At 36.7% G+C, this 1,026,494-nt stretch overlaps 2 protein-coding genes and 2 long non-coding RNA genes across 14 annotated transcripts; 3 read left to right on the top strand and 1 right to left on the bottom strand.

The window, feature by feature from the left end:
- Positions 1-61,443: 61,443 nt before the first annotated feature.
- NBEA (neurobeachin) lies at positions 61,444-793,019 on the bottom strand. 10 transcript variants are annotated; one of them, XM_055244143.2, is made up of 59 exons: positions 792,726-793,019; positions 686,752-686,983; positions 682,910-683,010; positions 682,556-682,651; positions 679,224-679,345; positions 677,521-677,647; positions 671,800-671,919; positions 669,079-669,225; positions 651,160-651,357; positions 650,416-650,549; positions 628,445-628,553; positions 617,498-617,650; positions 616,202-616,370; positions 610,902-610,981; positions 610,110-610,172; positions 609,926-610,023; positions 604,788-604,880; positions 586,092-586,200; positions 572,157-572,238; positions 571,812-571,935; positions 570,743-570,935; positions 567,995-569,011; positions 566,051-566,268; positions 563,493-563,646; positions 558,694-558,702; positions 556,232-556,412; positions 554,104-554,234; positions 550,517-550,624; positions 544,872-545,040; positions 543,330-543,425; positions 530,715-531,153; positions 518,234-518,388; positions 515,889-516,015; positions 503,652-503,779; positions 441,987-442,048; positions 421,478-421,542; positions 382,406-382,514; positions 379,337-379,503; positions 304,671-304,795; positions 284,521-284,664; positions 263,952-264,088; positions 184,290-184,407; positions 183,782-183,884; positions 179,706-179,821; positions 167,672-167,784; positions 150,884-151,024; positions 141,500-141,619; positions 128,378-128,530; positions 106,703-106,870; positions 88,552-88,614; positions 88,135-88,224; positions 84,644-84,836; positions 82,697-82,768; positions 79,585-79,740; positions 78,834-79,004; positions 68,999-69,100; positions 66,604-66,800; positions 65,668-65,819; positions 61,444-63,280 (listed from the first exon to the last, which is right to left on the bottom strand). In XM_055244143.2, exons 1-59 carry the CDS (start codon positions 793,017-793,019, stop codon positions 63,190-63,192), a joined length of 8,904 nt encoding a protein of 2,967 aa, XP_055100118.2. In that variant the 3' UTR covers positions 61,444-63,189. The 10 variants fall into 10 exon arrangements, with proteins under 10 accessions (XP_055100118.2, XP_055100120.1, XP_063475383.1 ...); XM_055244145.2 differs by lacking the exon at positions 88,552-88,614; XM_063619313.1 differs by lacking the exon at positions 88,552-88,614 and having other exon boundaries at positions 84,644-84,821.
- Positions 238,302-245,070, top strand: LOC134732676 (uncharacterized). Its single transcript, XR_010116105.1, has 2 exons — positions 238,302-242,101; positions 242,195-245,070. It is a non-coding gene; the product is annotated as an uncharacterized lncRNA (long non-coding RNA).
- On the top strand, positions 260,280-261,832 carry MAB21L1 (mab-21 like 1). The gene has a single exon (XM_055244150.2). It carries the CDS (start codon positions 260,353-260,355, stop codon positions 261,430-261,432), a length of 1,080 nt encoding a protein of 359 aa, XP_055100125.1. The 5' UTR covers positions 260,280-260,352; the 3' UTR covers positions 261,433-261,832.
- A 525-nt stretch (positions 793,020-793,544) lies between the features above and the next one.
- On the top strand, positions 793,545-811,614 carry LOC129463532 (uncharacterized). Of its 2 annotated transcripts, XR_010116104.1 has the most exons (4): positions 793,545-793,694; positions 793,786-793,936; positions 794,138-794,340; positions 809,681-811,614. It is a non-coding gene; the product is annotated as an uncharacterized lncRNA (long non-coding RNA). The 2 variants fall into 2 exon arrangements; XR_010116103.1 differs by lacking the exon at positions 793,786-793,936.
- Positions 811,615-1,026,494: the final 214,880 nt, after the last annotated feature.

Here is a 1,026,494-nt window from a genome sequence, read left to right as displayed (position 1 = left end):
TTCATCATCACAGAAGTCTTGATGATTATTGTTGTGGTGGTGTGAGAGCAGAGGAAAAAACTAGTTTGAGAACTTTTCCCCTACATAAGGCTCCATCTCCAAATATATCCACACTGAGGGGTAGGGCTTCAACATATGACTGTGAACATACGTGGACATACACATTCAGTCCACAGCACAGAGCATGAAGAGCTCATGTGGCCCAGAGCAGAGGCTCATTTAAAAAGCAAACAGGAATCCACACTTGATACCACAAAATGAGTATTTTCTCAGTGCAGCCATAGGCTTGTTTCAATTTACCCAGGCGGGGGCGCAACAAGCCATGCTTTGTTACCTTTGGGTTTGGGTTTTTGCTTTTGCTTTTGTTTCTTAGCAGTAGCAAGTCAGCACACTGAAGGGGACCCATGACCTTTTGTCCTGATGAGATGGAGAACAGAACCAATGTCTTTTCAAGGTCCCTCCCACCAAATTTGAAGCTAAACGCCAATCCTTTAGACACCAAGCCCAAGCGTGCAAACGTCACAGTATGACAGATCTTACTGGCTCTGCCAAGTGCTGCTGATTTGAGTGAAGGGACTTCTACACAGCTAGAAACTGTTCTTCCAGGTCATTGACGCATGGGCCCCACTGGCCAGCACTGGGAGGGGCCATTGCTGGGGACCATTTGGCAGAGGGCTGGTGGCAGGCTTCCAGTTTGACGACAGTCCTGAGCTGACATGGATTTGTCCATCTTGTCCTCAACATTGCAGTGAGGACTTCCAGTGCCATTATGGGAAGCTTGAGTGGTTATACTTTAATGAAAAATTAGAAATAACAGGGAAAAAATGAAGAGGGCTATGTTCACTCACACGTGTATGTGAAACAGTAACAAAAATAAAGTATTCCCATCTTCCAGATGAGTACTTTTCGCCAGTTCACCCTCCCACAAGCAGAACCACCTGGAATCTCATTCTTAGTTGTCCTATGAGTTTCTATTAACTATTAAATACACACTTTGGATACAAGGATCAATCTTTCAACAAATTTTGGTGGAGTAATCCTGGGTTCCTTCCTCAGAGCACTGGATCAATTTCACAAACATTTCTTCACAAGGCTCTTCCCAGGAGCTGTCATATTTGAACACGGTTCTGCCAATTATACCCTAGAATTTATCCAAAAAACGTATTACTTCAAAGATGAGGTTAATCAGTATAAATCATGGGAATGTTCTAAGCTGACCAAATGTTCTGCTTTGCAAATGTGGATAGTTTTACTTCTTCCTTTCCGTTCTAGGTGCCTTCTATTTCGTAGTCTTAGCTAGTTTTCCTGGCTAGAACTTCCAGTACTTATTGAATAGTTATTTATGCCAGACACTGTGCTAGTGTTTTATGTGCATCATTTCATTAAATTCTCCAAACAACCCTGCAAAGAAAATGGCACCACTGATCACATGTTGTGCATAAGCCAACTTGGACTTACGGGGTGAAAAGACCTGCTGAGGTTTCCCAACTAAGTCACTGAACTTGGATTTGAACCTGCATCTTTCTGATTCCACAGCCCGTGGTCTTCAGTTATATTCCAGGTTTCCTCTCAGCTCCTAAGGAATTCCTCTGTCCCTCCAAATGGGGACAGGGTGAAGAGCTCCTAATGCCTTCTGGATGAACTGGAGACCCAAATAAGTGTGTGAATAGTAACTATGCGTGTATGTAGTTTATGCGTAATAACCCAAATAATGGTTGAGTTGCCATGAAGACAGCTCTCTAAGTTTGACAACACTGTGCTTCTATACACCCACATCCCCGACCCTCTGCAACCATGGGTGGGGTTTCTACTCACAATTACTAAAAAGAATGGAGGAAGAGAAGAAGGCAAATCCCAGAGCGAAGGGGCTGAGGGCTGGACTGGCTCCCCTACCGTGTCTAACGTAGCAAGAGAGAGGGATGAAGACACACAAAGTGATTATTTTCTTCCCTGGTGGACTGACTCCGAATAACAGTGGCAGGGGACTATTCTCAGGTGCTTTGCCCCTAAGAGTTCAGGGAATAGAATAAATGTCCATGTAGCTAATTTCAAAAAATCTGAATATTTCTTTTTTCTTTTTTCTTTTTTTTTTTTTTTTGAGATGGAGTCTCACTCTGTTGCCCAGCTGGAGTGCGGTGGCACTATCTCGGCTCACTGCAACCTCTACCTCCCAGGTTCGAGTGATTCTCCTCCCTCAGCCTCCCTAGTAGCTAGGTTTACAGGCACGTGCCACCACGCCCGGATGATTTTTGCATTTTTAGTGGAGACTAGGTTTCACCACGCTTCCCAGGCTTGTCTCAAACTCCTGACCTCAGGTGATCCACCCACCTCGGCCTCCCAAAGTGCTGGGATTACAGGCATGAGCCACCGTGCCCGGCCATAATCCGAATATTTCTATAGCAGGAAAGGAAACTAATACGCTCTAAGCATCCACGTTCAACATCCACGCTTACATATTACCCAATACATATTAGCCATGTAACCCTTCTAGAGCCCTGTGGTGGAACTATTTTAAAGAAGAGGGAGCTGAGTGTCAGCGGAGTTTACATCTTGCTGAAGTCACATGGTTAGCAAGTGGCAGAGCTGGAGGCTGCACAAGCTTGTCTGACATCTCCACTGTCAGCCTGTACTGTAAGATTCTGGCTGGCTTCTCTGACTCCCCAGAGAAAGAGTAAATGGCAATCCGCAGTGCAGTTTAAGGCAATCATCTTCAAGCCGAAGTACAGATCCCTGTCTGACCCTACACCAAATCTTTCCATCTGGTACCCACATTTGGATAATTTTAAGAAAATCAGCTGGGTGCAGTGGCTCACACCTGTAATCCCAGTATTTTGGGAGGCCAATGCAGGTGGATCACCTGAGGTCAGGAGTTCCAGACTGGCCTGATCAATATGGTGAAACCCTGTCTCTACTAAAATTACAAAAATTAGCCTGACGTGGTGGTGTGCACCTGTAGTCTCAGCTACTCAGGAGGCTGAGGCAGGAGAATGGGTTGAAACTGGGAGGCGGAGGTTGCAGTGAGCCAAGATCGCACCACTGCATTCCAGCCTGGTCAACAGAGCAAGACTCCGTCTCAAAAAAAAAAAAAGAAAAGAAAATCAATTTTCAACTCTTCAACTTCTATGACCTCTCTCTCCTAAAAATTGATTGATCTAAGGACAAGGCTTTGTTTTTCTCCTTTCCCACCTCTCCTGCCAAAATTTTTCCTCTCCTATTTTATAAAAAACAAAAACAAACAACAACAAAGGCTTATTATGCAGCATTGTTCCAGGTGTAAAATCCTCCAGGGCATCAAACACAGGAACAATTTAAAAAACTGTAAACTCTCTTCTGTTTCATTAAAAGAAATGTCCAGTAAAAATTTTAGTTTTGTGCTTATGATTATTTTTTAAATTTGTAAAATATTTATATTGTTATGTCAAATAATTTATTAATAATTAGAATGGCATCTCAATCCAGAAGAAAAGTTTTAAACCTATAAATTTAAAAACATACATATACATATACATTCATATATGTATTTATCACAGAACCATAAGATAGAGTGTACAAGACAAACACAAAAATATAATACATTAAGAGGACTCTTAAAGAGAATTAGAATACAGATACAATGTCAAGGAGAAAAGGGAATGATGTGGAATTTCCTTCTATTAAACAAGAGTTTGTACTTGTATTTTTTAAATGGATGATGGTGGGTATTAAACCATTCAGTTGGATACATTTAAGAAAGTTAATAACAGTTATATTTTGAATTGTAGAATTTTACGAAGTTAAATCCTTTGCAATTACACAAACTTATGATGAAAAAACTTAGATGTCAACTGAAAAATATGTGTGGGGGTACAAAGTTTTTCAGACTATTTTAGAGGGTACGTAAACCAAAATGGTTATGGATAATCGCTCTGATATATTCTCATTCTCTGCAAACTAGCCATCTATTAAAAAATATACAACTCTCCATCAGCCATACTCAAATAACTCACTTTGTTAACCTTAACCATGTGGCTGGTTAACAGAGAGTTATTTGCAGAACTTTTTAGCTGTTCTGGAAAGAGTGAGGGAGGGAGAGAGGAAGGGAACGGTGACCTCATCATTCATGAGACCACACCGAAAATTCCCCACCCACTGGCGAAATGAGCACCTAGGCAGTGGGGCCCCAGCTATTGCTGTCTTATTCTCTTCCCAAGTGGCTTTGGGTCCTAATTCTGTCAAGGCTAGAATGCAATCGTCCAGTTGGTACTTTCTTACCATTGTCAATGGCCAGGTTTGCAATAGAGAGTAGCCTGCAAATAATAATGCCCCACAGGTGTAAGGAGACGGAGTCCCCTGTGTTATTAGCAAAGGTCTTTGAAGGACCCAATCCCTCTGAATGCAGAGTGTTCCCTTTATTATTCTACTCCATTAGGCGTGTTTTCTTTTGTTCTCTACAAGCATGAGGCTTTAACTTCTGGAATATTGAATTTCCTCGGCTTCTCTTCTCCTCCTTCCCCAGGCTACTGAAAATTGGTTGCTATCCTCAACTGCTTGCCCCACCCCCTGTTCTTCTCCTGGTCATGGTGAATTTGGACCTGCAAAAGCCTTGTATCAGTTTCAATTATTTTTTAATATAAGATAATATTGATCTTGGCACCAAGGCTTGTCAGAAGCGCTCCTCTTTGCTTTCCCAAAGTGAACCCATTGCTCCCAATTACAGACCTTGCTTCTGTTGCTTTCTCAGCCCAAGTTCAATCCGGTGTGAACACCTCTTCCTTGCCTTTTCTGGTTCATGTTCTGGGCATTATTCAGAGTGACCACAAGCCTTGTCTTTTCTTCTTATCAAATTCTGACAATATCCTTAAAATATTGGTTTTGATAAATCTATAGAGCCCTGCTCTTCATTAACCTATATTATTAGAACAGGGCTCCCAAGTGGCTGGTTACCTTAGATTGCTTTCTTTCTTTCTTTTTTCTTTCTTTCTTTCTTTCTTTCTTTCTTTCTTTCTTTCTTTCTTTCTTTCTTTCTTTCTTTCTTTCTTTTTTTCTTCCTTCCTTCCTTCCTTCCTTCCTTCCTTTCTTTTTCTTTTCTCTTCCTTTCTTTTCTTTTTTTTTTTTTTGTAGAGAGGGGGTCTTGCTGTGTTGCCCCAGCTGGTCTAGAACTCCTCACTTCAAGCAATCCCCCCGTCCAGCCTCAGCCCCTCAAAGTGTTGGGATTATAGGCATGAGCCACCACACTCAGTCATCTTAGTTGTAAGAGGGCCCAAACTTTCCCCTGGGTCTGAATTAAGCTCTGGTTCCACAATTAGCTTCTTTTTTGGTGGAGGAGGGGCTTTGAACTACTAAAGTGATGCATTCTGGGATGCAGGCAGCCTACTGATGGCTCCTGAGTCTGGGTTTGAATCCTAGCTACTCCAAAGACTAACTGCATGATCTTAGGGAAAATTAATCACCTCTTTGAATCTCAATTTTCCTATTTAGAAAATGGGAATACTAACTCTTGCCTCACAGGCTTGTCATGAGGATTAATCAAGATAATGCTCATCAAGTACGTACTTAATTTAGTGTCTGATCTCTAGCAAGTGCCCCAAAATGGTAGCTATTGTTCTAAGTGAGCATGCCCAACAGAATAGTCAAGACTTAAAGGTGAAAACTGTTCATGTAACTCTTTCCTCCACCTGATACTTTGTACTCATATTTTACAAATTTTATTTTTGTTATACTTAAAATGCTAGACTAGAAATCTTTTCTATCCCTTTTTCCTTCTGGCATAATGAATTTTTGTGAAACTAACAAATTAAAGTAGCATTTGCTTTCTTCTATATTAAACACAATCATTTGTTTTACCCCTGAAATCTGAGTCTCTGTTTCAAAGACTCGGTTTTGTCGACTCCTTCTGGGATTGCTTTTCATCAGCGCATTCCCGGAGTCCCCAGCCTTTAGAAATCGCAGGATGCACCAGCCATCATGTGCATACTCAATTTTCAGAAAGCATCTGAAAAAGCTCAGCTTCAGAGATTGATGGTTCTCAGCTTTCAGCTTTGGTTTCTCTCAGCCAGAGCACCGTTTGGATTTGGGCCTGAGAACATAGTCACACAATGTCAGAGTATTAGTATTAAATAGGCGATGCCCCTCTTCCTGCCTCTCGGCCTCATTTAGAAAAACATGAGAAAATAAATCTAATCTCCTCACGGTTCCCTTGCACTGCGCCACAGCAGGAATGTTATATGATTTCAAATTACTTATTAGAAATATTCCTATGGGTATCGTGTTGAGGATTACTTTTCCAAGGTTATTATAGTGCCTGTATCGTTAGGAAAATGAGGTGTAATTCTACCTGCTATCTCATTCCAAAGACTTCTACCTTTGGACAAAACCGACTTCCAAGTCAAGGAGGAGGACATTTATCTTCTGTTTCACTCTCACTTTCCATCACATGTTGGAGGATGAGCTGAGGGTGGGGAAAAACATTTCCTCAAACCCTTTGCTTCTAATAACACAGTAGAGGCTTATCTCTGCTTTCAAGGGAGATGATGTTGACACCCAGAGGGAGCTTAGAGTCGGAAAAGTCTGATGCTAAGAATGGAATTGGTAGCATCACACTTGCACTGATGAACAGAAAACAAAGCTAAATGCTTGTGCAACAATACAAGGCAATGGAACGTCAGTACTGGCGGCCAGGGGACTACAGTCACAGGAGATAAGCTGCGGAATTTAATTCCCAAGTGATCTTGAACTAGTCACTTCCCTTGTATATGTCAAAATATCCTCCCTGGCATCTAGCCGCGTGTATCTGCTGTGTTATTGTATGCATCAATTATCTGCATTTTGGTTTACCTCAGGCAAATCTTTCAAATTCTTTGACAGCACTTACCATTTAATTATTTTCCAAGTTGACAGCTCACTCTTTCTGCAGGAAACACTAACATTTTAATTCCTTGCTTTACTGACATATAGATCTTCTAGTATTCACTTGCTTTTTCTGCAACATTCATCCTTGCTGGGGAGCCCCTTGCAAAATGAATTGTACTGCCGTTTTTGCAGCAGAGTTATTTACAAGGGCAGTACAGCTTTCCCTAAAATCTTTGAAGCTGGCAAGGAAGCCTTCTTCTCCCCTTCTTCTTGTTCATGGAGAAACAAGAGAAGAGGAGAGAAGAAAAGCGCTTCTGAGCTCCAAGTCAGTCCTTCAAAGCAAGGTTCCTTTCCCTCCTGCAAGTGAATGTCCACAAAATTAAAAAGTCTTGGATTTGATTAAAAGCACAAACCCATTTCCAAACCAAATACCAGTGATTTTTCGAATGGTCTTGCTTTTCCTAGTGCAGAAAATTGAGGGCTGGCTTCATTTGCATTCACTCATATTTGTCCTTTAAGTTCAAAAGACATAATTGCTCTCTGGCTGTGCAAACGTGGCTGATCTCGACCTATCCAAAAATAATAAATCAAGTCCTTGAAAAGCTTTTGGAAAACATGAAGAGCTCAACAACATTTGTTTGATTCTCATGACTAAGCCATCTTAGCTAAAACAAAGTGAGAACATTATGCAATTATTTAGAGGAAATTCAGGACCTCTGGGACAGCCAATCATACAATTCAGGCAAAAGTAGATTTGGGCGCCAGACATTTGCAGATACTTCCGCAACTCTCAGCTGTGTGAGCTGGTCCTAAGGGAGCTCCCACCTTCCATTCGCCCTTTTTTCCCATCCTCCTTCACTTCGTGCCTCTTGATTAGTAGTAAAATGAATAAATCAAACCGACCCTAGCTTGGCTTTTATGAGATATGCTAAGAGAAACGAATATAAAAACAAAAATAGCAAACTAAAGGTATCTTCCCGAAGCTCGTTTCTCATTTCTCATTTACACACACACACACACAACTAGCCTTGTTGAGCAAATGCGAGCTTAGAAACTAAAGCTCAGGCCCAGATGTTATTAAGTATAAATATTTATAAGAGACATAAAGATCCTGGCTAAGCTCAATTTTGCCTTAATGCAGCAAATGTTTCAAATTCGGCTCTTTTACCATTTGAAGCCCCTAGAAGGCAGGATACAGTAGAAGGCACATTACTGTTGGTGAGAGGAGGGCAGTTCTTTTATGTTTTATGACCAGTTTTTCATTGAGGGGTATTGCTTTTCTCAGAAATCACTTCTCGCGGCCTGTCTTTTCCAAGAAGCCGGAAGAAAGTACGCTTGCTGTGGCCGTGCATTCAGGGGGCACCAGGGAAGCATTCTCCCTGTGAAAGGATGTAGGGACGCTAGATTCGCTTTGTCTTTCCTCATTGCAGTTATCGTGAAACACACAGCAACATCCTAAGAGCCTCAGCTTTGTCACCCATTGAATGGGTGTGTGATTATTGTAAGTGGAGCACGCTTAACTCATGCTTTTAAAACTGCCATTTGCCTTTGCAAAAATAAGCAGCCACAATATTTAAACAGCTGTTTTAGTCACTTGTAGAGGCACAAGCAAAAGAACCCGTAGGGGCATAAGCTGTGATTTTATGATGAAGCAGTTCAAACTCTATGATCGTTTGGGCTCTGGATTAAGTGTTTCCTTCTCCAGATTCTTGAAGAGGACCCAATGTATGAAATTGTTTTTGGGTTTTTTTTGTTGTGTGTGTGTGTGTGTGTGTGTGTGTGTGTGTTTCCTTTCCAAGATAGGATCTCTCTATGTTGCTCAGCTGGTTTTGAACTTCTGGGCTCAGCCTCCAGAGTAGCTGGGACTATAGGCCACCACTCCTGGTTATAGCTGGGACTATAGGCCACCACTCTTGGTTATCATTATTATCCTGAATCCAGGTGGTTTTTGGTGAGAGACATCATCTACCTACATGTCTTATCTACCTGTGAACCATGCAATTCCCTGCTTTCTAACATCCCTTTGGTTAAATATATCATATTAACACATAACCTGGTACATACATGTTTAAAAGACATATTACTTCATGGGATGATTCGTCTGCATATGGGGATGAAAAGAGCCTTGGTTTTCCCCCTAAGGATAAGTTCTAATATGTGAAATAATTCCCAGTTCTCTGGGAGAATCCTGGAGATTCTTCAGTGTCAGCTGGCAGTGGCCTGCGTGTGGACCCCATCTCTCCACTCTCGAGGGAGGGGGCGACCCTCTGCTGAAAGCTCAGGGATGAAGGCCTGTGGCCCCTCCACAGAGCCTGGATTTGCTGGGTTCTCGGCAAGTTCTCCAAATGTCCACGCCAGCCCCACCCCTGATCTCCTTCCCCCACTCTTGCTGCTCAGCCCCTTTTGGCTACTGGATCTGACAATTCATGACGACCCCGAGAACACTGATCTTCGTGGAGGGCTTCATCTGCTGGACACATCTGGAAAGTACTCCGAGGGGCCTACCTGGTTTTCACGATTAATGTAGATGTAAAGATTTTATCAAGCCTCCTGGCGGCCGGACTTCAAGATGTAATCACAAAATCAATCCACATAGACTAACCGGGCATAGACTTACTAAGAAGACATTCCACAATGTCAGGCACTTAATTAAGGCGCTCTGGCTCCTCTGCCCCTGATTGATTCTTTTCTTTCCCTAACAGGTGATGCTGCTCCTCTGGGTGGACGGGCCACTCCCCAGCCAGAGACCCCCTGCATTCAGAGCCCGCAGTTTGGCGAGAAGACCACCAGGGGGCACCCGTGCATCATCCCAGTCCCCAGGGACTGGACCGGAAGACCAACAGGATCCCTCTTCCAGCCCCCCAGCGAACTTGAAGGAGCAGCCACCTCAGCCTGCAGTATCTGCTAGGCTGCATTTTGTTTGCTGAGCTCCAGAATTCTTCTCCGACCTTCAGGCATCCCTAGAGCATAATCAGAGACTCCTCCCATCTCCTCACCATCCCATTTTTTGCACCTTAGTGCATGGTGGAGCGGAGGACTGCCCCGCGCTGGGGAACCAGCCTGTGCTCTGGCCTGAGCACCTGGGAGTCCGAGCCAGGCTGGCTTGCTTGACATAGAGTTTCCCACTGGAAATTCAAAAACTTCAGAAATGGGAGTTTTTAAAAATGTAAGCACCTTGTGAAAAGTAGCCCAGATCAGAGATTGCCAACCCACTGCCCCTTGACTATGTGAAGTTTTTTCTGCATTCATTCATTCATTCAGCCATCAGGTTCATCTGGCATGATTTTAGCACGTGACCATGTAATTCATCAAACATTTGTTTAGCGCCTAACATGAGCCAGGCGTTGTGCTGGGGATATACCTGTACTCTAGTCATTTATAAAATGAGGCACTGTCTGACTCAGCCCAGAAGGACATCATCCAGCCCTAGTCCTCTGTAACATCTGAGTATACCTGGGCCAGAATCATCAACAGCAGCTTGGCTGCCTGAGGCCCTGCCAATCGAGAAGGAATTCTACTGCCCTGGAGCAACAAAGGGCTCCGGAGAGGCTCAGACTTCATTGGCCCAGGGCAACCAAGGAGGCTTCATTCATTCATTCATTCATTCATTCATTCATTCAGTGGGTATTTACTGAGCACCTGGTATGTGCCCAGCAACAAAATGAATCAGAAATAAGCCAGGCTGGGGCAGCATTCTTCATCACATAGAGAGAGTGCTCATTTGGTTGTACCTACATTGGGCCCCAAAATCTTGACTCTAGTAGCCAGGTAGCATTCACCCAGTCCTGACTGTTATAGATAAAGCAATCTTGGAGGGCTTCTTCAACTCAAATCTTTATCAAGTTGCCAAGAGAATTTGTTTGAAATGATGGGTACTTTGGAAAGAGAAGTACATCTCTATCATTTACTATAGGAGTTTTTGCAAGTTCTTATTCTTGTTCACAAGAGACTCAGGCAGTGTGATCAAAAGGACTCTTCGGTCATCCGTGGCAGTACTATGTCCTCTTCCGGTCCCAGGCCACTGGCCATCCCGAAGGATTGTCTCTGCTGGGGCTCACATCTTTGGCATGGGTCTTCATTATTGTGGCCAAAATGAGTCTCATCCACAAATTCAATAGTGTTAGAAATAGGACTTTTCCCATTTTTTTCTGTAAGTCAACTTCTGTTTCAAGGTGCTATTCTACCTGACTGAAAGATACACATTTTCCATTTATCCAGGGATTCCGATCCCCATTTTTCCCAGGGTGATGTCGTAGCTGCAGGAATTTGACCAGTGTTGTGGCAAGGAGGTTGGAGGAAACGTGGTCCCAGAGTCATGTGTCCATCGAGGCCCCCACTGGGGCATCTGCTGAGCCTGTCCACAGGCACGAGGCTCTCTTTGCCCTGCACTGAGATGCAGAGGTGATGTTCTTTCTGCTGCTCCCCTGAGGCTCAGCACCACCTGCAAACCCTCTCCGGGGTCTTGACTTCTCAGGACTCTGTCCAGGAAAATGTTCAGGATCCCCCTCAGCCAGCTTCCCTGGGATTTAATTCCCAGTCTTGAGGAGCATGTTTTTTCTAGACACCAGTGGAGGAAGTTCTTTTCCATTCCTGAGGTTTTTCCCTGAGAGAAATTTCCTGTACTTTCCGGTTTGCCTTGGAGGCACCTGACGATAGCTTAGTGGGTCCAGGCTTCGGGAAGCCAAGGTACAGGCAGCTCCCCTCTGCCTTCTAGATTTTCACAGCTGCGCTGTCTCACCCTGAGGCAAAGCAGAGCGGGGGAGAGAAAAGAAGGAAGATTTACCAGGAGAGATTTTCAAAACCAGTTAATACTATCTTCATTAAAATCTCAAAAATGTTATTCTACCATATCAAGATGTCCATAGTTTTTATTTCTGCAGAAGTTCCAAGTTTGCTCTTAGAACAGTTTGTGTGTGGCTCCAATAGGTGCTGCAGAAAGTTTGCTTCCAGATTTACATCCCCTGCCCCAGCCTGCGCCTGTCTCTTCACGGCAAGTCCCTGAGGCAGCAAAGGGGTAGATATGCTATAGCTTGGTGGGAAAGCCTCTATCCATAGAATTATGAGCTGAACCCATCAGCTATGAGCCCAAACACCACTTCACTTCTCTGGCTAAATCCACCACTTAACATCCTTCAGGCTACAGTCCCTTGGGAGCCTCATGGTGCATCTGTGTCACACGTGCCCCCATAAATGGAATTTACTAGGCTCTGAGAGAACAAAAATAAGAGGCACAGCCTCAGCCCTCAAACAGCTAACAGCATAGGTGAAAAGGACACACCTTATGTGTTTCAGTATAAGAAAAGGAGTTCAATTTTGAACACACACTATATTAGCTGATTGCAGAAATTTCTGGAAATATAGCCATTAAGATGTAGGTGATAATTCAACACGGATACAGGACAAGATTATACTACTGAAAATAGTGAATGAACATCTTGAATATTCTGTGTGTCCGAGGTGGTGTCCTGATATCTTCACATCAATCCTCTTTCTAACAAGATTGCTGTTATTATTATCACCTTAATTCACAAGCAAAAAACAAACAAAGAACAAAGATGAAGGAACTTGCAGTTGGGGGTCAGGGAAAGGCTGATGGCTCCAGATCCACGGCCTAAGCAGAAGAAGGCTTTTCCCCTGATGTGTCTCCACCACGTGGTTGTGAAGGAACCGGCACCATCATTTGTCTTCTGGATGATCTCACGGCACTGTGCACATGTGGCCCCTAGTTAGTGACATTAGCTGACTTCCCAAACCTTCCTGGGATGTAGCTGTGAAATTTTGTCTTAGAACTTCAATTTAATTCCACAAACTTTTGTTGAAAATCTACAGAAGGTATAAAAGTGAGGATGGGATTCAAAGATAATCAGACATGAACCCTAGCCATGGGATATTGCTAATGGGAACAGAAAACTGCAACCAGCTTGGTGCTGCAGTGCAGGTACTGAGAACCTCTGGGCTCCTGGTGAGGCTGCAAGACCAAATCCAAGACCTCTACGAGGGGCTGACTCACCCCGCAGACTCAGTAGGCAAAGTGCCCAGGACCCACGACAATTTTAGGGCCCCCAAAAGTGTTTTTTATTTTTCATACAAAAATTAACCAGGTGTGGTGGCACATGCCTGCAGTCCCAGCTACTCGGGAGGCTGAGGCAGGAGAATCACTTCAACCCAGGAGGCGGAGCTTGCAGTGAGCCGAGATCGTACCACTGCACTCCAGCCTGTGCGACAGAGCAAGACTCTGTCTCAGAAGAAACAAAACCAAAACAAAAAGTGTTTTTTATTTTTCATTAAAATCAGAAGAAAATGATGAATATGATACAATAATAATAATAATAAACCCACCTTGAATTATATTTGTCTTACATCAACACAGTCATACAAACAATATCTATTGAATGGGTACAATGTACTGATGTGATAGATGTACCGAGTCCAGACTTCACTACTATGGCAGTATATCCATGTAAAAAAATCGCACTGGCGCCCCTTCCAAATACAAATATGTCTTTATTTAACGAACAGAGGAAGAAGCCCATGAAAGCAAAATTGCCTACAGCCCGGGAAAGTCACCATGTGGCCCTGTAGTGATGGCTAAATATTAGCTATTCAACGCATATGGGATTTTATAAAGTACAGAAAACATTGCTCAGCTTTGAAGTACATACTCAGAAACTGGAGGGAATGTTTTATCCATGATCATAAATGGGGATCCGATATCTGAAGGTCCAACCTTCAGAGGAAAATGATCTTAGAAGCATGAGACCTTGCCTTAAAAGCCCAGGGAAAAAAGAAAGGTCCAAATACCAGCATCCCCTTCATGAAACCCAAGCAGCATCACTGTGGAGTTTCTGTGCAGAATCCAGGAATTGCTGGGAAAGGGGCCTGCTTGCCCTCCCTGCAATGAACGAGGATGCGAGGCAGCAAGAAGCAAAGTCGTACTCTGGAAACAGGCGAGTGTCCGTCGCACTGCTGGGGACTTCAGGAGGAGGTTCAGCCGGCTCACTCGCTGAAACGCCACTGCTTGTCGGTGGGCACAGGAGGCCTCAGTGGCTGCTGGCTGGGGAAGCAGGCTGATGGTGTACGTCAGGGCTTCCCAACTGCGACAGCCCAACCTGGCCAGTCGTCTCAGAAGAGGTGCCAAAGCTGGAGCCCAGAGCGTTGGTTGGCCTCAGAGGGACTCGATTGTGCAGAGTGGGAGGTGGTGGGAGGACAGGCTCTGGAACCCGGAGATTTAGGGAGCCCGGCCCAGAGATGGCACCTGCGCCTCAAATCTCCTTCCAGAAGTGATCCTGGATTTTAAGCTTCTTTCAAAGCCATTACAAGGACTTGTTGGAATGGGGATGAGGGCAGCTTAGCCAACACCCACGAAGGCTAAGATTAGACAATGACTCCTGCTTGCAAACGCTGACCGCCTCCACCTCATACCTGAAGTGCAAAGTGACATTTCTCGCCCTTTCCCCAAATAAATCTTTCCTGTGCAGCGTTCTCTTAGGACCTCAAGGCCTGTCAAGGACTTGGCCTCTAGCTCATTGAAACCACAGTGGATTGCCAAGTTTTGCAGATGTTTGCACTGACTGCTTCATGTTTTGTAATATCCCAGAGCTGTTCCCAAGTGATGCTCATCCATTCACCAAGTTAATGCTTAATAAGAATGATCTACAAAGGGTGACAGCTCCAAAAGATGACGAGAGGGAAACAGCCTCCAACGAGAATGGACGAGCAAAATAAATAAATAAATACAGCCCTGCCTTCACAGACTGAGGTGCAGAAAAGGGAACGCGTGTGTAGCAATTCCTAGGAAAAAAAAAGCAAGAAGGACCACAGTGTTTATTTATGAACACGGGCATGTTTGTGTTTCTCAGGAGGGCTGTGAGACCCTGGCGGGGTTTGGCAGTGCTCGCGCTGAACTCGGGTGGAGATGAAATGTATAGATGGACCAAGGTGAGCTCTTACAGAAACATGGATCCATTTGATAGCTAAGAAGGGTCAGTTCCCAGAGCAAGAAAAGTCTAACTATGGAGGAAGCACACTGATCCCAGAGCTATAGAAATTGAATAACAATTCCTAATTTTCAACCTGCTGTTACCTGGATAATCTCATGTAATGTTAGAGAAAAATCCTGAAGGCACCGGTGTCAGTGTCTCTACCACAAGATAGAAAGAATGGGGATGTTCTGAAGGTCAACCAACAATTTGGTGGCAGGTCTGCGATGAACAGGCAGGTCTCTATTCCTTTTCAGTGGTTTTTGACATGTAAAGTGCTAAATGTCTTCACAGCTACAACGTATTGCATGTTTTACATATATTGTGTCTATCTTCACTTCAGTCCTACAGGAGTGGCGTTATTCTCTTTATTTAAAGATGGCAAAATTAAGGCTCGGGGAGAGATTAAGCAACAGACTCAAGGTCACAGTTTATTCAGCAAATATTAGGCCTCTATTTCGTGCTAGGCCTGGGGTTTCCCAGATACCGAGCAGAGTGAACACAGTTCAGAAGAAGAAATTTCTGAAAGGTCTCAGCTGAAACAACCTGTATTTTTAAAGAATTTTTCCTTTAAAGGTTAAAACAAGCATTTGGTGCACCGTGGTTTTTTGTGCTAACAGGCTGAATTCCATGTAGAAATGAGAGAAATGCTGAAATTGTTTGAAAGGATTGCAGATGTATGCAGGTTCATTTTATTAATTAAGCAGGCCTGAATGCTAATTTGGTTGCTATGCACCAGAGCTCCCGGGAAATTCATGCCGAGGCAGGAAGACGTACACAGAAATCTTTAAGGAGATTTGTATGTAATGCAGGTGGGAATTTTGGAGGATGGGAGGTGCCATGTGGCTGCACATCCATGTTTTGCAGCACAGAATCCAGTTACTTAAAAGTTGTGCCTGTGGTCTGTGCCATCCCCAGCCACACACCAGCTGGGGAGGGATACATATCACAGTAAGAAAGCAGTTTTCTGTGTGACTCTGGACCTACCCACTTTGCAGGAATCTCAGGCTGCCTCAGTTTCCCCCCAGCTCATCATATGGCCCAGGGGTTTGAGTGAGCTTGCTACCTCCGGGTACGCACCAGGCTCCTGCCTGCACCAGCTGCAGCTGCTTCCTCTCCTTGGGAAGCTGCTGGTGCCGCTGAGGCCTGCCATCCCCCTCCAGCTGGAAGCTGCCCTGGCTGACCTTTGGCTGCCCTGTCCCTGTCCCGCTGCAGAGACTGGCCTCAGGGGTAATCCTGTCTTTAACACACCACCTCCTCTTGCCCAGAGGTCACAGAAGACTGCATCCAGATCTGGCCTTGTCTGGAGGAGGTTTTAATGAAACAGTTCTTCTATTTATTTGTGTTGCTGCCTCTGTTGCCCGGGGCCATGGCATGGGTCCCCAAGAGGGGAGGCCGAGGTTTGGGGGAGGAAACTCAGAGGGGACAGCACACTTTCTCCCCAGTCACCTAGCCCCTGACACTGACCCGCTGTCCTTGCACCAATCCTGTGGCCTTTCTCCTGTTTTTCTCCCAGTTGAATCCTAGGTTGAATACAGTTTCATTTGCACCCTGCGACACTCACTAAAAGTAAACCGGTTTTCCCAAATGCTCACGATTCCACCAGAGGGAAAACAAAGGTCATTCAGTCATATGGAATCTGATTAACACAAAGCTCCAGACACACACTCCTGGATTAAATGCTTTCTTAAGCCACTCCTGCCCCGGGGACAGCAGGAGCTATTTTAACTGTGGTGGAAGACCCAGCGGTTTGCTGAAGTTGCCCAGTGGGATGCATTTAGTATCCATATATCAAGGCAGCTTTCCTAATGCTATTTTTACATTATGCATTTTTAAAGAATGAAACTATTGCTTGGATTTATAAGGAAAGGAATAGAAGAACCAAGTTTATACATTGGAATAAAAGATTTTAAAAATTACTTTTAACAAGAATCAGGTTTACTGAGGTCTAACTTACACATAATAAAATTCATCCTTTTTAGTGTACAATTTGGCAACAAATATAGTGCCACCACTGCAATCAAATTTTCAGCCCCTTCTCTCCACCCCATAAAAAAGTTTCCTTGGCCAGGAGCCATGGCTTATGCCCGTAATCCCACCATTTTGGGAGGCCGAGGGGAGAGGATCGCCTGAGGCCAGGAGTTCAAGACCAGCCTGCGAAACATAACAAGATCCTGTCCCAAGGAAGAAAAAAAGCTTCCTGTGACCCTTTGCAATGAACCTTCCACCCCCCAACCTCCAGCCCCTGGCAACCGTTGATCTGTTTTCTGGCCCTGTAGTTTACCTTTCCCAGAATATCATATAAATGGAAGCACATACTTTATAGAGTCTCTTGTGTCTGGCTTGTTTCACACAGGGGACGCCTTTGAGGCTCATCCACATTGCTGTGCGTATCAGCAGCTGATTTCTTTCTGCTATTGAGTCGTATTTCCTTATATGGGCGCACTGCAATTTGAATATCCTTTCACCAGTAGATGGATGTTTAGATTGTTTCCAGTTTTTAGCTATTAAGAATAAAGCTGCTGTGAACTTTGTGAGGACATATGTTTTCATTTATTTGGGGGTAAACACCCATTAGTGGGATTGCTGGGTCATTTGGCAAGTGTATGTAGACCTTTTTTTTTTTTTTTTTTAAGAAAGGGGGAGTTTAGGAATGTTGCTGGGTGGTTCATACAGGAAGTGAAATATCAGAGTGATGAATTTGAAGAGTCAGCTCAGCTCTGGGCTCCGTGGTGCCTTTCAAGACCTCTACCCATGGCCTTGCTGTGAGTTGGTAGACTCACTTTATTGCATTGTTGGTCTAGATGCAAAGGAAGGGGCAGATCAGTTTCATTCTCAGGTGTCTCCACCTCTTACCAGCGGCATGGCCTCGAGCAAGTACTTGAGCTCCTTGAGCTTCTGTTTCCTCAGCTGTACAGTGAGCATTCCAGCAGGGATGCTGTGAGTGTGTTTTGTTCTTTACTGTATACTCCAAACGCAGCCAGGAGGATTTTTTTTTTTTTTAAGTATACCAGGGAAAAGTGTAGAACAATGCCTGGCACATAGCAAGTACTCAATAAACACTACCGGTTTAAAGTCAGAATCAGAACTAGAATTTCACATGAAAAAGATTGTGGCAGAGCTCATTTGTCTTCCTAGGAAGCACTGATATTTTTAATTAAATATGGTCGCCAGATGACATGAAGAATGTGTTCATTCATTCAGCACTTCTTTACTGAGTGCCTGCTGTGGGCCAGGTGAGGAGACCCCGTCCCAATTCCTATAGAATTTATAGTCTAGGAGGAGAGAGAGCTAGAATGAAAGGCATGTGTTATAAGTAATTACAAACTCCCCCAGTAAGTATATCAAAAGAAAAGGACAGGGGGCTTGCAAAGAACATCCAACGGGAGAAGTCATGCCTCTAGCACCACCAACCCACCTTGCATGAGTACTGCGCATTGCAGGCTGGAACTTCAGCTCAGTTACTGACTCTGATTAAAGGGAAGTGGAGTCCAGCCCCTCCTGACCTCCTCCCATGATGGCTGGAAAATCATTTCCTTCTTCATTTAATAGTCATCAGCAAACATTTACCTGGTGCCCTTTAAAATCAAACTACCGTCCTAGGCATGGAGGAAACATACAGGCAGGATGCAACATCGCTTCTCCTGCCAGGGAGTTGACAACGTCGTGGAGGATGAGACCAGGCTCATACACAGTGACAGCTCCTCTCCGTGCTGGAACTGCACAGATGAAAAGGATCATGAAACCTTGATGGGTTAACAGCTAAGCACCATTTCCCCGACCGAGATTTATCAAGGGGATGAGGCCGCCGGGACTCGGGGCACACACTGGCCACCTTTGCCAAACGGGGCCCACAGACCTGGAGGGCCTTTTCCTTGGGGGCCATGAGGAGGGGTGAAATCCCCTGAGTAGGAGGCCATGGAACAACAAAAGACCGGGGCTCAGTCCCCCGCTGCAGCCAGATGGTGTTTGCCGGAGATTTCCGGAGGAAACTGAGCGTGAACAAGCGGCAGTCTGCGGTGGAGATATGTAACATGTCTCGGCAAGTAACAACTGTTTCTGAACATTGGAAAGGCACTGGCTGCTGAGAAGCCATTCCTGATGTGCAGGAACCAAAGTGTCAGTGGGAACCTCCTGGACTGCTCTTCTCTTGGGTCTTGGCTGGGTCCAGCCAATGGCAGTGAGTGGACAAATGGTCGAGCTAATATAATCCATGGGTCTCACTTGAGTTCTAACCTCAGTTGCCAGCTGTGCTTTCTGAAGACCTTCTAAGCACTAAGCATGGTGCTCAGTCCTATGGGGCATCCAAGATGATGTTATAGGTTGTGTTAGGTTTTCAGTATCCTCAGTTCTTTTGGGGTTCTCCTCCTTCCCCCTCCCAATCAGGTGCTGCTATGGGGCCACCCATCATGGTATCCTCCCCCTTCTAGTCATGAGACGGTCACATGGTTCAGCCCAATCTTTCTACCCCTTCCCCTGGCAACAGTGGTTGAACTTGGGCTGGTCATATGACTTGAGTTGGGCCAACTAGGGACTTTTATGGGACTTCTCAATTTGGGACCACAGGTGTGATGGCTTTGTGATACAACTGTACTGAATTGCATTTCTTAGAATTCCCTCTCCTGTATGTTTTCAGACAGAGTGGGCCATAAAAGACGTGCTTTTAGGAGATTGTGAGGACGAAAAAGAAGCAGTAGCCCTGTGTAGCACACACACCCTTCTTCCCGGTTACTCAGACACTCATGTAGATGCTGCTGTGAAGGAACTTCACAGATGTGCTTCAAGCCCCTGATCAGCTGGCGTTAAGTTACGGAGACTACCCTGGATGGGCATAACTTGCAAAGCCTTTAAAGACAGCTTCAGCCTTCTCCAGACATGAGCTTCTGCTTGTGTCTGTGGAGCCCTGCCTGCTTCTGATCTTGCCTTCTTGAAGCCCGCCCTAAAGATTTCTGATGTTCTTAGCCAGACAGTTCCTCATGATCAGTCCCTAGGGATGCGTGGGTTTGAGAGTGTGTGTCCTACTGATTCTGTTTGCCTGGCTGGACCCTGACTGGTACAGCAAGAGACAGAGTTTTGCCTTTGAGTTATTATGGTAGTAGAGTCTGCTAGTTGTCCTACGCATCTGTTCTCTTCTCTCATTTCACTGGAACTCTTGAATTTCAGCTAGGCTCATCACCACCCACAGATTCAAAATTCAAAACAGGCTGGGTACAGGGGCTCAGGCCTGTAATTCCAGCACTCTGGGAGGCCGAGGCAGACAGATCATTTGAGGGCAGGAGTTTGAGACCAGCTTGGGTAACATGGTGATACCCCGTCTCTACTAAAAATGCAAAAATTAGCTGGGCATGGTAGGGTGCAACTGTGGTCCCACCTACTCAGGAGGCTGAGGCAGGAGAATCGATTGAACCTGGGAGGTGGAGGTTGCAGTGAGCTGAGATTGCACCACTGCACTCCAGACTGGATGACAGATCAAGACCCTGTCTCAAAAAACAAAAAACAAACAAACAAAAAAAACCTCAAAAGAAAAATAAAACATATAGTAGTCCCCTTTTATCCAGAGGAGATACATTCCAAGACACCCTGTGAAGCCTGGAACCATGGATAGTACCTAATCCTGTATTACTATGTTTTTTTTCTATACATACATACTTATGATAAAGTTGAATTTATAAATTAGGCATAGTATTCTTGAGCTCTGGGACCATTATTAAGTAAAGTAAGTGTTACTTGAACACAAGCGCTATGATGCCACCTGAGGGCTGAGGGCAGAATCTGTCTTCACGTACATTGCACACTATTTTGGCCGATCTCAGCCAAGATCGTGGAGGCGGGGCTGCCCCCTCGGGAGACCTGGGATGCCCCCTTCACTACACTCGCCCTGGCTCCAGCAAACCCAGTCACTCACACCCACAGCCACAGTAGTTGCACAACTGTGTGACTTTATTAAAAGCTGCTGAATCAAACATTTTTAAAAAAATGAATTTTATGGTAGGTAAGTTACACTGAAATAAAGCTGATATGCAAAAAGTGTATTAAAAATAAAGTATCACACAGAAAAACACAAATAATGAAAGGAAACTGAGAATGGCATTCTAGGGAATGAGTATCTTCCCCAAGGTGGAAAGAGGAGGTAGGTAATCAACAGAGAAAGTGGGTGTTGGGAGAGGCAGGAGGTCCTGTCCCCCCACAGGAGGAGCATCAGAAGAAGTGGGCAGACAGCTGCTTCGGGCACTGCCAAGTGGTCGAGGAAGAGTCGAACCAGTATAAAAGGCATGAACCAACCAGGTCACCAATGTCCCCAAGAAAGCCACGCTGGCAGTGACTTGCAGCGCTGGGTGTGGGTGAGAAGAATTTGAAGAAGCAATAGGGTGAGGCAAGCTCTTTAGGAAGACCTGAGTACATTTTTGGTCCAAAAGCCACTCCCCTCCCTGACTCCCAGAGCTAGTGCAGTGGGAACAGGCTGAGAGGGCAGGAAGAGGGGGTGGCCTCGCCAAGGAGTAAGGACCGAGGTCTTTTCCAAGTTATGATCTTTTCTCCTTTATCTCTGGTAAGCGTTACTAGCAGGCATATTTGCTTAGGATATTAGAAAACTTAGTTTCTCAGGCCTAAAAGCCCTTTGACATGATAATAATAATAGTAACTTATTTATTGAGGGTATAACTCATTGGACATAAGCATAAAGTGGTTTTATTCCTTCCAATAACTGCCCCTTGATAATGTCATGTTGAAACTTTTTTCTTACCAAAGGCCAACTAAGGTCCCTTCATCACACCATTGTGACTTGATTCTATAATTATTCGTCATTCTTGGTTACTAAAACAGATTTATTTCAGCACTGAAAGCTCAGTCCTTATCATTGAAAAGGGCTATAACTGCTTTGAGCAAAGGAGTGGGTGTGATTTTGCTTTGAGCCCCCTATTCAGTAAGAGTGGGCTCCCCAACTCCTGGGCAGGAAGTGGGCAGTCTACCCTCATGACTGTCATGGTGGGGCCATGATTTTGGCCCCTGGGTGCTCATGCTCTGCTCTCCTGGCGGCCTCACCAGAGGTGGTTGCCTTCACATGGGCAGTGTGGGAGCTTTCTCCTTGGAGAGCTGTTCAGTTTCACCTCCACCACTGAGAATCATTCAGCCCCACCAGTAATACCGGTCCTCAACCCATTCTCCAGATGGGGTGTTCCATTGATCTTGAAGTGTCCCCGGTGCTTGTGCCTATGATAACCTTTGTGCCCTTTCATTGCCATAGAAACCACAGGGCTCCTCTTCCACAGCCTATGAGGGCCACGAAGGATCATTTCATGACCCAGCTTGGGCTCCCTAAGAAGTAGGGTTGCCACATAAAATGTGAGGTGCCCAGTTAAATTTAAATTTCTGAAAAACAGGACATAATTTTTTAGTATGCTGTCTTGTATAGTATTTGGAGCATACTCATACCACAAAGTTATTCATTGTTTATCTGAAATTCAAATTTAACTGGACACCTTGCATTTTTATGCACTAAGTCTAAGAACTGTAGAAAGAATCAGACTCCAAGATGCAGCTTGCCTACAGGAAGTTTACTGGGGAATGCTCTAAGGATCAACACCTGTCAGAGAGGGAAGGCAGCTGAACCTAGCAGAGAGAAGTTGAACTGTGATGCAGTTGCAACAAAGGCCTCAGCCAACCCCACACAGGGGCTCCTGAGCTGGGGCAACCCTTCAGAGTCATCTCACATTGAAGGAGGTGGTTGGGGCTTTATACCTGTATTAGTCCATTCCTATGCTGCTAAAAAAAGACATACCTGAGGCTGGGTAATTTATAAAGGAAAGAGGTTTAATTGACTCACAGTTCAGCATGGTTGGGGAGGCCTCAGGAAACTTAAAATCATGGTGGAAGGGGAAGCAAACATGCCTTTCTTCACATGGCAGCAGCAAGGAGAAGTGCTGAGCAAAAGGCGGGCAAGAGCCCCTTATAAAACCATCAGATCTCATGAGAACTCACTCACAATCACAAGAACAGCAGCATGGGGTAACTGCTCCCATGATTGAATTACCTCCCAGTGGGTCCTTCCCATGACACTTGGGGATTATGGGAATTACAGTTCAAGATGAGATTTGGGTAGGGACACAGCCAAATCATATCAATACTCGACACTGACCATCACTGGGGGTGGGTGGACCCTGGAAGGGAGTGTGACCTTGGGCAAGGTGGTGCTCTTCAGGGAGGGTGAATCCACAAGTGAGAAGTTCCACTAAGAGCTGCCAGTCACCAGCACCTCCAGAACACACAAGCTATACCCTGTCAGGTAGAAACCAGGTGCCACTGACACATCCCACATGATCAAAGGTTTCAAAGCAGATCAGACAGAATCCAGCAGCAGGAGAATCTGAATCATCATAAGGACAAAGGGCAAGAGGCCAAAGTAAAAAGAAACTGAACTCCAGTAGACTGGATGATAGTTGTGACGAAAACAATGATTTTGTTTCAGCAAAATTCCATTATCAGCCTCTTGCTGGGTATAAAAGTTGGACACCGGTGCATAGGTTTCATAAGAGTTGAAGAGCCTGAAGCGCTTGTACTGAATTTAACCCTTTTCTCCTTTAACACTGGGGGCCAGGAGTGGTGGCTCACCTGAGGCCTATAATTCCAGCACTTTGGGAGGCTCTGGGGGGACAGATCACCTGAGGTCAGGAGTTTGAGACCACCCTGGCCAACATGGTGAAACCCCATCTTTACTAAAAATACAAAAATTAGCCCGTCATAGTGGTGGGTGCCTGTAGTCCTAGCTACTTGGGAGGTTGAGACAGGAGAATTACTTGAACCTGGGAGGCAGAGATTGCAGTGAGCCAAGATGGCACCACTGCACTTCTGCCTGGGTGAGGGAGTGAGACTCCCTCTCAAAAACAAAACAAAACAAAACAAAACAAACAAAAAACTGGGACTCCCAGAGAATCCTTTGCCTTTAGAAGAGGTGCATGCAGAGTTCACATTTGGGAGGCGAGGCTTCAAGTCACTGCAGGCCAGGCAGCAGTGTTGCTTCTCTGAAGCTGCGTCCCCACTGGGGCAACATAGGTCGGTCCCCACCCCTTGTGCCTGTCCCCTGGCCCTTCTTCTCTTTCTCCTCCCTTCCTCTGTGGGCCCACCCCTTCCAGCCCATCACTCTCCTGTCTCTTCTTTTGCTCCCTTGCCCCAGGGTGGGGGCAGGATCTGTCTTTGGACATCCTGGACACTGTTTTGCCTGGCCTTAGCTGAGGCCTCCAAGGTGGTCCCCCCCCTCGGGTGTCCTGGAATGCCCCCTTCACTTCCTAAACCACTGCAGGCTCTGGCAAACCCAGCCACTCACACCCACAGCCACACCCAGATCTTGTCATCACCCACTGCTCCTCCGACACCTTCCCCCACCCGGCTCCATCTTCCCACTTGCTGGCCACAGCCTCGTTATTCCAGCTCCCTCCCTGGCTCCCCTGGGTTTGCTTCCTGGGTTCCTCCCTAGACCTCAAGTCAGCCCTTCAGCTGCTCTCTTACTCTAACTTCCTTCCCTCTAGCTCTTCCTCCCACCCCACCCACCCCTCTTCTCTCTCCTGCAGCCTGCTGGGAGCTGTGGGGTCAGGCATCGGTGATGTCTCTGGAAGCCATTCAGCAATGAAGGGATCCAAAGCCTGTGGCCTGCCACTTCCGCTCCCTGCAGGTGACTTCCCCTCCTCCTCACATGGAAACACGGAGGCCTTCAAAGGAGGTGGCCCTGGCTTCCTGCCCCTGCCCCTCCCCCTTCAAGCCCCTCTGCGCCTCGCTCACCGCTCTTCCCTCGAGTCTCATAGGAAGGCAGGGCCCTCCCTGTCCAATGTCCCTGCCATCCAGGCCCTGAACCCTTTCTCCTCCTGCATCTTTAGCCTCCTGCTGATCATGATTCTTTCCATTACCAGGACACTTCTTTTCTACTGGCACAGTCTTATCTTGTTTTGTCCTGTCTTTTTTCTTTTCTTTTTTTTTTTTTGAGACAGAGTCTTGCTCTTGTCACCCAGGCTGGAGTGCAGTGGCATGATCTCGGCTCACTGCAACCTCCACGCTTCCTGAGCTTAAGAGATTCTCCTGCCTCAGCCTCCCGAGTAGCTGGGATTACAGGCACATACCACCACGACCGGCTAATTTTTGTATTTTTAGTAGAGACAGGCTTTTGCCACGTTGGCCAGGCTGGTCTTGAACTCCTGATCTCAGGTGATCTGCCTGCCTCGGCCTCCCAAAGTGCTGGGATTACAGGCGTGAGCCACCATGCCCGGCCTGGCCCAGTCTTTTCTGTTGTGTGAACATACTCAAGACCCTCCATGTCCTTTAAAGAATTAATCAGTTGATCCTCTGCTTCCACCAAGGTCTCCCCAGGTCTCTGTCCTGTTGGCATTCAAGTTACCTCAGGGAATAAGTTTCCCTTCCACCTACTCCACCTCCCCATCATCCCATTTCAGTCTCTGAAATAGGCCTCCCGCCCCCTAACTTCCCCGCCCCACCTAGGTCCTGGCCCATGTCAGCCTCTGTCTTGGGGACTCCTGCTGCTTTTCTTGGCTCTGTTCACCATTCTCTCCTTGAAATTCTTCTCAGCCTCTTCCTCAGGCTTCAAGGTGTCACTCTTGGTGTTGCCATAGGTTCTTTCGCTCCCTGCCCTCTTCCTTCCTCCCTCTGCTCATGCCCATGCTCCAATGGCTTACTCCTCCCCACAGAGGCCCACGACTCCCAAAGTGCCACCATCCCCCCGACCCCACACTATCCTCTCTGGGGATCTCAAGCCCAAGTCTGCAGCTGCCTCTTAGACCTCCCCACTGAGTGCCCCGGGGGCTCCTCTTCAGCTCAGCACTGCCAAACCCACAGATCTTCTCTACACGGATCCCCAGCCCAAGTGTGTGCACCTCCTTCTACCAATGGCTCATAGCCAGAAATCTCGGAGGCATATTGAATTCTTTCCTTTTTCTTCTATATCCAGTCTGGATAGAAAACCAATATAACAGATAGCTGGCAGCCTCTCAAGGACAAACAAAGGTTAAACTTTGAGCCTCTTAGACAATGTTCTAATATTTGCATCTGAGCACTAGCAATGTTTATTCATTCCTTCACCTCTTCCCTCACTAGCTCACCCAAGGCCCAAGCAAGAGCTGAGTGTCTTCGAAGATCAGTGCTGTGTCTTTGAGATCCTCAGTGTGGGCACCTGCCCTCAGGGTCCTCCAGACCAGCCAGAGAGATCCAGAAACAGGGAGATGACTGGGTGCATGGACCCGTGCAAGCATGTGCACAGGACACAGACAAGGGAGATGCCTGTGCCAGCTCAGGGAGGAGGGGACACTTCTCCAAGGAGAATAAAAGCTGTCTTGGCCAAGATATCATGCTCAACAGCGAAATCCAAAAGCCCAGAAGAGTGTTTGACATGTGCTAGGAGCGCCGTAAATATTTGATAAGTCAGTGAGTAAATGTGTGTGCTTTTGTTATAACCCATAGAATAAAATAAGAACCCATGGGTCCATGATCATATAAATAAACAATTGGATAAATAAATAAACGGGGGCAGGGGAAGAACAGGTCTTCCTTCCAGTGAAATTCCAGCTACTAAATGTGGAAGGAATGATGGAAACAGGAAATTACCATTCAGCAAACCCAACACTAATCATTGTTTCAGGCAGGAATCAGCAATGGATGCTAAGATTAATGCATGGAATGTGATGAGAGACAATATTTATGTATTTTCAGTGGACTTCCCTACAAAGCATGTATTAATTACAAAGGAAAAAATAGTAACGTGACAGTGAAGAAACCTGGCAGATGACCTTTTATCCAAATGATCAAAGTCAACAAATAAAGGGACATGGGGACCCCCAGAGGATATGATACCTTCAAAGGACACATCACTTCTGTGGCATTCTTTTTTATTTTTTAATTTTTAACACCTTTATTGAGGTATAATTCACCTATCATATAATTCCAGAACTTGAAGATACGATTCAATGATTTTTGTAAATTTACAAATTTATGTATCACTAGAATCTAATTTTAGAATATTTTCATTATCTGAAAAAGAAGCTCTGTGCCCTCTGTGCCCTCCTCACTTCCCACCCTCAGCTCAGCGCTAGGCAACCTGTAATCTATTTTCTGTCTCTCTAGATTTGCCAATTCTGGATATTTCATATTCAGGGAATCATACAATACGTGGTCTTTTGTGGCTAGCTATTTTCACTTAGCATAATATTTCAAGGTTTATTCATGGCATAGCATTGTATCTGGATTTTATTTCTTTTCATTGCTCTGTAATATTCCATCATATGAATAGATCACATTTTGTTATCCATTTATCAGTTGATAGGCCTTTAAGTTGTTTTCACTTTTTGTCTATTATGAATAAGGCTGCTATGGACATTCACATACCAGTTTCGTGTACATGTATGTTTTTATTTATCTTGGATATATATACACACATGTATCTTTTATCCATCTTTCTATATACATGCATACGTAGGCATGTATGTATATATAAACCACACACACACACACACACACACACACCTCTAGGAGTGGAAGTGCTGAGTCACATAATAATTCTGAGTTTAACGTTTTCCAGAGTACTTATGTTATTTTATATTCCCACCAGCAATGAATAAGGGTTGCAATTTCTCTACATCCTTGACAACACTTGTTATTGTCTGTCTTTTTTATTTAAGCCATTCTGGTGGGTGTGAAGTGATATTGTGGTTTTAATTTTCATTTCCCTAATGACTAATGATGCTGCAAATTCTTTCATAATTGTATTGGCCATTTGTATATTTTCTTTGGGGAAAGGTCTATTCAGATTCTTTGTTCATTTTTAAATTAGGTTACTTGTCTTTTTATTTTTGAGTTGTAAGAGTTATTTACATATTCCAAATGCAAGTTTCTTATCATATCTATGATATGCAAATATGTTCCTCCACTCTGTAGATTGCCTTTTTTTTTCTTGATACTATCATTTGTAGCACAAAAACTTTTAATTTTGATGTGGTCTAGTTTATCTGTTTTCTATTGTGACTTACACATTTGGTGCCAGGTATAAAGAACCATTGCCTAATTCAAGGTCATGAAGATTTACTTCTATGTTTTCTTTCAAGTAGTTTATAGTTTTAGCTCTTACATTTAGGTCTGTGATCTGATCGGGGCTAATTTTGAATTTGAATCCCCTTTTCTCTCTCTTATAGACACATGATAACATGTAGAATCCACCCAGACAATCCAGGATAATCTCCCCATCCCAATACTCTTAATTTAATCACATGTGTAAAGTCCCTTTTGCCCTATAAGGTGACATTCCCAGGCTCTGGGGATTAGGGCATGGATATATTGTGAGACCACTATTCAGCCAGTGGCAATGACCTTGGTGAAAATAGTTTACCCATGGCTAGGGTGCAGCAGCAGAACTCAGAGGGCTGAGCTGTGCCTGGGACCTGGGTTGGGTGACTCATTTGAGTCTTGGCTATGAGGGAGATGCAAGGGAGGGAAACACCAACATTTAAGAATGGGCTTGTATTCGTCAGGGTTCTCCAGAGAAACAGAACCATTAGATTCCCCTCTCTCTCTCCCTCCCCCTCCCTCTCGGGGGTACTGAAAAATCAATCCCAAGATCTATATAGTTCAAGGGCCAAAGAAGCAGGAGAGCCAATGGTGTCTCAGCCCAAATCTGAAGGCATAAGAAGACCAATGTCCCAGCCTGAAGACCGACGCCAGGCAGAGAGAGGAACATCTTCTTCCTTAGGACTTGGTTCTATTCAGCCTTCAACAGACTGGATGAGGCCCACCCACATTGGGGAGAGCATCTGCTTTGCACATTCCACCAATTCAATGTTCATCCCATCCAGAAACACTCCCACAAATACACTCAGAATGGTGTCTGACCAGATATCAGGGCAAGTTGACACATAAAATTAACCACCACAGAGCTAAAACCAAACCAAGCCAAACAAAACAGGTATCTGACAGGAAGAGGAAGAATGGTGAGTCAGAAAAGGCAGAGGGGAACAGGAGAGGATGGTGTTAGGTAGCTCAACAGAGGGGCAGATTCAACAAGGGACCGTTCAGCATCATTAGGTGTCACCACGAAGACAAGAAATGGACTGAAAAGCTCCCTCTGCCTTGGGCATGGGGCTTAGACTTTGCCAGGGTGTGGGGAATAGCAGGGTATGGGAGAGGGAAGCTGACTTACAGATGTCTGATATGGGAACATGAGCTGCAGATGCAGAAATAGGGATATGGAATATTATTTTTTGTTGTTGTTGTTGTTTTTGTTTTGTTGTCGTTTTTGTTTTTGTTTTGTTTTTTTGAGACAGAGTCTCATTCTTTCATCCAGGCTGGAGTGCAGTGGCGCGATCTTGGCTCACTGCAAACTCTGCCTCCCGGGTTCAAGCAATTCTCCTGCCTCAGCCTCCCGAGTAGCTGGGAGTACAGGCAGGCACCACCACACAAGCTAATTTTTGCAATTTTTAGCAGAGACAGAGTTTTATCATGTCGGCCAGGCTGGTCTCAAACTCCTGATGTCAGGTGATCTGCCCGCCTCAGCTTCCCAAAGTGCTGGGATTACAGGCGTGAGCAACCGCGCCCAGCTTTTGTTGTATTTTTTTTGTAGAGATGGGGTCTCCCTATGATGTCCAGGCTGGTCTCAAACTTCTGGCCTCAGGAGATCCTCCTGCCTTGGCCTCCCAAAGGACAGGGATTACAGGCATGATCCACTGAGCCCAGATGGATATAGATTACTTCATAGAAGCTTGGCTAAAATGGAAAATAGAAGCAAAATCACAGTCTGTGGGTGAGGATGAAGGGCCCCAGACTTTTAGGGGCTGAAACAAAAAGCCCCAAAGTCTATGAGCGAGCAGAGTAGCCTCAGCCCTCCGAGCTAATAAAGACATGACAGAAAAGTTGTGGTCCTCAATTTTTCAACTATAACTGATGGGGCAGCCTCTATCTTCCATGCTTAGATCCTCAAAGCTATGTATCCGGAGCATAACATGACCAAGAAAATTCCAGCACATATCCCCAAATATTAGAAAATTAGAAGCATTTGCAAGCCCAGCCCTCAAAGTTGGGGTGAGATGACTTCCTTTACTCTGGTCCTTGTGTGAGTTAGTGAGTCAGAGAAGTGCTAATGTTGAGAATGACCTCCCATAGCTTGCCCCTGTATGGGCAAAACACCTCTCTTTCTCCTTCTGAGCATCTTTCTCTTCTTTTTCTTGGCAAGGGCACGGCATTTGTTTGGAGAAACATGGACCAATCTGGAGAAATCATGATAATTTGCTCTTGCCTTTTCTGCAGTTAGTTTTCATTCTGCCTTGTAAAAAATGAAGCCACTCTCCCAGTGTTTAGTTTTATCCTCCTTTCTCTGTCTTCCTCACTAGGTTTGTTTCTCTCCCCTCTTCTCTAGGTGCTCTTCCCTGGGCTGCGATGGTTTCTGCTATACTTTCACATTCTTCTGCCTCTTTGTTCTCCGCTCACTTCATTCCAGCCCCTTCTGCCCACCCACCCTGCTTTCCTCTGTTCTCTCTTGTTTTGATCAGGAGAAGCTGCTCCCTGGGAATCTGAGACCCTCTTCTAAGCAAGAGCTAAAGACACCACAGCGAGGCCGCCGGAGTCCTCATCTCCCTCTGGAGGGGAAGGCAGGGGGCTAAGAAGAGCAGCAGCCCCGGTCCAGCCCGGCTTGCACCCAACACAGAAAGGGCGACAACCCTCATCAGCCCAGAGGCTGCGGAATCACAGAAACACATTTGAGTCTGCCTTTGTGAAAGAAAATGATCCTCGTGCAGGCAGGTGGTACTATTTTGGAGCACATTTTTATGTGCAATTTAGAGTGCACATTCTACACACAGCTTAGACAGAAATAATCAGTTTAATGTGTGTCTGCACTGTCATGCGGTCAAGCTTTAGGTGAGAGCAGATTTACACACTGAAATCAAAAGGAAATAGCAGGAGCCGTCTTCTGCTACATTCCATGACAATAAATGGTCACGCGATGGAGGGCTGCCAACCCGACTCTCCTCTCCTTTTATTCCTTCCCAGAAAGTGCTTGCGTTTGAAAGAAAATTAGTTTCCAAGGTGCTTGAGTGCATCTGTTAAATATTGATTGTTATTAACAGGGGACACATGTAAACAAAGGCTACATAAACAGAAAGATGCCTGGCAGTGAGGAACAAGAATGCTTCTTGTCAGGCGGTTTTCCTTAAAACAAAGCATAAGGAAGTTTATTGAAATTCTTGAGTGGGTGTTTTGGTTCAAGAAGATGTCCTGTTTCTCTGGTGTCAGCTACAGACCGTCTCAGTCAAACCAAGGAGCTTCACGTTTACGGCACTGAGCATTTGTCACTGTGTGTTGTCATTAAGGAAAAAAGGGTTTGCTTGCAAAGGGGCTGGTATAGTAGAGAAATAACAGTGAAATAATATGGTTCCCAGCATCCTTTTCAGAAAGTTCACCCTCCAAATGAAAGAATTGAAGATGATTTTTTAAATGCACACACCATTGAAAGCATGCGAGTGCCAGTACATCAGGCAGTTAGAAGCCCCCAAGTCAAGCCAGAGGCAGATCTACATACAGGGTAATATTCAAAATATGCATGTGTCACCCTTTGGCTCTCTGAAATAACGAATCAGTGTGGACTTTGCAAAAGCAGCCGGGCCGAGGGTGCCGGATCGCCACCGTCAAAGACTGCAGGGCTGGAGAGAAGAAAGTTTTAGATGAAAGGGGAGCATTTTCCCTCTGAAATGAAATAATTGTGATACAGGACTTGATTTTTTTTAAGAAAAACAATGTTCTTCCTGCTGTGATGAATTTATTCTGGAGGTTTGAAAGGAAACGTGTCCCCCCTGAGAGCATGAGGACCATGAGTCTGGAGGGTGAAGTCCGCGATTTCAGTACATGTGTTCTCATTTATCAAGGGGCGGTGCTCGGGTGTGAAGGGGGAGAATACCAAGGGTGAAAAGATCCAAGGGGATCAAATTATTTTTCCATTTGTCTCAGAAAAAAAAGAAAGAAAGGAAATAAAAGAGGGAAGGAAAATCATTTCATTATGTGGCAACCAAACACAACCAGGGGTAGCAACCAGAGGTAGCAAGCAAGTAGCAACTTTGTTCTTCAGAGCAGTTCACTCTAGGGTGTCCTGAGTTTTCCAGGGTGCAGTCTGTGACTGTGGAATTTGAAAACAGCAGGAGCACAAGAACAGAAGTTGCATAGATGTCTAGAGTTGTCATCTCTTGGATGCCCTCTGCAGTGAAGATCCCTTCTAGCGCCACCTGGATGAATCACTTCCAGGGGAAAGTGGAAAAAGAAAACGATTACATTGAACATTGACTTCCATGCTAGGCATATTATATGCATTTCTTTCCCTCTAAATAAAGTCTGCAAAATAGGTATGATTTTCCCCATTCCAGAGATAAGCTGAAAGTTTCAATTATCTTATGAGCCCTGTTCAAAGAGGCCCCGCTAGCAGTGGAGGTGAGATGGAGTGAGCCAGCAGTGGAGGTGAGATGGAGTGAGCCAGCAGTGGAGGTGAGATGGAGTGAGCCAGCAGTGGAGGTGAGATGGAGTGAGCCAGCAGTGGAGGTGAGATGGAGTGGGGCCTGTCTGCCATCAGCGCCAAGTCTTGTTTACTTATTCCACTCTGCCTTCTCAAGGTGTCCCTGACATGTTGGCTGGAGTTCTGAAGGTCCATTTAGCAACACAGGATAAAGGCCACAAGGATCTCCCTCCCTCTATCACTTAAATGCTATTTTTATGTATTTATTTATTGTTGAGACAGTTTCTCACTCTGTCACCCAGGCTGGAATATAGTGGTGTGATCATAGCTAGTGAGTAGCCTCAATCTCCTGGACTAAAGCCATCCTCTAGCCTCAGCCTCCTGAGTAGCTGGGAGTGCAGGCATGTACCACCGTGCCCAGCTAATATTTTATTTTATTTTTTTTGTAGAGATGGGAGTCTTGCTATGTTGCCCAGTCTGGTCTTGAATTCCTGGTCTCAAGCAATATTCCCGTCTCAAAATCCCAAACTGCTGAGACTATAGGTGTGAGCCACTGCACCCAGCTTTAAATGCTATTAAACAAGGGAAATCAGTAGGTTGGGTAGATGTACTCAAAGGGCAGGAATGAGAACAACACACTGAGACTCATTTGGGGAACAGGAACTGTGCCTTCCAGTCACCGTGGGGTGAGGCAGAATGGAGCGAGTCCTAAGGGCCCCCTAATGCACCCAGTATGTGATGGGGAGAACAGTTACTCATCACCACTGGGGATTAACAAGATCTCATCTGCTGGTCTGGTCGCTTGGCTGTGCTGTGACACCTGACACTGGCTGATGATCAGAGGTTTTACCAGCTTTAGAACACACCTATGTGTGAAAGCCTTGGGCTCTGAACCTGATCCACTTCCCAGGGGCCCTTCAAAGGGTTAACATTGACCTTCCCCGTCCAGACCCTTACCATGGGGCCACAGCCTTATCTGAGTAACTTAGTCCCATGCCCTCCACCCTCCACCCTCTGTAAGCCTTTCTCTCAGGCTCCTCCACAGGGGGTCACTCATAAAATTCCTGTTGGTCATCACCACATTCCAGAATTCCTCCGTGGTCACAGATTGGGCTTCACCTTGACCCTGAGTGCTGGGCTGCAGAGAGTTGAAATCCGTCCCCAGGTTCCCCATAGTTCAGGGGAGAGAGAGGGATGGAGCTGTCCCAAGCCCAGGCCTCTGCAGTTGTTTGAAACCTGAGCCCCTGCTTTTCTTTGAAGTTTAAATGTGGACCTATTGTTTTTTCCTGATAATAATAAACAGGATCAGGAGAGAGGAAGGCAGTTGAGGAAAGAGGAGGTGGGCAGGCAGCAGTCTTGTCAAGTAAAATTACCCCAACTCTGCCTTTGAAGGGGCGCAGGCTTGGTTCTGTGGTTGGTATGAGAGTGAGGAGGCTGGCCAGGCAGGGGGGGATTTGCAAAGACATCGTGGGTCCTGAAATGTGGTCACCGAGGGAAAGGGGATATGCGGCCGTACAGTAGGAGGATGGGCCATGGTCCTGCCGGACGTGCCAGGGCAGCCTGGGCTCTGGCCGCAAATGTGACCTTCCAGTCCCTCTCATTGCCTGTTCACTGCCCCCAGGAGGTGTCTTCGGCCTGCAGCGAGTGGCTCCAAACCATGAGTTTGTTTGGTCTAAAACCCTTCCCTCCCCTTAAAGTGGCAGAAGCAAATGTTTGGAAACAAAGGTGAATTGAGAGTGACAGCTCATGACCTGGCTCTGCTGTGTGTCGAGCCAGTGTCCAAGCGGCCATCGGACACTGTGCCATCAGGCCAGAGTTGATTCCTGCAGACTGTGACTCCGAGAAGCAGCCCGAACCACCCACCTCTGTTCAGAGGAGACAGGCTCTCCCCACAGGATGAGTGTTTGTGTTGCCTGAGAATCCACGGGCCCGGTGGTACTGCTCCTAGCACAGGAAAAGCAGACAGAATGTGTGCGGGGTGAGGGCCCGCAGCAAGGTGGAAGCCCTTTCCTCAGCCCGAGGCTTCAGCAGAAGGCTCAGCAGTCCAGCAGTCTCAGTTTCCCACATTAAAAACATAGGAGTGGGCCATGTGTGGTGGCTCACGCCTGTAATCCCAGCACTTTGGGAGGCTGAGGTGGGAAGATCACTTGAGGTCAGGAGTTCCTGGCCAACATGATGAAACCCCATCTCTACCAAATACAAAAATTAGCCTGGTATGATGGTGGTTGCCTGTAATCCCAGCTACTCAGGAGGCTGAGGCACAAGAATCACTTGAACCTGGGAAGCGGAGGTTGCAGTAAGCCGAGATCACGCCACTGTACTCCAGCCTGGGCAACAGAGCAAGACTCCATCTCAAAAACAAAAACAAAAACCATGGGAGGGAGTGAGAGGCAGACCCAGGTTCAAGGCTGCAGCCCTCGTGCCTTACCATGCAAGTGACCTGCAGAGGTGCCTTGAAGTAGACTCGGGTAGTACTAGTTGGCTCTGGGGGCTGATGCGAGGATTCAGTGAGGCAACATATGCAACCACTTGAACAGTCCATCGCCTTCCAGTTATTAGCCATCATGATTCAGCTAAAAATCAGCCAAGGAGATCTGTAGAGGGGCCAGTGTTGCCCTGAGCCAGTTGATGGAAAGTCTGGGCTTTGAACCCTTGTCTCTCTGGGTAGGCAGCTTTCAGGATGGCTGTGATCATCCCGGCCTCCTGGAATTCACACCCTGGAAAATCCCTCCCTCCATATTGTATCCATAGATCCAGCAGAAGTGACCATATGTCCTGTCCACAATTAGGTGGCAAGAGCCTGTGGCTTTTATCTCGGGCTCTCCAGCTTGGTCATTCACTCTCACCCAGGGAGCCAGCCACCATGCCCAAGGACAGGCAGGCCACCCACAGGGAGGCCCAGGTGGTGAGGAACCAAGGTCTCCGCTGCCAGCGAGGAACTGAGGCCAGGCAGCAGCTGTGAACCAGTTGGAAGCAGAGCCCCGGTGTGGCAGCCAGGCTCAGCCAACAGCCCGCCTGGAACCCAGCTGAGGCTCCAGTTCCCATCCCACAGAAACCGCGAGAATAAACTGCGAGGTTTGGGGAAATTGGTTACATAGTCATAGACAAATACGTCTGTCTTTACATCACACCCTTCAACACAATTTTTCATTTTATTTACTATTTCAGCGAATATTTACTGAGTATCTGCAATCCGCCCCAGGCCTCGAGTTCAGGGATCCGCAGAAGGCAGGGGCCTGGGGGTGGGAGGGGTGGGGCGTTGGGAATGGGGGATGGGGTGGGTTTGCAGGCGCCAGCCCGGGAGGGGCCGGAGAGGGAACCAGAAGACTTCGGGGAACTAAAGCCTAAAACAGGAGTGGAGAAGGGCATGGGCACATAGGGCGTGGAGAGAGAAGCGGAGAGGCATGGGGGAGATTCAGAGCCATTAGGAGGGGTGGGTGGGGGACTGGTGGGCTGAGTGTGAGCAGACGAAGGGCTGCTGCAGCTCTCAGCTCTCACCAACTGTGTGCAGCCATCGGGCCCTACAGCTTCTCCGAGCGCCATGTGTGGACTGGACGCCCCGGAGCTGATTCTCATTAGGTTCCCAGGAGATGGACCCTGGGAAGAGGGACTGTTCGTTTCCTGGAACTGCCATAAGAACGTACCACAGACCGGGGGGCAGAACTACAGAAATGTATTGTCTCATGATTCTGGAGGCCAAAAGTTCAAGGTCAACGTGGGGGCAGGGTTGGTTTCTTCCAGGCCTTCTCCCAGCCTCTGGGGGTTTCCCCACAAGCTTTGTGTTTCTCTGCCTCTGCATCACCCACTCTTTGCCTTCATATCTGCATATGACCTTCATCTGCACCTGTCTCTGTGTCCACATTTCCCCTTTATAAGCACACCAGTCACAGCGGATAAGGCCCATTCTGATAACTTCACCTAAACTCTATCACCTCTCTAAAGACCTTATCTGTAAATAAGGTCCTATTCTCAGGACTCTAGCATAGCTTTTGGAGTGGGAGGGGCTGGGGACACAGTTCTACCCGTAACAGGGACGTGGCAGGGGTAAGCTGAGGGAAGTCTTTTAGGATCACCCAGGGGTTCATGAATCATTAGTCTCCAGATGGCTTTTACAACGTGCCCCGGGCCGTTAAGGAGGCAGAAACAAGTGATTCCGCTGGTGTCAGAGGAAGAAGCCACCCTATTCTCCCCGTGTCAGTGCCAGCAAAAACATGGCCTGTCTTTCCCTGGAGCCATAGGTGGCGCTGTCTTCAATAGTGTATCAGGTGGCTCAGGCTGCCATAACCCACAAGCCAAATACCACAAACTGGGTGGCAGGCACGACAGAAACGTATCTCCTCACAGTTCTGGAGGCCAGAAGTCCAAGGTGAAGGTGTCTGCAGGGTCAGCGTTTCCTGAGGTGCCTCTCCTGGGCTCGCAGACACTTGCCTTCCCGCTGGGTCCTGACGTGGCCTTTCATCGTTCACAGGCCCCCGGTATCTCTTCCTCTTCTTACAAGGACATCGGCCATCGGTCATACTGGAATAAGGTCTTACCCTAATGACCTCATTTAACTCAATTTCTTCCTTAAAGCCCTTGTTTCCAAATAGTTACATTCTGAGATACTGGAGCTTGGGACTTCAAAATATTAATTTTGGGAAGGGGGATATAATTCAGCCAATACCAAGTAGCTACAGAGAAAGTCAGTGTTCTTACTTATTGAGGATCAGCTAAGTTGGTCTTTAAGTTGAGCAGAAGAATGGATTTCCCCCAGGAGGCTGTGGGGAGACTTCCAGATGAAGGTGTCTTAAATCCACGCCAGCGTGGAAGTCTCCAGGCCTTTACAGGCCCCGCGCAGCACCTCAGTGTTCCTTGCCTGCAGGCTCTCCCCTCGTCCCCAGGTCTGTGGGGATAGCTCTGGGCAGGCTGTTCTGTCTCCCCTGTCATGGTAGAGTGGCTGCCGACCCCTTTGGGGCCAAGCAGAGTGGACTTCTGTTTTGACTATTCGTTTTCTCACATTTTCCCTTTAAATGTAGACTTGTCTTCTCTCTCCCTGTCTTATTTTTGTTTCTAACCCCCACTGTTCCTCTTCGATGTAATTTTAAAGTGAAAACACATGGCTGCAAACCCAGATCTCTCCATTTACTCAGCTGCACCTACTTATTCAATTTAAACTGGAAGGCCAGTTTACAAACTTTCAAAAATAAGTCCTGGGCCAATGAGGAGAACTGTATAAACACAGGACTAATTTCATTTCTACTTGTTGCATTTTTTTCTCTCTCTCTCTTGCAAATGACCTTCCTAGTTTAAAAGCCAGAACATATGTGCATACACACATATGCACACACATATTTTCTTTCTGGAAGTTTCTTGATTTCTAATTCTGTGACAAAATAAACAGGACTTGAACGGAAAAGGAGAATTTTCAAGAGATGGTTTCCAGCAAACTGTCAATTAACATTAGTGACATCATTCAACACAGTATCAGTTTAAAGGGCTTTAGGACAGAGTGTTTGGTTATTAGAAAAATGGCTAACTGAGTGAGTTCTGCTTTTCTCCAAGAAAGACACACATACGCTATTTTGTCTAACTGTTGATCCTAATCCTCTTTCACTTTAGAAAGGAAAAGGAATGCAGCTAGCTTCAGAAAATGGGGTGAAGAACATATCTCTGGCAGCCCAGCTGTTCATATTTTGGTACAAAGGAACAAATATGAGAACATTAGCTAACCCTGAAAAGCCCTGGAAATAAATTCAACTTGCTTTATTTTATCCTACAATAACCAATACTATAGCCATATATATTTGACCCAACTCAGTCACAGCGTTTTGACTTCACATTTCTGGCACACACAGAATCATCCAGAAGAGTCATTGAACTATCAGGTATTAATTTCTTGCTATTCATAGGGCCCAGGACTACACATTTTCATGTATCATATATGACCCTCCCAAAATGCTTGTTCAGGAACCTGCCCAACATCACCTTAGCAGGTAAGGGGTAGAAGATTCAAAACCACATCTTGTGAAGACAAAGGCAGTGCTCTTCCTCTCAACTGGGAGGTTCGAACAAGTCTGAGGTCTTGTCACATTTTCAGATGTCACAAATGAACTTCCATAAAGCAATACTTTTCTTATGAACTGAATCGTGTGTCCCTGGAATTTATACATTGAAGCCCTACCCCGCTGCATTGCAGCTGTATTTGGAGGTAGGGCCTTTAGAGAGGTAATCAAGATTAAATGAGGTCAAAAGAGTGGAGCCCTAATAAGATAGGACTGTGGCCTTATAAGCAGAGGAAGAGAGACCAGGGACCTCCCTCCCTATTCCCTTCCTCTCCCTTCTCCTCCCCTCTCACACAGGAAGAGGCCATGTGAGAACACAATGAGAAGGTGCCTTGGCCAGGCACGGTGGCTCCCGCCTGTGATCCCAGAATTTTGGGAGGCCAAGGTGGGTGGCTCACTTGAGTTCAGGAGTTCGATACCAGCCTGGGCAATGTGATAAAACCTCATTGCTACTAAAAATACAAAAATTAGCCGAGTGTGGTGACGCACACCTGTAGTCGCAGCTACTTGGGAGGCTGAGGCAGGAGAATCACTTGAACCCAGGATGTGGAGGTTGCAGTGAGCCAAGATCATACCACTGCACTCCAGTCTGGGCAACAGAGAGAGACTTCGTCTCAAGAAAATAAATAAAATAAAATGACAAAAAAAAAAAAAAGAAAATATAAAAGAAGGTGACTTCTGCAACCGAAGGAGAGAGTCCTCGCTAGAAACCAGCCCTGACAGCACCTTGACCTTGGACTTCCAGTCTCTAGAACCATGAGAAAATAAATTCTATTGTTTAAGCCACCCATCTGTGATATTTTGTTATGGCAGCCAAGCAGACTAATACAATTATGTTGGGGGATCTTGGCTGGGGGCTGCTTTCCTAGTTTTATATCCCCTTGAAAGAATGAGACTTTTGCCCTTAATAGCATCCTATGTTTTACTCTGTGCAAGAGCCATTATGACAAAACCTGGAGAAGTTCTTGAACTTAGGACTTTATGAAAGAAGTGAAACATTAGATGACTGGACCCATATTGGAAATGAAAACCATAATGGCCTGAAAAAAAAAACAAAAAACACTACTAGTGAAACACAGGGAAATTATAAAATTAACTTCTATTTTCTACTTGATTTAAAAACTAGTGAAAACCTTCCAAGAGGTATGACTTAGGGTGTTACTCTGATGAAACCTAAGTTCTGCCCAACCTCAGCCTCTTATAATGCTGCCCCCCTACCCCCTTGACCCTGTCCTATTTTGCATATTGCAACAGCAGTTTGTATATCTGAATTTTTTAAAAAGAAATTAGTCTGTAGATGCGCAATTGTTGGGATTCATTTTCAGGACATCCTGTTATCAGTGGTTCTAAAGAGACTTCTTCCTTGCTGTATTTTCTTATAAACATTTGAGGTTGGTTGTTGATGATCTTCTCCGTCGGCTGGACAGTTCTTCCATCATCCCAGTTGGTTCTCTGCTTCACCTCCCCAGCTCTTCAGCAGAAGAGCGATTGCTAATGGAATCCACAAGGCAGCGAATTCCCTGTTTGAGCCAGAGTCCTCCCTGTGTGATATTATTTCACATCCCTCCAGCTGCAGGCATCCAGGGGTGTTATTTAAAAAACAAAACAAAAACCATTTTGTGCCTGTTCTTATATGGGCTACCCCGTAATGAAGTTCAGAAAGATAGCTGTTCATTACTAATCCTGACTGCATTCCAAACAGCTGCAGAAAATGTAAGCCGGCTCTGCCAACACTTACTCATCGAGTGCGTTCCCCCTTCCTAAGAGGACTTCCTTTGGTACACAGGGGCCTCTGTCTTCCAGTTCTCGGTTTAGTAACAACCAGAAACAAAAACAAGCCTAAGCAGGTTAGGAGGTAACACCTCAAGTGCAACATGGAAGAAGCTTTTCATGAGTTTACTACTATACATTTTTTTTTTTTTTTTTGCCTAAGCAAAACTTATGTATAATAAATGGCAAAACTGGCCAGGCACAGTGGCTCATGTCTGTGATCACAACAATTTGGGAGCCGAGGTAGGAGGATCGTTTGAGGCCAGGAGTTGGAGACCAGCCTGTGCCACATAGTGAGACCCCGTCTCTACAAAAAAAAGAAAAAATATATTAGCTGGGTGTGGTGGTGTGTGCCTGTCACTCCAACTGCTCTGGAGGCTGAGGCAAGAGGATCACTTGAGCCCAAGATTTCGAGGCTGTAGTGAGCTATGCTTGTGCTGCTGCACTCCAGCCTAAGCGACAGAGTGAGACCCTGTCGAAAGAAAGAAAAAGAAAAAGAAAGAAAGAAAGAAATCCTGAAACTATTCCTTTTTTACTAATAAACAATGTGTAATTGGGGATCTAGGGGGTGGTGGTATGGTTTTAGGAATGGATATTGTGGAAGTAGATTCCTCATTGACAATCTGAAGTCTCATTGATCCCAGGACAACTGTGCAGCCTGAGACTTGTAGTAGTCAGGGTTCTCTAGAGGGACAGAACTAATAGGAGATATATATATATATATATATATATATTTTTTTTTTTTTTTTTTTTCTGAGACAGAGTCTCACTCTGTCACCCAGGCTGGAGTGCAGTGGTGCCATCTCAGCTTACTGCAACCTCCACCTCCTGGGTTCAAGCGATTCTCCTGCCTCAGCCCCCTGACTAGTGGGGATTACAGGCACATGCCACCGCGCCCAGGTAATTTTTGTATTTTTAGTAAAGACAGGGTTTCACCATGTCGGCTAGGCTGGTCTCGATATCCTGACCCAAAGTGCTGGGATTACAGGCGTGACCCACTGCACCCAGCCGAGGATAGACATATACATGAAAGGGAGCTTCTTAAGGAGAACTGACTTACACCATCACAAGGTAAAGTCCCACAGTAGGCCGTTAGCAAGCTGAGGAGCAAGGAAGCCAGTGGTGGATCCGTTCGAGTCCCAAAACCTCAGAAGTAGGGAAGCCTTCAGTCTGTGGCCACAGGCCCAAGAGCCCCTGGCAAATCACTGTTGTAAATCCAAGAGTCCAAAAGCTGAAGCACTTGGAGTCTGATGTTCGAGGGCTTCCTAGCATCCAGCATGGGAGAAAGATGGAGGCTGGAAGACTCAGCAAATCTGCTCTTCCATCTTCTTGTGCCTGCTTTATCCTAGCCACACTGGCAGCTGATTAGATGGTGCCCACCCAGACTGAGGTTGGGGTCTGCCTGTTCCACTCCACTGAGTCAAATGTTAATCTCCTTTGACAACACCCTCACCAACACACCCAGGAACAATACTTTGCATCCTTCAGTACAGTCAAGTTGACATAATATTAACCATCACAGACCTGATCCCTTTTCCTCATTGGATCAACCACCTTAAAATGAACGAAGTCCCAAGAAAAGATATTTTGTATTTGAACTCTTTAGAGCCTTTCTTTTACTTTTTTAAAATGAGTAAAGTAAAAACAAAACTAATGCCATTCTTGCTATCAGCCCAGGGGAGAAAAAGGGTTTAGGGCTTCTAAACCTTTCTGAGAAGGCTGGGTTCTAGCCACCTGTAGATCATCAAGAAGTTGAGTCTCCTTTATCAGCATCCCAGCAGACAACACAAGGACCCTAAAATGCTTTATCACAAGTCACTACCCACTTACAAGATACCATTCGTTGTCTAGGACTTGGTTTCCAGCTTTTGTTAACTCCCTATATTAGACATTGTCATTATTGTTTGTTCAGTTTATTGTTTACATTTACTTATGTACCTACCAGGTTCTTGCACAGGATTTCTTTTTGCAGCTCATGTCTTTCTCTCTGTGATCCTTTTTCTTCTGCTTGAAGAATATTAAGTCCCTTTATAAAGGTCTGTTTTAGTTAAGCTCTATTTCTTTTGTTGTTTTGTTTTGAGATGGAGTTTTGCTCTTTCACCCAGGCTGGAGTGAAGTGGTGAGATCTTGGCTCACTGCAACTTCTGTCCCCTGGGCTCAAGCGATTCTCCTGCCTCAGCCTCCCAAGTAGCTGGGATTATAGGCGCCCGCCACCACGCCCAGCTAATTTTTGTATTTTTAGTAGAGACGGGGTTTCACCATGTTGGCCAGGCTGGTCTCTAACTCCTGACCTCAGGTGATCCACCCACCTCGGCCTCCCAAAGTGCTGGGATTACAGGCGTGAGCCACGGCGTCTGGCCAGCTCTCATTTTTATTTACCTGAAAATGTCTTTATTTCACTTTTATTCTTAAAAGAATTTTGCTGTGAATATAGTATGATTAAAATACAACATACTACCCATTGTTTTCTTCTGAAGTGCTTTAAAAATATTAGTCTTTTGTCTTCTGGATCTATTGTGTTTCTTGTTGAGAGGTCAATTTTCTGTCTGATTATATGGTTTATAGGGTGATCTGTCTTTGCTCTGTTAGAATCTTCTCTTTGATTTACAGCGTCTGTATTACCACTGCAATGAATCTAGTTGTACATGTGTTTTATTTATCCTGTTTGGGAATTATTATGTTTCCAGCATTTGAAGATTCAAGTCTTTTATCAGTTTGGGAAAATTCTTAGCCATTATCTTATTGAATATTGCTTTCTTTCCATTCTTTGGAATTCCAATTAGATATATGTAGAACTTTTCATTCTATCCTCCATGTCTTCATATTTTTCATCTCGTTGCTTTCTGTCTTGTATTCTAGCAAGATCTAAATTTCAGTTCACTAATTCTTTCTTCAACTGAGCCTAATCTGCTGTGTAACACATTAAGCTCATGTCTTACTAATTGTATATTTTATTTTCTGAAGTTTTCTTTGGTTAGTTTTGAAATCAGCCTGGTCTTTTGAGATGGAGTGTTCTTCTTTTTTCTAATATTTACTCTTTTATATTAATTTTATATGCATTCTTTTATATTTGTTTTAAATTCATTCTTTTATGTTCATTTTAAATTTATTTTTATATTAATTCTCTTTTCTTGTTTTCCTTTCCTTAAAAATAACTGATATAGAAGTTAAGAAAGAATTACTTAGCAGATACCAAGGGTATGAGAGTCCTCTGTAAGGCTTTTTTTTTTTTTTTTTTTTTAAATAAAAAGCCGTCCCAAATAATTTTCTAACTAAGAACAGCCTGCAAGCTAGGAGTTTGTATGGGTGAATGCCAGTGGGAATTAAGGATTAGACATGTTCAGGATGGCAGCTCCATCTTCTCTTCTCTGCCAGCCACCTGTACTATAAAGGAGCAGACAAGATGGCACTGATCATCTAGAAAGCCCATTTGCATAAGAAGATTAGGGTGGGGTGACCAGCCTTCCCCATACAGTATGTACACATCATACCTGATCAAACCAATCTGTGAGCCCTGTGTAAATCAGATGCCAGCTTCTCCAGACTGCCTATAAAATCTGATACAGTCCACCACCTCCTGCTTTTTCGGACATCTCTCTCTCTTTCGCAAGGAGCTGCTCTCCTCTCTCCTTTCTTCTGTCTATTAAATTTTCCACTCCTTAACCCACCCATATGTGTCTGTGTCCTGAATTCTTTCTCAGAGCACAACAACCAACCCCAGGGTATATACTCCAGACAGCGTAGCCACTTCATAACCGGTAGAATTTCAGAATATGGAAAATACATATTAAAAATACATAGCACATTAAACATAATTTTAATACATTTTTATATTTGTAGTTCTCATATTTGTAGTATTTAGGAGTCTAATTCAGCTGTTGATTACTTGTACTGATTCGTATTCCTAGTAGAATGTTTTCTTTCTCTCTCTCTCTCTTTCACTCTTTCTCTCTCCCAAGAGCTCATTTTCCATGCAAATTTAATCATGGAAAATTACTGAAGACTAAGGTCCATTTTTCCAAGGACAATTTGCATTTTTTTTTTCCAGGTGCCTAGGGAAGTAACAAACTAGATCCACTTTAAATGGAAGCCTTGGCTTGAGGCCTTCAGCATCACACAGATCATTGGTTGGGCTGTGATCATGAATTTTCAGTAGAGACTGTTCCCCTTCTCCACACAAAGCCAAACAGAAACAAATTTGTTTCCTTTTTTTTGTTTTTTTTTTTTTCCTAGTTCACTCTTACACCTTAAGAATAGCCTTTTAGGAATTCTGGCTTTATTGTGTGTTGAGGGAGTGGGTGGGTGCGGGGGAGGTGGGTGGGTGCGGGGGAGGTGGGTGGGCTCTGTTCCAACTCTTTAGTTTGATGGGTCCAGGTCTTATCTTTATTTCTCCACAGGGCTGTGGAAACGGGATTGGCAAATAGCCTTAGGGAAGTTTGAAGAATTTAGCTTTCGGAATTCACAGCTGAGCTTTGATACTGGCCTCTCGTGTGCTCCCTTACATTCTCATGGGCCCCCACATTTTCAGGTGTTTAGTAATGGGATGGTTTGAGAATAGCGAAGCCTCCATATTACCAAAATAGAGTCTAAATGGTTTGCTCTGATTCTTGCTAAATTGTTTATGTCTCTTTACTTCTTGTATTATATGCCCTACTTTATAAGCTTAAAATGCAGTCTACTCTGTTTTCCCAATATCTCCATGTCAGGATCCCACATGCCTATTCATTTACTTCGATAGTTTTTCCTTCTAAACTTGTGCCCGTTTTCTCCTTAGAACTTCGGGTCTGGATTTCTCATTACCGTATTTTATATGAGGAACAACTGGATTTCATTCCCAAACACTGACCACTTCCATATTTCTCTTCACCTTATGGAGAAATCTGCCAGGGATAATGCAACAATTATTTAAATTTTTCTTTGGTCTCTCTATGAACCAAATATTAATGCCCTTATAAAAATCTGCACTACACTTAACAAAAATCAGTGTAGACACAATCTTTGATTTTGTACATAGATGTGTGAAGTTTTGTGAAACAAGGATTTTTAAAAAATCTTCCTCATTTACAATTTATAACTAAGTGGTCTGGGCTTGCTTTTAGAAGAACTTATTATAGCCCCCTTGTCAAATCCAATAGGAAGATGGGTATTCTCCTGTTAATTAATGAATTGGAGGCTTTTGTTGTTAAGGTCCCTCTAATAAGCAACACATGCTCTCCAAAAATAATTAGGGCTCCTGATGCCAGGAGAATTGTTCATTTTTTCCAGTACCTATTTGTTTTGCTTCCAGGGGCAGAACTGAGGGTATGTTTGGAAATGACAATGAGGCAGAATTTTTTTTTCTATACAAGAAAAGCAAGGCCAGGCACAGTGGCTCATGCCTGTAATCCTGGCACTTTGGGAAGCCCGGGCCGAGGTAGGCAGATCACTTGAACCCAGGAGTTTGAGACCAGCCTGGGCAACATGGTGAAACCCTGTCTGTACAAAAAATACAAAAATTAGCCAGGAGTGGTGGTGTGTGCTAATCAGGTCCCAGTTAATCTTGAGGCTGAGGTGGGACATGTGCTTGAGCCCAGGAGATTGAGGCTGCAGTGAGCCAAGATTGCACCACTGCCCTCCAGCCTGGCTGACAGAATGGGACCCTGTTTCTTACCAAACATTTTTTAAAAAATAAATGACAAAAACAAGCAAAACATTTGAATCTGTTCCAACAAAGGGGCAAGGTCTGTCTGTATTCTCCATCTCTTAAAAGTTCTAGAAAGGAGATTTCTTCTGGGAAGCCTGTAAGTCCCTGTTAGTGATGGAGGAAGAGAACCCTCTATAACCAGAACGACGTAGTTTGTTTCCATCTTTGTTAAGATATATTAGTATAATTTAAGAGTTAGGAAACAACTGCCTACTTCAATATCGGCAGCTGCATTCTCTGACATTGATTTTTGAGTTCCTTAAGTGCTAATTCATACATTTAGGTTCAGGGGACACAGCAGAAACCCTGCCACTGGGAATCAGTCGTGCCTAGGGTGCTGCTAATGTTCTGAGGGGTTGAAGTGGATATGAAGGATTGTCTGTTTTTAGAATTGTTCAGACATCTCTTCTAGGTGTATGTTGCAGTCCATTAAGAATTAGGTGGGGGCTGGGCGCGGTGGCTCACACTTGGAATCTCAGCACTTTGGGAGGCCCAGGCAGGGGGATCTGCTGAGGTCAGGAGTTCGAAACCAGCCTGGTCAACATGGTGAAACCCCATCTCTACTAAAAATACAAAAAAACTAGCTGGATATGGTGGGGGTCCCTGCAATCCCAGCTACTTAGGAGGCTGAGGAAGGAGAATGGCGTGAACCTGGGAGGTGGAGCTTGCAGTGAGTCGAGATTTCGCCACTACACTCCAGCCTGGGTGACAGAGTGAGACTCCGTCTCAAAAAAAAAAAAAAAAGAGGTGGAGCTGGGCATAGGGGGCTTACTCCTATAATCCTAGCACTTTGGGAGACACAGGATAGAGGATTGCTTGAGGTCAAGAGTTCAAGACCAGCCTGGGCAACATAAGGAGACCTTGTCTCTACAAGAAAAAAGAAAATTATCCAGACATGGTGGTGCATGCCTGTAGTCCCAGCTTTTCTGGAGGCTGAGGCCGGGAGGATTGCTTGAGCCCAGGAGGTCAAGGCTGCAGTGAGCCAAGATTGGGCTACTCCACTCCAGCCTGAGTGACAGAGCAAGACCCTATTGAGAGGTGAAGCCAACTGGACTTCTGGGTTGGGTGAGGACTTAGAGAACTTTTCTGTCTTACAAGAGGATTATAAAATGCACCAATCAGCACTCTATAGCTAGGATTATAAAACGCACCAATTAGTGCTCTGTGGCTAGCTAGAGGTTTGTAAGATTGACCAATCAGCACTCTGTAAAATGGACCAATCGGCAGGACCTGGGCAGGGACAAATAAGGGAATAAAAGTTGGCCACCCCAGCCAGCCACAGCTACCTGGGTCTCCTTCCACGCTATGGAAGCTTTGTCCTTTTGCTGTTAACAATAAATCTTGCCACTGCACATTCTTTGGGTCCATGCTACCTTTGAGAGCTATAACACTCGCCTCGAAAGTCCGTGGCTTTATTCTTGAAGTCAGAGAGACTACGAACCCACTGGAAGGAACAAACTCCGGACACACTATCTCAAAAAAAAAAAAAAAGAAAAAAAAAGAAAGGAAAAGAAAAAAAAAAGTAAAAGTGAGGTGGGTCCTGAATTGCCTCCTGAGGAGCACCCTGGCACTGCTTGCAGCATTCCATGTGGCCGGAGCACCAACAGCAAAGTCACAACACCCAAAGGTGCGAGGTCACCTCTTCTCCACATTCACATCCTTTTCTTCTCTAACTTCCCATCCTTCACATCTCAGCTTCTGGTCATCACCCCTTCCAGGAAGCCCACCCCAGCCTAGGCAGAGATTCTCCACTTTGTGCCCCTGCCCTCTGCCCACAGCCCTACCAGAGTGGCGATCACAATATCCGCTGGCATCCGGGATTCTGGCTTAACAAGCGACATTTCAGAACCAGGTTATGGTACTTTTGTTGGTGTAATACTGATTTTTCAGAATTTCAATCTGAAGTCATATTCATTTATATCTTGATATGCAATTACATAAAATAAAGACATATGGTCTTTACATTCAAACTGAACAAAGGTGCACATGTTTAGAAAGGGCTCTGATCACATCCCTTCTCAGTTTAAAACCCCTCCCAAAAGATCTCCCTTGGATTCTCATTGTTTCTTCTGCTTATTCCTCTGTTTCATGTCTCCTCAAAGCAGTTTTGAGTTCCAGTGAAATTCTATCGACTGGAAAATCATTTAGAATGAGGGTGGAGTGGAAACAGACAGTAATGCAAACAGGATGGGGTATGGTGAGGGGATTAGAGGAGGGGATGGCAGCGAGGGGAAGGAGGGAAGGAGACAGGAGCCGGGGAGTTTCCCAGCCTAATTCCCATCTCTTCACCTGGAGCCAGACACGTCCCTTCTCCCACAGGTGGTTCTTTTCTCCTCTCATCCTCCATCCCCTTCTGTTTTCTTTCTCAGCTAACGCCAGTCCCTGGAGCCTCCTTTCTCCCGGCCTGAGAAAATTTATTTCAGCCTGTACCATCTTTCCCGATTATCCTACCTGGAGAAACACAGCTGTGCTTTTAGCAAGAACAGAGACCAGGGACTAGTTTGGAATAGTTATTTTAGCTAGAGGTACACAGTTTGGACATGGCTTATTTTAAGATAAAATACAATGTATCAGTATTAATGTGGCGATTTTGGGATCCCAGGATGTGATCCATGAAGTGAGAGACCTGCGTTGTCATTTTGCCTCTGTTTTGCCGTCACTCACCGCAGCGGTGATACTTGGCAAGGAAACGATGCGTGCGTTGTTGGGCTCCCCCCTGAACTCGAGGGTTTTGCTTACTGCTTTGAACGCGGGGCCGCGTACAGAACTTGGCAAACCATAAAGACTTAAGACATAATTGCTGAATGAGTGAATGAATTAATAATGGGGGCGGCCTTCATGCTCAGTGAGGACACCCGTCAGGCTTCTCAACATTTGTGAGAGGTGGTGGCCCCCATTTCTTGCATTCATGATTTCTAAAACGTCCAGGTTTGGCTGGGCACAGTGGCTCATGCCTGTAATCCCAGCACTTTGAGAGGCTGAGGAGGGGCAGATCACTTGAGGTCAGGAGTTTGAGACCAGCCTGGCCAACATGGTGAAACCCCTGTCTCTACTAAAAATAAAAGAATTAGCCAGGCATGGTGGTGTGCACCTGTAATCCCCGCTACTCAGGAGGCTGAGGAAGGAGAATTGGAGAATAGCTTGAACCTGGGAGGCAGAGGTTACGGTGAGCCGAGATCATGCCACTGCACTCCAGCCTGGGTGACAGAGCGAGACTCCATCTAAAAAAAAAAAAAAACCTTCCAGATTTGCCTCCACCACCACTGTGGCAGACAGGCCTCTTCAGGCCCCTGTGAGGGGAGGTTGTCTGCCCTCAAGTTCTTTGCAATGTGTCAACCTAGAGACAATTTATCAAGTTAGATTTCCAGAAGGCTGCAAACCTGGTCCTGCTCATTTAGCACGTCCAAGGGTTTGATGCACTGAGGTGCTTTCACATCGTATCCTTGAATTTTATCAAATGCTCTTTTGGGAAGGGTCACATAAAAACTGTGTTTGCATGTGCTGTAAAAACATTGCTTGTTGATTTCTCAGTGTCTCATATAATGATAAATTAATTTCAGAGTTGTGTGTACGTCCTTGGATAAGATATTTAACCTCTGTGGGCCCCAGTTCCTGTATGTGAACAACTGGAATGATAGTGTCTACTGTGCATGAGGATATGAAATAATGTATTTAAGTCACATAATTGTGCCAGGTACCTGGTACCCAGTAGGGCTATTCAGTAGTTTTTTTCCTTCTTCATTTTTTGAGGTGGTGTACAATGGCGCGCTCTCAGTTCACTGCAAGCTCTGCCTCCCAGGTTCAAGCGATTCTCCTGCCTCAGCTTCCTGATTAGCTGGGATTACAGGTGTGTGCCACCATGCCCGGTTAATGCTAATTTGTTTTTGTATTTTTAGTAGAGATGGGGTTTCGCCATGTTGGCCAGGCTGGTCTCAAACTTCTGACCTCAAGTGACCTGCCTGCCTCGGCCTCCCAAAGTGCTGGGATTACAGGTGTGAGCCACAGTAATGGCCTCAATAGAGTTACTAATAATAACTATTATTATGATGATTATGCTTCTCTTTTGTTTTTGACTGTCCCTGAGAAAGAGCAAACTAGGAAGAATAGCAACCATGCTAACCAAAAGGGATGGCCGCTGCTATGACTGAACATCGTCAGTTTTGAGATTTGCAGTGTGTAAATCCCTGTCGCATGGGCCTGTGCTTTGTGAATGTCTTCATCCTCACCCGCGGGCCTCACATTTTGACTACTCCATCTCTACTAAGGGAGGCAACAGTCTCCTATTTCCTCACTCACAACCAAACCAAACCAAACACTGAACCAACACATACAGATGCTTTTTTTCTTTCGATGAGGCTATGTCCCCAAAAACCCAACATAGGTCAACATCATGAAGTGGAAAATACATTTAATACCCCAGACATCCATAAAGTGGAAAAATTCTAAATCCAACCATCGTAGATCTGGTACTGTCTGTTTATAAAAACTCCTGCCGCAGATGCACCCACCTAGATCCCTTGCCTGCTGAGAGCTCCTGGGACTCTGGGCAGCCAGCCCCACTCCACCCTCCTTTGGTCTCCAAAACAATTCCCTGCAGGGGACCCAGGCTTCCTGCTCTCACTTTGTGCTTTGCCTCTGGGGACCCTCGCCTTTGGTGTCAACCCAGCAATGCATTTAAACACTGGTTTTTGTATTTGATCCAATGCAATGTTCTAGTTGTTCCATTTGGGTATGGCACCCAGGGCTTCTGGTACATTCCACAGCCTGAAGTAGAGGAGGCTTTTCTTTTTCTTTTGTTTTTTCTTTTTCTTTTTCTTTTTTTTTTTTTTTGAGACAGGGTCTCACTCTGCTGCCCAGACTGGAGTGCAGTAGTATGATCTCGGTTCACTGCAATCTCCGCCTCCAGGGTTCAAGCAATCCTCCCTTCTCAGCCTCCCAAGTAGCTGGGATTACAGGCGTGCACCACCACACCTGGCTCATTTTTGTATTTTTAGTAGAGACGGGGTTTCACCCTGTTGGCCAGGCTGGTCTCGAACTCCTGACCTCAGGTGATCTGCCCATCTTGGCCTCCCAAAGTGCTGGGATTACTGGCATGAGCCACCGCACCTGGCCAAGGATTTTCCCAAATACCCCTTGGATAAACCACTTTTCTGCTTCAGTTACCAAGAGCTGATTTTCTTTGCTTCTAAGAAGCACAGCTGATGGAGGGCAGACCCTGTCTCCAAGGACAAAATCCTCTGAGTTTGGCAAATGGTCCACCCAGCTTCCCAGTGTGTGCTGGGCCTGACGTTCCAGCTCCCTGGGCAGCCCTCCTGGTGCAGCTCCTGATCCTGGGCATCCCCCGCCACCCCACTTCAGATCATGAAGGGTGGGTGCCTGGAGCCTCGAAGTTCTCTCTGCATCCTGCCAGCTTCCAGCCCTAGCCTGGCACCAAGACCTCTGGCCATAGCCCCACAAAGGACTTTGGGACAGACTCACAGGGGGTTCCTTTCATCTATGCAACCCCAGGTAGAAAGCCAGAGGTTGGGGTAATCGCTCCCAGGGGCAGGACACACAGCAGCTGGGGCAGGGGATCCCTTGCAGGAGCTTTGTGATGGAATCTGTTTTTGTGGGCAGAACTAAGCCAGTAGCTTCCTGCTACCTCAAGTAGACGTCCATTCAGATCTCAGCTCTGTTGAACCACCCAGGCATGGAGGAAGAGTTACTTTAGTTGGGTTTAGCAGAAGTGTGATGCCCCCGGCTCTGCACCCACCCCAACTTTGGCCACCCTGGCTGCTTTTAGCCGTAGCATCCTGAGTTTGGGGACTTGGGACTACCTCTTCCAGGGCTTCCCAGTCCTCTCTTCTTTGGAAGACAGATGCCAGGTCTTAATCAGGTTGATTTTGGAATTTCAGGAACAAGTAACATTTCAAAAACATTCTAGACACTGAATTTATTTGATCAAGAAAGACATGAATAGCGATCATCTATGGTTTCCATAATTTCATTTGACAGGAAACTTTCAGCACATACAAAAGACATAACCTCAGAATAAACACAATGGGGTGATTTAGGCATCAGAACAAGCTCGCTGTATGGCCCTTATTTGTCTAATTTCTCATTAGACCAAGGGCATCTTTGTCCTGGGCCCTCAGATCAGGATTGAGAACAGCTGGTCTAATGACACAAGGGATGCTAGGCAGCCCACCCGTCTGCCTCTGGGGGAGCATTTATATCTGCAGCAGGGTTAATTCTCTGTGTTGTCTTAACCAGCCACTGGGTGCCCAGATTCAACATTACCTCTGGGTGTGTCTTTGAGGCTGTTTCTTCATGGGATTTGCACTCTGTAAAGTGGTGCCACCACCAGGTGTGGTGGCTCATGCCTGTAATCCCAGCACTTTGGGAGGCTGAGGTTCATGGATTACCTGAAGTCAGGAGTTCAAGACCAGCCTGGCCCACATGGTGAAACCCCATTTCTACTAAGAACAAAAAATCGGCTAGACGTGGTGGTGCACACCTGTAAACCCAGCTACTCAGGAGGCTGAGGCAGGAGAATCGGAGAATTGCTTGAACTGGGGAGGTGGAGGTTACGGTGAGCTGAGATTGTGCCACTGCACTCCAGCCTGTGCAACACAGTAAGACTCTGCCCTGCCAAGTGTGGGCAGACATCAGCTCCTCCACGGAGGCCTGAATCCAACAAAGAGGTGGAGGAAGGAGCGAGCCGCCCCTTTTGCCTCCCACCTATCTGCTTGAGCTGGGGCATCTCATCTCGCCTTCTCCGGTGCTCGGACTAAGATCAACACCTTCAGCTCCTGCGGTTCTCAGGCCTTCGGGCTCAGGAGGAACCACACGACTGGCTTTCCTGGGTCTCCGGCCAGCAGATGGTGAAACCTGTCAGCCTCTGTAACTGTGTGAACCAGTTCCTCATCAAGCATCTCTCTATGTGTCTGTGTGTATATGTATATATTTATATGTATGTGTATATATGTATATATTTATGTGTGTGTGTATATATATGTGTGTGTATATATATGTGTGTGTGTCTGTATGTATATATTTGTGTGTGTGTGTATATATATGTATATATTTATGTGTGTGTCTGTATGTATATATTTATGTGTGTGTCTATATGTATATATTTATGTGTGTGTCTATATGTATATATTTATGTGTGTGTCTGTATGTATATATTTATGTGTGTGTCTGTATGTATATATTTATGTGTGTGTCTATATGTATATATTTATGTGTGTGTCTGTATGTATATATTTATGTGTGTGTCTGTATGTATATATTTATGTGTGTGTCTATATGTATATATTTATGTGTGTATATATATGTATATATTTATGTGTGTGTCTATATGTATATATTTATGTGTGTGTCTGTATGTATATATTTATGTGTGTGTCTGTATGTATATATTTATGTGTGTGTCTGTATGTATATATTTATGTGTGTGTCTGTATGTATATATTTATGTGTGTGTCTGTATGTATATATTTATGTGTGTGTATATATATGTATATATTTATGTGTGTGTATATATATGTATATATTTATGTGTGTGTCTGTATGTATATATTTATGTGTGTGTCTATATGTATATATTTATGTGTGTGTCTGTATGTATATATTTATGTGTGTGTCTGTATGTATATATTTATGTGTGTGTCTATATGTATATATTTATGTGTGTATATATATGTATATATTTATGTGTGTGTCTATATGTATATATTTATGTGTGTGTCTGTATGTATATATTTATGTGTGTGTCTGTATGTATATATTTATGTGTGTGTCTGTATGTATATATTTATGTGTGTGTCTGTATGTATATATTTATGTGTGTGTCTGTATGTATATATTTATGTGTGTGTCTGTATGTATATATTTATGTGTGTGTCTGTATGTATATATTTATGTGTGTGTCTGTATGTATATATTTATGTGTGTGTCTGTATGTATATATTTATGTGTGTGTCTATATGTATATATTTATGTGTGTGTCTGTATGTATATATTTATGTGTGTGTCTATATGTATATATTTATGTGTGTGTCTGTATGTATATATTTATGTGTGTGTCTGTATGTATATATTTATGTGTGTGTCTATATGTATATATTTATGTGTGTGTGTCTGTATGTATATATTTATGTGTGTGTCTGTATGTATATATTTATGTGTGTGTCTGTATGTATATATTTATGTGTGTGTCTGTATGTATATATTTATGTGTGTGTCTGTATGTATATATTTATGTGTGTGTCTGTATGTATATATTTATGTGTGTGTCTATATGTATATATTTATGTGTGTGTCTGTATGTATATATTTATGTGTGTGTCTGTATGTATATATTTATGTGTGTGTCTGTATGTATATATTTATGTGTGTGTCTGTATGTATATATTTATGTGTGTGTCTGTATGTATATATTTATGTGTGTGTCTGTATGTATATATTTATGTGTGTGTCTGTATGTATATATTTATGTGTGTGTCTGTATGTATATATTTATGTGTGTGTCTGTATGTATATATTTATGTGTGTGTCTATATGTATATATTTATGTGTGTGTCTATATGTATATATTTATGTGTGTGTCTGTATGTATATATTTATGTGTGTGTCTGTATGTATATATTTATGTGTGTGTCTGTATGTATATATTTATGTGTGTGTCTGTATGTATATATTTATGTGTGTGTCTATATGTATATATTTATGTGTGTGTCTGTATGTATATATTTATGTGTGTGTCTGTATGTATATATTTATGTGTGTGTCTGTATGTATATATTTATGTGTGTGTCTGTATGTATATATTTATGTGTGTGTCTATATGTATATATTTATGTGTGTGTCTGTATGTATATATTTATGTGTGTGTCTGTATGTATATATTTATGTGTGTGTCTGTATGTATATATTTATGTGTGTGTCTGTATGTATATATTTATGTGTGTGTCTATATGTATATATTTATGTGTGTGTCTGTATGTATATATTTATGTGTGTGTATATATATGTATATATTTATGTGTGTGTCTGTATGTATATATTTGTGTGTGTGTATATATATGTATATATTTATGTGTGTGTCTATATGTATATATTTATGTGTGTGTCTATATGTATATATTTATGTGTGTGTCTGTATGTATATATTTATGTGTGTGTCTGTATGTATATATTTATGTGTGTGTCTGTATGTATATATTTATGTGTGTGTCTGTATGTATATATTTATGTGTGTGTCTATATGTATATATTTATGTGTGTGTCTGTATGTATATATTTATGTGTGTGTCTGTATGCATATGTGTAAATAGAGATGTATTCTACTACAGCTCTGTTTCTCTGGGGGACCCTAACACAGTCTTTCTCATCCCAAACTCCCCTTCCCCACCAACCCCCCTCACGGGCCTGCAGCCCTCTCCAGCCTTGTCCTATCTGATCTGGGTGTTCATTAGGGCAGGGGAGCAGGATGGGGACCCTACCACCTACCACCTGTGTGGTTGGCCTGGGAGAGGGGTCATGACCTCTTTGGGCATCAGTTTCCCAGTAGGATAATAGAGGCGAGTGGATGAGTTGGCCTCTGTGGCCCCTCAGTAACCTTGGGCTAAAGGCTTCTCTCCTCAGACCCGTGGCCTGTCACCGGGCCTGCCCCTGGGAGGCAGAGCTTGACTCTTCCCCAGGCCTCTCTCAGCCTGAGTGGAGCCGGCTCTGGTCTGCCCTTCTCAGCATTCCTGGCCTCCAGCTGCAAAAGCCCTTCTGCCCTCAGAACCATTCCTCGGGGAAGTTCTTGCTACCAGAGGGGAGAGAAGTACAGTGGCATCCGAGCCTCTAACCACGCCTTTCCCTACCAAGTTTTTGGCTCTAGATGCAGGGGTGTCCAATCCTTTGGCTGCCCTGGGCCACATTGGAAGAAGAAGAATCATCTTGGGCCATACCGAAAATACACAAACACTAATGATAGCTGACGAAGTGAAAAAACAATTGCAAAAAGAAAATCTCGTAGTGTTTTAAGAAAGTTTACGAATTTGTGTTGGGCTGCGTTAAAAGCCATCCTGGGCCATATGCAGCCTATGGGCCACAGGTTGATCAAACTTGCTCTAGAGGCAAATAGGGAATACAGTTCCTTTCTCCAAAAGAACAATAATGGCCAGGTGCAGTGGCTTATGCCTGTAATCCCAGCACTTTGGGAGGCCAAGGCAGGTGGATCACCTGAGGTCAGGAGTTCGAGACCAGTCTGGCTAACATGGTGAAACCCTGTCTCTACTGAAAATACAAAAACTAGTTGGGCATAGTGGCACATGCCTGTAGTTCCAGCTACTTGGGAGGCTGAGGCAGAATTGGTTGAACCTAGGAGGTGGAGGTTGCAGTGATCCCAGATGGCGCCATTGCACTTAAGCCTGGGTGACAGACCAAGACTCCATCTCAAAAAAAAAAAAAAAAAAAAAAAAAAAAAAAAAAAAAGAACAATCACTCAGAGAAAGGCCCGGCTAGGAAGAGAGCTGGCTTTCCCAGTGATGTCAAGTAGCTTCCTGTTTTTGTTTCTGTGCTGACTGGGAAGGCACGTTAAAAAAAACAGAACTCAATTAAACAAAATGTTTCTTACTAGATGGTAAACTGAACCAAAATGCAAATTTATGCCGCTGGCCCAGGCTTCCCCACGGAGAACATAGATTTTATAGAAAAAGAGTTCCAGATCATCCTGGGAGGTTTGGCTGTGTCATAAAAACTCCAACTGAGGCCTGAGGGCTTCATTGTTCAGTAGTGAAATCTTAGTTATGTGGTACCTTATGATTTGCAAATAATGTGAAATCCATATTTTATTGTATCTATTGTACATCGGAAGAAACTGAACCTCAGAAAGGTTAGAGGACTTTCCCAATGCCACAGAGGTGGCAAGCAGGGTAGTTGGGACACAGACCCAGGACTCTAAGCTCCAAGTTGGCTATTTTTTAAGAGATGGGACCTTTTAGCAGGTGATTAGCACATGAGGATGGAGCCCTCATGAATGGGACTACTGCCTTTGTAAAAGCGACCCAAAGGAGTTTGTTCTTCTTTTCCACCATGTGAGAACATAGAAGGTGTCATTTACGAATAATGAGCCCTCACTGAACACCAGATCTGCTGCTAGCCTTGATCTTGGACTTCCCAGCCTCCAGAATCACGAGAAATACATTTCTGTTGTTTATAAATTACCCAGTTTCAGGTATTTTTTTATAGTTACACTAAGACAGGTGCTAAAGGAGGGTTGTGTACAAGCTGTGCACAAGCCCAGGGTTCCTACTGGACAGTGGAGGGGAGGCTGCCTGGAGGAGGAAGCACTGGGGCCAGGCTGTCATCAGAAGAAAAGTGCCCATTGGGACATGGCAGCCAAGGTGGCAGACTTAAAAAGCACTGGAGAAAGGGATGAGTGGTGATGGTGGTCCCAAATTCAGATGATGGGCAGACAAATTCGAAGTGGTGACAAGAGCCAGTGCTTTTTTAAAAAAAATTTTAAAAGTGAACTTCTTTTTATTGAAGTGTAACATACACACAGAAAAGTGCAAAATCATCATTACACAGCTCAATGATTGTTCACAGAGCAGACCCCTCTCTGTAACACCCGTAGCTCTGAGATAGAGTCCAACACCCCAGAATAGCATTCCAGTACCCCCAAACCCCCTCATGGCCCTTACCAGTCACTACCTCTGGCCAGAAGTAACCACTGCTCTGATTCTTAACTGCATATATCAGTATCTGAATTTTTGAAAAACTGAACAGGTATACTTGCTTATTAGGAACAAAGTTGACAAGAGCATTCTTTTCCATGTGTGTTGACGGATGGAAAAAGCGTTTAGTTGGAACTATATCTAAATGTGGGGTTATGGCGTCATACATAGGTTAGGAATATGCTTAGTTTCCTACCAAATTTGGAGTATGTTACATTTTTCTAAGCAAGGGTGGAGAGCTGTGGGCAGTGAGCTGTAGGACTTAAGGGTTATTTGATTTGATCTCAAGTGCTAAAAATAAATAAATAAATAAATAAATAAATAAATAAATAAACTAAATACAGCTTCGATCAATGTAAGGGGGAGAGAAAAGTATTTATTGGTCACTGACTAAAGCAAACATCCAGAATTGGGACATCTGTAAATATGAGGGCAATTTAGTTTCCCAGAAACTTGTGTCTGGCATACAAGTGCACATGCTCTTTCATTTCTTGTGGCTTTATTCTTACCTATTGCAAACAGGTCTTCACTACAATGGAGAACAGGGTTGCTAGTAGTCCCCAATTTCTTATTGACAGGTTAGTGACTCTGGGAGAAAAAGACTTTTCTTTCTGACTTCAAAATATAAAAATTTTCAAAAGGGTTCTCATTGGCCCAACTCAGGTCATGTCCAACCCTGACCAATCATCGAGGTCCCAGAAATGAAGGTGACATGGTTGGCCAGGCCTGAGTCCAGGAAGTTCCAGGGATCTGGTGGTACAACTGGCAGTCCTACTAAATCCCATGATGAAAAGAGGAGAAGTTTCCCACAGGAAGATCCATAGCAGGTAAATAGGGAAAGGGATGCTGAGCAGATGAAGATAATCCATGCTCACCAGACGGTGGGAGGCAATGACCATCTGCTGAACTCTGCTGGGAGCCAGGTGCTTTACTAGGTGCTTGGCGTATGCTCTGTATTTTGATACTCAAAACAATACTTAATGTAGCTATCGTGCCTATTTTAACTGACGAGGGAGCCAAAAAGTTATTCTCAGAGTGAAGAGCCCAGTTATTGGATTTTGTTCTTAGGCAGCTTGAATGGGCTGCAGTACCAGAAGCTCTTACCCCAAATCATCTGTCAGCTCCTTCTTCTTCCTACTGGATGAATGTGGGTCAAGAGCAGTAATTAAAATTTTGAACTATTCCCTCTTTTGGTGCTTATTGGAAATTGATTCTCTGAACCTTGATGGAATAGGCCCACGACTGAGGTGGTACTTGGAGCAGGAGGTTCCCTGGCAGGCACTGTCATGCAGGCTGGGAGAGGGTGACATGAGGCTGTGGGGCCCTGGGGCAATGAGAAGAGGGAAGTTTGGGGGCTCTGGACCATCCCAGCCAACTTTGTCATTTTGCTTAGGGACGTGGTATCTGTCTGCTTATCTATACATTCCGCAAATCACATTTGTTGAGAATCTACTCTGAATCCAACACTGCTTTAAGGATATAAGCTTCGTGTTGCCCATGAAGCTCGTAGCCACATGGAGGAAAGACACGTGAGTTACAACAATGCACTGCTCAGCGCTGCGCCAGGCCCACCACCAGGGGTGAGGAGGCTAAGCCAGCGGTCAGGGAAGACTTCCCAGAGTGGGGCGCCTGTAAGAGTAAGTAGGAATGTTATGATGTTGTAATTTACTTTAAAATGTCCGGTATAGACATGTGATGTGTTAATTTATACTGCATTCTAGGGATAGCCAGTTGCCCTGATCAGAAATATACATTTCAGAAAGGTGTCATTCCAACAATCCAGCTTCCTAATCCTAAAGAAACTGGAAGCTTTATGAGTTAGGATAGTAAATACTAGAAATGGCTTTTCAGCAGGGGAAATTTTTGGCTTCTAAATTAGTTTAATGGATAATAGAAATGTTCTTTTGTTGATGGAATTAATGACGCTAAATATACATATAAATTCAGTATACGCTGGCTAAAGTATTTGAACTTTTCCTACCTCTCTATAACCAGGGTTTAACAATCTACTGAGGCTTTTAGCACATACATACTCTCTGGGTGGTGCCCAGGGCTTGATGGCTTCATGATTTGGTTGGAGGATTGAGGCTGCTGATGGCATTACAAGGCTCATGGGATGCTACTTCTAGAATATTTGTGCATCTGCTTCAAGTGTACCTTTGGAAATGTAAAATGGTTTTGAGATCACGTAAAAAAAACAAGCTCTGGACTTCACCAAACTCACAGAAGAGTTGCAGGCACTCTTTTGCCTGCTTGCTAAAATGTGTTTCATTTAAAATTATCCTGGCCAGGCGCAGTGGTTCACGCCTGTAATCCCAGCACTTTGGGAGGCTGAGGTAGGCAGATCACTTGAGGTCAGAAGTTCAAGACTAGCCTGGCCAACATGGCGAAACCCATCTCTACTAAGAATAAAAAAAATTAGCTGGGCATGGTGATGCGTGCCTGTAATCCCAGCTACTTGGGAGGCTGAGCTGGAAGAGTTGCTTGAACCCAGGAGGCAGAGGTTGTTGCAGTGAGCTGAGATTATTCCGACACTGCACTCCAGCCTGGGCAACAGAGTGATACTCTGTCTCAATTAAAAACAAAAATGTATCCCCACACATAGCAGAAACTGTTTCCAAAAGTTGTTTTCATCATGAAATAGTGAAGATGTGGTGTTTTGGGGGCTACCTTTACCTGCCAAAAAAGACTGTGCATGACCAAATTGGTTTAGGTCAATCTGCAACAAGGCAGTAGGTGAGTGGGGCAGGCAGAGAGGGGCCACCTGGCAGGAGGAAACTTAGGGACTCAGGTGCAAGAGAGTTCTCAGGGACCTGGAAAAAGGCGGGTTTACTAGGGGTGCTGGCTGCTGGAGGTGGTTCCTGAAGGACTTCTGTGCTTTACTGAACTTAGAATTTATCCCTCCAATCAGTGTTGTTGAAAATGTGCCCAAGAAGTGCCTGGGGTGGGAGGGGGAGTGTTGGGACTCTTCATCCTGCTTTTAAAAATAAGCTCCCCAGGTGATTTTCAACCCATCAGAGTTTAAGAATACATTTTCAGCCATTGGTATTGGTTTTTCAAAGAGCTGGGGGGTTCTGGGGGGCGCTGGGGGGCACTGGGGGCGCAGGGCGGCAGGGAGGGAGATGACTGGATGGGTGCCTCCGCAGCAGGGCGGAGCATGGTTGGGAGGGGACAGGTCAGAGGTCAGGAGGTTTTCGGACAGTCCAGATGACAGTGCTGGAAAGGGCAGGGGCAGTTTCAAAAGACACTTTAGGTAGTGACCAGTCAGTTGGCTGGAGTGCCTGGCAGGAGGGCTGGGTGAGGGAGCCGGCAGGGCAGATGACTGACAGATTTCTGGTTTGGGGATAGGATGGAAAGTAAGAGCGCAAACCTTCCTTAGGCTACTGTTGGTTCTGACCCTGTAGTCTCGGGAATGCGGATGGAAGCACGGCCTGCAGTTCTGTCATTCTCTGGGCCTGTCTGGGCCGCTGCCCCAACCACCCATGCCAATCTGTGTGACCGAATCCCCCTCAGCCCACTCGTGGCTGCCCTTGCTAGCAGCTGCTCAGCCTCTCCAGGTCCTTAGTTCCCTGCCTGTGCCATGCCTGGTCACTGATGGGTTCTAGAAGGTGTGGTTTCAAATGAAAAAGGCATTATGTGATAACACTCAAGAAAGGAGCTATTATAACCTTCACTACTTAGTTCCTTTTAAATAAAATAAAGACAATCCCCAAAGTGGATTATGCAGAATAGACAATGAGGGCCGTTTCCTCATGGCCACCGTTGCCCCAAATCCCTGCCAGATGGCTCGGCAGAGCAGCTCAGGTTTCAGCAAACTGCAGAACCTCATTAGGACTCGATTTCATTTTTTTAGATGCTGTAGGCTCTACATCAGATGATGATGACTTGTGAAACCTGTATGACAACACAATGAAAGCATGCCAGTGACGTATCCAATGAAATCTGAAACAGTCCGTGAATTCTTTGCATATTTTATTTTTCTTTTTTTGATTTCCAACTCACACACATCTGGCATATTTTACATCTTTGCAATAAAACATGGTTACAATAGCTTAAGGAATTTATATATCCAAAATATTTCACCATGATCTCAAGATGAAATGAACTTGTCTTCCAGATGTTCAGTATCCTCCCAATTCTAAGCTACAAACTCAAGATATTGCTTACAGCCTGGTGATGAATAACTTAATCATTACGCCGATTCCCCATAATTTCAGAATTTCATAAATACAAACAACAATGAAGAAGGAATTCAGTGCTAAAACTTACTAGTACAAGGTGGATAACAAATAAGTAATCACATCAATAAATAATGATATGTTTCTGGTGCAAAGTGCCAATACAAAGAACCCATTATCTTGTTTTATCTTTTTAAATAAATGACTGCAAGTGAGTGTAAATTCTGAGAAAATTACATTCCTGTAACATGCCTCATAGCCCTACCGACACAATATGTACATCTATGACGATACAGTCACCAAATATACAAAGAAGAAACATGAAGAAAGTGTATATACCCCTGGGTGTATAACTTGATCAGTACAATGTATGGAAAATCATTTGATAGCCATCATTTTATATCATAAAAGATGAAATGCCTTAGGCTAAGAATGTGGCTTTCAGTGAGAATTTCACGAGAACCTAAAAGAATAACTTCAGTTATTGTTGTAATAAAGTCTGACTTGTTATTAAAGAAACTAAGCTATTCAAGAACCAAAGAGAAAAAAAAAGTTAGCATCAGATTATCGTCCCCTAATGTATACACACCAAGCCAGTGGGATGACTCTGGAAGAGATGTCCAGGTGCTGGGAAGTTATTACTACAGAACTAACGCCCATGACTCCTATTTATACAAGAAAAACCAGGACCTCATCCCTAAGCCCCCTTTCTGCTGTGTCTTCAAATTATGCAGGGTAGGGCTGAATTTTCTTTGTATAAAGTACCCAAAATGGCAAATAATGGCTTAGTGTCCAAATGCTTTATGAGCAAATTTCACTCAGAAGGGATGAATTTAGATTAAAAAGTGCAAACTATATTTTGGTGAAAATGTCAAAAATTACTGATGGAGCCCAAATTCAACCCTTTCATACAAGCTGTGTCCTTGGACAGATCTTTCTGTTTCATAGTGTGAATGCACCTGTTCCATCAAGCCATCAGGAGTAAGGAACATGCAAGTTGTAACTCCACAATAAAATTAAGAAACATTTTGTTCTTTATACAAGGTTTTACTTTTACAAAAGTATCCCTTTTAAATAAGATGCATCTGATGTACAAAGTATCAAACGTGTTTTTTTTTTTTTTTTCTCAGCTTGAAAAGAGGCTGGAAATGGGATGCAGGTTAGGTTCAAAGCTTAAACTTTGTAACAACTGGACACAAGGTTCCTCAGAATTGTCAAAAGTCTCTTGTGACACATCCTACAACCTTTTCTCAATAAACAACAATATATGAAATAATTACCAAAACATCTCCTAATTCATATAATTTACATGATATAAGCTTGCTTGATAGCAGCTGGTGTTCAGTAGTGAAAAAACACACAAAGTAAAATGGTTGCTGACTACAATGTACAGCTATTGCTGGGTGTGATGGAATGTACAAACGGAGGTCGATGTAGACGAGTTTTTTCCACCAGAGATATTGCCTTTCCATGCAGCACTTGTGCTCTCAGCTTTAACTTGGCTTTTGGTTCTTCCTTTATCTTCAGTATCTGTTCTGATGCTCATAATGCCACCGATTAAAATCTATATTAAAAGCTACAATGCTACCAGAAGCCATGCCAGTGATCAGAGTCCTGGAAAAGCAGAAACGGCAGTTAAGAGTGATATAAAATCATTTCTGTGGTTGCTATTTTACACTAGACAGTATTGTGATCTCAAAGTTTGGCATTTTACACTAGACAATATCATGATCTCAAAGTTTCCCAAGTCTTAATTTTGTATTCATGGAAGTAGGACTGAAGTTTCTTCTTGGTTCTGCTGAGAGGAGCACAGTTAGCCTGCACATGCCTGGACGGCCAGCCCTGCTGCAGAGCGTGAGGGGCCCACGGAACCACATTTCCAGCCTCCGCTGGGTGCCCCATTTCTCTCAGCAATCACACACATGCCTGTCCGCTGCCTTGTTTTGGGCATCTATTGGCTTCTCTGAGGATATCTGGCATTTCTTCCTATCTCTCTGACCTTTCTGTTCTTTGCCCCCTTGAATCACTCCACCTCTTGTCCTCTCGGTCCACACTCTCCCTGGACGTAAAGCCAATGACGTCTCTTTCTGAAGCCCCAGATGCTGATTTCCCATTGCCAAGTGGAGGTCACTGCCAGGCTGTGTCACAAAACCCTCAGATTCAACATGTCCACCATGAATCACTGGCACCTTCTGACCTTGCTGGTCTTTGGCTGGTTAAGTCACCTTGTCTCCTCTGCCTCTCCCTCCTGACTGATCAGCTGTTCAGCTCTGAGGCTTCTTTTTCAGGGATATTCCTCCCCAGTCCCACTGCCACTGACTCCAGGTTTCAGGATTTCTGCCTACATAAAGTGTTGCTTCACTTTTGATTAGACACCTCATCCAATAAATACCTTTTGAGTAATATCCCCAATATATGTTTATCAGTTTATAATTGATATGCATGCACTGTTCATTATAAAACAACAAAATAATCAAATCCAAGGATGAGATTAAAATAGAAATAGAAACTTAGTATCTTTCCCCCCTCCATTTGGAGACCCCCTAATACTACTGTGACTTTGAATATGCTCTTCCATCCGCCCTCTCTGTTCATGCCTGGTGAATAGATGAGCATCTTCTGAGGTCTTTCCCGCCCTCCCCAGCCCTCAAGAAGAGTTAATCCCCATCCTTCTTCTGTTAGTCTGTTCTTGGTGCCCTCATATGCAATGATTATGAGGATCTGAGCTCTCTGGGGTCAGTTTCTTGTGGTGGATCCTTAGTACTTTGCATTGCACTCAACCTATGATGATGGCAGCAAAATGAATACATGAAAGAGCAAGAATATCAGGGAAATATTGAAACTGCTTACAAACACAAATCATTTCAAACACTCTAGAAACACACACATACATACAAATAATAACACAATAAATCATTCCCATTTATTCCTAAGTATGGGCTGCAGCACTTTGGGATACTCCAATAATAACCTTAAACCTTCTTTAAAAATGGTCTGGGCTGCAGACCAAACACCCTTTCCCACACTAATTAGCTTACAGTGTTTTTCCTGACGACCTTGGTACCATTTTATGATATTGTGAAGGTGCTTTGTTAACTTTATTATGTCTTAATATTTAAAATATTTTAAAACCAATACTGTTATGAGGAAAAATTACATGTAGTTGGGAAAAACGTTGATTAACAAGCTTTTCTTATTTCTGTTAAATAGCAAAAGTTAGAAATCACATGCCGTATTCAGATTATAGGGTTGTAGGTTATTTTAAAGGCTTAGGAACTTTAGACTTTATATTTCTAATATTATTTTCATTTTATAAGAAACCCAAAGGTAAATTTTAGGAAATAGTAAAATCCTATTGCAAACTGAAGAACAATGGAAATCATTATTAATTGATTAACATTCATATCAACTCTTTCCAAGAAAGAGTTGGATTAAAGGATTAACGTGTTTTAGGGAAATACATACAATAAAACAAAATAACATAAATGAGAAACAGGGAAATAAGAACCTGGGGGTAAAGAAATTGTTCTGGGTAATGCGTGAGTGCGGCACGCTGTTGAAAGGGCAGCCAGCCACAGCCCACACTGTGCACTTTGCTGGAAACTGGTTAGCAAGAAGTAGGTCTCACACGGAATCCCACCTCTGCTGAAAAATACTTGTTTCCCTCACATGATATAAGCCAGGGTGGCCTGTCTGAGACTAGGCAGGGACCTGAGAACAGGGAACTTGGTGGGAGTAAGTTCTATGTCTTGGGCCCTTAAAACATGTCTGGAGGCGCCTGTTCTTCATCAGATCCTTGTCTTTTTTTCCTTCTTATCCTCTTTCTCTGTTTCCCCCTCACTAGAATCCTTACTCTTCCCCTCATTTTCCCCTTTTCTTTGCCAGTCTTTCTTTCATCTGGATGCTGGAATTGCACTCACAGCACAATTCACCCTCGATAGAATGAAGAGAGCCTTCAATGACAGTTCTCAGTGATGACACTTGTCCTTGATGCAGCTCACCTCTGGTCATGGGACAAGTCCATTGCTCTAATGCCAGCATCACATCCAGGGTAAATGTACAGTTGCTTGAAGTCACAGGCCTGCCAGACCTCTACTACCCCATTGTCCCCTCCGGTGACCAGGTTCTGGCCATCACTGCTCAGGAGAATGGCCTTCAGAAAAGGTAAAACAAAACAAAACAAAATAAAATACACAACAACCATTTCTCTCAATTTTTCCTAAATAGCCAACTGCCACTACTGAAAAGCACTCAGTACAGTTCCCTTATCATTATTGCCTACTGTCAGTCATTTGTCCAACTTTTCTCAAGTTCAATCCACAGAATTTCCAATGTGGAATTCATCGAAGTTCTTACATATACAAAAGATCTTATTAAAACCAAGATTAAATTCCCAAGAGAATATTATCAATTTAATCCAGGTAGAATTTGAGCACTAAGTAACATGTTTAGTTAAATCCTGAATATTAATATTATAGAGAATTAAAGAACAAATGGAAGAAACATATTTCAAAACAGTGGTTAATAATGACAACCCAGCAATTATAATTTATTCATGAATGAAGGGTAAATGGGTATATGTAATTTTTGTTTAGGGTTCTAAAGATAGAAATCTTTGAAAATAAACTCACTTTTAATGTTGTGAGGGTGCAGCACTGAAACAATTATAAAAGGAGTTTTAAAAACCCTCCTGAGGGTCTAAGCTTTAATCAAACAAGAGCTATCATTTCTGAAGTCCAATTCGCTGAGTTAATTACTTGCAATTAAATGAACTTTGGGTTATTTAAAGTACCAGTCCACATGAAGTTATATACTTTTAATCTTGAACACATTTATCTGGATAGCACAGACATTCTATTATGAATTATTTAATGTAAAACAATCAATCTTTAATGTCTTGGCTTCAGTCCTACTTAGCGCGAACTATGCAGATTTACCCGTGTTGAATCATTGATCTCCATTTGAGCCAAAAGTTTCCCATTGATGCTGAAATTACTGAATCGCCCTCGTTCATAGTATATGATACAGTGGCCTTCGCTGGAGACAGATATCAAGCGTGGGAATAAGCAGTTTTCTGGTCCTTCGAGGGCTCTCAGCAAATCTCCAGTGATGGTGTGGACAAGGCAAGGGCCCTCTGCAAAGTGGGGACATCAATGCCAGGGTCAGCTGGGGATGACAAACGACATACTAGCTCCCACCAACCTGAACACCTTGCTGGGGGTGCACTCAGAGGTGACCAAAGAGGACAGGAAAGAGATAGGCTGGCCAGGCCAAGCGCTGATGTTACATTTAAACAGAGCAAAGCCAGAGCACCTGTTACACATCACACTCTTACGCTGCACACTTCCACACCAGGTAAATACTTGGTCTTTTCCTTTGTCAGGTAATATTCATAATAAAATGGTACAGCTCACAGATTACCTGAAAATAAAAGACTTCATGTGCCAGACATTTTCTCTTAATACGCTTTTAGAAACTTTTCTTGAAAGTTTAATAGAATTATCAGAACAGCTGCTCATTTTCTCAAGCAGCATCAAAATTTTACGTGTTGTACCACATCAATAATTACTATCAAGTACATTTTACCTTTTTCTGTCATCTATACATAAAATGTAAAAGCGAAATTGAGAAAACTTATTAAGTATTTCAGCCTACAGAAAGATATTTCGTCTTTTAAATAAATGAATAGTGAGGCAAGAGTGTGAAAAGAGGGTAAGGAGTGACATTTGGCTCTGATGGTTTCTGGGTTTCTTTGCCCTTATAAAATAGTGTTGATAAAGTAAAAAATTCACTGATCAATTCATAAAAATTGGTCACTATAGTTTGGTATTATATATCTATTCCCTTGTCCCAAAAAGATCTCCACAAAACAGTGTATGAATTACATGTTTATTTTTAATTGAGCTGAATAGACACATATTTTACAAAGCAAGTGACATTATTAAATTTTGTCCTGATTACTAAAGTAATAGACTTGCCCTATAGAAAATTAGGAAAACACCAGCAATCATCTCTAACATCAGGCAGCCCCTGTAGGAAATGTCTCTTTCTTGGCGCCTACTATGTGTCACTTATTTTCCTTTTTTTTTAACTTCACAGGGTAAAATGATATTACACATATTATTACTTTTTAAAATTAAAAGACCAAAAATATCCTATGTGTCCATTTCTGGGTTATTTATTCTTAGATACCAAAATTTTAAAAACATGGTGCCAGCCTTCAGACTCTATCCATTCTCTGTAGAACAGCTGAAATGAGCTCTAACAACCAAACCTATCAATTTCATCACCTCGATTAAAAAACTTCAATGGTTTCCTACTATACTCATTAAAAAAAAAAAAAATTGCAAATGCTTGTGCCCCAGGCCCTTCCCATCCCTCCAGCCTTCTCACTCCTCCAGGCTGTGGCACCACGGTGATACTCCAGCAGCACCCAGGGCTCCTTTCAGTTTCTCCAAGCATCAGGCTCCTTTCTGCCTGGGAGTCTTCCCACAGAGAATTGCTATTTGAGCCAGAACTAGGACGTAAGTTTCCTGACTTCCTGAAATGAAATGTCTTCTACAAAAACTCCAAAGAGGCTGGGTGTGGTGGCTCACACCTGTAATCCCAGCAATTTGGGAAGCTGAGGTGGTTGGATCACCTGAGGTCAGGAGTTCAAGACCAGCCTGGCCAACATGGTGAAACCCTGTCTCTACTGAAAATACAAAAAATTAGCCACGTATGGTTGCAGGTGCCTGTAATCCCAGCTACTAGGGAGGGTGAGGCAGGAGAATCACTTGAAACCAGGAGGCGGAAGTTGCAGGGAGCCTGGATTGCACCATTGCACCCTAGCCTGGGTGACAAGAGTGAAAGTATGCCTCAAAAACAAAACAAAACAAAACAAAACAAAACCTCCAAAGAATCAAGTAATCTTTGTTTCCTTTCCACCAACCTCTACACAGCCCCTGGCCTTATGAAGAAAGGGACTTGCAGAGGGAGGGGGTCCAAGGCCATGTCTGATGAGTGACCTGACCCCCCAACTCCCCCACTACATCAGGGATACTTTCCTCTTGTCTTTTAAATGTCCTTTATAATGGCTGCATCATATGAATACACTGTAATTTATCAGTGTTCTGGTTAGAATGCTGTTGACCACAAAATACCACATAAAATTGTATACATATTTTATATTAGTGCTAGTAAATATTAATCATAAATCTAAACATCTACAAATAACTTTGGGATACCATTTGTCTATGGGAAGCTTCCTGGAAGAAATAAACTGACAATCATGCTTAGTGTGAGAAAACGGTCATCTTCTAAACACTGAAAATGAAAGAAATGACTTCTGACCTTTAGCACCACTGATAACAAGCCCAAGTTCTGCACAGACGGAAACACAGACAACTTCATGGTCATGGCCTGTGAGGACGGCTCTTGGTGCCGGATAGTCACCTGCAAGAAAACAGCAGCCGTGAGGCACTACAGACCAGTGGCAGGTGGAGAGAGCTACACCAGCAATGCAATATTCAAAAAATACCCATGTTTATTAAGGGCATTATTATTAAGCTGTGTGACCATCAGCCAGTTACTTAACCTCTCTGCTCTCCTCTTCTGTGAAATGCGCATAACTAGCGAACCTATTATACATGCTGTTTAGATGACAGGGCAAGTTAACATATGTGACATGCTTAGAATATAAGGAGAGTGGTAATGGCTATTCTTTTTCTTCCATTATTGTTATGAAACAGGTACCCTGCCTGCTAAGGCATTTATCTGTGTTACATCATGTATTTATGGTAATGTTCTATGAGGTAGGAACTCTTACTATCCCTAGTCTATGGTGTAGAAACCCAAGGCTTTGCAAGGTGATTCAACTTACCCAAGTTCATACAGCTAAGGGTTGGAATTGAACCCACTTCACATTATTAGTGCAAACCTAGCTAAAAAGTCCAGCTGAATTATATCCCAGAAGCATTTTCACTGCTAACCGCTTTCATAAACTGAAGGACTTAGAGAATATTATGCCAAAAGTTATATATTTTTCTCTTCTTTTATTGGAAAGAAATGAGCTTATTCTGCATCACCCACATAGGTTGTTCCGTTTGCAGTCTTTCTTTTCTAGCACTTGTGTTCTTTGTATGCTTGCCTGTTTTTCTTTGTGAATTCCTATTTTTGGTGGGGTAACCACCCCCGACCCCCCATCTTGTCTCTCAGAGAACCACCCTGTACTTTGGTCTTGGCGCCCCTCTTTCCTAGAGCTGCCTCCTAGGTTGAACTACTGGCCCTCACTGGGGTTGGGGGAAGTTAAATGTTCCAGGGCTGACAGGTGCCCCTCCCCTTGAATAGCCCCTTCTTTGGCACTTATGGGACCTCTGGGTGCTGGCCAGCTGGACTGCTGCTCCAGTTCTCTGCCCACAGTGGCAAGAGGGAAGCCACAGAGAGTTCACGAGGAAAGTGCATAATCACAAGGCCTTACCCAGTAAGGCACCCCACGTCTTCCACCCTGGTCGGCCAAGAGCCCCTTCCTTAAGACCTGCCTATCTTCTCTTAAGACCTGCCTATCTTCTGTCTCCCCAAGGATTTCTCAGTTTTATTTGCATTTTCTCAGACCCATCAGCTCCAATTTTGTTTTTGAGGTATCTCTTGGATGGAGTGTGGGAGATGGGGGACAGCAGCTCATACTAGTTTGCCATCTTCTTCTAAATACATGGATATTGCTATAATGTGTTTTGACTATTGGTAAAGTGTCCATTTATAATGTCAGCAGTCCTGGATTTGTCTGAAACATATTTATATAATTTATAAAATTACGTTTCACACTGCAGGAAAAAGGTGAAAAAGAAAAAAAAAGTTTCAAAGATGCCCTGGGTTCCCTGGTAAAATAAGCTTTAAGCATTGATAAGAGTTTTCCAAACAAAGGAAATCAGCAAATCAAAGAGATATCTGCACCTCTGTGTTGACTGCAGCACTATTCACAATAGCTCAGATATAGAATCAACCTAAGTGTCCAACAAATAATGAAAAGATAAAGAAAACGAGGTATATTTACATAATTGAATATTATTCTGCTATAAAAAAAAAGAAGTCCTGTCATTTGCAGCAACATAGATGGAACTGAAGGACATGCGGTTACGTGAAATTAGCCAGGCACAGAAAGACAACTGTCCCATCTTCTCACTCATATGTGGGAGCTGAAGAAATTGATCTCACAGAAGAAATAAACAGAATAGTGGTTACCAGAGGCTGGCAAGGGTGGTGGGGAGGGGTTGGTTAATGGGTAGAACAATACAGTTAGATACAGTTAGACAGAAGGAATAAGATCTAGTGTTTGGCAGCAAAATTGGCTGACTACGGCTAATAATTTATTATACATTTCAAAATAACTAGAAGAGAAGATTTGGAATGTTCCTAACGCAAAGAAGTGATAAATGTTTGAGGTGTTGGATATCCCAATTACCCCAATTTGATCATTACACATTGTATCCTTGTATAACGTATCCCATCAATATGTACAACTATTACGTATCCATAAAAATTAAATCTCTAAAAAAGTATTGGAAAGATTTTATGTGTAATATCAGCTTTAACTTTTCTAAACGATAATTTTATCTTGGAGAGACTGGCACACTGGAAACCCCTGAAATTATACACTTCATTCATTTATATAAAACACATAGTTTTGAGACCTTTCCCTAATATGCTATAGAAAAAATAAAAAGCAATCTGATCCTATAGGGATTTGAGAAAAAAATGTATAAAAATATTCCTTATGCATGTTATACATTTTCTGCTAGGAAATGAGTTTTTCAAAGGCTCGTGTCTGATTTAGACAGTTTAAAATGTTTTATTTTTTTCATTACAATTTCCCCAGATCATCTGAATAAACTGTGGAACTTAACTATTAGGGGGTATTGTTTAGGGCCCCTGAAAGCACTGTTTCCTTCTTTAAGTGAAAGGCAAATAAAATGCCATTCCAGGCTTTCTGAGTTGGGAAATCTGCAGCGGCGATAAAGCTTATTTCCCATATTTCATTTCGTTGCTAGGGACAGATGTCACACACCCCAACAATCATTCAAAATCCTGAGAATATTCTGTCACTGTCACATCACAGTTGATGGATGCAGCCCAGAGTTAAAGGACCCAGTGCAGAGGGAGGTGCAGGTGGACCACCCCTCTGAGGGCCACCGCCGTCGCCCTCAGTCCCGCCCCTGCCTCCACAGAAGCACTCACTGTGTGCTGGAATGAATAGAACTGATGAAGAAGAAACACGTCCAATTTTTAGATTCCTTATAGACATGCATTTGGAAACTCTGAATATTAAAAGACTTAAACAAATCCCATCCTCCTTTTATCAAAGGCCATTTCAATATTCTCAAAACGGATGATAAAAAAATATACTAGTATTAGATGCTGTTTATTCACATAGACAGGAGAGGTTTTTTAGTGAGATGGTCTCTGGCTTTTAGAGAAATGGCCAAAGTAAAGAACTCATGGTTCTTATTTTAAACCTGATTTGTGGGACACTGATATGCAGGGGAAGCTGTGGTCTTTCTGATTTAGAACTAAACAAAGACAGACCTCTGCTCCACAGTGAAGAGGATGAACCTCCTGATAAAATCTGATTCAGATTTTATTTCTGACCCTGGGGAAGTCACTGCAGAATCATGGCAGAAGGTATTTTTATTCATGCTTATACTTAAGATAAAATATAAGATTCTCAGACCCATCAGCTCCAATTTTGTTTTTGAGGTATCTCTTGGATGGAGTGTGGGAGAAGGGGGACAGCATCTCATGCTAGTTTGCCATCTTCTTCTAAATACATGGATATTGCTATAATGTGTTTTGACTATTGGTAGAGTGTCCATTTATAATGTCAGCAGTCCTGGATTTGTCTGAAACATATTTATATAATTTATAAAATTATGTTTCACACTGCAGGAAAAAGGTGAAAAAGAAAAAAAAAGTTTCAAAGATGCCCTGGGTTCTAGCTAAGATTCTTTGCTCCGAGAAGTGATACAAACTTGTTTAATGTATCTAAATCTAAATACACTCTAAAAATCTCTCTGGGCTATCCATCGCCCATGCTTTCATTTCTTATAATAGCACTGGTTGGTGGCAGTTGTGGAGTTTTGAAAGTTCAAATCCCAGAATAAGGGATTTAGTCAAAGGGTATGGTAGTTTCATTACTACTATGATTTCAAGATTTATTTCAACATATTATATTAGAAATCTGCTGGAATAGCTGAGAAAAGCGGTATCGGTCAGGAGTCCCTTATCAAGACCCCAACTCCTCAGCCACAGGCAGGTGCTGTGGAGGTCTGTTCCAAGCACCAAATACACTTGGACCCGCATTTCCGAAGGTCCCAAGATAATGCAAGTGAAAACATTCTGTGGGTTAGAAATGTCAAATTCACCCATGATGTGGTTTCATTTCCTTATGTACTTACTCATAGAGTATTCAGCGACGAATGGAAGATAGATAGGGTGAAAGTATTTATTCATTCACTGTAACTTCTTTTTCCTTTTCAGAGATAACAATGACTACATTTTCCTCTGAGCACTGCCACTGCAGGACAACCTTTTCTCTTGAAGTCCTGAGCCGAGATCTAGGTCACAGTACATTACCGTCCTACGCTCACCTTCTAAAAACAACTAATAGTATCATCCACCTCTCCTTCCTTAGGAAGCTGGGCTCTGCGTAAAGCCCAGACACCCCCCGGTTGGAACCTGAAGCTCTCTGATCAGAGCACATTAGTCACTCTGTATATATTGCTTCCAATCTAGGCCAAAGACCTTTCTTGAAGCCTTAGTCCCATAAAGGGAAAGGAAAAGCAGAGACTGAGTGGCAAGCAGCTCCCTTCTCAGTCTGGAACCCTGGAAAGTCAACTGGTGTTAGAACGAGGGGATGGGGTGGCTGAGTGGTCTACTGCAGAATGGGCTCTGTGCTGTGGATCTTCCCATACATCCGTTACCATTTGGTCCTCAAAAAGCCCTGCAAGGTGAGAACTATTGCATATGGAGCTACGCTTCCTCTCATCTTAAAAAGATGGTTTAACATATGCTAAATCCTAGCTAAGATTCTTTGCTCCGAGAAGTGATACAAACTTGTTTAATGTATCTAAATCTAAATACACTCTAAAAATCTCTCTGGGCTATCCATCGCCCATGCTTTCATTTCTTATAATAGCACTGGTTAGTGGCAGTTGTGGAGCTGGGCACCAGGATAGTCTTTTTAAAAGAAGCCTGGATGCAAACAAAGAGAGGGATGTGATTTGGCAGATGTTTGGTGACAGGCTGTGGGTGGCAGGAGGGTCAGCGTCCAGAGCTGAGGCATACACAATGGGAGCCCAGAGAAGTTGTGTGTGTGCACAGCTGGAGTCTCCTTTGCAATTGGCTTCTCCTTTCACAGTCTGCATAATGCCTGTACATGAGCTAAAAGACTTATTTTTAAAAAGTGGAATAGAAAAGCATAATAACAATGTGTTATACAAACTATCCAATGAATATTTGTAGATTTGAGTTGAAAAGATGAACGGTAAATCCTCTTTCAAAGTTTCACATGGCTGTGATTTAAAAATTTTTGTATGTATGTATATCAAACACTCTCCACAGCATCTTATATGTGGTATAAACATTAAAACTACATTCTTTAAAAGCAGATTGGCTTCTGAGCTGAAGTCCCAATGTATTTTGAGTGTCTGTTGAAGAGACAACCATGTTAACTTGTCTCTCTTGTGACTATCTTGTTGGAAGCTACAGCACGTAATGAGAAATGTCAAGTCCCAAGATCAATGAAATTTTGGACTCTAGGGATTCCACAGGAATAGCATTGATCCTTTTAAAGAACACCAGTCAGAGATGGGTTGTAATATATTGCAAAGAGAGGCTCAAGAGGATCAGAGGCCAAGTCCAAGATACCTACCTGATAAAAAATTCAATCAGCTTTTAGCGCAAATTGCCTGCTCTGCTCTGCTCTCTTTCATGCAGTAGGCTGCTTCCAATTAAAGTGCGCAAATTAATTTTTATCACTTCCAAATTAGTTTCAGAATTTGTGTAAAAGTCTGTTTCGGATGAAAGCATCTGTCCCTCACATCTTTGCAATTCTGTTATCTAGTTAGGGACCTATTTAAAGTCTCCAAGATAATTTCTACATTCAAAGCCACAAGTTTGAAAGAATAACAATGAATAATATTATAAAGTACATTAATAAAGCAATGATAATTCAACTCTAACCTACACTAGGTAGACTTTGCTGATCTCTTTTATGGTCTGAGACTCTATATCTAATAGTCTGCTTACAAATATTCATTATCTTTGTGACCAATTCATCACAATCGTCAAAATGATTAGAAAAAGACTAATATTTCTGAGATGTCTGCATTCTTCACAATATGTTTGACACAATGAAACCACACATACTTTCTATACCTGCCTAAAAAGATCTCACAAACATGATATTTTTTCTTTGTGGAATTAACAGAGCTATCTATTACAATATAATAATGACAATGCGAGAGAAACAAATATGTTAAAATCAGTTGAATTTATCTTGAGAAGATTTTGGTGATATGCATGTAAAGGTTAAATGATAAATCCTATCATTTCATGATGTTGTGATGAACAGGTGTGACTTGGCCTCGGTGACACACAAAGCAGTTCCATGTCCACACCAAGGCCAATCCCTGCATTATAACAGCTACTAGGACATTATGTTACATGCCAGGACTTCCCGCGTCAAGGATAGGTTAATACATACAACCTCCAAAACCTAAGGGCATTGTGTCACACACTTTAATACAAATTTAGACATAACTAGCTTTCTGGTCTTCAGTATCAATGTATTATGAGATAGAAAACACATATGGCCTGCTTCTCTGACCTGTGAATTGGAAGCTAGAGTAGATTAAACTGGAACAGAAAAATCTCTTTCATATTGCGAGTTTTCTGATGGCAACAACCATGTCTATGTCAAACCACAGGCAGGGCACTGATATGGCAGTCAATTCAGTGTGTGCTGTGACTGCCTGAAAAAAGAGTGAAGAGACCAACACAGATGGTTGCCCTAGTCAGGCATATATATGCTACTAGGTTAGCTTTTTAAATAGATAAGTGAGTCATAAATCAGTCAGTCAATCAATATTAAACCTGAGATCATTTTTTTACTATTGTGATCATCCTTATGGAAAAAAGCTAAAACCAGTTTTTTTCATAATCATCAATTTGATGTAAAGTTAAGCATTTTATGAATGCTTAAAGTACGGTACAAAATATTATCTGATAACAATTCATGATTCATTTAACAAATGCTTGACATCCCCAGTATATCCAAGCGGGAGAAGCAGTTTGTGATTAGTATAAAAGTAGATTCTTGTAAACTCTAGAAAGTCAGAGGTTGTGACTTTGCAGCATTCCCAGCTGCTGAGATAGTACCAGGCATACAGTAGGCACACAGTAGGCACTCAACACATACTGTTGCTTGACTAATACTTTAGGTGCTTATCTTGTTTATTCTAGAAGAGCAATTTTCCCTTTTATTAATGTACCATACTACATGTTCACATTAAGTATCTAATAAAGTCTTGACAGGATGGATTCTATGGAAGTGGTTTAGGTTCATAATGATGACAACAGTTTTTGACTAAAAATAAATTCCTATAGATGGAGGTAATACTGAAAATACGTATTGATAATTTTGTCATAATATCTTTAAGATAATCTTGTCCTTACTTAGAACTAAAATATGATACTGCTTTTTAACAAATATAATATCCATATTTTTGTTCTTAAGAACCATAAAAGCATTTTGTATTTACACAGCTCCTGTTGTAAGGAGCTTTAAATAATTTAAATATTATTGTATTTAACTTTTCTTGCTAACTGATGCACCAAAGCTACAATTGATAGTTAGCCATCTTTTGGTTTAAGAGATCATTAGAAAACACAGTAGTGAACATAGATAACTACTATAATTTAATATTTTTCTTTAATATTCTTTACCTCCTAGCAGTACATTATATAAAACATCTTATCTCTGCTACCAGATGGCAGCTTTTAAGAAACAAATCCCCTTTTTGGAAATAACACTTGCATCATTTCTGGGCTTCATTTTGAAGATGGTAATTAATTAGATGTAAAGCTCTATTCTATTTCTTTTAAATTTTTTCTAACAAGTTCTAATTTTTATCAACGTATATGAAAGATACTATGCAGACCTGCTGCTTAATTAAACTTTTTAAAGAAATGCTACACTATTATGGAAATAAAGACAATCTGGAAATATGTGAACATATATTTAGATAAAATATACTTGATAATGTACCATTCTTGAGAATAATAAAGCCATCACTGGTAGGTCATATGTCTTATACACATGTACACATATGCAGACATAGGCATACTAGAATTCTGTTAAAAATGAATTTTTTAAGGACGTGGCTTTAAAAAAGAGTAAATAGGGAGATTATCTTACTGGTATTTAGAGTATAATGTTTGTTAATAACATAGAATTGGTAACTAATTATTTGAACTGGTTGGAAATCAAACAACATTGAATATCTTTTCCCTCAAATCAAGATCACATCTTGTTCAAATTTAGAACAGAGACTCATATGTATAATAGACACTCTCTTGTTCAGTAGCTATGCCAAGAGGCACATGCTATTTTACAACACACCTAGTTTCTTCATCCACTGTTCAACTCTAGCTATGGGCAACAGGAATAAAACTTCACATAACATTTGGACATCTAATCCAATCTTCCACTATCTTCTCATACAAATATATTTCTCCATTCTCTCCTGTACTATGATGGGGTCTTTGTTCTTATCCATCCAAAGCCATCTCCTATTTTTGCGGTATTCCTGTCAAAATGCATAAGAGTTGGGGGGATGGAGTGGGACATGAAGGGTGGATGTGCAATTCAGTTTCCACCCCTAGCCGTCTCACAGGTTGGAACTGACCAGAGCGGCAGCAGCCAGCCACGCAATGTAACATGACATCTTGTAGATTTCTTATCTACTCTTATAGTATTTTAGTTGTAGATGCACAGGTTTCCTGAAAAATTTTTATCTGTTGGGTTATAAGTATTCCCCAAATTCATGTTTCAGTTTATTTTGGAGTGCTGTGTAAGCTGTGACAATTTGAATAATCCTAGTTTGAGTACTTGCCATTATCACTTCACAGAAACTTTTCTATATTTTACAGGAAAGTCATGCATTTGAATGAACTATTGAAAGCGTAGTAATTAAAAGCAGTAATTATTTCTAGGCAATCTCTTATCCAGCTCTTCAGTCATTTAATTTATTGGAAACCTATTATGTATATCACTATGACAGGAACTGAAGATGGAAAGACAGACACTCATTATGTACTTTAGTGTTTTCTTGGGGCAGCAGTCCAAGAACTAATAACTAACTTCTCTTACATAAATAAAAGTTTCCTTGGAAAAAGAAGTTTGAGAGGCTGTGGATTAAACAAGCATCAACAAATGTATTTCTGTAAGACTTTCAGAGCTTATGTAGAAAGTTTGAGTATAAACACTGTACTCCAAAACTATTTCATGAAGGAGTCCAGCCTCCCCTGACGCTTTCTTCCTATGGGCTATCTTAGGGTGCACTGTGGAATCACAATCACTTGAGCAACCCTCCCAAGCAAGGAAACTGTCTTACTCAGTTTTTGCATCCCCCACAATGCCTCATGTGAAGGGGGTACTCACTCACTGTTTGCTACATGAATAAATGGAGAAATTTACTACAGTATACGGTAGATAGCAGTTAGTGCCCTGAATGAGACACAGGCAAAATCTTCTGAAAATTCAGAGCAGGGAGAGATTATTTTCAGCTGAAGGAAATAATATGAGGTTTAATGGACAAGGTGAAGCTGAAGAAAATTTCTGAAGGATGGGGACATTTGGCGACTGGGCTGCTGAGCAGAGCATCTGGGTAGGGGATTGGCGAGGGGATCTGGAAGTCTCTCCGTGTTGTAGGTGATAGTACTGCTCATTTTAACACTTTGAACATGTGTTAAATTTTTTTTTAGGCCACTTAAGCTTTCATATTTTGGCCACTTAAGCCTTCATATTTTAAAATCCTTACACCTTAGGAAAAAACTATTAGGAAAATCAAAAACGCAAAATATATTTAAATAAACTATAGTTTGATAGGACAAATTTGATACAAACACTCACTGCTGTTAGGGTTGTCTCCTATGATATGGTGCCGCCCACTCCAGTACCAGAGCAGCAGGGTGGCATCTCGAGATCCGGACACGATGTAGCAGTCCCCACCGATGTACGACTCGGATCTGGCCAAGCAAGTGACCACATCCCAATGGCCAAATACAATCTGAGTCAATTTCCCTGCAACACAGAAATGACAGGTTTGCTTCATTTAATCTTTTTCTTCAAATGGTAATAAGTGTAACTTTATCAGATTTTTTTAAAATTTTACCATTTTTTATTTTATTTTACCAGTTATAATGATAAACTGATATCATTGTAAATATCAGTTTGCTGATAAAGTTACAACGTTATTCAAATCTGGCTACAGGTTGCTTTCTTGCATTGCTTTTGAAAACTGATACAAGAATGTCACTTGAGATTTTTAAAGAAAAGACTTTATAAAATAACACAATCGCGATTTTTCTCTTCAGGGTTTGCGCCAGACCAAGGGGAGTTTTAGGATCTTTTGCTGCATATGAATTTGTGGGAAAGGAACAATAGCCCCATTTGTCCTGTGAACTCAGGGATCATGCTAACGTTCGGAATACACGAAGTTATAGTTAGTTACTTTGCTTACAATGTGAACATTTAATTTGAATCTTGATTACTCAAGTTGGCAAATGATAAAAATGCCTACATTAAGTATGATTTCATATTCAGCTTTGGTTTTAACAATAGTCATTTCGAAGAGAATATGGTGTTTCATAGTTAGGATTACCTGTTTCTGTGGAATAAACTCTGAAGCTCTTATCCCAGAATCCACAGATAAGAATATAGCGATTATCTGCTGTTACCACAAAACAATGTGCATTGATTTGTATACTCTGGTCAACCAGGTCTGTGATCTGCCGTTTGTTTACACCGGAATTATTGGCTAAAAGTAAATGGAAAAAAGCATTTGAAGAAAGATTCCATATGAGTTTCGCCAAGCACTCATAGAAGGAAAACAATACTTTCATGCTTCATTTATCCAGAAATAGTTTTTTTAATGGTACGAGATTATTAGGATTCTCCCTTGAGGAATATGAATTTCCTTAGTAGCGGTAATTATTTATGAATCACATTATGTATTTTAAAATTATGCCAGAAGTTTTAGTTCTCCCTCCACCAATAAAAACAATATGAGGAATTCAAGACAATTAATTTAAAACATAATACAATATTTTAATGCATTTAATTCTTTAGATGTTCACTATACACAAGTTCATTAGTTTATAAGAATCACATGAGAACTAAATATTGTATGAAGTATGTTATTAAGGAAGAGATATATTAATATTTGCCCCAGTCTGTCATTTTTGGATGGTATTTATAATTCCTATGAAAAAGGAGGGTAGAGATTTGAGCAAGGGATGTTGTTACGTGGGCAGCCCCACAGGGAGCTTCAGGTCAGCAGCTTTACAGGCCTGGATTGTCAACAGACAGAAGGCCTTTCCAGAAAGGGCTAGCAGGGGAGGAGAGGAACAAAAAAGATGAGAGAGGGACTGGGGAGGAAAGAGACAGGCAAAGAATCAGTGCAGAGCCCTGGGATTGAATCTGAATAAAGTCAGGAACTCAGAGACACCATCTGATTTCCCCAGTGCCTGTCTGCATGCCAGCCTGTCCCTTACTGCGCACCATCCTTTCAGGATAAATCCCTGGGCTGAATTCTTAAACAGAAATGCAGATGTAGAAGGTCACCACCACTCTCTAACACCAGTTAAATATAAGTACTACTATCTGTAGATACCTACTAACAGTATAAAAATAATTACTAGGAAACGTAAGCAATAAAAAAATTATACAAAAAAGTCAGTAAGGAAAAGAAGACCAAAGGTCCCAGGCCACTTGAAAACTATACAGTTGGTCCTTTACTAATTAGAATAGACCTATTAATATACTAGCTGTATATTTCATTGTCAATGTCTACTGGAAAGAGAAATAGCTAGACTAGACTAATAATATTCTTAATCCTAAAGCTTATAAGCTCCCAAAGACATGTAAATGGTATTTCGTGTTTGAGTATAAGTAACTAATTGAAATGTCTGTATCTTATCTTATTTCCAGGTTCAAAGACGAAGGATGAATTTGAATCTAAGAATAAGAGGCTGGGTGTGGTGGCTCACGTCTGTAATCCCAACACTTTGGGAGGGTCAGGCAGGCGGATCACTTCAGGTCAGGAGTTCGAGACCAGCCTGGCCAACATGATGAAACCCTGTCTCTACTAAAAATACAAAAATTAGCCAGGTGTGGTGGTGCACGCCTGTAATCCTAGCTACTCAGGAGGCTGAGGTGGGGGAATTGGTTTAACCTGGGAGGCAGAGGTTGCAGTGGGCTGAGATTGCACCACTGCACTCCAGCCTGGGTGACACAATGAGACTCCATCTCAAAAAAAAAAAAGGAACCTAAGGATAAAACACCTTGACTTTAATATGTAGCTTAATAATTTTTCGTAGCATTTTCAATTTTTTTCTAATTTATCTTACTAATCATCCAGTGATATAGATAGAACAAACATTATTAAAAACTGTCTTACAGATATGAAACCAGAAGGGCCTAGAAAGACTAAAACGCTAGCTCTGGATCAAATGGCTAATAAATATGTACATGATTATTTAAAAATATTTTGAATGTCTGCTGCAAAGAGTTATAGCTCATCAATTTGCAATTCATATGAAACATTTGCTTTACAACATGTTAGTTAAAAAAAATTCAATGATAAAGACTGCCAGAGGTGGCCAGGCGTGGTGGCTCACACCTGTAATCCCAGCACTTTGGGAGGCCGAGGCGGGTGGATCACGAGGTCAGGAGATCGAGACCATCCTGGCTAACACGGTGAAACCCTGACCCTACTAAAAATACCAAAAATTAGCCGGGCACGGTGGCAGGCACCTGTAGTCCCAGCTACTCGGGAGGCTGAGGGAGGAGAATGGCGTGAACCTGGGAGGCGGAGGTTGCAGTGAGCTGAGATTGCGCCACTGCACTCCAGCCTGGGTGACAGAGCGAGACTCCATCTCAAAAAAAAAAAAAAAAAAAAAAAATTGGAAACTAATATTGAAGAACATCTTTTCTGTCAGTCTTTTTTTTCTTTTTTTCTTTTTTGAGACAGAGTCTCGCTCTGTTGCCCAGGCTGGAAGTGCAGTGGCACGATTTTGGCTCACTGCAACCTCCGCCTCCCAGGTTCCTGCCATTCTCCTGCGTCAGCCTCCCGAGTAGCTGGGACTACAGGTGCCTGCCACCGTGCCCGGCTAATTTTTTGTAGAGACGGGGTTTCACCGTGTTAGCCAGGATGGTCTCGATCTCCTGACCTCGTGATCCGCCCGTCTCGGCCCCCCAAAGTGCTGGGATTACAGGCATGAGCCACCGCATCTGGCCCTTTTTTTAAAAAAAAAATTTAAGTTCTGGGGTACATGTGCACAATGTGCAGGTTTGTTACATAGGTATACATGTGCCATGTTGGTTTGCTGCACCCATCAACTTGTCATTTACATTAGGTATTTCTCCTAATGCTATCCCTCCCCCAGCCTTTAGTAATCTTTTTGAATCCTTATATTTTAAATAATACTGAGCTGTTAGAGAACACTGTAGGCTGAAATAAAATACAGTTTGGAATTATTTGCCTTATTTATAACCAACTTAAATGACCTCCAAAAATATCAATAAACAATTGCTTTAATACCAAAAAGTTCTTAAATGGCATATTATGATTTACACAGCTCCTTGATGATAATTTTATATTATTAGCATATTAATCTTGTGGTAGAAAAAATATTGTTCAACTATCTTATGAAAAATAACTATATATGAATATGTGGATAGTATCCATGAAAATTTATTTTTGATTAACATACCTATTAATGGATCCATTTCAATGGGAAGATGGTGGGCTTGATCCAAGGAGTATCCTGGAGCTCCTCTGAGGCCTAAAGATTAAAAAAAGAGAGAAAAACTAACAAAAAATTCTCAGAAAGAAGGAATTTCATAATGGGCAGTGTTTTATGATGATTTTACAAAATGCATATTTGCTTAAAAATGATTTGGTAAATTGTTCTGATTCAGTTATACTATGTGTCTCTGTAGACAGCCTTACAAAATAATCACAACAGGGACTTCAGGTTTCCACTTATGATGTAGAAGGCTGGGAAGAGTTTTGTTTCTGTTCTAGTGATGAGAAAAAGCTGGATAAATAGAAGATTGTAACATTTATTGAACCCATCAAAAAGCTAAGGTCACTGAGCAATCAATGAGCCTGAAATCAATGAAAGGGCTACGCTTCCAAGCAGGGATGGGTATGAGCCTGGGCTCACCTGGGGCAGGACAGAGGAAGCTGGGGCTCCCATCCAATGGGGCCTTTTTTTTCAACGTATGACAAGTAAATTGAAGGTATAAAATTGGGCCACACCTAAAATCTTAATCTCACTAAAAGCTACTTTCAGAGGATTAACGTTTAGAGCTTGATGAAGTTCATTAGTCACAGTTTTTCACATGTGATTATATAATATATACAACACTTTCGAACAATTTTAAATAAAAATTTAGTCCTTTATAGTTTTTCTCAATGCAAAACATTTCTAGAGGCTGTCTCCTGAGAATAATACAGTCATAAATTTTCCTTAAGATATGTGCTGCCTGTCTCTGATGGAATGGAAGTAGCATTACCTTATGTTGATAATATCACCAATAACCTTAAAATAGGTGCACTTAGCAACTCTTAGGAGATAAAGCTAGGATACAAATCACTGTATTTTTTAGAGCAATGCAGAGGTCAGTAGAATAGAAAGATTCAGGTTACTTCGGCATGGCTCAGCTATTCAACTCTGGAGACGGGGAGTCCTCGGCTTCCTGGGAGATCTCAAGTGGTGAACTGGGCCAACTAAATCATTTGGTCACATCCACTTCTGCCCCGGTTAAGCATCAATATGTCTAAATGTGTTTTTATTTGTTTGTTTGAGACAAAGTCTCACTTTGTCGTCCAGGTTGGAGTGCAGTGGCATGATCTCAGCTCACTGCAACCTCTGCTGCCCGGGTTCTAGCGTTTCTCCTGCCTCAGCCTCCCGAGTAGCTGGGATTACAGGTGCCTGCCACTGTGCCTGGTTAATTTTTGTAGTTTTAGTAGAGACGGGGTTTCACCATCTTGGCCAGGCTGGTCTTGAACTCCTGCAATATGTCTAAATGTTTGCCACAACATTATGTCGCTTCAAGATGTACTGGCTGGTACTTTCAGGAATGAGTTTGGAGAAACACATGTGAAGTGTGAAATCACCGGAGAATTTAGATTTTGTCTTTTTGCAAAGATTCTAAGCTCTGCAAAAATAGAGCTGGTGCTTGTTTTGTTTATTGCTGTATATACAGTGCTTAAGACTGCTTGACACATAATAGTCATTCAAATATTTGCTAAATAAATTACTGATACAGAGAAAAGAGGATTTGAAGCCAGTATCCAGAAACCCATATTCAAACTCTCTTCTGTTTGATATAGGAAAAAAGTGGGGTGTGTTTTTTTGCACTTAGGCAATAGCAGAATAGAGTAGGAGAACCTGAATTTTTGGTAAAACTGCTTCAGTTTGTCAAATAGTTATTGAGTACTTAACTATGATCCAAGCATCCTATGAGGCACTAACATACAGCAGAAATGAAGGAGACAGATAGAAGTCACTTAGTTGGGTTTGACAATTATTTATTTAGTCCGCTGTTTTTTTGTAGATAATGTGAGATACGAGCTAATCCCAGTACGCTTTTTTACTTTAATTGTAGCTTTTAAGAAATCTTTAGTAAGTGATTTGCTCAGGCACACGTACCTACTGTGTTGTGCCATCTATTCACTGCAAACAGTCGGCTGCAAGTCACTGTTACCACTGCAGGGATGGTCAAGTGGGGCAGAGTGTTGGCTGCCACATGGGTTACTGGAGAATTTGAAGGAAACTTCAGCACCATTATCACATCCTGTTGCATCTGATCTTTAAACATGAGCGGACTCTGTGGAAGGAAACACTGTTGAATAGAAAGGGAAGAGAACAGAGGAAGACAAAAGGAATAACATAGTTAGTGAAAGGTCTAGGGAGAATGAGGTTAAACAGACAAGGCTAGCACGAGCACACACAAGGAGGAAAAGCCACCTAAACTTTCATACTGGTGAATGTCTGCCCCAAATCGAGCAGCTTTGTCTTGGGGATGGCACAGAGAGTAGAGAATAAGAATTCTGTGAAGGCACTGATACAGGGACACAGAATCATTAAAGACCAGCCTCAATTCAAATATCACCACAACGCAATGTGAAAAGTTAGCTCATAGACACACCCACATGATGTAACACAATTATTCAATGCAGCTTACAAATCAGTTTGGTGGGAAAGTTAGTCAAATCAGTGACTCCCATTTTTTACATGAAATATAAAGTGAATTGACTAATACTTTCATTTCTATCTGGTTGATCTGGGGTCATGACTACAGTCTAAGTAATTAAAATATAATAGCCCCATAAAGCAGCCGAGCGCTTCCCTGGAAGTGCTCCCCAGGTTCTGCTCTGGCACTGACTGTTTACGGTTGAAGCTTTGTTTCTCCCTTCTAGGCTGGGAGCTTATGGAGGGCCAGTGCTTTTTCTTCTTCTTTTTTTTTAAATTATTTTATTTTATTTTAAGTTCCAGGATATATGTGCAGGACATGCAGGTTGTTACATAGGTAAACGTGTGCCATGGTGGTTTGCTGCACAGATCAACCCATCACCTTGGTAGTAAGCCCTGCATACATTAGCTATTCTTCTTGAAGCTCCCCTCCCACCACCCCCACCCCCACAACAAGCCCCAATGCGTGTTGTTCCCTATCATGTGTCCATGTGTTTTCTTCTTTCTGTTTTTAGCCTCTGTTTTGTAAACATCTAGCATATGACTTGACAGAAAGTAGATACTGTAAGTCCTACAAAACACTACAAATACCACCATATTAAAAACATAAAGTAGGGAGGCTGGAAATAACCATTATTTAGCTTTCATACATGTTTCATAATGGTTTGTAGTATACATGAATTCTCTGCTACATGAACTTAGAAAGCTTAGAGTTTCTTTATAAACAGTTTCATGCCAATTCAGTCTCTAACAACTTCCTCTAGGAAAGTAATGAATTCTGACTGGGCATATCTCCAGGATAAATATTTTTATTATTATTATTATTAAACACAGAAAACTAATATGGGAATAAAACTCTTCTGCCAAAGCATTTCATAAAATAAAGTGTTAGAGATATTCTCCTGGACAGTTTATTAAAAATGGTGAGGCTCCAAGGCCACATCTCTATGTCTACAATGTGGCTAAGAGGTTTATACGGCAACAGCCTGAGCTTGGTGCAAACCTTTCTGTTTAGTTACACAGAAGGACCAACTGCAGTCAAAAGAGTTCACTAGTGACTAACCAAGGAGGATGAAGCTGTTTGGCTGAGCTGTTGTAGGAAGGTAAAAAAAAAAAAAAAAAAAAAGAGTTTAAACACACACCAGGCATGGTGGCTTATGCCTGTATTCCCAGCACTTTGGGAGACTGAGGGTCCCCAGGAGTTCAAGACCAGCCTGGGAAACATAGCGAAACCCATTCTCTACAAAAAATTTTAAAAATTTAGCCAGGCATGGTGGCACACACCTGTAGTCCCAGCTACTAGGAAGACTGGGGAAGAAAGATCGTGTGTGCCTAGGAGTTTGAGGCTGCAGTGAGCCATGATCATGCCGCTATATTCTAGCCTGTGCAACAGAGTGAGACCCTATCTTAAAAAAAAATCTAAAAACAAATGCATTTAGGTCGGGCGTGGTGACTCACACCTGTAATCCCAGCACTTTGGGAGGCCAAGGCGGGCAGATCACGAGGTCAGGAGTTCGAGACCAGCTTGACCAACTGGTGAAACCCCATCTTTACTAAAAATACAAAAATTAGCCAGGGGTGGTGGCACGCACCTGTAATCCCAGCTACTCGGGAGGCTAAGGCAGGAGAATTGCTTGAATCCAGGAGGCGAAGGTTGCAGTGAGCCGAGATTGCACCACTGCACTCCAGCCTGGGTGACAGAGTGAGACTCTGTCTCAAAAAAAAAAAAAGCATTTATGTGTTTCCCAAAAGTTCGACTACTGATTTCTTGAAAGTTTAGAGGACTTATTTGTCACTGTATCTCCAGTGCTTAGCATCAGATCTGACATACAGAAGGGGCTCAATAAAAATTCGTTAAACGACAGAGTAAATGAAAGGTGTGATTAATACTTCCATCACAAAATAACAGCTTATACATTTGTTTGCACATATATTACGGACCATATTCCAGAGCTCTTTACTCTAAAATTAGAGTACTTGCCGTCTTGAAGTTCATCTTGTGAACGCGTTTTTACCTTCAAGAATTGTTTACTTCAGTAAAAAATAGTGAAAAATCAATTTAAAAAAAAATTCTAAAGAAATTGCTCATAAAAATTTTACCTTCTTCAAATTACTTAGAGAAGAAAATGTTTACTATTTGCTAATAAACTGTAAAGAAACTTCTTTATGGAAATGGACTTTTAAATTCAGATTAAAATGAAAATAATATGACTCCCTTGCAACGTGGGAATAAGAGGTTTAACCAGTAGCTAATTATGATGATGTCAGCTAACATTTATTAAGAACTTATTGTATGACAGGTGCTGGTCTAAGTGCTATACAGTATTGAATCATTCAATTCCCAGTAGTAGGTACTATTTTTACCTCTATTTTACAGATGCCGAAATGCAAAAACAGAGAGGTTAAATACCTTGCCCAAGTCATTTACTAGCTAGTGCAGAGATGGTGTTTGCCCTGTCCGGCTCTGCGACCCTTATTCTTAACCACTCTGTTCAACAACCTCTCTGCAATAACCATAAATTACCTTTATATTGCTTTCCTTTTATTCAAATGAACTACTTCCCCTACTGTATCTTGCCACGAAATTTGGCAATATCATATTGTGTCTGGAATATATTTTTCATTGTAATTTACAAATGCAGTCTAATTCTGGTGTCAGTGTGTGTCTCTATGCCTGTGTGTGCATGAATGAGTTTATGTAGAGGCATACATAGAGAAGATGGCTATTATTGTGAATCCAAAAGTGGGATAGCTTAAGCAGGACTTACAGGTAGATTTATACTTCCTTCTCTGTCTCTCCCTGGGGTATTAGTTTGTACTTAGGCTGAAGAGTTAACCAATAAATCGAGAAGACTTTTAAAATACACTGTAAAAATCACAATTTTATTTGCTCTATTCCCAGGTAAAAAGGAAAGAAAAAAAAATCTCAACATGCTGATATGTCTTACCAGGTGCATGGCAGAGCTCCGAGGCGGATGTGGCTCAATAAGCAACTGAGATGGCGTCTGTCCAAAGTTCTGTATCTGTGCCTCCATGGCCTGCAGGGGAAGGAGGGTGACTGTCATAATCAATATGCATCAAAGAGAGAGGCCAACACACTCTTTGACAATGCAAGTGTATCCCTAGTCAGCCATGAAAAAAAGTCCAGAAAATTCAACGGGTGCTCTTTTCTCAGGGTGCAGAATCATCCAAGTGTTAGTATTTTGTAGAGAAGCTTTGCTTCTCCTTCCAAACATGCTTCAGTTAATCCAGTCACTATTCTTATTTCCAGAAGCTGGGGTTAAATGTGGAAAATCTAACCTGTGAATACACGCATGCAGCTAAAGACCAAAGAACACTTTCCACACTAAATACAGCACATATACCTTAACAAAGTCCTTTGTAAGAAGGAATGTATGGGGGTCTCTAATGAAATAAGCTTCTGGAATCTTAATGGGGAAAAAAAGAATGAGACATAAAGCCTACCAATTATACAAAATAAAATTCAGAAAGTTATAGGTTCCAATTAATTCAGAGGGCAATCAGTAGAAAGAACACCAAGATTTTATAGAATTATTAAATATAACAAAACTTTCATTACAAAAATATATTTTAGCTTTCTATGCTATTTTAAGATGAATTCTGGAATATTATTTTTAAGGTATAAATTCATTTTCCCAAAATTTTCCCCTGAAATTTTAGAGAGAACTCACCCAAAAAAGAAATAAATCTTTCTGTATCTTAAGCTATACAATATTTCATTAACGCCTATGTAGCTGGAAATGAGATTTTATAGCCTCCAAGGAATAAAAATAATTTTAGCCCTCAAACTGTCTGGACTGTACAATATACCTTTCTTGTGTGTGTCAAAGAGATAATCTTAAAAGAAACAAGTATTTCCTCTATACATGAATTCCATAGGCAAAATATTTCCATATATTAAGCTAGACTAACAAAAATATTTTTCTGAAATGTTACATGTAATTTATGTCAACAAGGAGAAGCATGATATTTACTATGATCATTGCTCTGCTACCATGCTAATTTTTTCCCTAAATTGTGTGAAATTTGGTTGCACATAAAAGTGAAATACGAAAATCATAGCTAAGTGTTTGTAGAAGCACAGGTGAGTTGGTAGATGGCTCTTGACATAGCACCACCACTAATCTCATCGCTATCTCCAATTCTAATTTATAAAGTACTTAAATTTAAAAATCTGTCCTCCTACACTGCATTTCAAGAAAATGTTTATCAATAAAAATGCGAACCTGCAAATTTATTAGCAATATTAAACATGAATGCATCAGTATCTGCCATATTTTAGCCATCGTGTAAATGGGACTTTGGTTCTTTTATCTGCAGAGGCAATGGGATAAATTATTAAATCTCTTTAAGTGCTGTCCAATTTTTATGTATACATTTATTTGCATGGTGTCCACTCATAAGTAAAGTGTGACTATTTAACTAAATTTTATTCACATATGATGCATTTACATCCTACTTTTGTCTCCCCAGTGCAAGATTTATGATTATAAAAGGGGGAAGAGACCATTTCTGGTTAGCTTCACATTTTTAATAACTAACTCTTGAGAATTATTTGGGAAACAAAAGTGGTAATTTTATTGTTAGCGCTGCCCTGGTTAGCAAATGCTTAATACCTAGCTTCATGTATCACGAACAGCTAAACGTCTCTCTAACAACAGATACCGCTACTCCTGTTTTTACTTCCCAGAAAAAGGACCCAAGTGGGAGCGAGGAGCCAGAGGTAAAATTAAAACATGTTTTAGTCTCTAGATCAGTGTCTTGCACTTAGTAGGGAGCCTTTAAATGTTTGTTGAAGGAATTAGTCAACAAACATGCTTTGCTTGACTCTCGTTTTGTTTCTTAAAGTATTAAAATTGTACTAGAAAATGTTATGAAATGGATAAAATTTCTAGGAATCTTCTGTGCCGTTCTCTTCAGTGAGTCCCAACTCTGACCTTTTTGGACTAAGGCAGAGTACATAGGCGTAGATATTTAAAAGAGCTCCCCAATCAGGCATCAGGATAGAGACGAGATTGTGACTAACTTTATCCTTTCATTAAGACAGTCAGTTCTTGACACTGAATGTTTATTTCTTTTGAGACTATACTGACTCCCTCTTCCTTGTGTTCTACTTTACATGCCTTCATGACCCAAAGGATCTCAGTCCAATATTTACCTTTTAGCTATCTGGTAATCCTGCCTGCCAGTAATTCCTTACCCTCTGACTTAAAAATGTACAGATCTTTCTGATCTTGAAAAGCATGCTGTCTCCTTTAAGTTCTACTTCTTGTCATTACTAAAACGTTTGAGGGGGAAGTGAGCACATACTGTCTTTCTTCACCTGCTCCCCATGTAAGATTTTCTGTCCTTTCCCACTTTCAGGGGGTCATCAATGACTTTCTTGTCAAGTGTGCAGGTCCTGTGCATGGGAGGGTTGCCTGGTGACACGCAGAACCCATTCTGCAACCCATGAATTGTTACAATGAGGTAGTTGTTCAGAGAGCTATGTAGGAGAATGGAGGAGAAAATCCTCCCCGAATGCTAACCTTGGGCAGGGATCGAAATCCTTCACCTCCCAGACTCCCTAAATCATAATGAATGCCCTGCATATTCTCACAGCACATTTTTCTCCTTTACTATAGATTTTAACACACAGTTATTTATGTATGTCTGTTTGTTCAGACTGAATCTCTGCAGGTCAGGACGGTGACTTAGTCTTAGCAGAGATTCTAAAAATACTTGGTGAATATAGAAGCAGGGCATTTGTATAAAACTGAAACCTAGTCTAGAAAAAGAAAAGCACTTCACAATTATTTACTTTTACAATTCAATACCACAAAAACAATGAACAGACATTTGTTGAATGCTTACTCTATGCCAAGGGATACAAAGTCAGATACCAGACTGACCTCAGGAAGTTAGCAGCCCCCAAAATAAAGTGTGTCACACGGTAGGGAGCAGGACCACAGTGGAGACAAGCCCAGGCTGCCCTGGGAGCCCAGGGAGTGACAGAGGGGAAGGGGAACAGGTTCTTAGGAAAGAGACTTTTGAAAAAAGGACAGAGCTCAGGTTTGAAGATTCAGTAAGAATTAGCTTGTCAACAGCATGAAAGGTTTTCTGCCATATATTTTTCCCTTAAAAATTTCCATATATATCAAGTTAAAAAAAAAAACTACTGGAACTGTGAGATGAATTCCTTCTATATTATCCAGAAATGTCATTAAAAAAATTCTACATGTATCTATTTCTCTATACATTGGTCTACAAGGGTCAGAGAGATTTAATGTTAACTTTATTTATTCACAAAGCATGTATTTGTTGAGTACCTACTACATAATAGATTCCATTCTAGATATTAATGATACTGGTAAAATAAAACAGATAAAGATTTCTGCCCTCAAAGAGCTTACAGTCAGCCCAGAGTCACACACTGGCATCCCATGGGCTAGATTCAGCTCACAGACATGGCTTCTATTTGAGCCAAAATTTACAGGTCAGTAAATGGCATACAATATTTTTTGGCTTCTCTTAAAAACTTAGCAGATCAGGCAATACCACATCAGCATTCCTGCACAATTGCCCTTTTGTAACGCCCACCACTCATGTGACCTGGGCACTGCCACTGGCTTGTGTCACTCACCTATTCCCTGTCTGGTTCTTATATACTTCGGGGTTTGTGAATCCTTTTAAAATATAATAATTAAAACTTTAATTTGTATTACAAGATATCAATTGCTTTGTATATCTGTTGTACTTTCCAGTAAACACAAAATGAGTTAACATTGATCACGTGAGCTCACGAGCATGTATAATGTATATAGAAAAACACTAAAACTTTGGAAATGTCTGTCAGTCCAATTTCATTAAATCTATGTTATCTATTATTAGAAGCTCCATTATTTATATACTATTACTATGATTGATTGACTGTAAGACACATTATGATTTTGGAGTATTGAGATATGAAAATGGTGTGCATCTTAGAATCAATAAATCATAGTAACTTTTTACTTAAATAAACAGTGGTATCGTGAGACTTACATATTTCATACAAAGCTAGCAGAGGTAATAGGCTTAAACCACTAGATTTTTTAAAACAAATGTGGCTAACAAAACGTTTGATGTTTCGCAAATACAAAAGACCGTGCATCCATTGGTAGACAATACTTTGGTAGAATAACATGAAAATATAGATTTGCTTGTACTTAAATAATATTCTTTCTTAATGTTATTAAGAAATCACTGATTTTGGTATCTTGAAGTTAAGATTATGTGCATTCACTTTTATTTATTTATTCAAATTTCTCATTTTTTAAGGTTTAAGATAAAGGTGTATAAGGCACACTAATCTTAAGTGTACAGCTTGATGAATGTATATATGTATGTGTATACATTTTTTCAGTTCTTCTAACCATCATCTAGATTAAGACAGAGGACTTTGGAATGGAACTAGAAGGTTCCATATCTTGGTCTGGGTGGTGGTTACATGAGAGAATACATAGATACTGGTAACCTTGTGTGCCTCCCCAGCCAATTATTCCCCCTATCTAGCCCCATCACCCTGTCAAGCTAATAATTATTTTGATGTTTATCATCGATTATTTTTTATTCTTGAATTTTTGATAAATTGAGTTATAAACTACATATTTTCTGTTTCTGCTTTTTGGAGCAACATAATGTCTGCAAGATTCAACCTTGTTGTACGTATCAGTAGTTTGTTCATTTTTTTTGCTGTACAGTATTCCCCTGTATTAACCTACCACAATTTATCAATTCTCCTGTTGATGGATATTTGGGTTGTTAGCAGTTTCAGGTTATTATGAATATAGTTGCTTCGAAGATTCTTGTGTATGTCTTTTGATGGAGGTTAGCAGACAGTTTCTGGAGGGTCTATACCTAGATATGGGATTGCTGAGTCATAGGGTAGGAGTAAGTTTAGTTTTACTGCCAAACTGTTTCTCCAAAATGGTTTTGTGTATTTATTTTCTGTAAGTATTTGTGAACCCAAAATGTAATGGTCGAAGCTGTAAATAAAGTAATGATTTACAGTGTTGGTCTTTTAGGGTACTGATAACTTATTAATAAAACTTGTATATATCAAAACTCAATTGCCTCATAAAATAACAATTATTTCTTTACCTGGAATTGTTAAAGCAGAAATGAAAATTAAGTTAAAGAGTATTAAATTTTAATTGTTATATGGATTCTTACTGATTATTAAAATTGTTTTGCTGAATATTTATTGAACTGACATCATGTGCTTAGCATTTATTTTTCTCTTCAGCTAAGACGCACCAAGAAATAGGTAGGTTGAACACCTTGAGGAAGTTCTAAAACATGGAATTCTGTAGGTATAGGCAGAAAGGTAAAGATAAATGTGAACTAGCCGGGCGCGGTGGCTCACGCTTGTAATCCCAGCACTTTGGGAGGCTGAGGCGGGCGGATCACAAGGTCAGGAGATCGAGACCACGGTGAAACCCCGTCTCTACTAAAAAATACAAAAAATTAGCCGGGCGTGGTGGCGGGCGCCTGTAGTCCCAGCTACTCGGAGAGGCTGAGGCAGGAGAATGGCGTGAACCCGGGAGGCGGAACTTGTAGTGAGCCGAGATTGCGCCACTGCACTCCAGCCTGGGTGACAGAGCGAGACTCCGTCTCAAAAAAAAAAAAAAAAGATAAATGTGAACTGAGTTATGCACAAATGAACAAAATAAGTAAATCTGAACAGTGTAAATGATTTGCAGATTACAAACACATACATGACACACAACTCAGTTTTACCTGCTTATCTGTGTATAGAGCTCCCATTAAGGATAAGTTTTAGGGACACTTTCCCTTTTGTCCCCTCCCTACTTCCTGATTATCCCATTCCTTAGTCTGGTGAGGCTCTCCTTTATACGATTCTGCAGGACCCACCTACTAAGTTACAAAATCATGACATCTTCATGGGAGTCCCCTTTTTCCTTAACAAGTTCTCTTGAGTCTTTCTTCTTCCTCATAGGTCAGGGCCACTGTGCATGGGTATGCTGTTTATGCCCTGTACAAAGATACCCAGTTGGAAGGCAAATAAGTGACAGAATCTACCTTGAGACCCAGAGCAAGGAGTGCCTTTTGTAATTCATCCATTTAGAGAAGGTGTCCTCTAAAGTGTGCACAAAGGGGCGTGTGTGTTAGCTATGATGTGACATATGCCTTATTCCTTTGACCTCTGTATCTCTTAATTGTTTTCTTTCCTTTCTGGCTTTCCTTCCAAGGAAGTTCTACCTCCTCTATGAATAAAGATACATACCTGGAATTAAATCCTCGGAAGAGGAAATTGATAAATATACTGTGTGCTTATGTGTTGCACATTTGCTTATTAATATAAAAGACTTCCTACTAAGGTAAAATTAAGTATGGCAACCAAGTAGGCCAGAATTCAGAAGCCATAACTTCTCCGGTGTGTGGTAGGTAAAAACTTTGGTTAATCTTGTCTTTCCCACATTGCAGGTAGATTTAACCCATTTACCTTTTTCTCCATAGAATGATTACAACTTTTTTTTTTGGTAAATGTAATTCAGTATTATCTTTCAGATGAAATGCCATCAGGTCTATGGAGCCATGACAGACAGCACAAAGGAGCTAATAATACAGTCTCTCAAATGACCTATTCATCCATCTCCCTGGTCTGTATAAACTTTCAAATCGTTTTTCAGAAAAATCAGCATTTTATAAAGTAGTATAGGTTATGGTACCCACAATGCAAAATATCAAACTACATCCAAATACCAGTAAATTCACTAACAATTTTCAGAAAATTCAAGAAAAAGTAGTAAAAGTGGTTGCTTGAGAAAACAGGAAAAAATTTTCAAAGTTTCCTTAGCGTTTTGTTTATCTCACTGTATAGCTCTTACTTACAAGGCTTTTATTTTAATACTTAAAAGTACTCTTTTTTAAACCAAAAAATACAAATTTGACACAAAATAAAAAAATACATGTGACTGATATCGTCTTTCTGTTCCACCTGCAATTCTACCAATGCCAAACAGGTAAAAAATAAACAAAAACAATGGAATTTTAAGTCTGAAATGATAAAAGGAAAGGTTATTTAGTGGCAGACTATATTTTAACTGATAAGCTTTTGCTTCTGGTTTATTGTTGTAATAAAACAAGATCATATAAAGCATTACTTTTTAATGCTGGAAAAACAGGAGCAAAATAAATCGAGCAAATAATATCCGCGCTTTGTTATTTCTTGCTTTATAAATATTAAACTATATAAAAAATTAAAATGCTATTTTATATTCAACTGCTTCTAGTTTTTCATAGAAACCACAAAATAGAAGAATAAATATTTTTCCTTTTGTTTTAACCTTCAATTGCATTAAGGCTAAACCTATCCTGGCAAAATTATTAGAATATTTAAGCAAATATTTGGTAATCTGAGTAAAAAGGGCCCACATTTGCCTTAATTAGTAGGTGCGCTTAGACAATATTTGAGGGAAGGATTCTGATTTGTCCAGTTACCTGCCTTAATTCTTGGTTTCTTTCTTTTAGCGTAAATCTAAGCAGAATGAAGATGTGACTTATCCTCTTGCTGATCCCTGTTTCCTCCTTGGCATGTTGAATTATAATGGTGATATTACATAATTGACTTAACAAATGAATGTGAAAAAGTAAGCACCATTTCCTCCAGATAGAAAATGCTCCATCCAGAATATTTTCTGTCCAAATCAGGTCAGTGCCATCAATGACAAGCTCACTCAATTTTTCCACTTAAAATAAGTATAAGTCAACTCAGGTAGGAAGAATGAGTGCATTTTAATGTAGCTGACTGTGGCTGACCAAGCCTGGAAGCCTTAAATCAGTCTTCTTGGCCTAGAGAAATGAACAACCCAGGGGGAACAGACCGGTGAGCTGGACACCTTCCTTGGCTCTGGAAGATGCGCGTCCATAGACCTGTGCTCCCTTGCTCTCTACCTTCCCAGTGGGTTCAGCCGATGACACAGCTCAGGAGCAGAGACAGGATTCTATGGCCCCGCTCTGCCAAGTCCCGTTTTGGCAGTGCCTGGCCGGTACTCCTCTACCTAAGGCCACAGCTCTTGTTGGGTGAGCACTTTTATTGCCAGATCCTGGGAATGGCTCCCTTTCCTTGTCACTTTCCCTTGTTCATCCACTTTACCATGTCTATAACTTTGTAAATAGAACCATTATTAAACTCTCTTCATTATCCTTTTAAAAAAGTTCATTGTGGTAGAATATATATAACACAAAATTTACCATCTTAACCATTTTTAAGAGTACAGTTCAGTAGCGTTAAGGACATTCACACTATTGTGTAATCAATCTCCAGAACTCTTTTCATCTTCTAAAACTAAAACGCTATATTTATTAAACAAAAACTCGCCACTCCCTCTAGTCCCTGGGAGTCACTATTCCACTTCCTTTCTCGATGATTTTGACTCGTTAAGATACCTCACAGAAGTGGAATCATACAGGATTTGTCTTTTTGTGACTGGCTTGTTTCACTTAGTATTAATGTCCTTAAGGTTCATCTATGTTGTAGCATGTGTCAGAATTTCCTTCCTTTTTAAGGTTGACTAATAATGCATTACACACACATACACCACCCCACATTTTGTTTATCCATTCATCCATCCATGGACACTTGGGTTGCTTTCAACATTTTTTTTTTCTTTTTTGAGATGGAGTCTTGCTCTGTCACCCAGGCTGGAGTGCAGTGGCGCAATCTCAGCTCACTGCAACCTCTGCCTCCCGGGTTCAAGTGATTCTCCTGCCTCAGCCTCCTGAGTAGCTGGGACTACAGGCGCCCACCACCACGCCCGGCTAATTTTTGTATTTTTAGTAGAGACGGAGTTTCACCATATTGGCCAAGCTGGTCTCAAATCCCTGACCTTGTGATCTGCCTGCCTCAGCCTCCCAAAGTGCTGGGATTACATGTGTGAGCCACTGAGCCTGGCCTCAACTTTTGACTATTATGAAAAATGCTCCTGTTGAAACCCTTTCTCTCAATTCTTTTGGATATATACCCAGAAGTAGAATTTGCTGGGTCATAGGGAATTCAATTTTTAATTTTTGAACGATTGCCATATTGCTTTTCCTAGCAGCTATACCAGTGGTAGCCTTTTATATTCCTATCAATGGTGCACAAAGTTTCCAGTTTCTCTACATCCTCACTAACACTTGTTATTTTCTATTTTAATAGTAGCTAACCTAATGGGTGTGAAGTGGTATCTCACTGCAGCTTTGATTTGCATTTCCCTAATGATGAATGATGCTGGCACATACTTGTTGGTCATGTGTATGTCTTCTTTGGAGTCTTCATTATCGCTTTGAAAGGTAATGTGCTGAGATCCCGACTGATACAAATAGGACTGTCATTCAGGCACAACAAATGAGAGAAATGCTGGTTACCTTTTGCTACATGTTGGGGTAGGAATGACCAAAAAAAGATTATATCCAAGCAAGGGGCATTTTCATTGAGGATTTTAAATATTTCAGGATAAACATTATAAGCATATAGGAAAGGCTGTAGAGTCTCATTGCAATAAATATTTGTTGATACTCAGGAAGAGAACTGAAATACTCTTTTCTAGATGACTGAGGGATTGGCCTACCTGGAAGCAAAGATTTTAGCAGATGATCACTTAAGGATTCTTCCAGGTTTCTGGTTCTTTGCCCACTTTGGGATTAATCATTAAATGGTACCTAAGTAGAGGACTCAACCCACAAATCCTTTACCACAGGTGAGAAGAATCAGTATGACATCCCTGCCAAATTTTCCCTGGTTAAATAAGTTTATATAAACTAAACTCTATGCTGGCTGATTGAGGAGGTGAAGAAGGAGGAAAACAAGTTGAGGGGGAGGTGGTGGTGTAGGAGTAGGAATGAGAGAGGTGGTGGCCTTTATAAGTTCACTGGAAGTGTTTAATCATGGGAAAATATTTTTTTAAAAAGCTGAAATAGGCCGGGCGCGGTGGCTCACGCCTGTAATCCCAGCACTTTGGGAGGCTGAGGTGGGTGGATCACGAGGTCAGGAGATCGAGACCATCCTGGCTAACACGGTGAAACCCTGTCTCTACTAAAAAAAAAATACAAAAAATTAGCCGGGCGAGGTGGTGGGTGCCTGTGGTCCCAGCTACTCGGGAGGCTGAGGGAGGAGAATGGCGTGAACTCGGGAGGCGGAGCTTGCAGTGAGCCGAGATCGCGCCACTGCACTCCAGCCTGGTCGACAGAGCAAGCCTCCATCTCAAAAAAAAAAAAAAAAAAAAGCTAAAATAGATTTGTTTGGTATGTGGAATGACATTGAGACACAGGTTTACCAGGTGCTGGTATAAATATTCCAAATTGAAATCATATACTTTTAGTATACTAAAGTGAGAATAAAGTATTATTGGATGTATTCAGCAGAACAAAATATTCTTCTTGATTTTGACATAAATGGGCAACAATAATTTAGATATACTGTATTGAGACTTCAAATGGCTTTAAATAGGCTCATTATCAATATGTTTAAAATGTTTAAAAATGAGTTCTAAATATCTAACTGAAATGCCTAGGTACTTAGATGGAGTAATAGCTATTTCAACAAATTGAAGCATGCGATATGTTTTGAATAACTGTTAATTTATGCTGAGGTAACAACTGTGTTATAGAAGTGAAATCTATGTTAATACAAGATGAGGAAATCCCTTCCAGCTATTTCTATTATAAACGGCAGAGGCTGCAATTTTCACCCTTCTTCCCTTGAGTAAAATATGGCTTTAGATGCTTGTGAAAGTACTTGCTGTTAATTTCTGAAAATCAATAATTGGCACGTCTCAACACCACACAATAAAAATAACACAAAGCAGAGAAAGAGGCACAAGTCACATAAACGACATACATCCAACTTTGACTAGCTGCATTATTTATGCTTTTCTAGTGGACGATTGACGACCATGGCCTAGTGAAGTACTGCAGTAGTTATGAGGAGGTAAGATAGATCTAAATTAAAGATTTATTCACTAATCAAAATTAAACGTGTGTCATTAATTTCCTTGATACTAATTTCTATATTAAAACCTTTTTCATCAAACCTCTGCAGTGCAAGCCTTATGGCTCTCAGTGTAAACCTTTGCAGTGAGAAACACATAACAAATATATTTGAACCTATATCCTTATTAGTTTTAGGAATCATGGTATTTTTCGTGTTCCCAAAATGATCCTTTAGCTTTAAAGAACACCAAATATGTATTTTCACTCCACTAATTAAAATGTAGGGGTTTTCTTTCCATTTTAATCTGGCTTTTGAATCTGTTAAAATTTTCATCCCAGTAAAACATGCAGTAATTATAGGGGGAAATTAAGATGGTTTTAAGAAATCTTTATCAACCACTTTGTGATCATTTGTTGCAATCACTTCTCAGAATAACTGCCCAGGAGAACCCTGGATATCCTCCATATGAAGACAATTAGGCATCACGGCATCTGTAAATGGATAACCTTGTGCTACAACTCATTCACGCAGATCGGGCAGGTGGTGTTGATATTCCTTGTCATATCAAAGACAGTCAGAAATGGGGGGAGGAAAGGCTGAGGGATAAAGGATTCATAGAAAGAATAAAGAATAATAGAAAGAATTCAAGGAAGGCAATGATTGTAGAGGCCCTCAATGTTGTCATTATGGGCCTTTAAATTACCCTTCATTTACATTATCAGGATGAAAAAGTGTGTTAATTTTTTGTCTTATAAATTTTATGAATTCATCTTCTCAGAAAAGCCAGCACTGCAGCTGTTTTGGTTAAAGACACATCTATCTTCTGGTTCTTGACAGCCCTATCATGTCAATTCTCTGTAGTAACAAGGAATATTTCAGCAAGAAAATAAAAACTGAAGTAATCTAGCCTACTTCCTATGGGCATATTTTCACCACAGCAGATCCAAAGGGAGGCGGTGTTATCCCTGTCAGATTGAGAAAAAGGTAGAGAAAGAAACTATAAGCTAAGAAAACCAAGAAATATTAACAGAAAATTAGACTAAAAATGCCACATTTTTGTGACTGTTGGTAATATTAAAAACTACTTAATACTTTAATATTTCCAGCATAAATAAATGTGTATATCTATAAATAAATATTGCAATGGCTCGTATGTTCTAATAGCTGCCAGCAAAACAGCCTTTTATGATAGACTTATGTGCATACCTCTCACCGTTAAAAAGAAGCCATTGAAATCATTTTCAGTTTGGCAATGTCAACTATAGAATGATGACAAGTATTATGACAAGCTCAGAACTTAGTATCTTGTTAATAACTTGTCTGGTATATGCTTACAGCTTCTGTTGAAATATTGACTCAATTTTTTTCTCTTGCTGAACCAGTACAACTTTAATGCCAGTAATAGTGATGCTAATTCATTTGATAATATGAACAGAAAACTAATGACACTAAAGTAAAACTTTTTTTTCAGACAGTCTCACTCTGTCGCCCAGGTTGGAGTGCAGTGGCACGATCTTCGCTCACTACAAGCTGCGCCTCCCGGGTTTGCACCATTCTCCTGCCTCAACCTCCCGAGTAGCTGGGACTACAGGCGCCCGCCACCACGCCCAGCTATTTTTTCGTATTTTTAGTAGAGACGGGGTTTCACCGTGTTAGCCAGGATGGTCTCGATCTCCTGACCTCGTGATTTGCCCACCTCGGCCTCCCAAAGTGCTGGGATTACAGGCGTGAGCCACAGCACCTGGCCTAATGTAAAACTTTTAAAAATATAAAGGATAATAAAGGATATAAATGCTAATACTAATTTAGATCAAGAAAGAATGTTACAGGCAATAAGTGGGCTGCAATTAGGCCATCTTTATAAAATTTTGGAGACAGTATTGAAAATAAATTTAAAAGCCACAACTGCTTCTTTTTACTAAATAATATTAAAACAAATTAACTTATTTTCTCTGTTGCTAACAGATTTTTTTAAATTAAATTGATAGTTTTGGTGTCATATATAATGAAATTATCGAAACAAAAGTTCTTCTAAGATAACTTCATTTAATTATGCCTTTAGGTAATAATGCCTGTGTAGTGCTTTATAGTTTAAGTATTTTCACATATTTTTCTCCTATGAATTAGGTATCATCTCTGTCATCATTTTTTTAGGTGAGAAAATACAGGTACATAAAATTCAAGTGACTGACTTCATGTCACTCAAATACTAATGGTTGAGCTGTGATACAACTTACAATCTCATTCCCATCTTTCTATCCATTTTTGTTGCCTATGGCATACAATATAATCATACTCTGAGGCAGACAGGTCTTGAACTCCTGACCTAGTGATCCAGCCTCCTCGGCCTCCCAAAGTGTGGGGATTACAGGCGTGAGCCATCATGCCCAGCTGAAAAAATTATTTAGGCCAGGCGCAGTGGCTCACGCCTGTAATCCCAGCACTTTGGAAGGCCGAGGTGGGCGGATCACAAGATCAGGAAATTGAGACCATCCTGGCTAACACGGTGAAACCCCATCTCTACTAAAAATACAAAAAATTAGCCGGACGTGGTGGCGGGCTCCTGTAGTCCCAGCTACTCAGGAGGCTGAGGCAGGAGAATGGCGTGAACCCAGGAGGCGGAGCTTGCAGTGAGCCGAGATTGCGCCACTGCACTCCAGCCTGGGCGACAGAGCAAGACTCTGTCTCAAAACAAACAAACAAAAAATTATTTAATGAGAGTGTTAGGCCAGATTAACGGTTTTTAATTGGGAATATGTGGGAAATTCCTAGATAATTTTTTTTTTTCAAAATAAGACTTGCTTGAAGCCTTTCCCTGGATATTCTGAGATACCCATGTGATGGGGAAGATAGAGTGGATGGGAAGTTAGATGGGTATCACATGTGTACTTAAAAATAGTACAGGGGGGCCGTGCACAGTGGCTCATGCCTGTAATCCTCGCACTTTTGTAGGCTGAGGCGGGCGGATCACCTGAGGTCAGGAGTTTAAGACCATCCTGGCCAACATGGTGAAACCCTGTCTCTACTAAAAATACAAAAATTAGCCAGGCGCGGTTGTGGGTGTCTGTAATCTCAGCTACTTGGGAGGCTGAGGTGGGAGAATTGCTTGAACCTGGGAGGTGGGTTGCAGTAAGCCGCTGCACTTCAGCCTGGGTAACAGAGTGAGACTGTCTCTGAAAGAAAAAAAAAAATACAAGGGGAGGGGTGAGGTTTTGATGAAATGGTTTTAAATTTTTGAAATTGGGTGATAGGTACATGGAGGTTCATTGTACCATTCTCTGTACTTTTGTAGGGGAAAAAAAAAGCTTTCCAAATGATCCTAACAGACCTTTAGTAGAGCAGTGCTTCTTAAAAGTTAACGTCTCAAACAAGTTGCATAGGGATCTCATTACATATATTTAGTTGGTTGGGGAAGGCTGAGAGGCTGAAGTTCTAGCAAGTTCCCAGGTGATGCTGATTCTTCTGGGTTATGGGCCACATTTGAGCATCAAGGTGTTAGAAAACCATGGGACTAAATGATTACCAACCAGAATATTCTCTTTCCTAAGCAGGTCACAGGATGAAGTTTCTTGGTCATCATTTACTAAGTAAAAATATAAATCAGATCATATACTTCTTCTTAATATATAAAAATGGATAAGAAAAAATATTCTTTATAATGCTTGAAAAACTGCTCAAATAGTAGAGCTCATCTATGAAAAAAAGTGCATAGAAGATTATGATGTAAGCCAAGACTTTAGACAATTTAAATAATATCTACTATCCAACAGATCTAGTGTTTACATATTAAGAAGAGCTTTGTACCAGAACTGTACTGTCATGTTTCTGCCCAGAGGCTGTCATGATAAAGTTTATTATCAATTACTGCTTTACAAGTATAAAATAAGTTAAGCTGTCATAATTTTCTCAGCCAGAGTTCCTAAACTGTCAAAGAATGTCAATTTTCAATCTGACATAGAGAAGAAAATTATCTGTTATTCTGACCTCTAATTTCTTGACATTTTAATGCCATAATTGCTGTGGTTAGTGCTGCTTCATGATTTCACCTGTCAAGGAAGAATGAGTCAATAACCTTAAGCCATTTCTCAAACTTTAGCGCTAACTTCAAAACTAGTTATAGGCAGGTAGTAGAATTTTTTTTTTTTTTTTTTTTACAAAGGAGACATATGTAGATATTCATATATTAAATATTTCTCTTTTTAAATTAGTGTTTAATTTAAGCATGAAAAAATCCATCTTAGGCTAGTTGGAGTTTAGTGTAGCCATAATTAGCCTTCCTTTGGTTTTATCTATATGAACTGTACAATCGTTGTATTTTGAAAATACTAAGATAAACTATCAAATAAAATAAATGTATTGAGCTCAATAAAAGGGTTAATATCTTAAACTCTGCTTTTTCCAAGAGTCTGTGTCCAACCACTTAGGTGGGAATCAACTCTCTCAAGTCATGACACAGCAGTACAAGACCTCCAGGAACTCAACAAGGATGTTTTAAAAAAAGGTATTGTGCCTCCTACATGGTCTACTCATAGGGGTTGTATATAGGTAAGGGTGCATAAATGAGCACTAAATAATGAATATGCTGTACTTCACTCCATTTTATCTGGGTTCTTTCTTATAACAATAGATGTATTTACAGAGAGAGCAACTGAGGTAAAGTGAGATTGAATGACTCGGCCTCACTTACCCAGCTCACAGGATTCAGGTGGGCTCTCGTCCTTTGGAGGACACTATTCCTCACATTCTTAAATGTTAGTACAGAACTGTCTTTGTGGGAATCTGTTAGCTTCTACTTGGCTAACTGGCATTAACAGCAACGGGAATATGTTAGAGGGGCGAATGGTGGGAAGTGGGAAAGGGGAAATTTACTAGCATCCTTTGAAATCATTTAATCTGTTATGTCTACACTGTACTAAATGGCCCCCTAGTGGTCACAAGGAGATAGAGGCTCTTCCTAAGCAGTCTTGAGTCCACACAGGTCCACGGGATCATGATAAACCTCTCTGCTGATGTGTGCTCAGGCCTCTGGGGGCTGGGGGAAGGGAAGTAAGAGTATTCCAGGTATGCGCTCCTTCACATGTATAGTGTTCTAAGAACTGACACAGAATTATAGGGTTGAGGAAGTGGGCAAGGGGTTTGGGGAGAAAGAACATACATTTCACAGTATGACTCTGGGTCTCTCTAATGAAACCTGAGTGTCTGGCAATTATGTGCTTTGAATGAGCATGCTGAAAGGAGCCAGAGTCCTGAGCTGAGGCACCCTAGCAGTAGACAGTCTGCATCACTAGAAGGTCATAAAGCTGTAATACAAGATATTTTTCAGACCATCTATATAATATGCCAACATATGCTTGAATCATTCCCATTCAACAGAAAACAATTTTTAATTTTTAATTTTTACATTTTACATTTCTATGTAATGTTTCATTAAGAAGTTCTACATTAACAAAGCTTTATACGCAATTCTTTCACTGTCCAAAGCAATGATGTGTTATTTTGTAGAAACAGGTATTTTGATAAGATTCAAATAATGAACACTGTATCCATGTAAAGAAAGTTTCCATTTTAATTTCATTTTCAAATTCTTTCAGTTGTCTCTTTTTAAACCCTCATTTAAATTAGAAAAACCTGCTATTTTTCTGTCAATTAATGCTGCCTTGCACTTTCATCACATATAAGATGTTTAATGTATTTTATTTTGTATTTAATGTATTTAATTTATTTTATTTTGTGTTTAATGTATTTAATTTGTTTTGCCCAACAGGATTAACTTTCAACTTTCTTTATAAGAACAGAACTTTATTGTAATGGGTAAAAATGTATAACAAAATATCCAAAAGCAAAAATGTCTATGACATTTAGAAGTCAAAAGACAATTCAGAGTTGATCTTGGAATATAAGGATGAAGTATTACAATTGTTTTCTTTTTTTTTCTGATTCTAAAAGGTATTAGCCTTAAAAGAATAGTTTATAAAGTATTTAATAAAACAGGCGTGTAATAAGCAAGGGTGTATAGTTAAGAGAATAATTAAGCTCAGAATTATCTCCTACCAAATAATCAGATTACAATTTACACATAACTGGGGATACTCAGTTGGGTGAGTGTAATGATTTGTAGAGAAAATTCCTTATTTCACCAGCCAATTTCATAATACCTGCCTTCTCTCTCATTCATTCATTCTGTCTCTATGTTTTTCTCTTGGCTTCAGGCAATAATTTTATCTTCTTGTGCACACAATATGGTACAATATTGCCCCTAATAATATGCTTGCAACGTGTTCTCAGAATATTTTGCCCTAAGGGTCCAAGGATCAATGATTATGAGGCTCTTCCCTTCCTTTTCCTCTTCTCTGCTTGAACCATGCAAATGGAGTCATTTTAATTTTATAGAGGTATATAAGAAATAAACTTATGAATGCAAATTTTTCTGTAGAGCTTCATTGCTCCCATCTACAAGTTTTCCACCTTGAAAATAAAAAATAAGAAAAGCATTCCACTGGCTGGAGATGCAGAAATGATTACTTGTTTTGCATACGACAGATGGCAGATATCTGGTAGAATGGAAGACTGGGATATCACTTCCTTGAAGCAACACTTATGTAGCAGCTGTTGCATCTTCACTCTTTCCACTTATCTGAAATCATTTTGTGCAATGTAGAAGTGATTTAAGTAATATTTTATATGAATATTTTCACTAAAAATACTATACACATACTACAGCACATAATTCCCAACTGTTAGCTATAAACATTTCAGATTGAAAACACATAAGAACAAAATAGCACAACTGCATCTATTTCATTCATGCATTTTTTTGAGTATTCTGTCTAAAAGGTAGAAATGTTCCTTTTATTTATTTATTATTTTTTTGAGACAGGGTCTCGCTCTGTCACCCAGGCTGGAGTGCAGTGGTGCAATCTTGGCTCATGGCAACCTCTGCCTCCTGGGTTCAAGCGATCCTCCCACCTCAGCCCCTGCAGTAGCTGGGATCACAGGCCTGCACCACCACACCCTGCTAATTTTTGTATTTTTTGTAGAGATGGGTTTTCAGCATATTGGCCAGGTCTCGAACTCCTGGGCTCAAGCCATCCGCCTGCCTTGGCCTTCCAAAGTGCTGGGATTACAGGCAAGAGCCACTGAGCCTGTAATCCTAGCACTTGTGCTTTTATTTTTAAGAATAGCCACAGTGGCAGATTATTTTAATGTGAAATATTCCTATTTAAATATTCAGCTAGGTTTCATTTATTAATAACACACACAAAGCATTACATATTTTAATGTAAATTTTGAAGTAAGAAAAATAAAATATAGATATAGAAGTATATTAAAAGTGCCTGCAATTTAAAAAGGAGCCACATACTGGTCTCATTACTTGTTTTGGGACTTTTTCCAAGTTTTCCACATAGGTCAAGAACCTGAAATCTATGTTTTGTAAGAAGTTATGTTGAAAACAAAATTATACAGAAAGAGATGGAATGTCAAATTTGTGTTTGAGAGATGACAGAAATTTTTGGAATAATATGGGACTTAACACCTACCTCCCTGAGCACAGGATCAGTGATACTATCCAGGTTCACAGAGCCTTCATAAGTCAAGTAGTGAAAAACATTCAGAGCACGAACTGCTTCCGGTCCTCGCTGCTTATAGCCAAATATAAGGTCGATCCACTGATGAAGTTGGCAAGAAACAAATTCACTTTCTAGGGCCTGAAATGAGTCAAGAAAGAAATGAGAGACCATCAAAACTTAGTACACTTTCATATCCTTTTTTTTAACTTTGAAAAAGGAGAATATGCTCCTTAAATTTCTACACTTGATTTATGTATCAGATCTTCAGTTCCTAGAAATGGAAAAATACTACCTCAGTAGTATTTTACAGACACCTAAATGAAAATACAGAGACCTAAATGAAAATTTTCCCTTTCTAAAATGCCAAACTTTCTCTTGGCTCCATTAGGTACACAATATGATTTAACATAAATAAATTTCTTATAAAAACACACTCATGTTTAAAAGAAAAACAATTTAAAATACCTTGTTAATACCATGTTACAACAATTTCATTTCTCGTTTTTAAATATTAGTTTGAAATTAAGCAATTTTATGAGAAACTCTGATGTACATTTATTTTCCTGCCTGGAGTCCTGCAGCTTACCTCTGAGATGACTAGAAGGGAATGTCTTTCTTCTGCTATGAATTAACTCAGCTATTACACAGTTTGGGAATCACTGGGCAATTCTGGATGTTTGCTAGCTAATGGGAAAGAAATATAAATTACTGAGAGTCAAGGGCCATACTAAGTTTCCATAAACAGAAAAAAAAAAAAAAAAAGGCCTTTTTATTTCCTAAGAAGCCATCAGAAGCTTCCTAGAGGTGTCTTGACAGGTAGGTAGGGAGTCTTGCTCAGGTCCGTGAAATAAGTAGTGATGGTGCATGGCTCACTACGCCTCTCACTTACTGCAGTCATGTATCATCAACTTCCTATTGATTTAAAGAGGACACTGATTTCAACAACATGAAAAAGAGCTGTACATCTAGCTTCGTAAATTTCAGCTATGCATAGCCATGTAAGACAATTTTCTAAATTACGGCTGTCACTAAATATGTGAACAAAGTCATTCTCTGTGATTTCCATGGTGTTGAAACCAATTTGGAATTCACTTAATGAATAAATGATTTCTTGAATTAGATTGCCAAAAACTGCTTTTCATTTTTTAAGTATGTAAAATATTATAAATAATACTTTTCAACTTTTCCTGTGATCACATTTAACTAGTAATTTATTCCCTTCAATCCCTTTCCTTATTTACTCCTTTCAAATTTTTTTTGTATTTCATCTACACCAATTAGTGTGGATGTTTCTCATTCAGCAATGTAAACAATGACATTTTATGAAAGAACAGTTTCCGTACTAAAGCTAAACAGAATTTCTATATTGTCTATCTCATCGATCTTGAAATAACAGTTCAGAGTAGAACACAGGAAATGAGACAAAGTCTGAAAGAAGAGATGGTTAAAATTCTGTATTATGTCTATATTAGTTTGGTCAATTTGTATAAATGATTTTGTCAATTCTCTGTAACTATTCAATTAAGAAAAAAGGTCAGTCTAATTATTTAGTAATATTTTCAGGGTCTGATGCAATAAATGAAGGGATTTAAAAAATGAATAAATAGAGGTTCATTATTGAGTAACTACTGCTCAAGTCTATTCACAGGAATCCAATTTAGTTATGGAATCAGATACATAATTTAAAGGAAGATTTTACCAACATGATCAGCTAAGCGCATTCACTACAAATATATCTTATAGATACCACTAAAGAAAGGTTTGATGAAATTTACTATTATCTCTATTAGAGTAAAACCATTGTTGAATAAAATACCTAATGGAATCATGAGTGGTAGTGGGAATGATGACTTTTCAATAATTTGAGCTTTTAAAATGTATTTTTTCTCTTTTATCTCCATCTCCTATTTTCATTTCCTTCCACCACCACAGGCAATAACTATAATGTATTTAATGTTTCTCCTTTTGTTTGCACGTGCCCTTATAAAATATTACTCATTCTTTTGTGGATATACTTTTGAACTATAAAAATATATAGGGTTAAAAATTTCATTTTGTTCCTTACTTTTCTCACTTAGTATTATTTTAAAAATCTACCTGTGTCACTGTGTGACTAGCCCATTGCTTCTCATGGCTGCACAAAACTCCCCTGGTAATAAACACCAGGCTGCCTCTAATCCCCATGACACAAGCCTGTGATAAATGCCCCTTTAGGATCTTTGTGAGAATTTCTTTGGGATTTATAATCTGGAATAGAACTAGGAGTGCCTACTTAATGTGAGTCATCCATGCCCACTCTTTAGCAATGCATGACAGTTTCTATACATCCTTATCTCCATCAACTCTTAGTATTATCCAGGTTTCTAATTTTGGCCAGTATAAGAGATACAAAACAATATCTCATTGTTTTAATTTGTATTCCTCAAATTACTAACAGATTTGACATCTTTTTAATATGCTTGTTGGTCTTTTGGGTTTCCTCTTCTGTAAATTTCCTGTTCATATCCCTTACCCATTTAAAAACTGGAGGTTCTTGTCTTTATATTGTTGATTTATGTATTTAATTTTATTATTATTATTTTTTAGACAGGATCTCACTCTATGGCCCAGGGTGGAGTGCAGTGTTGCGATCTTAGTTCACTGCAACATCCACCTCCTGGGCTCAAGCGATCCTTCCACCTCAGCCTCCTGAGTAGCTGGGACTACAGGCATGCACCACCGTGCCTGGCTAATTTTTGTATTTTGTATTTTGTATTTTTGTATTGCAGGGACAGGGTTTCGCCATGTTGCCCAGGCTGGTCTCAAACTCCTGAGCTCATGTGATCCGCCTGCCTCGGCCTCCCAAAGTGCTGGAATTACAGATGTGAGCAACCGCACCTGGCCTGATTTATATATTTTAGATAAGAGTTCCTTGTTGGTTTGAAACACTGCAAATGCATTCTCCCAAATGTCATATATCTATTAACTTTATCCATGTTCTTTGTTGGATATATTTTCTTAATTTTGAGATCATCAAATCATGTTTTAAAAATGTTTATGCTTTGAGGTTTTGTCTTGAATTACAGAGATAACTATACTTTTATCAATTAGCTTTATATTTATGGTTTTACTTTTCATATTTTGATCTTTAATTAATCTAGATCTACTTTCATTCATATATGATATTAGATATGGGTCCAGTATTATTTTTGTTTATATAGTGAGTGAGTTTTTCCAATACCATCTATTAAACAAAAATTCCTTTTTCAGGGATGTATGGTATTATCTTTACTGTGGGAATATATATTTGAAACGAAGACATAAAACTGCCATTATTTACAGATAACATCATCATCTACATAGAAGAAGCCCAGCCTTCTTCCTCCCTTTTTCTTTTGCTCTCTCTCCTCTGTATCTATCATGTCTAGATATGTGTGTGCCCAGCTTTCTATATTTTTCATTTCTATTACTATCTTCATTTATTTTATCTTTATATTCTTTTGCTGTCTCTTCTATGTATCTATCATGTCAACATATGTGTGTGTCCAGCTTTCTATATTTTTCATTTCTATTATTACCTTAATTTATCTTAATTATCTTATTTCTTACATATCTCAATATGTGCTAGAATTTATTCTTTTTTTCAGGATAAACTAGGTTATTCAGGAACATTTATTCTTCTTTTGTAACTTTTACATTAAGTGTATAGATATATCAAAAGAATTTGATTGCAATGCCAATCAATTTATAAATTAATTTGTGAACACTGACATTAGGTTTTAGTATCCAAGGTCCCCAAATATCTTGATTTATACAGATCATTTTCTATGTCCTTTATTAGAGTTAAAAAATAAAATTTTCTCCATAAAAGTTTTATCTTAGTGTTCTTGGTTAAGTTTATTCCCAGATACTTCATAAATTTTGATGCAACTGTAATATTTTAAAACTATATTTTATACTTGGTTATTAATGATGTAGAACAATGATACTGATCTCTAGAAGGTGATTGTTTTCGTAGCAACTCTTAGTAGTTACACCTATAACTTTTTTTTTTCTTATAGAATTGTTCTTAGCCTTAAGAACTATGTAAAACAGCAGTGGTGATGGGGAAAATCCCTGTCTTTTTCCTGATCTTAAGGGTTAAACTCTACTTAGTCCTGATGCAGTTCACACACACACACACACACACACACACACACACACACACACAGGCATATACACACACATTTGATAACACTGATAATAACTCATTTAGAATTTTTATATTTATAGCCATACATGAAATAAGCGTTATTTCTTTTTCCTCCCCTTCACTATTTTTGGAATTAAGATCCCACTAGCCTCATAAAATTAGCTGGATAGCTTTCCATGCTTCCTGGAACAATTTGTATAAGAAAATGAATTCATTATCTGTTGAAAATTTGGTAGATTTTACGTGTAATGTAATATGGGCCTTGAATTTTGAGGAGGGGATGGGAAGATTTTACCATTTAAATTTTCATAAATCTTGTCAGTCTCAATTTTGACATTTTAAATATTTTTCTCAGTATTCATCCATTTTATCTCAGTTTTAAAATTTATTAGCTCATAGATGCTCATAATAGTCTTTAATTAAATTTAAAAATATTTATGTCTATAGTTATTTACCCTATTCTATATATTAGAGAGGAAGCATAGTGAATCAATAAATAATTAATTGTAATTAAATAATTTTGTCTTTGTTATTATAAAATTAAATGACAAAGGAACAATGAGGTAAGAGGTTAAACAAAGTCTTGTCGATTTTTCATCTTGCGACTTACTGTGCGTAAAGAAAAGAAGATACAGTTTACATATTTAAAAGCTAAATCTAGTTCAAAATTAAATGAATATCTAAGAACGGAACATTAGCTATCAATAATTAAAATATAACAACTTGTCTAAAGCTGAAGCCTGACGTTAAGACTCTTTACTATAAACAGTATTGACGGGTCATTGGTATCTGTTTATTTTGTTCTTTTCAGAACGATTTTTATATACAAACCTATTTGGCACTTTGAAACAGGATTTTTAGTACAACACTTACAATGGAAAAATGTAAAGAAATACTTGATTACTAAGCTATTAGTGTCATAATGGTCTTAATAGCTTTCTTTACCCTCTACTTGCATATCTAAAGGCAGAAGCAATTGCGTTAACCCTAGATAAACCAATTCCCAATCCATAGCTCTACCCTAGGGATCTGGAAAGAAGGAAATAAAGAGTGATATTTAAACTAGAGAGGATATCTCTTAGATGGATAATATTTCCCTCATTCTAATTTATATTTTGTCCCATGAGTATTGGATGGTACAGAATTCTTTCTCTAGCAGGTTTGAGGTAAAGCTTCTCTGAAATTTATGAAAAAAAGAAAGTAGACACCGAATTTAACTGTGAGGAGACAGTATTTCTCCTGAATTTTAACATTTAAGAATATTAAATACCCATGTCTTCTTCTAGACCAGAGCAAAAATATTTATTTCCCATCCCTTTTTCTCATTACCTCAAAAATCTGCTTTTGGGATTAAAAAATTCTCAAAATAGAGTTGCATATATTCAAGTAGATAATCAGAAAGCCATACTGTCATTTCTGTAGTGTCTTTGCCATCTTCTTTTCATAATTTGACTGAAGTTGTAGCTATTACAACTTCAATAATTCAACTGTTTTAAGTAGAGACAATATAGTTGTCTTTGATGTTTATTTTAAGGGGCTTAAATTATTCTAGTACTTGACTGTTTCTGGATGTATAAGACAGAAGATTATTTCCAGCCCTCACAGCTCTCCACATGGGTTACTACAACATACTTCAAACTTCTTCTGTAATCCAGTCTGTCTGGTGTCCAGCTTGTGGGACAGACTTGTCAAGCCATCATGTCCACATTGCCATTCTCTATTTCAAAGCTGCCACTGCTCCTCCCAGCATAACCTGTCTGACTCAGGCCTTTCAAACCTCCATCCCACATTTCCCCACTGTTTCTCAGGACTTCCTGATATAAATCCTTAGCCTCTCTAGCACAGACACTTCACAGCCCTTGGGCACACAGTAGCTGGTATGACCTCAGAGCTTTTGCTTTCTTTCTCTCTAGCTTGAAAGCATTGTCTTCCTGCTTTTTGAAGACCTACCCATCCTTCTTACTCAAGTTCAGTGTTTGCTTCCTGTGTTCTCAGCTCTCACTTGTTTTTTTCTATGAATTTCTACCCAACACTTTTCATCAGTATCCTCTTGTTACTTAATAGAGTAAGATAACACATGCAAATTTACTTGTGAAATCATTTTACAACAAACTGTGAGGTACTATGCAAATGAATGGGATGATTGCCAATTAGCACTTCATTGTTTCCAAAGTCAATACTATACCCTCAATTAGAATGTAAGCCTTTTGAAGATAGGGACTTTATCTAATTCTTATCTTGCATTTCCCTTAACTCTTAACCTATCATTGGATAATTATTGTTTAATAAATATTTATAGGTTTATTAATTAAAGCAGTGGAAAAGATGTGATAGTCACAAGAGGAAGGAATAAAAGAAATGTCAGTAATGAGGGTGGGGCTGGGGAAGAAGCTCATTCATTCATACTCAGCAAGTATTGATTGGCCATCTGCTTTGTGACAGACCCTCTTCTAGATTGTAAGATTATAGCAGTGAACAAAAAAACCCGAAGTCCCTGCAAGAGAGTTTACATTGTAGTGGGAGGAGACCAACAAAAACTAAGATAATTAGTAAGATACAGGGTGTGTCAGCAGGTGACAAGTGCAAAGGAAACAGAAAAGCAGGATGGGGAGTAGGGTGTATGTGTAGTAGGGGGAGGATTGCTAGTTTAGGGGAGGAGGCCAGGGAAGGCTTCTCTGAGTTTGTGACAATTAAGGACCCCAATGAAGAAATGAACTGTAAAGACATCTGGGAGAAGGGCATTTCAAACAGAGGGAACATTCATTCATTCAACATGGAGCACCTGTTATGTGCCAGGCAGTGTTCTAGGCCCTGGGATACTGTGATAAACAAGACAAAACCTCTCATGTTTGGGAGCAGATCCCACTGAAATGCAAATAAAGAAGGTGAATATAGTCTAATCTCTCTTCTGCCCCAAATTACTGACCACCTACCATATGTCAGACATTAGCCTTGGAGGACACATAGATGAATAAGCATTCAACGTCCTGAAAAAGATTATGGTCTAGTGGAGGATAAACATGTTGACTCTGGCTTTTTCTGCTGCTTAGAATTTCTGCTAAAGGGCCAAGTTGACAACAGGAACTAAACACCCATGCTTTCATTTTAGCAGAACTCTCTAAAATATTCTGTTAAGGTGGATTTATCTATCTCTGCTGCTGTAGCCATCACTACTCCGCATGCTCATCCCCAGCCCTTCACCTGCCTCTGTAAGACTAGAGATACCTGAGGGAAAATGGCCACCGGTAGGAAGTCCCAGGGAGACTATAGGCTCAAATTTTAAAATACACCCAGAATCAATACTTTCTTACTACTTTTACTGCTACCCCGGTCCAAGCCACCATCATCTCTTACATTATCTTCTAGCAGATCTCCCTGATTCTACCTTTGCAGAATCATTCATTCCCAACACTGCAGCCAGAGTGATTCTTTCAAAATTTAAGGAAGATCAGTCACTCTTCTACTCAAAAGATTGCAAGGACTTTACATGTTACTCAGGGTAAAAAGGCAAAGTACTTAAGATGGCCTTCAAGACCCTGCGTGATGCTCCCCCACTATTACTCAGTCCTCTTTTCCTACTGTGTGCCCACTTGCCTACCCCTTCCTGGCCCACTGGCCTCCTTGCCAAGCACATCCCTGCCGCAAGGCCTTTGCTCTAATGTTCCCTTTGCCCACAATGCTCTTTCCCCAAGAGAGTCACTTGGCTCCCTCCCTCTGCTCCTCCAGGCCTACCTCTAATCTCCCTCCACAGGGAGGCTGTCCTGACCTCTCTCCCCTGCAGGTACTCATGGTCCCCTTTTCTTGCAGTGTTATTTTCTACCACCGATCACCTTCTAAGAGACTAGATATTTCACTTTTAAAAAATTGTCTATCGCCTGTCTCCCTTTGGTCAAAAGTGAGCTCCGGGACGGCAGGGATCCTTGCAAACACATAAAACATCACTTGGAACACTCAACAGGCATCTGTTGAATAAACACTATCAGTGTTTACTGGGACTGTTTGTTTATTTGTCTGTGTCCTAACTAGAGTGCACCTTCTGAGGCCACTCACTGAGTTGCTCATCCTTGTGTTCCCAGAGCCCAGAGCAGGATGAAGCGCATGATAGCCCCTTCATAACTAAGGAATGAACGAAGGAATTTCTCTACTCTAGCTTCACTTAGAGTAGGATCCATGGCCATTCTTTGTATTTTCCATAATGCCTTGCTCATAAGTAGCTCTCAGTAAAGACTTAAGGAACGAACAAGTCCTCAACTTGAGAAATAAGGACACTGCAGTTCCAAGAGATAGGGTATCTTACTTCCAAGTGTCATGGTGTGTGGTAAGCTGCACCTGACAGTGATGACTTGAACAAACCTTGAGAATGACCCTGTATGGCAGACACACCTGAATGCAGTTGAGAGTCTCAAGCTAGGGAATTGGGGTGGCCAACCTGGAGATCCATTCCTTATCTGTGAAGAATATCTGAGCCCCCTCTGGCCCATCTCTTGGAACTCAGGCCATAATGGGACTCAAGGCCCTTTGTTTTGGGTTAAATGAAGGTTGCCAGACAGAGGTTGTTGTGGTTGGGTGGGGGAGTGTTAAGTAAAAATGTGATATAAACAGCAGGTTTTTTGCAAGTGGTTGCAGTTCTGCTGTCCAGTCTGCTGCCACTGAGCCATATGGGTCTCCTGTCCAGCCTGCTACCACTGGACTTTCCCCAATAGGTAAGTCCCCAGTAAAACTCTATGTCATGCTCGCTGGCTCTGGGTCTCTTCTTTGGCCTCTAGAACCTGGTGCCATCCCTGTTGAAGTTAATAGGGGTTCAGCACAACACATGGCTAACAGGTGTTCCAGAGATGGCACTCAAACACAAGATGTCTGTCTTGATATTTTGAATTCCTACATTAAGACTTCCAAAAATTTCTTATGTTATTTGCTTGAAATTCTTTTTTAAGCTGGGGTTTTTAAAAGTAGATTATACCCCAAATGCAAATTTTTACATTTGCATTTGGGGTATAATCTACTTAAAAAAAAAACCCAGCTTAAAAAGGAAACATTTTCTTTGAAATACGGACATTCTGTAAAGGTTATAATACAATATGAGCAGAGCCGTACTGGAGCTTGGCTTCCCCTGCCTCAGTGGCTGTGCATGCTCTGCTGACTGCAGACAGCCTGTACTTGGCTCAGCAGCACCAGGAATCTGCTGGGCTGAGGGATAGATGAGATTATCAATGCACATCCGTGAAAGGGCCTTTTTCTAAAACAAATTTTTAAAAGGGTAGATTATGATGGATGAACCCAGCATTAGGGTAATGTTATCAGAGATACTTTCTATTTCTGTCCTTTGTCAGAAGGTCAGATTATAATCAGGTTAGAACTAAACAATGCTTTATTAATGTTTCATGAGTAAGTCAGTCTAATAAGCCTAGCTTCGTGTGGATAAATTAAACCAATTCTTGATGTGTAAACTTAATGACCTTAGAATGCATTGAAATGTCTACTAAATGTGTCTGTATCACTTTTCCAGATATTCTAGCGAGAGCAAATTTTGTATTTCACAGCTCTTCAGTGAAACACAATTCTTGGCACTGTATTTACAAAACAAACAATTCTAACCAATTACATACATGTTATTGTCCATAACTTAAACAACAAAGTACTGCTTCATTTTTTAAAAAAATGAAATTAGGTTGTAGACATGTAAAGTCTGCTACAAATGCATCAAATATCTGCTGTTCAATTGCTGGCATGCAGTAATAAAGCTGGGCATTTAATCATCAATGATATCACTTTTTATAATATTTTGTCATCTTTGCCTTGAATTTCTTAATGACAGTTTGAAAGAAGAAGGAGGGAATACTCATAGATATAGAATACTAATCCATACAAAGAAATGGAGGATTTTTACCACTGTGAATGTCATTTCTTTGGAATATATGACATTTTCATTTTATACTTTAGGCTCATTACAAAGAACTCTTTCAAATAAATGAAGATAACCCTAGTCAAAATTATAAATATACTAGAGCACATTTTCTCTATACCTATTTCATAAGAACTAAATCCCGTATGAATTACCCAGCCAATATAAAGTTAGAAACTTTTAAAGTTACAAAACAACATAAAAAATAAAGCCTATATTCAAGGAATTTATGGAAAATTGAAATACTTGATATTTTATATTAGTGCCTAGACTTTGTATATTACATAAATACTCACCAAATAAACATTCCTTCAGCAAGTATGAACATGTGTAGATAACTGGTTAAACTTTTGAGTTTTAACACAGGTATCTGACATTATTTCTGCAAGAGATCAGTATGATCATTTCCTGGTAGCAGGATGAGAAAACTGACCAGGAGTTGGAGCAGCAGAAACTATGAAAAAGGTGCTATGAAGGAAAACTTCAAGTTGAAGCAGCACAGGAGACACTGAGAGAGGAGCAGCTGCAGAGTCGCGCAGCCACATTTCACAAGATGTCTTTGCATAGCACTGATGCTTAAGACAGTTCTCAGAGGCAGCAGTGTGGGCTTGTCCTTTAGCTCTAATTCTGAAGCAACTAAGAATGGCTGCTATAGGTGTTATGGATACCGCTTTCTGTTGATACACAAGGTAGCTTTCCTTTTCCATTCTGCAGACTTCCTTCAAGGAAAACCCAGAAGCACAACACAGAAACAAGAAGCACTTTTCAAGTGAGGCACTCCTACACACGATCCATTTCACCCAGCACTGCTTCCAGGTGATGCAGAGAACAAAGACTGGGGCAGTTTAATTATCCTGAATACGCAGAATTTTGTATGAAGCCTTTTGCTCCATGGAATAAAGGTTCAGTTCACAAGTCTTACCAGATTCATTAATTCCTATGATGAAATGATAGGAATTTGGTTTAGAATATAGGGAAACTGCAGTGCCTTGCTTCTTTCATTCCTTCATGAACACAAGTTGAACTTACTACTTACAATTAAAATGGACTATTCATTTCTGAGAACGTTTGATATTTCCAGAGATGCACAATATGTATCTTTCATATATTAGTCAGTTGTAAAACTTAATTCTTTTGAATCTGCGAGAGTAAATATTTGAGGAACAGTGGCTTCACTGAATTACATATGAATCCTTACAGTTCCTAGTGCATTGCACACAGCTGGCTGGATTAATATGTATTTACAGGGATGCTACACAGTGAGGCTTATTTTAAAGAAGCACACTTTGATTAAAGTCTGCTTATCAGCACTTTAGATGTTAAAAAGACAAGTTATAACAGGTAAGAAGTATACATAAACAGAAGTCAGTTCTTAAACTGGTCATGTTAGTATCAGGAGTAAATTATGTGTTATATTTAATTTATGTGCAATATAAGTACTCTGAGCAATTACAAATTTTAAAAATTTTTACTCAGAATTTGTATTCATGTGTTTTATTCTCTCTTACAGTAAGAGAGAAAACCTACTTCAGAGTTTAAATTGTCTTTATAGTATTATACTATTTTTTCAGGCTATTCCTTTCAATGAATAATCTGTTAATTCTCTAAAACCCAAATGACATGAAACCATCTGGTGAGAATCAGGTTTTTTAAAGAGACTTTTTAAAAGAAAACCTGTGTATTGATCACATGTATACTGAGATAGACCAGAGTGTCACTGATGAAAACTGAATTTTAAGTCTGGGTCACAATTAGGTGTTTGGAGGCCATCCAAGCACAGATACAGACAGTTTGCAAATAACAAACAGGATATTCCCAAGTTTCTTTATAATTTGGTGACTGGAATATATATTGCAGTAGAAACAGTATTATTCTACTATGGTTTTGTTCGCAAGTCAATCTTTAAATTAAATTTAATTCAAAATACAGGTGGGATTTTACAGACTTCAAGATGGAACTAGGGGACACTACATTCAGAGTTCCAACTTGCAACACCAAGCATGGTTAGTTAGAAAAGCACTTGGGTTCAGACTTTCCATGAACCACTTTGCCTTCCTAGGCCTCAGTCTCCTCATTCAAATAAAGGTGTATTCTAGCTCTAAAATCCCATTACTACAAAGCTTAGAATGTAAATGAGTATCATTTCTTCCATTTGTAGAATTGAAGAAGGACACCCTTCCTCTCATATCAGATGGGCAGAGGGAGCTGGTACTTCCTCAGCTGTAAGTTGAGGGTCTCCTGTCAGTGAAAGGAAGCCTTACGGGTGAGGGTGGAGGGTACAAGATATAGAAACAGGGACCACAGACAGTCAGGTCCTAAAAGCTGCTGGGGCTGGACCATGCTACTGGTCTTGGATCAATTCTCATCTCTTCCCGTCTTCTGCTCACCCTATGGAACTGGCTTCTGATTTCCTTCTCTTCTCCCTTCTCCTCTCCTCCACAGCTCCTCTTGCCACCACCACTTACCTATCCTAGAGACTGTGTATAAGAATACTGACACCTTGATAAGGTGGTGGTATTTGGCATGTAAATTTACCTCAATGGGGCCGAGCGTGGTGGCTCAGGCCTGTAATCCCAGCACTTTGGGAGGCTGAGGCAGGCAGATCACCTGAGGTCATGAGTTCGAGACCAGGCTGGCCAACATGGTGAGACCCTGTCTCTACTAAAAATACAAAAAATTAGCCGGGTGTGATGGTGCATGCCTATAATCCCAGCTACTCAGAAGGCTGAGGCAGGAGAATCACTTGAACCCAGGAGGCGGAGGTTGCAGTGAGCTAAGATTGTGCCACTGCACTCCAGCCAGGGCAACAGAGTGAGACTCCATCTCAAAAAAAAAAAAATAATTATTTTTACCTCAGTGGGTTTCAGGTTAACACCTCCTCAGGTAATTTTTTTTTTTTTTTTTTTTTTTGAGACAGGGTCTTATTCTGTCACCTAGGCTGGAGTGTGATGTTGGCTCACTCTCCACCTGGGCTCAAGTGATTCTCTCACTCAGCCTCCTGAGTAACTGGGACTATGTACCACCATGCCTGGTTAATTTTTTTTTTTTTTTTGTATTTTTAGTAGAGATAGGGTTTCACCATGTTGCCCAGGCTGGTCCTTGAACTCCTGGTCTCAAGCAATCAATCTGCCTTGGCCTCTGAAAGTGATTTTTTAAGGATTAAAACAATGATGCACCTGAAGTTCTAGCACAGTATCTGGCACAGAATACACACTCAAATGGCATATGCTATAAGCACTATCATTGCCATTATGATATCCTGGTCAAGCTTCATATCAGGATGACTCAGGACTATCACTAGGGTATAGGGTAAGGTGGCTAAGATTAGGGTATCCATTCTGATTTGCAGCAGTTGTCAGCAGTTAAGTCTTGGAATGAGGAAAGAGGAGAAAGAAATGCAAGCAGCTACACTAGCTGCGAAGAGTGCCTTAGGCCAGCCAGATAGCTGTTTGCATGTAAGAAGAAGTGTTAACCTGGTGCTGCCTGTAGTAACATTAATTTGCTAAGGACGGTTTTGTCACTTCATCTTTTGATACACAACTTCCAAATCAGCAGTGGCCAGTGAAACTTGAGGTAGAGGCTAAAGTCACTCCCTATCAGAGCTACAAAATTCACATTTCCTCTAGGGCCTCACTGAGCACTTGACTGATTCTTAAGCCTTATAATAAGGGCTTGATACAATGAATTATCTGGTTTTGTAGTCTAGAAGAGATTGTAAACTACCAATTTTCATCGGTATGGCTGAGGGCTATTAAAGAAACTGTGCTGATAGCTGAGAACCTGGAGAAGAAAGTAGAAAATAATAGATATGGAATTATATCACTTCATGGAATGACAGTGGGCACTCAGGATGATACACTCGACTTTTTTAAGTAAAAAATTAAGTATCATCCTTTGTATAAAAGGGCAGGGAACAAAGTAGTAATAAATTTTAGAAAGAGAACCATAATACAAGGAACCGAAACTACTCAACAAGGAAACAAATAATCCTATTAAAAATGGGCAAAGGATTTAAATAAACATTTCTCAAAAGAATACATACAAATGGCCAACGGACATATGAAAAAATGCTCAACATCTCTAATCATCAGAAAAATGCAAGTTAAAGCCACAGTGAGATATCACCTTATACCTGTTAGATTGGCTATTATAAAAAAGATGAAAGATAAGTGTTGGCAAAGATGTGGAGAAAAGGCGAACAACTACACTGTTAGTAGTGGCATAAATTAGTAAAGCCATTTTGGAAAACAATTTGGAGATTCCTCAAAAAACTAAAAATAGGCCTGGTTTGGTGGCTCATACCTGTAATCCCAGCATTTTGGGAGGCTGAGGTGGGAGGATTACTTGAGCCCAAGAGTCCAAGGCTCTTCCATCTCTATAACAAATTTAAAAATTAGCTGGGTGTGGGGGCATGCACCTGTGGTCCCAGCTACTTGGGGGGCTGAGGTGGGAGGATCACTTGAGCCCAGGAGTTCAAGGCTGCAGTGGTCACTGATTGCGCCACTACACTTCAGTCTGGGCAAGATGAGATCCTGACTCAAAACAAACAAGCAAACAAACAAAAACAACTAAAAATAGAATTACCATATAATCCAGCCATCACTCTAGGTATTTACCCAAAGGAACTGAAAGCAATATGCTAAAAGAATATTTGCATTCCCATGTTCCCTGCAGCATTATTCATAATACCAGGATATGGAAGCAACCTAAGTGTATACCAATGAATGAATGGATTTTAAAAATATGGTATATATAAACAATGAAATAATATTCAGCTTTAAAAAATAACAGGAAATTCTGTCATTTGTGGCAACATGAATGAACCTGGAGGATATTATGTTACATAAAATAGGCCAGGCACAGAGACACAAATAATATATGATCTCACTTATGTATGGAATCTAAAAAAAGTCAAACTCATAGAAGCAGAGAGTAGAATGGTAGTTACCAGAGGCTGATGGGAGATATGGATAGGAAAAGGGGAAATGTTGGTCAATGGGTACAGTTACAGTTAGGAGGAATAAACTCTGGTGTTCTATTGCACAGCAAAGTGACTGCAGTTAATTATTTATATATATATAAAAATATATATATATTTTAAATATATTTTAAATGTTTTTACCACAAAACAATGATAAATATTTGAGGTGATGGATATGCTAACTATTCTGACTTGTATACATATATCAAAACATCATAGTATACCCCATAAATATAAACAATTATTAATTGTCAATTAAAAATAAAATAAAACTTAAAAGATAACCATAATGCTTCAAAAAAGTTCTCGCTTAGGAAAATATAGAAACTTCATTTATCTGGAAAGTTTATTTAGTTGGATTGCATTACCACCCAACACACTAATTGAATGTAGCATTTTCTGTAGATATAGGTAGGTCTTGTTTAGCTTATACCAACACTAATTATTTAATGGTTTCTCATCATTAATAATTATTAGCTTTTCCTACATTCAAAAAGTTTGGGGTATAATACTGTCTAGGGGATTTGTCTTTAAAAGCAAGACTTTTCTATTTCATTTAGGCACATCAGTAATAAAATTATTAATTCTGGGGGCATACAAACTTCTTTGACTATGAAGAACACAAATTCTGTGTCTATAATGAATCACTGTTTCATTAAAATAAATCTAAAAATGTTTTAGCATTCAATAAATACAGGAAGAGATGCTCAATATCATTAGTCACTAGGGAATATATATTAAAATTGTAGGCTGGGCACAGTGGCTCACGCCTGTAATCCCAGGCCAAGGTGGGCATATTACGAGGTCAGGAGATCGAGACCACTCTGGCTAACAAGGTGAAACCCCATCTCTACCAAAAATACAAAAAATTAGCTGGGCGTGGTGGTGAGTGCCTGTAGTCCCAGCTACTCAGGAGGCTGTGGCAGGAGAATGGCGTGAACCTAGGAGGCGGAGCTTGTAGTGAGCCCAGATTGCGCCACTGCACTCCAGCCTGGGCGACAGAGTGAGACTCCGTCTCAAAAAAAAAAAAAAAAAATTGTAATGAGATATTACCTTACATTCACTAGAATGGCTGTAATAAAAAGAAAAAAACAGGTAACAAGTGGGAGTGAGGATATGGAGGAACTGGAACTGTCATACATTGCTGGGGAATGCAAGGTCATTTTGAGAAACAGCTGGGCAGTTTCTTAAAAAGTTAAACATAAATTTACCATATGACCCAGCAATTCTACTCCTAGGTCTATACCCCAAATAAATAAAAATGTATGTTCACATAGAAACTTGTATATGACTGTTCATAGCAGCATTACTCAAAATTGCCAAAAAGTAGAAACAAATCAAATGTTCATCAACTGATGAATGGGTGAACAAAATGTGATATTCCACACAATGTGGTACCATTATGTAAAAAGTTGAGCAAAGTACCATTACGTGCTACAACATGGGTGAATCTCAAAAACTACTCAAAGAAGTCAAACTCAAAGACCACATACTGTATAATTCCTTTTATATGAAATACACAGAAAAGGCAAACCTTTGGAGATAAAAAGTTGATTAGCAGTTGCCCTGGGCTGGAGGTGGGCAGGGGATCTTTCTGGGGTGGTGAAAATATTCTAAGATTAGACTGTGGTAATGGTCATATAACTGTTACAATTTACTAAAAATCATTAAATTGTACACTGAAAACAAGTGAATTTTATGATATATAACATATTTTAATAAAGCTGTTAAAAATGTTTTGGCATCATCTAAGTGACAGCAAGAAAGTGATTTTGTTACATGTATCAGTGCTTGGTTCTTTTTAATGGCTAACTAGTACTTCATAATGTGGAGTTACTGTAGTTTATTTTAGTTTGTTTATCCATTTGCCAGGTGAGAAATATTTGGGTAGTTTCCAGTTTTTGATGAAAGCAAATAAAGCCATTATAAATATTAATGTGCTTGTATGAATATAAGCTTTCATTTTTGGGGGGCTAAAACCAAGGAGCAGGGTTGCTGGGTTATATGGTGTGTTTATAAGAAACTACCAAACTGTTTTCTACCAGCAGGATATGTGAATTTCAGCTATTGTGCATCTCTACCAGGGCTTGGAACGTCAGAGGTTTTTTGTTTTTGTTTTTTTCCCCCCTTTTAATTTTTAAAGTCATTCTAATGTGTAATGGTAGCTTACTGTGGTTTCAATTTGATTAATTTTAATTTGTGGATCAATTTTTGATATGAGGTGTCTTTTTCATGTGTTTATTTGCCATCTATATATCTTCTTTGCTGAAGATTCTTTTGCCCCTCCTTTAAAAAAATTAATTCTCCAAATATTGTTTTACTTTTATTATTTTTGAGTGCTCTTTATATATTTCAGATCCTAGTCCTTTATTAGATGTGTTTTGAAATATTTTTTCTCAGCCTGTGGCTTTCTTTTAATTTTCTTACAGTAGTGTTCAAACAAGCTAAGTTTTAATAAAGTCCAGTGTATCAATGTTTTCTTTTATGGGTTGTGCTTTTGTTGTCATATCTAAAATATCTTTGCTAACATAAGGTCAGAAAGATTTCCTCCTATATGTTTCTTTTAGATGTTTTATAGTTTTAGGTTTCAAACTTAGGTCCATGATCTATTTTGAGTTAATTTTTTTATATGATGTGATGTAAGGACTGAAACCTTCCCCTTCCTTTTTCGGATATAGATATCCAACTCTTCTAGCACCAATTTTTCCAGCACCATTTGTTGAATGCCAATTTATCTTTATTTTATTTTTTTGAGAGAGGGTCTTGCTCTGGTGGAGTGCAGTGGCACGATCTCAGCTGGAGTGCATTGGCACGATCTCAGTTCATTGCAGCTTCGACCTCCTAGGCTCAAATGATCCTCCCACCTCAGCCTCCCAAGTAGCTGGAATCACAGACACCATGCCACCAAACCTGGCTAATTTTTGTATTTTTTGTAGGGACAAGGTTTCACCAATTTATCTTTAAAGCCTGTTTTGCCATGTTTATTAATCAGGTAAAGCAAAGAACACAGCAGAACAGCTAAGAATACAGTGTAAGCTATGAGCGGAGAGGACAATAAAAGGAGGAAAAACTGTGGGGACCAATTTCTATAGCGAACAAATTATTTTCCAGTGGACAAATCTGGAGGCATTTGACCAATCACTTAGTCCACTGTTTCCTACGTCTGCATTTGGAAGCATCAGTGCAGATGTACTCCTAAGAAGAGATATCACTGAGGACCTTTACTTCCACCTATCTTTGTTATGACATCGGCTCATTTACAGAGCAGGCAGCTTCTCACCAAGACCACTGACTAGCTGTGTTCCTATTTCCAAACAGCATTCTGCCCAGGCTTTCTCTATCTGGAGAAGTATTTACATGTATTATAATTGAGTACTAGTTAAAATACTTAGTAACTCCTGTTCTCACTGAAATTTGCTATTGTTAATGCAAGATAAGGGAGTTGTTGCAAAAACTGAAAGGAGACATTCATACTATCTCTCCAATGAGCTATCTCTCCAATGGCTTCTTTTCAATACAAAAAAGTCTCTGCTTAAATAACTATAATGAGAAACTGATCTTAGATAACTGCTTTCAAAAATGCTGACGCCAAATGCCCTATGCTTTTCACAACACAATTTTGTTAATTTAGGCCTCTACTAGAAACTTAAGACAAGATGGTTTAGATCGTACACATGAGAGTCCATTTCCCCAATTTTTAAAAACATATGTCCTTTCCCTGTATCATAGTAAATCTTCCCTCATCCTAAAACTTTCTTCTCAAACTTTTAGTCTTTTATTAAGAAGGCAAATCCCTTTCCTAAAGTTATCTCTCCATTGAATGGAACGGGTACCACTGAAATTAGTACTCCCCTAGCAGGAAATGTGCCCTAGTCTTGGGACTGGGAAACAACAGTGGCCTCCTGCTCATCCAGTCTGTGCTACTGCATGTTTGGAAGTCTAAAAAATGTCATATACATTTCCTGGTACATTATCAGTAAACATTAGCAAATTAATAAATGTGAAATGTCCAGTGGATAATAAAGATAACTACTCTATTTTTCTTTAATGCATATTTAAGCTTAGTATACTTGCAGTCGTTATCTGTGAATGATCTGCATTAACCATATCCATGATGTTAAAGGAAATAAATAAGGTCTCGATTGATAATTATAAACCTAAAAGTAGAGATCCAATAAACTCAAAGAATTTCACAAAGAAGAGATAATATCAGAGGTAGCTGGCATACTGGAAAGAGTATGACTTAGGAGTTAAAACTTTCCTGTACTTGAATCTGGGCTCTGCCATGGATAAATTATGAAACATGTCTGGCCTTCATGTTTCTTATCTGTAAAATAAATGTTAAAAAAAATCAAGTGCCTTGCTTAATGCCTGACAGGTAAGAGGCACTTATTATCAGCACCCATATGATAATTCTGTTCAACAGCATGATCAACAAAAGCACTGGTCCAACAACTATTGGCTACTTTGCTGGCCTGAGTGAAGGATTCATTCAGTTTGACTAGTTTGGACTTAATAAACTATATGGTAACAGCAATGAGATTACTACACCTCTATAATTCATTAATTCATTCATTCACTCAGAAATATTTACTGAACAACTAGTATGTGCCAGGCAGGGTTCTGAGCTCTGGAGCTACAATGGAATGATGTGACTGAGAGATATTGATATACAGTGAGGTTTTAGGGTTGCATTTGTAGAGCTGGTATCCTTACACTGATATTTATAGATAACATTCAAGTATGTAAGAAGAATGTGGTGATGAAATACCAATTCTAAAAAGAAACAGAAATTTTCAGAAGTATATATTACCGAAATATAAGTCATTCACATTAAAAATATAAATTGAAGAAATAAGCAATTGTTCAAGGGAATAGTATGAAATAACCGCATATATCTGAAAGTGCCAATTTAACAGATTGAGAAGTGAGAGGGATTGGCAATAAGACTTATGCAAAACATGAAATTTTCTAAAAAAAAAGAGGGGGAGACCACATTGCAGATTATCTAGATGATGCTTTTAAGCATAGGTAGATTACATCAGCAACTTTCTAAAATAAAGTACATTAAAAGTAAAATATTTCTTAGAGACAGAAAATATAGCTCCAAAACAGAAGAAAGTGTGTGACTGACAGTAAAGTCCAAAAGAAAAGTGACAGAAAATCGAGAGGAGGGGAGGAGAACCCCATATTTTATGATTCTGTTTATATGAAATGTCTAGAATAGGCAAATCTATGGAGATATAAAGTAGATTTGTGTTTGCCTTGGGCTAGCAGGGGGGAATGGGGAAATCAGGAAAAATCGGGGAAGTTGCTAAAAGGTATGGGATTCTCTATGAGGTGATAAAAATGCTCTTAAATTGATTGTGGTGATGGTTGCACAACTTTGTGAATGGACTAATATACATTTTTTTTTTACTTTGAATGATGAACAATTTGCACAGGCTATGAATTGTATTTCAATTAAGCTTTTTAAAAAACGAGGATTAAGGAATATGTGAATTCCCTTATAATGTGTGGACCTTATTTGAATTCTGATTCAAATAAATAAGCTGTAAAAACAAAATAAAATATTTATGAGACAGTTGGAAAAACTTGGGAGTGAATGGAACAGGGTTAAAAATATATTTGGCGTCATTGGTTTTATTGATGTAATTCAATAGTACACTAGAGAGGCTGTTTTGTAAAGTGGTTTATTGTCATGTACTATAACCATGTTGGGATTAAAATCTCCTTAAATATGTGTAAAATGTATTAAAACCCATCAAATTCCCATCACGTTCTATTTATACATTTCTCATTTAAAACACCCAGGTATGTGTAATATAGCTTAAAATAATGATGTTTTCTTCTGGGAGGCCCAGGTAGGAGGATTGCTTGACCCCCGGAGTTCAAGATCAGCGTGTGCAACACAGTGAGATCCTATCTTACCAAAAAAAATCTTTTTAAAAATTAACTTGGCATGGTGGCATTTGCCTATAACCCCAGCTACTCAAGAGGCTGAGGTGGGAGGACTGCTTGGGCCCAGGAGTTTGAGGCTTTAGTGAGCTATGATTGCATCACTTCACTTCAGCCTGGACGACAGAGTGAAACACTGTCTCTAAAACAAAACAAAAAAAGATGTTTTCTATTTCAGAATGTTTATACCATAAGGTATGTTTCACAACATAAATATCCCACATATAAATATGTTCTAAATAAATAGTTTTCCATTTTGAGCATTTTTATAAGTGAAAAAAGTGTTCAGATTTAGTCAGCAGACAAAACTAAGAAATAGGCATTTATTTTAAGCACTTTAGAATACATTATATTAGTCAACAGATGCTTATCTGATTGCCTTCTCCTAAGGGAGCAAACATAACTGAATTACCATTGCTTTATTAGTCCTCATGAAAGGAAAATCCACTCTACAATAAGGAATGCTGTCAAGAAAACAGTAAAATGTTTTCTTTTTCACTTAAAATTTTAATCTTGTATTTATAGATGTTAATGGGCAATTGGTAATATTATAGTAAAGAACAGGACAAAACAAAACTACAGAATATGTTAACTTCCTGATGACTGCTCAAGCAAAAGCAAAATCTCTCTTACCATCCTGTTGATCCGCACAAAGTCTTCAGGTTTTTTTGCCCAAGGGGGAAGATCAACATCATTTACCACTACTTCATCTTCCCTGACACCAAGATTATATCCATTACTGTTGACAAACATCTCTGGTAGGTAGTAGAACTCTGGAATCAGTTCCTATCAGGAATAAAAATGAAGCATATTAAACCACTTTATAAAAATCAGTTGAATAAAACTATTAACTTATAACTTATTAACTATAAATGGAATAAAATAATTTCTTAAAACCAATATTTTATGAATTAATTCTATTCTATTCTTCATTTAATTTTATTTAAAGATCTGAGAAGATGAAGCATTTCTTGTGAACAATTCACTTGAAAGTTTATGTTTATGATAGATGATATTTTAAAATGTTACCTATTTTCAATCTTATCCTCCCATAAATTAATGAAATGAGTATACAAATTAACAACAGTTCACAATAGCATTAGAAAATATGTAAAGCTATATAAACAAGTTTATGTTGTGTAAAATCTTCGTCTGAAAATTTATGAAGTATCCAAATTAAAAACTAATTGCCAGTATTTGTAATAGATCACATATTTTCTACTTTTCTTTTTAACTATACTGACAATTACAATATGTGGTTTTTATAAAGAGATTCATAGTTTTTTGACTTGATAAATTATTTTTATATCAATCACTGAACACAATAAAAGAGATGATACACAATATGATAAACAGTTTTAAATATTTAATGCATGCCATAGAAATGACAGGTTCTCAATAAATTGGATGCAAAGACAACTTGTGTAACTTGTATGTAAGTGTAGCATAAACAACTGGATTCAAGGAGAACTTGTGTGTGATGTACAGTGTCTAATTTGAGGTTTCTGTTACTTTAGAATAAATCTGATATAGAAATGAACTGATTTTAATACCCTGAAAGTTTTTGTTGTTGTTTTTTAAAAAGTAATTGGGAGAAAATTAAAACAAACTACTGTAGTTTTTATGTGTACCATCCTGATCATCTTTTTTCAAATACCAAGATAGGGTTGTGAAGCTACACATGTATTTGTGTAATATGATCAACATTGATGGCATAGCATCTGAAATTTAAATCTCACTGTCATCTTTTCTAGGGATGCATAGAAAAAATTAAGACCACCACATACTGAGGTCTTCAAATAAACTGGATCCCTAACTTTCTAGAAAAAGCATATATAAAATCTTTCTTTTCACGAGTTTTCCTGCTAAAACTGATATATCTGTTTTAAGTGGGCGTTCATTTTAGCAATGCTCTGTGTGAAACCGACCATTACCCTTATGATGATCACTGTGAGCCATAAGAAAAATATAAATGTTCATTTTCTCCAGCATTGTGGGTGCATCAACAGGTCCATATAAATGATTTTTCTGGATAAATGGAGCTTTGCTTTTTAAGAATCTCAGTTTTCTTCTATTTAAATAGAAATCTTTCTAAAATCCTTTACATATTTCTCTGACATTTACTTATGCATATAGTAAAGGTTTTTAGTACCAGAAACTGTGATGTGTACTCAGGAAACAAAAAATGAACAAGACATGGCCTTACTGTCAAGTAATTCATAGTCTGGCCTATGGGGCATATGTAGAACCAGATGGTTATAATACACAATAGCAGCTGTGGAAGAAGGGAGCAGGGAGGAAAGAGCAGGGGATTCTGAGCAAGTCAGGAGAGACTTCGATGGAGATGGGACATTGGAGTTGGAGCATGGCTAAGATGAAAACCAGAAAAGGGGGCCCGGCACCCTCAGGGAGTTATATGGAGTGGTGAGAAACTGAGCACGACAGGAGAACAGGGTATATCGTGGGTAGATCAAGACAAGGGAGGGATGAGATGGTGGGAGGTATATGAGGCCAGACGGATGAGAAAAGTTTTATGAAGGAGATGCTGTTTGGATTTTGTCTTATTGGTTTAGAAATTTTAAAAAAGAGTTTTTAACACAGTCAAATTTGTTTTATAGCAAGACACTGGGTGACAAAGTAAAGGAGAGATTGGAGAATGGGGAGATGTGGTGTATATGCATGTGTAGGGAGGAGAAAGAGAGAAGGGCAACTGCTAAGTGTGGAGAGAAAGGGGTCCTACTGTGGAACTTTATCAAAGAGGGGAAATCTACAACAGAGCTAAAGAGAGGGAATTAGATGGCTCACACTAAGAGCCAAATGTGTATCAACAATAAACTATGTGCAAGACCTCAAGGCCACAACGAAAAAGGAAAAGAGAATTCTAGTGGAATTAATACAAATTAATATAATTTTTCAATGACTCCAATATGAACGGGGAAATGGAGAAGAGGCTGAAAAGAAAAACCATACGGTAGAAAACACATGTTTATTTGCCAAAAATCATACAGTTTAATTGAAGGACAAGACGGGCTAAAGGACGCTTCAGCAGTGACTATTCTATCAGCAATGACTATCAGGAGTTTGATTGCCAGGCTGGGCAAACATGACAGTATTTATGAGTCACGGAAGGAGCAGTTTGGTATGATTGCTGACAGGAGAGTAGAAGAATCACTGCTGTTCTCATGTATTGGCACCCAATCAGAAATGCATACTATTATCTTATGACTTCAGTGTATTAATGTAAAATACATAGTTTCTTCTGCTCTTACTTTCACTCTTTGGGAAAACATGAGGAATTAGTAAAAGGTGCAGAGAAGGCAAAGACGATTGCTATTTGCATATGTCCTGGTCTTCATGTGACACAATAGCAGTAACACCCTAAAGGGTCCAAAGTGGGAAGGAACATAAGCTTGTGCAGCTGCTCGGCTGGGAGTGTGATTTATATGTACTAGACTCACACAAATCAGGTGTTTCCCTTAGTGCCTTTCATCAGTTATTTGTGCTCATGTCCTATCTCTATAATGAGGCTATAGAAGCTTCCTTGAGGGCAGAGAGGAACGTATATATCTACATGCATATAGCAAAATCTATTTAGTTTTATTTAAACAACTCAAATAGTCTTAATTTATCTTATACCATCTTGGCACTCTATAATTTTTTCATATATTATTTCCCATTCTTTCCTGTATAAAATATGTGGTCGCTATTAACCTACTTACCACCACAATGCAATTTCACTGAAAGTCATTAAATTAGGTTCACAAAGGCGCAAGAAACATAGGATGTCATATTTATTAATGTGAATAAAATTTGGGAAAATGCAACTTTAGTATGAATAAGATCTGGGCAAACGCAAAGTTTTGAGCCCATTTTGTGAGGTTTATGTTTTGTTGGATCCTTCGTAGCTCTCGGTGCTATATTTAATATAGCGTGCAGCAGGTGCTCATTTAATATTAAACTATTAAAGATATTGGATGAAGTTATTTTAATAAGACTGGAAATCTTCTGGGGAATATGCAGATGGTCAGAAACATGCCTCAAGATGGGGAAAGAGTGAATGAAGAACTTTATTAAATAAAAGGAAAGGGATATAAACCCTGACATGAAATCTGCCTTTTAAGGGGAAACTTTTCTGTTTAAAAAATGTTATCTTGCTTATTCAAGTTACATTTAAAAGGCTCAAAAGTATAAAATAGCTCAATTTAAATACAGAAAAAGTTGATTTTAAAGTTGCCATCAGAATTGTTCTCAAACTGCAGAAGTGGCAGAAGACTAATTTCATTTTCATTTAGGCACTCTAGAAAGAAGGGCACTAACAGCTGGCCTCCATCAAAGAACAATGCAGGCCTAGAAAGATCTGTCTTGATGGTTCTTTAGAAGGGCAGGAGGAAGAATACTCCAGTAGGATCATTCAAGGTGGACCTAACGGGGGCTAGTCATAGAAAGAAGTAGTGTTACCAGGGCCTTCAGGACACCCTTCTAAGTAAGGATGGTTTTTTTTGGCTCCATTCTCATCAAGCCACCCAAAATGTGGTCATAAATTAGGGCATTAACTAAGATGTAGATGTAAGCTGTTAGAGGCCTGATGTTTGAAGGGACAAAGAAACTCTCCCAGATTTCTCCTAATGAAAACAATCACTAAACAGTCATGTTTTAAACACAGATAGAAACTTCCGAAGAACAGCTTATTTGCAGAGCCCCTAGAGGTTTCAAACACCAGAGCTATCAGTGACTAAAGCTCTCTGAACCTGAAGTCCAGAGTTGGGGATAGTTTGGAGTTTTGTGAAGGGGATAGTAGAGGAAGTGAAATCACAAGAAGTCTAGAGAGAAGTAGCTGAAGCAGCAGAGGGGAGACTTTTTTTGGTCTCAGTTTTATTGTTTTACAATCTTGTTTCAAACAGCAATTTTTATTTAAAGTTAGTATGTAAACACAAGACATTAGTATAATTTATATTCACAATTCCATTATTGAAAAGATTTGTTGTTTTAAAAATATAAACCAAAGAATATGAGCGTTTCATCTCTGAGATACAACTGGTTATATGCAAGATGACAATTACTACATCTGTGCTCCGAGGCCAGGAATCAACTTAAATGTTACCTGTAGTCATTCTGTTTTAAACCAGCAGGTAACATTTATTTTGGTACCTTTCTATGTCTTGGCACTGTTCTAAGTGCTTTACATATATTTTTTTAATCTTCACAAAAAGTTTGTGAAGTAGGTGTTCTCATTATTCCCACTTTATAGACCTGAACACTGAGGTAAAGATTGGGTGGGTAATTTGCTAATGGCTGCACTGCAAATTGGTAGTAAGGCCAAAAATCAAACCCAGATACTTTAAATCCAGGTTTCCTGCTCCTATATTCTGTATTCTACCTTTTAAAGTAACAATCCAGTCATTCTTTTTTTTTTTTGCGATGGAGTCTTCTCTGCCGCCCAGGCTGGAGTGCAATGGCATGCTCTCAGCACATTGCAACCTCCGCCTCCCGGGTTCAAGCAATTCTTCTGCCTCAGCCTCCCGAGTAGCTGGGACTACAGGCATGTGCCACCACACCTGACTAATTTTTGTATTTTTAGTAGAGATGGGGTTTCACCATATTGGCCAGGCTGGTCTTGAACTCTTGACCTCATGATCTGCCTGTCTCGGCCTCCCAAAGGGCTGGGATTACAGGTGTGAGCCACCACATCCGGCCCCCATCTAGTCATTCTATATGACGTTACTCTGTTTTAATTTTCTGCATAGCAATGATTATTTTCTCTATTTATTGTTGTATGCTTGCATGTCCCATCATAATAGAAATCCCAAAAGGTAGAGACCTTGTCTATCTTGCTAAGAATGGTGCTAACATATCATATGTAATCCATAAATATTTGTGAAATTAAAAATGAATCAAGATTACTATATGTTTACCATATCCTAAATTTCAGGCATTGAAATGTTGATTAAAAACTTTGCAGGCCCTGGTTTTCAAAGTGTGTTTCTTTTTTTGTTGTTGTTGAGACGCAGTTTTGCTCTGTCACCCAGGCTGGAGTGCAGTGGTGCGATCTCGGCTCACTACAACCTCTGCCTCCCAGGTTCAAGCGATTCTTGAGCCTCAGCATCCCGAGTAGCTGGGATTATAGGTGTGTGCCACAACGGCTGACTAAGTTTTGTATTTTTAGTAGAGCCGGGGTTTCGCCATGTTGGCCAGGCTGGTCTCGAACTCTTGATCTCAAGTGATCTGCCCACCTCTGCCTTTCCAAGTGCTGCGATTACAGGCATGAACCACCATACCCGGCTCAAAGTGTGTTTCTTAAAGAAGAGGAACCTCATGGCTACCAGTGCGTTGAAGATAAAGGGGGAAGCTGGGCAGGCAGCAGCATTGGGATTGTCCCTTCTTCTACCAGGGAAATGTTACCTTATGTACATCAGAATCAAACACGTCTGAGTTCAAATCCAGACTTCTTGCTAGCTTGGGCAGGTTTCTTAACCTTTTGACAAAAAGTTTGTTGATAAGTAACATGGTAGTGATGTCAGCAATGAACTTTTAGGGTAGATGTGAGGACTAAATGAAATAATGTTTATAAAATAATACATTTCATAACTTTATATAAAATATACTCTAGAAGCTATTTTGTCTCAATTTTTTTTAGGGGCACAGATCAAAAATATTACTTCTGGCACTAGAGTTTACCCAGTACCAAAGTGCATCCTCTAATTCAGTAAAAAAGTTCTGTCACTATGGATGTTTGTGTTTTAATGAATAGCTATGTAGACAGTTCAGATGATGCAAGTATTTTTAGCAAATATGAGGAAAAAAATAGCTCACAGCAGTCTGAGTTATGTGAGGCATGCAAAAATTCATCAGGTCTAGAGAGACGTGCATGTGGGACTTCAGTCACTCACTGCCTCCTCAACCCAAGCCTGGAGAGCAACTGTTTAAAAAGGCATTTTGTTTCTGACCAGCTGCCTTACCCATTATCTTCATGTTCCTGAAATCGGTGATACAAAGAACAATGTATAGCCAATGGCTTATCTTATTTTAATGTAAATTCTTGGTAAGCAACTTAGGACCTGCCTCTTCTTTTTTTTCTTAAAAACCCATTTATGATTGCTGCTAATCAGAGTGTATATTCAGGGCTACTTGAACCTATGTTACGGGGTAACCATTCTCAAGCTTTGAGCTCAAACAAACTTTACCCTTAATCATATTTTCTGAATATGGTTATTTAAAGTTGACATATATATGGACTAAATATATTACCTAAACTAATCAGATGTATTTTATAAATTGCTTGCTCATGAGATTTTGGTTTATGTCTAAACGCACACTCAGACTGTAGAGAATGGTACAAACCAAACTAGTACTTAAAATATTTTTAAAATTGGTAACTCACAGAGTTTTATCATAGATGGCTGTAACAGTCCTCCCATCCCATGAGTGAGCCCTTTGGCATCTCCAGTTTACTCCTCCCATAAAGAGGTGGAGTCTATTTCCCCCGTGTCTGAATATGGCCTGGCTTGTTTCAACACACAGAATGTGACAAGGTGATACTGCAAGTCTTCTTAGGGGAGCCTAAGAGTTAAGAGGCCTGGCAGCTTTTATTTTAGTCCTCTTAGAAGCCAGTTACCACATGCAATAGAGTGGCTCCCTTGCTAGAGAAACATGTGATAGAGACAGACACGCCCAGGCAGTTCCTGGCTGTTCCAGCCATCTCAGATGAGGCACAAGACATGTGAGCAAAGCCACTGTAGATTCTGCCGCCCAGTCAAGCTGCCCCACTGTCACTGTGTGGCTTAGAGGTTAGCTGTCCTTTTTGAGCCTTAACTCTGATTGCATATTTGTCGATGAATAAATAGTTGTTTTAAGCCTATAGGTTTTGGGGTGATTTGTTACAAAGTCATAAATGACCAAAACAGAAACTGAATCCTCAAAGTGGAGTGCTAAAGTAATAAAAAGAATTTAACACATGATTCTGGCTTGGGATGAGGCAGCAGGCAGAGGTGGGAGGGATGGTGAGGAGCCTGGTGGGGTCTGGAAGATCAGCAAGGAAGTTGTTATTGGAAGCAGTCCCTCTTAAGTAGTGGTGGAAAATTAACATTGTCTTCTGCAATAATTTCAAAGACAGAAAAAGTACCTAATAAGCATGTGCTTCTGACTTAGAAGATTTCCAGGCAGAATGCTGAAAGTGACCAGTGGTTTCATCTAATGGTGTAAGCTATGCAAAAGAGATCAGCTATGCAAGAGAGAGAGATGAACTCAGGAAGAAACTGTTCAGTTTTGAAGCAGTATTTCAAGAAACAGAAGGGCCTAGAACACTCTCTTCAGTTGGCAAAAGATTCTCAAAATAAGACATAGGTTAAGGATGAAGATCAATTCCAAGGTGCTACAAGTAAAATATGGCCATAGAATAAAGCTAAAATCAGGGGTGTGCCTGTAAAACCCTTTTATAAAAGTTAAAATGTCAGGTAGTGTTTTTCAGACTTGCTTAGCTACACAGAGTGATTCACTAGAGAAAAGGATTCTTAGGGCATTATAAACAGTATCCTAATTCACAGCTTGAAAGAGAGAATCCTGTTCCAAAAGGATTTGTGAGTATTAGCTTTCTCTAATTTGATACACAGAAAGGCTACACAGTTTTAAACCTGCTGTACCAATTTGGGTATATGAGGCTTTGGCCCTAACTTTCTATGGTCAGGAAGCATGCAGAGAAAGATACTCAGCTGCAAACCATGCTTATTTCTTCTGGAAACAAAAGAATGATTCAGAGGGCAAAGCCAATGTCCCAGAGGAAGTAACCAAGAGCCATGGAAAATAATGAATTAGGGAGCCAAGCCCAGATAACAGACCTGGGCCCTAATCCATGGACAGTCCCTGTCCCTGCAGTCTAGGTAATCGATAACTTGTTCCTGGCTGGGTTTCAGAACTGCTATGAACCATTGACTGCTATGTACCTTCCACATTCTCCCCCTTTTGAATGGAGTTTCTACTGAAGTTTAACTGTTCTGTCTTACCACCACATGTTGTGTGTACATGGGACAGATAATTTGTCTTTTTAGTTCCCAGGTCTCCAAATTAGGAATTGCTGTGCCTTATCTGTATCTGGAGCTTATGTAGACATCGAGATACCAAGTTTTCAGTCTGATACAAATACTGGGATGGGACTTGTGGGGAACAAGTTGAGTATATTTTACATGTAGGAGGAGTGTGAATTTTGACCGGATTCGGAGGACTGTGGTAGATTGTCTCTGAAGATGGGCACAGTAATCCCTCCACCCTCAGTGACCTCTTGAAATGTGACTTTGCAACCCAACTCATCAGGAAGTGGAGTCCGTGTCTACGCTTCCTTATTCTGGGCGGGCCCCATGACTTGCTTTGAGCAATACAATGCTGTGGAAGTAACATGATGTGACTTCCGGGCCTAGGCATGAAGTGGCCTTGCAGCTTCCATTCTTAAAATCCTCTTGGATATGAAGCATCTTAAATAACTGGACAGACTCTGTGCTAGTACTGGCTTCCTCTTTACCTGCCTGAGTGTGAACTTAGGTGAGTCACTTAATATTCATGAACCTCCTTTACAAAATAGGGTTAATGACTACTACCTCATAGGATTGTTTCAAGGACTGTATCAAACAACCAACAAAAACATGTTTGAAAACTATTCAGTATTATTTTAAAAGATGGGTTTATTTTTATAATGTGTAAGTGTACTCCTACAGAGGCACATTAGACACTAGATTGCCTGCCTAAGATAACTGCTGTTCTGCTGACTCTCTTCCCATTGACAAATTTCTGTTAATCAGCTTCTCTTTAAGGAAAAAGTCCAAGTAGTTTAAAATTTCCTAAATGAAAAACAGTGCAGGAAAACACCAAATATTACTAAAGGAATGGCAAAATGAACATTACAGCAGGCATTTTGTGTCTATAAATGTGATTTCTAGTTTATTTTAGCAGTTACGCTAAAACCCCACGGTATAGTTAATGGTATTATATACATTCTGTCAAAAAATAAGAACATATCCTCAAATGCAATTCCTAATTTATAAGCTTATGACAAGTTCAAGCTGCTGAGAAATTGGACCTGAAAGTATGTCTTAGAATGATAGAAGACCACTATTAACACTATCATAATTGTATACCTATTGCATCAAATCTGACATTTCAGTTTAATATATTTTGCTGAGAGAGAGTACCATTTTATGGCTTCCTAGTGAAATCAAATCCGATCCAGACGTTTTCACTTTTCTAATATAATTCATTGCAAGGTTTTAAAGCTGCCATCTCTTTTCTTTCTTTCTTTCTTTTTTTTTCAAAAGACTGATGCCCTGGCATTCATTAATTCCACAAGAGCTCATAATGGGTCAATGAGTCAGTGGCGAGCACCTCCATTAACTGTATTAATTTATACTATGTCACCTTAATGACATTTTGTCACAGCTACCTTTTCTGACATCTACATAGCTATTCTAAAAGTAATATAACAACTTTTGAAGGCATTAAGGAAAATTAGTGTAAAAACTTCAGTAAGTTGAATGTCATTGTTACCAAGACTAGGCTAGAGGGAAAGAAATTTAAAAAATAATAATAAAGTAAAAACTAACTAGTCTGACTCAACTCCAGAGACCTCTCTCCTGAAAGGTCACTTCAACAGCACTCCTTCTTCCCAGCTTGCATTCATTAGCGCAGGAAGAGACTGACATTAATAGAGACAGACAGAATAAAACCATCTACTGCATCCTAGTTCTCTCCTATGTGATTAACTGACTAAGTTAGTAGACATTGCAGAGATACTTTTCTTCTCTGGAAATGGGAACACACTTCCTTAAAAAATACATGAAATGCTGTGTTTTAACAGCTTAGAAATAAGAGATAAAAACTTTAGGTTTTAACACACAAGTAGCAAAACAATTACTACTCGTAGCAACATATTTTTCTCTGATAAATCAGGTTTAATCATGAATTCAGAAGATTCTCAAGTTAGCACTAGTTATTACCCAAAAGTCTTATCTTCTCTTTAATACTCTGGTCATGAGGACCCCAAATTCTGAGGCTATAAAGGGGAATATAAATATATTTGACTGGACACACACACCATGCGCACACACACACACGCACACACACAGGCACGCGCACACGCACACGCACACACACATTAAACGAACCATAACAAAGCTAAGACGACCAAGAAACCCTATTTGCAATGGAACCTTCTGCAACTTCAAAGATCTTTTTCAAATCAGTAAGAAAAAGACATGTGACCCAACTGAAAAATGAGCAAAAGATAGGAGTCAGTGTACAGGTCAATAAGTACATGAAAAATGTTCAACTTCACTCAGAAAAAAAAATGCAAACTAAAACAAATATAACTTAATTTTTCACTTGCCAGACTAGCAGAAGTTCCATTGTTTAATACAATAGTGATGATGGGTGTAGGGGGCATGGGGAAGGAGGTACCCTTGCACACTGCTGTACGGAGTGAATTTTCATCTTTGAGGATGATGGTTTGGCAATATCTTAAAAAATAAAAAAAGTATATTGACTTTGAGCCATCAGTCCCATTAATAGGAATTAGCCTTTATGTATATAGAAGGAGTCCATCAGGATGTCTGTGCAAAGATGTTCACTATAGCCTTGTGTTTCATAGTAACAATCAGGGAGAAAGATTCTCCATCAACCAGAGATCACATATATAAATTATTGTATATTTGTAGCATGCTGCCTTTAAAAAGAAAGGGGAAGTCTACATGGCAAGATATCTAAGATGTATTAACATATAATATGAAAGGTTCACGAGTGGTGGTAAGAGAGCTGAAAATGAGAGCAATCTGTGTAATGTCAACCTGGGGAAATGAGCTTCTTATGAACTAATTAAGTCTTTGGGGAAAAAAAAAAAGCTGCATGTTTGTGTTCAGTACAGCTGCTTGAGGATAAAAAAACAAAAAAACTCCCAAGTTAGTGATAGCCACATTGGTCTTTGTCCTGGATGATGTGACCCCAGGAGCCCCCCAAATACAATTAGTAATAAAATGTAAATGTTTCTGAAAGGGTTGTGAAGAGGAAAATTCCTGGGAGAATTTAGAGGAAAAAGCCCGGTACAGGGCATTGGTTATCAGAGACTGGTGGTATAAAGCATCAGTGAAATTCTCAGGCTAGGAAGTGAAATCTAAAACTGTATATAAAAATTAGAATGACTGACCCCAGTATGTGTGTGGGCATGTGAGGGTGGATCTCTGAATTAAGTTGAAAAGCCAATTTTTGTGTATGTATGTGTGTGATGATGTCAAATAACAGTGAGCAGGCATTTTCATCTGAAATAGGCTGATATAATATGGATATAGCTCTGATTTAAAATATCAATAATCTTAGCTGCGATAAGAAGCCTTCAATTATAGATGAGAATATGTAATTCACATACAAAATATTTGAGTGCTTTTTATGAACATTGTGTGAATTCTGGATACTACTGTTCAATGGGAGCCTATGGACTCCCATTTTCTGTATTAATTCTCAAAGCGTTATTATATAAGAAACAGACTCCCTCCTTGACTTCACTGGTAACAAATCATTTTAAATGCTGGCTTATGGATATTTTAGAGTTTAAGTCTCAGCAAAGTTGTAAGACCGTTAGAACTTCAAAGCTTAATATAGTAAGGATGCATATTAAATTCTCTTATTTTTTCTACAAATGTAAATATGTTGTATGAATAAATATTCATTTATGTAAAGTTTGATGACAACAAGTAAAGCACACAGGTATGTTACTATCTACTTGGCTCCATTTCCTTTATTTTCTGCTTTGGAAATATACTGAACAAGACTTGCATTCATCCAATTGCAGTTCAGTAACACTGAAATTGCCTTTTACAAATGTTTTGCAATAGAGAAGCATAAATATGTAAACGACAATTTTGATTTTAACTCACTAACTTTTGTTGGTTTAAGGCTCTAAATGGAATGATACCGTAACATTTTTATACTGAGTGACAGTAATGGGAAAAAAATGTGCCTTGAAGAAAATGAGCTTAAAATAAGAAACACATTTACTTATGCAATAACCTGGCCATGTAACCTTATTATCCGGAAAAAAAAATGAGACAAATGAGAGAACAAATATATATTATTGCTTTGAATACAATGTTTTTCTTTTTTAAAATAGGAGCCCATATAAATGAATAACAAATCTTTGTATTTAACAATAGCTAAGCAGTACCAACTATAAAATTACTCTGCTCTCTGGCTGTTTCTGGATATTGTGTGTGTGTTGGTTTAATCTAATGTGTATTGTTGCATAGTATCCCCAGGCACAGTCAAGTAAAAGCTAAGGCTATACAGAAAAGCCTACATTTTAAATGGGTCTTGTCATTAATGCTTTATTAATTGCCCCAGGCTACGCAAACCCCAAGCCCGGCAAGCTATAACAATATGACACATTAAGGTCAAATCCAATTCCTGCTGTGTTTTATGGAATGGACCAAATATTGAGTTAACAGCAGGAAAGGCAATTTATAGGCTTTTCACATCTCCTGATTATTCAATCTAAATTAGGTAGGAATGTTTTGAAATAACGAAAACACCTTCACTGGGTAATATAAAATAATTTTCAGTTATTTTCTATAATGTTTAAAATTATTTCCTTTAAGGTTAGATGTACCATATAATTTTAATATGATGGAACAAAGCTGCAATATAAAATGTCTTATACATACCCACTTAAAAATCAAAATTTCCACATATTTTGAAATTTAATGAATATCAACAAATAAAAGAGCCTACCTTTACATCAGAAGTATCTCTCTGACTAGTTCTCCAAGACCTTGCAACGGACGAGAAGGTTCGATCTGGATGATCAAATTTTCCATCATTTGCATTGAGGAAGAAGGTTGTGAAAGGTTCCTAAGCAAAAAAACAGAATCAGCAATTTGACCACTCTAAACACAGCTGCCCTCGTTCCTTTGTGAAACATGGCTATCTTTAAAACCCTTCAAGATGTGGAGGCAGAGCAGGGTCCTAGAAAGATGCCCCCAAATTAAGGCAGTAGGAGTTGCCCGTCTGGGCTTGACTAGGCCAAGGCAGCAGTTGTCAGTCTGCAACTCCGGCAGGTCACTTTGCTTCTGGTCTTCTCATCTGTGAAATGATGGGGTTCCAGTGCTCTATGATTTTCTGATAAATAATTTTGCATTAATGACAATTCGTAAGTTGGATTTTTCTTTCTAATAATTAAGGCTATATATATACTAACACCGCAATAAGAAAAATCACTCTGATACTGATCACAAAAATCACTCATACTGATCACTGCAGTGTGGAATTAGGTAGAGAATGTCCATCTTAGATTACCTGTGAAAGACTACGAAAGTATTAGTACCACCTTATGGTCTGATGATGTTTTTAAAATGCAAATCCCTGCTTAAAAACCTTCAATAGCTCTTGGGAGTGATTAGGAGAAAGTCTAAACTACCTAATTTGTTTTACAAGGGCCTGAATGATCTGGAACCTGCTTAACTCTTATCTCTCACCATTCCCCTCTTCACATTCTAAAATCTTGCCACCCTACTCTCACCTCTTGTCCTTTGTATGTGATGTTCCCTAGGCTGGGTATAAACTTACCCATTTATTTCACTATTCTGACCTAAGTTCTTTTTATCCTTTAAGACTCAGCCATGATGTCATTTTCTCCTGAAAAACTTTCCTTGCACTACCACGGCTCTCCAGTATGCTCAAATAGCAATCTGTATTTCCTCAAACAGCACTGAAACATTTATCACACTGATTTTAATTGACTGTTAATCTGTCTATATTCCCCACTACCAGTAGGTTCTGTATCTACCTTATTCATTGTTTTATCTCCAACACTTAGAACAACTCCTGGTACATAGAAGTTGCTCAATATATAATCTGTTGAACGAAGAATAAAGTAAGCACAAATGACAGTAGATAAATTAGACCTTTTTGTATTCTGTGACTATTACCTTTGGATAACATAGTGTCTGCCATCCAGTACATGTTCCTATAGCAGAAAACCTAGGAATAACTTTATTGCAATGTCCTAATGCATTTAATTTTAATGTTTTTTCTGTAATTCTTAAGTTGGGAGTTCTCACACTGGGAGTTCTTAGTTTGTTCTTATGTTTTTGATGTCATTAAATTTGCTTCCAAGTTTAAAAGGATTAAATAACATTCATTCCTGCTAAGGATGTCTTAACTACAATTATAGCAAAGATAAATACATATTTCCTTTTCCCTGCTTTAATTCTTCTCTCTCAAGTCTAGGACGAATGACATGTCATTCCCAGGTTCAATAATGCTAAGAAACCTACATGACATTTTCCAAAATATTTTAGTCCTCTTTCTTTAATATGTAATCTCTGTTCTTTCCTTTGTATGCTTTACAATTCCTTTGTATGGATGTACAAAGGGGACATACTTTGTCCCCTTAAACTCCCCTTCTTGCCACTAACCTTAAGGGCTGGCTGTTGGGGTAAGAGCAACAAATACTGATCTTCCTCAATATCTCCCTGAAATCCAGTATGGCCAGATGTCATCAATTTTGTAAACTTGTAATATGTTGCCACTATTTCACGTTCAGTGTTGGATGAGAGAAAAGGGTGATGAAAGAGATGAGATCAACAATGAAAAAACAATATACAAGTAAGGGAGACAGTACTGATTCACCTGAAAATCAGATACGCATCCAAGAAGTCCGTATTGCTGTTTAGGATTTTAAGTGACATGAGAAATAAATAAATCTTAGTGAAATTAAGTTAGAAAAAAATTACATGACATGTCTTTCACTAATTTATTTGCTTTTTAGATGTTTAATTCACTATTAAAAATAAGGTAGTGAAAACAATATATCTGTCACTAAATTATATTAAAATGGGGATACAAAAATTCTAGATGCAGCAATGGTAAACTGAATGAAATATGACAGATTTAAGTTTGAATCTTGGTGGAACTATTTCTCTATCTTGGGCAAGCTTACTTAACCTTAAGTAACTGTGTCAAGTAACTGTCTCCATTCCTTCATCTATGTAAACTGGGAACGACAATACCTTGAGGGAATTATGGGATTAAATAAGATTAAATGAAATAACACAGAGAAAGCTTGATGTATCTTACCTGACATAGAGTTATGAAAATGACTACCAGCTTTACACAAGTCCAAGTATTCACTGTTGGACTTCCCACCAGACTGCCAGTTCCTAAGGCCTTATTTATCTCTCTATCCCCAGCCCCAAGCACAACACATGGCTAACAATGTTTAACAAGTGTGTGTTAAATACACCTAAACATACAAGGTATTGTTGAGAGATGGGAGTATGGTGGGTGAGAGTAAGATACGGGTTTTCTTTTCAGTTCTTAACTACTAGTAGTTTGACCAAAAAGTTGTATCTTCAGAACCCACTTTATTATTGCAGGATGCTGATGTAAGGCATTTAATTTTCACTGTAGGTAGTGGGCAGAGATTAATTTAGAGGGATCAGGCTTGTCTCTAGGTTTTTTAACCTATTAAACAGATGTGAGTGAAAACCCATTTATACATGCAAAGCCGTACTTCTTATCATCAGCCGCTAAAAGCTGATCTCCACCTCAACCTAAATTACAAAATCCTGTCTAGTTTTCAACTCTTAACAAAGACATGCCAAGAATAGCACAGATGGGCTTAGTGAAAAGAAATCTGAAATTAAAGAATTATATTTATTTCCGGTAACAAAGTTATGAATGAATCTGGTGGCACCTAAAAGCAGAGAATATTGAATTCCACATTTCAGTGTTTTAAGTAGCTTTTAAAAAGATCTGATTAACAACTGTTTTAGGGTCACATATTACATACTGACATATATTCTCATTATTCCTGAAGGCCTCCAGTTGCTACAGTGGTAGGGTACTAATAGAAATTGATAACCTATTTGTTTATAAGTAAGTATTGATCTTTCAAGCTCTGATTACCGTGGAGATTGTGTTTCCCTTTTACCTTCAAGGCACAATGCAGAGCCTTTCTTTTTCATTTGACTCATATCTGACTAACACAGAGGATTAGGTGCTATATTAACCTTAAATAACTTTTATATTTATTTGCCTACCACCTGTCAATTGAGCCATTTTCCATGTGTACATCAACAGATTGGACATTTCACCGTTATATTAGAAAAGTTTTAGGCATGGGAGATAAGATGTATAAATGAATACATAGTAAACAGTAATTTCAGAAATTGCAATTCTGGAACTCATTAGGCTTTAAAAAGTTCAGGTTAGGTCCTGCAATATAAATGGCCAATGGCAGACTTTCTTCTCCTAATTACATCCACTCCAACATCATTTCATACCTTCTAACCCTTTTTCAGTGATGGAAAACTAACTCACCTTCGCTGCACTGGAAAGTACCTGTCCTTCTCTATTCTATCATACCCCTTAGTCCCCTCTGAAGACACTAACAGCCTTTCTTGCTTTTAGATGATTACAGATCAACTAATTCCATCGTGGGCATCTAATGCTGTTTCCCTGTTGCCTCTTCTCTTTACTCAACTTCTTCATTCTTCTGTCTTACATGATTTTTGCTTAGTCATCTCATAATAATCTTTTACGTTCTTTGCTTCTTGTAGTTCTGTTCTGTTCTTCTTTTCCTTCTCTTCATTCCATTTAAAAGCCAAAACAAACCTCGTTTATGGGTAATAGGTAGTGCCTGGGACATAACTATAGCAAAGAAAAGATGTATATTTGAAGTGATTGGAAGCATAATAAAATACAAAGGGAAGGGAAATAACAGCTACTAAGCACTTTTCTGTGCCAGGCTCTGTATTATCTAAGTTAACTGAATCCCTACTATCGCCCTTCAGAGTAGGTGTAATTATTATTCCCCTTTTATATCTGAGAAAATTCAAGGTCACATTCTAACAAATGGAGGAATCATTATTTCTACTGGCCTTTGTCTAATTCCAGAAGTTTATTTTCTCCTATTTCTTTTTCAAGAACCAAGAAGTATCTTTTAGAATCTTCCAAAAGTTTTCACTAATTAACCTATGCACCTACCATGCACTAGGCTCTTGGTTAAGTATTTCTCATCTTCCTCTGAGTAAATATGCCTTGTCCTTAATGCATCAGTATTCAAGATAGACACAACAGTATTTTATTCAGTAGCACTATCTTTTGGTTTTAGTTACAACACTGGCAAAAATCTTTGTACTATACATATATACTTCCAAAGACACATTATGGTTTAAAGAGGCTTTAGGGTAAGCTTTCAAAACAAGCCATAATTTACACAGAAAGTTTCAAATTCTAAACATCACTTCCTTGGAAATTATGAAATGTTTGACAAATGAGTTTTGAATAGGAGGGCTGAATATACTGAATTTGGAAGGTGAACGAGTTACTGAGTGGTCAGCAAGCCAGGGAAAAAGATTTAATTACTTCTGTATACATGTTATATGTCTAGGGTAAGATGCAAAGTAAAAACATTCCAAGTAAAATGTGTCTTTTAATATCAATATCTGAAGAAACTCCAAATGCTGCTATAAGTTTATTCATGATTTGCCCAATGGCAGCTGTCAGGAAAACAATCTTTTCAGGGTCTCATATTGTAGACAAGTGATTTCACTGGTAGTTTGCTTAAAATAATATTTTTAATTTAAAGTAATGAAGTATGCAGTTAATTAGCATTTTTAAGCAATTATTATTGTTGTTATACTAAGTACATTGAAACAAATAACAAGTTTAATGACTTTAGGTCTAAAAGGCCTAAAGTAAAGGACAGACACTTATTTTAATGTGTATTTTATTTTTGTGAACAAATTCTTAGTGACCCAAATTTTAATGCATTTTCTATTTCATAAACTCCTTGGAATAGGGGTGAGGAAATTACAATTCCCTGGACCATTAGGATAAACACTTAGTAAACCACTAGACTGATACTTTTATTTATAACCACGTGACATAAGATATTTGGGCTGAGTCCCCACAAAAGCAGTTGTATAGATCTGTCCAAAACAGTAGCCACTAGCCACATGTCACTATTGAGCACTTGAAATGTGGCTAGTTCAAATCGAGATGCATGCACTGTAAATATAAAATACACTCTGAATTTCAAAGACTCAGTACCCTTCCTCCAAAAATGTAAAATGCCTTATTTTACATTTTTATATTGGTTACATGTTTAAATGATAACATTTTGGAAATAGTAAATTAACAAATATATTTATTAAAATTAATTTTACCTGTTTCTTTTTTACTTATAAATGTGGCTACTAGAAATTTTAAGTCACATGGCAGTTCACATTATATTTCTATTGTGCAGCACTGCCATAGACAAGGGCACGTGTAAGATAAATGTGTAGAATATTCTGGCATACCCTTGCACAGATGCAAGTTTGAATTCCATTTCGCTGGAATAATAAATCAACGATAAATTCTGAGTTATGATTTGAGAAAGTGTTTAGCTGATTAGGGATAGATGAGGTTAACTTAGGCTGTTGATAACAAGTATTCTCATGGAGTCACAACTGAAGAAGTCTTGTAAATTTGGCTTCAGACTAACTTGATTAGGTAAAAAAACAGTGAATACCACTTGATGCATTTCAAAATACTATCATATATATACTCTCATTTAATTCTCCAAACAACCCAGTTGATAACATTTTCTCAGGAAGGACTCCTGACTTTTTTCCTCATCCCCAAAGTACCTGCAAAAGGTGTCCTTCTCATTCCATGGTGGTGGCTCACTAAGGCAATGATTGTCACTGACGGGACCTGAAGTGGTATGAAAAGGACTCCCAGGGTGAAAATCTCTAGTTTCAATGTTTTCTAAAAATTTCCTTTGCTAACAGTTTTGGTGGTCCCTTTGAGAGTTCCATGTGGACTAACCTGATGAACTCAAATTGACTGTGTAGCTTAATAAATATATCTCATGGGCTACTTAAGCCCAGGTACATCTTTTCTTGGCTTCCAGGGTGGACCCTAGGCAGCAAACAGAATTTGAACTTCAGTGGCTTTTTTTTCTAGGTTTTAAAATTTACTCCTTCTACTGATTTTTTTTTTGTTTGTTTCTGGTTTCCGCACAGCTAATAGGTAATTTTCCACTGGTGGCAGTAATGATTGAGAATTTAGTTTTGGTTTTATGGTCTGATCATGTGGTGATCTGTGAATCTAATTAATTAGTTTTTTTGTATTCTTGTCTGTTTGACTATTTGTGAGTTCAAATCAATTAAGAGCATATTTTATATCTATTATAAAGAAAGCCAGCTCTTTTGAGATCTTGACTGGTAAATGTTTGTGACTTTGTTTAGTTTTGACTTGTGGCTGAAACTGCAGGTTGGAAGTTAGAAGCTCTTTATGTGTCCATGTATCTGGCATTTGAAAAGCATTTGCCTCTTGTGAGTGAGAAGTATTTTCCTACCTCTGGAATTATTATTATCACCCAGAAACTAAAGATGCTCTGTTGTGATTGCTTTATAGAGATAAATAGGCAATGATATAAATCTAATATTCTCAAAATTAACAGAAAATAAAAAAGAGAACGTCTATACTTTAAAAGTGCCGGATTTAAAAAAGTATTTCTTAAGAAACTTCTAACTCAGAAACATTTTTATAAAAGAATCCAAGTTCACAGAATTAAGGTGAATGTTTGGATAAACTAGACTGATTTAATAACTTTGGTCTAAAAATAGTTTTATGTCTTTTCCTTTAGTTTATCATTACAGAGTTTATTTTTAAAAATAAGATTTGGGTTTGTTTTCCCAAAAGACTAGTTAGTCCAGGCTTCCTTAACTTCTTATGCTGGTGTAGAATTATGAAAGGGATAAAATTTGTGCTCAAACAGAATCATAATTCTGACAACATTTTTCTTAACAAAAATAATTGTAGTTTGCCACCTATTAGTGGTTTACAAGTTACTTAAAACGTATTCATACTAAATTTCTGTAGAAAGTTAATTTTTTCCCCATAATGGAGAGAATGCCTAAGGAAGACCTACAAACTAGAGCTGTCATTTAGGTATAGGGAAAAAATATTTTCGAAGACAGGAGATGCAGTTTCATATACTCTGCTTTACCAATGTGTTTCTTGGGCACATCAGCCCCATACAATAGAGTGGTCTGAGGTATATCTTAATAAGGGGAAAAATTATTAAGAGATTTAATTTAGCATTCTACAGTACTCCTCAGTCACTTATAGTGCTCCTACCTAGACCAGAATGGAGAAGGCAAGAATAAAGGAAAAGAAGTTTGTTAAGAGCTTTTGCAATCATCTAGGTGAGAGAGAATGGGAATATAAATTAAAGAAAGTGCCAGAGTATACAGAAAAGGAGATAGAGATATTTAGTTGGTAGAATCTGTGGATGTCTGAGTGGATGTAAGAGGTTGGAAAAATAGAGAAAATATCTAGGAAAAAGCTCCCCAATTTCTAGATTGGGCAGCTGAGTGAATAATCATGGCATTTAACCACAGCGGGTTCGTGAGGGAGATGAGGAGTTCCTTTATTGAAATGCTGCTTATGGTACTGTGAGATGCTCAGGTAGAAATATCTAGTAGGCACTTGGAAATATGGGTCAGGAACCCATGAGAAATGTTTGCAAAGAAGAGAGAAGCTGGAACTCACTAGCTTATAACTGAATGACACAGCTCAGCTGAAATATAAAGAAAAATCCTGGGGAAGAGGAACATCAAGGAAAAAGAATCTGAACAGGAGACTGAGCAGAACAGTTAGGATGACAGGAGGCAAACCAGGAGAGGATATTGTAAAAGGAACCTTGAAAGAAAATTTCAAGGAGAGAAGATTAGCAATGGCGTGAAATGCTTCAAGAGACATGATAGGTAAAAAATGGGAAGCTCTACCTGCATAATATGTGACCTCCCCAAAAACCATTCAGTAAAGTGATGGATGTGGAACTGAAATCAACCAGGCTAAAGACTGAATGGGAGGTGATAAAGTAGAGGTAACAGGTACCACAGTGCATTGCAGGACAGCAGAGGTTGTGCTTTCAGGAACCTGACTATGCAGGGAGAGAGATGGGAAAGAACTTCAGAGTGGGCGGGGGCTGGCAGGAGGCTTTTTTTTTTTTTTTTTTTTTTAAGATCAGTGAGACTTAAATATATTTATGTCTTAGGAGAAAGAGAAAAGTAACAGAAAAAGGTTTTCAAAACATTTGGAAACTGATTTTAAAACATGCTGCCCAAGAAGCAAGAATGAGAGGGCTGGGGGAGAGCAAGTGCCAGTGTGCGTCATTTGTGAGAAAGGAGGAAGTGGGTATTAAGAATGCACTCCAGGGCTAGGTGTGGTGGCTCACACTTGTAATCCCAGTGCTTTGGGAGGTAAGGCAGGAGGATCACTTGAGCCCAGGGGAACAAAAGTGAGAGACCAGCCTGGGGAACAAAGTGAGATCCCATGTTTAAAAACAATAGCTGGGCCTGGCGCGGTGGCTCACGCCTGTAATCCTAGCATTTTGGGAGGCTGAGGCAGGCTGATCACCTGAGGTCAGGAATTCAAGACCAGCCTGGCCAACATGGCAAAACCCCGTCTCTACTAGAAATACAAAAATTAACTGGGTGTGGTGGTGGGCATCTGTAATCCCAACTACTCTGGAGGCTGAGGGAGAAGAATCACTTGAACCCAGGAGGCGGAGATTGCAGTAAGCCAAGGTCATGCCATTGCACTCCAGCCTGGGCAACAGAGCAAGACTCTGTCTCAAAAAAAAAAAAAAAGAATAGAAATTAAAAAAAAAAAAAATAGACCCGCAAGGTGTTACATGCCTGTAGTCCTAGTTACTCGGGAGGCTGAGGCAGGAAGATCCTTTGAGCCCAGGGGTTCAAAGCTGCTGTGAGCTATGATAGTGCTACTGCACTCTAGCCTCAGTGGCAGAGTGAGAGACCTTCTCACTGAAAAAAAAAAGGTATATACTCGATTTTGGCTCCTTTATAACTGGACAACTGGTTTGGCTTAAGCTCATAATACCTAGCAATAGATAACTATCTTCCTAATCCAATTTTGCAAATGAGACAGCTCATTAAAAGAAATTCATATTTTGCTACTTTGGAATCTTTAATTCCTACTTTACTCGTCTCTAATCTTTGTTAATCAAATTACAACTGATTTGATTTTTATTTAATTTACTTATGTTAAAATTTTAACATACCAAAGGCAAGCTAACTCAATGAAGATACTCACAATTCGAACAAGCCAGGATAAAGTAGATGTTGCTGTTGAATAATGGGTATTATAATGGTAGGGTGGGCTTTGATCATCTTCCCATGTCTCATAACGCTCTGCATAAAACACAGCTCTCTTTGGGTTCAAAGCACCAATTGGCTATTAAAAGAAAAAAAATATTTTGTTTAATACAGTCATATTAGATATCCTAGATAATAAATCTTTATACTTTCAGTATTTCACTGTTAATTCATTTTAGCCATACAGTATAAATACATTATTTTATACTATATTTTTAACCATGCTGGATTTTGATATTAATTACAAATCATTACACTTGTTAAAAACTGCCCAAGAGGATAATTCATAGTACAAAGTTTCTAGACTTTACCAAGTTTTTGTAAACTAGATTATCAGAGGTGATCTAGTTTAAACTGTTAAGGCCACACCAACAGTTTTGTTATTTTCCTTCTACTTAATAAGCTACATAATGAAAACTTAGCTTGGAATACAGGAAACCCAATGGAGAGAAGGTGAAGAGATTGACCATCTGACAACCATATTAGTGAAAACCTTGTCTTAACAGCCAGTTACCCAGAGTGTTAAAGACAACCCTCCATACCTGATAGAACGTTAGTCTCATTCTGTTAGCATACAGATGGAACAACTGTCCTTTTTATGGTTAAACTACACACCTAAGGGTGATGGAATAATCCAGGAAATTCAGATTCCCTGGCAAGCATTTTGCTAAGGCCACTAAGACCTCTCCTATCAGTACCACCACCCTATTTACTGATTATGATGCTAATCCCTATACTGATGTCTTCAAAAAGCATGTGCTTAATTGCATCACAGTCTCAAAATTTTAGCACATCTAATCATTAGGAATTTCCAGCATACCATCTTCATGATTTGAAATAGCAAACTGCCTTAGCTTAAGTTTTTGTCTAATTTTGGATTAATGGTATACAGAGTCCGTGCTTATGGTATCAAATAAGCACATTATTTTGATTTAAGTTGCATACTATAAATTAAGTGTGTTTATAGAGAAAACAAAAGAAGAGTACTAAGTACAAGGTCTAACTACTTTATTTCAAAATTTAATATTTGTAATTAACTATGAAGATCCCTTGAAGGCTTAATTTTAACAAGAGAAGTAGTAGAAAATTAGTGTTTCAAAGGGACACGTAATGTTACACAAGAGAGGAAGATTCATTTATAAATTGTTATGAGCCTTTTCTTTTGGCCTCAGGAGACTAATTCAAATAACACAATGAGGTCATCAACAGTAAAAAGTCTGTTAGAATTTCCATAATAAACTCTTATTTGCAAGGGTGCTTATCCTGAGTATTTAAATTATTTGTAAATTATGTTCATTTTTTGTTAACTTTAATTACGATTAACAAAGACTCAACAATTTATTTATATAAAAGCTGTATTTTTCATGCACAAAAGTGTTAATATTTTAAGGTTCCTAAACTTTTTTGTCTTCATTTTGTAAAACAAAGTATGACAGTATAAAAATTTAGATTTTTTAAAAAGTTCTAAGGTTTAAACTTTATTGTGTTAAATTTCATTATCTCTCAAATCTCTTTAGATAGGTGTAAATAAGGCAATGTAATTTTGTCAAACATTACATAAAATCTTAATAATATTTAAAACAACATAATTACATTATTGGTAAAAGTAATTGTTATAAAGTGAAATGAATGTAAGGTCTGTTATGGAATTGAATTAATGAGTTTTTTATTTTTTATTTTATTTGTTTATTTTTTTGAGACAGAGTCTCGCACTGTTGCCCAGGCTGGAGTGCAGTGGCACGATCTGGGCTCACTGCAAGCTCTGCCTCCTGGGTTCACGCCATTCTCCTGCCTCAGCCTCCCGAGTAGCTGGGACTACAGGCGTCTGCCACCACACCCAGCTAATTTTTTGTATTTTTAGTAGAGATGGGGTTTCACCATGTTAGCCAGGATGGTCTCGATCTCCTGACCTCGTGATCTGCCCGCCTTGGCCTCCCAAAGTGCTAGGATAATAGGCGTGAGCCACTGCACCTGGCCCAAGTAATGAGTTTTTCATTTAAAATTACCTACATATTTTATACTTTACTAGATGTTCAGATATGTTTTTCTAACTCAGTATATTTTTCAAAGCACTGAAAATGTTTAATACTTTGTTCTGTTGTGAATATGCTAATAGACCTCTCACATGCATAAAATGTCTGTGCAATCCCTAAGGTTTGATCTTATCTGATATTGTTTGTCCTGTAAAATCTCACAAAACATTCTTTAAAAAGGAGCATGTCTCTTCCTCTAATCTTTTCCAATCTTCTCTTATACTTCTGGAAAAGGAAAAGTAAATACTTACGTTTTTTATTTTACACGAGTTTCATCAAAGTCATGTTATTGCAGTGTTTTACAGAGTAATGCTTTGTAGGAAACAGCTGCACAGTATTAAAGTCTGTATGTGCCTCCATTAGTAACTTCTTAAAATGTATTTCTAATTTTGAATTTTTACCTAATAAGGTTAGACATGACTTTTATGAAACATACTGTAAGTGATTTGCTTTGTACTTAATATTTTTCTATCGTTTTGCTTCTAATAGTCAAACAGCAATAAATAATTAGAAAGCAAAAAGCTTCAAAATGTTTGTTTGGGGAAATAAGAATTTTGTCATAGATGACATATTTTCTTAAGAGATCCTAATAGATACCTATCATATCATATTTATCCATCTATCAATTAATTACCTACTTACCTACATACTGACAAGGTTGTCAGTTTGTTATACTTTAAAAATGTTAGCCGGGCACGGTGGCTCACGCTTGTAATCCCAGCACTTTGGGAGGCCGAGGCGGGTGGATCACGAGGTCAGGAGATCGAGACCATGGTGAAACCCCGTCTCTACTAAAAGTACAAAAAAATTAGCCGGGCGTGGTGGCGGGCGCCTGTAGTCCCAGCTACTCGGAGAGGCTGAGGCGGGAGAATGGCGGGAACCCGGGAGGCGGAGCTTGCAGTGAGCCGAGATTGCGCCACTGCACTCCAGCCTGGGCGACAGAGCGAGACTCCGTCTCAAAAAAAAAAAAAAAAAAAATTTTTAGCAAATACTGCAATGTCAATATCATTTGATTTTGGCAGATGAATATGGTAAGAATTCTGGTCAAAAGGTAAGGCTACACTTAATAAAATTTATAAATTTACTTTGCAATATTTTTCAATTTTCATCATAGTTACTATATCAATAAATAGTTTCCTTTTCTGTCAAACAATGGGCATTTGGATACGGCGACTTCTGCACTTTTTAAGTGTTACCATATACAAAAGTTTAACTGAAAGTTTAAAGCCTGTTTTTAGATTTATTGCTGTTTTGTCTTTTTTAGTTTTTATGTTACAGGTGAACACTTTAACAAATAGGAAAAAATCGTGCAAAAAATGCAAAAATGAAAAAATTTCTATCCCTGTAAAACTTTATTATTATAATTCAGTTTTTAAAACTGCTAAAAAGCCTACATAGCTTGCAAAAAGGCACTATTTCCAATATCAAAGAATCAAAGAAGTGACTAATGTACAAAAATTTGCATTCCTTATAAAATTTATGGGAAATTGCACGTGTAGCATTAGGATGTTCACATGAAACACTACTGTAGTTAGTGAAGAAATAATGCTGAGAATTTTCTCTACTCTTATCACTCCATTTCCCTGTTTTGAAGACCAAAGAGAGAAATCTGTCTCAAACTTCAGTGCCACAGAAAGCTTGGTTTTCCTAAAAATAAAAACCTTTGTGACTTTATTACATGAAACAAAAATCCTCCCAGATGTTTGTGGGGATTTACGTGATCTTAAGGCTCTGATAAATACTATGGTAAATATAATTGTTTAAATGTGTTTATTCCAGTGTTTCTCTTTATTTTTTAAATTTTTTTATGAGAAATACATACTTCTTTTGTTTTTAAAACAACTTGTTTAGATGCAATACCTTAGATTGTACTTTGAAACCTTCTGGTATGTATTTGGTGTGTATTTCTGCATGCTAACTTTTTCTTTAGTTTCATTTGGCTGTTTTCTCTTTCTGTCATCTTAGCCTTGATTTATCAACATTTTTCTTTTTCTTTTTTTTTTTTGAGACGGAGTCTCGCTCTGTCACCCAGGCTAGAGTGCAGTGGCGCAATCTCAGCTCACTGCAAGCTCCGCCTCCCGGGTTCACGCCATTCTCCTGCCTCAGCCTCTCTGAGTAGCTGGGACTACAGGCGCCCGCCACCACGCCCGGCTAATTTTTTGTATTTTTAGTAGAGACGGGGTTTCACCGTGGTCTCGATCTCCTGACCTCGTGATCCGCCCGCCTCGGCCTCCCAAAGTGCTGGGATTACAAGCGTGAGCCACCGCGCCCGGCCCTGATTTATCAACATTTTTCTATCTTTTAAAACCTGCATATTGTACCAAGTCCTTTTCTTAGAACAGGTATAAAATATATAAATTTAGTAAGTAAAAATGATTGCAAAAATTATATAAATAAAACATATTGGATAAATGGTATTATATAAGACATCAGAAGAACTTTTAGAGAACATAAAAGTCTGAGCACAGTTATTGATTTAAACAAATACAAATAAATAAATGTGGATTGATCTGATGAATGGTCAATGTCATCAAACTACATTATAATTTTCAAGAAAAAAAAGTTTATCAAGGAGAAATCAGAGGCCTAGTTAAAGCAATGTCAATAACACTGAATTCTAATATAACATAAAAAACTGAAGATGGTACTAGGATTCTACTGTTATATAGGTTGAGCACCCCAATCCAAAAATTTGGCATCTGGAATGCTCCAAATTCCAAAACTTTTTGCATGCCAACATGACACCATAAGTGGAAAATTCCACACATATGTACTTAACACAAACTTTATTTCATGTACAAAATTGTTAAAAAAAAAAAAAAACTGCATAAGATGACCTGCAGGCTGTATGGAATATGGTGTATATGAAATGAAATAATTTTTTGTTTAGACGTGGACCTGTTCCCAAGCTATCTCATTGTGTATATGCAAATATTCTGAAATCTGAAACAATCTGAAGTCTGAAACACTTCTGGTCCCAAGCATTATGGATAAGGAATACTCAAACCTGCACACATAAAATGTTCAAGAGTTCACTACTGCTATTACAACTGCTGATGATACTATATATTTGTATAACATATTGTCTTCACATCCATTTTCTAGACGGATTTTCATAAGTCTCTGAGGACAGCAAGGCATTCACTATGAACCTAATTTCATGAGGAAGAAACAGGTACCTGGGTCTCCACATTCCACATTACTGCACTGCTTTCTCATTGCTAAATATGAAATTCTGATCTTAACGTGACTTTTTCAATAGAGATGGAATCTCACTATGCTACCCAGGCTGGTCTTGAACTCCTGTCCTCAAGTGATCCGTCTGCCTTGGCCTCCCAAAGTGCTGGTATTACAGGTATAAGCCAGTATGCTCGGCCCTTGATGTGACTTTTTTCTTTCATAATTTCCTACTTAATTCCTCATTCCTCATAGAGTCACAGAAATGGAAGGAAACATTCAGGTCTACTTGACCAAATCTCTTACAAATGAGTACACTGAAGAAAAGTCAAATGAAGATCACCTTACTAGTCAGTGGCTAGACGTTTTACAGAACCAGCTGCAGCTCTGTGCTAGATACAGCTTGAAGCTGGGTACATCCGACTCATTTGTCTGGCTTCTGACGATAGCTTTTAGTTATCTCAACACTTTTAAGACATGAACTAACATATCTCAGTTATCTTGTTATCTTTTGTAATCAAGGGCTTGAAAATCCTTAGAAGAGGCTTTGAGAGTTCTTACCTTTTTTGTTTTTTCAGTCATGAACTACCTGTCATCATTCTGAAAATTCTGTTATGACAACATAGAAATCATACCTACAGACACTTCCGTGCTCAAGTAAATTCCTGGGCTCCCTTTTTATCTAAGGAACTTCAACTCATTCTTTTGGAGGTTTTTCAAATTGCATCTGTAAAGCCTTACATGACACCATCTGGTAATAGGCAACTTTCTAACCTTTTTAACCCAGTAGTGTAGCCCTTCGAAGAAACTCCCTGTCTTTTATTCATCTCTTTATTCTCACACCTACAGTACCTGAACCTTTTTAAGCGAGCAATAAATGCTAAATGAATGAAGACTGATTAACCCAATTATACAATATTATATAAAATTTCCATGTGGAAATTTTAGAAAAAAATTTTATGCAAAAATCGAAAGACATAACAAAGTGAAAAATATTCATAGCACATAAGAGCTAGTTTCCTTAAAAATGTGCTCTTACAAATCGATAAGAAGCTAATGAACAATCTAATTAAATAAATGAGGAAATGATATGATGAATAGGCAATTCACAGAATAATAAATGCCAATTTCCAATATCTATAAGAAAAAATAGTACCAGTTCCTACAATGTAATGGATATATATTCGTTTTTTCTGTTTAGCATTCATTATGCCTTCTTCCTTTGTGAACCATTCCTTCCCCACTCTTGGTCTACCTGATGCTGGTGAGCTGATCTCGCTACCTGACTCCCTGGGTGGGCATGGGATCTAGACCTGTCAATCATAATATTTTATTCACATTGGCACTATGACTGCAGCAGAAATGGGCACGTAATTCAACTTGATCGGATGAAACTTTGCTGCATCTGGGAAAAGTTCTTTTTCTAGCGGGGTTACAAAGACATCATTACTGTAACACAGGGAAGCCTGTTTGAGAATGAAGCCAATGTAGACCAAGTAACAGAGGTGTGGATCCTGATAATTCTGGTGAGCACCTGGATGCAGTTTTCCTGAACTGATCCATCCCTGGATTTCTCAGTTATATGGGCTAATAAAATTTTTATTTTAAATTAAAGCCGGTATAAGTTGACTTTCTATTATATGTAATCAAAAGTTGTAAGTACACTCACAACTGTTAAAATGTCAAACAAAAACTATTTTTATTAACTAGATTGTCAAAAATTGTTAAGTTTTATAATACTCAGTATTGGAAAACATGGTATCTCATAATGCTGTTGGCAAATAAATCAGTATAAATTTCTTGTGGGGGAAATTGGTAATATTTAAAACAATCATGTAGTTTTGATCAAGTAATTCTACTTTGTATAATTTATTTTTTGAAAAATATACATGACAGTATATCAATAGTTGTCTCTGGCCAGTGAGAATGTGGAGACTTTAGTCTTCCCTATATACTCTTTTTTTGCTGTTTAATCATGAATTTGGTTTATCTCATAGAGATAATTTTAGATGGCTTTTAGAATTATATGACCCAGAAATATATTTCACATGTGAACATTTTAACTTTGATAAATTTAAATTAACTATAGTAACTTTATATTTTGGCTAGTGTTATTGACCAAATATTTCCAAATATAAATTTCTATTATTGGCCAGGGCAGTGGCTCATGCCTGTAATCCCAGCACTTTGGGAGACCAAGTTGGGTAGATCACTTTGAGGCCAGGAGTTCAAGATCAGCCTGGCCAACATGATGAAACCCCATCTCTACTAAAAATACAAAAATTAGCCAGGCATGGAGGTGGGCACATGTAATCCCAGCTACTTGGGAGGCTGAGGCAGGAGAATTGCCTGAATCTGGGAGGCGGAAGTTGTAGTGAGCCAAGATTGCACCACCGCACTCCAGCCTCGGTGACAAAGTGAGACAACGTCTCAAAACAAAACAAAACAAAACAAAACAAAAAACTTCTATTATCAATCTTCATTGATATTTGAATCAGAATACATCAAAACCTTACTAGTTACAGCAAGTTAAATGACAACATGAGGAACAAAAAGACAAATTCAGAAGCCTAGCATTGGCATATAATAAACACATGCAAAATATTGGCTGTTATTTGTTATGTTCTATAAGATAACTGGCATGCTCTCTTAAATGAGTCAATATCATGAAAAAAAGGTGGGGGTGTTAGGGTGGCTGGGAGTTATTCTAACCTTTAGACAAGTAAGACAGAAGAATCAGATGTACTGTGTAGTCGCTGACTGAATCCTGGCTTAAGCAAAACAATTTTTAAGACACATGGGAGATAATTAGAAAAGCTTGATTATAGGCACAGTGTTAGATAATATTAGGGAACTGTCATAGTTTTGTTAGATGTAATCATGGTGATCTGATTATATGGGAAAATACTATTTTTCATACTGAAATATTTAGGGGTAAAGTATGATATATTTAATTTATTTAAAAATACTTCAGTAAACCAATAAAAGCTAAACTGTCAATAACGTGTAGGTATTGGTTAATGGGTATTGTTATTAGGAATTGGTACTTTTTGTTTGTCTAAAAATTTTCATAGTAAAGTCAAAATCAATTAAAATAGAGTACAAAAACAAGCAAAAACCTTTCCAATCAATCCAAGTCTTTCCTATGTTTTGGGTTGTTCTAAATAAGAATGCTTTAAATGACTTGAAAATTTGTTTCTCTAAAATATGTTAAAATTGTGTTCTCCTAAGTGTGGATTAAACATTCCCTTTGCAATTTTATACTGTTAATTGCCTTAATATGGCCTTTTGTCATCAGATGAACTGCAGCAAATCAGTACACAATTTTCAAATACATTATTAAGGAACAGAACCTGAAGTCATGAAACATTAATAAAGAGAAGTGTTAAGATTATATTTTTCTATTAATTAAATATGTTTCTTTTTATAGTTTTTCATAAGATGGAATTGAGCATATTATGAAGAAAGATAATCTTTGATCTAAAGTTGCAATTTGATCAGCAAAATCTATTAGCACTTGGCCGGGCGTGGTGGCTCACGCCGATAATCCCCACACTTTGGGAGGCCGAGGCGGGTGGATCAGTTCGAGAGCAGCCTGGCGCACATGGTGAAACCCCATCTCTACTAAAAATACAAAAATCAGCCAGGCGTGGTGGTGCATGCCTTTAATCCCAGCTACTGGGGAGACTGAGGCAGGAGAATTGCTTGAGCCTGGGAGGTGCAGGTTGCAGGGAGCCAAGATTGCATCATTGCACTTCAGCCTGGGAACAAGAGTGAAACTCAAAAAAAAAAAAAAAAAAAATCGATTAGCACTTTATTTTTTTAATTCAATTTTTTGTAGAGACAGGGTTTGGCTATGCTGCTCAGGTTGGTCTCAGACTCCTGGCCTCAAGCAATCCTCCTGACTTCCTCCCAAAGTGCTGGGATTACAGGCATGAGCCACCACACCCAGCCTTAAGCACTTTCATAGGAATGCTAGTCCCACATAGGACTGAAAGCTTTGGAGGTTTGGAATGACTCACTGACCACATTTCTTTTGACTCCTGTACTCATATCTGACATGACTGAGCATTGTGCAGGATATTTTAAAAGAACTCATTTTTACTGGATAATAGGGAGAGTTTTTCTTTTTTCTTTTTCTTTCCTTCTTTGTTTTTTTTTTTTTTTTTTTTTTTTGATAGTGTATAAAAACTGCCAGGGCATTTAGAAAAGGTAGAGGGCATCTAGAAGAGAAATTAATCACTAGCTTTTTTTTTTTTTTTTTTTTTTAAAGAATATCCTACCTATGTATTATGGAGAAATAATAGGTAACAAATGGAAGATAATGCAATCTATATAACCAGTGCAATTCATCATAGCGTTGTGAGGGTAAAGCAAGAAAATCCATGTAAGATGCTTAGCACAATGCCTGGCATACAATAAACACATGCAAAATATTGGCTATTATTATTATCATTACCCCAAGACAGTTCCTAAGAAAATTAGGTTTATATATCTTAGTGAAAAGTGAACACTTTCACCTACAAACACTAGAGCATCTTAAATCTTCATGTGTCAGTTTGAGAAGTTTTCCAGGTATTAAGTAGAAGGATAGTGATGGGGCTACAAATTAGTTTCAAGATCACTTCTAACTGCTTACTATTCTGTTTCAGCTCGAAAGAAAGGTTAAAGGAGACTGAATTTGGCCTAGTTTTGCATGATAATGCTGTGGTTTAGACACAGAAGTGACATGTGGCTGGTGAAATTAAAGTGCATAAAGCAGGCTCTCTTTTCCTTTCCATAGGTAGGATTCTTCTAAGAGCATACACTAAACAGTGTTCCTGCTGTTTTCAGTTTCTTTAACAGCCTAAAATTTTCAAAGCAGAACGGGCTCTATAGGATTTTTTTTCCCTCTCTTTTTCTGAAAGGGTGATTCACCTGGCTAAGTGGGAAGGAACCAGAAAAGAGGATAGACATTTAGTATAAGCAAACAGAGCCTAGGACTGCTTTGGAAGTTCTGTATAAATCTATAAAGCTTCCTGTCCCCCTATTATGTCTCCAACAAGCAACAGTGGAGATATAAACAAACACAAAAACACTATTTCTGGTTACCAGTGTCTGTGAAGTCTACCTTTTTAGTTGCACTTTTCTTGGTTCTTCCATTTTTTCAATTAGAAGGAGAATATCTTAATATGTCACCGGGTAAACAAAAAAATGACTAACTTCTTAAAGGTATGGACTAAGTCTTATTGCCTTTGTATCTCCAGTGTCTGGCACAGAGTAGGTTGGCAATAAATGCTTGTGTAATGAAAGAATGAGTGAATGAATAAAAGTATTAATTTAAATAAATGAATATCCCATGAGTTTAAAACAGTATCCAAACACTGCCTATCCATACCTTGTCCCTCAGCACTGCCATATTAGCAAGTCTAATGAAAACAATTTTCAACATACTGTGGATTATATGTTAAGGCAGCATTCAACATACATTGAAACAAGTTATTTCAAATTTGGCAGCAGGGTTATTTGGCAGATGGTATATAATTAAATTTACACATTCACACTTTTATCTTTTAGTTTTATATCATCCTAACTACTACTAACAGACCTAGTAGTTTTGCCCATACTTCATGTTTTGTTGTTTAAAATTAAGCATTAGGTAGATTATAATCAAGTAAATGGAATTAATTTCATTTTAGATGTTGTTAACTTACGGTGAAAAAGAAAAATAAAATAGCCATAGAAACTTGCTCTAGTGGAGACTGCAGTGAGCCAAGATCATGCCACTGCACTCCAGCCTGGGCGACAGAGGGAGACTCCGTCTCGAAAACAACAACAACAACAACAAAAAACCCAACTTGCTCTAGATTGCTGAGTGGTGCATTCCCCACCTGACCAATATAAACTCTTTTCTGTGTGGTAGATAGACGTTCGGTAGCATCGAGGGTGGATGGTTGAAGAGTATTCACACTTCAGTGCATCCATTTGCATTATCACATTTCAAAGCCTCAAGGCATTATCACTTCCTTTTATTAAGTGGCATAATAATTTGGGAAAATGGTTATGCTTATCATCATCTGTCAGTCAAACAACTCCTGTGTTAACAAAATATATTTTTTCCACTCGATGAATGGGTGTGTGTATGTGATGTCTTACGTTCATGTCAATATTAGTAGGACTTGGTTTTGTGATGAAACTATTTCACTTATCAGAGGGCATGACTGGGAAATAGGAAAATTCTATTCACACTTTAATGAGCAGAGACTGTGCTTCACGTCAAAGTCATGTAACCACTGTAATTTAAGAGTCGAGTTCATATGAGTATATGTAAATAACTGAAGCGCTAGCATATATCATGTTGTAAGATAGATTTCACCATAAGGTTACATCTCCATAAGGAATACCTATATAAATGGGGTGGGGAGGAAATCTCTAAACCTACTGTTGGTTGGTGTTGAAAAGATAGGTCAAAGGCAGATTGTTTCATCTGCTGACCCTCATGTCAAACAATAAACATAGCCTCTAACCTGTACACATAATAAATAAAACTTGAACCTGTGATGTCTAATCAAATGAGAGGTCTAAAAAATCTTACTGATAAAGAACTTTTTTTTTGCTCCTGTGCTCTTCAAATGTTCAATGAAGTGGGCCAAAGAACAAGTAAGAATATTATAAATATAAAATATTTTAGTCTAAATAAATGTGCATCTAAAGTTCTAATAAACATTTAATATAACCTTAGTGTTTTGATGTTACAGTTTTGATAATTTGATAACTTAAATAGATGGTAAAACAGAATTATTTATTGAATTAAAAATATTTTATTAAATGGCATTATTTTTTAATTTTATTAGAATAAAAAATAAATCAGAGGAATCAAATAAACTTCACTAGGTTTTTGTCAATCATACCAAAGATAGTGAACTCTCAAATGACAATTATGGAAATTTGTTTTGTCACTGCCACTCACTGAATGCCACTTGTGTGTCAGGCATTATACCAGGTGCCTTAACTACTTTACGGTGTTAAAATCTTTCAACAACCCTATTAGGTAAGTATGACTGTGCTCGTTTTAAAGATGAGAAAACAAGTTCAGAGAATTTAGAAAACATCTTAAATTTGCACAACATATGACAGAGAAACAAATACTTGAGCAAAGCCTACATTCTTTTCATGTTCCAGTTACAACCTCTTGATTTTTTTTTCCCGATTCCCACTATTGTTCAAGGCACTTTCAGCTGTGTTTTCTGAAACTTTCATTCAAAAGTTTCCCAACTGATACAACACAGAATTTCATGAAGCCTGTGTAATGTGGTGGTATAAAGAAAGAAAATAAATATTTATTTTTTTTGGCATTGTACATTTCATAGTTTCTTAATTCTTTCATATAGTAAAGAATATAAAAAGTATTTGGGGTACCACATGTTTATTGAAACAAATTCTAGAATTATTCACTACTAAGAATTATTACTGGGATCAGGACTCCCAGTGTTTGTTTCGAAACAACTACTTTTGTTGTTAGAGATCTTTTAGAATGCTCTTGGTTATATCATTCAAGTATTTCAATTCTTCCTTGAGCTTCTAAAGAGTAAGAAACTCTCCATTAAAATTTTCATTTGTGGTATTGATTATAACTACAAGAATTTCATGTGCTTCTTAGTGGACATCTCTTCATTGCGATAATATTGCACCACAGCAGTTTTTCCTTCCAATTATATTATTATACTTCAAATGTCATTTTCCCATTAGGCATATAATAAGATATATTTTCATACATTAAAATCTTGTTTATTGGTGGATTTTATACACGATAGTCTCAGGTTTCTAGCTCATTTGTAAGAAGGTCCTATTAAGAAATTCAATGAAGCATGGGAACAATGCACGAGTAATTTATTAACATATCAAGAGGCTTTAATTTGCTAACATTTTCCTATCATGCTAGGGTGACAGAATAGAAAGAACACATTGCTAAAGCATAGAATATAGTAAAATTGGAAGAAAAGCTATCTATCTTTTAAGAGCTCATGGATTCAACTATTCACAGCATGAAGAACTACATGCTTGCAAAACTACAGTTTGTAGTCACATTGCCTAATTTATTTAGGCTCCATCTGTTTACCTGTATTATTTACTTAACACTATATAAAATTAGAGGAGCACATGTGAGGCACAAAAGGAAAAGCTCTGCAAAAGGAAATACACATTACACAGATTAGCATAAAAACCCTGAGATGGGCTGGGCGTGGTGGCTCACGCCTGTAATCCCAGCACTTTGGGAGGCTGAGGTGGGTAGATCACAAGGTCAGGAGTTCAAGACGAGCCTGGCCAACATAGTGAAACCCTGTCTCTACTAAAAATACAAAAAAATTAGCCAGGTGTGGTGGTGGGAGCTTGTAATCCCAGCTACTTGGGAGGCTGAGGCAGGAGAATCGCTTGAACCTGGGAGGCAGAGGCTTCAGTGAGCCGAGATTGCACAACTGCACTCCAGCCCCGGCGACAGAGCGAGACTCCGTCTCAAAAACAAACAAACAAACAAACAAAACCTTGAAATGTTTATATCTTCAGTTACTGTAGAAACAGTGACTTCCTCATTTATTTTAACTCATTTTTTCCTATATGGATAAATGAAAAAAATCTATGATTACCAGCAAATATGTTACCAGATGCCTTCTACAACCCATACTAATCATAATGAGTGCCACATTTTCTCTGGCTGGGCTAGTGTTTCAAGAACATTTGAGTCTAAACGTCTTAGTGAGGCTGAGCCTGTACTCCCCAGTGAGGCACAGTCCCCACTATACCTATCTCATAAATGCTGGCCTCTCATATGACTATTAACTATCTGAGTTTTCATTTTTGCGCTGGGCTGAACTCCCTTCAAGTGGCTGGGAGTATGTCTGCTTTATTCACTCCTGTACACTCTTTCACTTGTAGAGTGTTTGACATATAGCACATGTGTGATAAATATTTGTTGACTGAACAACTGAAAGATTGAATAAATAGATGGAGAGAAAAAAGGAGCTTCAGTCTGTAAATTTCCTTTAAACACAACATCCCAGTTGATTTCAAATAAAAAGAACTTCCTTCCTTGTTTTAAAAATAATACAATAGCCATAATAGTAGTCATCATACGAGGTTGTAATATGCTTCCTGAGAATCTATACTCTGAATTTTTATCGTATATATATTTTATAATGTCTAAGTAATGGCTATTCAATTAATGTTAAATAAAATACATGTAGACAAGATTTTGTCAAAGAACTAGTTTGACAGTTTTCATCCTCACATCAATAAGTTAGTTTGGTTTTGTCTTACACCCCAAAATTACACTTCAGCCTTGGCAAGTCATGTATGCCATTCAAATATTCTCATCCAATATGGATGTAGTAGCATATATTCATCATCATTATTTGAAATACAATTCAAAGCATATGGCCTATATCAATGATTCACCAGTCTATTATGGTCATATACATAGCATTAGCTAATACTGATGTCCCCACACTATTCTAAGTCCTTTATGCTTATTAACCCATCCACCACTCCACACAACAACCCCATTATTATTGATGTCTCATTATATAGGTGAGGAAATTAAGACAAAGAGAAACTAATACTCTTGTCTAAGGCTCCACAGCTGGTAAATGGCAGAATTAGGATTTGAATGTAGGCAGTCTAGCTGCAGAGTTCTTGTTCCTAATCTTGTCCCTAATCCAAAATTCTGAAATCTCAAATGCCCCAAATCCAAGTTTTTGAGCACTGATGTGATGCTTAATGGAAACACTGCAGCGTTTTGGATTTTGGGTTTTCAGATTAGGGATGCTCGGCTGGTAAGTATATAATGTATATATTGATATTTCAAAATCCAGAAAGATCCAAAATCCAAAACACTCTGGTCCCAAGCATTTCAGATGCAGGATACTCAACCTTCAGGTATTGTCTCTTGTGTGGGTCTCTCTAAAATATTGTACTTTATTTTTAACTTTTTGTGGGACTGATCTTATTATTTAGATAATCTATAACTAGATTTGTTCCTGAAGGGCAGGCTGCATGAATTACAATGCTTCTATCTACCTTATCTTAAGTAATTTAGTTACCTGAATGTGGTAAATAGTTAAAAATTTTTGGTTGACTCACATTGGAAGAATTACTATATTTGCAAGCATATTAGAATTCATTTGCTAGCAATTTATTTCTACCAGTTGTATGACTCTCAGCAAGATGTTGGCTAACTGATCTTTTAGGTCCCTTTAACATCTATAACACCACAGCTAAAATTACCCATGAGCTACCAACTAAAATTTAATAGGGAGTTACATAAAATAAAAGAACTGGAGAGTGAATGACGCATAAGACCATGAAAAAATTAGTAAACAGTCTTCAAAAGAGGCTAAGAAATATCCCATGTGTAACAATAATACTTAATACTGAGGAAGTGCTTCTATGTGCCAGGTACTGTGTTATATTCCTTAAATGTACATGTTATTAGATCTGTGCAACTATTTGACATGGGACAGTATTATTATTCTCATATTACAAATGGGACGAGAGAAACTAGCTTTAGGTCACACAGCTAGTAACTAGTGCAATATAGAACTTCAACTTGGGTAGGTCTAGGTTTCAAAGGCCAGAAATGGGGCAGAAGCAGGCATGCTGAGTTAAAAACCATCTGTGGGATTAATTTTAAATCAGCTTTAATGTTGTTTCCCTAAATCACAGGGCTTATGCTGCTCTTGTCAATTAGCCCCTTAAACCTGCCCTCCAAAACCAAATGTATACACAAATACCTTTCCACTTTCTATGGATTGCTAAATCAGACAATCAAGTCTGACAGAAAAGAGAGATACATTCAAAGTCAATGGGCTGAGGCTTTACTATGGCTAACATACATAAACTTTAAGGCAGGCCTCTGGTGTAAGCTTAGACTATAGAGCAGCTTTTTGGGCTTAGTTCCCAGTTCTTCACTGAATTTCAAACAGTTTAGTATCACACTGTAGTTTCCTCTGGACAAATGAGGTGAGCTACTAAAAATTTTACCTTTTATTTCTTATTACCATTATGCACCATTTTCTTGCCATCTTTTGGGCCATATCTTCTCTCTCATATATAGACAGACATTTGATAAAATTAACTGACTTTCTTTTCAGTATTACATTTCCCTACAATGTGTGTATTTTATGGTCAATATAAATGTTTTATCATCTAAGGAACATATCACATAAATGATTTGCCATCATATTTTCTACTAATTTTAGGTTTTTAACCTTGACTTTAAAGCCTAGGATATATCAGAAACCTCTCTCTACATCTGCTATTTCTCAAATACCCATTTCATTTTGCCTATGCTAGTACTAGTTTATCTTCTTGTAGCTTAATTCCTGTGCTAAGAATTGGTAAGGTTTAGAAACTGACTATGTAAGTCAAGATAATCAGTTTCACTTTCTTACAAACATTAACTGGCTATATATACTCTGACAGAAATACTATTAGACTATAGCCTTATGAAGAAAGCTGACTTCTCTATATTTAAAAGTTACCTTTGATAGATCCCTAAAGTTTCCTGGAAGAGTCAGGTCCAATTCTTCTGATTCATAGTTGGTTAACACCCACGGAAACACTGGATATTGGTTCAGATCATTATATGTCCGTCCTAGTAAAGAAAAACAGAAATAAAAATTTGTATACACAAAATGCTTATGAAATAGTTTCTGTTTTTACAAAGCATCTATTGAATTTCAGAAGAAAAGTAACTTTTTATTTATTGAACCATATCTTTAACTCTGATAACGATGCATTTAATGTGAATTCACTCAATAATTGTTTTAAGACAACTAGAATTACTATTTATAAGATTGTGACAGAGGTTACTGGCTGGCTATTGTAATTGATTCTCCTCTTCCTGTGTTACACCACATTTCTCAGCCTCCCTTACAAGTAGCTATGGCCACGGGATTTAGTTCTAATCTACAGAATGTGAGCAAAGTCTCTTCAAGACTTGGCCCACTGAAACTTCCTGCATGTGTGTCTCATCTCTCTTCTGCTGACGTAGATAATATTGCAACCCTGGAAGCAGAGCCTTGTCAGTCAGAGGCCCTCAAAGTAATTATGGAGGAAGTCACCCCACTGACCTGCACATCTGCAGCTTATGTGATGGTATTCTATTTTATTATTTATTTATTTATTTATTTATTTTGAGATGGAGTCTCCCTCTGTTGCCCAGGCTGGAGTGCAGTGGTGTGATCTTGGCTCACTGCAACCTCTGCCTCCCGGGTTCAAGCGATTCTCCTGCCTCAGCCTCCTGAGTAGCTGGGATTACAGGCACATGCCACCACACCTGGCTAATTTTTGTATTTTTGGTAGAGATGGGGTTTCACCATGTTGGCCAGGCTGGTCTTGAACTCCTGACCTTGTGATCCACCTGCCTTGGCCTCCAAAAGTGCTGGGATTACAGGCCTGAGCCACTGCACCTGGCCGTGATGGTATCTATTATAATGAATATATATCTAGAAATTATATTATGAGTACACAGAATACTATCTTAAACTTATATCAAGAATGAATGCAGAGAATTTGCGAGTGGACAGTACTCTGAAGCTAGGATGAAAAACTACAGAGGCAGATGTCAATCACACATTTTTTCACTCCTTAAGTTCATGAATTTTTTTTATCTTATGTTGTTTCACTTTAGTGAAGAACTGCTGGATCTCAGGGTGAATATGTCTGTTTATGTTTTGGTAGAAAGACTTAAATATTTCAGGTGTGATATTGAGGCACAGTGGGAATGGGGAAAGTTTAGGGGAGCAAGCTGTGGCCCCCCATCATAAACTGGAACTGAAAAAACATATGATTAGGTGAAATTAAGAGAATAGCTATTAAAGAAACAGGATCCTAAGAAAACCTTTGTTGAACAAAATTATTTTTTATAAAAATGTGTTATGATCCAAATATCAGTAATTTTCTAAATTTCCATTAAAATTCACACAAAACAGCTATTTCACTGGTATTTAGTGATATGAATTTCATCCAGTATGCCGTGGTTGCACACACCACGCGTACTATCACAGTAGCATAGATATGCAGATATTATCTTGTTCATCATCAGGAAATTACATTAAATGATATCTGCTCTTATAGCATTTGGAAAACATATCTGTGAAATAGAAAAAAAAATAACTACAATCTGAGTAAGAACCAAAATCTGCAACTGCAAGCACCAAACAAAATTAACACATTTAGAAAACATTTTATTGATGACTATTTTATCTGTTTATTATATGAAGCTTTGCATTTTACAACTAAACTGCATATTGCTTTAAATGTATAAACTGGTGTGGGTATGTAATATAGGTGTGGGTAATGGCAGCAGAATGTTGCTTCCACTTTGCATTTACTGGGATGAGGTTACAGCTAGATTAGGGCTTCCCCTGTGTTGCCTCACCACAGTTCTCATACAGACCTCTATTATACCTGATACACATCGCTGTTTACTTCTCTGCCTCTCCACCAGTCTGTAAACTCATAAATGTCAGGGCTGGGTTGTTTGTTTGTTTGTTTGTTTGTTTTAATCTCTGTGTGTTGGCATATGCCATCTGCCCAATAAATGTTTGTTGATGGAATGGATATGCATGTGATAAAAATGGAATAAAATGATCCAAATTTCAGAAGATGAACAAATACAAGTCAAGTAAAGGAAAACTGCAGAACATTATCTTTAGAAGATGAGGATTATGCAAAGGCATAGAGGTATATATGAGAGAGAATGATATTGTGAATGTCTACATTTGTGTTTAAGTCTATGGAGAATAATAATAATGATGAGATTAAACAAGAGTTTGGAGCCATATTAAAGTTTTTTGACATGAAAATAATCTGCTAAAACAGTACCAATATTGTAAAATAAAAGCTGTACATTTCTAAACTTGAAAATTTATTACTAATAGTTCATTTGTATGCTAACCTAGGACACCTGATTGGGCTCAGTACTTTTTTTATATGTATATATACAAAGAGTACAGATTGGCTAGACAGAGCTATTTCTGGGATCCTAAATGGGTCTATGGCAGAGTTTAGAGCTCTTCCATTTTCTGAGGGGAACTGTTCTACTTAAAAATCTGTAGATTTTAATGAAAAGCAAGTATTCCAGTGTGTATTTTTTTAATAGAATAATGCTGATGCTACCTATCTAGATATAACATATATTACTTAAATTAACTGATAGATGAAAATCAGATACCACAATTGTTAAAATAATTTCTGGTGTTTTGTAATTTATATATTAAGTAAAACTGTTAAAATAAAAAGCCAATTTACATAAACACAGTATTTAAATGTACTGTATAAATGCAAACAGCATAAAAATGTAGACTATATTTGAAGACACTAGCCTTTTAATAGAAATGATTTTCTAAGAAAGAAAAGGATACTGCTTGAGGGTAGAGGGGAGGAGGAAGATAAAGATCCAAAAACTACCTATTGGTTACTATGCTTATCATCTGGGTGACAAAGTAATCTGTACACCAAACACCCATGACATGTAATTTATCCCTATAAAAAATCTGCACATGTACTCCTTGAACCTAAAATAAAAGTTAAACAAAAATGCTATTTTTGGAAAAAAATACAAAGAAGAAAAGCATTATTTAAAAATGCACACACGTATACACAAAATGAATGATGCCAATAGCCATATTTCACGTCTATTATTCTGTCCTGCATTTTTTTTTGTAATTCACTTTCAATAATCTTTGAGAGGTCCTTTGAAAATAAGTGCTAAAAAGAAAATTTTAGTAATTTTTAAATTAGCAGAAATTTACAGCATTATTTTAATTCTAATAAATATAATAAACTTTATAAATAAATATAATGACATTAATGCTTGTTTTTAATAAAAATTTCTGCATAAGAGCCTTGTAAAATGGACAGTCATATATGTATTTGATTTGAATTAAAAATGCACAATGTATTTAATGTTACATGGAAAAAGGAGTGATTAAGTGGCACTTTGGGGTTTTGCATTGGTATGTTTTAATCATGAATTAGCATTACTCCTTTAATTATGTTACTGAACATCTTTGTGAAATGAAAAGAAATACTGTTCATTAAATCATCCAAAAAGTGAGTTATTTCCAAAGTACTACTTGTTAGGCTCTGGCATACCTAGATGTTTAGTTACTAATTGTTTTGTTTTTTCTTTAGGATAGTTGATATTTAGTAAATACACCGGTGCTATAATTGGTAGGGTCCTTTCCTTCTCCAGCAGTGGTAAGTAAATATATATATTTGTGTGTGTGGAGATTATCTATCTATCTATCTATCTATCTATCTATCTATCTAATCTATCTATATCTATCTATCTACATACATAATCTCCACACACACACATACACACTTTATTTTGCTAACTATGCTTATAAGAATTTATCTTAGAAGATGAATATTAAATACCGCAAGCCTATGACACTAATCTACTCAAATAATAAAAGTGAAACACAGTAAATGAGATCTCAGAAACACTGGATATGTTTCTTCATTAAAAAAAACTTTTTAATTAAACCATCCAATTTAATGTTTTTATGTGGCACTTTGGTTTTGAAGGTAAAGTGATCTAGAGACAGCTGACAAAGAAATTATAACTGCAATTCCTTGGTGAAAATGTTAATGACAGCAAAATATTGTTTAATTAGATGATTGCAGCATCTGGATTAACACTCTTTAAGAGCGATGTTCCTGTGCTTGTCTGCTTCTTCACACTTTACAGACATTTTGTCATCTCTAGGTCATTAGGAAAGAATTTTTAATGATTTTTCTAGAAGCAAGCAGTTCAAGTTACATCTAATTAGATGACAATAATAAGCCCAACACATGCAGTAGCTAAATATATACATAATTAACCAGGGAGGGCTTGTTCATCACAGAGTAAAAAAGTGGAAAATGCTAAACAGGAGAAAAAGGTTGGGGTTGGAGAAGTGGTGCTGAATTCATTAGCTGATCATACGAAAAACAACTCAAAATCCTTAAAAAAAATTCTCAAGTTTAACGGGATCATTTACACAAAGCTATGTTAGCAGTTACTCTCCTATTTTTTAAAAGGCAAGAATTACAGGCTTTAACATCTTTTCCGTAATATTATCTAACAAGGTATAAAATAAGGCATAAGTTGTATTTTTCAGAAAACGAACAGAAATCAGGTCAATTTGGGAACTGAAAGTTGAAACCACATTTTTAGTAGAACTCTAAGTATCATTAAGATTATTTTACGCAATCATCTAAAATTTAATGTTCTTTGAAAAAAATCAAGTGTTTCAAAAATAGTTAAATAAATTATGCCATATTTCTAAGTTGGACTCTCATGTAGTTTTAAAAGTCATGCCTTCAAAGAATATTTAGTGAAATGGAAAAAGTAGAAAGCAAACCTGTGTACATTACAGTTTCCCAATGATACACCACACACAGAGAAAGAAAAACAGAAAAATCACCCAAATGTCAACTGTGATATTTACGGTTAGACTTTTGAGTGGTTTAATTTTTAAAATTACCATTTTTTGTATTTCCAATTTTCTATAATGAACATTCATTAAATTTATAAATAGAATAAAACAAAGCCTAAGAACACATTTATGGGATTTTAGATGTCTTTTAAACACGTTTCCTGAATATTTGGCAAGCTTCTTTTACTATGTAAAGTATCTCTACAAAACTTACATGCAGTAAATGTGTGTTTATTTATATGCAATTATGCATATGTACACATACCACAGGAGGGTGTAAAAAGTCTGCATAATGCATTAATACTATGATACTGAGACCATGTGCTTTATACAGAATCTTATTTTTAAAAGCATCTAGAAAGGATAAAAGTGAAATTGGTCAAGTATGAGACTCCTTAAGAAATGGGTCATAAAATGTACTTTGTATTTCATCCTAAAATAATATTTTTGGGAAAAAAGATAAATCTGAGAGTGTAATAATAATGTAGAGTTTGGTACTGTTTTAATCTAAGTCAGAATTATTTATAGAATATTTGTGGATAATATTTATAGAAAATATGAAATTTATTAGGTCACATTGACCTATATTTTTAAACATGTGAAGCCAGAAAACATTGTTTCATCTTGTCAACCAGATTCCAATTCTGTAACACTTCTCTTTAATCCAAGAGGTTTAAAGAATCCCTCGTCCAGTAATTCTGGTGAATTTACATAATAGATCACAACATCCTGCAAATATTTACAAAAATAAATATTAAGTAACTTAATTTCATGGGTATTTACTGAGCAAAACTTTTTTTGTCATTGGGAAGATAAAATGCACATAAAATGCTAAGGATGCCCTATCATAAGAGTCAAAATGTGTGATACTGACGGTGTTATATGAAGATTAATAAAATTATTTTTAGGTATGTCTTTTTACAGAATATAGATATAGGGCAGTAATTCTCAAAGTGTGGTCCCTAGATCAATGGCATCAGCATCAAATGGGGACTTCTTAGAAATGCAGCTTCTTGCGGCTCAATCCAAGCCTGCTGAATCAGAACTTATGGCAGTGGGGACCAAAGATCTGTGTTTTAGCAATCCTGCTTTGGATACACTGAAGTCTGAGAACTGCTGGTATGATGGATGCTGGGAGCAATGATGGCTGGTGGTGTTGATGGCTGGTGGTGTTCAGCTATGCCCATCTCCAAGAATTGCTATCATTAGAAGAAAGCCCCCAATCCAGTCATGTCTCCTTCCCAGGAGTCTGCATCCAATGACTGCAGAGTGGAGGTAATGAAGACCTGGCTCCCTTGCCTCAAGCCAAGACAACTTGCAACGGTTACCCCAGCCCCAGGCACCCCGTGGGATCTACCGAAGCCTTTGTCACAACTGCACTGAGGTCTGAATCCTCCTTCTGCCCAGTTCTAATTTCTTCACTCCCCCACAGATGTTGATCCCAAGGGCTTTCCAATAAAAATCCTCAAGCAAATCTCTGTCTCAGAGTCTTTTTCTCTTGATCTAAAGCTTAACTGAAAACAGTGCTAGCTTCTACATTAAAGATAATAATTCCAGGCCCAGATCTAGTACTAGAATAGCAGTATCTACAAAAGTCATGACAGTAAATAAACTTCAAAGGGTTAATTTGATGAAATATAAAAGAAAATGACAAAATTGTTTTAAATCATTAACTATTTAGGTTTTAAAAGCAGCCAATAAGTTAAAGCTGGTGATTGGAGGTGAAGTTGTATGGTACCAGGAATATCCTGGAACAGTATGCTGTAGTAACTGAATGAAGACTCTGGAGCTAAACTGCCTAGGTTTGAATCCCGACTGTGTCACTTATTGGCTAATAACACCTATGACTTGGGCCAAGTTATTTAGCTACTCTCTACCTCATCTCTGTAAAATGGGGATAAGAACAGAACCTAACTCATGGGGCTATTGTGAGGATTAAATGAGCAAATACATATAAAGTCCTTAGAACAATGTTTGGCACATTATAAATTATTCAATAATCATAAACTATTATTTACTATTTTTTCTGAGTTCTTATTGTTAACAAATGTTTCTTTTTTTTTTTTTTTTTTTTTGAGACGGCGTCTCGCTCTGTCGCCCAGGCTGGAGTGTAGTGGCGCAATCTCGGCTCACTGCAAGCTCCGCCTCGCGGGTTCACGCCATTCTCCTGCTTCAGCCTCTCGAGTAGCTGGGACTACAGGCGCCCGCTACCACGCCCAGCTAATTTTTTTGTATCTTTAGTACAGACGGGGTTTCACCGTGTTAGCCAGGATGGTCTCCATCTCCTGACCTCGTGATCCACCTGCCTCGGCCTCCCAAAGTGCTGAGATTACAGGCATGAGCCACTGTGCCCGGCCAAGGAATGTTTCAATAGGAAAAATGAAACAAAGACATAATAAAAATACTATTATTTTTTCTGAATCTTGATGTCAAATAAAAATATTTAAAACATATTATGACAAAATATAAGCCAACCATGTCTTGGCTTTAGATTACCTAAGAAATTACATTTGTCAAAAAGAAGACTAACATCCTATCTAGAAATGATAAATCTTAAGTTTCAATCAATCAAATGAAATAAATACTTCCTGAACAATAACCGTATCCCTAAAACAGTGTTATAAAATAGTGTGATTATTTTTAGGACCCATGTTCGTTACAGTGATACTGGTACAACTTAACATCTTTAGAGCACCCTTTAATTTAGGATCATAAGAGAACTCTGAAGGGTGATTTGATAAGAAGAGATGAATGGATACACACTGTCCACCAATCAGGAAAACAGGCAAATCTAATTGCTGCACTAACAAGTATTCAATCATGGCATTACTGAGGCTTCTCTAATAAAACCATCACCCATGTCTTTAATGCTGGTGCTCAGTTTAAACTGGGACTCCTATTTAAAATTTCAGGATGATAGCAAAGGAAGAAGTAAATTAATAGTAATATATCCAGGGAGAGTACCTCAGGATATTCATATTCACAATTTTTTTCAATTGTCATTCTACTTATTAAGGTTTATTTTGCCTGGATAGTCATCTACATCAGACAAAATCCTTAAAGAGTTCATTTAAAGCTCATCTTTTCCAAGGTTTCCTTGAGTAGACTATTTCATATTAATCTCTCACTTCTCTAAACTTTTATTACACTGAATGGCACTTAATCCTGTACTTTCTTGTATGTTTTAAATGTTTTATATGCAAATCTTGTCCTGATAATTAGATCTTAAATGGCTAATGCAATTGTGCTCAAACTTTTTGTATCAGAACCAACTAGAGGGCTTTCTGAAAGGCAGGTTGCCAGCTTCCGATTCAGTAGGCTTGAGGAGGAGTCTGAGGATCAGCATCTCTAACAGGTCTCCAAGGTACTAATGCTGGTCAGGGGACTACACTTTGATAACCATTGAACTAGAACAAATTACAGTGAAACTTTTTTGTATAATGATATTGTACAAAGTGTCATTTACTCTCTTTTTGCCATACCTGCTGCCATATGCTCATCCAAATACTTCACCTCACATTTTCTTCTTGGAATGCCCTCTGCCTACTTTCTAATGAATTCTTAATCATATTTCAATTCCCAATTTAAATGTCACCTATGGGAAGCTTTTTCTGCTCTCTTAGTTATAAGTAACGGCTCCTAGATTTGACTACTTCAAATGGCTTCACATATACTACCATTATAATACTTTTTTATACATTATAAAATTGTACACAATTTCATACATTCCAATACTTTTTAGTGGAATTACTGGTATACGTCTGTTTCCTCACTATATTACGATCTTTTTAAAGGGAGAAGCCATACTTTAGTTGCTTCTGTAGTCAGGGAAAAATAGAATATGTGGTACATAGTAAATATTCAGTAACAATTTACTATTACTACTGTAATACTCTCCTTATAGCACTAATGCTAAGGAAGCTCAATTTTGATTTCTGCCATACATAATTATCAGTTTAATTTTTCTAAAACTCCACATCGCATTCCCTTCTCTGACACTATACTGACTCCTAAAAGCCTCTTTATAATCTGGCTCTTCTCTAAGGCTCGAATATTATATATAATTCTCTACTACAGACAAGGTATGATAATTCTGTCCACTGAATACACCGTATTTATACAACTGGCAGAAATTTGTGAAGCTCTTCTCTTTTTTTCTCGCCAAACACATTTTAAAATACCTCCCCTCTGCTAAGCTCATGCAGCATTCACAATAGCAATGATTCAGCATTTACTATCAGCCGTCTTAAAATGTCTTATTTATGTGTATTTCACTTATTTATCTAGACTGTACATGTTCTGTGTTCCTAGTCCCTATTGTTAATTTTTATCCCATTGCCTACAATAGTCAGGCTTTCATGTTTAGTTATGATAATTGCAAAGGAAGTACCCAGTAATTTTTGAAAAAATCAGTGGCCTATATAATCTTCATGTTATAAATAAAACAGACTTCAACGATTCAAAAAAGAATAGAAAGATGCTTTTAAATTCCCACCACAGTCTGCATGCTCTGGCTCAGAAACCCAAAGATTGTCCCGAATAGAAAAAAGCGTATTAGGCTCTATACTGCTCAGGTGCAACTTTTAGAAGGGAAGACAATGTTATCTCTATCCAGATTTAGACACAGCAACCTTTCCAGAGTTGGACAGATAAAGAGACTCCCAGAAAGTAACAGGCATGAAGTGGGTGGTAGTTATAGGTGGCACTGTACCACACTGTGGGAAAATGACCTTACATGAGTAAAATGCAGTGGGAAGGGATGGAGACTAGAAGAGACCTTTACAACAATGAACTAGAAAACATTCCATCCAGAGCCTGGAGAAAATCTCGTTTTAGAATAGCAAAACCATTTAATATGAATGCCTGCTACATTGGAAACTGAACTGGAAGTGAGGTATAGCACCCTGCCCTCCAGTTTTATATCCAACAGCTCCAAATAGCTAGCACAGCCAAGGGAAAAAAATCGTAAGTCCATCTAATGGTGTCTAATGATATTAAGTCTTGATAGGTCTCTCAAGAGCAGATAATATAAAAACTTAATACAGGGAATACGGAAAAATGTTACACAAGAACGTACAGAGAATATCATCCCGAAAAATCAGGTAAAATAATATAGCTGAAAATAATATACTGCATGAACACATAATTTCAATAGTTTGAAATCTTTCTTAATTTGCAAAAAGACGTAGACCCCAGAGTATGAAGTTAATAATAATCTGGATTCTGACTAGTAATTTATATTTGCGAATATAAGCAATGAATGAGAAATAAAATTGAGTTGAAGTTTTTGTCTTACTTAGGTATGATTTAAAAATGTTAATTCATTTTTGAGTTCAAATTAAGAAAAATACAGTTTATAAGGCTTTTAAAAATGTAATATCTCTAGGGGAATTGATAACAAGGTGCTTACATTTTAAATTTAAATCACAAGAGCACTGAGCAAAAAAGCATTCGTAAAGCCAGAGAACAAACAATATAAAAAGCAAGAGAACATTAAAAAAAAGTATAAAACAAGATGATATAAGACCAAACATACCAGTTATTACAACAGATGTAAACATATTAAATATTGCTATTAAAATATTAAAAGTCCATGATAGAGTTAAAAGTTAAAATTCAACTTATGCTCCAGGACAGAAAGTTGGCAGATCTGGGATTCTATCCCTCTTCTCTTTGGTGTTGAAAGTTACGTTCTTCAATGAGAACACATGGACACAGGAAGGGGAACATCACACTCTGGGGACTGTTGTGGGGTGGGGGGAGGGGGGCAGATAGCATGAGGAGATATACCTAATGCTAACAAACCTGCACGTTGTGCACATGTACCCTAAAACTTAGAGTATAATAATAAAATAATAAAAAAAGAAAGTTACGTTCTTTCTGCTACACCATGCTATTTACTTAAATATGCTCATGAAATTAAGTTCTTTACATTTCAGATGTTTAAATTCATTCTATTTATAAATAAAGTGCTAATTAAATAGTATAACACATTTCTTTTATCTTTGAGGGAGTAAACAGGTTTATTCAAGATATATATGTGTATATACTACATATATGAATAAATGCATGTATATATGAACATATATACATGAATGTATTGGGATTAAAATGAAAAAGCATTTTAATACATCAAATAGCTTTATTCCCTTTTGTGGACAAATCAAGTTTTGTCTATTTAATGCATATCTATATTACCCACATTTAACATATACCTATAGTATCTTTAGTCACGCTTATGTATGATAGATTAAAAAAGAGTAATATTACATAGTTATATTTTTAAAGTAATGATTCAGAGAAGTACACTGTTCTACACGGTTGTGAGCATTCATTCATAACAAAACAATAATTATGGTAAGCACCTTTATTTATATGGTTATTTAAATTCATCTAGTTGCAAAAACTTTTTGTAGAGCCTAGTTTATAGAAGTAAACTCTTTGTAATTCATCATAAATAAGGGCTTTTGGAGCTTAACTTAAGAAAAAAGATGAAGTACTTAAATCTCATAGACATGTTTAACCACTGACAACCACTGATTTAGCAGAAAACAAAGCCACTACCTCCTTTTGATTTGCAAGCATGGTACTGCAGAGGTTGATGGCAGTTACTCATAATTTAGAAAATGTAATCTGATTTTGTATTTTTATTTGAAGATTTTAAGAAAGATGCTGTAACCTAATCATGCCATAATCCAGGTGACATCTGTACTAGGCAGAATCCTGTTGTTATTCTCCTGTCTAGCTGCTATTGCTGAGAATGACAAAGTAGTGAAATTACTTTTCCCATTATTATTTCCAGACACTCTGGCAATGGTTTGTTGACTCTAATAAACCTTCAGACAAAGCTGTCAGCAAAGGAAATGGCAGAAGGAAAGCAAGGAAAAGCCTCTTCAACAATAAATGCATCTAAAAGTTTGGTATGAGCTTGTACAGTTTCTGATAAAATTTAATGTGAGTGCTTCAAACTTTACTCTAATGCTGCACTTGAATTCCAAAGAGAAAAATGTATTATGTCAGGCTACATTACCGTGATTTTGACGAACATAAACATATTATTAGATTAAAGAATGAGACATCTTACCTGCAATAGTATTAAGGAACATCAAATATTCGAAGTTTGAAATTTCCCTTCTTTGCCAGCGCTGAGTCATATTGGAAGATTTATAAAGCTGTCGAGGAGTGGCCAATGATATCCTCCTAGCAATTAAGCACAGCATAACAAACATAGTCTCTTTAATTCATAACTTTAAAAAATCCAATATTAACTAATATATTGGTTTGATAATCAATTTAAAATAATTTATGGTTTATCCTTCTTAGATGAATTAGAAAATATATTTTAATTGTAGAAATTAGCAATATTTGAGAATTCTATTATAGAGAAGATACACTTAATTACTCAGGATAAAACAATTTGAAAGCAACCTTATTTGTGAAATCATAGCTGCAAATGAGCATTTCACAAATCAACAAGAAAAAAAGTAAAACTATACGTAAGATAAATCAAGTAGCTTTTAAACAATACAGCAAATCTGCTCCATGTTAACTAGGTAGATAGGTAGTTAGGTAGTCAGGTACCTGCTTACATGCATTTGACTTAATGTCTATCAATGAACTTCTTAGACTTGCCTTCACACACAGAGTGTGTACACATGCACAGCCTCTGCCCGTACAATATCTATCCCTGCAATGGCGTAAAATATAAACAACTGGAACTTTGAAAAAATGCATGGGTCCAGAAGAAGGGACATAGGAACAGCCTAAGGGAATAAACCATGACAATTGGTCCAAATTATGAAACTTTCCAGGTTCAATGTGTTCATCTAAAAATAACGAAAGCAGTTGTATTTAGAAAAGTATGATAAAGCTACTGGGTTTTTAAACTGATTGACAGAGGTTCTCAAACTTTTTCAATTCATGGCACCCTTAGTATCTCCATAATTTTTCATAGTGCTCCTTGACCAAGAGAAATATCTTACAATTTTGTTTATTAAGTAGTTAGCTCTAAACAACTCAATAAATATTTAACATCTTAACAACTGAGTAGCTATTTGAAAATACAATACCCATAAACTTAAAGAGAAATATTTATATTTCATTCTTAAATAACCACATTTACTAATGGGGTGTGTATATCTGTTGGAAACTGCACAGCTTCTGAAACCTTGGAATCAGATCTGACACCACCACATTCATTTCCTGTTCCACACTGATTTTTCATGTGGCTCTTGTTTTTCAAGACAGTAGCGACCAAACACCACTTTCTCAGAGGTGTCACTGAAAAAAATGCAGCCCTATCTAATCATTCTAAGTTGAAACTTGGAACTAACTCGAGCAAATAGTTTGTGTGGTATCTGACAAATGTTGCTGTTTTTCCCTAAAAAATTAAAAAATGCCCTGCAGCACCCCTGAGAATTCACTGTGATATCTCAGGACTCCTTGGTGCTTAGTTTGGGAACAACAGACTTAAGGCTATTTCTATTACTCATGGATTATTAACATGAGTATTCGCATGGAATCTTAATAGGCATTGTCTTGTACATAGCACAAAAGATTATCAAAATATCTCTTGCAAAGATATCTTGCAAAATATCTCTGGCAGAATATCTCTTGCAAAGGTATTTCCCCATTTTATGGTAGATAAGAGTGTCATTCTGCTTGAGTAGTGTTATTCATTCTTTCAACCAATATTTATTGAATTCCTACTAAGTGTGAGGCTTGCTTACTGTTACCCAGTTAAGTGACAGGTTTAAGCCTAGATGCAGTGTCTCCCCTTTGCCACTTGGTACTTCTAAGGATGTATATCTAGGGAAGTACATAAAACTGAGTCTGTAAGAATATTATTAGGAAACTAATAATTAGTTGAGCTTTTTGGGGGAAAATAAGCCAAGGACAACAACAGGACATTTGAAGATAGAATGGCATTATGAATTACAGAGAGACCAAAACTACTGAGCCGCTCTTTTGTTTTCAATTTTCTTATAAAGAATGATCTTCCAGCTGGGCGTGGTGGCTCTTGCCTGTAATCCCAGCACGTTGGAAGGCTGAAGTGGGTGGATTGCTTGAGTGCAGGAGTTCGAGACCAGCCCAGGCAACATGGTGAAACCCCATCTCTACAAAAAATACAAAAATTAGCTGGGCATGGTGGCACATATCTGCATTCCCAGCTACTTGGGAAGCTGAGGTGGGAGGATCTCCTGAGCCTGGGGAAATCAAGGCTGCGGTGAGCTGAGATCGCGCCACTGCACTCCAGCATGGGTGACAGAGTGAGAGCTTGTCTCAAAGAAAACAAAAAAAGAATGATCTTCCAAACGTCAGAAAGAGACCAAATGTGGTTAAAAGGGAAACAATACTCATAATACGTAAGAAATAACTAAAAGAGCTTCTGATTGTTTTAAATGAATTCCGGTCCAGACAAGTCAAAGAATACTGAGGGAAATTATACATGCCATATAGGAACCTCTATTAGTAATCTTTCAGGAATCATGGTCATTGAGAAATATGCCAGAAGACAGGAGATTATTCTTAAAAAGGAAAAAGTTAGACCCATTCGTAAGTTCTTAATGTCAATTCCTGAGTAAATTCTTGAATTGATGATTAAACAAATAGTATGTAAGCACTTGGGAAAGGAAGTAATGATTATTATGAGTCAGCTTAGATTCAATAAGAACAAGTCTTGCAGAACTAACCTCATTTTCTTTGATAGATGAAATGCATTTTTCTTTGACCTGTATTTTATATAAGTGCTTCATTATCTACTAATATCTTAGTTTAATCTTGTCATTCTACTAGCAAATATCTTGAGCATGTGTATACATGTCAGTGAATTGGTCTTACACTGTAAGCTTAAAGAGAATAGATAAGTTGCAATACAGGGTAACCCCAGCTGAATAGCACTTAAAAACCACTGCTGCAATTAGGCACTGTGTTAGGTCCTGTAGATTAAAGGATAAATAAAACACAGTCCCTGTCTTTCAGTTGTCTGTTGCCTATTTAAGGGAGGATAGACAAAGATTAGTTTTCCTTTCCATCCATACAATGCTGTGCAATAATTCTCAAGGATGTAACAGTCTATGTGGTAGACACTGTTGTATCTACCTAAAGCCAATCTCCCTTTGTTCCTCTTCAACAGAAATCCTCTTTTGTTCATGTAGGAGCTGGCAAAGAATCAGAGGTATCTTTTTCCATAAATCCTAGGGAATGACTGGGCTAAGCCAACAGAACTCACACCTTTTTGGCAGTGATTGTTTTAGGAATGGGAAGGTGACTGTATTCTGGCCAAAGGGACTTAAGATAAAGATTGCTTTAGGCTTCTGAGAAATACATTCCTCCTAAAACAGAGAAGCTTAAAGAGAAATCCTTTGTGTCTTTTTCCTACTGTAATGCAGTTGTGTGAAGATGTAGTAGCTGGAGAAGTGGTGGTGATTTTGTGAATACAAAGCCAACAGAGTTCTGATATCACTGAACCTCTGAACCAATACTGGCAGCACCTTAACTCCAGATCTTTTATATTAAACACACACACCCCTATTGTTTAAGCCACTTTTAGTAAGGTATTCAGTTATTTAGAGCCAAAAACGACAAACTGATATCAGCAATATAAGTAACTACTGATTATGTTTTCTACTTAATATTAGTATCTTTTAATAATATAAGATTTCAAAATGATTCTTCTAAAATACCAAGATGAAAATCGAGGAAATATGGTTACAACTAAACCATAATTAATGACTATTACCCTTAATAAACTCTAAGGGTTTTATTGTTTTAATTAAGAAGCATTTATATATGGCATTTATAAAAACATTATTTATATGCTATTACATAGCAATTAATCATTTATGATCTTCAGGTTTTTGGTATGTTTCCTGTAAGATTTTAACAGGCAAGAATGTCTTAATTATATGCTAGCTATGATATGCAATCAAGTTTTTTACTTTGTTATTTATATGTATTAAATAAAAATCTGCCCTAACCATTCTGTCATTCTCAAAATAGCTATTTTCATAATCTTTATCCCTACAAATAAGCTTCAGAGAAAGAAAATTCTTTGGTCTCTGAAATAATTATAATGTTATAACCACATTTACATTGCTGTAATATTGAGATGGAAATATGTTAACAAGCCATAGATAATATGTAATATGATATAATTACCTGGCTTGCGGCAGACCATAGCTGGTCCCTACTCCAACCCGAGGCAAGCTATAGACAACTTTTTTTACTGTTGCTTGATCAGGGAAATTAAACATAACTGAGGCTGTGGTAAGAAGAAAAAAACAGAGTTTAGAAAACCACAGGAAAGTTAGCCATCAATTTTACAAGTCATCTTCAAGTGCCTGTCATGATTTATTTGGAAAGGTAATGAATCTTCATGAAAAATCAGCTTTCAGTATAACTGTATCCATGAGAAACCTAGGGTTAACATTTCAAACAAATTCATTTTTTTATCTTTTATTTATTTTATTTATTTATTTATTTTTTATTATTATAGGGTTTTATCAAGTTTTAGGGTACATGTGCACAGTTTAAAAAGCATTTTTGTTTGTTTAAGCTAGAGCACATCAGAAATACAGTGAGAAAAATCAACACATCATCATACCGTGTAAATGAATGATATGTAAATATGAGCACATTTTCTTTCAAAATATTTAAGGGGACTTACTTCGGTTTGCCATAAATACTTCCAAAGCAGTGTTTTGTAGAAGGTAACGTCTTGAAAATACAGCTCGTATCTCACTGAACATCCATTTTCCGTGAAGTCCCTCAGTGTATGCAAGAACCTAAAATAAACAGTTTAAAGGGAAGTGTCAATCAATAAAATATGGATTTAAGATCTACTCTGACAGTATCTTAGTAAAAGTCAGAAAACTAGAAATGAATTCACTGTCTGTCACAACATTGTCAATAATTTGATACTGTGTATTTGCAAAATTTCTGCCTTTCTAAATTGTCTTAGTTGGGCCTTGAGGAAAAGAAGGAGTAGAAAAACATACTCAAGGAGACTCTGTGACTTAAAACCGAAAATATATTATCACTTTTGGGTCTTGTATATAATTAATTGGACCAGGTGACCACCTGTGAGACATATATTGTTGGTTCTTTCCAATATCCTTTCTCCCCTTTCTTCCTTGCTTAATGGAAGCCCAGCTACCCCCAAAGGGTCCACACTGTCAACCCCAGGCAAAGGATCATGATTGGTTTAATCCAGGGGTCAGCAAACTTTTCTGTAAAAGGCCAGAGAGTACATATATTTAGCCTTTGCAGGCTACACAGTCTCAGTTGCAACTACTCAGTTTTGCCATTGTAACATGAAAGGAGCCATAGACAACGTGTAAATAAAGGGGTATGGAGGTGTTCCAACAAAATTTTATTTACAACAAGTATGAGCTGAATTTGGCCCCCAGGGCAGAGTTTGGCTGACCCATGGTCTAAGCCAATCCTGACAATGTTATTCCCTGCTTCCCCAAATTCCCTTGTAACTTTGTGGAAGCACATTAGGCCAAGCACTGGTTAATGAGATCAAAACCAAAAGCAGTCGAGGATGTTTGAGAAAAGCTGATGAAATGAGTCATATGTAGCTGGCATACCACTTTGCCCTTCCTGCTTGAATGGAGATGTGATAGCTGAAACTGTAGCAGCAATTGTGTAACTATGAGAGGAAGGCCAAGGTTGGCTCTAATACTGAGCTACTGAAACAATCACAGCAACCATATCTGGACTTCTGGTTACCATGTATATAATCTATATTTGATTAAGCTACTGTCCTCAAATCTACAACAAGCACATTCCCTCCTGATACACCAACGTGTATTAACAATTCATAGGGACTTTTCTACTTGCTGTGGTATACACTACTGCACTTACATTTGCTTTGGTGGAAATGAAAACAGTTACTGAGTTTTACATACATTATATTCATTTTACATACATTATATTCATATATACATTTGAAAACAAGTTAGAAGTTCCTTTTTACGCTTCCTTTCTTTAGGAAATATACATAAAATATATAAGTGTATAATCTTTTGGTCTTTATTTTTTGAAAATCCCATTTTGTAACCCTTAATTCAGTTTTTGTCTTTCTCTAGACATTGAAAGGTTTTTGGAGGCAGTCAGACGTCTATTTAAATCCTGAAACATTTTGGAACCATTAAGGCTCCTACTTGACTCTCGACTCTGCTATTTACCAACTACAGTATTTTGAAAAACAATTATTTAACTCCATCTGGTTTTTGTCATCTGAAAGATAGTGATAATGATACCTGGAAATGGTTAGTTTAAGCAGAGACAGAGAATACACAGTACATGACCCTGGCTATTAAGTTCCATTGATGAATTTATATCTCCTTGTTGTTGAGCGTCGGGTGACAATTGGTTTTTGGTTACTAAATGCAAAACTTCTTGTACATTTCACAAAAGGGTTATAGTGACTTGCCACAATTTATACTTATAAATTGTTAGTTGGCTATAATGGTTTCCATATTTGATTTTCATAGACCAGTATGATTTTTTAAAAGGGATAGTGATACAGGATTAACTTTTTTTTTTTGTCAAGTAGGAAACATTTTAAGCCAAAACAGCCACAATAACAAAATCTATCTTTAACTATAATCATTATTTCACTAAGGTACTAAAAATATTATGGCCACTTGAAAACCCAAACAGTAAAGTGAATATAATATCAGAAAAAATGATAGATCTTCCCATGAAAGCTGTGTTGGCACCCTTATACCAATAGCGTTATGTCACAAAGATACCTGTATCTATATTTCTAGGTCCAGATATATCGATATCTCACATGTGTATACACATACATAGTCATATTTTGACTTATTTTTTCATTTTGGAGCTATGGTATAATGAAAATTTGACCAAGCATTTCTTTCCATTAAGCATGTTATCAGTTTTTATGTTAGTTATAGCAAGCAGATAGCTCCAAAAAGTACGTTTCTTTCCATTAAGCAAGTTATCAGTTTTTATGTTAGTTATAGCAAGCGGGTAGTTCCAAAAAGTATGTTAGTTTGACTCCTTAAGTGCACCATGTAAAATTGTATTTTATAAATTGTGCCAATTATTCATTTATGGCCTTCCATGTGCAAATTCACCCTTAATTGCTTGCTCTGTGAAAATGAACCTGTGTCCTTAAAATATTTTTCCTTTGCTACCTGGCATAGCATTAAACTTTGTCAGGAAAGGGCACTGAAGAGACCACACAGGATGAAGGGTTTTTTTCTTCTCTGTTCTGGTGTGCTCACTTGGCAGGCGCCTGTTCTCCAGCACTTGGCTCCTGGGGTGCATGATGCTCCCAGCACCCAGTGATCAGCAGTTTTCTCTGTACTTCCCTCACCCCGAGCTGCTTTGTAGCAGAGTGTTTCTGTTGGGACACCTCCCATAAATGGCTTCACCAATTCCTTTTTTTTTTTCTTTTGAGACAGGGTCTCATTCTGTTACCCAGACTGGAGTGCAGTGGCGTGATGTTGGCTCACTGCAACCTCCACCTCCTATCTTCAAGCGAGTCTCCTGCCTCAGCCTCTCAAGTAGCTGGAATTATAGGTGCATGCCACTACCACTCGGTTAATTTTTGTATTTTTAGTAGAGTCGGGGTTTCACCATGTTGGCCAGGCTGGTCTCGAACTCCTGACCTCAAATGATCCACCTGACTCGGCCTCCCAAAGTGCTGGGATTACAGGTGTGAGCCATCATGCCGGGCCAATATTCTTTAGAGTTATCTTTATTTCTTACTAGCCAGTCCCTTGTTACTCAATCTCCTGGCATAATTTATATTATAATTACATTAAACTTTTCCTATCTAAATTGCATTCTGATTCCTCTCCCCTGACTGGATCCCAACTAATAAACAAACTCAGTTTTCCTATCACCATTCTCTTAGCTACAGCCTGGGAGCATAATGGTCCTTAGGGACCCTCTGTAGCAAGAAAAAAGGAAACTAAGATCAGTAAAGCTTAAACGCAAAGAGGACAGGGAGAGATAACAAAATTAAAAGAAAATGATTTTGCTAGTAGCTTCTAAATGGCTTAGGAAGCAAATTCTGAAAGACAGATCCAAAGGTCCAAAGCTATTTTGAACAATGGCAGCATCATTTAAATAAGTGTACAGCCCTTACCAAAGGGGACATGGGAAGAAAAATTATTTTTATCTATGTTCTTATATGCTTTTCAAAAAATCTGCCTAATTACTTTACAATAACCCATGTTATATTTAAGCATCTGAAATCCTAAAAGGGCTGATGAAAGACAATGTTCTGAGCTAGCCATAATTCCCTGCTAGGAAAACCTAATAGAGCCTAGGGTCCTTTTCTTTTCTTTTTTCTTTTCTTTTCTTTTCTTTTCTTTTCTTTTCTTTTCTTTTCTTTTCCTTCTTTCTTTTCTTTTCTTTTCTTTTCTTCTTTTCTTTCCTTTCCTTTTCTTTTCTTTTTTTTCTTTTCTTTTCTTTTCTTTTTTTTTTTATAGCAAACCACCTCCTGCTTTCCCCGCTTGTTACCTTCAAGACTGATCACGGAATAAGATGATCCTAAAATTTCTTTATTTAAAAAGAGTTTCATTCCATAATACATTTTTATTTTAAAACATTTTAGGCCGGGCACGGTGGCTCACGCCCGTAATCCCGGCACTTTGGGAGGTCAGGGTGGGTGGATCACAAGGGCAGGAGTTCGAGACCAGCCTGGCCAATATGGTGAAACCTTGTCTCTAATAAAAATACAAAAAAATTAGTTGGACATGGTGGCACATGCCTGTAATCCCAGCTACTTGGGAGGCTGAGGCAGGAGAATTGCTTGAATCCAGGAGGCAGAGGTTGCAGTGAGCCGAGATCACGCCACTGCACTCCAGCCTGGGTGACAGAGCTAGATTCTGTCTCAAAAAAAAATAAATAAATAAAACTTAGATCTACTCCTCTCAGCTGCCTTTTCTGACATGCAATTTAAGAGTTATCATGTAACTCTCTCTCTTTTTTTTTTTTTTGAGATGGAGTCTCATTCTGTCAGCCATGCTGGAGTGCAATGATGCCATCTCCTCTCATGCAATCTCCACCTCCTGGGTTCAGACGATTCTCCCACCTCAGCCTTCTGAGTAGCTGGAACTACAGGCATGTGCCACCACAACCAGCTACTTTTTGTATTTTTAGTAGAGACGGGGTTTTGCCACATTGGCCAGGTTGGTCTTGAATGCCTGACCTCAAGTGATCTGCCCACCTCGGCCTCCCAAAGTGTTGGGATTACAGGCGTGAGCCCCAACACCCAGCCTATCTTATCACTGTTTAATTCTGCACATGAAAATGGTTAATTTTTTATTTGTTTGTTTTTTGTCTGTCCCCTCCCTGTGACATCAAATAGGAGAATAGGACTCTCATCTATCCTATTTACTGTTCGATACACGGTGCCTAACATAGTGTCTGGCACATATGTGCTCCATTTATTAAACAAACATTTGTTTGTTTAATAAATCCCAATGGGAAACTGATAAGAAATAGTACATATGGGGAAGGTTCTAAAGAAATTGTACAAAGTACGTGCATTTTGACTCCTTTGCTAAACCAGAAGAAGCTCTCTCCAATGTGGCCTTCAGACTTCTCATGTTTATGTCCTAAAGGTATAGTCCACCAAACACCCCTGCTGACTTTAATCAAGAACCAAAACAGTAATATAAATACAGCTGGTTTCTCTTTTTTAGTAGTTTAATTTGCACTACCATGGAACTTTCACCTGGGTTAGATCCCATTCTGAGAAGACACTACCTTTACAATAAAAGGATTCCTTGACTCCAGAGGAGTTATGGAAGGGCTTTAGGCTAAGCAATTTTGACTTGATATTCTGGACTTATGCCTCTCACATGGGAAAATGTATACTAAGGTATGTCAAAGAATATCATTTGGAACCCCTTCTTGGGCATCAATTTTATTTCTGGTAAGCAATTTAAAACAGTTTTGTAGTAAAATTAGCACAGGCTGGAAAATAATGCAAAAACGAATGAATTATTAAGATAAAACACTGGTACTCAGATAAATGTGATTACTGTGGCTTCCTTGGACTGTATCCCAAGGCTCCATTACCCTGCTCTGCTCACAGGCATTGGGAAAGTCCTGAAGCTTAGCAGGAAGGTGGCAGAGTGGGATTTGAGGCACCGCACTAGGGAGGCATGCAGAGGATAGAGTGGAATGCTGTGGGATGGGGGCAGAATGACTGGAGGGGATGCTGCTTCAGGCAAGTGATGAGTTAATCAATCTGTATAAATTTCATAAGTGTAAAGGAATATCAATCACAGTCAGTTGAGTTTATGGTACATTTCTATAAAAATCTGGGCATCAAGCCCAGGCCCGAAATATGGCCTGATACTTTTTTATTTATACTTTTACCGGTTACACAATTTTCTATAAATTTAAGGACAGTCTATAGTAATTCTTTCAGTTTGCTTTTTATTTAGTCCAAGATATTTTTCTAAGTCATTTAAGTACTTTCATGTATACTTGAGGTTTGTGGTTTTGTTTTCTTTCTTAAGCCAAGCTTCCCATATCATCTAGCTTGTGCCTGCCTGTTTCTTCAAATTATTTAATATACAATGAAATCTAATCAACCAATATTATCCCATCCAGTTTCATTTTTGAGAACTGAATAAACATAATTGTTGATACATCATACAGATCATAAACAAGAATATTAAAGCATCTTGACCCCAAATCTTATGGAACTCTGTGATTTTCTTAAGTGACCACTGAACTATACTGAGTTAACTGCTTAGTATCCAAAAGCAGTGAAGGGAGAGAGTTCATGTCAGCCTCATGCCCTGAGGTCTGCCCCATTCACTTATGAATTTTAGTTCACTTATGAGCTAAAGTACATAGAAAGCACATAGAAACTAAGGTACATAGAAAGTAATACAGTACAAATGTCATAGAAATCCCTTGTCAACCACCTACCCAAATATGGGCTTAACACATATTATCTGGTGATCACGTTGAAAAATACAAGGCTGCTGTGCACTCATGTGTATCGGACATGTATATGTTGTCAGAAACATGTAAATGACTGTCAAATCCCAGATGCAAAAAGCTTCATCTTTTTTTCTTTTTAAGGAAGCTAAATATTGCGCAACCTAAAAAAGTACTTGTTTAGTGATAGCTTTGCTGATCTCAAATCATCTAACGCATATATTAGCACAAGTATTACAATTTTTTTCTTTGAATATAAAAAAATATAAATTTTGTTTCCAGTTGAATTTCCTGTTACGAATTGATGAAAATGCTGCAGAAGGCTGGGCAAACCCTTTTTTAGAGTTCCTAAGGTTGTCGCGTTCAATCCACACTTGCAGCCTCAACAGTTTAATTAAAGGGCTTGTTGTGGTACAATTTAACGTTACAAATCCCTATTACTTTTATAATTTCATATAAATTTGGAATTTGTGGCAATGGCTCAGGATTACAGCAAATATATTCAAGAAGAATAGTTCAAAAGAAATTTCAGGTCCACACTCATATGAGATCATCCATGCTCTTTTTAAACTGTCAGCTGAATGGAGAGGATTCCAAGGCCCTGAAGGAAAGTCGATCTACAAGCTGGGAGAGGCTTGACTTCCAAAATGACCACCTGGAAGACCATGTCTGACTGATACCTGCTGTGTGGCACATGCGGTGAGGATGTGGGGAGCAGCCATGGCACACTCCCTTCCCACCTCTCACCACATGTCTTGGTGATGCTATTTCCCTACCAAAGACATGGAGAAACATACGATAGTACAGGTTGTCTTTCCCATCTCCAAAAAGGAGATGGGAAAAACACGTTGCCATTCTCCACTTAAAAAATAAAATAAAAAATGGTATTTCTCTATGTTGTATTGACTGGAGTATGAGATCTGTTGAGGGGTAGGAGCATCAAATGGGATAATTCAAAATACCTGATGGAAGCCTTGGAAAGTGAATGTTCCCAGTGACTGGACTAAAAAAAAAAAAATCCTTTTGCAAGTCAGATGTCTTCCCAATTCTTTACTTTCAAAGAGGAGAAGTTGGACCTAAATGGGCTGTCAGTTGAGAGATAATTAAAAATAACTTCTGACAATAGACCCTTATGTGATTTTTAGCACACAACTTGGAAGGAGTAGAAAACATTGAATAACATTGTCTATAATACAACTTCGACATGCTATTTACTTATGTGAACAAGATTCTTCAACACCTCTATAAAAAAGAAAGTTATAAGTAGCTCTAATATTGATTCCTGTATTGTTGTAGCAATAAGTAATATTCATATGTGCATGTGTTAACTGTTCATCTCATTAAGAGATGAATTTCTAATATAATTTCATTTTTTATGCTAAATAATTATTTTTCAAAGTTCACAATATATTTATGCTGTTGTATGATTGTATGCTAATAATATTTGTAACAATTTATTTCAGAATAAAAATTTTAAATACTTAGAATGTTATGGTCTTAAGAACCTGAAAAACTAAAGCTTTAATCAGTAAGTATATACACTTTTTGCAGAGTAGTAAAATATAGTGATCAAAAAAGACTCACAAGCACAAATATTTTAGATTAGGTAAATTTGGGGGAAGGAATTGAAAGGAAGTATGAGTTCAAAGAGAAATTATATAAAATGTTCATTTGAAAAAAGAGCTTCTTTGTATATCTTAAAACGGATGATAACAGTAACCAATCACTATTCTACTTATTTTATTCTACTGGATATATCTGAAAAGTAATATAACAATTTTATTTTAAAATAGTAATATTTAGAACACACCAGATATCACATCTTTTTAAAATATTTAAACTTATGGAAAATTTTAACTGTTAATTTAAACATGTGTAATGTGGTATAGAGCTTTATAAAATTCTTTTACAAAATTGGTGAAAAAAAGTTAGAGAACAACTGCTATAGACCACTCCTACACAATAAAGCAATCTTCAAATATCTGGCAGAAGAGTTTCACTTTAGCCTTTTATTCAATTAATAATGAATACTATCATCAAAATAAAATTGTCAAGGGCAGGCACTATAGTCAGTAAAATGTAATATGGACCAAAAGATTGATCACAGAACCAAACCACTCCATAAAACTTACATGGAAAAGAATTAATCCTGATGAAAACAATTCAGTAATATAAAACTGCAAATGGGAAAAACTGAAAATGGCTTAAATGTGAGGCAAACAAAAATGATCAAGAAATGAAGCTGGAAAAATAAAGGTTTCCAGAAAATATATCCTCGATGAAAATTAAACAATGTTGCTATAATGGCTGTGTTTAGGAATGTTATTATATGCCATTATAAACACAGCCATTATTGGTACATGGGCATATGGGTATGTAGTGGGGGGGGGTGTCAAAACATCCTACAATTGGGGGAAATATAGGCAGCCCATCCGTAGAGAACTTTTGATTTAATAATCTTGATTTTTTTTCTCTAATTCATCAATTTATGGACCTGCTTACTTTAGACTTAAGGCTTCCCCTGGGTCTGCCTCTCTTACTAGCTGTGAGATCTCAGGCAAGTTCATTAATTTTTGATGTTTTGGTTTTCTTATCTAAAGATGGGGAAAAATAATGCTACCTAACTTCATGGGGTCATTGTGAGATTGAATGAGATATTAATAGCTCTTTTCAAAAAAATGCTCAGCACAGTACCTGGCACACAGAAAATGCTTAACAAATGTCAGCCTACTACTGCAGTTAGTCCCTACCTTCTTGTGCATGTGTACAGACACACACGCACACACACCCCATGCAGACCTCTGGTTCTAATCTTTGTTGATGACATTACCAAAGCAGATGTAGAAAATCCGGACCACAGCACATAGCCTTTTACTGAACTAAAAGCCACATTTATTGTTTCTTTAGTGGTAGTTTGTATCCTAGACATTATTGGAATCATAGTACTTAACTCTTAACTACAAAGCCCAACTATTTGGGACACCAGCTACCAGTCTCGGTATTAGCAGTGATAAACTGCAAGAAGGCTTCCTGTTTTATAAACAGCCCATAATTAGGTCAGCTCTTTTCTACCAAGTGTCCTCATGGTTTATCAATTTTATTTTTCTTCAGTTACTTTCATTTAACAAATATTTATCAGCTGACCATTATGAACCAATGGTGAACAGGAGAAGCAGAGTCCCTGATCTCTAGGAGTTCACAGTTTGGTGGAAAATCACAAATAATGGGAAAAGGCAGGGGAGTGGGGAAAAAGGAAGTACCAAGCAGAAGGAACAACACATATGTAAACATGTATGTAAAGATACATAAACACAGTGCTGGGGGTGGGGGGGCAATGGACCCAGACTGTGTGTGCATATATTGTAAGAAGCAGAGAGATGAAAAATAAAATTAGAACAATAAAGGATGAGTGGGCAGCAGGATGTAGGGTGAGATCTCATAACTCACATTAGAGTTTGGACTCTGGTCTGAGAATAATGGAGAGCCGCTATAAGACTTTTAACAAAGAAAGAGGTGAGACAATGAAACTGGCACTTTAGAAATCACTGCTGTGGCTGTGAGGAGAGCAATACTGTTCTAAATCTATGTAAATGGTATTTTATATTCATTAGTAAAGAACCAGGAGCTACTCAAAAGAGCATTATTGGTATTTCTCCAATAGCATCTCTTACATTGTGGCAGGTCCTTTTAAATTGACCTATCTTATTATATACATCCCCTAAAAAATGGACTTAATGAGGATAGAGACTGAGTTGTACTCTATTTTTGTATTCCTTATAGAACTTGCACAGAGAAGGAACTCACTTTTTGTTGAGTAAAATATTTTAAAATTTAATTTACAAACAAACTGAGTTGCAGCTGGAGTCCTCTGTGTCGACTTCATCTTCAAACACACACTCTCAAATCATGGTAAAACTCTCAAAATTAAAAATGATACTGGCACAGTTGCTTCATTTTTGTCCTACTCATGAATGTTCTTGTGTAAATATTGTATCTTTGGCTGTGTTTCCTCATTTTCTCAAATTTGGCATAGTCTAAAATCTTTTATTTTTTTCTCTGCTATTATTTTACAGAGGGATGAGGTGGGGAGACCAGAACTCTATACGACTGAAAAGAAACGAATTTCTAGTTTCCAGTATTTATTGTCATTTCTATACTGAATACATTAACTTCTCTATGTATTATTCTGCATATTGCTAATTTTTTAAACTAGTTATATTTATATGTCTTCTCTCTATAGACTTATTTATTTTTTTCTGTTTCAGATCATTTGGAGTTCTGGGTTAGAGGTTTTTGTTTTAACTAATTTGGTAATAGGGTCTGATTTTACAAATATTATAAATTGTCAAGACAAATTATTTTCTCTTTTTAAAAATATTTCATATTAAAATTTTAGATACAGCCAGAATGAAACAAGATTACAGGGTAGAGTTGCAGTAATGATTGTAGCAATAGTCAAATATGACTTAATTAAAAACATTTTTTTCTCTAGCTAACATTTCTTTATGTTAACCTGAAGAAAACTGCATGTATTACAAATAATACTGCACTTGTTTTTTTTTCTGAGACGGAGTCTCGCTCTGTCACCCAGGCTGGAGTGCAGTGGCACGCTCTTGGCTCACTGCAAGCTCCGCCTCCTGGGTTCAAGCCATCCCCCTGCCTCAGCCTCCAGAGTAGCTGGGACCACAGGCGCTTGCCACCACGCCCAGCTAATTTTTTGTATTTTTAGTAGAGACTAGGTTTCACCATGTTAGCCAGGATGGTCTCGATATCCTGACCTCGTGATCCGCCCACCTCGGCCTCCCAAAGTGCTGGGATTACAGGCGTGAGCCACCCCACCCGGCCCTAGTGCACTTTTTAATTTTAATCCATTATAGCTTCAAACATTTTTTAAAAATTTGCATCCTAATATCATGAAAATCAAAATCATAGTAGAATTTATGCATATGAAGCATATATACTACGGTACATAGTAGGTATTTAAAAAGCGGCAAATGTTATTATTAATAGTAGTATAAAATCCCCTATTTAGCCACAATGTGCATTCTTCCTAGCTCTTCAATTCTAACCATCCTGAACACTTCTCTGCTCCCCAATGTGCCATGTTCTGTCACACTTCCGTGCCCCTGCAAATGATATTTCTTCTGACTGGCAGATCCCTTCTGATTTTGTTCTTCTGATTAACTTATACTAATGATTAAGCTAGGAGACCCTGCTGCTCCCACTGGGAACCCTGTACCCACCTTTTTATAATATTTACCAAACTATAATTGTTGGTTGACTTCTTGGTGTCTCCCACTAACCTATTGACTCACTGAGGGCAGGAATTCTGTGTATCGCTGCATTCTTCATACTTAGCACAGAGCCTAACACATGGCAGTAATTTAACACACTAATGAATTATGAACACTTTTCTTGATTTTTATTTAATAATAAACATATGCAAAAGAATTATTAATCTACATGGTCTATAATGATGAAAAACAGCCATATTAAAATATTCCAGAGTGATTCCCAATTTGTTATGGACTGGATGGAACATGGGTGATACTCTCTTCTGAAAAGTTCCTTTGTACCATGTTTAGTACCAATGACGCCACCACCCTGGATTGAACCAGGATGAGTACTAATATTAAAAGTACACGTTGAGCATCTCTAATCTGGAAACACAAAATCCAAAATGTTCAAAAATCAGAAACTTTTTGAGTGCTAACATGAGGCCAGGGGTAGAAAATTCCACATCCCACTTCACGTGACAGGTCACAGTCATAATGCAGGTACGTGATGCACTGTTTATTCAGTGTCCTCACGGGGGTTACTGTACAACCTCCTACCTTCTAATCAAAACCCAGCATGGTAGGTAGAGACTGAAAGCCCGCATTGTCCGTTATTGCTGCTGTTTAACAGCTGATCCAGGTATACTGTGATGCTACTGTGCTGCTTAGTTACGCTGAACACATGGTTTTTACACGGTGTTAATAGTGTGTCATTTTTTTTTACTGTTATGTGCTTATGTATGAATAAGTGTAAGAAAATGATTGCTTATCAGTAGCATATAAATTCAGTGTCAAGAATGATAATGAAGCCAAATAACCACAGACTGTTCACATGGGTGGCTGAGGTAGTGACACCTTTGCTTTCTGATAGTTCAATGCACAAACTTTGTTTCATGCACAAAAGTATTTAAAATATATTGTATACAATTACCCTCAGGCTACATGTATAAGGTATATATGAAACATCAACAAATTTCATTTTCAGACCTGGATCCCATCCCCAGGATGTCTCATTATATATATCCAAAATGTGAAACACTTCTGATCCCAAGCACTGGCGACAAGGGATACTCCACGTGTGCTTATCTAAGCAGGGTAGCTACAGTCTGTGGTTGTTAAAACCATCAGAGCCATATGCTATCGTGAATTTGGCTGGCTGGGCCAATCAGAGGATCTCTCTTAATGATTTGAATTCAAGATATTCAGAGACAGCCCGAAGAGGACAGTGGGAAGAAGCTAGAACACAGCGAGAAAGCAGTCAACAGAAATCATAAGGCAGCAGGAGTTCCGAGGAAGCAGAGCTAACAACAAAAGAGATGGGATGGGGTTAGTGGTGCACACAACAGGTCTCCTGCCCCAGATGAATCAGGTTCCACTTTGCCCTTGAGGTCGAGCCACACTGGCCTTCGTTCAGTCCCTTGTTACCTACCATGTTGCTTCCTGTAACATAGTCAATTCACATACTCTTCCCTCTCTGGAAATATCTTCCCTCCTCTATTTGCCGAGTTCACATCTACTCATCTTCAAGGTCTCTTTTTGCTTCTATTTTTGCCACTGACCTCCCTAGCTAGGTAAAATCGCCCTACCTTACACTCTCATAGCACCTATATGAGACAAGCTCTCTTCACAGCACTTACCGCAAATGTCATTTTGCAAATTCATTGTATAATTTCATTTTTAATGTAATCTCCTCCATTAGACTATAAGCTTTTTGATCAATCTTTTTCTTCTCATTACTGTATCTCTACTACTTAGCACAATGCCTGGTATGTTGTCGAAACTCAGTAAAAAATCTGTTGAATGATTGAATTAAAGGGTATATATAGAATCTGATTCCTGATTTTGTTCTTCTGATTAACTTCTATTAATGATTAAGCTAGGAGACCCTGTATATATAAGCTAGGAGACAGGGTTTATATATAGTTATTCTCTAGTAGCAGAAGTATAAACAGAGTAATTGGTGCTATGTCAATGGATGTCTAGGATTGAGGGAGACAGAAAAAAAGTGGTTTATTGGAGCTGAAAAAAATTCCAGTTTTTCAGAAGGCCTGATCAAAATTTACCATTTGTATTTTATTATACTTTCTTAAAAGAAACTCTATAGTAGACACTCTCTGCTAACTTACTTGGAAACCATTCCACTCCTCCTACTCCCACCCTATCCCCCTGCCCCATTTCCCTGATTGACACGACTCCAATCATGTTCAGGTATTGACTTCTCTTACATCACTTCCAAGCCAGGACACACCGACCCCGTGGCCAGTTCCGGGGGTATATCAGATTTAGAAAAGTTTCCACATGCTGTGAGGGAGTCAATGGAAGAGATGCTCTCTCATTCTTTCGAATATTTCTGAGCTTATGCTGATTTTTTGAAGTGTTGGAGTCACATTGCTATCAGCATAAGAATTAAGACAAACCTAGGATTACTGAGTAAAGACAGGCAATGCACCTGGGTTCTTGACAGCATCCACGACTAGCTGAATCAACCTTGGAGACCACCAGAATCCAGGACTGACTGTCTGACGTCTATCTATCTATCTATCATCTATCTATCTATCTATCTATCTATCTGTCTATCTATCATCTATCTATCTATCTATCTATCTATCTATCTATCTATCTATCATCTATTTATCTATTTTTTACAAGGCCAGTTTAGTCTGTTATTTGCAACTGACAATTTTCTAATATAAAGTGTTGTTATCAGATGTTACTTTCATGTCCCTGTTCTTTGAAGAGGAAAAAAACATGACCAATACACACACATATATAGGAAAGCTCTGTATTAGCTGTTCAATTTTCCGTAAACTTAAACTGTTCTAAAAAAGTAAAGTCTATTGGAATTTAAAAAAAAAACATACGCAGATACCAAACATTTTCACACTTTATGTTCTAGAATAACTTCTCTTCCTTGTCTACCTGGTAAATTTCTATGATGTATTAAAAACTTACTGCTCAAAAAAGCATTTATTCAAAAAATATTTACCATTTATCAAGTATCTTCCAGGTAGGTAGTAGGCTCATCAGGGACCAGAAAGAAAAGATGAATGCGAATTATTTTTCCGGTTTTAAAGACTTTTCTTTTTCAGTGACAATTAGCAACTGAAAGCTATCATAAAATATGAGTTCAGGGTTTGTGAAGCATATTTTCACTTGAAAACCCAAGTGCCCCTGGGTATTCACAGGTGCATGCTTGGGGTTCAAGATAATTTATTTTTCTTTCTCTTAAAGCTAGAGCTCCCTCAGCATCACGGTCTCCTGAGGAGAAGTGGTAGAATGAAACATAACCTCATGCAGGGAAATTTGCATTTTGAAAGTCCTTTTGATTGGGTCTATTTTAATGTGTACCTACCTAAGACAGTATGAATGTTACCCTTGCCACATTCCCTCATCCTGCCAGTATGTAGCAATAAGTATGTACTTTGCTAGCACTTGGTTTTGTAGACTAAAGTAATTTTTTATATATCTGTATGCCACGTTGTAGTAGAAAGAACTTGGACTTGGAGGATGACACACAGACTCTAAAGTTTGTATAACTTCAGGAAAGTTTCCCAATATACTTGAGACAGTTCCCCTTATATAAAATGAGACAAATTACATCTACTTTGCAGGGTTACTGTGAGTATTAAATGAAATAACACAGCAAGTTTCAAGTGGAGAGGTTGGCAGAAAGGCTGCGCTACATAGATGTGTTGAACAAATGAATTCACGATCCTCCCCACCCAGAGCTTAGTGAACCCTCAGTCAGGAGTGATGGGAGCAGTCTCTGCCTTGATCTCAGCCCAGATCCTTTTCAGTGCACTTTATTCTCTGATCCAATCTCCGGCTCTGTGTGTCACATTGCTCCAATCAGCTCTGATTATTTCCTGGAATTTGTTCTTATATACCACTTACTAAACGGTTTTGAATGTTCTGTCTTCTGCATTTCAAGTTTAACATAAAAAACAAAACAAAACAAAAAACACCTTAAAACACCTTCATGCTTCAACCACACAGTGTACCTACTGAATTTCCCATGGTGTTTTTGCTTCTGCCGCCAGTTTTCTACATTAAAGGAAAATTAGCTCTTCAAGAAATGCAACTCAGTTTAACTGTAAATAGCCCAGTAAGTGGCCCTCGCTGGCAAATGAGCACCTTTCACAAATATCTATAATTGGGTAAAAAGAGGATTTAGAGATTACCCGACTTGCAGGCAATGAAAACAGTATTTCCAGTGTTAAACATAGCCAAAAAGTTTCTTCTGCATTTCTGGAATGCCCCAGGATTATTTTTTTCTCTTCTGCTGAGTTTTTATTCTTTCTTTGTAAAGCTATTTGAAGCAAAATACTACTTTGCTGAAAATTTGCCTTTTATTTGTTTCATTTGAATATCATGAGCAAGTTCTCTGATCCTAGGCAAAGCCTGTTGGCATAACACATCATTTGTTCATCAAACAAAAATTCAGTCAGCATGTACTAGGATCCAGATATTGTGCTAGGTGATGGGACACACTGTGAACAAGACAGAGATGGCCCCTCCTTTCACGGACCCCAGCTTTTCTATTTGTGTCTTTATCTGTAAGATTGATAGGATGATTCTATCTTACTGGGTCGTTGAAAGAATTAAATGAGCTACAGTATGTGAAGTTCTTATCTCAGGTGTTTCCACTCTAAGTACAGAGGTCACGTGTCTACAGGCATGAGGCTGTCCAGAGCACTCACTGCAGAAAGGATGAACTGGAATGGGGATTTTAACTTAGCCCTCAGTAGATGGCAGCTCTTTTGAGGAATGTGATGCCATTGAGAGCACTGGAGGAAGGTGGTTATAAGATTAAACCTGCATTTGCAAAGAGCACTCTGGAAGCAGTACGGAGAATGACTTGGAATGAGGCTAAACTAGAAATCTGAATGAAGCCAGTAGGAAGTAGAGGAAGTCTGACTTAAGAGAGTTGCAGCAGGTAGGAAGAGGGAAGGAAGAGCAGACAGTTCTGATACAGATGGGGCTAGAGCGTTTTGTTTTGTTTTGTTTTGTTTTGTGCTGAGGTAAAGGTATGAAAGGAGTCTCAAGGGTTTCTGGCTCCAGTGGCTAGGGGTTTTCTGCCATTTCCTAGGTTTAGGATTACTGGCAGATTTACGAGTATTATGAAAAAGATAAGAAGTTCAGTCCAGACTTTAGATATGGCAATCACTCTGTTTGTTATCACTCACATAAACATGAACTTCCACAAAGAAAATGTGTTAACAATAAAAACGATTAACCTATCTACACCTGACAACTTTAAAGGAATGATAACCAGTGAATAAAATATAAATTAAAATATCTAGTGTTATTAAAGCTTTGCTCTCCATTGATAATATAAATAAACCTAATACTATTTTCTCCATATGTAGAGGTTATTTCCGTGTTTCAGTCAAAACCCCACCTTAATGTGGAATGTTTTCCCTGGTGCTCAGTACAGTGTGTGGCACACAGCAAGTACTCAGTGAATGCAGCTTCCTGGAGTGCCAGTGTATGCTTCTCCAGTATGCATGTTTAGTAAATAAATAAAAATATATACTAGAGACATCCACATTGGCTAACTAATTTATAAAGGATGCAGTCCTTCTGGTTTAGAATTCTATATAGCAAATAGACTGTTAACATATTTAGCTAATTATATTATAAGTAATGAGCTAGAATTTGAGGTAACAGAGCAGTTGATCTATGCTAGAGCAGAAAAATTCTTGGGTATGCAGGTAAATTTTAAAAAATTCTTATCCTCAGAACAAATGACAGTAATATTTAGGAGGAAATTCCACTGAGGAATGAGAAATTAAATCTAGGTTGGAAGCAGGGAGAAAGGGACATACCTATATGTGTATATAATTTTCATAATATGTATTATAAATTTTTATGTTAACTAATATGGAAAAATAACATGCATGAGACAAACCATCCTATTTATCAATAATCCCCTCCCACAGACATTGAGAGGGTAACATTTTCCTTTTAAGAAAGCTCAAATAGGTAAATCACAGAAAATAGTAAAAATGGCTTTCCTTGACTGAAAACATGCTTAACTTGATTCATTGTTGGAGAAAGAATATTATATGAATACTATCTTTTTCATCTATCAGATTGGTAAAAATCCAAAAGTTTGCTAATACTGAGCTTACTGTGAGGAAAACAAGTTCTCACTACATTGCTAGTGGGTGCACAAATAATAAAACATATCAAGAAAATCTTGGCAGCATCTATCAAAATTTTATTTGTATATACCCTTTGACCTGGTGATTTTATTTCTATGAATTTATGCTGTGAATATACTCCTAGAAAAGCCAGATGAAATATGCACCAGATCATTCACTGCAGCATTGTCTATAATAAGCTATGCACATGAATATTTAGAATAAGAAAAAAAATCTCAACAAATTACTAGTGCCTTAGAAATTAGGTTCTATTCTTCTGAGATCTTTTAAGGCAACTTAGTAAACTGAAACCACTGTACAATTATCGGCAACTCCCATCATCCCCAAGGCCTGAAGAGTAAGGGGCCTGATGCTGAAGATTCATTAGCTTTACAGTCAATCTACTTCTGGTACTAGAAGTATCTAGAATGATGCATAGACTCAAACTAATTTCTAATTATTGTCATATTTTACTTAACTTCTAAATATGTGTTTTTCTTTAAGGTGCCAATATAGATCAGAAATGTTGAGTATGTCACAAACAGATAATAATTTCCTTAAGTTTATCATACCTGTAACAAAGCTTTTTGACTGCACAATAGAAATATTTTGTACTTATTTAATTATAATTAACGTTGTGATTTGATGTCATTTTTATTATTACTAGCATATTTAATGTATGTTCAACATTGTATTTCAAAATATTTAAAAGGCTCTTTGAGTACACATAGAAAAATACCCCTTTTCCTCTCCATTAAAAAAAATAAAGGGTTAATGGTTTCTCTATTAAGGATTGATGTGTCTGTATTCAGCTGCTCTGAACCAGCTTTCCCTGAAAGGTACTTTTCTTGTGATGAGGAAAAGATATTTTAATGCATTTTGAAATAAAAATCATAGCCACTAATAAATGACCATGAATCTAAGCATTAAAATGAAATTCAATGACAAATCAAAGCTAAATACAAATTACACTTCCTTCAACTTTTTAGCTCCAAAATAGGGTCTTACAAAGCAGTATTAAAAAAGAAAGTTTAATATATAATAGCTGACAATTTCAAGCTAATCCCTACTCTACTTTCTACGTCTTTTATGAGCCGCCAAAGCAAAGTCCAACAGACAGCATAAGATGAATCTCAGGTCCACTACAAGCTTTTCAAGCCTAATCAAATGGGTGTAAAAACATATATAAAAAGATGAAAGTGCTTTGCTTTTACATATGGCAAAATAAATCAGTGAAAAGCTGAAAAAAGAAGTGAGATGTTCCATAGGGGCAGGTTAAGTCTGATGCTAATGCTTACTTAAAATGGTGACAGTCTGGAGTAGGGAAGCCTTGCTGGGCTGCTTTGATTTCTCCCTGGAATAGCTCTCTCCCAACCTTCTGCAGCACATCAAAGTCTCTGGAGCTCAATTAAAATTGGATTATATTGAAATGCTCTATCTATGGGAACTGTGTGCTCACTAACACTTTTCTCTCAGTAATACTCCAGATGACAGTTGCCCATCCCAATTTAAACAGTTGTCATAGAGACGGGGAACTAAAGCAGTGAAAGCTAACAGTACAAAGGAAAGGTAAGGGCTAGGATTTCTGTGAATGAGGAATTTGATTTTTTTTCAGCAACACTACTTATTACACCAATGAAAAAGCATATGAGATACAAACATTATTATATTTTGTATCTTTACATGTGAAAGGAAATATAGCTAACAGCAAACGCTAAGATTATTTAGACAAATATGGTCAGATATGTTCTATTTGGGCATGTTCTATCTACTAAAAATTAAGATAAAATGTTTCACTTAATGGAAAGCAGCTAACAGCAACTATGATAGTAGGGAGACTACGGCAAGTCTCTAAGGCACAGATGTCAATAGCTACTTTTTAATTACAGGTGCAACCCAGAAGAATAATTTCTTGGCTGAAGATTTTTTTTTTTTCTTTCCAATTCTGCTGTTCTAAAAGTTTGAATTTGGGGTTGAGAATGATAAATCATGACTCTGTAGAAATGTATGTTTCAAATGCACTCCATTTTTGGCAAATCTAGTTAGCCGTAAAGGGGCCCTATCATTGACAAAGAAGCATATTTCTAAATTTGATTTTTGAATTTATTTCTGGTTTTAATTAGCAAGTATTCTAGTCTTCCGTAATTTCGCTTTCTGACATCGAAGCCTATGAACACAGGCAGAAAGCTCTGTCAGCTTCCTAAAAGCTCAAAAATGAAGATAGCTTAAATTTCTGGCAGTTCTAAAGAGCAGTGTATTTGACAGTGTAGACTGTTAGTAATGATCCTATGTTTTCATGTAGATGGCATGTTTCTGGCACTATACAAACTCTTAACCTTTCTTGTAATTGGCTTATCACAAGTCCCAAGATTGTTTTTCCTCCATTGTGCAGATCACCATGGAAATAGATTAAGTATTGCTATTTGATGAAGTATTACACTATTGTTTCTTTTAAGCCCTCAGTAACGGTGGTTCTTTTTCTCTTGGGAAGACTATGTTAGGATTTTGAAGCAGCAACAAGGGAGAGAGCACAAAGTGCAGGCCAAAGGGGAAGGCAACAAAAATGTGTCAGAAAATCTAAAAACTGCACAGATCAAAAATTTGTCAAAACAAGGCCCTGGTTTAAACCAACAAGAAGGGCCCCTACAGCTTGGGCTTTGACAAAGCACAGACTTTTTATTTATTTATTTATTTATTTTTAGCCCAGCTGTAGAAAACACCATCTAATGAACCTGTCTGGGGCGGCTGTCCCCATCCTGTCAGGCATGTCAGGAAATGACAAGCACTGGGGACAGGCCGCCGCCAGTCATAGACAGGCCTGCCAGCTGGAGGGTTCAGCCCCAATCTAATCACACCACCAGAAAATAACTTTCACGCTTGCAGCTTGACAGGATGGACTTGAGGAAAAAAAATTAGGATTGGAAACAATGCTTTTTGTTTCAATTACATATTATTTTTACACAGTAATTAAAAAGAACCTACTAACACACTCGATCCACGTTACTTCATATTAATGCAACCAAGTGTAAATGTCATCGTTACAGAAAAACAGATACAAAGGTTACTTTGATACTATGAAAACAGGGTAAAGAAACATAGACCAGCTCCGTCTCTTTCCAAACAGAAGCCACATCACGTTGGAAATTTAATATTGTTTTCAGTTCAGCTTATTGATACTTGAATTCCTTATCTTCAAAAACATTCCTCTTATAAAGATTACTGGGTAGCAGTAGTGCTAATTTTATTTCCCATATTCTGAGGACAAATATGTGTAAAGACAATAATGGTACAAAATGAGTATTTTCACATGGCAATAACAAATTTTCTGCCTTTTGTGATGCTGGGAAAAATGTACCATTATAAATAAATACAACCCACTGAGGACATGACAGCTTGGGCCCTGTTTATACAACTTGACACGAGGGACTAAAGAGTGAAAGGTTGTAATAAAAACCACATTCTAATGAAATAATTTCTGTGAATCAGATGGTTGTTTCAGCATCATATAGATATGTCACAGTACGACTCTGTTCTATTTACATGTCTTTCAAAGTAAAGTTATACGTAATACGCATAGGTTGATTGTTTACTATATGCCCACTTATAAAACAGTAATTATATAATAAAATGTACTTTCTACTACACTTTAGTGTTTTTCACTAACATTTTCCATAGGGTAACTACTGGCATTGGCACTGACACCAAAAGAGCCAAACACAGCGCTCCATGTGTATGAGTGTCCACAAGTGCATAGCATAGGCTTAAAGTGCTATTCATTTTGATTTCTAAAAATAGACTCCCACTCACTTTAAAAGTCATAAATCATGAAATTTGATAGTGGATTGAATATTAATATATTCGCAATACATTCCTGAAAACGTCACTACTGAAAATATGAAGTTAGCATCTAATAACGGCCACCTGCTAGCCTGGTTACTTTGGTCAACTTATTTAACCTGTCTGAGCCTGTGTCCTCATCTATAAAATGGTGAAAATCATGTCTGCCTCAAAGGGTTATTGTGAATCAGAGAGTGGGTGTAGGGTACTTAGCACAATTCCTAGTAGAACATAGTAAGTACATGTTAAACAAAGTTATTTACTATCATCATTTCATTAAGGGAATCCAAAGAAGGGTAAACAACTCAAAATTAGACTTGCCCTCTATAAAATAATATACTCACTTCTACTGCATCTACTGTATGAAGAATAAGTCTTTAATCACATTGAAATCACAATCAGCAAACAGAATGCAGTAACCACCCTTGCTCCCTAGAAAAAGACCATGAGTTCCTTAATGAACATAAGAAGATAGGACTTAGTTTTTCTCTCTTAAGATAATGGAGGTGAAATGGGAATGCATTTAAAATTTCATGTTTTCTTATATAAAATATGTATTTCTAGTGTATAATGATTTTGAGCCTTAATGTATAACTTTGTCATTAGTCTGCTCAGTACTGCTTTGCTACTGCATTATTTAATTCATTTCAGGCATGTAAAAGCAAGAAGAGCTGTGGCCTACTGACCCCAATTTTCACTTAAAGAAACAAATTTCCTTTTGCAAACTAAGACAATTTTTCTCCTGTCAACCTTGTTTTAAAATATTAACCTTATTCCCAATATGGTAAATATTCATATTTGTCATCCAAATTTACCTGCAATTGTAGCTTTTATCAACTTGTGGAATTGCTTCTGGTTCTTAATTTATCTATCTCAAAGAAATAATTAAAAATCAATATTTTCAATGAGCAATCTTTCTTACAGTGTAAATGCACTTAAAAGAATGTCTTCTTTATTTCTGTTTGGCATCAACTAACAAGCAGAAAGAGAACAAAAAAAGACAAGCAGAGTTTGATTACAGACTTTCTTGATGATGACTAAATTCATTGTTTCTGAAAATCTATGTGACTGGCCTGGCCCTTCTATTAAACGTCATCATAAAGGATGTACTTATTCTTGGGGTAAAATTGTTGCATATATGAAAAACTGAAAATTGAGTAGGAAGCCTAAATTGAACATGATCATATTAGGATAATGAATCCATATAATAATGTGGAGTTTTTAGGGAAAGAGGGAACAAAATGGAACCATTGTGGGGTAAAACATATTTTTTTTGTTTTTTGAGACAGGGTCTTGCTTTGTCACCCAGGCTGGAGAGCAATGGCATGATCTCAGCTCACTGCAACTTTCACCTCCCAGTGATGGCAGAGGCAGCCTGACTAGAACAGCAGCTGGGAAGCCTCCGGCTGATGTGCAGAAGGTGCAGATGAAGTTGTGTGTTCGGCAGTGCAGCAGAAGCCAGAACAGGTGGCAGCCCTGCCCCCTACTGAGCTACAGCCGCCCAGCTGTGGCTCTGGACCTGGGCATCCCTATGCTCTCAGGGGCCCTGGAAGCCCTTGCTCCCGCAGGCTCGGAAGTGCCTGCTCCCATTCCCTGGCCTCTCCTGGCTCCCAGCACGTTCTGGTACAGAACAAGGCTGTGGCTGAGCCTGGGCACTGTTGTGACCCAGCCGGGTGTGTGTGTACTTGGGGTGGCACTGACATGCCAGCCCCCCGCCGCCTTGGGGCCCCGTCTGGACTTTGGGCACTCAGGAGCTCAGGAGAGAGGCTGGGGGTAGCTGAGGGCAGCCCGACATGGGCCTGCAGGCACCTCTCAGCATAAACAGCCTGGGTGCTGTGGATGGCATGTTGATGGCAGGAGGCAGATGGGTTCCTCGGCAGAAAGGGGCGAGTCCCTGGTGAAACCCCACCTTCAAGCCAGGAATGGCCTGAAGCCTGGAGGCTCGCCTGCCACTTCCAGGTGAAGTCCACAGCCCAGAGGGAAGACTTCATTGATGACCGTTCGGCCAATCAGATGGTGCATTTTCCAGGCACGCTCATGTTCACCCATGGACCAATCACCATGTACTTCCTCCCATCTGAGCCCATAAAATAACCTGACTCAGCCACACTTCTTATGGGTCTCCTCTCTGCTAAGGGTTGGACATTAGTCTGGATGACCGAAAGAGCTGTTAACACAAACAGGGCTGAAACATGGCCCCTGCTTGCCAGGTTGTGGGAGATAAGAAGGAGAGAAGAGAGAAGGAGAGAGGAAGAGAAGAGCTGGGGCCCTTCAGGGAGCCCAGACCTAGGGGTTCCCTGAGCCATGGTTGTGATACTCTCTTTGGGGCTCTGTGGTTCCTGGTGTCTACAAGCTTCTTGTCGCCACTACATTTCCCGGTGCCCACCATTGAAGCCACTTGCAGTATGCCTGTTCCAGCCTTAGTCTCATACAGAGCCAGCACCTGTGCCAGTGCCTGGAGCTGCCCACCCTGCCACAGCCAGCACACCTGGCTGTGCACATCGGCCAGACCATGCACTTGCTCACACATTCTTCACCACTCTGTGCCTGGCTCACCCTTGGCAGGCATGGGATCTGGGCCAGTAGTGCAGGCTTAGCATAGCCTGCCAGGCTGAGTGGGCAGAACAAGCCCAGTGGGCCCAAGCAAAACTTGGGAAAAGGCCCCATAGGCCACAGAGGTTTCCAGCTGGAAAAGTGACACTCCAGGGACACTGGGCTCAAGTGATTCTCCTGCCTCAGCCTCCTGAGTAGCTGGGACCAGAGGCGTGCACTACCAAAATTTTTATGTTTTTAGTAGAGACGGGTTTTCACCATGTTGCCCAAGCTGGTCTTGAGTTCCTGGATTCAAGTGATCCACGGGCCTCGACCTCCCAAAGTGCTGAGATTACAAGTATGGGCCACTGGCCAAAATCTTGCATTTTTTTAATGTTTTATTTTGTAAAAATGATCAGAAGCAAATATATAAAATTTTATGAAATGTTAAAGTTGGGCAGTTGAGTACATGACATTAGTTGGTTTTTCTACTGATTTGACCATTTCATAGTAAAATAATTTAAAATATCTACAAAACAAAATGTAGAAGTTCTTAATATATAACTATATACATACCACACATTTTTCAAATATTCAGCTTTAAGCATCACAAAATCACTTTTTGATAGGCTGGACAAGAATTTGTATCCCCATTTTACCAACGAGGAAGGAAAGACTTGAACTGTTAACTTATTTCATCAAGGTCACAAAAAGTCTGAATGCTGGGAGAGCTGAGACTGGAATCCAAATGCTATGGTCTGAACGTTCGGGTCTCTCCCTTCCCTCCGAAATTCATATGTTAAAACCTAACCTGTAATCCCTAAGAGGTGGGGCCTTTGGGAAGGAATTAGTACCCTTGTAGAAGAGGCTTGGGAAACCCTCTTCCCCTTCCACCATGTGAAGACACAGCAACAAGGCACCATGTATAAGGCAGACAGCCTCCACTAGACACCAAATGTGCTAGTGCCTTGTTCTTAGATTTCCCAGCCTCCACAACTATAAGCAATAAAATTCTGTTGTCTATAAATAACTTGATCTAAGGTATTTTGTTATAGCGACCCCAAAAGACTAAGACACCAAGTATCCTGCCTCAGAGTTCCCATATAGAGTACACTTCCCTCTAAATATGGGAAAGTTTTCTCAAGTTTTTTTATTTGTTTTTGTTATTTATTTATTTATTTATTTATTTATTTATTTGAGATGGAGTATGGCTCCTGTCATGCCGGCTGGAGTGCAGTGGCGCGATCTTGGCTCACTGCAACCTCTGCCTTCTGGGTTCAAGCGATTCTCCTTCCTCAGCCTCCTGAGTAGCTGAGATTACAGGCATGTGCCACCACGACTGGGTAATTTTTTGTATTTTTAGTGGAGATGGGGTTTTGCCATGTTGGCCAGGCTGGTCTCGAACTCCTGACCTCAGGTGGTCCACCCACCTCGGCCTCCCAAAGTGCTAGGATTACAGGCGTGAGCCACCGCACCTGGCCTCAAATTTATTTTAATAATATAGTAATATTTACCACTAATCTCTATAATGATTTAGTGCATATCTTGATTGACATTCAATGGTTTGATATACCAGGCACTAAAGCAAGGTAAGAAAATATATTAAGCAATTACATTTAATATCCTTTGACAGTAACAAGATAACTTATTTCTGATATGCATTAATTTGCTTTAAATATTCTCTGAAACATGGTAGGACATTTAAAAGGATAAAGTAATACATTTTGTTATTGAGCATTCTTCTAAATAAATGACATCAATTTAGTTCTCTAAATTAAAAAAAGGATCCACACTGGGGACCAGAATACACTATGTCCTATCTTTATTATGCTAACTATCTAGATAAAAGCCTTCTAAATCATTCATCCAGGTAATCTATTCTTGCAATACCTTGTGTGCTGACGAGGAACATCCTGATAAGTGCTGTATTTCTGACCATTTAACATTGTGTAAATAAGCCTTTATTTAGAAGAGAGTTGTTTTATTACTTTTCTATGATACATGAATCAGTAAGTTTAGTTATAGAATTTATGTCCACATATTCTAGTTTAATGTCATTTTAAATAATATTAAATAAAATCCAAGTGGTGTATTTCAGCATTTGTTTTTTTCTTTTGGAAAATGTTTAGCTTTAGTTTGTTGTTTGTATGACAAACTCAATGTAATATACCAATCTGACATGAAAGAATTTAAAAATGATACCAATATTCAATGACACAGAACTTGATTTGGAACTTATGTGAACTGCAATAAATAATCTGTGGAGTTATTTTGCTGAGAATGGCTCAGTTCAGTGGAACTTAATGGAAAACTCTACTAAGTACTTGGGGGAATGGGAGAAAGTGAAAAACAGATGGGAAAGGGAGTACAAGGGCTTGGAGGCACTCCCCGAACTCCTTTCCTCACTCAGACCACAATGTTCATTGCTGACTTGTTGCTTTGGAACTTAACCAAAAGATTTAACTTGTTGTTTTGAAACATACTCAAAAAGAGAGGATGAATCTTTTTCTTTTTCTTTGAGTCTGTAGCACAGCTTTTCCTTATGGATTCTGAGTTGATTGGGTAACATGTGGTATAGAATCTGGAGGGAGCAATGTGAGGCTTTACATTATCCTCTTTCTAGTGCCCCAAGAAAGACCTTATTACCAAAGATATCCTACCAGTTAGATTCATTTGGGTTAATGTCATTGTCTTGAGAATGAACACAGTAATACAGCATTTAGGAAATGGTGAATATTTAAAACATTACCATGAAATGTGATGAAAATAGAAAGCCAACGTAAATTTTTACTTTTAAATGCTTACAACTATAGAGAAAACTTCATGAATCTGGAATTCAATTTAAATCTTAAAAAAACAGAAAAAATATCAAAGGAAAAAAGCAGAAGGAAATATAGCTAAAATAAATAGAAAAATCATTAGAAAATTTAAAAGTGAAATTTAAGAAGTCTAAAAACTGGTTCTCAGAAAAGACAAATCCCTGGCAAATATTTTTGAAAAGAGAGAGAAAAAGTACAAATATAAAAAGCAGGGCTATAATAACGGATATAGAAGGGATTCTGAAAATTGAAAGCGAATGCCTTGAAAAATTGTATGTCAGTGTATTTATGATGTCAAACAACCCCCAGGAGAGGCAGGCGTCTGCTTTACATAGTAACTCATTGGGCAGCTTCCTCCTCCTGAGTGATTTCTGCCACTCTCAGAATTCCCACTTTAAGCTGCTGTCTCTCAAATCGAAGGGTCCAGCCCAGACTGCTCATAAGTTGCAGACCCATAGTCAAATGTCCACTAGACCTCTCCAGCTGAATGTCTCACAGGAAACTCAATGTAGTAAGTCCAAACTGAACTTCTGTTTTCCTTAAAATCTGTTCTTCTTTCTTAAGAAAAACAAACCCAATTGCAGGTGGTTCTGCTGTCAGAAATGGGCATGAAAATTAACTCTGTACTTTGAGTTACATGAATGTAGGCAACATACCTAAATTCTTGAAGACTTGCATTTCTTATATATAAAAACAGAGGAAATAATATCAATCATAGGGACAACAGAGTGATTAAATAGTGTATGGAAAGGTCTCTGGCACAAGACTTTGGATATAATGGGTACTCAAAAAGGGTGGTCACTATAATAATAGTAAGTTTTTGTCATTATCTTAGTGAATGGCAACACTATTCATAAAGCCATCAAACTAAACATTTGGGACTCATCTGTAAATATTCTTGTCATTTCCTTTCTACATCCAACTGGTGGCTAATCCTGTTGATTCCAGCTCCACAATATTTCTCACATCTGTTCTTTTTATTTTCACTGATAAAGCCATGTAAGTCTTTTAGTGCAGCAGTCCCCAATCTTTTGGCACCAGGGACCCATTTCATGGAAGACAACTTTTCATGGACGGGGGGTGAGGGGGTGGGGTGGTCTGGGGATTAAACTGTTCCACCTCAGATCATCAGGCATTAGATTCTCATAGGGAGTGTGCAACCTAGATCCCTCCAATGCACAGTTCACAATAGGGTTCACGATCCTATGAGAATCTAATGCTGCCGCTGATCTGACAGGAGGTGGAGCTCAGGCAGCAGTGCTTTCTTGCCTGCTGCTCACCTCCTGCTGGGTGGCCTGGTTCCTAACAGGCCACAGACTGGTACCGTCATGGGGGGAGGGTGGGGACCCCACCTTAGTGGTTTTCTAACCTCCAGCAGCCCTTACCAAAGCCCTTGCCTCCAGACCCTGACTCCCATCCCCAGCATCCTTTTGTTTTTTGTTTTTTTTTTTGCGATGGAGTCTTGCTTTGTTGCCCAGGCTGGAGTGTGGAGTGCAGTGGTGTGATCTTGACTCACTCCAACCTCTACTTCCCGGGTTCAAGTGATTCTCCAGCCTCAGCTGCCCAAGTAGCTGGGATTACAGGCATGCGCCACCATGCCTGGCTAATTTTTGTATTTTTAGTAGAGACAGGGTCTCACCATATTGGCCAGGCTGGTCTCGATCTCCTGACCTCAGGTGATCCTCAGGTGATCCACCCTCCTTGGCCTCCCAAACTGCTGGGATTACAGGCATGAGCCGCCATGCCCAGCCAACCACCCCCAGCATCCAGTAGCAAATCCTGCTGCTGAGCATCAGCATCCATCTCTGGGTTCCCCTCATACCGTTGCTCTACATCCCCTTGAACCCCTGCTGTTCTCAGAAGTGTTTCGCCCTTCCGTACTGTTGCACTCACTGTTCCTTCTATCTGTATGGAATGTCCTGCTCCTCTCTGTCTGACTGCCTGTTGATGGGTTTATATTTAAGAATCTTCCTATCTTTCTCCAAACTGGCTTGGGCATTCTTCTTTCTGAATAGTATACTGAGGAAAGGAGGAACCAAAATAGTTAAAGGGGAGAGACTTTTTGGAATGTATGTACCAACCATGCCCCCTTTCTCAAAAAAGCTTTCCCATACTCTCAGAGGTGTGTCCCTACTTCTGTCTGACCAGAGCTGATTTAGACCAGGGTGAACGCTTGTTGCCGAGGCAAACCAATCAGTTCCCTCTCCTTGGAATTGAAAGTGGAACTTCAGTTGGTAATGGAGCAGCAGTGAATTACAGTCCCTGTAATGTCCCTGCAGTGACTTTTGGGTTTCTAGCAGGGAGATCCAGGGACATCTTATCTGTGAGGAGAAACAACAATGAAGCAGAAGCAGAGACAAAGAACCACGTGGCCCAGAAGGGGAGACATCCAGACAAATGGCTTTCCAATCCTCAGTTCCGTCTCCCCTCAGGTTCTACCTGTTCTTGTCATGGGATTTCATGAGCTACTCCTATTGCTTAAAATAAATGATCTTTTACATTAAGCTAGTTTGAGTTCTATTTCTTGCAACCAAATGATTCCTGAATATTCATACTGTAATAATAATGGAATCAGAATTAGAACCTGTAGGTGAAATTTTGCTGCTTAAAGCCTATCATTTAAACTATACTACAAGGCTACAGTAACCAAAACAGCATGGTACTGGTACCACAACAGAGACATAGATCAATGGAACAGAACAGAGCCCTCAGAAATGATGCCGCATAGCTACAACTATCTGATCTTTGACAAACCTGACAAAAACAAGAAATGGGGAAAGGCTTCCCTATTTAATAAATGGTGCTGGGAAAACTGGCTAGCCATATGTAGAAAGCTGCAACTGGATCCCTTCCTTACACTTTATACAAAAATTAATTCAAGATGGATTAAAGACTTATATGTTAGACCTAAAACCATTAAAATCCTACAAGAAAACCTAGGCAATACCATTCAGGACATAGGCGTGGGCAAGGACTTCATGTCTAAAACACCAAAAGCAATGGCAACAAAAGCCAAAATCGACAAATGGGATCTCATTAAACTAAAGAGCTTCTGCACAGCAAAAGAAACTATCATCAGAGTGAACAGGCAACCTACACAATGGGAGAAAATTTTTGCAACCTACTCATCTGACAAAGGGCTAATATCCAGAATCTACAATGAACTCAAACAAATTTACAAGAAAAAAACAAACAACCTCATCAAAAAGTGGGCAGAGGACATGAACAGACACTTCTCAAAAGAAGACATTTATGCAGCCAAAAAACACATGAAGAAATGCTCCTCATCACTGGCCATCAGAGAAATGCAAATCAAAACCACAGTGAGATACCATCTCACACCAGTTAGAATGGCCATCATTAAAAAATCAGGAAACAACAGGTGCTGGAGAGGATGTGGAGAAATAGGAACACTTTTACACTGTTGGTGGGACTGTAAACTAGTTCAACCATTGTGGAAGTCAGTGTGGCGATTCCTCAGGGATCTAGAACTAGAAATACCATTTGACCCAGCCATCCCATTACTGGGTATATACCCAAAGGACTATAAATCATGCTGCTATAAAGACACATGCACACGTATGTTTATTGCGGCACTATTCACAATAGCAAAGAGTTGGAACCAACCCAAATGTCCAACAACGATAGACTGGATTAAGAAAATGTGGCACATATACACCATGGAATACTATGCAGCCATAAAAAATGATGAGTTCGTGTCCTTTGTAGGGACATGGATGAAACTGGAAAACATCATTCTCAGTAAACTATCGCAAGGACAAAAAACATCGCATGTTCTCACTCATAGGTGGGAATTGAACAATGAGAACTCATGGACACAGGAAGGGGAACATCACGCTCCGGGGACTGTTGTGGGGTGGGGGGAGCGGGGAGGGACAGCATTAGGAGATACACCTAATGCTAAATGACGAGTTAATGGGTGCAGGAAATCAACATGGCACATGGATACATATGTAACAAACCTGCACATTGTGCACATGTACCCTAAAACCCTAAAGTATAATAAAAAAAAAAAAAAAAAAAAGCCTATCATATTTTGCCTTTTCCTGCAGGGTTTTTGACTAAGGAAATGTACATCAGGGGAACAATAACCAGATGTAAAACTAGGAACTCTTCATAAAAATTAATAGTAACTACTATAATATTAATAGTAATTATCAATAAATATTAATAAAATTAATATCTAATATTATCCTCCCTTATTGCAAGGTTATCCTGGCAAGACTTGATGAATTCAGTGTGATTTGAAACCAAAACAAGGCCTCCAACACCCAGCAATGAAAATGCTCTGGACAATGAGAGCAGAAATTTCCTTCCCATGGGAAGAACAACAAAAGCCTGAGTGGAATTTTCTTCTCTATGGACAAAGAAGACATGTGAGGGAATAAAAGATTTTTTCCTCAATGAAAAATTATCCTCGTCAGTACAGATTTGTCCGAAAAAAGTTGCATTTATAGTATGTCATACATAAGTTTCAAGAAGAAGCTCTCAAAATGAAGTGATAGAAAGACTTAGAGTTTTCCAATAGAAGTTTAAAGGAGTCTGAGGGTTAAAGGGAGAGGACAGTTGTGAGACGCAGAAGACTGTGTTCTTTTTCTCTTTGAGGTCAAAAGGAAAGAAATCCTGGGTGAAAGTAATCTATAATAGTACTGGAAGAGAGAAATAGGGGAATCAATTCCTGAAGCTGGTTGGAAAAAAGAGAGAGAGATCACTGGTCACTTGGTTGGTGTCCCTCAGAGTTTCTGTGGCATGACGTCCTTGGCACCATGCTCCTGTAACCCCGGAGACTCTAACATTTTCCTCGCTAGCATCAGCATTGGCACATCTTCCCTCTCAACCTCTCTCCAGTCCCTTATCCTATAAAAACTCCCTTTCTCAGTGCTAAGGAGAGGAAATGTTAGAATCTCGCTGGTATAGGAAGAGACATCGTTGCCTTATCTCAAGGCATTTTTTAACTGAAGTATTATTATACATGGTGACTATAGTGATACTAGAATAATAGGCACCTTAGGCTTGGCTTCTACCTAATCAAATCACCAGGTTAAATTATGCTCTTTGAATCCAGTCACAGAAAGACAAATATACAACAGTTGATCTTATAGAGCAAGAGTCCCCAACCTCCAGGCCATGGACTGGTACTGGGCTTTACAGCAGGAGGTGAGCCATGGGCCAGCAGGCACACACCCTATTGTGAACTGTGCATGTGAGGGATCTAGTTTGGATGCTCTTTATGAAAATCTAATACTTGGTGACCTGAGTGGAACAGTTTCATCCTGAAACCATCCCCACCCATGCCCTGGGTCCATGGAAAAATGATCTTCCATGAAACCCATCCCTGGTGCCAAAAAGGTTGGGGACTGCTGGAAAGAAGAAGAAAGTAGAGTAATAGTTACCAGAGGATGGGAAGCAGGTGTGGGGATAAAGAGAGTTTGGTTAATGGGTACAACATACAGTTAGATAGAAGGAACAAGTTCTAGTGTTCAGTAGCACAGCAGAGTAACTATAGTTAATAACAATGTATTGTATATTTCAAAATAGGTAGAATATTCAAAATGTTCCCAACACAAAGAAATGATAAATGCTTCAGGTAATATCCCAGTTATTCAGATTTGATCATTACACATTGTATATATGTATCGAAATATCACATGTGCCCCATAAATAGGCATAATTATTATGTATCCCTTTAAAAATTTAAAAAAATAAATGAATTATACTCTTCATTTCTTCTGTAAGAAATAATCATTCAAGTATACATTACACTGAATGCTATTTACAAGGCCAAAACTATGTTAAAAAATAAATGAAACTAATATTTCATGAATGCCTAGAAAATCTGAAAATAAAAAGAAAATCTTTATAATCAAAAGCACTAGTATATGAACATTTGGGTATGTCACCATGATGGGTAGTAATAAGGTCAATGAAAGGGACTTGTATGATCCCACCTTTAAAAGTTTATAAGTTGAAACATAAAATTAGAATCATCTAATAGATGCAAGCAATTGAATAAAACAACTCCTAACCTTATCTAAAACTTAGGAGTATCATTTTTTTGTATGAGTATGTGGACTAGAATTTTGAAATTTGGGTAATGTGAAACCAAAAGAAAAATTTTACTTTTCCCCAAAACAAAGAATACATTTAAAAACAGCTTACAGGAAAGGAAGACAAAAGAAGTCTTGATAAAGGAAGTTTGGAATTAAAAAACAAGAAGAAAAGAATAAGTAAAGAGACATGTAGGCATAAGAAGCAGTCTGAAAGATTGCTTGAAAGGCTAAGTAGAATTGTATTAGTCAATCCGTTGATGTTTGCTTGCTTTTTCCTTTCACAACGAAGCATCAAATTTGCTTAATGCAAAGGGAAGAGAGGAACTAATTCTGTTTGTCATGTTCTACGTTTGATTTGGACTTATGGTGAATGAAGAATTGCTCTCTTATGATCATCTGAGCAGCAGCACGTGCAGTGGAAAGTGTCAGCCTCTATGAGGTATCCTGCAACCTTCCCCCCACACTGCCCCAAATCAAAGCTCGGCAGGATGCAGAAAACATTCTCTCTGACCCAAATTATATCAATAATTGGGATCTTGTGACTGCTGCTAGCAAGTAGGGCAACCATGTGTGCTCAATCTGATTGGGCATTTTGCACAAAGGTAGAAAGATATTTTCCTTCCTTTTATAAAACTGCAGGGGGTATGCTTTCCCTACGTTTAATAAGTAATACCATTCTAACCATCGTCTGGCATAATTATGACTAATGTTCCCTGCCTCCTCTAGGTTGAGGCAAATACAGGAGTTACAGTTAAGAGCTCCTGTCATGTCACATCCCTTTGCTAAGACAAGGATATGCAGAGCCATGTGGCACAGTGGAAAACCACAGACTTTGGCTTTAAACAATCTTCAATTCCATTTCTAGCTCTGCCATTTTACTGCTTTTGTGATTTGGAAAAAGTACCTTTGACTCTCAGAGACTGCTTCCACATTTGTTAAATGGGGATAAATAGTACCTATATTTTATAGTTGTTATAAGATTTAATATAATTAAGATTCAGATATATCTAAATATATAATAAAGTGCTCTAATTTCTCTTTTTAATTTTTTCCATATATCATACATATAACTATAAAGGACTGTTGGTATGAAATGGCATATGAAAAGAGCAGTATCTTCTCAAGGAAATAGTGACCTTCATGAAGGTAGGGACTTGCTCACCTCCATATATCCGGAATTAACGAAGTACCAAGGGAAGTACATGCTCAGTAAATGGTAACTATTATGATAATAAATTGCAATGTATAAATGTAAATTAGGAAAGAAAATACATTCAAGAATGTCAAATAAATAATCAAAAGGTTAATATTATATTTCAACATAGTAAAGGCTTTTTCATGTAAAAGAAAAAATAGTATTTTTAAAACACTTGATTGAGATTGTCAGATAATTTTATTTAATTCAATTCAACAAATATTTATTAAGTATCTTGTAAGGTTGTTCCAAGTACTATGTGTATAAGATACAATGGTTCCTGCTTTCAAGATGTTTACTGTCTAAGGAAGTGAGTAGACAACTATAAAAGTAATAAAAGACAAACTACAATAAAATATATAGTAGAAGGTACAAATTGTTTGGAGATTCAAAGATGTGAGAAATACACACATTTGATTGGTTTGGGGCAAGCCTCTTATTAAAGATGATATCTGACAATGGGTGTTGAAGGATGGTTGATTTGCCAAAGATGGAGATGGGAGATAAACTGCAATAGGCTAAAGAGGTGGGAGAGGCTTCTGATGCCGAGCTAAAGAATTTCTAAACAATTCAAATGAGCAATAAGGCCTGGGTGATTAGAATTATGACATCTTTTAAAATTGGGAAGTTAAAAGGAAATTAGAAAAAGGAAAATTATGAGTTTGGTTGCGATAAGCAAAGCATACTAAGAGCTAATCAACAGAGCAGGCAGCTAAGAATATAGAGCTGTAGAAGGAAGACAAGACTAGAGAGGTACCTTTGGGATTATCTGTACACAGTGAAAGTTTAAAGCATGAAAAGGAATTAGGTCTCTACGGCAGAGAATAGAGGTGACTGAAAGGACACACCTTTGGGGATGGGAGAATATTGAGGGCGAGGCCAACGGAAGAGTGGCCAGGGAAGGGGACCGGAGGACTTAGCAAGGAAGCATGTTTAGGATTTCGGAAGCTCAGTGTCAAATGTTATGCAGAAATCAAGGAATATGTGGGCAGAAAAAGGCCACTGAATACAGACATTTGGAGATCTAAAACATGGGATAGACGTAAAAAGAGTATAATTTTGACTGTATATGTTAAGATATAGGATGGACAAGAGTAAGTATGTAGTAATTGAAAGAACATGATCTTTGGAACCAGGAAAATCTAGATTTGAATCCCTAACACTTCCCAGTTGTGAGCTTGGAGAAATAACTGGACATCTCTGAATTTGTTTGTCCTTTGTAAAACAGTGATAATGATATCTAACTCCCTTAGCTATTATAACTATGTTAAGTTAGATAATATATACAAAGTGCCTAGAACAGTGTCTGACACATATTAAGTACTTGGCAAATGTTAGTTTCTTTTCCCTTACTCTACAGAAAACATAAGGCAGAGGATGCTCCTTTAGTGAAGAAACATTTAAGATAATTTAAAAGACACACATCAAAACTAGCAAAATATCAAAAAACAGAATGTGGCATCAATAACAAATTAAAAAATCAAACAGCAAATGGAAAGCAGATTGGATGAGGTATCTGAAGATGGTTTTATTCTTAGAAGCATCATTTACTGTAAAATTACTTGGGCAGACTCATTTAATTTTCTGCTCCTCAAATTTCCCATTTATAGAACTAAAATAGAAATTCTAGTTCTACTAATCAGAAAATGACAAGGATAAAATATTATAGGCATACAGAGAGACAGTATGCAATAAAACACAGCATTACTAGGTGGTATATACGTGTAGCATTTAATAGCATTACTGCTATGCATGTCTGTGTATGAATATACACATTAAACTCTTGATTGTTATCTGGATATCAGCCTTGCATGGGTCTCAATTCTCACTGACTCCTGAATCTCAATCCTTTGTTACCTTTCCTGAATATATGAACTTGCTATGTAGACAAGGATGAAATGTAGGCTTCTTGTTCCCAAATTAATCTTTGAGTGAGTATCTCCATTGGATACATATATAAGCTTGTAATATAATCATTTTATTTTCCTACTAGTCCAGCACACAGAAATATATATATAATTTAAAGTTTCTACAATGTTTAAGGTTAACTCCGTATCATAAGTAAATTATAATCAGAAGGGATTTCATGCCCCAAAAGGTTTCTTAGATTACAGCAAAACACCTGTGTTACCATTCTGCAACCAGAAGGATAGTGGTTGCTATGTTATAATTGCATCTTATTGTGTGTGATATAATAAGTGCTTTGGAGTAATTGGCCCAATGAGAAGTTATAAGAAACAGGTAATTAAAAAAGATATAAATGGAGAATTTAGTATTTTAAGCTTTTAATTACACACACCCTTCATTTAACAAAGGGAAAATATATTTACATTAAAAAAAACAGTTACTACATGAAAGGGAAATGTACTTAGAAAATGGAGAGTAAAAACTGCTTATAAAATATATTGCCTTTTTAACACAATGTCCTCAGACTAATCAAAATAATAATATAATGGATCTTGAAATGTTTCATCACAGAACGTGATTCTCAAAATTGAAAATAGCAATTTTTTGGCAATGCATGGAAAAAACCACTTCGATATTTTATAATTTTGGTTTTTAAAAGCATAATTAATAATTTAAGCTGCCAAACACACATACATATATACACAAAGAATAAACCTTCTGCTGAATTTTTGCTGTGACTTCGGAACATTCAAAAGGTAACAGTCATTATGTGTATTTTGATCAAAAGGGAGGTGACTAAAAAGTGCCTTGTCAGTATTCTACTCTTTGCCAGATGCATTAAAATGCAGCTCTGAGCACCTTTTCCCCTCCTCAGTCTGGAATTTCAGGAGCAAAGAGTACAAAAGAGCTGATGAGCAATGAATGCTTCACCCTTCCTCAATTAATCTTGTCTCTCTACCTTTGCTTTTGCTTTCCCTCTACATGAAGGTAATAATGACACCCTCATCCATTATCCTTTTATCCCTGTTATTCTCGTGAAATTGCTTAATAATATGTTACAGATTCGTCTTCACTCACATAATTCTTCCTGTCATTTGCAGTATATCATCCTACAAACATACAGCCCACTTTCACTGCCCGTTCTTTGAAGATTATTGTCAGTGACATCTTCAGGATGCGTTTGGAATCTGGAGCATCATTTCTGTTGCAATGGGGAATTACACTGACTTATCTGTCATTGCCAAAAGCACAACAAGCAATTCAGTGTTAATGCAAAGGTAACACAGGTTTTTATCATGCTGCCAGAACAAGAGCTCTTGTAAATTTATGCTAATGTGGCCCTTCTAGAGTTTAATAACCTCTTACCCTACTGGAAAAAGACCCACACATACACAAACACCTACAAATGCACACTGCCATATACCGGAATGATAAACGATCAACTGGTAATTATTTATTTTCCACCTCTTTTTTGTTTGCACTAATGTTAATTTTTCTTGGAGTATTACATAGATATGGTACAGAAAACAGCAAAAATGAACAGATTCCATTTCAATCACCAAAGTACTAAATTATTTTTGATGAAAATAATTTTTTTTTCAAAAAATTAATAAAAATTCCTCTATGACCACTATTTTAGTAGGCTTTTCCATCAAGAGTTCAAGACCCACTACAGATGAGCAGTTTTCTCTGATTGAGGGTGGCATTCCAGAGGGACCCAGGCAACCCAGCGTACATGCCAAGTCTGACAACACATGACAAGCTGGTCGGCGTGCAGTAATTTGACTAATTATACCGGATTAGAGCATATTAATGCAAGCTGTTTTCTCCAGAGTTAATGACCTGCTGACTGGGTTCTGTTAGGCCCCACTAGGTCTACAGGCAGCTAAAAAACAAAACCCTGTTTTGTAAGCCCTCGTCATTTCACATCAGCAAATGAGTATATCAAACTACTGAGCAGCAAAATGTAAGCGACATTTTGTCTGCTATAAACTCATGCAGTCTTCCCTAACTTTCCACCTCAAGGGCTTCTTTTATATAAAATTGATGTCAGTTTCTTTTATTTTTTTCTAAAGGAGAAGCCAAGAAGTAGAGTCTGGGGAAAAATAATTTTAGGAGTATGTTACTGTTGGAGGGCTAGAGGCTGCTGTTTTAGAAACACGTTTATGTAAAAATAATTTAAAATATATATTAATTTTATTACACTTCTACTACCTTCTCCATGACAAGAATATGTTACAAATAGTTATGACAAAAAATGATTAATGTGTAATAAAATAGATTTTCTAATCTCAAATTATATTTGAAAGATAGTTCTAAACCCAATGGGAATTTTAGGTTTTTTTTTTTTTTTTTTAAAGTAGCTGAATGATTTAAAATTACGTAAATACAGAAAAATGTCACATACTATTATTTTCCAATTATTTGTCCATTTCTTTAAAATTAGCTCACATTTAACTAAAAACTAGCTGGAAACATGAACATGTTCCTGAATGTGTTATAATTTATATACTTTACATCTATGACTTATAGGAATACATAAATGATAATTCAAATTAGAAATATATTTTAAAAAAGGTGAAAAACAGAAAATGAATTCAGGTGTAAGGTGGATAATAAGAATAAAAAAGCATACCACAGAATTATTTAAACTTCCTGTGTTTGGGGCACAAATTTGTGAACTCCCAACAGGCAATGTTGAAAAAGAAGTAATAGGCCAGGCACGGTGGGTGGCTCATGCCTATAATCCTAGCACTTTCAGAGGCTGAGGCAGGTGGATCCCTTGAGGTCAGGAGTTCAAAACCAGCCTGGCCAACGTGGTGAAACCCCGTCTCTACTAAAAGAAAAAAAAAAAAATAGCCAGGTGTGGTGGCAGGTGCCTGTAATCCCAGCTACTCGGGAGGCTGAGGCAGGAGAATTGCTTGAACCTGGGAGGCGGAGGTTGCAGCGAGCCGAGGTTGTGCCACTGCATTCTAGCCTGGGCCACAGAGCAAGACTCCATCTTAAAAAAAAAAAAAAAAAGGAAAAAAGTAATAATTTCACCACAAAGGTAATAAAGATAAAAACAAGCCAGTTCAGGAATAATTGCACAATTATTTCCTAACACTAAAGCTAGAAATAAATTTATGCCAAGAGTTTAAAAAAAAAACCTGTATAGTATAATCAATAATGTCTTCAACAATAACCTTACACTGAGTTTCAAGGCTTACAATATTTTCCAAAGCACAACTTAGAAAAATCAATCCTACCATGAAGTAGTACAAGACAGCCTGCAGCTGCCTTCTGAGAGAAGTGGGCTCAGCCACAGTTTTTGTGGAAGGAGGTCGACCTATGAGGATCGCAAGGTACCTCCTCTAGGCTGAATCAACGACAGCTAATCCAGAGGTCTGGCAATAGTCCGTGGTTTGGCCTGACTCAAAAATAGGAGTAGAATGAGTCAGATTCTTTCTGTAGAGAACTAGAAAAAGGAAATGCAAAAAGAACTGTGTGGCAGTAGGAACTGAAGCTGAAATATTACAATATAGTGAGAGGCCAGGGAGCCAAGATAAGACTCAGGCAAGCTGAAAGTACAAGGGAACCAAAGCTGTTTGAGTAAGTACAGGAAGATTATCTGTTGAGAAGAAGAAAAGAACACTCAGAGATTAGCAGACCAAATGGTTTATGAAAGAGAAACAGAGGAGTTGGTCCCTAAAGCTCACTCAGCTATTCCATTTTTTAAATTCCAGGCCATCTATACCTATAGCATCTATTGCTTGAGGTAACTTGAATGAAGCCTATTCCATGCAACCAAAAATTTTAACCAGAACAGGAGCCAACATGATAGTCCAGGTTGACAGTTTCTGCTATTCAAGTTTAATCCCAGGATACAGAATATTTAGGAATGAATGAACCTTTCAACCATCAGGTAATCCTCAAAAAATACTGTTTCATGCAGCCAAGAGTTTAATTGATACTGGGAAGCTATGGGTTCAAGATTTTGCTTCCTGTCGTGTACCTGTAGTGCAAACACAACTAATGTGTGTTAGAAATTAAAAGCATGTGCTTTCACTGACAGTTCAAGACAGGGGTGAGTTGGATGAGTTCTTTTAGACATTGAGGTTTTAAAAATTCCTGAATAGGATATCTATCTTCAAATAGTCACTGCATAGCTTAGTCAAAACATACTTTAAGCAAACAAAGTAGAGGCAATTATAAATATCAAAACATCTCCACTGGACATTAAAAACAACTTTCAGTAGAGGTACTGACAGATGATACAATTTCCAACTATACATTTTTGTCATTCTCCTAATTATTTGCAAACAGTACTCTCAGGTAACTAAATGAGGTAACTGCTATATTAACAATACACAATACCTAACTTCTTATATTTCAGATAACAAGATATGGGATAATTTAAAAAATATTTGTAGAAGTTAAAAAACTAAAACATTATATAACTTCTTTCAAGAGTGTATTAACATAGGTAATATGATACACTGTAATGCTGCCTTACTAATAGCAGTATATTTGACTATCTTTGCTAACTGCATATACAGAGAGATATCTACTTGCATAGAATACTGTAGAGTAAAAATATACATTGCAATCAACGCCTGATGAGGGTTTAGAGATACTGGATGTGTGGATAATAAATCCATTAATAATTACGCTAATGAGTATTTTTTCTTTCTTTGTCAAATGTGTTCCTTGCTTGAAAAATCTGTAATAGGTTCTGTACTTAATATTTCATTGTAGGTTTAAGTCAATTTTAAAGTACTTATGTGTTCTGAGTTGTATGTTATATATGCAACATACTGTTATATATTGATAATCACCAATAAATACATTATTTTAAAAGTCCTTATGTGGTTAAAAATTCTTGAAAGTCCAGTCATTGTAAGCACAGAATAGCGTAGGTATTCCACAGCAACTTGAATAATGCTTCCTGTGCTATATCGCTTGACAATTGCAGGTTGACTATGTGAATAAATACATCTCAAAACTAACAATGATTTTCAGAAATAGCCCAAGCTTTTACTTGAGTATTTATTTGAGTTTTTACTTGGGATTGCTGATATTTAAATGGATCACAATTATTTTAAAAGAAACATACATTTCCTTCAATAGCAAACTTGAACAATGTACTCTTATAATCCACCATATTTTATTATTTTCGTATCTTCTACTTATTACTATGTTATCTGAAAATCCATTAAGAAGTCATAATAGGACTAACATATTAAGATGAGGGAAAATGAATTTTCCAGGTAAGATGGCATGATGTGTGGTGGCAAGCGTTCTGGACATTAATAAGATCTCAGCTTTATTTCTTACTTCCTACATAGCTTTTAGGTAAGTTAAATCTTACTGGACCTTCTCAAACTCTAGTTTTCTCCACTGTAAAATCAGTGCCTAACAAAATTTTAAGGACTAAATGAGATACTATACACGAAAGTTTCTAGCATAATGTTTGGTACCTAGTCAGATGCTCAGTAAATGCTTCCTTCTTCCCTCTTTTACCTTCTTTTCTACCTTGCTTTCCCTTTCTTCCTTCTTTTTTTACTCCTTTGCAAGTTGATTTTATTTTTCTGAGTCAAAAAACAGACAGTAACACGTAATACTGTAAAAAATCTGGTGCAAGAACTACGTAAACATCATCCTCACACATCCCAGTGAGGTGGCTGGTGCATGGCAGGCCCTTAGTGTTAACACTTACAACACAAGGCAGATTACTTTTACCCAGATAGGTCAGAACAACAGAGGTGAAAAAGTAAGTCAGAATATAAATGGACACTAAGGTATTTAATATTACTTTCATGTCATGGATGCTACAAAAATGCAAAACTATGTCAAGAATGACAGAAGAGAGAGCGGTTGTACGAGGCTGCATCTGTCCTTCCTTAAACTTATTTAAGTTGTGAATAAAAACCTCTCTAGAACACCTCACTGCTTTTATTGATTTGTAATACAGGCCACGGAAACACACAAGTTCCATGGATTGTTTTTTCAATTCCCCTTTCAAATGCTCACAGTCTTAATCTCCTCTACATAGAAATTCTGGAGTCACCTCTGATACAAACCCATTTCAAATGTTTTCAAAAGTATGTTGAGAGAATAATTAATAAACATTTAGTGGCTATAAGGAAAAATCTTCCTTAGAATTTCATATTCAGATCAGATCTATTGACATTCAAAATCATGAAGTAGAAGTTAGCTTGAAGTCTTCAAGATGAAATTTAATAAACTGAAATGAGCTCCCCTTTTAGCTTGAAAAATAAAAAATACTTAATATCCTTAAGCCCTTGACAATTTGCTGAAACAACCCTTTTCATAGTGACTGCTGCCTTATTAAATTCAATGGCTATTTCCAGTCCCTATCTAGCTGACCCCTTCAGATTTAGCACTGTTCACCAGTCAGTCCAACCTTCTTGAAACGCTTTTCTTGACTTCCACTACCACTCTCCTGATTTTTTCCCACTAACTCTCTATCTATTCTTTCAATGCCATTTGTAAACAACTCCTTCCTATCTTTAAAAGACTGGCATCCTTGTAATGGAAACAACACAGCAAAGGTTGCTGCCTAGGTACTAAAAGTAGAACACCTCAAATGGCTTAAGCCGGTGGCCAAATACAAAAACTTAGAGGCCTCTCTCTGGGGCCTGCCTCACATGACCTGGGACAGAGAACTTCCCTCCTGACTCATGGTGCCCTCCCTGCCCAGGATCTATAAGTAACAGCTTTCTGAACTTATTTGTGGCGGTGTATCGAATTTGTGCCTTCCATTAGAAGAACCAGCTACCAGCCAGCTACCAACTGGCTTTTCCCTTGGATGCAAGGGGGAACCACAAGGTTGGGTTCGCAGGACCATAGCCACGGTCAGGCAGGCATATGCCAGACACATGTCAGACAAGAGACACAACGGCATCTGCCATTATAAACAGTTACCCATGGGAGGGACTCCTGGTTAGGGCTGGACAATGAGGCATCAGGCCATCTGCAGGTAAAAGGCATATCCATTGAAAGGCACACAGTAGACGCCCATGTCCAGCTCTCCTTCCTTTCCCATTAGGGCATGATTGCTAGACACTCTGATATTGGAGCCCCAGTTTAGCTATGGGATCTCCAAAGAATCCCTTATTCAACTCATCCAGTTCTGTGACTTCAGTTACCACCCATGTTCATGTTCTGATGTCTCACAGATTTACCTCATAGATTTACCTGCAGCTGAGACCTCCACTCCCCTAGATCCTAGATCAGATGTCATCTGGGTATTACCACTGAAATGTCTCCTAGATTCCTTTTACTATTTCCAAAAGTAAAGTTATCACATCTCCTATACCCATTCCAGCACTACTTTCCTTTCCTCCAATGGTCATTCTGAGTGAATGTTATCAACCACTCAGCCAGAAACCTGGCAGTCATCCTCTCTCTCACCTCCCACATCCAGTCAGTTCACAAATGTTATCCACTTTACTCCCGAAATCCACCTGATCTATCAATTTCTGCTTTTTTCACTGCTACTACTCTAGTTTAGGCCATTAAAACACAGCATTGTTGTCATCCAATTCATTCTTCATACTAACATTAATCATTAATTAGAAAAGTAAATCTGCTTGAAATACCTTAATAGTACCTTCCCAATGTTTGTCAGTAAAATGTAACCTCCTCAAACATGGCTTATAATATCCCTCAAAACTGAGCACTTTCCTCTGTGGTCTGATTCCTGCCAGCATCCTGTCCCTTATACTTTCCTAATATATTGCATATTTTTCAAATCCTTGAGTGTATCATGTTCTTTCTCATCTGCAGACCTTCATATATGATGGTCCAAGGACTGGCTTTAAAGTGAAACAGGTCTGGATTCTACTACCAGTTCTACCAATTTTCAGCCCTGTGATCTTAAGCAAATTACTTAGCTTTTCTGAGTCTCTATTTCTTCATCTACCAAGTGAGATAGTAATTCCTATCTTTAAGGCTAATAATGAAACAAAGTTGTGTATGTAGGTGCTCAACAAGTGATAGTCACTTAATTATTTTAGATGGTGATACCTATCCAGCAGCAATTAATATAAAAGAAATACTGGAACTTTGGTTGACTCCAGTCAACACTGTGATATGACTACTAAAATGATCCTTACAATCCTAGAATGAATTATGATGATGGAAAAGGGATAGAGCAATTCCATTGCAACATGATCAATCAGGCCATTTCTGAGTATTTCATTGTAAGGGGTGCATTCAAAATTAAAGAATACCCAGAAAAGGCTTATCTACATGGTAGTTGTGGAGATGGTGACAACTGAAATTCTGGAAATATTTTGAAGTAGAGATAATGTGACTGTATATGTTGGTTGTGAGAGAAAGAGAAGTCAAATTAACTCCAAGGTTTTGGCTTGAACAACTGGATTGAAAGAGCTGAAAGGACCTGTGATAAGAAAGACTGTAGGTACAGCAATATTTTGAGAATTGGGAAGGGCAGTGGAAAAGGAAAATAGGAGTTCAAAACTAGACAAGGTAAGTTTGGTTTATCTATTGGACTTTCAAGCAGAAATGCCAGGTAGGCATTTGAATATAAGAGCCTGAAGTTCAAGAAACAGAGTCAGGCTAGAAACAGAAATTTTGGAGTTTTCGGTATATAGAGGATATTTAAGCCATAAGATTACCAGAAGAGTAATTGTAAAAAGAAAAAAAAAGGTCCAAGAACTGAGCTTTGGGACACTCCAACACTACGTGGTTGAAGAAAAGGACAGAATTTTGGCAAAGAAGACTGAAAAGGAGAAGCGAGTGAGGTAGAACAGGAGTAGGGCGTCCTGGAAGGGAAGGTCAGTTTCAATTCAGGATGAGGATATGATAAATTACGTAAATAGAATGGAGATTGGCTTACGGATTTTGTAAAAGGAAGGTCATTGGTGACCTTAACAAAAGCATTTTCAGAGAAGTGTTGGAAGCAAAGCCTATATCAAGCGGTTTTAAGACAAAGAAAGAAAGAAGTCATTGGAGATAGCTTTAAGGGGGACAAGGAGGACAGTAGTCAGAAGGGGAAAAATTAACAGGAGGTCCTTATTGCTATAAACATTCAAAATGGATGGATATTAAAAGGGATGCTCAAGAAAGGAGTCCTACAATGTAGAATTAGACCAGATGACTTAGAAAATACCTTCGAACTCTGTGGCAATGGTTCTATAATTTGAGAAATGGTTTGGAGTTAAGAACACGGACTTAGGAATCAAACGAGCTCTAGGTTGAGTTCTTCTAACTGGCTCTATGACTTGTGACAAGTCATGTTGAGGCTTTATTTTGAAAAACTGCAATGAAATAATTTATCACAAATTCTAACTCAAAAATTTATGGGGTAATTTACTTAGGATTTATCTTTTGACTGTGTTGTTGGGAATGAGTGAGGGACAGACAGAACACGAACCCACCTGACCCCTGGGCCGTTTTAACTGTAGCATTTTGCTATCAACAGTTCTTTGTAAGAATTTCAAATTACTCTTGCTGAATCAATACGTTTGATTTCTCAAACACTTGAAAAACATAAGGCAGACTTGTAAACCTAAAAAAAAAATTTCTAAGTATTTAAATTACTGCCATAAATAGTAACAAATCAGATGTATACATTTATTGGATGGGTCTAGTTGAGGTGGCTCATGCTTGTAATCTCAGTTCTATGAGAGGCCAAGGCAGGAGGATCACTTGAGGCCAAGAGTTCAAGACTAGCCTAGGCAACAAAGCCAGACCTATTCTTTACAAAAATAATATATATATATATATGTATTAGCTGGGTGTGCTGGCACGTGCCTGTAGTCCCAGCTACTCTGAAGGCTGAGGCTGGAGGATCACTTGTGCCCAGGAGTTTGAGGCTGCAGTAAGCTAAGATCGTGCCACCACATTCCAGCTCGGGTGACAGAGTGAGAACATGTCTCAAAAAATAAAATAAATAAATACATTTAATAGATGAAGTTGGAAATATATAAGAGAATCTGATGAATTAGTATGGATCTGGTGTTAAATGATTACAGGAATTTGATTTCTCAACCCTATCAGGTATTTAAATTTGAATTAAAGATTAATTGAAAGTAAATGGTGTTTTTATATGCAAAATATTTATGAGTAAAATCAAATCTGTAAGTTGAACTTACAGACTAAAGTAGAATGCTTTCTGTCTTTAAACCTAATTAATTTAAAATCAATTAATTGAATATTCATTAAAACACAAAGAACTTTTAAAATGTCCCACGTACAAAAGATTTCCAGATATTAAAACTCATGAATACCTCTCAGAGTATTTATTTTATTACATTAACCTTTCCGAGGAGAATAATGTAGTTATTAAGGGAATGCATTTTTAACCTATTTCTTCAAAATCGTACTCTGGTTATTCCTTCTAAGATGGAATCACAAATTTAAAATATAGCTTCAGGCTTCAGCTTAGGCATATATGTATCCCTAATATAACAGTTAAAAAGTCCGTATTTATGCTCACTACATGAAAAAATGAAGAGCTGAAGGAGAAATAATAAAACTGGACTACTTAAACAGTGAGAACTAACTGATTACACTCCCAGTTCAGAATTCTTACTTCCATTTCTCACTTCCAATTCTCATAATCCAGAATAGGTTGCTATGGTATAACTAAATTTTAGATTAACTGCGGAGCATAATGAGCTAGTCTTTAAGCAACAAAGGTCAAAGGCCAAATACGTATCATTGAAATAATAGATATTTCTAGGTCTAAACTCAAACTCTGTATGTCTATTGTCAACTAATTTTTTTTAAAAAGCCAGTTTTTATGTCAATGTTGGATTCATATGAACATAGTAAGCATGATTCCAAACAAGTATAGGTATGTTTTAAATAAATGCATATCTCGGTATGTATGCTAATGGCATAGCCTCTTTTAAAAATGTTATTTTGAATTCTGATTTCTGCCCACATTCTTTAAAATAATATATAAATTTATAATATTTACTTTAAGCAGTAAATTAATATAAGCCAGTAATTTACTGAGATACAAATGAGGTTCCGATAATCGTAGCATTTTTATTTTATACCAAAAAATATGCAACATTGCATTTAAACATGAAAAACATATTGGCTGGGCACAGTGGCCTGTAATCCCAGCACTTCGGGAGGCCAAGCGGGGAGGACTGTTTGGTGAGCCCAGGAGTTCGAGACTAGCCTGGACAACATAGTAAGACCTCTGTCTCTACAAAAAATAAGAAAATTAGCCTGGCACGAGGGCATGCCTATAATCCCAGCTATGATTGATCCCAGGAGGTCAAGGCTACAGTGAGCCATAATTGTGCCAGTGCACTCTAGCTTGAGCAACAGAGTGAGACCCTGTCTCAAAAAAAGAAAAAAAAAAGTTCCCTCCTACCTACAATATAAAATACTTAAATATTAACAATATCAGAAAAAAAGAAAAAGAAATAAATGAAAAGATTTTTATCTTTTATCTTTACATACTCAAAAACAGCAATTGCAGATAAAGTCAAGTGAAGTCCAAGAGTGAAGTGGGATGGGTGTGAGACGAGACAAAATGGTCTCAATTGTGGCAGCCTCCAAGTTGGGCGTGCTCAATCTAAACAGGTAGGTGTCACTAAGGTTTCAGGGAAAGGAAGAGAAACAGTTTTAGTTAAGAACTGGTTAGATGTGTATTATATTACATAGGAAGAAAGCCACAAAACGTAGAGTTTGTAAACTGGCAGGCTTTAGGCCAAATTTTGCTTCAGATATGCTTTGCCTGGATTGCAGTGTTTTTGGTTGTTTTGTTGTTTTTAACTTCAGTTAGCTGGCAACATTCTACAGAGGGATGCTCCACATTCTGATTTTATAATCCAAAATGTTTCCTCTAAAACAAATATTCCCTCATGAATGGATGTGAAGAATGTGAAATATCTCAAATATCCAACTGTAAATGAATATTCATAATTGCTTCTTTCTTCCTATATAGCATAATATATATTTTATCAGCTCTTTAATGTAAAACTGTATTCTCATATTTTTACATAAATTTTGCACACTTCAAATCATGTATCTGTTCCTTTCTCTTAGGGAATAATCAAAATTGAAAAATAATACAATAACATTTTACTATACTGAAGTCAATTTTAAGCTTACGAGCTATAGAGCAGGAAGAAATAGTTTTTAAAGTAGATTCTTTAAAACCAGTGTGATGATCAGTTAATCAGGTTAACAAAAATAAATAAGAATAATAATACCTATATTGACAAAGGAGCAATGACATAAATAGTCCAATATGCTATTTTATATATTAGCACAAAATTTCTGAAGGGAAATTTGGAAGCAATTTGTACAGAAGCCTCAAAAACAAAATGAAACAAACCATGAATTCTCAATACCAGCAATGCTACCTTAAGAAATGTATCCTGGTAAATGAACAAGTATACAAAAGGGTACTTACAAAATTATACAGTATTTAAAATAGAGAAAATATCAAAAAATGTTTACCTGTAGGTGATTAGTTATTATTAATGTACGGTATTTATACAATGAACTGCTATGTAGCTACTAAACCTAATAATGTAGATCAATACTTATTGATATAGAAATATGTTCATATTATATTGTTGTGTGAAAAAGTAGGTTACAAAATAATCTTTATACTATGATATATAAAAATTATATATCTACCTATATGGAGACAGATACATTGAAAATGTATAGTATTTTAAATTCTTATCTCTGGGCTGTTTGATTATCAGTAATTTTAATTTTATTTTTTATGCTATTATATATTGACTACACTTTAATATTTAAGTATTTAGCAAGTATTACTTTTATATTCGAAAAAACCAATGAGTACATTGGTTTTGAAAGCAAAACAACATTTAATTCGTTATAAGGAAAAAAATAAAGACTGATTGATAAAGGTCATTAGTGTGCAGTTTAAAAATATACCTTCAAATTTATATTGCCTGTGATTACATTCAAAACTAGTAAACATTCACATGCAAAAGACAATCATTTAAAAAAGTAATCATCACTTAATCGATGGGGAGGAGTTGTGGCTATTATCTTAAAAGATAAATGATATAATTAGCTAAATTTTAAAACTCATAAAACTTAATTAATAAAAAATTCCAAAACTTGATTTTAAGCTTTCTAGTTTCCATTTATAGCTCCTTTGGGGCTGTGGAGGGAAGCTGTGTTATGGACTCTTTTTCCCAAATCTTTTGCAGGCCCAAATCCCATGTACTGTATCAGACATAAGCATGGATGAAACAAGCTAGGGCAGGGAGGGGAGGATAATTTGCAGAGTTCACCAATTTCTGTTGTATAAATCCTACTGTCACAAGCAGATTTCAAGCTACCATAGTGAGGTCACTGAATGTATAGACCCACAAACCCCCAGAGGATCTGGTCCCAGCACACTGTTGATTCAATAGTGGAAGATTCCAATCTGCTTCCACATGGTAAGCAGATAAATCATGGAATAAACTTTGTTGAAGAAAGAAAAGAAAAAAAAAATCCAGGAAAAAATAATAAAGAAAAAGGAATAGTTCTAGAAGTCACTTGCTCATTGCTGTCCATAAATGTAACTTAAAACTAAGCCTAAAACTTTCCTTAGAAATTATAATTATTTATCTCTCCTTCCAGATGCCCTTTTCTACATGTTCTCTTACCTAATATATTATCAGCACAAATTTCATTATGTTTGTAGACGTTGGGTTCAAAGCATATGCAGAAATATTTTCAGTTCTTTGGAAAGAAAATAAGTAAAAATTTTTTATCGCACGATGTTTTCAAAAGGTTAGCCTAAGGTCACTTGCTTAGGAAAACTGTCTCTGAACTTGCTGACCAGATCACATTTCCCAATAAGAGCACATTCACAGTCGTAAGTTTACATTGTTTCCTGTGATTTCTGCCTATCTCTCCACTCCACTAAAGCCCCGGCGGGCAAGGTGGTATTGTTTGAGCTCTCTCTACTGTTTCACTGGCTCAGTCCCTAGCACTAGCAGGTGCTTCAAAAATATTTTTAGAAATAAATACCTTTTTCTCTGTGGAAGGATGTTCACGTGTGTATATACACATGCATGCACACACACATACATACATCCCGTCCGACAATGTGGAAAAAATTCAGAGAGGGATCTGGAATTCAAAAGGATTAATAGGGGTTCCCCGCCCCCGTCATATTGGAGGCTTTGCAGTTGTAGGAGAAGTTGAGGAAATGGAACTTGGCATGGAATATATAGTTCCATCATCAAATGCTTTATAGACAGCAAGAGTTACATTTTACCATATATTAACTGTTTTAAGAAGGATAAATGTGTATTCAAAAGCATCACATAAAAAAGGTGAGGTGGGTTGTTTATTAGTGCTGGAAGCTCTTGTGTTTGAAGCTACTGTGGTCTAACTATAAAGAAAGATGTAACTGAGTGCATATGATCAAGCCTGATTACTATTTACCAGGCTGACTTTATTACTGGCTCTTAATTCTTAGCAAATCAGAGACTAAAAATACAGCTTTGAAAAATATCAAGAAGACATTTACATTTTTAAAAATGGAGAGCCCAAATATTCTTGAGGATTAACAGTCATATATATCACAATGACACTAATTTTTTAATTGAAAATCTATGTTATCAGAAAGCAACAATGGCTCACAATAGAGACTCCACTAAACATTTAGCTGGTATTTTCCACACGTTGCTCTGATGAAAAAGGGTAAGCGGTAAAAATGTGCTTCTGAGAGTTTTAAACCATATTGTACAGAAGTCACATCAAATTAATACTGAGGACCATTTAGAGCTTTTATTCTGAAAAGCTTTTGAAAGGGGATTAAACTATGAAAACTCTCATGATACTAAAGTACCTATTAATGGGTTGAGGAGGTAAGAAAGGAACAATGAAAGTGTTATTTTAGATAAATCTTTACTTTGTGTGTAGCAGCACAAAGCTTTGCTCAAGGGGCACAGCAACAGTTCTCTAACGATATCCCACGCATGGAACTGCTGATTAGCAGAATTCTGTTGTCTCTTCTTCTTAGAAATAGGTCATTTTCTTTAAACGGTGACATAATATGGCTAAATATAAATATATCTTGATGGTATGGACAAAGTGGAGCAAAATGCTATTCTACGTAACACAATTCTGAAAATACTATCGTGAACTCTGTTTTCCTGAATAACAGGTAATTGGTCTTTGCAAAGCCTCTAACAAACTATTCTCCTAAAAATTAGTTTCCATTTCCTATGATAATATTTTACAGAACCAACAATTATGTTTTCAAAAAAAAAAGAAGAGCCAGGAAAGAGCACGAGGAGTGAGAACATGAACCTGGATAGTTGTCATCTCATCAAAAATAATGAATGCTCAAGAGGTTTCAACTTCATGTCTTCCCAGTCGTTTGCCCAATCACAACAGACTACCAGAAAAGAAAAGAGTAGGCAAAAAACACTCTTCTTTATCAGCCCCAGCTAGCACCTGTAACCTCCAAACAACTATATACCAGCTGATTTGACAAGGCAGCAACCCCAAAAGACAACTGGAAATGTTGTTGCTAGCCTGCTGAGCCTCCATCAGTAAAGGAGCACACCACACGGTGGATGACAGCTTTGTGTCTGTCCCATCCTGCAGCCTTTCCCCCTCTTCCCTGACACACGGTCATGCACTCACGTAACAGTCTTATGGCTAATGATGCAAACATGAAGTGTAAAGTCTCCTTAATTTGACCCTTGTTAAACTCCTAATTGGATTGAAGCAGGCTCCGAGTGGAAAGCAACCCTGGATTGTTCAGGAAAGCTCTTGCAAAATGAAGCCCAAATTACAAAAGGCTGCTTGGGCTGCGGGACATTACAAAGAATAGGCAATGAATTGCAGCTGTCACTTAAGTTAAAAATCTAATCAATTGCCTTTTTTTTAAACAGGTAACTTTTAGAACAGTTTCTTCATTGTGATACTCTTCAGAGTACGCTTGACCCAAATTTAATAAGCTGCTATTAAAGCAGAAGAGCAGCTGTAGAGCAAACACTGTAGAATGAGACTGTGCATTCAGAGTCTTAATGATTTTAAAATGACTACAACCATTGCTTCATTCATGAGGAACAAAGCTCAGGCTCTCTGCTCAACAATGTCTTAACACAAACTGTCTGAGCAGACAGCGTTCATTTGTCCTTCATGAACTGCAAAGGTCAGCTGCATGGCTGAGGATATTGCAACAGTTTAATTGTGTTTCTTCTGTAGGAAGTCTGAGGGGAGAAACTTAGGAGTCCTTGTATATGAAAACTAGCTTTTCTGCAAGGAAATATACAGCTTAAGTACAGAGACAAGCGGGTGCATGATATGCAGACAGGTGTAAAACATGAAGTAATTATAGAAGCTCAAATTAGTTCTTAGGCCTGAGGCAAAAAAGAGAACAGTGCCTGGACAAAAGGGAATAGCAAATAAGGGTAGCAAACAAAAAATGGCTTGAATGTGTAAATTAGCAAGAAAAATGAGACAGAAAAGCAGCTTTACTCTACTATTATTCCCCACATGAGAACAGAGCAGCTGAACATGATCAAGGGAGCTTTGGAGAAGAGAGGCAGGCATCAACACGGACTCGAAGCCAAAGAGTGGCAGCTCCGCACTTTCTAGTCAGTCACTCATTATGTGCTGAAGTGCTCTTGAGAAGTGCCTCTTATACTTGACCTATCATATTACTTCTTCTGTAAACACATAATCCCTGCTTGTTAGGTGGTGTCAACACTAGCATTCATTCACTATGGGAGTCTTTTTGTGAACAGACACTTTAGAAGTGCTGCCAAAACCAAAGAATTGACACCATAATAAAACAATTTGAATTTCAACCAGGTAAACAGATCTTATGCTTTGCTGTAAAATGCAATGTAAAAAGCATTACATCAATTTTCTCTCATTTAGAAAAAGAAACCCCCAAACAGCTTGCTATAGCAAGACTGTTTTCTTCTTAAAGTGATTATAATTAACTTGGGTTATAGATCCAAGGCCAGAAATAATACCTATTCTTCAGTTGCCTGGTGTGGTCACACAAATTCCACTAAGTACTCTTTCTTTAAACAGCACCACCACACAAATCTCAACAGAAAGGTCATGAACACCTCGTCAATAATATCAGAAAAGTATATGTCGTTTGTACCAGGCATAACTGAGCATAAGGCATAAGGGGAAAAAATTAATGGAGCATTTAGCACATTACATTTCCATTGGTGAAGACAGGTATCATGTAATTAAACTATAACATGAATAAAACATTTAATGTAGGTAACTGAAAAATATGATTTTAGTATTTTTAAATATACATTTTCTTATGAAGATTCAGATATGAAGCAAAAATATTTTCATAGTGCATTTGCATAAATTAAATAGTCAATGAGAGAGTACAATTTATTAAAGAGACTGGGGCACTTTGTTTTTGAGCAGCTTTTCTTTAAGTTATCGTGATGATGTAGTCCCCACTCTCCTAGTGCTTTAAGAAAATCATTTCGTCCTCTAATATTGCTGCAACCAGCTCTAAAATAAACAAATCATGATGTTCTCATGTGGTATAGTAGCTATGTGTCACTATGGCTTATTCCATCAGTCATCAATGCCAGAGGACTCCTGCCTGTGGATCCCTTGTCCTAGGTACTACAAAGGAACCCATTTGCCTAGGGAGGAATAAATTGAACAGTAATTATCAATTATTTGCCATAGCTCATGAAAGATATGTTGGTATTCTTACTGGACATATAAAAAACAAGAGTAGCAATGAGCGATTTTCAACCCAGAGAGGACTTTCTTCAGAAGATGGGCATTACAAGTGAAGTATTTAACCTATACATAAACAGTAAAATATCCTTATAAGCAAGTAATTCTTAGTGCCTAAGAAAATGTCTACTAAGCATCTCCAATGCATTTCCTTTATGAAATTTGATATATTCGAACTTTAAAGAATAGAACTTTTGTGCAAATCAATATATGCTAAGATTTCCAATGTTAAACATCTACCATTAAATAATTTTGCTACTAAAATACCAATAGTGTTCGAGAAAAAGTCCAAATTTAAGCAACACATTCAAGGTAAAAAATAATAGCCAATATTACAAAGAATGTTTAGTAAGCTCTTAACATAAATATTCCATTCAAGTGGTTTTTATTCTAAATAGACTCTCTTTAAGCATTTGGTAGAAAATTAGTGGAAAGGCATAAAAATATTTGGTTATATAATATTAAATAAGATTATAAATACATAGTCTGAAATCTCCCAGATACCTGTAAGAGTTGATTCCTCATTTGCCTATCATTAAAAGAGATAATATACTATGTCTTCCTCATTTCTGTACTTCAGGCACGGTACTATCTAAATTGATGGGTCAAGTGTTACAAAACACAGAAAAGACTGAAAGATACTGCACCCAGATTTATGCAGACCTTCCTGATATGCAAATTAATCTCTTATAGGTAAACCAAATAATCTGGATGCTAACTTCTTCAGCACTCTACGGATATCAGTTAGTTTACTGGAAGAATAATATGCTAAAATGTACTTCCAGAGTATGAAAGAAAGTCTAACTTACTGCTACAGTGTAATTTATGTTCCGAGAGAATATAGCAAATGAAATAATTTTTCTTATTAAAATCTTTTTGAAAATTCCACTCTCCAGTAACGAAAACATTGTTTTAATGCAGATAAATATAAATGTTAAGAACATCTGGCAAAATAGATTTATATTTTTCAGTCCAGTTTTTTGTATGTGTATATGAAATCATAGAGTATAAGCACTTCTTCAATTTCTCCTACAGAAGGTTCCTTAGGCCCTGAGTGAATCACTTTAAGTGGCAATGTTCACAGCTTATGAGATAACCTATTGGAGGTGATCCTGGACTGGTGATCATATCCTTAATTTTTGTACAATCTGCATTTTGTTTTGCAGATTCTATTTTTAACTCATCTACATATCTAACTAAGCTATTTGCATAATTCACAGTGCATATGACTGAAGCACAGACTTAGGAGAAAGAGTTGCTCTATGGTTCTTTAGATTTGATAAAGTTAGGAAAAAGTTCCTTCCAAACCATAAAGAAGTTGTGCAATAATTTATTTAGAAGTTTGTTAAATTTGTTTGGGGGGAGGGAGAATTATTTTGTTGAGAAAGACATGAGATGTCCTGATTCGATATCTAAGTTCTAGCTCCAGTCTTGGGAGGGGTAGAGGTGCCTGCACACCAAGCTGCTCCAGGTATTAAGGTTTCTCCTTGACTTTTTGAGAAAAGACATATTGCAGGAATTAAACTTATCCTTGCTAGAACAGCTATTTAAAACCACTGTTTGACTTTTCTTTTTCTTTTCTTTCTTTTTTTTTTGACAGAATCTCACTCTGTAACCCAGGCTGGAGTGCAGTGGTGACAATATCGCTCACTGCAGCCTCAACCTTCTGGGCTCAAGTGATCCTTCCACCTCAGCCTACTGAATAGCTGGGACCACAGGTGTGCAGCACGATGCCTGGCTAAGTTTTTCATTTTTTTAGAGACAAGATCTCACCATGTTGCTCAGGCTGGTCTCAAACCCCTGGGCTCAAGCTAACCTCCTCCCTCAGCCAATCAAAGAACTGGGATTATATGCGTGAGCCCCCACACCTGGCCTTGTTTGCTTTTCTACATAGGACTTTAAAAATCCAATTTAAGGAACACAATATATGAAAGTAGAGCCAGGCACAGTGACATGTGCCTCTAGTCACTCTCAACTACTTGGGAGGCTGAGGTGGGAGGATCCCTTGAACCCAGGAGTTTGTGTCAGGCCTGGGCAATATAATGAGACATTGTCTTTAAAAAAAAAAAAGGACGTACAATACTGCCTATATCTTACTGAACTGAAAAGTACAGTTACAATATTCTTCCTTATTTTGTGCTGTCACTTCCACCCAATGATCTTACTTGTGTCCTCTGGAAGATCATGTATAAATATTAATATTCTCCTTGTTATAAACGACAGGCTTCTTAGAGGAAACTATTATATCCTGCTTCATCCCCATCTCTACCATCCAAATTAGACTCCTTAGTTGGGTACACTAGCCTCAGTTCTTTCAAGTCACATGGCATGGTTTCTATATCATTTATGAATCTTGCCTATCATCCAAAGTATTTTCTGTTCAGTTTGTCAACTGTAGAAAGATTTTTAATTCCATTGTGTCAAAAAATCTTTGGATTATTTTAATACTTTTAAATTTATTGAGGCTTGTGTTATGGCCTGACATATGGTTTATCCTGGAGAATGTTCCATGTGCACTACATGGGACTACAGCTCACTGCTGCTTCAATCTCTATGGGCTCAGGTGATCCTTCCACCTAAGCCTCCTCAGTATCTGGGACTACAGGAATGCGCCATTACATCCAGCTAATTTTTCTATTTTTTTGTAGAGATGGAGTTTTGCCACATTGCCCAGGCTGGTCTCAAACTCCTGTGCTCAAGTGATCCATCCATTCCAGCCTCCCAAATAGCTAAAATTACAGGCATGAGCCACTGCACCTGTCTGTCTCTGATTTTTTATTGGACTGTTTAATCCATTTACATTTAATGCTATTACTGATATGGTTGAAGGAAATTTTGCTGTTCTTGGGAGTGTTCTGCAGATGTGTATTAGGTCTGGTTGGTTTATAGTGTTGTTTGAGTCTTCTATTTACAGATGGGCCCTGACTTATGATGGTTTGACTTATGATTTTTTGACTTTACAGTGGTGCAAAAATGATACACATAAAATATACTCCTCAATTTATGATGGGTTTGTCAGGATGCAACACCCTTGTAAATTGAGGAGCATATGTCCTTGTTAATCTTACATCTAGTTATTGTCTTCATTATTGAAAGTGGGGTATTGAAGTTTCCAACTATTATTGGATAATTTAATATTTCTTCTTTCAATTCTATCAGCTTTTGCTTTATGGACATTGGGCTTTGTTGTTAGGTGCAAAGATATTTATAATTGTTATAACTCCCCTATAAGCTAATCTTTTTTGATTATAAAGTGTTTCTCTTTGTATGTAGTGACTTTATTTAGTGTAAAAGTCTATTTTATCTGATATTATTGTAGCCAACTCTAGGTCTTTTATGGTTGCTGTTTGTGTGCATATCTTTTTTTATCTTTTTATTTTCAACCTATCTATATCTTTGAACCTAAACTGGGTCAAAACACATAGTTAACAGCATCTGATTGTTATGTGGAGAGCAGAGAGTTGGATCTTATTTTTATTTTAATTCAGTCGACAGTCTCTGATTTTTTTTTCTTTTTTTTTTTGGCAGTCTCACTCTGTTGCCCAGTCTGGAGCACAGTGGTACGGTCACAGCTCACTGCAGCTTCAATCTCTGTGGGCTCAGGTGATCCTTCCACCTAAGCCTCCTCAGTATCTGGGACTACAGGAATGCGCCATTACATTCAGCTAATTTTTCTATTTTTTGTAGAGATGGAGTTTTGCCATGTTGCCCAGGCTGGTCTCAAACTCCTGTGCTCAGGTGATCCATCCATTCCAGCCTCCCAAAGAGCTAAAATTACAGGCATGAGCCACTGTGCCTGTCTGTCTCTGATTTTTTATTGGACTGTTTAATCCATTTACATTTAATGCTATTACCGATATGGTTGGATTTACATCTGATATTTTGCTTTTTGTTTTCTGTATCTTTCGTATCTTTTTTGTTCACCTCTTCCTCCTTTACTGCCTTCTTTTGCCATTCCTTCACTTATTTTTAAACTACATGTATTTAGTTATTTTATTAGCAATGGCTCTAGGGCTTACAATATATTAGGTTGATGCAAAAGTAATTGCCGTTTTTGCCATGAAAAGTAATGGGAAAAACCGCAATTCTTTTGCACCAACCTAATACATCTTAATTTATCAGACTACAGATTTATTTTTCAAAAATTTAGATCCTATTTGCTTACCCACAGGATTTGAGGCGGACTTGACTTTTTCCCTTAAGTCTTAATCGCATTTTTGTTACCACTGTTGATCAAGAAGGTGCCAAGCAAAATTCTCTAATATTTTGCTCTCATCTATTCTTCTGACGTATCTCACTGTCTCTGTAATTCCTCAACAATGATTGGTCCTTCAATCAAACCTCCAAATTCTGTTAGTACCCTAAAGTCATGAATTCATTTAAAGTGATTAATTACTTTCTTACTATTTTCTTACTTATCATTGGTTTTGTATTCCTTATATTCATATTCATTATACCCTTTATAAAGTTACATAAAGATAAATATATAGAGTTGTGTTTTTAAAAATATTTAATAACTAAAGATTTAAATTTGAAATTATACATTATAAAGAAATCATTAAATTTATAAAATGAATTCATTTTTAAAAGATTTATTGTAAGGATCCTCTGAAGAATAAATTCACAGATATATTTAAATATAATTCAAATAATAAAAATATGCTAACTTTTCAGGAATGTGTATGTTGCACATGACGAGATACACCTTTAAAAGTAAAACTGCTGCTATTTTGTACTCATCTCAAAGTTAAATAATGCAGAGAACTGAATGAATTTTAGAAGGGAAATCATCTACTCCAATGCCTTCATCACATAGGGCAGGAAACTAAGCTCATTAATAAAGATTATATATTCTATTCAAAAAGGAACAAGCTCTAGAACCCAAGCTTTCTGGTTCCTAATCGAGGGCTTCCTCACTCTACTGGGAAACTAAAGAAAGTTATATGATATAAAAACACTTAAGGGTAAAGTATCTTTGGCAGTTTTACATACTTCACATAAAACATACGACTAGGTCCTACCAAAATATCCTGATGGACACTTTGGTAGCATTGGAAACAGATATACTAAAGTGGATTATCACTTGGGCAGACACCTAAAAAACACTTTCATATGGAATGTTAGGGTCTCTTAAAAGAAGAGTCTATGAATTCCCTGGCTCCAGGAATAAATTTAAATAAACTCCCATGTCATTAGTTGTTGGTGATAAAACTGCTTATCAAATCTCTCAAAAGTATTCAAAGCATTAGGCTACAAAGGATTTCATCAAGTTATCTTTTGGCTTCCAAAATCCCAGCAACCCCTCTTAGGCCCATTTGTTTGTTTTGTGCAGGCTCTGGTGACTCAGATTGTCTCCTGTTCCATTCACTTAACAGCATTCATTCTACTCTTCATGAGTCTTCTTTCCCCAAAATTCTTTCCCTCTCCACCCAAAATCTTATAATCACTTTTAGAGAATTCAGTATTCATATGGACAATCTATTCTGTTCCCTAATCTTAACATTCTTTGATTTCTTTGTATTTCAGCAGTCTATGCCTATGTCCATATTCAGCTTAGTAAACTATTCTGCCTATGTTTAAACTATCTTAGTCACTTATCTATTTAGAAATTTTACTACATCTACTTTTCACCTTCATCTAGGGTTGCCAGGTAAAGCAGGATTCAGCATCGTTGTCTCCCATTCCTTTTAGTGACAGTTTAAACATCTAAGTCCCTTCTTGAAGGTTACCTCAGTCCCAGTGCTTTAAGTGCCAAGAGAAAACTGAGGCCTAGTTGTATAATTCACCAACTTTAAAAACCACCATCTACAAATTTATCTTCCGCAATGCAACAGTTTCTTCCTGCTACATTTTCAGATCTCCTCCTGTTTATCCTAAACCCAACATCTCACCCTCCATTGTTACAAATACATATGTAAAATAAAATGCAATATTAATAATTGTGTAGAGTTTATCTTCAAGGAAAAAAGCGATCTCTCATTGTAGCCTCAAGACAATGATACCATTTCCTTCTATTGATCTTGGAGATAGAGAGACCTCCATGATTTACTCCTTCATTTTAACTTTAACCTCTCCTCTATGGCTTCTTTCTCTATGCCCTAAATATGTTCAAATACCTTTAAAATTTCTTCTTGAATCACTTCATAATTACCATACTATCTCTTGAATTTCCTTTATTTCTACTTTTTTAAAATTTTTTATTTCCATAGGTTTTTGGGGAACAGGTGGTATTTGGTTACATGAGTAAGTTCTTCAGTGTGAGATTTTGGTGCACCCATCTCTTGAGCAGTATACATTAAACCAAATTCGTAGTCTTTTATCCCTCATTCCCTTCCGACCCTTTCCCCCTGAGTTCCCAAACTCCACTGTGTCATTGTTATGCCTTTGCATCCTCATAGCTTAGCTCCCACTTATGAGTGAGAACATACAATGTTTGGTTTTCCATTCCTGAGTTACTTCACTTAGAATACTCTCCAATCCTACTTTTCTTGAAAGTGTATTGTCTACCTCACTTTCCACCTCCGACTTACTCTTCAATCCTACTGTGATCTGCTTCTGTCTCTACAATTCCATTGATACAGCTGTGGAAAGACAAAGAACTTTTTATGTTATTTGAACTCTATGTGGTAGCTGAACTGTTGTCCACTAACTTTTTATTACAACTCTCTTGTGTTTGGCATTTAAGATAGTCATATCTGTTAGTTTTCCTCCTTACTTTTCTGAACATTCCTTCTCATTTATTCCTATTGGATCATATTCCTCACAGAGGAATATAGTGAGAAGCTATGTTCCCTAGCATAATTCCTTGTACTTTTTCTCATTCTATATTGTCTCAGATAACCAGTAGTACACATACAAGATGATGGGCACCAAAAATAAATTAAGAGATGATGGTGGCTTGCAGGGATGGAAGCTGTAAAGTTGGTGAGAGATGGGCAGATTCTGGAGGATTTGCTGACATTCTGGATATTGGGTACACAAGCAAGCGAAGAGTCAAAGATGACAGCCATGTTGTTGGCCTAAGCAACTGGAAAAAAGGCACTGCAGTTTACTGAGGTACAGATGACTGATGGAGAAGCAGGTGCTCAATTGGGAATCTAAGTTTGAAATGCATCTTATATATGTGAGATGATTTGGAGAAGACCACCGAACATACCAGCTTGAAATTAAGGGGCGAGGTCTTGGCTAGAGGTATAAATTTAAGAGTGATCAATGTATAGAACATATTATATTGGCGAGTATTGTTTGAAAAATCCTTCACTCATTCAGGCACTGAGTACCTGCTATATGCTATCAAAATAACCAGCAAAATTAACAAAATCTTCCACTGGGAAGTACAGAACAGATGATATTCATTTAATTATTCGTTCAACAAACATACCTAAGCATGATGCTACATAAACTCAGAAGTCTGGAGACAGAAAAAGCTGGGTTTGAATCCTATCTTTGCTAGTTACTGTGTGGTCTTGGGTAATATAAGTTTAAAAATATTCTTTTTAAAACACATAAACTTTTTATGTGTATTAATTTATTTAACCTGTGCAACAACCCTATGACACAGAATTATCCCTGTTCTACAGATGACAAGACAAACTTAGAGAGGTTCTATATGATGACTAAGAAAGCACACTCTGGACCCTGGGGCCAGATGGCATAGATGAAAATCTTAACTCTGCTAACTCCTAGCTTTGTAAACTTGGAAGAGTTACTTGAATTCTCTATGTTTCAGATTCTTAACAATGAAATGAGGCCAGAAGTTTCTACTTCATAGTGTTGAGAAGATGAAGGTACATACAGTAATATAAAGCACCTAGCAGAATAACTTGCAGATAACAAAAACTCAATTTTAGCCAATTTTACCAATTTGTTCTTTGTCTTGTTTAAAGACGTAAAAACGTTCTTAAAAAAACGACCTGCAACTTTTCATCAAGTTCCTAAGACATGTTTTCGAGTGTTTAGCTGACTTTTAGGCAGAAGGTAAAATATGAGAAACAGTAACTTCTTATGTCAGGGTATACAGTTAAGACTAGAATTTATCTGAGGCTGGATTAGGTATCTTGTAATGAGATTCAGGAATCTCCAACTGGTCCTTCGGTCAATAGTCAGTCTAGTTGGTGATCTACATTAGTACAGGTATGTCAGTATGTCTAACTAATAAAGTGGCACTTGCCCTTAAGGGTTTTGTTATCTGAGCTCTAGAATATGGTAAATATTAAATACTGGAATCAATAGGTGAAAGTAACAATTCTTAATAAATTCTACTATAGTTTCTAGACAACAGAAGATCAAATAGGACATAGCTTATAAAACTACTTAGCTGAAGTGGCTCCACTATCTTATTTACTGAGTATAAGGCTTTAATAAAGTTATAGCCTTCTTTTGGTGGCATTTGTGTCTGTCCTCATTCTAGTATGTCCTCAGTAAGCTACCAGATCTGAACCCGCACAACAAAAGTGCCACTCATTGAAACAGTTATAACAGGAAAGGAAAGCAAGTTGATGGGATTTACAGTGTTACAGGCCACTGAATCACTGACTACTTGGTGAGGGCACATAAAGAAACATCATTTTCAACACTGCTAGGACAGTGAAGCCAGGCTAATGAAACAGCTTTGGAACCTGAAAGCTATTGATAAAAGTTTTATTTTTTTTAAACTTCAGATTTCCTTGGGAAAACTAATTAAGAAATAGGAACCTTCCATTAATAATTTTCAATTATTTTACTTGTAGGTTTTATTTCCCAATGGTACATTTTTTAATAAGCTTTTATTGCTTTATATTTTCTATCCTACTATCTACTTGCAAGTGCCATAAACATTTTGAGATTTAAACAAAAACATAAAATGTTGAAGAACTGGTATTTTTCTCAAGCCTGGGGACTAATAAGTAACATAAAGTTTTACTTTGAAACATGTTTCTCAGCCTTTCAAATACCTAATTTACTTTTGATGTCCATCAGCTAAGCATAAAGTAGCTGTATCAACACAATGCTAGGAAAAAATAAGTGGCATAGATTATGATTTGGAGAATTCTTAGGGATCAGAGAAGACCATAAGAATAAATCACTTAGAGAATTAGCTGTATTCCAGGCTTCATTAGTTCTAATTATCCCCCAAATATGCTCAGCAGAATGCACTTGGGTCAGCTGGGACTGACACATAATAGAGTTGGCAACTTATAAACTCCTCAAAGCACAGAAAGAGTTCATAAAACGACCGCTTGTGCATTTAGATTCATGTGATAACACCTCTTATTGCATAAGCCACCAGATGAAACAGATGGGGCAGCTCTTCACTTGAGAATGTTTCTGTTGTAAACGCACTGAACTTCTTTATTCCCCATTCAAGATACAAACTGCAAGAAAGCCAAATTTCAGGCAGGCTGTTTTTTTGTCTTTTATCGCCTAGATGTCACAGCAGTAATAAATAAAGTAGTAATGAAACATCCTCATTTAAAAAAAAAAAAACTTGGCATGCGCCTACACTTGAAGAAATCAAGGCTTTAACACAAAAAAGTTAATGCGCTTTTTTTTTTTTACCACCCATACAGACATAAATGTATTTTGTATTTTACAAATTACTTAATTAATATATATTAAAATGTATTTTGTATTTTACTACTGATTCTCAAATGTGTTTTGAGAATTCTCAGAATACGTTTTTTTCCAACAATGTATTTAATACTTAAGGGAGGCCTCTTTGCTCTACATTCACCAGTTCACTCTGTGATACTGAATATTCAGTTCTAGGCACTGCACTTGAAGAAAACAACTGAGCAGAATGGGTCTTGTGACTACTTTGGTTTAATTTACAAATTTTCACATTGGCTTCAAGTTATTAAAAATATCACTTTTTAAAAGCATTTACCTCTGCTCATGCTAAATTATTTAGAAACTCTTGTTATTGTCAAAAGGTTAAAATATGAAGATCAATATGTTGGTGATTCCTATAATAGTCTACAAGTCCTAGAAGCACATCTATTTGCATTTGAAGTTTATTAGTTTGCTGGTCATTGATCAAACATGTGGGAAACCTGTAGATTTCATTTGTAGATACAAAATTTATTGACAAAGCAAAATTGATAAACGCCAAAATATATAAAGTATATACTTTATCCCAAATGAGGCTTCTTAGTTACACATTTCGATAAAGCTATGAAAAACTAATACTAGGATTTGAAATATTTGGAAAAAAAACTATACAAAGGCTGTGGAGTATTTCGTAAATTCAATGTATCCTGAGGTCTTATTAAGTGGATTAGCTTCCTTCTACACTTAAGCTGAGCAAAAACATTAAATTCATTAAAGTTAGATTGTTTTGCTCTGGATATTCTATGTGTAGCTTATGAACACATTTTTAGAAAGAACTGTTATGCCTATTGATTCTTAAAATAATGATGTATAACTTGTTATTATAAGTCAAGTCATGGAAAAAATACCTAAAAATGGCAAGATATGAGTTGGATGAATACAAAAGTCATGCACTTAGGACCTCGGTAATAATATGTTTAAACAAATAAGATATTTGTTGACGTACAGCATTTATCTGCATGGGTATGGATATGCCCAAAAAGCTAATGTGACTCATGTTTCACTATTATTCTTTACTTTACATGTACCAATCCATTCTAGGAGTAATAATTTCTGGGCACCGTACTTGAAGAAAATCATGTACCAGAATGGGTCCTGAACAGTGAGGTGACTTAAAATATGCCAAAGGTGTAATGGCTGAAAGACTGGAGTATGTTCAACTTGGTATCTGAAATGCTGAATTTAAAAAGCATACATTTGTTAAAGGGATAAGACTATTCAGAAGGGAAAGTAGGGGCCAAAAGGTGAAAGTTTCAAGGGGAAATATTTTGGTTCAATATTAGGAAGAGCTTTCTAACAATTAGAACTGTTGTAAGTGCAGTTAACTATCTGAGTAGGTAGTAGGTTTCTCATTCATGGAGGTAAAAGTAGAGGTTAGATAACCACCTCTGGCTATGGTTGTTACCATGGCTGGTAATGGTGTAGAGAAGATTCACAGTTATGTGGAGGGTTCCATTGCATTATCCTCCAGAGTTCTTTCCTGCCCTGATATAAAATGTCTGACTTATGAGGCAGAATTACTTTTTTCCCTGATACTAACTGCATGACACATTTTAGTAAAATTTTCACTGTAAGTTTTCATTTTTATGTAAAGTGAAATATAAATTGAGCATAAGTACTGATTAGTAACTATAAGTACTAATTCTATATAAGTACTAATAGAATTCTACTAATAAGTACATAAAATACATAGTCTTATAATCATATGTATCATTGAAAAATTTTCCTCACATTTTAGTACCTATACCAAAGAAAAATTTACTACAGAATAAAAACAACTGGCATTGGCATAGCTTTCTTGGAAATGACTGCACTTAAATTCATGATCAAAGGAAGTTTTCAGTGTATCTTGAGCTGAAAAACAATATTGTGGGCTGTATAGCTCACTGATATTACATAGTAAAACTATGATATGGAGAAACCTTTATAAAAGAAAAGTATATAAATATTTCACTCAAGTAATTATTGAAATAATTGCTTCTCCTCATTACATTTATAAAGGTATATCCCATTAACCTTAAGTTTTACAATGAAGTGGTTATCTAGGTGAATTAGTCCAATTTGATATTCAGTAAATAGTACATATCTTTCCTAAATAGTTTCTCCCAATGTGATAGATCAATACATTATCCTTATAAAATTAAAATTTATAACATAAAAAGTATCTCAGTATTTACCTATTTAAAAGCATCCTATAAAGAATCCTATCTTTAAAACTCATCAGTTATATTCTTTATGTAAATGCAAGCCTGTAGGTTTCTTTTCAGAATAACATTTATATCCTAGTAGTAGTTTCTATGGATTATATCTGGCTACGGACATACGTAGTCTAGAAGCTGTAGTGCTGATGGCAGCCACAGTCAGACAGACCTGGCTCTGCAATTACCTGTGTGACCCTGGTAAGATGCAACCTTTCTAAACCTCAGTCTCTTTATTTGTAAATGGGAGCTAATATTTGTTGTGAAGATTAAATAGATTAAATATTGGTCCCTGTTCCTTGTCACCCATCTTTCCCAGCTCAGAATTATTTTAAGTATCAAATGAATTAATGGATATAAATCCTTTGTAAATTGAAAAGAATGTTGCAATTGTAAAGCATTGTCTCATTTAATAGGTAATTTATCCCTCTGAATTACATTATGGTTAATGATGTTCATTATTGTTTTGAATAATCCATGTAAGTATAGGTTCTGTAATATGATAATTTCTATAGAACAAATTAATAACTTAAAAGATCATATTTGAAAATACCCAGAGAAAACAATCATTAGCAACAATTATTCTCTAAATCATTTTGGAATAACTAAGTTTTAATGACATAATATAACTATTGGCTTGGGACAGGCTAGGCTTGTACAAGCAGTGGGAGAATTGAGGCTTTACCATTCATTCAGGTGAAGAGAAGAACATATTTTCCCTCAAAATTTCATCAGCCTATTTTTTAGACCAAACAATCTGGAGAATTTTCTCAATTACCTATTACCTGATTTATATGCAGAGTTCAAATACACACTCTAAAGTGGTTGTGAAGTATGTCTTACCCAGAGTTTCTTATTTAAGAATATTATAGCACTCAAGGGTAAAACACTGTAAATCATACAAATACTGGAAAATTTTAAAAGTGTTATTTGATATTATTCTGATTTTTGTTTTTAAAGATACAGATATTGAAACCATCACAGCTGATCAGTTCATTCTGACATGAGTTTAAAAGGTTAAGTTACTATCTGAAGGAAGGTAATCTGGTTGCCTTTCACAGCAGCCTGCAAGCTCTGCAATCTGCAGAGAGAGGGGCATTTGTCATCATTAGCTGAGCTGTGACAGCTGGCACCCAGGGTGTCCCAGAATCAAGAAGTGGCAGAGACACTCTTGGTTTAGGTTGCCATTAAGTATAGTAGGTTTCTTGAGGATCAAGTATATTTTACGAAAAGCTTTGTGATGTAACTAACAGTAGTGAACATATTTGAATTTTCCATAACATGGATAATACAATGATAGCACATAATTAGCAGGTTGCCTCTAGACAACAAGATGCCAGATTATAGTATGAATAAACATCTACTGCCTGCCACTTAGAGAGGTAGAATCGTTTTCAGTACCCTAGCAGCTCCAGCAGAGTGGTTTTTTCAGGGCTGGGTGATTAATTAAGTATATTGAAGGAAATAGGTTAAAGATGGAGAGGATAGTTCTCAGATATATTTTAAATTTGGTTGTAAATAATGCATAACTCCCCAAGAATTAGCTAAACTGTACACACCCAATATAGCACCCATCTTTTTTTCATAATATGAATATGAAAATTTAAGTAATTCATATAGATGCAGTCTTCCAATTGGCTGAAGTGTATGTAATTGGTAATATGTATTTAAAAATATTCCTTGGCAAAAGTTCAAAATCAAAATCTTACCAAATGGGTGCTACTATGAGTCTGAAACAGTTGTGGTAAGTATATCTAGAAAAGAAGTTTTAAAAGTTTAAAATGTTATAAATATGTCTTTTAGATCTTAATGTAAAACTATTTATCAAAAGAACGTTTAAATTATACAGGTTGATCAGACTTTTGAAAATTTAGAATACCACCACCCCTCTAAAGTCATCGGTGTTGGAAACATAATCAATAACACGGGGTTTTATATTATTATGTAAACTAGTTTTCCACAAATAAAACTAATTTTTGTGTTAATGTAAAATCTATGCAAATACATGCAGTCATTTATCAGGAAAGCTGACAAGCATTCCATATTGGAGGGGAAATGAAACTGCCTCAAGAATAGAGGCAATTAATTATTTCTGTATTTTTTCTTCTTCTGTCTTGAGGCACAAAAGTTATCCATCCAGTTAAAACAGCAAATGAAATAAAGAGATTTTTTTTTTTATTTAAACACATATGGCTTTTGCCTGCAATACTGATCACCACAAGGTCTACAGATGCCCGTGGCTAAATTGTACACTGGCAGATGCACACAGGGGAAAACTGTGCTAATGCAGCGTGGAAAGCAAAACAAATGAAGAACTGAAATTGCTAGTAAAAAACAAAACACAAAACATCCCACATTTTTCCCCCTGATGAGTTATACATTTTGTTTATCAAATACAGGTTAAGGTTGCAAAAAATTTAAACTTGGACTTTTGCAAAAAAGTAAAAAATAATTTTAAATTAGTGAGGGTCTACATATACATATATACACACATACATATTAATGTAGGTAAATATTTAAGTAATTTTTTTCTATGGACTAAATGGCTAGCAACAAACTTCTCAATTTCGTAATTAAAAGCTTATGACATTCAAAGTTGACGTAGTATATGTGACTGAATACATGCTGTTGGAATTTCCCGTGTTATTTTAAAAATCCATTTAGGTACAGTCTCTTCAGGTATTATCAAAAACTGTTAAGTGTTATTATGAGACAATCTTGCGGATGTGGATATTACTTCTCGGTGGCAACAAGAATCCAATATTTAGTAGTTGTTTCCTTTTAACAGATTAATACGGAAAATGTATAGAGGCCAATTCAATCTTTTACTATCTTAAACACTGGTGTTTTTTTGTGTGTGTGTGTCTGTACACAGCCTGCATGCATGGGCTATTTTGCAAACCATAAAAACAGTGTATTTCCTAAAGATGGTTTGAGATTATTAAGAAAGCAATAACTTCTTTCTTAATAGGCCTGTAAGCATGCATAACATTAAAATTTCTATTGTAACTGCCAAATAAAAATATAAAACAGAAAGGATTTAAATAATTTGTATATCTTGGGGGAAGAAATAAAAGACTAGTTCTACTATTCCAGGTTGTAAAAAGGCAAAATATTTGAAAGAGCATCATTATCAATGTCTTCACTCTTATAATTTAATAATTCTTGGTTTAGAGTATTTGTAACCATCTAAATTTACATAATAATGTATATTTACACAAAATTAGGATAATGTATATTTATACACATGTCCCAAGAATGTGCATATATTAAGTAATATTAGATCTAATAAACTCTTTAGAATCAATTCCTACCACTCAAAGAGAAGGTTAATTTACTGAAAATGTAAAGTAAAAATATTGAGAAATCTTGACATTTCTTTCTCTAGTGCCATAAAGCTAGAAACATTACAAACATGCCTCAAATGTTGCTAACTTAGATGAGAAACCCATTCTTTCTTGCATATTTTGATGTGTAAACCGTAAATCAGATTCATAAATCTAACACATATATCCATGTTAGCTACTAAATATTAGGAGTTTCTTTGAAAAATGAATCTTCTACCAAGTATTAAGTTGTCACATACATGAAAATTAAACAACTTGACATAAAATAAAAATTATAAACATATTGCTTATATATCTGAAATATTATTTTATACTTTGCCTGTGTCAGTGTTTTTTGATTAAAACTTGTCTTTAATTGGAAGCATGACAAGATAGTAAATTCTAGGGGAAATAAATAACGGTGTTACAGTCTAAAGATATTTTGATATAAAACTAAAACACCCAGACATTTATACATTAATCATAAAATTTCCAAATAAAAATAATGAAATAAGGGCATGAAGAAACATTTTTGTGGTAATAGAAATGTTCTATCTACATGTATGGTAGAGCTTCTATCATGGTATACATTTGTCAGAATTCATAGAATGGCACAATCATATGGAAAAATCATGGAATACTACTGTATGCAAATTACACATCGACAAATCTAACTTAAAAAAATAAATTTCACAGAAAAACGAAGGTATACATTTTATTTCACTAGGTTCCCACTTTTTTTTTTTTTTTAGTCAGGAACGCTACACCTTACAAACTATGCTGTTCATGCTTCTAATTTGATTGGGATTTTAGATAATAAAATGGATGAGGATATGTGAATGTAAAAGTATTAACTATTCATTAGTATTACTTTAGACTTGATATTTTTGACAAATCATTATATGAAAAAGTGTGATTTCAAGAAATAGTACATATTGGTGTACTAAAATGTATATTATTACAACAGTGAAAATAATGAAACGTAATTGGAAATCAAATATTATATAGGTATTATATTCTCAGTTATCTCTATACTTATATGTAAAGATATAAAGAAAATTTATATTTATAAACTAACTTCCTTTTTCTATAAACCATTTATTTTACTGCACATAATATACATGATAAAAGGTAATTGTTTTCTATTTGATGTAATTACCCTTTTAAATTATTACTCCAGTTACTGATCATTAAAAAAATAAATCTTACTTTAGAAGAATTACTTTGCTTATTAAAAAATAAGCTCCAAAACTATAAATTAAAAATAGGAAAGGTTAGTTTAGACATGTAATCACTGGAAGTTCATTATCTATGTACCATATTCTAGTCTCAAGGTCATGTTGAATATTTTCAGTGGCTTAATCACATACAGTATGAAACAGTAATGAGAGCAATGCAGTCCTGGATGACCTAGTATAGATGTAGGGATTAACAGACACTAATCGATTCTGATTCCCTTGTTTTCTCTAAATGCAATAAAAATGTAGCATATTAAGAATACTAAAGATGTAGCCATATACACAAATGTATGTAAATTCATGTATATAAAATCATACATACATTTGTGTATATGTTACAGGTGAGGAAATACCTAATTTTCATACATTCATATAGAAAAGAATCATGTGAGCCCATTTATCCTGTCTGAATATTTCTATAATATCACAAGAAAATTATAAGCTGAAATCTAACAAAAAGATTTTAGTTTTATTAGAAAGATAATAGTAACTTTCTGAAGGGTTTGTGAGAAATTAGACTATTGGAATCCATATTTCCTACATAATATTCAATAAATGAATGACTAACTTCATTGTCCTTAAATGTTTGGAAAAGGTTAGAGATCACAATTTATGCCGAACAATAAAAAATTCTTTAGGTTGATAACCTCCCTTCCCCCATTTTTTTTTCAGTTTACAGATACAACTGAAAACATCCTGTACCTCTGTGTACACATGCAAATGAAGTGAGGAAACAGAGACAATTATGAAAATAAGCCAGGCTTTAAATTTCTTTTTCTACCAAAAGAAAAGTTTTGGCTAGTTATCCAGTATTACTCTAAATCTGCAAATCAAGCAGTGGTGGTCAATTCTTACAAGTATACTGCCAACTTCCATTTTTAATCTCAAAATTTTCTTTTCAAAAACCTATTAATACCAATATCAAGTTTATTAAGCAACACTGTAGAGAAAAAAAGTACTCTTCACTACAAATGTGACTATATGATTGTGAACGAGGGTGACGAAGAAAACTGAGGCGAAGGCCTTCATCAGTCAAGTGAAGAATAAACAATTTTAAAAAATTAACCATGATTCTCAAAATGTTCTAGTTGAAGAAATAAAATAGGGTCTAAATTGTGCAAACGGTGACCTCAGTCCTCTGCTTGACTTTGAAATAAATCTGATATTAAAAATGAAATAATTACTTTAAGAAATCACTGAAACCTTGAAAGGTTTCAAGCTATTTTTTGTCTCAAGTGTTCTTATACCAGGAATCACACAGGAAGAAAGGTATAGATGCCATCAAATTAGATTACCAGAAAAACTCTCTCTATTTTACTTTATTTAATGTGACACATAAAGAAAACCCTGCACAAATATCTGTCTTTAATTTCTCTAGTGTAAAAAAAGAAATATATTGTGTCTGGCAGAATGAAACACTTGAAATAGCCTGGGTGCATTTAAAAAAAAAGAAGGGGGAAAGAAATCAGATGTCTACAATGAGCCTTCAAAGCCACTCCAGCAGTAGGGATAAATAATGTAATAAACTCAACTTCATATTCTTTTTATCTCCCCAGTGTAATAAGCACATATTAAAAAAATAAAACTTTAAATTCATGAATACTTGTGAATAGACTAGCAGCTAGCAGATAATGAAAATACACCAAACAATATCTATATAAGCACTTAACATGTATGTGCATATCCTTTAACAGATAACTTTTTTCCAGATGAAAGGTTATAATTGCTGAGATTTCTGAACATGCAATTCAAATTAGGTTTTTTTTCTAAAACAAAGAAATCTTGCATTCTTGTATTTCTCAACATAACAGAGTTTTTCTTTAAGCTTAATAATGACACTATTTATGAATTACTTTGTATATCCCATATAAGTAAGCAGGTCTACAGAAGTGGAGACAAGTTATTTAGGAAATAGTACTTGAGGAAAAGTTGTTTTGCCATTGTTATTTCGAACGCTTCGAAGTGTTAAGGATCACAATATTTAATTATTTTATATTCACTAATACTACTAACATTTATGATAATGGTGTGCTATGTCCTTTTTTTTTTTTTTTTTTTTTTTTTTCCTAACTGGTACATTTTAACTCAAGCCTGCCTCATAAACTAAGTAAATGCAATGTAAAAGTCAGTTAGGCATTAAAATTCTAAATACCATTCAATATAAGCATTTCAAACTATCATTAAATCATGAGATTCTTGAGATGTTTTCTACTTCAATTAGGCCAGTTTTCAATTATCATTCTATTATTAGCTCATGTCAAAGATGTCTGCATGCATACCACTAGAAAACAATGAAGTATTTACATCCTAAAGCATGACACACACACAATTTTATTCTAGTAGCACTGAGTATATTTATAACAAAAAATATTGCAAGACTGGTATAACTGGAGTTTTTAAAAAAACTTTTCACATTAATACATAAATGTATATTAAGCCATCTCTATGTGCTGCATAATCATTTGACATAACTAGTTTAATAGGTCAAATGATATATTTTTTAAATTTACTGAAAAATAGTTAAATAAATACATCCCCCAAGCCTAGATTGAAATCGGCTGAACTGCACAAAAATATACTGTTATTTGTAATCCCTCTCTATAGGTCATTTCCATAAAAAAATTTCGGGGATGGAAAACACACTTCTCCGAATAGCTTAATTCTCGCTTCAACAATGAGGGGCGTCTAAGATCACTGAAAGGATTCAGCTACAGAAGGCAATTCATTTCACGTGTTCAGTGTAATAGAAAATCACTGTGTTGCGGCAACAAGCAGTACTTGCACTAGAGTATTATTCATTCCAGGGCGCCCAGTTCACCCACAGTGATAATCGCGGACGGGTGAATCCTATGTTATGTAAATCACCTTCAGCTCCGTGTGTGAGGGGTGCTTAAGGAAGCAGCTTAGAAAACACAGTCCTGGCGTCCTTGAAACTAAATGACTTCACTTTCCTGAACACTCTAGCTCTAACGAGTTTCCTAGTACACCTTTTCTCACCATCCATTTTTCTTTCTCAGAGTGCAAATCGTTAGTGAAAAGGCGCTGGTTGCACCAATTAGTTTGCACAAAGTGCTTCGGCGTTTAGCTTCGCTTTAACCCAATTAAGCTGCACAGTGAGCCCCGAAGATGCGCCACCTGCGCGCCTGGCTCCAGCCAGGCCCGGCCGGCGTCCCTCGCAGGCCCGCGTCCTTCCCATTGGACCCACTCAGGGTCCCCCGAACAGCCCCGGGGCCTCCCCGTCCTCGGCTGTCTCACGTCCTTGACAACCAGGGGTGTTCTGCAGGTGGCCCAAGAAGGCAAGGGGCGAGGTCTTGGGGCAAGCATCTCTGGCCTGAACCCAAGGGAGAGAACGCAGCGCGCAGGGGCCCGCGGCGGGGGCTTGGCTGCGACCACACCTGGGCCGGACGTGGGCGGTCCAGGCTGAGGGGTGCGTGGGCAGAGCGTGGTCTGGAGCAGACGTGGAGAGTAAGCCAGGACACCAAGTAAGGTTTTCAAATAAGCTCACGCACAAATAAAGCGTAGCGATCTTGAGCCCAGAGAGGAAAGTAGGAGGGCACGGGAATGCGGAGCAGCGAGAGAGAGGCTGCGAGCGGACGGCACAGGGCCACCCGCGCCGGGGGAGGGCAGAAAGCAGCGTTTCCCCAGAGACCACTGCACATCCTCGCCGTCGTGGCTGCAGGTTCTCTGATGCGTCTCCCCTCCAACTGCCAAAAGGTAGTAGTGCATTCACCCGCGACGACGGCAAAGCGGGGAGGGGCTTTTTGGGTGTTCCCAGACCCTGCTCCTAAGGGGATTGAAGGTTCTTGGGAAATAGAGTAGATGGGCGCCACGCACCCCAATGTATACTATTTTCAGCTAAATTGGAATCTATCACTGTTGGATAGGGAGAAATTAAATAATAGGTGGTTTTGTGATGCTGTACCTGTGCAAAACAAAACACACAAACAAAAATCAACAGCTAAAGTAGCAAGTGGGAGCCCTGAAGAAGATCTTGTTAAAAGTGGCTCTGAAAGTGCCTACAAACCTGTTACCGGGAGTTACAGGATTTGACGGGAAATATTCTTAACTGGAAAGACGTGGCATCTAAATTAAAGGTAGACAATTAAAAAATCCACCTAGGTTTAAAAACCACGACATAACCACTAAGTAGTATTTCTTTAGTTTCCCGTACTTTGAGGACACAACTGGACCACCAACTAGGAAAAAAAAAAATTCCTCCTCCTGTTTCCAGGTTCCAAAATTCAGAAATGAAATGATTCATTTCATTTTTGTTTCCAAAATGATGTTTAAATCCAAAAAAACCCCCCAGATAACTGCAAGTTAATTTTCTTTGAAAATGTTAACCATTTTCCCTTAATTAAATCACACGAAATATATAAAATTAGAAGTCTACTGCCAGGTCACCACTTAAGGACACTTAGGAGATATATCCTTAATTATACATCTATAAACAAGCCAGAAACCCCAAACCTTCAGTTTTTTGGGATAGTTATCTGTGAGAAAGCTTGATCTCTATGCTCTTACCTGAATTTTACGTACTAAAATACAGGTCACTATGAAATAACGCTAAAGTACTCTGTCCATCCCAGAGAAAATTTATTTTTCAAATGTTTCTATAAGTGCATATATAGCTTTGTGTCCTGCTTGTAACGCTGGGCAAGTCCACCAAAGTGCAAAGACTGCAGCTGGTGGGGCAGAGGGATATACCAAATATTTTTTAAACATCCTAACTTAAACGGGGGTAGAACATGTAACGCACTCAGCAATAATTTTCAGATTCAACAAATGCAAAAAAGGAAAAAACATAAGTAAAAAAAGAGCATACTACCTCCATAACGTTTCAAAAAATCATTTTAACATATAGGAACATCCAGAATGAGAAAATTACACAGGTACTCCTCCATCTAAAGCCAACTTCCATATGCCAGTAGTCTGCATGAAAGAACAAACTTTCAACCTGCATTTAAGAAGACCCCAAGGATTAACAGACGTTAATTATCTTACTCTAAATGCAAGTTAGTGATTTTGTTTTAGAAAACCCCGTCTAGATCACTAATTGATGGATGCCCATTAATACACCTGTATTTGCATTTCAGCGGTAAAAAGACAAGCAGGTTTTCGGCACAGAAGAGAGCCGCTTTGCCAAGTCTTTTCAAAACGTCAATATGCTTCAAGTAATACCAAAGCTGAGAGATTCCTCTTGATTTCCAAACTGTCTAGGTGGCCTGGGTGGTTTTCTGCCGGCAGCAGCCTCCTACCTTTAGTTTGTGTGCCTATATCCATGAGGGGGGATTAATTAGCCGGGTTGGAGCTGAAGGAGGCAGTCGTGACGAGCCCAGTGGCGATTGGCCGCCCGCCTGCCTGGCCCTGCCTTTATAATTTCCACACGAGTGCATCTGGGCTCTTAGACAAACCAACAGCAGCTTCTTCTGACATATACACACGCACACTCACCCCGGACACACTCTCAGCACACTTTTCCTCCATTTGATTAACAGTGCTGCACACACAATGATTACGGGAAAGCGTAAATAAATACGGAAAGGGGTGCTTATTTTGACTACTGGAAGAGCTTTGCTGGGTCTCAGCGCAACTTTTGTTTTTTATTCCTGAGAAGGTGATCTCTCCATGCAGTTCTCTCACACAAGGATTCTTTAAAAGAGGAGGAGAGGCAAGGAGAGGGGGGAGGACAATCTTTCACTTTAAGAACGGCTGGGCTCAAAGATAAAAGGAAGGGAAAAGCAGCAGCAGCAGCAGCAGCAGCAGCAGCAGGGAAACCAACGCTGCAGCACTTCCGAAAGGCATTTTTGATCCATTTCTGAGTGCTGCGGCCCGTTTCTCCACCGAAGTTGGCTCCAGCTCTAGCAGCCGCATTGGATCCCACAGCTTACTGCGAGACTCCGGTGTACAATCCGGATCTCTGCCCCAACATGATTGCGGCCCAGGCCAAGCTGGTCTACCATCTGAATAAATACTACAACGAAAAATGCCAAGCCAGGAAAGCTGCCATTGCCAAAACTATCCGGGAAGTCTGCAAAGTAGTTTCCGACGTACTGAAGGAAGTGGAAGTGCAGGAGCCGCGGTTCATCAGCTCTCTCAACGAGATGGACAATCGCTACGAGGGCCTCGAGGTCATCTCCCCCACCGAATTTGAAGTGGTGCTTTATCTCAACCAAATGGGGGTGTTCAACTTTGTGGACGATGGCTCACTGCCCGGCTGCGCGGTGCTGAAGTTGAGCGACGGGCGCAAGAGGAGCATGTCCCTCTGGGTGGAATTCATTACCGCCTCCGGCTACCTCTCGGCGCGCAAAATCCGCTCCAGGTTTCAGACGCTGGTGGCTCAAGCAGTAGACAAATGTAGCTACCGGGATGTGGTAAAGATGGTGGCAGACACCAGTGAAGTGAAACTGAGAATCCGGGATAGGTACGTGGTGCAGATCACGCCGGCCTTTAAATGCACCGGGATCTGGCCGAGGAGTGCTGCCCACTGGCCACTTCCCCACATCCCCTGGCCGGGACCCAACCGGGTGGCGGAGGTCAAGGCGGAAGGTTTCAATCTCTTGTCCAAGGAGTGCCACTCCCTGGCCGGCAAGCAGAGCTCGGCGGAGAGCGACGCCTGGGTGCTGCAGTTCGCGGAGGCAGAGAACAGACTGCAGATGGGGGGCTGCAGGAAGAAGTGCCTCTCCATCCTCAAAACCTTAAGGGATCGCCACCTTGAACTGCCCGGCCAGCCCTTGAACAATTACCATATGAAGACTCTGGTTTCCTACGAGTGTGAAAAGCATCCCCGAGAGTCGGACTGGGACGAGTCTTGCCTGGGTGATCGGCTGAACGGGATTTTGCTGCAACTTATCTCCTGCCTGCAGTGCCGGCGGTGTCCCCACTACTTTCTACCGAACTTAGATCTGTTTCAAGGCAAACCTCACTCAGCTCTGGAAAACGCTGCCAAACAAACGTGGCGACTGGCAAGAGAGATCCTGACCAACCCGAAAAGTTTGGAAAAACTTTAGAGGATGATTTAATCAAGAGCCGAAATTATTACCCTTCTCAAAGTCCTTATTAAGTGTAAACTTCTGTTCAATTCCTAATATTCCACTCCGCAGTGCAAACAATCTCTTCCTTTAAAAAGGAATAATAATACAATATTTAAACATCATCTCACCCACCCCCACAAGGGGAGAAAAAGTAGGGGAAGCGGATGGAGAAAAACCCAAAGCCACTAGTATTAGAAGACTTCTTTCCACATGATTTCCTATCTCCCTTGAAAAGTACACCGTAACACTCCGTAAACAGCCCAGCTGTGATGCAAGACCGCGACGAACACTCTGCCTAACTATCAAAGGATTATAGCAATCCTGGTGATTTAGGTGCATCTGTCTGTGAGTAAACACGATTTGGATATGCCATCTGAAAGAAACTGTAATGTATATTTTGATTTGTAACAAATATTGTGATCTCACATTGTCTTTGAAAGTGTGGATGTTGGTGTTTTGTGATTTGGTGAACAGAACTTAAATTGCCGTTCTGGATACTTCCAGACATTTTCCACTAACAAAGATACCATTTAAAGGTAGATTTCCTCCTGGTACTTTTATCTGTCTTTGAAAGTGTCTGAACTTTAAAAAGTTTACATTTTGTTTCAAATATTGCTTGTTCTATTTCTAACATTCCATAAATATACTTGAAATGTTATTTAAATATATTCAAAGAAATTTGAATTCAGCTTATATAATAACGCTTGAATATCTGAATTATATATTTGAAAAATGCACTTGAAATACACTGGATAATTACTTTTGTGATTTAGATTTTAATTTGTTGCTGGTTTTTATTTAATTAGATGCTAATAAATGAAGTAAAATAAAAGTTGTTGTGTCTCACTTTAAATTGTTTCCTATCACAAGATGTAATGCTGCATTTTGAAAATCAAACCCACTTGAATATCTTAAACATTTTGAGAAATATGCTAATGAAATCCTTAAAAATAAAACATTGGAGAAAAGGTCTTTCTGTATAGGTCCATAAGATAACAATCTACTCTCAGTCTCTAACTTACTTGTAAGACAATTCCTCTCTACAACAGACACAACTGAAATCTACCCTTGAAAGCTTGCTCTTCTTGTAGCATTTTTGATAATATAAGAAAAAAAGTCTATCATGACAGTAGAGATGACTGAGTTAAAAATCTGACTAATTCAGAGGAAATGAACTTAACAAAGTCATAATGAAACTTTGAAAATTGTGTATGAAAACTAATAAAACGATCCTTTCTGACCAGTATATTTTATGTCAAACCTTATTTTATGTAATAAGGGTTCCATTAGCAGAATAAATTCATTAGAAATTCAGCATTTCCTTTTGACTTCATGGGGCAAGCTAATAAGAGGATAAACACAAAATTTAAGTTATTTTTAAAATAAAATACAGTGCATTCAAGCTCATTTTAAAAACTACATTTGGAGCTGGAAGTAAAAGAAGTCCCATGGCTATTCTTGGAATAGTTTAGTAGTCAACAAGTGCTGAAAAGGCTGATCACCTATGGGCCTTAAGTTAGTTAATTCAGGTGATGGTAAATTTTTGGATTTCAGCTCTAGTCTACAAATACTATTTTATAACATTTTATTTCAATATCTAAATTAAAAACAAGTTCTGGATCTGTGGGAGCATTTGTCTTTAACTATTTTAGAATAACTGCCTCTGAAAATAAAGGAAGATCTTTGCAAAATGATGCTAGAATTTCTAGCATGACACTTCATGCTCTTGAATTCTTAACCCCAGAATAGAAGTTTGCAAATTGCACAGTAACATGAAAGTTAAAACATTAGAATAGATCTCAGAAAATGCTGAGAAAGAGCTACTCTAATACTCTGGTGTTTAAAATCTACACAATAACATTTAATAAATATGCATTTAAATGGTCCAAATATGTATTTTCTGGCATTATGCCCAAAGAATACAATATTTAAACATCTGAGTGCTAGCATACATATTTAAAATCAAAGCTCAGAGAATCAGTTGCTTTTCTCTTAAATCCACATATAAAACCCATTCTTATTTCAGGAGATGGACAAAATGGGTGTACTAATGGAGATTAATTTATACCTAAATGGCTCTCCCCCCAGTTTCCTTATAACTTTTCAATAATCACATTACAATATAAAGTTTTGAAAATTAAAAGTGATCTTAATAAGAAATTTCTGAAGACCTTTTGTATTCAGCCTCAGAGCCTGAGATTCTGGGCCCCAGGGACTTGGGAGCAATTGGCTTAACTACCAAATCTGCCCAAGTGCAAACAAAGGCACTCACAGAAAGACTGTTAAAATGTACATGCTCTGGTAATACGGGATTTAAATTCATTAATATATTCTTCAATTCCATAAAGAGAACATGCTATTTCATTCACTTTATTTTCTATGAGAAAGAGGAGAATGTGCTCCCCTCCTCCACCATCAGGTAAAACCAAACAAAATTGAAAACCACTTCCTGCCACAAAGCCACCAATACTGTACATGGAATCGCTTTAACTCACTTTCGTGTCGATCTTCTTGAAGGCAGAATCATCCTCATCTACCTCGAAGTAGATTTCTGTCGTGGTGATGGAGAGAGTCCCCTTGGCCACCACCACGGGAGCGATGAGCTGGGCAGGGGTGCTGAGAACCACAGGGCCTGCAAGGCAAGGACAAGGGAAGTCAGGCTGAGCCCCTGTGGCCCTTCCTGCTCCCTCCCAGAAAGGTACCAGAGGTTTTTATTGGTAAGGATGCACTAGAAAAAATGGTGCCTGTATTATGCGGCAAACTCTTTTTTCACGTAAGGTAAAGACTACTTAGCTTTTATACATTACCTTATAACGAGACTAGAGAGAAAAAACGGTATGAAAACCCAGGAGGTCAGGATACCGAATAACGCTCAATTTCCATCTAGAAATCCTACATGGTTGGTGAGGGGCTGCCATTAACCTACTTAAAAGTGCAGAACGGACAAATGCCCCAATTCTCCATTGAGTATCACTGGCTTTTCTAGAGACCCTAGGCAGTCCAGCACTGCCCCCAAGACCAGCCATCGCGCGAAGCCGTTCCACTCAGCAGCGGCGCTCCCCAAGGAGAGGCGAGAGGACGAGAAGGGGGCAAGGATCTAAATGATAAATTCCGCTGTTCTGAGGGGTTTGCCTCTTGCAGGAAGATTAATCTAATATCGGTCTCCTAAGGCGCGCTACACACACACACACGCGTGCATACGGACATTACATAAAGCTCTTATGTAGAAAAGAACGAAAATCTTAGTCATTTTCTCACAGAGAATATATCAAAAGTGATGAACATGCAAGACGCTTGAACAAAACGATTCTCAAAAAACCGTGCGAAAGTGCTACTTCTCAACTTTGGAAACTACAGAAACAGCTTCACTAAAAGGGCCTGCCAGGGTGCTTGCTTCGAATTCCCTCAGTCTGTTAAGGTTGAAAATCACGAATTACGCGTATAGAATATGAATTCAAATGGGATATTACCCAAATGTTTCCTGTAAAGTCTCCCCAAAGGGAGACATTCTTCGCAATCCTAGATTTGAAATACGATATAACGTTATACATAACGTGGGGATCCGATATAACTATTCATTTGTAGGTTGCAAGGGCGCATCATAATCCCTTCCACTTCTCTCCAATGCATACAGTCAAATGCGTCACAACAACAGTCGGAGAAAGGCAATAAAAAGTTAGGTTCCCCGCGGCCGCTAGGCCTCGGCCCTCCGGGCGGAGATCCCCCGCGCCGACACCGCCCTCGGCCCCCGCCGGGCCGGGCTCGGGAGACGCTGCCAAGTTGGCTTTCCCTGGCGCGGCACACACCCAATCTGCGACCGTCCTGCACAAAGCCAGGCCGTTCCCGAGGCTGCGGGAACACAGAGGGTCGGGCTGGCTTCTGTCGCGATTACAAGGGGGTGGCTGAGGAGCAAACTGTGACAGTGTCAGCTTTCAGCCCTGTGGGGACTGCCCGGGCCAGACCCACGCACAGCCGTGTCTTTCATTTCACTGCTCTCGATCCCCCGATGAGCCCCCGGGGCTCGCGGACTCTGGGCCTCGGCCTCTGCCCAGCCAAGTCGGGGTCCACCTCGGTTGCACAAGGTTTTTCTTTGGAAAGGGAGAGGCAGTCGATCTGAAGCACCACTTTAAAGGCTCATCAATCTTAATCTAGGTTGCTCAAGTAATTACGCCCGAATCTCTTGTACGATTACAAGTGGATTTGGGTTTCTATTCCCCAGGCCCTCCTTTGTGTTTATTGGAGGGTCTGTGCGCGCGCTTGGCGGCGCCTCCTGCCTCCCGCGCCCTCCTCCGAATCCTCCAACGCTCGGGCCGGTTCGAACCGCTCCCTTAACCCTTAAGCAACCAGGGCGCTCCCTTGGATGCCACTTTTCCTATCTTCTCTCGGAAGAAATCTATGCGGTTTACTCTTGATTGGGGCAAGGTGAGAAAGGTGATTTGGTTGACACTGGAAACAAAGTTATACATTGTTGGGCATTGCTAAAAACCTCAAAAAAGTCTCCATTCTAAAGACAGAGGACTATCAAGATTAATAGTTCAACAGAGGTTTCTGGCATTTGGAGACAAATAATGGTCAAAAACGCTAAAAATGGCGAATTACTTCTTTCTCCTAAAAAGTAATTTAACGTATCCAAATTGAGAACATGAAAAAAAAAAAAAAGATCGTGAAACATCAAAACCATACCCATTGATTTATTGAAATACATGACACATTTTAAGTATACGATCCATGTGGGGAGCACATCTTCTCTACTTCTCTGTGTTTCTGAAAGGAGACGGCTTCCTTTAGATTTTACTCCAATATCGTTCTGTTGAGGAGATTTTCTGGGCGTTTATAAAAGGGCTTCGAACTGGTCTTTCTTTAAGAAAGACACATCATGAAATATTCAGCATTAATAGTGTGTCATTTTTACCCTCGTCCTTTGGAAATCTCCAATTACAACTTCCAATTCCATAGCATGTTTAAGGAGCACTGAATCTTTTTGTTGTAGTCTTCAGGGAGCAAACCAGCCGCAGAGAGAATACGGAGTTAATCCACTACAGAATAGAGAGAGGGGATTATGTTTTAATCCCCTTTGGGGGAGCCTTTGGATTTTAGGGATCCGATATTAAAATGTTTACATAAGGCACAATCACAAGCCAGCAGATCTTCCATACGGTACTTGGTTATTTGAAAACCTTGGATCCCTTTCCAAATAAAAATAGTTTACAAAAAATAGCATCTCTGAATGACGGTGAGATGGTGATCTAGCTGATTCTGTTCTAGAAGATAACTTAGGTAACTACACATTTAACCTCCTAAACTTTGCTTGGTGTAGTGAGTTGAGGAATGACTGTAAAGATATTCATCCCAATCACTACTAGAGCAATAAAATAATAAATTATAATGTCCTCGGCATACATAGAAGTAAAGTATTGATATTAAATGTTAAACAAATGGATAAGACAAAATCTCTTCCTATTGCATTGATGCATATAATAATTTAAAATTCCACCATCTAAAGTGGTAATTAAAAGGAAAATATAAATGCTATTTACTTTTTACAACTGGCAATATAATGCTTAAAAAATACTGATCCATTACTATTTTTCAAAGAAGGATAGGAGTATTACTTCCCATTTATCTAATTTAAAATCTGAACTAGAACAAAAACCACCCAAGCATAATGAATCTTTAAAATAATAACTTCTTTTTAGAGCCGTAAGATCTTTAACCAATTGAGATGGTAAACCTCATCATGGACGTACAGTAGAAAGTATACATTTTATATTAAAAAGGAAACCATTTATCAAATATATTTTTAAAGTAGAATGTTAAATTCTTGTGGGTTTAGATTATCTTGATGAAAATAAAAATTTCAAGCACAGAAATCTTAATAATACACTGACATTTTGGTAAAACTTTACAAAATTCTTTTTTTTTTTTTTTTTTTTTTGAGATAGTCTTGTCTGTCGCCCAGGCTGGAGGGCAATGGCCCAATCTCTGGCTCACTGCAACCTCCGCCTCCCGAGCTCAAGCGATTCTCCTGCCTCAGCCTCCTGAGTAGCTGGGAGTACAGGCACGCACCACTGTGCCCAGCTAATTTTTGTATTTTTAGTAGAGACAGGGTTTCACCATGTTGGCCAGACTAGTCTTGAACTCCTAACCTCAGGTGATCCACCTGGCTTGGCATCCCAAAATGCTGGGATTATAGGCATGAGCCACCGTGCACGGCCACAAAACTCTTTTATATTTTTACAGAACTAATAGTCCAATATTCACAAATTTTAAGTTATTGGATGTGTCAATGCTTTCTTGACAAAGACCACCAAGAACACATCTGCAGTTGAACAAGTGGGTTTTATTATTCACTGCAGTGAAAGAAACTGACAACAATAAGAACCACGGGGTGACTTAGGGGGTGTTAAAAGACTCATTGTAGGATCTGGATTTTACTTAAGTGATTTTGGGAAGAGTTCAGGAGCAGGGCTTTGCTCTGGATTGGGCTCTGTCAGGCATCAGAAATAATTCAATGATGAAGTATTTCAATCAATCTTATCTAGAGGGAGGGAAGACTAAATGTATGCTAAAGCTCTAATTGAAAAGATGTAGCAGTCACTCATATTAGCCAAAAGAGGGGAATGTCTGGTATTTTTGTGGTATGCGCAGTGATCTTGCTTTTGTCTGTGCTGAGTCAAAATTATAAAGTTGTTTTTTGTCTCACATCATCGTCATACAACCCTGTATGAAGTTGGTGCTCTGTGAGGTTGTTTATGTCCAACAAGAGAACACCATGGCCTAGCTGTGAGCTTCAGGCCAGTTCTCGAAAAGAATGAGGCCTAGATATAGGCAGGCCAGTTCCCAGAGGTCAGAGGCTGCTTTTTCTTTTTCTCAATTGCAGGGATTAATCATTTTCAGGGGAGAGGAGCAGGGGTAGGGGTAAATTAATCATTTTCAGGAGGGGGTAAACTGCATTCTAGTGATTAAGAGGCAACGATGGCTATTAAATTTCCAAGTAATGCTAAGCTTCTTTACAACTTTCAATGTAAAGCACAGCAAAGACTATGTATGGAAAAAAAGAGTTGGAGTTTAATTAAAATTGGAATTGTTAGAAGTATTTGATGACTTTCAACTGGTACCCTATATTTAGGGTGCATAAAATTATAATGTATTTTAGAATCACTTGAATATTTCCTAACCTTAGTTTAATATTGTTAAAAGTTGTATTAGCTATATGGATTTTCTTCAGCCTCAATTACTTGGAAACTACATGCTCAATTTGCTTTTAGAACATGTAAAATGTTGTTATTTTGGGATAATAAACATTGACTAATCTTAGTAAATTATTAAACTTAAAATCCTGACATTATTTAGAAGAACTAAAACTAATCTGAAATTCTGTATGTTCAATGTAAAATAATATTATTCCCAAGAAATCAGGACAAAAATATAATAAGGGAGTAAATTTTTACAATTATTTTTATAATGTGCTATACACTGTAGGGAAATAATTCATAGCATGAGTGATTGAACATATCTAAAATATCTGTCACTGCTTTGGACTCTTTTTTTTTTTTTTTTAGACGGAGTCTTGCTCTGTCACCCAGGCTGGAGTGCAGTGGCGTGATCTCGGCTCACTGCAAGCTCCGTCTCCCGGTTTAAGTGATTCTCCTGCCTCGGCCTCCCAAGGAGCTGGGATTACAGGTGCGTACCACCATGCCCAGCTAATTTTTGTATTTTTAGTAGAGACGGTGTTTCACCATGTTGGCCAGGCTGCTCTTGAACTCCTGACCTTGTGATCCGCCCACCTTGGCCTCCCGCAGTGCTGGGATTACAGGTCTGAGCCACCGCAACCGGCCATAGACTCATTATTTTTAAGTATGGTACAGTCAATTTCCCTAAAACATTCTCCCCCATATAAATAAAAGAATAAGATGTTTTAATCTCAAAACAAATTACTGAAGAACATAATAAAGTTGTAACGTTGTTTTGGAATCCTAGGAAAGCTTTGGGCATTATAAAAATGGAAGTATTTGTGTATGTGCCTGAGGGAGGGGGAAGTTCTAGAAAAAATACTGTAAAAAATTTTAGATTCCCAAATTTTAGATATCCAGGATGGTTCTCTGGGTTCCAGGTGACTGAAGTGTCTGAAGGAAATAAAAAAAATCATAGTAGCAAAGTCTCTAGATAGTGACTGTTTTATTTATATACAGAGAATATTGATAGTTGTCCAGATAAAATTTCAGAGTAATGATATTTTGAAATTTTCAAAATTTTTTTTTAGGGCTGGGCATGGTGGCTCACACTTGTAATCCCAGCACTTTGGCAGGCTGAGGCGGGAGGACTGCTTGAGGGCAGGAGATTGAGACCAGCCTGGGCAATATAGCGAGATCTCCTTTCTATGAAAAATTTAAAAAATTAGCTGGGTTTGGTAGCACATGCCTATCATCCTAGCTACCTAGGAAGCTGAGGTGGGAGGTCCCTTGAGCCCTGGAAGTCGAGGCTGCAGGGAGCTATGACAGTGACACTGCACTCCAGCCCTGAACTTTTTTTGCATGGAAATAGTTACAGGATGTTTTTGCTTGAATAAAATAAAAATACTTTAACAACTCATAGAATACAATGCCTCAAGGGATATGAATTTAAACTTCAGTACTACTTCCTCCCCAACATATTCACAAAGACACAATGTACCCTCCCCTAAACTATCCATTATAAATATTCTATAAACTCAAATTTTACACAAAAGCTCACTGTTTTCAGGAACTGGCCTCTTGATGCTGCTAGGTGACTTCTTGAGCATAATCTATCCTTAACACTAAGATTAACAATAACTAATTATCCCCACAGATCATAGTTTCCTTAGATTATTATTGTATAAAATGAGACAGATGATGAAGAACACATATTAGGTGTTTTGAGATGAGAGTAAACCTACATCTGAAAAACTCAACTTAGCACAGTCTAAAACAGACATGGAAGGAATGGAGCCCTCTTATATGAGCAACTGAATACTGTGATTTAGCATATTATTTGTTCATCATGGTAGATCATCTATTTTTACACTATTACCTAAAATCCCACCTTAATGTATTTATAATACATAATCTTAAAAAGTACTGAGAAAGACTCTTATATGCTCTAACTTTAACCTACTATTTATGTTTACCAATTTATTTGTAGAGCAGGTAATTCTTTATGTTACAAGGAACCAAAAAAAAAAGCAAACAAAAAAGAAAAACTGCTGCATTTTCTGCAAAGGCAATGTGTGATTTCCTAGAAGAAAAAGCTTACAAAGCATATATACTATAAAATAGCACGGAGTTATTTTCTAGTACAAAAAGTACTAAACAACAGTGATAGTTTTAATGTTCAGTGTGAAAATTTGCTCTGCCTTTTGATTTAGTAAGTGAGCCAGCTAAGATTTCTGTTTCTAGTTACATTACATTTAGTTCAACATACGGAATACATTTTTCACCTTCTGGAAGAGTACTGACTCTTTTATGGCACTGGGATATCATTTAATGATCAGGAAGAGTACATTTCTACTAGACTAGAGGAGTGAATAAACCAGAGGATATGATTTAAATCTTTGCACCCCTAGGTTGGATTAAGTAGCTTGCCTTTATATTTCCATAGTTTCCTAGCCATATCTTTATGGCACTTATAATATATTAAATATATGTGTTTAAAAGTCTGTTTCTTCCATTTGGCACAAGCTAATTGAAGACAGGGGTTATTATCTTGTTCACCTATTACAGTATCTGTCATATAGTATGCAATCTATGTTTGTGGAATTGAATATAGAAAATGATATATACCAGTGTTGCATTTATATGTCATAGTAAAAGCCCACTTAAATTAATATATTACATCTTTTATGTTTTTCTGAAATTGATTTCAAATTTTTCTTTATAAATATAAAAGGTAACTGTATTTTAGAGAAAATATAAATTTAAAAATATACTGATAACCAATGAGAGTTATAATGTAATTGATCATTCTAGTTATATTACATGCATACTATTACGGTTTTAAATGGCATAATTTTATGACTATCGTATTTTTCCTAGTGTATAACTTGCTTGCTTTCTAATTAAATTTGTAGAGATATATTTAACTCAGCATTCACTCTTTCACGTAGTCAACAAAAATTAATTAGTGTATTGTTTTTGCATATAAGGAGAGAATACAGTGGTGTATAAGACATAAATTTTACCCACAAAGAGCTTATAGTATAAGGTAAAGAATACACAAGAATAATTATGACATAAGGAAGAAAGGGTTAAACTAAGAATTGTGTAAAGCACTTTACATGATTTATTTCTCTTAACATCCCTGTGTCATAGCACTGCTATCATCTCCGTTTTACAGATATGAAAATGAGACTCTGGATTGGAGTAATTTAGAGGTCATACAACTAGTAAATGAGAGATAGGATTCAAATCTGGTGATCTGATTCGAAAGTCAGGGTATTTGTTATATACGCTGCCTCCTATCAAGAAAGGGACAGAAAAAAATTCTAGACATTCACAGAACAATCATGATTTCCAGCCTATTTTTCGTGGGGGAGTAAGCAGTTGGGATAGAATGATGGCAGTGACATCTGTAGTGAGCTGTGATGGATGGGTAGAATTTGGATAAGTTGGGGTCTTCGAGAGCATTGTGAGCAAGGGGGAATCGTTTGGACAAATACACAGTTGTAGGCATAAATGAGCAGTAAGTAAGTTTGGCCAGAGATTAGGATGTGTAAGGGAAAGCAGTGTGAGACGAAACTGAAAAATCATACATATCCTTGAATGTCAGACTTTGTAGGTTAAGGAATCAAAGATTAGAGCTCAGAAATTACAGTGCAGAACACTGGGGTTTACCCTTTTTCTGGGTCACACATTCTCCCGAGAAGATGCTTAAATATACGGATTTTTTTTTCTAGAAAAGTTCACCTATATATTTGTTCATCCTGATTACATAATACATGAAGAATTCATATTTTGGAAAAAAATTAAATTTTTTTCATTTGTCTTCCTCTAACTAAAGATTTTTCTGCATCTGCATTTATCCCTGTCTCTGTCTGCATTTATCCTTAACTGTCTCTGTCTGCATTTATCCTAAACTGTTTTTCAGCAGTTTCTGGAAATACAGCTTTCCTCTTGTTTGAGGTAGTTACCCTCTCTATCTGTGTTACTAGTCCTACCCTCCCCTGCCCGCTCTGCTCTCTTATTTCTATCTCCTTTCCTCCCTTCTTTGTTAAGCCCTAGACATGAGTTTCCATCTCTTAGTTCCTCACTCCTATTCTCTCCTTCAGTTTCAGTCCAATCTCTACTTAGGCCAAGATATTTGGGAAATACTCATTAATTAGTAAGTTAAACGCTTGAAAAAGCCCATCAATTTAAAAAGTCTGCAACTTTTTCCGGTTTGTTTGTTTTTTTGCAACGGAGTCTCACTGTGTCACCCAGGCTGGAGTGCAGTGGTGCCATCTCACAGTAACCTCTGCCTCCTAGTCTCAAGGGATCCTCCCACATCAGCCTCCTGAGTACCTGGGACCACAGACTTGCACCACCACGCCTGGCTAATTTTTTAAATTTTTTTCGTAGAGATGGGGTTTCACCATGTTGCCCAGGCTGGTCTCGAACTCCTGAGCTTAAGCGATCCTCCCGCCTCACCCTCCAAAAGTGCTGGGATTATAGGCATGAGCCACCGCACCTGGCCTGCAACTTATTTTTAAACTCATAATTTTCCAAACACACTTAACTATAGAGTTTCTTTTTTCTCATTAGCATCTTTCAAAAGACCTGTGTTACAGGGAACATTAGTTTGAAAAATGCTGAGCCCGACTTCCTGACTCCTAAGCACAAGATTCTTTCCTTTTCTCTTACTACTTTACTTCCTGCTTGGTATCCTATTATGGGCTCTCCTTCACTGGCTGCCCTTTAAACCTTGTGCCACAGGGCATCTGATTTTGGCCTACTACTTCTCTCTTTATTTTCTTACTTTCCTTAGGTGATCTCACTAATTTCCATTATGAACTCCATGCCCAACTTGGCTCTCAAATTTCAAACTTCTATTCTTTTGAAAATTTTGGAGGCCCAACAGATCAAGCATCTTCATCTCCCACCCACAGAAGACCTTGCGTTTGCACATTCCCGCACACAGTTAATAGCTTCTAAACCACCTCTCGTCTCAGGCCTGATTCCCCTCATTCTTACTCCCTGCACCAGTCAGTTATTACAGTCCTCCACAAATTACCTTCTAATTTTTTTTCTTTTTTGGCAGCTGTCCCATTCTCCTTTCTCCTGCCTGCCGCCAATTTACTTGAGGCTCTCATCACTGCTGCTTTGGAAAACAGCCTCCTGTCAAGCTCTTACCTCAAGTCTGGGCATCCTAAAAACGTATTCTACACAAGGGCCAGAGTGATTTTTTAAAAAAAATTCATCACTGTCATGCTTAAAATCTTTCACAGTCTCACTGTGGCCTTCAGGATAAAATCAAGGTTCCTTAAGGCACATAAAGCTCCCTCCCCGAGCTTGTCAGTCTCAACTTCAGAGACTCCCTGACTCATGCTTTTTACCTAAGTAATTTAGAACTACTGTAGTTTCACACAGAAGTTAATGTTTTAGTATACATTTCCCGCCATCTGCAACAACTCTCTAAATGTTTAACTTATTTTTCAAGACTCAAGAAAGGAAATACCCATTCTAATAAAGGCTTTCCAGAATCCATGTTATTCTAGGATCGTGTTTTGTGTTAGAATGGTTTCCTTTCTATATCTAGGTTAACTATTTTTTTCGTTATCTCTTCTCCTCTATAACTTCCTGGAGGGCAGAATTTTGATCATATGTGTCTTTTTACTCCAAGCACTCACCATTATGTCTTACATAGAGTTGATATTCGATACTTGTATTTGTTTTGGTGGGAGAACCACATTCACCTGAGTGAAGTTTGGATCTAGCATCAGAGAATAAGGGTCCAACAGGTCCTTCCAGGTCTTGTCCCTACTTTGTGTGAATCTTGACATTTTCTACTCTAATCAGATTCTATTCTAAGGGAAAACAATTGACTTGTTTTTATTGGACTGATGACTTGAACTGATAGAACACATTCTACTGGAATAGCTATTTGTAAATTAATTGCCATGTAAATACTTGTCTTTAAGGCTAATTGTTTAAGTATTTCTATAGCTGCTATTCTGGCTCTGCAACATCAAGCCATGGAAATAAACTAATTAAATAAAAGATTTTCAGTATGCAGAAAGACTTATTGATCCTTCTGTATAGCACTGCTCTAACTGTAGTGGCAAAATCTCTTTTTAACCTTATGTTTGAGTAAGTGGCAAGGTCTTTCAGAGAGAGGACCAGGACACTCTTAGGTATGGCAGTGACAAGATAATGAAGAGCTCACTCTTCCTCCTTTCCAAGTTGCTAACATCCATAATTTGGTATTGGAAAATTGTTTTGTTATCTTGCATTTTCCCTCAAATGTGATCTAACAAGATGACCCATATATTTTCAGTAGGTGATCAGTATCCTCATTCACATGCTTAAAAACAACTATGAAAGCTTAGTCACCTCCATATAGAAAAATATGGTCTCCTGGTAAGTTAGTTATTTATTGCCCCATTCTCCAGACTGGTAGAGAGTATGACTATAAATTTGTAGAGGAACTAGTTTATGATAAATTCTCCATACAGAGAAAAAAGTAGAAAATTAAAAATGGGTTTCAACTATTACAGTGTATTAAGAAAGAACAGATCTTATGAGTATGGTTTGTGAAACACCTGACCATAACAAAGGGTGGCTTTTATTCTTAAAATTAACAAAAAATGCAAATTATATATGATTTATGGTTGATGCCTACTATTGTGTAAGTATGTTTATTTGTCTCCTCCAAAACTCAGGTTGAAATTTAACCCTCAATGTGGCAGTATTGAGAAGTGGTGCCTTTAAGAGGTGACTGGGTCATTAGGGCCCTGTCCTCATGAGTGAATTAATCCATTTGTGGATTAATGAATTAATGGGTTATCATGGGAGTAGAACTGGTGACTTTATAAGAAGAAAAAGAAAGACCTGAGATAGCATGTGAGTTCCCTCAGCCCCTCACATGTGATGCCGGGTGCAGCCTCAGGACTCTGCAGAGAGTCCCTACTAGCAAGAAGGCCGTCACCACATGCAGCCCCCTGACCTTGGACTTCTCAATCTCCATGACTGTATAAAATAAGTTTCTTTTCTTATAAGTTGTCTAGTTTCAGGTATCCTGTTATAAATAACAGAAAATGAACTAAGACAATGTCTAATAAGCATGGTTGAATTGTGTGTTTTTATTATATTTTTAATTTACACAGTTTGGTTATCAGGGATGTTGTTACAATTAAGAGTACCTTATATTGTTTCATAGATGACGGAATTGTGGTTGAAGGGGACATAGCAATAAATATGGATTATAGTAAAATGTTTGCACACTCTAAAAGGACCTGTAGACTTTTTGAAAATAATGAAAGAGGCAAAGAGGCTCAATATTCAAGATGAAGCTTTTATTTATTTTTATAACACCTTAACTGATTTAAAAATTAAGTTAGAAATTTAAATACTTTAGCTTTTATAAGAAATAGGCATGTATTAATGTTGTCTCTAAGAGCTTTGTGAATTCTGTGTTTGAAGCTGAATGTGAGTCCTTTGGGTATACTATTTATGACTGGCAAAGCAACTTCCTCACTCAAAGAGAGAAAAAAGACTCATAAAGACTCATAAGGCTTTTTCAACATCAAATAGCTTTCACTAAACAACATTTTGATGAGTTAAGTGAGTGAGTCAGGGACATATGGATTAAATTTCCCTTGAAATACACATGGGTTTAAAAATTAAGGGGAAAATCCTGAGCAAAATGCATTTTAGAGAATCCAGAATGTTTAAGAGATATTTTCCCCCTAAATACAAATATCAGGTTGAAAAACTTCTAGTTAGACTCTGTAACTAAAATGAAATAAAAATACATATGGAGGAACCTTTAAAAAATACTAGTTTTGTTGGAGACAGAATGTTACATTCACCATATCAGAACTGCAATGCAGAGAGTTAGGCTTAAGCAGATGGATTTGAGTCTATCTGCACTGAACATGTTCTCTCCCATAGTAAGTATTCCAGTCAACAGTTACAACAAAATTTTCTGTGCCACTGGCTTATACTTATTCTTTTTTAAAGAACATATTCTTAGAGAAACTCTTAGCTTTTAGAATTCTGTAGTTTATTTTAATTATGTTTTCCCAGAATCTTGAGTTCTTTCTTCTTCCCACATGCTCTATATTTTTGTTTTATTCTCCTTTCTAGCTCAGTTTGTAGAAAACATTCAATTTATATATAAACAACTTTGCCTCTGGTATCTGGATATTCGAAGTTAGGACACTGAAGGTCTAACTGTCAAGCTGATTATTTCAACTGTCTACTTTCATTTCTTAGGGAAGATACATTATCTGCCGTAACTTCCTGGTTATTTGAGTTACCCAGAGGTAGTGGCAGCAGAGCGAATTCTCTTGAGGACTTTTTTTTCCTATCACAATCTGAGTACCAATGTTCTATATATTTAGTAGATATTCAAAAGATGTTAATGAGCAAGTGAATGTAGTCAAAAAGACATTTAGGGAGGCAGAAATGGTCAGCCTTAAGAAAAATTCTACATAATGCGCCCTCTTCCACCTGCCAGCCCTGTTTTCACCACTGGATACCTGATTTTGTTTTGAACCAGTAGAACAATAGCTATAGAATATGTATACAACCTAACCAGTTTACAAGAAGAAAAACAGCTTGAAAATATATTGCCCTCTAAGAATCAGGGAAGGTACAACTGGGAACTGTCATGGGCAACAAAGTGGGTCATGAAGGAGATGACTGGCACTTCAGAGAGCCTTTTAGTAGATCTCCTCCTTACTTCTGTATTTTTCTCATTCTTAATTTTGGATTCTTAACTTGGTAAGTGTGTATGTGTGTGGGGGGGGTGGTAAAGAAATATAAACTTACCATTATGAAAAACCCAAATTAAAAAAATCCAACTCTTACATTTGAATACTTCTTCCTTGTGTTGCTATCTCCCTGAACTAATTACTTAAAAAAAAAAATCAAAGTAGCATTACAATCCATTGGATATAGAACTACTTTTCTATTTGCTAAATTATTTTTACAGTAACAGTAGTTGTGGTATTTTGACCTCATAAATTGGAACTTACAGAGACATTTAGTTAAAATGACACGTTTACCAGAAGTGGAAATGCAATAAAGATTAGCTTAAATTTAGGTGTTCCTATCCTGGAAAATTCAAGTGATGAGCTGAATTGAAATTCAGCTTTTGGTATAATTAACTTATACCAAAAAACAAAAGACAAAACAAAACTTATTATGAGCTGTTGAAATTATTTGAATAATTCAGTTAGTATGAGCAGATAGTCTGATAATTTGAGCCTCCAAATATTTATTCAACAGCTCATAAGTTTTGTTTTATCTTTTGATATAAACTAATTCAATAATTATCTCAGCTTTCCAGTTTACCTACATAATATATATATATATATATATATATTATATATATACTTTCTTTTTTTTTTTTTTTTTTTTTTGAGACGGAGTCTCGCTCTGTCGCCCAGGCTGGAGTGCAGTGGCGCAATCTCGGCTCACTGCAAGCTCCGCCTCCCGGGTTCACGCCATTCTCCTGCCTCAGCCTCTCCCAGTAGCTGGGACTACAGGCGCCCGCCACCATGCCCGGCTAATTTTTTGTATTTTTAGTAGAGACGGGGTTTCACTGTGTTAGCCAGGATGGTCTCGATCTCCTGACCTCGTGATCCGCCCGCCTCGGCCTCCCAAAGTGCTGGGATTACAAGCGTGAGCCACCACGCCCGGCCCCTACATAATATTTTTAAGTGGGAACCTTTGAGGGCAAATAATTGTGTTAAGAGATTTCTTCACGGTTCAAAGCTACACAGTGTATGAATGTTGTCTTTAAGGGATCTAGTCTAAAGGGACAGAGAAAACATGAAAGAACATCTACAACGCAAGGCTTTATGTGGTATGTGTCTTAAGAATGATACAATCAAAATGTTGTGGGGTGGCTATAATAAAGGATGACAGATAATAACACGTCTTGGGGAGGATATGGAGAAATCGAAACCCTCACATGCCACTGATGAGAATTCAAAATGGTGCAGCCTCTTTGGTAAATAGTCTAAAAGTTAAACGTGGAGTTATTATTTGACCCACCAATTCCCCTCCTAAGAATATACCTAAGATAAATGAAAACATATGTCCACATGAAATCTTGTAAAATGTTCACAGCGGAATTATTCATAGTAGTGAAAAGGTGGAAACAACTTGAATGTCCATCAACTAATGAACTGATAAATAAAATGTGGTGTATCCATGCAATGGAATAACTGCCATAAAAAGGACTACATGCGGCCGGGAGCGGTGGCTCACGCCTGTGATCTCAGCACTTCGGGAAGCCAAGGCGGGCGGATCACGAGGTCAGGAGATTGAGACCATCCAGCTAACGAGGTGAAACTCCATCTCTGCTGGAGATACAAAAAATTAGCCGGGCGTGGTGGCGGGCGCCTGTGGTCCCAGCTACTCGGGAGGCTGAGGCAGGAGAATGGCGTGAACCCGGGAGGCAGAGCTTGCAGTGAGCCAAGATCACTGCCACTGCAGTCCAGCCTGGGTGATGGAATGGGACTCTATCTCAAAAAAAAAAAAAAAAAAAGGGACTACATGTTAAAATATGGAAAGGGCTTGATGACACCATGCTAAGTGAAAGAAGGCAGACACTAAAGTCTATCTATGATTCTATTTGTAAAAAATGTCCAGAATAAGCAAATCTATAGAGACAGAAAGTAGATTAGTGGTTGTCCAGGACTGTGAAAGAGGGAACAGGAAAATTGGTGAAGAAAGGCAACTGGTAACAAGGTTTCTATCTGGAGTAATGAAATATTTTAAAATTGATTTTGGTAACAGTTGCATAACCCTGTGAATGAAGATACTAAAAAATCACTAAATTGTACACTGTAAATGGGTCAATTATACGATATGTGAATTACATCTCAATAATGCTATTTCCAAAAAAAAATGCTAACACAAAATATTATGGAGATGATATGATTGGCCAGTGAATATTTCCTAAGTGTTTTAAATGGGTCTTAAAAATGGGTAGGGTTTTTAACAGGAGGAGATGGGAGAGGGAGTGGAACAGAGAAATAGGAAGGATATTTCACGTGAAGAAGTATGGACATTAGTTTGGGCCTGTAAAATTTTTAAGTTAGTAGACATTAACGTGGGTGGACTGTTGGTAATAAAAACATATATATCTATATATATATATATCAACTAATAACTATATATGTTGTTATTACTAACAGCAAATATATATGCAAACAAAAAATAAAATTATTACAATTTACCGAACTGATAACAAAGCATAAAGAACCATCGTTATCATTAACTCAGAATTCCCTAAATTAGTAAAATTACTAACTTTTGGAAGAAATAATAAGGAACCTATATAAATTCCAATTCCATTACGTAAAATATTTCTATTGTCACTCAGCATATGTGACAGAACTACCATTCTAAAAGAAATGAAATACATTTCATTGGTGGGATGCCATTTTTTCAATTTAATTAAATCCTTCACTTATCAATTTATATAAATTTGAGTTAATCTTGAATTTCAGTTACTCAATAGTTATTTGAAGAAACAACTTGCTAAATTTCAAATTAAAATAGGTAATCAAGATTTTATATTAAAATTCATTGAATTATACCAATCTCGATGTTTTCAGTAAAAAATATAATTAGTAAATTGAAATCTTTAGTCACATATGGGATTTAGGTACTAATTAACTTTGGTGAATCACTACAAACTGAAAATGCAATTAAAGTAAATTAAGTTAGGTTTTATTAATATAATAATTACTTTATTGATTGGCATACTTCTATATTATAATCGTATTAGCCATTTGCTACAATACATAATAAATTGGGTAATTAGTAGTCACACACATTTAACTTGCCTCTTGAGATGAACAGCTTGGGAAGAAAGGGAACTAAAAGTGAAACAGAAAATTGTATGACATTTAAAGCTATAGAATTTTGTGGAACATTTTATCTTTATTAAAACTAGAAAACTCCAAACAAAATGGAGAAAACATAAGAAAAGGCCAACATTTAAGTAAAATTGTACTAAAAGCATTCTATTTATCATGTTATTTTTAACTTACCAGATTGATTTGGACCACACACAGACTATCTATAAGCAAAACTACAATTAATTATTATACATATTCATATACTTCTAATGTAATGGAACCAGTGTAAAAATTGAGTTATAAACAGAAGATGTCATTTTTACATCATTTTAGAAGTGTTTAATGATATATACCTACAAACACACTCACACACACACATTTAAATGTACTATTTGGTATATTTTAGTTCAAACCATATACTACGTATTTGTAAGGAAACATATTATTTTGCATACTTCTTAACCTTAGGCAAGTTACTTAATCTCTTGACCTCTTTATTTCCATAATTGGTGGTAATAATTTTTACCTTATTGGGTTGTTGTTTAGATTAAATGGGTTACTGCACACAAAGCTGTCTGAACACTAACCCTAACCCTAAGCCTAACTCCTTTTTATTTAGAGAAGCTCACCATATCGATTTGTCAATATTTTCAGCTATAAGGAAAATAGTTTTAAAAACATGAAAATGTAAATGTACTGAAGAGTAACTGCTATTAAACAGTTCTCAACAGGCAGAAAATACAGACTTTCCTTTTACAGAAAATGTTAAATCTATAATAGCAGCATCATTTATATATAGAAAAAAGCTGGTTTTGATGTCTGGCTCCTAGTACTTCATGCCAGATATTCTTCTTTCTCTTCTTCTTCTTTGTTTTATAAACATAAATTGATCTACCTTTTGAATTAAAATAAGAACAGAATTAATCTTAACTAAATTAGTACTTTCTCTAAGTTTTCTGTACTAATTAGCATACTTTCTTCTATTTGAATTTAACTTATTACATATTGGCAAATTATAATGCATGTCTGCTTATCTGTATGCCTATGTCAGCAAAACGGGGTTTTGTAAATAACAGGAAAATGTAGTATGCTAATCAGCAGGTTTAGGTTTACCTTTACAATTATAAAAATGATGTATTATTTTATATATATTCTAAAATCTAAGAACTCTAATTACTTTTATATATTTGAAAGTACATTTCTTATACTAATAATATGCAAGCCATTTCATTAAGTTGTCATGAAAAGATAAACCTGTAATTTTTATCTCAGAGATTGAAATAGGCACTTTTTACTTTATATAATATTTCTGATATAGCAAATAAATATGAGATTATATTAATATTGTACACCGATTTTAGGATTTCCTGTTTTTTTTTTATTTTTCATTTTTATTTATTTTTTTTTTGAGACGGAGTCTCGCTCTGTCGCCCAGGTTGGAGTGCAGTGGCGCAATCTTGGCTCACTGCAAGCTCCGCCTCCTGGGTTCATGCCATTCTCCTGCCTCAGCCTCCCGAGTACCTGGGACTACAGGCGCCCGTCACCACGCCCGGCTAATTTTTTGTATTTTTAGTAGAGACGGGGTTTCACCATGTTAGCCAGGATGGTCTTGATCTCCTGACCTCGTGATCTGCCTACCTCGGCCTCCCAAAGTGCTGGGATTACAGGCGTGAGCCACCACTCCCAGACTGGGTTTTAATTTGGATTTAAGTCTCCTGTAAGGGTGACATTTTCTTTAGGCAGTATAGCTCTGTCAGGCTACTTAGAATGACATGTTATGGTTAAGACAGACATTATTATTAAACAAATTTTAATTTCTGCAACAGAGATAACCATGATTTGGACAATAATTGTTTAGGGCAAAAACAGTTACGTATTGATGTAATCTGCATCTTTAACCAATAGCTGATTTCTTAAACCTAAGAATTCTGGCTTGTAATAAAGTTCTAAAAATGAATTTTATGTAACATTGTAACTATTATGTTAGTCTAGATTAATAGGCTTCAGCATTTACAAAATAAATCTATTCTTATAAAATATGCAGAATATTTCTGTGGCCCTTCATAAAACATCCATCCCTTACTTCTTTTCCACTGTATTCAAGGTTCAGAGTATATTTGTAGACTGCTGTTTTTAAAATGAACTCTACAGAGTAGGCAGAGGATCAATACTTTAGGACAGCTGTAACACACAAGGATCCCACTGGAAGAGTATGAGTTAGGACCAGGTATATTATGGATAGGAACAGGTATGCTCAATGACAAATCCATTAAAAGACAGAAATTAGAGGAGTCTTGATTCAGTGAATTGGTCAGGAGCCATATAATTTGATTTTAAAAAGTTTATTTCAAGCATATTTTCACTGTTCTTTAGGTGTTTGAACTTAACTTTTTTGGGGGATTTTTTCTTATAAAAATAAATTAATATTAATAATTAGCTACCATTAAAGAAGAGAAATATAAAAAGGTTATTAGTCTTTGTTGAATTGTGCCACTGGCATTACTGGGCAGTCTTATAATAAACTCTAAGGGACTATGCAAATCTATACTAACTAATTATCTTCAGTAGGAACAAAGGACCAGGGAGTCTAATCTGAACTGTACAATTATTAAACATCTCTGCTAGTATATATGAATAGGAAAGACAACACATAATCTAAAAGGGTCAGAAATAACATTTGTGAATTTTCTATATTCTTTAAGATGAAGAATGAGACCAGCAGAAAAGAAAACACATCTGTGGGCAAACAGAATCAATGACCTTCATTAGCTTGAATTTCCAAATGGCTTCATATAAAATCTTTGAGCTACTAAAACAAACCACAAAAACAACAAAACCAAAACTTGAACATTTACTTAAGAATTTGAGGCAAACATTTGGTCATAGACTTAAGAGTACATTTAAATTGAAAAAATAGTTTTTATAATACAGAAATGTGAATAATACAGAAATATCTAGGAACTAGCATTAGAATAAACTTATTAAATATTTTCTTTCTTAATCTAGAAGAGGGAGAATAATGTGCTATCTCCAGTTTACAATTAACAGTAACATCTTCTCTTTGAGGATGAAAAGAGAACTCTCTAACCAGTAGAAAGAAATCACTAGCGACTTTCATAAAGCCATGCCAGATAATTTTCAGTATGTTCTTTGCAACAAGTGTGATGTTTTATCAAGAATTATAAATATAAGTCCACCTCTCTATGGCCACCTGCCACCTCAACCTTGTGTGGGCTGCAAGTATAGAACTAAGACTCAGCTACTTTTTGAGACTCTGAAGCAGGAGTTTTTAAGGTGAGGTTGAGGATATGATTCCATGGACTGGTTTCCAGAGGTCAGTGATCACTATGACATTGTGTACAGAATTGTATGCACCTCTTCATGAAGCCGTTTGCTTTCATCAGATTCTCAAAGTGGCTTAAAACCCAAAAATGGTTATGGGTGAATATGCTCAGATATCCATACCCCATCTGGTCAATGTAGAATCACATCCAGAATTGAGCTCAGACATATATCATGACAAGGTAAAACTGAGGTGGTAGGGGAAAGAATATCTGCTAGTGGCTTAGCAATATGAGACTACAGAACAAAACAGGAGTGAAGCGAGACATTCTTTAGAGTGACAAATGAGAGGAAATGGCAAATTCAATTGGCACCTGGGTGAAGGACCTTGGCTCTTAGCATGTTGGAGATACATGTAAATCAATGAGCCTGTCATTCTGTCCCACCTCCCAATTATAATACAGGCCGTTAGATGTGAATAACTGATACTATGTATTATTTCTTCTATATAAAAAGTTGCTTTTTATTACCTAGAAATTTGATGATATTCATTTATTGCCAATAAAATACACATTTCTTTGGGGTCCTCTCTTCAATATTAGAAATGAGATAAAGTAGGGTTTTAACATTCATGTGATTGAGCATTGTTACAACCATTGGCACACACTTATTTACTAGGAGACAGATTTTGAATTCAGTAGCTTTGTGTTTATTTACAACAAATAGGAAAAACGTATTTTAAAATTTACCTGCAAGGTTGTCAATTTCTTTCTCCTGTAGCAGACTGACTGCATCATCGTCTCCTTCCAGCATCAGTTCTGTCTCTGCATTCTGGTTCACTATTGCTTGACTTCTGAATGTTTTCTTCGACTTTACTACATCTTCTTCTGTGCCTAATCACAACAAATATATAATAATTTACGTTATTATGATTGTTTCTGCTTATAGCAGGTATTATAAATAATTGATTGCTTTATTAAATTATATGCTGCATTTACATATTACTTTACAATTACAGAACATTTTAACTTTATCTTGTTTGGTTTTCTGTGAGAAACATGGGGTGTGCGGAGCTGTAATGATCAACCCTTATTTTAAAGATGAGGAAACAGGCAGAGGAAGCTACATGCATTCTGGAGGAACCTAGCATTGTTAGTGGTAGAGAAAAGAACTCTACCCTGTCTTAGGACTCGAAGATCCATGTCTTAGGGCTCTAAGATCAGTGCATGTTGCACAAAAAGTCTGTACTTCACCCCAAACTTATTTTCTTAAAATCACACTATTTTACATAATTATACTTTGTCTTAATTAGCTAATCAATTGCTAATTAGCTAATTAGCAGATCATTTTTGAAAGTGGATAAGTATGCAGAAAACAAGAAACCATTCACATGTGAGGGGAAAAATGATTATCATTAGAAAGTTACAGAAAGACGGAGTTAGAAATGATGGAGACATAAAAGCTTCTTCACAATAGCTATTTCTTTAGCAATTAGTGAAATAAATACTGATTTTTCTGAAATGATAGCCTTATTTTGCTGTATATAATAACACAAAAAGCCGGCCGGGCGCAGTGGCTCACGCCTGTAATCCCAGCACTTTGGGAGGCCGAGGCGGGTGGATCAAGAGGTCAGGAGATGAGACCATCCTGGCTAACACGGTGAAACCCCGTCTCTACTAAAAATGCAAAAAAATAGTTGGGTGTGGAGCCAAGCGCCTGTAGTCCCAGCTACTCGGGAGGCTGAGGCAGGAGAATGGCGTGAACCCGGGAGGCGGAGCTTGCAGTGAGCCGAGATCGCGCCACTGCACTCAGGCCTGGGCGACAGAGTGAGACTCCGTCTCAAAAAACAAACACACAAAAACACAAAAAGCCAAAACCAAAACACATGAAAATAAGCAGAAAAACTGAAATATTGGAAATATTGCAAGATTTGACCTGGCATTAATGTATAAGTTAGAAACGAATGCATCTGAATCCCTCAAGAATTTGACTGCTTAACAAATATTCTCATATTTACGTTCAAACACCTGCTTTGGCAGGTGACAATATAAAATTATCTGAACTGAAAGCAAATTTTATACATGCATACACCACCCACACCCACACAAACACCACACATATGAAATACTTTTATATCATTTGAAGCTGAAATTCAATTTAGAAGAAAGCATTGTAGTATACTGTGTTCTGTATTAGGATATAGTCTTCAAGGGGCAGCATTAACTAGGAAAATGTCTTCATATCTCATCTGGTGTGGTGGATATATTCCTGGAAATGGGAGCCTTATAAATCAGTCCTATATGGTGTTGTATTATATTTTTAGGGGACATTATGGTGTTGGAGCATAGACAATGGCTCTCCAAATGATGTCATGCCTTTGGTCGAAAGTTTACAATACTTTTGGTTAATTCACCCAGGCCCAGACCATAGAACTTCCAACAGTCCATTACTGCCTACTGATGTTTGCTCAACCATTTTGTTGTTGTTGTTTGAGACAGGGTCTCATTCTGTCACCCAGGCTGGAGTACAGTGGCATGATCACAGCTCACTGCAGCATCGACCTCCCAGGCTCAAGCAATCATTCTACCTCAGCTTCCTGAGTAGGTGGGACTACAGATGCATACCACAAATGCCTGGCTATTTTTTTTTTTTGTAGAGATGGGCTCTTACTATATTCTCAGGCTGGGCTTGAACTCCTGGGCTCAAGTGATCCTCCCACCTTGGCTTCCCAAAGTGCTGGGATTATACACATGAGCCACTGTGCCCAGCCTCAACCATTTTCTTGCAAGTACATCTGGCTGTCATACAACTTGCATTGTAAAATAGTTAGTTTTTTTCCTTTTTCTCTTTGCAATTTGTATACTTCTTTTTCTCAGTGAATATAGGCTAATTCTGTTTGCTAAAATATGAAAAAATGGACTCAAAGGCCGCCAGAGTAAAAACACATGTTGAGGAACATAGTCACATCACAATACCATTACAGAGTGTCACTGGCTAAGAGGTATAGTCTGTCATCCTAGCTCCTACTGCATAACCACATGTAGAGCACATGGTTAATACATACCTTAAATGTATAAAGTAATAGATTGTTAAATATATATTTTGATAAATACTTCAGAGACAAATATTATTATTAGAAATCAAAGCTACATTGGAGGGGATGGGAATTAAATGGGTTCCATGTGTATTGTTCTTTCACTGGCCCATAGATAATCATTATTTCTGGAATAAAAGATTGGGGATAGATCACTGAATGCTTCAGAACCTCATCTTAATTCTATTTGATTTTTGGTGATATAAAGCCAGCACAAAAGTAATCTTCTGAGGGTAGCTATCTTTACAACTTGTTTGCTTCTTGGCAAACAGAAATACAGAGCTTGCATCATTTGAGAAAAAGAGGCAAATCCAATGATTAATAATTAAGCAATCTCTCCTGAGGTCTTCTTAGCTATATTTCTGGACTTTGCCTGAATACTATTAACCGAACATTTCTTTTACTGAGCTAATTGTCTCTTGCTCCTTCTCCTCCTCCTACTTTGGCCAACCATATACTTCAGCAGAAACCTAGGAATTCATCCTGCATGGTGACTGCCACTGCCCTAGTTCAGGCCATCACTGTTTTGGTCTAGAGGGTGTCAACAGCTGCCTTACTCACACCACCTTCCATACTTTTGTCAGGGTGATTTTTATAAAACACAAATAAATTGAGGACATTTTCCTATTAAAATTATTCATTAACTCCTCCCAATCAAGAACACCTAATGCAAGACTTAGACTGGAGGATAAATCCAAACTTCTTAGCAGGGCTTACCAAGGCCTTTTATCCTCTCATTACCAGTTCTGTGTTTTCACCACACCCTCCTCAGCAATATTGGACCACTTATAGCTTCCAAAATATGTCATGCTTTCACATACCTCTTTACCCATGCTAATGTTATTCCCTCTGCAGGGTATGTTCCTACCTTTCCTCCTTGGCCTGGCTAATTTGCTACTTGCCCTTCAAAACTCACTTCCTTCAGTTGCCTTTCCTAACAAACCCTACCGCATGTTCACAGCTTATACATAATTCAACTGCACTGTATAGGTGTTACCTATGATGTGTCTGTCCTCTCCACTAGGCTGTAGTCCCATTTCTGTAGCTTCAGTGCCTAGAGCCCAGCAGTTGTGCCACAAATATGTGCTGAACTGAAGTTCAAGTTCACCCCACCACCCTATTCCCTTCTATGATTTCTTAAGAGCACTTGTGTGCTCTTTCCCTTATGCTTCCACCATACCTCATAAACCCTGCTACTGCAGAATTTATAGGTATTATAACTGCTTGCTTACTTACCCCCACAAAAGCCTCCAAGTTCCTTCATGACTGGAAACATGTTTTTGTCTTGGTATTCTCAGTATTTAGCACACTGCCTAGCACAAAGCAAGCCCTTGTAAATCCTGAATAAATATATAAACTCAAACATTACAGTTACCCCTGCATATTTCAAAGTCTGAAGTTCCCAGGATATCTCAGAGTCTCAGTGATTTGCCTTTAGTTTGGGGCAAGCTGGAGAATCTATGTATTTACATGAAAAGGAACTTGGTTCTTTACAATAAAGTCAAAAAAGCCTTTTAAGTGTGAGTAATCTAATAAAGCAAGTTTTTCCTTATATAAAATTCATGGGTAATCTTTGTCAGTAAAAAAGCTTTATGTTACTTTTGTATTACCAAAATAAAAATCTACCAAAGAAGAAAATATAGTAGAAGAAAGGTGAGCTCTGAAAGGTACATCAAGCTTTCAATTTTATCCCCTCTGGTTTTAAAGCAGTAAAACAATCATGACTTTAAAAGATATATAGTAAACTAATCCATATCAACACACTAAGCTTATCATCCTTGTTGAAGTGTTATCAGTTTGCAGCTCAGCAAACTTCCTGATTTTATGGTACTGCACCAAACATTTATCTAAATTAAAGTGTATGAGATCTAAAGGCGCTTTTCAATCACAATATCCTTTATGAATTAGAGTTTCATTCATCAAAATTACAGGCAAAAAGAGGTAAGGTCTCAAAGGGCTGTCTCATTACAAGGCTTGTAAACACTGTCCTTAGAAAGAATTGGTTTAACACCCAACAAATCAAAATCTGATTGGGAAGAGAATTTATTTGAGATCATCTATCTTCAGAAGACATGTTGGACTGAGTGCACTTTTTGGCCTCTTTAGCCATTCATCAAGAAATTAACAAGCGAATACCACAAACTACCAGAACGCCTTGGATCTGAAAATGTACATTATGTGTAAAGCTCGGTAGGATAGACATATATGCTATTGCCTATGAAAACATTAAAATACCAAAAAATTTAAAAGTTTCAGGAGAAAAAACGCCACTGAATTACAGCTCAAGGAAGCTGAATCCAAAACCGCACTTATGTTATTTTCTACATCATGTGACAAATAACACATGAAAGCACTTTATAGACTGACTTCTTAGTAAGTATATATATAAAGCTCTGTATATGAAAATGTTATGCAATACAGAATATTGCATTGCAGAAATCTAAAGTTCCTTTTTCATAAAATTTCTATTAATAACCAAGAATCCATGTGAAAAAAGGTATATTTTAAAGGTGAAGTAACAGCAGAACTAAAAGTTTCTAGTATTGTTACTATATTCCAGTATTATTGTTACTCTTATTGATATATTTTAAATTACCATTTTAAAGTTTTATTATTTTAAATAAGCATAAGTTAAAATATGGAGATGACAAACTGGAGACATTAACTCCTCTTAACGACATCAAAGAATATGTCTACCTGGAATGGCCACAGGATCAAGGCAAAGAAATTAGTTCATGTGACTTTTATGTTCTTTTCTATCGATAAATATAAACAATCAATGTAAAGAAAAATACAGTATTTTATTTCTGTTTAAGAAATTCTCCTATAATCAACTCTAAAACATCTATACTAATAAAGGAAAAAGTAATTCACAACAATAGGTTAGCTATAAATCATATGTGTGGCTAACATACAAAGAAAAGAGATATAACCCCATAATAAGCCAGTTTTAGTGGAGACTCAGCTTTTCACCAGCTTATGCTATTATTATTTATATTGACTGTGGAACTATGGGGTTTTCATTTACTAAAAAGTTACATATATATAGGTATATTTATATAGATATATAGGTATATACGTATATCTGTGTAATGTATATCAACCATGGAATAACACATTCTCAATGTTATTTTATTTGTACCATTTAAACATATGCTTTAAAGCTCATGATCTAGCCTCTGCTTATTTAACCTCACTATTTTACTGATTTGGCCTCTTTGCACCTCATATTCTCTAAAAGCTGAATGTTTTTGTCTGCATACATGCCACATTGTCTCAAATCTTTAAGTCCAACCTATGTAATTTCTTTTACATAAAATCTCTTACATGCCTATTCCTTCATGATTCAGTCAGGTTGATTATTTCCATCTCTGTATAACATTTATATCTTAGAAACAACAGGTGCTGGAGAGGATGTGGAGAAATAGGAACACTTTTACACTGTTGGTGGGACTGTAAACTAGTTCAACCATTGTGGAAGACAGTGTGGTGATTCCTCAGGGATCTAGAACTAGAAATACCATTTGACCCAGCCATCCCATTACTGGGTATGTACCCAAAGGATTATAAATCATGCTGCTATAAAGACACATGCACACGTATGTTTATTGCAGCACTATTCACAATAGCAAAGACTTGGAACCAACACAAATTTCCATCAATGATAGACTGGATTAAGAAAATGTGGCCCATATACACCATGGAATACTATGCAGCCATAAAAAATGATGAGTTCATGTCCTTTGTAGGGACATGGATGAAGCTGGAAACCATCATTCTCAGCAAACTATCATAAGGACAAAAAGCCAAACACCGCATGTTCTCACTCATAGGTGGGAATTGAACAATGAGAACACATGGACACAGGAAGGGGAACATCACACACCGGGGCCTGTTGTGGGGTGGGGAGAGGGGGCAGAGATAGCATTAGGAGATATACCTAATGTAAATGATGAGTTAATGGGTGCAGCACACCAACATGGCACATGTATACATCTGTAACAAACCTGCATGTTGTGCACATGTACCCTAGAACTTCAAGTATTATATATATATATATATATATATACATCTATATATGTACATATATATATATATAAACATTTCTATCTTAGAAATAAGTCATCATATCTTATCATTGTTCAATTTTGGAGTGTTTTTATTTTAGGGATTCTCTACTGGACTTTAATTTCACATGTTAAAATTGTAATAAATGTCTGTTGAGTAAATGAAAACACATAAACACAATTCATGTATACTAATACATGCACATTAGTTACGTTACTTTTCTTTTCATGTACTTTACAGTTTCCTCATAAGTGGGAGAGTTGAGCTGATGAATGGATTTGCCATTCATAAGTTATTGTTCCCCACTAATATCCATTAGAAACATTTAAAAAATTCAGACCAATCTCTTAATTTCAGTTTCCAAATTTGTAGAAGAGTAATATTAAGTATTTTCCATATTTTCTTTCACAGGATTATTGCAAAGTTAAAATGAGACAATGGAAATGTGTGGAGATTATTTACATAGTAAGCTTTCAAAAATGTTTATTAAAATTTTGATAAAATAAATAAAACAAGAGGATAAAAAGTATACTGAGTACATAATTAAAATTGAAAAAGAACATAGTTAATGCTTTATTGCTTATAACAGTGTTGCATAAGATTTATGTAAAGGGGGAAAAAAGCTGGCTTATCTGAGGATTAAAAAACTCAAGATAAAACATGAGTCTATGGTCTTGGCACAATGCCTATCCAACGTCAGGTATTCAACAAGTGATAGTTTCCTTTCCTTCAGTTGGAGTTAATATTCTTCCTTCCACCATGCTGTTATAACAGTGTTCGTATTCATTAAAACATGAATGAGCCTTCAACTCCTCCACTAGATTGGATGCTCCCTGAAGACAGGAATGATAGCATGAAGTACAGGTGTTATGAAGTACTTTGGAAATTGAATGTAGTATAAATAGCTTACATTTTAAATGTAATGTAGATTTTCCATAACTATTTTATTCATTTAAAGATATTATTAAATAAAATTACATAAAGCACCAATGTATTTGACATGTACTTCTGATTTTGCATACAGATATTTAATTATATAAATATGTTTAGTATCTTGGATATTTGAAGGAAAAGAACTGCTTTCTCAAGAAGAGATAATGCATTTAATATAAGGCTTCTTTTCATCTTTGGAAAAAGATCTTTGGGAGGATACTGGTAGAATAGAAATTTGGTCTAATTTTATTTTTACCTAAATGTATTATCAGGTAATTCTGCTTCTAAACATTCAGAAATCTGTTGAACAGGATGGCATTCTTTTTCAAAGAAGAAATTCTTTTTTTTTTTTTTTTTTTTTTGAGATGGAGTCTCGCTCTGTCGCCCAGGCTGGAGTGCAGTGGTGCAATCTCGGCTCACTGCAAGCTCCGCCTCCCGGGTTCACGCCATTCTCCTGCCTCAGCCTCTCCGAGTAGCTGGGACTACAGGTGCCCGCCACCACGCCCGGCTAACTTTTTGTATTTTTAGTAGAGACGGGGTTTCACCGTGGTCTGGATCTCCTGACCTCGTGATCCGCCCGCCTCGGCCTCCCAAAGTGCTGGGATTACAAGCGTGAGCCACCGCGCCCGGCCTTCAAAGAAGAAATTCTTTTCATTATACGCCATTTCTCAATTTTTTTTTTAGCTTGTTCAATGTATTTTGACAAAGTCTACCACTCTTTTAGTAGAACAAAATGTTGCAATTCATTTCCAAACCTAAATACTTTTTAAAGTGCATTAATTACATGAATACTTTGGGAAATTTTAAAGATTACCTTTTCTCATTAAAACTTAAGTCTGAGCAACAAATACCTTTTCAGATCAGTGCTTTTAGTAACTCTAAATGACGTTGTTTAATTTCCACTAAAAGGAAAAAGATTTAAGATAAACATGCCTCTCAGATAGATATGATGACATAATCTTGTGCACTAATATGTATGAATCAATCTATTACTGAGAAGTTTACAATTTTGAACATTTCAAAAAAACCTGAAAGAATGCTTTTTCTTATACTGAGGAACCTATTGTTCGAAAACATTTTATGCTTACCTTAGTGTATCTGTGAGATAAAAGTAATAGATACACACTGGAACAGTCTACTGTAACAATCATTTACTAATAAGTAAATATTTTTCTTTGTAAATCATCTAAATTCAAATTTTAATTTTGTGTTTGACTTTATAACATAAGCGTGTCCTTCCTTAAGAAACAAATTACGATAATAGGAAAGATCACTTTTCTAATGAAGATTAAGGACAAAAAATTAAATCATCTTCTTTATAAAATAGCATTGTTTTAAAAAGGAAAAGAAAACAGGTCTTTCAACAGAAAAATCCCAATGGCAAAAATTGTTAGTGATACTGAATAAAAACACTAAATTAGAAAGAATGACCAGAAATCTCAAGCATTTTCTCAATCTTTTATACCTGATACTGAGTCAGAAGCCTCACTTTATCAACATAAAATTATTTTATGAAAGCAAGTATTTCTACACATGAAATAGACTGTTTCTATTTGTTGTTCCAAACACATTTTAAGTAAAAATCTGAGTATTTACTAAGCAAATTTAATAAATACAGATATAAAGTCTGGATAGTTCAACCATCCAATTCCTCCTTTCTTAGTTGTGGATATTTTAGTTTGAATGAGTTGGATCTAACCATGATTCCCACTTCAATTTAATTTTGTTGACAGAGAATATATTGAATAATCCAAAAAAGATATCTATACCACTATAAAATTAAAAACCCAAGACACCAGCTTCAAATTTATAATAAACTTGGTTCAAAAATGCTATTCCTTACATGGATCAATAATTCATGGCACTTATGGTCCATGTTAGCACATGACTATATTACATAAAAGTCAGAGTACAGCATCTTATGTAATTTTACCAAAAAGGAACTTGTACAGACTTTTATTTTAAACTAGATATAAATACTACGTCTTTAGGTAGGCTGTGTTTTGAAAAGCTGGGGGAAAACAGTTCAGTGGTATAGTAAATGTGCAGCATTAGCAATCTGGGAATTAACACATGGAAATTATTCCAAGTGTTAAATTTTTATTCAAATTAGTTATGCTTGTAAACAATTTACTGGAATTTAAGAAAGAAGAGAAGAAAATGGCTACCTAACACCAACAGTTATTGCTCACTGGAAAAGGACATCAAGGACACTTGCAAGCAAAAGAATTGGATCAATATTAACGTGATTTTCATTTCATGCTTCCCCAACTCCAGTAAGCTGACAATACACTCTGATTATGTGAACTGCCTCAGAGTAACACAGAAAAGGTTATTAGAGCAAGAGGTGGAAATGGAATGCACTTTTTATATTGACAGGCCTGCTAATAGAGTATACTGATTTTCAAAGACATGCAATGCATTTTTACAATTTGGTTCTGACAGCAAAAATGGAATTTCATTTATTCCTAATTCAAAATATTCATAGGTAAGCAATATTTTTTAGAGCAGACCAACAAACGGAAAATTCATAAACAGCATTTTTAAACAGAGAAATGCAATTAAAAAAGTGCAAGAAAATATTATTGAATTTAAGTGAAGCACTATATAAGTATGAAATGTTGACTTAATAATCTTCTTAATGGAGGCAATGTAGAAAACTGCATTCTATGCTTTCTAAAGAAAATTTGATAAACCATATTTTAAGAATATACATGATGGTAAACGCAGACTCTCTCCACATTTTAGACTAGATATTACTTGATAGGATTTTGATTAGCCATGAAGTTAAGATTTTTAATTATTTAAAATGAGATTTCATTATATTAAAAATCGCAGGGCACATTTTGCTTGTGAAAAAACGTAATAAAACATATAGAAGACTTGGGTCTTTTGGAACTCTCTAAATATCATAAAGAGCAGAGATGATGCACTATTCATCTTTGTGACAGTATGAATACATTGCATAGCATTTGGTCCCTATGATAAAATACACACAGAAAATGACTAACATGAAATAAATACATGAAAATGATAAAGACAGCTATCTTTATGTGGATGACTTCTTTAAATTTTTTTGGCACTTTTTTTTGGTATTTCCTGTAATGAACATATGTTTTTCTGAAAGAAAGCAAGAAAAGGAGGCAGGCAGGGAGGGAGGCACAAAGGAAAGGAACCTGCATCATGTACCAAGACGGGTAGATGGCTAGTGAGCAGCAGAATGTGAGTTAGAAAGTTTGGCAACTATTAGAATGAAAAGAAAGATTAACTGGACAACTTGAGAGTGGGCTGGGAGGGTGGGGAGACTTTCTCGCACAGCAAGTGACATTACCTCAGTGTCTTCTTTTTGTTTTTCGCAACTAGCATTCCTTCTTTACTAGAGTTTTAAACCTTTTCCATTCCATGTATTTTCAAATAGGAGACAAGTTCATTTTTCCATCTTGCAGATAGCATATGCACTAAGACAATATTCTCAGTTTTTGATCTCAATCCAATCATTTAGTGATTTTGGTATCTCCATGGCACATTTAGTAAATTTACAAACCTGACAATTCCCTAATTGATCATTGTGATGGAGCAGCAGTTTTTGTGAAGGTGGCCTGGGTCATGAAGGTAGGGGAAGGAGCCAGCAAGAAGTCAAAGAATTAAGGTGGCATTAATGACAACATGGCCTTCATTTGGGATATGGCATATCCCAAACATATAGGCTTTGATAGGTCATGCGAGTTAGCATTTATATTATATTTTAATCACATTATGCCAAAAATGAATGGTGGTTTTGCTCTACACAGCATTAACAACCAGAAATCAGATTACTAGAGATTAGAATTTTCAATGGAGAATTTACAGTAAGAATTTTAAAAATGTGAGGGAGAAAATCATGTTTGTATAGACAATTTAAGGAAAATAAATGGAGACAATAAATATGGGCTGGTTTTCCATGAGAGGGTTGGTGTCTTAAGTATATCACAAAGTCCAATGTGGACAATTCACTTTAAAAGTGTGAGATGATGGAAAATGGAGGTAGGAGATTTTTGAGACAGGTAAACAATTGGCCCAGAGACATGGAAGAAAGAAATAATTTTAAGTCTCTTTAATTATTAAAAAATGAAATACCTAAGTGATGGTGCTGATACAGATTACCTAAAAGCACTTTTTAAAACACCAAAACATTTAAAAATGTTTTCCTAAATGGCATAGAATACATATCCTGGGAATGATACTAAGTTAATCCGTTCTGATGTATCTTTATAGACGATAGGCTGTAAGTGCCAACCAAATATTAGCAGGTAAACTTTACAGCAGGGAAATGTTCGGTAATGCCCTCACAGTTAAGGAAATTCCAAATGTATTTACCACAACACACTGTAGAGTAAGAGACTGGTATTTGGGTTGAGTTTTAGCTCTATCTATCACTTATTGTTTAGCATGTCACCTAATTTCTATGGTTTGTCATTTTCCAAATAAAAATTGTTTAACGACAATCCCCTTCACAGCAGGGCCACCACTGTGTTTCAGCCTCATCTTCATACCATTTCCCCACACTATCCTGTGTTCCATCATTTAGTACCATTTTCCATTCCTTGAACACATTATGTTGTATTATGTGGTCCCTTTTTCCACAATGCCACTCTCCCACACATTGGCTTGGGAAGACTTCCATTCATCCTTTCGACTCCAGCTAAAATATATTTCTTCAGTTAGGTAACCCTCTTTACTGAGCTCCCATAACATTTTTAATATACTTTGATGAAAATATTACAATTGTATATTGTAATCACTTATAAATGTGATCGTGTGTACACTTTACCAAAAATTAGTCTAAAAGAAGCAAGATTCTGAACAATGATCTAAATTAGTTCCATGACAGTCAGAAATGATTTGGAAATACCATCCTTCTAGACCTAGTTTATAGAAAATCCATCCTTCAATGTTGTTACCCAAAGTGATGAATGGTGTGGTTAAAATCTGTTTGTATACCTTAAAATTAATCAGTTATCAGGCTGGGCGTGGTAGCTCATGCCTGTAATCCCAGCACTTTGGGAGGCCAAGACGGGTGGATCACCTAAGGTCAAGAGTTTGAGACCAGCCTGGCCTACATAGTGAAACCCTGTCTCTACTAAAAATACAAAAATTAGCTGCGCGTGGTGGCACATGCCTGTAATCTCAGCTACTCAGGAGGCTGAGGTCGGAGAATTGCTTGAACCTGGGAGGGTTGCAGTGAGCCAAGATAGCATCATTGCACTCCAGCCTGGGCAACAAGAGTGAAACTCCGTCTCAAAAAAAAAAAAAAAAACAATTATAAATTAAATAAAAAATAGCAACTGAGTAATAAGCACAAAGAATTGTATTAATGTGAATGTTCCAAATGGAACTGATAGAAGATCTGATTCTTTTTTTTTCTAAAATGCAAATTCAATTATTTATTTATTTATTTTTTATTATACTTTAAGTTCTAGGGTACATGTGCACAACGTGCAGGTTTGTTACATATGTATACATGTGCCATGTTGGTGTGCTGCACTCATTAACTTGTCATTTACATTAAGTATATCTTATCCTCAAATGGCTTTTTTTTATCTAGGAATATGAGACATCTAAAATAAAAATACTTTCTGAAACCTTTACGAAGTGACTTGTCATCAAATGCCAAATATTAAGGCCATTCGAAGGAGTAAGGGTCCTTTATGTCTCCATGCCATGGTAATTTCTGTTATCACCTCTGCCTTTACTCCCCGATAACCTGGTAAATTCATAATCAAGTCTTGAGACAATTCATAAGCCTTTACTTGTACGAAGCCTACTCCAACCAGACTCAGTAATAACTGTCTCTCCCTGTGCCCCTTTAGGAACTACTACATCCCTCTATGATAACCATTTATTTTCTTTATTCCTTTCCACTGGACTAGGGTTATTCAAACTTCGGTACTATTGATATTTCGGGCTGGAATTTTGCTGTTGTCATTGTTGTGGGGAGCTCTCCTGTATGTGGTAGGATATTTTAGGCAGCATTCCTGGTTTCTACCAATTAGATGCCAGCAGTGCACTCCTACCCCCGCCCCTGTTGAGAATCACTACACTAAACTATGTGCTGTTAGACGGAAGAAACTGATTGTCTCAATCTCCAAATCCAGCAGCTAGCACGTGCATAGTATGTAGAAGTTATTCAATAAATGCTTTTAAATTAATAAAGTTACACAAGTCCTCTGAATCTGTTTAAAATCTACAATCTGAACCTTCAACAGAAAACTAAGTGGCCTCTTAGAACATTTATTAATATGAAACATGCTATATAGTATCTGTCAAATGTATTTTATAAGAATATTTTGTAACTTAGCCTTTATATAACCCATTTAAATTATTTTAAGAGACTGTAAAAACTATAGGGTGAAGACAAGGCTATGATACTAAAATATGACACTGACACCAAAAAGAGCTGACAGACACTTCCTGCATGTCTTTCTCTCTCTCTTTTTAAAAATGTACATCATTAACTTTCAATAAATTATTTAAACCATAACCAGATTACCTATTTCATTTCAAATAAGGAGATCCAATTAATAATACACCAACTAAAACGGAGTTATCAATGAACAATACCGAAGATGTTTACTACAGTCTCTACATAACACAACCAATAGGTTATTAGGTTTTACAAAATCAAGCCATCTCTCTCACATGTTATAAGAACTATAAAGTCTTTGAAAAATGAAGTCAGATTACTTGATAGCTTCTTTCTCAACAATTGTATAGCTGTCTTAGTATTTTTCTATTCTCACTGTCTTTCTTATTCTTGATGACTGAAAGTAGCACATTACAGTAGCCATGCATATACCATCAAAACTAATTTAATTCCAGATTCATTACAGAGCTGCTTTTTATTCATCAAGGTCATAACTTGATGGCTTCACAAGCTTAGATAAATCAGGTGTTAAGCAGACACATCTCTGAGGAACATAAGAATGTTCTCATTTGCAGTTCTCAGCATATCTTATTATTTATTGCTAAAGAAATGACTGATTAACTTTGTCATTTTTGCTCCATGTTTTTTTTTTTTTTTTTTTCCTCAGGCTGAAGCAGCCTGCTCTCTTCTACGATGCCTGATCAGACCTATTTAAGATGCTGTCTTTGATCACAGACATGGAGGCGCTTGCAATCTTAGGTTTTGATGAAACATTGTTCCACTGTAATTTTATGAAAGGGCAACAGAGGCCTAAATAATAATTGACAGTCAACAAAGACAATCAAACTTATTAAGATTTTGTACATTCTTCAACAACTACAATATTGACATGCTAGAAATGCACCAGAATTTGACTAGTCTAGGTTTTATTTTAATATATAAACAATATACAAAACCCTCCTTTTTCAATCATTTCCCTATTAGCTAATTTGCTCAAAAGAAAAAGAATTCTGCAGATCAGAAGATGAGTTTATGAGTTTTAAAATATTTTCCTTATACTGTTCCATTGCTATAGTCCATAAAATTGATGGTAATCAATTAAATTTTCACTTGTATGAGATTTTACTATTAGAAAACACCTAAATAACACATTAAATACACACAAAATTAGAACACTAACCATCAGGGAAAAAACTACCTGCCTCTAGGTTTTCATTAATCACATTCCAACACCAGAGGCTGAAAGTATATCAAATCACACAAAATCTTTTCATATGACAACCTCATAAATTATTCAACTCATTAGTATTACTAAAAAAGCATGAAAAACTCCATCAGTATAAAGGATATTTTCCAACTGAAAAAGGTCAACCAAGTTTTAATAATGAAATTGAAGGGAAAGCTTTTCAAAGTGAATATGAAATAAAATTATTATCCTTTATTTCCTTGAAATTATATCCAATTCTGATTGTTTGCTCATTTAAAAGAAAGCACTGCTAATATATTATTAATATATTTGAGGCACCAAATAAATTGCCTGAAAATAATGTCATGAAATCCAAATGATGGCTAAATGTTCCTTCTCATCACATGAAAATGTAACTGTAATTTAAAATGTTTAGTTGAATTTAGGATATCAGAAAAAATCAAATGACTCAAGATATTTTTATTAAAACATGAAGTCTGCAAAATCAGTTTCACTTCTATTACACTAATAAAGGCTTATATTCTTGAACTACAGTATACTTACTACATTAATAGATAAGACCAAATCAATGGTTCAAATCCCAGGGATTGCTTTGATGGTCATGTAAAAATTTTCTTTCTAAGTAATTTAAGCTTGTTCTCCCAGTGTATACAACATGTTGAAAATTCTGAAAACTTTGATAAGTAATTCAAATACTTCTAGACATTCTGAAAGTTCCATCTATAAAATGTTCTTTTGTTCCTGAAATCTTTTTTGTTGTTACCATGTAGATCAATATAAAATTTTTTGACCAAAGTTTTCAGCAGAAATTCTACACGGTTAGCACTTAACTTTCACAGAAGATTTTTTTTTTTTTGAGATGGAGTCTCGCTCTGTCGCCCAGGCTGGAGTGCAGTGGCACGATCTAGGCTCACTGCAAGCTCCATCTCCCGGGTTCATGCCATTCTCCTGCCTCAGCCTCCCGAGTAGCTGGGACTACAGGTGCCCGCCACCACGCCCGGTTAATTTTTTTTGTATTTTTAGTAGAGACGGGGTTCACCGTGTTAGCCAGGATGGTCTTGATCTCCTGACCTCATGATCCACCCCCCTCGGCCTCCCAAAGTGCTGGGATTACAGGCGTGAGCCACTGCGCCCGGCCTTCACAGTAGAATTTAACAACAGGGAAATTGAAATAGTGTCATTATTTAACATAGAGGAAGAGATCAGTTGAATTTCAATTTATTCTAGTAGCTTAGTCAGAATTTGCAGGTTTGTGCTATCAATATATTCTTAATCTACATCTACGCAACTCCAAAACATTAAGTCATTTGGATGTTAGTCTATACACTGCCAGACTTCAAAATACTTAAACACATTTAAATGTTTAATGGCAGGTGGAATATCCAGACGTCAGGCTATTTTTTTTTTTAACTTTTACATGGATGTCCTGGCAATTTGTATATACAAAATCTTTCTTTAAAATATACGAAATCTATTTTCTTTCTTTTTTTTGAGTCCATTCTTTTTTTTTGAAACCAAACTTTCCAGTTTTCCCACAATATTATATTGCTTTTCAGATTTTCCAAATAAAACGATGGTGAATATTTTAAAATAGCTTTTTTTTCCCCCTCTTTTGAGTCATTTCCTTGGGTCAAGTTCCTAGATGGGGAATTATTGGGTCAAAGATTATCAGCATTTTTGAGGCTCTTGATGTGCATTGGCAAAATGTTTTGCAAAGGACTTGTTTCCAGCAATCCTCATTTACATTGTTTCAGCAACGTACATGAGATTTTTTTTTATTTTTTACTGCAAACCCACTAATACCGAATATTACAAGAAAAAGGTTTCTGAGCTCATTTACAATGGATAAATGATTTATTCCATACTTTTTAAAATTGCTTTTTCTTTTAATTCAACTTGCAGGGATAACATTTAAACAAAATCTGAAATAATTTCAAACTAACAGGAACATTTCAAATATAGTACAAAACTCCCAGTTTTATCCTTATCCAGGCTTTCCCAATATTAACAAACATCTACACCCCACCCCACCCCCCCAACTCCTGCACATATCCATTATCACTAATCTTTTGAAAACCTTTTGAGAAGTTGCAGGTATGGCACCCTATTACCCCTAACTACTCCGTTGTATTTCTCAAAACAAGAAGATTCCTGTCTAAGCACCAACAACCTTCCAACTCTGGAAGTTTGCATTGATAACAATACTGCCATCCAGATAATGGACCCCAGTCAAATTTTACCAACTGCAATCATCTAGAAAAATGTGCTTTAAGGCCGGGCGTGGTGGCTCACACCTATAATCCCAGCACTTTGGGAGACCGAGGTGGGTGGATGACCTGAGGTCAGGAGTTCAAGACCAGCCTGGCCAACATAGTGAAGCCCTGTCTCTCCTAAAAATACAAAAGAGTTAGCCGGGAGTGGTGGCAGGCGCCTGTAATCCCAGCAGGAGATTCACTTGAACCCAGAAGGTGAAGGTTGAAGTGAGCTGAGATCGCGCCATTGCACTCCAGCCTGGGCAACAAGAGTGAAATTCCGTCACAAAAAACAAACAAACAAACAAACAAACGTGCTGTAATAATCTATCTTATCTTTTTTGGTCTCCTCCAGTTTGGAATATTTTCTCGGTCTTTCCTTATCTTTTGGGTCCTTGGCAGTACAAAATCTGTTTTGAATTAAGTTTTTCAACATTTACTGGATTAAGTGCTTTGTAATATTTATTGACATGTACTTCCTATTTCTTCTGAAGAGATATTTTCTATATAGGTTAGAGTGCACATTAAGAGGTAGGAAGAAGGCACAATACTGAATTTCTCTCGTCAATTTGTGATTCTTCCCTCTACTTCTACGTATAGATCACTCCAGGGAGAGCTTCCCACTCACCTTCTCTACATCCTCTGTATTTACTCCCGATTCTCCACTCAGTTCTAAAGTCCATAGACCTGTGAACTGTGATGAAGGTTAGAGGATAATTGTTTTTGGAGATAAAATTGTTTTCGTTGTCTTTATTCTTCCACTCCCTGACCTTAGAATGACCATGGAGTAACTCCAATAGTACCATGTCGATTCCCTGAATATTTTACTGTGTAGATGTGTCATCTTTGTTCTTAACAGGTATAATAAAAACATACTCCTCTTTTCTTTTATAAAAGAACACAACTCAAGAGGGATAGATAATAGGTTCTGAACGTTGCTTATGATCCAGATTGAAAATTCATAAATACTGTATTTTAAAATATAGTACATATAAAGAATATTTAGTATCACACTTCTTATCTATTTCAAAATTAGGGTATTATTTTTTACTTTAGGTTGATTAACAATAGTTACTATTTTATTAAAATATGACTATCAGTTTGAAAAAGATTTTATTTAAAGATTTTAAATTTTGTTTCTTATAGGCATTGACACTGGTTTATTAGAAATTATTTTACAAATTAAACACACAAAGTATTCACTTTTAAGAAGAAATACAAACATTTTTCTTAAAAAAGCCTTTCTTAAAAGTAATCTGTACATTGTGGAATGTAATATAATATGAATTCTGTACAATTAAAGCTTTGGCAACTCAGTATTACTAATGGTATCACTGTAGTATAAACTCTGTTACAAATTGTCTTTATATGTTTCTACTTTCAAATGAGATAAATTCAGAATTAACTGGTGAAAAAGTCTAAATTATTGGTTAAATTAAATGAAGGATTAATAATTTTAAGCTCATATCATAAAGCATGCCACTACTAGGTAGGCATATATTTCTAAGATTCTCTCCTACAGGATCATAATGATAACTAATTTTGAGTTGGTATCAAATCCTTAGAGGGCTATTATCCTTAGGTGCTATTTTTAGTTATTCAAAAAAGACAAACTATAATTTTTTTCCGGTATATTTTTTCCATAGTTACTTTTACTGTATAAAGTTACTGTATAACTTTTATCTTAGGTATAACTGTTTCATATGAAATCCTTATCTATTTTTAATGATATTTTGACACTTATTAAGTTATAGCAATTCATAGCTTACTGGGAAAAGAAATTTTAAAAGCTTTACACATTTTGTCTTTTTATTATTTCCCTGTTTAATTCATTAAGAACATGAATGGTATTACATGATATAAACTATGATTTGATATTATACTATTTATCAACTGTTTTTAAATTTTAAAAACAGATGGCTCACTTAGTACTCCCAAATAAAAGAAAATTAATATAATAAAATACAAGTAATTGAAGAACAAAAGTGGATAACACATACATAGACAGTGTTCATTACTGGTATTTCCTTAGTGAATGTGGTTTGTAAAATTCTGATATACCCCAACAAACTTAAACTTGTTAGAGCATTTAAAAATGGGCAAGTAGACCAAATGTTCCTAAGTATACTTCTTCGTAGAAAACAATCTAAACTAGCGGCATTTTATTAAACTACAAAAATATTTTGATAGTTATGATTTATTGTACAATTTATAAAGAACAATTTAGGGTATAGTTGTACTGTAGTGTGATAATTAATGATACTGTAAGTAGGAGACCATCTTTTTCAAACTTCACTTGTAGTCCATTGGAGGATTGGAAATTTAAATTGGCAGCTTATAACAAGATTTTAAGTTCTATTTTATTAAACTGAAAGGAATAGGTGGGATTAAAACAAAATATCATATAAAGAGGTTATTAATAAAACTTTTTTTAGTTATATAAACAATATGTATATGCATACATAAACATATACTCGCAGTATACATATGTATCTATATTACATGTGTTTATGTATATTAACGCAGTATATATAAGTGTGTACACAGAAACAAATTTATCCATAAAATATATAAGTCTGAGTACAGGACCACAGTATTTACTATGGGTCTTGGTCATTAAAGTTTGAAAGACACCGAGAAAGAAATTGATTTTATTCTTGTGTTAGGATATATGAAAGGAATGTTAGTTAATAACTAACTATGTGAAGTCCACTTATCTCTTAAAAATAAGTTGAAGGCTATAAAAATATATCTAGTCTGAGAAATATTGGGTTGATTAACAGTAACCTAAATGATGCTGAAGGATAAAGCAGAACAAAATATTTCTGACTCATGACATGGAGAACATTAAATACTAGCGAAAAAAAAAAAAAGGAATTCTCAAACACAAGGAGTCACCTCACATCCAGAAGTATTTTTGTGGAAGAAGCATTGGTACTAACCATATTCTATTGCAGCTTTGAGCAATGCCTCAGCATGAGTGGAGCCAAATGCATTGCGAACAAATCTTCTCCTTCGACGAAGATCATCTTCCCAGTAATCCAAACGCCAGAAATCATGCAATTGGCTAAGAGTAGAGGGAAAAAAAGTAATCCCTGTTAATAACAATGCATAACTGGAAATACATTTTTCCATAAAATTGAAGTTATTTTGTTGGTCTCATTGAAAAATTAAGATAATTTTGGAGATACTTATATTTTACACTTGTATTTGTGTATATATATGCATATATATATATATATATTTCCTCTACAAGTGAAAAAGACTTAAAATAATAACATTCTCATATTTTAGGTATTATACCACTCAGCTCTGCTTTCTATTTTTTAAAACTTTCTTCTTTCTACTAAAAGCATTAATCATGTGGAGTTTAGTAACAAAGGCAACATCAAATTACAAGTATTAATGGTACAGTTTGCTTTCTTTTACACTGTTTTTAACAAGGGTTGTAAATCACAGAATAGACCTCACTACAAATAGTTTACAATTTAATGACCATGGTTTCTTAGTAGGCTGAATTAAGAAGTATAAAATATTGCCCACTTGGATTTGGTGGAAAAATGATTAAAATAATGTGCTGAAATATTCATTGAAATAATTCCCCGCTGCCCACAGCAACCTGAGAAAAATGCAATTTTATCCATTATTAATAATACTGAATTAGAGCTGCAAAAATTTCCAGTATGTGGTAATTGTCTTGGTAAATTATTATTCTAATGCTAACAGAGTTCTTGGATGATTTTACAGCTTTCAACTAATATAAACCATTAATAGCCACGGCCAACATTGGCCATCACTGTCTTTTATACTCTAAACCAATACTAAAAATCCAAGAGATATTTCAGAAATGATGGAAATAGGCCCATTATACAGCCAATGAAACATTTCATGATGTAATTTTTGTTTTCAATTTAATTTCAATAAACATTAGTAATAAATACCACTGCTTAAGAAGTCAATTTTTCTGCATCTAGTAGTGGAGTAATACACTCAAAAGATAATATTCTAATTTTCCACAGCAGCACTATTCATAAAAACATATAAAATACTTTCCTAGAAGATTTCATTTCATTAAGTATTTTGATATTTTACTGTAGAACACTTTAAGTCTGATTAAGGCAGGACCTATGTATGTTTTGCTCATCATTATATTTCTAGCACAATGTCTCACACACAGTATGTTTTTACTAAATATTCATTGAATTAATGAAAACTTTTTTTAATTTCAAAAAAAGCTATGGATTTTTTTCAATGTATGGTCATTGATAAAAATAATTTCATTTTGAAAAGCATTTTAGATTTTATGGCTATATAATTTTGTTATCTATAACTTCATTATGAAAACCCGATAGTATAAAGGGCATATAAAAAGAACTAAAATTGTAAGTCTTTGAAGTATGCTTTAATGCACTTATCTTTCCTGTACATCATAATTATAACTTAATTCTGTTAAATAATGATTACTTGATGAATAATAGTAATAAATAGTATATCTCTCTAATTTAAAATAGGATGATTTCTGTCCTTACAAATACAAACTAATCTCGGTAATTTAAGGAAGACCATGCTAAAATCATGCTATAATCATGCTATATTGATTTTCATTAAGATTATGTTAAAATTAAGTCACTGAATTCACCAAAAGTGGTCAGAGAGCTAATGTTATCTAAAATTTCTAACCATAGACATACTCTTCCCTATTCTTCTGTCAGGGCAGCTGAACAGTTCTGGAAAGAATATATAAAACAAACAAAAGAAGACTCTGAAGACCTGAAACCCCCAATTCTAGAAGGTAACACTGGAAAAACTCTTCTAGACGTTGGCTTAGGCAAAGACTTCATGACCAAGAACCCAGAAGTAAACGCAACAAAAACAAGGATAAATAGATGGGACTTAATTAAACTAAAAAGCTTCCTTTTGCACAGCAAAAGAAATAATCAGTAGAGTAAACAGACAAATCACAAAGTGGGAGAAAATTTTTGTAATCTATACATTGGGCAAAAGGAATCCAAACAAATCAGCAAGAACAAAACAAACAATCTCATCGAAAAGTGGGCTAAGGACATGAATAGACAATTTTCAAAATAAGATAGACAAATGGCCAACAAACCTATGAAAGAATGCTCAATGTCATTAATTATCAGAGAAATGCAAATTAAAACCACAGTGTGATACCATCTTGCTCCTCCAAGAATGAACATAATCAAAAAATGAAAAAATATAGATGTTGGTGTGGATGTGGTGAGAATGTAAACATTTTACACTGTTGGTGGGAATGCAAAGTGGTATACCCACAATGAAAAACAGTGTGGAGATTCCTTCAAGAACTAAAAGTAGAGCTACCATTTGATCCAGCAATCCCACTCCTGGGTATCTACTCAGAGGAAAAGAAGTCATTATACAAAAAAGATAGTTGCACATGCATGTTTATAGCAGCACAATTTGCAATTGCAAAAATATGAAACCAGCCCAAATACCCATCAATCAGTGAGTGGATAAAGAAAATGTGTATACACACACACACACACACACATACACACACACACACACACACACACACACTTTGGGGACTCAGGGGAAAGGGTAGGAGGTGGGTGAGAAATAAAAGACTACACATTGGGTATAGGGTACACTGCTCAGGTGATGGGTGCACCAAAATCTCAGAAGTCGCCACTTAAAGAACTTATTCACATAACTAAATACCGCCTGTTCCCCAGAAACCTATTAAAATAGATTTTAAAAAAGAGAAGACTCTGAAAGGTGAGGGAAGGCAGACTGGCTAAGGACCCCAGGACCTAAGTAACAACATATTGATGAGTTCTTTTTGTTTCATATATCCCACACTTGGAGGCAGACAGGCCAACAGCCCAGATAGACCAATGAGTGCAAACAAACAAACAAAAAAGCCCCAGCAAAAGCCTGCTCCCTCTAGTCAAAGGATCAAAAAAACAGCAGTTTAGCAAGATAGAAAACTTTTAGACAACTGCCATACTCCAGCCAAACATCACAGAAAAATTGTGTCCCCACCTGACCTACACCAGCAAAGGATGGGTGTGAAACCCAGACATGTACCCTCATGAAGATGTAATGAGATACCCAACACCCTTGCTGGGTGGTATCAGAGAACACCAAGTAGGCAGCCAGGACTTCATCTCTGCTGGCTGGTAACAAGGTGCCCCACTCACATGGAGTCAGTGGAGACCATGTGGAGAGGTTGGATTTCCACCTCCCATTGGACAGTAATGGGGCATCCCTCCCCCTCCCCACTGGGGTAGTGTCAGAGGAAGCCTACTGCAGAGTCAGGACTCTCACTGCTGACGAACAGCAATGAGGCCAGCCCACCAGTGGACATCACATGGGGACCGGGAACTCCCACCCCCATCAAGCAGTAAAGAAGAGGCTCCGACTCACTGGGTTTCAATGGAGGCCAAGTGAAGAACTTAGATTTCTACTACCATCTAGCAGATTTAAGGCAGTGTTCCCACTTCCAGATGAAGCAATGTTACAGAAAGTCTAAATAGAAGGTTTAAATAAAATAAATTATCTCAGAAAAAAATAAGAAAAGGTCCAGGTTTCAATCTAAAATCACTTGTCATACTAAGAACCTGGAAAATCTCCAAGGGAATGTAAAAAGATCAACCCAAAATGCCAACATCGAAATGGCAGAGAATTTAAAGCAGCCATGATTGAAAATATACCTCAATACCCAATTATGAAAATGCTTGAAATGAATGGAAAAAAAAACCCTTAGCAAAGAAATAGAAACTCTCAGAAAAGAAACAGAAGATGTAAAGAAGAACCAAATGGAAGTTTTTGAACTGACAAATATAATAACCAAAATAAAAGCTCAGTAGATGTGCTCAACAGCAGAACAGAAGGGACAGAGGGAGGAATCACTTAATTGGAAGACAGTATAATAGAAATTATGCAATCTGAATAACAGAAGGAAATAGATGAAAAAGTGAACAGAGCCTTAGGGATCTGTGGAGCACAACATTTAGCATTTGTGTCACTGGAATCCTAGAAGGAGAGGAGAAAGTCGGCAGAGCCGAAACAATGTCTGAAAAAATAATGGTGGGGGGGTGGGGAGGAGCCAAGACAGCCGAATAGGAACAGCTCCGGTCTACAGCTCCCAGTGTGAGCGACACAGAAGACAGGTGATTTCTGCATTTCCAACTGAGGTACTGGCTTCATCTCACTGGGGTGTGCCAGACAGTGGGTGCAGGAAAGTGGGTGCAGCACACCGTGTGCAAGCCGAAGCAGGGCGAGGCATCGCCTCACCCGGGAAGTGCAAGGGGTCAGGGAATCTCCTTTCCTAGTCAAAGAAAGGGGTGACAGACGGCACCTGGAAAATTGGGTCACTCCCACCCTAATACTGTGCTTTCCCAATGGCCTTAAAAAATGGCACACCAGGATATTATATCCTGCACCTGGCTCAGAGGGTCCTACACCCACGGAGTCTCGCTCATTGCTAGCACAGCAGTCTGAGATCAAAGGCGGCAGTGAGGCTGGGGGAGGGGCGCCCACCATTGCCAGACTTGATTAGGTAAACAAAGCAGCTGGGGAGCTCGAACTGGGTGGAGCCCACCACAGCTCAAGGAGGCCTGCCTGCCTTTGTAGGCACCACCTCTGGGGTCAGGGCACAAACAAAAAGACAGCAGTAACCTCTGCAGACTTAAATGTCCCTGTCTGACAGCTTTGAAGAGAGTAGTGGTTCTCCCAGCACACAGCTTGAGATCTGAGAACCGGCAGACTGCCTCCTCAAGTGGGTCACTGACCCCCGAGTAGCCTAACTGGGAGGCACCCCCCAGTAGGGACAGACTGATACCTCACACAGGCCGGGTACTCCTCTGAGACAAAACTTCCAAAGGAACGATCAGGCAGCATTTGTGGTTCACCAATACCTGCTGTTCTGCAGCCACCGCTGCTGATAACCAGGCAAACAGGGTCTGGAGTGGACCTCTAGCAAACTCCAACAGACTTGCAGCTGAGGGTCCTGTCTGTTAGAAGGAAAACTAACAAACAGGAAGGACATCCACACCAAAAACCCATCTGTATGTCAGCATCGTCAAAGACCAAACGTAGATAAAACCACAAAGATGGGGAAAAAACAGAGCAGAAAAACTGGAAACTCTAAAAATCAGAGCACCTCTCCTCCTCCAAAGGAACGCAGCTCCTCACCAGCAATGGAACAAAGCTGGACGGAGAATGACTTTGACGAGTTGAGAGAAGAAGGCTTCAGATGATCAAACTACTCCGAGCTACAGGAGGAAGTTCGAACCAATGGCAAAGAAGTTAAAAACTTTGAAAAAAAAAGTTAGACGAATGGTTAACTAGAATAACCAATGCAGAGAAGTCCTTAAAGGACCTGATGGAGCTGAAAACCAAGGCACAAGAACTACATGACGAATGCAGAAGGCTCAATAGCCAGTGTGATCAACTGGAAGAAAGGGTATCAGTGATGTAAGACAAAATGAATGAAATGAAGCAAGAAGAGAAGTTTAGAGAAAAAAGAATAAAAAGAAATGAACAAAGCCTCCAAGAAATATGGGACTATGTGAAAAGACCAAATCTACGTCTGATTGGTGTACCTGAAAGTGACAGGGAGAATGGAACCAAGTTGGAAAACACTCTGCAGGATATTATCCAGGAGAACTTCCCCAATCTAGCAAGGCAGGCCAACATTCAGATTCAGAAAATACAGAGAATGCCACAAAGATACTCCTCGAGAAGAGCAACCCCAAGATACATAATTGTCAGATTCACCAAAGTTGAAATGAAGGAAAAAATGTTAAGGGCAGCCAGAGAGAAAGGTCGGGTTACCCACAAACGGAATCCCATCAGACTAACAGCTGATTTCTCAGCAGAAACTCTACAAACCAGAAGACAGTGGGGGCCAATATTCAACATTCTTAAAGAAAAGAATTTTCTGATGGCCAGTGATGATGAGCATTTCTTCATGTGTTTTTTGGCTGCATAAATGTCTTCTTTTGAGAAGTGTCTGTTCATGTCCTTTGCCCACTTTTTGATGGGGTTGTTTGTTTTTTTTCTTGTAAATATGTTTGAGTTCATTGTAGATTCTGGATATTAGCCCTTTGTCAGATGAGTAGATTGCAAAAATTTTCTCCCATTCTGTAGGTTGCCTGTTCACTCTGATGGTAGTTTCTTTTGCTGTGCAGAAGCTCTTTAGTTTAATTAGATCCCATTTGTCAATTTTGGCTTTTGTTGCCATTGCTTTTGGTGTTTTAGACATGAAGTCCTTGCCCATGCCTACGTCCTGAATGGTATTGCCTAGGTTTTCTTGTAGGATTTTAATGGTTTTAGGTGTAACATTTAAGTCTTTAATCCATCTTGAATTAATTTTCGTATAAGGTTTAAGGAAGGGATCCAGTTTCAGCTTTCTACATATGGCTAGCCAGTTTTCCCAGCACCATTTATTAAATAGGGAATCCTTTCCCCATTTCTTGTTTTTGTCAGGTTTGTCAAAGATCAGATAGTTGTAGATATGCGGCATCATTTCTGAGGGCTCTGTTCTGTTCCATTGATCTATGTCTCTGTTGTGGTACCAGTACCATGCTGTCTTGGTTACTGTAGCCTTGTAGTATAGTTTGAAGTCAGGTAGGGTGATGCCTCCAGCTTTGTTCTTTTGGCTTAGGATTGACTTGGCGATGTGGGCTCTTTTTTGGTTCCATATGAACTTTAAAGTAGATTTTTCCAATTCTGTGAAGAAAGTCATTGGTAGCTTGATGGGGATGGCATTGAATCTATAAATTACCTTGGGCAGTATGGCCATTTTCACGATATTGATTCTTCCTACCCATGAGCATGGAATGTTCTTCCATTTGTTTGTATCCTCTTTTATTTCATTGAGCAGTGGTTTGTAGTTCTCCTTGAAGAGGTCCTTTACAACCCTTGTAAGTTGGATTCCTAGGTATTTTATTCTCTTTGAAGCAATTGTGAATGGGAGTTCACTCATGATTTGGCTCTCTGTTTGTCTGTTATTGGTGTACAGGAATGCTTGTGATTTTTGTACATTGATTTTGTATCCTGAGACTTTGCTGAAGTTGCCAATCAGCTTAAGGAGATTTTGGGCTGAGACGATGGGGTTTTCTAGATATACAATCATGTCATCTGCAAACAGGGACAATTTGACTTCCTCTTTGCAAATCAAAACCACAATGAGATACCATCTCACACCAGTTAGAATGGCCATCATTAAAAAATCAGGAAACAACAGGTGCTGGAGAGGATGTGGAGAAATAGGAACACTTTTACACTGTTGGTGGGACTGTAAACTAGTTCAACCATTGTGGAAGTCAGTGTGGCGATTCCTCAGGGATCTAGAACTAGAAATACCATTTGACCCAGCCATCCCATTACTGGGTATATACCCAAAGGACTATAAATCATGCTGCTATAAAGACACATGCACACGTATGTTTATTGCGGCCCTATTCACAATAGCAAAGAGTTGGAACCAACCCAAATGTCCAACAACAATAGACTGGATTAAGAAAATGTGGCACATATACACCATGGAATACTATGCAGCCATAAAAAAGGATGAGCTCATATCCTTTGTAGGGACATGAATGAAACTGGAAAACATCATTCTCAGTAAACTATCGCAAGGAGAAAAAACCAAACACCGCATGTTCTCACTCATACGTGGGAATTGAACAATGAGAACTCATGGACACAGGAAGGGGAACATCACACTCCGGCGACTGTTGTCGGGTTGGGGGAGGGGGGAGGGACAGCATTAGGAGATATACCTAATGCTAAATGACGAGTTAATGGGTGCAGGAAATCAAAGTGGCACATGGATACATATGTAACAAACCTGCACATTGTGCATATGTACCCTAAAACCTAAAGTATAATAAAAAAAAAAAAGTAGAAAAAAAAAAAAAAAAGAAAAGAATTTTCAACCCAGAATTTCATGTCCAGCCAAACTAAGCTTCATAAGTGAAGGAGAAATAAAATACTTTACAGACAAGCAAATGCTGAGAGATTTTGTCACCACCAGGCCTGCCCTAAAAGAGCTCCTGAAGAAACCACTAAACATTGAAAGGAACAACCGGTACCAGCCACTGCAAAAACATGCCAAATTGTAAAGACCATCAAGGTTAGGAAGAAACTGCATGAACTAATGAGCAAAATAGCCAGCTGAAATCATAATGACAGGATCAAATTCACACATAACGATATTAACTTTGAATGTAAATGGGCTAAATGCACCAATTAAAAGAAACAGACTGGCAAATTGGATAAAGAGTCAAGACCCATCAGTGTGCTGTATTCAGGAAACCCATCTCACATGCAGAGACACACATAGGCTCAAAATAAAGGGATGGAGGAAGATCTATCACACAAATGGAAAACAGAAAAAGGCAGTGGTTGCAATCCTAGTCTCTGATAAAACAGACTTTAAACCAACAAAGATCAAAAGAGACAAAGAAGGCCATTACATAATGGTAAAGGGATCAATTCAACAAGAAGAGCTAACTATCCTAAATATATATGCACCCAATACAGGAGCACCCAGATTCATAAAGCAAGTCCTTAGTGACCTACAAAGAGACTTAAACTCCCACACAATAATAATGGGAGACTTTAACACCCCACTATCAACATTAGACAGATCAACGAGACAGAAAGTTAACAACGATACCCAGGAATTGAACTCAGCTCTGCACCAAACAGAACTAATAGACGTCTACAGAACTCTCCACCCCAAATCAACAGAATATACATTCTTTTCAGCACCACACCACACCTATTCCAAAATTGACCACATAGTTGGAAGTAAAGCACTCCTCAGCAAATGTAAAAGAACAGAAATTATAACAAACTGTCTCTCAGACCACAGTGCAATCAAACCAGAACTCAGGATTAAGAAACTCACTCAAAACCGCTCAACTACATGGAAACCGAACAACCTGCTCCTGAATAACTACGGAGTACATAACGAAATGAAGGCAGAAATAAAGATGTTCTTTGAAACCAACGAGAACAAAGACACAACATACCAGAATCTCTAGGACACATTTAGAGCAGTGTGTAGAGGGAAATTTATAGCATTAAATGCCCACAAGAGAAAGCAGGAAAGATCTAAAATTGACACTCTAACATCACAATTAAAAGAACTAGAAAAGCAAGAGCAAACACATTCAAAAGCTAGCAGAAGGCAAGAAATAACTAAGATCAGAGCAGAACTGAAGGAAACAGAGACACAAAAAACCTTCAAAAAATCAATGAATCCAGGAGCTGGTTTTTTGAAAAGATCAACAAAATTGATAGACTGCTAGCAAGACTAATAAAGAAGAAAAGAGAGAAGAATCAAATAGACGCAATAAAAAATGATAAAGGGGATATCACCACCGATCCCACAGAAATACAAACTACCATTACAGAATACTGTAAATACCTCTACGCAAATAAACTAGAAAATCTAGAAGAAATGGATAAATTCCTGGACACATACATCCTCCCAAGACTAAACCAGGAAGAAGTTGAATCTCTGAATAGACCAATAACAGGCTCTGAAATTGAGGCAATAATCAATAGTTTACCAACCAAAAAAGTCCAGGACCAGATGGATTCACAGCCGAATTCTACCAGAGGTACAAGGAGGAGCTGGTACCATTCCTTCTGAAACTATTCCCATCAATAGAAAAAGAGAGAATCCTCCCCAACTCATTTTATGAGGCCAGCATCATCCTGATACCAAAGCCTGGCAGAGACACAACCAAAAAAGAGAATTTTAGACCAATACCCTTGATGAACATTGATGCAAAAATCCTCAATAAAATACTGGCAAACTGAATCCAGCAGCACATCAAAAAGCTTATCCACCATGATCAAGTGGGCTTCATCCCTGGGATGCAAGGCTGGTTCAACATACGCAAATCAATAAATGTAATCCAGCATATAAACAGAACCAAAGACAAAAACCACATGATTATCTCAATACATGCAGAAAAGGCCTTTCACAAAATTCAACAACCTTCATGCTAAAAACTCTCAATAAATTAGGTATTGATGGGACATATTTCAAAATAGTAAGAGCTATCTATGACAAACCCACAGCCGATATCATACTCAATGGGCAAAAACTGGAAGCATTCCCTTTGAAAACTGGCAGGGATGCCCTCTCTCACCATTCCTATTCAACATAGTGTTGGAAGTTCTGGCCAGGGCAATCAGGCAGGAGAAGGAAATAAAGGGTATTCAACTAGGAAAAGAGGAAGTCAAATTGTCCGTGTTTGCAGATGACATGATTGTATATCTAGAAAACCCCATTGTCTCAGCGCAAAATCTCCGTAAGCTGATAAGCAACTTCAGCAAAGTCTCAGGATACAAAATCAATGTACAAAAATCACAAGCATTCTTATACACCAATAACAGACAGAGACTAAACCAGCCCAAGACTAAACCAGGAAGAAGTTGAATCCCTGAATAGACCAATAACATGTTCTGAAACTGAGGCAATAATTAATAGCCTACCAACCAAAAAAAGTCCAGGACCAGACAGATTCACAGCCGAATTCTACTAGAGGTACAAAGAGGAGCTGGTAATATTCTTTCTGAAACTATTCCAATCAACAGAAAAAGAGGGAATCCTCCCTAATTCATTTTATGAGGCCAACATCATCCTGATACTAAAGCCTGGCAGACACACAGCAAATAAAAGCGAATTTTAGACCAATATCCCTGATGAACATCGATGCAAAAATCCTCAGTAAAATACTGGCAAACCAAATCCAGCAGTACATCAAAAAGCTTATCCACCACAATCAAGTTGTCTTCATCCCTGGGATGCAAGGCTGGTTCAACATACCCACATCAATAAACGTAATCCATCATATAAACAAAACCAAAGACAAAAACCACATGATTATCTCAATAGATGCTGAAAAGGCCTTTGACAAAATTCAACAGCTAAAAACTCTCACTAAACTAGGTATTGATGGGATGTGTCTCAAAATTAGAGCAATTTATAACATGTCTCAACATAATAAGAGCATTCACTATCATACTGAATGGGCAAAAACTGGAAGCATTCCCTTTGAAAACTGGCACAAGACAGGGATGTCCTCTCTCACCACTCCTATTCGATATAGTATTAGAAGTTCTGGCCAGGGCAATAAGGCAAGAGAAAGAAATAAAGGGTATTCAATTAGGAAAAGAGGAAGTCAAATTGTCCCTGTTTGCAGATGACATCATTGTATATTTAGAAAACCCCATCATCTCAGCCCAAAGTCTCCTTAAGCTGATAAGCAACTTCAGCAAAGTCTCAGGATACAAAATCAATGTGCAAAAATCACAAGCATTCCTATACACCAATAACAGACAAACAGGGAGCCAAATCATGAGTGAACTCCCATTCACAATTGCTTCAAAGAGAATAAAATACCTAGGAATCCAACTTACAAGGGATGTGAAGGACCTCTTCAAAGAGAACTACAAACCACTGCTCAATGAAATAAAAGAGGACACAAACAAATGGAAGAACATTCCATGCTCATGGATAGGAAGAATCAGTATTGTGAAAATGGCCATACTGCCCAAGGTAATTTATAGATTCAATGCCATCCCCATCAAGCTACCAATGACTTCCTTCACAGAATTTGGAAAAACTACTTTAAAGTTCATATGGAACCAAAAAAGAGCCTGCATGGCCAAGACAATCCTAAGCCAAAAGAACAACGCTGGAGGCATCATGCTACCTGACTTCAAACCATACTACAAGGCTACAGTAACCAAAACAGCATGGTACTGGTACCAAAACAGAGATATAGACCAATGGAACAGAATAGAGCCTCTGGAAATAATACCACACATCTACAACTATCTGATCTTTGACAAACCTGACAAAAACAAGAAATGGGGAAAGGATTCCCTATTTAATAAATGGTGCTGGGAAAACTGGCTAGCCATATGCAGAAAGCTGAAACTGGATCCCTTCCTCACATCTTATACAAAAATTAATTCAAGATGGATTAAAGACTTAAATGTTAGACCTAAAATCATAAAATCCCTAGAAGAAAACCTAGGCAATACCATTCAGGACATAGGCATGGGCAAGGACTTCATGACTAAAACACCAAAAGTAATGGCAACAAAAGCCAAAATTGACAAATGGGATCTAATTAAACTAAAGAGCTTCTGCACAGCAAAAGAAACTACCAACCATCAGAGTGAACAGGCAACCTACAGAATGGGGAAATTTTTTGCAATCTACTCATCTGACAAAGGGCTAATATCCAGAATCTACAAAGAACTTAAACAAATGTACAAGAAACAAACAAACAACCCCATCAAAAAGTGGGCAAAGGATATGAACAGACACTTCTCAAAAGAAGACATTTATGCAGCCAACAGACACATGAAAAAATGCTCATCATCACTGGCCATCACAGAAATGCAAATCAAAACCACAATGAGATACCATCTCACACCAGTTAGAATGGCCATCATTAAATAAAGTCAGGAAACAACAGGTGCTGGAGAGGATGTGGAGAAATAGGAACACTTTTACACTGTTGGTGGGACTGTAAACTAGTTCAACCATTGTGGAAGACAGTGTGGCAATTCCTCAAGGATCTAGAACTACAAATACCATTTGACCCAGCCATCCCATTACTGGGCGTACTCCCGAAGGATTATAAATCATGCTGCTATGAAGACACATGCACACGTACGTTTATTGCGGCACTATTCACAATAGCAAAGACTTGGAACCAACCCAAATGTCCATCAATGACAGACTGGATTAAGAAAATGTGGCACATATACACCATAGAATACTATGCAGCCATAAAAATGGATGAGTTCATATCTTTTGTAGGGACATGGATGAAACTGGATACCATCATTGTGAGCAAAGTATTGCAAGGACAGAAAACCAAACACCACATGTTCTCACTCATAGGTGGGAATTAAACAATGAGAACACTTAGACACAGGGTGGGGAACATCACACACTGGGGCCTGTCCCGAGGTGGGGGGAGGGAGGAGGGATAGCATTAGGAGATATACCTAATGTAAATGACGAGTTAATGGGTGCAACTCACCAACATGGCACATGTATACATACGTAACAAACCTGCACGTTGTGCACATGTACCCTAGAACTTAAAGTATAATAAAAAAAGAGTAACTGTAGATGCGACTATTATTAATAGTTTGTAAGCATGATCAAAACTTCATGTTATCCTATGATATGCCTATTTAGTCAGTATATTCTGATTGCTCTAAGAGTTCCAATGAATGTCGTCAGTTTGGTATATAAAAGCATTTCTTTTCATGAAGAAGGGCTAATGTATTTGGAGAGTACCCAGTTCAACAGACAGGAGCCACCTATGTTACTGTCTCCACAGTTGCACGTAGTCATGCTACACTGAAGTCTGTTTGGATTTGCTAGCTTATACTTTCATTATCTCATGTATGATACCTCCAATGTCTACTAGGAAGGTGAGTGTGATATCATATGCTTTCTTTTCATTTGTTTATTTTTTGGTCTTTATAACTTTGTGCCATTAATGACTAAATTATACAGAAACATTGAGCATCATATGTATATTTTGTTCATGAGTGTGGCTATATGAGAACAGTGTACTACTGCAATAAAAGAACATATGAACAGTCAATAATTAATGAAGGGAAGATTTCCAGTTAGGTTGTATTATGATAATATTACTATTGATATAATGATGTTCATTAGCTGGAACTTGGTGTTATTTTTAGATAAACAAGGTTTAGGCACTCATAGTTTCCTCAATAAAATTTTTGATAATTGCATTTTCAACCTATGAGCATGTACTCGATTTTCCTTAAAGCCCCCTGGTCCCTTAGGGATGGTTCCCCTTTATAAGCTACAGAGAAAACTGAATTTACCTGGTGAAGCACTACTGAAAATTAATTATTTCATATGTAGTAACAAAAACTATCCAATGGAACAGAGGAAAGAGTGAAGTAAACAAAGGAATATTTTACTAAATATACACATAAAATACATAAGAAACTGAATTTCCCTTTGGCTACAAGAGTGAAGTGGTAATCACTGAGGTCAGGACTTTTGTGCATGAATTCTAATCCTACCAAGATTAAACAAAAACATAAGTACTGAGAGTTAAAAATGGTTATCGTCTCCTTCGATACACATTTTAAAATTGTACTTTTCTACCACTTTGAACTTAATCATGTTGATGTGACCTCCTCCAGCTAATAAAATGTGAGAAGAAGCGAGACATTGCCAGACAAAAACTTTAAGAGCCAGTATATAATTAGCAATATTCCCTTCCTACCACTTTAGTTATCAAGAAAATAGGCCAATATTTACTGAGAGCTTATTGTGTTTAGGTACCTTTCTAAACATTGTACACATATCTACTCACTACTCAACTACTTTTCATTAATCCCTTTGAGATAGGTACTATTATTAATTCATCGTACAGATGAAGAAATGGAAGCACAGAGTGGTTAAGTAATGTGCCCAAGATCATACAACTAGTTGGTGGCAGAATGTGTCCTCAGGCAGTCTGACTTCCTTGCTTATGCTGCACCGCTTCTAACTGTAAAGAAAGCAACCAAGAAAATGGACGATCTTAAGAACATGACATTGACAGCACCAGCAGAGCTGTTTCCTGCCTCTCTACAACCAGTACTAAATACTCTGGATAATCAGTGATAACTACGAAATACATGGAGCACTGTATGTGTAATGTCTATGTTCATTCATTAGAACAAATACCTGTACAAATCTATGAGCCAAGCCACAGACTAAATACGAGGTATGCATACTAGGTAAATATCAGCATGATTCTAGTCTTTGTGCAGCTTTCAGTCTATTTCATAATAAAAACAAACTTATAGTTAAGATTTTTGACAAATTGAAGGAAAGAGGTGAGACAAAGTAATGAAAATGGGGGAACCCACTTGCTGCACAGGTGAATGTCTAATATATATATGAGAAATTACTAATGAAACATGATTACAAAATATGTTGAAAGGACAGTCTATATTTACTGGCACTGTTCTCCACCATAAGAAAGGTCAGCGCCCTTTTACTTAACATGTCTTGTGTCCTGTTGGATGTATTCCCAGTGATACATAGTACCACAATGCTGTGGGTTTGTGCATGCATGTGTGCACACACACAAAATCTCTTACCTATAATATATATCTATACACATACTAGCGGACTTCAAAAAGTTTATGGAAAATGTGTATTATGAAAACATTATGCATGGATTTCAAATTTTTTGCACCAAAATAAACTTGTACTAACTAGCTACATGTCTGAACAGGATATAGTTTAAGGCACTAAGAAGGATAAGACATCAGTTTGAACAAAACCCCTCTCAGAGCAACATAAGTGCTGCTAAAACTGAACGAAGAACAAGTACCAAATTTATGGTAAAGTTTGGGTGGAAGAATAAAATCACTGATGGTTAAAAAAATGTTCATGGGAACAATTAAAGAAATCAGAAGTTTACAAATAAAAAACTTGTATTGTCCCCCTTCTTTTCACAGGTGTTGATGGATGACTTTTTAAAGAGACAAGCCAAATGTGGTGGCTCATGCCTGTAATCCCAGCACTTTGGGAGGCTGAGATGGGACGATTGCTTGAGCCCAAGAGTTCAAGATCAGTCTGGATAGCATGGTATGACCCTTTATCTACAAAAACTAAAAAAAAAAAAAAAAAAAAAAAAAATTAGCAGGGCATGGTGGCACATGCCTGTGGTCCCAGCTATTCAGGAGGTGAGGCAGGAGGATAGCTTGTGCCGAGGAGGTCAAGGTTTACAATGAACTGTGTTTGCACCACTGCACTCCAGCCTGGGCAACAGAGTACAACTCTGTCTAAAAAAAAAAAAAAAAAAAAGAGAGAGAAAGAAAATGTTGAAGATGAAGCCTGCAGAGGCAGAGGCAAATCATCTACAACAATTTATGAAGAAAAATTAATCTTGCTTGTACCCTAATTGAAGAGGACCAATGATTAACAGCACACACAATAACCAGTACTGTAGAAATCTCAACTGGTTCGGCTTACACAATTCTAACTGAGAAATTAAAGTTAAGCAAACTTTCCACTGGATGGGTGCCAAAATCAATGCACCCATATCGGCTGCATATGAGAGCAGAGCTTTCAACAGAAATTTTAAACAAGTAGGATAAAGACCTTGAAGTATTTCTTTGAACAACTGTAACAGGAGATAAAACTTACTATCCTAAAAACAAAGCACAATCAAAGAAATGGCTACCAAGAGGTGGAAGTGGTCCAGCCAAAGCAAAAGTGAACTGGTCAAGAGCAAAGGTCATGGTAACAGTTTTGTGGGATGCTCAAGGCATTATGCTTGCTGACTTTCTGGAGAACCAAAGAATGATAATATCTGCTTATTATGAGAGTGTGTGGAGAAAGTCAGCTAAAGCTTTAGCAGAAAAATGCCCAGGAAAGCTTCATCAGAGAGTCCTCTGACTTGATAATGTTCCTGCTCATTCCCCTTATCAAACAAGTGAAATTTTCAGAGTTTCTATAAAATCAGCAGGCGTGCATCATGCAATCTTGATTTGGCTCCTTGTAACTTCTTTTTGTTTCCTAATCGTAAAAAGTTTGTAAAGAGTACCCTTTTCTTCAGTTAATAATGTAAAAAAATCTGTACTGACATGTTAAATTCCAAGACCCTCAGTTCTTTAGGGATGGACTAAATGGCTGGAATTACTTACAAAGGTGTCCTGAACTTGATGGCATTTATGTTGAGATATAAATTTTATATGTCTTTATTCCTATCTTTTAATTCCATTTTTCTGTGAACCTTTTGAAGTCTCCTCTTACATCTGATACATATCTTAAGCCATTACTACTATTCTGACTCTTGCCTATGTATTATTTCAAGGTCTTTCTCTGACACTCTTCCATTCCCCCTTATCTAGGGTTGTGTATTATTATCTGGTTATTATATCAATTTACATTGCAAATTAATTGGTGAAGTTCTTGAAAAATGCATCCTTCCTGCCTTTGGGAAGTATATTCTCACATTCTGACACTAAAGCTATGGCTCAGACAGTCAAATCCTAGTTTATAGTTCAATGTTTTAAAGCCAGGCTAATTTGTTCCTTCTCCATGTGATTGCTAAACATGGAAGGAAAGATAGGATTCTATAATCAGAATTGTAAATACATCACTGAGCTGCATTTCAACTTTTTGTTTATATCCCCACTTATTTCCAGGCATATCAGTAGGATATAGTTATTATTAATGATGATTCTTGATAAATTCTCTGAAACATTTTGGATTCACACTAGAGGAAGACAGTAACAAATGCCAGTATCAAATCAAAAAGATCCCCAATTAATAATAATGAAACTTTGGGCAAAAAAGCATGAATATAATTAAAGTATAGGTTAGATGGTATAAGCTATACTTAATAATTAGAAAAGTTTGTTATCAACCAAATCAAATAAAGACATGAAAAAAGGAAGTGGATAGGAAAGTAACATTTTGTCTAAAATTTTAATTCCAGTATGTGTTTCTTTTACTGAGTTACTACTTTGTTAAGCTGCAGCCCTCTCTACACTTCCCCCTTTGTAGTTTCTGCTACCTTCTGCCTTCCTTTTCCCTTGTATTGTTCACTGCAGCAATAATATATTTTACTTCTTGGCATCATTTTTACTCCAAATTTACTTCTTTATCAGAAAGAGAAAAAGGTAGAGTCATTTGGTTAAAGTATGATAACTTATTATTAGTTACATAATATGAAAAATAAAACATCTAGGCATAAAATACACTATGCAAGTAAACTCTTCACTTACAGTGAACTTTGAAATATCATGTTAATGTTACACAGTAGTTTTTTTTAACTTTTAAGTTCAGGGGTACTTGTGCAGGTTTGTTACATAGGTAAACTTGTGTCATGGGGGTTTGTTGTACAGATCATTTCATCATCCAGGTATTAAGCCTAGTACCCACCAGTTATTCTTCCTGATTCTCTCTGTTCTTCCACCCTCCACTCTCTGATAGGCCCCAGTGTGTGTCATTTCCCTCTATGTGTCCATGTTTTCTTATCATTTAGCTTCCATTTACAAGTGAGAACATGTGGTGTTTCATTTTCTGTGCCTGTTAGTTTGCTAAGGATAATGGCCTCCAGCTCTATCAACGTCCCCGCAAAGGACAGGATCTCATTCTTTTTCATGGAAGCATAGTACTCCATGGTGTATATGTACCATATTTTCTTTATCCAGGCTATCATTGATGGGTATTTAGGTTGATTCCATATCTTTCCTATTGTGAATAGTGCTGCAATGAACGTACACATGCATGTGTCTTTATAACAGAATGATTTATATTCCTTTGAGTATATACCCAGTAATGGGATTGCTGGATCTAATGGTGGTTCTGTCTTCAGGTTTTTCAGGAATTGCCACACTGTCTTCCACAATGGTTGAACTGACTTACACTCCCACAAACAGTGTACAAGTGTTCCTTTTTCTCCACTACCTCACCAGCATCTGTTGTTTTTTACTTTTTAACAATAGCCATATTCTGACTGGTGTGAGATGGCGTCTCATTGTGGTATTGATTTGCACTTCTCCTAAGATCAGTGATGTTGAACTGTTTTTCATATAACTGTTGGCTACATACATGTCTTCTTTTGAAAAGTGTTCATGTTCTTTCCCACTTTTTAATTGGGTTATTTGTTTTTTGCTTGTAAATTTGTTTAAGTTCCTAAAATATACTGAATGAGACCTTTGTCAGATGCATAGTTTGCAAAAATTTTCTTCCATTCTGTAAGTTGTCTGTTTAGTCTATTGATAGTTTCTTCTGCTGTGCAGAAGTTCTTTAAACAGATACCATTTGTCAATATTTGCTTTTGTTCAAATTGCTTTGGTGTCTTCGTCATGAAATCTTTGCCCATGCCTATGTCCTGAATGGTATTGCCTAGGCTATCTTCCAGGGTTTTTATAGTTTTGGGTTTTACATTTAAGTCTTTAATCCATCTTGAGTTTATTTTTGTATATGGTATAAGGAAGGGGTCCAGTTTCAATCTTCTGCATATGGCTAGCCACTTATCTTAGCACCAGATTTATTGAATAAGAAATCCTTTCTCCATTGCTTGCTTTTGTCAGGTTCATCAAAGATCAAATAGTTGAATGTATCTGGTTTTATTTCTGTGTTCTGTATTCTGTTCCATTGGTCTATGTGTCTGTTTTTGTACCCACCATGCTGTTTTGGTTACTGTAGCCCTGTAGTATATTTTGAAGTTGGGTAGTGTGATGTCTCCAGCTTTATTATTTTTGCTTATGATTGCGCTGGCTATTTGGGCTATTTTTGGTCCTATATGAATTTTAAAATAGTTTTTTCTGGTTCTGTGAAGAATCTCAATGGTAGGTTAATAGGAATAGCATTAAAACTATAAATTGCTTTTGATTCTTCCTATCCATGAGCATGGAATGTTTTTCCAATTATTTGTGTCATTTCTGACTTCTTTGAGCAGTGGTTTGTGGGACTCCTCATAGAGATCTTTCACCTCCCTAGTTAGCTGTACTCCTAGGTACTTGATTATTTTTGTGGCAATTGTGAATGGGAGTTCATTCCTGATTTGGCTCTCTGGCTTCACTGTTGATGATGTATAGCAATGCTCGTGATTTTAATGTTATGCAGTAATTTTTAAAGGACAAGGTGTATTTATACCAGAAATGTTAAAGTGGATGGACACATGTCTTTTTGATAAAGGGCAGAGCAAATCATTCAAGAGGAAATCTTCATTCTGTCCTTAAAATAATCATCTCAGAGGCTTACAGCCTTTTTTTGTTCTTGAAATGATGCAGAAAGGTCTTCTGATAAGAGTATTAGATGTCTTTATATTTGATTCTTTAATCTGGGCTTTATTTTATTTTGCTTTCTTCAGGAAAAGCAGTTTTTTTAAGAACAAAAAAAATATTTAGCTGTTGCTTTTTGTCTCTTGGTTATCATTCCCTATAAGCCTAATTTTCTGGTATCTGAAGGAATAAAGTGGTTTTATAGTCTTTAAGGGACAATTTCAATGTGATAACCACAGATGAAAAAAAATAGGCCAGGCACAGTGGTTCATGCCTGTAATCCCAGTACTTTGGGAGGCTGAGGCAGGTGGATCCCTGGAGGTCAGGAGTTTGACACTAGCCTGGTCAACATGGTGAAACCCTGTCTCTACTGAAAAAAACACAAAAATTAGCCAGGTGTGGTGGCGGGTGCCTGGACTCCCAGTCACCTGGGAGGCTGAGGCAGGAGAATTGCTTGAACCTGGGAGGGGAGGCAGAGGGTGCCATGAGCTGAGATTGCACCACTGCTCTCCATTCTGGGCAACAGAGTGAGACCCTGTCTAAAAAATAAAAAAAAAAATAGCAAAGAAAAAAGAAAAAAAACCCTAAACATCTGGTCAGGTTCTGTATGCAACTGTAAGACATAAGAGCAAGTATTTTAAGTGTGTTGTCCAGGAAATTGAGCTCAACTCTCACAAAATATTTATTCACAATATTTATAAAATCTGAATTTCAGCTAAAAGAAGAGGAACAAAATTAACAATTGAGTGTTCAGACAGAGCAGTAGAGTTGTGCTTCTTGAGCTTTCCTTAATCTACGACTAAAGAGGAAGAGCCACCCCACTAGAGCACTGCCAACTGATTTCTTGTGATGTTCAATTTCTTAAAGGTCACCAGGTGTGATCCTACATAAAAGATTTGACTGAAACCTGGATGGAATTGGAGACCATTATTCTAAATGAAGTAACTCAGGAACGGAAAACCAAACATCATATGTTCTCACTCATAAGTGGGAGATGAGCTATGAGGATGCAAAGGCGTAAGAATGATACAATGGACTTGGGGACTCAAAGAAAGGGTGGGAGGGGATGAGGGATAAAACACTACAAATTGGGTACAGCGTACACTGCTCAGGTGATGGGTACACCAAAATCTCGGAAATCACCACTAAAGAACTTATTCATGTAACCAAACACCATCTGTTCCCCCAAAACCTATTGAAATAAATGAAAAAAAAAAAAAAAAAAGATTTGGCTGAGGTGAATGGAAGGTTTTAAAGGTGAAGCCATTTGAGGAAAAATTTAGTATAACGAGTATATTTTTTCACTTTATTAACATGAAGGAAAAAAGCGACTCTAAATATTAAACAAGAAGGCAGGGCTGGAGAGTAAAAAAAGAGAAATGATTTGTTTTTAGCTTTATTCAATAAGCTCTCTATTACCACAAATGTGGAATTGCATTTTCACTCTTCGCGTATTTAACAAGCTCTTCTTCTGACTCAGTCTTTTTTTTCTGGAGATGGTGGGGGCAGGAATAGCATACAAACCTTTTTAGAGCTCATATATGCTCTTTTTCTTTTCTGCCAGTAGAGCTAGACTCTCAGTTTAAAGCAATCTTAGGGCCAAGATAATTACTTTAATCTTAATTAACAAAATTGTAAAATTACTTGTGAAATATCTAATTCTATTGAGCAATTACCACACTTGGAAGAAAGTCGGCATTCTTTCATCTTAATAATTACTGCTATATTGAATAGGCTTACATATTTTTAGAAATTGTAATTAAAAATTCTTCCCCATAAGACTTCAACATTTGATTACTGTTAGAAATCCCACAGAAAAGGACTTACTTTGAGGAATATCCTTAAATGCTAAATTGTACAATTGTCTAATTGTTTTTGAAACTACGTCTATCACAGCAAAATCAATGTTTTTTTAAATCTCATAAAATATTTTATATTAAAGATGTCTTTTTAGCTATGTCACATTTACAAGCCAGGTATTAAAATTATTAAGTTCATGATTTTTACTACTGCAATTATCTAAACCTCAGTTCTTTCATTCACAAAATAGGGATAAATTAAATCCATTTTGTAAAACTGATAGAAGGAATATATGTAAAATGTTTAGGCCAGTGCCTGGCACATATAAGAAAGCAGCAGTAGCAGCAGCAGCAGAATGAGACAGTCTACTAAGATATGGGTTCAAATCCCAGCCCTGCCACCTACTAGGTAAATGACAACTTCTATGGGTATTCGTTTCTCGTTCATATGGATGTAATAGTTCTTATAATGTCCTTTTCCTAGTGCTTGCCATGAGTCCACCAATAAATAGTAATTACATCAACTGTTACACAGACTAAAGTGCATGTATTTTTGCATTTCTATTTCTACAACAATGTTTTCAAAAAATCCAGATTTGTTTCTTTTCAAACATAACAATTTTTAATGTAATATTTACTGAAATGATAGAAATATTGAAGTAAATTTCCTATCCCGCTTCTCAGGGTCCACAGAGTGTGCCCTCTTTCCGGTATCATCTCTCTTACTGCATTATTTAGAATCTGTACTCCCTTCTGACTGTTTCCTCCAATTGTGTTCATTCCAAGTTCTATGCTATTCTTCTCATTAAAATTTTAATGCTTATCAAATTGGCAATTAATTGTGTATTCTTCTTGGCTATGTTTCTGATATTTATTTTGTATCACATGCCATTCCTCTCTCTAAAATACTCTTGGTTGTAAATTTGGCAATTAATCATTGTATTGTTCTTTTTTTGGATCTCAACTGTTAATTTAATGCCTCATGCATTTATACCTTGACACTCTTACTAGATTGTAAGCAACAAGAGATTGGGATATTCACCTCATGCAGCTTTGCAACCCTATAGTACTTATAATAGTGTCTGCAAATAATAGGCAGCTATTATTATTTGTTATTAATCATATTAACATTAATAACTATTTCAAATAAATATTTAAATACAATTTTAAGTAATTTTAAATAATTAATTTTTTATTTATTATTTGTTAATGTGATTGCTGTCTCACAGTTTTTTCATGTAATAAAAGTAGATCTAAATTTTAAAACAAAGTTATGACACAGACTAGTCTTCAAAGGCAGAGGAAAGCTACTATTAAGCATGCTTATGGATTTTAACAAAATCATGTATGTCCTATTTTGCTTCTCCACTAAGTGAGGTGGAAGTAGTTACAAAACTACTGATAATGGAACTAAAAGCATCACTTTTTAAGAAGCTTATCGTTCTTTTGTAGGAAGGAATTATTTGCCAGTAACACTTTTAGCCCAAAAAGGAAAATACAACATAGTCAATTAAGAACATGGTGACAATTTAGTCTGCCTTTGTGAAGTCTGCTTTAGGCTATGCAATCATCTCAGTAATTAAATGCAATCTGGCCTATTTGTATTTGATTCTTTCTGATATTTATGAGGCATGCCAAAGAAAAATGTTTCCATCCCACCAAAAAGTTATCAAACACATCTGCTTTTAAACTAATTAAAAAGTGTACTTGTTAGTTTTACACTTAACTTCCTATTTACAAAAGCTGTTAACTTGGCTGAAGTTTTCACTTTTGTGTCCATTCAGAAAACAATCAAACTCTCCACACTCTGCTTTGGTTCTTTTCCTATACATGTCAGTCCTTAAAAATATAAGCCATTTTCAAAGTAATTTTCTCTCCCTGACTTATATTTGCCACATTAAGAGTATTATAATAATAAAAAAACAAGAAAAAGAGCTGCTAGTTTAGTATCCATATAGCAATCTTTCACTATATTTTTTCTTCCAAATTCTCATTAATGTGGATAAATATTTTTAAAAATGGCATTCGCAATAGAGAAATGATTTTGTATTTATTTAAAAACTGATATTTAAAGATAACATTTAATTTTGAACTCATTTTTACTATTCAGGTATAAAATATTTTTCTAAAGATCAGCATAACGGATGTATTTATATAATTTAAACTTTTTAAGTATTTACTTCGAGATTTATATCTGTTATTGCAATTATATTTAAATTAAATTTTATATTAAAATGTCTGAAATATTTTCTTGTTCACCTTTTGAAGTGGTTTTAAACTATTTCCCCAATTTAGATAATTATCAGAATTTTGCTTATTTTGACTCAATATCCAAAATTTAAATAGTTCATGTAAAATTAATAATGATAACGTTAATAAAAACCCAAGATTTTGTACACAGGTTACACAACCTATAATTACAGATGGACAGCTGCACTCAGTAATCAATTTCATTATTTCCTCTTTCACATAAAGGAGGCTTATGTATTTAAAACAATGGCACATAACATGACTAGAAAACTCAGCACACACTTCACAACTCACTAATCCATAATCCACCTATTTGACCTTTAATGGAAGTTTTTTTCTAATTCTAAATACAAATAATGAACATAAAATGATGTACATTTAGCTGATAATAAATGACTTCTGCCTTCTCTAAAAGCACATTCTTTTCAAAGCAATAGACAGATCTTATTGATTGTGAACTATTTAAAGATGGCAATGACCCTTTGTAAAATAGCTAGAAGATTTTCTCTTACAGATGTCTTTGTTTTAGAATACACCTAGGAAGACTTGATTAACTAACTTTAGGGACTCTGGTGAAGTTTTCCACAATAGTGGAAATCTGAAGTAAACAAAACTGTTTACTGTTTGGGTACTCAACATTTCCTAAATTCATTTGACCACACACTATTTTATTTAAGTAACACTTATTGATAGTCCTTTGATTATACTTTGAAATGTGTTACCAGGGAGATGGTGATTCTTCACTTAAAAATATCATTTACTATGAGTCGGGGCTGTTAAGCACGTTAGCTCAGTCATGCCACCTCCTACTTGCTCATGAAGGCAGAGGTCTTTTCTGTCTTATCATTGCTCTATTCCCATTGCTCAGAAATAGTGCTTGCTACAGTGTCTGTTTTTGAGTGACTACCATGCTCTAGCAACTGTGCTAGGAGTTAACACAATAAATATTAGTAAGGAGTATTTTCTACTTAAAAGCTTACAGTATTGTGGAGAGAACAAATAGATAATTACAATATACTGTAATCAATGTTTGAATAAAGTGCTTTGAGGGCACATGTGAAGGAATTATGAACTCTGCTGGGGCAAAAAGAGACAGATGATGTTAGAAATGAGGCTTTAATGATAAAGAGGGATGTGCCATGTGGACGAGGAAAGCAGGGCTACTTACCTCAGAGTACAGCCACTCTGAAAAAGAATGAGCCTAAAAACCATCAACTCCCATAAAAAAAAAAGAGTTTCTCAGTGATTTTCTCCTTTTCTCCTAACATAGGAGTGCTCCACAAACGGATAATGAATTTTGCTTGAGATTGTGATTGCCTTGATCATCCCATAGTCTGAATCCCATTCCAGCATTTCCAGAGAACTTTCCAGATTGTAAACTCCAGACTACAAATGGAATAATATAAAATTCATTGTGGATTGAGGCAGTAAGGGGAGGGAGGGTTGAATCAGATTTTACAGAGCTCCCAGACCTGCTTCAAGTATTTTTCTATCATCTTGGATAATATGAACTCTAAGGTTCTTTCCTCTCACTTTTTCTCTCAAGGTTGTGGTATAATCCTCAAAATATATATATAATTTTTCTTGCTCTGAGAAAAAGTAGGGCATATTAGATGTCTCTTTTCTTTTTTGTGATTCTCAACAAGATAATTTTTCTGAGTAACAAATATGAGCCAGGTTTATTATATCCCTTAAACATATAATTCTTACAATAGTTCTGTGATATATGTTTTAATACCCAAATTTCATAGATAAGGAAAGGAGGCTCAAGAAATCATATACCAAGTCCAGCTGGCAAATTCAGCATAGCCGTATCTTGTTTTATTGCTCTTTACTTTATTGTACTCACAGATACTTTTTTTTTTTTTTTTTTTTTTTTTTTTTTTTTTTTTTTTTTTTTTTTACAAATTGAAGAGTTGTGGTGGCAACCCTGCATCTAGCAAATCTATCCGTGACATAGTCCCAACAGCATATGCTCACTGTGTCTCTGTCACATTTTAGTAATTCTTGCAATATTTCAAACTTTTTCATTCTTATTATATGTTATGGTTATCTGTCAGCCATCACCTCTGATGTTACTACAACTGTTTTGGGGTGCCATAAACTGCACCCATATAAGTCAGTAAATTTAATCAATAAATGTTGTGCGTTCTGACTGCTACACCAACTGGTGGTTCCCCTGTCCCTCTCCCTCCCTTTGGGCTTCCCTATTCCCTGAGACACAACAATACTGATATTAGGCCAATGAATAACCCTACAATGACCTCTAACTGCTCAGGAGAAAGGAAGAGGCTCACGTCTTTGACTTTAAATCCAAAGGTAGAAATGATTAAGCTTAGTGAGGAAGACATGTTGAAAGCTGAAATATGCCAAAAGCGAGGTCTCTTCCTCCAAATGGTTAGCCAAGTGCTGAATGCTAAGAAAAAGTTCTTGAAGGAAATTAAAAGTGCTCCTCCAGTGAACACATGAATGATAAGAAAGCTTATATGGTTTGGCTTTGTGTTCCCACTTAGATCTCATCTCCAATTGTAATCCCCATGTGTCGAGGGAGGGACCTGTAATGATTGGATCATGGGGGCAGTTTCCCCCACGTTGTTCTCCTGATAGCGAGTGAGTTCTCATGAAATCTGAGGGTTTTATAAGTGTTTGGAAGTTCCTCCTTCGTTTCTCTCTCTCCTGCTGCCTTGTGAAGAAGGTGCTTGCTTCCCCTTCCACCATAATTGTAAGTTTCCTCAGGCCTCCCCAGCCATGCAAACTGAGTCAATTAAACCTCTTTCCTCTAATAAATTACCCAGTCCCTGGCAGTATCTTTATAGCAGTGTGAAAACACTAATACAAAAGCAAAATAGCCTTATTGCTGATATGGAAAAAGTTTGAGTGGCCTGGATAGATCACAACAGCCACAACATTTCCTTAAGCCAAAGCCTAATCCAGAGCAAAGCCCTATCTCTTCAATTCCATGAAGGCTAGAAGAAGAGTTTGAAGCTAGAAGAGGTTATTTCATGAGGTTTAAAGAAAGAAGCCATCTCCATACTGTAAAAGTGCAAGATGAAGCAAAGCAGCAAGTACTGATGTAGAAGCTGCAAGTTATATAATGATCTAGCTAAGATCATTGATGAAGGTGGCTACATTAAGCAACAGATTTTCAATGTAGATGAAACAGCCTTACATAGGAAGAAAATATCACCTAGGACTTTCATTGCTAGGGAAAAGTCAGTGCTTGGCTTTAAAGCTTCAAAGGGCATGCTAACTCTTATTAGGGGCTAATGCAGCTGATGACTTGAAGTTGAAGCCAAAGCTCATTGACCATTCAAAAAATTCTAGGGCCCTTAAGTGTTATGCTAAATCTAGTCTGCCTGTGCTCTAAGAATGGAACAATCAAGCCTAGTGACAGCATACTTGTTTACAGCATGGTTTGCTGAATATTTTAAGCCCACTATTGAGACCTACCACTCAGAAAAAAAGATTTTCAAAATATTACTGCCCATTGGCAAGGCACTTGGTCACCGAGGGGCTTTGATTGGAGATGTACAAGGAGATGAATATTGTTTTCATGCCTGCGAACCCAACAGCCATTCTGTAGCCCACGCATCAAGGAGTTACTTCAACTTTCAATTTTGTTATTTAAGAAACACATTTTGTAATGCTATAGTTAAGTGATTTCTCTGACGGATCTGGGCAAAATCAATCAGAAACCTTCTGGAAAGGATTCAACATTCCCAATGCCATTGAGAACATTTGTGATTCAGGGAAGGATGTCAAAATATCAACATTAACAGGAGTTTGGAAGAAGCTGATTTCAACCTTCATGGATGACTTTCAGGAATTAAAGATTTCAGTGGAGGAAATCACTGCAGATATAGTGTAAATTGCAATAGCAATTGTTACAATCTCATAATAAAACTTTTGAGGATGAGGAGTTGCTTCTTATGAACAAAGAAAATGGTTTCTTGAGATGGAATTTCCTCCTGGTGAAGATGCTGTGAACATTATTGAAATGACAACAAAGCATTCAGAATATTCCATAAGCTTAATTGATAAAACAACTGCAGGGTTTGAGAGGACTGACTCCAGTTTTGAAAGTTCTATGGGAAAATGCTATCAAATAGCATCACATACTGCTGAGTAATCTTTTGTGAAGGGAAGAGTCAACTGACGTGGCAAAACTTCATTGTTTTCTTGTTTTAAGAGATTGCCACAGCCACTCCAACCTTCAGCAGCCATCAACATCAAGGTAAGACCCTTCATCAGCAAAAAGATTATAACTTGCTGAAGTTTCACATGATCATTAACATTTTAGCAATAAAGTATTTTTAAATTAAGGTGTGTTCATTTCTTTGACATAATGCTATTGCACACTTAACATAGTTCTGTATAGTGTAAACTGGGAAACCAAAAAATTCATGTGACTTGCTTTATTGTGATGTTCAGTGTATGGTAGTGGTCTGGAACTGAACCCACAGTATCTCTGATGTATGTGTGTATTTAATAAAAATATACCTATTTAATGGCCATTCTATAACAGGCACTATTTCTAGGAGCTGAGGATACAGCACTGATCAAGAGTAAAAAAAAGTCTCTGCCCTCATGGAGTTTACATTCTCCTGCAGTTAAGCAGAGTATGTAAACAAAATACTTGTGGATAATGGTAAGTATTAGGAATAAAATAAAGCTTAGTCATGAGATAGAGATGGACTAGAAATATTACATACAGTATGGTTGGGGAAATCCTCTATGAGAAGTTGACATATGAGCTGACAGCTCAATGATGAAAAGGATCCAGCCACCCAAAGATTAAAGGTAAAAGCACTGACAGTAGAGACAGCCTGCAAGGAAGGCATTAAGTTGTATATAAGCCTGGTATGTTTAACAGAGAGAATGTTAGTGTGGCTTAAGCCTAGTGAATAAGGGGATCAAATGTGTTCTAAAAGGTAGGCAGGGGCAAATTCATTTGGGGTCTTGAAGGAGTCTTTGAACGTTTTAAGGAAGGGGTAGTAACAAAATTAAATTTTTACTTTATCTTACTTTGGCTTCGGTGTGAGGAAAAAAATGGCAGTGTTAAAGTGGAAGCTGAAAGACAGGTTAGCAAGATAGTGTAGAAGTCCAGGATGAAGACACTGGTAGTGCATAGCATTGAAAATGAAGAGATGAGGTCAGAAATGGAATATCTTTCACTGATAGAGCCAACAGGACTATCTGATATAATACAGGGAGGGGCACAGGGAAGGTTACTGGAGGAGTGGTAAAGGACAGGAATGAATGAAAAATTACTCCTAGTTCGAGTTCTACTTCCAGTTTGGAGGATTAAACGCCTCAAAAACGGAATCTCCTACAGATAGCAATTATAAAATCTGAACAAAATAGAGGTTACAACTATGTGAGTGTTCTGGGAGTAAACAAAAATAGAATCATTTTGGAGGTGAGCAAAATTTGGAGGAATTTTGAGTTACCCATTTCTGAGCATTTGGATTGAGTTCAACTGCAGTCCCTAGCAATGGTGCAAGGTGACTAAGACCCTGTCTGATAAGCTACAAATGAATCTATCTGGTTTCAAGGCTTCCATGTTTTACATAAAGTGGTACACTATTAACTCTATGTAAACTGAAATTTAAGGATGTATAAAATAATCCCTAGACAACCACTAAAAATATGCTGCAAAAATACATAGCAAAAATGTAATATATAAATTAAAATGAAATTATAAAAGGTATTCAAATAATTCAAAAAAACAATGAAAGGGAGAATGGAGCACAAACCAGAAATAAACAGAGTAGACACACAGAAACAAATAAATATTAAAATTTTAGAGCTAAATCCAATCACATCAATAATTATAATCAACACTTATAAACTAAACATTCTAATTGGAAGGCAGAGATCAAAACAGATTAAAAAGCAATACAGATTAAAAAGCAGCAGTGGCATGCACCTACAACCCCAGCTACTTGGGAGGCTGGGGCAGGAGGTTCATCTGAGCCCAGGAGTCTGAGGCCAGACTGGGCAACATAGCAAGACCCTGTCTCAAAAATAAAAGCAACACTCAACTATATGTTGTGTGTTCACAAAATGTACGACAAAACATAGACACAGATGAGTGGAAAATAAATGAATGGAAAAGCATATAAATAATAAGCATAAGATGCCAGAGTAGCTATGCATATTATTATCAGAGAAAGTTTGCTTTAAAACAAGTACCATTACCAGAAATAAGGAGGGATATTTAATAATGAGAATGAGTTCAATTATTGAAGAAACATAATATTCACAAATGTGTACTTAGTCAATAACAGAGCCTAAAATATATGATGCAAAATTGACAGAATCATAGGAATAATCTGACAATTATATTAGAATATTTTAATATCTCTTTTAATAGGTAGAATGAGTAGACATATTAGTAAAGAAACAGTCTGAAACACACTATCAACCATGTTGACCTAATTTAAATTTATAGAACACTATGTTCAATGAGTGAAAAATGTACATTATTTTCCAGTGAACATGGTATGTGTATTAGTCCATTCTTGCACTACTGTAAAGAAATACCTGAGACTGGGTAATTTATGAAGAAAAGAGGTTTAAGTAGCTCACAGTTCTGTAGGCTATATAGGAAATACAGCAGCTTCTGCTTCTGGGGAGGCCTCAGGAAACTTAAAATCATGGCAGAAGGTGAAGGGGAAGCAGATACGTCTTACATAACCAGAGCAGAAGGAAGAGAGAGAAGGGGGAGGTGCTATACACTTTTAAACAAGCAGATCTCATGAGAACTCTATCAGAGGAATAGCATCAAAGGGGGAAATTCACCCCCGTGATCCAATTACCTCCAATTACCTCCCATGGAGCCCAACCTCCAACACTGGGGATTATAATTCAACATTAGATTTGGGCCGGGACACAGATCCAAACCATATCAGTATGTTTGAGAAGATATGCCATATATAATGTGTCCTAAAACAATCTTCAAATTTAAAAGAATTGAAATTACACGGAGTATGTTCTCTGACTACAATGGAGTTGAAGTATAAATCAATAACAAGATCTCTATGAAACACTCCAAATATCAGAAAATTAAACAACATACTTCTAAATAATACATGCGTTACAAAAGAAATTTAAATGTAGGAAGCATTTGAAACTTGATAATGGAAGTAAAACAGATAAAAATTGTGGGATGCAGTTAAGGCAGTGCGTAGAAGGAAACTTACAGCTTTAAATATTTATATTTTTTAAAAAGTAGAAAGATCTAAAACCAATGACCTAAGTTTGTACCTCAAAAAATTAGAAAAAAAAAAAAAAAAACAAAGTAAGCCTAATGTAAGTAGAAAAAGAAAATAATAAGGATAAGAGAAGAAATCACAAGGAATTATCTGGTAGGGAATTTGCTAATTTAGCTGGTTCCATGTCTGGCATAGTTTTGGGAATTTCCCAGGAAGTGAGTTCATGTTCTGTGTTTGTATATATGCATATGTTATGTGGAGGAGATACCAAGTTCTAGAATGAATGAAATGTCCCATTTTTTTTCCAGCAAGTTTGCTCATGTAGCAAGAAAAATACTTTTATATTAATTATTTGAATTTGTTGGTAAATCGAAATTGAACCACTTTTTATTTGATTTGGAAAATCTTTACAACAACTTAAAAATGTTTCTAAACATTACAGCTTTACTGTAACACTTAAGTTTTCATCAATGATCACATATATACTTGAAGCTCTACTCTAGCACCAAAAAGAAGGGAGGAAAAAAGGCAAGAGGGAAAAGTAAGGGAGTGAGGGAAGAAAGGAGAGAATTACAAAACATACTTTCCCTTGTGTTTTGAAAAGACAATCCTTTCCTTCTAGGTAAAGAAATACATAAACGTCTGTTCCCAGAAGTAAGCTTCTCAGATCTGTACAGTGTTCAGCTGAAGTGCGTGGTGGAGATAGGCCAATCCATCAATGATTGGGAGCAAAAAGAAGTATAGATAAGCTAAATAAAGTATCTGCTTTTCTGGAAGGGAAGGATAGGCTATTTTCCCACACTTAGTACATCTGTGTCTATACAATGATGTAAAATAGTTCAAACAGGAAGGTGAGCCTTAGTCATCTTGGTATGCTGCATATTATAAAAGAATATCTAGAATGGGCTGTTCATCTCTAGGATAAAGCTCCCGGCAGCAAAAGTAGTAGTTATACTGTTTAACACATATCCCCAGGGAAAATAAGCCAATTAGAGAATAACTTCTCTAATGAGGTACATAAGTTAAGCCTAGGTTTGCTCTGTCCAATCAAATACAAATCTAAATGGAAGGGAGACAGCAAAGATATACAACGTATTTCACACTTCTTTCCTTTAACTTGGAAAACCATACACTAAAATTGTATTTCTAATTGTCTTAATGTTTTAGCTACTTCACAGTTGCAAATTTGGATATAATTGGTACCATTTACATATAGAAATTTCAAACAGGAAAAAGGATGTTTTAGTGGTACCTGAATTTTCCATAAATGTTTGAAACTGAAAAACAAAAAGGAACTCTAAATTTAAATAATCTCAATAAAATAATCAGAAAATTTTCCGAAATAAATGAGTGTTTCAAATGATGTTTTGGTTTCCAATTTTCACCAAATAAAACACTTTAAGGAAAAAAGCATACCAAAGGATAATTAATTTAAATGTTTGGCAATGAAAGCTAAGTTATCATTTTCTATTTATTCTATGCCATAGAATTACCCTAATTTTTGGAGTATTGCACTTCTTATAATTAATCTCAGCTGGGATGAGAGCAAAACTCTAGTGGATGCTCTGCAACTTTACATTCAGTTGTCTACCAGGAGAATTTTAAAAATCATTTTTTTAATGTGCTAAAATGTGTTTTGAGAGGCAGCTTCCATTACTGCTCCAAGTTAACTGTTTAAGGTGTGGTACAGGGAATAATAATCTATTAAAATTGCTATCTTTCACTTTAGGATAACTGGACAAATTATATTGATCGAATACAATTTAAAACCAGTCAGTCATACTGGTAGGGTTAGTCTAGAGAGGTTGTAAAAAAACAGCTTCTCAGAAAGAATGTAGATCATAATTACTGAATAGGACTCCAAAAGTGCTAGCTCTGGATAGCCAACAAATACAACTATAACAGCAAATAATTCCCAAAGGAATGTTCAGCTGTGACCTGGGAGGTCATTAATAACCACAATGTCCTATTTGGAACTTCCTTTTGAATACTGCTAACTCAACTGAGTTCTCAACTTCTGTACCTCAAAACATCTTTGGTCTAGGCATGATACCATTCTTAATTTGAAATTATCTAGGGCAAAAAAAGTCCCATTTATTCAAAGACTTGACTTCAATTTTTGCTTTCTGATTGCTCCAGGTCTCACGGCAGCTTTGATCTGTCATTTGTACCGTTAGCATGGTTCTTATGCACAACCCTTGGGATTGAGTATGTTTTGCAAATCACAATTTTTCTCATGTTAGAAGATCAGCATGGTGCAGCTACTTTGTATTATATATCATTCCTAGTAGCATTTAGATTACTACTCCATAATCAAATAAATATTTCTGCAAAGAAATGTATAAATACTGACTCTAAGTGGGATAAAGGCAACACACACACACACACACACACACACACACACACACACTGGCTCAAGTTAGGTTTTACCACCAAATGTTTCCTATAGGCATATTATAAAATTTACATACTTCAGGGCTTTTAAAGGGATTGGAGATCTGTAACAATTCCTAAAAGTAAAACTCATCCCTTTTTGGTCCAAGTGCTTGAATAAATGCCATAATTCCTTAATTTATTTTCAATAATATTTCTCAGTTGCCTTATTACAGAACTAGCAAGTAAACATAAATCTTTTCTTTTGCTTTCATTTTCATAAATGATTAAAGCATGATCTTATCAGTCTCCCTGAATTCTTCTAAATAAAATTAATAAAAATATTGCACACAAAATACAAATATGATATTTGTAGAAAAGTTTATTTTTATTCATTTATAATATAAAATCTAAGAGAAACAGTGTGCTTGTGATACCTTCTGCCAAGCGGACTGCTATTATTCTTACGTCTCCCCTATATATAAATTTAGCTCCACTATTGATCAAACTCATATTAATGAAAGTAGCATTATATGTGTGGTATTGCTGACAACAGAGATAGAAGCAAAAACTAAATTCAGTTGTACAGAAAACTAATTTGCAAAATTAACAGATATAATTATATCTGAGGAAAATTTAGTAAGAAATAACTTTCTGATGACTTGGTTTGACAATCAATGCCAGAGATAGTTTTCAATTAATATATGTAAATTTCCTTATTTCACTTGTTTAGATATTTTGTGTAGTGCTCATAAGAATCGAGTGAACAGAAATTACCCTTCTGAATTACTTTTATGTTCCATGTTTCCAATATTCTTATTTATTTATATACACATACTTCATGCATCTACAATGATTATTTACCTACAAACATCCATGTAAATATTAACACACATGTATAATATCCTTTTAAGCAAAGCTTAAGTATGGAACTAAATAGCAAAACAAGGTCAGCTTGTAGAATGTACAACAAATTTGTAAATCTTTAACCATCTTCATTACTCAGTCTTTCTGAACTATGTCTCTCTCTTTTAAATAACTTCTTTTATATCTATAATAACAGTTGCAAAACTACAATTTCAAATTCTTCTATGTGTACAATATGAAACTCAAGTAATGAAGAAAAGAAAACTAGGTATACTTTACAGTGAGTTATTATCTCTAGAAACCTTTAAGCTATATGGCCCTCTTCTTCTTTTTTTTTTTTTTTTTTTTGAGATCAAGTCTGGCCATGTCACCCAGGCTGGAGTGCAGTGGCACGGTCTCAACTCACTGCAACCTCTGCCTCCTGGGTTCAAGTGATTCTCCTGCCTCAGCAACCCCAGGAGCAGGGATCACAGGTGCCTGCCATCAAGCCCAGCAAATTTTTATATTTTTAGTAGAGACAGGGTTTCACCATGTTGGCCAGGCTGGTCTTGAACTTTTGACCTCAAGTGATCTGCCAGTCTTGGCCTCCCAAAGTGTTAGGATTACAGGCAGGAGCCACTGCACCCGGAAGGCAAGGCCTTCTTATGGCATAGGGCAACTGATTTAAGAATTTTCAGGTAAGTGTGAAGAAATAAAACCATTACTCCTCTTCAATCAGGCATTTTTGTATAGCAGCGATATTAAGAAAATAACATGTACATTGATAACATAAAATATAAAAAAGGAGATAATACAATTTGAAATTCTTCAAAGAAATATAAAATCTAAGATTTAAAAAGTGATGCTTCCTTTACTACTTTAATAAAAACAAAATTTTCCAAAAAATATTCTTGAAGACCTATTATGCTCAAGATACCTATTAGTGCAAGGTACTTACTAGCTGATTTTTGTTTTCAGAAAGTGTATAATCTCTAAGATAGCCTTATTTTAGCATTATTTAAGTTTCCCCATTCCAGTCCCCCACTTCACAAGAATCTGTTTGGATGAACTTGAGTCTTCTATCTAGCCCTGACACCTCTGACAGATAATCAGAGGTGCCTTTTCTCTGCAGGCATCGATTCTCCAATTGTTTATTCAAGTATTTTAGCAAACATTGCAATTCTACTAGTTTCCAGTTTGGGAAGGAACAGGAATATCTAGTTTACTGAATTTAGGTTCTTCAAAAATTTTGTCCTTGTATTTTCTTGTGTCTGGCTCCAAATGGATTAAAGTCTCCAAAGAAAAAGAAAGTGTTAAAGCCCTTATTTTGGCCTTTGAGAAACTAGAAAGAATCCAAATATATCTACCCCGAGTGTCAACTGCATTAATTTTTATAGAAAAGGTATTAGCACAGAATAGGTCTTAAGTCCCACTTCCTGGGTATATACTGCACTGGGAGGGATTGCTTTATCGTACCTAGAGAATAAGTACACACGAATGAGAAGTGATGAACGGACTCATCTAACATGCCTATAAGTTTCAAAAATCAAAATGTAAGTATTCAAAATAATCTTAGAAAAAATATTGTACAAATATATGTTCTAAAACAAAAACTATATATCAGAGAGTACTGAGCACACACACACACACACACACACCCTACAAAAGACATAAACCATAGAAATGACCAGAGGACAGGTTATACATTAGAAAAAAACTGTAATCTTAACCACAAAAACTACTAAAGTGAGAGAACTAAGAGAGAATAATAAAATTAGTATACTCAGCTAGCAGTTGAGCCATTTATAAAAGGACCACTTTATCTGTGCTCCTTTCTTTTGCAGAATCCAATAAACTGCCATTATACTCCTTTTAAATGGTTCCATTACAAGGATTCTATCACAGCAGACTAATCTCTTGATAATTATAATAAATGCTTGCAATCAAAGTAGGAACCATTTAAAATAGGAAGAAGAAAAGCTGTTTTCCATCAAACTCACAGTTGTTCTGTGACCTTTGAAGCATTCAGCTATAATAATACAGCTTTCTATCTAATCTCGTTAAAAAAATTTAAGAAAATACTAGATCAATGATCATTTGGATTGAGGTATTTTAGCATTTTTTTGGTTTCAGAATTTTAAATTTTGTTAACAGTAAGAAATACAGAGACATCTTTGTCTAGAATACGAATTTCTAGAATTTAAAATAAAGGATTTGATTAGACATGTAATATTTCCTTGGGGGAAAAAGCAATGGTTATTTTAGAAAACTGTATAATGACGAGTATTAACAATGCTTATGGGTTTAAGGAAGTATTATTCTCCTAGAAGACAGCAACACTCAACAAAGAAGCTGGGACTGAATTTACTTGAATAAACAATGCTTTCCAGAGATCATATAAGTACCACAGGCTGATAAAATTACGGGAAATGACTACGAATGATCAGAATGGCTTTCATCTGCATTTTGGCATTTTGTTAGACCAAGAATTGATTTCACTTTTCAGCTGTGAACAGCAAGAGGCCAGCTGTGGTCAGAGTGGGAGCAAACTGTGAACCAGGGTTACATTCAAGGAGGAATTGTTTACCAAAAGAAAAAAAAAAAGGAAACCCGCCAGACTTTTCAAGAAGTCTTAGCAAAAAATCTACTCTTTGTAAACGTTTAGAGAAATATATGTAGGGGTTTCCACAAACTGTCAAAAGTGGAGGATCTAATTTATGACAAAATGAAACCTGTGTGCTCAGTTATGGGAATAAATAGAATCATGAGGAGAAAATAAACAAAGAGAAGGAAAATATAGAATACACTGCCTTCAAGGCAGAAACAACTACATTTTACTTGGTATTCCCAGATGTGCTAAGAGGAAATTTATGACAGCACACTGAAAAGCAAGATTCCCTTTGTGAAACCTTTCACATTTATTTAACTAAGCACAATCATTGAAAATGACCTTTATCCAAACCCTTCACAGCAGTCTTAAAATGATCTAAAATGACTGCCAGATATTCTTTAAATAACATTACTTAACTATAAGTCATTACCCAGGGGAAATATTAAAGTACTGGCAAGTAAATACAGATCTATTTTCGGCAACATATAACATAGGCTTAATAAAAAATTGATAACATATTAAATATCTTTGTCAAAAAAGCTAACATAAAATATAAATTATCTTAGTTTTTTAGAATTGGGGGGAATGTATGGTTTCCACATTCAAGGCATCTTATTTGCCTATTAATGTAGAGAACCATCACAGAAACTAGAAATAATAATGTTGCTTAACACTAAAAATTGTATGAAAAAGTGTTATACCCAGAAGGCTTTCCAAGACATCTTTTAACTAAATAAATTCCTATTTTTGCCAAATGTAATAAATCTCTTTACATAATTATTCCACCTATTGTCAAAATGAGTACATAAGATTTGGCCATCTCTCTTTTCTCTTTTTATTTATATTCGATGTTAAGAACAAAGGTTACCTAGTAGGTTGGGAATAGACAGAGGGGAGAAGCATAGGTCAGGAATAATTGATAGTTGATTAAAAAGATGTACATTTGTGGATTCGGAAATTTAAAAAAATTCTATCATTTCATAATGCATTTCTGTTTCAGTTAGCAAAAAAATGGACACACTCTGGGGGGAAAGATTTTCCTCTACTAAGAGGATGATTAGTTCAGTAAATCATGGCTTTCAGATGATGATGATTACTATATCTCCTTGCAGGGAAAAGGCGAAGGGGATAGGAGGTTCATTTCACCACAAAGTAATTATGCTGAGCCAGAGCGTTACCATTTATCATGGCTGAAAGATGACACTCACTGTTAGCCAAGGGAAACTGCTACTCAAATGCTCCCATCTAGATCAATACACCATGCATTTTTTTTTTCCTAGCAAAAAGTAATTATACAACAGGAACTTCACAATCAATACCTTTTCAGGCTAACTTAAAGTCGGCTATGAAGGCATGAAGGTATGGTACTGTCAGCTGTCACTGAAGTCTACCCCATTAAATCCAAATTGAGCCTGTTTTCCTGTGCTGTTAATCAAATCTTTTCTAGTGTTATTTCAAATCCTCAATACTGGTTCCTAATAAATAAGAAAGTGTTGTCAGTTTTTTGTTTTTGGTAATAAAGCATATCAAGTTACTATTGACCATATAACAACATAGAATAGGTGTCATTAATTAATCCATTAGTAATTTTCAAGGAAATAAAAAGAAAAAAAGGAAAAAAAAATCAATTTTCAAGAAAAAAAATCAATGTCCCTACTCAATGAAAACTAAAATACTTCTGGAAGCATGTGTCTTAACCTTCCAGTTGAGGCTCTGACCTTCTTTGAATATCCAAGACCCATAAACAGCACATCTATAATTTTGTAATGTGAAATTGAATTTTTCTCATGATAAACAATCCTTCTAGTTAGGGAGATAGAATATATATGATTATACACACATGTATTTTATATACAGGGATAAAAATAGTTGTTACAATCATTTAAAAATCTATCCAAATGTCAATTTGACAACTGCTTTCTATAAGATAGAGCTTAGTCTTATAAACCAATCTAATATATCAGAGAAGGTTAAAGGGCATGAAAAAATCACTACTTCAGTGAAAAAAATTTTGACATCCAATTTTCAAGCTGATTTATCAGTGGAAAGCCAAAATTGATAGGTTGCCGTTACTGGGGAGCAGCCTGTCTAAGAAAGCTGTTACAAAGCCTCTCGTTTTGATTTAGCCACATTAATCAATACAAACCTATACTGTTTCAATTTTTAAAACATTGATCTTCTGCTATAAGCTTAGGGCAGTCACATTTATCAACAATCATAAAAAAATATATTTTTAAACAGAGGTTTAGAAAATAAAATGATCAAATGAAATTCAGGTTTGTTTGCCTTGATGGTCAATCCTGGTTACAAACTAATTGTTTAATCTAGTTAATCAAAACATTGAATTTTAAAAAATACTTTGGGAAATAACTATTACTTTTTCATTTTGCCTATTCTCAATTTTTAACTAGGTCAACATTATCTTACAAGATTATATAATCCTATAGTTATTTTACAATGAGCTATTCTAAATATTTAGAATTAAAAAGAGAAAAATTTTAGAGTCAGTGAATTATTATTTAACATACAAGTACCTCAATTTGTTAACTAACAGCTAAAAGTGACATTAAGCATTAATAAAGCATTTTGCAAGAATTTTAGACTACATAGTAGAAATATTTTGGGGACAGAGAACACTTAATTGTTTCTTAATTCACAAATGTACGGATGAAAATTCTGTTAATAAGAATTTTGCTCAAGTCATCCATAATGTACTGGAGAGTTTAAAGTAGAACATCAATATATTTTGCAAATAAAGTATAAGTATTTGTTGCCACACTATTAGTATTTAATTGTGAGTACCATTAAGAATCTAGAGAAAATAAACAGTTATGGAATAATCATGGCCTTTAAAAAAATCTTCCAAATTGGCAGCATTCAACTTCAAATTATATATTTTATTCTTAATATATTTATTTGATCTATTTATAAACATTGTAGGTTTTCTATTATATATTTAGGAAATGTGTATTTTAATTAAAACCTGGCACATTAATGTAATTACCTGAAATACCATTATATTTACTGTAAATCTCTCTAGAAAATTACATAAAACATTATAAGAAAATGGATGGGATGGGGAAACAATGTAAATCAGTGATGGTAAATGTTATTTATTAAGCTCCACCTTCCATATGTGCATGGCACTGTGGTGAGCCTTATATAAAGCCAATCCCTGTCCAGTCGGTATGAAACAGAAAACAGCCATAGAGATGTTATTGCATTAGGCACATACCAAAGACAAAACATTTCCAGTTAACATGTTTTATTTTTATTATTATTATTTTTAGAGACAGGATCTTTCTTTGTCACCTAGGCTGGAGTGCAGTGATGTGATCATGGCTCACTGCAGCCTTGTACTTCTGGGCCCAAGCAAGTCTCCTGCCTCAGCCTCCCAAGTAGCTGGTACTATAGGAACACACCACCACACGTGACTAATTTTCATTTTATTTTTTGCAGAGACAAGGGCCTTGCTATGTTGCCTAGGCTGGTTTAGAACTTCTGGCTTCCAGTGATCCTCCACTTTGCACTCCCAAAGCTTTGGAATTACAGGCATGCACCACCATTCCTGGCCCAACTAGTATGTTAAATAAAATAAAATATTAATTTCTTAATGTTGTAAATTGAGAAATGTACGATTTATATTGTTTAACCAGGTGGAAGCAAAATGCTTAAAAAGAAAAAAGCAAGGCAAAAAACTAATTATAAAAAACTGCAATTTTAAAACAAAAATTTTAAAACCTTTACCTCATAGAATAATCAAAACAAAGTACTCTGTAAGTAATACATACAGAAACTCAAGCCAACCTTAACTTACTGAGGTCTAAAAAAGCTGAACTATTTTAGAACTTATTAAAATTTTAATGCAGCAGAGACTAACAAAGATTTACTTGAAGAACAAAACTATCACCAGTAGAAGGAAAAAATGTCATACTATAAATGCAGTGTTTAAAACACAGGACATCTGAGCCAACAGTAGCAGGAGTATACTTTCGAAAGAGAAAGGTAACATCAAAAAGTAGGTAATATTTTCAGACTGAATCCTGTTTGGTGATCCTCAGCTGAACTTGTAATTAACAATGGGAATGGTGCAATATCATATTCTTAATCTTTCCAGGAAAAGTAGTCCATTTGCAAAATGAAGACGATTGAAAATAAGTAATTAAAAATAGGCCGGGTGCGGTGGCTCATGCCTGTAATCCTAGCAATTTGGGAGGCTGAGGTGGGTGGATCACCTGAGGTCAGGAGTTCAAGACCAGCTTGGCCAACATGGTGAAACTCCGTCTCTACAAAAAATAGAAAAATTAGCCCGGCATGATGGTGGGTGCCTGTAATTCTAGCTACTCGGGAGGCTGAGGCACAAGAATCGCTTGAACCTGGGAGGCGGAGGTTGCAGTGAGCCAAGATCGCACCACTGCACTCCAGCCTGGAGGACAGAGTGAGACTCCCTCTTTAAAAAAAAAAAAAAAAAAAAAAAAAAGTATTATTCAAGGTTCTAGATGCTGATGGGATGCATTTTAAAAACTGCTTTGTAAAAAAGCCTAAGTAAGACAGCTTTGACAAGAGAAGGCTGTAATCCACTGAAGAAATAATCACTCCTCTGATTACATATAAAGTACTTTTGGAGATATATTACTCTCACATACTTCAAAGATACTACTTAATGTCTCAGAGATGTAATTTACTGGTTAGCAATTTTTACTAAAGGTAGAGAGAATCCATTTAGGTATAAAAGTTTAGGATAAGTAAATACTCTTTAGAACATTACAACTGATTCAGTAACAGAACACTGATATAATATTAGCATCTGAAAATTAATATTCATATTGTTCACGTTTTTCTTCCAATTTTCTAACCTTTTCCTTGGTGACTTAGTGACGCATGCTACCTCACTCAGTATGGGTGTGACTGGGCCTTGGTATTAGAATCTCTTTCCTTTTCAATTTTTCTTTTAATAGTTCTAGAAATCACTGGGGCCTCTATACTGGATTCATCTTTCCAGATTGACTCTCTTTTGGTCAGCCAGTCACATGCCAATACCTATCTGCTTCGCTTTTTCATCACTATCCCAAACATAGAAGAAACTATACATTTACCTTAAACATAAAAATGTGTTTAAACATACTCATACACACAAATTTGTATTTTTTCCTGAAATTCTTTTCCTTGTCTTTAAAAATACTGATAAAAATTTTACCAACATTGCTCTTGTCATCGAGGTCAAATTTCATGAATAATTTTAGTTATTGTTCATTTTCCTAACTTTTGTATTATATACTATATCCTTCCATGTCTTTCCCAGCAGTACAGCTATGTCCAATAGATCCTGTGTAGTGACTGTTGTCTCTGGGCTAGGAGGATGCCTGCACGAGGACCAGTCACATCGCTTGGCTATGCCTGACCCTCTCACTCACAATGGTCTCTCATTGCTTTTCTTCTCAGTCTAAAAGCTGTATTTTGGATTATCTCTGCCTTGAGTTGATCTAAAAGTTCACTTAAAAGCATTATTTCCAGCTACACATTGACAATCATTCCCCTGGGTATGCAAAACCCTATAGCTCTCTGAATTAGACTGAACTATGTTACATGAACAATCCCTATTCCATCTCTTCACTCTCCCCCTTAAATAATGCTATTGATAGTTAATATATTGATTAGGCATATCTTGGTCCTGGCTGATATTATTTTATTTTCTGACTTTAGATAATATACGTCCTTCTATTCTCAATTCTGAATGCTCTTAAAAATTCTACCAATTAATCTAACCTCCCTCAGTTTGAGGTCACCTAATTTACCAAATTCGGAGTCTTTCTAGATGGGCAGTTTTGAAGACTGACCTCCACTAAAGCCTATGTCTAAATTTCTCTTCCATGAATTCTCTTACAATTCAAATTTCCTCAAATCTGTAAGGTACTGGTATGTATAATCAGTGTATAGTGAGATGTGTATCTGGCCAGTATTAATGCATTTAAGGACAGAGGGAAAAGCAACTGTATTATCAATTAGTGCCTGCTGGTCTACAGGTTATATAAAGACAGATGGTATGAGAGAATTATGTCCTTCAGTGGCACTGTTCACACCAGAATGATTACTCTTCCTTTGTTTGTAGCAAAAGTTTGAATTTGAAATACAGCCCATAAAAGTCTAAACTAGGGGCTTAAGATGAACTAAAGTTTCCCTTGTTACCAAATTAACCACTTCTAGTTCAAATTAGCTTATGAAATTTTTTATCATGTTGCAAAATATAGGCATTTTTACTATTAAAGTGAATAATATCAATACATTTTTTGGAAAATGTAAACCTATTAAAAAGTTGTGATTTAAAAAACAAGTGAATGAGAAAAGAGATTAACACTCTGCATATAGGCTTACGTAGAAATGATAACAATTCACTCCCTTTTTGCATTAATTCATTTCACAACTATTTATTGATAATTGTTATGTGCAATTAATGTTTTCTAAAAGACAGCATTTACTACTCCACATGCAGTATACTCCCCAAAACAACAAAACTATTAATTAGTTTCTCATCTATATGGCTTGTGTTTCTCCTTTTACCGTCCTTCCAACTACAAAGGCTAGCCTTCTGGTGCTTAAGTGTATGTTAAATAAAATAGAATTACATTATTTGTTCTGAATATTAAGATAACTAAAACAACAGCCAAAAAGGAAATGATAAAGGTATTTTTATCATTTCAAATGAAATCTGTGGCCATTTGCCTCTTGTTTAAGCAAGTGCTGGGCTAAAGGGATAAAGACATCATGAAGAGATTCTATGGGATTCTGCTATCATGACTACCATAGAAAATCCTTGTTATCATGTCATCAGGCTTTCAGTACTAAATGATAAATATCCTGGCTAGTGCCCTATATAAGATGTTTCCCCTCACATTCATCACTCAGAGGTACTATATTGCTTGTTTCCTTTTCTCCAGTGCCCTGTGACCTCATTATAACATTTAGTATCATATGACATGAATGCCTATTATATCTGTCATGGCTAGAGAATAATTGTTGTTTTCCATTCTTCATCAATTTAGTTTTACAGCTAAGAAATATAATTAGAAATAGAAGAATATAATTAAAAATGGACAATAAACAAATTATTTTTATGAGTATAAAGCAACACCGGTATAATAATCAGTCACATAAACTGGTTTGGTGAAGGTGAAGAATTTCATTAAGGATTAAGGCGATTACCTTCTTTTTACTATGAACTCCCAGTTCTGATTTATTATCACTAAAGGCAGGTCAGGACCTCTCAAGATATATTTCCTTATCTGTAAAATTGAGTTGCTTACAGAACCAGGTAGAACCAGGTCTAATCTTTAGCTGGGCATTCAAGATCCTCCTTGATTGAATTTGAACTCTACTTTGCAGTAGAGTTGCAGTCTTATCTTCAACTACTATTACTCTCATACTTTATTTTAGATAACTTAATGTTTCTCAAAGAAGCCTGGCCGTTTCATCCCATGCGACTCTACTCCTTGGGAATAGAAGTCTGAATATTCATGTATGTCTTTATAAAGCATAAAGGTTAGTTAATGCCTCACCCAAATATTACTAAATATTGCTTTGTATTAATATTATAATTACCTAAGAATTGGTATGATCTCACAAATGAGACTGTAGCTCATTGAGGCTGGGACTGATTCTTATGTATCTTTCCATTTTACAAAGTGTACAGCATAGTAGTCTGCTGTGACATATTACAGAATAGTTGTTTAATGGCACTAATTTGGACGAAAGAAAGTATATATTCCCCCAAATGACATATTAATTGAACTACTAGTTAGCTAACAAAAACTACTACTTAGGTACCAAAAACATTGCCAGAGGGTAGGTACTTAAACTGTCAAGAAGTCTACAGTCTGAAAAGTCATTATAGAGTTTAATAATTACCTTTTGATAGCTTAATATTATAACCACACTCAATTCAATCACTATCATTTGTAGAAAAAAAGAAAAATCATACAGCAATTATGATAAAGAAAAAGCATATTAAAAAATTCTATACCAATTTAGGATAAAAAACTTTTAACAAATAGGACAGGAAGGAAATTTCATTAATTTGGTAAAAAGTATAAAAAAGCAAAACGAAACAAACAACCTATGACTAATATCACAATTGTGGCAAAATATTTAAAACTTTCTCTGTCATTAGAAGCAAGACAAGGATTCTCATTATCATACTCCAGTGTACTGGAGACCGCAGTCATTACAGAAAGTAGAAAAACAAATCAAAGCTACACAAACTGAAAAAGAAAACTGACAGCATTTGCAAATGACTGCGCTCATAATCTAATAAAATATATAAAATCAAATAAAATATACAAACTATTATAACTAGTAAGCAAATTTGGCGAGGTTATTGGATAAAGGTCTATGCAGGAAAACAAATTCTTTATCAGTCTCAAGCTCACAGTCAAATTTTAAAAATGATATCATTTACAGCAGCTCCAAAAAAATATCAAACACCTACAAACAAATCTTATGAAATATCTGTAACACCTCCACACTGAAAACTACAAATTATTATTATTATTATATTTTCTGAGACAAGAGTCTCACTCTGTCTTGCCCAGGCTGGAGTGCAGTGGCGTGATCTCGGCTCACTGCAGCCTCCGCCTCCTGGGTTCAAGTGATTCTCCTGTCTCAGCCTCCCGAGTAGCTGGGATTACAGACGCCCACCACCACACCAGGCTAATTTTTGTATTTTTAGTAGAGATAGGGTTTCAACATGTTGGCCAGGCTGGTCTTGAACTCCTGACCTCAGGTGATCCACCTGCCTCAGCCTTCCAAAGTGCTGGGATTACAGGTGTGAGCCAACGTGCCCAACCGAAACTACAAATTATTACCAAGAGAAATCACAGATGACCTATACAGAAAGGCATATATCAATAAATGATGCCATTTGCATATCAAAAGTGCAAAGGTGTCACTTCCCTCCAACTTGTTCTCTACCTTCAACGCAATCCCAATCAAAATCCTAACACTTATTATTTGCAGAAATTGGAATGCTGATTCAAAAAATTAACATGAAAATGCAAAGGCCAAGAATAGCCAAGTCAATTTGTGAGAACCACAAAGCTAAAGGGCTTACACTACCAGGTATAAAGATCTATTCATAGAGCTATGGTAATTAAGACAGTGTGAGATTGGTCTAAAAATAGACAAACTGACCAAAAGAACTGTAGAGAGAGTCCAGAAACAAACATCTTAAGTACAGTAAGAAAAAGGACAGTCTTTTCAATAAATAATACGTTGAGTGAATATCCATGCAAAAAAAAAAAGTAATCCTGACTTCTGCCTCATGCCATACACAATTCCAAATGGTTTTCAAATCTGAAAGTAAAAATCAAAGCAAGAAAGCTTTTGGAAGAAAACCTACAAGAACATCTTTGTGATGCCACACTAGGCAAAGATGCTTTAAACAAAAAACAGAAATCACTAATCATAAAAGATAAAATGATAGATTAGAAGAACTAAAAATAAGAAAGCAAAAGGCAACCCAGAGTAGGATATTTGCAATATACATATCAAACAAATGCCTCAGATCCAAAATATATACTGAATTCTTACAAATCAGTAAGAATAAAAAGACAATCCAATAGAACAATGGACCAAAGGCTTATATAAACATTTGACAAAAGAAGAGAGGCAAGTGACCTTTTTTGGCCATGATGAAAGGCACTCAACCTCAGGAAAATGCACTAACACTATAAGGCAATACATCTTACTCCCACCTGAATAGCTAAAATGAAAATCACAGAAAATGTAAAGTATAGGAGAGAATGCAGAGCAACTGAATACTTGGGAAAACTGTTCAGCAGTAAAGCTAAACACAAGTCTACACTATGGCTCAGCAATTCCAATCCTAGGTATATGCTCAACAGAACTCTGTTCATAAAAAAAAAACAAATATGTACCAGAATGTTCAGAGCAACATTATTCATAATAGTTAAAATCTGTATAATAAATATATTCAGTTACATTAACACAATGGACTACTATATAGCAATGAGAATAAACTATATGAAATAATATCAGTGAATGTCACAAATGTAATATTGGGCAAAAGATACTAGACAAAAATGTTTATACTATATGATTCCATCTACATTTATAAATATAAGGGTAAGCAAAATAAATAAATGCTCTTAGAATTTAGGAGAGCAGTTACCTTAGCAGGGTGGGGAACACAAGAAGGGTTCATATAGGGTGTTGGTAATTGTCTGTGTCTTCATCTAGTGTGGTAAGTGCATAGGTGCCTTCAGTTTTTGAAAATTCATGGAGCTGTTCAATTATGACACACATAGTTTTCTGTATGTATGTCATACTTTAATATAAAGGAAAAAAATCAGTCATGCCTCTTTGCCTTTTTAAATATTCTGTGGTGATCTATGGTCCATTTCAATGTGTATTTGAAATTCAAATCCATCAATTTGATTTACTTGTAAAATAACACTTACCCAAGACCTAAAAGGCTCTAACTTGGATTCTTTACCAACAAATAAAAATAAAGTATAAGGCTAACTTTATAAGCAGTGGCTAAGTGACCAGCCAATGTCATGATATGCCTTAAATATACCAGGACATAACCAAAATATGTTTTGAATGACCTATTCTATTTTCTGAAATTTGACCACAGGTGTTCATTCCTGAGTTATGAATTTTTCTCTGTCTCTCAGCATCTACTAGCAAAATAGACTTATTTCTGTGAGGCATAGACGGGGTGTTTGTCTTCAGAGGCCAGGCCAGCCAGCTGGGCCAAAGAGATTTCTAGAAGCAAAGATATTTGAAATGTGAGGAAGAATGAAGCAAAAATAGACTTTATTTGTATGGGCCTATTCCTAGATACACACATACACATATATACATGCGAGTATTCCTGTTTCTCCCCAAGACAGTAATATTTGATGATAACATTTTATTTTGTTGTTCCATTCCAAAAGCTATATTCTAATCAGAATAACTATAATTTATTTGGAAAAATATTATCATAGGGCTCTCTTTTGAGCTGCTGTCTTAATTACTGAAGAGCTTATAAAGATCAAAGTAATAAATAAGAAACTTCAATAAAAAGACACATATCGGTGTTTTTGTTTCAGGCAGGCAGTAAGCTTATGTACCTGTGTATATGTTTATGGTCTATTTGTTTTGACTGGAGAAATGAGAGACAGGGATAACAGGGGTCACAAAGATAGGACTACACTGGTAGAAAGTATCATAATTTATTGTGAAGTTACTGGAAGGCAAGAGTCAAATGCTTCCAAGATGATAAGGTATGGTAAAGCAGTGGGCTGAGAAAGCAATTTAAAATTAGAGGCAACTGGAAGGCTAAATATCAGGGATAGATAGGTACAAATCACTGAGATCTGAGCTAGAGGCTTATTCAGTGGAACAGGTAAACTTAACAAGGTTATGGAATAAGAGATAGCACCTTGCTGCTTTAAGACAGTGACATGTTTCAGAAGTAAAAGTTTGGAAGCATTATGTATTTGGGAGACATTAACTATCAAACTACAGTGAATCAAGATTATTGCTATACAAGAAACGGATATCCCATCAGACCCTAATCTCCAAAGGATAGTTCCTTTTCATGGCCAGCCTCAACAGTTCAAGCTAAATTGACTATGTAGTCCTTCATTGGCAGGGAACTGTGTTCTGCCACATCTCCCTTTGCAATCCCTGGATAGTGTTCAAATTAGCTTCCTTCCCAACCCTGTGTTTCACCATTGCTGCTGCTGCTCCTTGCTGTTTATTAGATTAATACTGTTTTTGATGAACATCAATCACACTGCCACCACTGTAGCTTACTCCCACAGTTGGTGGAGACATCTGTTTCTTCTCTTCACTTTTTTTATTTTGATCAAAATTTTAAAACTAAGCAATCTATCATCAAATAAAACATTGCAGAACACAAACTTCATTTTAATCATCTATTTCTCTATGTCTTAGCTCTTTAAGGAATCATGAAAACAAAGGGTATGTAACTATAATAGGCTTTTCATCACCACAGAATTTATCCTTTTACCTGTATGGAAGGAGGTCTGAAAATTTGCTAGGAATGCGGGCCAGGGCCTCTCAATAGTTAAGTTCACCAGTCTGCTCAGTGGGGTACCACATGGTCAACCCGAGGCAGGCTTACAGAAACTGTTCTGCAGCCTCCCTGTATTACAGCATGTGCCCACAACTTCAAAACCCCTTTTCCTAAACACTCTACAACTCTAAATCTCCTTCTCCTTCAACAGTCTAACCATCTCCTCCATTCTAGATTAATCATCTCACAGTCTAATCCAGAATGGGGGAATCCTATTCCTCCTCCTATCAGTTTCACCCTAACACTTTGGCCTCCTAGAGAATATTCCTCAGCTCTTGAGCAATTGTAGACAACTGGAATAACTTATAGAACGAATTAAAAGAAGCAAAAGAAGAAAAGTGAATAAAGGGGCATCATGACACCAAAGTATTTCTCTTTCTTGCTGAAATAAGAGTTGTCACTGAACACTAGATTTTATGAATAATAGCAACACTATAATTATATTTTAGTTTAAGTGACAGTAGTTCCAAGTAAGAAAAAATGAGAGAATTCAGGCTTATGAAAACATTTACAGACCCTTAAACTATAGCAGTGCAATTAAATTTAACTAAATTTAAAATGAAAGAGACAACAATCTTAAAAAGTGATGAAGGCTTTCACTCCAGAATGACTTGAAACATTCAAATAAAGCAATCATATCAATGAACAAATACCAGACAGCAACTTCATAACGTGTAAAGGCTCTGTACTTGACAACAGCACCCTTAATGGAAAAGTTAATGTAGCATTGAATAAAAGTGAGCTGCTCAGCTGTTGCAGTAAAAATCTTTAGATGATGAAAATAACGGGTCCTTGTTCTTTTCCAATTGCCTTCTTGACCAAAAGCAAAAGTAAAGAATAATAAAAATAAACATATAAAATAAAGTCTTATGTTTTATAGGGTATCCAATTAGTCCCTGACAACTGTATCCTAGACAATTTCCCCTCATAAATACTTCTGAGGAGAAAATATTTAACACAAAGGCATTACATTTCAAATATTTAGGTAGAAACAATTTATCTATTAACTGTAAATAAGTCATATTAATTCAGGTAACTATGAATTTTAGAAAGTAACTGAGAAATTATGTCTAATGTTTTAATAAATTCCCTAATATTTCTGACTCATTATATTTAAGATCACTTGTTATTCTGCTGCAAACACAAAGGTCTGTCATTTACAATAAATTTCAGCATCACAAATGCTATGATTTCACGTACGGTTTCTAGAAACACAAGTTAAATTGTCACCTTGCTAGATTTTTGCAAAACTATGACATAATCATGCATGTCCCTTTCTCTGTATTACATAAAAAATAGTTGCAAGTCTTTTATGTAGTGGAAGTAAAGAATAAAATCTGTAAATATGTATGTTTAATCATAATTCAGTTCAGGTGGATGGGGAAAAACCAAAGAGTCAAAAATTGAGGATTGATATAATATTATTTTTTGAATAAGTAGGAGATTTTCTAAGATTTCCCCTTTTGAAATCAGAAAAACATTGTTACCTTCTTAAATTTCATTTTACCAATGTATCAAAAAGTTGCTGAAAAAGGAGCACAAGAATATGATGTATGAGATGACCTTACGTTGAGATGGCGTGACTAAAAGTTCTTGAATAAAACAGATGTTTTAGGCTTCACTTAAAATACCAAAAGAAATGAATGTCTACCATGAATTTTAAATCTGATTTTAACTGAGCAAATAAACACAAAAACTAGTAGAAGCATTCAAAAGTTGTGTGTGTACTGCTTTGAAAGGAAGGAAAGCAGTGCGAAAGTGACTAATTACAATTAAATACTGAGAGATGAAAAGCAATCTTATGCACATTCTAATTTTAATAAATAAAAAGAATACTGCCAGTGAATTTTAAAGCCAAAGGCGAATTTCTGCCTTATGGTATTGAAGTTGGTATTGTTTCTCCTGGAAAACATTTACAAATGAACAATACTCTGCCACAGTTTTACTTAGGAAAGTTATTTCTAGTAAATAGTCTAGCATGCATTCCCGTGTATTTGTAAAAGTACAATGCCAATTGATAAATTTCTCACTGTTATAACAGTGACAAAAATAAAGGAAAGCCGTAAGTAAATGGTTAAAAATCAGAATAGTAAAGATACTTTAAAACTTGTGTAAATTTTATTAGTTTGAAATATGCTGGTTTACTATTTTGATGATTAAATATAATACTGTATATATTTAAACTAGAAAAATAAGACAGTAAGCGCTAATGTTATTATTTAGGTTTCCTTTTAAATTTATTACCAATTTGAAATATCCATTTATTTAATACAAATTTCATAAAACTGCAGGATTTTGTTTTCTAACATATGCTCCACAATTCTATGAGGTACAACATACCTTGTTCTATTGCACTTAGCTTTATTATACTTCACAGATAACTGTATTTTTTCCAAATTGAAAGTCTGTGACAACCCTGTATCAAGCAACTCTATTGGTGCCACATGCTCATTTAATGTCTCTGGGTCACATTTTGGTAATTCTTCCAATATTTAAAAGTTTTTCAAATATCTGTTATGGTAATCTGTGATTAGTGATCTTTGATGCTACTACTGTAATTATTTTGGGGTGCCATGAATGTTGCCCATATCTAACTGTGAACTCAACCAATGAATGTGTGTTCTAATTGCTCCAGAACCAGCTGTTCGCCTTATCTCTCTTTCTTCTTAGGCCTCCCCATGACCTGAGGCAAAAAATACTGAAATTAGGCCAATTAATAACCCCAATTAATGGAATCTAACTGTTACAGTGAAAAAAAGTGGTGTCTTTCATTTAAAGTCAAAAGCTAGAAATGATTAAGTTTAGTGAGGAAGGCATGTCAAAGGCTGCTTCAATACCATAAAGGTAAAACAAACAAGTGCGGACGTAGAAGCTGAAGCAAGTTATTCAGAAGATCTAGCTCAGATCACTGATGAAGGAGACTACAATAAGCAAGATATTCAAGTAGAGTTAACTCTGGAATAACATGGGTTTGAACTGTTCATATTCACTTATACATGGGTTTTCTTCCACCTCTGCAAAAAAGACCCCTGAGACAGCAAGACCAACCCCTTTGCTTCTTCCTCCTCCTCAGCCTACTCAACATGAAGATGATACAAATGAAGACCTTTATGATGATCCACTTCCAATTAATTTGTAATAAATATATTTTCTCTTTCTTAGGTTTTTGTTATTATTATTATTATTTTTGAGACAGTGTCTCCCTCTGTCACCCAGTCTGGAGTGCAGTGGCACCATCATAGCTCACTGCAACCTCTTCCTCCTGGGCTCAAGCGATCCTCCCACCTTAGCCTCCTGAATAGCAGGGACTACAGGCACGCACCACCGTGCCCACCTAATTTTTGTATTTTTTATAGAAGTGGGTTTTGTCATGTCACCCAGGCTGGTCTCAAACTCCTGGACTCAAGCAATTGCCTGCCTCGATCTCCCAAAGTGCTGGGATTACAGGTGTAAACCACCGTGCCTGGCCATGACTTTCTTAATAACATTTTCTTTTCTGTAACTTACTTTCTTATAAGAATACAGTAAATAACACATATAACATTAAAATATGTGTTATGTGGGGCTTTAACATGGCTGACTAGAGGCATCTGGTACTTGCCCCCTCCACAAAGAAGAACCAAAATAGCAAGTAGATAATCACACTTCCAATAGATCATCTAAGAGAGAACACTGGAATTCAATAGAGAGGTGACAGGAAACACCTAAGGCAAGGAAGGAGAGGGATGTGAGGCAGCCCCCTCAGCTGAGATCAGCTGGGAGCCTGGAAAGGCTTCCCAGTATGGGAAAAGGGTAAGTGACAGACCCCCAGTGGCTCACATTCCTACCATGGACTCCTGCAATCCTAGATTCAGGTGAGTCCCTTGGCCCTTGGAGGCTCTGATAATAAAACAAGAAGCTGCCTAGAAACAATGTGATTACATTGCCAGAGAAAAGGAGCTCAAACTGATCCCACATACCCCTGAGGCCTAAGCAGCTACATCAAGGCACCATTTTGAGAGCCCAGTTTCCATTAGGCTGCATCCTGCCCTGTGGCCCAACAGCCCCTGCATCTCTCTACATCCTTGGACTTCCATTGACATCCCTCACCCACAGCTGCCACTGCTGTTGGCTGCTGCCAACAGAGTTGAAGCACAAGCCATTGGTAGCATCCCCACTGCCCCCAGAAATGGTGCCACTGCACATTTTTATGTGTGCTGAGGATAGACACCACCACATGAAGTTGCTACCTGGGGCTGAAGTGCACACTCCCCAGCTGCCTGCTTATGGCTGCTGCACATTGAAAGCAACCACTCCCTCCCCAGCAGAAAGGCCACAGTGCAGTTGTTGCTATCCCTACCCAAGCAATTCACTGGGGGGCTGCGGAAAAACCCCTCCCTGTCTACCTCAGCCAGCATATGCATGTACCATCAGGGTACTTGAGGACACGTCCTGCTGGCCTGGATCTGCCCTCCCCAGTGCCCAAGCACACTCTCTGGAGGCCTGGAGATCACTCTGCTCTGTCCACCACTGTTGCCACCTGAGTACTTCCCATGAGGGCCTAAGGATGCACCCAACCAACTTGCCACTACCACCACAGCTAGCACCCATTCCAATATACCATCTGCAGGCCTGGGACAGGCCTACCCAACCTGTCACAGCCACCGCCAATGCTAGCATAGACAACTTGGGAGCCAGAGGGTTGTCCTGCCATTATTATCACCATCACTCATACCATGCCCATTGCCCAGGGAACCAAAGACCAGCCAATCTGCCCATCTACCCACCTGGCCCTCTGCTGTCTCTGCTGCCACTGCTGGCACCCAAGAAAGCCACCTGGAAGCTCAAAAATTGGTATGCCTGGACTTGCTAAAACTGGTACCAGCCTATGCCAAATAGGGGTCCAAAGACAGGCAGACTTGGCTCACCATTGCCACCACAGAGCCCAAAGGACTAGCCCACCTGGCATCTCCATCTCCAACAAAACTTTACCACAGCCTCCACAAACAACCACACCCTAAGCTGCTGAAGAAATCATAGATACAACTGATGCTGTTTAAAGCTTAAGAAATTATATAGAGAGTACACTACTGCATGCATCCAGAATCAGGCCAAAGTGCCCTACCCAACAAACATCACAGACACATCTTCATAAAAGTATCCTCCACTACAAAAGCAAATTCAAAAAATTAGAAGCAGCATCAATTATACCAGATGTGCAGATATCAACATAAGGATATAGGAACCATGAAGAAAGCAAGCAAATATAACATCTCCAAAGAAACAAAATAATGGTCTAGCGGGAGATTCCAAAGAAAAAGAAATTTATGAAATCCTAGAGAAAGAATTCAAAATGATATTCAAGAAACTCAGTAAGATATGAGAGAATTCAGATAATACAAATAAATCAGAAAACCACTTCAGAATGTGAATGAGAAGTTTACTAAAGAGGTATCATAACAAACAAACAAACAGGAACCCTGAAACTGAAGAATTCATGGAATGAAATAAAAAATATATTAGAAAGCTTCAGCAATAGACAAGCTGAAGCAGAAGAATTTCAGGACTTGAAGAAAGGTATTTTGAAATAACCCAGTAAGAAAATAATAAAGAAAAAAGAATATAAATAAATAAACAAAGTCCTCATGACACAACACACATCACAAAGCTACTAAATATTTGAATTTTTAGTGTCCCTGAAGATGACAAGAAAACAAGAGGCAGAAAACCTATTTAAGAAAATAATAGCTGGACATTTCCCAAGTCTAGTAAGTGATTTAGACATCCTGATACAGGAAGCTCAGAGATCCCTAAAGAGATTCAATTTCAAAAGGTCTTCTCCAAGGCACATTATAGTCCAACTGTCAAAAGTTAAAGACAAAGAGAGAATTCAAAAAACAGCAAAAGAAAAACATCTAACTACTTATATGGAAACCCCAATCAGACTAGTAAGGGATTTCTCAGCATGAACATTATAGGCCAGTGGAGAATGAGATGTCATATTCAAAGAAAAAAAAAAAAAAACTTCCAGCTGAAGACACTTTACCCAGCAAAGTTATCCTTCATAAATGGAGGAGAAATAAAGTTTTTCCCAGACAAGCAAAAGCTGAGGTAATTCATCACCTCTAGACCAGCTTCACAAGAAATACTTAAGGGAGTCCTATACTTGGAAGCAAAAGAATTCTATCTCCAATCATGAAAATACCTGAAAGTATAAAATCCGCTGGTAGACTAAACACACAAATAACAAAGAGAAAGAACTCAAATGTTACCACTACAGAAGACCACCAAACCACAATGATAAACAATAAAAGAGAGAAAGGAACAAAGGATATACAAAACAACCAGAAGTCCATTAATATAATGACAGAAATAAGTCCTCATGTATCAATAACAACCTTGAATGTAAACAGATTACACATTCCACTTAAAATATATAGATTGGCTGAATGGTTTAAAAACATGATTCAACTATATGCTGCTTACAGGAATCTCATCTCATCTGCAAAGACACATACAGACTAAAAATAAAGGAATGGGAAACAATATTCCATGCAAAGGAAAACAAGCAGGAGTAGCCATACTTATATCAGATAAAACAGACTTTAAGTCAAAAGCAATAAAAACAAAAGACAAAGAAGGTCATTATGATAAAGGAATCAACTCAGCAAGAGAAAATAACAATTCTAAACATATATGCACTCAGTACAGGAGCACCTAGATATATAAAGCAACTATTATTAAATTATTATATCTAAAGGGAGTGATAGACTCCAGTACAGTAACAGTTAGGAATTTCAACACCCTACATCAGTATTAGATCATCTAGACAGAAAATTAACGACAACAACAAAAAATTGAATTTAAACTGTATTTTAGACCAAATGGGTGTAACAGACATTTATAGAATATTTCATCCAATAGCTATGGAATATGCATTCTTCTTAATCAGCACATGGAACATTCTCCAAGACTGACTATATGTTATGACACAAAATAAGTCTCAACAAGACAAGGATGACTATTTTCATCACTTCTACTCAACACAGTACTGGAAGTCCTGAACAGAGCAATCAGGCAAGAGAAAAAGTAATGGCCATCCAAATTTGAAAAGAAGAAATCAAACCATCCTTCTTTACAGATGACATAATCTTATATCTAGAAAAACCTAAAGACTCCACCAAAAACCTCTTCGATCTGATAAATTCAGTAAAGTTGCAGGCTATAAAATCAACATAAGAAATCAGTAGTGTTTATATACAGCAATGATGAACTAGCTGAGTCAAAACTCAAGAAGGCAATCCTATTCACAATGTAACCACAGAGGTGAACAACCTCTATAAGGAAAACTACAAAACAGTGACGAACAAAATTGAATAAAATATAACCAGCGGGAAAGACATCCAATGCTCATTGATTGAAAAAATTAACATTAATATCATCATATTATCCAAAGTAATCTACAGATTCAAAGCAATCCCTATGAAAACACCAATGTCATTTTTCACAGCAATAGAAAAAAAGTCCTCAAATTCATATGGAACCCTAAAAGAGCCTGAATAGATTAAGCAAATCCTATAGAAAAAGGACAAAGCTGCAGGCATCACACTACCTAACTTCAAAAGAGCACGGTATTGGTATAAAAACAGATGCATAGACCAATGGAACAGAATAGGAAACCCAGAAATCCAAAAACGGTGTCACAAACACACACTGGAGAAACACACACTCTCTTCAAAAAAAAAAAAAAATGGTGCTGGCACAACAGAATATCCATCTGCAGAAGCATGAAACTGACTCCTATCTCTTACTATATAAAGAAAGGAACTAAAGATATATTAAAGGCCTAAATGTTAAAACCCAAAGCTATAAAATGACTACAAGAAAATGCAGGGGAAAGACTTCGGAGCCCTGATGTGCCTTAGATGGTTTGGTTGTATTTGTTAATTGGTCAGAGGCTAGAATAGTGGATTCTTCTTAGCCATACTTTCTAATCTTAGCACCTGAAAGAAAAAAATATACTGAACTGAGTTAATATATATTAGATTTTAGGTATAATTTAGATATTTTAATATTTTTATATCATTAACAAGTTGCCTCATTTGGTAAATACGTAACAAGGAATGACATAATAATAACTAACACCTACTTACATTTGCATGTTTTTAATCTTCAAGCCTAAGTGGCAGGTACTGTGTATTAAAAATAATATTCGTGTTAAATGTTAAAAATTGTTCAGACAGCCATTTAAAATATCTGGAGTATAGATTGTTTCAAGAAATAACAAACGAACAATAGTAGTATCAATAATAGTAAAGATATTTGTAATAAATGAAATAAAAACAATTTTTGATTGTGTGAAGATGGATGAGATTGCAATTTCAAAACAAAAAATATTTTATTGGCATGATCTCAAGTGGGACAGAATAGAGATAGAGAAGAAATTCAAACAATGAAAAGTGACAAATCTGACAGGTATTTTATTCCTTTAGGTCCTGTATCATACACCAAAATTAGAATAGCACAGAACAGTCACAGAAAGTCTGAGACAGGAGTATATTTAGGTTTCTTTATTGAGATGATTACTATTTTATTGATCAAATTTGGGTTGACCACAGTTGAAGTTTAATGTAAAATAATCTGAGTGATAGTAAATTAGAAATAGTTGGAATTTACCTGGGAAGAAAGCTTTATTATTAATATAGATTGAAAGGACCTATATAAGATACCAAATTACATAGTAGTAATTGATTTATATATTTTACTTTAAACTAAAGTGGGTATCAACAGATAGGATTCTTTTCAAGAAAATAATTACAAAATCCTCTTCACTTAAGTGCCCCTGGAAGCATTAATACTTGGAACCAATATTCACATAACTCTGCCCATAACACATCAAATTTAATGAAAAGTGAAAATTTTAACAATCCATCAGTTATTGTGGACTTAATTACTGATCCTAAATCAGTTAACAAGGTATTTTGTTAGTTGTCCACTTAGTATGCATGTTAACTTATTGCTTAGTAATGTGTATTAAAGTGTCATAAGAACACTTAGCTTATTCAGTTGGATAAGTCTAGTTTACAACCTGTAAAAATGCCAGTGTGATAGTTTATATTTGGCATATTTTACTGCCTAGCCTTCAAAAGTCTTTCTTCATCCAAAAGCCAGATGTATTTAATTTTTTAGACTTACGTTAAGACTCAAAACAGGCATAAAAATTCTATTTGTGTAATACTCTATTCCCTAGCTCTGAATGGTATCTTTATCAATAGAGTGACTACAATTTGGTAACTATTTACTGAATAATGTAATAGAAAAGAACGCCAATTGGAAAAAAAAATGGCTTCTAACAGTATGCGCAAGGAGATATTACAATTTGTAACTTCTAGATAAATTATGAATCAAATTTTTAGGACTTATATCAACTTGAAAGCCTGTTAAAATAGAAGAAAATATTCCTGGGGCTCAATTGTCTAAACATAAAGTAAAATAGTTGACCATTTATTTACTGACACATATCCACCTTATCTTCATGGAAGATGTTAATGGTCTACGATTGAATTAGTAAAGATACTTCTACCATTTTTTTTTTCCTGCAGACTAATACATCATAGTAATATTGCTTTTTTTTACTGACAGGCTTCAAAACCCTCATTTTGTTAGGTTTCTACCTAAGTAGCTACTAAAAATGCTTATAAGGGTCTTTACAGTTATGTTAGACATAATTCTACAATAATAATTCTATAATAATCTTTATATAAAGCATAAATTTTATGATTTTTCAGATTTCACATTATATAGCATACTTTTAGTATTTAGAATGTATCATTATCATGCAAAGTACAAAATCTCATTCAAAAAGAATATTCTTACTACACCAAACTAAATTGCCATTTTTTTTGTTACATATGAAAATTGGTGAGAGGCAAATGTAACTTCTTTAAAATAATTTTATCTTACAGATCTATTATGTAAGCAATGGGAGTACTCATAGTATTTACTTTTTCAGAGGCTGTTGAATCTAAGTTGTATTTTCTTGTCGTTTGTGGACATGGACTCTGGAATATAGTACAGTGAGGACTGAGTGTTAATTCCCTTAAGTTTCATCCATTAATTTTTCCTAATGTGATGTGTTAATTATTTTTTCAGTTTTCCAATTTCCTCAATTTTTTTCCTGAATACCTTAGTAGCTGCTTACATTGGGGGAAAGAGGAATGTACTGTAGTTAAAAATTTAGGTTTGAGGAATTATAATTACAAAATTAAAATGAACGAACTAGAGAAAATTAACAATGGAGATATAATGCAATAAAAACACAATGTAAAATAAAGCTATATTAAAACATCATTGCAAAAAAAAACCTAACTTCATTATTTTTATAATCATAGGTATACCAAAAATTTTAAACTGCTTTTTAAAAATCCAGTCATAATATGCATATTATTTGTATCTATTTTCTTTTTTTAATATATAATAATCTGTTAGATACTGCAAACATTATCAGAAAATAGAATATATAATAACTCCTTACGTTCTAGTAAGTGTTATCTGCTAGAAAAAGGGGTTGGTATAATAGAATGTTTCTGTAATATTGCTTACTGGCTTATATTTATTCCATTACATAGCTAATTCCTAAAGCTGAAACAATCATTACATTTTGATGTTTATCTGTTTTATTGAACTACCCACAGGGAGATTTATGGGAATGCTATCATGTCAAGGTCGTAGGATTAAGTGAACAGTGATGACAGTAAACAAGCCATTTCTCTATATTCCAAAGGGTTTTTAACTCAGTTACTTAAAATGCCATAAACATAAATAGTCTTCTCTCTCTACAATGTATCCATGACAGATGACTTCAAAATACAGCACTCTAGGGCAACGGCACTTTCCAACTACACAAGCCTTATTACTGACAAATGACACTAACTTACTTGTGAGCACAAATATCAGAAAATGCTGCACAATCTAATGCATACAATTTGAGTGTGCATATAATATAGAACAATAGCCCTGTAAACCAATTTACTCTTCACTTACGAAAAACAAAAATATATGTTGTTATAAAGAAAGGATATTTATAGAGAAAAAGGCGGTCAGAATTCAAATTTCTAAACCTTTTTAACATATATTTTCATAATTTTCCAAAAATTTTTTGAGTAGAACATTTTGTTTTAGAAAATGTGATGATATATAAAAACATCTAAACCAAAAAGCAAGCTTCTAAAACAAAAATCACAGCAAGTGTCAAGAGATTTATCTCACTAGCCTAATAATGTTCCATCTTCAATGATTTCAACAAAAATGCCTTAGAATCTGACAAGATTCCAGATGTTACTTTGGAAAACATTTTTTGGTTTGGTAGATGTATATTTTAATAAGCAGCTAAGTTATAGACTAAGGGACTTTGATAGCCTCACTTTACAGATGTTTGTTGTGAATGGGTCAAAAATTTTAAATGTCATGCAATTTGTAAGCCAAGGAGCAATTTCACTAACGTAGGGAATCCAAAAACTAATTTTTATTTTAAAACTAATGACTTTTCTGTTGCTGAAAAAGTAGTTTAATGTTTGTGAGAATTATTTTACATTTAAATGCTGATTTTCTTCATTATTATTTGTTGTTTCATGTAATTCTAATCTACGTATTGGGCGTTTTACAAAGTATCTCACGTACTTCTGACTTACTAATTATCTTAATTTGTAAAAACCTACATATTTTAGAAAAAATGTATCAGAAATGATGATGGCAATGAAACGGCTCTGGAGGTTTCTGCCTAATTTCCTTCATGTCCAAATAACAGACATTTTTGGTGTTGACCCATCCAATCATTACTGATCTACATCACTAAGTGCTTTCAAATAGTTACTCTTACCAATGTGACCTATATTAGAGTTCTATCAGGGTCAATGAATTTTGACTGGATTTTAAAGCTCTGTCATTCTGTAATATATTTTCAACTCCTCTCCCTTTGCATCTGCATTATATTTTGTTTTAAAGAAGATGAACTTTGAGATGGGATTTTTTGTTTTTTTTTTTTTTGAGACAGAGTCTCGCTCTGTCGCCCAGACTGGAGTGCAGTGGCGTGACCTCGGCTCACTGCAAGCTCCGCCTCCCGGGTTCACGCCATTCTCCTGCCTCAGCCTCCCAAGTAGCTGAGACTACAGGTGCCTGCCACCGTGCCCGGCTAATTTTTTGTGTTTTTAGTAGAGACGGGGTTTCACCGTGTTAGCCAGCATGGTCTCGATCTCCTGACCTCATGATCCGCCTGTCTTGCCCTCCCAAAGTGCTGGGATTACAGGCATGAGCCACCGCGCCCGGCCAAGATGGGATTCTTTTAAGGCTCCTGTTAAATCAGGCAATACTATCTTATACCCCTCCTCATTTGGGATTATCTGTCAGCCTCACAGGCCATTTCACTTATTTACTGAAAACTTTTAGAAGATGCTGACAATCTTCCTTTCCTGGATTTATCTTGGGTAAATCAACAGAAGATTCCATCCTTTCAGTTTCACAATCTCCTGATTACCATGATCTTCAATCCTCCTTAATCACTTTCATGACAACATTCTGGATTTGTCAATCTTGTATTAATTGCTGCATTTCTGAATCTTAAATTCAAACATCCTACAATGTCCCATCCTTTTAAAACACTGATGCTTGTTTCCTTAACTTCTTCATTTTCTGCTCATCAATTCTCTTCTTTCTTTACTTACCTTCTTCAACTATCTCAGACTAAGTACACTCTATTACTTTGACCACTTCCTTACTTGTATCTTAATATTTACCTTGTTCTTTTGCCTTGGTGAACCCACCCAGCAAGACACAGCCCTGGAAGAACCCATCTTCAAACTATTTTCAGTGCTTGGAAGAAGAAAGCATATACTCTACATGTGTTGTTGGACTTGCTGATAGACTATTTGTGTATGTGGGTTGTATAGGCAGAGAAAGCACTGAAGGAAAGAAGTAAATCAAGGATGTTTCCTAGATGCCCTTCACTGGGAAAATGGGAGAGATGAAATTTGCTGGCCATAAGAGAAATATGTTTTGGATATGTCTGAGAAGGTTATCACATGCATAAGTAGTGACCTCATGTCACATGGAGCTATTTCTATTTTCAACTTCCTGGTAGACATTTCCACTACAACATGCCACAGGCAAGGCAAACTCAACATAATCATATTCCTTTGTATACCAGTTCCGTCTGCATTTTTCAGTTCCAAGAGTGGCACCACCATTCACCCAATGAAGGATGACAGCAACATTCCTGATTCCTATTTATTCAATCAGTAAGTCACAATGATTCCACCTAAGGTGAGATTTATGTTTTCTGTTCATTAGAACAGTTAGAATTAATCATTTAGCTAGAACATGATGAGTTAAATGTCAGAGGTTCAAATATCCAAGGGAGATGAAAAAATTCTTCCATGGATATATAGTACCTTTGAATCAGACAGATGTTTAGGATGGTTCTAGAAAGGGAAGCCAGGGAATCCAAATGGATCAGAAAAATAAGGAAAATTTCCACTTCATCCTATGCCAACCCTTTCAGAACAAGCAGGATCTTGAATTCAGGAGACCTGAGAATTCCCTTAACTTCTCAAAAGATATAAGAACTGTTAGTAGATGAACTATCCTAGAAGAGAGGATGGACAGGAAGGCTCTTTGGGGTGAGGAAATTGAAGTAATCAGGGTTCAGGTAATTAATTCTAAGGCTAGGAAGGTAATATAAGAAAGGGGTCATAAAAGTGATAGGGTACATTTACTTTTAAAGAAATGGCAGGAACCCATATGGCCATGCCCTAGGTACCACAGCTCCTTGCCTTAGTATAGAAACTAATGTAGCGTTTTGGCCAGAAACAGACCTACCTTTAAGAACAAATTAAACATGCTCCTAGAGTCCAGAGTGAAATAAGAATCCCAGGGCTTTACACCAGTAAAATTATTAAAATTTCTACCTAATCCTGGAGTGTGTATGTGTTCGCGGCTCTATAAATAACTGGGATTAAATTTTCTACCAGCCCCACGGAGGAGTTAGGAGCAAATTAAACTGGATTTAAATAAATGCCTTAGTATGGTGGTTGCAGTGCACATCCACCATAAATGGCAATGGTGAAGGTCTGAAGATAAGGGAAACAGGAGTGGGACCAGGAAGTGAAAGCGAATAGACTGCATGAGAATATTCTAAACCCAGAATTTGCTGAAAAAGCATATAATTTTTACTTTGAGTTCCACCTGGTCATTGCTTACTTTATGTTTTAGTGTTTACCTTATGTCACTTTAAGTTATTATTTTGTGCTTATAATCCTCATTCTAAATTATTTAAATTATTATTTTGACTTTAAATTCTTGAAACAGTGAGTTTAAGAACTCTTGTTTTGGAAGTGTAGAATATCAAACTGAAATCAAAGAATACATGTTCTCATTTGAACCTGTTATGTACATTTACATAGCTCTCATAAAAGTATAACATAGCCTTTTGTGAAGCTTTATAGCCATTAAAAATATAATCGATGATGTAAATATATTTATTTCCTAAGCATGTTTATTTGGTGGGCATGGGTGAGTCATCTTAGATCTCACAGTGTTACTGAGATCACAATTGGTAGACTGTTTAGTCTAACTCAATAACTGTCAATATACTTGTAACAACTATATTGGGTGTAGAGCACATTCCTAGGTAAAACCTGGACATTTTAAATTATATAAAAATTGCTGGGAAAAGTTCTTTTTTCTCATCTTAATAATTCATAATCTTTATTAAAGAATGGTAAATTTACTTTAGGATTATATAAAACACACATATACCCATACACACACATATATAAATACATCTAGTACAAATTAACCTATTTATAGGTATAGCTATAGAGAAAGCTAATCCAATTTATGGTCTTGAGACTCTATGACAAACACAATAGTGTTTGCATAGAAATAACAGATAATCTGAGCTGTAACTTATTTATCTTTATAACAACAATTAAAAAATATTTGATGGAAATCTTTACAATAAATATATAAATGCAAAATAAATATATAATGCAGACCGTGACAAACACTAGGGTTAACAACCGAAGAATCGCCTATAAAACTTTTTCCAGGCCATGTATTTTTTAAAATTTACATAAAGTAAAATTCACATTCTGACTTACAATTGTATGAATCTTGACAAATGCATACAGACATAAAACCACTACCCCAATAAAAATATAGGACAGCTCCATCATCCTGAAAAGCTCTCTCATGTGGCCACTTTCTAGTTAAATCCTCCCTCAGGTGTTAACCCTTGAAAACCACTGATCTGCTTGCCTACAGTAACGAAGCATCTGTTAAAATATTTAGGTTGCTTTTCTTAATTGCAATATTTGTTTCTCATTGTTAAGTTTTAAAAGTATTTTTTCCCAGTCTATGGTTTTCCCAGTCTGAAGGAATGTGGCATTCTCTCAACAGTCTTTCACAGAAAAAATGTTTTTAATTATTTTTTCTTTTATGGATCAGACTTTTGGTACTGTATTTAATAACTCTTTGCCCAAAACAAGCAAGGTCACAAAGATTTTTCTATGTTTTCTTCTAGAATTTTTATGGTGTTACATTTTGTATTTAAGTCTATGGTCAATTTGGAGTTAAGTTTTGTATAGGGTCCGCAGTGCATGTCAAGTTCTGATTTTTGCACATGGATGTTCAATTGTTCCTGCACTATTTGCTGAAAAGACTATCATTTCTCCACTACATTGCCTTTGCACTATTGTGGGAAAAACAAAACAAAACAAAGAACACTTCTTCATTCTTCAAGTTCCAAGTTCTATGTTTTTGTTCCCCTTCTACCTGAAAGAGGTCGTCTGGAATTTCTTTGAGAACATTTCGATTAGTGAAGAATTCTCTTAATACTTCATTGAGAATGTTTTAATTTTGCCTTCACTTCTAAAGAATATTTTTGCTGAATGCTGAATTCTTGGTTGCCAATTATTTTTCTGGCCTCCATTTATCTCTGATAAAAAAGTTATCTTTTGAATTGTTGTCTATTATATGTAACATATTGTGTTTTCCTGTATTTTCTTTCAAGATTTTCTCTTTACCTTGGTTTTCAGAAGATTAAATATGATGTGTCTAGATTTAGCTTTAATTGTATAATTGTATTTATACTGTTTGTCATCTCTGTGCTTCTTGAGTCTCTAACTTGACATCTTCCACCTAATTTGACACATTTTCAACCATTTTTTCTGTAAATAATGTTTCTGTACCAATTTCTTTCTCCTCTTCTTCTGATGATTCAGTGTTCAAACTTAGACGTTTTGTGTGATATTATCCCAGAGGTGCCTGAAGCTCTGTTAATTTTTCCCTCAATCTGATTTCTCTCTTTTCTTCAATTATAAAATTTTGTTTGATCTATCTTCAAAATCATTTACTCTTTCCTCTGTCATCTTCATTCTACTATTGAGCTTATCCAGTGAATATTTCATTTCAGGTGATGGATTTTTCATTTTTTGTTTTTTTCACATACTTTTTATTTCCTTGCTGAGATCTATCAGTCTACCCATTTAAAAAGTATTTATCTTTACTTCATGGAAGATGGTAATAAAGGTGCTTTTAAGTCTTTGATAGTTTCAACATTTCAGTCATCTTGGGATTGGCACCTGTTAACTGTCTGTCCCTGAGAAATGGTGAGATTTTCCTTTGTATATTGAGTAATTTTGGATTGTATCCTGAACATTTATAATATTACCTTGTAGTACACTGGATCATGTTAACTTCCTCTGTAGAATGTTTGTTTATTTTTGTTTTGGAAGTCAAGTGAACCTTTTAGGTTCAGACAAGTTCTTCCGTGCCTTCAGTGGGTGGCAGTTCCAAAGTCAGTTCAGTCTGGTCCTTGGATTTGGGAAACCTAAGACTACTTTTTAAAGCTCCAGATTTCCAAGTCTTCAGTCTTCTTCTTAATTACACAGTTCTTTGTATTTCATTATTCTAATGGCTAGTTTTTATAATCAATACAATAATCAATAATTAGTCATTGAAATGACTACAAGCTTTAGGGTCAGATCAATCTAGACTCAAATCCTACTCCTGTCTCTATTACTTAGCTGTGTAATATGGGGCATGACATTTGATCTCTATGAATCTCACATTTTTTATCCTTAAAATAGAAAAAATAATGTCTTCCTTACAGTTGTTAGGATGAAAATAAGACATTCCAAGTGAAGTATCAATATAGTTACTGTCAGTACATAGCTGCGCTCCCAACATCTTACCAGAAAACTAAACAATAGTAATGCTTATTTGAAAATGAATAATAAAAACTGAGATCGCACACAGACGCACACACACACGCCTATTAAACTCAAGGGGCTATTAAACCCTGTTCACTGAAATTTAGGCTGTATGGCTTAAGTAGTTTAAGCAATAGGAAATATGATCCAAAAAGCTAAAATAAAGAAAAACTATATACATTGAGCATTATTTAACAACACTGAATCTGGAAATACGCATGTTAAAAGATCTCTCACAGCTTTTCCTCAACACAGAAATAAAGATCAATATTATTAATTCAAATGCTAAAGTATGTTAGAACCGACCCCACCACTGAATCCAAAGATAGATGTAAAAGAGATTTTTACGTTATAACTAAACTTTTTTTTTTGGTAGAATAGCAAGTAGAAAATTAGAGGGATGAAATTCCTTCATATTTAACATATATTTGATAACAGGGATATAACAACAATTAGTATGCAATTCCTAAGCTTAGGAAGCTACAAGTATGTTGAAAGAGACAGGCACATTCACATGGCTATAAAACATTAAGTGATATATCACAGTTAATTTCAATACAGATAACAACAACAAAATATGGGGAAGCAGTGTTAAAAAAGATAAGAGAAAGCCAAGGGATGCTACAGAAAAAGGTGACATTTGAACTCAGCTATAAATAAGGTGACTATATTTTCCTATTTATCCTGCATATTTGTGTTCACATAACAGCCAGACTGGTGTTGTTAAAACACAAATCAGATCATGTTTTTCTCCGGTTCAAATCCTTCTTTGCTTTTCTTTTTTTTTTTTTTTTTTTTTTTTTTTTATTATACTTTAGGGTTTTAGGGTACATGTGCACAATGTGCAGGTTTGTTACATATGTATCCATGTGCCATGTTGATTTCCTGCACCCATTAACTCGTCATTTAGCATTAGGTGTATCTCCTAATGCTGTCCCTCCCCCCTCCCCCCACCCCACAACAGTTGCTTTTCATGCTACTTAGGATAAAGTCACAAACCCTTAACGTGATCGAACAGGACTTTAAATCATCTGGCTCATGTTATTCTCCAGCCTCCTCTCAAGCCACTACCCCCAATATTCACTAAGCTCCAAACTACCCTCCTTTTTGTTCATTTTGTTTTTTAAGCCCAGAGTCTTTGTAATATTTCTTTTCTGAATGATTTACACTGCACCCTTTGCTAAAGACGCGCTACTCGTCTTTTTACTTAAACAGAGCTTCTTCAAACAATTCTCTCCTCACTCCCTAATCTAAAATAAAGCTCCTTTGTTTTATTTGCTCCTTCAAAGTACTTGGCACTTTTCTATCCTATCATTTGCCAAAGTTTTATATCTTTTATTTCCATAATTTTTTTTTTTTTTTGAGATGGAGTCTTGTTCTGTCACCCAGGCTGGAGTGCACTGGCACAATCTCGGCTCACTGCAACCTCTGCCTCCCAGGTTCAAGTGATTCTCCTGTTTCAGACTCCTGAGTAGCTGGGATTACAGGCACACGCCACGATGCCCAGGTAATTTTTATATTTTTAGTAGAGACAGGGTTTCACCATGTTGGCCAGGCTGATCTTGAACTCCTAACCTCAAAGTAATCTGCCCACCTCGGCCTCCCAAAGTGCTGGGATTACAGGTTTGAGCCACCATGCCTGGCCTATTTCTGTAATTATTAATTCAATATCAATCTCTTGTACTAGACTATAAGCTCAGTTGGGGAGAAAATATATCTGTTTTGCACAAATAGGAGCTCAAGAATTATGTTAAGGCCAGGTGTGGTGGCTCACTCCTATAATCCCAGTACTGTGGGAGGCCGAGGCGGGCAGATCACTTAAGGTCGGAAGTTCAAGACCAGCCTGGCCAACATGGTGAAACCCCGTCTCTACCAAAAATATAACAAAATTAGCTGGGTGTGGTGATGCATGCCTGTAATCCCAGCTACTCAGGAGGCTGAGGCAAGAGGATTACTTGAACCTGGGAGGCAGTGGTTGCAGTGAGCCGAGATCGTGCCATTGAACTTCAGCCTGGGTGACAGCATGAGACTCCATCTCAATTAAAAAAAAGAATTATCTGTTGATAAAATGAATAAAATCAACATATTACAACTATATATTAGAAGTTAAAGAGTGGTTAAGCAGACAGAAAATATTTTTAAAAGGCTCTTTGCAAAGAGCAGACTAACAGAAAAAAGAAGAGACTACTAACAAGCATTGGATATCTATTGTGTCTGACATTATATTAAGCATTTTGCACACAGTATTTCAATTTTTCATATTAACATAACCCAATTTAGTATTAACCCATTTTCTGAATGAGAAAAGGTGAGTGAGCATCAGGAAGGTAAAATCTTTGCTCAAAAGACAAGAAATCAACAAAAACAGCCATAAATGATAGACTGTATAAAGAAAATATGGTACATATACATGATGGAATACTATGCAGCCATAACAAAAAATGATCCTTTCCTTTGCAGGGACATGGATGGAGCTGGGGGCCATTATCCTTAGCAAACTAACACAGGAACAGAAAACCAAATACCACATGTTCTCACTTACAAGTGGGAGCTAAATGATGAGAACACATGGACATATAGAGGGGAACAACACACACTGGGGCCTACGACAGGGTGGAGGGTAGGAGGAGGGAGAAGATCAGGAAAAATAACTAACAGATACTAGGCTTAATTCCTGGGTGATGAAATAATCTATATAACAAACCCCCACACGTGTTCCTATGTAACAAACCTGCACATGTACCACTGAACTTAAAAGTTAAAAAAACAACAAAAAAGAAGAAAAACAAAAAAACCTCTTTGTTTGAGATTACACAGCTTACAAGTCATACAGCTTGTAAGTAACTGAGCTCTTAATGTTGATTATAAAGCTCAAATTCTATGTGGAAAGATTATTTTATCAAATCTAGCTTACATGCCATCTACACACAGTGCCACGATACACGTGTATGGAAATTTTCATGGATTCATGAATTTTTAAATTATGTGTTGTACAATTATTATATGCAGAGTTCTATGCACTGGGGATATACCAGTAAATGAAAGTCCATAATATCAGGTAAAAAATACTTAAACACAAAATTATATGCCAAGTGATAGGTGCTGTGAAGAAGATTAAAGCTTAGAAAATTCAGAGAGTGATGAAGGGAAAAATGTGGTGTGCAATTTTTGATAGAATGGTCAGAGAAATCCACTCTAATGAGGAAACACTTGTGCAAAGACCTATCTGAGTATATCATGCAGAAGGAACAGCATACAAAAGGAGGAAGTGCTTGGCCTGTATACAAAACAGACAGAGGCCAGGGTGGCTGTGGTGGAGTGAGCCATGGGCTGAGAAGATGCATGGCAGGATGTGAGGTCACACTTAACGGTGAAACACAAGAGATCAAAAGAATAGAGTTCATAGAAGACTGTCAAATACAGTTTAGAAGTTCAGTAGGATGAACTCCAAACAAAAAATCAACGGTCACTCTAATATGGAAGAATATTTTTCAGTTACTCCTAAGTATGACATAAATATTCTTACATGCACAGTTGTATTAATCCCATTGGATTAGCAATGGAAAATATGGCCACACATTTTTCTTGCATTTACAAGTTGAGAGCATTATTCTGTAGTAGAAACATACACTGTATAATATATAGAAGTTGATAATTTATACAAAAACCAAATCTGTAACATTCACAGAATAACAGCATTCAAAAGCAACTTTTGCTGTTAAAATATTTTCTTGTCTTTTTGAGGAACTTGTGACTCCAGTTAGAATATATAAACTTTTCTATGTAAAATGTTACTGGATTTGTAAACAACTGTTTTAGAGTGTTGCTGGCTCTAACACTTTGGTTTCATGCAGGGATAGGTACTTTTTAGCATTTAATAAAGTTAAATAAAATATAAAATTATTCTCAATGGACTAGCTTATTTTCTATTATTCCATGATAGGTATCGTCACTGAAAAAAGGGCATACACCAAGTATTTATTCACTAATTTATTCACAAATTTTTTGGTACCTACTATGCATCAGGGCTTATTCTAGGTGCTGGGGATACAATTATGGATAAAAGAGCAAAAAATCTATTACATTATGAAGCTTACATGCTATTGGAAAACAAAACAGTAAAAGTAATATATAAGTAAAATATATGAAATTTAAGTATCAAAGTAATAGATGTTGAAAAACAGGGAAATGCAATATAAAATATTTGGAGGAAGAGCAAAATTTTAGACAGAGTGGCTAGAGAATGATTTTTTTTTTGAGATGGTATCATTTGGAATTAAGGCCTGAAGAAAATGTAAAAGTTTGCCAAATGAATTTTTTTGGGAAAGCATTCTAAACAGAGCAAACATGACCTGCAAGAAAGAAGCCAGGGTGACTACAGCAAAAGGAACCAAGGGGAGAGTACTGGCAGAGGAGGTTGAAGAGTTAAGAAAGACTCAACCATGTAGGGCCTAATAAGTCACTATGAGATCTTCTTTTCCCCCTCAGTGAATGCTAAACCTCTGCAGCAAGTGTTCAAAGGAACTGTCTGCAATGATGGAAAGGTTCTGTGATAACTACTATGGTAGCCACCAGCCACATGTGGCTACCGAGTACTTGAAATTTGGCTAGTGCAACTGAGGCATCAAATTTCTAATTAAATTAAACTTTAATTAATTAAATTTGAATAGCCACACGACTAGTGGTTACAGTCTGGCATAGTACAGCTTTGGAGGTTTCTAAGCACAGGAGCAGACGGATCTACATTTTAATAAGAGTCACTCAAATGGTATTTCTAGTTCTAGATCCCTGAGGAATCGCCACACTGACTTCCACAATGGTTATATACCCAAAGGACTATAAATCATGCTGCTATAAAGACACATGCACACGTATGTTTATTGCAGCACTATTCACAATAGCAAAGACTTGGAACCAACCCAAATGTCCAACAACGATAGACTGGATTAAGAAAATGTGGCACATATACACCATGGAATACTATGCAGCCATAAAAAATGATGAGTTCGTGTCCTTTGTAGGGATATGGATGAAACTGGAAAACATCATTCTCAGTAAACTATCGCAAGGACAAAAAACCAAACACCGCATGTTCTCACTCATAGGTGGGAATTGAACAATGAGAACTCATGGACACAGGAAGGGGAACATCACGCTCCTGGGACTGTTGTGGGGTGGGGGGGGGGAGGGACAGCATTAGGAGATATACCTAATGCTAAATGACGAGTTAATGGGTGCAGGAAATCAACATGGCACATGGATACATATGTAACAAACCTGCACATTGTGCACATGTACCCTAAAACCCTAAAGTATAATTAAAAAAAAAAAAAAAAGAGTCACTCAGGCTGTTGTGCTGAGAATGGACTTTAGGAGGACAGGGGAAAAATATAAAAAGAATGACTATATATCATGCTGGTACAATAAGTCAAGTGAAATATAAAAATAATACTATATATCATGCTGGTAAAATAAGTCAAGTGAGAATGATGTGGCTTGGACTAAGGTGATCCAAGGTAATGGTGAGAAGCAGTCAAAGCTGGATATATTTTGTGGCAGTGTCAGTAAGATTTGCTGAAGGGCTCAATGTGGGATGTGTAAACAGTAGTCAAGGACAGAGCAACATTTATGGCCTCGGGAACAGTAAGAATGGAGTTGCCTTTGGCTGAGATGGAGAAAAACATAAGAGAAACTGGTTTGGAAGAAAATATTAGAAGCTCAGTTTTCATATGTTAGGTGTGAGACGACTATTAGATAATAAAGTAGAAGATGCCAAGTGGGCAGATGAATATACAGACCCGGCGACAGGAGAGATCTGGACTTGGAATAATAAATGTTGGAGTTATCAACATATTAGTAGTATTTTTAAATCATGGGACTAGATAAAATTGTCTAGAGAGTGAATAAGATAGAAAAGAGAAGAGGTCCAATGACTGAGCCCTATTAGTTAATCAAATACTAAGGAGGATTAAACAGAACAAAACCTATGCTTAAAGGTTTAGAGTTCAGTGACACAGTTAGTAAATGATCATAAAAATATTGTGTTTCTTTTTCAGATAGTTGGCAGTAGAAATTAATGTGCAGGAAAGAAGACACCTGCTCTTCTGAGGGCTCAGGCCACGCTTTCTGTCAATCTAATGAGATGTCAGAAAGGTTGACCAGCTAGCACAGGATGCATTTGACATGTTACCATATGACTGCTGCTATGGAGGTCACTGTCCTTTAGCTGTATTCTAATTACATAAGGAAATAATTAAAACCCAAACCATGTACTGCTTTATACAGCTAAGGCAATATCCTGAATCATACCAGCTGCGTTACTAGCAATATAATGTTACAGTCCTGACGACATCTAAGTAAGTATGAATAGATAAGCCCAATTCAGCTAACATAAAAAGGGAGACAGGGTCTGTAGATGGGGAAAATGCTCAGCTTATTGTTACTGTGTCTAATGGTGAAATTTTCTGTCAACTTGGCTGGGCTATAATGCCCAGTTGTTTGGTCAACATTAGTCTAACTGTTGCCGTGGAGGTATTTTGTAGATATGATTAATATCTACAGTCAGTTAACTTTAAGTAAAGGATATTACCCTCAAGAATGTGGGAAAGGCTCATCCAATCAGCCGAAGGCCTTAGCAAAACCTGAGGTTTTCCAGAGAAGAAGAAATTCTGCCTCAAGACTGTAACACAGAAATCTTGCCAGAGTTTCTAGCCTGCCAGCATGTCCTACAGATTTCAGACTTACCAGCTCCCATGATTGCATGAATAAATTCCTTAAAATAAATTTAGTTAATGAATATAAATATCTCTGGAGCATCCTGACTGATATAATCTGCCTCTATTTGTACAAGGAGTGTGATACTATGTAAGTTTTATTTAACCTCTTTCAGCTTTAGGTTCTTCCTGGTAAAATGGAGAATACCTCAATGTCACCCTTAAAAAAGATGTTCAAGGATAAAGGAAATAATCCACGTAAAGTTCTTAGTATGGTCCCTCACACACAACAAATAATAAATGTTAGAGGTCATGGGTTATTGCTATTTTTATGATAAATATCAAGTGTTGACTATTTTAAAGACATATGTTATAATTTTACCTTAAATCCAAAAATAATGAAGTTTTAAAAAATCTATCTTACACTCATAATCCCAGGAAGTTGGTTAAATACCATCCTACCCATATTCTAGGTGTTTTTCTCTAACAGAATCATTTTTTTTTTTTTTTAAGACAAAGTCTCACTCTGTCACCCAGGCTGCAGTTCTGTGACACAATCTCGACTCACTGCAACCTCTGCCTCCTGGGTTCAAGCAATTCTTGTGCCTCAGCCTCCTGAGTAGCTAGGATTACAGGCGCCCGCCACCACGCCTGGCTAATTTTTGTATTTTAGTAGAGATGGAGTTTCACCATGTTGGCCAGGCTGGTCTCAAACTCCTGACCTCAGGTCATCCACCCGCCTCGGCCTCCTAAAGTGCTGGGAGTTACAGGCATGAGCCACCGCACCAGGTCAACAGAATCATTTTTACCAAGGCTCTTCTTAGTAGTATCCCGTTTACATTTCACCAGCCAACTCTGTCAAACAGATTTAATAAACTCTGCCAAACAGAGGTTTAATAAAAACATTTAGTGGGGTCAAATAAAATAAAAATATAAAAAGGAAGAACATCAGCAATCTAAATATAGTGACCTGTTTCACTTCTAGTTTTCCAGAAAACTTCATTGTACAGATAACAACAACAACAACAACAACAAAAATAATTCTATGTCCACAAAACTTTAGGGAGAACATTTGTGATTTATAAACAACCAAATTTTAGTTTTAGTTGTACTATATTATCATAAACAATCATATTTGAGATGAAAATCTTCCCTTGGTAAGACTGAATAGAAAATTATGAAAGAAAACTTTTTAAAAGAACATATTACTTCTCTGTAGTATATGCTTATATATGCTTCTGTATAAAAAAGAATGATATAAATTTAATAAGTAGGAAGAGTTGACTCTAAAATATTCTTTTTTAAAAAGAGCCACTTCTTATACCTAAACATCCATGTTACATATGAGAGACAGTAGACTAAAATACTTGCCTAACCATATTTTGTATTATGTTGCGTATTATTATAAAGTAGAAATAGCTTCCACTGTAGCTACTATAAAAAGTTGAGATTTTCCCTTAAACTCTTCTGATGAAGAATTATTAAAAATTTCAGGGAAATTTTCAAGTAATTTTTTATATTTTAAATTATATTTTCTAAATGACTTAAATTTGTAGCCATATTTTTATTACCAACTATTATAATTAACCGATGAGTTATTATTTACTTAAATTTATGATAACTCACCTATGAGAAACTGCTCCCCAAGCACCGTGTTTATTTGTGAGAATATTGAGAATCTTCTGCTTCAGCTGATTTGCTGTTACATGATCTCGATGTTTAGCAGCACTGATAAGATGGTCACACATCTTTTCTTCCTCTCTTCTATCAGCAGCATACTGGGCACACTGTGACTATAAAGAAATACAAACGATGCATAACAATAAACTTTTTACCACGTATAAGTAAGGATGATATACATTTAAGTTAAAGGGTAACAGGAATTCAATTTTTTAAAACTCAAATAATGTAATCTTTTGATATTTTGTTCTAAAGAATACATATAGTCACCTTTCAAACATAAAAATGTGCCCTTTCTGAAGTATATGTAAAATAATTTGAATAATATTGAAGCAATTAAAGACTCATGTTTTCTTCCAATTCTGAGAATCTAATTTTCATGTATTTTAGAAGCACAAATATTTACTATAAATGTAAACCTACTTGTTTATCAAGCCAATATAGTACACCTCACTTAAGAGGTATGTTCCTGATAATTACATATGAATCAAAAATCTGTCATCTAATTTATAGTTTTCCATTTCATGAATGGTAATGTGATACAGAAGAAAACGTAGTCATTTAGGAATTCAGTAGACCTGGATTTTAATTCACAAAATATGCAAACTCCATGTATTTTAATGTACTCAGTTTCATATTTGTAAATGAGGAGCTGAGACAAGATTTTTTTCTATGATCCCTCCACATTCTTAAAATGTAATGTGTTCAAAGGGTTTCATGAGAACTACCGTATTCTTACCTCCCTTTTCCCATAATTATCAGTTGTCATGTCACCTATCTGACATGTATTCATTCTTATATTTGTTAGCAACACTGCTATCAATGGATCATTTTTTTGTATTAAAATATTTAATGTAAACATGAAGAGAAATATTTAATTATAAATTTGATTCTTTTTATTGTAGTTTTTATACAGAAAACTACAATAAATATACAGAGTGGTGTGACTATAACTTTTAACATTAATAAACGTGTAATACAAGTAATAAAACTAGGAAGAAAAAGGTCTCATACATCTGATAAAATAAATAGAACTAGTTCACATTCATCATTACTATGCAAAAATCTATTTCATGGAAGGTACTTGAACATATTCCTCCCATTTATCTATTGATATACACTACTACCACAAGTAATCTCTTCTGGAGAAATAACCCTACAGTAATCTAAGAAGGATTAATTCATTTTCCAATTTATCTTTTTGTACAGGGAATCACCAATTAGTACAATGATCTGCCTCAGTAATGAGGTTAATATTTCATTAGCTCATTGGAGAGTAAAATTAAATTTTCATTTTTCTTCCTTAACAATTACAGTAGTTAACTAAAAAAACTTAACTGTTAAGTACCCATCTAAAATCAAATATACTTTTCCTAATTATAGGCTGATATGGGGGATAGAAAAATTCCTCAAAAAGTTCTAGCAAAATGTCATGACTAGTAAAATCTTTTACAATTTAAAAGGGATATGTTTGTGTAAACTACACACACACACACACACACACACCCCAATAGCTCTAACCCAAAAAGGAGAAATATAAACATTTCAGGTTAAAAAAATAAGGTACAATCATCAAACAACATTGGCAATATAATCAAAATTACATTTACATTAATATTATATTTTATGTATATAAAATCTAAAAAACACTAAGTCTTCATGTCTCCTTGGAAACCTCTTATCACCTTGGGAAGATGACCCATAACGAGAGTAATCTCATTCCTAAGAGTGAAAAATTGGTGTGTGTCGGGTGGGGGATAAAAATATTGTTATTTCAGTACATAAAACACAAATGTATGTAAGTACAAAAACAGATACACAGCCTATGGGTGGTATTATAAAATTTCTTTGTGATGAGAGGCCAATTAGGCAAAATGTCTAAAAGGACTCCTTAGGGAATCACTAACAACAACAAAAAAGGTTGAGAAACACTGCCCGTGGCTTAATGTCACCTTGGTTAAACGTCTTAAAGCTCATAACTAATATCTAGCCACTTGAAAATCTATTTTAAATGTTTTCACATGACAAATATTGATCTGCTTATATCCTCACAAAATATCTTGATTTTCTTAGTGGAAATACAAGAGACTCAAAACTGATCCTGCAGGGAATTCAGTTGAGATTCCAAATCTTATTTACTAATATGAAACTTCATTTTGATAAACACTTAAAGATCCAAAGTTTAAAATATCTGGTATCTTTTTCAGAATACGGTTGTTGCAATTTCACAAGACAAGTGGCTGCTTGTCTTGTGCCTCTTCCGACCAAATGAAGCAGAGGTCATGTGTTTGAAAGCAACAGTGGCTATTTTCCTGTCTCATGCTTTTCAGCCAGCTAGGTCAGAGATCACCAGACCTAGTCTATCAACTTGTATGACTCACAGAGCTGCTTTACTGAGATAAAAACCTCATCAAAACTAGAATTGTGGGCTCTGATTTCTAGCTACACCATACTTGTTAGCCTGCTGTATCAGGAGAATAAATTGGTGGGTCATTTATTACTTCCAAGTCCAACTAAGCCAAACACCAGGGCACATAAATATTTCTGGGACCTATTTTGTCTTGTAAGTGGAATAAACTGAAATAATAAATAACTGTTATATATAAAACATATAAATTGAAAGATTTTTTTGAATCTTATATGAGTTTATTCATATAACTGTATCATATACTCATATCTACCTATTGGTGTGTAAATCTCTGCTAGCTTAAAATAACTAAAATTGTTGCATTATAAATTATTTTTTGCATTTACTCTCTTGAGTAGGTTAGAATAACTTCAGTCTACCAAATGGTTAGGCATATATAGGGCGGAAGGAATGTTTTCATGCTGTAAATGGGGTGAAAATAAATTAGTATTCTGTGTTTGACATTTACTAAAGCTTTTAAAAAACAGGAACAGAAATGCCTTCAGTGAAATTTTCCTTTCAAAAAAACCTTCTTATGTAAGGTCACAGATAGGTGATTTTTGGCTTATCATAGAAAGGCAGAATTTAGTCTACTCCCAAAACCTTACCTCAAACTCTGCATGTTTATGTACATCCTCGGCTCTTTGTCTGTTCAAAATAAACTCAGCTTCATTTGCAACACGAACTATATGGTCCTTCATAGCATGGCACAGTAATCTAAAAAGAAAAATACCTTTAGAAATATTATTCTTAATAGCTTTGGTTAGTCCATTTTTTTCAATAATCAGATTTCAATACTTCAAATATATATGTTTTAGATAAAGCTAGATATAAAATTAATATATTTTAAATTATGATTCAATAAAATGTGAAATATACAAAGATGCCATAAAACTGTTGCACCAATTCCTCTGTTAAATAGTGCATCTTGTGAATCAGCAATTCAGTTAGTTCAATTAAGATAGGTTACTCAAAAATAAAAAATTTTGGTTGGAGTGTTTTCAAATGGTTATACAACAGAAGTCACTATGTTAGAGGTAATTTTTCACAGATAAGTTCAATGACCACACTTTAGGAAATCAACAGACTAGATTCTTACTTTATTTTTATTTTCTTATATTGTATCTCAATAAAATTTTTAAAAATATAGGATACCCAGTTAAATTTGAATTTCAGATAAACCATGTAGATTCTTACTTTAAATAATGCAGATGATAGGACTAAATGACATCTAAAATTCTTTTAAATGCTGAGATTCCAAATTCTAATATGGAACTACAGTTAAAGTTCAACCATAGAGCCGACATTTTTAACTACAGAAGTTACTTATTTAGAAGATTCGAATTATTTTTAAAATGTGTAGTAACATTTTACAGTGAAAAGCCTCTCACTATGTCCCCTAGTCACCAAATTTTCAACCTCAACAGGTACCCACTGTTATGCCTGGGTGTGTTTCAGAGACTTCTAAAATATATAAATAAAAATACAAATATATTCTTTTCCCACACTTCCTAACACTGATAATTATTAGTACATTATACAGTCTGTTCTTTACCCAGCTTTTCTCACATAGAAATGTATCTTGGAGATCTTTTCACATGGACACACAGGGAGCTTCTTCTAACTTCTTTTATAACATGTGGCAGAGATTACTTCCAAAGACGGCTGCAACAACATTTCCCATCCCACATGCTCTTTTGCAGTGTGACTTTGTCATCAAAAAATGGAGACTTTTTCTACTCCTTGTCGATCTGGGCTTGCCCTGTGACTTCCTGTGAGCCACAGAATACAGCAGAAGTGATGCTATGTGACTTCTGAGGCTAGGACATAAGATGCCAGGCAGCTTTTGATTTTTTCTGAACTCTCTCATCTGGAGTCTGTTGCTCCCCTGAGAGAAGCCTACATCGCACGGAGCATGTTGAAGAGCACACAATTGCTCGGGCTCTCAGGCCTAGATGAGGTCTCAGCCCAAAGTAAGTCACATTCAGGACACTGCAGACCCAGGCAACTCCACATGGAGCCAGAGAGAACTGCTTAGCTGAGCCCAGGCAATGAGAATTGTAAGAAAAAAACTGATTACTGATTTAAGCCACATGATGATGATGATGATGGAGGAGATGGAGGAGGAAGAGGAAGAGGAGGAAGAGGAGGAAGAGGAGGAAGAGGAGGAAGAGGAGGAGGAGGAAGAGGAGGAGGAGGAAGAGGAGGAGGAGGAAGAGGAGGAAGAGGAGGAGGAGGAAGAGGAGGAGGAGGAAGAGGAGGGGAAGATAATATTGTTTATAATAACTAATATCATTTTGCTTTTCACTGTGTCAATTAAAAACAATGATTTGGCCTTTTTGTGTCTTCTTCAATTTTTTTTGCAATAAGTAATTACTGCATATTAAAAAAATATATTTAAAAAGCTACCTTCAAGTCTTTCTGGGTTTTCCTTAAAGGGCAAGCTTAAGAAGTGCTTTCAGTTCCTTTATCTATGTCCTTTTTAAATTTCATTCTATTCCTCATATTCCTTCATTGTCCAGTTTGTCTTTCTGGGGATTTTAATCAGGAGTACTATTTCAATGACAGCATTACTTATTTTCACTGCTCATTAATGAACTATGTCAACTTTTTTTTTGCTCAAGTTTTCATAAATATAAATCAGATGGGAATAGGTTTAACTTTGTTTTAATTTCTGTACTTACTAAATACTAAGTCCTAGTAATTCCTCCTATATTCTTCGCTATATCATGTCTACCTGTGGCAAACTTTCTTCTTTACTGATACATAAATATAAGCAGAAGAAACAAAATATCATTATGTATTCTGATATTTCTAATTTATTGTTTAACCATAATTTTAAAAGCCTACATATGTCTCTGAGGTGAGTGTGACTATATTGGATTTATTTGTTCTTTCTAATATCAAGGTTGAATTACAAAACATGAAGTTTTAGTATCTTTCCACCAAATTACTTGCAATGTCTTTGTGGCATCTTCCATAAAAACCGACAGGTGAATGGTTCTTTTATTTTAGGGTAGTAATGTAAATACCGAGCAACACTGAATTCAAGATAGTTCTCAGTAGAAATCCGTCTAAAATCCATGTCTGCTCAGATATAGATTTAATCACTCCTTGATGAGATTTAGGTTAAACAACTAACTACTCTGTCACTCTAGGACCAGCAGGAATGGTTCTGACAGTATGACAGCGGCACCAGTAAAATCTTGCATAGCAGCAGGATAGGTGCGGATATTTCCTAGATGCATGGAGCAGCAATCTCTCCAATCTGTTGAGGGGGACATACGCACATTCTAATGGGAAAGTTGTCTAGTTTTCAGTCTAAAAGTTAACCACAACACAAATTATTAAAAGAATACAAAGGTTATGGAAATCTGTTAGATGTGACAATACTTAGGAAAAAAGATAAAAACTCCTCTGTACATCATGTTGGAGGGCAAACAAACATACAGTCTTACTCACTGAGGGAAATGGAAAATTAAAAGAAGCTAAAAAAGAATATCATATAAACTCTGATTATTAACTTTTGATCATATTATCAGCCTGCATTTTGTAGAGAGGCTTCAAAAGAGAGATGTGATATTAGAATATTCCGTTCAATGGCTTTGTCTAGAGCATGCTGAAGGCTGAAGAAAGCCAGGAAGAAATCTAATATGTGCAAATTAGTGCAGATTAGAAAACTTAAATAGATTAACAGGAGACAGCAGGAAGGGAAGGGCACACGGTCTGGCTGGTTAATACATATCATTCCCAGGAGCAAAGCAGTGGATTAGCCAAGCAAAGAAGCATGGCTGTGGGGGTGGAGGCTTTGTAACAAAAGACTCCTGTCCTCAGATACACCAAAGAAATTGTATCAGTTTTCCAAAGTCTGTTCCCCTATCTTGAGCATTTATGAGTTCTGCCAACTGATCTATGCTGTTTTATTTACAGGAGGAGAAGGTATCTTTCCATGACTCTTGCCACCAATCTGAATGACACCATTACCTACATGGAAAACATTGATCACAGCAGCTCACAATTCTGTGACTGATTAACTCAAAAGATCTTCAAGTCTCCCTTACTTCAGCAAATAAATCCAATGGCCATAAGTAGCTTCATTTCACAAATCGTTATGCTTTAAGTCTACTCTCAGATCATGATCTCCTATCCTTGCTGCTCTGTTTTCTCTTCTGCTTAAAAATTCACTTCCTTTTGCATCCATCTGGGATCGCACAATTCCATGTTTTAACCACTCTCTTGCCAACACCTTCACTTAATTCCTGATCTACCTGCTGTACTGGAGTTAAAGATGTGTGACCCTGGGTTAACACACTGGTCTCCTTCCTTAGTCTTACATCTAGACTGCTAAGGAAAGTAACAAAATGAATTTTCACTGAGGATAAAATCTATATTTCTTTTTCACAGTAAAGTTGTTTTTAACTCAGGTTTTGAGAGGTGACACGAATGTCTTTACTATCCTAAGCCCACTCACTTAAAAATAATAGTATATGTAAATATATAAATAAATAAATAAACCACTCTGCTGCACTTGGTATTTATCAATCTCCTGCTTCTTTAACTAATTATTTTATCTCACATATGTATATATGCCAAAGCAATATGTTGTTCAGATTGCTTGTGAGTTTTACAAATAAAACTGCAGGTTTTCTGTAGATACTGTTTTTTAAATTAAAATAGTTTAAAATTCTCTTCTATTCCTAATTTGATAAGAGTATTCTTTCTAATCATGAACGTTACTGACCTTTACTAGATGTCTGCACCTACTAAGATGATCGTAAAAGTTTTCACTTTTAATGTGATAAATGAATGACATTCTTAGAAATTTTTAAAATGATGAACAACTTCTGCATTCATGGGATAAATTTCCCTCATCACCGTCTTCGAGTTTGCCCCACAAACACGTTATCTTTTCATACACAGTTGAATTGAGTTCTGCTAATATTTTAATTAGAACTTACAGATCTATATTCATAAGGGAGATTGGCGTGTGATTTTCCTTTCTCCCACACATCTTGTTTGCTCTTATAATTAAGATCACACAGGCCTCAATGAACGATCTGGATCATTCCCTATCTCTGATCTCTAGGAGTTTGTGTAAGTTTGTAACAGAGTTTTACTTGAACATTTGGCAGACTATTCCTGTAAACTATTTGGGCTTAGAGTTTTCTCTACAGGAAGAAATCTTACTGATTAACTTCTTTTCATACTTAAAGAACTATTTAGGGTTTTGTTCCTTCTTTTTCAGTTATAGGAAGCTGTATATTTTCTAGGAGATTGCTCATTTCATTTAAATTTTAATTTTAATGGCCTGATGTTTCGATAGCACTTCCATTTTCTTTTCTAATTAGTTTTGGCTATAATTATGTCTCCTTTTCATTCTGTGTGTTCACTATTTGTGTTGTTTTATTTTGTTCTTAATCAATCTTAAGAGAGTTTGCTCATTTATTATTATTAGTTAATGAATAAACATTTATCTTTGTTAATCTTCTCCACTGTATCTTATTTTTCTATTTTGCTGATTTCTGTTAGACTTCTTTATTATTAGCTTTCTTCTACTTTGTGAAGGGGTTCTGTTATTTTCCTAACTTGGACATTTTTTTTTTTTTTTTTGCAGTTAGAGATTTAGTTCATTAATTTTAGGCTTTTCTCTCAAGTAATAAGCTTTTACGCAAATAGATTTATCTACAAGTTTAATTTTCCTTACATTCTATAAGTTTTTGTATTTAGTATATCTATTATTGTTTAGTCTAAATACTTTTTATGTTTCTTTGAAATATAAGTTATTTAAGTGTTCAAAATTCTTCAGCAGTAATGAGAATATTTTAATATAACTTTTTGTTCTCACCTTCAAATATAAATTTACACTGGTCAGATATCATGGTATTGATAGCACTAATTCTTAAAATCTGATTAAGACTTGTGTTATGATCTATGTCAGCAGTTCCCAACCTTTTTGGCATCAGGGACTAGTTTCACGGAAGACAATTTTTCCATGGGCCAGCGTGGGTGGAAGGGCATGGTTTTGAGATGATTCAAGCACATTACATTTATTGTGTACTTTATTCCTATTATTATTACATTGTAATATATAATGAAATAATTATAGAACTCACCATAATGTAGAATCAGTGGGAGCCCTGAGCTTGTTTTCCTGTGACTAGATGTTCCCATCTGGGGGTGATGGGAGATAGTGACAGATTATCAGCCATTAGATTCTCATAAGGAGCATGCAACCTACATCCCTTGCATGCACAGTTCACAATAGGGTCCATGCTCCTATGATAATCTAATGCTGCCACTGTTCTGACAGGAGGCAGAGCTCAGGCGGTGATGCCAGCAATGGGAAGTGGCTATAAATATAGATGAAGCTTTGCTCTCTTGCTAGTCATTCACCCGCTACTGTGCTGCCTGGTTCCTAACATGCCAAGGACTGGTATTAGTCTGTGGCCCAGGGATTGGGGACCCCTGAAGCATGTGATCAGATTTTACACATGTTACATGTTTGCTTGAGAATAATATGTACTCTCTATGACTGGATGAAAAGTTCTATATATCAATAGTATCAAATGCTAATTATGTTATTCAAATTTTGTATATATTCACTGAATTTTTTTGTCTCCTGGATATTTTGATAACTGAGATAGGAGTGTTGAAATCTTCCACAAAGATGACAGATTTGTCATTTTCTCCCGGATGTTTCATCACTTTTTGCTTTACACATTTTGAGGCTATTTATTTGAAATACATGAATTTAGGATGGTAGCATCTTACTTAAGAAAATTCAACTTTTCTTACTCATACAACTTAGTTCTTCACTAACAATTTTTCCCTTGAAATATTTTTAAAAATATCAATATAGCTATGTCAGCTTAGTTTTTTGATTAGTGCCCAGTATATATTTTTCTATCTTTTTACCTTCAACACTCTTTTGGCTTTAGGTATGCCTTTAGTAAATGGAACTCACCTGGAGTTTTAATCATATCTGATAAATTTGGTTTTTAACTGGAAATCATAGTCTTTTTATATTTATTGTGCTTATTGATATATAATGTACTTAATTCCAGCCCAATACTTTAAAAATCTTCCATTGGTCCCAGTTTTTTAATGCTTTTTATTGGGGTGGGGAGGGGTTGGGGATAGAAACTTTAGTTTTGATTCCATCTTTTTTACTCCTTACTGATTGGAAATGTATTTATTCTATTCTTTTCATTGCTATGCTTGGGCTTTTACCAGGTATAGTTAACTTAAATAAGTATGAAGTTAAATAACATCATAAGCCTCTTCTACAACAATATTATGTAATAATCCCTTCTAACTTACAAGCTATTGCCCAGTATTGTCCAGTTCAAACTCACATATTACATATCATTAGCCCTTTATAAAGACAATTTCTACGTAGATGTACACACATTTACCAATTTGTTTGCATACTTTTCTCCTTGTATAGTTTTGTCATTATGAGATTTTCTTATTTTATCCTAACATGCATACATTTTAAGTTTCTTAGTTGCTGTTCTCTCAGGGATAAACTATCTAAAACTACGGTTATCGCTAAATGTTCATTTCATGCTAATTTTTAAAAAGTATTTTTAAAATTGAGATATATTTCACATAACAAAATCCTCTCCATTTAAAAATGTACACTTTAGTGGTTTTTAGTATACTCACTATCTTGTGCAACCACAAACTATATAAGTATAGATCCTTTTTATCATTCTGCAAAAATCCTTATACTTATTAGTAGTTAGTCTCAATTTCCTCTTCCTCCTTTCTTCTGGTAAGTACTACTCTCTATTCTGTTTCTATGGATTTTCCTATTGTAGACTTTTCATTTAAATGGAATCATACAATATGTGTCTGGCTTCTTTCAGGTAGCACAATATTTTCCAGGTTCATCCATGTCAAGTATGAGTACCTTATTCCTTTTAATTGGTGAACAATATCCCATTTTATGCATATATCATAGTTTGTTTACCAACTCACCAGCTGATGAACATTTGGGTTGTTTCCACTTACAGGCAATTAGGAATTATGCTATTATGAATAGTTTTTGGTGAACATATGTTTTCAATTCTCTTGAGGATGTATCTACAGATGAAATTGCTGGGTCATATGGTAACTCTATGTTTAACTTGTCGAGTAACAGCCAAACTGTTTTCCACAGTGGCTGTACTATTTTACATTCTCATCAACAAAGTATGAGGGTTCCAATTTCTGTGAATCCTGGCCAACACTTGTTATTGTCTGTTTTAAACATTATAGCCATTCTAGTGAATATGAAGTGGTATCTTATTGTGGTTTTGATTAGCATTTCTGAGAATCTTTTCATGTGTCCATTGGCCATCTGTATATCTTCTTTGGAGAAATGGCTACTTATATCTTCTACTCATTTTTAAATTGGGCCATTTGTCTTTTTATTATTGAGTTGTAAGGGTTAGTTCTATATTCTGGAGATTAGACTCTTATAAGACACATGATTTGCAAATATTGATTTCAATTCTGCTGTTACATTTTCACTATCTTATAAATGAATGTCTTTTGACACACACAAGTTTTAAATTTTGATGACTATCAATTTACTTTTTTTTTTTGCTTGTCCTTTTGGTGTCATATCTATGAAAACCATTGGGTAATTCACGGTCATGAAGATTTTTAACTATGTTTCCTTCTAATAGTTATAGTTCTCACATTTGGGTCTTTCATGCATTTTGAATTAATTTTTTCATAGGGTGTAAGGTTGGAGACTAGATTTGTTCTTTGGCCTGTTGATATCCAGTTGTTCCAGCACCACTGTTGAAATGACTGTCCTTTCAACAACGGTAAGGACAGTCATTTTGAAAAGCCTTGGCAACCTTGTTGAAAATAAATTGATCATAAGTATATGGGTTTCTTTGTGGACTCTCAATTCTATTAAATTTGTCTGTAAGACTATCTTTATCTAGTACCACACTGTTTTGATCACTGTAGTTTTGTATTAAGTTTTGAAATTAAGAAGTATAAGTCCTCCAAATTTATTCTTTTAATATAGGTTTCGTTATCCTATGTCTCTTGCAATTCCATATTATTTTAGAATCAGCTTCTTCATTTCTGAAAAAAGACAGCTAAAATTTTGATAGAATGCATTGACCTTATATACACATTTGAAAAGTACTGTTATCTTAAAATTATTAACTTTTCCAATCCATTAAAACCTGGGAGGTATTTCCACTTATTTATACCCTCTTTAATTTCTTTCAACAATGTTTGAAAGAAATTCAATAATGTTGTGGTTTTTGATGGACAAGTGTTGATATTCTTTGGCTAAATTTATTCCTTTTTTAAAAAAAAGTTTAATTGTAATAAAATACATATAATACAAAATTTACAGCATTTAATTGTACAGTTCAGCAGTACTAAACACATTTTCATTGTTTTGCTACTATCACGAATATCCATTAACAGAACTTGTTTCATTTTGTAAAATCTAAATTCTTTACCTATTTAGAAATATTAATAATTCCCCATTACCTGCTTCTCCATCCTCAGCCCATGGCCACCATCACCTCACTTTGTCTCTGTGAGTTTCACTACTCTAGGTACCTCACATAAGTGGAATCATGCGGTATTTGTCCTTTTATTACTGGCTTACTTTATTTAGCATCCATGTTGTAGAATGTGTTAGAATTTCATTCCTTTTTAAGGCTGAATAATATCCCATTGTATGTATAAAGAGCTCTGTTTACGCTTCACTTGTCAATGGGCATTTTGGTTGCTTTAACCTTTTAAGTACTGCAAATAATGCTGCTATGAACATAGGTGCACAAATACTACTTAGAGTCCCTACTTTTAAATCTTTTGGCAACATAAGCAGCAGTGGAACAGCTGGATAATATGGCAATTCTATTTTTAAATTTCTTAGGATATACAATGCTGTTTTCCATGGTGACTACTCCAATTTACCAACCCACCAACAATGTACAAGTGTTTCAGTTTCTCCATGTCCTTACAAATACTCATTATTTTCTAATTTTTTGATAGTGTCTAATATGGTTTGGATCTGTGTTCCCACCCAAATTGTATGTTGAAGTGTAATTTCCAATGGTGGAGGTGGGGCTTGGTGGGAAGTGACTGGATCATGGTGGTGGTTTCTCATGAATGGTTTAGAAATATTCCCTTGCTGCTGTTCTCATGATAGAGTGTGAGATCTCATGAACTTTGGTTGTTAAAAGTGTGTAACACCTACCCCCATCTCCTGCTCCCGCTTCTGCCATGTAAGACATGCCTGCCCCCACTTCACCTTCCGCCATGATTGCTTGTTTGTTTCCTGAGGCCTCCCAGAAGCCAAGCAGATGTCAGCATTATGCTTCCTTTACAGCCTGCAGAAGAGCCAATTAAACCTCTTTTCTTTATAAATTATCCAGTCTCACGTATTTCTTTATAGCAATGCAAGAACAGACTACTACAGTGCCCATCCAAATGGTTATGCAGCGGTATCTCATTGTACTTTTGATCTGCATTTCCATAATGACTACTGATGTTGCATTACTTAATATCACTGTTACATTTTGTTATTTTTGACTTTATTGTTAATGGAACCATCTTCTTAATTTTATTTTCAGGTGGTTCATTGTTAGTGTATAGAAATGCAATTGATCTTTGTATATTGATCTCATATCCTGCCATTTTGCTGAATTTGTTTATTAGCTCTAACAGGTCCTTTTTTTTTGGTAGTTTCTTTAAGGTTTGCTATATATAAGTCCTACCTTCTACAAATAGAGAGTTTTATTTCTTCATTTTCAATTTAGACAGTTTTTATTTTGTTTTCTTAATTAACTACCCTAGCTAGAACCTGCAGTATAATGTTGAATAGCACTAGTATTAGTGAGCATTGTTGTCTTCTTCCCTTAGGGTGAATACATTCAGTCTTTCATAAATAAGCATGACTTCATTGTGGGGTTCTTTGTTTTGTTTTGTAAATCTCACTTATCAGACTGAGAACGCTTCCTTCCATTCCTAATATACTGAGTATTTTTATCATCAAACAGTATTAAACTTTGTCAAATGATTTTATCTATTAAGATGTGATCATGTGTTTTTCTCCCAGTCATTTCAGCAATATGGTGTATTACGTTGATTGATTTTCATGTGTTAAACCAACTATAAATTCCTGGAATAAATCCCATTTAATCAATGTATATAATCCTTTCTTACATATTGCTGAAGTAGATCTGCCAGTATTTTGTTCAGGATTTTTGCATCCATAGTCATAAGATTCGTAGTTTTATTAACCTTTATTTAATAGCGTGGTAGATACCGGTTTGTTACTTTTCAAACGACTTTATATGGGTTTGGTATCATTCAGGGTAATACTCCCCTCATAAAATGAGTTAGTGTTTCATCCTCTTCTATGTTTTGGGAGAGTTTGAGAAGGACTGCTGTTGATTCTCTTTTGTCTCAAATGTTTGACAGCATTACCAGGGAAAACATCTGGTAATGAATTTTTCTTTGTTGGAAGTTTTGCTAAATTACTAACTCAAACTCCTTACTGTTATAGCAAAATTCAGATTTTCTATTTCATATTCAGTCAGTTTTAGTTTAGTGTTAGTTATGTTTCCAGAAATTTTTCCATTTCATGTAAGTTTTCTAGTATTGACACACAATGGTTTATAGTAAGTATTCCCTTATAATCTTTTTTCTTTCATTAAGGTCATTAATAATGTCCTACTTTCATTCCCGATTTTAGTAATTTGAGTCTTCTTTCTTTTTTTTCTAGCTAAAGTTTTTTCAATTTTGTTGGTCTTTTTAAAGGATCAACTTTTGGTTTTATTAAGCTTTATTACTTTCAAATTCTCTGCTTTATTTATACTTTAATTGCTATTTTTTCCTTCCTTCAGTCTGTTTTGGGAATAATTTGCTCCTCTTCTTGTAGTTTGTCCTGTTGGGGGCAGGGAGGTTATGTTAATGTTTTCTTATTTCCCCTTTTTAAAAGCAGTTACTTATAGTTATAAATTTCCTTCTGACCCCTACTTTAAATGCATCCCATGAGTTTTGATTTTTTTTCATTCTCTTCAAAGTATTATGTCATTTCTCTTGTAATTTATCCTTTAACCCATTGGTTATTTAGTAGTTTCCTGTTTAACTTCCACACATTTGTGACTCTTTCAAATTTCCTTCTCTTACTGATTTCAAATTCCAATCCATTGTGGTTGGAGAAGATAAAATGTATGCTTTCAACCTTTTCAAATTTATTGAGAATTGTTTTTTGGCCACATATAGTCTGTCCTACAGAATGTTTCATGTGCACTTGTGAAGAACATGTGCCTGCTACTGTTAAATGATATATTCTATAGATGGCTGGGAGGTCTAGGTGGTATATAATGTTGTTTCAGTCTAGGTGTTCTATCCATTATTCAAAATGTGATACTAAAGTCTCCAAGTCATGTATCTGAATTATTTATTTCTCCCTTTAGTTCTGTATGTTTTTGCTTAATATACTTTAGAGGTCTCTTGTTAAGTGCATATATTTTTAAAACTATGATATCTTATTGATGGATTCACATAATTAACATTATATAATGTCTTTATCACTGTAATGATTTTTGTATTAAAATATGGTTTGTGTGACATTAGCATAGTCATCCCTTCTTTTGAGGTCTATTTGTATGGAATATGTTTTAAAATCATTTTTCTGTCAACTTATTTGTGTCTATTAATCTGTTTCCTGTAGACAGCTTACAGTTGGATCCTTTTTATAAAATCCACTCCTCAATTCTCAGTGTTTTAATTGGAAAGTTCATTTCACTTACATTTAGTGCAATTACTGATTTATCGATAAGAAAGGATTTCTGCTACTTTTCTATTTGTTTTCTATATGTCTTATTTCTTCTTCCATTTCTTGCCTTCTTTTGTACTAACTAAATATTTTTTAGTGTAGCATTTTCTTTCCCTTGTTATTTCTTTTTAACCTTTAGGTTCAAGGGTATATGGGCATGTTTGTTATATGGGCAAACTGCATGTCACAGGGGTTTGGTGTATAATTTTGTCACCGGTGTAATGAGCACTGTAGCCGATAGGTATGTTTTCTGATCCTCTCCTTTGTCCCACCCTCTATCCTCATGTAGGCCGCAGGGTCTGCTATTTACCTCCTAGTATCATGTGTTTTCATTGTTTAGCTCCCACTTATAAAAGATAATACGCAGTATTTGGTTTTCTGTTCCTGTGTTAGTTTGCTTAGGATAATGGCCTCCAGCTCTATCCATGTTGTTGCAAAGGACATGGTTTCATTTTTTTTTAAGGCTTCATAATACGGTGTACATGTACTGTATTTTCTTAACCCAGTCTACCATTGATGGATATTTATGCTGATTCCATGTCTCTGCTACTGTGAATGATGCTGCAGTGAACATTTGCATGCATGTGTCTTAATGGTAGAACAATTTACATTCCTTTGGGTATATACCCAGTAATGGGATTGCTGGGTTAAATGGTAATTCTGTTTTAAGCTCTTTGAGGAAGTGCCACACTACTTTCCGCAATAGCTGAAATAATTTGCACCCCCACCAGCAGTGTATAAGCACATCTCTTTGACAAGTGGAACATATTTTAAAAACTTAATGTCTACGTTTAGAAAGTTCTAGGCAATGCATCCTCAAGCAGAGTTTCTATTGATTTGTTTTTTTGCTGTGTGTGGGTCATACTTTTTAATTTGTCTCCTTGCAATGACGTTTTGAGTATTATAATATGGCAACTCTTGAAATCTCATTCTCTCTCTTCCCTAGGATTTGTTGGTGTTGTTTTCGTTATCTGATGAGTGATCTTTCTTAACTAATTTTGTATGGTTTGTATTCTTTGTCATATGTGGCCACTGAAATCTGTGTTTCATTACCTTAGTGGTCAGCTAATAATTGAATAGAGATTTCCTTAAATTCCTGGATAGAAAAAACCTCCTAGATTTTCCTAAGAAACTCTGTGTAGGGACAGCCCTTCAATAATCAACCAGGCAGGTTTCAACTGTACCTTAGCATTCACTTCCTGTTTCCATATTGTAGCAAGGCCAGCAGAAGGTGAAAGCTTATGGCCTTCTTAAGTCTGTCCAGAGGATGCACATAGCCCCCGGCATGCAAATGGCCTTTTAGACTTCCATAAATATGTTAGAGCTTTTCAAAGCCCTTATGTACCCATTTCCAAGCTGTCCCTCCCAAACTTTTGGTTAATGCACTATTTGCCTAAACTCTTATCTTTTACCTAAGGCAGTAACATCTCCTAGGATGTTAATTAATTAACATTAATATATGTGTAATTAATTTACACAGATGTTTCCTGACTTATGAAGTTGTGTCCTAATAAACCCATCGTAAGTCAAAAATACTGTAAGTTGAAAATATATTCAATACACCTGACTTATCTAACCTAAGAAGTGAAAGATCTCGGTAAGGAAACTTATAATACATCGATGAAACAAATCAAAGAGAACATCAAAAAATGGAAGGATATTCCATGTTCATGGATTGAAAGAATCAACAGTGTTAAAATGACCATACTATCCAGAGCAATCTACAGATTCAATGCAGTCCCCATCAAAATACCAATGACATTCTTCACAGAAATAGAAAAAAACCAATGCTCAAATTTATATGGAATCACCAAAGACCCAGAATAGCCAAAGCTATCCTAAGCAAAAATAACAAAACTGGAGAAATTTCATTACCTGACTTCAAATTATATTACAGAGCTATAGTAACCAAAACAGCATGTTACTGGCATAAAAACAGATACATAGACCAATGAAACAGAATAGAGAACTCAGAAACAAATCCACACACCTACTGTGAACTCACTTTTGACAAAGGTGCCAAAGAAAGATAATCTCTTTAATAAATGGTGGGGGAAAACTGGATATCCATATGCAGAAGAATGAAACCAGACCCCTATCCCTCATCATATATAAAAATCAAATCAAAACGTATTAAAGATTTAAATCTATAAAATCAAACCATAAAACTACTAGAAGAAAACACTGGGGAAAATCTCCAGGATACTGGTCAGGCCAATGATTTCTGGAGCACTACCCCAAAAGCACAGGCACCAAAGCAAACATGAACACATGGGATCATATCAAGTTAAAAAACTTCTTCACAATGAAGGAAATAGTCAAAAAGTGAAGAGATAATCCATAAATTGGGAGGAAATATTTGCAAACTACCTATCTGACAAGGAATTAATAACTAGAATATATAAGGAGCTCAAATAACACTATTGGTAAAAATCTAATAATCCAATTAGAAATGGGCAAATAATTTGAACAGACATTTTTCAAAAGAAGACATACGAATGGCAAACAGGAATATGAACAGGTGTTCAACAACACTGATCATCAGAGAAGTGCAAACCAAAACTACAACGAGGCTGGGCACAGTGGCCCACGCCTGTAATCCCAGCACTTTGGGAGGCCAAGGTGGGTGGATCACCTGAGGTCAGGAGTTCAAGACTAGCCTGCCCAATAGGGTAAAACCCCATCTCTATTAAAAATACAAAAATTAGCTGGGCGTGGTGGTGGGCGCCTGTAATGCCAGCTACTCAGGAGGCTGAGGCAGGAGAATTCCTTGAACCTGTGAGTTGGAGGGTGCAGTGAGCTGAGATCATGCCATTGCACTCCAGCCTGGGTGACTTGGTGAGACTCTGTCCCAAAACAAACAAACAAGTAAACAAGCAACTACAATGAGATACTATCTCACGCCAGTTAAAATGGCTTTTATCTAAACTTTAGCAATATCAAGTGCTGGCGAGGATGTGGAGAAAAAGGAACCCTCATACACTGTTTGTGGGAATGTAAATTAGTACAACCCAGTAAGGAGAATGCTTTGGAGGTTCCTCAAAAAACTAAAAATATATCTACCATTTGATCTAGTAATCGCAGTGCTGGGTATATACTCCAGTGAAAGGAAATCGATCTACGGAAGAGGTATCTACACTCCTGTGTCTGTTACAGTACTGTTAACAGTAGCCAAGATTTGGAAGCATCCTAAATGTCCATCAACAGATGAATTGATAAAGAAAATGCAGTACTTGTACACAATAGAGTAATATTCAGCCATAAAAAAGAATGAGACTCTGTCATTTCCAACAATATTGATGTAACTGGAAGTCATTATTTAAATGAAATAGGCCAGGCACAGAAAAAGACAAACATAGCATGTTCTCACTCATTTGTGAAACCTAAAAATCAAAACAATTGAACTCATAGAGACAGAGAGTAGAAAGATGGTTACAAGAGGTTGGAAAACGTATTGAGGAGTTGGAGAGAAGGTAGGGGTGGTTAACGGTACAAAAAAATTAATTAGAAAGAATGAATAAGGCCTAATATTGAATAGCACAACAGGGTGACTATAATCAATAATAATTTAATTGTATATTTAAAAATAACTAAAAGTATAATTGTATTGTTTGTAACATAAAGGATAAATGCCTGAGGCGCTGGATACCCCATTTTCCATGATGTGATTATTATGCATTGCACACTTGCATCAAAACATCTCATACCCCACAAATATATACATCTACTATGTATGCACAAAAATAAAAAATTTTAAAAATCCAATTAACTAATTACCTCCATCTTTGTCTAATCTGATGAATCATCAATAAACATCTTTTTCCAACTTGTATTTTAAACATTCCACAAGTTTTTATTTTTCCATATCTTCTTCATTTTTAATGGTCTCTTTTTATTCATTCTACTTTGCGCTTTATTTTATTTCACAATTCTAACCTTTGCAGCCCTTAGAGATCTAAATTCTTTTTTCCCCCTTGGTGATTCTCAGGCATATTGGCTTTCAGTCTCATATATTTAGTCATTAAGTGTTTATCTATGGATGGTTTGTTTTTGTTTCTGGTGATAACAAGAAGAGTCCACCAGAAACATATCAACCTCTCTTAAGGATCTTGGCTTAGTCTGATAGTTCCAGGCTAGATTCTCTGCTTTACTTTTGGTGGCAGGTTTAAAATCCCAATGACGTGTTACTTTAGGTGTATATTGAGGGAATTCCTTCCCCTTGGGGCACTAATTTATAGTGGGAAGGGCTGGCCATGAAGGAGTCCTAACACTTTTAAGACTCATGATGCCTCAATGAGTGTACTCTATGTAGAATTTTAATATTCTCAACCACCAAGGTTTGTGAATTTTACCTCCATAATATACTTTTAATCTATTAATTCTTTCAAGTAATAATGCTTTTGTTTAAATCTTAATCTTTCCTCACTTGGATTCCAACAGCCATATAATTTTCTGCCTCCCTCAAATCTTCCATCCTTCTAATACATTTTTCACTTTTCCATTGGTGTTATCCAAAGTTAAATTTCTCCAATGGCTACCCATAATTTACAAGATAATAGTTAAACTTATTATGATATAGAGATGTCTGTCTACTTCTACATTTTTCACTTTTCCATTGGTGTTATCCAAAGTTAAATTTTTCCAGTGGCTACCCACAACTTACAAGAAAATAGTTAAATTTATTATGATATAGAGATGTCTGTCTACTTCTCTAAACTTCTCTGCTGCCACTTTATTTATTCTATATCCTTGAACAACCCTTGTATTTCCTTTAATGAGTCATGCTATTTCAGGGCCTTTATATATGCCATTTCTTCTTCTTATAACCCCTGCCACGCCCTCATCCCTATAGAGCTAAGAGACCTCTCCCAGTCTCTCAAATGTTCCAGATACTTATTTATCACACTATCTTTGCTTTTTCCTCTTATTTTCTTTTAAAAAGTCTTTCTCTTTCTAAAACTGTAAAATTCAGTAAATGAAGTACAAAATCTATTTATCTCAGTATCCAGTATGATTTGCATGGTACCTGTCATGAAGTATGAACTCACCAATAGTATACAGCTAAACGGATAAATGACTGAATGAATGCATGAATATGTTATGTGGGAAGAAGAAGGCTAAGAAAAATAGAATTTTAATGATAATGTCATTTTTGTTAAAGCTATAAAACTGTACAGTACATTTAACATGGAAAAAACAAGGTAAATAAAACAGCAGATAATTTAAGAATAGCTATTACAGAACATTTCCTACTTGGAGTATCTATACAACACAGAAAGTGAATGAAGTGATCTTCATTTTCTAATGCAAGTTTATTTTTCATAGGAAACAGAAAAAGAAAATAGTTTATCCAGTCCTATTCTTTTCTGTTTAATAACAGATAAGAATTGTCATGAATACCAGAAAAAAGAAGTCAGTTAACAGAACAAAGTATCCTATTCCAAATGGAATAGATGTAACAACAAGCAAGTTCTGACGTTCTTGGAAGTAACTGACTTTATGCAGTTTGTTATAATTTAAATGCATGCCTTTGACCTCAGACTGTGAGATCCTGCTGTTTAAATATAAACAATTTCTATTACTTGATGAAAAATACATCAATAGAAAAGGCAATAGGATAGGTCAGACAAATTCACTTTTCATCATATACAGATTACAGAACAAAAGGCAGAACTAGTTTGTATCTAAGTTCTATTGTTCAGCAGCATTATAATTTTGGACAAATAATTTTCCCTATGCCTTAATTTCAGTTTTTGTCATCAGAGAATGGGAATGTACTATTTCAGATCTCCTACAAACTAGGGGAAAGAGTGCATGCCCAAACTGTAAGATTACATTTTAAGATCCTGATTTATTTAGTGAAGAAGACAGACTTTGATTGGGGATTTAATACTTCAGTGTAATTTCTCTGGCTCCAAAATCTCAAAAGTAAGTCACGAAGTTTCTGGTGTCACTAAAAAGTACCTCAAAATGGTAGTTCCCTTTTCTGAAAGATACACATTGATAGACTGGTCATCTTTATGCTCCTTAGAAGAGAGAAAATGAGATGGCAGATCTTCCTATTTAGTTATGAAGCTCCATACCAGATTGTGGTGGGAATTCATATCAATTCTTCATGTTCATAATCTAGATTTGTAGTCTGCCATATTAGTTATGAATTATGCTACTAATCAAACTCTTTTTTGAAGGATGACCCAATTTAATCATTTTCATAGGCTGTAAAACTACAAAGATCTGAACACTGAGGCATAATAATGGTATATGCAGTAGGCTATTTTGAGACTTTCTATTTGTGTAGAACAAGATGGAAAAATAAGACACTAGAGACTTCGCCCTCTATATAGCTATTAGAAAAAAAATGATAAGTTATCCTCTTTAAATAGAAATCTTTCCTCAAGGATAAAATCTATCAATTATTCATGCTTTTGGGTCAGTTGATTATATGAACAATTATATAAAAATACAATCAGACCTAACTAGGTATTAATTCACTATGGGAACTATCATTTTGATTGGGTGAGAAGTAGGGAGAATAAAGAGAAATCAAAATAATAATTCTGGAGCTTGACACTGAAATATAAGGACTTGATATGGAAAGGAGAGAAGCATTGAAAAGAGAAGGCAGGGTGACGAGAGTGAATTAACACTGGATGAAAACCATCCCTTCCCTGTGGAATTCAGTGTTAAGGGAAAGCCCCTAGATAGGAGACCCATCTGTACTCCTGCGTGGAATGTGAAAGGTCCTCTATTTTCCTCACGATTGTCCAGAGCCTTCAAAATCCAGTTAAAGTGCCACTTAAATAACTAAATCCTGATAAAAACAAATGACATTTCTTGAGTCTTTATTATGTTCTAGAAACATTGAGAACTGATTACTTAATAGGCTAAGTGCTTTACAGTTATCATCTCATTTGATTCTTACTTCACTTCATATTTTATTAGTTAAGCACAATTAGCCCCACTATACATAAAGAAAAAAATCTGAAACAGATTAAGTAACTTGCTCAGTCACAGAAACAGGTGACTATGTTGTTTGGGAAAAGCTATCAGTTTGGTGTGGCTGCTAATAGTTTCCAGAGAGTAAGTAAAGACAAGGGGTACAGAGGTAGGCATTCATCTACTGAACAATAATTTACTGAGAACCTTCTTTGTGGTACTAAATGACAGTAAAATATAAGCATGGTATAGGAGCACTTCATGGAACCTGAAGTAGGTTCCTAATTCAGTGGGAGAAGTAAAGAAGGCCAGATAAGCGAAGGCCTTCGGGTAGTGTTACAGAGCCTGAACTTTACAAGTAATGAAATGCTACTGTAGTTTTTTTAAAGTCTGGTTTATTGAGACACAATTTACATATAATAAAATTAACCCTTTAAAATGCAGTTTAATGTTGACAGATGCATATTTCATCTAATCAAGACCACTATCAAGAACACTTTCCTCACCCCAAAATGTTCTTTTGTTACTTTTTCCTGCCATCTGTAGCAAGTGAACTTGAACTGTTTTCTGTCCCTATAATTTTGTCTTTTATAGAATGTCACATAAATGGAATCATGTGGTATGTCTTTGTTGTTTGGCTTCTTTCACTTCACATAAGCATTTTTTAAGTTCCATACGTGTTATTGTGTGTATCAGTAGCTCATATTTTTTAAATTGTGGAGTTGAATTTCCTTATAATGACAGATGATAATGAGTAACCATTTACCTGTTGATGTACATTTGGGGTACTTTCAGTCCTTGGCTATTACGAATAAAACTGCTAGGAATATTCACATACAGGTCTTAATGTGGAATTATTTTTCATTTCTCCTGGGCAAATACCTAGGCTTGGAATTATTAGGACATATGGTAAAAATATGTTCAACCTTGTAAAATACTGACAAAACTGTTTTCCAAGTGGGTATACTATTTTACACTTCCACTACCATGGTACAAGTATTCCCGTGGCTCCACATCCTCACCGATGCTTGGTGTTGACGATCTACTTATTCCCACTACAGCAAGTGTGTAATGTTACCTAATTATGGTTTGAAATTGAATTTGCCAAATGAGTAATGAGGTGGAACATTTTTTCATACAGCGATCGGCCATTTGTATATCTTCTTTGGTGTAGTGTCTGTTCAGATTTTTTGCCTACTTGTGTAGTTCATCTTTTTATCATTGAGTTGGAAAGTCTGGTTCTCTATTTCCTTCCGTTGATCTGTCTATCTTTACATCAGTGCTATAGTGTCTTGATTATTGTAGTTTTAGAAGAAGTCTCAAAGTCAAATGGTATAAATCTTCCAGCTTTGTTCCTTTTCAATTTGTTTTGGCTATCTTAGGCCCTGTGTATTTTCACAGAAATTTTTAAATCAGCTGGTTAAATTTCTACCAAAAAAAAAAAAAGCCTGCTGGAATTTTAATTAGGTTTGTGTTGTGTCTCTCACTTTAGAAAGAACTAACACCTTAATAATGCTGGGTCTTCAGATCCACGAACACAGTGTCTCCACATTTTTAAATATATTTATATGTTAATTTTTGTGGGTACATAGTTGGTATATATATTTAGGGGGTGCATGAGATATTTTGATCCAGGCATGCAATGCATGATAATCACATCATGCAAAATGGGGTATCCATCCCCTCCAGCATTTATTATGTTACGAACAATCCAATTATACTCTTTTAGTTATTTCAAAGTGTACGATTATTTTGGCTATAGTCACCCTGTTGTGCCATTGAATACTAGGCATTATTCCTTCTTTCTATTTTTTTGTACCCATTAACCATCCCCATTCCCCCTGTATTTATTTTTACTTTTTGGCAGAAATATGTTGTAGGTTTTATTGTATGAGTCTTTTGTATATTTTTAAAGTATTCCCCTAAGTGCTTCCTATTTTTGATACTATTATAATAGTTTATTTTATTTCAATTTCCAATGTTTTATATATGTTAACATGTTTGTTATCATAACTGATTTTGAATATTGGTCTTGTATCCTGTGACTTTGCTAAATTTACTTATTAGTTCTAGAACCTTTTGTCGTACATCTTAAGATCTTCTATTTGCCAAAATGAACTGGCTAAGAACTCCAGTCAAATGTTTGATACAAGTGGTGAGAACATCCTTGCCTTGTTTTTGATCCACAAGGAAAGCATTTTGTCTGTCACCATTAATTAAAATGTTAGCTATATGTTTTTTGCAGATGCCACTCATATTGAGAGAGTTCAACTTAATTTGTAGTTTGCTGAGAGTATTTTTTTATATATCAGGAATAGATGCTGACTTTTTCAAATGCTTTTCCTACATCTATGACAATGATCGTATATTTGTCTCTTTTGCAGTCTGTTGATGTGGTATATTACATTGATATATATTATTTTTAACAAATAATTTCCATTTTTATTTTAGAATTAGGGGATGCAGGATTGTTACCTGGGTATACTGCATGATGTTGAGGTTTGGAGTACAATTGATCCCATCACCCTGGTAGTGAGAATGGTACCCAACAGATAGTCTTTAAACCCTTGTCTCCTGCTCTCTCTCCCTCCTCAAGTAGTACCTAGTGTCTATTGCTGCCATCTTTATGTCCACATTTATCCAATGTTTAGCTCACACTTATAAGTAACAACATGTGGTACTTTGTTTTATGTTCCAACTTTAATTTGCATAGGATAATATCATCTAGCTGCATCGATATTGCTGCAAAGAACATGATTTAATTCCTCTTTATGGCTGCATAGTATTCCATGGATTCCATGGTGTGTACATACCACATTTTCTTTATCCAATCCACCACTGATGGGCACCTAGGTTGATTCTATGCCTTTGCCATTGTGAATAGTGCTGCAATGAATATACGTGTACATGTGTTTTCTTGGTAGAACAATTTATTTTCTTTTGGATATATACCCAGTAATGGGATTGCTGAGTCAAATGGTAGCTCTGTTTTAAGCTCTTTAAGAAATCTCCAAACTGCTTTCCATAGTGGCTGAACTACTGTACATTTCCATCAACAGTGTATAAGCATTCCCTTTTCTCCACAGCCTCTCCAGCACCTGCTGTTTTTTTTATTTTATAATATCCATTACTCATGGGTGTGAAATGGTATATCATTTGTGGTTTTGATTTGCATTTTTCTGATAATTAGTGATGTTGAGCATTTTTTCATGTTTGTTGCTGCTTGTATGTCTTCTTTTTATATGTTTGTTCATGTATCTTGCCCATTTTTAAATAGGGCTATTTGTTTTTTATTGTTGATTTGTTTAAGTTCTTTATAGATTCTGGATATTAGGCCTTGGATGCATGGTTTGTGAATATTTTCTCCCATTCTGTAGGTTTTCTGTTTACTTTGTTGACAGTTACTTTCACTGTGCTGGAGCTTTTAGTTCAACCTTGTCCCACTTGTCAATTTTTGTTTTTGTTGTAATTGCTTTTGAGGACTTACTGAATGGGAAGCATTCCACTTGAGAACTGGAACAAGACATGAATGCTCACTCCTACCACTCCCATCCAACATAGTACTGGAAGTTGTAGCCAGAGCAATTAGGCAAGATAATGAAATAAAAGGCACCCAAATAGAAAAAGAAGAAGCCTAACTATCATAACTTTACTGACAATATGAATCTATAACCTAGAAAACCCTAAAGACTCTGCCAAAAGGCTTCTGGAACTAATAAACAATGTCAGTAAAGTTTCAGGATACAAAATCAATATATAAAAATCAGTAGCATTTCTATACACCAATAACATTCAAGTTTTGAGCCAAATAAGAAATGCAATCCCATTTATAATAGTTCCCCTTTCCCTCCCAAAAATATCTAGGAATACATCTAAGTTGGTGAAAAATCTCTACAAGGATAACTATAAACCACTGCTGAAAGAAATCACAGATGACATAAACAAATGGAAACATATCCAGTGTTCATGGATTGGGAGAATGAATATCATTAAAATAGCCATACTACAGATTCAACACTATTCCTATCAAACTACCAATGTCATTTTTTCACAATTAGAAAAAATTATTCTGAAATTCATATGGAACTAAAAGAGAGCCTGAATAGCCAAAGCAACCCTAAGCAAGAAGAGCAAAGCCGGAGGCATCATTACATAACTTTAAACTATAAGTCAACAGTAACCAAAAACAGCATGGTGTTGTTGGTACAACACACATACAAACCAATGGAAGGGGACAGAAAACCCAGAGATAAAGCTGCACACCTACGGGCCTCTGATTGTCAACAAAGTTGACAACAATAAGCAATGGAGAAAGGACTCATTCAATAAATGGTGCTAGGATAGCTACCTAGCCATACAGGGAAAGTTGAAACTGAACCCCTACCTTTCACCATATATAAAAATTAACTAAAGATAGATTAAAAATTTAAGTTCCATTTAATCTCAAAATGTAAGAATCCTAGGAGAAAACACAGGAAATACCATTCTAGACATTAGCTTTGGGAAAAAATTTATGATAAATAGTCTTGAATGTCATATACACTTTGCATTTTGGAGGATCATTACCTTTTGTTCATGATATAATCCTTTTCATATATTGCTAGATTTGATTTGCCAAATCTTGTTAAAAATTATTGCACCTATGCTTATGATGGATATGAGTCTGTAATTTCATTACTTGTTATGTCTTTTTCTGGTGTTGGTATCAGTATTATGATATCTCATAAAAGGAACTATAAAGCATTACCTCCTCTTCTATTTCTGGACTACTTTCAGCATATTGGTATTATTTATTCTTTAAATAATAATGTTTCATCCCCATTTACCCTTATGTGATTATTATGCATTGTATCCCTGTATCAAAACATCTTACATATCCCATATACGTACATCTACTATCTACCCACAAAAATTAAAAATTTTAAAAAATTAAAAAGAAATATTTATTGTTTAACATCAACTCAGTTCTTTAGTAAGTTAAGTCCCCTGTTTTTCTTATACTGTTCTATGAATATGGAAATCTAGACGTTGGTATAATTGATTGTTTTGAAGTCTGCTTTATGAGTAATTCTTTTAAAAAAGAAAAATACGTAAAATTTTCATACTCTTTCTGATACAGAGATTAATGTTGTAAAACCCTATCAGCATTAAGAATTAAGCAAATTACTGGTTAGCACTAAAAAATCAGGAAAACTTTGACTATTTAAATAATATAAACTTCAAAGACAGATTTTATTTTTTACAACTAAAATTAGGACCACATTTGCTTCATTAGATAATGAAACTCATAAGGTACTTTCTGTTGTTCTAAATTTTAATTTTCACCAAAAAAGTCAGGGATGATTTTTTGTTTGTTTGTTTGGATTCCACACATTGTGCTTATACTTGCTTAGGTCCTCTCTCCTAAAAGAAGGCTTCTGCAATCATTATTGCCCACTGAAATATCTCCTTCTAAAGTCATTGACATTTTTATATCATTTAGTTTGAAAATAGTCATATATTGACTATAATATTTTGGAACTGTTTAATTTTTTTCTGCACATAAATCCTAACCTCTCAATTACGAGTTACTCGTAGATGAGGAATATGTGCAAAATGTATTTATGTCCCTGCTAAAACTAACTATATAATGAGTGTTTTCTGAGTATTTATTCAGGTTTTGTTTTTTAAGATATATTGTAATTAATAAATGTTAAGAACTCCAGGAATACATGTTCATGTATTATATTACCTTTGTAATTAAAAAACAGTAACAATAAGTTTTTCTTAATCCTTGTTTGGCTGGGACTGGATTTTTATAAGAGACATGTTATAGAAGAAATATTCTGGTTTTTCAAATATTGATCTGCACAACAGGACATGAGGAATATAAATCAGTCATGTGTTCTTATTTTACCAACATATGAACTAATCAGTCCATGTAACTCAATATTCTAATTCTCCTGGCATTTTAGGACTCTTGCATAAGCTAAAATCTATGACACAGGTCATGCCTGTATTCTTGTCCTATCTGTCCTGCTTATCTTATCTCCTCACTTCTCACCTTTGGTGTATCCTTTGGCCACGTGCACAACATCTATACCTTCATGTTAGCGTAGCCCCTGTTAGTTCACTTCTACCTGCATCCGTTATTTCACAATACACCAGCCACAAATGCAAAGGCCAACTCTAGGCTCTTCTATTGCCAGGTTGATCTTACCTATCAGAATGGTATGGAAATTAAATAAAAGTTTTCTAATAAAGACATAGATTATGTAAATCTTGACTGGCTTTTGTATGCAATGAGTAAACCAAGAACAAAAAAAAATATGATATGTGTCTCTAAGAAATAAGAAATGGAAAAATATGGCATAGAAATGAATACACCAAAATGGGTAACTTTCTCATTGATTCACTTTTTAAATGTTATGTTTCTTAATGTAATAAGGAGAAAAGTATATTTAAACTTGTGCTCAGAAGAGAAAAAAATATGCATACATATGTAGATATATTTTAAACATGGTTAAAAATGTGATTTAGGCTGGGCATGGTGGCTCATGCATGTAATCCCAGCACTTTGGGAGGCTGAGGCAGGTGGATCACTTAATTTCAGGAGTTCGAGACCAGACTGGGCAACATGGCAGAACCCCATCTCTACAAAAAATACAAAATGCAGCTGGGCATGGTGGCTCGTGCTTATAGTCCCAGATACTTGGGAGGCTGAGTTGGGAGGATCGCTTGAGCCTTGGAAATGGAGGTTGCAGTGAGCCAAGATCATGCCACTGCACTCCAACCTGGATGACAGGGTGAGACCCTGTCTCAAAAAACAAAATATAATTCAAATACAATTTATGATCACAAATTTTGAAATATATTTCCTTATTACTTGAAATCTAACCATTATTAAATGGGACTTTAGTTTTAAATAAATAACATTTTATTTATCATCAATGTCTAAGGTTATATGTATAAATCAGAAATACTATTTAAGATGTATGCAGGTAATTTTGTAAAAGTCATGTTTCATATATGAAACTCCGTATGTTTATTAACTAATTAGATGTATAAAGTGAATAAAAGAGTGGCAAAAAAGGAGCATGGGGTGTTAGCTGGCAAGATGGCCGAATAACAACAGCTCCAGTCTGCAGCTCTTAGCGAGATAAACCCAGAAGGCGGGTGATTTCTGCATTTCCAACTGAGGTACCCAGCTCATCTCATTGGGACGACTAGACAGTGGGTGATTCGACTGGTTAGACAGTGGGTGCAGTCCACGGGGGGTGAGCTGAAGCAGGGTGGGGCATCGCCTCACCTGGGAAGCACAAGGGGTCAGGGAACTCCCTACCCTAGCCAAGGGAAGCCGTGAGGGACTGTGCCATGGGGAATGGTGCACTCCAGCCCAGATACTACACTTTTCCCACAGTCTTTGCAACCCACAGACCAGGAGATTTTCTTGGGTTCCTACATCACCAGGGCCCTGGGTTTCAAGCACAAAACTGGGCAGCCATTTGGGCAGACACTGAGCTAGCTGCAGTTTTTTTTCACATCCCAGTGGCGCCTGGAATGCCAGCGAGACAGAACCGTTCACTCCCCTGCAAAGGGGGCTGAAGCCAGGAAGCCAGGTGGTCTAGCTCATCAGATCCCACCCCAACAGAGCTCAGCAAGCTAAGATCCACTGGCTTGAAATTCTCGCTGCTGGCACAGCAGTCTGAAGTCGACCTGGGTCCCTCCAGCGTGGTGGAGGGAGGGGCGTCCACCACTACTGAGGCTTGAGTAGGCGGTTTTCCCTGCATAGTGTAAACAAAGCCACCGAGAAGTTCCAAATGGGCGCAGCCCTCCACAGCTCAGCAAAGCCACTGTAGCCAGACCGCCTCTCTAGATTCTTCATCTCTGGGCACAGTATCTCTGAAAGAAGGGCAGCAGCCCCAGTCAGGGGCTTATAGATAAAACTCCCATCTTTCTGGGACAGAGCACCTGGGGAAAGGGGCGGCTGCGGGTGCAGCTTCAGCAGACTTAAATGTTCCTGCCCACTGGCTCTGAAAAGAGCAGCAGATCTCCAAGCACAGTGCTTGAGCTCTGCTAAGGGACACACTGCCTCCTCAAGTGGGTCACTGACCACCGTGCTTCCTGACTGAAGGAAACACCTCCCAGCAGGGGTCAAGAGACACCTCATACAGGAGAGCTCCAGCTGGCATATGGCAGGTGCCACTCTGGGAAAAAGCTTCCAGAGGAAGGAACAGGCAGTAATCTTTGCTGTTCTGCAGCCTCTGCTGGTGATACCCAGGCAAACAGGGACTGGAGTGGACCTCCAGCAAACTCCAGCAGACCCGCAGCAGAGGTCTGACTCTTAGTAGGAAAACTAACAAACAGAAAGGAATGGCATCCACATCAACAAAAAGTATGCCCACTCAAAAACCCCATCTGAAGGTGAACAACATCAAAGACCAAAGGTAGATAAATCCACGAAGATGAGGAAAAACCAGCTGAAAAGGCTGAAAATTCCAAAAACCAGAATGCCTCTTCTCCAAAGGATCACAACTCCTTGCCAGCAGGGGAACAAAACTGGATGGAGAATGAGTTTGACAAATTGACAGAAGCAGGCTTCAGAAGGTGGGCAATAACAAACTCCTCTGAGCTAAAGGAGCATGTTCTAACCCAATGCAAGGAAGCTAAGAATCTTGAAAAAATGTTGGAGGAATTGCTAACTAGAATAACCGGTTTAGGGAAGAACATAAATGATCTGACAGAGCTGAAAAACACAACACGAGAACTTCATGAAGCATACACAAGTATCAATAGCCGAATACATCAAGCAGAAGAAAGGATATGAGAGATTGAAGATTAACTTCATGAAATAAAGTGTGAAGACATGATTAGAGAAAAAGAATTAAAAGCAGTGAACAAAGCCTCCAAGAAATGTGGGACTATGTGTAAAGACAAAACCTGTGTTTGACTGGTGTACCTGAAAGTGATGGGGAAAACGGAACCAAGTTAGAAAACACTCTGCAGGATATTATCCAGGAGAACTTCCCCAACCTAGCAAGACAAGCCAACATTCACATTCAGGAAATACAGAGAATACCACAAAGATACTCCTCAAGAAGAGCTGCCCCAAGACACATAAACTTCAGATTCACCAAGGTTGAAATGAAGGAAAAAATGTTAAGGGCAGTGAGGAAGAAAGTTCAGGTTACCCCAAAGGGAAGCCCATCAGACTAACAGTGGATCTCTCTGCAGAAACCCTACAAGCCAGAAGAGAGTGGAGGCAAATATTCAACATTCTTAAAGTAAAGAATTTTCAACTCATAATTTCATATCCAGTCAAACTCAGCTTCATAAGCAAAGGAGAAATAAAATCCTTTACAGAAAAGCAAATGCTGAGAGATTTTGTCACCACCAGGTCTGCCTTGCAAGAGCTCCTGAAGGAAACACTAAATATGGAAAAGAAACACTGGTACCAGCCACTGCAAAAATATACCAAATTGTAAAGTCTATCGACACTATGAAGAAACTGCATCAACTAATGGGCAAATTAACCAGCTAGCATCATAATGACAGGATCAAATTCACACATAACAATATTAACCTTAAATGTAAATGGGCTAAATGCCCCTATTAAAAGACACAGACTGGCAAAGTTGATAAAGAGTCACGACCCATCAGTGTGCTGTACTCAGGAGACCCATCATATGTGCAAAGTTACACATAGACTCAAAATAAAGGGATGGGAGATTATTAACCAAGCAAATGGAAAGCAAAAGAAAAAAGCAGGGGTTGCAATCATAGTCTGATAAAACAGACTTCAAGCCAACAAAGATCAAAAGAGACAAAGAAGGGCATTATGTAATGGTAAAGGGATCAATGCAACAAGAAGAGCTAACTATCCTAAATATATATGCACCCAATACAGGAGCACCCAGATTCATAAAGCAAGTTCTTAGAGACTTACAAAGAGACTTAGACTCCTACGCAATAATAGTGGGAGACTTTAACACCCCACTGTCAATATTAGACATATCAACGAGAGAAAATTAACAAGGATGTTCAGGACTTAAATTCAGCTCTGGACCAAGTGGACCTAACAGACATCTACAGAACTCTCCACCCCTAATGGATAGAATATACATTTTTTCTCAGCACCACACTGCACTTATTCTAAAATTGACTGCATAATTGGAAGTAAAATACTCCTCAGCCAATGCAAAAGAATGGACATCATAACAAACAGTCTCTCAGACCACAGTGCAATCAAATTAGAACTCAGGATTAAGAGACTCATTCAAAACCGCATGACTACATGGAAACTGAAAAATCTTCTCCTGAATGACTACTGGGTAAATAACGAAATGAAGGCTGAAATAAATAAGTTGTTTGAAACCAATGAGAACAAAGACACAATGTATCAGAATCTCTGGGACACAGCTAAAGCAGTGTTTAGAGGGAAATTTATAGCACTAAATGCCCACAATAGAAAGTGGGAAAGATCTAAAATCAACACCCTAACATCACAATTGAAAGAACTAAAGAAGCAAAAGCAAACAAATTCAAAAGCTAGCAGAAGACAAGAAATAACTAAGATCAGAGCAGAACTGTAGGAGATAGAGGCACAAAAAACCCTTCAAAAAAATCAGTGAATCCAGGAGCTGGTTTTTGAAAAGATTAACAAAATAGACAGACCACTAGCCAGAATAATAAAAAAGAAAACAGAGAAGAATCAAATAGACACAGTAAAAAATGATAAAGAAGATATCACACTGATCCCACAGAAATGCGGACTACCATCAGAGAATACTATAAACACCTCTATGCAAATAAACTAGAAAATCTAGAAGAAATAGATAAATTCCTGGACACATACACCCTCCCAAGACTAAACCAGGAAGAAATCGAATCTCTGAATAGACCAATAACAAGTTCTGAAATTGAAGCTGTAATAGCCTACCAACAACAAAAAAAGCCCAGGACCAGATGGATTCACAGCCAAATTCCACCAGAGGTACAAAGAGGAGCTGGTACCATTCCTTCTGAAACTATTCCAAACAGTAGGAAAAGAGGAACTCCTCCCTAACTCATTTTATGAGGCCAGCATCATCCTGATACCAAAACCTGGCAGAGACACAACAAAGTAAGAAAATTTCAGGCCAATATCCCTGATGAACATCAATGCAAAAATCCTCAATAACATACTGGCAAACAGAATCCAGCAGCACATCAAAAAGCTTATCCACCATGATCAAGTTGGCTTCATCCCTGGGATGCAAAGCTGGTTCAACACATGCAAATCAATAAATGTAATCCATCACATAAACAGAAACAATGACAAAAACCACATGATTATCTCAAGAGAGGTCAAAAAGGCCTTTGATAAAATTCAACACCCCTTCAAGCAAAAAAGTCTCAACAAACTAGGTCTTGATGGAATGTATCTCAAAATAATAAGAGCTATTTATGACAAACCCACAGCCAATATCATACCGAATGGGCAAAAACTGGAAGCACTCCCTTTGAAAACCAGCACAAGACAAGGATGCCCTCTCTCACCACTCGTCTTCAACATAGTATCAGAATTTCTGGCCAGGGCAATCAGGCAAGAGAAAGAAATAAAGGGTATTCAAATAGGAAGAGAGAAAGTCAAATTGTTTCTATTTGCAGATGACATGATTATATATTTAGAAAACTCCATCGTCTCAGCCTCAAATCTTAAGCTGATAAGCAACTTCAGCAAAGTCTGAGGATACAAGATCAATGTGCAAAAATCACAAGCATTCCTGTACACCAGTAATAGACAAACAGAGAGCCAAATCATGAGTGAACTCCCATTCACCACTGCCACTAAGATAATAAAATACCTAGGAATACAACTCACAAGGGATGTGAAAGACGTCTTCAAGGAGAACTACAAACCACTGCTCAAGGAAATAAGAGAGAACACAAACAAATGGAAAGACACTCCATGCTCATGGATAGGAAGAATCAATATTGTGAAAATGGCCATACTGCCCAAAGTAATTTATAGATTCAGTGCTATCCCCATCAAGCTACCATTAACTTTCTTCACACAATTAGAAAAAACTACTTTCAATTTAATATGGAACCAAAAAAGAGCCTGTATAGCCAAGACAATCCTAAGAAAAAAGAACAACGCTGGAGGCATCATGCTACCTGACTTCAAACTATACTACAAGGCTACAGTAACCAAAACAGCATAGTACTGGTACCAAAACAGATATATACACCAAAGGAATAGAACAGAGGCCTCAGAAATAATGCCACACATCTACAACCATCTGATCTTTGACAAACCTGTCAACAATCAAGCAATGGGGAAAGGATTCCGTATTTAATAAATGGTGCTGGGAAAACTGGCTAGCCAGAGGCAGAAAGCTATAACTGGACCCCTTCCTTACACCTTATACAAAAATTAACTCAAGATGGATTAAAGACTTAAACGTAAAACCACAAAAACCCTAGAAGAAAACCTAGGCAATGCCTTTCAGGACATAGGCATGGGCAAAGACTTCATGACTAAAACACTGAAAGCAATGGCAACAAAAGCCAAAATTGACAAATGGGATCTAAGGAAACTTATGAGCTTCTGCACAGCAGAAGAAACTATCATCACAGGGAACAGGCAACCTACAGAATGGGAGAAAATTTTTGCAATCTATCCATCTGACAAAGAGCTAATATCCAGAATCTACAAGGAACTTAAACAAATTTACAAGAAAAAAAACAGAAAACCCCATCAAAAAGTGGGCAAAGGATATGAACAGATACTTCTCAAAAGATGTCATTTATGTGGCCAACAAGTATATGAAAAAAAACTCATCATCACTCGTCATTAGAGAAATGCAAATCAAAACCACAATGAGATACCATCTCACACCATTTAGAATGGCGATCATTTAAGTCAGGAAACAACAGATCCTGGAGAGGATGTGGAGAAATAGGAACACTGTTACACTGTTGGTGGGAGTGTAAATTAGTTCAACCATTGTGGAAGACAGTGTGGCGATTCCTCAAGGATCTAGAACCAGAAATACCATTTGACCCAGCAATCCCATTACCGGGTATATACCCAAAGGATTATAAATCATTCTACTATAAACACGCATGCACACATATGTTTACTGCAGCACTGTTGACAATAGGAAAGACTTGGAACTAACCTAAATGCCCATCAATGATAGACTGTATAAAGAAAATGTGGCATATATACACCATGGAATACTATGCAGCCATAAAGTAAGGATGAGTTCATGTCCTTTGCAGGGACATGGATGAAGCTGGAAACCATCATTCTCAGCAAACTAACACAGGAACAGAAAACCAAACACCGCATGTTCTCACTCATAAGTGGAAGTTGACAATGAGAACACATGGACTCAGAGAGGGGAACATCACACACTGGGGCCTGTTTGGGGGTGGAGGACTAGAGGAGGGATAGCATTAGGAGAAATACCTAATGTAGATGACGGGTTGATGGGTGCAGTAAACCACCATGGCACGTGTATACCTATGTAACAAACCTGCATGCTCTGCCCATGTATCTATAACTTAAAGTATAATATTAGAAAATAATAATAATTAAAAAAGAATGTTAAAGAAAACCTGGCATAGGTCAGATTTTATAAGAAAACACATGGAAAAGAAACTTCTGTTTTCCAGTAGCTTCCAGAGATTACTGGCTCCAAATTAAACCAGAATGTCTACTTTAGGAAATAGTTTCTTATTTTATAGCTTTGGAAGTTTTTTTTGGTTTGTTTTATTTTTAAATACAGTTTTTGCCAAATCAAAGACATAAGAGACATAAACTCAAGCAAACCGATGCTTGTTGGTTAAAATATTAACTAGCATTTGTTAAATTAAAGAATACATTCAAATTGGTGCCATATGATCACTAAAAAAGTATATACTTGGATGCAGTATGCTTCTCCTCTTAAAAACCTAAGAAATGCCTGGTGTATATTTTCCCATATTCTAAAGGACAAAACAAAAAATCAGAATCTTGAGAGCTCTAGCTTAAATTCAGTGCTAAACACAAATATGATCTGTTCTTTTCTGATGAATATTTAAAAATTAAATTCTATATTCTTTCGAAAGAGTGACAAAGGTTTATTTCAGGCAAATGATTAATTTATTTAAAAAGGTCACTCAAATTCTGTATTTTAAATAAGTACTTCCTATTTGCCTTATTCTTCAATGCATATTTTAATAATTCAAATTCCAATCATTATTGCCAAGATATTACAGGCAATTTTACATCCCATTAACCTTGCTTTGTTTTAATTTTAAAGATCCTTTGTTAGATTCCTTTAAATGATCCAGGGTATAATTTCACCCTGTCCTAGGGAGTACTTTAATTCAGATGCACATTCATCAACTGTTTTTGTCCTGTTAATTGTAGACAACTGCACAATTGCTTTCTCCAGCTATGATTGATGAATTGTATTCATGAGTGTAGCTGTTAAGTAGGATAAACATTTATAATAATTTCTACTTAAAGATTTTTATCTTCATTCCCATAAGGACAAATTAAAGACTGATATTCTAACAATCCAAATAAAGTGAATTTTTAAATATTTCATATTAAACCATATGAAAAAGTTGTAAAAATGTTATATGTGCATGCAAATGGGATAAAAGCATGTATAAAATATCTAATTTGTGCTTCACACATAATGGACATCAACATACAGCAGGAAGACAAACAGAGTAATTTTGGGCTTTTTACTGGAACTGCATCCCAGCTACCTAAATATGACTTTTTGAACCAGAAGTCTCAGTTCATGTTTGTGAAAGAGAAAAGTCTAAATTGAAAGAAATGATCCAAACTAAAGGTGGGAGTAAGCAAAATTTTGAATACATGTTATATGCAATAACAAAAGTAAAAACTTCCATTTTAAGGACTTATAGCACCTGTAATAAATATCATATATATTATTTTGAACTTTCACGGAAACTGAGCAAGAAAGGTGCTACAGTATTCTACAGATGAGAAACAATGTCAGAGGAAGATTATTACTTGCCTGCAGTCTAACAGCTTATCAATGGGAGAACTGATTTTTTTTTTTTTTTTTTTTTTTTTGAGACGGAGTCTCGCTCTTTCACCCAGGCTGGAGTGCAGTGGCGCGATCTCGGCTCACTGCAGGCTCCTCCCCCCGGGTTTCACGCCATTCTCCTGCCTCAGCCTCCTGCGTAGCTGGGACTACAGGCGCCCACCACCTCGCCCGGCTAATTTTTTGTATTTTTAGTAGAGACGGGGTTTCACCGTGTTAGCCAGGATGGTCTCGATCTCCTGACCTCGTGATCCGCCCGCCTCGGCCTCCCAAAGTGCTGGGATTACAGGCGTGAGCCACCGCGCCCGGCGAGAACTGATATTTGAACTCAGTAGAATTAACATATGGATACTATGTATTATACTATGCATTGTGGAATAGCCATAAAAAATCCACTACAAATAAACACTATAGATAGGTAAATATAAATCAGGGAAAAATTGAGGTACTGGGAGAACAGAGAAAGGTACCTAATCCAGATTAGGGGTAGGAAGGGGTTGGTCCTCAGTGAAAAGATTATTTTCACTGAAGTAAGAGAAGCCAATGTCTTAAAGCAAATGCCTATCTTCTCTGAACTGTGAACTGCTGAAGAAAACATTACACTATCAAAGACAGCAACCTCAATTGGCTCCTCCAAATTGCCTGGCAAGCCTCTGAGGTTTCTTTAGTTTTTTCTCTTCTCTATTCTTTTATAATCGCTGTATTCAGTATTCTTTACTTTCCTAAAGATACTATATACCCTCTCCCAATTTCTTTTATTCTCAGCAAATGACCCTCCCTGCCACTTCATAGATAGAAGGCATCATATGAAATCTCTTCTGAATTCTGCCACCAATTTAATTGTCTTCATCCTTTCTCAGTGCTCTTCCACTAAAGGCCAATCCTTCTGTCTCAATGCACCCTCTCAGAGAGTTTATGCTGTCAATATTGCCTTCTTTCCCTCCCACCATATTGCTTTTTTCCATCAAAATTGAAAAATAGGTTCTTCTTTCTAAAAAGTAACCCGTCTCTCCAAATTTAAACCTTACTCACCTACAGCAACCACTCTATCTTTCCCCTTCTTGGCCAAATTTCTTCAGAGAAGTACTTGCTGTCTGTATTTCATTTTGGGCTAGCTCTTCAACTCAAAGCAACCTGGCTTCTGTTCCTCTACTCTAGGTAAATCATCACTTTTTCAAAAAATACCTCTCTCAGTTGCCTGCTCTCATAGCACCCTCTAGTTGTCCTTCACATATTTATTAAACTTGCAATTACTTAATCTAAGGCTGTTGCCCCCACTAGACTGTAAGCTCTAATAGGGTAGGATTTGGATCTACACCCAGCTTCTTTAGCACACAGGTGTTCACCAGCATTAAGTTTGGATGAGATCATCATGACCTCCTTGTGGCTGAACCCAGTGGTCCCTTTAGTACTAACTTAAAAATCCTCTTTTTGACCATACATTCTTCCTTAAACATTCTACTCACCATTCTGTTCTTTATGCTTTCAATAAATACTCATTTAACATGGCAAATAAATAAATATTTCATTAGCATGCTAACTACATGCTAGGCACTATTCCAGAATATAGAGATATAGCAGCAAATAAGACAATGAATAAGACACAAGATCTCAAGGAAAACACATTTTAGCAGGAGAAATAGATGTAAACAAGCAAACAGAGCAGATCATTTGAGATGATGTTATTATGTGTTAAAAGAGGATTATGTCATGGGAGTGTAACAACTGTATAAGATAGTCAGGGGAGCCTCTGTGAGAGGGTGGCATTTAAGCTGATTCCTCAAAGATAAGAAACAACCAACCGTGTCAAGATGCGGGAGAAGAGGATTCCCAGCAGAAACAGGAGTAAAAGCAGGGTCTCTGGTTCTCCACACACTCTATTCACTCTCTCTGAGCATCACATCTGTATCCTTTCTACAGTTTACCACGCATAACCTGGAGACTCATAAGTCTAAATCTCCACGCCAGCTCTCTCTTTGGAGAGCTCAATACTCAAATGCCCATGCCTATTGAACATCTCCACCTGGATGTTTCACTGGTACCACAAGTTCAGTGTAACCCAAAAGTGAAAAACTCTCAACTCAAACCTCACTTTCTGTACTCTCCTAGCCAAGTGAATTATACTTACACTGTAAACCATCAGTTACTAAAGCTGACATCAAAATATCCTGGATTCCTTCTTTCCCTTCTTCCATCCAATATATTAGCAACCATAGTGACTTAATTTCCAAAAGATACTTCAGGTTTGTTCACTTCTTCCATCCTCACAGCCACTGTTAGTCCATGACACCATATTCTTCAACAAGATTACTGAACCTCAGATTGGTATTGCTTCAACTCTTGAGCCTGTGGAACCCTCTACATTGCAGGCTACACCTACACATTTTCAGTTATTCTCCAGTATCCTTTGCACAGCTTCGTGGCATGACCTTTGCCAATGACCTGTGCCTCCATGTGGCTGGCATACAACATGCATTTAAATAGCTGCTGGCTGACTGAAAACAGCTCTCCACAACATGTCTCACTATTCTCTTGCCCCTAGTCCTCTGCACTATACAATTCCCTCTGCCAATAATTGTATTTCTACTTTTTTTCCTCACTTGGCTATCTCCTAATGATCTCTCAAAGGGCATTTGTTTGGGTAAGTACTCTTTTGAAAACCTTGATAATCCCACCACTCAGTGGAATGCATCCCTCCAGACTAGGTAAAGTATTCTGTGGTACGACTGCATCATTACCTATACCACTTTTATCACAGTATCCTTGTATTATTATATGTGTTCATCTAATGTTTGCCTTTCCCCAAGAAACTGGAACCATTTATATCTTATTCCTAACTCTATTCCTAACTCTTATAATAGTATTTGACATGTAGTGGGTGCTGAATAGACATTTGCTGCACTCATGCATACATGATTTGTGCTTACATATTTATAGCTATTCATATTTGAATCCTTCTTCCAAAATCATTTTTATTTGGAAGAACGAGTCCTATGAAGAGTAGAAACAGAAATTTAGGAGAGCACAGAGAACATCATGGACAGAATTTCAGAGATTATTATAGGTTGAATTTTTTTTTTGGCAGGGGGACAAAGTCTCACTCTCATCGCCCAGGCTGAAGTGCAGTGGCACGATCTTGGCTCACTGCAACCCCCACCTCCCAGGCTCAAGCGATTCTCCTGCCTCAGCCTCATGAGTGGCTGGGATTACAGGCACCTGCCACCACACCCAGCTAATTTTTGTATTTTTAGTAGAGACAGGGTTTCACCATGTCGGCCAGACTGGTCTCAAACTCCTGACCTCAGGTGATTCACCCAACTTGGCCTCCCAAAGTGCTGGGATTACAGGCGTGAGCCACTGCACCCAGCCTAGATTGAAATTTTTTTTAAAATTGTGACTACTTTCTTTATTTCTAACCTTTCCTAATATAAAGCAAACCCCAAATTCTACCACTGACTGATAAAAGCATTATCAGAAGCTTAAAATCTCTGATATTAGCAAATTTTCCACCCCCTTCCTTTTCTAAGCCTATTACTATAATCTTAAGTGTTTAGAGGTTCAATTCTGATAACTCTTAGGAGAGTTATTGATAATAATAATTATATATAATTTTTACTTTGCAGTTGAAACAAAATAATTGTGGACGTGTCATTGAGAGTTATTTCTAAAACTGAAATGACAATGATTAGCCTTAGCAAATAGTTTTTTTCTGTTTATTCATCACCTAAAAACAGGTAATTATTATTAGCAACTCCTATCACAATGAAACTCTGTAAGACATAGTGAGTGCTGTTATGTAAAATACTATTTGTGTTATAAAAGAAAACTGATATTTTCCTGCATCTTTGGTGTGGCAGTGAATGCAAAGCTTATTTTAAATTTTAGATCTGTACTACTGGCTAACATGATGAGGTCACAAAATATCAAAATGAGAAATATAAAATAAGATAAATTGTTATAAAAACAGAAGATATTTCTCAAAATACAATACAGTGATGGAAAAAATGAATAATACTAAGTGATATTTAACTTTTAAAAATTGGGTATCTACACGATATAGAAACTAATTTTCACGGACTATTCTTTCATGACTCCCCTACTTGAAAAGATAAATTTTATATACAGTCAGCATTATTTCCTCATTAATCTAACGAAAGCTGGTTTCAAATATGAAATAAATAGGTCATGCCAAATAATCACCATATTCCAAAGAATGCACTATATCATACAAGAAATTCATGTTGTAAAGTCTGCAGGTCTTGGGCTGATAGAAGTTATATATGTCACATGGTGACAGCTACGTCTGTTTTAATGTGTCCACTGCCAATAAAGCACTGCAAAAATAATAATTAACAACTATCTACCACAAAATGGCAAATATAATAATCGGTTCAAATGTAATTTTACTTATTGTTTTAATAATAGAATATATAAATTTCTAACCGAGACAGACATATTTGCTATATTTAATATCCCTCACATTTTCAGCTGGACATTGAATGCATGACATGTTCAGATAAAACTGTTTCACATGGACTGAGGAGAAGCTGAAAGAATAAACACTGAGCACTGCTCTGAAAACAGATGGAGTGGCAGATGGGATTGCAGATTGGGTTCACTTGATCTGTGTAAAACAACTTTACTTCTCAGTAAAATGTACTTCAGATCTTACCAAACCTTATGAAGTTTGTCCCTTTATTTCATGCATGGCTTTTTCTTCAAAAATAAATGTTTAGCATTTTAAACTTTGTTAAAGATTAATTAAGTACCTGTGTGATAAATTATGTAACTAAAATATATTTTCTTCTACATTTTTGGAACAGATGGTAGGAAAGAGCAATTGCCTAGTGGAATAAAATGTACACTGACTAGTTGTCCAAAATTGTAAAATTAATTACCTTCCTTCATTGATGAGCTCAATAAATGCAAGTCCTGCATTCTTCTGAATAGAGTTTTGCCATTCCTAAAAGGAGAAACCAAAACAAACGTGAGAAAAGTGAACATTTAATGAAAGTAACATCTGGTTTAAGGATCATGTTGATGTTGTTAATAACTTCCACATTATATTATTTCCAAATGTCTTTACAAGATTTTGTAACAAATATTATTTTGTAAAAAATCAAATTTTAGTTTTATCACTTAGTTTAGAAGGTGCTTTTGATTCACCAGAAAATTTCAGGCTAGATGCAAACTGAGATGGAAAGTGAGACTGCAGGTATAGGGGGCTCTCAGCGCAAAGCTTCTTTCTAAAAAACAGCAAATGACCAAAAGAGGCCTAATGTGACTATACAAGGACTAGAAATATTTGGGATAGAAAACTTTAGCTCGTCATATAGAAATTTTACATTAAGATAATAAAATGAATACTAGAAATATAAACTATCAGAAACATAAACGTATTTAAATTGACTTGGAAGTGCAACATTCTAGTTATATGTACATTCCAAATTAATGCTAATTATTTAATGTTAATTAGAAAAAAGTTACAAATTAACTTTTTTGAAAATTGTAAAAAAAATATAGTAAACCTATGGCTAAATATGTAATAGATAACTATGTAATCTCTCTTTGCTAATTTAGATTATATTTGTGAATTTGGCAGTTCTCAAGGTAAGGGTCATCATTATGAACATAAGTGATTATAATGAAGTATTTTGGATTAGGAAAGCATATGCTTATTTTATGCTCTTCCTAAAGCACATTTAGAATATAATTTGTGTACTGTTTTCGGTTTATGCTAGTGATTTCTATTTTTGGGGTTTTAAATACATACATATTCTGGGGTTTTAAATATATATATATTTGGGGTTAAATATATATATATAGGGGTTTTAGATATGTGTGTGTGTGTGTGTGTGTGTATGTGTGTGTGTGCGTGCATATATATATATCTCTCTGGTAAATAGCAGTGTTTTGGATTGAAAATTATATCCCTTCCAATGGTTCTAAAACTAAATACTCCTCAAAGTTCCCTAATGCATTTTAATAGAAAAATCTTTATTGACCAGTCATGGCCCTCCTCTATAGATTTTTTCCCCCCATGATTTTTCTAATAAGGTGTTGGTTGTACAGAGGTGATCAGCTGCCCTGGCCATGGGTTCAGCTTCACAAAAAACACAGTCTCTCTATCAACCCTTCACTCTACTCCTGATCCCTTTCCCTTTAAAGGCTTTGCACTGATTCTGAAAATAAATATGGTCCCCAAAAGTAGGTACTTGTGTATATATAAATATTCTTTGCTCTAAGTAAATGTGTGCTGAATTATAGAATAACAAATCCTGAATCACCCAAGGAGAGAAAATCAACAACTAGTGAAAAGAGATATGGTAACTTGGGGATAGTACAAAGCCACTCGGTTCTAGCTATCATAACCTTTAACTAAAATTTATCCAAATGATAAGATTGCTATTCCATTGTACAGAACTTACTGAAACTTTCAAACCATTTCTGTATAAAACAATTACAGGAAATTTCTTTTCCCAAATTTTTACAAAATTTAAAGCCTCTTTATTATTCTCATTCTATATTCTGTATTTATTGGAAATCAGGATCCTACAAAATATGTACATTTCTCAGAAATACTTCATATTCATTGGGATATTAACTCAAAGAGAAAACTGATTTTTACATAAGTAGACCCATGCCACTATGAAGACTAGATTCTTACAACTTCTTACACATGATTTTCCGTGATAGTGTTTGTACACTAAGACTCTTTAGTCACCATAAACTTCTAATATAAATAAGGTTTTTCGGTAAGATATTTCACAGAGTACATATCTAGGTATTACATGTGCATCCCAAATTATGCCTTGTCTAAAAAAATCAAGAGAAAATTATCTTTCAATCAATCTAAAATTATATGGAATCTGCATACAGCCCATGAGATGTACTAATTTACAACCTTTGATGGAGGAACAGTAGAAGTAAGTCTGAGCTAAGCTAAGGACATTACAGTTTAAGTTTGAGAAAGCCAATGAAAGTATATGATCACAGGACTTCATTCAGTAAATCAGTGTTTTAGAACAGTAATTTGTCAGTTTTGAGCAAGAGGAAATTGTAGGAGATTGTTGTTACATGCCTTTCCACAAGAGAAATATTAGAAGGCTAAATGAGTATTTCAAAAAGGGAATAAAAAATAAGAGATGTTACAAAGAAGAGATGCCAAGATTAGATGAGAATCTGAATTTAAGAGCTGATGTAGAGAAGTTGAGATAAAAAAATTATTAAGTTTTCAATGTAGATGACTAGGATAATGGTAATATTATTATGAAAATACTGAAGAATTCATTTGGGGAAAATCACAAACACTGTTGTCTGAATTTGTTGGATTTACAGTGGCAATGGTATATCAAAAAATAATGTGAAATTTGGAATTATTTACATAGAAATATTGAGTAAGGCATTAACATTAGGCAAAGTCTCCTAAGAAGTATAAACAAAACGAGGATCAAATATCTAGGCTGAGAAGGTATTCCTAGGCTGGAAAGGATTCACATTTTTAAGACTACAAAAAGAGGCAATTGAAAGGGACAGAAAAAGATCTATCAAAATTTAAGAACAGAAGCAGAATATCATAGCATTATTTGAAAGAAAACACTCCACGTACATACACTGCCTCAGGAAAACAGAAAGATAAAGGACCCTTTAATGACAAATATTACTTTCAAAGTCACTACCTATGATCCTGTTTGCAACCTTATATTAAAGACACAGAACAATATTAGAAAGGGATAATGGAGGTGGGGGTTGGAGGGAAGGGAATGAAACCCAAATAATGAGAGACAATGAAGCAACACCAAAAAAATGTAGTAATAAAACTGGGACATATGAAGATATTGTATGCATTAAAAAAGAGTTGAAAATATCTCCCAGAAAATAGAACAAAGAGATAATGAGGTACAACCAAAAAGACAGAGACAGAAAACAAAGGAGACAAAGAAATTAGAGGCTCTTCCTTTGAGAGGTCACTATCTAGTAAGTAGGAATTTCGGAAACAGTGAATGAGAAACATTGTATCAAGAAATTATCAAAGGCATTTCAAATATTTTCTAGGATTTAATTAAATGAAAATATAACTACATAATTATATGATGAATAATATAATACATAATATACCCTAGCAAGTATTGCATCATTAAATTTTAGAACACCAGGGTTAAGGAAGAGGCTTGCAGGAAAAAATAAAAGTTTATATAAAGAATCAGGAATCTGAATGAGACTAGACTTCTCCACAGCAAAACTGGAAGATGGAAGAAAGTAAATCTTCTGTCTATCCTGCTTTCTGTCTGTCCTGCTCACCTGTCCTGACGTATGTAGACATCAAATACTTTCATTTGATATACGAATTTAAAGTAACTTTAAGTTGAAATACCAATTTTTCAATATGAGAGTTTAACATCAGCCAGTTTCAAAATTATGAAGAATACTCAGAACCATGCAGCTAAACTATCAGTAACATATGAAGATAAAATAATCACATTTCCACACATCCATAAAAATTTATCACTGACTCTTGTTCAAGAACCCACCGATGGTGTGCTCTGCCAAAATGAGAAAATATATCAAACAGGAGAAACAAGTTTATGTTGTGCTAGTCCCTGAATCTCAGGGGCTTAAAACATGAAAGTTTACTTCTTGCTCAAATTCTGTGTCCACTGTCTGTGTTCTGCTCTACATCATCATTGGCATCATCCTGGAAGTCATACTGACTATTTTGCCATTGTCTGCAACACTGTTGGCAGCCAAGATGGAGGGAAAGAGTATGGGTCTAAGCATGCCCTGGCTCTTGTAGCTTCCAGCCAGAAGTAACACATGTCCCTTTGCCCACATTCACTGGCCAGAGAAAGTCCTGTGATGACGCCCAATCTCACTGGAGGAGGGGAATGCAAACGCACCAAAAGCGCTCAATAGGATGGAAAGAACTTGTGACAAACCCTAAACATACTATAAGAAAAGAACTTTAAAAAGAGATAGACCCATATCTAAGAAACGGTAGACTGAAACAAGACAGAGGCGATGAAAATTCTCCAAATAATTGGTAATGGAGGTACCAAAACAGGATTAAGCAGAGGCTGACAGAATACTTAACATGCACTGGAGTTACAGCAGGTTTTTAGTTCTACTGGAAAGTTTGGGGGAAATTTAGTAATAGGCATCCAGAAAACTTTGCCAACAAATAAAGAGGAAAGAGGCAATTCACTCTAAAAGAAAATAGTTATCTCAGGAAGGAATTGGTGGATAGTTTAGCTGCAGATGATACTTACAAGAAATACTGACACACTTAAAACTGTGATATGGCTATAGTGGGGAAATGCTGAGAAAAGCGGAAACTTTCCCCCATATTTTTTAGTGGGTGGTAGTGGCCGCATTGTAAGAGTGACATGCTATATATAATAAATTAAAAAAAGATTTAAAATTGAAAAACCAAGAACATTGGTATAACAGTGTTATTTCGAAAATATAGTTTACTAATAAACAGATAAAAGAGTTGAAATGGTTGATTTAGACCAGTGGATCTCAGTGATGGAGTAGGGGTCTGTTATTTGTTGGTTACGTGCCTTTAAACTACACACAGTAAATTTAAAAATTTTTTAAAAACAATTTTTTTTTTAGAACAGTGTTGGTTTTACAGAACCATAAAGAGTTTCTGTGATGAATCAGGAGAGACTTGTACTGAAAGCAGGGTAACAGACTGTCAAAAAGGAAACAGTAACTTTATCAGCCTACAGAGAGAGATTCTGAACACAGAAGACTTAAGAAAACATTCTGAATAAAAATGTATCACTGCAATTATATGTTTTCCCTTCAAGAATTGCTTTTGTCATACAAAAAGTAGCTGGGTGTGGTGGTGTGCACCTATAATCCCCGCTACTCGGGAGGCTGAGGCAAGAGAATTGCTTGAATCAGGAGGCGGAGGTTGCAGTGCGCCAAGATTGCGCCAATGCACTCCAGCCTGGGTGACAGCCCAAGACTCCATCACACACACACAGATACACACACACACACACCACACACACACACACACACACACACACAGAATTGCTTTTGTCAAGGCAATGTAATTCCTGAATTTGTTCAATGACAATATAATACTGTTGACCTGTATTTGTGTTCAACTCCTTTCTCAGAAGGCCTGCGTTGCTCTTTTTTTAGTTTTCTACCAAAAGAAGAGTCACTATTAGAGAGGGAGAGAGGGTGGCAGAAGTCTTCTTGTCAAAGAGAATATTAAACATTCTCTGACAGTAGGACTGTGTCACTTTCTCATTTTGATGGTGGGACTGTGTCACATTCTCATTTAATTTTGCAAGATTTTCCATATTTTTAAAATATAATCACTAGAAAACTATCACTATTCCATTTGTTTGCATGCCATACATTGTCATTTTCATATTTCAGAAAAGTCAGGTATGATGAGGACAAAAGAGAGGCCCTACATGCTGGGAGGAAAGTCTGATTGTACTGGGCTGGTAAGCGAGAAAGAGAAAGTGGTAACTAGAGTAAACAATCACAAAAAGTTTTGTGATTAAAGCCAAGAAACAATGGACAGGATGCTCAGAGAAAGACAGGTGTGAAAGTGTTTGTGAAGTTTTTATGATGAAGAGACTAAATATAATTGTGGACCATAATGAAAGGGTGAAGGAGAGACAGAAAGATTACAAGAGATGAAAGGTGACAGAAATCCTGATGAATGCATAAAAGAATGGAGTGTCTTGAAAAGGGATAAGAACAGTTAATTCTTCAGAAAAAGAGTAAAAAGTGTGAAGTTTTCCTTTACTTGTTTATGTATAAAATAGTCCAGTTATTATTCATGAAGGCACCCAGACTTCCGAGAGATCAGCTGTTAGTCTGATGGGCTTCCCTTTGTGGGTAACCCGACCTTTCTCTCTGGCTGCCCTTAACATTTTTTCCTTCATTTCAACTTTGGTGAATCTGACAATTATGTGTCTTGGAGTTGCCCTTCTCGAGGAGTATCTTTGTGGCGTTCTCTGTATTTCCTGAATCTGAATGCTGGCCTGCCTTGCTAGATTGGGGAAGTTCTCCTGGATAATATCTTGCAGAGTGTTTTCCAACTTGGTTCCATTCTCCCCATCATTTTCAGGTACACCAATCAGACGTAGGTTTGGTCTTTTCACATAGTCCCAAATTTCTTGGGAGGCTTTGTTCATTTCTTTTTATTCTTTTTTCTCTAAACTTCCCTTCTCTCTTCATTTCATTCATTTCATCTTCTATCAGCGATACCCTTTCTTCAGTTGATCGCATCTGCTACTGAGGCTTCTGCATTCTTCGCGTAGTTCTCGAAACTTGGCTTTCAGCTCCATCATCTCCTTTAAGCCCTTCTCTCCATTGGTTATTCTAGTTATCCATTCTTCTAATTTTTTTTCAAAGTTTTTAACTTCTTTGCTATTGTTTTGAATTTCCTCTCGTAGCTCAGAGTAGTTTGATCCTCTGAAGCCTTCTTCTCTCAACTCATCAAAGTCATCCTCCATCCAGCTTTGTTCCGTTGCTGGTGAGGAACTGCGTTCCTTTGGAGGAGGAGAGGTGCTCTGTTTTTTAGAGTTTCCAGTTTTTTTGGTCTGTTTTTTCCCCATCTTTGTGGTTTTGTCTACTTTTTGTCTTCGATGATGGTGATGTACAGATGGGTTTCTGGTGTGGATGTCCTTTCTGTTTGTTAATTTTCCTTCTACCAGACAAGACCCTCAGCTGCAGGTCTGTTGGAGTTTACTAGAGGTCCACTCCAGACCCTGTTTGGCTGGGTGTCAGCACCGGTGGCTGCAGAACAGCGGATTTTCGTGAGACCACAAATTCAGCTGTCTGATAGTTCCTCTGAAAGTTTTGTCTCAGAGGAGTACCCGTTTGAATGAGGTGTCAGTCTGTCCCTACTGGGGGGGGAAGGCACCCAGACTTTAGTAACATGACTGTAAACTTTACTGTACTTCTTTCCCAGAACATTGTAAACTCCTTGGTCTTGTCTTGGTCTTTTTGAATTTAAGATATATGTGGTTTTAAATTCTAATATAATTTTAAATCAACACCTGCTACAGTCTGAGTAACATAATAATAAATATTATTAACTAGTGATCTACTGGGTCAATAGTGATTAACATACAATCCACCTCTTGTTATTGCCAGAGATATGAAACCAGGTGACTGGTAATGAGACCTCTTAAAATGATACTACTACAGATGAACAATACTAATTGAACATAGTGTTTCTTTAATCCTAGAAAAAGAATCTAACTGGGTTCTCATTTTCCATGAAGACATGAAAAAGTATTGCTAATTATGAAAATGAGAAAGGATTTTTTTAATGTAAAGAAGATATTTTTTGTTCTCCTCTGTGCCCTGCAGGAAATTTAAGTCTTCTGTCTATCCTGCTATCTGTCCTATTCATCTGTCCTGACGCAGGTAGACATCAAATATTTTTATTTGATATAGGAATTTAAAGCAACTTTAAATTGAAATACCAATTTTTCAATATGGGAGTTCAACACCAGCTGGCTGAATAGTCTTCTTCCTATGACTCTATGAGTTCAGTTTACTCTTTATGTGTTTTATGTGCACATTATATAATTAGATTTTAACTACTGTATTTTTAAAGGAAGAGCCATGTTTTATTAATCTGTGATGACACTAGGGCCAGAAGAAATAGACGGTGCAGTTGTCATAATGAATATACTACAACATTAAGGAAACAAGACTTTAATTCTAGAAGTTTAGCCAACATTGAATGGCAAACACAGAAAAAATCCTTATGTATAAAAATGTTTAAATTTTCTATTTCCTGGTGCATTTTTTCCCTAGGTTCTATTATTAGTTTGTTTGCCAGACATGAATGTTTTATTTTCTGTCACACATGCTCCATTAACATGATATGGCTGGGGCACAAGAGCAGTTTATGCAGGCCTTGACCTAAGCAATAGCCAAAGTGGTTCTACCTAATATTAAGAGAGTATAATTCAGTTTTTGAAGGTTTTCTAAATTCTTCAACTATTTGCAACAATTTGCATAATTTCAATTGACCATGTCAATGTCTGTTAACTAATGAAAAATTATGAACTGCTATTAACAATGTATAAGGTCACAAAAATGTTACCAATTGTCTTTTCTGAGGGAAGAGAGTTTAAAGTTTTTGTTTATTCAATTTGGGGTAGGAGATACATAAGACGCAGGCAGTAACTATGCCCAGGATATATACTACATGTCCAGCCCCGCTGGAGCCTGAGAGGAAAACGAAAAATTAAAAAACTATCTAAAGTAATCTAATTCAAAATGTTAAGGAATGTAAGAACAATAAAGTAAAATGAGAATTTGAAAGCCTAACAGCATAGAACATTTGTGATTCTGGTGGCTGGCAAGCATTACAGTTTGGGCCATCCTTCCAACTCCTCCCTACTGCAGCCCATGAGGTGCTGCTTCAAGTAGAAGAGTTGGAGAATTAACGACTTTAGCCTTACAGACAGCACTAAAACTAGAAATTTTAAACATAAGTTTGTATCAGCTATTTTCTGGGATTTCGCATAAAACATACGGTGAGCTCTCATGAGATACCATTTCATGCCAGTTAGAATGGCGATCATTAAAAAGTCTGGAAACAACAGATGCTGGTGAAGATGCAGAGCAATAGGAATGCTGTTACACTGTTGGTGGGAGTGTGAATTAGTTCAACCATTGTGGAAGACAGTGTGGCGATTCCTCAAGGATCTAGAACCAGAAATACCATTTGACCCAGCAATCCCATTACTGGGTATATACCCAAAGGATTATAAATCATTCCACTATAAAAACACATGAACATTTATGTTTATTGCAGCACTATTTACAATAGCAAAGATGTGGAACCAACCCAAATGCCCATCAATGATAGACTGGATAAAGAAAATGTGGCACATATACACCATGGAATACTATGCAGCCATAAAAAAGAGTGAGTTCACGTCCTTTGCAGCGACATGAATGAAGCTGGAGACTATTATCCTCAGCAAACTAACGCAGAAACAGAAAATGAAACACCGCATGTTCTCACTCATAAGTGGGAGTTGAACAATGAGAACACATGGACACAGGTAGGGGAACATCACACACTGGGGCCTGTTGGGGGGTTGGGGAAAGAGGAGGGGGAGCATTAGGACAAATACCTAATGCATGCGGAGTTTAAAACCTAGAAGACGGATTGACAGGTGCAGCAAACCACGATGGCACATGTATACCTATGTAACAAACCTGCATGTTCTGCACATGTATCCCAGAACTTAAAGTAAAATTTAAAAAAAAAACCCATATTGTGGACTCTCGTTGTGGTCAATGAAGAAAACAGAAGTTTATTTTTTTCACCTACTAAATGAGAGACAGAAAAGGGACTATAAAATATTCTTCACAAGATAAAGTATATTTTCCTCCTCAGAAAATGTTAGGATTGCATGTAGTTTTTAAAGCATGTTTAATAATTTGTGAATGAGAGTTGTAAAAGTGGCAAAGATAATTTTTTTTTACCATATTTAGTTGAGAAGTCCAATCCCTTTACATCCTAGATAGACAACAGTACACAGTATTGGGTGGCAAACAAAAATGCTTAAGTATAAGGAAAAAAACGGAATGAGAAGAAAAATGTATCCTATAGGAAAAATGTAACAAAGGGCATCTTCTCCATTGGTTATCCTAAGCTACCGATGAATTTTTAGGCCTGACTCCTATGGAAAAGTGCAATACCTATGACAAGAATTTATGCTTCTTATTGCCCCTTTCCATAGGAGTCAGGTGTAAAAATTTCTATTTCTATTGCCCTTTTCCACAGGAGTAATAGAGTTTATGCTGGCAATATAACAATGTAACAAATCTTAAAGCATGTAAACGAAATAGTTTTAAAACTCTGAAAATAAGAAACGGTATAAATCCTATATCTTCTTCTCATCAGTTAATGTTACTTTTATTAATCATGAAACATTGCCTCTGAAATGGAATTATTTATATTTGTAGTACTTTATTTACAAGTGTGTGTGAAGTAAATGAGATACACATGGTTCTGAATTTTTGTAACAAACTTGGGTAGGCAATGATTATATTCTTTTACACTGATGCGCATTTCTTTTTATAATTTCAAAAAATACTTTTTTTTTTTTTTTGAGACAGTCTCGCTTTGTCACCCCGGCTGGAGTGCAGTGGCTCGATCTCGGCTCACTGCAACCTCCATATCCCGAGTTCAAGCGATTCTCCTGCCTCACCCTCCTGAGTGGCTGGGACTACAGGCGTGCAACACAACGCCTGGCTAATTTCAAAAAATACTTCTTAAGTGCATATTACTATGTAACTGATTCTAAGAGCTTCAAAAAATAATTAGATAAAATATTGAAAGGAGAGATAAACAAAACTTTGTGATAAGAAAAGTACATAGCATAGAGAAGAAACGGTATTTGATTGTTGTGGATGCTGGGATATAAGCCACCTTGAAAGTTAAAAAATGGGATAGAGGTGGACATGGAAGACAACTTTAGTTCCTATCCTAGCACTCTAACAGTTCTCTCTGACAATACATAAACTTAGAGAATTTGCTTAAAACAAGGCACACAGATACATGAAAACACATGCAAAGGGATAAGAATAATTTACTGTCATTTCATCAACAACAAGCTCTTGGCAATGACAGGAAAAAGGTATATTTTAAAGTCTTATCTTACAAATTATTCCAGAATTTTTTGCCATTTGAGAAAACACACACATAGACATATACTCACTTTTCTGCTGAAAAAATAAATGAACAACCTTTTATTTTCATGGGGAAAATACTTAACTTTGGGTTTGAATGCCTGCAGAGAGCTGCCAAGTCTTTAGATAGTTTTGTCACAATTTTTTAACTCTTCAACATGGATGCATAAAATTTCCTCAAGATGAAGGACTTTTTCAGGGAAGTGGATCTCATGTTAAGGACCCTTTGAAACTAAACACTTTGAAGACAAATAAGTTCCAGACGGATGACGATAAAATCCCTGTGTTCTCTTCACAATCGCTTTATGGTAGTTAGATGGACTAGTCGAAGAAATCTCAGATCCAAAACATAATGCTCCCCATCAGTTTCTCCTCATCTATGTCAACTCAATGTACATTTTTCATTCCCTCTTCTTTGTATACAATTAAATAAACCAATTTAATGTCCTTAGAGATTCAATCCATCATAAAAGTTTTGAATATATAAAAAAATTACAAGGGAAAATGGTAGAGTAAATTGATATCTTAAGTCTTCAAGAATTCCAGAATTGATTTTATATTTCTGGTATCTTTAATATCTATTTATCATTATCTGTCACTAAAATACATAGGTGTGTTTCTTAAAATTTTCAAAGTGAATGTTCATTACAACTGGCATGTTTAGAAATTCTGTGCTATAAGTTGAAGTCAGTAAGTATAAGGAGTGAAGTGAAAAAAACACTCTGTAGGATGAAAATAGAGATGAGAATTTTTTTCAATGTATATAAAACATACATAATTAATGAAAATATATATGTGAAGTATTTAAAGTACCATTTATTTCATTTTCATTTCTTATTTTTATGAAGATCTTACTAAAAGTATTACAGGAAAAACTGAATGTAAGAAATCAATAATCAATGATCAATTCAAAGAGAAGATTACTGATATAATAGTCAACCATAAAAAAACCATTAGGAAATACTGAAATATATTTAGTTGGTTACTCAAGGAAAAGTTGGCATATCATATAAACATAAGGAGGCTTCCAGGACTTTAGGTGATCACTAAATTATGTTTCAAATTGGACACATCTTATTATTATAAAATGAGTGTATGTATTTGTATTTGTGTTTGTAATAAAAAAGTCTAGACTGCTTTACAAGATAATATTTTTAAAGAGAGCATATTCTATGAGTATATACAACACACGTTTATATATTAGGTTTGAGTTGTTAAAAAGTTTCTCACATTCAAATGTGTAGTTTAAGATTTAGAAATAGGTACTAAGTTATATTAAATATTTCATATTTATTCATAAATGATCATGCAGCAATAGGTGTGGAAGCCAGCATAAGAACATTAGTGTTGTAGAGAAATTTAGAGATCATCATTTTTAACTAAGTACAAGAATCTCTGACACATAATTAGCTGACCTTTGTGTGAAGACCTACTATATTCTGGACCTCTGAAACAGCTTCTTGTACTTTTGGACTACATTAGAATTTAAAAAAGCAGCATATATATATATATACACACACACACACACTGGCAATGTATCTATATATATATTTAATAACATTTTCTTTTCTATAGCTTATTTTACTGTAAGATTACAATGCATAAAACATATAACATAGAAAACGTGTTAACTGACGGCTTATGTTATTGGTAAGGCTTCTGGTCACTAGTACTAAGCTATTAGTAGTTAAGTTTTGGGGGAGTAAAAAGTTATATGCATATTTTTGACTGTGTAGGGGGACTGGCCTCCCTAACCTTCACATTGTAGTGTTGATGGTTACATAACATTGTGAATTTAATTAATGCCACTGAATTGTATACTTAAAATGGTAAAAATGGCACATTTTACATTTTATGTATTTTATCACAATAAAAATAAATAACAAATCACCTTAGCTAATATATATTCTTTTTTATTTATAAAATAACTCAAAATGTCATTAATAACTACCTATACTATATGCTGGATATTTATACTAGGAGTGGAAGACATAGTGGTAAGCACAACAAAAGGCAATAGAAAAATAAAGTGATCTTTAGTATGGTGTAAATTTGTAGCATAATTGAAATGAATAACATCCATAAAGTGACTTCCAGAAAACTGCAAAGCTCTGTGTTATCCTTAAGTAGTCTTTTCTTTTGGATTGTTGTAAATAAACAATGTATGCTTTTAAATGCTCTTCATAAATGTTAATTAAATATATTGAGACTATACAATACTTATTTCCTCCGTTGGCTGAATAGAATTCTTCAAAAAGAAGGAAATACTAGAAATGCAGCTTATTCTAATGGAAACTGAAATGTGGTAGATAAAGAAAATCATATCGCACATAAGATAAAGAAAATCTTAATCACATATAGGAGCATCCAATTAAAACATATAAACAGGTACCTATATTTATCATCCAGATTTATGCACTCAGATGCTAAGGGAATGATGGAGAGATTAGAACCTTATAATAATAATACAGAAAGGCTTCGTGAAATAAAAGAGTTTGAAATAATTGGGAAGATATGAGGTATAGGAACAACCATGTTGGTTTCATTAATACTTGGAATAAAATTGTATTGAGTTACATACACATACAAATGAACACATGTAAAAAATAGAGAATGCTGAATAATGTCTGTCATCTAGTTGGCAGTACTACATTAATATCAATTTCCTGGTTTTGATACTCTACTACAGTTATATGTAAGACGTTACTATTGGAAGAAGCTGAGGGAAGGGTACATGGGACTCTGTGTACTATTTTTGCAACTTCCTGTGAGTCTCTAATTATTTAAACAACGAAACCACAGAAAAAATGATCGTGAGGAAATGTACAACATAACAAAAAAGAAGATATGGAAAACTACTTATTATATGATAGCTAATAAAAATAAAGCATATTGAAATATGCATAAGACAATAATGAAGAAAATTTACCACCAAAAAAGAGAATGTGTACTAGAGGTAAAACTGTGAAATATACAGTTTTCACTATTTTTCAAAGTTGTTGTAATTTGTCTGAAAAACTTATACAATGTAGACACAGGAAAATAAAGATTAAAGAAAAATAAACCAAAATACTGGGAGAAAGGGAAATGTGAATTTTGAGGCAAAGTATGGAAAGAAATTTTAGGTCAGGGAGGTGGGCTTAGTGTCAGGGATTCAGGGATTCAGAATATTCTACATTCCTTCTCTTCTGTCACAGACATTAAACACTCTTAAAAATGATCCTGCAGATGGCCTAGGCTTATTGATTTCTTTTCTCCCTCAATTTTATTAGAATTATGAGAAGTTAGACATGAGAAAAAAAAGACTGTTGTTCTTTTTTTATCATTTTTTTTTTTTTTGAGACTGAGCTCGCTCTGTCGCCTAGGCTAGAGTGCAGTGGTGCAATCTCGGCTAACTGCAACCTCCACCTCCCAGGATCAAGAGATTCTCCTGCCTCAGTAGCTGGGACTACAGGTGCCCACCACCATGCCCAGCTAATTTTTGTATTTTTAGTAGAGATGGGTTTCACTTTGTTGGCCAGGCTGGTCCCGAACTCATGATCCACCTGCCTCGGCCTCCCAAAGTGCTGGGATTACAGATGTGAGCCACCGCACCCAGGCTTAGTTTATCATTTCTAACAGACGAGGTCAGAACTTTCTGTTTATTCATAAACTATTACCTCTATAATTTGAGGTGGATATGTGCTAAGTTGTTATATATAAGTGTTATATGATGTGTGAGTATTGTATGTATTGCAGGTAGCTTAGAAAAAATATTTATTTATTTTTTTTTTTGAGATGGAGTTTTGCTCTGTTGCCCAGGCTGGAGTGCAGTGGTGCAATCTCAGCTCACTGCAAGCTCTGCCTCCCGGGTTCACGCCATTCTCCTGCCTCAGCCCCTCCGAGTAGCTGGGACTACAGGCGCCCACCACCACGCCCGGCTAATTTGTTTGTATTTTTAGTAGAGACGAGGTTTCACCGTGGTCTCGATCTCCTGACCTCGTGATCCGCCCGCCTCGGCCTCCCAAAGTGCTGGGATTACAAGCGTGAGCCACCGCGCCCGGCCAGAAAAAATATTTTATAACATAAAAGAGACTGACTCAAAATTTCTTATACCTGCTAACTTCTCTAAGAGTTTAAAAAAAGAATCCAACAATAAAATATCTCATAGAACTAATCAAAAGTAATTTGAATTATATGCTCTTTAAATCTTTGATTAAATTTTCATCCAGGAATGCTATAAGTAATTGAACATAGAGAGAGAGTCTGTCTTCCTGTTGCAATCTGTTCTGTACTGATTCTCCCCAAGATATATTAAATACAGATTTCCCGATTATTTTCTACTGATACTCTTTTTCCTTTAAAATGTCTACATTTTCAGTATATAACTTTCTCCATATTCTCTAATAATTTTAAATCTTTATTGTTATCTGAATTGACTATAATCTTTATGCCTCGCTGTATTTTCACCATCCTGTTTAACTTTTATTTATACTTTAGGACATATTACAAACTTTTATGGCAATAAAGATTATATAACATAGCCACTCCAAAAAAAATTAAATGCCCAAATTTGACCCCTTTAACTTGGAAATGACATTATACCACAGATAAGAGGTGGGGTCACCCACCATCTAGAGAAAAAGGCAGGGATTTCTTAGATATTAGAGAATGAAAAAGTGGCTCTTCTAAAAACAGAATCTATAGTCAATGATCATGAACTATCCAATACTGTTTAAAAGTTAGACATTTCTTACTAGCCTTAATTCTATACTATTAACACACTACAATATTTTATATTAAAAATACTCTTGAGGAAGTTATTGGATTACACATTGCCTGGAAATGGATAATACCCTAGGTAAACAAATAAATATTACATATTGCCTGGCCACTTAATTTCTGCTGTTTTTTTTAAATTTTCTATTTTTTTAAAAAATTGTTTTTGCTATCCCTTGACCTTAATCACATATGGCTACCTAATTTCTGATGTGCTATAAATGAGGCTGGTAACTGGCTTGAGCATGTAACACAAGCTTGTACAACCTGCAGCCAATGGGCTGCACGTGGCCCAGGACAGCTTTGAATGCAGCCCAACACAAATTCGTAAACTTTTTAAAAACATTATGAGACTTTTTTTTTTTTTTAGTTCATCAGCTGTCGTTAGTGTTAGTGTATGTTATGTGTGGCCCAAGATGATTCTTCTTCCAGTGTGGCCCAGGGAAGCCAAATGATTAGACACTGCTGAACAGACTCATTCCTCTCCAGACCTCAGGTTTCCAAAGAAACAGGGCTCAGGCTGTTTCTTCAGCCCAATTCTCCTCTGCTTATGCTGAATAGGATACCTTGCATCTTCAGGGCTCATTTTTAGTTCACCTCAATAAACCTTTCCATGACAATCTTATTGTTGGTACATAGGACCCATTTACTGAACCACACAAAGGTAACTGCTCATTTATATTCAGTTTTAAGTATCAGGTCATAATTTTTTATTGTTCTTAATTGAATTCAAATTCAGCTGCAAAACTGGCAAGTTTCATAGATAACACTAAACGTGAGAAATGGAACAATGTGTAAGTCTTTAGTAACCATTAAAATGCTTAAAAAATGTAGTCACTAAATAACTAATTACCAAATTAAATGTGACATAACTTCATCATGATAATTAGGATTTCATGATATTTCCAAAGACAATGGGGAAAAAACATATACTGCATCCCTGGTTTTCTTATATTTGAAATCTTCTTACCATACACACCAAAAATCCTTTCACTATTGAGTACTTATAATGAATATTTTTTAATAGGCCTCTATGTTCTCTTATGTCTTTGCACCTCAGCCTCAGGTTTATTGTATTTAGCAGAAGAAAGGTATATTTTTTCTTTTGTACTATTTGACTCAACTCTATCACACTGGAGGAAAAATGAAAAACGTAAATGTTCAAAGGCCAAATCATTAAAAAAAAAAGATTTTCTTTAGTTGTGGTTCTTTTACAAGTGTTGTCTTTAGAAGTCCTGGGTTAATGCTTTGATCACATCAGTGAAGTCATTGAAATTCTTATTTAAGTATATGAGTTATTTAGAAAAAAGTAAATTCAAACAAACCACAAAATAATTCATGTTAGTGACTTCATACACAGATACCTAACTACGACTTGCAGGCCTATTACTTTATATTGCTTATACATCTTTAGGTTTTCAGTGAGAGAAGAAATGACTTACTAAGCATGCATTTGCTTAATCATTGCCTCCAGTCAGAAACCACTTAAATACTAAGAATTTTTTAAATGTACAGTTTCTCAATTTATAAAATGTTTTCTATTGACAGATAAGGCACAGAAAAATGCAAGTGACATCTGCTAAGCTTTACTTATAAAAACTTAAAGAAACGCTATGGGATAACATCAGTCCACTTTTCCTGGAGTATATCTTATGGAGACTTCCTTAAAAAATCTGGAAGTAATTAGGAACTATTATAGTACCTAAAGAAGTTTACTTGAAAACTAAATCTGCTATTCATCAAAGAGCACAATACAGTAAAAATAATGTAATAAACCAATAAGTACACATAGAGAATAAGCACCTCAATCACATCTAATTATAAAACTTTTTTAAAAAAGCTATGATAGAAGATAGTATCAGACCTGTGATATACTGAAGAATCTGTAGAAGACCTTGTACTCCCTAATTAAGCACTGATTTGATATTAATTTTTTTACTTTAGTTCATTTCACTTCAAAATGATATGAAACCAATTTTTAAAATGGTACTAACGTCAATTTTAATACAAAATAAAAGCGAAGAAGAATAAATATATTTGTATCGTAAGATCTATATCAGAAAAAAATCCAGAATACAGTCAAAAATGTTTTGGGTATTTGTGGCATGATAAATATATCACAATGATAATATTAACAGCTTCTTCTTAAGACTTAAATATGTTTTCAACAAAGATGTAAAATTACACTGGGGGGTAGACTGGATGATATATCCTTTGGAGTTTAAAAGTTTGCCCATATGAACTGAATTATCCTTGACAAGTACCTTCAGACACTTGCAATACGATCTCACGTAAATTTAGACCATATTTTGGGTACAAACTATTAGGAATAGTAAGTTTATTCAGGAGCTCAGATAAGAAAGAAAAGCTAATGTCCTTAATAATATGTAGTTGCTAACAGGAAATTTCCAAAATGAAAATGAGAAGCATAAAAATAAAAGCCATCTAATGTGTTGTAGCAAAGAAAAACAAAATCCTATAAAAAACACAATATTGCATTTTCTTTTCCCTTTTTAATACTTATCTGCCTGGTCTCTCAAAAAATTTTTATCTTTCAATGGCTTGTCTAAATTTGGAAAAAGAAAAGCATATTTTATGCAAATAAATACATTAAAAATTCCATTTGCAGAATTCGCACTTATTCTAACCAGCATTAAATTACAATATGAATAATATCTTAGTTGGATTTCTCACTGTGGAAAAATATACACATAGTATATCAAGATAGTAACTTAAAGTTACTCATTCAGATTTTCAACTATTTTTATTAGTATTAATACTGCTCATGATGATAACACGGAGCTATCAAGACTTACAGAGCGCTTTCTGTAGAGCAAAACAAAAAGAACTCCGAACTCTGCAGCTTTCAAGATTCATCAGGATTACCTACTGCCTTGGCACAAAGATGGCCTACAGAACTGTACTAATTCTACAGGGACTGTGCTTCATTCTACAAGAGATGCATTAAAGGCTGTAGAAGAACACTGCTTTGGAGAGAGCTATGCCAAGCAATCTCCACAGCATCATTAACTGTATTTATTTCTCTTTTCAGAAGTATGTTACTGCTATGTTGCCCTGTTAATGGATGAAAATAGGATATAAATCATCTCGAATTTAAGTAGTATAGAAAAATGGCACATTATTTTAAGAAACTTTGAAGGCATGTCCATTTTTTGGTATGTGTGTCCTTACAAATAATGATCTACAAAGATAGTTCTAGAAGCTTAATTTCACGTAAAATAGTAAACTTATCCCCTGAATAGGAATAAAGGAGGATTATTCGTTTCATTAAAAATATTTAGTGGAAAGCATTATTTCAGTTAAACAGAAAATAACAAAAACAATTGGGAGCTATTTTAAAGAATAAGCATATATTCGTAAGTTACTTAAATCAGGTGCATTTAATCAATTAAACACTTAAAATATTTAAAAACACTGAATTATTTTAAAAATTCAACTTAAAAATCAACTCGAGAGGCGTGTTTACAATATTGCTTTGCTGAAACATTGAAAGAAAGTGCACTGCATAGAGAGCTTAAATTTCTCACTCTTCCTTTCAATCAATATCTGAGGCAAAGTTTCATCTCTAGGGCCCTTAATGGCAGGAATTCCTGGAGCCAGCAAATGAGTAATGTTAAACCTATGATTAGATGATGAGGCCATCAAAGACACTAGATCTTAATGCTACATTCCTCTTTATTTCTCTGAACTGCAGTGAAACACAGGGCTATGGAAGAAGGAATTCTAAGCTATTTTTCCATAAAAGCGTTTTACAGAACTGTGCATCATCATGAATCGAAAAGGTCCAGATAGTCTCTCAAACTCAGGACTTCAACAGTAGGTGACAAAATTTTCAAATGCCCTGCAGATGCCCTCCTTGCAGGGATGTGGTCTTCTTGAACCTCTTCCTTATCAATATTATATGTTCCTGGCTATAAGGAGGAAAATGGGCCTAATGATTTTCCTAGGAATGTATTCTTGGAGAAAGTAAACCTGAAAACTGAAAATCAATTGGTAAGTTTTTCGTTTGTTCTGTTCAGTTTTGCTGATGTTTTAGAGGGTCACTTGAATGCATACTGTTGTTTGTTTGCAAGTTAGCTGTGGCTTCAGGCAAACCTCAGGACGGTAATTAGGAATAGCTTAGATATATGTTTCTTTCTACTGGGGCAACTATGAATAAAGATAATAACTGCTTATTACAAACACACACAAGCTCTTTTTTCATTCTGATATTAAAAAATATTTAACACTAATACGATAATCAGAATAATCAGGACTGCTAGGAGACTTGACAGAGCTGGTGAGAAGAAAGACCAATAGGTTCCTATTTAAGTAATCAGAAAATATGTTTACATTTATTTTTGGTTTCCCGGTAATTGTTAAAAAGAAACAATACCCAACAATTATCATTTATCTTTGATTCTGATTATTAAAGATAAATAGCTCAAGTAGATTTTTAGAATTTACACTGACATATACAAATTACATTTTAAAAAGAGAAAGCAGCAAGGTCTTATGTCAAAGATGATTCATTAATAAGCTGTATCATACACTTTGGGTATGGAATTTAAAAACTTACTTTTCATTATCTCAAATATAAGAGAAGAAGAAACAAGATAATAATACATTTAAAAATTATACATTGTGATACTATATCGTATTTTATATACATATATATGATAGGAAACAATGGAAGAATCGAAAGGGTAGGAGAATAATACTGCCAAAAAGAGTAGAGGAAGGGAGAGGGAGAATAAGTCAATATTTACATGGTAAGATAATCTATATACTAATAAAACTCAACATAAATTATTTTCTCCATCTATGGGATAATAGATGGAAATTTTAAAAATATATAAACATACACATATATATACACATACTTTTTATTATTAGTCACAAAAAATCCTCATATATTAATGTAACTGAGTGAATGAGATTTTGTACCTGAGAACAAAGCAGCATAACAAGCTCAACCACAGATGTGCTGGACTTCATACAAACAAGGCCTACAACAAAGAAAGGTTAAAACAAAATGAAATTACAATGGTAGAAATTATCATTCTGAGTTAATTCACTATATAATTTTAATTTATAAAAAAACTTTCTTTTACATAGAATTCCTAAGGTAAACTGAATGAAAATGTTCACCTAGCATACATTTTTAGCAATAATTTAAAACTATTCAGATACACTTCCAGTTTTTGCCCATTCAGTATGATATTGGCTGTGGGTTTGTCACAAGATTATGTGAAAATACTCGAAAACTGACTTCATGCTTTAGTTGTTTATTTGGTTGAGGCATTTCTTACATTTAAACAAGGTGGGGAAGGTTATTAAAATTGATGAGCTCAGTATAGCTGCTATTACTCCAATGACATTTATTATATGGTTGTTTCCTTGGAGCAAAGAACAATAATCATTGAAGTTCTGCCTAAATTTTGTTCCAAAAGACAAAATTAATTTACAAACAGGTAATTTCAATAGCTTATCAGTTATTAAATAATTTTAAAAATAATAAAAAAGTATGATTAACACATCAAGCAATGCTTATAAAATATTTCACTGTTATACTTCCAATCTCCTCAAATAGATAGCAGAAGAAAAAAATTGAATGTAATAATGTCTATGTGATAATGGCTACTACTCATTGATCACTTACTATGTGCTGGGCAATATTTAACACATTGGCACAGTGCCTTACGTGCATGGTCCCATTTAATTATCATTATACTCTGTGACATAGTATTATTATTCCCATTCTACAGGTTAAGAACATATATTTCCTATAAACAGTTCAAACATTAATTCTTATATGTATTGATGAAGTTATCAAGATTTTTTCCAATTAAAAGTATGACTGCTGTATAACAATGTATATGATAAGAAAGCAGATCTTAATTGGTAGTTTTTCAAAGTGCCAATATAGAGAATGAGGTAATTAAGTATTAAAAACACTGTTGAATTTTTTTATTTTTTTATTATACTTTAGGGTTTTAGGGTACATGTGCACAATGTGCAGGTTTGTTACATATGTATCCATGTGCCATGCTGATTTCCTGCACCCATTAACTCGTCATTTAGCATTAGGTGTATCTCCTAATGCTGTCCCTCCCCCCTCCCCCCACCCCACAACAGTCCCCGGAGTGTGATGTTCCCCTTCCTGTGTCCATGAGTTCTCATTGTTCAATTCCCACCTATGAGTGAGAACATGCGGTGTTTGGTTTTTTGTCCTTGCGATAGTTCACTGAGAATGATGTTTTCCAGTTTCATCCATGTCCCTACAAAGGACACGAACTCATCATTTTTTATGGCTGCATAGTATTCCATGGTGTATATGTGCCACATTTTCTTAATCCAGTCTATCGTTGTTGGACATTTGGGTTGGTTCCAACTCTTTGCTATTGTGAATAGTGCCGCAATAAACATACGTGTGCATGTGTCTTTATAGCAGCATGATTTATAGTCCTTTGGGTATATACCCAGTAATGGGATGGCTGGGTCAAATGGTATTTCTAGTTCGAGATCCCTGAGGAATCGCCACACTGACTTCCACAATGGTTGAACTAGTTTACAGTCCCACCAACAGTGTAAAAGTGTTCCTATTTCTCCACATCCTCTCCAGCACCTGTTGTTTCCTGATTTTTTAATGATGGCCATTCTAACTGGTGTGAGATGGTATCTCACTGTGGTTTTGATTTGCATTTCTCTGATGGCCAGTGATGAGGAGCATTTCTTCATGTGTTTTTTGGCTGCATAAATGTCTTCTTTTGAGAAGTGTCTGTTCATGTCCTCTGCCCACTTTTTGATGGGGTTGTTTGATTTTTCTTGTAAATTTGTTTGAGTTCATTGTAGATTCTGGATATTAGCCCTTTGTCAGATGAGTAGGTTGCAAAAATTTTCTCCCATTCTGTAGGTTGTCTGTTCACTCGGATGATAGTTTCTTTTGCTGTGCAGAAGCTCTTTAGTTTAATGAGATCCCCTTTGTCGATTTTGGCTTTTGTTGCCATTGCTTTTGGTGTTTTAGACATGAAGTCCTTGCCCACGCCTATGTCCTGAATGGTATTGCCTAGGTTTTCTTGTAGGATTTTAATGGTTTTAGGTCTAACATATAAGTCTTTAATCCATCTTGAATTAATTTTTGTATAAGGTGTAAGGAAGGGATCCAGTTGCAGCTTTCTACATATGGCTAGCCAGTTTTTCCAGCACCATTTATTAAATAGGGAATCCTTTCCCCATTTCTTGTTTTTGTCAGGTTTGTCAAAGATCAGATAGTTGTAGCTATGCGGCATCATTTCTGAGGGCTCTGTTCTGTTCCATTGATCTATGTCTCTGTTGTGGTACCAGTACCATGCTGTTTTGGCTACTGTAGCCTTGTAGTATAGTTTAAAGTCAGGTAGCGTGATGCCTCCAGCTTTGTTCTTTTGGCTTAGGATTGACTTGGCGATGCGGGCTCTTTTTTGGTTCCATATGAACTTTAAAGTAGTTTTTTCCAATTCTGTGAGGAAAGTCACTGGTAGCTTGATGGGGATGGCATTGAATCTATAAATTACCTTGGGCAGTATGGCCATTTTCACGATATTGATTCTTCCAACCCATGAGCATGGAATGTTCTTCCATTTGTTTGTATCCTCTTTTATTTCATTGAGCAGTGGTTTGTAGTTCTCCTTGAAGAGGTCCTTCACATCCCTTGTGAGAGTATGTTAATTATGATGTTTTGTAATTTAAAAATATTTTCTAAAGTTTTTCACTGTTTTTAAAATTAAAGTAACTTAATAAATAGATTTTTCCTCTTTCAAAAATAACTTCTGTGTAACGAGAACATTCATAGTTTTTAGAAATACTATCATTTTTCTTCCTTTGATGATAAATGTAATTAGTAAAAGCATCATACAGTAAGAAAGGCCATGGTCTTAACATTATTTGTTGCTAAATGGAAAACCGAAGTGAAACCAGTTATTTTCGTTTCTTAAGGTGATTTCAATAAACAGTCTCAAATGCCTTCTAGACACTAGCTTGTATATTTGTTGTAGATAGTGGATAAATACCCTTTTGTGCCCATTTTGCTAACGACCCTATCTCCTTATTGTACAGACTGACCGAACAAGCTGTAAAAAGGTACTAGTATTCCATCTGATCAGATATTTGGGCAGACAGTTAACTAATGAAATAAGAGGCAGATGTGAGAAGCTCATTAAGAGACAATTGGTGTAATTGATCAGCAATTCTCATGCTCAGGTTCTAGGGAGTCAGAAAGATTAATGGGACATTTATCACCTGTTGACTACTCAAAGATTTGAATTCCGACAAAGAAAAAACAAGTAAAAGGCCAAAGGATCATAATTAAACTGATGTAAATTTAGACAATAAGGCTTTGATATAAAGAATTATTCACATACATTTTGTGTATGAGTTTTTAAATATGTAACAAATTGAAGTAAAATTAGGAAAAACATGAAATTGCATTAATTTCTCAGAAGCCAATTTTTAAAAAGAACTTACAAAAAACCCTATGCAACAAGACCATTTATAGTTTTTTACAAATACCATCATTCCATCATAAGAAAAATATAAACAAATGCTTCATTAATGCTTTGTTCAAAAGGAATGACAAAAAATTGACACAATAGCAAAACTGCAATTTGCAAACAGTGCTCTCAGTATTTTGTAAAAGGCCATTGTGATTTCAAGTCCATAGAACCTCACACCTTTACTCATGTGTTTTGTCTAATTAGTTTTGGACAGAAGGAATAAATGGATTCTCCCAAAAGCAAAAGAAAAACTAAACATGACAATGAGAACACAAGCAGACGCAAATTTGAAAGACCTATCTATCTTCAAAAATTACATAATCACTTTAGTTGGAAGTATTACTACAAAAAAGAGGTAAACTCAATGTTTTACTAGAGATAATGAAAATACAACCACTGACTGATGCTATAAGTAACTCTTAAGCTGTATATGCGTGACAAATATTTTACAAGTGTATGTCTCAAAAAGTTTGAGTGTATCCTTTTTGTATGTGGCAAAAAATTCATAATCAAATTAACTCATTTGATATCTCCAACTTATGAGCAAAATATAATGTTAGTACTAAGGAGTTTACAGTAATAAGTTATTATTTATACCGTCCCAAGTGCCCATATTTTAATTCAAATTAAGGTTATATAAAATTTATATAGAGCTTTAGAATTTACAAATAACTTACATATATGCTGTCCCATTTGAATCTCTTAACTGTTTAAACTAGTTATTACTACATTTGACACATAAAAATTGAAGAGATTTGGTGGCTAGCCAAAGGTGTGTCATTCAGTAAGTGGTGGAATTGGGACCCAAATTGAAGTCATCTAACTCAAAGCCCATTCTGTTTGCTGCAGAGCTACATAAATAGTTTGGCATTAATAAGATGGCAATATATGATTATGAGAAGGGTTGTAATGGTCAATTCAAAGTTGAATGATTTTGACAGTTTTCCTGGTGAAAGTAGCTTATTGTGGTCAGACAAGGGGACAAAAAGCAATAGCTTAAGCAAAAAGTACACAGGAAGCAGAGAACAAAGAGAAATTATGAAAAAAACCTTTATAGCTTGGGGGATGGATGAATAGACTATAAGAGTGTTTAAAAGTGGAATGGAGGGCTAGGGTAAAAATCAAAGATAGATTAAGATTGGAAGAAAATTATATGGTTTTGAAAGACAAAAGGAATAATTTAAAGCAAGTTATAAAATGGGAGAAATGATACTAAGGACTGTTTATAGCATTCCTATTCTATCATGACAATCTGTGCCTTGTTAATTAAGAAGTAGCCCCCAAAGGAGCTGTACATATGTGCCTCCACAACAAAAATATAGTTAGGAGTGTGGGCAAAGTAATAGAATATTTTCACCAGAAAATATGTATGTTCGCTGGAATAAATATTCTATCAAGAATTACTGATTCAGTACTGCAAGCCATACAGCTTAGCAGTATAAAATGAACACCTGGAATGTAGACAATAAATGTGTGCGGGCCTATGAGGAAGGAGGCTTGTACATTTGGGAGATATTCTAACAGTAAGGAAACCGTCCATTAAGAGCTTTTGAATATATTATGAACTATATTGTTGAAAGATGAAGTCAGCTCACTGAGTGGCTAAGATACAAGTTCTTGAGAAGATTAATTAGCTGGACAAACTTGAGGTGGTCCAGATCCAGGCAGTAAATAAAACAGATATAGCTGAGTAAACCATTATCCAAAAAAACTGGCAGTTCTTTTGGGTTCACACTGACTAGGGGTAGGAAGTCAATTTCTATTGTCAGAATGACACTCCCCCCGCCCCCCACTAAAAAACAAGATAAAACAAAACAAAACAAAAAACTGCCACAAATGATAAACCAGATAAGAAATCTCCAAAATGAGTATAAAGTTAGAAGTTTGGCCTTTGGGACAAAGCTATCTTTATTTAATACAAACACTACTAAAAGGTACAATGATATTATTTTAATAAAGAACTGTCAGACTCTTTTGAGTCAATCTGCGGGTCTAACTTTTACATCTGTTGAATTGAATATCAAGTTAAAAGAGCTCTAAAGCTTTAAAATACTGTTGAAAAATTCCATCTCTAGCAGAATGTTCCTCATGGTGGGAGATGAAGAACATTACATGTTCTAGGGACAAGAAATCATGCTCTTATATGCAACTCATCTTTTAAATGTCAAAGTTTTCTTTAAGTAAGGATCCAAGAGAGGAGACTCTGACAGACATCTATGATTGCTTTGAATATATTATCAGTAAATATTAATTGAATCAATAAATCTATAAATCATCATTCACTATCAACTGTAGAGAAAAATTACATTTTGAGCAAAAATAAGAATATCATTTTTTAGAATAAGATCCCAATTCATTCAAAAAACATTTACCAAGCATATTGTCTAATGTGCCTGACACCATGGCAGGTACTAAGTGGGATGTGGGGCAGATAATGTAAGGAAATAATCATGATAGAGAATCTTAGGGGGCTCATAGAGAATGCAGTGTGAGAAGCACAGGAAGGGTAGTAAGCAACTGTGTCTAGGAGAAGTTATGGGGAATGTGACATTTAAGTTGGATAATGCCGAGCCTATCTAAGCAAAAAGTGGAAAGAAAGGAAGGTCATTCCAGGCAACAGAGAAATGTCTGAGGTATAAAGAAGCATGCAATAGTCAGCAAAGTGGAGTTGGAATGTTATGTCGTAGGGTGTGAGGGATGACAGGAAGTGACTGGAAATGAAGACAAAGAGGTAGGCAGGAAGCAGAGCCATACATGGCACACTATCCTATCATCACCAGGGAGCCACTACAGGATTTTAAGCAGGGCGCAGACAGAATTAGCTCTATTTTGGAAAGACCACTTTCTGTCAGCAGTATAGGAAGAAACTAGTAACTAAAGAGTTTAGTTACGCGACTGAACGCTTGAGCTCAAGATGGTGGCAATGCAAGTAGAGACAGACTCAAGGCATTCTGTAATGAGACTATTTTAACAACTATTTTAACAACTATTTGGGACAGGGTAAAGGAAACATCAGAGTGTGATGGTGATACCTTTAACTGAGATAAGGAAAGCAAATAAAGAAGCAAATCTACAGAAGGAAAAGTGATCAGTTTCATTTTAGAAAATATTTCTCCTCACAGTAAAAGATACCAATTTATTTTCCATGAAATAGACATGACTATACTGACAATCTGAATTTTAAAAATCAAATACGCCTAGGACTAACTAGTTTTTAGTTAATCTTATAATGATTTTTAATCTTTTTGTTTGTTTTGGAGGCAAAATCTTGCTCTGTCACCTGGGCTAGAGTGCAGTGGCTAATTTTTGTAATTTTGGTGGAGATAGGGTTTTGCCAAGTTTCCCAAGCTGATGTGAACTCCTGAGCTCAAGCAATCCACCCACCTGGACCTCCCAAAGTGCTGGGATTACAGGCGTGAGCCACCAGGTCCAGCCTATTCTTAACTTCTAAAAATCCCCAAATTAGTAGAACTGAATGGCACTGGAACACTTTCATTTCAGTAACAACTGTTGAATAACTATAGATGTGGAAAGGAATTTTGCATGTCCAATATGCTTCATTTGCCTTAGTTTCAGTGGTGTGTTCTTCAAAATTCTGTTCTCTACACTTCTCCCATGGTATTGTGAATGATTCTAAGACACAGGGTATTAACATAATGAGTGTCTTTTAGACTCCTGTAATACTTATACAACTCTATCTGCACAACAGTAATTTCTGATATTTTCTACTATTCTTTTACTTTTTTAATCTGAAACATGAAATTATCTTCCTATTCCTTCACTGTGATATGCTTCTCTCTGTAAAATTTACTTTCAATGTTACCATGTAAGTCACCTGAACTTACTAAGATCTATACCCTAAAAAACAGCAAAGCAAGCAATTCATGTGGCTTTCTAATTCAAAACCAAGAAAACAAACAAAAATCGACATGAAACATCCTTTGAAATAACAATAATGGCTTAAATTTTTATTATTGCTAAAATTAATATTAAGATGTACATAGGTAGATTAGTTACTATGTTAATTGGACATTTTAAGGTTTGCCTATGTGTTCTCTCAAGTATTTTATTTTAAAGCTGTATTACAAATGGAATAAACTCTAATATTAACTTAAAACTATAATAAAATTCATTTTTTTGACTAAAAAAGCTTATTTAAATATAATTAAGCCAATACAGCTTACATTCATGTTTGGATTATAAATTTTAACAAAAAAAAAAACCCTGCAAAATACTGTAGAGACAGTGAGAGTTCATGCATTCATTGATTCCTTTAGTTCACTAAAAACTGAGTTATCACAAACTTATGGCAGTCTTACTGTCTTTAAAATAGGAACAAAACGTAAGTTTCTGGATATACCAGATATATTAGGTGGCAGCAGACTTTTTCTGTAAAGGTCCTGATAGTAAATATTTTTGACTTTGGTGGCTATAAGTTTCTGTCACAACCACTGAACTCTGGCATGTGGTACAAAGGTAGCCATAGACAATACATAAACAAATGAGTTTGGCTGTCTTCCAAGGAAACTATTTACTCATCCCAAGATGTGTGTGTACACGCATCTGTGTGGTGTGTGTGTGTGTGTCTGTGTACACATATGCATGAGTACATATGTGTAAGAGAAAAGGAAAAAGAAAAACACATGCATACATACACACATTTACACATCTATAGATATTAAAAATCACAGGGGCAATTATTTCAGCTGTACATCCATGATACTTTACAATTCTGAAACCCAAAAAGCTCTGAAAACTGAAAGCTTTCATGTAAGATTATCACAAATTCAATTATCAGCAAAATTTCCCCTGAATAATGTGATGTTATTTACAATTTGTTATTCTATTTATTGTGAAAATCCCTATGTATTACTGTAGACATGTTAATGTGTTTTATTAGGGAGCTCTCCCAGCCTTTCCTAAAGATGCTATGAAATATATGCACTTATTACCTTTCTTAGATCCAAAATATTTGAATTGCAAAATGCATCTGGCTTATCAAAAGTCAGAAATCAGTGGTACTGTGTCACATGAGATATTTTGGAAGACTGATAAAGAAATTAATATTATTAATTTTAATTGCAATTTCAAAGTAATTTGATATTACACATTTTGCTATGGAAATTTCAGATGTTTGGAAGAAATGAAATCAATTTCCACGTGAGAATGGTTGACTAAGTGCTTTTAAATTGTAATCCCAGAATGTTTAGATTGCTCAGAAACAAAGATTAAGTTTAACTGTAGTTACACAATACCCAAATAATCATTTTGATTGATTTATTGAAATAAACTTTCTAAACTTTTTGTCATTGTGTTGATACAGCCTAGAAATCTTACTGTGAATATTTTTTCTTTTTTATAGTTCTGTTTCTGCTGATAATTTTTTTACATAATGCCAGAATTGAAGTTCATAACACTCACAGATAAGTCTTCTACAAAATGACAGATTGTAATACAAAAAGGAATCTATAGTGATGGTTTTTATACAGATTTAAACTAGTAACCTGATTTTAATATGAGCTGAAGAGAATACTCTAATGGCATTATCAGCAATATTATTAACACCTATTATCTGTGAAACACTACCCCGACTTTACTCTTTTTTAATTTATGCTTTAAAAATTTATTTAAGGAACAATAATTACATCACTGCTATAGGCCTTGCACTATCTATAAGGATCTATAAGAAATCCAGAAATGATACAGTCTTTGGTCTCAAGGAGCTAACAGACCAGTTACAGAGATAAGACATACAAATACAGATTTATGTAAGAGTCTAAAGAATATGGTACTGAAATAAGGATTACAATAAAGCACTATGACTCTAAATAATATAAAACAATTATTTTTGAAATTGAATGAGATACTTTTATTCACAGTAGTAACTCAGATTTCTACTACAGAAGGTGACTGACCTGAGTGTCTTGCTAATATAATCACAACAGCAATGAGTACGGATGAAATAAAGGAAATAAGAGACATTTTCGCTATCATAAATCATTTGGATCTTGCAATTTTTTTGGGTTAAACTTAATTATAGAATCAATTGTTATTCCTGTATCACTCCTCTGCATCAACTTTCTTTATTTCTCTCTGAGCTCCTTGAAATTTCAAAAGCCTCAATTAAATTATAAAGTTACTAACCTATGTCTGGTTCAAATTTTAACATTGCTCAAGAAAGTCTCTGGTCCTAAATAATTATTAAGAATGATACATGTGTTTTAACCATGTACACATCATTTCAAGAAATATTAATAATCAAAAGAAGAGAACATATACCATGTTAGTCATATGATTACATTACACAAGTAGTTACATTTAAATAAAAGTGGCTATAGTAATGCTTCCATATTAAAAATAAAATAATTGGCCGGGTGTGGTGGCTCACGCCTGTAATCCCAGCAATTTGGGAGGCCAAGGCAGGCGGATCACAAGGTCAGGAGATCATCCTGGCTAACACGGTAAAACCCCATCTCTACTAAAAATACAAAAAATAAAAATAAAAATTAGCCGGGCGTGGTGGCAGGCGCCTGTAGTCCCAGCTAGTCGGGAGACTGAGGCAGGAGAATGGAGTGAACCTGGGAGGCAGAGCTTGCAGTGAGCCAAGATTGTGCCACTGCACTCCAGCCTGGGCGACAGAGCAAGACTCCATCTCAAAATAAATAAATAACATAATTTATATTCTATAAAATATAAATCCTTTTAAGTGTAGTGTGTATACACGAACAATTTGTATACAGTTTCAAACTACCTAAATTCTGATATTTATTTAAATTCTCAAATAAATATATTTAATAATTACAAGTTCACAAATTTAAATAAATTTCAGGTAGCTTTTGTATTGTATACACCTTTAAGATCTTTACTTTTGTATTCAAAAAAGCACTGGTGTTTTTTCTTTGAAATACTTAAATAATATATCATATAAAATGGAAATGCTATGTATCACTCTTCTTTTCATAAAAAGATATTCATGAAGTCAAAGAGAAAAAAACATAATTGGTAAAAGGAAACTATTTGATAATTATTGTAATTAAGGCATAAATCACCAAAAAAATGGTTTCAGGCTAAGGCAGGTTCAAGTAGAGGTCAGTCAGGTGAACCTCACTTACTTCCAAAAGTACATTAACTTTATACAATAATTATTGCCAAATTGTTGAAATACCCTGAATAAACAAACTAAACTTCACAAAGTTCCTTATTTGTGCTCAAAGCAATAAATTCTCAAATGTAATCCAAGCCGAATTTTCTTACCGAATCCTCCATTTAAGAAAAAAATTAGAGATGAGTAATCAGTACAGTTTCAGTCATTCATAGGAATGACATAGGTTCTTAGAATTTCCTTCAATTTTACAACATTGAAGATATTCCCCAAAGTCACAGAAATTATTATAACCATGATTCAACCCAAGGAATAATTTATTGGGATAGTATGCCAAAGACTATATACACAAAAAATTATGTGTCACTGAATTAACAAGATTATTTTGTCTAACTAGAAAATCCTATATCCAAATCACAACTATCCATAATTCATGGTGAGATCTTAAGAGTCAAGTTCTATATTACATACCAGAATACAGTTCAATAATGATACAAAAAAGAAGTCAGTATGTGAGTCACTTCATAATTTAAAAAAAACACTTCTAGTGTAAAATATTAGACCTATTATAAACTAAAATTAAGTGGTACTTTTATTACTTAGAATCCAGTTATAATATGACGGAGATCTATCACAAAATGAGTTATATTTTGAAATTGGATGAACTAGGAAATCTAAAAAAGGGCATCAAATAAATGGCAAAAAAAAAAAAAATCTGTCAAAAAGAGAACCCAGTCATTTCCAAGGATAGAAGGCATCCAAAGATTTGATTCTATAAGTAGTGTGTATACTTATCATAGGCCAGGACACAAATATAAAACAGTTATGTTCCATCTGCTGGAGAAGCCTGAATTCTAATGGAGTATACAGGTAGTTAAACTGATCAGTTTATTGTGATGAGAGCAAGTATTATCTCAGAATCTTTTTAGGATATTGACTTGGTAAGCAAGCTAAATGATGTTATTAATGTAACTCCTATTATGATTATTAGAAAATGGTGGAATTAAAAAATACCAGTAGGAAATATTTAACATGAAATAATGAACAGCTATTAATTGCTAGAGAAAAACTGACCTAGGGATTATTCTAGGATCAGTAATTATACATAATATTATTCAATTTATAAAAGAAAATCTGCTGAAATTAATTTAAACATCTTCTTTTACTCATGAGAGGATGTACAGCCTCAGATATTCTCCATAACAAAACAAATACGTAAATAGAAAGCACACTTAATGACAGAATATTTTTCAGTTGAAATGTTTTGTTGTACTGCTGTTGAAATTACCTGCATAATCTTTTTAAGTAAATAGTTTATAAGCTAAAATATATGTTTAATCAGAAGAATATATCTGGTTGGACTTTGTGTAATTAGAACAATCCTACTGAGTACAGAGAGAACAACCTTTCAGGTATGGATAATATAACATGTATATCCCTATAAATTAATTTAGATAGATACACACAGATAAAATCTCTACTAAAATAAATTTCAAATAATTAAAAAATTAGAAAATAGTCTTATATGTTAAAATTGTCCTTTAAAAAATCAACCTGACACACCCATGATGGGCAGACAGGGGAAATGGATAACTTCTCCAGCTTTATGTCTTAGGAAATGTCCATTCCCTCAGCTTATTTTTCTCAGGCTTTTCAGCAAGTTAGTTCTTGGGCTTATTTCTCTTGTGATCCAGTGTCCACCTATGCTGTAGTAACTCCACCTAATTAAGGGGCATGTGTAATGGGAAAAATTGTGTTTTGATACCTGAGAAGGACAGACTGAAGACTGATGGTCAAAGTTGACATGCCCTGGGCCTGACCTCATAGTCTGAAACTAGAGAGCAAGGAACAACATATCTGGACAGCACAGATCAAGGTCCAGGAAAAAGTCTGCCTGTATACTTTCTAATTCATTGTATTGTTTTAAACTCAAATTAGGTGACTATTGCTAATAATCTGAATGTTAGTAATAAGCCAGTTAGTTTTTACATTCCTCTAAATATTTTAATGTTAGGGTTTATCCTGATCTTTCAAAATTAGGCAATTTTATAAGTATTTCAGAATTATTTTAGTCTGAATCTAATTTTTAATTACGTCAAAGAAACTCTGAACTGAAAATCATAGTATCTGGTTTTAATGTAGTCTCTACAAACTAGCTGTGTAAACTTGAGCTAAGACACTTTACATTCTTGACACTAAATTTCCTTGCTAGTAAATAGATTAATGATTTAAAATCTGTTTTATTACAGTCTACAGCAATACATTTCATCTCATGATCCTGGATATGTAACTGAAACAAATGTTTTACAAAATAGTACTTCCTTTAACTGTGACATTCTCATCTATGTTATGCTACGGCATGGCCTGCCATTAAAAAGTGTTAGCCAGTGCTTGCTTTATTGATTACATTGTACACCTAATGAATCACAGCCTGCAGTCTGAAAATCAATTCTCCAGAGCGGGCCCACCTTCTGTTTTATATGGCCTGTGAGTTAAAAATAGTTTTAATATTTTAAAGTTACTGGAAAAACAGAAAGGCAATATTTCATGATACTTAAAAGTTATACAATATTCAAATTTCAGTGTTCATAAAATTTTATCAGAACATAGCTGAGCTTGTTCCTTTACATATTGTATGTAGCTACTTCCATGTTATGGGAAAGTGGAGCACTATGACAGACTACATGGTTGCAAAGCCTGAAGTATTCATGTTTTGGCCCATCTAAGAAGTAGTTTGCCAACCCTTGTGCTAAAGTGTACATAGTTCTTTCTGTTTTGAGTAACCCAGGTTCTAAGTCCTTCCTTCAGGTCTTACTGGGCTGAACTGGTACCAAAGATAAGATATATCATAGCAGAAATGAAATGATATGGAAAAGTATTGGTTCTTAGTTATTTAGGCATCAAATTTCTATTTAATTATCTACTTGAAAACAAGAATGAAAAGTGGCTAAACCAGCAGGCAGTATTTGGCGGTAGCATAAAGATGACAAATCATTTATAGAATCTGCTTTTGTGAATTCACGGGGTTTTATCTTGTAGACCTTGGGCATTTTCGTTAAATGATGGGACCAGTAAAGGCTCTTAATACTTTTAGCAGGGATTAAGTTTAAACATAAAATGGTCAATTACATTGCATTGTATTGCCATGTGTTAAACTTACAATACAGTAATAGGTAGAGAAAATGAAGCCACTTTCATATACTTTAAAACTGCCTTTCAACTATCCTTTTGTCTTTCATTGTTCAAATTTGTAACATCCTTATTGAGTTTGTTCAATACAATCTATTCTTTCTACACCCAAACTCTCCTTCTATTTAACCCTTGTGATACACTGCTGTTTCTAAATCATATATATACATATATGTGCATATATATACATATATGTGCATATATATATATATATTTTTTGAGACGGAGTTTTGCTCTTGTTGCACAGGCTGGAGTGCAGTGGTGCGATCCTGGCTCACTGCAACCTCTGCCTCCGGGGTGCAAGCGATTCTCCTGCCTCAGCCTCCCAGGTAGCTGGGACTACAGGCATGTGCCACCACACTGGCTAATTTTTGTATTTTTTAGTAGAGATGGGGTTTTGCCATGTTCGCCAGGCTGGTCTCAAACTCCTGGCCTCAAGTGATCTGCCTGCCTCAGCCTCCCAAAGTGCTGGAATTACAGGTGTGAGCCACTGCAACCGACCCTAAATCATATTTTAATTTTGTCCCTTTCTATTCAAATTTTTTTCAAGAATGACTAGAATCTAGGTTTCTCTTTTTCCTTTAGAATATGTGTATTTGGCAAAGTCGCTGCTCCTTTCTTTCTACCCTCCTTTGCATACATATGCTGTTTCCTCACCCCCCCCCCCACCCTTTTTTTTTTTTTTGGAGACAGAGTTTCTTTCTTGTTGCCCAGGCTGGAGTGCAATGGTGCAATCTCAGCTCACTGCAACCTCTGTCTACCAGGTTCAAGTGATTCTCCTGCCTCAGCCTCCTGGGATTACAGGCATGCAACACCACACCTGGCTAATTTTGTATTTTTAGTAGAGACAGGGTTTCTCCATGTTGGTCAGGCTGGTCTTGAACACCTGACCTCAAGTGATCCACCCACCTCGGCCTCCCAAAGTGATGGGATTACAGTAGTGAGCCACCGCGCCTGGCCTAATGTAATTTTTAATAAGTCATGAACAAATATGAGTTTTTCTGGCTCTCTGATGTCTTTACTGCCTTTAATACCTGGTCTCTGCCAGGTTTAAACCCGATCAACATGTCATCCACCTTGGTTTTTTTGTGTGTGTACTGTATTTTTACTCTACCAAATTTTGTTTTAAGAATATAGTTGGAAACAAAGCAGTGTTAAGGTAAGTACCAGCTTTGTTGAATCTTGCCCATACCTAGCTGAATTTTTACATATAGGTATCTCCTATGTTCTCTCTACATTCCTGCCACCTGGGGCCACAGATGCTTATGTTGCATTGTTATTGTTCTGCATGCATGCTTTCCGTTACTCTGTTAAAACAGAAGGAAAAAGTAAGCAGTTCTCTAAAATTTTCTTTAAATATGTAATGTAATATTACAAAATTTAAACAAATGTATAATCTATTTTATATTCAAAAAGAATCAGAATTCAATTAAAAAATGTGGACTTTGCTTAGAGCAACCTGAGGATGGGCAGAGGGCCATCAGCTACTAAATAAACTCAGGCTAGTATCTTGTAGTCTATTCACATTTAGGAACTACAGTATGTCTGTAATAAGTATATAAATTACTTGGAAAACTTAAACACTATAATATAACTGCTAAGCAATGTATTTCCTTTTTAAAAATTTCCCAATTTAGTTTTTTCCCAAGTTGTTTACATATTTCTCTAACGTGCATTAGTACCCAAGAGAGTATAATAATAAAAGCCAACATTAATTTCATGCTTAACTTCTTGAAGATTCCATGTAGTTTATCATGAGTAGACATTATAGTCAGCATGCAATTTTTCATAATGTAAAAATACTTCTCATCTCAAAAGAAGTTACATGTATGTCCTCCAAACCAAACTTGTTATTCAATGACATAAATTTAATGGAATATATAGACCTTTCATTATATTACCTTGTATTTTAAGCACTCAAATGTCTTGTCAAAACAATCCAAGCTCGCACCAGATGCCTGAGTGTAATTCTAAACATAGCCTCTTTTTTTTTTTTTTTTTTGGTATTTTCGTGGTTCGCATTTAAAAATTTATATAAATACACCAATTGTATTAGAACAAAAGAGAAAATAATTCCCTTTTAAAATTATCATGGAATATACGACACAGGCCACACGTGCTCTTATTTTGTAAAACAGAAGTATCTTCTAATCACCATATCAAAGTAGAAGATTGACTTCATATTAAGGGATAAAGTCATCTTATACTGATTAAAAATTACATGTATTCAGTCAGCCTTACAGCAGATGTTCAGATATGCCATCTACAACTTTTGGGTCCTCATCTCTTCTTTTTTTAAATTATTATACTTTAAGTTCTAGGGTACAGGTACACAACATGCAGGTTTGTTACATAGATATATATGTGCCATGTTGGTTTGCTGCACCCATCAACCCGTCATTTACATTAGGTATTTCTCCTAAGGCTATCCCTCCCCCCGGGATCTGTTCTTTCCTGACTTTTTAATGATCGCCATTCTAACTGGCATGAGATGGTATCTCATTGTGTTTTTTATTTGCATTTCTCTGATGACCAGTGATGATGAGCACTTTTTCATGTGTCCGTTGGCTGCATAAATGTCTTCTTTTGAGAAATGTCTGTTGATATCCTTTGGCCACTTTTTGATGGGGTTGTTTTTTTCTTGTAAATTTGTTTAAGTTCTTTGTAGATTCTGGATATTAGCCCTTTGTCAGATGAGTAGATTGCAAAAATTTTCTCCCATTCTGTAGGTTGCCTGTTCACTCTGATGATAGTTTCTTTTGCTGTGCAGAAGCTCTTTAGTTTAATTAGATTCCATTTCTCTATTTTGGCTTTTGTTGCCATTGCTTTTGGTGTTTTAGTCATGAAGTCCTTGCCCATGCCTATGTCCTGAATGGTATTGCCTAGGTTTTCTTCTAGGGTTTTTATGGTGTTAGGTCTTACATTTTAAGTCTTCAATCCATCTTGAGTTAATTTAGGTATAAGGTGTAAGGAAGGGATTCAGTTTCAGCTTTCTACATATGGCTAGTTTTCCCAGCACCATTTAATAGGGAAATCTTTCCCCATTGCTTGTTTTTGTCAGTTTTGTCAAAGATCAGATGGTTGTACATGTGTAACATGTACATGTACATGTTATTTCTGAGGCCTCTGTTTACTGTTTCTTTGGTCTATATGTCTGTTTGGTACCAGTACCATGCTGTTTTAGTTACTATGGTCTTGTAGCATAGTTTGAAGTCAGGTAGCATGATGCCTCCAGCTTTGTCCTTTTTGCTTAGGACTGTCTTGGCTATACAGGCTCTTTTTTGGTTCCATATGAAACTTAAAGTACTGTTTTTCCAATTCTATGAAGAAAGTCAGTGGTGTTTGATGGTAGTAGCATTGAATCTATAAACTACCTTGGGCAGTATGGCCATTTTCATGATATTGATTCTTCATGTCCATGAGCATGGAATGTTCTTCCATTTGTTTGTGTCCTCATTTCACTGAGCAGTGGTTTGTAGTTCTCCTTGAAGAGGTCCTTCACATCCCTTATAAGTTGTATTTCTGGGTATTTTATTCTCTTTGTAGTAATTGTGAATGGGAGTTCACTCATAATTTGTCTCTCTGTTTGTCTATTACTGGTGTATAGGAATGCTTGTGATTTTTGCACATTGATTTTGTACCTGAGACTTTGCTAAGTTGCTTATCAGCTTAAGGAGATTTGGGGCTGAGATGATGGGGTTTTCTAAGTATACAACTATGTCATCTGCAAACAGAGACAATTTGACTTCCTCTTTTCCTAACTGAATACCTTTCTTTCTCTTGCCTGATTGCCCTGGCCAGAACTTTGAATACTATGTTGAATAGGAGTGGTGAGAGAGGGCATCCTTGTCTTGTGCCGGTTGTCAAAGGGAATGCTTCCAGTTATTGCCCATTCAGTATGATATTGGCTGTGGGTTTGTCATAAATAGCTCTTATTGAGATATATTCCATCAATACCTAGTTTATTGAGAGTTTTTAGCATGAAAGGCTGTTGAAGTTTGTTAATGGTCTTTTCTGCATCTATTGAGATAACCATGTGGTTTTTGTGATTGGTTCTGTTTATGTCATGGATTACGTTTATTGATTTGCATATGTTGAACCAGTCTTGCATCCCAGGGGTGAAGCTGAATTGACCATGGTGGAGAAGCTTTTTGATATGCTGCTGGATTCAGTAGGCCAGTATTTTATTGAGGATTTTTTGCATCGATGTTCATCAGGGATATTGGTCTAAAATTCTCTTTTTTCTGTTGTGTCTCTGCCAGGCTTTGATATCAGGTTGATGCTGGCTTCATAAAATGAGTTAAGGAGGATTCCCTCTTTTTCTGTTGATTGGAATAGTTTCAGAAGGAATGGTACCAGCTCCTCTTTGTATGTCTGGTAGAATTCAGCTGTGAATCCGTCTGGTCTTGGACTTTTTTTGGTTGGTAGGCTATTAATTATTGCCTCAATTTTAGAACCTGTTATTGTCTTATTCAGAGATTCAACTTCTTGCCGTTTTAGTCTTGGGAGGGTGTATGTGTCCAGGAATTTATCTGTTTCTTCTAGATTTTCTAGTTTATTTGAGTAGAGGTGTTTATAGTATTCTCTGACGGTAGTTTGTATTTCTGCAGGATTGGTGGTGATATCCCCTTTAAATTTTTTTATTGCGTCTATTTGATTCTTCTCTCTTTTCTTCTTTATTAGTCTTGCTAGCAGTCTATTTTGTTGATCTTTTCAAAAAACCAGCTCCTGGATTCACTAATTTTTTTGAAGGATTTTTTGTGTCTCTCTTCATTTCTGCTCTTTATCTTAGTTATTTCTTGTCTTCTGCTAGTTTTTGAACTTGTTTGCTCTTGCTTCTCTAGTTCTTTTAATTGTGATGTTAGGGTGTCGATTTTAGATCTTTTCTGCTTTCTCTTGTGGGCATTTAGTGCTATAAATTTCCCTCTACACACTGCTTTAAATGTGTCCCAGAGATTCTGGTATATTGAGTCTTTGTTCTCATTGGTTTCAAAGAACATCTTTATTTCTGCCTGCATTTCGTTATTTACCCAGTAGTCATTCAGGTGCAGGTTTTTCAGTTTCCATGTAGTCGTGTGGTTTTGAGTGAGTTTCTTAATCCTGAATTCTAATTTGATTGCACTGTGGTCTGAGAGAAAGTTTGTTGTGATTTCTGTTTGTTTTCATTTGCTGAGGAGTGTTTTACTTCCAATTATGTGGTCAATTTTAGAATAAGTGCAATGTGGTACTGAGAAGAATGTATATTCTGTTGATTTGGGGTGGAGAGTTCTGTAGATGTCATTAGGTCGGCTTGGTCCAGAGCCAAGTTCAAGTCTTGGATATCCTTGTCAATTCTCTGTCTAGTTTATCTGTCTAATATTGACAGTGGGGTGTTAAACTCTCCCATTATTATTGTGTGGGAGTTTAAGTCTCTTTGTAGGTCTCTAAGAACTTGTTTTATGAATCTGGGTGCTCCTGTATTGGGTGCATATATATTTAGGATAGTTGGCTCTTCTTGTTGAATTGATCCCTTTACCATTACATAATGGGCTTGTTTCTTTTGATCTTTGTTGGTTTAAAGTCTGTTTTATCAGAGACTAGGATTACAACCCCTGCTTTTTTTTTGCTTTCCATTTCCTTGGTAGATCTTCCTCCATCCCTTTATTTTGAGCCTGTGTGTGTCGTTGCATGTGAGATGGGTCTCCTGAATACAGCACACTGATGGGTCTTGACTCTTTATCCAATTTGCCAGTCTGTGTCTTTTAATTGGGGCATTTAGCCCGTTTACATTTTAGGTTAATATTGTTACGTGTGAATTTGATCCTGTCATTATGATCCTAGCTGGTTGTTTTGCCCGTTAGTTGATGCAGTTTCTTCATAGCGTTGATGGTCGTTACAATTTGGCATGTTTTCACAGTGGCTGATACCGGTTGTCCCTTTCCATGTTTAGTGCTTCCTTCAGGAGCTCTTGTAGGACAGGCCTGGTAGTGACAAAATCTCTCAGAATGTGTTTGTCTGTAAAGGATTTTATTTCTCTCTCACTTATGAAAGTTAGTTTGGCTGGATATGTGATTCTGGTTTGAAAATTCTTTTCTTCAAGAATGTTGAATATTGGCCCCCACTCTCTTCTGGCTTGTAGGGTTTCTGCAGAGATATCCACTGTTAGTCTGATGGGCTTCCTTTTGTGGGTAACCCGACCTTTGTCTCTGGCTGCCATTAACATTTTTTCCTTCATTTCAACCTTGGTGATTCTGTCAATTATGTGTCTTGGGGTGGCTCTTCTCGAGGAGTATCTTTGTGGTGTTCTCTGGTATTTCCTGAATTTGAATGTTGGCCTGTCTTTCTAGGTTGGGGAAATTCTCCTGGATAATATCCTGAAGAGTGTTTTCTTTTTTTTTTTTTTTTTTTTTGAGACGGAGTCTTGCTCTGTCTCCCAGGCGGGAGTGCAATGGCGTGATCTCGGCTCACTGCAAGCTCCGCCTCCCGGGTTCATGCCATTCTCCTGCCTCAGCCTCCCGAGTAGCTGGGACTACAGGCGCCCGCCAACACGTCCGGCTAATTTTTTGTATTTTTAGTAGAGATGGGGTTTCACTGTGTTAGCCAGGATGGTCTTGATCTCCTGACCTCGTGATCCGCCCGCCTCGGCCTCCCAAAGTGCTGGGATTTTCTAACTTGGTTCCATTCTCCCTGTCACTTTCACGTACACCAGTGAAACGTAGATTTGGTCTTTTCACATAGTCCCATATTTCTTGAAGATTTGTTCATTTCTTTTCACTCTTTTTTCTCTAATCTTGTCTTCATGCTTTACTTCATTAATTTGATGTCCAATTGCTGCTATCCTTTCTTCAACTTGATCTATTCAGCTATTGATACTTGTGAATGCTTCACCAAGTTCTCATACTGCGGTTTTCAGGTCCATCAGGTCACTTAAGCTCTTCTCTACACTGGTTATTCTAGTTAGCCATTAGTCTAACCTTTTTTCAAGGTTTTTAGCTTCCTTGCAATGGGTTAGAACATGCTCTTTTAGCTTGGAGAAGTTCGTTATTACTGACCTTCTGAAGCCTACTTCTGTCAACTCATCAAACTCATTCTCCATCCAGTTTTGTTCCCTTGCTGGCGTGGAGTTGTGTTCCTTTGGAGGAACAGAAGCATTCTGATTTTTGGAATTTTCAGCCTTTCTGCTCTGGTTTCTCCCCATCTTTGTGGTTTTATCTACCTTTGGTCTTTGATGTTGGTGACCTATGGATGGGGTTTTGGTGTGGATGTCCTTTTTGTTGATGTTGATGTTATTCCTTTCTGTTTGTTAGTTTTCCTTCTAACAGTCAGGTCCCTCAGTTGCAGGTCTGTTGGAGTCCGCTGGAGTTCCACTTTAAAACCTGTTTGCCTGGGTATCACCAGTGGAAGCTGCAGAACAGCAAACACTGCTGCCTGATCCTTCCTCTGGAAGCTTCGTCCCAGAGAGGCATCCACCTGTATGAGGTGTCTGTAGGCCCCTACTGGGAGGTGCCTCCCAGTCAGGCTACACGCGGGTCAGGCACCCACTTGAGGAGGCAGTCTGTCCGTTATCGGAGCTCGAATGCCATGCTGGGGGAACCACTGCTCTCTTCGGTGCTGTCAGGCAAGGATGTTTAAGTCTGCAGTAGCTGTCTGCTGCCTTTTGTTCAGATATGCTCTGCCCCTAGAGGTGGACTCTAGAGAGGCAGTAGGCCTTGCTGTGCTGCAGTGGGCTCTGCCCAGTTCAAGCTTCCCTTCTGCTTTGTTTACACTGTGAGCATATACCTGCCTACCCAAGCCTGAGCCATGGCAGATGCCCTTCCCCCTGCCAAGCTCCAGCGTCCCAGGTCAATCACACACTGCTGTGCTAGCAGCTAGCAAGGATCCGTGGGTGTGGGATCCACCAAACCAGGCACAGGGGGAATTTCCTCGTCTGCCGGTTGCGAAGACTGTTGGAAAAGCGCAGTATCTGGGCAGGCATGTACCGTTTCTCCAGGTACAGTCACTCATGGGTTCCCTTGGCTAGGAAAGGGAAATCCACAGACCTCTTGTACTTCCCAGGTGAGGTGACACCCTGCCCTGGTTCAGCTCGCCCTCCATGGGCTGCACCCACTGTCCAACCAGTCCCAGTGAGATGAACCAGGTACCTTACTTGGAAATGCAGAAATCACCAACTTCTGTGTAAATCTTGCTGGGACCTGTAGACCAAAGCTTTTCCCACTCAGCCATCTTGAAAGTGGTCTGTAACCATTCTTCTTGACAAATCATGTCTTCTTTGGGTTAACAATCTTTATTATATAAAATGAAATTTCCATATTGAAATACTAAACTGTGCAGTTTTAAATGTTTATGACAAAAGGTATAATTTCTCTATGTGAAGGTTGTTTTCTTGGTAGAATTTAACTGTAATGAAAAAAATCTTTGTCAACTTCTACATTTAGTAAACATTTGGATTACTTTGGGGGCTACTTAATGTCTATTCATTTGTAAGAAAAAATAATTTGGAGAAGTTCTCAGAACATCAGGTCAAGTCAAAAAGAGGTATTCTTTGGACACAAAATCAAGTAATAACTGAATTAGAATATCCTTGATGGTAAATTGAATAAATATAATGGACACAGAAAATTCCATTTACATTTCCCTCAACCCATGTCTATTCCTAGCCTATAATTTATCCTTCTAAGTTTAGAAGTTGTCCTTGCTCCCCTCCAGAGCAAACTTCTCTATTTCTTCTGAGTCCTTTCTTAACTCATGACAGCTTTTCTGCATTATTTCTCTAATCTCTATCAGTCTTCATTTTTACATCTCCAGTGATTCTTTTTCCTCTATATCCTAACAAACATAGCTTTCCCTTCCATGAATAAAATCTTCAACAGTTACACAAACCTCCACCAATTTTCCTCTTTTGTTTCATTGTCAAATTTCTACAATGAATGGTCTACGTTCACTCAGTTTGTTATTCAAATATTTTACACCCTACAGTTCTATATTCGTTTCCACTACTCTTCTGAGGTCTGTCTCCAAATCAAAGATTCTAATGATGACATCATGTGGACTGTTCTTAATCTTCCTTCTATTGACTTCTCTATAATATTGACCACTTCCATGTAGTAAGAGGGAATGTGCATCCCCCATATTTACTGTACTAGTTAGAATATTCAGTAAAATGTTAAAGTAATGAGAGAGAAAACTCTTGCCCAATCTTACTTGGTCTTTTACTGTCAAATATGTCATAAGTTGTTTTTTCCTAGATACCAATTTTAGTTCAGTTTTTTTCACTTCAGGTCCTATTGTTCTGAGATTATTATGACTAGGTATTGAATATTAACAGATGCATTTTTTGCATTGACTAAAAATGAGAAAACAATGTTTAATATACAGATGATCTCCAACTTGTGATGGTTCCACTTATGTTATTTTTTACGTAAAAAGAGTTTATGGGGATGTAACCCCATCATAAGTTGAGGAGCACCTGAATATTCACACAGAAACCATTTCTTGCACTCATTTTTTCATTTGTATGTGTCCATGTTTCCATCTGGTATCTTTAACCCTCTGCTTGAAAACCGTTTTCTTAACAGTGTTACAATACAGATCTGCTGGCAATAAATTTCCTCAGCTTTTGTTGTCTGAAAAAGTCTTTATCACACCTTCATTTTTGAAGAATATTTTCACTGAATTAAGAATAACAGGTTGGCAGTCTATCCTTTCAGCACTTTAAAGATGTTCCATTATCTTCTGGTTTGCATAATTTCTGTTTATTTTTGCAACTGATGTGATTTTTCTTCTGACATATTTTTTAAAACTTAAAATTTAAATGATCATACATTAAAATGGACCTTTTTACTTGTTTTCCTACGTAAAAATATATTTACTAAAAAAGACTGGAAATGAATATACAAAATGATAATGTTCAGAGGCAAGATTACTGATAAAATTTGGGTCAGTTTTCAAGATTTTTTGCAACAGAGCTACATGGTTTTTTTTTGTTGTTGTTGGCAGTGTTTGTGTTATTTTTAATAGAATTCGTTTAATTCTAAGTTTGTATATTTTTTCCAATATTTTACTGTGGTACAGTACATAAAACATAAAATTTACCATATTAGTCATGTTTAAGTGTACAAGGCAGAGGTATTAAGTTCAGTCATAATGTACAACTATCACCATCATCCATCTCCATAACTCTTATTTTGTAAAACTGAAACTTTACACCCATTAAACAGTAACTCACCATTCCCCACTCCCTGCAGCCCCTGGCTGCCACCATTCTATTTTCTGTCTCTATGATTTTTGACTACTCTATGTCCCTCATATAAACAAAATCACACATCATTTGCCTTTTTATGACAGGTTTATTTCATTTAGCTTAATGTCCTCAAGGGTCATTCATGTTGCATTACATGCCCGAATTCTCTTTAAGAGCGAATAATATTCCCCTGCATGTGTACCACATTTTTCTTACTCATTCTTCCATCAATGGACACCAGGTTATTTCAATGTTTTAGCTGTTTTGAATAAGGCTGCAATGAACATGTGTGTATACAAATGTCTCTTTCAGACCAGGCTTTCAATTCCTTTGGGTATGTACCCAGAATCAAATTGCTAGGTGACAATGGTAATTATATTTTTAATTTTTTAGGAACCACCACACTGGTTTGTACATCAACTGTACCATTTAAAATCCCACCAACAGTTCAGTGTTTAAGTTATTCCATAACCTTGCCAACATTTGTTATTGTTTTTTCTTCTTTTCTTTATTTTTAAATAGTACCCATCCTAATGGTGTGAGGTGATATCTCATTCTGGATTTGTTTTGCATTTCCCTAATGATTAGTGATGCTGAGTATCTTTTCATGTGCTTATTCACCATTTGTATGTACTTTTTTGAAAAAATGTCTATTCAAGTATTTTGTGCTCCTTTGAGTTTTTTTTTTGTTGTTGAGTTTTAGGAGATTTTTATATATTCTGGATATAAATCCCTTATTAGATAAAATATTTGCAAATATTTTTCTCTTTCTGTGGAGTGCCTTTATACTCTGTTGATACTGTATTTTGACCAACAAAAGTCTAAAATTATTATGACATCTAATTTGCCTAGTTTTGCTTTTGTTTTCTGTGCCGTTGGTGTCATGTCCAAGATATTGCCAAATCCAATGCCCTGATGCTTAGAGTATTTTTATTCATTAAAAAATGTACAGATAAAATTGTATATTTTGTAAATATCATTTTTGGAAGTATATACACATTGTGGAAAGACTAAATCTAGCTAGTTAACATATGCATTACCTCACACAGTTATTTTTGTGGTAGGAACACTTTACATTCACCCTCATAGCATTTTTCAAAAATATAATACAGTTGACCCTTGAAAGATACAGCTTTGAACTGCCTGTGTCCACTTATATACAGATTTTATTCCGTCTTTGCCACCCAAGAGACAGCAAGACAAACCCCTCTTCTTTCTTCTCCTCCACAGCCTACTCAGTGTAAAGGCAATGAGGATGAAGACCTTTATGGTGATCCACTTCCACTTAATGGATAGTAAATATATTTTCTCTTCCTTATAATCTTCTTAATAACATTTTCTTTTCTCTAGCTTATTGTTAACAATACAGTACATATTAACATATAAAATGTATTAATTTACTTTATGTTATCAATAAGGCTTCCTGTCAATAGAAGGCTAGTAGTAGTTAAGTTTTGGGGAATTGAAAAGTTATATGGTATTGTCAACTGCACACATGGTCAGCACCCCGAACACTGAGTTGTTCATGGGATAACTGTTTATTGTTAACAATAGTCACCATGTTGTACTATAGATTTCTTGAAATTATTCATCATATCTAATTGAAATTTTGCATCCATTGATCAGTATCTCCAGAACTTCCATAACCAACTACCCTAGGCCCTGGTAACCAACATTCCACCGTGTATTCCTATGAGTCTAACTTTTTATATTCCACACGTGAGTGAGATGATGCAATATTTGTCTTTCTCTGCCTGGCTTACTTCATTTAACATAATGTCTCCCAGGTTCTTCCGTGCTGTTGCAAAGGAAAATATTTCCTTCTTTATGGTGAATAGTATTCCACTGTGTATATATAGCATATTTTCTTTATCCATTAATCTGTTAATGAACACTTAAACTGAGTACATATCTCGGCTACTGTGAAAAATGCTGCAATAAACATGAGAATGTAGATATCTCTTTGACATACTAATTCAACTTCCTTTGGATATATACCCAGTAGAAAAACTGCTTGATCATATGGTAGTTCTGTTTTTAGGTTTTTGAAGAACCTCCATTCTGTTTTCCACAATGACTATCCTAATTCACATTCCTGCCAACAGTGAGCAAGTGTTCCCTTTTCTCCACATCCTTGCCAACACTTATTATCTTTTTGATAGTATTTATATTTAAAAAGGAAGGGGATATCTTATTGTGGTTTTAATTTGTATTTTTCTGATTAGTGATGTTGAATATTACGTTTATATACCTCTTGGCCACTTGTATTTCTTCTTTTGAGAAATATCTATTCAGTTGTCCTACCCATTTTTAAATCAAGTTATTTGTTTTCTGGCTTAGTTAAGTTACTTATGTATTTTAGATATTAGCCACTTGTTAGATGTATAGTTTGCAAATATTTTCTCCTACTCTGTAGATTACTTCTTCACTGTTGTTTGTTTTCTTTGCTGTGCTGAAGTTTTTTAGTTTGATGCAATCCCATTTGTCTTTGCTTTTGTTGTCTGTGTTTTTAGAGTCACATCCAAAAATCCTTGCTTGGACCAACGTCATGGAGATTTCTCACTATGTTTTCTTCTAGTAGTTTCATAGTTGTAGGTCTCACATTTAAGTTTTTAATCCATTTTCAGTTGATTTTTGTGTGTGATGTAAAATGAGGGTCTCATTTTATTTTCTAAACATGGATAGCCAATTTTCCCAACACTATTTATTGAAGAGTCTGTCCTACCTCCACTGTTTTTAGGCACCTTTGTTAAAAATCAGTTAGTTGTAAATGTGTGGATTTATTTCTGGGCTATCTTTCTATTCTATTGGTATGTATGTCTATTTTTATGTCAGTACAATGTTGTTTGGGTTACTATAGCTTTGTAGTATATTTTGCAGTCAGCTAATGTGATGCCTCAAATTTTTGTTTTCTTAACTCAAGATTACTTTGGCTATTTGGGGTCTTCTGTGGTTCCATACATATTTTAGAATTGATTTTTCTACTTTTGTGAAGAATGTCATTGGTATTTTGATAGGGATTGCATTGAATTTGTAGATCACTTTGTGCAGTTTGAATACTATTAACCTTTCAACCCCTGATCACATGGGTTTTCATTATTTGTGTCTTCTGCCATTTCTTTCATCTATGTTTTATAATTTTCAGTGTAGAGAGCTTCCTTGTTTAAACACATTCCTAAGCATTTTACTTAGGAAACACTGCAATTGCAAATATTATTGATTTCCTGATTTCTTTCACAAATAATTTGCTGTCAATGTATAGAAACACTATTGATTTTTTGTATATTGATTTGTGTTCTGCAACTTAACTAAACGTATTTATTAGTTCTAACAGTTTTTGGAGGATTCTTTAGGGTTTTCTACATATAAGATCATGTCATCTGCCAAGAGACAATTCAACATTTTTTTTTTCTCATTTGGATGCATTTTATTTCTTTCTCTTGCCTGGCTGTTCTGTCCAGCACTTCTACTATGTTGAATAGAAGTGAAGAGAGTGAGTTTACTTGTTCTCTCTCAGATCTTAGAGGAAAAAGTTTCAAATTGTCTCCATTGAATATGATGCTAGTGTGTTTGTCAGAATGCCCATTATTGTGTTGACGTATATTCCTTCTGAAGTTGTTGAGACTTTCTATCATGCAAAAACATTGAATTTGGTCAGATGCTTTTTCTCCATCTATTCAAACGATTGTATGGTTTTTGTCTTTCAATCTGTTATTGTGATGTATCACATTTATTGATTAATGTATGTTGAACTATCCCTGCATCCCTAGGATGAATCTCACTTGATCATGGTGAGTGATCTTTTAAACGTGCTGTTAAATTGGGTTTGCTAGTATTTTGTTGCAGATTTTTGCATCTATGTTCATCAGGGATATTGTATTACAGTTTTCTTTTTTCATAATGTCTTTGGCTTTGGTATCAAGGAAATGCTGGGCTTGTAATATGTGTTTGGAAATATTACCTCCTCTTCAATTTTTTAGAAGGGTTTGAGATGAGTATAAACACTGTAATTGTTTAGTAGAACTCATTAGAAAAGTCATCAGATCCTGGGCTTTTCTTTGGTAGGAGATGTTTTATTACTAGTTTGATCCCTACTCATTATTGATCTGTTCAGATTTTCTATTTCTTCATGATTCAATCTTGGTAAATTGTATGTATCTAGATTTTTTTTTTTCATTTCTTCTAGGGTATCCGATTTGTTGGCATATAGTTATTCATAATAGTCTCTTGTTGTTCTTCGTATTTTTGTGTCATCGGTTGTAATATCTCCTTTTTCATTTCTGATTTTGAGTCTTCTCTTTTTTCTTAGTCTAGCTAATGCTTTGTCAATTTTTTCTTTTCAAAAAAAAAAAAAAAACAACTCTTCGTGTTGTCAATCTTTCCTATTGTTGTTCTAGTCTCTATTTCATCTATTTCTGCTCTGATCTTTATTGTTTCCTTCCTTCTACTACCTTTGAGCTTAGTTTTCTCTTGTTTTTCTAATTCTTTGAGGTGCACTGCAGGTTGTGTGAGATCTTTCTTCTTTTTTGATGTAGGCATTTATTACTATAAAATTCCCTCTGAGATCTGCTTTTGCTGTATCTCATAGGTGTTGGTATGTTGTTTCCATTTTTGTTTGTCCAAGAAATATTAAAGTTTTTCTTTTAATATCTTCTTTGACCCATTAGTTGTTTAGAAGCATGCTGTTTAATTTCCATGTATTTGTGATTTTTCTGAAGTTGTTCCTCCTGTTTTCAATTTCTACTTTTATTCCTTTATGGTTAGAAAAGTTACCTGATACAATTTCGGTCTTCCTAAATATGTTACGACTTGTTTTGTGATACATGTTCTATTCTGGAGAATGCTCCATGTGGATTGGAGAAGAATGGGTATTCTGTAGCTACCGGACAGAATGTTTTTATATGTCGGTTAGGTCCTTTTGGTCGAGAGTATAGTTTAAGTCCAATGTTTCCTTATTGATTTTCTGTCTGGATGATCTCTCCATTGCTAAAAGTCAGCTGATAAAGTCTGCTATGATTATTGAATTGCAGTCTATCTTTTCTGTCTGTGTTGTTAGTGAAGGGTACAACTACATTCTTTTGCATGTGGATATCCACTTTTCCCATCTGTTGAAAAGATTGCTTTTTCCCCAGGGAATGATCATGGCACTCTTGTCAAAAATAATTTGACTGTATATAGAAGACTTTATTTATGGGCTAGAGATTGTATTCCATTGGCTTATATGTCTGTTTCATTCCAGTACTTCACTGTTTTGATTACTGTACCTTTGTTGCAAGTTTTGAAATTAGGAAGTATGTGCCTCTCAGCTTTGCTCTTCTTTTTCAGGATTATTTTGGTTATTCAAGGTTCCTTAAGTTTTCAAATGAATTTTATGATTGGTTTTTCTATTTCTGCAGAACACATTATTGGGACTTTTATAGAAATTGCAATTAATCTATAAATTGCTTTGGGTAGGACTGATGTAAACTCTTCCAACCCATGAACGTGGAATAGCTTGCTAATTATTTCTGCTTTTTTTTAATTTTATTTTTTATTTTTAAAGACTTTCCTACCTTCTCATTGAAAGAGAGAAAGATGCCCAGAGTTAAAATAGTCTTTCCGCAGTGGTTTGTAGTTTTCATTGTACAAGTCTTTTATCAGTATTTGTGTAGTTTTATGAGTGTTGTCACATGCACTGATTTATGTATTGCCACCACAATCAACACACAATAGCTCTACTGCCTGAAGGAATCCTTGGAAGTCTTACCTCACCCATAACTCCTGGCCACCACTAATCCATTTTCATCAGTATAATTTTGTTGTTTTGAGAATTTTCCCCAAAAAAGGAAATATAAAAAATATATAACTTTTTGAAATAAGTTTTCTTACAAGAAAACTCATTGTAATAATGTCTTTGAGTTCATCTACATAGTCAGGTTTATGAGTTTGGCCCTTTGTTTCTGTTCAGTAGTATTCCTGTGTTTAAATAATGGTTTGTTTATTCATGAAGGACATTTGTGTTTTTCCATCTCTTGACTATCACAACGATAACTGATGTGAACATTGATTTATAGGTTTTTGCGTGAACATAAGTTTTCATTTCTCCAGGGAAAATACTCAGAAATGGGATTACTAGGTCATATAATTAAGAGTTTGTTTAACTAAATAAGAAACTTCCAAACTATTTTCCTCTATGGCTACTATTTTGCATTCTCAAAGCCATGGATGACAACCATGGATGAGATGCCAGCTGTTGCATATTCTTGGCAGCACTTGGAATTGTCAGTAATTTTTATTTTAGAAATTCTCATATATTTGTAGAGGTATGTAATTTTGGCTTTAATTTGCATTTATCTGATGGCTAACGAAGTTGACCATCTTTCTATGTGCTCATTTGGCATTTAATGTAATCACTGGTGAAGTGTCTTTTCAAGTCACTGTTAAGTGAATTAGCTATTTGTCTCTTGTTTATAAGAGCTTTTTGAAATTTTGCTGTTTAACACTGGTTTTAAACAGTTTACTTATGTTATATGGTAATTTTTATTTGTGTTAACCCTGCTCATGGTTAGCTGAATTTCTTGGATATTAGGATTTACAGTTTTCAAAATATTTGGGTATTATTTTGCACTCTCATCCCCTTTTTCTTGAACTCCAAGTCCATGTATATTTAACTGCTTGATTTATGTAATAGGTTTCTATGGTTCTGGTCCCCATTTCTTTTTTCATCTTTTCTCTGCTTCAGTTTGGAAACGTACCATTTTACATCTCCGAGTTCACTGCTATTTCTTAATCAGTATAAAATATTCGGCTCAAGTCATCAAATGAATTTTCATTTTCGGCCTTTATTTTTCATTTTCTAGAGTTCCATTTCTTTCTTTTTTACATTGTCCAATTTGCTTCACATTCATATTTTACTTTATTATTATTTTGAGATGGAGTCTCACTCTGTTGCCCAGGCTGGAGTGCAGTGGTGCAAACTTAGCTCACTGCAACCTTGGCTCACTGCAACCTCCACCTCCCCGGTTCTAGTGATTCTCCTGCCTCAGCATCACTAGCAGCTGGGACTACGGATATGCTCCACCACGTCCAGCTAATTTTTGTATTTTTAGTAGAGACAGGGTTTCACCATGTTGGCCAGGTTGGCCTTGAACTCCTGACCTCAGATGATCCACCTGCCTCAGCCTCCCAAAGTGCTGGAATTATAGGCATGAGCCATGGCACTTGGCCCATATTTTACTTTAAATATTTAAACATGTTTATAGTAGCTGACAATCCTTGTCTTTTAAACCCCTTATCCCTGCCATTTCCCAGAAAGTTTTACAACGGACTTTCCTTTCAGTAATGTGCTTCATTTTACTGCTTTATCTCATATCTAGTAATTATGTTTGGATGCTGGGAATTATGAGTATTACCTTAAGTGTTTGCATTTTGCTGTATTCCTTTAAAATGTGTTGGGCTTTGTTCTCATAACTGAGTTACTGGTGAAACAATTTGACCATTTGAGGCCTATTTTGGAGATATTTTAAATTATATTTAGACTTGAATGGTTCTAGAAAATCTTTTACTCTAGAAATAATTTAACTGTACTACTAATGTGCCACTCTTCTGGACTGTCTACTCTCTGTCCCAGGAAATCAATTAGGATTAGCCACTCTGGCTGGGTAGAGATAGAAAAACACTTTCCCCTCTGTGAGCTCTAGAAATTTTTTGCTCTAAAGGTCCATGGTCATATTTTACCCAGTCTTGTGGAATTTTGCCCTTTACATATGCAGCTCAAAAAATTCCAGATTCAAGGGGCTTATAGGCAGATTTCTCAAGCTATTTTACTGTGATGCTTCCTTTATTCTACAAAATTCTGCTCCATAACTTCCTGAACTCTGATCACTGTCTCCTCAACTCAGCAAGAGTGCTGTGATTTACTGGAAATTCCCTTTCTTGCACTACAATCCAGAAAGTGCCTCCAGGCAAACAGAGAAATTAAAGAGCCCAACTCAATTATTTCTGTTCTCTCATGGTTCACAGTTATCTGAGGCCTACTGTTCAATGTATAAAAACTGCTTATTCATATATTTTGTTCAATTTTCTAGTGATTATAATTGGAAAATATTAATAAGTCTACTTCCTGTTATGCCATCATGAGAAAAAGAAGAAATCAAAGTATGTCTTTTAGAATTTTCTTTCAAAACACTATGTCGCTGCCTCTTTTTCCCTGTTCCTGTCAATATCCTGTGTAGGGCCTTATATTCAATCAAGACTACTAAAGGAGCTTTAACCTTGGCTAAAGACTGACTTTGTTATTTCATGGGTTTTAGTTCGATTTCCCCATCTCTGAAAGCACCAAGAAGTGAGGATGTGATCTTACGTGTTTAAAGTAAAATCCTTAATTGTATACAAAATACTATGTTACAGATATTAAAGATATCCATATCTTCATATTGGATTATAATTTCTATGTGAAGGCAATCTAGCCATCAATTGTTAAAGCACTGACTGTCAATGTTGAGTAAGCTGATGCAGCTAATCAACTGGCCATCTTTTTCCATCTTGATGACTATCCAAATATTCTATACTTTAAATAGCATTCCTGAAATAACATTTCTTTGATTGAAGTTATGTTATAACACAAAATCTTGACCATTTGAGAACCCAAATAACTTACATACCTAAAAAATTTCAGTGGCTTTTTGAAAGTTATGACATCTTTTGATGAAATATCATTTAACTATATTTGTAAAAATTCAAATGATTATCTGTTCATATGCCAATAGGTATCTCTAAAGAATAATTATATTTTTTAAAATTGCTAATAAAATGTTTTATTTTTAGGGTAAAATGATTGATTTTAGATTGATAAGTTTTTGTGAGATTTAGCAAAATAGGTGAATTATTTTTCCCCAATATGAAAACAGAATCTATCATTTACAAAAACTTGAAATGTTACACAAAACATCACTGGTGTATGTCTGTAAAATATTTTTAAAGTGTTAGTGACCATTTTCTTTACACAAGATAACTAATAACAACTCTAGGAACTATAGCTGCTCACTGCTAGTTAGGCAGAAATTATGCAAATAACTGAAAATGATACCTGTTAACAAAATTGATGAAAACTAGTTATCAAAAATAGGAAGATAAATGCTTTCTGCAGTCAATGTAGTTCATTATTAAACAACATAGTAATAAAGTTTAGATGGCTAGGAAATTTTACCAGTTGAGTCTGGTGCCAAGCTAAAAATAAAATAAAATTTGTTTCAAAACAAAGGTTTCAAGAACAGATATTCAGGACACCAGATAATAAACAAAATGGAGAAAATTAACTTCCTATAACCATTTATTAAGGAGAGGTTGTAAGTGCTTAGCACGGAAAAGAACCACAAATGCTGCTTGACTTAAAATGGGGTTATGTACTGACAAGCCCACTGTAAGTTGAACGTATCTTAAGTCAAAAATGCATTTAATATAGCTAACCTACTGAATATCACAGCTTAGCCTAGCCTACCTCAAACATGCTCAGAACACTTATATTAACCTATTTGGGGGCAAAATCATCTAACACAAATCCTATTGTATAGTAACATGTTGAATTTCTCATGTAATTTATTGAATGCTGTACTGAAGTACAGTTTTCACTGAATACATACTGCTTTTGCCTCATCATTAAAATTAAAAAAATCATATCAAATCATTGTAAGTCAAGGACTGCCTGTACAGATATCATATGAGATTTCCAAGTTACATCATCATATAGTATAATAGTCACAGACAATTAAATGAAAAATAAACACCAACATTATCAACGGTATCTAAATTTAATTTTTCTGTTGATGATGTTATTACTTCTTATTCTAGGAATGGGGTTGACAAACTGTAGTCTATGGGCTAAACCTATTCTGCCACTGTTTTTTTTTATGGCCAGTAAATTAAGAACAGATCTTATGGTTTTTAAGGATCATAAAAATAAGAGAACACAAAAACCAAAAAATATGGCTGGGCGTGGTGGCTCATGCCGGTAATCCCAGCATTTAGGGAGGCCAAGGCAGGCGGATCATGAGGTCAGGAGATCGAGACCAGCCTGACCAACAAGATGAAACCATCTCTACTAAAAATACAAAAATTAGCCAAGTGTGGTGGCACACGACTGTAATCCCAGCTACTCAGGAGGCTGAGGCAGGAGAATCGCTTGAACGCAGGAGGTGGAGGTTGCAGAGAGTGGAGATCGCGCCACTGCACTCTAGCCTGGTGACAGAGCGAGATGTTGTCTCAACAAAAAAAAAAAAAAAAAATGACAAAGACTGTGTGGCTGACAATCCCAAACCTTCAAAGAAAAAGTTTGCAAAACCTTATTTTACAGTACTTCCAATTCATGAAACATTAGGAAAACAAAGTAAAATGTAAAAATCTATAAAATGAAAATTTGTATTATATGTAAAGTTTGTTACAAATAAAAACAATAAATATTAACATTTTTTGTAAAAGTGAGTCAAAATTCCATTTTGGAGAGACATAAAACATGAAGAGTCTTTCAAATTTCCTGTATGAGTTAACTCATTTTAGATTGTGAAAAAACTATTCACTCAAGTAAGAAAAAAACTGGAGCATTTTCCTTTCATATGTCAGACTTCATTCAATTTATTTTTATGAATCAGATCTGTATGACAATTACCAATTTTTGTTTGCACAGGGACAAATGGCCCAACAGGATATAGAAAGTTGGAGTCTGCCACATTTTAAAAAGCAGGAAATAAATTTTTTTTAAGAATGATTTTCAAATAGTTTACCACTTATATACAACTTTTTCCAAAGTATTTTTTCATTAGATTATCGAACATAGCTAAGTTTCCTTTCCATTTTCTTCATGTCATACCATCATGTTGTATATTATAAGTTCAAATTTGTGTAAAAATGGAAACTGTAACCACATGAAGTATTTTTTAAATATCTCAAATAGTAAACATAACCATAATAGTCATTTACATTGCTGCTCTTAATTAATGCAAATTTTAATACATTTTGTGATCAAAGTTAGGTGACTATTTTATCTTGTTACCTCCCAGAAGTAGTACAGAAATTAATCATATATAAAATATTTTAAACAGATTTCAAAATATCAATAGAATTAGCAAAACTAAAAAGGAAAATTCAGAACAGTTAGCATCCAAAAACATATTTTTCCACAAACAGTATTTAATGACAATTTGACCTGTACATGCCTCATATAAAAATGCTAACAAGTTAAACTTACCCACTTTACTACTATAATTCTATCAAGCTGCCATGCTCTTTAACAGATTTTGCCGATCTATCATTTTTCTCTGTAATACTCTATCCACTTCCTTTCTCTCTCACACTTAAAAAGTAACATTGATGGCAGCGGTGGCCATCTGGAGTGGCCACTACAAAGACACCAACTGCAGTGGGGGAGGCACGGCCAGGGCTGTGGGCTGCATGGACTAGGTGGGGGCTGGAACAGGTGGGAGCTCCCCCCTCTATCGAGTTGGCAGGGCAGGAGCCCCAGGCTCCCAGGTGCAACTGCAGCTGCCCAGCCATGGCTCCAGACCCTGGCATCCCTGCACTCTTGGGGGTACAGGAAGCCCTTACCCCTACAGGCTTGAAAGTGTTTGCTCCCACTGCCTGGGCTCCCCCTACTCCTGGCACCCACTCCTGGGCAGAGCAAAGTTGTGGCCACACCCAGGCATTGTCACGACCTAGCTGGGCGTACACATGCTTGGGTGGTGCTGACATGCCAGCCTTATCACCTCAGCTCCCTCCGCACATTGGGTGCCGAAGAGCACAGGAGGGAGGCTGAGAGGGTGCTGAGGATGGCTTAGCGTGAGCCTGCAGGCTCCCCTCGGCATGAACAGCCTGGGTGCCATGGATATCATGTTGATGGCATAGGAGGAAGAAAGGCTCCTGGGCAGAAAGGGTTGGGACCCTGGTGAAGCTCCACCTTCACGCCTGGGATGGCCTGAAGCCTGGGAACCAGGCTCTCAGTTCTGGGTATAGTCGGCAGACCAGAGTGAGAACTTACGGTAATTTTTTCAGGCCTGTCTGTGGCCTCCCAAAGACCAATCAGCATGAGCTTCCTCCCTTCTGAGCCCACAAAGACCCCAGAACTAGCCAGACTTACACAGACATCGTGACTACCAGCTGCAGAAAGAAACTATTCACTTTGGGTCTCCTCGACTCATCAGGACGACCTGCCTGCAGAAAGCTTTCTACTACGGGTCTCCATTCCGAAGAGAGCTGGACATTCATAGGGAGAACCTGCCTGTGCATAGGAGTTACCCATTGCAGGTCTCCTCTCTGCTGAGAGCTGGACACTTATCGGGACAACCTGCCTGCAGATAGGAGCGACCCACTCTGGGTCTCCTCTCTGCTGAGGGCTGCATTTGTCAGCACTACTTGCCTGTGGAAAGGAGCTACTCACTCCAGGTATCCTTTCCACTGAGACATGGACACTCACTGGGATGACCTGCCTATGGAAAGGAGCTACCCACTTTGGGTCTTGCAAGAGTTGTTCTGTCACTCAATGAAGCTCCTCTCCACCTTGCTCACCCTCTAGTTGTCCGCATATCTCATTCTTCCTGAACATGGGTCAAGAACTTGGGACTCACCAAATGGTGAGACTGAAAAGCTGTAACACAAACAGGGCTGAAACAACCTTCCCAACCCCGCTCACCACACTGTGGGTGACGAGGAGAGAACGGCTGCAGCACTCAGGGAGCCCAGACCTAGGGGGTCCCCAAGCCTGGGCTGTGACACCCTTTCTGGGGCTCTGCAATTTCTGGTGTCTCCAAGCTTACAGATGCTATCATCTCGCCCTCATCCAGACATGGGTGCCTGCAGTGGAAGCTGCTTATGATGCATCTGATCTAGCTGCAGGCTTGCATGAAGCTAGCGCCTGTGCCAGTGCCTAGAGCTTCTCACCCCACTGCAGCAGTCAGTGTGCCTGGCTGTGCACAGTGGCCGGAACCTGCACTTGCCAGCTCATGCACCCACTGCTGCTCCGTGCCTGGCTCGCATGGAATCTAGGCCAGCAGCATGAGCTGAGTGCAGCATGTCAGGCCAAGTGGGCGGAATGAGCCCAGCAGGCCTGAGCAAAACTCAGGGAAAAGTGCCACTAGCCCCAGAGGTTTCTGGCTGGTGAAGTGACACCCCAAGGATCCCGTGACAATATCACATTATAATTCAATACGGAAAGAATGAAAGTGATGTTTCACAACAGTCCATATTTATTCCAAAATTACTAAGTATAACCATTCAGTGGGGGAAAAATAAGTAATGTTTTAGAGTTTGGTAATGGTACTCTATACCTTTTATCCCTGATAGCCAAGCAACGTGAGTTTGATTCATTAAATAATAAATTTGATAACCTAATATTACTGTGAAACAAAATCACATTTTACTTTTAATTTTAGTTTTCACAAGCAACAGGTAAAACTTTAGTAACAGAAACTAATCTTATTGTATTATTCCCATTAAATTGTTATTTATGTAATACTTCCCTATGGAGAAATAATCTTCAAACTAATTTTATATTTTAAAAAATATTATTTTAATGTAACTAACAATAAAAAGGAGAATATTTCTAAGAATCCAGTTCATAGATGTATTCTTACCAATTTGAAATTTTGGATATAACAATGAGATATATTTGCTGTATCAACTTTAAGTGCTTTTAAATTTAGATAACAGAATTTGAACTAAAAATAGTGTTCCAGAAGTTATTATATAAACTGTCTTTATCTTGAAAAAAATATTTTAAAAATAGGAACAAAATTAAAGTATTGTATATACTAATACTGCTATCAAAAGTAAGAAATAGGCCTGGCACAGTGGCTCATGCTTGTAATTTCAGCTGTTTGGGAGGCTGAGGTGGAAGGACTGCTTGAGCCCAGGAATTCAAGGCCAGCTTTGGCAACATAGGGAGACCCCATCTCCACAAAAAATTTTTTAAAAAATTAGCTGAGTGTGGCGGTGCACACCTGTTGTCCCAGGCTAGGCTGAGGCTGGAGGATCAACTTAGCTAAGGAGTCCAGGGCTGCAGTGATCTGTAATCATGCCACTGCACTCCAGCCTGGTAACAGAGTAAGACCCTGTCTCAAAAAAAAAAAAAAAAAAAGAGTAAAGAATAAAAAAATGTTAGAAACTTAGTTAAAATTTTTAAGTTTTACAATATAATTTTAATTTTTTAAGAATTTTATAGTAAGAATATTACCCCTGAAGATCTTGGCTGAAATTGAAAGCATTAATCAAATGCTTTCATCAAGGGGCAAAGTTCTTATATATATGATTATAATGATTTCCTCAAAAAGGTGGGAGAAATAAGATCATGTTATTTTTTCAGCTGAAAATTAGATAAGGATGTAGCTACAAAAATATGTTATAAAATATAGGAAATAAATGATAATGCTATAGTTTGGAGGAGAAACAAAAAATGTAGTTGACTAATTTCCAACAAAATGTCCCTGACTAAATACCCAGGAATCATCAACTTTATTCAACTTGGACCACGAAAGAACTTCATAACTTCATCAAAAGTGTAAGGATATCAGATGACAATGACAATCCTAATATACCATTCTTCTGTTCTTTTTTTTTCTTAATATTTCTTACTTACAGAAATGTATAGAAGCATAGATAAAGGGTAAGCAATTTTTTAAAGGGTCAGATAGTAAATATTTTAGGCTTTGTGAACTACATGGTCTCTGCTGAAACCAATCAACTCTCCCATTGTAGTACAATGGCAATCTAGATAATACATAAAAGAATGGCCTGCCTGTATTTCAATAAAACTCCATTTACAAAAGCAGATTTGACTGCTAGGTCATAGCTGGCTGAAACCTGGTATACGCCACAATATAATGATGATCAACACACAGTTTTAAAAATACAGGCATCCTCAGAGATACTGAAGGTCCAGTTCGAGACCACTGTAATGAAGCAAGTATCACGATAAAGCAAGTCACACAATTCTGGTTTCCCAGTGTATATAAAAATTATGTTACACTATACTATAATCTACTAAGTGTGTGATATCACTATGGCTAACAATCACAAAGTACATACCTTAATTTAAAAATATACCATTGCTAAAAAAATGCCAACAAAGAGACATGAAGTGAGCACGTTTTTGGAAAAGTAGTGCCAATAGACTTGCTCCATGCAAGGTTGCCACAAACCATCAATTTGTTAACATAGTATCTGTAAAGCATAATAAGTGAAGCACAATAAAAAGAAGTATTCCTGGGTATATATTTTATTTCCAATTTTCAGGTTTTTTTTCAGGGTCTGGGTGTCATTTATTAACAGCAGTTTATATACATTTGTTTTCTTCCCATGGTTGTTTCCTTCAAAGCACAGGCACAGAGCCTTCGAGAAGAGCAGTCTATGAATGAGCGAGCCAGGAACATAGAATGCGTACTTCCTCGGCAGGAGTGTTCAGCCCTGTCAGGACGCAATCCTTCAAGTTGGAATTCTGTTGGGTATTTGAGAGAGACCAACGTGGGGAATAGAGAGGAAGTCTTCAATGGGACTCACATCTTGGTCCAGGTCTCCTCTCTCAAGTCCATCCCAAGTTTTAGGGAGCTGGGGGGCAACATTCAGGCCCATCCAGCTCAACAGGAACAGATTCTTCAGTCCATGCCCAGTTTACACACACCTGCTTCGGCTGGTCACACTGTTAGAGAGAAACAATCTTAGGGTAAGAGACAGACCACTTCTTCTCTGACCTTGGTTAGCACCTCTCTTCAGCTGCATCTGTGCAGGGACAGCTAGAAAAACTGAGGCCTGCCTTCTCGGTTCAGCTACATATCCATCATCCTCAAATCTTCAATCAACCATCAAGGACAGGATAAAGGCTACGCATTACTCAGGCTGACAACTGTGCTCCCCAGTCGATCACACACTGCCCTACCTTTGTTATGACAATTGCCAGTGCCTAGGCCAGAGCTCCAGCAGGCCCCGAATTGGGGCTTAAAGCCAGTCTGCATATATACTTCGGAATTTTTGGCAGGGGAGTTGATATGGTTAGGCTTTGTGTTTCCACCTAAATCTCATTTTGAATTGTAATCCTCATAATCCCCAAGTGTCAAGAGAGAGACCTGGCAGAGGTGACTGAATCATGGGGGTGATTTCTCCCATGCTGTTCATGGGACAGTGAGTTCTCATGAGATCTGATGGTTCTATAAGGGGCTCTTCCCCCTTTGCTTGGTGCTTCTCCTTCCTGCAGCTTTGTGAAGAAGATACCTTGCTTTCCCTTCCACCATGATTGTAAGTTTCCTGAGGCCTTCCCAGCCATTTGGAACTGTGAATCAATTAAACCTCTTTCCTTTATGAATTACCCAGTCTTGGGCAGTTCTTTATAGCAGTATGAAAATGGACTAATACAGAAGTGGATAAAAAAGTAGATGGATGTAAGAAAAATGAAAGGGCTTCATTTGATAAAGTATTTAGAGATCTGGAGTGATTTTACTTTTGTTTCCTTCACTTGAAGCCAATCACAAAATTTCACAGTGATTTCTGGGGTGGGAGCAGAAGGAAGGGTGGTGTTAACAATCATCAGGGCTGTGGCCCAGTTGGCCCGCGGAGGTGCAGGTAGCACTAGATCATGTGGAGGAGCATGGACTGCCCCGTGGGCAGGTGGGTAACGTTCTAAGAGCACAAGAGCTGGTAAGCAACGCTCTTGGTGGCTTTGAGCATGTACAGCTCCATTGGGTAGTCATCCCCGGGCACCAGTGAGTTGCTCTGGAGCCATATCATAGGCAGAGGTGATGACCGCCTCTTTCTGCTGCTCATCCTTTTCCACCTCAAATCTGGCCATCTCTGCTTCCCGCTGAGCTACCTGTTTGGCTTCCACTGCTTCTGTGAACGCCTTCCTGAAGGTCACATACATCAAGGACATGACATCCAGGATGAGCCCAGAGATGGCGAGTGCTTGCTCCACAAGGTCATCACTCGCCTGCATGGCGAACAGCTCTCTCTGAGTGATAAGTTCTCCAGCATCAAAGTGAGACACCACTGACGAGGATCTCTGTAGTGACAGATGGCAGAACACCAGCACACAGTCATTGGAGTCCTCTCCAAGGCTGGTGAGGATGTGAGGAAGCCGGCAGTGACAGGCTGGAAGGGGATGCGCAGGGATGCTGGCATACTATGAATCTGCTACCAGCGACGACTGGCATACTGCATGGTTGACAGCAGCAGTGGAATGTCATTGGTTTCTGTACCCATGGGATGAGAAAGTGAGTCCCCTCCCCTACCACAATGTCCTGCACTCCACAGAATCAGTCAAAGAAAACAGCTCTGTGCCCAGCATCCACGTTATAAAAGGCAGAGTTCACGATGCCTCGTGCAATGGCTAAGGCCAGGCTGAGCTTTGGCAGCCATGTTTTCTTCTGTGGAACCCTTACACCTGCTTCCATTCTGATGTCCACATGGATCCCCATGAATGTTATGAGTAACAGCACTGCTACCATTCCCCTAGATGTAATAACTACTGTAAACTTATCATCTTGATTGGCATTTATATTTTTACCACTTATGAATGTGTCCCTAAAGAACATAACAGTATCCTTATCCATGTGTTAAGCTTTTATGGTAAATATTATTTTTGTGAAATCCCATTTCACTACCGCATAGTATACCATTTAATTATACAATTTTCTTTCAATATACATTTAGGTTGTTCTCAGTATGTCTTGGGTAAAATCACTGTTTTAATAAGCATTTTACATCTGTATCTTCTAGTGTACACATGCAAAAATTATTCCATGGTATATTCCCAAGAATGAAATTGCTGAGTCAATGTACATTTAAAAATTCAACTTTACATGATAATGCAAAATTATTCCTCAAAGTGGTTTCATCAATTTAGACTCCCACTAGAAAACTCTACACCTTTTGTAATAAATGGATTTTAAGTATAAATTTTATACTTATTGGATGGGAGTGAAATTGTTTCATTTTGGCTTTATTAACCATTTATGAGATTGCAAATGAGGTTGACTTTTTTTACATGTTTACTGACCACTTGTATTTAATCCATCCACAAATTAACAGATTTTTATTCTTTTGCCCATTTTTTCTATAGAATTATGTTTTTCTTATTCATTGGTAGGAGTTTCTTTGTGTAATCTAGATATCAACATTTGTTGATTATCATTGTTAGACATATACCTTTCCAGTCTATAGGTGAACTCTGCACTTTAATTAAAATTGTAGTAAAACACACGTAACATAAAAATTAGTCTTAACCATTTTAAAGCACACAGTTCAGTAGTGTTAAATATATTCACATGTCCAGAGGTTTTTCATCTTGCAAAACTGAAACTCTATATCCCATTAAACAACTCCTTATTTCCCATCACCCCCAGTCATTGGCAAATAACATTCTACTTTCTATTTCTATGAATTTGACTACTCTAGATAACTTGTGTAAGTGGAATCAAACAGTATTGTGTTTTTGTGACTTGCTTATTTTATTTAGTATAATTTCCTTAAGGGTGAACTCATGTGGCAACATGTGTCAGAACTTCCTTTTTATTAAGAGTGAATACCATTCCATTATATGTATATACTACATTTTTTGAAATGCATCTATATGTTGATAGAAACTTGGGTTGCTTCCACGACTTGACCATTTGTTAATACTGCTGCTATAAACGTAGGTCACAAATAATATTTCCTTGAAACCTTGCTTTATTTTGGCTATAAACCCAGAACTGGAATTTCTAGATCATATGTTAATTCTATTTTTTATTTTCTGACAAAATGCCATACTGTTTTCCATATTGGCTGCACAATTTTACATTCCCACAAAGAGTACACAGTTTTCAACTTCCCCATATCCTTGCCAATATTTGTTATTTTCTGTTTTTTTGATAGCAGCCATCCTAATGGGTGTAAGGTTTCTTCTTGTGCTTAATGGGTATAAGGTTTCTTCTTGTGCTTTTGACTATATCATTTTTAAAATGGGTTATTTGTAGTTTTATTGTTCAAATCTAAGAGTTCTTATATATTCTGAATAATAAGCTCTTAACAGATATATAATGTGCAATATTTTCTCCCTTTCCATAGGTTGCCTTTGCCTTTCACTCTGTTGATTGTGTCTTTTGATGCACAGAAGTTTAAAACCTTGATGTAGTCCAACATATCTATTTTTACTTGTTGCCTATAATTCTGATTTTAGAAAGAAATCATTGTCAAATCCAAATCCAATGTCATGAAGCTTTTTTTTTTTTTTTTGTAAGATGGAGTTTCACTCTTGTTGCCCAGGCTGGAGTACAATGGCACAATCTCTGCTCACCGCAACCTCTGCCTCCCAGGTTCAAGCAATTCCCCTACCTCAGCCTCCTGAGTAGCTGGAATTACAGGAATATGCCACCATGCCCGGCTAATTTTGTATTTTTAGTAGAGATGGGGCTTCTCCGTGTTGGTCAGGGTGGTCTTGAACTCCCGACCTCAGGTGATCTGCCTGCCTCGGCCTCCCAAAGTGCTGGGATTAGAGGCATGAGCTACCACGCTCGGCCATCATAAAGCTTTTATCCTGTTTTCTTCCAAGAGTTTTAAGGTTTTGGGTGTTACATTTAGGTTTTTGATGCATTTTGAGTTAATTTTGGTATATGGAGAAAGGTAAGGGCCCAACAACATTCCTTTACATGTGGATATTTTCTTTTCTTTTTTTTTTTTTTGAGACGGAGTCTTGCTCTGTCACCCAGGCTGGAGTGCAGTAGCATGATCTCGCTCACTGCAAGCTCCACCTCCTGGGTTCATGCCATTCTCCTGCCTCAGCCTCCCAAGTAGCTGGGACTACAGGCACCCCGCCACCATGCCCAGCTAATATTTTGTATTTTTAGTAGAGACGGGTTTTCACCATGTTAGCTGGGATGGTCTCGATCTCCTGACCTCATGATCCACCCGCCTCGGCCTCCCAAAGTGCTAGGATTACAGACGTGAGCCACGGATATTTTCTTAACATGATTTGTTGACAAGAGTGTCCTTTCATTATTAAATGGTCTTGGCACCATGTTAAAAATCATTTGACCATATAAGTAAGGGCTGGCTTTTTTTGTTTGTTTGTTCTGTTTTGTTTTGTTTTTGGCTAGAGATTCTATTCCGTTGGTCTACTATGTCTTTATGCCAGTGCCACATTGTTTTGGCTTGTGGAGCTATGTAAGTAGAAGTTTTAAAATCAGGTCCTGTGAGTCCCCCAGCTTTGTTTTTTCTTAAGATTGTATTGGTTATTCTGGGTCCCTTGAGATTCCATATGAATTTTAAGAGGGCTTTTTTCCCCACACAGTAAACTAATTAAATAAGATGATCTATGTAATTCTTTTCTTCATTCTGTGTGATGTATTACATTGATCAATTTTTATATGCTGAACCATCCTTGCATTTCAGTAATAAAATTTACTTGGTTATGGTATATAATACTTTTAATATGCTGCCAAATTCAGTTTATAGTATTTTGTTGAAGATTTCTGCATTAATATTCACAATGGATATTGGTTTTATAGTTGTCTTTTAGTACTGCATCTGGTTTCAGTATCAGGGCAATGCTGACCTCATATTATGAGTTTGCAAATATTCTATCCCGTTCAATTTTTTTTGAATGAGTTTGAGGAGGGTTGGTGTTAATTAATCTTAAACATTTGGAAAAATGCAACAGTGAAGTCATCTGATCCTAGACTTTTCCTTGTTGGGAGATTTTTTATTATTAATTGAATATCCTTATTTGTTGTAGGTCTGTTGATGGTTTGTTTCTTCATCTGGGTAGGTTGTGTGGTTCCAGGAACTTATTCACTTTCTCTGTGTATCTAATTTGTTGGCATAAAATTATTCATAGTATTCTGTTATAATCAATCCTTTTATATTTCTGTGGCATTGGTTATAATGCCTACTCTTTCATTTTTTACTTTATTTGAATCTTCCTTTTTTTCCCCTAAATCAAGCTAAAGGTTTTCCAACTTTGTTGATCTTTTTAACAAAATAAACTCTTTTGGGGGAGAGGAAAAAACAGCAGATAGGAGGCAAGGCTAAATTGCAGCTTCTACTTGGATGGAAAGAGCAGAATGTGGAGACTCACATTATCAACTTTTGCTTCAAGATGAATATGCCAAGAAAGCTGAGAGAATCCACAGACCCTTTGAAGGAAGTGGATTGCTCCTGCAGGACCTGGGAGACAGCCCAAACACTGTGAGTGTCCAAACTGTGAAAGTGGGAAAGGGGGATCATCTGCCCCTGAATGCACACCCTCACTGGGGAACGTGAGGGTCTAGATCACTGGAAAAGATTCTGACCTTACCTGGAACTGAGACAATTTAGAGAGCCAAGCAAAATACAGGGTAGAGGAAGCAGCAGGGAAAAGCCCTGTGGGTTCTCTGGGTCCCCAGGGAAGCCATTCCTAATGTGTCTCACTGGGGTCTTTGGGGACGGCTGCCAGAGGAACTAGGAAAAGACTACAGGGAGAAGGAAACCTCCAGCTGAATTTTGTAACAATTCCAAATGAATGTGAAGTTTCCTGGCCAGAACTTGGGGGGAAGGCAAGAATTCAGTGTGAAGACCTGACAGGCAGGAGAGGCAAAAGCTCTGCTTGCTTTCCGGGCCAGGAGGCTGGTAGCCTGGGGTAAGTTCTCAGCCCTGCTCACCCACTGCCTGGAAACAAACTTGATGCTGTTGGGAGAGGCATTGTGGGAATGAGACCAGCCATTTGGGTTGAGTGGGCACTGGGTGAGTCCTGTAACTGCAGGCTTTCCTGCACTTCCCTGACAACCTGCTTGACACAGGAGAGGCAGCCATAATCCTCCTGGGAACATAACACCATTGAGCTGGGAACCACACACCCCCACTGCAGCCACAGCAAGCCCAGCTCAAAGAGAGTCTGAGCTCAGAAATGCGTAACCCTGCCCCTACCTGATGGTCCTTCCTTACCCACCATGGTAGCTGAAGACAAAGATCATATTCTCTTGGGAGATCTCAGGCCCTGCCCATCCTCCCTGTACTACCACCTGATCCTCCCTATACTATCACAGCTGATGCTCTCTTGAAAGCACCACCTCCTGCCAGCCAGTACAACGCTAGTGCATTAAACAACTACAACTGAGGACCTTTAGAGAGTACATTTCACTCCCCTGCCACCTCCATTGGAGCAGGTGCTGGTATCCACGACTGAGAGAACTGAAGATGGTTCACATGACAGGACTCTGTGCAAACAAACCTCAGTACCAGCCTGGAGCCTGGTAGCCCTGATGGGTGGCTGGATCCAGAGGGAAAAAACAGTCACTACAGTTTGGCTAGCAGGGAGCCACATCCCTAGGGAAAGGGGGAGAATATGACATCAAGGGAGTACTGCGTGGAACAAAAGAATCTGAACAGCAGCCTTGAGCCCCAGATCTTCCTTCTGACAAAGCCTACCCAAATGGGAAGGAACCATAAAAATAATTTGCGTAATATGACAAAACAAGGGTCTTTAACACCCCCCAAAAAATCACACTAGCTTACTACCAATGATCCAAACCAAGAAGAAATGCCTGAATTGCCAGAAAAAGAATTCAAGTCGATTATTAAGCTAATCACGGAGGCACCAGAGAAAGGTGAAGTCTACCTTAAGGAAATTGAAAAAGTGATATAAAATATGACAAGAGAAATCTTCAGTGAAATAGACAGCATATATAAAAAACAATCACAACTTCAGAAAACAAAGGACACACTTAGACAAATGCAAAATGTACTGCAAACTCTTAGCAACAGAATTGAATATGCAGAAGAAACAAATTCAGAGCTTGAAGATAAGGTTTTCAAAATAACCCAAACCAGCAAAGACAAAGAAAAAAGAATTTAAAAATGAACAAAGCCTCCAAGAAGTTTGGGATTATGTTAAATGACCAAACCTAGGAATGACTGGCATTCCTGAGGAAGAAGAGAAATCTAAAAGTTTGGAAAACATATTTAGGGGAATAATTGGGGAAAACTTCTCCAGCTTTGGTACAGATCTAGACATCCAAATACAAGAAACTCAAAGAATACCTGGGAAATTCATCACAAAAATATCATCACCTAGGTGCACTGTCATCAGGTTACCTAAAGTCAAGGCAAAGGAAAGAATTTTAAGAGCTGGTGGGCAAAAGCATCAGGTAACCTATAAAGGAAAACATATCAGATTAACGGCAGATTTCTCAGCAGAAACCCTATAAGCTAGAAGGGATTGGAACCCTATCTTCAGCCTCGTTAAACAAAACAATTATCAGCCAAGAATTTTGTATCCAGAGAAGCTAAACTTCATAAATGAATGAAAGATACACTCTTTTGCAGACAAACAAATGCTGAGAGAATTCTCTACTACCAAGCCAGCAAAACAAGAACTGCTAAAAGGAGCTCCAAATCTTGACAAATCCTGGAAACACATCAAAACAGAAACTCTTTAAAGCATGAATCTCACAGAACCTATAAAACAAAATTACAAAAAAAAGGATTCAGCAATAAATAGCACAATAAATGGAATACTATCTCACATCTCAATACTAACACTGAATGTAAATGGCCTAAATGCTCCACTTAAGAAACAGAATTACAGAATAGATAGGAGTTCACCAAACAAGTATCTGCTGCCTTTAAGAGACTCACCTGATGCATAAGGATTCACATAAAATTAAGGTAAAAGGATGGAAAAGGACATTCCATGCAAATGGACACCAAAAGTGAGCAGGAGTAGATATTCTTATATCAGACCAAACGAGAAAGAAATAAAGGGCATCCAAACTGGTAGTCAAACTGTCGCTGTTTGCTGAAAACCCTAAAGAAAAACCTAAAGACTCCTCCAAAAAGCTCCTAGAACTGATAAATGAATTCAGCAAAGTTTCAGTATATAAAGTTAACGTATACGAATCACTAGCTCTGCTATACACCAACAGCGACCAGGCAGAGAATCTAATCAAGAATTCAACCCCTTTACAATAGCTGCAAAAAATAAAATAAAATACCAAAAGGTGAAAGTACTCTACAAGAAAAACTACAAAACACTGCTGAAGGAAATCATAAACACAAACAAACCAAAATATATCCCATGCTCATGCATGGGTAGAATCAATATTGTGAAAATGACCATGACCATACTACCAAAAGCAATCTACAAATTCAACGCAATTCCCATCAAAACACAACCATCATTCTTCACGGAACTAGAAAAAACAATCCTCAAATTTATATGGAACAAAAAAAGAGCCCACATAGCCAAAGCAAGACTAACCGAAAAGAACCAATCTGAAGACATCACATTACCTGACTTCAAATGATACCATAAGGCCACAGTCACGGAAACAGCGTGGTACTGGTATAAAAATAGGCACATAGACCAATGGAACAGAATAGAGAACTCAAAAAGGAAGCCAAATACTTACAGCCAGCTGATCTTCGACACAGCAAATAAAAACATAAAGTGGGGAAAGGATACTCTTTCAACAAATGGTGCTGGGATAATTGGCTATTCACATGTAGGAGAATAAAACTTGATCCTCATCTCTCACCTTATAAAAATATTAACTCAAGATGGATCAAGGACTTAAATCTTAGACCTGAAAGTATAAAAATTATAAAAGATAACATTAGAAAAACCCTTCTAGACATTGGCTTAGGCAAAGACTTCATGACCAAGAAACCAAAAGCAAATACAACAAAAACCAAGATAAATAAGAGGGATTTAATTAAACTAAAGAGCTTCTGCACAGCAAAAGGAACAGTCAGCAGAATAAACAGACAACCCACAGAGTGGGGAAAAATCTTCACAATCTATACCTCTGACAAGGGACTAATATCCAGAATTTAAAAGAAACTCAAACAAATCGGCAAGAAAAAAACAAACAATCCCATCAAAAAGTGGGCTAAGAATATGAATAGACAATTCTCAAAAGATATACAAATGGCCAACAAACATATGAAGAAATGCTGAACATCACTAATGACCAGGGAAATGCAAATCAAAACCACAATGCGATACCACCTTACTCCCACAAGAATGGCTATAATTAAAAAATCAAAAAATAATAGACGTTGGCATGGATGCAGTGAACACGGAACACCTGTACACTGCTGATGGGAATGTAAACTAGTACAACTGTTAAGGAAAAGTCTGGAAATTCCTTAAAGAACTAAAAGTAGAACTACCATTTGATCCAGCAATCCCACTACTGGGTATCTACCCAAAGGAAAAGAAGTCATTATATGAAAAAAAATACTTGTACACGCATGTTTACAGGAGCACAATTTGCAACTGCAAAAATATAAAAGCTGTCCAAATGTCCATCAATCGAGTGGATAAAGAAATTGTGATATATATGTACGATGGAATACTACTCTGCCAGAAAAAAGGAATAAATTAATAGCATTCTCAGCAACCTGGATGGAACTATTATTCCAAGTGAAGCAACTCAGGAATGGAAAACCAAACATCGTATGTTCTCACTCATAAGTGAGAACTAAGCTATGAAGATGCAAAGGCATAAGAATGATACAATGGACTTTGAGGACTCAGGAGAAAGGGTGGGAGCAGGAGAGGGATAAAAGACTACAAACTGGGTTCACTGTATACTGCTCAGGTGATGGGTACACCTGCATCTCACAAATCACCACTAAACAACTTATGTAACCAAATACCACTTGTTTCCCAAAAACCTATGGAAATAAAATTTTTTTAATTCAAAGAATAAAAAAAATCACCTTTTGGTTAATGTTGATTTTTTTTCTATTGCTTTTGTATTCTCTATTTTGTTTAGCTCTGCTCTAATTTTTACTGTTTCTTTTCTTCTATTAGCTTTAGGCTTGGTTTGTTCTTCTAGATTGTTGTTTTGAAATTTTTTCAAATGTAAATGTATATAACTATAAACTTCCCTCTTAGCTTTACTTTACCCTCATCCCATAGTTTTGGTATGTTGTGTTTCAGTTTTCATTTGTTGTATTTTCTAATTTCCGTTGTGAGTTCTCCCTGACCATTAGTTATTCAAAATATGTTGTTTTATTTCTAAGTGTTTATGGAGTTTCTAAATTTCCTTCTACTTATTTCTATTATTCAAAATATGTTGTTTTATTTTTAAGTGTTTATGGAGTTTCTAAATTTCCTTCTAGTTTTTATTTCTAGTTTCATTCCATTGTGATTAGAAAAGATACTTTGTAAGATTTTAATCATTTTAAATGTATTAAGACTTGTTTAATGACCTAACATATGGTCTAACCTAGAGGATGCTCCATATGTATTTTAGAAAAATGGATATTCTGATGTTATTGGGTGAAGTATTCTTTATAGGTCTGTCAAGTCCAATTGGTCTGTAGTATTGTCAGACCAATTGGACTTGACAGACCTATAAAGAATAAGTCATCTATTTCCTTATTTACCTTTTACCTGGTTGTTTTATCCATTATTGAAATTGTGATATGAATGTCTCCCACTATTATTGCAGAACTTTTCTGCCCTTCAAGTCTGTCAATATTTGCTTCTTATATTTAGGAACTCTCATGTTTGGTACATATACATTTATAATTGTTATATTTTCTTTGTATAACCCTTTTACCCTTATATATTGTTCTTCTTTGTCTCATTTAACAGTTTCAAAAGTTCATTTTGTCTTATATTAACTATCCCTGTTCTGTTTTGGTTACTATCTGAACAGAATATCATTTTCTACTCTTTCACTTTAAACCTCTATGTGTCCTTAGATTTACAGTGAGTGTCTCTTAAAGACAGCACAGAGTTCCTGATTTTTTATCCATTCAGCTAATCTATGTCTTTTGATTGAGGAGTTTTTATCCATTTACATCCTGAATAATTACTGAAAGAGGAAGAACTATTTTAATTTTGTTGCTTTCTGTATGTCATTGCATTTTTGTCTCTTATTTCTTCCCGTACTTCCCTCCTTTGTGTGTAGTTGAATTTTGTTGTGATGTGCTTTCTCTCTTGTTCTTTTGTGTAATTTCTATAGATATTTTCTTTGTGGTTATCATGTGGATTATACAAAACATCTTAAAGTTATAACAGTTCATTTTAAACTGAACAACTTAACTTCAATTGCATATAAAAACTTTATTCCTTTACAGCTCAGTCCTCTGCACAAGTTATGTTACTTATGTCACAAGTCATATCTTTATATATTGCTTACCCATTAGCATAGATTCATAGGTTTGTTTTTACATTTTTGGATATTAATCTTTTAAAAGAATAGCAGAACCAAAATTATAATAATAAAGTTTTCATATTTATAATATGTCTATTGTAGAACTTTTTATTTTCATATGGCTTTGAGTTACTGTGTAGAATCCCTCTTTTCAAGTTGAAGGACTCCCTTCAGCATTTCTCATAGGTTAGATCTAGTAGTAATAAATGCTCTCAGCTCTTGTTTATCTGGAAAAGTCTTAATTTCTCCTCCATTTTTAAAGGACAGTTTTGCTGGAGGTAGTATTATTGATTGACAGTTTCTTTTTGTTTTGTTTTGCTTTTTACTTCATGCACTTTAAATATATCATCCCACTGCCTTCCAGCATGCATGGATTCTACTGAGAAACCAACTTACAGAGGCTCATTGTACATGTACAATTTTCTCTTGCTTCTTTCGAGATTATCTTTGACTTTCAATAGTTGGATTAAAATGTGTCTCAGTGTGTGTCTGAATTTATCCCATGGGAGCTTGTTGAGCTTCAGTTCATGTGTCTGATTCCTAAAATTTGAGAAGTTTTTTAGCCATTATTCCTTCAAATATGCTCTCTGCCCTTTTCTCTTTCTTTTCCTTATGCAACTACCATAATACCTACGTTAGTCTGTCTGAAGATGTAGTCCTTTAGGCTCTGTTCACTCTTCTTCATTCTGTTTGTTTTGGTCCTCTAGCTCAGTAATTTCATATGACCTGTCTTCAAGTTTGCTGATTCTTTCTTCTGTCTAATTGAGTCTACTCTTGAACCCTAATAATGAATTTTTTAATTCCTTTGTGTTTTTCAGCTTCAAATTAGTTTTTGCTTTAAAATAATTTCTTTAGGTTCATATTCTCCTTTTGTTCATAAAACCTTTTCCTAATTTTGTTTAGTTGTCAGTCCCTGCTACCTTTTAGCTCATACGCATATTAAAGACAGTTGTTTTAAATTATTTTTAAAAGAAGTCAGAGGCCTACATTTCCTTAAATGTGGTTTCTGGAAGTTGTTTTGTTCCTTTGAATGAACTATGTTTCTCTCTTTCTTTGAATGCGTTGTAATATTTTTGTTAAAATTTGGGCTTTTAAAAAATGTAGTCACTTCTCAGTCTTTAGTGAGAATGTTGCAAGCAAGTTCCATTCTTTCCCTTCCACCCCAAAGGAGTAATTGGGAACTGAGCAATTTCCTCATTATCATGTATGCTGCACCGTGTTGAGGAGGGTGTGGGATAAGGGCAAACAAAATACCAACAGATTTCCTAACGTTTTGAGTAGCTCTGTCTTAGCTAGGTGTTTACTTCGTTGCTGCAACACCTTATCTGATCTAATACATCTTAATTGATTTATTAGCTTTCTAACAACACTAATTTGGTCCATATATTTTTGTATATTCATTTTCTCTTTGGGAGAATGAGGACTTCAAGGTTCGTAGTCACTATATTGCTCGTGTTACTCTCAATCTTTTCACTTTTTAATGTTGTCTTTTGATAAAACAAAATAGTTTTAATGTGGTGATTTTTTAACCCTCTACATTTTATGCTTTTGTATCTAGTTTACATAATGCGTTTAGTATTACAGATATTTTCCTATGTTTTTTTCTCCTGAAACATTTGATATTTGATTTTCAACCACAGTGGTAGTATCTTTTGTTTGTTTAGGGAGGAAGAGATCCACTTTGTTTTGTCTTTTTAATTAACAAAAGGGAATCCAGTTGATCTAGATCCATTGTTCACCTATTTCTCCCCAGTCTGCAATGGAGCTCTGTCTCATAATTACGTTACCATATGTATGTGGGATCTGTTTTTGGAGATTTATTCTGACACAGTGATCTATCTCTGTGCTACTGCTATGCTGTTTTAATTATAATAGCTTGTTAATTTCCAAAATTACTTGATTATTTTCATCCCTTTATTCTGCTCAGAGATTTAAGAGAAAGCTTATTAAATTCCATGAAAATAATTTAAAAATTATTTTAAATCAAATTTTTATTAAAATAAATTAAAATTTTTATCAATTTTAATTTATTAACATGGACTGAAATAACTTTTTTGTGATAAGTTTTCCTACCATGAATATGATACAGTTCACCATTATTCAGGTCTTTAATGTCATTCAAAAATTTTTGTATCTTCTCCATAGAGAACATTAAAATATTTTATTACAAAATATTGATAAGTAAACTGCAGAAAACATCAGTTAATAAAATATTATGAAGTAAACATCCTTGCAACCACTAAATAGCTAAAGAAATAAATTATTACCAAATATCCCAGGAGTACTCCATGTTTCCCGTTCTAACCCTCTCCCTACTTATAACAAACCATTATTCTGATTTTTATGATAATCACTTTGCTTTTGATTATAGTTTTTAATACCTAAATCAGAGTTATTTCTACAAACAACTTAGTTTTGGTGATTTTTGAAATTAAAAAAAAAAAATCTCTTTTAAGCTACAGGTTCTTCCTATATCTCTTTTCCCCATGTAATTTATTTTGAAGAGACCAACTCAGTTTGTATTGCAGAATTTCCTCCAGTATTAATTTTGATTATTGAGTTCCCATGGTATAGTTCAACACATTGAATATACAGATTTAATCAGATGTGGTTTTATTTTATTCATTCATTCATACATAGAGTCTTGATAGGTGATGGTATTTTTCCCATCTAATTGTCTAGCTGTCTCTGTATTTGTGAGTTTAGCAGCCATTGAAGCTTAGATCTATTAAATTCTTAGAGGGTGCTAAATAATAATCTAACTCACATATCCCACCATTATTTATCAGATGATATATTTTTGTAAAAACAAAACATCCCCCCTCAATAACTTCATAATACAATGATCAGTTCACAAAGAAATAACATAAGAAATACTTTATTCTTTTAATTTTCTTATCAGTTTTCAAAGTAAGTTAGTGCTCTATCATTCTCTAAATTTGACAAAATCATTTTCTAAATTATCAATATGAATACATAGATTTAAACATATCCGGGTGTTTTAATGAATTGCAGTTATTATTGGTTGGTGCAAAAGTAATTGCGATTTTTGCCACTTGCAAATAAAATTGCAATTACGTTTGCACCAACCTAATATACTTATGGATGCTCAAACCGCACCATCTTGGGACAACAGGAATTTCTTTAAGTTAGCTCCTGAGTTCTTCTGACAACCTTGGATACCTTCCTTGCTTTGTGGTATCACAAAATGTTGCAGGTAAATGATTAATATTTCCTGCCCCAGCCTTGAAATCACTTGTTTCTCTATGAAGTCCCTGTTTCTTTCATTGGCAAATGATATTTTAATAGTAAATATGGACCCTAAGTGTACTCACTGCTACTGACTTGGTTTTTGTGTCCAGGCAAAACAATAGACGGGGCTACTAGTATAGTATACATATACCTATAGAATATGGGTATGCGTGTATGTGTGCATGTACATGCATATGTGTGCGTAAGTTCACATGAAAATGTCCGATTCAAATTCCAAATCAAAAGCTTTTACTTAAACTCTCCTATTTTATATCTGGATCGCCTTTCTTCAGCCAGAATTCTGATTTTCAAGAACATGGGATAAAACAATTACAATATTAATAATTACCAAGCAGCTTTATCCAACATTACATAACAGTTTTGTAATATCGATAATATTACTACCAACATAATTACTGCCGCATTTTTCAAAGTTTTCGGAATAAGCAGTCATATCCTTTAATTTCTCCTATTTAACCCTCATTTAGCTATTTCTCCAAATAGATCTATATTTGATGGCCACCATGAGTCCTTGCCACAAATCAGCTGATATCATGTATATCATGTAGCTATAGCTAGATGGTCCCCAGCTAGGCATATTTTGGGGTCCAATGAGATACCTGTCACCTAGTTTTGTTGTAAATGTCCATTCATTGTTCTTGTAGCTATTGTTTCATTATCTATTATTCTATCCATTTTTTATGGAGGAAGTCAGGAATATTTAAAAATTATGCCAGCATTTCCATTTACCCAAATATTCTTGTGTACACTTTTTGTATTATTGTAATTTAAAAACAGTAATTCTGAAATTACATTTTAGTCTATAATTTTTAAATAAAAGTACTGCAAGTTTTTCTGATTATGTGTCTATAATGCGACTACAAATGATCTGTGAATGATATGGAGCTTCTTGACCAGGCTCATTCATTTTATAATATGTCAGTGATGTCCTCTTTGGTGGAGGTAGAAATTTCATGCTATATTTATATACTTTAAAAAAATGCTAGTCCTGGAAACCATAAATATTCTTGAGTATTACATGATTTTAATAAAGTATTTATTAATGCCACCAAAAGCAGAGTGGACCCTTCAATGAAAATTCCTGCACTGCTAACATCTCTTTCTAAAATGTTTCAACTTGCATATAGAGCCTAAAAGGGAGAGCCTCATGTATCTCAGACACCTGTATCCCACCTCAGGCTTAGCTGATTATGACAGGGTCAGACACCTAACCTGGGAGGAACAAAATAATAGTCCTGGCTGAGCCATTCAGATTCTCTCTTGATAAGTTAAGTGACTATAGTTAGATGATGCAGGATATTTACATTAAAAATGCATTAAGATTCAGGGCTAAGGTGCTATGCTAAGATATGTTCTGATGACTAAGCAAAGGAAGTTGGTCTGGGAGAAAAGTAAAAACATTGAGTAGATACACAGAGAGAATAAAAGACAGGAGGCTATAAAGTTGCTTTGAGAATCAAAGGGAGTAGTCTTTGTTACTGACTCTTCTCTCCCATTTCCAGGCTGCCTGAAGATCAACTATATTTTATTTCCTGTCCTTGGACACATATGAGACTTTCTGCTATATCCTCATCATAACTAAGGTACTCTTGAATATTTCTGTGAGCTCCCAATAGAACATAAACAATGCTCACAGAACATAAACTGGATTCTTAGGCTGTTTTGTTATCTTTGGCTGGTAGGTTTCGATACTTGCATACATATCTATTCTAAGTAGTTTTTATGCATTAGTTTATAAATTGAAAACCCATAATTTTCTTAAAGTTCAGTAAGCTTCAAATTACTGTCTTCAAAAATGCTTAATTATTGCTAAGAGAAAACACACATCAAAAGCTGCCTAAAAATAGCTACTGTTAATGAATGGTCTTAAAATGTGAACTACATTGTTCTAGAATGATACAATCACAAGCTAACTAATCAAAGTAATAGATAATTAAGAAAATGAAAGAACACCGACAATAAAAACTACCAAGGACTAATTATCCCATAAGAAATAATTTAAACACAAATAAATATGTGCATTAAGAAAAATGGAATATAAAACATAAAATAAAGAGGCAATTCAAATATACTTTATGGCTATTTGAAGTTAAGAGAGTAATTGCTTTTTCTTTTCATAGACATTAAAGTGTCTTCAGTTACCTAAATTCACTTTTGTTCCTACCACACACACACATATTTATATGGTAAATTGAAATGCAGTGAGATTTATTCATCATAAGCACTATTTCTTAAATGGAACTATTCAAAGCTAGAGTAAATATGTTTTTATCATGTAAATGTCCTGAGTTCTTCATAATATTTTGACAAATTTCTTCTCAAGGGAAAAGAAAAGCATATCAAATTAGAGAGAGAAGGGAAACAGAAGGAGAGGGAAGAACGAAGAATGAGTAAGAGTACATGCTCAAGAATGAGAAGATAAAAGGACGTGCATTTCTACAGGCTGGGGTGGAGAGCAAGTACAGACCTTGGATGAGTGCAGCAGCAAACTCCTAAGTCTGAAGAACTGATCAATACCAGGAATTCTTACCACAGAACATAAAATCTTATCAATCCTTCCTTATTTTCTTTTCAGCGACAGGGTCTCTGGTGCCCAGGCTGGAGTGCAGTGGTGCCATCATGGCTCACTGCAGCCTCAATCTCCCGCTCAAGCAATCCTTCCACCTCAGCCTCCAGAGTAGCTGGTATTACAGGCACATGTCAGGACAGGCCTGGGTAATTTTTTATTTTTTCTAGGGACAGAGTCTAACTATGTCTCCTAGGCTGGTCTCAAACTCCTGGCCTCAAGCAATACATCTGCTTTGGCCTCCCAAGAAAGAAAAATAATATTCTATTCAAGCACAAGGGAAAAACACTGAATATTTATAATGTACCAGAATCTAAGTTAGGTAATGACAATAAAAACAATAAGATATTTCCTATTTCTATAAGTGTAAAATAATTTTATTAATATTACATAAGTAAAATACTATAGGAGCACAGAAGTCATGACATTAATTTGTTTAATGAGCCTGAAAATGGATTCAAGGGATGAGTATAATTTGGGGAGATTAAAAAAAAAAAAGGATTCAGGCTGGGCAGGGTGGCTCACGCCTGTAATCCCAGCACTTTGGGAGGCCAAGGTGGGTGGATCACGAGGTCAGGAGATCGAGACCATCCTGTCTAACACAGTGAAACCCTGTCTCTACTAAAAATACAACAACAACAACAAAAATTAGCCGGGCATGGTGGCAGGCACCTGCAGTCCCAGCTACTTGGGAGGCTGAGGCAGGAGAATGGCGTGAACCCGGGAGGCGGAGCTTGTAGTGAGCCGAGATCGTGCCACTACACTCCAGCATGGGGGACAGAGCAAGACTCTTGTCTCAAAAAAAAAAAAAAAAAAAGTATTAAATGCAGAAAGAAGAGCTGTACAAAAACAAGGAAATGTGATAGTATGTAACTTCTTTACATGTTTAAGAAATTTTTTTTATAGCAAGAAGATAAAGACTAGTTGGGTCTGGGAGGGAGGGTTATGACCAAATTGTGAGGGATACTGAAAGTCATTCTTTTAAACAACTATAGTTTCCAGAGTTTTGGGTTGTATGAACTAGCAAAAATTTAAAGGATCATATTTTAGGGTTGTTAGCTTTTTATACTGCCAAGTTACTGGCATTTAAAAAACAAAACTCAAAACCTAAAAATCTACCATTTGCTATCATCATTTTATAAAGAAAAGTCATCTTAAACATCAGCAAAGAAAGACATAAGTATTACATCCATATAGTTTAAAAAGTAGGATGTATTAAAATTCTTTGAACGTAGAAAGTTACAAGATATAATTGTATACTGCCAGGGGAACACAAAATGAACTTTTTAATATCTAACCTGTTCCAATATTTCATTTCTAGCATAGTTACATTAAAAAAAATCCAGGTTCACCTGGATGCACTGACAACAATGAAGGCATATTCTTAATGGTCTTTCCACTCAATTCAGAATATGTGAGGTAAACAGAGAAGCTAAAAAGAAATAGCTCTCAATTACTCAATCATTTTTCTCTGTGCATTGATGAGAAGAAATAAGTAAGAAACAATCTGAATGTGTGAAGATTCTGGCAAGTAGCTACACACAGGGGTTCCTGATTTTCCAATACAGAGCAGTTAATGTAAAATTGCCACAAATTATCACTTAGGAACCAGTAACGTGAGTCTTATAACTTAACATAATTGTGCCTTTGCTCTGGCAGCTAGAAAACTTGTACAGAATTTGCCTTAGTTTTAATAACAGTGCAGGACTCACTACTAACATTATTACATGACTAACTTTATTCCCTGTTTTATTTTATTATGTCTTTGGTCAGTATTTATACATTTCTGTAAAACCTATCAAATCATTTTAGGAAAAGATAGACAGCAACAGAAAAAATAAAAGGCTTTTATCTGGTAGGGAATGAGGAAACATTTAAGATTTGTTTTTTCAATGATGTTTATTGAACTTCTTTATTTTAATAAAGTAATACATGTTACAGAAAAGCATGAAAATAAAAATACCAATAACCAGCATTCCTGCTCCTCAATAGCATCTAACTACAGGAAATCAAAAGAATTAAAAGCAAAAAAAGGAAATCAAGAAGGACCAACTGATAACCTAGTACCTTTTAGAATCCATAACTATGATGCCACCACTTTTAGCTAACATAATATTTAGGCTACTTTGGAAGGTTTTTATACATGGCTTGATATAATATTTGTAATGTTAATAATATTTGAAGAACTATCCTCTAAATATTGTTTTTGGAAATTATTCATTCTCATGAAGTAATTGTAAATATTAAAGTTGAAGGAGAAAAGAGCTAAAGAAAAATCAAATTTTCACCTCAAATGTTTACATTAATAGTAATGCTAATGACAAAATAAATACATTTAGAAAGAAAAGTAAATTGAGGGAAAACAAATTTTGGATAAACAGAGTTTGAGGTATCCCTGGAGTATATAGGTTTAGATGTCTATGCTAGGTAACTTCAACTATGTCTGGAATTCAGAAGACTGGGTTGAGCTGTTACAGGAGTTAGGTAGAAGCAGGGAACATAACCCTTTCAAACATGTGTGTCCTCATAAAGATGAGGAAGTGGCTTTATAGCAGCAGGAGTAAGACCAGGTATACATAACTACCTCACTGACCCAGTTAGAAGAATATGTGCCCTGCAAGTGGTCAGTAGGCCATCTAGTCTCATTTCCCACTGTACCTTCATATATACTTTCATTATAGCACATATCCTATTTAATTTTAATTATTGGTTTTTATGTCTCTTTGCTCATTAGACTGTAAGCTCCATGAGGAATATTTCTTCTGTTTTGAATGAATCAATGAATACACGATTTTGTGTAATCAATCATATACATCTAGAACAAAGCTATTTAAATTATACACACAATCTGTGGCCAAGCAATAGTTTTTAAGCTTCCAAGAACTTTTAAAGTTCATCTTGGGGCTGCTTTAAATTAGCATGGTTCTTCTCAGAATCCAATTCTTCAGAGCATTTTATACTTCACTTTGTAGGTGGGAGTATAATAATGACAATAGTAGCACCCAGGGTGACAGCCCTACTTAAAACATGAGCAGCCTCCCTACAACACACTAATTAAGGCCAAAGAACCCATTACCTTTCTGGCCCTAATATTCGACTACTGTCCTTCTGGTTCACATGAGACTGGCATTTTTCCTGTTCGTAGATCATACCAAGAACATCTTTCTATCCTCGTTTTAGGGCCAATGTACTGACTATTCTCTCTGCATAGAACACTCCTCTTCTAATAAGCTGCATGGCACTTATTAAGTAAGTTTTATTACTTATTATGTAAGTTTTTGCTCAAATGTAACTTTTACCATGAGGCCTATTTAAAATTGACCACTCTCTTTAAACTTCAACCTAACCTTGTCATTCTGTAATCCCAATTCTCTGTGTTGTATTTATCCTTTTACATAACATTCACTATCTTCTAACATGCTATATAATTTAATTATTCATGTTGTTTAATGCTTATTGATTTTGTGTCCTCATTAGAATATATGCTCCATCTGAAGAAAAGGATCTTTGTCTGTTTACTAACATATCAAAAGTATGTAACATAGTACTTAGCCCAGAAGGAACTCAGTACTTTTGGAAACCTGAGAAGCTCATTATGTGACAATATTCTAACAGCTTCAAATGCCTTGCATAATTTAATCTTCACAAGAACCCTAAAGTGCCATCACTGACTCCAATTTATAGAAAGGAAACTAAGATACAAAGTGGTAAGTAATTTACAAAGGCCACAAAGCTAAGAAAGTAGTTGAACTAGGATTCAAAGTCAGCTCCCAGATGCTGAGCGATTAACTCTCACAGTCTTCCTAATAGAAATACTGAGTAGAAGCAGTTGGGACAATAACAGAACAGGCACAGGAAAACTTTCTTCTACAGTAAACAGGAAGTGAAAAGCAAAAAAGATATACAAGGATGCTAAACCCCAGGATTACCTGAAATGGCATCTAAAGCCATTATTCACCTACAGGTCATCTTGATATTGTCTAATTCTTTCTGAAGCTCAGACATATTCATAAAACAAAACTTTTTAAAAAGAAATACTATTTTGATTAACCACATTTTTCAAAGCCACTCTCCTAGTAAATTTATCTCCTTTGCCTCCTTACTCTATGTAAGCAGCTGTTGAGGAGACACGGCTTCATCAATTCTTTGTTAAGTATTTCTCCAGATTTTTAATGTCTTCTTAGTTAAGGATTCTCACACTACAAATGTTATGTGAATAAGAAAAATCACTTAAAGACGCATGGCTCTGAGAGTCAGAAGGAAATTTCAGAGATCACTGCTTAATAAACAGGTTATCTTAATGACAGGATATACGTCAGCCCTGATAGATAGATTAAAGAACGAAAGCCTCCCATTCTGATACCTTTTCAATGTTCTTCATCTTCAAAGTTTTCTTATTGGCATTGACCATGCAAACATGTTATTTAAAAAAAATGAGTGAAGAGAAAACATATTGAATATCTTATCAGAATTTGTGAAGTAATGCCTTTAGGTTCTTTTGGAAGTACATATTCCTCCAGAAGCACGAATTATGCCATGATTAATACATACATCATAGGAAACTAAAATAATTATAATAGAGAGAGAAATCATACCTTCTATCAATAGCTCTTGTCCATGACTGCCAAGAAGTGTACGAGATAGGAATGGGGCAAAGTCTACAAAAATTTCACGAAGAAGAGGAGCAACTTTTTCTAAAGCTCTTTCAAGTTTTGCAGTGATGCTGTTGAAATTAAGACATAAAAACTAATAAATATAATTCAATATAAAATGTCAAATAAACTTTACTTCTAAATTAAAATCTTTAAAAATCATAAATGTCCTTTCTAGCCCATGGAATAATAGCAAGCTTCATGTATAAGGGACACCCTGTACAGTTTCACATACAGTCATAAGGCTACTGAAAGGTTTCAGCTAAATTGGAATGACTATACTATGAGAAAGAATTGGGGTTATGCCACCCGAAAGGGCCAAAGACTGTCCACCACTCTATGAGTGTCCTGTAAATGAGTTTTTGTATGCCTTCTCTATGTATCTATCCATCAAAGAAAATGATCTGGAACACTGACAGTGTGGGTCCCTGTGCCAGTTACAAATAATTTAATTCTTGCTCTCAAGGAGGTATTACCTGAAATCTGGACAAATAAGGGAATAACTGAAATTCATTGTAATGCAGTTGAATGCTTTGCCAAAGTAAGCATTTTCCATTTCATAAGCCTATGTACTTTTCTTTACAAACTGCTGTATTATTATATAGTTCACTGTTGAATTTTAAGTTAATAGCCATACATAAGCACTATTTGACATTCTTAAAAATACTTTGGTACATGTAAAAGTAAAAAATGGGGAGGAGGAAAATATTTCTGCTTAGACAAATGAATAACATAGTAACAGATTTATCTGTCTTAGATAAAAGTGCTTTGGAGTAAGACTGCTTAAACTAGAATCCTGGCTCTATCGTATACTAGCTAGGTGACCTTAGGCACATTAGGCTTTCTATGTCTGCAAAATGAAGATGATTGTAGTACCTACCCAGTGAGGATTAAATAAGCTAAGGGATGTAAAGTGCACAGAAAAGCACCCAGCACACAGTGAGAAGTCAATAACGTTCACTTTTTTGACTCTACTTTGAACACACCCATATTTACACTCACAAAATGTGATTCTGATACATTAAACAAACCAAAGTCAATATATTAGATGAGCACACATTTTTCTACACTGAAGATATGTACAGTTAGCAATTAAACAATGTTACAAAATAATACAAGTTCTGTCACAATGCCAGGTAACATTTTGTTACATATGAGGCAAAAATTTATAAATGAAAAAAAGGTAATTAACCATAAAATAATTTGCAATATATTACTAAGGTTTAAAACTGAACTATGGCACCTTGTAAATTTTTAAGCAATTAAATAGCTATTAGAGAATAATATCGGATGACTTCTCTCCTAAAAACAGCCAAGTTTCAAATCTTTGAGCATTCTAAGTCTCACCATCAGCACTTCTGTTTAACTCTGTCTCCTCTTACCCGTGTCAACAGCTCTAGAGAAAGGAGAAAGCATGGAGAAAACTCAAGTTTGATCACTGCCACATATATTTAGAAAATTCTGGAGGAACAATTTTCCATAAGAAAAAGGGATTTGAAGGGGATTTGGCAGACTTACTGAAATTAAGAGATTTCAATAGTCTCCCCTACTCTGTAATTCCTAAAGCAAGGACCTCCTGAAGACACTGGTTCTCAAGCTTTAGTGTGGATCAGAATCATCTGGAGAGTCCGTTTAACCAGACTGCTGAGCTCCACCCTAGTTTCTGATTCAGCAGGTCTGTGTGTACGGCGAGCATTTGTTAGAAGTACAAATTCTCAGTCAGTGGTGTTGATGCTGCTGATCCAGGGAACACACTTTGAGAATGACTGTTTTAATGACAGTATTTACTATTAGAGAGAATTAACAAAGCGAGCAAAAGAAACGCTACCTGAAGTCACTGAATAAACATAATCACAGTAAGTTATCTGTTAGTGAACACAAAGAGATTCTTTTTTGAATCTACAATTTCATTAATTCCTTCAAATCTCTAGAATCATGTCCTATAGCTCTTCCTAGCTAAACTAATTGCCTCTACTAAGAAATGGTAAGAATGGTAACAGTGAGTTTATTGAAAGGAAAAAAATCGAAATATAATAGTTTCTGATGCTCAATTCTAAATGAAGTATGATTATTTATTTTTATTTAAGATTAATAAGTGAGAGTAAAATTATTTTAGAAAAATTATTGATTAATGGAGGTTTGCATCATAGCTATTGGATTTAATGTAGTATTATTGAGTTAAAGCTAGGAACATTTTTTATCCCAGAATTACAAAAATACTGTTACTGGTGATTAAGTTAAATATGAAATAGAAACTTCAATTAATCCAAGCAACTGATTACTTCTGTAAGTATGTATAAATATACATTATTACCAATTATCTTGACTACAAAAGTCAAACGGAAATTTGAGTACTTACAAAAATTGAAATTAAGAACTGAGAAGATTTGACACAGCTAAAGAGATAATTAGTAAAGTAGACTATAGGTTAAAAGAAAATACTCAAAATCACTGAGAGAGAAATGGGGGTAGGGGGAAAGGATATAGATAGGTAAGAAACGTATTTTTAAAAAGTCTAATTTTTATGTAAGATAAGCTCTAACAAAAGGATAAAATGGGTCAGAAGCAATACCTGAAGAGGTAATGGCTAGGAAGTTTCAAAACTGAATGAAAGCGATAAAACTTCAGATTTGAAAAACTCCACAAATCTTAAGCAGGATAAATACAAAGAAAATCCACAGCACCTGAAAACATCATAGTAAAACTTATCAACTCCCAAAATACAGAACACCTTTAAAACAGACATCAGGTGGGTTGGAGTGGAGAACAGAAACAATATGACTAGGAATTAACCTATAAAATAAAGAAATAAAACACAGAATGAAAAAAGCCAAAAGACAATAAAATGATATTTTCAAAGCACTCTAAGAAAATAATTGCCAACCTAGAATTCTGTTGGTTCAAAATATCCTTTCAAACATTGAAGTGGATTTCCAAGATGTTTAGAGAAATAGGAACTAAAAATTCATGACAGGTAAACCTGCACTAAATCAAATACTAAGAAGTGTTCTTTCAGAAGAAGAAATATGATACTAGGTGGAGGTCAGACATTCAGAAAAGAATGATGAGCAACAAAAAATGATAGTCATTTGGATAAATCAAAACAGATGTTGACCAATAAAATAAGTATACTTTCTTGCAGGGTATGAATTTAAGATGAACATGCACACATGCATACATATGTACATGTATGTCTGCAAAATTTGGGGTAAATTAAGTTAAACTAGAGTAAGGAAGGACCATGCATTGTCTGGGAATAGGACCTCGATAAATCAAGGACAACTCCTGCAATCTGGAGGATTATCAATTACACACTGTTTCTCAAAGTGTGTTCTCTGGACCAGCAGCATCAGCATGATCTAGCATGATGGTTAATTTTATGGGTCTATTTTACTGGATGTCCAGATATTTGATTAAACCGCACTCTGGGTATGACTGTGAGGGTATTTATTGATAAGATTAACATTTGAATAGGTAGACTGGGTAAAGTAGACTGACCTCCTTCATGTAAGAAGGCTTCATCTAGTCAGTTGAAGATATGAATAGAACAAAAATGTTGAGCAAACTCCTTATGCCTGAATGTTTGGGCTAGGAATACTGGTCTCTTCTGGCCTTTGGACTCAGACGGAAACATCGGCTCTTCTTCAGTCTTGAGCCAGCCAGCTTTTGGACAGGAACTTGTATCACTGGATCTCTTGGTTCTCCGACCTTGGTACTTTGATTAGAACTACACATTGGTTCTCCTGGGTCTTTAGCATACTAACTGCAGATATTGGGAATTTTCAGTTTCCATAATCATGTGAGCCAAATTTTTATAATAAATCATGTGTATATGCATGTATATTCATATGAATGTAAACATCCTATTTAATGTTTCTCTAAATAAGCTTGACTAACACACTTAAAAACTTGTTAGAGGTGCCCTAAATTCTCATGCCCTACTGGAGTCCTACTGAATCAGGTATCCAGCAATCTGTATGTTAACAAGCCCTCTATGTTATTCTGATGCATGCTGATGTTAGAAAACTACTGCACTAAGGAAACAAATAATGTACAACCTTCAACTTAACAGTTTCTTGTTACTTCTCTCTAGAAATTTTTTTGGCAATATGAATAAAACTGATTAATCACTGCCACAGCTTATCAAGAAAAGGTAGGAAGGCAAGGAAGGCAAGGCAGGAAGGCAGGAAGGCAGACAAGCTGGCTAGCTTAAATAAAGAATATCAAGAATAAAAAGAAGAGACATTACTACAGATTATATGAATGTTAAAAGAATAACACGATAATATTATGAAAAGCTTTATGCCAACAAAAACCTACCAAAGCTGACACTGGAAAAAATAGAAAATTTTGGGAGATCTGTAACTAATTAAATTGAAATTTTAATTAAGAAACTTTCCTAAAAGAAGAGATCCAGGGTTAGGTGTCTTTGCTTGTGAAGTTTACTAAATATTTCAGAGGAAAAAATCAAAAAATAATCTTATAGAAGCTTTCAAGAGATAAATCTATTTCACATTACAATGAAATTGAATTTCTTACAGAAATTGAGAATTCTTTTGGCATTTAAAAATTAAATCAATATAGTATACCATGTTAAAAGGAGAAAAACCACATGATCATCTTAGTGTATATTTAAAAAGCATAAGATAAAATTCAACATACATCATGATAGCAAGTTTTTGTTAATTACAAATATAAGAGATGTATAACATTTATTGAAAATTATATATAATTAATAGGTAAGAGGTATCATAGTTAATGATAAATGTTCAATGTTTTTCATCTGAGATGAAAAATTTAAAAATAATGCCTGCTATAACCATGACTGTAATAAATTGCATTAGAGGTACTGGGTGGCACTGTAAGTTAAGAAAAAGAAATTAAAAGGTGCAAGGATTTTAATGGGGGAAAAAACTCCCCCATTATTCATGGATGACAGAATTATGTATATACATATACATTTTTAAACAATCTATAGAAAAATAATTAGGAATAACAAGTGAGCTAACATTTCAGGATATTCTCTCAACATACTGAAATGGAAACAATTAAAAGAATTAAAATTTATAAAAGAAATCATTGACAACATGATAAAAATATAAAATTCATTTGTAGCCTTGAAAAAGTAAGATGGTCTAAAATTACCTTCCATGCTAACAGTTAAAAAATTAGACAAATACAGGGAACAACTGTTTTCAGACAATACAGGGAGTACAGGACTATGAACCCTATGGACGGGGAAGCCAATGAGGTGAGCTCCCCCATCATCCATGTTTCCTTTATGGAGGTATTCCCTATATTATGGCAAATACTGAGTCCTGCAATGTTTTTGAGTTGACACGACTGAGACTGTAGTTCAAAACAGCCAAGGTGAATAGAATTTGCAGGACAGAGTCCCTGAGAGGAGGAAGCTATAAAGAAAAAAACTTCCAAAAACCTGAGTCTTAGGCTGAATAGCAATCTGATTATGTGAAGCCTGAAAGCTCCAAGGGCTAGAATAGAACAATTTTTTGAAAAGAAAAATTATGAAGGAGCTGCAACACAAACATCACTGAGAGTGCATAGTGCTGGGAATAGTCTGTATTCCCTCCAGCCAGAAAGGAGAGATCTCATTAAATACACTGAGCATTCAGGAGAAATTCTAGCAAGTCCACTCTTTCTAAGTGTGGCAAAAGCAATCCAAGAATAGAGGCCTCTCTAAATTTGCCTTAAAAGGTCTTAAAAACATGCCTCATGAGCAAGGACAGCCTTTTCAACAAATGGTGCTGGAACAAATGGACATTCATAGGCAAAAATATGTACCTCAACCTAAACCTCACACCTTACACAGACATCAGCTCAAAATAGATCACAGACTTAAAAGTAAAACAAGTTTTAAACCACAAAACTTTATAGAAAATACAATATAAATTTTGGGAACGTAGGGCTAGGTGAAGAGCTCTTAGACATGACACCAAAAGCTTAACTATAAAAAGGTAAATCTGACAAGCCAGATTAAAAAAAAATTTAAATTTTTCTCTGCTAAAAAACCCATTAAAAGGATGAAACAGGGAGCAGCACGTCTAAAAGAAAACATTTGCAAACTACATTTCTAAAAAAGGACTTGAATTTCAATATAACAAAAACTCTGAGTTCAAAAGTTAAACAGTGATCCAATTAAAAAATAGGCAAAAGACATGAACAGACAATTCATGAAGGAGACATACTGATGGAAAATAAACACAAGAAAAGATGTTCTGCATCTTTATCTATTAGGAAAATGCAAATTCAGACCACAGTAAGATATCACTACATACCTATCAGAATGCTTAAAAAAACTGCTGGTAACAATGAGGAGAAACTGGACCACTCACACATTGCCAGTGGAAACACAAAGTGGTACAGCCACTCTAGAAGACAGTTTTGCAGTTTCTTATAAAACTAATCATATACTTACCACAGAGCCAGTAATCTCACTCTTGGGTACTTATCCCAGAGAAATAAAAATGTATGTTCACATAAAAACAAATATCCACTGTAACTTTATTTTCAATAGCCCCAAACTGGAAAAAAACTTAAATGTCCTTTAGTAGGTGTATGTTTAAACAAACTGTCATCCATACACCATAGAATATGACTCAGAAATAAAAAAGGAACATACTATTAATTAATGCAACAACTTGAATGGATTGCATGGCAGTATTTTTAGTGAAGAAAGATAAATGTCCAAATGCACCTCTGTAAAGTGTATGAATCCAAGAAGAAATAGGGAAAATTAGAAAAAAATATTGAACATAAAAAATACTACATTTGTACAATACAGGTAAAACTGTGCTTGGAGTTAAAGTTATGGCTTCAAATGCTCATATACCGTATCATTAAACAAGAAAGGTCTAAAATCAAAGATCCAAGAGAGGGGCTGGGAAACATCTGTAAAGGATAAGATAGTAAATATTTTAAGCTTTAGGCCATATTGTCTCTGTTCCAACTATTTAACTCAGTCACAGTAATGTGAAAGCAGTGATAGGCAATACATAAGCAAATGAGTGTGGCTGTATTCCAATAACTTTATGTACAAAGCTGGTGGCAGAATGATTTGGCCCATTGTCCACAGTTTATAGACACTCAATCTCAGTTTCCACTCTAAGATACGGAAAGAAAAAAGCAAGCAAACGTGATGTAAATAGAAAGGAGTAATAAGAGCAGAATTTACATAATAGAAAACAAAAAAACTCTAAAAATATTAATGAACACAGTATCATTTTTGGGGGGAAACCATAATATTGAAAAGCAATAGCTATTCTGATAATGAGAAAATGAGAAAAAACAAAAATTAACAAAATGTGAAATGAAAGAGGGAATATCATTAGAGATCATGCTTATATTTTAAAATATTAATAATAACATTTAAAAAATTACAAAGAATTTATGGTAATAAATCCAACAACTTAGATAAGATGGGTAAATTCATTGAAGACAAAAATAACAAAACAGATACAAAAATAAATATACTATCTGGATACTCATTTATCAATTAAAAAAACTGAATCTGTAATTTAAATTTTCCCAGAAAGAAAATTCCAGGCAGAAATGGCTCTACTGGTGAATTCTCAAACATTTTAGGATAAATAATACTAAAGCTACAAGTGACATTATGTCATGCATAGAAAATAATAAGGAAACTACAGAAAGTGTTAGATAGATTATGTGAGTTTAGAAAGTTCTAAACAACTTACCACGTTTACTAAAAGTGGCAAGATTATAAAATATAAAATCAATATATAAAAATCAATACACTAATACAAAATTGTCCCCTTTTTTCAGTTTCACTGAGGTAAAATTGACATAGACAATCATTGATTTGCTATTTTTAAAGATACATTAATTTGCACTTCCTATAATTTCATAAAAATGGAATCATACACTATGTACTCTTTTTTGCCTGGCTTCTAACTCCCAATTGGAAATTTAGAGCAAAAAATCTAATATAATATCATCAAACACATGAAAATTTAGAAAAACATAAAAATTTTAAAAGACATAAAAATAAGTACAAGTTTTACAATGAAAGCTACAGTAAGTTGCTGAAAAAAATTAAAGATCCCAATGAATGACAATTTCAAAGGTTTGAATACTCAGTATTACGATGAAGAGTCTCCTCAAATTTAAAGGTTCAACAGAGCTGTAATTAAAATTTCAGCAGAATTTCTTTTTTTGTTGCGTTAGAATTGACAAGTCACTTCTACAATTTACATGAAAATGCAAATTAACCCAGAAAAGTCAAAGCAATTTTAAAAAACAATAGTTAGAGGACTTATATTACATCATCTCTTTCAAAACTTAATATAAAGCTACGATACAGGAAGATAGTGCAGTAGTGACATATAGTTCATGGGACAGAATGGAGTCTAGAAATAGATCTACACATAGGTGGTCAATTGATTTTAAATCAATTCCAAGGTAATTGAATGGTAGTGAAACATTAATATACATAAAGACAGAGCCAAATCCCAAACTTTACCTCACCACAGACACAAAAACTAAGTCAAAACAGATCAGAAATCTAATAAAGATAAAACTACAAAACTTCTATTTTAGAAGAAAATATAGTAGAATATCTACATGACTTTGTGGTAGGTAAAGATTTCTTATGATTTACAAATGGCACAAATCATAAAAGACAAAACTATTTGAGACAATGAACTTTGTCAAATTAGAAACTTTTGTTATTAACAATTTTAAGAAAATAAAAATATATACAACAAAATGGAACAAAAAATTCTAGACTGCATGTTTCTCACAAAGGACATATATGAAGAATATATAAAGAACTCATATCTCAAGAAAAATTTTAAAAGATAGCAAGAGATTTCAATGGCCCATAAGCATATGCAAAAAAGAATACTCACCATCATTAATCAATAGGAAAGAAAACATAAAACCAAATGAGATATGGTTACCCACCCATTATAGTCTTAAAAAGACTGACAATACCAAGTGCTGACAAGAATATGGAAAAAATAGAACTACACATTGCTGACAGTAATATAAAATGATACAACTACTTTGCACAACAGCGCAGCAGTTTCTCATATGGTTAAGCATACACTTACTATCCAACCAGAATTTTTCTCCTAGTGTTCAGCCATAAGAAATGAAAATTTATGTCCACACCAAGATGTGTTTTCAAATATCCATAGAATCATTATTTATAACTACAACAAAATGGGAAAACCCAGATGGCTATCAACAGGTGAAAAGAAGAGTAGATTATTAATAGCCATATAATGGGATAATACCTACCAATAAAAAGGAATAGACTACTCATAAACAAAAAGACATCGATAAATCACAGATCATTAGGATGAATGAAAGAAGACAGACACCAAAAATAGAATGTACTGTTGATTCCATCTATGTGAAAACCTTGAAAAGCCAAATCTAATTCACAATGTTAAAGCATTTCGGTGTTTCCCTGGGGCAGAGATGGGAGTGAATAACAAACAGGGCACACAGAACTTTCGGGGTGATGGGTATATTCTACATCTTGATTGTGGTGACGGTTATATGGATGCATAAACTAATCAAAACTCATTAAAATGTACGCTCAAAATGAGTGTTTTTTATTGAGTTTAAACAATATAAACAAATAGTTTCAATGAAGTTTATCTGAAAACTTCAGGAAAATAGAAACATATACAAAATATTCAATTCCTAAGAATAAATCAATTTAGAAACATGTAAGACTTCTACATAGAAAACTAAAAATCATTACTGAAAAAAATAAGAACATCTAAGGAAACGGTAGGAATATATGATAATCACAGTTTGTTAGTCACAGATTGAATGAGACCTATATAGCCCCAGCTGCAATAGATCCAAATACTCCATTACTTATGAAAACCCCAGCAAGTTGTTTTTAAAATGGATATTGACAAACTAATTATAAATATAAACGTAAATGCAAAGCATCAAGAATAGCTCAGACTTTCTTGAGGAAAAATAACAGGGTGAGAAGATCTTACTCAACTCAATATTTATTAAACCTAAGGCTAATTAAGATGGTATGAGTTAAAGACAAAGAGATGAGGCAGAGCTGTTTGCTGAACTATAATGAAGTGTATATGAAAAACTAATTTGTGACAAAAATGACAGAACACAGGAAAAAGAAGTGTCTTTCAAATAAATGGTGCTGGGTCATCTTCATATACCTATTACTCCTACTTCATTATAATCACAAAAAATTCCAAATGGATTACACATCTAAATACAAACAGCAAAGAATAAAGCAGCCAGAAGGCAAGACAGGGAAAATGTAGACAAAGCACTTACAACCTCAAAAGCACTTATACACCAATAAATTATAAAGTGAATTTAACTAAAATTTACAACTTCTGTTGATTAAAATAGACCATATTGATAATGATAAGAAAAGCCAGAAAATGGAAGAAGATATATGTATGGCATATAATCTATAAAGGGCTCATTTTCAAAAAATTAATAAGCAAAAGACAAAAAAAGCCCACCATTTAAAAAAATGGACTAGAGACTTCAACGGCAAATCAAAAGAAGAAAACAAAAGACCAATGTATTTAAAAAGTGCTCAACCTCATTTATCATCAGGAGAATACAAACTAAAAATACAATGGAATGCCACTATACTTCCACCAAAATGGCTAAAATGACAGACTAAATACTAAGTCCTATCAAAGATATGAAGCAACAAGACCTCTCATCGTCTGCTGCTGAGTTAGTAAACTAGTACAACCACTTTTGAAAACCATTTGGCATTATCTACTAAAACTGAACATATACAAACACTACGAATCAGCAATTACACTCCAAATTATCTAACAAATATGCATATTAATGTGTAGTGCACACACGTAATAGTAGTACACTCATAGTAATTATAAGTGGCCTTATCTATATAGCAGTATTATCTGTAATAACAAAGAAATGGAAAATTCCAAATGCCCATCCTCAGTAAAATGAATTAATAAATTATGGTATAGACACATAAATAAAGGAGAATAAATGAATAAACTCTTGTTATATGCAACAATAGTAGATGAATCTCATAAAAAGAATGTTGAACAAAAGAAGCCAGAGACAAAGAAATACATCTGATGTACTTACATTTACATAAAATGCAAAAAGGACAAAACTAGCTTAGTATTAAAAGTCAGGGTAAGGAATTGGAAGAAAAGCAAGAACAGTGACTGGGAAAAAAGTGCTCAGTAGGCGTTCCTGGTGTACAGTCTATTTGTTGACTTGGCTGATGATGAGTGTGTTCATTCTTTCAATAAGTTTTATATTCTATATTTGTGTTATACTTCTATAAAAACTGTGAATACATACACGTGTGTGTGTGTGTGTGTATACGTGTACACAATCTTACTCCAAGAATGAAGGCCAGTCTCTTCTAGGAATGGTCTTTAATCATGACAGATAAGGTAATGTTTGCTTATTCAAGTTCCAATGATGTTATATATAACACTGTAGATTTATTTTGAAAGTTACTTAGTTAGTTAGTTAGTTAATTAATTTATTTATTTATTTGAGACACAGTCTCACTCTGTCACCCAGGCTGGAGTGCAGCGGTGCAATATCGGCTCACTGCAACCTCTGCCTCCCGGGTTCAAGTGATTCTCCTGCCCTAGCCTCCCTCCCGAGTGGCTGGGATTATAGGCGTGCACCACCACACCCTGCTAAGTTTCGTATTTTTAGTAAAGACAAAGTTTCACCATGTTTTCCAGGCTGGTCTCCAACTCCTGGCCTCAAGTGATCTGCCCTCCTCGGCCTTCCAAAGTGCTGGGATTACAGGCGTGAGCCACCACGCCTGGCCTGAAAGTTTATATTTTAAATTTTTTATCACCCCCTAAACATGCCCAATTTTGTCATGTTACCATTTGTACGTTTTAACCTTTACTGAAAATAGTAACATGCACTAAATGACAGTGAATTACTAATACAACACAACAGTAAACATTTTAAAATCACTGAAGATCTCTGCTTAGACCTAAATATATCACAGATTTTTACATAATAACTAGCCAAAAATATCAGAATTGTGAAATGTAATCACAAAATAATTAACCTTCATTCTCAAGAAATCTTTCTATATTTTTGTATTTTTGTGTACTGTTTCACTACATTTAAAAAGAGTTAAAATGAATAAAAACAAGTAGTCATGCATACCTCATATTTTCAGCTGAATCTTCTGGCATTGGAGCAACAGTTTGTACAGCTGGAAGGTTTTTGCTGGTAGCACCATTCACAAAACTAGAAGAGGAGGAAGAGGAGGAGGACCCTGAATCCACGGCACCTGTTCCCAAAATAATAATTTTTAGCCTTAAACATAAATTTATTTTAAAAAATTTTAATTACACCATTACTATCTGATTTTGAAAGAATTACTCATCAGAATTTCAAAACCGAATTTGACAATTAATCATTTGGCCATTAGTAAGTACGCTAATAAATATAATTTTATATAACAGATGTTGCATTGAAATCTAATTGACTTACTTACATTAATCTAACAAAACTACATACTACAAATGGGGTATAAATAAAAAACATCAACAAATGAAAAAATTTTTCAATAAAATGATGCTGATAAAACAATGCAAATTTAGGTGTGAAAAACTTATCTTTTTATAGCTACATTGTAATATTTTTGGTTTGCATCATTTAAGACATAGTTTGGAGTGAACTATCTGAGCATAAATTTGTGGCACTGCAGCATCTAATGTTCCTTTTGATAAGATCACTGCTTAAGAAGGGCTATAATGAGTTACATTAGTACCTGGTCTTAAAATAATGAGTCTTCCCTCAATGATATAAAGATACCATTTTAGTAAAGATTTTTCTAACATACGCCACCTAAGTATATTAAATAGCTGTGGAGTTGAGGGACATCTAGTGTTCCTAAATATTATCATCTTATACTGATTCCCATAAAACTGAATAGCTTACTGGGATTTCCACTATAACATTTTATAGCACCTATGTGCCAATATTTGAAATGAACAGTATGCCCAGTTTAGCTGTTGGCTCACAATTTATACACACACACATACACACACACACACACACACACACACACATTTTTAAGAAGTTTATCACTTACATTTTTATTTTTCATTGTAATATTATATACTTTATACTATCATCAAAACTCTTGCTACCATCACTTTCCATATTCATTATTAATTCTTAAAATAGAAATTAAAAAGAAAACATCATGACTTGTCTCATATAAAAATAAAAAAGGTGATTTCATTTTGCATTTACCTAACTCCTAACAAGAATAAGGACTTCATTCACATTTTTAAAATCTTTACAGTTTTAAAGTATATACTTTAGTAAAAGAAAAACAGTTTTACTCCTATTTCTAGAAAGCTGAATGAGTATAAAGAATGAAACTCTAATACTGGAAAGACTTTAAAGTCTTCAGACAAACCAGACAGAAATATCTATTTATAATACAGGCAAACAATAGATGGTCTATTCTTTGACACAATGCCATTAATGACATTTATTTGCCAATATAAATATTCTTAATAGAGTACATTCTACTTACTACAACCCCATAAATGTGTTGTTCATGATATGTTAGACTCAGGTGGTATGATAAACAAGATAGATGCAGAAAGCACAAAAAAGAGCTATGAAATTAATAAAAATGGGAAGAACCTAAGTAATGATAATAAATGGAAAAGTTCAAGGCTATACAGTTTGGAGAAGAGAAGACTACTATAGTCAGGGAGGAAAAGTCAGGGATCATCTGGCGCTGTATAAATACCTAAAATGGAATCACAAAGATTTGGGTAAGGATTTATTTAGCTAATAATCAACAGGAACATTTCTGGAAATTTACAAAAAAAAAGGTTATTTTAGGCAGACTTTTAATATTTGCAATGATTTGAAATTTTTTGTTCCTAGATTCATTAGGAATTTGTTGGGCAATGAATTGGATCAAATTATAATCTATGTATATGAATTAATTCAACATCAAACAATGGTTCTTATTCACATGCACTTTTTATCAAGTTGAGGTGCTGGCATATCGTCAAGGTTCTTAGGGGAGCTCTGCCTCCCTTAGGGGATTTAGCAAAGAATATATGTTAGAACTCAACCAGTCATGTCCCCAAATCTGCTTTCTGTCACTACCATTTTTAGTACATCTTGATATTCTTCATACATTTTACTGATTTTTACATATCAAACTTCAGTGTTCAAATTATCCTTTGCCTCTACTCCCCAAATATCTTTCAGTAATCTGATTTCACTCTGAAAATAAACAGCACTGTTTTGAGAAGACTCAAAACCAATACTGTCCTCTAAAATGACCACTAAAAAATGCACTCTACAACTATAGACAAATTCTAAAAAGTCATAACATAAAATATAACCTTCTTAAAAATTAAGATAATCTTAAATGATTAGGATATTTTAATTTTTAAGATCAAATAAGCAGAAAAATGAAGATACAGAAAACATAAAAAGATGAGTATCACAAAAATATATAAGGACAATACCTGTTGTATTAATCATACTTTTTGGTGTAGCTCCAGTAGCAGCAAATATATTAGATGTACTGCCTGTTGGCAGCCCACTTCCAGCAGTAGTGGCTCCCACAGTGGTTACAGCTAAACTACCTGGAGGTGGTTTCTTTACAGGCACCACAACACTCCTGCCAAGAAATGAAGGATTGAAAATAACAAACGTGAGGTTGAAGATGAATTCAGATATACATAGTCAACATCGAATTTCTCCCTCTTTCTTCTTTTAATTAAAAAAAAAAAGTAAACTCCTTAGTCCAGCTTTGTCAGTAGAAAGGATAAGGACATTAAGCATATATTATAAAGTGTGTTGCCTAATTGATTTGGCCAACATTTTTGTAGACTTTGGAGTCTGCAAACCTTTCTTAAGATGGCATATGGACTGTGATCATAAATCTGGGAATATTAAGAAATTTGTGCTAAAGTTAGGAGATTTTGCCTATGCGCATAGAATTTTTGGCAAAATATACATTAAAAATGTCCACCTTATCCATATCACATTCTCCATGTTTAAAATATTCATAAATAGGTAAAAACATAAAACATTTGAATGCCAATTTTTTTATTTATTTGTTTTTTTGAGACAGAGTCTCACTCTGTCACCCAGGCGGAGCACAGTGGTGCCATCTTGGCTCACTACAACCTCTGCCTCCTGGGTTCAAGCGATTCTCCTGTGTCAGCCTCCCAAGTAGCTGGGATTACAGCTACATGCCACCACACCCAGGTAATTTTTGTATTTTTAGTAGAGGCGGGATTTCACTAGGTTGGTCAGGCTGGTCTCAAACTCCTGACCTCAGGTGATCCACCCCCTTGGCCTCCCAAAGTGCTGGGATTACAGGCGTGAGCCACCGCACCCAGCCTTTAAATGCCAAATTCTAAAGCTTCTTCATAGTAAAGCTGAAAATTAAACCAAGGAATAATAAATAACATCTAAGGGTATAATAACGTTATGCTTTATTTTTCTGAACAAAATTGAGTTGCTTTTATAGTAGGAATATTGTTATAATGAAAGAGAACGCAGATGATAGAGAGACATTTGGTTAGAAGTTTATTTAGCTTTTCAACCTTGGTTTCTTTAATAGATGAGTTCAACATTTCCCCAGGTTTCTTTAGCGTATTTTAAACGTATTTCATTTTAAAATTTCTGAATTTGACATTGTGTTAAGGTTAAATGACAAATAAATATGGATATTAGTCAATTTTTAAAAATGTATAAAGAAACTACTTCTCTAACTTAATAAATATCTAAACTTTCTTGCAGTAAAGGTTCATTCTTCTTGAAGTTTATAGCACTGCAAACTTCATTTAACAAATATCTTCCAAACCTTACTCAACCATCATTGAATTTATTCATCTACAAATAGATGTATGATCTATTTTAATCAAATGTAATTCTTGGAAACCGGTAACTGACAATACTAAAATATCCAACTTGATTTACATCTTTTTAATGCATCTCTATTTTATACTTACTCAATGAAAAAAATCTACCTAAAGAAAACTACATCAATGGTCCTTTCTCAAATAAGTCTGTTGCTTAAACTTCCTTAATATCAACACTTTTTTTTTCCATAAATAAGTGGTTTTGTTAATATCTTCAGTGACTTCTTTAATGTTAATAATCTAAATTTGTAATAATTATTATTCTTAATTTTAGAAATACTGAAAACATTTTGTGTGATCACGGGTATTATAATCTTAAATAGTTTTACTCATGCCAAAAAATTCCTTCACTATCTCCTTCTAGGTACTTTCTTCTTTTCTCTTTAAGCATGTTGGTGTCAAATTCTTTAGACTCAAACTTTAACTCTCAATTATCTATCTAATTACCTAAAGCACACATTATGCTTTCAATCTCTATATTGGCAAGTCCTCATCTAATGCCTCCGTTTATTTCATTGAGAGGTAGTGTGACATTGCAGAAAGGAATATAAGATGTGGACTATATTTCAAAACTAAGGCTTGAAAACTGGACCACTCTCAAACTGTATGACCTTACATTTTTTGAGTGTAAAATTGTAAGACTAATGCTACCTCCTTCACATACAATTGGGGAGATTAAAGGAGATCATATTTAAATGGACTTTGTCAATTATGAGGTATATTATAAATGTTAATAACCATTACCACTGTCTAAAATGAAATATATTTTTTGTCTATGGGACATAAGGCATCTACTTATAATGATCTACATAAAAATCAATAGAAAAAAGGAACATGCCAATATTTGGGGTTTGTTTTCAAAATTCTCCTCTAAACTTATAAAATAATGTGAGATGTACTATTTCATTGACTCTCCAGCAAGAAAACAAAACCATCAACTGTTGATTTGAAGAGAAGTCATTAGTGAAAGTATAATGCTCTTTTTTCTGCACCTCTCATGATTTTATTTTAGGACAACAGCAGACACAAAGATGTTTATTTATGGATAAAGAATCATGAGCTAATTAACAGTGCTATGAGATGAATTTGCAGAAGGTAGAAAAACTATTACTATAAATTTCTGATCTGTTGATCATTACTAACTTTGAGCAAAAGCTCTCTGTAACAGACTGGTATCTTGTTGAATACGGAAGCTATGAGAAATAAGTTATATTAGGAAAAATAAGTTATATGAGTGAGAGAAAAAAATCTCTAAATCCTGTAATTATGACTTGTAAGTAAAATATAGAAAGGTGAAATGCCTACTAAAAAATCTGAAAGCACTGAATTAATAGCAATTGATGTGAAGGCCTCCAGATATTTCATTGCTGGCAAACTCAGCAGAGTTTGACAGTATGGCACAGAATTCTAACCCTATAGACCCGGGTTAGAATTCTACCTTCAGCAGTTACTACGTGGTATTGGGCACATAGATCTCTCTAAGCTTCATTCTCCTCCCCATTAAAATGAGATGCCTAATGGTAATATCATAAACTTAAGATTGCTATAAAGATTGTTATAAAAGGGTGCAATAAGATTGCTATAAAGATAAAAGGAAGTAACACATATAAAGTACTTAGCACAGTCCATGGAATATTCTGAGCAGCCAATACATTTTAGCCATTATGAGTATTGTTACGGATCCCAAAAGTGCTGATATAGTCTGGGTCTGTATCAGCAAAAATACCCAGACTGAAAGAAGCAATAATCCTCACATACTCTGCCATTGTCATATCTCATATGTGTAGTTTTAGGCACTATATTTCAAGAATAATGACAAACAGAATCATGTCCCTAAGAGAACAGTTAGGATGACAGTTGATCTGGAAAACAAGTTATGTGAGGAAAGGCTGAAAGGACAGAAAATTACAGTAAAAGGGTGAGAAAAAGTTACAGCATTTTTTAAAAATCTGAAAGTCTGATAAGAAAACAAAATGAAACTTCCATGTACTTCAGAATACCAAATCAGGACCAACAAGAAGAAAAAAAATCTCTGATAATTTTTATGAATTCCAGTTTCTAATCACTGATGTGTTCAAATGGCTGAGATGACCAAGTTACAAGGGTTTAGTTGAGAGAAGCAGGAACCTGTATTTGACTGATTTCTCCGATCTTTTTCTGCATCTACAACATTATGAGTTTGTAAGAACTATCTCCCCTTTGATTCAGATGGCCAAACTGTTTATCTAGGATTAAAAGAATGCACGTTCTTGTACTTAATATTGTTTCTTCACCAACATTACCCATTCCCTTTTATCTCAAACCATTCTTTCTTAGTAATCAATTTTACAATTAATTTGAAAGTCCACACTAACCAATATGTGTTGATAACAAATTAATTATCTTTTAAAATGTTACTTGGTATTAGCAACTATTTATACATGAGAGTAAAAATTTTCAACTCTTACAAAATCTTCTATCAGATTGTTATACAACGTTTCACACTGGCTACCTATTCCATCTAAACCAAAAAAGTCTTACCTAGAAGTCTAGGTACCTACTGTGGGTAATCTATTTAGGGTACATAAATACACTAAAATATATACAAATTTTGGTGGTAAAAACATTTTCTTTAGAGTGAACATATAGTTTTTAATGAATTTCAAAAACATACATAGCCACAATAAGGTTAAGAGCCATTGAACTAAACTATTCAAGTATTATGCTCTTCTTCTTTTAGATCTGCTATTCATCCTGACAGATACCCTGAATCCTCTACTCCAGTGGTCTCCAAAGCTTTTGGCACCAGTGACTGATATGGTTTGGCTGTGTCCCCACCCAAATCTCAACTTTAATTGTATCTCCCAGACTTCCCACATGTTGTGGGAGGGACCTAGGGGCAGGTAATTGAATCACTAGGGCTGGTCTTTCCTGTGTTATTCTCGTGATAATGAATAAGTCTCATGAGATCTGATGGGTTTATCAGGGGTTTCCACTTCTGCTGCTTCTTCATTTTCTCTTGCTACCACCATGTAAGAAGTGCCTTTCACTCCTGCCGTGATTCTGAGGCCACTCCAGCCATGTGGAACTGTAAGTCCAATTAAACCTTTTTTTCCTTCCCAGGCTTCAGTGTGTCTTTATCAGCAGTGTGAAAACAAACTAATACAGTGACAGATCATCAGGCATTAGATTATCATAAGGAGTACTTAACCTTGATCCCTCGCATGCACAGTTCACAGTAGGGTTTGTACTCCTAGAAGAATCCAATGCCACCACTGATCTGACAGGAAACAGAGCTCAGGCAGTAATGCGAGCAATGGGGAGCAGCTGTAAATGCAGATGAAGCTTTGTTTACTTGCCCACTGCTTACCTCCTGCTGTCTGGTTCCTAACAGGCCACAGACCAGTACCAGTCCATGGCCCAGGGGTGGGGACCCCTGCTCTATTCTACATATTCTTTACCAATAGAATTTTTAAAAAATCTCAATACTATGCTTTCCACACAATTTCAAACTTCTATCACACATCTTTAAGACTCTTAACTACAAGAAAGTGAAAAATTCTTTTATACTACATAGAATCTATACACACTCCAAGGTTGTAAAAGTTATCATCAAAATGGTACAAGCCAGGACATATTCAATCTAATTCACTTGATAAAATATTTCATTAACTGATTATATGATTTTAATAAATGGACTGATAAGTAATACATGTAAGTGTGAATTCTTCCATCATTGAATTTATCCTGTCTCAAAGCTAGATGTGATATGTTCACTCATTCATTCAACAAATACTTATAGAGCATTGCAATGTGTGTGGAACTGACGTAAGTTCTGGAGATATAGCAATATATAGAATAAAATCCCTGCTCTCATGGAACTGACATTTCAGTACAGAGATATAGCAAATACAGTAACATAAATGAGTAAGTATAGTATATCAGATGTTAAGTGCTGTAAGAAAAATAAAGCATAGATAAGAAGAAGGAATAATGTTGAAAGGGTGGCTCAGAGATTGACAGAAAATGGTAGTATTTGAGAGAACACCGAAGGGGGTGAAAGAGTAAGCCAGGAGGCTATCTAGAGAAGAGCATCACAGGCAGAGGTAACAGCACAAAGGTTAGTGTGACACTGGGTGACATGGAGAGCTGTAAGAGATGAGATAAGTAAGAGGGCTCAGCTCACAGGGCCTTGTAGTCCATCGTATAGATGCTGGCTTTTATTCAAAGAGGGATGAGAAACCATGAAGCCTTATGCACAGAAGAAGGATGTAACCTTAGGTTATAACAGGACTACTCTGGCTGCTATGTCACAGATAGTCTTAGGAGGGACAATGTGGAGAATGGCTGGGAGACTACAATAATACAAACAAGAAATGATGGTGGTTTGGAGTGGAATAGCAAAGTAAAATCTGGTGAGAAGTGATTCAAATTTTGGCAATATTAAGAAGGCAGAGCAAATAAGATTTAAATAAGAACTGGATGTGGACATGAGAGTAAAGTCAAAGATTATGCAAAAAAATTTGCCTTAAGTAACAGAAAGGACAAGTTGCCATTAACTAACATAGGGAAGAATGTGGTTGGAGCAGCTTTCTTATACTAATTTTTTATACCTCTTTTTAATCATCCAAATAGCAATGTTGAATAAGCAATTGGATAGACGAGTCTCTAGTTTAGAAAAGAGGTTCAAACTAAGATATAAATATGAGAGTCATCAGCATATAGATGCTATTTAATGCCAGGAGAGTGGATGAGATGGCCAAAGAAGTGAATGCAAAGGGACAGGAAAAGTGCTATAAGGATAGAGTACTGGCAGTCAAACGGTTCAGTAAATTTTGTAAAAACAGGGATACTATCTTATCTGTATACATCATGGTTTATCCTAAGTACAAATGGAGATACCGAAGATAAGAAAGAGCTTTTAAACGGTGACTCATTAAGGCAAGTGAGTTTTATAATTATTCATGGCACACTATAAGAATCCCTTTCTTTCTGTTCCCTTCTACTGTCTGAGCACTAACAGGGGATTACACCGACAAGTTTAGGAGACACAAGACAAATACTACATGCCCCATGCCCTGGGGCATATTCCCTTAGATATTTTAAGGAATATGACAGACAAACTGACCATGCAATATATTTCAATAATTGACCTGGTCAGAGTTATGCCCAGGACCTTTCAGGAACACAGGCTGTGCACAATCAAGGAAGAGTGGGCTGAAATGAAAAGGTTCAATAGAAATTAACCAAGTAGGGAAAAGTGCATACAAAAATTTAACAGTAAAAACCTAGCAAGGCAAAGAGACATGAAAAAACAAGGTAGGTTAAAGGAATTGCTTTAGATACTTCTGGCTGGTGAAAGGTATGGACTTTCTATTCCAAACTAAAATAATCCTCCTTTATTATATAAATAACAAGAATTATTTCAGAATTTTCATCAGCTTCACGCTTTAGAAAAATGTCTATGGCATAAATGTAAAAGATAAATTTGGGGTGAGAAAGGAAACATGGAAATAGTGGTAAGTTAGGAGGTAACAGAAAGAATACACCTTAGAGATGCTGAGGGGCTAATGTAGTTTGAGAATGGAGATGTACCTTTTCTAGGACTCATATCTTTTAGCCAAGCTCAAAAATATCCATCTGTTGCTTTGGGGGACTAACAATAAGCCCATTTCATTTAAACAGGATTTTGGAAATTTATGAGACTTTTTAGAAATCATGTAGCTTTATACCATATTATACGGGTTGGGAAACTGAGTTCCAGAGAGCCAAAAAGAATGGATCAAGGTCCTAGAACAAATTAAAGAGAGACCAACTATTAATATTCAGTTCCCCTAATTTCCAGATTATCACTCTCTAACTAGGATGTGGATGTTAAATATATATCTTGAAAAAAAAAGTTGAAACTTAAAAGAGAAAAATAATTTGTTATTGATTCTAGGATAACATGACAATTTACTTCAGTTCATCAGAAATCACAAGGTGAATGTCTCATGATTTTATCTATCATGCTTCCCTATTTTGTAAAATATTTGAGAATTGCAATATAAAAAATATGTATAAGAAACAATAAAGAATCTCATTAAATCACCTACTAATGAGAGATGCTTTATTCAGCTCACTGAACTTGATTCGGCTCTCTATAAATGCCAGGAGAGACAAAGTCAACAACATTGGGGAAATGAGGACACAAACAGGCTCAGTCAAAACTGAATCTTCTGGCAACTGACCTTAAAATATATACTCAGGGCACTTGCAGCATAGTAAAAGCAGAAATTACAGTGGCTAGATGTAGAAAATTTCAATTGTAAAGGCTGGAAGATGAATAATCAATTTGGCTTACGTTTATTCATCTTTTAAGTGATATGGTCAAAATACTTTCCTTAAAAAATTGAAAGTAATAAGAACAAATTGAAGTCTTCAGAAGTAATTATAATTTTTCATAGTTACTTAATTCTAACTTTAAATAAATCAATGTAAGAAGACCTCATTAACTCTACTCAACATTTTTTAAAATATTTATCCTGAAATTTCATCCTGACTACTAATATCAATATTAGACTACTAATGAAACTAAAGAGAAAATACCTAGCTCAAGCTTATACTTCATGGTTAATAATATGAAGTCTATCTAAATTGCTTTCTTGGCCCCATATTATTTACAAAATAGATTTTTCTTTTTCAGAGAATTAAACGCTGGGAAGCAAGGATATTAAAATTTTGAGGAAAAAATACCTACTAGTTTCCCTGAATATATAAAACCCAGTAATTTGAATACAGGAGGTTTGCAAAATCTGAAAAAGTGAAGTGTAAGTTTGATGTGAGTTAGCCAAAGAAGCAACACAATTACAAGCTTTGTGTGATATCCCACACTTAAAACAATTTTTAAAAACATACTAACAGTTAAAAATGTGTGAGAAGCACATTGCCCTTTTTTTTTTTGTCTTTTGTTCAAACTAAGTGGGATCTCTGGAAATCCTAGGAAATTAAAACTGAACCAAAACACAGATACATATATATACCAAACTCTCAAAAGATAAAAAGCATGCAGATCCATAAGATTAAATTTTTAGTTTAAAAGATAAGTAAAAGGTTAATTGGTGGCTTTAGAGAAAAGCATTACTCCAAAGTAAAAGTTACACAGTACATGAAAAATAATAGCTCAATTAAAACACTTTATAAACCATCGATAAATATAGTAATCTATCCAAAGAGATAGTATTGTTAGAGAACTTGGCAACTTGATTTAAGAATTCTAAAATGAGATTATTAAACTTTTCTGTTAAAAATAAAACCATCATAAATATTTCTCTCTGCCTCACAGTAACAGAACTTTGAAAAAATTGTTATAGTTTTATGATTGTATTTCCGCTTTACATACAGTGTTTGCTCATTGTAGAACAGTACTAGAGGATCTCTAGCATTTTAATACTTCATGAGTACACATCTGTTCGGATCACTGAGTATAATCAAAGATATATACTTAATCTGCACAGATGACTGAAGGAAATAGAAAAAGAATAAGTACTTTCCATATATGTAGAGAACATTTATGTAATATTTCATAATCTGCTGAAATATGTAATAGTAAAGGAAAAAGTTTTATTTTAATTAAGTCAAATGTTTCTAGGAATTTGATGTTGCAATTTTTTATTATAAACTTCAAAACACTGAAATTCACCAATGCTCCATCCTAAGGGGTGAGATAACTCGATGTAGAACACAAGTTAACAGAACTCAAATTATCCCAGTTGTTCTAGGAAATTATTTCCAAATTTAAAATCCAGGATAAGTATAAGGAATTCATTGATAGCATGTCTGCAATATAACCAATAAACAACTGGTTAACAAAGTAAAATCCTACATGAATTCTACTGACACTGTACAATATTATTAGGAGTGTGATTTAGTTACAAAGAAGCGACCAAGTGAGTTTATATCTACTTTTCAACTAAAGATTAAAATGAAAAATACATTATTGGTAAAGTAAGACCCATGATAGATTCTGTGTTTGAAACCGGTAGCATTTAGGACTTTCATTCTAAAGGCTGTCATCCTGGATCTCATTTTCAACGAATTCAATCTGATGTTAAAAGACATGTCATAACTTGGATTTCAGACTTTAGTGCTTCAGAAATATGTTTATATACCTCATAATGTAATTATAGCTACCTTAAGACAGATAAGGCAAATGGTAGCAATACCCTGGAAGTCTAATTGAAAAATGCACTGGTCCAGAAGCACTTGCGGGGATGTCTCTGAAAAGCTGCTCAAAGCTTCAGAGTTTGAAGTTAAATTTTTGATGTTGTCACTCTCAATCTATTGAATGGCTGACAGACAATCAAACCCGTCTGGCTGGCTGGCAGCTCATTTTGCTGGCAGGTGGCAAACAATTAGACTCACCAATTTGTGCCTCCTGATGACATTAAAGCATGAAACTAAGTTGTATGCAGGGCCTAGTGATTTGTGTGAAAGCATTTCAAAAATAATACTCTTTGCCGTGGCAACTCATTTCAGACTGCCACCTCCCATTATGGCTTTGAGTAGTGAAGACAACAGACTTGAGTTACGTGCAGTGCAAGGCCGCTTCTGTTCAATCCGTCATCAGCGCCCCCTGAGACCTCAATCCCCTCCTTTCATCAATATCACCTCATCATTTACATTTGATAGTACTTGAGCTACTGCATATATTAACTACACTAGAGACTCTTTTCCTAAAAAGAACTGAAATATGCTTTGTGCTCTTCCATTTCATTTGTACTTATGCAATTTAGAATAATGATTCCACTCCTACTGCATTTTGTACAAATGCTATAGGAACATATAGAAAGCTGTATTTTTCTTAAAGCAATATTCTCAAAAGTATAATAAATTCTGAGTAGCTAAGAATATTGGCACTCAGGTGACTGTTTTTTAAAGTTTTAATTAAAATCTCATTCTACCAATAATCCAAATTAAAACAAAAAATTTTACTTAATGTTTATTTCATTGGATTTTCATATGTAAATCACAATAATCATCTGTATTTACTGGTTTGTATTTTACCAACATTTAAAGATATAATTTAAAATTAACTAGAATACAAAACTTAAATTACTATATATTACCTTATAGGCTTATAGAAACACACAAGTACATATACTTACATGCATATGTTTATACAAACTTATAAACACACATACAGGCATATCGTGAAAACATAAACCAAATACGTGAAAAAGGTGAAATAAATGTGAAACATCATAAGGAACACCCAGGGAACATCACTATATGAATGAACATCTAAACATAATATTAATACCAAAATACCAAAAAAAGAAAAATATTTCTTACATTTTATAGTCCATTTTTTACTTTTTAAAACTTTTGACACAACACATTTTATCTATTATAGCAATTATTTGCAAACATCTTCTTACTACTCTCTAAGTTCATAGAAGATAAAACTAATTTTATTCATCTTTATATTCTGCATGATAACCAGTGCCACTTACATTTTCCACAACAGATTTTCAAGACGTATCTGTAAAACACTGGCAAAAGTGTTTACAGGCAAAGTTTAAATTATATTGTGTATTAAAAGGGTAATTCAGCCGGGCGCAGTGGCGCACACCTGTAATCCCAGCACCTTGGGAGGCCAAGGCGGGTGGATCATGAGGTCAGAATTCAAGACCAGCCTGGCCAAGACGTTGAAACCCCGTCTCTACTAAAAATACAAAAATTAGCCAGGCGTGGTGGCAGGCACTACTCAGGAGGCTGAGGCAGAGAATTGCTTGAACCCAGGATGTGGAGGTTGCAGTGAGCTGAGATCGCACCACTGCACTCTAGCCTGGGTGACAGAGCAAGATTCCATCTCAAAAAAAAAAAAAAAAAAAAAAAAGGGTATTCATCCAAACTGAAATGACTATACCACCACATCCTCTACCCCTAAACTAAAATGTTACTTAGAACAAAGCAGTCTGGCTACTTTAGAGAAAGCAATATGGAATAGATAATATTTTTTGACTATATATTTTCACATTTCCATTTAGAAACATTTTATTTCCTAATTTGATCTTGTCTTTCTAAAACAAAAAAACACTTGCTTGTCAATCACCTCATACATATATATAAATATTTTTGTACGAAAAGATGTTTTAAAACATCAATAATAATGATTTACTTTAAAAGGTAAGCCATCACATTTTTTAGTTAATACATTAACATGTAAACATTATTTGGAATAGGCATTAATACCAGTGATCAATGTTAAGTACTACTGTTAATAATTAGTGACTAAAATATTCTTCTAATCTTGCACATGTTTTTAAATAGTGGAAGGTATTAGATGCATAGGGTATTTGGTTCTAAAATATCTTATTCTGCTTCTGTGAACTATCATTTTTACTGAATGTATACTGGAATAAAAAATTAATTGTTCCTTAAAAAATTCCTTGCATAATTTAACATTTGAATGCAGACATATGACATATGGGCCATGTTATAAATAGTTTCGACACCTAAAATGCCAAAATACCTTTCGAAAATATTTACTTTTAAATATATGCTTCAAAATACAGCTTTTACATTGGTATTGGAAATCTCATAAAGAAGATGATCACAAACAATTTTAAAATTTTTCCATATACTTCCATTTAAGGTTCAAATTTAAATGTTATCGCTTAAAGCATGTTATATAATCTCCAACAATTATTATAGTATTTTATAATATCATAATGGAATTTCAGAACCAGGATAAACCTTGGACAGATGTGACCCATCCCCTTCCCCATTATATACATGAAACAACTAAGTCCAAAGAGAAAAATAACACCCCAATGTACTGTAGTCCTTTGATAATGGAATATAACCATAATCCATGTTTCCCTACTTCCAATTCAATGTGCTATCCATCATATCACATTGAAACCTCTTCTTTAAGATGTATTATTAAGATGTCTTATTATAAGATTAGGTTGAGCCATCATTTTGATTGTCTTTGTAATAAGAATCTACGTTAATAAAGCTTTCAAGATCTTCCTTATATTTTAAAATTAACAAAGTCAAATTTTCTTTTTATGTATAAAGCCCTGTGAATAATAAGTTCGGTACCTACCTGTCAAAGGAATGAAACTGCATAGGAAGAATAGCTTGTGTTTCTCTCTTCAGTGCTGGATCTGGGTATGGGATAGGTTCAGGGCCACATTCTGCTATTTCAACTGGGGCAGCCACAAGACTTTTCAGTATTTCCTTCACATTGATGCCTTTGGTTTGACTAATGCTAGATATGGATGGTGCAGGCTTCAATGTTTCACTGGGATTTTCAGTTAAGCTCTCTTGTGATTTCTTCACTTCGGATGACAAAGTGGATAAGAGTTCACTCATGGCATCAGGGCCTGTACTTGTTTCTAATTCTGCCCCATTCAGGATGCTAGCCACTTGCTCTTCTCCAATTCCTGAATCTGTATGGGGAATTGAACTTTCTACCTGAATATCTTCACCAGGAGTTGGTGTTTCTTTTTCTTTTATAGTGTCTGGAAATGCAGCAGGTGTTTCTGAAATGAAAGAAACTAGGTTAGAAAAAAGCTGCAAAAGTAAAAATCTTGTATTATTAATCAAATGTTTTCATATATTCAAATAAAGAAAATAAAACCTGTAGGAACAAAAAATTGCTAAATGGATGTGCATAGTAGTAACACAACTCAGTTGAAAGATATCATCCAGCCAGGCATAATGGCTCATGCCTGTAACCCCAGCACTTTGGGAGGCTGAGGCAGGTGGATCACCTGAGGTCAGGAGTTTGAGACCAGCCTGGCCAACATGGCGAAACTCCATCTCTACTAAAAACACAAAAATAAGCTAGGCACGGTGGCATACATCTAATCCCAGCTACTTGGGAGGCTGAGACAGGAGAATTGCTTGAACCTGGGAGGTGGAGGTTGCAGTGAACTGAAATCATGACACTGCACTCTTGCCCGGGCAACAAGAGCAAAACTCCATCTCAAAACAAACAAACAAACAAACAAAAAGATATCATCCAATACACCTACTATTTTGTTCAGGGAGCATCAAAATAATCCTCTTGCTTCTTAAATCATCTGGCATTTCAAAACTGATGCCTTCAAAAGCATCAGGAAATAGTTCCTATAACAATTTCCTAAAGCAGCTTATAAATAATAATTATATGATGTTCCCCTCTTATCCTTTGATTGTTAGCTGCCAATCATAGAAGAGAAATTCTTATATTTCTCTGTTAGTTTCCTTAAAAATATAAAATCATTTTATACTTTCTTTGGTACTTAAGTAACTAATAATATCTGAAATATTCAAGATAATCGAAGATCATTTTAAAATTACAATACGTAAAATTCTGACACACTTGCAAAATGCAAAGCAAGTCAAATGATTAGTTCAAAAGAATAAATACATTAATAATATAATAATGTTCCTCAAGGACAAGGCCTATATTTTGGAATACTCATGCTCATTCTTTGTAAATAAATATAAATTTCAATTTGTCAAAATTAAATCAGAAACATATACGTGCATATAACTACACAGATAATGAAATACACATATAGTATTAACTGAAAGTAATGAAATAAAAAATCTTTAAAATGTTAAATTTCTATCAAATTTCATCATACAAAGGCTAATTGTAATAAAGTTCTCCATATAATAAAATGTTACCAAATTCTAAACGATAACCTTGAAAAGTGTATCTCATCTAAGCATAACGGAGATAACAGTCCTTAACTTAATCATTTTGAATAAAGTAAGATACCATTAAGCTACTATATGTAAATTCACTGCAGTTCTCACTTTAAAGTAGACACTCAGTAAATGTTAGCTATTTGTATTGCTTAAACTTGCATTTAAGTTTGAAAGTTTAATAATCTTTGAAAATGAGAAGCACAGACTAAATTATTTCAAAGATCTCCTAAAAATTGAAAATCAGTAAATTCTATATAACTTCTCTTAGATTTTGTTGTTATTATTTGCTTGTTTCTTTGAATTCAAAGGTTGTTAGGACAAGAAGCCAGGAAACTGCCCAACAGGAAAATAGGCTACCTTGATGTCAGCAAGACATCTCACAAAATCTTTTGTGAAATCGCTAGTAAAAACACAAAGAAGTGTTGTTCTGATGATAGAATTGTTGGGTGTGATCACAGCTTGCTGAAAGTTTGGTACATACATACTAAAAAATTAAAAACAGTATGAAGGGATTTTGTCAGTAACAGACTCAATTCTTAGGTGTTGTCTATTAGTTTTTTTAATTGCTTGAATTTAGACTAATCGCACACCACTCAAATTTCCTGAGGGTGTGAATTTATAATACTTTTTCTAGGATAAGCATCAGAAAAATGTTGCCAGGTTTTGAAAGAAAATCTCCCATTTTTTTCTCCCCCTTTTCTTTTGAGTCAAATTATATCAAATCTATACATTAAATTAGGAATAAATAACATCTTCATATTATTCAATATTCCTAATATCAAATACTAATTTAAACTGACTTAAAATATGCATTTATCACAATGCAATGTTATATGATAGTTTTCCTCATATTTATTGAATAGGTTTAAATTTTGTTTATTTGTTAGTTTGCTCAAAGATGATAGACTGAAAGAATAGATTAATCTGTGGAATATGATAATAATATTCAAACATTCACATTGGATGACCAATGTGAAAATCAGGGTAGATTCTTTACTGCTTCCAAGATTAAAAATTAAAATAACTGCATTTGAGAAGACAATGTCAATAATAGTAGGCAAAGGACTAGAGAAGGAAACAGGTAAGAAGTAAAGACAACAGTTTGGCATTTTTAATAAAATCTTGTCAGAGAAGACTAAGACTTAAATTAGAATAGTAACCCTAGAAATGAGAAGGAGGAGAAGACTAAGGATATTTCTGAAATATCTAGGTTAAGAAAAAGAGTGGTAATATGTCACTAACTGAGAAAGGAAGAAAATGAGATTTCTTCAGGAGAATAATTAACTAAATTTTGAATCACTTTTAGTCTACAGAATCTCTAAGATATTTATATCTGTAGGTCAAAAGAAGAATAGCCGTACATTTTGGGACCATTCAAACTGAGGCAATAGCCAAAATTTTGGAAGTTGATAAAATAACCTACAAATCTAGAATGAGAAGATAAGATGACTGAGGCAGTTATTTTCACTATTAGAGATACCACTGAATATATTTTAACATACATTTGCATCTATGGATTGTACATTTTTTGAGAGAAAACAATTGCAGCAAAGTATCAGGAGAGATTTAAATAGTTTAAATAGTTATAGTGACAAGAGGACAGAAAATATAAATGCAGAAACAAAAACTTTAACAACAACAAAAACAAAACAGTGTCATGGTTACTAGCATGGGCTAATTTTTATAGAGTTTAATTATCAAAAGTCATACAATCATATCCAACACTTAGTGTGAATTTAGTTAATTTACAGATATGTTCTAGTGTTTTGACTTTCCATTAATATAATGTCTAAGTATCGTTATATATGACATGTTACATTAACAGCTATACAAAAAGTTTAAACTTCTCAAGTTATATTAGACTGGAATATAAGCATTTCACTAGCAAACAAAATATCTAAGGAAATAAAACCTGATTTGGTGTTCACAAGCTACCAAATCAAAAGACTTTTGCCACCAACTACAAAATATTTTGCTTTTCTGCTCAACTATTTGACTTACAATGGAGATTAAAATCTTTTTTTTTTTTTATTATACTTTAGGTTTTAGGGTACATGTGCACAATGTGCAGGTTTGTTACATATGTATCCATGTGCCATGTTGATTTCCTGCACCCATTAACTCGTCATTTAGCATTAGGTATATCTCCTAATGCTGTCCCTCCCCCCCTCCCCGAACCCCACAACAGTCCCCGGAGTGTGATGTTCCCCTTCCTGTGTCCATGAGTTCTCATTGTTCAATTCCCACCTATGAGTGAGAACATGTGGTGTTTGGTTTTTTGTCCTTGCGATAGTTTACTGAGAATGATGTTTTCCAGTTTCATCCATGTCCCTACAAAGAACATGAACTCATCATTTTTTATGGCTGCATAGTATTCCATGGTGTATATGTGCCACATTTTCTTAATCCAGTCTATCATTGTTGGACATTTGGGTTGGTTCCAACTCTTTGCTATTGTGAATAGTGCCGCAATAAACACGTGTGCATGTGTCTTTATAGCAGCATGATTTATAGTCCTTTGGGTATATACCCAGTAATGGGATGGCTGGGTCAAATGGACATTAAAATCTTTAACTTTCTAACTAGATACTTGAAACTTCAATATAAATGTTGATCTCTAGATTATAAAACACAATTAAAAGTTTCTAGAAATCAAATATTAGAATATTTTCAAATAACTCATCAAAATATTTACATAGTACTAAAAACATCTCAATTTTATTTTATTGAGGCTGATAAAAGAATGATTTCAAAAAGGTAGTAATTTTGATATTTCAATGACTTTTATTCAAATAAATATGTTTTGTAAAGCATACATGCTGTGATATTACATAGAAATAAAACTAAATGCCAATAGGATATTTTATAATAGCAATAAAAAACAGATCAGTAGTCAAAAATCCTACATATTTCTCAGTATGCATTTACATCTTTAACAGAACATGCTCTCAGTTGATACTATAAACTTCAACTTAGATAACTTATGTTTCCAGAATACCTCTTTGTGACACTAAAGTACTTTGAGGATTTAATCCATGATTTAAATAGGAAGTTAGGTATGAACTGCAGAGAAACTATAAATGACTGCATCTGTGTAGGTTATATTAATCACAGGCATGTAAGTTTTCAATAGCTCTTATCAGTTTCTGTAGCAACAGGCAATGTCAGTACACAGAGCAGAAACATTACTAGCCAGAGTGATCTTAACCTTTTGAAACAGGCATTTGGATGCCAGATGTCTCTTTTTCTTACTGTTTTTCATTGACTATAATGAGTTCATCTAATACATTTTGAGAAAAATATGAGGACAACTTCAGCAAATGACATGATATTTACACGGTGACTTCACGTATCACATTCCTTCCTCCAAAAATCCTGTTTTACCATGATTTATGAAGAATTTCAATGTCTTACATATTAAGTTACTGAAATTGCCATTTTCCAAACTCTGTAAATAAGGAATATCATGAAAGAAACATACAGCACCTTGTTAGTATAGCACTAAAAATTATATTAAGCTTTGGCACTTCAAATAATAATATAAGCAAACTAAATCACTGCAATTTAAAATAAAACATAAAAAGCTGTATGTAACTAACTTATACATTTTGTTTATATTAAATCCATAAATGCAAAATTAATTAAATATCTTAACTCCAAAGAGAAAAAAAATACACAAAAAGATTTTAAATCCTCATTAAAGTTCATTTTAAACAAAAATACTGCAATGAATTATTTGCAATTATTTATATATGATTTATTTTGTTTGCTCGCTACACTAAGTGTATGAAAAGAATACAACTTCAGGAATTAAATATTATTACTAAATTATATGCCCATAAGAGACAAAATGAAAATTAAGAGCCAAGAAAATCTTCTAATTGATGTTTTGACTACGCTGTGTCAATATGTGGGTCTCTGTGAGTTTATCCTACTTGGAGTGCATTGAGCTTTTTAGACATATATATTAATGATTTTCATCAACTGTAGGGAGTTTTCAGTCCAATATTTCTTCAAATTTTCTTTCTGCTCCTTTCTTTTTCTCTTCTTTCCTCTGGGACTCCCAGTATACATATGTTGGTTCAACTTAATAGTGTCACAAAAGTCTGTGAGGCTCTATTCACTTTTCTTCATTCTTTCTTTGTTCTGTTCCCCAGCGTAGGATAAACACAATTGAGCTATCTTCACATTGCTGATTCTTTTCCTGCCAGCTCAGATCTTCTGCTGAACCCCTCTAAGTGAATTTTTCATTTCAGTTATTATGATTTTCAACTCCAGAATTTCTATTTGGTTCTTTATTACATATATCTTTATTGATATCCTCCTTTTGGTGAGATATCGCTCTTATACCTTTAGTTCTTTAGAAAATGCTTCCTGTAATTACTTGAGCATATGTAAAATAGCTGGTTTTAAGTGTCTATCTAGTAAGTACTATATCTGGGCTTCCTCAGGGGCATTTTATATCAACTGCTTTGTTCCCCCTGTGTATTGACCATACTTTCCTATTTCTTTGCTTGTCTCATAATTCTTTTTGTTGTAAACTGGATATTTTAAATAACATAATGTGGCAATCATGGAAATCTGACCCCATCTGCAGTTTGTTCTTGTTCTGTTTATTCATTTTCCTGAACTAATTCTGTAAAATCTGTTTTCCATCATCTGCAGCCACTTAAGTCTCTGCTCAGTTAACCTAGTGGTCAGCTAATGATTGCACAGACATTGTCTTAAATGTCTTGAACCAATAAATTTTCCACCCTTTGCCACAGGCTCTGTGTGTGTGTGTTTGGGTATGCTTGCAATGTTCCCATGGTTTAAAACTCTTTCTTAGCCTGTGCTTCCTTCTTGTGCTGAGCCTCAAGGTCAGCCAAAGGTGAGAGACTGAGGCCTTCTCAGGCCTTCCCTGGGCCTGAGGACAGCCCTGGGAATATGGATATCTCATTCTCACATCTGTTTAAGCTTTTAGGCAAGGTTCTTGTTGGCCCCAACTGGCACTGTCACTTCGGGCAGTTGCAACATTTTAAAAAAATGCTGATTATTTTCAACAAATATCTTGGAGACAGGCTTTTCTCACTAAACAAGCTCTAGATTAGGTCAAATAATAATAATAAGCCCTGTGAATGGAGTTTTTCCAGGAAGATTCTATACAGTTCAAATAATTATAATGCTCTGAGGTCGAGACTTTCTAAGGAATTCCAAACCTAACCTACTCCCACTCCTATCCTCAGTGGCTGCTGGGCTACTGGTTTTCAAAACCACCGCTGGTGTCTGGCCTCTGCTTTTCAAAGCTACCACAGAGCTGAGGAAAGGTAGATGGCAATGGGGTGAGTTAAATCACTCTAAATCTTGCTGTTCTTATAAAGGTCTAGAATTTTTCTTGAATTAACACCCTCTGGGTTGTTGCAAGCCTCTGATTGCTTTCCAAAGAACCGAAAAAGTTGATTTTGACAGTTTTTGCCAGTGTTCTCATTGCTCTTTTAGAGAAGCAGTATTTTGGAGGTTCTTACTTTGCTCTTCCCAAAGTCCCACTTACAAGTAATGTTTAGAACTCAAATTTTAATGTAGTTATAATTTTATATTTTAAATAAATTATCAACTAGAACTTACGATATATTCATATATACGTATTTTGCTTTTCTCTTGCCCTAGCTTGTTTTTACTCTTTTTCCTTTTCTTCTCAAAGGAAAAAAAAACATAAATCCTATTAAAATGTATCATGCACTTTAATAATGCAATAGAGGCAACCAATAACACTAATAATAAAATGCCAACATATATAATTATATATCTGATAAAGGTTTAATATCCAAAATATATAAGGAACTCAGCTCAAGAGCAACAAAACAAATAACCCAATTAAAGTATAGGCAAATAACTTGAATAGACATTTCTCAAAAGAAGACAAACAGCTAACAGGAATATAAAAAATGTTCAACTTCACTAATTATTAGAAAAATGCAAATTAAAACCGCAAGGAAATATCACCTCACACAGGATGGCTATTACTGAAAATGTGGCCAGGCGCAGTGGCTTACATCTGTCATCACAGCACTTTGGGAGGCATAGGCAGGTGGATCACTTGGGGTGAGGAGTTCGAGCCCAGCCTGGCCAAGATGGTGAAACCTCGTCTCTACTAAAAATACAAAAATTAGCCCAGCACGGTGGGGCGTGCCTGTAATCCAAGCTACTCAGGAGGCTGAGGTGGTACAATCACTTGAACCCAGGAGGCGGAGGTTGCAGTGAGCCAGGATCGCACCACTGCACTCAAGCCAGAGTGACAAAGTGAGACTCCATCACAAAAAAAAAAACCAAAAAAAAAAAAAAAAAAAGTAAAATATAAGTGTTGGAGAAGATGTAAAGAAAAGGGAAACCTTGTACACTGTTGATGGGAATGAAAATTAGGACAGCTATTATGGAAAATGGTATTGAGATTCTTCAAACAATTAAAAATAGAACTACCATACGATTCAACAATTCCACTTCAGGGTATATATCCAAGTGATATGAAATCAGTATTTGACAGAGGTATGTGCACCCCGATGTTCATTGCAGCATTATTCACAATAGTCAAGATATGGAATCAAGTGTCTATTGACAAACAGATGAATGAATAAATAAAATGTATATACACAATGGAACACTATTCAGCCATAAAAAAGAAACTCCTGTCATTTATGACAACATGGATGAATCTGGAGGACAGTGCATTAAATTAAGTCAGACATAAAAAGACAAATATAGGTATAATTTTACTTATATAGGGAATCTTAAAAAGTTGAACTCACAGAAGTAATGAGTAGAATGGTGGTTACTAGGGACTGGGAAGATGTTCATCAAAAGGACCAATGTTTCAGTTACAGAGACGGAATAAATGCTGGTAATCTATTTTCCAGCATGGTGACTATAGTTAATAATGTATCAGTATTTGAAAACTGCTGAGAATAAACTTTAAACATTCTTACCGCACACAAAAAATGATATGTGAGGTGATGAAGACATTAATTAGCTTGACTTAATCATTCCCTAATGAATACAAATATCAGTATATCACATTGTACACCATAAATACCTAAACTAAAATAAAGTTAGTTACGATTACCCTCTTGAAGCATACATTCTAATAAACGATTAAACAAAGCATTGAATAGAAGAAAGGAAATAAAACAAGATGATATGAGAAAAAATAATAATGGAAAGGAAGCACTCAGTTACAGGAGTCAGGGAAGGTCTCTCGGAGGAGGTGACCAGAAGAATGAGTAGGTACCAGTCACACAGAAAACAGGGAAAAGAGCCAAAAGCCAGAAACAAAATACAAACATCCTGAAGCATGAAAATGCTTGGCATGATTAAAAAACTAGAAGGTAGTCTGACGGTTTCACAGTGAGCAAAAGAAAAAATAGCATGAGATAAACTTGGAAACGTAGTCAATAGTCATCTTATCTATGGCCCTTGTGAAATGTTACCTAAATACTACTAGAAATTTTATGTCAAGAAAGGACATAGTCTGCTTTATCTTTTAAAACAATGAAATTGGCAGCAAAACTGTAAAAATAAAAGAATAACGATCAGTAAGAGAAGTAAGGAACTTACTCTGGAGATGATTATTGTAATTGAGGAAAGTCAGAATTAGAATAGTTTTGCCATGTTAAGGCATTTTAACTTTGTCCCCAAAATTACATGGAGGCTTTTGAGAATTTTAGGAAGAAAAATTACTTTATTATAGTTATTATATATTATAAAATATTTATTATATTAAAATGGTACATAAATTATACTATGTTACTATATTGTATTATATATTAGTGTTATTTCCAAAATTGTCAGTAATAAACCAAGAGAAAGCCTAGAAACTAAGAGTCCAATTAAGAAACTATGGCAATACTTCAAGAAGGCACTTGAGTCTGAACTAAGGGATTACATCAAAATTTAAAAAGAGAGACAAGAGAGCTAATTCAGAGTTTTCTTAAAGTCTCAAAAAGGAGCTGAAAGAAGGGAGTGGGGTATGAAGGAGCTGAAGAGTAGTCCAGAAAAGGGTTTCTCAAACTATTTGTGAAAATGTACTTTTATGTCCTCAATCCATCATTCGCTGACATGTTTAGAAAATAAAATATAAAATTTTATTTACTAATTGTAGTAAATTACTGAAAAAATAAAAAATTTTAAAACTACACAAAAGCACAACCGTTTTTGTTATTTGATTAGGCAGACATAAAATTACATATCAATCAGACAAAAATAGCACAAAGAAAAAGAATACAATTATAAAAATGGCCTGTGTTGTTCACCGAAAGTGAACTGGTGATTAATTTAGACAACTACTATTACACTTGTAACTTTTCTTCATTACACATCATAACTAAACAAAAAATTTTAGGTAAAGAGTGATCCTCACCTCCCAAATGCCTATATGAATATTTTGAACAAACACTGCGATTATAAATAAAGTTTATGATGTTGACAATGAGCTTTTTGCTTGTTAATTTATCTAATCTAAGGTGAACTGGCAATAAAGCAACTCAGGGGAATAATAAATACTTAAATTGTTTTTGTTTTCTGTCAATAACACTCAAAGAGGAGAAAGTAGTGTCACACAGGTATGTTGATGGAATGAAAACTCTTCTACATTTTGTATAGTTATAATCAGATATAAGTTATATTTCAATGACAGAAATGGATTCCAGATCCATGAATTTGCTATCTGTGAATCTTCTATTGCTGGAAAATAAAATATAAAATAGTCTGCCCAATCCATAAAATGACAGGTGATAACTTGAAAGATGAACAAAATCAGACCATTCCTAAAGATCAGAATACTTAATAATTTTTTTTCTTTGAAAAAGGGTCTTGCTCTGTTGTTCAGGCTGGAGTACAGTAGGCACAATCGCGGCTCACAGGAACCTAAACTTCCTGGGCTTAAGCAGTCTTCCCACCTCAGCCTCCTGAGTAGCTAGGACTATAGGCACATGCCACCATGCCTGGTTATTTTTTTAATTTTTTGTATAGATGGGGTCTCACTACATTGCCCAGCCTTGTCTCAAACTCCTGGTCTCAAGCTATCCTCTCTCCTCGGCCTCCCAAAGTGCTGGGATTACAGGCATGCACCTCCGAGCTGGGCCGATAATTATTATTAAATTGTGAAACATATCACAGAAATTGTGTACCTCTAAGATTTTAACTTTTGTTTGTGCTCTTTGATCATATCTATCGTGAAAAAATATCTTTCCCTATTTGGAAGAATTGAGTTCATGAAAAATATTTGACAGACATTTTCCCCCAATAACCGCTGCACTACAGCATGCAGTAACAGTTATGATAATCTGCCATAATATCACATAATATAAAGAATAATAGCAAGTTTACCACATTGGCCTTAAAGTAATTCAAAATGTTATTATGCTACTAACACCACTGTTCAGTGTAACTGAAACTATTTTCATAGCAAGACTTTCTTGACAACATGCATTAATATTCTGATATAGTCTCCTTAATCTGGGCAGATACACCCGGATACTTTCCATAGCAGAGCCTTTGGAACACACCCCACCAGACAAACTCCAGGTGATGTTTGCTGACAATCTCATCCTTTTTTTTGGTTTGCACGGTTTAGAGCTAGATGTGTTTGTGAGCCAGGAATGAAGTTGAAAAAAATATTTTTCCCTTCATTTCATCATGCTGTTCAAAGGTTGCACATTTATAAAAAATAATATTTGTACATTCATCAAGTTGTTACAAAAATATTTTGCTAGCTTTATTTGTTCCAAAAGTTGCTGTTCCATATGATTAGCCAGTTATGGAATAGGCTGAAGTATTCTATCACCTGGAGCTCAGGGTCCTCTTCAAAACTAATTCCATTATTGGCAGAATTCAGTTCCTTCCTGCTGTAGGACTAAAGTCCCCACTTTCTTGCTGGCTGTCAGCTGGTGAGTGCTATTAGCTATGTGGTTTTCTCAGGTCCTTGCTCCTCCATCTAAGCAATAAAGATCCTCCTTCATGTCAAATCTCTCTCACATTTCAAGTCTCTCGGACTTCCTATTCTGTGACCAGAGGAGGAAACTCTTTTCTTTTACAGAGCTCATGAGATTAGGTCAAGCCCACCTGGATAATCACCATTTCTTAAAGGCCAATGTGCCATACAGCATAACCTAATCACAGGAGTAAACACCATTATATTTACCATCCCAGAAATTTTGCAGAGTGCGTACACAGGAAAATCTTGGAGCTATCACAGAATTCTACCTATTATAATCCTTTGTTCTGAAGTCAGTAATCTTATGTTACTCCTACACAGACATATTATCATTTTGGCTATTGTATTTTTCATCTCTAAAATTGTCATTTTTTTCTTTATATCTTCCATTTCTCTCCTCAATATGTTAACTTTTTCCATTACATTGAAAAACATCTTGAATATACATGTAATGGCTTCTATAATGTCTGTATCTGATAGTTCTGCCATTTCTGGTGTCTCAAAATCTGTTTCTATTCACTGACTTTTTTCTTTTGCTTATGCATCACATTTTTCTCCTTCTTTGCATGTTTAATAATTTTTGTTGGATGTCTAACATTTAGTTTTATGGTTTTCGGTAAGGACTTTTCGCATTTCTTTAAACAGTGTTGGGGCTTTGTTCTAACTGGAAGTTAAATAATGTATAGATCAGTTTGATGCTTTCAAGGCATGTTTTTAAGGTTCATTCTAGAGTAGCCTTTATATTAGGCTCATTTAGTCCCACTACTGAATTGTGACTCTCCTGAGATCTCTCCTGAGTGCTACCACTATGCATATTAATATACATATAATTAGGTATCCTTAATTTATAGATGATACTTAAAAAAAGTAATAAAATACAAATATAAAAGCTATACTTTGCTCTCAATAGCTAGGTATAAATACAACGTATCATATCTCCATGAAACCTGAGGTATATACTTGTTTATAAACAATTATATCATGAATATTTATTTTAAAACAATTCATGAAATAAGAATACCCAAACAGGTCAGGAGATGAGGTCAATATTACCTTTGTAAAATGAGTGGCCAAAGCTCTGCTCAGGAATTAACTTGGCAAGGAATCCATGGTTCAAACTTGGATGAGGGATAGATGGTATGACCACAACTGTGGAGAAAATCATGGAATCAAATTTGAGCCAGCATGTAACAACCTGCCACATGGTCCACTGAAGATCCATGACAATTCTATATTACTGCAACATGCAAACAATACTAGCAATAACAAATGCATCTCTGAAGAAAAGAGGTTATGTATTAAGAGAAAGAAAATAATACACTTGTTAAGTACAGTAATTCTAGCAACATACACAAAGACATACAAATACACAAGAAAATGAGAACTAGAAGGCTCACTATACTATTACTTTTTGTACATATAATGGATATAAAAGCATTAAAAATGAAGAAAAAGAAGATGATACGTCTTAGTGTTTTAAAAGGTGAAAAAACAAGAACTGGAATGGTAGGATGATGTTTAATTCGAAGAATAAAATTAAAAGCAAAAGTACATTATAATGAAATATTCTCATGTTTATGTGTTAAAAGTACATGTATCATGCAACAGCAAAATACTGCAGCTAAAACATAATCCATATCTCCATGACATCAATAAAAGGTATATGAAATAGAATATGCTCATGAAAAACAAGATGCAGAGATTTGACCACTAATTTCTACTCACTTTTTAAAATATCCATTTTATTTATAAATCATATGCATTTATTTAGGAAAGAAAATTTCAACTACAAATTAATCCAGTGGTACATGAAATAACCATTAGGTTATCAAGGTTTCACTGCAAACAACAGAGAAACAACCTTGATATAAACACCTGGAAGGAAATGATAATGATAGAAGGTGTCCAATATTAAAATGTTAGTTGCCAGAAACTGTGTTTATGCTGTTCAAGCAGAGTGGGCAAAGCTAGTAATGCAAGAACTGCCGCAACATGAGCATTTTCTGCAAATGAAAAAGGCAGCATGACCCAAGGTGGTTCATTGTTGTCCATGTTAACTTTCCACAAGTCTTTGATTTTAGTTGAGGCCACTTTGGTATAAAGTTTAGAACACATGATTGATAATAAATCACTGACAGAATATTTAGATACTGAATTAACTGTATACAGCTAAAAAAGAAAAAAATCCAACTTGTGAGCTTGGCTACAAAGATTTGTATTTTGGCTTATCCTTGGCATTGAACAACTCTATAATGACTTTCTACTTTCATGTTTATAAAGGTTAAAAAAGTAATATATTTAAAAATATATGAGTTACTTGCATATTAAACAGTGGTATAAATTAATGATTTGTATTAATAAATGAGAAACACTGAAACCAAAGCTATACTGATAAAATGAGAATGTAGCAACTATATAAAAATACCACTCATACATTTTTGTTGAATTAAGGAATACTAAATTAGCATTTCCATACCAACCATTCATAAACATTTGAGGTGATTATGAAGAGGTCCAGTTTAAATCTAGATGTAAAGGTGAAAAAAAGGAGATACATCACGGTGAAAATTCAAATAATTATACAATGTTAAGTACCTGTACTTGTTGGTGAATTTATTTCTTGCCTGATGTTTCTACCTGGTTGGCTTCCAGTTCTTGTAGTCTCTCTCTGGGGTTCTAATATGTCACGATACTTGGAAACCATCAGAACCGAAATGAAGTAAACAACAGCCAGCGCTAAGAACTGTGCTTGTTTGCTATCATCCTATGAAAAATGAAAAGACAGTTTTAACACTCAAACTTTTTGAAGTATAAGTTCTTAAAGCACTAGAAACTGCTATATTATTATCTTTATGGAGGCAAAATGTGATATGTAACTTTTATGAAAACCTGCTAAATATATATTTTTATTTAATAAGTATTATTTAACTATAAATATAAAACTCCTAAAATATATCATCTATAGATTGGAATGTAATTTCCAAAAACTAGAATATTAAAATTTTATTCTTTGTCCATTTTTGACCATTATTATCTACTACTTACATAACAACATAGTATGTGTGCTTATAAAATACGTAGATGGCACAAAGTTGAAAAGAATAATTTAATGTCCTGGATTTTTAAAAAATCAAGAGTTTTATATACTATAACTGAATAAAATTAATAGAATAAAACTACAACTGAAATACATTTAAAATCCTAGCGTAACTGGAACAAGAGACTATATGAATACAAAATAGAGGAGAAATAAACAATGGGGGAGCATAAAACATGAATTTACATAAGCTCAATATGAGCCAGAAGTATGATTATGGCAGCATAAGAAAAAGCTAATTCAATCTTTGATCGTATCAACAGGTAACATTTGACAAACCCTTCTAGACATTGGCTTAGGCAAAGATTTCATGACCAAGAACCCAAAAGCAAATGCAACAAAAACAAAGATAAATAGGCAGGACTTAATTAAACCAAAGAGCTTCTGCACAGCAAAAAGGTCAGTTAGCAGAATAAACAGACAACTCACAGAGTGGGAGAAATTCTTCACAATCTATTCATCTGACAAAGAACTAATAGCCACAATCTACTAGGAACTCAAAGAAATTAGCACAAAAAAAAAAAAAAACACTCATCCAAAAGTGGGCTAAAGACATAAACAGACAATTCTCAAAAGAAGATATACAAATGGCCAACAAATATATGAAAAATGCTCAACATCACTAATTATCAGGGAAAGCAAATCAAAACCACAATGTGATACCACCTTACTCTCACAAGAATGGCCATAATCAAAAAATAATAGTTATTAGCATAGATGTGGTGAAAAGGAAACACTTCTACACTGCTGGTGGGAACGTAAACTAGTACAACCACTGTGGAAAACAGTGTGGAGATTCCTTAAAGAACTAAAAGAATTATCATTTGATCCCGGAATCCCACTACTGGGTATTTACCCAGAGGAAAAGAAGTCAGTATATGAAAAAGATACTTGCACATGCATGTTTATAGCAGCCCAATTTTCAATTGCAAAAATGTGGAACCAGCACAAATGCCCATCAATCAATGAGTGGATAAAGAAACTGTGGTATATATATATATATATATATACTATGTCATGCTACTCAGTCACAAAAAGTAATGGAATAATGGCATTTGCAGCAACCTAGATGGGATTGGAGACTATTATTCTAAGTGATTTCTTAGAAAATAAGACATATTTACTGATGATTTAATATTGTGAAACAGTCTGGCTAATGGGGAAAATGACCAAAATACATAAAATCTGTTCTGAATTATTCTTAATCTACTATTTCATACATTGTGGGTTATAGCTTTTCTAGAGATACTTTGTCTTACAAACTGTTTAAAATGCATATTCCTTGCATTACGATGATGATACGATAAACACAGAGAGAAGTGAAGAAATCAAATGCCTAAGCAGTTATTACAAAGGAAAATGAAGCACCATTCTCACTCATAAGTGGAAGCTAAGCTATGATGTAAAGGCATAAGAATGATACAATGGACTTTGGGGACTAGGAGGGAAAAGTGTGGGAAGTGGGTGAGGGATAAAAGACTACAAATTGGTGTCAGTGTATATTGATCAGCAGATGGGTGCATCAAAGTCTCACAAATTGCCACTAAAGAACTTACTCATGTATTCAAATACTACTGTTTCCTAAAAACCTATGGAAATAAAACATTTTTTAAAATAAATAATAGTCCATTATTCTGCACAGGAAAAATGACCTCTAAAACACTGTCAATATTTCAGGCTCCTCATTTCCAAACTCAAAGATAAAATGGAGTTTTTCCAGAGGAGAACAGCAAATGGTAAAAGGTCTGAAACAAACTGGCCAAGTCAGAAAGCGATGAAGTTAAAACAATGGTTGTGGTACGGTAGAGAGATAACTTTAAAATAAGTATGCTTTCCAAAAATATAACAAGTTGCATGTAACCTTGAGAGCTCTATTCAAAAAGCCTAGATAAACTTCTTTCAGGGAAATAATAAGTATCAAGTCTAAATTATATGACCTCTAATATACTAGAGTATATCTAAGGAATAAAATGTAAATCTTTATTAAGCTTCTTTTATAAGCTAGGTAAAACTGATACTTTCAAACCAAAACTGAAAGCAGTTACTGTGGCCCACAGATAATAGGCAGAATAAGAAATAAGGAAAACAAACAAGCAATAAATTCTAGTAACTCGATTAACGGGCACTTTACTTCATCTAAGCACAATGCAAACAAGATTCATAATTTATGTGCATTTGCAGGCAAAAAGCAAGTAAGACATATTTACTGATGATTTAATATTGTGAAACAGTCTGGCTAATGGGGAAAATGACCAAAATACATAAAATCTGTTCCGAATTATTCTTAATTTACTATTTCATACATTGTGGGTTATAGCTTTTCTAGAGATACTGTGTCTTACAAACTGTTTAAAATGCATATTCCTTGCATTACAATGATGATACGATAAACACAGAGAGAAGTGAAGAAATCAAATGCCTAAGCAGTTATTACAAAGGAAAATGAAGCACAATCAGATTAAGAAAAGATACCAACCAAGAACGGATTCACACATTGCTTAAGCTGTGACAGACCATAATATCCCATAATACTTCTATTTCTAACACTAGAAACTCAGTACCAGGCAATCAGAAGGCATTCAACAAATATGTGTGGAATGAATGAATGAATGCCAACTACACAGTGGCAGAGCTGTAAATAACAGACACTAAACTGCTGTCATAGCTACATGAAAACCTCCTTTATATATGGCATGAAAAGAGTTGGCTTTTTTTTTTTTTTTAAACCCAGATCTCCTAGTCAATTGTGCTTCTCATTCCCAGTTCTGTCTTTGGAAATGAAGCTCAGTATACATAGAGGCTAAACATCTGGGGAATGACTAAATTTTTATACAAATTAATTGACTTGCTCAGGTATTTTATTACTGAGAAGACATGAGCTGTATAATGTTTCTCTGGTCTGCTTTAAGTGTTGCCATGGTGTACCTTCCAAACAACATCAAGGTAATATAACTTGTGTTAATTGGGTTTATATTATGTATCAAGCACTAAATACATATTATCCTAAGCTTCCAGTTAAGGGTTAAGAAAAAGTTAAGACTGAGACCACACAACTGGTATAAGGTAGAGTCAGAATTCAAACCCAGATCTTTCCAAAGCATTCTCTTTTCATCACCATATTTCACAGCTACAACCACTGCTGGGTTATGCAACATATTTATAAAATATCCATGAATTTAAGGGAAATGATCATCATCTACCATATAACCTAATTCAAAATTTACTAACAATTTAAACACAATGTCACCCTTAATAGAAACTCCTTCGGTATGTTATATGTTACGTCTGACTGTGCCTTTGGAGATGAAGATGTGCTCCATGTTTTTAATCATTCATCCATTAAAAAAATCCTTTTCACAACACATTTTTTCATGATGACTATTCGCATTTCTAAATGGTTAAACTGTCAGTAAGAATGTTATCTTCTTTCCAAGTCTAGGTTAGAGTTTAGATTACAGTGAGTTCTTACATTGAGGTTTTTATACTTTAACGTAGTCTCCCTTCTAAAAAAATACCTTCATTATTTATTAATTATAAAAACAATATAGGTTTATTATAAAAAATTTAAAACTACAAAAAAGCATAAAAAGATAAAGAAAAAAATAAAATCTGTTTACCTAGAGATAATCACTGGTGGAATACTGGTATATTTTTTCAGTCTTGTTTTAAAAATAAAGATGCACATATGTATGTACATACAATCAGTATACATATGTAATACTTGTGTAATATAAGTACTTCTACATGCTGTTGCTTTCTCTTAAAATATATCATCATCATTTTCCCTTGTCATTAAATTTCCTTCAAAAATATGTGCTTAAAGGCTGAATAGGTCACTGCTGAATGACTAGGCCAAGATTTTTTAGGCCAAAATTCTATTACTGGATATTTATAATGTTGCCAAATTTCCTGTAGATATCTCTGATGAAAACATTAAGTTATAGAACCACTGGGTTCTTGTGGTTCATTGGGACATCAAGACTTCTAAGAGTTTTAACCATATTGGCAAAGAGCTATTTGAAAGCTCAAACACCAGTGATATTTGACAGAGCAAGTTTCACTGCACCCAGACAATGCTAGGTATTATCATTTTAAAATTTTTAGTTTATTTAATATTGAAAAATCTCTCACTCTTGTGTTAATCTGCATTCTGTTGACTACTAGGGATACTGAATTTTTATCATGTTTGTTGCCTTGTGTCCATTGTCTATTTTTCTGTTGGTATGTTTGGAATTTTCCTAGCATTTTATAACTAATATATATTGAACAGAGTGACGAGTTTTCTATTGTACATTCCTAACATATAGCATTATTTTACATAACCTAAATATATTTTAATCATTTTCTAAAGTACAAAGCATGCCATTCAATTTACTGTTAAATATAAATTTAAAATATAAACTTTCTTCTACATTTCATATAGAATCAACAACTAAATAAGAATCATCAACTAAAACAAGGAAAACAGAATTCAAAGTGGCTGGTTTATAATAACTACGTTAAGAGATGCTGTCAGCATTGAATCTGATGTGAAACACCATATATGTTTCTATGCAATTTCTGAAAAGGCCAATCTTATTTTTATTTGCCTGGAGTAATTGATCATAAGATTGGAGGGTTCCATGAAACCTCTTTAACTTATCTTTTCCCTTTAGCTTTATTAAGCTATCTTTCTAACTCAAATTCCCATAGATACCTGTACTTTTTAAAATGAAGATTATTCTTTAATTGCCCCTCCTCCAAAAGTAATTGTCAGTAACACCTAACAAACTAATCTCTTTCATCCATAATATAAGGAACATTAATAATAACAAATTTTTAGTACCTGGAAATGGAGCAAGGAATACTAAGAGAGGAGTAGTTGATACAAGATAAAGTTAATTATAATTTTTCAGAGCTAGTCCTATTCTTAGTATGCAAGCAACTTACATCAAAATTTCAGACCATTTTTTAAAAGTAACATTATCAATAAACTTTCAGAGAAAGCTAAGGTTCAGCCATTTTATAATGAGAAGTATGCAATAAACCAACAATCCCAGATACTAGAGAATGTCGTTTTCATAAGCAGCTTTCTTATAAAATGTATTTCATATGAATGACAGTAGGAGGTTTATTTCAGGGAAACCAATCAGGTATAACTTACCACATCCCGAAAGACAACAGCACGAAGGCGATTGATATCAACATCCTGAAGAAGTCTATCTGGATCCTTAATAGGAGAAAGGTTACCTGGAACATTTTCCAATGGAGTCTTTGAAAATAAAAAGAATTGTGAATAGATAATATATTACAGATAATATATAGAAGTATCACTTCTTAATTCAGGCTAAACTGGTCACATCATGTATCTCCTCCTCTCTGAGTTAACATTTATTGATCATAATCCTCTATTACAATGCATATTTTCTGTTCTCTACTCATGTCATGGTTTCCATACTAGCATTCTTGTTCTTTATTGGCACAGCTACCACTATAGACTCATAAAGGCAGGTAAGGTTATAGTAGAATAAAGATTCATCTTGGACTTCAGAAGATTTCCTGAGCCTCACTTTTTCTACCTCTAGTTAACAAATCTCTTTGAGTCTCTGGGCTCATTTATCCATCATGCTTTTATAATATATGAGATTATTATACTACATTACTATATGAGATTTTATATGTGTAACCATTTCATGGTCTATCCAAGGTTAGAAACGTTAAGATTAAAAAGAATTAGTCACAGCCCATTAAAGCTGAAAGACATTAAAGATTGTTACCAACAAAACATTTTATAGTTGAAGGAAAAACATCTACAAATTTCAGGTAATGTAGTCACATAGAAGACTACTAAGTGAACTAGGTTCCCTGAAACTCAATCAAGTACTTTCTCACTTATACAGTGTGTTAAAAATTGTATGGATTAAATTAGACAGTATGTATAAAGCAAAATACAATTCCAGCCCATAATAGGTATGCACTTCTTACTCTAACAATGAAAAATAAACAGGGTACCTTCTATTTCTCAATGAATGTCAATCATGATATTCTAGCCCAAAACTAAAATGTTTTGATTCCTTGGCAGCACACAATAGTAAAAAGAGCATGGTATTTAAAGGTTGATAGTATTTGGTTTCCATTACAATTCCAAAACTTCTGGCTATATGACCATTGGTGAGAAGTTAACCTCTCTGAACTTCAGCTACATCATTTGAATAACCGACTAATAATATTTACTACAGGATGGTTAAAGTAAATAATACATAATTTACAGCATAAATGAATTTATAACACAGATTTTAAGATTAGAAATATTTTCTTTTCTATATAATGTATTTCTCTACCCCAATCTAATTTGATCCTTATAAAGACAACATGATAGGAAAAGGTTGTGTAATTGTTCCTTTTCATACAGTATAAAAATGAGGTCGCATGAAGGTATGGGATTCATGCAAGAAACTTGCAAGAAACTTTCCCACTGCATTCAAAAATTACCCGATTTACTTCCTAAAATGTCACATAAGAAACGCATAAACACAGGAAGGAAAAAAAAAACACCACTCAGGTCCATTCATTGTTGTGAAATGTCAAATCTTCCCCTAGTATTTTTACATTCATCACTACTTACCCATTTTTCACTGCCAAAGTTCTTGCCAGATAAATACTGATCAGCTCAAATAAGTTACTACCAATTTCCTTCCCACTGGGCTTTCTCTGTCCATATTCTACAATCAGTGAAATACTAGTTATAAAAATCTTTAAGGACTTTCTATTATCTACTTTATTTAGTATATCTACAAAATACTAAATACATTACTATTTTGAAGTGCTTACATCTCAAAGGTGTCACCTTCAAAATACTATTTATTCATTTCACGACAATATATTAAGTGGCAAACTGCTAGACGGGAACAAATCAGTAATAACTGAATGTTCACTGCATGCCAGAAATCTAAGCATGTCAGTCTATCATCGCTTTTTGTCTAATTAATGCAAACATCTGTAAATTAAGATTTGTGTCCATTTTAAAGATTAAAAAATGGAGGCACAGAAATTTAAGAGATTTCTCTCAGGTCGCAAAACCAGTTAAGTGGTAAAGCCAGAATACAAACTCAGAACTGTCTGATTCTAGAGTTGTCCTCTTTTTACAAAGTACTCATAGTGCTATAATACTCTGACGTGGCCGGGCATGGTGGCTCATGCCTGTAATCCCAGCACTTTGGGAGGCCGAGGTGAGTGATCATGAAGTCAAGAGATCTAGACCATCCTGGCCAATGTGGTGAAACCCCGTCTCCACTAAAAATAGAAAAATTAGCTGGGCGTGGTGGCACACATCTGTAGTCCCAGCTACTTGGGAGGCTGAGGCAGGAGAATCGCTTGAATCCGGGAGGTGGAGGTTGCAGTGAGCCGAGATCGTGCCACTCCACTCCACCCTGGCAACAGAGCGAGACTCCATCTCAAAAAAAAAAAAAAAAAAAATTACTCTGAAGTTACAAGGATCTGTAACACATAGACACTGCCCTCAAGTACCTCAAGTGCATACCTATTATGGGCTGGAATTGTATTTTGCTTTATACATGCTATCTAATTTAATCCATTACCTATCAAGTACCTATCTGTGCCTACACAAATGATATCAGGCATTACTGATGATCCATTTGTATTTAATTTCCCAAGCAAATAAGAGCACTATGGAGTCCTGTGAGCAGTAAATAATATATAGTCAAATTACAAATGTTCTGACAGTAGTGAAAAAGAAAAAAGTTACAACACTGCAAATAACCAACGAATAGGATAAATATGTGGTTAGTCTGCTTGCCATCTGCAGAAGTTTAAAGCAATAGAACTTTTAAGATGAACTGAACTTCTATTTCATACCTTGACTTATTGAGCAAAAAGTTACTGTATCAATATTAAACATATAATTACAAGCGTAATGAGTGATAACAGACCTATGTAATTTTATGAAAACAACAAACAGAAGAAACAACCCTAGACTGACTGGGGTGGTAGTGAGGGTGTCAAAAAACATTTTCCTGAGAAAATGTAGCACTTAAGGTAACCCAGTAGTTGCACAGATTTTAGCTGGATAAAAAATAAGGATGAATACTTTATGGAAAGGAAATCATATAAAAGTCTGAGAAGTTAGGGGGAATAGCTTCTTTTGATGAACTGAATGAGGTTCTATGGTATGACTAAAACAGCACAAGCAAGGGTAAAGGGCTCAGAGCTGCTGCTGGAGAAGTAAGCAAGGACCAGGCACAGAACCTCGAAAAGCATGTTAATGAAACTGGATGTGACGCCAAGGGCCAGTTAAGCATATGATAAAGAGAGCTAATTTAGAAACAAAATTAATAGTATATTTCAAAATACTCCATTCACTGAATGGGCATTCAATGAGTTTTTGTTGATTATTATGCCTACCCATTTAAGAGGAGAATTACTCATACATTAAACTCTGTGAAAATATATGACTATTAAAAATAGAAGTAACAGTTTTTAGTGCTAATTATAATATTTGTAAGAACTTTATCAAGTAGAAATTGTTAGTAACTTCATTTAATAACCAAAACACACAAATCTCAGGGAAGTTAAGTAATCTTGGTAACAAAATTGTGAAGCAGCCTAGAGCTGCCTGAGGACAATGCCCTTGCTCTCTATCACTGAGCAATACCATGGCACTTTGTTCTCATCAACTTAAAAAAGATTTTTTTCAGGTCAATTATATTTGACCAAAAAAAAATGTTTACTTACCTTCGAAGCTGCTGTAGCAGTCACACTTTGAGGAACTTCCTGAGGTTTACTGCTTCCATGGGAAGATTTATTTCCCCTGTCTCTCTGTCTTTGCCGACATTCTAAACAGTTTCTCACAGCAACACAACAAACTATTTAAAAATTCAAAAACATATTGTTAATATAAACTGTTGACTTTGATACCCTGGAAAAAGTTGCAAGTTTATTTCTTCTTCTCTTTCTTTCCCCTTGCTTCATAAATTATTAATCTTAAAATCAACTAGACCAATAATTTTTAAAACTATGAAATACAGTAGTGAAAGTACCTAAAAAATATACATATGGTTAAAAATAAAACAAAATACCCATATACCACCAGCTAGCTGAAGAAATAAAACATTACCAGAGGCTCTGAAACCCCCAATGTATCCTTCCTTATTCTGTTACCCTCTGAGTTTCACAGTTCTGAATTTATGGATCAATAAAATATTTTTAAACATAAAATTCATATTTGATTTAAAAGTTTAATAAAGCTTCTGCCCTTAATTTGACTATCTTGTCGACTCTACTGAGCACAACTTCCCATTTCGGGCAATAATAGAGTATATCAGTATACTCAAGTCTCACAGGTCCCCAGATCCACCTTCTTTCATGGTGGGAAAGTCTCTGGGCTTTGTCAATAAGCATTCAATACGTACATGTTTTTATTTATTCATTTATTTTAAGAAGCAGTAGAGTACAGTAACAAATAGTACAGAGTTTGAAATCAGACCGTCACCTGAGTTTGAGTCCTATATTTTCCAGTTTGGAGCTGTGTGCTTAAACTATCTGTGCCTCAGTTTTTGTATATGTAAAATGAGGATGAACAAAGTAACTGCCTTAGAGGGCTGTTGTGAGGATTAACTGAATTAATATATAGAAAGTGCTTAGAACAGTAAATAGCACAGGGGGTAATATAAAAGTGTTTTATTATTATTAACTTATAAAAGTTTCCTGTGGTTGATTAAACAACTAAATGTGCCAGTAGTATTAGGATAAAAATGAAATAGGGAGTAAAGTCTTGGACCATATTTAAAAATAAAAGTACAGAATAACCAAATAAATGCAGGTTTCGAGATATTGAGCCATTTTAAAAATATATACATCTCTTTCTCACACAGTTCATTTGGCAGCTCTTGTTATATGTCAATGGAAATGTCTTTAACGGCCCACAGTCAGTTAACCCACACCTCTTGGTTGCCAGAAAGATCTTAATGTGGTCAATCTTTCTCTTATAATGAATACAAAAGGATTCCTCTCAGCTTGCCTGTCTTTAAATAAATAATATGAAACAAACAAACAAAAAAATAGGTTTCATCCCACCATTCTTAAATCAAGTCTTTGTTCCTTTCTTGAATCAGAAATGAATTTTTGACATAATCTTTAAAAGTTATGGGTGAAAACAGTACATATCAGGAACGTCCTTCCTATTTCATGCCTTGCAGTTCTTATGTCCTGCTCATGATCTAAGGCAAGCACAAAAAGAGCAGTTTTCTGGTTGTTTTGAAAGTCTAGATAGTGTAAATAAATGTTCCTTTTAAGAGAGGTAGAAATGGTTCTTATCTAAAGAATTCATTCAGATTTACTAAGAGGTTTCAGCGCTAAAGTTTCACTGCCACACAGATAAAAGGTGAACGCATAGGTATAACAATGTTTATTAGGGACATTTGTTCACCCCAAGAAACAGTAAGATAAGGATAGTTTATTTTAACCTTCTAGCATTATGTGTATCCGACATATTTGTGGGGCCAGGACACTACACTCAGTATTAGTTTACCAAAATTGGATTCATAAATGGATTTGCATTAAAAATCACTTCAATGACAAATGTTAGTCTTATTGATTTTGAAGGAATTCCAAGTATATTTCACTCTTGATTTCAAACTATGAACCATTAAAGATGATCAGTTCTGTGAACTCTCCAATGTGAAGGCATAATTTTTTAAAATTTAATAATTCTGATTAATTATAAAAATAATCTCTATCTCAAGATAACCTCTATATCATATAATCATCAACTTCTATCATCAATATTTTATGTACCATAGTGCTTTATAAAGCTGCTCTGTAGGTAATTATTTGACATGCACTATTGTTTTAATAGACTTACCTAATCTTAGGCACTGTCGCATTAAACCTCCAGAAGACATGTTTTTCTCAGCTTCAATCTCACTAAAATTTAGAGAGCTTGCAAACACAAGTACATCAACCATAGCCATCAGCCGGCTGAGGAAAGTTACTGCTGTCTCAGCTGACATGCCTTGTGTCACTTCAATATTTTCCAATTCCGTCTTTAAAAAAGTAGAAGATTTAAGTCTTGTTTAAAATTTGGAAATTTGGAAATATAATACATATACATACATACTACAAGTGAACATAAATTTAATATATTTACCATATTTTATAAATAAAATAAATGTTCAACTAATTCCATATATCACCAGAGCTGGTTACCAAATTCAGTTATTTTACCTACCAATTATCCTTGAATAAAGGAAAAGCCCATTTTAAAATCAACATCAGCTTTAAATGTCTTTAGTTATAAAAATGACATCCTAAACTTAAGATCATTTCACAAAGATATTTAGAGAGAACCACATATATGTACTTATACTAGTTTTGTTTTGTAATTTGTAAAGATTTTAAATTGATATTTCTTTTCTAAAATCTTCATTCCCATTAACAAAAATACATGCTTTGATTTTTCTTTCCTATAGATGTATGATGAATAATAGGGAAAATACATGGCAATTTAACTTAGTATCAAAATGAGATGGCTGTCAAATTAGAATGCATAACAATTTCTTATCCATTTTAGAATAAACTGAAACTACTAGGTACTTTACATGTACGATAAAACTCTAGGGTAAAAATAATCAAGATCGCTAATTCGTCTACAGATATTTAATTCGTGACTTATAAAACACTAGTAATAAAAAGAATCATAGCATTCTAGATTGAAAAACTGTACTTTCACTACATTTCTGATTTCAGAGGGAATATTACAAAGTACTGTGTTTCTTAAAATGCACAACTTTATGGTTTTTTAAACAATGTCAACATTTCTTATTTTGTTTTGCACCATGGACTATACAGCATTTTAATTATTTTTGTTCCTTAGGACTAGGCCTCATTTCATCAGTGCCTCAAGGAACCAAGGAAGGGAATACTTCATAAGTAAAAAAAATATTATTTAAATTTTCTGAAAATGGACACACTAGCCATTCCAATCAACATTACCTCTTAACCAAATGATAAATTCAACTACAAGGTTAGCATATGTAATAGGTATCTACTCCTATTTAATGTTCCATTTTGACATTGTTTATAGCCATCATTATACCTAAACTTCTCCCTGCTTGGAAGAAGCAGGAGCATTAACATGGAAATGTGAGCAGAAAACACTGAAAAAAGAACTCAAAATACTCAAAACATTTCTTGTGCACAAAATGGGTAATAAAAATGATAGGTGACTACTGCAAGCATTATATAACTAAGCTCAGTTTTAAATGATGTATAAAATGTAACAACCATTCCTCCTTCCATTTAACAACAAAATAGGGTTAAAACCATTCTCTCTAAAATGAGCCTGGAAAGAGACAGAAATGTGTTTTCAGTTGTTATAACATTATGCCAATTCAGTACACATGGCATAAAGAAATGATTAATTCATTACTTGGATTTTAAAATGCAGATTCTTTACTTCTTAGCACTTCATGAATATACAGCATCACTTCATAATATCAATTAAAAATCTATGACCATGACATCATAGCTCATAAGAAAAAGCAAAAAATTCATTTTAAATCTGTTTTCAATTTAAAATGTTCTATAAAGGAATGAAGAACTTGGCCATTTCTTAGGTCTATCAAATACTATAAATAATTTTTCAAATGTTAGAATTTAGAATATCTAGATCTGTGTTCACAAGGAAATTCTTCATCATTTTGAATCACTGAAATTGCAGATAGCTATCTCTCTATATTCATTATTTAATGGTTTTGAGTGTTTTGACCTGTCAAACTATGCTTTCATTTTAAAATGAGTGAATTATAAATAGAATTATTAAGGTGTCTATATAATCCACCGAAGTGTTTTTTTGACTGAAAAAATTAAATTTTAAAGTAGAAGGCACTTTTGAAACAATAGTCTAAAAGAGAATTTGTATTCCATTTTATATAAAAGTAATTTAAAAAATGAAGTATGTAAGCATCAAAAGATAGGGCTAAAAATAAAGATCACTCTCATACAATTATTAAATCTTAAAATAATATATTTCATCCAATTTACTTTCCTTAGAACCAATTAAAATCTGATTGTACATATGACTGTAACACCATTGTGTTCATTATGATAGTTTAATCTAGAGATTATTGTGCATAATAAAATAGTAATACAACAATGCATTGGGAAGATAATCCTTTCAATGACTCTTTTAAATATACAAAAGATACATCTCATGTTAAAGATGATATGAAAACTCAAAATATAACCAAGTCAAAAATTTCATAAGTAAGTAAAAATAAAACTTGAAACTGAAAAGCTGAAAATTACTACAAAAGTAATACTAACCTTAGAACCCTGGACATGCATTAGACAAAACAGACAACAGACCAAAAAAGTACAAGAAAAGGAAATTATTAAATTAAATGAAAATACAATGTAAAATTGAAACACAAAATAGTTATTTAAAAATTATATTTGATTATTTTATTAAAAGCAAAATTCTCAGATTTTCACTTTATAAATTATACATGATCAAGGTTAAATATCAAATATTTAGACTTCAATTTATTTTTTATTGTAGTAACTCTGCCCAAATAATATATGTAAGTATAGTTCATATATTAGAAATAATGCATACTCTATTTTACAAAGCAAGTATCTTTTCCTATAATTAATGGAACATTTTAATAAATAAGCTAATGTAATGCCTCTGCAAAATCCCTACCTCAATTCTGGTTTAGGCAGAAATATCTCAGGGAAATGAACTATTCATACCAACCTCTAGAATTTTCTATAAGGAAATAATGTAATTTGTATTCTCAAATATACAGAACCCTTCCTATAGTTGAAAATTCCCAGAAGTTAATAAAATAATAAAATATTTGAGAGATTATAACTTATAAAACACTTTTCCATGCTAGAAAATAACTTGATATATTAAATGAGGCCTGAATATGAATAAAGGTAATTAAATAGGTATTATACTAAGTTTAAGATTCTTATTACATTAATAATTATATTCATTATATTCAAATATCAGATAGAATTAGGTTTCACAATAAAAATCAACTATTCTTTCTAATTTTGACAAGTACATGTGAGTATAAATCTTACAATCTGCTATTTTCATGGTACATTGTATAGGAAAACATATAAAAGCATCCTGAGAATAGTAAAGTATGATCAGTCCTATGAGATAAACAAAAGAACAGCAAAACCAACAACATTATTCGTAATTTTTCCAAATCTATTTATGATATATTCTGATAATAAAAATAAACTAAAATTAAGACTGTTATTTTTGGACAGAATAGAAAAAGCAGCTCTTCTCTCTTATAATTATGCAACTATTAGGAGAGCTAGAAATGTCAGTCTCTACTACTTTTCTGGGACAGAGAAAATTAAGCCCTGAATTAAGCTCCATAATATTCAGTGTTCTGGATGGCTGACTAAAGTGGTCAACTGAAAATCACAAAGTGTGCAATTTGTGGTTGATCCATGTTCTTTGCTTTTCTTTTTCTTCTCCAATTTTTCACTTTCATTTATGACCAAGTTAAACAATATATTAGAGAATAAATGAGAGGATTCTATTAGCTAGTCACAGAAACATCAACTAACAAAATCAGCAACAAAAATAATGCTGCTTTCCCAAAGCAAAGATTGGCCAAATTACATACTAAGAGGTCTATTTTTTTCCCCTGAGTACTACAGTTAAAACTATTGGTCTAACTCGGAGATCTGAAACTATTTTTTGTAATTTATTTTCTATGCTACATATGAATTTAAGCAATCTAGGCAAAACTGAAACTCCCATAAAGTGCTGCTTCTTCAAGAGTACTAAGTTCAAGGTGCTGAAACTATCATTATAAACTATATATATATATATATATATATATATATACTCTTTTTTTCTTAAGTTTCCATTAAGATATGTTCCTTCCAACTAAGATTAAACAGTTCAAAAATTTTCTTCCATGATGATGATACTACAACAGCAATACAAAAACGTTATCTCTAGTATAAATTACTGTACTCATCTAAATTTCCAGGGCAGAAAAGAGACCACTTCTATGTCAATCTCACAGAAATGGCAGACAAAAAATGTTTGTTTATGTATTGTCTATTGCTGCTTTTGTACTATCACAGCAGAGTTGACTAGCTATGACAGATAACAATACTGCCAATGAAACCTAAAATATTTCCCATCTGGCCCCATACACAAAAGTTTGCAAACTACTGCCATAAACCATTATTATTCCTATTTCTTCATAATATGCATATAGTAAGAATATTCTGAAAAACTATATATATACACAAAATTACCAGCTCACTCAAACCTTAGTTTCAAATGTTTCCATCTCTCTTCATATATCTAGGATTAAAATTCTAAAAGCACCTACAAGACAATGTTTCCTTTCAGTAACCTTCACGTTGCCAATGTCTCCTTTTTTCGCTTTTCCCTTCCAAAATTCTCTTTTGGCTTTTTACACTTTAAATTTAAATATAAAAAGCCCAGGGCCGGGCGCGGTGGCTCACGCTTGTAATCCCAGCACTTTGGGAGGCCGAGGCGGGCGGATCACGAGGTCAGGAGATCGAGACCACGGTGAAACCCCGTCTCTACTAAAAATACAAAAAAAAAAAATTAGCTGGGCGTGGTGGCGGGCGCCTGTAGTCCCAGCTACTCGGAGAGGCTGAGGCAGGAGAATGGCGGGAACCCGGGAGGCGGAGCTTGCAGTGAGCCGAGATCGCGCCACTGCACTCCAGCCTGGGCGACAGAGCGAGACTCCGTCTCAAAAAAAAAAAAAAAAAAAAAAAAAAAGCCCAAATATTCAGGTTTAATTTCCCTCGTTATTCAACCTCCTCTTTCCCAACTTTCTCCGTCTGCTACGTTACAACTTCTAGCAAGAATATTATACAACCCAGTAATACAAAAACATTCATAATAGAAAAACAACATTCAGCAGTCAATACCAATCATAGTTCTACCAGATACAAAATGGGAGAAAGGTTCAGCTATTTCTCTTAAGGAAGCAATTCATTCAAAAATCATAAAATCAGGTATGTTGTACAACCAGGCATAGGTCCAAACAGTTAATGGGCCAAAATAACAGCAATATAGAAATTGAGAAAATAAACAAAGGTTTCTATAATGGAATGAATTCCCAAGTCTGTTGAGATAGTCTAGGTAATAAATAATTTTAAATTCCAAACTACAGTGCTCAAAACTGAATCGTAATCATTTTGGAAGCCAATCTCAAAGCGTCACTATCTTTACCGTACAATCATCATCAAATAAATAAGCAAATTTGACTGGTGCAATAGTATGTATGTTATAGTTTACTTCATTATTTTAATATTCTATCTTAATAGTTAAAGATCTTTTGCCTTTAAAATTTGGAACACTATTTAGTAATGTGAATATTTTAAACCTACACAAATTTAAACAACTTATTGCTAAACTGTTTTTTTTACATAAGCAGCATTTTATGTTCCATGCAAAATTTAAAAACATTCAATATTACATTTCAAAGTGAATTTCAATACAACCTTTTAAAAATTTCTTCATAACAAATGATAATTTATAAAACACAAAATGTAATTTATATGATCAAGAGAAATGTCACAAAGAAAATACTGATTTATTCAGTCTTCAATATATAAAACAAAAAACACGTTGGCCAGGAGCGGTGGCTCATGCCTGTAATCCCTGCACTTTGGGAGGTTGAGACAGGCAGATCATTTGAGGTCAGGAGTTTGAAACCAGCCTGGCCAACATAGTGAAACCCCATATCTACCAAAAATACAAAAATTAGCTGGGTGTGGTGGTGCACACCTGTAATCCCAGCTACTTGGGAGGCTGAGGAAGAAGAATTGCTTGAACCCAGGAGGCGGAGGTTGCAGTGAGCTGAGATTGCCCTACTTTACTCCAGCCTGGGTCACAGAATGATACTCTGTCAAAAAAAAAAAAAAAAGAAAAGAGAGAAGAAAAAAAATGCCCTCTATGTCTCACTATTAGAAAGCATTTTAAAAAACATACACACCTCTCAAAATGTACCAGAATTTGGTATAAATCACCGGAGGAAAAGAGCGATTAAAGAAAAGGAGTGCTGTATGCACACTTGCACTCTTCACACACCATCAACCATTTATACTGTTCTTCTTAGCTCCCTTTCCTTGGTTCAGCTGCTAATTTGATTAAGGCCCTACTGGTGACTTGCTCTGTTGCATTCCTCCTTCTGAATTGGAGTGCTTCCCTTTGTGGACTTCTTGAGCAAATTCATGAATAAAACAGAAGAGTAGGGCCTGGGGAAAGTGTGTGAGGATATAGCCTGTGGCTGCTAATGCTGAAGTTTCAAGGCTGCTCTGGTGATGGTGGTGGCATTAGAAAAGAACAGTAAGAAAAAGAGTCATGTAGAAAAAGCTTGTTAATGATGAAATAAACTTAGAGATCAACTTGGAAACAGTGTCTCACCAACTAATAGACATCTTAGTAAAATGAAATATTTCCCTCTGGCAAAGGTATGCTTTCTGAGCTTAAGGATGAGTTTCTAATACGGCAACAAGAACATGGGTAATATGGGAAGCAAAATTCTATATTCTTTCTCATCTGAGCAAGTAGCTATGGAGTCTGCCTTGGTATGAATCAAAGATTTTGTTTTTAATGACAACTAAAATATGAAGTTAACATTGACCTATTATATTTTAAATGACATACACAATTAACATTAAATGCCTTTAAAATGTATTATATTAACACATTTCAATGTTTTATATAGAAACAAATCAAGGCTAGATTTTGTAAAATAAATGTTGAATCAGTAAATAAATGAAAATGTTAAACAACAAGGATTTTAAGAGTTTATTGTACTATAGATTTGAAGAGATATACAATAACTTTGATGAAGAATGCAATACTCTTCTGATGAAGTATTCATCAGAATTACCAGAGAAATATTTTCATAAGCACACACAGCTGGAACCCAACACTGATAAACAAAAGTGGTGGAAATAGAAATTTAAATGGTTAAAAAGTTCCCTAAAAAGTACAGGTCTGGTTAAAATCTGTTTACAGCCTAGAACACCACTGAAATGCTCAAGTCATGTAATTATAAAATATAACCACTAGATGGAGGCAAAGTACTTACAGTTGGTGATGTAGCAGCAGAGAGCAAAGGCAAGATTCCTCCACAAGCAATGATGATGTTGTCTACCATTTGGGAAATGAGGTGAATTGTGTTATGTACAAAAATAATATTTTCATTGCTATTGACAAAATCCATTACAGACTTTGTGGAATGGCTAAAATACAAAAAAAGAAATGAGTAGGTCTTGGCTTACTTAAATGAAAAGCTTAGACAATTTACTTAGAATAACAAGTGAAAAATTACAGAATTATAGGAGCTAGCCATATTTAAAATTAAATTATTATAAAATAAAGCAATTTATAATTGAGATATCATATTACCAAAAACTAAGCATTCATCTCCACAGGATTTTGTTGTGTCCAAGTATATTAACTCATTATATTATTATTTTGCTTGAAAAATACAGTACTAGATTCTAAGACATATGACTGAATCAACAAATTTGGCTAAAAATATTTATTTTGCCAAATCTGATTGTTTTTTGTTGAAAGGCAAAACCTTTTAAATATAAAAAGTAAGTCTAATGTTAAAAATAATATGGAAACTCAAAATACAACCAATTCAAAATTTTCATAACCATAAATAAAATTTGAAACTGAAAACCTAAAAATTTAACTGAAAGTTCTATTTTGTAGGCAGTTTCAATTTGTCACATCCCCAATGACTTCAGCCCCACCTTTGACTAGTCACATTGAAAATGTATACTGCTAAAGAAGTGACATGATAGAGGGGTATAAATAAATCAGCACAAATCCAAGAACTTACTTAATAAGAAAAGGAAAAAAATCTCAAAGTAAGTTGGTAGTACAGTGTTCTCATATAAAACATACAATGTAGATGTCAAAAAAACACCCTGCTTTCGTTTGGTGTCAGTCAAGAATATAATTTTTTTTGTTTCTTTTTGAGAAAGGATCTCTGCTGTCACCCAGGCTAGAGTGTAGTGGTGGGATAATGGCTCAGTGCAGCCTCAACCTCCCTGGGCCCAGGAGATTCCCGAGTAGCTGGGACTATAGATGGACACCACCACGCCTAGCCAATGTTTGTAAAAACAGGGTCTTGCCCTCCTCTCGAACTCCTGAGCTTCAGCTATCCTCCTGCCTTGGCCTCCCAAAGTGCTGGGATTATAGGCGTGAGCCACCACACCTGGCCTGAACTGTTTTTTAATGGGAAAAAAATAAGATTAAAAAAAAGAAATTACTCCATGGTCAAAATTAAGTCAATAATTCTCACCCTTTTAAAGTTGTGAATTATTATCTATCACTGTGTATCTTAAATTTCAAAATGTTTCTCCCTGTCCTAAAAATAAAGTGCTACCTTTAAAAAATTTAAATTACATTAAATTCTACTTGGGTAATTTCATGAGAGCCCATTAAAGAAAACAAAAACACAGAGTAGGTGGATGGAAAAAAAGCTGAGTATCACTCACTTGGAGGCTACTGATATTATAATTATTAAATTACGTAATTTATTTCCATACATTGGTCTTCATGTTAATAGCAATGTATTTCATGGTACTTAGGTTTCCTTAGTTACCAGCTCTAGGTAATTTATCATATAACAATTAGCAATGAAAATATACGAGTAGTCTAAGAACAAATTGATCAAATAAAATCAAAAGTAAAATCTTTCTATGGCAGACTTTATTGACTTCTTTCACAACAGTCATAACTTTTTCCCTGCTAACACACATTTTATATTTTGTTTTATTATTGAGCTTAATTGGGTATAGGAAAGACTAGCCTAACCCTAGTTACTAGTTAATTAACCAGTATTAGTCCCTAAAAGCCAGTCATTATAATCCCATTTTCTTTTTCTGATGATTGATTTTGAAAGAGGATGTGATCCTGCTGGCTCATGAGACATAAGGGGGAAATTTCTTGACGGGCTTCTTTAAAAAAAAAAAAGAAGAAAAGAGGAGAAGAAAAAGAGAAAGTGAAAGAAGAGAGAGAAGAAGAGGAGGCAGAGGAAAAATAGGAAGAAGAGGAAGGAAGAAGAGTCATCTCTGCCTTTTAATTTGGGCAGGTTTCTTGTGATGAATTGATGTTGGGAGCTGAAGCAGCCACCTTGAATCCTAAAAGGAAAATGAGGAGAAGCCTGGAAGCCAACCTTCCTAAGAATGTTGCGCTAGATCATTTAAGTTGCCCTTGTTACTTATATCCATCAACTTCCTAATTGTATTCATGCCTATGTAAATGATGTGCTCTCATAATTAATGTTTCACATTTACTATCAAAAAATTAAATTGAAAATTTAGAAAGGCAATGGTTTAATTTATGTAGATTTGTTGTCTAAGTTATCATCTTTGAACCGATATCCACTAACTGCTTAAACACTACAGGCTCTGAATACACATGTCACAGGGTGATTTTAAACTTTAAACAATATATAATATTATCACTAATAAATTTAGTACATGGTATTAATTTAAACAGGATACAAGAAAAATGTGGAAATTCCTTTAATCAAGGCAGATTTTTGGTTTTGTCAAAACCAAATAGAATAGGCAATGGCAGATTTTAAATATTTGCTTTTAATTTATAAAAAAGAAATATTTCTACCTCCTCCAAACATGTACATCAGTTTCTAATGCAAATAGCAAATCAGTGAGAAGCCGCTGGTGCATTGGAGACCATTTAAACTCAGGAATACGAAACATTGTAGTCCGTGGACCTGGGCTAAACTGGCGCCGCTGTTCCTCAGTCATTGGCATTCCTCGAAATCCTAAATCAACTCGGAGATCTCGGTCTTGTTGGGTGATAGACCGACCCTGCACAGCCTAAAGAAGGAAAAGGTAAACTTTTGTGGAATACAAAAGAAATGCCTCATTTTAAAATGAAACTGTGAGTATAGTAAAGTGAATAATGCTTTAATGCTTTAGCATATGACTTTAGTAGTTTAATATATTTCACATATATTATTCACCTGGTAATTCCTTGCACAGGAAACTTTTTGGGCTGAAGTCTCCATTATTGCTTTTATTTTACTATTGCAGAAACTAGGCAAGATAATCAAATACCTTAAGTTAACACCGAAGTTCACACTGAAAACCAGACCCCTTTACCCCATTAAGAGTCTTTAAATTAGACCACATTACTTCCTTAATGAAGTGAGCATATACAAAGTGAAGTATACTGGATATACGTCATCAACTAATTGTAACTAAAGCACAAGATTAGAAAAAATATTACTTGAACAGTTTCAAGTTAACTTTAAAGTCTGTTTCACTTACAGTACTTCAATTCAAAAACGCAAATGCATTTGATAAGTTAGAAAACAAACCAGAAAAATGTCTATAAACTCCAAATGAAAAACAGGCAAGCCTAGTGTTCAACAGGGAAGCTTATTGTTCAATAAACAATGCATGATGTTTTCCTTTATTTTACATCTGTATCTAATTCAATATTCTCATCTCCTGCCAATTATCACTACAATGCAACTGCCACAAAAATGGAAATTGGCAGTTAGAGAAAAAATAAAAATGTTTTCCCCACACACATGATATATTATGAAGGATTCTTACTGGAGTACAAAGACACAAGACAGGCATGGTTTACTCTTCATAGTATAAACCTAATGGAAACACATTCAATGTATCTTCAATGACATTAAAAGGCAAGTGGGGCACCCAGAGGATAACAAAACCCAAGTCATTAACGTTAAATGTGTTCTTATTTCTTAAACTCTTAACCATAAGGTATTATTTATCCTAGAAAATAAAGAAATAGTCATAACTCAGAGCTCAAAAATTAAAATCCGTATCAGAAAACATCATCTGTTTTTAGCTTTATTCCAGTGAGGTCAAAACTGAAGGACTAACACTTCCTAACAACCAGACCTAAGAGTCTTTAATTGTCTTATAACAAATTTCTATTCATGTGGTTGAACAGAAAATTCTCACTGCTAATAATTCTAACTTTTCTCAGCCATATTACCTACCTCACAGGGTTGTTGTGAGGATTAAATCTGAAAACATATAGCACAGTGCCCGGAACATAGTAGGCACTGGATAAATAACAGTTCCCTTTTCCCTTCCCCTTCATTTATCAGTTCAATCTGGGCTCCAAGTCCTCTTTTCTATAATCCACAGAACAGGGTTGGGCCTGAAGCTTAAAAGGTTAAAATTAATCAAGTATCCAGAATGAAGATCTTGAGTACAAAATGTGTAAATGTAGTCACAGAGTTATAAAATGTTAGAACTGGCAGAGACCTTAAAGGTCATCCTTTAGTACAACCTCTTTTACTCAATAAGGAAACTTAGGCCCAGAGAGGTTGAGCAAAGTTACACAGAAGAATGTGGCAGAGTTGGAAATATAATTGAGATATTTTTAATTTCTTATATACATGAAATTATACCACACTATTTAGTTCCATAAATTACTATTATACTATAATTCAATATAAACATGAAGTAACTGATAAGAAATTACTCCGCTTTGGTGCTAACAACTCTATCTATTCGATGCATTTTTATTTATTTCTAGAACTCATATAAGGTAGCTTACTTGTGTCGTAGTAGTTGTTTGGATTTTTCGGATTTCTTTTCCTGATTCTTTGCCATCGTCAGACCTTTCAGTATCTGAAATTATACTTCCTGCATCAATATTTGGTACAATTTTGCTACTAGAAGACTCAGTTTCCAGAGTTGTAGCAGTCATTTCAGCATACTCCAGCCCCTTAGTTGATGACGCTAAGTCTCTTTCAGAAATACTGCTCATTCCATCTGAAGTTGTATGGATTTTGAACTCTTTTTCTTCTATTATACTGGATGTACAAGTTAAGTCTACACTACCGGTCATGTGAGCAAGCAATCCAAGATCATCACTAACACCAAGATGTACTTGTGTGTCCTGAATATTTGGAATAATGTGATTGCTGGAAAGTTCAGGAAGTAGTTTTTCCTCCTGTTTGGGTATTTTATCAAAGAGAAATGATGTACTACTATTGGGAAGGTCTTCTTTCTCATCTGCTAATGTTATCAATGGACCATTATCCTTTTCTTCATTTTTTTTAATGATACCAACACTTCCATGTACATTGTTCTGGAGTTTCTCAACAGCAGCACTATATACATTATCCAACAGAGATTCAACCTCCACAAGGGCACCATTCTCTCCACCTACTAAAGTCTCCGGTGATAAATCCATATCATCAAGCTTTACTTCTGTTGCTTCCACTTTCTCTGCTTTTATATCTACTAAAAGATCATGTACTTCCACATGTACACCACTTCCTGGTCTATCTGAATTTCCAAGAATATCATCTGACACTTTTGTTGACATGAGTAAGTCTCGAGTATCTGTGCTGACAGGGTAATCGGTCTCACTTTCTGGGCTCTGGCTTTGTGAAAGATCTTCTATCTCTCGAATTTCCATTCCACCTTTTGCTCCTGTTGTCTGTGATGAAAGACCAGAGATGGTGCTCACATTCCCTTTCTTTCCCTTTTTAATGTTTTCCTCCTCTTGTCTTTGATATTCCTCATACATTTTGGCTAGGTATTCCTTATGAGCTTCATAAGTGACCTTAGAAATAAGTAAAGAAAACATTAAGGCATTTTGTACATATCAAAAAGAAAAAACTAAATAATACAAATTAAATTGTGGAAATAGAAAAAAATAATGCCAGAAAGTTTAAGACTTCAAAGCTGGCACTTGTTAGTCCTAAAGTAAGTGCTTAGTTTCATTAAGGAACTGGAAATAATCAACAAATACAGCTATATATGATTTATTATAAGGATTACCAAAATCACACAGATAACTCAGCAATATTAAAAGCTATTTTCTTTTAGGCTAAGTATTTCAATGTTACCCAAACCTAATATGCCAGTTAACTTCCACACATTTATGGAAGCTTAAACAGAGAATAAGCAGTTAATAATATACAATATCCAAAGTACTATTACTATGTCAGTTTTCACCATCTATTGCTCATATGTGCACCTTTCCCAACAACTGATGTTAAAAAATTCACACATATCATTAAATATATAAATTTATAAGCTATTAAAACATCACAGTTTTATCCTTATATAAGCTGCTTTGAATTTGTTACTTTACTTAGGCTTCTTTATTAATAATCAGAATACTTTTTTTTGCACAAAGACCTGCAATGTCTTTTTCTTTGCTATTTTCAAATTTGTTAAAGCAATGATAAATCTGAGGTGTCAATACTTCACAAAATGTAAATTTATAATAGAAACAAAAGCTTTTCTAATATTTTTTAAAGTTCATAGTCTTTCTCTTACAGACATGGGTGCTATTAATGTATATTTAAATAAATTAACAGAATTTTAGATTGAGGGGACCATCCTTTAAAGAATATCTCATAGTACGAAAATCCCCTTAATTTTACAGAAGAAGAAAGCAAGTCTCAAAAGTGGGGGTTGGTAACATAAGGCCCATGGGACAAAACTGCTTACCATCTCTTTGGGTGAATAAAGGTTTATTCAAACAAAGCCATGATCATTCATTTATATTATTATTGTCTTTCACACTGAACGGCAGAGTTGAGTAGCTGCATCAGAGGCTATATAGCCCACACAGCCTATAATATTTACTATCTATCCTTTTAAACATTTTTTTCTAACTCGTGTTCAAGAAGACTTAATGAGTCTCCTAAAATCACAAAACTCAATTACGGCACAGACTAAATTAAAAGCCATACTTCTGACACCCATGCTTCTTCTATAACACTTCATGATGAGAAACCCATAACTCTGAATTTCCAGAATCTAATGTGTATATACTTGTACACTTTAATTCACTATTTCATTTTACCAAAGATCAAATAATACTTAAAATAGACATACAGATTTTTAAGATTAAAAATAAAGAAAAGATAATGCAATTAAAATACCACTAAACTTAAACACTGTATTTATGATTCACTTGGAAATGAAAAAATCTGACTTCTTAAAAAGTATATTTCAGAGACTATTTCATGAAATATTTTTCCAAGAACCAGTTGAAAGAGCAAGTGGCTCAGATTAAAGTTCCCAGATTTGCTATAAAACAGACGTAGGTCAGCTTTGGGTATAAAACTCCTAATTTATAAATGTGGGGTTTGAATTAATTCATCTATAAGCCACTTTCAAGTTCTAACAGTCTATTGACAGTGAGGGAAAAATACAAAACCGAGATACAGGAATCTGTCAAAATCTAAGATGCCCACAAGATGGCACCAGATGCATATTTGTAGCCATTTAATCCACCGCAATAACTCTGATGATGTTAAAATGTTAAATCCCGTGTTACCTTGGAATGGGCTATTGAGAGGGTATCCACCCAGACTCTCCAGCCTCCCCATTCATATTTTATTGCATGATACAAAAGAATCCGGAAGATGTTGTAGACCATTTCAGTAATCTTCTGTTCCTCAGAATTTTTAGGATTGATATAGCCAAGAGAAAACATCCAATCCTGCCACACTGAACACTGCAATAAGCATCTAGGGAGAAAAAAATTTGATCTCATTAAAAATATCCAAATTAAGTTAGAATTTATTATTTTGAAACTTAGATAAATAAAACAGTGAAAATATGATCTGACCTCAGTAAAGCAAGGTGTACCGTCATGCTGCACATTATATATTCTATACTTGAAATGACTTTCTCTTATTTCTCTACCAGGAAAAACCCTAATTATCATTCAAAATCACTTTCCTAACTTTCAGAGTCAAATTTACTTATTGCGTCTCTACTTTCTCACCACCTTTAGCACTCATAATGTACTTAACACATTATACATTAATCATTGCTTTATGGTTTTGTTTCCCACTGGAATGTGCTGAGACTGTGTACTAAGACTATCTTGTGTAGCACAAGGTCTCACACTGAACACAACAGGCACTCAATCAATATTTGTTAAATTATAGACTCAGGCAATGACTACCCCAGAGTTCATGGCCTCAGACTCTATCCCATGTTCTAGCTAACTAGCTTAAAAATGCACAACAATCAGCCACAAGAAAAATGGGGTGGAAAGCACAGACGAAAATGGGGAAATCCAACACAATTACAACTGAAAGTTCTATTGGTGATACATAGGTACCACTAAAAGGGATATTACATTCTAAATAAGAGTTTGTTTATATGTATATTCATATATACAATTAAAAGATAATATCCATGTAACAAAATAAAAATAATATAAAAATAAATAGAAGTATACTGAATTCAGATTATGTCAAAGAAACATAAAATACCTTTTCTGATGATTAAAAGTATTTAGCAATATGGAAAAGATTTGAAATGAATTGAAAATCTAAAAGAGAGAAAATATTGATTATGGAATAAAGTGTTGTTATAGTATCCAAACTGCTTACCTTCTATTTTCACGGCTGTTACTGAAAAGTTTTATCATATCAGATAAAAATAAACGACGAACTTCCATCAGCTCTGCACTTGGTGTAGAGTTTTTTAACAAAGTTGCCACCACTTTAAGAATCACTGTAAAGAAAAATCTTGAAGATTTGTAACCATATCCTATGTTCAACTCAAAAAGTATTACTGACTTTCAAATAAATACTTAACACTATAAAAGGTGAGTTAAAACTGTCATGAACTAGGTAAACACCATAATGATTTAAGCAGTTAGGAAAAGTTTTGATTTAGTTTCCTATGTTGCCATGCGCCTACCACAATACAATAAAGAACTGCCATTTGCTCACTTGGATTCTGAATTTTCACTGTAGAATCTGGCTCTGGATGTGGTTTGTGTACGACCTGAGTACATACTTGTTCTGTCAAGATCTGAAAGATGAAGAATTTGAACTTCATTTAGAAAACAATTTAAATCATAATTGCAAAATACAGATATACAATGAACCTGCAAAAGAAATGTCAATGCAGTCCAAACCAAAAGAAACATCTCTTCTAAAGGGACTTTTTTCTTTCTTTCTTTCTTTCAAGACGGAGTTTCACTCTTGTTGCCCAGGTTGGAGTGCAATGGTGCAATCTTGGCTCACTTCAACCTCCACCTCATGGGTTCAAGTGATTCTCTTCCCTCAGTCTCCCAAATATCTGAGATTACAGGCATGTGCCACCACACTTGGCTAATTTTTTGTATTTTTAGTAGAGACAGGGTTTCACCATATTGATCAGGCTGGTCTCGAACTCCTGACCTCAAATGATCCACCCGCCTCAGCCTCCCAAAGTGCTGGAGTTACAGGTGTAAGCCACCGTGCCCATCCCTAAAGAGACTTTTTAATGAATTCCACATACTTCTAAACTCTTTAACTCTGTATTCACCAAGTTTTATTTATTATTTATACATACAAAACCAGAACCAGTATCTATAGAAGGAAAGATTAGGAAATTAATGAATTTATTGTTTGAAATGCCTTTTCAGTGTTCATAAAATTATTTATGAACCACTTTTTTTTTTTTTTTTTTTTAGAGACAGAATCTCACTATGGTACCCCCAGGCTGGACTGCAGCAGCACAACCATGGCTCATTGCAGCCTCCAACTCCTGGACTCAAGCGATTCTCCTGCCTAAGTCTCCCAAGTAGCTGGCACTACAGGTTCATGCCACCACACTCAGCTAATTATTTCTCTCATTTTTTGGTAAAGATGGGGTCTCACTTTGTCACCCAGGCTTGTCTTGAATTCCTGGGCTTCTGAGATCCTCCTGCTTCAGCTTCTCAAAGTGCTGGGATTAAACGCATGAGCCACCACACCTGGCCCCTACTTCAGTAAGTGTGACAAGGGAAAGTTCTTCCTAACAATGTGGCTCGTTGTCATTTACTAATGAGTTTTTTAAATTATTTCTTTCAAATACAAAAAAACAGTTGACCAAAAAAAGGAAAGAGAAAATTCTAAAACGTTTACTAACTTTCCCACTAAAATGTGGGAGCTGAATTTTGAACATAATCTTCACTGTTATATTCCTAGTAATCAGCACTAATGCCTGACACACAACAGCACTCAGTAAATGGTTAAATTAAAGAACAATTAACCTAATTATATATCAATAATGTATGTACGACTGCTCACTGTATTTTAGGCTTGAGCTTGTGTTTATCTTTTACATAAACCCAATGACGTTATATTTAATAAAGACATTATTTTATATCTGTGATTTAATTTCCTGTTTAGCTTTATCATGGCAAATTCTGAATAAACAGTTAAACCTAAGTCAAGTACAAAAACTGCTGCAAAACCACCAACGTTAGTTGAAAGGACAATTGAACATAGCTATATTGTAGAAGCTGAAGATAGAAAAAGCACATTGAGAGAGAGGGATGGTCTCTTCTGATTAGAAAAGGACCACAACATCCAAGTTTCATTTTCCTTCCCTTTCTGCTCAGACTAAGACAGAACTTTTACATAAGTATATTAGGAATGTTCATTAAAAAGATATTGACCTGAAATAAAAGCTGACCTACTTTATTAAATATAGCATTTAATTTCCCCCGTTCCCCTCATTCTCATACCTCTGATGAAACTAAACACTTCTTTGTTAAAACTAAACAGAGCTTCACAACTTTCTAAACAAAGGACCCCAAACATGCACTCCTAATCAAATGGAGCTGACATGAGATAAAATTTCTTTGAAAACCATATACTAAAGAACAATCACTTATTGCTTGGTATATACGTATAAGGAGTTTTCAAAACAACTTACCCCAAAGACCCTGGTGTGTACCTATAGCCCAGTGGATGAGATTCAAGAAAATTGTGGTTATAAATAAAGGATTCAAAATAACTTCAGATGAGCTTAAAGGAAACCAGGACCTACTCTCCCATGATAGTTAAAGTGTTTTCAACCAAAAGAGAGGAAATCACATTGCACAGGAAACAAAAGTGTCACCAGTTTTTATATTGTCTTTTAAAGTCCCTACTTTATCATCTAACAATGAAAACAATAACTGCCTTGCCTATCTAATAAAACTGCTAGGAAGATTAAATAAAGCTCCATATGTGAAAGTGCTTTGAAAACTATAACATACTCAAATATAAAGGTTTTTAAAATGACAAATATATATTCAGAAACTCAATTCAACATGTATTTATTAATAACTGGTTATGTGCCCTCCCTCTGCTAAATGTTTGGAGACTGAAAATACATTGCTAGGTGCAACTTCATTTCTAGTAGCAATTTATTTAATTACTGTTCTGGAGGCAGGCATAAATGCATGCCCCAATTAAGTAACAAAACATGATAGACTATCATTAAGAACCTATGTGGCCGGGCGCAGTGGCTCACGCCTGTAATCCCAGCACTTTGGGAGGCCGAGGTGGGCGGATCACAAGGTCAGGAGATCGAGACCATCCTGGCTAACACGGTGAAACCCTGTCTCTACTAAAAAATACAAAAAATTAGCCGGGCGTGGTGGCGGGCGCCTGTAGTCCCAGCTACTCGGGAGGCTGAGGCAGGAGAATGGCGCGAACTCGGGAGGCGGAGCTTGCAGTGAGCCGAGATCGCGCCACTGCACTCCAGCCTGGGCGACAGAGTGAGACTCCGTCTCAAAAAAAAAAAAAAAAGAACCTATGTAAGTTTAAAAAGGGAGAAAGGGAATAATGAGATATAAATAAAAAGAGATGAATGTAGACCCAACCATTTTAATGAAAGAGCAGGGCTCAAGATGGGCCCCAAAGGTTTGACTGGATTGGTAAGGGATATGCATAGTAACCCCAAGCTCTCACTAAAACAAAATTGTACAGAGGTTCAGAGCTGGATATGGACATGAAAACCAATGTGTATTTAACACTTAGAGCACATCTCAATTCATACCAGCCACATTTTAAGTGTTCAACAGCCACATGTCCCCAGTGGCTATAATACAGGTAATCGACAGGGAGGGAAACAATAATGAATCATAAGCATGGAGGTAACTTTATATGCTATTTATAGAGATACACCTGAGCCCAGCATTACACATTGAAATTTCATTTCATAAATGGAATTATTTTGCAATTCATGTGTTACATAACTTTAGGCTGAAGCAGGGGCTACTGAAGCTATCTTTCTGACGCACCTGCTCCCCAGCTTCATCATGCATAAATTTCGTAGTATTAGTAGGCTCAACTTTTTGAGATGGGATGGTAAAAAAAAGGCAAAGGCAAACTATTAACCCTGCTGTTGCATCTAACTGCCACTGTATTTGGGTCAGAGAATCTTTACAGGTTTGGACAAGCTACCTAACTTTGTGACTTTTTTTTTTCTGTGAATAGAAAGTTTGAATAAGATGGTATCTAACATACTGTCCACCTCTGAGATTCTATAATTTTGAGAAAAACTTTGATTATTAAGTACTTAGTTTTTTTTTGTTTTTTTGTTTTTTTTTTTTTGAGATAGAGCCTCGCTCTTTCACCCAGGCCAGACTGCAGTGGCACTATCTCGGCTCACTGCAAGCTCTGCCTCCTGGGTTCACGCCATTCTCCTGCCTCAGCCTCCCGAGTAGCTGGGACCACAGGCGCCCGCCACCGCGCCCAGCTAATATTTTGTATTTTTAGTAGAGACGGGGTTTCACCATGTTAGCCAGGATGGTCTCAATCTCCTGATCTCGTGATCCGCCCGCCTCGGCCTCCCAAAGTGCTGGGATTACAGGCGTGAGCCACCGCGCCCGGCTAGTTTTAAAGTTGACTAACTTGTAAAATGATTGCATTCATAAATTGTTATATCCTTATAGAAACAGTTAATTTAAAAAATATGTTTTCCTTTAAATTGGTTAGTTATTACTATAAGGAACGAAGCTCTCATTTAGGTTATAAGATCTTACACTTGGCTCCTTGTGTCACCACTACATGTTTAACTAAATTAAGGGAAGAGTATACAAAGAGAACCCATAAAGCAAAAACAACATCACAATGAAATAATGAAACAGATATGACTGTTCAGATTTACAAGTGTATTAAACATAAAAATCTATTGGTTTTGCCTGCAGAAAACATATTCTAAAATCAAACAATTCTTAAGTGTATTAGAGAGTACTACAAATCATTAACAAAAGGAAAACATAATTACTCATAATTTAGAGATGGAGAAACAAAGCAAAACTAAAGATACAAATAGAATTTAAAACACAAGTTTTATAATTACAATTCCTAAATAATATGTATATAAAATAGCTTTGAGCAATTTCAAAAAGAGGTCCATTAAAATTAACTCACTTTTTAGTATATATCCTACAGAATAAATTCACCTCAGAAAAGTATAGACATAATTTATTCATTTTTTTGGTTTTCAAAATAATCAAGATAGATTTTTAAATCTTCACAACTTATACAATGTTGTCTGACATGTCCTGCTAAAAATCTGATTTTGTGCCTTAATTTTTTTTTTTTTTGAGACAGAGTTTCACTCTTCTTGCTCAGGCTGGAGTGCAATGGCATAATCTCGGCTCACTGCAACCTCCACCTCCCGGGTTCAAGTGATTCTCCTGCCTCTGCCTCCTGAGTAGCTGCAATTACAGGCATGCGCCACCATGCCTGGCTAATTTTGTATATTTAGTAGTGATGGGGTTTCTCCATGTTGGTCAGGCTGGTCTCGAACTCCGAACCTCACGTGATCCGCCCACCTCGGCCTCCCAAAGTGTTGGGATTATAGGCGTGAGACACCGCGCCTGGCCTGTGACTTCAAATTTATTGTTTATTGTATTACAAGCATCTTATCAAACTTAAAAGTTTCAAAGGTCACTATAACATAGTCTTTATCCTAGTAAGACTTCAAAAAACATTTGTTAACAAATTTATTTATTTATTTATTTTTTTAGAGCAAGAGTCTTGCTTTGTCGACCAGGCTGGAGTGCAGTAGAACAATCTCAGCTCACTGCAACCTCTGCTTCCCAGGTTCAAGCTATTCTGCTTCAGCTTCCCGGGTAACTGGAATTACAGGTGCACAGCAGCACACTTAGCTAAATTTTTTGTATTTTTAGTAGAGACTGGGTTTCACCATGTTGGCCAGGCTGGTCTTAAACTCCTGACCTGAAGTGATCCACCCACCTCAGCCTCCCAAAGTGCTGGGATTACATGCATGAGTCACTGTGCCTGGCCTCCTATTCTATTCTATTCTATTCTATTCTATTCTATTCTATTCTATTCTATTCTATTCTACTCTATTCTATTCTACTCTACTCTACTGTACTCTACTGTACTCTACTCTACTGTACTCTACTGTACTCTACTGTACTCTACTCTACTGTACTCTACTCTACGGTACTCTACTGTACTCTACGGTACTCTACTCTACTCTATCATTATCAACACCATAAGTTGGTTCTTTATTATTTCTGCACTTAATTTTACACATTCGTAGAGTTGTAGTAATATTTATTCTGATGCATTGCTGAGATTAAGGTGATTTCCCCAAACTGAAAAAAGAAAATGAAGATTAAAAAAATGTTTCAAACTCTGGATTATCAAACAACTAATTCTTGCTAAGAGTACAAAACCTTGTTGATGCTAACAAGATGAATTAAACCTAAGCAGCAAGTCTAGAAGTGATTTCCTTTTTCAGTTAAATTTCCTCTACTACGTTAACAAAAATTAAATTGATACCCATCACACAAGTTAATCTTTTTGCAACTAGATGCGACCCAGCAAAAGATGTAATGTTTAAACTCTGGTGATCCAGAAACAGTAATCTGCTGTCCTGTCATTCTGATAATAAAATTTGATTTGGCAGTAGTAGTAAAGCTTATGTTGAAGATTCTTTCTGCTATTTTGTAGGATTAACAATAATAACCAATCATTTATCATCTCTCCCTTTTGGCATTTTGTACACTTACATTAGCTTTTCTTTTTAGAATATGGGTTCATTATAAACTCGAAGTCCTTGAAAAAATTATTTAAAGTAACCATAAACATTATTCTATTTTAAAAACAAGTATTATTACTAAAATTGGTCAGAGGCCTGTAAGTTGGTTCCTTCATCATTTCAGGAGCTCTGCCTCATCCCACATCCAGTATCAGAGAATTCAAACTTATCTTGAGTTTTCCTCATCTAAGACACAGGACCAGCAATTAGCTGGCTTTGTTTTGTGTAGAATATCACTAGAGACCAAAATCTGGATACTAGGAATACACAGGAGTATAGGTGGTGGGTAAAAATGCTGCTGTACTTGTGTTGAGTCACTTTTCAGGAAGACTAATAAAAATACATATATGTGTGTATATATGTATCTGAAATTTTCTTATTTAAAGGTTAGTACTACACAATGGTTTTTCAAATTCAACATGTTATGTTATTATGCTACACTCAGTATAAAGTTTCACTGACTACTCAGACTATTATGGATAAGAGGTCAAAATAAGCAGATGCTCAAAAATTCACATAGGTAAAACAATGATTAAAAACTTACATAGGCATCATTGACCAAACCAATTAGTAGGTCCAAAAAATCAAAACATAAACACATGTTCATCAATATTAGGCACTAGCCTTCAGAAGCCTAATCTGATATTGTAGCAGGTTTTGATTCAGAGGAGGACTTTAATGCTGTCAACTGAGGAGAGATTCTGACATTTTTGCATTATGCATATATATCATGGAACCTACCTATTTTATGATTATTTATTAGTGGCATGACATACTGCAAATTATTTAACCCTGTGAGTCTTAGTTTGTCTGTTTTAACAAGCAATAAAAATACCATTATCATAGGGTAGTTATAAGATCTGAAACAATGTACATAAAGAATTTACCATGTTTGTCATAAGAAGTGCCCAATAAAAAATAGTTACTATGACAAGGGAAATACAATATCAGAATAAAGAAAGAAAATGACCTCATTATACTCTGCATAGGGAAAAGCCATTATGTTAGTACTTATTCAGTTCTGTATGCCAAATATTGAAACAATACTAAAACACTACTATAATTCAAAAAGGCATTGTTCAGAAAGGCATGGTCTACTAATCTTGTGATTTGTGGAATGATTGACACAAAGTGGGAATATTAAGCTCAGAAACAAACAAACAAACAATTCAGAGTAGTCAGTAGATTTCTTCACTAATCTAAAGAGCAGCCACTCTTAAATTTACTGATGAGAACATAAAATAGAGAAAAAATTAAGTAGTTAAAAGTAATATTATAGAGCAGGGGTCAGAAAACTATGGCCTGTGGACCAAATCTAGCCTGCCACCTGTTTCTGTAATACAATTTTACTGGTACACAGCCTGTCTGGTTCATACTGTCTATGGCTGCTTCTGAGCTACAACAGATTTGAGTAGTTGTGACAGATACTGTATAGCCCACAAAGCCTGAAATATTACTATCTGTCCCTTTACCAGAAAAGTTTGCCTTCCCAGCTATAGATAAATATTTTGTGATAAATGTATTTGTAATTGTAAGTACAAAAAGCTGGACAAGAAAACTATATTTAGGATAACATTTAATAAAAGTTCTGTGTGCATATGTGTATGAGTTGAGAAATATATATATATATTCTTAAGTATTAATCACACAGTATTTGCTAAATTTTATTTTGGTGCTTTTCTACATTTTCCAAATTTTTGCAATGATGATATTAATTCTGACAGAAGACTAGAATACAGCTTGTAATAAAAAGAACAACAGAAGGGAGTTAAATTTCTCTGTGCTGCTGTAGAGCAGTGGTCAGCAAACTTTTTATAGATAAGATCAGACAGTATTTTAAGATTTATGGATCATATAATCTCCATTACAACTACTCAACTCTGTAGTGTCAACCGACCAATGGACTTTACTTAATGAGTTATGTTCTATAAAACTTTATTTGTGCATAAAGGAAGCAGCCCTAACCCCCCTTGCATGAACTCTTTCTCTTGAGTACACCCACACTCCCCTTTCTTGAGTTTGTACTTTTCTCTTTGCAAGAAATCTCCATGCTATCACTATTTTGTGACTCATCCTTGAACTCCTATTATTAAGAGCCTGAACACCAGCTGGGGTCAAGGTCCCACCAGCGTTTGGAAACCTCACCCAGCCCACCAGTGTTATCTTTATGATGAGCCAGCCTGGAGCATCATCAGCCTCATTTTAGAATCACTGACAGTCGGTTGTCCCAACAACAAGTCAAAGCCAAGGGTAACTCTCTTACAGAGAATGGGGTGCAACAGCCAAAGAACAGGACCCTAAATTTTAATACCATCTTGTAATTAGATCGTTTTTTTGTGAACATCAGAAGAAATGGACTCAAATATTGTATGTACAGGCCTTCATAGCTCTTTATCAAAACCCTGAGCTTTGCAGGAATTCCCGCCTCTGTTATACTCATACCCTTTCCTTTAAGGCAACCAAATGGGGAACCAGATATCCTAAATGATCCCCTTTTGGAAAATATCAAACAACTAATTAGTTGGAATTACGAAATATCAAATAACTAATCCAGAGCCTTCCCTCACCTCCTAACGCAGACACAGTCTGGCACCCACAACTTCTCCCTCTTACCCAGCTCCACCTTTAACTCCTCAGTATTCTCCTACTTCCACTATCTCCAGCACCCAGACTCCTGCTAGTCTGCCTCCTTAACATCCTATATAACCTTCCCTACCAAGGGAACTGAGCCCTGCTGGGGTCACCTGCAGTGGTGTTTCCTACCCTCCCAAGGGACCATTCTAATTTATGTCCACTTAGGGAGGTTGCCAATGGGGATGCTGGGATCATTCATCAGGTGCATGTACCTTTGATTTTCAACTAAATTCATGAAGGAATTCTGGGCTTTCTCACTCTCATTTGAGTAAACTTGGGGAGATATTCATATCATCTTGTCCATGTGTTGCACCCCTGAAGAAAAGCAGCATATTTGGGCAGAGGCCCAGGCTTATGCTAACAATCTGTCATCTGGGGACTCTGAAGAATAGAGTATGGGGGCCACATCTGTGCCTAACAATGACCCTAACTGGAACTATCAACAGGGCTGAGTTGATCTAAGAAAAAGAAATCATATGGTGACTTGTTTAGTGAAGGGAATGAAAAAATGTAACACCAAGCCTGTGGACTATGATAAAATAAGGGAAATAAAGAAAGGATGAAAACCCAGCTTTGTTCCAGAGATGCCTTGTGGAGGCCCTAAGAAAATATACTAACATTGACCCCAATGCTGATGCTTGCCGAATTTTACTCGGGACACACTTTATTAGCCAGTCAGCACCTGACATCAGAAGAAAACCACAGAAATTGGCTTTGGGATCCCAAATGCCGATTAATCAAATGCTTGATGTGGCTTTCGTGGTATTCAATAATAGGGATAGGGCTGAATATGCTGAAAGGACCTAGCATGGCAAACAATGAGATAGCAGCAGGCCCAAATGATAGCAGTCACTATAAGCAGTATCCTGCAACCTCAGGGTCACCCAGAGGGACGCTTCACCCATGGACCAAGCAGACCTACCAGAAAACTTAAAGGTAATGGTTGCTGCTTCAAGTGTGGGGAGCTGTGACACAGGGGCAATAACTGTCCCAGCCAAGGGAGCCCAACCAGACCCTGTCCTCACTACAAGCAGGAGGGCCATTGGAAAAGGGAATGCCCTCAGCTCCAGGGAGAGAGAAGGAAACTTGATGCCATAATGGTTATAACTGAGGACTGAAGGGACCCAAGGTTCCTGGTGGCTCCCACAAAAGCATGGTCATCACAACTAAGGAGCTTTGGGTGACTCGACATGGCAGGAAAGAATATTAATTCCTTAACTGATACAGGGGCAAGTTACTGTGTCCTAAAGACCACTCTTGGACCTTATCTTCCAATAACTGCATTGTCATGGACGTTGATGACACTCCAAAATCAAAACACTTTATCTTACCCCTGAGCTGCAGGCTACAAAACTCTATGTCCCATTTCTTTATTGGAATGGGATTTCCTGGCCACAGTTGGAGTCACTTTACGTTTATCAGGCCCTGGGAAACATTTCTTTCAAGTATTGGCAATGCTTGTTTTTTCCATACCAGTATCAGACAAACAGAAGATTCCTTCCAAAGTAAGATCTGGAAATGGAACCACAAGTATGAGACCAAGAAACTCCTGGCAAAGTAATACATGGTCAGCTAGTGATCATCTCTTTAAAAGACAAAAATAATTTCCCACATAAGCATCAATATCTCCTCAAACAAGAAGCCAGGTGAGGACTCTAACCTGTAATTAAGAAGTTTTTAAAACATGGCCTCCTAGTTCCATGTCAGTCTCTTTGTAATAGTCCTGCCCTCCCTGTCCAAAAACAAGAATATTGTCTAGTTCAAGGCTTATGAACCATTAATGAGGCTGTAATTCCCTTATATCCTAAAGCGCCAAATCCTTCTACCATATTTACCCAAATATCAGAAGACACAAATTGGTTAATGATATTAGATCTTAAGGATGCTTTCTCTTGTATCCCTTTATGCCTTGACTGTCACTATTTGTTTGCTTTTGAGTGAACTAATCCTGAAAATAGTATTTCCTGGCAGTATACCTGGGTTGTACTGCCTTGGGGCTTTAGGGATAGCCATCACTTGTTCAGAAATGCCTTGGCATGAGAATTAAGGGAACTAGAGCCAGAAAGGGAAGCCACACGCCAGTATGTGGATGACATCCTTGTAGGCAGACCCACTAAAGAGGCCTCAGATAAGAATGTTATTCAAGTTCTAAACTTCCTGGGAGAAAGGGTATCCAGTCTCTCCACCCAAGACCCAGACTTCTAAACTGGAAGTAAAATATCTGGGGTACATCCTAAGCCCAGGAAACTACACCATGTCCATCGAACAAAAGGAAGCTATCTTAAAGGTCAGGCCTCTACAACCGAAGAAGCAACTCAAAACTTTCCTGGGTATGACAGGAATTTGCAAGATTTTGATCCCAGGATTTGGGCTCATTGCTAAGGTACTGTATGAAGCTCTAACAGGGCCAAAGTATGAACTGCTTGAATGGTCAAGGAAACAACAAGAGGCTTTATGTTCTGGCTGAACAAAGAGGGGTTTGCACAGTAATAAACCACACCTGTTGTTCTTATATTAACAATTCAGGATTAGTTGAACTGAAAGTTCAAAAGATTTACTAACAGGCTACCTGGCTACATAATTTCAATATAATCCCACTGCTCAAACCATCTGGGACTCCATCAAAGGATACCTACCAACTGTGACATGGTTCTGTCCTTCGACCTTTAATAGCTCTCTTATTACTATGAATCTTTGTCCTTACTTGTTTAACCTCCTTGTAAATTTTGTGTCTTTTACATTACAACAGTTCCATGTCAAAATGATGGTCATGCAATGATTCCAGTCCCTGCCTTGGATTCAGAGACTCCTGATGACTCACCCTTAGAACCCTCAGGCCAGGCAGCCAAAGATTTCCATGCCCTTGCCAGGAAGGGCCAACATCTCTAATCAGCAGGAAGTAGATAAAGAAGATGGACCTTCTCCCTCATCAACCCATAAGAATAAGAGATGGAAATCTCTGAAGGGGAAGGGGAAATGAAACAGGAATAATAAGGGTGGTTGCAGGAGAATAAGAAACTCCAGGCAGCAGTTTCGCATGACTAGCAAAAGGAAACTGTTGAAATAGCTTCAGAAACTAGGGGTTGATAAGACCCTGAAAAGCCAGGATGAAAGCCAAGATAGCTAAGGCTAACTGGACCCAGTATGGCACTGGATTTGATGGAGGTTCACCTAGGACCTCATTATACACTCACTGACATACTAAATCACACACTCACCAGCACCATAATTGTTCTAGGAATACCCATATTTGGAGTAAAACTAGACAGCATCACAGTTCTGAGAAATATCTACCCTTTTACAGTAATCTTTATGAATATTCCATCCATCCCTTGGTTAGAAGAAACTCATAAAGGCAGCAGCCCCAAAAACCCTTGCATGCAACTCTCTCTTAAGTATACCCACACTCCCCTTTCCTGAGTGTGTACTTTTCTCTTTGCAATAAATCTCTGTACTTTTCCTTAAAAGAACCCAAACAAAAACTTTTATTTGCAGAGACCGAAATTTGAATTTCATATAATTGAACACATCCCAAAATACTCTTTTTCCCCCATCATTTAAAAATGTAAAACCTATCCTCTTTGAGGACTGTGCAAAATCTGCAATTGACCTCATCTGTTCCATGGCTTACATGAAAAGAAACAGTATTAGATAAGTGTAAATTTGTTTTTGTTTTTTTGTTTGTTTTGTTTTGTTTTGAAGGGGACAGGGTCTCACTTTGTCACTTAGGCTGGAGTGCAGTGGCGCAATCTCAGCTCAGTGCAGCCTTGACCCCTGGGATCAAGCAGACCTCCTGGGATCAAGCAATCCTCCTGCCTCAGCCCCCTAAGTAGCTGAGATTACAGGTTAATTCAAAATTATAGTACAATTCCATTCAGAAGCTTGGCATCTGCCTTTCTCAATGTCTCTCATTTTTATTTTTAAAACATTTTTATAAAGAAATCTACAATGATGAGATGTTCTGTTTAATGTTTTCTGACCACTGCTCTTCTGAGTTAGGAATAATATTATGGGTGTTTAGTAGTACCTGTAAGTTTTCTCTTAGCATGACTATAATGCCCTTGTATAACAGATGCAAGGCCTTGCCATCTAAATTTATAACAAAATAATCTACACTCTGCTGTATTTCAAAGTGTGACATTAAAAATCCACTTTTCTTGTTTTGACATGATGGGTATGCACTGGTATTTAAAGGCAGAAAACTTAGTTTTGGCAATACAAGTGGTACATGAAACATTGTTGAGTTATTACATCACTGTAATTTCTATTTTGCTAAGCGACAGTGCAAGGTGAGGAGAGCATAACAAATAGTCTTGTTACAACTCTTTAACTCTCTGGTTGTCGCACAAAAGCAGCTACAGGCAACAGCTAAACAAATGAGTGTGACTGTGTTCACTGAAATTTGAAAATCCTATAAATTTTACAACTCATATGTTATTCTTTTTTTGATTATTTTCAACCATTTAGAAATACAAAAAACATCCTTAACTTAGAGCCATACAAAAGTGGATGCTGGCAGTTAGCTCTCGTGCTAGAGAAACAGAACTGGGACCACCGAAGATCAGTTATAGGAAAGCAGAGTTAAGGTTAATGTAAGGGGACATTACTAACATTTTACTAGCATTTAAAAATGAAAGTGGCCACTCTGTGAGGTAGTATACACATTTTGTAGAAAATAGTGAACCCAAAACTGTTCCATTTGTTGGAAGTGATAAAAAAGGAACCTCTAAACTGAAATGATGAGATCCAAAGATGCTTCCAGATATCATTTTTACAAATAATTCTTACCGAAATTTATCCCAGTAGCAACTCTAGCTTAATACTGGCAGTGGATAGCTAATAGAAGCAGAAAGAGAGAAAGTAGGAATGGGAGGATAAAAACAGAGGGGTGGGGATGGGGAAGTAGAACTAATATATACTACATAATGGATGTAGTTTATGTGAGAAAGACTTTGTGTGAAGCCAGTCAGCCAACCCATACAAGAAGAAAAGCTCTTGGATCGACATAAAGAGATTGGCAAAAATTATACACAGATATGTTTTAAAATAAAATAAAAATATAAGGTATATATTCATTTCTTACCATTAAACCATTTTCTGGTTTAATTAGCTTTTAGATTAACAGACCAACTACTCATCTCAATTGCATAGATTAAGAGGGTTTCCACTGTACACACTTAAAACTTTCATCACACATTTTTTATTTTTACCTCATAAAGTGTGTTGTATGTGGTGACAGTCACAGTGTTTGTATGCAACATCAGCCTTTCTCCAAGAAGAGTGAAAAGACTATGGGTGTGCATAATTTCAACTTTTCTCCTAGAGAGAAGGGGGAAAAATAAAACACCATGAAACACATTGGATTCTCTGATCACATGACTTTTAGATAAGAGAGAACAATTTATAAGCAGATACAGAATAATAAAAGTAATTATTTTTATAAACTTCCATCTATAGAAACAACAGTTTGTAACACAACCGTGTCCTAAAGTTCCAAGACCATTAGTTAAAAACTTTTCAAATAAAATATCTGTGTGAACTAAAATGTGAAATGTACAAATTATGGAATACTACATAAATGTCATTGTTATTATTTTCAAATTTCAAATAACTATTTAGAAGTTATTTTATTGGGTTAAAATTATTGGTTTCCCCTAACATAGAGACCACATAATTTTTAAATTATGCCTGTCCAAATTCAAAGTTTATAACATAGACTGTAACAAACCTTAATATTAAGAACTAAAACTATGGTTAAAAATAAATACTCTAGCTTAATTTTGTTGTCATAAAACAAAATAATTCTGCGTAATTAAAGAGAGTTCATCATTGCTTGTATTTGTGGTCTACCAATGGATTTAAAAAATATCTTTCTACTTAATGTTGCCTGATTTAATTGTGTCCCTCCCACACCCATACTTAGGATAGAAGGTTCCATTAAAGGCCTCCTGGAACTCTCAGCTCTAGCTCAAGAATTACTACAGGCCTCTCATTTGTGTCACTTCCTTAGAATTCAAGATCTGGGCCGGGAACAGTGGCTCATGCCTGTCATCTCAGCACTTTCAGAGGCTGAGGTAGGTGGATCACGAGGTCAGGAGTTCGAGACAAGCCTGGCCAATGTGGTGAAACCCCATCTCTACTAAAAATACAAAAATTAGCCGGGCGTAGTGGCACATGCCTGTAGTCCCAGCTACTCAGGAGGCTGAGGCAGAAGAATCACTTGAACCTGGGAGGCGAAGGTTGCAGTGAGCCGAGATAGAGCCACTGCACTCCAGCCTGGGTGACAGAGTGAGACTCCGTCTCAAGAAAAAAAAAAAAAAAAGAATTCAAAATCTGGATCATCTTCTCTTCCAACTCTCAGTATTTCATTTCTTTCTTCAATTTTCTGTTGTTCTCTGGATTGGCAACTGTGACACAGCCTGACAAAGTAATCACTAAACTCTGGTTCTTTTCTTCCTGGATCCAAATCTGTATTACATTTCCAGCCTCTCTTATAGCTAAGTGTGACTATTTAACTGAGTTCTAGCCAATAAAATGTGAACAGAAAAGTTGTAGATTATTTTTAGCCTGACCCACAGGAAAAGCACTCATGCACATTTTCCATGCTCTTTCCCCAAGCCAGCAACACAGAATCCACAGAAGGAAGACAATGGAGCTACAAGGTGGGAGAAGCTGCCTGGGTCTCTAAATCACTGTAAGATAATCAACTGCTTGGGAAAACCTATTTGGATTTTAAGTGAACATGAAATAAACTACTAGCCTGGTAAGTGACTAGAATTTCATTATTTATCAGTTATGGCAGCTATTGTTACCCTAATTAATACAGAAATCAAATGAACCATTTATGTGGGTACCATTCATCTGCAAAATGTCTCTTCTAACATTAGCCTCCAAGAGCCACACTCCATAACAAAAGACACAGGATTGTTGATCCCCTCACCCTATCCGCCTCAGTCCAGGCAAGGAAAAAGCAAAATGACCTAAACTCAAAAGGAAGCTAGGGCATCTGTTCTGCAGCTGTGTTTGCAAAACACTTAGATATGACTGAAAAAGGTCAAATGGCTATTTAAAAAACATACAGGGCTAATGAGTACTATGGGACTATGGAAGGGAAGGTTTAAATCTCTTCCAACTCAAGCCTCGCCCAAGAAAAGGAGGCCTTAAGTGTTCCTTTGCTCCCAATCAGGAAAGAACAAATGACAAAGCACTGACCTTGAAATAGATCTCTGCTACAAGGAGCTGGTAAACATATGTCTAAATTAGTCTATCTAGAGGCCAGCTCAGTGGCTCATGCCTGTAATCCCAGCAGTTTGGGAGGCCAAGGCAGGAGGCTCATTTGAACTCATGAGTTCAAGATCAGCCTGAGCAACACAGCAAGACTTCATCTCTACTTAAAAAAAAAAAAAAAAAATTAGCTGGGCATAGTGGCAGGCTCCTGTAGTCCCCAGTTACTCAAGAAGGGGAGAATGACTTGATTCCTGGAGATCAAGGCCGCAGTGAGCTTGTGCCACTGCACTCTAGCCTGAGCAACAGAGTGAGACCTGGTCTCGAAAAAGTGAACTAATTAATTAAGTAGGCTATCTGAAATTTAGAATACTCTTTTAACTGTGCCACTACTACTTCAGCTACCGAAGAAATCCATGCCCTTTTGATTATCTCCTCCAATGCAAAAGTTTATACAGATGCTTAATTCTAGGTTCAGGGGAAACTTGGAAGATGCTGTGCATACACCATGGTAGAGATGAGTCAACTTCCTCCTGTAGTTTGCTTTAAAACAATATTTACCAATAAATTTTGTGCACAGCAGTCAAGAAACAAAAAAAATGCCATCCATCATCTTAGGCAGGAAATGGTGCACTGGCCCTGTACATCACATGATTTTGTTCCTTATAGGACTTCTAATGAAAGATCTAGCTCTATGAGTTTAGTTCAGGAAAGGCTTCAGTGGGACATTTACTGGAAAAACTAACATCATAATTACCTTTAAGATCTAAAGAGACCTCAGTTTTTAGTGCTGATTTGCTTTATATCTTGAGATTGACAGGATTTCTGCCCACATGGATCGAGAGTGTAATCTATTTTTTTTACAGAATCTTGTAATCATGCACATTATAGATGTATTAGCTTACTATACGTTCCACTGAAAGGTATTTAAATTTCCTTCTTCACAAAACAATCTTTTTGTGGGGTGGCCAAAGATACTTCTTATTGCTGGGTGTGGTGACTCATGCCTGTAATCCCAACATTTTGGGAGGCCGAGGCAGGCGGATCACTTGAGGTCAGGAGTTCAAGACCAGCATGGCCAACATGGTGAAACCCCGTCTATATTAAAAATACAAAAATTAGCTGGGTGTGGTGGCATGCACCTATAGTCCCAGCTACTTGGGAGGCTGAGGCAGGAGAGTCACCTGAGCCTGGGAGGCAGAGGTTGCAGTGAGCTGAGATTGCGTCACTGCACTCCAGCCTGGGCAACAGTTAGGCTCTGTCTCAAAAAAAAAAAAGGTATTTCTTGTAACAAATTCAGAGTATATATGAAAACAGTAAAGAAAACAATAAAGAAAGAAAAGAAACCCCATAAGTCTGTAACCCAGACATAATCATTATAAATATCATTTTATATAGATTAATTACTATGCATATAAATCCATATATGACACACAGATATAAATGAGAGGATGAGAGGAATACAATGGAAATTGTTCTATATAAGGTAATTTATACTTTGTTTACTTTAAATCAACAATATATTGTGTATTTTTCAGTGTCATAAAATATAACTGATAAGAAAAATGGAGCATAATTGGCTGAGCACGGTGGCTCACACCTGTAATTCTAGCACTTTGGGAGGCTGAGGTGGGAGGATCACTTGAGGTCAGGAGTTCAAGACCAGCCTGGCCAACATGGTGAAATCCTGTCTCTACTAGAAATACAAAAATTAGCCGGGCATGGTGACAGGTGCCTGTAATCCCAGCTACTCTGGAGGCCGAGGCAGGAGAATCACTTGAACATGGGAGGTGTAGGTTGCAGTGGGCGGAGATTGCATCATTGCACTCCAAGCTGGGTGACACAGCAAAACTCCGTCTCGAAAAAAAAAAAAAAAAAAGTAGCATAATTGTTTTATCCATTAACTAATGTTAGCCATTTATGTAATTTCCAATTTTTTTCTACCATAAATAAACTTTTCCTTTAGATGCATCTTTGGGCATAACCATGGTTATATCCTTAGGATAAAAACTGAAATGATTGGGTTAAAAGCTTTTATATTTTAATTTTTATGAGACTTTGCTGAACTGACCTCCAAAAATATGTACAGTTATATTTCTACTATTAAGGTATAAATGCATTTTACCAACACTATGTATTATAATAATCAGAAAAATAGTCAATTTGGTATGTAAAAAGTAGATCTTATTTTCACTGACAAGAATTGCTGATCAATTGAAAGTTTCTAACCATTTATACTACTTCCAAGAACTTCCTGATACTGTCCTGTGACCCATTTTTTTCTTCTGTGTGTTCATCTTTTTTCTACTAATTATAAGATCCCTAATAATATCAGGAAAATTATTCCTTTGTCAACTCATTGACAAATATTTTCCACTTTCTGAATTTCAAGGGATTTTTGTAGCATCAAAGGTTTTTTTAAATTTTCTTGAATAAAATCTATCAAGTTTTGATCCTGTCATTTCTTCATTTATACTTAACACTCATTCTTCCTAATACAGCATTTTAAAATGATTTTTATTTTAACTCATTTTTCATAATTATTTAATTGGTTGTGTTAAATCATATACAACATAGAAATTCATAAACTGTAGGGAAATAGAAAGTACAAGGCTTAAAATTCTACTACCCAAAAGTAACACAATAAATAACAATAAACATTAGACATCTTTTTATGGAGAGTAAGAGAAGGCAAGAAAGGAGAAGGGAAGGAAGAGGGAATAAAGAAGGATAGAAGAAACTCATACTAAATTTTATTTTAAATAAGCATCAAATATAATTTGATCAAAACATATTTTGATCAAACATTTCACATTTAACAGAAAAGAAAGAAAAGGAGATGAAACAATAAAAAATTTTTTAAAACTTCAGATGACTTTCTTTACCACATGAAGGGCTTTTTTTTTTGGAGACTGAGTGTTGCTCAGTCGCCCAGGCTGAGTGCAGTGGCATGATCTAGGCTCACTGCAAGCTCCGCCTCCCGGGTTCACGCCATTCTCCTGCCTCAGTCTCCCCAGTAGCTGGGACTACAGGAGCCCGCCACCACACCCAGCTAATTTTTTGTATTTTTATTTATTTATTTGTTTTTTGAGACGGAGTCTCGCTCTGTGGCCCAGGCTGGAGTGCAATGGCGCAATCTCGGCTCACTGCAAGCTCCGCATCCCGGGTTCACGCCATTCTCCTGCCTCAGCCTCTCCGAGTAGCTGGGACTACAGGCACCCGCCACCACGCCCGGCTAATTTTTTTGTATTTTTAGTAGAGACGGGGTTTCACCGTGGTCTCGATCTCCTGACCTGGTGATCCGCCCGCCTCGGCCTCCCAAAGTGCTGGGATTACAGGCGTGAGCCACTGCGCCCGGCCTTAATTTTTTGTATTTTTAGTAGAGATGGGGTTTCACCATGTTAGCCAGGATGGTCTCGATCTCCTGACCTCGTGATCCACCCATCTCGGCCTCCCAAAGTGCTGGGATTGCAGGCATGGGCCACCGCGCCCGGCCAAAGGGCTTTTTTAAAATTAAAAATCTCTATGAGGCTTAAAAAATAATTATGAATAAAACAACAAAGTGTTACATAATTAACTAAACATTTCAATTTTAGAAAGTATCAATTTACTTTTATATTAAAGACAGATAATTACCATCCTCACACTTTATGTCATCTAATTTTTGTGAGCTATATTGCTATTTGAACATCAAGGTTTAAAACACTTAAATTATTTTCATCGTAACACTGCTGTTATGTATGAATTGTTGGGTCTTTGTCTACTTCAAATGAATTCACTTCCTTGACCTTGTCTTTACCATTTGTGGTTTTTCTTTTGACTCAGCTCTCAATTGACTGGGGATGCCATTCAAGAGGAGATGAAGAAGTCTGTCTTCTGAATTCTGACCTGATGTCTACATACTTAACAATCTGGCAGGATATAATATTCTCAGGTCACACCTTCTTTCAGAACTTGCAGACATTGCATTATTTCTTTTGGCACTGAATTCAACTGGGAGAAGTCTGAGGCCAGCCAAATGTTTAACCATTTGAAAGTACTTCTTTTTGCCTAGTTTTTTCATTTTCTTTTTAGGAACTCTTTTTTTTATCACTAAACTTTTATTTAAATACTATATGTCTTAGTGTTATCATTCTCTGTCAAATTTTCCTAGAAGATGGTGTGCTTTTTCTATACATTACTTAAGGGACTATATCTCATTTCCAAAAGGAAATTGTTTCAGGCATTGACTTGATCCCTCAGTGTGACATATTAATACAAAAACTTGGAATCCCACTTTCATCACAGAACATCAATCTCAGTTCATTCTCCTTGTTTCAAAAAAGAACTGTTTTCACTTACCAAAAGTCCTAAAGAAGAAAAACCAGGCATACCTAATCAATTCCTATCACTCTAGTGTGGGGATTATTAAGGGAGAAATCTAGGAATTCTGTTGGCTTTGCAGGGATAGAAATGAGGGAAGGATACTTACGAAGTCACTCCAGAATCTCTGGGTTCTTTTTTTTAGCTGTCAATATTTTGAATGCATAGCTTTATGTGATGCTGCTTTCCTTGTCTGGTTACATTTGAATTTGCTATTTTGGAGGGGGAGAGTCTCTATTTTACTATATAATGTTCATTTCATTAGGTTTGGACAAGGGAAATTCTTTCATCTCTCTTTATCAACTTGATCTGGAAGTCCACAATTCCAAATGTTTATTCTTTGTAAAATGTTTGTGGTTTTGGGTTTTTTTTTTGCGGGGGGGAGGGTCTGGGTGTGGTGATATGGTTTGAAGGCTTCTTCTCCATCTTCAATCCAGAAATTAAATAATTTCCCATTGCCAATTATTGAATAATGCACATTTTAATTATGTTTCTAGTATCTAAACATATATAGATATAGATATACATGTATATCAGGATGTGTTTCTGTACTTTCTATTCTACACCCCTTCTTTAAGTTTATTCCTTGATGTAAGGTCTACTAGACTTATTACAATAAATACTCATTATTCTTATTCTTCAAACTTCTTTGACATTTTTACTCATTTGTTCATCTGAGGTAGCTTTTGAAGAGTTTTTTTAACCTTTCAATAAAAATTATTTTTTTACCAGAATGACATTATATTTACAAATTGATTTATTACAATTCTATCTTTATATAATTGAGTCTTTCCATTAATGTACACAGCATAGCTCTCCATTTACTGCATTTTTAATTTTTTAATGGTTTTCAGGAAGCAATTTATAATTGTATTTACATTTCCAATTTCCTTTGGCTATCATTGTATATATTTTTCTGTAGTAAGAAGCATTAGTTACTCAACTAGTAGATATTATTATACTTTCTGATCTTCTTCAATCTGTCAGGACAGTTGTAATATTATTTCAGATTTTAACCTACATCTCCCCAGCATTTTATTTTGAGGCTAGAATGGAGGATAAGGTATAGGAACTCAATGCTATATGCACCAACGTTTACACGGAAACTATATCAAAACACTGTTCTGCATTAAGGGAGCAGAGGATAGGTTTGTTGGTGATTACTAGTGAAGCAAAACAGGGCATGTTTTGTGCTCCTGTAGTTTTATCTTATTTATTAATGACTTGATATTACCCTTCCCATTTTTCAATTGATGGAAAAGTACTATGTATATGTGTGAAAAACCGAATAAATGAACACATAAAATATATAGAAAATGATATAACCAAGAATTAGAAGTGGACCTCATATATGTCATCATAATGTACTATATTTTTCTTATAATTATTATAATCTATCCTATAATTTAAAAAGGCTTTCCTTATTCAAAAGCTTCTCTCTATTTTATCTCAATGAAGTATGGGAAAGTTTGATTCATTTTGTTGGTTCCTTAAAAGCATCAGCTTTGTAGTTAGTGATCCTTTCAACAGTTCAACAGTTTTTATTTTTCTAGTTTCTTCATGTTAGCCTCCACCCTTACTAATTTGTACTTCCTACTTTGCTTTATTGTACATTAATTAATGTTGTAATATAAGTACAAAGTTTCTCTAACCTTTAATCTTTATTTTTCAATATTGGAGGTATTTATTTCTGATGAGTTTTTGCTATGAAGTACAGAAAATTTTAGATTTATTTTCTTCTATTCTCTAAAGGATATCTTCACAGTGCTTCTTAATTTCTAAGTAGGTAAGATATTTTTGCATAATTTCTTTATTTGCAATTTTATCACATTATGGTCAGGAAGTAGTGTCCAATAAAATGTCTACTCTGTCTGCTTTGTTCATTTGATGGCCCAGGACATGACCCACCTATTTTTTTTTTTTGTACATCTTCTTTAGCCATGAAGTAATCCTCAAAATATGTAAGATTGAACATATATCTATTGAGCCAAGTTTTATGAATCTATTACTCAATTTCCCTATATCTGTATGTATTATCAATTGGTCCCATTCTGAGAGAGATATGTCATCTCTACCATTATTATATTTTATCAAGTTCTTTTGCATCTCAATGAATTTTGCTTTATATTTTTGACATCGCTATTCGATGTTTTCAGGTTTATGAACTTAACACCATCTACTTAAACTGTTCCTTTCAAAATACAGAATGTCCTTCCACATTCTCTTTTGAACTTTTAACCTCAGGTTCAACTCATTGTGTTTTGGGCTTTCAAATCCCATCTGATTTTTATAGTGTCAACAAATTTCTGCTTTTCTTTTGTTTGCTATACGTTTCTTTACTCAGTTTTTTTTTAAACATAATAAATATTCATGTAGCCACCAACCAACTTAGTAAGTATTTCTGGATACCTGTCCATCATCCCATTCTTCACACTCTACTTTGGTATAATCAATAATCATAAATTTTGTTTTTTATTCCCATGTACATCTTTATACTTTTAATTAGATGAATATCTATTCATACGCAATTTACAATTTTGTCTTCACATATTTTTGAAATTGAAATAAATTGCATCATTATTATGTATCCTTCTGCAACTTGCTTTATTGCTTTATATTTGATTTGTGGAAGGTAACTTTACATCATTCATTTTCAGTTCTGAATATATCCAACTGTATGAATATACCTTAGTTTATTTATCGGTTCTCCTGTTCTATGTTGTTTCCAGCTTTTAATATTAACAATGTTATATTGAACACTGTTCACACACGAGACTTTCTCTATGTCAAGGAGAGAGTTCCTTAGTCATAGAGTATAAGTATCTTTATCCTTTTCAAAAATTGTAAATTCTTCTTCAATGTGATTGTACCAGTATATAATTCCACCAGTGATTGGAGAGTTACCACTGATGTACATCCTTTGTTAACACTTGATACTGTCAACAGTTTTAAAATTTACCATCCTCATGAGCATTAAATGCATGTTTTATTTGCACTTTCTTGATTACTACTGAAGTTGAGTACATTACCCATATGTTTACTGCTAACTCAAGTTTCCTCTTCAGTGAATTGTCTGTTTATATTCTTCATGATCTCAACAGATTTTCTTTTTCTAATTTATTTGCACCATTTTTTCATATGTTTAGGATACAAATCCACTGTATCCTAGATAAACTGCAAATATCTTCTTTCACTTTGTGCCTTGTCTTTTCACTTTTTATGGTATCTTTTAAAGTCCTTTTTATACTAATGATCAAATTTATCTTTTTGCTGTATGATTTATGTGTATTTATTGTTTTAGAAATCCTTCCTTAATCCAAGGTGATAATACTATTATCCTGCACTTTCAAAGAGTTTTAAATTTTGTTTTTCACATTTTTACTAGCTTTACTGGAGCATAATACACATATCACAAAAATCACACACTTTGCAAATGAACAATTCATTTAAAAAATTATATAGAGTCATGCCACTATCATTACAATACAGTTATAGGTCATTTTTACCATCCTAAACAGTTCCCTGTGCCCACTGGCAGTTAATTCCCACTCCCATTGCTAGCCCCATTTAACCACTTATTTGCATTCTGGACACTTAATATAAACAGAAGCATATAGTATATAGTTTTTGCATCTGGCTTCTTTCACTTAGCATAATAGTTTTAGGACTCATTATGTCATAGTACGCATCAGTAGTTTGTTCCCTTTTAATTGCACAATAGCATTCCATTGCATGGACATAAAACATGTTGTTTGTCCATTCATCAGCTGACTGACTTTCGGATTGTTTCTAGTTTGGAGCTACTATTAATAATAGTACTGGCTGGGCACCGTGGCTCACGCCTGTAATCTCAGCACTTTGGGAGGCTGAGGTGGGCAGATCATCTGAGGTCAGGAGTTTGAGACCAGCCTGACCAACATAGTGAAACCCCATCTCCACTAAATATACAAAAAAATTAGCTGGGCATGGTGGCACGCACCTGTAGTCCCGGCTACGTGGGAGGCTTAGGCAGAAGAATCGCTTGAACATGGGAAGCACAGGTTTCAGTGAGCAGAGATCGTGCCACTATATTCCAGCCTGGGTAACAGAGTGAGACTCCATCTCAAAATAATAATAATAGTAATAATAGTACTAAGAACATTCACACGAAGTCTGGCTATGAACATGCTATCACTTCTTTTGGATACATGCCTAAGTATGGTAATACTTTTTAAGAAATTAGGAAATCCTTTTGGAACATGGCTGCAGGATTTTACATTCCATCAGCAATGCATAAGCATTCAGTAAGTAGTCTATGCTGTGGTTTTGTTTTCGTTCAAACTCACGTCTAATGTTCTTTATGATTTCTTTTTTGACTCAGGGATTAGTTATGTTCTTTACTTCCAGATACCTTGCAGTTTCTCAAACCTCTTTCATTCAAATTTAATTCTGTGTGGTCAGGTAATATACTCTGTTTGATTTATTAGTTTTTAAATTCACTGAGACTTGTTTTATATTTTACAGCCCAACTCATAATACATTTTGGAGAATGCTGCATATGCACTTGAAAACAATTTTGCTAGCTTTAAGTGGAGTGTTTTATAAATGCCAAAATATTACCCAATAGGATGTCGAACAGGGGTGGTGAAAACAGGCTTTTGTTAATTGTTAGTTTTTCAAAGGGGATGCTTCTAACATTTCATTACTAAATAGGACTGTGGAAAGTTTTCAGTAGACATATGTTACAGATTTAATAAATTATTTTCTATTTGTGGTTTGCTAAAAATTTTTATGACAAACGATACCGAATTTTATGAAAATTTTTTGCACGCATCATAATTATATAGCTATTTTCCTTTGTTAATAAACAGATGAAATGTTGTCCTGATGTTAAACCACCTTTACATTCTATGACTACCCTCAATTTGGTTATGCTGTATACTTTTAAAAAAGTAACTGATAGACTCATGTTCATAGGGGAGATTGAACATAAATTTCCCTTATAATTGGATAATCCATATCTAATTTTGGTATCAAGGTTGTACTAATTTTATTAGGTGAAATAGTGGCCGATTCCTTCTTTGGCTAGTCACAGAAAAGTATTTTATAAGTGAATAATACGGCTTTTTGGCCTTGCCGTTACTCTGTTTAATAGTCTTGCTTTCTGTTTCATTCACTTCTGCCCTTTTTTATTTATTTTGCCTTCTTAGGCTGACAATTAATGACGTAAGCATAACTGAGAACCTAGAAAAATGAAAACCTAAGTACCTTTCTGCTTTTAATATAAATATTTACAACTATGAATTTTCTCTAGTATCATTTAGACCAAATTTCACAAGTGTAAATATACATAATTTTAAATATTTTTACTGCATTTTATAATTTGCATAATGAATAACTTCTTGTTATAGTTATTTAGAAGATATATATATTTCTATTTTCTAAGTTTAATTTTTGTCATTGATTTCTTGTTTAATTGCACTGTTTGCAGAGCAAGTCATCTGTATGACAATTTATTTAAATTTATTGAGCCTACTCTATGGCCTCACTTAAACCATTTCTATAGTTTTGTGTGCTTGAAAAGAATGTGTATGACACTCAAGCCAATGGATTTTTTTTCAAATTATACTTTTGAGATTTTTTGTAATTGATCTTTTAAGGAGAAAAATATGTTAAAATTTGTAAAATACTCTTCCAAATTTAGTCAATAATAGATTTCTATGACTCACCTACACTAAGTGTATATGCATTTGAAACTGTTTAACATTCCTAGTGAATTACACCTTTTTCATAATATGGCGGCCCCCTTCATCCTCATTAATTTTTTTGCCTTAAAGTTTATTTTTATATATTTAAATAATGCAGTAACAGCTTTTATCATTTAACTTTTAGAATAAGCAATACATTTACCTAGTTAAAAATATATGACATAAAAAGACACATAGAGATTTTACACCCAACTCATCCCTTACATTTCCACATCACTCACAGTTCCCCCATACAAGTGAACACTTTATGATTTCTCCTTTCCCTACCACTTTACCCTTCTCTTTTAAATGCACTTTATTTTTAGAGCAGTTTTAGGTTCTCAGTAAAATTGAGCAGAATGTAGGGAGTCCCATATGTCCCTACCCCTACATATACACAGCTTTCCCCACTGTCAACATCCCTCACCAGAGTGGTACATTTGTTATAAATCCCTATTAACTTTTTAAATGCAAATAAAAATATATCATTTGTTCCATTCCTTTAACAGACAGCATTTTTTAGAAGTATCATCACTCTATTCATCAGAGATGGCATTTTTATTAGTATTTGGGTCAATCTATGGACTGCACTTTGTTTATTCACGAATATGTACTATATTGTTTTCTTTACTAAAATATTATATTTCTTTTAATATTATATGGCTAATTTCCATTTGTTGTTCTCCTTGTCCTTGTTGGGTTCTGGAGTTTCAGTTTGTGGTAAGATTTCATGCTAATTTTCTCTGATTAGAATTCATTTTACTTCCAAAATCTGAGAAATCAGCTCTTTCATCAATTTTGTAAAGCTTTAGTAATTTACTTTAAATATTGCCTCTTCCTCATTCTCTCGTCCCCTTTTCTGTAACTCTTATTAGCCATATTTGAAACCTTTCCTTTTTTCTCCATCTCTCTTAATGTTATGGTTGTAATCTTGTTTATTGGTGTTGATTTCTAGGTAATTTCTTCAGTTCTATCTCTCAGTTCACCAATTCTTTCTGAAGCTTTGTCTAATCTGTTTAATGTTTCCATATAGGTGTTCATTGTAATTACTACCTTTTCATTTTCACAAGTTACTTAGGGTTTTTTTAATTACATGGTTTATTTTTAAATTACCTTGTTTTTAAAGTCTTGTTTCTTTTAGTATGCTTGATTTTCATTTCTGGCATGTGAGAATTTCCCTTACTTTTGTGTGCACACCTATATATTTAATAGGATTTTTGACATATTTTGATCAAACATTTCTAAGTTTTTAGCAGATCAAAGTGTTTCAGGATATCTAGTTTTTACACCCATCACTCTTCTCTTCTAAGAACTCTTTTTTTTTATTATACTTTAAGTTCTAGGGTACATGTGGACAACATGCAGGTTTGTTACATATGTATACATGTGCCATGTTGGTGTGCTGCACCCATTAACTCGTCATTTAACATTAAGTGTATCTCCTAATGCTGTCCCTCTCCCCTCCCCCCACCCCACAACAGGCGCCGGTGTGTGATGTTCCCCTTCCTGTGTCCTCGTGTTCTCACTGTTCAATTCCCACCTATGGGAAGCACAGTTATAATAATAATAATAATAATAATAAAAGAAATTCATATGTTCCACAACAGCCTCCACCATAGTTTTACTTCACTGGGTACATAGTTTGATGATTCTCTCATCCTGCCTCTGGCTAGTAGGCCCCTTTAGATGAGTTGCTATTTTTCACTATCCACAGAGTCAAGGTCATATCTCATGGCTGTGAATTTTAAATGATGAGATCCCCGCAGGTAGTGTCAGGCAGAGCACCCTTTAAACTTACTGACCTGTAGTATAAAATTTAGCAAGCTATAAGTACTGCACCATGAGCCCCTGGAGCCAGCATGATAGCACTCCAATCTTCCTACACACCAACCCACAAGTTTAAGGTCAAAAAGATTTATCCCACCATTTCAGATACTTCTTGGCTTTTTCTGGACTGAAATAGGTGAATTAAAGTTTGTTTTGAAGTTTTAAACTTTAAGTGACTGTCTGTTTCTCCTGTAATTTCTAGTTTATGAATGTTTCTATTTTATCATTATAAAGAATTCTTTATCTAATGGTTATTGCTTTTTGGCTTGTATTCTAATTTGTCCAATATTAAGATCATGATTCCTACTTTCTGCTTTCTTTGTACTTATATAATAAACCTTTACTCATCCTTTTACTTTCAACCTTTCAAAACCACTTTGGTTTTTTGGTATGTTACTTGCATATAGAACTGGGTTTCATTACTGTGATCAATTGTGATATTTTTCTTACAATAGGTGATTTATAAAAGCTTTTACTTTTTTTTATTACAGTATGACTGGTCTTAGATATGTCATATGTTATGCTTACTGATCTTTACAGATTTTGCAAAGTTCCATTATATATATTGTTCTTAGTTTTATCCATATAGATCTTAAATATTTTGAAAGCTCTATAATTTTATAGAACTGCTTATCTTTTTAACTGTGAAAGAATAAGTAATCCTCCATCTGTTTAATAAGGGTATTTCCCTACTATGAGAAATGTAAATGTCAGCATATTTACTCTTAATTTTTTCCTTTCATCGACATCATCAAATTTTAGTCAATAGGCCTATATTTGTAATATTTCATCTGTCTGCTTACATGGAAATTCTGACTCTTTTTTTTTTTTTTTGAGATGGAGTCTCGCTCTGTCACCCAGGCTGAAGTGCAGTGGCGCAATCTCGGCTCACTGCAAGCTCCGCCTCCCGGGTTCACGCCATTCTCCTGCCTCAGCCTCTCCGAGTAGCTGGGACTACAGGCGCCCGCCACCACGCCCAGCTAATTTTTTGTATTTTTAGTAGAGACGGGGTTTCACCGTGGTCTCAATCTCCTGACCTCATGATCCGCCCGCCTCAGCCTCCCAAAGTGCTGGGATTACAAGCGTGAGCCACCACGCCCGGCCCGAAATTCTGACTCTTTGCACTTGTTCTACTTTCCTTCTTTTCTCAGTCCCCTCCCAATTCATTACGGTTGTGTCATTTGTACATTATTAGCACATATAAAAAGTAAATTCTGGTCTGTCACAGTAATACGAACATTTATTTTAGTCTTAGTTTTATGGTTAAATTTATTCAGTGCTCACCAGCTGTCCTTAGCAATAGTTTCTCCAGTCATTCCTAGTTGGTTGGACTTTATTCCCAGCAATTTCCTCAAGATTTAGTCACAGAAATAATTTGCTGTATGGCTAAAAAATATTTGACAGCATCCTTTTTACTTAAAGGATAATTTGGCTCCCACTTTCTTCATTTAATTATCTTATGATTGTTATAGTTTTTTGTATTGAAGGTTATGTTAGAGTCTAAAGCCAGACTCATTTTTCTCCTTATCTGTGCACTATTATACAAAGTATTCTTATACTTAAGTCCAGTAATGCACTTTGATGCTAACCATTCTAGGTCAGTTTTCCCTGGCACACAATATGTCCTCTAAATAAAAATGGCAAAATCTTACATCAAGACTTCACTGACTTATAGATTTAAATATTTGTTTTGTTCCATTGTTCTGCTTTTCTTATTTGGGAACTCCATTTATACCATTATTATTATTTTGGCTTTTTTTTTTTTTTTGAGATGCAGTCTCGCTCTGCTGCCCAGGCTCTGGAATGCAATGGCACAGTCTCAGCTCACTGCAACCTCCCCCTCCCCGGTTCAAGCAATTCTCCTGCCTCAGCCTCCCGAGTAGCTGGGATGATAGGCACCCGCCACCACGCTTGGCTAGTTTTTGTATTTTTAGTAGAGATGGTGTTTCACCATGTTGGCCAGGCTGGTCTCAAACTGCTGACCTCGTTGATCTGCCCGCCTGGTCCTCCCGAAGTGCTGGGATTATAGGCGTGAACCACCACACCTGGCCAATTTATGCCATTACGGTAATTTGTTTTTCTCCCATGTTGCTCATTTTCTTTCTAATCCTAAACTCATATTTTCATCTATTCATATTATTTGCTTTTTTTTCAGTTTTATCTTCTGTGTGTTTCACTATGCTACTAGCCAGAGTTTTGCCTTTGAGCAATTTCCAATTTTATTTTTTTCTGTATAGTTCTTTTCTTCCAGTATTTGTCCAATGTTTTATTAGCTCATAATTAAATACTTCCATGCTATCTGTGTTAGTCCATTCTCACGCTGCTATGAAAAGATACCCAAGATTGGCTAAATTATAAAGGAAAGAGGTTTAATTGACTCACAGTTCTGCATTGCTGGGGAGGCCTCAGGAAACTTACAATCATGGTGGAAGGCAAGGAGAAGCAGGCACCTTCTTCACAGGGCAGCAAGATGGAGTGAGGGAAAGCAGGGGAAATGCCAAATGCTTACAAAACCATCAGATCTCATGGGACTCACTATCACAAGAACAGCAGGGGGGAAACTGCCCCCATGATCCAATTATGTCTACCTGGTCCCACCCTTCACAGGTAGGGATTACAATTCAAGATGAGATTTTAGGCGGGGGGACACAACCAAACCATATCACTATGTTAACATTTCTTACAACTTTTTTTTTTCCAGATAGGGATCTTGCTACATTGCCCAGGCCGGACTCAAACTCCTGGGCTGAAGCAATCCTCCTGCATAAGCCTCCTGAGTAGCTGGATTACTTCTCCAAATTCTGTTCAGTGTTTCTTTCTCAGAAGCTATGTATGTGTGTATGTATGTATGTATACATGCATTTGTTTATTTTTAACTTATGATAGTAAATTTTTAAATCAAAATGCTATGTATTCCATAGCAATATTTTTCTGCTAAGTGCTATTCATGTACTGGTTACTTTAACTTATTTTTTCCATGTTTTTTATCTGATTCACGTGCACTGATGATGTGCCACTTGTTTTGATGCAGTCTAATTTACGTGGACCATCCGTCTGCAGGACACTTCCATGCATATGTGTAAAAGAAGGGACAAGGCTAACAACTTTTTTGCTTTCACAATCCAAAAACTTTCGTTTCTCTATAGCCACAGAGATAGACTGCTTGCCACAAATACGGCTCATCTGTGTAATTCTTTGTGATATATCTTCTCGTTTTCTGAAACCAATCTGATTAAAAAAACTCTGCTATCAGGCATGATATATGTGTATCTATTATTTCAAACAAATGATCTATTTTTGTAATTTAAGGTGTGCCTCTCATCTTCAGAAACTCTACTTTCACTGACACTTCCTATTTGCTATAAGTGAACTCTCTCCCCACTCTCTTTGCATTTTCTTTTCTCTTTAGCCTTAACAGCTTTTACCCAACCTTAGCAACTTTAAGCAGCTGATACCCGTCATATATTTGCATCTGTCTTCTACTTGTGATAACATTTGTGATAAAGAGTACATTTTTTACTTCTTGTTGTATCATTTATACATTTTACAGGAAAAAAGGGGAAAACAGGATATCTTAAACAGCATGTTTATACAGGAAACTGCCTGCTTGTTATTTTTTTCATCTCTTTGTAATTTTTTTAATGTGCTTTCTTGACATTTTTAGGAGGCTGCCTCTTGGGCTACAATCCTTTAACTTTCTCCAGTCAATTTATTTTAATTAACTGAAGTTAAATAAGTGATCTTTATCTCTTAATATAAAAAGGGCATATGCTTCTTCACTCCCAGTACTCTGTCACCAAGTGTACTTACAGTTCCATATATATATATATATATATATATATATATATATATATATATATATATATATATACTTTTCTACAATCCTGGCTTTGTTTGAACTATTCCTTATATCCATATCCATAGTATATCTAGTCTCCCTTACTTAATTATTGTTTGGTACCAAAATTTTAAAAATATTTAAACTTCTAGGCTATACAGCTTGTTAGACATGTCTTGTCTGAATTTTGTGCAGTTTTCATGATTATTACAAATAAGCATTTTGCAAATTTAAGTAAGCATCAAAAAAAAAAACAAAGACAACAATGAGGTTCTGATAGGAACCTCATCTAGTAACATTTAAATTATAGTTGCACTACTTCCTTGGCTTCATTTGTAAGGAAAATAAACTCTTAAAACATTCCTACACTTGATAGTGTAGTATGAATTGCAATCATTAAGCCAGCAGTAGTTTCTTACACAAAAAATATTCTTAGAAAGTATTCAAATTCTGGATTTGGGGAAAGAAATGAGGTATTCTAGCATCCTTAAGTCACAAAATTAATCAATAAGCCCTACTGTTAGAAACTAATAACAAATACTGACTCAGCATGTAAGCATAAGATCAACTCTCAGAAAAACCTCAACATATACACAGTATTTCCTTGTCAAGAAAGCTTTCCTTGAAATCATACCTATATGTGCATCATTGTATCTTGACGAAATATTTTATTACATCTTCAGAATAGATCATGCTTTCTTTTCAGGAAGAATATAGAAATTAATTACTTAAATTGTAATTTTGTTCCATAATCTACTATTAATAAAATATATTTTATAAAACATTTTTACAATTTCTACCACAGAAAGCTATTATTTTCCACTGTTAGATTTTTCAAGTCAAATTTCATGTTACATTACATACAAATCTCATAAAAACATTATCTCAATAGTTATTTCTAGAATGTATTACGACAAGTATCAACTTACTTGTGACCTAAATGCTTCAGAAAGTATCCCAGAACCTTCAAAGCTTGAACCCAAATACTTTCACTTTTAGAAGCCAATAATTTGTAGATCACCCTACAAAATATATAAATTATCTTTTAAAAACTTACTAATATTAAAAACAAAAACACACTATATGCTTTACAGATAAATTATACATATGTGAAATACAAAACTCTGAAGATTTTCTTCTCAGGATTATAATTCTTTGGAAAAATTAAAAACTAGTATGCTTTAATAATTTTTCTTTAAACACGTCCTTCAACCATACACTCCAAAGGACAATGTGACTGGTGTTCATAAGCTCTGCCTCCCAACATACTAACACATGCTTAGTTAGGCCACATCTCTTCTAAGAATTGGCCCCAACATTTAAACTTGATAACCCTATTTTCTTTCTTTTATAAAAATTTTTTTCTTAATTTTAATATAGAGGTGAGGTTTTGCCACATTGCCCAGGCTAGTCTGGAACTCCTGAGTTGAAATGATTCGACCACCTCGGCCTCCCAAAGTGCTGGAATTACAGGCGTGAGCCACTTGCACCCTCACCCTGTTTTCTTGGTATAACTAATTAGATGATAAGTAGGCACCTGCCTAGTTATTTCTCCTTTTTGAGAATTTGGAATGAGGTCTAAGAAACAATATCTCCTCTTTGCTGGGCTCTTGAATTGAAAAACTGTTTAAAACAGAAACTAGAACAGCAATGTTTTGTTTCTGTTCAGAAAGGCTAGTCAACATACAGAAGGAAGGATTAAACAGCTTACAGAAAGCAGCAGATAAAGCAAACTTGTTTCCTAATAGCCCTACAATTCCTGGTTCCTACTCTAAGATTTTTTTTTTATACTTTAAAGTTCTAGGGTACATGTGCACAACATGCAGGTTTGTTATGTATGTATACATGTGCCATGTTGGTGTGCTGCACCCCTTAACTCATCATTTACATTAGGTATATCTCCTAATGCTGTCCCTCCCCCTCCCCTCACCCCACAACAGGCCCCGGAGTGTGATGTTCCCCTTCCTGTGTCCAAGTGCTCTCACTGTTCAATTCCCACCTATGAGTGAGAACACATGGTATTTGGTTTTTTGTCCTTGCGATAGTTTGCTGAGAATGATGGTTTCCAGCTTCATCCATGTCCCTACAAAGGACATGAACTCTTCATTTTTTATGGCTGTATAGTATTCCATGGTGTATATGTGCCACATTTTCTTAATCCAGTCTGTCATTGTTGGACATTTGGTTTGGTTCCAAGTCTTTGCTATTGTGAACAGTGTCGCAATAAACATACATGTGCATGTGTCTTTATAGCAGCATGATTTATAATCCTTTGGTAAGATTTTTTTAAACAAGTATATTATTCAGTTTTTACTTTAAAAGCTTGAGAGGTTTTCTGTTACTTGGAGCAAAATAGCCTCCACTAATATACAACCTAACCTATACAATCACTTCAAGTACTATATAAAAGTAGGGCCATATTCATTATAATATTTGTAAGTGTTTAGAAATTTTATTCCATATTTCTTTCTATTAAAAAAGTAATTTGTTTCCATAAAGTAGAAGGGACAATGACAACTATATACACTGGCAACTAATTCTAGAATATAAGAAGGTTCTTTAGGGGCTGTAACATTATAGTGTGCTTTATTTTATTAAATACGTTTCTGAACAAATAAAATGCCATGGCATATTTTGAGGTAAAGTACTCAGCTGAACAAGAGGATCTAGTAAAAGATGCAATATAATTTTCACAATTTCAGTGATACAAAGGGGAACAAATAGCTTAAAGCTAAAGTCATTACTTTCAGTTTTGCCAAAAGCTTATACTATTAAAAAAGAAAAGATGTTATTGATACTGCTTCTTTTTCTCCTTTTTTCTTTTATGCTTTACATTTCATCTATTAAAGAATAAACTAAGAGAAAAGTGATTATTTCCTTTGGAGGATTTTTTTTTTCAAATCCCACATTCATAAATATATACGGGTACATATATTTACACTGAAATCCATTTTCAAAACTTTTAGGAACCAAGATCAGTAATGAAAAAAGACAAGTTTGAGAATAGCAAAGTCAGACAGTCAAAAAAAAAATACATTCAAGGAATCATAAGAAGCAACATTAAACAGCAAAAATAGTCTTGAGAACCAAAGTAAAAGCTCACAGTCTGGGCCAGGCATGGTGGCTCATGCCTGTAATCCTAACACTTTAGGAGGCCAAGGTGGGCAGACTGCCTGAGCGCAGAAGTTCAAGAGCAGCCTGGGCAACACGGTGAAACCCCGTCTCTACCAAAATACAAAAAAAATTGGTCGGGTGTGGTGGCACATGCCAAGTAGTGCCAGCTACTTGGGAGGCTAAGGCATGAGAATTGCTTGAACCCAGGAGGTGGAGGCTGCTGTAAGCCGAGATGGTACCACTGCACTCCAGCCTAGACAACAGAGTGAGACTCTGTCTAATAAATAAATAAATAAAACCCTTACAGTCTAAAAATGTGGCTACACTCAAATATAGAATTGGAAGTTCTCACAGAGTTTCTACTGTCTAGGAATAACTTTGAGTAGCAGGAAAAAAGGTATTAGACCCCACCCTGGGTCAAGAGAAATTATGATTAATGTTGAAACATGAAAATGTCTAGGGCCATCATACATCTACATACCTAGGGATGTGATACAGTATGAATAAGAAATTTACTTTGTTAATGAATGTTTACTTGTAATATACATTATTACTAATTAACAATAATCCTAATTCACCTGCTTAAGCTCACTATATTCAGTAAGCAAATGGTCTAAGCTTTGTAAGACAGGTAGTTGTCTATTCCTTTCTTTGAAATTTTCCAGATATAAAAACATCAAATTTTTAGCTGCTTAGTTCAGCATTCTGTTATTACAAGGGCTTCCTTAAGCCCAATTAGCATACCATCAGAATTAAACTGAGTTCATTCTTTTTGTTCAATGGTTATACTGAATTCAACTGTATGAATTACAACAGACCAGAATTTTCCTCCCAAAATACTTTATATACAACTGTTAGCCTTTAATGGCTATTTTCTAGAATACAGACATATAAATGCGTTAGCCACTTTCAATATTTTCTATCTAATAAGCCTATTTTTTTCATCTTTTATACTATTCTGAACCAGCTTTCTCCACATTTTTGAAGTAGAAAAGCTGAAGTGTCAAGGAAAGGCCGTTTTTTAATCTGTGTGACTGTTTTTAACATACTGGTAACAATCTGACATGCTCTGCTCATGGTCAGCCATGAGCACAAGGCCTTTTAATCTGTTGTGCTTAATCAGTTCTTTTCTACCATACATTTAAAATACATGTAAATCCTAAAGATTTTACCAAATAGCACTCTCAATTGTAGGATCATATTTCCGATGTGTCAAAATAATAGAATTATATTTCTGCATTTCATCATATTAGACAGTCTAAGTTCGGTATCTTCTACAAGAGTAATGTGGATATCTTCAACTGATTCACTAAATTTATCAGGTAATATAATAAACAAAGCAAAATCTAAGGAAAAGGACACTAATTATTCAATCTAAATATAAGTTCAGAAGAGTGAGTGTAATTGTACTACATTATTAGATTGAGCTATATGAAATTGCCATTATTTGGTAAAATCAGTTAAGTATCAACAGTTTCATATAGTTCAAACTCAAGAGTAAAAAATTATAGGCTGGGCACGGTGGCTCACGCCTGTAATCCCAGTACTTTGGGAGGCCAAGGCGGGCAGATCACAAGGTCAGGAGATCGAGACCATCCTGGCTAAAATGGTGAAACCCCATCTCTACTAAAACAAAATACAAAAAATTAGCCAGGCATGGTGGCAGGTGCCTGTAGTCCCAGCTATCAGGAGGCTGAGGCAGGAGAATGGTGTGAACCCGGGAAGTGCAGCTTGCAGTGAGCTGAGATTGCGCCACTGCACACTGCACTCCAGCCTGGGCAACAGAGGGAGACTCTGTCTCAAAAAGAAAAAAAAAATTGTAACAGTTGTTAATCGCTAAATGTATAATCTTCTTCAAATCGATTGGCAGCCCTATGAATTATAAACTCAAAAGTAATAGTGATATCACAAGTGAGATAGCATATAGAGATAGTGATCGCTTCTCTAATTTGAAAAGGAGTTCTTCAAGTCTAGAAAGTTGTTATTCATTGATATAAATGGCCAAGTAAAAAAGGCACGTAAAAAAGCCCTTGACAGTCACTGATATATTATTTCCAAACTCTTTTTTACACTCTTTTTCACAATAAAACTGTGGAAATTCACTGAGGTATACATGGCATAACCTCGATATCCTGCTCATCCCACTAATTAAAACTCTAGAAAAATAAAAAGAAAGAATTCCTTAAAAAGCTTAATTATAGGGTTAAGTTCATAAAAATACTAATTAAGAAATTGTATTTCACCTATCTACCAAGTTACTTTTCAATTGCCATAACAAAAGTTGGTTTTCAGTTTCTTTTGGCTTTGGCCTCTTATTCCAAAACACCTTTCATCTCTATTATTTCCATTGCACTGCCACTGTCTCAAGTCATCATCTTTAATACTGATGAATAAAATAATCTCCCTGCTGATATTGCTACATCAGTTTGTCCTTCAACTCATGTTTCACACTGGTGATTGTAAATCTAACAAAATAGCAATCTGAGCACAACATTTCCCCTATTCAAAATTCTTTAATTTTCATCACCAGCTAAAAAAAAAAAAAAAAAAAAAAAAAAAAACCACTAAAGTTATTACCATTCTATGAACCTTCCAAATCTGGCTAAAATCTCTCTCAGGCCTCATATCATAAAATTTCATTGTATCCTCTTTTGTTAAAACGTGTCTTGCTTTTTTGTGTCTTCTTGAAAAAAAAAAATGCTCTATTCACAATTTGTAATGTCCTTACTATAGTAAAAACAATTTAATTACTCTTCTTGATTCCTGAGACTACTGTTTATACACTTCATCAGTTTCCTGAGTATTCGAGGATCAATAGCAGCGTTCTCCATTTATTCTCTTATGTGCAAGACTTTGCTATATTTATTCAAATATTCATAGAATAGCAGTTATTCTAGGAGGAACAACTGTGCTCCATTAAATTCTAATAGTAATACTAATATTATAATCATACCTTATTCCATTTCTTTGATCAAATGCTGGTATCATTGAGGCTGGGTGTTCCGACATTAAAGCCACTAGTAACTGCAGCACATCATGAATATTTTCATCCTGCATAAATCATCAATATTGATTTAAAATTTTACTCTAAAAATTGGCTTAAATATTTAAAATAAAAGGCCCATAACATGTCCTACCTCATGCATCGTAAGTAGGTAATTTAATATACTCTGAAGTTCATCTTCCTTGACCCCTCGATCCTAATTTTTAAAAAATATTTTATTACTTTACATCTAAAATTAAAATTTTAATTTAAAAGATGTCAAAATAATCATTTTAAAAGAAAATAAGTTAGTTTAATGTAGTGATATTTTAATTAAAATTCCCACACATTTCACAATTTATAGACTGTATTATTTCAAGTTAATTAAATATTTAGAAAATTATATCCATTTTTAAGTCATTAGTATTTGATTACATTCACTATAAAAAGTTAGCATATTTTGACCATCTAAGTATTCTTATGACTATTTTCTAATCACTCTTACCTTAAAACAACATAAATGCAAGACTGTACAGTATCAATTTCTGTGTACTATCTCACAATTTGTATTTATTTTCACTTTGGTTTCATCTTAACATTTAAAAAATCCTACTACAATAAAATACATTATGTAAGCCTTCTTAAACTGGCACACAGATCATTTTCTAGAATAATGGTCAATTACTATAAGAATAAGGGCTCAATTCTTATTCATATGTTCCTTGTCCATTTCTGTCACATCCCTTAATAGGGAAGATTTCAGAGAACATTTAACCAGAAGTTAGTTAAGTTCAATAAAAGTTAATACTAAGATGTGTGGAATTTTGAAAGCAATTCATGAATTAAAGGTAGCTATTACTAATTTAACAATAATAATTTTAAAACATGCCAGAAATTCCTTTCTACCTAATATACTATAATTTTAAATTATATAAAATTATTTTACCTTCAGTATCAGCTGTTTCAGAAAAAGTAGCATAAATGCCCTCAGTGATATAATTTCTTTTTGTGATGGCCGGGGACCATCTAGAACAAAACAGAAAAAAAAGTAAAAATAAAAAATACAAGATATTAAATAAGCTAAATGCAATTATGTTGGGATACCATGGCATTCTTGAATAATTATCTTTATTAAAATTACAATATTTATATTAATGCTATAAAATTTTAATGAGTATCCAAAAATTAACTTTCAAATTTTTGGCAATTTCAAATATTTACTGAATGTCTGATTTTGTGGAAAAAAGAACTTTTTAAAAAGTTGTTATATATTAATATCCATTTATAAATGTATAATCCCCAAGTATTTATATTAATGCTTTAATTTTTTTTCTGTTTTTATTACATTAATAGGTTTCCCAATATGTCTTCCATTCTCAATTAAACTTGTCTTCATTTAAGGACTCTCTTCATTTTCACCCCACACATTATTTAACGAAGCACAGAAAAAATGACACTCTGTTTTATTGCAATTATTTGTTTTGCAGCCTATTTCTTCTATGTCACTTGTATACAGAAAATACATACTATGGTGGGCATTTATGCTGCGTCAATAAGTGAAAATGAGTATAAAATATTAAAATGTACATACATATCCGTTCTATCATAATGTACAAATTTTAAAGTAATTTCAAAATATTTAATTACTAATAAAAATGAAAATATATGTAATATGCATAATATACAATAAAGAATACTTTTAAAAAACGAGGCTAAATTCATAAAACTCCTGTAACATTAAGCATTTCTTGTAGCAACCAGTATTTATCTACTGCTTTACAAGTTTTAAAAGCATAATCCCTTCATGTATAATGTATAGCATCTGCTTATTCACTTAATATTTACATGAAGATTATTATATCTGCAAGCAAGTTATTATCCAAAAAATCCATCCCACCTATTATAATAAGAGAAATATCTTCCCTATTTCCCAGACTGCTCTCCACCTTTTATTGCCCCACTGCCACCAAGATGCACAAAGTATTCTTCCCCTCCTATTGACATTTGGTATTACTTTAAAAAAACTTTTCATTGTAAAATATTGCCAATGTACAGAAAACATACATGAACAACTTAATGAATTATAATAAAATGAACATCTGTATAAACACTTGTTTGGTCAAGAAATTGAACACTGACAGTAGCCTGACAGGGAAACCCGTCAACCGTATGCTGGTAAAGGAATAATCTGCAGAGTGGAGACATGAGGTCCTGATTTTGAGCATTTATGTATTTCTGATTTCTATCATATTAATAATAATCTGATTTCAAGTTCAAGCTACTAATGATTTAACAAGCAGCTCATAAAATTCCTGAATATCTGACAACTGATTGTGATCCCATCCTGCCCTGCATGCCAAAGCCCTCACCATGCCCCAGACCTTAGCTCTGTGCCACATTCCTTTTCCTGATCACACTCGCACTCCATCCAAGAATAGACAGATACCGTCTTAGTAATAATTTCCTTATTCTTCTATTTCTGCTACCAATTAATAAAATTGGACCAGATTTATAACATCTCTGTGCCTTAGGTTTGTTTTCTTCTTTACTGTTAGGGTAAGAATAATAATACTGCTTGTCATAGGACGTCTTGTGAGGATTAAATGGATCAACATAAGTAAAGGAATTAGACAAGTACCAGGCCCACTTTAATCACAAGCACTCAAATGTTGGCAATAATTACTTTTATTGTATACTGCATAATACAAACAGCATGTTGCAAAGAAATATATACATATTTGTGTGCTTTGTGTATGATATAAATCATTTCTGCAAAATAAAATACAAACCGATTTATCTAACAAATATAAAATAGAATGAAGAAACAAATCCCCAAATAATACTATTTATGTAAAATATAGAAGCTAAACAATAAATCAGTAATACATACATAAATAGCAAAAGAGTAAAACATAGTAAAAAGTAATAAGCACCCACGTAAAGAAAAGAAATAACGTAAAATTTGGGATGGAGTTATTTCTATGACAGGGAATAGAAAAGAGATGTGACCATGCATGAGAATATTAGGCTCATTGGTAATGTTCTGTTTCTTAGACTTAGTGATGTTTAAGTGAGGTTCATTTTATATTTACATTTATATTTATAATTATAACATGTTTATATATTACATTGATATATGTAATTATACCACTTTGTGTTCATGATGTATTCAAGCAAACCAGGGCTTCGTGGAAAAATGGCTAATTTCAGGGCTGTGATAAGGAAAGTGTAGGACAAGTCAGAAACATCTTGTTTCAGAAAGTAAAAAAGTATTTAAAACTTATGGGCATTTGTCCCACAACCCATGTGAAGGGTCCTACTGGCCAAATCTTGAGCATCAAAATAATGATACAACCCAGGAGACAGACAAACCACAGCCCTAGGACTAAATCCATCAGGCCACTTTTTTTTTTGTAAGTTTCACTAGAACAAGCCACACCTATTCATTTACATACTGTCTGTGGTTATTTCTGCAATACAATATCAGAGCTGACTATGTGCAACAGAGACCTTATGGCTCCGTAAGCCTAAAACACTATCTGGCCCTTTGCAAAGAAAGTATACCAACTGTTGATATAACACATTGAATACATGAGTCCATACTGATATAAAAGATGATGATAGATAGATAGATGATAGATAGATAGATAGATAGATAGATAGATAGATAGATAGATAGATAGAGTGGAGGAGTAAAACAAGTTCTTCCTTACAGTAGATATGCCAACTTAATTAATGTCTTAGAAAATATCATCTGTCAGTCATTACAATAAAGATAATTTCTAGTAACAATCATCAACAAACTAAAACAAGTAGGGGAAACTTTGTTGAAGAACAGGATATTTATACAGTTTCAATGTATTTCTCCACCAAATACTTATTAATTACCAAAGAAAAAGGAATGATTTTATAATGAAGAAACCTGGAAGATAATACCTTAATCATATGTTTAAACTTAACATCACTTGTAAAAGGACAACTCAACATCATGTGCCTCCTTGACATGATACAAGGAGACAGGTACAATATGACTTCTGTGTTATTTCTTGTAAAAATGAAAAAACCTGAATCATCATGAACAAATAGAAAATTCAAATATAAGGTTATTCAAAAAAATAACTGGTCTGTATTCTTCACAAATGTCAAGGTCCTGAAAGACAAGGAAATACTAAAAAACTATTCTATGTTGAAGAACATTAAAAGTAAGAATGCAACTAAGCACAACATACGATCCTCAACAGACTTAGTGCAAAAGAATTTTTTTTTCCTAGAAAGGACATTATTAGTGTAATTAGTGAAATTTGAATGGGGTCTTTGAATTAGATGATAGTATTGTATTAATGCTAACTTCCTGATATTAATGGGTATCCTCTGGTTATTTAACAAAGTGCCTTTACCTTTCAGGAAATACACAATAAAGTATTTAGAGGCGACAGAGTATCATGTCTACAATTTATTATCAATTGATTCAGAAAAAAAGATGTGTATGTATCTGTAGGTGTGTTTATATATACATGAAAAGAGGGCATGAGAGAATAGTAAAGGCTAAAGTGATAAGATGTAAAATATTGAGAATCTGGTGAGGGATGTATGAGAATTCTTTGTGCAATGCTTGCAACTTTGTAACTTTTCTGTAAATTAGAAATTAATATTTTAAGGCAGAAATTATTATGTGTGAATATATGATTTGTTTAGACTAGAGAAAACTCTATCATAGTGTAGCATTTAAGAACTAGGTCTCTGAGTCAGATGGATATGATTCAAATTTTGGTGCTGTTCGGTTTGTACCAACTTTCAGTTTCCTAATCTTTAAAATGAGGATGATATCAAAAACAAAGTTATATATAAATGCAGTCTTATGTATGTATATGAATATGTCTATCTATAATTACATTATATATATTATTAAACAAATTAACATGTAGAGTGCTTGGCAGAAAAATCCAATAAATTTTAGGCATTACTAACTTAAAAGCAATGGAAGAAGCCATAAAAGGAAAAAATAACAGATCTGAGTATAAATAACTTCTAAAGCCCCATTAATAAAAAGAGATAAAAGTAGGGTTATATAAATACTAAAATAGTAAAATGGGAAGCCGAGTCGGGTGGATCACGAGGTCAGGAGATCAAGACCATCCTGGCTAACACGGTGAAACCCTGTCTCCACTAAAAATATAAAAAAAATTAGCCGGGCATGCTGGCAGGTGCCTGTAGTCCCAGCTACTCGGGAGGCTGAGGCAGGAGAACGGCATGAACCCGGGTGACAGAGCAAGACTCCGTCTCAAAAAAAAAAAAAAGGAAAGTGCTATTTTTCCTTATCAACGGGATTATTATAAAACTATAATATTCAATGCTATTGTGAGCACGCAAAAGGAAGTACTCTAACATATTACTGGTAAAACTGTAAAATAATATGACATTCCTGAAAAAAATTTAAAACATTTTTCATTAGCCCCTTTCTCAGTAATTTTAAACAAATCAAAGATGGAGGTAAACACATATATATAAATGAGAGAATGCTCTAACATTTACAGAATCAAAACTTTAGAAACGATGTAAATGGTACATCCCCTTACATTACTACATTGAGCTGAGAAAAGAACAAGATAGAAAAATTGAGAAAATCTCAATCTATAATTAAAAAGTTTAAATATTTTTATATATGTATGCAATGAGAAACACTGGAAGAAAACATGCCAAAATCATATCAGTAATTATTATTGGGGTTTGGTTCATAAATATATTTTTTCTTCTGTATTATTTTATTTTCTACATTTTTTGTGTAATTAGAAAAACTGGCTATATTTTCAAAACAAAAAAGAAATCACAGTGAAGAATTAAATTAGTTTCCATTATAGTCAGAAGAAAGGATAAATTTGGAATAAAAATATAAAAAAGTAACAATCTGAAAATGTTGAAAGCAACTGATGTGCTAGAACACATCAGTTATAACCAATATCATTTATCTGTTTTTAATATTATGAATGTATCTTCCTGAATGAAAAAAAAGCATAGAGGCTAAAATAAAGACTATTGTTGCTTTTTACCTGATTTTATTCCAAAATAATTTAATATTGAAAAGCCCAAAACTTCTTTACTATAAACAATTCTCAATATGCCAGTTTGCTACATAAGAAAGAAAATATTTCAGTGATTTCATAGTCATGTACACTGCTCACTTTAACAGTACTCAGAATACAGAATAATCATAGGCAAATGTAAATACAGTGGAAGTGTTATACATACCTAATCCTTTAGGTGTAATGCCACTACTGTCAGCAGGATTAATAACCCAGTAGTAATATTTTAAGGTGTGCATTAGCTGTAATACTGTTCCTACTCTGCGTATGGTGGTGTAGATGGTAGCAGTTCCAATAAATTCAGCAGACAAATATGTGTATAGGGAAAGTTGAACCTAATACAGAATATTAACAGATCATTAAAATGAATTTAAAATGCCTCAAGTGCTTATATTATATACATTCAGTTTTAATTTAAATGTGAATTAGTAAAGGCCAAAAAATGACCATTTATTATGAGGTTAAAAATAACTTTCTGCTTCAATATTATTTATATTTAAAATATATATAATCTGCAATTAACATACTCTAATAAACTTATAATAGAGGTAGTCTAATAACTGTGGCAATTAAATAATTTTAAAATGATGTAATAATTTATTGAAATTAATCTGATAAAAAGATTAAAATATTTTAAAAGTCAACTAAAGCTCTTAAAGTACATTTCAGTAGCTTTCAGTGTAAAAATTTCTTCATAGCAATAGAACATCAGTCAGCTAAAGCATATCTGAAAACATATATATTTTTGTCATATATCCTAAAAGTTCATGCAATTTCAAATTCTCCTCACCTATGGCCATAACATATAGTTTGCTTTCACAATCTGACCATGTGAGCATAGAGATGGCATGTCAGACATCTTGCTTAAAAGAGTTCCCAAAATTCAGATTTGGGCTTAGGCAATAATTAATAACTCCGTGAGATATTTTTAAACTGTAAAAGATAGCTCAAAATCAAAATATCCTTCATTATTGATTTCAACTAGGACTAAATCCTTGTATATAAAATAATAAGAATTTTCTGTTATTATCTGGAAAAATATTTATTTCATGTATATATTTATTTTTAAATTAGTATTATTTACATGTCATGATATAAATTCTACCTTCAAAATGAAAGCGATTTTCCAGCAAAATGATTACAGTCATAATACAATTACTTATCTGTTCTCTTTCCTAGTCTTTCAAAAATTGGTATAGCAAATTTTCTTCATTGAAAAGTATGTATCACATCTAAAGATGTTAGAATGCAGTGTTACACAAAGATTCTTTTTTACCTATGGTTTCATTCATTTTACTACTTATAAATATTTTGATCTCCTGATACTGCCTAACACAATTGCCGCAGATTAACTATAAAATGAGCTAAAATGTTCAAATGTTTTCCACTGAATACTGTAGATCCAGCAACTATAATGTATAACATTACACTAAAACAAACTGAATAAGTACAAAATTCATACCTTTGCAGGTGTATGTATCCAGATGGCTGGGTTAAATAAAATGTGATCACAAAGCTGCTTCAGCAAAGGTGCTCCATGAGATAAACCGTCAAGGTATTTTGCAAAAGATAAAAATTGCTCCAGGACAGCTCTAGTTATATGAACTCTTGATGACTAAGAAAGAAAACAGAAATTCTAGCTTGAAACATCCAGAATATCAAATTGTATTATTTCTGACTTAGCTAAGGACACATGAATTTTTCATATGCTATCCCTAATAAATATGAAATAAACATTTGTTTTCTTTGCTATTAAAATATAACTTTAAGAGATCTAAAATTTTAGCTATTTCTTTGAGTGATAGTTTGTTATTTGAAGCCTGATCTAAGACAATTATAGATAAATAATTCAAGTTAAATAATGCTACTATTAGCTAAAGAAATGAAATGTTATAAATAATGGCTTCATTTCATTTTTTGTAGAAATTGACATACAAGAAGAGATCTTAGACATAGAAATAAAAAGTGATAGTGTTTAAAATATGTAAAACTACTGCTTAAAAACATGTAAAGTATTGCTTAAAATATTATTTCCTTGGCCTTCTCTTCTCCATAAATACCCTATCCTTGGATGATACAGTACGCTTTCACAGCTTCATATAACACTATGTCTATGCTGAACACTCGCTTCAAGAATTTTCAACTGCTATCACCATGTACCTATTACCAATGGTATTTAAACAACAGACTCTCCAAAATTGAAACCAAACCTTAAAGCTGCACCATCTCATACAGTAGCCAGAAGCCCTATGTGGCAATTGAGCTGCTGGAATATTGCAATTGAAAGTGAGATGTGTTGTAAGTATGAAAAAACTGGGTTTTTCCAGCTCAGAATATTTTTAAAAATCGTATTTTCTTATTGAATAGATGTTGAAATAATATTTTGCATATTATCAAAATAAAATACTAGGCTAAATACGTTATTAAAATTAATACCACCTGTAATTTTTTACTAGAAAATATTAAATTGCACCTGAGGCTTAAATTGTAATTTAATTGGACAATGCTATCCTAGAATACAATTTCAGATAAAAATGCTATAATATTAAAAAATGCTCTTCATAAAAGCTGATAATTCAAACTCAAATATCAAAAAATTTATCTTCCTACACAAATCTTTTCTTCCTCATCTAGTGATACTATTTTGTAGTATCACTATCCTTTCAGTCATAGGGTAAAGAATCACCTACCACTCAATCCTGAAGCACACATCACACAACACATCTTTCCTCCCTATTCTTCACTGACTGAAGTCTGAATATCAGTTTAAGATGATCTAAGTTTAAAAGGGATGAAACTGTCTTACCAATTTTACCTCCCATATGATTTAGCTACATTTTTCATGCTCATAACAAGGACAACTCAATAAATTTGACTTAAGCACATCATGAATGTTCACACTTCTACATAAATGGTCACAAACTAAAATGATTGCAAATAACTAACAACAATGTGTAAACTAGAGTAGGAGACAATAAAGATTGGTGAGGACCAAAACTAACCTCTTTGCTGAGTCCTACAGAATATTACTGTGGGCCAATTTCACCCACAGGACACATTTGCTTCCCTTGCTTTACCATCTTGCTCCCCCAGTTTGTAACACCCTTGCATACATTTCCTTTACCTTAAAGGTAGAACTCAAGACTTTTACTCATTTAGAAAATATACATGTTGATTACTCACTATTAGTCGAATACGCTCCCTGGCACTGTCAAAAAAGCAGCTAACAAAATTGCAGAAAAAAACTCTGCCTCACAGAACATATTCTGAGATGATAAGGCAGGAACACATAGTAAATAAAATAAAAAGGTAAAATATGTAACATGTTAGAGGTTACTAAGTTCATGGAAGAAACTATGGAGCAGATAAAACATTGGTAGAAGGATGGTTAACAGGTTTTACTAAGAAGGGGGCATTTAATTGGTTCACATTATTATAAAGTCAAAAATGATTTAGTATTAACATAATAGAATTATGTATCTGACAAAATTACCAATGGTGCTTACATAAGCAATAGCCTACAAAATTCAAACCAAATCTTAGTACATAATTTTCAATGAAAATTTTACAAAGGATGGTGGAAATGATCTAAATAAATAGCTGTCTTAATAAAGGGGGGGAACCAAAACAAGTATTTGAGTTTAAAAAGTAAACATCGGGTAATCATATTTAAAGGAATATCAATGAAAATAATATAGCACTTTAAATTTAAAAATGTTTGTCAGTGAATGAAATTAAAATAAGAGATCACTAGTTATTTAAAACTGTAGCCAGCTCCTTTACTAATTACAATTTCACATAGCTTATCTTATACATTCTATTTTTATTCAGTAGTAATGATTTCAAGAACATGATCTGATACATTCTACTCTTACACTTAAAACTCTAAAATAGAATATAGTCAGATCCTGTTACTAGATAACCATGCTATGTGACCAGACTGTAGCTCATAAAAATTATTCATCATGTCCTTATAAAGAACATTAACCTGTATTATAAAATCAGGCTGACCATTATAAACATATCCACTCGATGAATTCATAATATAGAATCAAGTTTGGAACTTGGACCATGATATTAAAAGGTATACTAGAAGCATCACAAGGCCTTCTACATTACTTTAAAAAAAAAAGGCAGGGGGGCCATTGTTTTTGCCTACCAATTAATGCTGTTGGGTATTCTAAAATTATTCTTTAGAAAATATTTTTCTAAAATTGTGTCTTTTTATTGACCTACTCAAAATCCTATTCTGGATTGTAAATAGTATATAAATGTATAAATGAATATTCTCTTCAACAGCATGTTACCTTTACCTCTTAGTAGTACTTATTCCTTCTTCCTTGTATTATTGTTAGTGTAAAAAAAACTCTTTCCTAATATAAGAAAGGATATTATCTTATTCATCTTTTATCCTCCTGATCCCTACCCTAATTTCTCAGGAAATGTTTAACTGAATTAATGTCAAATTCAAAAACAATAAGAATAGAATAGGTAGGAAAAAACACAGACTGGGAAAAGAAGAAAGAAGATCTCTGACTCTGCTTTTAAATGTATGCCCTTGATTAATGATTTTAAAATATTTTTATATTTTGGTATTTGTTTTCATTTTCTCAAGTAAAGCTATTTTAAAAAGAGATCTATACTTGGATAATTTATAGTTATAAATCTGTAACCTTTAGATGGAAATACAATTTAAATCTTATAAAAAATGTAAGCTCTGGAATTTGATCTATGTATTACTTTCATGTGGTGGTAGAATACATAATTCTTAAGAAGTACTATATGTGACATGGTTAACCATGTTTGGAAATAATATCTGAGAAGTTATAAAAATAGTTGCGTTATAGCATCCACTCCAGAATTAACTAAACCAAATAGGAGCACTAGCGGTTACAAAGAGAAACTTCTATTCAATAAAGAGAGATTGTTCCAACATTTAGATTAGCCCATAACGGACCAGGTTATCAGAAATGTTCATTTTTATTGTAGAAAGCATTATATATACACACACGTATACACACAATGTGTATGAGTATCTATTCAATAAATTGTATAAAACTATTGTAATTGTAGAGGTACATCATAGTCTATTATCCATTCTGCTCCTCCCAGGACTCCAAGGTTGTGCTCCAAATAGCCTAATTCAACCAGATTAATCATGTGTTGTTGTTTTGGTAGGGAGTGACAGGGGAGGGTGGCAGGCAATGATTAGCTCAGAGACTCAGTATCAAAGTTTAGCATTCTCATAGCAACAACTGGTTCAAAGGTAGGCCACCCAAGCTCTAAGCTAACCAATCAAATTGGAGAGAAGAATCTTGCTCAGTAATTGACAGAAACGAGCTCGCTTTCTTCACCTGGATGTGAAGGTCTATAGCACCAACTCTCTCTGGCAGCCTTGTGACCTCAAACAGTATCAGCTTTAGCATAAAATCAACACTGTAGCTGGTACAGCAGAGATATAGATAAAATCTGGGTCTCTGATGACATTATTGAGACCCAGATAACCCAGCCCTGAAACACAACTTACTGTTTGCTGCTTTTCCAACCTTTTGCTGCCTTTCCAACCTTCCCTGTCCTATTTTCATGCTTGGGATGCTCCCTTGCCTACTGGTTTCCAGTTGGGTTTGACTAATTGAAGACATGAGCAAGAAATTAAAGGACAGAAAGAAAATGAAGTTGACTATATATTTTCCAGATTTTACCCCTTCAGTACACTTACACTATACTCCTTTCTTGAAGACCACACTTCAGGTACCCTTTTCCTAATAGCTACAGTAACTTTCTCTTCGGGTTATGCTAAACACTTATTTCCCTCATCTGTTCAAATCTTGCCAAGCTCCCTGCTTACAACTTTTTAAATGCCCTTGCATTAAAGTCTTCTCAAAAACCTAGGTTGAGTATGCCATCTGTTTCCTGCCGAGAATATAACTGATATGCCATCTAACACTAGACTTTCAGTTACATTAGTTAGTATATTTTCTTAATGTTTAAGACACTTTGAATCAAATTTTCTACTAACCACAATCAAAAATATCCTATTGAATATGCTGGATAACCTCTAAGTTTTCCACAAGATCATATTTTGGCAAAACAGAACAAAAACACCTTAAAATTCTCTCGTGGAACAGTAAAATTGTTATTAATAAAAAGGCTTCTCATATACTATCTTCCTAAGATATCTTCTGTGACAAGGAGATATACAAGCTAAGTGGCAGTTAACCAGTAACCTGTTATTAGTTAAGAAATTAAAAAATGAAACTTCTATTACCTATACTATTAATACTACCCTTGCCAGTGATTATTTAAAAATAACACAACGTGAGCATTCCTCCAAGAAAGGTAAAAAAGTTACTCTTTTTAGGTAATCAGACAAGCATGTAAGGACTTTTCATATACTCAATTCAACAACTATTTACTGAGCTAAGCACTGTTCTAGGTGCTGAAGATATAGCAATAAGGGGAGACAAAAATATATATACAATACCCCTGCTTTCATGAAGCCTATATTCTAGCAGAAGGAGGCAGAAAATCAGTAAAAAATATAAAACATGCCAGAATGGTGCTGCAAAATTAGCAGCATAGGTAAACACTGATGGTTATGGAAGGAACACCAATTTATTCAGAATGATTGGAGAATATTTCTGTGATAAGGCATCATACAAGCAAAATCCTGAATGAAGCGTAGAATCAAAGTCTGTGAGTATCTGAAGAAAGAGTGATGGAAACAATGGGGCAAGTAAATGCAAAAGTCCTTGGGTAAATGCTTACAATTTTAGTTCTTAAGGAAAAGGCAAAAAGACCTTTGCCTAAAACAGAAAGCAAGAAGAGTGGGAAGAGATTAAGTGAGGTATAAGGCTTATGACTTCATTATGAGAAGGATGAAGACTTGAATAAGATTTGGCACATTTTAGGACAACTAGTCTAACTGCAAGTGAAAAATGGACTGTAGGTAACCAACGGTGAAGGATGATCATGGTTTGAACTAAGATGATATCAACGGACATGGTAAGGAGTTGAGAAGTAAAGAGGAAGTAGTAATTGATTCTGGATACATTTTGACAATAAGACAACATAATTTCCTGAGTTTGGATCTAGAGTGCAAAAAAAGTAGAGTCAAAAAGAATTAACTTTTTGGTTTCAACTACTTGTTGAATGGTAATGCCTCTAAATAAGATAAAGAACTCTGAAGGATGAAAAATTAAGAGAAAAATCAGTTTGGATAATTTAGTCAAGAAGATTACTAGAAATTCAAGTGGAACTAAAAATAGGAGAAACAATTGAGAGTAATTAGTATTTACAGGATCATGGAAGCTGTAGAAGTGGATAATCACAATTAGAGTAAGGTACTGTGTAGACGGAAAAGTGAAACGCTTTCCAGGATTAATCACTGGGACAGAACAGTCATCACAATTTAGAAAGATGAAGCAGAACTAATGAGAGAGAATAAGTAAGAAAAAAACAAAGCAAGCCATCACAAAACACAATGCAAGAAAGTATTTCAAGAAGGAAAGAATGTTCAACTGAAATATTCACAGGTCAAATAAGATAAGGACTGAGAAACAGAGGACAGATTATGAAGGCCACTGGTGACAAAGACATGAGCCCTCTTAAAGGACATATAAGAACGAAAGCCAGGTTGGAACAGGAGTAGATTTAGGAGTAAACGAGAGTCCAGGAATATAAGGAAGGTTTAAAATCTGAAAAATAATCAATGTAATTGACTAAATTAAGAAAAATGAAGAAACATCATAATCATTTTTCTACACACTGCAGAAAAGGTGTTTGATAAAATCCCGTTTATAATAAAGAAAACTCTTAGCAAACCAGAAATAGATAATTCCTTAATTTAACTAATAAATCTACACAAAGTAATCTATTAAAAATATCATACTTAGTGGCTAATTATTGAAAGCATTGCCCATGAGATCAGGAATAAGACAGGGATGGCCACTATCACAATTTTTATTCCAACACTGTACTGGCACTTTTTAGGTGGCATAACAAGGCAAGGAAAAAAAAAACAATATTAGAAAGGAAAAAACTATCATTCTCCAATGTTATTATTGTCTACAAAAATTTTTCTGAAAAAATCTACAAATGACTAGATTTAATAGAGGAATAGAAAGACTGGTATATAAAAGTTCAACATAAATATCAATTATAATTCTATGTATTCTATTTTCAACAAATTAAAAATCAAGACTTTTAATTGCTTCTTGGCCTTTTGGTTAAGATCAAGTGTAAAACATTAAAATTTTAAGGGCATCAAATAATATCAAATACCTGGAAATAAATCCATCAAAAAGACAGAAACTGTTCCATATAGAAAAGTACAAAAGAAAATCTCAATTAATAAAAGAATATACCAAGTATATGACCTGAAAGATTCAATATAGGAAAGATGTCAATATAATACAATAAAAATTCCCATGCTTTTTGGTGGAAGTTGATAAGCTGATACGTATATGGAAATGCAAAGACTCAAAAAAAGCCAAGGCAATCTTCAAGAACAACAACAGTAAAGCTAGATGACGTACTCTTAAATATCAGGCCGTACTAAAAAGCTATACAAATTAAAATACTTTTGTACTGTCTGAAACACACAAAAAAATCCCAGTCATACATGGTCATCTGATTTATGGCAAAGATTAGACTGCAATGCAGTAGGAAATCATCTTTTCAAAAAATGGTACTGGGCCAGCTAAATGACATACACGGGGGAAAAAAACAACCTTGATCCTTATACCTCATACCATATACAAAATTCAATTCCAGGTAAGATTATAGATCTAAATATGAAAGATAAAACAAAATTTTAAGAAGAAAACAGAATAATCTTATGGCTTCAGGATATGGGTCTAAAATGGGCTGGTCATAAAAGAAACTGAAAATTTATCCTATATTAAAATTAGTAACTTCTGTTTATCAAAAATCACCATTAAGAGAGTGAAAAGGCACGCCAAAGAAGAAGAGATAATTTGCAGTGTATATCCAAAGAAGTAATCAGGTCCAAAATATATATATGATTTCCACAAATCAGTAACAAAATGATAGACAACCCAAATGAAAATCGGCACTCTAAAGAGGGATTTAACAAAAGAAGATATCCAAAAGGAAAATAAATATATGCTCAACTTCATTGTCATCAGGGAAATGCAAATTAATGTGATCCAAAGAATGGAGAAATATATTTGCTAACCATCCATCTATTAAGGGACTAGTATCCAGAATATAAAAAAAACTCTTACAAATCAATAATAAAAAGACACATATCACAATTATTAAATGGGCAAAGGATCTAAAGATATTTTCAAAGAACATATATCAATAAATAGCTAATAAGCACATGAAAACAGAAAATAAGAATATGAAAAGATATTCAGCATCACTAGTCATCCCAAAAATGCAAATTTAAAATTGATAAGCCATTTCACACCCACTAGGAGGGCCAGAATCAAAAAGACATAGAAAACAAAGAGTTGGTAAGGATGTTGAAGAAATGGAACTCTTAAATACAGTTGGTAGGATGTAAAATGACGGAGTCACTTTGAAAAACATCAGTAGTTTCTCAAATAGTTAAACATAGGACCCAGCAAATCAACTCCTAGGTATCTACTGAACAGAAATAAAAACATATGTCCACATATAACCTAGTACATGAACATTCATGGCAGCTTTATTCATAATAGCCAAAAGATAGAAACAACACAAATGTATATCAACTGATGAACGGAGAAGCAAAATGTGTATACATCTAATGGAATATTATTTAGCTATAAAAAAGAACGAAATTCTAAAATATGCTATAACATGGATGCACACTGAAAACATTATGCTAAGCAAAATGGACCAAATACAAAAAGACAAATATTGTATGATCCCACTTACATGAAATATTTAGAATAAGCAATTCATAAAGCCAAAAAGTGAATTACGGGTTGACTAGGGGTGGGAATCATGAAGAGACATAGGGAAAATTGGTAAAGGAAATGAATAACAAAGAAGATAAAAGATTAATTTTCTATACTTATATATGAAAATGTCTAATCTTACTTGAAATCTAGGAAAAGTGCAAATTAAAACCACAATGAAATAGTATTTTGCATCCAGTAAATTGACATTATATTTGAAATATTAACATACATTTTTATTTGAAGGCTTTTACAAATATTTCTAATTATAAGCTAAGTTTTAAGTAAAAGAATGTTTACTTTAGAATTTTCTGATACATTCTCAGTAAACAAATGAAAGCATATTTAAAGGGGTAAGTCCTCACAGAAATCCTGTCACACACAGTAATCTTACAAAGGCATTTCATATGTTAGCAAATGCATGTTAAATGTAGCTTATCATACATCTTCTAAACAATTATTATACTCTAGATACAGAAAAAGAGTATTCCATCATTTAAAAAAAAAGCCAAAGAGCCTTAAGTTCTTAATAACATTATGGAAAAAATCATCTGAATAAAGAAATGCTACCAATGATCAATCTGCTTAACAATCTACCACTCTTCAATCATTAATCCTTAAAGAAAGGTCAACACTTGTTTCAAAGAAAAGACATGTTATATACATAATATGTATAAAGACACATAATATATAAAATACAGCATATTTTAGAACTTGATTATTTTTGTGACTAAATATTCAATTGCATGTATATACCACATTTTGTTTATCCATTAATCAATTGATAACATTTCAAACGTAAAACAATTGGAGGTAAAATTAAAACTACTTCAAAATATCTTCTCAATTTTTTTCCAAAGGAAATATGTTTATCCCTTAGTTGAGATCTCACTTCTATTACTTCTCAAATAGTTTCATTTTCAGAGCAGCTGAATATTATAGAGTTAACTAACTGATAAGAAAAGGTATGAGAGTGCTAATAAAGGGCATAGGTATTTGTTATAAAAAAACGCTTATTCATGAAATCCCACTTTAATTTTTAAAGGAAATCACATGATACAACTAAACTCTTGTGAGATCATAATCAGAAATTCAGCACTCATTATCATAAAAGCAGAGCTTTGACTAAAGCAAAAGAGGTCATAAAACAACATAGATGAAACAAAACGGGAAAAAGTAAACCCATCTAATTTTTATTGTTTATATTATGTATAGATCAGAAAAACTACTTTAAATAATATATATTAAGAGCAGGGAAAAAGAGCATAAAATAATGTTTCTATTACTACAAAATAAAAATTTTGACCGCATAATTAAAAAATAACACAAAACCTAACAGGTAAATCCATGTATACTAAACATAGATTAAGATTTTTATCTTAATAAAAAAGACTTTCAAGAAACAGTCTAAGGCCAGGCGCGGTGGTTCATGCCTGTAATCCCAGCACTTTGGGAGTCCAAGGCAGGCAGATCACTTGAGGCCAGGAGATCAAGACCATCCTGGCTAATACGGTGAAACCCTGTCTCTACTAAAAATACAAAAAATTAGCCGGGCATGCTGGCAGGCGTCTGTAGCCCCAGCTATTCGGGAGGCTGAGGCAGGAGAATGGCGTGAACCGGGGAGGCGGAGTTTGCAGTGAGCCGAAATTGCGCCACTGCACTCCAGCCTGGGTGACAGCGCGAGACTCCGTCTCAAAAAAAAAAACAAAACTTTAGTCAGGCATGGAGGTGTGCGCCTGTGATCCCAGACACTAGGGAGGCTGAGACAGGAGAATCGCTTGATTGAACTCGGGAGGTGGGGGTTGCAGTGAGCCAAGATCGTGCCACTGCACTCCAGTGTGGGAGACAGAGTGAGACACTGTCTCAAAAAAAAAAAAAGTCTAAGTGAAAAGATAGCAAAGAAACAACTATAGTACTCCCTCCTTATCCCGAGGCGATAGTTCCAAGACCCCTAGTGGATAATACATACGATTTTCAGTCCGAGAACTGAGATAGCTACTAAATAACTAATGGGGAGACAGTGTATACAGCATGAAAAAGCTGAACAAAGTGAGGATTCACGTTTGGGCTTGATGAAGACTGACAGCATGAGATTTCATCACTCTACTCAGAATAACACACAATTTAAAAGTTATAAATTGTTTATTCCATTTGATATTTTTGAACTGCAGTTGACCATGGATAAGTAACACCTTAGAAAGTGAGAGTAGAAATAAGGGGGTACTACTATAGAAAAACTTAAGAGAAATGATACTTATTGCTTGAATAGATATAGATGTAAATTTTTTCTTTAGTTTTTTTTATTCAGAATTTCTTAATTACACTTCCGATACCCAGTTAATTCCATGTCTACACTTAAATCTAAGACATTTGTGAATTAGCAAATATAATCTCTACACAGTCAATGGAAAGTGAAATTATAGAAAAAATATAATTAGTGGTTGTCAGTTGTCCAACTGTGAAGCTACACAATAAAACCATCAACACATATCACTTACCTTTTCAAGTAAGTAGCCAATGACTAAAAAGCCTTTTCCACCCAGCATCTGTTCTTGCATGGCTACTGAACTTTTAAGTAGTTCAACCAGGAATGCCAAAAGTGTAGCACTGCATGTAAAGTACAGACACCATTATGTAATCATCACATGTTTATTATAAACACAGTGTCCCATTTCAGTATTTTATTATGCCAAAAGACAACCATATTCAAATCTAATCTCTATTTTACTGACAATGACTATTATGCCTTATATTATGAAAGAATATATTTCATCATAAGCATGAGAAAACTAGTGTTGTCCTTTTCAAATTAAATATAATAAACTGAATCATAACTGTGTAGTTTTTTTACATTCCAAAGTAAAACATCAAAGTTTATCTCTACATATATTTATATGTCTGGCTTCAAGTAAACCTAAGAAACATACACATATCATTTTCCATAATAAAGACTGTATCATACTATTCTTTTGAATAACAGGCTATTGTAGAGAATTTTAAATATAGATGCAATATTGCTTTGTAAGAACAAACCCTATTTTTAAATAAACTTTTCATTTAGAACTATTCTTCAAAAACACTTTGTTAAAAAAAAATCCAGAGAAATATGTAACATGTCACTTATGTCCAGGTATGCCCTAAGAAAAGCTCATGAGAGCAAAGAAATGATTTATGTAATATTGAAATGAAAAGTGACAATTACACAATATATAAACAAATACATAAAAGCAGACAAAGAGGTGTCAAAGATTAAGCACTTGATTTGTCTTTGGAATGAATGAAGAAACAAAATAAAAAGAAATGATTGCACTGAATTAAACTTTGATAATGCATTACTTCACAGTTACTTATAATGATTTTAACCAGCAACACTGATACATGAATATAGTATTCTGAATAATGGAAATACATTTTCCTTCATTGCATATGCTTAATGTAGCTCATAATAAATTGTTATATACCAGATTTTATCATGAATTAAAATAGTATCAATTTACAATGTTTTATAACATACCCTAAATTACCTATTTATATTCATAAGGGTAGAACCACAAATTTCTAAACATATTTTAAATGTAGAAGTACTCATTCTTACAAGTGATTCAGACAATTTGGTAATAAGGAAAACTTGAAAATTATTAAAGCCCAAAAGGAATCCGAAGTTACTCTAATTTTTGAATTATTTTAGCTCTTCCAGTTTCAATAGGGATAATACATTTTTCTCATAATGTGGCTACTTTTGTTCAAATTAGAAATGTTCTCATAACAAGAACCAACAGCAAAATTATCATTATCATTATTATAAAAATTCATAGTTCAATGAATTACACACCAGCTAGACAAAATATAGTATCTAGAAATAAAGTACTTCATTACAGGAAATTAAAATTCAATTATATTAACTGATCCTATATCCTTAAACCACAAAAAAAGTAAACTATCACAAATCAATGATATTCTTTTACTTTGTCCTTAAGCCAAAGATAGACACTTACAAGAAAAATACAACTACCAAGGAATCTCTGAGATTTTAAAAAATGTTTCTATAAAGAAGCACAGCTATTAAGCAATCTAGTCCATTTTAAATGAATTAAATAGTCAAGGCCACTTCACGAATAATTGCTAAGTACTATATTACACCTAACACATCTGCCTAAATATTTAAAAAGAATAAAGAAAACTATGCATAGAGATTGCACAATTTCCTAATCTGTTCATAGAATTCTTACATACACCAAAGTTAGTGATTTAGGGGGAAAATGGATTCCTAAACATAAGCACTGCCAAAAAGAACGACTAGAAATGCCTCACAATGGTCCCTATGATCCATGAAAAAAGGCAAAAAAGTATTTCTTACAGTAAATCGCCCGACTATATAGAACCATGTAAAACTGCAAGGATGACATGGATTTTCTTTCTTTTATGTCAGAATAACTACTCATTCTCAAACATCTAATGAGTTAACTCAGACCTCTAAACACAGTGGAGTTCCATTACAAAAACAGAAATATTAATATTATTATTCCAAAATATTAACACAGGACTCTGCTATCCATAAAGTGTTAATTTCACTTCAGTATTAACCAGGACACCAATTGAAATGTCAAATGCATTCACTAACAAAAGTAGTTTTAATTTATACCTAAAACCCAATGCAATAGCAATACCACATCTTTGCAAAAAAAAAAAAAAAATCTTTACAATAAGGTACAATTGACATGGTGGACGTAATAGTAAATAGATGGCCATCTTCGAAGAGGTACATTTTCAAACATAATTTAACAAACTTACCAGTAACTAAAATGCATCGGATTGTTGCAGGGCTCACAATAAACTTGCAAAATTCTGTGTACTGCCATACAAAATTTCTCTCCATTCTTGCCTATTTCCAACTCCCCTAGATACAAAGGCAAATATAAAGGATACTTCAGCCCATTCCTATATCTCCTACATACCACTTCCTGTCTAGAACACATCAGTTCATCTGCAGATGATCTAAATATATACTATAGGATAAACCAAAAAGCAAGTATCTGTGTCAGCCAAAACTAATAAAACATAGAACATTCTCTTGAAAAGTATAGCAATACCTAGGAACAGATTTTCATAGGAGTATTTTACTTCATAGACCAAAAGTATGCTGATTATCACGTCATGATATATAATTGCTAAACTTTTCAACAGACAGTACCATAATACATGTTCTGTAAGTAGCAATTCTACTTCAAGAACGGATAAGAGTTTGTAATCCTGTATCTTTTTAAGGAAAATGATGTTAATAACCTAGTGGGTGTTTTTTCTTAAAAATAATTACCAACTTGTAATTCTTAATAAGCTTCATTTAAGTTAGAAAATAGTATTTATTTCAAGTATCAGATTTTAAAGGGCTAGACCATGGGAAAAAATGAAAGAAATAATATAATAATACCTCATAAATTAGCATATTTATTATTTCTCCAGAGCTTTTTGGCCTTTATTGATAAAGAATGCCACAACAGTCTTGGCCCACAAATACCTGAGAATATTTATTAACTATGTATAAACATAACTAATTTGTTTATAATAAATATATATATTTATATTCCATTAAAATTTAAATATAGATTTTGACTTATTTTACTATAATTTATCCATTACAATTTGTATTTAATTTTTTAATAACTAATGTAGATAACTCACGTAATGTGATCCATAAAGTTTTATTATCTTTGAGGTACTTATGTTATTTAGAATTCAACATATCATAAAGATACAACTAATTCTTAACTAAAATGATTAAGAGTGAATATATAAACCTAAGTTCTGTTCAAAGGTAGCTCTCTGAAGACATAAACTGGCTATTCAATTTGGTTTTTACTGAAAAATCTAAGGACCACAGCTAGATTGCCTTTTTAAATAAACATCTTTTTATTAAGAAGACGGGAAATACCTTACATAAAAAGTAAAGATTCCCTCTAAAATCCAATACCTCCTCCCCTTTTAAAAGAATGTTGCAAAGTAATTGATTAAGTAGATTAAGTTCCAAATCAGATTTATGGTATCATTAAGGGGGAAAAATCTTTTGACATTTTCAAAACGTTTCATCTCTTAAGCCTAATTTAGGACTGAATTACAGTGAAATATTTTAAAAGATGATTAAAATTATGTAAAATATTTAATATCATATTTCTATAGTATTTCTCTTACTACAAAACTCTTCCTAAATGAGTGATCATAGCAGAAATAATTGATTTCACTGTACGTTAATCAATTCAAGTCCACACCCAAGACAATTTCGCATCCAAGATAATTTTCAGTGACACACAAAAAACTCATAATAAGTTGTAGGAGTTAAATTTCCTTCACAGTTCAACATTAGAAAGGGCTAAACCATATGTTTCTAACTCCAGGTATATTTAGCAGTCACTTTTAGACAACGCCCTCATGAAGATGTGATCTCAAAGAAGACCAATGCCTACATAGGCGGTGAATGCAGAATGAAATAAGGAAAACTGTGAAATGCAACACAGTAAAATACAAAGACAGATGGATACAAAAGATAGCACATGAAATCACTAAGTCTGCTCCTAGCCATGAAATCTCTTCTCAGTAATTTCTACCTTTTTCTTCATCCTGATAAAAAGGCAAGGCAGTCTTATAAACTGAATTGCTACCACTGTCATGGATATTTAAGAGCATTCCTTAGAGGCTCTATTAAAAGTTACGTTATTACTCATTTATATCTTCCTTTGTCTTGTCAGAGATTTTTAATTTTATGTTGTATAGCGTATTTTATTTCTGACAAAGATAGTTTAAAAAAGTATAAAAAAGTGCTTGAAATGTGTCAATTTGTCTTCTGAAGAAAACAAAATGTTAAAATTTTCATATGTAAAAAAATCATTCTAAATCTCTTATATTACTATATATTAGTATATAGTATGTAAAAAAATTTATATCGTTTGAGAGCAAAACGCCTTTTAATTATAAGCTCCTTTCATATATTTACTAAAAGCCTTCAAAGGTAAAAGAAATAACTTTCAAAGCCTAATAGTACTGCAGTTTAACCCCAACTAACATACCAGTGCACTAAATATCATAATCCCTTTATGAAAATGTCCTGGACATTTTACAAACGGTAGCCACCACTATAGTAAATATGGATAGATGAATGCTTTAGAAATTTAATAATGTAACTTCCTAACCCCTAAGGAGAACTTAAGTTCTAAATTGGAAAGAAAAATTAGAAACAGGTCATAATTACACATGGATGATCTTAACTATTTATGCATACTCTAATGCCCTTCAAGGTCAAAACATGCCACAGCAGGAAGGCCAAATGCCCAGTCCTTTATCTTGGTGCTGGCTCCACTTTCACCCAAGTCCCAGCCTATTTAACAGAAACAGGATTAACATATGCTAGAAGTGCTGGAATTCGCAAATGCAAGAAAATAAACAGATAAACAGCTGAAAACACAAAGTTGAAACAATTCTTTAATACTTAGGCTTTACACATGTCAGGAATTTTCTATTCTTTTAATAGTTAATTTTATTTTTTAAATGATCATGCAGTGAAATTTCTTTCTCTCTCTCTCTCTTTTTTTTTTTTTTTTGGCGTACCAGTTTGAGAATGTTAAATAGATACATAGATTTGTATAACTACCACGACGATCAAAATATAGCCCAGTTCCATCACACCAAAAAATTCACTTGTGCTATCACTTTCCAGCTTTATAGCTTCACCTTCTCAACACCCATAGGCTCTAGTACTTATCCTTTTTCTCTATCACTATATATTTTTACTTTTCAAGAATGTGACATAGATGGAATCACACAGTCTGTAACCTTCTGAGTCTCCCTTTGTAAGCTCAGCATATTTGCCTCTGAGAGGCATCCAAGTAAGTACATATATCGAGTCCATTCTTTATAGTTGATGGGTAGTATTCCATTATATTAATGGATGTACTATAGTTTGTATACCCACTCATTTGTGAAGGCATTTGGGTTGTAGAATAGCAATTGTGAATAAGGCTACTACAAACATTCACATAAAGGCTTTTGTGTGAACATGATTTTCATTCATTTCTCATAAATAAATGCCCAGGAGTAGAAAGGTTAAACTATACAATAAGTGTATATTCAACTTTATAATAAACTGCCAAACTATATTTCAGACTGGCTGAACCATTTGGCAATCCCACCAGTAATAGGTTCTAGTTGTTCTGCACATCCTTGCCAGTATTTAGCACAATAGCTATTTTTTATTCTACTAGGTATATAATGGTATCTCATAGTTTTAATTTACATTTATCTGTAGGTTAATGATGTTGAACATATTTTCATGAACTATTTTGACATCCTTATATTCTCTTTGGTGAAGTGTCTACTCTTTTGTCCACTTTTAAAAACTGAATTGTAGTCTTACTGTTAAGGATTGAAAGTCCTTTATTTATTCTTCACATAAATCCTTTGTCAAATAAGCAATTTGCTGTTATCTTCCTCCAGCCTGTACTGTGTCTTTTCATTGCCTCTTTAGCATAGCAAAAGTTTTTTAACTTAGACAAAGTCAAAATGAAATTTATCCCGGTTTTGAGTTAAGTTTCATATAAATCGTGAGGTTTAGGTCAAAGCACATTTGTTTGGCATATGATTATCCTTCCTCCATTAGACTACTTTTGCACCTTTGCCAAAAATTAATTGTCCATATATGTGTGGGACTATTTCTGGACTCTATTCTATTCCACTGATACATGTGTTTGCTAGTACTACACTGTCTTCATTATTACAGCTTAAAAAGTCAGTCTTAAAGTCAGTTAAGTATAATTCTTCTAACTTCATCCTTTTCCAAAACTGTTTTAACTATTCTAGTTACTTTGTCATTCAACATAAATTTTAGACTCATCTTGTCTATATTAATGAACATATTCAGGTGGGATTTTAATTGTTATTGTGTCACATGTATCTACCAATTTAATGACATCTTTATATGTTGAGTCCATGAATATGATATAGCCCTAAACTTATTTAGATCTTTGATTGCTATCATCAGAAATTTGTAGTTTTCAGCACTCACATCCTGTACATGTTTCATGAAATTTATATCTCAGTATTTAAAATTTTTGAGGCTACAGTTAATGTTATTTTTAAATGTGGTTTCACATTGTACATTGTTAATATAAGAAATATAAGTCATTTTTGTATGAGAACCTTGTATCTTGTGACACTAGTATGCTAAACATGGCTTACTAGTGCTGGAATTTATGTGTAAGTCATTTCCTTGAGAATTTTTACATAGACAATCATGTCATCTGTGAAAACAGATAATTCTATTTTTCCTTTATGATCCATATGACTTTCATTTTCTTACCTTATTGTAACAGCTATAACTTGTAATTTGGATTAGATCCATGTATGCACAACTCAGGGCTGAATTTCATTAAAAAATTTTATAGGGTTACTTTCTCACGTTCTTCCCTTTCCATGACATCCCTGATATTTTCAGTTCTGGAGCTCTTCTTTTCAGTTCTCCTGTCAAAACACTGGGGCTTTAGTTTCTCTGCTCTGCAATGTATTCTACAAGTCTGTTCATATCCAGGGCCACTGGCAGAAAGGCAGAGAGATTAAGAAGAAAAGGGTGTTTGTCCCATCCTCTTAGGACTCTAGCTCCACTGATGAAAGAAAAGCCTCCCTCAGAGTTTTGGCTTCTATAGGCTCCCATTGGTGATAAGACCACATGAGGGCTTGGCCATAACAGCACAAAGTGAAGAAAAGAAAAACTAACAGGGCACTCTGTATTAGAACTAGAGGATTTCTCCCAGAGTTGTCTCTCACTGCAGCCTGTGCACAATTTCAGGTTTTCAATCCATTTAATTCATGTTAAGGGATAATGAAGGGGCAAAAAGTATAGTGAACTCACTTCCAGTTCAAAGGCACTGTGAATTCTGCTCTTGTTCCCCACTCTACCTGCTATTTTTCACTTTTCAGAGCTCTGAAATAGTGGCTGAGTGAATTCCGTCCATGTAAGGTGTTTTTCTTGCATTGAATAGGAGAAACAGGGTAGAGTGTGCTCACTCCACCTTAACCAGAATTGGAACTGATTTTTTTTGTATTCTTACTGACTTAAATGACGCTCCAAACTAAGATGACTCAAAAAATCCTTCTGAGTTCCCATATCTTGATCTCAACATACTAATTAGACAGACTTATTCAATATGCCCAGATATTGGCATATAGCATCACATCAGTTAAAGTCAGGTTTAATACTGCTATGCCACCACATCCCTAATAGTCGTGAAATCCTTTCACACCAAAACCTATAATTCTAACCAAGAACCATTGCAACCCACTAATTTTACCAGCTAAGAAACCAAGTATGCTAGAGACAATGTTTGTTATTAACAATTCCCATGTCATTTGCCTACTTCTTGTGTATACAGAAGACATTTCCTAACCCCATTATAGTTAATTATGTGAATAAATCAACTAAATGTTATCAGAAATCTCTTGTGGGTTACAACAATGAAAAGCCTATGCATAATTCTCTAGTCCCTCTCCCTGCCTCTTACAATGAATACTGGCTACTCCAAAATATGATGGTGAAACCCAAAACCTTAGATTGCTGAAGAAACTATATTTGATCACAGGAACACTACATAAACCTTTACTGTATAAAGCCACTAAGGTCTCATGGCTAATTTGATATCATATAACCTACACTGACTAATACAACCAGATTTTTTTTTTTAAAAAAAAAGCTTGTATACTACTATGTATTTCAGAGTCCCTACCAGCCTAATATCTAATTCTTAGTTATCTTTCATATCAAGTACTCCAATAAACTTGACCCAGAATACACCAGAAAAGCCAAATTTGTACTAAGTTCTACTAAAAACATCACCTTGCATTTTCCTAAATAGAAGCTATCTGGGATGCCCCCAGACCATATAGTTTGACAAATCCACATGGCTATGGCTAACCATGGAAATTGGATTATATTACAATAGCTCAACGACCATAAAAACTGGCAGGCTGTCATCACAGAACCAGAAAACTGAAAACAACATCCTAAACGACGTCTGTCCAAAGTCCCTATATTGAGTTTTCCTAATTATATTAAACCTGTTACCTTTCTTTTGAAGTATGGAATTATTTAAGGTACATTAAGGGAGATTCAAAAGAACAAACAATATCCAATTGCTTACTACAGTTTTCCCCTTAATCTCATAGCAGCTTGCTTGCCTCTTGGATTGCATTCAGTATCTATAATCCTATGAATGATTTTTCAACCTCCATAATAGATTCCTGTCTGACACTAACTATGGTAGGTGATACCTCAGTACCTATCCAAAATACCAAAACACTGCACCTTTCTAATGCCTGGAAAATATAGTCTTCTTCCCTGTGTTACATTACTATTGGTGCCCCGTACCAACCCCTTTACTCCAAACTCCAGCTATAGAAGACTTGACCACTGATGAAAACCAACATTGTTTAACAAACCTCCTACTTCAAAATCTTCATCTCATCTCTAATGTAAATCAATTATAGTCTACAAGATTCTCTGGTTATACCATTTGTTCCTACACCAAGTAACAAAACGTTTTACTTTGCCTTCTGAATATTCTGTCCGAGTGTCTGAAATTGTCTAAAGTTGATGCTCTCTCTAGAGCATATATCCATGCCTTTCATAAATGTCTACTTTTGGGCTGTAATGTTGATAGATGCCATGACTTCTTTTACGGTTCTGAAGCTGTTCATGATTTTACACAATCATATAATAAGAATTCCTTGCCTACTATTGAAAAAAATCTCCCTGGCGTATTATTTTAATGCTACTTTATGACTTACATCATTTACAACTTCCTTCTGCCATAACTATTATAAAATTCATTGCTGACCAAAAGCTGTATGATGATGTTAATAGTGGCTCATGCTTCAGCCAAACCTGTAGTCCCTTCCACTTCCAAATTCATATTTTTAATTTTGTGCTGACTGGACTTCTCCAGAGTGTACTCTAAAGTTTCCTTATATAAGATTAGGTAACAACTTTAGGGGAAATATTTTAACATAAATATTTTAATTTCTAAATATAGTTTTAGACATGAAGTCTCTTCCTAGATCAATATCTTGAAGTGTTTTCTCCATGTTTTTTTCTAGTAGTTTTATTGTTTCAGTACAAATATTTCATGGTTAAGATCTCAAAAGTACAGACAACTATAACAAAAATAGACAAAGGAGACTATATAAAACTAAAAAGCTTCTACACGGCAAAGGAAACAATTAAAAGAGTGAAGAGACAATTTGTGTTTGAACTGGAGAAAATATCTGCTAACTATTCATCCTACAAGGGACTAATATCTAGCATATACAAGGAACTCAAACAACTCAACAATAAAAAAAAACCATTAAAAAGTGGGCTAAGGACATGAATATACATCTTTCAAAAGAAGACACAGAAACTGTCAACAGGTATATGAAAAATATTCAGCATGACTAAGCATAAGAGGAATGCAAATCTAAACCACAATGAGGCATCAACTTACCCCCGTTAGAATGGCTATTATAAGTAGAACAAAAAATAACAGATGCTGGTGAGGAGCTAAAGAAAAGGGAACTTCTACACACTGTAAGTTAATACAACCACTATGGAAAAGAGTTTGGAGATGTTTCAAAGAGTTAAAATAGAACTACCATTCGACCCAGCAATCCTGCTACTGAGTATTTATCCAAAGGAAAGGAAATCTGTATATCAAAGCAATACACGCACCCACATGTTTATCACAGCACTATTCACAAAAGCAAAGCTATGAAATCAACCTAAGTTTCCATCAACAGGCAAATGGCTAAAGAAAATTTGGCATATGTGCACAACAGAGTACTATTCACCCATGAAAAGAAATGAACCCATGTCATTTTCAGAAACACAGATGGAGGTGGAGGTCATGATGTTAAGTGAAATAGGTCAGGAACAGAAAGATACCACAAGTTCTCACTCGTATGTGGGCGCTAAAAGAATTGATCACATGGAGGTAGAGAGTAGAAAGACAGATACAGAGTCTGGAAAGGGTATGTGGGTAGGAGGGGGAATAAACAAAGGTTGGTTAGTGGGTACAAACATATAGTTAGACAGTTGGTAAAAGTTCTCATGTTTAATAGCAGTGTAGAGTGACTATAGTTTGCAACAATGTAGTGTACATTTCAAAGTAGCTGGAAGAGAGGACTTAAAATGTTACCAAAACGGAAATGATAAATACTCAAGGTGATAGTGATGACCAAACACCCTGACTTGGTCGTTACACATTCGATGAATGTAACAAATATTCACACACACCTATAAATTTGGCAAAGCATTTTTATCAACAAAATAAATTTTGAATAAAAGAAAAAATACTCTTAATAACAAGATTCACTTTTTTATACTCCACAAATTGCTGTTAGATTGTATAAAAAATCTCCTGTTCTTTGCATATGAGTTGGCATAAAAGGTAAAAAATTAAAAAAGTTATGCAAACAAACATTGTTAATATCCTCCAAATTGTTTTCTCAAATGCCTCACACATATTGTCATTCCTGCCATATTTGCCAGTTGCAAAATGGAGATAAGCATTTAAAAAAGAAGCTTGCCCATCTTGAAAGCCATTAATAAATATTTATATTGAATTTGTTTGTTTCTATGAAAAAAAGTTCAAAAAATATATGTATTTTATCAAGAGAGTTCAGTAAATCTATTCACAAAAGCTATCATATAATATTTAATACCCAGATTCAGAGTACCGTTGCCCATTAATAAAGACATTGCAAAGGAAGTATCTAAAGGAGATCAACTTCAACAATATTTTCACCACAAATACCACAGAAAATACCAAGATAGAATTCAAAAATAATAAATAGCTAGGATTTGTACAAAAATTAGGCTCTAATAGGCAGATGCTCATAACCCTGATGAGATATACAGCCACCAGAAAAATAGGACTCCTGCTATTCCCCCATGAATTACTGAGGGCGAGGCACATGAAACTTCCCTCTAGGCCTTCCAGCAGCAAGCCATACTACGAAGCATTTATGTATACATATTTCATTTGATGTTTTAAATCATAAAGTCATTGCGTTAAGGCAAACCTTTTAGCGGTATAAAAAGCCCTACTGATAAACTTGGGATGATGAATGCCAGCATCTTTGGTCTGACATTGGATCCTCATTAAAGTTCCACCAAGACTTGCTGGAAGGGATCATACCTGGTCCTATTCACTATGCATAAGACACCAAAGGTAACAAGTCCTGTATCCCATTTCCAACTATAAAAATATTTGGCAGCAAATAAATTTCTGTGTCTCATGCCTGACTTCCACATTGATTTCACAGGAACCAATTAGTGCTAAACTTTTTACTCTTTGCTTCCTGATAGTACTCATCTACTAGAACTCCTTATGTTCCTAAACCTATTTAAGTCCGGTCTTCAACTATGTTAAAGATGTGCTACCTAGCGTACTTGGCTGAGTTACAAGAGATACATACCAAATACCCAAACTGCCATGAGTCAGCTTTACCGCTCCAAAGGTTATATTGCCCTCCTCTCCCTGGCAAAAATATTTTCTTCTTCCAGCTGAGCCTTATTGTGACCTGCCCTCCAGCTGCAGCTTGGAATTCCTGATAAAGAATATCTAGAAATTACATAATTAAAGGCAGAGGTCTCATAACCTCTTTGTCAGAGAATATATCAATCTTCTTTTTCCATAAGATAAGTAAGATCCCACTCAGGTCCCTGACTACTCAATAAAGTAATGTCAAATGATCCTGCAAAGACTTCCCTGTTTCTAAATGCTGGATCTATTAATAGGCACCCACAGGCCACCAAGGGAGAGATACTCAATGATATCAATTGAAATAATATGTACGACAGTTGTACCAGGAGGGATAAAAGTTACCTGCATGTTCTGGATATGGAACTAAATAATTTTTTAAATTTTATATGGTACATGACCCCTACACTCTCTTGAGAAAATAATTTGAAGGTGCCAACTCAGCATCAGGCAACCATTGAAAAGGGAGGATTTTGTTGTTCTAAAAACTACACAGTGCAGAAAGAAACAAGCATCTGTACCCATACTTTAGAAACAGGTAAATATTACTATTATAATAATCTACTACTACTACTATTTCTTTAGTATGGGTACCTATACTATAGAAAATTTATCATTCAAGCCATGCAGTAAGTCTTGACACTTCCTGTAGGAAAAGTATAAAACCACCACGAATTAAGTGAAAATGAATAGTTGCAAAAGGGCCCCCATCCCAGGAGAGAAGTAAAATTTTAGGGAACGTTTTGGAATAGGTTAGTAGTGAGTGACCTAACCTACTTTCTAGATAAAATATAACAAACATGGTGGACTATTTTCTATTATTTCTATGTAGCTTAACAAGTGATTTTATTCTAACCAGCAAATGAGGAATATGTGCTCTCTTAAGTAAAAAGATACCATCCATGCATTCTATATGGGACAAAATAGCCACATTTTTATTAGTATACTATCCACACTTTTATCAGTGGTACACTAAGAAAAACATTGCCAGACTACAACAGACCAAAAATTGAGACCTATATTCTTTACCGTTTAGTTTTAGAAACAGTTTCTCTTTAAAGCTTACATATTTGAATTTTGGCTTATTGAATGAATATGTGAGTTTCTGTCTTTTAACAGTTAATAGTATCTCTAGGTTATATAACCTGTTACTTTATATTAACAGCTGTTTTATGGTTCTATTCCCATTCCCTTGTTTTCCGTATTTTTGTAACCATTACATTTTTAATTTTTACTTTCTCCAGTAAATCCAAAAGAAGGCACATATACTGTTTTTAAATCAACAAGAAGTTATCAAAAGGAATCAGAAAAGAATTTTTTGTTGTTTCCCACACCTGATTTTTATATCAGAATATTCTACAATGTCTGGCAAAAATATAGACTTTGGCCATCATCTCTAAATTCTGATAGTATTTTCTCAATGTCAGCCTTATGGTATTCTGCTATTTCATACAGGCTCATTTTGTACCCTAATTTTTACCAAAATTTTCTTCTGAATTCCTCCTAGTAGGTTTTTTTTTTTTTTTTTTTTTTTTTTTTTTAAAGACAGAATCTCACTCTGTCGCCAGGCTGGAGTGCAGAGGTGTGATTTCGGCTCACTGCAACCTCTGCCTCCCCGGTTCAAACAACTCTCCTGCCTCAGCCTCCCAAGTAGCTGGGACTACATGCACGTGCCACCACACCCCGCTAATTTTTATATTTTTAGTACAGACATGGTTTCACCATGTTGGCCAGGATGCTCTCAATCTCTTGACCTTGTAATCCGCCCACCTCGGCCTCCCAAAGTTTTATAAGTCGGCTTACCTCACGTCTTCAGGATATGGGTTTCCTTCCTGTGCACCGTAATACTTTTTCATAAGTCCCATGGGAGATTGCATTATTATTCCCAATTATTGACTTTTCCATCTCAATAAGAAGATTATAAATCCTTGCCTATGGCCAAAGACTTACTTTCCACCCCCACTTCCAGGACATTTATTTTACAACCAAATCCCCTCATTGAAGTTGGGCTTGGTTGGTCATTCTTTGGCTAGCAGATTGAATATGACATTCATCTCATTTGACCAGAAGCTACAAGAGCAATTGTATTGTTTAACTCAGATTCTTGCTCTTCTTTGTCACAAGAAAAACATATTCCATATTACAGCTAATCTTTCAATCTAGGACCCAGAATGAGAAGACACAGGGAACACAGCACAACCAGTTATGAACAAACAATTAACTTCTGTTGTTTTATGACGCTACCAGATTTTGAGGTTGTTTGTTACTATAGCTATAACTAGCAAATGCTGGATAATATAAGCTCTATGCTGATAGGTTTCTCTGTGCTGATTATTAAACAAGATCTGTACAAACAGGGTATTGGTCAACAAATAATTGGTCATTTGGTATACAGATTACCTATGGCTCTGCTTATTGTCCACTTACATGACAGCAGACACTCCATTTCTATTCTGAAGCTGAAAGCCAGATTTAAGTGCACAGAAACCTTCCCCTTTATTTAGCAGGTAGTAAGACTTCAAGACACCTTAAATGAAGTATTCTGTTAAATCCTCTCCCTAATTCACTGACATTATAAATCCAAGGACTGCAGAAAAACCATGTTCCCAACCATACACTGTTGCTGAGGCTGTCCCTATTTGTAGCACCTTTTATTCATAAATACATGTTCTAGAACGTCCCTGCTAGCATTTTCCACCCTTTGTCCTTATTGCTATATATAGAAATTTGGGTTTGGAAAGACTATCAAGAAATGTGACTAGAGAAGAGAAGTAAGCATGACCAAATCAGATGCGGACTATGTTCTGAGGCAACAGGAAACCAAGGAATGACCACAGGTGTGAAATAATTAGATTTGTATTTTAGAAAGATAACTCTTCTAGCCATTGAAAATTACTGGAAAAGGGCAACAGCAATTACTGGATATATACTAGCTGAAGTAATTAATAATGGGAACCTAAACTAAGGCAGTAGCAATATGGATGGAGGGGAAACGGTAGCTTTGTGAGGTATTTAAGGAATAATATCAATAGTTTATCATGATAGATTGTATGTGGGAAATACAGGAACAGCTAATATTTTAATTATTCAAAGGGAGGAAAGTAACTGATGAGTTCTCTTGGGGTTCTAATTTAAGAGACTGCCTGGAGACAATGTTCCTCAGTAACATTAGAAAATCAAAAGCAATAGAAATTGGGTAGATGAGAAGTTTATGAATTTTTATTTGAGTCATGTTAAGTTTGAGATACTTTCCACATGGAAATATTCCATCAATGGTTTATGTGTATAAGCCTAAATTGAAGGCAAGCTAGAGATAAAGCACTGGAAGTTACCAGCCTAGGTAACAAGATTGTGGACCTAAAAATTTGAGTAGAATTAGAAATAAAAACCAATAAAATATAATACTAAATTAACTAGAATCTCCTTAGTATGCTTTACTAAATCTTTTCTTGAAAATTTCATTCATTACATGTTATAGTCATCACATCTCACCTCTGGATGGAAAAAGAAGAGGGTTTAAACACTTATGACAATCAGTATTATAGCTACATTCTGTTAAAAGTATTCTGGGTTTCTGAGGATGAATTATAGAATGTGGCAATATTCTTTATAAAGGCAAATAATATTTATTTTAGTTTTGGACTGATGCCATTATACCTGCACGACTATCATAAAATCAAAATAAATAAAGGAAGGTAATGTAAGACAGTTAAAAAAAATGAAATCTATGGCATGAGTAAAATAACAATACTCCTATTAGAAGATAGTAAGATTGAAAAATTAAAGACAACATAATGTGGAAATGCAAACTAGAAGAAAATTAAGGCAACAAATTTAGTGAAGATGTGTCCATGGTTGCCAGAATTTCTGCAAGGAATAATTTGTAGTTAACCTTATTGCCAAAAAGTTGCCTTTTTTCCACAGCAAGAGAGAGGGAGTGAAGGGTCAAATATAAAAGCAGAAACCTTGTAACAAGACAAAGAAAAATTTACAGAGAAAAATTAAGTGTTGAAAACTAAACAACACAAAGTAGTATAGCATTAAAAGTGGCTGTCACTAAATTTAAAAAGAAGAAAAAGCTATTTGAAAATTAAATGTAATGAATGTTTCCTGATGTTTCAGACAGAATATTTAATGTATTTTACTTTTTACTACTTACACATTAATTTGCGTAGTGAATTCAATATATATTTCATTTTACTCTGCTTAAATCTCACTAACCAAATTACTTCATTTTTCTCCTCTAAAGGTACTAGTGTAAGTACATCAAATGCATTTTTTGTGTCTATCACTTCAAAAATGTTTTCAGTACCAATTTAGCAATTTTTTAAAAGGCAAACAAATATGAATCTTAAGACATGTCAGTGGCATATTCTTTCTGAAAAACCTAAGTAAATATAACTGTATAAACTGTAGCCTAATACAAGTGTTTTAAGTGCTTTTAGAAACTAAATTAATAATTATATTCTATATATAAGAACCACCACCTCCATAAGAGAAGCAATTATTATAAACAGGTACTAATTTTAATTCTTTTCCCTATTAAAAGCAATCACATTATTTTTAAGTCAGATTAAGTTGGATTAAGAGTATGTAATAAAATTTTAACACTGTACATAATAGACATTTTTTTCTGAATTAAAATGCAGGAAACATGGTAAGATAAAGGATTTTCATGTCACTTTTAAGTGTATGAGGAAATCTGGCTAAGGCAGTTCGACGCTGAAATATTTAAATTTTCCAGGTAATTCCGTCGCTGTACGTGTTACAATAGTGCTAATCAGAATATTATAATGAAATATTTAATTATTAAGGGGCTGCTTAATTATTAAAGTGGCTGTAAAATTCAAGTTAATTACTGGAATAACTGATTAGCAAGATAATATTAAGAAATAAATTGTGATTTAAGTTCACTAAACAAACTAATGAGTCATAAATATTCACATTACAAGAGGACTGTTCATATGATAGGACTGCTGACATAAATGCTTTATGGAATTCTCTAAACACTTTTATATCTTACATTCCATCATTCTAGCAAACAAACCGTATTTGCTGTAATTTTAAAAAATGCTTTTCCTAGAAAAATATTCATATACTTAAGATAATTTATTTAAATTATCACTTGAAATTTCTACTTTATAAAAATTATCATAATTTATAATAACATTAAAACTAAGTTTTAATAATTAAAAAGTTGCATCTAACCAATAGACTAGTACTCACTGAAGAAAGTAAAAAGAAAAGTTATTAAATGCCAGACGCTATGTACCAGACGCTATGACAGATACTTTACATGTCTTATTTTAATTCATATTACAATCAGATAAAGTTGGCACTTATTAAAATCACTCCACAGCTGGCAAAAGTGATTCTCAGAGTAGTCCACAGTGGTTTAAGGTAAGGGCTATAGAATCAGGCTTTCAGGATTAGAACCCTGGTTCTGCCACTTATGTCTCTGTGATCTTGAACAAGTTATTCAATTTTTCTCCATCAGCAAATAATTACATTAAAATACATGACTGACAAAATTCAAATATACAGTGATAAAAAACAAAACAGTGGCCATCAGGGAAAAAGGCCACAGGGCTTGGAAGTGGGGAGATGTAGGTTAGAGGAAATAAAGTACCAGATATGTAGGTTGAACAAGTACATCTAATGTACAACATGAGGACTGTAGGTAACAGAATTATATTTTGTATATGATTCATAATAAGTACGTTTTAGCTGCTTCCCTCTCCCCAAAGAATAGCTAACTATGTGAGATGACAGACATGTTAATTTGCTTCACTATAGTAACCTTTTTACTATCTATATATATCCCATAACATCATGTTGTATACCTTAAACATACACAATAAAATTTATGTTTTAAAAATAAGTGACTAGCACGTAGTATGTATTCAATAAATGCTATGTACCACTACTACACACTCATGAATATCCCATTCCCTAACATCAGACAGTATAAAACAGGACAGGGATTTGAGCCCAAATTTGTCTTCCACCAAAAGAATACTTACGCAACATATTACATTGGTCTCTAATGAAACTATTCTCTTGGTGTATTTTTAATTGTTTGATATACAAAACTCAATTTATACCTTGTTCCAGAAAACATAAATTTTTTTCAAAGCAAAACTGTCTTAGGTCACACAATGAGGAAGGTTTTATTTTGTATCACCTACATAATTACCCATATTCTTAAAAACATAGCTCAGTGTAAGAATAATATGTACTCAATAAGATGTATATACTCAATAACATGTACTCAGTAAGAATAGTATGCACTCAGTCTACATAATCATCCAATTCAAAGGAAAATAAAGTTTCTGTTTCATTCCTTGAGTCATTCTAGACACAAAATGCAAAAGCTGTATTACTTCAGAGTTTGAGTTATGCTCAAAAAATTAATCACATACACAAAGTTGCACTAGTAATAAATACTAAATTCAAGATTTGAACTCAAGTTTGTCTGACTTGAAAGTCCATACATATAATAACTATAATAAATGGCCTTCATAATTTAAAAAGTCACAAAAATTATCCAGCAAAAATAAATCCATCTTTGAAGATGCTAGAAAATGAAATTATTCCTTCAATAATTTGGGGGGTTTTTTGATACAGAGTCTTGCTCTGTTACCCAGGCTGAAGAGCAGTGGTGTGATCACAGCTGATGGCAACCTCCACCTCCTGGGCTCAAATGATCCTCCTACCTCAGCCTCCCCAGTAGCTGGGGCTACAGGCACATGCCACCACGCCCAGCTAACTTTTTCTATTTTTTTTGTAGAAATGGGGTTTTGTCATGTTGTCCAGGCTGGTCTTGAAATTCCGGACTCAAGCAATCTATCGGTCTCAGCCTCCCAAAGTGCTGGGATTACAGGCGTGAGCTACCACCCCCAGCCAATTATTTATTTTTTAATTCTAAATGCCCCATATAAAGTAAAAACTCATCAAAGTTGATAAAAACAGAGTAGTAGTGTCAACAGAGGTAAGGCTTAAGAAACAATGAAAAGTTTCATTAAAAGGTACTACTTAGTAGAGAAAAGTATGTGGAAGATAAAATCCTTCAGCTTGAAACACAGAGGGCAGAGAAACTTATATCTGAGCTTAGCTCCATTTTGAGAACACATGGACACAGGAAGGGGAACATCACACTCCGGGGACTGTTGTGGGGTGGGGGAAGGGGGGAAGGACAGCATTAGGAGACATACCTAATGCTAAATGACCAGTTAATGGGTGCAGCACACCAACATGGCACATGGATACATATGTAACAAACCTGCACATTGTGCACATGTACCCTAAAACTTAAAGTATAATAATAATAATAAAAAAATTAGACAGTATTGCAACTTTCAGTCATCTATTTGCTATGCAATCAGACTTCCAAAAAGGAGTATATTAAATTTTCTCTGGAAGATTTAAAAACTTCAAATTGATTATCCTTAATCTAGAACAATTTATTATTGACTAACAATAAGATGATAAATCCTATTTCAAGGTCCCAATCATCGATATGAACTGATGATATCGCCATAAAACATAAAATTCTATAACCCCTGCATAGCCATGAATCTGTATTTTTCAAATAGAGGGAGAAATCCCACTTAACAGCTTGAAAAATCAAAGACTATCTCACTGATGCACAAACTTTTCTATAATGCTTCCGTATAAAACATTAAATAACAAAAGACTGTATTACTGATCCACATAGTTGTCTGTATCAAAGAGCAAATCTCAGATATTTAGGATACTGAAATAATTAATGAAAAAGTAATAGATAATAATTCAAAATAGCACATAACTAAATCACAGGGTAGCCTGGAATTGAGTATGTATTATATTTAAAGAGGAGAGTGGTATCTTTCTTGTAATGTTTTCTATTAGCTAAACTATAAACAGGGCCAGGCATAGTGGCTCTTGCCTGTAATCCCAGCACTTTGGGAGGCCAAGGCAAGTGAATCACTTGAGGTCAGGAGTTCAAGACCAGTCTGGCCAACATGGTGGAACCCTGTGTCTACTAAAAACAAAAAAATTAGCTGGGCATGGTGGCAGGTGCCTGCAATCCCAGCTGCTTGGGAGGCTGAGGCAAGAGAATTGCTTGAATCTGGGAAGCGGAGGTTGCAGTGAGCCAAGAGATCACACCACTGCACTCCAGCCTGGGCAACAGAGTAAGACTCCATCTCAAATAAATAAATAAACAAACATACAAACAATAGACATAATAGACATCACTGAAAAGGTTGGAATTAGTTAATGTAGGGAAATATTAGGATGAATGGTTTAAAGAACTAAAATCAAAATGAAAATAGGTATGCTGACTCCTCACACTATCTTTTATCTCCATGATGAAATACAATTTAAATACTAAGATATAATATAAATATTTAATGAGTTTTGAAAAAAGACAGTAAAAAGTAACAATGCGTCTTGGATGAATAAACCAAATAACCTATTACATATGGTTTTAGCAGTAAGATTTGATAATATATGTATTTCATATTATTTCAAAAGAAATATTTAAATTATACATGGATTTTTCTAGTGGCTACTTCATCTCCCACTTCTTTTCACAGTACTGACTAGATTTTAAATTACTGATCATAATGTGTCCTAGTTCACTGAGATGATAAATAGTAAAACATTTTGAATTTAAATAAAGGACTGAAATTTAAAGTTTGATTTTTCCACTAAGCTGAGCTGCCTTCCAGTTAGATTATTTAAGATCTCACAAGCAAATAGTATCACAGCAGGACATAACCTCAGGATTCCTTTTCACTTCAAAGCTTTTTACTTTCAAAACTCCAACGTTTACACTATATTGGTATAAAAGAAGGGAAGACCCATACATGGGAGGTGAATGCTATAAATGTACAAATCTCCTATCTACATTTAGATTTATACTTTACATAAAGATGTTCCCCAAACAGAAATAATATTATTAGAAATACTAAAATGGAATTTCATTAATAGCTAATTTAGATAATAATTATGAGAAAAAGCATTTCATTGTACCTTAAATTTTTTCCCATACCATCATTCACTAGATTCGCCATCAATTCAGAATTAGATAACCCATTAAGGAGCTCATGTATATGTATATATATACTAATGAAGCACCACTATGTTACTTTTGGAATAAAAATTAATGCTCATCTATATAACTTGCCCATTAAAATCCCCAAGCATGGCAATGTGCATAGTCAAAATAGCTACTACAGTTCATTTTTAAATTCTTGCATGTATAATTCTAAGATATAACATTAAATTAGAGTCTGGCACATAAGGAATTTTTAATAAAAGAGAAACTATAAAAATGCACATGAAATCACACTCATTAGAAGAGATTTAATTTTTACATAAACATGCATTTGCCACCGGTTAGATTTGAGTCCTCAAACATAAACTATACATAAATAATGGCTGATGTCAATTAATATTATGCTAGACTTATGCCATGACAAAAGCGTTATAAAATAATACCACTCTTTAAGATATAAATTATGTAATTGCTAAAAAATATTATTCTTCTGAATAACTTTACCCTGGTAATTTTCTTCAAACTGAGAGGGTTTCATGGTCAATTCAAACCATGAGTATATGCAAATGATAAGCTCAGGATTAATATTTTTCCCTCAACTACATATTATAATTTATAATTATGCTATCTTTGGTAATAATTTTCTATTTATTGTCAAGAAAGTCATTCTTCTATGATATAACAATCTAAATGTCAGTGTTTTCTTTATTTATTGTATAAATATCTATCTCCATTAGTTCTAAAAACATTTTTATTAGCACTTTAAGGGCAGAACCCAAATACTGTAATACATTTACACAGCACTGAGTACATCATGCATAGTCTAAGTATGTATAAAATATCAGCAATTGTACATGCAAAGAAAACTTACCAGACAGTTGTTTCCACTTGGCTGTCATTGAGCTGCCGATTATCCAACTGGGCAAAAAGTGGAAAAAGCACTTGAATCCCTCCAATTGAATGAATTGCACTATGAATTGAATGTGTTACTATCGCTTTCACATCCTATGTCCAAAAGCAAAAATGTTTATTAAACTTCTATAGAATGATTTTCATCACTATTTTCTTGTTCCAAATACTGCTATAATAGAATTAGATAACGTACTTGGACATTTTCAAGACTTCAATTATAATTTTTATACACACATAAGACAAAAAAGTGAATACCTTTGCTAATCACTTTTAAATTTCAAACCTTAGGTTAAGACATTTTCACACTAAAAATATGAAGTTAAAATCAAACATTTTAAAATCAGAAATACTATTGACAGATTTAAAGACAAGTAATTTTAATGTTAGAGAATATTAGTAATACATTCTTAAAGCAAAGTATGTTTTTATATCTAACAACTAACTTATTCAGTTAATTGATTTAATTTCAAAGGCTATATAAGATTATAGATATGACAGATTTCCTACTAAGAAGACAAGGCCAGGGTAGAGTATATTGCTACAGAAAAGAGAGATATTCTTTAAAGTTTCACTTAAAAGATCTGCAAAAGCCAAAAAAGAAGCAAAAAATCATGGATTTATAGATGAGCAATGTTTGATATATAAAATAAAGATACTGTCAAATTCTTACAAGAACATGAAAACAAAGCTACAATTCACCCACCTGAAGCATTAGAGCATGTGGGGAATGCACAAAAATTGATGCATTCTCTTTTGGTGATGATTCCAGGCAGAGCTGAGCATCAGTGGCCTTAGCATTATATGTAAAAGCAATGCTACTTGCAAGTTTCCCATCATATAAAACCTGTTTATGATGTTCTGCCAAATGAATATCACTCTCAGATTTAAACTTGAAGGTACTCTGAAAAAATAAAACTAAGATAAACACTCCTTTTAAAAGCAACAATTAAACTCAAAAGTTTTAAAGCAGAGAAACATTTACAATAATAAACTACCTGTGTACCTTTCATGTGTCAGGGACTATTCAGTGGTGTTACTTACTTTGTTGTTGTCACTTCAATTCAATGAGTTAAGTTTTATTATGCCAATAAAGATGCTCAGATCTTCATTTTCTAATTTAAAGTTTTTGATTACTGGCAAAATCATTTCATTAGAAAAAATATAAAACCTGGTATTATATATAAATAGGATTTTACTTGACTACATCATAGCATAAGTTTAATTTTTCTTGTTAACACTTTAAATAGTATTTATATAAATAAACAGTGCCTGGCACATGAATTACTTACAGAGAAAAGTGACTATATTTGAGGCTATAAAAAGTTAATATGCAAAAATATTCACATCTTTACTAAAAAGTAAATCAACCTATGAAATACCAATGCTACTCAATAATAATATCACAATATACATACTAAACTCAGAAGAGAAGTTCATTAAAACATGTTATTACTTTTTATGAAACACAAGAACTAAACATATGCCATCTATAGCAAGAAAGGTATTGTTAGATGTGGTTAAAATTGCTCTGTAGATATGAATCTAACAATGATAAATAACATTTAACCTTTGCAATAATCACATATTACTATTGCAGGTAATAGTATTTAACCTTTGCAATAATCAGTATTATTGCAATAATCACATATTGCTATTGCAGGATAATCTTTAACCTTTGCAATAATCAGTATTACTATTAATTTCAACTTACAACTATGAAAACTGAATGTTACAGAAATTAAGATGTAGAAGGGGCCAGCATGTAATTCTAAGTCTTCTGATTTATAGTCCATATTCAATGTATCGATAGTGAAATCATCCTAAAATCCTGATTCTGCCACTAATTATCTTTTTCATGCTGAGGAAATCATTAGGCTGATGTGGCTCTAATTTTCTTACTCTAATGTTATAATAAGGTTAAATCAAATGTCCCAAACTCAAGTTCTTACAGGAGGCACACAGATATGCATATAAGCAAATCGGGCCAGATAGGGACTTCCTCAAACTAGGGAAGGTTTGTCCTTTCTAAAAGTGGCCCCTATTCCTCAGCTCAAGTCAACTGTTCAGTGTTGCTAGTTCTTCCATATTTTTCAAGAGAAACATGAAATCTGAATTTTTATCTAAAATCACTGTATTTTAAAATTTAATTCAAACATTTTAACACTGTGCAGACCAAACATGTCAGTTTTTACTTCTGGACTAGTGTGTAGAGACTATCTAAAACAAAACTGGATGCAAACCATTAATTATTAGGCATGTGCCAAGACAAGAGCAACATGAATGATTAAAAATTTGTGTATGCTGTAGTCTAAAGTATTTCATTGATAATACTTTTTTTTTGAATGAGGAGGGTAGTGTTATCACTAGAATGCTTAAGAACTCAGCATACCTGCATTCAAAAAAACAGTGACTGAATTAAAACACACAGATAAGTTGTTAAACACTGAAATCAGCTTTCCGTGTCTGCATTTTACCACTGCTGAAACATTTGTACATCCCATTGTCTAGAACAAAACTCTTGCTTTCATTTTGTTCATACTGCTTACAATGGAATTAATAAGTTCTAATATATTCTCTTAAAAGATTTAAAATCATTTTGTGGAAATACAACATATCTAATACAACCTATCTTTATTTGTAAAAACATTGGTCTTAGTTTTTCTGAGTCCATAATACATACCATACCCTATTTTGGTTTGTAGGAGGAAAACAAGTTTATGTAATAAATCTAACACTTTTACGTTTTAAAAAAGTGTATAATGTAATTTAAATATAAGCATAGAAACCATTAAATGAAGATAATTTTCTTATCTTTCCTTATTTGTAGTATTAGGTAATTTCTATGTCTTTAAATTTATATATAAAGGTGGACATGCACAATGCTCACACCTGTAATCTTGGCACTTTGAGAGGCCAAGGTGAGAGAATCACTTGAGGCCAGGAGTTTGAGATCAGCCTGGACAACACACAGAGAGGCCCCATCTCTATCAAAAAATTAAAAATTAGCCAAGTATGGTGTCACACACCTGTAGTCCCAGATCTTCAGGAGGCTGAGGTGTAAGGATCACCAAGCCCAGGATTTTGAGACCACAGTGAGCCATGATCATGCCACTGCATTCCACCCTGGGTGACAGAGTGAGACCGTGGCTCTTAAAAAAATTGTTTTAAAGACAAAATTTTACATAAAAGTATAAACCTTTATATAAATATCAATATTTACTGTATTATTTCTTTCAGAAGGATTTTCAGAGGGAATTGTTATAAAAAACTGTATGACTACGACATGGATGAGAATGAGGAGTGACTGCAAACAGGCAGGTAGGATCCTTCTGGGGTGATAGAAATGTTGTAAATTAAATTGTAGTGATGTCTGCACAACTTTGTAAGTTTATAAAAAATAACTGACTCGTACACTTAACATTAATGATTTCTACGGCATGTAAATTACACTTCAATAAAACTGTTGAAATTATTTTAAAAGAAGAAAAGAAGGTATGAACATATTTTGTACTAATCACACTCAAATGAGTAGCGTATGAGGCATGCTTTTCAATATGCACCACTACAGCATAACAAAGAAGGTGGGTGGAAGCAAAGTTGTACTGAGCTAAGGAAATGACTCCAAGTGGTAACTGAATCCACAGAAACAAATGAAGAGATTCACAAAAGATAAATCAGAAGATCAACATAACAAAATCAACAAACATATACTGTATATTCTTTATTCTCTCAGCTTCTTTAAAAGACATAATTATATGAAGTAATAATTATGTCATGTTGGGTTGGTAACATATACAGATATTATACGTATAACAATAATATCACGAAAAACAGAGAAAACAAATAGAGCTCTGTAGAAGTAACATTTATATAACCCACTATGATAAGATTAATATAAATCTGAGGCTGATTCTAGTGAGTTAAGATGTATATGGTAAGCTCTAGTGCAATCACTAAGGTAATGTTTTTTTTATTATTATACTTTAAGTTTTAGGGTACATGTGCACAATGTGCAGGTTTGTTACATATCTATCCATGTGCCATGTTGTGTGCTGCACCCATTAACTTGTCATTTAGCATTAGGTATATCTCCTAATGCTGTCCCTCCCCCTTACCCCCACCCCACAACAGTCCCTGGAGTGTGATGTTCCACTTCCTGTGTCCATGTGTTCTCATTGTTCAATTCCCACCTATAAGTGAGAACATGTGGTGTTTGGTTTTTTGTCCTTGTGATAGTTTACTGAGAATGATGGTTTCCAGTTTCATCCATGTCCCTACAAAGGACATGAACGCATCATTTTTTATGGCTGCATAGTATTCCATGGTGTATATGGGCCACATTTTCTTAATCCAGTCTATCGTTGTTGGACATTTGGGTTGGTTCCAAGTCTTTCCTATTGTGAATAGTGCCGCGATAAACATATGGGTGCATGTGTCTTTATAGCAGCATGATTTATAGTCCTTTGGGTATATACCCAGTAATGGGATGGCTGGGTCAAATGGTATTTCTAGTTCTAGATCCCTGAGGAATCGCCACACTGACTTCCACAATGGTTGAACTAGTTTACAGTCCCACCAACAGTGTAAAAATGTTCCTATTTCTCCACATCCTCTCCAGCACCTGTTGTTTCCTGACTTTTTAATGATCGCCATTCTAACTGGTGTGAGCTGGTATCTCATTGTGGTTTTGATTTGCATTTCTCTGATGGCCAGGGATGATGAGCATCTTTTCATGTGTTTTTTGGCTGCATAAATGTCTTCTTTTGAGAAGTGTCTGTTCATGTCCTTTGCCCACTTTTTGATGGGGTTGTTTTTTTCTTGTAAATTTGTTTGACTTCATTGTAGATTCTGGATATTAGCCTTTTGTCAGATGAGGAGGTTGCGAAAATTTTCTCCCATTTTGTAGGTTGCCTGTTCACTCTGATGGTAGTTTCTTTTACTGTGCAGAAGCTCTTTAGTTTAATTAGATCCCATTTGTCAATTTTGGCTTTTGTTGCCATTGCTTTTGGTGTTTTAGACATGAAGTCCTTGCCCATGCCTATGTCCTGAATGGTATTGCCTAGGTTTTCTTCTAGGGTTTTTATGGTTTTAGGTCTCACATGTAAGTCTTTAATCCATCTTGAATTAATTTTTGTATAAGGTGTAAGGAAGGGATCCAGTTTCAGCTTTCTACATATGGCTAGCCAGTTTTCCCAGCACCATTTATTAAACAGGGAATCCTTATCCCATTGCTTGTTTTTTTCAGGTTTGTCAAAGATCAGATAGTTGTAGATATGTGGCATTATTTCTGAGGGCTCTGTTCTGTTCCATTGATCTATGTCTCTGTTGTGGTACCAGTACCATGCTGTTTTGGTTACTGTGGCCTTGTAGTATAGTTTGAAGTCAGGTAGCGTGATGCCTCCGGCTTTATTCTTTTGGCTTAGGATTGACTTGGTGATGCGGGCTCTTTTTTGGTTCCATACGAACTTTAAAGTAGTTTTTTCCAATTCTGTGAAGAAAGTCATTGGTAGCTTGATGGGGATGGCAATGAATCTATAAATTACCTTGGGCAGTATGGCCATTTTCACGATATTGATTCTTCCAACCCATGAGCATGGAATGTTCTTCCATTCGTTTGTATCCTCTTTTATTTCATTGAGCAGTGGTTTGTAGTTCTCCTTGAAGAGGTCCTTCACGTCCCTTGTAAGTTGGATTCCTAGATATTTTATTCTCTTTGAAGCAATTGTGAATGGGAGTTCACTCATGATTTGGCTCTCTGTTTGTCTGTGATTGGTGTACAAGAATGCTTGTGAATTTTGTACATTGATTTTGTATCCTGAGACTGCTGAAGTTGCTTATCAGCTTAAGGACATTATGGGCTGAGACAATGGTGTTTTCTAGATATACAATCATGTCATCTGCAAACAGGGACAATTTGGCTTCCTCTTTTCTTAATTGAATACCCTTTATTTCCTTCTCCTGCCTGATTGCCCTGGCCAGAACTTCCAACACTATGTTGAATAGGAGTGGTGAGAGAGGGCATCCCTGTCTTGTGCCAGTTTTCAAAGGGAATGCTTCCAGTTTTTGCCCATTCAGTATGATATTGGCTGTGGGTTTGTCATAGATAGCTCTTATTATTTTGAGATATGTCCCATCAATACCTAATTTTTTGAGAGTTTTTAGCGTGAAGCGTTGTTGAATTTTGTCAAAGGCCTTTTCTGCATCTATTGAGATAATCATGTGGTTTTTGTCTTTGGTTCTGTTTATATGCTGGATTACATTTATTGATTTGTGTATGTCCAACCAGCCTTGAATCCCAGGGATGAAGCCCACTTGATCATGGTAGATAGGCTTTTTGATATGCTGCTGGATTCGGTTTGTCAGTATTTTATTGAGGATTTTTGCATCAATGTTCATCAAGGATATTGGTCTAAAATTCTCTTTTTTGGTTGTGTCTCTGCCAGGCTTTGGTATCAGGATGATGCTGGCCTCATAAAATGAGTTAGGGAGGATTCCCTCTTTTTCTATTGATTGGAATAGTTTCAGAAGGAATGGTACCAGTTCCTCCTTGTACCTCTGGTAGAATTGGGCTGTGAATCCGTCAGGTCCTGGACTCTTTTTGGTTGGTAAGCTATTGATTATTACCACAATTTCAGAGCCTGTTATTAGTCTATTCAGAGATTCAATTTCTTCCTGGTTTAGTCTTGGGAGGGTGTATGTGTTGAGAAATTTATCCATTTCTTCTAGATTTTCTAGTTTATTTGCGTAGAAGTGTTTGTAGTATTCTCTGATGGTAGATTGTATTTCTGTGGGATCGGTGGTGATATCCCCTTTATCATTTTTTATTCCGTCTATTTGATTCTTCTCTCTCTTCTTCTTTATTAGTCTTGTTAGCGGTCTATCAATTTTATTAATCTTTTCACAAAAACCAGCTCCTCAATTCAAAAAGTCAGCAGTAACGTCTGCAGAATTAAATGTCCCTGTCTGACAGCTTTGAAGAGACTAGTGGTTCTCCCAGCACGCAGCTGGAGATCTGAGAACGGGCAGACTGCCTCCTAAAGCGGGTCCCTGACCCCCGAGCAGCCTAACTGGGAGGCACCCCCCAGTAGGGACAGACTGACACCTCACTCGGCGGGGTACTCCTCTGAGACAAAACTTCCAGAGGAACAATCTGACAGCAGCATTCGCCGTTCACGAAAATCCACTGATCTGAAGCCTCTGCTGCCGAGACCCAGGCAAACAGGGTCTGGAGTGGACCTCTAGCAAACTCCAACAGACCTGAAGCTGAGGGTCCTGTCTGTTAGAAGGAAAACAAACAAACAGAAAGGACATCCACACCAAAAACCCATCTGTACATCACCATCATCAAAGACCAAAGGTAGAAAAAACTACAAAGATGGGGAGAAAACAGGGCAGAAAAACTGGAAACTCTAAAAAGCAGAGCGCCTCTCCCCCTCCAAAGGAACGCAGTTCCTCACTGGCAACGGAACAAAGCTGGATGGAGAATGACTTTGACGAGTTGAGAGAAGAAGGCTTCAGATGATCAAACTACTCCGAGCTACAGGAGGAAATTCAAACCAATGGCAAAGAAGTTAAAAACTTTGAAAAAAAATTAGGCGAATGTATAACTAAAATGACCAATGAAGAGAAGTCCTTAAAGGAGCTGATGGAGCCGAAAGCCAAGTTTCGAGAACTACATGAAGAATACAGAAGCCTCAGTAGCCGATGCGATCAACTGGAAGAAACGGTATCAGTGATGGAAGATGAAATGAATGAAATGAAGTGAGAAGGGAAGTTTAGAGAAAAAAGAATAAAAAGAAATGAACAAAGCCTCCAAGAAATATGGGACTATGTGAAAAGACCAAACCTACATCTGACTGGTGTACCTGAAAGTGACGGGGAGAATGGAACCAAGTTGGAAAACACTCTGCAAAATATTATCCAGGAGAATGTCCCCGATCTAGCAAGGCAGGCCAACGTTCAGATTCAGGAAATACAGAGAACGCCACAAAGATACTCCTCGAGAAGAGCAACTCCAAGACACATAATTGTCAGATTCATCAAGTTGAAATGAAGGAAAAAATGTTAAGGACGGCCAGAGAGAAAGGTTGGGTTACCCATAAAGGGAAGCCCATCAGACTAACAGCTGATCTCTCGGCAGAAACTCTACAAGGCAGAAGAGAGTGGGGGCCAACATTCAACATTCTTAAAGAAAAGAATTTTCAACCCAGAATTTCATATCCAGCCAAACTAAGCTTCATAAGTGAAGGAGAAATAAAATACTTTACAGACAAGCAAATGCTGAGAGATTTTGTCACCACCAGGCCTGCCCTAAAAGAGCTCCTGAAGGAAGCACTAAACATGGAAAGGAACAACCAGTACCAGCCACTACAAAAACATGCCAAACTGTAAAGACCATCAAGGCTAGGAAGAAACTGCATCAACTAACAAGCAAAATAACCAGCTAACATCATAATGACAGGATCAAATTCACACATAACAATATTAATTTTAAATGTAAACGGGCTAAATGCTCCAACTAAAAGACACAGATTGGTAAATTGGATAAGGAGTCAACACCCATCAGTGTGCTGTATTCAGGAACCCCATCTCACGTGCAGAGACACACACAGATTCAAAATAAAGGGATGGAGGAAGATCTACCAAGCAAATGGAAAACACAAAAAGGCAGGGGTTGCAATCCTAGTCTCGGATAAAATAGACATTAAACCAACAAAGATCAAAAGAGACAAAGAAGGCCATTACATAATGGTAAAGGGATCAATTCAACAAGAAGAGCTAACTATCCTAAATATATATGCACCAAATACAGGAGCACCCAGATTCATAAAGCAAGTCCTGAGTGACCTACAAAGAGACTTAGACTCCCACAAAATAATAATGGGAGATTTTAACACCCCACTGTCAACATTAGACAGATCAACGAGACAGAAAGTTAACAAGGATACCCAGAAATTGAACTCAGCTCTGCACCAAGCAGACCTAATAGACATCTACAGAACTCTCCACCCCAAATCAACAGAATATACATTTTTTTCAGCACCACACCACACCTATTCCAAAATTGACCACATAGTTGGAAGTAAAGCTCTCCTCAGCAAATGTAAAAGAACAGAAATTATAATAAACAGTCTCTCAGACCACAGTGCAATCAAACTAGAACTCAGGATTAAGAAACTCACTCAAAACCACTCAACTACATGGAAACTGAACAATCTGCTTCTGAATGACTACTAGGTGCATAACGAAATGAAGGCAGAAATAAAGACATTCTTCGAAACTAATGAGAAGAAAGACACAACATACCAGAATCTCTGGGACACATTCAAAGCAGTGTGTAGAGGGAAATTTATAGCACTAAATGCCCACAAGAGAAAGCACGAAAGATCCAAAATTGACACCCTAACATCACAATTAAAAGAACTAGAAAAGCAAGAGAAAACACATTCAAAAGCTAGCAGAAGGCAAGAATAACTAAAATCAGAGCAGAACTGAAGGAAATAGAGACAGAAAAAAACCTTCAAAAAATTAATGAAACCAGGAGCAGTTTTGAAAAGATCAACAAAATTGATAGACCGCTAACAAGACTAATAAGAAAAGAAAGAATCAAATAGACACAATAAAAAATGATAAAGGGGATATCACCACCGATCCCACAGAAATACAATCTACCATCAGAGAATACTACAAACACTTCTACGCAAATAAACTAGAAAATCTAGAAGAAATGGATAAATTTCTCAACACATACACCCTCCCAAGACTAAACCAGGAAGAAGTTGAATCTCTGAATAGACTAATAACAGGCTCTGAAATTGTGGCAATAATCAATAGCTTACCAACCAAAAAGAGTCCAGGACCTGACGGATTCACAGCCCAATTCTACCAGAGGTACAAGGAGGAACTGGTACCATTCCTTCTGAAACTATTCCAATCAATAGAAAAAGAGGGAATCCTCCCTAACTCATTTTATGAGGCCAGCATCATCCTGATACCAAAGCCTGGCAGAGACACAACCAAAAAAGAGAATTTTAGACCAATATCCTTGATGAACATTGATGCAAAAATCCTTAATAAAATGCTGGCAAACCGAATCCAGCAGCACATCAAAAAGCTTATCCACCATGATCAAGTGGGCTTCATCCCTGGGATTCAAGGCTGGTTGAACATACGCAAATCAATAAATGTAATCCAGCATATAAACAGAACCAAAGACAAAAACCACATGATTATCTCAATAGATGCAGAAAAGGCCTTTGACAAAATTCAACAACCCTTCATGCTAAAAACTCTCAAAAAATTAGGTATTGATGGGACGTATCTCAAAATAATAAGAGCTATCTATGACAAACCCACAGCCAATATCATACTGAATGGGCAAAAACTGGAAGCATTCCCTTTGAAGACTGGCACAAGACAGGGATGCCCTCTCTCACCACTCCTATTCAATATAGTGTTGGACGTTCTGGCCAGGGCAATCAGGCAGGAGAAGGAAATAAAGGGTATTCAATTAAGAAAAGAGGAAGTCAAATTGTCCCTGTTTGCAGATGACATGATTGTATATCTAGAAAACCCCATTGTCTCAGCCCAAAATCTACTTAAGCTGATTAGCAACTTTAGCAAAGTCTCAGGATACAAAATCAATGTACAAAATTCACAAGCATTCTTGTACACCAATAAAAGGCAAACAGCCATGTCATGAGTGAATTCCCATTCACAATTGCTTCAAAGACAATAAAATACCTAGGAACCCAACTTACAAGGGACGTGAAGGACCTCTTCAAGGAGAACTACAAACCACTGCTCAATGAAATAAAAGAGGATACAAACAAATGGAAGAACATTCCATGCTCATGGGTTGGAAGAATCAATATCGTGAAAATGGCCATACTGCCCAAGGTAATTTATAGATTCAATGCCATCCCCATCAAGCTACCAATGACTTTCTTCACAGAATTGGAAAAAACTACTTTAAAGTTCATATGGAACCGAAAAAGAGCCCGCATCACCAAATCAATCCTAAGCCAAAAGAACAAAGCCAGAGGCATCACGCTACCTGACTTCAAACTATACTACAAGGCTACAGTAACCAAAACAGCATGGTACTGGTACCACAACAGAGACATAGGTCAATGGAACAGAACAGAGCCCTCAGAAATAATGCCATATATCTACAACTATCTGATCTTTGACAAACCTGAAAAAAACAAGCAATGGGATAAGGATTCCCTGTTTAATAAATGGTGCTGGGAAAACTGGCTAGCCATATGTAGAAAGCTGAAACTGGATCCCTTCCTCACACCTTATACAAAAATTAATTCAAGATGGATTAAAGACTTACATGTGAGACCTAAAACCACAAAAACCCTAGAAGAAAACCTAGGCAATACTATTCAGGACATAGGCATGGGCAAGGACTTCATGTCTAAAACACCAAAAGCAATGGCAACAAAAGCCAAAACTGACAAATGGGTTCTAATTAAACTAAAGAGCTTCTGCACAGCAAAAGAAACTACCATCAGAGTGAACAGGCAACCTACAAAATGGGAGAAAATTTTCGCAACCTCCTCATCTGACAAAGGGCTAATATCCAGAATCTACAATGAACTCAAACAAATTTACAAGAAAAAAACAAACAACCCCATCAAAAAGTGGGCAAAGGACATGAACAGACACTTCTCAAAAGAAGACATTTATGCAGCCAAAAAACACATGAAAAAATGCTCATCATCCCTGGCCACCAGAGAAATGCAAATCAAAACCACAATGAGATACCAGCTCACACCAGTTAGAATGGCCATCATTAAAAAGTCAGGAAACAACAGATGCTGGAGAGGATATGGAGAAATAGGAACACTTTTACATTGTTGGTGGGACGGTAAACTAGTTCAACCATTGTGGAAGTCAGTGTGGCGATTCCTCAGGGATCTAGAACTAGAAATACCATTTGATCCAGCCATCCCATTACTGGGTATATACCCAAAGGACTATAAATCATGCTGCTATAAAGACACATGCGCACGTATATTTATTGTGGCACTATTCGCAATAGCAACGACTTGGAAACAACCCAAATGTCCAACAACGATAGACTGGATTAAGAAAATGTGGCACATATATACCATGGAATACTATGCAACCATAAAAAATGATAAGTACTTGTCCTTTGTAGCGACATGGATGAAACTGGACACCATCATTCTTAGTAAACTATCACAAGGACAAAAAACCAAACACCACATGTTCTCACTCATAGGTGGGAATTGAACAATGAGAACACATGGACACAGGAAGGGGAACATCACACTCCGGGGACTGTTGTGGGGTTGGGGGAAGTGGGAGGGACAGCATTAGGAGTTAAACCTAATGCTAAATGACGATTTAATGGGTGCAGCACACCAACATGGCACATGGATATATATGTAACAAACCTGCACATTGTGCACATGTACCCTAAAACTTAAAGTATAATAATAATAATAAAAAAATTCAGAAGGAAGAACTTAGAAGGGAAAAAAAAAAGACCTTGTATTAGCTTGGTGTGCTATGAAAAAGTACCAGAGTCTGAATGGCTTAAATAAAAGAAGTTTAATTTTTTGTAGTTCTGGAGGCCGTAAATCTGACATATGGGTGTCAGCAGGGTTTTCTTCTGAAGACTCTTTCCTTGTTTTGAAGACAGCCTAACCACCTTTTCTTTCCTGTGTCTTCACATTGTCTTCCCTTTGCGTGTGGCTGTGTCCTAATTTCCTCCTCTTTATAAGGATACTAGTCATATTGGATTAGGACCCAATAACCAAATGACCTCACTTAATCTTAATTACCTCTTTAAAGACCCTGTCTCCAAAAACAGTCAGATTACAGGCTACTGAGGGTTAGAATTTTAGTGAATTTTAGGGGAACATAATTCACCTTTCAACATACCTCAACTATTTTAAAAATAGCAAGATGGAGAATGAAGATAACATATGCAAAAACAAATTAACTCTATTTTCAGTAATTATAACAATTGGGCTTTATTGGCATTGTTATTCTGAGACTGTTCTTTATGTATAATTACAGGATTTTCTAATCTATTATCCTGTGTCTATTTGACAATCAGTATCCTCAATGAAAAAGAAAGGAGATTTAACTTCAAGCAGGTCAAGTTAAAACACCACACTCTCCTGCTTTTTCTCCTTATTCCCTTGCTCTCATTCTCCTTTGCTGGTTCCTGTGCATCTCCTCAACTTACAAACACTGGCTTTCCCAAGGACTCATTTCTCAGTTATCTTTTTCTCTGAACTCACTTCATTGGTACCTGAATCCAGTCCTTTACCTTTAAATCCTATGCATATCCTGCCAATGCCAAATTTCTATCTTCAACCTATATGTCGCCTCTGAACTCCAGACGTTCTTCATTTTTACATTTAGATGTCTATCAGGCATCTCAAACAACTATGTCCATAACCTATGTCCATAACCAAATATTTGATCTTCTCTTCCAAAACTTATTTCTTCATAGTCCTCCTCATCTCAGTAAATGACAACTCCATCAGCTCAGTTTTTCAGCCTAAAATTCATGGGGTTACTTGCTCCTCTCAATCCTCTCTTGCTCCCTTACCCCATGTTCACAGTGACAGAAAATCCTACTGGCACTACCTCCAAAGTATATCCAAAAGCTGACCTTTTAGAGTCTTAGATATTTTAGATATGCTTTATCAAAAATCTAATCGAGTCTCAATACTTTCCAGAGCTCTTTCACTAAATAACTGCAAGAGCCCCGTAACTAGTCTCCTATTTCCACCTTTTCCCCCTATTTACCAAAGTAACCAGAGTGATCCTTTTCAAACTGGTATCAGGCTCAAAACTTTTCAATGGCTGTTCCTTTCACTCAAGAGCAAAAATAAAGTCGTAATAATCCTCTGAAAGCATGTAATTGTTCTCTGAATTAATCTTCTTTGACTCTTCCCCTTGCTCCTTCTGTGACAGTCACAGGAAAACAGTCACAATATTCTTTAATCTGTGAAGTAAGCTTCTGCTAATGGCCTTTATTCTTGCTCTGGCATTTGCCCTTAAAGCTCTTCCCCGTATATCCACTTGGCTAGCATCAACTTCCAACTTTTTTGCCTGCTTTGTGTGTCTCATAGCTCTTATCACCATATAGACACTATATATTTTTCTTTTGTTTTGTAATCTATCTTCTCCCATGATACTGCACACCCTACTTCTCCAAAATACAGGCAGGGTTTTTTGTTGGTTTTAATTGTTATATCCCTAGCATCTAGAACAGTGCCCAACTGTTTAATGAAAGAATGAATGGATGAATTAGTGAAGGCTAATTATTTGTATTTAGTTTACCTTATCTGTAGTAGCTAGCATTGATTTATTTTGTTTTTCCTTTCAATTGAGCTTTTGTTACCTTTAATTTTAAAGATGGGTATACAACATATGCTGTGGGTAAATGAAATACTGGATACATATTTGGCCTATCATTCAAGAAAAGACATGCAATTTGGACTTTTTTAATTTTGTTTTAGCCACTGAATTGTAGTCAACATCATTCTATCAAGACACGTTGTAAAATACAGTAACTTTTCAACTACATAGGTGCATTTATAACCTCTCCACAAATCTTTGTTAGTTGTCATATGTATTACATGTATATACTCCTAATCATCCAGGTTTTCTTCTTCAGTCAGTAATGACAGTCAAATAACAACAAATTTCTTTAATTTTCTTTCAAAAGACTTAAAGAATATTTTCACTAGAAAAAAATTCTAGGTTGACACATTTTTTTCTTCCTTTCAGAACTTTAAGGATTTTGTTCCACCTCTAGCGCTTTCCTGCTTTCTGATGAGATGTGTACAGATATTCAAATTATTGTTCTCTTATCAATGTCTAGTTTTCCTCTGCCTGCTTTCAAGATTTTCTCTTTATCTTTGGTTTTCCACACTTTGACTATAATGTGTCTACTTAGTTCTCTTTGCATTTATTTTGGTTGGAGTTTTCAGAGTTTCTTCAATCTATAAATGTAAGCCTTTTACCAAATCTGAGAAGTTTTCTATCATCACTTATTCAAATATTTTTTCTGGCTCTTTCTCTTATACTGTGCCTATTAGACCTTTCAAAATTGCCCCATACATCTCTAGGGTTCTATTTTTTTACCCCAATCTTTCACAACTCTCTTCAAAGTTTCTATCAATCTATATTCAAGTTCATTTACTTCTCTATCATATTAATTCTGCTAATAAGCCCATACAGCTTATTTTTAATTCTGATATATTTTTCAGTTCTAGAATTGCCATCTGACTTTGTTTTATTTCATGGCTGATACTTCCTATCTTTTAATTCATTATAAGTAAATTTTTCTCTACCTCACTAGTTATAATAGACCTCATGTGATATTTACAACATGTGGGTTATCTTGGTGTTGGTATATGATGATTTTCTCTTCCCTTGAGAATAAGTCACATTTTCCTATTTTTAGAAAAAATACTTTTGGATTATATGCTAAATTGTGTGACTATTACTCCGTACAATATTGTAGAGAAACTTTCTGGCCAGAAAGTTTCCTATAAAAGCAAAAAATGGGGATATCAGTCCATGCAGACCAACTCTTCCATATTTTGACTACCCTCCAAAGCCTGCCTGCTTTTATTCAATCTCCGTAACCCCATAGATGTTATCTATATTATGTGCAGAGTTTACAAATGGTTATTTGTGAGAAGATCAGTTTGTTAGAAGCTTACCCCTCCATACAAGTATTGGAAATCCTCTGAAGTGAATTTTAATTTTGGAGGTTGTGTTATACTTTTTCTCTTATCAGTTAGAACTTTATTATGATATAGCGATTCATAAAACCATTGTTATCATATTCATAAATGAAGGAGAGAACTCAAAGCTAAATTTTCAAATATCTGGCAATGAAGACTAACTGCTTGCCACACAGGGTTAACATAACACTGAGAAAATATCTAGTAATAATTATAAAATATAAAAACTTTGTTAAAATCTGATTCGCAAGCTTATGTCAAAGGGCCACCTGATACACAAGATTTTATAATCTCGAAGACATTAAATAACCCCAAATAGAGATCCACAGTAAACTTATCTGATAGTAAATTTTACCATACTAGACAAATCTACAGTGAGATTTTCTGCATTTTAAATGTTTTCTGAATTTCTGTATTCTATTTTCCAAACTGAATGGTATATTCAGTTAATAAGTGACTCCCTAACTTACTTATTCTTTCCAGAAAATAACCAAGTACAGAATATTTACTGATAAACTGCAATGCTTAAAACCAAACATTCGACAGAATAAAAATTACCTAGCACTCCAGTGACCAACAAGTCAAAATCATTTGTGACAGGCTCCATTGAATATATAGTTTGATGACATTATTTGAAGGTAGAATTAACTTATTTTATTAATTTCAAAGCCCGTATGTTGACATGCTACCTACACTAAGCTCAGAATCATAAATATTGTCTGACCATTACAATGAAAGAAAGTTCCATATAACTTAATGCAAAAAATATAAATACTATTTTATTATACAACACTAAGTAATTTAAACTCCATTTGTGATTTATCCAAATGTCCACTAGTTATTATATTCTCTACACCTTAAAAATTCCACTGTAGCCCTCTACCCCTTCACTCACAGGAAGTGACTTTACCAAGATAATTGTGACTATAATGTGTGAACTACTCAGCTTTTCTTCTGTCAAAACACAATCTGATCATATGGATCCCTCCTTCCCTATATTCTCTGAATTTCTGAAAACAAAAAGCTTTTTAATATAAAAAATTTTTCCTGATGTCTGTCACGGTAGCAATTGTACTTATAATATCTACAAATTGAGAAAATGCATTTACGCTTGGATTTATCATTAACCCCCACTAACAACAACGGGTGCAGTGAGCTGAGAACTTTCAAAACTTAATAAAATACTCCCTGATGTAATGCCCAAATTTACAGGTATATCTCTTAAAAGTTCTGACTTTAGGTACTCTACCGTGTGTTAGGATACTAAGGATACACTATGCCACATGAGCTGTGTACACATGATGACAGGGTTACTGCTCATTATCACTGCTGTTAAAAAGAATGACAAGAAAGACGTGTGAAAAGAATACTACAAATTATAGAGTTTGCAAAGCTGTTCAGGACAAAGTTTGCTTCTTTGTGAATAGAAGAATTACAAAATTCTTATATTCAGCCCTTTTCCTTGATGTTGCCAGGAAGCTCCCATCAATTCTGAAATTTAACATTAGCAATCATATTGGATTTGTATTTTCTTGATATTCTACCTTTTATATTTCATATGTTTGCTTGTCACTCTATTTAATATCATTCTATTAGAGCTTAAAAAGACACTGCAAGTATTTTATGAAACAACTCAAAGAACTAGGAAAGAAAAGCATGCAGCATATTAATAAAAAATGTGAATTACAAAAATATTCCTATGCAAGATCAACAATGGCAGAACCAGGATGCAAACCCAACAAAAAGACCCATGAAAGAAAAAGTAACTGTACAAGCACAAATTCATTTCTAGAGCTAGTAAGACAAAAGCAAAAATGATATGGAAAATATATGATAGCAAGTATTGTTACCTTGACATAAAAATAATAGCATTATTATTCTTCAATATTATTATGGTTATTCAAGTCACTGAGAACAAAAAGATCTTTTAATATGGGTAAATTCAAACTTTCCTCTCTCTCTCTCTCTCTGTATATATATATATGACATAAAAAGAGAAATACTAATGCAAAAATACAAACGCCAAAGAGGGAATATTTTTTAATATTTACTACTCCTTTCCATAACACAATCTTCACATTAATTATTTGAGTTCAATAAAAAACCACACTTCCATACAAGACAAGTACTCCTTCAGAATTATAAACACTTTGACTATAATGTGTAATTCTCTTTCAGCTCCAAGTAGTTTGAGACTTTGCAATTCCCAATGTGATTTAAATAGAACCCTTATATACTCCCCTAGGCAGATGTACTACACATTTAAAACTAACTCATATATGTGCATGCTCTATCTTACCTAGAGTCTTTGTTTTTAAAGTTTAAAAAACAAAAAGAATATGATAAATTACATTAATTAGTTTTGCTAAATTAATATACTCACTACTGTACCTACTTCTTCACTTAGTGCAATTAAAGCAAAAATATAAGCTATAATTGAATAATTTCAGGCCCATGAAATATATTATCTTAGTTTCCTTCTAAATCTTTAACTCTTCTTTCCAAGTTACCACTAATATTAACAAATTCTTTATTATGTTCATTATGTAATATGTATATTTCAAATTTTTGTATTTTAAATACTACATTAAGCAAAACAGTTTTATAAGATTTATTATTTCAGAATTGTTAACAAAAGGCATGCCATCAATATTAGAAAATATTCTGAAGAATAAAAAAGTTTATAAAAACAGTTGAGAAAAAAGCATCTTTGAACCAAAAATAAACATATAATAAACATTGACTACATTCCAAAAAATAGAAATGACTCTTAAACCGTATTAAAGAAAGATTTTCACTAAAAATTATATTACACCACATTTTACATCTAAAACTCTCCATAGAATTTATAAAATTACAGTTATTACTACCTTATATCCAGGTCCTAACTGATGAATTGCAAATATCTGTGCTGGGTTGAGTGCTTCACTGAACACATACACGGCACCAAGTTGACCACAGAATACCCTATTTGCATCAGCAGTTTCTGATGATCCAAGAAAGCACTTGTCATAGCTCTATTTTTAAAAGTCATAAAAAAAATGCATTATTTTTAATGACAAAAAGGTTTAAATCCTTAAATCGGCTTTCATTATCATGAATATTTTAAAATATAACAATAATAATAGAAGAAAGCATCAATTAAGACTTTATTATTTTAATAATAAATGCCAGTCAAGTTTTTTGGGAAAAATGATCAGTTACATGTTTCACACTTACGTTTAAGCAAACAAACAATAGCCACCTATTAAATCTTCAGACTTACCACTTTTCAAATATTATAGTTAAAGGCAAAAGAGCTTATAATTATTTATTTACAAAAGTTAAACTAATTTAAAACTGTAATGATGTATAATGATCCATATATAGAGAGATTGATCTGAATCAAGGGAATGACTATTCCAAAATTTAATCATGAACACATAGGGTCTAATTTTTTTATTCTACTTTATTTTTGAAATTACGAATCTATTCCTCTATTCCTCCATATTAAGTAAAAGACACAAAGAAAATCAATCCCTTCTCATATATGAGTAGGAATTACACAGAATCAAATAAACAAGAAGACTAAGATCTGCTGCTTAAAGCCGATGGTACAGTGCTCTCCACATAAGGAATTCAGCACTGAAGAAGCCAAAACCTTGATCTTTCCGGCCTCTACTTCTTACACCCAGCCCACCTAAACCAGGGAAGGCAGTCATGGCTCAGTTCCTTTCTCCTATCCCCACAGGCTATTTCACACCTTAGAACGAATAAGCAAAAATTATATATGTAAGAAGTACTTTTGGTACTTCAATAAAGTAACAAAAAAAATTGTGAATAGGTACAAAAGCAAAAAAAATTGTCGTCATTAAATATGCAATCTTTAATTAGAAGTATAGGAACTTTAACTGCATCAAGTATGTATATATGTGTTATTATCTAGAATTCTCCACTTCTTAGGGCACTTTTGTGAGTAACCAAAAAACTAAGTCTTTTCTTTCCAAGATACTGTCTTATCATTTAATGAGTCAAGAAGACCACTCGGGTTTCTTCCACTCTATAATAAAAAGACTGTGGAGAGATCTCCTCTGGAGAGAAGATAAAAAGCAGAATTTCATCTGTGTATTCTAATTCTGAAAACAACATTCTATTAAATATTTATTGGTTGTGGCTCAACTATGAGTTTCTACGGCAGAGAAAAGCAACTTTTTCTATAAAGGGACAGACAGAAGATATTTTAAACTTTGCCTGCCACACCTGGTTTCTGTCCCATTCTTCTTTGATTTTGTTTGTGTCTCTTAAAAAAGAAAAAAAAAAAATCTTTAAAAATTAAAAGCCAAGATTCTTAGCCCCCAGCTTACACAAAACCAGAAACAGGGGGAGGGTCAGATTTGGCTCATAGGGTGTAGTCTGCCCAGCCCCGATCTAGGGGACAAACTGTGGACCATATGCACAGTGCGAGTTAAAAGAATACAAGACAGGATAAGCAAATCCCTGCCCTTTGGGAGATGAAAGCCTAAAGAGATGCAAACAAAACTGAGAAATGAATTGTGTTTAAGAGGTAAGTTCTTATAAAACCAGGTATGCTTGAAGGGTTGTATATTATTGAGCTTAGAGGTACTTTCAGCACTAAAACAAACCTTTCATTTTGGCTCTGACAGGCCGGAATGTAGACAATGGAAAGCCCAAAGTAGAGAAACCATAAGGACCCTTGACGTTTTAATTCTAGTTATTCTCTACCTAGAATCCAACTGTGTCACTTCTTCCACTGCTAACATACTGGTAGAAACTAATATAGTCTCTTTGTTTTATTGCAATAAGCGATTTAAGTGATCTTCCTGCTTCTGTAATTTCCCTTCAAAATACTCTCAATACTGCAAGCAGACTGATGGTTTTAAAATAGAAGCACACATCACTTGTCTGCTGAAAACCTTCCAAGGATTTTTAAGCTGAGTAAGATGTGAAAACCCAGGACTTGTTTGCTTATGAAGGCCAAAATGATTTCTGCCTAACCTCATCTCTTAATATTATTTTGCCTCTTCCTCCCTCTGCTCCAGACAAATTGCCTTTTCCTTGAACTTTCCTATTCTGCCTCAAAGCATTTGCACTCACTGTTCCCACTGAATAGAAGAAGTTTCCCACATACCTTGCTCGCTCAACTCTTCCTACTAAAATCATCTCTGGACCATCTGGCTTCTCGCTTCCCTACATCTACTTTCTGTATCCCCAATTTATTTTCTCCATAGCATTTATCACTATGTAATTAATAATAGTGACCATCTGTTATACTTCTGTTTAAGGTCTTCTTTCCATATCTAAATGAGGGTAAACCACATTTTTTAGTGCTTGATGCTGGAAAAGACAGAACACAGGATTCATGGTTTTTGATCCAAAAAACTTAAAACTTTGGCTAAATATTTGGTTTTTATCACTAATTATGTCTTTTAGAAATTTTCTTATACTAAATTTAACAATGAAAGATTCATTTAATAAAAAGAATAAACTTTCAAAGTTTTAAGTTTCTACCAAACTATTTTATTATTCAATTCTTATTGTAATGATAGATTATACTCTCAAATTAAAACACAGACAGAAAAATAAAGACTTACATCATTTGTGTTAACATGCCAAGCCATATCACCATAAGATACCAGTTGTCCATTAACATAACACCGAATTTCACTGTTCCTCCATCGATTGTAAATGTGGACAATGCTGATCATGTACCACTTAAATAAAAAAATTAAATATATCAATATGTAATGTTTGGTTGTTACAGTCTAAAATGCAATTACAACGTTCATAAAACCCTACAAGAATATGCCGACAGGACTATTAAGGATCATCTAATAGCACTTCATCAAGCTCCTCCTCCCATTTCTCATTTCACAGATGATAGAAGTGGCACATAAAGAATATTCCTGGAGAAGACAAGAACTACAACCCCTTGATCTCCAGTGTGACGTTCCTTCCACTATACCAAGATTTGAAATTGTGGAAATACAATTTATTTGTGTTCATTCATTTAAAATTTTCATTGTGCCAGGCACTGCAGATACCCAAGGCTGACCAGTTCTCCTAGAATTTACGAGCTAGTAAAAGAAATATATATGACACAATTAAACAAATGTAGAATTATAAATCATGGTGATTACAGTGAAGAGAAAAAGAACAGTATAAACTGAAAAAGAACAAACAAGGATTCTACTTTGGATTGCATGGTCAGGAAAGATCTATCAAAGAAACAACATTTTAGCATTTATAAATAAGATTTAGGTAGCTTCAATTTCACAATTTAGATTTAGTAAATCCAGTGATAATTATATATTTAATAACTTAATGTGGGAATATTTATTAAGAATAAATGAATGAGTTCATATTAAGTGCCCATTTTATAGTTACTGGTATCAAAAAGCATTTTAAGTATCTCTTTTAATATGGATGGTTTGATTTTTGAAACAACTTTTAGTCTCCTGAGAGTTAATAGCCTAAAATCGAGAATATAGAAATATTTTTTTCTAAAGTATAGAAAAATACAAATGATTTGTAAACATTTGAACAAGTATGCTTTCTGAAGTTAAGGGGGGAAAATTAACTGGTTTCTCCCTCCCACCATAATATAAACTACAAACTTTGTTCTACAGATTATTTAAATGCACTATTCAATTATTTCATATATTTTTTCAGAAATAAAAAGTTATAATAATCCTTAATCACTAAAATATTAGTTATTTCAAGGTATCTAAAATACTTTGAGCAAAATTCAATTTTGTTCATTTCAACTTAGCAAATAAAAATAGGCTGGGCACGGTGGCTCATACCTGTAATCCCAGCACTTTGGGAGGCCAAGGTGGGCAGATCAACTGACGTCAGAAGTTCGAGACCAGCATGGCCAACATGGTAAAACCCCGTCTCTACTAAAAATAGAAAAATTAGCCAGGCGTGGTGGCATGTGCCTGTAATCTCAGCTACTAGGGAGGTTGAGGCACAAGAATCACTTGAACCTGGGAGGCAGAGGTTGCAGTTAGCCAAGATTGCACCACTGCACTCCAGCCTGGGTGACAGGGCAAGACTTTGTCTCGAAAAAAAAAAAAAAAAAAGAAAGAAAAAGAAAAAAAAAAAAACTGTGTTAAAAAACTCAAAAAAGTCAGTAATACAAAACAACAGTGTGCTTCTATAAAAGCGAGGTCAGGTCAAGACATTTAACTATCTAAAACGCACATCCTTTTTTAAGTTTTTTCATTCCAGGTAATCATTAATTTACTGGAAACTAAGTCTTTCACTTGATTCGAAACCAACATATATGTTAGCCCTGATTAAAATCAGAAGAGAAAATCTTTAATGTATTCATTTAACAATTGTTTCTAAACATTACAAAATTATCAAGAAAAAACCGTAAAAAAGAGTGTCGAATAAATTTAAGGAAAATCTTATAGAATTTTACAAGTATAAGAATTAAAGTTTTAATATATTGCCTTCACTGCATTTGAAAATATTCAACCAGAATGCTATCTAAATAACACAGAAGACACAAACTTTATATTGTGGAGTAAAATGTGTAAAAACTTTGCATTTCTAAAGAGAAGAGACACAAATAAATGCCTATATATAGGCAAAGATTTCCTGCCCAAAGACAGTTTTAAGATAAATACTAGATGTATTATTATACTTATTGGTGTACTTACTATAAAAAAAGTACTCATTCAAACAATACTTACCGAGTTCTTACTACTCCAGATAACTTAATGTACTGAGCAGGAAGAATTTTACTTCATAAAGACATGAATTGGATTCCCAAGTTACTAGCTCTATGGCTTTTGGCAAATTACTTAGTATCTCTGAACCTATTTTCATCTCTGAAAAAGGGGAATAATAATGCCTACTTTGTGGATTCCTTGTGAATATTATAAATAGATAATGTATGAAAACTATGAAGAAAAGTTCCCAATGTATTTGGCACCCATAAATAACATACCATTAACTCAACTGCTATTTTGTTTTTATCTACTATGTCCCATGATGAGGTTCGTTTATGCTAAAATTGATTATTATTTACCTTTCAGAGGCATTCATTCATTCAAAAAATGTACTGAGCCTACTTTATGCCAAGTACCCTGTCCCAACCTTGGATCATGAGTATATAAAGACAGACAACATATACACACTCAAGGAAGTTTCACTAGAGAAACAGTTATGAGAATAGAGAGTATTTAAAATACAGATTTGGGAGTAATAAAAGTAAATACTATAAGTAACTGGGAAGGAAAGACAGAGAAGAAAGACTATCATAAAAGTATTCACTAAAAGAATAAAATGAACTGTAAGACTAAGCTTGAAGTATGAAAAGGAACTGTTCAGTAGACAGGGGTTAAAAAAACATTCCAGGCAGAATCTTAATACGATATAGCACAGATGCTTGACAAAAGATTCCTCAGTGTGTAGGTTTAGCAGGAAAAACACAAAAACAAAAACAAAAACAGGCAAAGACCAGATTATAAACAGACCTTTGGGCCTTTGCTTTTTGCATAATGTGGTATAACTAAATAATTTTGAGCAGGAAAGTTAAACGATCTGAGAAAATAACTGGCAGCAATGTGGAGGTGAGATAGGTAGGCAAGTGTGGATAAAAAGATAAAATTGAAAAACCACTGCAAAGGTTTGGGTAAGACACCATAAGCCACGTAACTAAGACAAAGGCACTAATAATTTTAAAATGAGGATGGGAATTAACTAACAGAACTGATAGGAAGTGTTAACATATAAAGGGGGAGTCTAAGATGGCTTCCAATTTTCACTTAGATGGGTATGGGTACCATTAACTTAAGATAATTAATACAGAAAAATTAATCAGATTTGAAGTTTATCAAGGTTTGCTTTTGGTTGTAACAATAATACATGATAAAATTAAATGAATGAATAAACAAATGCACTGATTAATGAGCTGATCTCAGTAAAGACCATAGCACTTATTTACAAGAAAAGTACCTTTTCTCTTTCCTTGGTACACCAAACTGTACTCTACAGATAACAGACACAAATGACTTTTTCAATGGTTAAAAAAAAAAGCCTAACTTTTGATCTAATATGCTTTGACTAAAGAAAATAAAAATAAACTTGGAAACTATGTGTGCATAGTGATATTATGTATATATAGTGAAGTCTGCATTTAGTTTGAGACTCAAAAAGAAATTTATAAAAGAAGGACACAACCTGTAATAAGGAATAAAAAGATCCATATTAAGAATCCACAAGATATGTATTATAAATTGAAGATATGAAAATAAATTGAAGATTAAAAAGTACAGCATGATATCAATAGTAGCTAATATGTCTAGAGCACATATTACCATTAGGTAACATGCTAATGGTTTATATCCATTTTCACAAGTTCTAACAGCTGGTTAAGTGGTACAGCTGGGAGAGCAAAAGTTTTAATGTAAAGATTTCTTTTTGAAAGGCCAGTAAATCTCTTATTAGGAAGGATAACAACAACTTAGCTAGGGCATCTATGGAAAATTAAAGAACGGAATAAATAAGAGAATGAATTTATTTTGAATAATGAAACACAGTAAAAGCAAATATTTATGACTTTTCAAGGTTTATGAGAATCTTCACAGAAGACTTTTTAAAATCCACATCATTCTCTGGCCCTGCTCCTAACTAGACCCCTTAGAATCACTGCATATTGAGAGCTTTACAAAGGAGAATGTGTTTTCCACAAGTGAACAGTGAAGAAGACACAAAATAGAAAAAGTGAGAACAAATGGGTTAAAGTGCTTTTTATTGGTTAATGACAATTTCATTTGGTTATAACTTCACTCTGTTTGTCTGTATATTCTTTAAACCACCATTTCCTAAAATTGTCTGATGAGAAAAGTTAGCTAGAATATTTGTTAAAAACACACAATCCTAACATGAAAAATTATAATACCAACAACTGTACTTCTAATCTATTCCACTGAAATTCAAAATAATTTGGCACTTTTAGCAAACTATCTTGGTCTCACCTTAATTCTAATAAAACAGAATTTCCAGAGCAAAGGCAATGTGATTGGTATTAAAATAATCAATTTGTATTAAAAAAGAAAGAATATACCATTATAATGAATGAATATATTTATTCAGAATCATTGCTTTTTAAACCATTTTCTAAGTATATGTTAATGAATTACTGTTAAATTGATATTCTTTAATAGAAATGACAATAACTGACATTAAATATAAAGCAAATATTTTCATTAGAATCATGTAAAATCTAAACAAATTTTTGAAAATAACACCCAAAATAATATATTTTTCTGTATATGGGAAGACACACATCAGATCATAAGCAACAAGAAAACAAACAAAAAAGATATGAAAAAGAAATAAAGACCTCCCCCTCACCACATTTGGGTTCATCATATCTGTTATGATTGTACCATTAATCACAAAGGGTAAGGCAATATTTCTGTTAGAAGGAGGCAGTGTGCCCTAAAAAACGTTGACAATCTCACTGTCATATACCCAAGAAAGAACCCTGAACCTGGAAGGGGAACAAAGCCTCAAACATGTGTGATGGGAACTCCTATGCACTCTGTCCTTGTTTTCTTTCATCTGGATTTTCAGATGGTTTGTTATTCTGACACAAAGATGGAGTCTGGTACTCAGGCAGGAAAATCTCTCTAGAAAATGCCACCTGATTATGAATGAATGATCTCTTATAATTCTAATCATACAGTTGCACAGTTCTCTGCATTTTCTCTTTAGAGCAGTTTTTAAAATGTGTTTTGGCCTTGTCTCTGCTATTATTTGGGATATTAAGACACATTTCATGAGCCAAAACTAACAGTACAGCAACATTCCTCTCCTTGAAGCCAGCATTATTAAAGCATCAGAAATTAACAAAATCTTCAATCTTAGGAAACAAGATTCAGAACTACTAGGATTAGGTGAATCTCCCACAAAAAAAACGTATCTGTGCATTGCTTAATCTGGGGGTTTAACATTTAACTTTTTTTAAAAAAAGGTAAATATTTATAAATCCCTAGTGCCTACAATGGTATCCAATACTCAGTAAATAATAAGTATCTATCGAAAGAATACCATAGAACAGATCAGACTGAGATAATGAGACAGCGTAAGAGAAATACACCACAAGAGATTAAAACACTGATCTTATAGAAGACAAAAATTAGACATAAAAGTAAAAAGGAAATGCAGACAAGGATAAGAGAAAACCATTAAAAGCATAGGAAAACCAGTGAAAGAGAATACTATAGAGCTCATAAAAGGAGAGTTAAGAATTCTGTCATAACAGGTGAGTTATAAAAATATTTACTTTTACCTACCTTGCGTGGTTGAAAATCATATTTCACACAATGCTGAAAACCTTTTCCTTTGGACTTCAGTGATGTGACTATTAAACAGTTGCCAACAAAATGAGCAGAGTAACCAACTCCTTTGCTAGTACGAAAACTGCAAAGATAATGAAAATAGTATAATATCCTCTGATAAAAAGAACTAAACACCTAAAGGCTATTAAACATTCTTATAAAAATAAAACTTATTTCCCTGTACAGTAGAAGCAGTTTAATATGTGTCAAATAAAAACTAAACAAAAATATAAAAGGTTTAGTTATAAGTAAATATAAGAAATTTAAACTAGGAAATAAAAGACTATGACAGCTTTTAGTATTTCAATCTAAAATCTCAGAAATACTTAAAAACAAATTAATTGCCAACAAAAGCCTACCACCAAGTAGACTTTAAGGACCAATTGCAATCAGCAAATACAGAACACATTTACATAAAGTTCACATTTTAAATAACCTGCTCTCTGATTCTGGTATACCTTTGAAAATAGCTTACAAATTAAAAAGAAAAAGAAAAAAAAACTTGGTCAGAGTCAAGTTTGAGAAATAATACAGTTGATCAAAGCAGTACATTTTTAGTTTAAAAAATTAAAAAGATTTAACTATGAAATATAGTTGTTTTCTTCTACACGAGCATTCCCCTTAGCTGTAAATTTAATCACGATGTAGAAAAATGTTTATTGAAAAATGAAGATACCACTGAAATTAATGTATGATCTCCCAAAGTGACCACTTTGAAGTCCAACCCCATTTATGTTTGGAAGTTCAGATGCTTATTTAAAACTTGGTCTCATTTTATCCATATATAATATCTTATAATAGAGCTTAGAAGATAGTAATAGCTCACATATTTCTGTGCTCACATTTCTGAACCAGCCATTATACAAACAGCTTTAAATATGATTCTCTCATTAAATCCTATGGGATAGATGCTATTACTATCCTCATTGGTATAGCTGAAGACACCAAAAGTACAGGGTGAACAGTAGGTAGTAAAGCCAGAACTTGAGCACAGGCAGTCTTATTTCAAAGTATTGCAAGTATTGAATGAGTTCATATATATAAACACTTACAATGCCTAGCATATAGTAAGCAATCAATGAATGTTTGATGTTCTTATTGTTAAGTATGCTGTACTGTGTATTACTGGCATACTAAAATTACCAAGCTTTCAACCCTTACAGATCAACACATTGTTAGGTTGATCAACTCATTGTAGTTGTCTACACCAAATAATTTTATCTTATAATTTCTTACATAGTTATTATCAACAATTTTAAAGCATATGTCAGTTATGCTCATAGAACAAACTAAGTGAAAAGGCAAAAATGAATGAAATCTGGTAAAAGTTTGGATTTTTTTTCAGGGACCAGCAATCCTCACTAAAAATCCCACAACTGATATACATTGAAGGAGACTGGGACAGAAAGTCTGTACCTTTGACTTTTAAACTGTAATTGAAAAAGAATGATAATCATGATGAAGATGACCTAGAATCAATAGCAAAATAAATGCATATATACATACATAAATAAAACTGATTTACAGTGTCTTCACAGTTCTAGCATATATTATACACACATATATACATATATTCTATCTAAGTTGCCTTGAGACTATACATTTATAGAATTCAAGTACTTAAAGAAAAAAGTCCTAAAATTAAACATATTACTCACCAATAAAGATAAGGTTTATCCTTATCAACATTAATATTATTTAATGGATCCATACGAAACCAAGTGTTTAAGGTGAAGCCATTCTGATAAGGCCACTTTGCAATAGGAGGCAAGGCAATTGCCTACAAGGCAATGAGAAAAGGTACAAAAGTATCAGTTAAAGAAATGTGACAGCAGCTAAGGTCAAATATGGTTTTTGCAGATTAAATAACAATCAAAGTATAAATACCAGAAAATCACAAACAAATCCATAAAATAAAAGCTAGAATTTTATTAAAACAATCTCAGTACACCTAAATAGTATTTGTTGATTACAGAAACATTCAATTTTCAAATACTCAGTGAATTAGATTTTATCTCTAGGTTACACAGCGGGTTTCAGACTATACTCCAAGAAGTCCCCATCTAATTTCATCAGTATACGTCTCTTACACATAAGCCTCCCAATTTCAGTTTTCTATGGTTTATGCTAGGTTTTTAGTAGTAATCCATTTGGTTAAAGGAGATTGAATATTTAAAGCCAAAAATGACTGAGCTAGAAAATGTTAATGGAATCAATATTGAAGAAATGCAAGCATTAAGAGATAATGTTCATAATGCTAACAACATTGAAACCAAGAAAGGCAAGGTATGACATTTATTACTCAGAAACTTAACCACTGATATTTATAACCAAAAAGGATTCAGATCCATTCATAAGCAGAAAAGGAGTAATACAGGACTCCCTTGAAAATAGCAATCAAATAAAATGTAGCCATTCTAAGGAATAAATAAGTAGCTGATTATTTCACCTGACTTCAAGAAACATCTGAATAGATTTATTTATTTTCCTAGACTTTATCCAAATTCTACCTAAAAGATAATTACTCATTATGATTTTAAAATTAATCTGTTCCTCAAACAGATTATTCATGTTGCTGACAATGGCCTTTCTCAAATACAACACGGATCTTCCATGTCAAAAATCTTCTGCATTCAGAATAAAATTTAAATTTCTTCAGGTTATACAAGACTTCCCACATGCTATGGCTCCAACAAACCTTCTGATTTTATCCTCCTCTACTACCCAACCCCACATTCCAAAGTACATCTAAATATACCAGCTATTCCACTAGTTCTTTTACAGTTCCTCTTCCTATACATCATGTTGCTTCTATCCAAATCATTCCTCCTTCCAACAAAATCTCATTTATTCTTTAACAGCAGACTAGTATGTTCCTCATCTGTGAAGCTTTTCTGGACTTCAACCTAGCATGGTCTCTCTTTTCAATTGTGTTCCCATAGTACTCAGAGAGTACCTAAATCTACAGTATCATTTATAATTCTCATTGTAACAAGCTGTATTTGCATATCTAGCCATCAGAGTTCTTCAAGAGTAAGGAATGTAATCTACTCCAAGCATAATGACTGAAGATGTAGGCGGCCAATAAATAATCTCAAAGTAGTCAAAGATTTTTAAGTGCTTGCTGTTAAAAAAAAATACACATACACACACATACGTGCAAATGCTCACACACACAGACACATACACACACACACAGACACACACACACTATTTCAAATGAAGAGTTAAACCCTATACTAACCTTTCGGATTTTAGTATTTAAGCAATTAGTTCAGGCAGTTTTATTACCATACAATATAAATAACATTTTATTATCAAACAATATATAACTTTTCTTGACTTTTTAAGACAGGGAATATTTTACCTTGATCTAATAGATGAACTTACATTCCAAATATATAATGAACTCTTAGGATAATAAAAACAACCAAATTTTTTAAATGAACAGAAGATTTGAACAGAAATATCACAAATGAAGACATAAGAATGGCCAATAAACACATGGAAAAATGCTCATCATCATCAGTCATGAATAAAATGCAAAATTAAACTATGATGAGGTACCACTACAGTAGATTCCCTCTTATCTGTGGTTTCATGGTTTCAGTTACCCATGGTCAACCACAGTCCAAAAACAGGTGAGTACAGTACAGTAAGATATTTTGAGAGAGAGACAAAGAGGAAGGGGAGGGAGGGAGACACAACACTCACAAAAGTTTTACTATAATATATTGCTATAATTGTTATATTTTATTATTGTTGTTATTAATCTCTTACTGTGCACAGTTTGTAATTTAAACTTTATCACAGGTATGTATGTAGAGGAAAAAACCATAGTATGTATTATATACATAGTTCAGTACCATCCACAGTTTCAGGTATCTACTGAGCCAGTCTTAGGATATATCCCCCATGGATAAGGTGGGACTACTGTACATAACCATTTAAATGCCTCAAGTTTAAAAGACTGAAAATGTCCAGGGTGAAGATCAAGTGGGACTCTCATACACTGCTTATAGGAATGTACAATGTTCTAATACAGAAAACAAGTAGACAGTTTCTCATGAAAGTAAACAGGCAGTTACCATAAAATCCAGCAATCTCACTCAGGTATTTAATCGAAAGATAAGAAAACATATGTCCATAGAAAGACCTGTGCTCAAATGTTCACAGCAATTTTATTTATAACAGCCAAAAACTAGAAACCCAAAAGTCCATCAACTAGTGAATGGACAGGATGGATAAACTGTGGTATATCCATAAAATGCAATACTACTCAAAAAAAGAGAGAAGAGAATAAAAAAGTAATTAAAACTACAACATGGAAAAATCTCAAAAGTATCATGTAAGTGAAAGAAGCCTGACACAAAAGACTATATACCAGGCCGGGTGCGGTGGCTCACACCTGTAATCCCAGCACTTTGGGAGGCCTAGGTGGGCAAACAGGAGGTTAGGAGTCTGAAAGCAGCCTGGCCAACATGGCGAAACCTGTCTCTACTAAAAATACAAAAAATTAGCTGGACGTGGTGGTGGGTGCCTCTAGTCCCAGCTACTCGGGAGGCTGAGGCAGGAGAACTGCTTGAACCCGGGAGGCAGAGGTTGCAATGAGCCGAGATCACGCCACTGAACTCCAGCCTAGGTGACAGCAAGGCTCCGTCAAAAAAAAAAAAAAAAAAAAAAAAACACTGTATACTGTATGATTTTATTTATGTGACAATCTAGAAAAGGCAAAACTATAGGAACACAAAGTAAATCAGAGGTAGTAAGGAGTGGGGATGGGTAGAGGGCCATGTCTTCCAACAGGCACTAGGGAATTTTTGGGAGTGATGAAATTGTTCAAATCATTATATAGTAGTGGTTGTACGACTTCCAAACTCATTAAGTTGTGCTTTCTAAACTGGTAAATTTTATTATATGTAAATTAAACCTTACTAAAGTTGACCTAAAAGTAAATAAATAAAAATCAGCACATGTATTTAAAACTTACCGCAGCACTGCAACCAGGGAAATTGAAAAAAGTATCAGGACCGTGTCTCTGTGGCATCTGATTAAGAACTGATAATAATTTTACTGCATGTCTTGGCTGGGGAAACAACAAAAGAAAGAAATGTCATTGTACAAATTTAGCAATCATACTTAATATACCATGTTAGCCATTGGACTGTTTTCTAACTAGAGAGAAAAATTAATTTTAAATCATTTACAAAACATTTACTAAATCATTTAAGAAGAAAGCCATTTCCATTAAAAATTCAAGTATATAGCTCTCTAGAGACAAACTTTTGAACATTAAGTATTACTGGACTGATACTGAATACCTTTCCCTCTGACCACAGCTTACCCAGATTCCACTTTCTCCTCGAAGCATGCTGAACAAAAGCTTCAACTCCTTGACAGTGATGCTGTAGCTGGCAAGAACCCCCAACATATCAACTAGAAGATCTTCAAAGGAAAATAAAGTTATTCTGAACTCTAGTCATGAGCTGCCATCTGTCAAGGTAATATACTTTTTGAAAGATAAAAGTTATCATTGTCATCTCTCTCTATATATATATGTATCTAATACAGCTAAATGTCCTCATGAATAGCCACTCCAATTAACAATTTTTAACTATTAAATAACCAAAAGAATTTATTTGAATTACATGATTTTCCCCCATTAAATTACCACCTCAATTAAGCTGTCTTAGCAGAAATGTAAAATAGATTTTATATATTCCCAGAACACACACACACACACACACACACCACAACACAGCCTGCTGTGTGCAGGGAAAGGTAGGCAAAATATGCAAACGCACAAAGATTTTAAATTGCCAACTGGTTATTGTCAAATGAAAAAGTAACAGCTGACTATATTGTCTTTCAGAATTATCTGTTCTTAATATATTCTTGGTATATTCCTTGGCCCATTAGCAATTTTTACCAGTTACTCCAGGTGAGACATTATTCTAAGTGGTTTACAGATACTAACCTCACAAATCCTCCTAACAAGCCTATGAGGTAAGTACCATTATTATCCCCTTTTAAAATCAGTAAATTGTGGCACAGATAATTTATTCCCATTGCCCAAGGACACAGACCTAGCAAGTGGTAGAATCAGGATTCAAACCCAGACAGTATAGCTTCAGAATCTGCACTCTTACACACTAGTCTATAAGTAGAAGTGTAATTTAAATACATTACTAGTGGTATCCATCATGCTAGTGTGAGTGTTTATGTGCATATAACAGACACACCAGCACACCTAATAATGAGAAAAATTATACATTTAATCTCTTGTCTCTGATTGCTTTCTCTACATATTGTGATTAGTACTTCTTCTGTCAGTTCTTTGCAAGAACTTGAACATCTAAACATTTATACTTCATTTTCTCAATTTTTAAAGCATTTCTTAAGAATGAAACATGCCACAAAGGTTATTACAAAGCAATACACATATATATTCTAAAAGCTTATAATCAATTAATAAAAAGGTTAGGTTAAGGTAAGTTGAAATATTTAGTACTGATATATAATGTATATTATTCAATATCATATCACAGATTAATAACCGGAATTTGAGACTTAAAAAAAATTTGTCATTTGTATATTTCAAAATTGAAACTTAGTATGCTTATTTTCATCAATTAATAATCAATTAATAATTAAATAATTTTATTTAACACACAAGCAATCTCTATGATAAAATTGTGACAGTGGATATGCCACTTTCAGAGTGATATTTTAATGAAATAAAACATGTAATCACTGAAGCAACAAAAATGTATTAAAATATTAGTACATATAGGTCAAAAAGTGTGTTTCTATAAAAAAATTTAAGTACTATCAAAACCCTAAGCTTATATGAAGTATTTTTTTCTTAGCCCATTTAATGTTGCTATAATATGAAGTATTTTTAAGCAATTAGCTGCAATGGCAACCTTTACAGAAGATTTCTTAAAGGTTTACATGAAATACTTTTAGAAAAACTTTAAAAAATATTTGCAACGTTTAAATTTTTTCAGGTTATACAAGACTTCATCTTTATCTTAACTCCCATGTATGTCACAAAAAGTAATCTATTAAATTTGTATTTAATTAGAAATTTTTAGAAATTCCTTGCACATTGTATATGTAACACAACCAAGCAGTTCAGTTTAATTCTATTACAGAAGGTCTTTCCTGGAGAACAAGATTAAAAGTAATCAGAAATTATTTTAGATAGAGAAAAAATACGAATTACTTATATATTGTATATGTAACACAACCAAACAGCTCAATTAAATTTTATTATAGAAAGTCTTCTTTTCTGGAGAACAAGATTGAAAGTAATTAGAAATGATTTTTTAAAAGAAAAAATACTAAGACCATGAAATCTTCTTATCAATTTGCTATAAATGTTTAATTTAGCCACCTTCTAGTGACACTTTTACTACATTACTAAATAAAAAGTACCCCATTGAATTTAACATACTACAATACATTCAGATATGAACTGTTAGCAGTGTTTTGGTGGCTACTGGTTCTTCCTTAGTATAATATTTAAAGTTTAATTTCCCTATTAAAAAGCAAGACAGAGGTATTTTTCTGACATTTATTCTCTTTTCTCATATCCTTCCATCATTAAGCTCTTTTGAAGGGAAATGCTAGAAATTACAAAAAGTGAAAATTTTGTGTTATTATTACTGAGAAAAAGATAAGAGAATTAAGGAGCTTTACGTAATAGCAATGTCAAGATATGAACTTCTATGGTACAATCATCCTCACTGTCACTTTTACATTTCAGTGCTGATGAATTATGTACCAGTAAACTACTATGCATGTAATTTTGGCTCATTCTCTAAACTGCACTCCATAGAGTAGGAGCCAATTTACAAAAAAAAAATTAAGAGCTTAAGCTCAGATATAAGAATTAAAAGATCATATGATGTTCTATAAAACGTGTACACATAAGTCTATATTAATAAATTCCTATTAAGTAACTCTAGAATTTATAGAAACGCTATTACTATATCTTTATTAAAAAGGTATTTTAAGAAATAGATGTCTGAATCTCATTTTTCATCAAGTTAGCCATCAGTACCCAATACAGGGACTGCTAAATCATTCTAAAAAAAGATATATGCCACCCTGAAGGTAACTAGAGATGATTTTTAATATATTTTCTCAGAAAATCAAATTTTTTGAAATATTTAAATTCAAAGCATTCTTTTTGCAATTTTGCATTCTTTTTAAACCCATTTTTCATTCCATTCTTTCTTGTTTAATGTTTTGTTCCATAAATTTTAAAAATAATTAAATGCATAAGCCAAAATGTTAAAAGAGTATTCTCTGGTATCTGAACTACTTTCCAGGATCAGTTATAACACTGTGGAGGGTAATATCAGCACTTTTATAATTATGAAAATGCTTTTATGTCAGAAGATACTTAGGCTGAAGATTCATGGCTTACAAAAAATAAACATTTCAAACTTTAAACTTATTTTCTGGAATGATATTTGCTCTGGAATAATATTCAAAACACTTTTCTGAAATGCATCTAGCCACACAGGAGAATGAGCGTGCAAGGTAGTAAAGGGTTGGTGGCAAAAAAATTATAGATTTCAAAGTTATTGTTTGAAATCACCCAAACAAGCAAAACATTAGTATTTTTATCTTGAAATTCTTGGTGAATTTTATGTTCTAGCCCATAATATATTAGTTTATTTTAATACAAAAGTTTCTTCCAAAATGGACATGTCCAAAAAATACACCATGCTTATCTAAGGCTTTTAGTACCTCCTGTCATAGTTGCATATATGCCAGATTGAAGGGCACAGAACTAGAAGAATTTGGTAAAATGCTCACTATACAGAACTGTAATACCTATCGTGGTATTTTAATTATGTAAAAGCTTAATGAAATACTACATAAAAAATACTGTTTATTTTTCTGATAGATTTCATAGCACTCCGTGGTACTGAGATTTTTTAAAATTTAGAAAACAACATTAGTAATTATGTTTGTCTACTATAGTAAGTATGTTTTTCTTCTTCCACTGTTCAGGTTTTCCATTAATATAAAAGTAAAATTTCCATACATTTCCATTTATTTTAAATCAAAGAAGTGTCAACAAATCTACATTACCTATAGAATATAAAGAGAAGTATGTGAAACTTTATAAACATTTAAGTTATACTTTCCTGTCAGACAACCCCATACCTGCTATCATGTCATCTACAGCACTCATTTTCAGCAATACTTGTTCAATTAGCCCAACTTCTGTGCTAGTCTGTAAATTCCGAACACTTTTTCGTAGAATGGCTGTAAACATGCTCCATATTTCTGCTTGACATGTTACATCACAGTGCTCCAAAAGCTCTGTCATACATGTTATACTCTCAGCATCCTGGATAATAAAGTTCATCTCCAAGTCAAATTCTCCACCAACCAGCTGAAAGTAAACAGAAAGAAACAACAGTGTTAACATGGGAAGTTACTGATGACAGTAGAATGAAATAATAACAAGAATTCAAAGCTACTACTCTAAAAAATTTTAAGGATTCTGGTATAAAATTAATTTTGATCAAAAGTATTAAGAGCTACAGATAAGTGAAAGGCGTTGTGAGCATCGAAACTAGCAAACAGAAATCTAATTTTCACATAAATGGAAAAAGGTGATTTCAAATGTAGTAAAATAGAGCAAACTACTGCATGGGATTCCTGGGTGAGATTCAGGAAAAATTCCTAAAAAGAGGGTTTGGCCTTTAAAAGGGATAATCAACAGAAAATACAGAATTTACTAAGGATAAATTTTAAGACATGAAATTCATTTTTTTGACATTACTAGTCTTACAGACAAAGAGATATAACTGGGGCATAATCTCCATATATAGAATATGAAGAAATATGAAACTGATACAACTTATAATAAATGTTGAAATAATGAAATGAATGTTAAAAAATAAGTTGAACAGACTATGCAAGGTCTTGTAATGCTTTTTTTTTTTTTTTTTTAAAGCACAAATATGAATTGGGTAAAAGAAAGCTGATTTAACAGTAACATATTTGACTTCAGCATTATGGCAAATGAGTCCAAAGTCATACTACCCCTCCCATTTGGTATTTTAAGTACAGTAATAGACAAATACACATAGAATAAAATAACATAATAATACTCTTTCACTCTCTGTTGATCGAATCCCATAGGAACTATTATATTCGCTAAAAGCATCATTCTTAAAAAAGAACACTGTCAAACTGGATATCCTTTTGGTCTAAAGAATGATAAGATTTAGGAATAAAATAATAATCATATACAACGTCTGACAAATTTGAAGTCATTGATTCCTTTGTTCATTCAATAAATAATTTGTTAAGGTCTAGAAGTTACTGTTCTGGAACTAGAATATATGAATGTGCAAGATAAAAACCATGCACTAACAGTGCTAAATTCTAGGAACAAAGATGTATATGTATGTATGCATACATTACTTTATTCTAAAAAATACTGAAGGTGGCTAAAAGTTACACAAAGCATGAAGGAAGACATAAAATATGAGTAGATAAGAAAAGAGGAAGCAAAGGAAAAACAAGATTAGGAACAGACAGGGAGTAGAATTAGGATCAAGAAGTAGAATTAATTTCCTATTACTGAAAGGTATTCACAAATACTGACAGATGACCACAGAATATTATGTAAATAGGATAAATAGTAATAATACCACCACTTAACCTTACATGGCATTTAGTACTGTTTTAAATGTTTTACATCTATTATGACACTATTATTATCTTCATTTTACAGATAAGGAATCACAGGCACAGAGTTAAAAGTATGTTGAAGAATGTTACAAAATGGGTAAGAGACCCAGGATCCAAATACAAGAACTCTGTCTTCATGCAAGTTCATATAAACATTACAATCTCATTTAAGGATATTTTTAGGAGGGAGGTGAGGCAAGATGGCAGAACAGAAAACTCCATAGATCGTCCCCCTAACCCTACCACAAGGACACTAAGTTAACAAACAACTACACAGAAAAAAGCATCTTCGTAAGAGCTAAAAATCACGTGAGCACTCACAGAACCTGGTTTTAACCTCATATCACTGAAAGAGACACTGAAAAGATAGGAAAACAGTTCTGAGTCTCTGACACCACCCCTCCCTGACCCCGGCAGCATGGCTTGGTGCCAAGAGCATCTCTGAGTGCTAGTGAAGGGAGAACAGAGCAATTGTGAGGCACTGAACCTGGTGCCATCTTGTTATAGCATAAAGGAAAACCTGACCAAACTAAGCTGATGTCCACCCACAAGAAGGCATCTCAACCAGCCCTAGCCGGAGGGGAATCAATGATACCAGCGGTCCAAACCTGAGTGCCTGAAAACCTCAGGTCCAAACCTGAGTGCCTGTAAACCTCAGTACCAAAGGCCAGAGTGCTCTTTGTGTCTAAGTAAACTTGAAAGGCAGTCTGGGCCATAAGGACTGCACCTCATAGGTGAGTCCTAGTGCTAAACTAGGCCCAAACACAGTGGACTAAAGTGGCATGGACACACTGAGATACCAGCTGGGGCAGCTAAGGGAATGCTGGCATCACCCCTCCCTTAACCTCATTCTGCACAGCTTGTGGATACAAAAGAAACCCCTTCCTTCCACTTCAGAAGAGGAGAGGGAAGAGTAGGGAGGAGTTTGTCTTGCATCTTGTTTACCAGTTCTGCCACAGAAGAATAGGGCACCCTGAGGTCATGAGGCCCTTGTTCCAGGCTCTAGCTCTGGGATGACATTTCTAGATACACCCTGGGACAGAAGGAAACCCACTGCCTTGAAGGAAAGGACCCAGTCTAGGCAGCATTCATCAGGTGCTAACTGAAGAGCCCTTGGGTCCTGAATAACCAGCAGTGATACCAAGGTACTACGTTGAGGGCCTTGATGAGTTTCTGAGACTTGTTGGCTTCAGGTGAGACTATGCACATTACCAGCTGTGGTGGCTATGGGGCAAAACTCCTTCCGTTTGATAAAAACAGAAGGAAGAGTAAAGGGGACTTTGTCTTGTATCTTAGGTACCAACAACACCGCAGTAAGGTAGAGCACCAAGTGGGCTCTTGGGGTCCCCAATTCTAGGACTTGATTCTTGGACAGCATTTCTAGACCTGCCCTGAGCCAAAGGGGAGCCCACTGCCCTGATGGGTGAGTCCAGGCCAGGCAGCATTCACCACAAGCTGACATAAGAGCCCTTGGTCCTCCAGGGAATGTCGTGGTACTTTGGCAGTACTCCTCATGGCCAGGAGTGGCAGTGGCTAAGGGGTGAGGCTCCTCAGCCTTTGGAAAGGGGAAAAGTGGAAAAGGGGAAGGACTGTGTCTTGTGGTTGGAGTGCCAGCTCAGCCGCAATACAACAGAATGCCAATAGATTTCTAAGGTTTCTAAGATTTCTAAGACTCTAGTCCCAGACTCCTATATGGCATCTCTGGACCTGCTAGTGGCCAGGGGGACTTTGCCACCCTGAAGAGAAGGACACAGGCAGAGTTGGCTTTGCTACTTGCTAATTGTAGAGCCCTAGGGCCTTGAGTGAACATAGGCTATAGCCAAGGAGTGATTAAGGCAGGCCTTGGGCAAGACCCAGCACTGTGCTTGCTTCAGGTGTGACCCAGCACAGTCATGGTAGTGGTGGTCATAGGGGTGCTTGTGTCATACGTCATACCAGCCCCAGCTTTAGGTGTATCAGAACAGAAAGAGAGAGAGACTCTGTGTGCTTGGGAGAAAGTAAGGGAAGAGAACAAGCGACTCTGCCTGGTAATCTAGAGAATTATCCCAGATCTTGCCCAAGACCATCAAGGCAGTGCCTCTACAAGTCTGGAAGAACCACAGTGTCATTAGAAAGCCTGCCCAAGAAGGGTGGCTATAAATAAGCTCAGGCAATGAAGAGTACAACAAATACCTAACTCTTCAATGCCCAGGCACCGGAGAACATCTACTAGCATTAACACCATCCAGAAAAACATGACCTCACCAAATGAACTAAATAAGGCACCAAGAATCAATCCTGGAGAAACAAAGATATGTGTGTGACCTTTCACAGAGAATTCAAAATAGCTGTGTTGACGAAACTCAAAGAAATTCAAGATAACACAGAGAAGGCATTCAGAATTCTATCAGATAAATTGAACAAAGATATTTAAATAATTTTTAAAAATCAAGCAGAAATTCTGCAGCTCAAAAATGCAATTGGCATACTTAAGAATGCATCAAGTCCTTTAAGAGCAGACTGGAACAAGCAGAGGAAAGAATTAATCAGCTTGAAGAAAGGCTATTAGAAAACACACAGAGGAGAAAAAAGAATAAAAACCAATGACACATGCCTACACGATCTAGAGAATAGCCTCAAAAGGGCAAATCTAAGAGGTATTGGCCTTAAAAAGGAGGGAGAGAAACAGATAGATGTAGAAAGTTTATTTTGAGTAAACCTTCAAATAACAAAGAACTACCCAAACCTAGAGACAACATCCAAGTACAAGAAGGTTATAGAACACCAAAAAGATTTAACCCAAAGAAGACTACCTCAAGACATTTAGTAATCAAACGCCCAAAGGTCAAGAATAAAGTAAGAATCCTAAAAGCTGCAAGAGAAAAGAAATAAGAACATACAAAGGAGCTCCAATACATCTGGCAGCAGACTTTTCAGTGAAAACCGTATATGCCAGGAGTCAGTGGCAGGACATATTTAAATTGCTGAGGGAAAAATCCTTTTACCCTAGAATAGTATATCCAGTGAAAATATCCTTCAAACATGAAGAGGAAATAAAGACTTTACCAAACAAATATAAAGCTAAGGGATTTCATCAACACAAGACCTGTCCTACAAGAAATGCTAAAGGGGGTATTTCGATCAGAAAGAAAACAGCATTAATGAGCAATAAATGATCACCTGAAAATACAAAACTTACTGGTAATGTAAGTACACAGAAAAACACAGAATATTATAACACTGTTACTGTGGTTTGCAAACTACTCTTACCCTAAGTAGAAAGACTAAATAATGAACCAAACAAAAATAATAACTACAACAACTTTTCAAGACATAGGAAGCATAATGAGATATAAACAGACAAAAAGTTAAAAAGCGAGAAAATGAAGTTAAGGCAAGTTTTTACTAGTTTTCTTTTTGCTTGTTTGTTTGCTTATGCAAATAGTGTTATTAGGTTAAAATAATGAATGATAAGATAGTATTTGCAAGGCTCATGGTAACCTCAAACCAAAAAATATACAATGGACACACAAAAAATACAAATCAAGAAACTAAATCACCAGAGAAAATCATCTTCACTAGAGGACAGAAATGTAAGAAAGAAGATCACAAAACAACCAGAAAACCAAAAACAAAATGGCAAGAGTACAACCTTACTTAATAATAACATTGAATGTAAATACACTAAATTCGCCAATCAAAAGACACAGACTAACTAAATGGATGAAAAAGCAAGACCTATCGGTCTGTTGCCTAAAAGAAACACACTTCACCTATAAAGACACACAAAGACTGAAAATAAACAGATGGAAAAAGATATCCCATGCCAAAGAAAACCAAAAAAAGAGCAGAAGTCAATATACTTATATAAGACAAAAGAGATTTCAAGACAAAAACAATAAAAAGAGTCAAAGAAGGTCACTATATAAAGATAAGGGTGTCAATTAAGCAAGAGGATATAACAATTTCAATATATATGCCCCCAACACTGGAGCACCCAAGACATATAAAGGAAATATTATTACAGCTAAAGACAGATATAGGTTCCAATACCATAATATCTGGAGACTTCAAAACCTCACTTTCAGCACTGGACACATCTTCCAGGAAAAAAATAAACAAAGAAACATCAGAATTCATCTGAACTACAGACCAAATTGAGCTAATAGATATTTACAGAACATTTCATCCAGGAGCTGCAGAATACACATTCTCTTCCTCAGCACATGGATCAGCCGAAAAGACAGACCGTATGTTAGGTCACAAAACAAATCTTGAGACATTCCAAAAAAAATGAAATAATATAAAGCATCTTCTCTGATAATGGAATAAAATTAGAAACTCCTAGAGAAATTTCGGAAACTATACAAATACATGGAAATTAAACAATATGCTCCTGAATGGCAAGTGGGTCAATGAAGAATTAAGAAGGAAACTGAAAATTTTCTTGAAACAAATAATAATAGAAACACAACATGCCAAAACCTATGGGATACAAAAAAGCAGTACTAAGAGGGATGTTTGTAAGTGCCAATATCAAAAAACAGGAAGAATATCAAATAGACAATCAAATGCTGCATCTTAAAGAACTAAACGATCAAGAGCACACCAAATCCAAAATTAGTAGAAGAAAAGAAATAATAAAGATCAGAGCAGAAATAAGTAAAACTGAAATGAAGAAAACAATACAAAAGATCAATGAAACAAAAAGTTCATTTTTTGGAAAGCTAAACAAAATTGACAAATCTTTAGCCAGACTAAGAGAGAGGATCCAAATAAATAAAATCAGAAATAAAAAAGGAGACATTACAACTGATACTACAAAAATTCAAAGGATCATTAGTGGCTACTGTGAGCAACCACATGCAAATTATTTGGAAAATCTAGAAGAAATGGATGAATTGCTCCACACATACAAATACCAAGATTGAACCAGGAAGAAATCCAAAATCTGAACAGACTAATAACAAACTACAAGACTGAAGTTGTAATAAAAGTCTCCCAGTAAAGAAAAGCCCGGGAAATGATAGCTTCACTGCTGAATTCTAACCAAATATTTAAAGAACTAATATTAATCCTACTCAAACTATTCTGAAAAATAGAGGAGAAGGGCATACTTCCAAATAGAGGAGGAAGGACTATTTCCAAACTCATTCTATGAGGCCAGTATTACCCTGATACCAAAACCAGTCACAGACACATAAAAAATAAAATAAAAAAAGAAAGAAAACTACAGACCAATACCTCTGATGAATATTGATGCAAAAATCCTCAACAGAAAACAAAGCAAACCAAATTCAACAATACATTAGAAAGATCATTCATCATGATCAAGTGGGATTTATCCCTGGGATGCAAGGATGGTTCAACATATACAAATCCCATCAATCTGATACATCATATCAGCAGAATGAAGAAAAACCACAAGATCATTTCAATTGATGCTAAAGAAGCATTTGATAAAATTCAACATCCCTTCATGATAAAAACTCTCAAAAAACTAAGGACAGAGGGAACATACCTCAACATAACAAAAAGCATACACTACAGACCCAAAGCTAGTATCACACTGAATGGAGAAAAACTGAAAGCCATTTCTCTAAGATCTGGAACACGATATGGATACCCACTGTTAACACTGTTATTCAACATAGTCCTGGAAGTCCCAGTTAGCATAATTATACAAGAGAAAGCTAGAAAAGGTATCCAAATGGGAAAGGAAGAAGTCAAATTATCCTTGTTTGCAGATGATGCAATCTTATACCTGAAAAAACTTAAAGATTTCACAAGAAAACTATTAGAATAATAAATTCAGTAAAGTTACAGAATACAAAATCAACATACAAAAATCAGTAGCATTCCTATATGCCAACAGTGAACAATGTGAAAAAGAAATTTAAAAAGTAATTCCATTTACAACAGCCACACATAAAATTAAATACCTAGGAGTTAATGTACTCCAAGAAGTGAAAGGTCTCTATAATGAAAACTATAAAACACTGATGAAATATATTGAAGAGGACACCCAAAATAGAAAAATATTACATGTTCACGGATTGAAAGAATCGATATTGTTAAAATATCCACACTATCCAAAGCAATCTATAGATTCAATGCAATCCCTATCAAAATACCAATGACATCCTTCAGAAAAATAGATAAACCAATGCTCAAATTTATGTGGAATCACAAAAGACCTAGAATAGCCAAAGCTATCATAAGCAAAAAGAACAAAACTGGAGAAATCACGTTACCTAACTTCAAATTATATTACAGAGCTATAGTAACCAAAACAGCATGGTACTGGCATAAAAACAGACACAGAGACCAATGTAACTATAGAATAGAGAACCCAGAAACAAATCCACATGCCTACAGTGAACTCATTTTTCACAAAGGTGCCTAGAACATACACTGGCGGAAAGACAATCTCTTCAGTAAATGATGCTGAGTAAACTGGATATCTGTATGCAGAAGAATGAAACTAAACCCCTATCTCTCATGATATACAAAAATCAAATCAAAGTGGATTAAAGACTTAAATCTCAGACCTTAAACCATGAAACTACTATAAAAACACACTGAGGAAAATTTCCAGGACACTGGTCTGAGCAAAAATTTCTCCAGCAATACCCCACAAGCACAGGCAACCAAAGCAAACATGAACAAATGGAATCACATCAAGTTAAAAAGCTCCTGTGCAGCACAGGAAAGAATCAACAAAGTGAAGAGACAACCCAGAGAATGGGAGAAAATATTTGCAAACTACCCATCTGACAACGGATTAATAACCAGAATACATATGGAGCTCAAGCAACTCTATAGGAAAAATATCTAATAATCCGAACCAAGACGAGCAAAAGATTTAAATAGCAATTTCTCAAAAGAAGATATACAAATGGCAAAGGGGCATATGAAAGGTGCTCAACATCACTGATCATCAGGGAAATTCAAATCAAAACTACAATGAGATATCATCTCACCCCAGTTAAAAATGTCTTATATTCAAAAGACAGGCATAATAAACACTGGCAAAAATGTGAAGAAAAGGGAACACTTGTACACTATGACTGGGAATGTAAATTAGTACAACCACTGTGGACAACAGTTTGGACATTCCTCAAAAAACTAAAAATTGAGCTACCATAGGATCCAGCAATCCTACTGCTGAGCACATACCCAAAAGAAAGGAAATCACAATATCGAAGAGATATCTGCACTCCTGTGTTTGTTGCAGCACTGTTTACAATAGCTAAGATTTGGAAGCAATCTAAGTGTCTAACAACAAATGAATGGATGAAGAAAATGTGGTACATATACACAATGGAGGACTATTCAGCCATAAAAAAGAATGAGATTCAGTCATTTGCAACAACAAGGATGGAGTTGGAGATTATTATGTTAAATGAAATAAGCCAGGCACAGAAAGACAAACATCGCATGTTCTCACCTATTTGTCAGATCTAAAATTCAACTCAAGGACATAGAGAGCAGAAGGATGGATATCAGAAGCTGGAAAGGGTAGTGCGTAGGTGGGGCTGGTTTATGGGTACCAAAAATATAGTTAGCAAGAATCAATAAGACCTACTATTTTATAGCACAACAGGTGACTGCAGTCAATAATAACTTAACTGCACATTTCAAAATAACATAAAGAGTATAACTGGATTGTTAGCAACTCAATGGATAAAAGCTTGAGAGGATGGAGACCCCATTCTTCATGACATGCTTATTTCACATTGCATGTCTCAAAACATCTCATGTACCCCATAAATACAGATACACCTACCAGAATTTTTTTAATTTAGTAAAAAAAGAATATCTTTAAAGTCTTCTAAAATTAACAATTTTTGGAAACATTTGTCTCAAATTTTGAAATATTACATTATGCATATGTTTTTCAGTAAAACAGAGACAAAAGGTATAAGCAACTAGCCCCTCTTCAAAATTCTGCCCTTTGACTGACCTAGATATTGTCTCTAGTTAAAAGCTAGTTTCACTTTTCATATGAAACAACTCCTTCTACTATTTCGGGCTTACTAATGAAAATACCTACAATAGTGATTAAGAGATGGGCTGTAAATTCAAACTTCCTGGATTCAGATTCTAACTCTACCACTCACTAGCTGTGTGTCTTTAAAGAAGGCATTTCTTTCCTTTTTTTTTTTTTAAGAGACAAGATCTCACTATGTTTAACAGGCTGGTCTCAAACTCCTGGCCTCAAGCAATCATCCCATCTCTGTCTCCCAAAGTGCTGGGATTACAGGTGTGAGCCACAACACTCAGCCTATAAAAACCATTTCTCTAAGCCTCAGTTACTTCATCTACAAAATGCGAATATAAGTTCCTGTCTAAAAGACACCAAAAGCAATAGCAACAAAAGCAAAAATTGACAGGTGAGATCTAATTAAACTTAAGAGCTTCTGCATAGCAAAAGAAACTATCAATGGAGTAAAGAGACAACCTACAGAATATAAGAAAACATTTTCAAACTATGCATCTGACAAAGGTCTGATATCCAGAATCTATAAGGAACTTAAATTTACAAGAGAAAAACAACCCCACTAAAAAATGGGCAAAGGACATGAACAGACACTTTTCAAAAGAAGACATAAGTGTGGCCAATGAGCTTATGAATAAAAAGCTCAATAAAACTGATCATTAGAGAAATGCAAATCAAAACAACAATGAGATACCATATCATACCAGTCAGAATGGCTGTTATTAAAAAGTCAAAAATAACAGGTGCTGGTGAAGTTGCAAAGAAAGGGGAACACTTACGTGCTGTTGGTGGGAGTGTAAATTAGTTCTACCACTGTGGAAAGCAGTATAGCGATTCCTCAAACAGCTAAAAGCAAAACTACTTTTCGACCCAGCAATCCCATTACTGGGTATATATCCAGAGGAATACAAATTATTCTACCATGAAAACACATGCACGTAAATGTTCACTGTAGTACTATTCACAATAGTAATGGCATGGAATCAACCTAAATGCCCATCAATGACAGACTGGATAAAGAAAATGTGGTACATATACAAGATGGAATACTATGCAGCCATAAAAAGGAACGATACCATGTCTCTTGTGGGGATTTGGATGGAGCTGGAGGCTAATTATCCTTAGCAAACTAATGCAGGAACAGAAAACCAAATACCACATGTTCTCACTTATAAGTGGGAGATAAATAATTAAAACTTACTAACATAAAGAAGGAAACAACAGATACTGGGTTCTATTTGAAGGTGGAGGGTGGGAGGACGGAGAGAAGCAAAAAAGATAACTATTGGATACTGGGCTTAATACATACCTGAGCGATTAAATAATCTGTACAGCACACCCCCATGACATGAGTTTACCTATGTAACAAACCTTCACATGTACCTACAAACCTAAAAAAAAAGTTCCTGTCTAATAGAATTGTTGGGAGCATTAAATGAGATAATTGAGTTAAATACGTAGGCACAATGGGAGACATACAGTTAGCATTCAGTTAAGGTTAGCAATTATCAGTTCTCTAACCACCCCAGCTTCCAGCTATTAAAAAAAAAAAGAAAAAAAGTAGTCACCAATCGAATACCTCTGAAGTATCATGAAATTCAGCAAGCTTAAGTCTTATGTTTCCAGCAAAATCAAATTTATTGTGGATCATGCACTCTGTTAGATACTACTTGGACATTTACTGAAACCAACTCGAACATCACTTTTTTACCATACCATTGTCTTACTATAAAAATCCTTTTTGTTCATTATCATGAGCCCAACTGACTTCAGTCTGTCACTTCTGTGAATCTTGTACACTAGTGATTGGTAACTCAGAAAAGGTTCTCGAGAAATAAACCATATAAAAACAAAAGGTTGGAAAATCAACAATACGGACACTTACTGATTGAACCAATAGAAGCAGATAATGAGGTTTATGCCTATGGGCCTCTGTATAAATTTGCAGAATAAAGGGTATACACTTGAATTGTAGAGTATTGGAGAATTTTTTTAGATGAGTCTCCTAAACCAGTTGTAACTGCTTTAGCAGAGTCTGGTATAGCCAAATAATTACATATGTAAATAGCAGAGATGGGCTCATTGCAGGGGTGCTGGGGGAGTCGGCTGTGAAAGGAATTAACAATTAATATATGTAATTCTAACAATCAGGCTCTGTTATGTGAAGCCTGAGTGTACATCTTTCGCAGCCAAAAACACAATGCCCCTTTCTAAGTATCATTTAGCTCTCTGATTTCATTGCCGGAAGCAGTAAAAATATTTACTACAGATGTTGTAATGGGCCTATGCTTTCTACAGTGAGATGGTTTTATAACCTTTATTGTTAACTTTTAATACATTCGTGTTAAAGAGGCTAACTGCTGAATGAAAATATCATCCCAAGATTAGGAAAATATTTATTTGCTTGTAATGAGTTGCTTATTAGCAACTAAAGCATATAATAAGTAAAAAGAGTTGACCTTCATTATTTAAACAATTCTTTAACGATCCTATGAAGAACTACAGTGAGGCTTCACTATCCTCATAGAAACTGAAGATAAGTGAGGTTAAGCAACAAGAGTAAGGTCACACGTAAGTAAGCAGCAGATCCAGGATCCTAATATAGACTACAAAATGCACTTAATCACTTGCTACAAAGTCAGAGGTGTAGATTTAAGAAAGAAAGAGAGAGGGGATATTTATAAAAGCTCTGTGAAGAGTAAAATGAGGAAACAATGATTTTTGTGGGTAAGAAATGAAACATCTATACGTAGTAGACCATAATTTAAAAGAATTTGTTAAAGTTAAAAGCAAGAAAGATTTTGAAGGTTCAAATATAAGAAAATCAAATAAACATACTTTAAAAACACGTAAGAGAATGATAGTAAACTATCGCAAGGACAAAAAACCAAACACCGCATGTTCTCACTCACAGGTGGGAATTGAACAATGAGAACTCATGGACACAGGAATGGGAACATCACATTCCGGGGACTGTTGTGGGGTTGGGGAAGGGGGGAGGGACAGCATTAGGAGATATACCTAATGCTGGATGACGAGTTAATGGGTGCAGGAAATCAACGTGGCACATGGATACATATGTAACAAACCTGCACATTGTGCACATGTACCCTAAAACCTAAAGTATAATAAAAAAATAAAAAAATAAAAAAAAACACGTAAGAAAACATCTTAAAAAGCAAAGGAAATGATGTAGCAAAGCTGAAAAAGCTAAATAAAAAACAAAGCTAAATACTAAAAATCTGTTCTTTGAAAAGATGTGTCGAATCACTATGACCATACATAAAAGAGAAGGATAAACTAGCTGAAACATCCTACAAATCTGAATGCACCTTTGTGATACTCTATTTGCACAGTTAACGGTGTTCTTTTCCTCCAGGCCTTCTAAAAATTCTAAAAGGTACTACTGCTGTTAGAGAAGTGGTCCACAATGATGCTTGCTACTCAAGAATCAGTCTTAAGTGAATTTGTGTAAAATAAATATCACAGCTGAGCTTTTTAAACTGCAGTAACTTTTATTTACATAAAGCAAATAAACTTTACTGAATAAAAATTTTGAAATACAAAATGCTGACTTGGAAACATGTTGTCTTCTAAGAGCACTGAGGTTTATAAATACTAGCAATTTAAGTACCTTTTGTGTATGTTTTAGGTATAGAGTGAGTCTTTAAATATCTTGATTTGAAATCTTAGATTATTAGGATCATATGCAATAATTCAATGTTCATTATTTAAATCAAAGTGAACAATTGTTAAACTGCTGGATTTCTTTGCAATTTGTTATTTTGGATAAACTCTAAAATGGTAACACTTTTCAGAAAGCCCAAATTAACTCCCAGCCTCAGTTTTTTCTAATTCCCAGCTACTGCCATAAGGAAAGTTTCTACAAAACCATCCCTCACTTCATAGAAAATCCTTTATATGTGTTACTCCCTATGCATGATACAGGGTTCCCTCTCAAACCTTGGATTTGTTAACTTCCATTAAATCTACAAATATCGATTTAGATACCACTTAATCCAGAAACTCTTCCCAGTACCCATAAAGAAGGTTTTTCTTGGACTCCCATTACAGCCATCCACATCACAGCAGTGGTGTTATAGACTAAATGTCTATATATAATTATATAAACACATATATATATGTGTTATATATCATATATAACATATAATGTTATAGACTAAATGTGCCCTCAACAGTCAAGTAGACAAGAAAAGTTTCTGAGAAAATTGTCCTCTCACCATTGCTGTAACTGAACAAAGGAATATGAATAAGCAGAAACAAAAAGAAAGAAGCCCAATACTACACAGTCTTAATTATTAAAAATTTATAACTTTTAATAATATAGTCCATACAATGGAATATTATTCAGCCATAAAAAGGAATGAAGTTCTCATACATGCTACAGCATGGATTAATCTTGAAACATTATGCTAAGTGAAATAAACCACACACAAAAAGGCAAATATATGACTCCAATTACATGAAATATCTAAAACAGGCCAAGTTCACAGAGAAAGAAAGTATACTAGAGTTACCAAAGATGAGGAAGGGGGAAATGTGGGGGTATTGCCTAATGAACATAAAGGTTCTGTTGGGGGTGATGAAAAAGTTTTGAATGCAGACAGTGTTGATAGTTGTACAACCACTGCTATTCAACACAGTACTGGAATTTCTTTGCAGAGTAATAAGGCAAACAAAAGAAATAAAAGATATAGAGATCTAAAAGGAAGAAATAAAACTGTCCCATCTGCATATGACATGAATGCCTAAAGAAAACACCCAGGAATCTAGGAAAACATCTCTGTAACCATTCAGTGAGTTCAGCTAGGTAACAGGATCAACATATAAAAGTCTATTCTATTTCTATATACTATCAGTGAACATGTGGAAACAGAAATTTTAAAATACCATTTACAGTCACTAAAAAATAAATTGTCTATGTAAATTTAACAAACTATGTACAAGACTATCATTCTTAACAACAAATCACTGATGAAAGAAATCAAAGACCTAAATAAATATAGAAACATACTATGTTCATGGAATATTCAACATAATAAAGATATCGACTCTCCTCAAATTAACATATCAGTTTAATGCATTTTCTATAAATCCCGGAAATATTTTTAGTAGATGTAAACAAGATAATTCTGAACTTTATATGAAAGGCAAAGGAATTACAGTACCTTAAATTTTTTCTTGAACAAACAAAAATAAAGGAGGAATCACTCTCTAATTTTAAGACTTGCTATATAGCTATAATAATTCAAGACTGTGTAGCACTGGTGAGTTGACAGACACATAGATCATGAAGCATAAGCGAGAACCAAGATATAGCTCTAAATGATTATCAATAAGTTATTCTGACGAAAGATACAAAAGCAATTCAATGGAGGATGAACAACCCTTTTAGCAAACAATGTCAGAGCAACTGGTTATCAACAGGCCAAAAAACATGAACCTCCACCTATATTTCATATCTTTTGTAAAAATTAACTCATAATTAATCATAGTTTAAATGTAAAATATAAAACTTTTAGAGGATAACACAGCAGAAAATATTCAGGACCTAGAGCTTGGCTAAAAGTTTTTAGAAATGACCCCAAAAGCAGGATCCATTCAAGATAATGTTAATAAATTAGGCTTCATAAAAATAAAAACTTTCGCTCTGAAAAATATCACGTTAAAAAGTTGAAAAGATGAGCTACAGACTGGAAGAAAGTATTTGTAAACCACATATCTGATAAAGGACTCATCTAGAATGTAACAGAAATCAACAGTAAAGAAGCTGGCCATTGAATCAGAAAATGGGCAGAAAACATGAAGAGGCATTTGATCAAAGAGGATCTATGGATGGCACAAAGAGTTATCCCTGCATATATATCAGAACAGTTAAAACAGAAAACAGTAGTAACACCAAGTGCTGGTGTGGATGCAAAAAAAAAAAAAAAAAAGTGGATCTGTCATAAATTGCTTGTAAGGATATAAAATGGTACAATCACTCTGAAAATAGTTTGGCAGTATATTACAAAACTAAACATACAGTTAGCATATTATCAAGTAATTTCACTACTGGGAATTTATCCCAGGGAAGCAGAAACATAGCTACAACAAAACCTGTACATAATTGTTAATAGCAGCTTTATTTGTAATAGCCATAAAGTAGAAACAACTAAATGCCCTCCCAAAAAGTACATGGCTAAATGAACTGTGGAAAGTCCATACCATGGAATACTACTCAGCAATAAAAAGGAACAAACTGTCAATACACACAACAACCTGGATAAATATCACAGACATTATGTTGAGTGAAGAAAATCAGTCTCCTAAGATCAGATAAAATACGATTCTATTTATGTAACATTCTCTAAATGACAACATAATAAAGACAGAAAAGAGAGTAGTAGTTACCAAGAGTTAGGGTTATGAGGGTAAGAGGATGGGTGTGACTATATTTGTAGTAATAGAATACTTCTCTGTCTTGGCATTTTAGGTAGGTAATTGTCAAAACATCAGCTAACCACCAAAGTAGCAGATATACTGAGTTTAATATAATATATTATTAATGTTAATTGTATTTGTTTCTTTTGATTTTTAAATATGGCTACTAGAAAATTTAAAACTATGTCTGGCTCATTTTATATTTCTATTGGTAGTGCTTTTTTAGAAGCTAACAATCTAGCTGGCCAATTGAAAGAATATATAAAACAATTACGGAAAAATCACTTGCTAAAATGTATTAACCAACAGTTCAGAAACAAAACAGGATAGTACAATAGCAGTCCAATAAAATACATCTTCATGAAAAGATGAGATTTGCAATGGGTATGGATAACTATGAAAGATATTGCTATGCATTTGAAAACAGAAAGGGCCCTGTACTAGAGAAAAAACTAAAATATATAAAATATAAAAAACAGTGAACACGCTAGCTAAACAAAGCAGGGAACAGTCAGAAAACAGAAAGCAGAGAAATACAGTGAGATTACAAAGAGGCTCTGTATTAGTCTGTTCTCACACTGCTATGAAGAAATACCTGAGACTGGGTAATTTATAAAGAAAAGAGGTTTAATTGACTCACAGTTCCACATAGCTGGGGAGGCCTCAGGAAACTTACACTTATGGCAGAAGGCATCTCTTCACAGGGCAGCAGGAGACAGAATGAGTGCAAGCAGGGGAAATGCCAGATGCTTATGAAACCATCAGATCTCATAAGACTCACTCACTATCATGAGAACAGCATGGAGGAAACTGCCCCCATGATTCAATTATCTCCACCTGGTCCTGTCCTTGACATGTGGAGATTATTACAATTCAAGGTGAGACTTGGGTTGGGACACAGAGCCAAATTATATCACACTTCAAGAAAAAAAATCAAAATGCAAAAGAATTTGTTCACTTAGAATAGGAATAAGGAGCTAATTAAAATTTTTTCCAAACAACTCAGCATGTATGTAAAATAGATTAAAACAGAAAAGAACCTCTCATTGATCATTAGAATAACCTAATAACCTGAGTCTGTAAAAAACAAAATGAGGATGGAGAAGAAAATCTAAGCAACAGCAAAATAAACTAGTGAGAGACAAGTGAGACTAGTAAGAGAGACAAGTGAGACCAATGAGAGATAAAAGGATGAGACATCTCTTTTATTCATCACTCTCCCACTAGAGCTCTTAGTCTAAAACAAAGACGTCACAGGCATTAAAAAAAAAGAAGAAAACCAGAGGCATTACACTATTCAACTTCAAACCGTACTACAAGGCAACAGTAACCAGGTACTCATACACAAACAGACACACAGACCAATGGAACAGGTTAGACAACCCAGAAATAAAGCCATACATCTACAACCATCTTATCTTCAACAAAGTCAACATTAACAAACAATGAGGAAAGGACTCCCTAACTCAATAAATGGTGCTGGGGTAACTGACTAAACATATACAGAAGATTGAAACTGGACCCCTTCTTTTCACCATACACAAAAATCAACTCAAGACTTAAATGTAAGGCCTAAAACTATAAAAGCCCTAGAAGAAAATCTAAGAAATAGCCTTCTAGACATAAGCCTTGGTAAAGATTTCAAGATGATGTCTCCAAAAGCAATTGTAACAAAAACAAAAATAATCAAGTGGGACTTAATTATACTAAAGAGCTTCTGCACAGCAAAAGAAACTACCAACAAAATAAGCAGACAACCTAAAGAATGAGAGAAAATATTTGCAAACTATGCATCCTACAAGAAGTCTAATATCTAGAATCTGTAACAAACATAAACAAATCAACAACTAAAAAACAAATAACCCCACTAAGAAATGGGCAAAGGACATGAACAGACATTTCTCAAAAGAAGACATACATGAGGCCAACAAGTATATTTGCTCAGCATAACTAATCATCAGAGAAATGCAAATCAAAATCACAATGAGGTAAGATCTCACATCAGTCAGAATGGGTACTAAAAACAAAAATCAGCAAATAATAGATGTTACCAAGGTTATGGAGAAAAGGAAATGTTTATACACTGCTGGTGGGATGTAAATTAGTTCAGCTACTGTGGAAAGCAGTTTGGCGATTTCCCAAAGGACTTAAAACAAAACTACTTTTATTTTATTTTATGTTATTTTATTTTATTTATTTTGAGACAGAGTCTCGCTCTGTCACTCAGGCTGGAGTGCAGTGGTGAAATCTCGGCTCACTGCAAACTCCACCTATCAGGTTCAAGAGATTCTCCAGCCTCAGCCTCCCAAGTAACTGGGCCTACAGGTGTGTGCCACCACACCTGGCTAATTTTTGTTTTGTTTTTTTTAATGGAGACAAGAGTTTTGCCATGTTCGTCAGGCTGGTCTTGAACTCTTGACTTCAGGTGATCCACCTGCCACGGCCTTCCAAGGTGCTGAGATTACAGGCATGAGCCACCACACCGGGCCCAAAATTACCATCTGACCCAGCAATCCCATTACTGGGTATATATCCAAAGGAATACAAATTGTTTTACCAAAAAGAAACACGCACTTGTATGTTCATCGCAGCACTATTCACAATAGCAAAGGCATGCAATCAATGCAGTGCTCATCAACAGTGGGCTGGATGAAGAAATGTGGTGCATATACACCATGGAATACTATGCAGCCATAATAAAAAAAATCACACCCTTTGCGACAAAATGGATACAGCTAGAGGCCATTATCCTAAGCAAATTATCACATGAACACAAATAAGCTCCCACTTTTAAGTCCATCAGAAAATGGAAGTAACCTGTAAGTGGGAGCTACACACGGAGTGCATGTGGACACAAAAGGGGAACAACAGACACCAGGGCCTACCTGAGAGTGGAGCATGGGAGGTGCGCAAGGGTTGAAAAACTACCTAGTGGGTGCTATGCTCACTATGTGGGCAATAAAATCACTTGTACACCAATCCCCAAAGACACGCAATTTACCCGTGTAACAAACCTGCGCATGCAACCCCCAAACCTAAAATAAAAGGTGGAAGAAAAAGAGCCTTGCGATTTTCTAAAGAAAGACCAAATTTCTTATAAAGCTCTTGAGCATTCATGATCCTACAAGATCTGACCTGACCCAGTCTTCCTAAGCTCACTTCTGCAATGTTCTACTTTGTGACCATTGCATTGTTCTACATTTCCTTGTTTTTTACTCACACTTTTTCTTTTGTACAGGTAACTATACTTACATACGCACAGATCTACGTACTTTTGTCTCTCTAAACCTTAGCAATGTCTTCAAGGCCCAACTTAACTTCCACCTCCTTGATGAGATCATCTGAAACATTTCTTTTCAATATTAATACTACCCTCCTCTATGATCGCATACTTTTATGGGATCTACTATAGCCCTACTATACATTATATTTAATATAACTATTATACAGGACACAAAGATAAAAATTGAAAAAAAATATGAAAGCCCTTTAAAATATAAGCAAGTTAAGAATATAGTATGAGATCAGTAGTATAATTTCTCATCTCCTTAGGCATCTGACCTGTAGGTGACTTCTCCCATCAGTTACACTGACAGTGTCCCTTTATAAAGAAATATATTTTTCTTATCATAAAATTTGGGGGAAAATGTTAAGCAACTTAATGAACTAGTATGCTTTCTTTTAATATACAATAAGAATAGTGTAAGCCACCATATTATCCCTTTAGCCTTGGTTTCCAGGAAATTAAAAATTAAGGATCAAATTTTGATAACTATATTTGTCTTCATTATCTCCTTTCTTTATTCTGTCTTCCTCCCTAGTTTTTGCTTTCCTTCCTTCAGTATACTGCTATCTTTTACTGTAAGCCAATTCAAATTATTTTTCAAAGTAGGCACAATCTATATTATAAAGCTCTTGAGTTATTAATTTCTAAAACATAAATCTTCTTCTAGATAAAGTTATACCTATATGAAATTATATGAAGAGATAAAAATGTAAGCAGAAACATAATTAAGAATCACCATTTTGTGAACATTTATCACATGCTGAGTAATTTATGTGTATAGCCTCATTTAATTCTCAAAATTCTGTGCAATGGGTGTCTCAAATGAGGAAACTGAGGTTAGCATACATTAAATAACCAGCCCAAGATCCCAAAGCTAGTGTTAGCATCAGAATTTAAATCCATGTCTTCTCAATACAATAAATAAATATATGAATACCAGAGAAACCATGCCCAAGACATATATATTTATCTCCACCAAGCATTTAAGATCTGCCCCCATCAGCATGTATAATAAATGAATTTTAGATAATTGTTTAGTAAATAACAGAAAAATACTTATAATTTACACATGAACATAATAAACATTAATGACCCTGTACCCCAGCTAAGAAACAAAGACAAGCAAAATAGAAAATTACTTATTTGGTTCCTATTTCTTTTACACTGGTCCTCTCTCAAGTAATTCATATTGGCAATTTTCTGTGATATAGAAATAACTGTACCCAAGAGTATATCAAATGCTGCTACAAATACAGTCTATAAAAACTCTAGGGAAGGGAAAACAAAGGGAGTGACTATCATACTCTTAAAGTGCCTACTTGAAAATACATCTTTCAAACATATTTAAAGCAACGTGCAATTTTTCAAAAGCTGTATAACCACCTTTGTAATGGCTTTATATGTCTATACGATATAGTAAGGATACCTGACTGCCAGTAGTCAAGTGACAAGTAAAATGAGTTAAAAACGAAGTGTTAATGGCCAAACGACTATACACTTTTAAATTCTCTTAGTCTAACAAGTAAAAATCCTAATCTATTTCATAAATGAAAGCAAAATAAAGACTTCTGCAGACAACTACAAGAGAGAATTTGTTGCTCATAGACTTTTACTATGAGAAATGTAAGTAACTTCATCAGACAGAAGAAAACATATGGAAATTTTAAATCCACACAAAAAACTGAAGAGCACCAGAATGTTAAATATCTTGTTTAAAAAAAAATTCCACAGTTTGAAATCTCTTTAAAACATAACTATCTAAAGTAAAAATAACAACAATGTATTATCGGCTTAAGATAATGCACATAGAAATAAAAACAGTAACAACAACAGCACAAAGGACAGGGAGGGAGAAATAGATGTATACTTTCATAAGGTTCTTAACCCTAAACTTGAAGTAGCATATTACTTAAAGTTAGAGAGCACTAAGTTAATGATACATATGATAAACTCTAGAAAACCACTAAACATGTAAAAAAAAGTATAGTTAATAAATCAAGAGTATATGTAAAATGAAGTCATAACAAATATTCAATTAATCCAAAACCAGACATAAAATAGGAAAAGGAGAAAGAAAAACAGATGTAATAAATACGGAATAAACAGCAATGATAACTGCCAGAATTGTGGCAATATTAATAATTACATTAAATGTAAATAATCTAAAACTATGACTCAAAAGGCAGAGATTATAAGAATGTACAAAATATAGCAAGACTCCATTACAATCTGTCTACAAAAAAAATGCAGAGGGTCAGCAAACTTTTTCTTGAAAGGCCACATACTGAAAATTTTAGACATGTGAGCCATTTGGTCTCCATGATAACTACTCAATTCTTCATCTGTAACTTGAAAGCAGACACAGGGAATGTGTAAAGACAAGGTGTGCCACCATTCCAACAAAACTTTATAAAGTCAGGCAGCCAGCAGATGGGCAATATTTTGCCAGCCCATGACACAAAAAGAATAACCCTATGCAAAAAAAAAAACTCCAAAAAAATGAGAGCTAAATTAGTATCAGACAAATTAGACTTTATAAAAAGAACAGTAACTGGAAGAAGGGATGGCTTCTCATATGAAGAAAAAAAAATCAATTCATCAAGAAGGCACAGCAATCCTACATGTGAATGCATCTAATAATAGCTTTGTAAAGCAAGAAGCAAAGCCTATACAAATGAAAGAGAAATAGACAAATCTACAATTTTTGTTGAAATTTCAACACATCTGTCTCAGTAATAGTGGATTAAAAAGATACCTACCCCCACATAAAAAAAAATCCACCAATAAGAATATAGAAGATTTGCCAGGCACAGTGGCTTATACCTGTAATCATAGCACTTTGGGAGGCTGTGGGAGGCTGAGGAAGGCAGATCACTGAGGTCAGGAGTTTGAGACCAGCCTGGCCAACATGGCAAAACCCTGTCTCTACTAAAAATACAAGAAAATTAGCTGGGTGTGGTGGTGCGCAGCTGTAGTCCAAGCTACTCGGAGGCAGAGGCACGAGAATTGCTCGAAATGCAGATCGTGCCACCGCCCTCCAGCTTGGGTGACAGAGTGAGACTCTGTCTTACAAAAGAATATAGAAGATTTCAACAACACTATCAAACAACTTTACTAAATTATTGGAGCATACATACCATCCAACAACAGCAGAAAATATAGCCTTTTAAAAGTGTACAAGAAACAGTCATCAACCTAAGAGTATCTGAGATTGCAAAAGAAATCTCAATAAATTTAAAAGATAAATTATCCAAAGTATGATATCTGATCATGGTGGAATTAAAAATCAATAAAACTATACATCAGAATAATAATACCTAAGTATGTGGAAACTTATTCCAAATAACCTATAGATCAAAGAAGTCACCAAGAAAATTAGAAAATTTTTGAGCTAAATAAAAATGTAACATATCAAAATTTATTAGATATAGCTAAAACAGTGCTTTAGAGAAATTTATAACATTAAAGATTTACATTACTATAGAATCTTTCAAATCTATGACCTTAGGTTCCACATTAAGAAACTATAAAAGAAGAGCACATTATATACAAAATAAGTCAAAGAAAAAATATAACTAGAACAAGAGGGAAAAAAACAAAGATATAAAACCCAATAAAACGATATAGAATACTGGTGAAACCAAATGTTGGTTAGTTTGGTAATTTATCTAGCCAGATGAAGCAAAGAGGTGTGGGACAGCTGGAGAGGCTGGAGGGAGGCAAAGAGAACAAATATAAATTACCACTAATACAAATAAAAGTCATGACTATAAATCTGCAGACACTATGAAGAGATAAGTTATTCTTGTGAACAACTTTATACCTATAAATTTGACAACTTATATTAAAAAGACAAATTCATTGAGTGACATAAACTACCAAAGCTTAAGAATAAATAGCCAATCTAAATAGTCCTATATCTATTATAAAAATTAAATTTGTAGTTACAAGCCTTCCTGCAAACAAAACTCCAGATCTGGATAATTTCACAGATGAATTCTACCAATCACTCATGAGAGAAATACTATCAATTCTACACAATCTTTCTCAGAATTTTAATCAAGGCAGGTGGATCACTTGAGGTCAGGAGTTCGAGACCAGCCTGGCCAACATGGTGAGACCCTGTCTCTACTAAAAATACAAAAAATTAGCCAGGTGTGGTGGTGTCCGCCTATAATCCCAGCCTACTTGGGAGCCTGAGGCACGAGAATCGCTTGAACCCAGGAGGCAGAGGTTGCAGTAAGCCAAGACTGCACCACTGCACTCCAGCCTGGGTGACACAGTGAGACTCTGTCTCAAAAAAAAAAAAAAAAAATTTAATGAAAGGAACATTTCAAAACCCATGAGTCAACAATATCATGGTAACAAAATCAGAAAACTGTATCAAAGAAAAGAAAACTACAGCCAAATAACCATCGTGAACATAGACACAAAAACAATATATACCAAATTAAATCCAGAAACATATTAAAAAACAAAAAAGACATCATGACCAAGTTGGTTTTATCCCAGGAGTGCAGGATTTGCTCATCAATTAAAAAAAAACTCAAATGACATAATTCCCCATATCAGCTGACTAAAAATGAAAAGCCACATGATGATGTCAAAACATACAGAAAAAGCATTTGATAAAATTCAAAAATATTCATTATAAAAGCTCTCAGCAAACTAGAAATAGAACTTCCTCAACCAGATATTCATAAAAGGCATCTAACATCATACTTAATGGTGAGTGACTGCATGGTTTCCACACTAAGGTCATGAATAAAGCAAAGATGTTCTCTCTGACTACTTCTATTCAGTGCTGTCATGGATGCTCAACCAAATGCAAAATAGGAAGAAAAATGAATAAATTAAAGGCATAAAGATTGGAAAGGAAGATGTAAAACTATCTGTATTCACAAACCTCATAATCATCTACACGGAAAATCCTAAGGAATCTACCCAAAACTTCTAATTTAATAAAGAATTTTACCAAATTCTCAGGATTTAAGATCAATATACACAAACATATTACATTTATTTATACTGGCAAAGAACAATTGAAACAATAAATTAAAACTAAAAAGAATATCATTTATAATATAAAAAGATGAGATACAAAGTAGTAAGTACATCTAAATATTTGTAAAGTGTATACTCAAAACTACAAAACATTGCTAAGATTAAAAAATAATAACAAGAGAAAAGAAAAACCTAAATAGATATAGACATTTACCATATTTAAGTATGAGAAGATGTCTTGGTCTTCCAAACTGATCTTTCACCATGCTAATCAAAATTGTGCCTGGCTTTTTGTTAGAAAAATCACAAATTGATTATGAAATGTATATGGAAATTCAAAAAGCCTACAATAGCCAAAACAAATTTGAAACTGAAGAACAAACTTGAGAGGCCCTAAACTACCAGATTTTATGACTTACAAGGAAGCCACAAAAATCAAAACAATATGTAATTACCATAAGAATAGACATACACATTAACAGAACATAATAGAAAGTCCAAAAACAAACCCACACAAATCCACATAAATTAAAAAACAAATCAATAAATGATCAATTGATTTGAGACAAAGGTGACAAGATAAATAATGGAAAAAGAACAGAATTTACAACCAACAGAAACAACCACACAGCCACATGAACATTTTTTTGGGGGGGTTATAGGATTTTTTCTTTTTTTTAATTTTACTATTATTACACTTTAAGTTTTAGGGTACATGTGCACAATGTGCAGGTTTAGTTACATATGTATACATGTGCCATGTTGGTGTGCTGCACCCATTAACTCGTCATTTAGCATTAGGTATATCTCCTAATGCCGTCCCTGCCCCCTCCCCCCACCCCACAACAGTCCCCGGAGTGTGATGTTCCCCTTCCTGAGCCACATGAACTTTTATCCTTACTTTATATCATATGCAAATATAAGGCTTAAATCTGTAAAACCTCTAAGAAAAAAATCTTTTCTTGTCTTGGATTACACAAATATTTTTTAAGTAAGCCACAAAAGGACAAGAAAAAACATCAATAAATTAGACTTCCACAAAATTAATATGCTATTAAGAAAATGGAAAGACAAACCGGAGCCTGAAGAAAACTATTTGCAAATTATGTATCTGATAAGACTTGTACCCAGAATATATAAAGAACTCTCACATCTTAATTAAAAAAATAAGCCATTTTTAAATGGACAAATGATCTTAACAGATATTTCAAAAAAAGATATAAAAATGTTCTATAAGCACATGGAAAAATACTTTACATCATTAGGCATTCAGAAAACACAAACTGAAACCACAGTAAGCTACCACTATCCATCTACTAGATTCAAATCAAAAAGACTGACAACACCAAGTACGGAAGAGGATGTAAAACAACTGGACCTTTCACACATTTCTTATATGAACACAAAGTGACACAGCCACTTTAGAAAACAATTTGGCAAATTTCTTATAACAGGCACTAAACACACATTTACCCACAGGTAGGTCTCAGCACTCTTAGTACCCAAGGGCAATGAAAACATAGGTTTATGCATTTTTACTAAAAATAGTGTACAGATGGAAACATCCCTACGGGAAACAACTAGAAACAACAGATTCCTGCTTAATTCTAGTTTCTTCACTTTATTTAATAAAAAAAAAAAATCACTGTGTAACCACTATAAACGAAGCACTACACTAGATCGCCACTTTTTTGCCTTTGCTCCCCTCCCACTGTGGCAGATGATGTTTTTAGAACATAAAAGAAATTATGTCACTCCCCTAGCCTAAAGCCTTTCAATGGCTTCCCACTGCTCTTGTAACAGAATCCAAATTGTTTCTCACAGTCAACAAAACCTGAATAAATCTTACTCATGTCTACCTCACCAATGTAATCATGTTACTCTCCCCTTTGCTCATTAAAGGATCCAATCACTCAGATTTTAGTTGGTTTCTAAATAGGCACAGTTTCTCACTGTTCCTTCTTTCTAACATGCTCTTAACTGGCTCTTAGCAGGACTGACTTTCTCATACTTCTCAGTTTGAGTTGCTGCCTCTTCAAAGAGGCATTCACTGACTACACTACCTAAAATACCGTATGTCTCCATTATTCTGTATAAAAATACATTATTTCTTTCCTAGCACTATATAACCTATACTTGATTTGTGTGTATATAATCTGTCTCCCATTAAAATAAATAAATATGTGTGTGTGTGTGTGTACACATACAAGCTGAAGGACGGCAGAGCTTGTATTGTAGCTCTACACTCCATTATATACCCTAGTACCTGCCTCAGTGCCTGAAACATAACAGTTTGCAAGTGTCATGCAAGAAAATGTCCCCTCTAAAATGGACTCAACAAATGAGTTGGCAAATGTCCAAGATATCCAAGTTGCTGATGAATAAGTTACTACAATGTATACATCCCAGTTAGATATAATACTCAGATTCTAAAATAATAAACTCCATTTTTACCATAAAACTTAAGTCTCTTCACAACTTATCCCCATCATTTTAACATGTATGTGTATATATGTATACACACACTATATATATATAAATCTACATACACACATACACACATCGCAAAAAAATTATAGAATATAATTACAAAGAAATTTATAAACTCAATCACATCAAAGTGTAACTCACAAAAGTTACATGACAGTTAACATGCACATCATTTCTAACCTTTTAAATCCTAATTGGAAACAATACTTGAATATCTGGGGTTTTAAGAATTAAGTGCTTTGATATAAAACATAACTTTATTCTAGTTATTTGCTTCAATTCTAATGCAACTGTGTAATGAATGACTTTCAAATGAATAAATAAAAGATAAAGATTATATAAGAAAAACTAATATCTATATTCCTTTTTTTAATCTGAATCTCAAAATTCAGCCATAATTATAACTGCACTTTGTGAAATAAAATCAGCCCACCTGAATCACTGTTATACATAATGTTAAATGAGGTTATTACATAAGTTCTCAAATAGAGCACACTGAAGAGAGTATTTTTATATTATGAATATAACTCATAAAAAGTTAATGTTTCTAGATGTTTTAAAATGCAGAATTTAAATATATACTGAAATATTTTTGTAATTATTCTTAATCGTCATAATGTTTTTCTGAAGGCTAATTTTCTCATTATTTTTGTTTTTCAAAAATAATGACTATATGACTTGAATTAAATAATATTTCATTATTGTATCATGCAATATTGTCTTACTTGTTAGAGTAATGTAATGCTTTAGTCCACATAAAAGAAAACCGACAATATTAAAAAAATGGAAAGTAGTTGTATATACTGTTAGCTTTTGTTAAAGATATCTGGGATGGAATACAGAACCATGCCAGGCAGTTTCAAAATCCCTCTTTTTTGCCTCCTTACATCTTCCTATGTCACCACTCAATACCACTGCCATTCACCTTCCTAAAACACCACTTAGATCACAATACTTAGTTTCTCAATAACTCATTATTAAATGAGTTTTATGATCTGAATAGCTACATTATTTCAATTATCTTATTATCTGAAATCCTGTAATAGCTTCTCACAGAACTACTAACCAGATTCAAATCAGATTCAATAGGGTTAAATGGAAAGAGATCTAGGCCCCTGCTTTGTGTGTGTGTGTGTGTGTGTGTGTGTGTGTGTGTGTGTGTGTGTGTGTGTGTGTGTTTCAGGTCTCGTTGCTTTTTGTTGAGAAGGGAGGTGGCAAGGCAAGAGCGCGATGCTGAGGCACTGGAGAGTGGGGCTCTGGGGTCAGTGCTGGATCAGAGGCTAGAGGAGGTGATGGTGTGGCCCTGTCCTGAGTGACACCAACCCCTCTCCAGTACTACACCTGCAGCTGCATCCTGGGCTTCATTGCCTGCTCCATCTTCTTGCAGATGAGCCCGGAGCCAAAGGTCATGCTGCTGACAGTGGCCCTGGTGGCCTGTCTTGTGCTATTCAACCTCTCCCCAGTGCTGGCAGTGGGACTGCTGCAGCCAAGGCCTGGGCAACCTCACTGAGCCCAGTGGCACCACCAGGTAGGGCCCCGCCCCTGTCCCCACATTGGCCTGTTTGTCTGGTGCCTGCTCGTACCAAGAAGCTTCTGTGTTTATGGGGAGTAGGCACCTTGCAGGGTGGGGCTGGCAGATGGCCTGGCTTTCATCTCACAGTAGGGACTGAGGCTTGCCCAGGTCCCAGTAGACCCCTGCTTTTAAGTAAAGATTCTGCTAAAACCTTTTAGCAGAAGTACATTCGTTTAGTCAGCTAGGTACATCAGTTTACTTCTTCTCCAAGCCCCAGTTTCCAGATCTTTAAAAAATAATATTCATCAAAATTATATGACCTCTAAGGTCTTCTGGTTCTATGATGCCAAAGTAGTACAACAATCTACTAAGAAGACAACTGTGAAGTATGCAACAACTTCGGCATCAGAGTACATAATGAATTTAGAATCTGAAGACCTAAAAGTGGTAAAAATCAAACAAAAAAATGTTTTAACACTGCAAGTATGGCACAAATAGATTGCAAAAATTACCAGATGAGGTAAAGGAAAAAGAGAAGATTCACTTGTTCAAAACTTCTGTTTGAGAGAAATAAAAAATATGTGACTAGAATAACAAAATAATGTTCTCTGGTCCCTACAATTCACAGAACCTGCTTGAGATGAAAAAAAGGTTTTTTTGGTAATAACAGGAAAGGAATGTAACTTCCCAAATAACTGTGTTTATATCCTAATGAGAAGGCGTTTACAAAAATCTCTATTTTAAAAAGCTTTCAACAAAAATTAAAAGCAGCAAATAATAACAATAAACGGGTCAGGCATTTAACTCATAAAGTTGAGAATTTCTAAAAAGCAAAACTGGGTAAATAAAAAGAAATTACACATGTTAAAGCAGAATTTAATGGATCAGAAAATACAAAGATTGAGTCACAGGAGAAAAAAGAATGACATACATGACCCTGAGACAAAAAGAAAAAAAAGAACTGAAAATTAAAAACTAAAAGCAAAATGTAGCAAACAGATTTTTCTTATAAAATACATGTTTAGGCAGGGCACAGCGGCTCATGCCTGTAATCCCAGCACTTTGGGAGGGCAAGGCAGGTGGATTACTTGAGGTCAGGAGTTCAAGACCAGCCTGGCCAACATGGTGAAACTCCATCTCTACTAAAAATAGAAAACTTAGCCAGGCGTGGTGGCACACACCTGTACCCAGCTATTCGGGAGGCAGAGGCAGGAGAATCACCTGAACGTGGGAGGCAGAGGTTGCAGTGAGCCAAGATTGTACCACTGCACTCTAGCCTGGGCAACAGAATAAGACTCTGTCTCAAAAAAAAAAAAAAAAAAAAAAAAAAGATACACGTTTAATTCATGCTAATAAATGTGTATAAAGGAAAAAGAAACTAAAGTGAAATATGTCCGAAGTGTATCTCCTAGCTGTGGGCTTATAAATCTTTTCCATTTATCTTTATATTTTTTCCTATTCCATAAATGTTCTAAAAAGAATATTTTATAATCAGAGGGAAAACAGTAAGTTTCTAGGGGTAGGGGCTGGATATATCTCTCAGGGTTGGGTTATATACAAACACTGGACTATAAACTTCTAATGATAAGTTCCACATTGGTCTTGTTGACCATTCTATGAGAAGCACCTAAATATTTGAAACTATTATATCTCTATTAAGCAAGTATTTCATATCATTTGTGTGATGTCAGTATATTTGTAAGTAGCTTTAAAATAATATTTAAATATTTAGTTTTCAACCATCTACCCCTTATAGTCTATTAACTATCTATTTGATAAAAGAATTCTTACTAACTCTTCCACAAAAATAACCTATCCCTGAAGTACACAATCAGGAGCCAACCTAATGCCATTCAGTTCTCGACCTCTAGTTCCACTCCATAATATCCTAAGCAGTCTGTTACTTACAAAATTTCTTTTTTCAATAATGTAGAAATTATCAAGTTTCTAATAAGAACATAAAATAAAGGCTAATTAAAAGAAGGTAACTGAGTCTAGGAAGACACTAATTAAAGATGATACACAGCCAGGTAAAAAAGAACAATTCACAGGCACAAGACTACATAACCATTGTTTTATTTTTAAATGTTATAAAAAATAGACTTTACTGAACTATAATTGATCATTAATAGTGGCACAGTCTTTAGATTTGGAATAACTTGGAAATAAATCCCAACCCTGTCACTTACTAAATCCATAATTTGGCATGGAACTTTTCAGAATAACACCGCCTATCTCACAGGATAGCTGCAAGACTAAAGACTCTACCACATGTAAAGTACTCAAAAGTGACTCACCTAGGCTATTTACTTGTTATGGCTTGAATGTGTTCCCACAAAAGACATGTATTGGAAACTTAATCCCCAATGCAACATTGTTGGGAGATGGGTCCTAAAGAGAGGTGATTAGGCCATGAAGGTGGAGCCAGTTGATTAATGCCACTATCATGAGAGAGGGCTCCTTAGCAGAAGAATGGGTTCCCTATAAAAGGATGACTTAGGCCCCCTCTTGCTCTTTCTCCCACCCTCTCTTTGCTCTTCTGCCATGGGATGACACAGCAAGAAGGCCCTGATGAGATGCCAGCACCTTGATATTGGACTTCTCCTCCAAAACTGTGAGCCAATAAACTTCTGTTCATTATAAATTACCCAGTCTGTACTATTCTGTTATAGTGGCATAAAATGAACTTTAAAAGTACTCAATAAATTTAAGTTGCCTTATTTTTCCAGTATGACATGGGCAGCCAGAACTAAATAAGGAGGAAAACTTACTGAGAATAATATCTATGACTTCAACTTCACTGGCACTATGTACTGATAAACAGATATAAATGACAAGTGATTAATACTGCTAAATATCAGAGCAATACTGTATTAAAAATTAAAATAATTTTATAGATAGTAAAAAATCTGGATAGTCATAAAATTTAGTTATTTCCTTTATCATACAACTGCAATAGCACACCTGTGAGTAATTAAGCTTAAGTAAAATATCAAGTAGCCTAAAATGAATATTCCCTGACATGAACATACATACCTAAACTTAGCTTCCATAAATATGTTTTAGAAATTCTTAGGAGTAGTCAGAGATGAGTATGTAGTTCAAATGTGAATTACCAACTATGGGCATTGCTTCTGTCTTCCATAATCTGTAGCTTAAACTATATATAGAAATCAATATCAAAACATTTTTGCTAGCAATAAGATTTGCATTTCAATGTCATATTTATATGCACTAACATTAATAATTCTGTTATATCAATATTATATCCATATCAAACACTTGTTTTTACTATTTGACAACTAAGTCACAGCAAATAATAGCAAGAATTTATATATTATAATATTCAAGGTGTGGTTAGTCAATTACTTATTCATTTAAAAGTCTTGAGATGGATCTAATTAAACTTTCTCAATTTATAGATGAGAAGGTGAAATTATCTCAGTGCTCCTCTACAATCCATTTCCCAGGTCTATTTCCTTTTCCATTTACTATTTTGCTGCTTCTCTTCCCTGCTTAAATTTACAGGACCTCCTCCACCATTCTTACTCTTATTGATGAAAAGGCAACTTTGATATGTTCTATCTATTAACCCTGTAGGGTTACCAAAATAATCTGCCTTCCCTTCTCTTGTGGATGAACTACCCTTAGGACTATACAGAGCCCACCTTCCACCTATGTCCTCTGTCCTCTACATTCCATACCTGTTCCCCTCCTCAAGAAAACTGCTACAAGACTGGTTCCTGACCTCTGACCTGTAGATCATTCGCATCAGCACACAAACACAGTAAAATCTATCCCAACTTAAAAAATAATAATAATAATTGGCTCCACTTCATCCTTGAGCTACCAGCCCCTTTTTTAAAGAAACGGGGTCTTGCTCTGTTACCCAGGCAATCATGGCTCACTGCAGCCTCAAACTTCTTGGCTCAAGTCATCTTCCTACCTCAGCCTTCCAAGTAGCTAGGTCTACAGGTGTGCACCATCACACTCAGCTAATATTTTGTTTTTGTTTTTGTTTTTTTTTAGAGACCCAGTCTTGCTATGTTGTCCAGGCTGGTCTTGAATTCCCGTTCCCAGACTCAACTTATCCTTCTGCCTTAGATTCCCCAAGCTGCTGGGATTACAGGCACAAGCCACTATGCCTGGCCCATCTATGTTTTTTTTTTTTTTTTTTTTTTTTTTGGAGACAGGGTCTCCATCGCTCAGGCTGGAATGCAGTGGCACAATCTCGGCTCACTGCAGCCTCGATCTCAAGTGATCCTCCCACCTCAGCCTCCCAAGTAGCTGGGACTACAGGTGAGCAGCACCACACCTGGCTAATATTTGTTCAACTTTTTGTAGAAATGAGGTCTCACTATGTTACCAAGGCTGGTCTTAAACTCCTAGCCTCATGTGATCCTCCTGTCTTGGCCCCCCGAAGTACTAGGATTATAAGCATGAGCCCCATCTACTCTTCTTTATTGAGTCCTCCTCAGCCCCGGACTTACAAAATTTGAATTGTCTCTGATTTCAGTACTTGCATCTCTTCTCTATTCACATTCACCCCTAAATGACCTCATTCAATCTCAAAGCTTTTTTAGTATCAACAAGATACTAATAACTCACAAATGTATATATTAACCTCAGACCATTCTGCAGCCTCATATATTTAACTTACTTCTTGTCATCTCCTCTTAGCTGCACAACAGGCATATAAAACTTAACAGGGCCAAGAACAAACTCTTGATCTTCTGCCTATCCCACCTGCAAATTAGATCCTCTAGCGAGCTTTCTAGTTTCACTCAATGGCACTTCCATCCTTCTGATCAGTTAGGCCGAGAACTTAACTCCTGACTTTCTCATGCCCCCACATTCAGATGTCTAGCAAACTGGGTTGTCTGTACCTTCAAAACATATCTAAATTCTGGTCAGTTCTTTCTACTTGCACTGCTAGCACCCTGATCTAAAAGAGTATTCCTCCCTTGTCTGTGTTACTGAAAGAATCTCTAGATGGTGTCTCCGCATCCACCCTCACCACCCAGGATCTGGTTTATTCTGAAATACCAGTTTTAACAGGATCAATGTGAGTGCTAAGCAGATCATGTCTCTCCTCTACTCAAGACACTCCAGCAGCTTCCCAACTCTGTTCTAATAAAATCCAAACTTGTACAGCACTCTACATGATCTGTCCATACCCCAGAGCTCGGAGCTAATCTACCACCTCATTTCTGCTTCAGCCATACTCTTGCTTGGACAGTGCGACAGCTCATTTTTGACTCGGGGTCTTTATACTTTCTGTTCCCTCTGCCTGATATCCATATGGCTCTCTCCCTTCAGGTAACTCTTCCAATGTCATCTTACCAAAGAGGTTTTCCCTAACTTACCTTACTTGAAACAGCTGTCAACACCCTAGAACTCATTCTATCTTTCCCGGCATTATGCTCTCCACAGAAATTTCCACCTTTTGACATACTATGTATTTCAGGTGTATGCTTTATTCCTATCAACTGCCCCTAGAATGTAACCTGTGGTAGAGCAGAGAGTTTTGTTGCTTTGTACACTACTATACCTCCAGCACTTGGCACATATTTTCCATTCAATAAATAATGTTTCAATAAATGAATTTAGTCATTCAGTAAATATTTACATAGTCTAATTCCAATGAGCTCCCACTGGGAATTAGAAAGATGGATAAAACAGAAAAACAATACTTGAAGACATCAGAGAGCTACCAAGAAAACTAGGACTGCAAAGGCAGATCAAGAGATAAAGGAAGTCCAGAGATGTAAGCCCAGACTTCAGGCTACTTTCCCTCTCAAGATAAATGCCCACTGTAAAACCAACAGTTGGAGGGCTGAGAACCTGAACAAAGATTTTAATATGCCCATGAAAACAGTAAGACAAAGCTAGGGTTCACAGACTTCCAAGAATTGTTGCAAGTAAGTATACCCCAAAAGTAAAGGTTAAAAAAAAAGGCCAAATATAAGTAGAAAGAAGGCAGTAGCAACAGACCATATTATATGATTCCATTTAAAATATGTAAATCCATAGATTACTGGACTGCCAGGGGTTGATGAGATGAGGAAATTGGGAGACAAGGGGTTTCTTTTGAATGTAATGGAAGTATTCTAGAATTAAGTAGGTGATGATTATACAACATTGTAAATACAGACCTGCATTATGCCCTCTGTATGCACAGAGTCTCTATGTATGGATTCAAACAACTACAGATCAAAAATATTTGGGGAATAAATGGATGATTGTGTCTGTAATGAACATGCATAATCATTTTTCTAGTCACTATTTCCTAAACAACACAGTATAACAACTATTTACCCAGCATTTACATTGTATAGGCCATTATAAGTAATCTAGAGATTACTTAAAAGATATAGGAGGATATGTATCGGTTATATGTAAATATTAAGTCATTTTCCTTAAGGGATTAGAGCATCCGTAGATTTTGGTATCCATGGGAGATCCTGAAACTTATCTCCCAAGGATACGAAGGGACAATTGTATACTAAAACCACTAAATTGTATACTTTTAAATAGTTAAAATGGTGAACTATAGGTAAGTCCTTGCAGAGACTAGGCACAACTTCAAATCATCCCTATTCTTAATTGGATTGTAAAAATCTGTGACTGCCAGGGTCCCAAGCCTACGCTCCAGCACCAGTGTAAATCAAAAGTAATCTTCTCTCAAGGAAGATAACAGTATCCAAAGCCTCAAATTGTCTCTACAATTTTTATATACTTTATTCAGACATCAATAAAAAATAGCCAGCCATACTAAATGATTAGAAGTGAATAAAAGCTACAGAAAGCAACAGACATATAGGTTCCTAGATAATGAAGCAGATACACAGATGACTAGATAATGAAGTTATCAGAACCAGAACATAAAACAATAATTACTAATGTGAAAAACAAGATTGAGGGCTGGGCATGGTGGTGCACACCAGTAATTCCAGCACTTTGAGAGGCCAAGGTGGGCAAATTGCTTGAACTCAGCGTTTCAGACCAGCCTGGGCAACAGGGTAAAGCCCCATCTCCACCAATACAAAAAAAATTAGCTGTGGCACAGTAGCACGCACCTGTAGTCCCAGCTATTCAGGAGGCCGCTGCAGGAGGATCACTTGAGCCTGGGAGGTCAAGGCTACAGTGAGCTGAGATCATGCCACTGCACTCCAGCATGGGTAACAGAGTGAGACCCGGTTTCAAAAACAAACAAACAAAAAAAAGATTGAAGATTTCAGCAGAAAACAAAAAACCATAGAAGAGTATAAAACATATTTTCCACAACTGAAAAATAAGTGAATTTGATAATTCACTGGTAGATTTAATAGCACATTACATACAGTTGAAGAAATAATGAGTGAACTAGAATACACATCAAAAAAATATTCAGTCATATGGACATAGTAAGGACATAAGGATAAAAACAGAGGGGGGGAAAAGGATGTGAAATACAATGAATAGGTCTATCATACCTATAATTACACTTCATGAAGGATAGGAGAAATAAAGAAGCAGTATTTGAACACAGAATTACAAATAAATTTTCAAGGCCAATTAAATAAATTAAATTATAGATACCAGAATCATTTCTGATCTATCATCCATTTCACTAATACAAAAAAAAAATCACATCTATGCACATCAGAGGAAAAGTGCTAAAAATCAGAATTGTTTTAAAAAGTAACAAGAAAAAAGACATATTACCTTCAAAGAAGCAGCAAAATATTATTCGAAAACTGAAATAACAGAAGTCAGATGACAACACAAGTCCTCTACTAAAAATACAAAAATCAGCCGGGCGTGGTGGCACATGCCTGTAATCCCAGCTATTCGGGAGGCTGAGGCAGGAGAATCCCCTGAATCCCGGAGGTGGAGGTTGCAGTAAGCCAAGATCGTGCCACTGCACTCCAGCCTGGCCTGGAAAACAGAGTGAGACTCTGTCAAAAACTTTAAAAACTTAGGAAAGAAAATAACTGCCAACTGTTATTCTATATCTAGGAATATATCCTTCAAACGTGAAGGAAAAATTTAAAAACTGCAGAGAAAGAAAAAGAGACTGTAAAAAGTAGATTTCCAACAAAGAAAATACTAAATCTATGTTTCAGGCAGAAAGTAAATGAGCCCAGATGGAAGCTTAGAAATGCAGGAAGAAATAAAAGCTAGAAAAAGGAAAAACACATGGATAAATCTAAATAAATATTTACCATGCTTATCAATAACGATGTCCAGAAGAGCTTAAAAGATGGAAAAGATTAAAATATATCAAAAACAATAGCACTGAATTTGGGAGAAGGATAAATGAAATTAGTGTTTGAAGATCCACAAATTGTCCAGAAAATGATAAAAGTATAAATTTATTTTACCCTTTAATAAATCAAACATGCATGTTATAAGATCTAGGGTTACCACTAAAAGAATAGCAAAATAATAATTTTTAAGGTTAATAATGGGGGATGCTGAATGAAAATAAAAGACATGTACATCCAAAAGTAGTGGGAAAAAAAAAGAAAAATGTACTGAACCGACATGACAAATAAAAAGCTACTTGGTAATATGGTACGTTTAAATTCAAATATGTCAATAATTACATTGCATGTAAAGAGACTAGACCCTCCAATTTAAAGACAAGAATTGGCAAACTGGACAGATAGATATATACATTTTTAAATATATATACTTTTATTAAACAAAAAATCAACCACATGCAGCTTATAAGAAATGAAGAAATACACCTTATACCTAAGGAAAACTACAGAATGTAACCCACGGAGGCTATGAAATGGTTCCTGTCTCTTCCAAGAGTTTAAAATGTGCAAGGTAATTCATAAACACAAAACAAAAAAGGGAAGCCTAAAATAATTATGCATACACATATCTGGAAGTATAAACTCTTTTCTAATCTCTGTCTTTTGCCTAACTTATTTTAATTTTTCAGGTCTAAATATGTCACTTCCTCTGGTAAGCTATCCTTGACTCTTCCTTAACTAGTTAACTGAATTAAGTGCTCCAGCTAGGTGCTTCCATACCATCATAACAATTATCAAGGATACTATAAGTAACTGTTTCACTCTCTGCCTTCTCCACTAGAGAACAAATGCTGCAATACCAAGGAATCAATCTCCACTGGGTCAAGAACTACAAAGGGTCTGATATTTTACCCTACTTGCAAGCTAACAAATTAGCCTAATAGTTCCATAGATAGCAAAAGATCTAAGTTTATTGGGTCAGAGATTAAAGGTTTCATTACTCATTGCACAACAGACATCATGACCTTCATGTTTATATTGGTCCCCTCTCTCCTCCAAAGTCTCACAGGGTTAACGCAGAAGCAAGGCAGGTGGATGCTGCACACACACAGTGAGTTTGCATCACAGAGAAGGAACCACAAGATTTGAAAACTCCAGTCTTTTAAAAGAGCTGCCAGCAAACCTGTCCAACCTTTGCCTCAGAGGGAAACATCTTTATTATCATGGTCAGAAAAAAAAAAATCTGCCCTGTGCCAAATGTATGTCTGATTCTCAAGGCTGTTTCCTGCATCAAAATCCCTGAAAAGACAGTCCAGAACAAATGCTAATACAAGACATGCAAAAGTGCCACGGGAAATCGTCTGTCCAAATACAGTTTACCATTTCACATGTAACAGTACAATGCTTGGCACATGGTTGGTAATCAATATCAACTTAATGCATTATAATATATAATAAATAAGGTAATAAAAAACTGGCAAAATACTAAGTGTCATCATAAAACATTAAATCATGTCTTAATTCTCCTAAGCTTTTAAAAAATAAGACAAAAGCTCTATTTTTATTCTATCATGTGCATAGTTGCATTATATCTACTTTGCAAATTCACACTGTTCTATTAATATCCTTTTCGATTATTAATTTCAAATGTCCAGACAAACATTATTTGTTATAAATCCTCTTCTTTTGGATCTTTAACCAGATAGCACCTTCATCTTCATCATGTCACATACCAAGTGGGATTACTATGTTCATTTTATTAAGTAGTAGACTTGCTGAAATATATAAGCTAATGCACAGATCGAATAAATGCACTGGTATTTTCTTCAGAGGGAAAAATACAGAGATATCCCCAATCCACAAGAACTGCTTCCAAAATGGGATATTAGCGCCTCAAAGGGCATAAATGAAACAAGAAACTAGTCAAGAGGCAATAACAAAGTTTGTCAGTGGTAGCAGCATACCACAGTCTAGTTGTCCAGTGCTTTTTTCCCCTTTAACCTCCTTTTCAATCACAGCAAACTATTTCAAACATTCAGCAATTTACAAAAGACTTGAAGACCATATGAATGATCTACATTAGAAGACAAAGCATCCAATATGACAGTGTGGCAATTCCTCAAAGACCTAGAGCCAGAAATACCATTTGACCCAGCAATCCCATTCCTGGGTATATACCCAAAGGAATATAAATCATTCTATTACAAAAATACATGTACACATGTGTGCACTGCAGCACTATTCACAATAGCAAAGACATGGAATCAACCCAAATGCCCATCAATAATATACCGGATAAAGAAAATGGGGTACACATACACCATGGAATACTAATGCAACCATAAAAAGAAACAAGATCATGTCCTTTGCAGGGACATGGATGAAACTGGAAGCCATTATCCTCAGCAAACTAACACAGGAACAGAAAACCAAACACTGCATGTTCTCACTAATAAGTGGGAGCTCAACAATGAGAACACATGGACACAGGGAGGGGAACAACACACCCTGTCGGGGTGGGGTGGGAGGAGGGAGAGCATCAGGATAAATGGCTAACGCATGCAGGGCTTAATACCTAGGAGATAGGTTGTTACATGCAGCAAACCACCATGGCACACATTTACCTATGTAACAAACCTGCACATCCAGCACATATATCCTGGAACTTAAAATAAAATTTTCTTAAAAAAAGAAGACAAAGCATCCTACCAAATCTAAATGAGATAAAAATTAAAGTTAAGAAATAAAATTGTATATAGATGACAAATTCAAAGTGTAATGTTCCCAAACTACATGGGAACATATAAACAATCACAAACTTGATGCAATTAAAACCATTTAAATTATTTCCATATCTATGAACTGAAATGTAATTTTTATTTAGAGATCTCTTTATCCTTCCTAAAATCAAATGTGTGCACTTTAAAAGTAACCTAGTATCTTGCAGGAGACAGGCTGGGCAGCTATTTGTCTAGTTCATGTTTCATCCCTTTACTACTTAGGCATTTCTTGTAAAAAGCATATACCTTCATTTTCTTTTTCCCACATTACAACCTCAGTCATATACTGCATACCCTTTTTTTCTTTTTTTAAGATGAGGTCTCACTCTGTTGCCCAGGCTACAGTGCAGTGGCATGATCATGGCTTGCTGCACCGCACAATCAATTCTCTTACCTCAGCCCCCCTGGAGTAGCTGGGCCTACAGGCACACACCAGCACATAGAGCTAATTTTTATTTTCGGTTTTTGTTTTGTAGAGATGAGGTTTCACCATATTGCCCAGGCTCATACTATTTGTTTTGATTATTAATATATCTAACTTTTTACCATCTTTATGTTTTCTGTTGATTCAAGTTTTTCTATGCATAATTTTCTTCTTTTTGCCATCTTTGGATTGAGTGTGTGCATTCTTCATTCACTGTACTGTGGTTGGAGAATGCTCTCTTATTATTCCTGTTCTATGAAATTTACTGAGGCTTTATTTGTTGGCCTATGGTATGTACCTTGCACAACCAACACTTCAAACGTTGAAGGAACTGGGCTACAAAGTTTTGCCTCATCCGCCATATTCACCTGACCTCTCGCCAACTGACTACCACTTCTTCAAGCATCTCAGCAACTTTTTGTGTGGAAAGTACTACAACCAGCAGGATGCAAAAAATGCTCTCCAAGAGTTCATGGCATCTCAAAACAGATTTGTATACTACAGGAATAAACAAACTTATTTCTCATTGGCAAACGATGTGTTGTTTGTAATGGTTCCTATTTTGATTAATAAGTATGTGTTTGAGCCTAGTTATAATGATTTAAAATTCACTATCTGAAACTGCAATTACTTTTGCACTGACCTGATACAATATATTTTTGTGGAGTTGTAATACAGTCATTTTCTAATGCATATGTTTAAATGAGGTCATTTCTCTTTAACTATTAGAAGAAGGGACATGGGGATAGAATAGAGTTCCCAGCTTTACTGTTGTTACCAAGAAATATAAAAAAGTAAGAGCCTCTCAAGGACAGCCTCATCTCCAGTACTTTCTAAGATGCATCTTTCCTGGTCATTCACCTATTAGTATTTGGAAGATTTCCCTCCTTTACTCACAGAGTTCTATTTCTATAAATTTTTCCTCATCGTAGGACCAAACCTTATTGAGTATGTCGGAGAACACTGAAGGCCCAGGGAACCCCTATTCCCTCAGACCTTTCCACAGTCTCCTTGCACCCACAAACTGCATGTAACCTGGAAGCTCCCTACCAACTGCAACTGCTGGTCTCAGATGGGATCCCTGAGCTCCCATTCTGAGGGTACCTTTTTTGGAGGTGAACACTTGCTTGTGGTTTCTGGTTTCCTCAGATCTTAGAATACCCTGTAGTTTATCTTTCCTTTAACCATTCCTGGTCACTGGCTATTCCCCCATAATTCTTTCTGCTATCCATTGTTTTACTCATATTCAGTGATACAGGGGATATACTGTCACCTATTTTAATTTTTAATTAACATAATAATTGTGCATATGGGGTAAAGAGTGATATTTCAATGCATACAATGTATAATGATGAAATCAGGGCAATTAGCACATCTATCACTTTCAACATTTTTCACGTCTTTGTGTTGGAAATATTCAAAATCCTCTCTTCTAGCTATTTCAAAATATACAATAAATTGTTAACAACAGTCACCCTACATTGCTCCTCTTATCTAACTGTAATTTTGTAATTACAAAATTACAGTAGCCTTTTACCAATCTCTTCCTATCCTTCCTCCCTTTCCCAGCTTCCAGGAACTGCTATTCTACTCTCTACTACCATGACATCAACTTTTTTATCTTCCACGTATGAGTGAGAACATGTGGTATTTATCTTTGTGTGCCTAGCTCATTTCACTTAACATAATGACCTCCATTCCATCCATGTTGCTACAAATGACAGGATTCCACTTGTTTTTATAGCCGAATAGTATTCCATTGTGCACATATACCACATTTTCTTTATCCATTCATCTGCTGATGGACACTTAGATAGATTCCATCTTTTGACTACTGGGAATAGTGCTGCAATAAACATGGGAGTGCAAGTATCTCTTTCATATGCTGATTTTCTTTCATTTGGATATATCCTATGTAGTGGGACTGCTGGATCATATGGTAGTTCTATTTTCAGTTTTTTGAGAAACTTCCATACTGTTCTCCATAATGGTTGTATTAATGCACATTCCTACCAACCATGTATAAGAGTTCCCTTTTCTCTGTATCCTACCCAGCATTTGTTTCTTCCTTCAGTTACCCTAGTTATTATTTTTAATAGAAGTTTGAAGAGATTTAAGAACTACACCACAAGTCAGACACATTGACAAGCACCTATAGTCCCAACTACTCAGGAGGCTGAGGTGAAAGGATCACCTGAGTCCAGGAGTTCAAGTTCAACCTCAGAAACATACTAAGACCTCCTCTCTTAACAACAACAACAACAACAACAAAACCAACTATGTTATCATTGCTGCCAAGTGTCTCTCAAGGCTTTATTTTTCTTTTTTGAAATTCAAAATTACACTAAAAAACAAAAACAAAAAAGGAAAGTAAAAAACAAATTTAATTGCTATTGATATTTTTGGTATATCTGCTTAAACTTCTTTAGGTTTTTAAAAAACAATGTGATGGCATTTTTAATGTAAACGCATTTATCTATAAAGATAAAGCAAAATTTTCCACTTGAACTTCACACCTCCCCATCTCAATCCCTTCCCCTCTATTTCCTAAAGGATACAGCTATTAAATCCTTGCTCGATCAGTATCCCTGCATTTGTGTATGCTTTTAAAACGTGTGTGTGTCTGTTTTATATGTATTATAAATATATAATCCATATAACATATATAGAGTGAATATGTATCTCTTATAATCCATGTAAAATGTTAACGAAGTATCTGGCACATATAAATGCTTAGTAAATTGTAGGTGGTATTATTATAGCACTTTATATGTAGATTTATTTTTTTCCTAGCCAAGTTTAACATTAGCAAGCAAGTGTATCCATCTTCTCCGAAACAGGACCAGAAACACAGCTTACTATTTTACTGTCCTCTATACTTCTCCAAATTCCCATGTAAATTTTTCAATTATATTTGAATTTAACAGCATTTTACTGCTTTCTTTGTGCATCATTACATCCTGTATCCCATTATTTTCTCCTGGTTCACTGCTCTTCTTGCTAGAGTACATCCATTAATAATTCTTTCAGCAATGATCTATGAACAAGATAGTTTCTGAGTCCCTGTATGCCTGAAATTGTCCTTATGTCTATTTTATTCTAAAATGTTAATGTCTGGATAGGACATTACTAAATTCAAAATTATCTTCCCCTGGCCCTTAAAGATATTACTGTACCCAATTTTGCTGCAGATAATCTGTTGATAATCTAAATACATATAAAGGTATGTAGACAGAAGGAAGATAGATACAGACATACCAATAGATGATGGGCATCACAGTTTAGTTTCCATTGTTCTGATTACCAGTGAATGTATGTACTGTATAATGGTTAAGAGTCTGAGCTTTGAAATAGAATGCCTCTGTTAAAATCCAGACACTGTACTTACTGGATATACAACCTTATGCAAGTTACCTAAACATGTATCTGTGTTCAGTCCCACATCTGTTAAGTGTGGATAATAATAGTGTCTATCTCATAAGGTTGTTGTTGTTAAAGGGAGATACTCAAATAAATGAATTCAAACCCATAAGGTTGAGTCAAAAAAGAAAAAAGTATCACAGAAAAATTCACATACAGGCTTCCACTTTTATAAAACTTGTTTTTTTAAAAAAAAATCACTAATGGCAGTAAGCATAAGAACAATCACGGCAAAGCAGGTATTACACAGATTTCAAAGTGAGAACACTCTGCTGAAAGAAGGTGATTTTTTAAAAAGTGGTCTAGAAGCAAAATACCTGGAGAATGTCAAGCTCTTCACTCATCGTAAGGTACAAAGGACTCATGAGAACAAAAAGCACTTAGATTTCAGGTAAGTGCGTAAAGAGAGTATTGGGGGAGAGCTGTGAGAATATAAAATTTTTTTTTTTATTGAAAAGGAGCCAAAAGATAAATGTTTGAGGTGATGGATACCCTATTTACCCTGATGTGATTACTACACACTGTACACCTGTATCAAAATATCTAAAGTACTCCATACATATATTCCCCATATGATATACCCACAAAAATTTTTAAAAATATATTTATTGACTGACCAAACAATAGAACAAAAGAAGGATTCTTACCCCAATTTTGTTTGTTATAAATATTTATAATATGTCTCTACTTCTACCATAAGGATATGAGCTTGGTTAGTTGTTGAGGGAAGTCAGGGACCCTGAACAGAGGGACCAGCTGAAGCCACGGCAGAAGAACATAAATTGTGAAGATTTCATGGACACTTATTAGTTCCCCAAATTAATACTTTTATAATTTGTTACACCTGTCTTTACTGCAATCTCTGAACATAAATTGTGAAGATTTCATGGACACTTATCACTTCCCCAATCAATACCCTTGTGATTTCCTATGCCTGTCTTTACTTTAATCTCTTAATCCCGTCATCTTTGTTAGCTGAGGAGGATATATGTCACCTCAGGACCCTGTGATGATTGCATTAACTGCACAAATTGTAGAGCATGTGTGTTTGAACAATATGAAATCTGGGCACCTTGAAAAAAAGAACAGGATAACAGCAATGTTCAGGAAACAAGAGAGATAACCTTAAACTCTCACTGCCAGTGAGCTGGGCAGAACAGAGCCATATGTCTCTTCTTTCAAAAGCAAATGGGAGAAATATCACTGAATTCTTTTTCTCAGCAAGGAACATCCCTGAGAAAGAGAATGCCTCCCTGACAGGAGGCCTCTAAAATGGCCATTTTGGGGGCGGCCATCTCTTATGGTTGTAGCTGTCTCTTACGGTTGTAGCTGTGGGATGAAATAAGCCCCCATCTCCCACGGCACTCCCAGGCTTATTAGGATGAGGAAATTCCTGCCTAAAACATTTTGGTCAGACCAGTTGTCTGCTCTCAAACCCTGTTTCCTGATAAGATGTTACCAATGACCATGCCTGCCCGAAACTTCATTAGCAATTTTAATTTCGCCCCGGTCCTGTGGTCCTGTGATCTTGCCCTGCCTCCATTTACCTTGTGATATCTTATTACCTTATGAAGCATGTGATCTCTGCGACCCACACCTATTTGTACACTCCCTCCCCTTTTGAAGATCACTAAAAACTTGCTGGTTTTGTGGCTTGGGGGGATATCACGGAACCTGCCAACATGTGATGTCTCCCCCGGACACCCAGCTTTAAAATTTCTCTCTTTTGTACTCTGTCCCTTTACTTCTCAGACCAGCTGACACTTAGGGAAAATAGAAAAGAACCTATGTGAAATATCGGGGGTGAATTTTGCCCGATAGTTAGTTACATGACTTTGACAAGTTTACATAAAAGAAAATACCTCACAAGCCACTGGCATTCTGAAAAAGGTACTATGATGCATTTCATTGGTTTCATTACAATAAGGTCTCTTGTAAAAATTGTCACTAAGCAAAAAATAACATAACTCTGGGCTACTAGAAAATCCTTCTTAGTTCTTCATAAGTACAACAAACAAGCACCTAACAGTAGAAGTAAATTGGACATGCTGCCAGAAATTACAACAATGAATGCAAATTGGAATATTAGCTTCATAGTTCTCAGCGTCCAAAGTGAGAACCTTAAAAGGTAAAAAGATTTTGGTATGACAGTTTCAGTAACACTTGGTTGGGAAAAGACTGGTAAAAATACAAAGCATAACTTTATTCTTAGTTTTTCCTAAAAATGAATTATTAAGCAAAAATATAAGGGATATCATGTCTGTAACTCATAAATTACTGACATATCACAGCATAAATATTTTTAAACAACTACATTTACATGTAAGAGTTTTTGATATATGAGCTTGCTGGTCTAGAAGCAAAATAATTACCATTTTGGGAAATAATAACAAGGAAGAATGAGTTCATATATCAGTGTGCAATGGAATCAGAGTATGTGCATTTTAAAACTGAAAAAGATGTTACAAACCATCTATTTGAATTGCTCCCTTCATGGAGAGCCTAGCTAGGCTTTTACAGAGTCAAATGGATACTGTTTAAACTACTTTTAATATTTCAAAAAGTATCACGTATCATATTCTTAAGAACTAGAACTACATGAGCTAAGTGAAACATCATCTTTTATTCTTCACTGACTATAAAGGTAATGTTGTTAATCTAGTTATGTCACTGGAAAACAAAGTCATATTTATTTAATAGAAATAACAGTACAAACTGGAGAAGGTAAGAAATAATTTTAATAATTAAATGTTGGTAATCATGGAATCCCTACACCAAGGTCAAAAACTAAGGTAACAGAGAGGCAGAATATTCAAATTTCCTGACTAGTCCAGTGATCTTGCCAACCTCCACACTACTTTGAATACAGGACATAAATAATAGATTTAACAAATGTCAAATGTTTACAATAGTGACCATGGAGCAATGAGATTACTGGCAATTTTTCATTTCTTCTTCACATATATTTTTAAATGATTTGCAATGAGCGTGTATGCTATTTACTTAATATATAATACATACATTAATCAAAACATACACACACATGCACACACACATTTAATAGTGTGTCTTCCTAAAACAAAATCTGGTAATTGTACAACTCATGTTCACAAATACGATTTTCCCATGTTTCCTTTTCCATTCACATAATCTTGGAGTATGTTTCCTCATTTATAAAAAGAAGATAATGGATGGTTCTTACATTATGTTTCACTAATTATTGTTGGGACCACTCAAAAGATAGACGTAAAAGTAAATCTACTATAAATCACTTCTAAAAATGAAGGTAATTTTGATTACAGTATAAATTCTATCATGTTGACAATTATACACACAGACACGTACACAAACGCAGAGGTGAAAACCCCAACTCCTCTACCATTTCAGATATTAGCATTCAATCAATATTTATTAAACCCTAATATTGACAAAAGTTCTATATAAGGTGGCAAGTATCCACCATGGGATGAATATGAATGTAAAATAAAAAAGACTCAATCAACGGTTTTCTAAAAATTTTATGCAATTTTATATTTATATAACAAGATTTATTTAATTATTCAGGATTGCTTTTCCAAGTAGCAAGCAGCTTTTTAAGCTTTACAGTAATAATCACACTTTGTGAAGTAACTACAAGGTTGTAATTTGCACATTCAAGATGGTATTATATAGCAAATCTACGAGATTAGGAGTGGACATAGGCTTAGATCCCAATTCTGACACAATTTCAAACTAGTATTGTGATCCTGGGCAACTCATTTAATTTCTCTAAGGTGGAATCCCTGCTTTTGCAAGCTTCAACAGCTACAAGTTAACAAATGCTCAGGCTCTGAGCTAATTCTGGTCAAGCCCAGCAGAATATCTAAAGGCTCACGTCCCATTAGCAGGTAGGACTGAGAATTCATCTTTCCGCCTTATGCTCTAATTCAGATATTCTGGGACTAAACTTTTAACCTGTTAAATAAAATTTGCAGGAGGCCATTGATTTGGACTAGGCTCCTGTACTGAGCCCAACAGACCAAACTAATATGAAGTCATTCATGCTGAATGAAACTTGAGCATGTACTCATGTAACAAAAAGCTGAGTTTATTAGTTACAGCATCTGAGCTTCAGTCAACTGTTGACAGTCAGCTGATTAAAGTGAGACAAAACACCTAGCTGTAGCCAATTAAGTTGTTGTTTTTGCCCCACTCTGTTTTCTGTCCATAAATCCTAGGTGAACAGGTAGCAGACAGTTCTTAGAACCTGTTCTAGTTCTGAGGGCTGCCTAATCACAAATCATTGTTATTGGGTTTTTTGGTTTGTTTGTTTGTTTTTTGCTCAGGCAACCTCTGATAAAGTTAAACGTGCTTAAAGTTTTTCTTTTTTTTTTTTTTTTTTTTTTTGGAGACAGGGTCTCTCTCTGTCACCCAGGCTGGAGTGCAGTGGCACAATCTCAGCTCCTGCCTCAGCCTCCTGAGTAGCTGGGACTACAGGTGTGTGCCACCACGCCAGGCTCATTTTCTTTTGTATTTATTCATACAGATGGGGTTTCACCATGTTGGCCAGGCTGGTCTCAAACTCCTGACCTCAAGTGATCCTCCTGCCTCGGCCTCCCAAAGTGCTGGCATTACAGGCATGAGCCACCACACCCAGCCAGTTTTTCCTTTTTAATATCCCTAATGCTTACTTGGTTTACCTAATTGTGGAAAATGGGCTTTTACCTTTGTTTCCTCAGCTAACTCTATTCCTCCTGCCAGAAGGTCGGGGCAGAGAGAACCTAGGACTGAGGTCCCAACCACCCAACAAGCTCTCAGCAGTCCTCTCACTTCAAATGTGTGCATTCACTTCCAGCCACTGACTGACCTTGTGTTTCAATGTATAATAATTCTTTGAAATCATTAAGTTATCAACTATTCAAATATGAACATTATCATTTGCCCATAATACCTACCATGTCAGATACTTCAGATAGCAGACGCAACCAAAACCCATCCATATGCACCAGAGTCTCAGAAAAAAGATTTGGACTTTCAGCCATCTGCCAAGATTCAGAATTAGCAACTTTAATATTTTAGCTGAATTCCCTGTTGTATGAGGTCCCTTCCTATGCCAACTTATCAATGAGTTACCTGGTGGTCACGGTTTACAGGACTAGTTATAATGAGTTTTATTGCTCATACATAACAGTAAAGGTAGGATTTTCTCCATATTCAGGAGATTTAAAAAATTGACAAAAATATGGTAAATTGTATCTGAAAAATAACCACTAAAAGTAGTTACTTACATAGGAGGAAATATCAATAAATAGGTATTTCCCTATTTTCTTAAAAGGTCACCAAGGACACATCATCAACACTCTCAATTGCTGGAATATTCCTATGTCTGTCTCACCTTAACTGTCAATATGTTTTTCCTTTCATTTGAAATAAATCTCCCCTATTTAAAGCTATATTTTCATTTTCCCATTCATTTATTAAAACAAATAACTGATTAGTATAAACTGGTTCCACATAATTAAAATTAATGTAAGGCATCCCTTTGAATTATTTCATATAAACCACTAAACTTCATTTACTTACTTTTTTCTTACAGAACCTTTTTTTTTTTTTTGGAGACAGAGCCTTGCTCTGTCCCCCAGGCTAGAGTGCAGTGGCATGACCTCGTCTCACTGCAACCTCTGCCACCCAGGTTCAAGCAATTCTCCTGCCTCAGCCTCCCAAGTAGCAGGGATTTCAGGCATCCACCATCACACCTGGCTAATTCTTGTACTTTTAGTAGAGACGGGGTTTCACCATGTTGGATAGACTGGTCTTGAACTCTTGACCTCAAGGGATCCACCTGCCTCAGCCTCCCAAAGTGCTGGGACTACGGGCATTAGCCACCATGCCCAGCCCCTTATAGAAGCCATTTTTTATAATTTTAGGTAATCTTTTACTGTTTCTACATATCTTGTCAAAAGAACCATAATCAAAATTGAGCTAAAATAGGGAAAAAAATGTACCGGGTAGAAATACAGTATTTCTTACAAATGAAAATTTTTGTAACAGACTAAGTGCATATTGGACATAATGTTCCTCACTATAGCTCATTTCAGTGATAGACATTATAGCCTGTAGGCACTACTCTATGTTGTAACCAGGGGTCATACTCAAACCATGAAAAACAGTCATCATTTATCTTGGTTATTTAGTTTTGGAGACTCACTTCCTCACTCTGAGTCAGAAATAGAAACTGGTAGGGATAGTCTCCACACTAATCTTTAGCAGTTTATTCCTCATTGAAAATTAGCTAAATGAAATCCTGAATAATCAATTCATCTCTGGATTTTTTCATTCCAGCATTTATTGAGCATCTACTATACGCAAAGGTCTGTAGTAGATGCAGGAAATATAGCAGTGAACACAAAAATACTGCATTATACATCTTACATTGTAGCAAGGTTAAACAGATATTCATAAGTAAACAACTGTTTGCAACAATGAGAAATTCTACAAAAGAGAAAATGAGGATGCTATGGGTGCATATAATCTTATTAGGAGAGGCCATGAAATAACTGAAAAAATATTTTGGCTGAGATCATTAGAATGAAAAGAAAGTATCCAGAGGAAGATGAATGGGAAGTGAAGAGGAGAAATTAAAGCAGAAATAACAGGGTCACCAAATGAATAAGCTCTAATAAGATACTATATAAGATGGCTAGTGTGATTGCAGTATAGATAGCAAAGTGGGGAGAGGAGTGAGTAATGAATGCAACAGTAGCAGGAGATGAGACTCCTTGGAGATCATGCAAGGGCTTAGAAGTCACATTAAGAATTTCCAGCCTTGGCCAGGCGCGGTGGCTCATGCCTGTAATCCCAGCACTTTGGGAGGCCGAGGCGGGTGGATCACAAGGTCAAGAGATCGAGACCATCCTGGCTAATATGGTGAAAACCTGTCTCTACTAAAAAATACAAAAAAAAAAAAAAAAAAATTAGCCAGGCATGGTGGCAGGCACCTGTAGTCCCAGCTACTCAGGAGGCTGAGGCAGGAGAATGGCGTGAACCCAGGAGTTGGAGCTTGCAGTGGGCCGAGATCACGCCACTGCACTCCAGCCTGGGCAACAGAGCAAGACTCCGTCTCAAAAAAATAAATAAATAAAATAAGTATTTCCAGGCTTTACCTTAAAAAAAGCAAGAATAAACACTGAAGGGCACTATTCCCCTCAAATACCTCATTACCAAGTCAAATGTTTAACTCTTATTTATATATTTCATCCTAGCTCCTTTTCTCCCCATTAAGGGACTACAGATTCCAAAATTATTTGCTTCTTGGCCAGGCGTGGTGGTCAGGAGTTCAAGACCAGCCTGTCCAACATGGTGAAATGCCATCTCTCCTAAAAATACAAAAAAGTAGCCAGGCATGGTGGCATGTGCCTGTATTCCCAGTTTCTCGGGAGGCTGAGGCAGGAGAACAGCTTGAATCCAGAAGGCAGAGGTTGCAATGAGCTGAGATCACGCCACTGCACTCCACCCTGGGCAACAGAGCTAGACTCTGTCTATAAAAAAAAAAAAAAAAAAAATCTATATACATATATATATACACACACACATATATACACACACACACATATATATACACACACACACATATACACACACATTTTTCAAACACTTGGTGAAATATATAAATTTAAAAATTCAAAAAACTTGTCAAAAAGACAAGGTTCGGCAGCCAAATACCTGTAAAGCAAGGGTAGAGGAAAGCTTAAAAAAAAGCCAGAGAATAAAAGTCATATTACATATAGAAAAACAATGACTGAATGATTACTTTCTTCTCATCAGGAAGAAAAAAAAGCCAGCCATAAGACAGTGGTACATTTTTTAAATACTGTCAATCCCAATTCCTACACCCAAAATATATCCTTTAAAAGAATAGTCAAAGAAACACATTTTTAAATTTAAAAGAAAGAAACTTAAAAGAACTGGTTGCCAGCATGTTTTTTAAAAGTGCTTTTATAAGGTTCTTCAGGCTGTAGGGAAATGATACAAGATAGAAACTTAGATATTCTGGAGGGAACAAAAAGTAAAAGAAACGGCATGCATATTGGTAAACACCGAAGAATATATGTCCTTAGTATATCTTTAAAATACATACGACTGCTTGAAGTGAAAATTATAGCACCGTGTAGTGTATATTGATACGATCTGTCTCTGTGTCCCCACCTAAATCTCATGTTGAATTGTAATCCTCGGTGTTGGAGGAGGGGACTGGTGGGAGGTGACTGGGTCATGGGAGTGGACTTCCCCTTTGCTGTTCTTGTGATAATGGGTGAGTTCTCACAAGATGTGGTTGTTTAAAATTGTGTAGCACTTCCCCTTTCACTCCCTCTCTCCTGCTCTGCCATGTGAAGATGTGCCTGTTTCCCCTTCACCTTCTGCCATGATTGTCAGTTTCCTGAGGCCTCTCAAGCCATGCTTCCTGTACAGTCTGTGGAACTGAATCAATTAAACCTCTTTTCTTCACAAATTACCCAGTTTCAGGTAGTTCCTTACAGCAGTGCAAGAATGGGTTAATACAGAAAATTGGTACTGGAGAGTGGGGTATTGCTATAAAGATACCTGAAAATGTGGAAGCAGCTTTGTAACTAGGTAAAGATCCCTGAAAATGTAGAAGCAGCTTTGTAACTAGGTAAAGATCCCTGAAAATGTGGAAGCAGCTTTGTAACTGGGTAATGGGCAGAGGTTGGAACAGTTTGGAGAGCTCATAAGACAGGAAGACCAAGGAAAGTTTGGAACTTCCTAAAGATTTGTTAAACTGTTGTGACCAAAATGCTGACAGTGATATGGTCAATGAAGTCCAGGCTGAAGTAGTCTCAGATGAGGAACTTATTGGGAACTGGGACAAAGATCACTTTTGTTACCCATTAACAAGGAGGTTGAAGGCATTCTGTGCCTGCCCTAGAGATCTGTGGAACTTTGAACTTGAGAGATGATTTAGGATACCTGGCAGAAGAAATTTCTAAGTAGCAAAGTGTTCTTCAAGATGTGGCCTGGCTGCTTCTAACAGCATATGGTCACATGCATAAGCAAAGAGATGATCTGAAATTGGAACTTATATTTAAAAGGGAAACAGCATAAAAGTTAAGAAAATTTGCAGCCTGACCATGTGGGAGAAAAGAAAAGCCCATTTTCTCGGGAGGAATTCAAGCTGGCTGTAGAAATTTGCATAAGTAGGCCGGGCGCGGTGGCTCACGCTTGTAATCCCAGCACTTTGGGAGGCCGAGGCGGGCGGATCACAAGGTCAGGAGATCAAGACCACGGTGAAAACCCCGTCTCTACTAAAAATACAAAAAAATTAGCCAGGCGTAGTGGCGGGGGCCTGTAGTCCCAGCTACTCGGAGAGGCTGAGGCAGGAGAATGGCGTGAACCCGGGAGGCGGAGCTTGCAGTGAGCCGAGATAGCGCCACTGCACTCCAGCCAGGGCAACAGAGCGAGACTCCCTCTCAAAAAAAAAAAAAAAAAAGAAAAGAAATTTGCATAAGTAAAGAGAAGCTGAATGTTAATAGCCAAGACAATGGGGAAAATGCCTTGAAGACTTTCCCACAGACCCTCCTATCAAAGGCCCAGAGGCCTAAGGGAAGAATGGTTTTGAGAGCAAAGCCCAGGGCCCTGCTACCTACCCTACACAACCTCAGAACACTGCTCCCTGTATCCTAGCTTCTCCAGCTCCAGCTGTGGCTGTGGCTAAAAGGGCCCCAGATACATCTAAGGCCACTGCTCCAGATGTTGCAAGCTGCAAACTTTGGTGACTTCTACGTGTTGCTAAGCCTGTGGGGGAATACAGGGCAAGAGTTAAGGCTTGGGAGCCTCCAAACAGCTACCAGAGAATAGAAATGTCTGGATATTCTGGCAGATGTCTGCTACAGGGGCAGAGCCCTCACAGAAAATCTACTAAGCAGTGTGAAGGGGAAATGTGGGGTTGCAGCCCTCACAAAGAGTCCCCCCACTGGGGCACTGCCTAGAGGAGTGAGAAAAAAGCCACCATCCTCCAGAACTCAGAATGGTAGACCCACTGACGGCTTGCACCATGTGCCTAGAAAAGCCACAGACACTCAACACTAGCCCATAAAAGCAGCCAAGGGGGCTGTACCCTGCTGAGCCAAAGAAGCATAGATGCCCAAGGTCTTGGGAGCCTACCCCTTGCATCAGTGTGCTTGGATGTGAGACATCCAGTCAAAGAAAATTATTTTGGAGCTTTAAAATTTGATGACTGCCTTTCTGGGCTTTGGACTTGCATGGAGTCTGTAGCCCCTTTGTTTTGGCCAATTTCTCCCTTTTGGAATGGGAACATTTGCCCAATGCCTGTAGCCCCATTGTATCTTGGAGGTAACTAACCTGTTTTTGGTTTTACAGGCTCATAGGCAATGAGACATGCCTTGTCCCAGATGAGACTTTGGACTTGGACTTTTGGGTTAATGCTAGAATGAGTTAAGACACTGGGGGTCTGTTTGGAAGCCATGACTGTGCTTTGAAATGTGACAAGGACATGAGATTTGGGAGGGGCTAGGTGTGGAATGATATGGTTTGGCTCTGTGTCCCACCCAAATCTCATGTCAAACTGTAATCCTCAGTGTTGGAGGGGGCACCTAGTAGGAGACGACTGGACCATGGAGGCAGACTTCCCCTTTGTGGTTCTCATGACAGTGAGTTCCCATAAGATTTGGTTGTTCAAGAGTATGTAGCACTTCCCCCTTCACCCTCCATCCTGCTCCACCATGTGAAGATGTGCCTGTTTCCCCTTCACCTTCTGCCATGATTGTAAGTTTCCTGAGACCTCCCCAGCCAGGATTCCTGTACACCCTGTGAAAATGTGAATCAATTAAATCTCTTTTCTTCATAAATTACCCAGTCTCATGTAGTTACTTATAGTAATGTAAGAACAGACTAATACATTTATTGGGTATATAGTGTAGATATAATACACATGACAACTACAGCAGAAAAGAGGAAGATAAATGACTTTTAATTATTTCTATTTTAATTATTTCTATTTTTTAAGTGAAAGAGTATGGTAATAACTCTAGACTGTGAAAAGCTAGAGATACAGAAAAATCATTAAAATAATAACACAGGGAGATATGCCTAAAAAGCAAATATATAAAATAATGAAATTCTAATCAACTAATCCAAAGAAGGCAGAAAAGGAGGTACACAGGAAGAAAAAACAAATGGGACAAAGAAACAACAAATAGTAGTAAGATACAAGGCCTAAATCCAGTATCAGTAATTACATTAAATACTATTGGAACACAAATTTTGCTATTAAAAGACTGAATGTCACAATGGATTTTTAATTATTATGAAGACTCAGCTACACGCTGTTTACAGAAAAATAAGAAAATAAAAAATTCAGAAATTAATAGTAAAAGAACAGAAAAAGATATACCAGGAAAATAAACAAGACAGATTGTGCAACAATATAACTATTAGATAAAGTAAATGTCAAGACAAGAAGTATCACTAAATACAAAGAACATTTCATAACAATACAAAGGTCAGTCCAAGATGGCTGAATAGGAACAGCTCCGGTCTGCAGCAAATGGCACACCAGGAGATTATATCCCGTGTCTGGCTCGGCAGATCCCATGCCCATAGAGCCTTGCTCACTGCTAGCACAGCAGTCTGATATCGACCTGTGAGGCAGCAGCCTGGCAGTGGAATGGGGGTCTGCCATTGCTGAGGCTTGAGTAGGTATACAAAGCGGCCAGAAAAGCTCGAACTGGGTGGACCCCACCACAGCTCTGCAAGGCCAGCTACCTCTGTAGTCTCCACCTCTGGGGGCAGGGCATAGCTGAACAAAAGGCAGCAGAAATTTCTGCAGACGTAAACGTCCCTATCTGACAGCTCTGAAGAGAGCAGTGGTTCTCCCAGCATGGTGTTTGAGCTCGGAGAACAGACAGACTACCTCCTCCCTGACCCCCGTGTAGCCTAACTGGCTAACTGGGAGACACCTCCCAGTAGGGACCGACTGACACCTCATACAGGTGGGTACCCCTCTGGGACGAAGCTTCCAGAGGAAGGATTAGGCAGCAATATTTGCTGTTCCGCAATATTTGCAGAAACCAGAACAGAAACGCTGAAAATTCTAAAAACCAGAGTGCCTCTTCTCCTCCAAAGGATAGCATCTCCTCACCAGGAAAGAACAAAGCTGCATGGAGAATGACTTTGATGAGCTGACAGAAGTAGGCTTCAGAAGGTCGGTAATAACAAACATCTCCGAGCTAAAGGAGGATGTGCAAACCCAACACAAGGAAGCTAAAAACCTTGAAAAAAGATTAGACGAATAGCTAACTAGAATAAACAGTGTATAGAAGAACTTAAATGACCTGATGGAGCTGAAAACCATGGCGTGAGAACTATGTGACGCATGCACAAGCTTCAATAGCCTATTTGGTCAAGTGGAAGAAAGGGTATCAGTGATTGAAGATCAAATTAATGAAATAAAGCGAGAAGAGAAGTTAGAGAAAAAAGAGTAAAAATAAATGAACAAAGCCTCCAAGAAATATAGGACTATGTGAAAAGACCAAATCTACGTTTAATTGGTGTACCTAAAAGTGATGGGGAGAATGCAACCAAGTTGGAAAATACTCTTCAGGATATTATCCAGGAGAACTTCCCCAACCCAGCAAGACAGGCCAACATTCAAATTCAGGAAACACAGAGAACACCACAAAGACAATCCTCCAGAAGAGCAACCCCAAGACACATAACTGTCAGATTTAGCAAGGTTGAAAAGAAAGAAAAAATGTCAAGGGCAGCCAGAGGGAAAGGTCTGGTTACCCACAAAGGGAAGCCCATCAGACTAACAGTGGATCTCTCGGCAGAAACTCTACAAGCTAGAAGAGAGTGCGGACCAATATTCAATATTCTTAAAAGAATTTTCAACCCAGAATTTCATATGCAGCCAAACCAAGCTTCATAAGTGAAGGAGAAATAAAATCCTTTACAGACAAGCAAAGATTGACAGATTTTGTCAACACCAGGCCTGCCTTACAAGAGCTCCACTAAACATGGAAAGCAGCAACCGGTACCAGCCACTGCAAAAACATGCCAAATTGTAAAGACCACCAATGCTAGGAAGAAACTGCATCAACTAATGGGCAAAATAACCAGCTAACAGCATAATGACAGGATCGAATTCACATAACAATATTAACCTTAAATGTAAATGGACTAAATGCCCCAGTTAAAAGACACAGACTGGCAAATATAAAGAGTCAAGACCCATCAGTGTGCTGTATTCAGGAGACCCATCCCATGTGCAGAGACACACAGAGGCTCAAAATAAAGGGATGGAGGAAGATCTACCAAGCAAATGGAAAGCAAAAAAAATGCAGGGGTTGAAATCCTAGTCTCTGATAAAACAGACATTAAACATAATGATAAAGGGATCAATTCAACATGAAGAGCTAACTATCCTAAATTTATATGCACCCAATACGGGAGCACCCAGACTCATAAAGCAAGTCCATAGAGAACTACAAAGAGACTTAGACTCCCATACAATAATAATGGGAGGCTTTAACACCCCACTGTCAACATTAGACAGATCAATGAGACCAAAGGTTAACAAAGATATCCAGAACTTGAACTCAGCTCTGCACCAAGCAGACCTAATAGACATCTACAGAACTCTTCACCCCAATTCAACAGAATATACATTCTTCTCAGCAACACATCACACTTATTCCAAAATTGACCACATAGTTGGAAGTAAAGCACTCCTCAGCAAATGTAAAACAACAGAAATCACAACAAACTGTCTCTCAGACCACAGTGAAATCAAATTCGAACTCAGGATTACGAAACTCACTCAAAACCGTACAACTACATGGAAACTGAAAAACCTGCTCCTGAATGACTACTGGATACATAACGAAATGAAGGCAGAAATAAAGATGTTCTTTGAAAGCAATGAGAAGAAAGACACAATGTACCAGAATCTCAGCAGCACATTTAAAGCAGTGTGTAGAGGGAAATTTATAGCACTAATGCCCACAAGAGAAAGCAGGAAAGATCTAAAATCAACACCCTAACATCACAATTAAAAGAACTAGAGAAGAAAGAGCAAACACATTCAAAAGCTAACAGAAGGAAGAAATAACTAAGATCAGAGCAGAACTGAAGGAGATGGAGACACAAAAAACCGTTCAAAAAAATCAATGAATCCAGGAGCTGGTTTTTTGAAAACAACAACAAAATTGATAGACCTCTAGCAAGACTAATAAAGAAGAAAAGAGAAGAATCAAATAAATGCAATAAAAAATAGTAAAGGGGATATCACCACTGATCCCACAGAAATACAAACTACCATCAGAGAATACTATAAACACCTCAACGCAAATAAACTAGAAAATCTAGAAGAAATGGATAAATTCCTGAACACATACACCCTCCCAAGACTAAACCAGGAAGAAGGTGAATCTCTGAATGGACCAATAACAGGCTCTGAAATTGAGGCAATAATTAATAGCCTACCAACCAAAAAAAGTCCAGGACCAGACGGATTCACAGCCAAATTCCACCAGAGGCACAAAGAGGTACCATTTCTTCTGAAACTATTCCAATTAAAAGAAAAAGAGGGAATCCTCTCTAACTCATTTTATGAGGCCAGCATCATCCTGATACCAAAGCCTGGCAGAGACACAATAAAAAAGAGAATTTTAGACCAATATCCCTGATGAACATCGATGCAAAAATCCTCAATAAAATACTGGCAAACCAAATCCAGCAACACATGAAAAAGCTTATCCAGCACGATCAAGTTGGCTTCATCCCTGGGATGCAAGGCTGGTTCAACATACACAAATCTATAAACATAATCCATCACATAAACAGAACCAACAACAAAAACCACATGATTATCTCAATAGATGCAGAAAAGGCCTTCGACAAAATTCAACAGCACTTCATGCCAAAAACTCTCAATAAAATAGGTATTAATGGAATGTATCTCAAAATAATAAGAGCTATTTATGACAAACCCACAGGCAATATCATACTGAACGGGTAAAAACTGGAAGCATTCCCTTTGAAAACTGGCACAAGACAGGGATGCCCTCTCTCACCATTCCTATTCAACATAGTGTTGGAAGTTCTGGCCAGGGCAATCAGGCAAGAGAAAGAAATAACGCATACTCAATTAGGAAAAGAAGTCAAATTATCCCTGTTTGCAGATGACATCATTGTATATTTAGAAAACCCCATCGTCTCAGCCCAAAATCTCCTTAAGCTGATAAGCAACTTCAGCAAAGTCTCAGGATACAAAATCAATGTGGAAAAATCACAAGCATTCCTATACACCAATAACAGACAAACAGAGAGCCAAATCATGAGTGAACTCCCATTCACAATTGCGACAATGAGAACAAAATACCTAGGAATCCAACTTACAAGGGATGTGAAGGTCCTCTTCAAAGAGAACTACAAACCACTGCTCAATGAAATAAAAGAGTAAACAAACAAATGGAAGAACACTCCATGCTCATGAAGAATCAATATCATGAAAATGGCCATACTGCCCAAGATAATTTATAGATTCGATGCCATCCCCATCAAGCTACCAGTGACTTTCTTCACAGAATTGGAAAAAACTACTTCAAAGTTCACATGGAACCAAAAAAGAGCCCGCATTGCCAATACAATGCTAAGCAAAAAGAACAAAGCTGGAGGCATCACACTACATGACTTCAAACTATACTACAAGGCACAGTAACCAAAGCAGCATGGTACTGGTACCAAAACAGATATATAGACCAATGGAACAGATCAGAGGCCTCAGAAATAACACCACACATCTGCAACCATCTGATCTTTGAGAAAGTTGTCAGTAACAAGCAATGGGGAAAGGATTCCCTGTTTAATAAATGAAAGGATTCTCTATTTAATAACTGGCTAGCCATATGTAGAAAGCTGAAACTGGATCCCTTCCTTACACCTTATACTAAAATTAATTCAAGTTGGATTAAAGACTTAAATGTTAGACCTAAAACCATAAAAACCCTAGAAGAAAACCTAGGCAATACCATTCAGGACATAGGCATGGGCAAGGACTTCATGTCTAAAACACCAAAAGCAATGGCAACAAAAGCCAAAATTGACAAATGGGATCTAATTAAACTAAAGCGCTTCTGCACATCAAAAGAAACTACCATCAGAGTGAACAGGCAACCTACAGAATGGGAGAAAATTTTTGCAATCTACCCATCTGACAAAGGCCTTATATCCAGAATCTACAAAGAACTTAAACAAATTTACAAGAAAAAAACAAACAACCCCATCAAAAAGTGGGCAAAGGATATGAACAGACACTTCTCAAAAGAAGACATCTATGCAGCCAACAGACACATGAAAAAGTGCTCATCATCACTGGTCATCAGAGAAATGCAAATCAAAACCACAATGAGATACCATCTCACACCAGTTAGAATGGCCATCATTAGAAACTCAGGAAACAACAGGTGCTGGAGAGGATGTGGAGAAATAGGAATAATTTTACACTGTTGGTGGGAGTGTAAACTAGTTCAACCATTGTGGAAGACAGTGTGGCAATTCCTCAAGGATCTAGAATTAGAAATATCATTTGACGCAGAGATCCCACTACCGGGTATATACCTAAAAGATTATAAATCATACTACTATAAAGACACATGTACACATATGTTTATTGTGGCACTATTCACAATAGCAAAGACTTAGAACCAACCCAAATGTCCATCAATGATAGACTGGATTAAGAAAATGTGGCACATATACACCATGGAATACTATGCAGCCATGAAAAAGGATGAGTTCATGTCCTTTGCAGGGACATGGATGCAGCTGGAAACCATTATTCTGAGCAAACTATCACAAGGACAGAAAACCAAACACCGCATGTTCTCACTCATAGGTGGGAATTGAACAGTGAGAACAGGGCGGGGAACATCACACCCCGGGACCTGGTGTGGGGTGGGAGTCAGGGGGAGGGATAGCATTAGGAGAAATACCTAATGTAAATGATGAGTTAATGGGTGCAGCAAACCAACATGGCACATGTATACCTATGTAACAAACCTGCACGTTGTGCACACGTACCCTAGAACTTAAAGTATAAAAAATAATAATAATAATACAAAGGTCAATTCCTGAGGAACAGATAATAATCAAATGTGCACACAATTGCTAAGAATTTCAAAATACATAAAGCAAAACTGAAATATTAAATAATTAAAAGGAGAAAGAAAATTCCACAATCATAGTTGAGATTCTTAAGACCCTTTCTCAATAACTGATAAAATGAAGCAAAAAAACCCATAGGTGAAACCATAAAATACATGAACAACACTATCATTAACTTGACTTAATTGAGAGCTCAGAAACATTACAACCAATAACCATAAAACACCACTCTTTACAAGTGTACATGGTGTTTTCACCAAAACAGGAAATATATGATGAGCCATAAGACAAGTCTCAATAAATTCAAAAGTAGTGAAGTCCATAGATCCTGTCTTTGTACCACAATGGATTTAAATTCGAAATCAGGTGAGGCATGGAGGCTCACACCTGTAATCCCAGCACTTTGGGAGGCTGAGGCAGGAGGAACATGGTGAAACTCTGTCTTTACTAAAAACATAAAAATTAGCTGGGCATGGTGGCAGATGCCTGTAATTCCAACTATTAGGGAGGCTGAGGCAGGAGATTCGACTGAACCCAGGAGGCAGGGGTTGCAGTGAGCTGAGGTAGGTCGCACCACCGCACCCCAGCCTGGGCAACAGAAAGAGACTTCATCTCAAAACAAAAAAATCAATAACAACAAAATCTTTAGAAATGCCTTCAAAAACAACACTCCTAACTAATCTGATCAAAATTCTATTAAATTCTGTAAAACGAGCTAAAGCAGTGCCTAGAGGAAGTTATACAGTGTTAGAAAAGAAAAAGCTCTAATTGACCCACAGTTTCACCTCATGAAGCTAATCAAAGAACCAAGAAAACTCACAGCAGCAAGTAGAACAAAGTAATAATAACATAAATTAATAAAATAAAAAATAATAGAATTAACATAGCCAAATTTCTTTCTTTGAAATAATATTAACAATGTTGATAAACCATAAGCTTAAGAGACAGAGAGAGAGAGAGAAGAGAGAAAACAAATTATCAATATCTGGAAAGGATTATCACTATAGATCCTACAGACATTAAAAGAATATCAGAGAAATGTTTATGAATAATATGCTAACAAATTCAACTACTTAGATGAAACAGATAAATCCCTTGCAAAACACAATTTACTGACACAAGATGAAGCAAAATGCAAATAATCTAGATTAAAAAGTAAAGACTGTTACCAAAAAAAAAACCTTCCCACAAAGAAAAGTGCAGGCCAATGTTTTATTGGTGAATTCTATAAAAATAATTCATAAACAAAACCTGACAAGGACATTATAAGAAAATAAAATTGGCCGGGCGCGGTGGCTCACGCTTGTAATCCCAGCACTTTGGGAGGCCAAGGCGGGCAGATCATGAGGTCAGGAGATCGAGACCACGGTGAAACCCCGTCTCTACTAAAAAATACAAAAAATTAGCCAGGCGCGGTGGCGGGCGCCTGTAGTCCCAGCTACTCGGAGGCTGAGGCAGGAGAATGGCGTGAACCCGGGAGGCGGAGCTTGCCGTGAGCCGAGATTGCGCCATTGCACTCCAGCCCGGGCGACAGAGCGAGACTCTGTCTCAAAAAAAAAAAAGGCCGGGCGCGGTGGCTCACGCTTGTAATCCCAGCACTTTGGGAGGCCGAGGCGGGCGGATCACGAGGTCAGGAGATCGAGACCATGGTGAAACCCCGTCTCTACTAAAAATACAAAAAAAAAAATTAGCCGGGCGTGGTGGCGGGCGCCTGTAGTCCCAGCTACTCGGAGAGGCTGAGGCAGGAGAATGGCGTGAACCCGGGAGGCGGAGCTTGCAGTGAGCCGAGATTGCGCCACTGCACTCCAGCCTGGGCGACACAGAGCGAGACTCCGTCTCAAAAAAAAAAAAAAAAAGAAAAGAAAATTGCAGACCAAAATCTCTCATGAACACAGACACACAAATCCTTAAATTGTTAGCAAACCAAATCCAGCAATATGCAAGATGGAAAATACATCATGGGATTATCCTAAGAATGCAAGATTGTTTATAACACTCAAAAATCAATTGTCAGTGGCAACGTAAAGTGGTATAATCACTTTGGAAATAGTCTGGCAGTTTCTTAAGGCAAGGATTTACCATATGACCTAGAATTTCACTTCTAGGTACCTATGAAAATATATATCCATATGAAGACTTAGATGCAAATGTTCATATCAGCATTATTCATAAAAGCCAAAAATGAGAAACAATTCAAATGGTCATAAACTGGTAAATGGATAATAAAACCGTGGTATATCCACATAATAAAATATTACTTGGCAATAAAAAGGAAAATAGATGAGCCTCAAAAACGTTACACTAAGTCACGGAAGCCAGGCACAAAAGACCACACATTGTGTGACTCCATGGATACAAAATGTCAAGAAAAGGCAAACATGGAGAGGGTAAATTGGTAGTTGCCTGAGGCTGGGGGTGGGAATTGGAAACAACTACAAATTAGCATATTATTTCTTTGGAGAGTAATGGAAATGTTATAAAAGTACATTTTGATTATAGTTAAATGACTATGTAAATTTACTAAAATTCATTGAATTGTATGCTAAAAACACGTGAATTGTATGATATATAAATTATACCTCAATGAAGCTATTTTAAGAAAATACATATAACTATTATCACACTAATAAAAGAAGAAATACATAGGGGCACTTCAATCAATGTAGAAAAATCATCCGACAAAATCCAAATGGTATAAACTCTTAGCAAACTAGGAAGAGGAAAAACTTTTTCAACTAGATAAATAGTATCTACAAACTCCTATAGCTAACATCTTAATTGTAATCTACTAAATGATCAAATAGTAACCAATTTCCTCCTAATATCCTTAACAACCCAAGGATGTTCATTTTCATCACCGACATTCAACGCTGTATTAAATACAAAGGTACCCATTCAACAGGGCAGAGCCCTCATTACTTAATCACCTCCCAAAGGCCACACCTCTTCAGAATGTTGCATTAGGATTAAGTTTCAACATACATTGGAGGGACACCATCATTCCAACCACAGCAAATAGCATTTAAATAAATAAATAAATGTAACCAAAAAAAAGTTATACCTCTAAACTAGAAACCAGAAAACATTGCTGGAAGAAATTTTTAAAAGACCTAGTAAATTAGAGAGATACATGATACTAATGATTTGAAGACAGTAGTATGTAACAAGTCAATCTCCTCTACCCCCTCATTAAACTATGTATTCAACATACCCAGGATTCTTGCTAGAAACTGACAATTGATTATAAAATATTTATATAAACAACAACAAAAAAAAAACAGCTAGACTCTAAGGCAATCCTAAGGCAAAACAACAACAACAAATTGGAAAACTTAAACTACCTGATTTCAAAATTTACATAAAACTACAGTAATCAAAACACCATAGTACACCACAGTACTGACATAAAGACTAACAAATGGATCAATGGAACAAGAAAGACTCATATTTACACATCATTCAACTTTCTTCAAAGGTACTACAGCAATCCAATAGAAAAAGCAAAGTCTCTTCCACAAGTGGTGATGAAACAAATGGATATTAATGTGAATAAAGAAACCTGAACCCCTATCTCACCAGAGACAAAAATTAATTTCATATAGATAACAGACATGAGAATTAAAACTATAAAGCCTCTAGAAGAAAACACAGAAGAATATCTGTATGATCTACAGGGAAAGCAATGTTTTCTTAAGGATACAAAGTAATAACCATAAAAGAAAAAGTTAATGAATTAAATTCTATCAATATTTAAAAGTGCTCCTGAAAATATAGCTTTAAATAAAAAGAAAATATACGGACTTTTAAAAAATTTTCCAGGCCGGGCGCGGTGGCTCACGCTTGTAATCCCAGCACTTTGGGAGGCCGAGGCGGGCGGATCACGAGGTCAGGAGATCAAGACCACGGTGAAACCCCATCTCTACGAAAAATACAAAAAAAATTAGCCGGGCGTGGTGGCGGGCACCTGTAGTCCCAGCTACTTGGAGAGGCTGAGGCAGGAGAATGGCGTAAACCTGGGAGGCGGAGCTTGCAGTGAGCCGAGATTGTGCCACTGCACTCCAGCCTGGGCGACAGAGCGAGACTCTGTCTCAAAAAAAAAAAAAAAAAAAATTTTCCAGAAAACATACATCTGACTTATCTGTATCTAGGATAATGAACTCTTACATTTTAAAAAATTTACAAATTGGCAAAAGATTTGAATAGGTACTTCCCAGGGGAACATTTTTTCTTTTTTCTTTTTTTTTTTCTTTGAGACAGTCTTCCTCTGTCGCCCAGGATGGAGTGCAGTGGCTCAATCTTCGCTTACTGCAACCTCTGCCTCCTAGGTTCGAGTGATTCTCCTGCCTCAGCCTCCCGAGCAACTGGGATTACAGGTGCATGCCACCATGCCCAGCTAATTTTTGTCTTTTTAGTAGAAATGGGGTTTCACCATGTTGGCCAGACTGGTCTCGAACTCCTGGCCTCAGGTGATCTGCCTGCCTTGGCCTCCCAAAGTCAGGTGTGAACCACTGCGCCCAGCCACCAGGGGAAAATTTTTAAATGGTGAATAAAGGCATGAAAAAGGGCTCGACATCACTGGCCATCCCAGAAATTCAAATTAAAACCACAATGGGGTATCAATACACAGCTATCAGAATGTCTAAAAGAGCTGACCATATGAAATGCTGGGGAAAAGAGATCTTTCACACATTGTTGAAAATACAAAATGTTTTAATCACTTAATAAAATGGTCTGTTAGGTTTTTAAAACCAAGCATATGCCATCTCTCTACCTGATAATTACTTTCTTAGGTATTTACCCAAAAGGAATAAAAACATGTATCTTAAAATGACTTATGGGTGAATATTCAAGGAAGTTTTATTCATAATGGCCAAAAACTGGAAGCAACCTTGAGTTCCATGAGTAGGAGAATGGATTAGCTTACTCTGGTATATTTATACAATGGTCTGCAACTCATCAGTAAAAGTAACAAATGCTGATAAGCACAACATGAACAAATTTCAAAAGCACTCTGCTAAATAAAAGAAGTTTCACTCAAAAGGGTTCATTGACACTGTTAAGACTCCACTTATACAAGATTCTACAACAGCCAATACTAATATACAGTGGAAAAAAAACCTCTGTCCCTCTCTGGGAGTATGGAGGTAGGGATTAACTGGAAAGGGGTATGAGGAACTCTCTGGGGTGACTATAATGTTCTAGGTTTGGGTTACTCAGGTACATGCATTTGTCACAACTCACAGAATATTAGATGTTTTCACTGTATGTAATTTTATGGTGGGGAGGTAGCCAAATATTGAATTTCAGTTAAAAGATATGCATGGCGTCAACCTGGTTTAAATGGATCCAGAAAAAAAAGACAGATCAATGGATGCATAAAAATACAGATATGTGATAAAGTTATTTTAGTAAAATGTAAATTGTAGACTCTAGGTGGTACATATATGGGTGTTCACTATAAAATTTTTTCAATTCTTCCTATCAGTAAATATTAGTTATCTGAAGTCTGTGAGCCAGAACCAAATCTTGCCATTAATAATTATAGCTGACTTAAGAGTCTTCCAGAATTTCCTTGAAATCATTGTTACTTACTTTTTGATCAGCACTGCTTAGAATATGCCCATCCCAAGGTTTGAAGATTGATTGAAGAATAACTTTAGGCAGGATGTGGTGGCCCATGCCTGTAATCCCAGCACTTTGGGAGGCCAAGGCAGGAGGATCACTTGAGACTAAGAGTTTGAGTCCAGCCTGGGCCACACAGTGAGACCCATTCTCTAAAAAATAATTTTTTAATCAATTAGTCAGGCATAATGGTAGCTATTCAGGAGGCTGAGGCAGGTGGACTGCTTGAGTCCAGGAGTTTGAGGCTACAGTAAACTGTGATCATACCACTGTACTCCATCCTGAACTACAGAGCAAAAACCTGTCTCAAAAAAAAAAAAAAAAAAAAAGAACAACTTTAAATTAAAAGTGTATCCTTCTGTCCTTCTACAAATAGTGATTGAATGCCTAGGGTATGGCAGGTACAAGAAATGTGAAACAAAATCCTGAACCTCATTAGCCTTCATCTGGAGGGGAAAATGACTCCAACTATCAAAATGAATTAAATTACTTCTCAATACAGATTAATGTTCGCATCTATTCTGTTTAAGATAGTTATGTACAATTCAGCCAGGTGTGGTGGCTCACATCTGCAATCCCAGCACTTTGGGAGGCCGAGGTGGGAGGATCACCGGAGGTCAGGAGTTTGAGATCAGCCTGGCCAACATGGTGAAACCCAGTATCTGCTAAAAACACAAAAATTAGCTGTGTGCAGTGGCACATGACTGTAGTCCCAGCTACTCAAGATGCTGAGGCAGGAGAATCGCTTGAACCCGGGAGGCAGGGGTTGCAGTGAGCCAAGATCACACCCTTGCACTCCAGCCTGGGCGACAGAGAGAGACTCCGTCTCAAAAAAAAAAAGATAATTATGTATAATTCATATCCATTTATATTAAGTATTTACACATACGTATATAAGCAAAGGTAATAGGTTTAGCTGGGCACCGTGGCTCACACCTGTAATCCGAGCACGTTGGGAGGCCAAGGTGGGTGGATCACCTGAGGTCAGGAGTTCAAGACCAGCCTGACCAACAAGAAGAAACACCATCTCTACTAAATATACAAAATTAGCTGGCCGTGATGGTGCATGCCTGTAATCCCAGCTACTTGGGAGGCTGAGGCAGGAGAATCACTTGAACCTGGGAGGCAGAGGTTACGGTGAGCCAAGATTGCACCATTGCACTCTAGCCTGGGCAACAAGAGCAAAACCCTGTCTCAAAAAAAAAAAAAGAGAGAGAGAGAGAGAAAGAAAAGTTCTCTAGAAGCAAAACAGCATTTAACTACAAAGTCTCAAAAATTTGAACAATTTTCCTAGAGAAAAAAGCAGCACAGAATGGTTTACAAGAGGTAAAATGAACAAAAGAAATAAAACAGCTCTATGACTCAAGTAACTCCTCATGTTGTCACCTAACATTCAATGCCCTCCATGCTTAGGCCTCACCTTAGATTTTCACTTCATCTTATACATCTCTCCTTTATGAAGTTTTGTCTGAGTCTCTGCTCCATGAAAAAAAAAAAAAGAAACAAAGAAAAAAGGAAAAGGTATCTATCCAATCCTTAGAGAGTCATAATTCTTTGTAATTTTTTTTAAATTTTTTATTTCAATAGGTTTTTGGAGACCAGGTGATGTTCAGTTACATAAATAAGTTCTTTACTGATGATTTCTGAGTTTTTGGTGCACCCATCACCAGACCAGTGTACACTGTACCCCATGTGTAGTCTTTTATCCTTTGCCACCCCCCATTCTTTGCCCTAAGTCCCCAAACTCCAATCATTCTTAGGCCTTTGTGTCCTCATAGCTTAGCTCTGACATACGAGTGAGAACATACGATGTTTGGGTTCCATTCCTGAGTTACTTCACTTAGAATAATAGTCTGCAAGTCCATCCAGGTTGCTGAGAATGCCATTATTTCATTCCTTTTTATGGCTGAGTAGTATTCCATGGTATTTATGCACCACATTTTCTTCATCCACTCATTGGTTGATGGGCACTTGGGAGGATCCCATATTTTTGCAATTGCAAATTGCGCTGCTATAAGCATGCATGTGCAAGTATCTTTTTCGTATAATGACTTATTTTCCTCTGGGTAGATACCTAGTAGTGGGATTGCTGGATCAAAGGGTAGATCTACTTTTAAGTTCTCTAAGGAATCTCGACACTGTTTTCCACAATGGTTGTACTAGTTTACATTCCCACCAGCAGTGTAAAAGTGTTCCCTTTTCACCACATCTACACCAACATCTATTAGTTTTTGATTTTTGATACGGCCATTCTTACAGGAGTGAGGTGGTATCACATTGTGGTTTTGATTTGCGTTTCCCTAATAAGTGATGTTGAGCATTTTTCCATATGCTTGTTGACCATCTGTGTATCTTCTTTTGAGAATTACCTATTCATGTCCTTACCTCACTTTTTGATGGGGTTGTTTTTTTCTTGCTGATTTGAGTTCTTTGTAGATTCTGAATATTAGTCCTTTGTTGAATGTATAGATTGTGAAGATTTTCTCCCACTCTGGGGGTTTTCTGTTAACTGGTGATTATTTCTTTTGCTGTATTAAAGCTTTTTAGTTTAATTAAGTCCCATCTGTTTGTCTTTGTTTTTGTTACATTTGCTTCTGGGTTCCTGGTCATGAAGTCTTTGCCTAAGCCAATGTCTAGAAGGGTTTTTCCAATGTTATCTTCTAGATTCTTTATAGTTTCAGGTCTTAGTTTCAAGTACAAGGTGAAAGATAAGGATCTAGTTTCATTCTTCTACAAGTGGCTTGTCAATTATCTCAGCACCATCTGTTGAATAGGGTGTCCTTTTGCCACTTTATGCTTTTGTTTGCTTTGTCGAAGATCAGCTGGCTGTATTTGGCTTTATTTCTGGGTTCTCTATTCTGTTCCATTGGTCTATGTGCCTATTTTTATACCAGTACCATGCTATTTTGGTGACTAAGGCCTTATAATATAGTTTGAAGTTGGATAATGTGATGCTTCCAGATTTCTTTGTAATTTTCTCACGGAACTTAAGAAATTATGTCTGTTAGGAAGAAAACCAGTAAAAGGCTTGAGTCTTGTGCAGCCATTTCTACCTGCTTGACCTAGGGAAGTTACTTACTCTCCTCTACCCATATGTAAATTGTGGATAACAGGACTTTACCTCAAGGTGATAGTATGAGGACTACATGCTTAGCCTCATGCATGAGCTACTACTGGGTAAAAATTGTGAAAACTATTGTTCTATTTTTTCCCCTAACAAGCCTAATTCAGTATCAACAATGTTTAACAGGTATTTAAGTAAAAACATTTCAATTGAACCAGCAAGTGAACAAGCTATTTCATGTGCTGCTAACGGGTAGAATATTGCTGTAGTCCACACATATAAACACATTTAAGTACTTGCCATTTGTGTTTAAAGATGATACTAGCAACTCATCTGTGGCTACTGACAAAAAGAATAAACTCCACTTTGGTTTTTCTGAATTTTGCATTTATTCTATCACTAAAATATTATTTTCCCATTACCCTCATTTCATCATCATTTTTGTATGTACTCATACATGCAATTCTCTTTATTCTCTATCCTCTGCTTACAGTAACATTACCTAAGCAACAGGATAGTAACAAACTCAAACTCTCTATCTCTATTAAAATAGTCAGTTCTGGCCCACTGCCAGTTTTCCTTGTTTGGAGGCCTTTTAAATGTTCATCTTTGTGACCATTTGAAACCTCATGTATACTAAGAAATGAAACTAACAAGATAAGCTGATAAATTGATATCAGCTTGCTTATTCATTCCATGGTGAAACGTCCAGGTAAGAAGAGGAAACCACTTTTACTCTGGCAAAAAGAAAACAGAGGATTCGGGCCAAGATGGCCAACGAGAAGCAGCAATGTTGCATGGCTCTCACAGACAGGAATGAAAGGGGCAAGTAAATACAGTACCTTTAACTGAAACATCCAGGTACTTGCATTGGGACTAATCAAGAAAGCAACTCAACCCATAAAGAACAATGAAAAGCAGATAGGATGACAGCCCACCTGAGAGTGACACAAAGCCAGAGGAACCTCCCCCACCAAGTGAAGTGGTAAGTGAATGTGCAACCCCAGGAAACCATGCTTCTTCCACGGATCTTTGCAACCCTCAGGTCAGGAGATCCCTTCATGAACCCACTCCAGCAGGGCCTTCAGTCTGACACAAAGAGCTGTGTGGAGTCTCAGCAGAGCAGCCACTCAGACATGCAGAGGGGCCTAGGAGTTTTACAGACTCTGGCTCTGGGTATCCTGGCAAAAGTGACTGCAACTTCAGCAAGGCAGGAGGTTGGACTTCCATACATACCCCTGGGAAGGGGGCTGAGTCCAGGGAACCAGGCAGTAATGGTCTGCGGACCCCACTTCCATGGCACCACACAGGATAAGACCCACTGGCTTGGAATTCCAGCTAAACAGGGGCAACAGTGTCACCCCTACCTGGGATGGAGTTCCTGTGGGGAGTAGGGGCCACCATCTTTGCTGTTTGGATGACTCAGCTATTCCAGCCTGCAGGCCCTGGAGAGTCCAAACCAACCTAGGCCAGAAGGAATTCCCCAGCACAGCACAGCTCCTCTACCAAAACGTGACCAGACTGATCCATTCTTCATCACTGGGCATGATCTCGCAAGGGGGGCCTCCAGACACCCTCGCGAATGTTCTCTGGCCAACAAAGATTTGAAAACTTCCTGGGACAGAGATCCCAGAGGGAGGGGCAGGCTGCCATCTTTGCTATTTGGGCAACTTAGCCATTCTAGCATCTAGGTTTTAGAGAGCCCAAGCCAACTAGAGGCAGAAGTAGTACTCCAGCACAGCACGGCTGCTCTATGAAAGTGTGGCCAGGCTGCTTCCTTAGCAGGTCTCCAATCCTGTTCCTCCTGACTGGACGAGACCTGCCAGTCAGGATCTCCAGCCACCTCCTACAGGTATGTTTGGGCCAGGAACAAGTCCGTACCTCCCTGGGATGGAGCACCCAGAAGAAGGGGCAGGCTGCCATCTTTGCTGTTTCACAGCCTTCACTGGTGATACCTTCAGGTAGGTACTGGAAAATCCGAAATGACTAAGGACTGCAGTGGACCCCCAGCAAATTGCAACAGTCCTGTGGAAAAGCAGCCAGACTATTAAAAGAAAAAAAAAATCCAAAGGTAAGCAACCTCAAAGATTTAAGGTAGCAAAGTCCACAAAGATGAGAAAGAATCAGCACAAGAACACTGAAAATTCAAAAAACTACAGTGCTCTCTTTCCTCCAAATGATCGCATCACTTCTGCAGCCAGGGTTTGGAACTGGGCTGACGCTGAGATGGCTGAAATGGCAGAAGTAGAATTCAGAATATGAACAAAAACCAGGCCAGTGTGGTGGCTCATGCCTGTAATCCCAGCACTTTGGGAGGCTGAGGCGGGTGGATCACTTGAGGCCAGGAGTTCAAGACCAACCTGGCCAACATGGTGAAAACATGTCTCTACTAAAAAATACAAAAATGAGCCAGGCATGGTGGTGCACACCTGTAGTCCCAGCTACTTGGGAGGCTGAGGCAAGAGAATTGCTTGAACCTGGAAGGCAGAGGTTGCAGTGAGCCAAGATCGCACTACTGCACTCCAGACTGGGCAACAGAGCAAGACTCCACCTCAAAAAAAAAAAAAAAAAAAAACTTTACTGAGCTAAAGGAGCATATTGCAACCCAATGGAAGGAAGCTAAAAATCATGATAAAACGTTGCAAGAGCTTCAGACCCACAGAGAAGAACATAACTGACCTGATAGAGCTGAAAAACACAATACGAGAATTTCATAATGCAATCACAAGTATTAATAGCATAATAACAATAGATCAAGCAGAGAAAAGAATCTCAGAGCTTATAAACTATTCTTTTGAAATAAGACAGGCAGACAAGAATAGAGAAAAAGAATGAAAAAGAATAAACAAAACCTCTGAGAAATATGGGATTGTGTAAGAAACTGAATCTAAAACTGATTGCTGTACCTGAAAGAGATGGGAAGCATGGAACCAAGTTGGAAAACATATTTCAGGATACCATCCACAAGAACTTCCCCAATCTAGCTAGACAGGCCAACACTCAAATTCAGGAAATGCAGAGAACCCCAGTAAGATACTCCACAAGACCATCCCCAAGACACATAATCATCAGATTTTCCAAGGTTGAAATGACAGAAAAAAAAATATTAAGAGCAGCTAGAGAGAAAGGCCAGGTCACCTACAAAGGGAACACCATCCAAGTAACAGCAGACCTCTCAGCTGAAACCTGTAAGCCAGAAGAGATTGGGGCCCCAATATTCAACATTCTTAAAGAAAAGAAATTCCAACCCAGAATTTTGTATCCAGGCAAATGAAGGTTCAATAAGCAAAGGAGAAATAAGATCCTTTTTAGACAAGCAAATGCTGAAGGAATTTGTTACCACCAGACCTGCCTTACAAGGGCTCCTGAAGGAAGCATTACATATGGAATGGAAAGACAAGCCACTACAAAAACACACTGAAATACACAGGCCAGTGACACTCTAAAGGAATCACATAAAAAGTCTGCAAAATACCCAGCTAACATCATGTTGACAGGATCAGATCCACACATATCAATACTAACCTTAAATGTAAACGGACTAAATGCCCCAATTAAAAGACATAGAGTAGGCCAGGCGCGGTGGCTCATGCCTGTAATCCGAGCACTTTGGGAGGCCGAGCGGGGAGGATCACGAGGTCAGGAGATTGAGACCATCCTGGCTAACACAGTGAAACCTCGTCTCTACTAAAAATACAAAACATTAGCCAGGTGTGGTGGGAGGCGCCTGTAGTCCCAGCTACTCAGGAGGTTGAGGCAGGAGAATGACGTGAACCCGGGAGGCAGAGGTTGCAGTGAGCTAAGACAGCGCCACTGCACTCCAGCCTGGGTGAGAGAGCAAGACTCCATCTTAAAAAAAAAAAAAAAGACACAGAGTAGCAAGCTAGATAAAGAAACAGACTCACTCCTATGCTGTCTTCAACAGACACACATGCAATGATATACATAGGCTCAAAATAAAGGGATGGAAGGAAATCTACCAAGCAAATGGAAAACAAAAAAAAAAGTAGGGGTTACAATACTAGTTTCTGACCAAACAGACTTTAAAGCAACAAAGATCAAAAAAGACAAAGAAGGGCATTACATAATGGTAAAGAATTCAACTCAACAAGAGCTAATTATCCTAAATATATATATGCACCCAACACAGGAGCACCCAGATTCATAAAGCAACTTCTTACTTAAAAGACCCCCAAACAGACTTAGACTCCTACACAGTAATAGTGGGAGACTTTAATACCCCAATGAAAATACTAAACAGATTATCAACACAGGTAATTAACAAAGATATGATGCAGGACCTGAACTCGGCCCCGATCAAATGGACCTGATAGAAACCTACAGATGTCTTCACCCCAAAATAACAGAATAATATATTCTTCTCATCACCACATGGCACTCTACAATTGATCACATAATCAGAAGTAAAGCACTCTTTAGCAAATGCAAAAGAATTGAAATCGTAACAGTCTCTCAGACCACAGCGCAATCAAATTAGAACTCAAGACTAAGAAAGTCACTCAAAACCATACAATTACATGGAAACTGAATACCCTGGTCCTAAATGACTTTTAGGTAAACAATAAAATTAAATCTGAAATCAAGACATTCTTTGAAACAATGAGAACAACGATACAAGGTACCAGAATCTCTGGGACATAGTTAAGGCAGTGTTAAGAGGGAAATTTATAACACTAAATGCCTAAATTAAAAAATTAGAGAGATCTCAAGTTAACAACCTAACATCACAACTAAAAGAACTAGAGAACCAAGAGTAAACAAATCCCAAAGCTATCAGAAGACAGGAAATAACCAAAATCAGAGCTGAACTGAAGGAGGTAGAGACATGAAAAACGATTCATAGGATCAACAAATCCCGGAGCTGATTTTTTGAAAAAAAATAATAAAATACATAAACTGTTAGCTAGACTAGTAAAGAAGAAATGAGAGAAGATTCAAATAAAATCAGAAATGGTAAGCGGAATACTCCACAGAAATACAAACAACCATCAGAGAATATTATAAACACCTCTATGCATATAAACTTAAAAATGTAGAAAAAAATGGATAAATTCCTGAACACATATATCCTGCCAAGACTGAACCAAGAAGAAACTGAATCCCTGAACTGACCAATAATGAGTTCTGAAATTGAGACAGTAATAGCCTACTAACCAAAAAAAGCCCAGGGCCAGACAGATTCACAGCTGAATTCTACCAGATGTGCAAAGAAGAGCTAGTACCATTCCTATTGAAACTATTCCAAAAAATTGAAAAGGAGGGACTCCTCCCTAAGTCATTCTATGAGACCAGCATCATCCTGATACAAAAAAAAAAAGAAAAGAAAAATTCAAGCTGATATCCTTGATGAATATCAATGCAAAAATCCTCAACAAAATACTGCCAAACTGAATCCAGCAGCACATCAACAAACTTATTCATCACCACAATCAAGTAGGCTTCATCCCCAGGATACAAGGTTGGCTCAACATAAAAAAATCAATAAATGTGACTCATCACATAAACAGAACTAAAGACAAAAACCACATGATTATCTCAATAGATGCAGAAAACGCTTTCAATAAAATTCAACATCCCTTCAGGTTAAAAATTCTCAATAACCTAGGTATTGAAGAAATATACCTCAAAATAATAAGAGCCATCTATGACAAACCCATAGCCAACATTATACTGAATGGGCAAAAGCTGGAAGTATTCCCCTTGAAAACTGGCACAAGACAAGGATGCCCTCTTTCACCACTCCTATTCAGCAGGGCAATCAGGCAAGAGAGATAAATAAAGGGCATTCAGATCGGAAGAGAGGAAGTCAAACTAACCCTGTTTGCAGATGACATGATCCTGTATCTAGAAAACCCCATCATCTTAGCCCAAAAGCTTCTTATGCTGATAAACAACTACAGGGAAGTCTTAGGATACAAAATAATGTACAAAAATTGCTAGCGTTCCTATAAACCAACAGCAGTCCCATTGAGAGCCAAACCACAAACAAACTCCCACTCACAATTGCCACAAAACGAATAAATTACCTGGGAATACAGCTAACTAGGGGGGTGAAAGATCTCTACAGGGAGAACTACAAACCACTGCTCAAAGAAATCAGAGATGACACAAACAAATAGAAAAACATTCCATGCTCATAGATAGGAAAAATCAGTATCATTAAAATGACCATACCGCCCAAAGTAATTTACAGATTCAATGCTATTCGCATTAAACTACCATTGACAGTCTTCACAGAACCAGAAAAAAAACTATTTTTAAATTCATATGGAACCAAAAAAGAGCCCGAATAGCCAGAGGAATCCTAAGCAAAAAGAACAAAGCTAGACGCATCATGCTACCCAACTTAACTATAATACAGAGCTACATTAACAAAAGCAGCATGGTGTTGGCACAAGAACAGACACACAGACCAACAGAACAAAGAACCCAGAAATATGATGCACACCTACCACTATCTGATCTTCAACAAACCTGACAAAAACAAGCAATGGGGAAAGTATTCCCTATTCAATAAATGGTGCTGAGATAACTAGCTAGCCATATGCAGAAGATTGAAACTGGACTCCTTCCTTTTACCATATACAAAAATAAACTCAAGATGTATTAAAAACTTAAATATAAAACACAAAATTATAAAAACCGTGAAAGACAACCTAGGCGATACCATTCAGGACATAGGCACGGGCAAAGATTTCATGATGACGACACCAAAAGCAACTGCAACAAAAGCAAAAACTGACAAATAGGATCTAATTAAACTAAAGAGCTTCTGCAGAGCAAAAGAAACTTATCAACAGGGTAAACAGACAACCTACGGAATGGGAGAAAATTTTACAAACCATGCATCTTACAAAGGTCTCATATCCAGCATCTATAAGCCACTTAAACAAATTTACAAGGAAAAAAAGCAAACAATGCCATTAAAAAATGGGCAAAGGACATGGACAGACACTTCTCAAAAGAAGACATACATGTGCCCAACAATCATATGAAAAAAAGCTCAGCATCACTGATCATGAGAGAAATGCAAACAAAACCACAATGAGATACAATCTCACACCAGGCAGAATGGCTATGACTAAAAATTCAAAAACCAACAGATGCTGGCAAGGTTGTGGAGAAAAAGAAATGCTTATACACTGTTGGTGGTAGTGCAGATTAGTTCAACCATTGTAGAAAATAGTGCAATGATTTCTCAAAGACCTAAAGACAGAAATACCATTGGACCCAGCAATCCCATTACTGGGTATATACCCAAATGAATATACATCATTCCATTACAGAGGCACATGCATGCACACGTTCACTGCAGCACTATTCACAACAGCAAAGACATGGAATTAACCTCAATACATATCAATGATAGACTGGATAAAAAAAACATGGTACATATACAGCATGAAATACTATGCAGCCATAAAAAAGAATGAGATAATGACCTTTGCAGACACATAGATGGAGCTGGAGGCCATTATCCTGAGCAAACTAACACAGAAAACAAAATACTGTATGTTCTCACTTGTAAGTGGGAGCTAAATGGTAAGAATACAGACACATGGAGGGGAACAACACACACTGGGCCTACCGGAGGGTCAAGGGTGGGAGGATCAAAAAGAATAACTAATGGCTAGTAGGCTAATACCTAGGTGATGAAATAAACTGCACAACAAACCCCCATGACACATATTTACCTATGTAAAAAAATATCTCCCAAAAGCACTCTACCTGTACATGTACTCCTGAACTTAAAATAAAAGTTAAAAAATAAAAAATAAAACCATCAAGCCAGAAAAAAAAGAAAAAACAGAAACCAAAAAATGTTAGGTTTTTTTAAAAAAAACCAAAAAATTTAAATGTTCATGCTTTAAGGTATTACACAGCAGTAAGTGTCGAATTTCTAATCCCTCACTGGACAGCTCTCAGAATGTGAAACCTGCCTAGTCACAGGCCCATTAAGTCAGGGGAATAAAACTCCAACCCAAGGCTCTAATTCCTTTCACTATTTTGAAAACAAGAGTGGGATGCAAAATATAAATGACAGAAGGTAAACAGCATTCTCAACAAAAACATCACTAATCAAGGAATGTGATAAAAGTCATGATCACTCAGGAGAATAAAGCCTACCAGCTGTGATCCAGTAGGTAGTTTTCAAGCCTACCTACTGGAGTAAGAGGCACAAAGAGGACTTAACTGAAGTCCTTCTCAATTTGATATTAAAACACATTAATAATCAATTGATAATAATTGATATTAAAACTAATAATCACAGCACGTGTTAAAAAAAGTTCCTTACTCTCATAGCACCTTAAAAAAAATCTATTAGTGCTACTAAAAATAAATTTTTAAAATTCTATAAAATAGTATCCTATCAGCAAAGGTTTAAAATAAATAGAAGAAACAGTTCAAATGTCACATTCTTTCAGCAGTTTTTCACATTTTTTTAAAGCAAGCGTCTGCAAACTACTACCTAAAGGTCAGTTCTAGCTCAATGTCTTATTGTAAATAAAGTTTTATTATACGGCCATTGGCCATTCATTTACATATCAGTAATGGCTGCCTATCATATAATTTAAAATATATATTTGGTCTTTGCCCCCAGTTCCTGGCACAGAACTTCAAAAATCTTTAGAATGTCCTGGGCGATAAGAGTGTCCTTGGCTATTCATAACAAGACCCTTTTGACCATAGCTGAGCTCATGCTAACAAGGAACTCATGTTGGGGCCCTTAGACAGTTTCAAGGGAAGGGCCAGCCAAGTCAAAAAAACTAAGCAAGTGAATAGAAGGGTGGTACTTGAGTTCAATTATGTGGCCCATAAATCAGGCCACATAATTGAAGCCTTGATAAGAACTCAAACAACGAGGTCCAGGAAGCTTCTCGGTTGGTGAACATATCAATCTGCTGGGAGGGTGGCATGCCCAGCAAGGGCATGGAAGCTCTATAGCCCACTCCCTCTCAGTGCCTTGCTTATACATTTCTTCCTTTTGGCTGTTCCTAAGTTGTTTCCTTTATAATAAAACTGTAATTGTAAGTGTAGCACTTTCCTAAACTGAGTCATTCTAGTGATTACAGAACCTGAGCGAAGTTGTGGGAACCTCTGAATTTGTGGTCAGTTGAGCAGAAGTGCAGGTAGCCTATTTCAGGCTGGCATCTGAAATGGAAGCAGTCTTGTGGGACTGGCTCCTTAACTTGTGAAGTCTGTACTAACTTTCAATTAGTGTCAGAATTGAAGGATTTTTGCCTCTAATTTAAGAGGTTTGCACTAACTCTATGTTGTATCAGGATTGAATTTTAGGACACTTAATTACTGCCAGAGAATTGGTGTTGAAAAATGATGTATTTTCATTTACATGGCTGCCTTTCCACTACAACTGCAGGGTGAGTAGTTGTAATAGACACCATATGGCCCACAAAGCCTAAAATACTTGGATCTTTATAGAAAATGTTTGCTTACCTATGTTCTAGAGAGTCTTTCACAGCCTCCTGTTTCACACATTTTTGGTCCATATCTCTAACACACTACCGATTTATATATTTACATTTATATGTATTTACTTTTCTATCTTTTCCAGGATATTACTACTTGAAGACAAAAACAGTCTCATTAATCATTATAGCCTTAGCATCAAATCCTTGGCATATGGTTGACAACAGCTCAATAAAACATCTATTCCAAAAAGAGGCTTCTTAAAGTATGTTTCTATTGCACTGCTTCTTATCTACTACTTTGACTAGGCCTCAGTTTTGCTTTTAAAAAAAAAGGTAAAAGAAAAAAATAGTACTTAAAAAACATAATTATTAACATGTTAAAGCCTACAAAAACCACAGATATCTAACTCAACCTTCATTTTCAGTCAGGAAAATAAGGCCTAGAAGATTTAATTCAGTTGCCCGACTAATCAGTAGCAAAGACACAATTAGAATCCAAGTTCAAAATTAATAATCTTTTCACTAACAATAACAAACCTTTCTAACACCAAAAATGAAAAGTAATATAAATAAAATTAAGCTTTGTTCAAAATATCTTCCAAAAGCACTCTACATTCAGGCTACTCAGAGTGCCAGCCAATGAGGAGATGGATGTAAAATATGAATCGACATTCTGCTTCCTTCATCAAGAAAGTCTTGTTATAAGAAAAAAAAAAGAAAGGTTAGTTGAAAGAAATAGTGTACTTAGCACAGATGATTTGCATTCTGGCACAAGTTCCTTATCTCCTCTCAGAACAGCAAATATTTCACGAATATGCAAACCTCATCTGTGGACCACATTTTGACTAATAAATGTGCTAAATGAACATGCAGTATAGTAGCAGAAACAATAATATAATGATCTGTTATATATAGAATTCTCTCATATATACAGTTTCCACTTATGAGGTAAATAAAAGGAAAAATAACATCATTTACCTCATTTTCATATATGTGAGAATATACAGGTACACACACATAGAGAGAGAGAGAGAGAAAAACACAGGCTCAGAGATATGTAACATAGTTGAAGGTCACAAAGCCACGACAAGACAGACCAGGATTTGAATTCAGATTAGTCATACCACAAAGGCCAAGTTATTTACAGAAAACCAGGACACAAAAACTGATTGGATTCAAATAGTATTTATTCATTAATCCTATAAATATAAATGTAGAGAGTCAAGTACATCAGCTTATAGTTATAAAAGACCTAAGAGAAGCAAGCACAAGTTGGAGCTAGAAAGAAGCACCCCCAACTTATATATACTTCGCTACAGAAGAGGCTGTGCTCTCTGACCAGTCCCGTTTCAGGAAAAGAAATAAAAGAAATACTGAAAGGATAAGAGGACACTACTCTATCCAATCAGATGAATCTACATGCAATGGGCACACAACTTTACTCATGCCACTCTCTTATAAAAGCCTCTTGCTCCATATTCCCCAAAGTTCTTAGCTTCAAATGTCACCAAACTTCATTTTTCTTATATACAAATGGGAATACAAATGCCTATGTCATAAAGTTATTAATTCAGAATACTATATTTCCTTTTTCCAAGAAACATTTTTTTCATATTTTAACATTTCTGAAATAAACATGTTAACTCATAATTGATGTATACCTTTAATGTAACAGTGTTTCTTCTCATGAAGAGCTCCTACTAATATTAAACCAAAACAGTCAACAGCCTAGCAACACACCTTACAAAAACTTATAACTACATTATCATTTTATTACATTCGGTACAAACAAGCAACAACAGATAATTCTGGTTTTGGAAACAACTGTTTTCCAGAACTTTTAGTTATGTGTTTATATATAAATATACACATTTAATGCATTATCTTTATTTCTCCTCCTCCCACCCCTTGTCATCCAGGAGACCTTGATCATGGCAACTGCAGTTTTGCTAACCATGTGCATTTGCCAACCATGTGACTCCTGAGGTTGAGAGATAGATGTGAGTTAAACAAGGATCCATAAAAAAGTATAGAAGCTAAATCTAAAGAATAGGTATGAATTTTCTGGGAAAGAAAAACATTTCTAGGAAGAAAACACTATTTAGAATAATACACTGTGCCAATTCAAATCTCCTTATCTGGAATGCCCTCACTCCACCAGTCTACTATGTAAACTGCAGCTGACCCTTTCAAGCCAATCTCAGGGGAATCCTCCACCTTAATGTCTTTCCTGACTGCTTCAAATAGTTCATCGCTTTCTTCTCTGTGATACTGTGGTATCTAATACACACTTTCACTCAAAGTCACAAGCAAAGAAAGGGCAGAGCCAGGATTTGAATTCTGACTAGTCCTACCACAAAGGCCTGAACACATTATTTAGTATTTTTTAATTTACACATTAGTTTCTCTTATTAGAACTTGAAATCCTTAAAGATAAGAATCATCTTCCCAATCCTGTTCTGTCCTCAGAGTTGGGCATACCATCCCTATGCTATGCTCCCATCAACTACCTAGAAATAGAAGTATGTTTAAACTAACCTGCTTCTCCTCACCAAAAGGTCTTTATAGTTCTGTCAGGGTTTAAACCCATACAAGAATGCTGCTGACATATACTATATAATGTTAATGGAAGACCATAATATGTATCACCAAGTCTGAAAAAATAGACAAATAACCAAATTTACAGTAGCTAGTTTCCTAGATAAGTCGTTCCTAGAACACTTCTGTGTTGGGTCCTCTACTCTAGGCACTGCTATGGAGCACCAAAATGAAAGTCACCACAATAATCCTTTCCCCACTCACTGTTTCTATTGCCCTCTGTTCCTAATTCTGCTCCAGTATTAACCTGATCCAGCTGGGATCAAGCACGTACCTACTAATGGACCCAGAGACACAGATAACGTTCTCCCCCTGCTCTTCCCTTTGTAGCCCTGCTCCTTCTGGCCCATTGTCATTTAAACTCTAGTTAGCAAAACACAAATAGGTATCTGCAGATTCTCTTCAGGACAGTCCGAGTCCACCTGTAAACAACTCTTTTTTGGTCTTTTGGGCCCCAACATCACTTTCAATAGTGCAAAGACAGAAGCAAACAAACCTTGAATTGTGTGTTAGTAAGTAATCAATAAAATATTTCCTAAATGGAACTAATGAACATGTGCAACCCCAAGGAGCCATAAGAATAATTAAATTCCAGAAAATAAGTGTAGTAGTTTATTATGACTAAAGAGTGTAGAGCTATGAGAAAAAATAAAATGTCACTAGAAAGACATGCAGGGGCAAATTATGGCATGCTTTGTATATCATGCTACTGAATTAGCATTTATGTGCCAAGTGAAGATGCTGAGTGATTTTGTGCCTGGGTAAGCAAACAGATTCTTGAGGGCTTCAAGAATCAAAGCTTCAATATATTTAAACACCCAAAGCTCAGTGTGCCGAATGCTTGCCATAGTAAACACGATAGTTACCACAAAAGCTATCAACATGTGATGCTATTTCCATATCTTAATTTCAATCAGAGTACAGCTTGGATTTGAGACAGCTGCAAGTTAAATTCCTAAGAATTCTAAAAAACAGGCAGTAAGCATAGCAAGTACTGCCTGTGTCTGAAGCTTAATTTAACAGTTATTTGCTATGAAATCTTGGAAAAATTATTTCACTTTCTTTAACCTTTAGTTCCCTCATCTATAAAACTACCAAAGTCACAGGGTAAAGCATTTAGCAAAATGCCTGGTACCTAATATGAGCTTAACAGAGGTTTATTATTATTATTATTATTGATATTAATAAAGAAAAGTAAGACCTAGATTTTCTACAAACATTGCAGCATATATTTTTAAAAGGTGTTTTCTTTTAATTAGCTGGAGTCAAAACTATTTGGGCTTTTCCGGTGATACTACTGAATTAACAGTGCCTTTGGATGCACAGATGAAGGCACGTGAGAATAAAAATACATAAGGGGGGAAAAAAGAAAAGAGTAGAAGCATGAAAAAGGATGAAATAATTCAAAGTAAAAAAGCAATGGTTTTACAAAATAGAAAACAGTGTCATTTTTACAGGAATTTAAGTAAAGCATTACTAATAAAAGATCTTACATTTTTATCACTATCACTCATTTCACCCTTATTTTCACTTAGTTAAGACCAGCTGTTACAGGCTGCACTGTATCCCCCCAAAAATTCATAAGCTAAAGGTGAGGACTTCAACATTATGAATTTTGGGGGGGAATACAGTACAGCCTAATGGCACTGCATTTGGAGATAGAACCTTTAAAGAGATGTCAGATAAAATGAGATCATATGGATAGGCCCTAATCTAATCTAACTGATGTCCACATAAGAACAGGAGATTAGGACATAGACACACAAAGGAAAGCACATATGAAGACACAGGGAAAAAGACAGCCATCTGCAAGCCAAGGAGAAAGGTTCAGAAGAAACCAGTTCTGTGGCCACTAGAACTGTGAGAAAATAAATTACAATTGTTTAAGCCACCCAGTCTGCAGTATGTGTCATGACACCTCCAGCAAACTAATACACCAGCCAAACCCCAGAGACTCGTGTTAATATAACCAAAGAGATCATTGCTAGACTAGAAAATCAGAGACCTGAAATCCAGTTGTACAGTATGGCAACTAAAATCTGAGTATCCCACATTAAATCAGTAATTCCTCTGTGCCTAGGTTTCCACATCTGAAAAACTAAATAATCTTTAAAATCTTATCAAGCACCAGCATTCTGGAGTTCCAGTATTCAATTCAGAGTCCTGTTTAAAATATGGTGCCCCTGACAGTTAATATACAAAGTAGCAATCTAAATACCGGAAGAGAGACTGTTCTGATAAGTAAATCTTCACAAAACACATCTTCTGCTTTCCAGGTAAAGGTAGAATTCCTTCTTGATTTCTGGTTTCAATAAGCAGGGAATACAGGAATTTCTGTCAAAAGTGTACATTCACTTATATATATTTTTATAGAGCTCACAAAAAGCAGTTGTTTATTTCACTAAGAAACACAATATAGCAAATAATATATAAAAACATGTTGGGAATAAGAGTACTCTCATTGTACTTTAAACAAACTCCAACATTTTATTCTAATAATTGTTTCCTCAACTCTATAACAAGGTTTTCAATTTTCCTTTCAAAGTATTTGCTGACAATAAAATGTATTTTAATTTGTTGCCGTATTGATTTCCATGAATTATTTAAGCATTTTTTACCAGAGTAGGGAGAACAAGTTTTTCCCCAGTGGTTTGTGGTTTTTAAATTGTTGCTATTAAGTCAATGCATCTGTTAGGATGAGGTTTACTGACATATAACCAGAAAACCCAAAGTATGAATGACTTGAACAACATAAAGGTTATGTGTGTGTATATTATACACACACATATGTACCCACATATGCACACACAGAGAGAAAAAGAGGGCATGCTAGAATATCTTTTAGTTTCTTTTTATACTTCTAATGGTTCATCTAATTTAAAAATCTTAAAAATTTCAGAAATCTCCAGACCACTGATAGCTAATAAAAATACAGCGCAAGTCACAGATACAAGCCATATATGTAACTTCAAATTTTCTATTAGCCACATGAAAAGAAAAATGTAAAATAAAACAGGTGTGAAATTAACTTATATTTTATTAACTCAGTACATATACCCAAATATCCAAAATATCATTTCAAAATGTAGTAAATATTATGAAATTATTGAGATATTTTACATTTTGTTTTACACCTAGCCCTCAAAATTAAGTGTGCATTTTATATTCTAAGGACATTTTAAATGCTCACTAGCCACATGTGTGGCTAGTGGCCGCCATGCTGGATCACACAGCTGTAGCCAGATCTAGCCTCTAGCCATCTTTCAAAACTCAACTCAAGCTTCATCACCTTTATAAAGACTTACCTTGACTTACTTGGTAGATTTCTTTTCTCAGTGTAGCCCACAATACCCGAATTGATTTCTATGATGGAATTTACACATCTCATTACCCATATTTGTCACCCTCTACAACTCTATAAACTCCAGGGCAGAGACCTTATCGTGATCATTGTATCCTAAGTGCCTAGCTTTACATATAGTAAGTAATCAATTAAAGTTTGTGGGATAAAATGGATATGTGACCAGATATGAAGTTAGATTGAAAATGAATATACATATTTAGATCCAATAGACTGGTATTTATATGGGGGTGGGTGCAGGAGGAGGGGAAGCCACGAAATAGCTAGGAGCAAAAGAATAGATCATCCGTGAGCTAAATATAGTAACCCACACTGAATAATTGAGTCAAAACCGGACAATGATATAATTTAATAACTTATGAGTGTATGTTAAACATTAATATCTGATCATGTCCTGATAATAATATAAAGCAAAACTTTTATAAGACTGTGGCTTTTTCTCAGGAATAAGCTACATTAATAGAGTCCCTCTTTAACAACTAATAACATGCCACAAGTGTGACACATCTAATTATTAAATTTTATTCCCATAAACAATCTTCCCACTAATACAGCTCTAATCTTTTTATATACACAGATAATAAATTAAGGTTCTAAAATACAAAATGCATACTGATCCAAAACTACAACCATTCTTTCATTGGAATTCAAATCTCTGTTGTAAATATCTATATCCCGTATTTTCCAGGCAGGTCATCTTCAATTTATTTCAGAGTTTGGCAGCATAATTTTTCAATGTAATTGGGTTCAGCTGTCACACTGAGTGACAGTTTGCCATACAGTAACTAAAATATATTAGTTTATCTTTCAGAGTGCACATCACTAATAAGGTTAAACATTATTTCTAGGATAAAATACAGTCATCCATCGCTTAACAACAGAGATACATTTTGAGAAATGTGTCATTAAGTGATTTTGTTGTTGTACAAATATCAGAGTGTACTTAGACAAACTTAGGTGGTATGGCCCACACACATAGGCTCTATGGTATGGCCTATTGTTCCTAGGCTACAAACCTGCACAGCATGTTACTGTATTGCATAAACAATTATAATTCAATAGTATTAATATATCCAAACATATCTAGACATAGAAAAGGTACAGTAAAAATATAGTATAAAAGATAAAACATGGTACACCTGTAGAGAACACTTAATATGAATGGAGCTTCCAAGACTGGAAGTTGCTCTGGGTGAGTCAGTGGTTGCGTGGTGAGTGAATGTGAAGGCCTAGGACATTACAATAACTACCACAGACTTTATAAAATGTATATACTTGGGCTACACTTAATTTACAAAAAAAAAGTTTATTTCTTTAATATTAAAGTAACCTTAGCTTACTATAAACTTTTTTACTTTATAAACATTTTCATTTTTTTAACTTTTTGACTTTTATAATAATTAGCTTAAAACAAACACACTGTATGACTATACAAAAATATTTTCTTTGTATCTTATTCTATAACCTTTTTCTATGTTTACCTTTTTTAACTTTTTAAACTTTTGTGTTAAAAACTAAGACACAAACACATATATTAGCCTAAACCTACAAAGTGTCAGGATCTTCAGGAACACTGTCTTCCACCGCCACATCATGTCCCACTGAAAAGTCTTCAGGGGCAACAACACCCATGGAGCTGTCATCTCTTATCGTAACAATGCCTTCTTCTGGAATACCTCCTGCAAGACCTGCCTGAGGCTGTTTTACAGTTAAATTTTTTTTAAGCATGAGTTCATGCTAAAATAATGATAAAAAGTACAGTATAGCAAATACATAAACCAGTAACATAGCTGCTTATTATCAAGTATTATGTACTGTACATAACTGTATGTGCTATACCTTTATACAACTAGCAGTGCAATAGGTTTGTTTACACCGCCATCACCACAGTGAATGATGCATTGTGCTATGACATTATGATAGCTCTGACTGCGCTAGGAGATAACAATTTTTCAGCTCCATCATAATCTTATGAGACCACCATTGTATATGTGGTCCATTGTAGACCAAAATGTCATTATGCAGCATCAGCAAATCTGACTAAAACCTATTTGCTCAACATACTCCCTATGACACTTATGTAAATGAGTACTTTCAAAGAGAAAAATGCTTCTTCACAGCTACTCAGCAGACTCCTAAAGTAAGTATGTCAGTCACCCTAAAAATGAATGCTTTTTTTTACCCTAAGGCCTGGATGAGAAACTGTTCACAGTTCAAAACAATTTTGTGACCATTCCAGGAATCTTGAACTGCTACGTAATATTAATGAGGCCAAGGAAATGGAATTACATCGCCATTGGAATCTATACTTAGTATAGTCCAGTATTGAAAGACTGCACCTCCAATCCCACCCAAGCAGAGCTTCCTGTCTGCCAGGTGGATGACTTTAACAACAACAGCAATGAAACAAGCATGTGAACAGATGAACACCTACGAAAAAAGCATAAAATTCACACCTTAGAATATTTTATTCATAGAAATACTCTAAAGAAATTTACAATATGAAAAGTCACATTTTGGTAAAAAATGAATCATTAAACCTCAACTCTTAAAAAACACAACAAATACACATAGCACTTCATAATTAGTTACTGTATTATTACATATAATACTATTTGACCTGGCTTCTAAGGTATTTTTTCTGTAACATACTTTCAATTTTTATTGCAGATTAATGGAAAACTATAGCTCAATTTGCAGGAGGGAAAAAACGATTCCTTTAGGAGGTGGTGAGGGGACAGGATATCCTTACAGAAAAAGAAAGGTTTGACATAATAGTGCTGCTACCAAAACAGTTAAGGAAAAATCCGTATTCATGGTGATCCTGATCTTAGAATACTGAACTGTATAAGACCAACTTGAATTTTCTTCTAAGTTTTAGCAAGCCATTTAACTCTACTTTGATAAACTATTGCAATTTTTGGAAATCAAATTTTATGAGACCACAAAAATTAGAAATAAGTTCCAAACACTCTGAGTTTACTTACTCTCATCCCTTCCTCCACCTTTTATCTTACTCATTTTTCACAAATGCCCAGAGTTCTAGCTCCTACTCTCAAGGGCAGGCAGTAAAAACCAAAAGCACCTCCAGTCTCCCCAGGGCCTAAACTTACACCTATGCATTTAAACTATAACTCTATTCATGGTGTGAAATATCCTATTATTACTATTTCTTCAAATCCGGACCCAATTTTTAAAAAATTAATATGTATCGAATGTTTACTATATATCAGGCAACAATACCTGACTTTACCAGGCATTAGGGGGTCTCCTCCCATTGACACTTCCCCCAGTCACAACTTAATCTGAATCTGTCCTCCCCTTCTTACTGATGAATAGCCTCTAATTTCATTATAAATAAAAATGAATCGTTTTTGCTCCAAAGATAAAGGACAAGCGACTATTATAGTTTATAAAATCATGTAAAATATGAATTTGTCTCCCAAAGTCTCCAATATAAGACCCAATAACTGACTTACCTCAGTTAGAACAATGCTATCTAAAAGAAATATAATGTGAGGTACATATACAATTTTTAAAATTTTAGTAGTCACACTAAAAGAAACATAAACAGGTAAAATGAATTTTAATAAGTATGTTTTATTTATAATAAAATAACCTAAAGGTAATATATCTACAACATGTAACTAATATAAAACATTATTAATAAGATATATTTTTAACTAAGTCTTTGAAATTCAGTGTGTATTTTACACTTAAAACACACTCAATTCTCAAAAGCCACATTATAAGTGTTCACCAGCCACAAGAAATGGGCTTCCACACTGGATAGTATAGCTGTACACAGACAAAAAGAAGCAGTATTTTAGAACAAGAAGCAAACAAAGAGACAAATAAAGCTATAAATAGACTCAAAAGAGGCATAAATATATCCATGATTGATAAGTCTTGAGTAAGTTATTTAAGATAAGCTAGGACTATAATAAAGGTAATAAATTGTATGTTATTTCTTAAAAAGATATCCTAACATCACAATTAAAAGAACTAGAAAAGCAAGAGCAAACACATTCAAAAGCTAGCAGAAGGCTAGAAATAACTAAAATCAGAGCAGAACTGAAGGAAATAGAGACACAAAAAACACTTCAAAATATTAATGAATCCAGGAGCTGGTTTTTTGAAATGATCAACAAAATTGATAGACCGCTAGCAAGACTAATAAAGAAGAAAAGAGAGAAGAATCAAATAGATGCAATAAAAAATGAAAAAGGGATATCACCACCGATCCCACAGAAATACAATCTACCATCAGAGAATACTACAAACACCTCTATGCAAATAAACGAGAAAATCTAGAAGAAATGGATAAATTCCTCAACAAATACACCCTCCCAAGACTAAACCAGGAAGAAGTTGAATCTCTGAATAGACTAATAACAGGTTCTGAAATTGTGGCAATAATCAATAGCTTACCAACCAAAAAGAGTCCAGGACCTGATGGATTCACAGCCGAATTCTACCAGAGGTACAAGGAGGAACTGGTACCATTCCTTCTGAAACTATTCCAATCGATAGAAAAAGAGGGAATCCTCCCTAACACATTTTATGAACCCAGCATCGTCCTGATACCAAAGCCTGGCAGAGACATAACCAAAAAAGAGAATTTTAGACCAATATCCTTGATGAACACCGATGCAAAAATCCTCAATATAATACTGGCAAACCAAATCCAGCAGCACATCAAAAAGCTTATACACCATGATCAAGTGGGTTTCATCCCTGGGATGCAAGGCTGGTTCAACATACACAAATCAATAAATGTAATCCAGCATATAAACAGAACCAAAGACAAAAACCACATGATTATCTCAATAGATGCAGAAAAGGCCTTTGACAAAATTCAACAACTCTTCATGCTAAAAACTCTCAATAAATTAGGTATTGATGGGATGTATCTCAAAATCATAAGAGCTATCTATGACAAACCCACAGCCAATATCATACTGAACGGGCAAAAACTGGAAGCATTCCCTTTGAAAACTGGCACAAGACAGGGATGCCCTCTCTTACCACTCCTATTCAACATAGTGCTGGAAGTTCTGGCCAGGGCAATCAGGCAGGAGAAGGAAATAAAGGGTATTCAATTAGGAAAAGAGGAAGTTAAATTGTCCCTGTTTGCAGATGACATGATTGTATATCTAGAAAACCCCATTGTCTCAGCCCAAAATCTCCTTAAGCTGATAAGCAACTTCAGCAAAGTCTCAGGATACAAAATCAATGTACAAAAATCACAAGCATTCTTGTACACCAATCACAGACAAACAGACAGCCAAATCATGAGTGAACTCTCATTCACAATTGCTTCAAAGAGAATAAAATATCTAGGAATCCAACTTACAAGGGATGTGAAGGTCCTCTTCAAGGAGAACTACAAACCACTGCTCAATGAAATAAAAGAGGATACAAACAAATGGAAGAACATTCCATGTTCATGGGTGGGAAGAATCAATATCGTGAAAATGGCCATACTGCCCAAGGTAATTTATAGATGCAATGCCATCCCCATCAAGCTACCAATGACTTTCTTCACAGAATTGAAAAAAACTACTTTAAAGTTCATATGGAACCCAAAAAGAGCCCGCATCGCCAAGTCAATCCTAAGCCAAAAGAACAAAGCTGGAGGCATCACGCTACCTGACTTCAAACTATACTACATGGCTACAGTAACCAAAACAGCATGGTACTGGTACCACAACAGAGACATAGATCAATGGAACAGAACAGAGCCCTCAGAAATAATGCCGCATATCTACAACTATCTGATCTTTGACAAACCTGACAAAAACAAGCAATGGGGAAAGGATTCCCTATTTAATAAATGGTGCTGGGAAAACTGGCTTGCCATATGTAGAAAGCTGAAACTGGATCCCTTCCTTACACTTTATACAAAAATTAATTCAAGATGGATTAAAGACTTACATGTGAGACCTAAAACCATAAAAACCCTAGAAGAAAACCTAGGCAATACCATTCAGGACACAGGCATGGGCAAGGACTTCATGTCTAAAACACCAAAAGCAATGGCAACAAAAGCCAAAATTGACAAATGGGATCTAATTAAACTAAAGAGCTTCTGCACAGCAAAAGAAACTACCATCAGAGTGAACAGGCTACCTACAGAATGGGAGAAAATTTTTGCAACCTACTCATCTGACAAAGGGCTAATATCCAGAATCTACAATGAACTCAAACAAATTTACAAGAAAAAAACAAACAACCCCCTCAAAAAGTGGGCAAAGGACATGAACAGACACTTCTCAAAAGAAGACATTTATGCAGCCAAAAAACATTAAAAAATGCTCATCATCACTGGCCATCAGAGAAATGCAAATCAAAACCACAATGAGATACCATCTCACACCAGTTAGAATGGCCATCATTAAAAAGTCAGGAAACAACAGGTGCTGGAGAGGATGTGGAGAAATAGGAACACTTTTACACTGTTGGTGGGACTGTCAACTAGTTCAACCACTGTGGAAGTCAGCTTGGCAATTCCTCAGGGATCTAGAACTAGAAATACCATTTGACCCAGGCATCCCATTACTGGGTATATACCCAAAGGACTATAAATCATGCTGCTATAAAGACACACACACACATTATGTTTATTGTGGCACTATTCACAATAGCAAAGACTTGGAACCAACCCAAATGTCCAACAACGATAGACTGGATTAAGAAAATGTGGCACATATACACCATGGAATACTATGCAGCCATAAAAAATGATGAGTTCATGTCCTTTGTAGGGACATGGATGAAACTGGAAAACATCATTCTCAGTAAACTATTGCAAGGACAAAAAACCAAACACCGCATGTTCTCACTCATAGGTGGGAATTGAACAATGAGAACACATGGACACAGGAAGAGGAACATCACACTCCGGTGTCTGTTGTGGGGTGGGGGGAGGGGGAGGGACAGCATTAGGAGATATACGTAATGCTAAATGACGAGTTAATGGGTGCAGCAAAACAACATGGCACATGGATACATATGTAACAAACCTGCACATTGTGCACATGTACCCTAAAACCTAAAGTATAATAATAAAAAAAAAAATGCTAAAAAAAAAAGCAAAAAAAAAAAAATACAAAAACAAAGGGGTTGTAGCGAAAACATGTATCTTCAGAAGTTGTATGTTACATAAAATAAGTTCAAATAGATATTGGTCGTGCTCTCTAGAAGCTTATAAATAGGTAGTATAAAAGATAAATAAAAGTTTTTGCTTTATCTTTTTTTAATTTTAAAATTCAGACTGTTTAATGTAACATGTTTACAATCTCTTAAGGAACAAATGAATTACAGGTATTTTGCTTTAGATAAAGGAGGACTTGGGATAAATTCACTGCTGAATATTCAGTAAGGAAGTGTAATCATCAGGATTAATCATACATAACAAATTAGTTTTGTTGTCCACAAATCGATTTTTAGGTGACAAAACAAAAATTATACATGTGTGAGTGTTCCTGGTCTTTCTTTTCCTGTGCCAGAATTCTGGCTTGGCCTGCCGAGTCTCTTCACCTCCCTCACCTTTTAAGACTGTCTTCCCAGTTTAATTATTTTAAGCTTTGTAATAAAGATGAAGAAAATGGAATACTATGAATATACAAGGTTAGGGCTAGGTGTGGAGCATTACGGAGAAGTTTCAAGACAAGAGAATCAAGAGTAGCTCTACTATGAGAACAAAACAAATGCAAGGGAAAAAATGAATTTTTAAATAAATATCACTATGGTGGGTATATATGTGTGTGTGTGTGTATGTGTGTTTATATATATGCATGTGTATATATGTGTGTGTATATATATGTGTATGTGTGTGTGTATATATATATACATACACACACACATTCCACATATTAAAGAAACAGAACTAAAGAATCTGAGTCCTATAGAAATTACTTTTGGCCGGGCATGGTGGCTCACGCCTGTAAGCCCAACACTTTGGGAGGCCAAGGTGGGCGGATCACCTGAGGTTGGGAGAGGAGAAATGGAAGTTACTATTTAATGAACACAGGATTTCAGTTTGGGAAGATGAAAAAATTCCGGACATGGATGGTGATGATGGTTGAACAACAACGTGAAATCACTCCAAACTGTACACTTTAAAATGGTTAAAATATACAGTGACTATGATTAACAACATTGTACTGTGTATTTCAAAATAACTAGAAGATTTTGAGTGTTCTTATCACAAAGAAATGATAAATAGTTGAGGTGATGGACATGCTAAGTACCCCAATTTGATTTTTACACAATGTATACATGTATTAAAACATCACATTAGACCCCAGAAATACATACAATTATGTGTCGATTGAAAACAAAATTTTAAAAAGGGTTGAAATAAATTATGTTATGTATATTTTACCTCTATAAAAAAATAAAGACATCAAGAATTTGAACATATCAGGCCAGCCTGGGAATAAACCTAATGAATGACCAAAAAAAAAAAATTTTACTGACTTTCAAAACCATAGTTTTTTTGCTCTCATAAAAAATTAATTATTTGTATATAAATTTCATTTTTCATAAATGCAAAACACTAATATCCTTAAAAAGTTAATCATCATTCACCTGAAAGACTACTGAAAATAAACATAAATGCCAAATGTTAATGTTAATTTTCATCTATTCATCTTTACCTTCTCTTCAGAATTATAACATACTCAAAATTAAAGTCGTCTTTTTTCTTTGCCAGTGAGTCATTCATTTTTGTACTTCATTCATTTGATATTTATTAAATGCCTACTATGTGCACAGGTTTATAATTTTTCTGCAATGGGTATAACAATATATCTTTCAACCGTCAAAAGGGAGAGCTGATAGAAAAATACATACCTCTTATGATGGCTAATTTTAGGTGTCAACTGGGCCAGAGGTGCCCATATATTTCATTAAATATTATTCTGAATGTCTGTGAGGGTGTCTTTGAATGAGATTAGCATTTGCATTAGTATACTGTATAAACAGACTGCCCTCCCTAATGTGGATGGGCCTCATTCAACCAATCAGTTGAAGGTCTGAACAGAACAAAAGGCTGACCCTCCTACAAGTAGGGGTAATTAACTCCTCCTAACTGAAAGATATGAATGGTCAACTGTACTACTAGAATTTTAAAAAAAGATTTCTACAAAAAGAAATAAAGTTGATTTAATTTACTGTAGTCTATAGTTAGCATTAAGGCAAAAAAACATGAAAACACTCCTTCATGGCTCTTGTCGTTGTGCAAGCTATCCCTTTGTGGAAAGCTGTTCTTTTCCTGCTCTTTTAATCCTAGAACAGTTACTTGTCCTTCAAGATCCCCATGAAGCCTTCCCAACTCCTCCAAGCAAAGTTAGTAGCTCCATTAATGTTCCCACAGCACTTTGTTTATATCTCTACATTACTTTTATCCATCATAATTTATCTGTTTATTCTTCTGTTCTGAATTTCAAGTTACTTGAAGGTATGAATTATGTTACTCTTTTATATACCCAAGAAGTATCTTGACTCTAGCAATGGCACACTAGATTAGGATTATTCAGTAATTTATTTAACTATCTTTTTTTTTTTTTTTTGAGACGGAGTCTCGCTCTGTCACCCAGGCTGGAGTGCAGTGGCGCGATCTCGGCTCACTGCAAGCTCCGCCTCCCGGGTTCACGCCATTCTCCTGCCTCAGCCTCTCCGAGTAGCTGGGACTACAGGTGCCTGCCACCACGCCCGGCTAATTTTTTGTATTTTTAGTAGAGACGGGGTTTCACCGTGGTCTCGATCTCCTGACCTCGTGATCCGCCCGCCTCAGCCTCCCAAAGTGCTGGGATTACAAGCGTGAGCCACCGCGCCCGGCCTTATTTAACTATCATTTTAAGTATTCTGAGCCTGCTGGAGTAAAAACGGAAGTTTCCATATGAAAGTTATATATCCATAGATTCAACCAATAGGGGATCAAAAATATTTCTTTTAAAAAATAGATGGTTGCATATGTATTGAACATGTACATTTGTTCTTGTCACTTCCCTCAACAATGCAACAGAACAACGATTTACCTAACATTGGCACTGCATTAGGTATTATAGGTAATCTGGAGATGATCTGAAGTACATGGGAAGATATTCGTTGGTTATATGCAAATACTATGCCATTTTATACAAAGGACTTGAGCATCCATGGATCCTGAGGGGTCCTGGAACCAATCTTCCATGGATACCAAGGGACAACTGTATATATGTAGGTATACCAATCATCCTTCACTCAAAAATAAAAATGAAAACTGAAATGTTAAAGCAAGAGGCAAATGTAGAAATTAAAAGAATCAGAATAGCCTGCAAAAATAAGATTTGTACCGAAGCTGGACATGACTGAAACAAGCAAACTATATCAAAGATGAGAGAAAATGTTCAGAGTAAAGTTCACTAACACCACAAAATGCTAGATACTATGTTAAATACTCATAATGGCAAGGTAAAATAATGTGCTGATCCTCAAAAGATTCAGAGCCTCTAGTGCAGTCTGATAAGTAAACAAACACAGTTGTCCCTTGATATCTCTGGGGGATTGGTTCCAGGGCCCCCTGTGGTTACCAAAATCCATAGATTCCCAAGTTCCTGGTATACAATGGTATAGTATTTGCACATAAGCTATGCACACCCTCCTGTGTACTTTAACTCCTCTCCAGGTAATACCTAATACAATGTAATGCTATGTAAATAGTTGTTATACTATATTGTTTAGGGCAGTGATCCCCAACCCTTTTGGCACCAGGAGCCGGTTTCATGGAAGACAATTTTTCCATGAATAGGGGGGTTCAGGGGGGATGGTTTTGGGATGAAACTGTTCTACCTCAGATCATCAGGCATTAGATTCTCATAAGGAGTACACAACCTAGATCCCTTGCTTGCGCAGTTCATCATAGGGTTTGCTCTCCTATGAGAATCTAATGGCACCGCTGATCTGACAGGAGGCAGAGCTCAGGTGGTAATGCTCGCTCACCCATGGCCCACTTTCTGCTGTGCGGCCCAGTTCCTAACAGGTCCATGGCCCAGGGGTTGGGAACCCCTGGTTTAGGGAATAATGACAAGATTAAAAAGTCTATACATGTTTAGTACCATCCATTTTTTTCTCACATATTTTCTATCCAAAGTTAATTGAATTCACGGATATGGAACCCATGGATACAGAGGGCCAACTGTAATTTAAAATAGAATGTGTGGGTACTAAATCTGAAATATGTATAAAATTCTATGGGAAAGCACAGGTTGGGAGGAATAGCTTTTAGGGGAATATCAGGGAAGACGTCACTTAAAGAGGGGTAAGAGCTAAATCTTGAAAGATGAGCTGTTCTTTAGACAAAAGATGGAAGAATATGATGACTTGAGAAATGCAACAACTATCAAGTAACAGTCAATATATTATCATAAAAGGAACATTCTCGTACTGATAACTCATATCTCCTAAGGTTAAAAAATTTTAAACACTTAATTTAAATTCAAGGACTTTGAAAGGGTGATCAAGTTATAAAGAATTAGAATAAATTAAGTGAAATAATTATATGACATTTTATAATCCAGTATCATTTATATATTCAGAGTTGAAAACACTTCTCTTTTAAGATAGCAGACTTGCTTAGCTTAGAAAGACAATGACTTTATTTCACTGAATATTTCACAATATAGGTCAAGATGATTAAATAAGATAACACAGGTCATATGCTTAACACAGTGCCTGACGTAAAGATTCTATCACTGTTATCATCATCATTATCAAAGGTAATGGTGTATTTAAATAGCAAAACTTGGGAATGGAAGATCCAGCTTTGGATCTCATTCTGCTACTAAGCAATTTTGCAATCTTGGACAAGCTCTTTAGCCTCAGTTATAGTTTAGTTATTATTTCAAAGGAGTTGGAAGAGGACATTAAAAACATAAGATATGAACCCAAACCCAATCTATAAATGCCAATTCCCTTCCCAAATGTAAAAAAATTAAATAATATAAAAATATGTATATACCATCTTTTAATCTGTTGCAAGTTATTTCTCTCAGAAAATGAAAGTATTTGCTAGAGAGAAATATATCTAGATATTTTTACTCCCATAAAATTTGCTATTAATCAATGTTTGCTCTACCTTCATAAAGTGAAAGAGAAATCACAATTATTAGAAGTTATATTACCCAGATGCTAGTATAATTCCTTCTATAACTCATTTGTTTTATTCAAGCAAATATGGTATATACAGTGGTTCAAATAATTACCTCCAATATATAACAAGAAAATCACGAATTTACTTTTTCTGTATAATATATTAATGCATACTATTATTCTGGTTCAGAGTAATCTCTCAAGTATCCACATTATGCCCAGTGAAAATGTATAAAATTCAAAGCCATTACCACATAACCAATTATTTCCCAAAACTCAAATATTAATAGCTCATGGTATAGTTCTTGCTAAGTCACTTTAGTGTACAAATCCATTCAATTGACCTGCATTCATTTTTAATTTCCTCTGAATAGCCTGTCCTAAGTTGTCTATGGGACACATTCCCTACCAGAGAATCAATTCACTGAGGCTGGCTGGTCCCTCCCCTTCCAGCATCATCTCTTCATACATGCTGTCTTTGGGATAATTTCTAAGTACTAGCTACATTTGCTTAGTAACGGGAAAGAACTCTAGCTTTGGAATCTGAAGGTCTGAGTCCCAGCTGTGCTACTTAGTACCTAGATAACCTTGTCTAATTACTTCACATTTTCTACAGCCTTAGTTTCTACATACGTAAAGCAGGAATGGTATCTACAAAAGGAAATTATTCTGAGGGTTAGAGAACACTGCTGTGTTCAATTCCGCAAGTGTATCATAAATAGTTAAGAGCTATTAAACTATAGACTAATGTTATTTTCTAAAACAGTCATAAAATAGTTTTTAATCCTTTAACTTGCCTCTTAGACTTGTTACCCAAGTAGTCTTCTAAATATTTAAGCAAATACTCCTAGAGGGAGTTACTATTTGCCTTGGATCACCATTCATGTCTTACTACATCAACATGTGAAAGTCAGCCCTGTGAGCGAAGAGATGGAAGAGACTCCACACAAAGGAACTGGTGTTACCTCTTGCCTCTTCCTTCCCCAGTTTCTCACTCTCCTCATTCAAAGTAAGAAATCAGAAAAACTACCTCCGGCACTGATAAAGGCTATGCAGGATTCAAGACAACAGATGTCCTGTGCTTCAGCAGGAGACCATGATCTGTGTGTACCTAAGAGTCTCCTCCCTGACAGGTCACTAGGCTCAGGTACTCCAAGCTAAAATAGGACAGATCACTTTTAGTTAGGTCACTACTTCTTTCTATGGTCAGGTGATTCTCAGGACCAAGGTAAGAACTAAAACAACAATAGTAAGTACTAACTAAAGTTTACTATATACCAAGCACTTTAATATATTAACCCATTTAATCTGCACAACCTGTATATCTTATAAGGTTGAAATCCCATTTTACACACGAAGAAACTGAGGCACAGAATGTTTTAATAGCTGTATGTTATTTCATAACATGGATGTAAAAATAATATATTTAATGTTTTCCTATTATTGAACATTTAAGTTGTTGCCACATATGTTATATCATAAAAATACACTTAATTTTCATATCTGTCCACAGGTATTTTTTTCCTTAGCCTAAAGAACTAAGAATAAATTATAGGAACCTCTTTAAAATCCTTGATACATATTGGTAAAATGTCACTCGGAAGAGCTGTAACAGTTTACGAGCCCAAAAAGAGCATTTAAGATTATTTTAACTTGCCCTAGCAAACAATCATCATTTCTTTTTTTGTGAGACAGGGTCTTACTCCATCACCCAGGCTGGAATGCAGTGGCATGATCACAGCTCACTGCAGACTCAACCTCCAGGGTTGTTGCCTAGGTTGGTCTTGAACTCCCTGGCTCAAGCAATCCTCCCACCTCAGACTCCCAAAGTGCTGGAATTACAGGTATGAGCCACCATGACCAGCTGGTCATTTCTTTTTAATCCCTTCCTTTTCATGTTATCTGTTACCTTACGTTCTTATTTAGCCAAAGTGAGTATTTTTATATTAATTAACCATGTATATTTCTTCTTTCTTGAAATATATCAAGTCCTTTGACAAGTAAACATTTTTCTTATGCTTCGTCTTACAATATTTAATACCTAAAGTATTTAAAAATTTTTTAATTTAGAATATTAGGAATCTTTGGGGCACAAATGGATAGAAACCCAACTCAAACTGGCTTAAAGCAAAATGATACACTGAAATATCTGGGGATAGAACTGACTTGAGGGGATCCAAAGCTGCCATCAGCAATGTATGGCTTGATTTTAGGTGCCTCTTTAACAGCTATGTTCTCAAGCAGAATCTGCCTTCATGGTGCAGACTGCAGTCAATTCTAGACTTACATTCTAACATTTTCAGCAACCCCAGCAAAAGCACCTTTTTCTTTCTTCAGAAAGAAGTTATCAAGCTGTCTCAGAAGTGCAGCTAAATTTTATAACCAATACCAGTTACTGTTGGGCCAGACGTCAGTTTCTCTGTCTGGTTCAGGAAAGCAGGATAAAGACCAGTGAAGCCCCAGACCATAAAAATCAAGAGTGACTCCCTAAAAGAGTATCAAAAAATCGAGAATGTTAACAGCAGAAAGAATGGATGCTAGGCGCCAAAACTGGCAGAAATCTATAACATTAGCCCTTGGCTACCCACCCATCTCAGACACTCATTTCTTTTCATACATATAACTACTTAAATATCCATGTTTAACATGGCTATCTTAGACACAACAGAAAGTGTACTTACCACCTTACCAGAGGGTGAAAAAAGACAAAGTCAAATTACTGCATCTAACCTCAAGTCTGAAATTTTTGTGTTATGACAATATTCTTCTTGGTGGTACCTCAAACCTGACCAATTACATAGCTATGTAATAAATTTAACTATACCTTCTAATTAATATACAATGGTCAAAGAACATTAAGTAACAATAACTGCACTTAGAAGACTGCAGAAGGTTAAAGAAACACCACGATAACTAATTTCAAAGCATAAACCATATATCATTGGTCAGAGTAACAAGAATTCCCTGTCCTTGCTAATGGAATTCCTTGGGTCGGCCAATATGAATGCATTCACTACCACTATCTCAGAAGATCTCACTTATTATCCTCCATAATGCAGATTTTCCTTCTAGCAGCTATACTGCTGGAGCTTAGAACTGCCTTAGAAGTAAAAGAATACAGGCCTTTGTTTACCAGGCTTGAGGTTTATCTCAAAGTATGGCTTCCCTAAAACTTTGTTAAGTTTTTCGTCAATTTACTTAGTCAAAGGAGTTGAATTCGCAACCAAAACAAGAGATCCTGTCAGGATCTTGACAGCTTTTAAGTTTCAGTCTCATAGCAATAGGCCTTCCCAGTACTCTTATCCCCTTAACCCTCAGCTTAATGATCTTCCTTGAAGCAATGTGAAACAATAAACTGGGTGAGGAGGCACAGCTATTCTATCACTTGCTCCCTGGTTGCATCCTATTTTAAAGCTCTTCACAACTGGATTACTGTTACTTTGGTCAGAAGGCTGGCATATACTGCATGAGAGGCTTGGGAGAAGCTTATCAGACAGAACTTTATTTGGTTCTAATTTAAACTCTTGGCTTTCCTCTTGCCAACTTTAGCACGGGATAAAAACTTAGGCCTTTATGACCTACAAAGCTTTAATATTCTAATTCTCTGCTATCTTGGATGGCAGCTACAGGCAGAAAGAGCCTCTCTGCCTTGGAAAGGCTACATTTTCTTTCTGCTTTGCTTTCAAGCATGCTAACTTGGACCAAAGTTAACTGCTCTCTTAAAAGACATTGTATCAAAGACGCCAGAAAGTGACCAAAACATTCCAACATCCCTAAAATTCCAACTCAGTAGTTCCATTGACAAAGATAACACAGCTGACAATTTAAACAGCTGCTCTGTAAAAAGGAACTGCTAGAGGACCACAAAGTTCTCACTGCCTTCCACTCCATTTCAAAATCTAAGGTCTGTTTCCTACAATGTGTCATTTCCAGATACTAATGTCTATGTTACTGGGGATTCCTTCTGTTTACAAGTGACAAAAAACCCAACTTACACTGATTTGAAATAAATAACAATAGTAAATTTTAAAGGAGATAATTTAATGGTTAGAAGATAATCACCACAGACATAAAGAACTCTAGGTTCTCCAACAGAATCATGAGGTTGTTTGCTTCACACCTGGTCAAATTCTAAGACAGGGACCTACAACTCTTAAGAATTTACACATTCAGCATCCCCATCAGAAAGCCTTCCAGCACAATTCCTGCAACCTACTCTGGCTCGCTACCCTTGGGTTAAATGTTTGTCATTGAACCAATCACCACAATTCCTGCCACACCTAGGTTAGATGTCTGAACCTCAAGGCAGGCAGTGGGGTAGACCCACCTAAAGCAGCTGAACTAAAAATGGGGAATGAGTGAGTCATCAAAGGAAAACTGAGGTACCACTACAAAGAGGTGAAATGTATGCCAGACACACAAAAACAAGAGATGTCCACTATTCTTGGCAATATGACAAATGCTAACAATATTTTCTATACTTTCTCTTCAATGCATTATGTATTTTCTTTGTTAACAACATGACTTTGTTATGTGATTATATTTGATTATACATAAAAGTTTACTGAAAAGTTTTTACCAGAGTCGAACTTATTAACAGACGCCAGTTCAAAATAATATCTACATATGCAGTAATGCCTACACAGTCAGGTAATATCATACATATTGAACACATATTTCTAGTTTGAGGATAAGAAATACATGAAGTTTATATGAGTTGAGTTTATATATGAGTTTATTTCAGGATCCTAAGTCTGGACCGTAATGTTGAACATAACTTCAGAAATTGATCATAATCATTACTGCCTAATGATAGTGTCCTGCACACTACAAATGCACTTAACTTATCCAAGGCCTAGAAATACAAAAAATAAATATGCATAAAATCAATTCCTGCCCTCATGGAGTTCACAGCCTAGGAAGGGAAACACACATAAATAACTGTAATGCTACAGGGTGATATGTGATGCCAAAGAGATATGCTAACATTGTATAAAGACAAGAAATGGAAAACCTGGAACTAATGCATAACAATATGTTCAGTATATAGTTAAAAAAAAAAAGCAGATGACTGAATTTTATAATATTGCTATACCAGTGACACAAAACAGGGGCTGGGTCTGTTAGACCCAATAAATTATTTCACACTGTTTGGGAAAAGTATAGCAAAAGAATAAAGAACCTTGAGATATTTTTAATTAACAGCATAGTATTTGCCAAAAAGCAGCTAGCAATATACAAAACATTTATTTAAAATTAATATAACTTGTTCGTAGACTGACCATAGAATATTTGCTGCCTTAGTGTCATTATGTGACTAAATTAATATTTCTAAGGAAAATCTCAAAACTCCTTAAGATATTGAAACCTCGAGCATTTACATATGAATCCTGAATTTTATTTTCCATACCCAATCATGAGAATAAAATACAACTCAAATTAATATGAAAAGGCTTACATATCAACATAAATTAAAATGCAGGAAGTGGTTTTATTAGTATTAAGGACCTCCATGATTCTAAGATGCAACTGTATATTTTTTAAATAAATATAATTCAAATGCAGAACACACCTTGTTTGTAAAATTCTAAATATCTTTAAAATGAAAATTATGACTATCAAGCTGCAAATTTAAAAAAACTCTAAGGAAGAAGAGTTACTGCCATATTCAAGTACAAAAAAAAAAAAAAAAAAACCTTAAAGTTACCCTTTTAACAAAAATACCATGATCCATAAGCCAAGATGAAAGAAATTTAGTAAACCACAAATCACCTCAAAGCATCTTGTTAGGCTTCCAGTTCAGCCAAGAGCATGCCACTTAGAATGTAAAAAAAAAAATCAGAGGAAATACCATTTTCTACAACTGGACACACTGACATAACTCACAGTAACTCATGAAAAAAATATACAAATCCATGAAAAAATTTCATGAAAAAAATTTCATGAATTCAGTTATTCATAAAAAATCTTCAAGTCTATAAATTCCATAATTATAATCATAGAATTATACTATATACATAAGCCATTCCAAAAAAATTATGAATTCTTTCACTAAGTAAATATTAATCCTCTATTATAAACATATTTTTCTAGAAATTTATGTTTATAAAAGCAACTTCCATATTATAAGCAACGATAACACATGATATTTACATAGCTTTTACTTCGAATATGGATAAAGCTTATATAAACATATGTTAAGTGTGTTTACAAAAGAAGTAATAGATTAGGTAGTACGCCAGCTTTACAACTGAAAACAATCAACAAAATCTCTTCTGTGTAGTTAAATTCTCTTATATTGCCATTTTAAATAATTCTTCCAGAAGCCAAACTTTGTTAATGATCAGTTTCTTTCATTAGTAGAGCTACAATGCAAAATCCTTGACAATGCACTCTGACTGTAACTTTATTCACAAACTAATTTACCTATCTTCCTAACATTATCCATTCCATATTTCAATGTTTTAAGTCAACTATAACATCATTATACAAAATACATACATCTCTAATGAAAATCACTCATTTTATATCATATCACATTGGTGATTCTTCACCAAACTCCCACAATCCACCTAGTAGTAAAAATAGGTCTCTAGACCTTTGGGAAACAAAGCAGAAAAATTACAGCCACCGCTCTGTTGAAGAAGTCCTACACTTCAGTGCATGCTTAAACTTCACTCTGCCCAGCTTTTAATTCTTTAGCCAAGGCATGTGAGAAATAGCACCTAAAAACCAAGTATTTATGAGTATCCTTACACAGGAAGAAAAAATAAACAGGAAAAAGAAAGAAAAATATACTAACAAAGGTGACTGAGACAAGGGTATTGTTTAAGGCAGAAACTCCTCTTTTTTTTGAAGTTTCATTAGTTCTCCTTTCTTTTCTGTCATTCAGGGCACAGTAATAGGTATTTCAATATTTCACCTTACATTTTTATTTAATGTGTTAAATTAAAACTGAAAATTCTAAAAAATCATTTTAGATTTAATATTAAAGGTTTCCAAACTCTAATGAGTCACTGAGTGTCCTATATGAATTTTATTGGTTTACTTATTAAATAAATAGAATTAAGTTTGATAATTAGTTTTTTAAATGCCCATGACTTCCACATATTTTTGAGAATGCACTTAAATTTTCATATGACATTTTCATGAGTGTATTGGCTAATAAAGCCCTAAATCTACAGTTCAAGAAAATTATACTTCAAATGACTAATTTATATTCCACAATTAATATAATTAACAACTTAGTAATAAACAGCTGCTTTTGTCATTTATTCTTTTCTCCAGAAGTTTCTATTTAAAAATCTATTGCATTCTTTAAATATACAAAGAAATTTTAAACCTAACTCTTTAAATTCCAAATTATCATTGCAGTTACAAAGTCTTAAGTGGATTTGGGGATATATTATCTCAGTATTACTTTATTTCTAGTGACTCTAAGCTTAATGGTAAAGTTCTCTAAAATAATGTCTGCATATTGAAACTTCATGTCAGATTTTCATTGCTGTGAAGAGTTAAATTTCTTTTTTATCTCAAGAGAAACATTTCACTTCCTTTCTTAGTCTACCGTATATCTAAAAAACCCCATCTGTTAAGAACTGATTCAGCATACATTGCTACTGCTGCAGAGTCCAAACTGGTTATACATTCAAATCAGTTTCCAGGTTGTGAAAGCTCTACTGCCTCTTACCAGGTTAAAATGTATTAAGTAAGCATAGGAATACTTACTAAAATAGCCTAATATAATCTAACGTAAAAATGATATTGGTTAGATCAAAACTGCAACTAAAAATGTGTTCCTTTAAATTACAGAAATACAGTTACCTGCTAACATACTAACAGTTTGAGATTTCATTTATCTTCTTTTAAAAAGAAATGGCAAGTACTGACCTCTTATTTGCAGCTAGTTAAAATTAAAACTCAAGAAAACCGTATTTCTAGTAGTGTTCTGAAAGAACTTGGTTATATCAACTTAGTGACATTCCCTCAAACTTACACTGACTTTTCATGATGATTTATTTGAAAGGTACACAAAAGTAAAAAGAGGTGTTTTGTTTTAAACAGCAATGAATATAATAAAGACAGATAATCTCCTTTGACCTGACACACTAGCAAAAGGAAAAAAACAGCTTCAACTTTTCTGTGCATTTACGAGGTTCATAAACCGTAGACATTATCTAATGCATGTCTCAGGACACCACTGATGCAGCTGCAGCTTTCTCTCAGTTTTCCAATAAAGTAAAAATAATTGCTTAGCTGAAAAATGACTGCATGGGTGTTACAAAGTACCCCTGTAAGCATATTGTTATATTCCTGTGACTCCACACCAAATACAATACTCAACTGATTGCTCTCGATTTATGTCTTGCCTTACAGTATGTCAAAGACTAGATCTATTGCAGAGAAAACTGTTTAAAAAGCTTCGCTGCTTTAAAAAAAAACAAACAAAAAAAAAAAACCCTCCATTTACAAAACACTAAATATGAACTACTGTTAATTATCCTCAATGTATGATTCTCCTCTCCTTATTTCTTTCCATTTCTTTCCCTGACATCTTAAACGCTTCTGAGCCTCTCTGTAGATAGCGCAAAACATTAAGTCATACACACTTCTGCAGTAACTCTTTCTTATCATGAAAGGAACCAAAACCTAGGGCTGCGTTTAAAACCTTTCCTTTTTAGTCTTTACCCACATGCCACGCTACTGAAAGTAACCATAGAAATCAACCTGTATGATTTGGTGTCCTCACACACCTTGTGTGCACAAAAAATGACTAAGAGATCAGTACATTCAGGGCAATATTACAAAGAAGTGACGGCTGCTTCAGAGATGGAGGGAGATGGATACAGACACAACACTCTCCATCATGGCCTTGGAATATTTAAAGACAGATGCAAAACTGCATCATTTTCTGTCTCCTTCGAAAACATCACACCCCAGCTGCTCAAGTTGGAAGCTAATGCGCTTCTCACATTTCAGCAGCACGGGGGAATTTAGGCTCCAGGGGCAAGGCTGTCATCCTCGGAGAGCGACACCACACCACGGACAATTAAGAGTGTGAGAAAAAGAACCCCAGAGAACAGGAGGCCTCCTCACCTCCTAACTAAACTCTAAAGTCGACCCAAAACCTTCACCGCGGGTACTGGTTTACTCGTGGTCCTAAAAAGTGGTAAGAAGCGGTGTTAAGTTGGGCACTGCGCTCAGGTGGCAGGAGAGGACCAGAAAGAGGAGAGGAGGGAGGTGGCGTGGCGTGGCTCTAGCAGCGCGCAGGCAGGTCACCCGCTGGGCAATACCGGCTGAACGCTCTGTGCTCCCAGGGACGCGCGGCGCGTGTGACCCTGGGGGTGGAGGGTGGGAGCGAAAGGCGCTGGGGACGGTGTATGTGGGGACTGGGGAAGCAGACTGAGAGCACGCCTTTTCCTTACCAGGTTGAGCACCGTCTCCACGATGTCCCTGTTGCTGACCTCTCCGACCTGTATGAGTCCAATCAACACTGCGAATTTCATCCGGATGTTGCGGATCGGCACCGAAGGGTTAATCATCCCCGCGGGGAGCATCACCGAGCCGGAGCCGGACGCCCCCCTTAGCTCCCCCATCCCGCTGCCCCCGGTGCCGCCACCACCGCTGCCCCCGCCGCCTCCGCCAGCGGCCCCGACGGCAATGAGCCCCACGGGCTGAGGCTCGAGCCCCGGGCCCGGGCCCGGCTTCTCGCTCGCCATTGGCCCCCCTCCTGAGGAGAAGGGAAGAGCAGCGGCGCTGCCGCCGCCAGTACCGTTATACCTGCCTCGGCCCCCGCCCCCCGGCCGTCGCCTCGGAGCCCCAGCATCCACCAGCGCCGCGGCGCCGGGCCCGCTCCCCGCCTGCGCCTCAGCCCGGCCCGCTCCGGCGCTCTCCCCCGCGGAGGCGGCGGGGGATCCGCAGGCGTATTCTCGGCGGTGGCGGTACCGCTAACCGCTGCCGGGCAAGCGGCCGTGCCCGCCCAGCAGGTGTGCCGCTGCCGCTGCCGCCGCCGCTGCCTCTGCTCTATCCCTCTCCCGGTCCGTCCGGCCCGGCCCGCCCCCCGCGGAGATGCTGCAGCCGCTCCAAGAAGCCCTAGGACGCGAGCAGCTGGCCACGACTCTGGCCGGTGCTAAAGCTCAGGCTGTGGCCGATGCTATTGACGCTGCTGCCACCGCTGCTACGGGCGCCACTGTTGTTGTGAAGCCCCGACGCCGCCGCTCACTCCGCCATGTTGCCGCCCCCTGCCTGCGGTAGCAGCCACTGCGCCTGCGCACAGCCTCAGGGGGGGCGGAGCCCTCGGTGCACCCCCTCTTTTGCCCTGCCCTCCTTCTCTTTCCACCCACCCACCCCGACACCCCTCGTCCCTCCCCCAACCACCCCGAACGGATAGACAGGTGAGCAGGTGCATGGGGACTGCTGCCAGACACTGGGGCAAGCTGGCAGAGGCGGGGCGGGTAGTGGCTTCCTTGTGGTTTTTCCCTTGAGGGCGGATTCTCCCTGTGGGGAAGGACACTGTGTGCATGTCTTGCCTTCGCTGCCACCTCCTCCTTCTCAATATCCTCTTGCTGGGAGGAGGTTCCTCATCTCCGTTGTTGCATCCAGCTGCTGCTACTGCCAGTGCCACGTGCCTTGTAAGGTAGGGGAGTGGCAGACGACCTCTTTCTGCCCCTCTTCGCCCTTCCTCGCAGTCCTGTCCGCCTGCCCTCCCTAGAATTTCCCAAAGAAAAAGTGGCTGGCAAAGCAGAAACAAACGCACGGGGTGGGGGCGGGGTGGGGGGGCGATCCTGCATTGTCGGGGGAAGAATACAGATGGAGTGTAATGGTGCTTTTTCTACAGCCATGAAAGAGGCTGACACCTGCACACTCGGGCACGACTTAAAATAGAACTTGTCAAACAGTGATCCTCTCTGGATCAAGCTCGGAAGAACAAACAGCTCTTGAACTCGCCTCCCAGCCTAAAAAGACTGCAGTGTGTGACAATGTGGGGTAGTTTGGTGGGAACGACAAATCCGACACTTTCAAAATCCTGACGATCCTCAGGTATGATGTCAATTATTGATGTTTCCTTTTTTCATAGGCACGTACAATTCAGAGGACTTTCGAAATTATCTAAAAACATGGGTGATTCTCACTGCCAGCCTTGATCTGTGAGAAAACTACATATCCATGCCTGCACAGATACAAGAGACAAAAAATAAGCCTTTATTTTTTAAAAATTAAAATGTACACAGTAATCTTGCTACTAGTATTGAATTAAAACTAAATAAGCATGACTGTTCCTTGAAAGGAAGGATATAATTTTCTTTAATATTTCATGAGGTCTTCCCTTTTCAATAAAGATTATTGCAAGTCACCAGAAATATTAGGGTATCTCGAGGTATATTCAAATCGTTTTAATTGTCATCTCAAATGAAAAAGGTCAATATACAAATCCACCATAATCGGTTTTGTTATTATTCATATTTAATTGGACCTGCCAGTCAAGTTAACTCCCAGGATATGGGAACACGGTAAAATTCTAAGTACCACAGGTTATAAAAAAGTTCCTCAAAACCATTACTTAGGAAGAATTCTTGGTTGCATGTCTGTTTATTTGTTTAAACTTGCACCAAAGTGATTGAATTATTAAAGTAGTTAAGCAAACACTTCTGAAAGCAGTGGTAACTAGCATGTCCATTTAAATTAAATGGCAATTGAATTATAAAATGCTAGAATGCTTGAAACTGTATGGGAAATTTACAAAACATACAAGTCATAATAGTATGACTTGAGATATACTATATAATTGAAAAATCCTGTAACATTTATATCCTTCTACTACATTTTTGTCTGTCCCAAGTGAGTATCATCTGCTTTTAAGAGTACTGTTTCATTTGCAAATTTAAAATATCTTTTTAAAATACATAAATCTAGACTGAAAGGTTGTCACACTAAGTTTTTTTACCCACTGTGCATATATCTATATGGCAGCAGATTCTACTTTTTGCTATTTTTAGACTTCTTGCATGAGTACTTTGAGAGACAGTGACAACCTGAACTTTCTATTTCCTTTCTGAATGAATAGCTTAACATCATTTTTAACATTTCCATTTTAATTTTTCTTGTGTTTTTTCTTAAGCAGTATATATATGTACTTGGTTGTATTTTTCTGCTCATTTTTTCTTTAGTGAAGATAGTGGTGGGTAAAGATAATTTCACCATTTCTAAGTAGGAAAACTCCACTTCTTTTGCCTACTTAATTCAATTTCAGAGATATTTAAAAGAGCTTACCAATTAAAAAGCTTTCTCCAGTAGATGATCAGCTCCTCACAGGCGCTATGATACTGTGGAAAGTGCATGATTCTTTGAGTCATACTCACAACTTACTACCTTTGCAGTCTACTCAAGCTATTTGAGTTTCAGTCTCCTCGTTCCTTAAGTAGGGATGATAATATGTGTTCCATAGGGAAGTAAGAATTCCATAAAATAATTTCAACTGAGAGCTAGCATATAGTCAATGTGTCTTTGTATCCTTAGTATACAGGGATGTGTGTTGCATGACCTATAAACACATGTAATACCAATTATAACCACATATAAGTCTGCATAATTGCACAGTTATATGTCTTCCATACCATCCCAAAAGCATAAAGTTTAGAAAAGTCAGCAGGTCTATTTCTTTTTGGCCTACAAAACCTTTTCCCGGAAAATGTACAAATAACTTTACATTTACGTTAACAATATTTTGAAATAAAAGCTATGTAATAATAGAAGATACCTAATATGTATATTTTTAAGTCTTCAGATTAAAAATATATTTTATGTAGTGAATATTAATTTTGTATGCATTTTTGCATACCCGTACTTCCTAAGGACAACCATTCAAAGATAAGAAACCTGTGAATCTGAGTTTCAGGAAGCAATATTGCAGAGAGGTTGAGAAGTCATGCCCCAGATTCAATGGAAGCTGGATTTAGATTCTAGTTCCACCACCCACTTATATGTGTGATATTGGGAAAATGACTTTAGCTTCGAAGCTTCAGTTTACTCAACCCAAAGTAAGGGTGATAATACTACTTTATAGGATTAAAGGAGCTAATACATTTAAGGTACTTAATGTAGTAGCAAGTGACAATCAATAATGTTTCCCTTCATTGGCTGTCGGAAAATACCCACAGTTATTTTGTGTCATTATTTTTGTTTTTTTTTTTTTTGCACCTACCTTGCCTGACATAATTTACGTTGAATAAATGTGTTAAAAAATGAATGGATGGAAACAGCAGTTCTCCACACTAAATATTCCCATTTCCTTCACCTGTTCTTTAAAGAACACATTTCTTGCTTTCCTCTAAAGTTTGTCTGAACAGAATACTCCAAATTCAATGTGGGTTTAGACCTGTATAAAACAGAGGGAAATTCTTACCTCACCCTCAACCTTTAGCAATATAGCTCCTGTTAATGTTGCCCCAAATCAAATTAGATCTGTTTGGTTTGTTTTGGTTTTGGATTTTTTTCTTAACATGACACTAATGATTCATGTAATGTAGTAATGATTCACATTTGGCACGTAGTAGGTTCTCAAATAATTTTGGTTCCATTCTCCTCTCATATTGAAATTATTATCACCATTAAATTAGTTGCAGATCTGCCCATTCTTCCTGGTAATAGGTCTAGCATTCATCCCATTTTTTTCATCCTCACTGCAGCCACCCTGATTCAGATCCTAGTCACTTCATACCTGGGCCCCTCTTTTCCATACTCACTCTTCTCCAGTCCATCCTTACATGGGTAATCTTCGTAAAGTTCCATCTTGATGGACAGATTAGACCATCGAGGATTAATTAGGATTAATAAAGGGTTTTACTTTATTAACCACAATAGCTTCTGCATGAAATAATTATCGACCTGAAAAACTAAGGCGTTTTCTTTTGTTATTACTGTTTTGTTAGCAGCAGCATATCTACAATTTGTAGCTTTACGTGTAGATTTTGAGATATAAGTACAAAATTGAACATATCAATTTAAATTTAAATTTTATTTTAAGGCCAGACGTGGTGGTCCATGCTTGTAATCCCAACACTTTGGGAGGCCAAGGCAGGTGGATCACTTGAGGTCAGGCGTTCAAGATCAGCCTGGACAACACGGTGAAACCCCATCTCTACTAAAAATACAAAAACTAGCTGGGTGTCATGGCGGCCACCTGTAATTCCAGCTACTCAAGAGGCTGAGGCAGGAGGATCAGTTGAACCCAGGAAGCAGAGGTTGCAGTGAACAGAGATCACGCCACTGCACTCCAGCCTGGGCAAGAGAGCAAGACTCTGTCTCAAAACAAAAAAAAAAATTATTTAATACAAATTTTCTATTTAATTATCCATTTAAATTTCATCTGCTAGGAATTCTTAATCCTGATTATATCATGCAAATAATTTATTGTCTTATTAGCCTATGTGCAAATTTGGGAACATTCCTTCTATACCTCCATTCAAATGTTTGATTGAACAGGATGAAAACAGCTCAGCAGTCACCAGTATCACTCTGCTTGAATCAATTCACATTTTTCAAACTGTGGGTCCCAACCCAATAGGGAGTCATGAAATTGATTTAGTGGGTTGCAACCAACGGGGTTTTTTTTTTTAATGAAATGAATAGAAACACACATAATGAGAAATTTCAAAATCTATTTTGTAAGGGTAAGTATCGTTTTATAAGATCTGCTTTAATTACATGCACATGTACATAAAAATACATATGTTTGTTTACTAGGTAATGATGTAATATGTATTTCTTACTGCAAATTGTAGTCAAAAAGTTTGAAAACTGATCTAAGTTGTTTATAAGCACCTATTTAGTATACTCCTTCAATAATAAATTAGCTACCATAGTGTGCTGATAACTAGCACACATATTCCTCTGGCTTTTCCAAAGGATACCGTAAGGGACCTTGACAACTGTCTAGCTGCAGTCTGGATACTCTCTGTTTCCATATCTGAGCAAAATTAAATGAAAATATATCGATGTGAAGTATTATTACTTGCTTTGGAGATATTAAGCTACTTGCTATGGATTTTCGAGAATTAACCTCCCCCTGCCTTTAGCACTTCAATCCTCTGGCACTCCTAGTTCTCTATAACTCCTCAAAGACCATTGAGAGTTGTTCAGTGATCTAGTTTTCAGATTCTTTTAGGATCAGTGGATGCAATTTGTCCTGCCTTGGGGACTTGAATTCATTTAGCCTTTCTAGGTGTCTATTTAGAATTTCTTCATCAAACTTAAACATCAGTTTCTTCCAACTACCACTACTTCTTTTACCTTTTTTGCTCCACTAATTTTCCTCTTAAAGAAGGAACACAAACACAAAATAGAAATTCTATATTTGTATCCTAAGTTGACCCAATTTGGGAATGGTTAAAATGTTGAAGCTTACCAACCAATACATATTTGTATGCCAAAAATTAAACTAATTGAAATGAGTGATTCTGAATTTTTCATTTAGAAAAAGATTGTGTTGAGACATGGAAAATTATCAGCAAGTAATTTAAAAATGTCAAATGGTACTGAAATAATAAGTATTCTGGAATCATAAATGAACTAGATATCATACAAACAGCCTAATGCAAAGATGTACCCGTAAACATCATATAAATATGCATACAAATGCAACATACACACATACTTATTCACCATTAAATTGTCATACCTCTGCCCATTCTTCGTGGGAGTGGGTCTAGCATTCATCTCATTTTTTTCCTTCTCACTGCAGTCATCCTGATTTAGATTCTAGTCGCTTCATACCTGGTCTCCTTGTTTCCACACTCACTCTTCTCCAGTTCATCGTTACATGGTAGTCTTCCTAACATTCCACCTTGATGGACAGATTAGTGGTCCAGGATTTTACTGTATTCGTCACAATAGCTTCTACATACATGCACTGCATCTGTGAAAACATCACCAGTAATTCTCTTTGCCTAAGAAATTGAGTCCTATTGGTACCAAAGACCCTTCATACTTTAGCTTCTTTGCTAGTTTTACCTCATTCTCTTCCACAGGAACCCTGTACCACAGATCCCAACCCTTCTCAGTGTGTACAACTCTTTTTATTATTAAAAAAATTATAGACTGCTAGACTCCTACCTGACAGATGTATTCCATTAATATCCATTAATTGAGAAAATTTACAGTGATGAACTGCTACTTTCAGGTTAACAATGCTATTTAAATAATTTTCACTTAAAAAATCATACATCTACATATATTTGAAATACATATACACACCATTTTGGGTTGAATTGTGTCCACCAAAAAGATACATCCAGGTTCTAACCTCAAGTACCTGTGAATGTGACCTTAAGATGAGATAATGGAGTGGAGTGGGCCCTTCACCAAATATGTCCATGTCCTCATGAGAAGAGAGGAGACACACAGAGGGAAGACGATGTAAAGACAGGGAAGAAGGCTATGTAAAGACATAAGCAGAGATTGGAGTTAAGCAGCTGCAAGCTGAGAAAAGCAAAGGATTGCTGGGAACCATCAGAAGCGAGGAAGAGGCAAGGCAGGATTCTTCTCTAGAGCCTCCAGAGACAGCATGAGCCTGCTGATGCCTTGTTTTCTGATTTCTGGCTTCCAGAACTATGAGAGAATAAATTTCTGTTGTTTTAAGCCCTGTAGTTTGCAGTGCTTTGTTACTGCAGCCCTAGGAAACGAATTCACCTGCATGTGTTTAAGTTTTATTCTGTCCACAAACAATACCTGATGTATATAAGTATTCATGGATCACTTTGAATAATTCCGAAGTCCCCAGGTGGGAAAACAGGGCTTCAGCCAACATGAATTTCTCTTTATCCCCAATTAATATACTGTGCTTTCCTCCTTTAGTGCCTTACTCATTTTCTTGCGTCTGTCCACAGCCCTATCCTTCTCATCTCCCCTACTGAAATTCTTGCCAGTGGAAGTGCCGTTTTCATGAATACATTCATGTTCCCACCCAGATGAAAGTGATCTAAGGCCAGGCACCTTAATCCCAGCACTTTTGGAGGCCGAGGCGGGCGGATCACGAGGTCAGGAGATTGAGACCATCCTGGCTAGCACGGTGAAACCCCATCTCCACTAAAAAACACAAAAAACAAAAAATTAGCAGGGCGTGGTGGCCGGCGCCTGTAGTCCCAGCTACTTGGGAGGCTGAGGCAGGAGAATGGCGCGAACCCGGGAGGCGGAGCTTGCAGTGAGCCGAGATCGCGCCCCTGCACTCCAGCCTGGGCGACAAAGTCAGATTCTGTCTCAAAAAAAAGAAAGTGATCTAAAACACTGTACCCAATTCCACTTTAAAAAAAAAATATTTTTCTTTCAGATACAATAGGTTGAAAATTTTCCACTTAAATAGTTTCCCTCTTCTCTGCCTCCTTTGCCAAGAGTAAGAAATTCATGTTAATATATGTAGTCAACTACACAACTCCTTCAGTGAAATTCAAAAAGAAAGAAAAACTATATATAAAATGTTTTCACACTAACAAACATAGAGCAGTAAATTTCTTTTGGTTTTGCGCAGACATCTATTTTACCACAGTTGCCATTGTGGTGGGTATACATAGGCTAGAGAAAGAAAAGTATGTTAAGGAAAGGAGTTTATTTAATTTTTACTGGCTGCTTAATTGTTTAAAATTGTAGCTGTCACACACTGATTATCTCTTATCTGCCACACACGTTTACATGTGTTATTTCTAAATCCTTACCATAGTCCTTCAAGTAAGTTATTATCCACATACTAGGACACTGGTCTAAAGAGAGGTTCAGTCAGTTGTGTGAAGTCACACTTAAGGAAGTGACACAACTAGGATTTGATCCTAGTTGTGACTGGCTGAAGCCACAGCTCTACTCCTATCCCACACTGCCTATACTGGGACCCAGACCAAAGCCATTACTAATTTCTACCAAGTTGCCCAGACAAAAGATACTAGTGAGACCAGGAAAGTTCATTTAAAATTAACATCATCATGTTTTTGTATATATATTTGAAAGCACCCCACCAAGAAATGATATCTGGAGCCAATCTGGTCTTATATCTCTTATCTATGCCTAGAAAGGTTCAGAAAATGCTATTAGCCTTTCTATTTCCTGGAAATCATTTTAATCCTGGACAAAAATCACTTGGAATAAACAAATTTTTTTATTCATTAAAATTAACCAAAATTTAATTTCATTCTCATATTAATATATCGTTCCTTATTATGCTTTTCTGGAAAAAAAAATTGTAATCCAGTCCTTGTTTAGAAAGGTTATGATTACATATCTATATATTTATAACAAAAAATCACACACCCTGGTAAGGGGAGAGAAGAAATGCTGTGAGGAAATATCCAAGGATCCTTTGGAATAGGTATCTCATTATTAGAATCTCTTCAAAATAGGTGACAGCATGTTTACCAAACTCTAGCTCAACTGAGAAACTTCACAGAACAATCTGAGCCTAGTAGTGGTGCATAAAGTGTTAGATTAGAGCCTTTCTCTGCTGCTAGCAGCCATGGATTAACTGGTGGAAGAATGGCTAGAAATAGCTACTTCATTGTCCAATTAGCAGGTCCATTGTCATGGAGACAACTGGAGGTTTATACTTTGATTTCCCAGAACTATAATGTATCTCTTCCCACTTAACGGACAGAACGGTCCAGATGGGAAAAGAGAGGTAAAAAGAAAAAACACAGTATCTGACCTGTACCTTCTACCTGAGAGTCTAAACTGAAATATTCTGGAATATGCATTATATATAAGCCCTTTGTTGTTAACGGAAAAGCAAATCTTAAAGAATTCAGATGCTTAATCATATTTAGTATTTAGGGTTCTGTTTAATACACACAAATGTGTATATAAAACTTCATTTCTGTCTGGCTGATCTAAAATTGTGAGAAGTAAATGAAATGTGATATGTTAGCCACAGCTTTATCACTAGTTTCTCTGTTTATATTAAAACAAGCTCAGCCAGATTTCCTTTGCAGTGGCAAGAACACATAACGTAGCGTGTTTCAGGCTATTTGCATCCAGTGAAGCATAGTAAGCATAGTGGGCACCTGGTTTGCTCTGCCCTCATAATTCATACCACAGTGTTTTCTTTCATAAGCACGAGACAGCTCACATGATTACACTATAAAATAAAACATTTATCCCAAACATTTCACTGGTTTGTTTTGTTTTGTTTTGTTTTTTACCATCCCCATTCTAATCCCAAATAATCCTTCAAATTATGGTGTAGTGGCTAAAAGAATGGGTTTTGAATTTAGGTAGATTGGGTTCAAATCCAGAAAAATTACCTATGAGCCTATTTCTGAACCTGTAAAATATACGATAGTTCTCCCTCATCTGAGGGAAAGGGCATTCCAAGACCCCCAGTAGACGCCTGAAATGGCAGATAGTACTGATCCCTATACCAAACACAGGCACATAATTTTTGTTTTTGTTTGTGAGAGCACATGGGTTCTCTCTGTACGCCTGGCTTTATCGTATGCCCTGCAGCGTTGCCACATAGCACCAGAGTTAATCTCTTCTTCCATGTTTTATGCCCTGGTTCCTCCTTTACACTTTTATGAATGTGGGTTCTATTAGGCATCTCCTTCCAGATGAGCCTGGTTTCATCATAATTGAAGACTTGCTTTGAATGGTATCCTTTCTCCTTAATCAATTTCATCAACTCTGCCAGAAATGTGACAGTAGCTTCATCAGCAGCAGATGCAGCCTCTTCAATAATTTTTATATTTTTCAGTACAATCCTATTCCTGAATCTGTGTACCCATCTTTTACTTGCTGTAAATGACTAAGTGTTACTCCTTTTAGAGGATCCTCGCTGAAGTCTTCAAACAGGCTCAGTGTTCTCTGATGGAACACGTTGTCATCAATTGGAACATGTTTCTGTTCATGTCTTCCACCCACAAATGTAATTAATGCCTTTTCCATCTTAACTAGCACTTATCACCAATGTGACCATGACTTTTGCAGTTTGAGGTGCGACAACAAAACTAGCAAGAAATTCTTTTAACTTCAAATTTCATGGATAGAAAATTCATTCTTACAATAGATCTTAGCAAATTCAGCATACAATTTTTTTTCTTTTCTTATTAAGAACTTTCACCATTTCCCTTAAAGGAAGCACTTTAAGTTCTCTTTCACATACCCAAATTGCCAGCATCACTACTCTTGCACGTTGAGGGCAGTAAGTAAAATAAGGGTTCCCTGAACACAGCAGTGCAATATTGTGACAGTCAATCTGATCGCCAAGATGGCTACTAAGTGACTAAGGGGCAGGTTGCAGGTACAATGAGGACACACTGGACAAAGGGATGACTCACGTCTCAGGCAGGATGGAGTGGGATGGTGCAATATTTCATCATGCTGCTGAGAATAGCATGATATGTAAAACTTATTAATTGTTATTTCTGGAGTTCCGCATTTACTATTTTCGGACCATGGTTGACCATAAGTAACTTAAACCATGGAAAGCAAAACCATGGGATAAGGGGGTACTATTGTAACTACCTCATATGTATCGCTTGGAGGATTTACAGAGATAACACATATAAAGCATTTAGACAGTGCCTGTAATAAGTGCTCAACAGGTGATAGAAGTGATTATAGATTCATGCCAAAAGAGGGCTTAGTAGAGTTTTTGTGAGTTTTCAAATTACATAATTAAATACACTAATCTCCACTTATTTTCTCTTCATTCATTAACTTGGCTTTCCCTTCTTCAAAGAGCAAATAGGACATCAGTGTCTTCTTTAGTGTTTTGTTTTTTTAATGAATAGCCTAATATATATTCAACATTTGTTTATCTTACGGTAGCCTTAATGATTTCCATCCCTATCTCAAACTTAAATGTTTTATCTCTTTAATTACATTAAGTAAAATTGGCAATATAACTTTGCTTTTTGCTAATCATAGGTAAAAAAGCCATATTAGAAACTAAGTATTTTTCTCTGCAACTTTATAAAAATAAGAAGCCAAAAGAACAAAGACATAATAACAACAAAATACTTCCTTACAATTTACTAGCCCGTAGAAGTAAACAGTCTACCAAAATGTATCTGATGGTTTAAAGCAGACTTTTCAATATCTATTTCCTTTTCCTTTTCATTAAAAATCTTTTGTTACTGCTTTCTTTGTAAACAAGCTCAGTACTTTTAAGTTTATGCCAAGACAGAGGGTTTTCCCTGATTTCCTTCTTTAAAGGGACAGTGGCATTTCACGACATTAACTTTTCCAAATTATTTCATCGGTGTGTGTGTTGACATTGACCCACAACACTATGGCAGCATTCATATAGTATGCGCTTCCTAGCTATGGCTAAGATTATCCATATAGCTTCCAGTTTTTAAAATGAGAGTCAACAACAGATTTTTATACCTCTACTTTCTTTTCCTATCTGTTAACCTCTTTGGAATTGTCCTACCCAGAATATTTATAAAAGTCATAATGTCTTTAAGTAGTATCTAATGAGTAGCCTTCATTCACTGGAAAGGTCATATGATTAATTTTTTCTTAAAAAAATCCCTTTACTAATGCCTAAACTGAAAACATCTTGTACTGAATCACTATAAAACATATATTAACTTTACACCTGTGGATATTACTGTTAACTATTTTGAAAGATAACTATAAAGACATAGTTTCAGCACTCTAAAATTGGGAAAAGTAATCTGTTTGACGTTTAAGTAATAAAAATGCCAAAGAAAATATAATCACATATAACACAGAACAGATTTAAGAGCAGAGATGCAATGGAACTTAGAAGGCAGCCACTACAAACAAAAAGTAGTTGATATAAACAACAAACAGTCAATATAATTGATACATCAACCCTTTGAGCTTTGTGACCATAAGCCTTAACCTAAAATGAAATACAAATTTACTAAATAAACTAGTAAATTAATAATTTTTACAGTAGCAATTCTGTAGCATTAATTTTAGAGTCATCAGAAAACATATGAATGACCATCCAGTGAGCAAAACATGAAATGGGATAACTTTAAAGAGACATTATGTATTTCTAACTATACGTGTTTGTTAAATACATGAATTCTATGTTTAAAAGATTGTGTGTATATTAAATAATATAACATATATGACCTTTTTAAGAAGGTTAGAAAAACTAAAAAGGAGTTCAACTAAAGAGAACAAAAACTTTAAGTGAAATACATTGAAATAATGTAGTAATGTGCTAACTGATTATGCAGCGAGAGCCACTCATGTGGTATCTAATAAAGAGTCTTCATTCACTAGAAACGTAAGAGAATTTTGTAAAACCCTAAAGGAAAACGAACATTTTATTCCTTACTACACATATCTATTGAATGTATTTTGCAAGCCATGTGTCGTTTCAAGCTACAGGAAATATAGTGGTAAATGAAACAAAGTCCCTGTCCTCATGTAGCTTATATTCTAATAGAGGTCACAGACAATAAACTAGTAAAATGTATATAAATAATATGATTTCAGAAAATGATACTTTTATATGGTATTTATTTTTATGAAAAAGAATAGTCTTGTAGTAATTTGTTATACAATTTTTTCTTGACTACATTAGCACTACTTGAAAGCAGGGACAATAGCTTATAAATAAACTCTGCAGCAATATACTATGCTCATTGGTTGATACATGGTAAGTACTTGATAAATGTCTCAATTAAGGAAAGAAAGGAGGAAAGAACTTAAAAGGTAAAAATTCTAACAATTCAATACATTCAATAGTTTGATACAGATTACTTACATTACAAGGCAATGTCACATATTAAAGGAAGAAAAAAACAAAAGGTTTTAAAGTCAGAATAAAATCATTCCTCTAAAAGACTGCTAAATACCCTAAAACATGATTTTGGGGGAATAATAAGGTCCTCAAAACTAGCATTCAAAGTATTAAATCGTCACTGTGGTGTTAAGTAAATTATTTGGCCTCTTCGAGTCTTGATTTTCGTACCAATGAAATGGGAATGAACAGCTCTCATTATAGAAAGGGGCTGTAAGCACAAACGAGATAAATTATGATCCTTTGAAAAGTACAAAGTATTACAAAGAAAGCAATAGCATCAATTCTGGCAGCAATCTGGAATGGAGCAGTAATTCCAGTAATCTGGAAATACAGGCAGTAGTGAGTCACGGCTGTAGACTCAGAGCAGGGAACTGGTTTGGATAAAGTGCGTGACAAGTTGTGGGGTTGTTAAAAGGAGCGAGGCAGGTTCCATGCCCAGAGCTAGTGGTCAGGAATCAAATGGCAAGGAATCAAAACTGGTCACACAAGCCACAGTTGGGGCAAACCTGAAAAGACAGTTGCAGTGACCATGGATCCTCAAGAATGGAATAGGAAGGAAATATAAAGTTTGGTGAACAGTCAGGAATCTGGAAATGTGATAAACAAAAAGAAGGATAATGTAAACAAGGGGCCAAATTTGAGATCCTCAAAAAATGCGGCAAGGCAGTTTTGTGCGTCAGCTCCAGTGTATGTATAAGGATCCTTTGAAGGAAAGCATTGACTCCTGAGGAGCAGGTGCTCATGATTACATGGTTGAGGTAAGGGGATGTAGGTGGAGCCAAACCAACAGTTTCTCCTCAAGAAAATTCTGGCAGTAAATATCTTAGCCAGTTTTTAGAAGAATCTTTCCAGTCATCCATTTTCTAATTGGACAGCAAGATAAAGCTTCATCAAATCTCTAGACAAATTTCCCTTGGGATTTACACCATGTTTTCATGATACCACAAAATATTTTGAAAGTAAAAAAACTCAATTGGTGATGTATGCACTCATTATTAGATCCTCAGTATGCATGGTTTCAGCTGTGAATGAAAGTCTTGCCTCCTCTCTTGTTGACCTGAGTTTACTAAGTAATTGGCTAAAGTAAATTAATGAATCAATTGTACTGTAGTAACATGCACGTGAATGCTACGCAAAACCCTCCTGTGGATGGGAGAGAATTACTGTCATTAGGCAACTGTTTGTTTGCTTTCTATCTCAACATTCAAAACTGACCAAGGAATGCCACTAGCTAGACATGTGTAGTGATTACCAGCAAACCTCAGGCCAGGCTCACTCAGGACTGGCTACCCCCGGAATGGAGGGGTGGCATGCCAGTAAGGAACCTGGCCTCAGCATCAAGTTGTTTTTTTCTGCAAGTATCGTGTATTTCTCCTCCAACCAATTTTGTTCCCCTTGGTTCCTGGGAACCATTATACCGTTAGGTTAATGGACCGTTGGTTTATCCAACTGTATGTTGCCTGAATTTTGGCCATTCAACCATGCATTCCTGGTGATTGGGTTTACAAGTACTAGTTTCCTAGGTCCAGCATCATGTCCAGATATCTCTTAACGATAAATTGGTGTAGTAACCATGGTATGTCAGCATAGAGATGGCCCCACTCCTTTAAAATATGTTGGTATTGGTGGCTTCAAAAACTTGTATATTTGTTACTGATATATAAAACAAATGGCCAGATACAAAATTGTGCAGAACCCAAATTATCTAGTATCTAATAAAGAATTAATAAAGATATTAGTGTAGATATCTATATTTACATATTAATGGCTTTTTTCAAATTGGCCAAATTTTTCAAAAACAATTACATATTAAAAATTGAGATATATGGAAATTCTAACTAATAGATTTATAGTCATTCTTGGGGTGGGCATTAACACTTTTTTTTTTTTTTTTTTTTTTTGAGACGGAGTCTCACTCTGTCACCTGGGCTGGAGTGCAGTGGTGCAATCTCAGCTCACTGCAAGCTCCGCTTCCCGGGTTCGCGCCATTCTCCTGCCTCAGCCTCTCCGAGTAGCTGGGACTACAGGCGCCCGCCACCACGCCCGGCTAATTTTTTGTGTTTTTAGTAGAGACGGGGTTTCACCGTGGTCTCGATCTCCTGACCTCGTGATCCGCCCGCCTCGGCCTCCCAAAGTGCTGGGATTACAAGCGTAAGCCACCGCGCCCGGCCTCATTAACACTTTTTGGTAACTTCTGTAAGTTAATTATAGTTTAACTTCCTAATTAATTAATTCTGTATGTTAATTTATAGTTTAACTTCCTAGACGCTTTGGTGTCTTTTTTTACCCTCACTTTAAAATACACACAATAGTTTAAATAGATCACATTTGGTCAACAGGTCAAATTATTTTATTATTTAAAGCATGTAGAAAAAATATACTAGTTAAAATTCCTGTGAAAAATTCTAATACAGAGGAATCATATGGCTATGTTTGGAAAGACAATATTTCTTTAAAAATGTGTTGTTTTTTATGTTATATGTTTGCGATAAGCATTACTTAAGTTTGATTGAAGAACTTCATGATTTTTATGTTTTACTTTCTTGTATTGAGAAATAGTGGTCCATTGTTGGGCTGTATTTAAAATTAATGTATATAAAACAAGAAATATTTAATTAGAGTTATTAATTTTCCACATGTAATATGTATTTGACCTAAATCAGTATCTTTTATCATATCAGCCTCACATATAACAAGAATAATAAGAAGGACAACGACAAATTTGAATGTTTCCTTTGTGCCTATGCTGCTATCGTGTTATATTCATTCATATAAACCTAACAATTAATTTGAAGTTAGACACACAGAATTACTCATCAGTATTAAAGCATTCACTGCTATCCAAGAAGGTTACTATCCCTGGTGCTGAAACTGCTCTGTGTAGTCCTTGTGGTTGAAGGATTAAAACAGTTTCTTTTAGACATTTCTTTTCATTGAAATTATGATTTGGATAAATGTTCATACCTTACAAGAAGTATTAAATTTCACATATGTTAACATCTTAATTAATATAAGATTAATATTCTACTTATGACTGTTTTAGTATTGAAAAATGAGTTTCTGATGAGTTTCATTAGTTTCTAGAGAAAACAATGGTTTAAAAAATTTCAGTACATAAGACAGTGAGGAGTCTATGAATGTTCCAGAAATCTGAAAACATATACCACTAATCAAAATTTCTCCATTCATGTTGACTAGCATTTGCCTTAGGTGTCAGAATTAATGGATTTTTGTTAAAAATAAACACCTGAAATCGAATTCCCTAACTGTGTTATAACACACTAGATTACAAGTACTAAGCTTTTATTTAATGCTTATAACGGCTTTAAATTGTAGCAAAATGGGCTTCCCCCAAGAGGACTGCTTTGTTGATCCTGAGATGGGGTCATAAGCCAGAAGTTAACTATGCTTTCATATATTCTTGTAAGTAGAAGTACAGTGTTGGTGTAAATTCTCCTTAGGTGGATAGGTAAGCCCAGAGGAAATAATGGTAATTGGCACCATATGACCGTATGCAATTCATATGCATATTTATATCAAGAAAAGAACATTATAGGTCTGGTGAGACCCTATTTTGTTCTGACAGTGTCATCTGTATTTATGTGTCTATTTCAGGAATTCGGAAGTCAGGGGATTCTATGCTGGATTGTGAAGCATCTGTTTCTGCTTGATGTAGCTACTCAATTTTGTATTCTTGACTAATAAAGTCATAAACATAATGCAACCTCTGTGTGTGCTCTCCTTCCATTAATTTATACTTTACCTAAAAGTATTGAATGTGTATGTTATATAACAGTTTCCTATAAATGACATTAAATGATTTATTAGTTCTATTCAATAAAGTTTTAAGTGTTTTCTTCTATGACTACATTACTTGTTAACAAGAAATTTCTTTATTTTTAACTGAAAACTTCAAGCGAGATTATCTGGGAATTCTTTCAAACAGAATTTTACCTGTATTTTGGGATTGAATATATTAATTTCTTTTACTATTTTAATAGGACATAATTTTACGAGACAAGCCACTTTTTCAAAGCCTGCTTCCCCTCCCATTTTCCCTATCTGTGTGATTGGCACCTTCAACCCCTGTAGCCTGCCTCTGCTCTGTCTTAACCAAGTCCTACTGATACTACTTCTTAAGTATTTTTGAGCCCTGTCCTTCCTCTCCATCATAGTGGACTCATTTCTAGGTGAAATCCTTATGGTACCCTCCCTGTATTATTGTAGTAATCAGAGAGTTGGTCTCCTTACCTCAGGATTCACTTCTTCTCATCTGTTGTTCACAGTGACATCAGAAAGATATTTTTAAGTTATGAAATAGAATTAATTATATAAAACACACATATACACATAAATAGCACTTAAATCCTTCAATGATGTTTCAATTATATAAAATATAATATAGAGGGCACTTTATGTTCTGGCCTCAATCTTTCAATTCAAACTTGTCTCCTGCCACTCTCTCCTTTGAGCATTGTATTCCAGCTACTTTAGAATAACAATAATATATAATATTTGTGGAGCCCTTCCTGGGTTCCTATCACTGTACAAAATACTTCACATATATTATATCATTTACTCTTCGACAACTTTATTAGGTAGGTACTATTATTATCTATATTTTATAGATAAGAAAAAAGAGGGTTAAAACTTGCCAAAGTTACAAAGCTTAGAAGTGTAGCAGTTGGGATTTGAATCTAGGCACCCTGCCTCTAAAGTCCACAGTGGCTTTCTTGTGCCACAAGGCTTGCAGTTCCCTAGACTTGACTTTCTCAAAATCTGTGTCTTTCACATGCTCTTCCAATTGTCTGGAAAATCTGTCACAACCTCGTTCTACCTGTGGTACTCATGTTCATCCCATAAGACTTGACTCCATCTGTTCCCCCTCCATGAAAGTTTCCCTGAATCTCAGCACTTTGGGAGGCTGAGGCTGGTGAATCGCCTGAGATCAGAAGTTCGAGACCACCCTGGGCAACGTGGTGAAACCCCGTCTTTACTAAAATACAAAAAACTAGCCAGGCATAGTGGCGCACACCTGTAATTCCAGCTGCTCAGGAGGCTAAGGCTGGAGAATTACTTGATCCTGGAGGCAGAGGTTGCAGTGAGCCAAGATCACACCACTGCACTCCACCTTGGCCTACAGAGTGAGACTCCATCAAAAAAAAGAAAGGAAGAAAGGAAGAAAAGGAAGGAAGGAAGGAAGGAAGGAAGGAAGGAAGGAAGGAAGGAAGGAAAAAGAGAAGGAAGGAAGGGAAAGGAAAGAAGAAAGAAAGAGAAAAAGAAAGAAAAGAGAGAGAGAGAAAGAAAAAAGAAAGAAGAGAAAAAAGGAAAGAAAGGAAAGAAAGAGAAAGAAAGAGAAAGAAAGAGAAAGAAAGAAAGAAAGAAAGAAAAGAAAGAAAGAAAGAAAGAAAGAAAGAAAGAAAGAAAGAAAAGAAAGAAAGAAAAAAGAAAGTAAGTTTCTCTGACTCCCTGGTCAGGGCTCATGCCTTGGCACTGAGGGCATCTTGCAAAACTGAAGGAGGCCACTTGGTGTAACAGACAGAAAATAATTGTGATGTGAGATAGGCCTGAATTGGATTTATGGCTCTATTGCATATTGGTTTTGTGATTTTGGGAAAGTCATTCAATCTCTCTGAATTTTAGTTTCTTTAGGGATTAATAGTACCATTTCCAGGGAGCTGTCATTAGGATGAGACAACAACCAGAACATATCAAGAATTCATTAGTGCCCTCACCACCCTTCCTCCATTGCAGCCCTCAGTACCTGAATGGCAATCATGCATCTTCTCATTGGCCTGTGAATTGCTTCCCCTTTCATCTTTGGCTCTGCAGTATTCAGTGTCACTAGTAAAATGTGTGAAATGAATGAATTGACAACTGATGCTTAGTACCTAATGACACAAGTGAATGAATCCTTTTGTTCATTTTATGGCCAGAAAGATAGTGTAATTAAGTAATAACAATGGAAGAAAGAGAAACTCCAGCTATACTGTGTCCTTTTCTCAAGTAGCATCTAAAACGTTTTCCTTCTATTAAAAAATTATCACTGAAGGATCTTTTTGAATGTGTCTTGAATTTTATATAAGCAGATGATCACAACTCAACATAATATTAGAAGATTATATTATTTTAAAAATTGGTTCATAGTTGTATAGTCTTGGAATATCAATCTATCTAGGTATCTGTCTATCTATCTACCTACCTCCCTACCTACCAAATATATTTAGGCTGCTTTCCTGAGGCTATTTTGTTATTCCATTATTTCATTTTTTTCAAGATCCTGATATTCCCTGGTGTATCGGGTCTAGGTTTTTATGATTAGGAGAAGAAATGATTCAGTGGCAGCTCTCCAGGATTTTGAATTATGAGATATGAAACCAGAAATTGCAACTTACGTGGATTGGTTGGAACACTGTGTATTACTGCTTCTGTGTCAACTTCTCTTCTCCCTTGTTCATTTGTGTTTAATATGCATTTCAGCACTAGGTATTGGTGAACATTTGAACCCAAACAATATGATAATTGAAGATGTCATAGTTGGAAAGGCATAAAACGTCATTCTAATGTGTGTGAACAAGTTAGAGAACTACAAAATTAGAGATCATTATAGCTAGATTCCAGAGAGACTTCATTGCTTTTCACAGAAATTAAGCCATAGATAATCATGACAGGTTGAAATAGGTCATAAATTTTTAAAATAGTGTCATGTAAATTACCGATGTAAACACATTAAAATATGAATTATTTGAAAAATGAATAGTAGGTCTTCAGAATAACCCTACACATAAGTATATAATAAAAGTATGAGTTCCAGAGCAGAATGTTAAATGAAGCTGCCTGTCACGGTTTCTTTAATAAGATTCTTCTATTCTGCTTTCTGGAACTATTATGTTCCCATTATAAACTTTGTACCAAGTTAAAAGTAAGGCCTCTTTTCCCCCTTTATTCTGTCTTCCTGGCTCTCCAGTCCTAGGAAGTTAAAAAGAGTCAGAAAATCCCATCTTTACTTCTATGAAGTTTGGGAGAAGAGTCAAGATAGACTATAAAGTGTTGCACTTGATAATCCAAGCGTCCTTCTACTGATAGTAGAGTTTCATTATCCTTCCTCAGATATATGCAATGACAAAAATAGGATGAGAAAGTGTGCACCCAAGTAACTCTTTGAGTGTATAAGGGCTGATTAAGTTGAAAGAAGAATTGCCGCCAGACGCAGTGGCTCATGCCTGAAATCCCAGCACTTTGGGAGGCCGAAGCAGGCGGATCACTTGAGGTCAGGATTTCAAGACCAGCCTGGCAACATGGCAAAACCCCATCTCTACTAAAATTACAAAAAGTATCCGGGTGTGATAGTGCATGCCTGTAATCCCAGCTACTCAGGAGATTGAGGCAGAAGAATCACTTGAACCCAGAAGGCGGAAGTTGCAGTGAGCTAAGATCATGCCACTGCACTTCAGCCTGGGCAGCAGAGTGAGACTCCATTAAAAAAAAAATTGCAAAGTATCTACTAACCTAAAAAATGCACAGCCTCAGTATTCAAAGAGTTTATGTTCTAGTATCATGTCAGTTCCATATATAATTTGTTTATCACAACTGCACACCCTTACATAAAGGAAATGCACAAGTTGAGATGTTTATTTTGGCTAGAAAACTGAGAAACATTAATAGAGGGAGTTTGTGAACTGTCTTTTCAAGGAGGTCTTTAAATGGAATGTATTCATGATAATGTTAATAATGTTAATGTAGGGCTACCTAGAGATAAAGGGAAAAATTAAACACTTTTTTTTTATTTAACTTTTGGAGTCAGTTATTAGGAAAGCATTTAAAAGTAAAGTCAAATTCAAATCTTCCTATTCTGTGAGCTCAGCCTCTCATCTCTGTCAGGCTGAAACTCCATCAAAGACTGGCAGTCACATGAATGGAGTGGAAAATATTCCCTAGTTTATTTGTTTGTGTATTTTTTCTTTAATGTTCCAACTCACATAATGATAAGTTTAACATGAAAATTAAAAGCAATCACATGTAATTCTCAATATCAGAGTAGATGAGTGTGGCTGCCTCCTCACCAATACCCAGAATGCATTACAGTTTTCCCAGTTGCCCTTGCACCTTCTCAATAGCCACATGACCAGCTTTGGTGACTGCTGTGTGTCAGTGAAGGGAGTATTTTCCCCTTTTCCATAGCTAACATGCAGATGTGGTGATGAGCTCTTTTGGGCCATAAAGGCCATGCCTTAGTGATTGGATAAAAGAAAAATAGAAGATACCCAAGTACTGACCACCATGTAAAGCTATGCTGCCTTAACTTGTTCTACCATGTGACCAGGAAATAGTCTCTTTTCTTGTATAAGCCACTCTTATTTTGAACTTCTTTCACAACCACCAAACCTATACCTTAACTAACACAAAACTTTGTACCTGGGAAAGAAGATGAACAGAACAGAATCTGAAATATGTGGCATTTACTCGGAATTCCCCAGCAAGTGACAATGATACAGCTGGTAAGTTCACCTAGGTCGTGGACAAATGTTTGTTAAAACCACCATCTATGATGTCATGAAAGGTAGAGCACATGCCATCTGAACCTCTAACTCCAAAGAACATGGAGTAAAACATTTCAAGTGTTTGGTATAAGATGCTTGCTTCTTGCTACTTTTAGCAAAGGCTCCAAGAGAGGAACTCAAGCTGGAGCTAACCAACATAAAACAGGGCAGGAAAGGACTATAACTACACAAAGAAGACTCTCTGCCTGTGGCTTGAGATTGAAGTTGGCTAAAGTCTGGGAGGAGCTTCACAGTAAGCCTGTCAACTACTTCCCCACACTGAAGCAGCTATAAGAAGTGGCTCTGGGTGGAGCCAAGATGGCCAAATAGGAACAGCTCCGGTCTACAGCTTCCAGAGTGAGTGACACAGAAGACAGGTGATTTCTGCATTTCCAACTGAGGTACTGGGTTCATCTCACTGGGGTGTGCCAGACAGTGGGTGCAGGAAAGTGGGTGCAGCACACTATGCATGAGCCGAAGCAGGAGGAGGCATCGCCGCACCTGGGAAGCGCGAGGGGTCAGGGAATTCCCTTCCCTAGTCAAAGAAAAGGGTGACAGATGGCACCTAGAAAATTGGGTCACTCCCACCCTAACACTGCGCTTTCCCAATGGGCTTAAAAAACTGCACACCAGGAGATTATATCCCATACCTGGCTCGGAGGGTCCTACACCCACAGAGTCTAACTGATTGCTAGCACAGCAGTCTGAGTTCAAACTGCAAGGTGGCAGTGAGGCTGGGGGAGGAGGGCCTGCCATTGCCCAGGCTTGATTAGGTTAACAAAGCAGCCTGGAAGTTCCAACTAGGTGGAGCCTACCACAGCACAAAGAGGCCTGCCTGCCTGTGTAGGCTCCACCTCTGGGGGCAGGGCACAGACAAACAAAAAGACAGCAGTCACCTCTGCAGACTTAAATGTCCCTGTCTGACAGCTTTAAAGAGAGTAGTAGTTCTCCCAGCACGCAGCTGGAGATCTGAGAATGCGCAGACTGCCTCCTCAAGTGGGTCCCTGACCCCCAAGCAGCCTAACTGGGAGGCATCCCTCAGTAGGGGCAGACTGACACCTCACACAGCCGGGTACTCCTCTGAGACAAAACTTCCAAAGGAAGCACCAAACATGGAAAGGAACAACCGGTACCAGCCACTGCAAAAACATGCCAAAATGTAAAGACCATCAAGGCTAGGAATAAACTGCATCAATTAACGAGCAAAATAACCAGCTAACATCATAACGACAGGACCAAATTCACACATAACAATATTAATTTTAAATGTAAATGGGTTAAATGCTCCAATTAAAAGACACAGACTGGCAAATTGGATGAAGAGTCAAGACCCATCAGTGTGCTGTATTCAGGAAACCCATCTCACATGCAGAGACACACATAGGCTCAAAATAAAGGGATGGAGGAAGATCTACCAAGCAAATGGAAAACAAACAAAGGCAGGGGTTGCAATCCTAGTCTCGGATAAAACAGACTTTAAACCAACAAAGATCAAAAGAGACAAAGAAGGCCATTACATAATAGTAAGGGGATCAATTCAACAAGAAGAGCTAACTATTCTAAATATATATGCACCCAATACGGGAGCAACCAGATTCATAAAGCAAGTCCTTAGTGACTACAAAGAGACTTAGATTCCCACACAATAATAATGGGAGACTTTAACACCCCACTGTCAACATTAGACAGATCAAAGAGACAGAAAGTTAACAAGGATACCCAGGAATTGAACTCAGCTCTGCACCAAGCAGACCTAATAGACATCTACAGAACTCTCCACCCCAAATCAACAGAATATACATTCTTTTCAGCACCACACCACACCTATTCCAAAATTGACCACATAGTTGGAAGTAAAGCTCTCCTCAGCAAATGTAAAACAACAGAAATTATAACAAACTGTCTCTCAGACCACAGTGCAATCAAACTAGTACTCAGGATTAAGAAACTCACTCAAAACCACTCAACTACATGGAAACTGAACAACCTGCTCCTGAATGATTACAGGGTATATAACGAAATGATGGCAGAAATAAAGATGTTCTTTGAAACCAACGAGAACAAAGACACAACATATCAGAATCTCTGGGACACATTCAAAGTAGTGTATAGAGGGAAATTTATAGCACTAAATGCCCACAAGAGGAAGCAGGAAAGATCCAAAATTAACACCCTAACATCACAATTGAAAGAACTAGAGAAGCAAGAGCAAACACATTCAAAAGCTGGCAGAAGGCAAGAAATAACTAAGATCAGAGCAGAACTGAAGGAAATAGAGACAGAAAAAACCCTTCAAAAAATTAATGAATCCAGGAGCTGGTTTTTTGAAAAGATCAACAAAATTGATAGACTGCTAGCAAGACTAATAAAGAAGAAAAGAGAAAAGAATCAAATAGACGCAATAAAAAATGATAAAGGGGTTATCACCACCAATCCCAGAGAAATACAAACTACCGTCAGAGAATACTAAAAATACCTCTATGCAAATAAACTAGAAAATCTAGAGGAACTGGATAAATTCCTCGACACATACACCCTCCCAAGACTAAGCCAGGAAGAAGTTGAATCTCTGAATAGACCAACCAACCAAAAAAAGTCCAAGACCAGATGGATTCACAACCGAATTCTACCAGAGGTACAAGGAGGAGCTGGTACCATTCCTTTTGAAACTATTCCAATCAATAGAAAAAGAGGGAATCCTCCCTAACTCATTTTATGAGGCCAGCATCATCCTGATACCAAGCCTGGCAGAGACACAACCAAAAAAGAGAATTGTAGACCAATATCCTTGATGAACATTCATGCCAAAATCCTCAATAAAATACTGGCAAACCGAATCCAGCAGCACAGCAAAAAGCTTATCCACCATGATCAAGTGGGCTTCATCCCTGGGATGCAAGGCTGGTTGAACATACGCAAATCAATAAATGTAATCCAGCATATAAACAGTACCGAAGACAAAAACCACATGATTATCTCAATAGATGCAGAAAAGGCCTTTGACAAAATTCAACAACTCTTCTTGCTATCAACTCTCAATAAATTAGGTATTGATAGGACGTATCTCAAAATAATAAGAGCTATCTGTGACAAACCCACAGCCAATATCATACTGAATGGGCAAAAACTGGAAGCATTCCCTTTGAAAACTGGCACAAGACAGGGATGCCCTCTCTCACCACTCCTGTTCAACATAATATTGGAAGTTCTGGCCAGGGCAATCAGGCAGGAGAAGGAAATAAAGGGTATTCAATTAGAAAAAGAGGAAGTCAAATTGTCCCTGTTTGCAGATGACATGATTGTATATCTAGAAAACCCCATTGTCTCAGCCCAAAATCTCCTTAAGCTGATAGGCAACTTCAGCAAAGTCTCAGGATACAAAATCGATGTGCAAAAATCAGAAGCATTCTTATACACCAATAACAGACAGAGAGGCAAATCATGAGTGAACTCCCATTCACAATTACTTCAAAGAGAATGAAATACCTAAGAATCCAACTTACAAGGGATGTGAAGGACCTCTTCAAGGAGAACTACAAACCACTGCTCAATGAAATAAAAGTGGATACAAACAAATGGAAAAACATTCCATGCTCATGGGTGGGAAGAATAAATATTGTGAAAATAGCCATACTGCCCAAGGTAATTTATAGATTCAATGTGCCATCCCCATCAAGCTACCAATGACTTTCTTCACAGAATTGGAAAAAACTACTTTAAAGTTCATATGGAACCAAAAAAGAGCCCGCATTGCCAAGTCAATCCTACGCCAAAAGAACGAAGCCAGAGGCATCACGCTACCTGACTTCAAACTATACTACAAGGCTACAGTAACCAAAACAGCATGGTGCTGGTACCAAAACAGAGATATAGATCAATGGAACAAAATAGAGCCCTCAGAAATAATGCCACATATCTACAACTATCTGATTTTTGACAAACCTGACAAAAACAAGCAATGGGGAAAGGATTCCCTATTTAATAAATGGTGCTGGGAAAACTGGCTAGCCATATGTAAAAAGCTGAAATTGGATCCCTTCCTTACACTTTACACAAAAATTAATTCAAGATGGATTAAAGACTTACATGTTAGACCTAAAACCATAAAAACCCTAGAAGAAAACCTAGGCAATACCATTCAGGACATAGGCATGGGCAAGGACTTCATGTCTAAAACACCAAAAGCAATGGCAACAAAAGCCAAAATTGACAAATGGGATCTAATTAAACTAAAGAGCTTCTGCACAGCAAAAGAAACTACCGTCAGAGTGAACAGGCAACCTACAGAATAGGAGAAAATTTTCACAACCTACTCATCTGACAAAGGGCTAATATCCAGAATCTACAATGAACTCAAACAAATTTACAAGAAAAAAACAAACAATCCCATCAAAAAGTGTGCAAAGGACATGAACAGACACTTCTCAAAAGAAGACATTTATGCAGCCAAAAAACACATGAAAAAATGCTCATCATCACTGGCCATCAGAGAAATGCAAATCAAAACCACAATGAGATACCATCTCACACCAGTTAGAATGGCCATCATTAAAAAGTCAGGAAACAACAGGTGCCGGAGAGGATGTGGAGAAATAGGAACACTTTTACACTGTTGGTGGGACTTTAAACTAGTTCAACCATTGTGGAAGTCAGTGTGGCGATTCCTCAGGGATCTAGAACTAGAAATACCATTTGACCCAGCCATCCCATTACTGGGTATATACCCAAAGGATTATAAATCATGCTGTTATAAAGACACATGCATACGTATGTTTATTGCGGCACTATTCACAATAGCAAAGACTTGGAACCAACCCAAATGTCCAACAACGATAGACTGGATTAAGAAAATGTGGCACATATACACCATGGAATACTATGCAGCCATAAAAAATGATGAGTTCATGTCCTTTGTAGGGACATGGATGAAACTGGAAACCATCATTCTCAGCCAACTATCTCAAGGACAAAAAACCAAACACCACAAGTTCTCACTCATAGGTGGGAATTGAACAATGAGAACTCATAGACACAGGAAGGGGAACATCACACTTTGGGGACTGTTGTGGGTTGGGGGGAGGGGGAGGGACAGCATTAGGAGATATACCTAATGTTAAATGACGAGTTAATGGGTGCAGCAAACCAACATGGTACATGTGTACATATGTAACAAACCTGCACGTTGTGCACATGTACCCTAAAACTTAAAGTATAATAATAATACAATTTAAAAAAAATGTATCTGGGAAAAAAAAAAAGAAGTGGCTCTGAAGAGCCTGCCCTAGCAGGAGATAAAATTGTAGCCCCAAGCCAAGGCAGCCAAACAATGAATATCCCTAATCTGAAAATCTTAAATCTGAAATACTTCAAAATCTGAAACTTTTTGAGCCCTTACATGATGCTCAAAGGAATTGTTCATTGGAGCATTTCAGATTTCAGATTTTCAAATTAAGGATACTCAACTTGTAAGTATAATGCAAATATTCCAAAATCTGAAAAATATCCAAAATCCAAAATGCTTCTGGTCCCATGCATTTTTGATAATGAATGCTCAACAAGTATTTTAAAAGATCAAAATAAGGATCAGAGAATATGGATATTTAAACTTATTTTTTATATATGGGACAGTTGAGGCCATTAAAAAAATGTCTAAGACATAGGCAGTGGAAGGTTGAACTCAAGAAGAAGTCTCAGAGCCGAGGAAATGAAGAACCTATGGGGTCAAGGTGTTAGATGAGTCAACCACGTGAATGTGAAAGGGCAGCCAAATGAGAAAATGATGTCACTTGGGTGGAGAGGAAGTTCTGGAATAAATGTGGCAGTTGTTAGAAGACGTTATAATTACATGGATAGACAGTAAAGAAGGGGCTTTTATGTTAAAATAGAGGAATAGTGGTTGAGAATAGGAAATATGGAGCTAAAATTATGCCAACCCACTTCTATTAAATAAATTCTATGATACCTTAGCCTTTGGGAAAATGACCAGCCTTCAGTTGAGCACATGTCAAGGGAAGCAATGTCCCCATAGAGATAGCTGAATTTTAATTAAAGCAAAGAAATGGAGTGGATGTCCTCTAATGAGGTTTCCAGAAGTCACAGTGAAAATATTTGGGAGGGAAGGAAGTTTGACTCAGAAGTAAAACACAGAGCAGTATGGAGATAAGACACTGGAGAGCATAAATGAGTCGAGTTTTCAAAAAATAGAACAACATTTTTTGAAGTCAGTTGCCTATTATCTTCCCTCATAGTTCTTAGAGAGCTATAACTAAAGGCCTCCAAAGAACTCAGCTCTCTCCATAGGGTACAGAATAAGTTTATTTCAAAGATCTTCTCCTTTCAGAGTTGATTATTTGACTTAGGGCAAAAGACTGAATGTAAATAGTAGGAAAACTCCTCTGATACTATTGTAAGGAATAAAATAATTTTACTCTGTAAATAAAATAGAATCTTTTCTAGAGAGAACTGACCCAAACTCAATTTTAGAACTGGTCCTAAAATTCAGAAATGTCTTTCCCATATTGCTTAACTGTGCCTTTTTTCACTGGAAATAAAAGTGCTGCCTTCAGGGAGCACACCTCCCCAGAGATCAGTAAAATCAATGAGAAATTCAATGCCCATTTGTCAGTAAAGACATGTGAAGTTTGATGGGTTTCTTGGGACTGGACAACTCGTGAAAGATTCTAATGCAAAATTAAGTGGAGCATAGAAACCAAAAATCTCAAGAGATCTTTGAAGGATGAAACGTGAAAGATGAGGACAAGTTTAGAGAATTGTTGCTGTCATAGATGTTAACTTCCAGAGGAAGGTGTGCGTAGACTATCATACAAAACAAAGAAGAGAGAAGAGAATATTAGCACCCTGTTGCAAAGGAGAATAGGGATGCTCAACTGGTAAAATCGGAAAAAAATCCAAAATCCAAAATACTTCTGGTTCCATGCATTTTGGTTAAGGGATACTCAACAGGTATTTTAAAAGATCAACATAAGGATCAGAGAATGTGGATATTGAAGCTTATGAGCAAAGGAGAATAAGAAAAAATGTGGGAGGACTTTTAAAAATGTATAAATGAATTAATGAATGCAATTAGTATTATTACAATTAGTATTATTTTTTAAGTCAATCATTAATAGCCACTTGCCATGATTGCCAGCCCCTTTGATGAGTACTACTTTCAAAATTATTAAGGAAAGGCAAATATTTAGACTCATACAGATTAAAAGAAAATATTTTCAAAATTTCAAATTTAAGTTTATAAATGTTCTAAACTACTTTTGAATAAGTATTTGTGACCCAAGATTGGTTTTTCCAGGCCCTATCATTCTAACGACTTTTTTTTTTTTTTTTTGAGACAGAGTCACACTCCGTCGCCCAGGCTGGAGTGCAGTGGTGCGACCTCAGCTCACTGCAACCTCCGCCTTCTGGGTTCAAGTGATTCTCCTGCCTCAGCCTCCCACGTAGCTGGGGATTACAGGCACCCACCACCACACCTGGCTAATTTTTGTAGTTTTAGTAGAGACGGGGTTTCGCTATGTTGGCCAGGCTGGTCTTGAACTCCTGACCTCAAGTAATCCACCCACCTTGGCCTTCCAAAGACCTGGGATTACAGGCATGAGCCACCACACCCGGCCTTCTAATGACTTTTTAATACTACTTCCCAACAGCTACTATGTGCTGGAATGCACATGTACTCACAGGGGCTCCTCTTAGAATCCCATGTGTTTCAGAGTCCTCTTTTTCTTTAATCTCGCTCATAGGTAATAAAGTATAGCCCTCTTTTGTTAGACTCATTAAAGGAGAAATGCTACTTACTTAAAGTAGAAGATCGACTTAAAGGTAATCCTTTTGTCACAGTAAATGGGCTCACCCTATCAAGTCTAAAGTACTAAGAAATTTAACACAGTTTAAAAGTGGTAACACAGTTTGAGTCCAGACTTAACTAGGCAATTTACAAACTGTGCAGACAGGGTGTTACAGAGTCTTGGTCACATTTCTTGAGACATCAACAATTGTACTGCATATGGTTCCTTCAGATGTTCTATTTTCCTGCTAATGTAGAGGAGATTCATGAACCTGCCATAATGGCATACTTATTTTTTGTTCCTGCTCATGGGTGATGCTAAAGAAGATAAAATCTCCAACAAAGAGATCTTAGAAAGAATCCAGTCTATAATCGCTGAAGTTGTAATCACTGCAACTCAGCTGTGAAAACAAAGGGCTGCAGGATTCTTGAGTTTATGCCTCAGGATTCACTAAAGTGGAAAATTGCAGGTAGAGAGAAAAACCCATGAGGATGTGAAAACTACCACATACGTCTTTATTTCTCAATGCATAAATCCAAATTAGAGCAAATCCAAAGGTTTTTACAAATGTTCATGGCAACATATCTGTCCCTTGGGGATGACCTGCTTCATTTATTAGTCAACAAATATTTATTGAGGGCCAACTTCTAGGCAGTAGGGATCTAGCAGATCATGAGACAGAGGAGTTCTCTGCTCTTACAGACCTAACTTTGTGTGGGAGCAGACAGACAGTAGTGATACGTGCAAGCAGGGTGAAAGTAGTGAAAGCAGAGCAGGGTAGTGCAAGTAGTGAAAGCAGAGCAGGGTGATAAGGTAAAGGGCTCTGAGTTGGGATGGCATTCCTTCCGACTGGAGTGCCTCTGTGAAGAGATCATATGAAAATAAGGAATAACAATGGAAAGATCTGAAGTAACAAATTCCAGGCAGAGGAACTTCTATCTACAATCACAATCTAAAATGGGAGCCAGTGTGGCTGCTTTAGGAACAAGAAAGAACCCAATGACTGGGGAATATTGAGTAGATACTAAACTACTACTTGCCAATTGCCCTAAATATCAAATGAATTACCAAACTTCTCAGAATATTCTATCAATCATTTAACAAAAATATTCATTAATTTCACTTCAATAAGCATTATTTAAGCTATGCTAACTACTGGGGATGTAAAGATGAACCAGTTGTGATCTAGGACTTAATGTATAATGAAAGAGATGAAAACAATTAGCAATAAAAAATATGATAAGTACTTTATCAGAAGTGCTATAAAATGTGTTGAGAACAACAATTACATATAACTCTGTCCATTTGGGTCAGTAAAAGAAAACATTTGGGTTGGGCTGTGAAGAGAAGCTTAGTGTCAGAAAAGGAAATAAATGACCTAGACTTCTTTAATGAATGCCTGGTGCATACAGCAATTGCCTCGCCTCCTGGGGATCTTCATCTGGATACCCCACCCTATCTAGATTTAACTGATGCCAAAAAGAAATGTTCTTGCACCAAACATGTTTCTCATCCTATACTCTGCATTTTAGTCAGGAGTCCCACTCTGAAAACTGATTATTAACTTGACTTCCTCCTCTCCCCAGCTTCTATGTCCACTTCATCATCAAATATTGCTGATTCTACCCTTAGATAGCTGATCAACCTTTCTCCCCTTCTCTATGCTTTCCCTTCATAATCTTCCAGATGGGGTCATCTTTCTTTCTTTGTTTCTGGTATGCACCTCATATTTCCAGACCAAATTTCAAGTCAAGACACCCAAAAATCCTATTTATGGTCACGTTTGATCAACGAGCGCATATGGACTTAAGGTATAGGGCATGTGGGTTCTTCCACTTATCTTCCAAGGCCTGTTTCTGCTGACCCTGTTCTTGATTCTTCATCTCTCTGAAGAAGGAAAGGAAATGAGGGGTCAGAGAAAGGGTCACTCTTTAGGTCACAGTTTTCTACTGAACAGGATTACTATAGCATTAAGAAGTTCTATACTTAGAGCTGGGAAGCTCAGCCTTGTTTGTCTTCTTTACATTCTGTCTGCTGCATCTGTCTCTAGGATGTAGACTAGATAGGGCCTGGATCTTGCAGGAGATCACAGTCAGATTTCTCTCTTTTTCTATTTTGGATTCCTTATACATTTGTCCCTTGGCCAATAAACTAAAACAAATAGATAAATTAAACTAAGGCTTACCCTAGCTACTTAGTGGTAGTTCTTTCCTTCTTTAACTTTCTTCCTCAATCTAGCCACTTGGAAAGGTCTGTATTTATGAGGGTGGAGGGGTGGACAGGAGGTTAGGGTGGGGCCGAGTAGGGGTAAACAGCTCAGCATAGGTCACCAAATATAAACCTTAGCCTCCAATACAAAATTAAAAAAAATGGCTCTCCTTGATGTATCAAGCATTTGTTCAGCCATTAATGAAGTGATATTTTCCTTCCCATTCTATATCTCTTTCTGTTCAGAACTTTCTGCAATCTGGGGGATGGGATGTGGGAGGAAGCAGGCTGATAATGGATAAAGACAGTTTGTAAAATGCTTGTGAAGCTCTTGTAAGGAAAACAGCATCCTAAGCAGGCAGGGGAGCTAGGGCTGGATTTCTGCATTCCTGGACCACAGCAATAAATCCAATATTATATCAACAAGCTCCTCTTGATTCTAATTTGTAAAAACACTACACAAAGCACTATTGTGGACTGTAGGTGAAAGAATTTTGGTCCATTCTGCTGAAGCGCTTGGGCCTATTTGATAAGTCTACAAAAGACATCAATAGAAAATATTTCTCAATGAAGAGGACTATTAGTATTTTGGATGAGAAAATTACTTTGCTAGAGTATCCCAAGAACTGTATAGACTTTTAGCATTTGGCATCCCCCACCCACACTAAATGCTGGTGACATCCCTCAGACATTGCAACAACCAAAACTATGACTCCTTCTTGTTTCTGTAGAGGTTGTACCACACAGGGTTGAGAACCACTGAAAGGAGGGAAGCAACCATGAATCTACATTAGGCTTCTAGATAAGATTTGGAAACACTACCAAATAGAAAAGTAAAGCCAGGAAGGCAGAGAAATGCAGAATCAAATTTACCAATTTTAGGAAAAGCAGAAGTCAATGGATAGAGGTAGAGAAGATTCATAGGCTTAAACAGAGTAAGATAAAATGAACCACTTACTAATACATAAGAGAAGTGAAGAGTCTTAAATATGCCTATGCTTTTATTCTTCAACCTGCCCCCAATTCATAGGTTAACCCTGTTCGATTAGCATTCTATTTCCTCAATCAGGGTTCACTGGCATTTTGCAAGTAGTATCTGTCCCCTCTGAACTTGTATTTTTATCCTCTACCTCTTGTATCTGAAAAAAGTAGGTGAGAATAAAGCAAAGAATCTAGATTTGTGGCTCCTTGCTGAAACAGTGATGTGAGCCCTATGTAAAAGCAGGAATGAGAAAGCCATTCAGGTCAATTAGAATTTTAAGATTTTCTTATATTAACAACTCTGTTTCTTGAGCATGGCTACATTCTTCTGCATCCCTGCCCCCTCCTATGGCATGCTCCCATCTACATATTTTTTTCCTCCCTCTCATTGCCTGTCTCAACTCATTCTCCAAGCTTCAGCTTTGGGACCACTTCTCACAAAAGCCCATTCAAGCTCCCACGCTTCTTTTTCTCCTTTTTTTCTCGAAGCACTTTATTTTATAGTTTTTACTTGTGGTACACTAACCTCCCGTGGACTAGAAACTCCTGGAAAGTAAGCCTGATGTCTTATTCATTGTATTTCCTTTCATATTTGCAATTACCTGCTACTTTAGAGATTCTCAGTTGCTGGGCTGAAAACCTTCAGGGGTATGCTACCAACTTTTCAATGATGCGAAAACTTTATTTTACTATATAACTAAGAATATACATTGTTACAGTAATGTCTGCATATGCCACACAGAGGTGAGTGGATAGTAGTATACAGTATGCAACGAGGTATAATTTGCTGCACCTAAGAGGCTTGGCATTCCTAAAATTATATTTTTAAAAAGATCTTAATAATAACTGAAAGAAAAAAATGGCCATTTAAGACAAAAATGGACTGCAATTGCTTTTGCAATGGCAAAATTCATATCAAGGGTGGATGGATATTTTATTTTAAAAAGTGCCTTGATAGGTTAGACTGAGAAAACAAGGAAAGATAAATTGTTCTGTCAAAGAAAGACTGATTGGCAGCATTTCACGGGGCAGAGTGAGTTGTGGGGCCAGGGTAAGGATGTAGGAAGTGAGTGGAGAGGAGATATGGGGCTGCAGGGAACTGAACCAAGTAGATGGACTTGAGCAAGAGACACAAGCAAGACTGGGACCTGGAGCAAGACCAGAGAGAACTCCCAGGGAAGTATTTACATTTATGTTTTATTCTCTTGGTTTATGGAAATAATCATAGTTAGTATCCAACTTTGAGATTTTTTTCCTTATGTTATTATATCCTCAGTTACATAAAGCCTGCAGAAAAGTTTGCTACACACAGCAGGCTTTTTCAAAGCAAGGCTTGGAGAATAAAAGAGCAGAGCTGATACCCTATGTGGGACAAACTGTACAGCAAAATAATAGTGATCACAGGATTAGTGTTACTGTTCTGGTGATATGGCTGTTGGCTTTCAGCCCCATTCCTATCCTCTCATGCTATCCTTTAAATCACAGGAGATTGAAAGGCTGCAAATGATATTTGCTAGATTGCCTTGCCTGAGAGATTAAGGCTAAGCATAAGCAGTGGCCCGAGGGAGGCATTAGGTCGGATATTAGGGGAAGGGTGGAAAGAGGAAGAGGCCATTTTTTTCCGCCCTGCTTGTGGCAGCACTTTGGACAGTAGCAGCGGCAAACAGGCAAGTGTAGGCTCCTGGGTTCCTGGTCAGGCAGTTTCAGCAACAGAACTGGCAGCATAGCACTTACAGGTTCTGACTTCAGTAGCGGCAGCAGCAACAAAAGTAGGCATCTTCTGGCCTCTGTGCTCCTGTGGTGTCAATGACAACGTAGGTGCAAAACTTACCACAGAGTGCAGCAACACAGTTGCAACAGCAGCGGCTGCTCTGGCAGCCTCAGCATCCACTCTGGGTAACTTTATTTCCCCGTTTTTTCCTCCACCCCTAGGTAACCATGTCTTTCCATTTTTGTTCTTTTAGCCATGCCAACAGTTTTCTGACACATTCCTTGTATTAAGTACCCTCTGTTAGGAAATGTGATGGTTAATTTTGTGTTAACTTTACTAGGTTACAGGGTGCCCAGATATGGTCAAACATTATTTTGGGTGTTTCTGCAAGGGTGTTTTTGGATGAAATTAACATTTGAACTGCCAGACCGAGTAAAGAAAATTGTACTCGCCGATGTAGGTTTAGTTGAAACCCGTCTCTACTAAAAACACAAGAATTAGCCGGGTGTGGTGGCAGGCACCTGTAATCCCAGCTACTCTTAAGGCTCAGTCAGGAGAATCACTTGAACCTGGTAGGTGGAGGTTGTAGTGAGACAGTATTGAGCCACTGCACTCTAGCCTGGGTGGTAGTGAGACTCCGTCTAAAAAAAAAAAATTGAAAGTTTAAAACAGAAACAAAACACCAACTAACAGACAACTGTAGCTTTTAACTACATAACTGAGCATCAAACTAAAAAGGATTATTCTCCAGCCTGAAGATCTCATGGAATTTGCCTTGCTAGGTTTTAAATTTTCTTCGGAACTGTCACCCCTTTCTTTTGTCTGAGTTCTCCCTTTTGGAATGGGAATATCTATCATATGCTTGTCCCACCACTGTATGCTTTTGAAAACACATAACCTGTCTGGTTTCACAGATTTATGGCTGCAGAGGAATTTTGCAGCTGGATAAAGCATACCTCCAATCTCACCAATATCTGATTTAGATGATGTTTACATGGGACTTTGGACTTTGGAGTTGATGCTGGAATGAATTAGGGCCTTTGGGGTTGTTGGGATGGAATGGATGTATTTTGCATGTGAGAACATGAATTTTGGAGGGCTGCAGAAGAAATGCTATGGGCTGAATTGGGCCCCCTCCCCCCACCCAAATTCATATGTTGAAGCCCTGTGCCCAATGTGACTGTGTGAGGAGGTGATAAAGATAAAACAAGGTCACAAGGGTGGGGCTGTAGTTCAACAGCTTTGGTGTCCTAAAAGAAGAGACAACAGAATGTCTGCCATGTGAGGACACAGAGTGAAGGTTAAGACAAGGCATCTTGATCTTGAACTTTTTAGAGTCTAAAACTGTGAGATATAAATAAAATAGATAATAAATAAATCTCTGTTGCTTAAGTCAACCAGTCTGTGGCATTTTATTATGGTAGTTCAAGCTGACAAATACAGAACCCTAGATTGGTTTCTGCTTTTAACTGGATAACAACTAACATGGAAGCCATAAATAATGGCTCATGGTCAAACCACAGTGGGAAAGCAGCTGCAACATCTGAGAAAATGTGCACCTCTGGGAGGGGCAAGAAAATACTGATGGAGGAGAAGGAGGGCACTGGCATCCCAGAGCGTGTAAAGAGGAGGAGCTGTTTTATCTGGATATTATCAAAAACTTGACATCAAATTTTAGAAAATTTTGGGATGTCTGGATTATGTGTGTTTACTATAGCATAAAATAACCCTTATGTTTGAGTATATAAAAGAGGATTGTCAAAGAAGAGACTATTTCTTCTTCTTCAACAATTCCTCAGTGTAAAAGTGTAAACAACTAAATAGTGTGCTGACTGGACACTTTTACAGACACGATGAGCCATGATATTCTGGGATTTCAGTGTAATTATTGCTGACTTGTGTGACGCATTTAATCTCTCCAAGTTGTTGCTCAAAAGAGTTGGTTTTCAAGATACACTTGGAAATATAAGAAGACTGAGAGCCATAGTTTGCACAGTAGACCAGTAGACCTCCAATAAACATGTGTTCAATGACTTCTTAACCTTGTATCATCTTCGAGAAATATTACAAACATAACATCACTATCTTTTTCTGTGATTTAAAGAGTGTTTCAATTAAGCCTCTGTTCAACTGACATTTATGGTGGACAGTAATATAAAATTATGTCACTATGATAAATAAAAGGAAACATAAAATGTTATTAATTACAGCATATCTGTGGCATCAGCTTGGATAGTTATAAATGTTCATCTTAAAACTACAATTAATAGTCAAAAGGAACATTTGAATTGAACCGAAAGTAGTATAGGTTATTGTTTTGATTGAATGAGCTAAATTGAGTGCATTATAAAACTAAAAGAAATTATTTTTTTAAAAAATTGAGTTTAGGGCCAGGCATGGTGGCTCACACCTGTAATCCCGGCACCTTGGGAGGCTGAGGCGGGTGGATCACTTGAGGTCAGGAGTTTGACACCAGCCTGGCTAACGTAGTGAAACTCTGTCTCTACTAAAATACAAAAATTAGCCAGGTTTGGTGGCAGACACCTGTAATCCCAATTACTTGTGAAGCTCAGGCAGGAGAATCACTTGAACCCGGGAGGTGGCGGTTGCACTCCAGCCACTGCACTCCAGCCTGGGCGACAGAGTAAGACACCATCTCAAAAAAAAAAAAAAAAACTGAAAGTTTAAAACAGAAACAGAAACAAAACACCAACTAACAGACAACGGTAGTTTTTAGAGCCTATTAATTAACGACACAATACATCAAAAGACTTCTGTGAAACTAGAGGAAAAGAAATATAAAACTGCTTTATGTAAGCTGTTAAAATGACTGGCTATATAATCCTTCATATTTAGAAAATATAATTTTATTTGTGGACCTTCAAATAGTATAATAAGTAACTCATGCTGTTTTTTTTCTATTGTCAGTATTTCCTGGAATACTACTTTTTTCTGACATATTTTTATTGCAATATAATTTAACATATCATAAAAATAACACCTTTAAAATGTACAATTCAGTAGATTTCACTATATTCAAAGGGTTGTGCACCCATCACCACTATTTAATTTCAGAACATTTTTATCAGCCCCAAAGAAACCCATACTCATTAGAAATCACTCCCTGTTCCCCAGCCCCTGATCCACTCACTGACTGTGGGTTTGCTTATTCTGGACATTTCATATACATGAAGTTATATAGCATATGTTTTTTTTTTGTCTGGCTTCCTTTACTTAGCATGTTGTATCATGTATCAGGATTTTAGTTCTTTTGTTGTCATGCTGCCTTTTTATTAGTGATATTAGTTCAGTATTTCAGCAACTAGTTTAATTATGAAAAGCTTCTGGGTGCTTTTCCAGTCAAATCCCCTCATATAGTAGGCCATCAGCTTACCCCTACCAGTAGAGGCTGGATTCCCACTTGATGTTATTTAAGGAGTTCCAAGCAACTCTCCCATACAATTTATTTTTTTATTTTTTTATTTTTTCTGTATTTAATTTTTTTTAGAAACTGAGTCTTCCTCTGTGGCCCAGGCTGGAGTGCAATGGCATGATCACAGCTCACTATAGCCTTGAACTCCTGGCCTCAAGTGATCCTCCTGCTTTGGCCTCCCGAAGTGCTGGGTTATAGGCATGCGCCACTGTGCCTGGGGAAAAAAAATATTCTTCCTATCTTCTCACACTACACCCTTTCCTCCTGTTATATTTCCTTAAAACTCATCACTAAAATTCATCCTATTATCTTTACAAGTTCTTTGTTTGAAAGGGTAAATATACCCTTTAGATGTATAAATGAATTGTGATGAGTTTTCAGCTGACTAGCTTAGTTTCATCACTGACAGTAAACCAATAGTGCTTAATTTCACAATTTACAAGTAGAGACTTTAAATAGAGGAAGAAATGAGAAATAATTTTGTAGTAAGGTGCTTTTTGAAGCAAAGGTGTCCTAGAGTCTCCGGGCACCTGATGAAAGCTTTTAATTCACCCAGCAGTCATTTACTGAACCCCTGGTTCAACACTGATAAGCCCTGTCCTTGGAACTCAGACAAAGTTGTATTCTGCCTTTAAGGAATCCACAGTCTTGTATAGGAGACAAACATGTAATCAAGCCGAATGCAGAGTTATTGAGTGCTGGGATAAATGTATTCGAAGAGTTACAAAAACATGGAAAATTAAACCCTGACTGGAGCAGGAAGATCAAGGAAGAGTTTCTGGAAGAAGTGATGTGAGAAGGGTCTTTAAAACTAAGTGCCTGTTAGCTAGATGAAGAAAGAGGGGAAAAGTATTATACATAGAGGAAGCAGGACCATAAGTAAGCCCAGGAGGATGAACTCACAGGCAGTATTCAGAAATGTCAAGTAGACCAATATGGTGGCCGAAGGGAAGGGGAGAGAAGGGACATGAGATTTTAAAATGGTAATAACGATTGCTACTACCAGAAACAGATTGCCAGCTGGGTGCGGTGGCTCGTGCCTGTAATCCCAGCACTTTGGGAGGCCTAGGTGGTGGATCACTTGAACTCAGGAGTTCAGGACCAGCTTGGGCAACATAGTGAAAACCCATCTCTACAAAAGGAAGGAAGGAAGGAAGGAAGGAAGGAAGGAAGGAAGGAAGGAAGGAAGGAAGGAAGGAAGGAAGGAAGGAAATGAAGGAAGAGAGGGAGGGAGGGAGGGAAGGAAGGAAGGAAGAGAGGGAGGACGGGAGAGAAGGAGGGAGGGAGGGAAGAAAGAGAGATAGAGAAAGAGAGAGAGAAAGAAAGAAGAGAGAAAGAAAGAAAGAGACAGAAAGAAAGAAGAAAGAAGAAAGAAAGAAAGAAAGAAAGAAAGAAAGAAAGAAAGAAAGAAAGAAAGAAAGAAAGAAAGATTGATTAGCTGGGCATGGTGGCATGCTCCTGTAGTCCCAGCTACTTGAGAGGCTGAGACAGAGAGGTTGCAGTGAGCTGAGATCACGCCACTGCACTCCAGCCTTGGTGACAGAGTGAGACCCTGTCTCAAAAACAAACAAACAAGCAAAAATCAGATTGCTTACTATGTGCCTAAGTACTTTATATGCCTTAGCTCATTCTATGCTAACGACAACCTTATCACGTGTGCTATCTTATCTCTATTTTACAGATAGAGGAAACTGAGGCATAGTAAGATTAAGTAACTTGTCTACACTCCCACAACTAGTACTGTGGAGTGTGATGCCAAAGTATTAATGATGGGCTTAGTGTGCCTAGCTGAGGAGTTTGACCTTTGTCCTGAATGTGATGGAACCCTGAAGGATTTTAAGCAGGAAGGTGACCTGACATGAGCAGATTTACAGTTAAAAAATCACTCTGTTAGGGGTTGCATAGGAGAAAGGGCTTATGTAGTCTAGAGGCTGAGAGAACAATAATCCTGGCAAAACACAATAAGGGCCTACACCAAGACCATGACAGTGCAATAGAAGGGAAGAAAAGAACCCAAACATGTACATTTAGGAAGTAAGATCAGACTCTTAGGCAATGAGGATAGAAGAGGCAGAGAGTAGAATGGCTGGAATACTAGGTCCTTGGATGAATGTGCCTTCAACTAGGGGAATATAGAGGGAAGAAGGGCTTCTAATTCATGCTAAGTATAAAGTGTCTAGGCAAGTTTCAGGCAGAAACTCTTTTCCAAAAAGTCATCATTTCTCTTCAAATAAAGAGCACATTATGTAGGTCCAGAACTCAGGGGTGCTGTCTGAGCTCAGTAGAAGGAGCTAGAGGCATTGGGTCATACATAGTGGTAGTTGCAGGAAAGCAGAGGCTTCCATGTGGTCACCTAATGAGAACTATATGGATGGAAGAGCACAATGCAAAAAATCAGGTCCTGAGCAGCGGCAGCAGCATCACTGAGGGGCAATTGGAAGAGCCTGCATGCATGAGACGGAAAGATGCTTACGGAAGGAGATGATACTTAGGCAAGAATGATGTTACTAACACTAAAGTGAGAGTTTTAAAGAGAGAGTGGGCAGCACATTGAGCCACACTGTAGTTCAATAAGACCAGGACACAGTCACTGAATTTCACAATTTGAGGATAAATGATGACTTTATGGAAAGGAGTTTCAGGGACCAGAGTCAGACTGCAGCAAAGAGTGAATGTGTTGGGAGGAAGTAGGGGAAGTGAGCATAGAACCACTCTCGAGGCTTGGCTGTGAAGGGAAGGAGAGTCAGGAGAGGACACGAAAAGGAGGAAAAGAGAGCATTTGAGTGAGAAGATTTATTCTGACCACATGTCTACACACGAGAAACATTCTAAAGCATCATTTTTAGTTTTGCAGCTGTAGACAAATAAGTAAGAAACTGACACACCATTTCTAGAGTTTGCTGAGCAATAGAATCTGCAGAATCCTCTGTCGCCTTTGGAGCAAGAAGGACCCTGAGGAGATGGCAATGTGAGGCAAGAGAAGGCAAAGATCACCTTCAGCTTCCTCTGGAGCCAAGCTCAGCTGGGGGAAATTCCTAGGTTTCCTGTAGGCTTGGAATTAACTAGGGAACTAGGTAGCTGAGGTCCTTGCTGGCTTGTCAGCCATCTCACAAGAAGTTTCTCAGTGGGGGCAAGACCTCATGTCCTAAGCCTGTGAGGTAGAGCTTGGAGGATTTAGCACGTAAGGGTCACCTTATTGGATTACCCAAACCTGGAAGCTGCCCTAAGCCTTTCTAGGCTGTTATCCACCACCTACCAGACCACTCCAAAGAGCTGGCAGTGATAAAACACCAGAGCCAGAGACTAGACTAGGGAAGGACTCTAGCTAGCAGCAAGATCCACCTGAGGAAGCCACCTTACAGCCACCATGCAGCCAGTCAGGTGACACATCTCCATTCCCTCCTGCTGCTTCATGCAGGGTGTTTTGATCACCTCCTATTGGGATAGCCAAACACATGACACCCAGCACTGGGCAGAGGAGGTGTGGTAACTTTATTAGTTACATGTCCTCATAACCTGGGGAAGGAGAACACGGCATGCCATGCAGGGTCACATGAGAGTTCCACTCGAAAACTGAGTGAACAAGCCAGGGCTGGGAAAGACAGACTTTGTAGTATCAAGAGGGTGAGGTGACTCCTGATTTCTGTGAGAGGATGTGATTGGTTTATGTGAATAATTCCTCAGGCAGGCTGGGAACTGAAACCCACTACTCAGGGATAAGCAGAAACTGTGCCTGGTCCACTGGCTAAGGAGGGTTGTTGGACTGGGGGACTTTAACCATGGGAGCAGGAGGTGAACTTGGTATCAGGCCGTTTGAGGTCCTGCTGATTTTTCCAGATGTCAAGGCAGCACATAATATTGGGTCTTAATTTTAGGTCTTCCACCACACCGGTGTTGGGTCAGAGGCCTCTCAGAGGCCTCCTGAGAGTTTGATGGACAGTAGAGGGATTGTAGGAAGAGAACGAGAATTAACTGGACAGTGACAGAAAAGAATTACACTTGCATTTGATTGAATATTTACCTGAGAGATGATCAATTTTAAACTAGCAGAAACTGAAAAATTTACCAGGTTGGACCAAGTTTTCTGATTGGACCAATTTAGTTTTACTGCTGCTGAGCAGTTACAGGGCTTGTCAAATAAAAGTATGTGTAGCCATCAAAACAAAGGTTTATGTTTCCAAAGAGCTGATTGGTGACATAGTGATGTCTAATTCATATTCACTATGCCCATTGTTAAAAATTTCTTTTTTTTAAATTTTATTATTATTATACTTTAAGTTTTAGGGTACATGTGCACAACCTGCAGGTTTATCACATGTGTACATGTGCCATGTTGGTGTGCTGCACCCATTAACTCGTCATTTAGCATTAGGTATGTCTCCTAATGCTATCCCTCCCCCTTCCCCCCACCCCACAACAGTCCCCGGAGTGTGATGTTCCCCTTCCTGTGTCCATGTGTTCTCATTGTTCAATTCCCACCTATGAGTGAGAACATGCGGTCTTTGGTTTTTTGTCCTTGCGACAGTTTGCTGAGAATGATGGTTTCCAGTTTCATCCATGTCCCTACAAAGGACATGAACTCATCATTTTTTATGGCTGTATAGTATTCCATGGTATATATGTGCCACATTTTCTTAATCCAGTCTATCGTTGTTGGACATTTGGGTTGGTTCCAAGTCTTTGCTATTGTGAATAGTGCTGCAATAAACATACGTGGGCATGTGTCTTTACAGCAGCATGATTTATAATCCTTTGGGTACATACCCAGTAATGGGATGGCTGGGTCAAACGGTATTTCTAGTTCTAGATCCCTGAGGAATCGCCACACTGACTTCCACAATGGTTGAACTAGTTTACAGTCCCATCAACAGTGTAAAAGTGTTCTTATTTCTCCACATCCTCTCCAGCACCTGTTGTTTCCTGACTTTTTAATGATCACCATTCTAACTGGTGTGAGATGGTATCTCATTATGGTTTTGATTTGCATTTCTTTGATGGCCAGTGATGATGAGCATTTTTTCATGTGTTTTTTGGCTGCATAAATGTCTTCTTTTGAGAAGTGTCTGTTCACATCCTTTGCCCAATTTTTGATGGGGTTCTTGGCTTTTTCTTGTAAATTTGTTTGAGTTCATTGTAGATTCTGGATATTAGCCCTTTGTCAGATGAGTAGGTTGTGAAAATTTTCTACCATTTTGTAGGTTGCCTGTTCACTCTAATGGTAGTTTCTTTTGCTGTGCAGAAACTCTTTAGTTTAATTAGATCCCGTGTGTCAATTTTGGCTTTTGTTGCCATTGCTTTTGGTGTTTTAGACATGAAGTCCTTGCCCATGCCTATGTCCTGAATGGTATTGCCTAGGTTTTCTTCTAGGGTTTTTATGGTTTTAGGTCTAACATGTAAGTCTTTAATCCATCTTGAATTAATTTTTGTATAAGGTGTAAGGAAGGGATCCAGTTTCAGCTTTCTACATATGGCTAGCCAGTTTTCCCAGCATCATTTATTAAATAGGGAATCCTTTCCCCATTTCTTGCTTTTGTCAGGTTTGTCAAAGATCAGATAGTTGTAGATATGTGGCATTATTTCTGAGGGCTCTGTTCTGTTCCATTGATCTATATCTCTGTTTTGGTACCAGTACCATGCTGTTTTGGTTACTGTAGCCTTGTAGTATAGTTTGAAGTCAGGTAGCATGATGCCTCCAGCTTTGTTTTTTTGGCTTAGGATTGACTTGGCAATGCAGGCATTTTTTTGGTTCCATATGAACTTTAAAGCAGTTTTTTCCAATTCTGTGAAGTAAGTCATTGGTAACTTGATGGGGATGGCATTGAATCTATAAATTACCTTGGGCAGTATGGCCATTTTCACGATATTGATTCTTCCAACCCATGAGCATGGAATGTTCTTCCATTTGTTTATATCCTCTTTTATTTCATTGAGCAGTGGTTTGTAGTTCTCCTTGAAGAGGTCCTTCACATCCCTTGTAAGTTGGATTCCTATGTATTTTGTTCTCTTTGAAGCAATTGTGAATGAGAGTTCACTCATGATTTGGCTCTCTGTTTGTCTGTTTTTGGTGTATAAGAATGCTTGTGATTTTTGTACATTGATTTTGTATCCTGAGACTTTGCTGAATTTGCTTATCAGCTTAAGGAGATTTGGGGCTGAGACAATGGGGTTTTCTAAATATACAATCATGTCATCTGCAAACGGGACAATTTGACTTCCTCTTTTCCTAATTGAGTACCCTTTATTGCCTTCTCCTGCCTAATTGCCCTGGCCAGAACTTCCAACACTATGTTGAATAGGAGTGGTGAGAGAGGGTATCCCTGTCTTGTGCCAGTTTTCAGAGGGAATGCTTCCAGTTTTTGCCCATTCAGTATGATATTGGCTGTGGGTTTGTCATAGATAGCTCTTATGATTTTGAGATACATCCCATCAATACCTAATTTATTGAGAGTTTTTAGCATGAAGGTTGTTGAATTTTGTCAAGGGGCTTTTCTGCATCTATTGAGATAATCATGTGGTTTTTGTCTTTGGTTCTGTTTATATGCTGGATTACATTTATTGATTTGTGTATGTTGAACCAGCCTTGCATCCCAGGGATGAAGCCCACTTGATCATGGTGGATAAGCTTTTTAATGTGCTGCTGGATTTGGTTTGCCAGTATTTTATTGAAGATTTTGGCATGAATGTTCACCAAGGATATTGGTCTAAAATTCTCTTTTTTGGTTGTGTCTCTGCCCGGCTTTGGTATCAGGTTGACGCTGGCCTCATAAAATGAGTTATGGAAGATTCCCTCTTTTTCTATTGATTGGAATAGTTTCAGAAGGAATGGTACCAGTTCCTCCTTGTACCTCTGGTAGAATTTGGCTGTGAATCCATCTGGTCCTGGACTTTTTTTAGTTGGTAAACTATCGACTATTGCCTCAATTTCAGTGCCTGTTATTGGTATATTCAGAGATTCAACTTCTTCCTGGTTTAGTCTTGGGAGGATGTATGTGTTGGGGAATTTATCCATTTCTTCTAGATTTTCTAGTTTATTTGCCTTGAGGTGTTTATAGTATTCTCTTATGGTTGTTTGTATTTCTGTGGGATCAGTGGTGATATCCCCTTTATCATTTTTTATTGCGTCTATTTGATTCTTCTCTCTTTTCTTCTTTATTAGTCTTGCTAGCAGTCTATCAATTTTGGTGATCTTTTCAAAAAACCAGCTCCTGGATTCATTAATGTTTTGAAGGGTTTTTTGTGTCTCTATTTCCTTCGGTTCTGCTCTGATCTTAGTTATTTCTTGCCTTCTGCTAGCTTTTGAATGTGTTTGCTCTTGCTTCTCTAGTTCTGTCAATTGTGATGTTAGGGTGTCAATTTTGGATCTTTCCTGCTTTCTCTTGTGGGCATTTAGTGCTATAAATTTCCCTCTACACACTGCTTTGAATGTGTCCCAGAGATTCTGGTATGTTGTGACTTTGTTCTCATTGGTTTCAAAGAACATCTTTATTTGTGCCTTCATTTCGTTATGTACCCAGTAGTCATTCAGGAGCAGGTTGTTCAGTTTCCATGTAGTTGAGCAGTTTTGAGTTTCTTAATCCTGAGTTCTAGCTTGATTGCACTGTGGTCTGAGAGACAGTTTGTTATAATTTCTGTTCTTTTACATTTGCTGAGGAGAGCTTTACTTCCAACTATGTGGTCAATTTTGGAATAGGTGCGGTGTGGTGCTGAAAAGAATGTATATTCTGTTGATTTGTGGTGGAGAGTTCTGTAGATGTCTATTAGGTCTGCTTGGTGCAGAGCTGAGTTCAATTCCTGGGTATCCTTGTTAACTTTCTGTCTCATTGATCTGTCTAATGTTGACAGTGGGGTGTTAAAGTCTCCCATTATTATTGTGTGGGAATCTGAGTCTCTTTGTAGGTCACTAAGGACTTGCTTTATGAATCTGGGTGCTCCTGTATTTGGTGCATATATATTTAGGATAGTTAGCTCTTCTTGTTGAATTGATCCCTTTACCATTATGTAATGGCCTTCTTTGTCTCTTTTGATCTTTGTTGGTTTAAAGTCTATTTTATCAGAGACTAGGATTGCAACCCCTGCCTTTTTTTGTTTTCCATGGATCTTCCTCCATCCTTTTATTTTGAGCCTATGTGTGTCTCTACATGTGAGGTGGGTTTCCTGAATACAGCACACTGATGGATCTTTACTCTTTATCCAATTTGCCAGTCTGTGTCTTTTAATTGGAGCATTTAGTCCATTTACATTTAAAGTTAATATTGATATGTGTGAATTTGGTCCTGTCATTATGATGTTAGTTGGTTATTTTGCTCCTTAGTTGATGTAGTTTCTTCCTAGCCTCGATGTTCTTTACAATTTGGCATGTTTTTGCAGTGGCTGGTACCAGTTGTTGCTTTCCATGTTTAGTGCTTCCTTCAGGAGCTCTTTTAGGGCAGGCCTGGTGGTGACAAAATCTCTCAGCATTTGCTTGTCTATAAAGTATTTTATTTCTCCTTCACTTATGAAGCTTAGTTTGGCTGCATATGAAATTCTGGGTTGAAAATTCTTTTCTTTAAGAATTTTGAATGTTGGCCTCCACTCTCTTCTCGTTTGTAGAGTTTCTGCTGAGAAATCACCTGTTAGTCTGATGGGCTTCCCTTTGTCGGTAACCTGACCTTTCTCTCTGGCTGCCCTTAACATTTTTTCCTTCATTTCAACTTTGGTGAATTTGACAATTATGTGTCTTGGAGTTTGTCTTCTCGAGGAGTATCTTTGTGGCATTCTCCGTATTTCCTGAATCTGAATGTTGGCCTGCCTTGCTAGATCGGGGAAGTTCTCCTGGACAATATCCTGCCGAGTGTTTTCCAACTTTGTTCCATTCTTCCCGTCACTTTCAGGTACACCAGTCAGACGTAGATTTGGTCTTTTCACATAGTCCCATATTTCTTGGAGGCTTTGTTTGTTTCTTTTTATTCTTTTTTCTCTAAACTTCCCTTCTCGCTTCATTTCATTCATTTCGTCTTCCATCACTGATACCCTTTCTTCCAGTTGATCGCGTCGGCTCCTGAGGCTTCTGCATTCTTCACGTAGTTCTCGTGCCTTGATTTTCAGCTCCATAGGGTCCTTTAAGGACTTCTCTGCATTGGTTATTCTAGTTATCCATTCGTCTAATTTTTTTTCAAAGTTTTTAACTTCTTTGCAATTGGTTCGAATTTCCTCCTGTAGCTCAGAGTAGTTTGATTCTCTGAAGCCTTCTTCTCTCAACTAGTCAAAGTCATTCTCTGTCCAGCTTTTTCCGTTGCTGGTGAGGAGCTGCGTTCCTTTGGAGGAGGAGCGGTGCTCTGATTTTTTGATTTTCTAGTTTTTCTGCTCTGTTTTTTCCCCATTTTTTTGGTTTTATCTACCTTTGGTCTTTGATGATGCTGACGTACAGATGGGTTTCTGGTGTGGATGTCCTTTCTGTTTGTTAGTTTTCCTTCTAACAGACAGGACCCTCAGCTCCAGGTCTGTTGGAGTTTGCTAGAAGTCCACTCCAGACCCTGTTTGCCTGGGTATCAGCAGCAGTGGCTGCAGAATAGCGGATATTGGTGACCCACAAATGCTGCTGCCTGATCGTTCCTCTGGAAGTTTTGTCTCAGAGGAGTACCTGGCCATGTGAGGTGTCAGTCTGCCCCTACTGGGGGGTGCCTCCCTGTTAGGCTACTTGGGGGTCAGGGACCCACTTGAGGAGGCATTCTGCCTGTTCTCAGATCTCCAGCTGCTTGCTGAGAGAACCACTACTCTCTTCAAAGCTGTCAGATAGGGACATTTAAGTCTGCAGAGGTGACTGCTGTCTTTTTGTTTGTCTGTGCCCTGCCCCCAGAGGTGGAGCCTACAGAGGCAGGCAGGCCTCCTTGAGCTGTGGTGGACTCCACCCAGTTAGAGCTTCCAGGCCACTTTGTTTACCTAATCAAGTCTCTGCAATTGCGGGCGCCTCTCCCCCAGCCTCACTGCCACCTTGCAGTTTGATCTCAGACTGCCGTGCTAGCAATGAGCGAGACTCCGTGGGTGTAGGACCCTCTGAGCCAGGTGTAGGATATAATCTCCTGGTATGCCATTTTTTAAGCCCCTTGGGAAAGCGTAGTATTAGGGTGGGAGTGACCAGATTTTCCAGGTGCCATCTGTCACCCCTTTCTTTGACTAGGAAAGGGAATTCCCTGACCCCTTGTGCTTCCCGGGTGAGGCGATGCCTCGCCCTGCTTTGGCTCGTGCATGGTGTGCTGCACCCACTGTCCTGCACCCACTGTCCGGCACACCCCAGTGAGATGAACGTGGTACCTCAGTTGGAAATGCAGAAATCACCTCTCTTTGTGTCGCTCACGCTGGGAGCTGTAGACCGGAGCTGTTCCTATTTGGCCATCTTTGTCCATTGTTAAACATTTCATAGGTGCTGCAGAGAAGGTTAGGGTGCTTCCAGAAGAATGCTGAAAACTGCCTGCCAAGAAGCCTCACAGGTGGCATTACCTTTGGTGAATTTAGCAAGGTCCCAAGTCTGGCCTTCAGCCCTGTCAATTTCTCAGAGTGGAAAAGCCTCAGCAAAGATAATTCATGGCAATCTACTCACAAGAGGCCTGGGTAATTTACAGTGGGAGATATCCAGTTCTAGTTGCTGGAGTGAATGTATCCCCCATCCAGGATGTTCCTCTGCTGAGATTAGGGTACCCAGGAAGATACGCTAATAATCAGAATGTTGATCAGTAAGCATGGGAGAGATTCATCGCTCTGTGGCAATGTCCAATCAATCATTTCTACTTCACCTGCAGAGATGCTTTCCCAGTGACTAGAAAGTTCATTTTGCCCGTGTTTAGGTGTTTAGTGTTTCTCTCTGGATCGTGCTGAATAAACAGTGCCCAGTTCCCCATTAATTCTTCCCTTTGTGAATACTCCACACTGACCCAGACTGGGATCCATTTACCTTCTGTGGGCATCCTTAGAATTCACTGATCATCTACAGATCAGACAGTATTTTAATTGCTTGTTTACTGGTCTGTCTCCCTCTCAAGACTGTAATCCCTCTAGGGCAGGAGAGTAGTGCCACCGTCTTGTTTATCCCATTGCTGATTCTAGACTATTCTGCTATCATGCAAAAGCTCCTCTTTTATTTACTACATCAACTGTTCTCAAGTTACTTTCCTACATTCATGGGGGTATTAAGGCCTCTGACTCTAGGTCTTCCTCAGCACTCTTAGTTTTGGTTTACCCTGGGGGACTTCAATAGCTCTGTTTCTAAACAATAGAAGGTTTGCACCTTGAATTCCCCTCCCACATCACTGCAACCCATTTCCTTGACCACCATGGATGTAGAGTCGCTCATCCGATTCCCACTGGAAGGCAGGACTGAGTGGAATGAGAAGCTGTCCTGGTGACAGGGCTGAGGTTGAAGGGAGAAGGGTCAAGCTGAATTAGAAGGCCGGGTCACCGAAGGAAGCATCAGACATGACAGCCGGGGGAAGGGGCCCAGTCACCCTGCTGACAGTGGCTGTTACATTGGAGAAACACTTGGAGGACTTGGAACATATGCTTTGACTGGCTCTTTTTCAGTAGATGCTAGAGAAATGAATTTGCTCTAGATGGACTTTAAAAGGGCTTTTCAAAAGTGAGATGCATACTGGGATCCTTGGTCAGATATATGAGCAAGTCTGGAATAGAGCAGGTGCTCAACAATTACTTGTTAAATGGCTTTTTAATTATTTATTTTCCTTATTACATTTTCCAAAATTTGAAGTTAAATAAGATTTTAAGGATAAAATAGGGCAGGACACTTAGCTGTGGAATATACTTTTTGGAAACACATTTGTCAATAACATTTTTGGTAGAATAAAATAAAATTGCAAATCATTAATCAGGTTTCTTCCTTTTTCAAAGGGTCATTTTTTTCATAAATGTGGATAAATATTGGAATTACTTGTCAAGAATTTATATTGATCAAATAGGAAAATATCATTAAAAGATAATTTTCAAAAAGAAGTAAAATCATGACTCATACAGATATAAAACAAACATGTATTAAAGATCTTAGGTAACTCATTGATCAGTGACAGAACTATGAAGATATTATAAGCAATTCAAAAGAAAATCCAAAAACAAACAATCAAACAGACACATTTCTAGATCAAGACTATTGAAATAAATGTGCAAATGGAGACAAAACTATTTTTTCCATGGTAGGAGAACAGTTCAGTTGCATGTCTATGGACAAAAATTATTTTGCAATGCCATTAGCTACCTACAAGTTACATAATTGGAAGAAATCTATATAATCAGAATCAAATAAATGGAATAATGTACTCTAGACAATAAATAGTTTATATTGAAGCACTATTTTTTCATCGTCTCAAAGACAATGACATTTTGATACTCCAATTAAACAATATTGCAATAATGAATTATAAAAATTCAGAAGGAGTCTCATTGCTGAGTTTCAGGCATCAACATTGTGTTGATGAAGAAGAGATTTGGGGCATTGTGGGGAGATTTTTTTATATCAAATCCTCTATATATGGTCTAAAATCACATATAGGCCAACTACTACCTATTCTATTGACTCAAGTAGTTTATGTTAGTTACTGAGTTAGCAATTATTGGAAACTGGGAGCTTGTAGACCATCAATTACTTTGAATGAAATTTTGAGAGAAGATTATGAGAAAACAGAGTGAATTAGTAGGTAAGAACTTACCTACTTGCTAGCATTTTTCTATAAGAAATTCCTTCCAAAGTAAACATAAGTGGATGTTTAAAAATATATATTTCTTAATATTCAAATGCTTTTACCTCTAAGATGTACTTGTGGAGGATAACATTTTTCAATTACTTTCTTGGGTTCAGTTTCCCTATCAAGAGTTAAAACACTAAAAATAATTAAATTTTGTAGGTTGTTTTCCAATGTTGGTTTTTATTGTTTCTCTTTAAAATAAAGTATCTGAAATTTGTATTTAAGGTCATTTTTATTCCAAAGTAAACTCATTTTGATATATTAAAATGAGCTAGAATATCAACTCAGATTAAAATATTTATAATCTGGATCCTGATTGGTCTAGGGTAGTACAACTTTGATTTGATATTTTTACATCACAAGAAATCTGAAAAAATTATAACAGGTGTCTGAGTGATACATCAGACTGGTTACTCTCCTCCTGTAGTGTTGAATGCATTGGCTTGATTTGTGCCTCATGAGTTATAAGCAAAGACACCTGATGACCTGGCAGGACCCCCCCCCATTCACTGAAAGTCAGTGCTCCATTTTACCAGGCCCTGGGGAACAGGAGATGAGAGAAGCACACTTGAATTAAAGAGCTAAGGAAGGAGGAGTAACTGAAATCATTTATTCCAGCACCGACACTAACCTTCATGGGGATTGTCTGGTTGGGGAATTGCAAATACATGCCTTGTGTACCATCATTCAACATTGATAATTTAACACATACTTTTTCTGCAGACCCAGAAACAGCCTCAGAATCCTAAATGTAATGCTCACGGCAGCCACTGCTAATAAATCAGAGTTGACATGCAATTTAGAAATTATTTGCCATCCTTGTTCCACATCTTATTTAAAAAATTTTAAACTCCCATAAACACCATTAAATGGACAATGAGTGACAGGATTAAAGATGATTCTTCCAGAAGTCATACAATGAGAGCCACCAGGCAGAACCCAGGCTACAGATAGCTCTTGTTTGGCCTAGTGGTTTTGTTTGTTTGTTTGTTTTGAGGGGGGGGATTACTAGTTGTCAGCATTAAAACATCAGGAAATTTCATACAAATATTTGGATTGCTGTCTTTTCCTTTACGATAAGATTTGGAAACACTGGACTGTTATTTCCACATTTCAATGACTGGCTAGATCTGAGAATTCGCTCTCCCCTAAAGACACACAAGCTCACAATTGCTGTGGATCTCACACATCTAACTTCTCGCTGACATACGTGACTGAAGTAGCCTCTGTAGGCATCCGAAGGCACAGCCCCTCCTTGTTCAACTGTGACTCTAAGTCCCTGTGGCACCTGCACTCTGTCACCAAAATTTGAGGTTTGTGAATAAAGAAAGGGACAGGATTTGCGGGCCCCTTTTGAGGTGCTAAGGTAGCTCAGAGATGAGCAATGAGGGCAATGAGAATTCCTAAGTTAGCTTCTTCCCCTAGGGTTCAAACCCTCAAAGTAGGGCACAGAGTTCTCAGCCAGGAATGAAGAGTCCAGAAGGCCCAGATCCCCTCAGGTGCCAAATGATTTCATTTCAGTGAGTCTGGCGTGGTGTCAGCAGCCTCGCATCTGTCAATGAGATGTCATTGCAAAGCAATTACGAACACAGCCAGGGGTAAGAAAAACAAAAATAGATCCAAAAAAGGTTTTATGGGGGTCTATGCATTTAGAAGAAATTGTTGCTCAGAATACACTGGCCTAAGCTTCAGGGAATGCTGAAGGATGCTTCTAACTCCTTTCGTGTGCTAAGGAGTTCTTAAGACAGCTTAGAGATCTCGGATGCAACAGGGTCAAGAAAGCTTAAGAAAATGCAAAATCTTATATTAGTCGCAGGAGTTCTAAGTGCTGTAGTTTCTGGGTTCTTATCTTTAGCTTCCTTGCGGTTCTTCTAAAACCCCAGGCATGCTCCAGTCTCCAGGCCTATTCCTTCTGTTAGTCTTTGCCTGCAACACTCTTCCTTCCTTTGGGACTTTTTTTTTTTTTAATAGTATTCACAGCTATATAATACACATTTAACTTCCTGTTTTGTTCAGGACAGGTGTTCCTTTTACTAGTTGGATGAGAGGAGAAAGTTTTGTCTTTGTTGTTCATTGACAGATAGACAGAGTCAGGTACACAGTCAGCACTCAATTGGAGTGAAAACGACTTGAATGCATAGCACTATGTCTTGCAGACTATGTAGAGTTGTATCAGATTACCCAGACCCATGGGTTTTGAAAAAAGCCGGAGGCATGGATGACAGAGTGTAATCTCCCCAGTCTCTCACATTTCATTATTTAAAAACTGCAAGAAGTCTTTATTAGGTGAGAAGTGGAAACTCCAACACACCTTCCAGGCAATGGGTTTCTTTGTTACGGAGATAGATACCTTTAAGTTATGCAAATGTAAAGAAAAGACCTCTTGAAATAGAGAAGCAGGTCGAAGGAGCTTAAATGGCTTTGGGGAGGAGAATGTGAAAGGCACAATAGTTCAAGACAGACTTGCCACTTTTCCCTGCTTGAAGGAAAAAGAAGCAGGAGGTCTTTTTTGTGTGTGCGAAAGACAAAATATAACAACCCATTTTAACGTTGGGAACAGGCTCTATATTTTACAGTTATACCAACTATTCTCTATAGTTTTAATGGAGAAGAAAGCCAATGACAAAACAAAAGACATTTTGTTTTCCTGCTTAGATGGTGAGGTAGATGGGTGTTGGAACGATACCCTTGGTAAGGTTAAAGGCTAAACTCTAACTTAGGTCGTGGACACATCTACCTTCAGCAATTGCAGCTCCCAGCATCAAGGCAGAGGATGGCAGTTGTTCTGTACTCTCAGAAAAGTTGCTTGGTTGAAAAAGATTGCCTCTAATTTACTCAAAATCCCTACTTGGAGGGATCTATGAACATGAATTATTTTATATTATGGGTCATTATCATTTAGTGTTCAAACCTGACACAGCAAACAAAGCCTGTTAAAAGGATGAAAAATACTTTTAAAATAATGTGCTCATCTATTTTAATATACTGTGCAGCAATCATCACATGAGGTTAACAAGAAAAAAATCAAGCACGACTATTAAAAAATGACTATTTTGTGGTACAAGTCTATGGCATTCTGGAAAGATGGTACAGTAGAGGAAGTAACATCATAGTGTCAGGTTATTCCTTGTTTCTATATGCAGTTAAAAAAAATAATAATGTCACCTAAAAAAGGAAAATAGTAGAACCCAAAAAATTAAGTTCCCAAATGAATGAGTACACCAGTTAATACTCCTCGGCCAGTGAACAAGAATTGCAACATCAGAGGGGAAAACAGAGTCAATAACCTGGAGAGGAAACTGTGTTCTGAACCTGTTAATTCTACAGATGAACTAAAGATATTTCTGGAAGCTGTGAAGAAAAGTAAGTAAGCAACTGAAAGAAACCTGATGAGAACAACATGTGTCTCCTTATGCATGAAAACACTAACTGATTAATTACAACACAAGAGAAAACAAGAGACCTAGAAAATAGTTGAGGAAATCTATCTACAAATACTATGGGTAGATGAGGACATTTTAAAATGAAAAAAGTCTCATTTGAGGGATAATTTAAAATATCAAAGACAATTAAAATGCATTTGGCAATATTTACTGAAATATAATAGTGAAAGAAGAGTAACAAAAACTAACAATGTGGTTCATACCTGATGTTTTATCATAAGTGAAAAAAGCTTATCACTTAAAAAATAAATTAGGCCAGGCACGGTGACTCACGCCTGTAATCCCAGCACTTTGGGAGGCCAAGGTGGGTGGGTCACGAGGTCAGGAGATTGAGACCATCCTGGCTAACATGGTGAAACACCATCTCTACTAAAAATACAAAAAATTAGCCAGGCGTGGTGGTGGGCACCTGTAGTCCCAGCTACTCGGGAGGCTGAGGCAGGAGAATGGTGTGAACCCAGGAGAGCTTGCAGTGAGCTGAGATCGTGCCACTGCACTCCAGCCTGGGTGACAGAGCAAGATGCTGTCTCAAAAAAATAAAATAAAAATAAATTAAATAAATAAATAAATACATTTCTGCCAATTTTATATGTGACATTATGAATACCCACATTCCGAAATGGTCAAGAGAGGAAAGATATTTTAGAATCTTGATTTCCCAAAGGGAGATGGCATATTCCCCTTTTTGTGCGGGAAGACACCGGAAATCCAAAGTGAGAAAAGAACGAAGGGTTAGGACAGAAGATGTTTTGAAATACCCATGAAGCATTCTTTCCTACCACTGGAAAATTACTGTGTGCAGCAATAAAATTTTGAAGGAAATGGGTTGCGCTTGTGAATGATGTAAAGTCAGGAAAAAAAGATGAAGGATATCTGGTTTCGACACAAGTAAAAATGAACAATTAGAAGTATACATTTCACTGACTACTCTTATGCAAATGAACAGTTCTAAGGTAAAATGAAATTGGAAAAATAAATAAGGTTCATTATTTTAAAAGCATATATGCATGTAGATCAAGGATAATCAGAAGCATATGGCAACATGAAAATATACCTACATACAGGTGTTTAATGCGTGTGTGTGTGTATGTGTGTGTGTAGTTATTTGAGAGTGATACTAATCCTGAAAGCGATACTATAGAAAAGGAGGACAAAGGATAGGGACAAAAATATCACAGAGCACTAAAATAACTCCAGGATTGTTTGGGCTGTGGCCATGAGCCTGGACTTCTGAACGTGTTACCCTGAGATGCTTTGGGAAGAACTCTTAATATGCCTTAAAATTCATACTCTTGAAATTTGCCCTTATAATGAATTTGATCTTTTCTAAGGAAATATACACTTGTGAAGGGATTTTATAGGTGGTAGCAGATTCACAGACTTTTTAGTCGTAAAGCAATAATCCAAATTTTAGCTTTTGGTGAATTTTAAATGGTGTCAAATTTGGGGAGTGGGGCATTGAAAAACATAATGGAGTCTAATAGGTTCATTTGTCATATATATGATAAATGTAAAATCATGTAAAAATACGATAAATATATACATATATATTTAATTAATTAATTTTTTCTTTTTTTGAGACAGGCTGGAGTGTAGTGGTGCAATCTTGGCTCACTGCAACCTCTACCTCCCAGGTTCAAGTGAATCTCATGTGTCAGCCTCCTGAGTAGCTGGGATTACAGATACGTGCCACCAAGTCCAGCTAATTTTTGTATTTTTAGTAGAGACAGGGTTTCACCATGGTGGCCAGGCTGGTCTCAAACTCCGATCTTCAAGGAATCTACCCTCCTCAGTCTCCCAAAGTGCTGTGATTACAGGCCCGAGCCACCGTGCCTAGTCTCATTTATCATATTAAATCTCATAAGAGAGCCCAATAAATGCAAGGGGTAAGACTCATTCTTACCCACTTCTCTGACTGCATCTGCTGGAAGTTTCCAGCTCTTGGCTCATCTAAGATTTGTGAATTTAATCCTTGCAAAAAGTCTTCCAAAAATTAGCTACTTGTTTCTTTGTTTGTTTTGTTTTTTTTGAGATGGAGTCTCACTCTGTCACCCAGGCTAGAGTGCAGTGGCTCGACCTCCGCTGACCGCACCCTCCACTTCCTGGGTTCAAGTGATTCTCCTGCCTCAGCTCCCTGAGTAGCTGGGATTACAGGCTTGTGCCATGATGCCCGGCTAATTTTTTTTTGTATTTTTAGTAGAGATGGGGTTTGTTGGCCAGGCTGGTCTCGAACTCCTGACCTCAGGTGATTTGCCTGCCTCGGCCTCCCAAGGTGCTGGGATTACAGGCATGAGCCACCATGTCTGGCCAAGCTACTTGTTTTGACTAACTCTTTGTTTTTGTTTGTTTGTTTTTTGTTTTGAGATGGGATTACAAGCATGAGCCACCGCGCCTGGCCTTGACTAACTATTGCAAAAAAAAATTTATAATCTTTTGTGAACTTATTTCTATATCAGTTACACAGGATACAGCAAAAATAGTGTTTTTAAAAAATAAGAGGAAATAACAGGCCATATTATAATAGGAAAAATAGAAACTATGTTTTATAACTGATGAAAGATATTGTTATTAGAAAACAAAATGGTGCCCATACACATTGTAAAGTACACAAAACAAGGATTAGCAATGATCCTGAAAATGTGTCTGCTATTCTTTTATGTACTTTTGATTCTGCTCTGTATCTTGCCTTGAACTTGGACTGAGGGTGCTTGGTAGGTAGAAGAGATACTTATGGAGTGAAAGTAAGAACAAATAAGACTTAGTGTAAATATTATGGGATGGAAGAAGTTGGAGAGAAAAGGGAAGTTGCCAAAGAATTGCAAAGTATGCTTACCCTGCTGGGGAACAGATTTATAGCTGCAGATTACAGTTTTGAATTTAAAAGAGCTAAGTGAACCTTAGTGAAAATATAGAAATATTGGTCCAAGGAGATTTTAAAGAAAATCCTGAGTCATAAAAGCCAGAAGGGATTCCATAAAGGAAGACATGTAGCAACAAGTCAAAAGATGAAATTTGTCTATACCATTGATGCCTACGCTCAATAAAGTCACCTGGGAATTTATTGGAATATGCAAATTATTCTGGAATTTGAAAACTAAAGAAGTTTAATTTGTATAATTGATAGAAAAAAAAGCAAATGTGAACTGGGGCTGGCACATGGAATTGCAGAGCTATGGGTCTTTGTTTTTGCCTCAGAAATAGCTTCAAAATCATTTTTATAACTTGCATTGGTGGGTTTGGGCAGAGTAATCTCATGCATTTCTGACAGAACAGGATCTTATGCAGAGCATGCAGAGGCCTCAGGTCCTTGCCATTAGCTAAGACACGTGATTCTGGCCTTTATCAATTTTAGTGTCCAACCTTTAAAATGAGGAGCTAGGACTAGGAGATTTCTTTTCTTTTCTTATATATTTATTTATTTATTTTTGAGATGGAGTTTTGCTCTTGTTGCCCAGGCTGGAGTGCAATGGTGCGATCTCGGTTCACTGCAACCTCTGCCTCCTGGGTTCAAGAGATTTTCCTGCCTCCTGAGTAGCTGGGATTACAGGCATGCACCACCACACCCAGCTAATTTTGTATTTTTAGTAGAGATGGGGTTTCACTGTGTTGGCCAGGCTGGTCTCGAACTCCTGACCTCAGGTGATTAGCCTCCCTCGGCCTCCCAAAGTGCTGGGATTACAGGCATGAGCCACTGTGCCCGGCCTAGGACTAGATGGTTTCTAAGGTTCTTCTTGGGCGTGACTCTATGTGCCTTGTTTTTAGTTTACTTAAGTAGACTTACATTGAAGTGTCTGTTTAAGTTTAGCTAAGAAGAACTAAAGTGGACATGCCGGATTCTGTTAATGAAACCAATAAAAAGTTTCTAAAAAAAAAAAAAAGGCTTCTTATATTGCCTTCTGGAGTCAATAATGGTTCAAGTATTTTCTTCTTTTAAATGAAGGTCTAGGGTTATTATAATTACAGAGATAAATTATGAGGACTCTGCATGGCACAGTACTTCACATAACCATCTAGATTGTTCAGTTGCAAACTGTTTAACCTCCAGCTGGTTAAACCTCTCTAAGCCATCATCCCTAAGCACATTTAGTCTTTTCTGGTGGGGCTCCAAGGTTCCATCTCCTGTTATTTTAAAATCAAAACTGTACACTTTGCAGTCACCTGATTAAATTCTTCACACAGAAGAATTCTAAATTCTAGAACCAAAACACTTTAAGTTGTTCTCATCACTTAGATCTTTTAAGCTGGGTCAAGATTCATAAGGATATTTTAGCTTTGTGTCATTTAGCCTTGACTCTTGAAGCTCCAATAAACTGCTCTATTCTTGTTGGCTTACTATAGCTCCTAAATGTGTGCTGATTGATTATTACTTATCTTAAGGCTACTCCCACTGACACTCCTCCCACCTACACACAAACGAAGTCTGTTACCTCTTTGTCCTCTCCCAGCAACTTCAAAATCCCTCTGTTCTGGGCCAGGCATGGTGGCTCATGCCTGTAATTCCAGCACTTTGGGAGGCTAAGGTGGGCGGATCACCTGAGGTCAGCAGGTCGAGACCAGCCTGGCCAACATGGTGAAACCCTGTCTATACTAAAAATACAAAAAATTAGCTGGGCATGGTGACGGGCACCTGTAATCCCAGCTACTTGGGAGGCTGAGACAGGAGAATCTCTTGATCCCGGGAGGCAGAGGTTGCAGTGAGCCGAGATTGTGCCACTGCACTCCAGCCTCAGCAACAAGAATGAAATTTCACCTCAAAAAAAAAAAAAAAAAAAAAAAATTAGTCGGGCATGGTGGCAGGTGCCTGTAATCTCAGCTACTTGGGAGGCTGAGGCAGGAGAATTGCTTGAGCCCAGCAGGCAGAGATTTCAGTGAGTTGAGATTGCACCATTGTACTCCAGCCTGGGTGACAGAGTGAGACTCTATCTAAAAAAAAAAAAAAAAATTCCTCCTGTTCTGGTATTATTATCTACATCCATTCCCAATGATCTGATGTGAGCAAACGAAAGTGGGAAGAAGGCAGCTCAAATTCAGATAGATGGAACTTAGGATTATTTATTTTCAAGTTTTCTTTGAGACAGGTTCTCACTCTGTTGCCCAGTACAGTGGCATGATCACAGCTCGCTGCAGCCTTGACGTCATGGGCCCTAAAGATCCTCCCACCTCAGCCTCCCAAGTAGCTGGACTACAGGTGCGCAACACCATGCTTGGCTAATTTTTAATTTTTTTTTGGAGATGAGGTCTCAGTTGTACAGGCTGGTCTCAAACTCCTGGGCTCAAGCAATCCTTCCTCCTCGGCCTCTCAAAGTGCTGGAACTACAGGTGTGAGCCACCACATCCGGCCAGAAGTTTAAAAGTCATTTAAATTTAATTTAGATCATTAACAAAAGTCAAGCTAGAAATTTGACTCTGATCTTAATGGTAGCCAAAATCACATGTTTGTCAGCGTTACAGAAGGGAAAATGTATTACCCCTTTAGGAGAGAAATTCCTCTGGCTTTATGTTCTAAGTGAAATTTCTTGAGCGTGACATCACACTGAAAAAAATATCTCCCCAAATAAAATACATTTTTTGAGTTTATTATTCCTTCAGTATAAGTTAAGGGAGTGGATCTTAAGGGAAACTGAAAGAATTTCTGGAAAGCAAGACAAATAGACGCATATGAAGCTTGGTGTGATCTGGCCTAATCCACAGAAAAATAGAAAGGCTATTCTTCAGTCTGTACTATTTCTCTCAAATAGGATTTTTATACAAGTTGGTTTGAGGTTAGTCAGGTCTATATTTCTGATTCTCAAATATTACTTATAAAGAGGATACACACTTCTTAACATTCTTCCTTTTATATCCCATGCACTTTCTACTCCTCTGTAGGGGCTGCCAGATCTCTCTCTGTCTCTCAAAGTCTTCCTGAAAAGCTTGTCCCACATCCTTAGTCTATATATATACCTTTTCTCCCTCTGCCACTTTATCTTTTCTGATTCTGCACCATCAAATTCCAAATAATCAACTGGCAAAGCAGAATCCTTCTCGGAAGGTGGGGAAGGGGGAGAAGATGAGACAGACAAAATCTTCTTTCACAAGGAGGTTAGTGGTGAAGAGCTATCCGCTGTTATTAATTTTTACTCAATCACATGTGCATTACCTTTGTTAAACTTAATAATAATTCGGTGTGGTAGTTATTGCTTTCCTATTTAAAACCAAGAACCTAAGGTTCAGAGAGTTCATGGGGTTTGCCAAGGATCTCATAAATAGCAAATGGTTTACTGGGGATTGCTAACCCTTGTTCTTAGGTCTTGTAAGATCATGGAGGGCAAGTTTTCTGTGCGACAAGTTAAAGAACGATCCACGTCCTCTAAAGAATGGGGAAGCCCATGGTAGTGTTGACATCATTTTATCAAATGGAAGGTCCTAACTTAGGCTCTCACCAGCTTCAGTGGCTTCCTCACTTACACATGGGCTTGGGAGTCTTTGCATACCTGTCATCCCTAAGCTAATGTAACATACGGTGGGGCAGGGTACAGTGATTACACATATAACCAATGGAGAAGTTATGAATCACAATCTTATATTTTCTTTTCATGTATGTTTGCATAATTATGTGTTTGGCAGTCCCCAAGAACATCCTCAGTTTTAATGACTTGCTAGAAGGGCACACAGAACTGGCAAAAGCTGTTATACTCACAGTTATGTTTTATTACAGCAAAAGGGTACAAGTTAAAGTCACCAGGAAAGAACAAGTACAAGTTTCCAGCTGTCCCTTCCCTGTGAAGTCATATGAGCAGTACTGAATTTTTCCAGCAATGCTGTGTGACAGCATAGAGTATTGCCAAATGGGAAGTTCACCCAAACTTTGGTTCCAGGGTTTTTTTTGTTGTTTTTTTTTTTGAGACGGAGTCTCGTTCTGTTGCCCAGGCTGGAGTGCAGTGGTGCTATCTTGGCTCACTGCAAGCTCCGCCTCCCAGGTTCAAGAGATTCTCCTGCCTCAGCCTCCTGAGTAGCTGGGACTACGGGCACGCGCCACCATGCTTGGCTAATTTTTTGTATTTTTATTTTTAGTAGAGATGAGGTTTCACTGTATTAGACAGGGTGGTCTCTATTTCCTGACCTTGTCATCTGCCCCCCTCAGCATCCCAAAGTGCTGGTATTACAGGCATGAACCACCACATCCAGTCAGTTCCAGGGTTTTAATTGGGACATGTAGGCATGAAGTTCATGGTGTGACTGACCTTTGTTACTCAGTTTCCAGTTCCTCCTGAGGTCAAGCTGACACATCATGGCTCAAGACCCCCACCATACATCATACCAATTAGTCTAATTTCACTCTGCCAATCAAAAACTAAGACCAAAATGTTAGGTAATTTGTGAAAAGTACCAACAAGTTAAGAATCTATGTGTGTGGCTGGGAGTGGTGGCTCATGCCTGCAATCCAAGCACTTTCAGAGGCCAGAGGATCATTTAAGGCCAGGAGTTCAAGACCAGCCTAGGCAATATAGTGAGACCCTATCTCTACAACTTTTTTTTTTTTAATTAGCTAGGCGTGGTGGTACCTGCTTATAGTCCTAGCTACTCAGAGACTGGGGTGGGAGGATCACTTGAGCCCAGGAGCTGAATGCTGCAGTGAGGTATGATGGCTGACTCCAGCCTAGGCAACAGAGAGAGACCCTGTCACAAACAAACAAACAAACAAACAAACAAACAAACAAACAAACTGTGTGTCTGTTCAAAGGGTATTTTACAACTGTGTGTTTAAAAATGGATCGCATTATTTAGTTAGCAACAATAACAACAACAGCAAACTATCCCTCTATAGATACATCTCTTAAGAAACAGTCTGACTGATGAAACAAGGCTGCTGAAAGCAAAACGGAGCAAATTTTTGCAACTGTGGAAAGGAGTGGGATTACATAGCAATTTTGCTGGCCCAAGTTAGAAGAAGATGAGCAAGCCGACTTCATTTATTCATTGGCTCATATCACTATTTTCACTGGAGGGAAAAAAGGAACAGAGGAGGCTTGTGGATAGCAAACCACGTGTTTAGGAATTGACATAAATTTTCAGTGGAAAAGGCAAAACACATGCAGAAAAAAGTCATAGTTCTATATTGAATGTAAACAGCTGTGTTTTGGGAATTTATCTAATGTTAAATTTAACATTTAAATCAATTAGTTATTGCTATGTAGCAATCTATTCTAAAACTCAGTGGCTTTACAGAAATAATTTATTATGGCTGGTATATCTGCAGGTCATCCGGAGATTAGGATTGGCTGGAATGGCTCTGGTTCAAATGTGTCTCATGCTTCTTAGACCAGCAGAATAGTATTAGGGAATAATCTTCTCATAGCAATGGAAGGTGGGTGAGAGAGCAAGTGGAAAAACTCAAGGTTTTTTAAGACCTAGTCTACAGACTGGCATTCACCACTTCCAGCCCAGCATCACTGGGTACAACAAGTCACATGGTGTATTAGTGTCCTATGGCTGTCCTAAAAAAGGTCTACAGACTGGGTGGCTTCAACAACAGAAATTTATTATCTCACAGCTCTGGAGACTAAGTGTCCAAGACCAAGAGGTTGACAGGGTTGGTTCCTTCTGAAGGCTGTGAGGGAAGGATCTGTTCCAGGTCCCTCTCTTGCCTTGGAGATGGCTGTGTTCATGTTCACATAGTGTTTTCCCTGTATGCACGTCTGTTTCCAAATTTCTCCTTTTTACAAGGACCCCAGTCAGATTGGATTGGGCCTATCTTGATAACCTCATTTTAGCCGATTACCTCTGTAAAGACCCTATGTCCACATAAAGTCATATTCTGAGGTACTGGGAGTTAGAACTACAACATATGAATTCTGGGGGGAAACAATTTGACCCACAATAAAGGGTCAAGCCCAAAATAAAGGACTTACAAACTGAACTCATAATGATGACATGGCAAAGGATGTGAATGCATAAAGGGATGAGGAATTGGGGTCTTAATAGTTTAGACTTTTATCAAGTGCATGGTATTGGAAAACTATCGGCCATGGGTCAAACCTGGCCTGTTGCCTGTTTCTATAAAAACAATTTGATTGGACCACAGAATGGTCATTTAAAACAATGTATTGTCAGTCTGCTTTTGTGGTACAATGGTAGAGTTGCATAGTGGCAACCAGAGACTGTATGGCTTGCAAAATCAGCCAGAAACAGGCTGCTGACCTCTGGTCTCACCAGATCAGTAAGGCTTAGAGAATAATGACTTCTCCTGAATTAGAGTAACAGTCCTAATGGAGCAATGAGGAAACATTGTTTTGGGAGCAAGGGTTTTGTCTTGTGGCATCTATTTTGCCAGTCGTTAGCTCTGTAACCTTGAGCAAGACCCTTAGTTTCCCTATCTCTGTTTCTTATCTGGAAAATCAAGGAACTGGTCATGTTGCCTGCCTGGCTGCTTCTCCTGAAGTATAACCAGACATTAAACCTTGTGCTACTAAAATAACTGTATTGTACAATTCAATGAAGAAGGTAGCATAATTGTACAAAAATGTTATTCCCCTCCATGGGCCTGTATCTATTCTTTTAAAGAAATAAAAGTTGTATATTTTTTGTGAATTGGCAATTTTCCTTACCGTGGAATTGGATATTTAAGGTTCTTTCTTTTTCTTAATATTAAGATTCTTGAAATCAAACATGAAAGGAAGGTGAATATGTAAGATGTAGCATCCTTAGACAGAAATATGCTTCATTCTGATGGAATTTTATTAGACCATTTTGCTGCTCTGAGCATCAGAATCTTAAGATGTTGTCAGAGAGGCCCCATTTGGTCCTGCTGTCTATACATAATAATCAGAATAATTTAATTCAGAATTTTAGGAAGAATCAGAAGAATGTGTTAAGTAAGACTGCAGCTCCACTGTGAGTGGCAGATTGAAAAACATAACTCCAGTATTTTATAGTGCCTCCTACCAAGAGATGGAGTCTCTTTTCCTACCTCCTGAATCTCGCTTCGAATAGATTACATAATTGAACTTATGTTGTGTAAGTTCAGGAATCTAGGCCTCAAAGGCCTTTGCTTTCTTGGAATGTCCCCCAACACCACTGTCATGCAAGGAAGCTGATCTAGTACATTGGAGGATGAGAAGCCAGAGGAGAATTGAGATTGCTCAGGTTAAAGCCAGTGCCAACTACCAGTCGTGAAGAATGAGACTGAGGAAAAAGTTCTGGTTCAATCTAAATCTCCTTTTGTGTGCCCCACACTTCTCTAGTCCCATACTAGCTGCCCCAAAACCTCTGCTTCAGAGTTTATTTTATGTAAATTATAGAAAAGTTTTTACTATTTCCTTTTGCTTAAGTTTAAATTACAGCCTTTAGCTATAGATTTTTTTTAATCAATTGATTTCTATGGGAATCTTTTCTTTCTTCCAAGTATGCTATGCAAAATGCTGACTACCTACTTTGGATAAGATGTGACTTGCTGCAATTTTCTGCATCTCTAAGAAACATTAACATGTGATTCTATGCTTCCTCTGCAAGATCAGCACACTCTTCAGTGTGGAAGGGCATTTATATCCTTGGAGCAAAGAATAATTTCCTGCGTGTTGTTTGAGCTGGAAACACATCTCATCTTGTGTTAAGAATGTCACATAGATTTCATCTTGTCTGCAAACTTTGATTTGTGGTGACTGCCTGGAATAATAGTAAGAAGTATCGGGAGGTCACATCCAGGATCAGGTATAATTGATTGACAATGTCTTTCCTAGAGAGGAAAGTGGCCCTTATGTATATTCCATGTTTTCTGCTGTTGACTACGGTACTTTCGATGAAATGCAGTTAAACAGCTCTTGTCCTCTACTAGTAGCAGCACTAGGAAATTTCTATTTAATCACTTCATATCCTAGTAAGTATAATTTGTAAAGTTATATTAGCTAGGCTAAATAAAGTTAAATTAAATTCTCTAAAAACCAATATCTTTAGAGATGGTAATCTCATCAAAAGTGCAGAAGTTATTATTTGGTCATTTTTATTTACACTAACTCTTTATTTTTTAAATTTTATTTACTTTTTTTTTTTTGAGATGGAGTCTTGCTCTGTTGCCCAGGCTAGAGTGCAGTGGTATGATCTCAGCTCACTGCAACCTCTGTCTCCTGGGTTGAAGCGATTCTTCTGCCTCAGCCTCCCAAATAACTGAAATTGCAGGTGCAAGGCACCACGTCCAGCTAATTTTTGTATTTTTAGTAGAAACAGGGTTTCACCATGTTGGCTAGGCTGGTCTTGAACTCCTGACCTCAGATGATCCACCCGCCTCAGCCTCCCAAAGTGCTGGGATTACAGCTGTGAGCCAACGTGTCTGGCTACACTAACTCTTTAATAACCACATACAATAGCTAGTTAGTTGTTTAATCCATGGCAATATTTTATAAACAAATAATATTTTTAAACTATAAAATAAAGCTATAGTGATAAAATTGCAAAAAGTTGCAAAAATTGAGAGGTGATGTATTGCCAGGGTTGGCAAACTATGACCAGTGGCCCAAATCCAACTTGTTGCCTGTTTTGGTAAATAAAGTTTTATTGGAGCACAGCTAGACCTATTTGGTTCATATTGTCTATGGCTGCTTTTGTACTACAATGATAGGATTGAATTCATGTGAGGGACCAGCAGAGTTGAGTAGCTGCGACAGGCACCCTATAACCTTCTACACGTAAGGTATTTACTGTCAGACCCATTACAGAAAAAGTTTAACCTGATGGATTCAAATAATTAAGGATCTAACATTTATTGATCATTCTCCGTATTCCGGGAGCTGTGATGGACATAACCCTTCGAAGTGCTCTTTTCTATGTAAAAAAAAAAAAAAAAAAAAAAGAATGCTTTATCCAAAGCAGTAGTTTTGAATTCTATCTGCACATTAAAATCAACTGAGTAGAGTTTTTAAAGAACTAATACTAAGACATGACCCACCTGGGACCTGGGTATTGTATGTTTTTGAAAGGTGCTCTGCTGAATCTAATGTGCAACAGAATTTTGAAGCATTCATCAGAGCTACTATTTTTTGAACTATTTACCCTTCTAGAGGTTAGATGATCTCACTACCCAGTTTGACTCGTGGTGACTCAAATGTCAGATAAAAAGTAAATCTGAAATAGTTTAACAAAATAAAAAAAATAAAAATTTCAAGGAGTGTTCCCTGTTAATCCAGATTGCGTGAGCCCAGCCAATAGAATTCTTGCTGATATAAGTCCAAGTTTCTTATTTATAAAGTAAAATCATTTCCTCCACAGATCTTCAGATTAAAAAAGAAAACAAAAACTAATTGTCAGGCTAACAAAAAAATCACTTGAGTCTTTTTTTTTTTGCTTTACTTCCTTACATTCTTGAGTTATCTACTTCAGAAAATAAAACTCCATAAAACTATATCCTGTTTTACTGTTAGAAAATTTATTCACATTGCAATACTTAGAAAATATTTGGGAAATTGGGTAATATACGAGAAAATTAAAGTTGAGTTAGCTAAAGACAAATCATTTTTTCTAGTTCAACATGTGGCAAATTATAATAAATATCCCAGAAATAGTGGACCAGGAAGCTCTCTCACAGCTTTGGTTTAAATATGACAATAATGCATACTCTCATTGTCTTGTTTAGTGCACCAGTGACTTGCCATGGGTTTAAACAATAATTTTAATTAGTCATGTACCAAAAATTTCCATAGATATCTGAAAGTAACATTTGTATGGATTATTGGAATTACACATAGAGGGAGGTTATTTATAGCTTTAGAAACACACTTTAGGATACTTAATTTCAGAGTCATGTCTTGAGATGTTCCTAGGAAGTTAGTGCACCACTGGTAAAAATTATACGTTTATGATTTAATATTTTACCATCCCAACAGCTATTTTGAGCATATACAGAGCCAAAAATTTCTGTCCATTTTGCCAAAATCATACTTTTATCAGTCTGTAAAATCTGTTTTGGCTCCACCCACCTATCCTAGTGCCAATTTTTCTCCTTTGTTACTATCTTCATCTAAGCCTGAAATTTCCTCTATCATCAAACTAAGAAAACTTGAAAATCTCCATGTTAGAGATATTCTTGCAGATCCTTAAAAACACAAAAGAAAACAAAAATGCAATTTAGAGAGAATATAAGGATGAAAAGAGTCCATTCTATTTTATTTCCTTCTCTCTCTCTTTCTCCCCTTCCTCCCTCCCTCCCTTCCTTCCTTCCTTCCTTCCCATCTCCCTCCTTTCTTCCTCTTTCTTTCTTTCTTTCTTTCTTTCTCTTTCTTTCTTTCCTCTTTTTTCTTTCCCCTTCCCTCCTTCCCTCCCTCCCTCCCTCCCTCCCTCCCTCCCTCCCTCCCTCCCTCCCTCCCTTCCTTCCTTCCTTCCTTCCTTCCTTCCTTCCTTCCTTCCTCTCTCTTTCTTTCTTTTGATGGAGTCTCACTCCGTCGCCCAGGCTGGAGTGCAGTGGTGTGATCTCCACTCACTGTAACCTCTGCTTCCTGGGTTCAAGTGATTCTCATACCTCAGCCTCCCGAGTAGCTGGGATTACAGGCTTGTGCCACTATGCTCAGCTAATTTTTGTATTTTTAGTAGAGAAGGGTTTTACCATGTTGGCCAGGCTGGTCTTGAACTCCTGACCTCAGGTGATCTGCCCACATCGGCTACCCAAAGTGCTGGGATTACAGGCATGATCCATCATGCCTTGCCGAGTCCATTATATTTTAAACAATTATTTGTACTCTTCTAATCTTATTTTCTATAGAATTGGCAATGGCACCATGAAAGCCATTGTACCCATCATGCTCCATGAATATCTGTTTTCTTTTCTTTCCATTTTTTGGGGGGCAGGGACAGGGTCTCCCTCTGTCACTCAGGCTGGGTTTCACCAGGCTGGAGTGCAGTAACTGGATCTCAGCTCACTGCAGCCTCTACCTCCTGGGCTCAAGCAATCCTCCTGCCTCAGCCTCCCAAGTAGCTGGGACTACAGGTGTGGTCCACCATGCCCGGCTAATTTTATTTCCTGTAGACATGAGGTCTCACCATGTTGCCTAAGCCATTCTTGAACTCCTGGGCTCAAGCGATCCTCCTGCCTGGACTCCCAAAGTGTTAGGATTACAGGCATGAGCCACTGCATCCAGCAAATATCTGTTTTCTGTGGAGACTAGTTTTCCTCTAAATGACACATGTCTGGGCATGGTGGCTCATGCCTGTAATCTCAGCAACTCTAGAGGCCAAGGTGGGAGGATAGCTTGAGGCCAAGAGTTCAAGACCAGCTTGGGCAACATAGTGAGAGGCTGTCTTTGCATGAAAAGGGGAAAACAAATTAGCTGGTCATGATGGAGAATGTCTCTAGTCCTAGCTACTTGGGAGACTGATGAAGGAGGATTGCTTAGGCCCAGGAGTTAGAGGTTGCAATGAACTATGATCTCGCCACTGCACTCCAGCCTGAGGGGCAGTGTGGGGTCCTGTCTCCAATAAATACATAAATAACTGACACATAATACCTTTTCCTTTGCAGAGTAAGTCAAAGTCCTTGGCCTGCTTCCCTGAATTGTCTTGGCGCAGGACCCCAGACACTGCCAGAAGCAGCATTTTCCACAATGAGATACATAGATATTTCCTGATCAACTGTTATTCCCATTTTTAAAGAGAAAGTACCAAGAAGCACAATGCAAGTAAATATGGTAATATACACAGGAAAGAAACTAATCTAATTGTATATGTGAAGCACTGATATGTACTTCACATATGTTATTTAATCCTCATAAAAACCATCATATAGATACTACTCCCACTTTTACTCTGAGAAGTTAGGTCAATTTCTCAAGGTCACACAGCTAGTAAATAATCTGTTTTTTAAAATAGTTCTATATAGCTCACAAGAGGCCAATTAGCATTAATTAAAAATCAATAGAGTCTAAATTAATGAGCTTTTGCTAAATTTGGAAATCACTTTTAATTTTCACATATATGTCTCAGTACATCACAGGCATTATGGATGGGTAATTTCCACCTCCACATCAGGAATGTAAGTAACTTTCTAAAAATATCTATTCATACAGAGTAACTTCCCACTACTTCCGAAGAATAACTTAGGTCCCTTTACGGTGTCAGTGCTCTGCAGCTAAATTCTTTTTCTTTAGTTGAAGAGTGTAACTTTGAAAATTATGGCAGCTTGATGTCTTACAACTTATTGCAGTTCTCTGCAAGCTCAGACATTTTCTACAGTGAACAGAATACAAATGTAGCTAAGTGTTAATTAGAAAGAACATCTTGAGTGTAAACATTAAAAATTGATCACCTTCTGTGAGCAATTTAATTTATGATCATTAACATATTCTAAGCTGATGTCTTGAGTTTTGCTAGAACATCCTTTGGTGCATAATGAAGGGGAAGAAGGAAGAACCCTTCACACGAACATATTCAAATTCCTCATTTCTCAGTCACTGTGGGTGCGCAGATTCTGAGGCCTTCAGCATCTCTCTCACAGCAACAGCTGCAGGGGCAGCAGCCTCCCCGCATCCCTGGCCTCCCACAGCTGGGTTCATGCCATCAGCCCCGACACACAGTAATCGCTTTTGGCAAAGTGGGAGACCTGTGGAGTGGCTCCAGCAGCTTTCCTTTCCTTTCGGGTTGTGCTAAATCATTAATGAATGCATTTATTTATTGAATTTTCAGCTTGTTCAGTAAGGTGTAGCAGAGTGTACATATGAGAGAATGGAAAAAAGAATAAGTTAAATTTCATTGCCAAAGTCATCCAACTACCTCCATGAGCTTAATTAAGGGAATATTTTTCCCCCTTAGTTTCAGAATCTATTTTCAATGTGATGATTCTGATATTAAATTTTGAAAATGTCACTAAATATAAATAATGCTGTTTCAAATGTGGATTCAGTGAAGCTTGTGGATTTCTCTTTAGAGTGTCTTTTGACATTCCCTACCTTTTATTCAGTGCCTTCCCTACTCTCAGAAGTTTAGTGGCCCAGTGCTTTTCTGATGCTTCCTAGCTGCTGAGAGCTCCATGCAGTCATTCTCACCTTTCTTCCTGCCTGTCTTCTACTCTATGAAACTCATTGATTCTCTGTTCTGTTCCTTTAGTGTTTGACGCTAATAGGAAATCTAATTTGTTAATCTACCGTGGCCAGGTTTAGCAGTTGACAATAACAGTGCAAGGAGGTACAAAGGTCCCTACTTTCAGATAGTATTAAGTGATTTCAATGTTGAGAGTTGGACAATCTTTAAAATCAAGTTGTGTACACAGTTATTTAGTTTGCACACAGAATTCAGTCTACTCTGTGGATATATTGTTTCATGCTTAATCTTTGTGTAGCAGAGATGGAAATAAGTTCAGACAAATTCTTAAATATATTAACCTTATAATAACCAAGGGAGGGTTTTAGAATGGACTTGGGAAATAATTTTTTATTTTTTAAAATTCATATAGTAAATAGAGTAGTATTTTACTGAAGAAATTTTGATTCATAAACATCAATATGGAGATTTAGTAAATAATCTTCGTGTGTGTTTCTGTGCAGAAATGGCACTATTTATATTTAAAATAAAGCTTTAATTATTAGCTCATTAAAACAAGAGTGTATCAGTAGTGACGGTCTCTCGCTTACTTTAGCGGGTGACTTAGTGGCAGGTTGCTGGTGCATAATCGTTGGTGTTATTCTTCAAAGACTGACCAAAAATAACAAGATAATATCCAAATGGAATTCTACAGGACTAAAAATATAGTGGAGTTTGACAGAGAGAGGTTAGTCTTATTAAGTTGTCAAGAAAATAAGTGTAATAATTTAACATCAGTTTAATCATCAGTGAAAAATATTTTAAATGGTATTTTTAAATGTTCTCATTCAAATTTAATATTCCTTTGGAATGTTTTAGGGTAATGGAGCAAAAAATTATTTCTTTCCCCAAATCTTACAGGTTTAAGGGCTAATCTCATGGCAGTACAGGGATTCTTTTCATTTAAAAAATAATTGCAATTTTTTGTGTTTCATTTTTAGCTCTGGACTGCTGTACATTTAAGAGAAGTTAATCTGGATAAAAATGATCTTTCTATCATCTGATGGATATCTGTGTCTGATTATTGCTGTAACTATTTCTAGATATTTTTGCCAAGTTTCGAAAAATATGCATTTATTCACAGCAATAAAAAATAAGTTGGCAGGATTCAAGGTTCTTGAAAAATTGGATGATACTATTAATTTATCCAAAATTTGCATATGAAAATTAGACTTTAGCTGGGTAGTAAAATTTATGTTATGATTTTAATTTCTCAAAAAATAATTAAATGAATTCATAGTGTTCCAGTGGGCATTTTCCAGTTGGCATATTAAGGAACTAGGGATGAAGCTGGAGGCTGAATATAGTAGCACTGGCATGGAGGGACTGGCATCGGGGGGAGCAGGAATCAGAGATGTGGCAGAATGGGAATACACCAGACACTGTTGCCAGAACAACATTCCAAGTCCCAAATCAGCCGCTTTGTAGCTAATCAACCTCAGAACACCACTGCCAAATGGGAATACTAATACCCATGTCACAGAAATGTTGGGAGGGCCGTAGGAAACTGTGTGAGGAATTGTTGGGTAAAGCATTATACAAATGAGTTGTTACAACCTAGGAAGAGTAGGGGAAAGATAGGGCATGTTTTGTCCTCTCCACCCCTATCTCCACTAAACCATCTTGATCAGGGATTATTTGCACAGGGAACAGAAATTTATCCAGAATAGCTGGAATAAGGAGGATATTTTTAGTTTTGAGTGAAAGCAACTCATTTAAATTAAGGGGAAAAAAAGAAATGTATTGGCTCATGGCACTCGAAACCTGAGGTGCTTAAAAAGTTGTCATCAGGAATTCTTCTAATTTTCAGCACCTCTTGGCTCTGCTGTCCTCCGTGGTGTTTTCATGCCTAGGCAAGTCCACTTCACATAGTGGCAAGAATGGCCCCAGTGGCTCTGACCTTGTAAGAAGCTTCGTGCTTGAGATCCTAGGAGATCAGAGACAGTTTCCCCCATTTCCCCATCAGTCCTCACAAAAGGAGTCCGGAGTCCAAGTCACTCAGAGTAGGTTGTGTGCAAACATCTGAGTCCGTCACTGTAGGGGGAACATGGGATATTTTGATGAGCGAGACTAAGGGGCAGGAGAGGTGGGACCTTGTGATCAATTGCATCACCAAGAAGAGAGGGGACAATTCCTAAAATGACAGCACCCAAACACATACTGGGCAGACAAAATGTATCAGATCTTCAGTATGCTGATTCAACTGAAAAGGGGGCTCATTCTTGAAGGGATAAAAAGGAATTTAACAGATGTTAAAGGACAGGGAATGAGATACAATTGGGCCACACAAGGATTGGAACTGAGGAGTCTGCCTAAAGACTAGGCCATGTTGGGTTCCCTGTCTTATGTTCGCATGGCATCCTGAACTTTCTCTATCAGAACATTTGTGACTCTTCATCATAATCAGTTCCCAACAGTCCTTTTTATAGGACTTCAAGCCCGCTGAAAGCATGGACTTCTATTGTCCCATTTACTGTTGAATCCCTAGCACCTGTGGTAATGTAGGGATCCTAGTAGGTTCAGCACATATTTGAATGGATGAATGGATAAATAGAGAAATGCACCAGCTCTCTTCATCTCTCATGGCACCAGGCCATCTGTTATCCCTGAATGCCTGCTCCATTCATCTCTTTCTGTCTGCTGTGCACAGACCCCTCTGCTCTCTCCAGGTATGGTTGTCCTTGGCTTTGTCTGGTTGTAGTACTGACTTGGCCCTGGTTTTATATGTCCCTTTAGCTCTAGAGTCTCTCAGTTTCCCAAATTGAAATTTAAGAGAGGCAATAAAATTAGTCACATTTTGGGTCAAATGTCCATCCCTTATCTAAGCAAATGCAGGCCTTTGTGGTTAGCTGCTATCTAGGGCTGCAGAAACCCATCTCTACAGCAAGATCTCTAGGCATTAACATATCCATCCCTCAACACTCAAGTGATCTGGGGAGGAAAAGCGACATGATCAATCTGTCTCAAATCAGACTTAAGCAAATAAGACACGCTCCATCCCTAAAAGCCCTATTCATTAGCTCCCTTCCCCTTCAATGCCACTAAGTGGCCTGGCATCTTCAATATTATCTAAGTCTGCTGTAAGAAGTGGTTATACCTTTCATGGACCATGGCTATGATACTTCCTGTCATTTATTCCTATATTCAGTCAATAAATAAGTTCCTGCTGAGGCAAGAGACTCTAGACTACACTCTCTAGGAGTGGAGAGGGATACATAAAAAGTAAATGGCTTTGCTCATGGCCTTGAGACTCTTACAAGGAAATCATTCATTCTTTCAGTCAGTATTCATTGAACTCTAAGCTCCTAGTTAATGTTAGAAACTATGCAAGAAGTCAGAATAAACAAGGTAGACAGCCCCGGTTTGCACAAAGCATATTTTAGTGGGAAAGATTCAAATAATTATTTTAACATGTCATGCAACCTGTGATAGAAGAAAAAGATGTCATAAGGAACTTAATAAGAAGAGAACCTCACCTCAGCTAAGGGATTGAGGATTGCCTTCCGGAGAATATGGCCCTTAGGTGGACGTTATCTTTTAGCATGGTAAAAGGAGAGAATTGGAGAAAGAATATTCCAAGCAGGGAACGCCAAGAGTAAAGGACTGGAGGAAATAAAACACATCCCACCCCCAACTCCATCCTGCCACATAGTGTATAGAAACCAGTTCGTTTTGTTTTGTTTTTGAGACAGGGACTTTCTCTGTCACCCAGGGTTGTAGTGCAGCCTCAAACTCCTGGAGTCAAGTGATCCTTCTGCCTCAGTCTCCCAAGTAGCTGGGACTACAGGCGTAAGCCAATATACCTGGAGCTTTTTTGTAGAGACAGGGGCCTCGCTGTGTTGCCCCAGATGGTCTCAAACTCCTGGCCTCAAGTGATCCTTCCCGCTCGGCTCTACTATATCTGGCCAAGAATCACTTTCATTTTAGGATAATTGTATTCTATTAAATATATATAGAATAAAATTTTCATCATGCCTTTCTTGTTTAGCAATACACTATGAAAATCCCTTGAAATCAGCTGGTATAGACCCAACTTACTCTTCTAAGGACTGCATCCTATTCCACGTTGTAGATGTACTGCAATTTATTCAACAATTCCCAAATGGAGGGATCTTTCTTTGTTTCCATCATTGCCACTACAGCAATGTTGCATAAATATTATATTCTTCAATATACTGGAAATTTTTGTTTTCTGGGAGTGTGTTGCTGGGCCTGAGGTATGCGTATTTTACATTTTAATACACATACCAATTGCTTTCCCAAAATGCTATTGCAATCTGTATTTTCAACTATTTTTTGAAGGCACTGTTTTTTAAACAATATCCCCAACAGCAGTAGATAGAATCACCATTTTAAATTATTGTTAAGTGATATTTCATTGTTACTTTATTTGTATTTCCCTGACTTTGGCAATGAAACTGTCTTTCATATGCATAGTAGTGATTTGGATTTGCCTTTCTTTGAATTGCCTATTCATATCCTTTTCCTATTATATTTTCATGAATTTCTATGAGCTCTTTGTTTATTGAAGATATTAATCTACCATATGTGTACACATTTTAAAAATCTATTCATCAGTCTGCTGACTCGGTTTTGCATATCTTTTGTCATAAAAAATTCAAAATTTGGATTTAGTGAAACGTGTTCATTGTCACTCTTAGAGAGTTGGGCTTTCTGTTTGGTTTATTTGTTTATTTATTTAGAGATGAAGTTTTGCTCTTGTTGCCCAGGCTGGAGTTCAATGGTACAATCTTGGCTCGTTGCAACCTCCACCTCTCATGTTCAAGTGGTTCTCCTGTCTCAGCCTCCTGAGTAGCTGGGATTACAGGCGCCTGCCACCATGCCCAGCTAGTTTTTGTATTTTTAGTAGAGATGAGGTTTCACCATGTTGGCCAGGCTGGTCTCGAACTCCTGACCTCAGGTCATCCACCTGCCTTGGCCTCCCAAAGTGCTGGGATTACAGGTGTGAGCCACTGCATCTATCTCTTTCTGTTTTGTTTAAAAAGCCTTTCCAAACTCTAGTTTATACATACAAGCCAAATTTCCCTTAATACAATAGTTATTATATCATTTTTTACATTTAAGTCCTTTATCCACTTAGAATTTTGTTTTAGGATTCTGTGAGACAGGGGTATTACTTCTAGATGGCTAATCAAATATTTCAACATTATTGGTTATTTAAGCCATCTTTTTAAAAAAACTGAATTGAAATGTTATCTTTATAATGGATTCCATTTTCCTATAATTTGGGATATTCTTCAGGCTTTTCCGTATCATTGGTCTATTTGTCCATTTCTGTGTCAGCACTGTGCTGTTTTGATTATAGTGGCTTCATGATATAGTTCAATATCCTGTTAGGCAAGCCCTCCTCTTTACTATCCTTATAAATAATTTTCTTCATTATTCTTGGGCATGAACGCCTCCATATTTACTTTAATATAATATTATTCAAACTTTTCATCCCTTCAGAAGTGGAAGTATAATTTGAATTTCATTTCCTGCATATATTAATTTGAAGAGACTTGACTTTTTTTTTTTTTTTTTTTGACAGAGTCTTGGTCTGTTGCCCGGGCTGGAGTACAGTGGCATGATCTCGGCTTACAGGCGTGTGCCACCATGCCCAGCTAATTTTTGTATTTTTAGCAGAGATGGGGTTTCACAACGTTGGCCAGGCTGGTCTTGAACGCCTGACATCAAGTGATCCATCTGCCTTGGCCTCCCAAAGTGCTGGGATTACAGGCGTGAGCCACCACACCCAGCCAAGAGACTTGACATTTTAATGATAATATGTCTTCCTGTGCAAGGATATAAAATGACTTTCCATTATCTAGAACATTTTTTATGTCATTTACTAACATGTTAGAGTTTTCTTTATGCAAGTCCTACATTATTTTTGTTAAATTTATTTTTAAATATGTTATTTAATAGTTTTCATTGTCATTGTGAGTGTAATAGTTCTACTAGCTTTTGCTAATAGAGGAAAAACGTAATTATTGTTGGTACATTTATTATGCATTCAACTACCTTACTAAATTTCTTACTAAATTCTAGTAGGGTCTTACTAAGGTCTGTTATTCTTTAGGTATACAATAATGTCATCAGCATATATAAACTAATTTTTTATCTCTTCTTTTTCAATTTATATGAATCATTTAATTTTCCTCTTGCATTGCATTTTCTAAAACCTTAAAATGTGTTGCATAATAATGTTAGTATTAAGAATCTCTATTTTGTTCCTGATTCTAATGAAAAAGGTTTTTATCATTTCACAATTTTGACATGCTATTTTGCAATTTATTTTGGTGAGTGGTTTTTATCATATTTAAGTAGTTTCCTTTATTACTATTTTACTTAGAGTTTTTATTAGTAATAAAAAAGAATAGCTGTTTAATTTTATCAAAGGCCTTCCAGCACCTACTGATAGAATCATTCGGTTTTTCTCCTTTAGTTTGTTAATGTAAAGTACTATATTAGTAAATCTCTCTGTTGTGAATAATTCTTGAAATCCCAGAATAAATACTACTTAATCAGAAAGAATTATTTTCTTTTGCTACAATACTGAAATCTATTTGTTAATATTTTAATAAGAATTTTTGCATCTCAATTCATGTTTGATATCTTCCCACAAATTTTTATATCCTATCATCATTATATTTTATTCTTTCATCTATGGTAACTATTACTTTTATTCTGAGGTTTCTTTTTCCTTTTCCTTATTTTCTGTGATTTGATAGTTATTATTAATTCCCTTTTCACCTTCACCTCCCCACTTTAATTTAGAAGTCCCTTGTAATTTTTCATTCAACTAGTGGTTATCATCCTTTCCCTAACACTCATAAATATTTATTTATATATTATAGTGTAACAGTAAGAAACTACTTTCCCCAATTACTACAAGGCTTTTGATCCAACTCAAAGAGAAGTGGTTTTAGAATAATTTTACTTCCCTCACTCCTGACTCCCCCATACAAATGGAACTTCCAAAAAACTTTTACCTCACCCATTTCATCACCCCTTTTGTTACTACCGTCCTACTTCCTAGATTTCATTGAGGTTTTTTTTTTTTTTTTTGAGACAGGGCCTGGCTCCATCACCCAGGCTGGAGAGCAGTGGCACTATCTCAGCTCATGCAGCCTCAATCTCCCGGGCTCAGGCTATTCTCCCAACTTAGCCTCTGTAGTAGCTGGAACTATAGGCCCACACCACCATGCCCAGCTAATTTTTTTTTTTTTTTAATTTTTAGTAGAGCCAGGGTCTCACTTTGATGCCCAGACTGGTCTCGAACTCCTGGGCTCAAGTGATCCTCCTGCCTTGGCCTCCCAAAGTGCTCAGATTACAGGCATGGGCCACTGAGCCTGGCCCAAGACATTTCTTACTTTCCAAACTGTTACAGGCTTACTCTTATAGCATAAGAGTTTTATTGCAAGAATACTTATTTAGGACATGTTTTATTACATTCCTAGTTATCATCCATTTAACCTTAAATATGCATATTACAGGTTAAATATTTGCTGCTGTTTCGTCTTCATCTTTCCTTTTCTTGAGGTCTTTCTTCTTATTAGTTTGCCATCTGATTATGCTCTTCTCAGTGGAATTCTCTGAATTCTTGCTTTTTGGCAAATATCTAACCTTTAACCTGGCTGGTAAATGGTATGTTGGATGTTTTTAGGACTATTAAGTGGCTGTCCTTTTCTCTCTAGGTCAGTTAATAGTAGTATTTTATCATTTTCTAGGTATGTAGAGAAGTCAAGCCTTTCTGATATTTTCTTTGTTTCATTTTGTTTTTAAACTGTTCTTTTGGAAATCTTGTAAAAGTTTAAAAAAAGTTTTTAGAGGTCAGAAATTTTACCTGGGCACGCTACCTGTGTGTCCTGCATGGAACTCAGGTGAGCACTTCACATCTATTCTCTTCCATCAACTTGGGGACATTATTTCTTTTTATGTTCATGATTATTGCCTTTCTCAATAATTTTTTTCCTTGGAACTCCTGTCATTCTTGTGTTATATCTGCTGGATCTGTCTGCCTAGTCTCATGCTTCTTCCCATCAATTTTAGCCTTTTATACTTTTTCCTTTTTCTTTTTGTCAACAATTTATTCCACTTGATCTTCCAGGTTACTGATTTGAGTATCATATTTTTTGTTTGAAAATTATAGATTTTAGTTCCTGTTATGGGCTGACTTGTGATGCCCTTCCAAACCCTCCAATTCATGTGTTGAAGCCCTAACCAATGTGATGATATTTAAGCATGGCACCTTTAGGGAAATAATTAAGGCTAAATGTGGTCATAGGATGTGGCCTTAATCCAATAGGACTGGTGTGATTTGAGGCTAAATGTGGTCATAGGATGGGGTCATAGAGGGAGAAACAACATAGAGCTCTCTCTCGCCTCTGAACGCAGAGGAAAGGTTATGTGAGGACATAGCCGGAAGGGGGTCACCTACAAGACAGGAAAAGAGACCTCACCAGAAACCAAATTTGTCCACACCTTGATCATGGACTTCCCGTCTCCAGAACTGTGAGAAAATAAATGTGTGTTGATACCCCGCCTGTAGTACTTTGTTAGAACAACCCAAGCGGATTAATACATTTCCCAAGAATCTTTTTTTCCATTAGGTATATGGGACGTTGAATTTCTCCCTGTATTGCTGTTACTGTTCACTTGTTGTTATTAGTAGTATTATTAGTAGCAGTAGTAGTAGTGTTTGGTTTGGGTTGACATCAGTCTTCATCTGCATTTCCATTTTGTCAGAAACCCTCCCTCCTGGATGTTCTACCTCAGCTTCCTCTCTCTGTTTGAGGTGTCCCTCTTGGATAGGTTTATTGTTTTCTTTGCCCTCTCACTGGGGGTCGGGTCCTGTTGCTGGGGTAGCTGGATTCAACTTCTCTGTTCCTAGATCTCTACAGCTTTAAAGGCTAGCACTTGGCCAGTATCAGAGGCAAAGAGGGTGCAACACCAGGGAACTAGTTATTGTGGGAATAATAATATAAAATTCAGCTGGAAGAAACTGAAAGTGATGTATTTATTTCTGCAAATCCAAAAGTAAGTGGCAAGAAATTTCTCACCTGTAATTGTTCTAGATGTGCTACTGATACTGAAATTAGCTTTTATCTGCCTTTTACAGGACTCCTAAAGAAAGCACTAACTCCAGGGACCATTCTAGTCCAACCTCCACTGCTAACAACTGAGGATGGGCTGTCCCTTAACCTCAGCATGCCCTAGTTTCTTTATCTTTAACAAGGGATAAGAATACCTGCCCTACTTGCTTGATAGAGTTGTTGTGAGATGAAAATGAAACAACAGAGCAAATTTTAAAGTGGTGTAAAATATATGATATGATTTGACATTACCATAGAACATACTGCATTTTAAATATGAATGCATGTACAAATATTCCTTTAGATGTGAGGATTCTATGTTTCACATATCTTTATTCTTGTACTAAAGTCATTTTGCTTCTTTGTTCTAGCCTACAAAAGGAGAAAAAAAAGAGAAATTGGTGTGTGGTAATTTTTTGCTAGTTGGAAAGTTCACTTTTATACAGATAATATCAAAAAAGTAAGGATTATGCACATTTTACAGGTGAGGAAACTTGGTAGTAGCACAGCAAGAATTTGAACTCACTGGTTCTGACTTTCACAATGAGCAGTACTTGTTTTGCCATCACTTGAGCTCACCACAGTTGCTCCCTCACTCCAATTCCTTCTGTCACTCTCTGATCATTATTGTTGTTATGTCTTGTCTTCTCAGTTACTCCCTATCTTCATTATATATCTGCTATGGTTTTAATGTTTGTCCTTTCCAAAACTTATGTTGAAATTTAAGCCCCAGTGTAGCAGTATTGGGAGGCGGGGCCTCTAAGAGGTGATTGGGTCAAGAGGGCTCTGCTTTCCTGAATGGAGTAATCTTTTTGTGGCTTAACTGATCAATAAATTAAAAGGTTATCATAGGCATGGTACTGGTGGCTTTATAAGAAGAGGAACAGAGACCTTAGCTAGGACACTCAGCCACCTCGCCATGTGATGCCCTGAACCACTTCAGGACTCTGCAGAGGGTCCTCATCAGCAAAAAGGCCCTCACCAGATGCAGGACCTCATCCTTGGACTTCTCAGCCTCTGGAAATGTAATAAATAAATTCCTTTGCTTTATAAATTACCCTGTTTCGGGTATTCTGTTATATCCCACAGAAAATGAACTAAGATAATTCCCCTCTTCACTGACTCTTTCCTCTCCTTCATAGGCAAACTTAGTGAATAAATGGTCCATCCTTGATCTCTCCATTTCTTCTTTTTACTCTTTCTCCACAAGGCACTGTAATTTGTTTTCTACTCTTACCGTTTCATTAAAACTGTGCTCTCCAAAGTCACTGGTGGCCTCTCTGTCCCTAAATCTAATAAATACTTTTTAGTAATTATCTTGTTTGACTTCTCAGTGGTGTTTTATAGTGTTAACAATGCTCTCCTTCTTGTACATTTCTATGAATTTCACTCTCCTGGTTTGTCTCCTACTTCTAGTGGAATTTCTTGGTCTTCACCAAAACTTCCTTTCTTCTCTAATTTTTAAAATACAGTGTTCCTCTACGGTCTGGCTATTTGCACTCTCTAGGGACATCCCAGTGTTGCTATCTATATGCTGATGACACCAGAATCATTTTATTCAGTCCAGGTTTTTCTCTGGACCTCCAGACATGTATATCTGAACTACTGGACACTTCTACTTAGAGGTCTCATGGGTGCCTCAATTTCATAAAGTCTTCAATTGAACTTCCTGAATCTTATGTCCCTTAGCTCAATAAATGGAACCACCAGCTATCTGAGTGCTTGGATCAAAAGCCTAAGAATTTTCCTTGACTCTTCCTTATTGCTCATCCCGCATAATCGGTCAGCCTCTGAAACATTGATAAATAGCTCTCAAATCTATGCTAAATCTATAATAAATAGCTCTCAAATCTATTTCTCTTCATCATTGTAGCCACCATCCAGTCTAGGCAATCATTGCCAGCTTACTGCCTTTGATTTTTCCAATTTATTCTCCATTTAGTATCCATAATGAGCTTCCTAAAATGCAGATCTCAGAGTGGACCATCAAACAGGTGGGGGCCTAGTTGGTTCTTGCAGGTCCAGTTGGAGAGAGTTCACAGAGGGCTTCTTTCCATTTGGGAAAGAGGGCCTGTAAGTTTGGAGCCAAGGGGTTTAAGATCAGAGTACAGTGACTCCTGAAGAGACCATTGTAGGAGGATTTCAAAGAACTCCTAAAGCAAAGTGAAGGGTAGACTGTGAAAATGTTTCCAAAATGATTCTAATACTCATTGTTTTCCCAGAGGGATTACAGAGAAGCTGAACAGGTGGTATGAATTCTCTTTGCCTAAGGAGACCTGGGAGCAGAGTTTTTAGTCCTGTATCCCAGCAGCAGAACCTGAGCCACAGTGATAGAAAACTAACTTAGCTAAAATATGTTTTTCTATCCTTCTTTCTATTTCTCTTTCTTCAACATTTGAATTTATTGTTACATTTATCTCCAGTTCAGGCCGTAGTGACAGATTTTAATGTAGTTCTACGTAAAGAGCATAATTTTCAATTAGATGCAGTGTAATTAGTGCCTTTGCCTGCGTAACCCCCTCACCTTCTTGCCTCTCTCCTCTTGTTATTCAGGCAACATCACAGTTTCTCTAGTTCATTGCTCTCTTTCTCAGAGCACCATATAGCAAGAAGCTTTAGTACAGCTCATTTTGGGACTTAATGATCCAATGCTTTTCCTTTTGAAATCACCTTTTCATAGTCAAAAGTCATCTCAGGCCCCCAACATTTCCCATAAGAACTTTAACAATTGCCTCCTTAGCTGGCCTCCCTGCCCCCGGTTTACATCCCCTTCAATCTATCCCCCTCTTTGCTTTCATAATACTCATTTTAATCTGCAGATGGGTTCCTTGTTTAAATCCTTCAATAGCTATCATTTGCTTTCAGAAAGAAGTCAAAGGCTTAGATTGGCCAACAAAATCTTCCCCCACTTTCCTCATCACACTCTACCCTATCCCCATGTTGAAGTACTTGGAGTCACTGAGTACATTGTTATTGCTCCATTCATCTGAATCTTTAGACATCTCGTTCCTCTGCCTAGAGTTCCCTTCCACCTTCATATGCAAACCAGACTTCTGCTCAACCTAAAGGCTCAGGTTAAAGATTGCCTTAAGAGCCTTCCTAAACCTCTGGGTTAGATCTGACCATTCCTTTCTTGGTGTGTTTACTTGTATCTTGTTATTCCCTCTAACGTTGCACTCATCACACACTGTAGAAATAAATGTTTACTAACATGTCGATCTCTCCTACCAAATCAAATGATCTTTGAGTTTTGGATGGGACCTAGTACACAGTAGATGCTCAACAAATGCTTGTTTTGAGAGCATATGAATATGATATACTTTTCAACGTTCCATTATTATTTCTTTATTTTTAGATAGATGTGATAAATGAGAGAGTAATGCCTGACTTGCTCCTATACTCTCCTCAATGATTCACGTGAAGCCTGCTTCCTAAATCATTGCCTTTATTCTCCAAGTTTGTCAACTAAAATTCAGCCTAGTATTTATAATCATACTTAAGTCTAACTTTGTATTCACTTAGGGGTTTGGGCCTGATCAGAATAAGGAGCTGAATGGAGAGGGGAAGGAACATGTTAGCAAGTGAGAGAGGCTTTGCCTTTCAGTGCATTGTTCAGATAATTCTCTCAATCTGCCTTTCTGGTGTTCCAAGTCTACTACAAAGGTGGCCTGTTATAAAGAGTGGACATTTGGCCACATTGGAAAAGCAAGCCTATCTTCTTGGCCTAATACAGTATTCCAGGGTGTTGCACACTGTGCCACTTCAGCTGAGATAGCACCAGTCCAAGGTGAGACAAGAGTTTCCAACAGATCAAGCCACTAACATAAACTACACACGTGCCAAAGCCCAGATTCAGCCTCACCCCTGCCTGTATCTTCTTACTCTGCTTCCAGTTTGTCCCATTGATGTCCCTGCTGCTGGCTTGTACCCTTGCACCGTCCCTGCTGCCAATTATGCTCATCCACGTGGCTGCAAGGAGTTCCTGCTGGTCTATTGAGCCTAATTGGTATCTTGTTGGCAGCAGTTTCAGGGCATCTTGGGGTAGGGATTTAACCCTTGCTTGGCTGGCATGATGCAGAGGCACCTAACCTGCAAATGTAGAATCAACTCACATAAATGAATACACTGTGACCAATGTAAATAAAACAATTTCTGAATTCCCTGTGACTTGGTCTTAAGATGATTCAAGAATTGGCTCCACTTCCCACCCCCCAGGAAATCATCATAAAACCTAGGAGTTAAGAGAAACAAAGGAGAGGGGGAGTTTAGATTTTGCCATTTCTTGTATGGAGAATGATATCAACTGGTTAGAAGACTTCAATACTGAAAAAACAATTACTTCTGTCAAACAAACCAGAGAACAGATGGTTTTTCTGTAATAAATCAGTTTTAGTGGAAATAAATATTTTATTTTCAAAGACAAACATACAAGGACATTTAAATTTTTTAAAGATTCTTTACTTTGAAAAAGTGCCTTTTTAAAATATTCCATGGTAACATTATTAAACTTTAGTCACAAAGAAATAGCTACTCTTGGGACAGAGAATCGAACTTCAGCCATATCTTTAATTTTACATAAAATGCCGTATCACATGATTTCATCACAAGCTTTCTTACCTGTATATATTTTTGCTTGGTGCTTATACTACATTTTTAAAACCTTTTCAAAGCAAAACGTTCCATTTAATATGGAGAAATAGATTATAGTTTAAATGTAAAGTATTTTTATATATAAAACCAAATTGTCTGGATTGTATTTCATTAAAATTTAAATAAGTACAAAACAAGACTCTTCATGCTTTAGGCTATTTGGGTTTAGATAATTATAAAAAAGAGTCTACAAGCTGGAAATATAAATACTTTCAAAAGTGATATAATGCCAACCAGGATAGCTCTTGTCATGTTGCTCTTTTGTCTGTGTGTGAATAGGTAGCATGTAGCACAGTGCCTGTCCAGAGCGATCATTTGTTAAATGCTGCTGGGATACAGATATGTGTAAGGAAAAAAAAGATAAAAGAGGTGATGCAATGATGTAATGAGGATCTTGATTTAGACTGCAGGGTCAGTAAAGGCTTCTCAAAGACAATATGTGTGATATTTTATGTTACTGATTTATGGATATGATGATAAATTATGGCTGTTACCTTGCCTGTTATGTGTTGAAATTACTCTTCAGTTTGTGTTGTGTTTTTTACTTTGTCTGTACTGTTTTTGCTACAGAGGAAAAAAGACAACTTTAGATTTAATGAGTCAAATCTGTCAAATTTTTCCCTATGGATTTTGGGTTTCTTGGCATATTTAGGTTTTTACCAAGAAGATGCTAGTTAGTTGGACCTTATCCAGTAACTAATTCTCAAACAAAGACTATTCCTTCTCTGAGCACTGGTGGTCCATCTTAACACTTGTTCTGGCGTTTCTAGGGACATGAGAGCATATTGAAGGAGCAGGGGAAGGCAAGCATCAACTGTGAGCAAGGTGACAAATTCGCTCAACCGTGGTCGAATATGTACGAGTAGAAGATAATGCATAATTGTGTTCATGGATTTTAGGTTCCAGAGAATTGGGTGAGGCTGTGGGAAACTACGAGGCTGCGGGAAACTACAGAGAACATTCTCCCCCAAAGCTCCCTGTGGGCGGCACTGGACATCTTGCTAATACTGTCTGATTCTGAAATTTGGGACAATCCCACTTAATTTACGTTGATTATAGAAGCTCAAATGTTGCTGACTGCTTGGCTGCTAGTTAACATCCTAATTATCAGTTAACACCTTAGGAAGGATTTGTACATGGTCAACTGGGAGTGAGACCCACAAGGAAAGATAGCCTCCCATCTGCTTATACATCTCACATCTTTTACTCAATTTGTCCTCATATATTTTGCCCTGGAGGGCAGTTATAGTATATTTTCATATTATAAATATGGAAACTCTAAAAAAGAACAGAGAAAGTGACTTGTCTCAGGTCATAGAGCTAATTAAAGGGAGAGCTGCATCTGGGCCCTTTGTCCCTGACTCCGGGAAGCTTGGGGTTTCCAATTCTGAGACTGAAAGGGATGCCGGCAAACTCAAACCACACCGAGTACGGCCAAGAGATCTTTATTGGAGAGGTTGAGGTCAGCTCGCGCAGGTGAGAGAGAGAGAGCGCGACAGCTGTTGCGTGGAGTAATTTATAGCCCCCAGGGCTATATGGGCACTGATGATTGGATGGGGGGCGGGCCTGAAGGGAGGAGTAGGAGGTGCCTTCTTTTATTGGGTCTCATTTGGCTGGCCGACGTAGTGGTGGGTGAAGAAGAACCCGGAACCAGCGCCATCTTTTGGCGCCTTGCGTCACCTGACAGAGACGGCCTCACAAAGTGGAAGAAATTCAGTCATGCAACCATACTCGCTTACCTCTTCACCTGGTAAGTACTCTCTGCAAAGAAATCTGAGCTGTGAAAATATCTAAATCAGCTTCAAGCATGGGAATGACTCAGCAGTATACAAGCTAGTAAGAGACATTAAAAGCATCATTAATTGGTTTAAAATTTTGAAAGCTCACCGTAACACTGGCACTTTCAAATATGGTTTTATTAGTCCAGGCCCTTTGGCTATCTATACCAACAAAAATTGATTCTTTTTTTAAGCTCATTCACAGAAATCTTTTTTCAAGTGCTTGAATTTCTATAGGAGACAAAAGGTCACATTCTTATTCATAACCAAATTCGAAGAGAGTTAGAACTAACCTGTACTGGCGAAGATATCCCTAACTCTGATAATACATTTTCCCTTCTGGAAAAGAAATAGAAGCACATACAAAATTTGTTTTCTCTACAAAAATTATTCCCCACCCCTGTGGCTTTCCCCAGGGTGAATGTAATATTCTAGTTAAAATATCATCTGAACAGTTTGAAAATCTAAAACAAAAATTAATGTAAAACCAATATGTGTTCGATGCAGATGCAGGGGAGGGAAAATGTCTTATTTGTCATCTTAGGTTCATTGGCTGCGGCTCCTGTAGCAAAAGATAGAATAACAAGACAAAAGCATACACATTTATTTAATATAAGTTTTACGTGACATGGCAGTTTTCGTAAAAAAAAAAAAAATGAAGCCCCAAAGAAGCAGTGAAACCTGAATGTTTTTATATGAGATTTGATGGAGGGTGGACAGCTGTGGAGAAATATAACAGGACAAAGGGGGTTGAGCAGAGTATTAAAAAGTGGGGGAAATTTATCAAGGCCTGTTCATTCAGCTTTCTTTCTGTGTGCCTTTATCTTCAGAGATTAAGAGGTTCTTTTCCTCCGGGTTAGGAAGGGCACCTCTCACAGGAGGGTTTTAAGACCTGCTTCACGGGAAGGTCAGAAAATGCTTCCTAGGTTTTATGACCTGCTCTAAGAAAGAAGAGCAAGAAAGGTCAGCAGGACATCCTTGCTTCTGTTGTTTTCTCAAATTCCTTCAGCTTAAAATATTCACTATGTCAAGATGCCACATTTTGCAGTAGTATGTCCTGAACCTCATCATAGAAAACCTGAAAAACAGTAGGCTGGGTGGATTACAGGCTCACACCTGTAATCCCAGCATTTTGGCAGGCTGAGGTGGGCAGATCACTTGAAGTCAGGAGTTTACCAGCCTGGCCAACATGGCGAAACCTGTGTCTACTAAAAGTACAAAAATTAGCCGGCGTGGTAATGGGCTCCTGCAATCCCAGCTACTCGGGAGGCTGAGGCACTAGAATCGCTTGAAGCCAGGAGGCAGAGTTTACAGTGCGCTGAGATCGCGCCACTGCACTCTGGTCAGAGCGACAAAGTGAGACGCTGTCTCAAAAAAAAAAAAAGAAAAGAAAAGAAAACTTGAAAAATATCAAAAATCACCCAATCTACAATCTGAAGAGAATTATTATTGCAATGTAGTGATTTTACATACACACACACACACACACATACATCCTCCACACACATATGCTGATAAGTGATTAAAGCCTTATTGTATGTACTACACAGGATGGCGTGAGAGTGCATATGTGGTGTTATTTCTCACCTTTCAGGCCAATGGCAGATGTTTAGTGGCCACAGCTTTCTTTCCTGCTGAGCGCAGATGTTATTTCAGAATAACCTTCAATGCAGCACTCCACATAGCCACTACCAAAAAATTTCAAAAGCTTTCCCTCATGTATATTGTTTTGTATCTTGACTTTTTTCTCCAGTATTTTTTTCTGGTATGCATTTTCCCAAATAATTAAGAATGGTTTGAAATTATAAAACTGTATAATTTTCCTATAAATATAGAAAACTCTAACCCTTAATGTTGGGTGTGTGTTTTTCTATAAATTTTGCTGTTATAAATAAAGCTGTTGTCCACATCTTCATACTTAAATTTTGGCTGAAACTCTTATTATTTCCTAGGGAAATTTTGCTAGTCTCACTGGGCCAAGAATTGAAAATATTTTCATAACTTTTACTTTAACCAAGTTATTTTTCATAAAAATTAGACCAATTTCATGAGAAAATGTAAGAAACCTGGTCCTAATGAGTTTTTACCAACACAAAATGTTAACACATTTCAAGTCTCTGTTAGTTTTCTAATGGGGAAAAAGATACACAGTTTAAATTTGCAATTCTTTTTCTATTAATAAGGTAAATTATCGGTTTATATTTTAGCTTACATTTCTACTGGGATGCTAGAGTTTTATTCATTGATTTGTATAGATTATTTGTATATTATAAATATAAATGCTTTGTGGATGCTGTTATTTCTCAGTTTTAATTTAGCTTATGGTGTCTACTAACATACAGATGGTTTCAATTTTTCTGTAGTCAAATCTGTATACCTTTTATTTTGTGATTCCTTTTATTTATTTGTTTATTTATGTTATTATGTTATATTATGAATGGGGAATGTTCTTCCCCATCCAGAAAGAAGAAAAATATTTACCTAAATTTCCTTCCAGCATTCTTCCGGTTTTAAGAAGAATGAAACAGATAATAACAAAATATGGTTAAAGAAAGCCATGTCTATACCTTGTAGAATTTGTAAGAGGCCAGGCAAGAGAGAAAGTAGCTTCCTATGAAAGATGCTTTAACTAAACTGAAAAATTCTGGCTTCAAAATGGCAATCTTCTCACTCATCTTTACAGTGCTATAGATATAGGCCCTGAAGGCTCTTTGTTTTTTATTCCCTCTTCATTAGTGAAAACTATCGTGTCACAGTTCTTAGCTATCATATTCATTACTGATTAATATTGCAAAGGATCTAATAACCCGTTAGCGCAGAGTCCAATAGGAATGGTGCCTGAAACGTGTACTCGGGGACAAAGGGCAGAAAGAGGAGCAAATGCTGCAGGCTGGGAAGCAACAAAGGTAAATGCTGCTTGGTTCACAGCTGCTTGGTTCACAGCTGCTTGGACCTGACACTGCCAGGACAGTTGCCAGGATCCATAACGATTTAGTGCAGTTCTTACTCCTACTTCAGAGCATATGTGAACAGACTATTAGAAGTCCTTTTGATTCTTTTTTTTGTTTTGTTTTTGAAACAGAGTTTCGCTCTTGTCACCCAGGCAGGAGAGCAAAGGCATGATCTCGGCTCACTGCAACCTCTGCCTCCCGGGTTCAAGCGATTCTCCCATCTCAGCCTCCCGAGTAGCTGGGATTACAGGCGTCTGCCACCACGCACAGCTAATTTTTGTATTTTTAGTAGAGACGGTGTTTCGCCATGTTAGGCTGATCTCAGACTCCTGACCTCAGGTGATCCGCCTGCCTCGGCCTCTTAAAGCGCTAGGATTACAGCCGTGAGCCACTTCTCCTAGCCGGAAGTCCCTTTGATTCTATCATTGAACTTTAAATATCACTTACTCCTTTACTGTTTGATCAGTGACAGGCTAAGATACTTTGCTATCCTGTCCCCCACATGAAAGCTTTATTTTATGGGAGTAAAACTTGCTGACTTGTGCTTTCCATACTAGAAAGTGCACCTGTTTCACAGTAATAAAAATGTTAATAATAGCTGCCATTTATTAAGCATCTGTTTGTTTATTATTTAATCTTAATCACCCCATGTGATAGATATTATTATCCTGATTTTTTAGATAAATTCTAATTCTCAGGTAAAAACACAATCTGTCCAAGGGCACATACCATTTCATAAGATATTTCTGGAGTGACTTCTCAGCGCCAGCGCTGTTTTAAGGGCATTATCTCATTTAATGACCACACTAATCATCTCAGGCCATTTTAGGAATGGAGAAACAGAGGCTTAGGAAGGATAAGTATGTTACTGTAGGTCACACACAGCTAGAAGGTGGTAGAACTGGATTTAAACCCAGGCACACAAACTCCAAAAGCCTCTTCCCTGCCTTACTAATTGCTGGTTAACCTGTAAGTAGCAGAGGTGAAATTCAAAACCAGCTCTGACTGATTCAAACAGGAGAGGCCCCCAGATGTGGTGACTAAGCAGTGATGTTTTGTAATCACTTGCGAGATTTGTCACGTCACTTGAATAATTAAAGCTAATCATTACAGCATGAAAGTTTATGATCTCGTACTTTAAAGATCCTTAGAATGTATTGAAATTTTCCTATGTCATTTTACTTCATTCTAATGTATCTTCTTAATGTGGAAAAGGTGGAATAATTACTGAATTTTGTACACTAGGAATCCAGAAAGAGAGCAGAGCAGAGAGGGCTTATCTATGCTCTACCATGTTAGAGTTTCACCCATGGTTGGTGGTTCGAATCAGCTAGAGTGGTGGTTCTCAAACTGTGGTCTCCAAATCACCTGGAAACTTAGAAAGGCAAATTGTCCAGTCCCACCACAGATCTACTGAATCAGAGACTCTAACAGTGGGGCTCAGTCATCTATGTTTTAATGAGCCCTCCAGCTGACTTTGATGCATGCTAACATTTGAGAGCCAATGATCTAGAAGCGTCTTCACTCACATATGCATTATAGCTAGGGTGACTCAGAAGGAGGGGTCAGCTAGGGCTGTCAAGCAGAACACCTGTGCATGATCTCCTTATGTGGCTTAGGCTTCTCACAGCATGCACCTGGGATGCCAAAGGGAGTTTCTCGAAAGAAAGCATCCAAAGAGCAAGAATTTGAGAAACAGGTGGAAATTGCATGGCCTTTTCCAACCTAGCCTCAGAAGTCACCCAGCGTCACTTTCACTCTATTCTCTTGTTGAAGCAGTTACAAGCCTGCCCAAATTCATGAGGTGGAGACAAAGACCCCACCTCTGGACAGAAGTGCCAAAGAATTTAGAGTCATGTTTTAAAACCTTGAGAATCTGGCCTCTGGCCAGTCTCCCAGATGCAGACTCTGCTTATAGGCTCCCTCAAAGACTCATTGTATTTGGCATCGGGCTCAGACCCTAGACCCACAGGAATGTGATGTGAATAGTTAATATTGAATATGTTGTGGTGGAACATAGGTTGAGAACCATTTCTCTTAACTATTCCACTGTACTTCTCTTAACAGGATTTTTTGAGAGCCTACTGATACATGTGATTAAAAAAATATATAACATATAATATAGAACAGTACATAGAATGTGATTTCAGGGAGTTATTATGTAGAGTTTTAAAATTTAATATTTGAATCTTTCTCTATATTCCATAACATTTATATATTTAGTTTCATGTAATGTTCATTCTCCACTTCTCTGTATGTAACACACCGTAACTCAGCATAAGACTCTGATGAATCATAGAAGACATGACATAGAGAAGCCATTATCCTGGATATCTTTGAATACCATATTTCTTATAAACAATTTCCACTCAGAGCCTTAGGAGGCAATGGTTACTGGGAATAGTCTGGGATAATAGAGGCTAGTGACCTCTTGACACGATCATTTAAGCTTAGATGAAAAAAGCAACTCAAGTGCTTTAAAGTCACACTTCCTAACTTCTAAGTAGCAATTTAAATTCATCTTCTCTAGGAATGATACATGAATTTTCAGGTGTTCAGATTTCATGCCTATTCTCAGTTTAATTTAACAATACAATCTAAATGAGAAGGTTTAAGAAAGTGTACTAAGGGTTCATTCCATGTACAGAAGTTAACCTAGAGCTTTGTTTTGATAAAGAAATGAAACTTTAATATTATGCTTTTTATTATTTAGCCAACTGTTATATTAACCTTTTAAAAAAATTTCTAGTAAGTGGCACTTGGAGTTCAAACCAAACACTGGTAGATCATCCCTTTGACTTCTATGTTAGGATGTTCTTGTATTGCTGTCAAGAAATACCTGAGATTGGATAATTTATAAAGAAGAGAGGTTTAGGCAGGGCGCGGTGGCTCACGCCTGTAATCCCAGCACTTTGGGAGGCCAAGGCAGGCAGATCACAAGGCCAAGAGTTTGAGACCAGTCTGGCCAACATAGTGAAACCCCGTCTCTACTAAAAATACAAAAAATTAGCTGGGTGTGGTGGTATGTGCCTGTAATCCCAGCTACTCAGGAGGCTGAGGCAGAATTGTGTGAACCCGGGAGGCAGAAGTTGCAGTGAGCTGAGATCACGCCATTGCACTCCAGCCAGGGCGACAGTGCGAGACCCCATCTCAAAAAAAAAGAAGAGAGATTTAATTGGCTCACAGTTCTGTAGGCTGTCCAGAAGCTTTCACTCATGGTAGAGGTGAAGGGGAGAGCCTTACTCCTCTCTATCACATGGTGAGAGCAGGAACAAGAGAGAGAGAGAAGACAGAGGTCCTAGACTTTTAAACAACCACATCTCGTGTCAACTAATTGAATGAGAACTAACTCATCAACAAGGGGATGGCGCTAAACCATTCATAAGGGATCCACTTCCGTGTTCCAATACCTCCTGCCAGGCCCCACCTCCAACATTGGGAGTCACATTCCAACATGAGATTTGGGTTAAGAATTAGTGTGAATCTCACATCTCAGGTTTTTTTTTTCTTTTATTACTATACTTTAAGTTTTAGGGTACATGTGCACAATGTGGAGGTTTGTTACATATGTATACATGTGCCATTAGGTATATCTCCTAATGCTATCCCTCCCCCATCCCCCCACCCCACAACAGTCCCTGGAGTGTGATGTTCCCCTTCCTGTGTCCATGTGTTCTCATTGTTCAATTCCCACCTATGAGTGAGAACATGCAGTGTTTGGTTTTTTGTCCTTGCGATAGTTTACTGAGAATGATGTTTTCCAGTTTCATCCATGTCCCTACAATGGACATGAACTCATCATTTTTTATGGCTGCATAGTATTCCATGGTGTATATGTGCCACATTTTCTTAATCCAGTCTATCGTTGTTGGACATTTGGGTTGGTTCCAAGTCTTTGCTATTGTGAATAGTGCCGCAATAAACATACGTATGCATGTGTCTTTATAACAGCATGATTTATAATCCTTTGGGTATATACCCAGTAATGGGATGGCTGGGTCAAATGGTATTTCTAGTTCTAGATCCCTGAGGAATCACCACACTGACTTCCACAATGGTTGAACTAGTTTACAGTCCCACCAACAGTGTAAAAGTGTTCCTGTTTCTCCACATCCTCTCCAGCACCTGTTGTTTCCTGACTTTTTAATGATGGCCATTCTAACTGGTGTGAGATGGTATCTCATTGTGGTTTGATTTGCATTTCTCTGATGGCCAGTGATGATGAGCATTTTTTCATGTGTTTTTTGGCTGCATAAATGTCTTCTTTTGAGAAGTGTCTGTTCATGTCCTTCGCCCACTTTTTGATGGGGTTGTTTGTTTTTTTCTTGTAAATTTGTTTGAGTTCATTGTAGATTCTGGATATTAGCCCTTTGTCAGATGAGTAGATTGTGAAAATTTTCTCCCATTCTGTAGGTTGCCTTTTCACTCTGATGGTAGTTTCTTTTGCTGTGCAGAAGCTCTGTAGTTTAATTGGATCCCATTTGTCAATTTTGGCTTTTGTTGCCATTGCTTTTGGTGTTTTAGACATGAAGTCCTTGCCCATGCCTATGTCCTGAATAGTAATGCCTAGGTTTTCTTCTAGGTTTTTTATGGTTTTAGGTCTAACATGTAAGTCTTTAATCCATCTTGAATTAATTTTTGTATAAGGTGTAAGGAAGGGATCCAGTTTCAGCTTTCTACATATGGCTAGCCAGTTTTCCCAGCACCATTTATTAAATAGAGAATCCTTTCCCCATTGCTTGTTTTTGTCAGGTTTGTCAAAGATCAGATAGTTGTAGATATGCGGTGTTATTTCTGAGGGCTCTGTTCTGTTCCATTGATCTATATCTCTGTTTTGGTACCAGTACCATGCTGTTTTGGTTACGGTAGCCTTGTGGTATAGTTTAAAGTCAGGTAGCGTGATGCCTCCAGCTTTGTTCTTTTGGCTTAGGATTGACTTGGGGATGCGGGCTCTTTTTTGTTCCATATGAACTTTAAAGTAGTTTTTTCCAATTCTGTGAAGAAAGTCATTGGTAGCTTGATGGGGATGGCATTGAATCTATAAATTACCTTGGCCAGTATGGCTATTTTCACGATATTGATTCTTCCAAACCATGAGCATGGAATGTTCTATTTGTTTGTATCCTCTTTTATTTCATTGAGCAGTGGTTTGTAGTTCTCCTTGAAGAGGTCCTTCATGTCCCTTGTAAGTTGGATTCCTATGTATTTTGTTCTCTTTGAAGCAATTGTGAATGGGAGTTCACTCATGATTTGGCTCTCTGTTTGTCTGTTATTGGTGTATAAGAAAGCTTGTGATTTTTGTACATTGATTTTGTATCCTGAGACTTTGCTGAAGTTGCTTATCAGCTTAAGGAGATTTTGAGCTGAGACAATGGGGTTTTCTAGATATACGATCATGTCATCTGCAAACGGGGACAATTTGACTTCCTCTTTTCCTAATTGAATACCCTTTATTTCCTTCTCCTGCCTAATTGCCCTGGCCAGAACTTCCAACACTATGTTGAATAAGAGTGGTGAGAGAGGGCATCCCTGTCTTGTGCCAGTTTTCAAAGGGAATGCTTCCAGTTTTTGCCCATTCAGTATGATATTGGCTGTGGGTTTGTCATAGATAGCTCTTATTATTTTGAGATATATCCCATCAATACCTAATTTATTGAGAGTTTTTAGCATGAAGCATTGTTGAATTTTGTCAAAGGCCTTTTCTGCATCTATTGAGATAATCATGTGGTTTTTGTCTTTGGTTCTGTTTACATGCTGGATTACATTTATAGATTTGTGTATGTTGAACCAGCCTTGCATCCTGGGGATGAAGCCCACTTGATCATGGTGGATAAGCTTTTTGATGTGCTGCTGGATTCGGTTTGTCAGTATTTTATGGAGGATTTTTGCATGAATGTTCATCAAAGATATTGGTCTACACTTCTCTTCTTTGTTTTTGTCTCTGCCAGACTTTGGTATCAGGATGATGCTGGCCTCATAAAATGAGTTGGGGAGGATTCCCTCTTTTTCTATTGATTGGAATAGTTTCAGAAGGAATGGTACCAGTTCCTCCTTGTACCTCTGGTAGAATTCGGCTGTGAATCCATCTGGTCCTGGACTCTTTTTGATTGGTAAGCTATTGATTGTTGCCACAATTTCAGAGCCTGTTATTGGTCTATTCAGAGATTCAACTTCTTCCTGGTTTAGTCTTGGGAGGGTGTATGTGTCTAGGAATTTATCCATTTCTTCTAGATTTTCTAGTTTATTTGTGTAGAGGCGTTTGTAGTATTCTCTGATGGTAGTTTGTATTTCTGTGGGATTGGTGGTGATATCCCCTTTATCATTTTTTATTGCATCTATTTGATTCTTCTCTCTTTTCTTCTTTGTCTTGCTAGCAGTCTATCAATTTTGTTGATCTTTTCAAAAAACCAGCTCCTGGATTCATTGATTTTTTGAAAGGGTTTTTGTGTCTCTATTTCCTTCAGTTCTGCTCTGATTTTAGTTATTTCTTGCCTTCTGCTAGCTTTTGAATGTGTTTGCTCTTGCTTTTCTAGTTCTTTTAATTGTGATGTTAATGTGTCAATTTTGGATCTTTCCTGCTTTCTCTTGTGGGCATTTAGTGCTATAAATTTCCCTCTACACACTGCTTTGAACGTGTCCCAGAGATTCTGGTATGTTGTGTCTTTGTTCTCGTTGGTTTCAAAGAACATCTTTATTTCTGCCTTCATTTCGTTATGTACCCAGTAGTCATTCAGGAGCAGGTTGTTCAGTTTCCATGTAGTTGAGCAGTTTTGAGTGAGTTTCTTAATCCTGAGTTCTAGTTTGTTTGCACTGTGGTCTGAGAGGCAATTTGTTATAATTTCTGTCCTTTTACATTTGCTGAGGAGTGCTTTACTTCCAACTATGTGGTCAATTTTGGAATAGGTGTGGTGTAGTGCTGAAGAAATGTATATTCTGTTGATTTGTGGTGGAGAGTTCTGTAGATGTCTATTAGGTCTGCTTGGTGCAGAGCTGAGTTCAATTCCTGGGTATCCTTGTTAACTTTCTGTCTCGTTGATGTGTCTAATGTTGACAGTGGGGTATTAAAGTCTCCCATTATTATTGTGTGGGAGTCTAAGTCTCTTTGTAGGTCACTCAGGACTTGCTTCATGAATCTGGTTGCTCCTGTATTGGGTGCATATATATTTAGGATAGTTAACTCTTCTTGTTGAATTGATCCCTTTATCATTATGTAATGGCCTTCTTTGTTTCTTTTGATCTTTGTTGGTTTAAAGTCTATTTTATCTGAGACTAGGATTGCAACCCCTGCCTTTTTTTGTTTTCCATTTGCTTGGTAGATCTTCCTCCATCCTTTTATTTTGAGCCTATGTGTGTCTCTGCATGTGAGATGGGTTTCCTGAATACAGCACACTGATGGGTCCTGACTCTTTATCCAATTTGCCAGTCTGCGTCTTTTAATTCGAGCATTTAGTCCATTTACATGTAAAGTTAGTATTGTTATGTGAGAATTTGATCCTGGCATTATGATGTAAGCTGGTTATTTTGCTCGTTAGTTGATGTAGTTTCTTCCTAGCCTCGATGGTCTTTACGATTTGTCGTGATTTTGCAGTGGCTGGTACCAGTTGTTCTTTTCCATGTTTAGTGCTTCCTTAGGAGTTCTTTTAGGGCAGGCCTGGTGGTGACAGAATCACTCAGCATTTGCTTGTCTGTAAAGTATTTTATTTCTCCTTCATTTATGAAGCTTAGTTTGGCTGGATATGAAATTTTGGGTTGAAAATTCTTTTCTTTAAGAATGTTGAATGTTGGCCCCCACTCTCTTCTGCCTTGTAGAGTTTCTGCCGAGAGATCCGCTGTTAGTCTGATGTTCTTCCCTTTGTGGGTAACCCGACCTTTCTCTCTGGCTGCTCTTAACATTTTTTCCTTCATTTCAACTTTGGTGACTCTGACAATTATGTGTCTTGGAGTTGCTCTTCTCGAGCTGTATCTTTGTAGCGTTCTCTGTATTTACTGAATCTGAATGTTGGCCTGCCTTGCTAGATTGGGGAATTTCTCCTAGATAATATCCTGCCGAGTGTTTTCCAACTTGGTTCCATTCTCCCTGTCACTTTCAGGTACACCAATCAGACGTAGATTTGGTCTTTTCACATAGTCCCATGTTTCTTGGAGGCTTTGTTCGTTACTTTTTATTCTTTTTTCTCTAAACTTCCCTTCTCACTTCATTTCATGCATTTCGTCTTCCATCACTGATACCCGTTCTTCCAGTTGATCGCATCGGCTCCTGAGGCTTGTGCATTTGTCACATAGTTCTCGTGCCTTGGTTTTCAGCTCCATCAGCTCCTTTAAGGACTTCTCTGCATTGGCTATTCCAGTTATCCATTCGTCTAATTTTTTTTCAAAGTTTCTAACTTCTTTGCCATTGGTTTGAATTTCCTCCTGTAGCTCGGAGTAGTTTGATCGTCTGAAGCCTTCTTCTCTCAACTCGTCAAAGTCATTCTCCGTCCAGCTTTGTTCCGTTGCTGGTGAGGAACTGCGTTCCTTTGGAGGAGGAGAGGCGTTCTGCTTTTTAGAATTTCCAGTTTTTCTGCTCTGTTTTTTCCCCATCTTTGTGGTTTTATCTACTTTTGGTCTTTGATGATGGTGATGTACAGATGAGTTTTTGCTGTGGATGTCCTTTCTGTTTGTTTGTTTTCCTTCTAACAGACAGTACCCTCAGCTGCAGGTCTGTTGGAGTTTTTGCTAGAGGTCCACTCCCGACCCTGTTTGCCTGGATCTCAGCAGTGGAGGCTACAGAACAGCAGATTTTCGTGAACTGCGAATGCTGCTGCCTGATCATTCCTCTGGAAGTTTTGTCTCAGAGGAGTATCCGGCCATGTGAGGTGTCAGTTTGCCCCTACTGGGGGGTGCCTCCCAGTTAGGCTGCTCGGGGGTCAGGGGTCAGGGACCCACTTGAGGAGGCAGTCTGCCCGTTCTCAGATCTCCAGCTGCGTGCTGGGAGAACCACTACTCTTTTCAAAGCTGGCAGACAGGGACATTGAAGTCTGCAGAGGTTCCTGCTGTCTTTTTGTTTGTCTGTGCCCTGCCCCCAGAGGTGGAGCCTACAGAGGCAGGCAGGCCTCTTTGAGCTGTAGTGGGCTCCACCCAGTTCGAGCTTCCTGGCTGCTTTGTTTACCTATGCAAGCCTGGGCAATGGGGGGCGCCCCTCCCCTAGCCTGGCTGCCACCTTGCAGTTTGATCTCAGACTGCTATGCTAGCAATCAGGGAGACTCCGTGGGCATAGGACCCTCTGAGCCAGGTGCGGGATGCCAAGATGACCAAATAGGAACAGCTCCGGTCTACAGCTACCAGCGTGAACGACACAGAAGATGGGTGATTTCTGCATTTCTATCTGAGGTACCGGGTTCATCTCACTAGGGAGCGCCAGACAGTGGGTGCAGGACAGCGGGTGCAGCACACTGCGCGCGGGCCGAAGCAGGGCGAGGCATTGCCTCACTCAGGAAGTGCAAGGGGTCTGGGATTTTGCAACAATCCCTTTGTTGCAGGGATTTTATCTGAATATTTATTTTAAATCAATGACAAGTGAAATAGATTCAGTTCAAATATTTGAGTGCCTACAACATTTCAGGTTCTGTTTTAGGCTCTTATATGTACATTTCATCTCTATTATCTCATTTGGTATTCCTACACGATCTTCCAATTTCCTTCCAATTCTGGCATTAGATAATTATTGAGTGTCTGCCATATGCGACCCCTTTCCTAGTCAAAGAAAGGGGTGACAGATGGCACCTGGAAAATCAGGTCACTCCCACCCTAATACTGCGCTTTTCCGATGGGCTTAAAAAAATGGCACACCAGGAGATTACATCTCAGGTTTTAACACGGTTACATTGCATGCCTAGTGAAAGAGAGCATGGAGTGGCATTGGAAAGTAAAACATTTTAAAATATTTTAATTCCAGGTACTTTACATTGCCACCATCATGGCACAGGAATTTTTAGAGAGGCTGAATCTGTTTGCTCTCTCGATAAACCCCCCACTCTTCCACTTTTAGTGTGACCTCAGGGAACTGGGATCTTTCTGTTTTTATGCTCTGCCATCCTTAGTAGACTGGCTCACCTTTAGGCTTGTTTTCCTTTGGGTCATAAGATAGCTATGGTAGTTCCAGGCATCACACCCAGAAAACACTAATAGGAGAGGGTATAGGGCATCTTTTCCTGTGTCATTGTGTTTTTCAAATCAGTGAAGAAGACTCTCCAGCAGACTTCAGTCTTATATCTCATTGCTCAGAATTGTACACATGCCCATTTCTTTTTTTTTTTCTAAAAAAAAGGGGAGAGGATACATGTGCAGAGCGTGCTGGTTTGTTACATAGGTATACATGTGCCATAGTGGTTTGCTACACTTACTGACCCGTCCTCTAAGTTCCCTCCCATCACTCCCCAACCCCCAGCAGGCCCTGGTGTGTGTTGTTCCCTTCTCTGTGTCCATGTGTTCTCAGTGTTAAACTCTTACTTATGAGTGAGAATATATGGTGTTTGGTTTGGTTTTCTGTTCCTGTGTTAGTTTGCTGAGGATGATGGCTTCCAGCTTCATCCATGTCCCTGCAAAGGATATAATCTCATTCCTTTTTATTGCTGAATAATATTCCATGGTTTATGTGTACTACATTTTGTTTATCAGGTCTATCATTGATGGGCATTTGGGTTGGTTCCATGTCTTTGCTATTGTAAATAGTGCTGCAATAAACATATGTGTGCAGCACATGCCCATTTCTAAGATAGTCACGGCAAGGGATTGCCATGATTGGTATAGGCTAATCAGCATTATTACTCAGCTAGGAATCGGAATATTTTTCCTATGCGCTTGACCACAGAGGTGGGGTAGACAAGTGAAACAAACAAAGCAGTGATCTTCTGGGATGGAAAAAAGTTGAGAAGGAGTGAATTTGGGATGGATAACGAATAGCGCTTGCTATACCAATGGCAGTGATTCCAAAACATGAACAAATGATGTACCTCCTATACAATGGCATGCATTTTGCAGAACATCATCGACATTGTTATATCATTATACAATAATTTTTCAAGTAAAAAAATTTGATGTTTATGTCTGTCTCTACATGTCAAAAGCAATAAACATAAAATTTGGGTGAGATCATATTTCTGAGTTTTTTTCACTTTATTTCTTTACTTACTATTTTGTTATATGCCAGTGATTGGTGGTGGATAACTGGCTATGGCTATCAAATACTGTTTAAGTATAGGAAATAAATTCGATCCATAGATTGACTTTTTTTTTCGTGATTTTAGCATGATTTTTAAACGTCCTTGGTATTATGGAGCAATACAGGCCCATTGCATTTCAGTAGTAGTAACTACCAAGTTGAATTATTTACAAATATTACCTCATATCTACAATTTCTGCTTGTTTTTCTTAGTATGATTTTTAGACATACTCAACATTTAATTTGGTTGAAGGGTTAGAATATGAGGGTGTATATTGGGACATTTGCATTTAAAACATTTGGGATCAGAAAGCCTTACATTAAAAGCAAGAACAAAATAAAGAAAAAATCCCTCAGACAAATAAAAGCAAAGGTTCTGACCAGACATGGTGGCTTGTGCCTGTAATTCCAGCACTTTGGGAGGCCAAGGCAGGTGGATCACTTGAGGTCAGGAGTTAGAGACCAGCCTGGCCAACATGGAGAAACTCTGTGTTTACTAAAAATACAAAAATTAGCTGGGCGTGGCGGTGTAATCCCAGCTACCCAGGAGGCTGAGGCACGAGAGTCACTTGAACCCAGGGGACAGAGGTTGCAGTGAGCTGAGATAGTACCACTACACTACTGCCTGGGTGACAGAGTGAGACTCTATTTCAAACAAACAAATAAACAAACAAAAACAAACAAAAAACAAAGGTTCCTTCTAAGTGTGGAGTTTCAGACATCAGTGAATAGAGGTAAGGCTGGCCTCAGCCTTTCCAAATGTACGGCCTGTAGGACCCCTCCTTCTTCACTCACTGGGTAGGAGTGACCTTGCTGAGAATAATTACACATTGGCTAGGAAGAGGCCAGCCTGTCAGGGAACACTGGGGCAACACTTCAGTGTTTCTTCCAGATTTTCAAAAAATAATTCTACATTTGGAAAGTCAGTTTTTTTTTTCATTTTCATAATAATGGAAATGAAAAAGCAAGCATCCAAGTGATTTCAACCTTTCATTGGAAGCTGAATGGTTGCTGATTGCTGTAAGCTGAATTCTGTTTTATTTACCTAGTATTACTGTTGTTACTAGGAAACCGTGCTTCATCGTTTAGCATTTTGTTGTGGAAAAGAAAATGACCAATTATTGCAAAGCTATCTTGATATGTTATTTAGCCTTTTATGTTTAAAGCCTCTGCATGTTTTTCTGAGTGTTATTTTGTGATGAATTAGGTGACACATATTTAATTTCTATTCAAAATTATTTGTGCTAGCCCTCCCAAAGTTGATTTATAGTTTACATCTTAGCCAATTTATCTTTTATTTTGAAAATGTTTGTGAATCTGTTCCAGAATTGAGGAACTTCTCTGATGAGTCACTGGGTGGTTTAAAGGTCATTGTTATATTGCTGTCTACCTGCTGCTGTGGAGCTATTTGGTGATAAGTCCTAAGTGAACTTCTCTGATGAAAATTGCATGGACCCTAAATCATTCATTGTGTTAAGTGCAAAATTTATCTGTTGTATCTGATTTATGGTGATTTATTCTTATAATGCTGCATACCTTTGGGAAACCACCTTACAAGCATGTATTAATTTTCATATCCATGTTGAAATTTTCTATATTACTGCAGATGAATTTATATGTTATTTTCCAAAGCTACTCTTCAGAGGGTTTGGAGGGTAAAATTATACTGATGCAACAACAATAATTATTGTGATATTTTAGACTTATGTAGTTCTTTCCAAAGAATTATCTCACTTGATTTTATGCTTATAATAACCTTATTAAATATGGTGTAAGATGCTATTCTTCCTGTTATTACAAGCAACACAATGGATGTTCAGACAAGCTATGCAAAGTTTCCAACATCAGACAGCTGCTAAGTGGGAAAATTGGGACGTGAACTTAGATTTTTTGACTATAAATTAGTGCAGTTCTCTGCATACCTATACAATACTGTTACTGTGATACACACACATAAACACACACATGCACTTCTTCTCTGTATTCTTTGAATTACGGTGAAAAATGTTTCCTTTTGTAGGGATTTTGCAACAATCCCTTTGTTGCAGGGATTTTATCTGAATATTTATTTTAAATCAATGACAAGTGAAATAGATTCAGTTCAAATATTTGAGTGCCTACAACATTCCAGGTTCTGTTTGAGGCTCTTATATGTACATTTCATCTCTATTATCTCATTTGGTATTCCTACATGATCTTCCAATTTCCTTCCAATTCTGGCATTAGATAATTATTGAGTGTCTGCCATATGCGAGACACATATTGTTTGCAGAGGCTCTAGTTCTTCCAGATGGTGAAATCGGGTTTAATGCCTATTTTGCTTCAAAGTTAGGTGAGCAACACTAAATTTTATAATAATGTAAATGACTTATTTGAAGACTCCTGTTAAAATGTACGGATAGGTTTTTTATATAAGCTTACATTAGCAACTCCTTAATTTATGATTCTTAGTTTCTCTAGTAGGAATTTTATTAATCATTTAAAAATAATTCTGTTTGCAATGGAAGTTGCAGTAGTGTTGAACAGTTTTGTGTCAGCCTTTGAATAAAAGTCTGGAATTAGGGCTTGAATTTGACCATCTAGCTTTCATTTGCCGTATTTATATTGAAAAATGTATTAATCTTGAAAGTGCAAACAGTAGTAATGTCTTTCCCAATGGTTAATGTGATCGTTTGTGATTAAGGCTACTTTTAGGACTCATCGGCATACCTGTGGCTGTGGAAACACACTGAAATCTGACAGATATATTTACAATTTAAATTTAGTTCCTTGTGCTGGGCTACTGAGGCATGAGGAACAGAGTCAGAGATTCAGAACTCTATAGTATGAGGAAAGATAGTAAGTAGTAATGAAAACATTAAAGGGCATTTTTTCAGCAGGAATAATTAGGAGCGGCTCACCATTGGCATAGTGGCCCCATTGGCTATCTGATAAGGGGTGATATTACATTTCTCTGCTAGGTCGGAGGTGTGTGTGTGTGTGTGTGTGTGTGTGTGTGTGTGTGTGTCTAAGGACTGCAACTATTATGAGTTGACTCCTTTAAATAAATCCCCTGGACAATGGCTATCTGCCTATTTACGGCATTGTGGTTGCAGATAGACTAACCTTAACCAAGCAACACACACAGCAAAGGGAGTGATAGACCAAGGCTCTGCTAATCACTGATACAATATTTTACAAGAAATGGGGCTGAGAAGACTTCAACAAATAGTTACTAAACTTCTGTAATTTATTTAATTTATTTTACACATTTATCTAAGAATCTACTATGTACCAGTTTCTGTATTTGACTTGGGGAAATAATAAACAATAAATGTCTTCTGACCTCAAGCACCTTTTAGTTTGGTGTGGGAAAGACAGACACACAAAATAAAGTATGATATAAATAAATATAATGGAATATTAAAAAATCACTCACCATTACCAAGTCAGGTTATTGCAGGAATGCAAGAAGGATTTAGTCATTGAAAATATTTTAATATAATTCACCATTTTATTAGATTAAAAAAGAAAAAACATATGATCATCTTCATTGATGCCAAAAAGATATTTGACAAAAATTTAACATTTATTCTTGATAAAATGTCTTTGTAAAATAGAAATAGATGGACACTTCTTTAACATTATAAAATATATATCAATGTTAACTCCATTATTATGCCTCATTGGAACATTAGAAGCATTCCCATTAAAGGCAAAAATAAACTAAGAATCTTGACTATCAGCATTATAATACATTATTGTTCTGGGTGGTTCTGCCAACACAGTAAGGCAAGAGAAAGCAAATCGGGTGAAGAGGACCCTATGGCAGTTTCCAGTTCCATACCTTAGGTAATGAGCAACTTCCTCTTCCTGTCTCTTGGGATTCACATTCCTGGCACCTGGCCACTCTGCCATGAAGACCCCTGAGCAGGCTGTGGGGAGGCCCACATGGACAAGGCCACAGCCCCAGGAGCTCTCAGCTGATGGCCAGCACCAACTTGCCGGGTATGTGAGTGAGCCATCTTGAACCTGGGCCTTCCAGATACCAATTAAGCAACCCCAAATGATCCTGTGGAGCAAGAATGCCCCGACTCTCCCACCCCCTGCCCCAGTTGCACACCTGTGAGCAAAATTAATGTTTGTTCTGATTTTAAGCCACTAAGTTTTGGAGTGGTTTATTAATGCAGCAGTGGATAATCAGAAGAAAGTTTCACTACCCAGAAGTGGGGTCCTGCATAACAAACCCCTAAAAGAGGGGCATTGGTTTGCAACTGGGCTGCAGTCAGAAGCCAAAAAGGTCTTGAGAAAAATGTCAGTAAAATCTTCAAGAGCAGCAAGGAAAGTGTAAGGAGAAGCCAAAGGGCCTGGTAGGATGATGGTGAGAGACCACATTACAGGATGAACATTCTTTTCTAACTGCTTTTAGCCAAGAAAAGAAAATTACTTAGATTAGAGGCTTCACTTCAGTGGCTAAGAGCAGAAATAATGTTGTTTTTTGGGTTTTGAACAAAAATATCCTACCTTCATTTCATTCCTGATTTTGCATAGCAGTTTCTTAGTTTTTCAAAGTAATTTCACATATATGATCCTATTACCTTAAATAGCCCACTGAAGTAAGCAGATCACATAGTATTGTATGATCCCATTTAAGATCAAGAGGTTTAATGGCAAGCACAAGTCACGCAATTATCTAGGGAAAGAGGCAGTACCAGCCCTGGTTCTCATTTCTCCTGAATCCACGGAGAGTTGTTTCACCAAAGTGAGTGGTAATTTTACACTTGCTACAATTTGCACAGGAGAAGTGGGAGTCCCAGGGGCTGGAGAACAAAAGACATAGTTAGGCAGGACCCCATGTGACTGTCTCTCATTATGTCCCTTTCAGGACACACATTCTGGGAGAAGCAGAACATTGTGGTTGCATTGACTTGTTTCTCTTTCCTGTCCTACATCTTTGTATGCTAAGTGTAGCTCCAAATAAATGTTTCAGGTTCTGGAGGGTTGGTTTTTCCTTCAAGAACTTCAATATTTGATGAGTTTGCAAACTGAGAAGCAGATAAGAAACATACCCAGCACAAGCTGCTATTAGATTGCTTTTATACTATTTCCCTAAAATTCATACTTAAAAGTGAATATAGGATAGAATTCACAGGTCCAATTACATATGATGTTCCTTTTGTAAAGAAGTGGAACCTGCTGACTAGGAGGATAGCAACATTTGTGGGTGGGTCTTTAAATAGCTCACCTTTTGCAGGGCACCTGGTTCTTTAAGATAGCTGTCAGAAGACTACAGGCTAGTTTTTTCACCACTGAGATGATGCAAATACTGTAATAAATTACACAATATTTTTTACCGATAGTGGAGGATATCAAGAGGTGTGAAATAAGCAAGAGCACGAGGTGACTTCTTACTCTTTGGATAGTTGAGAAACTACAAGACAGTTTCTGAACTACATTAATCTCTTCAGTTTCTTCCTTTACTTTAGGATTGGCGCTGCTTCTCCAGCCCACTGACTTCCCAGAGCGTCCCTGTTTGAATTTTTTTTTTTTTTCAGTAATGGAAAAGAGTATCTGCCTGACCAAACTTTAGTTTGGCTCCTGAACCTTCTCCTAGGCCCTTCTGTGCACTTGCTCGTAAAATACGGTTTTAGCTGAAGACCCTGTTAAGTCAGTTTATCCCTCACCCTCAATATCTAATCAGGTTCTTCAACCTCTATGCTGCCCCAGGTAATGTCTGAGCACTGGGACCTGCCTTTGGCAAGAATCTTGTGAGGTCAGCTAAGCCAGAATTCCCCTTCCTCGTAATGTTTCCTCTTAGTAATTTTCCATCCTCTGACCTCCACCCTGAGCTTTGGCTATAAATAACCACCCACCCATGTTGTATTCCAAGTTGAACCCAATCTCTGTCCCTCACCTCAAAATCCAATTGCAGTGGTCCTTATACCTATCGTGATGGTCCTAAATAAAGTCTGCCTTACTGTGTTTCAACAAATATTGTGAGCAATTTTTTCTTTAACAGTTAACACTCAAGATCATCTAAGGAGTTTGATTTTAAATCATTTTAAGATCCAATCATGAATCAAGCATGTGGTGGCCTTCAGCCTTAAAGAAGCAGCGTTGGATTATCTGACGCCTAGGTGAGATTCAGTAGAAACAGCCAGGCCTTGTCAGGAAAGTCTATGCACTGTCCATGACCACCACAGATTGCCACCTGAAATTATGGTGCCAATCCTAGAGCACTTTGTAATCTATCAAATGTTCTACAAATATGAGCCATTAACAGAAGTAGGTTTCAATAAGGTATTCCAAGAAGTCAGACAATATCTAGGTACTCTGGAGCCAATTCTTATGTATGCTAATATTGAAATGAAGATCAAATATGAAGACAATCACCATCAGTAATGTCAATTATATTAAATGAATTAAGTCAGTGCATTTGCTGAAAAAGCAATGAAGGGCAATATGCCACTCTAAGTTTACTTAAGTAGAAAGTCAATAAAATACCTCAATCCCAAGGAAAGTTTGTGAAATAGATTGCAGATTTTGCAGATGAGAAAATGAGATTGAGAAAGCATGCTAGAGACTTTCATTTCTTGCTGCCTCACTGCTGCCTGGGCGTTTTGGATGGACTTACTGCCTGTGTGGCTAGGTTCCCCTTGGCTATAGTTTCTGGGCTAAGGTGAATGCTTGGCTTGGATTTGCTTGCCACTGACCTGGGACTTGAATGGATAATTTGGCTTGAAAAGATGAGCTACCACAATATAATTATTTTTCTCTCTGGACATGGAACCAAGAAATCTAGCAGTGTGCAGACCTGTGTTTATTGCAGCATTATTCACAATAGCCAAGATATGGTAACAACCTAAGTGTCCATCAATAGATGAATGGATAAAGACAGTATTCTATAATACACATATATGTATATATATATACATATATATCCATAATAGAATATTATTTGGCTATTAAAAAGAGGGAAATCTTGTCACTTGTGACAACATGGATGAACCTGAAGGACATTTTGGTAAGTGAAATAAGTCAGACACAGAAATACAAATACTGTATGCTTTCACTTATATGTGGAGTCTGAAAAGTTTAACTCATATGAGCAGAGAGTAGAAAGGTGGTTATCAGGTGCTGGAAATAGGGGAAATGGAGAGATATTGGTCAAAGGGTACAAACTTCCAATCATAATAAATTAATTTCCATTACTACCCATGCTGTACCTTAGATTCCCAGTCAGTTCTGGGTCACATTTTTTGAATGCCAGTAAGTTCTGGGAATCTAAGGTACAGCATGGGTGGTGATGGAAATTAATTTAGTTGTAAAAATCATTACACTATGTATACCCTATCAAATTATCATATTGTACACCTTGAATGTATATGATCTTTATTTTTCAGTTACTTTTTTTAATAAAAGAAAAATTACTCAGCAGGAAGTCACCAAATTAAAGATCTGCAGGCCTAGTAAATAGGCTGCCATGTATGGTCAGGTTTAAGATGGGTAAATAGAGAAGTTGAACAATAGAGAATCACCAAAGTGGCGAGAGGGGTGGGAATGAGAGAAGTGACTGCTCCCCACAGTTTCCTTGGATTCTGCCTATCCTTTGACAGGGATGTCTTTCCTTGGTTTTCTATAATACTTTGCTGAATTTACAATAAATTATCTTTCTTAGGAGAGTTTGAGTGATTATTTATAAGAGCCTAAAGTAGAGCAGAGAGCTTATATAACTTGCTGGAGACATAGCTAATAATTGGTGCAAAAATCAGGCATGCATGATCTTTAAAATCGCTCCTAGCTCTAAGCTCCATTCTTTTCTCCTGAGGAACTTCTCAATATTTACTAGGAAACTCCTGAAAGATTCAAAGAATGGGTCACATTTTGTGAATGCCAAGCACCATGGCCCTACATTAAAAGGGAGAGCTTGGAGCAACCTTCAAATTAATCCACACAGGCAGCCACCTACTTCGTTAATGAACATTGCTGTGGCATTGGTTTTAAGATAAGACTAATTTCCATCAATGCCTTAAAGAGACATTATAAATTATCACTTGAAGAGTTAATATTCTCTTTGAAGAGCAGTCTCTATCTTCATTGCAACAACCTGTGCTTTTCCTGGAGAGACCGTGCCTGCAGTTACTATTCCTGTAGAATATCATAGGCTCCTGTGTCACTTTTGTTGTAATGTAATCCAGTTCATGTTTATTCTGTTTTACAATAAATTGAGGAAACAAGGAGCAGTTGAACAACTAGAACGGATTAAATCCATAAGAGATATTTCACCTTCAAGAAATTTGTTCTGAAGTGCATTTCTTTAGATTTCTGATGTATTTGAATCAGACATTTGAGAGTACCAAAGGCTCTGTCAGTTATCACCAGGGAATGCATTTAGAAATATTTTTCAATTTGGTGATCACAAAAGAAATTTGACACACATTTAAAAACTGTCAGTTTATCATCTTGTAGTTATCATGGGGGATAAAATACATTGTTACAGTGTTTGCTATAAAAATCAATTTTGTCGTTGTCTTTTGGGTATTGCACATACAAAGACCATATTAAACTAAAGAATTTATGTAATCTTTATAAAGAATTCTGCAGTAAGCCAGGTATGTGAATTTGTATGATGTACATAAAATGTGTGACTATGGGTATAGTTTTGTGGATGAATGATAGAATCATTCTAATATCTTCATTACATCTCACACTTTTCCATCCATTGTTTTGAAGATAGAATAGATGACGCCATGATCTGTTGTGTAAGAATGGCTTAGGGATTACAGTGATTACATTTTTCAGTGTGCAAGTTTCTTTTGGGTTGTTTTACAATGTTAAATTAAAATTCAATATATTAAATGTGTATTAGTCTGTTCTCACACTCCTAATAAACACATACCCAAGACTGGGTGATTTATAAAGGAAAGAGGTTTAATTGACTCACAGTTCAGTATGGCTGGGGAGGCCTCAGGAAACTTAAAATCATGGAGGAAGGGGAAGAAAACATTTCCTTCTTCTCGTGGCAGCAGGAAGAGAAGTGAGTGAGTAAAAGGGGGAAAAGCACCTTATAAAGCCATCAGATCTTGTGAGAATGCACTCACTATCATGAAAACAGTTAAGAGTAACCACTCTCATCGTTCAATTACCACCCACCAGGCCCCTCCAATAACACATGGGGATTATGGGAACTAGAATTCAAGATGAGATTTGGGTGGGGACACAGCCAAACCATATTAAAATGTAATTTTACTTGGAAAAAAAATCTGAAGTGAAACTTAAGAATTTTTTCTACATCAGATAAATGTTTTTTACTTTTCCTAATAAGTGGCACTGGCGCCTCTGAGATCCCTGTGGCTTTTGGCTCTAGATAGAGGACTAAACATTATCTTCTTCAACCCTCTTACTAAATTCCATGGTGGTGCTTGTTAAAACACATACAAGGGAATAGAGTCATTAGAAGCAGAAAAGAAGGTGGTGTCCTCTGGAGCATCAGCAAGCCAGGCAATTTGGGAGAGGATTTCTGGAAGATTGAAAATGTAATAGATGGGATTGTATTGGAGAATAAAGCACAGTGGAGGGCACTTCATCCCAAACATGAATATACCTTTAAAGTGGAAAATTATCCCTTCTGGGGAAAAGTGTTTCCTCACTTACAGACTCAAAGCCAGTATGTAGACAGGAGTTGTAAGGAGGAACCCATGAGAATGAGTATTTGAAGGGAAATCTTCAGGAGAGAGGTGTTAGTCTTGCCTCCACCATCTTTCTTACCTGCATCACTCTGTCACCAACACACAAACAGAGATCCTGCCCTTGTGTTCACCCTCAGGCTAAACTCAGATAACTGCACTTTAAAGAAATTAATTACTCTGTTGAGGTGCTGTATTGGTATAGACACAGCAGGATCCAGCTGTTATTATTTTGGCTTAATGAGTGAGACTGTGTAGGCTGGCGAGGCATTGGGTCTGGTCCAAGTGTACTTGTCTGCTCCATCTCTGAGCACCTTGAGCTTGTTTGCAGCCAGTCCTCCCATTAAGAGAAATAGACCTTTGTACTTGCAGAGAAAACCCATCCCAACAGCCTTCATTCACAAATATGAATGTATATCTTAGGATTGCCAGATATTTGAGGAAATAACACAAATAATAATTCTAAAAATCATTTATTTAATATTCACTCAACAAATGTGTATTAAACAGTCAGTGTATTCCAGGCACTGTTGTAGGAACTTAGGAAACCTCAGTGGGGAAAACAGACAAAGATCTCTGCTTCATGGAGCTTTGTATTAGTTTGTTTTTACATTGTTATGAAGGAACACTGAAGCCTGGGTAATTTATAAAGAAAAGACATTTAATTGTCTCACGGTTCTGCAGGCTATACCGGAAGCGTGGTGCTGGCATCTGCTTCTGGTGAGGCCTCAGGAAGCTTACCATCATGGTGGAAGTTGAGAGGGAGCCAGCATATCACATGGCGAGAGCAGTGGCGAGAGAGAGGTGGGTGGTGCCATGTACTTTTAGACAACTAGTTCTCTTGAGAACTCACCCACTATCAGGAGGACTGCACCAAGCCATTCGTGAGAGACCCACCCCCATGACTCCCATGACACTCCCACCAGGCCCCACCTCCAGTATTGGGGATTACATTTCAGCCTGAGATTTGGAGAGGACAAACACCGAAACCATATCAAGCTTACATCCCAGCAGGACAGACAAATAATACATAAATAATACACATAGTCATATGTACTTTATGTAATGATAAACATGAAAATAGAACACAAAGCAGCTGAAAGAGATAAAATATAAAAGCATGCTTTTACATTTTTTAAAAAGGAATAAAAGTATGGGGGGGCAGCATTAATTACAGCTTAAAATAGAGCAGTCGGGGTAGGCCTAATTGAGAAGATGCCAGTTAAAGGTAGTGCGGGAGTTAGCCAAGGTGGAGGAGCTCTTCAGGAAGGTGAGTAGCCAGTGCAAAGACCCTAGCACAGAAATCTGCCTGGTATCTTTAAGACAAGCAAGGGCAGATCACTTCTGGTTAAGCAGAGAACTGAGGCAGAGGAATAGGAGAGGAAGGAGATAGCCAAGGCCAGGCCATATAAGGATTTGTAGGCCAGTGTAAAGGCTTTGGCTTTTACTGTGAGTGACGTGGGAAGCCCTTGCAGGAAAAGAGGAGTAATATGATCTGATCTCAAATTTCAAGGGATCATTTTGGCTGTTGTCAGGAGGGGCGGGGCAAACGTAGAAGCTGGAGATCAGATGAGAGGCTACTGCTGAAATCCAGGTGAGAGATGATGGTGAATTGGACTACAATGTTAGCAGTGGGGATGTTGAGAGGCACTTGCATTTAGGGTGTATTCTGGAGATGGAGAAGGTAAAACAAACAAAAAAACCACATGTCCTGCTTAAGGTGCCATGGTGACCTATGGGAGGAAGTCCAAGTGCAGTAACCAGAGCAGGTAGCTCAGGTGACAAGGAACTAATGGAAGACTGAGAAAAAAAAAAGAACAACAACAAATAGAACTATCCAAGAAATGCAATAAAATCATGGGGGAGAAAAAACCTTTCTGGATATTAAAAAAAGATCATCACTTCACAATTAAAAACTCACTAGGTGAACTGAAAAAGAGACTGTCTGTTGCTGAGAATTCTAAAAGGTAAATGAAAGAAATATCTTCCTATGTAGAGAAAAAGCACAGAGATAGAAATCGGAAGGAAGCATATCCACTTGGAAGATAAGTTCAGGGAGCTGAACTTGTGAGTAATAGGGCTTCCAAACAGGAGAAAAAATACAGGTGGGTCTGGGGGAGTGTTGCAGGGAAAGCAAAAATTAAGCAAGTTCTAGAAGAAAGTTTCCCTACACTCAAAAAAAGAACAGTGAAAAAGATACTTGATATTATATATTGAAAGGATTTACAGGGCTCCAACAAAGTTAAGTAATTTAAAACGTCACCTACTTGGGCATAACCTTTTTCATCAGAAAACCTTTTAGAGTTTCTAGAGTCAAAGGATAAGTTACTAACCAAGGAAAGAAGACCAGTATCAAATTTCCACTTGCAAGACTGAGAGCTGAAATGAAGTCTTTTGAGAGAAATAGAGTGTGATCTAAGGTTTATATATATGGATAAGATATTGTCCGTCAAGGTAAATGCAGAGTATTCTGTTGTCCAGGCTGGAGTGCAGTGGTGCCATCTCGGTTCACCACAACCTCCCCCTCCCAGTTCAAGTGATTCTCCTGCCCCAGCCTCCTGAGTAGCTGGGATTACAGCTGCCTGGCTAATTTTTGTATCTTTAGTAGAGACGGGGTTTCACCATGTTGGCCAGGCTGGTCTTGAACTCCTGACCTCAGGTGATTTGCCTGCTTCAGCCTCCCAAAGTGCTGGGATTATAGGTGTGAGCCACCGTGCCTGGCCTAAAGAAAATTTTTGAGAAGAAAAACAACTAGACATAAAAATAGAATGGCTAACTAGAAAATATTAGTGACACAGTGAAGAAGGTAAATATTTCTGTTCTCAAAAAGAAAGGTCAATTGATTATATATATCAATCTTTCTCAATGGATAATTATAATATTAACGGAAAATGATAATGCAAATGCTAACTTAACCTTAAACCAGAAGAAACTTAAGGAAAAGCTAAGTGACAGCCAATGCTGAAATTCTAAACTATATTGGCAAAACCCAGGAAGAAGTTGAGGGCAGAAGTAAGGGAAGGGGGCTAGAGTTGGGAACAAAGCACTCTGGAGTTTCATTTCTAGAGTTCAGGGAATGTCAGCAATAAAAATATATCAATGGGAATAATAGTTATTAAATTTTATATGTTCATTGCAAATGTATATGACAATTTGAAAAGCATAGGAGAACTTTCAAATTAATGTTGGCAGGGAGAGGAGACGGAATAAAAACAAATTGACCTAGACAACAGAAGTAACAAAGTGGATAAAAGGAAGCAACAAAAGTTATACATAATAAATATAAATAAGATTGAAAGTAAAATGAACTTAACAGGGCATGGTGGCAGGCACCTGTTATCTTAGCTACTCTGGAGGCTGAGGCAAGAGAATTGCTGGAACGTGGGAGGCAGAGGTTGCAGTGAGCTGAGATGGTGCCATTGCACTCCAGCCCAGGGGACAACAGCGAGACTCCATCTCAAAAAAAAAAAAAAAAAAAAGAACTACAGTTGACTCTTGGACAACACGAGTGTGAATGGTGTAAGAATACTTATATGTGGATTTTTTTTTTAAACCACACAAGCATCGAAAATAGAGTTATTTGTGGGATGCAAAACACCTACATGTAGAGGGCTGACCTTTCATCTATGCAGGCTCTACAGGGCCGACTGCAGGACTTGAGAGTGGGTGGATTTCAATATATGGGGGTCCTGGAACCAATCTCCTGTATATACCAAGGAACAATTTTGTATTACTTTTCAAAACAATTGTGAGCAAACTTAATTTACCCACTAAAAGAAGGAGATCAATAAATTGGGATAGAACAGTAAATGCAACAACATGTTGCTTTTAAATGACCCACTGAATCAAAGTGACAAAAGAAGGTCAATTATAAGTCTAAGTTTTTAAAAGATGGTGCATTTCTTGTCCTGATAATGCAGTGTAGACTGCCCTGCCCATTTGTGTGTAACAGAATTCCCGTGCACAGTTCAAGATACACTAGCAACAACTTCCATTTGGAGAGAAGTACTAAGTACAGAATCTTCCTTGGGAATTTCTAATACTTAGTCTGATTGGAGGGGACAAGAACTGAACTGATAATTAGCCAGAGTTCTTAGAGTTGAGAAAACAAAGGAGAGTTAAAGCGTCCTATTTTTTGTGGGGATCTGCTCTATTAGTGGATTTCACTAATAGAGAAGACTTTACCCTGGGTTCTATCTTCGTAGATTTGTCAATACAATCAAATTCAGATGAAGCCTGGGAATTTGTAATTTTCATAGGCTCTCTAGCAATTCAGAAATGCAATTGAGTCTTGGCCCAGATAGAGCTTGTGTAAGTATTATGTGATACAGGAAATATGGAACAGAACCAGCACCAGCCTGAACCATGTGAGAATCTTGACTATCTCTAAATATGCCCTTTGGTGGAGGAATACACAGTGAATATCTCCCATACATCAGCCCGTCAAGAGCTTCTGAGTGTCTCTGGCCTGGCAGTTGACAATTGCACTAATGTTGGCAGCCTCTAAGGTTAGAAAGTCCCCTTCTGCTTCCTAAAACAAGTAGTCAAAGTAAAGCATGTAATTACTGTTAGCAGGTAGAAAGCCTCTATATACGATGTTGATTGAATCCATATTTGCTTTCCCAATGGCAAAAAATCTAGGGACAGAAAATGTGTGTTACAAGTTAATTTTGCTGTCTATGTTAGCCAAGCGAATGCTGAAATAATTTTCTGTATTTTAGGAACCATTGCTACTTTCCAATAGCTCCTTGACATACTACATAAAATGTGTTTTAATTATGTTTCTTTCCTTGGCCTTTGCCCTTCCAGGCTTCTTACAAAAAGCAGTAAAATCCTCTACAAACACTCAGTGCTATTCTATTTTAAGAAGCAACCCAAGATCTAGTTGTTTAGCCAGCATACAGTCGTATTACAAAATTACACTTGGCCTTATCTATGGATTTTAATTTTGAGCGGAAGGATCTATATTCTAGTTATCATTTAATTTCAGGCTTAGAGTAAAAATGGAAGGCTATAATAATGCACACCCTTCTATTCTCCACAGTTTCCCCCGCTTGGAGCTCCTACACTTCTAATAACAATGACTATCAATCTCCTTCTGTCTTGTGAGTCCTTCAGTGTTAAAAACTTCTGTAAATCTCTGAAACAGCGGGTCTGTAACCTTTTGTGTTTGCCTCATGTTTTTGGTTACTGAACTTTTTAGGGGGACAAAACTAAGAGGTTTACATTTTCAAAATAGCACATTTGCAAGGTATATCCTGGTTATTGTTTTCATGAAAATTAATGTTAGCATCAAAAATAGTGAGACAACTAGATATTATGTGGCTCCTCATGTGATGCAATATGAAATTCACAGCATGGCCTACAAACTATTTTTGCCAGAAATGCTTAACTAAAACTACTAAAGCTTTTAGATCTGACTTCCAGCTTACAGAAAATATAGGGGACAGGAAAAGAGTTAAGTGATATCATGAGAAAACAATCAGATAAATCCAGAAGGTAGGACATTGTATGGGAGATCTGGCCTGGATTTGTATTCAACAAATCAATGTCATGAGAAAAAATAAGTGTGTGTGTGTGTGTGTGTGTGTGTGTGTTTTGGGAGGAGGATTACTGTTCTTTACAAAGAGATCAAAGAGACATGGCAATCGAAAGCAATGGTTGGTTCTTGATTGCATCCTGTTTTCAGCAAACAAGCTCTACAAGATATTTTTGGAATAATTGCAGAAAATTAAATATGGAATTGGCATTAGATGATATTAAGGAATAATTGTTAAATTTTTTAGGCATGATGATGCTGTGTTTATATGGGAAAATGTTCTTATTTTTAGAGGCATATGGATACATTTAAGGGTAAAGTCCTTGACATCTGAAATTTACTTAAAATATCTCAGTAAATAAATTAAAAATTAAAAGAGAAAATTAAAACAACATATATGCTAATATTTAGCAAGTTTTCAATCTAAGAAATTCGTATTTGGGTGTTCATTATACTAGTCTCTCTATTGTTCTCTATGTTTGAAATTTCTCATAAAATGTAAAAGAAGCAGTAATTCTCAAATATCTCCAAATAAGACAGTAATAAATGCAAAAAATTGCTCTCTCAGAAAAACATTTTATATTGTCCAACTAATTCTACCCACTCACCCCTTTTTTGTTGAAGTATCTATAGTCCTTTTAGTCACTTTCACTCATTCAATGAATATTTTAGCACTTAATTCACTATTTTCCCCACCGCTACCATTGGCATTAGGTGAAGTGACTTCAGACAACCACCCAATACTCTGGCCTCTGGGTTCCTTCATTTCTTCAACTATGATATTCCTTCCCTCCAGCCCACCTCAAACTCCTACTCCCATTATCACATCCTAAACCTTGAATTCTACTACCCCCAGAATCACAATTTTGAACATCCTACGCACTAACTACCATTTCTTATCTTTCTAGTGTCCTCGTTCCAACAATTCTTTGACTCTGTGCTAGGGACCTCCCATCCATTACCTTCTCAATTGTTTTGCTTACTATCCTCCAATTTTACAATAGCATCCACACTTCCCATAGCCCAATACTATGATACTGCCTTTCCCTGTACCCTCAAATCCCTCCTCTTCATCTCCCTTCATTGTACTTGCCTCACAAAATCCCACTTTAATTAAACCTAAGGCTCCAACCTCTGGGCCAATTGCACACCTGCCTCTGAGCAGCTGCATGTGGCTGGTGGAAAGCACACAGCCATGCTGACTGGTGTCATCTTAAATCTTGGACCACAAACCTCAAGTGAGCCCTTGAGACTCCCTGGTAATTCCACTCTCCTCAACCCTCCAAAACCACTTTCTTCTTTCTCATTCTCAGCGTGTCAGTTTGCTTCCTATTTTACTGAGAAAATAAGAGTCATTAGAGAACTTCCTCATCTTCCCACTGCAAAATCCATTCTTATACTTTCACCTTTACTCATCAATTTAGCCTGTCTTTTTCAAGAGTGAGTAAACTTTTCCTTCTCCTATTTGGGCTAATTCTTTCCTTTTGTGTACTGGAACTCATCCCGTCTCAGCATTTAAGGGCTTTGGTCCTGAAACTTTCTTCTTTCTCGTATATATTAGCCCCTTCTGTGGGCTGTACAGGAAGGGTGGTGCTAGCATTTGCTTAGGGCCAGGGAGCTTTTACTTGTGGCAGAAGGCAAGGCAGGAGCAGGCACGTCACATGGTGAAAACAGAAGCAAGAGAGAAGAGAGGAAGATGCCACACACGTTTAAGCATCCAGATCTTGGTGAGCACTCACTATCACAAGGACAGCACCAAGGGGATGGTGCTAAACTATTCATGAAAAATCGGCCCCCATGATCCAATTAGCTCTCATGAGGCCCCACCTCCAACATTGGGAATTACAGGTCAACATGAGATTTAGAGGGGACAGATATCCAAACTATATCATCATGTGTCAAATTTCCCCCATAAACTGGATTAGCATCAAGAAGGCGACAGCAGCTCTTATTCCTTAATCCTATTGTCGGTTTCCACATTGCAGCAAAATTCCATGAAAGCCTTGCTTCAACGTCTTAACTTCCATTCTTTGCTTCTCCCTCCCTAAAATAAAGAGCATAATATAATGAATATCTTTGTCTCCACTATAAAATATTAGAATCCAGAGCTAAAATATTAGAAACACATTTAGGGCTCTTTTCTCTCTCTCCTGGATCCCATCTCCCTGTTAGTCCCTATCCCAGAGAGTACTAATGTGACACAATGAAAATAAGCCACTCAGATCTTCTGCTGCAGGGAGCGAAGTTGATGATGGTCCCAGCTGACTCCCTTCTGGATTTACTACTGTTAACCTGCCTTCCTTAGGCAGGTAAGGACTAAGCAGGTCAGGGATACAAGTTCAGGTCAGTATCTGTTTGATGCAGGACTTCTCTAGTAGGTGACTTTGGCTCAAGGACTCCTCATTGGTCTGGCTGCAACTTTCTTAGACCCGTGCTGTAGTCTAAGATTTTTCTCTCCCAATCCTTCTACCTTTCCTTTTCCCCTCACAGGGATCAGACCCACACTGTGGTGTGAAGCTTCTTTTGGTCTCCTTCGGCTTCTTCTCTTTATATTTCACAGCCATTTTCCCTCATAAGTTTCTTGCACACCTAATCCATCTTGGCATCTGCTTCTTGGAGAACCAAATGAACACAGGCACTATCGTGATTTGGGTGTTTATTATTTTCATGTGTGTCTATCTTTTATATATGAATATGTTATTGTTTTATGTTTATTAAAGTTTGTATACAGCCTCTGCAACTTGCTCTTCTTTGTACAATGATATTTAAGACTTACCTGTGTTGAAATGTGTAGCTCATAATTCCTTTTGACTGCTGTATTAATAGATTATATAAAATACCATAATTTATTAATTCATTCTCCTGTTAATGCCACATTTATGTACCAACTTTTTACTATTATAATGTTGCAATGAACACTCTTTTACCTGTCTCCATTGTGCACTGCTGTAAGAGTTTCTCAGGGATATATAACTAGGAGTTAAATACTGAGTCATAGGATAGGTGTACTTTTGACTCAAGATTGACCCAAATTGCTGTCCAAATTGAATTGTGTCAATTTTCACTTTTATTAGCAGTTGAATGAGATGTTCTTCTCTACATTCTGTTCATCTCTTGGTAGCATTAGACTTTTTTATTTTTGCTAATATCATGGGTGAGAAACATTGTAGTATGGTTTTAATGTGCATTCTGATTATTAATGAGATAGAAAATCTTACTGTTTATTGGCCCTTTGAAGGCCCTCTTCTTTGAAGTATCTCTTTAAAGCTTTTGCCATTTTTCTATTAGGTTATTTTTCTTATTGACTTATTGAAATGCTTTACATATTATGGATACAAATGTTTTGTCAGTTACATTCATTGCAAATGTATTATTCCAGGCTGTTATGTGTCTTTTGACTTTGTTTATGGCATCTTTTGACTCACAGAGGTTTAGAATTTTAATGTAGTCAAATGTTAATATTTTCCTTTATCCTTCTCTTCCTCCTTCTCTCTTTCCTTCCCTCCCTCCCTTCTTTCTTTCATCCTTTCCCTTCCTTCTCCTCTCCTCCCTTCCTCTTCTTTCTTTTCTTCCTTCTGCCTTTCTCTTTCTATTTCCTCCCTCCCTCCCTGTCCCTTCCCTTCCCTTCTTCTTCCGTCCTTCCTTCTTTCCTTCCGTTTTTCCTTCCCACCCCCCTTTGTTTTGTGTCTTTCCTCAGAAATTCGAGTCTATCTTGAGATCATAAATATATTAAATATACTCCCATAATTTATTCTAGAAGAATTAAAATTTGTCTCTCACATTTAGGGTTTCTTTGTGTCTGGAACTGATTTTTGCATATAGTTAGGTAACAATCCAGTTCACTTCTTTTTTCAATTTGAGTAACTAACTCAGCATTTTATATTAAATAGTTTATTCTTTCCTTGCTGATCAGTAATCATGTCATATGTCAGATGTCATATATCAAGTCTCCATAGGTATTTGGGTCTGTTTATGAGCTCATTTCATTCATCTATGTGTCCATTCTTGCACCACTGTCGTATCTTTTAAAAATTACTACAATTTGATAGTCTTGCCATCTGTTTTTCTTCTTCAAAATCATTATGGCTCTTCTTGATCCTTTGCATAGCCATATAAATCTACTATTAGCTTATCACATTCAATGAGAAACCCCACTGAGAATTTGATTGGAATTGCATTTAAGTATCCAATTAAATTGGGAGATACAGACATCTTTGCAAAACTGACACATTTTATGCATGATTGTAGCTTATCTCTTGATTTATTCAGACTTTTACTGTCTTTCCATGAAGTTTTACAAATTTATTCTTAAATGCCTTTTTTTGTTGCCGTTGAAAATGGCCTTTTTGAAAAAAATTACTTTCTGTTTGTTTTTGTGTGTAGCAACCCTATTTATTCTTAATGTTGATTCTATATCCAGAATTATTGCTGATCTCTTTGATTATAATGCTTTGATTGTATATGCTTGGCTTTTCTATGTGACAATTATATCATCCATTAATAAAGCAGTTTTATTTCTATTTCTTCTCCTTGTGCTCAAACTAACACTCCGATATCAACCTCAAATTAACCCATTGAATCAGGGTTTGGTTCTAACCACTGCACTGGAACTGTTTTTACCAAAGTCGTGAATAGCCTTCCTGTTGCCAAATGCACAGTAACATCCCAGTTCTTGGCTTACTTAACCTCTCAGCAGCATTAGGTAATGGAGAGTATGCCTTCCTTTTTCAAAGTTTCTTCACTTAGCCTCTGGGACAGCATCTAGTCCTAGTTTCCTCTTACATCCTTGGCTACTTTATTCTCAGTCTGGTTTCTTCTCATTTCCTAATCTGTCAGTTTGGATGGCCCAGGACTCAGCCTTTCAAATTTCTCTCTTTTCTATTTGTACTCATTCTCCAAGTGATTTCATTAAGCCCCATAGGCTGATAACTCAAATTTGTATATCTGGTACCAGTCTCTCTTGAACTCCTCGCTCTTTTATCCAATAAACAACTCAGCCTCCTTACTTGGAAGTCTAATAGATATCTCAAAATAAACAAATGTAAAACATGTACTTTCTGTATCTTCACAGTCAGACCCTTCCCGAGTTTTCTCCATTGTGGTAAATAGCACCACCATTTATCTCTTGCTCTGGCTAAATCCTAGGAGTCAATCTGGATTTCTTTTTCTCCTATATCCAACATTCAATTTATTTGCAAGTTATGTTGGCTCAATTTTAAAAATATATCACAGATTGGAGCACTTCTCATCACTTTCTTTGCCACTGCTTGGATCTGAGTGACTATCATTTTATTCTGGAACTGGTTATTCTGCAATAACCGCCTAGGTCTTCTCCCTGTTTTCATCTCCCCGTTACGATCTATTTTTCTTACAGCAGTCATATTAAAATGATTTAAAAAAGTGGAGATAGAATCCTATCTTTTTTTTGTCTCAAAACTTTCCAATGATTACCTATCACACTTAGAATATAATTCAATGTGGTACAATGGCCTAGAAGGTCTGACATGAATGAACCCTTGGTGACATTTTTAAAATTTATTTTTATTTATTTATTTTTATTTCAATAGTTTTTGGGGTACAGGTGGTTTTTGGTTACACGGATACGTTCTTTAGTGGTGACTTCTGAGATTTTAGTGCAGCCTGGGTAACTTTTTGACTTCACCTTCTACAACCCCTTCACTTACTCTATTCAATTCAAATTGGTTTAGTAGCTGTTCTTCAAACTTAACAAAGTCACGTCTACCTCACGACCCTTGTACTTACTATTTCCTCTGCATGGAATATTCTTTTTCCTCTTGTTCTTATCATAAATGTCCCCTAATTTAGGTCCCTCCTCAATTATTAACTTATCAGAGAGGAATTTTTGCTACAGAATTCCTGCCCCCTCCCTATTCTCCTCTTACCCTGCTCTATTTTAATTTTTTCTTTATAGTACTTATCCTTTGACTTATATTTTGTATAGTTACTTATTGCTTGTCTCTTCAGTGAGAACATAAATTCCTTGAGGGCAGGTGCTTTCTGTGTCTGTACTGCTGCATTGCTAGTGCCTAGCGAAGTGTCTGGAGCATGATAGGGGGTCAATAAATGTTTCTTGAATGAGTAAATGAATAATGTCTCCTAGGACTTAAAAAAATGCACACATACCTCAGAGATATTGCAGTTTCAGTGTCCGACCACTGCAGTAAAGCAAATATTGCAATAAAGCCAGTCACGTAAGGCCAGACACAGTGGCTCATTGCCTGTAATCCCAGCACTTTGGGAGGTCAAGGAGGGTGGATCACTTGAGGTCAGGAGTGTGAGACCAGCTTGGCCAGCATGGCGAAACCCCGTCTCTACCAAAAATACAAAAATTAGCTGGGCATAGTGGTGCGTGCCTGTAATCCCAGCTACTCAGGAGGCTGAGGCAGGAGAATCGCTTGAACCTGGGAGGTGGAGGTTGCATTGAGCTAAGATCGCACCACTACACTCCAGCCTGGACGACAGAGGGAGATCTTGTCTCCAAAAAAAAAAAAACAAAAACAAAAAAATAAGTCACATGAATTTTGAATTTTCCCCCAGTGCATATAAAAGTTATGTTTACACTGTATCATAGCCTGTGCAATTACATTATGTCTACAAAATATATATAATTTAATTAAAAATACTTTATTGCTAAAACACACTAAGGATCATCTGAGCTTTCAGGGATTTATAATTTTCTGCTAGTGGAGGATCTTGTCATGATGTTGATGGCTGCTGATGGATCAGGGTAGTAGTTGCTGACAGCTGGAGTTGCTGTGACAATTTCTGAAAATAAGACAACATTTGAAGGTTTACACATTGATGGACTCTTCCTTTACTGAAAGATTTCTCTGTAGCATGCGATACTGTTCGATAGCATTTCATCCACGGTAGAACTTCTTTCAAAATTGAAGTCAATCTTCCCAAATCCTGCTGCTTTATCAACTAAGTTTATGGACTATTCTTAATCTTTTGTTGTCATTTCAACAATGTTCACAGTATCTTCACCAGGAGTAGTTTTCATCTCAAGAAAGTACTTTCTGTTCTCATCCATAAGAAACAACTCTTTATCTGTTCAAGTTTTATCATGAGATTGTAGAAATTCAGCCACATCTTCAGTCTACACTTCTAATTCTAGTTTACTTTCTATTTTTACCACATCTGCAGCGACTTCCTGTAATAAAGTCTTGAACCCCTTAAAGTCATCCATAAGGATTGGAATCCACTTCTACCTCCTGTTAATGTTGACATTTGACCTCCTCTTATGTATCACAAATGTTCTTAATGACATCCAGAATAGTGAATCCTTTCCAAAAAGTTATCAATTTACTTTTGCCAGGTCCATCAGAAGAGTCACTATCTATGGTAGCTGCAGACTTATGAAATGTAGTTCTTTATTAATAAGATTTGACAAAATGACTTTGTGATCCATATAGTAGAGAATAGATATTGTGTTAGCAGGTGTGAAAACAACATGAATGTCCTTGTGTATCTCTATCTGGGCTCTTGGGTGACAATGAGGAGCAATATTTTGAAAGGAATTTTTTTTTTTTTTCTGAGCAGTAGGTCTCAACAGTGGCTTAAAATATTCAGTAAACCATATAAACAGATGTGTTGTCATCAGGCTTTGTTGTTTCATTTCTAGAGCACAGGCAGAGTAGATTTAATATAATTCTCAGGGGCCCTAGGATTTTCAGAATGGTAAGTGAGCATTGGCTTCAACTTAATGTTACCAGCTGCATTCGTCGTTAACAAGAGAATGAGGCTGTCCTTTGAAGCTTTGAAGCCAGACGTTGACTTCTCCTCTCTATGAAAGTCCTAGATGGCATCTTCTTCCAGTAGAAGACTGTTTCATCTACATTGAAAATCTGTTGTTTAGTGCAGCTACCTTTGTCAATTATGTTAGCTAGGTCTTCTGGGTAACTTGCTGCAGCTTCTCCATCAGCAATTGCTGCTTCACCTTGAATTTTATGTTGTGGAAATGGCTTATTTCCTTAAACTTCATAAATCAACCTCTGCTAGCTTCCAACTTTTCTTTTGCAGTTTCCTTACCTCTCTTAGCTTTCATAGCATTGAGTAGAGTTAGGGCCTTGCTCTGGATTAGGCTTTTGCTTAAGGAAATATTGTGGCTGGTTTGATCTTCTATCCAGACCATTCAAACTTTCTCCATAACAGCAATAGGCTGCTTTGCTTTCTTATCATTTGTGTACTTACTGGAGTAGCACTTTTAATTTCCTTCAAGAAATTTTCCTATGCTTTCACAACTTGGCTAACTGTTTGGTTCAAAAGACCTAGCTTTTGGCCTATCTCGATTTTTGACATTGTCTCTGTCACTAAGCTTAATCATTTCTAGCTTTTGATTTAAAGTGAGAGAAGTATGGCTTTTTCATTTACTTGAACACTTAGAGGTCATTGTCAGGTTATTAATTGGCCTAAATTCAATATTATTGTATCTCAGGGAAGAGGGGGGCCTGAGGATGGGGAAAGGTGTTGGGGCACAGCTGGTCAGTGGAGCAGTCAGAGCACACACAACATTTTTCCATTAATTTTGCCATCTTATATGGGCATGGTTCATGGTGCCCCAAAACATTTACAATAGTAACATCAAAGGTCACCTATCACAGATTTTCACAAAATATAACAAGAATAAAAAAGTTTGAAATATTGCATGAATTACTAAAATGTAACACAGAGACATGAAGTGAGCACATGCTGTTGAAAAATGGTGGTGATAGACTTGCTAAACACAGGGTTGTCACAAACCTGCAATATAAAAAAACACAGCATCTGTCAAGTAAATCTGTCAAATGCAAGTATTGTCAAGCACAATAAAGAAGTTCAATAAAACAAGGTATGTCTGTATCTAGAGTTTTCTTTTTTTGAACCCAATTGCCTTTTGGCTCTCACAATTTGAATAGAATAATTTCCTGTCTTATTTATATAGGAAATATATATATGTACACACGCACACACAGCAAAATTCTTACCTTTTCTTGTAAAGATACAATCTTCCTTCAGTTGTGATTGGATGATTACTTTTATCTCTATTTGCAGCAAGTGTTTTTGAAGTTCACTCTAGTGTATCACTATACATTTAACTCAACATTTTATTTTATATAAAGCAACCTTGATTAGAAAAAAAAGTTTACACAGTGGTCAAAATTTGGTGGCACACATTGGAAGCATTGGCTGTCTAGAGTGTGATCTTGGAGAAAATATTGTCTATGGTAAAGTCACATTTCTAAGAATGTAGGCTAATAATCTCCGCTGATTGAAAGAAAATCTCCAGGTGGTCTCTGCTTTACGGACTTTGTGTTTCATTGGCTGTCTTTGTAATCATACTGTAGTTGGGCTGCACATATACTCACCCAACTGAAGTGTGCAAAGAAAATGTAGTTTGGCTCCTAAAGAGTTTACTTTCTAAAACAGATCTCATCATCATCATGAGCCTTACTGAACTGCAGAGAAGGCCTTGAGTGATTTCTCAGTGTCTGGGCTTAATGAGACACTGTGTGCAGGGTGGTTGCTGTGTGTGTGGTGCATGAGTGGTTTTAACTGTGGATGTTTTGAAAACATTTGTTATTAATTCATTTCTTTAAAGGACTGAAAAGGCAGTTGCTTGTAGATAAATGTTCAGATTTCAGAGTCCTTCCCTCTGGGTGAAGATCTTTATGATGGCTCTGCATGTTGGGCTTTGGTTTTACCCTCTAGGTCCCTGCTCACCTGTGCCATGATGATGTTGCTTGTTTCCCTGGCGACTGCTGGCACCTGGGGCATCTGCTGCTGGTGAGCTCCTGGTCTCTTCTCTGGGCTCAGAGGCTCCTCCCTGTTGATGGCCCCATCTGAATTTCACAGCCTCACTGTTCTGTCTAGTGATAATGTGACTTTGCCCTTTGTGTAGCAATTCCCTCTAGGAAGATTCCTGGTCAGAGTCTTAAACATTTTATTCAACAACCAAGAGCTATGCAGGGTTTCACATGACGTGGAAGACAAGCACGACTCGGGGCATTGACTCAGTCTTCTTTTTAGCTGAACTATGCTGCACAGCCTACTGACCATAGCAATCTTGTGAGGCTGCCCCCAGCAGGTGGGGGAGAGGGACAGCTGGGGATGCAGTCTCCTTTCTACAGCTACAAAGGTAGCATGGGGAAAACAATGAGAAAACTACAGAGGACCAGGCTATAAATCAGTGAAGATAGATTCTGTTCAAAGAGTCAATTTGCCTGAATCTTTGGGAAAAACACATGACTTCTGTTTTCTCCATAGATTAAGTGAAAATCAGGCTGTTTCTCCCTGAGAAAGAATTATGGTTGGTGAGATTATAGCCATGAAGCACTTGTAGATCTTAACAACACTGAGTATCAGTTTACTTAACCAATAATAGCTTTTCGAACTGTTCAGTACATGATGACCTCACTGGGATGTTGTCAGGCTGGGACGTGGGGAGACCCATGCCGAAAATTGAGGGAGAAACCCAGACACGTAGATGACTGTGCCCCTCCTTCTCATCTCTTCCTGCCCCTTTCCACATGGGCCTGTTTCCTCTTCCTTTCTGACAGTGGCCTTCCTGTATCACCGGCACTCCTCTCTTGAGGTGGGACTACTCTGTTCGCTTCCTTTGTGTCATAATTTTCGATCCAATTCAAAAAGGGAAGCCACATTACTGATTATATAAGATTCAAAATCTTACTCATTTTACATTTGAAAGTGATAGTATTAACACCATTTAATTTTAATTTATTAAAATGCTGCGCAGGGTATCTCTGAGATTTAGGTTTTCTATAAACAGTCATCAAAGGGCTATTCTGAGAATTCATGGAAAAGTGCAGTGGACAGAGCCTAGAAGGAGGCCTGGCTCGGAGAACTTGGCTCAGTATCAGCTTGTTGCCTCTTTTGCACCCTAGGAGAGTAATGGATTTTTCCCCCCCTAGAGCATGAGTTGTTTTAATTGTGGATGTTTCTAAAATGTTTGTTATTAATTCCTTTCTAGAAATGATTTAAAAAGGCTGCCTCTCTTCTCTGTGCACTTAGTTAAAAGCTTTCATCCTTAATGTAGGCTCTGTAGAAGAAAATGTTTGGAAGAGGAATCATGTACAGGAGATGCCAAAAAGCTGTTGCTAGTTAAGTAAACAGATACTCAGTGTTATTAAAATCTGCAAGTGCTTCATGACTATCATCTTGCCAATCACGACAATTCTGTCTCAAGAAGAAAATGCCTGATTTTCACTTAATCTATGGAGAAAGCAGAGGGAAGTTACGTGTTTTCCCCAAAGACCCATGCAAATTGACTCTTAGAACAGAATCTGTCTTCACTGATTTATAATCTGACCCTCATTTTTCTTTTTTTTTTTAGACGGAGTCTTGCTCTGTCGCCCAGGCTGGAGTGCAGTGGCACGATCTCAGCTCACTGCAAGCTCCACCTCCCGGCTTCACACCATTCTCCTGCCTCAGCCTCCTGAGTAGCTGGAACTACAGGCACCTGCCACCACGCCTGGCTAATTTTTTATATTTTTAGTAGAGACGGGGTTTCACTGTGTTAAACAGGATGGTCTCGATCTCCTGACCTCGTGATCCACCCACCTTGGTCTCCCAAAGTGCTGGGATTACAGGCGTGAGCCACTGTGCCCGGCCTAATCTGACCCTCTTATAGTTTGTATTTCTAGGAAGAATACTGAATTTGATCCATGTTTACATTAAATAGAAAAGTGTATTATTTTTATTATTTCAAATTTTAGGGCTGGGCAATGCTTATTTTGATTTTGATATTTAACAGAAGAGAAGAAAATCTGAACTATCAGTTGGAAGTAGCGTTAGACACAATTTCCAGGGCTTGCACCAACCTGCTTCCCCAGGCACTTGATTAAAAGCATTTCAGACTTAACACAGGCTCTACAGAAGAAAGTGATGGAAAGAAGAATCATGTACAGGAGATGGCATGAAGCTATTAGTAAAGAGTAGTTCCAGAAGAATTGAAAGTAGCCTTCCAGAGATTATAGAGTTTGTAGCCTTCCAGAGATTGTAGAGTCTGGAAGTAGGTTTCCAGAGATTGGAGAAGCAGTGAATGCATTTTGCCATCTCTTAGTTGGGAAGAATCAGTCAATGTTAGACACTAAGATTCCCTAAGTGAATTTTTTTCTATTCAGTGGGAGTAAATTGGGCTCAGAGGACAATTGTGGTGCTTTGCTAAATCTTGGAGGGAAGACTTAGAGTTAAGAATGCTTAACTCTACATTTGAAAGCAGGACACTGCATCTTGAAATAAAGACTCAGTGGGCTGGGAGCGGTGGTTCACGACTGTAATCCCAGCAGCTGAGGCGGGAGGATCACAAGGTCAAGAAATAGAGACCTTCCTGGCCAACATGGTGAAACTCCATCTCTACTGAAAATACAAAAATTTGCTAGGCGTGGTGGTAGTCCCAGCTACTTGGGAGACTGAGGTAGGAGAATCGCTTGAACCCAGGAGGCGGAGGTTGCAGTGAGCTGAGATGGCACTACTGCACTGCAGCCTGGCAACAGAGTGAGACTCCATCAAAAAGAAAAAAAAAAAAAAAAGACTCAGTGTTGCTGCCTCTCCTACAGCGTGGAACAGAAATTGAGTTTCTGTGTGTCACTTTGTTAGAATAATTCAATATTTATTTAATAGTCAATCATTTGTTTATTCCTTCAGGAAACATCACACTATTAAGAATATCTAATAAGACACAAATTCTTCCTTTGAGGATGAATCTCTGTGTGTGCAAAGATTTATCTGTAAATGGGTAGATTAGGGAATGCTAAAAGAGAACATCACTGATTGGAAATCTTATAGTAATGACATTGTGTGGTTGCTACAGAGAGGTTATATAGAGAGGATTTTTGATAAATTAGAAAGAAAATCTTGGTTCAGTAGGAGCCCACCTGGTCTAAAAGAAAACACCTCTTAGTTGAAGATATTGAACCAAATAATCAGAGGATAGCATGAGTGGTCATGTGACCTAAAGTTACACTTCACTGGGGAGCTTCTTGGAGAAAAGTGAGTAGAACATGTTCTGCAGTGACCATCCCAGTAGACCCTTGTCTCATGGAAGAACTTAGTATTAAAATATTTCTCATACTAAGCCAGTAAGTGATAAGGAAGGACACTTATTATGGAACTTTTGGGAATATCAGGTGGCTATAACTATCTAGATAATATATAATATTTATTTCATTTTTAGTCCTAGTAAAATAATTCTTCTGAGATTTCCTTAGGTTTCTGAGTGGGTTCTTAGGTCAAAAGCCAAGTATGACATTATCGTACAACATGTACAACAAAGAATTTTATGAAGAAAAACTAAGAATGAGGACTATATAAAATTTTATAAATTCCTTATTCATTCATTCATTCATTCATCTATTCATTGATTCATTCATAAAATATTTATCAAGTATCTCCTACATACCAGGCATTATATCTACCATTGAAGGCGTAGCAGCAAACCCTATCTTAAGAAGTGTGCAGTGGCTAGGCGCGGTGGCTCACGCCTGTAATCCCAGCACTTTGGGAGGCCCAGGCGGGTGGATCACGAGGTCAGGAGATCAAGACCATCCCTGGCTAACATGGTGAAACCCCGTCTCTACTAAAAAATACAAAAAATTAGGCTGGGCGTGGTGGCAGTCGCCTGTAGTCCCAGCTACTCAGTAGGCTGAGGCAGGAGAATGGCATGAACCTGGGAGGCAGAGCTTGCAGTGAGCTGAGATCATGCCACTGTGCTCCAGCCTAGGGGACAGAGCAAGACTCCATCTCAAAAAAAAAAAAAAAAAAAAAAAAAAAAAAAAAAAAAAAAAAGTGTTGCTTCCTCAGGCGTTGAATTAGGCAGGAATGAAGAAAAAATATTATGAAACTCCTTTGTCTTAAAGTCTATCTACTGAGGTGAGGTTTAGAAGTAGGGCCACGATATTCACAAAAGATTGTTGCTCTTTGTCCTGCCCAAGCCGGCTTTATGAGAACTTACAGCCATCCCCTAAGCGTTCTGCATAACCCTGGGGATATCTTGCATCTGTTTCACATGGAATTTACAGTTTTCCCCTTCTTCTCCACAATACAGTGACAAGGTCTTCTATTTCTGCTTAAGTTAATAGTAGCAACTCTGCTGCCTTGTCACCTGCCATTTTGCTGATACCTCCAAAAACTACCCACCCTGTTCTCTTCCATCCTTTTCTTCTTATTTTGCTGAGAAACTAGAAAACTTCATAAGAGAATTCCTTCATGTTTCCAAAACCAAGTCTTCTAGTCTCTTAGCAATGTTACAATGGACAGACTCCTCCACTCCTTTTTAAGGCCAACTTCTCCACTTGAGCTCTGGATTCCATCCTCTCATAGTTTCCATTTACTCAGGGATTTGGCTCCAGGAATGATCTCTTTTTTTCTGTTTTTCTCTTCTGTGAGTATCCCTCACTTTTAGATCATTTGCATCAGTATGAAAACATAAAGCACACAGAATGCTTAGGGCCGAGCCTGTGCACAGTGAAGGCTTACTGCATGTTGGCTATTAGTGTTGTTATTACCATCATTATCATCATCATCTTCTTCAGGATCTCTTTACTGAGCTTTGTCATAGTAAGAAGCATCAGACCTTTCCTATTCAAGTGCTGAAAAAGTTTACTCCAAAGATTGTCACCAGGACCAACAGTTAGGTATACAAGGATCACAAGAATGGAAAACAGACTCTTAGTATTTTCTGCCTTTATGTAAAATTTTTTTCAGGAAATAAATATGAAGAGAGAATGAGCCACACCATAAGGTATGTGTGCTTGCGTGGTGGTTAATGGGGAGAGCCCAACAGAAAAGAAATAATTTTAAGTGTTGCCTTCCATGGCAATTTATTTGGAGAAATCCTAAAACTGCAAGTGGAAAAATAGCTAAAAAAAAAAAATCTTAGCTCAAGAGAAAGAAAAATTTTTTTGAGTGTGAGGATAAGCACAGGACATGACTTTTCTCTTCAAGGAGTTGCTCTAAATTGTAAGAACATACAGAATTTAAAAAAATACAAGGGGATTTATTTGTGGGTTCTCGTTGTTATTTACATGGCTAGTCCTAAAAATTTACCATTCTGAAGTAATACAGTTTAAAATTAAGTATAACAGTTACTTTGATTTGAGGGTCAGATAGACTTCTGGTGCTCCTATGTTTAGAGCTTTGGAACCCATGTGGACCTGGCTAGAAGGCATGCTGAAATTATATTCAAGTACAGAGAAAAGGTATAGGCTGGGAATTCTCAGGACTGGGACTCTGAAAAATCACCCAGGAGCAAGACTGACCACTAGAGTGGATGCTTTAATTTTTGCAATACTGTGTCTGCACTCCCTTCTTGTCGTAACAGCATTCCAGCTGTGCTGTGGACAATCACTCGTCTTCTACTGGATACAGTCAATAGTGGTGCTTGTCTTCCTCTGGCCAGTGGGTGAGCACATGACCTAAGCTTGTCCAATTTGATGTCTTCTCCCTGGAATTGAAGTCTTGGGGAATGCATCCAAAGTAGAGTCACCTCAGTAGTGGCCTCCTCAAGAGCTTTCCCCTTCATTTCTGCTACCTCAATGCCCAGGACCGCTGTGGTTTATGGCCTTCTGATTTTTGGAGCTTTAGATTTTCTTTCAGCTCTGTGAACTACTCAACTTTTTCCCCAATGTGCTTAATTTTTCTTCCACTAAAGAAGCTCAAAATGATTTTTGTTGTAAGCAACCAAAGAATCTTAATGGACACACCCTCCCACCCTAAGTGAGAAGACAACTGGCAGTTGGCCAGTAGTAGTTGAGATGTGGATACCTTCCCCAGGAAATATTTTCTGGGGGTTCAATTTGAGGGTGAGGTGAAATGAGAGGCAAATCTTATGATGGAATAGGACTCCATCTTGCAGTGGAAGTTCTGAGGGCTGAGCCCTTTGATCCCTGGGAAGAGTGAGGATGGGAGTGGGAGAATTTGTAAGAGCTAGGCCAATGAATTGGGATCCTGGACAAACTACTTGGGGTTAGGAGAGTGCTCCAGTCTCAAGAGAAATTGAGATTCATTCCTAAAACCAAAGCAACCAAATGGAGTGGTGGCAATAACATTACAGCTTGGGGTAGCACCTTCCTTGGGGCTCCCTCAGGCTCATCAAGTCATGGATTTAAGGAAGTAGGACCAATTCAAGAATGACCCAGCCGGGGGCAATGGAGTGCCCAGCAGTATGGTATAGAGGAGTCAGGTGGAACTGGTTTCAAAACTTATGCTCAAAATCTGGGCTCTTCCCCTGGTGATGACGAGAATTTGGGGAATTTCTTGAGGGTTGAGATAAATATGTCTTCCTCTGGGATATTTTCTGCATTTCCCCTTTTCCATCTCCCAGTGCTATGCTGGAGACTGGGTCTTGATGCCTCTGCTCTGTGCCCTAATGGTGATCTCTGTGTTCCCTGTCACGGTGCTCGTGAACTTCATGTTACTGCATTATTCGTTTATCTCCCCAACCAGATTGTAAACTTCACACAGCAGCAGTCTTGTTGTTCTTGTTCACCTTTGTATTTTCAACATCAAGCACAGTGCCTGACACATAACAAAAATGTGTTGACTATGGAATAACTAAAAAGGAAGCAGAGGATATATAAGACAGGTGGAAGATGATCCTGCACAAAGCAAAGCAATGAAAAGTTCTTTTTACTTCCTACTGTCTTACATTAAGTAGTGTATTTATGAAGTGCTATCTGAGGTCAATTCTAAGTGACAACCATAAGAGGCCCCCTGGCAGTAATTATGGGACTCCTAGTAAGTTAAAACTTTCCTAAAGCCCGTTAAATATTTTCACATAGGGTGCTTTTTATTATACCAGACCAATCTGTAAGAAAATGTTCAACTTTACAATGACACATTACAATTTTAATAGCACCTATTAAAGGGCTTTGCACGTAATAGTTGTTCAGCAACTATTTGTTGATGGAGCAAATATATTAAGCAAAATTGGCCACTTTTCATAAAACATTTTAAAGGCTAAGAATGTCTGTTTACTATTTAATTATACAACAGCTCTTTATTGCAAAAGATTAAATGAGAATGTTTTAAAGGGAAAGAATCTTTTTTTCCTGATATAAACTTTGTGTCATGACCTATTCTTGCCCATTTAACCAATAAAGCTTGGATTTTCAACTGGATTGCAACACATGTTGTCACCTAACACATTCTTTCATAAAAAAGCTTTGATAAATCTGAACTGCACACATTAGCTGCATTAAGGTCTTAATCCTACAATGAAAGGATATGTCCATTTGCTTAGCAAAAAAGGGTCACTTTCTTCCTCTTGCTAGAAAAGCTTGTAATATGTTAAAAGGTAGATTTGCCAAAAGACTCCTGTCTTTATAAATCATCATAGACAGTGATTCTTTGCAAAACAAGTTTCATGTAATATTTATGTAAGCTGCACATGATCTCGGTTGAAAAGCAAAGGTCAGGAAAAACAGCATCCCTATTGTTTGACAGAACACTTCTGTATTTTTGTTTGTTATTACTTACTCAGGTTGTATTTTTTTTTTTTTTATCTTGTATGGAATAGAAGTAGTTTATTTTAAAGCTAGGCTACAAGGAAGTATAACATTTCTTTTCAGAGTCAATACTATTTTATTCTTTACTTGTAGAAAATCTCTTTCAACAAAGAGGAACACCAGTGGCAGAGCTGAGGATAGAATGAGTGTGGGTAAGTAGAAGAGTAAGATGTCCTCTAGCCACTCACAGAGTTGATTCTGGGGAGCATTATGGAAGCAAAGGGAGAAGATCAGCGTTCTGATGGTTGTGTTTAATAAACATGTACCAGCTGGGCGGAGTCGCTCACGCCTGTAATCCCAGCACTTTGGGAGGCTGAGGCGGGCAGATCACCTGAGGTTGGGAGTTCAAGATCAGCCTAACCATCATGGAGAAACCGTCTCTACTAAAAATACAAAATTAGCCGGGTGTGGTGGCGCATACCTGTAATCCCAGCTACTCGAGATTACAGGTAGCTGAGGTAGCCTCAGAGATTGCAGTGAGCCGAGATTGCGCCATTGCACTCCAGCCTGGGTAACAAAAGCAAAACTCTGTCTCAAAATAAAATAAAATAAAATGAAATAAAAATAAATATGTACCCTATTCCAACGTTTCAGCTCAAAATAAAATCTATGTAGTAATGACAGACAGTGATACCAGATTCTAGCCTGGCCTGTGGAATTTATTAGCTGTAGGACTTTGGGCAATTTATTTAACTTCTCAACTTCTTTGAGCTTTTGATTGCCCATAAAATGAAATATAGAGTTCTGAGCTGGCTGTCCTGCAGGAGAAGACTTCTGCTACCTTTCCTGCTTTCCACTCCCTCCCTAGCACTTTAAGATCCACTCATATTCACTCCACATTACCTCTGCTTATTTTCTTAATTGTGCTTTCTGCAATAATCCCTTTTGTCTGTTGGTTTATTTATTTTGCTTGCCTTCACCAGAATATAGGTTCCATGACAGAGGGATCTTGAGTCTTATTCTTACCTCATACCAAACACTAGATCATTGCCAGGAAATTAACTGGTGTATAAAAATAACTGGTTGATGACTTCCGGGTATATACTCAAAATAATTGAAAACAAAGACTAGAACAGATATCTATACACACATGTTTATAGCAGCATTATTTATAGTAGCCAAAAGGTGGAAGCAACCCAAGTTTCCATTGATAGATAAAAAATGAGATACACACATACAATGGAATATTATTTAACCTTAAAAGGAAGGAAAATATGACACAAGGTACAACATGAATGAACCTTGAAAACATTATGAAGCGAAATAAGCCAGACACAAATGGACAAATATTGTATGATTCCCACTTATGAGTAGATAGTAGAGTATTCAGACAGAGAGTAGAAAGGAGAATGGTGGTTTCCAGGGGCTTGGGGAGAAGGAAATGGGGAGTTGTTATTTAATGTACAGAGTTCCAGTTTGGGAAGAGAAAAAAGTTCTGGAGACGCACGGTGGGGATGGTTGCACAACAATGCGAATGTACTTAATGCCACAGAACTGTATACTTAAAAGGGATTAAAATGGTGCATTTTGTGTTATGTCTATTTTATCACACAAAGGTATTGGCAAATGAATCAATGTGGAGGTCCTTCACATAAGCAGTTGTCACTTCCTGGAACACCATTCTTTGTCATTGCTCCACCCCCACCATACTGTCCCCTCATTATTCCACCTGGCCAACTTCTATTCATGTAGCAGCTTTTAGCTTAGATCAAGGTTTCTCATCGGTAGCACTTTTGACATTTTGGACTGTATAATTCTTAGTTGTTGGGGGCTATCCTGTGGTGAGACTTGGAAAGGGGTGTAGTAGCATCCCTGTCTTCTCACCAGAGCCCAGTAGCAAGTGCTCCCCCAGTTGTGGTAATCAAACTTGTCTCCAGATATTGGGAAATGACCTAGGGATGGGGTAGGGGCAGCAAAATTGCCACTGGTTAAGAAACGTTTGTTTGGATGTTACTATTGCTATCTCCAAAAGTCTGGGCTAAGAACTGCTTCTGTGCATCCATTCTAGCCTAGTGCCTCTGTTCCACCTTATATTTTCCAGTTAAGATATTCATTCTGCTCTAAGGCCACCACAGCATCTCCACCACTAGACTGGAAACCGTAGCACCTGACCCAGGACCTGGAATTCAGTAGGTGCTCAATATATATATAGTTCTAAGGAATGGTGTAGGAAGGTAATAGACTAGGGAAGGTTTCACAAAAAAAATGTGTCAATTGCATTAAATCTTTAGGAATGAATGGAAGTATCTCAGGTGAAGAAATTGGGAGGGATAATCAAGAAGAAAGAACAATGTTCAAGTTATGGAGTGATGCAACGGTATAGTACGTTCAGCAAATTGTGAGTTTTGCTACATAAGTAGGATATGAAATTGATGTCAGGAAGGTAAATGTAGGAAAAAAGGTGGGGCCTTGTCTGTGAGACTTAGAGGTTTGGCTTTGAGGGCTTTGAGCAGAGGAATGACATGTATTTCAGGAAGATTCCTTGGGAAGCTATGTGTAGAATAGGCTGGGGCAGGAACACTATTGGAGGCAGGATGCAGGGAAGATTTAAGAGACTACTGCAATAACCTAAGGGAGAAATGGTGAGCTGGGGTACAAGCCATGGAGAGAAGCAGATGGATTAGAAAGATTGTGGTTGCTCGCTTGTGACAGGAACCCAATTAACCTTAGTTGAATGGGATACAATGTGGGGAGGAGAGAGTTGAACATAACTAAAGCGTTCTTGGTTTGGGTGAATAGGAAGAAAGTGAGCATGCTTTTCAGTGGATGCAGAGAGTTTGTCACCGGTGTGTTTAGTCTCTACCTCTATTTAGGAGCAGAAAACACATGATAATCTATATTCTGAAATATTCTTTCACTTTCATCCATCCACTCACCCATACATTCAACAAGTATTTATTGAGTATCATTGATGTTCCAAGCACTGGGATAGGCACTGTGGACTCCACGGTGAAGTAGGCAACTTGCAGTCTAAGCAGGATAGCAGACATAAGACAAACAGTTACAAAATAATTAATACAGTCAGGATGAGCACTCTGATGGAGAAGTCCAGGATATTTTAGGATAGGAAAGGTTTAAGGGGCATGCGGGCCAAGAAGGGAGGTGGTGTGGAATAGTGAGCATTATTGGAGTAGGGGGAATAAAACTTGTTTTTTTCTGAAGAGTATTGCATTAAAGAAAATCTAACACACTATCCAGGTTTCATAAAGGTCAGTGTACTTATGTCTTGCAGACATTATGCTATGGTGTCATTGTTGGAAACTTTCCTCTTTGCAGGGCAAAACCTATCCATTCATCCTCCCTTCTGCTGCTTGTAGTAGAGATCCTTCTGATTAATTATTAACTAGCAAATGTATCTCTAGAACACCACACTAAGTGGTAACATATTAAGGAAGATGAATTTGAGGTGCTATTCACACTTCTTGAGGGAAGGAAGCTGGACTCTGCTGACAACCAATCCCATTAATCACTTTGTTAGATTTACTATGTGGTTTAGTTTGTTTTTCAGTGGGGATTCTTTTCTGCATTTGAAAATAGATACTTTCTACAGATAAAGGAAATGCCTACAAGATTTACAGTGATGCCAGCCATACTAATTTATAGAGAAAGGCTGCGTGGGTTACTAGGAGGAACGTTTATGTGTCTGTATACCAATCTAAGTCCTACATTGGTCTTGGCTATCATTTCCAAATGACACGTCTCCAGGTTTATCAAACTAATTAAAGAAACCTGAAATAAAGTACAATATTTAATTGGCCTACAGCAGTGTTTTTCAAGCTGCAGATTGCAACTCATTAGTGATTTGTGAAATCAATTTAGGGGGTTGTGATCAGCATTTTTTAAAAGAGGAAATAGGATAGGAAAAGAGGGCAACATATCAGAGAATATTGCACACATAAAAAATAACTGGTGTTTTGTAAAAGTTTGTTTTATATGTGTACATATACACATATATGTAATATGCATATGTATGTAATATGTATTATGCATACATACATGTAATGCACATATGTGTATGTGTTATGTGTTTTTACACATACAGACTTATTTATTTAGGCATATACTTGGTTAATATGTAAAATGTCACAATGTTTTAAACCTACAGACCTGGGAAAAGAGTTCTAGAAAAAGCCCCTTTCAGTCAGATCTGCCATTAATATACCAATCACAGATTAATTTTTTATTATTCCTTAAAGCATATTAGGAACTACTGAAACTGCTTCAGTGGAAAATTATGTAATGAATTTAAGCTATAAATGAATGCTGGGTAAAACAAGAAAGTAAACTTACTCTTGATTTGGTAAATATATATTTGATATACTAAATAAAAGTATTTAAAGCCCTTAAGTCTTACTAATTTTATTACTTATGACGAGTTCTATTTCTTTTTACATTAAGGAATTCTGTATCAAATATGGGAGAGGGGTTCTCATTTTTGTAAATACACTAAATATGGTAACCCAGAGGAGATCAGCGATTCAGGCTTTTGAGCTCTGTCTTTATACCTGACAACAGATTGGTTTGTATTTGATGATGATACATTATTAATGCCTTTTTTTCTGCCCCATATTTAATTGTTTACAAATAGAAACACTATTATTTATTTGATTTATTGTGCTTTATAGATGGGTATTTTTAACATAGCAATTGAAATTATAGTTTTCAGTCACAACTATTGACTGGCATTCTTTTCTCTTTCTACCATATGAAAAGGCAAAGCTATGGGTAACATTTTGTCCTAAACAAATAAAACACATCATTGTTCCTATCTGTATCATCCTGGCCATTCTTCAAAGACTCCTGCTTTTGACCTTCTTATAAAAATGTTAATTCATTCCTTTTTAACATCAGTCTCACCATTTTAACTCTTCTCTGCTCAGTCTCAAACACAGCCTTCTAGTACCATGACTAGGCCTGAAAAACAAGTGACTGTTTCTATGTAAATCCTCAGGGTTGATTCTACTTAATAGTATACAGATGCTGGTCATTTAATGCCTTCCTACAAACCCATTTTAGAAATCTTGCCTCACTCATAGTCTGGAAGGGGCAACCTTATTGCTGTCTGATTCCTCCCCCTGAACAGAGCTGATTGGAGAGGGGTTGGTGCTTGACCAAAGCTGGAGTGGTCAATCAGAGTGGAGGCATTGTTGGCCATTAAGATAACTTGGTCTTGTCAAGCTGAAGTGGGAGTCAGTAAGTACCATGGTAAACTAGAGCTGTCTGCCTATCAAGGATTAGGGGAAGAAGAAACAACAGTTTTGAAGAGAAAGTGAGAAAGCTAGAGGCCAGAGCAGAGAGGCAGAATTGAGGGAAGCCACATGGCTTTGAGAGGTGGAAGGCAATGTGATGGTTAATATTGAGCGTCAACTTGATTGGATTGAAGGATACAAAGTATTGTTCTTTGGTCTGTCTGTGAGGGTGTTGCCAAAGGAGATTAACATTTGAGTCAGTGGACTGAGAAAGGCAGACCCACCTTCAATCTGGGTGGGCACCATCTAACCAGTAGCCAGTGCTGCCAGAATAAAAGCAGGCAGAAGAACATAGACTAGACTGTCTTCTGGCCTTCATCTTTTTTTCGTGCTGGATGCTTCCTAACTTTGAATACTGGACTCCAAGTTCTTCAGCTTTTGGACTCTTGGACCTACACCAGTGGTTTGCCAGGGGCTCTCGGGGCTTTGGCCATAGACTGAAGGCTGCACTGTCAGCTTCCCTACTTTTGAGGTTTTGGAACTTGAACTGGCTTCCTTTCTCCTCAGCTTGCAGATGGCCTTTTACGGGGCTTCATCTTATGATTGTGTGAGTCAATACTCTTTAATAAACTTCCTTTCATATATACACCTATCCTATTAGTCCTGTCCCTCTAGAGAACCCCGACTAATACAAGAAACATTCTCTTCCAGCTCCTGGTCTTGTGTGAACTGGTTTCTACTTTACTTTCATCTCAGGAGGCTCTGAGATCCCACTTTTACTTAATGATGGGGTTTGGCTATGTTACTACCCAAACCTCATCTTGAATTGTAGCTCTCATATTTCCAAGGTGTTGTGGGAGGGACTCTGTAGGAGGTAATTGAATCATGGGGGCGGATCTCTCCCATGTTGTTCTGGTGATAGCAGGTAAGTCTCACAAGATTTGATGATTTTATCAAGGGGAGTTCCCCTGCACGTGCTCTCTTGCCTGCCGCCATGTAAGATGCGCATTTGCTCCTCATTTGCCTTCCACCATGGTTGTGAGGCCTCCCATGGCCTCACAGCTATGTGGAACTGTGAGTCCATTAAACCTCTTTCCTTTATAAATTCCCCCATCTTGGATATGTCTTTCTTAGCTGCGTGAGAACAGACTAATACACTTAAGCTACCTGAAGTGGTTTTGTTTCTGTAAATTGTGAATTTCTTAAATGTGCCCCGATTAAGATATTTCCCTTTGTCTCATTCACTTTTTTCCTCCCCCAACTCAATTTATTCATCCTATTTAGTCTTGATCTATTTCTCTGGGATTTGCAACCATCTTATTTCTTCTCTCTCCCTGTAATTCACTCTGAAAGTCTTGTTTCTCATCAAACTGAAAAATATTGGCAATGGTAGAAAACCAAAATAAAGACAAAGAAAAATGATCATGTTATTTAGGCAAAGTTGAACTGAAATGTGTTCACATTTTTGAATTAAGAAATAAAAAAGTCAGGACTCATCACTTATTCAACATATGATAGTAAAACTCATCTCTGTGTCTCTTTTTACTTCTAGTAACTATCCCAGTTCTTTTGTGAACATCTTTTTAAAAAATTTTTGGTCAACATATAAAGCTGAAGATGTAATTCCTACAAAATAAGATTGTGTAGAGCAATGCAACTTTCGATTAGAATTGATCTTTCTTTAGAGTCTGAAATCACCATTGCTTTAAACAGCACTTTGCCTTAAAAAAGGAGTTAATTTCATACCAAAATTAAAGGGTCAGTACTTAACGTAGGATTTTCTCCTTGATAAACAAGTAGTCTCCAAGAAATATGATTTCAAATAACTCAGTATGCTGATAGTTACTAATGTTATTACAAATATTACCTTTATGAAAATTGTTATTCTGTTGATCAAATACACACTTATTTTAGTTACTATCAATATTAAAAAATTTAAGTATTATAGAGGTTTTTGTGGCCTAGGAACATTAAGTGATAGCTTAAAGAAAAAGCCTAAATATTCTGTCTTAGCATTTAAGAATGATAATTGTGCGCTATGGTTTGAATGTGTCTCCCAAAGTTCACGTGTTAGAAACTTGATCTCTAATATTAGATGTTGAGAGGTAGGACCTAATGGGAGGTGTTGGGGTCATGGGGGAACCCTCCTCATGAATTGACTAATGCTAGAATTTTGGGAGTGCGTTTGCTATCTCAGGAATGGGTTCCCAATAAAATGGTGAGTCTGGCCCCCTCTTGTCCTCTCTTGTGCTTTTGCCTCCTGCCATGGGATGACACAGCAAGAAGGCCCTTGCTAGATGTTGGAGCCTTGATCTTGGACTTCCTAGCCTCCATAACTGTGAGAAATACATTTATGTTCATTGTAAATTATGCGGTCTCAGGTATTCTGTTAATAGCAGCATAAAATAGACTAAAACAATTGCTCAATAAAAACCCTACATATAACCAAATTATGGTAATGATACTCATAGAAAAGACAATTTTAAATCCATTTATCAGATTCTTTTTTAACAATTTCAAAGATCTTAAGTAATTATGCCATTAATTATTTTATTCAGGCCATTGGTGAAGAATATAAGAACAAATGATTTATAGAAAAACACATTGGCTGGGTGCAGTGGCCCACACCAGTAATCTCAGAACTTTGGGAGGCTGAGGTGGGAAGATCGCTTGAGGCCAGCCATTCAGGACCAGCCTGGGAAACATGGCAAGTTCCTGTCTTAACAAAAGGTTAAAAAAATTAGCTGGCTGTGGTGGTGCATGCATGTGGTCCCAGCTACTGAGGAGGTTGAGGCAGGAGGATCACTTAAACCCAGAAGTTCCAGGCTGTAGTGAGCTAGGATCACACCACTGCACTCCAGCCTTGGCAACAGAGCATGGCCCTGTCTCAAAAAAAAAAAAAAAAAAATATATATATATATAGATATATAGATAGATACTAAAAAATAAGAAAAAAAATTGGTAAGTAAGATATCTACAGGGTACACACTTTCCACTATGTAAGCAGCCCTCATTCTATGGCTTCTGTGGCCAAGAGTTCTATGCATTATACCTACATTGATGAGAATAATGCACTTTAGAACTTCTGAATTCAGTTTCAGCTGTGTCATAGACTGTGTGTAGTCAGTTATTTTTTCTTTATATCTCTATTGTTTGGTACAGTGATTGAAACTAAACTATTTCTTTCACATGATAGAAGGTGCTTTGAAAATAAAGAAATGAGATACATGTTAAATATTTGCATTGGGTTGTAAACATAGGGTAAGATGTGATTTACCGTCGTTTGCATGTTATGAAAAATGTCTGTATTGTACCTATGTGGAACAAAACTAATATGCTGAAAGGAGTTAGGTGAGATTAAAAGCAATAGGTACACAGCAAGGTATTCCTTAAGGAGATAGTTATTTGCAGCTTATTGTGCATAAACAATCATTATGTGATCTATTGAGCTGCTTGTATGCATTTTCTTTGCATAGTCCTTGATTGTGAGGTTGAGAAAGGCCATTTTTGCCTGTTGAGTGTCACTAGTAAAAATGGCTGAAATTTAACTCCAGGGAATTCTCTGTAGTTGATAATTGATCCACATTAAAATGAGCTTTGTGAATGAGACTGACGAAGTCCATTACACCAGCGTGTCTAAAATAATTATCCCACTCTTAAGAATACATTCCTGAAGAACTAGTTTTGTACATACCAAAGAGACAGAAACAGTTGGGGTTTTCCCCAGTTCATTTATATTCACTGCCAAAATCTGACCATCATAATAAAGCACTCCCTCTGTCCAAAGGAAAGAGATGTTAATCGTGGTTCCTGTTCCATTCTATTTAAAAGTACGTCATCCATTCCATTGCATCTGCATTCACCATCACACAACCTACAGTCCTGTTGGTATTCAGTCCTTAGAAGAATACTAATCCTTTTATGAGATTTAGAAGTGCTTAGTATATGTTATTCTATGGAGTGACCTTGCATTTATTTTTTTTCTGGTAAGTGGAAAGAGGCCAGAGGTGGGCACTCTGAAACACAACTAGCAGGGCCCAGGCATTCATTGTAGGCACTATAAAGAAGAATGCTGAAGAGAACTTAATGTGCTGATTAACAAAGATGCCACAGGAAAGAAATTTCTGGAGTAAAATGTCCTGACTTTAAAAGGATATTTTCTTTGGTGGTTTATTTTTTATTTGTTTGTTTGTTTTAAAATAATTGAAATGGCTGTACTTGTCAGAGACAACATCCTGTTAGCCACAATCTTTTTCAATGAAGGAGAGAAAATGCATTTGTTTTGCCTATTTGACTTGAGAGATGTGAGGCTGCCAAAGAACAAGACTGGAATTCCCCTGCAGCAATAAATATTGCTGTGGATTAAAGAAAGAAACATTTCTTTTCCCAAAGTGCACTCTTTATAAATAGAAAGCAGATGCAGAAACAGAAGAGTGAGATATTACTCTTTCTGAGAAGAGGAGCTCAGTTGGAAGCTCCAAGACATTGGAATCCAGAGATTAAGGCAGAAAGGGGGCCAATGTGGTCAGAGATTCTTTCTCTAATAATAGGTATTCACATGAGTTGGTCGGCTCTGTTTGCGTGATACACATCTAAAAAGAATATTTATGTTCCCAATAGAAGGCATATTGTCTTCCTATGAGTTACAGAAGAGAACTCACTGCCTCAGTCACCTTTGTTCAGACACTTCAATTTGTTCCCAGGATCTGACAAGGAGTGCTTTAAAATGGCTGTGAACTGAATGTGCTTTTTGGTAACCAACATGCAATGCAAATGAGTACCCCAAATATTCCTCCCAGGGGCAGAATTCAAGCAGTGTGGGTTGCCTGGAGTGCCTATTTGCATGTCAATCCCTGTGGTCTTCCTACTCAAAGTTACATCACTTGATAGCTAAATTTTAGTTCCAGAAGTAAATTCCTGACTTTAGAGAGCAGAAGCATAGACTTGGTGTCTCCTCCTTACTTTGGTAACCTCTCTCATTACCTTTTTACTCTACTGTACGTGCACTTCTGATAAGCACCAAAGCCTTTCCGTTTCTATGGACCGATGGAAAACTTTGCCTTCAACCTCTGAATGTTTGCTGAAAATCAACTGACAAAAGGCAGATTAGTGGGAGAAAAGGCACACAAATTTATTAACATGCACAGGGGAGAACCACAGAGTGATTATCCCACCATGAATTGGGATAGAGGTGCTGACATACCCCTCTTCTTAGGGAAAAGGAAGATGGGGAAATGTGGATTATTTTAGGGAGGTAATAAATGATTTTTAGGGGAATTCAACGGTCTTGAAGAATGTACAAAGGCCTGAACAAAGTCTGTTGGGCTTGCAGAGCAGACAGTGGTTTATGACAAATCTGTCCAGATATGTAGACAGACTTTGGTCTTTCTTCCTGCGATGAGTTAATAAAAACTCAGGAAGGGACCAGAGGTCATTGTTTTCTTTTTGGCAAGTCTGGACTTCAGGCGGATAAGGAAAGTTCAGAGAACAACTTTATCCTGTGCTTTGGGAAAGAAAGGATTGAGAGACAGGAAGCAGGGAAGGTCAGAGAAATCTTGAGGCTTCTGCAGTTCAGCAGGTGAAAGCCCCACATTTTGGGTTATTGGCTTCTGAGCCCCAACAAGTTCCCCTGGGAAACTGTTCTATGGTTTCCTTTTTCTTACTTTACTATTTATCAGATTTTCAGAGTGCATGCCCTGCTTTGGGGTACTTCAAATAGATGTGAAGCATGCTTCTTGCCACGTCTCCAATGATTTAATAGTCTCAAGTGAGATCATTAAAAGTGAGGGACTGCCAGGTACAGTGGTATGTGCCTGTACTCCCAGCTACTCAGGAGGCTGAGGTGGGAGGATTGCTTGAGCCCAGGAGTTCAAGGCTAGCCTGAGCAAGACGTCTCAAAAAAAAAAAAAAAAACAAAAAGAAAAAAAGGAGGGACTAATTTATTAGTTTTATTTATTAGCTATTTATACTATTCTTCATACAGAAAAGATTTGAAGGGCTTGTTTCATTCACTTGTTAGTAATTAAGCATCTCCACTGTCCTTATTTGGACCTATTTTTATATGTCCTTTTTATATTTGGAAATAGTTTGGCATTTCTTTGGAATATGGATGCAGGGGTAGAGTGGAGATGTGGGCATCATAATGTCTTCAGTCGACAGTTCCTTATTTGAAGTGGTCTCTGGCATATATTTTCATTGTTCCTTTTGCAATTATTTTAACTGTTTGTTTCAGAGTCTATTAGATCTCAGGAGGATATAATCTAATGAAGATTTAATCATACATTTTACATATTTCTTTGACGTGTCTTTTAAAAAAAAAATTAGGAGAAAAATCTTGTTTCTGGCAACTGGGAAATGCCCACTCCATGGGTAATGGCTTATACGTTATAGACCTGGTGGACTGAGTTCTTCTCTCATTGAATTGAAAATGACCTTTGAGGCCATAAGAAGCCTTTAGTTGGCAACTTTGGGTGTTAAAAAGATTAAAGTATTTAGCACAAGGAAAACTAGAACTTTATTGTAACTTTTTATATTTAGAAATAGTTTGGCCTTTTCTTTGGAATATGGATGCAGGGGTCAAGTGGAGATGAGAGCATCATCATTTCTTCAGTCAACAGGTCCTAGAAAGGGTTCCATATTTGAGGGGTAATGTTATTGAAATTGGAAGTGGTTTTTCAATATAAAAATATGGCGCCTGGCAATTTAAAGTTGCAGTACATTCCAAGTTCGAAAAGCAATTATTCTGAAATACCTTACTCAAAATATAGCACTAATTAAGTTACAGACCAACTAACCAACTCTTAAGTGAACTAGAAATCACTGTAAGTAAATGTTTATCTGACTTCAATGTGAAGAAGCCTTTTTAAATTTTACCATGAAGAATATAGGTAGGCCTCACTGTATTAAAAAAAATTCTATACTTCAAAAAACACTATACTCAATATGAGAAGATAAATATCAAATTGAGGGTAAAATTGTAAAATATGTGGGAGGAAAAGGATTACAGCTTTGAAAATATAAAGAGTACTGAACAATTAGCAAGAAACTAATTAAACCTGGTAAATTTAATACAGATGCTTGTCTTTGTTTATTTTTAAAGCCCCACTGAGTAACAATAAAGTAATATTTTAAAAAAGAACTTACAAGGACAAAAGGATGAGAAAGAAGACAACTAATAACTAGAGATATTAATCAAATGTTAGGAGTCAAAAAGCAGATGAACATGTGGGAACTGATGTCACAGAGCAGAGAAAGCTGACACCTAACTGTAAGAGACAAATAAAATAAGAAGTAACAATTGGCTTAACTGAATACTAGAAAGGCCAGGAATTGGAGTCACCAAGTACTTCTAAAGGTAGAAGTGTGCACCTAAGTGGAAAACCAGTTTGGTTAAATGTCTTTAAAAGGAAAACCTTGAGACCCTCAGACCTACTTCCCCATATCATACAGTAATGAGACTCCCCTCCCTCGGTCTAGTAAAATATTCAAGTTTTACTTTTTGAAGACATTGAAACATGGAAGAACCAGCCCTAGTAACATCAGACAAACCTGAAGGAAGGGACAATAGGCCATGGGGTAAGAAAACAATAAGTGGAACTTAACACATAGAAGTGTGAAATTCCTCTTGCCTTTTTTTTTTTCTGCTTGCGTCTGAGAAGGATGACAACCAGGTTTACTCCTCTGGGGTTCCCTACAAAATAGCCAGGCCTTCTCAAGCACTTCAGAGTGGGATCTCACAGTCAATAAGCTCTTCCCGGACAACAGGCTTACTAGTCCTAGGTTTGCTGTCAACATTTTTAAATTTGGATCAGTTACCAAGAATCACTGGTATTTGAGAAAAACCTCTCATTAAACGAACCAACAGATGACAGAAGAGATGATGCAGAAAGCGGAGAAAAGCTTAAAACAAAACTGTCATTAGTATCTTCAGAGAGATAAGAAAATATTTTGATTCTAGTAGTAAAAAAATACATTCCAGCTATATAAAGAGGGGACATATGAAGAACAATATACAGCCCTTGGATATCAGAAATATGGCAGAAATAAATATAATGGAAAGATGAGAGGACACAGTTGAGGTCACATATCTCTTTAACAAGAGCTATAAATAGCTCTTGTTAAATTGAGATAAATAGAACAAAAAGATAAAGAATTAGACAATAGGAACAAGTATAAGAAAATATGATTATTCTGAGGTTCTAACATCTATATAACAGAAATTTCAGATGAAGAGTTCAGAGAAAATAGAAGAAATAATGCAAGAAAACTCTTCCAAACTGAAAGATATGACTATAAACACTCAACAAAATTTCCAACTACCCACAAAAGCAATACTACTACTAATAAAAGCCATACCAAGGCACATTTGCATAAAATATCAACACAATTAGGATAAAGAGAAGATTCTGAAAGCTTCCAGAGATGATGATGATAATAACAACAATAATAGTATTCACATACAAAGGATCAGGAATCAAAGGGAGATTTTTCAATAGTAACACTTGGGACTAGACAAAAATGAAGCAACACCTTCTAAATTGTGAAAGAAAATGATCATGAACCTAGATTTTTATACCCAGCCAAACTGTCAATCAAGTATGAGAGTAGAATACAGAGCTTACCAGATGGTCTAAAAAAATGAGTCTTCTACATGTCTTTTCTCAGGGAGATTCTGTAGGATATGCTCTATGAAAATCAGCGAGTCACAGAAGAAAAAGTAAAATGAGATCCCAATTTAGAAAAGAGGAAATTCCTATAATTAGCACTTTATAGTAGACAAAAAGGGCAACGAGTATAGACTGGAACTGGAGGATGAAGAACCTTAGGGGAGAAGTTTCCAAGAAAAGAATAAAAGGGAAACTGTACAGAAAAGTCTTTTACAGAGTTGGAGAATGTGGTCAGATCAAGCCAGAGATTTAAAGAAAGCCAAGTACAGAAATAAATAAAAATTAACTCAATGGAAAACAAAAGTTTATATTTAGGGAAGGATATATAAGCATAGTATACTTTCTGGCTCACACATGAGCAGTGCTGTTGTTCTCTATCATGATACTCTTATTTGGTTTGAAATGGTCTTTCTGTATTCAATGTGAAAGATAAAATGCACATGACAATTAGGTGATGATTTTATTCAGGCTATTACAACAGGGAGAACTTTCTTCAACGAGGAACTTGTCGAAGAAAAGGAAGGGGAGCCTTGAGCTTTATAGAGGCAGAAAAAAGAGTCATCAGCAAGTCTTATCAGAATCAGGAGGAAGAATGGAAATGGGTCTCGGCTAAGTCACTGAGGAAAGGTGGAGGCAGAACTTATCTCAGAATGCAGGACAGCAAAAGGATCCTTTGCTGGTTGGTGGTTTCTCAATATACAAAGGGGTGGGGGAGATTTCTCAATCTTCCCTATCTTCCCTGCTATATGGAACACACTACTCAGAAAAATTTCAACATTGTCAGTCTTCCCCCTTTTTCAAAAGGATAAATACCCTTTGTCAACAAAGAACTCATAAATGATCATAAACTTCCTATATGGGGCAAAGCGGTGTCTAAGAACTTGTCTCCCCAAGATTCTCGTTGGCTTTGGTTCTGTAAAATTAGTTGAACCATCTGTTGAAAGGTGGTGGCAAAGGTCAGTTGTTTTAGGTTCCTGGAAATCAGGCTCTTTAAAGGAGACATGCCAAGGATTAAAAAAAATATATTGTGAAAGGTAAACGGGAGGGTAACCAATCCACTGGATTCCAAGTGGATTTCCAGTGCAGTAGAGGAAAGTCTTCTGGTTATGTGGCACTGCCTGCTGAATATCTTGAATGTCATTGCTGTTGGTGAAGTTATCTACAGTCTTGGTTTCCTCTCATTTAAGGACATGCATGACTCAAGCCCTTCAAAGGAATTCCCTAGTGGCCCAGATAGAGGCTTATCCAAAGAGAAATCTGGCCCTTACATGATCTGCTGTGATGGTGAGTCCATCAAGGTTAATACCGAGCCATCTTCTTCACACGGGGTGGACCGCGGGAAGCAGTGGGGTGGAGAGTGGAGGAATGGCCAATTGCAAGGCAAACCAGAGCCGTGAGAATCATCTGGGCAGTTGAGTTTTAATTATTAGTGGTGCTGAGTCAGGCAGGAGAGAAAAATATTGAAAATGTTAGTGGAGAGGGTTATAGCCAGATAGTGAAGGAAACTAAAATAATTAAAAAGTTGGTGTGGATTGACATTTTGAGCAAGTAACAGGTTCCAGTATAATTTGCAGATAGATAACAAAACTGATTTTTCCAGAGTGGGAGGAAGTCAATTAAGTAGCCATTAGACAAGCCAGTTTGCATATCCATCAGTTACCTACAATATACAAATTGTGCAAATATGTGCAACATGCTTCAAAGACAGTGAACAAGGCTAGAATCTGATAACCTGGAATGGTATGCTATAGACAATGCACAGTTTTCCAAAACACAAAATTTCTCTCATCTCTCTAAAGTCATACCCTCAAAGATAATGTTAATGGAAAAAAACAAACAGTTTAAAGAGATTTATCCTGGACCAATATGAACAACCACAGTCCAGGGAAATACAGTCTGAAGATTCCTGAGAATGGGTACCTGAGGTGGTCAGATTACAATTTGGTTTTATACATTTCAGCAAGGCAAGAATTGCAGGCAAAGCTATAAAGCAACACATGGAGGGTATACATTGGTTTGGCCTGAAGAGGTAGCATATCTTGAAGTGGGGACATACGAGTCATAGGTGGATTCAGAGATTCTTTAATCTGCAATTCGTTCAAGAAACGAAATGTTGTCTAAAATCTTGAAGTTAGCAGAATGAAATGTTTAAGTTAAAATAAGGATGCTATGTCAGAATCAGCCACAATATGACCTGCTTAGCAAGACTGATGGCTACAGATGTGAATTAACTCCTGTCTGGCATGTCCTTAGGTCTTGTTTATAATTTGGTACTTTATTGCAACTAAGAGTCTGTTTTGTCTGTCTTATGATCTCTATTTAAACATTAGTGCTCGTCAGTTGTTGTGCCTAAAGGCCAAAAGGTGGGGTTATATTGAGGTGTGCCCAACCTCCCTTCCCATCATGGCAGGAACTCAGTTTTTCATGTTTCTTTCAGGTCTTCTTGCCCAAGAGAGAGTCCATTTGGTAGGTGGGGGGCTTAAAATTTTAATTTTAGTTTATAATAATCTCAAAGAAAGATTATTTTTGATAATAAAATAAGGCTAGTTTCCTTAGATTTGGCCTGATTATTTACATTGGTGTAGCAAGAATAGTAATTTACCATGTAGGCCTTCTTAAGTTTCTTTGATGAATGTTTTCAGAAGGAATTTCAGATTAGTCTTTTAAAAGCCTCTTGAGGATAGGAAGCCAAGCCAAGAATTTGCTATTATATTTTACCTGTAGTTCTTATAAATCCTCCCTTCTGGAGGTCCACAAAATAAACTACAGTTCCTGGGTCTGCCAAGAAGTGACCTTCATTATTACCTGTAAGGCTGAGAACATATAAACCAGATACCAGGCCAGTCCCAAAAGGGCTTTGCAAAGCATTACCTCCATAAAATCAACCTTAGTTTCTTAAAAGTGTTTGGTCATATTTGATTAAATGAACATCATTTTCCAACATGACATTCCAGACAAAGCCTTGGTGGCACAATCAATGTTTCTCATTTTGTCCTGATAACAAGTAGGATAGATTCTTAATTAATCTGTGGAAATAACTATATTGAATAAGAATAAGAAGAATAAGAGTATTAAATAAGAGATTGCAAATTCTGGAGGGGTTAGTCAGATGGAATAAGATATATTATCACCTACAAATGTTTCATTTTGGTTTATAAAAGCTGAGTCTACTCAATTATTATGAGTTTGAGGTAGCTTATGAGGAAAGCAAAGGAGTTTCTTTATATATCCAGAAAATAGAACATTAAAATAGCAATAATATTCCAGAAAAAAAACCCACAGCTATCTCTAATCAGGTCATCAGTCCTATGTAATTAATTCTTGTTTCACTTGATCTTGGGTTAGCAGTCTCATGAGCCCATCTATTTCTGAACTATGTTCTGGAAATCCTCGTTCATTCCATGGATATGGTCTCAAAGTTGTGTAAGTGATGCCAGAAGCCTGTACTTTGAAGTACCTGGTATAGTCCTTTTCACAGGCTCTGAGATGATCCTTCTTTGTTGAAGATGAAGCAACATTATCAAACCATAGCTGACTTGGACCAGGACAAATAAAAGTCTCTTTCTGGCCTCTAGCTGGTTGCACTTCCAAGGAAACATCAGAGTGAAACAGAAAACTACCCGTAGATGACAAGAGACTTAAAACTGCTGTGGTTACCTTCACACTGGTAAGTTCCAAAAGTGAAAGATCTGATGAGAGTTTGTTACAAGAATAATGCAAGTGCAAAAATATTTTTGATTGTTTCTGTGGCATGCAAAATAAGAGAATAATTTCAATTTAAAATGATTTAGATAAAATATTCATAAACATAATAATTAGACCTATTTTCATGAATAGTACACCTAATTAATGAAAACAGATGAACATAATCATTTTAGACAAAAAAATTGAGATATATAATAATCCTGACATAATAGACCATGAATATGCAAAGAATATAGTGCGAATATATCAAGAATATATATCAGGTAAAGAGATTCAGTAAGTCTGAGTAGGTCTTAAATATCTGTGTATGTGAGTAAAACACTACAGGTAACTCATATAAAAATATCTAATTGAAAACCATGGGCTTTGAAGATGCTAGATTCAAATTAAAGAAGTAAAGTTGTGACAAGTCACATGTTAAAAAGTAACTGAAATTATGATTGATAACACTAGACTGTCGCTGTCTAATAACAGGCAAAGCAGTGCCAAGATTAGAATAAACAGAAACATATCATCAATGGTGAGGGCACTGGCAATTCTTCAGGAACTTCCCAAACAGCATATAATTACTGAAATCCTTATATTCATAAACATTTACTCATACAAATTTAACCTAGGGAAGGCTGAGCATCTCTTCACATTTAACATCTCTTCCCGTGCAACTCATTAATAGTAATATTCAAATAAACCTAATTATTTCTAGTACTTCTCTTTTCACACGACGAGCAAACAAGTCCTTTGTGATTTATCTGGGGAATCTCAAAGATATTTTTAAGATACAAGAGATATGATATAGGTTGTGATTTTGGAAAGGCAAAATATGAAAAATTATCAGAAGATTTGAATGCTTGATTAAGATGAGATCATGGGATAGTTAGCTATCTACAGTCATGGGATACCTACCTATTAAACCTTAACTACCTATTAAAACAAAGTGACAATAAAAATTATAAAAGTAAACATAGGAACTCTAATGGTTAATTGTATGTGTCAGCTGGACTAGCTGAGAGATTCATAGATAGCTGAGAAAACATTATGTCTAGGTGTGTTTGTAAGGGTATTTCTGGGAGAGATCAGCATTTGAATTTGTAGATGAAGCAAAGATCACCCTCACCAATGTAGATGGGCATCATACAATTTGTTGAGGGTTTGAACAGAATAAAAAGGTAGATGAAGGATAAATCTTCTGTCTGCTTGGTCTGGAACATTCATCTCCTGCTCTAGGACACTGGAGCTTCTGGTTCTCTGGCCTTTGGACTCAAACTGGGACTGGGACTTACACCATTGGCTTCCCCGGTTCTCAAGTCTTGGTGCTAAGGCTGGAACTGTTAAGTGGTAACTGGGCTTTCCTGGGCCTCCAGCTTGCAGACAGCATATTGTGGAACTTCTCAGCCTCCATGATTATGTGTGTCAGTCCCTATAATAAATCTCTTTCTATATATCTCTATATATTCTATTGATTCTGTTTATCTGAAGATCCATCACTAATACAGGAGGTAATATCATTGGAAAGAATCTGAGCTTTTGTCTATGTGAGAAATCTTTGTTTTCATAAATAATCAAGGAAATAAAGTAAACATAAACCATGGAAGTTATTCTGTAAGACATAAAATCCTTGTCATCTAGGCAGATTGCACAGAAGGTAATGAATAAACTTTTATAATTGAGACCTGACCAATAATCTGAGATAATCTCATTCTTTTAGCAGAGAGAAAACTGAATTCCAGTTTTGCATCAGTATAATATTTGATGCTAAAGCTTTTTTTGAAAATCCTAGAAATAACGCACCAAACCATAGCTAGCACTGATCAGGACAAAAAAAATTCCTTTTTCTTGAGCTCTCTATATCATTCTATATCTATACATGTCTTTTATAATACAAGTTTTCAAAGTGGCAAAAATGAACATATTCATTAACAAACTCCAAATATAGAGATTCTCTATAAAAATAAATAACAAAAAGTGTATAAACTTAAAATTACACTTGATAATTAATGTTTCAGTTTTTCATCTTACTTAGAGATGACCTAAGTATCTAATGAATATCCATTAATATACTCATTTTGTATCAGTCCAAAATTTTAAGTTACCCAAAGATCTTGGAAACTATCTTCAAGCCGACATATTACAAAATATAACTACTGTTGAAATAAAGTTTGTTAGAATAACGATTTAATTTGTTTAAACACAGATTGGCATATTTCATAGCCTTAAACATTTAGTAGAAGTAATGTTAGTTTATTTAATCATTACACCTGTATAGGTTTAGGAAGAACATACCCAAGTAGAATAAATATGTCATTTAACTCAGAGAAGACATAACTATTTTTACTAAACCAACAACATTAAATTAGTCTCATTTGCAAAATATTTATCCAAATTATGTGAACTTGAATTCCTAAAACATTTGGGTTAGTTTCATTAAGAATGCCCCCTTTTTGGCACATGGAAATTATTGGAACTTTAATTTCCAACATTTCTGGGAATTTTAGGAATATTCAATTACATAAGCACTTATTTCTGTAAGTCAATCAGAATAGAGCTCCTTTAATTTAAGATATTTTATAATCTAATTTAATAACACTTAGAGGTATGAAAATATACACTCACACAATGATATTTAAAGGCTTTTTTGAATTATAGGTCTAAATATTTATGTGGTTGAGAAAGAGCTTATTATAGCTTAAATGTTATGATTTCAGCCATGGATCAAACATAAATTAAGAAATAGAAAACTTACCAGTCCAGATGCCCACTTCTCAGTAGGCATAAAATTCTTAATTGATTTGGACTCAAAATAGAGAAACAAACAAATGCCTTCAACTCGTTTCTCCCTCTAACATGAGTTGTTTAAAAACAAAAAATACAACTATGTGACAAAGACTGTGTATGGCCTCAAATCCCAACATATTACTACCTGGCCCTTTATAGAAAATGATTGCCACCCTGCAACTCAAAGACCTCTAGATGTTCTCAGGAGAATTTGAATTCATTTCTTACAAATGCACAAACTAGAAAGGGTGTATAGTTTTTGAATCCTAAACAGACCTTGAAGACCACTAGTTCCAGAAATTAAGATGTTTCATTTACAAGAGCTTAGTTAAAAAAAAAATCTCTTGAGAATCAAGAAAGAAGTTTGTACCATAATAATTTATTAGAAAAACAAGAGATGGTGACTCATTATGCCCTGCCCCAGGGAGATGAGAAGAATGTTGGTTGTGCTAGAATGGGATGGGTGATCTGTCTTTGGAGGAGCTCAGTGGGCCAAAAGGAGAATCTTGTTGACCATCCCCTGCCAGCCCCATGAAGACAAGCCAGTGCCTAGCAGCCACATGCAGTTGGAATGGCCACTGTATGATGTTTGAACTGAGGGTTCAGGTGTCCTTTTCATTATTAGGAGTGAGGCTCTCTTTCCACAGCTGCCTGAAATTACCTGGGATCATCCAGCAGAAGGTACCTCCCGACACTTTGTGGAGCTCCATTCAAACTGCCCCATGTGGATACCCTTCTTTGTAATGGCCCAAGATGTATGGGTTAGGAACAGGTGGGGATGGCGGGGACAGGCTTTAATCCCAGAAAGATGATGATGGTACAGAAGACAAAATGCATGTGTATATATGTGAAACTTACTCCTGTCACATCTTGATAAAATGAGAGTAATAAGCCCATACAGCTGTTACAGAGATTAAATGAGATAATAAATGTTAATCACTTGGAACAAGGCTTGGCACATAATCAGTGCTCAATAAATGATAGTAATGCCATCTAAAATGACTTTTTAAATTAAATTAGGGCAATAAAAAACAGCATATCTGGGAAATGGTAATTCACTTATACCATAGAAAAGCTGCCTTAGTCTGTATTGTGCTGCTATAACAGAACACCTGAGACAGAGTCATTTATAATGAACAGAAATCTATTGGCTCACAGTTCTGAAGACTGGGAAGCACAATATCAAGGTGCTGGTACCTGGCAAGGGCTTTCATTCTGCGTCTAACATGGTTGAAGACATCACATGGCAGAAGGGTAAAAAGAGAAAGAGAGAGAGACAGAGAAAGAGGAAGAGAGAGAGCCGAACTCACCCTTTTATACCTGCATTAATCCCACCTGCAAGAGCTAAACCTACATGGGCTAATCACTTCTCAAAGGTCCCAACTCTTAATACTGTTACAGTGGCAATTAAATTTAAGCATGAGTTTGGAAGAGGACAAACATTCAAACCATAGTAGAACCCTTCATTGAATTTCATTCAATCTTCTATCATTTGGCCTACATATATTATGGGAAAAGTACTAGGTTCTGTGGAGGGACTATGTCTTGAATTGAATAGGATAAAAATATGTGCAAAAAAGTGTATAAAAGACAGTGTGAAATAAATGCAATAAAAGTTATGTAAGAATTTCAGTGAAGTAACATTAAGAACTCCTTAATCTCCCTAGCACTTTCATTTTATTTAACTAGATTCCAATTTTGTTTCCAATATATTTTTCTTAAAATTGAAAAAAATGTATTTTCTTTGAAAATAAAAATTCTAATATATTTTATATCTTTACTGGCCTTATTGGGAGAAATTTTACAGCCTTCACTAAATCAATCTTGCAAGCAAGGACAGTCCATGACTAGACATTTCTTCTCAAAGGTGTGTAGATTACACTGCATTGAGGACCTGTGAGAGTTAAATATCAACTTTTTTCCAGGTTTGTCATGATTAATTGTTTTTAAATCCAAATTATGAGAAGTCGTGCTTTGGGTTCTGGGATAGTGTGGTTGCAAAGCTGATGTTTAAAGGAATTTATAGTGTGACTCATGCTATATATGGTTACCATGCTCTACTCGAAAACAGAAATTATACTTCAATGGAAAGCAACGTATTATCCATAGCACACCCTTCCAGGCTGTGCTACAGCCAACTCTAGTTTTGATGGATGCAGGAAGCAGATAAGGGGAAAGGTCCCTGGAGAATCTTCAACTGGTTTATGCACTGGGAGGATGGGGTAGAGCGAGGGGCCAGAGTGAGGGGCCAATGGATGGAAAACGTACTAAGAGGAGACATCAAGGGTCAGGGGAATTTTTGCAAAACCAACTTGACAGCAATGTTACTAAAGGCAGGCCAGGGTGATCAGAGATCGAGGATTATCCAGTATATTTTGGGATTCTCTAGAAACTGACTTAGAAGAATTCGAATTTCACTGAAATTGGGTTATAAAGGTCTGGCAAGGATGGGGAATCAAAGTTGAGACCTAGTGGAAAAGAGGCTTAGAGAAGCCTGACTAAGGTTTGGTCAAGGAGCAAGATTTTGACATCTGGTTCTCTAATAATGAAGAAAAAAAATTTTTTTTGACAGGGTCTTGCTCTGTCACCCAGGCTGGAGTGCAGTGGTGCAATCTCGGTTGACTGCAACCTCTACTTCCCAGGCTCAAGCAATTCTCCTGCCCCAGCCTCCCAAGTTCCTGGGACGATAGGTTCATGCCACCATGCCTGGCTAATTTTTGTATTTTTTGTAGAGACAAGTTTTCACCACGTTGCCCAGGCTTGGTCTGGAACTCCTAGGCTCAAACAGTCCACCTGCCTCAACCTCCCAAAGTGTTGCAATTACAGATGTAAGCCATCACACCCAGGCAGAAAAAAATAAAAATGTTTAACACATACTCATTTTTGTATATGTATGAAAGATATGATTTTACCTTTTTCTGAAAATTATCTTTTAATACAGAGAAAGTATTTATTTATAGTGTTTACCAAATATATCTAAGATATATAGTGACTGAGTTATCTATTTGAAAACTCCAAATTCTCAACAATATGAGGAAAAGAGGTATGCTTAGTTATTATATCAAAATATTCAAGTAGTCCAGGAATATATTTTATAAACAACAGAGCAACAAAAATACCACATAATTTTTTATTACATAGATACTAAATTAAAAAATAATTTTAATTGAAAGGAGACTACATGTAACCTATGAATGCAACTGACATTCATATAAGATGAACATTTCAGGAAATAGAAGTTCTTAAATGTTGATTATGCTATTTCCATTCAGTAAGAAAATAGTTACCATGGAAATACTGTATATGGTATTTCACTTCCACATTAAAAAAGCTTCTAAAAATGCATTTAGTGAACACTTGTTCTTGAGAAACTTTGAAGATGCAAGTCACTCATAGAGAATATGACATTTTAGCTTAGATTCATTGTATTAACTAGTATGGCAATTTAAGATTTTCTCATTTCATGATAAAATAATTTGAATAAAACTGACTTGTTGTAGGGATCTGTATAGCCTATATACATTATGTGGTTTTACTCCTAAACTAAGGCCATATTACTTGGGCATCCCCTCTTCTCTTTTGATTCCAAGTTTTTCTTTAAAATGTCAGGTCCTTGTGGATTCCTGTTTTGGTCCACGGACAATCACATAAGGTTAATCAACTAAACATTATCTGACAAAGCTGTTGATCCTGTGTCAGAGCACAGCTAGAAGTGCTGGAGTAGGGAACTGGGTTTCCTGAAAGTCTTCAGACTCAGAGTTCTTAGTCTCAATACTAATTTCCCATTTCCACCCCTTTCTGGGGCATGCCATCACACATGTTTTAAGGATTAGCTTGGCTGCAGCGAGCCTCTGCCACTCATTTTGCATTGAAGGCTCTCTAACCTTCCCTAGCTTTGCTTTTCTATCATCAACACCTTTTCTAGCTGCACTCACTCCTCTGGAGCCCCTTATGTTCTGTCCAAAAACAATCACTCATCTCAGCTAGGAAACATATTGATCCTGGGTAAGGAAGTAGCTATTAATTTTATGATTTTAGCTCTAATGTACCTTTGGGGATAAGAATGGATTGTTTAAAGTGTGGTTTCTCTGATGTTCTGTAGATCTTTCCAGGGCTGTTTAAATATTTACAAGCAAATGCAAAGTTGAGAGACCAGCAGAGGTGCAGTGTGGTGGAAAGAGTACAGCAGCAGAAGCCGGAAGGTATTCCAGTTCCAGCTTTGCCACTGTATTAGTCTGTTTTCATGCTGCTAATAAAAGCATACCCAAGACTGAGTCATTTATAAAAGAAAGAGGTTTAATTAACTTATAGTTCCACATGGCTGGGGAAGCCTCATAATCATGGTGGAGGGGAATGAGAAGCAAAGTGACATCTTACATGGCAGCAGGCAAGAGAGCTTGTGCAGGGGAACTCCCATTTATAAAACCATCAGATATCATAGGACTTATTTACTGCTAGGAGAACAGTATAGGAGAAACCGCCCCCTCGATTCAGTTACCTCCACCTGGCCCATCCTTGACGTGTGGGGATTATTACAATTCAAGGTGAGATTTGGGTGGGGACACAGCCAAACCATATCATTCCATCCCTGACCCTCCATGCCTTCCCGACAGTCCTCCAAAGTCTTAACTCATTTCAGCATTAACCCAAATGTCCACAGTCCAAAGTCTCATCTAGGACAAGGCACATCCCTTCTACCTATGAGCCTGTAAAATCAAAAGCAAGTACTTCCTAGATACAATGGGGGTACTGGCATTGGGTAAATACACCCATCCTAACTGGAGGAGATTGGCCAAAATGAAAGGGCTACAGGTCCCATGCAAGTCTGAAGTCCAGTGGAGCAATCAAATCTTAAAGCTTTGACTCCATATCTCACATCTAGGTCACGCTGATGCAAGAGGTGGGCTCCCATGGCCTTGGGTAGATCTGCCCTGGTGGCTTTTCAGGGTACAACCCCCCTCCTAGCTGCTTTCATGGGCTGGCATTGAGTGTCTGCAGCTTTTCAAGGTGCATGGTGCAAGCTATCACTGGATGTACCATTCTGGGATCTGGAGAACATTGGTCCTCTTCTCACAGCTCCACTAGGGAGTGCCCTAGTGGGGACTCTGTGTGGGGGCTCCAACCACACATTTCTTTTCTGCATTTCCCTAGCAGAGCTCTCCATGAGGGCTTTACTCCTCCAGGCAGACTTCTGCCTGGACATCCAGAAGTTTCCAAACATCCCCTGAAATCTAGGTGGAGGTTCCCACACCTCAATTCTTGTTTTCTGCATACCTGAAAGCCCAACACCACATGGAAGCTGCCAAGTCTCGGGGCTTGCACCCTCTAAAGTAATGGCCTGAGTTCTAATGTTGGCCCCTTTTAGCCCTGGCTGGAGCAGCTGGGACACAGGGTATCAAGGCCTGAGGCTGCACACAGCAGGGGGGCCCTGAGCCCAGTCCATGAAACCAATTTTCCCTCCTAGGCTTCTGGGCCTGTGATGGGAGGGGTTGCTGTGAAGGTCTCTGACATGCCCTGGAGACATTTTTCCCGTTGTCTTGGTCATTAACATTCAGTTCCTCATTACTTATGCAAATTTCTGCAGCCAGCTTGAATTTCTTCCCTGAAAATGGTTTTTTCTTTTCTATCACATCGTCAAGCTGTAAATTTTCCCAACTTTTATGCTGTGCTTCCTCTTGAACCCTCTGCTGCTTAGAAATTTCTTCCTGCAGATACCCTAAATCATCTCTCTCAAGTTCAAAGTTCTACAGATGTCTGGGGCAGGAGCAAAAAGCTGCCAGTCTCTTTGCATAGCAAGAGACCTTTACTCCATGTCCCAACACGTTCCCCATCTCCATCTGAGACAACCTCAACCTGGACTTTATTGTTTATGTCACTATGAGCATTTTGGTTAAAGCCATTCAACAAATCTCTAGGGAATTCCAAACTTTCCCACATCTTCCTGTATTTTGAGCCCTCCAAAGTCTCTAGGAAGTTTCAAACTTTCCCACATTTTTCTCTCTTCTTCTGAGCCCTCCAACATACTTACCTGTTGGAGGTATTGGGTAACTGCCTGTTACCCAGTTCCAAAGTTGATTCCACATTTTTGGGTAGATTTACAGCAGAGACCCACTACCCAGTACCAATTTACTGTATTGGTCTGTTCTCATGCTGCAAATAAAGACATATCTGAGACTGGGTAATTTATAAAGGAAAGAGATGTAATGGACTTACAGTTCCACTTGGCTGGGGAGGCCTTACAATCATGGCAGAAGGTGAATAAGGTGAAAAGTCACATCTTACATGGCAGCAGGTAAGAGAGCTTGTACAGGGGATCTCCCATTTATAAAACCATAAGATCTCATGAGACGTATTCATTAATAATAGAACAGTATGGGGGAAAACGCCCCCATGATTCAATTATCTCCACCTGGCCTGCCCCTGACGTGGGGATTATGACAATCCAAGGTGAGATTTTGGTGGGGACACAGCCAAACCCTATCAGCCACTGACTAACTGTGGGACTTGGGTTATGTCAAAGGAAAAATAGAGCTTGATAGTTCTTAAAGTAGTAGAAAATAGATTTTATTCAGGGCCATAGTAGTAGGGAACAAGAGACCTCAGTATAGAATTGGGCTTAATTCCAAATACAGCAGGAGAATGTGGAATTTATAGCTAAGAAGCAGGATGAGGGGTCAGTGGATAGGCAACTACTAAGAGGAAATTTCAGGGCGAAAGGGAAATTCTTGCTAAGCTGACTGGACTGGATTCTTGCTGAAGGCAGGCAAGGCTGATTAGACATCACTGGGGGATGGTGCAGGGTGAGGATGTAGGAGGTGATCATATGTGGAATATGGGGGTTCATGCTAAGCTGACTTAACCAGTTCCTGCTAAAACTGGGCTTTACAACAAAGTACAAAAATGGGCCTAGTAGAAGGTTCAAGAATGTGGCTAAAGTTTGGTCAAGCAAAGAATCTTTGTCAGTAAATCACCCCATTACTCCCACAAAATGAGAGGGCTGGAACATTTCTTTTATTCATTTCTTGCATTAACATTGAGAAGACTCTAGATATCAGAAGGGAAAAAGGAAATTAAAAACATAAGCCAAAGTCTTCACCATGCACAATTTTCTAGTTTGTGATAAATCATTCCATAAAAACAATTAACATAGTTTTGGGCTTGTGTATAATGTTTGAATAGTAGAGAATGAAGGGGAATGAAACAATTTACCTCCTAAATGCTCCTTGAATCTGTCACTGCCCCACTTTAGCCATCATCTTTTTCCTGCACTAGTAGCTACCTTCTTAAGGGGTCTCCTTTTCCCTGCTACTGTGTCCCCTTTAACTCATACTCCACATAACCATCCAAGCACCAGGCCTGCTTAACATCAGGCACTTATTTCCCAATATATTCAATATTGTACTCAGTATTTCCTCCCCAAATCCTGTTCGTGTGCTACTAGCTCAGTGCAGAATGCCAATATGTGCAGAGTTGCCCAACAAAAACTGGGAGTTGACTTGGACCCTTACTTCTTTCTCATTCCAGAACCTTCTCCATTCAAATTAACCAAGTCCAATTGATTCTCTCCATCCTTAATGTCTTTAAAATGTGTCCCCCATCCCCTCTCTTGATCCTGCCATTTTACTTCAATCAAAGCCACCACAGTCTCTCTCAGTTATTGCTGTAACAGCCTCCAATCCAGGAGCCACTCCCTTTAGTCTTTGCCTTCTTTTCCCCTTTTGTGGAAATGCAGATGGGAGACCTTGATGCCAGATGAAAAGTTTATTTCATTACTCATCCACTAATGGCTTCTTTTCCCACAATGGACCAAATACAAGCTCCTTACCATGACAAACTCAGTCCTTCAGGGCCTGCCTCTCCACCTCTTGAGGCTCATTTCTTGTCTCTTCTGGCCTTATACTTTGTTTCACCAGGGCTTCCCTGGTTCTTTTTCTTACTGTTTTCCTTTAGTCCCTTATTTATAGGCACAGCTGCTTAAAGAGACCAGATGACCTGGGATGGTGCCAGGGCTTCATGACCCCTGACTGGATACCAGGGGGAGATAAGACCCCCAAACCAACCCAAACTGGAATAGGTGACCTCTAGTTGTCTTTGGATCATTACCATATCGTTATAATGCTGAAATTCCCTCTCCAAAATGAAAATCTCCACCATTTTATATACATGGGTTGCATAAAGATATATGCTTATGAACTGAGCTTGGGTGCCTGGCACCCTGCCCTGAACATGCTAACACTCCTCTGCTCTCCCTATACCAAGTCATTAAAAAGCCCATGCCTTCTATTGTTTGGGGAGTAGGGGTCTTTGGAGTGAAAGTTCACTACTTCTCCATTTCTGGACAGAAATAAAACCTGCTTGCCTTTTGTTCCAATTGGGTGTTCTTTATTTGCAGCCCACACAAAGTAGGGAAAGAACTCAGTTTACCAGTGACATAACTCCTAGTAGTTCCTTCAGATACAACCCATAAAATTATATATTTTAGGTCTCTGCCAGTAAGATGGGATAGTTCCCTTGACCCCTTTGTAGGACTTGTGAAGGGGTGGCTTGCTTAATCAGCCTACAGCTTTCAAACACTTTGCGGGAGAGGAAGCACGCAGGTGAGCAGGTACAGAAGCTGGGATGAGTGCTTCTGGGTGCTAGCAGGAGTGGAACTCTCTGTGGCCCTGTGGCAGTGTCTAGGGGTTGCCTGTGACCCCTGGAGCCCCAGAAGATGTGTGTTACAGTGTGCTCCTTTAGCTTTGTCATCCGTGGATGGCTTAAGTGTTAAATAGCTCAGTGGAGGGTCAGTGTGACAGCCCTTTGCACCTGCACCCAGGTCCTTGTCCAATGTCCAGGAGGAATGAGATCACACGAACAAATCTGAGGGTGGTGAATTCAGAGGATTTTATTGAGGGTGGAAGTGGCTCTCAGCAGGATGAGGAGCTGGAAAGGGGATGGAGTGGGAAGGTGGTCTTCCCCTCTCTGGGGAACCCCTTTCTGATCGTCCGTAGCTGAACCTCTCTCCAACAGTAGTGTCTAATGTCCAGCTGCTGCTTCTCCTGACCTTTAGACGCTTCTTCTCTTTTCTACTGCTCTGCTACACCACTGTGCTGCTCTGTTGCTCTGCTGCTCTGCCTCCATTCTGCCAGTGGAAACTGGGGGTTTCATGGGTACAAGATGGGGGGCACAGTGGGCCAGGCACCATTTGGGTGGGAAAACAGAAATGAATGTTCTTACTTATGGCCATGGGTCCAGGCTTGAGGGCAGAGCCCTTGCCAGGGACCACACCCTTTTCTGCCTAGTATTTCTCTGCCTCCTGTCCATATCACCAGGACTAGCCTTCTATTCTCTCAGTCCTCAGCTCAAGTGTAACTTCTTTCGTGCTCTTCCTTGACCCCTCCGCCTTGGGCCACAGGTGCTCCTAACCTGCCTAAAGTGTTCTACCCACATTTTTATCCCTGCGCTCATGGCCTGGGATTGTATAGTCATCTGCTTGCTTGTCTCCTTCCCTACTGGGGTTGTGTGCTCCTGAGGGTGACACTGTGGCCTCCTCTCTGGCAGAGGGAACAGCATATCACTCCTGAAAGAGGATCCAGCCTTAGCAGGGTTGTGAAACTGAAGGAAATTCGGTGCAGAAGTTGCTCGGAGTTGTGGGAAGGGCTTAGGATATGAAATGAGACTCATGAGGTGGGCAGTGGCCAGACTCTGAGAAGCCTCATAAGTTGTGGCCCCATTTCTGAATTATTTTTCCTCTTGTTAATAGCAGTTGTTTGGCTATGTTACAGACAACAATGAGGCAGATAATAAATGCCATGATTTTTGTCTTTCCGGTAGAGAAGCTAAGGAAATGATTTGCCTCTACATTTGGGGAAAAAAACAGCTAACAAAGGGAGTGATTGTAAACAATAGAATTAATTGCCTCTCCTAGGACCATTATTTGGTGTCTATTTAAGACTATTAGATTTTATTTTAATTAATCCGTGGAGTACCTCATTTGCATACATTTGCATATGTCTCAGTGAAGCCTTTAAGGGATTTAAGATGACTTCAGCTAATAACAAACCTTGCCTTCAGAGCCTAATATCATTGAAATAGAAGGTAGCTTTTCAAATAGCTCATAGAGAACAAAAGAAGTGCCTTAGGACAGAGATGTGGCACAGAGCTAAAGATTCTCTTTCTGGGGAGATCCTGGAGAAAAGGCCGGTTTCCTGAATAGCAGGGACTTTGTCTATCCAGAGTTTGCAAACCAGGTACCTTTGAGTGGCCCAACCCCAGGGATGCCTGTCTAATTGGGTAGCTGGTCAGATGGGGCTAAATTATTAACAGTAACACTAAGTTTTGTTCTTTTCCACAATGGAAGACAGGAGCTGCCTTTCAGACCTGATTAAGGGACTTGTTATTCTGAGACAGAGTAGAAATGGGATGTTGCTTCAGCTCACCTCCACTAGAGAATTATTTCAAGCATTCCCACTGATCACAAAACCCACACCACTACCTTGCTAACACCATACCTGCTAATCCTGAGGCTTTAGTCATACAAAGAAAATAACCATTCTACATTGTTCTTCTTTGCTCTCATAATGTTTAACCATACCTTTTACTTAAAAAAATTCAAGGAATGGGCCTTAGGAGATCCAATTTCTTTCTTTTTGAGGTGGAGTCTTGCTCTCTTGCCTAGGCTGGAGTGCAGTGGTGCAATCTCAGCTCACTGCAACCTCTGTTTCCCTGGGTTCAAGTGATTCTCCTGCCTCAGCCTTCCACACAGGTGGGATTACGGGCATTTACCATCAAGCCCAGCTAATTATTTTGTATTTTGTAGAGACGGAGTTTCACCATGTTGGCCAGGCTTGTCTTGAACTCCTGATCTCAAGTAATCCACCCTCTTTGGCCTCCCAAAGTGCTGGGATTACAGATGTGAGCCACCGTGCCCAGCCAAAATCCAAAATTTTGAACCAAGGTTGTGGAGTGTCCTGCCTTGAGAAGGAATGCTCAACAATTATTATTATTATTATTATTATTTTGAGGCAGAGTCTTGCTCTGTTGCCCAAGCTAGAATGCAGTGGCATGCTCTCGGCCCAGTGCAACCTTTGCCTCCTGGGTTCAAGTGATTCTCATGCCTCAGCCACTGGAGTAGATTGGATAATAGGCATGTGCCACCATACCCGGCTACTTTTTGTATTTTTAGTAGAGACAGGGTTTCAACAATTAATTTATAGCCTTGTTGCCTCCAGCCAGACCACCAGGTAGCCCGTTACTCAAGATAACCATGGCAACCAGATCTGCTGACCTGCATCTTCTACCTGTCCTGTGCTTTGCCCAGCCCAGCCAGTATACCCTACCCCGATGTCAGTTCCCACAATTTGCCTAATAAAAAATCCCAACTGGCTCTTTACGGAGAGTCAAATCAGCGAATTCTCTCTCTGTCTTGTGCTGCTTCTTTTATTCCCAGGCATAAGTTCCAATGAAGCCTTGTCAGAGAAAACTCTTTTGGCCTAATTTCCATTTCTATTGCGTTGACAGCCCAAGAACCCGTGGTTCGTAAAAATTTCATGTCAATACCGTGTTTTCTTTTTGAGGTTCAGGGTCTTCTGGGAGCTGGTAAACTGGAGCCCCATGGGAAGAGTAAATGAGGCCTCAGAAGCAGTCCTGGGGAAACCACGCTGACCTGTGAAGAAACTAGTGGGAAAGATGTACCCCTATCAGGATATCTTAGCACTAAGTAGTCTGTTTAGAGGAAAGGGAGGAGAAATCCAAACTTCATAAGATGTGCTTTGAAGCCCTCTGCAGAAAGAGTTGAGAAGAGGGAAATTGTGTATCATAGAAGTTGGAAAAAATTGTGGAAGACTTGGAATTGGGCTAAATAAATCAATGATCAAGTATTCTATCCAGTGCACCTTTCTGGGGTATCTCTCTACCTATCATTGGCTTTGAACTATTTTTAACTCTGTTAGTTGTTGATAACTAGCAATGCAAATGACTCTGATTCATAAACATGCAAATGAGTTGTGTCTTGTAGAGAGATATTTGATTTTCTGTTCATTCCCCACCCAATTTGCATCTATTTGTAATTTAGTCTCAGCATTCTTTTTGCCTACATACATGGAATTCTTTGAATTTTCTTTTGACAGTATTGGCATATGTTGTTGGTTCTCTAATTAATGCATAAAATAATTTTTTTTTTTTTTTGAGACAGAGCCTCACTCTGTCACCCAGGCTGAGTGCAGTGGCTCAATCTTGGCTCACTACAACCTCCGCCTCCTAAGTCCAAGTGATTCTCCTGCCTCAGCCTCCTGAGTAGCTGGGATTACAGTTGCCCACCACCATGCCTAGCTAATTTTTATATTTTTAGTAGAGATGGGGTTTTGCCATGTTGCCCAAGCTGGTCTCAGCCTCCAAAAATGTTGGGATTATAGACATGAGCCACCACACCAGGCTTTAAATAAAATATTTAATATGTGTTCATTTTATATTGGTATGAATTATGATTTTACCTTAAGCAACAACACACTGTCCTTTAACACAGGGCAGGGGAGTTTTAAAGGGTGATCATAAATTGTTCCTAAGGATTGTTTTGGATCACGGAAAAGAGAGGCTGGCTACTTTTTGTTTTGGCTTGATTAATTTACATAGGCTGAGTAAGATGTCTTAATTAAACATATGAGCCTCTCTGAGTGTGGTTAACCAATCTAGGCTTACATGCTGCTGAACAATTATAAGACCAGAGAATTAATTTCTGTCTGGAAGTTTCATAAAGAATCTCAGGTGACATTTTCAATAGCCTCTTATTCTAAAGATTAAACAAAACAGCCTTATTAGTTCTTGTATTCTGACACTAGAAAACCAACCCAAAAAGATTTTTCTCAAAGCTGTCCCCTGCAGTACCTATAAACTAGGTTGGCTTCTTTCCTCCTAAACATCCCAGCAATCTGGGCTAAGCTTCCTAACTCTCTCTACTTCCCTTAAGTCTAGGAACTAGAAAGCCACAGAACAGGTAGCAGCCCATTTCCTAGGAAAAATTTGTGGGCATTGGTTCCACATATGAAGTACAATCCTTATTATTTTTATTTTAAGCTTTGGTAGAGACGAGATCTGGCTATATTGCTTGAGCTGGTCTTGATTTCCTGGGCTCAAGTGATCCTCCCACCTCAGCTTCCCAAAGTGCTGGTATTGCAGCCATGAGCCACTGTGCCAGACCAATAATCCTTATTCTTTAATAGTGGACTTGTCACCACCCTTGGAGCCGAAAGCACCAGTAGAGAATCAAGAATAATTCTAAGACTTTCCAAAGAAATGAAATTTGTGAAATTTCTCTCATCAGTTCAGCACATCCTGCTCTCACTTATGTCTTGTTCTGTTGCCTTGCGGGTCTGCAGAACAGTGTTCCTGAAAGTACTCTGCTTCTCAACTAACAAAGACCCTTGATATCCTGATTGAGTTCTCTAGTACAGCTTCATGATTGCCTAAGCAATGTTGAGTTGGGCTCCAAAGCCTGTACTCATGAGTTGATTTCTTAAAATATCAATAGTTATGGGTACCTGGTTTAGTTCATTCCATCAGGCTCTAAGACTGTTTTTGTCAAAGATTTTTTTATTTCTTTTTTCTTTTTCTTTTCTTTCTTTCTTTTTTTTTTTTTTTTTGAGATGGAGTTTCACTCTAGTTACCCAGGCTGGAGTCCAATGGCAAGATCTCCACTCACTGCAACCTCCGTCTCCTGGGTTCAAGCAATTCTCCTGTGTCAGCTTCCCAGGTAGCTGGGATCACAGGTGTCTGCCACCATGCCTAGCTAATTTTTTATTAGAGACAAGGTTTCACCATGATGGTCAGGCTGGTCTCGAACTTCTGACCTTAGGTGATCCACCCGCCTTGGCATCCAAAGTGTTGGGATTACAGGCGTGGGCCATCATGTCCGGCCCAAAGACTTATTTTCTATCTTGAGGCTTATAAGCTTTCAGGTGAGTAAGTGGGAAAAGCAGAAATCATCTCTTGATGGTAAGACTAAATGACAGTCAAGCAATCTCAGCTCACTGCCACCTCTGCCTCCCAGGTTCAAGCGATCCTCCTGCCTCAGCCTCCTGAGTAGTTAGGACTAGAGGCATCCACCACCATGCCCCACTAATTTATTTTTATTATTATTATTTTTTAGATGGAATCTTGCTCTGTTGCCAGGATGGAGTGCAGTGGCACAATCTTGGCTCACTGCAACTTCCACCCCCCAGGTTCAAGTGATTCTCCTGCCTCAGCCTTCTGAGTAGCTGGGACTACAGGTGTGCGCCACCACACCCAGCTAATTTTTATATTTTTAGTAGAGATGGGGTTTCACCATGTTGGCCAGGATGGTCTCGATCTCTTGACCTCATGATCCACCCTCCTTGGCCTCCAAAAATGCTGAGATTACAGGCGTGAGCCGCCATGCCCGGCCACTAATTTTTGTATTTTTAGTAGAGATGGGATTTTGCCATGTTGGCCAGGCTGGTCTAGAGCTCCTGACCTCAGTGACCCACCTGCCTTGGCAAATCCCAAAGTGCTGGGATTGCAGGCATGAGCCACCACACCCAGCCCTTCATTCTTTCTTAAGTGTTTGACCAATGTTTTCTCTGGGCATAAGAACATACTATGAATAGCAAAGGCACTGACAAATCTTCAGAGTCTTTCAATCTGCTTTGCAAAAGTGTATAATCTATAAAATATATTTATATTAATAATGTTTTATTTGTACAACATTAACCTAAGGAAGGCTGAGTTTCTCCTTTATTTAACAACTTTTCTCTGCAGCTTTTGCCATGATATGGAGCTTCTTAAGAAATATGGAGTTTACTAGAATTCCTCATTATTTCTGGCACTTCTCTTTTGATAAGATGTGGTAGGCGAAATAATGGGTCCACCAAAGGTCTTCATGTCCTAATCCCCAGAATGTATGGATGTGTTAGTTTATATGGCCAAAGGGATATTGCAGGTGTATGATTAAGCTTAGGATCTTGAGATGGAAGTTATCCTGGACTATTGAGGTGGGCCAGTATAAAACCTCTTTATATAAGGGTTATATAAAATGTAAGAGAGGAGAATGTGGTGGGATAATAGAAGCAGAGGTTGGAGTGATTTACTCTGGAGATGGAGGAAGTGTTCACAATCCAAGGAATACAGACAGCCACTAGAAGCTGGTAAAGGCAAGAATATGAATTATCCCTTTGGATCCTGCAGAAGGACCCAGCCTCACCAACACCTTGATTTTAGCATGTTGAAACATTTCTGACTTCTGACTTCCAGGACTGGAAGAGAATAAAATTTGTGTTGTTTTAAGCCACTAACTTCATGGTAATGTGCACAAGCAGCAATAGGAAACTAACGCATACATTTATAAAAACCACAAATATTTGTGATTTCTCAGGACCCCTCAGAAAAAATCCCAAAGGTAGTTTAGGTATAAAAGACATCTTGAAATTTTTTTCCTCTCAATTTTAGAATCTGATCTTGAAGAGACAAAAATCAAAAGAGCTATCAGAGGAAATTTACTAAAAGAAAATCATAGATGCTGCAGTACATGAATAGTTTTAGCTGGGCTATGTATTATCAAAGTGACAATGAAATATATTAAAGTAAATGCAGAAGTTATCATGACATTAGTTCTTTCAGTGAGTTTTTTTTTTTTTTTTTTAATCTAGGACATTACTAATTCAGCCAAGGGAAAGAAAATGATTCTAGTGACACATGGAATCTCTGCTACCTGAGAAGATTACAGAATAACCCTTCTTACCCCTTGATAAGAGCAGACAAAATACTCCACGATCAATTTTAATGGAAAGAAGACCCATTTTAATTTTATGTTAACATTATATTTGGATGTAAAGGAGTCACAGAATTCTTTCTGTTTTTTTAAAATTTAGGAATTCTTTAATCAAAACTAAGCCAACTTTGTCAAAATTTTAACATATCATGCTTATTTTTACATTAGTTATTAGTATTTATTATAAAGCAAGGCAACAAAATAATTTTTCACATTCTTCTATAATTGTACATAACTATTCAAGTTTTAATCTTCGCAATCTTTGTTCATGTTCTGGAGCAAGATACTTAATTTTAGGACAAAATTCTTTCTTTTTTTTTCTTCGTAAACACTCCATTACCTTTTATCCAAAGTTATATTTCTCTGCCTCTCTTTTTCTAGCAGTCTTAGTCACACATATTAATTTTAACTTTTTTTTTATTTTTCGAGATGGAATCTCACTCTTGTTGCCCAGGCTGGAGTGCAATGGCGCGATATCGGCTCACCGCAACCTCTGCCTCCTGGGTTCAAGCGATTCTCCTACCTCATCCTCCTGAGTTGCTAGGATTATAGGCATGCACCACCATGCCTGGCTAATTTTGTATTTTTAGTAGAAACGGGGTTTCTCCATGTTGGTCAGGCTGGTCTTGAACTTCCAACCTCAGGTCATCTGCCTGCCTCGGCCTCCCAAAGGGCCGGGGTTACAGGTGTGAGCCACCGCGCCTGGCCATTAACTTTAACTTTTAACTCAAGTAAGTAAAGTAAGCAAACTTCATTGCTGTCTTATTTTCAGACAGCCACAGCCACCTCAACCTTCAGCCACCACCACTCTCATCAGCCAGCAGCCAGCAGCGTCAAGGCCAGATCCTCCATCTGCAAGATTAGGACTTGCTGAAAGCTCAGCAAGTTACTTACTTTAGTTAACTTTTAACTAAGTAAGTGTTCTGTTCACTTTCTAAAATGCTCAAATTTTAGAAAGTCAGCAGAAGACACTCAATATGATTTTCTATAATCATATGTATCATTTTATCACATTCTTAAAATGGCAAAAACAATACCTTCTTTAACACAGAGTTTTCAATTTTGCCTTCAGGGAATACAGACATGTCTTGGAGATATTATGGGTTTGGTTTCAGACCACCACAATAAAGTGACTATAGCAATAAAGAGAGTCACGTGAGTTTTTCTGTTTCCCAGTGCATATAAAAGTTATGCCTACACAAGATTGTACTTTATGAAGTGTGCAATAGCATTATTTATAAAAACAATGTACATATTTTAACTTAAAAACACTTTATTGTTAAAAATTGCTAATGATCATCTGAGCCTCCAGCAAGTCTTAACCTTTTTGTGGGTGGAGGTTCTTGCCTTGATGCCGATGGTTGCTGACTGATCAGGGTGCGGTGGCTGTTGCTGTCTGAAAGTAAGACAGCAATGAAGTTTCCTGCACTGATTGACTCTTCCTTTTATGAAAGATTTCTCTGTAGCATGAGATGCCATTTGATAGCATTCTATTCACACAAAATTGAAGTCAATCCTCTCAAACCCTGCTGCTGCTTAGTCAACTAAGTTTACAAACTATTCTACATTTTTTTGTTGTCATTTCAACAATGTTCACAGCATCTTCACCAAGAGTAGTCTTCATCTCAAGAAACTACTTTCTTGCTCATCCATAAGAAGCAACTCCTCATCTGTTTTACCATGAGATTGCAGCAGTTCCGTCAGGTCTTCAGGCTCTACTTCTACTTTAGTTCTCTTGCTGTTTCCACCACGTTTGTAGTGATTTCCTCCATTGAAGTCTTGAAACCTCTTAAAGTCACCCAGGGGGTTGGAATCAACTTCTTTCAAACTCCTGTTATCATTGTCATTTTGACCTCCTCCTATGAATCACAAATGTTCATAATGGCATCTAGAATGGTGACTCCTTTCCAGAAGGTTTTCAATTTACTTTGCCCAGTTCCATAAGAATCACTATCTATGGCAGCTAAAACCTTATGAAATATATTTCCTTAATAATAAGACTTGAAGACTGGAATGAATTGTTGATCCATGGGCCACAGAATGGATGCTGTGTTAGCAGATGTGAAAACAATGTTACTCTCCTTGTACACATCCATCAAAGCTCTTAAATGACCAGTTGTATTGTCAATGAGCAGTAATATTTTGAAAGGGCTCTCTTTTTCTGAGAAATAGGTCTCAATAGTGGGCTTAAAATATTCAGTAAACCATTTTATAAATAGATATGCTGTTATTAGGGATTCTTGTTTCATTTTTAGAGCACAGGAAGAGTAGATGTAGCATAACTCCTAGGATTTTCAGAATGGTAAGTGAGCATTGGCTTCAACTTAAAGTCACCAGTTGCATCCATCCGTAACAGGAGAGTCAGCCTATCCTTTGAAGCTCTGAAGCCAAAGGTTGACTTCTCCTCTCTATGAAAGTCCTAGATGGCATCATCTTCCAATAGAAGGCTGTTTCATCTACATTTAAAATCTGTTATTTAGGCTGGATGCGGTGCCTCACACCTGTAATCCCAACACTTTAGGAGGCCAAGGTGGGCAGATTACTTGAGGTCAGGAGTTCGAGACCAGCCTGGCCAACATGGTGAAACCCTATCTCCACTAAAAGAATGAAAATTAGCCAGGCATGGTGGTGGGCACCTGTAATCCCAGTGACTCGGGTGGGGGGTGGAGAGGCAGGAGAATTGCTTGCACCTGAGAGGCGGAGGTTGCAGTGAGCTGAGATTGCACCATTGCACTCCAGCCTGGACGGCAGAGTAAGACTCTGTCTCAAAGAATAAAATAAAATAAAAAAGCCTGTTACTTAGTGCAGCCACCTTCATCAATTATTTTAGCTATCTCATGTCGTAACTAGCTGCAGCTTCTCCATTAGCACTTGTGCTTCACCTTGTATCTTTTTGCTACAAAGATGGCTTCTTTCCTTAAACTTATGAGCCTATCTCTGCTAGCTTCCAACCTTCTTCTGCAGCTTCCTCACCCGTCTCAGCGTTCACAAAATTGTAGAGAGTTAGGACCTTGCTCTGGATTAGGCTTTGGCTTAAGGGAATGTTGTGGCTGGTTTGATCTATCCAGACTCCTCAAACTTTTCTCCCTATCAGCAATACAGCTGTTTTGCTTTTTCATCATTTGCTTGTTTGCTGGAGTAGCACTTTTAATTTCCTTCGAGAACTTTTTCTATGTCTTCACAACTTGGCTAATTGGTGTAAGAAGCCTAGCTTTTAGCCTGTCTCAGCTTTTGACATGTCTTTGTTACCAAGCTTAATCATTTCTAGCATTTGACTTAAAGTGAGAGACATGCAACTCTTCCTTTAACTTGAATACTTACAGGCCATTGTAGGGCTCCTAACTGGCTCAATTTCAATATTGTTGTGTCTCAGGGAATAGGGAGGCCCAGGGAGGGGGGTGGGGAGAGAGAGAAAGAGAGACAGAGAGAGAGAGAGAGACAGAGAGAGATATGATGGAAAGATCAATTGTTGGAACAGTCAGAATACATATATGTTTGTGTATATACATATACACATACATATAGACATGCATATTCATAGATATGTGAAAAACTATGTTTGCTGACCAATGTTTTAGTATTCTTCTAGTAGAAATTATCCAGATATCCAAAGATTATTCATTAACTCAAGTTAATAATAATCTATGTTCCTCATGTTAACTAAGGATCTTGAAAATTATGTGAAAACTGATGCACTATAGACCATAATCACTGTTGATGTAAAAAATATCAGAATATAACCATGCTTAATTGAATACATAAATTTGTATTTTTCATAATTCAAAACTTTATGTGAAAGTATGTTGGTTTGTCTGATTAGTAAAATAGCATAAGAGTTTTGAGGAATTCAGATTAAATAGTGTATTCAAGAGAAAACAGATTTATTGTGATAAGTTTTGTTATATTATATCCCACATAGATAAAGTCAGACAGAAGACAAATAGCTGTTTTTAAACCAAAGTGATTAAACAAGTTTAATATGTCTAAAGAGTCACTTTGATTACATAAACCTGGATTCTCATATAATAATGTTTCTGAAACAGCAGTTTCTGATTTTCATTTGTTCGTTTGTTGGGGATGCGGGACAAAGCATATTTAAAGTATTAGAACTTCAGTTTTTTTCTAGGCATTCTGGGAATATTAGATTTATGTAAAGATTTATTATTTCTATAAAACAATCAGAACAGAGCTTTTGTGAGGCTTTATAGTCTATTTTATTAATACATTCCAGGTGTAGTTCAATATTTCAAGCTCACATAACAAGAGAAAAAGGGTTACAAATTATCTGGACTAAGAGGTCGCTGCTTCAGTTCTACAACATAAGCCAGAGGTTAAAGGTAAACCCAGAATCACAACTGACAGTCTCAGATCTCAAAGAGTGGTTCTGCTTTCCAGTGGGAACATCTTAATGTTGATTTGAGCTAACCAATAGTCTGACAAATAAACAAAAGATTAACAAACCAGATCTACCTCTGACCCAATCTGTATCACCCATTTGGGCACATTGGTGGGGAATCCCTCTAAACTGCCAAAATCATCTTCAAAATATTAACATGTGATTGTCATACAAATATAAAATGAGCACACATTAAAGATTTATTTAAGTCATTGGTGAAGGAACCAGCAGGGTGATAAAGCCAGCTCAAAATGCTTTTGAGGTACTGAGTATTTAAAGGCAGTGAAGACAGAATGTTGGAATAAGATTACTAGGTTAGATACAAACTGATTTATGTCTGATAGCACAGTAAAAATATAACCTTTTTTTTTTTAAATTCTGCACATAATTCATTTCATCACTATCAGATAAAAATCTCCAAGTTACCATGTAACTTCACAGAGTCTAGACCCTAATCAGTAGTACATAGTATGACAGAAAAAGATTCAAGGATTCATTCTCCTAAAGAACTAAATAATCCCTGCATGGGCATACCAGGCCAATGATTCAATATGCGATTGAATTAAGACGAGCAGCCATCCTTTTATAGTAATTCTTCTTATCCACAGCGGAATATGTTCCAAGGCCCCCAGTGGATGTCTGAAACTGTAGATAGTACTAAACCTTACATAGGCTATTTATTTTTCCTATGCTACATATGTATGATAAAGCTTAATCAATGAATTAGGCATAGGAGGTAGGAGATTAACAACAATAACTAATAATAAAATCAAATAATTATTATGTGCCGGCATCACTACACTTGTGCTTTGGGGCCCTTATGAAGTAAAATAAGTGTTACTTGACCACAAACTTTGGAGTACAATGACATGATCTGATCACCAAGTGACAAAGTGACTAATGGGCGGGGAACATAGTGTGTATCTGTTGGACAAAGGGACAATTCCCATCCTGGGTGGGATGCAGTAGGACAGTGCAAGACTTAATCATACTTCTTAGGATGGCATGCAATTTAAAACATATGCATTGTTTATTTCTGAAATCTTCCATTTGATATTTTCAGACTGTGGTTGATCCCAGATAATTGAAACTGTAGAAAGTGAAACTTATGTAAGTGGGGACTATTGTACCTTATTTTAAAGTTTTTGTTAATTTTCTTAATATAAGTTGCTCTTATAGTAGGCTCCAGGGAACTTGCATGGACTTGTAGATTTCCGCATTCAGGAGGGAAAGGTGTCTTTCCTGCATTCAACACAAATATTTGACATTTATTAGGTATCAGGCACTGTTTACTAGTATGGGCCTGGATGTATAGCCATGAACAAAACATACGAAAGTCTCTGATGGCCCTAATATTCTAGTAGGGGGAGGTGGGTGATAAGCCAGATGTAGTCTGTGTCAGCGGGAGATAAGGGCTGTGGCAGATATGCCCTTTTAGGAATGGTAACCCAGAAAGCACTCATGGAAGTGACATTTGAGTAAAGATCTGAAGGAGATGAGACATTGATGAATTTCTATCCGGCCCTAACTGTGCTTAAGAAACAGGACACCTGTGATAAAAATTTCCCTTTGTAACCAGGCCTTGAGACGGGTTAGAACCAAGATAGCTGACCCAACAACTTCAGCAAGACCTCAGGCTTCATTATAATCTCATTGTCATGCTAGATGACACTCCTATCAGCACCATGACCGTTGATAATTGCCATGACAACAACCGGAAGAAGCCATGAAAGGACAGATAGGAAGGTGGCGCTCTGGTTCTGGAAAGTTCACCGCCTATTTCTGGAAAGATATGAATATGCTTCCCTTCACTTTTAGGGTCCAACCCCTTCGTTAGGAAACCCTATATTTTAACCCACTCCTTAGTCAAGAAGTTGACTTGTGAGCCTTGCTCCTGCTTCTCAATTCCATGGCCAGCAAATAAAGCCTGCACTGCATAACACTCACTTTCAGTTTTACGTATTGACTTTGTGACACCAAACGGGGAAAGATCTCATCTGTTGGGGGACTGGCTTTGTGAGTAACAGGAGAGTGCCAAAGCGTCACACAGGAAGAAGGAGTCAGTGCTGTCCTCCATATTTCTCCTGAGTTTTGGAAACTTAGGAGAGAGAAACCCCTCATAGCCAGGGGTGGGCCTGGATGCCACTTGAGGCAGAGCTTTGGTCTTGTCATCGTCATCGTCTATGGTTCTAAAAAAGTTTGGTAAGGTTTGGGTTTGGTTGTAGCTTGTAGGAGACTTGGGGCTCACACTAATTTCTTGTGATTTTTTACTTATAGATTATATTAATTTTGACTGCCAAAAATACTTAAATGACAAAATAATAATCAGATTATCTTGGGAGTTTTATTTTTTTACTGGAGTTTAAAAATTTTTTTACACTTGTATTTTTAATTGATAAAAGATAATTTATGGGGTCTATATTTGTGGGTTATGATGTGGTGTTTCAACATATCGATACATTGTGGAATGATCCCAAAGGTCTCTCCTTTTCCTCTTCTTCCCTGTGCCCCAACCAGCCTCTAGTAACCACTGTTCTATCCTCTACTTTTTTGAGTTCTACTTTTTTAGATTCCACATATAAGTCAGATTCTTTTATGGACCTTAAAGTGATGCAATGACATGAATGCTATGTCACTCTTGCCTCAACCTGTTTCAGAAAAACAAAACAAAAAAAACAGTAATTAAAAGTATGTACTCAAAACTACACAATGCCTTAGTCTTTCCCTCTTCTTTATAAGCATATCTGGAAGTAAAGTGCACCTGTCGTTGATTTGGTTCTTGAAAATCCCTATTTTTTCCTTAATTTAATTTCATTTCTACAGGTGAAGTACCGCTAATGATATATATGTCAGGCAGACAAGAGTGGAAATATTAATTGCCAGTGCTTCGGTCCAATTTGTATGTCGGCAAGAAATGTCAGTGATAGGCAGCATGTACTTCTTTGATGTTGGTGAGTCAGCAGCACAGAGGGCTTGAATAGAAGCAACCCAAGTACATGACGGGAGATACTTGGGTGTAATTGGCAACATTGGTAGTGTAGTGAACCAATTAGTTTGATAACATGAGGAAGATCTCTCAGAAGAGCATATTATCTTAAAAATACTAATGAAACAAAGTAGTCTTAAAATAGCTGGGTGCGGTGTCTCACGCCTGTACTCCCAGCACTTTGGGAGGCCGAGGTGGGCGGATCGCCTGAGGTTGGGAGTTTGAGACAAGCCTGGCCAACATGGTAAAACCCCATATCTACTAAAATACAAAAATTAGTTGGGTGTGGTGGTGCATGCCTGTAATCTCAGCTACTAGGGAGTCTGAGGCAAGAGAGTTACTTGAACGTGGGAGGCGGAGGTTGCAGTGAGCTGAGATGGCACCACTGCACTGCAGCCTGGGCAACAGAGCAAGACTCTGAATCAACAGCAACAACAACAAACAGGCCCTTTGCATCTTTCAGTATAATTTTTCAGAAGCACCAGGTTGCAGCCTCTGCAGTGTCATGGTAGTAGTGGATCTGAGTCAGCAATCCAAGGGGATTTTCAATTTCAATTAAAATTCCTGCTTGACATTAACCTCTTTTCTCCTCCCTCTTTTTTTAATTTTTTCAAATCAAATGGACTCAGTTATTTGTGTATTTACAAGATTATAGACTCCTCATAGGCACCTGTGTAGCACTTAGCATATCACAGATATGCAACCAAAGTTTGCAGAATTGAATAATGAAGGGTGGAGGAATGTGCCACCTGCAAATATGCCACTTTGGCATGGGATTATTTTGAGCTGAAAGCAATTGAGAAGAAACAGATACAAGAAAAGCGCCCTGCCTTCCCCCAGTTTTCCTAAAAGCAAGACATAAATTTGTACAGGTGTCTCCCTTCTCCTCTCTACCAAGGAGGAAGTTAATCACCAGAGACAACTCTAGATGCTTGTCAGCTTTCAGATGTTTGACTGCACGGGGAATCTACATAACAAACCTTACTAACTAGCCCTTATCTTCCATTAGTTTCCCTCATATATTTACCTTCCTATAGTTAGTTGCCCTAGATTTTTTTTTTTTTTAATAGAGATGGAGTCTCCCTATGTTGCCTAGGCTGATCTTGAACTCCTGGGCTCAAGCGATTCTCCAGCCTCAGTCTCCCGAAGTGCTAGGATACAGGCATGAGCCATCAGGCCCAGCCTGCACTAGAAATGCAGTCTTTTTCCTTTGTCTCTCTAAAATTTATTGTTTTATTTTTTGTTGTGATACTACATACACCCAAGTCTTAACCACCTTTATTGAATTACTCATCACTAAGTATTCCCATGTATATGCAAGATGCTCATGTTAAACTTCTGTTTTTCTCTTGCTATTTCATTGTCAATCTAATTTGCCAGGTCCCAGTTGGAGAACGTATGATGAGTAGAAGGTAGAAGAATTTCTTTTCCTCCCCAACAGTAACAGCATTGGCACTAAATCTAACACCACTTACGGACACTGATAATGATAGTAACAGCTACTGACAGCCGTGTGGATGGTGCCAGACACTGAGAATGTGCTCAGTAGGCGCGCTCTTACCTACTCCTCTCAGCCACTTTATGAGGGAAACTTAAAGGTGAATCCATAGCTACAAAGTTAAGTAGTTTGTCCAAAGTTATGTGGCATTTATTAGTCCTAGGCTTGAGGTTTGAATCCTCTTTGTACCACGCTACTTACTCTGACTCCAGATAATCATGGTGGTTTTTCATAACAACCGAAACAAGAAAAAGGAAAAACTATTTTAAAAGTTCTTGCATATTATAATCTTATGTTAAAGCACCAAATAAGGTCGCTCATGGAAAGAACCTTTAGCACAGATTGAAAAACGAGGACTTTTTACTTTTATAGCTGTGTCCCACTTAGAATCACTTTTCATCTAAAAAAAAAGAAGCAATTTCATGAAGTGCTAATTTTAATCAACTTACATCTGCATAAGGACTTCCAGCCTTCTCTTGCATATTCCAGTACATAATTCTCCCCTTTCCAGGCTAGACAGCGCTGAAAAGATTTACAACTGGACTCGTGGTTGCATATACCAGTGAAAACATTAAACTGTCCTCTCCCATTTCAAAGACTTTCTCTTTTTCTGATTATTATTTATACAGAAGGGCCTTCCTTAGTATAGCAATACATGTTAAATGAAATTAGAAATCAGAGTAAATTTAAGGCTTTTCTGCCTGTGAGAAAAGTTTGCCCATTCTATTGATTTTCTCCTAATATGGTTATGAATTTCAGCAATTTCTGAGTTGAGGTAAAGAGATCAAACATTTTGGTTTTTTTACTCTTTGTAATTCTGATATGCTATAGTGGATCCTACAATGGTTTTCACCACTCGATATAAATGATATAGTTGGACATGGTTGCTTTTGTTAAAGTAGATGGCCTTTACTGCCCTAAAATGGCTTTATTAAGGCTCAAAAGTGGAGCATTTCTTTTTCCACTCTCAGAAATAACTTCAAAATACACCTTTTCGTTTCAGTGGTTAGGAGCTAGGTAAGTTCTCAGTAGACATAAACCAAAATTTGTTTTTTTTTAGAAGCACGAATCTCCTTTCTAAGGACTCCTGACACCCCATCATGCACTGGAAATCAGAGTCGCTTCTCTATCCTTGTGTCATGAGATTGTACCTGCTCAATATTAGGAACTCAGGAACCCTTCTAGGTCCTGACATTTAGTGAATGGTGTCCTAGGAATGGTTGTGCATGGTTTTCCTCCTTTCAAACATATATGCTCTCTTCTTCCTTTTCATGCTTCAGGCACCTTGATGAGATTGATGGGTTTTCTCTCTTTTTTTAAAAAAAAACATGCATTTGTGATACCATTTCATTGTTATCCTGAGAAGATTTCATTGTTTGTTTGCTCCAGCCATGGAATTCAGTAGACTGAACATAAGCTAAGTCTCAGAAATAATACCTTTTAAAATCATCGTGATTCCTCCCCTGTCTGAGCCATAGAACACAGGTCTCCTCCAAAAATGGTCCTTCTTCCAGACTTCTCAAGGTTTCTCTGATCCTTACTCTCTCTCTTTCCCCTTTCAGTTCTCCTTTTGTGTACACAGACTCACAGAGGCATGTACAGGTATTCTGCCTTTGTTTCTCTTTCTCTCCCTGTTGCCCCAAACTTCTGAGTGGTCACTGACAGGTAGTGAGTGGCTCTTGATGCACCCTTCCCTTCATGGTGGTGATGGGATGTTTAGCCATTTGAGGATAGACATCACTGAGGGACTGGAAGAGGTGGGAGTTTGTGTTGCAGGCATAACTAAAAAATCAATCAGGTAATTGCTGGTGGACAGCATGTCTACCCAAAGGTGATTTAGCCTGGTTTATCTTTATTCTCAAGGACTGTCCTTTAAATATAAACCTCTTTAGAAGGTTTAAGACACCAACATGATTCTTCACCAAAGCTCCAGATAAATGATGCCCTACCTGTGTTTACAAAGGCAATAAAAATAGACTACAGGGTGGTTACCTGGTCAATTTAACAAATCAGAATGAATTGTTTTTAAACTTGTCTTTATATTTGTCTTTAGGAAGATAAATTTAATTCTGTCTTTTCCAAATGTGGATTCTTAGTATCTTCATGATCTTAATTCAAGTTCTTCATCACTCAGAGGTCAATATATGGTATGCCTCTTTTTCTTTTTTTTAAATAAGAAATCTACATTAAAAAACCATTTTAGATGAACTTTACAATGTGTAAGAAATTTGAACAACAATTTGGATATTTTGTTTACCAATGCCATTGAAGCAGCTAATTGTGAATATGCTGGGAGATGGGCCATTTCCAATTCAAATGGGTAATCATAGATATTTGGGAGAGATCCTTGCCAAGCTGTGATAGGAAGATAATAGCCATCACCAAGCATCATTAGGCATTTACAGTTTTATTTAAATAAGACAATAAGCTTATGTTTTCTGGGCATAAATACTTACACAGAACAAGCATCTCTTCATTTGACCTTTAAGTTACATTAGTTAAAACTACCATTTATTATGAGTTTTACATGTACATTATTGGCAGGCTAAATATTTTTATCATTCCCATTTTATAGATGAGAAAACCAAGGTACATGTCTTTCATTTTCTTCTCTATATTGTTTTTGTGAGTCAGGGTTTTTATTTTTTAAATTTTTTCATTTGTGAAATCACGTATATTGGAACCTCTGGAGTTGAATAGGGCTTAGTGAGTTAATGGACTATGTGGTATATTTATTAAATCAAAAGAAAAGCACTCTAAATATATAACCTTATGCACAACATAATTAGAAATGGTAATCTCGTATCCCATTTTGGGAGGCTCAACATATAGTAAATGAAAAATCTTCCAATGCACAATGTACCATAGCCATAAACAGGAGTGGAAATACATTTGTTTACTGCACTGAGTTTTACATACCCTGATGAAAGAGCATTTTAGAAAAAAACTGACTTTAAATTTTAAAAATACTTTTACTTATTTTACTCCATTTTGCCTTTTTGAAACCATAATGCATGAAAAATTATAAAAAATTTAAAAAATATGCAAAATCAAAACACTAGTTTGCTTTCTACCACATCTTATCCTACCCAGTTTTCCTTCCTAAAGTCAACCACCGTAATGAGTGTAATCAATATACTGTGTATTCTTCCACAAAACTTTATGCACAAAATATTAGCAGGACATACAAATTGCTTCTCACCTTATTTTTTTTTCTGCTTGGCAATATATCTGATAGATTGTTCCAAATCAGTTCATAAGTTGTTTTTCATCTTTTAAACAACTGAAAATATTTTATTGTCTGAACAAACCATAATGTAACTAACATGTCTCAGACTTAAACATCTTCCTAGATGCAGAAACAAAAAGACTCTAATTTTGCTTTCTCTCTCTGTTTTTTTCATGTGCTGGGGTTTGACTTTACCTAGACACTCCAATCACTTCTCTGCTCCACTGTTCCTGAACAAACACAGCATGTATGACATGGATTTACTTTTCCATGTTTGCGTAGCATCACATCTGCTTGCTAACTTACATTGACAATGAATAGAGAATTTGGGATCTTTGTCATAATCTGCTGAAAACCAAATTGAGGTTCGGTGATCCTGGGGTCTTGAACCAACATGTCATTTAAGTCATTTTCATTCTGTCAGTCCTGTCCAGGAGGAATTCAGTTGTTTTCCACAACAATCTCTGTCTGGATGAATGGTTTAGTCTGTACAATTTTAAATAAATTTGTTTATTAAATCTAATAATGAGCTTTGTCAGAGTCAGCACGTAAATATTATTATGTAAATATCTGCATTATGAAAATGCACTGAAACTTCTTCTTTAATTCAACAAAAATACATTGAGTGCACTATTACAGGTGTTCAGCTAGGTATGGAGATACAAAGATAAATAGGGTATGGTTTTTTCCCTCAAAGGCAAAATTTATATCATAAATTTTCAGAAAAAAAAGCGGTAACTTCTAGTATTTTGAAGGTAGAGGCTTGATGTTGTCTTATGGGGTTTTACATTTGTTGAAAACTTACATACATTAAATTTACTGTGTTAAAAGTCATTGGGGTCTAGCTAGGTTATCTGATTTTCAAACACCCAAGTGATTATAGTCCTCCAGACCAGACCAATCATGCAGGGAATTACCCTGAGGCAATGATAGCTTCTAAGGGCACTATGAAGCACGTTATCTCAGAGATCAAAGAGCAGAAAGGTTTAGGAACCAATTAAGATACTTGTATCATAGTTTACTGAATCAATTTGAAATACAGAATGAGAGGCAAGGGTAAGGAGATAGGGTAAGTTCACATTCTTAGATTAGGTCCAAGTGGACGAAAGGAACACAATACCTGAGTCCTGGGTATCATAATGTTCATATATCTTCTCTGTTTCTCTTACTTGCCAATGCTGAGAAAATGGATAAAACATGAATGATGTCAGCCTTCCTTGCCAATAATGTGATCATGAGAACCAGAGGTGAGGTTTAAGCTACAGGTTCACAGACAAAAGGAGTCCTCAGCCAATGATACATGCTTGTTCTACACAAGTACACATAGGCCAGAATGAGACCATAGTGGGTATCGTCAATAGGTGGCTGAATTTGAGGGTGACATAGCTGTCATCCTAGAGGTACTACGATTTGGTTTTTCCATCTATTCCTATCTGATCTTAAACAAAACTCCTTTATGCACCATTATATTTTCAGTTTATTCTATTGCTCAATGATTGGCAGGCCTTACACATTACTCTATATATAACATGCCACATCAATTTTACCAATGTCTCACAATTACTTGCTTACCCATTATCTATACTTAACACATTCTCTGACTTTCACATATTTCTTATAACTTTTGCTAAATATGCATAACGATTCTTATGAATTCAGTCCATCCTGTTTCTTTTCTTGTCTTCTGTAGCAGAATTGAGTACTCTTAAACAGTACAGAAAATGCACATTTATAAGACCTTATTCTTGAATTCCAATCCATGTTCCACATGGTGTTGGCCTTAATTTCAATAGTTCCAAACTGAATTTACTGTCTTTCACTCTAAAAGCCTTTTCGGTTATTCTCTACAATGATGAATAGTATGAATTTTCCCCCAATCATAAAGTTATCTTTGCTTGTTTCCTCTTTATCAGAATCACTAACAGCTGTTGCTCTTTTCTTCAGTCTTTTCTCTTCTCTCCTTTCCCACTACCACAGATTTAGTCCCAGGTTTTCATAATTTCTCTTTGGAGCTATTAAAATAATATATTAATTAGTTTATCTATTCAAAGACTCTTCCACTTGCTGCCAGCTATTTTCCTCCAATACAATCTGATTCCTGATTCCCTGTCCAGTATCCTCCTGATATGGTTAGGCTTTGTGTCCCCATCCAAATCTCATTTTGAATTGTAACCCCCATAATCCCCATGTGTTGAGGGAGGGACCTGGTGAGAGGTGACTAGATCATGGGGGCAGTTTCCCCATGCTCTTCTCATGATAGTGAGTGAGTTCTCATGAGATCTGATGGTTTTATAGGTGTTTGACAGTTCCTCCTCCACATGCTCTCTCTCTTCTGCCGCCTTGTGAAGAAGAGGCCTGCTTCCCCTTCTGCTATGATTGTAAGTTTCCTGAGGCCTCCCAAGCTGTGTGGAACTGTGAGTCAATTAAACATCTTTTGTTTATAAATTACCCAGTTTAGGGCAGTTCTTTATAGAAGTGTGAGAATGGACTAATACACCTCCTATCCCAATCCTTCATCCAGGGTTATTATTTCTCCTAAAGATCATGCATGTTCATATACATGAACACTGGCATGTGTCCTTTTTTAAAAAAAAAATTACTTTTGAAATAAGTATAGGTTCACAGGAAATTGCACAAATGATATAGAGAAATCCTAGTGTACTCTTCATCTAGCTTCCCCCAGGTACATATTTTTTTATGTTTGGAATACCCCTCCCTTGCTTAACTACATGGTATATATATTTTTTGGTGATGGGGTCTAACTATGTTGACTAGGCTGAAGTGCTGGCTATTCACAGGCATGATCATAGCTCACTGCAACCCCTAACTCCTGGTCTCAAGAGATTCTCCTTCCTCAGACTTCCAAGTAGATGAGACCACAGGCATGTGGCACTGCACCTTGGTATAATCTCAAATATTTTTAAAGCTCCAGCTTCAATGCCAAAATGTTATCTTGACTTCTCCCCATCAGTCTTGAATTAATCACTTCCTCCTTGATGCCGATATTTCCCTCATGACCTCATATCAATCTTCTCTGACAGTCCTTTGCCACTATGAGGACAAGAACTATGTTTTATTCATCTTTGAGTCTCTAGCAACTAACTCAAAGCATAGCACATGTTAAGTGCTCAATAAAAATATGTTGAATTTGGCCAGTTGCTGTGGGTCATGCCTGTAATCCCAGCACTTTGGGAGGCCAAGGCAGGTGGATCATAAGGTCAGGAGTTCAGGACCAGCCTGGCCAATATGGGGAAACCCCGTTTCTACTAAAAATACAAAAATTAGCGAGGCTTGGTAGTGGGTGCCTGTAGTCCCAGCTACTCAGAAGGCTGAGGCTGGAGAATTGCTTGAACCCAGGAGGTGGAGGTTTCAGTGAGCCGAGATCACACCACTGCACTCTGACCTGGGTGACAGGGCGAGACAAAGTCTCAAAAAGAAAGAAAGAAAGAAAAAAGGTAGAATTTAATTTAAATTATATCCCATTTCTAGAAAATAGGATGTAAAAATCCAGTTGTAATAAACAAATGCATTTATTGGGTGATGTTTTAACCAAGGCTGTTATTATGGATTCCTTTCTATATGATCTGTTCTGTGGTGAGCAGGTCTATGCAAACCTACCCTCAAAAGCCGAGGAAGCTGAGAGGCAGAAGAAAGAGGCTGACAAATCCAGTTTATCAGAAAGAAACATAAATATTAAAATAGGGACTTACCAACAGAAGCCCTAGTCTTGGGTAGCTGCCAGGAAAGATGGTGGATCTCTGCACTATTACCCCCCAGACCCAGGACTCATATACCATAGGGAAGGAATGTGTAGGACAATTGTAGGGAAAGGCAAGAATGCTATGGGTATCTTCCTAAGGGCAGGATTTACAGTAACAGTAGATAAAGTAGAAATCTTAGAGAGTTTCCTGGAATGAGGAATAACCAGAAATTAACATGGTGAATTAACATCTAAGATGGAATTGTGGCCTTCACATGATCTTTCTTAGAGAAATGTAAAACATAATTCAATTTTCAAAAAATATTTACTATCATGTTCATGAGTCTACCTATTGAGTAGTATGAGATAAATATTGAAACACCTGTTCAAATGGAAATTTCCAATCTGCAATATGAAAAATTGTATTCTCTGTGCTTATTGTTTCAAATATTTAGTAATAATATCACTCCTGGGATTGGGGATTCTGACTTGACTCATGCTTCCTTCTCTGGTAGAAAGGTTGCATGTGATCTGAAAGCACAGAAGCCCCTGCAGGCTCTGAGTTTGAACTAGGAGGCCACATGAACACATTGGCCAGACCTCAGTCTCTCCTAAAGCTCTGTCTCATGTGTGCCCTTGATCAAGTCCTCTGCTCTTTTCCTATCTGTCCACCTCAGCTGTCCATCCACAGGAAGGAAGCAGCTGGCCACAGTGGCTGCGGTGGCACCCATTGTGAAAACTGCTGCATTGGGAGAGGGGCCATAGTGCTTCCTTGCTGGTGTCCAACATTGGCCCACGGCTCACCATTGCTGCACAGATGTTGTGACAGAAGCAATGATTCCACTGGCCATATCCTCCAAAATTGTTTTTTTTTAGCAGTTTTTTTTTAAAGGCAACACATTGACATTGAGGTTATGAAGACTGTGATGGCAGCAGTGAGGAAGACGATGAAAGCAAGAGCATAATACCATCAAGGACGTAGGTGAACTCAATGTCTTTCATATGGACACTCACTTCCTCAGCTACCCCTGGTGAAGGACCCACCACCAGTGCCATGCCAGCCTTCCCTGGCTTGCTTCACCACATCCAACACCTGGCCATACCTCTGGACTCTGGAATCACATCGTGCCCATTAGACTCTCAAGCTTGAGTACAATCTCATAAGTTTCCTTACCAAAATGGCCTATCTCATTCCTTTCTGGGGAAGATTAGACCTAGTCCCAGAGGCTGATTGAGAATAGATGCCACCCTGTCCTTTCTCTCTTTCTCTCTCTCTCTAGTCTTTTTCAAGTTTCTTTTCCCTCTGCACAAACTCTTCTTACTTCCTTCAGTCCAAATACTAAATGTTCCTGTGAATATCCTTTCTGCAACTCTAGGTGAGGCATAGCTGCAAGATCTTGCTGCAGGTTGGTTAAGTTGGAGGTAGGGTTGTTCTTCCTAGGATCACAAGCCCTATTAAAGAAAAATACCATGTTCTGAACATTTCACACAGCTTCTTTTTGCCTTTGGTCTTTCAGTAATTTAAAAAGAAAAAGGAGAGCATTTTGGGGGTTTTCTTTGTTTTGGTTTGTTTGTTTTTGAGGTGCAGGGGCAAGTGAAGTACTCCTTCACCTGTAAAGTAGAAACAGAAGAATCAGACTTTATGTCTTCCTGTTGACCTCAGTAGTAACTGGTCTTCAGAAATGATCACACAGGCATTTCTATAACTGGGCAGTGAGGTTAATTTTCTTTTCCTGACATCTTGGAAGTGAAAACAAGATTTATTTATTTTTTTAAGAAACAAGATCTCACTCTGTTGCCCAGGCTGGAGTTCAGTGGCACCATCATAGCTCACTGCAGCATCGACCTCCTGGGCCCAAGTGATCCTCCTGCCTCAGCCTCTTGTGTAGCTGGGACTACAAGTGTGTGCCATGATGCCTGGCTAATTTTTAGACTGTTTGTATAGACAGGGTCTCACTGTGTTGCCCAGGCATGTCTCAACCTCCAGGCTCAAGCAATCCTCTTACCTTGGCCTCCCAACGTGCTGGGATTGCAGGTGTGAGCCACCATGCCGGCCTGTTAAAACAAGCATTTTTCATTGGTTTCAAGGTCCAAACCACTGGATTGAGTGACACAACACTTTTATTCTTGACAGGTGATGTTGAAAGAGCAGTGGGAGATAACTTTCAAGTGGGTCTTAGGAGGATTGAAAGGTGCATTCAGATATTCCACCTTTCTGCTGGGTGAAATATTTCTCTTGTGAGTAAATCATTCAAAACAATAGGCCGGGAGGCAGATGAGTACCGTCAGTCAGCACATGCTCTTCTGTTCTGTGGAAGAACTTAGAAGAATGGTGATTGGTTGAATAGAATAGTTCATTAAAGTAAATTTAAATGGCCAGAAAAGTAAGTTAGGATTTTAGAACTGTTTCAGGAAGAAAAGCACTTTGTAATATGATGTTTTGGAGTTCATAGACTCACTACAATAAAATACAAATCTATGGGGTGATGGGTATGCTAACTACCCTTATTTGATTATTATACAACCTACACATGTATCAAAACATTCAATTGTACCCCATAAATATGTACAATTATGATGTGCCAATTAAAAAAATTCATTGGCTAAGTAAGATTGTCTTATCTGCAAAGAGCGTATCAATGAAGAATCTTAGGAAGTAATAAGTGTTTTTTCTATAGAAGCCATTCCCTCGTCTAATCCTATACCATGTTAGTACCCTAGGCTGATTGTAAAGGTGCAGCACTGAAGAAGTTTTCACCTAAAGAAATAATTTCAGGTGTTCCATTTTTTGTTCTTCACAGAGGTTATTTTGTTCTTCACAGAGAAATTTTATTGCAAGTCTAGTTATTGTTTCCTATCTGGCAACATTCTCTTGTCAGTTCTATTTTTGGTCTCTTTCCCTCCTCCTACTTATAACTGAGACCACATCTTGCTTTCCATCCAAACAAAATCTTCTCTTTGAAATCAATAACATTGAAATGACAAAAGTAAGGAGAAAATTGTAAGTTAGACATTTTATTGTATTATTTCTAAATAGAGTCTTAAAACTACAATCCATGTTTTGGGATTAGACAAAATGCTTTTTTAGTTTCATTGAAATATCCAATACAAAATTTACATTTATTGGTTACCAGTATCACGGTGGTAGGTTTCTCAGAAGTCCAAAGCTGACAGTTGCCTCTGAGGAAGAAAGTACTCTTAGATACTCTAAATCAGCAGTCGCCAAACTTTTTGGCATCAGGGACCGGTTTTGTGGAAGACAATTTTTCCACGGACTGGAGTTGGGGTTTGGTTTGGGGATGATTCAAGTGCATTACATTTATTGTGCACTTTATTTCTATTATTACATTGTAAGATACAATGAAATAATTATAGAAATCACCATAATGTAGAATCAGTGAAAGCCCCTGAGCTTGTTTTCCTGCAGCTAGATGGTTCCATCTGAGGGTGATGGGAGACAGTGACAGATCATCAGGCATTAGTTTCTCATAAGGAGCATGCAACCTAGAGCCCTCAAATGAGCAGTTCACAATAGGGTTCATGCTCCTATGAGAATCTAATGCCGCCGCTGATCTGACAGGAGGCGGAGTTCAGGTGATGTGAGTGATGGGGAGCAGCTGTAAATACAGATGAAGCTTTGCTCGCCTGCTCACCGCTCACCTCCTGCTGTGCAGCCCAGTTCCTAATAGGCCGCAGACCAGTACTGATCCATGGCCCAGGGCTTGGGGACCAGTGCTCTAGGCCAGTACTGTCCAATAGAAGTATAATATGGACCTCATTTATAATTTAAGATCTTCTAGTCATTATGTTTAAAAAGCTAAAAAAGGATATGTTGATTTTAATAGTATATTTGATTTAATCCAGTGTATCTAAAGTATTATCATCACAATATGTAATCAAAATGTAAAGAATTGAAATATTTGACATTCTTTTGTGTCACACTAAGTCTTTAGGATCTCGAGAGTATTTTATATGATCTCAATTTTGACTGGCCTCATTTCAAGGACTCAATAGCCCATGAAACATGTGATTAGTGGTTACCATACTAGATAGCACAGCTCTAGAATATAAGTATAATAAAATTAGTACATGTTCTAAATATATACACAACTATATATAGTTTAAAAGCATACTCCCAGCAATGTTAGATTTTTCCGAACATAGATTTTTTTTATTAGATTGTGGAATCTCACAGGTATTAAGACAGGCGTGTTATAGTTGATGGATATTCAAAATGAATCTAATTTAGGAATTATTTTTGAAAAGAAAGGCGCAACTTCTCTTCCATGTGTAGATTTATGCACATGTATCAATTGAGTTTCTCTGTCTTGTCTTAATTTTGATCAATAGCTTTCCACAGTCTTTATCACTTCTTAATGGCTTGAGTCTTTTCAAGTCAAATTCACCTTTCAAGACTCAGATTGGCTCGGATCTTAAAACTTCTGTTAAAATAGACCCATAACATTCTTAGATTTAACACAGTCTTGCTCTAAGTATTTTAGATATATTTTCTTTAACAGTGACAGAAAGTCACTGTTCTCAGCGACATTGGAGGTCGGGGTGTGAACTTGGATTTCCCTGGCTTTGAGGCCAGAATGCGAGTTAGGAGAATCAACAGCCAGAACACTGTGCCCCTCCCCACTTGTTTTCCTCACTTACCTTTGTAATGTACTAATTCTATTGCAGAGATAACCTTTTTTGTGTGCAAAATGTCCCTATAGTTAAGTGACACTCAAGTGTAACTGCAATGAGAGAAGTAGGAAATTAAAAATTCTCAAATAGTTCTTTAGCAGACAATAGCATGTTTGGATAAAGTGAAAGAAGAGTATTGAGTATAATAATACATAGATGTGAGCAAACTGCCAGATGGAAAAAAGAAAAAGTGATATGTGAAATCATTTAGCTAGAGTTCCTGTGGGCGCAAAGGCTGCCATCTTTGAAGACAGGAGCCAGCAAACTTTCCGGAAGGGCCAGGTAGTAACTATTTTAGGCTTTGTGGGCCAGGTAGTAACTATTTTAGGCTTTGTAGGCCATGTAGTCTTTGTCATGACTACTCAGCTCTGCCATTGAAACTTGAAAAGCAGCCACAGAAAATATGTAAATGAATGCGCATGGCTGTGTTCTAAAACTATTAACAAGCACAGACTGTTGGTTGGATCTGGCCCATGGATCATAGGTTGCCAACTTTGATAAAAGAGATAAGCCTCAACAAAAGATCTGTTTAGTAGCTATGTCACAACTTTCACCTCCTGTTACTTGGAAATACCTGCACCGTGGGAATAACTTTCTCCTGAATCATGTCACATTTCCCACAAGGAAGCAGGAATTTGTTATGCATATTCCCATACCCCAGGGTAGCTATTTTATTAGGTAAGGTATGTGTTTGGTTGTTTAACAGAAGGTGGAAAAATAGTGCCTTAAGCAAGAGAGAAAATAGTTTCTGTTGCATGTAACTCCCATGTGTAAGCAGGCTAGGGCTGATGGGTGACTCCCAGGTGTTACCTCCTTTTCATCCCATCATGGCTTATGCCACCCAGTCTGCACTGCGGCTAGAAGGAAGAGGAAAAGGGAAAGGGGTAGGTGTATCCCTTCTCTTTAGGAGTGTAGCAGCCAAAAGGAAACGTCCCCTTTGCCCTCTGAAGGTTCACTGAGAAATCAGCTGACAAAAGGCAGATTATTAGGAGAAGGCCTACAAAATTTATTTTAATGTTCAAAGGCACAGGAGAATCGCATGAGATTGATTACCCAGTAATCCAGTGAGGTGCAGATGTATAAACAAGGTATACCCTTCTTCATAGGGGAAGAGGCGCTGGGGCAAATGTGGCAATTTGAGGGATAGTAAGGGATGTTTTGGGGAAATAAATGGACTTGGAGAACATACAGTGGCCTGGGACAAAGTCTTTTGGGCCTGCAGAGTAGACAACAGCTGGTAAATAATTCTCTCTGAAAAACTAAATGGGACTGAAAGACAATGGTTGGTGATAAAAATCTGTCCAGGTGTGTTGACAGACTTCAGTCTTTCTTCCTGTAACCTGAGTTCAGTTAATGGCCACTCCTGGAAGGAACCAGAGATAACTGTTTTCTTCTTTGGTGGGTCCATACTTTTGGCAGATAAGGAGGGTCCAGACTTCAGAGGACAGACAGCTACATCCTGTGCTTTCGGACAGACAGGATTGAGAGACAGGTGTGTATATGAGGGGGAAGGTCAGAGACACCTCGAGGCTGCTGCATAATTTATTTTATTTTTCTATTTTGAGACAGAGTCTCACTCAGTCGCCCAGGTTGGAGTGCAGTGGCAAGTGATCTCGGCTCACCACAGCCTCTGCCACCTGGGTTCAAGCAATTCTCATGCCTCAGCCTCCCAAATAGCTAGGATTACAGGTGTATGCCACCATGCCTGGCTAATTTTTGTATTTTTAGTAGAGACAGGGTTTCACTATGTTGTATAGGCTGGTCTCAAACTCTTGGCCTCATGCAATCTGCCTGCCTCAGCCTCCCAAAGTGCTGGGATTACAGGCGTGAGCCACAGCAGCCAGTCAAGGTTGCTTCTTTAGTCCAACACGTCAAAGTGCCGTATTTGGGGTACAGGTTTCTGAGCCCCAACAAAAGTATAACATTGAAGTTGCTTATATCATTTCTGTTCATGTCTCATTGGCTAGCACTTAGTCACATAGCCTCATCAATATGCAAGACAGGCTAAGAAATGTGTACATATTCTGGGCAGCCATGGGCCCACATAAAACCAAGGCTTCTATTGCCAGAGAAAAGATCAATGACAACTGGATGGTGGGTGGCAGTCTTTGTTGCAACTAACTTTTCTGTTTTAATCTGAATTTGTACTGAACAGTATTTGTACTGTGTTTACTGTGTTAGAACAGTATTTATATTTGTAGAACAGTACAGGACTGAAAGGATTTACTTACATTTTAATGTTATGTTTAATGTTACATTTTAATTAAATTACATTTTAATGTTATTTAATGCTATATTTTATTGCATTTTATGTGCCAGATTATATGCTGTGATATTTGGGAATAGAGGCTGCCCTAAAGTTTTAGATGTATCTTCAGAAACTAGTAACAGCTATCTTCTATATATGGCTAGAATACTGTTTTAGAACTTATATGGCAAGCATCTTGCAACACTGCCACTTTCCCTTTCTGAGCCTAAGCAGACATTGCTAATAAATCACAGCATTCTTTTCCACTGAGGCCAGACTGAGCCTTAGAATCTTTTATATCCTGCTCCAGACAACCTCTAGCATTCACGGAGAGTTGGGATGCAGTCACCTATTTATTTGGACTTCTTGGCTTAGAGTTTTACCATTCTTTTTGTATCTTTAACATCAAACTTATCTGTAGATGTTGATATGCCAAAATATGAATGGAATGCTGTTTTTTGCCTTTTATGTAAGTCAACTCTCCTTTCTTAACTTTTGTCAGATTTTTATCTTGTTCTCATTTCCAGATCATGAACTACATCTCATTTTTATATAACTAACTTTAGTCACAAAACCAAAAGTGCAATCATTTTATTCAACCTCCTAATTTTACAAATAGAGAAGCTGAAATTCCAAAAGAGGAAAGGACTGACCCACGGGCACACAGCTAGAAAACGGCAGGTTTGAAACCAGTCTCCTGAAACCCCAACTCCTATCCTAGAACTCATACTTTTTCAAGGTCAAATCAATAAGTGACAAGAGTAATTGATAATCAGTAACCATTGCGATGACAATTGGGTGAAGTAGATTAATAACAGAACTTTAATTTTTCAAGTTTCTATTTCTTGCATTTATAGGCAGGAACCAACACATTTCACTTTTTCTTATATCAAAGAAATGGTATCCTGGGCAATATTTGCTCTCATGTTTGACTGCTTCTAGAACTTTTCAGATTTTATAAAATGGATTTGACATTGTCAAAAATAGAATTTGAAGGCTGCTTTCTAGGACATCCTCATTTTGCTTAGGCTATAAAGAATGGTGCAGCTGTTCTTGTAATACCTTGGCATTTTCTGTCTCAGTAAGATGCCTTTATGTGATATCCACAGGAATGACTTTTGTGTAATATTTTCCACATTAATTTATCATAGCATTTTTGAATTGTTTTTAGTCTATTTTGACCCACGGGTCTATCAGTTTATGTTGATTCGCATTTTACTTGGAATTCCTTGCTCACCCCAAATTGCTGGTACTCTCTCAGGCAAAGCTGTGCACTTCAGTTCTCCTTATGTGCAAACAGTTTCTCAGCAGGTGTGCTACTTATAACTACTGTACGTGAAAGCTCTCATCAGTAGCCAAGTAGGGTTAGATTTTTCTCAGACTTTCAAGAGCAGAAAAAAAAATCTCAGCAAAAATAAGTACAAAAAAAGAGACTATTTATAGACAAGCAAATCTAACTATAGTGTGGACATCTAAGAGAGTATAATCTTTTTTTAAAAAACAGAGATTTTAAAAGATTGACTAAATCTTCCCATTAAAACTTTAGTTGAATCCTCTAAGTATCAAAAATTCTGACACTTTCACATGATAGAAAAAAATGAGTCTAGTACAGTAAACCAAAGGAAATTTTGATAAGGAACATTTCTTAACTATTAATTAGATTAAAAGTTTAAAAGACACTGAGGAATTTCCCTCCTTTCATCTTCCAATTTAAGGAAAGAGCTTAAAAGCAGTTAACTTCATGAGCATAACCAAAAGACTGAAAAATAATTTGAGTACAATGTAGCTAAACCTTGGGCCCAGCTTCTTTGACCAAACCTTGAAAACATTGTATCCTCTGAGACAATGCTGTCCTCTATACTAAAACAGAACTCAAGTAAATTCAGAAATGCCTAGCTGTCATTTACAGACTCTCCCGGGATGCATGGTACCCAATTTAATATTGCTATTTCCAAGTTGGCCAACGATTTATTTACTGATTCAAAACTCCTCTGAATAGATAAGCAACTACTCACATGAAGTGGGGAAGGTGGGGGAAAAATATCACAGGATAAAACACAACATAGACAAAGGCAAGGAGGTGTGAGAGAGCATATGCCATTTTGGTGGTTTTGTGTGGTGGGGGTGTATAGTGAGTGGGAAGATGTGGCAGAGAATTCAGTTCAATAATTCAGAAAATATTAAGTGACTGTTTAGCTTGAGCAGTGTTCTGACACTCTTAGGATGCAGAGACGAATGTGGCAACGTCTTTGTCCTTGAGTAATTCACAAAGGAGACATGTGTCACACATATATTATAGTCAGGTGAGGGTGGGTGAGTACAAGAGTAGAGAAAGCGTCAGGTTCATTTGTTCATGCTCATTCATTTACAAAGAAGGCAGTGCCAGCCCTGATGCCAGGCATCATGCTGGTGGCAGAAGTACCTACAAAAGTGAGCAGCGGTGCTCATTGCCTTCTCAGAGGGACCATATAGTATAACCTCAGCCACAGATCTTGATCAAGCAATTTTAGCAACATGTATACACCAGCAACTGTGACAAGTGTCACTCAGAAGTACCAAGTCCTAAAGAACCTATAATGTGGGATTTGTTCTAATTAGTGAGGTCAGGGAAAATTGTATTTACCACCAGTCCTCTTACACAATAATTCTCCATGCTCGAATTCTTAATTTGCTTTATCCTTTGGATGCTTAGAGTTCATTTCAAGTAATTTTTGAAAGGTTAGCTGGGTAACAGATTGTCTGAGCCCTTGTATCTCTGAGAATATTGGTCTTCTGCTTTCATAAATGAATGACAATACTCACATAGAAAAGTCTTAATTACAGCTCCACATGAAGTGGAGCTTAAACTCTCTAGAATTTCAGTCCTTGTCTTTTGGTAACGTAATTTAAAATGTATATATTAGGTCTTTCTAATGTTTTCCTTTTAGGCAGCTTTATTTTTCCGTCTGAATCATACAGTTTTTTTTACATTAAAACAATTTTGGCAGTTTCTTACAAAACTAAACATACTCTTACCATATGATCCCGCAATTGTGCTCCTTGATATTTACCCAAATGAGTTAAAAACTTATGTCCACATGAAAACCTGCACATGAATGTTTATAGCAGCTTTATTCGTAATTACCAAAATGTGGAAGAAATCAAGATGTCTTTGAGTAGGTGAGTGGATAAACTGTGGTACAACCAGACAATGGAATATTATTCAGTGCTAAAAAGAAATGAGTTAAAAAGCCATGAAAAGATATGGAGGAATCTTAAATGCATATTACTAAGTGAATGAAGCCAATTCGAAAAGGCTACATACTATATAATTCCAACTATATGACATTCTGGAAAAAGCAAAACTATGTAGGCAGTAAAAGATTTAGTGGTTGCCAGGGGTTAGAGGGGAGGGAGGGATGAATAGATGAGGCACAGAGGACAGTGAAACTACTCTGTATGATACTATAATGCTGGGTACATGTCATTACACATTTGTCTAAACTCAGAGAATGCACAACACTAGGAGTGAATCCTAATGTAAACTATGGGCTTTGGGCAACAACGATGTATCAATGTAAGTTCACTGACTATAACAAATGTCCCACTCTGGTGCCAGCTGTTAATAGTGGGAGGGGTATACGTGTGTTGGGGCAGCAGGTAAAGGGAAAATCTCTGTACCTTCCTTTCAATTTTGCTGTGCATGCAAAATTGTCCTAAAAAAGAAAGTCCATTTAAGAAAAACAAAACAAACAAAATTCCCTATGAATTAGAAAACCTTACTTTAAAATCAATATTTTGCCTGAAGTACTGTATCTTCATAGATATGTTAGCAGGAAGCTGGAAGCTCTGTTTAGAGGAATGCTAGGTAGATCTTGTTCTCAACCAGACCTGCCCTCAGACTATTATAATAATTGTATTGTGATCTTTCTTCATGTGTCTTGAAGATAAAATGCATAGCTCTAGGGGAACGGTGTGTTTGAGTGCTGTCTAGGAGAAAGGTGTGTTTGAGAAAGGTGTGTTTACAGCTATAAATTTTCCTCTGAGCACTGCTTTCTCAGCATCCCATAACTTTTGTTATATTGTGTTTTTGTTTTTATTTGTATCAAAGTATTGAGTTTAATTTCTCAATTAAAATGAGCATGAGTTCATTTTTATTCTATCTACAAATTGTATAAGAAAGGAGTCACAGCTATAAAGAAGTACAGAAATAAACTCATAAATTTATGATAAGCTGACTTTCAACAAGGCTACTAAGACAATTCAAAGAGGAAGGAATACTCTTTCAATGGTGTTAGGATGAATGGATAGCTACATAGAGAACAAGGAATTTAGACCCCTACCTCACCCCATACACAAATTAACTCAAAAATGGGTTAATGTAAGAGGAAAACATAGGGGTAAAGTTTCAATTTCCTTGGATTAGACAGTGGGTTCTTAGATATAAGTGACAAAACAAAAATATAGATAAATTGAACAACATTAAGTGAAAGCATTTGTGCCACATGTAAAATAATAAAGCAAGTAAAAATACACCCTAAAGACCAGGAAACATATTTGTAAATAATATGTTTGGTAAGGTACTCGTATCCAGAATATACAAAGCACTCTTACAACTTGACAACAAAAATGGGAAAAGGATTTTTTTTTTTTTTTTTTGAGACAAAGTCTTGCTCTGTCACCCAGGCTAAAGTACAGTGGTGCGATTTCAGCTCACTGCAACCTCTGCCTGCCAGGCTCAAGCAATTCTCCTGCCTCAGCCTCTTGTATAGTTGAGACTATAGGTGTGTGCCACCATGTCTGGCTAATTTTTGTATTTTCAGTAGAGACAGTGTTTCACCATGTTGGCCAGGCTGGTCTCAAACTCCTGACCTCAAGTGATCTGCCTGCCTTGGCGTCCCAAAGTGCTGGGATTACAGGTGTGAGCCACCATACCCAGCTGGGAAAAAAATTTGAATAGACATTTCTCCAAAGACAACATACAAATGGCCAATAAGCATATAAAAGAGATGTTTAAGTTCATTAGTCATTAGATAAGTGCAAATCAAAGCCACAATGAGATACTGCTTCATTAAAAAAATACAATAGCAAGTGTTGGTGAAGATGTGGTGAAACTGAATTATTCTTTGTTGATAGAAATGTAAAACAATGCAGTCTCTTGGGAACACAGTTGGCAGTTTCTCAAATTGTTAACCACAGAATTGCCATATGATGCTGCATTGTACTCCTAGATATTAATATGTACCCAGGAGAAAGGACTTGTTCACACAAAAACTTGCATGTGAATGTTTGAAGCAGGGTTAATCATAATAGTCAAAAGAGGGGAAACAACCCAAATGTCTGTCAACTGATAAATGGCTAAATAATGTGAGGTACATTCTTACAGAGGAGTATTATTTCTCAGTTGGAATGAAATATCAATACGTGCTACAGCACAGATAAATCTTGAAAACAGTCTACTCCATGAAAGAAGCTGGTCACAAAAGACCATGTTTATTATGGTTCCATTTATATTATATCTATAGACTAGGCAAATCTATACAGACAGAAAGTATATTACATGTTTTGGGTTTAGTTTCCTCTTCTTTTTCTTTGTTAAGGTGGAAAATTAGATTTGAGACCTTCTTTTTTTGTTTTTTTTTAAGAAAAAAGGTGTTTCAGCTATAAATTTTCCTCTGACCACTGCTTTCTCAGCATCCCATAACTTTTGTTATATCGTGTTTTTGTTTTTATTTATATCAAAGTACTTTTGAATTTTCTTTGTGATTTCTTCTCCAACCATGGGTTATTTAGAATTTTGTTGTTAATTTCCACATATTTGTAAATGCCTCAAATTTCCTCCTGATATTAATTGATAATTTAATTTCATTGTGGTCAGAGAGCATATTTTGCATAACTTTAATCCTTGTGAATTTACTGAGATATGTTCAATGCCTAGTGTATAATCAATCTTGGAGAATGTTCCATGTGTACTTGTGAAGAGTGTGTAATCTGTTATTGCTGGGTGGATTGTTTTATAGATGTCTGTTGGGCCTAGTTGGTTTATGGTGTTGTTGAAGTCCTCTATTTCCTTATGGATCTTCTCCCTTGTTCTATTCATTATTAAAGTGGGGATAGTGAGGCCTCCAACTATTATTGTTGAATTTCTTATTTCTTTAATTCTGTCCATTTTTGCTTTGTGTATTTATTAGGTGTATACATGTTTTAATTGTTATCTTCCTGATGAATTGACCCTCTTGCCATTTTGAAATGTCCCTTTTTAACTCTAGAAACATTTTTTTTTGTTTTAATCTACTTGGTATGATATTACTATAGCCACTCTGGTAACTTGACAGTTGACATCTATCTCCTTTCAACACATAGCAAATCTCAATGTAATTGTAACTAGTAAGATATAGTAAAGATTAGTTCACCAAATGATTAAAAATTAACTTCTCATAACTGTACAGCTTGGCTATGGTAAACACATTGTTGACTTTAGATGCATAGGGGTGTTTATAGCACCATGTAATTAAATTATGCTGCCATGTTGAAGAAAGAAATGAAGCATAGAGCTTGAACAATTCCCCTCGCGTGTTCTTACTGTCATTAAAACATTCTCTACATGCCTGAAGCGTATGGGTCACATTCTCCTATTACGCCTAGAGGGTATTTATTATGATTTAGCACAAGACTAAAACTATCAAGAAAAGACTATCTTCATGCATCAGCTCAGACCCTTAGCTTATGACACTTCTACCTGATTGAGGATTCACAACATACTATAATTGATTAATCTCTACATTCAACAAATATTTACTGAACACAAACTACTTCTTGACCCTGATTTAAGCACCTGGAATACAGTAGATGAACAAGACATACATATTTTCATGGAACTTATATTCTAGCTTGAAGATTAAACACACAAATAAGAATTTTTCTTTATTACAGGTTATATGACGAAAATAAAACATGATGGTGTGATAGTGAATGAAGTGGGGGATATGGATCAATTTTAAATGTGTTGGTCTGCAGAAGTGTCTCTGCAGAGTTGGCATCTGAGAGGAGACCTAGTGATTAGGATCAGTTAGATGAGGAGCAGAGGGGAGAGTGACCCAGGTAGAGTGACTTGCCACTGCAAGTGCAAACTCCTGAGACCAGAATAGGGCTGTCTTATTTAGAGAGTATAGCAAAGGCCACTGTGGTTGGAGCACAGTGAGCAAAAGAGGACAGCTGGGAGAGGACGTCAGAGAATAGACAAAGATATTAACAGAAAGCCCACACCTTAAGGGACACAATAAGGAATTTGGATGTTATTCTACATGCACTCAGAAGTCACTAGGGGTTTTTTAACTAGACAATTGATGTGATGAGTGTTTTAAACACATTATTTTGGATTCAGTGTGAAGACTAGGCATCAGAATGGAGCAGGTCTGCAAGCAAGAGATAGTTCAGGTAGGAGATCGCACAGTAGCTGACACCAGGTATTTGCAATAGAAACTGAGAAGTGGGTGGAATCAGGGTATATTCTGAAGGTAGATATGATTCCTAGGTTTGTACCCTAAATTGGGTTGTAAGTTTATTGGATTATGGCACTATTTACTGAGATATAGAAGACCACTGGGGGGAAAAAACAGGTTTTGGAGGCCAACACACACACACACGCGCACACACACACCCCACCAATAACAAAAAGGCAAAGCACACACATTCTGTTTTGAATATGTTAAGTTGGAGGTGTAAATGCTAAGTTTATATCTAAGTATAGATTTTAAGTAGTCTGTTAGATATTAGAGTATGAAACTCATCAAGGAGGTTGGGCCCAAATGTATAAAATTGGATGCAATTAGGTGTCATCTATAGCTATGGGAGATCACCAAGAGGGAGAGCATAGATCGAAGATAGAAAAATGGTAAAGATTGACTCCTGAGACCTCAGATGGGAGTCTTGCAGAAGAGGAGCGTCCAGCAAAGGAACTGAGGAAGAATGGACAGGGAAGTAGTAGGAAAGCTAAAAGGTGAGTTTCATGGGAACCAAGAGAGAAAAATATTTCAATAAGGAGAGACTGTTCACTCTGTAAACTGTTGCTGAGAGAGTGCAATACGGTCAGTGAATTAAAAATTGTCTTTGGTAGTAGGGTAGTCACTGGTGCTTGGTTATGGGCAGTTCCGTTGGGTTGGCGTGAGAGAGAGAAACCCTACTGAAGGGGATCAAAGAGATGTCTGGAAGTGAAGCCATAGGGGAAGTGAATATTAGCTATTTTAATCAGTTTTGCTGTGATAGGGAGCAGAGGATCGGGAGCAGTCTTTGTGGAGGATTGCAGGATCATGGAAACACTCGTTAAAGAAGGGAGATCCTACAGCAAATTTGTGTGCTTATGGCAATGAGAAAGACACTAATAATTCCAAAGAGAGTCAGAAATCCTTGAGAAGCATAGAGAGGATCCGATCCAGAGCACAATATGGTAGCCTTTGCTGGGAAGACAAACACTTCTTCCATTGAAACCTGAAGAAAAGCAGAGCATATGTTTTCCAACACAGGTGGAGATGATGCTAGGAAGATAGGGGAATTCCTATATGATTGTGTCTAGCTTTTCAGTGAAGTATTAGGTAAGGTCATCGTTAAAAGTTATTATAACAGGTGGGTTACAGGGAATATTGGGGGTCAGAAAACAGATGAAAAGGTGCTAAATGGACCCCTTGAAGAGTGGGAGAAATTTGCGTCTAGAGAGCATATTAGATTTATGAGGAATTTTTTGGTACCGTTTTGCATTTAAAGAGAGTCCAGTTATCACAGCTACAATTATTTTCTCCAGGGCATTTTGTCAGATAGGCGGATAGTTCACGTGGTGGTGTGTCCAGAATTGGTTCCTTCCCATGGGTTCTTGGTCTGGCTGACTTCAAGAATGAAACCGCGGACCCTTGCGGTGAGTGTTACAGTTCTTAAAGATGGTGTGTCTGGAGTTTGTTCCTTCAGATGTTCAGATGTGTCCGGAGTTTCTTCCTTCCGGTTGGTTCATGGTCTTGCTTGACTTCAGCAGTGAAGCTGCAGACCTTCGCAGTGAGTGTTACAGCTCTTAAAGGTGGCGCCTCCGGAGTTGTTTCTTCCTCCCGGTGGGTTCGTGGTCTTGCTGACTTCTTGAGTGGAGCCGCAGACCTTCCCAGTGAGTGTTACAGTCATAAAGATAGGGCGTATCCAAAGAGTGAGCAGCAGCAACATTTATTGTGAAGAGCTAAAGAACAAATCTTCCACAGTGTGGAAGTGGACCTGAGCGGGTTGCTGCTGCTGGCTCGGGTGGCCAGCTTTTATTCCCTTATTTGGCCCTGTGCACGTCCTGCTGATTGGTCCATTTTACAGAGCATTGATTGGTCCATTTTACAGAGTGCCAATTGGTCCGTTTTTACAGAGTGCTGATTGGTACATTTACAAACCTTTAGCTAGACACAGAGAGCTGATTGGTGCATTTTTACAGAGCGCTGATTGGTGTGTTTACAATCCTTTAGCTAGACAGAAAAGTTCTCCAAGTCCCCACCCAACCCAGAAGCCCAGCTGGCTTCACCTCTCTCAGTGTTGCATATTTTCCCAGGTGTGTGAAAATTTATTTAGAGGATCACAAAGCAATAATGTGTTAAATATGCTTCATCACCTTCCCCCATATACACACATACACATCATTCACATGTGTACTGCACTCTCGTGTGTGTTCACACACACATCTCACTATGCACACACACCCACCACATTCACAAGCTTATCGCACTTCTTGCAATAAACATTTATTTATTTATTTATTTATTTAGATAGAGTCTCACTCTGTCGCCGAGGCTGGAGGCAGTAGCATGATCTCGGCTTACTGCGACATCCACCTCCCACGTTCAAGCAATTCTGCCTCAGCCTCCAGAGTAGCTGGGCTTACAGGTGCGTGCCGCCAAGCCTGGGTATTTTTTATATTTTTAGTAGAGATGGGGTTTCACTATGTTGGCAAAGCTGGTCTCTATCTCCTGATCTCAAGTGATCCGCCTGCCTCGGCCTCCCAAAGTGCTGAGATTACAGGTGTGAGCCACAGCTCTTGGCCGCAAAAAACTCTTAACACTTTACTGCTGTTTTTGAAGTATCTGAGAATTGAAGAGGCCTTGTAGTTTCCTCTCGATGAATCATTGTCCTCCCTGTTTTTCAAGTGTTTTAAAAATGATCATGAAATAGAGGCAATTTTAGGGTTCTGTTATGTCCCTTTGGGTCACCCCTTTGGTGGAATTTGCCTTTGGAGCTTTTTCCTTTGACATCTAGCATCCTATGTCCTGGCTGTCACCAGATCCTCTCAGGCAGTGAGCCTTCTCTAGACTTTCCACACCCACCCATCACCCCTGTTCTCTCATCAGCATAGCTAGATTCAGGCTGTGTGACCTATTGTGTGGTATGGGAGCAGTAATAATTTATTGTGAAGATTAAAAAACATACTGCACAGAGAATGCCCAGTTTCATGTGCAGAGTATGTTTTCAATAAATGCTGAAATAAACTCTCTTTCTCTCTCCCTTAATCTCTGTCTCTGAATATCTCTTACCTATTTTACCTGCTCTGATCATATTTCCTCAAGTATCTTCATTTAGCTAAGCAGTTTTTACTAGTATTAGTTAACTATTGATAATAGAATTTAAAATTTTAGTTCCTCGGGAAATATTGTGCAAATCTATGTGGACTCCAATAATAGGGCTTCAGGTGGACAAAAGAGGTATATTTTGGGCATGCAGATCTTTTCACTTGACTCAAATTCTGCAGAAGGAATGACTTTGATCATCATGAATTAAACTAAACTATAACACTGAGCAAAGAAAATTAGAATATTTTCATGTCTTGGCTGTTAGAGTACTTGATAAATATAAGGAATTATTAGGCCTTTTGAAATAGCTTTGAAATAGCACAGATTTGTGCTGGATCCAAGGATTCCTGACAATGTAACAGAACAACATTGCAGTATCATGAAAAAGGTGTTGTGTCACTGAATAAAGTCAAAGGCATTTCTTTAAAAATCATTCCCTTGGGAGTGTGGTTGAGACCATCACTTCATTTCACTTTCAGCTCCTGTGACAAAGACTGTCACCTCCACTCAAGTCCCAAGAGGAAAGTCATTCTTGGTCTCTAAGGACAGGGGGTTTTAGATAAGTGCATCTTATTTATGAGCTTCTTCTCTCTTCACTATTATTCTCTGTTTAGTCTGAAAACAATAGTAATGACTAAGGTAAATCCTGAGTGGTGGTAGAAAGTAACAAAACATAATCGTGCTTTTTAAAAGTTGTGCTATTGAGCACATTAGCTTTTCCTGACTTGCGGCACATAATAGAATTGTTCAGAGGCAAACCTGAGACTTTGTGTTTTGATCTTTTACACTTCCCTTCTATTCCCTAGTCTTAGAAATGCTAACAAATTATATGTTATCGATTATGTTAAAGTGTGTACTGGCAAGTGCAAGTAATACTACACTTGTATTGATCAGCAGCAATGGCTCATAATCTATGTAGGGTACAGCTGGCCCAGTGCAGGCATTGTAACCATGTCGTATTATGCATGCAAAACCATGTTCCTATGGTTTCGATGATATGCAAAGTAGCAGACTCTTTTCTTAGTTTTCATAAGTTGAATTTCCGCCGAAGACTCATTATGAAAAAGCATGTTAAAAAATGTGGTGTCATTACAAGATTGTTCTCACTTGGCAACAGGCAACAAAAGTAAAAAAAAAAAAGGTTCTGACAATTTCTGAAATGTGATCATTAGAAATCACCCTCTGAAATTAATGAGATGCTAGAAAAAGCCAAGCGCTTAAGAGATCACATCATGTATACAACTTGATGAGGGGTTTAAATGGGGACTGATTATTTGCTAAGTGTAGGCAATGGTTTCCATGATCAACTACTTTCTCACTACTGCTGCATGATGAAAATGGAGCAGATCCACAATTATAAACATTGAACGGATTACAGAACGTTCTGACCTGGAGGAAATTATATGTAATTAAATGAAAAGCTAACGCTTTCGTTTTACTTATCCAAGGACAGTCTTCTCTCCCTCTTTGCGTCCCTCCTTCTCCCACCCCTTTCTCTCTCTCTCTTTGAGATGAGGAAATATTTAAAAAAACAGCTACAAAGGAGTAAATTCTCCCACCCGAACACTTCAGTCTCCCATTTAGTGTTTCTTGTTTTTCCCCATCTGTTGACTCTCGGTATCTCCCCCGCTGCTGTGGTCTCCACCTGGCCCGGTGTGAGTTTTTTCCGTCGTGTCGGTCTCCATGGAGACAGACTGCTCCAAGGGAGGGGCTCTGCACAGTTTCTAGCCAGGAGCCTCCCTGGACCTTTCCTGGGTGGGTGCAGCCTGTTTTTGATCACAGTACAGAAAGGAGGAGGAGTTACTTCATCTACAGAGGAACAAAAATGTGTTTGGGACCTAAATTCCTCCCTCCCTGTGGTCCTGCAGATGCAGTTGGATAAAACCCTGAGAGGAACGATGGGAGGCTATGTGTTTCCTTTGCTTCGGTGTCAGGAGCGCTCAGACGATTGCTAGAAGGACCCCAGGGGGAAGCAGAGGCAGGGACAGAACAGAAGGATAAGAAAATTAAGCATCTCTCTTACCAACTTACATCAGCAGTCCAACTGTGCGTGGGAAAGGTTGTTAACTAGAAACCTCGAGAAATATATGGTAACTGGGCACATAGTCCACCATAAATTACACAATTATTTTGAATAGAAAAGTATTAAAATCCATAAAAATTTTGTCTGCTAATGACTAGAGAAACTGGGCCATTAAAAAAAGACTGTCCAAAAAATTGCTTATTTTACAGAGAAAGCTTACAGGTTTATAGGAAAGCATAAATTCATTGAGAGCCTGTTGTGCTCACACTGTGGACATTCCAGCATTTTAATTTGTTTCTACCAATGGTAATATTTTCACACAGGCATGATCGGAAACTTTTATCATTCGATTTTTAGAGCTGAATAAAAACCTCAACTTGCCTATGTGTAGAAGTTTTAATGTTCAGTGAAAAAAATAAGTGAATGTGATAGACGTTGAGCAAATGCCAATTCTTATCATTCCTGGTTATCGAAAATCACTCTGGTATTGGAGACACCAGAATTGAGGGCCAAATTCCTTAGTGTTCTAAACAGAGTTCTGCAGAGAGACATTATTAGCTCCTTGGTGTGCGCCAATATCTCTGGGCACCTAGCTAAATCCAGCATTCAGTTTTTGGTCACTCTGTCTTGCTGGAATTCACTCCCAATTTGCAGTCATTGTTCTCTGAATTACTGCTTTTAAATCGAGCATTTTTTTGAAGTTCACATCTCTACCTTTTGGATATGCAGAAAGAAGTGTCTATAAAACAATAATGACTAGCATGTATAATGTGTGTTATAGTTTGCAGTGCCTCTCTGAACATACCTGATTTCAACTGCGTCTTACAGGAAGGCTGAGAGATGGGAACTGCTATGATAATTGAGGCCCATAGAGATGAAGTTATATGCCCAAGGTCACAAAACTAGTAAGACCCAATTCTTTTCACTTCAGAGCCTATGCTTCCCTACATGCTCGTTAACAGTATCTTAATGCTAACCATAGGTGTTCTTTCCTTAAAGAGTCATGAAGACGTTAGATTGCAAATCACTAGAGGACAGAAACAAGATTCTATAGTTCTCTCAGAATGGTGCCTCAGGATCTTGGTCACCTGTGTGTTTCTCCTCTCCAGGATACAAAGAATTCCAGCTGTACTCATATACCAGAAGACATGATGATTCCTGTGAACTTTCTAGGAATGAAAATGATAAATCTCTTCAATTTCAGCACTGCTTCTTTGATATCTATGCAGTGCCTGCCAAAAGCAAGTAACCAGAAATAAGTGGGCCTTGGAATCCTAAGACTCTAACCAAGCTGCTTTTCTTTTTGGTTTGGTAGGAGGAGAGCATGTGTTACGGAGACAGCCCTGTTTGGGCAGGCTGCATAGCTCTGTGGCTAGAATGCCACCCCAGGCTTTTCCATGTGACTGCATAAGTGATCTTGGGCTAGTCATTCCTAGCCCAGTGCTTAACAGTGTCAATGGACAACCAGAAAGCTTGTCCAAACAGCTAGTGACTAATGGGTCTCATTTATCATTTAGTTTTCTGTCTGTTAATTTTTAGCAAATAATAGTTCAATGGCTACTGCACCAAGCATTGTGCTCAGTGTATGTAAAGGAGAATACAACAATGTTCCTGGCATTAAAGAGGTCATTGTCCAACGAATTTGCCACTCATATGAACTTATAAATCCTGCCACTGATGGCTAGATTTGAGACTTTGCAAAAGAGAAGCTGAAACACTAGGAAGGCATTTAACCCTGGTTGTCTAAAATCATGTGAGCTGGTGACAAAGCTAGACAAGGGGTCTAGTGTGTCCCTCAGGCCTGTCTTCCACTACTGGACTGCCTTGTAAAATATGGTTGCATCATTTCAGGATGAAGAGCAACGCTGATTATTGGCTAATTTTGGCTCACCGAGGCTTCGTTATCGAACGCACTTCCTGAGAGCCCTGTATTTCCTGGTTTAATTGTGGTTGATGACGTACTTGTAACCAAGGCACTTGGCTCAGCCCAGGCACTTCTGTCTCGCTACCAGGGTGCCTGCCAAGTAAACAAGCACTTTTCTATGCTATGTCTAAAAAAAAGACAATGCAAAGATTAAGGGATCGTGGCGGATGGGAGGCAGGACTACATTGCAGCTCTGGACAGAGCAGCATGTGAAGGCTTGCATTGTGAATTTTAGCTCCAGATCAACTGCAAGAACAAACCAGCAATCCTGAGAGGACCCACAGACCCTCTGAAGGAAGCAGACTGCTCCTGCAGGGCTTGGGAGACACGCCAAATACTGTGAGTGCCCCAACTGTGGAAGCGGGAAAGGGAGACCCGCTTCTCCCGAACACACACCCCCACTGGAGAAGATGAAGGTCTGTTTGTGGGAGAGGTTTCTGACTTTACCTGGAGCTGAGTCAAGTTAGCGAGCCAAGCCAAGTGAAATACAGCAGTAGAGGAAGCAGCAGAAAGGCCCTGGGAGCTCACTGGGTCCCCAGGCAGCCTATTCCTTCCTGGAACCACAGGGATCCATCAGGAGGGTGGTCGGGGCCAAACTCCACAGGGAGAAGGAATCCTGTAGCTGAACTTTGTAACAATTTGAACAGCGCAAGAATCTTCCTGGCTGGAACTCAGGGGAGGGCACGAATCCTGCTTGCAGACTTCACAGGCGGGGGGAAAAACCAGAGCTCTTTTCTTTTAGGGCTGGGGCCCAGATAGCCTCAGGCAAGTTTTCAAGCCCCTCTTGCCTTCTGCCTGGAAACACAGCAGGGGTGTTGAGGGGGCACAGTGGGAGTGAGACCAGACCTTTAGCTTGCATGGGAGCTGGGTGAGGCCTGTGACTGCTGGCTTTCCCCCACTTCCCTGACAACCTGCATGACTCAGCAGAGGCAGCCATAATCCTCCGAAGTACACAACTCTAGTGACCTGGGAATCTCTCCTCCATCCCCCACAGCAGCTGCAGCAAGTCTCATCCAAGGAGAGTGAGCTCAGACATGCCTAGCCCCGCCCCCACCTGATGGTCCTTCCCTACCCACCCTGGTAGTGGAAGACAAAGGGCATATAATCTTGGGAGTTCTAGGGTCCTGCCCACTGCAGGTCCCACTTTACATTACTATAGCTGATGCTTTATGGAAAGCACCACCTCCTGGCAGGAGGCCAACCAGCACAAAAATAGAGCATTAAAACACCAAAGCTAAGGACCCTCATGGAGTCCACTGCACACCCTGCCACCTCCACCGGAATGGGTGCTGGTATTCACAGCTAAGAGACCCATAGAAGGTTCATATCATAGGACTCTGTGCAGACAACCTCCAGCACCAGTCTAGAGCTGGGTAGACTCACTGAGTGGCTAAACCTAGAAGAGAGACAACAATTACTGCAGTTTGGATCACAGGAAACCACATCCATAGGAAAAGAGGGAGAGTACTACATCAAGGGAACACTCTGTGGGACAAAAAAATCTGAACAACAGCCTTCAGCCCTAGACCTTCACTCTGACAGAGCCTACCCGAATGAGAAGGAACCAGAAAACCAACTCTAGTAATATGACAAAACAAGACTCATCAACACCTCCCCAAAAATCACACCAGTTCACTAGCAATGGATCCAAACCTAGAAGAAATCCCTGATTTACCCAAAAAAGAATTCAGGAGGTTAGTTATTAAGCTAATCAGGGAGGGACCAGAGAAGGGCAAAGCCTGATTCAATAAAAATAAAAAAAAAATACAGGAAGTGAAGGAAGAAATATTCAAGGAAATAGATAGCTTAAAGATAAAACAATTAAAAAATAAGAAAATTTTCAACACACTTTTAGAAATGCAAAATGCTCTGGAAAGTCTCAGCAATAGAATTGAACAAGTAGAAGAAAGAAAAACAGACCTCGAAGACGAGGTCTTCGAATTAACCAATCCAACAAAGATAAAGAAAAAAGAATAAGAAAATATGAACAAAGCCTCCAAGAAGTCTGGGATTATGTTAAACAACCAAACCTAAGAATAATCAGTGTTCCTGAGAAAGTAGACAATTCTAAAAGCTTGGAAAACATATTTGGGGAATAATCGAGGAAAGCTTCCCTGGCCTTGCTAGAGACCTAGACACCCAAATACAGGAAGCACAAAGAACACCTGGGAAATTCATTGCAAAAAGATCTTTGCCTAGGTGCATTATCCAAAGTTAAGGTGAAGGAAAGTATCTTAAGAGCTGTGAGACAGAAATGCCAGGTAATCTATAAAGGAAAATGTGTAAGATTAACAGCAGATTTCTCAGCAGAAACCCTACAAGCTAGAAGGGATTGGGGCTCTATCTTCAGCCTACTCAAACAAAACAATTATCAGCCAGGAATTTTGTATGCAGTGAAACTAAGCATCATCATATACAAAGAAAAGATACAATCAGTTTCAGACAAGCAAATGCTGAGAGAATTCGCCATTACCAAGCCACCACTACGAGAACTGCTAAAAGGAGCTCTAAATCTTGAAACAAATCTTGGAAACACATCAAAACAGAATCTCTTTAAAGCATAAATCACACAGGACCTATAAAACAAAAATACAAGTTAAAAAGCAAAAACAACAACAAAAAAGAGTACACAGGCAACAAAGAGCATAATGAATGCAATAGTACCTAACATTTCAATACTAACATTGAATGTAAATGGCCTAAATGCTCCACTGAAAAGATACAGAACTGCAGAATGGCTAAGAACTCACCAATCAACTATCTGCTGCCTTCAGGAGACTCACCTAACACCTAAGGACTCACATAAACTTAAAGTAAACAGGTGGAAAAAGGCATTTCATGCAAATGGGCACCAAAAACAAGCAGGGGTAGCTATTCTTATATCAGACAAAACAAACTTTAAAGCAACAGCAGTTAAAAGAGACAAAGAGGAACATTATATAATGGTAAAAGGCCTTGTCCAACAGGAAAATATTACAATCCTAAACATATATGTACCTAACACTGGAGGTCCCAAATTTATAAAATGATTACTAATAGACTTAAGAAATGAGATAGACAGCAACACAATAATAGTGGGGGACTTCAATACTCCACTGACAGCACTGGACAGGTCATCAAGAGAGAAGGTCAACAAAGAAACAATGGATTTAAACTATGCCCTGGAACAAATGGACATAGCAGATATATACAGAACATTTCATCCAACAACCACAGAATAAACATTCTATTCAACAGTAATGGAATTTTCTCCAAGATAGACCGTATGATAGGCCATGAAACAAGCCTCAATAAATTTAAGAAAATTGAAATTATATCAAGCACTTTCTCAGACCACAATGGAATAAAACTGGAAATGAACCACCAAAGGAATCTTCAAAACCATGCAAATACATGGAAATTAAATAATATCAGACAATGCCCCTGAATGAGCATTGGGTCAAAAACGAAATCAAGATGGAAATTAAAAATTATTCCAACTGAATGACGATATTGACACAACCTATCAAAACCTCTGGGATACAGCTAAGGTGGTGCTAAGAGGAAAGCTCATAGCCCTGAACGCCTGCATCAAAAAGTCTGAAAGAGCACGAACACACAATCTAAGATCATATCTCAAGGAATTAGAGAAACAAGAACAAACCAAACCCAGCAGAAGAAAGGAAATAACCAAGATCAGAGCAGAACTAAATGAAATTGAAACAAAAAACACTACAAAAGATAAATGAAAGAAAAAGCTCATTCTTTGAAAACATAAACAAAATTGATAGACCATCAGCAAGATTAACCATGAAAAGAAGAGAGAAAATCAAAATAACCTCACTGAGAAAAGAAACAGGAGATATAAAGATCATTCAAGGCTACTATGAACACCTTTACACACATAAACTAGAAAAACTAGAAGTTATGGATAAATTCCTGGAAAAATACAACCCTCCTAGCTTAAATCAGGAAGAATTAGAGACCCTGAACAGACCAATAACAAGCAGCAAGATTAAAAAATTACCAGTAAAACAAAGTCTAGGACCAGACGGATTCACAGCAGAATTCTACCAGACATTCAAAGAATTGGTGCCAATCCTTTTGACACTATTCCACAAGATAGAGAAAGGAGAAACCTCCACAACTCATTCTATGAAGGCAGCACCACCCTAATACCAAAACCAGGAAAGCACACTACCAAAAAAGAAAACTACAGACCGATATGATGAATATAGATGCTAAAATCCTTAACAAAATACTAGCTAACCAAATCCAACAACATATCAAAAAGGTAATCCACCATGATCAAGTGGGTTTTATACCAGGGATGCAGGAATGGTTTAACATATGCAAGTCAATAGATGTGAAACACCACATAAACAGAATTAAAAACAAAAATCATATGATCATCTCGATAGATGCAGAAAAAGCATTTGACAAAATCTAGCATCTCTTTATGATTAAAACCCTCGGCAAAATTGACATACAAAGGACATACCTTAATGTAATAAAAGCCATCTATGACAAACCCACAGCCAACATAATACTGAATGGGGAAGAGTTGAAAGGATTCCATTTGAGAATGAGAACAAGACTAGGATACCCACTCTCACTACTCCTCTTCAACATAATACTGGAAGTCCTAGCCAGAGCAATCAGACAAGATAAATAAATAAAGGGCATCCAAATCTGTAAAGAGGAAGCCAAAACTTTAAGGACTCCTCTAGAAAGCTCCTAGAACTGATAAAATAATAAGTTTCTATACACAAGATTAATGTACATAAATTAGCAGCTTTTCTATACACCAACAGTGACCAAGTGGGGAATCAAATAAAAAACTGAACACCTTTTACAATAGCTGCAAAAAAAAAATGCTTAGGAATATACCTAACAAAGGAGTCAAAAGACTTCTACAAGGAAAACTACAAAACACTGCTGAAAGAAATAATAAACACAAACAAATGGAAACACATCCCATGCTCATGGATGGGTAGAATCAATATTGTGAAAATGACCATACTGCCAAAAGCAACCTACAAATTCAATACAATCTCCATCAAAATAGCACCATCATTCTTCACAGAGTTAGAAAAAGCAATTCTAAAATTCATATGGAACCAAAAAAAGAGGCCGCATAGCCAAAGCAAGACTAAGCAAAATGAACAAATCTGGAGGCATCACACTACCTGATTTCAAACTATACTGTAAGGCCACAGTCACCAAAACAGCATGGTACTGGTATAAAAATAGGCACGTAGACCAATGGAACAGAATACAGAACCCAGAAATAAACCCAAATCCTTACAGCCAACTGATCTTCGACAAAGCAAATACAAACATAAAGGGGAAAAGGACAAGAGAATTGGCTAGCCACATGTAGGAGAATGAAACTGGATCCTCATCTCTCACCTTATACGCAAATCAACTCAAGATGGATTAAGGACTTAAACCTAAGACCAAAAACTATAAAAATTATAGAAGATAACACTGGAAAACCCTTTCTAGACATTGGCTTAGGCAAGGATTTCATGACCAAGAACCTAAACGCAAATGCAATAAAAACAAAATAAATAGCTGGGACCTAATTAAACTGAAGATCTTTTGCATGGCAAAAGGAACAGTCAGCAGAGTAAACAGGCAACCCACAGAGTGGGAGAAAATCTTCACAATCTATACATTTGACAAAGGACTAATATCCAGAATCTACAACAAACTCAAACAAATCAGTAAGAAAAAAACAAACAATCCCATCAAAAAGTGAGCTAAGGACATGAATAGATAATTCTCAAAAGAAGATATACAAATGGACAACAAACTAATGAAAAAATGCTCAACATCACTAATGATCAGGGAAATGCAAATCAAAACCACAGTGTGATATCACCTCAGTCCTGCAGGAATGGCCATAATAAAAAAATAAAAAACAGTAGATGTTGGCATGGATGCAGTGATGAGGGAACACTTCTACAGTGCTGGTGGGAATGTAAACTAGTACAGCTGCTATGGAAAACAGTGTGGAGATCCCTTAAAGAACTGAGAGTAGAACTACCATTTGATCCAGCAATCCCACTACTGAGTATCTACCCAGAGGAAAAGAAGCCATTATTTGTAAAAGATACTTGCACACATATGTTTATAGCAACACAATTCACAGTTGCAAAATCATGGAACCAACCCAAATGTCCATCAATCAACCAGTGGATAAAGAAACTGTGGTATATATATTATATAGATAATATATATACATGGTATATATATTATGTATATATATTATCTATATAATATATGTGTATATATATTATATAGATAATATAAAGTATATATATTATATAGATAATATATATACACATATATTATATATTATATATACACATATAATATATAATATATACACATATATAATATATAATATATATACACTATATATTATGTATAATATATACGTGTATATATTATGTATAATATATACGTGTATATATTATGTATAATATATACGTGTATATATTATGTATAATATATACGTGTATATATTATGTATAATATATACGTGTATATATTATGTATAATATATACGTGTATATATTATGTATAATATATACGTGTATATATTATGTATAATATATACGTGTATATATTATGTATAATATATACGTGTATATATTATGTATAATATATACGTGTATATATTATGTATAATATATACGTGTATATATGCGTATATATAATGTATATAATATATACACATATATAATATATACACATATATAATATATACACGTCTATATTATATATAATATATACACATCTGTATTATATATAATATATACACATCTGTATTATATATAATATATATACACAATATATTATATATATAATATATACACTATAATATATTATATATACTCTATATAATATATAATATATATACACTATATAATATATAATATATATACACTATATATTATATATATATATACACACACACACACACACACATATATATTATGGAATTCTACTCAGCCATAAAAAGAAATGAATTAACAGTATTTGCATTTACCTGGATGAGATTGGAGACTATTATTCTAAGTGAAGTAACTCAGAAATGGAAAACCAAATATTTTATGTTCTCACTAATATGTGGGAGCTGAGCTATGAGGATGCAAAGGCATAAGGATTATACAATGGACTTTGGGGACTTGAGGGGAAGAGTGGGAGCGGGGGCGAGGGATAAAAGACTACAAATATGGTGTAGTGTATACTGCTCAGGTGATGGGTGCACTAAAAGCTCACAGACCACCTCTGAAGAACTTACTCACATAACCAAATACCACCTATACCTCAATAACTTATGGAAAAATAAAATTAAAAAAATAAAAATTAAAAACAAAAACAAAAAGAAAAAAATAAAAAGCAAAGATGAAGCCAATGACCTAATAGCTTTAATCCAATGCTTCACAAACAATGCCATTTGGCTTTTAGTAACTGTAATGGTATAATAGTTATTGTCTTTTATTAACATATAATTATCTCTGTACTGTGTGAAGATGACAGTTGTAATCTTCTATTCATTTTGAGATGCTCACAGACCTTAGTATTCTAACTGGTTATGTGATATCACTTCAACACTTTCAGAGTTAACATCAATATTTGTGACCATGTTGATAGCTAACAGTGGTAGTGTATTTATTACATTTCACATAGTACTTATATATTTAATCTTCAAATGGTTCCAAGTTCAGAGGCAAAGCTGGGGAGTGAGATTGTGGAGAGGGTGGTGGAGAGGCTGATACGGTTTGGCTGTGTCTGCACCCAAATCGCATCTTAAATTGTAGCTCCCATAATTCCCATGTGTTGTGGGAGGGACACAGTGGGAGATAATTGCATCACGGGGGTGTTTTCCCCTATACTGTTCTAGTGGTAGAGAGTAAGTCTCATGAGATCTGATGGTTTCATAGGGGGAAACCTCTTTTTCTTGGTTCTCATTCTCTCTTTGCCTGCCATCGTGTACAACGTGACTTCCATCTTCTATCATGATTGTGAGGCTTCCCCAGCCACTTGGAACTGTGAGTCCATTAAACCTCTTTTTCTTTATAAATTATCCAATCTTGGGCATGTCTTTATCAACAGCATGAAAACGGACTAATACAGAGGCCAAGGGGAGAATTGGGTGGTCCATCAAGCCAGTATTCCCAGATTGAGGACTCTTTCAGCCAGCCTGGGTGGCAGTCATTCCAAAGATGATTTGAACTGACCTACTATGCTTTTTGTCTGAAGCCTGTCCTGAGCGGCCCAATTTACCAATACACATCACTGCTTTCTAGAGCAGGTCCTTGTTGTTCTAGGCTATAAATTCCTGAGTTCTCCACTGCGTTTTTGTTGTTGCAACTTTCATCATTGGCATGGAACTGTCAGGTAAAACTGATATTGGCCCAGCTACCACCAGAGCATGGACTACTCTCGTTGCAGAGGCTCATAGCTATGTGTTTCTCCAGCACACAGGACCTCTCCTCCCAGTGATCTGCCCTCTGCACTCTCATAGCTGGGGGACCTCATGAGGTACCTTGGATACCATGTTATCTGTTGCCTGTCTTCAGCGCAGGGCTCAGACCAAGCCTGCCACTTGCTTTACCTGTGGTATATTTCAGCACCATCCTCCAAGCCCAAAGCCACTAAAATGGGGCACAGCCTACAGGTCCTAGTTATGCTGTAAGGAGACACATCGTTTTCCCCATCTCCCTCTTTTTAAAAAGCCTCTCTTTCCTGTTGTAGTGACCACTTACACTTTCATTATTGCCCCTGTAAGATGGGCTTCCCTCCTTCCAAAAGCTTGTCGCCTCACACAAATACATAATGAATTTTCAGAGTCTCTACTGGAACTCTGGGCCACATGTTATTAGTGAGTTATGATAGTGTGATAGTTGTGATAGCCTAGAGAATAGCTAGTGATCCAGTGTATAAGATGCAGCTAGGAGTCATGGAACTGAGTGAAAGTTATTGCCCTTGAAGGCCTTAATTGAACTTGAGACTTTGACCCCACGAGCTTTGTGTTTGGAGCAAATAGGAACTGATTTCTGTGTCAACCTGAAGTTTGTCCAATTCTTAAAACTTTTAAGATCATTTGATAAAAATGAGCTGAAATAGAAGCTCAATTTGTTTTCTGTGTAATAGATCATGTTCAAGGCTTTTTTTCCCCAGTACAGCTTGAAAACCACCTGACAGTAATTAAATTATTCTAACATCTCACTCCCACCTCCCACACACATTTTCCCCTTTTGTTTTGTTATTTGGTGGTGTGTGCAATTATCTTCTTTTAAGAAACAAGCACAGCCACCCACAACTACACGTTAGCTGTGATTCTGAACTTGTGGCAATGGGAAGGAGGCATCCTTTCCCTTTTTCTCACAGGTTGTAAACTGGTTATTCACATTTTCTTTGATGAGAATTTTAAGCACCGAGCCCTGTCTTCATAAACGCATGTAGCAGATGGTTAGGAATATTGTGTGATAAGGAAAGCTGGCCAATTTCTTCGGTTATTTTCACCTCCTGAACATATTCCAAAGAAATGCAATGGCATATTTTAGGGTGTGTCTGTTCAAGGCCTCTTTCCTTAAGTATGAATATAATTTGCTGGTGTGTTCCCTTTAAGATGGATTCCTTTGGGGCATGTCTCCGTTGTTAGTGATCTTGTAGCATTTTCATATAAAATTAGACTTATGTTGAAAGCTCTCCTGGGTGTTGCTGCCTAGGAATTAACCCAGCTGTTCTTCTCTGCACTCAGGGAGACTGTGAGGTAGGAGGCAATGAAGCACGATATTTAGATGACTCCTGATGACCTTCATGTGTACTCTGTGTGGTGAGATCATCCGCATGGAGGAGGATAGAAGTTTCCAGGTCACCTTGGAGTCGGTTGCTCTGTGAACCGACTGCACCATTTACCAGCTTGGGGGCTTCAGGCATGTTTCTTAGACTCTATATGCTTCTGTAAAATGGGAGTAGCATTACTACCACCTAGGGTTATTGTGAGATGCAAAAGACATTGGTGCAGATGAAGCTGTTTTTTCATAAAAGAGCTCAGTAAAAGCTCATGAAGCCAGTGGATCGGTGATAGAGAAATAGAAGCACACATCTGGTTGCTATGCACAAGGACTTTTTTGCTGCAAAGACATTTCAAAGACATTCCTTTAAGGAGAGTCTCCCACTGGCTTGTAAGACCCTGGAGGGCCTCAGCCCAACTAATAATGTTTCCTGCCCTTATATTCCTTCCTAATATGCTCCCTTGTTTCTGACTTTTGCTTCCAGAGAACATGCAGATTAATAAATTGACTCAGAAGTTGTAGTTTCAGGGAAGACAAGTAACAGGACTTTGGGGTCCGAAGAGAGCTCCCAGTGGGTATGGCAGTGGTGGTAGTTACAGCAGCAGTGAACCTCCAGGGAAGTAGTGGGATACAGTCCTGACTAGATAACCGATCACCCACTATTTTGGATTATCTTAAATATTGGTTAGTTCAGTAATCAGTGGGTGAAGATAATATGCTATTTTACTACATCATCACTATTTCATTAGCATACCCAGCTTCTGTATGTTTGTGGGGATTTTCTTTTTTAAAGACATCCAGGCCTCCTCATCTCATGATTTTTCTTTATATTTATATCATTTATCATACAAAATTTTTAGGATTCTTTGTTTAGATTCCTCCACTTACCACTTACATGGATGTATATGTACATCTATAACTATAAGCTACAACTTTGTGATATGGTTTAAATTACTTGCAAAGATACGTCACTGAATTTAGTCTGAATATCTGAATGCAATTTTAGATGACCTCTGGTAAATTCATTTTTAATTGTATAGATACTTCATCTCTCCAATTCAATGGCCATATATATGGATTTTTACATTTAAAATGTTTGGATCAATTCTCTTTAACTTTGGAAAAGTGGTAATAATTTATCCATCAAAACATCAATATTAGAGAGAAAGGGTCAGTTGCTTTAACAAAAGGCAGAGTGATTAAGAGGTAATAAACCAGATACCTTTCCTGGTGTAGATAATGGTCAATCAGTTCATGCAAATATAAATTGAAAGAAAAATAAAGTCATGGACATGGAGGAAGTTAAAAGTTTTTATTCCTAATGACAACTCTGGCTTTACAAATGTTTGGAAATAGAGGACATTTTTTGTTGTTGTTTTTTGAGTGTAAGGTGTTCCATGTTCCCTTTGTCCTTGAATCAGTAATGGTGCTTCGAAGTCCAGTGTTAAAAGGCAGATGACCTTTGCAGTGTAAAACCTTTTGAGTTAATGTCTGAGGTGAGTTGAGGGAGGTGGAGAAAGACCTCAGTGGTCCTGGACTAGACATTCTCAAGGATCTGAAGAGTGGGGCTGATCTAGAATTCTAAGGTTACATTGCCTGACAGGGTAGCCACTAGACAAATGTGGCTATTTGAATTATTTAAACAAAATAAACAAATCTAATAATTTAAGATGAAATAAAATAAATTCAGTTGTGGTAGCTAGTGAATTTCAAGAGCCAAATAGACACACTTGGCAAGTAGTTGTTATATTGGACAGTACAGAGATGGATCATTTCTCTTTGCAGAAAGCTTGAACAGCACTGCTCTAGGGATTGTCCTAAGGAGTCACAGAGCATAGGTTAGTGTGAATCAAGAGTCTCTCCAAAAGGAAAGAACCAGTGAATACAGGTATTATTGGCTAAGATGAACAAAGGCCAAGGCCCGGGTGTTTATATAAGCAGCGGCAGAGTAAGAGGTCAGCCCTGTAGCTGAGGTGGGCAGGTAGCTATTGCAACAACCAGCAAGTGTTGCAACCTAACCTGTTCACTAGGGTTCTGAGGCATGGCAGTTCCAGCTATCAGAATACCTGTAAACTGACCTGGCATGGTGAAAACAAAGGGCTCCCATGGTCATTTCTAACACTGTGATCTGAAGCCAGCCTGAGATAGAACTATGGACCCAGAGGCCAAAGCTGGGTCATGCATGGGGCAGATTATTACTTGGAAAATTCACTGATAAAGGTGTGAGCAAAACTCATGGAAATTGGTTGCAGAGGAAGCATCTGGACAATGGACCAGTCCTCAGACAAGAATGCACAGATATCTGGCCCTGACTTTGCCTACTTTGTAATTTTTTTCCTTTTTTTCTTCCCTCCTCTTTCTTTCCTTTCCTTTCCCTTCCCTTCCCTTTCCTTCCTTCCTTCCTTCCTTCCTTCCTTCCTTCCTTCCTTCCTTCCTTCCTTCCTTCCTTCCTTCCTTCCTTCCTTTCTTCTTTTCTTCCTTTCTTCCTTTCTTTTCTTCTGAGATGGAGTTTTGCTCCTTTTGCCCAGGCTGGAGTGCAATGGCTCGATCTTGACCCACTGCAACCTCTGCCTCCTGGGTTCAAGTGATTCTCCTGCCTTAGCCTCACAAGTTCCTGGGATTACAGGCACCCACTACTATGCCTGGCTAATTTTTTGTATTTTTAGTAGAGAGAGGGTTTCACTATGTTGGCCAGGCTGGCCTCAAACTCCTGACCTCAGGTGATCCATCCACCTTGGCCTCCCAAAGTGCTGGCATTACAGGCATGAGCCACCGCGTCCGGCTGCCTACTTCATAATTTTATATAGTCCTGGCTCAAGGTAAGATGGAAAAAATTAGATTCTTCCTTAAGATCATCATATAATGTCTTTGATTAGATGACAATTTTTCAGAACTTTTGGAGGCATTTTTCTTTCTTTATATTCATGCTATCTCACTCATTCATTCAACAAACATACATTGACTGCCTATTATGTGTCAGGGGATACAGCAGAAAATAGGAAAACTCCTGCTTTCAAAAAGGCTATACTTTAGTGGAAGGAAACAGACAATAAACTGACAAATAATAAAATATATATTTCATATTATCATCTGATATATATTTACTATTATGCATACATGTCTATACATATATTTATTTCTATATTCTATGCAGTCATGTACCACATAACATTTCTGTCAATGATGAACTGCATCTCTGTGGTCCCATAAGCTTATAATACCATATTTTAACTGTGCCTTTTCTATGTGTCGATATGTTTAGACACACAAATACTTACCATTGTGTTACAGTTGCCTACAGTGTTCAGTACAGTAACGTGCTATACAGGTGTACAGGTTTGTAGCCTAGGAGCAACAGTCCATACCATACAGCCTAAGTACGTAGTAGGCTATATCATCTAGCATTGTGTAGGTACACTCTTTGATGTTCCCACACTGATGAAATTGCTTAACGATGCATTCTTCAGAACATGTCCCTGTCATTAAGTGGTACATGACAGTATAATATGTAACATATTATATACTATATTATACAAACACACATAACACAATATATTTAATATTTATATAATATATACTATATTACATGAATGTATTACATATTATATACAATATATTATATATAATATAATAACTGCTGTGGAGAATAATGAAGCAGGAGAGGGGACTGGGGGTGTTGTGAGTTTAAGCAGTCGTAGAAGGCATAGTGGTCATGAAAGACCTCAGTAAAGGTGAAATGTTGGCAAAGACCTGAAGCAGGCGAAGAGACAGTCTATGCAGATTCCAGAGGGAAATGAGTTCTAAGTAGAGGGAATAGCTGGGTGGGAGCCTAGCTTATGTGGGGAACAGAAAGAGGCTGCCTGTCTGGAGCAGAGTGAGGAGGGGGAAGAGAGAGGAATATGAGTAAAGATCATGTCTCGTGTTCGTAGGTCAATAAGAACATCACCTTTTTGGTGAAGAAAGCCCTTTGGAGGAGTTTGAGCAGGGGTTGACATGACCTGATTTACACTGAAAAAGAATCACCTTGTTTGTGTTTTGGGAATATTGTGCATATAAACAAAGATGATAACAGAGAGACCTATTAAAGATTATTGCAAAAATTCAAGGAGTGTTGATAATGGCTTGGAACACAGTGGTAGCAGTAAGGCAGGATTTCTCCAACATTTTGTCTTAGAACATGTTATACTCCTCACAATTTTTTGTTTATGTCGATTATATCTATTAATGTTTACCATATTAGAAGTTAAAAATATATTTGTTTAGTTCATCTATAAATGATAATACTAAATCTATAACATATTAGCTTATTATTATGAAAAATAAACATATTTTCCAAAGGAAAAAATTAGTGAGAATAGTGGCATTGCTTTAGAACTTTGCAAATCTCTTTAATGTTTGGCTTAATAAAAGACAGTTGGATTCTTATATCTGCTACTGTGTTCAAACTGTTGTAATATGCTGTTTGGCTGGAAGTCTACTAAGAATGTTTATCCTTACAGAAATATGTCTTTGGAAAAGGGGGGAGTTTTTAGATAATGATAGGTATTCTTCTTTGATATTCCACCAAAACTTAAAAGTAATAGTTCTTCAAGGTTAGTTGCAACATGGAATCTGAAATTATATCAATGAACTTTTTGTACGATGTTACACTAAAATCCATTAAGTTGTCTTGTACTGTGAATGCACCTTTACCTATAACTAATTTGACTGCATCATGAACTTGCCATATTGGTTTACTGAGTTATGCAGATTTTCCAAATGTTGACACATTATATTGTATAATGTAAAAATATCACATTCACTGATATCATCACAAATCTCATCAAAATTTTTTAAGCATTAGGAAACTGTCAAGCCCACAATAATGGATATGAGTCTTCCAAAATTCGAACTTTCCCTTGAAATCTTGAATTTTGCCATTCGTGAAAATTTCTATGGTTTCTTTTTCTTAAGGTGACAAGTTCCCTTTGTTCATTTTTCAAGTGAATATCTGCCAAATATCCAGGGTGGATGATGACAGTTTATCAGTGTTTCTTTTCAGTAATAATGGTGTTCCATGGAAAAAAACGGTTAGCTGAATTTGCAACACAAACAATTCCACAAGTGTTTCAGCACGTGACAAAGTGATTTGTGTGTATCTCCCACATTGTCACCCAGCATATTAAAAAAGCATGTACTCAAAGGTTGATATTTAATAAAGTAAAAAATCAGTACTGTTTTATTAAGGACATTCTTAAGTGAAACTGGCATCTTTTTCTTCTCCTTCTGTCTCCATCCCTCAGCGTGTGACACTGAGGATTACAAGATCACAAGTACAATTTGGTGCATGCTATGTTTGAATGTGTACTCTCCAAAATTCAGATGCTGTTAATGTAATAGTATTAAGAGGTAGGTCCTGTAAGAGGTGATTAGGTCATAAAATCACCTACCTTGTGAATGGGATTAAGACTTTTGTAAAAGAGGCTGAATATAGCATTTGGCTGGCTTGCCCTTCTGCTTTCTCCCATGTGAGGACACCACATCACCCACTGCTGCATGATGCAGCAATAAGGTACCATCTTAGAAGCAGAAAGTAGCCCTCACCAGACAAGCAAACCGACCAGTACCTTGATTTTAAACTTCCCAGTCTCCAGAGTTGTGAGAAAATAAATTTCTGTCCTTTATAAATTACCCAGTCTCAGGTATTTTGTTACAGCAGCACAAAATGGACCAAGACAGTTCCATCGCACCAAGGTGCCATTCATTACCTTGATATATGCTAAAACCCCAACAGTTTCATCTATCATTGTCTTTGTGCCATTACTGCAAATGTCAACGCGGTGAAAAAGTCAAATAATATTTCAGTATTATGAAGTTTTTTTTTTTTCTTGAAGTCACAGCTTCGCTTTGCTGGACTCTCTTTAATGAACACTTTGTGGACCCTGTGAAAAGATCTTGGAAACTCCCAGGGGTTCATGGACCACAATTTTAGAACCACTGCCATCAAAAGTAACGTCACCTTTTTTTGGAACACATTTTGAAAGATTTGTTGATATTTTAGGGAGTATGAGAAAAATAGAGGAATTGTAGAGGAATCTAAGAGGACTCCAAGGTTGATGGCCTGAACAACTGGAGAATGGTGTTACCATTTGATGGGGAAGACTGTGAAAGGAGCAAGCGATAGGGTAGGGTGGAGAGAACAGGTGGGAAGAATGTGTTGGGTAGAGAAGATCAGGAGTTAGGTACTGAGGTTTATTTCTGTCTCTGTCTGTGCCTCCTTGTTTGTGGTTTTATTAAGTTTAGAGTATGAGAGCATTTAAGACTTATTCTGCCTTTTAAGCATCTAAAGTGTCTGATAATTTATACAGCCATCTTTTTTTTTTTTTTTTTTTTTTTAAGTTAACAGAAGCCACCTGACTGTTCTTTATCGCTAATGTGGCTTTCTTGGTTCTCTTTTTAAGAACTTTTGTTTCATTTGAAAAATTCTTTGCTTAGGACTCTATAGAACAGTTGCTGTAAGTATTTGGGTCAAAAAGTTCTTTGAAGATCTGACAACAGGTATGGACCCTGAGTGTGCTACAGTGCAATTCTGATGCTAACTACCTAGGCCTGGTATCCAACTCCACAGGTAAGAGCCCCACCCACACAAGAGTGTCCTCACTTTAGATGCCAGTTGCAGGCTGCATGTCCCCAGGCTACCTGCACTTCTGACCAACTGTTTAAAAATTTGGAGATTCCCACAACCCAGTCAGGTTTGATCATTCACTAGGACAACTCATAGAATTCAGGAAAGCACTAACAATTACAGTTTTATTATAAAATTTACAATTGAGAGCCAGTCAAAAGAAGAGACATTTACCACGGGATCTAGGAGAGTTTCACAGAGTTTACATTGTCCTTTCCTCATGGAGTCAGGGAATGTTACCCCCTTGCTCCCTCTCCCCACCAATCGATGTATCGGTGTGTTCACCAACCAAGAAACTCACCTGAGTCTTGGTGTCCTGTATTATTTGGGGGGTTTCATTATATAAGCATGATTGATTGACTCATTGGTCATGTGTTTGAACTCATCTCTCACCCTCTGTTCCTCCACAGAGGTTAGGCTGGCCCAAGCCTCAAACCTGCAGTCATGTGGTTTGTCTCTCTGGTGGCCAGCCCTCATCCTGAGTCCTCTCATTATTATAAACTGAGATGTGATCCAAGGGACTCACAGATAACAAATATACTACCATCACTTGGGAAATTCCAGGGATAGAAGCTCCATGCCAGTAAACTAGGATAAAGATCAGACAAGTTTTTGATTACATGATAGCTATTTTTGTAGAAAATGTACATGAGCCCAGTCAAGTTTTGCTTAAAATGTCAAGGGTTAATGGATACCTGGAAAGCCACAGATTAAAAACTCCTGGTTATAGAGTCATAGACAGGCTTTTCAAATGCAGAGTTGAGCCCTGTACTCACTTCAGCCTTAAACTTACAAGTGCATAAAAAGATCCAAGCTTGAGGCCCAAAGACAGCATTCAGAGTCATAGGAATGCTTTTAATAATCCAGCCAAGGTTAACTACAGAAAATTTAATAGTTTTTAAATGCTGTAATATATAGGTTAACAAAAAGCATTAATTTGTAGGAGAAAATGATTGGAAAGAAAGGAACGTTTTAGAAATTCTGATTGGGTGAAATATTAAGGGTTACAGAGTTTCTGCACGTGCAGCTTAGAGTAAGGGATTTTAAGCAGGATTTGCAGTAATGCTGAGTTTACTTCAGCAACCCCATATGAGCAAACCCCATTGCACAATAGATTAGGCTTTCTTCACACAATGCACTCAGTACATTTTTGCTGATTTATTGCAGCAGGAGTTTTTGGTAAATGAGATGAAAACTATTCTTTCCACTGGCCTATAACTGATGACTGGTCATGTGCATTAGACAAGGGATTGCATCTGACTTGAAGAGACCTTTTCTTGAAGCAATTTGTCCTTGGGGTCATGAGTAGCTATTGTATTCCCTAAACTTATGGGTCTCGTGGCACATTTTTGAAAGAACAATGGTGTTAACTCAGCTGAACTAGCCAAATTCCAAGCAAGCTAATTACATTCCTTCAAACTTAAATTCCATGATTTTTCACAAACTCCAATGAGATAGGCTCTTTTAGTACTTGATTTTTTTATTTGACATTTTAGAAAATAAATACCCAAGAGCATAAATTAGTATTAGAAGGTAGGAATCATGAAGCTTTTAAAGCCTGCCTACATATGCACATAGAGCCCCTCAAATTCCATTTTTAGAAGGCAAGATTTAAATAATGATTTCCATGCTTAATTGTTTTTAATTAAAACTGTCTCAGATGCCATTATTGCATTTAATAATATAAATCCCCAAAACAGTTTTCAAACTTCTGTAAGTTGGAAAAATCTGGACACTAGGTTTACCTGCACACCCAAAATTCTAGAGGAAGTATTTAATCCAGGGGTGATTGAACACACTCATACATGTGTGAAGTAGCAAATGAAAGTTAGTATCCTGGTCAGATAATTGATGTAAAGTTGTTTTAATTGTGCTTCAGTTCCACAAATAATGAGTTTATTTTTTTATTTTACTTTCTCTCAAAAAATGGATTCTTTTTTTTGTCTGGAAATGTAAGATAAACTCTTTAAAATGGTAAGGAGAAAATTTTACAGATGCTGTTCTAATTAAAATGCAAATACTAGTGAGTCTATGTAATGTGGGAGTCAATGAAAGAGGATGTACTTGTGTTATTGTATCATGGAATAAGTACTTAGTTGGGCTTATGTAAACCTTATATTGGAAAGTTGTATGAAAGCAAGTCTAATTTTCAGTGTCTTCTGTATCAGTCAGTATTTTAATGATTCTACACAAAGCAAATAGGCGGAGTAGTTCTTAAGAGAATCACTGGATCCCCGTTGGAGACATTCATGTCCAAAGATATACATGATTATTCTTCTCTCCTTATTCTGGTTTTCAAGAAGACGTTTTGTGTATATGTGTTTGTGTGTGTGTGCGTATGCATGTGTGCATGTGAATAAATCACTTTTACAGATGTTAACTTCCATCTCTCTTGCCTCATTCCCTTTCCATCTGCTAGCATACCTGGGCTTTCAGCCCCAGATTCTATGTCCCTTTGATGCTGAACTTGCAGTTAGGGATCAGAAATCTCAGTTGCTTCAGGATCTTTTTTCACAGCACTCTAAACTGGCTATATGTTTCAGAGGTCATTGGCATATACCCATGTGATGTTTCCATCGTAATTAGCTTATCTGATCAGAACAATAAATTCATATGCCAATGCGCGAGTAGACTCACATGTATACAATGAGAAATGCAATGTGTACCTTCTGGTATTTTTAATGACAGCCTTGATAAAGACATTTCTTTTACTTTTTCTGCTTGCTTAGAAATAAAGGAAAGAAGGAAGAAGAAAGAAAGGCAACAAAGTGATGTTGCTGGCTTTTTTGGCATTCTGTGTAACTGAAGATTGTGATGGTAGAACAGTCGTGAGTTAGCTCATGTTTGTTCGTGAGCCAGGTGGTGAGGGCAGCCTGCTGCTCCTGCTGAAAAAGTCAATGGAAATAGAAATGTTATTTTAGAGGAATTCTTTTCTCTTTTCATAATCCAATTCAGTGTGATTCCAGGAAGAATGGAGATGTAGAGGAGTTATTTTTCAATTATTTAAGATATATATTTAGTAAATGTTCTAGCCACTGATTTTCTTAAGCAGAAAGAACTGCTTTGCCAAAATCATTTGGGGGACCCTCTCACTCTTGGGATTACTTGTATTAATTTCAACTAAATTTTAACTCTTGAGGGCAGGGATGATAATTTTAGTATCTTTAAACTTGGCTACTACTACTTAAGGGTAATTAATTGATGAAATAAATGACTCTTGAAAATGGATCTTTCATACTAAATAAAATGAATGTGTAAGAAAGTTTAGTTATTATAAGAAATAAAATTTTTTGGCAAGAGTTTTTACTTGGTAGCTTTAAATCAAATTGCCTGCTCCAATCACCCCTGGATTAAATACTTGCTCTAGAATTTTGGGTGTGCATGTAAACCTAGTGTCCAGATTTTTCCAACCTACAGAAGTTTGAAAATTGTTTTGGGGATTTATATTATTAAATGCAATAATGGCATCTGAGACAGTTTTAACTAAAAACAATTAAGCATGGAAATCATTATTTAAATCTTGCCTTCTAAAAATGGAATTTGAGGGGCTCTATGTGCATATGTAGGCAGGCTTTAAAAGCTTCATGATTCCTACCTTCTAATACTAATTTATGCTCTTGGGTAATCATTTCCTCCTGAATTTGGGCTGGACTTATTGATTCCCTGGTAATGAAAAGGATACAGCATGATGGGATTTCGCTTGTGAGATTAGTTTATAAAAAGACTGTGGTGGCCAGGGGCGGTAACTCATGCCTTTAATCCCAGCAGTTTGGGAGGCCGAGGAGGGCGGATCATCTGAGGTCAGCAGTTCAAGATCAGCCTGGCCAACATGGTGAAACCCTGTCTCTACTAAAAAAAAAATATATATATATATGTATGTTCACAAAAATTAGCTGGGCGTGGTGGCATACACCTGTAATCCCAGCTACTTGGGAGGCTGAGGCAGGAGAATCCCTTGAACACGGGAGGTGGGGGTTGCAGTGAGCCGAGATCACACCACTGCACCACTCCAGACTGGGTGACAGAGTGAGATTCTGTCTCAAAAAAAAAAAAAAAAAAAAAAAAAGAGAGAGAGAGAGAAAGACTGTAGCTTATGTCTTGGGTGCTCTCTCCAGTTCTCTCTTGTGAAGGAGGCCAGCTGGCTACCATGTCATGAGGCCCATGTGACTGAGTTTGGAAGTGGATTTTTTTAGGCCTGAGAACAACTACATGAGTGATCTCGGAAGTGGGTTCTCCCCTGTTGAGTTTTGAAATGACACTGTCTTTGATCAACACCTTAATTGCAACCTCATGAGAGAACCTGAGTCAGAAGCACCTACTTAACATTCCTGGATTCCTGACCCACAGAAAGCGTGACATAATGAATGTTACTGCTTTCAGCTGCTAAATTTTGCAGTAACTCATTACACAGCAATAAATAATTAATACAGTACATATCAGGTCTAGCAGTTCGGAGAGAATAGATAATCAAAGCTCATTCATCTATCTTTCAGTTGGTTTATCTTCATCTGAGCATCAGTCATAGCATTGACTATTACATTGTAAATTAAAAATATTTTCTTCATGTACTGCATATTTTATATCCTTAATGAACTGTTTATCAATTATAGGAATTATAATATATTAATGCTTAAATTCTCAAATTCCTGATGATTTAAAAATGTTGTTTTATATATATATATATATACCTCAAAATTACCAACTGATTTGTAAATTAGAGTCATCTGATTCAAATTCATTGATTAATTTAGTAAGATTTATTAAGCAGCATTCTAGGCCCTGAGGATACAGCAGGGAACAAAACAGATAAACTCCTGCCACCATGGAGTTTATATTCTAGCTGGTGGAGAAAAAAAATAGATCTGTCTGTTGCCACAATAATGCTGCAAGACAAATCACACCAAAGCCTAAGAGCTTAAAACAACTACTACTATTATTATTTTTTAATAGGGTTAGGGTCTCACCCCGTCACCCAGGCTGGGGTTTAGTGGCACAATCATGGCTTATTGTAGCCTTGAATTTCTAGCCTCAAGTGATCCTCCCACCTCAGCCTCCTAAACAGTGGGGACTACATGTGCACCACAACACCCAGCTAATTATAATTATAATTATTATTATTATTTTTTGGTAGAGATGGGATCCCATTATGTTGCCCAGGCTGGTCTTAAACTCCTGGCCTCAAGTGATCCTCCTGCCTCATTTTCCCAAAGTGCTGGGATTATAGATGTGAGCCACCATGCCCAGTACAACCACTGATTTGTCTAAGGGTTGGCAGGCAGGGCTTGGCTTATCTCACTGGGACATGCTCATGTGTTTGGGTCTGATCTGGGCTTAGCTTATAACAAAGGTAGAGAAGAGAAGCAGAAGAGAGAGCAGAGGTGCATGATGCCTCTTGACCTCAACCTTGACACTGAATCACTGTTGCTTCCTCTGCATTCTTTTGGCCAAAGCAAGTCATTGGTCAGCCCATGTTCAAGGAGTGGTAAGAAAGACTCCCCCTCTTGATGGGAGGAGCTTCAAATTATTTTGCAAAAGGTGTAGATACACGAAGGGCAATACATTACACAAATAAGTAAAGTACATGGTATGCTAGATAATGTTGCATGTTAGGTAGGACAACAAGACAGAAGATGGGGTAGGGCGTGGAGGTGGGTGACATTTGGGTAAATCCAAGCTGAGAAGTGTCTGGGGCATAAATGTTACCGGCAGAGCAAGTGAAAGGACTGGAGATGGAAGTGTGGCAGACATATTTGAGTAAGACCAGTGTGATGGGACTAGATGGAACAAGGAGAGGAGCAGTATTTTGGGAAAGCCTCGAATGCTACTGTAAGAACTTTGGCTTCATAAAGAAGTCACTTCCAAGTCTTGAGCAAAGGAATGCTCTGGGGGTCTGTGTTAAGATAGGCTATAGGTGAGGCAGGGGCAGAAGGAGGGAGAGCAGGGGGAACGCTATTATAATAATCCAGGAGAAAGAAGATGATGGCTTAACTAGAGTTGAGTCCATGGAGGTGGGGAGAAGCAGTTACATTCTGGATCTTTTTTGATGGCAGAGCTCATGAGTCAGCCACTCAGTCACCTTTGTATTATACTTAGGAATAGAATATAATACGCATAAATATAGGTCAGTTGATTGCTTTCTTTTCCAAGTAGAAAGATCCCCAATAAAAGGTCCTGAAAACATTTTTTCTCTATTTTTTATACTGTAACTAAGAATAATTAAATCTACAATTAAAAATATATTTGTCTCCCAAAGTAAACATAATAGATTATTTTAAGTTTGTTAAAACATTGTATTTATCTCTTAGAGTAAATTCAAAGTAAATAAACAATGTGCATCATCTGTTTAAAAGGTGAAATAGACAGTTGCTTTTATGTATGTTACAAACAGTAAAGGTTTTAAAGTAACTGTTATAATACTGTCCTCAATAATATGCTGATATCTTGAAATTATTTCTTTAATTTTTTTACAGCATTGTTGAAGTATAATTGACAATAATATTGACAATGTACATATTTAACTTGTACAATTTGATAAGTTTTGATGCACACACACACATATGTATATGTGAAATCATATATATATGGTGCCCGCCACTACATCCAGCTAATGTTTGTATTTTTAGTAGAGATGGGGTATTGGCGTATTGACCAGGCTGGTTTCAAACTGCTGACCTCAAGTGATCTGCCCCTCTTAGCCTCCCAAAGTGCTGGGATTACAGGCATGAGCCACCATGCCTGGCCGATTTTGGGGTCAATTTTTATACGGCATGAAGTGTGGATTGAAGTTTACATTTGTGCATATGGATCTGCAATTGTTTCAGCACCATTTCTTGCAGACTGTTCTCTTCCTGCTGAATTGCCTTTGCTCCTCTGTAATGATATGTTTAGGTTTTGTGTCTCCAACTAAATCTCATCTTGAATTGTAATCCCCATAATCCCCATATGTCAAGGGAGAGACCAGGTGGAGGGAAATGAATCATGGGTGTGGTTTCCCCCATGCCATTCTCCTGATAGTGAGTGAGTTCTTATGAGATCTGATGATTTTATAAGAGACTCTTCTCCCTTTGCTGGGCACTTTTCCTTCCTGCCGCCTTGTGAAGAAGGTGCCTTGCTTTCCCTTCACGTTCTGCCGTGATTGTAAGTTTCCTGAGGCCTCTAAAGCCATGCTGAACTGTGAGTCAATTAAACCTCTTTCCTTTATAAATTACCCAGTATCAGGCAGTTCTTTACAGCAGTATGAAAACTGATTAATACATCTGTCGAAAATCAGTTTTCCACTAGATTTTGGTCTCTTTGTGCACTCTGTATTCTGTTCATTGATTTATTGTCTATCTATATACCAATACTGCACTGTCTTATTAACTGAAGTTTGCAATAAATCTTAAAATCAGGTTATGTTAGTTTTCCAACGTGGTTCTTTTTCCAAGTTGTTTTGGCTACTGTAGGTCCTGTTCATTTTCATATAAAATTTAGAATGATCTTATCAATTTCAACACCAAAAATCCCGCTTAGACTTTGATTAGAATTGTATTAAGTCTACAGATCATTTTTGGGGAGAACTGACTTGTTAACAATATTGAGATTTCTGACTTATGCCTGAGGGATATCTCTTCATTTATCCATGTCTTAAGTTCTCTCAGCAAAGTTTCATAGTTTTCAGTGTGTAAGTATTATACATATTTCATCAGATTTATCCCAAAGTATATTATATTTTTATGGTACTATACGTTACATTTCGTTTACATTTCAGTTTCTGAATGTTTATTATTAGAATATAGCAATATAAATTGATTTCTGTAGATTGATTGATCTTGTATCCTGAAATGTTGCTGAACTCACTAGTTCTAGTAGGATTTTTGGAGATTGATTTTATTTTCTCCATAGATGATCATGATATCTGCACATAAGACGTTTTTACTTCCACCTATTCAATCTGGGTAACATTTATTTATTTTGTCTTGTTGCACTTGTTTGAACTTGCAGTACGTTGTTGAGTAGAAGCAGTGACAGTGGATGTCCTCATCTTACTCCTGATGTTAGTGGGGGATGCATTCGTTTTTTTATAATCAAGTATGATGTCAAGAGTAGGTTTTCCCTAGACAGCTTTTATGAGGTTGAAGAAGTTCTCTTATATTTCTAGCATGGGGAGAATTTTTTTTAATCAGGAATAAATATTGGATTAGTTAAATGCTTTTTCTGAGCCTATTGAGATAATTATTCATATTAGTTATATAATTATATTAATTATATGGCTTGACTGTATTTTGTTAATATGATGCAGTGCATTGATTTTTAAAAGTTAATTATGTGGTTGTGATTGTTGTAATTGTTAATATATTATTGGATGATTGGATTCTTTTTGTTAAGTTTTTTTTTTTTTACTTTTTTGCATCTATGTTTGTGAGGGATTCTCGTCTGTAGTTTACTTTTTTAAATAACATCTTAGTCAGGCTTTGGTATCAGAGTAATGCTAGCCTCATAGAAAGAGTTGGAAATTATTTCCTCCTTTCTAATTTTCTGGAAGGGATGGTGTACATTTGGTACTATTTCTTATTTAAATGAATGGTAGAATTCACTGATGAAACCACTGGGCTTGGAATTTTCTTTGTGGAAAGTTTTTATCTACAAATTTAATTCATTTAAAAGGCATAGAGATAAGTAAATGATCTATTTGTCCCTAAGCTTTGGCATCCAGTGTCTTTCAAATAGTTTGTCCATTTCATCTAGGTTGTGAATTCATAATATTTCCTTATTTTCCTTTTAACATTGGTGGAATCATTCATGTCTCTTATTCTCAACAATGGCAATTTAAGTCTCCTTACTTTTTCTCCCAATCAATTTGTCTAGAGATTTAGTCATTTTATTGATATCTCAAAAAACCAGATTCCATTTATATTTCCTGTTCTCTAATTCATTGACTTCCACTCTGATTTTTATTACTTCCATTCTTCTTCTCACTTTGGGCTTCATTTTTAATTTATTTCCCCACTTTCTGAAGGTGGAAGTTGAAGTCATTGATTTGAGATATTTCTACATTTATAATATACATTTTTAGTGCTAAGTATATTTGTTTTAGTTGCAACTTACAAATTTTGATATGATGATATGTGTTTTCTTATCTACTGTTTTAAAAATAAATTTTTTTAGACAGGGTCTCACTCTGTTGCTCAGACTGGAGTGCAATGTCATGATCATAGCTCATTGCAGCCTCAACCTCCTGGGCTCAAGCAGTCTCCCAGCCTCAGCCTCCCAAAAAGCTGGAACTATAGGCACATGCCACCATGCCAGGCTAATATTAAAAATAATTTGTAGAGAAGGAGTTTCACTATGTTGCCCAGGCTAATCTCAATTTTCTGGCCTCAGGTGATCCTCCTGCCTTGGCATCCCAAAGTGCTAGGATTCCAGGCATGAGCCACCACACCCAGCCTAAAGAATACTTTCAATTTTCCCTTTCAAATCCGCTTTGACCGATTGGTTATTTATAAGTACGTTATTTGGTTTCCAAACAATTGAAATACTCTGGAGATATTAATGTTATTGATCATTAATTTTATCTCGTTTTAGCCAGGGAGCATATTAATATTTTGTATGGCTTAGTTTCTTTTGAATTTACTACTTATTTTAATGCCCTGCATATGATCTATCTTGGTAACCTTTTCATGTGTACCTGAAAAGGATATGTATTTTATTGCTTTTGGATGGTGTATTCTAAATATGTCAATTAGGTCAGTAGGTTGATAATTGTCTGTTTCCTTGTTTAATCAATTATTGATAGAGGGTTATTGAAATCTCGACTATACTTATGAATATATCTATTTCTCCTTGTACTTCTATAAGTTTTTCTACATATATTTTGAATTTCTGTTATTAGATACATAAATGTTTAGGATTATTGTATCCTCTGATTGCACTGACTGCTTTATTATTATAAAATGACCTTCTTTATCTCTGCTAAAACTCTTTTCTTTGAAATATACTTTGACTAATCTTAATATAGTAACTCCATCTTTCTTTTGATTATAATTAGCATGATTTTTATTTTTTACTATTTTACTTTAAACCTATTTGTTTCTTAATATTTAAAGTACATTTCTTATAGGCAGCATAGAGCTGGTTCTTGCTTTTTATCCAATCTGATAATCTCTGCCTTTTACTTGGAGGAGCTTGTACTTCTTACATTTAATATGATTATTGATATGGTTAGGTTTAAATCTATTTGTTTTATAGTCATCTTACTATTTGTTTTCTATTTGCCCCATTTGTTGGTTCCTTGTCTTTTTTACCCATAGAAAACTAATAGTGGTGTAAAATTAAACATCAGTGTAGATATCTCTGTGTAGATTAAGCTAACATTTAAATTGCTTTGTATTTCCCAAGCACAGCCATAGCTCATGCTGGAGAGGGGTATATACTATTGCATAGGAATAGGAAATTGTACCTAAAATTATCTTTTTTTGCTTGTTTACATGTTTTCCTGCTTATACTACTGTAATGTATGCTACATAAAACCAAAGACCTTTCTTTCTTTCTTTTTTTTAACTGAAGCAGTCTCTAGCACATATTAGGTAAACAACCAACATTTGTTCACTGATAGAAACTAAAGTTAGATTCTTTGAATGAAAGCAGAGAGATCACCTGAGTCTAGTACCGGTAAAATGAGGGCAGAGCTAACAGTTGAATCTTTTTCAGGTATCTAATGTCAGAAAGGAATTTTAAATAAAAGAATAAGATCACAGCAAGGAGCAAGGGCTGATAAAAAAATTATGATTAAATTTGATAGGAGCTGGCGAAGAAAGAAGACAGGAGATAAGAGAAATCACACATGAGTGTGTCTCCAAGGCTGCTTTAGTGCTCATATGTGTTGAGGAAACTCTCTTTTGATGGCCTATGACTCATTATCAAGGCTATGCCTCTACTGCTCTTAAATAAGTTAATTTATCAGTTCTTTAGGTGAACATTTTTTGAGTACTTTTTGTTGTTGTTGCAAGATTAGTGTAGAGTTATCACAACTTAGTAAGGAGATCTATTTACATTTATAAATACTATTATAAGGCACTATGATGAGTAGAATAATGGGTGTGTGTGTGTCTGTGTGTGTGTATGTGTGTGTGTGTGTGTGTGTGTAATCTGGGATAGAACCACAAAAGACTGGAAGAAGTCTGATCACCTTTCCCAGGGAGGCAGGTCAGAGAAGACTTGTAGAGAAAGTCCTAAAAAATCAGTAGAGTTTCTAAAGTGAACAAAGTGAACGAGGTAGTATAAGGTATTATAGTTAAGATGCAAGAAAATGTGACAAGGGCTGTAGTGATGGAATAGTGTGGCCTACTTCATGTATAAAAA

Source organism: Symphalangus syndactylus, chromosome 15, assembly GCF_028878055.3.
Source record: "Symphalangus syndactylus isolate Jambi chromosome 15, NHGRI_mSymSyn1-v2.1_pri, whole genome shotgun sequence".
Taxonomy (NCBI): domain Eukaryota; kingdom Metazoa; phylum Chordata; class Mammalia; order Primates; family Hylobatidae; genus Symphalangus; species Symphalangus syndactylus.
Note: the sequence above shows the minus strand (reverse complement) of the source record. Positions and strands in the feature narration are given on the sequence as shown.

Bases quoted from the DNA above. Each gene is read 5' to 3' on its own strand.
- MAB21L1 (XM_055244150.2), top strand. From the start codon at position 260,353: ATGATTGCGGCCCAGGCCAAGCTGGTCTACCATCTGAATAAATACTAC.
- NBEA (XM_055244143.2), bottom strand. From the start codon at position 793,019: ATGGCGAGCGAGAAGCCGGGCCCGGGCCCGGGGCTCGAGCCTCAGCCC. The intron at 382,515-421,477 runs GTAATTAATTTT...TTTTCTTTTTAG, and splicing joins GAGCTCATCAATGAAGGAAG to ATTACTGTGCCATGCTATGA. The intron at 82,769-84,643 runs GTACGTGTGCCT...TTTAATCTTTAG, and splicing joins TAGATGGCACAACACAGTAG to GCCTCAGAGGAGCTCCAGGA.